This window comes from Hippopotamus amphibius, chromosome 7, assembly GCF_030028045.1.
Source record: "Hippopotamus amphibius kiboko isolate mHipAmp2 chromosome 7, mHipAmp2.hap2, whole genome shotgun sequence".
Taxonomy (NCBI): domain Eukaryota; kingdom Metazoa; phylum Chordata; class Mammalia; order Artiodactyla; family Hippopotamidae; genus Hippopotamus; species Hippopotamus amphibius.
The window spans coordinates 39,964,064-41,112,903 of record NC_080192.1 but is presented as its reverse complement, the minus strand read 5'-3'; the positions used below and the strand labels follow the sequence as shown (position 1 = coordinate 41,112,903).

At 37.0% G+C, this 1,148,840-nt stretch overlaps 1 protein-coding gene, 1 long non-coding RNA gene and 2 other non-coding genes across 7 annotated transcripts; 3 read left to right on the top strand and 1 right to left on the bottom strand.

The window, feature by feature from the left end:
• Positions 1-49,636: 49,636 nt before the first annotated feature.
• LOC130857896 (U6 spliceosomal RNA) lies at positions 49,637-49,747 on the top strand. Its single transcript, XR_009054896.1, has one exon. It is a non-coding gene; the product is annotated as a U6 spliceosomal RNA (small nuclear RNA).
• Positions 49,748-209,280: 159,533 nt separating this feature from the next.
• On the top strand, positions 209,281-1,035,864 carry NAV3 (neuron navigator 3). 3 transcript variants are annotated; one of them, XM_057740848.1, is made up of 40 exons: positions 209,281-209,400; positions 463,291-463,699; positions 798,194-798,311; positions 798,952-799,004; positions 818,741-818,813; positions 821,278-821,461; positions 843,246-843,314; positions 846,454-846,593; positions 858,062-859,088; positions 873,618-873,733; positions 887,604-887,712; positions 888,692-889,075; positions 898,716-898,835; positions 946,360-946,492; positions 947,159-947,429; positions 948,354-949,062; positions 951,082-951,570; positions 955,337-955,378; positions 956,788-956,948; positions 962,415-962,603; positions 963,523-963,575; positions 969,019-969,042; positions 971,487-971,564; positions 986,241-986,324; positions 996,049-996,160; positions 1,002,491-1,002,612; positions 1,003,615-1,003,635; positions 1,004,315-1,004,487; positions 1,006,074-1,006,227; positions 1,007,710-1,007,884; positions 1,012,589-1,012,686; positions 1,015,182-1,015,277; positions 1,015,546-1,015,714; positions 1,016,838-1,017,073; positions 1,023,195-1,023,349; positions 1,024,404-1,024,475; positions 1,025,065-1,025,261; positions 1,026,203-1,026,321; positions 1,030,906-1,031,109; positions 1,035,679-1,035,864. In XM_057740848.1, exons 2-40 carry the CDS (start codon positions 463,628-463,630, stop codon positions 1,035,796-1,035,798), a joined length of 6,921 nt encoding a protein of 2,306 aa, XP_057596831.1. In that variant the 5' UTR covers positions 209,281-209,400; positions 463,291-463,627; the 3' UTR covers positions 1,035,799-1,035,864. The 3 variants fall into 3 exon arrangements, with proteins under 3 accessions (XP_057596831.1, XP_057596833.1, XP_057596832.1); XM_057740850.1 differs by lacking the exon at positions 955,337-955,378; XM_057740849.1 differs by lacking the exon at positions 1,003,615-1,003,635 and having other exon boundaries at positions 209,282-209,400.
• LOC130856482 (uncharacterized) lies at positions 547,422-593,135 on the bottom strand. Of its 2 annotated transcripts, XR_009054590.1 has the most exons (4): positions 592,993-593,135; positions 585,941-586,129; positions 552,323-552,412; positions 547,422-547,528 (listed from the first exon to the last, which is right to left on the bottom strand). It is a non-coding gene; the product is annotated as an uncharacterized LOC130856482 (long non-coding RNA). The 2 variants fall into 2 exon arrangements; XR_009054589.1 differs by lacking the exons at positions 547,422-547,528; positions 552,323-552,412 and adding an exon at positions 585,048-585,649.
• LOC130857970 (U6 spliceosomal RNA) lies at positions 637,090-637,197 on the top strand. Its single transcript, XR_009054954.1, has one exon. It is a non-coding gene; the product is annotated as a U6 spliceosomal RNA (small nuclear RNA).
• Positions 1,035,865-1,148,840: the final 112,976 nt, after the last annotated feature.

Genomic DNA, 1,148,840 nt, shown 5'->3' with positions numbered 1-1,148,840 from the left:
GCAGGCTCCTTAGTTGCAGCTCATGGGCTCCTTAGTTGCGGCTCGCCAGCTCCTTAGTTGTGGCATGCAAACTCTTAGTTGCAACATGCATGTGGAATCTAGTTCCCCAACTGGGGATCGAACCCAGGCCCCCTGCATTGGGACTGTAGAGTCTTAACCACTGCACCACCAGGGAAGTCCCTTTTCCAGTAATTGTGTATTCACCTCCTCGGGAAAAGTTCTCTTCTTCTTGGCTGCTAAATGGAAATCATGTAAGCCTATAACTACATGTGGTCGCAACAACTCCCTCCTGTGTAAATTAAGCCCATCTGCAATGAAAGACAAGAAAGAGAGGGAGACGGAGAGAAAGGGATGAGGGGCAGGGGCATGGTGACCCAGGACAGACAGATGCCCAGTCAGAAACTCTTTGAGAGATGGAGCCTGAGAGACAGGCACACATGTAGACATAGAACTCAAACACAGACATGGAAATAAAGTAGAAGAGAAAGAAAGAAAAGAGGAAGATTCCAGCATTGTTTGAGTCCTTGGTACTACTCCTGTCCTTCCTATGTGTGAAGCAATAAATTTCTTCCCTCCCTCCCTTCCTTCCTGCCTTCCTTCCTCCCTTCCTTCCTTCCTTCTTTCCTTCCTCCCTCCCCTCCCTCTCTTCCTCCCCCTTTTTTTTCTTTCTCTTCCTTTCTTCCTTCCTTCCTTCCTTTCTTTCTCTCTCTCTCTCTCTTTTCTTCTTTTCTTTCTTTCTTTCTTTCTTTCTTTCTTTCTTTCTTTCTTTCTTTCTTTCTTTCTTCCTTCCTTCCTTCCTTCCTTCCTTCCTTCCTTCCTTCCTTCCTTTCTTTTTCTCCTTCTTTCTCTTCCTTCCTTCCTTTCTCTTTCTTTCTTTCTTTCTTTCTTTCTTTCTTTCTTTCTTTCTTTCTCTCTCTCTCTCTTTCTTTTCTTTCTTTCTTTCTTTCTTTCTTTCTCTCTTTCTCTCTTTCTTTCTTTCTTTCTTTCTTTCTCTCTCTCTCTCTCTTTCTTTCTTTCTTTCTTTCTCTCTCTCTTTCTTTCTTTCTCTCTCTCTTTCTTTCTTTCTTTCTTTCTTTCTTTCTTTCTCTCTCTCTCTCTCTCTCTCTTTCTTTCTTTCTCTCTCTCTCTCTTTCTTTCTTTCTTTCTTTCTTTCTTTCTTTCTCTCTCTCTCTCTCTCTCTCTCTTTCTCTCTTTCTCTCTCTCTCTCTCTCTCTCTCTCTCTCTCTTCTTCTTCCTTCCTTCCTTCCTTCCTTCCTTCCTTCCTTCCTTCCTTCCTTCCTTTCTTTCTTTCTTCTTTCTTTCTTTCTTTCTTTCTTTCTTTCTTTCTTTCTTTCTTTCTTTCTTTTCTTTCTTTTCTCCTTTCTCCGCTAAAGCTAGTTTACTTGAGGAATCTTTCACTTGCAAGTGAAATACTTCTGATCAAAATGGTTTTATAGGTGAACTTAAAAAATTACTTAAGGCACAGATCATTTCTTTGTTCCTTTTAGTCTTCCAAAGCACAGGAAAAAAGGAACCCATAGCATTTGTCTACCCATTTTTTAAGACTAGCATAACTCTGATATAAAAACTGAAAAATTATAGCACAAAAAGAAAATAATGAACATACATGAATATAGATGTATATATCCTAAATATGTCCCAGAAAACATCTCTCTCTCAGTCCTCACAGGATGACTGTTTGGCTCTGCACCATTCAGTACAGAACTCCCCCTTTTTCTAGGTTTTCTCAAATCACATTATATCTGTCAGGATACTCAGGGAGTTATGGTAACAAAAATCCCCAAATCCTTAGTGGTTTAAAACAATGAAAGCTTATTTCTTGCTTATTCAACTGGGAATTTCCTCACACAGGGATACAGGCTTTCAGAATATCAACCATTTGGAGAATTATTTAATGACTGCTATCAGAGGAAGGAAACACGGGGAATCGTATTCTGGGCTCTTAATGCGTTGTTACAGGGATGTATTTATAATGTATTTCTATTTAGATATCATTGGCCAAGGCAAGTCACATGTCTGCATGTAACTTTTAAAGGTTAAAAAGAATCCTACCTTCATCTTGGAAGTAGAAAGTACTGGAATATTTGCAAACAATCCTAATAATTATCAGATAACTACTTCCTGGTCACCAGTTATTGGGTTCACTCTCCTTTCCACATTCAAAATACAATTGTCCCCTCTCCAAAGGACACTACCCCAAATTTCTATAGTCAAACGAAACCAGACTTAAAGTCCAGGCTCTCTGGGTGATGTGTGATGGTCTGTTCATCAACAAGGAGGTGATACCTAGTAAATAGTCTCTCTCAAGCCTGTGTGTGGCTTCTTTTGATCTGGAGGCTTATGAACTAAAATGTTATCTGCCCCTCACACACTCAGCATGCACATGGATTGGGTAACATGAAAACAGCCCCTTTTCTGGAAGTGGGGATTATCCTTTGATCGAGTCCTGACTTGGCTCCTTGAACATCTGCTATTCTTCATTGCTCCTAGCTTCTACCTCTAAGAGATTCTTCCTTCTCCACTGTTCTCCTTGGTCATATCTGAAGTGGGCATCAGGGACTGTGTCCTTTATTGGGGCAAGCAGCTTTATTGGCACACTTCCTGTTCAATAGGAGATTGGGACCTATGATTGTTGTAAATCTAGAATCATTTTTAGTCCAGGTTGGTAGAATTTTTCAGTACAAATTGCTCAAAAACATTCATGACTACTTTCCTATTTGATTTCAGTCAGCTCCATGGACCCATAGGTGTAACCATGATTCTTTTCTGGACATAATTCCCATTTTGCTATATGTCTTTGTTTTCTCTACCCCGTGCCAAATGATTTCTCACTGTGTAAAATAGATTTTCATCTTTTTGTGCTCTAACAAGGTTTTTTTTTGTTTTTTTGGGTTTTTTTTTTTTTTAGTGTTAGGGCAATTTTTATTTTTTAAAAATATAACATTTAAATATGTATAACATACAACAGTGTGTAGTATTTTACAGTTTTCTACAGAGCTCCAAATAAAAATCAGAGAATAACAATATTTCTGTAAAATTTTAAAGCATGCTGAAGTAAATGCTAACAAACTCAGAATTAATTATGCCTTCTAACAAGGTTTTATTCACCATCTACCTCCCATTCCTTAATCTAGTGCCAGATATTTTAATGTTTTTTTTTAATGCAACAGCACTCTACTGTAAGCTATCGATTTCCTTATCAGTTAGAATAGACTGGATTATGTTACAGTAAAGATCTAAAACTTTAGTGGCCCAAGATGACAAAGACTTATTTCCCACTCACACTATGTCATAGGTTGACTCTGGGTTCTGTATGTCACATTCAGAGACATAGGCTATCAGAGATTCCATTATCTGGAACATGGCCATGACAGGGAAAAGGAAATGTGGAAAACCTCTCAGGGGAACCAAAAACTTCTTTCTGGAAATGACCCATGTTACTTCCACTCACTTTTATTGGTCAGTGCAAGCCATAACTAACTTTAAGAGGTTAAGAAAATGAAATACTACCACATGTCTGGAAGGACAAAGAAATCTGTGAACTTGTCCAATAAATCTCTCTCTCTCTCCCCCCCTTCCCCCCAAAATTCATGATCTTTGTGGGCTTTACTGAAAATTTGTGGGGACTAGAGGAAGAACCTTTAGAATCTTTTAGAAAACTATCTGAAATCTCTCTTCTTTCTTGTTCTTTTTCTGTGGTGTTACTAATGTCTTATTTTTCTCTCCATCATTTCTCATGCAGTACTCAGCCTCACAGGCTCCACTCTGTCCCTGTCATTTTTTCTGCTGGGGACATAACATTCCATACTCCTTTATTGTGGAGGGCAAGTTCCATTACCCTTGTTATTTGCACATTCCCTCGAGGTCTTATATACTACCCCGAGAGACCTATGAAGCATTTCTCCTGGACAAACACAGTGCTTTCTCCAAGAATCCTGGTGAAGGCAATTTTCTCCATCTTACTACATTAATAATATATTAGCAAGTCAAATCTACCGTTACCTAGTAGATCTCGTTCCAGAAGGGAAAGATGGTTTAATATTACTATATCTATTATTTTAATATTTTACATTAATAGATTAAAAGAGAGTATCTATACGATCGTCCGGATCTGCTCCGTCTGACATGGTAGGCACTGGCCACACACAGCTATTCCAATAGAAATTTGAATAATTGAAGTTTAATTATTAAAAAAATTTTGGTTCCTATTCCCACTAGCCATATTTCAAGTGCTCATTAGCCACATAAGGCTCATGGCTGTGGAATTAGCACAGATATGAACATTTCCATCATTGTGGAAAGTTCTATTGCATAGTGCTGATCTAAATAATCATTTGATAAAAGTAAGAATTTGAAAAAAGAATAGATACATGTATATGTATAACTGAATCACTTTGCTGTACACCTGAAACTAACACAGCATTGTTAATCTACTATGCTCCAATGTTAAATAAAAATTTAAAAAATTTTTTTGTAAATCAGAGTTTGAAGGAAATTTTATGAAGTTGAGAAACAGTATATATGAGAAGCCAATAGCAAATATTATACTAAGTAGTATTTCCATTATGTTCAGGTAAAAGGGTGATCATCACTATTATAATCGTATCTGTTAGGATTAGGTTTGGTTTTACTTCTCTCTCTTGTTCTTTTTAAGGAAATTGGAGAAAGGCAGTTAAGGGTGGTTAAAGTAGGTCTACTCCGGGTACATTCTGTCACTGCAGTGTGGTCTTCATTCTTGTGTTTTAAGGTGATAACTCAAGTTCCAGATCTCATATCTGTATTTAAGGCAGAAGTATGGGGAAAAGGACAATGGGTAAAGAAGAAAGGAGACCACTGTGGTGTCTGCTGTGGCTCATGGAAGTTGCCACATGATACTTCTGCTGACATTGGCCAGTCATTGGTCACACGGCTTCACTTTGTTGTAAGGGATGCTGGAAACTGTAGCCTTTATTCTAAGGAGCCATGTGCTCATCTAAAAACTAGGATTTCCTATGGATGAAAAAGAATGGCTACTGGGGGACAACTAAGACTTTCTGCCTTAACACTTTATTTAATATTGTTCTAAAGGTTTTAATCAAAGCAATAAAATGGGAAAACAAAGAGGTACTAAACAAGCACAGTTATTTTTCTCTTCAGAAGATATAATTAAATGCCTCAAAATTCAACTGAATCAACTGGAAGTCTTTTAGAAGTGAATATGAGAATTCAGTATGATGTGGGAAATATACAAAAAAATCAAGAGCTTTCACCCGGTAAGAGATGGGAAATATAATGGAAAAAATATGGAAAAATATAATACCTATGGATAAATTTAGCAAGAAATGTGTGGAACTTAAATGAAGAAAACCACAGCATTGTATTAAAGAGCATTAAAAAGAAGATCCAGGTAAATAAAGAATCTCGGTGTGTTCCTGGATGGGATGACTCAGTGTTTTAAAGACATCGATTCTCCCCCCACATTTGTAAATTTGATACATCTCTATTCAAAATGTACTTTTTAACTTGTCAAGTAAATGATGAAATTTACATTAAAAATTGAGAATAACAAGAAAACAGAAAAAGAACAATGAGGGGCAGGTTCCCTAAGAGATGCCAAGATGCACTGTAAAGCTGCAGTAGTTAAAAGTATGATACCAGCTGAGGGATTGATAATGGGCCAGAGTAGAATTCAGGATAAGGGGTATGTAGCAGATGAGAGCAGTGTAGTGTGTGACCTTGGGCAAATGCTTAAACTCTCTGTATTTCAAATTTCTCATCTATAAAAGGGGATAAAGTGACTCATACTGCATAGAGTTGCGGTAAGGGAAATTGCATACTGCATAGAGTTGCTGTATGGAAAGTATTTAAAACAATGCCTGGCCTGTTGTAAGCACTGTGAAAGTGTAAACTATTATTAATGCCAGAATTTAATATATGGCGAAGGTGCCATTAACATCAACGGGAAAAGAGTGTATTATTTAATGTGTGGTGTTGGAGTAAGTGGCTTACATTGGAAAAGAAAGAAAGAAGAAAGGAAGGAAGGAAGATAATTAGAACTCTAGCTCACATTCATTTTAATTTAACGAGTATAGATTAAATATTTAATTATAAAAATCTCCATAAAAGTATTGGAAAAATGAGGAAAAATTTCAAAAGTATTCTTAGAGTGTAGATGGTCTTTTTTCTTACTTCTAGTATGATACCGGTGTAATAAGCCATACAAGAAAACACTGTCAGATTTTACTGCCCATCTATTTATAAAAGGAAATTGAGATAAAGTGGTGGGTGGGATGGTGGTGGTGTGAGAGACAGTAACTGGGCGGGTGAGAGATGGTGGATCAGAAAAAGTTGATTTAAATACAGTAAAAACTTTTATGTCTCATTTCTCTTGTAAACTGTGCTACATGTATGGTTTAGATTTCTGCTTTGAAGTGCTGCCCTTTGGTAGCAGAAAATGTCAATGAGCTTTTACTTTTTAATTTTCAGGAATATTTGCTTTAAGCAAGTCTGTTTTAAATTATTGCTTTTACTTTGAACCGTGTATTCAGTAGATGCTTATAGTTTTAAAAATTAGATGATAATGATGGGGAAAACATAATGATTATAAATCAAATGTATAAGATAGCAATATTAGAGCAGTTTGGCTGTTCCAAGATTCTAAATTGGAAGTGGGTTGTTTTGGTGAAAGGAAGTCAGCAATGTTTTTTAATATCTTAATTGTTTTGTGATGTACATTTAATCTGGTGGAGATAACCATTGCAACAGTCCTTTTTTAAGCTTTATAGAAAATTATTCATTTAGAAAATTACATAAATGTAAAAAATTAAAGCAAAATGGGCAGAGCACAAATATACACTATTATGAGGAAGAGAGCTATAAAAATGTAGACTTCTAGAGGGTATAGTTTTTATGCAAAAATTGATGTAGCAGGTTGACATTTTAGCTGGCACATAACTACTGACTTTTTAATTTAGAGACATTAAGATTAATTGAGTCAATCTGGCTGCTGCCCAGACTGTGCAGTATTCAGAGCTCTGAGTTAAAACTCTTTAAGATGTAAGTATGATAACATACAATACGAAATGATCTTTACAGAAACATCTGATTACTTGGACTCCCCTACCTCCTGCCCAAATGCACGCGTTTGAATCACGTGGGAACCATTAATGGACTTCTATGTTTCACTTAAAAACGCTCCCTGAGAATTATTAGAACATCAAAGTGATTGTAGCTACTAACAGGTATTTTCTTTAACTGCACAACATGAAAGAAACTATTTTTTTTTCAGTAAAAGTTGTGAGGCAGTCATGCACGTTTGATGCCTTTGATTTGTGAAAGGACACAAACAAGCCCAGGTTCTCTTCCCCCAGGATGATAATAGAGCTCTTCACCCCGTTCTCTCCCGTGAGTTCTAAAGGGAGAGAACTGGGTGTCCCGCGTCTCTCATTAGAACTGTTAATTTATTAATGTCTTAAAAGCATTGTTTCCCCCACCCCCACCCTGACAGACACTCACTGGCAATGCAGTCATCTTACTCACCCCTCTGTCTCCTTCCTCTTCCAAATAAAGAGACGTTTCCTAGCTTGGGGTCACATCGTGGTAAATACTGTGGCAGCTGCTACTATTTATGTGTTGGGAGAAGTTTCCATTTCTTCAGCATTTCAGATCTGCTTTCCAGGCTTGACATCCCAAAACTGGCATCTAGGTGTTTATCTGGGGGTTTGTATGTGTTGTGGTCATCTCTGCTTTTTCAAGGAAAGGAGAGATGGATGGATGTGAACTTTTCTCCTGTAACCCCCATCTCTAACCTTTCTCCAAATGCACATCAGAGTGGCAGTTAACCTGTCACCTTCTTGCCCTCACTGAAGTTCAGCTTTCCTGCAGCTGGGTCCCTCCCCCATGCCTCCCTAGAGAGCTCTCACGCAGAGATTGCATGAAGTGCTGCCTCCTGTTGGAGGCATATCCCATAGGCTCTGAGGCAGCACTGGACTGTCCTCCAGATTGCCATTGCTTCTGGCAAACCATCTCCATTCCACCTTTAAGCAAAACCTCCTTCCGTTTTGGACGCTGCCTTCTGACCATAGCACCATCTAACCTTGTTCTGGCTGTCATCCGGTTGAGGTCCCTCCTCATTTGGTGAGGGTTTTGGCATCTGGATCATTGTCATCTAAAGATCCTGCCATGATCCTGGGTGACTTTACCATCTACATGGATGATAAATTCTATACTTTAGTCTCAAAGCTTCTAGACCTTCCCATATTCCAGCCACCCACCTGGCTGCCAGCTGAACCCAATCAGCACCACCGCTGAAATCTTTAACTCAGTTTTCACTCCTAGCCTTCAGTCACCCAAAACCTGACCCACTGCTTCTTACTGCTCTTTCCTGTGCTTTTATTCTGTTCTCTCAGTTAGTTCTTCCCTGCAGTTTTAACATGCCCAGATCTCTTCCGTATAAAACACAACTTCATCCCTGATCACAAGTAAACCTCTAGCTGTCTCATAATATCTCCTATTCCCTTCTGAGTCAAATGCCTCACAAAGATTATCTTTTTTTTTTTAATTTATTTAATTTTTTTTAATTTTTTTATTTTTTGGGGAGTACACCAAGTTCAATCATCTGTTTTTATACACATATCCCCGTATTCCCTCCCTTCCTTGACTCCCCCCTCCTTGAGTCCCCCCCACCCTCCCCGCCCCAGTCCTCTAAGGCATCTTCCATCCTCGAGTTGGACTCCCTTTGTTATACAACAACTTCCCACTGGCTATCTACTTTACAGTTGGTAGTATATATATGTCTGTGCTACTCTCTCGCTTCTTCTCAGCTTCCCCTTCACCCCCCGCCCCCACCCAAACCTCGAGTTCTCCAGTCCATTCTCTGTATCTGCGTCCTTGTTCTTGTCACTTATTTTCTGCCTTGACTCGTTCTTTGGGAATCAGGCAACAGATGACACCAGGTCAATGAAATTTCCATTTCTGGCCATTATCGTCTAATTATCCAATCCAACAGGCCACTTGCAGACTTGAGTTAATCCCTCCGCAGCTTTTGACCCACAGTCCACTTTCCTTCCTTTGGCTTCCATGACACAGTTCTCTCAGGGTCATCTCATGAGTTCTTTCCAGTCTCCTTTACCAGTTCCTCCTGTTGTTTACACCCTAAAAGGTGAATGATCCATTTTCCTCTTCTTTTTGCATGTGCTCACTTGACATCTCATCCTCTTCTGTGACCTTCATCTATACCTTGAGATTTCATGAACTCTAAAGGGATGTGAATGAATGAATAATTACTTTCTAAACAATGTATCTTGTCTCAGGAATGATTTACAACTGCTAATGAGGATACAAAAAAAAATCCAACTGAGTAAGCACAAAATAAGTATGAGGCAAAAGGAACAAAGTAAGGGAGAAAACATAATATCACCCAGGAGGGGTGAGGCTAAATATGCTCTAGGTCTCAAATTTGGTTCAAAGCTTTTGAGAAACCAGTGAGATGAGGGTAAAGTCTCATCGTGGTTACACAATCTAGAAATGCCTGTAGGATACACAAACCGAATGTTTAGAAATACAACCATTGCTGCTACTGAAAGGAATAAGAAATTCTCTCAGAGTGGGGTGAGGAAGCCTCCAAAGGATAAGGGTCAAATCCTCAAAGTCATTTCAGAAGATGCATTTGTGAGTTCCCAGGGTCTGTATCTTATAAACACCTTCCGGTTGGACAGTGGCATCAGAACAAGATTCAGTTTAGATGAAGCAATTCTGTGACAGTATGAAGCCAATACAATATGGTTCATGTTCCTAAAGGAATGTTTTAGAATATCTCGAAGTGAAGATAGTCTTGTTTTTGCAAACAGTTCTCCCTAAATATTCTTTTAAAAGAGTGTTTGATTCCTGTTGCGGACATCGAGCATGAGATTCTATTTTGAGGCAAGTATTCAATCTCACAAACTTGTATTTCTAGCTTCAGTCTAAATACTTAGTAGTTATTTGTATCTTGGGATCCCACAGGTATCTCAGTTTCCAAAACTAGACTTATTATTTCTCTCCAAACCTACTTCTCCTGGGCCTCTGGCAGGGAGTGATAACATCATTAACTCAGTCTCATCAAGAAATCTTAGAGTCATCCTAGGCTTTCATCTTTCTTCCCCCTGTTCCTCAAACATAATAAATACCCACGTCCTTCTGATACACCCTCCTTATATCTCATGTCTCTGACCCTGTTTCCTAGCTCCATGGCCACTGTTTGGGTTCATTCAGGACCTTATTGTTCCTTGCCTGAACTACTGCCATATTGTCTTAACTGGCTTCCTTGATCCTAGTCTGGCCCTTCCTCCTCCGATCCAGTTTCCATCGGATGCCCCTTTGTATCTCTGGCATTTACCAGAGTGATTAACACATGGCAGGCTAGTAAGGTATTTTTATTGGCTGGGTTCATGTATGGATGGATGAATGTGTACCCCTGTGGATCTTACAAGAGGCACTAGTGTCAGGCTGCTTTGTCATAGCAGAAGAATTCTATCTGTACTCATTCATGTGCTGTCAGGACGAAGACAGACAGTTGTGGCGAGTGGTAGGGAACAAAATGTTTCCCAGATTTTGAGCCTTCTTTTCATCTTTCCTGTGGGCAAACACTTGAGGAGGAGACCAAAAAACTCCCTTCTCACATTATTATTGGAAGAAATTCCGAGAGAGGCCTAAAGAGGAGAAGGGGTGGTGAGTGGCCTTCAAGCAGCTCTGCATCTGCCAACAGCCTGGAGGTGGGAGATAAGAATTGACTCAGAAAAGCAGTCAAGATTTAACTAAAGACCCAGGCGTGTGAAGAGAAAAAGGGAAGAAATCTCACCTGTAACTGTGCGGTATTTGTTGGGAAAGGATGAAGGGAAGGAATTTATGTGGAGGTGAAGAATATGTGGGAATGTATGAGGGAGCCCATAGGGAAAAGTGTAAGATAAGTGCATGAAACAGTGATTGGTTGAGGGTGTAAAGCGACATTATGAGAGGCCCTTCATGGGAATAATTATATTAAAGCAGTTGTTAGCTATAGACTGTCATCTGCTCAGAGTAGGATGCCTGCTGTGCTTACGTCCATATAAAACAGTGCTGTGACTTGCTAATCAAAGAGTGTTAGAAATCCACGCAGACCCCATTTTGGGCTCGTCTCTCCTCAATCCGTGTGCGAGAGTAGGGAATGAGCAAGAGTGAATCATTTCAATAAACATCACTTTATTTATGATGCAGGTCCTGGAACTCACAGGAAGCAGTACGAGTCCTTCTGTCCTGGTCTGACGGAAGGACAAAGGCAGACAGAAACATAGGTTTCATACTGGATGCCAGCTCTTGTTAAAGAGCCAGCTTGTGACTTAGAGAACAGGCTGTGTCCTGCAGGAACTGTGCCCTCATCAGCAGAGAAGAGCTCCTGGAGGAGGAAGAGCATTTACTTAAATCTCTTAAGTCGTGGGGCCACCCCTTTCTACTTGCACGCATATTGTATCTCTTACTTCCTTTTGGCCAGGAAAGAAGAGAAAATGAAAAGAAGAAGATAAAGTTGCTAGCTTTTTAAATATCTAATGGCAGTCAGAATCACAGTAAGAGCTAATATGCATAAAGTACTCCCTGTGTTTAGGGCACTGGTCTCAGTGCTTTAGTTGTATTATTTTATTTATTTGAATTTTGCAACAATTTGGGCGTAAGAAGAATTTTCTGTTACTAGGACACCCCTCCTTAGAAGGCAGTGGTAGATCATAATTACGGGAAGATGGGATTCCAGCTGGTCACACTGCTTCTGTGGCTCCTCAGGTGATCTAGGGAAGACTCGTTGCTTAAAGCCCGGGTGTGCTCACCTGTAAATTGCAGATAGAATAGGTATCTTGAAGAAGTATGCTGAGGACTATAGATAATGTTATACAAAGGGTATGACATGGTGGCTAGCACAGAGAAAGTGCACAATAAAAGGAAGTTAATGTCAGGTCCCTCTGACTGAACTCTTTGACTCTCTCTTATTTTAAAGTCAGAATAAAATTATTATGGTTTCCTCCTCCAAGCCCTGATTTTTTCTTTTTCCTTTGAGTCTCAGAAAAGGGAATAGGAAACCAACAGACTGACTCATAGTGAGGATAAGATAGTCTTGGCTCTGGCTATTGATTTTTAGCCACTCTGTTCAATTTTGAGCCCAAAGAGTTAATCAGGTATTCCTAATTTTTCACATGTCTATGTCTGAATGTCTGTTAGTAGAGGCCAAATCAGAAAGAAGAGTTCCAAGCATCCAGGACTGAGCCAGGCCAGATTACTTTAAGTAATTATTTGGCCTTCTAAAGGCCAAGGCAAAGCACAAATAAAAGAGAGATCAAGCCACAGTTAGCCCTGAGTAGGTATTTCCCCAAAGTAGACTCAGGTAATCTTAGTATTTAAAGTGAGGTGGTGTAGCTTGTTTTTTGTTTGTTTGTTTAATTTATTTTATTTTATTTTTTGGCTGTGTTGGGTCTTCATTGCTGCGTGCAGGCTTTCCCTAGTTGCAGCAAGTGGGGGCTACTCTTTGTTGCAGTGCATGGGCTTCTCAGTGCAGTGGCTTCTCTTGTTGGGGAGCGTGGGCTCTAGGCGTGTGGGCTTCAGCAGTTGTGGCTCGCGGGCTCTAGAGCACAGGCTTAGTAGTTGTGGAGCACGGGCTTAGTTGCTCCGCGGCATGTGGGATCTTTCAGGACCAGGGCTCAACCCTGTGTCCCCTGCATTGGCAGGCAGAATCTTAACCACTGCGCCACCAGAGAAGCCCTGTAGATTGGTTTTTGATAACTTCAGGTGGTCAAAGGGTATGTAAGTGTTCAGGAAAACAAAAGGCAGAAGTGATAAATAGTGCCATACTGTGGGAATGGTTCATGAAAAAACTAATAACACTACCAATTTCCATCATTAGCATTCTGGGGAAGCTGCAGAATTTATTCAGGGGCTTGGTCTTAATTATCTTCTAATGAAGATTTGATTTCATTTGCTCTTTGTAATCACTCAGTCTTATTTTTCTTTCCATACACTTCTTTTGTTTTTAATTTCATGGTGTTAAAATGTTCCATGCTTAATATTCTCAGTGAAGCAGCTGAGCTCTTCAGAGGAAAGACTACGTCAGTCTCACAAGTAATATTTAGTTATGAGGGGACTTGGCTCTACTGCTGCTGGTCATATTTTTATGTTACCTCTACTTAATGAAAGTAGTGATGGAGGGGTTCAGAGAGAAGCAATGTGATATCCACTCCTATAAATCTGTTCAGCTTCTGCTCTCCCAATTTGTTTTAGCTCTGTTTAAAAAAATATCTTTTAAGCTTTTTAATATTTTTAAAATTAAAGTCTCCCTTGTGTCAAAGTACTACATTCACATTGTTTACAGAGTCAGTTCTATAAACCTTGTTATGAAAAATATCAGTCCCTGCAATTCTGCTCCCCGACCTTTAACGTTTCTCGTTACCAAGAGGCAAACACTTTTACCTGTTGTTGGATATTTTGTTGTAGTTGTTCTACATATGGACACCTGGTCCAACCCAGTCACACACACGCTTCCCATCCACCCACTCTCCCATCCTCTCAGTAAAGTTTTATAGTATTTAAAAATTTCATTGGCTCCCCATGCAGCATTTAAATAACTAACTATACAAATGCTGGTTACACTTTACTAATGTAGTATACTATAATCATTTTTCTTTGCACATTTTATTTTTCCTGGAGTTAACAAGTATCTTTTTTGTTGATGACAGTTCTTTTTATGTATTTATCGCAGATTCTCAGCCAGTTGTCTAAATCTCTTATTAATACATCAGATATTCTATCAACTTCGTCTTTTGGAGACAACTTTCTTTCCCAGCAACTTCTAACTCACTAAAATTTAGACAGTGGCTTTCAAGACCTGCTGTCCTTCTAGGATCTTATCTTGGGATTGCCTTCATCTCTCTTTCTTATGTTGAAGCCTGTTTCTTCAGTTATGAGTCTTTCTCCTCATTTCCTCTCCTCTATTAGGGGATCACATCCTTCAGTAGCTTCCTGAGTAAGAAAGGATGGGTGGTAAATTTTTTGAGACTTGCATATTCTAAAATGTATTTATTCCACCTTCACACTTAATTGACAGTTTAGATTGATCGTTTGCTGGATACATAATTCTACATGGCAAATCATTTTCCCTTACAATTTTAAAGATATTGCTCTCTTGTCTCATGGCTCCTACTGTTGTTAACGGGAAGCCAGAATGGCATCATTGTTTTTGATGGTTTGTGTGTAAAAGTTGTTCTCTCTGGATGACTTTTTATATCTGCACTTTTTTCCAGTGTCCTGATACTTTTCGAGAATGCACCATTAATGTGGATCTATTTTCATTTGTTGTTAGGCATTCGCTCTGGAAACTCATGTTTTTCAGCTCTGCTAACACTTTTTGGAGTCGATTTTGATTTTCACTGTCTACATTCTCGTATGGAACACACCTATTATAATGAAGTTGGATCTCTTGTGTTCATGCTTTCATTTTCCTATTGTTCTTCTACTTTAGAACACTAATGTATTATTTTTCTTCCTTCTGAGGGATAACTAATATTTATTTCAGGATTTCTGTTGTGTTTTGAATTTCAACAATCATCTTTAAAATTTTTAATCGTCAGCTTCACAAACATATAATTTATGTACAACAGAAGACACTCACTAAGTGTACAGTTTGATGAATTTTGACAATGTATATTCAATTAATATATGAACCATTTCAATTATACCAAAATATTCTCTTGTGCTCCTTTGCAGGGTTTCATGGTACATCTTTTTTCATGATTTTATTTTCAACTATTTTTACATTTAAAGTGGCTTCTTATATATTATCATATAGTTTTGTTTTCTTCCCCAATACAGATTGATAATCTCTGCCTTTTAATTGGATATTTAGACCATTTTCATTTAATGCAATTATCTATCTAGTTGAATTTAAGTTGACTGTTATGCTGTTGGCTTCCTTTTTGCCCATTTAATCATTGTTCCTTTTCCATATTTTTCTGCCTTGTTTTGGAATCAGTGAATATTTTTTAGTATTCCATTTTTTTTTTTCACTGTTGGCTTATTCACTATAACTCTACTACCATCTTTAATTTTTTTCAAGAACTCTTTTCTTGATTTCTAAATGTCCTTTTAAAATACCATCCTATTGTTCATGGATATATTTTTTTTCTTTTTATCTCTGTGAATGTATTGATATATTTTTGAGGTTTTCTTCACCCTGCATAGTCTCTCCAGTTTGTTTTCCTCCATCTGTTTGTTGTGTCCCTGTCTTTCATGTCAGAGGCTTTCTTCAAATGTTTTATAACATGCCATAGGGGGATTCCACTTTGGATAGTAACCTACCAACCAAATTGGATCTTGTCTTTTTATGTTTAAGGTGAGACACAGCAAAAGTTCTAGTGGAGGGAGAAACAAAATTGAACATGTGCTGAGATGGGAAGCTGAGTCACAAGAATGAGTCAATAGCCGATGAATGCATTTCAGAGAATGACAAGGAGGGATACTAGTGGGTCTCTGGAGCTGTTGCTGTCTTGTTGTGTTCTGAACGGGGATGAATGACTTACCAGGCTTATGAGGTCAAACGGAGTGGCTACTAGTTTTCTGGGTCTTCCATATCCTTGTGCATCCTTACAACCAACTCCCACCACCAGGTGAAACCGAGAGTGCTTGTATCTTGTAGCATAACAGGCCTTAGCATAGAAGGTTTAATTAGCAGAAACAATTAGCATAAAGTGTAAAATGTGCAGGTTATACATGTTAGGCTAAAAGTGTCACAGAATCCCCATTCTATATGTCAGTAGGGTATGCAGACACTAGGAGTGTGTGCTCTGTGGTCAGAGTTGCTGGATTTAAATCCCGGCTGTGTGACCTTGGGTATAACACTGAACTTTCAGCCTTATTTCCTCATCTGTGGGGATATTAATCAGAGACAGTGCCAAAATTTCTATTTAGTAAGTGGTTTGTGCTGGCAGTCTGATTGGAAGGGGAGTTTACACTGAGCTTGCATAATGCTTTTCAAAAAAGTCAATTGCCCATATCAACGAACAGGACATGGCTGACGGCAGGTGTGTGTGTGTGTATGTGTGTGTTAATGATAACGTAGACATCATCATTCCTAACAACAGTGTTGGTTTCTCCTGAGGGTTAAATGAAATGATATATTTTAAAAGTTTAACATAATGCCTAGTAATAAATATTCTATACATTATTGAGACTATGAATTTATTATAATATTTTTATTATCAGACATATGTGTGAAGGCAATATGACAGAGAAGAACAAGAGTTTCTTGAGATGACAGGCAGCTCATGATGTTTCTACATTGGTTCTTTTTTTTTTTTTTTAAGAACTTTTATTGAGGTATTGACATACAATAAACTACATATATTTAAAGTGCACAATTTGATATTTTTATTTTTATTAGTAATGTATGTATGGCAACCCCAGTCTCTCTACATTGGTTCTTAACAATGGGCTTAATAAAGCTCTACTCCAGCCCTGGAAGTGAATTGAAGCTTGTTCTGTTTGCTCTACCAAATCCTCTCCTTAGCACTCTAGAGACCTCTTTTCCTATGGCGAAAATGTCTGCTTGCTCAATCTTTGCTTTGTTACTGTGTCATGCCTTTGACAACTGCACTTCCAGAAGACTCTCCCTATTGTATGCAGTGACTTGCTCCCCAAAGATGCTGCTTCTGATTCTAAATTTGTGTCCCACCAACAAAGTTCAGTTTCAACTCCTGATGGCCAGGCATTCTATTTTTTCTTTCCTAGACTGTTCCCTGCATTGTCTTAAGTTACTTTGCAAATCTCATCATGCCTGTGTGTTGGGGCTAAGACAGTGCATGTGGAAACACAACCCAGAATGTAGATACAACACTAGCTATTTTGTGGTTTTCACAAAAGTCTCGGCTTAGGCTATAGTGAAATCGTACTGTTGATCGAGTCTTATAAAATGTATTTTTCTCTTATTCATGCTCATTTAAGACTTCCATGATTTCTTACGTACGTTGAGATGTAGTTTTAAAAAGCCGTTGTTGCTGAGGCTTAAAGAATTAAATGCTCTTTGAGGCAGGATTACAGCATCCGTTGACTGCTCCAGCTGTTGAAGAGAGCTCACTGTGCCCGCGGTCCACACAGTTGAAGGCCTACATTTGCTTTGACTCAGTCTCATTCCTTACCACCCTCACCCTCGCTTTCACTTATTTACTTCCCACTTTCTCCTTGCTAGATTTTTTGTTCTTGTTCTGGTTTGGCTTTTCCGAATGGGCTTTAGCCTGATGTGTCCCTTTATGAAACCCTGGAAAGGAACTCCTTTGGGCAAGGGTGTCCACAGCGCTGTCTTGTGGCCCTTAGGAAGGACCTCACTCTCTGACCCTTTAGTGAAGCATCTGTTCTTCCCTGGTTCTGGATTGGAAGTGGGGGGATGGAAAATTCTGCAAGCATTCAGGACTTTGGATATCATTGAGATCACTAGTTCTCAACATTTATTTCTATCAACAGTTATCAAGGATAGCTTTCATGTAAACAACACATTCCTGTGAATGTAGCTGGATTTTGTGAAATTTATAACATATTACTTATATCTTTATTCTTTTCTCTCTTACTCAAGAATGCAACTAGAAATGTTAGTGAGAATGACACTATTAGTGGGATACCTTTAAATCTGTAATTTATGGAAAATTTATGTGCATTATGTTATGAGGCATAACAAATTACTTGTTTCACTTCATAATTGATCAAGACACTTCAGTGAATTTTAAAGCTTTTTTTTTTTTTTAATGTCTTAACAGTGGAATTCTTTTTGACCAGGACCTGTATCTGAGAAGCCCATATATAAAACAAATGAAGAGAGAATTTCACTGATTGGACTAGGTTCGGGGCCCAGAACGCTATCCCTTCAGTGGTCTTTGAATCCTAAGCTCCTCCATAAAATCCTTAGGGCTCTGCACAGCACAGGTTGAAAACCCATTGCCCTTGATTACATCTTAAGCTACAAACAATGATTCCATGAAGTCGAACCACAGTGAGAATTCCTCCAGTATGAAGCATCTAGGAAAGTATTTTGGAAGGACACTGTTGAACTGTGACAGCAAAGTACCATTTGGGATATTGGAACTCAGCTCTCAATGTGCTCTTCCCCGCCATCATTCCCATGTCCCTCCAGGCAATTTGGTTATTTTCTGACCCTTCTTTTTGTGGATCATGATTACCACCCAGGAGGCAAGGATGCCTGGCCTGCTGTCCTCTCCCAGACTGTCATTGCCATCTCATTGCTGTCTGTCTCAGCCTTACCTGGCTTTTGGCTTACTGATTGCTCACCTGTCCACTTTGCTGTACCCTCTGGAACCCCTCTTCTACTGTCAGTACACTCCACCATGCTCTCTACACCAAGCTTTGCTCTTTCTCCTGTGTGCCTTCATCTTGGTTAATGATTCCACTAGCCTCTTCTTGCTTTCTGAGCTATCATTTCTGATTACTCCCTCTCTCATACCCTCATATTAGTCACCAATTCCTATTAATTGCTTTTTAAAAATTTATTTGTTATTTCTTTATTTTTTAACTTTTTGCTGCTTTGGGTCTTCGTTGCTGTGTGAGGGTTTTCTCTAGTTGAGGCAAGCGGGGGCTACTCTTCATTGCAGTGCATGGGCTTCTCATTGCGGTGGCTTCTTGTTGTGAAGCACAGGCTCTAGGCGTGCAGGCTTCCGTAGTTGCAGCACACAGGCTAAGTTGTTGTGGCTTGCAGGCTCTAGAGTGCAGGCTCAGTAGTTATGGCGCATGGGCTTACTTGCTCCGCAGCATGTGGGACCTTCCCAGACCAGGGATCAAACCTGTGTCCCCTTCATTGGCAAGCAGATTCTGAACCACTAGGAAGTCCCCTTATTGATTCTAATTTAAAAATCTCTCTCAAATCTGAAATCATCCTAGCCTCAGGCTCTTAAAATAACTTCTTGCACAGAGCTTTGAATGCAGTCCATACTCAAAAACTTTTGCAGAGTACAGCATGTTAGTTTTAATCTTATCCAAATGCCTTTGCCATCTTTCTCACCTTCCCCGTTTGTTTATATTCTTCCTGGCTTCAATCTCATATTTGGGTAAAGATATTTAAGATTTTTTTTTCTATTCAGTCTTTTGAAAGACTAATAATTGCAAACTCAAGGTAGGATTTTCATAGAGTGTATTAGCAAACTTTAGCAATTTCAGAATATAGAGTAGCAGTTTGCAACCTTGACTTTGTTTTGATCAGGTATTTCAGAGATCAGTGGTAGAGAAAGAAGTGAAATAGCAGCACATTTGGAATTGCACATGACTCAAAGCCATTTTTACGTTGCAGTTGGACAAAAATCTGTGTGTGCCCATGGGAGTGTGACATGTTTGATGTTGTCACCTGAAGTGTGTAACTTAAACTCCCAGTGTCTCAGTATCTTCATCTGAGAAGTGGGTATCTTAATGTTACCTCACATCAGTAATACTCAGATCATAGGAATGCACATTTACTTATAGAATTAATGCAAAATTCTTAGCACAGGGTTTGCTCAAAGTAAGTCCTCAACAACTAGGAAGTATTACAATCAATACAGAGGAGAGAATAAAAAAAAAAATGTGACAGTTTACAGGCCTCATTTGACCCACAGATGTATTTAGTTTGGCTTGCACAATGTTTTTGATTCTTTTTAAATGAGTTGGTTTACAGCATTTAAAAATCTGGGAGATATTATATGAGATACATGTTTGGCACTTGTTTTGAAAAATTGGAAGATTTGGCAACAATGTTTGACAGTGGTCAAAAACTCTATCAGGTTTGGGACTTACCTGGTGGTCCAGTAGTTGAGAATCTGCCTTCATGCAGAGGATGCAGGTTCGATCCCTGGTTGGGGAACTAAGATCTCACATGTCTCAGGGCAACTAAGCCCACGTGCCACAGCTACAGAGCCCGTGTACTCTGGAGCGCATGCACCACAACTAGAGAGAAGTCTGCGAGCTGCAACAAAGAGCCCGTGTGCCGCAAGTAAGAGTGACGCAGCCAAAAATAAATAAATAAATAAGTTAATTAATTAATTAATTTTGACCAAAAAAAAAAAAAGAAAGCAAAACTCTATCAGGTTTGTCCTAGTCACTATTATTCTCTGTTATTTTATACCGAAGGGCATCATTCTTTCACTACTAGTGAATTTCTAACTCCTGGACTAGAGAGTTTTGGTGGACCTGTCTTATTTTAGGGGTTTAAAAATTAGATTTAGGTGGTGCTAACTTTTGTGAATTCTCTTCAGAGTGTGATCATGAGTCCTGCTTCCCATTGCCTTTCTGGTGTAGTTTTAAAAGTTACAAAGTTGCGAATACTCACTAAACATTACCATGTGAGAAACGGTGGTAGGCACAAGGCCCTCCTTGGAAAAACCCTGTTCTCACCTTCGAGGAGCTCTCTGTCTTGTAAGGAGGAAAAGACAAGTAAATACATAACCACACATCAAGCAATGTGGTTGGGTTAGTCCAATCGGAGAGGTACAGAGGGCTGTGGGGCCACAGGAAAAAAAAAGAGATTTATTGAATAGGATCTCGGGGAGAATAGTGCAGGCTTCACAGAGGGGTTTATTCCTTCAGCAAATACATTTATGGACTCTAAGTAGAAGAATTAGTGGTATGTGCTGGGCTTATGGTGCCTTCCCTTAAGGGGAGTCTGATGGGGGAGGTGTGAATAAGCGAGACCAGGAAAGTGTGGTAGAGACAGACTACGAGGGTAATATGTGCCTGATGATTTGGTGCAGTGATCAGTTCCACCTGAGGTTGGGGAGGTAGGGATTCAGCCTTAGGGGGCTTCCAGGAGGAAACAGCATTTGGAATTTAAGTGGTGAGTAGGTGTTCAGGTAATAAAGGTAAGAGGTGAGAGGGAGTTTCAGGTAGGTTAAGCCAGAGAAAGTAAGAAATGTTATTTGTACTTCACAGAAAGGATAAGTTTAATAGTTGTAAATGGAAAGTGAGCGTATCAGGTGGAAAGAACAACTGTAATTAAGGCATATGGTTTAGGACATGTTCATCACTGATCAGTAACTCTCTCTGACCTCATGACAGAAGGTATTGAGAGAAAAGAGTGGAAGGCAGAAGGTTTCAGACTATGGAAGGCCATGACGGCCAAGACAAGGAGTTTAACTTTAGGGAATGGGGAGTGCCAGGATGTTCTCTAGCGTTGAAAGGCAGCACCAAAGCTAAACTGTAAGATGAGACTTCTGGTGACATGTATGAGGTCTGGGCTGTGGTGGGGAGAGTCTTCTGGGGGAGCATTTGACTAGACTTGAGACTGATGAGTCTCTTAATGATTATTGAAGGTTTTGATGGGCAGTCACCAGATGTTGCCATAACCTTATCTTCTATTTTAGAGTGAAAGTATTATGAGAAAAGAGAGGAAGACTACGCAAATAAGTGTTGTGCAGGGCACTTGGCAGTTTTATTTTTTGGGAGACTACTGTTGCTGATGAACTTTGCTTGTAGTGCAGAGGCGGAGTAGGGGCAGGGGAGAAATTGGTGTGTGGAGGGTTGCTACCTGTTATAGCAATTATTTGATCACCAAAAAGGTGACATAATTTCTGCCCCTCACCAGCTCCCTTTCTAGCAACCAATATCTGTAACAAAAAATTTAATAAAAATATTAGCTAGGCTTTGGTTCACACTAGCAGTACTTGACATTTTACAGGTTCTAACTCGTTTAATCCTCTTAACGATGCTATGTAGTAGATTAAAAAAATTTTTTTTAACAGTTGCATTAATCAAGACTCTGATAGGATAGGTGACCCATGCAAGGTCACATAATGAGTAAGTGGCAGAACCAAGATCTAAACCTAGGAATATCCAGATTCAAAGCCCACTCTCCCTCCAAACAAATGCAATATACTGTTTGGCATATGTCTTCCAGGTTGATACCACATATTACAAATCTTGGCAGTAAGGAAAGGAGCAAATTAAAGAAATCCACAGCAACAAACATATTCTTTTATGCTTTTGTTTATGCAAGTTTAACTTTTACACACTGAAAAGCTTGCTATCACAAAATTAGCCAGCCATGAATGTGACACTTTGTTCCTTTTCTTGTCTGGTTGCCAGAGTTGATCTCAGCTAAGATTAGAAAATATTTTGGTACATCACCTCTCATAGGAACATAAAAAATTAAATTGATAAATTTATGCACCACTGTGAATTCTTTATGACTGGATTGTCAATTGCCTCCTTCAGGCAATGAGCCAATGTTAATGAAGTAGCTACAATGGGCAGAATGTTTTTGCAAGGCTGGGTGGAAAATTTCAAAGGAAATAAGTGTAGATATGATTTTCATCCCAAGAGGGTCATAATCTAATGAAGAAGATGGACAAAATATATAAGAACAGGGGAGAACAAGTGTTCATGTATAACAGGAGATCATGTATGCATCACTGTAAAACAATGATTATAACAGGGAGAGATACACATCTGGAGATCCTCAGAATAGTCAAAATTAAGTGGGAATGTTCCTCATAGACTGAATATGGTGAAGTAATCAATTCTGAGAAGAGTTTCAAAGAAATCCTATAAAATTGGAACTCAAAGAAATTCTATAAAATTGGAACTCAAAGAAGTCTGTTGAATTCAAATGTTTATTAGACATTTTTATGACTTCCTGCAAGCATTATGACTTTTAGTTTTTCCAGTTTGTACAGTCTGTGATTGATAAGTGATATTAAATAGAAAAACTTCAAACCAATTTAGCATGCAATCTTTGACATTTCTGGTAGAACTTATAAAACTGAAGTTTTCAGGATTTCTCAAATTTAAACACAAAGAGATAACTAGAAGGCTAGTAGGTACAAGTGAACCACAGTACACAGAATGATCAGAACAAATATTTATAATATTATGATGAAAGTTGCTCATATTAACTCCTCATTAGAACATTCATTATTTTGAAATTAACAGTAAGGGATCATGTTGATGTTAGGCATCAGTGAAACATACATTGAAGTAGCAGCTATTCTTTGTGTCTTTTGCAGTTTGAAAATAGCTGTGAATAATTACTGATTAAAAATTAATAATCACATTCAAAATAGTTGACTCTATAGTAATAATGGTGTATGGTTCACATTAGTCATGGAATGCACCAGCTTTGGAATTAGGGTTTTGGATTCTGAAAGTCTTCAGTTTTTTTTTGTTTTTTTTTTTTGGCACACGGGCTTAGTTGCTCCATGGCATGTGTGATCTTCCTGGAGTTGGGATCGAACCTGTGACCTCTGCATTGTCAGGCGGATTCTTAACCACTGCACCACCTAGGAAGCCCTGAAAGTCTTCAGTTTTTACAGTTCTACTCCATGTATTATGAGAAAAGCAATGCTTTGTACTCCTTTAGGAAAAGTATAAAACAGTACCTCCAGTGCTAGATGAAAACAGAGGGAATTATGGTTCTATTTCTGGTTTAGGAAATTTAATTAACTCTTACCCTGAACAAATATTGTACTGTATATTTTCAAGCCTTGATTTCTTCATTTGCCCTTTCATTCATTCACCAATTTTTTATGAGGGCCTACAGTGTGATAGGCATGGTTATAAAGCGATTAAATCAGAAACAGTCTTTGCCTTATTGGAATTTATATAGTGGGGAAGAAAGAAGTGAACAAAAATACAATATCAGACGGTGAGAGATTTTTGGAGAAAAATAACAGGATGCTATGAGGGAGAACTAGGGAGCTGATGGCAAACCAATCTTAGGTTTGCTGGTTAGAAAAATCTCTCTGGGGAAGTGACATTTGAACAGAGACTTGAAGGCTGAATAGGAGGTGGCCAATTTCAAGAGAAGAAAGGGGGGAGGCTGTTCCAGGACAAGGACCCAATGCCTTTAGAGGCCCAGGTGAGAAAGGAAGTGGCGTGTTTGAGGAAACTGTTATGGTTGCAGCTTAAGAAGCAAGAGGAGAGTGGTTGTACGCTGGGCTGAGGTTTGAGAAGCTTAGATCAGTTCAGGGCCTCTCAAACCTCATTCATATTCAGGGGATTGGATTTTATTGTAAGTGGCATGGGAGGTCATTGAGTTTTAGATGAGGAGGGACACGAGCCTTCAGGCTGCTGTGCGAAGAGTGGATTGAAGGGAGACAAGAGGAAACAGGGTGACCAATTAAGACACTAAATACGTTGTCCAGTTGACAACAATGGTGGTGGACCTTCCTTTACGGTTGATGGTGGAAACGGAGAGAAAGGGAGATACCCAGGATGTATTATAAAGGCAGAATGGACAAAATTCATTAATAAATTGAATGTGGGGATGAAGGAAAAAGAGATGTCACGGATGATTCCCAGGGTTCTAGTTTAAGTAACTGGTGGACTGAAGTGCCATCATTGAGATGGTGAAGGCTGGTAGTAATGATAATACTTAATTCCCCTGTTTTGCTTTGAGACTGCATCTGGAAAGGTCTAGATATTTCCTGGGGTTGTATATAAACAAGAGCTATTTATAGAAATTATGTTTTAGTTTAGCATGATATAATATATATCAGTGGCATTGCTGCGAATGCTTATAAAGGTAATGGTGAACTTTAAAAATTCAGATAATGGATTTCTTTTTTTTTTTATAGGAAGTAATATCTTGGGAAATTTTGAGTATTAAATAATACATGCTCCTGAATTGTGAGGGAAACAGTGAATTTAAAGAAAAACCTTTAGTGGTATGTAGCAGATGTCAAAGGAATGTGATTACATAAATTACAATTTTATACAGACAAATTCCTTTGGCGATAGGGCATCAGTATGAGTTATTAGAGAGAATTTGGGGAAAAATAAAGAGCTGATTATTCTGAGCCAGCAAGAACTGGGTCATATATTGAATCCTAAGAACATCAGTTTATCTTAAAATTCATATGGAGTCTCCAAGGACCCCAAATAGCCAAAACAATCTTGAAGAAGAAGAACAAGGTTGGAGGTCTCACACTTCCTGGTCTCAAAACTTACTACATAGCCAAGGTAAAAATAGCGTGGTACTAGCGTAGTGTGGACATGTAAAACCAATGGAATAGAATAGAGGGCCAGAAATAAGCTCTTGCTTAAATGGTCAAATGTTTTTTGACAAGGGTGCCAAGATCATTCAATGGAGAAAGGACAGTCTCTTCAACAAATGGTGTTGGGAAAAGTGGGTATCTACATGCAAAAGAATAAAGTTGGACCTTATACCATTATACCATAAAGATTAACACAACTCAAAGACCCAGAAGACCCAAAACTTTAAAATGCTTAGAAGAAGGCGTTGAAGAAAAGCTTCATGACATTGGATTTAGCAATAATTTCTTTTTTTTTTAATTTTTAATTTTTTTTTATTTTTGGCAATAATTTCTTAAATATGACACCAAAAAGTACAGGCAACAAAAGAGAAAATAAACTGGACTTCATCAGGATTAAAGACCTTTGCACATCAAAGGTCTGTATTGCACATCAAAGGTCTGTATCAATGGAGTGAAAATGCAACCCACAGAATGGAAAAAAATATTTGTAAATCATATATCTGATAAGGCATTAATATCCAGAATATATGAAAAACTATTACAGCTAAACAACAAAAAGCAAACAGCCCAATTAATAGACAAATGACTTGAGTAGGCATTTATCCAAATAAGATGTACAAATAACCTATACACACATGGAAGATGCTCAGCATCATTAATAGTTATAGAAATGCAAATGAGAATCACAGTAAGATTCCACTTCACCCCCATCAGGATGGTCATTATCAAAAATCCAGAAAATAAGTGTCCGTGGGGCTGTGGAAAAATTGGAATCCTTGTGTATTGCTGTTAGGAACATAAAATGTTGCAGCCACTGTGGAAAAGAGTATGGCAGTTTCTCAAAAAATTAAAAATAGAATTACCATATGATCCAGCAATTTTACTTCTTGGTATTTACCGCAAAGAATTGAAAGCAGGGACTTGAACAGATATTTATATACCCTTGTTCATAGCAATAGCCAAAAAGGTGGAAGCAATCCAAGTATCCATTGACAGATGAATAGATTAAAAAAAATGTGGCATATACATACAGAGGAATGTTGTCTAGCCTTACAAAGGGAGCAAATTCTGACCTAACACAAATGAACCTTGAGGACATCAGCTAAGTGAAATAAGCCAGTCACAAAAGGGCAAATATTATATGATTCCACTTATATGAAGTACTTCAAGTAGTCAGATTCATAGGGACGGAAAATACAATGTTGGTTACCAGGGAGAGGGAGGATAGGAGAATGGAGAGTTATTGTTTAATAGATATGAAGTGTCTTTTGGGAAGATGAAAAAATTGTGGAGATAGATCGTGTGATGGTGACACAACAATGTGAATGTATTTAATTCTACTGAACTGTACACTTAAAAATGTTTAAAATGATAAATTTTATGTTATGTATATTTTACCACAGTAAACAAAGAAAAATAGGCAGTGGGCTGGATTTGGCCCACAGACCATAGTTTGTGGACTCCTGATATATGTGAACCTTGAATTCACTAGCCGTGTATCCGTGTACGTTAAGCTAATAGTGGTTTTCCTTTAGGAATAGTACCTCCCCTTATACAGTTATGGTAAGCTTAAATAAGATAATGCAATATTTGCCAAATTCCCTGATGATAAGAATCCCAAGGAGTGCTTGTTAAAGATACCATGTTTTCAGCTTCAGCCCAGACCCAGTGAATCAGTCTCTACGGGTAGGAGTCTGAGAAGCTAAACAAACGTTAGGAAAATTTTGGGAAGTAATGAAAACAGTGCACATTAAAATTCTTAATATGGGGCTTCCCTGGTGGCACAGTGGTTAAGAATCTGCCTGCCAGTGCAGGGGACACAGGTTCGAGCCCTGGTCTGGGAAGATCCCACGTGCCGCAGAACAGCTAAGCCCATGCGCTACGACTACTGAGCCTGTGCTCTAGAGCCCGCGAGCCACAACTATTGAGCCCATGTGCCACAACTACTGAAACCTGCACACCTAGAGCCCATGCTTTGCAACAAGAGAAGCCACCGCACTGAGAAGCCTGCGCACCACAACAAAGAGTAGCCCCCACTCACCACAACTAGAGAAAGCCTGTGCACAGCAACAAAGACCCAATGCAGCCAATAAATAAATAAATAAATAAATAAATAAAATAAATTTAAAAAAATACTTAGTATGCCCCCTTGCTGTAGTAAGTGGTTAGTAAATAAAGGTAGTTTGTCTTTTTCCTTAAATCCTTAACTCCTTTGATCCAATTTCCATATTAGAACCTTTTGCTCTTATATTACTTTCTTCTCCTTGTCCTCCCTTCCCCCTCCCCTCCCCCCTTCCCCCCCCTTCTTTTTGTAATCCTAATGTCTAGCATATACTTTACATTTTCGCAAAGGATAAGAAAATGCATTCTGCAAACTGTTGGACAGCAAGCCTGATGCCCCAGGAAAGATTCTCTAAAACACATTATCAAATGTGTCATTTATAAAGAATAAGAAAACTTGCCTCCCTGAGTCAAAGGTTACAGACCGGAATGCCCGCTGGGCCAGGCAGCAGCTTCCCTGGGTGAGGCAGGCCCTGTTGGAATTGTGGAGAGCTAAGGAGTGGAGAGCTAAGGAGTGCTGTGCTTTTTGGAAGGGAGCCCTGTATGCCCATTGTATTCCACTGTTGACATTTTATACAAGATCTTAATGAAAGTACTTAGGTGCACTTTCTTTTCTTTTAGTAAATTTTTTACTGTGAAGTAATTGTTGATCCACATATACTTGTAAGAAGTAATACAGAGAAGTCTCGTATACCTTTGATCCAGTTTCTCCTGATGGTTATAATTTACATAACTATAGTGCAGTACCACAACTGGGAGATTGCCGTTGATAAAATAAATTGATTTTATTTATATTTTGCTTGCAGTTTTACATGCACTTATTTTTTGTGTGTATACTATTTTGTCCTGTGTAATTTTGTCATATGTGTAAATTCATGTGAAAACACCAGAGTGTTTCATCTCAAGGATTCCTTGGGCTACCTGTTTATAGCTACACGAACTTACTCCTTCCTTTGGCCTCTGGTTACCACTCATTGGTTGTTCATCTCTATAATTTTGTCATTTCAAGGATGTTATATATATATATATATATATATATATGAAATCATATAGTATGTAATCTTTTGAGATTGACCGTTTTTCACTCAGCAGAGTTCCCTTGAGATTCATCCAAGTTGTTGCATATATCAATAATTCATTCCTTTTTGAACCTCCTATGCTGTTGGTGGGAATGTAAATTGGTGTAGCCACTGTGGAGAACAGTATGGAAGTTCCTTAAAAAACTAAAAATAGAACTACCATATGATGCAGCAATCCCATTCTTTGGCATATATCTGGAGAAATCCATAATCTGAAACCCAGTGTTCACTGCAGCACTATTTACAATAACCATGACATGGAAGCAACCTAAATGTCCGTTTACAGATGAATAGATAAAGAAGATGTGGTGTGTGTATATATATATATATACACATACATATATATATATATATAATGGAATATTATTCAGCCATAAAAAAGAATGAAATAGTGCCATTTGCAGCAACATGGATGGACCTAGAGATTATCATGCTAAATGAAGTAAGTCAGATAAAGACAAATATCATATTATATCACTTCTCTGTGGAATCTAAAAATAAAAGATACAAATGAACTTATTTCTAAAATAGAAATAGACTCACAGACATAAAAAACAACCTTCTTTTTACCAAAGGGGAATGGGGAGGGGAGGGATGAATGAGGAATTTGGGATTAATACATACACACTACAGTGTATAAAATAAACAATAAGGACCAATAGCATAGGGACATATACTCAATATTTCAGAATAATCTATAATGGAAAAGAATCTGAAAAATAATACTTTGTATAAAGTATTCTTTGTATATACCTGCACTTTTCTGTACACCTGAAACATTGTAAATCAACTATACTTCAATGAAATAAAAAGATTCATTCCTTTTTATTGCTGAGTAGTATTTAAAGATTTGGATGTACCATTGTTTACCTTTTCACTCATTGAAGGATATTTTGGTTGTTTCCAGTTTTTGGCTATTGAGAATAATAAAGCTTCTGTGAATATTTATGCACAGATTTGTGTGTGTATATGAATCTAAGTTTTCATTTGCACTTTTTTAATTTTGTTAATTAGTTTGAGGTGCTTAATATTTTTGGCTAATGAATAAGGAAAATATACAAGTTAGCAGTGACTAGAGATTCTGTCTTTGTTGGAAGTATTCCTCTTGGTCAAAATAGAACTATTTTTGACATTTATGTCAGTGGGATAATTAAATGATATAGCCTGACACACAGGAGCTACATATACTTCTAATATATTAACATCATATAACTATGCCAGCTGCTGATTAGAGTGCACGGCTGTATTTACACAGGAAAGATGTCTATATGCCAGTAAAACACATTTGCTTATAGACTATCTCCCAAGAAACACCCTCTTCCCATTGCAACATGTGCTAGAATTGAATGCCTTATTACAAATAAGTACAACCCTTCGCACAGTTTCCTCTATATACTCCCCTTTTCCAATTCAGAATGCACAGAAGCGTTAAATAAAATCCTTGGCATATGTCCAGACCACATCAGTTCTTACTCATCTAATATCACTAAATGAGAAACTCTTTGCATGGATAATCATTGGCAGCTAACAATTGTTAAATATTAGAAAATCATATATAGTGCTTACTATATAGCTTACTATATACCATCCACTGTTCTATGCCAGTGCTGCTTATTCATGTGAACTAATCTCCACTGAAACCCTGTGGTGTGTACACTAACAATACTCTCACCTTATAGCTGGGAACACTAAGGCACAGATGGTGATGAAGTAACTTTTCCAAGGTCTCACAAGTGGTAATTGGCAGACCTGAGATGAACTTAGTCTGGTTCCAGAGTACATCTCTTAACTACTATATTCTTTGTTAGACTAGAGTCAGTAAATCCAAATAAACCAACACACCAAAATAAGATGTTTTCATTAAAATTGGGGTTCTGGATTCTTCGCTTGTCAGAATGGAATAGCTTTCCTTCAACTAAACTAAATTTTTGCAGTGTTGTAGTGTGGTAGGCATTCCCAGCTAAAGCCCAAGTGCTGCTCACCTTAGAATTAGCCACACCAGGGCAGGTTCACTCAAGGCTGTTTAGAAGAAGGTCTGGCAAAACTCTTGAGAGTGAGCTTATTCCAAAAGAAGAGAAAATTAACAGCACGCTTGATAATTAGAAGTGAGGACCAATTTTGGGTACAGCATACTGTTTGCTACTGAAATTTGCTTTTCAATGCGATGCTCATTAATTAATCTCTAGGAGACTGAGGGCTGAAGATACAAACGGAAAAAATCATTTTCACTAAAAACTTAGTAGTACATTAAGAGCCGTAAATGCCATTACATTGGTGTCCATTAAAAAAGAGCATGGTTCAAAAAATGGAGAGAGAAATAAGGTGGGTACAGGGAATATGGAACTTTGATACATTTAGAGCACTGAGATATTAATAACACTTGTGGCTTCAGCCAAACACTGCCCCTAGCACTATGGGAACACTCAAGACCTTTCATAGCAGACCTGGCAAAATCCAATGTCTGAGTCTCTGGCTGTAATGTCTGGGGTCAATGGATTCATCAGTAACTTGAGGCAGTGCTTTGTGTTCTTAGGGTACAGTGCCCTTGGCACAGAAATTAGCACCACGGACAGCGGATGCTGGCAGTGTGCTAGGGCCCTACCCTCACAGAGCTTCACCCAGTAGGAGGTTTGGCACTAGATACTCCAAATGATGCTGAAGAAGTGTGCGGAAAAAATGGTGGGCGCCAGGTGGAAACAGACAGAATGTGTTTATTCTCAGAAAAATTTGGGAATGGGGAAGGGGAACTTTTAGAGAGTGAAGGTTCTCTTAAAGAAGGTAGGGCTACAGCTAGAGAGATACTGTTCATTACTATTAATGTAATTATTATTATTATTATTTATGTGACTCTGACATATTAATATTATCAAGGGAAAATCCAGGTTACAAATATAGTTGCCTTCTCTAAGAATAGGTTAGGAAGCTTTTTGTCTTGTTTATTTTTAACATAGTTTGACTAAAAATAAAGGAGTCTTTTAGATTTTGAGCTCAATGATCTAATATATGAAAGAAAATGTGTTTGGCTTCAGGAACAGTATTTTATTTTTCCTTTAATTTTGCCTCAAGAGTGAGAGAGATGTAAAGTATATACTCAGAATCAGTGTTTTCCCCTGATTTAGAGCATTCTTTAGAAGGTGGCTAAGTAACAGGAAATGTTCTGGTTACCTATTGCTGAAAAAAAAAATGCAATCTTAGTAGTATAAAAAAGCAACCATTTTATTATACTGTGGCTTCTATGGGTAAGGAATTCAAACAGGGCGTGGCCAGATGACTTCTGTAATAGTTAGGGTTCCACCAGAGATGAGGAACCAGGGTTAGGATATATGTATATTAAGAAACTTATTGTAATGAAGCAGCTTCCACGATTGTGGGGTCTGGCGAAACGAGCTGAAATCTGCAAGGCAGGCGGTCAGGAAGGGCAGGCTGGAAGCTCTTGGGCAAGAGCTTAGGCTGTAGTCCACAGGTGGAATTTCTTCTTCCTCAGGGCAACCTCAGTTCTTAAAGCCTTTTAACTGATTGGATTCAGCTAACCCAGGTTATCCAGGATGATCTTTTTTTTTTTTTTTTTTACATAGAGTCACCTGTAGATGTTAATATCTTACTTTCATAGCAGTCTCTGTATTAGTGTTTGACTGAATAACTGGGCAGTGTAACCTAGCCAGGTTTGGTATATAAAACTGACCATCACTGCTTGTCTCTGCTCCATAAGGTCTGGCAATTTAGCCAAGAAAACACAAATGGTTGGGGTGATCCAGACTACCAGGGTCCATAGGAGACTTCTTCACTCAAGGGTCTGGTACCTGACTTAAATGCTGGACTTAGCTGAACCTGTCATCGGGATCCCCTACATGTGACCTCTCCATCTGGCTTTGGCCTCTGGCAGCATGGTAGCAGAGTTCTGAGATAAAGCAACTTGAAAGGAAGTGCCCTGAGAGGCAGAGGACCAGGAGAACCAGGCAGAAGCTGCATGGCCTTTGCTGATCTAGCCCTAAAAATCAGGCAGTGTCACTTCTGCACATTTTATTTATTATTATTAATTTTTGGAAAAGTAAATTAATTTTATTGACCAATGAAAAACTAAAGTGACAAATAGTATGAGCATAAATGATAATCTTTGAGTTCTGCTGGAATCCTGTTTTTCTTCCTTTTGCTTTAAGCCAAAAGGACATAAAATTCTAGACTGTTAGTGAGCTAATCATTTTAAATTTCCTCAACAAAAACTGCATAGTGTAGCAGTTGCTCACCATTAAATATATACATTTTTGCAAAGCTCTGAAAGTTTTAATTTTTGTGTTGACCTCAAAGGCTAATGGAATCTGATTTCACTGGTTGGAGTCAGAGTTTCTTTTCCTTTTCTGCCACCGTGATACTTGGCTAATTCTGCATACTATACTCTCACTTTAGATCTTTCTTGTTCTAATGCAGCATGAAGTTAGGTATCATTCTTGATACCTGTGATTCATCAACTTACGGAAGCATTTCTGCTTTATCTTTCATTTCACTTTCCTGAAGCACTTTCAATAGCTGCATTTCTTGTCTTTCTTTATACTTTGCCTCCCCTTGAGTGATCACATTTTTCAGCTCCTGGATTTCAGCATCTTTCCTTTCAAGTCCCAACTCTAGTAGTTCAATTCTTCCATCTTTTTAAAACTACCTCCTGGTTGTGTTTATGATTACAGACATGTCACAAAGGCTGTCCTGGACCCAAGAGGAGGGGGAACTAGACTCCACCTTTGTTGGAGGAGAGGTAAAGTCACACTGCATGAAAGAAAAATGAACATCTCTGTCAGTTGGAATAAAAGAAATATTTAGAAGTTTACAAGCTGTTCACCAACTCACCTCCGATACTCAAAAATGGCAGAATTTAATAACATTAGATTGATCTCTATAAATATATTGTTCTTTCCTCACATTCAAAAGCCTATCAAGTTAGAGGCTTATTATTAAAAATGTGACAACTTGGGACGGGTCTGAATTTACCCACTTAACGTCGGTGATCTTTGGGTGTGGGGTAGATATTGGAAGCTATAGTAATGATCTATTGTTGTGTAACAAACTACCACAAACTTAGTGACTTAACACAACACACATTTAACAGCTCATAGTTTCTGTGACTCAGGAATATAGGCATGGCTTGGCTGGGTCTTCTGTTTCAGGGTCTCTCACAAGGCTGCAATCAAGGTTGTTGGATAGGGGTGGCGTCTCTCCTGAGGCTTGACTGAGAAAGGAACCTCTCCCAAGTTTACCTGATTGTTGCCAGGAACTGAAACAAAGGCATGGAAACCAGGTGGCAGGGATAATTCAGGCCCATCTTAGTGTCTGCCCATTACAGGAACTTTAGACACAATTGCTGGAGCTTGGGAGGTGTCCTCTCTTCCTGATCACAGCCTCTGAGTCAGAAAGCATTTGGTATAGAGGTGGGAGTGAGAGTCCAATCCATGATGATAAGCATTTCCCCAGTGATAGGTGAATCACGACAGTGGGAAGTGAACAACTCATCTGGAGTTCTAGGCGGCCACGCAGAGAGGTAGCCGTAAAGTCAGACTAACAGGCAAGCAGTCAACTTCAGAGAAATGTTTCAGTAACGCCTAATGGGGGTAAGGGGCAGATTCTGTCTCCCAGAAGGACACTGACAAGAATAAGCCAGAGAAACCACATATGTATAGGAGTCATGGATCTGAGTAGTTTACTGAAGTAGAAACTTGTAGCTAGAGGAACAAAGCAAAGCCCCATTTATCAGAATTGCAGAGTAAGGGACTTTTACATATCTAAGTTCCCACCTGGGCTTAGAATTCTGAGAGGCCAGGGAGAATGTGACTTTGGATATGTCAATAAATATTAATTGTAGGAGATGACAGAGCGGGGCGCCTGCTCCTCTCCAGGAGGGAAAGCACATATGGGCTCTCTGCTTATTGCTGTTGGTTGAGGCCACCCTACTATGTCTGCGCAAGGACCCGGTACTGTGCCTGTGTGTGAGGAAGCATGGTGGTCAGGTGTGGGAATGACTGGCTGCTGAACTGTAACCACAGGTGGAGGCAACAGGTAGCCAGAAGGTGGCTGCCTCACCCTGCATTTTCCTGCATGCCCCTTCCTCCATTCCAGTTGGACCACAAGCTGAAGGGGCTCATTTGGACACCATTTTTATTATCTAGATGCACTTATCTAATGTTAATAGTTAATTTGGCCCTCATTTTAAAGATAAAGATGTTTCAATATAATTTTTTTCCTGACCCACCATATCCCACCCCCGCCAAGACTAGAAACACACCTGGAAGCTGTTGAAATATACTTTGGCACTTTGATAGGCACAGAACTGTCTTACGCAGGCCCACTCTGCATCAGAACACAAAGACAAAAAACCTGAAGTTCTTCTAGGCACTCATATTGCAGTGAAAAACAGGTACCTGTTGCTAAGTCCAGGAAAAGCCTTCCAGCAGCCTCAGTGCAAAGCATCCACCAGACTCTAAAACAAATGAAATTAATAGCAACTCCCAGGTGATGGCAGTGGAGAAAATGACTAAGAACCATTTTTGATTCTGACTTTCTTTGAAAAGTAAAGCATGTTTTATGGAAAGGGAAGCTTTGTGATTGTGTCTAAGTAAAATTTCTGCATGAGTTCTTTGTGATGGTGAATAATGTGTATGTGTTGGACACTTACCTGTGGTTGATAGTTCTCCACTAATTTGGTGGTAATAGCTTTTAAAGCACAGCTGCTGAGATACCCAGTTCCAAAACTGTTTATTTCTCTGAAATATAGCTTTATATTTATATCCCTTTTTCAATTGTACATAATACTATTTTCTGTTTAGATATAGATGCCCTATTTTATTTTATTTCATTTTTATTTTTTTCTTTTTATTTTTTTTAAAGCTTTTCATTGGAATATAATTGCTTTACACTGTTGTGCCAGTTTTTTTCTGTGCAACAAAGTGAATCAGCTATATTTATACATATATCCCCATAGCCCCTCCCTCGCATGACTCCCTCCCACCCTGCCTATCCTGGTCCTCTAAGTCATCACCCATCATCCAGTTGAACTCCCTATGTTATGCAGCAACTTCTCACTAGCTATCTGTTTTACAGTTGGTAGTGTATATATGTCTATGCTACTCTCTCACTTCGTCCCAGCTTCCCCTTTGCCCCCCACCCCCCTGCCCCATGTCCTCCAGTCTGTTCTCTACATCTGCATTTTTATTCTTGCCCTGTCACTGGGTTCATCAGTACCATTTTTTTTAGATTCCATATATATGAGTTAGCATACAGTATTTTATTTCCTCTTTCTGGCTTACTTCGCTCTGTATGACATTCTCTAGGTCTCTCCACCTCATTACAGATGACTCAATTTCATTCCTTTTTATGGCTGAGTAATATTCCATTGTGTATATGTGCCATATCTTCTTTATCCATTCGCCTATTGATGGGCATTTAGGTTGCTTCCATGTCCTGGCTATTGTAAACAGTGCTGCAATGAATATTATGGTACACGTTTCTTTCTGGATTATGGTTTTCTCCAGGTATGTGCCCTGTAGTGGGATTGCTGGGTCATATAGTAGTTTCATTTCTAGTTTTTTAAGGAACCTCCAAACTGTTTTCCATAGTGGCTGTACCAACTTACATTCCTACCAACAATGCAAGAGGGTTCCCTTCCTATTTTATTTTATTAAAAGAATTTTTTATTGAAGTATAACATCTATACCAAAATTTGCACTAACTGTGGATGTACAGCTAGAAAAATCATAAAGTGAATACTTCTAGGTAAGCACTGTTAGATCAAGAATTAGAATATTACCAGAATCCAGTTGTTTTTACTCTCCTTTCTCTACAAAGAAAACCACTATCTGGACTTTTAACATCATACATTTGTTTCATGTCTTTGTACTTTATATAAATGAAGTCTTATGTACTCTTTTGTATCTGGCATTTTTCATACTAAGTTTGTCTAGAAAATTCATCCATGTTGCTATGTATAGCAGTATACATGTTGCTATGTATAAAAATTCATTCATTTTTATTGCTGTATAGTGTTCCATTGTATAAATATAATACAGATTATTCATTCATTCTGTTATTTGATGAAAATAGTTTGGGGCTATTATGAATAATGCTGCTATGTAAATTCTTCTGCATAGCTTCTGATATACATTTCTGTGGAGTATAAACCTAAGAGTAGAATTGCTTGTTATAGGGTATGGGTAATTCAGCTTTAGTAGATACTCCCAAACAGTTTTCGGAAGGGGTTGTACTAACGTGTACTCCCACCAGAAAATCCTTTGAGGGGAAAATTGGGCTTACCTCTCCACACTTTCCCTCTCTCTTGGGTATTTGTTACCTAAATTGTTACTGCTTTGGAACCTCTCATATGTCTTCAATCAAATCTTTAAAAAAAAATTTTGTCTACCTTTTTTTGGTTCTTCTCTGCCCCAGCAGGAGGTGGTTCTGCAGCAGTCTAACACCCTATTACTAAAAAAAGAAATCCATTATGCATCACCTTTGAACCTCAGAAGTGTAAAAGCTAACTTTTATTTTATTCTTCTTAGAGAAGAAATAATGAGTAAAAATTAGACAAGCAAATGAGTGTAAACAGAGAAAGATAAGAGGGAATAGCATACGTAAAGAAAAGAGCATGATGTGTGCAAGGCATCGTAGGTAGTTTAGCCTTGTTGAATCATAAATTGTGAGACAGTAGTAGAAAAATTATAGAAGCCGTGTTATAAAAGACCTTAATGCCAGACTAAAGAGCTTGGGTTTTTATCTGAAGGCTATGGGGAATCATTGATCATCTTAGTACAGGAAATAATGGGATCAGATTTTAACTTTCCAAAATTTGTGTTGAAAGCAGTATGGGAACGTATATGAGGGGCTGAGACTGGACTCTAAAAATTAGTCTCATAAAAAGGTACAAAGGGAAGGTTAGGGTCTGAATTAGAAAGAAGGGAACAGATTCGAGATATGTTTGGATGGTTAAGTCTGTATGAAGAATGAAGCATAGGAAAGAGTGAAAAATGACTGCCCAGTTTCTTGCTTGCATGATCAGGTGGGTGATGGGGTCAATAACTGACACATGGAATAGAGCAGAAGGCCATCTCTGGGCTTGGAAAAAGGGGAGGCAATGAAGAATTCACTCTGGACAGTGTTGATTTCAAGGTGCCTTTGGGAAATACAAGTACATGCATGAGTATGGAGCCTGAGGATATTAAAGGTTGGAAATGAATAAGATTCGGTAGTTATCAGTTCTGCAATAGGTGGTTGTAAGAACCTTGAGAGCAATTAGACAACTCAGATGAGACAAACTCATGTCGAGTGAGAAGGAAAATGGACCAAAGACAAAATACCAACATAAGAAGGACAAGCAGAGGAGGAGGGAATAATAAAGGAGATGAAGAGAGCATTATCAGAGAAGTAGGACGAGAACCAGCACAGAGAAATGTAATCAAACCAGTGGGATATACATCTTAAAGAATGAGGGATCAGCAGTGTTAAAGTTGGAGAGAGGATTTCTGAGATAACACGTGTGTTTGCCATGTTTGGACATGAGAACCTCATGGCTTCAGTTGAAGAGAAAGGAAAGAAACGAAACCGTAGGCATCTGAGAGACGAATATAACTTACTCTTGAGATGTTTAGATGCGAAGGATAAGAGCAGAATTATAGGGCTGAGACTGAAAGGTCAAAGGTCATTTTTTAAACTGTGGGGGATATTTCAAAGCCCGTGGAATGGAAAGGTAGAGCTGTCGTGTGAAAGAAACAACTGGGCTGATCTCAAGAGGTCAGAAGAGGGTTAATAGGTTGGGAAAATCTGGCTGTAGTTACAGATTTTTAGAAGAGTAGCAATTCTGAGTAATTGCAGGATTCTTGGCTTTCTATGTAATGCTTTTCTGAAATATTTGAATTTTATGGTAGCATGCATTATTCTTATAATTGGAAAAAGCAGTCAAGATTCAAATAAAGATGTGATGAAGCATTGGATTTTTCTGTAAAGATTTAAGAAAATCAGAGTGAGAAAAGTCCTCAAAATGGGAAATTAGATCATTGAATATTATTCTTCCTGTACATTTCTTATTTAAATGAAAACACTCTTTGAAAACGAAGAATTTGTACTGTTTGTGTAGGGAACCATTCTGATTTTTTTCTCAGTCTATAAAGGAGCATTCCTCTGAAGGGAAAATAGTTTTCTAAATATCTACATCATATAATTCATTAGAAAACACTATCCTAGGAAGACTGCATTTAGAATTTAATTATCTATTATTTTCTTTCTCTGCATAGTATCTGAGATATTATTTGTAGCATAATTTGCTTGATTCAGTACTATGTTTAATAATTCCAAAAATAACCAGTTGACTCTGGCAAAAATTTGACAAGGAAAAGCATTTGGCAGAGAGAAATGTTATACTTCATGAATTAGGTCCTTGTCCCAATCAATCATTTTTTCCCCCTTAGATTGTCCCTTTTGGTCTAACTCAGAAACTAGAAAATGAAAATGACAAACTATCCATTATAACTGAGTGAGGAGAAAAAGCAAGATGCTTGAGTAAAGTCACAGAATATTATACATTCGTGCAAAATTCTGAGGACTCCTTCACTTTCCTCTATCTTCTTTCCTCCTTCCTGCACTGGGTGGAACTGGGGCAGAGTATCTGATGTCTTGCTGAGCATCCATGCTAACTAAGAACACTGTGCTAAACCAGTGATAGTCAAGTACTGTGTAATCTGACCCAGTCTTTGCTTTTCTGAGATGGACAGTGTGATTCCTCCATGTTTCCTATATGTAGAGAGGCAAAATGTCTTCATTTTGACTGCAGCTCTGATCAATTGGTCCCAGCTGCTTGGGGCATTTCAAAGAATGGGCTGGAGGCAGAAAGAGTGTTGTGATGGTGGTGATGTCTGCCATGGGCAGGTGATGTAATGGTGACCTGGAAACTGAAAAGTGAAAGGGATGGAGCCTCTGCCCTTGGGGATGGCGCACAGTGGAGATCCTGCTCGTTGGACCAGCGCAAGCACATCATAGGCACAGCCTGAGACGTTTGGGGGTCAGCAGTTGGATAGGGAGGGTAAGAGGACCTTAGGGGGTGGGTGAGCATGTGGTGGAGAATTCCCTGGATCTGGATTCAAGCCCAGGGCTGCTACTTTCCAGCTGTGTCATTTGGGTAATTCATTTATTCTTTCATCAGCAGTAAAGAAGGAGAGTAATAATACCTTTTCTATCTTTGGTATGAACAAGTGGTTACAAGGATTAGATTATCCTACGCAGAGATGAGACATGGCTTTGTAAACTCTCAAGCACTATTCCAATTAAAAAAATTGTTTAGAGATGATATAGTTATGACATGTTCACAAACAGCATTTATTGCTATTAAATTAGAGCAATTATTAATTAAATTATAGCAGCTTATTTGCATTAAATTATAGCATTGTGAGGATAACATATCAAGAGCTTTGAAAGTATAGATAAGAGAGAGATCATTTTCTGCTGGAGAGACTGAGGAAGGCTTCATGTGAAAGCAGAGTTTCAGCTTTCAGAGGGTACATAGGAATTTGGTCGTTGGAGATGAAAAGACTCTTCCAGGGGGAGAAAACTGGGTGAGCCGAGGCCCAAAGTGAAGAAAATAAAATGAAATAATAAATAAAACCTCAGGTTTTCACGGTGCTTTATGATTTACAACATGTTCACTCATCAAGAATAACAATTAATGCAATTTGACTGTAGCACGAGGTGGGTGTTGTTGGGGCAGGAGAGAGAGAAGGTTGGAGACCCAGGTTAAGATAGTATTTCGGAAGAATTTGAATTCTTTCTTATGGAATTTTCATAGAAATGAACAATCCAGGTAGATAAAAATGTAATGAATAGGGATTCCAATTCTCTCTTGTCACAGTAGAACATGCAGTATGTATTTTTGTATGTTAATCTCTTTTCAAGGGCACTTTCTTACAAGTCAATGCTTTGCAAGGCTTTAGTGATGCCTTTTGTACCTCTTTTTTCTATGATTCTTAGTACCTTACCCGGACAGTTTTACTACTTACCTGGGCACATTGCTTCCAGTCTTTTCACTCCACAGTCCGTGTGGTAAAGAGCTGCCAGATTGATCTTACTGCTCTGACCAGACTGCTCCCCTGTTCAGAAGCCTATGATGCTTTCTGAATGAGGTGGACCCTGTAGCCTGGCATTCAGCTTAGCTGGCTGCAAATCACCTTTCCAGTCCTGTCTCCTGTTTTTCTCTGGCATATGTCCTGTATTTATATCTATGCCTCTAAACACAGTTTGAGCTTTCGTGCCACTTTGACCTGACCCCACACTCCCATCCCATACATTCAAGTTGTCCCTATCATTCAAAAGCAAACTCAAATGCCAGTTCCTGTACAAAGTTTTCCTGGGTCCTCACAGCTAGAAGTGATCCCTCCTGCCTTTACAGCACAATAGCTAACACTGACACACATCTTATTCTTTTTATTTTAAAGGATTTTATTGAGATATAATTGACATACAATAAACTGCATATATTTAAAGTGTACAGTTTGATATTTTTTTCTTATTAGTAATGTATATATGGCAATCCCAATCTCCAAATTCATCCCACCCCAACCCCCGCCCCCTGCTTCCCCCCTTCGTGTCTGTATGTTTGTTCTTTACATCTGTGTCTCTATTTCTGCCTTGTAAGCCAGTTGATCTGTACCATTTTTCTAGATTCTGCATATATGTGTTAATATATATATTTGTTTTTCTTTTTCTAACTTACTTCACTCTGTATGACAGTCTCTAGGTCCATCCATGTCTCTATGAATGACCCAATTTTGTTCCTTTTTTATGGCTAATATTCCACTGTGACACATCCTATTCTGTGTTAGGCACTCTCCTCAAGCTTTTACATATATTAATTAATTTGATCCTTAAAACATCTCCTATAAGGCAGGCATAAGTGTTGTTCATATTTTACAGATAAGAAAACAGAGGCATATTCTTATCTTCCCCAAGGTTACATAGCAAATGACTGGCATAGCTATGATTTGAACCAAAGTACTCTGATATCAGCATCTGTGCTATTACCTGCTCTGTTATGTTGGCTCTTATGCAGTTTCATATTATTTTGCTCCTTCCTAATGGGACTTAGTACTTTTAATTTGTAGATTTTAATTTATGCTTGCTTCTTGTACCTGATGGCAAATTTAACTTCTCATATTGTTTCTTTATTTCTTTTCCTTGCATATATTTTAGCACGTGTTTCTGTCCTCCCTGAGTTGCTGCTGTATCTGGCTTTCAGCCCTCAGGCCCTAGGCTGACATGGGCCAACCTGACTGGCCCTCTTCCCCCCGCTTTTCTTGGAAGAAAGAGTCAGAAACTGCTAGATTATAAATTCTTAAAGGTAGATATTGTGTTAGGCTTGTATCCCACAGAATTAAGTGTGGTGTCTTACACATAGGAACTCAATAATATTTTATCAAATAAAAGGATGAGAAAATGAAAGGGCCACCATCAGCTTAGTTGTCCTTGACTACTCATTGTGCCTTTTCTGATGACTTTTATTTTTAACCTATTTCTCACCCTAGCCTTTATGTTGAACTTAGATTCAGCCTCAGCTCTCCAAATCTGGTGACTCCTGCCATGGCGCAGCTCAGTCAAAACAGCAGGTGCTTTTTGAATGCCGTTGCAGGCAGGGCACCAAGGAGATATCATTTAAGACACAGATACTAATTTTAAAATAATTTCATTATCATTGTCTAATTAAAACTCAAATAGATAAACAGTTGTTATGTTAAAATGCTGAATTAACAGTTTCAGACGAAAGTAGTTGTTTCAAGGAAGCACATGACTAAGCAACAAGTGAAAGGACAGGAAGTAATTTGGGAGAAGAGGGCAGGGTTACTTCAGGCAAGGATGGCTAAACAAGACTTCAGAAGAATGTAGAACTTTTAAAATTTTATTTATTTGTTTAAATTTTATTGGAGTATAGTTGATTTACAAAGTTGTGGTAATTTCTGCTGTATAGCAAAGTGATTGAGTTATTAAAATTTATTTTTTAATTGTGGTGAAAAAACATAAAATTTACCATCTTATTTTAAATTGTGCGGTTAGTAGCATTAAGCATATTCACATTATTGTGCAACAGCTTTCTAGGGCTATTTTGTCTTGCCAAACAGAAACCCTATACCTATTAAAGGACAGCTCCCCCTTTTCTCCTCCTCCAGGCCTCTGGTAACCACCATTCTACTTTCTGTTTCTGTGAATTTGAGTATTTTAGATCCCTCAGAGAATTGAGATCATACAGAAGTTAGCTGTTAAAGAAGAATGTTGATTTTGAGCTATGTGTTTAAAGACGGGCAGACTAAATTGGCAGAAATAAAAGGGGCTGCATAAGGTAAATGAGTTAGTATCGTTTGAAAACGTATTTTCTAGCATGTACTGAGATAGATAGAAGCCGAGTCATCATCTTCCTTATTTATTTTCCTTGGGGCAGTTTCCTCTTAGGTTATGGATATTTTGATTGCTGTTCACTGTGATTGTCTATATGTGACTTTAGCTGCAGTTCTCAACTCAGGAGGGATCTTTGGGCATCAGTTATATGACTTATCAGTGTACATTATGGTCCAGAAGACAAAGAAGTGCCTGCCTAGGGTTCAGAAGCATGGACACTGGGTTCATTTGTTTTTACTTGAACTGTGATGGAATGGAGTATTTTAACTTGGCTTTGATACAAAGGTTTTTGTTTTTGTTTTTTTCTTTTGAAGAACCAGAGCATTACAATAAGAAATTTACACGTGGGTTTATACAGTAATGAACACAGGCACATTTCAACATGTGTTTTACTGTTGTATTATTCTTTTAATCAACAATTCCATGTCGTTAGGAAGTGGTAAATATTTTTTTATGCATGGTTTGCAAGAGACAAGGCTCTGATACAGTTCTGGTTCTTCTAGGTACAGTATCTTCTTAAGTTTTGTGCTTAATCGTACTGGACAGGACACGTGGCTCTCCTTCACATTTGGACAGGAACAGACCTCTTATGAGGGACCACCATAAGTCCACATGCCACCTTAGTATGGATTAGGATAAGTGGCTTCTTCTTCAAGATACATAATTTCTCTCTGACAGGATATTGTCTTGACAGAGCAAAATGCTTTGCCACCATGTGCTAGAACATTGTAATAATAATGCAGTCAACTATATGAACAGTGGCCTCTAGGGTTGTGCAGTACACAGTCTGCACAACTGTACGCAAATGTCCTTCAGGAACACAAAGGCAGGGAACAAAGGGAGCAACACACCTGGGTCACTCTCTGTAAAGACACAGGTATCAACAGGAGTAGATTTGTGTCCTGTAGATGTGTCAGAGGGCAAAAACAGGTTGGAAACCCAGAGCTTGGGTCTCAGTATTATGAGATAGGCAGAAAATGAGAGCTAAGTGATACCAAAATGGGGGACTGGGAAGTTGGGGTTACCAAGAGTTGGGACTTAGGTGGTTAAATGAAATGCATGTATGCAGAAATTTTGAATAGGGAATGTAAGTATTTGAAGCAGCTTTTTACAGAATCATAATGCCACTTTGCATAGGTGCATATAGTAAATAAAGGAGCATCAATGGAGCAGATATCAGTCATGTTCCCAGTAGTAGTAATAATAATAGCTGACATTTATGCAGTACTTCAGAGTTGATAAGACTTTTTAACGTTTTTAATACATAGCACATTTTGATATTTTACTTACCTTTTAAGGCAGAGGAACTGTTATTTATCCCAGTTTTATAAATAAGGATTAATAAGTTGATGTGACCTTTTTCAGGTCATATGTTTGACAAAGATAGGTTTTTAAATCAAGTTCTTCTGAGTCCATGATATTTTTTATTATACTATGATTTCTTTTTTCTGATAAAGTTCCACCAAAGTATGCTGGTTAAACTGTTCCCTAGACTTCCATTGCAAGGAATCAAATTTATTTCCCCTTATTTCTGGGCACAAAATACAGACCCCATTCCCAGCCAAATCACTAAATGGGAGAATCTGATGTTGGCCACTTCCAGGCCTGGCCCACATAATGCAGTGCTTTTCTCCTCCTCTCTTACCCTCTTCATGTCAACACCCCTGGCAGCTTTAGAAACCACATGTTGCAGATGGGAAAGCCTCCCTCAAGTTGAGTCTTTGAATAACTACATGGAAAAGAGCCCTTCCTCTTCCAAGAGATAAACTTCTATTGAGTTTATTGAGCAAGAAGTAAAGTCCTATTGTTAAGCCACTATTTATTTCTTACAGCAGCTAGTATTACCCTAATAATGTACTCTCTTTACATTATTTGCATTTAGCCTCCAGTGTGTAAGCATTTCTCTCTTAGTTGCTTATCTGTAACTGAAGTTATGTAGGGTAGATGCCCACCTTTTTCCTCAAGACTGCTTTTATACCCTTAATTCCACTTTCTCTCCGATCCCTCTGGTCCTTTGAAGCACATGGAATTAGGCTATATCACTTTGCCCCCCACCCCAGCCCCCTTTTGTTGTTTTACTTTACAGTGATCTGCTTTCTTCTCCATTACTTCGCCCATGCATTAAGGATTTTAGTCATTAGTTTACTAAATTTCTCACATCACTATTTCTGTGTATTGTCTGGCTGCCTCTTCTTATCTCTCCAGCTCACTTACTCTAGGATGAGTGAGTAAGTAGAAAATGATTCTGCTCCAGTAATTCTTGGACACCATTAAGAACCCCAGCCACTGACCTTCCCACTATCTCACTGGCGAATATCCATCTTTACCTGGCTAAGATTTCTCGGTCTATTGTTAAATAGTTTCCGTGTACACACATTCAGCTCCCTTGCCCCACTCCTCCTATTTTTGCCTGGCAAAATTCCAACCCTCAGTAAATTCAGCTTTCTTCCTATTTCAGTCCTGTATCAGCACAACTGAATATAGCTGGAAAAAATGCAGTAGTACTTACTGGTCTAACTTTAACTTTATGCCCACAAACCTCAGCTGGATTTGGTGTCTCACTCTTCTCTACTTTCCACATACACTTTTTTCCCCCAGTGATTCCATCTAGTTCTGTGGCTTTAAATGTTGGGTTGGCCAAAAAGTTTGTTCAGGTTTTTCTGTAACGTCTTATAGAATATGTCCTATGTGATTGATCCCCAAGGGTGTATACCCTTGGTCTGTAAGAACTCACCTCTGCTCTTGTAGTATGAGAGCAGTCACAGACAATACATAAATGAACACATATAGCTATGTTCCAACAAAACTTTATTTACAAAACTGGGTGGTGGGCCACATTTGACTTAACAGGCACAGACTGCCAATCCCTGATTTAAATCATTATTGTCGCGTTGCTTGGATTAAAGGAGTGACCAAGCAAATGAATGGACCAGTGAATGAATGACAACCTCTTTGGCAGCAGCCAGCCCTCTCCTGCTTTGGTCCCCTTAGTTCTCTCGTGGATATTCATGAGACAGCTAGAAAATCACATCACTGCATGGGGGGAAAACATCACAGTCACTCTTTAGGGCTGAGTGAAGAGCACATGGGGACAAACCTTACAAGTGCAGTGCTTTGCTCCCAAGATGGGTCAGGTGAGCAATGTTCTTAGCTCCCTGAGACTCTATTTGGATGGCTAAGGGATCTAAATTTTAACTGTTTAGGGAACCTATTCTCTCCAGGATTAAATCTTAATATTTCTCACCAGGACCTTCATGATCTCTCCTGATTTCAATTGTCAGTGTCATTATTTTCTCCCCTTTGCCCCCTCACGTAACACGGGAGAGCTTGCAGGTTTGGGGACGTGCAGACTCTCTCTCACTTCCATGTACATCCTGTCCTTTCTGCCTGGAAAACTCCTAACTACCTCCCTTCAATGGCCAGGCTGACCATAATTTGTTCTTTAGGACTCTGCCTGGATGCTATTTTTCTTCTGGAAATTGTTTTAAACACTCCGTGACAAGTGGTTGTCTTTGCTCTGTGTCCAATAATCTCTTGCTTGTTCCAGCAGTAGCTTTTATCACTCTGCATAGAAATCACTCTTTTGCTAGTCTGTCTCCCTACTACTGTTGAGTGTTTTGAGGGTGGGCGCTATCTTGTACTCATTAAGTCCAGCTCATTATACAGTGCCTGGCACGGAGCCGTGCCTCAGTGAATATTTGTTGAATGAATGAATGACTACATGATGAACATCAGATTTTTCGTAGGAGTGGCTGACGTTCCGTAAACCTTGTTTCTAGCCTCTTGATGTCTCAGGGAGGGGAGGGATGCCCTCTTGTCCTAGCTCAGCATACTGGTTAAAGGACTGTGTCTACTTCTAGCTGGGAGGTGATAAGTATAGCACGTGTCTTTCAAGAGTATTAACACCCGGAAAAGCAGGATTTCTTGGAAATAAGGTTGGGTGGCTGGCTGTCGTACTAGACGTATATAAAGTCAGTGGCTAAGTATATGTAGAAAAAGCTTGACCAACGGAGTCAGACTAATTTAGGTTCATGTATCACTTTTTCCACTTTTTAAGTTCTCTGAGGTTCAACTTCCTGATCTGTAAAATAGGGATAAGAATTTATGTCCTGTAAGATTTCAGCAGTATGCAAAAGGGGTTAGACATAATATACCTAGTACAGTGCCCTCTGGTAGGTCCTTATCACGAATGGTAGCTTCAGCCATTGAGTCTTATCATAACCCTTTTATCACCACATTAGGGAACCCCAGCGTAAGGATTGCTTACAAAAAACAAAGAGGCTGTCTTGAGTCAATTTCATGACAACATCAACTTGCATTTAATAGCAGCAACTTCAGGTAGGGGTTGTCTGCACTGTTGGATTTTCCATCCCTGGTAAAGTTGAGGCAAACATACAAGGCTCTAAAGTTCCCATAAGTATATTTTAATATGTAGATCTTGGCTACTTGAAAACAAAGCATGTGAGCCCATGCGTGTGCTCATATGTGTGTACACACACACACACACACCCCCAGAGAATTTCTCCATTTAATTTGTTTTTACTTAATTTGCCATTGTTTAGGAATGCATGAGAAACATGAGAGACTGATTACTAAGTCATGTAATATTTTTCTTCAACACAACAGCACTGAGATAAGTGCTCGTGTTACTTCCAGCTTCTCCTCTTGATATAAAAATTTACCCAGAAGGTAATCAGTTGACAGAAGAGCTCACCACTTGCACGGAGAGTGTTGGAACAAGGATATTCCTTTTCTGGTGGATAGCTGTGAGGCTGGGGAGGAACGCATTTCAGGTGTTTTCCAAGGCTGCCAATTCCCCCAACGTCTTGGGTGCCACAAAGCGATTTTCCTCTGCCAGCACATTTAGTTTACAAGATGATCCTCTCACAAAACACTGTGGTTACATTTATGAGAACATATGCAAAATTAAACCACTGACCCAGGAGTCAAATAAAACTTCCCATAAATTATTGAGCTTGTTCTTTGCTTTTATTAAAACAAGCCCTTTGTCCCTTAATTTTCCAAATAAATGCTCTTGCAACAAATAGGAGGCTTATGGGTCCAGAAGGGGATGGCAAGCATCAGAAGTGTGGCTGCCCAGGGAGATCAAAGACTTCCCTCTGCTTATTGGACACAGGTTAGGGCTCTTGTGTCTTGTTCTACTAACACAGGCCTGGCATCTGTGGCAGCTCCTTGGGACATTTCTTGGTAAATCAGAACCCTAGATAAATTGAACATAAGGTCTCACGATGACTTGGACTTCACCCAGGCAGGCCTCAGGTAGAACCTGCTCCATATGGTGACTTATGTTAAGCAGATAAAATGACTTATTTGGCACCAACAGGAGCCTCCGTGTTTCTTCATGGGCAGCATAAATAAAGAATACATGTGTCAGCCTGCCCTCTATCATCTACGATAGTGCAGGGAAGAGAGAATGGGAATAGAAAATGCATAGAATGTATTTAATAGGCTATCCTGTCGACCAGTCACGCTTTTTACAGAACTTCTAACGCGTGGCAGAATCTTGAGATTTTACCATTCTGGTCATCTTTGGGGAGTTTCTGGGTTTGCTGTCATCATTATTACCAATCATCTAGCGAACTGCTTGCGGGGCACTGGGGCAGGAGCTATGGAGGATACTGAGAAAGAAGTATGTGACATTATCCTTGCTGGGGATGACACGTCCACACGCTAGTGGTCAGAGCTGGCTAGGGGCAGCCTTCAGGGAGCCGAGAGTGAGAGAGGGAACTCACTGGCCCCTTGAATTCAGATAATTTGGGACTTTGAAACATACCTCCAGGAATCCTTTCTCTATTGGACGGGCGAATCTTTTTAGAGAACTGGCTGGGGAAAATGCCGGCGGGGGGAGGTTTGGCCCTGGTGAGTCAGGCCCTCCCTCAAGTCCTTGATTGTTCCTAAGGCTGGTGAAGGAAAAACAAAGTGAAAATATATCTACAGCATAAGGCGGTATACCACGTGTGTATAGCGTTGCCCATGTCCAGCACCCGGTAGGAACTTAGATTCTTCTATTTGCTGCTGGCTTCTGAAAATTTATGCCTATTGGTGAAGGACTGGCCTATGGCAAACCATGCTTGGATCATGAGTCCTTCTCAAGTTGTCCCAGACCTTCTCTTCTTGCATTTAATTTTCTTTAACATTTCCTACAGCTCTCGCAGGAAGGTGGAGACATTCAGATGCCTTTTATATCAGGGAACTGATGTGCTCAGGTATGAGGGGAGCGCTTTTTCCAGCTTTTCTCTCCTGGACCTAACTCTGAACCAACAGCTTTCTCATTTGTGTTTTCATTCTTTCTCTCTCAGCACTTTGTATAATACTTTGTTGTACATATGTGCTTACACTAGATTAGACTAGATTATAAGCTTCTTGAGGACAGGAACCACATCTCTTTTCATGTCTATATACCCAATGCCTAGCACCGTACCTACTACAGGAACACCCCCCTCCCCCCCCCCAATTCAATAGCTGTGAATGAGAATTTAGGAAGCCTTCCCAGATTATGGGAAAGGACTCATCTGAACCTCACCCTCCCTGATTATCCTTGACAAGTGATTATTCCTGCATTATGACATGCAATTCAATATCAGTGTAAACTGAGGGAACAAGGAATGCAGTGACTCTAAAATCATCCTTATATGGTCTCAGAGGACATTGATGATAGCATTGCTTTACTTTCATAGTGAGCTAGATTATTATTAATTAATGTCTGTTTCCAGAATGCATTTCAGCTAATGGAAGGGAAAGCAACTCTCAGGTGTGTTGAATGAGGGACTAATGACTGTTGTTAACTTTTCAATTGGAGAGTTTACATGTGGTTGAAAATCTATACTATGTATGCCTTGATAGAATACGTTTTATTATTTTCAGTATTTTTTGACTGCCTACTGTGTGCCAAATCCTCTCTCGGCAGGCTGTTTCCTGAATGAGCTCGTAATTTACTTCAGGGATTTGGCTATGGATGTAATTTAATGTGATTGGACAGAAAAATGACTCCATTAATCAAACCGATATATTTGTAAATTAAAATATATGAATCAGGATTTATGCTCCTACAGTACATTTATTATAATAAATATTAGAAATCTAGTGCTCACTTCAGCATCACATATACTAAAATTGGAATATATATCACATTGAAGATTTGCATGGCCCTTGTTCAAGGATGATGTGCAAATTTGTGAAGCGTTCCATATTTTAAAAAAATATATTAGAAGTCTACATCTAGACTACATTAAATTAATGAATATTTTAATAAAGAAAAGGTCATTTTAAAAATTCACTTTCAAGTTATTTAGCTTATAAGATTTGTCCTAAATGTACCCATAATTTGAGAACATATGCATAGGCTGTGTTTTCTTTGGAATTTGTGTAAAATGATTATCTAGTAATTGAAACAGAGCAGAACTTCCCTTACTTTGAAGTGCATGTATGTGTGGGCACATTTCTGCTGAGGTAGTACAGAGTGATCATTTGCTTTGCTTTTCTTGTATTAATACCACAGAAACTTTTTCAGTAAGAGAAGCTGGTTGCAATTTCAGCTATAAAATAGGCAAAGAAGAACTTTCTGAGCAAAACAAAGTTCTCTTCTATTTAATTGACCAGAAGGAGGCTCCCTTCCACCTCACTGTGTAAAGTTCGACTAAAAACTTATAAACTGACTTCTTCCCAGGTGGTTCTAATATTTCCCACGCCGTCTTTTTCATTGGTGGTGGCGGGGGCAGCACCCTGAAATTGTCCCTGGAGGGACTGAGTTTAACTTTGCATCATGGATAAGAAGTGAGTGTTAAGTGTCCTTTCCTTCCACCAGCTCAGTCATGTATTTCTCTTCTAGTTGAATAAATATGTTAGAATAAAACTCTCCTCATTCACTTGGGCTGTCTCATCATTCCTTAATTCTTATGGTTTGGATTTTCAAGATTGTCCTTAAATATCTAATACAATATTTTAAAAATTAATATTTTGAGATGAATCAGTAAGGCATTTGGACTTTTTATAAGTATAGTTGTGCCTCTACCTACTGGGTCCCTCTTTGTATGTATCTATAAGAGACATTTCTCATGTTTATAACATAGGGTAATCACATTCACCCCAGATGCTCTTACATTGCTTATATCAATAAAGAAGCCGCTAGTCGATTCAGGCTACTGAACAAAAGGTCCAAAATCCTTGGAGAGTAAAGAGGGGTGTGATAGGTACACAGTCTACCATATGATGTCATGAGATCACTTTGAATCAATTGATTTTTGAGCTGTCATTCCTCTTCACTGTCATCGAGGGCAGTTTATTAACTATTGCAAAAAATAGCAGTCGGTCTTTTGAGAAGCCTTGCCCTTAACAATGGAGCAGAGCCGGTTATGAAATACCCAACTGTGACTAATTTTGGAGAAGTAACATCTCACATAAATTGTCTCCTGGAGATGCTGTTGGAGCCAGTGAACAGCGGAATGGTGATGAGTTTATCTGTGCTAATTGCGCCTTTGAGGACTTATTCCTTGAGAGAGCAGCAATGCTGCGCTTCTAACCTCACTTTGGCATGAAGATTCTTGTTGTGGAGAACGTTGGTAGGCAGAATAATGACCCTGAAGATGTCTGTGCCCTAGTCTCTGGAACCTGTGAATATGTTATGTTACATGACAAAAGGAGCTTTGCAGAGGCAATTCAGGTTATAGATATTAAGATAGGGAGATGATCATGGGAGGCCCAATCTAAGCACATGATCCCTTAAAAGCAGAGAACTTTCTCCAGCTAGAGGAAGATGCAGCAGAATTCCAAGTGTGAGAAGGATTCTATGTACTGTTGGTCATTCTGAGATCTAAGGGGTCGCTTGTGAGGACTGAAGAGAAGCTTTCAGAGCTAAGGATCACCCCTGGTGGACAGCCTATAGGGAAGTGGGGACCTTAGTCTTACAACCCCAAGGAACTCAATTCAGCCAACAACATGAATGAGCTTGGAACTGGATTCTTCCCCCGACCTCTGGGTAAGGAGTGCAGCCCTCCCAACACCTTGATTTTAGCTCGGTAAACCTCATGTCAGACTCATGCCCAACAGAAACTGAGAAAATAAATTTGTGTTGTTCTGAGTCAATAAGTTTGTGGTAATTTGTTACAGTAGGAACAGAAAACTAAATCACAGAAACTATTTGGAAGGAAATGGTACTCATGTTGGATCGTTACTTTGGTGGTGGACTGTTACAGTCAATCATGCCTCCATGAATTTAATCCAGTGATTCTGGCTTTAGCCATGGGATATTAACAAATAGAATAAAAACAGAGGCTTGACAAATGTATGTTTCCTATTGACATTTTAACCAATTACACAAATTTACTGGCTTGAAACAAAATAAACTTATAATTTTGTAGGTCAGAAGTCTCACTGGGCTAAAAATCAAGTGTCAGCAGGACCACATGCCTTCTGGAGACTCTAGGGGAGAATCTATTGTTATTTCTTTGCCTTTTGCAGCTCTGGAGGCTCCCTGCATTCCTTAGCTAGTGCCCCCTCCCTCCATTTTCAAATTCCCCTCACTCTTGCCTCCTTCTTATAAGGACTCTTGTGATTACATTAAGAGCATGTGGATAATCCAGGCTAATCTTCCCATCTCACCTTAACATAATCACACCTGCACCGTCTCTTTTGCCATATAAGATAACATATTCACAAGTTTTGAGGATTAGAGCATGGGTATCTTTGCAGTGGGAACTGTACTACCTACCCCCGAAGTGTTGCATGGTGGGTGTATATTCTTGGAATGCTCACTCTTTGAATTCCCCTTCTTGAAATACAATTGCTATGCTGTGAGGGAGTCCAAGTGGCCATCTAGAGAGGCCTCCATAGAGAAGAATCAAGACCTCTGGCCAACACTCCTATCTGAGCTCCCAGCAAGCAGCCAACACCAACTCCTTGCCATGTGAGCAAGGCCACTGTAGACCTTCCAGCCAACCCAGTGCCCTAGCCATCACCACAGAGGCAGAACTGCCTGGTCAGTGCACAGAATCGTGAAAGATAATGAATAGTGGCTGCCATTTTAAGCTCTTAAAGTTTTGGGGTGGTGTCTTATGCAGCAATGGGTAATTGAAATAATATAACCACCTGAAACTGAAGGATTCTGACTAGAAGAACCTGGGTTCTTCTATCAAGTATTCTGATGAAACAGATGACATCGGCCAAAATACATAAAGCCTGTAGTGCAGTGCTTGGCACATAGTATGTGTTGTAAAAATATTAATTAGCTTTTCCCAAGCACTCTTTCTTTTGCAGACATTTCCACCTGCCTCCCTATTAAAAGAGAAGATTTCTCTCTGTTCAAGAGATATTTGATTTAGCATATAACAAATATAAAGTGTTATCTGGTCATTTTGCTTGGTACTCCATAATTTAAAGTCATAAAGTCTTAACCTTAATCATATCTATATTTGTTCCAAAAATATCATTTCTCAGAAAATATATCATAACTAAATTTTTGAATATGAAGTAGTCTTGCAGTTCATATTGTTTAATTGCACTGTCACACGAGATTTTTAGCATTTTTCTTAGTTTGTTCAATTGCTGTAAATGACTTCTGAAAGTAGTATGATTATAACTTGTAATGGTAAATGCGTTCATAGAATTCATGGAGCAATCTTGAATATGAAACTGTTCATTTGGAGCCAAGTTGATTACCATTTGAAAACAGTTAAGGGAGTAGCTGATTAGAATACATTGCAAAGAGCCATGATTTAATTTTACATCACCTAGAAAAATCTGATGCCATGCGTGTTAATGGCAGTTTTGAGGGGCCTAAGGATTGACATGTTTCCTGAGCTAAGCGATATGGCCTTGCTGACTCAGGGAAAAAAATGCACATTTCATAATACATGAAGCAAGTAATACAGTGCAACCTCATGTGATTAAATTCACCACCTGAGTATTAAAAATGTGAGTGGAGTTTATAAGTAAGGTTTAAGCTCATTTAAAGCAATGCACTGTGAGATTTGGGCAGAAATCCAGCTTTGTGGAGGCTTTCACGTTTCCATAGCAAACTACTTGAATAAGTTATGTTCACTGTGTTCAACCTGCTTTTCTTCCTGCCCACCTTGGAATCTCCACATTGAAGCTGGAGAGATTTTGTTTAAACTCACAAGTCTGTCATGTCAGTCCCCTTCTTAAAGCTCCTTAGTGGTTCCCTGTTGCCTCCACATAAAGCCTTAGCTCAGCCTATAGGGTGATCTGCCACTGCTGATCCTGCAGTCTTATCTCTTAACAGCTTTTCTTACCTTCTGTGGCTCCAGATCTGGAGAAGAACTCATAGTTCCCTAACCTCTTTTTTTCTCTAGGCCTGCGGCCTGGCTGTTTCCAGCACATCTGTAACACCATGTTTAAGTGTCACTTCATCTGGGAAGACTTTCTTGACCCTACTTCCCTAAGTAGCCTAAGAGCAACTCCCTGTGCACCTGTAGTACCTGTTTTACTCATTTGATGGCACCGATCAAGCTATATCACAATTGCTTGTTTCATTCTCAGCTTCCCTCAGTCAAGCATACGTGCCCTGTTGGGAGTACTGTCAGGTTCACAATTGAATCAAATGCCAAGTACAGTGCCTAGCATACAGAGGACTCGATGAAAATTCGCTGAATGCACGATGGATGTATTTGTTCAAAATGAGCAGAATGTGAAACAACTATTGTCAGTGCCTGGCACTTATTAGGCAGTGGGTATATGTTCACTCATTCATCCCTCATCACGGATCGGCACCACAGGATTCGTCATTAGTCATCTGCCGTTTCCCACTGGTTTACCATGTGTTATTTACAAAGCAGTAAGCTGTTTGACTGTATGGTAACATCTTATAGAGCCATTTTCTTGGAGTAAAATAGGCTGGATCTTTGAAACTATAGCTTCTCATTTCTAGACCTTGACATCTTATGACCTTTAATGTGCTTCCTTTTGGGTCTGGCTGGCTCCTTTCAATTTAGTTCTCAGCCCAAGTGGTTTCTCCTTAGAGAGCCTTTTTTTGACCACTCATTCCGAAGTTCTCACCTTCTCCGGTCTCCAGCTGATTTCTGCTATTACATCGAGTGGATTTAGTGTTTCCATTACACTCATCATTGCATAAACTTATCTTGCTTATGTATTTCTTTTGCTTATTGACTATAACTACCTTCCAGAATGAAAGTCTATGAGGACAAGGCCTTGCCTGTTGCCCCAGTGCTTCGAACAGTGCCTGGCATGTGGCGGGTGAATCCATGCATGAAGGAACCTTGAAATAAAGCTTCCTCCAGTGTTACTATGTGGGCCAGTATCCTTAGGATCATCTCAGCTGCCATTAAACAAACAAAGATTCTCACCGGACAAATATTCAAATGCACATGTGAACTGATATACTTGATAAAATTTGCATATCCTATGATGACTTTCTATCAAGTCAATAGAACAAATGGCTGATGTTATCATTATAATTGTTAGTGACTTTCACTGGGGAAGAGAGAAAATGGCCAAATGATCTTGTATAATCTATTAATTTTGGAAAGTACCGTGACAAAGCAATAGAGTTTCTTTTTTTTTTTCCAAAGAATGTGAATAATATGAAAGAATTATAATAAACTTTTACAAAGTTAGCTTTGGGAGGAATACTCAGTCATCTTTTCTTTGATTTTCTTGAGAAGCCTGTGCCCTAAACCCTGAAAGGAGGGCAGTATGGAAAGGAAAATGTTCTGACTTTCTCTGTGTCACTCGCAGATTTCTTTCTGTATGGTATATTGATTGCTCAGGAAGACATTCATTGGCTCGTGGTAATCAGTGGGTGAAATCACCATGCGTGCCTGTCTCTGGCGTGCCCCAGAGGGTATTTTAGTCCCTGATGCTCCACATGGGTGTTTGGCTAAGAGACTTCTGTAGCTTCAGCCTTTCCCAAGATAGACTCCAAGGTCTAAATTTGGGGAAAGAGTGGGACAAGTATTAGGGAGCTTTGCTACTACTCTAATGTGGCCAATGCCAGAGAGTGCTAAATCCATTCAGCAGTGTGTTTTGATCCCCATCTAGTCTCCTTTATCTGTTTTTCAAGTTCATCAGAACCCACAGGGGCAACGATGAGAGAGTAGGTTTTCTCTAACCCCCAACACCAATGATTTCACTTCCTTCACGAATGGAACTGTTTCTTTGGTTTCTTAGCAGAAGAAAAATTTAGAGACTACGAGAATTACGTGTTACTACCATCAAAAGACATTGGAATGGTAATTTCTCTAAGTAAATGAAATGTGTGTAATTTAGCAATGGCTTTTTTTTCACAACCTGACATTGTGTCATTTAAATGATACCTGTAGTTCTGTGGTATTCATACCATGTAAAATCTGGAGCTAGGCTCAGTAAAAGGCTGTATTTGACAAAAATCAGTAACGCGTTCATGAACAAACATTTCTGGCTGTCAACTGTTAAGTAGTGTATTGTTTCTTCTTATTTTTGCTAACTCTATACACTTCTGCAATGTGATGGTGGAAAGTAATTCTGATAATTGCTGGGTTTCTTTATTTGTTTTAGCAACTGACACTTCAGAAACATCAATCATAGGTGCTATGTTCCCATGTGTCTAGAAATTTAATAATCATCACTACCATCACTTGATTTTAAAGAGACGGGAAGTATCATAGGATTGTCTCATTATTTTCACTTTAATTTGACCCCACCCTAAACTCCTAGGACTTTTACAATCTCATTTGACTGTAATTCAGACTAAAACAAAGGGCCAAAATACTTTGATACCTAAGAATATAACGTAAGAACCTGTTGTAAGTTGACATTAAAGTTTTCATGTGTGTGAAGATGCTCAAGAAAAAGTACCACTTAACCAATGAAGGGCTACTCCCAGTAGATGACAAAGGAATAGAAAGTGGCAAATGCTACCTTGTCTTAGCAAAAAGCTCATCTTTTAAGTTTCGAAAGTGGGATATACCAAAAGTTATCTAAAATTTTAGAAAGTGAAAGATTTTAACTCAAATCATAGTACTGATTATTTTAGTTCAGTCTGTGGTATTTCTTATATAACCTTCAATTCTTATTATCTTCTGACTACAATATGCAAGAAGCATGATAAATAAGTGTGCGGATCTTTGTTTTTCCTTTTCCTAGGCTTACAGATTTAGAAGTTAAACCTGACTATTTTGTGATCTAATCAATTTTCTTTGGTTTAACACCAAGACTAATGCATCCCCGTCTTAGGCTCTTCCAGCTTATTTGAGCTTAGCATTTTAGTCATTCACATAAAGCCTTTCATGCCAGTTTTATATTTGAAAATGGGTCCCAGCTGCTCTGGCTTTCTTAATCCCATCCAGAAAGGCGTATGTGACAGCGTCTCCCCCAGGGAGATGGCAGCTCCAAAGCTTTCTCTCCAGGTAGCAAAAGTGCTAAGCCATACAATATTATCCTGCTTACTTCCCCGGCTGGCTAATTAGATCAATACCTGTTTTATATTTTTTATGAGTAGATACAGGAACATAAGAGCAGTGTGTGTGTGTGTGTGTGTGTGTGTGTGTGTGTGTGTGTGTGTACACTTTATGATTATGGAAAATGTCATTCAGTTAGTATTTTTTAAACTTCTATTGGATCCTAGGGTGCAGTAAGGGTTCAATAAACGTTGAATGAATGAATGTGTGAAGAGATAAAAGTATTAAGTAGCCAACACAGGGAATTCTCTGAATAAGTTTAAATGTTTCACCATATTTTATTTTTAAAATAATGTTGAAAGCTGTTAAGTATTTGACTTATATCATATATCTATTAATCCAACCAAAGACCTAAATAGTTATGGGTTTCTCCTCGATCTTCTTATAATTATATAATCCTGGTTTTGAATCTGCTCCCTAAGAATTTTAAAATTATCTCTTATCTACATTTAATATTTTAAATCATTCAAATTCACATTTAGAAATTTCTAAACTAAATAATTCATAGGACAAGTTTTTAGTTTGAACACATATCTATCTATACATGCCAAATAGTAATTTGCTCCAAAATAAAGTTATAATGGGCTCCATTCCTATATTCTAGATTACATTAGTAACTTATACTTTATTTATAATCAGAGTAGACACTTACATTCTTCCAATAAGTGTAGAAAATATGAAAATGATGAATTTGCAATAATGGAATTCAAATTCTATTCTTAAATCTTAAACTGGCCCCAAATGGTAGAAAATATGATTTTGAAAGGAATTTATCAAAATGTAGATAAAGTAAGCATCCTGAAGCTTTAAATCTACGTCTGAGACAATAAGTAGGCATTTCACCAGTGCTGATTTATCTTATTCTATTGATTCAAGCTTTATTGGACATTCTGTTGTCTTTTTGAGGGAGGGCGTAAGGGGAATACAGAGTAGTGAAGCCGCATTCCGGATAATGTCATGCTCGTGAATCACATCGCATACTAGCCGCAGTGCTTAGACAATGCAGAAGCTAAGGCATCTTTTCCAAATATCGTAGTAAAACGTCTCTCTCCTTACATATGGAAGTTGAGACTTGTTTTGTATAATCGCTCCTTGGTATAATAGCCTTTGAAAACTTTTAAATTTTGCACTAAATTATATATATTCTTTCATAGCTGAAAAAAAATTTCAAGTCAACATAATCTTAAAACTTAGTCATCTTTTCTTTAACATTTTGAATCAATAAAAGATCATTCTGTTACTACCTATTGCTGCTTGTCTAATTGCACCCTCTGTTTAAGCACATTGTTTAGGGAGGATAAAAAGAGTACATTATGTTTGTGCAGTAAAAGCATCAGGATATTATACATTCAAGAGAGCAAAAGAAATTTTTGAAGACAAATGGAGTGGTGATCTCGTTTTTCATCCTTATTATAGGCTAACCTTAACAGTCACAGTGTATCCGTGACTCTCTGAGCAACTGATTTACATTTCTCCTCTCCATTTCTTGCCTTGGTTGACATAAATGACTTAAAGGGTATTTGTCTAACTCATCGCTCTCAGGAGTGTTGGCTTCCTGTTTTCTCTACAATTGGGAACACCAAATCTTGCTTTTTAACATTAGTATTATCTACTAGGTATCAATACAAAGCCTTTAAATACAGTGCTTTGCAGAAGAGGCTATTAGATACACAGTTTCTAGAGTTAAGGAGGGGGTAGCCCTAGGTACCCCTGTACAAAAATTTACAAGTCTTGCTTAATATAGCTGTTGACCATGGCTTCATTTTATTTTAGTAAACCTCAGATGAGAAGGGAAAATAAGCTGAAATCCTGACATCTCACTTCTTTGTGTGTCTTTCAAATGGATTAAATGAGGGAGGACTATTAGTGCAGCAGAGTGAATAGAACAGCAGGATGGCACAAGAGCTGAAATGCGTTTTTAGAGTATTTCAAAAGGGTTGAAAATAGGTAGTACTCCTTCATGGAAAAAGAAAACAGGGAGTCATAAATAAAGTTCACAGTATCCAGTTGAGCTATCTTTATTAATCTAATAATAAATTATTATATTTATCTTGATTTATAAGTAATTAAAATTTTGTTTTGAATGGATCACCACACAGGTGGAAAAACCTATTTTAAAGTTATTTCTGTTTATTTTGCTATTAAGATGGAGGGACAAGTCTGTTTGCCGTCTTGCTGGTTGAGTCATTTCAGTAGAGCATTGTTTCACTTTTACCTGGTTTATTAGATTTTCACCTTACCAATGGAAGATGCTCTCTTGTGGTAAACAGGGGAAAATGTAGGTTTAACTTTAACCAAATCATGTAGAGGCTGAATAGAACAACTCTGACTGCTCTGTTTTCACCAGGCAGTACATGTAGGCTAAAACTAGGGCCAGGCAGAATTGTGGCTAAATACTCAGGAGGGACAGATAGGGAGGGAAAAATTTGAAATGCCACTAGTTTACTGTATTATTGTAAAAACAGCCGTTTAGATGCACACAATGTTAGAAAAAGATCACTTGGTTCAATCCATTGGTTGTACAGAAGTCAGCCCTGATCCCAGAGAGATTAAATGAGGGACACTCAGTCAAATGTGAGTGAGGTTGGCTATTGGAGATGGGGGATGGAGGTCAGTGCCCTTTTCTCAGCTCTAGTTCATCCATAGGCAAGAAAATGGGATCATTGCTATCAGATCATCAACTGAAGCAAACATCCAGATTTTAATGTGAAATCTCCCAATTTTTAAACACTGATGACTACGTAATTCAATTTTTTGGAAACCATTAAGCCCCACAATTACATACCTGTGGGTCTCCAGTTTACAACCTTTGGGTTAAGACACATGATATAGTACACACAATTATTCTTTATCTATATCAACTATAAAAATGCAACAGATGTTTTCAACAATTTTAATACAGTGAATACTTGTTTAGTACCTGTTGAGTACCTTGCATTTTATTTGGTGCTGCAGTGGGTATGGAATAAATAATTTTAGCAGATTATGGTATAGTTAGGGAGAAGCAACCAAGTATCCATGGAACATCCGTCATGGCTTTGTGACTTTGAGGTGAGCCATTATCTTGCCTACACTGTAGGAAAAGGCCAGAATGCCCAGTGATCTTAGGTATGCCATCTTTAATGGTGTAAACTGTGAAGGTCTGGTTTGCTGCACTTTCCATTATATATATATACACACACACACACACACACACACACACACACACACTCATTACATGCAGTCTGCCAGTGTTGGTACCAAGGGTAGGTGCAGTCTTTCTTATACACTCCAAACCCAGATATTGAAAGGTTTGGACTCACTTATCCTGCTCTCTCACAAAATGGGACTCTTTTCCCTCCTAAACCTGTTTCCTTCCTCTATTATTTAGGATGCTTTCTTACTCAAGTAACAAAAAAATATAACTTAAGCTGACTTAAGCCATAAGGAGATGTGTTGTTTAACATCATGATTGGGGGTGGGAAACAGGGATTGTTTGATTCAGCAGCTCAGTGAAGTTGCCAAGGTCCTATTTCCTTTTGCTATTTTGTTCTTTCATCCTCATCGGCTCTGTCCTCTGATTGGCCTCCCTCTTGTTCATAAGATATCTGTGGAAGTTTCAGGCATCACATCCAGTGTTCAGAGGGGAAAAGGGACCGTTTCTTCCTTTGTCTGTCTCCTATGAGGAAGGAACCTTTCACGGAAGCTCTCTAGAATATTTCTCCTGATTTCTCGCTGGTCAGGACAGAGTGCTGGGTCTATGCCTAACCCAATTATTGTGCGTGGAATGGGATTATCATAATAGGCCTAGGCCAGGGTTTCTCAACAAGGTGTATTGGTGCTTCAGGCAGGACAGGACAATTCAAATCTGTGTTTTGTGAGTCTGTCCCATGCATCTCAGGATGTTTACCATTCTGGAACGCTGAATGAAAAATACTAGTAACACTTCTCAGTCACTAGGAAAACCCCAAAGTTTCCCCACCTGACGTTTTTTCTACGAACTCCCACACTGGTTGGGGAGAAGAGCATGCTCTCTATGGGACTACTCGCTTACTTAATCAGTCATTTTGAAGGAATGAATTGGGGGAATTAACCACGAAGCCTATGACGTTCTCCCTTTCATGTTTCCCCATTTCAGCATCATTTCCTTTGATATTCAAGCCAGAAACTCAAGTGGTGTTCTTCAAACATGCCTCTTCCCCACCCACAACAACTAATAATGACCAAGCAAGTGCACTAAAATGTACCTTCACTCTGTCCACCACTCTTCATCATCTCTGTCATCATTATAGCCCGGGCAATTGCTATGGCTTCTAACTGGTCTCCCTGCTTACATTCCTGCCCCTTATTCCCCCAACAGCAGCTTAATAATAACTTAATAATTACTTGTTTAAACTTTCCCCCCTCTTACTTGAGCTCCATGAGCACTCAGTCATGCCTTTATGGTAGATTATATTATTTTTCCTAATTCTTCTTTTGCTTCTTGTATAAAAATTTATATATCCATGTCTTTTGTCATGTGACCTTTTAGCGCCTCTCACTAGAGCAGGCAGATTTTGTTTCCTTATTGTACTGATGTTGGAGTTGGCCATATGCTTTTCTTTGGCCAAGGGGAAGTAGGTAGGCATAACTGATTCTAGAATTATCCTTGAGAGACAAGGTGTGTTTCCACTGGTCCTTCCTGCAGTTCTCTGTGTGAAGATCATACTGTGAGTAGGTCCTGGCCCCAGAATGAAAACACATGGTGTAAACCAGAACTCAGTACAACCTGGATTCAAGCCCAGTTGAACCCTTAGTTCTCTGCAGAGCTATGAGCAAGAAAAATACATTTGCTATTTAAGCAACTGAGATTTTGAGTTTATTTTTCTAATGCAGAATTATTGCACCAGTAGTTGACTAATTAAATTAGCAATAGTTAGCAATAGTTGACTAATCTTATTTAGGATTTCAAGTGAGTTCTTTGGTACACAGCAAGTATTAAATGAATATGTATTGAATAAATAAAGATACAAATGTTTAAATTAGTTTTATGATAAGTAACTACATTTGAAATTATTCAACCTGTTCCATCCTCATTTTTTGTTGCATTACGCCATGTCAGATTTCTCTAAAAATTTTATCCCGTTCAATTTCCATTCAGATTAGGCATAGGAGGAAACTATCTCAACATAATAAAGGCAATATAACACAAGTACAGCTACTCAGTGGTGAAAGGTTGAAAGCTTTTCCTCTAAGATTAGGAACAAGACAAGTGCCCACTCTCATCAATATTGTTCAACATAGTGTTGGAAGTCCTAGCTAGAGCAATAAGGCAAGGAGAAGAAATAAAAGGTATCAGAACAGTATGGAGGTTCCTTGCAAAACTAAAAATAGAGTTACCATACGACCCAGCAATCCCACTACTGGGCATATACCCAGAGAACACCATAATTCAAAAAGACACATGCACTCCAATGTTCATTGCAGCACTATTTACAATAGCCAGGACATGGAAGCAACCTAAATGTCCATCAATAAATGAATGGATAAAAAAAGAGTGGTACATATATACAATGGAATATTACTCAGCTGTAAGAAGCAATGAAACTGGGACATTTGTAGAGACATGGATGGACCTAGAGACTGTCATACAGAGTGAAGTGAGTCAGAAAGAGAAAAACAGATATCGTATATTAACACATATATGTGGACTATAGAAAAATGGTACAAATCAACCTGTTTGCAAGGCAGAAATAGAGACCCAGATGTAGAGAACAAACATATGGACACCAAGTGGGGAAAGCGGGGAGGGTTGGGGGGGAATGAATTGGGAGATTGGGATACCAAATTGTACACTCTGAATATATGCAGTTTATTGTATGTTAACTGTATCTCAATAAAAGTTCTAAAAAAAATAACAAAAAAAGAATTAAAATTGTCTCTATTTGCAGATGATATGATTTTATATACAGAAAATCCTAAAGGCTCAACCAAAAAGCTATTACATCTAATCAATGAATTCAGCAAAGTTGCATGATACAAAGTTAACATCCAAAAATCAGTAGCATTTCTATACATTAACAACAAAATTTCTGAAGAAGAAATACAGAAATTGCTCCACTTTATAAATAGCATCAAAAAATGATTAGGAATAAATTTAAGTGAGGAGATGAAATATCTCTATATTGAAAACTATAAGACACTGATGAAAGAAATTGAAGAAGACACAAATAAAAATGGAAAGATATTCCATATTCATGGATTGGAAGAATTAATATTGTTAAAATGTCAATACTACCAAAAGCCATATATAGATTCAATACAATCCCTATCAAGATTCCAAAGACTTTTTTTTTTAACAGAAGTAGAAAAAACCCTCCTAAGATTTATATGGAACCACAAAAGATAGCCAAAGAAATTCTGAGAAAGAAGAAGCAGGAGGTATCACACTTCACGTTATACTATTAAGCTATAGTCATCAAAACAGTATGGCACTGCTTAAAGATGAATAAATAGACCAATGGAACAGAATTGGGAGCCCAGAAATAAACTCAAGCATATATGGTCAACTAATGTTTGACAAGGGAGCCAAGAATACTCAATGGAGAAAAGACAGTCTCTTCGATTAAAGGTACTGGGATAATTGGATATTCACATGTAAAAGATTGAAACTGGGCCCATGTGTTATACCACTCACAAAAATGAACTTGAAATGGATTAAAGACTTAAATGTAAGACCTGAAACCATGAAACTTCTAGAAGAAAACATAGGCACAAAGCTCCTTGGCAGGGGTTTTGGTAATGATTTTTTAGATACAATACCTAAAACACAAGCAACAAAATAAAAAATAAACAAGTGGGATTACATCAGACTAAAAGCTTCTGCACAACAAAAGAAACCATCAACAAAGTGAAATAGCCTATGGAATAGGAAAACTATTTGCAAACTGTATATGAGATAACAGGTTAATATCCAAAACATATAAAGAACCCATACAACTTAATAGCAAAAACTCAAGTAACCCAATTAAAAAATGGGCAAAAGATCTGGATAGACATTTTTCCAAAGAAGATATGCAAAAGGCCAACAAGTACATGAAAAGATGCTCAGCATCACTGGTCACTAGGGAAATGCAAATTAAAACCACAGAATAACACCTCATGTCTGTTAGATGGCAATCATCAAAAAGACAAGCTTTAGCAAATGCTGGTATAGATGTGGAGAAAAGGAAATGCTTGTGTTCTGTTGGTAGGATTGTAAATTGGTGCAGCCACTATGGAAAACAATGAAAAGACTACCCTAAAAAGATAGCTGCACCCCCATATTCATAGCAGTATTATTTATAGTAGCCAAAACATGCAAACAACTTAAGTGTCCGTTGATGGATGAATATATGATCTCACTTATATGTGGAATTTAAAAAAACCAAACAAAACTCAGAAAAAGAGAACAAAAAAGTGGTTACCCGGAGTGGAGGCTGGTGGAAGGGGGAACTGGAGGAAGGTGGTCAAAGGGTGCAAACTTCCAATTATAAGATAAATAAGTACTAGGGATGTAGTGTAGAACACAATGACTACAGCTAACACTGCTGTATGACCTACAGAAAGTTGTTAAGAGGGTAAATCCTAAGAGGTTTCCTCACAAGAAGACATTTTTTCCTTTTTCTTTTCTTTTTGTTTTTCTTTTCACTGTATCTGTGTAAGATGAATTTTAGCTGAAGCTATTGTCATGTATATAAATTAAACCATCATGTTGTATGCCTTAGACTTATACAGTGAAGTATGTCAATTATTTTTTATTAAAACTGGAAAAATTGTTATCCTATCGATTATAAGGATCCTTTTAGAAAACAGGATTCTAAGACTCTTCAATTAAAGTTCATTCACATTTTTAAGGTCTGTAATTTCAGTGTCAATCAGATACAGGGTATAGTTTCATTAGAGCCATGTGGAAGTCTGTAAATTGGGTGGTTCTGTGCAAAAGTGAATTTATTCCGCCTTGAATTCCCACCATTCAGCGTGCCAGTTCCTTAGCACAGATGTATGCTCCAGTGCAGTCTTTGGTAGACACCTTGTCCTCTGGGTTTAAGGATGCTGGAATGGAGACAGAGCATACATTCAATTCACAAACATCTCATTAAGAATGTACTAAGTGAAAACCGTGTCCACGTCTGGGCAGGGTGGTCACAGGGAAGTGATACGAAAGGCTGGCTCTACCCTCAAAGAGCTTACAGTTTCCTGGACAATAAGACCAGTGCCTAGGAGACCATTTTGAACAATGCCAGACAGTTCACTTGTAAAACAAAATAATCTTCTCTTCACTTGGGAGTAGCTTTTTAATTCGTTTAATTCTCATCACTCCAATGCAGATGACTTTGTTTAACAGGGCCCACTGTGTTGATGGCTGTCTTGTAGACAGTATCAAAGGGATTTCCCTATTTAATGTTTACATTGATGGTTACAGATGGGGCTGCCTGCTTCAGTGAGGCTGCTGGGAATTTTGTTCAAATGGCTCCATTCAGGCATACTTATTTTCTAATTGAAGGATCAAGGGAAACTTAGCCCAGAGAAAAGAAGACAGAGGGGGCATGAAAGCTGCTATCAAGTATTTTAAAGCCTGTCATCTGGAAGAGGGATTGAATATGAGAGGGGAAGACCAGACTGAGTGTAAGTTGTGTTCAACATACGTACAGGATTCAGTACTGCCTGGAATGGCCTGAAGGACTTTATGGAGGTTGGGGGAAGGGGTAGTACTTCCCAAGGTCCATTTGTAAGAGTTTAGTCATGGTTTTCCTTCTTGCCTACCCTTGGTTTGAAGGTCATCAATGTCCTGAGTCTGGTCCAAGGTCCTGGACTTCCTCACCTTCTGATAAGTGGAGCAGCAGCTCTGATGTATGCCTCCCTCCCTCCCTGTTAGTTTTCCAGGAGTATTGCTGAGGAGCAACAAAGTCTCCAGGGCTGAAAGATGATGATGGGGTATGCTAGAGGAAGGGGGACCAGAGAATCAGTGTGAGGGGCAGAGTAGATGCCTGACTGGGTGAGTCGCCTCTTCTAAACTAGGGTGTCGGGATGGGTCCTCTGGGCTAGGCTGAGCTGGGGTCACTGCAGCATCATCTTGTTCATGGCAGTCCTTCCCATGACACCTCTTATACATCAGGTGGATCCCAGAATTGGACTCAGTTGTCTGTTCTCTCTCAGACCCAGAGCATCACTCCCTTTCATTTTTTCTGACTTCCTCCCTGGGTATCACTGTGCCACCACTCCTCATCAATCCTTAACTCATAAGCAATGCTTATCCTATTTCTCTTCTCTAACAATTGATCTGTTTATTAGAAAAAAATACAGACACTAGAAACCACACAAAAGCTTGTTTACTCTCTCCTTGTGGCAGGGGGGATGGTGAATATCTTATGTGTTCCTCTATAGTTACAAGAGCTCTCAGACACTTCAGGGAAAAAAATACATGTTAAGTCTTTATCTGGAACCCCTGCTGTCACTGCAGGGGGGAGTTCAGGTGCTTTGAGGGAAAGAACTTATACCCAAAGAAAATAATTGAATTTCCAACAAATTGTTCAGGGCAGGAGGCTATGTCTGGGGAGAATTACATGGGAGGTTAACAAGAAGACTTCTAAGGTTTGTAATTTAATGAAATTAGGCCAGATTATGTCCCTTGGATTGTTCTGTGTCTCAACCTCTACAGATTTTATTTATTTTATTTAACCCCTTAAAGATGCCAACCACCATTAAAAAAAAAAAAGCATAAGCAAAAACTGCTAGAGTTGTCCTTTCACCAGCTCTGTAGTGCATGTAAGGCTCCTGAGTCTGAGTTGACTGGGTAGGTCTGAAGATCTGGGCTCAGCTACTCTCAGCTGACCTGGCAGATGGGGACCATGACTGCCATCCATCTCCCGGCCCCCCTCCCCAGGATCAGACTATTGCAGGGTCTACGGAGGCCTAGATCAGAACTGTTACAATGTGATTTCTGACACATCCTATTGGTCATGGTAAGCCAAAAGGTCGGCCCAGATTCGAAAGATGGGAAAAGGTACTGCTTGATGGGAGAAGATGCAAATCCACATAGCAAAGAGTAATGGCTACGAGGAAGGAAGAAATTGTGGACATTTTTGCAGTTTGCAGCAGTGTGTTACTATTAAGTGTGTTCATTTATAATATCCTTTAGATCTTCCCAAATAATACAGTGAGGTGAGTAGTACTGGTATTACAATTCCCTTTTTACCTAGGAGCACACTAAGAACAGTGGGATTGAGAGATTTTAATGGATTGCACATGCTGGAAGCGGCAAGAGCTCAAATGTACTTTAAAAAGCATATAACTGAGAGTGTGAAGCAATTATTTTCCAATAAAGAGCTTGAAAAAAAAAAAGCATATACCTGAAGAGAGATGTTACTGTGATCAAAGGGGGGTTTTCAACACTTTGACCCACGCAGACTCATTGAGCCTTACTTAATTAACTTTTGGAAACTGGGACAATGGAAGGTTGAATCTTTTCTAAATGTTGTCTAACTTTATTTTTATTTATTTATTTTTTAAAGCTCTTCATTGGAATATAATTGCTTTATACTGTTGTGCCGATTTTTGAGGTACACCAAAGTGAATCAGCTGTATTTATACACATATGCCCATATCCCCTCCCTCGCGTGACTCCCTCCCACCCTCCCTATCCTGGCCCTCTAAGTCATGCTTTAAATGTTAACATAAGGGTGTAAATTCAAGCAGAGGAGCTTCTTGAAGTCCAGTTAGTGTGGGGATATTGTGACTTCTTTCAAGATCCTTTGACTGATCCACTTTATTTCTAACTGCAATAGTTGGTTTTTTTTTTAACAATCTACTCGAGCTGTGTGAACAAAACACTTGAAAAAACCCACTCAATAGGCTGTTCCTAAGCTGTATCGTGCTGCTAAAGATTGGTAGGGAAGTTTCAGCAGAGCAGAAGTGAAGAAAATCTCTACATCTTTTATTTCCCTTAGGTGCAGCTGAATTCTATTCACAGATACTTTTTTTGGGGGGGGTTGCTTTCATATGTAATAATTATGCTCTTTGGATAGCTCTTAAGGCTTCAATTCCATAACACATGATTTTATACAAATATAAGTTCCCAAGGAGCTGAATTCTAAATTCTCATTTCTAGATTCTTGATATCTTCGTAAACATCAAGAGGACGCTGAAGTGTTATAAACTGGCCCAGGTTTTAGGATTCACTTACAAACTGAAGTTCTACCTTTAGAAATGTATTCCTTTTTAAGTATTAAATGAAATGATTTACTTTACATGAAACCCCTTACACACTTCTTGTTACACGTCAGAGCTCTAGTTGAGAGGCAAATGTCCTGAAGTTAATGTTTCAAAACATTTTCAGTTGACACATTTTCTCATTAATCACCATATATGAGGCATGATACTGGGGTATCACTCAATTTTCACAATGCCTTTTTGAGGGATATATTATCTTAATTTTATGAAAGAGAAAATCGGACTCACAAAAAAATACGTATATGTTAGGAAATGACTGGGTCTTGGACTAAAATTCTGATTTTCTTGATTCCCAGCATCCCGTCCTCTTTCCTCTGTACCACAGTCTACAAGCAAGAGAAGGCTAGGTCCTCTGGGAATGAGATACAAGTTGAGTTTTTTAGGAAGTAAAAGGCAGGAAAAAATATTGAAACTGAGATTGAAGAGCCAAAGTCACAATCTTTGAGGGTCAGCCTCATGAGGGACATGAAAGGCTCCACTCTACAGTGGAAGAATCTTGTTTATACTAGATGGAAGTGGTAAATAGGAAATCAGAACGATTTTCTGTTTCTCCTATGCAATGGTATTGCCTCATATTTTCCTGTATATACCAACTACTCAATCCTTTTTTAGAATCTCTTCAATAAAGGACTGTAGGTCATTTCCCTTTTTTTGTCATATTTTCTCCACCTGTGTATGTGTTCTCACCTTTTTAAAGAAAAAAATCTAATTTTTTTTATAATGGTGGTTTTATTTCCTACAATAATTTAGATTCCTATCCAAATTTCTTCCTGATTGTTATTAATTTAAGTTGATGTTATAAACTCTTGCTTTCTCTCTCCTGTTCAGTGTAAATTATCCCTTTTACTTTAAAACATTGCATTTGGTGATCAGCTTTGTATGTATACCTAAAACAATTACCAGTATTTAGGTGCACTTTGATTTTAATGTCAGCTTTTTTTTTTCTATGACATTTTTCTTAGTTAATCCTTGACCTCATGTTCTCACCCTATTGTTTTGCACTGGGTTAGGTTTTTTCTGGAAGAATATTTGGGTGGTTGGTATATTTTCTGAGTCCTTCCATACCCAAGATTGTCTTTTAAGTTGACCACACAGTAGTGACAACTTTGCCAGATATTGAATTCTGACACCATTACCTTTTAATTTGTAATGGTAAAGATACTGTTACGTAGTGTTCTATGATTGAGTGTTATTGAAAGAAAACTGTATGCAACTTGACTTTATTCCTTTTGGGCCATCTGACTCTATTTTGTAATTTGAAAGTTATACTAAGTACGATTTTGTTGATTAGGTTTTCTTAGGACATAAAGCACATTGTGAATTTTCAGACTCAGGCCTTTCTTCCTTTTATAACTTTTAATGTTATTTTTATTGATGCAAAATTTACATAGAGTGAAATGCAAACACCTGTTGCTAAACATTTGAGCTGTTATCAGTTTGGGACTATTATGAACTAAACTTCTATGAACATTCTTATGTAAGTCTTCTATGGACATACATTTTTATTTCTCTGGGAAAAATATATGAGCAGTGGAGTAGGTGGATTTTTTAACACTGTAAGAAACTGCCAAACTATTTTCTGAAACAGTTGTACCATTTTATACCACCATCAGAAATGTATGAGAATTCTAGTTGTTTCACATCCTCAGTTTGGTGTTGTCAGTATTGTTTATTTTATCTATTATAATGTGTAGTATGTGCCCGTTTGGTTTTATTTTGCATTTCCCTAATGTCTGATGGTATTGCACAAAATTCTCTTTCTTATTGCCGTTTCTATATCTCATTTGTGAGTTGTCTAAATCTTTTGCCCATTTTTGGTATTGTTTGTGTTTTTATTTTGAATTGTAGGAATTTCCTATATATTTTGGTTATACATACCTTGCTATATAGTAGTACTGTGAATATTTTCTTCCAGTCTATGGTTTGCCTATTCATTTACCAAATGGGGTCTTTTCATGAGCAGTAGTTTTACATTTTGATAAAGGCTCCTTTTTAAATTTTTTCTTTTATGGTTATTGCTTTGTAAAAAAATATTTGCTTTCCTCATCTATACTTGTGAAAATGTTCTTCTGTGTTTTCTTATAGAAGCTTTATAATTTCAGCTTATACATTTGGGCCTGTAATCTATTCTGAGTTAATTTTGTATATGATATGGCACATAAGGATCAAGATTCTCCGTGTGAATAGCCAGTTATTTCTCCACTATTTGTTGAAAAGACTTTCCTTCCCCCCATTGAATTGATTTTTTGCCTCTGTCAGAAGTCTTTTGAATGTATAAGGTGAGTCCATTCTGTACTCCTCAGTCTGTCCCAATATATTACAGTATTTGTTTATCTTTACACTGATACAATACTATCTTGCTGTTGGCTTTATACGAAGTCTTATAATTAGATAGCATTAATCCTCAACTTTGTTCTTTTTCAACAGTTTTGGGCTTTTTTAGGTGCTTAGAATTTTCATTTATGAATATTAGAAACAGCTTGTTAATTTCACAAAGAAGTAAAGTCACTCATATATGAGCAAAGTTTTCTGCTATTATTGCTTTGATTATTTTGTCTTTCTTTCTGGAATTCCTATGAACCTCAGGTTGAAGCACCAGGATCCCTCTCTCTCTCTCTCTATCACCTATTTTCCCTCACAGTTTAAATTTTTTAGGGCTTTCATGGGAGTTCCGGGTGAATTTCTCATATTTATCTTAACTGCCTCCATTGTGGCTTTAATTTAGTGACTCTGCTTTCATTTTCAATGAGGTTTTGGTCTTAGATTTGTCCCTCTTATGGCACTATCAGCTCAGTGGTTCCTTGAATCTTGCTGGTACATGGATTAGACATTTTCTAAAGGCTTATTTGATTCTGGTAGTAAATCAATATTAGCGGTAGCCAGCTACTTTCTCAAAAGAATGAAGATGTCTGGACTGTTTTGTTTTCTTTTTTCACCTAGCACAATGCCTGGCACATGGTAGATGCTCAAAAAATACCTGTGAAGTCAATGGATGTGTCATTTTTCTAAGTGCTCCCCTTCACTTATACTCTTAAAATTTTTAGGTCTCATGATTTTTTAGTTTTCTTTTACTCCCAGAAGGTTGCCTATGCTTGCCAACCTTTGTAGGAGTTGAGTGGGTACTATTAGAAAATTGGTATGCTTCCTGTTCTCCCCAAATGTTTCACAGAGTTCCTTCAAGTCTAGACAGAAGGAAGTAGGGAAGAAGCAGACAACCAAGTCAACAAAAATACCACAGTAGATTATCGGTATGAGCGGGTCAAAGAGGGAGCTGGTTCTGCTGGACATCATGGCACAAAGCTGTGTCTCTGTGTAATATCATGACTTAGTTGTTTCCCACATTCCATATGCCTACTTCCATGCCTGCTTGGATTCTACCTGTGCTAGAAGCAATGGAGCCTTCCAGTGTTGGCTGTGTGGTCCTGTGCGGTCCTGTGCTGTGAGTCTAAAACAGCAGACAGAAGAAATCTACCCATGGTCCTGTTTTCTGCCCTTGTCTCTGGATGTTCCCTGTAGTTAATAAACATGACTGAAATATCCTCTTACTTATTACCCTATATTTTGATTTGCCGAGACCAGCTCGGCGACTCGAGGTGAGTGACGGGTGCCGCAAGCTTGAAGAAGACACAGACACAGACTGAAGAGAAAAGTGGGACCGGGGGGCTCAAGACCTCTCGGATCAAGAGCCCCACTGACTCATCCCAGGCTGCTTTTATTGAGTTCGTGGGCTAACATTCTCAGGTTACACTCATAAACAGTCAAAGGCCTCACATGATTGAGGCAATTATTTTGTTTACTTCCTGGGTCCGAGTTGAGCAGGTGTGGATTTGAGCTGGGGGTGGAGAGCAAAACAGCCCTGGGGGCAGGAGACCTCGCTCAGATATTAGGGGTCTGTGCCCCACCCGTGTTGGCCCCTCTGCGACTGTGCCTGTCTTAGGTTGTTCCTCCCTTGAGGAATCTTACCCGTCTCTGGCTAACCAGTCATCCTCCAGGGCCAAACACAGTGATATAAGGAAGGTTCTATGCACCACCCCTGTTGGCCCCTCTGCGGCTGTGCCTGTCTTAGGTTGTTCCTCCTCTGAGGAATCTTACCCGTCTTTGGCTAACCAGCCATCCCTCAGGACCAAACAGGGTGATATTAGTCTCCACGCCCCGCACCCTCAGCTCCTCCACTGCTCAAGAATCCCATCGCTTGGCCCACATCAAAAAGGTTCCCGAATGTCTTCCCACATTGATTGACACAGGAGCTGTCCACCCTCTTTTATTTCTGGTATGGAGTGATGGAGATCCCTTCTAGCGTCCAGTGCTAAGGCAGCATTTCCAATTTGAATATTCCATTGGTCACTCCAGTAGGATTTTAGAAGGACATCTAGACTCATGTGCTTATGTAGTCATCTTTCCCAGAAGTCACATTGACTTTAAATGATCTAGTCCAACTCAGCAGCTTATTTTATAGCTTGAAGTAAAAATGCAATTCTCAAGTTTCTTTTGGTCCCCAGCTGTGCCAGAATGACTGAGAAAAGGGTTTTTTTCTGCCCCAGACCTAAAAATATCATTCACCTAATGATAGGGAGCATGTTTTTAACCAGGTATTGTCCTGAATTCACAGCTTAAGAATGTCCCTATTAAATTTTTTTTCTTCTGGAAAATATTATTTTACTTCTAAAAACACAAATATAGATAAATCAGTGATGAACTCTGCAAAAGAAATGTGCATTTAGTGACACTTTTCTGAGGTACTGGAACTGGAAATAACATCCTTTGCAAGGTTTCTTTAGTCAAGAAAGATTGAATGTCAGAATACTTGAGTTGTAGCTATTTTTCTGACTTTTTAGCTCTCTTACTTCATCTGTGCCTGAGGCAGAAGGAGCAGAAGCAACAAAATAAAATGACTATATTTTGCATAGAAGGAAAATGTCCCGTACTGATTCATCCTAGAGAACAATAGATTGGTCACTGTGTAAATGTTTCTTACTAGAAAACATCTTGCTGCTATACAACTTCTCTGCCCATCAAAGGTATTCCTGAGAGCAGATTAACTTTATTATCAGTTCCCAACACAACAAATTTAAACAATTAGAACTTAAGCTGGCAACTTAATCACCCAACAGCTAAAAAAGATTGCATATTGCAGAGAGACCAATACATCTATTTTATGTGGCAAATGGATGGTCTTATTTGCCATGATTCATTTACCTGCTGTTTTGTGTGAACATTCTTTTGTCAAATTGATGGGAGACTCAAGCTGTTAGACCAACACCAAAGAGAAATTACCATTTTACCACGATATTCAGTGGCAGTGTTTTTGCTTTGTATATACAAAATTTCATGAAGGTAAAAGAAAGATCAATCAATAAATATTTATTGAGCCTTTTACTTTATGTTTAGTGCCTTGCTGGACTCGGTGGAGGATACAAAAGCGCATAAAATATAGTACTTACAGGAAAGTTAGAGAGGAAATCTTATAGCTTATAAATCTCTGTGTAGCTTTATCTGTTGTAACGCATTTTAAAAAGTTAAGTTCAAGTCTAGGTTAGAAATCTCTTTATCTAGCCCTTTTGAAAAGTTCATAGTCTTTCTCTCTGGCCAGGCAATTTTTTTTGAGAATGAGGAGAATTCGAGATTTGTGTTTAACAAGTAAATGGAACTGATTTTACTCATGGACTAGACTTTCTTGTTTGACTAGTGAACTGAACACGTCAGGCGTGGGAGTAGATAAGTAATCCACGCACTGAAGTGCATTCTATTTTAGTGAGTGAAATAACAAGGAAACCAATAATTTCAGCATGATAAGTGGTTTAATAGAGGTCTGCAGGCATTTTTCTATGGGTACATCACCTAACTTAGAGTATCAGGAAGGGTTCCTGAGAAGTAGGGATAGTCTTCTATGCCTTGAAAGTTGAGAAGGCTGTGCTCAGGACTCTAACATTTGTTACCCACTCGTGGATCTCAGGCATTTGAACATGCTCTAGTCTCTTCTATCTTAAAAAAGAAGCCACTCAAGCCTTCCTGGGGTGCTCTAAGACCTTCCAGCTGTTGCCCCAGCAGGCTTCCATGCTTCACAGGCAGACCACATCTCCCCTGGAGTCTTCGTTTGAGCACCATTTACTTCCACTCACACCATTTCATTGATTGGTTCTTGTCAAGACCACCAAGGACCTAAAGACTTCCTGGGAAAATATTCAGTTCCTACCTTCCTTGAACTCTTTTTAGGTTTTGGTATGTTTTATCAACTCCTTCTTGATAAACATGCTTTCCCCCTGATTTCTATGACACCCTCTGTCATTCTTATCACCTTTGGCTACTTCTCATTTTCCTTTGAAGATTTCACCTTCTCTTCCTGATCTTTAAGTGCTGAAGCTCCTTATGGCTGTGTTCTAGGACCCTCTTCCTTTGTCTCGCTGGAGAGTTTCATTTTTACTTCAAAGACCGTGGTTCATAATTATTGAGTATTTCCTCTAACCAGGGTTTGTTCTAAGTGATTTAAATGTATTTTCTCATTTAATCCTCACAACAGCCTTTTAAGGCAGGTACAATTATTATTCCCATTTTACAGATCAGAAAAGTGAAGCATTGCAAATTCAAGTAGCATATAAATACATGGTAGCATTAGAATCTGAACCCAGGCACTTTTACTACCTGTCTGTGTGCTGATAGCTGTGCTCTTTACACATTGAAGTGATCTGTTTCAGAGTCTGTAATCACCACAAGCCTGCAAGAGTGTAGGATTTAGGAGCTGTGTCAAATTCACTGCTGCATCCTTATCACCTACCCTATTGCCTGGCATATAGAAAGTAGTCTGAAATATTTGTTGAAATAAACTGAATCAGTTGGCCATCTTGACATCGTGTAGACAGGATTTCATTCCTTCTCTTGCCTTAGAGTTCAGTGGGTATTTAGTGGTAAAGGAATTTATAGCCATTATGGAATGTATGTGGTAGAAGAAGCCCCAGCTTCCAAAGATTACATGTTCTTTGTGAAACATTATCCATTTGGCTGTGGTTTGCTTACCCGTGTTCAAAGGTCTGTGATTAATCTCTTTGGCTCATCTTGTAGGCTGCCTTAGGCTGATATTACAAGGACTTTAAAGCAATCATCTTTGGCAGCTGAGCTCTTAGCTGGTCATCTTCATGCTATTAAGAGATACTTGTCCTGATAAGTATCAGAACAGAGAGGAGAAGTTATCAAATCTCTTGGATTTCTAGTACGTGTGGAAGGAAATTGATAATGATTCAGGAAGATGACTTTATGATATGTAATGTGTGTGCGTGTTTCTTTTTTAATGACAATTTCAACTGTACTTAGAAATGTTCTAGAATTTGGGGTGGATAAGGAAAATTATCAGTGATAGTAATTTTAGTGCTTATAATTACTAATGACTTGATCTGACTTCCTGGAAGCAGTAAACTTTTACATTCTTGCAAAATCACAGAAATAGAGTTTCCTTTTATTCCCCCTAGCTGTGGAACATGAACCACAGATGGGAAAAGATTCAGTTTTTTTTTCTTTTTATTCACCCCAAAGAAAGCAGAGATTTAGATATAGTAAAACACCCATTATGAAGCATTTTGGGTCAAACCAAGGCTCTAACGTGTGCAGTAATTTATTACAGTAGGCAGGTTTCATTTGTGTGTGAACTCTATTGCAGTCCCATAACACCAGTGCCAGAATGGTTTCTCCATGTACCAACATGTTTAGCAAGGCCACACTCTCATCGTATGCACATGGGAATGGTCAAACTGTAAACTGAGAAAAGAAAGGAAGATCTTCATACTTGCTTTGCATCCAACGTTTTAAATTTTAATTTATGGAATAGAGATTACATTTAATTGGAAAAAGAGAGACTTACTTTTGAAATCTTTGTGCAGTGTGATTAATAAAAAAAAATAACCTCAATTGCAATTTTGTGAATAGCAAATGTGAGTATCATAAACCACAACACAGCTGTTTGCTTTTATTTGTTCTTCTATTTAGATAGTATGCCATGACCCTCAGGATGAAAACCAGCATGACAACAGTATTTAAGTACTGCTAAAAGGCCTCATACCACTTTTCAAGAAGCATGCAAAACGAAGGCCTGACCTTTCCATGCTCATTAGAATTTGCTACATCTCATGCTACACTGGGGCTTCTGTTTCTGCCGTTATGGCAGAAGTGGCCAAGCAATCCCTTGTCATTTTTTCTCACTAATGTTCCTGCTGCGCAGCTAACAAAGTAAGTGAACTTCAAACAGTTCAAGTGGGAGGCACATGAAGCAGTGTTTCTCTTCTCATGAGAAAGCTTCATCAGAGCCAAGATAGAGGATAACTGGCAAGAAGTTGTAGAATATAGATGAAAATGCCAATGGCCACATTCGTTTGGCTGTGCAACAAAGTCCAAAATAACAATGACCTTTAAAAAGATAGAAGTTTGTGAGTAATGGTACAAGGGTAAGCAGACCAGGGCTGAAGGCTGCACTTCATCCAGAACCCACACTCCTTCTGCATTGATGCTCTGCCTTCTCAACCTGTGGTTTCCATCATGGTCTGAAATAGCTGCTTCAGCTTTCACCATCATGTCTGCCTTCTAGTCAGCAGTGAGGGAAGAAGCTGAATTGGAGAGAATGCTTCTTTCCTTTACTGTCATGATGTAGAAGCTGTCCCAATCATTTCCACTCACATTCCAGGAGCCAGTTACATGAACCAACCTAGCTGTAAAGAAATTTGGGAAATTTAGTCTTTGGTTGAATGGCCTGGCTAAGAATCAGAGGTTTTACAATTGAACAAAAACCAGAAAGATGGATTTTGGGACATAATGGATAATGCTATAATCACTGCTGATAAAACTGAGGGAGTAGAGAAATAACAGTATAAGGGTAAGCAGATGACTATCCTTTAGCTCTGACAACCTGTAAATGTGTAAGATACGGAAACCAATTATGGTTAACTGCAGTTGAGAAGATACTTGCTGGCCAGACATCATAGAATTGATGAAAGTTTTGGAGAATGAGGCACAGAACTAGACTCAATACAATGCAGCCACAGACACATAAATTCACACCATGGAATGATCTGCTTATAATAGTGTCACCGGTGACATCACCCCTAGACTCTTAGATTCTGATTTTGTTGTGAATATCATCCCTGGAGACTAAGTACTGGATGCTGCCAAAGCTAGAAATGAATTTTAAACTTTCTCTCCTTCTTTGAATCTTTGTGCCAGATTCAAAATCCCAGGTTGGGACACCAGAATGTTGAACTTAGCACATGACCCTGAACCCTAGTTGCCAGGGGTCTGGGAGCACAAGTGTCTGGCCTTCTAGGCATTGGCAATGGGAGGTTGAACTGTCTCCTGCAAAGACTGACATGCACAATGTTGGACCCAAAGCATGGACAGGGAGTTCATTTTTCTGAGCAGCCATTTAAAAAATGCCAAAAATGTGCACTATAATGACCAACATATTTTTCAGATTGGGCAGAAATAACATGAGTGCTTAAGTGCATGGTATTAGAGTTAGAGAAAACAGGATTCTAGTCATTGCTCTGTAAAATGTATTCATAATGCCTACCTCCTGGGGTTTTGTGGGCAACATTTGTAAAGTAGAGGCTTAATAAATAGAGAAAAAAGGGATGGGTTTACACATTAACTTTTAAATATAGTTTGAAGGTTTTAAAGCATTTTCTTCCTTTCTAGGTAGTCTTAGTGTTATCTATTCATCTGCATCATTAACTGAGTAGCCATTATTTCAATTCAGCTAGCCAATAAATATATGCCAATGTTCTAAAATTAATTTGGAACCCTGTAAGAAGCAAGGTTGGCAATTTTTGTGCTCACTCTAAACTTACCCAGATTTATAAGTTAGGTGAAGAAAATATTGTACACTACTTTTCATAGTGGACTAAAGGCAGAAATCTCAATCTAGAATATAAAGAATAACATCTCAAACACATATTCCAGTAATAGTTCTCTATAGTCATTAGCAGCTTTGTTTCCTTCTCTCAGAAGTGAATTCTCCTTGACAGTACTTTTGCAATGATAATATAAGCATTTAAAGCTTGATTGTTTCCACCAACCACTTCAAACTTTCTCCTCTAAAAAACATCTTAAGCAGCATTAGGAAGAATGACAAAAGCAGGCTTAAGTACCTCTGCGGGCTGCCAGAAATACAGGTTGGATGTTGTTCAGCACCTGGGAAATTCATTAAGACCATATGGACTGTCAAAAGTTCAGTATACACAAGAAGAAAACTCCCTGCAGTGACAGCATTTGTATAAAAAAAATCATCGTAAACAGTGGCTCTAGGGGATTACTGTGGTCGTTCAAAAAGCTGCAGGTTCTGCTGTGAACAGAGAAATTACAAACTAAGTGAACTCGGTTGTGGAACACACGACCAAGCAAAGAGACAGAACTGGAAGGAGTTCTTTGGGCAAGTGAGATTCATGTTGTCTTATTTGGCCTTAGTTACTAGGAGTCCTATGTATATATACACACACATATGTGTGTATGTGTATATATATAGTGCATGTAAATATAGGGGTGGTCAATGTAGTGAAATAAAATTCAGCTCTTTTTTGTTTGGTTTCTGTTATTATTTAAAAGATGGCTCACTATTTGTCAAAACTTCTATCAATATATTAGTAAAATTAACACAAAATAGGAATGAACTAAAATTATGAAAATATTTTAAGGTACCACAGGTATCTCTTTTAAAATTAGGATTTATGCACTGCCAGTTTATCATTTCTGAGCTACATGGGAACAAAAAAGTAAGCTCTATGCATATTCCTTTTATATATTTCCAAGATAAAATAAATTTTATTCCTTTTCTGTAAGTTCATTAGCTGAAACTTGCTGACCGATATAGGAGGTCTGTCTGTCTATCTACCTATCTACCTACCTTTCTCTCTTCCCAAGTTCTGCATGGTGTTATTTAAAGATTTGAAAATATATCTGCTTTTGTAATTTCTGAGACTATAGATATATTGTAATACCATATATTGGCAAAATAAACCTAGGATGTTAATTATAACATTTCTCTGCCATCAAAGAGTAAGTAAGCAGAGGAAAAATGATCAGAAATGTGTAACATGAAAGAAAAGAGGCAAAGATTTTAAAATAAAAAGAGGCAACATATATAATTTGTTAAAGGGGGGGTTTAGAAAAAATACTTGATTTATAATTGTCCCATGGAGAAACCCTAATTTTAGGTTTAAAGAAGAAGCTATTGTGTGTGCGCGTGTGTTTCTGTGTGTGACTCTGTGTGTGTCTCTGTGTGTTATTAAAGTGCTAGATGTTCTATTTCTTTTAGTGAAATGACCAGCATCTTTCTCTTTATTCTTACCATAAGGGGTAATAGCATCTTACAGAAACCTCAGTAATCTTAAAAAGATACAGCATGGGACACTGTTACTTATAAGAAGCTCAGCCTCATACAGTGAAGAGTGAGAGTATTTTTTGAATTACCTTTATTTTTCCAAGTATAAAAATAGTACATTCTAACTGCTGAAAATTTGTAAAACACAAAAAATAAAGATGAAAATAATCACAGTAAATTTGCCAGACTTAATCACTATCAACAATTTGGTTCACTTCATTCCAATCTTTTTTTTTCCCCCAGTATGCCTATAATGAAGCAGAGCACCTATTAAAATGATGTTTATGAAGAAATTTGGAAGACATGGAAATTCCAGGAAAGCTTGGGAAGAAAATTTAGAGCTATAAGAACACAGTTAGAATGATATGAATAATTTAGAACTATATGGACAAGTTGTTCTGGAGTATTTATAGTGTTTAGTGAATATTAAACAGCAGCAGTTCTTTATTTACACACAATCAGCAGGGTCCTTTTTATTAGGCATTCCCATTTTAACAGAATAAATTACCCTGTTGTAGCTATTGAGTTCCTGTATTGCCTTCAGCTTTATGATGGGCAGACTATACAGTAATCATAGGACAGGACACTTGTCAATTTGGGGAGTCAAAGTCACAACTCATGACCTGAAGTAGGACAGAATAAGTATTAAAATGTGCTATTACTTATGTGTGGGATAGAAGTTCACAAAAGTAAATACTAAGTATTTATGTAAACCCAAGTATTTGAGGGAAGGCTTTATGGTTGATGTTGAGACTAAGCTGGCCCAGAAGAAAGGCAAATTTGGAAAAGGCAGAGAGAAGACCAAAGGAAATTGTACTGGACAGATAAGCAGGTCAGGATTATGAAGCCTTAATTTCCAAAGGAATTTGGACTTGGTGTTGTAACTCTAGGATGTTAAATGGGCTTCAACTTGTGTGTCAACTCTGTTTGACCAGTAATGACTGTCACATGGTGGCTGTGCTGAGAAGAATTCTAAGCCTAGTCAAAGGATAAAGGACCAAGATGCTATGATTAGTGATGTCTGCCATGAGCATGGGAGGGAAAGGTTTGTCATAACTGCTACACCATAGTCTATGATGCAGTAAGCAACACAGCAGTGGATTTTTCTTGAGGCAAGTCACTTTAAATATGATTTTTTAAATGTCCATTCAACAAATATTTTGTTACTATACTATTTCAAATGTAGAAAATGAAGATAAGAACAACATTAATCAATACAGATACTGTTGAACATGAGACAGTGAAGATCAAAATATACTTTATATTTTTTTAGCTGATAGAAGAAATTGAGTTTGAAACAAAAATTTTTTGGGGGAAATAGTTTGCTTCATATTTCTAAAATAACATAAATAATCTAGTTTAATTCACCATGCAGGGAGAAAGTAATCTTTTCCAAACTTTAACACTAAGAGTTCTTTGGTCTATGCATTTAAAATATTAAGTACTATTCTGGCTTCTTTAATTAGTAGAGTGATCAGTTGAGAAAATACAGTATTTGTTTTCCCAAGCAATTTATTTATTTATTGTAATTTTTGACTGTTCACTGGTTATTATATAGAAATTCACTTGATTTTTGTATATTAAATTTGTATCCTGTGTCCTTGCTAAGCTCACTTATTAGTTCTAGTAGATCGTGCGTGTGTGTGTGTGTGTGTGTGTGTGTGTGTGTGTGTGTGTGTGTGTGTGTGTGTAGATCCCTTGGGATAGTCTACATAGATAATTATGTTTTCTGCAAATAGAGATAGTTTTATTTCTTCTTTTCCAACTTGTATGCCTTTTTTTTTCTTTTCTCTTTTATATATTCTATCTTGTGTTATTGCACTGCCTGGGATCTCCAGTATTATGTTGAATAGAATTGGTAGAAGTGGACATGCTTGTCTTTTTTCCCGTCTTAGGGGATAAGCATTCAGTATTTCACTATTAAGTACAACATTAGCAATATCTCTACTCATATATGTTTACGATTCTATTAATCATTGAGAGAGGATTGAAGTCTTTAAGTATAATTGTGGATTGTTTATTTCTCCTTGAACTTAAAATTTTTTTTTGTTAAAACTTTATTCTTTAAAGCAGTTTAAGGTTCAGAGCAAAATTGAGGGGAAGGCACAGGGATTTCCCAAATACTACCTACCCCCACACATGTATAGCCTCCCTCATTATGAATATCCCCCACCAGAGGTACATTTGTTACAATTGCTGAGCTGACATTGACACATCATAATCACCCAAAGTCCATAGTTTATTTTTTTTGTCTCTTTCTCTCTCATCTCCTAGGACTCCAGTTACATAAATGTTAGACTGTTTAATATTGCACAACTCTTAGATTTTCCATTCTGTTCTTTTTCTTTTTCTTAAACATTTTTTCTCTTCAGGGTTTTGTTTGTTTGTTTGTTTGTTTGTTTTGTAATTTCTATTGACCTATCTTTAATTTCACCAGTTCTTTTCTCAGCTGCCTCAAGTATGCTGATTAACCCATTAAGGGCATACTTCATCTGTTACCTTTTTTTTTTTCATTTCTAGCATTTACATTTTTTAAGAACTTTTATTGAGATATAATTGACATACAATAAGCTGCATGTATTTAAAGTGTACAATTTGATATTTTTTTCTTATTAGTAATATATATATGGCAATCCCAATCTCCCAATTCATCCCACCCCAACTCCACTCCCCCCCCAGGATTTACATTTGATTTTGTGCTATATTTTACATCTTTCTGTTGAAGTTCCCCAATTGTTTATGCATATTTTCCATTTTTTTCCACTAGAGTATTTAACATATTAATCATACTTTAAATTCCTTGATAATTGCAAATCTAGGTTGATCTGAGTCTGGGTTTGTTGATTGCTTTGTCTTTTGGCAACATGTTACTTTTCCTTGCTTGTTTGTGTGTTGTATGTTTTATTTGGATGTTGGGCATTTAATGTAGAACAGTAGAAAGATCGAAATTAATATTATTTGTGCTTGGAAATGTCCACCTTTTTGGGGCTAGGTTGTAGAGGGGAGGGGAATATTGAGTTAATCTAATCAGGAGTTGAGCTGAGTGTGGTTTTATTGCTATTATGATCCTCAGCACATCACAGTCTTTAAGTTCTGTATTCTTAGGTTGGGTTTTTGGAGAATTTTTCTCAACATCTGCTCCATCTTCAGCTTTAGGTCTTCCTTTATGCCTGTGCCTCAGTCAGTGTCTCTTTCCAATCTCTAGTCCCTCTCCCCGCAGTGGACCGGCTTGCTGGCTTGGTTGTTCAGGATAGTCACACAGTGTATTCTCTATTGTACTAGTTCAGCCTCAGTCATAGGTAAGTACTGTGTCCCTGAGCCTCGAGGATAGAATTTTCAAATGATTCTTCCCATCCCCTATTTGTAGGAGACCACTAACCATCTGAGCCCAGATGACTTTCTTCTCTTTCTGGAGGGGACAGAAGAATTTTTTTCTATTCCCTTTCTCCGGGAGCAATAGGCCTTGACCTTTTGCCCATGGGTAACAGGGGTATAATGACATCATTCATGTGTCATGAATTTATGATTAAAAAGGAGTTGTCTTAATTCTTTGCATGGGTCTCTTATAGGGAAAGAGGCAAGAAAGAGTTAGGGTCTTTGAAGAGGTAACCATCTGATTGATTCCTAAGCAAGCCCTGTGGATGATGGCTGTTGTTCTGTGAGATGGCTGGGGGTGGTCCCTAAAGAGATAAGTCAAACCTGCAACCCTATGGAGGCCACGTGTGGGTCATCCTTTTCCAAGCTTAGCCCTGAGGAAGTAGGATGGTCCTACACTGGAGAACTGAGGTGACATGCATGGTAATAGCTAGTGGTGTACCATCATAGAGTGGGCAGCTTCACCTGTCAGACTTTGGAGGACAAGTTTGCAACAATAACACCACGTGGCAGCTAGCAGCCTAGTAAGAGCTAATATACATTGCACACTTACTGTGTATGATGCACTGTCCTAAGCTCTTTACAAGAATTAATTTACTTAATTCTCACTACATATTTTTAGGTGAGGTAACTGAAGCCAAGCGAGGTGATAAATTACCCAATCTAGAAAGTGACAGAACCAGAATTCAAAGACTGAGACACAGGCATTCTCTCTCTGGAGACCACATTATTAGCCACTGCATATGTTACAGATATAAGCAACCTCTCCAATAGGGAGGAGATGGAAGACAAATCCTGTTTTGCACCATGTAAGCCTTTAGGATTTTGAATAATTCAGAGGGATACTGGGAGCTCCATGAGGGAGATTTCTTGCTTTTTTTTTTATCGCATGGAAGGTGATACGGATAATACTATTATTGATAATATGCTTTATTTTCCCAATTAGATATTAACTTTCTTGGAGAAATGAACTGATAATTTGTTTTGTACCTTGCCCCTCCATACTTTACAATACTTTGAAAAGTATTCTCTTTATCGGAGATAATTGGCAAGGGTTCTGTGACAGAAAGATAAGATGGGGCCTAAAACGTCAGATTTAGGCAAATAAAACTTGAAATAAAACTTTTTTTTGATATAAAATTAACTGCATATATTTAAAGTGTACAATTTGATATTAAAACTTGAAATAAAACTTTTAAACTCATGATTTATATAAGCTTCTGGTGATTGAAGACTTCATTTTCACCATTGGTAAGAAATCATTTATAAAGGAAATTCTTTACAAATTAACTTCATGAGAAGCAATTTAAATAAATGGTTTGGATAGTATACAGTCAGTCTCCTTCTGAAGGTAGAGATGACCAAATGGAAGATGACGGTGACTATTTGTCAATATGGATCTATTCAGAATAGAGACTACAGGTGAAAGATTGGGACATTAATTTCTATGCCCCTTAAGCTCTTCTGTCTCTTGGGAACATATCTGCTGACATAGAACTTGACACCAAGGCCACCTGAAATAGTTCTTTCTAAAATGACAGGGAAAAAGCCTTTTATCCCTGCTTTTTGTATGTGCTGAAAGGTAATGGCCTTGGCTATTGACATACCCAGAGGAATGTAAAGTTTTGTGAGTGTTCTCAAAAGAATGACCAAGTTCAGTGGCAGACCAAAAATAAAGCATAATCATTTTTTTCAAAGAAAGGGAAGAAATTAAAAATGGGTACATTTTTTTTCCAGAATGAAGGAAAAAGTGAAAAAAGAATGGCAATGCCTTAGCTACAGATCCTTAGCAAAAATGGCAAATATCACTATGCTGTAAAAAGGAAATTTGAACTTTATAGTATCTTATTATTTTCTCATTATAAAAATTATACTTTATTTCTTAAAGTATAAATTTTTCATATGTGTATATACATGAAAAACTAAAACTACTTGTAATCTCTCTATGCATCAGTAACCACTGTCAATATATAGTTCCAGATTTTTTCTCTATTCATCTAGATCTACAAGTACATCAACATCTCCTACCACATCAAGCTCTCTCTGTGTATCATAGAAGTGACGTTATACTGTATATATTTCTTTTTTTTTTTTAAAGATTTTTTTATGTGGACCATTTTTAAAGTCTTTATTGAATTTGTTACAATATCGCTTCTGTTTTACGTCTTGGTTTTTTGGCTGTGAGGCATGTGGGATCTTAGCTCCCCGATCAGGGATCAAACCCACAACCCCTGCATTGGAAGCCCAAGTCTTAACCACTGGACTGCCAGGGAAGTCCCTATACTGTATATATTTCTTAACATGTTTTCTTTTACATAAGGCTATGTAGTAAAATTTTTCTCTATCGCAGCAGAAAAGCCTAGTTGAGTTCCACAGATTTGAGCTTCCCTTCCACAGTGTAGAGTTGTTGTTGGGAAGCAACCTCCCAGCCAGGAAGGGCTGCATTTCTGAGTCCTTTCGCAGCTATGTGGTACCTCATCGCTGGTCTGGTAAAGTGGAAGAGGAACTGAAGGGGCGTGCCACATCTGGGCCAAGGAGGTTAGGTGTCTGTGTTCCCATGCCTTCAATCACTTCCAGAATGCACTTGTAGGCCATGCTTATCTTCCATTGCCATGAGCAAAACATGCCTTCTGGATAGTCTGCTGGTCCCAGGAGGAGAATAAAAGGCACATAGAGCAGAGCCACCCCAGCTTCCTCATAATGCGAATCTACATGCTGAAGCAGAGCTGCCGCAAACAACCTGCAAACTTGTGATTGAGGAATAAATAACTATTGTTGTATTGCATTGTGTGCTTTACAGAAGCTGATGTGTCTGAAGTACTTATAACTGAGTCTAGAAAGAGGGATGTGTCTTGGAAAGAATGGGGGATGTGGTTTTCTACAAATGGCCTTGATTAGAATGAAATACATGGAAATACCCCCAAAGTCTTTGAGAATATTGTATTGGACTAACCTCAGCCCGGACTGAAAGGGACTAAGACTATGAGTTATAAAAATGACATTTTAACATTCTGTGGCAGGAAGCAGGCTGAGAAGCCTCCTCAGGATTCTAGAATGGTATCCTTTCCAATGTCCTTGTCAGAAGGCCAAGGAAGAGAATGTGAAAGGAAGGATCTCCACCTCATTCATGGAGGGCTTTGTCAACAGTTCTGGAGAGAAATGGACTAGGCAGAGACTTCCAGGGATCAGAACTTGGTCCAAATCAAGGAACATTTTCTTTGCTCAGAAGGACATGACAACCCATTTAAAGTGGGCTTTCAGAATTGCTAGGGACCATTGATTGCCAGGTGCCTCTCACTCTTCCCATTTTTCAAATGGGATTGTTTATCGTGGTTATCCTGCCCATATTCCATTGTTGTATTTTGGATGAGATACAGGAGATGGTTTGTCTCTTTAGATCATGGGTCTGTGAAAAAGAGAAGGCACACCTAGACTTGATGTAGGTCGCGAGATCCTGGACTTTGAGTCTGATGTTATCCAATGGTTGAGATTGGGGCGGGGAGACTTGAGATGGGAGTGAGTATATTTTGCATATGAAAGGAATATGCCTATTTGTAAACAATAGAGAAGACTATGATAGATTAGATTATTGTTTAAAAATATTCATTTTATTCCCAAAGTGAGAGAGTATCTCTCTCCACTTTGACCTTGAGCTTGGCTATGTGAGTTGTTTTGGCAGATGGTTTGCTCTCATCCATGGTGCAAGCCAATGCTTAAAATATACTTAAGTTGTGGCTCTTGCCTTTTTGTGCTTCTGCCATTGTCATGAAAAGAACAAACCTTTGATCATCTCCTCGTCTGAGGAGAAGGATAAGCATAGAGGAGAACCACTCCAGTGACTGCCACCTGCAACAAAGCTACCCCCAGGTCACCAACAAAGCTGAGCAAGAAATAAATGCTTATTTTGGTTTTCCGTGTTAGTTTGAGGTTGTTCTGTGAGATATCTCTGGATTTGTCTCTTACTCCCTTCAAGGTTTTGCTAGAATGTCATCTTCTTAGTGACTGACTCACCCTAATTAAAAATGACAACCCTCATTCTAGTCCAATACACCTGATCCCTCTCCCCCACTATGTTTCTCCACAGCACTTCCATCTTCTAATATACCATATAATTTACTCATTTTGGGGGGCTTATCATCTGTCTTCCCCATTTAGAACATAAGCTCCATTAGGTAGAAGTTTCTGCTTGTTTTTTTTTACTGCTGTGTCCTTGGCACCTAGAACATTGCCTGGCACATAGTAGCTACTCAATAATTTTTGTTAAATGAATGAATTCATCAATATGTACAGAAAATAAGTATAAAAAGAAGTGCATAAAATATTAATAGTGGGTATCTCTACTTTCTATGAATATGGGTGATTTTCATTTTCTTTATATTTTCTCTGTGTCCTAAATTATCCATAATAAAAGTATACGATTTAGGTAATGAAGACAAAACAACTTTTTAAAATTGTCTTGACTACAGATAGAAATTTCAGAGTTCTTTTCCTTATTATTTTAATATTGTTGAAATTGTCCATTTATCAGTAAGCATTATTTTTGTGCTAGCATATATTGTGGCATAAGGATCTGTGGGTAGAAGGAGGCTCAAAACAGAAGGCAAGTGGGCCAAGGAGAGAAAGTTGAGAAGCTGAGAGTTGAGAATTGAGACTGAGTAAGAGAATCACATCCCAGAAATCTGTTCCATAAGTCTTTGTATGAATCTGGGTAGTCTTCATTTTCTTTTCAGCCTCCTCTCTTTCATGCTAAAGTGTTGCCGAGTATTCCCATTTCTAATTATTCCTGAACTTTAAGACAGGTTCACGTTATGCACTTATTCATTTATAAGAAAATAAAAGACACATGGAACATTAAGTAATCTAATAAATAGCCCCCTGGTTAAGGAATGTCATTCTTTTTCTATAGGGTACAAGTCACTCATATGACCATAGCAGGAACAGTACTAGTAGGATGGTTTGGTATTGCACAGATTGTTTAAGCCCAGTATTTAGAGGAGCTGGAGTGATTGCGTGAAGCTGCTTTTCCAAGGTTGAATGTTAGCCTCCAGATTGAGATCACCAAGCAACACTGATGGCAGCCATGCAGGGTGAGAGCTGTTGGATGATGTCTTCTCCTTTCATCTACCCCCTTTTCTACTCCCATGCTCACCTCCATTGGGAGACTGGAGAGGCTGAGCAATAAGTCCTGAGACCCAGTGCCGGGTCAGGTTTTCTGAGAGAAAGTGGTTTATCTTGCTTGATATAAGTTTTTTGTGATTCACAGGGTAGACCGGGACTATAGATGAAAGTTGTATAGTATAGGGGCTTTGGAGAAAGATGGAATTTGATTTAAGTTTCACTTCCACCACTTACTAGCAGTATTGCCTGGTCAATTAACTAACTTTTCTGAACCTCACTTTTATCATCTGTAAATAGCAGAAACAAGGATTAAATGAGAGGCCATTTGTAAAGTGCTCAGTATTGTATATTATCACTATCAAGCATTTAACAAATTCTACCTGCTATTATTACTATTATAATTTTCTGAATCAATACCTGCTTAGTTCCCTAGTAGTCAGGGTGACAAGATGATCTTCTAGAGAATGAAGAGAGGAAGAACTTGCAAAAATGACTAAAACATAATATACCTAAGGTCTCTGCTTTGTACTCAGTGGTGGCTGTTGGTTGCATTGTCTTTTGAAGTTTAACAGCAGAGCATTACTGTGTAACCGTCACAGTGTCATAAAATTTGGTACATCTTGACCTTGAATGATGCTGCACTAGCTAAGCTGTTCTTTGGGTGTTTTAGCAATCAATACCTGTCCTGAATCCCAGCCACGGTGATCAAATCTGTATTTTATTTTTTTATACACAAAAAAGAACCTAGAGCAATACCAGGGTGGAGGATTGTAGAGCTCTCCCCTGCTAAGCCTGTGAAACAGAAAATTCAGTAGATGGACTACAGAGAGTGATAAAACACCAAAACAAAACCGGGGAGAAGCTACGTCGTTCTTGTTACACATTTGCTTTTTATCAAGATTTCCTCTAATTAAATGGAAGGTGATGAGTATTGGGAACATCCATGGGATACAGACACGGCTGCTGGCATCCTTACGGAATCAGCCACCACTCCCTCCACCGTGGGCCTTTGCTGCTCTACTGCTCTTTTTTTGTTTTCAAATCTAGCCTCCTTACATTAATAGCTCGAAACCTTCTCAGGCGTGTTAAAAATAGATTGTAGGAGAATTGAATGCGGTGTTTCCCTCCTCCCTCCCACTCCTTTTCTCCACTGTAATATAATGGCACCACTCAGAAACAGTCCCCGGAAATCAAGGTTTTCTCAGCGGCTTGTGTGGGAAGTGCAGACTATTGTGAGCGAGTGTTGCAGCCCACTGCTTAGCAGGAAGTCGTTTTTTGGAAAAGTTAACCGAACAAACACCTTCCATTGTCTACGGAGGTTGAAAGCCCGATACAATCTCTTTATTTCTATCTCTGAACCAACTTGGTGACTGTTAATACATTTAACCCTTTTGATTCTAGAGTCTCAGGTTTACTGAAGGATTTCCCCTCAGGGATTCGTAACCTTTTTGGATTCCTGGACTCTTTTGAGAATCCAGTGGACAACAAACTCATGCGTTCATTTGTCAGGGGATCTGTGGTTCTCCCCCTGCTTTCCCACCCTCCGTGTCCAGTTGTTCTGTAGTTGTTCTGAGTAATTAATGATCAAGGGAAAATCTCTAAAGAAGAAAAGGTGAGAACCTCTCTTCTCCCGTGCCACTCTACTGCATGTTTCTCATTTCTTTCTTTGCAAGTATACTTAGAAAAAAAAAGCCAAGCTCTGCTGATGATTTTAAAAGCTGTTAATCACTTTCATAGTCTTATTTATTAAAATGATGATACATAGGCTTAACTTCTTCCCAATGTCATAAAACTGAGAAATTTACCCTTATAAATGAGTATACAAAAGATTTAGACCAGAAGGAACAGGCTGTGTTTAACTGGGCATGACTGTTATTGTACTCTCTATATATCTGAAGGGCATTTGTGGGGATGTAACAGCCACAGGATCATCATTTTATCTTGCTTCAGAGGGAATTGGCAAAAGAAGATTTCTTTGTTTGTTTGTTTTAACATGTTTTGGTTAAACCTCAGATCCTAAGATTTAATGTTCAACAATGGAATTGGCTGCCTTAGAAGGTAAGGAGTGTGTACTCAAGAGAAGGGTGCTATGTTATCTGTCAAGAGTAATACTGAAGGCATTCTTGCTCTCTGTGGCTAGATAACCTCTATCACACCTTTGCACTAGGTTCTACAAGTATACAAAAAATTTAGTTAGTCCACAAGAAGAAAACTTTTGAGATGTCTTTCCTTTTTTCTTTTTTCCCCTGTGTCTACACCCAAGAGAGTGGTTTTAATTAGTGCTGAGATGGAGTTTCAACTCTCCAACATCATTTATTTTCTGTGTAGCCTTAGATATCTATGATGCTATTACCTGACCACTACTACCTCTTCCCCATATCTTGAAAGTAGCAAAGTGCCCTATTGTCTACTGGGAATTGATTGCTGTCATTTGGAAAGAGTGAAACCAGAGTCTGACCTTCAAGGAAAGAAGACATCTGAATTAACTGTCTTTTCAAGAAATATCTTTCATTTTTTTCTCAAGTATTTTCATTTTCTATTTGACAGTTTTATATATAAAATTATTCTTTTCTCATCGAAGACCATATTATTTGTTGTTATCTGTGTTGAGTTTATAGGGTGTGAATTTTCAGGTTGAGACAATATGATGGCATTTAGTATCCAGGATTATATTCCAAATGGATTCCTTATGCCAAAAGCTCTGCTCAGTCTGGAATCCTGTACCCTGAAGTTTTCCGACAGCCCTGATTTTGGTGTATGTTTTAGTTAACTTGGGCTGCCATAACAAAATACCATAGACTGGGTGGTAAACAACAGAAATTTACTCTCTCACAGTTCTGGAGGCTAGAAGATTGAGATCAGGGCATTCAGGGTGCCGGGTTCTGATGAGAGTCCTCTTCACCTTCTTGCTGTGTCCTTACATGGCCTTCCCTTGGCGGGGTGTGTGTGTGTGTGTGTGTGTGTGTGTGTGTGTGTGTGTGTGTAGACAGAGAGAGAGAGATCTTTTTCTTTTTATATCTTCAGTCCTATCAGATTAGGACCTCACTTTTATGGCCTCCTTTAACCATATTTACCTCCTGAGAGCCCCATCTCCAAATACAGTCACATTGGAGACACGATTTTTGGATAAACTCAGTTCAGTCCATGGCAGTGTAGTGTATGTCTGTTGTAAACCTTGCCCAGAGTCTTGAACATCTGTCAGTGGAAGAATGGGAAATGAGAAATAATTTCATTGTAACATCATCTTACTTGTAATCTGCTCTTGGGACATGGACGACAAAGAACTCAAATATTCAATATAGTTAAGAGAGTTAAAAATGTGTTGGAGAGGAAGAGAGAGCGAGGAGAGAGGGAGAGAAATAAAAGATAATTAAATCAATAAGCATTGAAAAGCTCATTGCTAAGTACAGTGTACAGCCCTGTGTGACAAAAGATACCTCTTCCCTCCCCTGTAATAAACAAACAAAAACAAGAAAGGCATTGACTTTGCTCTCAGGGATTTGGGATTTATTTGAGGAGCTAAGAACTGAAAACCGTTCCAATGAAAAGTACATTAAAAAGAAAAGCCCATTTGTGTTAAGCATTGAGTAATTGCATTAGGAAAGAAGTGCAGTTAATGCTCAGAGGATCACTATGGTGTGAAGATCAGCAAGATTCTGATCTCAGAGGATGTAGGATGAGCTGGGGTGGGGGTGAAAGTTTAGGATTTGAGAGGGTGAGAGAAATCTTCGTAGAGGAGGTGATGGCTACACAGTTAGGGCAAAGAGAATAGGGGAAGGGCATGAGCACATTGTGCAGAGAGGCACAGTGGCAAGAAAGAGCGTGCACAGGACGTGCGGAGACCACCAGCAGTTCCTGTAGCTGGAGGCGGAGGGCCAGGCAGAGTGGAGAGAGAAGACGGGGAGTAGCTGGCCAGAAGTCACAGGACTGAGGGCTCTGTGGGCCATGTTTTACCCTGAAGATCAGAGGTTTTCAAACTGCAGGAACATTTCCTCAAATGAGGAGCTTGTGTGGAAGCTTAACGTGCATACTGGGGATGACAGAGCTGCTCTAGTTTGAGCCGGAGTGGGGGCTAGGGTCCTGCCTCCTCACCCCGGCCTCTGTCGTTGTCATCCCTGTGCTACCCTCAGAGTGCAGACTGGCCTCCCCTGCACCTGATTATAGCAACAGCCTCCTCTTCCAGGCTCGTCCCCTTGCTCATCCGCCCTCCACACTGCACCGCTTTCTAACAGGCAAGCCTGATTTTGTCCTTCCTCTGTTTAAGTCCCTGCAGTGGTTCCCAAGCGCCTACACGAGCAAACCCACATTCCTGCCTACTGCTTCACTTTCCTTTCTTGCCAAATTCTCCCCATAACACTCAGCTTTATGTTCTAACTAAACTGAAAGGCTTGCAGTTGTGTCTTGCCCAGCCCTGTGTTGCCACCACTGCCTGGAATGGCCTCCATACCTACCAACCTTTAAGCCCCAGCTCAAAGATCACCCTCTCCACGAGGACGTTCCTAACCTCCTCTGAACCCAAGTTGATCAGGCCTTCCTCTTTTTTATGCCTAACTGTATCTGTAGGTACAAATCCTATTATTATAGCTTTGAATGAGGACAGATATGAGAGGTGTTAAGAGTCAAGCCAACAGGTTTCAGTCACAGAACGGCTGAGGGTGGAAGGAAGGATTTGGAGGAGTCTGGGATGACACCTGGGTTTCTATCAGGATTGACACATGCTGTCACAGAGAATACAGGAGAAGAAGGGCTTGGAAAGGTAAGGACGCGTTCCATGTTGGTGAAGTTGTGTGATCTGTGGAGATCCAGGTTGAGATGAGCAGTAGACTGTCAGAAAAACAGTCCGGAGGCACACATTTGGGAATCAATAGTTAGCTAGTAGGTAAATCTTTGGGAATGAATGAGACTATTCCAGGTGAGACTGTAGTGTGAGAGGGGAAGAGAGATGTGGACAAGGCGATTAAGAAAGAAGGTAGGGTGGGAATAGAGGCCCTACGTAATCCCAGTGCCATTTTCCCCCTCATTGTGGTGCTGGAACCACAAAGATCACACTGCAATTTCACAAAAGCTGTGTAGACAGGAAAGCTATGTTTGGTATTCAGGGCCTTGGGCCACTCCAAGGACCAATGAAGCGGTGAATCTTATAAAGTGCCAGGAGACCCATCCTGACTACTGCAATGGGGGACTTTCTCTAAGCTCCTCATACGTGACTGTGTGTGATACCAGTACAGTGTGTCCTTGTTTTGTTTTGTTTTTTTTCTTTTAAGCTCTTTAATGGAATATAATTGCTTTACACTCTTGTACCAGCTTATGAGGTACACCAAAGTGAATCAGCTGTATTTATACATATATCCCCATATCCCCTCCCTCCCACAACTCCTTCCCACCCTCCCTGTCCTGGCCCTCTAAGGCATCATCCATCATCGAGTTGATCTCGCTTTGTTATACAGCAACTTCCCACTAGCTAGCTATTTTACAGTTGGTAGTGTATCTGTTTATGCTACTCTCTCACTTCGTCCCAGCTTCCCGTTCGCCGCCCACCCCCGCAACCCCGTTATACCAGTACAGTTATAATTCAGTATTTAGGAAAAAGAAAAATCAGTGATATTAAAACAGGACTTTTCGTTTTGGAGTATTTCTAGTTATTAAAGCCTCCTTCGATAATTTAGAAACTTTTGCAGCAGGAATATCTCTGAATGTTGTTTAGGTATAGCAATACTTGCCCACCAGAAATTTTTTTTTCCAAATTCATATGTAAACAAACATATAATACATTTTACAGCAAGGGAGAACTAAGTGTGGACATATTATTCAAAAGATTCTCTGTTTTCTTTACCTAGAAGAAAGAAGTATCTTCTTAGTCACAGGAGGAGAGAGAATAGTGACTGCAAGGTCATAATGTATAGGTGAAGTGACTTTATCTTGTGATAAATGGTGGTGAATTGAGAATCCCCTGGAGTCGAGTGTGTGGTAAGTTAAATCAGGCAAGCTGTCTGCGATGCCTGACGTGTGATTCCGCACAGGCACTTCTTAACATTTTTCATGCTCCCGCAGACTTTTTCAAACACTGCAGAAGAACTTCCTTACCAGCACAAAAGGACCTTTTAGCTTTCTGCAGTACTATATTTCAGTTAGTACTGATCAATAGAAACGGTACCATTTTCCACATCTGGGATGTGAAGGCTAGTCTCAGTGGTCTAGGGCACTGGGTAGGAGCCTCCTTTTTTCGATGATGGGTCAATGAACAGAGGGGAGAGAGGGAGAGAGAGGGCAGCTGCCTCTCAGCGAGAGCAGTTAAATCAATCTTGGCAAATCCAGTAACAGCCTCAACCAGGCTACTCTTATCTTTATGTGATCAATTAGAGGAAGATCTCATGAGGAAAGAAAAGGAAAAAAAAAAGAATGATGTCATTTCTTTTATAGCCTCCTTGGTGTGATTCACGTGAATATTCGTTATTACACATGGGACATATATATATTATCAGACTGGGCTTAAATGTAGGAGCACTTTTGTGGAGAAAGAATAATTAAATATGAACTATGTAATTGTCTTAAGGAGGTATGAAGTATTCAGAGCTCATATAAATTTGGAACATAGGCATATGCCAAATTGTTTTCAAATGTGTTATTTTCTGCTATATACCCATAATTGTCTAATTTTGGCAGTAACTGTTTTTGTCTTAAAGTGAAATATGCTTTCAATTCAAGTAAAAAATTATGTGCAGTAACTTCCAGTTAATTTCATAAGAAATAAGTGTTAGCACTGGTAGTTTTAAAAAATGCTTTTCTTAATTTTATTAACTTGAACTCTGTAAAGATTAGAGGCTTGTGTTTTCATCTTTAGTACACTGTTTTCTTATTAATTTCTATAAAAATAAAAATTTTCCATGTCACATTTTCAGATGTCTTAGGGAAAGAGGTTTTAAAGCATTGACAAATATGTAGCAAGTCCTATTTCACGTATTTTAAAAATATCTATTTCACTGATAAGTAAATTAAATGGGAGAAACTTAAATGACATTTCAAGGTCAAAATGGAACTAGGAAGAAAACTAGGACAGGCCTTTTAGTTCCCTTTAGCCCTGACCTCTCCTACTCTTGGCCTATATGGGAGCTCCACTTAAATGTCCAACATCTGTATAAGTAGAACCCATCAGTATTTTCTCCGACACCTACTCCTTCACAACTTCACAACTCTTCTCCACCTTAGATTGTGATATCAACAGCCAGCCATCCAACTGCTTCGGCCAAAAACTTTTTATTCTCCTTCCTTCCTTTGTCCATGCTTCAGCAAATCATATTGGTTCTACATATGTATACATATATACATACATACATATGTATGTAAAACATCACTATTCCATTACATCAGGCACCAACACCTCTCACTGGGATCATTGCAATAATCTCCAAGTGTCTGGTGTGTGGTAAGTTAAATCACTTAAGCTATCTCAGTGTTATTTTTGCCCTTCTGCAATCCATTTTTACTGGGTGGCCAAGTGATATTTACTGAAACAAACCAACTCAGAGCTAATCACTGACCCGTCTAAAAACCTCTGCTTTGAGAAGAAAATGCAAACTTTTTGACCTGGCGCATACACCCTGCATGATCTGTCTTCTGCTTTTCCTCTCTGAGCCCACCTCCTCCCATTCTTTCACTGGTAGTTTCTGACTTGTTCATCACTTGATAACAGCAGAATGCTGAGCACAAGAGTAGGCCCCCAATACATTTGTCAGATGCACAAAAAATATTTTTATATATTTTCATGAACCTAAAACGAAGTCCTCCTTTGGCTTTGGTGCCAAGCAGAGCTCAAACTAAGTCCTTAGGTGGGTGTTCCTGTGAGATTTTGGAACCAATAATCAATGAATGAAAGTTTAGGGCAGTCAAGGCCTGCTGTGAGACCTGTGCTGTGTCCCTTCCTTGACCTCTTCTGCAGGATTAGCTCCACCTGAGCTCTGAGGCCCATCCTGAGTTAAGACAGGAATAATTCAAGGGCCTTTGTTTTACCAGCAGGTGACGCAGCTTAACAGTTCCTTAATGCCAGTCCAACGATGACCTTGTGAATTTCTGACTTATTTCTGGGTCCAACTTCATGTCTTGATACTTGTTTTGATAACTGAATTTCTGCCTATTTCTTTCTGCCTCAGCATCTGCTCTGTAATCCCTTCTTCTTGGTCTAGAACCCACCTATATGCTCATGTCCACTTCAATTTACTTATATTCAATGTTTGACTATAGTGGACATTACTGTGGATCTCTTCTAAAACTGATTTAGCATCCTAGTTGAGATCTGAGAGTACCAAAGCCATCCATAAGAGAATGAATGAACAGCCATCGTGTTGGAATTAAGCCTTTAGAAAACACCCAAAGCTATTTATGCATGAATTTTGTGAAATCTTTCACAAGCAATTAAAAAACAATTACAACAAAATCCCCATGGTGTTCAGCATTTGCATAGTCCCAAAATACTTCTAGCTCCTTTAAAAAAGGAAAACCAGAATTGGGAAAAAATTTAGAGCAGCTTTTAATGTTCTGGAAGGCTAATCCTAGTTACTGGCCAAGAGGGCAATGCTAACAGTAATGCCCTTGGCATTTGCAAGAAGAAAGTCTGACCCATAGTGGGCGCTCCATTAATCAAGGGGGATGAATGAATGAATGGCAGACTAAGTGCTAGCCCCGAAGATCTCTCTAAGTGGACTAAGTGGATGGAGACTGACAAAAGAATATACTTTGGGGGAAACAACTAGGCTTTGACTTTGCTTTGGAACATGGCAATGAAATATGAAAATAGGTACTCAGACATAGTTATTTCTTAAAATAGCATATTCAATTAAAATGACTGAAATATTTTAAGTGAGGTCTTTCACCACTCCAGACTGAGTTGAAATTTTCCAGCCCTTTTTTTCAAGTAAGTCCTTGCCCAGTTGCCTATGTGGTTTGGGGAGAAGTATTGGCAGAACATTTTCTGATAAAGGTGGAAATCTGGCGGCAACACCTCAAAAGGAATCTGGATGTAGTTCATAAGACCACCTCTGGTACTTATGGCAGGTCATTTTACTAGATCGTTTGAGTATCAGTTTCCTTAAATATGTGATTTTAAAGATGATTGCATCATTGTTAAGTGTGAGTTTGTTTAGCATCTGTTTGAAGTCCAATTTTTGATCTTTAGTATAACCACAGAAATCAGATGGAGCCGAGAGGGATCTCAGACAGTAATTTATAACCTTTCAAACATCAGAGCTCAAGTTGTCTTTGTCAGGCAACCCAGGTCTCATTTTTTTCCGAAAGGATATTTATATGTTTAGAGGGACTCTACTATCGGAGATATAATTTATGCCTTTTAAAGGAAATAAACATTGCACTTACTTTGTTGAGAGTTATTGTTAAACTTTGCTGTACAAACAGACCAAAACAGTAATTACATTAGTGTTTTAAAATAGACCTAATACTTTTGAGCATACAATCAAATGCTATGGTAACTTGGAAAACACAAAGACAATAAATTACGATGCTGTTATTGGGTATACATATTTTTTCTTTTTCTTTTTAAGCTCTTTGTTGGAATATAATTACTTTACACTGTTGTGCCAGTTTTTGCTGTACAACAAAGTGAATCAGCTGTATTTATACATATATCCCCATATCCCCTCCCTCTCACGACTCCCTCCCACCCTCCCTCCCTGGCCCTCTAAGTCACCACGCATCATCGAGTTGATCTCCCTGTGTCATGCTGCAACTTCCCACTAGCTATCTATTTTACATTTGGTAGTGTATATATGTCAATGCTACTCTCTCACTTCATCCCAGCTTCCCCATTTTATTGTTAAGGTGAAAACATGGTAAAACAAATCAAAGTAAGAGTAAGTTTTATGAAAACCTTCATGCTGTCTGGTGAATGTCACATCCCACATTTGATAACGCACCATCAGCTGAGAATCACTGATCTAAGAATCAAGTTTGCGTTGTAGTTGAATCATGTCTCCCTAAAAGATCGTTGAAGGCCTAGCCCCCAGTACCTATAAATGTGACCTTATTTAGAAATAGGATCATTGCAGATAAACAAAGTAATATGAGATTGTTAGGGTGGGCCTTAATCCAATATGACTGATGTCCTTGTAAAAAGGGGAAATTTGGACACAGAGACAGACAAGTAGACAGGAAGACAAAGGCAGAAATCAGATGATACAGGCCAAGGAATACCAAGTATTGACAGCAAACCTGCAGATGCTAGGAAAGAGGCATGGGACAGATTCTCCCTCACAGCACTCAGAAGAAAACAACCCTATTGACATCTAGATCTTGGATTTCTAGCCTCCAGGACTGTGACACAATAAATCTCTATTGTTGAAGTCACCCAGTTTATCGTACTTTGTTATAGCAGCCCTAGCAAATTAATATAGCTAGTCATCTGGTTATTTAGATTAATAGTCTGTCTGTATCTTTTTATCTGTTGATTTACTATTTAACTGCAGTAGAACTATTTCTTCCCCAAATTTCTACCTGAGAACCATGCTGGGTATCATCTGTTCACCCTTCCTTATCCTTTTATTGCCCCTTTCCTCCCTGCTCTGTGCTCTAGGAGGTACCTCTATGTATAAAATCAGTGGGTCGCTTTGCCCCCTAGCTTTCACTTGGGTTCAGCCAATGACAAGACAAGTAGTGACAAGAGATCCAGAGGCAGAAGGCAAGTGAGGTCGAGATGTTCTTTTCCCAGGTTCCTCTTCTGCCTTCTGGCTGAGTCCCTTTTCTGTAGGTCACTGTTCCTGCTAGGTGTCCCCTCCTCATAACACAACTCTCTCTGTGGCCACTTCCTCCTCTGGTCCCCCTTCAGGCCCAGAGTTCTGCCCTAAACCCCATGGTTTCCCCACATTCCTGTCCACACATGATTAAACCCTCCTCAAATCATTCCACCTTCAGCGAGCCTTCTGTTTCCTGCTGGAGCTCATTGGTTTAAAGTAAGGAATAGGATCTGGAGCCCAATTTCCTAAACTATCAAAACAAATGCCCTTGTGGCTCTATGATGGTCCAGTGTTCTAGAGCTTTTAAGCCTAGAGTTATAAACTGCATGCCCAGGAGGACCAGTCAGGTAATGAAAATGAGTGGTGTGTGTTGGCCAGGGAAGGACTTTTGAGTCTTGGAAAACAAGCTATAGTTAAAGGGGCAGCAGCTATTCTGCTCCAGCTGACTTTTCACCACTTGGGAATGGAGACCCAGTGTTGCCAAAATGAACTTTTTTTAAAAAAGAGAAACCAGAGATCAAGATTTTTTATGTGGACATTCTTGGTGTTTTAGTGTTGGCAATTAGTTCAAAAAATGTTCAAACGCAGCACGCCAAGCAAAATACTTCTTCAGTCTAGACTTGTGACCTCTGTCTCAGCCCCATCTTTGCATCTTCCTGGATTGCCAGAAACTACCTGGACCAAATTACCTTGGACCTTCCAGAGGAATTACAATGCAATAACAGGCCTAGGTTTTTTTAAAAATCAAATTAAAGGGTGAGATAAAAGAAAATATCTCTACCCTTTGTATTATGCACTTTTGAAGACATTTTTCACTATATTGTTTCTTGTTCTTTCCTTAAAGATGCATGAAGTAAATTCCTCTCAAGAATTTAGCTCCAGAAAAAATTCTATATTGCTCTTGGAAAGCACATATGTCTTATTTTACTGGTTAAAGGGATAAGTAAGAGAGTGACTTCTATGTCAGACACCATACTTGGTATTTTATTCAGAACAGGCTAGGCTCATGCTGTGGTCATAGACAACTCCAAAATATCAGTGACTTAACACGGAAAGTTTATATTTCACTCATACAGAGTCAGGGAACTCTCCAGAGTAGCTGTTTTCTTCTGTGATCCAAGCTGTCAGGATCTGGTGGCTCCTCTCAATCGATGTATGTGCTGCATGGAGGAGGTACAGGACCTTGCACTTCCTTAGTCTGGAAGTGACACATGTTATTTCTGCTCACAATTCATTGGTCAAAATCAATCTCATACCCCTGCTCAACTATAAAGGGGTTAAGAGGTATAATTTTTCATGTGTTCAGAAAGGAGTGGAGATCAGGAATGGTGAGCACTAGCAGTATTCTCTGTTGGCATCTTCAATATTATTTGAATGCTGTGAAGGCCATTACAGTTTTCTTTTTGCTTTTGACTACAGAAGCTCAGAGCAGCTAATTGTAGACTAAATATTTCCTAAATATCCCCCAGATAGTTTTCCTTTTCGCTTTTTATATTAGGTCATGTTCTTTCTTATTTTAATTGGGCCCTACTGTTGTATATTTTTAATTGTAAACTGCCTCTTATCCATTGGGGAAGAATAAGGAAGAATAGTAAATGAACTGATTAATGGAAATAAATAGGGAAAAGTTAAATGTGTACTTCACAACAACATTGGATGCTAACCCAAGTCACTTCAGACTCAGAAGAGGCAGAGCATCAATAGGTCAGAATAGTAACAATGGTAACCATAGAAACGCTTAGTCCTACACCCTTCCGAGACCTTTCCCCACCATGGCCTTCCCTTCTCTTGGTGAAGCCCTGAGATGGCTGATGCGCCCTCACTACTATGGGTTTGCCTGCTTGTGGGTGCCACTAGACACCGGGGAGTCATTGCTGCTCCCCTTCCTGGTTATGGCCTCATGCTGGTACCTTTCTTTCTTCACCCAGGGCTCCTCCTTCATTATAATTCTTCCAGGTTCTTATAATTCATCCAGGTTCCCAAGGATGGAGGCCTCATTCTAGCAGTTTTCCTATAGCCCTTCCTCTGCCAGAATTATTTCAGGTAAAGCATCTCCAGAGGCTTCTTTTTTTTTTTCCTTAATTACCCATTAAAGCATTTCTGAGGACATTTCAATATCCTCACATTGTTAGTCCTAAGGGACTCTCCCAAGGGACTGTTAAGCTTCCACAGATTTGGAGGAGGAGGCTGGGTAACTTTCACCAAGTGGTGAATGTTTGGGGCAGAATAATAATAAAGCTTTTATTGTTCTTATTATAATAACTACAACTGCTAGTGATCAAATGCCTATCATGTGGCAGGACTCCTTATGTTATTTGTTTCCTCACAACATTCTATGACACGTATAGTGCAACCCACTTTTCAGATGAGGAAATGGCCTCAGAGAGCTGAATTCACTTATAGTTAAACAGCTAATACTATGGCACAGCTGGGAAGGGAACAGTCATCTGTGGGATGTCTAGGTGTGTTATTGCCTCCCTCCTTTCTTGCCTCCCAATCCAAGGCGTAGTTGTGCAAGATAAGCCTTCCTCTGAAACTCCAGCTACATAGCAATATGTTTATTCCATATATAATAATCAACAATATTCCACTATAACCTATTTTCTGGTAAGTTGTCAATAAATCAAATTCCTCGAGCTCTTCAACTTAAGGGGATTACAGAGAAACTGATTCTAATGAAGGGGTATTAGTTATAAAAAGCTGATGGAGGAAACAAACAAAATTATCTTTTAGAGACAATCCTTTTAAACATGAAGGAAAACCCACCTCAAATTTCTTAATCAGTGCCTTCTGTAGAGCTCCTTGGCTGACAGAGATAGGAATTTAGGAAGGGATAAAGTGAGGTGTTCTCTTTCTGATGCGGCATCTGAGATTTCCATCTTGCTTGAGTCTGCAAAGCACTCTCAGGCTCAGAAGGAAAGTATTGAACTTAAGTTTTCCTATCCCTTCTGAGTCCTATCAGATTTTCATGAGACAGAGAAGAGTGAACATGTTGGAGAGGCAGGAATAAATGAAATGTCCCCTTTGGAGAAGGAAAAGAGCAATTACCACCAGTACTCTAGTTATTTGTTTTGTTTTATTTTTTTCTGTTCTGCTGATAACAAAAAGAAATAGTTTAGTAGCTGGTAACTATTGTGCCATAAGGGAAACATGCTATTTGACTTGCTCAGTCCAAGGGTAAACAAATCTCTTTTTATCACCCATTGACTTCATTATTGAACCTTATCATTTTAAGTTTTCATTCCTCTTTTTCTTGAGGAAAAGAATAGAAACTACAAGAAATAACACGTTGGTACTTGTATTAGTCCGCTCAGGCTGTCATAACAAAATGATGTAGGTGGGGTGACTTAAACAACAAGAATGTATTTCTCCCAGTTCTGGAGACTGCAGGTCTGAGATCAAGGTGCTAGCAGGGTTAGTGTCTGCTTAGTGAGAGCTATCTATTTGGGTTGCAGATAGCTGCCTTCTTGATGTGTCCTGACACGGCCTTTTCTTGGTGAGTGCAGGTGGAGAGAGGGAGAAAGAGACAAGGGAAGGGCATGGTGGGGAAAGGTCTCAGAACGGTGTAGGACTAGGTTGTTTCTATGGTTATCACTGTTACTATTCTTACCTCTTGATGCTCTGCCTTGGTGTCTCTTCTTATAAGGGCACTAATCCTATCATGAGGGCCCCATCCTCACAACCTCATCTAAACCTAGTTACCTTCAAAAGGCCCATCTCCAAATACCATCACATTGGGGGTTAGGGCTTCAACTTATGAATCTGGGGAAGGACACAATTGTCCATAGCATTCTACCTCTGCACTCTTTCCCCCAAATTCATGTTCTTCTCACATATAAAGTACATTCACTGCATATCAACAGCCTTTAAAGTCCTAATTTATTTCAGCATCAACTGTAAAGTCCAAAGTCTCATCTAAATATCATCTAAATCAGATATGAGTGAGTTTTGAGGTATGATTCATCCTAAGGCAAATTTCCTCTTTAGTTGTGAACCTGTGAAACTAGACAAGTTATGTGCCTCTAAAATATACTTGTGAGACAGGCATAGGATAGACATTCCCACTCTAAAAGGGAGAAATAAGAGAGAAGGAAGAGGTAACAGGTCTCAAGTAGTCCGAAGCCTAACAAAACAAGTTGCACTGGATCTTAAGGCTTGAGAATAACCCTCTTTGGCTCAAGGTCCTGCCTTCCAGGCCCACTAGATCGGCAGTGTCACCTGCAGAGCTCTGCAGGGTAGCTCTGCCCCTTTGGCCTCATTTCCAATAACATGTTCCTCATTTCCATCTGAGACTTCACCAGATTCAGCCTTACCATCCACATTTCTGGCATATACCTCAAAATTTTCCCAACTACTATTCATTACCTAATTCCAAAATTGTTTCCACATGTTTAGGTAGTTTTTACAACAGTACTATTTTACATAAAATAATTTCATGAGACCTTTTGATAATGACACTTGGGAATTTGTAGTAATCAAGTTAGTTTTAGAAATCTTCCCATTATTTTTTTGTTCCCAGAACCTAGTGAACATTACAAAAATAAAATTAATCTGAACCTGAAAAAATATTATGGGTTTCAGATAAAGTATTTTTCTTCAAGTGATAGGATCTATGGTTTCAGAATGATATGAGATTCAGGCCACTAATTCTTTTTTTTATTTCCTTATTGATTAGCATTTAAAAATCAAGTTTATATGTGCACATAGTTGAATTAGTCAATTAACCCTATAAGATTTATTAAGATAAAGCAAAGACTTCAGTTTCCCCCTTAATTTGGGGGAAGCTGGTTATGTTAATTGAGTCTAACAGTTAAAAGAAGAAGGCAGAGCTAATTAACTCCTGTTTTGCTTCTGTTTTCTCTAATATAAACAGTGGTCTTAAAACAGGAAAGCATTTATAAAGCAACATGAAGAATAAATTATAGTTTACCAAGATGATATTATAGGTTAAGCTGTAAAGAGAACACAAAAACCTCCTTAGATGAACTCAAATATTAAGGCCTTAACGATTTATGTCTAAGGATGCTGAAGACAATTTTTATGTTCCTTTTATAACTCTTCGAAATTCCAAACAACCACTGAAAATGAGAGTGAGAGAAATAAAGAAAGAGAAAGGGTGTGTGATGGGTAAATGTTCTAATTTTTTTTGAAGAGGGAAATCCCTGGTTAAATCCTAAAGAGGATTCTCCAGAATATAATTTATAAGCATTTAGAAGCAGATGGAGTATTCACCAAAAGCCAGTCTGAGTTCCCTCTCTGTGGGTTCCCAGGTTATCCATTGTAGAGGGGAGAACAGAAGGTGGCCCTGCTTCCTTTCCTCTGCTCAAAACCCTAGATGCCAACATCCCTTCAGCTTCATTTAAGCACTTCTCAAGAAACCTCTTCTCAATAAGTTTGAGAACATATACTACAGCAATGATATAGCTAGGTTTCACTAAACATTGAAAACATCATTTGAAAACATCAGAATATCTTTGTGAGTGAAATGGAGAAATGTAGGCTGGATGATGATATGGTGCAGTGATCTCGTGGTTGTTTGATCAGTTGGTATCCTCCTTCCTCCCTTCCCCACCTCAAAAGGTTACTATAGACAGATGTCAACCAACAGTACAGCTGAGGGAATCACAACTGTTGAGCTTTCAGGCATCAAGGGGGGACTGGGGAGATGTATTTGCAAGGGTATTTTTGGCACCCCTGAAATAGTATCAGGTTGGCAACTTCTTGGTTATAGTTCCTAAGGATAGTATCCCTTGAGTAAATATTTTTAAAGCCACAAAATAAGCTTTGCAAAGAATGAGAAAAGCAAAACAAAGGACTGTTTTATATTTAAGATTTAAATCTCTTTCTTGGACATGTGCCTAGTTCTATCAATACAGTGCTATCCATCCAACAAATCCTGCACAAACTATCCTGTAGTGAATATCTACAGAAATGCTGATTTTCCAATTGAATTGTTAATACCTAATTGAAAAACTATTCTATTTCTCTTATATTAAAAAAAATCCTTTAAAAACTTAAATGTGCTTTATAAGTGTCACCTCAGAAAACTTCTCATTTTCACCATGAGACAGATAGGAAGATGGTTTTGTTTTATTGTAATAATTTTTAAGTGCCAAATAAAACCCTGCAAAATACATGAGTTTACCAAGAGGATTGAGTGAAAAAAGTGGTAGAAGATCAAAATTTCTCCTTTTCCTGTGTAACTCTCATTAACTTTTTTTTTAATGGAAATTTTTCTTAAAAAATGTGTATCTGCGGGACACTGGCTTACAAAATGCTTTTTCATTGTGATAGTTTTCTAGATTTATGGAAATCTTGCCTCGGCTCTGACCATTTGAAAGCAGGAGAAAAGGCTGTTTGGTTCACTGTTTAGAGTGTCACTGTTTGGTTGTGCAGACTTAATAAATCCTACCATGTTGTGGTTCAGCTTTATTTAGTTTTGTGCTCACCCAAACTCTTGAGAATAAACCAGATCGCTTTCTTTCTCTAGTGCTGTATTTGCTTGGTGCCTTGAATGGAAATTAAATGCAAATGCTTTCATTGCACTCTCCCCTTGTTAATTTATCACATGCTTAAACACAGCAACATATTGGAAAACCTTGTTATTTCGTAATCTTCAGATTCTTTGCACAATGATATTAAGAACAGAATAATGAGTAAAGATAAGCCGATGGGAAGCACATGTCTACAGAGCAACTGGCAGCAGTCCCACAGCCATTAGTCTGTGGTATCTGGTGAAATTGCTGGAGTCAGCTTGCACTCCAATTGCATGACAGAGCAAAAAATAAGGAAGAAAAATATCCCCGGGGGTGAACGAAGTATCACATTCAAACCTTAATTATGCTCTCAGATAGTTTGTTCTCTCCTTTAAAATATATGTTCTGATAAAACTCGTGCTCTATAGCAGATTTGGAGTTGAAATTAACACTGCTGATGATGGTGATGGTGGTGAAAACAATACACAGTGCCAGCTTCCAGGGAAGGATATAGTCGCAGAGTGTTTTGCAGAACATAGTACCAGAAGGTACCCAATAAATATTTGTGGATGTGATTGATGGTGTGTGAGGGCAATTAAAGGAACTAAGTTGTTCCATTGTTGTCTTGATATACCGAGGGTAGAAAGGCTAATCATAGCCAAATGTCATGGGCTAAATTCATGGGCAGGGATATGTACTCGGTGATGATTATATACACATGAAGAGAGCGATAAGCAAGGGGTGCTGGAGATTCTTCCTTGTCTTTCTACTTTCTTAGCACATTTTATCCATCAGGTTTGGTTTTAAAACCTGCCTGAAAATAGGCAAACACCACCCCATGTGCATTTAGATGTTTCACAAATGGCTGCACCCTAAACCAACTTTACTTAAGATTTCCCATTGTTCTGGACTTTACTCGGTCTCTATATCTCAACAATCATCTTTCAAAAATAGCTCGTATTGTTTTCAATAGAATTTCTTTCCTTCAGCAGAATATTGATGAGCTTGATTGCATGTTGTCATAAGACATTTTAAATGGACTTTGCTGACTCTATCATTCATTTATTAAAAGTGTAGATTCTCTGCGATCCCTGTCTCTCATGCTTAAAACTTAGTTTAAAATATAGGTCAATGTATAAAGCACAAACAATTCCCAAAGGTGGTATTTGAAAGTGTTTGGTCCACCAAAATTCTATTTAAAACTTTTAGTTTCTGCTTCCTTACTTCCCAATACCACATTGTAGTCCTGTTAACTGGTTGTTTTCTCAACCTCATTCGTTTATTTCCTCCCTCCCTTCCTTTCTCCCTTTCCTCCTGTCTTCTTTTTTTTCCCTTCCTTCCAACATGGTGGATGGTGGTACATTCACTAAGATGGGAAAGATTGAAAGAGATAGTAGGCTTTGGATGAAGATATGTCATGTTTGAAACGTTTACAAATCTCCAAGTGGAGATGTCAAGGTGCAGCATATATAAGATAGGAGTCCAGAGGAGGGGGTTGGCCTATAAAGTTGAAAGTCAACAGTGAATTAGTATGTTTAAAGCCACAATATTCAGTAAAATCACTTGAAGAGTGGGTCCATATAAAGAAGAGAAATGGCTAAGAAACAAACCCAGGGCATTCGAACATTTAAAGTTGAGGAAGAGAAAGAGGGAAAATAATATTTAAATGTGTTAATACAATTTTATTTTAAAATCGTTATTACCATCCCTGTTGACATATTGATTCCTATTGTCATTTATTTTGGAATTGTCATGGGACATGGTTTTCTCTTTTCAGAACTTTAAAAAATTGGCTGTCTAAAGGCTGAGGAAAGTGTCTGATTCAAGTTGTTTGGTTCAGCACTGTGAAGTCGATCCATTTTAGTGTTGGTTGTGAGGCCAGTTCTTGGATAATGGGGCTTCCCAAGACTGAGCCAAGTAAGGCACATTATCAAATACCAGAACTACAAAGGTGTCAGTCAATGTCAGGTGGAAAATGTAAGATGCAATTTAGCACTGAGACAAGGGTGTCTGGAGCTGAGAGTCTTACAAAAGTGGAAAGGTAAAGTAGGCAGGAAGTGAGATAAATGAAGGAAATAATGGTAGGGTCAAAGTAGGCTGTCTGACATGAGGCTGGTAGGTTGTATTCAATCTCCTGCATACTTTCTGGCATCTGTCTTTTAAGCTGTGCTTGAAACAGCCAAACCACATCAGACAAAACCTACCATCCGCCTCTTTTGGCATTTCTAATTTTAAAATGCATAGTCATCTTCTCCCAAATGTTCTCACTTTCAATTCTGATGGTTAGAATCATGTCTACTGCTTCCTTCCAAGAGTAAGACTCAGATTCAGGTTTCATTAACACAGCTGAGTGTCAACACTATCCACCAGGCACTGGGCTGGTCACTTGCACATATGTCAGCTCTTTCAGGGATTAAATTGTCATCTTGGCCAAAGCAGAAGTTCATATAAATAGCTTATACTGCCACTGTTGAAAAGCCATGTGTAAATTTCCTAAATCCTCTTTGTGCAATATTTGCTTAATAGTTTGTCTCATCTGGAATATTTGAAAATTTAGTCCTCTATGATTTAGATGCAATGTCAGAGGAAGTCTTCAGAGCTAATTTGATTCTTACATGCAGAGAAGGACACATCTGACAAAATGTCACAAGTCACAATTGCCAGGATAATAATAAATAACAAACTATAAACAAACAAATAAGAAACCAAGTCATAAAATGAAAGAGCACTAGTAATGTGGCCAAACACTGTCATTGTGGAGGGGCCTAAGTCCAGCATTAAATTAGATAAGTAAGTCTTTGGCTATGTCATGCAGGTAATTACCTCCTCTGAGACCAGATATTTCTTCCTGGGTTATCTGTGTCCTTAAGGCTCTTGAATGACTTACCAGCGTGAGAGAATTATTTTCAGAATTTTGAGAACCAAAAGAGCATTCTACACTTATTCATCTGGAATGTAGCTTTGTATCTTTGCCCTTAGCTTCATTTTCCAACTGTACCATATCATTTCTGACTGCCTGTCTGCCCCTGGAACTTCATTATGTTTATGTAGTCTCAGTTCTTGTATCACCTTTCCAGTGGGATGCTGGCTATTTTATCATGAGCTAATACTATGGCTTCAGACGAGAAGATGTTAAGTCAATGGTTACCCACTGCATGATGTGGACTCTCTGTCGTGTTCCCCAGCTGGAGTAAGCCTGGTCCCCTGGAGAGATGAGACGGGCAAGGGGAGCGGCCAAGCTTTCCCCAATGGCATTCCCTATGCCTGGATGCCGGGAGGATAAGCATCCACCGTTTCCCATTCCACGGTTCCCCAGGCCCCTTCCTGGAGGTGATGCTGTTGTATACATCACATGAATCCTTGTAATAGGCAACTGCATGATTTATTTCTTAATCAGGACCAGTAAGAGAAACAAAGGTTCCATGGGACTCAGAAACTCTGATGCGCACAAGCTTAAGTTAACTCCTTTGTACATAGGTGATATTCTTCCCCTTCAGGACAACATTCTTTGTCTCTGGTACAAACTTCCCTCAGAATACTCCCAAGATCGGGAGTTTTCAATTTTGGATACTCATTAGCATCACCTGGGGAAGTTATAAAAGTCAGCATTCTTAAAGCTCCCAGGTAATTCCAGTGTGTGACCAACTTGAACACGGCCCTAGTCCTTCTTCCAAGTCTAAGCAGACAAGATCAAGCGGAACCCTACCTCTAATCATCATCTAATTCTTGTTTGCATTTTCTTCATGTAACATCATTATGATCAGGTGGAAGCTACCAGGAGCGGCATAGGTACAGCTAAGTTTGAGGAAGACTTTTTGCTTCTTCTCATTAAAACTCTTTCTGTGCTCTTGGCTCTTCTCACTCTTGAGGTTAAAAGAATGCAAACCACTCCACATTTCTGCCAGTTTGCTCTTCTTGTTTTGTTCTTCTCCCTCCACAAGGTCTGGCTCTCTTTTTAGAAATTCTGAGTGATCCATGAAGTTTCTGCAGAATTTACTGCTTAACGCTTTGAGGCCTTTCCCACTTCTTAAATACTTGACTTCCCCCTCTGGTCAATATTTGGTTCTCAATAATAGGTAATATTTTACAAAAGTGGTCTGATGGAGAAAGACTTTAGGTGGTGAAAGGGTTGTAGATGTGGAAGATGTCCGCACTTTGGTCGATGATGAGATTGTTACCATCAGACGGTGAGACTGGAAGATGGCTTGGGCTTGCTGCTCAGGATAGCAGAGACTGCTCTTGGCCCCAGATTTCTACTCAGAAATTTGTATCTGTGCCTATAACCAGGACCTTTACTAGAACCAGCCTCAAAAGCCACAGAGCAGGCCTCCATGCCTGAGAGGGATTGGCCTGGTTTGACCTTGGTGATTTCAAATTAAGCCAGCTATTGCTGGCTTCACAGGGCCTCCAACTCTATCTGGGACCTCAAATGATGTTTGTTCTCAAGCCATTTACACCATAATTCTCTTTGAAAAATCAGCTCATCCCTTATGCTCCAAACATGCTCATTTCTATGGTTATCTCTTGCCTGGTGTCAGTGTGTGCTTCTCGTTATGAGAGAGGACCCAAACTCCACTGTCCACCTACCCAGACTTCATCCCATCATACATCAGCTCTCCTGCATCCTCACTTTCTTTACAGAATGTGCTCGCTACTTCTTTACCAGAATAAAATATGGCTTTCCCATGAATGTGTCATCTCCACTGCATCTCCTCAGATGCAGGGAATCACAGAGTTGAAGGGTGTTGTCAGTTTTCTGCCTTCTCTACAAGATGGCATCTCTAATTCCATCATTCTTTCACCTTCATGAAAAAAGATTCTGCCACTCTGAGGATTCTACCATCTGAAACGAAGTCCTTTGTACTCCCTTATCCCCATCACCTGCTTTCCGATTGGTTAGCCCCTCATGTTAATTGAAAACGTGGGCAACTCTTTCACTGTCATCCTCTCCAACACAAACTCTACCATTATCCTGGCTGTATTTGCAAGGACATTTTGTTTGCAAGCAAGAAGGGTGAAAATTTATTCACTATATTTAACATGTGCCAAAACTAGAATATTTAAAAAAAATTTTTATAATTGATCTCATCTTGCACTCTAAGCTCCATTACCCTCATAGTGGGAAAAATAAAACCAGAAAACAAAACCCTCCAAATCTTAAATTTATCCTTTTGAAGTATGGAGTTGTTTCAAACTTTAAAAATTATTTTGTGTATCATATTAGAGTCATCATTTGGATAATTGGTCATTCAAGTCAAAACTATACTCCTGATTGGGGCAGTGTCTCCCCTTTCTTAAGAGGAGTTCTTTCCTCTCCTCTTTCTCAAGATAATCAGTGTATAGTGTGATGCTAGCAGACCCCCAGGCATGGATGGAGGCAGGAGCTCCTGGTGTGAGCTTTCCCAGGGCCACTTTTAGCTTTAGATGTGGTGGAGCTAAGCTGATCTTACCCCTGGGCATTGGTGTTGGCTGGGGTACAGTTGATCGTGCCTGGCTCTCTGGGAAAAGTGTCCTGTATCCACATAAAGCAGTGGCACCAACCACAGATGTCATTCCTAGGGACCTTGCATTCTGTGGCCTTCTCAACCCGGTCTCAAGCCCCCTCCTGGTTCACTGGTTCTCTCAGCACCTTTGGGTACCCTTTGGTGGGGGGAGGCATAACAGAGACCCCCTCAGCTGCTCATTCTGTGCCATGCTGGAGGGTGTGCTGCTGAACGTCCAGTTACCTTCCTCAGCCCTTTCTAATCCCTTGTCACAGGTCTCCATGCAAACTTCCAGCCAGAAGGCAAAGCAGAAGCCTGCCTCTGCTTTTAATGTCCCCTTCAAATTCTCTGATTTATGGGGGTGTTTCTGCTTTTCGCATCTTCCTTTCTTGCCATCTGTACTTCTCAAAAGAGTGGCTTCTGCTCCCATCATGTTAATGAGTCAGCTTCTCATAAGACCATGAATAATCTAACTGCCCAAATTTCTTAGCATTTTTAGTATTTTTTTTTTTTAACTGGAGCCCTCTGCTTCATTTGACACCCTGATTCCTTAAGTTTCCAAACACTGTGCTTTCCTGGTTCCACTCAGAACTTTTTGCCCATTTCCTATATTATTTTCCCCATCAATGCTGGTGTTTATGAGAATTCTGCCCTTGAATGGTTTCTGCTTTTACGGTTAAGTCCAGGAAGAGGCGACTTCTCCCTGGGTGACTGCTTTCATTCTCATGTTAAACTGCATTCTTTATACTGCTGCTGAAAAAAAAAAAACCTATATCTTCCATTCAGAACATTTCTCCAAGCTTTAAACTTGTATATTTCACTACCTCCTGGAGAGTTCCAGGCCTTTCAAGCTCAAGATGTACAAACTGAACTCATTACCCTTCCCAGCTTCTCGGGATGTATTTTCAGTCTGGATTGACATCACCTTCTCTCCAGCCACCGGAGCCAGAGAACCTGGGAATCATTTTTGGTTCTTTTAATTCTATTATCTCCCCCATTCCCACAATGAGTCACCAAAGCCTGGCAAGTTTCTTCCTGTTCTGTACCAATTTGTCATTGATCTCTCAGTCATCATTTCAGTATCTGTGTATCTATGTATCTATCTATCATCATCTATCAATCAGCCACCATTATTCATCTACAATGAAAATTTGTCCCCCAAATTTTACATATAGTTAAATGGTTACATGTAAATACAAATAAAACTTTAGGAATAGGGTAAATGTACATTTTCTAGAAGGGGAAAAAGAAAGACGTAGCTTGTAAAGACCCACGTTGTTAACTATTGTTGCTATAATTAAGCCTCAAACTTGGCACTGAACTTTTGGGTAGCTACAGTGAAAATGAGGCTAGGTTGGTTACCTAATTCTTGTTATTAGAGAAAATAAAGGAATTTTCACAACTTAAGTTATAAATTTTGATTAGCTGAAGCTTTGTGTTGTTAAACTTTGCTTATCTTTCCCTTTAACTTATAGATCACCCTAAATTGGCCCTTTGAACCAATTCTCCCTCCCCTAAGGTAAATATCTTTTGAGCATTTAAGCATTTTAAGACCTCTCTTTCTAAAAAAAGGATCCTTTTCAATTTTTCCCAGTCTGTCCCACGCTTAGGACCTGCGTTCTCTGTTTATGGTAGCCCCCAGTTCTCCTATTTGTCCTGTAGTCATGTTTTGTAACTTTATCTTCCTTTCTTAAAGCTCGAATTTCTTTGTTAACTCAGTATTTTAAAACCATCCAACTGGATTTCGAGCAGATTTATATGTCAGGGATTTAAGTTTGGGTCTAAATTGTGTTCTCTTTTGGACTCACACCTGCCTAGACAAGTTCATGGGTCCATGGGGGCTGGCTCCCCAGGGCTTTATTTCATAAAATGATGGGGGAGTCTTTGATGAGAAACTGTGCTTGCATTAATGCCGGCAATGGGATGTGAAAGTGCCTTTTATAGTTATTATTTGCGAATGAAGCAAACATAGTAGCCCTTACAAGGGAACCTTGTTAGCCCACATCTAGACATAGAAGAGAAGATAGCAGTGTCTTCCGACATTAAAGCAAGGAGGCCATGCACATGGTGTTCACAGGAGCTGTGCCATCCCCTCCCCTGGGAACAAAGTTGGCTGTGGTTTGTCTTCACCGGGATTCTATATATGGTACAGTGATGGAAAGGCAGGCTGCGGTGCCAGACAGACCTGCTGGAAACCCTGGCTCTGCTCCTTCCTTATATATAGCCTTGGGCAACTTCCTTAACCTCTCTGAGCCTGTTCTGAGGATTAAAAATAAGGCATATGAAGTACTTGGCATATTGTGAGTGCTCAATAAGTGGGAGTTGTTATTACTATTGTGCTTTTATCAGACATCACCAGAGAAATGAGGAGCAAGGGAGGAAGAAAATGATGAGCTGCATGGGAGATGAAAGTTTGGCTTTGGGAAGCTCAGGTGAGACACACTTTAGAGGCATCATAAACTAAGGAAGTCTGAAGAGGGTTGGAGTTCTTGCATTATATGATGTGCAGAGAGCTGAGGAGATCTGTGTGGTCTCACTTCCCATCCACAGGAATTATGGCCAGACCCAGGGGTATGGCAGTTTCTTTATAAACATTAGGATGAAAAAGCCATTTCTTGGGGTCTCTTCTACCTTGGGTAGAGTCTTACGATCTGGAGAATCTGGAGGTTTTTACTTTTAGGTTTAGAAATGTTTCTGAGATTGGGTTTTATCCTATAAATACTTTATATCTGTCCTGTGAAAACTGTCGAATAATACCAGACCATTCTGTAATATTTTACAGAGCTGACCACTCCTTCTTTCTTGAAATTGTCTCCTTAGTGGACTTATTTTTTTTCATTTCAATAGATATTTATTTTTGTCCCCTCCCTGAACTTTTATAAAACTAGTTTTTCCTGAGTTTCCTCCTAACATTCAGATCTTTCCTTCTTGGTGTTCTTCCTGGAAGCTAAGTTTTTCCCCTGTGGTTTCTCCCTCTCTGAAGCTCTTAACGATGCATATTTCCCATGGACTGTGTTAGCTCTTTGTCTTCTCACTTTGTAATAATCTCTGGTACATCCAAAACCCGTGGCTTAAAGCACCCTTTATAGGTGTACGACTTGCACATCTGTTTCTAGAGCCCAGACCCTTCTTGTGAGCTGCTGGGTCTACGTACCCAACTGCAGCAGCATCAGCAGCATTGTGGGTCCTGAGCTGAAACAAATTAGGTGATTTCCATTCACATGGGTGCCCACTTGGCCCCTGACATGTTTCAGCCCCAGGTCTAGGGGTTGGCATCTTGGTTCGAAGAGTACAGATACTGGACCTGAGAACTAGGTCAAATGATTTCTACCACTTGTCAGTTGTATAACCTTGGGAAAGTTACTTAACCCCAGAGAGCTTTCATTTAGTTGTCTTTAAGATAGGGAGAATGTACACATTTTTAACTTCTTGCCTCTTAGCCCAACGGATGCTTCCAGGATCTATATATGTTCTTTTGTTGTTAAGATTTATAAATTTTCTTCTTGGAGTATTTTATTTTAAAGGGGAGTGGGCTATATATACAATGATGACCATGTCGAGTAGTATCTTTCCTTGGCACTAATTTTAAATTACCTCTTCCCTATTGGTTTAATCCAGTTTTCTAGAGCAGGTATTGTGTTGTTACCTTGGAAACTCAGCCTTTACACCATTGGTTTGAATGTCCCAAGGTTGTTCATTATATTCCATCACCTTCTTACCCTCAAGAAAGCAAGTATCCAACATATTAGAATTAGCCTATAACCTCTAGCAATCTGTTACCTACATTTAAAATTTTGGTGTGGTTTTTTATTCCTAAATTGTTTTATAGGCATTTTTTGAGAATAGATGCAGAATTTTTTCCCCACACGTATGCTCTGAATGCTAATTGTTGTGGTCTCTAGTTTTTATAAGCAAGTTTCATTTCTGTTGATAAGAGAAATAATCCAAAGATGTTTCCTTCTTTTCACCATGCTTGCTTTAGCAGTTCCAAGTGGGTGGGGAGACTGTCCCTCTGGAGTTGATACTATTTTTAAACAATAAACTAGGTTGAAAAGAGAGAGTTTTGACCTGCCATCTTCAATTTATATAAGCTGGTTTTTCCTTTCCTTACCACTCTGCCTTCTTAGGAAGTCTGGATTCCTTGACCTTAGTAAAAAGATGATGATAGCCTTTCAGACCCTCAGTGTTAGCTTTTCTGATGCTCATTCACTGTGAAATCTGTTTGGTTCCTCTGGCCCTAAGTTCTACAAGTGTATGATGGCCCACTGGTACACACAATGTCTACTTCATTGCCCTTGAGAAAATCACTTTCTTCACTCTTAATTATTGACGTATGAAAAAGTGGATATTTATAAACAAAACATCAAATTAAAAATCATGTTCCACTGGGATATGCCATTGAATCCTGTTAAAATTACAAAACGCCTCTTCCTGTTTCCTTGTGAATGTAGTCTGCTTAGTGCTTTTATCTAGCAATCTTTTCTTTTTACAAATGATCACACAGGTTAATCCACATATAGAAGTTACCACATATGTCCTTTTGTTTTTTTATCTTTAAGTTACCTTAAACAGATATATATTTGAGGCATAAAAATTCTACCTGGATGGATTGAGTAAATGTGCTATTTATAATACTCCAAGCCAGATTCTCTCTTTTGAAAAATAATGTAGCATGTAAAGGAAATGTACTATAAGACATACATATGGCTATTATACTTGCTTTTGAAGTCCTCTATGTTATTCTATCCTGTAGTCTAGAAAGTCAGTTTGGTGTCAGAGAAAGAGCGTTGTGCTTAAATCACCTTCATGGGCCTCAGTTTCCTTACTTATAAAATACAGACAGGCTAATAACATATTTTTTATTTACTGAAAGGGTTATTATAAAGATTTGATGTAGAAACGTGACAGTACTTTAACCTCAAATCAAATATGGAAAGAATTAAGAAATGCTGGGTATAAGCCAGATCATCTCACGAGGAGTTTAACAAGTCCAGGGAAGAATTATCATACTGTTCTCACCATTCAACTTTTCTTACTGTTACAGAGAAATTGAATATGTGTTGGATCCAGCATACATGTCTTTCACTCTCAGCATTTCAGCTCTTCTCAAACTTTAAGGCGCTTTCTCACATCGTTTTGAAATACAAAGTTGTTTTTTGCATTCTTTCTTAAAAATAGGTTATCCCATCATTTGGGTGGGGGGCAATTGCCCTTTCCAGTTTTGCTTGTTTTCAGCATTAGTCCAAGAGAATTTTTACATGTCGTTTATTCACTCTTTCCTTCTCCCTTTACCCAGATCCGTACTTGGAAGGCAGGATGATAATTGTGAAAAGAGCACTGAACTGGCTGAGATCCAGGAAGCAGGCTTTAGACACAGGTCTAGCAGTAACTAGAATTCGATAACATTCACCGTTGTTTAATTTATCTATGCCTCATATCTGTTGAGTTGTAGAATCGCCAAGTTTGAAAAATAAACAATCACGACAATAAATCATTGATTTTCCTGTCTCTAGGGAAAATAAAAACCTGCTTCAATCTTTTATACAACATCCCCAATGAAAGAATGTATGATGTGATAGACTTAGAGTCAGAATCAAATTTAAATCCCTGCTTAGCTACATACTACCTGTGTGACCTTCGGAAAGTTATTTATACCCTCCGTGTCCCAGGCTCTTTTTCTAAAATGGAAATAATAATATATGACATAGAGTTGTGGTGAGGATTACATGAGACAACGCATATAAAACACTTAGTATGGAGCCTGGCACATAATGAGGAACTCAACAAATGGTTTTACTGCTGCTTTCTGCCCCCACACCCCTTTCTCCTCATCCTCCTCCAGCCCTTCTTCCTCCTTCCCCTCCCCATTCTTCTCTCCCTTCTGATCCCCCTTCTCCTCCTCCTCCTTCTTCGTGGTGAACCAATCTCAAGTGATATTTCTCCTCCTCCTCCTCTCTCTCCTCCCTCCCCCTCCTCTTTCCTCCCCCTCCTCCTCCCTCCCCCTCCTCCTCCTTCTACTTTTTCCTCTTCTTCCTCTTCTCCTTCTTCTCCTTCTCCTTCTTCTTCTCCTCCCTCTCCTTCTCCTCCTTCTCCTTGTCCTTCTGTTCAGACTCAGTCTGAGCATTGCCAGTGATGGAAAACTATAAGGCCCTAAGATAACCGACTCTAATTTTGTAAAGTTATCATGGTTAAAAACTCTTCCTGCAAGTCACTCAAAATTGCATTACTTTATCTCCACACGTACTTTTTGTCCAAGTGCTGACTTCTGGGATCATGACTATATATTTGAAGATGACTGTCATGCCCCTCATATTACCTCTTAACTCTTCAATTTTTACTTTTTCATCATGTTCTTCACAAGATCTTCAATCAAGTTTTATATTCAACTAACTCTTGATCTTTTGACATTAACTTGATACCAACCTTTTCAATCAAAATTTATATACTAAGATGTAATAGCCTTTGTTTCTAAGACATATAGGTATTTTTCAGGCTAATCTTCCTTTCCTGCATCTAGAGGGAACCTGATGTAACTCAAGGCATGGGTCTGTCTTTATTTGCATTGTCAATTCTGCCTACTTTGATTCTGTACTGAGATAAACCCTTTTCTATTTAAGGTTATAGTGTTCTTTACAGAGTTTATGGAGAATATAAGGCCGCATTTTCAACCCTATGATGATTTTTATACAAAGAAATGTGTGGAAGCTCTCAAAACATTTTCACATACCCTAAACGGTTAGATTGACTAGTCAAAAAATTTCATTTTTATGATGTCCTCTTGAAAGTTGAACCTTTAAAAATATCATACAATCCATCTGCAGAATAAGCCTGTAAAACAGAGAGATTGTAAGCACTATTTCCCTCAACTTTACAGAGATCTGAAACCAGAGTTTTCCCAGGGGCCATGATCAAATTCCTCTACAGTGCAGGTATTTCCCAGGCAGCTGTCCAATGAGTGGGTTTATATATATTGTGAAAGACTGGGCAATTTTGAAAGTATATTCTCTCCTTCTCCATGGAATTGTCCTTTATATAGTCGAAGACAGAACTTTGTACCTCACTTTAACACTTACTCTTTTGCCTTGTGTCATTGTACTTGCCTCTTCCACCCGATCAGACCATAAGCTCTTGGCAGGCAAGGAATTTCTCTTATTCTCTTTTGTATGTCTTATTCTGCCTAACACAGCACTATACTCTAAACTTACACTCGTAAATCTTGTTGAACTGATTTGCAATAAGAACTGTAAGAGCTGAGTGACCAGGTGAGTTTAGTTCTGAGGGAGACAGAAGATAGGGGAGAAGTAAGGTGACATTATAATCTCTGGAGTAAAAAAAAAAAAAATGAAATCAGGTTGCCAACTTATAGTCTTCATTTTTATCAGTCGATTATGGCATACATAGGTCAATTTGGATCATATTCAATGTCAAAAATTCTCTAAATTTTGTTAGAATTAAACATTTATTATTATTAAAAATAAAATACAATAGTTATAATTGCATCTTCCACTTCTGCTTTCTCCACCTATCATTAATGGTTCTTCTAGCATTATTTAGGAATCAAAGATGCCCAGTATTAATTCTTACTGACAAAATTTCTTTCAACTATTTGTTTCAACTTTTGTGGAAATAGTGGTAGGAAAAGGAATGTGAAAATAGTGCTTACTAATGATTGTAATCAGTTTCCATGAGAAAATAGAGATATCTTTTATTTAGTGGCACAGCTAGCTACAAAACTAGGGAGGTTTTCTTTACTTAAAACTATTCTTACATAAAAGTTTATATTCCAAAATATATTTGCGTGATTGTCCAGCAAATAATAGAAAGATACCATGGAAATGGTGAAGAGTACAAGATTCTCCTTAAATGCTGGATCCACAAGAGCTTGCTACAAAGTATCTTCATTTTCCCAGTGATAACTCTTTGTTCCAACAAATAGAAAGAAAAGAAGATTATTTTTTGAAGGGCACTGTAATGGCCAAACAAATTGAATCCTGACAATGGATGCTTTGAGCATGTGAACAATTCTTGTCAACTCTTCAGGGCTAATTGTACTATGATCTTTTTTAATACCTGTGATATTGCAGTAGTCTACAGTAAATAACACTAAGACTCTGTTCTGCCTTAAAGGCAGGTAATAAAAGTAGGATCTGATATGCAGTTAAAGAGAAAGAGAGGGAAATGGATACATATTTTTGCCTTGATCCCTTTGATCCCCATCTTTTCCAGTTTTTCATTAAATCCACATCTTACCTCGTACCTTCCTGTCTCAGGGATTGGTGTGGCATAGCCCCATACTGAGGCTCCAGGAAGGATTTATCCTGAAAATTGATCTTCGATTGGATAATTTAGCCTGGGACCACCCTTCATCAGGACCTCTGGAAGATGTGGGCATTCCACTAAGTAAACAAATATTTATTAAGCACCTACCATGTACCAGCACAGTGCAACCTTAGGAAACCAGAACCTTTATGTAAAAGCAGCAAGGGGGCCCTATGTAATGTACCTCTGTAACTCTGGGCTGTTCAGCATTCCTTCATAGCTCTCAACAGTGTCATAATTTTATTTTGGGGAATCATCTCTCTTCTGTGTGTGTAGTTTTGCAGGGCAGGAAAATGCAGATTTGTACCTTTTACTCTGGAGTTCAATGGAGCTAGAGGCTTTCTCCTTATCCTGTTTGTACAGGAGAAGGCGTGTAACCTCTGTTCAGCCCATCAGAAGGTTTTACTGGCCCTTTGAATCTCAACTAGTTGAATGAAACAAAAGAGTGCTCTTTGGCACTCACTCATGATGACATGGATGTCCCTAATATGAGGCCACTGCTGAGATTTTTCTTTCTTAGGCCCCCAAACTCCCTTTCCTGTCCAGAACAGAGCCTGGTTCCTCTCATCTTCTGTCAGTTCTGGGAATATATCAAGCCTACCCTCATATTCTTCCAATATCTTTTTATGTTTAAGTTAGGCAGAATTTTTTCACCAAAGATCCTCGCTGATGCACCCCAGCCCGGAGCTAGCAACCACTCTGGCATCCCCGTAGCTCCGAGGAGAAATATCACTTGAGATTGGTTCAAATGATTCAAGATCACCCTTTGTATTCATGCCTGAGCACACTCAACTTGTACTAGACCCTGGTGCGTAGGAGCTCAGGGTTTCATTGACATTATAAGACCATAGGCAAATGCAGGTAATGAAGTTGTTTTTGATGAAGAGGATAAAGGGGGAAAGGAGGTTCTGTGTTATAAACAACTACCAGCAGAAGGAAGGAGGCAGAGGAGAGGATGTACCTCATGGGCCTGTGTGAAAGGAAAGAGCAGCAAGACCTAGCTCAGCCTCGGGATGGCAAGGGCCGTGGGAGTGCACACAGGCATTACAGTATTTTCCAGATGGGGCAGAGAGAGAAAAAGGCAAAAAGGAATTCCCACAAGTCTTCAGAGGGTTGTGTGGGAATGTAAGAGATAACTGCCATAATCAGAGAGTGACACGCCCAAAGCCGTGCCCCAGGGGAACCAGGGAGCCTGTTAGCAACCATGCTTTCTTGGGAACATTCACTGACACAAAGCCCCCCTTATCTGCCCACACATAGGCACTACAGGCTTTCCTTGTTCCAGACCAGATCCTATAGGGTTTGCAGGACAGGGTCCTTCCATGGCTTCACTTTGTGTGTGTGTGTGTGTGTGTGTGTGTGTGTGTGTGTAGAGAGAGAGAGATAGACAGACAGACAGACACAGACACAGACAGACAGAGACATAGAGAAAGAGAGAGAGACACACAGACATAGAGAAACAGAGAGAGAGAGAGAGGGAACGAGAATGTGAATCAGAGACAGAGAAAGAGATGGAAAGAGGACTAAGTTCTAACTTCTCCAGACTCTAGTCTCTTCCTTACAGAGAAAACCCTCTCTCGAGTTTCTAATTCAGTCTCCGCAAATCATCCCCCTTTTTTGGCACCCCCTGCTGCCTACCTGTTCATTCTCCTGTTCCTCCAAACCCAGTGCACTTGCCTCTTCCTTTGCTCTTCCTTTTGCTCCGAACTCCACACCTTTCCTTTACCCTTTCTGGGGCACTTGGGCATGCTCAATTCTTGCTGATTTCTTCTGCCAACTAAGTAATTATCCTAATATTTTATTCAGTGAGAAGCTGTTCTGGAAATCAAATTTTCCCACCAAGAACTGCAAACCATTTTGGGAGCTTCAAACATCTGTAATCTCAGGAAAACTTTAGGGATTAAAAAAACTTAGATGTATCAAATTTTCAAAACCATGAAGTTTCCAAAGTGAATGTCTTCTCATTCTAGATATTTTTATCTCTCCCATACAGTTGTTTTTTTTTAAATTTTATTTATTTATTTATTGTTTTTTGGGGGGTACACCAAGTTCAGTCATCTGTTTTTATACACATATCCCCGTATTCCCTCCCTCCCTTGACTCCCCCCCCACCCTCCCTCGAGTCCCTCCCACCCTCCTCATCCCAGTCCTCTGAGGCATCTTCCATCCTCGAGTTGGACTCCCTTTGTTATACAACAACGTCCCACTGGCTATCTATTTTACAGTTGGTAGTATATATATGTCTGTGCTACTCTCTCGCTTCGTCTCAGCTTCCCCTTCACCCCCTGCCTCCTCCCAGACCTCGAGTTCTCCAGTCCATTCTCTGCACCTGCATCCTTGTTCTTGTCACTGAGTTCATCAGTACCATTTTTAGAGTCCGTATATGTGAGTTAGCATACAATATTTGTCTTTCTCTTTCTGACTTACTTCACTCTGTATGACAGTCCCATACAGTTTTATAGGAGCTTTTCCTTACTATCATTTTCAAAGTACTTCTTTGCAGTTACTGCTTTTCAGCCTCGGTGTCTTTTCAAAGTTGCTTTTCTGGGGACTGTTGATTTCAGGCCATTTCAACTGCATGAGTTATGCAAGTGTGAAAACTTTTTTCATTCTAAAAAAAGGTGCTCCAGCCTATTTTTCATACTCATAATAAGGCCAAAGGATAAAGACTAAAGTTGGGCATTGGTGGAGTCTTTGCAAGGAAAAGAAGAGCTAAGAAAATGTATATCCCATATCAATATCACAGTCAAAGTGAGGAAGGAGGACTGATGATAAAACAGAGCTTCTAGTTATGCATAGAACTATACTTTTATTTATATTTACATTTTTATTAGCATCACCCTTTTTTTGCTTCCTCAGATATTTAAAGAAACACAAAACACTGTAAGAAGTTATATAAAGACCTAGATAATACAATGTATCTGCAATATAAAGTGAATATTTATCTGATTTTGGAAGTTTCCTTTTGGTCAGTTAATATTAGTTCTCCAGTAAGTGCATTAAACTGTGGATACTCACTGCCTTTGAGAAATTTAGAATCTAAGGGGAATTAAATCTTTAAATACAATCTGTCTTTGTGTGTCTTGGCATGTTTTTGTATGTCTACACACACATATTTAAATGAAACCATAAAACATATGTGAGGTTCAAAACATATGAACCATCATTTACGAAATCTCTAGGCTTTCAGAATTCCCTGATGTCTGAGAAACAAATGCCTGTTTCTAATAAACTAAGTGATGGAAATGCCAAATGAAATAAAATGTCACAGGCATGACATGGAACTGATTGAAGAGTTTGTTGACTATTTTCACAGTGATTTTTCCATCTCTGTTAATGAAGAGCATGTGTCCTCTTTCACACTTGATTGCAGAAAACTTCATTATCAGAGGGAATCACAAAGATGGACCCCTGAACGTGGATTCCCGCTCCTTTGTTTATCAGCAGAACTTTATGTCCTGATCAGCACTCTTTTCTCTAGGGTGGCCGCTGCAGAGTGGGTGGTGACTCTCTAGCCATAGAATCGTGGAGTCCTCTTACTTTTACAATCTATGTTTTTCTATCAGTTAGCATCACTCAGCCATAAGCGCTACAATGCTTAACTAACAGAGACTCAAAAATAAAGGACTTTAATTTTCCTAGAGAATGAGAATTCTGGGAGTAGGTGGTTCTAGATTTGGTAAAGAAGCCCAAAGTTCATATCGAGGAACTAGTTTTCTGTCTTTCCTCTCTGTCATCCTCAGCTTGTTGCTGTTTTGGTCCTTAAGCCTCAAGACGGCTACTGAGGAAGCATTATGACCTCGTGACAATATGTTTGTTTTGGAGAATGGGCTGGAGGAAAAGAGTTTTTCTGTGTCAGGTAGACACATCTCTTCCAGGCTCTTTATTAGGCCTTCCTTTGTGACTCATTGGAAGAATTGGATCACGTGGTCCCCCATTTCCACCCTCAAAGATGCACGGAATATTGGCCTAATGATTAACTAGCAAAGGAGGCTAGGACTGCTATGATTGTATTAAACGAGCCAGAGACATCTCCCAGGGCTGAGCACACCTCTCCCAACGCCATGATTGATTCCTTTGGCAAAGAAGAAGGGGAAGGGGCTGTTGAGTAATTAAGTTTTGCTAGTTTCCCAAGCTGTGACTTCCATGACATTTCCTTCCATCTCATATGACTCAGCAGTAGGAGTCTTCTGGCTGTTCACCTGGGTTTTACACTTCCAATCAGAAAACCTCCTCATTATTGACTCGGAGAGAAAGGCAGTTCTGACTGTTCCATAGCTTGTCACATACAATTCATGACTTTGCATTTGTGTGCTTTCTCAGATCACTTTTGTTAAACTTAAGAGATTCCAGTTTCAAAATATGCTTCTATCTTTTTAAAAACATGTTTCTCCCCTGTGGCTGCTTCTATCTGGATACAAAATAAAAGGGAGGAAAAGGTTGTTTATCTTGTAAGTTTTGGTTATCTTCTCTAATTTCAGGACCCACAAGCCTCTGCCAGGATATAGTTTATGATATAGGACATCTATGCTCTCCTGTTTCTACTTTTAAACACTCTGCAGGCTGCTCTGCCTTTCCCATGCATGTTTAACTAATACATATAATGATCCTGCCAGAATTGATTTTTCATTATAGAAGTCATTTTCCAAAGAGGTTTGTCACTATTTTAAAAATAGCATTTTAGCATGTTGATAAAAACAGTTCTAACCTCAATTTTGTGTAACAGTTTTTTTCATGGATAGAAGAAAGGGATATTTTTTAGGCATTTCACATTGTTCATATGCTATTGATAAGTTGGAAGGTATGAAACTATTCATTTAGACTTTATTTTTATTTTAACAATTGATTTCTAAACAACTGAAAATGCAAACATAAGTTTTACATGTTCAAGGGTGCTATGTGATGTTTACAAATCAGTAATTTGCCACCAATATAATATATTACATCTAGTGAACAATCCTGAATATTCCTGCAGTCCAAGATCAAGAAAAGTGAGATATAAATGAAAACTAATGTCTAAATTTTGAAATGGGTGCTTCTTTTATCTTTTATATTAGAGGTCTTTCTCATTTGGATTTTAATTTTTCTTTCTTCTCCCATCATTTATTCATTTCCAATTTAACTATCATTGCCAAATGAATAATTGGTTTTCATATTACATTGTCCCATTGTCTTGATCACCTGAAATCAGGTACAGGTGTCATAGTTGGTTCTCAACAGGGAGGTTCAGGGAAGGGCTGGTGCTGAAGAGAGCAATATGACTAGAGAGGGAGATCCCAGATTGCCCTCTATGATAATTTTCTTTTTAGATTTACTGTATTATTTATTTTATTTTTGGCTGCATTGGGTCTTCGTTGTTGCACATGAGCTTTCTCTAGTTGTGGCGAGTGGGGGATACTCTTCGTTGCAGTGCTTGGGTTTCTCATTGCGGTGGCTTCTCTTGTTGAGGAGCACAGGCTCTAGGCACATGGGCTCAGTAGTTGTGGCTTGCGAGCCCTAGAGCACAGGCTCAGCAGTTGTGGCGCATGGGCTTAATTGCGCTGAGGCATGTGGGATCTTCCCAGACCAGGGGTCAAACCCGTGTCCCTTGCATTGGCTGGCAGATTTCTAACGACCTGCCACCTGGGAAGCCCTATGATAATTTAATATTAAAATAACTAAAGCTCTTTCCTCCACCAAAAAAACATTCACCAGGACTTCCAGAAAGAAATGAAAGATAGTTTTGCTTCCTTGGGCCCTGAATCTTGTCTGCGGATCTTCATAATGAAATGAAGGAGGGAAAGAACAAGTCATGGTTTCTTTACTTCATGTTCTTGAGAACCATATATCCTAAGATATCATAGAACTTAGCAAAATATCTGGGCTGCTGATTGAAAGGCAGACTCAGAGTCTAGAAATGCAAAATAACAGCCCATATGCCAAGCCACATGCATCGTAAGCCTTGATACTTGAAGGAAGACTGAAAAGGCGACAAAGAATTCCAAATTTGGAACCCACAGAGACATCTGGTATCTTAGAACTTTCCACTTTCTCTTGGCAGATATTTCAGTTAATTTTCCCACCTTGGTCAGAGTGTATAATTCTTTCTTAAGCTTTTTCTAATTTTAACATATTCTCTCTATTCCACTGTTGCTGTGAAATGGCCCCACTCTCAGGTCCAACCATTTAATTTTAACTCTTAGATCATTTAGCAATTTCTTAGAACAAAAATAAGGGGGTAGAATTTAATTAACATAATGGATATACCATCAACCTTTTTTTTGGTGACATTTATGTGTATTTCCAACACTTGGTCTTCAAACAGAAGCGTGTGAAAAAAATGACAGAGGAGTCAAAATGCAGAAAAAGCATTGCACTCCACATGGTGATTTCCATCATCAGTGTGCCTGTGGTGGCTCTTCAGTATCAGATAGATGGTGCCAGAACTGTCCTGAGAGGTATCCTCATTATGCTGCTTGCTTCTTCCAAACCAGTTGCTAGAAGCTGGTCGGTGTCTACTTGAAGATTTCATTAGTTTGGGTCCACATCTGCCCAACGTGGATGATAGAATAGGATGAGGACTTGGGGAGACTGGTGAGGCTTTGGGATAAGTACTATAAATAATGTACTAAGGGGTGCATACAACAATTATTGATTATCAATGAGGGCTCAGTTAAAATTGAATACTATGTATATTCAGTAGGGTCAACCATCCCTGTTTAATGTTACTCATCAACAGTATCATAGAATTGTGCTCATTTTTAGAGATGAAAGGGACCATCTTATAATAGTCTTTTCAACTGACAGATTAGGAAACTGAGGCGCAAATAGGCTAAATGAGTTGCCCAAGTCTACATTACAAATGGTGGAGAAATTCTAACTTCTAGACTACATCTAAGGATAGTATTTATAGGGATGTCAAAGGATGACTGATTTTTTTTTCAGTAGTAGGATCCCAGTTTTATTCAGGGCACACAATACCATATTTTCAGTTTCTCTTATAGCTATGGTAACTGTGTGATCGAGATCTTTCCAATGAGATATAAGCAAAAGTTGTTGGGTGAGACATCTAGGAAGAATCCTTAAAAGAGGAACTGTTGGCCAAGACCAATCCTTCTGCCTTAATTCTGCTCCCTGCTTGGAACACAGAGGTGATGACTGGTGCTTCAGCAGCTGTATAATAATATATTTCAAGACCATAAGTTAACTTCCTGTCTCTCTAAAGACTCTGACTTCTTTTGAAACAGCAGAAGTTCCAAGATCCAGGAGTTTCTGCTGGTCTTAGAGAGTCTCCTGGAGAGGCAGAGGGTGGCTGCGGCTCACCCTGGGGACATAGACACTGGCCACAGCCATTCTTGGGAGCTCCTTCCACTGTGTGGACCCTGGTGTTGGTGGGTGCCATTGTCTGTGACAATTGAAGCATAATAGACTTACAAAATAATGTTAGATTCAGGTGTACAACAGTGATCTGATATTTTTATACATTACAAAATGATCACCATGATAAATCTAGTTACCATCTGTCCCCACACAATGTTAGTACAGCATTATCGATCGTATATCCTATGATGTACATTATATCCCGTGACTTATTTATTTTATAACTGGAGGTTTGTGCCTTGTAACGTCATGCACCTTTTTCATTCTGTTCCCCTCTGGCAACCACCAGTTTGTTCCCTGTATCTATCAATCTGTTTCTATTTTGTTATGTTTGATTATTTTTTAGATTCCACATAAAAGGGAAATCATATCATATTCTCTTTGTCTGACATGTTAGCATAATATCTTTTAGGTCTATACATGTTGTCACAAATAGCAAAATTTCATTCTTTTGTGTGGCTGAATAATATGCCAGCATGTGTATGTGTGTGTGTGTGTGTGTGTGTGTGTGTGTGTGTACATACCACGTCTTCTTTATCCAGCCAACTGTTTATGGACACTTAGGTGGGTTCCATATCTTGGCTATTGTTAATAATACTGAAATGAACATGGGGGTGCATATATCTTCTCAAATTAGTGTTTTTAGTTTTCTTTGGAAAAATGCCCAGAAGTGAAATTGCTGGATCATATGGTAGTTCTGTTTTTAATTTTTTGAAGAACCTCCACTATTTTCTGTAGTGACTGTACCAATTTACATTCCTAAGAACAGTGCACAGGGTTCCCTTTTCTTCACATCCTTGCCACCACTTGTTATTTGTTGTCTTTTTGATAATAGTCATTCTGATAGGTGTGAGGTGATATCTTGTGGTTTTAATTTGCATTTTCCTGATGATTATGGATATTATCTTTTCATGTGTCTGTTGGTCATCTGTATGTCTTATTTGGAAAACTGTCTATTCAGGTCCTCTGCTCAGTTTTTAATCAGTTTTTTTTTTTTAATGTTGAGCTGTATGATTTCTTTGTATATTTTTGGATATTAACCCCTTATCAAATATATTGCTTGCAAATATTTTCTCCCATTCAATAGGCTGCCTTATCATTTTCTTGATAATTTTTTTTCTCTATACAAAAACTTTTTAGTTTGATATACTCTCATTTGTTTATTTTTGCTTCTGTTTCCCTTGCCTAAGGAGACATAGCCAAAAAAATATCGCTACGACTAATATCAAAGAGCGTACTGCCTATGTTTTCTTCTAGTTTTATAGTTTCAGGTCTTACCTTTAAGTATTAAGTCCACCTGGAGTTTATTTTTTGAATATGGTGTGAGAAAGCAGTCCAGTTGGTTCTTTTGCATGTTGCTGTCCAGTTTTCCCAACTTCATTTATTGAAGAGACTTTTCTCCCATTGTATATTCTTGTCTCCTTTGTCGTGAATTATTTGACCATGTTAAGTGTGGATTTATTTCTGGGCCTGTATTCTACTCCATTGATCTGTGTGTATGCTTTTATGCCTATAGCGTTGTAGTATAGTTTGAAATCAGGGAGTGTGATACTTCCAATTTTCTTCTTCTTTCTCAAGATTGTTTTGACTATTTATGGTCTTTTGTGTTTCCATACAAATTTTAGAATTATTTATTTTAGTTTTGTGAAAAATGCCATTGACATTTTGATGGGGATTACATCAAATCTGTAGACTGCCTTGGGTAGTATGGTCATTTTAACAATATTAATTTTTCTAATCCATGAGCATGGTATGTTTTTTTTTGGTTTGTTTTTACCTGGTTTTTATATTAGGGTGATGCTGGCCTCATTGAATGAGTTGGGAAGTGTTTCTTCAATTTTTTGGAATAGTTTGAGAAGGATAGGTGTTAACTCTTTAAATGTTTGGTAGAATTCACCTGTGATGCTGTCTGGTCCTAGACTTTAATTTTTGGGAGTTTTATTATTATTATTATTATTATTATTACTGATTCAGGTTCATTACTGGTAATTAGTCTTTATATTTTCTATTTCTTCTAATTCAGTTTGGGGAGATTGTACATTTCTGGGAAATTATCCATTTCTTCTAGGTTGCCCATCTCATTGGCATATAATGTTTGTAGTAATGTCTTATGATCCTTTGCATTTCTGTGGTGTCAGTGTAACCTCTTTTTTCATTTCTATTTGGGCCCTCTCTCTCCTCCTTCTGAGACCCCTATATGTGAATGTTAGTATGCTTCATGTTGTCTCAGAGGTCTCTTAAACTATCCTCACTTTTCATTCTTTTTTTTTTTTTCCTGTTCAACTTGGGTGATTTCCACTCTTCCGTTTTGCAGTTCACTAATTTGTTCTTCTGTATCCTCTAATTCTTTCTTGTGTATTTTTTATTTCGGTTATTGTATTTAACTCTTTGTTAAACTTCTCACTATGTTCATCCATTCTTCTCTTGAGTTCATTGAGCATCTTTATGATCATTACTTTGAACTCTTTATCAAGTAGATTGCTTTCCACAACTTCATTTAATTCTTCTGGGGTTTTATCTTGTTCCTTTATTTAGAACATTTTCCTCTGTCTCCTCATTTTTACTAATTCTCTGTGTTTATTTATCTCTGTGTATTAGATAGGTAAGTTAAATTTCCTGATCTTGGAGAAGTAACCTTACGTAGGTAATGTCCTATTGGGCCCAGCAGCACACCCCCCCAGTCATGAAAGCTGTATACTCTAGGAGTACCCTCTGGGGGTACTCCTAGAGGGCCCTTCTATTGTGGTGGGACTGGTAGGCAAGTCTGGACACCAGCCTGGTTGGCTGCAAGGCCCTGTGTTGCATGATGGCTGCCTACCCACTGGTGGGCAGGGCCGGCTCCCAGCATGGCTGGCTGCACAGCCTGGTGGTTCCTGCGGCTGATGCTGGCCCACTGGTAGGTGGGGCCCAGTCCTGGGACAGCTGACTATAGGGGGTTGGGGGTCCCAGAGCTGGTGCATGGGGCTGGGTCCTGGGACTGATGCCAGCCTTCTGGTGGGCTGGTAAGCTCCCAGTTCTAATAGGCTAGAGGGAGAACTCCAAAATGCTGCCTGCCAGCACAGTTGTCCTCATGGTAGAATGAACTCCCCAAATGGCTGCCACTAGCATCTGTGTCCTCATGGAAGTCCCAGTTTCCTCCTGCCTCTTTGAGAGGCTCTCTAAGATCAGCAAGTGGGTCTGACCCAGTCTCCTGTCAAATTACAACCTCTGTGTTGGAACTGGGAGCATGTGATCCATCACTTCTTGGGGAGAACATCTGCAATTGTGATTATTCTCCCATTTGTGGGTTGCCTACCCAGGGACGTGGGTCTTGACTGTACTGTGTCTCCTCTACTACCCATCTTGTTGTGTTTCCTTCATTATAGCTTTAGCTGTGGAAAATCTCTTCTGGCTCATCTTCAGGTTGTTCTCATAGATAGTTGTAAATGTTGTAGTTGCATGTGCCTATTGGAGGAGGTGACTCAGTGTCTTCCTAGTCTGCCATCTTGGCCACACTCAAAGTATAACTACTTTTAAAATAATTAGATTTTGGAATTTTCCATAGATTGCTCTTTCTCTCTCATTGAAAGAAATCTTTCTAGAATGTGATCAAAATAATTTCTTGTATGCGTAATACCATTTCTTGAGCTATTGTGTCAAGTCAGAAGCAAGAGAAAATGGCAAACATTGAAACATATGTACTATCAATTCACCTGACCAACGATTTATGATTAATAGATGGTCTTTTTTATTTTTAATATATTTATCTAGCAACTGATTGAGTGATAAATTTAATTTTACCATGTTCCAAGTTCAATGAAAATTGATGTTTTCCTGAGAATATTTTAGGAAATGGAATGAAGAGTTAGTATAGTGCCAGAATACCTGTTGGACCACTGATTCCCACCAATGCTGCTTACCATGCGTTTACTTCATTTAATTCTCATACTGTGAGAGATGTATTATTTTCCTTATCTAAACAGTGAGAAAATCAAATTCAGAAATATTAAACAGATAATTAGTAGCTAAATCAAGTTCTTGCTTATAGAATCTAGTTTTTTATGCCTATATTCTAAATAGATTAAATATCTGACCTAGTAACTTTTTTTTTTAAGAAATTTTATTGAGATACAGTTAAAACGCAATAAACTGCATATATTCAGAGAGTACAATTTGGTATCCCAATCTCCCAGTTCATCCCCCCCAACCCTCCCCGCTTTCCCTACTTGGTGATCATATGTTTGTTCTCTACATCTATGTCTCTATTTCTGTCTTGCAAACAGGTTGATTTGTACCATTTTTCTATAGTCCGCATATATGTGTTAATATACGATATTTGTTTTTCTCTTTCTGACTCACTTCACTCTGTATGACAGTCTCTAGGTCCATCCATGTCTCTGCAAATGTCCCAGTTTCATTGCTTTCTACAGCTGAGTAATATTCCATTGTATACATGTACCACAACTTTCTTATCCATTCATCTCTTGATGAACATTTAGGTTGCTTCCATGTCCTGGCTATTGTAAATCATGCTGCAGTGAACATTGGAGTGCATGTGTCTTTCTGAATGATGGTGTTCTCTGGGTATAGGCCCAGGAGTGGGATTGCTGGGTCATATGGTAGCTCTATTATTAGATTTGCAAGGAACTTCCATAGTGGCTGTATCAATTTACATTCCCACCAACAGTGTAAGTTCTCCACACCCTCTCCAGCATTTACTGTTTGTAGATATTCTGATGATGCCCATTTTAACCAGTGTGAGGTGATACCTGATACCTCATTGTAGTTTTGATTTGCATTTCTCTAACAATTAGTGACATTGAGCATCTTTTCATGTGCCTCTTGGCCATCCGTATGTCTTCTTTGGAGAAATGCCTATTTAGGTCTTCTGCCCATTTTTTGATTGGGTTGTTTGTTTTTTTGATATTGAGCTGCATGAACTGTTTATATATTTTGGAGATTAATCCTTTGTCTGTTGATTCGTTTGCAAATATTTTCTCCCATTCTGAAGGTTGTCTTTTTGTCTTGCTGATAGTTTCCTTTGCTGTGCAGAAGCTTTGAAGTTTCATTAGATCCCACTTAATTTATTTTTGTTTTTATTTCCATTATTCTAGGGGGTGGATCAAAAAAGATCTTGCTGTTATTTATGTCAAAGAGTGTTCTTCCTATGTTTTCCTCTAAGACTTTTATAGTGTCTGGCCTTACAATTAGATCTTTAATCCACTTTGAGTTCATTTTTGTGTATGGTGTTAAGGAGTATTCTAATTTCATTCTTTTCCATGTAGCTGTCCAGTTTTCCCAGCACCACTTATTGAAGAGGCTGCCTTTTCTCCATTGTATATCCTTGCCTCCTTTGTCAAAGATTAGTTGACCATAGTTTATCTGTGGGCTTTCTATCCTGTTCCATTGATCTATATTTATGTTTTTGTGCCAGTACCATACTGTCTTGATCACTGTAGCCTTGTAGTATAGTTTGAAGTCAGGAAGCCTGATTCCCCCAACTCCGTCTTTCCTTCTCAAGATTGCTTTGGCTATTTGGGGTCTTTTGCATTTCCATACAAATCATCAAATTTCTTGTTCTAGTTTTGTGAAAAATGCCATTGGTAATTTGATGGGGACTGCATTGAATCTGTGAATTGCTTTGGGTAGTATAGTCATTTTCACAATGTTGATTCTTCCAATCCAAGAACATGGTATGTCCCTCCATCTGTTTGTGTCTTCTTTGATTTCTTTCATTAGTGTCTTATAGTTTTCTGAATACAGGTCTTTTACCTTCTTGGTTAGGTTTATTCCTAGGTATTTGATTCTTTTTGTTGCAATGGTGAATGGGATTGTTTCCTTAATTTCTCTTTCTGATCTTTCACTGTTAGTGTATAGTAATGCAAGAGATTTCTGTGTGTTAATTTTGTATCCTGCAACTTTACCAAATTCATTGATTAGCTCAAGTAGTTTTCTGGTGGCATCTTTAGGATTTTGTATGTATAGTATCATGTCATCTATGAACAGTGACAGTTTTACTTCTTCCTTTCCAATTTGGATTCCTTTTATTTCTTTTTCTTCTCTGATTGCTGTGGCAAGGACTTCCAAAACTATGTTGAATAGTAGTGGCAAGAGTGGACATCCTTGTCTTGTTCCTGATCTGAGAGGGAATGCTTTCAGTTTTTCACCATTGAGAAGGATGTTTGCTGTGGGTTTGTCATATATGGCCTTTATTATGTTGAGGTAGGTTCCCTCTATGCCCACCTTTTGGAGAGTTTTTATCATAAATGGGTATTGAATTTTGTCAGAAGCTTTTTCTGCATCTATTGCGATGATCATGTGGTTTTTGTCTTTCACTTTGTTAATTTGGTGTATCACATTGATTGATTTGCGTATATTGAAGAATCCTTGCATTCTAGGGATAAACCCCACTTGATCATGGTGTATGATCCTTTTAATGTGTTGTTGGATTCTGTTGGCTTTTATTTTGTTGAGGATATTTGCATCTAAATTAATCAGTGATATTGGTCTAATATTTTTTTTTTGTAGTATCTTTGGTTTTGATATCAGGGTGATGGTGGCCTCATAAAGTGGGTTTAGGAGTGTTCCTTCCTCTGCAATGTTTTGGAAGAGCTTGAGAAGGATGGGTGTTAGCTCTTCTCTAAATGATAAAATTTACCCATGAATCCGTCTGGTCCTGGACTTTTGTTTGTTGGGAGATGTTTAATCACAGTTTCAATTTCATTACTTGTGATTGGTCTGTTCGTATTTTCTCTGTCTTCCTGATTCAGTCTTGGAAGGGTATACCTTTCTAAGAATCTGTCCATTTCATCCAGGTTGTCCATTTTATTGGCATATAGCTGCTTGTAGTAGTCTCTTACGGTGCTTTTTATTTCTGCGGTGTGTGTTGTAACTTCTCCTGTTTCATTTCTAATTTTATTGGTTTGAGTACTCTTCCTCTTTTTCTTGATGAGTCTTGCTAGAGGTTTATCAATTTTATTTATCTTCTCAAAGAACCAGCTTTTAGTTTTATTGATTTTTGCTATTGTTTTCTTTGTTTCTATTTCATTTATTTCTGCTCTGATCTTTATGATTTCTCTCTGTCTACTCAATTCAGGTTTTGTTTGCTCTTCTTTCTCTAGTTTCTTTAGCTGTAAGGTTAGATTGTTTATTTGGGTTGTTTCTTGTTTCTTGAGGTAGGATTGTATTGCTATAAACTTCCCTCTTAGAACTGCCTTTGCTGCATCCCATAGGTTTTGGATCGTTGTGTTTTCATTGTCATTTGTCTTTAGGTATTTTTTGATTTCCTCTTTGATTTCTTCAGTAATATCTTGGTTATTTAGTAGCGTATTGTTTAGCCTCCATGTTTGTGTTTTTTACAGTTTTTTTCCTGTAATTGATTTCTAATCTCATAGCATTGTTGTCAGAAAAGAAGCTTGATATGATTTCAATTTTCTTAAATTTACCAAGGCTTGATTCGTGACCCAAAATATGATCTATCCTGGAGAATGTTCCATGTGCACTTTAGAAGAACGTGTAATCTGCTGTTTTTGGATGTGATGTCCTGTAGATATCTATTAAATCAAGTTGATTTATTGTGTAATTTAAAGCTTTTGTTTTCTTATTAATTTTCTATGTGGATGATCTGTCTATTGGTGTAAGTGGGGTGTTAAAGTCCCCCATTATTTTGTGTTATTGTCGATTTCCTCTTTCATAGTTGTTAGCATTTGCTTTCTGTATTGAGGTGCTCCTCTATTGGGTGCATATATATTTATAATTGTTATCTCTTCTTCTTGTATTCATCCCTTGATCTTTATGCAGTGTCCTTTCCTGTCTCTTGTAACATTTTTTATTTGAAAGTCTATTTTATCTGATATGAATATCGCTACTCCAGCTTTCTTTTGATTTCCATTTGCATGGAATATCTTTTTCCATCCCCTCACTTTCAGTCTGTATGTGTCCCTATTCTAAAGTGGGTCTCTTGTAGACAGCATATGTATGGCTGACCTAGTAACTTTTAAAGAATAATATTAATGATGCTTCAAAAACTTAAAAGAGTTCAAGGTCAATTTGCCTAAGGAAGCTTTCATGGAACAAATTGCAGTCTATGCAAGAGTATTTCATACAGTTGGCCAGCAGTTGCTACCAACTGATGAGTTCCCTAGGGACATATTCAATATTGAGTAGAATTGATGAGTCATTTATTTGACCAAGTTGTTGAGGAAAATGAGTCAACATAAACACAGCATAATATAGGTATCATCTTAACCTGGATATTCATAGGAGCCTAAAATCATCGTTAATGTTTTCTGGCTTAAAGTGTAACTAAATTTTGCTTCATTAGTGGAATTCTTTCCAATAAAACCCAAATGGACAAATGTAAGTTGCATTAAAATAATGAAACATTGTATTTCAAAGGCATGGTAGCCATATAACATTCTAATTTGGTTGAAAATTCTAGGCTTGCAGAGCTGTAGAATTGTTTCACCAGAAACTTCTCTATCAGCAAATTTTACTGACACTATACTTATGTTTTTTTATTCAAAAGGAAGAAAAACATAAAGTTACTGGTATTCAGATTCTGTCTCATTTTATCACTAGGTGAAGCAAAGGTAATAATAATTTGCTTCTTAGGAAAGGTAGATGAAAGAATGGTTGGTCTCTTTATTCTCACATAATTTTTATGGAATAAATACACAATTAGTAAGGATTACCAGAGTCTCAGATTGGCAGTTTTTGAACAGAAAACTGCTTGGAAATCTGTTTTGTTTGGCTTGTTTTTTGGTCCCTCCTGAAGTTTAAAAAGACATTATAATTGCTTAGCTGTAATGACTGGTCAAAATAGAAGCACTTAGTGCCTCTTGTCTTACATCTGGCTCCCTTCAGATTTTTATATTACCTCTTGAGCACTGGTGGACATTAGAAACCTGTTGAGCCCTGGTCTAATGCAGCTGACCCTTTGATATGAAACCTAGTCCATTTTCTAAAATGGGGTATGCTGTGGGATAAATAAAGTGTAAATAGTGATGGTATACCGATGGCATTTTTCACAGAACTAGAACAAGAAATTTTATGATTTGTATGGAAACGCAAAAGACCCCAAATAGTCAAAGCAATCTTGAGAAGGAAAGATGGAGCTGGAGGAATCAGGCTCCCTGGCTTCAAACTATACTACAAGGCTACAGTGATTAAGACAGTATGGTATTGGCACAAAAACAGAAAGGAAGATCAATGGAACAGAATAGAGAACTCAGAGGTAAACCCAAGCACATATGGGCACCTTATTTTTGAGAAAGAAGGCCAGAATATACAATGGAGAAAAGGCAGCCTTTTCAGTAAGTAGTGCTGGGAAAATTGGGCAGCTACAAGTTAAAGAATGAAATTAGAACACTTCCTAACACCATACACAGAAATAAACTCAAAATGGATTAAAGACCTAAATGTAGGGCCAGACACTATAAAACTGCTAGAGGAAAACATAGGCAGAACACTCTATGACATAGATCAAAGCAGGATCCTTTCTGACCCACCTCCTAAAATAATGGAAATAAAGTCAAGAATAAACAAATGGGACCTAATGAAACTTAAAAGCTTTTGCACAGTGAAAGAAACCATAAACAAGACAAGAAGACAACCCTCAGAATGAGAGAAAATACTTGCCAACCAAGCAACGGACAAAGGATTAATCTCCAAAATATACAAGCAGCTCATGCAGCTTAATACCAAAAAAACAAATAACCCAATCCAAAAATGGGTGGACAACCTAAATAGACATTTCTCCAAAGAAAGAATGCAGATGGCTAACAAACACATGAAAAGATGCTCAACATCACTAATCATTAGAGAAATGCAAGTCAAAGCCACAATGAGGTATCACCTCACACCAGTCAGAATGGCCATCAACAAAAAACCTAGAAACAATAAATGTTGGAGAGGGTGTGGAGAAAAGGGAACTCTCCTGCACTGTTGGTGGGAATGTAAGCTGGTACAGCCACTATGGAAAACAGTTTGGAGGTTCCTTAAAAAACTAAAAATAGAACAATTGTATGACCCAGAAATCCCACTCCTGGGCATATACCCAGAGAAAACCATAATCCAAAAAGAAACATGTACCGTAATGTTCATTGCAGCACTACCTACAATAACCAGGACATGGAAGCAACCTAAATGCCCATCAACAGATGAATGGATAAAGGAGATGTGGCACATATGTACAATGGAATATTACTCAGCCATAAAAGGGAATGAAATTGAGTTATTTGTAGTGAGGTGGTTGGACCTAGAGTCTGTCATACAGAGTGAAGTAAGTCAGAAAGAGAGAAACAAATACTGTATGCTAACTCATATATATGGAATCTAAAAAGATGGTACAGATGAACCCAGTGACAGTGCAGATGTAGAGAACGGACGTAAGGACATGGGGTGGGGGGCAAAGGGGAAGCTGGGACGAAGTGAGAGAGTAGCATTGACATATGTACAGTACCAAAGGTAAAATAGATAGCTAGTGGGAAGCTGCTGCACAACACAGGAAGATCAACTAGAGGATGGGTGATGACTTGGAGGTGTGGAATAGAGTAAGTGTGAAGGAGTCGTGGGAGGGAGGGGATATAGGGATATATATATAAATACAGCTGATTCACTTTGTTGTACAGCAGAAAGTGGCATATAGTGTAAAGCAATTAAACACCAATAAAGAGCTTAAAAAATTAGTGATGGTAATCAATGCTACTTTACGATATGACTTAGCGGACTCCACTGTAGTAACACTTAATAGTAGGGAAGGATGTTTTAAGTGTAAAAATGTTTTTTTTTAAATAGATATCCTACGAAGTATCTCTGTAATTAAAATTTTAAAAGTTATTAGTTACTATTTCTGGGTATTGAGATCACAAACATTTATATGTGTATATTATATGTCTAGTATTTCAAAATTTCTATAAAAATGAGTCACATCTAATATAAGAAAAACATAAATATTCCTTTTGATAAAAGAATAACCAAGTAAATATAAAAATTAAAGCATAAAAAAGGAAATGTCCTTGTTCAAGGTAACAAGTAATATTAAAACATATTGTAGCTCAGAGAATTTGGATGTTTTTAAAAGAGGGATGGTGGTAGAAGTAATTTTATGCTTTTATGACTGATATTATAGAGCATAGTGAGAGGAGAATAAGAAAATGCATGAGCAGAAACTATTATATATACAATGGATAAACAAGGTCCTACTGTATAGCACAGGGAGCTATATTCAATATACTGTGATAAACCATAATGGAAAAGAATATGAAAAAGAATGTATGTATCTGTATAACTGAATCAGTTTTCTGTACAGTAGAAATTAACCCAACATTGTAAATCAATTATTCTTCAATAAAATAAATTTAAAAAAGAAAATGCGTGAGAAAAAATATAATAGAAATAATTTTAAGGATAAGTATTATAATCTATTATCTGTAATGATACTATTATGTATAATGATGACCTTCTTTGTAACATGGAAACTGAGTTGATACTCTACTTTCAACACGCAGGGAATATAGATAACCAAAAAATCAGATGTAAGAATCAAGGGGAATAATAATACTTTACATTCATGAAGCATTCACTTGTCTTTGTTATTGTTATTTCCTCACATTGAATAGTTTATACAGACAGTGTTTTTATAGGTAGTATCTGATTGATACTTATGGTGTTATAGGCAGAGGAGTTATTTTTAATGCCTATTTAATAATAGAGGAAAACTACTTCAAATGTGAAAATGACCTGCATAGGCAGAAAAGATGAGTTAATATCTTTTTATAACTTGATGATGGTAAAAGCACGTGTTTATGGAACCGTATCTTTGTGAATAGATTTGGTTTTTTTTGCCCTTCCTCATTCTCTTCTTATCAGCTGAAATATTACCCTTACTCATATTTCCAAATTTTGCATTATTATTCAAGTTCTTTTGATTAAGAGCAAAGGTAGTATTTAAAATGTTTAGCAGTCAGAATGATGTGGGCAGCAGGGAATCAAAATTGGTGGCATGGGCACAGTTCAGCACAAACAGCACAGCCGTGTAGGTGTGTTTTCACTGAGTATCAGCCCTATGACAGAAAACCCAGCTTAAACTGTTCTAAGAAATTCAGGGTAGTTTTTTGACACACATATCTGGGCTGTCCAAACATGGGCTTTTTTTAGACACATCAGGATACAGGGCTCAAATGTTAAGTCTTTTTCGATTACTTAATTTTTCTTTTCTCTCTATTGGCTCCATTTTCAGAAGGACTGTCCCCTTGTAATGCAAGATGACTTATAATAACTCCAGATTTGTATCCTATTTCCTCAACAAAAATCAGCATCTCTCTGTTGGTTGCCTCAGTAAGAGTCTTAGGACTAACTTTGAATTAGCTCTGATTAGTGGCCATCCCTGTGGCCAAGGGGACGTGATGTAATAAGCATTAAAGATTGCAGTCAGCTCTACCCAGACCACTAGATTAAGAGTGGGAAGGAGAGTTCCTGAAGGAAAACTCCTGAAGGGCTGAACCCAAAAGAAGGGGAAAAAGTAACAGCCACTGACAAACTGTAAATGTCTACTCCATTCTCTCCTTCTTCTAACTTCTTATACACCTTTGCTATTGTAAATATTTTTTTCTGTTTTAAATGAAATGTACTCTCATTTAGGAAACTTGAAAGATTGAGTAAAATATAAGAACAAATTATAAAATACAGAAGAATATAAAAATAAGATTACTGAATTATAAATGAAGAAAAAATTATAATGTCTATAGAAGCATAACTCACTGCAAATAGTCAGGTGTAAAAGAGTTAGATAATTTATTATGACTTAGAAACAGCCAAATTGATTTTATTCTACTCCCCAGTACCTTTAATATTTTCCTTTATAAACCAAATTAAAGCCATAGGTTTTATTATGGTATTGTAAAATAGCACTGATAACTGCATAAGATTTTCTGTTTCATAGTGTTACCAGAACTTAGAATTCTTAAAATATAAAGTAGGATAAAGTGTATAGCATGTATACTGAAATATTAAGTAAATATTGTTATTTATAGAAATATAAAGTACATATTACCTCCTTTGTATAATGGTGTATTGAAAGAAGAAAAAGAACTGTAAGTTGTATACAAAAGAGAACTGCTTTCTAAAGTTTGAAGATGTCATTGAAGTCATTAGAAATTGTATTGCCACAATTATACATGTGTTTGAAAAATCATTCTTACCAGGTAAACCATCTACTAACTCTTTTAGCCTGATACTTAAAACATTTTTTTATAATTGTGATGCTATTTTTTTTTCCTAAATTAATTAATATATTTATTTGGCTGCACCGGGTCTTAGTTGCAGCACACGGGATCTTCGTTGTGGCATGCAGGATCTCTAGTTGTGGCATGCGGGATCTTTAGTTGCAGTATGTAAACTCTTAGTTGCAGCATATGGGATCTAGTTCCCTGACCAGGCATTGAACCCGGGCTCCCTGCACTGGGAGTGTGGAGTCTTAGCCACTGGACCACCAGGGAAGTCCACATAAAACATTTTTAAACAGCAGTTTTGGGCTTTAACCTAAATGAGTGAAACTTTTGATAGAATCTTCAGTCAGAACAGCCACGGATGACAAAGAACTTTATCTTTGAAAATCCACTATATACAGCACTGTCCAATAGAAACATAATGAAAGCCACAACTATGAACTACATATATCATTTAAAATTTAACCACATGTAGTGTGCGTTGGTGGTATAGTGGTGAGTAAAATTTAACCGCATGGAAAAGAAACAAGTGAAATTAATGCTGATCATATTTCATTTAACTCAATGTGTCCAAAGTGTTATCATTTCAAAATGTAATCAATACAAAGCCTTTTAGTGACATATTGCATATTCTTTTTTTTATATTAAATCTTAAAAATCCAGAGTGGATTTTACATGTATATTACATCTTAATACTCACTAACTGCACTTCAGGTACATGATAGCCCTGTGTGGCTAGTGGCTACTTTATTGCACCACACAGATCTACTAGAACAGGCTGAAGTTTTTTACTCAATAAGCCAAGGTTTTTTCCTGTTATTATTATTAAGGCCTGAATTCCTGATGCATTCCTTGACAATTTTAGTCCTGAGCCTGACTACCTATAGTTGGATTGACTCTAAGAAATATGACAAGATTATCTGTTGAGGTCGTATAAGCAGGCTACAGGGAATTTTGGCATCACTGTAAATTATTTTCATGTATATTACTTATCCAGAATTTACACATTAGCTTATATCTGTAAATTTCAGAGACCAACATAGTTTTAGCTCAAGGTTCTTATCCTTAATCCCAAAGCGTGATGATCTAATGTGAAGAGAATCATTCATGACACACCCAATAACAGAAAGGGAAAGTTGAAGGTCTTAGAAGTACAGCAAAATGCTTCAAAGTGGTTAGCAGGGTATTGTTTTCCTGGTATAATGGCACTTCATAATTGTTACAATCAGTAAGGTACAATTGAGGAAAGGCTCCCACATGTTGGCTTATTTATTAAAAGCCTTCTTTTAATTATTGTTTTACTGAAGTCATAAAGAAAGAATTTTAGTGTAAACCAATACCCCAAAGTATTGGCAAGGAATGAGCTTGGTCCTGCGTCACAGCAAATCTGGAAAGTATAGAAAGGGTAGGATAGAGATACAACTTGGTTTTATGTTTTTTTTAAAATAAATCTAAGGCTAGTTAGGTGGATCAGTTATGTAAGCAAATTTCCTGGGTAGCATTTTAAATACATTAAATGGAAAGAGTAAATGAAACAGGCCTATATTTTAAATTAGTGCATAAAATCAGTAGATACCAAATGATTCTTTAGTTTGAGTATATTTATAATAACTACATGTCCCACATTTACCAAAATGGTTCCCATTCAAATATTCCTATTCCATTTGTATCTCATTTTTGGCTTAACAACGATATTCCATGTCTAACACATATCTCTTTCTTTCTCAAAAACAAATACTATAGCTTTATCTTAAATTTCCCACATAAGGTAGAATTTGGAACCAAGAAAAAGATGTTTGTGTTCAGCATCGTTTTCTCCCCAAATAATCATCACGCTTGTGTAATGGAATCTAGTGTAGATTTAAATGATTACTCGTTAACTACAAAAAAGTACATTGACATCATTTCTGTAGTGGGAAAGTCATATCACAAGTGTTGTATGAAGTATGTATGTGCATATGTTATGAGTACTTAGGTTACTTTGAGAAAAATGTTTATGGTAGTAATTAGGAATGCTGGATATTGTTGTACTGACTTACCTATGTTAAACCTCAATAGAAATAGAGATTATGTATCTTACAATTTGTGTTACTTTCTGAATGTAAGAATGAAAAACAGGAATCCTCATTGATTATGGAATATTATCCTTCATGATTAAATATTGCCTCTTTCCAATTCTCTTTATTTTCTCCTTCTCAAATTCCAGTGATACGTGCTTTCAGTCTTTTCCTCTCCATGACTTTCATCGTCTCTTTAAAGTGTGTCGGTGCTGCGTTCTGGTGATTTCATCAGATCTGTCTTCCAGTCTACTAATTCTTTTATTTTGTAAATTTCAGCTCTGCTTAATCTACTGTGTAATTCATACAGATTAAAACAAAGATCTATGAAAGACCTTTGTGGGCTGGGTCTTTTACATGGTTTTTTGTTCTTTTGTTTTATCTTAAAAATTAACATGAAATATACATACATATTGTGTATATAATTTACTAATCATACTAAATGTATTTTTCAGTGAATTTCTTGTGGATGCTTTTATTTCAATGTTTCATTCTGTTTTGTCTACTCCCTACATTGAGAAATTGTGTGTCCTCTAGCTAATCATTAACAGGCACATACAAATACATATTTAATTGTGGTAAAGTAAGATAACATTCAATTTGTCATTGTAATCATTTTAAAGGGTACAATTCAGTGGCATTAACTACATTCACAGTGTGTAGCCATCACCACATTGCACACAGTGTGCAAATGGAACTATCTAGTTCTGGAAGTTTTTTCCCTCCCAAACAGAAACCATGTACTCAATAAGCAGTCACCCCAAATTCACCACTCTCCTAACTCCTGGCAACCTGCTGTCTCCATGGGTTAGCCTATTCTGGATTTTTCATTTAAATGTAATCATACAATATGTGTCCTTTGTGTCTGGCTTCTTTCACTTAGCATGTTTTCATGGTCCATCCATGTTGCAGCATGTATCTGTGGCATATACAATAATTCTCTTTATGGCTGAATAATAGTCTATTGAATGGCTATCCCACATTTTATTTATCCATTTGTCTGTTGGGCATTTGGGTTGTTTCTACCTTTTGGTTATTGTAAATCGAGCTGCTGTGAACATTCTTATACAAGTTTTTGTTTGAACACTTGTTTTTAATCCCTTTGTATATGTATACTAGGAGGGAGAGTACTAGGTTAAATGGTAATTGCATGTTTAACTTTTTGAGGAAACACCAAATTGTTCTCCACAGCACTGCACCATTTTACATTTCCACCAGCAATGCACAAGGATTCCAATTTCTCCACATCCTTCCAAACACTTGTAATTTTCCTTTTTTTTAAGTGGCCATCCCAGTGGATGTAATGTCTCATGTCACATACCACAAGTGGTGTCTCAGTGTGGTTTTCATTTGCATTTCCTCAATGACTAAAGCAATTTAGCATCTTTTCATGTTCTCGTTGGCTATCTGGATTTTTTTCTTTTTTTGGAGAAATCTCTATTATAAGTCTTTTATTATAAGTCATTTGTCCCTTTTTAATTGGATTGTTTGTCTTTTTGTTGCTGACTTGTGAGTTCTTTATATATTCTGGATACTAGACCCTTATTAGGTATATTATTTGCAGATACTTCCTCCAGTCTGTGGATTGTCTTTTCACTTTCTTGGTAGTGGCCTTTGATGCATGAAAGTTTTAAATTTTGATGAAATTCAATTTATCTATTTTATCTTTTGTCACCTGTGCTTTTGAGGTCATATTTAAGAAATCATTGCCAGGCAATTGCTAAAATCATGAAGATTTTCCCCTGTTTTCTTCTAAGAGTTTTATAGTGGTAGATCTTAAATTTAGATCTCTGAATCATTATGAGTTAATTTTTGTACATGGTGTAAGGTAAATGTCCAACTTCATTCTTTTACATGTGGACATCTAGTTGTCCCAGCACCATTTATTGAAGACTATCCTTTTCCCATTGAATAGTCCTGTTAACTTTGTTGAAAGTCATTTATAAAGCTCCTATTTTCCGCTCGCTTCCAAAAAAATATCACACTCTCCAGTTCTTCCTCCCAGGCTTTCAGAAGGGCCCTTGTTTGCCCCAACTTCTATTTTTTTTTCCCCCAGGCGGCAGCAACTCGTTCATTTGTTTTCATTGTTTTTGAGGACCACATAACCACTCTACTCTATGACAGAGTTCTGAGTTAGGCAAAACAAAGGGAAGATGCTTGCAAAAGTCTTTTGGGGGAACCCCAGTTACATCAGAACAGAGTAACACAATTCTATGGGAACAAGTTCCTTTTGGCTGCCTCTGGTACCAGATACCCACACTGAAAGTGCAGGCTGTCATCTTCAAGAATGTCACCATACCAAGGAAGAGGTGGAGCTGGGGTAAGTTAAAATACCACAAAGATCTCTTACCCTATTTCAGAGGATTTTTCTGGTGACTAAGCCTTTGGTTGCTGAAAACCTTCAGCTATCTTCCAGAGTTCTGATGAAATTGATTCCAACATGTTATTTTGTTTTGCCAAATTTTTAGTGCTTTTTGAGAGGGATGGCTCCTGGAGGTCTCTACTCTACAATATTTTCTGACATCACCCTATCCTATATATTTTAACTTTCATATTTAATCTAACAAAGTTTGAAAGATTTCACCTCTCTCTCAAAACTACAAGGATTTTAGAATGCTTTCACTCTAATCACCTCCCACCTAACTTATAGGCTATTTTCCCCCATTTTTCTAGTTCATGGCTGTTTCCATATTCTCTGTGGTGATGATGATAGTGATAGCATCAAGGAGGATATGATGATTGTCGCTGTTTCATAAGGTGATGCTTAATTAATTTTCTCTCTTATTTATCAGTGCAGCTCCCCATCACTCCACTGTGAATCACAAGTTCTCCAAACCTGCATTGTCCAGTGGTGGCAGCCACTTGTCACATGTGGCTGATGCCCTTGAAATGTGGTTAGTTAGGCTGAGGAATTAAAGGTGGTTTTATTGATTTTAATTAAATTAAATTAGAAAAGCAAAAAGTGGAAAAGGGGCTTCTATTAAACATAATTTATTATTTTGATTAAGACTACATTTTACTTTAAATGTTAGCATTGGTATTGCAATGTGTTGGTACAAAATACACACTGGATTTCAAAGACGTGAAAAAATGATCTCATCAGTTTTTAAATATTGATTATATGTTAAAATGACAACTTTTAGTACATTTGCTTAAATACTGTTTTAAAAATTAATTTCACCTGTTTGTTTTTAATGGTCTTAATGTGGCTACTAGAAACTATAAAATTAGAAGTATGTTGTTCTTGATAGTTTTGTCTTAAACAATATGATTTTTCATCTCACTGATATATATATAAAATTTAGAATTTCCATTAGTGAAGGTTTTTAGGTGATAAACTCTCTTTTGTCTAAAATGCCTTAATTTCATTTATATTTTCAAAGCATTGATGTAGAATGCTATGCTGATTATTTTTAACACATTGAAGATATCATTCTACTTTCTTCTGGCTCCCACTGTTACCTTCAGCAAGTGAACATTCAGCCTAATTGCCATTTCTGTGTTAGTAATTACTTATCATCCTCTGAGTGATTTTAAGATCTCCTTTAAGTTTATGTTCTGTTTCACTGTTGTGGTCTCTCTAGGTGTGGATTTCATTATATTTATCCTGCTTGGAGTAGGTTGCGCTTCTTTGATCTGGATTTTAGTGTCACTCAGTAATTCTGGACAATTCCAAGCCATCATCCCTCTAAAGAGATCTCTTCTCCATTCTTTCTATTATCACCTTTTGGAACTCTTAATAGATGCACATTAGGCCATCTCTTTGTAAGTTTCAGGCCTTTTAACTTCTCTTTCATAGTTTCTGTCTCTTTATCTCTCTTGGCTACATTCTATCAATCTAATGCTTAATTATCATTGAGTATTTTTATTTCAACCATTATATATTTTAATTCCAGAAGTACTGGTAGGTTATTTTTGGTTATTCTTTGCTTATGTATTAAGCTTCCCTTTAAATTCTTTGAATATGTTAATTATAGTATTTTTGGTATTCTGACATCATCAATATCTGATGTCTTTGCAGATTTGTTTCTGCATCTGTTATTTCTACTTGTTTTCACTCATGATACTTTTATTTTTTAATGTATTTTATGACACTTTAGTGTAAACTGTTTTGTTTCTGGAACTTTATCTGTAGGGATTTTTGAGGCTCAAGTTGAAGGTGAATTCCTTGAAGAGGATTTTTGTTTGCTTTTGCTAGTCACTTGGTAAAATTAATCCAGAATCACCTTAATTTTTCTATTTAGGGTTTTTTTTTTAACAGTACAAGTAGTGTGAATTTGCAACAAAAACCTGCATGTTTGTTGACTTATAGATAAAAAGTTGTAGGAGAGGATTTTTTTCCTCCTCTACCAAATGCAAATCTAAAATAGGGAAATTTCTTGGCTTTCCCCTTCTATGTGATGGATTTATTTCTACTTCATATCCCCACTGAGGGGTTCAGTTTACCTAGGATCCCTTATTAGATTCATAACTCACTTGGACGCCAACTCTACCTTCTGTTTCCTGAGAAGTCCATGCAGAAATTGAAGTGAAACCCCAAGGTCTCCAGAGGAGCAGCAGAAATCCTCAGGGCAATAGCCCGTTTTGGTGTTACTTTCCTTTTAGGATTTCAATTTTCAAGAGTTTCGAGGACCTGCAGATTCTTTGCTTTTGTATCAGTTCAATAATATGTTAAAAATATTTTCTTTATATTGTATCCAGCATTTTCATTCTTTCAATCGGTGAATCATTCAATGTATCTTGTCTGTCATGATGTTAGAAAAGAAAATGGTCTTTTGTTCCTTTCTCATGGTTTCCATTCCATCTTTTATTTCTAAGATATTTTGAATATAATTATTTTATAGTTTGTGTCCAATAATCCCGATATCTGAAATTCTTGGCAGTCTAATACTGTGTGTTGTGCTGTTGTTTCTGTTGACCCTTGTTCATGGGAGTCTTGTTTTCCCATGTGTCTTGTAAGTTAGGATTGTGAAGTCATGGTTACCGGGGCTTCATATGTGAGACTCTCGTGGGGGAGACATCCCTCCGTGCAGGATTAATATTTTTCTCTTTTAGTGGGGCAGCCTTTTACCAGTCTGGGACCTCTTTAAGTTTTGTGGACTTGGAGTTTCTGGAACTATATATGTTGTATAAAATCAAACACCAGACTCATATGAAAGCAGGCCTGTTGTTATTTCTTTTTTGGCAGTCATGTTATACCCCTGCTCAGAGCTCAGGCTGGGATACAGACATTTTCTTGCCTTCTTTTGCTGGTGGTAGTCTTCTTTTTGGTCCATTCCTCCTCGAGGAGTAGTCTTCCCAGGTTTGTGAAATGGTCCCACTTGTAATCCTCTCCTGGCTGTGTCCCGTTGCCTTGCTTGCTTCCTGTCCCTCTGGTGGCCGCTAAGTCCTAGCCTCTTGATTTCAAGATCAGGAGAGGATCCAAAATCAGCCACAGTTTCAGCCTGCCGCTCAGCTTTCCAGCAACCTGGTCTTTGGGGCCTTCTAGTTCCCTTCTATTTCTCACTGTTGATTTGTTTTCCCTTTCAAAATTTGTATTTGACAAAATTTATATTTGACAGTTTGTTTCATTATTCTGAGCCAAGAGTCAGCTCTTAGATTTAGCTTTTTATCCCATTGTTTTGTTTTTTTTTTGAGACATTGATTTCTGCTTTTAGCTTTATTTTTTTAATCCTGCTTTCCATTGGTTTGTTCTGTTTTTATTTTTGTTGTTGTTGGTGTTCTTTGGTTTTCTTATTTATTATTCCCATACTTTTACTTTAAGCTTTCTGTGTCTTTCTGTTTTGAATGTCTTTTGTTAGCATATATTGATTTTCTTTAGTTAGCATTATTGTTTATCTTTAAGTTGACAATTAGTAGAATTAAAATGTGGTATATACCTTTTAAGTAACTAAAAATAAAAGTAATTAAAACACAGTTTATGTCATAAAAGATTTAAAAAATGAAAAGACTCTTATTGAAGGGAAAAAAAGGACTTTTTACCTCCCAATTATAGAATAGAGAGTGACTTAAGTCTTTATTGTTTAGTACTGAAATTTATATTACTTATACATAATTATACCTGATATAGTTCATGTTTGTTTCGTTGTTACCTTGTTACCTATTCTGTGTTTTGACTTTTGCTATTTAAACTATAGTTTGACTATTTAGACTGTATTTCGTGACCAAGACAAGAACGTGAACATTTGACACTTGAATAAAAAGATTTTTACATAGCTAACTATATAACTGTTTTATTTAATCCATTCTGTTATTCATTTTCCATGTTATTTCATATATTTTTAAACATGTTAAAGGCAGGAAGAGATATTTTAAAGTCTCCCTCAAAAATTATATTTTTATCTATTTCTCCTTTACGTTTCAACCAGTTTTGTGTGTGTGTGTGTGTGTTTGTGTGTGTGTGCGCGCATGCGCACATGTGCTTGGAACCATAGTCTTCAGTCTGTTAAGGTTCATGATTTTTATTTCTTTATTGAATATTGTACCTTTTGATTTTTAAATCTTGAATTACATAGTATTTTACCTAAAAAATATTCAACTCACATTTATAGCCAATTATAAATGTCAGAAGTAAAGTATCATCTTGTAAATTTTTCTCATGTAAAATGAGGAACTTAACCTACTTTTACTTGCTTTCATTCATTCAATTAAAAATACTTCATGAATAACTATCATGATTCACTAGTCACTATTCAAGTTGTGAAAAATAAGGATAAAAATCTCTCCCTTCTTGGAGCTTAAGGGAGAGAGATAGATAGTAAACACGTAAATAAGTAAATGACCATTTTTCATTGATTCTAAGAAGTACGTTTTTTTTTTCACAATTTAACATCTTTGAAATCAGGATGCCTCTTACAGCTGGTGATATATCATATTTAATTGGCCATGCTTTTTGGGGTAGAATAGTTGTAAAATGGTTAGCCTTATAATTAATGATGTCTTACATTACATGAAATATTGTAGTATGTCAAATGGTGAATTTAAATACTGTGGAGAAAAAGAAGGCAGAGAAGCGAGATGGGAATTTCTGGAGAAGTGTTGCATTTTTAAGTAGAATGGTTAAAGGATACTTCCCTGAGAAGGTGACTTTTGAGCAAAGACTGCAAGAGGTGAGAGAGTGAGTAAGACCACTCATATACAGTGCTTGCCTTTCAAGACTGTCATTCGTGTGGATTACGTGAAGAGCCTCACAAAGACGCTTAGTGCCTAAGTGGATGTCAAGGGGAAGAATAGTCTAGGCAAGAGGGCAGCATATGCAAAGATAGTGAGGCTGGAGTGCACCTGGCACGTTCAAGGTGAGGAGTGAGTGAAGGGAAGAGGAATAGATGACGTTGCAGAAGTCAGTAGGGGCTGGCCTCATAAGGGACCTTATAAGGGCCCCGTGGCCACTGTAGGACTTGGAATTCTGCTTTGTTTGAGATGGGCAACAATGTGAAGATGTGGAAAAAACAACCAATAATACCTGACGTATTTTCGAAAGGAGCACAGTGACTGCAGTGTTGATAAGGGACTGCAAAAGGGGGGAAAATGGAATATGGTGAGATGGATTAGCAAGGCTTATTGCAAGAATCCAGGTGTACATTGAAGGTGCTTTGGTGGAGAGGGTGAGAAGGGGTCAGGGTCTGGGTATATTTTGCAGGTGTGAAGGCCAGTGGGATTTGCTTTGGGAGTAAATATGGTGTGTGAGTGAAAGAGCAGAGCCAAGGATGTCTCTAAGTTCTGCGGGCCCAAGCAATTACCCTCACTCCCCTGTTTGTTTACATAATCTGGGGCTTAAAACCCAAATTATACATTTAAAATTACTTTTAAATTTCTTTAAAGTACTATCATTTATGTATAGACTCAGTTTAGTAACCAAATTTATTCTGTTCGCATGGCATTATATTAAACTGGTTTTAGTTCTCACCTGCTTTATTTCTGTTCCTGGGTTCTTGATTTTGAGCTATCTTTTGCACTATCTCCATACCTGACCTCTGTCCATAACATTCTATTCTGTCTTTTGGTATTTACAGTTTCCAGTTGGACATGGGGTAGGATGTGTAGGCAGTGAGAACAAGGACGATAGCACTTTGATTTTTTCTATCCATATGGTGGAAAGATAGTTGCTTAAGTTTTCTGCTTGGTATAAACTTTGTGTTTCTGAAGAAGAGGAAAGACAGAGGATGAAAAAGTGTCACCTACTTACTTATAAGGGGGCAGGCCTGCCCTATTCTGGTTGTGTAACAGGGGTAGGTCACTGACCTTGCAGTGAATAGTTTTCCCTGATTCTGGAAGCAGAGAGGTTATCAACACTTGTTTTTGGTGTTTCTGTTTCTTTTTCGTTTGTCCTGTGCCTTTGTATAATCTAGTGGAACGATGGTGCGATGTGTGTCAAGCGTGGTTTGTTAGGCATTATTTTAAGTGGAAATTCAGAGGCTTTAAATTTAAAACTAATAGAGCCAGCTGACTTAGTTGAAAAGGCACCAGCTGAGAATAACTTAACTTGTTAAAGGGACTTTATCTTCATTGGACTCAGCAGGGTTCTGACTTTTAATACTATTTCAAAATGGCACTATTACCTTCACATACAATTATCACAGGGAGCATTTGTGGGGAATTATGTCTCGTTTGACATCATGTGTAACACCCTACTCCTTTATCCTAAATAGCTTTCAGTTTGTGTTTTGTTGAGCATACTTTAAAAGCAAAGTCACCCCCATATGTGCGAGACCACAACATGAGAGCTAGTGGAAGTTTATTGCTTTCATGTAGACCCAGAGAGCTAAGACATTTATTCAGAAATTTAGGGGGTAACATGTGAACTGTATGGTAATGTGGCTTGTGAGCAACACCCAGCTCTGCCTCCAGTGTTTTGTGCATTGTTATGTTGAGGTGTGTTTATATACTTATGTACTTCTGAGCTCCTTACCCAACTTCGGTGCAACAGCAAGAGATACTGGTTCTGTACACTCCTTAGAATAACATCTCTAAGAATACTGCCTTTATAGTATATAATGGGAAAGTCCATTTCTATATATTTCTGAATATATTTTTATTTCTGTATTCTATACAGGCATACCTTGGAGATATTGCTGGTTTGGTTCCAGACCACTACAATAAAGCCAATATCACAGTGAAGCAGGTCTCACAAATTTTTTGGTTTCCCAGTGCATATAGTTATGTTTACAGTATCCTGTAATATATATATATATCCTGTACATACCTTAATTAAAAATACTTTATTGCTAAAAATGTAAGCACTGTCGGAGCCTTCAGACAGTTGTCATCTTTTTGCTGGTAGAGGGCTTGCCTCAGGACTGATGGCTGCTGACTGATCAGGTTGGTGGTTGCTGAAGCTGGGTTGTTGGGGCGAAGCTTTGGAAATTTCTTAAAATAAGAGAACAATAAAGTTTGTTGCATCAATTGACTCTTCCTTTCATGAATGATTTCTCTATAGGGTGCAATGCTATTTGACAGCATTTTACCCACAGTAGAACTTCTTTCAAAACTGGAGTCAATCCTCAGCAGATCCAGCTCTAGGAAAGAGAGAAGATGCTTCATAGCTCCTCGCCCCTCCAGTGGCCCCATTAGGAGCATGTCTGGCAGGAGATGACAGGACTTACTCTACAGTGCCCATGGAATCCCTACCACAGCCCTGAGCCCTCTCCCCTCATATCTTACATTAAGCTCCTCTAAGATGCCTCTTACAAGAAGCTTCTTCAGCCCCTCAATGGTGCCTATGATCTCCCACAAATCCTCTACACTCTTCTTCCAGTGGGGCTCGATTCATGAGCTCCATAGTGTCTAATCCAGTGTTCTGCAAATAGTAGCTGCTCAATAAATGTTCCTTGTGTTAAAAAAAAACTAGAGTTAGTCTCCTCAAAGCCTGCCGCTGCTTTATCAACCATTTATGTAATGTTCTGAATCTTTTATTATTTCAACAATCTTCACAGCAGCTTCACCAGGGATAGATTCCATCCCAAGAAACCACTTTCTTTCCTCATCCATAGGAAACAACTCCTCATCCCTTAAAGTATTATCATGAGGTTGCAGCAATTCAATCCTACCTTCAGGCTCCACTTCTAATTCTGGTTCTCTTGCTGTTTTCATGACCTCTACAGTTTCTTCCTCCATTGAAGTCATCCATGTGGGTTGGAATCAACTTCTTCCAAACTCCTGTAATGTTGATATTTTGGCCTCTTCCTGTGAATCATGGATGTTCTTAATGGCATCTAGAATGGTGAATCCTTTCCAGAAGATTTCCAATTGACTTTGCTCAAATCCATCAGAGGAATCACTATCTATGGCAGCCATAGGCTTATGCAGTATATTTCTTAAATAAAAAGACTTGAAAGTTGTAATTACTCCTTGCTCCATGGGCTGCAGAATGGATGTTGTGTTAGCAGCATGAAAACAACATGAATCTTGTACATCTCCATCAGAGCTCTGCGGTGACCAGATGCATTATCAATGAGCAGTAATATTTGAAAGGAATCTTTTTTTTCTGAGTAGTAGGTTTCAATAGTAGGACTAAAATATCTGGTAAAGCATGTTGTAAACATATGTGCTGTCATCCAGACTTTGTTGTTCCATTTATACAGCCCAGGTAGAGTAGATTCAGCATCATTCTTAAGGGCCCTAGGATTTTTGGAATAGTAAGTGAGGTTCGACTTAAACTTCAAGTCACCAGTTCCATTAGCCCCTAACAAGAGAGTCAGACTGTCCTTCGAAGCTTTGAAGCCAGCATTGACTTCTCCTCTCTAGTTATGAAAGTCCTAGATGTCATCTTCTTCCAATAGAAGGCTCTATTGTCTACATTGAAAATCTGTTGTTTAGTGTGGCCACCTTCTTGAATGACCTTAGCTGGATCTTCTGGATAACTTGCTGCAGCTTCTACATCAGCACTTGCTGCTTTGCCTTGTACTTCTATGTTATGGAGATGGCTCCTTTCCTTAAACCTCAGGAATCAACCTCTTCTAGTGTCAAGCTTTTTTCTCTAGCTTCCTCACCTCTCTTAGCCTTCAGAGAACTGAAGAGAGTTATGCCCTTGCTCTGGACTAGGCTTTGGCTTAAGGGAATGTTGTGTCTGGATTGATCTTCTATCCAGACCACTACAACTTTCTCCACATCAGCAATAAGCCTGTTTCTCTTTCTTATCATTTGTATGTTTGCTGGAGTAGTAGTTTCCTTCAAGAATATTTCATTTGCATTCACAGCTTGGCCAACTGGCACAAGACCCCTAGCTTTCAGCCTGTCTTGACTTTCGACATGCCTTCCTCACTAAGCTTAATCATTTCTAGCCTTTTTTAAAAAAATAAATTTATTTATTTATCTATTTTTAGGCTGCGTTGGGTCTTTGTTGCTGTGCGTGGGCTTTCTCTAGTTGCGGAGAGCAGGGGCTGCTCTTCGTTGCGGTGCACAGCCTTCTCATTGTGGTGGCTTCTCTTGTTGGCGAGCATGGGCTCTAGGTTTCAGTCGTTGTGGCTCGCAGGCTTAGTTGCTCCGCGGCATGTGGGGTCTTCCCAGACCAGGGATCTAACCCATGTTCCCTGCATTGGCAGGTGAATTTTTAACCACTGAGCCACCAGGGAAGTCCCTCTAGCTTTTGATTTAAACTGAGATATAAGCAACTCTTCTTCTCACCTGAACACTTAGAGGCCATTGTAGGGTTATTAATTGGCCTCATTTTAGTATTGTTGAGTCTCAGGGATAGGGAGGCCCAAGGAGAGCAGGAAAGAGGGGGATGACTGGTTGGTGGAACAGTCAGAACACACACAATATTTAATTTTGCTGCTTGTGTGACTGTGGTTTGTGGTGTCTCCAAAACAATTACAATAGTAACATAAAAATCACTGATAACAAATCACCATAACAAATATAACAACAATGGAAAAGGGTGACGTACTGTGATAATTAGCAAAAAGTAACAGAGACACAGAGTGAGCAAATTCTGTTGGAAAAATGACACCAATAGACTTACTCAATGCTGGGTTGCCACAGACCTTCAATTTGTAAAAAAAAAAAACGCAGCAACTGCAAAGCCCAGTAAAGTGAAGTGGGTTAACGAGGTATGTCTGTATAGAAACAGTAAGGATTCTGGTGTGAGTGCTTATAGGCAAAATAATATTGTTTCTTTTTCAATGTTGGACAAGGCTAGTGCCAGCCTACCAGGAAGGCCTGAAAGCCTAGCCATCTGTCAGCAGAAAGAAGTGGTACCAACTGAAAGAAATTTTCTTTGAGTGAAGGCAGTTTTCCTTTGCATATTCTAGTCATCCACTGTGAATTTGGCTTCATTGAAAAATGTAAACAAAAGCTGTTTCCTATACTTTGTCCTGTGTTCGCATGGCTTCATGATCCTGCAATGAAAATTTTCCTTAATGGGTGATTGTGGTTGCCAGCATTCTGCTGAATGATATTTTAATAAAATTTAAACTTAGTAGGGTTAGGAAATGTGTAGCTATACACCTAGCATTGTCATTCCCAGGATACCTTTAAGAAAGTATTTTAATATCTGATGGAATAACAGATAATTCCTGTTAACTTTGCAAATAGCCACTCATCCAGAGGATATTAACAGTAGAAGCAGAAAAAGTGGTAAAGGATAAGGACAGTTTATTTGTATTTCTTTCTTCTTCCCCAGGAAGGGACATGTGGTTAAAAAATTGGATGAGTGGTGAAGGCTTTAGGCCATTCTGTGAAACTGTTCTCTTGATTAAGCACTATTATTACGAATACAAGTGTTATTTCTGAGCACCTTCTATGTTTACTGCCCTTTTCTAGGTATCTCGAGAAATTAAACAGAGAAACAAACAAATTTTAGACTAGTAGGGGAAATGTCAAGTTCTGTCCAAACCACAGTAGAAAATAAGCAATTTGCATTGTTATCCCTATCTATGGCTAAAGAGATAATTTTATTTTGTGGAGTATGGGACTAATATTTTATAGTCTTTCTGCAGAATATGACTAATTTTCTAAAACAAAAACAAAAACAGAAAACTTAAATATTAGTATTTAAAATTTCTCAGTTACTTTTACCTTTATTGTGTTCTATAAGCAATATGCATAACCTTCCATAAATGTCTTTTAACCTCTGTAAATTTTAGGATGCTTGAAGTTGTTAAATTTCAATATTACAGTTCAGTGTTTAAAGCCCAGTGAATGGCTCAATTAATGAGAACACTGTGTGCCACTGGACATAGTGTGGCTTGCTCACTTTTGTCTGTATTAGTTGAAAGGGTTGTGGAAAGGGGGTAAATTAGACCAGATTTTTTAAAACAACATAATTTATAAGAATAAATTATATTTTCCTTTGGGAAGAGTTAAGGTACTTGCCTAGAATAACAGGCCGTTCATTTCTCCTGTTCTCCAACCCCAGTCTCTGTTGGTGTGTATGCCTGCTGTCATGGCCCGGTAACCTGCTGAGGTCTCAGGTGGAGAAGCCACAGTTGCCCAGCTGTTCTAGATAATCTGCAGAATTCATTATTTATCTGCAATGTAGAGGCTATCATATAGCCTTCTTTTAAGAAAACCTTCACTACAAAGACAAACTCGCAAGGCAATCTTGTATAGATCATTGCTCACATGGTAGAGGATTTTTGGCAGGAAGGGATTTACAAAGGGAATTACCCCGAGATTCCTGCAAAAATCAATCTCCCTTGTGCAATAAAACCCAAATTGACTGCCACAACTTTTTGGATGGAATTTTCAGGAGGACTTATTGAGAAAATAAGTAATTGAATTCTTTCCAGACATTTTTAGAAAGGGGGTTTTTATTGTAATTGAACAGCTCCTCACAATTGTTATTCCTTACAGTTTTCTGTCATTCCGATCTTGGGCAGGAGTTTTAATTCCAGATATTAAGTATTTATTGATATGCATTCATCTCTTGAATTGCTTTCATTACCACCAAAGAATGGATTTTTGGCCAGGAAACTGTTACAGATTTTTAGTGGAATGAATTACTGGTTTGTAATTTGAAAAGAAGAAGCCTGTGGAATATTAAGTATAGAACACTGGTAGGAGAATTACCTACTTCTGTAAGATACTGGGCCCCAGATTGTAACTGCTTTCATTCTTTGGGTTCATAAGCTCCTGCATGTGTGTGTGTGCGTGCGTGAGCATGGGTGTACCTGTGTGCACTTTGTGTGGTTATGACAGTGGGGAAAACAGTGCTATGCTTCCTCAGTTAAAAAAAAAAAAGAGTAGAGGATTTTCATAAATAAAACTTTAATATTGGTGTCAGTGAGCTCTACTCATGGGAATGTGAGGTATAGAATTGGGCCTTTTATTAGCAGTTGCCAGATTGGAATGCTTTCTAAAGCCAGATTGAAATCTCTTCTAAAGCAAAGGAAGATATTTACCTTAAGAAGCTAAGGCACAGGAGCTCGATTGGAGACTGTTTGCTGCACAAATAAATGCTAATGCATTGGAATGTTATTTGCGTCAGTCTGCTCCTAAATACATCAATTTTCTCTTTTGGTATTCCAAATGCTCAATTAAATTCTTCAGTTTTTTTTCCCCTAAGGAGAATAACTTGAACATAGAATTAGTTCCAGCTGAAGCAAGACTATATTAACCTGTTATATCTGGGATGCATTTGTATATTTTATATACTAGTTTAAAAGTGACTCGATAATGAATTTGCAGATCATGACACAAAGTAACACTATTAATGCACTGAAATATGTGGTTAAATAAGCACTGGTTTTTAAATGAGTATTATCTTTTAACAGTTTATAATTAAGATTTTCCTAACTATGCATTTTTACAGTACATTTCTTTCTGAATTCATATTTATATATGCTTCTAAAAAGAAACCACACTAAATGAAAAAAGAGCGATTTGACATTAAGACCCAGCAGTCTGGCTATGCAAGTTGGAGATATAAGAAGATAGCATAAATATGTATCTTTTTTATAAAGCTAATGGCAAGGAGTTAGGATTTCATTGTGCTCTTATCTTATAAATGAAAGGACATTGTCATCATTGGATAGTATGTTGGAAAATGCTTACCATTCTTTTCGAAATGTTCATGTTCTACAATATGTTGTATGTTAAGAGTTAACAGATTTATTTGGCAATAAAAGAGTAGAAAAATAATGTAATGAAAAGCCATTTATCATTGAAATAAACTTTCCTTTTGAGAGCTCATATTGGAAAATCTGAGACAGAGTGATGTAAACAATATCTATAAACACTGAATTTATTATAGAAGTGCTGAATTATCATTTTTATGGAATCAAACTCAAAGGCCAAGAAGAGAGAGTTTGAAGTAATCCAAGTCAAGGCCACTGCCTCTTATGCCCACTCAGTTTAGACAGCTGGTGAACTTGAGTCCTTTCTTTAGTCTCTGCTGAGGGAAATTCACTACTTTGTTTAGGAATTTGATGCTCAATGAAAATAAGAAATTCATACTTATATATAAATAAGCAAAATGTCTCTTTATAATGTAGCTACAGAAGATAAGTTGATAACAGTAATATATAGGATTATGGGTTTATTATTATTTATAGCAATAATACCTATTAAAAGAGTCTTCAGAGACATATTACATATGATGGATGGACCTTGTTTGGATCCTAGTTTGAACACCAGGTCTAAAAAGATGTTTTTGAGATAATTGGGAAAATTAAACATGAATTAGAACGTAGACAGTATAAAGAAAATTTTAGTAATTTTGTTGAGTTTAATAACAGAACAGTGATTTTGTTTTTTTAAAAATCCCTTATCTGTTTGACATAAATACTGACATATTTCTAGGAGAAATGATATGAAATCTGGACTTTGCTTTAAAATATTCCAGAAAAAATGTGGCAGGAGTTGATGAAACAAGACGAGAAAGTTGATGATTGTTGAAGCTGGGCAAAAGCATTTAAAATCTTCCATAATAAAAAGTTGGAGAAAAAAATAAAGCACTCATGTCTGAATGTACATATTCAAGTATTATTTTAAAAGTAGTCATCTTGGAAGGTCTTATGCTTATTCTATACTTAGCACTAGTAGTTAAAATAGCTCTGAAACACATATTTTGAAATTGTGTTCATAACAGTGGAATTCTCAGCTGGCGGGCTACATGGCTCATGTCAGAGCTTGGGTTTCCAGGAGAGCAAGGTAGAGTAGGGAGTCCTTTGTCAGCAAACACACAGCATCCAAAGGCAAGAGAAAAATTTAAGTCAGAGTTTATTTGGGAAATTAGTAGTTTAAACAGTGGGGTAATCATCGCTAATACCCAGTTAAAAGAGCCAGAAGTAGAATCAAGTTCTGGATTCAAGACCTATAAATTGGGAACAAGGTAGAGACTGACATAAAGTTGAAAAACACTGCTGAATGCAAACAAGCTAAGGTGTATAGTATTGCTAATAATGACACCACTAATTTCATTAGGTGTGCTGCGGGGAGGGCAGAAGGTAAGCCAGCACAGGAAAATCGGGAATGCTTGCACCTCACTTTACAGCCCAGATTATATCACCCAGTTTGGACATGTACTTTTAATCATTGAACTTGGCTCTGAATGCCTTTTGTTTATTTTCACAAATTAGGTACACCCTGAAGAGATGAAGCTTTGCTACCCTGGATGGTATTCAAAAGAATATGGCACAGGTTCCAAAGGCCATTCCAAAATAAGAGTTGCAAAAGACTGGCCAATAGAATCCTTGAAATAAACATATAGCTTCCTTTCTTAAAGGGGACAAAACCTGTTTCCATAATGTAAAAATTCTGTTATGTTTGTTAAAAAGTCAGCCATGTTACTTTGTAGTTATAGCTCATAATTGTTATTGATTTATGATTTCTCATTTAAAGGTGATAAAATTGAATAGCATAACTAAATTCTAATGCACAAGAAAAGGAGGAGTGAGAGAGAGAGAGACAAAGACAGAGAGAGAGAGACAGCAAGAGACAGAGACAGAGAGAGACAGAGCATGCGCGCATGTACACGCTTTACTTCTAGCTCTTTGAGCAGCTGGGTAGTTCTACCCCCTTGCCTCCTCCTCTCATATAATCTATCTTGGTTCTTATAACAATTGACTCCATCACTGATTCATGTGAGAAGCAGCACTGACTCCTCTAAAAGATTGCCTTATTCATTCATTAAATGCCATCCACCTTGCTGCATGCCACAGCACAGCACGAGAGCACCTTACCTGACCATTGGGAACACTGAGAATAAATGCAGTCACTTCCTTTCTTTCCCTAGGGGCTCATGACCGCACAAAGATAAGGATGTAGCTGATAAACACAAAGCTTATGCTGACACACACCCCTACTCACACATTAAGCAGATGAACAAGATCCCTCATGACTATAGTCTGGATAGAAATCGTTGCAAAGTTGCCCTTGATCCTGTAGGTCTCTCCTCTGTCACCACCTACATGAACTGGAGATTGCTCTGCTAGTGACCCTACCATGGGGACAGAAGGAAGGAAGACATTAGCAAATGCTGTTTCTTCTTTTCTTCTTTGTAGTTCTCACAGTCCTACTGTACGCCTGACATCTGACACAATGAATACATTATCAAGTCATTAGCCCTCATCAAAAATGTGATGCCTGGATCTTCTGTCAGTCAGTGTAGTATAGATCCAGAAGAGAAGTAGTTAAGTGTTAATGGATTTGCTTTAAGCATTTCACAACCTATTGGTCCTAATTAGACTGAAAACGGGTTGCTATAGACAACCTGGAAATTTAAATAATGCATTTATTCTCATATATTCTTCCTAAACATGTCAGCAAGAACCTAAAAAAAAAAAAGACCAGAGAGATGTCTTAAAGCAATGTTGGAATTTGCTTTTTCAAAACATAGGGCCAAAACCCCACTGAATTTTTATGTGCAACTGATGGTTTGACTTGGCAAATCTTAAAATGGTATTCTGAGTATAGCACATGCAAGAAGCTTACATCATGTATCGCCTAAACAATGTGGTTACAAAAGACATTTGAATTAATCACTAGAGATGCAAAGGCTAAAATGCAGAAAAGCACAGATTCTCCAAACAAGGGGCACGGATGGGCTCTGAAACCAGCATGAGTCCTGGTGATGTTAAGCCTGGAGAAATAAGAGCAGAAGGGTCATTTATTATACGAACTTTAATGAGCTGCAAGAGAGCAGTGCAACAGTGGAGGTCCTTTGAAGTACCCAGAACCCTCAGAAGACAACATTTGGAGAGACATACAGACATTTGCAATAATCAATAGAAACAGTGGCAAAAGCGTTAATTAAAGCTGCTGCAGTTTCTTGCAATCCAGTGAGGTTGAGATTTCAGATAGTTGTAGTACAGTAAATGCAGTAAAGAAACTGAAGCTATTTGTCTTATATGCAGGCCAATTTTCCATGCTCAATCAAATTTTACTTCTTATATTCCCTAACAGCTGCTCTAAACCCACTGAGGATTCAGAAGTCGTGATACAATATTCGTAAGAAAATTAGAGTGGCAGCAAATCACAAGTTGCTTTCTGAGCAACACAGTAGGAGGTCAGTTAATATTAAATATCCACAGCCTGTGTGCACACACTCACATTTCCTTGGAGAATCTAAGCAAAATACAGCCTTCAGGGATATACTCTTAGGAGCTTTTGCATAACAATAACCAAGATGCTGATACCAGCTAATGAAATTCTGATGCTGAAGAAGAGCCCCCAAGGGTCAGAAGAAAGCCCTCTAGGAAAATGGGGAAAAACTCCTTATTTAAGAAGTAAACAGTCTGTTTATTCATTCAACATATATTTATCAGGGACCTTTCTGTCACTTTGTTTAGGCCCTGGAGATGTCCTGGTGAGAAAATACAGACTCTGCTCCTGACCTCATGGAATTTAAAACTAGGAGACAAATTTTAATGAAACATTCACATAAATAAATGTGTATCTACAAACTGTGGAATTGCTTTGAAATAAAGCTACCTGATACTATGAAAGCGTATATTAGATGACACTGACCTTGACTGGGGAGAGTGATGAGGGAATATGAGGGATGACTAGGAATTCTAGAGAAGAGGAATTCAGCAGAACTCTTCTTAGAGGGGAAAGTATGTGCAAAGAGCCTGTGGTCTGAAGGAGCATAGTGCTTTACGAAATGAGAGAGCCAGGATGTTTGGTGGGCAGAGAACAAGAAGCAAGATGTGAAATGAGATGGAGATGCATAGGCAGACACCGGAGCATGCAGGCCACAAGAGTTTTTTATTCCACAAAACAATGGGAAATCATTGAAGTTTAAGCAGAGGGATGACATAGCCTTTTGAAATGATCACTCTGGATAAAGTGTGAAGAATGGATTGGAAAAAGTTAAGAAGATTGCAGTAGGCAGTGGTCCAGGAAAGAGAATGGCGGTTTGGACAAGGATGGTAATGAGGTACATAGACGGCCATGAACAATTCAGAGAGAGATATTTAGGAGGTAAAATACACAAGAGTTAAGGAAGTTTTAGGTATGGGGGTGGCAAATGAGAGAGAGGTGTTGAGGATGGCTCGTAGATTCTGACTTAGATAATAGGATGGACAAGCCATGATTTCCTTGGATAGGAAAACCTTGGAAAAGTAGCTGGTTTATTACAAGTTCGTTTTGGGGCATACATGGAGGTTGGGAGTAATTTTGATGCATGCAAGTGGAAGTTTTTGACTCCAATTGGTTATTTGGGTCTGGATCTAAGACAAGAGGTATGTAAATTTGTGTGTCATCGATATATAGCTGATAATTGAAGCTGTAGGTGTACATGAAATCATCAATAGAAAGAGTAGACAGGGAAAAGGGAAGATGGCTAAGATTGAGGGACTGTATTTAATACAGTGGCTCTCAAAGTGTAGTCCCCAGAAACAGCAGTATCTGAATCACCTGGGAAAAGCAAGTAGACCTACTGAATCAAAAACACTGGGAGTGGGGCTCAGAGACATGTCTTCAGATGGTTTTGATGCATGCTCAAGTTTGAGAACCACTGATAATGGAAGGTTGGAGGACGTGTGTAAAGGTGGTGGAGACTGAGCTACTTGCCAGGTGGTAAAAGGAAAACCAAGAGAATCATTAGAGTCCTTAGGGAAAGGGATGGAAAAGTTCAAGGAGAAGGTCAACAGAGTCAAATGTAGTCAGGAGATCAAGTGAAATGGAGATCACTTTTGACTTTAGAGAAAGCTGTTTGGGTCAAGGCTTGGGACGGGAATATACTGGAAAGTATTGGGGAGTGAGTGGGACAGGAAGAACAGGGTAAGTATTGACAACTCTTTTGAAGTTTGAATAGGTTCTGAATCTGGAGGAGAAAGTCAGGATGTGTTTTAACGCGTCGTGAACATGTTTAAATGCTGATAGAAAAGAGCAGGTTGAGAGAGAATACAGAAGAGACAGATCTAGTATATCAGCACTGAGCATTCTCGGGAAGCAAAGGGCATGGGTGCAAGAGCCCAGATAGAGTGCATTCAGATCCGCTCTCCTGTAGTTTAAGGGATAAGTAGAGGACCCTGTCCCATACCATTATCTCCCTGGCTTACTGTGCTCAAGTCACATGGAGCTTTTTTGTTGTTGTTCCTGGAACATGTAATAAACCCATCTCTTCAGGACCTTGGTTCTTGCTTTCTCTCTTGATCTTCCCATGGCTGACTCACTCTAGTCATCTGAGTCATAACTGAAATGCCACCTCCTCACAGAGCACCATATCTTTATGTGGTTGCCTTTTATTGCCATCCCCAATCGTGGCCTAAACCATTATCCTCTCTCTTATTCCTCACAGCACTTTTCTCTGTCTGAAATCCTCTTATGCACTGGTGGGGAACTCCATGGGACAGAAGGGCTTTGTCCTGTTTGGCTACAGCTCCAGCCACAGCTCTGGTTTTCAGGACAGTACCTGGGGTATGGTAGGCATTCTGTAAACATTTGTTGGTGGATAGAATAAAGAGTGAGTGCAGACATAACTTCCTTGTACATTTGATAGAGGGAGGTAGAAGGGTTTCTTTTCACTAGATTTTACTTTCTCTCAAAGGAATAAAAGGGAGGTCATCCTCTAAGGCCAAAGGGCAGGGGAAATCAGGGATGGTTTACTGAAGAGTGGAGAAGGTTTCCAGTAGTCCTCCAGTGGGAGAGTGAGTAGATCATAGAATCCAGAAGAAACTCCAGGTGGTTTTGAGAGTCAGTTTGAGGGTGATAACCAATGATCTTGAACTTAGAGTGGTACCAGTTGCTCTGCTGAATGACTTTCTCCAGGGGTGCCCAGATAAATGGAGAATGACATGGAAAAAGCAGGTGGTTAGGTCTGTCAGGGTGTATTTTTCCCACTATCATGGACTTCAGGGCTTGACAAGACTAAAGGGTCATAGCAGAAGCGGTTGAACAAGAAACATGAAAGTTTGGAAACTTGCACCAAAGAGCAGGATGTCTTGTTCTGAGTCATATCTTCCGTGATCACAGGAGGAACGTGTGCTGGAGGCAGAGGTGGAAGAAGTCATTAGAAATGAAGGTCACTGAATTGAGTTTTTCTATCATGTTTTGAGGGCTTGAAGTGTCTTATAAACCAACCAGAAATTTCAAATCATAATATAAAATACTTAACTAAAAATAGGAACAGATAAAAATTGCCTTCTAAATCCTAAACCAAGAGTGTAATGTGTTACCATAGTGGTAGATGTCATTCTTGTGCAGGCCTTAAGGTTGCATCTCTGAATTATGAATGATAGAGTGAAAGCTCATTACCTCATTCCACTAATGAAGAATTAGTGATAATTTGGTTACCAGCTAGGCTAATTCTTTGTTTCATTAGTGAAAGAACTATAGAGTAAGAAGAAATGGATTTATCTATTGACTCTGTCACTTTTCCTTGTGTGTGTGGCCTTGGGCTAGCTTCTTAACTCTACTGAACCTCTGTTTTGTGCATCTGTAAAAACGAGGGGAAATTAAATGTCTTATAGCATTATCCTAAGGATTAAATGAGAACATGTAGGGGAAAGTGCCAGTACACAGTAAAACCCCATACAAAGAGAAGGTCTGTTTACAATACACAGAAAAAGATGTTTATTAAGGAAATTAGCATTGTAATAAGACTTCAACAAAATGCTCATCTTATTACAAATTTTTAAGCATCTTAGAAGCATTGTTTACAAATAATACATGAAGTTATAATCATAATTACATAATTAAAGTGGCCAAAAAGAGCTATCCTGTTTTGGCAACCATATCTGAAATTAATGAAAACATATTTCTTAAAAATAGTTTATAAAATGGTTTCTAAAACTGATTTTTCCTGATGTCAATGAAGCTATTTTCTCAGAGTATAAGTTTATTTTATTTTAAAATATAGCAATTCTAGCACAATGACTCTGTGTGTGTATGAGTGTGTGAGTGTGTGTGTGTGTGTGTGTGTGTGTGCGCGCGCGCGCGCGCACGCGCGCAGCATACCTGTAACTTCTGTAACTTTTTTCTTTTCGGATCAAAGTCGATACCTATAATTACTATCCTCATCTAGACTGGTTTTAATACGGAAGCATGATTTCCTATATCAATGAATAGACTGATCAGTTCAGCTTTACTAACATCTATATAGCCTGACCAGATATTCCAAGTCATAATGTAGTATACTTAACTGAATGTAAGAACACAGCATTACTATAGAATATACATAAATTATTTTGTTATCTTTTTACAGTATTTTTCATTTTTAGGGAGACACACATTGATCAAAAGCTAGTGTTTGGTGTTATGAGCAGGAGAGAAATAGAAGAGGTGATTTACTTATATATCAAGAAATGAGGACAAATCTCTGATTTTTACAGCATAATCATTGGTTATAAAATAACTCTAAATCTTCTACTTACTGACTTGACAACACCTATATACTCCCCCTCACACCCTTTCCAGCTGTTGGCTCAATGAGGGGTATAATTTGAAAACAGACTAGTTACTCCTTTTTTTGAAAAATTACGGCTGTCTCTGCTCTCCAGTGTGTGTTGCCCAGGTACTGTCAAGTGAAGATGCCACTTGAAAGTTCTATGAATATTTGTTTTGATTACTTACATCTAGGTTGTCTCAAGCTATTAAGAGAATGAAGCAATGTTTCTTTCCACATCAACTCACTGAGGTCTGAGCTCACTTATCCATCAAGTGAAAATGGAATTTAATTGGTGGCTGCTGAGAAAGTTCAGCAAAAAGTCACCAGTATGATTTGCCATGCTGTGGATGCTTTCTGAGTTAAACTTCCAGGATGCCAGCAAATGTGAACCAAGTTTCAGTAAACATTCTGTTATTCTAAAATTTTTGGTAAGGAAATTCTTAATTTATGTTTTTTCCTCCAACTGTTTTGGAAAACATCACTCAGGAACAATACAAATCATTGTACCACAGACCAGAGGAAGGGAAGTAGAATATTCAAATGTTATAACAGGGGAAAAACAGGTCAAACACAATAATATTTGTAACAATGATGCATGTTTTCTTTTTTCTTCAAGTTGGATGTAAATTAGGAAATGTAATTAGGTGAACTAGATTAGTTTCCTATTAATGTTGCCTCCTGATTGGAAAAAGCAATGATTTGACTTCTCTTTCATGTTTTTCCATGTTGTTTTGGAAGCACCTGGAAGCCAGAGCCCAGCTATGCGGTTCTCAAAGAAAGCATTCTACCTTTACTCCCTTCCAAGGGAAAGGTCAAAACTGACAGCACATTAGATGCACACATGGTTACATATCAGCCAGAGTAGCCCTGGCATGGTGTTCTCTGGTGCCAGTGCCAGGTGGGGACTGTCCACCAGGCAATGAGCCAGAATGGATGCTTCAGGGATTCACCAGTAAAATGGACTGGTGGCAAGGCAGGGCAAGGACCAAGAAACAGAAATTCCAGATAATATCAGGTCCTCTGCATGCTATCCTTATCATTGTTTTACCCACCACTGCCTCCTCTTACTTTGATTTTCACCAATGTGGAGCTTCTTGCACTTTTACTAAAACAGTGGTGCATCTGGAAGTGGGGTTGGGGAGGGGGTGCCTGGGGGGAGGGGCTGTCAGGGGCAGGGGGAGCAACTGTGGTCCTGAGCACATCTCCAGAGCAGTGCCTTTTCAGACCATCATGGGGACGAGAAAGTTGAAGAGTGGCCTGTATCACCTAATGGTAGACTCTGACTGTACCTATGATACAAAGGGGCCATTTGTTTTTTCACACTTTCTCTTCCCCGTCTGTCCACATGCCGTTCCTTTTTCCTACTCTTCCTTTTTCTCTGGGATAGCTTTTACACGCCAGGCCTCAGCTTGGACATCACTTCCAATAGGAAGCCTTCCACCATCTCCCCTCACCTGAGCTAGGTCGTTTTCTGTGTATCCATTGCCCACTTACAGCTCAGCACTCATCGTGGGGTGTTGTGACAGCCTGTTGGTTGGGTTCTTCACTAAATCATTTGCTGTCTAAGGAAAGAAGCCCTATCTGCCTGGTATCCTGGTGTCTGACATCCCCACTGGATCATAATAGATGTGGTAAATACTTGTTAGATGGAGGAATGAATGAATCAATGAATTGCAACAATGTAAACATCCACTTAGATGGATTTGAAATACAGCCTCTTATTTCAAATCACAACTATTGTAAATAAAACATCAGAGCTTTTTTTTTTAAATTTTATTTATTTATTTATTATTTTTTTGGGGGTACACCAAGTTCAATCAATTGTTTTTATACACATATCCCCGTATTCCTTCCCTTCCTTGACACCCCCCCCTCAAGTCCCCCCCACCCTCCCCGCCCCAGTCCTCTAAGGCATCTTCCATCCTCGAGTTGGACTCCCTTTGTTATACAACTTCCCACTGGCTATCTATTTAACAGTTGGTAGTATATATATATCTGTGCTACTCTCTCGCTTCGTCTCAGCTTCCCCTTCAGCCCCGCCCCCTCCCAAACCTCGAGTTCTCCAGTCCATTCTCTGTATCTGCGTCCTTGTTCTTGTCACTGAGTTCATCAGTACCATTTTTAGATTCCGTATATGTGAGTTAGCATACAATATTTGTCTTTCTCTTTCTGACTTACTTCACTCTGTATGACTTCACTCTATCCACCTCATTACATATAGCTCCATCTCATCCCTTTTTATAGCTGAGTAATATTCCATTGTATATATATGCCCCATCTTCTTTATCCATTCATTTGTTGATGGGCATTTAGGTTGCTTCCATGTCCTGACTATTGTAAATAGTGCTGCAATAAACATTATGGTACAAGTTTCTTTTGGGATTATGGTTTTCTTTGGGTATATGCCCAGGAGTGGGATGACTGGATCATATGGTAGTTCTATTTGTAGTTTTTGAAGGAACCTCCAAATTGTTTTCCATAGTGGCTGTACCAACTTACAGTCCCACCAACAGTGCAAGAGTTCCCTTTTCTCCACACCCTCTCCAACATTTGTTGTTTCCAGATTTTGTGATGATGGCCATTCTGATCGGTGTGAGGTGATACCTCATTGTGGCTTTGACTTGCATTTCTCTGATGATGAGTGATGTTGAGCATCTTTTCATGTGTTTGTTGGCCATCTGTATGTCTTCTTTGGAGAAATGTCTATTTAGGTCTTCTGCCCATTTGTGGATTGGGTTATTTGCTTTTTTGGTATTAAGCTGCATGAGCTGCTTGTATATTTTGGAGGTTAATCCTTTGTCCATTGTTTCATAGGCAATTATTTTTTCCCATTCTGAGGTTTGCCTTTTAGTCTTGTTTATGGTTTCTTTCGCTGTGCAAAAGCTTTTAAGTTTCATAAGGTCCCATTTCTTTATTCTTGATTTTATGTCCATGATTCTAGGAGATGGGTCAAAAAGGATCTTGCTTTGATGGATGTCATAGAGTGTTCTGCCTATGTTTTCCTCTAGGAGTTTTATAGTGTCTGGCCTTACATGTAGGTCTTTCATCCATTTGGAGTTTATTTCTGTGTATGGTGTTAGGAAGTGTTCTAATTTCATTCTTTTACATGTTGCTGTCCAATTTTCCCAGCACCACTTCTTGAAGAGGCTGTCTTTTTTCCACTGTATATTCGTGCCTCCTTTGTCAAAGATAAGGTGCCCATATGTGTTTGGGCTTACTTCTGAGTTCTCTATTCTATTCCATTGATCTTCCTTTCTATTTTTGTGCCAGTACCATACTGTCTTGATCACTATGGCCTTGTACTATAGTTTGGAGTCAGGAAGCCTGATTCCACCAATTCCATTTTTCCTTCTCAAGATTGCTTTGGCTATTCGGGGTCTTTTGCATTTCCATACAAATCGTAAGATTTCTTGCTCTAGTTCTGTGAAAAACGCCATTGGTAATTTGATCGGGATTGCATTGAATCTGTAAATTGCTTTGGGTAGTACAGTCATTTTCACGATGTTGATTCTTCCAATCCAGGAACATGGTATGTCCCTCCATCTGTTTGTGTCGTCTTTGATTTCTTTCATCAATGTCTTAAAGTTTTCTGCATATAGATCTTTTGCCTCCTTAGGCAGGTTTATTCCTAGGTATTTTATTCTTTTTGTTGTAATGGTGAATGGGAGAGTTTCCTTAATTTCTCTTTCTGCTCTTCCGTTGTTAGTGTATAGGAATGCAAGAGATTTCTGTGCATTAATTTTGTATCCTGCTACTTTACTAAACTCATCAATTAGTGCTAGCAGTTTTCTGGTAGAGTCTTTAGGGTTTTCTATATATAATATCATGTCATCTGCAAAGAGTGACAATTTGACTTCTTCTTTTCCAATTTGGATTCCTTTAATTTCTTTTTCTTCTCTGATTGCTGTGGCTAACACTTCCAAAACTATGTTGAATAATGGTGGTGAGAGTGGACACCCTTGTCTTGTTCCTGTTCTTAGAGGGAATTCTTCCAGTTTTTCTCCACTGAGAACGATGTTGGCTTTTGGTTTTTCATATATGGCTTTTATGATGTTGAGGTAATTTCCTTCTATGCCCATTTTCTGGAGCGCTTTTATCATAAATGGATGTTGAACTTTGTCAAAAGCTTTTTCTGCATCTATTGAGATGATCATATGGTTTTTATCCTTCAATTTGTTGATATGATGTATCACATTGATTGATTTGCGTATATTGAAGAATCCTTGCATCCCAGGGATAAACCCCACTTGATCATGGTGTATGATTTTTTTTAATGTGCTGTTGCAGTCTGTTAGCTAGTATTTTGTTGAGGATTTTTGCATCTATATTCATCAGTGATATTGGTCTGTAGTTTTCTTTTTTTGTGACATCTTTGCCTGGTTTTGGTATCAGGGTGATGGTAGCCTCGTAGAATGAGTTTGGGAGTGCTCTGCCTTCTGCAATATTTTGGAAGAGTTTGAGAAGGATAGGTGTTAGCTCTTCTCGAAATGTTTGATAGAATTCGCCCGTGAACCCATCTGGTCCTGGGCTTTTGTGTGTTGGGAGATTTTTAATCACTGCCTCAATTTCCGTACTTGTGATTGGTCTGTTCATGGTTTCTATTTCTTCCTGGTTCAGTCTTGGAAGATTGTGTTTTTCTAAGAATGTATCCATTTCTTCCAGGTCATCCAATTGATTGGCATATAGTTGCTTGTAGTAGTCTCTCATGATGTTTTGTATTTCTGAGGTGTCTGTTGTTACTTCTCCTTTTTCATTTCTAATTCTATTGATTTGCATCTTCTCCCTTTTTTTCTTGATGAGTATGGCTAATGGTTTATCAATTTTGTTAATCTTCTCAAAGAACCAGCTTTTAGTTTTATTTATTTTTGCTATGGTTTCCTTCCTTTCTTTTTCATTTATTTCTGCTCTGATCTTTATGATTTCTTTCCTTCTGCTCACTTTGTGGTTTCTTTGTTCTTCTTTCTCTAGTTGTTTGAGGTGTAAGGTTAGGTTGCTTCTTCAATAATTTTCTTGTTTCTTAAGGTAGGACTGTATTGCTATAAACTTCCCTCTTAGAACTGCTTTTGCTGCATCCCATAGGTTTTGGGTTGTTGTGTTTTCATTGTCATTTGTTTCTAGATATTTTTTGATTTCCTGTTTGATTTCTTTAGTGATTTCTTGGTTGTTTAAGAGTGAATTGTTTAGCCTCCATGTGTTTGTATTTTTTGCAGTTTTTTTCCTGTAATTGATGTCTAGTCTCATGGCGTTGTGGTCTGAGAAGATGCTTGATATGATTTCAATTTTCTTGAATTTGCTGAGGTTTGATTTGTGACCCAAGATGTGATCTATCCTGGAAAATGTTCCGTGTGCACTTGAGAAGAAAGTGTAGTCTGTTGTTTTTGGATGGACTGTCCTATAAATATCCATTAAGTCGAGATGGTCTAATGTGTCATTTAAAGCTTGTGTGTCTTTATTTATTTTCTGTTTGGATGATCTGTCCATTGATGTAAGTGGGGTGCTCAAGTCTCCCACTATTATTGTGTTCCTGTTGATGTCCCCTTTTATAGCTGTTAGCATTTGCCTTAGGTATTGAGGTGCTCCTATATTGGGGGCATAGATATTTACCATTGTGATAAGTTCTTCTTGAATGGATCCCTTAATCATTATGTAGAGTCCTTCCTTGTCTCTTTAAATAGTCTTTACTTTCAAGTCTAATTTGTCTGATATGAGTATTGCTACTCCAGCTTTCTTTTGACTTCCATTTGCATGGAATATCTTTTTCCATCCCTTTCCTTTCAGTCTATATGTATCCCTTGGTCTGAAGTGGGTTTCTTGTAGGCAGCATATAGAAGGGTCTTGTTTTTGGATCCATTCAGCCAGTCTGTGTCTTTTGGTTGGAGCATTTAATCCATTTACATTTAAAGTGATTATTGACATGTGTGTTCCAATTACCATTTTCTGAATTGTTTTGGGTTTGTATTTGTGGGTGTTTTCCTTTTCTTGTGTGTCCTACTTAGAGAAGTTCCTTTAGCACTTGTTGTAAGGCTGGTTTGGTGGTGCTGAATTCTCTTAACTTTTGCTTGTGTGGAAAGCTTTTGATTTCTCCCTCAAATCTGAATGAGATTCTTGCTGGGTAGAGTATTCTTGGCTGTAGGTTTCTCTCTTTCAGGACTTTCAGTATATCCTGCCATTCCCTTCTGGCCTGCAGAGTTTCTGTAGAAAGGTCAGCTGTTATCCTGATGGGTTTTCCCTTATATGTTGTTTGTTGCTTTTCTCTTGCTGCTTTTAATATTTTTTCTTTGTGTTTAATTGTCATTAGTTTGGTTAATATGTGTCTTGGTGTATTTCTCCTTGGGTTTATTCTGTATGGGACTCTCTGTGCTTCTTGGACTTGGTGAATTATTTCCTTTCCCATGTTGGGGAAGTTTTCCACTAGAACCTCTTCAAATATTTTCTCAGACCCTTTCTTGTTTTCTTCTTCTTCTGGGATGCCTATAATTCGAATGTTGGTATGCTTAATGTTATCACTGAGGTCTCTGAGACTGTCTTCTAATCTTTTTATTCTTTTTTCTTTTTCCTGCTCTGTGGCAGTTATTTCCCCCATTCTATCTTCCAACTCACTTATTCGTTCTTCTGCCTCAGTCATTCTGCTGGTTATAGCATCTAGAGTATTTTTAATTTCAGTTATTTTGTTATCCATTGCTGTTTGTTTTTCTGAGTTCTTATGAACTGTTTCTTGTACTTTATTTTGTTGTTGAGATTTTGTATCATTTTTACTATCATTACTCTAAATTCTTTTTCAGGCATTTTTCCTATTTCCTCCTCATTTACTTGGTCTTGTGGGTTTTTTCCTGCTCCTTTGCCTGCATGGTGTTTCTTTGTTTCCTCATGGTTGTCCAACCTTTTGGGGTTGCTTGTCCTGGTGATAGAGGTGTTTATAGAAGACTGTCCAAGCCTCAGACTAATGTCCAAGTATTGGATTAAACAAATATCAAGTCTAGGAAACACATACATGTATAAGACACACGATTACTGAATCCATTAGGACATAAGGCTCTAGAAAGACCTGACAGAACCCCAGTGTGCTATCAGATATTCAAAGAGAAACCCAACAGAAATTGACAAGTGAAACAGAACAAATCAGAGACAAAAGCAAAAGCAAACAAACAAACAAATAACATCTTACACATATAAACATTAATCCAGGGAGATTTTGTAAGCTAGGATCAAATATAGAAAAAAGCCAGAGTACCACCAGAGAGAATGGAGATTCTCAGAATGAAATGAGACAACTGTAGTAAGAACTAAGATAAAGACAAAAGCCTAATATTTGATACCAAGGCGGTGCGTCATCTGGAGAATAGAGCAAGGAGTCTGAGCAGATCGATAGTGTTGCTTATAAGTATGTTAAGATAAAATAAACTTAAAATGGCTGGAAGAAAGGGGAACAGAAGAGTGTAGTGTGGTTGGAAATATGCAAATAAAAAGAAAGGAATAGAAATGTATAAAAGATAGGGATGAAAGGAAAGTATGAGAGATATATTGTCCATACTACCAAAAACTTAGCTAGATATAGAAGTATATAAAAAGGCAAAAAAAGAAAAAAAGAATAAAAAATATCATTAAAAAATTATGTTATAAAACTTGTAGATCCCTTAGGGCTAAGATCGTATTTAATAAAGAAAAAAAAAAAAAGAGAAAAAGAAAAAGAAGAAAAAAATCCAGAACTGATCCCAGAATGGACCAGTTCAATAGGAATTGATACTAATATTTCTGTTTCCTTAGAGTCTCAGCTGTAAGTGTCCTTCTACTCGCCTTGGGTTTTTTTGCATTATTCTGTGACCAGCAGAGGTTCCTTTATTGTTCGACTGTAAGCGTCGGTGTGTGCGGAGGGAGAGGGTACAATAGTGGCTCCTTCCCCTGGGAGTGAGTGAGCAGTGGAGCACTGTTGTTTCAGTCCGGCTTGGAGGTGCCTGTTGCAGAGGGACGCTGGTGGCTCAGGGGTAAACAGAAAGTCTTAGAGTTGGGCCTCTCTTGGGTTTTTTTGTTGTTGTTGTTGTTCTCAGCAGCCTCCCTGCGGCCAGCGTTCCAAGGGGTTTTAATCTAGCCCCGCCCGAGTGCCTGAGGGTGCTTGTCATCCCTGAGAGCCTTAGGTGGCCAACGGGGCATCTCTCCACTGCCTGTTGCAGAGGCGCCGAAAGAGAGAGAGAGGCTACGCTCGCAGCTCCTCCCCCCCCGCCCGTGAGCCTGCAGCCTCCAGCCGCCATCATGGCCGGGCAGCTCTCAGGGGCGGGCACTCCTCGCCGCGGACCTCTTCCCTCCTGTCCTCTCGGTCCGTCACCTTAGTGGCAACAATGTTTCTCACCCTGAACCGGCTCTCCGGTTCCCACGCTCCTGCTCCCGGACCCTCTGTTCAGCTGTAGATGGACGTCCTGGTCCGGGAACGCTAAGCTGCGCTGCGGACCCTCCGTATGTTTCTCACTCCCTCCCGTCTGCCACAGCTCCGCCGCTTCACCCTCCTTGAGCCGTCGTAGATGCCTCCCTACCGGTCATGTCGGGCTCCTTGTGGTCCTTTCCGGCGTCCGAGGCCGTCTGCTGGTGTTCAGCTGGTTCTCTGTGGGAATTATTGAGTCCTTCGGTGTATTCCCAATGCATCGGTGGAGAGGGATGCATTCCACGTCCCTCTCCTTCGCTGCCATCTTTTTCCCTTCCAACATCAGAGCTTTTGATACAATGACAGGGGAAAGTGCATGTGTTTTGTTTTGGTTTACTCATTGATTAGTAGGCTTTAAAATGAGACTTTACAAATTGATCATAGTTAACTGATTAAAAATATCTGTGTAATGACAGCTATTGTTTATAGAATGTACATGCATGATGATATAAGTTAATATTTACGCTGTTCTGGTTTTCATAAATATCAAGTATTTATGGCAATGAGTATAAAATTTGAAACTGAGAACAACAGTTATTTTAAAGTCAGAAATAAATAGGGTACCATGAAAGCTGTCTGAAGATGGCATGGTATCTGTTTTGGTGATTGTGTGAGAGGAGGTAGGAAGACATGTTCTAGAAGTCTTGTCACTTAAGACCAGACAGGAGAAATTTCTGCTGAGAGTCAAGTTAGGACTTAAAATGATGAGTGAAAACAAATGTTGGTAAAGCTTAGAGAGGGTAATAGTAATGAATTTGGGCTTCTCTGGTAGATCCCTGTAGGAAGTTTGACAGTTATCAACTTTGAATGGGGCAAAAGTTTTTATTTTAATAGTTTGTCATATACATAGAAATTTGGGAAATGACACATTCCGCTATGATCTCAATACCTCTATTGGGATGAAATTTTTTAACTGTGTTAATTTCACTATCTAAATAGATCTTTAATATAGCCTTTTATGTTTATCTCCACTGGGGATAACTAATTTGGTCTAGCCCTTTCATCTTTTACCTAGACCATTGGATAACCTTCTGATTGGCTCTTGTTTGATTCTGTTCTCTTCATTCTGCAGGAAATTTCCTGCATCCATGAAGGTGATCATCTGAAGCAGATATTGGCAGCTCTTCCTGTAAAGGGCTAGACAGTAAATATTTTAGACTGTGGGCCATGTGATCTCTATTGCAACTCCTCAGTCAGGGTTTGTAATGTGAAAGCAGCAGGAGACAATGAACGTGGTTGTGTTCCCCTGCAATGTTTATGTGGGCATTAAGTTTTATACAGTTTTCACGTATCACAAAATATTATTGTTCTTTTGGTTTTTTTTTTCCAGCCATTTACAAATGTAAAAAACATCTTGCTCACGGGTCATACAAAGACATGAAATGGGCTGACTTTGGCTTGCAGGCCATAGTTTGCTAACTCCTGTTCTAAAGCATAAATTTAATGGTAATGTCTTCACTTTCTATCCTTAAGTCTTCTGGTTACAGTTAGGTTACTGATTCACCTGATGTGACAGGTGACCACTCTACACTGGCTTAAACTGGATTAAAGTTGATATTTATTTTTGTGTACCAGACCAAGTATAATTATTCCAGGGCACGTGTGGAAGCTCCATGGAGCTGGGGCTCCAGGAATCTTCAGTCTAGTTGCTCCCCATCCCCAGGGCGCTGCTCTCATTAGCATGGTCCACGTTGCCTCACCATCACTATGTGGACATTCCCAGTAAGGAGGGGAAGCAGGGAAAGAGAGGGCAAGCTCCTTCCTTTTAAAAGCATGACCCCCAAATTGCAGACAGTACTTTTGCTCACTTCTCATTGGCCAGAATTTAGTCACATGTACACATCTAACTATTAAGAGAAGCTGGCAAATGCAGTCTTTATTCTGTGCATTGATGAATCCAGTTTAAAACTGTGACTGCTAACACTGTGAGAAGGGAGGAGGAATGGGGGGAGAGGACAACTAATGTTATCTGTCTGTTCTTATCTTCCCATTGTATTCTGAACAATTAATCTGGTTTTACTAATCTGGCTCCTTTTTCCATTCCAGTCCAAGTTTCTATCATGTTCCAATTTGAATCTGGGTTCTAGTTTAACGCAATGTCTAGTTGTTCTCAAAGGCAAGACTTCTTCCTGCTTTTGCCAAAGTTTTTTCTTTGTCTGGTGTGCATTCCTTCCTTTCTATTTCATAAAATGTCTAAACTCTTTCCAAGAGTTCAGATGTTGTTTCTTCTGATAATTCTTTCCTTAAATTATTTTTTTGTATTGCATTATCTCTTGCTAGAATATAAGCTGCCATCTTTGTATTTCTAGCACATGTCATTTAGTAAAATCTTAACCTATGTTTGTTGAATGAATAAATGATGGGATGCTTTTGCCCAGCAATAGTAAGCTGGATTTTACTTCCTGTGAAGAGTCAGTTAGACCATATGTAATGAAAAAGATGGAGACAGGGAGTGATGAATTAGGGGAGGCGAAGATTGGTTAGGGTTCTCTAGTTAAGAGGAAACAAAATTCAGTCTCAAACATTTTAATAAAGGGGGCTTATTAAAATGTACTAGGGAGCTTAAAAATTTTTTAAAAGTACTCACAGAACAACTAGGTCTGAGGATGAGAAGGAAGCAAAGAAGCACGTGACATCTTGGAGGGCCCTAACAATGGATGTCCCAGTCCCAGTGCCTTCAGTTCCTGTGGGTCTCCATTCAGTTTTCAAACACCTGGAAAAGAGAAGAGGATTGGCCTAGCTTGACTCAAAGACCACCTTGTAGGTGGCACGTGGTGGAATATTGTCAGTGATAGTTACCAGGCAGCATGGAGTGAGTAAGAGGCAGTTCCCCAAAGAAAGGGATACTTTGCCTCACTATAAAACAATGCATGAGTATCACAAAGGTTTGCAGTAGCCATAGCATGTTGCTACTCCATCACTGCTCCTTGGAGATGCTTTTCTCTCTCTGTTGTAGAGGTAGCGTATTAGTCTTGAAACCCTGCTCTGTGGTCATGGCACGGGTGCCAGGAGGCAGCGGAGGCTTTTCTCTCCTATAGTCTGTCTTAGCTCACAGTGTTGATAGGCTCTGTCCCTGTGAGTCTTCTCTTCTCTGCCCTGTGAGAAGGAAAGGGTAAAACTCGTAGAAAAATCCCCTGTGGCAGTCCAAGGTGAGAAGAGAAAAACAGCAAGAAACGCAGACTTTAAAAAAAAAATTGCTCTTCCTGGATCTAATTCTGAGTCATTGATTCACCTTTTTGATTAGTTAATTTCTCCCACAAAGGGAATGGAGATCATATTGAATGACTTTGTTTTTGCTACTTTGTTGTTGTTATAGCTATTCTTTCTCCATAAACCCCAAACAGGGATTTGTTGTAAAATTTGTATTTACCAAAGATAAAAGAGGAAAACTATAGCCTCATTAAAGTTGGAAAAAATATGTGTCATTAAATACCTTGAGCATAAAAGTGGTATCAGGGTTGAGACCGAGAGGGGCTGTAAGTAGAAATGCAGCAAAAACCATGAGAGTCTAAACTGAAATTAGAAAGATGTGGAAGAGGAAGCTCTCTGACAAAGACGTCCCTAGAATTCCTTAGACAATGACAGAAGACTGGTTGTAGGGCTTTGGAGGGGACAAATTATCCTGAGGGAAAATGTGAGCAGATTTGTAGGCATTTGCACCAGGTGCAGCAGATATAGCCCAATGAATTAGACAGAGAACAGTTGAATACACAGAAAAATTGCGTAAAATGTCACACAACTACATCAGTCAGGGTTCAGTGCAAGGAACGGAAAACATTCTATGCCTTTAACTTAATACAGGAAATTTTATGCTCATAAATTAAGAGAAGGGAGGAAGAAGTAGGTTCTAAGACGGGCCTCCAGGAATGACTTCCAGAAGAGTTCATAATTTACTTGGAGCTATCACCTCTAACGCTATAAATGGTGCTATAAGTTCAAGAACACAGCTCATAACTTTGATCCCAAGATGAGTGATCTCTCATAAAGCAGGTCTGTAATGAGGCTGCTTCTGTGGACAACTTCTCATTGCCTGGGAATCTGTGGAATGGACCTGTAGCTGTGATCCCGGGATCACAAAGCCAAAAGAAGCTGACCAACCATTTCTTAACACCTGGACAGCTCGTGAACAGACCCTGAATCACTGCTGCAGAAAGCAACTCCCATTTCTATGGATTGCTTTCTGCTGAAAGAACCAAAAGGAACAGACCGATTCTTTCATCTTTCTTTGTCTCCCGTATTTCACATAGGTGCATTCAAGAATCTTATTTGCAACAAGAATCTTAGATTTGCGTTAAGAATCTTAGATTCAAGGAGGTCTAAATATTTAGTTTTAGGCTTTCCAATCTCTCCAGTTAGAAGGAAGATTAAGTGGAGCTTGAGAAAGCTAAAGCTAACCTTCAATATCCAGCATGTATGGGTGGTATTTATGTATGTGTATATATATATGTATTTGTATCATGTATGTATATATTTATACAATGTAAAGCATAATTGTGCCTTATATATTTGTACTGTGTGTGTGTATAGTACTTAATTAACTTGTAACTGAAATGATAAAGTGGGCTTAAAGCTCTTAGGAAAATGGCACCTATAGGAAGAAAATATATATCTGTAGTTAGCTCTGTTTGTAGCTAAAGAGAATATAGAGAAATGAAGCACTTAAAGTTGACTTTCTGTGTGGCTTAATACTTAATGCATTTATACATAAAACACATGCTAATTTTTAAGAAAAGCTTTCAAAAGTCACTAACCACCACCTTCAATGCTGCTTTGACTCATTTATTTATAGATTGTCTTTCTTACTTTCTTATTTTCCCCTTACCTCACAGAAACTCCGGCTTAATATAAAGTGCTTGATCTTTGTGAGCTATCAGCTTGCCCTTTTGCTAGTCCTCTCCTTTATGCAGCAATATAAAACAAATACAACCACAGAGAGCTAATTTTTACCTAATTTCCTTCTCCTAGGGAGAAGACAAGGCAATGTAGTTTGACCTCAATAAAACAAAATGGATTTGTATTAATGGCATGCTAGAGAAAATCCATTAAAGTCATTTCAGATGATAAAAAAATTTGTTGAGATTTTCAGGCCATATTAAGGTTTTTAATATACAACTTTAATTTTCTTATCATTGGAATAAAATTAAAGCACAGTTCTTTTCTTATTTCTCTGGTTGGAAAAAAACTGCAAGGGTTTGGGCTAACCACACTACTGAACTGAATATACAGTAGTAAGTGAAGCTTTTCAAGATGAGAGGGCAATTCATCCAGGAGACAGATTCATTTGAGGCTGTTCTTTATCGGTACTTTTTGAGCCTAGGGAAACAGTGCATTGAAGAAGACGCATTCCTGAAGAGTAAAGGTTCCCAGATGTCTCAGATAAAAACAAATAAACAATCATAAATATTGTAACTTTTTATAAAATGAGGTGATAAAATGGATTGGGAAGGAATGTTTTTGTGGTTGTTGCCACTGGGTGGGGGGGATGTTTAATGGGCTTTTCTACTCAATAGGAGATAAAGGCCATACTTAGCTCTCTTTCTCCTAAGAGAGTGTTTCAAGCACCCTTTCCTCACTGCAGGCCAAGAATATGCATCAGGGAGACCCACAGTAGAAAGCTGTCAGAGCTAGATAGAGGAAAGCCATTCTGGGTTAATAAATAATTCGTGGCAAGCATTTTACAGAGCACGAGAAAATATACTCAGGGATAAAAAATGGATACACAATTTTAAGTCCAGTCAACTTTCAGCCAGTCCATAAATGGTGATTGAAAATGATATCCTGATGCAAAGAAGTGACATCCCAGAACAGGGCAACATGGGGCCAGGAAATGGGGGACACAGTGGGAGAAACTGGCTAGCTAGCTGTATAAAATTTTCTCCCTTGGTATTTCACTTTTCTAAATTTTCCAGCCCCCTTGCACGTGACCAAATTCTGGCCAATGGCATGTGGATAAAAGGGATGAGTGCCATTTTCAGGCTTGGCTCATACACCTCCCATGAGAACATGCAGATCCTTCTCAAATTTTGCTTATTAGCTATTCTGCATCTAGAGATTCCAGTAAAGGCTCTGAGGTTTAGTGACCACACAGAGCCCCAAAGGGCCACCAGTTGGAAGGCGCCTGGTCCTTCAATGATTATGTGGTGTGGACCACCCTTCCTTCTCACTGAATCTGCATTGATCGTGACGTGAACAAGAAAGACACCCTTATTAGTTTAAGCCACTACCCTCTGTGGGTTGTTCATTGCAACAATCAGCCACTCTAACTAATAAATCACACAAGAGGAACAGCAGAACTTGAAAAATGCAAGAAGAGGTGTTCAGACCAAAAAATAGAACAGAAACTAGAATAGAATAGAGACTTAACAATAAGGATTTTCTGGCAGAAATCCTTGGATACTGTTTACCATTACTAAGTACAAAATTTGGTCAAATTTATTCTAAAATTTTCATTTTTTTTTTAGGTTTACTTATTCTCTCTTGACTTTTTGTATTCCCTAAAGTGTTCTAAGTTAAAAACCCTTTCCAGGTTTTATCAAGCTCCATGAGGTGAGGTTTTGATGCTCTAAGTAGATAATATTACTTGGATATACTCTGTACAGTATTATGAGTGTATGCTATGATGTTATCAAAATCATTTGTTCATTCATTCATTCAATCAACAAATGACAAATGAGCAACATATCTGCCAGGTATAGTGGTTGGGTAGGTGGGAAAGAAGGAATTCTTGCTTCCTTCCACAGTGGTGGCCTGAGGACTCCACCTGTGTTCCATGCCCCTTTATTAGGAATCCTTTTCACGTCAATACAGCATCTTCAGTGGTTGCTTCTGAGTCTCAGGTACTATAACTTTGCTCACTTTAAGATACTAATGTCTTAGACACTCAGCAGTTTCACAAGAAAAAAAAAACCTGCAAAGAATCTAAAGACAAAATTTCAGTGAAAAGCAAAGTAAACGTTGGTAACCCCAGTTTTCATAATGATTTTTGGGTTTTCCTATGTTGTTAGGTCCCTCTAGATTATTATACCTACTTGAGTAAAACAGCTCAGCTTAGTTACTTATGCCTTTGAGGTTTGGGGCTTTACAAATAGGATATTTATTGGTCCTGAGTAAGAAGGCAAGTCAGAGGAAAATATCTTTCATACACAGGTTTATAAATATTTTCTTTCAGGTCTAAATGTTAGAGCAGCAATTGTGCTGCAGACATTTTTGAATGTGAAATCGAGCTCTTGTTGCTTGAAAAGAAGAATGAGTCATTTTTTTTACAAATGACCAAGCAAAACACCAAGGATCTTGATATAGAATCACCAAGTCAATTTTTACTCAAGTCCTTCTCCCCCCAACAAAATCACATAATTTTTTTTCTTTAGAGCCAGTATTAGCTAGATTTTCCTTTGACTTCTACTAGTGTTTTCCTCCAATGTCTTTATTAAAAAGAGGCATTTGTTTATGTATTGTAATTATCCTTGCTTACGGTTTTTCTCACTAAAATTTTTTGTGTTCTTTATGTAGATTTCATTTAAAAATTCAGTTTCTTGACTAAATATATTTATTGAACACCATGCCAGAAATGTGCTAATGACCACAAAATGTTACAGTTTTTGCCTCGTGGAACAGGGATAATGATATTCATCAAAGAATCAAACATAAAATCAAATGACTACTTCGATAAGTATAATGAAGGAGACACGCATGAAAAAAAATGAAACCTGGTGAGTGAGCTGACTGAGACCTTTCCTGAAGGACGTGATCACAGAGCTGAAATCAGTGTGTTTGAAGTCCCTGCAGTGGCAGGAAGCAAGGACTGTTGGAGAAGTTGGAGGGCGGGATGGCAGAGAAGGGCGATGGAAGCAGGGGAGTCCCTGGAAGGAAAAGACTTACAAGATCATGAGGTACCAGAGGGTGGAGAGACAAGGTTGTTTTTTACCCCAATAATAATTAAAAGCCATTGACAGAATTAAGAAGGGAGTTGGGGGTAGAGGATCCATTTAAAATGATATAATTTGTCTTTGGCTTATTTTTTCAATTCAATCTACGACTTGTTAGAAAATTATAGTATTTCCTGTTGTCACATACAGTGAAACACACTGAAGTACCCAAATGGGAGCTACCCCAGACATAAAAATAGGGTTGATTTTACTCTCCACAGGAGCCAAGAGTATTCTCTCCAGAAACAACGGGGTTCTGAATTGAAGCATGAAGCTATAATTTGTACATACTGAAACCTTCCCAAAAGCAGAGATAAAGCAGTCTATTCTGAAAGTATTAATTGCTTACTTGAAGGACCTTTGAGGTCTTTTCATTATCCTCTTGGGTAAGATCCTTCAGCTTGAAGGGAGATTGAGTGTTGTGTCTATGAAAACACTTTGAAAATGGTAATATATTCCCAGTGGATTGAAAGCTACAGTTTCCATTAAATTATGTAAAATATATCAGAGAAACTTAATGTTCATGGTGATCTCTACCCATAGATTAAATTTTTTTGGTACATGTGCAATAAAGACATTGAATAATGAATTATTTCTTGATATTTCACATAAAAAGAAAGAGACTTTCATCAGTTGCTTGTTTTAGTGTCTAGACTGAAAACGTAATCATGGATTAGAAGGATAGAATTGTTGTGATTTCTACTCTACAGAGTCAGTGGAGGGTTTCATTTCTTTGAGAGTTTCTGCGTTAGAGAAGGACCCTTGGCTGATAACAGGGACTGCAACTTGGTGAAACTGACGTCTTAAATCCAATGTCTAATTTGTTACAAAGCAGGTGGCCAATGCTTCAGTCTTGGGAACACGGCAGCAGTGAGGCTGACAAAAACCAAAGGGAAGAATGTGATGCAATTAGGGACAGTCTGGAGTTGTATGCACGACCAAGAGACGCTTGGCCTTTCTTCTTTTTTGAGCATTGATTTCTATGTTTGGTGCATAGTTTTTTTCTTGTTCTCTAATTTATATTTCTTGATTCTATTTTTCCTAGAATTCTGTTGTCATATATGCAAATAAGGTGCTTATATTTTTCCTGAAAATGACTTTTCCAGAACTTGTCACCCCACCAGGAGTAGAAATCTGTTGTTTGTGCTGTTTGAGAAGGGGTGTGTGTTCAGTGCCACCTTTGGATGTGCTGTTAGTATCTTGACAGACTTCATCCTGTGGGATGTTTTACTCATTCAGTACAGTAGGTTCCCCTCCTGCATTCAAGGGCTCAGATCGTTCTCTTTGATAATTTTAAGGTGCTGTCAGAGAAAAATACTGGTTCATTTCCTATAAGGTTTGTATTAAGTGCAGACACATGGAATCCTAGTCTTCCTAAATTGAATAAAATCTTAGAGGTCATCTCATCCAGTCTCCTGGTTTTACAATTTGAGGTGAATAAGGTTTTAGTATATACTGCCTAACGGAAAGACTTCTGAACTTGAAGCCAGAAAAACTTGTTTGTGATCCATTCATTCACGTATACACTGTCCATTTTCTGCCTGGCCTTTAGTCTACACAGTGCTTGGCAGTGAGGATATTAAGGGAAGACAGCAATAATCTCTGTTTTCAAGAAGCCAAAAACTAATGAATAAGAAAGACACACTAATCTGTAATTTGTGTAGATGAATTATATACACAGAGGCTCTGTTTCCTCATCTTTTAATTGGCAATAGCAATAACAATGATAATCTCAGCGTTAGGTTGGGGAGAAAGGAAAAACAAACAAGGTGTAGAGAAGGTCCTTTACAAATCCCCTGTGTTTCTAAGACAGTGGGGGGGGGGGGGCGGAACTGAAGCATAGACCTGGACAGGGTTGTTAAGAAAGAGCTGGTGGTCACGCACTCTCATTTCTGTAGTAGGTAGAGAAAAGATTGCCACTGCATTTCAAGTCTCTTCTTCCTGAGCCTCTGGCCCCTGGCTAAAGCTAGGATTTCTTCAGTGCTATGCTTTGGAAGTTTGGGGCAAAGACCATTGGTTTTGCTGTAAAAGGAGCAGAACTGAGTTTGAATCCTGATTGCATTTATTAGCTGTTTGACTTTGGGCAAGCTTTAATATTTCCTGCACTCTGTTTTTTTTCATCAGTGGAATGGGGTATTAGGGCATCACTATGCTTTGGCTGGAAGGAAGATACATAAATCATTTCTTTCAGGATTAATCTTTTACCTAGATGAAGTTAGTTGAGTGGTGTGATTTAAGAGAAGGCCTAAAATACCATCCAGTATTTCTCAAAATCCCACAAGTTATAGAGTATAAAATGATACAAACAATGGAAAACTCTTTTCTTATAAAGTAAATATACACCTACCTTATAACTCAGATTGACACAAAAGTGTGTGCACACAAAAATTTCTCCATGAAGATGCAGAGCAGCTTTATTCATATCCGCCTCAAATTGTAAACAACACAAATATCAACAAGTGAATGGATAAACAAACTGTGGTATATCCATGCACTGGAATACTACTCAGCAATAAAAAGGGAGAAGGAACAGCTGAATGCATTTGCAGCAACATGGATAAACCTCAGAAATACTATGCAAAGTGAAAGAAGCCAGACATCAGAAAAGTATATACTGTATGACTCTTTACATGAACTTGAAAAACAGTCAAAACTAATCCCTAGTGATAGAACTTAGAACAGTGATTGTTTATGGGAAGGTTAGAATTGACTGGAAGCTAACATGAAGAAACTTTCTGTTGTGGTATAAATCTTCACTGGAGTGGTAGTTACATGAGCATATATGATATCAAAACTTCATATTTTGCCCTTAAGACCTGTGTATTTTATGTGATGTACTTTATATATGTAAAGTTTACCTAAATAAAAATATGTCCACCAATTAAAGATCTATTCAACTTGGTGAGTTAAATCAACTTGGTGAGTTAAAGAAGAGTTCAGCAGGAAGTGTAGTAATCATTCCCTTCTTAGTGTGGATTAGTTTAATGCTAATTGCTTTGTTGACCAAGGTAAAGTTTAGAATAGGAAACATCTCTGTTGAGGGTAATCTTGGAGTTGGGGAGTCATGCTGAAACTCTGAAAACAAAACTTTCAATTTAACTGTTGGGGACTTCCCTGGTTGCGCAGTGGTTAAGAATCCGCCTGCCAATGCAGGGTACATGGGTTTGAGCCCTGGGCTAGGAAGATCCCACATGCTGCGGAGCAACTAAGCCCGTGAGCCACAACTACTGAGCCCATGTGCCACAACTACTGAAGCTTGTGTGCCCAGAGCCCGTGCTCCGTGACAAGAGAAGCCACAGCAATCAGAAGCCTGTGCACTGCAAGGAAGGTAGCCCCTGCTCGCCACAACTGGAGAAAGCCTGCATGCAGTGACGAAGACCCAATGCAGCCAATAAATAAATAAGTAAGTAAGTAAATTTAATGGGTGTATGGCTCTAAAAACCACCCTAAAATATATTTGGAGTGTCTCATCTGAGATGGTGTATGTCTGCCAGGAGAATGAGCTCCTCAGATCATTATATACAGGGAGCATAATTGACTGAGGGCCCCAGATGGGAGCTCTAAAATTCATCACCAAGTCTGTACTGAGGCCACACCTCCCACAGGCTGCTCTCAGCCAATGACTGAGCTCTCCTGGGATACTAAGGCAGGCCTATCCCTGGGAGATGTGGGACTCTTCTGACAGGTAACTTTGGCTTGAGGCACTTCCTACCCACCTCCTATTCTTCCCCACCCAACCTCCCACGGCCCTGCCAAACTTTTCTTAGAAGATACTGCAGAGTAAAATACGTCCGTTCAACTTTCCTCCCTTCTCTCTCCTCTCTCTCCACTCAGGCAGACCTGCGTCAAGGTTTTACTGCCTTCCCAGCCTCTCCTCATTTTCTCTTACAGGTGGGTCTCTAATAAATTTCTTAATTATGTCATTCAGTCTTGATATCTGCTTCTTTTTAAATTAATTAATTTATTTTAGTGGCTGTGTTTGGTCTTCGTTGCTGCACACAGGCTTTCTCTAGTTGCAGCAAGTGGGGGCTACTCTTCCTTGTGGTGCGCAGGCTTCTCATTGCAGTGGCCTCTCTTGTTGCAGAGCACGGGCTCCAGGCGCATGGGCTTCAGTAGTTGCGGCACATGGGCTCAAGAGTTGTGGCTCATGGGCTCTAGAGCACAGGCTCAATAGTTGTGGCGCATGGGCTTAGTTGCTCCGTGGCATGTGGTATCTTCCTGGGACAGGGATCGAACCCATGTCCCCTGCATTGGCAGGCGAATTCTTACCCACTACGCCACCTAGGAAGTCCTTGATATCTGCTTCTTGAAAGGTCCTTGTGTGAGTTGAGGAAGGGAATGGGAATCAGACAGCATCTTCTAATCTTACCCACCCTGCTGGCCCATCTCTGCTGCATACCCACGGGTTTACAGAATCAGGCTTCAGGCACCTTGACAATATTATAAAACATTCACTAGGCCCTCTCATACTCCTTTTTACAATAAATCTGTAGCAGAAAGCAAGGAAAAGCTAAAGAATAGTTCATATGCTGTTCATGATACCGAATTAAAGCTAAGCTTTCACCTGCTTTAAATCTTGCCTAAATTTTTCAGGCCCTGTGTTAGCTTCTGTAGTTGCAGTGTGTGGTTTTATTATGATATAGCATAAATCTAAATCTGGCTTACGGGTACCTCTAGACTTTTTCCTTAATAGATAAGCCCATTAACAACTTCAACCATTAAAAGAAGAACCAAAGTAAATATAAGGGTTTAGTGATCCTTGGGAATATATAATAGGGAAACCTGGGGATATTTTATTTTTGAAGCAAGAGATTTGTCACTTGAAACTTGATTTTAAGAAGATACATTATTTCTCTCTGAAAATAAAGTTTAAAAGGTGCCGTATAGGATAAAGTTTGAGATGATTATAGTACACAGAATATTAAGGGTAGAGTTTGCTGAGGATTATTCATTAACAAGATGTTGTAAAATACACTCTTCTTTTTCTAAGTTGTGAGATGATTCCTACTGAATCTAATGACTTGATTTAATCCACTCAGAAGATACGGGTGGCGGGGGGCAGGTTAGAGTTAATCCTGTCAGAGACCATGGTCTAAAACAAAAATGTGAAAACTCTATCATTTAGTAAGAATAATTTGTGCTTTAGTAGAAAGGGCTCTTTTTACAAGGAGACTTGAGTATATGTGAAATATTTCTGGAAGATGCATTCAAAGCTATCAACACTGATTGCTTCAGACGACTAGGACGGAGACCTGGGCTTGATAGGAAATTACATTTTATATCCTATAACCTCATTTGTTGTTGTTGTTTTTCAAATGTTGAACCCAGTGGCAGGGCAAGAATAAAGAAGCAGATGTAAAGAACGGATTTGAGGACACAGGCAAGGAAGGGGAAGCTAGGATAAAGTGAGAGAGTAGCATTGACATATATACACTACCAAATGTAAAATAGATGGCTAGTGGGAAGCTGCTGTGTAGCACAGGGTGATAAGCTCGATACTTGGCGATGACCTAGAGGGGTGGGATAAAGAGGGTAGGAGGGAGGCTCAAGAGGGAGGGGATATGGGAATATATGTATAAGTATAGCTGATTCACTTTGTTGTACAGTGGAAACTGGCACAACATTGTAAAGCAATTATATGCCAATAAAGATCTGAAGAAAAAATAAAAAAATAAAAATAGATAAATAAATAAATGTTACAGCCCACGTTCAAAAAAAAAAATTAAACCATGTGAATATCTTGCTTTTTAATAAATAAAAAAATGTTCAAATAAAATCTAGGACATGCAACAAAGGATATAATAGGGATATAATTTTGGTGAATTAGGCTTAAAATTATAAATGGAGGTCAGAAAAAATGAGTAAGTGACTGGACATCTTCCTGCTAACCTTTAGAAGAAAGAATGTGACTATTACAAGAGAAACCAAGGAGGGGATTGTTCAGTTATGGTATATTATATTTAAAAAGACTTTTTATACAAATCACGGTTGTAATTCTATAACTGAGTCATTTGGTGTGTGCTGGTGATTCATGACTTACTGGATACTCTGGTTAAAATGTCAGCATTGCTTAGAATGAAAATGCAGAGGTACCAAAGAAAGAAATGCAATATTTTGGTGAAATCAGCAGACCATTACTCTGTGACCAAGCTCTGTTCAGTGAGCATGATCTCATATTTTTTTGCAGTGTGTGAGAGAGTGATCAATATCATGCATTGTGAAAGCTAATGCTCTGTATTTCTCTCCATGATTCTATAACCACAGATTTTTTTAAAATTAACATGAAACACACACAGGGATGAATTTTAAAGGACACTTACACACTGAGAAGGAACTTTATTAAATGGGGTTCCATGTTTGTTTTCTTTCATCAGGTTCCTGAAATCTTGTTGATTTTAGAAATCTACAGCTGATCTTTTAAAAAACCAACAAAAGCACCTGAAAATCCAGCTGTGTTCTCTTTTGCTTTTCTATTTCCCATTGGAAGTAAAGTGAAAAATTGTATGATTCATAAAGCAGGATACAATTCAACTGGTTTTCTCACCATGCTGGGATAGATCCAGTGGGGAAGGCTCTGAACATGGACTAGAAGATTATTTTAGTAAATCTGGAACTCATTGACTTTAACAAATTTGCCCCTAATCTCTTTGTGCCTCATTTTCTTACCTCTCTCTCTCCATTTTCTAGAGCATTTGTGAAATTAATGAGATGATAAATTATCAAGAAAGTGTTTAAAATTCTTAGGGGAAAATGTTATCTGTGAAGTGAGTCGAATGGTAGCCCCCCGAAAGACACATCCACCCAGAACCTGTGAATGAGACCTTATGAGCAAAAAAAAGTCTTTGCAGATGTAGTTAAGTTAAAGATCTTGAGATGAGATCATTCTGGGTTCCCTTATGGACTCTGAATCCAATGACAAGTGTCCTTATAGAAGACAGAAGAGAACAGGACACAGAGAAGAAGACCATGTGAAGATACAGGCAGAGATTGAGTGATGTAGCCACAAGCAAAGGAGCACCTGAAGCCACCTGGAGCTGGGAGAGGCCGGGAAGGATTCTTCCCTAAAGCCTTCAGAGGGAATGTGGTTCCACCAGCAACTCTCTTATTTTGAGCCATCAAGTTTGTGGTAATTTGTTATGGCAAACACTGGAAACTAATAGCCTCTGATTCTAGGTTATCACTGTTATCTACCTACGACAATATTATTAAGCTTGCGAGAATTATTTGAAAATTTATAAAAGTGCTACTGTAAAGGTGGCATGATGTATGACAGGTTCTCAAGTGGGGGTGATTTTGCTCCCAAGAGACATTTGGCAATGTCTAGAGATGTTTCTGTTGTCATAACTGGGGGAGGGTGCTATTGGTATCTAGCAGGGAGAGGCAGGGATACTGCTAGACATTCTGCAATACACAGGACAGCCCCCAACCCCAAACAAAGAATTATCCTTCCTATGATGTCAATAGTGCTGAGGCTGAGGAATCCTAAAAGCTATGAGAAAGCCTAACATTGTGAGACTGAAACTGTAGCTCTGGCATGAATTTGTAAGCAAGACGATTTACCCCAGGCAATAAATCTCTTGGAGCTTTTTTAGTTTTCTCATCTGTAAAACATGATGACACTAATACCTGCCAGAGCTTTATAAAATTCCAATGAGATAATGTTGGTCAAAGAATTTTATACTTTGAGATCTTTAAGAGTAACTTAAGGGCTTTCATTATTATTATCCCTATGTTTCTTTAGTGCAAACAAAAGCAAACCTTTGATTTTTAATTAAGTCCACAATGAATGGATACACTGAGCCACAGGAGACTCCCTTTTATATGTTTATGATTATTATCACAAAGGGGATAGTTCTGGAAATGTCATGACCATTACTGTTTAATGATGTTTTTCAGTGGCAAGGATACTCTGAAAGTATCCATGAAGTTTCTCTGGGGAGCTTATAGTTTATGTCAGATGAATCACAAAACTGAAGCCAAATCGAGTGTTGCACAGAATTTTAATGTGTATAATAAAAGCAGAGATAGCACCATGTAGCCTTTAGAGTGCTTTTTGCTATATATTTTTTTCTAATGATTATTAAACAGCCCCATGAAGTTAGTTGGACAAGTGTTATCTTCTTCAAACTTATGAGAAAACTGAAGATTGGAGGAGCATTGTGCTTGGTCAGCAAATGGCAGGGCTACCGTTAGAACTCAGACTTTTTCACCCTCATTCAGCAACAATGTGTCTCCAAACACCAGCCTGTTAGGGCAGGGTTATAATAATGGTCACTGAAGAACATCAGGAAAAGTGGATACAGATTTACCTTGTTTTATTGTGCTTTGCAGATATTGTGTTTTTTAAAAATGGAAGATTTGATTGAGCCAGTCTATTGGCACCATATTTCCAACAGCATTTGCTTACTTCTTGTCTCTGTGTCACATTTGAGTCATTCTTGCAACATTTCAATATTTTTCATTATTATTATATTTATAGTGATATGTGCTCAGTGATTTTTGATGTCACTATTGTAACTATTTTGAATTTTTTTAGGAATAAAGCATTTTGAATTAAGATATGTACTTTTTTTTAGATACAATGCTTTTGCACACAATAGACTACAGTATAGTGTACGTGTGACTTATATGCACTTGGAAACCAAAAAACTCGTGTGACTCACTTTATTGCAATATTTGCTTTGTTGCAGTGGTTTGGAACTGAACCTTTGACATCTCTGAGGTCTGCCTGTATGTATATGAGATTAAAAGGCAAGAAATTCTTTGATAGATATTTTAGGAAGAAAATTTTAGTCACAAGACAGAACATAAGAATTGAAATTGTTTTGGAAGCAGGCTGGGAAAACTTCCATAATGCTCAGTCCTGTACCTTCATCTCACAACTTTTATTGACCACCTAAAGTGTAATGAAATGTGTCCTAGACACTGTGGGGAGGGCAGAGAGGAGAAGAAATAGGCATAATCTCTTGTTCAGAAGGATTATATACTAAGAAAAAAATCATTTAAATCAACTTATGCCAAAGGGTAATGTGTAGAGAAGGAATACATTTAAGGGAGTATTTTTCAAAAATAAGATTCAGGAAACACTAGTACCTTGAGATAGTTCTTTAAAAAGTGAGGGATTCTTCTGTGGTTAAAGTTTAGGAATAATGACATTTCCATTGATTTTAAGATAAAGTGTGTGTGTGTGTGTTTCCAGTTTTAACGTCTCTGAATTCAAGATATATCTTTTTTTTTAAATAAGGCTGTTTTGCTTTCTTATCATTTGTGTGTTCACTGGAATAGCACTATTGATTGATTGATTGATTGATTGGCTGTGTTGGGTCTTTGTTGCTGCACATGGGCTTTCTCTAGTTGTGGAGAGCAGGGGTGGGGGGGCTACTCTTCATTGTGGTGAGTGGGCTCCTTATTGTGGTGGCTTCTCTTGTTGCAGAGCACAGGCTCTAGGCGCATGGGCTTCAGTAGTTGCAGGATGCAGGCTCAATAGTTGTGGCTCACGGGCTCTAGAGCGCAGGCTCAATAGTTGTGGTACACAGGCTTAGTTGCTCCACAGCATGTGGGATCTTCCTGGAGCAGGGATCAAACCCGTGTTCCCTGCATTGGCAGGCAGATTCTTAACCACTGCACCACCTAGGAAGTCCCAAGATATATCTTACAAATGCTTTCGACCAAGTAGCACTTGTGATATGGCTGTCCTTTCCTACGTATGGGCAAACTTAATTATTACTCCTGGTACCAAATTGGAAAATGAAAACCTCTGGACGTTTAAGTCAATTTAATAAACCATTTGAGTCCTTGACTGGTGTCTGAAACTTTCTTTGACATCTGATCAAAAAAGTGCCAACATCCATATATCCAAAGAAAACCATAATCCCAAAAGAAACATGTACCATAATGTTTATTGCAGCACTATTTACAATAGCCAGGACATGGAAGCAACCTAAATGCCCATCAACAAATGAATGGATACAGAAGATGTGGCATATATATACAATGGAATATTACTCAGCTATAAAAAGGGATGAGATGGAGCTATATGTAATGAGGTGGATAGAACTACAATCTGTCATACATAGTGAAGTAAGTCAGAAAGAGAAGGACAAATATTGTATGCTAACTCACATATACGGAATCTAAAAATGGTACTGATGAACTCAGTGACAAGAACAAGGATGCAGATACAGAGAATGGACTGGAGAACTCGAGGTATGGGAGGGGGCGGGGGGTGAAGGGGAAGCTGAGATGAAGCGAGAGAGTAGCACAGACATATATATACTACCAACTGTAAAATAGTCAGTGGGAAGTTGTTGTATAACAAAGGGAGTCCAACTCGATGATGGAAGATGCCTTAGAGGACTGGGGCGGGGAGGGTGGGGGGGACTCGAGGGGGGGGGTGTCAAGGAAGGGAGGGAATACGGGGATATGTGTATAAAAACAGATGATTGAACCTGATGTACCCCCCCCAAAAAAAAAAAAAAAAAAGTGCCAACATCAAAACTTCCAAAATAGGTGTAAATGGCTTAGAAGAATATTCTAGAGACAAAATTGAAACACTCTTAAGAAATATTGCATCATCAGTGCTCTAGATGTCACAGTGGGAAATACTGTAAGGAAAAATGATAGTGAAAGTCAGTTGAAAAGTGATTCAGAAGAGTTTGAATGTGAAGACATTTGTTAATACTATATTCAATGTCCTTTGCTTATGTTTTCCTTTGTATATATGTATGTGGGGGCTATGTGATTAAATCTACCTATAAATCTATAAGAGTTCAGTCAGTAAGTATCTAAAAAAATCAGGTGACTTACAAAACATTGTGTCATATTTAATTGGCGTCATTGTCATTATTTTCTATTTAATTGTACCTAAATTGATATGTCCTAACATTAGATGGCCATTTTAGATTCAGTGAAATATGATATATTTCCCTCTTGGCATATATAAAAAGACATATACTTCTACCTATTAGCATATAGAGATAATATGCTAAAAATTAGCATATTAAAGACTCTGAAAAGTTTTACCGTAAAGGAAGTGGTTTAATTTTCACATACATTTTATGATAACTCTTCCCTTTTCCTATAAAACTTGCTTTTTTAGGATGACTTAATTTTGTATTTTTCATACTATTGTAGTTCATAACAGAGCTTTGATAAAGACATGCAATATAGACCCATCTTAACTTTAAAAATTGTATTTTTGAGATAAATATTGCCTTCTTTAAATAAGGATTATTTTTATTACCTCTAAAGGCAGATAATACAGTCAATCAACACTACTTGTCTCCTTAACTTATTGTGGGTCAGGCTCATAACAAATTATGGGTTTGAAATAAGTTCTTTGGAATTATTTTAATTAGATTATTAATACTTGATTGAAATATCATATGTATTAGGGTCGAAATAGCACTTGAGATGGTTAGTTTTATGTGTCAACTTGACTGGGCCATGGGGTGCCAGACATTATTCTGGCTGTGTCTGTGAGAGTGTTTTTGAATGTCTCACTTTTGGATTGGTAGAATGAGTAAAGCAGGCTGGCCCTCATCAGTAGATGAAGGTCTGAACAGAATGAAAAGCCTGACTCTCCTACAAGTAAGAGGGAATGCCTCCTGCCTTTCTGCTTGAGCTGGTATTGATATATCAGTCTTTTCCTGATCTTGGACTTGAACTGAAACATTGGCTCTCCTTGGATCTCAAGCGTGCAGCCTTTTGGACTGGACCTACACCATTGGTTCTCCTAGGTCTCCAGCTGCCAACTGAAGATCTTGGGACTTGTCAGCCTCTATAATTGTGTGAGCCGATATCTTATAATAAATCAATCTCTTTTCCTGTCTCTCTCATCTGTATATAGAACAGGATGGTTCTGTTTCCCTGTGGAACCCTAACTGATACAGCATTCAACCTTGATAATTTTTTTAGGCTTAAAGTATGGCCCTGGACCAGCAGCACTGATGTCACTTGGGAGCTTATTAGAAATGCAGAATCTCAGGCCCTCAGGCCTCAGCCCAGACTTGCTGAATCAGAACCTGCATTTTAACAAGATCCCTAGGTGATTTGTATGCACGCGGAATTTGAGAAGCACTTCTTTTAAAGTACTTTGAAGTCTTTGCCTATAATTTGTGTTACTGAAGAAGAATACCAAAGAACCTTATAATTATTTGACATTAATACTTCAGGAGAGACATAATAGGGAGATTGTAACAGAGTTTTCTATCTTTTTTTTTTAGACTTTGCATAACATTTGGTGAATAATTTTGCAAAGACAAGAAGAAAAAATTTTACCTTTAAAATTTGTATTCCTAGAAAATTTCTAAATTTACCAGTTTCTAAATAGTAATGTACCACAACTGACATCTGCTTATCCTTAAGCATTAACCAGAAGATTTCTGAAATTAATTTTACAGATAAACCTTATAGATATCAATATAAGCACCAGCAAACACATTTATTTAGAGTGGAATTTCACAACTGGCCTATGACAGACTATGGCTAGTTACTACGACCATTTAATAATAATATCTTGGATTTTCTAATGCTAAGAATAACATTTATATAGCACTTTATAATTTTCTAAGTAGTTTCACATACATCAGTAGTTCATGAGATTCTTTCAACAAGCTTATGAAATAGCTGTAGGGTATTGCTTCTGAAATACTTTTACAATTATTCGCTTGTATTTTCACCTTGCTCAAGTGAGAAAAATCAGCATGAATTTAAATTTAATATATATGTATTGACACTGCTCAAATAATTTTATTGTTTTCGATTATTTTTAGTTTATTGCCCAACCAAGGCTAGATTGGTTTGTGGTTGTTGATGACTGAATTTTGCTCTGCTTTCTCTTTGATGTTGTTATGAAATCAATAGCTGTTTCTTCTTTTCATCCCATTAACTCCTTTTGTGTGTAATAGGGAAATACCCATGTGTGATTCATTTGACAGTCTCTGCCTCTTATTTCTGGGGAAGTAACTCTACTTAGTGATCATCACCCAAAAGTGGCTAGCTGATGGGCAGGAGATGAAGTTGCTATTGTATCTGCCTGTCTAGGATTTAATTGTAAGAGAAAATGATATCCTATCACACTGAAATTCAATCTTGCCCAAGAGACATTTAGGCATGGGAGGTTAACCGAGAGATCTCAAGGGAGCAGCTGATGCAGCTGAGACTGGTTCTTAATTCTGGAGAATTGGGTTGCTGACGCTTAGAGGAATGATGAGGACTAGAAGGTACTTGTCTTTTGGTTTAGATAAGACAGTATTACTCTGAATACAGGAAATAAACTGCCAGTTTAGAATATTGCATATAGTACTTGGTATTTGAAAGAGCTTAGTAATGCAAGAAATGAGGAAATTACTTTTTGGTAGTTATTGTACTTCACAGATACATTTATATAATTTTTAGAATACATCAATGTCTAATGAGGCAAGATGATTTGAGGAAAGCAGGAGAATCACTGCTATGAGATAACACCTTAAAATATTTTTATTATAATAAACTATGTGAGCAACTTCTGGTTGATTTTTAGGGACGATTTGAAGATCCCTGGTAGATTTTTTTTTAATATAATTTATAAATATAAGATCAGGTCAACAATTAGGCTTATTGTTCAAAATTTATATTTCTTTGTAAAACTAGTTAACTATTCACAAGAGTATAGGGGAATGAAAAAAACTTAGTTGTTAAGAATACAAAGCCGTAAAAGCAAAGGGCATGGAGACAAGGAGAACTGATATAGAAACAGACTTATTCTGTGCATAATTAAACAAAATTAACTCCTTGATAGAGAATATAAAATTGCTAATTATTGCTAATAATGAGAAAACTTCAACTTTTCAGTGTTTACCATTGCAATCACTTAGCTTCTTATCATCACCCCTCCAATTTCTCTCCCCATAGGTTTCTTACTCCCTGCTCTCAAGCAAGTAGAGATCGTCCCATCTTGATTACAAAAGAATCTAGCTTGACTCTAGTGATCCCCTGAGCCACCACTTTGTATTGCTCTGTTCTTTCCCTGCCAAAATTCTGTCCACCTCCAGGGACACTGCTGAACGTTTTCTTCCTGAAACATTTCATGTAAGTAAAAGCACCTAGGACATAGTTGGCACTCAAATATTTGTACCTTTTGCTTTGTATAAAATCCAACGTCTTATTTTTAGACTCTCTGTGTCATCTGACCTCTCCATGACATTTAATACTGTTGGCTTCCACCCAGTTGAATTTCTCTTTAGGTTTTCCGTATTATCTCTTTATACAGATTTCGGTGTTACACTGACATTCATTTCCATTTCTATGTCAGCACTACATGACTGTCTTTTTGACCATGCATACATAACTTGTTTTTATTATGATTTGCTTTATTGCACATCCCAGGTATTTTGTTTTTTACAAATTGAAGGTTTGTGGCAACACTCTGTTGAGCAAGTCTATTGGCACCACTTTGCCAACAGCGTGTGCTCACTTCGTGTCTCTGTGTCTCATTTTGGTAATTCTCACAATATTTCAAGCCTTTTAATTATTATTATTTTTGTTATGGTGATCTGTGATCTTTGATGTTACTGCTGCAAAAAAGATTATGACTCGCTTGAAGGCTCAGGTGGTTAGCATATTTTAGCCATAAAGTGTTCTTTAATTGATATATATGCATTGTTTTTTAGACATAATGCCATTGCACATTTAATAGACTACAGTATAGTGAAAACATAACTTTCATATGCAATGGGAAACCAAAAAATTCATGTGACTTGCTTTATTGCAATGTTTGCTTTATTGTGAATCTGCAATAACTCCAAGATGCCTATACTTTGTTTGACTTCTTTGATGACATCATTTTCTCTCCATTCTTTATGTACCCTTAATGAGTTCATCTATGAGGCCATAATCCTCAGAGAAGTGAAAGACTCTAACTCTATACAGTAATTTCTAATCCTTAACCATGCTCTATTATTTTAAATTTCAGATTGTCCTTTAGATACTTCTACTTGGATGTTCTACTGTTAAAAAGTTCAAAACCAATATTTGTCAAAGTGAATTAATCATCTTTTATCCTTACCCAGCTACATTTACTTCATTCCCACTTATTCATGGCATCAGTATTATTCTCATCACTCAGATTTAAAATTTTATTTCACACTTTATTTTCTCCCCTATTTTATTTTTTTGTCCATTAATAAGCCTAATCAGTCTCTAGGTTCAGTAAAGTTTTTCTTGGGAAATGGCTATAGTTGACAATCAATCATCTCCATTCCTAACACCAATGTTAATAGCTTTTCTTTAGGTCTTTTTTAAATCACTATGACACCCCCTTGGGAAATAGGAGAAATATTTCAATTTTATTAATCTGTGCATAGTATAATATCCCATAAGAGTTTACCCCTTTTTAAAAAAATTATCTTTTACTATTTCTTTCTGTAAGACATGTAGGTTTATTAAATAAAAAAGGAATAGTAATGTTTGCACCTTCTCTTTCTCTGAAATTTTTAAAGCTGTATTCTAGTTCTTTAAAAATTTTTTTGGTTTTGCTGAGAAATAATTGACACACATCACTGTATAAGATTAAGGCACACAGCATTCTGGTTTGATTTATGTATTGTGTGAAATGATTTCCACAATAGGTTCAGCTAACATTTACCTTCTTATTTAGCTATAATAAAAGGAAAAGAAAGAAAAAAAGAAAAAAGAAAATAATTTTTCTTTCTGTGATAACTCTCAGATTAACTCTCTTAACAACTTTGCTCTCTCTATATATACCAGCTGTAGTTATCAATGTTGTACATTGCATCCCTAGGATGTATTGACCTTATAATTTACAAAAAAAACCTCTCTCAAGAGAGATGCCAAAATTTAGTTTTAGAATCATAAAAGGTGTCATCAACCTTCATCTTCCTGTGAAAGTAGAAGTGTTCTTCAATAGTAGGATAAACTATCTTTGATTCATAGAGTATTATCTTCCTCAGAAGAGTAACAACATTGTGTTTGGAGAACATAAGATGAAAAGCTGCATGACAGTCTGGGGAGGGAAGCTAAAGTGGTCTTTGGTTGGGTGACATGGAACCAATCCAGACCCCATAATGTTGACAGCTAAGACCTACAAGTGTTGGGAGCTCCAGGGAACGGTGCCCTTGCCCTTGTTTAGCAATGAGAAAGTGGGTCCCTGCTTCCTTGAAGAATGACAGTGACTGGAGCTTGGGTCTGGATTATCGAGTCATTATTTCGGTGGTTAATTGGCAACGATTCTGGAATTTTGTAGAACCAAGCTTTAGTAGGGCCAACCACAGAGCAGCAAGAAGCCATGCACAAGACTCCATTGTTTTTCCTAACTGAATGTGCAAATTGGGTTGTGTGAACATTGGAGGTTTTGGTTGATGGTGGGAGGGTTCTAAAGAAGGTACGTGACTTCCTACCAGTAAATAAATTAGAGGCTCAAGATATTATTTGGAGATGTGAAAGAGATTTCATTGTATTTACATTCTGAGATTATACGGCATTTTATACTACTTTCTTGGGCAATCACACTATAATTTATAGGGTAACGCAGGTTTGCTCCAGATCGTCTGAGTTTACACCTGTTGTCCTGGTGTGGTTTTAAAGAATTTTCCCTTTTCACTTTCAAAGGTATCCTAGTTTGAAAGAGATACCAAATTGTTAACCTCTCTATAAGCCCCCAATTCTGGGGTTTGTGGTTGAGGAGGGCCTTTTACTTCCCATAAAGAATCTAGATCTTGGGACTTTGGTCCTCAGACAAAAATCTTGCATATTTTGAATCTACTTGACCAACATGAATCTACTTAACCAACAAGGACCAGGAGGCTGCCTCATATGCCCATTTTTATGCAAAACCTCTCCACCCTTCCCATGGATGGAGTATAGAAGCTCTGCTCTGGTATGTTTATTCCACAAAAAAAAGAAGTGCAGGATACTTCTCTAGTGAAAGGGCAGCCAGGCTAATTCATGCTTTTGAGGAACAGAATTTAGGACTGCTAGCAAGACACAACTCAATCAATCTCAGGCTCTGACCAATTGAGTTTGCTTCTCTCTCCTTTGTGTGCATGTAAGAATGTTACCTTTAGCTCTTTTCCTTATAGAAGAAAAGAACTTGCATGGACAATCACCAAAACACCAATACATTGTGTGTCTTCTTCAGGCTATGTTTTCCTAATTGATGTCCTTTTTCCCCTTATACCTGTTTTCTAATACTTTCTATACTTGATCACTGCAAACAGAAAAATGAATTCAGTTGAAATTTTGGGGCCTTTCACTGTCTGATTCTGCTTATGACTATAATCTTACCTATTTTGTTCTTTCAGATCAAGGACTATTTCTTCCATAACAGTCTTAAATTTAATGGGCATATGATTGATTTTGAAATGAAATGATATGAAAATGAAGATTCTGATTCACAGATCTGGGTTGAGGCCTGAATTTCTGCATCTGTAACCAGCTTCCAGATGATGCATTTATCATTGGTCCTTTGGGTCACATTTTGAGTAAGCAGGCTTAGTAAGGTGTCATTAAAAGTCAGTAGCTCAAAAAAAAAAAAACAGTCAGTAGCTCAATTTAACCCCATTTCCTCAGAACATTCAAATTAAGGGCTGGAAAATTATCTTTGGTTGTTCTTAATGACAGATACTCCTTTGAAAGATACATTCTCTTATATTACTATTTAGATGCTTCATTATCATAATTTGTAATCCCAGGTAGATAGAAAGCTTCTTTAGTACCAGGATGATTCCCTGCAACTTTTGTAATTTCTTATAGTGGGGGTTACTCTGTTTTACACATAGTAGGGCCACACTAAATTTGCTGATTGATTGATCATTCTTAAGAGATTTCTTCTTACCATTGTATCACATGAGAACTCATGAGATTCATTTAAATTTAGAGTTTGGCAACAAACAAATGTTTCAGGCCAAATTATAAATATATTGAAGTGAGGAAATCTGAGCAGTCTGAATAAAATGCTATATTTGAACTATTAAATTACATTGCTAGGGACTTCTCTGGTGGCGCAGTGGTTAAGAATCCACCTGCCAATGTAGGGGACACGGGTTCAATCCCTGGTCTGGGAAGATCCCACATGCCTTGGAGCAACTACGTCCATGTGCCACAACTACTGAGCCTGCGCTCTAGAGCCCTTGAGCTACAACTACTGAAGCCCACTTGCCTAGAGCCCGTGCTCCACAAGAGAAGCCACCGCAATGAGAAGCCTGTGTACAATGAAGAGTAGCCCCTGCATGTCACAACTAGAGAAAAGGCCACGTGCAGTAATGAAGACCCAACACAGCCAAATAAATAAGTAAATAAATAAAACAAAAAAAATTACAATGCTAAAGCAAGAAGTAAAGGTCTTTGCTATTTTAAAGATAATATAAATCTGAATTAGGCTTTATGAACCAGGTTAGGGAAAAATATGTTATTGTATTATTGCTTTGATTACTATGCATGTGTTCTGGAAAACTCACAGTCACAAAATAACAGGTTATAATCCTGACAATTACTTCCAAACTGATTTTTTTAATTGATTTGTTGGATACAAATATTATCAACTTATATAGGTAGAATACATCCTTGTAGAGAGTTCCTATTAAAGTTTTGAAGGATTTTAAAAGTTAGGCAGTCTACAGAAATAACATGCTGTAAACTCTCTTCTTTTGAGAACTTTGAAACAGAGTTGGAAACCTCCCACAGACATCAGGATGTAACACCCTGTAGAAAGGATGGTAAAAATTTTAGAAAAAAATAATAAAATGGTCATAAATCCTGACTACAGATTTTGGATCTCAGTTTTCAAATGAAAATATTGATTGAGTCATCTCTTAAAACTCTCAAAGGAAGTCAGATGCTCCTGAGTAAATTTTGTGGATATACTTGTTTCAAAATATGTGCTTTGCCAAGGGTTTGCCCTTGCCTTCAATGGAACAAATCTATGTCTGCAATTACTTTAATTTTTCCTCATGAAAATCTCATCACATCTTAGAGATCTCAGAGTTCAGGAAATAAATGGGAAGAACCAGATATTTTCTTATCATCCAGCCATCATTCTCAATGAGCTTTTTGTTCAATTTTGCTTCATTTTTAAATTAATGAGATAGTCTTTGGGCATGTGCTCTTATGACGAGCATTCAATTTATATTTCTCCACTCATACCCTATTTGGTAACATTAGCAAGAAGGAAATAGTTCTTATCTAGATGTTTTTAAAAAATTAGTGCAATTTTTATATAAAGGAAATTATCATTTATCTTTACCAGCACCAGCGTCTGCCATCCTAACTGGATACTGTGTACAACTAGGGGTGGAAGGCTTAAATAAACTTTGATTCTCAGGTAGATTAATGATAACTGGTATTAACACAGAACAGACATATTTGTTGACAGAAGTAGTAAGTGTAGCCCTTTTAGGTAAGACTCTGATTAAGCTGGAAATAAAACTGGCTTCATAAGTGCTTATGACTTCAACAAGTTTATAAATTACCAGGAAAACCTCACTAGTCTGCAAAACATCAAGGAGACAGACATTAGGATTTCACATCTGCCTTCCTATGGCAGCTATTATAGGAGGTGAGATACAACTCCACATTCCAAATCATGTGATTCAGGCCCTATCCATTCTTTCAGGATCTTGGATTGCAGACTGGGACTTGAATTAAGTGTTTATGCAGAAGAGTTATACAGCGAGTAAAATGTCTGGGGTTTCAAAGTGAAGTGTCTTGGTTTGTCATAAACAGGGTTGGAGTTCTTATTAAGCTAAATACGACGTTCCTTTTAAGAAGCAGAAAATGTTTGAGAATTTTGAGAATTATTTGAGAGTAGGAAATCAAATTAAAGCCCATGTGTGCATGCATACTCTCATCCACATGCTTTTGATACTGTTTGGGTGCCAGTAAGGAAACATTTAAATAGTAGATATTAATGAAACATAAATCAAAAGTATGCTAGCGCATTTTCATCAAACATGTAGACTGAACACTCACATCTAATGTATTAAGAACTCTGAGTTTTCAAAGCTTTCCATGCAGTAAATCAAATTTAAGTGTAGGTTCAAATACATTTCTTTCTTTCTATCTACCTATCTCTCTATCTATCTATTATGTCTATGCCTATATCCATATATTACATAAAATGTAATGTGTACCTTGAGTATTTTGGGATTGCATGAAGTGATAAGTGGCTTTGGATTACATAAAGTTATGGGAAAAAAATCTGTCTTCATGCTATTTTTAAATAGTTATTTTGCCTGAGGGCTATATCTGCTATTCGTGCATTATCCACAGTGTTTGTAATAAGTTAACTTTTCTGTGTTTGAATTCCCAACAGCTATGGTTAGGGGGACATTCTGTGAGTGGAATAAGCAAATCAATAAGCTGGTCTATACTGGTGTTTTTGTTCCTAAAGACACCTTGCTAAAAACATTAGAAGAAACCAATAACCCATTAAGGGAAGCTAATGAAATTTCTCCCCAAACTGGCTCTTGTCAATCCCTTGGTAGGAGAAAAAGGTATACTCCTATTACCATGCTTGATAGAATAACAATAAGTTAACTTCCACTAATACCTACCCACCCCTAGTTACTACAAGCATTCAGGTATTCCTTCGCTCTCCTGTTGCATATAACTTTCAGTTTAGGACTTGGAACTTTGCATAGAAATACACAGGATTCCCTTTAGGGGAGACAAATTTGACAAAGATTTGTTGATTTGAGAAACAAAACCCTTTCCTATTTCTGAACTTTTCACATATTCAATTTAGACTCTGTTCAGGGCTGAATAACTAAGAGGTGATCCTAGCTCTCTATTTATGACTTATGACTTATTTTTTACTTAATGAGTGTTCCGTGGAGTGTGGTTTTGTATTCACTGATAAGGACAATTGAATGCATAATTCCCCCAAAGATAAGAAATCTATGCAAGTCGGGGTTGACCAAATAATGGAAATCGAAATCTTTTTTTCTCCCCATCACTTAGAAAATCAGGATTGTTCTAATAGAAACAGGGCAGTTGCCTTGAAGAAATTGAATACACCTGGCTTGTTTTGATACCTTTTTGTTGATTATTTGTGGGAATGTGTTTCTGCTGGGGAATTCTCTATCACAAAGCTTAAGGTAGGTGCTGACTTTCTCTTATTTCATGGTCTGGGTATGATTCAGGGTTTGGGATTGCTTTTTGCAGGAATTTTTAGAGGAAACCTTAGCGTGGGTCAGTGGGATCAGTATTCATGAATATTTAGCATAAATAAGGACATTTTTATGGATTAAAAATTCATGAAAACAACAGGTAAAGATAATTCAATGATAGAAAAATATATGAATAATCTGGATATATCACGGTTTCAAGGGTTATGTGCACTCTACATTCTCTAGAGGTTTATAATTCTACTCTCATAGTTCGTAATACAGGAAAGTATAAATCTGGTGTTCCTGGTGTTCTGCTGAGTACCTCTGGGCTCGCACAACTGCTCGTAGCTCTTAAACCTGACCTTCTAGAAGGTTCTTGGGGCTGCTGCTCTCCAGACCAACAATAAGGCTTGTCATGAGGCCTCTGGGAGAGAGAGAAAATGTGATTCTGAGTGCTGATGAGCAGGGATGCAGGCCTCACAGCTGGCCAGTCTTGCTCATTGTCTTCTAGGTAACCAAGGCTATAAACAAGGGCGAGTGGAAATGGCCTGGAAATCAATTTGCAGAATATTCAAAAGGTCACCATGGTACAGAGTAGTGTGCTGGTTACTTGGAAGATACAATGCGCTAAAACGTGTTCACCACATGTCTAATGACAATAATTGTCATACAAGAGGGGAGCATGTCGCCAATGTCCTGTTAATGGTTTTTAGAACAGACTAGAAATCTTTTCAGGACTCTCATTTTAAATATTTTTTTGTATTGTTCCTTTAAGTAACTTACTTTGCAGAACTTTTATTAATCTCTCCTTTTTTAATTAAACTTTTTGTTTTGAAAAACTTTAAAATCTGCAGAGAAGCTACAAGTCTATTACAATTTATTTAGATTCACCTGCGTATACCTTTCACTAATATTCATCATATCTGCATTCTCTTTCTCCATATATGAAACATATTCTTTAAAAATATTTTTTATAGAAGTGTAGTTGACTTACAATATCATGTTAGTTTCGGGTAAACAGCACAGTGATTCAGTTATATATGTATATATATATTTATATGTATATATATTCCTTTTCAGATTCTTTCCCATTATAGGCTCTTACAAAATATTGAACACAGTTCCCAGTGCTATACAGTAGGTCCTTTTTTGGTTATCTATTTTATATATAGTAGTTGGTTATCTATTTTATATATATATGTTAATCCCAGCCTCCTAAATTACCATATTCATATTATATAAGAATAAGAAACACTCTTATTCTTATATAAACATTTATTATTATTATTTTCATAGCTGTTGCAATGTAAATTCCGCTGAAATCTCCGAAGAACAGGGATATTCTCTTATGTGACCTCATTGCTACTTTCAAATTCAGGTAATAATCTATTTTTAAGAGTCCGCTGATTTGAAAATTTAGCTTTTTATTATTTTTTTTCCAAAGAGATCAGCTCCATAGTGAAACAATCCCAGCTGTCTCTCTGTAACTGACAGTCTCCAAATGAAGGCCATCTTAGCACTCACAGCAACTCCCTTCCCAATTATTCTTACATGCCCTTTCTTTTCATCATCTTCATCTACTTTTTGTTCCCTTTACATTTTCCCCCTTCCAATTGATATTTTTAAAGGCCACTTACTGCTGTTCTCTGTTCACCTAAGCAACTTAATTACATTTCTTGGAGCTACATTGCTTATTTAAGTGTATATTCCTAAAAAAAGAAATCTAGGTGACATTTTGCTGTGTGACGGTGACTATTATTTCCTCCAGCCTTGGTAGAAGGAGACTTCATTCAAACTTTAAGACCTTTGGAGAGTAAGTTCAGTGACTGATGTAGTAATTAACATTGTGGCCATTTGAAAAGGCAAAGGCAAACACAGGCTGGTAGATTACTCTTAGAAAGCCTTTTCTCTTGTCAGCAATTCAGCACCTGATGTTTCTGCTGGCAACTTGGAGCTCTTTTAGGATCTTCTCCCTGGAGCTCTCATCTGTTAAAGCAGAGAAATGCCATTGATCCTAAAGTAGTCTCAGAAAGAAAATGCAGTTCGGCAGTCTATTTCAGAATTTTTCAAAAGCAATTGCCAAGTAGAGGCAGGGTCTCACACTATTAAAAAAAAATGGCTTAACCCCGAAAGATCCTCCCTCAAGGATCCAGGTTAGTAGCCTGAAATCAATTCAAGCAGCTAAAAGGATGAAAGGAGATTTCATGGTCTGGGGTGTCTTCTTTTGAGTGCTCTGCTTGGGGGTTTTCCTTGGCTGCCTGACTGGAGGCAAAGATTAGTGACACAGTGCTTGCTTTCAGTGATCTGCACTTCTATGCTTTTCCCTGGAAAGAAGCCCAGGCTGTGGGAACCAGGGGTTCTTTTAACGTCTGTGGATTAGGATGGACAGAGTTTATAGCTACATTTACACCAAGGCACTAAGAATGGTTTTTGCTTTTTAAGAACGAACAGGTTTTTCCTTCTTCTTAAAGCAATTACAGGAAGAAGAGTAGCCTCTTTGGGAAGGCAAATAGGCTCACTCGTGTAGCCAGAGAGGGCAAAATTTTCATCAGCAGTTTTCTTGTGCCCTGGATCTGGTGCTTTGGTTTGAGGAGAGAGGGATTATCTTTCTTTTTCCTGGGGTTTTTCTGCAATCTAGTATAGTAAAAGAACTTTTTATAATCACATCTATAACTATGGTGCCTACAGCTTTTAGTGCTGAATGCAAAAGTTTTTTCTGAGCTGGTAAGTCAAAGTAGGTAAAAAATATACATATTACACAATCTTTCCATACTTTTTTACTTAGGGAATTAGATACAAGAGTTTTCTTTTAATAAACTTGATGGAGCCACAACACCTTGGTTTTATTTGGGGATGGGTTCCTTTTGAAAACAAATCTCAAGATTATTAATACTTAATTATGGAGCCTGGCACAGAATAGGACAGTGGTTCTCAAACTGTGATCCCTGATCCTGCAGCATCACTATTACCTGGAAACCTATTAGAACCACCATGGTAGGGATTCAATAGATGTTTGCTGAAGATAACTCCAAGTTCTTAAATCTAAAGCAGAATGATGCCATTAATACCATGTTGTAAGGCAGTGGTTCCCAAACACAGCAGAATAATCAGGAAGACTTGCGGAAATACAGAGTCCTGGACCCCACCACGAGCATTTCTGATTCAGTAGATCTGGGATGGAAGTGAGAGTCTGCATTTCTAACAAGTTCACAGGTGATGCTCATGGTGCTGTTCGGAGGACCCTGATTTGAGAACTATTGGTCTAAGACCATACTTCTCAAACCTGGCTCAACATTAGAATCCTCCAGGGTTGCTTTTAGATGTAGAAAGGACTGTGATCCACCTAAACCAAATCAGAATCTCTATAGGTGGGCCTGGGCATGGTAGTCTTTTAAATTTGCCAGGTGATTCTAAGGAAGAGCCTTGTTTGAATTCCACTGCAGATCATCTCAGAAGAAGTGGTCCTCAATCCTGGCTGTCCATTAGAATCACTTGGCAGGCTTTAAAAACCCTGATGCCTGGATGCCAATCCTAGATGTTCTGATACAGTTGCTTTGAGATGCAACCCGGGCATTCAGGTATTTGAATGCTCCCCCAAGAGATTCTACTACGTGGCAAAGGTAAAAACCACTGCTCTAAAGATACCTTCTAGCTGTGAGGATGTCACGATTTTAGTATAATCCTATGTAAAGGACACAACAGTCCAGGAAAATGAACACTCCTATAGAGAAGTACTAATTTATTCTATGTCATTGTATAGTTCCCAGGTTTACACTGAACTGATTTTATGAGCTATGAGAGTTGGTTTATTTATAACAAATTAGCTGAATTTTTCATTGAAGCCTTATCCCAAATGTCCATAAAATCTACTTTCAAACAAACTCTTTTCTATGTATGTGTGTATGTTTGGACTATGTAAGTATATGTTTGGACAAATATCCAAAAGGGAGCACAAATAATTTTATCTACCATGTTTTTAATTTATTCACATATTTTCTTGCCAGTTAATGTTTACCTCCATTATAGTAAAATGTAGTATTGTGAAAAGACAGACAAGTTAAAAACTGTGTCCCTGTCACTATAATGGATGTTTACCTGTCTGGTTCGGTTGGTTGGTTACATATTTATACAACACTAAGGATACCATACATAGGTTGAGCAAGACCACACAGAAATGACACTTGGCAGCCAGAGAAGCCCCTCACCTCAATGGACCATTGAGTCAGGAAAGCGTCAATAAAGCCTTCGAGGTCCCTGCCCTAGCCTGTGAGGCGGGAAGGGGAGTGAGGGGTCAAGTGATATTCATCAAAGTAACAAAAACTCATGAACATTAACAAGATATACATGAAACACATTTACACCTGTGGAAAACTGTCTTTGTGGCACTTGCAGTAAAGCATAACCTCCCTCCCTTCGCTCCACAACAGCCACCAACAGCTGTGTGAGATTGAGCAAGCGACTTAAGTTTTCCTCGCCTTAGATTTCAGGTAATATTGATCTTGCAGGGTTGCTTGGAGGAATAGATGAGGTAACATTGTCTTAGAGCAGTCTTTCGGCTGCTCTAACAAGAATACCCAAGACTAGGTGGCTTAAATGACAGACATTTATTTCTCACAGTTCTGGAGTCTGGCAAGTCCAAGATCAAGAAGCCAGTAGAGTTGGTGTCTGGCCAGGAGCAAGCGTCCTAGCTGTGTCCTCATGTGGAGGAGGGAGCTAGGAACTCCCTGGAATCTCCTTTACAAGGGCACTAAGTTTCCCTTAGGAGGGCTCTACCCTCATGACCTAATCCCCTCCCCAAAGATCTCACCTTCAAATACCGTCACACTGGGGATTAGGTTTCAACATATGAATTTTGGGGAGACACGAACATTGTTTATAATAGCAGACATGCAAAACATTTAACCCAGTTACCCATACATGCTAGAAGTTCAGAAATATTAATTCCTTTTTTTCCTGTGTCCTTTCTAATATTATTACAACTTTCCCTATGTTACTCTGTCCTTTGTCTTTGATCATCATTACAACATCAGCAACCAAAAATGTCCCTCTTCCTCTCCCTCTCTCTCCCCACCCTCCTGCACATTTATTGAGCTGCAGTATCTCATCCAGTGTGTTAGGCACGGGGGAGTACAGGGATAAATAAGCTATAGTCCCTACCCTTAGCACACCCAGTCTAGTGAGGAAGCAGACAGATAAACATACAATTGTTATACCTTAGGTGTGAAAGTGGGTACAATGGTAGCACAAGGAGGGGGGCTAAACTCAGATGTGGGACCCTGGACTGTTTGGGGAGGCATCCTGGAGGAGTTTAGTTTTGGAGGTTGAGCAAGAGTTACCAGATATGGTGGTGGGGGATGTGGGGAAGAGTGGGGGCGGGGGGGGGGGCGGGAATCTCTGGCAGAGACTAGCATAGCACAGGTGGGGTGAGTGGGTGCTGTTTGAGAAAGCATGGTATCAGTAAGTTTGACTTGCTTGGCAATTGTGGGGTGGGTGTGAGGGATGAAGCAGGTTGTAGGCAGGGTCTAAATCATAAAAGAAGATTCTCAAAGGCGGTGGGGGGGGGGTCCCAGGTCCACAAGATCAACATCAGCTGGGGTCTTGTTAGGACTACAAATTCTTTTGTCCCACCCTAGACCCATTAAAGCGGAAAAGTGGAACAGGAATATGGGGCCTAGAAATCTTTAATAGGTCCTACAGGTGATTCTGATGCATGATAAAGTTTTAGAAACCCTGTTCTGTACCATAAGAAGAAATTTGTCTATTTTTCTGAAGGAGAGGGAACTTTGAGAGGATTTACATAAGACTATTATTTTTTGAAGGCTTACTCCGAAAGAAGGGTAAAAGACGAGCAAGATGGATGCATGGAACAAGGGCAGGTACTGGAGGTAATTCCATAGGGAGAGACAGGTAAGAAGTTTGACACTTGAGTTAGAATGTAGCATCCTTGCTGGGCTCATAAAAATACAAAAAGATAGAGAAATACACATGGCTGCTGCCCACAAGGTGTTGATAATGTAGACATAGTAGATTCATTCCTTGTGAGAATACATTCTACCAACCCAATGGAGTGCCATCCCCATTTATGGAGCATCTGCTACTCTGCAAGAGTGACTCTGTGGACAAGACCACAGGGAGAGTCTCCTTATTCTTTACCCCCTAGGGAAAATCTGGGCTGACCTGGTACCACAATGGCTGTTTAGTATATAACGCAGTGAAAGGTGATGGTTAGAATAGCAAAATAATTTGGATCATAATTTGCCTGGTACTCTAAATACATCCGTGGTGGCATTAAACCATGTAAATTTATAAACACATTCTGTCTGGGTTGTATGTTGGGAACAGCACGAATCTGAGCCTTATTTGAAATAGCAGTGAGAGAACTGCCCACTGAAAACTGGTTTTCCGCTAGGGATTGAAAAGGGCCAGCCAGACCAGATGCTTCTTTCTGCTAGATTCTTGCGTATTTTCGGCAAGAGAAGCAGGCTTGCATTCATCGCTGTAGAGAAAAGGTGGCAGCGGGAAGGTAATTTGTCAGATGATGCTGTTCTAGAGGTTGGATTCTACCTTCAAGCCTGTTCTCCAGGGCTGGGAGGGAAGGGAAAAGAAGGTGCTTCGCTGGCTGAGAGAAGAAGAGAAAGAAAAAAAAAAAGATTTTTCCAAGACATTTGACAGCTATATCTTCCCGCCACCACCTTCCCTCCAAACCCATAGGTCTCTGCTTGGAGTCTGACATAAAACGAGAAGTGAACCCCCATTTGTCTCTCCGTGCTTTCAATGAAAAAAGTCGCCGCACAAGGACGGAAACGAGCGCGGCTGAAAATAGGTGCATGACTTGTTGAGCATACAAATCATTTCCCCCCTAGTCTCCAAGGGAGGGGAAAAAAAATCCCTTGCAGCCTGTGTTCTGCATTCGGGAGAGGAGGCCGAGGCTGGCTTCAGCGCTCCTCCCGCCAGCCCCCCAGGAAACTTTTCTCGCCGGGCCTGCTCGGGCCACTCGGCCGGGGTGGGGGGGGGGGGGGCGGAGACGGCGGGCGTCCGGCGAGCTCCTGCGGCGGGCCAGGGCCCCGACCCCGCGACGCGCCTGTCTCTTTAAATTCCAGCTGCGCGGCTGGGAAACAGCGCCGCCCGCCGCCGAGGCCGGCAGGCGGCTGCGAGCGAGCTCGCGCTCTCGCTCCCGGCGGCGCGCCACGGAGGGCTCGCTCGGCCCGCGGGCTGCTCGGCGGCGGCGGCGGCGGCGGCGGCGGCGGCGCGGGGCGGAGAGGCGCGGCCCGGCCGAGGAGGGAAGAAAGAGCAAGCCGGGCCGGGAGAGGCGCCGCGCCCGGTCCCGCGCCCGCGCTTGGCGGCCCCGGCAGTTTCCTTCGGGGGGTGAACGAGGATGTGCCTGGCTGGTGGCTTTTTTTTTTTTTTTTCCTCCCCTCCTCCTTAAAACGATTTCCATAGTAACCTGATCAAGTGGCTCAGTATCGCAAACCTGAGGATTTCCGCGGCCCGCCGGCTTGACCTCAGTCAGGTAACGCTGGGATTTCGTTCTCTTCCCTGACAGACCGCTGCGCTCCTTCCAAACTTCCTTTTGTGGAAAATCGCCCAGCCCAACGCAGCCCGGGGTATTTGCCACAGCGGGTTCCTTCCCAGGTGCCTGCCGCGGGTCGCCTCCCGTGCTGCTCCCCCAGGACCCATGAGCACATTATTTAAGGAAAAAAGAAATTCTATGTGTATTTTTTCTTAAATAATATATATGATTTTTTTTGGGGGGGGGGGAGTTGCCCCCTCCTCTCCTCTTTTTGATTCTCCCATCTCTGCGCTCTCGTCGGCTTTTTCCCTGAGACTGGCGATGGGGGCGCGGGGAGAAGTCGGGGCGGGGGTGGGTGGCGAGCGCGGTCCAGGGAGTGGCGGGCTCGGCCGGCTGGGCTCCGGGGGGCTACTTTGGGCATCTCGGCGCCGGCTGCGCCGGGTTGGGGTCGCGGGGAGGGCTGACAGCACCAGGGCGGCGGAACCGGGGAGCCCCACGTCTCCAGACGAGCGAGCGAGGGACGCAGGCTTGGGGGTGATGGAGCGCTCGGTTGGGTGGCTGGCGAGCGTCCATACATCATAGCTTTCCTTCCTACTCCCCCGCCCCTCTCCGGGTTTCTCTCTTTATTTTTCCCCTTTCTCATTTCTTTCTTCCTTTCCTTATCACTGGCTCCATTCTGTTGCCTTCCTTACCTCTTTTTTTTTCCCCTCCCCTCGTTTCCTTTTCTCCTTTCTCTCTTTAAAGAAAGGGGAATCGTTTGTAACCTTTGGTTCTGTCAACACGCGAAGAGCAGAGAAACCTGCAGCGTGGCCACCTCAACCTGGTCGTTTTCGGACTCGTCCTCATCCATCAACATATTTGTTTCCTGAGTCTATTGATCTCCCTTGATTCTGCAGACATGCATTCTAAGCTGGGCGTCTGTATGTCAGAATCAGAGTTCTGCAGCTCGCTTCTGTACTCCCAGTATGACATGTATTGTAAGGGCTGCTTATGTTTTAAATCCACATAAGCCACGGGTATAAAGAAATCTATCTTTAAAAAAAATCGAGTTTTATTCAGGAGAAACTTGCCTCTTAAATTATTGTAGACTCCCCTCTTTGTTATTTAATTTTAGGGGAATTGGGAGACAGGTGTGTTTGTTTTCTTTTCTCCCAGTTGATGAGGAACATGCAACTTCTATTACCTCAATTATCTCCTCTTTAAACGTCATTCAGTTTTGCACTTCTTGGTTACTGGAAAGAGTAGATAGCTCATAACTAAGGTTCAGAGGCTTGCTTCCCAAAGTCCAGGCTGGGTGGGGGACCAGGGCATTGAGACCTGTCAAAGAATAGGAAAGGCATAGCAACTCTAGTGTAAAATACATAACTAGATTCAGACTTTAGTACTGAAGACATGAAAATACAGTAAGACCAGACTTTTGCTTTTGGTTCCTAGCATGTGTATAACTATACTAGGCAGGTGTAAGTTAAAAGTTATTTGGAAACAGAGCCCCTGCAGTATAGAACCCTTCGGCTTTGTTTATGTTGAGGTGCTTTTCACTATTGGCTTTATTTTTCTTTGAAACTTAAGATGTCTGTATCATGTGAAAACAAAGGGAAAAGAAAGATGACATATTTAACCAGAAATAGGATTTATATGGATTTCTTTTGTTTCTTAAAAGATCTAGTTATGCTCTCAGGTTTTCCTGAGGTCAAAATATTTCATGGGTGAAAACAATACTAATAAATTATTTTCCTCCACTCTGTTTCAGTGGTGTTCATATTTTATATAGAAAAAGATCTCAGTTTTAGAGAGCTCCCCTTGCTTCCTTTCCTTTGTTTGCATACTTATTTTTAAATTCAACTTTTAATATAAAATAAAGGATCTTGGGACAGAGAATGGATCAGGAAGAGGAGAAACTACTGATATAATGGAAACTATACCCAAACCAAGAAAAGATAAATATTGCCTTGCCTCCCCATACTGTCTTTGTTTTTAGCTAGTTAAAAAGCTGTAGATTTTTAAATGTATTTTCCTCTTCTTAATTCTACACCTAATACTTTTCGGACCTGAGGTCATATTTATGTAGTTCAAATGAATATTTAAAACCCCTTGTCAGTGACATCGAAAAGCATGTTTTTCCTACAATGTTTTCTTCTAGTGAATGTTGCTAGTAGTAATGGTCCTACATTATTGTTTGCACGTGACTCCTAATTTTTGGCGTTCCTTGGTCAGGTGTGTTGCTCCAGACTCGTTTACAGGATACTCCTGGCAGGCTGTGTGGAACTTGAATGTACGATTAACTGTAGATGCAATAAAATGTTCATTTATCTTGTTCTTGGTTTAAGAGATGTCATGCCCTCCTGGACATTTAATGTTTTGGTGTGACTGCTCCTTTTTGTGTGTGTTTATGAAGGATTTAACATAAAGCCTGTTCTGATTAAGCCTTGTGTAATTTGAGGTTAAAAGGTTTATTAGTGACAAGACAAATTATTCTCTTATTTATAGTACGTTGATTCTGAAACTGTTTTCTCCTCCTTGTGATTGCATCTATGTGTGGATCATTGAATGAAAGCTTGGGAATGATAAGCTGTTTTATAATAGGGAGAAAATCCCTCAAGTTTACTTACCTCAGATCCCCATTTTCATGCAGAGAGAGTAACAGATGTTTTTGATCTGTTATTTTAATAAACTGTATTGCTGAGCACTGCTAATTACCAAGAATATATTTTGTTAATTCTGACGCTGGTATAAGATAAGACCTCTCAAGTTGTCTGGAGGGCTCCAAGTGACTCATCCTTGTAACCCATGGCAACAGGAAATGGTTGTCCTGGGTGCAAGCTGAAGTGTAGACCCGGATCCGCACTTTGTGATCATTCAGGGACTTGATAGGAGAAGCGTGCTGCCTCTTTTGTGTGGACTGGCATTAACTTTTGTACTGTAGTCAGAGTAGCAATTGCCAGCTTTGCAGTCCCCCTGAGCTCCTCATTCACTTGAATGTTATAAAATTCTCAGAAAACACATAAGGTGCTTTTTTTTAAAAAAACTGAATTTATAAAGAAGTGTGTATGTGCATCTGACTTTGTGTGTAGCTGGGATAATTAGAGTGAGAATAGCACCAAATAGGAGAGGGTGTGTCAGCTTTAAAATGTTGGGAGTCAGGGAGGTGTGTTTGGAAATAGGAGCCATGAGGCCAGGGTGATATTCTTCCTTCTCACTGCATCACAAGGTGATTCTTGTGGTGGCCTCCATGTTCACAGATGTCACTTGGCTTTGTTTTCTTCAGAAGAAAATGGGCATAGTAATCTTTTTCCTGTTTTTGCATTCTCAAATATATGTGATTGTGACATACATACACACAGGTTTTACGTGTGTACAGGTGTACAGTGGTGGATACTAAAATACACAACACACACACGTTCAGAGGCAACAGACAAGACTTCTGAATACAGAAAGGAAACCTTTCCTTATACCATTGACGTATGAGTAATGATGCTGAGTATTTCCTTCCATTCAGGAAAAGGCAAATACATTACTCTCTATTTTATGGATGTGGGTAGTTGATGCCCAACGACTAGTCGTGTAACATAATATGCAGAACTGAATAACCTCAGCAGGTATCACCCTTTTACTTACATGAATGCAAGTGAAAAATAAATTTCCTTTTTTTTTTAACCATGTAATATCACTTCCTCCCCCTCCCCTATTTTCTAACAAAAAGTAATTTTCTGTGAGGTTAAGTGGGCCTCAGGGTAGGAAAAATCCCCAGAGCTATCTTTCTTCTCAGACTTCATTTTTCTTCCCAAGTCCGACTGTCAACAGTAATATCTGATATGAGCCTCTGATGGTGATGTTTCCACAGGTCATCATCCTTCTCTGTCCCAGATGAAGTCTCAGGACAAGCATTGCAGTAGCATAGATTCTGAATTCAATGCATCACTTAAGTTGGTTATGTAACTCAGTGGTTTTTTTTTTTTTTTTAAAGCTCCAAGTATTTAGAATTATATCTGTTTACTATTGTCTTATTTTCTCTAAACATTATAAAGTTGCTTTAAAATTAGCTTGGTCCCTGTAAGGATTTAAAAGCTGCTTGTTCGTGTCATTAGATTATAGAGTGTTTGTACAGTGCTCCTCTTTTCGTTAATCTATGCAACATTTTCATAAAAGCTGTCGCAGTTGGAATGATTACTGGTTGTGCTTGTTTGGGTAAGTACTTGAGATAATAGGGTCCTAGAGATTTCAAGGTTTGGAAACACTACTGGTGACATAGGGCTAAATTTTTCCAGAGAATAGACTGGAAAGTCAGCTTTTTTGACAAGAAGTGATCTAGAACAGTTCAGGTATAGTCAAGAAGATTTGTATTTTTTTTTATCTTGCTTGTAAATATTTATATGCACTCTGTTTATGTGTGTAACTATCCAGCTTTCATTTTTTTCTGTGGGGGAACATCATCGAAGTCTGCAGCCTTACTTGGTGGCTTTTGGTAGGTTTGTAGGCATAGCATTGAGGAAGAAATGATTCCTTTTACAGGCTCATGTTGCAATTACAAATATAACCACAAAGTCATATCCCTAGGTGTTTTTTTCCCAATCAAAAGAGATATTCATGTTATTGAACTCCATCTTATCACTGCCTTATTAAGATGGGATCAGACACCATGGCTGCCTGATTGTATTGATCCATTTTAAGGTAGTATTGCACAACACTTAAAGATGGAGCTTCTGGAGTAGACTGCTTGAGTTTGAATCCCACCTCTGGCACTTACCATGTAGGTTATTTTTGGTAATTTTATTAATTGAGTCTTAGTTTCCTCATCTGTGAAACAGTTGTTGAGAAGGATTTTTGTAAAGACTAAATGGAAGAGAACGTAACATTTAGGACTGCTCCTGACATGTAGCAAATATTCATTGCATATTCACTACTATTATTATTACTGTTCCATTTCAACAACAGCAGCCGTATCAGAAGTTCAGTTGTTTTTCTGTAGATTTTTCCTTCCAAGTCTGAACGTGCATCATAATATTTGTCCATATAAGTGTTGTGCCCTCCCCACCCCCCCCCCCCCCAGCCCCAACCTTCCATCTTAGCTTTTCCCTACAGTCTCAAACTGAAAATAATAACCAGGTGCCTGGGAGATAAGAATACATTTATTTGGAGGGCATCCATTCTTCTTGTTTCCAGAAAAACTTAGTTTATTTGCGGTATCAACATTAGCCATGGATTTTTTAAATTCAAAAATTGAAACTCAAAATCAGGATTATCTCCAGTAGTAAGCAGTATAATACATCAGCTTAAAAAACTGGCAAACATAAAACTTCTAGCTTTAGTATTAGAGTACTGTTTACTCACAAGCTACAACTGCCTCTTATTACCCAAATGTAATCCTAAAGCTACAAGCTTTTTCTCATTGATGAGAGAATGTTGTTTGTTTAAAGATGTGGTGTTTCATCCTTGCTTTTTTTTTTTCTTTGCAAGTTCCAATATTAAGAGATGCATTGAGTAGGTTAATTTCTTTACATATTGAGGGGATGTTCTCATATGCAAAATGAATGTATTGGATTAGTATACTTCTTTATTCAAAACTTTCCATAATGAAAAACATTTAAAAACAAAAGTAGAAAGGATGGTATAATGGATTCCCAAGGACCCATCATTCAACTGCAGCAAGTTAGGTAACTTAAGACCCTCCTTAATTCTGTGATTCTCTAACCATGGAAATTCTGATTCACTCTGCTTTTGGGGATCTAAAATATCTGCTTTTTAAATAATAATGATACTGCTATCAGATATACTGATACTAAAGTGATAGAGTTAAATTATAACACTGAGCATTTAGTGGCAAGTCAACAAAATAATATACACAAAATGATATGCGAGAAGTGTGTTGAAACTGAGCAAGTGCAATGTCAGGGTTAAACTCTGGGATTAGTTTGGTTCAGCAGACATTTATTAAAATGTTTCTCTCAAAGATGTCATCCAGTAGGATTGATACCATATTATCATATTTAAGATGGAATTCCTTGGTGACTAGTGTTTAGGACTCCATGCCCTCACTGTTGAGGGCCTGCGTTCAATCTCTGGAGGGGGAACTAAGATCCCACAAACTGCATGGTGCAGCCAAAAAAAACCAAAAAGGAATAATTTTCAAGAAATTGGGCTATAATAAATAGTTCTAAAGCTATATGGAGCATTATCTTTTATTTGGAGGCTTATTTCAAGATTGTAAAAGCCAGCTTCCAAGATGGTCCCCAGTGATCCTTGGCTTTTGCTATTCATTCTCTTATGAATTACTCTCCCACATTTTAAAAGGTGATTCTATGTGATCAGTGAAATATGGTGGATGGGATGGTGTATGACTTGTGAGGCTACGTCGTAAAAGACATTGCCACTTTTGCCTTGCTCTCTTGGATGACTCCCTCTGGGAGAAGCCAGCTGCCATGTAGTGAGGACACTCAAGCAGTCCATGGAGATTCCTGTGGCAAGGAAGTGAGGCCAGCACCAGTTTACCAGCCAAATGATGGAGCCACCTTGGAAGAGGGTCCTTTAGTCCTGCTAAAGTTGACTACAGTCCTTGGTAACATAGTGACTGTATCCTCTTGAGAGACCACAAGCCAGAACAAACTAGCTAAGCTGCTTCTGAATTTGTAACCCATAGGAACTGCATGAGTTATTAAATTTTTGAAACTGCTAAATTTTGGAGTAATTCGTTATACAGCAGCACTATGAAAACCTTGAACTGCTTCAGGGTTGTTATAAATATCAATAACTAGTTATCATTGTTCTTTGGGTAGGTAGAAGTGCCAGTTAATAGAATTCTAGCTGACAGAATGCAGTTTAAATCTGCATTTACCACAGTGAATGTCTGGCTGGCATCCTAGCTTTCTTTTAAACTTTTAACTCCTCAGAATGAATCTTTAATGAGGGCAGAAGGCATGATGTCTCTTCTTTCATTGGTTACTAACCTGGAACTTAATCTCAGCACTTTCATTTGGCAATGTATCTGTTTACAAATTCAGCTGTTTTGGAATTTTGAAAGAAAGTAGGGGCTGGAGGTTGAGGACTGGGATGTGCTTTAGCCCATGTGCGGGTAAACTTTGAGCTAGTATCATAGTTTACTTTGAGGTTATCCCCCAAAGATCTCCCACCACCCCCAAACACACAGAAGGGCCTTTAAAATTTTGGCTTTTATTGCCATAGAAGCTTTTCTTCTGTTATTTTATGAACTAGGTAAGATTAAAGTGCCCAAACTAAAATATGCCCCAAATGAGGCCCTGGTAATGTTACCTAATGTAGCCATTCTTCATGAGTCTGCACTTCTGGTCTTTTGTGTATATTGTTAGGCTTCCCTCCTTAAGCATGGTTCTGGATTGTATGCCACAGTCTGTTTTTCTCATTGTTATGTTACAAGTTTAAAGGAATCTAAAAATTGGATATTATCATAGGTAGGATATATTCTATATAAATACAAAATTTTGGTACATGAAAAATGGTATGAATTAGAAAACCAAAAGAAAAAGACAATAACCTCACTTTTTACTTCATGGATCTGTTTAATTTAATCTACGTAAATTATCATCCCCTGAAAATTTAAAGGGTGACCGAATCTTTAATAGATATTAAGTAGGTACCAGGCACTTGGAGAACACTAAGAAGTAAGGTTTTTGAGGCTTTAGATTGGTGTGAATATTAGATTATTTTCATAAATGAGCCATTAGTCTTATGCTTTGGAGCATAGGTTTTAGTACTTTTGCTATTTAATTTGTTAGGTAGGATTACTAATAGGATTCTCTTGCCCCTGAGAATTTTTTCAGATCCAAGGTTATCTTGGTATAAAACAGTGATGGTGTTCACTGACCTGTACCAAATATCCTGCTCTCTGGGAATTGAAATTGATTTTTTTTTTTTTTTTTTTGGTCCTTGCCATGTATATTTGCTATTTGAACAAGCATCACCTGGGAGGACTTAGGAAAACCAATAAGTAGACATTCAGAAATTAGTTTTTAGGACATCACAAATGAGTTGCATCACAAGCTTTAGGAGAAAGATAATGAAGTCACTAGTTGTGATATTTTTATGTTTGAGCACAGTGTATAATAAGATCTACCTTTAGAACTGAGGATAAGCAACATGCCTGTGTTTTCTGTTCCTTGTGAAATATGTGGAAATTAAGCTACTCCTAGTTGCCAGTGAAAAGGCTATATGGCAAATGTGTATAGAGTCTGGGAGTGTTTTTGTAGATGTCTTCTGCTAAGTAGGCTTTTGTTTTTGTTGGATAATGTGTCTCATCTCGTGTGCTTGTTTTATGTGCTTTGCACATTTGGCATGGCTTTAGTTTATCCCATGAAGTAAACATGATTTTTAACAAAAAGTTTGTAGATAATGTATTAATTACCTTCTTTCCTGTGATCAGGGTAATGGGTACAGAAATGAATAAGACAAGGTCCTTGCCCTAGAGAAAGTTGGAATGTGCTTAATTAAAAATTTTTTTATTTTACTTTTTAGAGTGTTTAGCTGCTTATTTATAGCTAGACTTTACAATTTATTATGGTTAGGCTGCACTCAACACAAGATCCAGTTAAATTATGTTTCCATAATTGAGAGTTACCCTGAGTTCTACACTGTTAATGAATGCTAATGCTCTTTTGAAGGTCTCCTATATATGGCCTCAATAACCGCAAAGGCTTTTCTGCCTGCAGCAGATAAACTCTCAATAATGTCACAGGAAGTTGCATTAGAAATTATGCCATTACCTATAGCTCTTTCCTTTTTAGCTAACTAGCTAGTAATGTCTGTTCAGCATATTCCCTATAGAGCAAACATCTGTATCATGCTTTGGAAATATATATTTCCCTGCCAGAATGGAAATGTATCTTATAAACATTTAAATAAATTTCCTGATATTTGTGCTTGCTAATTGTATATTTTAAGAATTGAGGTGGGGTTTAGATAGTAGCATATGAGAGTCCCAGACATGCCTGAATATGTTCTGCCAGTTACCTCTGTCCCTGGGCAGGGACCCCAGGGAAAATAAATGCAGGCAATAGCAGCCAAATGGTGATCAGAATACCACTTTATTAATAGCTTGAGCTGGTGCCAGCTACCATTCATGCAGGGCTCTTTGGAAAAAGGTGGTTTGGAGCACATACTGTAGGCTTGACTCCAAATATATATATATATTTTTAGTCTTGATATGCTCTGGTCTAGCCATAGTTTGGGAAGGAAGTCAAGAAGAGAAAGAAATGGTCACGTCCCAAGAGGAGTCCTAATTTCAACTTATCAGCTGTATAAAACTAGGAAGTAGAAAGAGAGAGGGACTAGACCGTGGTTTTGTGCTCTTTAAAGCATGGCGACCCTGCTCACTAATAATTAAAATCCAGTCATTGTTCTTGTATACCTATTAGAAGAGCAATTCCTTTTTTGAAAGGGGTGGACAGAGGAGGCCCTGATGAGGAGAGAGAAATCCAACAGGACAGATAAATCATGGTACAGGTCACAGTCCTTTATCTGAAACCCTAGGGATAAGGGATACTTCAGAATTTGGACTTTTTCATATTTTAGAAAGACAATAGAGAGAGAGTCTGTGTGTGTGTGTGTGTGTGTGTGTGTGTGTATGTATTATGTAACAATCCCAGTGTGGCCTAGGGCAGCTTCTCTTGGTCAAACATGTGACTATTTCTGTAAGAAAAATCCAGGAATATTCAGAATAAGTGGGAGTAGTAGACAGAATAATGCCCTCATCCTAAAATGTCCACATTCCAATCCCCAGAACCTGTGAATATGTAACCTTTCATGGCAAAGGGGACTTTATATTTGTGATTGAGATTTAAAGACTTCAAGTTGAGGGCATGATCCAGGATTGTCTGGGGAGGTTCCTTGAACCTTTCCCAGCTGTGGTGGGAGGAGGAGATGTGGTGATGGAAACAGAGAGATATGCTACCTTGCTGCCTTTGCAAATGGAAGAAGGGGGCCATGTGCGAAGAAATGTAGGTGGTCTCTAGGAGCTGGAAAAGGCAAGGAAACAGATTGTCACTTAGAGCCTCATCCTGCTGACATTCTGATTTTAGCTCAGTGAGACCCCCGTCGGACCTCTGAACTCCAGAAATGTTAAGATGGTAAATTTGTGTTTTAAGCCACTGCATTCATGGTAACTTATTGCAGCAGTGATAGGAAACTAATACAGTGAGATAAAGACTGTAACCTTTTACTTCACGTCCAGTTATGAGAAACCTTTGGATTTTCAGAGCTTTTTGGATTATGAATTGCACTTAGGGATTGTGGGCCTGTAGAAGGAATCGAAAATCTTGATGTTTTAACTGGATGACCTTATGGTGTTTGAATTAATCCGGGGAGGAAGAGTTCTTTAGAAGAAAACCTTTTAGTTGTTACCATCCTAATACTTGAGCCTTTGCTGATTTCTTTGTATGCATGTCCATTGCTTTTATGCACCGTACACTGGTTGGTAATGGCTCTGGCCAGCTTGGCTGACTGTGGACTCGGTTCACCATGATTCAGGTTAAGGTAATATATGTGGAGGGACTGAAACTCTAAGATACTGTGCAAATGTTCATTGGTCCTTGTTGCTGGTATTTATTATCGAGCAGCTGCCTCCTGTCCCTCCTTCCTTGTAGCGGGGTTGGAGGGGAGGAAATAACGCAGGATGATTTTGTGAATGTAGCAGCAGGATTGCCTCCTTTTCCTGGCTGCCAGAAATCCTTTCCCTGTATCCCAAGTCTCTATAGTGTGTGTGGCTCCAAGAAAGGTAGCATCTGGAATGAATGTCTCACCACAGAAAGGCTGGATACCGTTCGGCTCATCCATGTACCTCATTGTCAACCATTTAATTACATTAAATTTTTTAAGTGATGAAGAAATATCCGTGTTCTGCTTCTTCTCATTGGCAGAATCCAGGGCAAAGTCTACATAAGGAGTGATCACATTTGAATGTTATGCTTTCAGTGAAATGTTTCAGCATGATGATACTAGCCCTGATTCCAATTCAAATGCTGACTTTGAGCAGGCACCTTACCTGTATCCTTGACCCGTAGCTGAGTCTTCAGGAACATCAGATTTCCTATTGATTCCTTTGATGCCCACGTGCTGGGAGACTGAGTCTTACTTTGCTTGGCCCAAGTTTTGTGTGTGGTTGTGTTATTGTTTTTCCTTCTTCTAGAAAATTGGTAGGTTTTGAGCTGTGACTTATGACCCAAACGTGTGAATCTACACTTTTTTTACTCACTAAAGATGTAAGTCTCCTCTTTGTCTCCACAACCACATTGCCCCTACCTCTAACACAGTACTTTTCTTTGCCAACATTTTCAGTATGATGCGTATGAAATCTTTTCTAAGCTTTTGACAGAAGTGATTGTGAATCAAATACGACTTTACAACTTACTCTAGACAGGAGACTGTGCTGAGACCTCATGTCTAGGTAATCAATAAGAAGATGGCTAGTTATGCAAAGTTTTGTGTGCAAATGAAGATCTAGCATATTGAGAATTCTGGAGAGAAATTTTGTTACTTGAAATCTATCCTGTAATTGCTATGATACATAATCATAAATTTGTTTTAATACTTATAGACTCTACTGAATTTTAGTTGAAATGTATATATTCGAAAGTAGTTTCAGAACGTAGAGAATGCCTTATCCTTCACAGCACAATATATTGGGCTCTGGGCTATGTTCTGGCAGTAAATGGCGGGAAAAAGGATATAGACTCTGCCCTTAATGAGTTTTTGTCCAGCAGGTAAGCTACGACTTGTGCAAAGGAAAAGGTGGCAAGTTCTGTAGACAAGTACAAGTGTTCATGAAGAGGAGCAGGTAAAGGAGGGGAAGACTTCTTCCAGATGAGGAAAATACAGAGTGCTTGATGTAGGAAGTGGCGTTTGAGTCATAAAGGGTAGTAAATTATTCTAGCAAAATTCTTTTCCATGGCATATGGGCCTCTGGGATTTGGCCCTGCCTCCTCTGGCATCTGGCCATCTTCTCCTCCTATTCCAGCCATGCTGAGCTATTCGTAGGGTCTTACAAGCGTCCTGCTGTTTCCTCTTTGGACCTATGCTAACAAGTATAGTTTCTGTACAATGAGATTTCCATGCTGAGTATCTTTGAAAGAACTCCTTTTAAGACATGGAAATGACTCTCTGTAAATCACATCTTCCTAGTTCAGTCTTGCCAGCCACAAAGTCCTAGAATTCCAGAGCTTGTACGTAGGCGATGTTTGTTGTTCGTCTCCAATAATGCCACTTATACATTCTTTCCTTTGCTTATTTTTTGAAATATGTGTACTGCTGAAAGGATGACAGAGAATACAGTTGCTATTAAGGAGGTCACTGCTGGTGAGAGACTGACCAACAGTTTTAGTATGAAACTTTCATAGCTGTACTAGATGTAGGAAGAGGGGGCCTGGGAAAGCAGAAGTGGGGGTGACCATTCTGCCTGCTGTCTGGGCCTCGGGGACAAATGCCCAGAGAGATGATGCTTGAAGTGAGTCATGAAAGATGAGTGGGAACCTGCCAGATGGAAACAATGGAGGAGGACATTTAGGGATGTGACTCTGCACGTGTACGAAGACATAAGGGAACATAAAAAGTTAGGGAACAGTCAGTCCCCACGAGCAAAAATATGTGTCAGGGACAGGTGCATCGTAATGAAGCTGGAAGGGTAGGCAGCTCAGAAAGTGTATAAATTCTAGATCAAGGAGTTAGTACTTTATTTTGCATGTATCAGTGATCATTGAAGAATGTTAAACAGGGAAGCCATATGTATAATTCCCTTTGAAAGCAGGTATCAGGATGATAACATCTTAATATACAGTTGTTCAGTGCAGAAGCAATACCATGTGTCAGGGAAGAGCTGAAACGTCATGATATGCTAACATTTCTTATAGGCTTTGTGAGTGTGGACAAACTGTGTAGCTTCTCCACATCTTAATTTCCTTATTGGCAAAGTGGGCATGATAATAGCACCTGTTGCAGAATTGATGTGAGAATTGGGTGGGCTGTTGTTGGTAAAGAACCCAGCTACTATAAGTCTAATAATATACTTATTATTACTTATTGTAAGTATAATATTATTAAAAGTGTAATAATATACTTGAAAGTATAACATACTTTATCTCCTTATAATAGTATGCTTTAAGTATACAATAATGAAGTGTACATTTACTGTGCATATAGATTTCATTAAGAATAAAGACTAGGTTATGCATTTTGATTTTATTAAGAATAAAGACTCGATGTCCAGCAAGAACTTGGCAGTGTTGGAGTTGAAAGGATCCTTAAAAGTCAATTGCATATTTTGCATCAGGAATGCTGGTCTGAGGTGCGGGGTGCGGGGCCTCTGCATGGGCACTCTGTGAGCCAGTGAAACTACACTAAATACAAAGGAAAAGAAAACAAAAAGATGGGACAACAGAGGCACAGGGAGAGAGTTAGTTGCCCGAGGTTGGTTACTGGAGGACATGCATCATTAAGAACCATCTCGGGGCCTGGAAAAAAGATGGCGGTGAAGTAGAAGGATGTGGAATGCATCCCTCTTCACAGATGCATCAGGAGTACACCAAAAGACACAATAATTCCCACAGAGAACCAGCCGAACACCAGCAAATGACCTCGGACACCAGAAAGGACTGCAAAGATCCCGACATAACTGGGTAGGACAGAGGGGAGAAAAAAAGAAAAAAAGGAGAAAGAGGAGGAGAAGAAAGGAAAGGGACGGATCCCACACCCTGGGGCAGGGGCGGTCTGAAACAGGGGAGATTGCCAAATTCGGGGAAACATCCCTTATCTGACGGGGAAACCCCTTCTCCAACGGGGAATTTCCCTGGGTCAGAAGGGAGACATTTGGGACTGTTCAAAGAGGGTGAAGCAGCTGAGCTGTGGCAGATGGGAGAGAGTGAGAAACACACAGAGGGTCCACACCATGGCTCAGCGTGTCCAGACTGAGACATCGGTTCACAGCTGAAAAGCGGGTCTGGGAGCTGAAATGTGGGAACCAGAGAACTGGTTCAGGGTGAGAAACATTGTTGGCAATGGGGAGATGGACTGAGAGGACAGGAGGGAAGAAATCTGCAGCGGAGAATGCCTACCGTGGAAAGCTGGGCAGCCATGGCGGCATCTCGATACTGCTGACTGACAAGAGGGGGGAGGAGCCACGGGTGTAGCCTCTCTCTCGGTGCCTGCAATGGACAAATGAAGGACCCCTTTGGGCCTGGCTAATGCACTCAGGAATAACAAAGGCCCCCCGGGCGGAGCTGGCTTAGAGTGCTTGCAGCCAAGAGCCAAAAGTCCGTAGAGTGGCCCAGCTCTGGAGACATTCTGTTTACACCTGAGCCACTGGTGTCCCTCTGCAACAGGCACTGCCATGGCCAACTGAGCCACCATGACCCAGGCAGGGTGCCCTGGCGGAGTCATAGCAGGGTAAGGAGCTGCAGTTGTAGTCACTCTCTCGGCCTGAGCTGCTGGTGTCCCTCTGCAACAGGCACCGCCCGAGCCGCTGAGACCCAGGCAGGGTGCCACTGTTCACTCACCCCTAGGGAAAGGAGCCACTATTGTACGCTCTCTCTCCCAACACACTGCTGTTTACAGACAAACAATAAAGGAAGTTCTGCTAGTCGCAGAGTAATACAAAAAGCCCAAGGCAGGTAGAAGGACGCTTACAGCTGAGACCCCAAGGAAACAGAAATATTATTAATTCTATTGATCTGGTCCATTCTGGAGTCAGTTCTAGTTTTTTTTAAATTTAATTTTATTAATTATGATCTTAATCCTAAGGGATCTACATGTTTTATAACATTTTTTTAATTCTATCTTTTATGCTATTTTTATTTTTAGCCATTTTATATATTTCTCTGTCTAGCTGAGTTTTTTGTAGTGCTGACTATATATCTCCTACCTTCTTTTCATCTCTTTCTTTTATACATTTCTATTTTTTTCTTTTTCTTTTCATATTTCCAGTCACACTACGCTCTTCTGTTGCCCTGAGTCCTATCCTTTTTTTAGTTTCTTTTACCTTAATGTACTTATAAGCAATATTATCGGTTGGCTCTGTTTCCTTGCTTTATTCTCTAGATGACACACTACTTTGGTTTTTATTATTAGGTTTGGTCTTTATCTTAGTTCTGATTATAATCGTCTGATTTTGTTTTGGGAATCTTCAGTCTGGTTGTACTCTCACTCTTTATTATATTTGATCCTAGCCTTCAAAATTTCCCTGGATATGTGTTTGTGTGTGTGTCATATTTTTTTTTTCTTAATTACGATCTTAGTCCTAAGGGACCTACATGTATTATAACATTTTTTTGTTGTTTTATTCTATTTTTTCTATTTTTATTTTTAGACTTCTTATATATTTCTATTTCTAAGCTTTTTGTAGTGCTAACTTTATCTCTTCTACCCTCTTTCCTTCTCTGTCTTTTATACATTTCTATTTTTTTTCTCTTTTCCTTTTCTTTTCATATTTCCAGTCACACTATGCTCTTCTGTTGCCCTGTCTTCTATCCTTTTTTAGTTTATTTTATCTTTATATACTGATAAGCAATATTATAGGTTTGCTCTGTTTCCTAGTTTTATTCTCCAGATGATACACTGCTTTGGTTTTTATTATTAGGTTTGGTCTTTATCTTAGTTCTAAGTATAATTGTCTGATTTCATTCTGAGAATCTTCAGTCTGTCTGGTGGTACTCTTGCTCTTTATTATACCTGATCCTAGCTTTCAAAATCTCCCTGGATTTGTGTTTGTGTGTGTGATTTTTTTTGTTTTTGTTTTTTTTTGGTTTTGAATTTCTGTTGGTTTTATCTTTGATGGCATACTGGGGTTCTTCTGTCAGGTCTTTCTAGTGCCTTATGTTCTATTGGATTCAGTATTTGTGTGTCTTATACATGTATGTGTTTCCTTGACTTAGTATTTGTTTGACTCAACACTCTGTCATTAGTCTGGGGCTTGGACAGTCTTCTTTAAACCCCTTTATTGCCGGGACAAGCAACCTCTGAAGTCTGGACTATTCCATCAGAAGTCAAGAAAGGAGGCTATGGGCAGGGAGCACTGAATCCAGGATGCTAGACTACTAGCGAGTCCTCAGACACAGGGAAGATTAACTGCAGAGAACTCTTACAGAGCCCTGTATCAGAGTCTAAGACTCGACTTCGTCCGACTGTCTGCAACTGCCAGTGCTGGATACCTCACACCAAACTACAAACAAGACAGAAACACAGACCCACCCATCAGCACACAGATACCCTAAAGCACACCACCTAACATGGCCCTGCTGAACAGAGAGAAAAGACAAAGAGCCACACACCAGAAAACAGACACCAGAACCCCCCTCCCCACCACCACCAGGAAGCCTCCTCAAGACACTGGACAAACCCCACCACAGGGGGCAGAGGGCAGAAACAAGAGGAATTACTACTAGGCAGCATAGGGAAAGGAGAGAACAAATCCCATAAGTTAGAGAAAATGAGAAAACTAAGAAAAACCATGCAGGCAAAGGAGTAGGAAAAAACCCCCCAAGACCAAATAAATGAAGAGGAAATAGGAAAATTGCCTGAAAATGAATTCAGAGTAATGATAGTAAAGATGATCCAAAATCTCAATAACAAAATAAAGAAAATACAAGAAACAGTAAGGACTCAGAAGAACTAAAGAGCAAAGAAACAGTAATGGACAACAAAATAACCAAAATTAAAAATACTCTAGATGGTATAAACAGCAGAATAATTGAGGCAGAAGAACGAATAAGTGAGTTGGAAGATAGAATGGGGGAAATAACTGCCACAGAGCAGGAAAGAGTAAAAAGAATAAAAAGAATAGAAGACTGTCTCAGAGACCTTGGTGACAACATTAAGTGCACCAACATTTGAATCACAGGCATCCCAGAAGAAGAAAAAAAGAAAGGGTCTGAGAAAATCTTTGAAGAGGTTCTAGTGGAAAACTTCCCCAACATGGGAAAGGAAATAATTAATCAAGTCCAAGAAGCACAGAGAGTCCCATACAGAATAAACCCAAGGAAAAATACACTGAGGCACATGTTAATCAAACTAATGAAAATTAAACAGAAAAAATATTAAAAGCAGCAAGAGAAAGGCAGCAAATAACATGTAAAGGAAAACCCATAAGAATAACAACTGATCTTTCTGCAGGAACTCTGCAAGCCAGAAGGGAATGTCAGGATATACTGAAAGTCCTGAGAGAGAAAAACCTACAGCCAAGAATATTCTACCCAGCAAGAATCTCATTCAGATTCGACAGAGAAATCAAAAGCTTTACAGACGAGCAAAAGTTAAGAGAATTCAGCACCACCAAACCAGCCTTATAACAATTGCTAAAGGAACTTTTCTAAGCAGGAAACACAAGAGAAGGAAAAGACCTACAAAAACAAACCCAAAACAATTAAGAAAATGGTAATTGGAACACACATGTCAATAATCACCTGAAATGTAAGTGGATTAAATGCTCCAACCAAAAGACAGAGACTGGCTGAATGGATCCAAAAACAAGACCCTTCTATATGCTGCCTACAAGAAACCCACTTCAGACAAAGGGACACATATAGACTGAAAGGAAAGGGATGGAAAAAGATATTCCATGCAAAGGGACGTCAAGAGAAAGCTGGAGTAACAATACTTATATCAGACACATTAGACTTTAAAATAAAGACTATTACAAGAGACAAGGAAGGACACTACAAGAGATCAATCCAAGAAGAACACATAACGATTGTAAGTAGCTATGCCCCCAACATAGGAGCACCTCAATACATAAGGCAAATGCTAACAGCCATCAAAGGGGAAATTGACAGTAACACAATAATAGTAGGAGACTTGAACACCCCACTTACATCAATGGACAGATCATCCAAACAGAAAATAAAGACACACAAGCTTTAAATGACACATTAGACCATCTCGACTTAATTGATGTTTATAGGACATTCCATCCAAAAACTACAGAATACACTTTCTTCTCAAGTGCACACAGAACATTCTCCAGGATAGATCACATCTTGAGTCACAAAACAAGCCTCAGTAATTTCAAGAAAATTGAAATCACGTCAAGCATCTTCTCAGACCACAACGCCATGATACTAAATATCAATTACAGGAAAAAAACTATAAAAAATACAAACACATGGAGGCTAAACAATGCACTATTAAACAACTGAGAAATCACTAAAGAAATCAAAGGAAGTAAAAAAATATCTAGAAACAAATGACAATGAAAACACAACAACCCAAAACCTATGGGACACAGCAAAAGCAGTTCTAAGAGGGAAGTTAATAGCAATACAGTCCTACCTCAAGAAACAAGCAAAATATTGAATAAACAACCTAACCTTACACCTAAAACAATTAGAGAAAGAAGAACAAAGAAACCCCAAAGTGAGCAGAAGGGAAGAAATCATAAAGATCAGATCAGAAATAAATGAAAAAGGAAGGAAACAGTAGCAAAGATCCATGAAACTAAAAGCTGGTTCTTTGAAAAGATAAACAAAATTGAAAAACCATTAGCCAGACTCATCAGGAAAAAAAGGGAGAAGATGCAAATCAACAGAATTAGAAATGAAAAAGAAGTCACAACTGACATCACAGAATTGCAAAAGATCATGAGAGACTCCTACAAGCAACTATATGCCAATCAATTGGATAACCTGGAAGAAATGGATACATTCTTAGAAAAATACAATCTTCCAAGACTGAACCAGGAAGAAAGAGAAACCATGAACAGACCAATCACAAGTACGGAAATTGAGACTGTGATTAAAAATCTCCCAACAAACAAAAGCCTAGGGCCAGATGGCTTCACAGGCGAATTCTATCAAACATTTCGAGAAGAGCTAACACCCATCCTTCTCAAACTCTTCCAAAATATAGTAGAAGGAGGAACACTCCCAAACTCATTCTACGAGGCCACCATCACCCTGATACCAAAACCAGGCAAAGATGTCACAACAAAAGAACATTACAGGCCAATATCACTGATGAATATAGATGCAAAAATCCTCAACAAAATACTAGCTAACAGACTCCAACAGCACATTAAAAAGATCATACACCATGATCAAGTGGGGTTTCTCCCTGGGATGCAAGGATTCTTCAATATTCTCAAATCTATCAATGTGATACATCATATCAACTAATTGAAGGATAAAGTCTATATGATCATCTCAATAGATGCAGAAAAGCTTTTGACAAAATTTAACATCCATTTATGATAAAAGCTCTCCAGAAAATGGGCATAGAAGGAAATTACCTCAACATGATCAAAGCCATATATGGGAAACCAAAAGCCAACATCGTTCTAAATGGTGAAAAACTGAAAACATTCCCTCTAAGAACAGGAACAAGACAAGTGTGTCCACTCTCACCATTATTATTCAACATAGTTTTGGAAGTTTTAGCCACAGCAATCAGAGAAGAAAAAGAAATCAAAGGAATCCAAATTGGAAAAGAAGTCAAATTGTCACTCTTTGCAGATGACATGATATTATACATAGAAAACCCAAAAGACTTTACCAGAGAACTGCTAGCACTAATCGATGAATTCAGTAAAGTAGCAGGATACAAAATTAATGCACAGAAATCTCTTGCATTCCTATACACTAACAATGAAAAAGCAGAAAGAGAAATTAAGGAAACTCTCCCATTTACCATTGCAACAAAAAAAATAAAATACCTAGGAATAAACCTGCCTGAGGAGGCAAAAGACCTGTATGCAGAAAACTATAAGACACTGATCAAAGAAATCAAAGACAATACAAGCAGATGGAGAGACATACCATGTTCTTGGATTGGAAGAATCAACATTGTGAAAATGACAGTACTACCCAAAACAATTTACAGATTCCACGCAATCCAGATCAAATTACCAGTGGCATTTTTCACAGAACTAGAACAAGAAATCTTACGATTTGTATGGAAACGCAGAAGACCCCGAATAGTCAAAGCAATCTTGAGAAGGAAAGATGGAGTTGTTGGATTTAGGCTTCCTGACTTCAAACTGTACTATAAGGCCACAGTGATCAAGACAGTATGGTACTGGCACAAAAACAGAAATATAGATCAATGGAACAGAATAGAAAACTCAGAGGTAAACCCAAGCACATATGGGCTGCTTATCTTTGACAGAGGAGGGAAGAATATACAACGGAAAAAAGACAGCCTCTTCAATAAGTGGTGCTGGGAAAATTGGACAGCAACATGTAAAAGAATGAAATTAGAACACTTCCTAACACCATACACAAAAAGAAACTCAAAATGGATTAAAGACCTAAATGTAAGGTCAAACACTATAAAACTCCTAGAGGAAAGCATAGGCAGAACACTCTATGACATCCATCAAAGAAGGTCCTTTTTGACCCACCTCCTAAAATAGTGGAAATAAGATCAAGAATAAACAAATGGGACCTAATGAAACTTAAAAGCTTTTGCACAGCAAGAGAAACCATAAACAAGACTAGAAGACAACCCTCAGAATGGGAGAAAATACTTGCCAACCAAGCAACGGACAAAGGATTAATCTCCATAATATACAAGCAGCTCATGAAGCTTAATACCAAAAAAGCAAATAACCCAATCCACAAATGGGCAGAAGACCTAAATAGACATTTCTCCAAAGAAGACATACAGATGGCCACCAAACACATGAAAAGATGCTCAGCATCACTAATCATTAGAGAAATGCAAGTCAAAGCCACCATGAGGTATCACCTCACACCAGTCAGAATGGCCATCATCACAAAATCTGGAAACAACAAATGTTGGAGAGGGTGTGGAGAAAAGGGAACTCTCTTGCACTGTTCGTGGGAGTGCAAGTTGGTACAGCCACTATGGAAGACAGTTTGGAGGTTCCTTAAAAAACTAAACATAGAACTACCGTATGATCCTGTAAGCCCACTACTGGCCATACACCTGGAGAAAATCATAATCCAAAAAGAAACATGTACTTCAGTGTTCATTGCAGCACTATTTACAATAGCCAGGACATGGAAGCAACCTAAATGCCCATCAACAGATGAATGGATAAAGAAGATGTGGCACATATATGCAATGGAATATTACTCAGCCATAAAAAGGAATGAAATGGAGCTATATGTAATGAGGTGGATAGACCTAGAGTCTGTCATACAGAGTGAAGTCAGCCAGAAGGAAGGAAAGCAAATATTGTATGCTAACATATATACAGAATCTTTTAAAAAAAAATGGTACTGATGAACCCAGTGACAGGGCAAGAATAAGGATGCAGCTGCAGAGAATGGACTGGAGGACACGGGGTGGGGGGCGAAGGGGAATCTGGGATGAAGTGAGATAGTAGCATAGACATATATACACTACCAACTGTAAAATAGATTGCTAGTGAGAAGTTGCTGTATAACAAATGGAGATCAACTTGATGATGGGCCATGCCTTAGAGGGGCAGGACAGGCAGAGCAGGAGGGAATCGCGAGAGGGAAGGGATATGGGGTTATATGTATAAATACAGCTCATTTACTTTGGTGTACCTCAAAAGCTGGTACAAGAGTGTAAAGCAATTATATTCCAATAAAGAGCTTAAAAAAAAAGTCAGTTGCTGCCCGTATTAATTTAAGCTCATAATAAAGACCAAAATCCATAAGCTGAATTTTAAATGTCTCGAAATCTGAAATTGTCTCGTTTACCTACCTGAGGAAGGGTGGTTAGAAAATGAAATATGATAGAAAGCAAAAATGAATTGTAGCGTGGCGAATAGCTTATGGGGCTTTGACTGAGATTAGCCAAATTTGGGTGTGGGTATTGAAATCCCACTCCACAGTCAGCATAATTGTGTCTCGATAGCAGCAAAGGTAGAGTCATCATGTAGGCAATCTACAGAAAACCGGGAATGTTTGAGACTGAACGAGCTGCCCCTACTTTGACTCAATTGATCTAGAGAAATGTGAGCTGAAGTCTGGGGCACCAAAATGGTGTAAGGGCTTGAGGTGACTTCTGATGGCCTTTTAAGGCTGAGTAATTATCAGTGAAATGTGAATAACCACAAAAATGTGGTTCATTTGCAAGTCCTTCACATATCACACTTAGATATTATGGTTCAGCTGATAGTAGCCCCTTAAATGTAATAAAATTTTTTTCAAAAAAGAATGAGGGATTAATGCTTCAGCTGGTAAACATGTGTGTAGTATTAGTGACTGAGTACAAGGCATTTTACAAACAAAAGCATTCTAACAGTATGAGAACGCCTGTATACCAAGACATGTTATATATATCATTGATTTTTCTATTAGTGAAGAAATCAAATAATATTTTATAAGATGGACAGATAGACCGACACTTCATTGCATATCTGCCATTTTATTAATTGATAATTATGTTTTTGTTACTATTGTGAAAAGTGTTTTGAATTATCTCCATATTACTGCAGCAAGATTTTAAGGTAATAACCATGATAATTGTTTCAGTGGGGGTGCGGTGGGGCTGGTTTTATTTCACTGACTTTCTAATGAATATGGAGACGTTCTGTTTCATCACATTAATCTAAACAGAAGGACTTTTAAATGTTTGCAGCTTCTCATAAAATCTGTCACATGTAATACAAAGGTGAAGTCAGACCTTGGTCCTTTTTGCTGAGCAGTTACTAAAGATTGAATGATGAATAATTGTTACTTTCCCAGTCACATGAGTCATGAGTCCCAAAGGAAGGCACAGTCTAGAGAAGTTTTTAATGACGAGTTAGTGCTGCTAATGAAGTGGTGGGTGGTAAATTATAGATCCAAGCCCTTGAAAATTAACCTCTAACACGTAATTAGTTTCATGTTTTTGCTTAGAGTTAGAGTTTAACATTTTGGATAAAGCAGTTTATTGCCCTCTAAAAGATACTTAAAATAGAAAAATGCTTCTTTTGTGGTGCTTACCCCCCAAAAACCAATGTGCCAGTGGCTGTGTTATGGTTGCTTTCTTCATTTGCGTTCTGAACCCCCAATTAGGGCTTTTGTTAGGAACCTGTATGGATTTATTTGGAGAGGATGACACATTGAATTGGACCTCAGGATTAAATGAGTTCCATGAATTAGAAGGATGACCTTGTAGACAGAAAAAGATTTCATTATATGTCCTCCCTGATTTCCGTGTAATAGAATTTGTTGTACACTTTATAGTCAGCCTTTGTGTGTGTGTGTGTGCTACATTGAAGGAACATATTTGAAGTTTAGCACCCTGACAGTGGACAATAAATTGACTGAGTTCTAATTGTGAGGACTGTAGCACTGCATTTTATTTTTCCTTCTGTCATGCTTAGCAAATAAATAATCCCATTTACATTTCAGCCTCCAAACATGCTTGTGTTTTTGGGCATGATGGAAATACCATGAGGGCAAATGATTTTATGGTTAGAATCCTAGTTATACGGATTTTTATTTCTTGTGTGTGTAGCCAAGTAGTGTAGAGTCTGCTTTTACACAGGTATTAAAGCTTTGCTGGACCGAGAGAGGATAAAATAGAGGGGGATGAAAGCGTTGAACAGCCAGGGTCTGTTTCTAGTGGAAACACAGTTCACAGCTGTATGCCAGAGGAGGAAGCTTTGGAAGCTGCAGAATGATCAAACCAAATGGTAAGGTTCTAACAATTTACTGCTAATTGATTAACTTTATGTATAAGGAGGTGAAGTTGCATGCTATTCCAGCCAACTGTCTTTTATTTTTTTGGTTAGTTTATCTGACTTATAAACCAGATTCATTCGCTGCCTGTTCAAAGTGATTTTATTCTGCGCAAGGGCCTGATTGATTTGACCAAAGGCTGAGTCTCCATGATGGCTAGCTGTGACAATGGGGGGTAAATTAAAATAGCCTATGGCCAGGGTCAAACCATCTCTGAGATGTAATAGAGGAGTCCCTAAGGCCTGGCGACAAAGTGCTCAAATTCTATTTTCTACTGTAGTTAAAAACAAGTTAAAAAATGATATTTAAAGAACATGACATACAGCAAGTTATTTCCTCTTTCTACAAATTGGTTTTTAGGAAATCTCCAGGAAGACTACAGAAGGATATTTTACTCTTCCTATGGCAGTTTAATGTTAATAGGAAATACCTATTTGGTATTCATTGCTTTTTCATTTGTGTATTCCTTTTGCTTTATTCTGAAGTACTTTAACATATGATGGTTTTAAATTTGGAAGGTACGTGGTACATGTATTGCCCCAATTTACATGTAACTGAACTGCGGCTTGGAGTAAAATTCAGTGGTTTATTTGAATTCAGAACAGTGATTAGTGGTAGAGTGGTATTAGAACCCAGTGCCACTAATGTCTAGAGTTTTGAATTGACATCTATGATTAATCAAGAAAGGCATGTAGTTGCTAAGGTTTTGGGGCAAGGATTCTATTACTCATTACTTCTGGGGTATTCTCAGCCATGATAGGACTTTAATTATACCTCTGCAACGCTGGGGGAGGCCGTACATATTTTAACATTAGTAATGACAGTTGAAGGAAAAAAAAGCATGATCTGCTTGTTTTCTTAGGGAGGCATGAATGGAAGGAACAAATACATCCTTCTGCAAAGCACTTCTTTTCTGCTTGTGTGTGGGGTCAGTGTGTCTTATATTTGACATAGGCTGCAACGTCAATAGTGATGGTGAATTATAGTTACATGATGCAGTCTCTTCTTCTATACATCATCAGTGGATCAAGTATGATAATTTTTGTTTTCATTTTCTCTGTAAATGATCACTGTGGATAATTCACTCATTTTTTTTCCCTCAGGAGTGTACAATGTAAAGTGTCATCATGTTTTTTTCATTCTCGAAAGGGACTAATAAAACCCGCCTCTGGAATGACTAAGTACATTATCATAGGTGTAGAAATTGTTGAAATAGGAATGTTATTCTCCTCCTTGAGTAAAGATATATTATCGCCAACACAAACACTGTCAATCAAAGAGTTTGAAGGTGTCCTTCAATCAGCTCAAGATCACTTTGTATAGCTAGAGTTCAATCAAATACCACTTTTAATCAGCTAATTATGTAACACAGGTCAGGTTTTCCTGCCAAACAGATGACTGGGGAGGAATAATTCTGTAAGTGTACAGTCCTGAATAGCTTTTTCCCCCTCAACAAAATAGTCCTTTGAGGAAACCATGCTGACAAGGTTAAAGTAGTATATGCCTCAAATTTTGAAATGGTTGCCCATTACTTTGGGAGGAATATGGGAACATTTGATTGTGTTTAGGAAAGAAAATTCATTTGGAATTTCCTCCCCTCCTCATCCCTGCTATAGAATTCCCTAATCTCCACATTTCCCTTTGTGCATTCCCGTTTCTCTCCAGGTCTTCAGGTATCCTAAGGCTCAGAAGGCCAAGAGCACAACCTGTCTTTTTGGTGACATCATCGGTTTGTCATAGGGACAATTTCCTCGTCCTTAGAAAAAAGTTTGCCATCTACCTATTGTCCTTTAAAGTTAGATGGCTGTATATGGCTTTAGATATTTCTAGAAGCCCTCAACTTATATAATTCTGCAAAGTTAGTAGGATAAAAGTTCACCTCATTGAGACCCAGGGCGGCTAGAGATTTGCACAAGCAGGTGAGAATTGCAGTGGAAACAGGAACACAGGTCTGTTTGCTTCCAGAGCTTTGCATTTAAACTAGGGCATTGAAAAATAATGCAGTTGCCAAGGTAAAATAATCTATTCATCTTCTTACTTACAGTGCAGTCTTGTTATAATAGGAAGTTGTATCTCAGTTAGGCATCTGTTACACAGAGCACATACAATAAATATTTTTTAAGGCTGCAGGAGTTGAGAAGACAACAATGCTCCAATCCCAGGACTGTTAGAAGCTATGCCCTTACTTTTCCCAGTGCTGTCCCAGTGCTTGTTGCCCACTTCTACTATTTAGTGTTTCTTTTGTCACCAGTAAGTTTTCGTATGAGCATTAGTAGAGATTGACAAGATTTTTCTCACATAAACAACTTAGCATATTACTTGGAATCTGGGAGCATACATTATTGGGAGTATGTATACTGATAAGGGGCTTGTCATAATCCCTGTTCTATCTGCATTTGCATTTTCCAGGCAGGCCTCTGGGTGTGGAGGCAGCATGGCTATGCTGAGGGGTTGTGGCTGGGTCAGCATTTGTAGGGCAATGCATCATCTCATCTTGAGTGAGTTTCAGAAGTCTCTTTCCCTAAGCTAGCAAGAAGTCCTGTTTGGAAGTTAAATGGTCCAAAGGGGATTTGCCCCTAAGGGTTGTGGGAAAAGACAACACCTTTCTCAAAGAGGCACACAATAAGGAAAACTCTATAAACGGGTGAGGACACACTCTGGAAAGCAACAATAGCGACCCCCATGGCAGGTTAGGGGTGTTAGCCACAAAGAGTTGTCATGGAGCACCCCCGGTCACATTTATCAACTCAGATGGAAAGATGGTAAATACATGCCCTAAGGTTCATGGGGCTGGTTTATGGAAACAAGTAGAAAATTGCTGTGAAATCTCACATTTCGTATGAAAAATGAATGCAGATTTTGCATTCAACTTCCTAATTGTGTCGTTATTTACATTATTCAAAAATAAGTAAAATAGAAAATGTAGAAATAAGAACCCTGTTCATACTGGGAATTCCCTCTAGTATACATCTCTGGGTCATTTCTAGACAGTTTTTACACCTCAAATCAGAACTACTGAAAAAAAAAAACCCAGAAATATAACAGAACTTTTCAAAAGGATTATACGAACAGGCTCTGTGGTCTATGGTGTTGATTAATATTCAAGGCAAAGAATCAGTGTGGAATAAAATAAGGAAAAATATTCAATGACCATTTAAATTTTTTCCATGCCTGCTATTAGGTTATACTGGAATTCTTTCCCCTGTCAGTAAAATAAAAACAAAAAGCAAATAAATTTTCTTTCTGATAAGAGGATAGACCTGAGTAGTAGGAATAATCCTATGAGTCATGATCTGGTACTGGCTGAACCACACAGGAATGCGGGACCTTAGGCAGATCTGTCACTTCTCCAGCTTGGATGACTATATAATTTATTGTCACTTTATGGAGTAGCTATTCAAAATTACAGTGGGTCATCAGGCATCAACCCAACTGTCCTGGGCTGACTTGTTACCCTCTCTTCAGTTCTTCATGTTGATGAAATGGGATGGTTGGATTACATTAGATGTTTTTAAGTGCTCTTTTTTCTTCAAGAAGCCCAAAATGTAAAACAAAAGTTCATTTTGTAGCATGGACAGGCAGGGTTCCAGTTCCCCACCCTCCCTTCCACACACACACCCCACCCAAAGATCCTAAGAGATCCCTGGGGCACAGTTTGAAAACTCTGACCTTCCACGAGTGTATTCCACCCATCACTTGCCCTCAGCTGGAATCCCATGCCACTTCTTCATTTCCAGAAGGTAATAGGCAAATGCAGATCCTAGCAGAAGCAGGATATAACCTCATCTGAGGTGTTCCTTTGGGGCTTCATCTTCTTGTTTGTGCCCTTTTTTTTTTTTTTAATTCATATTTTGTCTTTCCATCTGGGGTAGCAGCCTGGGATAATTTCATTTCTATAACCTTTTTATTTTCTTGTTTGAAAGACCTGAACCTGCAGAACATAAATGTAAGTGTGGAAATATAGATACAGACTTCAAAGACAAATATCCAATCAGAAATTCTTCTGTGTGTCCAGGAAAGTGGTCAAGTTGTTCCCTGACCCTCCAAAATCATCAAGAAGGATGTCCCAGTGCCGAGACCTTAGGTCATACACATTGAAAGAATAAGGCTATTTTTAGGGTGGTATGTGAAGGCATATATGGAAGTAACAGCCCTGATTTCCCTACGGATTTCACAAGTGGAATAATCAGTTATTTCTATCATTTGTTCTCCGTCCCCACATTTCTCTGCTGTATTCTTTTCCCTTTCCAGTCTCTTCATTGCAGGTCTTCCATCCATCCTCCCGCATGTGATTTGGCAGTGTTATTCCTAAGATCGCCCTATCACTGTGTCTGTATAGTTCTGTAGATTAAAGCCTCCTCTCCTGTAGGTCTGCAACATCCAGCAGCAGGAATTCAAGCCCCTTGCAGAGGAGGTGGAATGAAGTCAACAGGTCCCTCCATGTACTGGCAGATATGCTGCCAAAAGTGATTGCAACACTCCATCCACACCGGACATTATTAACCACAACAGGAAAGAGGAGAAACCATCTTTTATTGATCCTCCTGTTTTTGTGTTTTCCCTCATTATTGACTGTGGCAACAGGCTCTTGAGTTTCTGTGCCTCAGTTCTTCTCAGTGATCATCTGGAGGCTCCTCGTCGTGGATGCCATCAGATTTGTAGGCTCAGTCGTCTTAGACCTGACCTGAGGCAAGTAGACATGCTTTCTGTTATTTCTTTTCAAAGCAGTATGAGTTTTTTCTGCTTTGACTTACAAGGCTGCCTTGGGTTAATGATATTCCTGTCTAGGTTTGCTCTTCTTCAAAATTCAGCTGCTTTCTTGGGTTGATGGTATCTCCCTTTCTGGTTCATTTACTGATCTGGACTATTTCAGGTGCAATTATCTGAGAATGAATGGTTACAGGAATGATATCTATAACTTTGATATGTGATAGGAGGCATACAAGTTGCTACAGGTAACAGACATTAGCTGCAATAGAAAACTAGGTGACTGTGGTTTCTCTAAGAGACATGGAGTCACTCTAGTCCCTGGCTTCTGTCAAACAGAATTCAACAGCCATCATTTATTCAGAGCCTGTTGTATGTGATGCATTTTGCACATACTTTCCCATTTAATATATTGATAAGGTGGTATGTTAGTATCCTATTGCTGCTGTAACAAATTACCACCAATGTACTGGTGTAAAACAACATAATCAGTTTGTTACAGTTGTAAATTTAAAAGATCACAACTTTCTTACAGTTCTGGAGGTCAAAAGTCCCCAAATCAAGGTGCCAGCAGAGTTGTGTTCCTTTTGGAGGCTCTAGGGAGAAATCTGTTTTCTTGCCTTTTTCAGCTTCTGAAGGTCACCCAAATTCCTTGGCTCATGGCCCCCTCCTCTGTTTTCAAAGCCAGCAGCATATCATCTTCAAATCTCTCTACCTCTGCTTTTGTCCTCAGGTCTCCTTCTCTGACTCTGGCTCTCCAGCCTCTGTCTCCCTTATAAGGACCCCTGTGATTGCATCATATCCACTTGGATAATCTCCCCATCTCAAGACCTTTTATATAATCATATCTACGAAGTTCCTGTTGACATGTAGGGTAATATATCCGCAGGTTCTGTAACTGAAAGTGGAGTCCAGCTACTTTCGGCTGTAAAACCAGTAAAGAGGCAAGGTTGGTGGAAAGGAAAGTTTGCTTTATTTTGGATGCTGGCAACCTGGTGGATGGGGCTTGGACTCCTGTCCAAAAGCTGACACCCCTCTCCCCCAACCAGTGGGCAAGAGCTTTTATAGATGAAGGGAGGGGGCTACATGCAGAAACAGTACAGTCAGCTCTGACAGTCATCTTGAAATTGGCCATGTAGTGGGCTGACCAGTGTCATCTTGATTGTTTTAAGTGCAGTTAATCTTCAGTTCCAGGGTAGGTTTGTTTGCATTTCTTTCAGGCAAATTCTCAGAATTGTGCAGCTTAAGTCATGGCTACTGTCTGGTCATCATGTAGTTAACTTCTTCCACCTGGTGAGGGCTTCAGTATCTATAAGACAGCTCACAGGCTGTGGCTCAGAAGGTTATCTGTAGCCCTTGAGAAAGAACTAAAGGTTTTTGACTTTGCTTAATGACTAAACTATTATTATTTTGTCCTGTTTGACTACTTTCCTTTGTTTCTCACTTCTCTGATTAAACTTATTCTTTGGCTAAAGTTTTTCCACAGACAAAAGGCAGGCAGAGGACGTGGGGGACAAGGACCATAGGGTCCTGCTCCGTTTCAGTTCCAGGGATTAGGATGTGGCCGTCTTTAGGGGACCATTGTACCGACTACTATAGGTAGTCACAGCTCCCACCAGCAGAATGGTAGCAATAGTTAATATTAAGTTCCTACTGTGTTCCAGTCAGGTTTTATTTAACCTTCACAACCACTGTCAGGGGTAGGTAGTGTTATCTTTATTTTACAGTTGGAGGCACTGAGGCTTGGTGAGGTTAAGTAACTTGCCTCAGGTCACACAGCTGGTTGGTCATAAAGGATTACAACCCATGCTGTTTGTGCTCATGCTTGTAAACATTATGCAGTTCCACAGTTATTGCCTCGTTAGCACAGACTTAGGTGAGAAGAGGGTGCTTTTTCTGGGTCACCTGGGTAGTCAGTAACAGGGTCAGTATTCAGACTGTATCTCTGACTCCAAAGCCTCAGTGTGAAATGCTGTTGTGCATATGCTGATGATGTTGGACCCCTGTTCTATCTGAGATTTTTGCTTTTAGCTGTGGTTACTGTGACCTTTGGTTTGTTGGTTTGTTTTGTTTCCCTTTCTGGATGGTCCTTATTTATTGGTGAAGTCAGGTGGAGAAGGTTGTCATTTACGTTGGAGTGTCACAGGGTTGAGAGTTAACGGGTGAAGCCTGTGGCCCAGGGCAGCTGAGCTCGCCTGGGTGGTGGCTGCTACCTTGCTCAGGTGGGGTTTGTTCTTGGGGCAGCTTATTGTAGGTGGAGGTGCCCACTGTTGCCTTGTTTGGAGCGGGAACCCTGACTCATGTTGAATTTTAAACACAGTCCCTGCGATGGGAGGCTAATATTTTATGGAACCAACCACAATTCAGTTACCATAACAACTTGGTAATACTCATTCCGTCTTGGCTTACTGCCTCCGGATGTGATGTATAGCAGTCATTCTGGCCAGCTGAAATGGACTCTCACCTTCTTCTTGTCAGGCATGTTGATAAATGTTTGTTTCATGACGCACATTTCAAAGTCATCACTTTTTGTATGTGGCTGACCTTCCCTTAAGCTGCTGCTGTATACAGAGAAGTGGTTGGAGTAACACTGCGATTGTGCTGCTTTTCTGTTCCTGAGCTATTTTATCATATAATTGTATGACTGTGTGTGTGTGTAGGGGAGGAGTGGTAAGCAGAGAAATAAGTACGTGGTTGAGTCCAGTTCTTGGGGCAGAATATCATAGTAACATAGTAGTACATTTATGTCATCTGGCCCCCCTCCCCCCAAGGTTGAAATAATGTTAAATTCAATCTCATTCTTTATGCAGTAAATTTGACATACTCTGGAAAAGGTGTGGGCAATACAATTCTTTCATTCAAGCATTTTATATGCACTGACTATTAGTGTCCAGTGTTTCCTTGATGGTAAGCAACCTGTAGTAGAATTTAATTTTGGCATATGGGGAAATAGATAGGCTGGTGGGAATTTGAGGGAAGGCAGACATCAAGATTTTATTTTGTATTTTACTAGGCAGGAGAGTGTTTTTCCCGTTCAGGAAGGGTTAATAGGTATTCCTGGGGTGGGGGGAGGGGAAGGAAAAGGCTGGGTAATGATGCATCCTTTATTCCTCTCTGGGCGATACAGAATCTGTATTCAAATTCCAAGGCTCTGAAAAGTCCAGCGGTGGAGAAACCTATTTAATTAACTGTTTCACTCAGCCGTGGGGGCCATGGGAGCCCCCTTTCCAGCAGAGCATCTGTGAATATCTCATAGAACACTGTTTGGGAAATGATGCTTTTAGAGCAATAATGATGAAGAGGAAACCAAAGTCAGGATTTCACCTTCTGTTCTTAACCATCTCTGTAGTGATTCAGCTGTTGTACTTTGATTCCAGTACTTTGAGTCTTCATTGTGAGCTGATGCATTTTCTCTGCTTCCCACCCCCCAAACGTTAAAATGGTATTTCTTGTGGTTTGTGACATCCAGGATTCCTTCTATGCATTGATTTTGGGCAATTTGTACAGCATTCTATTTAGCTGCTTTTTCTTTAAGTATGTGAGCTTATTGTTATGGAAGATTATGGGATCTCCTTTGGAGAGTTCCAACCAAGGATAAGTAGTGACCATCATTTTTATGGGATGGCTAGAGTTCAGTCTTCTAGGAAACAGGTAATACATACATAAAAATTTGTATTTTTATTCTAAGTTTTCCATGAAAAAAATATGGAAGTCTAGTGTTTAATAGTAAATATTTTTTATTTTGTATACATTGGAGGGAATCTTAGAATGAGTTAGTTATACCTCTCTTTCTTTAATGATGAAGAAACTCGTGTCTAAAAAAATGAGTTACCCAGTGTTACCAAGTGAGAAAAGTAGCTCTAGAATTTGCATCTCCCAACTCCCTAAGAAGGCATTTCCATGTTTTATTATTGGTAATCTTAAGAAACTGAGGTAAGCAGACTACTTGGGGAAAAGATATTAACCCCACCCCCCACCCCCTTGACCACAACTCTTCTTTAAGAGGCGAGGTGGAAAGATCTGTGTCCTTGTTGCAGGATTTCACAAAGTGAAGCGAGACACCGAGGCTGTAAGCAGGAAGCAGCATTTATTGGTGCTAGCACTGGCTCAGCAGATTCACATCCAAAGGCTGAGCCCTGAACACAGAGGGGCATTGTCTTATATACCCTTTGTTAAGTTCTTGTACATTGGACTTTCTTTTGTCCCCCAAATAAGGTAACAAGTAAAGTAACATGTGATCTGATTGGGTACTTTCCTTTTCATGGCCTCTGGGCCGTTACAGAGTTACAGAGTTAATCAAGGGTTACAGAGGTATGCAGGGATCATGCACTGAGGAGCTACACAGTAAATAAGTACATATAGAGAACAACTGAACCCAACTACATTCTTTCCCAGTTGAGTTATGGCCTCTGGGCCCTAGTTTTACTTTGTCCTGGGAGAGCTCCCACCACATCCTCACTGTTGTTTGCTCTCTAAGGCATTTACTGTTTAAGATACTGAGGAATAGAATTTTTAAGATGATTCCCTGCATACATGCCTATTCAAGATATCATCCAATATTATGTTACTTTCTTCCAATCTGATACAGTTGAAGAAAGCATATTTGAGTAACTTGAGTACGCAGTCAACCATGCTGTTGACTATTGTTGACTTCCCAGACGTGCTCAGATCCATTCCTGGTCCAGCTGGCTTGCTGGATGTTTGACCACAATCTGTGGAGTGCTGGTGGTCAGTGTATTGTATGTGATTTAGCAGAGTCAGTAGCTTTTTAAATTCAGAACAGCCTTTGTGTACTGTGTTGTCTACCCATGGTTAACATTATCCAAATAACAATGCCATGCTATGATTTTGAGGCAGTTGTTAATATCTGTCTGATGAAGCTTTCCCATATCCCATTTGTTTGAATGTAATGTGCCTCCCTCTTCCTGTCTTTCTTTAAATTTTTCTCCCCTACAACAGCATTGTCTGAAATTTTGAGGTAGTTATTTGCATTTACATTCTGGTTAGAAAAATGGATTTATCAGGTATTGTCTATATTGTTAGCAAAAAGAATTGTACAGTAGGGTAAGTTGATAGTGGAGCACCCAAATGTATACTTAAAATTTTCAAGTAATTTCTTTTTTGGTGATAGAAATTAGCGCTTAATGTCAGTAAGCAGATTATAACCCAAAGTATAAACCCAAGATGTTTTGAACTATTTGGGTATTATATACAGCTCAGGGGAAGGAAATAGACACTCGTGTGTATGACTGCTGAAATTCTGGCTTTATTTTCAATAAACATAATAACTAGTTACACATGAGTATATAATTTCTTGGAAGAAATTAGGAAGAGCTGGAGTAAAGTGGAACATAGATAAGACATATATTTACCCACTAAAAATATACTTTCTGGTACACAGTCACTCAATTTTTATTTTCAAGAGGGAAATCAGATAAAGACAATGTGTTAAAATTCCTTCTTGGCTTCGGAAATGTTAGTACTTTGCATATTTTCTTAGGTGTAGTTAGCTTAGTTACTCATTTCCTGGCATGATATGGTGAAAGTATGTCTTTATGATGATTAAAATGAGAAGGAAGAGGAACATAAGGATTGAGCTTTTGGAAAATGATCTCCCAAGGCAGGGCAGACAAAGAAAGACATCTCTGTTGCTTCAGTGAAGCTATAAAAATAAGATATGCTGTGGGCATGAATAGGATTGGAACCCAGTGAAAGTCAGTTAGATGTGATAAAGACAAGAAATTTGTTGATGCTGTCATTTCACATGCTGTATTTTTATCTTAATTTTTTTGCCCTGATTAGCAGCTGAACTAAAGACTTTCATTAAGTCTTTGGTTGGTTAGTGAGTGTGATTTAGTTTCTCCAGTCTGATCAACATTGTTTATCACTGATGGAGTTGAGTTGTATAAAGACCATACCCTGGATTGTGGTGAAATTCACTGATTTTAAAGCATGTCCTTTGGGTGGGACACCTAGGCCCTCCTGTTCAACACCCCACACTTCCAACAGACTTCCAGAGAATGGGCCATGCCCTTTGGGAGCATGAAGAGGAGATGCCTCCTTTTTGGTTACGGTTCTTGGTGGGTGCTGGTTGCTGCAGGGGAGGGTTTGTATCAGAGAAGTCTTCAGAGGAGGAGATGATGTTTGAATTGAGTCTTGTAGGATTTGTTAGAGTTTGCAGGAGGCATGTAAGGGTGACTCACTATGGCATGTGTAGGGTACTAAAAATATATTGGGAGTGTTACATGGCTGCAGCCTAGCGAGCGTGGTTGGAAGGGGGCAGTAGTTAAGTGTCCAAAGGCAGACAGGGACCATATCACGTAGGGCCTCATGTTCTGTGCTGTGCTAAGGATTTAGAATCTGAAGTACTGGAGAGAGTGATGAACTTGCATCTTATAAGGATAACTGCTCCAGGGGTGTGGAGGATGTGTCTGGAGGGGGCTGAGTCTTGAGAGTAGGAATTTAGTAAGAAAATGCATTCGCAGTTTATGTTCAAGGCAATGAGGGCCTAAGTTAATGTAGTGGCAGAGGGGATGGAGAGGAGGAGTGGCTATCCAGAAGTGGGGATGCTGTGATTCTCAAGACTTTGTAACTAACATGTTAGAAATGAGGTGCAAAAGATTGTAGTGAGAATTAAATGAGACTATTTTTTAACCGTATAACACACATGCAGTACGTGGCATATAGTAAGCACAGGGGAAATGAGAACTTGTAGTTCGTTTGTTACCCGCGTTGGCAGTAAGAAACATCTTGGAGATTGCTGTTTGCCATAACAATAACTCAGGACTTCACCTCTGTATAACCCCATCCTCAAATACACATGCTAGCAGATTTCATACCCTTAGATTTTGCTCATTAGAGAGACTGGGGCCATCTCGTGTTTACTTTATTTGATGACCTGAGAGTAATATTGAAGTATTTTCTAGTTGTTAACACTATCTTAATTTTTACATGCCCTCATCCAATGACCTGATACATATTTTAAATACAGTTCAGTTGTGGACCACTTTACCTTTATGCTATCATTAAGGGAGAAAAGCCCCAACCCATCACTCACATTTGATTATTCGTCTAGGGTTTTATTCTATAAGTATTTCATTTTCCTCTTTGTCTTTGGAGGTACCTGCAGATCCTGTTCCTGATGAGAGCCCTCTTCCTAGCTTGAAGGTAGCTGCCTTCTCTCGGTGTCCTCACTTGGTAGAGAGAGATCTGTCTTCCTCTTCTTGTAAAAACACTGATCCCATCATGAAGGCCTCATCCTCATGACCTCATCGAAACCTGATTACTTCCTGAAGGCTCCATTTCAGCACCATGACACTGAGGGTTGGGGCTTCAACATAGGGTCTTGGGGGGCACTAATTCAGCCCTAGCAACTGGGGTAGAGAAGTGTGAATTAAGGTATTTGCTGCCTTTATGCTCTGCTTTTACATTCTGCTATTTCCAGACCAGTCTTGATGGTTGACTTAAGCTGGTTTTGCTGGTTGTTTTAGGTATCTCAAAGAGTCATTCATTAATTGATTGATCAGACAGATCTAGGATTTAGAAGCCAATAAAATAGTTTGGTGCTTAAAAGCTTGTAGAGCACAGCTGTACTTTCTTCACTGGGAGGAAAAACAAACACATGCAGATTGTAACGATGGGAGTAATTATCTCTTAGGGGAAGGGAATCTGGAAGGTACAAAATTGGGATCTGGGCAAGAAGGCTATTCTCCAGGATTGCTTTCAAGGCCAGCATAGTACTTCATATGCTGCTGAAATTGATGTTGCTCCTGATGAAGTTCAGTCCTCTGATTAAGTTAATGCTTGAGTTAATCTTCACTATAAGCATGGCTAATCCCCCTTCAGGTTTGGTCCTGTATTTAAAGGAAGCTGTTAATTTAATTACCTTTAGTTAGTATCATTTTTTTCTTTAATGCTAAAACACACATTTTTTCCACATTAAAAAATCTCTGAAATCAGGATGTATTTTAAAATCAGTGATGCATTATGGTTAGTTGACAGTCTTTTTCTTTTCTTCCCTATTATATTTCTTTTATAGTATGTTCTTCTTATAATAGTGTATTTTACAATTGGTGGCACAGAATATTTAATGAAATACGGTAGTAAAAGCTATGATAATATATACCTGGGTGAGCTCTTTCCTTACTGTCTTATTTAATGCTCACAGTGACCCTATCATCATGTTCTGTTTACAGAAAGTTTGGTGACATTAAGTAACTTGCTCAAGATCATTTTTTTCTTTATTAGTTTAATTTCTCCACAAAATAAACACACATATTTTTCTTAGAAGGCCAGGACGCATGTCTTTTAGTAACTCTTTAAGACTGCATATTTTAGAGGAAAATATTGAAGAGTTTTGCTCTGAATTTCATATGAATTTAAACCACATAGTTGTTGGAGGAACATTCTATGTTCTTGTATTTGCTGATGTTCCATGTGAACTAGATAGTAGTTTTGTCCTTCAGAGTATTAGAAGACAAAGAGTTCTTTCAGGACAGCTGAAATGACACACCTGGATTCCTGGCCTCCTCCAGCTGTTAGCTTCTTCTGTGGCTGAGACTCCTCAGCTCTTGCTTGCAGGCTTGTTCTCATCTCCGTGTCTGAGGGGAATCTCTTATAGGGAACTTCATAAACCCAGGCAGTTATCTTGATTGGCTAAGCATAATATTAGCCATGATTCTTGTCCTGCTCTTTACAAAGTCTGGGTTCTGTTCACTGGGTTCTCTTGTGAACAAGCTTTGAACCTAGTGTCAGTAGCTATGTCTGCATTATCTTGTCATGTTAGAGCCGCTGCCCAGGTCTTCCAGGACCCAGGCCGTGCCTGCCTTCATCTTCCCTGATGATAGCCTGTATCTTCTGTATCTAGACCTGTTCTCTGATGCCAGACACTTGGACCCGTGTTCTCCCTTTGGGGAAAACCCCTATGAGCTCTGCTGGCATTACCTGGCCCTCCTGTTGCAGATGGTGACTGGGTCCTGTCTGTAGTCTCAGTTCTCTTTACTCTTGGCCCTGGGCTCTGATTTAGACATCAGAGACTGTGCCTTGAACACTAGCAAGCTTAGCATTAGCCTAGCATTCGTGCTCCCCAGAAACTGCCTAAGTTTTCCAACAGTTTTGCACAATCCATTACTATCAAACTTACTATCTTATGTAATTCTTTATTTATTACTATATTATGATTTCTATATTTGTCTAATCTTGGCTAGTGTATTCTAAGCCCATTGAACATGGGACCATGTCTTTTATCTTTATATACTCTCATAGTAACTTGCACACACCGAGCATAATAAATAAAGGGTAGTAGAGCCAATAACTGTTAGGCACCCAATCTGTACCTGATGATCGAAGGCTCATAATAAAGAGAAAAGCATTCACAGGAAGCTGTCCTTGATCACATAATTTGTGCCTGATGGGTCCATGTGTTTGGACTTTGGAATAATGCTCTTTAGCTTTTGGGTATTTGGTTATATATCTTTCTGATCTATCTTGTAATTATTAACTTATTAACCTAGAATTTTTCTGTTTTTTAATCCTCTGGGTTCATATTTTACACATGATTCATGCATGAAGTATCTAGACACATTGTATAACCTTTCTATGTAAATGAAGGTTTATAATGGTTTGAGTTTTTTATAGTTCAGGTACTTTACAACTGTTTAAATGCATCACTAGAATATAAGCTCGTGGTGGCAGTAGCTTTTATCAATAGCTTATTTATGTATGCCCAGTTCCTAGAACAATGTCTAGCACGTGGTAAATGCTCAACAGATATTGAAAAGTGAATAATTATAACACTTTTCCTGGGGAGAGAAAAAAATCAGTATTTAAAAATTCTTTAGATTGGGTGTGTTGTTTACAGTTTGGTTCAGCTTTAATTTCCAAGTTGCATGAGTTTATAGACTCTTGGGTTTGGAATGGAACTTAAAGTTATATATAGTCCAGTTTCTCTACTACAGAACAGCTAACAAGTAAGCATCATACATGTCAGTAAGTAGAATATTCAGAAATTGTCACAGGAAGCATATGACTGTGAAACACCAGTGAGAAAATACCAATTCCTCAAGCACTTCCCCACTCAGCCCACTACTTAAAGGATTGTTTATGTGGGAACTGCAGAAAATTACATTATATTAAGGTGATTTGTGATGTCGGCTGAAGGGACCCAAAAGTGGCTTATTGTTGATTGGAGAGATCAGAACCAATTCTACTCTTGCATTTATTCAGCCTGTTTCTGTTCCATCTTCTCTGCCAGTGGAAAATGGTCTTGGAATTAGGAGAAGGAAACGGAAATGAAATATCTGAGCTGTGTTTGGTGCCATATTGAAGGTTTAAAGCATTTTCTGGGTTTATTTGCTTAACCCTATTTTTTTTTTCTTTTTTGCTTCACCCTATTTTGATTAAAGCCATATTTTTAGAAAAAAGGAAATAAACATTAATAACGTAAATTTTGCAGTTGACCAGTTCATTGGCAGCAAGTAACTGGGTAGCTAATTAGCTCTTAGAGTGTTTCAGAGTAGAGTATATCATTTTTCTATTCTTGGTTAATAACATTTCCAGTGATCAAATATAGTCTATCTAAAAGGACCTGAAATGTTATGGAGTCGTTTTTCTTAAGCTTGAATTTTCTCTATAGCCTCTTTCTCAGCTTTCTAGATAATCCTTACACATTAACCTACAAAGCTCTTTCCAACTTTAAATAATGCTAATTTTTCAAAATAGAAGGTTTCCTTATTTTAAGTTATCATTGGTTTGCCTAAACTCCTGCCCACTGGCTACTAGTTTGATACCTGGTGCCAACAAGAGCCCATCTAATCCCCCTCACGTAGATGGCTCTTCTCGGGTTGAACCTGCTTCCCTAGGTTAAATAATAAATAACCACAGGCCTTGAACTGCTTTTCATATGTTGTGGCTGTCTCCCCTTACTATCTCACTATCTTAAGATTAGACGTGTCTCTCTTGTTATACGCTATTTTCAAAAAATATTTCTGGACACCATGAGCATAGAGCAAGTTGTATTCTAGGATATAATCATAGAGGCTTTCTCTTGAAATAAATGAAGTTTTGTGCATTGTAAAGTAAAAGTTTTATCTTAACGAATGAGGCAAACATCACTTTTCTTCACTTTGTAGTGTGTTTGAAATGGTCACTAGGCCTCTGTCTACTGTGATGATCTTTACGACAAACTCAATGATCATAGGTTCTCCCTCAAATGTGAACAAACACAAACAGAAGGGACATAAACCTGTAATTGCATAGCTGAGACTTAACGCTAGAAAGATTGTTTAATATGTATTTAGCATACATAAATGAATTAAAAATGAGAAGCTATGTTATGTGCATTTGCAGCAGCCCAATTCCTGTTCATTAAAATGAAAGACGGTTCATTCTCTTTTGGAGCATTGCCATTATAAAAATAAATGTCAATATGTTTCATACTTGCAGAATTTTAGCACTTGTCTACAAAATGCCAAAGGATGACTACACCAGTCCTTCTGGGTGTGGGCTGTGTATTCACAGTAGGATGACATCAATTACAAAAATGTAAGCTTGTGCTCTTAAAGGAGTTTCCCAATTGCAATGGTTATTTCATTATAGCACATGCTTTCTTGACTGGCGAATTCTAAGAAGAAAGGTAGGAACAGCCTAGGTGAGAACATTTACAGGTTTTCTTTCTACCACTTGCTCCCATCCAGTTCCTACTCTTTTTTTCATTTTCCCTCTGGCTTGTCTGACTCTTTCTCTCTTCAATCATTTTCCCTCTTGCCTTGCACTGAGCAGTGTGGGCATTACTTTTTCCCAGTGGTGCATAGGGATTTAATAAGATTGCTGACCTCTGGGCCGGAATGAGTCTTGCCTTGCTGACAGTTGTTAACTCCTGGTGGGCTATGTAGGTAAGAGAAGTAAAGTGATAGCATTTGCAGGAGCTGCTGAAGCAGGTGTTGAAGACTGGTGACCTCTGTCAACGCTTTTTTTTTTTTCTTCCTTTTCTAGCACTGGATCTGGATGGGTGATGATCTGATTGGTTCAGAAGTAGATGACAGGAAGGGATTGGTAGTTTTGCATTCTGTTTTGCTTGTAATCACGTGTGCTCACTATATTTGAGGCTTTAGTGAGGGAGAGGGGAAAGAACAGGGTAAAGAGGTGCTGTAAAAACCAGTTGTGTGTTCCTTGACCTGTCCTTAAAGAGTTCGTTCTGGTTGTGGGTGTGGAGGTGGAGCTGCTGTATTACTGATGAGGACTGGGACCTGGAAAATGGGTTTGGACGAGGAGTTTCTGGGAATGTTGGGGCGAGTGTCGTAGTTCCCAGGACATTAGCAGAGTGGAGGTCTGTAAGAAAACACTAGTTCACTGTTTGCACAATTGAGGTCAAGCCTGCTTTTTGCAAATTATACGTTTGCCCAATTTATTGGTGTTCACAGTAGAACTACTATGATTTTTATATTTACATAAAAATTTCTCTCTCACTTTGAGACTTCTTAGTACCGAATACGTGGATACAGGTTTTTAAAGTAATGAAATATTTCATTCTAAATGCTGATATCTTGTGACTTCTTAATACCTTATTATATGAATTCTCCCTCTTGTGTGTCTGATTTGCAGTAAAAAGATATTAATCCCAAACTTGTCTCAAATGTGAGGTACCAGCGAATTCCTAGTTGTGGAAACAGACAGGTCAGATTCAATTAAGTAGCTTGCTCTGCTCTCTGACATGTAACCATTTGCTATGAAGAGCTGGGGGCAGAGTGGGTGGGTGGAGAGTTTTCTATAATCTACTGAGTATTCTTTTACCCAGTATAAAATCAAATAGCTAATCCAAGGCAATCAATTTCTGCCCATCCCCCCAAAAAACCCTTAAGCCAGGATATATGATTTGAAATTTGAAAGTAGTTCTTGAAGGTCTTCTATAAACATGTCTATTCCAATTATTTGGAACGGAGAGGTCTTTTGACTTATTTGATCTTCCTCTCTATCCTATCTACCACTAAAACAAAATAAAACTTAGTATTAAGTAAGTCTTTGGTTAGGTCAGCCATGATTTCTGGGGATCCCATTAATGTACTGCCCAGACAGGAACTGCACAGATTTGATGAATCAACAAAGCAGAAAATGGAAAGCACATTCTCACCTCTGGGTTTTGTGCGTCAGGAAGAATACATCCTTGGCCACAGTTAGGCTTTCATATCAGTCCTGCAAAAGAGAAAGTAAACTGGTCTCCATTTGTGCTGATCTATTATGCTGTGAAAATACTGTGTGTGTTTTCATCCTTATAAAAAATTTCTGCAAACAGAGCTCTAAGAACTGATCATAAATGATTGTGGAGATTGCTTTATTTATCCTGAAAGCAATATCCTTTCTGTCAAAGCAAGGGATTTGGGTGGCAGAATCAATAACTTGGTTACCGTGTAGGACTTGCTAATACACAAATTAGTGTATGATGCTTATAAGCTTGATAAGGTTAAAGGGCCATATTCTCTTGGTATTTTATTGCCATGCAGTCAAATGAAAGAGTAGACAGAAACAATGTAAGGAAATGAAACAATATATATCGTTATTTTCCTAGGATGCTAATTCACACCTGTAGTGGCAACAGCTGACATCTATGTACTACCTTGTTGCATGACAAACTCCGGTGACAAATCACTAGTATTGTGTATGGTGTATTTTCCTAAAGCAAAAATCAGATAAAACCTGGTAGTTTTCTTGTAAGAACTCATCACCCTTTGGCATGTATAACTAGGAAGCATTGGCAAGGGGACACCCCCGACTGGGAGATTTATTCCCTGAAATGCTCTTTTCAGGGCTCCGTGTGAAAGCGTTAGCCATGTCAATTAGTTGAGATGAAATGACATAATTTATTGACTGGTGGTGATAACTTTCTAAATACATTGAACATTTGGTGCCACATAACTGAATGCCTCACTAATTGCTTAGACGCATGCCTGCTTTTGTAATCAGTGTGCTACTTGGGCTAACCTCAGCAGAATTTATTGCCTCATTTTCTGTTTCAGACTGCTTAACTATTCACTGGGTGGTGTCCCTGAAAATGACAGTCCCTAAGGAGACGAATTCATGTGTCAGGGGGCAGAGGTCTCCCCTTTTCATGGCTTTGGAATCACTCTTTCATATTCTAAGAGCAAGGCAAAGCTGGCAATTTGCATTTAAAGCACTGCTCTCCAAGGTTACCTTCTGTTGAGTGTATCTTTCAGATAGTGGACATTTATCATAGTGTAGCTCTCAAATCTGAAATAGCTGCTGAAGGTATAGCCAAGGAGCCATCACAGTCCCGGAGAACAAGGTAATAAATCAGAAGCTGCCACATGATTGCTATGGTAACCGTCAGGCCCTGTCACACTGCAAGCATTATTGAAGGGTAGGTACAATGTTCAGCTCATCAAGTGTTTGTGATTGTAAACCTGTTGACATTATAGATTTGATATGATCATGTTATTGTCTTGGATTGAAAGGGACTGCTCTCAGACTCCATATTGGGGGACAACTGTCATATTTAGGGGCACATTTTATGAATGGAGACTTGAACTTGTTGTCAATATCAATTGGCATAATACAGCAGCATGCAGTTTTTATTTTTAAAGGTAAAACCTAATTTTTTGACACTGTGAAACTAAACATCTTTTTCTAATTAAATATTTCATGCTGAGCTATACATGTAGGCATATGTAATTTTATCCATATTGATTAAAATCACTACTTCTAATATTTTAGCTATTGAAACATGTAGTATTGAATACTTCTATTTGACACAATTCCTTTATGATTATCAAAATAAATAAAGAATCTTGAAATAATGCTTTCTTCCAAAATTGTTTTTAAATACATGCACATAATTATATTTTGAAATTGTATAACATGACATTTAGATTTAGATATAGGTGGCATCTGGGTAAAACTGTTGATGAATTTGTTGTGAAGCAATTAGAATATAAGGCCAAGATTATAAAAGGTAGTATTTTTAATTATAAGAACTAACAGTGCGTTCTCAGAATTATAATAACAACTTTGGTAAGTATATGTTCCCTAAAAGCGAAATTTGTATATCCAGCACATTTTATATGAATGTCGTGAGTAGTAGTGAGTGAGTATTTTCAATTGTATTACTCATAATTGTTTAGCATTTTATTAAAGCACATATATTTAGAACTAATCAGGGGAGGAAAACCCCACATTTATTATTATAATAAAATTATTAGTGTTTTCATAATTATTACTGAATTTTAACATCTTTCTTTCAACTGACTGGAAGGGCATCACTAAACATTAATGGCAGTAATAATCCCCTTGTAAGGGAGATAAAAACTCATTAAGAGGGTAATAGGGCTGTCACTTCTACATATTCCTCCCGAGGATATGAATTTTCTTCCTTTCCTTCTCCCTCCGTTGAAGAGAGCGATCCAATATTAAATGAATGAGCACACAGCCATCGTTACATCTTCAAAACATCCTGTCCAACAACAGGCAGGCGGAATACACTGTAAGGTTTGCACTGAGCAGAGTACTTTGCTCCCTAAGAGTTAGGAGGCAGGAAGGAATGAAGGACGGAGGGAGGGAAGGAGGAAAGCCCTCAAGCGTTTCCTGTCTCCTTTCATATACACTCCATGAGTTTGGAATCAATATATTTCATGACTAGCAGAGGAGGAAGCACAGCACATATTTAGCAGATTTCAAAAAAAAAGGTTTCTCCCTGCCATCCCTCTTTTCATTTGAAGGGCAGCCTACAGCAGGGGCCTGTTGCTGCTGAAATGTAGTGGAACTCAGAGATAGGGCGGGCGCAGGGGAGTCTGAACTGGATGGTGAGTGCTGCCTTTTCATGTGGGAGGCCTAGCAGCTGGCTGATGGGGAACTACTTTGCACCATTTATGGACTGAAGTTGAAGGAGCAAGCTGGAGAGGAAAGACTTGGGGCCAACCAGCTAGCTTCTGAGGGCTCTGCCTGAAAGAGTGTTTATAAAGGCAGCAGTTATGAGTTACTTGTTATCTTGACTCAGTTCACTTTGCTTAGTCTCAGTTTCCATTACTCTTTTTGCATTAGATTCATATTCAGAATCACTTGCACTAGCATTTTTGTAAGTTATGAAGAAGTTCAGGATAATTGTACACTATAAAGGAAGGATGCTAATACTTACTGCTCACTTCCCTGTATGCCAGGTACTCTGGTAGGTATTCGTATGTAGTACACACTTTAATCCTGAGGGCAATCCTGAGAAGTAGGTGTTACAATTCTCATTTTACTGATAAGAAGGCCAAGCCTCAGAAAGATTTAAATGCTTAGAAAGTGGCTGAGCTTGATTTTCAACTCAATTCTCTCTGATACTGAAGTCTATGCTCCTTCTGTTTTTTTCTGCTCTATTTGCATGAGTGTTCAAGAAGGCATGACTTCCTCTTTCTTTTTTGCTTTTTACTATTGTGGTTAAGAACACTTAACGTGATATCCACTCTTAGCAAAATTTTTTAAGTCTACAATACAGTATTGTTAACTGTAGACACAGTGTTGTACAGCAGGTCTCTAGCACTTACTTATCTTGTGTAACTGGAACTTCATACCTATTGAATAGCAACTCCCCATGTCCCCCTCCCCCAGCCCCTGGCAACCACCACTCTTCTCTCTGATTCTGTGATTTTAGCTACTTTGGATAACTCGTCTAAGTGGAATCATGCAGTATTTGTCCTTCTGTGTCCAGCTGATTTCACTTGGCATAATGCCCTCCAGGTTCATCCATGTTGTATGTACCAGGATTTCCTTCTTCTTTAAGGCTGAATAATACTCCATTGTGTGTGTGTGTGTGTGTGTGACATTTTTTTTATCCTTTCATCTGTCACTGGGGACTTAGTTTGCTTCTCTGTCTTGGTTATTATGATTGATGTTATAATTGAACAAGGGAGGGCAGGTTTTTCTTTGAGATCCTGATGTCAGTTCCTTTTGATATATACCAAGAAGTGGGATTGCTGGATCATATGGTAGTTCTATGTTTAACTTTTTGAGGAAACTCCATATGGTTTTCCATGTGGTTGCACCATTTTACATTTCTAGCAATAGAATACAATAGCATCTAGTATCTCTGCATCTTGCCAACAATTGTCATCTTTTGTTTTTTGATAATAGCTATCCTAATATGTAGGAGATGATATCTCATTATGGTTTTGACTTGCATTTCCATCATGATCTGTGATGCTGAACATCTTTTCATATACTTGTTTGTCATTTGTATGTTGTCTGTAGAGAAATATTTGTTCAAGTCCTTTGCCCATTTATTAATCAGATTTTTTTTTTTGCTGTTGAGTTGTAGGAGTTCTTTGTATGTTTTGGATAGTAACCCCTTATCAGATATATGATATGCAAATATTTTCTCCCATTCCATTTGTTGTCTTTTTATGCAGAAGCTTTTTAATTTGATGTAGTCCCACTTGTCTGTTTTTGCTTTTATTGCTTGTATTTTTGGTGTTATATCTAAGAAAGCATTGCCTAGACCAATGTCATAAAGTTTTTTCCTTGTATTTTCTTCAAAGAATGTTACTGTCTCGGGTCTTATGTTTAAATCTTTCATCAATTTTTGATTTGATTTTTGTGTAGGATATAAGGATCTAATTTCATACTTCTTGTGGATATCCAGTTTTCCCAACACCATTTGTTGCAGAGACTATCTTTTACTCATTGTATGTTTTTGGCACCCTTGTCTAAGAGCAATTGACATAGATGCCTGGATTTATTTCTGAGCTCTCTATTCTGTTCCATTGGTCTGTATGTCTGTTTTTATGCCAGTACTGATGCCCATATGGCTTTGTAACATAAACTTGACCCCTGAACAGTACAGGAGTTTGGAGTGCTCACCCTCTATGTGGTCCAAAATCTGAATATAACTTATAGTCGGCCCTCTGTATACATATGGTTCCACATCCGCAGATTCAACCAACTGTGTATCATGTTATACTGTAGTAATTATTGCTGAAAAAAATCATTATATCAGTGGACCTGTGCAGTTTGAACCCATGTTGTTCAAGAATCACTGTAATTTGAAATGAGGTGATGTGATGCCTTCAGCTTTGTTCTTCTTCTTTCTCAAGATTGTTTTGGCTATCTGAAGTCCTTTGTAAAAGGTTCCATATGAGTTTTAGGATTTTTTCCCTGTTTCTGTAAAAACATGCTGTTTGGATTTTGATAGAGATCACATTGAATCTGTAGGTCACTTTGGGTAGTATGGACATTTTAATAATATTAAATCTTCCAATCTACAAACATGGGAGAAGTAAAAGGCATCCAAATCAGAAAGGAAGAAGTAAAATTATCTCTGGTTAAAGATTATGTGGTCTTGTATGTTGAAAACCCTATAGATTCCACAAAAACTGTTAGAACTAATTAACAAATTCAGTAAAGTGGCAAAATACAAAATCAGCATACAGAAATCAGTTGCTGTTTTTTTCTTTTTTTCAATCGAGGTGTACTTGACATAACATTGTATTAGTTACTTTTCTATATATTAACAATGAACTATCCAAAAAGGAAATTAAGAGAATGATCCCATTGAAAATAATATCAAAAAGAATATTTAGGAATAAATCAAGAAGGTGTAAGACTCATACACTGAAAACTATATAATATTGATGAAAGAAATCAAAGAAGACATGAATAGATGGAAAAACTTCTTTGTTTCTTTGGTGTATATTTGGATCTTTCTGTTTGTACGGTGTAGCTCATCACTTCCAGAACTATATTTAGACACTGTACCTGCTACTAGAAAAATGTAACCAAGTTCAAGCCTCTGGAATTCCATTTGGTGTCACTATAAAGATCACTAAGGAAAGGTAGGCCGCTTCTTGGAATGGTGCACTTCCGCTGGTGCACTTAGAAGGTGATGGGTAAGAGAGGAACCTGTACCCTTAGCTTTAATGGAGGCAGATTAGGGCAAGAAAATCATGCTTAAGCAGTCATATTTGGAGTTTGATTTTAGATCTTATCCTGCAGTACTTAACCCTTTAATTTGGGGCAACTTTACCTCTCTGGATCAGTTCCCTCACCTGTAGGGGAGAGATGATAACACCTACCTCGCCATGTTGTAGTGAGGATTGAATGAGGTAGTGGATGCTGAGGACCTGGTGTGGTGTGGGTACTGCTCATCTCCATTTTATTTGGTGACCCTTCCAATTATAAAACAGCTACAGGATAGGTTAGGGTAAGCCAGAAAATGTTAGATCGTGGTATAACCTAGTATTCATTTTCATGCAACTCCATTGTATTTAATATATTCACCGAATATGTGACATTCATAATAATGATATTATATTTATATCTTCTTATTTCTTAGGGATTAATTTCTTTCTTTGCTTATACATTTGACACTGAGCTATTATCTTGACCACTGGAGGCGAATATGGAAGAGAAAATGAGAAACACTATTCTCCCCAAGCCTAAATCTGCAGCTGAGCCCTGAAGGTTTCCCAGCATCGACCCTGGAGTCTGTGCAGAAGAGAATCCTCGTGATTAGAATCGGGAAGGCAAACACTTATGTGCTAATCCCTACCGTTTCTCCAGGAATCGGTCACACCTCCCTGTCTGCTTCTGTTGATTTGCCTGCCTTTGTTTTCCTGTCATCTCATTCTTCAGAGCAACATCTTAGGTTTTATACTTTTTCACCTCCTCTTACATTTTGTTATAAGCCTTGCTACCTAAGGGTGGGCATTTGCTTTATTTCATCTGGGTTGTCACAGTCATGTTGGCCTTTTTAAATGATAGGCTTCTGGTTCTGCAGCCCCAGCACCTGGGCAAATCCAAGTGGAATGTAAATGAATGCTCAATTCACGCCTGATGTGGAGGGAGGGAGGCAGGCAACTTGCTACTGAGGGCCACTAGGTCTAACTTCATGTCAATGCCAGACTGATCAACATTCCTTTGAATTGATGGTAATTGTTTGATTAACTGAAAGATCCTTCTCATAATAAAGGATTAGTTTTAAAAATATGAAAAAGATTTCAATTTTGTAATAACTTTGTTTAATGCTGTCAATTGAGGGTGATCATCTGTATTTTGGAGTTTTTGGTGTGTGCTTTCTATTTAAAAGGCTTACAGATGTGTGTAGAAAGCAGATAAAATTCTGAAGTTTTTGTTATCTTAGGTAATGCTTAAAGCAGAATGGCCATGGTAAGGCATGTTTGGTTAGACATTCTGATGACATTGACTTTTCCTCTGTCATCCCTATTCAGTTCTGAACAATAAGCAGTAGTTTGAAATTCTTATTTCTATTAAATGAAAACTCACTCTTTTATTGAAATGTTTTATTTATCTTGGCTTTGCCTTTCCAATGGTAAATAAATAAGCATTACTGTTTGCAGAGCTGGACTAAGTTTAAAACAGGTCTTTATATTTAGGCTTCTTGATCCTAGTCATACTATCATGTATATTTTGATGCACTGCTTTCTAAGAAGTTGAAATGGAAATATTGATAATTATTGAACCAGGGAATGCTACAATTAAGTGTTTGATATGTGTGTGCAGTTGTCTTGTTCCAAAAGTGCTGCATTTTCTTATAAGATTTGGGAGCTTAATGAAAGGCCACAAGAGACTTAGTGAAGATATAAAAGTTATTTATTTATTTTTTTGATATTTACATATGTTGAAAGTTACCTTTTTGATGAGTAGTTCTGTGAATTATGACTGATTGCAGGGGATAGTGTAACCATGAGCATAGTCAAGGTTCAGACTATTCCTTCACTTTTAGAAATTCCCTTACGCTGCCTCTTTGTAGTTAAAGTGTCCCCCTCCCACTCCGGCAGCCACTGATTTGTTCTCCTCCCCTATAATTTGACCTTTTTCAGAATGTGATGTAAATGGAATAATATGTAGCCTTTTAAGTTAGGCTTTTTTTGCTCAGTATAATGCATTTGAGATTCTTCTAAGCTGTTGTGTGCATCAGTTTTTCTCTTTTCATTGAGTAATATTCCATTGTATAGATTTACCATAGTTTGCTTACCCATATACCAGTGGAGATATCTGCGCTGTTTCCAGTTTTTGGCAGTTATGTATAAGGCTGCTGTAAATGTTCACATACAAGTTTTTGTGTGAATTTAAGTGTTTGTCTTTCTTGGATAAACATCTAAGAATGGGATTGTTGAACTGTATTGTAAGTGCATAATTAACTTCATAATTAGAATTAACTGCCAAACTGTTTTTTTAAAAGTGACTGTAATATTTTCGACTCTTCCCATCAGCAAAATATGAATGTCTTTGTTCCTCTTCTTCTGCATCAGCACTTGGTATTTTCTTTTCTTTTCTTTCTTTCTTTCTTTTTTTTTTAAGTTTAGCTGTTCTAATAGGTTTGTAATAGTGTATCATTGTAGTTCTATTTTGCATTTTTCTAATGACTAACATTGAGCATCTTTTCATGTGCTTATCTAAATATCTTCCACAGTAAATTGTTCAAACCTCTTGCACATTGAAAAGAGTATTTTCTTATTAAGTGTTCCTCATACACTCTGGATACAAGTCCTTTGTCAGTTTTGTAACTTGAAAACAAATTTTCCCCACTCTATGGCTTGTCTTTTAATTCTCTTAAAAGAGGCTTTTTTAAAAAAAATTTTTAAGCTCTTTATTGAAATACAATTGCTTTACACTCTTGTACCAGCTTTTGAGGTACACCAAAGGAAATGAGCTGTATTTATAGATATCTCCCCATATCCCCTCCCTCCTGTGATTCCCTCCCACCCTCCCTGTCCTGGCCCTCTAAGGCATCACCCATCATCGAGTTGATCTCCTTTTGTTATACTGCAACTTCCCACTAGCTATCTATTTTACAGTTGGTAGTGTATATATGTCTATGCTACTCTCTCACTTCGTCCCAGCTTCCCCTTCGCCCCCTGTGCCTCCCAACCCTGTGTCCTCCAGTCCATTCTCTGCATCTGCATCCTTATTCTTGCCCTGTCACTGGGTTCATCTGTACCATATTTTTAGATTCCGTATATATGAGTTAGCATACGGTATTTGTTTTTCTCTTTCTGGCTTACTTCACTCTGTATAACAGACTCTAGGTCTATCCACCTCATTACACGTAGTTCAATTTCATTCCTTTTCATGGCTGAATAACATTCCATTGTATGTATGTGCCACATCTTCTTTATCCATTCATCTTTAACAGAGGCTTTTGCAGAGCAAAATGCTTTAAATTTTAAGTGCAGTTTATCCATATTTCTTTTTTGTGTCATACTTTTAATGCTGTATTTAAGAACTATTTGTTTCACCCAAGGTCAGAAAAAAATTTCTTCCATGTTTTCCCATAAAAATTTTATAGTTTTAGGAATTAAATTTAGATCTATAATCCATTATCAGTTAATTTTTGTATAAGGTATAGAATATATGGCAAGAGCTGTTTTTTTTTTGTTTTATTGGGATTTTTTTTTTTTTTTTTTTTTTTTTTTGGCATATGTATGTTCAATTACTCCAGTACTGGTTGTTGAAAAAATTTTTCTTCATCGAATTGCCTTTACATCCTTGTCAAAATTGATTGTATTTGTGTGCTTTTACTTCTGGTCTCTCCATTCTGTTCCATTGATATTTGTCAGTCCTTTGGTAACACCATACTTTCTTGATTACCATAACTTTATAGAAAGCCTTAGAATCAGGTACTGGAAATACTCCAATTTTGTTTTTTCCAAAATTGTTTTGGTTATTCTGGTTCCTTTGCCTTCCCATATGAATATTAAAATCAGCTTGTTTGATTGCTACAAAACATTTCTCCTGGCATTTTTATAGAAGTTGTGTTGACTCTATAATGAAATTTCTGTATGTCAATTTGAGATAACTGACATCTTAATAATATTGAATCTTTCAATCTATGAGAATGATGTATCACTCCCTTTTTTAAAAATTTCTCTTACATCAAGGTTATGTAAATTTTCAGCATACATGTAGATACTGCATATTTTGTTAAAGTTTTAATCATCTAAATATTTTAGAGAGTGCTCTTATAAATGGTAGTTTAAAACATTTTTTTTTTTATTTCCAACTGCTTATTGTTACTTATAGAAATACTGATTCCTGCATTTCTACTTGTTTACTATGGTCTTAGAATTTTACTAGTTATAGAAGCTGCTTATGAGGATTTCTTGATTTTTTTTTTTTTAAATACAGGCAATTATGTTGCCTACAAATAGGAATAGTTTTGCTGCTTGTTTTCAATCTGTATGCCTTTTCTTTTTTCATCTTATTGTACCTGTTAGAACTTTGAGATGTTGAAAAGAAATGGTGAGAGCAGATAGCTTTATATTTTTCCCAATTTTAGAGGAAAGCATCCAGTCTGTTATCAAGTTGATGTTAGCTGTAGTTTTGTTTTCTGTTTTTTGTTTGTAGGTGCCCTTTATTGGGTTAAGAGGATTCTCTTTCATGTTGCTAACCTAATTTTTTAAAAAAATTATGAATGGGTATTAAATTTTGTCATATGCTTTCTTCTGCTTCTACTGATATAATCAGATTTTTTTCACTAGTCTGTTAATATGGTGAATTACATTTATTTTTAAAATATTAAAGTAGACTTGTATTACTGGAATGAACCCCAATTAATTATGAAATAATATATGTATATATATGGTGTGTGTTTGTGTATACATACATACGTATGATATGCTCATATTTTCTTGAGAATTTTTGAATCTATATTCATGAAGAATATTTGCAGTTATCTTGTAATGCCTTTGGTTTTAGTCTGTGTAATGCTAGGCTCATAAAACGAGTTGGGAAGTGTTCTTTCCTCTTCCATTTTCTGAAAGAGATACTGTGAAACTGATACTATTTCTTCCATGAATATTTGGTAGAATTTCTCAGTGAAACCATGTGGGCCTGGAGTTGTCTTTGTTGGAATGATTTTAATTGTTAATTGAATTTTTCAAAAATAGTTGTAGGCCTATTCAGGTTATCTGTTTCATTTTGATGGTTTGTGTCTTTCAAGGAATTGTCTGTTTCATCTAAGTTGTCAAATAGATGTTCATAGTGTTCCCTTATTATCCTCTTAATGTTTGTAGGATCTATACTGATATTATCTCTTTCATTCCTGTTATTGGTAATTGTATCTTTATTTTATTCTTTGTAAATCTGGATAGAGTTTTATCAGTTTTACTGGTCTTTTCAGGATTGGCTTTGGTTTCATTGATTTTTTTTTTCCCTGCTACGGTTTTTTTGTTGTCAATTTCATTATTTTTTGCTCCTTGCCTTTATTATTTCACTTCCTTATGCTTGTTTTAGGAGTAATGTGCTTATTTTCTAGTTTCTTAAGGTGAAAGTTTATATTAATGATTTTAATCTTTCTTTTCTTTTTTTCTTTTTTTTTTTTTCTTTTTTATTGGCTGTGTTGGGTCTTCATTGCTCCACGCCAGCTTCCTCTAGTTTCAGCGAGCAGGGGCTACTCTTCGTTGCAGTGTGAGGGCTTCTTATTGCAGTGGCTTCTCCTGTTTTGGAGCAGGGGCTCTAGGTGCGTGGACTCAGAAGTTGCAGCTCACGGGCTCTAAAGCGCAGGCTCAGTAGTTGTGACATACGGGCTTAGTTGTTCCACGGCATGTGGGATCTTCCACGACCAGGGCTCAAACCTGTGTCCCCTGCATTGGCAGGCGGAATCTTAACCACTGTGCCACTAGGGAAGTCCTGATCTTTCGTTTCTTATATTGGGTTGGCCAAAAAGTTCGTTCAGGTTTTTCCATAACATTGTACAGAAGAAACTGGAAGAAACTTTTTGGCCAGCCCAGTATAAGCATTTAATAGTATAGTTTACCCTCAGTGTACTTCCTTAGCGGAATCTCATAAATCTTGATGTGTTATAATTTCATTTTGTTTTTATTTAGTTCAAAAAATATTCTAATTTCCCTGGAGACTTCCTTTTTGACCTGTGGATTATTTAGAAATGTGTAATTTCCGAATATTTGGGAATTTTCCAGTTATCTTTGTGTAATTGATTTTTAGTTTAATTCCATTGTGGTCAGAAAACATACTTTGTAGCATTTAATTTCTTTTAAATTAGTTTGTTTGTTTTGTGGCCCAGGATGAATATTTCATCTTCATTTGAAAGAATGGGCATTTGGTTCTTACAGGTGTAGTGAATTAAAAATGTCAGGTCAAGTTGGTTGGTAGTATTGTTTAGTTCTCCTGCATTTTTACTGATTTTTCTGTCTACTTTTTCCATAAGTTGTGACAAGTCTTGAAGTTTCCAAGTATAATTGTGGGTATATCTATTCCTCTTTTCTGTTCCATCAGCTTTTGCTTTATGTATTTTGGTATTCTATTGTTAGATGCATAAAAAACAATTAGGTTTTTTTTTTTTTTAATCTCCTTGTTGAATTGATGCTTTTATCATCATGAAATGTTCTTCTTTATCCTTATATTTTGGTTCTGATACCTTCTTTGCCTGATATTAATATAGCGACTCCAGCTTTCTTGTGATTCGAATTTGTATGATACATTTTATTTCTTTTGACTTTAACACATTTATTTTTTTCCTGTCTTTTTTTAAAAATTTATTTATTTTATTTTATTGGCTGCAGTGGGTCTTTGTTGCTGTGCAGGCTCTCTCTAGTTATGTTGAGCAGGGGCTACTCTTCGTTGTGGTGCGCAGGTTTCTCAGTGTTGTGGCTTCTTTTGTAGCAGAGCATGGGCTCTAGGTGCATGGGCTTCAGTAGTTGTGGCTCACGGGCTCTTGAGCGCAGGCTCAGTAGTTGTGGCATGCGGGCTTAGTTGCTCCATGGCATGTGGGAATCTTCCTGGACGAGGGATCAAACCTGTGTCCCCTGCATGGGCAGGCAGATTCTTAACCACTGTGTCACTAGGGAAGTCCCAACTCATATATTTAATATGGGTTTTTGTAGACAAGATATAGTTGGGTCTTTGTTATTATTATTGCTTAGTCTCACACTTTATCTTTTGTGTGTTTAGGCTGTTGGCATTTAGCATAATTACTGATATAGCTGGATTTAGGCCTACCATTGTATTATTTTCTCTTTTTATCTTCTGTTTTTCCCTTCTCTGGTACCTCTTCCTGCCTTCTTTTGTATAATTTGAAATTTTACTATGTTACTAATTGCCTTTTTGGCTATATCTATTTTATTGATAGGGTTTTAAAAAAATTATGGTGTACATAGCTGACTTTTACAGTCTACTATATTTGTCTTTCTCCTTCCAGCCCTCACTGTGCTAGAATTATTGCTTTCATGTGTCATACATGTTTTTAAAACCTTTAAGGAGAAAAATAACCTATTTACCCTGTTATTTATTATTTCTCTTGGTCTTCCTTCATTCCTGGTATTTCCCTTCAATATGAAGAACTTCCTTAAGCATTTCTTTTATTGTTAGTCTGCTGGTGACAAATTCTATTTGCTTTCATTTGTCTGAGAATGTCAATTTTGATTTCATTCCTAAAGTGTATTTTCACCAAATTTATAATCCTGGGCTGATAATTCTTTTCCTTTAGTGCTTTAACAATGTTGTTCCATTGTCTTCTGTTCTCCATGGTTTCTCATGAGAAATCCTCAGTCATTTGGATCCTCCCCTGTATTTAACGGTCTTTTCTCCTCTGGCTGCTTTCAGCCATTTGATTACAGTGTGTCTGGATATGGTTTTGAGTTCATCTTTTTTGAGTTTCACTTGGCTTAATGAATCTGTAAATTAATGTTTTACTAAATTTAGGATTCTGTCAGCTGTTATTTCTTCTTCTTTTTTTTTTTCTGCACACTTATCATTCTCCTTTCCTTCCAGGAATCCAGTGATACAGGTGTTCACCTTTTTGATATTGTCCCACATGTTCTTGAGATTCTGTTCATAAAAAAAAAAAAATCAGTCTTTTCCTCAGATTGATTAATTTTTTTTTAAGAACTTTTATTGAGATACAGTTAACAGACAATAAACAACATATATTTAGAGCGTAAAATTTGGTATCCTAATCTCCCAATTAATCCCCCCCCAACCCTCCCTGCTTTCCCCACTTGGTGTCTATATGTTTGTTCTCTACATCTGTGTCTCTATTTCTGCCTTGCATTTCCTCTTTCATGGTTGTTAGCATTTGCCTTATGTATTGAGGTGCTCCTATATTGGGTGCATATATATTTACAATTGTTATCTCCTCTTCTTGGATGGATCCCTTGATCTTTATGTAATGTCCTTTCTTGTCTCTTGTAACATTTTTTTATTTTAAAGTCTATTTTATCTGATATGAGTAGTGCTACTCCAGCTTTCTTTTGATTTCCATTTGCATGGAATATCTGTTTCCATCCCCTCACTTTCAGTCTATATGTGTGCCTAGGTCTGAAGTGAGTCTCTTGTAGACAGCATATATATGGGTCTTGCTTTTGTATCCATTCAGCCAGTCTGTGTCTTTTGGTTGGTGCCTTTAGTCCATTTACATACAAGGTAATTATCAATATATATGTTCCTATTACCATTTTCTTAATTGTTTTTGTTTTTGTAGGTCCTTTTCTTCTCTTATGTTTCCTGCTTAGAGAAGTTCCTTTAGCATTTGTTGTAGGGCTGGTTTGGTGGTGCTGAATTCTCTTAGCTGTTGCTTGTCTGTAAAGCTTTTGATTTCTCCCTCGAATCTGAATGAGATCCTTGCTGGGTAGAGTATTCTTGGTTGTAGGTTCTTCCCTTTCATCAGTTGAAATATATCATGCCACTCCCTTCTGGCTTGCTGAGTTTCTGCTGAGAAGTCAGCTGTTAACCGTATGGGAGTTCCCTTGTATGTTATTTGTAATTTTTCCCTTGTTGCTTTCAATAACTTTTCTCTGTCTTTCATGTTTGTCACTTTGACTACTATATCTTGGCGTGTTTCTCCTTGGGTTTATCCTGCCTGGGACTCTCTGAGCTGCCTGGACTTGGGTAGCTATTTCCTTTCCCATGTTTTCAACTATAGTCTCTTCCAATATTTTCTCTCTCTCTTCTCCTTCTGGGACCCCTATAATGCGAATGTTGGTGCATTTAACATTGTCCCAGAGGTCTCTTAGGCTGTCTTCAGTTCTTTTCATTCTTTTTTCCTTATTCTTTTCTGCATCAGTGATTTTCACCATTCTGTCTTCCAGGTCACTTATTCGCCCTTCTGCCTCAGTTAATCTGCTGTTGGTTCCTTCTAGTGTATTTTTCATTTCAGTTATTGTGTTGCATATCTCTGTTTGTTTGCTCTTTGATTCTTCTAGGTCTTTGGTAAACTTTTCAATCTTTGCATTCAGTCTTTTTTCAAAGTCCTAGATCATCTTCACCATCATTATTCTGAATTCTTTTTCTGGAAAGGTACCTGTCTCCTCTTCATTTAGTTGTTTTTTCTTGGTCTTTATCTTGTCCCTTCATCTGGTACAAAGTCCTCTGCTTTTTCATTTTCTCTATGTTTCTGTGTCTGTGGTTTTCAGTTCCTCAAGACGAAATACTGCTGATCTGGCTTGATACTGCTGTCTGCTCTCTTGTGGAGGAAGCTATCTAGGAGGCTCCTGTGTGCTTCCTGATGTGAGGGACTGATGGTGGATTGGGCTGGGTGGGCGGAGCTCAGTAAGACTTTAATCTGATTTGGTGGGCAGAGCTCAGTAAAATTTTAATCTGCTTGTCTGCCAATGGGTGGGGTTTGTTCCCACCTTGTTGGTTGTTTGGCCTGAGGCTACCCAGCACTGGGGGTTACAGGCTCTTTGGTGGGGTTAATGGCAGACTCTGGGAGGGCTCACACTAATGAGCATTTCCCAGAACCCCTGCTGCCAGTGCCTCTGTCTCCTCGGTGAGCCATAGCTGCCCTCCACCTCTGCAGGCACCCCTCCAACACCAGCAGGTAGGTCTGGTTCAGTCTCCTATGGCGTCACTGCTCCTTCCCCCTGGGTCCTGGTGAGCACACTTTTTTGTGTGCCCTCCAAGAGTGGAGTCTGTGTTTCCCCCCAGTCCTGTGAAGGTCCTGCAATCAAATCCGGCTGGCTTTCAAAGTCTGATTCTCTGGGGATTCCTCCTCCCGCTGCTGGACTCCCAGGTTGAGAAACCTGACGTGGGGCTCAGAACCGTCACTTTAGTGGGTGGACTTCTGCAGTATAACTGTTCTCCAGTTTGTGAGTCACTCACCCAGCATTTATGGGATTTGATTTTAACGTGATTGCGCCCCTCCTACCATCTCATTGAGGCTTCTCCTTTGTCTCTGAATGCGGGGTGTCTTTTTTGGTGAGTTGCAGTGTCTTTCTGTTGATGATTGTTCAGCAGTTAGTTGTAATTCTGGTGCTCTTGCAAGAGGGAGTGAGCACACATCCTACAGCTTTGCCATCTTGATCCTTGGTTAATTTCTATTGACTTATCTTTAAGTCCACTGACACTTTCCCTTTTCATTTCTATTTTGCTAGTGAGACGTCTAATCCACTGAATTTTTAAATTTCAAAATTTTAATTTTCAGGGTTGGTTTTTTTTTCAGCGTATGCACTTTAAAATTTTTTAACTTTTTGCACTTGCGTCAAAATAAAAAAGAAAGGGAGAAAACCTAGTAAACTTGCCCTTTCTTTTTTATGGTTTCTTGATCTCTGTGGAGACCTTTCTCTTTCAGTTCGTTTCAAGAGTATGTTCATATTTACCACAGTTATAATTGCTTTTTAAAAACTTTATTAATTTTAAGATCATCTTGGGCTGATCTTAACAACAAACATCCCTATTGTTTGTTGTTTTCCTTGTGAATTGGTCAGAATTTCCTGGTGTTTTGTATGTTGAATGAGTTTGGATTACATCCTGGACTTCTTGAGTATTATTTTCAGAGACTCTGAGTCTTATTAAAGTCCCCTTGAGAATGTTGATTTCTTTTGTTTCTTTGTTTCAGCAGGCAGTCAACCCATTTAGGCTTGTACCACTTCAGTAGGTGGTTTTCCCAATGTCAGTCTTGTTTTCCAGCACTTTGCTGCTCTGGGTCCACTTCATGCATTCCTCACTCTGGGTTTTATTTCAGACTTGGGTAATGGTTTGGATCATAGCTTAATTCTCAAAGCCTTTGTTGGGTTTCTTTGTGTCTGTCACAAAGTGCACATCAGGATGGACTGGTACTTGTGTTGGTTTATATACAGCATTAGAGGATCCCCTTCTCCAGATTTTTCCTCATTGGATTTTCCCCAACACTCTGACTCATAGGGGTCTGTTTTCCTATTTCTCTAGTGGAAAAAAAAAAAAAAAACTAGTGTTTAAATTTCATTCCCTGTGCTATTGCACAGTTCTGCCCATCTGGGCTGCCTTAGGAATAGAACAATGAGGGTGGAGTGGGGTGGAAGGTTTGAGGGAAGACAGAGACAGAAAGAGAAATGCTGATACCCTCACATTTTTCAGACCACTTGGGTTCATTTGCCCAGTTCCTTTGAGTCAAGAATGGGTTTTCTGTCTAGATCTTAATGTTTGAGTCATAGCTGTAGCACAAGTACAATGCCAGGACTACAACTGGTGTCTGGGCAGGACTGGGAAAGGAAGAAAAGGGAGGATTCCCTCCATACCCTCTAGTGTGCAGGGGTCCCTTTCCCAAGTTCTCTGGAGAGACAGGGCTTTCTCTTGGAGTTTTTTGCCATTTGTACCCACTGTGTAGTTCTGGGATTCAGGCCCAGCCTTGGATCAAATCAGGGTTGTAAAGAAAGGGGATATAATCTAGAAACCACCATTGTACCATTCCCTAAATCACCTGCTCTTGCTTATTTCTTAGAGTTTTCAAGTAGTTGCATTTTGTGTTTTGTCAAGAGTTTTCAATTATAATCAACAATGGAAGAGAGAGACAGGGTATAAGGGGCTTACACCATCTTAGGTGGTGTCAAGAAACCAAAATAGTGTTTTTTTTAATTTTATTTTATTTGCTGGTAATAAAATACACATCGTAGAAAATCTGGGAACTACAAAATTACAATTAAGGAAAAAACTACCCATATTCTTCTAACTTAAAAAATACTCCTAACATTTTCATGTATATAAATTCTCACTTTTTAATATACAGGTAGCTGTGTTTTTAGAGGTGATCATATTATATACAATTTTGTATCTTGCTTTTTTCACATATTACAAAGGAAGCTTGTTTGGTGTGATTAAAATTATACTTACAATGATTTTATAATGTTCCTTGAATAAATCCTCTATTTATTCAGTCATTTCCCTATTGTTGGAAGGTTTTTTTTTTCCCCCAAATATTTGCTACCATAAAATTGCTGTGATTAACATCTCTGTGTATAAATATTTCCCTAAATTTAGATTATCCTCTAGGCTATCTTTCCAGATGCATAATTACTAAGTCAAAAGGTATGAATGTTTTTAAGGGATTTGCTGCATAATTCTAATTTGTATAATACTATCATCTTACCAACATATGATCCCACTGGCAGTGTGTCAGAGTGCCCAATTCCACGTGTCTTTTTAGAATCCTTATCTTAATCAGGGCTCCGTCCATTCCCCTGAACCTCATAGACCTAATCAGGAATATGCTCACCACTCAGAACACTCGTATTATGAACACTTCTTGCTGCCTGATAAGCTTTATTGCGTGTTGACTTGATGCTACAATGACTTGTGTGAGAGTTGCGTTATTTGAGCCAGTCACTTGAGAATCACAACCATGGCCACCTCATTTCCTGTTTAAAAGTTCTTATGAGCCCTCCCTTGCCTATGGGAAAATGTTCAAGTTTCTTAACATGGCATAAAAGGCCCTTCACCATCAGTTTTGTCCATACTCCATTTCAAAGCACTCGTGCCTCACAAGTTCAGTTTTAGTCATACTCTACCATTTGTTTATAACCTGCTTCCTCTTGCCTTCATATCTTTATTCATGCCCTTCCTTCCCACGTCCTTCCTTCTTTCTTCCCTTACCCTGCCGCATAATTCGCATCCCACGCAAGCAGAAGCAGACACACACACTTGCTGGTTCCTATGCCTTTTATGATTTAGTTGAGGTATCACTTCTTCCATCAGGGTGTTCTTTCCTGAACAAACCTCTGTACCACCCTACTCATCACAGTAATGTATATATATTATATAAATATAATATGTGTGTATACATATAAATGTGTATGTTTATATATTTGTTTTAGCTGTATTCAAATTATTATCCATAGACATTTCCCCCTTCAGTAGATTATGAACCCTGCAAACTAGAAGTGTTTTAGTTTATATCCCCAGAATCCAACATAATGCCTGATGCATGCTAGCACTTTAAGAAACATTGGTTAATTGAACTAAGGCATATCTGCATGGACGAATGCATACCTCTGAAATGGACTTGCTTCTGCTTGTTTTTAATGTCCTAGTGACTTAGAGGAACATCTTTTTCTCATTGTTTCCCATGTGTGAGTATCTGTTACTGGTGATGGTGGCCAGCGATGTACAGACAGCTCTCTTAGCACCACTACATTATGAATGATAGTTCTTGATTCACAGGGTTGAAATGAATATAGGTTCACATGACTTGACCAGTTATTTCAGGCTCTGGAATGTGACAGCAAAACACAAGTCTTTGTGTATGTTATATGCCATGGAGTAAATGCTTTTTTTGTTTTTTTCTTCATTGTTCCCCCTAGCCTTTGAAGTTCTACATTTTGTGCCTATAAAAAATTCAGTGTGTATGATTGAAATTATTTTACAATTGGTCAGTTAAAGAGCTCTGAGAACCATTTGGCTCCACTCTTGCAAAGTAAAAACAGATTAAAAATGATAAAATAAGTGGTTTTTCAGGAAAGGGCATTTGAGGTAATAAAATTGTTCATCTATAAAAACATTGCCTAGGCTTGCTGTGCATTTCTCTCCTCCTAATTCTCTAGGACACACCCAAACTCGGTTAAATCCAGATTTTAATGATTGCCAAATAGGTACTCAGTTTAAACAGGCCATGAAATAAAATGTAGGTAAATAGGTAAAGCAGGATATAAAGTAGAAATAAAGTGAGGCAAAATTTCACCTGTCAGCTACATGTGTTCTCTTTGGCTCTTAACCCATTAATGTGGACTAAAATTTACATCAGTTTTCATTATCACTTTCCCCTCTCTTTCTGGCAGTGTTTTCCATTTTTCCCTATTACTAAACATCCTTTCACATCCTTCCACAAGCACCACCATGGGACAAACATCCACCTTTTTCTTTTCCCATTTAAAAAAATACCTGTGCTAGATTTGAATTGCCTTTAGGTGATCCTGAATTCTTTAGGAGCTGACTCCAGCTCATGCTATCTTTGGACCTCAAGATGAATTTAGAATCTGCCAGCTGGTTTATTTTAGCCTTTTTCATTCATTCATTCATTCAAAAAAAGTTATTGGATGTCTGTTGTGTGCCAGGTCCAGTATAGGCATGGAGTATACGTGGTGACAAGACACGGTATCTGCTCTCATGGAGCTCACATGGGGCCCAAGTCAACAGGCACTTGCCAATTATACTCTAATGTGAAATGTACCAGGATAAGAGTGAATGCGTGATTCTTTGAGGACATCTAGAGTAAACCTGGTGATCAGGAATAATTTCTTGGAGGTGGTGAGAACTTCAGCTGTTGATGTTATTGAGTTAACATTTGGGATACGAAAAACATCCTTCTGTGCTTTTGGATAAGGGTATTTGGCTTTTACCCCTGGATTTCCAAGTCTGTCCTTACGACTCTATACCTTACTGCTCTAGCAATCTGTCCTTTCTCTTTCTGGCATTACATCTTTAACACCATGAGGCATCCAAAGAACTCTTCTTGGAACCTGTAATGAAATCCATAAGGCACATTTATTCAGGGCCCCTAGCTTGATCCCCTCCCTCTCTGTATCTTTAGGCCAGCTGGGAACAGCATGGCCATCAATGTTTGCCAAGTGTGGTTGCCAGAAGGAGTGTGGGAGGAGGCAGGTGGTTAAGGTGAGATTGTGTGTGGCCCAGCTAACTCTTTGGCTATTGACAAATTGTTGTTTAAATTACTCAGGGGCAAAAGAGGGAACTTTTGTCAGCAGTTTTGAATAGAGGAAAAGGTGTTGTCTCTAGAGAAATGATAATTTAAAACATAATGTTTTCCATTTTGGAGTTGGTCCTAGCAGCTGTGTATATTTTCTCTTCCCAGCTGGGTGAATGACACTCTGTCACACTCCATCAAATTGGGGTGAATCTCTTGGCTCCAGTCCTTGGGTTATAGCTGAGTAACTGCAAGTGCAATGTTGGCTACACATTCTCCCCTTGAACCATACACGTACAACAGAAATTCACATCAAAGAACACATGAGTCTGTTGGTCTTGTATATCACGTCTCAGATAAATTCTTAAGTATACTTTTTTAAGGGGGTATACATTGAAACAGAATATGTTTATTGTTTGGTGCAGTCTGTGGTGGTTTAGACATTTTTTAAAGGTTTTTTTTTTAAACTGAAGTATAGTTGATTTACAGTGTTGTATTAGTTTCAAGCGTACAGCACAGTGATTCAGTTATGTATATATGTATATATGTATATATTTATATTTTCAGATTCTTTTCCATTATAGGTTATTACAAGATGTTGAGTATAGTTACCTGTGCTATACAGTAGGTCCTTGTTGTTTACCTGTTTTAAATACAGTAGTGGGTATATGTTAATCCCAAGCCCTTTAGATCTAGCTTGTTTGGGTTCAAATTCTGGCTCTGCATCTCTCTCTGTGTGTCTCAGTTTCCTCATGTGTAAAATGGGAATAGTAATAATCACTTTCTGTAAGGATTAAATAAGTTTATATACATAAAATAGTACCTCGCATGGGAAAAGTACTCAAGTGCTATTAGAAATCATTAAAAATGAACAATACTGAATTATATGGCATCAAAGTATAACAGATAGAAGTAGAAATTGATTAGCATTTTTAATAAAGATCTACATAGCCATTGAAGATTGCTTTGTGCAGAATTTATAAATATAAAGAAATCTGATAGCAATTTCTTTATTCACTGTATCATGGAATTTTTCATCTACTTTACTGTCCCTGCTCCACATCCAAAGGAGCATTTGGTCCTTTCTGACATATCTCATTCCTTTATCACAGTTAGTAATCATATAAGTTAATTTAAATCACCCTTGAGGTTTCCTAGTCCAATGGTAGCCTCTGGCAGCCTTTGTAAAAGCATCTCATCTTAAACAGGTTTTATAAAGCTTGTTTATCAGAATCTGGGTTTGTTTGTACTTTCCTTCATGTTATTTATTTACTCACACTGGTATTTCTTTGAGGTGCCTTTTTCCTTTTTGCCTGAACTTAATTACTCTTTTGTGGATGGAGGTTCTCCCTTTGTTTATAACATTGCTTTATGATGCTTTTTGTCCTTTTGCTTTTTTCCTGTTTCATTTCTTACCAATTGGAGGAAAATTTTTCTTTTATTTAGTAATAAAATGAAAGGCTTTCTGAAGTGCATTTAATTCATCTTCTACATTGTCTTATTCCTGTTCACATTTGAGCAGTGAATACATTTCAGGTTCAAGGACAGTTTTTGCATTGCATGCAGTGTGCAGCTTTAAAAGCAATGTAAGGGGTAATCTTCATTTGGTGAAATTTGACTGTAATTCTCATCTCTGCAAAAGTTACTTCCAGTCACTAGGTTAGGCTCTTTTCTGAGTACTTTATCAGAATCTATGGTAAAGCTTTTAACATCAGTTTGTCTCATTATATACATTGCCTAAACTAAAAGGGAATTTTTATTATGTCTCATTTCAGTCTCCATTCAGGGAAGACCAGGAAATAGGCCCTTTGGTTGGCTTAAACATAGCTCATGTCAAAGTTAGTAAGCCTTCCCTGAAGTGCCCTTCCCATAACATATATGAAAAATCTTACTTAAAAGATAAAAGGATGCTTAGTAGGGAAAAACATTATGTAGCAGCTATGCTGAAAGTTTTGGCAGAAGTTCACTTTGTAGGTGCAAAACAGTCTCATTCTTTCTCCATGCATGAAGCTCATAATTTACTTATAAACACATTTTCCTAATGTTTTCAGCTACTTTCCCCCAACATATATATAATATTCTTCAGTGTCTCCTTTGGTGTGAACTTTCCCTATTGAATCCCCTTAATTTTACCCCCTTCTTATGGATCTGGCAACTTTGAACACACTCAGCTTGTTTTGAATGATCGTTTCCTCTAGTTTTTCTTTCCTTCCTGAGGTTCTGTATACATATTGCTGCTGAGTCATGAGATATCAAATGGGTTGTTAAACTCAAAAGTGATTTGTTTTGTTACATTTACTTCAGCAAACATTTCTTACATGCCTATGCTGTGTCATGTTGAAGATGCCCAAGTACATAAAATGGGTACATGCTTTTGAGATTGAAAACAGTGGTGGAGATACCTGGAAAGGTACAATTTCTGTACCTTTTGGTAAGTGTAATGATAGAGGTATGCATGGAAAGTGCTGTGAGAGCTCAGAGAAAGAGCACATAAGTAGGTGGGCTGGCTAGCCATGGAAAGTTTTCTGGAAGAGCTAAATTTTAAGGGAAAGTAGGATTTAACTAGAAAAGAAAGCATGAGCATAAGCCTGAGATGCAATGTGGCACTCTAGCCAATGGGAACAGTTTTACACAGTTATGTATAACATCAGAGTACATGTGGTCGCTGCAAGATACAGTCAGGTCTGCTATAATGTGACATACGCATTCCTAAAAATCACTATTGCAAAACTGCACAGTGAAAAACCACAAGGCTTATGGGAAAGTGGGGGTTGGGGCAAAGCACTTGAAAGCTTCCTAAGTGACTTATAAGGAAAAAGATAGAAACCTAATAAATATGATAGATAGCACAGTTTTACATACGTTAACAGGTAAAGAAATATAGAACTACTACAACAAATGTGGTACATTTCCTTGCAAAGGATCTGAAGTTCACCTGTGGAAGTTGGCGTTGGAAGGGTTGTAGCTTGTGAATTATTGCAGAGTGGTGCCTGGAGGGTTATCTGAAGTGGGAGTGAAAATTGTAACAGCAGTCGTGGGTGGTGAGGCTCACAGTACAGGCGCTAAGGGAGCTAGTAGATGCTGAAGTGTGCGGTGTGCGTGGTTTTTTGTATTCCTATCTGGCTTGGTTCGCTGGCTGCCATTTTCTTTGTTCACCTAGTCTTTCCCAAAGATGACATCACACATAAGAAAATGCAAGATTTGCCTGTGCTTAAATTATTTCCTGATATAATCAATCGTGTTGGAACAAATCTGTGTTTTCACAGCAAGAGCTGTAGCAGAAGTGACTGGCTTGGGCCATTGGAGGGTAACAAGGGACATCTGGGGGTGAGCAGAAGATGTGGGCTGGGGTTCAGCCTACAGCTTCCATTTCTATCTCCAGCATCTTTTTAATATTTTGCCATTAAATAAGGTCATTATGATTCTTCAAACCTCTAGCAGGTCCCTTTGATCTTTCATGACCTTCCTGGCCTTCTTGTCAGTTCTCTTCAGTGTTACCCCCTTGAACCCCAGGGGAATTTCCCCTGTGGTTGTGCTGTCTATTTCTGACCCTAGTTGCTCCTGAGTGGGCCATTTTGTTCTCAGTGGCCCAGGCTTTTCTTTGGCCTTCCATCCTCTCCTGTTGGACTTTTTCTGCGTTAATGCGAGGGTTGCTAGGAAACTTATTCCTGTGCTCCCTGCTTTACCTTGAGTGCCTGCCTTGCTGTGTTTTGGTTTCTATATGGACTGGTCACTCTTATACCTAACACGTTGCTGCTGGTATGTTTAGATGTCGTGCTTTTCAAAAATTTACCCTCAGATGCTCACTGTTTGAATCTTTGCTTAGCAATTAAAGTGGAACTGGGGGGAATTAGGAGTCATTTAGATCATTTACCTAGTTGGACAAAGTGAGACCTTACTTATCTCTCGGTTGATGAGCATTCATTCATAATAAGTAGCTGCTAACATTTCCTGACTGTGTAGTATGATGTCAGGCAGTGTTACATAGTTGACCTGGGTTATCTCATTTCATCCTCACAATGGCCATAGGAAGTAGGTGCTATAATGATCTTCATTTACACAGAAAGCAACTGAGAGTGAGAAAGTTAAGTGACTTGTCCAGGGTCACACAGGTTCTTGTTCAAGGTCACATGTTCTAATGTGCATAAGAACCTGGATAGTTTGATCCAGAGCCTGTACTATTAACCATTGCTGCATAATTGAAATAGTTTCTTTCAGACGCTATTATAGGCATCTTGAACTTACACTGGGAAAAGGGCAAACCTCCCTGTGAAGGATCATGAAATTTGGATAGCTTTCAAATCAGATATACTAGCAGCTAAGTCTCTGCCCTTAGCTACATAAATGTATCATTCATCACATTATATGTGTGGCGTTCATTAAGAATATTTCAGTGCTACTTGAATAGATGTCAGCTAACTTTTCCATGCATGCTTTTGTTAGTCTTTTTTTCTTGTTAGTTAAACTTGGCTTGTGGTAGCACAGATGGGGAGGGAAGAAACATGACTCCTTCCCTGTTTCAGGTTGTAGAGTCCTTCCTATATACTGGGGTGGGGGAGGGGAGATTTTGTGCAATATATCTATGAGAAGTGTGCTCAAATATGAAACCCGAGAGTTCATGACTATAAATCAACTATTTGGTTCTGTGTCTATAAACAAAATACTAAGGATGGAAACTGAAAACAAGGAAGCTCTAGCGCCATCTTGTGGATAGACCGCTGCAGTCAAGTTCTGCCTCTGCAGTGACCGTGCTTCTGCTGGTGACACTTGGTGATGGTGGCACTTGGATGGAGGTGTTGTGATGTGTATGCTACTAAGCATTTATAACCAAATGTTTTGCCTCTAACAATTAGAGATGGTTGAAATTGGATACCCTGTGTAATGGGTAACTTTGACAGTTGACAGTACCCTTCCATATCTATTATTTTATTTATTGCATTTCTGTAAGGTAGGCAGGGAAGCTGTTATTCTCATTTAATAGGAGAGGAAATGGACATTCAGGAGGGTTAATTTACTTGCCCAGGGTCACAACCAGTAAGTGATAAAGCTGTGACTTGAAATACAGTCTTTTGTGTCCTAATCCAGGGGATTTTCTTGCTCTCCCATGTTCTTCATAATGTATGAGACTGCTTTATATGCAGACAGCAGCTGTTTCATCAGACAACTGCTTCTGCAGCTTTTCTTTATTATTTTGTAGTATTTTGATGCCTCTCATCATTTTCTGTGTGACTGGCAGTCTGGGATCTGAGGACTTCATATTCTTTAGGAAGCCTTAAACCCATTTTTTTTTTCTAGAGCTGGATGGATAGAGAGTGGCAAGTCCTTATATAGAATCTTTGTTTGGCATTTGCCATCAAAAGGTCTTTAGGGGAGAGAGAACTCTTTCTATCTGTATGGGGAAGCACGGTTTAATTTTGGCTTTTAAGATAGGAGAGGACTCAGCACATGATTAAGCTGTGCTTTGCACTGGGCCTAGTTAAAGGGAATCATAATTTCTTGAACAAATAGAAAGCTCTTGTATCTGCTTTGTCCTTATGGACTTGATCATCAGTGACTCCAGCTAACCCCTAGAGTCTCATTCTGGAGATTTTCTGTCCCAGCTGGTTAGTTAGTTGTCTGAGATCAAGGCATCTGTCTGTCCTCTTCATGGCTGTGTTCTTCGCTCTTAGAAGGCACTGAAATAATTGAGGGATAAATGAAGGGATGTGTTTTTTCTCTTTCTTTTGGATCAATATTCTGATTGGTTAGGAAGTTGGTATGGCACAGTGGTTAAACCTAGACTCTGGAGTCAGATATACCTAGGTTTGATTCCTAAATTTGGCTCTTTCTAATTATTACTTTATCTCGCTGAGCCCAACTTTTCCTAACTGTAAAATGAGTAGTTTACAATGACCACACAGTACTGTGCTGGTAAAGAATTTAGCATGTATTTGTCGCACAGGAAGTTGTGAATCAATGCCAGTGCCGTTATCAATCATTATCATTTTCTGGATTCATTTGAACTTCCATGCTTTTCATAGGATGGACTGAAAATCCCAAGGGTATGATGTCTACTTTTGTTTCATCTCTAAATATGGATGCAGTTCTTAAGATTTTGGTACCTCTCCAACCCATACCTCTTCATTTTACCAAATGACTTTGCATATTTGGGTGCCAGTACACTGACTCACGCTCATGTTCTTTGGTCAGTTGGGGATGCAGCTTTGGATAGCAACTAGACTCTTTCACAATACTGTCAACTTTTGTCTTAAACTTTTGGAGAAAACATCGGCCTGCTTCTGGGCTCTGAAGATCAGCACAAGCAAAGTGAAATCTTCCCTGGAGAACCTTTTTGTACCTGGTAAAAGACCCTTGTTTCATTGTCCCTGCAATTATTTTGCATGTTTTACAGAAGTCTAGACTAGAGTTTCTCCATCTCAGCACCATTGGCATTCTGGACTGGGCTGGGCTGGATAATTTTTTTTTTCAATTTTAAAAATTTTTTATTGAAGTATAGTTGATTTACAATGTAGTGTTAGTTTCTGATATATAGCAAATTAATTGTTTATATATATATATATATACACATGTATAAATACACACATTTTTTTCCAAATTCTTTTCCTGTATAGGTTATTACAAGATATTGATTATAGTTACCCGTGCTATACAGTAGGACCCTGTTTGTTTTATGTATAGCAGTGTGTATTCGTCAATTATAAATTCCTAATGTATCCCTCCCCCTCCCCTTTCCCCTTTGGTAACCATAAGTTTGTTTTCTGTATCTGTTTCTGTTTTGTAAGTAAGTTCATTAGTATCATTTTTTAAGATTCCACATATAAGTGGTACCATATGATACTTGTTATTCTGTTCGACTTCCTTCACCTAGTATGATAATCTCTAGGTCCATCCATGGGCTGGATAATTCTTCATTGTGGACAGCTGTCCTGTGTATCGTAGGGCATTTAGCAGCATCCCTGACCCCATCCACTAGATGCCAGAGCATTCCTTCCCCCCCAGCTGTGACAAATAAGAACGTCTCCAGATTGCCCTAATGTCTCCTGGGGGACAGAATCAGCGCTGGTGAGAACCCCTGCTGTAGGTTTGCTCCGTGCTGGATACTGCCTCCTTTTAACTAGTGACGGACTTTTCTCATTTATTTCTTCCTTTCTCAGTGTCATTCATTCTCTCAGTTCCCTCCTTTTCCCTCTGAGAACACCCATTTGCTTAGGTTGAAGGAATTACTAAAGTGCTGTTTTGCTCTTTCAAAAGTGTTCAATGATTATAAAAGTCTCAAGGGGCACAACAGTCTGCAGAAAGTAAAAGTAGTGTTTTTAACTCTTTTTTTTTTATCAAAGGAAATTCAACCTTTTGAAGGAAGGATAGGGTTTTGTCAACATTCTGAGGCAAATGACATGTCTTGCTTTCTACTTTCATCTCCTAATGCTCCCTTTCCCAAACTTCAAACTTATTCTTTAATTACCCTCTATAATGGAAAACATTTTATTGTCAATCCTAACTTTATAAGGACTTCCACAGGTATTGGATCTCAATTAACTACTAGAGGTGCCAGATGATCAGTCACATTTATATGAAATTATAAATGCATTTGATCCATGACCAACACAGGTTCAAACTCAGGGTCCTCTTATATGCAGATATTTTAGAAATACATACTGCAGTACTATATGTGGTTGGTTGGATCCATGAATGCAGAACCTCAGATATGAAGGGCCAGTTGTAAAGTTATGTATGGGTTTTCAATGATCCACACCCCTAACCCCTGTGTAGTTCAAGGGTCAACTGTAATTCACAGGAGGCACTGTATTGCTCCTCTTAGCACTGGCAGTTTGTTCAGAGTAAAACTTGCTAACTTCAATAAGTCTCACGGGTTGTGCTACAGTGAAATTAATTTTCAGCAGATGGGGGAGATAGTTTTAGACATAAGTCTTCCTTGAACTTCCTAAGTCCTGTCTCCTAGCCAGCCACTTTCTCTATATAGAGACAACCAGCATCCATTTCAAGTGCATTAAAATAGAGGTTGTCTCACTTTCTTGCCGTCTTGTAGCTTCTTGGCGTCTTCCCCTATTGGGTATAATCATGTCTTCTAATTATACGAATTTTGTTATTGGTGCTGATGAGACTTTCCCCGTATTTGTGGTCTGCGAGTGGATGAGGGCATTGAGCAGTGGTACAAGCTGTGCATTGATCCAAGCTACTGGAGGCCAGAAACAAAGTTTAAAGATTGTGTGAGTTATGTGGGAGGCTTTGGAGAGGGCGAGGGTGTAGTTCTGGTTATGGGAAAGAGTTAATTTATTCCAAAGATTTAAATAACTTTAGAGGAGAAAAGACAGCTGGAAAAAAATTTTCTATGTGGCAGAGATGAGGACATTCTAAAGAGGAAGATTGGGGGAAGATTAGAGGCTGTAGGAAAACATTTGAAAGCTTGTGTAAAAGAGCGCTGTGAGGATTTATTTATTATCTGTAAAATGAGAGTATTGGCTTGCTCCCCTTCAAGTCTAATACTCTGTTATTACTAGATGACATTCTTGAGAAGCTGGGAAGCGGGAATGTTTGCTATTTAATACTGAAAATGAAATAGGAGGACCCTCTTCTCTGTACTTCATTATAGTGAACATCATGTAACAGAGAGAAAGAACTGCAGGCTATGACTGTTGTTGAGACAAAAACTTGGGCATATTTCCTCCTCTCTTTTCATGCTTGAGTATATTCTATGTTCATAGACTTAGGACTTACAGGTATCTGAGTTTGATTCAAGATGAATTTGTAAGTTAAAATATTTTCACGGGGAGGAATAAATTTGGAGGTTGGGATTAACATATACACATTACCATAGTATAAAATAGATAACCAACAAGGACCTACTCGTGTGTGTGTGTGTATACTGAATTGCTGTGCTGTATACCTGAAATTAACATGATACTATAAATCAACTATACTTCAATAAAAACAAAAATAAAATATAATATTAATACTTTCATGGGATTAATTAGCTTTCATAGGTCTTGCTTTCTTTCTGGATGTTATAAAGTATAAAGGAATAATATTTTAGGGGGCGGTCACTGTCCTCTTTCATTATTTCCAAAATTCATTTGGAATAATCTTTAAAAACATGTCAACAGAACCAATACAGATGCAGTCAAAACAGGGCCTCGCAATAGAACATGACATTAAAAAAAATAATTCTTCAACAAGCCTCTATTAAGTGCCCACAATATGCGAGGCATTTTGCTATGTGCTTGGGCTAGCAAAGAGCAAACAAACAATCAAACACAACAGCAACTATTTCCAAATTATAGTGTGCCTTTCTCAGTTTGCAAAAGCATGATGAGAATGGAGCCAGTACACAATACTAGGGCTTGGAATACAAATGACATGTGAGGGCCCTTTGCTCCAGACATCTGTCCATGTGGGGTTGGCTACAGAGGAAGTTACTGAAGGCAGGAGGAGAAGCAGAAAATGGTACCTTCAGTGTGGGAGTATAGCCCATAGTGCCTCTGGATTCATTTTCTGTTGTTCTGGATGGATTCTTGGAACACCCTGCCCCATTTAAGCTTTTCTGAAAGATTGATTCTGAGTTCAGTTTCCATCTAGAGGTTGTGCAGTTCTTGGATCTTTTCTAGACTATGGAAAGACAAAAAAAGTTAAAATTCTGGGGCAGGCTCTACTTTCATGGAGGGTCCTCCAGCCTACAAGTGGATCACCTGCATGCCTTTGTTTTTGTGGGGTCTTCAGGATTAATTCCACCCTCCTCGATCTTCTTCAAAGACGTTCTGGGGATGCCAAATGGCCCCAGTTTGAGAGAGAGGCTCTGAATAAGAGGGTTAGAAGTGGGTTGTTAATGATGGTTTAATGCAATCAGTCATTATCCTGGTGGTAAAATATCTAAGAGGTAAAGAGATTGAGTTCCACCTCTGGCTTGCAGCTCCCTTTGTGACTTTGGGCAAGTCGTGTTTATTCTCTGGGACTGTTTTCCCATCTCTCATGCAAGGGAACTAGACTCCATAATTTCTAAAGTTGATCAAAGCAGAAATTGTCTCTAATTGTGTGTCTTCTTGCTGTTTCTAGTATTTTTTTGTTTTGTGTTTAAGAGTGGGATTGGTTCTAAAGCCATTTCTGCAGTCCTAGTTAACTGAACTTTGCTTGTAAAATTCTTATTTCTTTGCATTAAAGAGGGAGCCTTTTTAGGGTGAGAATGAGCATCCATCCTCCCTCTTCCAAATAAGATGCCCCAATCAGTCCTACTGCCAAGACCAAGACAGATTCTTTAGTTTACCTATAGCATTGGAGGGGAGAACGGTGGCAATGAAATGGGAGAAAATGAATTGGTTAATTATTATTGCTGCTTGAGCAGACACAGGAGTGGGGCCCCAGAGTTCCCGGCCGCCAGTTATGACTATCTTGTCATTCTTTCCACAACTCTAGAGAAAATACAACCGAGGTAAGGGGTATGTTTCTAGGTTAGAGATTCAGTGGGTAACTTACGACAGTATTTCTGTGTAGAAGTAAAAGGATAACATAACAATGGGGGATGGTAGCCTACTTCAGAAAAGGCAGGACTGGTTTGAGATTAAAACATCATGATGTCCAGAAAAATGATTATGTATAAATGGCACATTCTGACTGAATTTGTCATCAGCCACATTGTTTGATTCATACTGACCTCTTTTACAGGAAAAATAAAATAAGTACACATTGCTGTTAACATCAGAGAAGCAATCCAAACCTAAAGAAAGAGCTAGACTCTTCCTCTTGCATTATCTCCGAAGCTGTCAGTGATATAAAGTATGATTGCAGAACTTCTATTATTGTAGCAGTATTATAAGCAGGAAGAGATCCCAGGTGGGATGTGTCTGACTGGCACTTATATACTCGATTTTGATTTATAAAAACAAGAACAGAATCACGAAGGGAGTATAAGCGTTGCCCCACCTAATCTGCCATTTTTTTGAGTTACGTCCAATTTTATAACTTCTTTCAGTACAGTTTTTTCCCCTTCCCTCCTATTAGAAAAATAAATGCAATGCTATCGTTTTTAGAAAGAAAATGCCAGTTTGTGTTTAGAGGGACTCATGAATGATTTATTTACATTAAGTATGAGAGTTTCCAGAACAATGATTAAAAATGCTTGCAAATTCTAGATTAGAAGTGTGGGAATTTCCTTTTGTGCTAATCACCCTTTAAAAAGTTACAATTATGACTCATAGGAACCAATTAAAATTAGGTCATTTGCATTTGTTCTCTTCATGGCAGTGTAAACTTTACATGTTGTGATTTTTTATTCTTTTCACAATTTTTTTTTAACTTGCAATCAAAATTTTAAACATTTATAGGTATTTAGAAGTGGTAGTTCTCCCTGATTTAATGTAGTTGAAACCATTCCTGAGAGACACGTCTCTTATCCACTGATTAAACTCAGTTTTACTTCTACTAAATTGGAAGTAAGGATGTTCAAACAGGAATGTAGCACACAGTAATCACAAGTAATCCTTCTCCAATAGTCTTTGTTGGAAACATCTGGAACATGACTAATGGTTTGGGAAATAGGACCTATGAGTAAAAGTGAACAGGAATTGAAAATTATTTCATAAGTAGATAAATAAACGGTGATTTAAATACAAATGGTAAGTTCATGAGGAACAGTTGGAAGGAGGACAGTAAATGTCATCCATTCTTCTAAATACTAAAGAAAATCATATAAAAGAGCAGGAGAAATTTGTGTTGGGAATAAAGTTGCAGACTTGTAGGAATGGCCCAGAAAGACTGCAGATTCCTTAGTGCATTAGAAAAAGGACATATAGTTAACTATCTATGAAGTACCAGGAATTGGGTCTCTGGACACAATTATTTCCAACGTCTATTGTAATTTTGTCCATTTATCAATGAAGTGGTAAATACACACCCATATTCTTTTTTAAAAAAATATTTTTATTTATGTATTCATTTATTTTTGGCTGCGTTGGATCTTTGCTGCTGTGCATGGGCTTTCTCTAGTTGCGGTGAGCAGGGGCTACTCTTTGTTGAGGTGCGCGGGCTTCTCATTGAGGTGGCTTCTTTTGTTGTGGAGCGTGGGCTCTAGGTGTGTGGGCTTCAGTAGTTAGTTGTAGCACGCAGCCTCGGTAGTTGTGGCTCAAGGGCTCTAGAGCGCAGGCTCAGTAGTTGTGGCACACGGGCTTAGTTGATCTGCAGCATGTGGCATCTTCCCGGACCAGGGATGGAACCCATGTCCCCTGCACTTGGCAGGAGGATTCTTAACTTCTGCACCACCAGGGAAGCCCACACCCATGTTCTTAAAGCTCCTATCATTTGTGTCCATTTTTCGGCAGAGGTGTGATGAGAGGATCAGTCTCTCCTGGAAGCAAACCTGAAGTCTGTGGAATTGGTTGTTTCAAGAAGACAAATTCCAGGAGTCAGAAACTCTGCTGGATTCTCTGCTGAGAATGTTAGAGGTTCTCTGGCGAGAAGCAAACCACAATGAGCTGTTTTTAACTGGAAGGAGTCACTCAGGTCCTGACACATGAAAGAATGTGACCAGGGAGTCATAACTTAATGGAGAGGAGTTGTGGGCAAAGAGAATGCATTGGTTTAAAAATTACCATTGGAAAGTGTGCATTTTTGGTAATCAGACTTCCAGTGCTGAAACAATGGCCTAAATGGGGGGCTCTGATTAAAATGTTGCAAGAACAATGTGTTAGATACAATTTGTATATATTTTTGAGAAAGTGGTAAATACATTGAAGGCATTTCTTGATTCCCTGGCATCCTTTTTTATTTCTTTATTCCTTAGAATGGTATTTTGTGATGTATTCTTTTAGTCCACAAGCACCTCTTTTCTTCCTCTATGCTTCTGTGTGGGATTGAAATAAAATAAGAAATGTAGAGCTACACAATGCTGTCAGGCCCATAATGAAATCTAGTTTTATTTATGTGTGCTTAGAGGGTTTAGGGCAGTCTAAGCTGCTAACTGTGGTGTTAAACATTGTTTGACACTCCTCTCCCTTAAATCCTTTGAAAGGAGCTGACTTTTTATGTTCATGCGAAAGAGCCCTTGGAGGATCGTGAGGGAGGCGTGTGGTTTGCTCATACATGGATTATCTTACTACGATATAACCTGTGCAGTTGTTAGAAGCAGTAGCAGCCGTGGCGTACAGTAGTGCTGAGTGTTTCCCGTAGAGTGACGTCTAGGTGCTCCACTGCTTAGAAACTTACAGGAAAGCTTGATCATACCTATAGATTTCAAGCCTGTAGATTTCAGTGATATAATTGCATGACCCATGTATTAGGGCATGCATGTGATCACAGTATGAGAATGAGACCTGAATCATATCTCTTAGTTTGTATATTTAATACAAATTAATTTAAATGGCTGGACAATGTAATATTTTCTAGTAGCCTGAATATAGGTGATGGATGATGGTTATGAGGATAATTTTTTTTTAAATGGAGATTTTCATCATTCTTTTTTTTTAATAAATTTATTTGTTTATTTATTATTTTATTGTCTGTGTTGGGTCTTTTTTTTGCTGCGTGCGGGCTTTCTTTTTAGTTGCGGTGAGTGGGGGCTACTCTTCCTTGCGGTGCGCGGGCTCCTCATTGCCATTGCTTCTCTTGTTGCAGAGCTCGGGCTCTAGGCGCATGGGCTTCAGTAGTTGCAGCACGTGGGCTCAATAGTTGTGGCTCACGGGCTCTAAAGCACAGGCTCAATAGTTGTGGCGCTCAGGCTTAGTTGCTCTGCGGCATGTGGGATCTTCCTGGAGCAGGGATCGAACCTGTGTCCCCTGCATTGGCAGGAGGATTCTCAACCACTGCGCCCCCTAGGAAGCCCCAGAGGATAATTTTTTGATTGGGCTTCACGACCTAAAATATCTGAACTGACTTTTTCCATGAATAGCTGCCTAGGTATTGCATAATCACGGCCTTTTTTTTGTATCAGGATGTCACTGATGATTTTGTGGGATGGGATCAGGGCACCTCATGTTAACAGGAGGAATATGTATACTGGAAGAACAAGTGATGACTGACAATTAAGAATGTTAAGGTCCAGGAAACTAAGAGGCATGTAGAGAAATGTGTTATTCTAATTAGCAGGACCTGCAGCCTAGCCATGACCAGAGAGCTTGTTAGAAATGCAGAATCTGAGGGACTTCCCTGGTGGTCCAGTGGTTAAGACACCACTCTTCAATTGCAGGGGGCTCAGGTTCGATCCTCAGTCAGGGAACTAAGATTCCCACATGCTGTGTGGTGGGGCCAGAAAAAAAAAAAGAGAGAAATTGCAGAGCCTGAGTCACCACCCCAGACCTACCAATTCAAAATCTGCATTTTCCACAAGCCTCTGAGGTGGTTGGTATGTTCTATAGACTGAATAGTGTGTTCCTCTCGAATTTCATATGTTGAAACCTAACCCCCAAAGTGATGGTATTTGTAGGTGGAGTCTTTGAGAGGTGACTCAGTCATGAGGACAGAGCCTTCATGATTAGGATTAATACCCTTGTAAAGGAGACCCCCAGAGAACTCCCTCACCCCTTCTGCCATGTGAGGACATACCTAGAAGACTGATTTCTAGAAACCAGGAAGCAGGTCCTCACCAGACACTGAATCTGCGCCTACCTCACTCCTGGACGTCCAGCCTCCAGAACTGTGAGAAATAAATTCCTATTGTTTATAAGCCATCTCATCGGTGGCATTTTGTGTAGCAGCCTGAATTATATGGTGTGCATATTCAGGTTGGAGGAATACAGATCTACAGAGTCCCTCAAATGGAATGAGCCAGAAATTGAAATTTAAAATACACAGAGTGAGGGAGCTTGAGCCTGGGAAGTTCAACTAAATCAAGGGAATCAGGATCAAAGGGAAGTGTATGAGTTTGGGTTTGCTTTTAGTGATGGGGAAGGTAGAGGTAAGGGAGAAGATAGTTGGTATCTTGACTGTTTGCCACAGCTAAAACCACTGTTGTCGCTTGGCATTTGGTTTTATGGAGTGTGCATGGGATGAATTTGTTTACAGGTGGGAGTGGAACACACACTAGATGATTGTGGAATTTGCAGCTATTAAACAATTGAAACAGATCAGAAACTTGGATATCTGGCAAGAGTGGAAGACTCCTGCTGAGTCAAGTCTGGGGTGACTTGACTCATTCAGGATGAATGTTGTTGGCTGAAGGTGGTTCAGCCTTCTGAAAGGGCAAAACGAATCAAATCTTGCTCCCAAGAGAAAAAGCATTTTATTGGTGGGATGTTTGCTGAGTCTGGCTTAGCTGTGTCTGTGTCATATGCATAACTATTGCATGAATGGATTTTCTCCAGATGCTAGTGAGCTGGGTCTTTGAGGGCAGGCCCAAAGATGGAGACATTAGTTTAAAAGCATGAGGTTTTGCTAAGTTAAGATAAGAGAAGCACTAGGACATACATTCTCTACTGGAAATAACAGGAAGTCACCTGTCTCATGATTGGAAAAATGTCAATAATTATTTTTGTAAATTTTAAATTTAACTTTAATTACATTTAAAAATTTTAATGCTTTTTCTTAATTTTACTTTTAAAAATGCACACATGGTAATATAAAAGTTTAAAGGGTAAAAATTTAAATCAATCTGTACTGTACTCTAATATAAAAATATTTAGGAGGTTGTATCTCTTTATATAAACTTCCTCATAATTTCATTTCCTCTTCCTTCCTATTGGTAACTATACTTATGGCGTGGTATGCAGCTTTCCATATCTTAGGAAGAAAAAAGAATCTTACTCATGATAGCATTTGGAGTTTTTAAAAGAGAACAAAGCATATTTTAGTAACAACAAATTTTCTGAATAAAAATTGTATAGGGCTTTTTAAGACTATAATAAAGACCAAAGGACAAAGATCTTTCTTTGAACTACTAGCACTGTAGGCAGGAAATGATGAGATGGGTTGCAGTATATTTTGGTCTGTGCCAATTATGTCATTGAGATCAGAGGTATATACAAAATGTATTTTTAGTGGTTGCACAGCACTTAAGCTGCGGCGGTGCTCGTCCTACACTTTTGTGGTTTAGCTTGGCAGATCTGAGATGAGACGTAAGCCACAAAGTGCTACGGGTCTTAAGACATAATGAAGTCATGCATGCATTACAGTAAAGGGTAGAGAAAGGAAAATCAATGTTTTTCAATAGCCAAGCTCTGCACATAGATGCTTCAGATACTTTTCTCTCTTTCTGTATTTATAGCCTATTGAAACTCTGTAAAGATTGCCTTAATCTCTACCTGTAAATTTACCAGACTAAGTGACTTCGTTCATGTTCGTGGGGCCATTCAGTGCTATATGGAGCCCTTCAAAGCAATGATCTCTGGCTCTTCTTGGTACACAGTGAGTGTTATGTGGCCCATTTGTTTTCTGTTCATTGGTATTTTGTTGCGTACTCATGGTAGAACTTCTTGACATTGTAGCTGGTGAGGAACTACTGAGGTCATTCATTTGACTGAAGTGGTGAGTGTGAGTGAGAGGTAAGTATGGTGGAGACAGTGTGAGTAGACTCCAGCCAGACTTGGGAGAGTGACACACCATTTGTGATCAAGCAGCTAATGGCTCGACCTCCCAGGTCCTCGTGGTCCTGATGCCACAAGTAGAATATGATAGCAGGAGCTCCTGGACTGTGAATAACTAGGATGACTATGAGGCGTTCTGTCTAAGTTAATATTTCAAATTGGAAATTCCCACCAGAGTATAATCATCCGTGGTAAAAGGATGCTTCATCCACATAAGTTAATCTCGTTTGGTCTCTGATTACCTGTAAATGTTAGAATGAGAATACATGCTATTATATAAAAATGAATGGAAATGTTCATCTTTTAGTTGTTTCTGTTGTGTTTTCCATTCAGAATCATAACTATGCCTTGTTTCTGGCATCCACCTGTATTAGAAAAGGTATGAATCCCTTGTAGAAAAATGACTACTTTTCACTATTTTTTTTATGTGAGGGCATATTGATCTTTTTCAAGAGATAGTTTGTTGATATAGGAATGTCCATTCATTCGAGATATTTTCCCTTTGCCTATTTCTTGTTATTTTAGCTTCATTTGACCCAGTAATCTGTGCTCTGTGTTTATGTATTATTGCTTCTGATTTGGGGGACATACTCCTAGGCTTAAATCAATTTCAACTCTGCATATTTTTTATGTGTTCAGAAAGGGGAGCCGAAAACTATCCTCTGAGTAATCCTGAGAGTTTTCTGTTGCTTTTTTTTTAGCAATAGAGTGAATTATTATTTTAGCTTGGAGTGAATTATCTCCACTAAGATTGATTTTATTTCTGAATAGTCATAGATAATTGAAAAGTAACCCAATTATTATTTAAACAGGGGTTGTTAAAATTCATCTGGAGATGTTTTTCTGGGAGAAAAAAAATGTAAGCTTACAGCTTACTATTCAAGTAACTATCATAAGATTATACTGCACATCCAGCACTAAATGTGTATGTTGTGTGTTAAAATTTATAGACTAAATCTGAATATATGCATAGTATATGTACTATTGTTTTGTATTAATACTTTGATTATTTTTGCTCATGTCAGTCACTGTTTTCATATCAGTTAAATGTATACTTGTTTATTTGAGGCAGAAGATTTTTCAAGGGAAAGAGAGGCAGCCTTTTGTCTTTTATAAGTGAATTCATGGAGCGCATTTTAGAAATGGATTTTCTGTGGCAAGACTTGATCCCACATGTTGTTGAAACTTTTATTAGTCAGGCCTTATCAAATTTCCATTTAGCACATTTCCCCCTCCATTTAAACACTGGGACATGAAGAGAAATAGCCTAGCAAATTTACACTTAACTATTCATGGAATCAAAGTAGTTCCTTTTACATTTTTAATTTTGACTTTGTAATGAAAATTATGTTGTAAAGGGTGATCATCATTAGTAAAACAACCTGCAGTAATGGACAAGAATACACCAGTGCCCAGTAAAAAGAGTAACAATTTTAATGGGAATTTTTATTTTTTGGATGGATAGTATTTAAGGTCCCCTTTTTAAAAATCGCCTTGACACTAGCTCTTAATTATATTTCTGCCTAAAATCCCTCCATGTAATAAGCAACGAGCAAGCCAAGCTGGAGGAAACTTCACTGTGTGTAAATACAAAGATCTTGTGCCAGTGTGTGTGCTGGATTTGTAAGTGGAGCTAAGGAGCATATGGGTGTTAGCCCGTGTGTGTGTGTGTGTGTGTGTGTGTGTGTGTGTGTGTGTGTGTGTGTTGGGGGTGAGGGTAGGATCTTTGCTCCTGAAGATGCTTTGTAAATGTCTTTTGTTTTCGTGTATTTCTCTCTCCCTTTGTCTGCAGACAGTTGGATTCTCCTCTGCACCAGTGCCCTAAGTGACAGCAACTGGCAGTAATGAGGCTGCACGCTCCACTATAATTGAACCCTGTCAGCACTGCCCATTAAGGCTGCCGTCTGTATGCCAGCTCATTAATCCAAAGCCCATTTCTTCTCCTCCGTCATTTCCCTTTTATATCATGGCACTGTTTCAAGTCCTGATCCCCTCATTGTGCACGTGGAGGTTCAGGAATGGAGAGTAATTGGTGTTATTGCACCCGTCTTGAGGAGTAACCCTTTTAATAAAAGACATGTTCACATCTGCAAACTAAGATCATTGTGTCATGATTGCGTATTGTTTGGGCTTCTTGGATAGTCTATTTGCAGTCAGAATTTTTTATATAGATTTAGATCCAGCATCTCAAACTCTCACAGTTCCATGAGCTAAAGACAGGTCTTGATGATTAAAACACACACATATATGTACATGTATATGTGTGTATTTATGTATATATGTGTCTATATATGTATTTTCTTTTATAACTGATTAGATATTATGAATTCCCAATAGAACATAAAACTGCAACTGAGTATTAATTTTCTCCCATACAGCAGTATGCAAATAATGGTTTCTTTATTATTACACTCTCGATTAGTCAAAATTTCAGAGAAAAACTTCCCTTCTTTCTTCAGTTATTTTAAGTGTTAGGATATTAACATCAAAATAATAGTTGGCTAATACTAGCAAGCTTTCATCTTCTTTACTGTTTCTCATACAATGCATTCAGATTTCGTAATTGTTTTCATTTTTGTGCTTTGCATACGTGATCCTTTTGCATGTTCAAATTCTGCAATAGTACAGCAGAGACGACTTAATTATCACTTACATGGCAAAACGTTTCTAACATTATGTGTAACTCTGCGTAGAGCCCTTCTTTCATCCCATCATGCTAAATATGTTTTTTTTTACACTCAAAAACCATAATTAAACTCCTTTTTGAATCATTTTGAATCTGTAATCTAATTGAGGCTTATCTTTTAGTGTGCTTTCAAAGTAGGAATCAAAGAAAATATACTTTGGGCCTTAGTGTAGGGAAGGCAGTTCAACTCAAGGTATCACCTAATGGAAATGCACAAATGAGAGGATGGTCTGGCTGGTAGATCCTGGATGAGGGGAGGGGTGTCAGAAGGTACTGACAAAAGTGGTTTAAAAATTCAGGTGAGTCTCCAGAAATTAACGGCTCCAAATGAGTCAGATTTGTCTACATTATCACTTGGCTTCTAGGTAACTTTGAAGTTTAGCTTATCGTAATGAGGTTACGTAATTTGGTTTAAAAACCAAATTAATGGAAATTCTTGATATTTGGTAAATTATTATCTAATAAGATATTTTGTTAGGTTAACTTGAGCCTAAGTATCCTAGGATTCACTTTCTATAAAGGAAAAAAATAGGGAAGAACCCCAAAATAAAGTTAGCAGGAAAAATCAAGTAAATTACAACTTCTTGAGGGTGATTGTGTTTTCTTCATTGTTAACGTATTTGCTGTTTAGTTCAGTGTCTGAACACAGTGAGTTTTCAGTCAAAATTTAGTCCAAAGAATGAAAGTTCTGTGTGGGCTCTTACTGTCTCTACTTCCTCTAATTCCCAGAATGGTGCCTGGCATAGAGAAAAGTGCTCAATAAATATTTATTGAATTAATTAATTCATTCATTTTATACTATGGAGAAAAAGATTGTTGTTGAAACAAGGATTTTCAGTCTAGCTTTTTGATGGTATTTAGGACGATAATGGAAAGCAAAGAGGAGGGTATAGCAGAATAACCAAAAGAAAATATACTTTTATTATCCAGAAAAGTATAGTATCCAGGATGAAACTCAGTTTCCAAAGTAAGACTTTAAACTTGTCCTCAACCAGCCGACTTTGTAATTGTTCCTATCCGTGTAATCAGGTGTCAAAAGTATTTGTTTTAAACTCTTCACATTTTTCTGATCATTTAATCTGTATTAAAGACAATGTAACAGTTATTTTGATTTTTTTTTTTTTTTAGAAAAGAAAAGGCTCTTTAAGGTTATTCGGTTAGTTTGAGCTAAATGAAATTGATATGTTTTTAGATCAGACCTACCAATTTATATCTTGTTTCCAGATCATGAGGTCAGAAGATACTTGAGTTTTTGAGGTTTTTTTCTTTTGAGGGGGATGTGTGTGTATGTGTAAGAGAGTGGAGGTGAAGGAAAATTCAAACATGGAGTGTGGTATAGGGAGTGCTGTCTGTAGTTCTAAATAAATCAACCAATAAGCCAGAGTGCTTGAAGCCCCTTTTTATCCTAAAAAGAGAGCATTAAGGTGGGTGTGGTAGTCAAGTGGGCCCCACCCTCTAATTTCAGGGCTCTCATTGATTTTGGTGTCATTAGCAATTTGACCCTTGATTATAACCATATGACTGGGAATTTTCACCAAGATAGAGATGTGATCCAATGTTGGTTTTTTTTTTTTTTTAATAACAGCCCAATTATAGTGAAAGGAAAATCAACATATGTTACATGTCTTGAAAAATGCTTGAAGAATTTGTCATCATGGAAGTTTTATACACAGTTTAAATGAAAGCTCAGTATTTAAATTAATCTGTGGTATTGTGGCTGTTTATGTGAAAGAAGACATCAGCAGGTTATTTTCCTGACATTCTTTTTCCTGACCTTCATTTTCCTCCATGTTTTTCCTCAAATTTTTGAAATTGGCCACAATGGTACCTCCTGCAGATGTCACATCATACGAGAGTCCTCACATAAATGAGTGGATGTGTGAGGGACCGAGCCCCTGGGAGCCATAGACAGTGTGGCCATAGGGGCGAGTGTCTTCTCTCATGTGTGGGAACCATGCCTCTTGCAGAAAAGATAATTAGGTTTAAACAACAACAACTTAGCCATCTCCCCTCTTTTCTTGCCTTTCATTGAGATTCAAGCAAACTAACGCCTCCAAAGTCTCATTGAATCCCAGTTCCTAAACTCATCACGTTTCTTTTAGACCCCACCCCTCATCCCCAGTTAGACCTTGGCAGCCTCTAAATCAGCTAAGGGTTGTGTTTTCAGAAGTGTGGGACCTAGTCTTGGGGCTGGTACAGAGATCTTATAAATCAGATTGTAAGTGGTCACCAGTAGCTTAGCTGGGGTTGTTGGGTATGTGGGTTGGTTGTGGGGGTGGGGGGCCGGGTGGGCAGCTAATGTTGACTCTGCTAGAAGTTGACCACCATTGGGTGCTTCGAGACTTGTGATTAGACGGAAATCTGTGTGTTATGCCCCAAAGAACTGTCATGTCCATCAACATGAATCCGTCAACATTTGTTGGATCCATGTATGCCTTCAAGTTTTGGTGATCTTTCTACTGAACTTTGTAGAGGCTTGAATCCTTTTGTGTATTGTGCTAGGATTGATATTGCCCATTAAATTAATATGACTGTTTTTTGGTTTGCCATGTCCTAATTTATAATTTCTTTCTTGGAACTAGCCTCTAGTGTTCTTTGCTAAGGGCATGACCCATGTCTGGTTACTTGGGGTCCTCCACCTCACAGAACACGGAACATACTATCTTCTCCCCGCAAGCACCTCAGCTTTACTCCTTGAAACGTTACATAGAAGTTGACTTCCTCTGAGTGAGATAAATGAGTAATTTTTCACTGTGTTATTATCGTAATACTCCCATGAGCACAGAATTACAAAACTGAAACTTTACCTGATAAAACTCATTTTTCTATTCTCTTTTTCTCACACTGTGTTATTTCTTCTGTATTGAGCTCTGGGGTTTTTTTTTGCCTCCTGTGTACCTAAGGCCAGGTGCTTGTTTTATAGTATTGCTATATGGTTGGGTTCCTGAAGGAGAGATTAGATTTTATACATATCTTATAGTGTCCATCACGGCCATTATTTAATGCACACCATTTGTTGATATTGCGGTAGGAGGTTATGGAAAGTGGAGTTTTGGAGTCATAGCTTCAGACTTTTAGTTAAAATTCTAAAGATGAGTCTTTTGTACTGCTTGTTGTACTGTGAGAAGTTACAGCCTTTCTGAAGGATAGTTTGGAAATGCATAACAAGGGCTTTACAATGTACATGTCCTTTCAGGAATAGTTCCTAGAGAAACTATTAGGGAGTGTACAAAGCTTTGACCCAGACAAAGGGGAAAATGACAAGGGAGGAAGAATAATTTAAGCCTTCAGTGGTAGAGCCATTTCTTAAACTTCATTTATTCATAAAATGATTCCATGTTTATTGGAAAAATAAGTGTCAAAGTATATGCACTGTGGTACAAATGGTTGTTAAAGGTAAACTGTGAGGATTATAAGTACGTTTTGCTTTCGTTTCCATATTTTTTCCGATCTTTCTGCAACAAATGCATACTCAGTTGGTATTCAAATGTTTTTCCTATGAGCCCTGCATATTTATTAAAACATATTTGTTGAATGCTTAGTCTATCAAATATTGTTCTTGGTGCCAATAATGTATTTGTGAAATAGTCAATATTCTTCTAGGCATCATATAACTAAAGTGAACTTGCTGCAGCGTTAGCAGTCATTCATGAACAAACAAACAAAAAGGCTATTATTTGTATTGTCTTTGTAAAATATCCGTGTTCATTTTGCTAACTTGTGGTTTTTATGGCCAAAGGTGTTCCTGCTGTCACGGGTGGTTAAAAGAAAAGATGTTGAGGACCATCTTTCGGAATCAGTGTTTTTGTAGACTTCAGCCTCATTCCATTTGTCCTGAGATTCCTTTAGGCGTGTATGTAAAGTTTGTCAAGAAATTGAACATACAGGTCATCCCCTCTAACTTAGGGGTCGTTTATAGTTAAAAGTCTCTAATTGCTTACAAAGTAAAGAGGTGTGATTTTTGTAAAAGGAGAATTCAGCCTAATTAGTAACTGAATACCAAGTGGAGCGGTGATATTTCATGATGAATTTCATCAGTGGTGAGTGGAGAGACTCTGCAATCACAAATATGGTACCTAAATTAAATTCCAAATTTGCCTTAAAATAAAATTGTTACTGGTAATGCTGTAAGACCCTAAAGTACCGTGGTGTCATGTCAGTGTTGTTTTTTAAAATTTAAATTATGTTTTGCTGTGACGTAGGTAACTGCCACAACAACTGTTTTGCTGTTAATAGACCGAGTCTCATCTTAGAGAAACATAAATAAATTTCTGCAAATTAAAATGGCTTGAACTGTTCAGGATGGTGGTAATGAATGTACCCCAGGTTAATTTTAATTAGTACTTAGTATTTTTCAAATGGCTGAAAAAGCAAGATACCTCATTTAAATCATTTAGGAGAGTGATTTCATACACTGGTATTTCACATAGCATTATTTCTTGATGTGTTAATGATGCTGGTATAGGGTGAGGGGTTTTGATAACAAAAACAGTTGGGCAGCATTATATGCTGTGTTCTCTTGGAGACACAAAAGCGCGTAAGCATATTGAAGGCTATGAGAAATCTTGCAGTAAAGAGGCCAACTCAACTTTGTTCACCCTAACTTAAAAAATTTTTTTTAATTTAATTTTTATCTTATATTGGAGTATAGTTAATTTACAATGTTGTGTTAATTTCATGTGTACATCAAAGTAATTCAGTTATACGTATACCTATAGCCATTCTTTTTCAAGTTCTTTTCCCATATAGATTATTACAGGATATTGAGTAGAATTTGCTGTGCTATACAGTATGTCTATGTGTGTGTGCATGTTAATCCCAAACTCCTAATTTATCCCTCCCTTACACTTTCCCCTTTGGTAACCACAGGTTTGTTTTTGAAGTCTGTGAGTCAGTTTCTGTTTTGTAAATAGGTTCATTTCTATCATTTTTAACCTGAAGTTTTAAAAATTTATCCAATTTTTTTTTTTTTTTTACATTTCCTAATAAGCCACACACTGATATTCTGTGAACTATTTTTGGCCGGGATGGTCTAAGCTCTAGAGCAGTGCTTCTGAAACTACTATGGTAAAATACCAACTTGAAAAATTCTCCTGTCATAATAGGCCACTAGTGATGCTGAGGACACAGCTTGTACCACATGAGTCCGACCACATTCCAACTGACCTGTACCCTGTTCACAGTGATGAGTACAGTGATAATTCAGTTGGATGTTGTAACAATGTCAGATTACAATAATAGCTTCTAAACGCTCATTCTCATTTTCTTCCATTTCTGTACCTGCCTCTTTTGGGACTGGTTAGCAGATACTTGCAGACCAGCACTGCTCAGTGTTACATACTTGGGTAGCACGTGTCCAGAGCCTGGATCCTCAGAGTGAGGTCTGCAGACCAGTTCCATTGGGATCACCTGGGAGTTTGTTAGAATGCAGTACCTTAGGTCTGACCCCAGACATGATGAATCATGAAGCTGCATTTTATCAAGATCCCAGGTGAGTCTGATGTACATTAAAATTTGGGAAATGTGACTCTAGAACCGTGCTGTCCAACAAAAATAGAATGCAAGCCACATGTGTAATTTTAAATTTTTTGGTAGACTCATTAAAAAAGTAAGGTGAAATTGACTTCAGTATATCTTATTTAAATCAGTATGTCCCAAACAATGATCATTTCAACATATCTCTATAAAATATTTATAAGATGTTGTGTATGTTTCTGATGCCTTGGAAATTGGGTGTGTATTTACACTTACAGGACATCGCAGTTCATACTGGCCACATTTCAGTCGTTCAGTGGCTACGTGTGGCCAGCGGCTATGGTATGGGGCAGCTCAGAATGTAGCATAACTGGCACATGGGATTACTTAGCAAGTATTTATAAATGAAAGTAGTAGGGGGAAAACCTTTATTAAAGGCCAGATATGTACCAGCTACACTGCCTCCTCATAATTTGTAGGGTAGGTAGTTTTGTTGGAACAGCACTTAAACGCAGGCCTGACTCCTTGGTCTGCCATGTTCTTTTTACCTCTTGACTGCTTTTTATTTTTATTTCTGGTGATTCTCTTTAAGTGCTTTAAGTAGAATTAAAAAACTTAACTCTTAACAAAAACTACTTTCTCAAATATGCCTATTTTAAGTCTTTTCTGGAAAAAGTTCAAGTATAAATAGATAAATAAGACCGAGTTTTTATTGTTTCTTTGTCCCTCCAGTATTACCCTGACCATTTCTCTTTTTGTTGGAATTTGTGTAATTTTTAAAGCCACTTTAGGAAAACTGGTCAGATATGTCCTCCATTCCAGAAATTCTTTTCCCAAATTTGATGAGAGAAGTCTTAGGAAATTGAAAGCAATTGGTCAAATAAACAGGCTTACATCATAGCACTTTTGTATGATTTAGAAATACCAATTTGATTAAAAATACTGTTGATTCCTGGTATTCAGGAGATGTAGAACCTTGTTGTCCTTGGACAACAAAACAGAACAAAGCACCCACAGGATGCTGAGGTAATGTTGAACTTGCAGATTTCATTATCGTAGATTGGGAGAGGGTGGTAGTTGAGACTTCCTCATGGCACAGGAGGGCAAAGGGCAAATACTTAGAAATCATTTTCTCCTAAGTATTGTGATTAGGTTTTAGATAGAATCAAGACAGAAAATAAAAATATTTCTTGCACTGTCTCCTAATTTCTACTCCCATTTTTGAGGTAAATAAAATCAGATTATTGATTCTGGACACCTTCTAAATAGCTGTTTTGAAGCTACTGTTGCATCTCAGTCATCAACTGCTTGCCTTGGTTGGTGAAACTTCCTGAGGCAGATGGTGGGGAAAGTTCCTGAATTTTTTTTATAATAACTGTATTTAAAAAAAATTTTTTTTGGAGTATAGTTAATTTACAATGTTGTGTTAGTATCTGCTGTACAGCAAAGTGAATCAGTTATACAAATACATATAATCCACTCTTTTTAAGATTCTTTTCCCATATTGGCCATTACAGAGTATTGAGTCAAGTTCCCTGTGCTATATAGTAGGTCCTTATTTGTTACCTATTTTATATGTAATAGTGTGTTTCTGCCACAGACTGTTGACTCACATGGGAAATTAGTAGATTGGAAAAAGCTTAACCCTAGAAACTAGGCACCCCAGATTTTAATCTTGGTTTTGTCTCAACCCAACTTTTCTAAATATCAGTTTCCTCATGTGTTAAAATGAGGATAATACAAAACTTACAGGATTGTGTTGAGAGGAGTGAATGAAACATGTTTTAAGATGCTTGCATAAAATTCAGCCAACAGAAGTTAGTTATCCATCCTTTTCCCTGAGTGAGGGTGTGGAGAAATGGGAATTTTCACATACCAGTGCTTGGTAGAGCGTTTATCAGGACAAGCTTTATGGAAGGCAGTTGGGCAGTCTTTTGATGTAGCAGTGCTACCACCGTTCATGTGCTTGGGCAGCCAAAGGATAACTTCTTAGGATACATGGACAAGGGTGCTCGTGATAGCATTGTTTTATAAAATCTAAAGTGCAGACAACTGAACTGCTCATAAATTAGGAACTGATTAAATTATGGTAAATCCATACAGTGAGATAGACATTACAAAGAACAACATAGATATCCTTGGGAAGCTATTCAAGACATATGAAGTGCACAAAAACTGCAGGGTGCTCTTCTTTGTACAGAAAATGTATCAAAGAATATGCAATAAATTATTAAGTGGTTCACTCCTGAGAGGTAGAAATGGGGTCTGGAAGAGAGGAGGCCTTTGATTTTTCACCCTTCTGCGCTGAAATTTTTGTTACAAGCAGGCATTACTTTTTCAAAGTATTTCTATCAATGTTTGTAATAGGGAATGTATTGCCTTCTAGCTAACTGTGTGTTCTAAATTTTGGATGGAAAAAACAGTTTGGGAGAGGGGCTCGCCATCTTACGGTGTAGTCATTTTGAGGTTTTGCCAGGCACATACTACAAAATCACTTAAAAAGCCTGCATACTCTGTTGAATTTGATTCAGCGTGTGAAATTTGGTCTAGAAGTTCCGGTGCTTTTATTTTTAAACAATCTAGTATTGTACATTGGGATTTAAGCATTTTGGAAACAACTTAATTTGATATCTTATGAGGATTCAGATGCTTAAAGTGGATACGAAAAGTGCAGCCTTAAAGTCATATTGATTCAGTTTCTTCTCAATTTAGTATAAACTAATTAGGTCTGACTTAATCTTTCCGGGGGGAGGTCAGTTTCTAACTCATTTTATTTGCACTGCATAAAGAAACATGAAAGATGAAATAAATGCAAATTGATTTATTATAGGAGGGGTATATTCTGAATGAGCTTAGCTAAGTAGATATTAAAACAAATGTGGCTTATAAAAAAAATGCGATAATGTACGGATTTTTTCCTAATCCTGATTAGATTTCAAATTGTCCCTTCAGTAGTTTGCATAATTATAAGGCACTGCCATAGAATGAGTAACAATAGAAAATAACTCATTAATGCCTGTTTCTCTCTGGCATTGTTCCAGGGCATGTAGCTTGATGTTTGCTGAGGAGACAGTCTGTAGCGTTTCCCTGTCTGATGTGGAACATCAAAGATTGCTGGGATTTCTGATTTTGTCTGAAGTGGTAATATCCTGAGGAGCCAATAGCAGCATGAAATTTCAAGTATTTTGGCGCTTCCTATTTCTTGTATTATTTTCAAATGTAGTGATATTAGAGAAGTAGATTGAGATTTCTTGGCTTTTAAACAGAGCAAACTCTTACAAAATCTGGGTTTTGAGCCCAAGGTTAGAAGGTCATTATCATGCTGGTGACTGAGCTGAATTGCTTTCCAGAGCTAGGTTTTAAATATCCACCACTTTTAAGCCATTGTTTCATTAGCATCAGTGCATTTTCAGTGCTGTGCTGTGACATAAGATATGCATCCCTAATTAATAAATAATGAGATGTTGAATCTGAAGTATTGGAATTTTATTCTTCACTGTGTAACATTTTTGAGTACAGGTTGTGCCCAGCCATAGTATATCAGGAAATAGCTGTATATGCAGCTGATGACTTGTAAATACTTACAAAGTAAGGAGTCTTACCTTAAAATGGTTAAAGCATTGACAGTCTCTGTGGGTTTAAACTGATCAGCCCCACTTAGAGGAGAAACCTTTGATATACGGACATGAATCCAAGTGTGGACCCTAAATATATATATTCTTGGGACAGTTACTGCAGAACCAATAAAGACACTCTAGTGATTCAATACAAACATATGGAGTAAATAGTAAGACAATCTTAATCAGTTAGCCATTTGACATATAATTCTTTTCTGTTATTTCTTACTGATAAATGCTAAATTTATCAGTTTGAACCACTGTTGAAAACAATTATTCCTTAGATCTCTGCTTTTTTAAAAAATTATATTTTGGCTATTTGTCTACTTGAAATTTTTTTTTATTATTATTACCACCCAAGGAAGTTTGGACATTCAACAAGGATTAAATCGTTTGTTGTTAGAGTTTTATGGAATAATATACATCACAATAAGATATGTGTATGTGTATATGTTTATATGTGTATATAGTACCTTCACACAATAATAAATATTATATTAGCAATTGTAATTTGAAGGTGTTAGGGTATAGACATTGAAAACTGGTTTTATTGAAATACTGGAAGAAAAAATTTCACCTTCTAACTTTTGACAGTGAACTTTTGAACAATTTATCCTTGACAGTGTGAGAGAAAATTCCCCTCTAGGTTCCTCAGCCACACCTGTGCTTTCCCATTGGCCTCTGCCTACTTTCGGCCACCATGGTTTTTAAGCAGCCATAACTGGCAGGACCCTAGTTATTGACGTCTTCCCTAGGATTGGAGGTCACCACCTCTGAGAAAAGACTAGTAAAACAAATGATACCTGTTGACCGTACCTGAGTACATGGAAAGGAAACCAAATTCAGGTAGCATTTTTTTATGGGCCTCTTTATTTCTGAATTGTAGACCCAATTTTTCTGCCTGAGTATGTGGGTCCGTGGATCCAGCAGCTATTATATACCTGTAGCGGCTTCTGAACAACTCTTGCGTAGTTCCTCCTGTGAGGAATTTCATGGTGTGTGTTAAGAAAGCGAAAAGAACTCAGACAACATGAAGTAATATCTCTTTAGAAACATATTAACAGTTTACTTTCAAATACATAATTGTGTTATTCTCACGATAATATCTGTTTGCTTTAAAACAGGCTGATTGTGACCTAGAATTGTAAAAAACAAAAAACAAACAACAATTCTACCAGCATTTTGCACAGCTGTTTTCTGAAATGTCCACTGCAATATCTGGAAAGACATAATTGTTTTTTATTGAACTGTAGTTGACTTACAATTGTGTGTTAATGTCTGCTGTACAACAAAGTGATTCAGTTGTACATATATGCATTCTTTTTTTATATTCTTTTCCATTATGGTTTATCACAGGATATTGAATATAGTTCCCCATGCTATACAGTAGGACCTTGTTTATCCATTCTGTATATACTAGTTTGCATCTACTGACCCCAAACTCCCACTCCATCCCTTCTGCACCCTGCTTGGCAACCACAAGTCTGTCCTCTGTGTCTGTGAGTCTGTTTCTGTTTCATAGATAAGTTCATTTGTGTCATATTTTAGATTCCACATGTTAGTGATATCATATGGTATTTGTCTTTCTCTTTCTGACTGACTTCACTTAGTATGATAATCTCTAGGCCCATCCATGTTGCTGCAAATGGCATTATTTTATTCCTTTTTTTATGGCCGAGTAATACTCCATTGTGTATATGTACCACTTCTTCTTTATCTGTTTATCTGTTACTGGACATTTAGATTGTTTCCAGATCTTGGCTATTGTGAATAGTGTTGCTGTGAACATAAGGGAGCGTGTATCTTTTTGAATTACAGTTTTGTCCAAATACATGCCCAGGAGTGGGATCATATGGCAACTCTATTTTTAATGTTCTGAGGAACCTCCATACTGTTTTCCACGTGGCTGTACCAACTTATATTCCCACCAACAGCGTAGGAGGGTTCCCCTTTCTGAACATCCTTTCCAGCATTTGTTATTTGTATACTTTTTAATGATGGCCATTCTGACTTGTGTGAGGTAGTATCTTGTAGTTTTGATTTGCATTTCTCTAATAATTACTGATGTTGAGCATCTTTTCTTGTGCCTGTTGGCATGTGTATGGAATGACATAATTCTTGTACATAAATCATCCAGATGTGGAGAGTATCAAGCATCATATATTCAATGAGAATGTTGTGAAATGAGATCCTCTCTGTAGAGTTCTTCTATTTCAGAGTGATGCTCATATGGCATTGATTTATTTTTTGTTTGATTATTATTTTCCTATTTTCCTCTTCATTTTCCTTGACTTTTAGATTTTCTCCAAGGAATATAGATTTGCTGAATGAAATCTAAAATTTAACTTGTAAATACATTACATAAATGAATCTGTTATGAAAGATGCTGTTAAAGAAAGCAGTTTATTACTGACCTAGTTTGTTATATCAAGCCAGTATGTAAAAACGGATGTAAAGTATCTGTAGTTATGCCATCTGTATTATTTTCCTAGGACTCTCCCGTAACCCAATACCAAAGCCTGGAGGGTTTAAAAGAATAGAAATTTATTGTCTCAAAATTCTGGAGGCTAGATGTATGAGATAATGGTGCTGTAGGGGAGAATCCTTCCTTGATTCTTTTAGCTTCTGGTGTTTGCCACAAGACTTGGCATTACTTGGCTTCTAGAGGCATCATTCCAGTCACGTGGCCACCTTTTCTCTGTGTATCTTCTCTCTGTGCATGTCTTTCTCTTTGTCCAAATTTCTCTTTTTTATAAGCACAGCAGTCATTGGATTATGGTGTACCCTAGTGACCTCATTTTAACTTGTTTTCCTAATAAAGTCACACTCTGAGGTCCTGGAGGTTAACACTTAGGTAGAACTTCTTTGAAGGATACATTTCAACCCGTAACGCCATATCATGTTGGAAATGTGGAGGATGTTTATTCATTTGTTTAGAACATGTCTACCAAAGTCAAGTTATGAGATACAGATAAATAAGCCAGGTAGTAGCAAACAAACCTCTGAATAATCTCTGTCATTATTCATTATTTATTCAATTATTTAAAAAGTTTATAGAATCTCATGGATTAAAGCAACAGCACAGTTAGCGAAGGGTGTGTTTTAGGGACACTTGTGCCAGAGACTGTAATCATGTGAGAAAGGTTTCTGGGGCTAAAAAAATGTACAAAATTCTGGGTTAGAGAGTTTAAAAAATTCTTTTCTGCAAAACTTCTCAGAGCCTTGAATGTGCTATTGTGCTTTGAGAACAACCAGCAGGAGGCCACAGTGTTTTCCAAACTTTACTTGACCACAGAATTCTTTTTTATAATCATCTCCAAGAATTATATTCCCTAGGAAAACACTGGAAACTAATTTAGTGTCAAACCATATGATCTTATTTAAAGTGTCACTATAGAGTTACAGTAATCTAATGGTTACAAAAATAATTTACGGCTCTTGGGAGCAGACCAAAGGTTTTCAGAATTTACAAAATGCTCCTGTAGATAGTCCTTCTCAAGGGAGTGCAAATTTCTTTCATGACATATGTAAGAAAATTCTGATTAGAGGACTGAATTCCATGTTTTACCCAGCAAATTTGATTTACTTTGAAATTAATAAAAAGCAAGTGACCTTCTCTTGAAACAAAGCACAGCACCATATTTGCTTCACTTTTTACACACGCTATTTATTGCCATATTTAAGTCACAGGAAGCGTTCTAAACAACCAGTGTTAAACTCTGCCTGATATCCCTTGGGGAATTTTTATACCCCCACATGGCTGTGGGTAGAAAAATATAATACATAGCTATTATTCTGGACCTTGAAAACGTGTACATCCTGTATACTTTTGAGACACTGGCTTATTACTGATTATGTATTAACTTGAGGAAATGTGAAGCCATGTATTAGGAAAAATCTTAGTGACTACACTTGTATTAGCAGGATAGAATTGAAAGAGTAAACCCATCTTCACCATGAGAAATCTGGAAAATGAGGTCATTGAGTGGTGGTCTTAATAGCATTAAGAACCACAGATCAGCTGAGAGATGCTTAAATGAATAGCCTGGTCCCACTTTTTGATGGAATATGGAATTGGGATGGTTCTAGCTTTTGCAGAGAAGAGTAGTTTTATTATGATTATTTGCCCCCCCCCCCCCCCCCCCCGTTTGGAGTCATGAGGTTATGGCCAATCTGAAGAATTGTGGAGGCTTTTAGATGTATTTACTTTCCCCAAGTATGGAAAACAGTTGAATTTTCCTACAGCTTTTCAGTGACAGACTCTCTGAATGTTACTGAACCAAACTTGGGTCTGCTCTCCTGCGTGCAGTAAGGCCAATCGGCTGACACTAAGTTGTGGTGAAGGAAAGTGCAGCATTTATTGTAAAACACCATACAAATAGTTGGGGATAGCTTGTGCCGAAAAAACCCAAACTTCCCTTGGGTTTCAGGAAAACATTTTTAAAGGCAAGGGGAGGGAGGGGGGGTCGCAGGGTATGTGATCAGCTCATGCACAGTTCTCTGATCGGTTGATGGTGAGGTAACAGGGCAGTGTCACAAGGGTTAACGTTTTCGGTCTTCAGGCTCCAGTAGGCCTGGGGGCTGTGTGCTCATGGCCATCAGATAATGAACATCTTCCATTTAGTAGGGTTTTTCACATCTGTAAAACAATTTGGGAAATATGCATCAGATGCTATCATCTGGGTACTTCACAGAGGAGCTAAAGCAGAGGGAGAGTATGGACAAGAGGTCTGTCCCAGAAAGACTCCATAGAGTCCTGCTCATTTACAGCAAGAATCACTACATGGTCCTGCATGTGGTTTCTTAATCTTAATTCTTTGGCCCTTTTCCTAATTTTTTATCTTCAGTATTCCATGCCTACAGATGCAACTGGTTTAGTGATGCCCTTTCACCTCTGTGGTTCCAGAAAAAGAGGAAGATGGCATGCATTCTCTCTAACCATGGGTCAAATAACGATACAGGACTAAATGTGGATTCTTTGACTTCTGGGTTCCAGACTGATGATTTTACAAACTTCCAGACTCAAATATCTCATTAAATGTGTCTGTTTTGAGTTGTGTGGATGTTGTTGCTATTAAATTAAAAAAAAAGAGAGAGAATCAGCTCTCACTGACATTTTATATTTAACATCGCAGTGCGCAGAAGATTCTGTATGCCTGGTGCAGCGTTTGTTGAATTGAATGAAAGTGTTCCTGATGTATAGATTCATAGGAAAACTAAGTGGGCACTCTGTAGAGCCAGACAGCAGTTTGAAAGGTTACATGTTCCCCAGAAATGGAAAGCCGCAGCACTAGACAGTGGTTCTCCTTGCCTCCTTGGGGCCTCTATTGAGTCATCCGGCCTGTGGTAGTCTCTGGTTGCCGAGCAAATCTGGAAGGCTTGATAGGTTCTTTTCTTCTGCCTCCATAATGGCTCAGTTTCAGAAATGGATGTTGAAACTTATGTATTTCTTAAAAATTTCTCAGTCTCTTCAGATTAATAGCAAAATAGAAATGTAACACATTGTGTTATTATTAATGATTATCATCTTACTCGAGGCTACTCCCTGTAAAGAGAGAAAGCCAAGAACTTTCTATTCATATAAGCTTATTAGGAAAAAGCAGAGTATTGGACAGCAGGAGAATTTCTGGGTTGGATACAAACTTCCCTTTGCAGTGGCCAACCAGTGTTTCCCCTCCATTGAGCTCAACCAGGCAGATGTTCTTAATATCTCGCTGATAAATGGAAATGCAGCTCATCATCTCAAAAATGCACATCCTTGACCAGTGTTCAAGCAATAGTGTCTGAGTGGAACAGTTTTACTGATCACAGGCATTTCCCAACATTTTGGAAGTGGAAAAGAGGACAGATTTGAGGGTATATTAAAGAATACTCTGTGGTGTGTGTTCAACTTCTGGGGGAACGACCATGTAGTTGATCCAGTCCTAAGCATGAGTCCACGAGATGCGGTTGTTTTTATTGAGATCACATGCAGAAGTTTTTGTTTACTTAGGTTATCCTCATTTAATTGGAGCAGCTGTAGAAATGTATTTGGTGTATTCATCTAAGCTTAGAGCAAACTTTTCATTAGAAGTCCCATAGAGGACTGGAATTGCCCCTTTTCCCTCGAATTGGGACTTCCAATTTTAAATTCCAATTTTGAACTGTTTTCAAGCGTTAGGTCTTCCATTTTGCCTATTTAACTCATTGTTACCCAAGATGTCATCAGGTAACTGCATATTGTTTCTCTGGGCATCCAATTAAGATCTTTATTGTAGGCAGCTTGATATGTCTTCCACCCAATCCAAAATGTCTTCAGTCATTCTACAGTTACTTTCACTGAGAGGTAGCCATCTAAGTCATATCACATTGTGGTGTAGCACTTTTGTTTGGCAGGTCTGAAACCATTTACACGTGTAGAAACTTTTCCCAGAAAAAAGATATAGTCAAATGTAATCTTTAAATGTCTTAGGTGGACAGAAAAAAGAAGCTGACCGTATGGCATTGAAATGATTTGTTTTCACCACTGGGCCATGAGTTCCTTGAGGACAGAGATGCCTCTTATTAGCTGGTGTCTCTAACCTTAGCCATCACCTGACGCATGTAGTTCAGCTTCAACAACATTCTCGATAATTTTGAGGAGCTTTTTCAGTAACCAGTGAAGGGAAGTTTTACATCTGATTTATTGCAACTTTCACATCTTTATTACAGATTTGCAGGGTATGAATATAACTTGGCTGTGATGCCTATCACCACCCCGTGAAGGAGGAAAGACATATTTTTCTTTCTGTTTTTCATAAAAGGAAAGAAACAGGAACAAAGAGGGTACATAACATTCTCAAAGCTGCAAATAGGATTTCCCTGTAAGAAGGAGGACTCCAGCATTCTGACTGACATCATATACCTTGTCAAAAAGAATAAAGTTTCTAACAGCCTTTAATTCTTTGGAATTACCTGTGAATTATAGGAAGAAATGAATTCTGGTTGGCTTGTCAATTTTAAATGCACTAAAACTTGGAAAAGTGGAAAGACTCCAAATTAGACTTTTATTAAAAATTGTTTTCATTTTGATTAGTTGACTTAATTATATATGAATTTAGTTAATTCTGTTTATTTCTGCCTGCTTTTACTTATGAAGTTTTGGGATGATAACAGTTCTACTATAAAGCATGTCAACATGCTTCATTTCTGGGTGACTAATGCATGATGTCTCATATTAGCTTTAGAGTTTCTCTGGATTTTAACTTTATTTTTCACTGGGCAAATAAAAAAAAGTGGTATAGTCATGAAAGACATTATTATTTTAAAAACTTTTTTAGGTGTATTATATAATTTTACCTGTTTTGAATAATTCACCCATTGCAGTATAAAATTCAATAATTATTAACAAATTTATGGAGTTGTGCCACAATACACCAGAATTCAGTTTTGCAAAATTTCCATCACCCTCCAAGTTCCTATGGGCATTTTTACAGTCACAGTCCAAGTAATCATTGATATGTTTTTCCATCGATTTATACTTTCTGAATATTACATATAAATGTTATCATAGAATATGCAGTTTTTTGTGTGTCTGGCTTATTTTACTTGGCATAAACGTTTGAGGTTTATCCATGTTGTAGCACATATCAGTAGTTCATTCTTATTTCATTGCTTAATAGTGGTCAGTTGTGTGGATATGCTGCCTTCACTTATGTGTGGACATTTGTATTGTTTCCATTCTTTTGGCTGTTACTACTAATAGTACTGCTGTGAGCCTTTGCATACAAGTCTTTGTGTGAACATATGTTTTTATTCCTCTTACTTAGATTCCTAGGAGTGGAATTGCTGGGTCGTATGGGATCTTTACATTTAATTTTTTAAGAAACTGCCAGTACATTTCCTGAAGGGTCTGAACCAGTTCTCTCCAGAAATGTATCAGTGATCTGGTTTCTCCACATCCTCACCAGCATTTGCTATTGTCTGTCTGTGATTTCAGCCATCTAGTTGATATGTAGTGATGTCTCATCGTGGATGTGGTTTACATTCCCCTAATGAGTCATGATGTTGGTTGCCTTTCCATATGCTTATTAGCTATTCTTCTTTGGTAAAATATCTATTGAATTATTTTGCCAATTTTTTTTTATTTTGCCAATTTTTAAATTGGTTTGTCTACATACTACTGAGCTGTAAGAATTCTTTAAGTATTCCACATACAAGTCCTTTATCAGATATATGATTTACAGATAATTTCTGATAGTCTTTGGTTCATCTTATAATTTTCTTATCGATGTCTTTTTAAGTGGAAAAGTTGTAGCTTTAAGTTCATCAGTTTTTTAGTTTTATGATTTGTGATTTTGGTATCAAGGTGTTAAGTGGTAGTATTGCTATAGTTTTTGAGTTCGGCATCCGTACGTACTAACTTCTGTTCAGACAACTGAAAAATGAAACTTAATAGAGTATGAAAGATATTCTGGGGGAGGTTTTCTTTCTAGGAGTTATTAAGGGAAAGGAACCTGAACTGAGAGTTCAAATGCATATTTGTGAACTTTGTGTTGGCACTTGGGATTAGTGGGTACCTGAGAACAGTGGTGGTGCCCAAAAACCATCTTGACTTCTTGTAATGCCTGGTTCCTTGCATTACATTAATGTTGGGTTGCATGAGAAAAATGATAAAACCTCAGTGGGAGAAAAATCCACTATATGCAGTCATTGTTAACATTCTTATGTTTTAGCTCTAATATATATATATAAGCTTTTATAAAGAGCAAAAATACTGAATTTAACACGTCACATAGATTATTCTGGTAAAATTGTGTTTCCAAGAATTCTGTGTTGTAAAAGACTTTGGGCTTTTTATTACTTGTGTGTGTGTGTGTGTGTGTGTGTGTAGGTAAGAGATGTTAATGATCATTGGATTTCCTTTTCAAAAGCAGGGTCTCATAAGATTTAACTTCACTTCTTGTATTTCCTGCATAAAGTTATACCATACTGTAGGTTTTTTTTTTTTTTTCTTTTGCTGTCAATAAGCACCCTGGTCTTAATACCAGGACAGACTGATGCCTGTAGCAGTCAGTCATATGTTAGAGAGGTGTGCTGTTACAGCACGCTGCAGAGAGTGCTGCTATGGAAGAGGAATTAGCATCAGGACAGAGGCGGTGCCGGGAAGAGAAAATACCTGTCCTCTTGTTGCATCCCCTTATTCCTTCCATTATGTCCATATCACAGCTTGTCTAACCCCTTAATCTTTGGGTAAGGGCTTTTTGCCAACTTTGATTTGATTTCTAGCTCTCCTGGTTACTAGCTGAATGACCTTGGACAGACTATTTAACCTCGTTAAGCCTGTGATTTCACTGCCTGTAAAATGGAATAGCTATACCTACCTGTACTGGGTTGTTTTAAGAAGAGAAAATATGCATTAATCACCTAACATCGTGCTTAGCATATGGTAAGTGCTTTATTGGAGGTGGTTGTTATTATTATTGTTAATGTTGCCTTATCTTCTAGATTCTTTATAATTCAGAGAACTCATATGCAGAAATGTGAAGAAGCAAAAAGGATGATATTGAAGGTGGAACAAATAGACTGAGCACTATAATGAAACTTCAACTTGAAAGAAATTGTTGTTAACTTTTCCCTAATGTTTCGTATACAAGTTCATGCCTTTCTCTTCTCAGTATGTGTCTGTGTGTATATATATATACACACAAATATATATATGCTGCCTAACGTCAGTGGCATTTTTTCTTATTCTTTTTACATTCTCAAAAATAGTCTAAGAAGTTTAGTTAGAGACAAAAAAAACCCTAGCATGAATGTAGTCTATACCTTGCAGAGATTTGAGCCTTCTGTAAAAACTGTGGGGTGCTCTGAGGTCTGTGAATTTCCCACATTTGAGTCATTTTTTTTCTACCTAAGGACCCTCAAAACTTTCAAGGTCCGAAGAGCCAAGACTCTACTTTTGCTTTCTTTGACATATCATTTTATTTCTGTTAGTGAGTAATGCAGCATTTTTAAGCCTAAATGTGAAGCTCTCTTTCTCAATTCATTATTAAAAAGTGCTAAGATCTTGCAGCTTTAACATAAAATCAAGTTAAAATTCTATTATTGTAATAGTCAAAGTTCAAACATCATGAGATACCCTAGACATGAAGTGAATAATTTGTCTCTTGATATGTGTATCATTCATTATTAAAGTGAGTGATTTATTTAATTATTAGCAGCTGCTCAAAAGATTGGTTTTTCTGTCTTTCAGATTAATTTTTACTAAAAATGTAGAAAATGAAAAGATAAAATGACTTCAGTGTGTTCTCATGGTTAAAGTTCTTCATTTCCCTCCGACATATATTTTTCCCTCATAATTACACATCTCATTCTGAGCTCAATTACAGATTTATCCATACTAATAGAAATAATAATCGCTTCTTCTGAATTATTGACTCATGAAATATTATAAAGCATTTAATTAGTTCTCATATCTACCATTAAAAATACTGCTAAGATATCTTGACAACTAAGCCATATCATGTGTTAAAAATATTCCTAATTTGTATGAACTTAATGTATGTACAAGTCTGAAGATTAAAATTAGTTATTATAGCATGTGATCCAAGGAATAGGAACACACCTTGTACAGGTGTCTCTCTATAAATAGGATGGGAGTGTTACTTACCTGGTCTGCACCCTTGAGGCATAGGATCCCAATTGTAATTTTCAGTTGGCTCTATCTGGCTCAGGTAGCTTTCCTTATCAATATCTAAAAGAGTTACTCTAATACTGAAAAAGGAGCCAATATTTGCCAGCTACTTACAATATACAATAGATGTGCTACATGTTGTATTCTGTCTTATTTTTTTCATACACATGACTGAAATATTTGAACCCGCATTTGGTCTGGCATGGTAAAGAAGTACGCTAAACAGCTCAAATGTGAGAGTATACTTAGAAAATTAAAATGAAAATATTAATGTGATTTTGACATAGCTCCTTCCTCTGCCTAAGAAACTGGTGCCCTCCTTCTCACCCTTCAGCCTCACTTGGGTTCCTCTGGTCTTGATACTTCCCTTATTTACCTGCTTTGTGTTTCTCACTCATTCTCTCTACCATGTTATCCTATATTCCATGATATGGTTTCCTAGACTTGTAGTGTCTGGTATGGTAGCCACTAGCCCCATGTGGCTATTTGAATTAAATACAATTAAATAAAAATTTAAAGTTTCACTAGCCACATTTCAAGTTCTCAATAGCCACATGGACGAGTGGCTACATATTGGGATAGGGCAGAGTAGAACCTTTCTGTCATCACAGAAAGTTCTATTGGACAGCACTGCATTAAACCAGTTGTGTCTTTGTTAGAACTAATAGACTAATTGCAGAATGTCTTTAGTGTCTCTTCCTGAAATTGATGAAAGTTTAGACACTGGTCTTCATTAACTCTCGTTTTATTGTCTTACCTGCTGTTCCACATTTTATGGCACTGCTCTGTGGAATGCTGGAAGTTAAGTTTCTTCATTCTTCTCTGTGGAATATAATTGCTGCCTTATAACTTGCTATGGCTCCTTCAGCAGAACAAGTCTTCCCCATCGGCCAGAGGATCCCATCTTTGCTTATTCCATATGACATAAGTCAGACAATCTTGCCATTGAAGGATGCTTTTTTTTGTTTTAAGTACACTTTGATATTTGATTTTTTTTAATGTTTTCAATATTTCAGTACTCCAGAGAAAAGAACTGGGTGGGGGGTGGGGGGTCATGTCATATATTTCTGCTTGTAACTGAGATAACACAAAGACTGGAGAGATGTTTCCTGCTACAAGTGGGGTGACGGCCATTGTTCTTTCTTAATGTCTCATCAGTAGCAATTATATTGTTAATTAAGGGACTCATTAATATACTCAAAACGAATAATTTAACATGTCTGTGTAAAGACCACCTGGTGGATATCAATAGACCATCAATGATTCATTGACCCTGTTATGATAATCACTGCTTTAAAATTCAGATGCCTCAGAAATGACACAAATAATTTTATTTTGATTTTAAAATATCCTAAGGAGCCATATAACTGCCTGCTATATTTGCAAGTAGAATAACTTTCTAGGGTGTTTAAAGAAAATAGGAAGCCATTTATATTGCATATTTAACGCAAACTTTTGTCTTTATGGTATATTTATTTTTGGACTGTGAGCCCAAGATTTTTGTTTCTTCTGAATGACCCCATATACTTTATTCCATTTGATCAGTACTGTGTTGGTTAAATTCTCTTAAGTTGACTCCTGGGGAAATTCCAACGCCCTAAGCATTTTAATGTGAAAAGGAAACTGAGAAAACTATGTGGTAAATAACATTTAAGACAGAGCAAATGGCACCAAGAATGGCTGTAAATGCTTTCTATCTATTTGTCCCTATGTAGCTGAGATTGAAATAGATCAAGCTCAGGCTGAAATTGCCACTACTTTCGTCATTAAACTTCACCATGCTGATGCCGCTGTATTAAATGTCCTTACAGGAGGAGCCATCCAAGCAATTTTCACATTCTCAAGCAATTTTCAGGCACACAAAAGAAAGAGATAACTTGAAAATATTTGTAAGAGTAATGTATTTTATTAAAAATGGGCTTCATGGAGCCCCCCATAACTCTACAGATTTGGAACCACAAAAAGTTGATATAGGACGGTAAAATAATGTCCTACGTTAAACAGTGTCTCTAGCAAAGCAGTTCAAAACTTGGTGGACAGTTGTTTACAACCTTTGGGATCCTGGAAAAAAGAGTATTAAGGAACAAGATTGTAGGTAAAGTGAGGTTCATGTTTAGTGAGCAGTTAATATTCCTATCTTGCTTTTGGAAGCAGAGTCATAAATTACTTAGAATTTATCTAGGGTATTACAATAGACTTTTTGGAAATATTTCCCAAGTCATTTTGGGGGGAAATGTCAGTGTTTTCCTTCAAAGAAAACACCACTTACCTGGAGATGGTACATATTAAACATGATGTTCAAGAGGTTAGGTAGGTAATCAGAATGACGGTTCATCCAGTGAACACTATTTTCTAGGCTGTATACAGGAAGAGAAAATACCCCCCACCCCAGGTACCTAAAAGGAATGCTTAAGCCCAGTGTGCCCCTTCCTCTTTCCCTGAATGTGGGTTCCTATCAATTTTAGATTTTTTCTATAAGCAATTCCAGGAAACTTAAAGCTCATTATACTTTTCCAAAGAAACATTGCTTTCAAAGGACGTTGAGTTTCTTAACAAGGGCCAGATAGTTGTAACAATTAAAGGTAATGACATTGAGTTTCAGCTAAAACTCACTGTTGTCTAAAATGCTAAAAGCCTATATACTGAATTTTAAAATACTATGCTTCTATTAATGATACAGGGAGTTTTAATACATTTTAAGTTAAATACTCATAAAATTTTACATCAAATAAATGTGGCAGGTATAGCTGTTACAATGAATATTTGATTACCAGTAACTTCTTCACCTGAGAATTGAGACGAATGTTTACTTTAGGAATGATTTGAATTCCTCCTCTCAAATTTTGTTTCAGATTGATCATGCCCATATAGTTGTATATATTCACATTATTTGAATCTCCCAACAGCCAAGCAAGGATGTTTTAATTGATTCTATACTCAATAGACCCAGGCTCAGAAAGTAATTGACTTAAAGCACACATTTAATCAAGACTTTTTATTGCAGTTTTCTTTTAAAAGTCCTCTCAGTCTATCATAAGAGATATGTTACAATGCAGTCTCATAGACATTGAAGGCTTGGAAATGAAGTCCATTTGGACCTGGCCTTGCAGACTGGGAACTGGTTGTCTGAAATCATTTGGTATAAAGAGAAATCAATCACTTTCACAAACATGGCTGCACTTTTCAGGGTGGTAAGTTTGGGTCATTTCCAAAAAAAAAGGATGTGGGTAGGACTGGTGTCTCAAAGTGTAGCTGCGATAGAGCAGGACCAAAATCCATACTCAGGTCTGCTGATTCCATGTCAAGGCATCCTTCTCGTGTACATGTGGTAAAAAGTTAAGTGATTACTTACTTTAAGTACTTAGAATAATTTTCATGCATCCTCTAATTTTTAGTTTTGATTATCTTTTTAAATAAAACACAGGACCTAAATGTTGGGAAACTTTCATGATTTTAGGTGTGAGAGTTTGAATGTGGTTTGTTTTATCTTTGACTTTCCCTCTCCCCATAAATAACATTAATAAAACCTAGGAAGGTTAAATAAAAGAAAAAAGCCTAAGAGCAGAAAAAAAAAAATGAGTCAAGGAGTCATACTTCTTTACTACAGTATTCTGGTTGTAGAGTGTGTGTGTAAGTTGGGAAAAAGATGATAGGACCATGGGAAAAAATATATTTATTAACCTCCAAACTTTTAAGCTCTGATGGTACGCCTATATCATCATAGGCTAGGGTGTGCTGCACTAGCAACCCCCAAATCTTAGCACCTTAACAAACATAAAAGTTTATTTCTCACTCATAGAACATTTCTATTGTGATTCAGCTGCAACACTATGCCACGTTTTCTCCCATCGATTCCCTGCCTGAAAGGCAGTAGAATATTGCTGGTCTTGTGGCAGAGAGAGAGAGAGAGAGTTAATGCATGGTGCCCTGGTTCTCAAAGCCATAGGTGGTATGTATCACTTCTGCCTACATTTCATTGGCCAAATCAAGTCATGTAGCTGTGGCTGAGCTAGACTGGCAAGGCTTCCTGCAGGGAGGGGCATCACAGAGGTGGCCACAGAGTGAAACTGTGGGTGAACAGAAATCCAGTCCACCGCAACCCCCTTCTGACATCATCGGTTGTTTCCCAGAATCACCAGAGGCAAGGTGACCTTCATGAATCTATTTTATGTTAGTCAGAAAGAACATATATGAATATATAAAAACATATATATGTATATGCATATATGTATATACAGGCATGTGTATGTGTATATACTCACATACCTATGCATGCATGTATGAATATAATGGCTACCTTATTTTGTTTTGAGATTTACATCTCATTGTTATCATCCAGACTCACTGCCTTTTATCACCAATATTTTTGAGTGTTTACAGTGTACTAGGCACAATAGAAGATACGGAAAACATATCCCTACTCTTGAGGAGTGTACATTCCTAAAAAGTGTATATAGGTACCTCTTTGTTTTAAAAATACACTTTATTTTCTAGAGAAGTTTTAGGTTCAGAGCAAAATTGAGGGGAAGGTACAGAGATTTTCTGTATATCTCCTGAGCCCACACCCGCACAGCCTCTCCTATTACCAACATCCCCCACCATAGTGGTACATTTATTACAATTGATGAACCTGCATTGACACATCATTATCACCTAAAGTCCACGGTTTACATTAGGATTCACTCTTGGTGTTTTACATTGTGTGGGTTTGGGCAAATTTATAATGACATGTATTCATTGTTATGGTATCATAAAGAGTAGTTTCACTGCCCTGAAAATCTTTTGTGTTCCATTTATTCATCCCTCCCTCTGTCCCCCTAGTCCCTTGCAACCACTGATCTTTTTCCTGTCTTCATAATTTTGCCTTTTCCAGAATGTTATATAGTTAGAATCATACAACGTGTAGCTTATTCAGACTGGATTCTTTCACTTAGTTTTATGATTTCTGTTTCCTCCATGTCTTTTCATGGCTTGATAGTTCTTTTCAGCACTGTCGAAAAAGCATTGTCTGGATGTACCACAGTTTGTTTATCCATTCACTTACTGAAGGACATCTTAGTTGCTTCCAATTTTTGGCAATTATGAATAAAGCTGCTGTAAATATTTGTGTGCAGGTTTTTGTGTGGATATAAATTTTCAGCTCCTTTTGGTAAATATCAGGGAGCATGATGGCTGGATCATATGGTTAGGGCATGTTTAGTTTTGTAAGACATCATGAAACTATCTTCCAAAGTAGCTGTACCATTTTACATTCCCGCCAACAATAGATGAGAGTTCCTGTTGCTTCACACCCTCACTAGCATTTGGTATGGTCCGTGTTCTGGATTTTGGCCATTCTGATAGATGTGTCATGGTATCTCATGGTTGTTTTAATTTGCATTTCCCTGATGACATATGATGCGAAGCATTTTTTTCGTATGCTTATTTTGCTATTTTTATTTCTTCTTTGGTGAAGTGTCTTTTAAGATCTCTGGTCAGTTTTAAAATTTTAGGTTTTTTTATTATTGTTGAAATTTAATAGTTAGTCCTTTACCAGATACATCTTTGGAAAATGTTTTCTCCCTGTCCCTGGCTTGTCTTTTCATTTTCTTGACAGTGTCTTTTGCCGGAAATTTTTTTTAAATTTTAGTGAAGTCTAGAGTATTAGTTCTTTCTTTCATGGATCATAGCTGTGGTGTTGTATCTAAAAAGTCACTTGCCAAACCCTAAATCATCTAGATTTTCTCCTAGGCTTTTCTCTAGGAGTTTTATAGTTTTGTGTTTTACATTAGGTCTGTGGTCTGTTTTGAGTGAATTTTTGTCATGGGTGAAGTTAATGTCTAGATTTTTGTTGCTGTTGTTGGCTGTGAATGTCCAGTTGTTCCAGCACCATTTTTGATGAAAAAAAAAAAAAAAAAAGCACTTTTTTCACGTTGAGTAGTTCTTGACATTTTTATATAATTTTTTAAAGGTTACAGTCCATTTACAGTTATTACATAATATTGGCTATATTCCCTATGCTGTATAATATGTCCTTGTGGCCCATCTTATACCCAATGATTTGTACCTTCAACTCCCCATTCCTACATTGCCCTTCCCTGCATCTGCCCACTGGTAATCACTAGTTTGTTCTCTATATCTGTGAGTCTGCTGCTTTTTTGTTATATTCACTAGTTTGTTGTATATTTTAGATTTCACATGTAAGTGATATTATACAGTATTTGTCTTTCTCTGACTTATTTCACTTAACATAATGCCTTCCAAGACCATCCATGTTGCTGCAAATGGCAAAATTTCATTCTTTATGGCTGAGCAGTACTCCACTGTATATATGTACCACATCTTTATCCATTCATCTGTTGATGGACACTTAGGTTGCTTCCATATCTTGGCAATTGTAAATAATGCAATAAGCACATTTTTTAAAATGGCGTTTTTAAATCACAGTATAGTTGATTTACAATATTGTGTTATTTTTCAGGTGTACAGCAAAGTGATTTAGTTATGTATAATAGATAATAATTTAAAAATATATAATTAGATTATCTTCCATTATATGTTATTATAAGATACTGAATATAGTTCCTGGTGTTATACAGTAAATCCTTGTTGCTTACCTGTTTTATATATAGTAGTTTGTATCTGTTGATCCCATACTCCTAATTTATCCCTGCCCCCTTGCTTTCCCCTTTGGTAACCATAACTTTGATTTCTATGTCTGTGAGTCTGTTTCTGTTTTGTGTGTAGATTCAATTGTATTATTTTTTAGATTCCACATGTAAGTAATACTGTATAATAGTTATCTTTCTCTGATCTAACTTCACTCAGTACAATATTCTCTAGGTCCATCCATGTGGCTGCAAATAGCACTATTTTATTCTTTTTTGTGGCTGAGTAGTATTCCGTTGTATATACACCACATCTCCTTTATCCACTCATCTTTTGATGGACATTTAGGTTGCTTCCACGTCTTGGCTATTGTAAATAGTGCTGCTGTGAACACTGGGGTGCATGTATCTTTTCAAATTAATCCATTTACAGTTATTACAAAATATTGGCTATATTCCAGATACATGCCCAGGAGTGGGATTGTTGGATCATATAGTAACTGTATTTTTAGTTTTTTAAGGAACCTCCATACTGTTCTCCATAGTGGCTGTACCAGTTTACCTTGTTGGAGGGTCCCTTTTTCTCCACACCTTCTCTAGCATAAAATGGCATTTTTATTTAATGGTTTCCACAAAGCACCTAGGGAATATTCTGTAGGGTGAACTTTGTGTATAACTTAGCCCCATAATTAGAGAATAGAGGAAGAGAAAGATTATAAAGATTATTTAATGGCAACTCTGTACTAGCCATTATACCACACAGTTCATTTTTAATATTTAGACTTTGTAACAGACTGAGTTAGGTATTGATATATTTGAACAAGATAGGAAATTTCAGACATACAGCTTAGATATTGCTTCCAAACAGGTTCACATAATGCAAGTAGGAAGTAGCATATAGATTAGGGAAGAGCACAGGCTCTGGAGCAGTTGGCCTGTGTTTAAATCTAAGCCTTGCCACTTTCTAGCTGTGTGGCCTTTGTCAGGTTATGTAGCTCTCTGTTGCAGTTTCTCACTTAGTATAATATGGGTGATAATCGCATCTACCTTAGAGAATTTTTGTAAGAATCGGTGCATGTGAAGTGTTTCCTACCAGGCCTGGTGCATAGTAATTGCTTAACAAACTAGATGATAGCTATCATTTAAATCCAAATGCACCCATTCTCTCCACCTGATAGATCACACTAGTTTTGAGAAGGGAAATAGCAGCAGTGGTTTAGGCCTGGTTGTATGGATACAGAAGAGAAATTTAAGAGAAACCGCACAGGTTACATCACAGGAGATGGTGCGCAAGGCTCTTCCACATGGAGGCATAAAGTAATAAAAATGGTATAAGATGTAGTATAATACTTTGAAAACATAGTTGCCATATGAAATAATAAAGAAGAAACAGTGAAAGCTGCAAATGGAGGATTAAAGCTTAGTGTCAACATAAGACACATCTGTCAAGACTGCATCAAAACGTTGATTACCCTATTTATCATCAATTAAAATGAACCTTTATTGGAAAGGGGTTGCCAGTTGCTAATACACTATTGTGAAGCATGTTGCTTCGTAATAAACTAATAGGTGTCTTAATTCAGTTTGTTGTTTAGGAACTTTTTTTTTTTTTTTTTTTTTGTGAAAGAAGACATCAAGGTAGTGGTTTTATCCTGTGGTCAGTCTAGAGACTTCTTGGAATTAATTGTGTTCAAATGGTGGTTGTGGTCGCTCATCTTTTTGGGAGTCTCACTAGGTGCTGGGTTTATCAAGTACTTGCTCATTTAATCCTCCCAGAAGTCTTGTGAGGTAGGTTCTGCTATCACTCCCTTTTTCCCTTTTTGCAAATAAAGAAACTGAGATACATAGGAGTTATGAAACCAGTCCAAGATTGTCTGTCTAACTAGTATGTGATTGTGGCTGAAATGAGATTCATATCAATATTGTTCTGGTCCCAGAGCCTGCATTTAACCACTCTCTGATGGAGTGTGTAAATTATTTTTAGTCTTTCAAAAATGCAACGCGAAACAACATAATTATCTTTGTAATTGTTGCGCAAACTATTTAAATTGTCCTTTAGTTTGGGCCAAAGTTGCAACAAATTCTTTCGAAAACATGGCCTGAGGGGGAAAGTAATGTGTGAGGTCCTTGGTGGGGAACTATGAGATGAGACTAATATTTAAAGCAGGAGTTAGGAATTGACACACACACACAAACTGAACTTAGTCTATAGAGGTGTTAGTTTCCATCGAACACGATTTAAAAAAAAAAATTCAAGTTTGAATACATTGAGTCAAGATGTGCACTTACCAACCCACCTCAGTTCCTTTCCATCCTCAAATCATCATTGAGTATGTGGTCCCAGGCATAAAGAGAGGCTCCCAATTAGTTTCCTGAAGTCTTTGTTGTTGTTGGTACTTCATTCAAAATACAGCATTTCTTTTGCCCTGTTTTTCATTTACTAGACTTTCTTGAGACAATATAGCTTTAAATACTCCTGTGTAGTGTTTGGTCCTTTAGATTAGGAAGTTGTTTTCGTGGTAGCTTTTTCCTTATAAGGGGTTGAGCCAGTTATTATCATGACCAGTTAATCCATTCAGTAATGGTTGGCTGTGGGTTCTATAAAAAAGATATCCGATAAAAGGGTGCTAGAATTCTAATAGTTGACATTGGATAATTAATTCTTAAATTCCATTGAGGAGATGTTCCTGTTGGACCTTGACTTTATTGTAGAAATGTTACAAAGTCACCTTATGGAAGATGTATTTTCAGGAAAGATGTTGAGAAGTAAATACTGAACAATTGCAGTCAAAAAGACATTTAAAAATTCACTTATATAGTATGTTCTCATATGATTCTTCAACTGACTCAAATTAGGTGGCATAGGGATAGCACTGAGGGTGCAGTTGAGAAGCGTGTGGGGTGAAGGGCACAGACTCTGGACCCACATTGCCTGAGATTGAATCCTGACTCCGCCACTTTCTTATTGTAACTTTCTGTGCCTCAGTTTCTTCAACTATATAATAAAGATAATTGTAGTACCTCCTTACTGCTCATATAGTTGTGGTGAAGTTAACCTGAGTTAATGTGTGGAACTTGCTTAGAACAATGCCAGGCACTCACGGATTAAAAAGGTCCTTGTTAGCCTTTATCATTACCACTATTCTCATTGAGAACGCCCTTGATTCTTCAATACCAGAAAAAAAAAATATAAACAACACCACACGTATCCATGCAATAGAAAATAATTTATTTTGAAACTCCTCATACTGGAGAGTCTTTAGGAAAATTCATCTCTGCCGTCCTTGAGAAGGAGCTTGCATTTAGCAAACCCCTATTATTCATGATGAAGTTCTAGTATCTCCACATAGAGGTCAAGGTTTTTGACTGAGAAAGCGTTCCCAACCATCACACTCAAGGAGCTGCTCATCTGTACAAGTATTCTGAATACTAAGTATAGAAATGGATTGAGTCTATTTTTTCCTCTTATAACTAGCTTTTCAGAAGTAACATTCAGTGGCAAAATATTCTACAGTTGTTTTGGTAAATAAATGAAGAATGAATGTAAGGGTTTGTACACAGTACACATTCTGGAGCATTGTTACTTTAGTCATCCCGCACTGGCACAGAGAGTTGGTATCGTCACTAAGGGCTGAGAGTAGGTCTAAAAAGAGTTAAACCATCATAAAATTTTGTGCATGCCCACTCTTTAATGGTATTCATTGCCTAAAGTTTACAGTAGGTCTGCTACTTCACTCGATACTTCTGCAGTTGGTGACGGCATTTTCTTACAAAATTTTGAATTTTGGATGTTAAGACACTGAGAAGGTTTATAATGAGCTCTACCGCCTGAGGACTGACAGTAGTCATTACATGTTTATGCAACTCCCTAGCCTCCTGTAGCACCACCATTGCTCTTGGGCCACAGCAATGCACTGTAGTTTGCTCTGCTTAGGAACTCTAAATTTGACATTGATTTTGGGTGGGAGGAATCCATGAGTCTGTTTTTTTCTGTGCCCAGAAGGACAAGAGATGGGGTGCTGTTAAATAAGATAGAAATAGAGATTGTGGGAGTTTTCTGGCTTGTGTATTCAGTGGGGGAAGTAAAACATTTCAGGCAGAAGATAATTTTTCTCCGGTTTTTGTATAGCAAAAGCTCAGCCGTCTGCATAATACAAAAAAAAAAGGAAGAAAATAGGAGCTCTGTTTTCACCACCTCCTCCAGTTCCTTGTAGACAGGCTCCTTATAGAAACAAGGAGCTCATGAAAACTACACTTACTATGCTTTGCACTGCCCACCTGCACTCTTTGGGTGGAGGAGGTGAGAAAAGCTAGGAAAGCCAGGAAAATAACCACTATTAAATTAGCTCAAATCTTGCATTAATACACATTTAAAATAAACTTACAATGTTCTTTTCATGTTTATCCCTATGGCTGTAACTGTCCATGATGGACCGAATATTCAAGTAGATTTTTTGATATCGTAGTGCAGCTGTGTGAGAGCTTGTTAATTGCAGATGGGTCAAGGTAAATGTTGACAACTTTGCAGTGCTCCCCTAAAGTAGAAACTAGATTTTTTAGGATAGTTCCTGTTTATGCTGCAGTTATTTTCACTTCATTACCTATGAGCTTATTCCTTAATTGTTTCTGGCCTGGTTTCTTCTTGCATCTAGTAAGACATTTGGAATAAACCTTGTTAATACCCCATGGGGCATATAACATGCCTTTGACTTCTTTTTCATTCCCTACAACACATAGCGGTACTGGGTACTTAGTAGGTATTCACTAAATACTTGATTTATCAATTATACTTTCCAGCTATTCCGTAGGGGATTAGGGAAAACTGTTACCGTAGATGTAGTCCCCAGAGAACTGATTATTTCCTAAGTCCTCGTGGTAAGTGGGGTTCCCATCTGCATCTGTTTGGATGTAAACCTCTTGCTTGTGATTGCTTATCTTCTCTAATTTTGAAAGGATTGGACTCTGTTCTTTCCTTACAGTTGTATAGCTGCTTGTTTCAGCAGAGGCGGTACCTGTGGAAGCTAAGAGCGTGGGCTAGTCCTGTTTCTACCATTTATAAGCTATGTGAACTTGGAGGTTGTAATCCCACTTACCTGTTGTTGAGAGAGTTAAATAGATGTAAATTACAAGTTAGAGAAGAGCCTTATACAAGGTAACAGCCTATTAGTGGTAGCTTTTATTTGTAGCTTTTTAAAGTCACCGTCCTTTATTCTATGAACTATGAAAATACTTGGAATTTGACAAGCTCTGTGGAAGCTGACTGCTTATTTTATTTAGACTAATTTGAGCCTTTTGCATTGGGTTGATTTCCATTGACCCTTGGACTCCTTTCTTCAATAGAAACCTTTTTCCTTAGAGTTGCCTCCTAGAAAAGACAATAATCTTTATGTCTAGAGGAGACAGGCTGAATTATAGACAGAACGTTCCTTATTTTCACCAAGTTTCCTCAGCGTATTGAATATAGGTAGTCTCTAATGGGTTCATATGACTCTTGATAATACTAATATGTGGCCAATTTAGACTTTATATATTTTGGACAAAAAGGGAGTTTGGAGTGTTTCTTTTTAGCTAAGACAATTTTATGTAGAGGAGTACTGTAACTTGCTCTTTTCCTTGCTAAGTGCTTTTAGACTATTAGATCTTTCTTAATTTTTGATAATGAGGTATTATAAAACTGTTCTTCTGGCTTTAGTAAATGTGATAACATTGAACCAAGCACTACAGAAAGCCAGTAAATATTACCTTCTAAGAGTCCATAGACCATTAGTTGAATATTTAAAAAACTGATTTCATAGGCTGTAATAGTACCTTTTTTTTCCCCCCACTAGATCTACACAGACTTAAATGACTTGGTTCTCATACCCTGGTATTTTTGAAATGTATTTATGCAGATCCATTATGAGGACTGGGGTTTGTAAGGGCCTCTCTCTTTAACTCCAGGGAAATTGGCCTAACTTTACAACTCATCTACAATTCCAAGTTATCAATTAGCTGTCAAGTTTGCTGCTTTAGAAATCAAATAGCCTCTAAAATCCAACTCTCAATCTCAACAGATTTCTTTCTAACCACATCTGAATCGTGGTCCACTGTTGTAAAGTGCTGAATAAAGTCAACCAGATACTATTTCTGACTCTACTCCTCACCGTCAAAATGAAACTTCTACCGGATCAATTAGGAAATGTATTGATTTTTTAAAAAAGGCTCTTATCCTAGATAGAACTTATAAACCACAAGAGTATCTCTATTTATGTACAGATTTGATAAGTAACTCAGATGATTCCCCATCCTTTGCCAGTATGATACTGGAGTACAATTTGCAATGAACTGTGGTCTTTTTTTTTTTAAATGGGTCATCCATGAGCATTCATTGTTAAATGCCAGCAGGAAATATAGGCACCATACTTAGAGTGTGCATTTCAGTTTAGAAAGATGTATTTCAACGTTAGAGACGGTAAAGATTTAAAAATAAATCCACTTATTTACAATAATCTGTATTGGTTTTTGTCTATTTTGAGTGAATTAGCTCAATGGGAATTTTAGGTTATATAGTCAAAATTAGAAAAAACAATTCTGTGTTCTGTGATAGTATTTACTAAAAAATCCTTAAAGAGCATTAATAATCAGATTTATAAGCATTTAGACTAAAATATAACTTATTCAGGAACAAACTTATACATATAACACAGAATACAATTGGATTGATTCCATGGCATCTTATTTCTCTTTCAAAGATGATGCTGTTGCTTTTTCCCATGTGAGCTCTGGCTTTCTGTAATATGACTTTTTATAATGAACTATCATAAATAAAACATACAGATGCATATTGCTTTAAAATAATCATCACCTGGGAGGTCAAACACTTAATAAGTGTTGCTACTATCTTAAACATTTTTGTCATTTGTGCTTTGGAATTAAAGAGTTTGAGTCTTGAAGGTTAACTTTACAGAATTAAGTTTTCACTGAGCACAGTGTTAGCCCAAATAAGCACCAGTCTCATTCATGAACTTTTGTGTGAATGACTTGGCTATAACCAAAAATTGAAACCCTGTTCGAATTGTGAAAATATTCATGTGACAGTGATGCAGATTCTACAGATAGTTCAGCTTTGGAGCCATACTTATCGATGACTTTGGGGGTTTTTATAAATATAAACAGCTTTGCCACTGCCAAAGGAGGCAAAAATTTACAAAGAGGAGTGGAGGTTTGCTGTTTGCTGAATAGGGGAGATGAGCGGGAGATTGAATCAGCATTTACTACCTAACCCCAGTTCTGATTATTTTCCCTTTTCTTCTTACAAATATGTCTTAATGCTGTTTCCTAAATTCTCAGAATGGGTCTCAAGTTTCCTAATTAAATACCAGATGGGTTTTTTGGGGGGGGGGTAGTGAGGAGGAGCAGAGGGGTACTCAAAACAATCTTGTGTACTATATAAAACTGTTTTAGGTGTGAAGAATCGATGACTCTAGGAAGGTAAGGAATCGAAAGTTAAATTACCTTTTCCTGAAATAGCTGTGATTCAAGAGTTAAACTAATGAAACAGTTTAAATGTATTTATTAAATGTGACATTGTCCTGGTCATTGTTGAAAGTTCTCATAATCTGGAAATCTTTTTTGCCTTCGTATAGTGAAGACTTGATGGGGATGTGAATATATAAATCACAGTGCAAGAGCTAAATAACAACTTTGAAAGGAGAAAGAGAAGACATTTCATGGTTTATGAGTAGTACTTTACATTTATTTTGTGTTTTACATTTGTCAAAGTACTTCCATGTACCTCATCCTGTTTGCTTCTGACAATAACCAGGTACACAGGCTAGATGTTATTATCCTTATTAAGTAATAATAAAGAGACTAGGAGGCTTACTTGAAGTCATAAATACAAAGTGTGGTACCAGAGGTAAAAATCAAGATTTTTAAAAAATAAACTAGCATTCAAACTGACATGTCTAGAAGAAATATTTAGAAATTGGAATTGAAGGTGGATCTTGAAGGAAATATAGGTAGCATATTCTGGAAAAATATGAAAATGAGAAAGTGTAACAATTTTCTAAGCTATAATTGTGATTTTGCTTTGCTAGATTAGAAGCTTTATGTGGGGGGTATGTTGGTAAAAATTCCTGGCAAGGTGGTTTTTCTTAGATCAGCGATTTTCAACAGGGGGTGATATTTGGCCATGCCAGGAGGTGGTTTTGGTTGCCACAACTGGAGGGATGAGAGGGTGCTGCTGGCACCTGGTTGGTAGGGACAGAGATACTCCCAAATACTGAACAATCCACAGGAAGGTCCCACATAAATAATTTTCTGGCCCAGAATGTCAATAGTGCTGAGGTGGTGAAATCCTGAACTAGATTGTGGAGGGTTGAAAATGTTGATTCAAGGAGTTAGAACTTAACCCTGTATGCATTAGGGAGCCATTGATTTTTTTTTTTTCTTCGATTTCAGGAGGGATAGGCGATACCCAATGGAAGTAGGCTGGAGATGGTAATCTATAAAATAGATGTGATTTTCCAAGTTCTTTGACAGAAAGAAAACTCCAAACTGCTACCTTATGCACACAGGAAATTACAAAATCACTTTGTGATACGTTTTTTAGGCGCTCCTTGCAGGGAAGAGGGAGGTCTTGAAAGGTACTTAAACCTTACAGGCAGATCCTTGCTAGGTGTGTGAGATAATGAGAATTCAGCTCACAGAAAGATAGAATTGAGCAGCCGACTCAAATTCCTTTCACCGAAATGACTCCGGACGTTCCTGTTGCGCCCAGCAGAGCTGAAAGGGCACAGTCCATCTGCTGATACCTATAAATCACAGACATGGTTTACAGCAAGGGCGGGCCATGCTGACGTGATGGGTGCTCTCCAAACCATCAATGGGACGTTCCTCACGGTGATGAGATGTGAATGCTGCCAGGGGTCATGAGACTCTTGGATTTATCCGACTCTCCTCTACTCTGAGTAGCTTTACCAAGACAGTTATCACAGCCCCAGCCCCCCTTGTTAACCTTCAGCTGCAGGAGATTTCAAATCTGTGAGCTACACATGATGAAATTTGGAGGCTAGCTTCTGCTCTGTTCGAAATCATCTTCCAATTGCTTTCCTTGCATTTTACTTTTATTTATGTAATGCTCGTTTTCGTTCTGTCATTGAGCTGTATGTGCTAAAAAGCTGGTTCCTCTCTTTTCTGTTGTTACATGTATCTCTCTGTAAGACATTCTCATGTGAGAAAGATGACCCACTAGCAATGTGAGGTGTCTGTTGCTTTAATGGGGTAGCGAGAAATGAAAGATAAATATCGGGTTATCATTTGATAGTGGGCTCGATACCAGGATTAATGAGTATGTTGCTGTTCCTAAGCAGCTCCTCTTTGGGCTCACTACCTGGGCAGGATATGATTAACGTGATGCAGACTTCTCCCAGTGGAAAACCTGTAGATTTTCAGTTATCTGGATAGGCTACCATTTGCTTTAAGCAAAAGTGCACTTTTGCTACAGCTGTAAACTACCTTGAGGGCCAAGAAAATATCTAACCTTATAGATTGCTTCATACTGATTCAATCCTGGAAAAAGGTCCGTCTGCAAAAATTTTATTTTGTATTTTTCAAAATCATCTGGCAGAGAATGTCTATATCCTGAGGCATATGCTTTAGCTCCTGGGCTTGGGGGAGAGTGGTCAACATCTTTTATTCATATTCTTGGTTTTCTGTTGCTCTCTTTCAAGTCTGGCCAGATTCATACTCTGGACCATTGCTTATTTGTAGGGGAATATAAACCTATTTTAAGTTAGTTGCACTTACCCAGTCTTTAAGGGAAAAGAATGTGACTCTTAGGAGGATATTTTAAACCTTCTACGTTGGAACTTGACTCAAGAAAACCACAAATTTAGTTGGAAAATGACTTAGGAAACCATGGAATGTGGTGGGTGACCAATTTTGTTGGTTTATTGCATCAATTCAGAAGAAATATATTGTAAATACCAAACATTAACATGAGATAATATAGGGCTAAACTTAAATTTAGCTGTTTGAATGAGGCTGCATCCTGAATTTTATCAGTTATACTCCTTTCTTACTGAATACATAGGTGTAGTTACTTAATATCCTTTGAATGTCAATATATATTGCTGGTTGAATGTTTTTCTTAATAGTTTGGCCATGACATTTCCTTTATATTCTGAATCTGTACTAGTACATTTTAATACACACACCCAGCATTTTATGGTTAGGTTTAAATTTTATTTTGTTGGCTGTCTATTTTTATTTTCTAATTTTCTAGTTCAGTAAATTTAAGTTAATGGGTTAGATAAAAAGCAAATGTAACTAGTTAGAAATTTACAGGCACATAGTACTTGTTAAACTCAAGAAGAGAGTATGTACTTTGCGTAGCAAGTTTTGAGAAGACTGTACCTTCTTTGAATATGCTTGAAAAAGACTACAGCTTGGGGAATTCCTTGGTTGTTCAGTGGTTAGGACTAGACACTTTCACTGCCTTGGCATGGGTTCAATCCTTGGTTGGGGTACTAAGATCCTGTAAGCCTCCTGGCAAGGCCAGCTTGATTTGGAAAGTGTAAGCTTGCTATAAGGGAATCTATAACTGGAAGAAATTAAAACATGCCTAGGAAAAATCTTAAAAATTCTCAAGAGGCCTGACAGCATTTTTTTTTTAATTAATTAATTAATTTTTTTTTATTTTTTTATTTTTTGGGGGGTACACCAGGTTCAATCATCTGTTTTTATACACATTTCCCCGTATTCCCTCCCTTCCTTGACTCCCCCCGCCTCGAGTCCCCCCCACCCTCCCCGCCCCAGTCCTCTAAGGCATCTTCCATCCTCGAGTTGGGCTCCCTTTGTTATACAACAACTTCCCACTGACTCTTTTACAGTTGGTAGTATATATATGTCTGTGCTACTCTCTCGCTTCTTCTCAGTTTCCCCTTCACCCCCCGCCCCCTCCCATACCTCGAGTTCTCCAGTCCATTCTCTGTATCTGCGTCCTTGTTCTTGTCACTGAGTTCATCAGTACCATTTTTAGATTCCGTATATGTGAGTTAGCATACAATATTTGTCCTTCTCTTTCTGACTTACTTCACTATGTATGACAGACTGTAGTTCTATCCACCTCATTACATATAGCTCCATCTCATCCCTTTTTATAGCTGAGTAATATTCCATTGTATATATATGCCACATCTTCTGTATCCATTCATTTGTTGATGGGCATTTAGGTTGCTTCCATGTCCTGGCTATTGTAAAGAGTGCTGCAATAAACATTATGGTACAAGTTTCTTTTGGGATTATGGTTTTCTTTGGGTATATGCCCAGTAGTGGGATGACTGGATCATATGGAAGTTCTATTTGTAGTTTTTGAAGGAACCTCCAAATTGTTTTCCATAGTGGCTGTACCAACTTACATTCCCACCAACAGTGCAGGAGAGTTCCCTTTTCTCCACACCCTCTCCAACATTTGCGGTTTCCAGATTTTGTGATGATGGCCATTCTGACTGGTGTGAGATGATACCTCATTGTGGCTTTGACTTGCATTTCTCTGATGATGAGTGATGTTGAGCATCTTTTCATGTGTGTGTTGGTCATCTGTATGTCTTCTTTGGAGAAATGTCTATTTAGGTCTTCTGCCCATTTGTGGATTGGGTTATTTGCTTTTTTGGTATGAAGCTGCATGAGCTGCTTGTATATTTTGGAGGTTAATCCTTTGTCCGTTGTTTCATAGGCAATTATTTTTTCCCATTCTGAGGGTTGCCTTTTAGTCTTATTTATGGTTTCTTTTGCTGTGCAAAAGCTTTTAAGTTTCATGAGGTCCCATTTGTTTATTCTTGATTTTATTTCCACGATTCTAGGAGGTGGGTCAAAAAGGATGTTGCTTTGATGGATGTCATAGAGTGTTCTTCCTATGTTTTCCTCTAGGAGTTTTATAGTGTCTGGCCTTACATGTAGGTCTTTAATCCATTTGGAGTTTATTTTTGTGTATGGTGTTAGGAAGTGTTCTAATTTCATTCTTTTACATGTTGCTGTCCAGTTTTCCCAGCACCACTTATTGAAGAGGCTGTCTTTTTTCCATTGTATATTCGTGCCTCCTTTGTCAAAGATAAGGTGCCCATATGTGTTTGGGCTTACTTCTGACTTCTCTATTCTATTCCATTGATCTTCCTTTCTATTTTTGTGCCAGTACCATACTGTCTTGATCACTATGGCCTTGTAGTATAGTTTGGAGTCAGGAAGCCTGATTCCACCAACTCCATTTTTCCTTCTCAAGATTGCTTTGGCTATTCGGGGTCTTTTGCGTTTCCATACAAATCGCAAGATTTCTTGCTCTAGTTCTGTGAAAAATGCCATTGGTAATTTGATCGGGATTGCATTGAATCTGTAAATTGCTTTGGGTAGTACAGACATTTTCACGATGTTGATTCTTCCAATCCAGGAACATGGTATGTCTCTCCATCTGTTTGTGTCGTCTTTGATTTCTTTCATCAATGTCTTCAAGTTTTCTGCATACAGATCTTTTGCCTCCTTAGGCAGGTTTATTCCTAGGTATTTGATTCTTTTTGTTGCAGTGGTGAATGGGAGAGTTTCCTTCATTTCTCTTTCTGCTCTTCCGTTGTTCGTGTATAGGAATGCAAGAGATTTCTGTGCATTCATTTTGTATCCTGCTACTTGACTAAACTCATCAATGAGTGCTAGCAGTTTTCTGGTAGAGTCTTTAGGGTTTTATATATATAATTTCGTGTCATCTGCAAAGAGTGACAATTTGACTTCTTCTTTTCCAATTTGGATTCCTTTTATTTCTTTTTCTTCTCTGATTGCTGTGGCTAAAACTTCCAAAACTATGTTGAATAATAGTGGTGAGAGTGGACACCCTTGTCTTGTTCCTGTTCTTAGAGGGAATTCTTCCAGTTTTTCCCCATTGAGAACGATGTTGGCTTTTGGTTTTTCATATATGGCTTTTATTATGTTGAGGTAATTTCCTTCTATGCCCATTTTCTGGAGAGCTTTTATCATAAATGGATGTTGAACTTTGTCAAAAGCTTTTTCTGCATCTATTGAGATGATCATATGGTTTTTATCCTTCAATTTGTTGATATGATGTATCCCATTGATTGATTTGCGTATATTGAAGAATTCTTGCATCCCAGGGAGAAACCCCACTTGATCATGGTGTATGATTTTTTTAATGTGCTGTTGCAGTCTGTTAGCTAGTATTTTGTTGAGGATTTTTGCATCTATATTCATCAGTGATATTGGTCTGTAGTTTTCTTTTTTTGTGACATCTTTGCCTGGTTTTGGTATCAGGGTGATGGTAGCCTCGTAGAATGAGTTTGGGAGTGTTCCGCCTTCTGCAATATTTTGGAAGAGTTTGAGAAGGATAGGTGTTAACTCTTCTCAAAATTTTTTTATAGAATTCACCCGTGAACCCATCTGGTCCTGGGCTTTTGTGTGTTGGGAGATTTTTAATCACTGCCTCAATTTCCGTACTTGTGATTGGTCTGTTCATGGTTTCTATTTCTTCCTGGTTCAGTCTTGGAAGATTGTATTTTTCTAAGAATGTATCCCTTTCTTCCAGGTTATCCAATTGATTGGCATATAGTTGCTTGTAGTAGTCTCTCACGATGCTTTGTATTTCTGAGGAGTCCGTTGTTACTTCTCCTTTTTCATTTCTAATTCTGTTGATTTGCATCTTCTCCCTTTTTTTCTTGATGTGTCTGGCTAATGGTTTATCAATTTTGTTAATCTTCTCAAAGAACCAGCTTTTAGTTTTATTTATTTTTCTTGTGGTTTCTTTCCTTTCTTTTTCATTTATTTCTGCTCTGATCTTTATGATTTCTCTCCTTCTGCTCACTTTGGGGTTTCTTTGTTCTTCTTTCTCTAGTTGTTTGAGGTGTAAGGTTAGGTTGTTTATTCGATCATTTTCTTGTTTCTTAAGGTAGGACTGTATTGCTATAAACTTCCCTCTTAGAACTGCTTTTGCTGCGTCCCATAGGTTTTGGGTTGTTGTGTTTTCATTGTCATTTGTTTCTAGATATTTTTTGATTTTCTCTTTGATTTCTTTAGTGATTCCTTGGTTGTTTAAGAGTGAATTGTTTAGCCTCCATGTGTTTGTATTTTTTGCAGTTTTTTTCCTGTAATTGATATCTAGTCTCATGGCATTGTGGTCTGAGAAGATGCGTGATATGATTTCAATTTTCTTGATTTTGCTGAGGTTTGATTTGTGACCCAAGATGTGATCTATCCTGGAAAATATTCCGTGTGCCCTTGAGAAGAAAGTGTAGTCTGTCGTTTTTGGATGGAATGTCCTATAAATATCCATTAAGTCGAGATGGTCTAATGTGTCATTTAAAGCTTGTGTGTCTTTATTTATTTTCTGTTTGGGTGATCTGTCCATTGATGTAAGTGGGGTGTTCAAGTCTCCCACTATTATTGTGTTCCTGTCGATGTCCCCTTTTATAGCTGTTAGCATTTGCCTTAGGTATTGAGGTGCTCCTATATTGGGGGCATAGATATTTACCATTGTGATATGTTCTTCTTGGATGGATCCCTTGATCATTATGTAGTGTCCTTCCTTGTCTCTTGTAATAGTCTTTACTTTCAAGTCTAATTTGTCTGATATGAGTATTGCTACTCCAGCTTTCTTTTGACTTCCATTTGCATGGAATATCTTTTTCCATCCCTTTCCTTTCAGTCTATATGTGTCCCTTGGTCTGAAGTGGGTTTCTTGTAGGCAGCATATAGAAGGGTCTTGTTTTTGGATCCATTCAGCCAGTCTGTGTCTTTTGGTTGGAGCATTTAACCCATTTACATTTAAAGTGATTATTGACATGTGTGTTCCAGTTACCATTTTCTTAATTGTTTTGGGTTTGTATTTGTAGGTGTTTTCCTTTTCTTGTGTGTCCTCCTTAGAGAAGTTCCTTTAGCACTTGTTGTAAGGCTGGTTTGGTGGTGCTGAATTCTCTTAACTTTTGCTTGTCTGGAAAGCTTTTGATTTCTCCCTCAAATCTGAATGAGATTCTTGCTGGGTAGAGTATTCTTGGCTGTAGGTTTCTCTCTTTCAGGACTTTCCATATATCCTGCCATTCCCTTCTGGCCTGCAGAGTTTCTGTAGAAAGGTCGGCCGTTATCCTGATGGGTTTTCCTTTATATGTTGTTAGTTGCTTTTCTCTTGCTGCTTTTAATATTTTTTCTTTGTGTTTAATTGTCATTAGTTTGATTAATATGTGTCTTGGTGTATTTCTCCTTGGGTTTATTCTGTATGGGACTCTCTGTGCTTCTTGGACTTGGTGAATTATTTCCTTTCCCATGTTGGGGAAGTTTTCCACTAGAACCTCTTCAAAGATTTTCTCAGACCCTTTCTTGTTTTCTTCTTCTTCTGGGATGCCTATAATTCGAATGTTGGTATGCTTAATGTTATCACTGAGGTCTCTGAGACTGTCTTCTAGTATTTTTATTCTTTTTTCTTTTTCCTGCTCTGTGGCATTTATTTCCCCCATTCTATCTTCCAACTCACTTATTCGTTCTTCTGCCTCAGTCATTCTGCTGGTTATAGCATCTAGAGTATTTTTAATTTCAGTTATTTTGTTATCCATTGCTGTTTGTTTTTCTGAGTTCTTATGAACTGTTTCTTGTACTTTCTCTATTTTGTTATCGAGATTTTGTATCATTTTTACTATCATTACTCTGAATTCTTTTTCAGGCATTTTTCCTATTTCCTCCTCATTTATTTGGTCTTGTGGGTTTTTTTCCTGCTCTTTTGCCTGCATGGTGTTTCTTTGTTTCCTCATGGTTGTCCAACCTTTTGGGGTTGCTTGTCCTGGCGATAGAGGTGTTTATAGACGACTGTCCAAGCCTCAGACTAATGTCCAAGTATTGGATTAAACGAATATTAAGTCTTGAACCAGCTCTCCGGTTCCCACGCTCCTGCTCCTGGACCCTCCGTTCAGCCGCGGATCGATGTCTCGGTCCGGGAACGCTGAGCTGCGCTGCGGACCCTCCGTATGTTTCTCACTCCACTCCGTCTGCCACAGCTCCACCGCTTCACCCTCTTTGAGCCATCGTAGATGCCTCCCTACCGGCTATGTCGGGCTCCCCGCAGCCCTTTCTGGTGTCCGACGCCGTCTGCTGGTGTTCAGCTGGTTCTCTGTGGGAATTACTGCGTCCTTCCGTGCATTCCCAATGCATCTGTGGAGAGGGATGCACTCCACGTCTCTCTACTTCGCCGCCACCTTTTTTCTCCCTGGCCTGACAGCATTTTGATGAGATTTGTCAAAATGTTGTTGAAGAGTCCTTTGTGAATTTTATGGTACTAGGCTTGGTGAGAAAACAATAGAACTCAGGTTATATAGCACTCAGGTCATGTTAAATAATATATAACAAAATTGGTTACTGGATTCTTTGACTTCTATGAACTTTGGAAATTTTTATGCTTTGTAGTACTGAAAATGGCTAAATACGATATTTATGGACATTTCTACAAAAAGTTAGGCATTTGAACCTTGAACTTGTGTGTAGTCTCCAGTTATAAGATATTCATCTTGCTTAATTTATGCTTACAGACCCTTCCTTAGAAAAGCAGTTAGCCAAAGGAGCATATACAATGGATTTTTCCTTTTGACTTTGGTTTTGTGTTCTAATATCTGGAATCATAGGAGAGATCAAAATACTTATAATAGGTTGTCTGATATGGTTTAAACTATGGTAAGATGATCCAGGGCTAATAGATAATGGATCAGTATCTACATGATCCTCTGTGTGTTTTGTAAGATTCATTAAATGAAGGTGTCTGGATCAAGATGGCAGAGTTGGAAGATCCTGAGCTCATCTCTTCCCATACACACCCAAACTACAACTGCATATAGAACGACTATCTCTGAGAACAACCTGAAGACTAGCATAACAGATTTTCTACAGCTAAGGATATGAAGAATAGGTTATGTTGAGATGGGTAGCAGGGGCAGAGACACAGTCTAGTCAGAACCCATATCCCCAGTGTAGTGGCCCACAAGTGGGAGAGATATCATAACCACAGAGGTCCCCCCAGAGGAGGGCGGGGTCTGAGCATGATGTTGGCCTCTCCAGCCCCAGGGACCTGCACTGGGAAGAATAGACCCCCCATAGCATCAGGCTTTCAAAACTAGCAGGGCTTATATCTGGGAGAGTTGGAGGACTATGGGAAACTGAAATTCTATTCTTGAGTGGCTTATGCATAAACTCAGTTGTGTCGAATTCCAGGGCAGAGTAGTAGCTTGAAAAACATCCGATCATACAAGAATGAGATTCTTTGACTGATTTCAGGCCACGTTCTAGAGTGGCAGGGATCGGGTAGAACTTTCTCTGGGAGTGGACATGCTGATTGGCACCATTGTGTTCTTAATTCTGCTTCCACTTAGCTCACCCAGTGCTGGGAGGAGCCATTTCTGTCACTCTTCAGCACACTAGCTAACAATGCGTACCCTACCCAGGCATTCCCTTGAGGACTAGCCACACTCAGCCCACCTGCCCTGGCCAGCCTCTCCAAAGTAGCTCCTATACTGCCCCAACTGGAAGGCAGCCCAGGCCAGCAGCAGCATCCTCCAAAGTGGCTTCTACTCTGGGGGTCCATCCCCACATATCAGCGTGCCTACAGTAGTCACAGCCAGACCTCTCAGCCAGCAAGACTGGGGGTCAACTCCACCCATCAGCATTCCTGCAGCAATTGTGGCCCAATCACAAAAGGAAGGTGCACACAGCCCACACAGGGGATAACCCTAGAACACCTAGTTCTAGTGACCAAGGGAGATTGCACCACTGGGCCCCACAGGACGCCTACATAAGACCTCTCTTTAAAGACTGTGAGATGTAGCTTGTGTGTGTAATGTGTAGAAACAAACAGAGTTAGACAAAATGAGGAGACAAAGGAATACCTTCCAAATGAAAGAACAAGGCAAAACCTCAGAAGAACTAAATGAAATACAAATAAGCGGTTTACTGCATTACTAATTCAAAGAAATAGTCATAAAGATGCTCACAGAACTCAAGAAGAATGAATAAACTCAGAACTTCAACAAGAAGATAGAAAATATAAAAAAAGAACTAATCAGAACTGAAGAATCCAATAATGGAAATGAAAAACACAATAGAGGGGATCAACAACAGATTAGAGGATTCAGAAGAATGGATCAGCAAATCTGGGACAGAGTGGAAATCACCCAATCAGAGCAGCAAAAATAAAAAGGACCACTGAGATAACATCAAGCATTCTAAAATTCACATTAAATAGGAGTCCTAGAGGAAGGAGAGAGAGAGAAAGGGAGAGAAAACCTATCTGAAGAAATAACGCCTTAAAACTTGTCTAACCTGGTGAAGGAAATAGGTGTACAAGTCAAAGCATAGATAGTCCCAAACAAGATGAACCCAAAGAGACCCACATTAAGACCCATTACAATTAAAATGTCAAAAGTTAAAGCTAAAGAGAGTTTTAAAACTAGCAAGAGAAAAACTACTAGTTATGTGAAAGGAAACCCACATTAGACTATGAGTTGATTTTTCAGCAGAAACTTTACCATCCAGAAGTGACTGGCAGGGTGTATTTAGTGTATAGAAGGACAAAACTTATGACCAAGAATACCTAGTTGGTTAGCGTTCAGAATTGAAGGAGAGAGAAAGATTCGCCCAGACAAGGAAAAACTAAAGGAATTTATTACCACTAAATCGGCCTTACAAGACTTGTTAAGGGGACTTCTTTAAACAGAAAAGGCCGTAACCAGAAATAAGAAAATTATGAATGAAAAAAATTTCATTGGCAATGACAAACATATAGTAAAGATAGTGGGTCAACCAAAGAGATAGCAGCTGTGAAGGTAAAGAGACAAAGTAGTAAAATCTTCCGTATCTACCATAATTAGTTGAGACACGCAAAATAAAAACATATTAAATGGCAGCAAAAATAACATGGGGTAGGGAGTAAAAATGTAGTGCTCTTAGAATGCACTCAAATTTAAGTGACTATCACCTTAAAATAGACTGCAGGATACCCTCATGGTTGTTATATAAGAACCCCATGGTAAACACAAATCAAAAACCAAAAATGGATACACAAAAATAAAGAGAAAGGGGAACAAACATAATATCAAAGAAAGTCATCAAATCACAAGATGAAGAGAAGAAGAAAGGAACAGAGAACAACAAATCAACCGGAAAACAATTAACAAAAGGGCATCAAGTACATATCTATCAGTGATTACTTTAAATATAAATAGAATAAAGGCTCCAATCAAAAGACATAAGTTGACTGAATGGATACAAAAATCAAACCCAGATATATGCTGCTACTAGAGACTTGCTTCAGATCTAAAGACAAATACAGACAGAAAGTAAGGGTGTGGAAAAAGTTATTCCATGCAAATGAAAATGGAAAGAAAGCTGAGGTAGCAATACTTGTATTAGTTAAAATAGACTTTAAAACAAAGATTGGGGCTTCCCTGGTGGCGCAGTGGTTAAGAATCTGCCTGCCAATGCAGGGGACATGGGTTCGATCCCTGATCCGGGAAGATCCCACGTGCCACAGAACAACTACAGCTACTGAGCCTGTGCTCTAGAGCCCACGAGCTACAGCTGTTGAGCCTGTGTGCCACAACTACTGAAGCCCATGCACCTAAAGCCCGTGCTCTGCGACAAGAGAAGCCACTGCAATGAGAAGCCCGTGCACCACAGCTAAGAGTAGCCCCCACTCACCGCAACAAGAGAAAGCCTGCACACAGCAACAAAGACCCAATGCAGCCAAAAAAATAAATTAAAAAAAGACTATAACAAGAGACAAGAGCATTGCATAATGATTAAGGAATCAATACAACAGGAAGATATAACACTTATAAATATATATGCAACCAAGATAGAGGCACCTAAACACATAAAGCAAATATTAACAAACACAAAGGGAGAAATTGATGGTAATAATAGTAGGGGACTTTAACACCCTAAGTGGGTGCATCATCCAGACAGAAAGTCTACAAGGAAACCTTAAATGACCTTAAGTGATACATTAGGCCAGATGAACTTACACAGAAAATTCCATCCCTGAACATCAGAATACACATTCTTTTCAATTGCACCTTCTCTGGAATCACATTAGGCTTCAAAACAAGTGTCAATAAAATAGAGATTAAAAAAAACAATAGAAAATAATCAATAAAAGCAAGAGCTGTCTCTTTGAAAGGGTAACCAAATTTGACAAACCTCTGGCCAGGCTTACCAAGAAGAAAAGCGAGAGGACCCAAATAAAATAAGAAATGAAAGCAGAGAAATAACAACTGATACTGCAGAAATAGGTAAAACCATAAGAGAATACTATGAACAATTATATGCCAATACATTGGACAACCTAGAAGAAATAGACAAGTTTCTAGAAACATACAGCCCACCAAAACTGAGTCAAGAAGAAATAGATAATTTGAGCAGACTGATCACTAGAAGTGAACTAGAATCTGTAATAAAAAAAACCCTGCAAAGAAAAGTCCAGGACCAGATGACTTCACTAGGGAGCTCTATCAAACATAAAAAGAAGAACTTATACTAATCCTTCTCAAACTCTTCCAAAAGATTGAAGAGGAGGGAACACTTCCGAAGTCATTCTATGAAGCCACCATCACCCTGATACTAAAACCAGACAAAGACAATGCCAAAAAAAGAACATTACAGGCCAATATCTTTGATGAATATAGATGCAAAAATTTTCAACAAAATATTATCAAGCCAAATCCAAATCCAACAACATATAAAAAGGATCATACGCTACAATCAAGTTGGATTCATCCCATCACAGGGGTGGTTCAACATACAGAAATTGTTGTGATAGACCACGTCAACAAAAGAAAAGACAAAAACCACATGATCATCTCAATAGGTGTAGAAAAAGCATTTGATAAAATTCAACATGCATTCATGGTAACTCTTATGAAACTGAGTATAGAGGGAACGTATTTCAACATAATAAAAACTATGTCCCACAGCCAACATAATACTCAACAGTGAAAAGCTGAAAGCCTTCCTGCTAAAATCTGTAACAAGACAAGGACACCTATGCTCACTGCTTCTATTCAGCGTAGTATTGGAAGTCCTAATCACAGCAATCAGACAAGAAAAAGAAATCAAATGTATCCAAATTGGAAGAGAAGAGGGAAAGTTGTCATTATATGCAGATGGCATGATACTATATACAGAAACCCCTAAAGAACCTATCAAAAAATTATTAGAACTAATAGATGAATTCAGTAAAGTTGCAGGATACAAAATCAATATACATAAATATGTTGTATGTCTATACACTAATAATGAACTATCAGAAAGAGAATTTAAGATAACAATCCCATTTATAATTGCATCAAAAAGAATAAAATACTGAGAATTAAGTTTAACCAAGGAGGTGAAAAAACCTGTACTTAGAAAACTACAAGACATTGGTGAAAGAAACTGAAGATGCCACAAATAAATGGAAAGATTTACCATGTTCATGAATTGGAATAATTAATATTGTTAAAATGTGCTCACTACCCAAAGCAGTCTACAGATTCAATGCAATGCTGTCAAAGTAACAAAGGAATTTCTCACAGAACTGGACAAATAATCCTAATTTTTGTATGGAACCATGAAAGACCCTGAATAACCAAACCAACTTAAGAAAGAAGAACAAAGCTTGAAGTGTCATGTTCCCTGATTTCAAATTATATTACAAAGCTATAATAATCAAAATTATTTGGTACAGGCACAAAAACAAAAAGGTAAGTAGAACAGAATAGAGAGCCCAGAAATAAACCCATGCTTATATGGTCAATTAATTTACAAGCCAAGGAGCCAAGAATATACAGTGGAGAAAAGACAATCTCTTCAATAAATGATGTTGGCAAAACAATCATTTTCTCACACCACATATAGAAATAAACTCAAAATGGATTAAAGACTTAAAAAGTAAGACCTGAAACCATAAAACTCCTAGAAGAAAATATAGGCAGTACGCTCTTTGACATTGGTCTTACTATTATTTTATTTTTTTGGTCTGTATCCTCAAGCAAGGGCAACAAGAGCAAAAATAAACAAATGCAACTACATCAAACTAAAAAGCTTTTTGCACAGCAAAGGAAGCTATCAGGAAGATGGAAAGACAGCCTACTGAATGGGACAAGATCTTTGCAAATGATATGTCTTATAAGAGGTTAATATTCAAATACATAAAGAACTTATATAACTTAATATCAAAAAAAACAATTTAATTAAAAAATGTACAAAGGACCTGAATAGACATTTTTCCAAGGAAGACATACAGATGGCCAACAGATACATGAAAAAACGCTCATCATCACTAATCATCAGGCAAATGCAAATCAAAACCATGAGATGTCACCACACATCTGTCAGAATGTCGATGTCGGTGAGGATATGGAGAAAAGGGAACCCTCCTGCACTGTTGGTGGGAAGTACAGCCACTATGGCAAACAGTATGGAGGTTCCTCAAAAAATTAAAAATAGAGCTACCATATTGATCCAGGGATTCCACTGCTGGTTATTTATCCAATGAAAATTAAAACACTCATTCAAAAAGACATATGCATCCCTGTGTTTATTGTAGCATTATTTACAATAGCCAAGATGTGGAAGCAACCTATATTTACTGATAGATGAATGGATAAAGAAGTTGTGGTATGTGTATACACACACACACGGGAATATTACTTAGCTATAAAAAAGAAGGCGATTTTGCTATTTGCAACATGGATGGACCTAGAGTGTATTACCCTAAGTGAAATAAGTCAGAGGAAGACAAATACCATATGATTTCATTTATGTGTGGAATCAAAAAACAAAACCAAAAAACAAAACAGCAACAGAGTGATAGAAACAAAACATGAACGAGTGGTATGGGGAGGTGTTGGGTGAAATAGGTAAAGTTAGGTTAAGATGTACAAACTTCCTGTTATAAAATAAATCATGGGGATGTAAGGTATGGCATAGGCAATATGGTCAGAATATTGCAATAACTTCATATGGTGACAGGAGGTTACTGGGCCTATTGTAGTGATCGTAATGTATATAAATATTGAATCACTTTGTTGTACACCTAAAACTAATTTACTATTGTATGTCAACTCTAGTTCAATTAAAAAGATTCATTAAGTGAAAACAAAATTTTAGGCAATTCATACCTCTTGAGACAAGATAACTTATTTATATATTAAAGTCCAAATTATTGGCAGTATCTGATTTAAATAACATTCCATCTTCCATAAATAATAGTCTATTATATATAGTCACTTGATAAATCGATATTTGAATGTTTGCTAAGACGTAGGTCAGTTTGAATGGCAGTCTTTGCTCTCAGACTAGCTTGGTTTATCTGTGACACATACTCAGTGCTTTTCAGTGGGAATAATTTTCTCCCCATGTATTCAGTGTTATAAACCAGTTTGTGTAAAGGAATCATGATGTTAAAGTTCCTATTGTTGGTGATACTCTGAATAATAGAAAAGTGGAACTTGACCATGAGCAACACAAATGATTGTTTATATAAATTTCAGTGTACTCTCTGCCAGCATGTAGTAGATATTAAATTTAAAAAATATTCTGGTATATTTAAATTTCACCTTACTACAGCCAGGTTTAGTCATCTTCTTGCCTTTTTCTGTTTAACTTCACTAGCCCATACTTAATAATGCTTCTCTCTCTGTAGCCAACCACCAGCTGGATTTGGCCAACATCACTTTTGAAAGTGATGGCTGTATTAGTTTTCTATTGCTGCCCTAACAAATTACAATAGATTTAGTGGCTTAAAACAGTATCCTTTTATTATCTCACAGTTTTTTGGGTAAATCCAGGGTACAGTGTGACCCAGCTGGGTTCTTTGCTTAGAATCTCACAAGGCTGATATGAGGATGTGAGATGGGCTGTGTTTCTTCCTGGGGATGGATCCACTTCCAAGCTCATTGTTGCTCTTAGCTGTTCAGTTTCTTGCAGTTGTAAGACAGGGCCACTCTTTCCTTATGGGCTGTTGGCCAGGGGCCAGTCCTTGCTGTGGAGTCTGTCTGCGTTCCTTCACGTGCTTTCCGCTTTCCCTGTGTCTCCTCCTCTTCACCCTCAGCAGCAAGTGGATCATGTCCCTCTCGTACTTCAGGTTTCTCTGACACCAGCGAGAGAAAGTTCTCTGCTTTTAAGAGCTTGTTTGAGTAGATTTGGTTAATTTAGACCTGAATAATGCAGGCTAATGCCCTTGTTTTAAAGTTTGCAACCTTAATCACATCTGCAAAATCACCTTTGCCATGTAATGTATTCACAGGTTCCAGAGATTAGGATGTGGACATCTTTTGAGTGCCATTGTGCCCACTAAAATAGCAATAAAAACAAACCAAAGAGCTCTCCCAAGTCCTCTTTAGTCTCTCCCTGTAGCCAGTTTGTGACCTTGATCTTTCTATTTGCTCGTTGGATATGGTGGATCATGAAATCTTAAACGTCCCATTTGGATGTTTATACAGTGAGAGCTTGAAGCTTTTTGACTGTCCTTTTTCTCATTAATCTTTTCTCCCTCATATCACTTAATTTTTGCTCAAATATTTTCATTTTTGCTATTATCTTTGTTTTCAGTTTTTTTCTCTTTTTGCTGCCAGGTTTGTATGCAACTCAAGTTGCATGATTGGAAACATTTTTTTCATATCTCATTTAATTATAATACCTAGCCTGAACTGATGTGAGGCCATTAATAGTTAATGTATGTTGTATGTTTCACTACAGGATATTAATGTGTTTGATGATAGCATGATACTCTGACCCCCCAGAAAGAGTTGTGTAACATGTGGAATATCACCATGTTACTTTCCTAAAATCTAAAAAAATTTGAGTTCTGTATCAATCTGACCTCAGTCATTTGGAAAAGACAGCTTCCTGAGTGCTGCAGTCTTGCATTCCTATGATAGCCCATATGGTTTTATGACTTTTTTTCTCTCTTTATGGTGCTGTCAAATATTTGTTGAAAATTAAAATGAATCATATTTAACTGCGATTTGTTTAAAGTACTTTTGAAAATTGCCCACCCATTGTGCTAATAACACACATCACTTTTGAGAATTGATGTCACAGAGCTAGGCCAGAAAAATACAGTCTCCAAGAATGTGTTGCCAAAACTATTGAGAAGCAAAATGTGCATGAACCACGGAGGGAGGAGACCTCTTTCTTTCAGGGATACGCTTGGTTTTCAGTTAACAAAAAAATTCTGGGCATTGTTCCAGAATTTAAATTTACAGTGTTGTTAGCTACACATGAATTTGAAGGTTGGGAGATTATGCTAATCGTGGTGGATTCCCGTAAGATGCACTGGACGTCAGCTATGCTAGATACAAATTGTGATGGGAAAATCTACTGCGTATATCTAGCAGCCTTGCTAATTTACTAATTTGTCTAATTTGTGATGATAAAATTAATTCTTTTCTTGAGCTTTTTCTTTTATCTTGGATATAGCTCCTGTTAACACTTCATCTGGTTAATTTCTTCACTTGATTTTTAAAAGGCTAAAGAAAGCTTATTCAAAAACAAACCTATGGCTGACTTTTAAATTGTTAGTTTGCAGAAATGTAATTGCATTTATTTTCTGGCAGTGTTACACAATTAATATTTAAACCAGGAATCTCATATATTGGAGCTGTGAATGTGTTGACATGGAGTTAAATAGCTCCAGAATAAGGGACAACCTATACATAACAATAGGTTATATTGTTCCCACCCCATCCCTTCTGGAGTTTTACCAAATAAGCTCCAGGTTAGTTTTGTTAGCAGTAAGCCCCAGGCTCTTATATTTCTATGTGGAGTTATTAGGATCTGGCCCAGATTATGTTGCCTGGGTACCCTGAGGTGTATGCTAAAATGATGAAAATGGACTATGAACTTGTAGCTGTTTTTTATTTATGGTTCTCCATGATTGCAGTTATTTGCCTATGGTACTCCCCAAAGCACCAAAGGCGGGTGGGGGTGTGTGGTTGCTGCTGTCGTTGCTATTTTTACTGTTTTTTTTTTTTTCGTAAGTCTCATTGTCTGATTTCTGAACTGAAATAACCTTATTTAGATATCCAAATACTTATTTAAATTAAAATATATCTACTGTGGCAAATTATTATTGCTTAAAATATGGCTAATTCAATTTTATCATAAAGTTCTATAATAGCATAGCAAATAATGTGATATTCTGACTTTCATTTTCTTGGTTGATTTTTCTCTTCTATAAGTAAATAGTATATAAAATGAAGAAATATTTCTTTCTACTTGTTCAGCACATCTTCGCTTCTTTTGGGTGTGGAGCACTTAAGGGAATGGAAATCATATTCTGTTTTCTTAGCCATTGTGAATTTATTACTTATGAGTATTTCAAAGTCATCTGAAACAAAAATATTTAATTCCTTTAAAACCATTTATCTTTTTTTGCATTCTACTATTTATTCAAGCTTAAGTTGATCACTTAATGATAAAGGAAGCCATTTCTTGTTTTTGTCCAAAAAACTTTATCTTTTAAGCTTCACAATGTGTGTGTGGGGTGGGCAGAAATTATAGTTCTGGAGTTTTGTAATTTTATTAGTTTTAAGATGACCAGATAATTTAAAACATATTTTTATGTAACACTGTTAAACTTTGGTCATATTCTTCCTTAGCCTTTGGGGATAAGGAACACTCCCTTTACCAGCCGTTCTCAAAGTTTAGCCTGAAGAACCTTGGAGGTCCCCCAGATTTTTCAGGGGCCCACAAAATGGACCAACTCTTCTTCAGCTACAGATCTTTGAGAAGTCGGGTTATCTTTATATACTTCAACCAAAACAATATGTCTCAATAGAATCCAACTGGCTTTTATTTAAGCCAGAGAGTAAAGTTTTTTACAAAAAAGTAGAGTAATGCTACTTTTCTCACTAATTACTTTCGTTTTAGAAAATAGTTGCTTTTCACAAAAGATACATATGTATGTTTTAACATGCAATTGGCACAATATTGTTATTTCACATGCATTAAAAATATTTAAACACTTCTCAATTTTAATTCTTAATAGGTAAATGTTGTTAGATCCAACCCATATAAATAAAAGATCACTATGGTCCTCAGTAATTTTTAAGGGTTTCCAGGGGTTCTGAAACCGCCAAATTTGAGAAGACCTGCCTTATACACTTTTCATAAGGCCTTCTAAACTTGTATTTCCTTGAAACCTCTTCTTTGAGTTCTAGCATCTGGGTATGGGAGGTTTATAACTATTTTCTGATACTTTTATTTAGTTTTATGATCTAAAGAAAGATCAGAAAGCAATACTCTGTTTTCTTATGGCTTTCCAGGGATATTTGACTGGTTCAGGGAATGGTGGTCTGGAGTGGAGAGGTCGCAGCAGATGGTTGGGCCTGAAACTTTTGAAATCATCAATGAATAAAGGAAAGAGAATGACAAACAGCTACATATTCACCACTCAGCTTTATCAAAATTCAAAATTTTGCTATATTTGCTCTCTTTGACTTTGACCTTGCTACCACCTCCTTTTTATAAGAACTCTTATGATTATACTGGGCCCACCTGAATAATCCCCCCATCTCAAATCTGCAAAATCTCTTTTGCCATGTAATGTAACATACAGATTTCAGGGATTAAAAGGTAGACATCTTTGGAGAGGCCATTATTCTACCTTACCATGGGTATACATATCTTTAACTTTATGAGGTGTTAACACATCATTCTCCAAAGCTATTTTACCAAGTTTTTCTTCCACTAGCAGTGCAAGAATTGGTCAGCTTCCTTGTCAGCACCCGATATTATCAGACTTTAATATTTTTTGCTACTCTGGTTATAAAAGATTTTGTATTTTCCTTCTTGTTAATAAGGTTGTTCATCTTTTCATTTGTATGTTGACCTTTTACATAATCATTCTCTGATTATGTTGTAAGAACCATTGTACAAGTATAACTTGGATTATTTTGGCTAAGAATATTTGCTCATATTTCTTCCCACTCACATAGCTTTGTGCAATCTTCCTGCAGTTTATTTCTGTGATTGACATTTTGCTAGCCAGAAATACTTAGTATTGTCCACAAACTGAAATACATTTATCAAGATGTAAAATAAAACCATTCTCAGACTTATTGATAGCTGAAATTAATCCAGAGACTTAACATAAAAATACTTGTATATAATGCTCTTCTTTGTAAGTATATCCTTGGAGATTTAATATGTATACATACTCAATTATGGTACACATGATTATAGCAAGGGTATTGTTGCCTGCTGGTTGCTCCCAACAGAAACTCTGAGCTGCCTGATTTAAGTGCTGTCTGTATCTTTTCTAGCCTGGGCACTTCCTATAGTCTCTGACCTGATTTCCCTTCCTTCAGTATCACGTACTGTCTGCCCAATCTATATTCAGTCCTTGATCCAGACTCATCTCTCCAATGTGTAACTTGAGGAAAATTTCCCTGCAGATTTCATAACCATTCTTCATTCACGGACCCCTTTTATAATGTAAAAACCGTTATAGATCCTTTTCCAGTGTGTATTTGTACGTACACACACACACACACACACACACACACACAGAGATTATAGTCCCAGAGTGTTCACTGACCACATCTATGATCTATGTCTTCCAAATTAAAACATCTGACTTTCAGGATAAAGATGAAACTGATTAGCCCACACATCAAATCATGATGCCCTTTATGATCTGATCCCTACGTACCTGCTTCTCCAGATTAATTTCCTACTACTATATCCTGCATAAACATTCCACTACTTGAAATTCTTCATACATTCTGTGCTCTTATCAGTTGAAGCCAAATCTGAAATTCTGGCTATAGCATCCTGATATCTATTTTCGGATGTCTGATAACCATATTAATAGGTAGAAGACTGCTTATGCTTTCCTTTGCCAAATGCTTTATGTGGCTTTCAGTGATTGTTTTTAGTGTTTTCTCCTTCTTTGCTCTTAGTAGTTATTTATCAGTGTATCAGCTTTTAATAACTTTCATGCCAGCAGTCCCAGACGAGGAAGACCCTATTTCTTCCGTACCACGTAAAAACTTTGGGATAATTATTTACTGCTCATTGTCTTTTTTTTTTTTTTAAAGTCTCGTTTCTTTATTCAGTGCAACGTTCCACAAGTAATAGCTTTTTGGGTGTCTGACAATGGCAAAAGTGAGAGCCAGTATAGTGTAGTGGTTTTGAAGATGGCTTCTAAAGCCAGATGGACTGTATCAGTCAGCATCCTGAGAGTTGGAAGCTTGGGAAAATGCGTTGGAGAGTGGCTTAATTAAGGACATTTTTCTGACTCATGTAACCAAAAGTCCAGCAATATGTTTTCTTCAGTTGTGGTTTGATCTCAGCTCCAGTACCATTTATCTGTGATTATCTTGGCTGTGTCATTGTTTTTGAGTTGTCTTTTCTTCAGAATACTGTCTCTCATAGGAAAATAGCTGCCTTAATTCTAGGCCTCATACCCTATATCAAACCATCCAAAAGTCCATAGTATACTCTTTCTGAACCCTAGAACAGGAGCTTCAGAATTTATTTGCAACTTAGACCACATGCCAACCCCTGTAGCTAAGGAAAACTCATGTACTAACTGGCATATAACGAGCCTAGTGCTCATCAATAAAAACAATTGTCTTTGAATAAATAAATAAATTTAGCACATTAAAAAATGAGTGTCTGGAGGACAAGAATATTTGAGATCAATCCCAGGGGCATAGATTCCCCTTACATCACTCCTGGACTCACATCACTTAGATGTAGCTTGATTGATCAAAAACAAAACAAAACAAAAAAAAAACAACTAACTGTATGGTTTAAGATATCGTACTTTAGGGACTTCCTAGGTGGCACAGTGGTTAAGAATCTGCCTGCCATTGTAGGGGATATGGGTTTGATCCCTGCTCCAGGAAGATCCCACATGCCACAGAGCGACTAAGCCCGTCTGCCACGACTGTTGAGCCTGTGCTCTAGAGCCCGTGAGCCACAGCTGTTGAGCCTGCGCTCTAGAGCCCGTGAGCCACAGCTGTTGAGCCTGTGTGCCACAACTACTGAAGTCCACGCACCTAGAGCCCATGCTCTGCAACAAGAGAAGCCACTGCAATGAGGAGCCTGTGCACTGCAATGAAGAGTAGCCCCCGCTCGCCGCAACTAGACAAAACCCATGTGCAGCAATGAAGACCCAATGCAGCCAATAAATATATATGTTAAAAAAAAAGATAGAATACTTTACTAGGCAGAACCTCATCTGAAAAATGTCTGCATCTGTGGTTATGAATGTTGAGAAATGTGGAGAGTCTGAGATTTCACTCTACTTGCAAGCTAATGTATTAGCCTGCTACAATTCATGTTTGCTGGCAGACACAAGACTTCTGATTCTGATTCTGATGTAAAGGATTTTGTTACTTACAGGAACAGCCGCAGCTGGAGTATTAGCATTCACACTAGTTCCCTCAACCCCTGTCCCCGTGGACAATTAGAAGAGGGTCTGACAATGCCTGTACATGCAGTGGGTTCCATTACGGAAAAGGAACACATCAGCCAAGATGAGGGGAACTGAGTTTTTTACAATGTCCTCTAAGTAAATCTGCCTGACTTTTGCCTTGGACAGAGTCATTGTCTTTATTATACTGGACGGTAAATAAATCTGCTCTTTGCTTCAGAGAGAGATACTGTTGCTGTCTTCCAAGACTATTTTCTACACAAACATCCTTGAAAAGATAGTCCAGAAAAAAAGGCTGCTTGTGCATCTGCTTGTAAGATATGTGTAAACGTGAGGGCCCCACAGAAAATTGTCTCCAATAATAGCTTGCTTTCATTTCTGCTCCATCTTGGCTTCTGGAGAATTTTCCCAGGAGTATGTCACTCCATTGGCCATTCTAATTAACCTGACCAACAGAAGCTGTATCAGATCTGTTTAATTTATCTCATACAGTATTTAATTAAGACTACTATCAACAGGATTCCAGGCAGCATGATGAAGCCAAACTCCTCATCCTCCAGGGGTCCAGCTATGCACTCCAGGGTCCCAAACTAGCTCACTGAACAAATCCCAGGTAACATCAGGGCCAATCTTAGAAAACCTGGTGCTTTCTCCTTAAATTTGTATATTGACCTTTCCACTTGGCCTAAGGCATTAATCCAGGCATAGCAGGATATATTAGTGATTGTATATACTCTGCCTTGGCTCCAAATGGTTAAGTCTGGTGCATTTCTATCATCCGTTATAGGCTTGGCCAGTGAGCTGAGGCTGACCTGAATGCCTTCCAGGGCCTAGGTGGTATTATTGATTACTTCAGCTAAAGTCAGGGATAAATTTCACACCACCTTTTCTAATTAGATGGCTGCTGTGTAGGGAAAACTGCCCACAGGGTGAGCATAAATAACAAGCCTCTGGGAAGCTCACCCAAGTAATGAGGGTAACCTTTTATACAGATTTCTGCAGTTTTCTGAGCACTATGTGATCTAGTAGTAGTATTTCTAGAAGCAGCTGTAGGATTCCTTAGAATCTTCTGTGGCTTCTCATCCTTAACAGAACCTGTGAGTCCATATGTGATCCGGCCTTTGCCCACCTTACAGCTTTATCTTGTCCTAGCCTTCCCCTCACTCTTTGCATTCTTTAATCCCCTTCTGTTTACCATGCTCTCTCTTCCCACATAGTCCTTGCACAAGCTGGGCCCACAATATAAAATGTTTCCCACCAGTCTCAGCCTGATTAATTTTCACTTACCCTTTGTTGTCTCTATCCTCTCCTGTCCTATTAGCCTATTATACCATATCGTGTACTTTTGAGGTGTTAGGTACTGCTTCATAGCACTTGTCATAATTGTAGTTTATGTCTATTAGAGTTTTTTCATTAGTGTCTAGTCATTGCTAAAACTATGCTCTGTGATGGCTGAGAATGTATTTGTTTTTACTTACCTTATATTCCTACACCTTCCTAGCACAATCTGTGGGGTAGTCAGAGATTCAGTAAATGTTGTGAAATGAATGAATTTTGTAGTGTATTTAAAATTAAGAGTTTAGAAAGGATATTAGTGTCAAGCCCTTGGGCAGTCATCCCTCAATCGTCAGAGACTGCTCACTGCAGTTGGCTGTAGCTTGATTGACCAAAAAGGAGACCGAGTACAGGATGGTGTAATTAGCAAAGGAAGCAGCCAGTAAGGTAAACCAAAGAGACTTTTGAAGCATTTAGGAAAACACACCTTGAGGCTAAAGAGTGTGGCATTTGCTTCCTTGGAATCAGCAGCAGTCCACCAAATGGGCAGGCGACAATTAATCAAGAGGTAACTTCATTTGTAACTAAACCCCAGGCTGCCTAGAAGGCTTAATAGAGAATTCCTCCTAAGAGCCAGGGTACCAAAAAATGGATGTCAGGAGATTCTGTTCCTCAGCTGCTTCCTCCAGGGGTTCAGGGTGGAGAAGGCCTTGGGTTGATGCCTGTGCACTGGGGATGTTCAGTCAAATGCAGAATAGGAACAGTGTTGGCACAGAGCTGCCATGCCAAATTTACCTGGATGTTCTTCTTATTTCATTTGTGCTTTTACTATTATTTTTATTAAGGTGGTTCATTATTAGGGTAGTGAAAACACTCACTGTTTACTTTCAAGCATTTCCCCACTTGACTGTACGCTGCTGAAAGCCAGGAGCTCTACTTACTCTCTGTGTCCCAGTTACCAGCACAGTGCCTAGGAGGTGCTAAGCAGTGACTCCGTGAAGTTTTGTTCTATGAGCTCTGGAGAGAGACTGTTAGTTTCAGCTAAGCTCTGCCTCCTCTTGCTGTGTAACCTTGGGCGTTTATGGAGTCTCGCCTAGCTTCAGCTTCCTCCTGGGAATAATAAGGCTCATCCGTGCTCGTGAGCACTGTGCCACAGTGGATAGGAAACACTTAGCAAGTGCCTGGCGCATGTATTTAGTCCTCAATGAATATTAGCTTTCATTTTTAGGTGTATAACACCACACCCTCCCTACCTTTTGATAGAGTTTGGGAATCTTAATATCAGTTGGAACATTAACAGCCATGTTAGTACAGATAATTAGTGGTAATTGCAACTCAAGAGGCTCACCTGGGTGGTTCTTTTTCAAGTGGTGACTTAAGGATACAGAATCCTTCTCTCTTGTGGTTCTGTCTGTGCCCTAGAGCATCCTTAGAATTCTAACTGGAATTCCAGCCCTCTCCCCCTCCCCCCCAGCCCCCCAATCCAGCTGGGCAGTGAGTGGAGAGAGTATGTAGGATCAAGTTGGCAGATTTAGGGGCCTGATTCTAGCAGTGATAGAATTCCGTTGTTCCTCTGTTCTCTTGGCCAGAAGTCAGTCACATAGACCCATATAAATTGTGTGCCTAGGAGATGGTATGAGGAACTCATTATATTTCTCTTGCCACCAATTTCATTAATAATAACCAAATATCCATGAGCAGCTTGAAATAATATCATTTTCACTGCATTTAATCCAGTTTTATTAATGTGGTTGTTATTTTCATTACACTTGTTTTCACAGATTGCCTCGTATGGCCACGTCCTGCCTGTGGGTAAATTCATTTTGACAGCTGGAAGAACAGTAGGAAGGATGGCAAAAACAAGGGACCTGCCTCCAAACAGGCACCATGAAATTGCTGAAGCTGTTTTATGTCTTGGAAACCATAAGAACTGCAGAGATACATCTTTATGAAATCTTTTGCTTTCTCATTAAACTCTCCTTTGATTTAATTGTAGGTTTAAACAGATCCCAGTTTAGGCATTAATAAGCTCCAATAACTTCATATTTGACTTTGAGATTCTAGTTAATGTAAAGCTTTTTTTTCTAGTAGGGTACATATGGTATGTCTCTCTTGTTAGTTGTATGATAAGCTTTTAGCAGTTATTTCTCAAGAGACTCATACTCCAGAAGTCAGATATCTCTATTTCACCAAGTAGAGGTACTTCATTCTTACACTAAGGCAGTTGACCGTGTCGGTTTGACATCCACAGGTTCTTTGGCATTATTTTTAGTCATTCTTTATTCTCTATATTCTTAATTCATTCGATGAAGACGGTTTTGGATTCCCCAAGCTAAGAAACAAAAGCAGCTGAGTGTCCTCCTTTTTGGTTTTAGACCTGAGGGATTATCAGATGCGTTACAACTCCATTAGGCTCAAGGCAGTTTAATAACTTGCACGTTCCAAAGGATAAGAACGTATAAAACAACTAGGACAGTAACAGCTTAAGTAGGACATTTCCTTGTTAAATTCTTAGAAGTAGCAGCCTTAGACTGAGCCCTAATAGAACTCTACTCCTACACCTTGACCTTTGCAATCACTTAAGACTCTGAAAATATTTGTAGTGATTGGCTAGTTTACCTTTGAGTCTTACCAAGTGCTTTTCTTGTCTATCATCAAAAGTATTTGTGAAATGTTGATGGTTAGTTACATGTGTGGAAACAGATGTGGGTCACGAGGTTATGTGAATACTGCTGCCTCTTGGGGACACGTGCTATTGTTAATACTAGCCCCTGTTTGCAGGGCTTCTGCTCTGGGAGCCAGAGGCACAAGAGTAGGGTGCTTGCCTTAAGTTTTCTCCTCCTTCCTTTTGGAGAGCCATAAATCTAGATCATAAAACTGCAATATGCCTGCTGGGTGATCTTGTGTAAGGATTCATGATATGAGGAATTAAGGCTTATGTGATGGAATACATTTCCTTTTAAGCCATATTCTTTCATATTTGTGCCAAGAACTCCTGAAAAAGGGCTAAAGTTGAAGTTTAAGTATTGTAACTTTTCCATCCATGGTTTCCAAGTAGCTCTTTATTCAGCTGTGTTTAATGGCCACATCTAGGAGCTGTTTCAACAGACACTGTGTAACTAAGATTGTCTTAAAGGGATTTGTTGGTCAGCATGAAACTTTTACCCTCCAGTAAGATGTCAAGGGCATATTTTTGTCAGTGGGACCTTTCTGGACCTTGGCTGGAACCTGAGGATTCAGAAAGAAGGGCAGTGTTGTTTTTCTTTGATTTATTTTTTTTTCTCGACTGTTGTATTTTCATGTTTTATGTGTGCTTAGCAGCTCTGTGCACAGTTTTATTGACTTCTAAACTAAGCAAATAGAACAAACTCTGGTGCTAAGTGAGCGAGCCACGGGGAGCACATTATACCAAGGCTCTTCACTCGCTCAGCTCTGGCTGCCAATTTGCTTTCAAGTACAATTCAGGAAGCTGGTTATGGTCGATCAAGCCCTAAGTAATCTAGGCCTTGTTCACCGTAGAAATTAGCTCCTTCTTCTTATACCATCCCCACAATTAATCATGGCCCATTGTTCTCATGTCATATGGAGGAAGGTTCTGCAAATACGTATTTGATGGTCTCTTCCTGTAACATTGTCCCCCTTGTTTATAATGAGCGGCTGTGTAGACAAGTGGTTAGGAGCTGGACTTTTTTGAGAGTGGGGTTCAAAATTCAGTTTTATTGCATAATAGCTGAGGGATGTCAGTCAACATACTACAACCAGTGGTAGTGTTAATAAGAGCAAACACAGAACGCAAGTATGTGTCAGGTACTCTTGTAAATTTTAACAAATATTAATTCTTTCACTTATCATTCCCAACCCTGCCCTGCCGGTATTGCTCCTTTCCCCCATTTTGAAGGTGAGGAAACTGAGAAAAAATACTGAATATTGAAGTCTTCCCATTTAAGGGAAGGCTGAGACCCCATAGAACATTCTTGTGTCAAATGTATATTTGACCAGGAGGTGGTTTTTTTTAAGTTCACCTTTGTAATTGGAAGAATTCGGTCAAAATCCACACTTTTTTTTTTTTTTTTGCTACTCTACTGTCAATTTCAATTTCTGTATTTTAGGTGTTAAAAAAAGGAGAGGAAATGGTACTTTCTGTTTGTAAAACTCTTCGTGTTTTATGATGCTTTTATCCCTACAACAGCATCTAGTTATTTCAAGGCCTTGAAGTGGACCCTGGAAGATGTAATTTAACTGGCTTTGTGTTCAGACATATAGCAACTATAATGAAATCATCGTTTCGTCTGGTTCTTTATAATCACATGGTAACGTGTATCTTTGTATGCAATTGGAGTAATTGGAAACAAAATGCCATTTAATCAGAAAACACTTGATAGTTAATCATTTCCTATATCCACATTTTACCCCCTAGACTTGTTTGCAAAAACTAAGGCTCCCTAATGCTAACTTTAACTCTCTTTGGCTCATTGGTTACGAGGATATTTTCAGGGCTGAAGCTGCTCTTTAACTTATGTAATAACTGTTAATTTACACACCCCATGCTGTTTTTGAACCTTCAGAACTATTCTAATACTGAGGTTGCTGATTGTAAGAGAAAAATCAGATGAAGGGATGAAATATTGAAAATTTGACTCCATACAGCAGGTTGAACCTTTCTATTAAAAATAACGATAGGATGTGGAAAATGGGACTGTCACCATCTTACATTGGGAAAGCCGAGGCAGAAAGAATAGGAAGAGAAACAGTAAAATAACCAGAACAAAACAAACCCTCAAGATGGTTAAAAATCTTCAAGGCCTGCTATTTCTGCCATTCTGTCTGTTCCTATCTTAGACAAAATGAGTCTGCCTAATCCTCCTTCCAAATCCTTTCAGTAGATGACAATAGGAAGGGAAAAAGACAAAAAGAAAACAATGATATTAAAGAAAGTTTCCCTCTAGCATATATAATCCCCAATTTCTCTTTTAGAACCAGTACAGTGCCCTATTGTGACTTGCTCTGTGTTATGTAATTTGTGTGTAAGGTTTGCTAGTTGATTCCACATTGTAATTGGTCAAAGAGAATATTGCTTTCTTTCTTTGCAGCTCTGGTGAGATGCAGGTTTAAAGATGCAATGCCTAATGACTTTTGAGGTGATGGATCTAATGGTTCTGCCTCTTGGCAGTCACTCTGGAAAGAATGTCTTTAGTGTTTATCAGTGGCTCATTGTGACTGCTTAATGATGGGGATCCTCTGGTGTTCAGGTCCATAGTCTTGAGTAAGGTCTAATCTATGTGGTTAAAATCAAGCAGAGGGCAGGTAGAGTAGAATATATGTATTTTTATTAGTCTTTCTCTCTCTCTTTTTTAAAACAATGTCTGGATAGAAGACGACCCTACAAATAATTTAACAAGGATGACTTCTGCTGTTGACCTCAAAAGTCTTCTTGACAGACAAGTTTTCTTGTCTCTAACAATCAACTTTGAGGAAAACTTACTCGAGTCTACCCCATTGTTTGCTTGGATACAGCCCCATTGAGGCAGGAGAGACAGGGCCGGGCCCAAGGACAGCCTCCTCAAGTACAGGCATTAGGCAGAAAGCAAAGCCACCTCCTTGTTTTGCACTTAATAAGGCCGTGACGTGTGGAGGAATGGCATCTAAAACAGAAACTTTCCAGCATCTGAGCAAGAAACTCTGACCATGAAAACCATGGAGCATGTGCAGTGAAAATGCACAGGTTGCTGATGACCCTGTATGACTTCCTGTGTGTGGCAGTCAACTAGTAAGGGAAAATTTAAGGGAAAACAGCTCTTAGAGTGCATGTATAGTGGCTTTAGGAGACAAATGCACAGGACCGGGAGCTGATGCAGCCTGATGCAGTCCAGGCATACCTCAACCCTCCCCTCAGTGAATATTTCACCCCTAATCAAAAGGACCCGCACCCATTCAGTGGGCTAGAAATAAGATAAAAAGGGAGATCAACAACCCTGCAGGGTGCCCCTCACTCCTGAGGATGCCCACACTCTTCTTCCACTGTGTAACTTTTGCTTCTGCCCTAAATAAACTGCTTCTTTGTTCTCTTTGCTCCTCTGCCTTCGTGTGTGTGTGTGTGTGTGTGTGTGTGTGTGTGTGTGTGTGTGTGTGTGTTTCTTTGTGTGTTGTGTTCCTCACCCAAATTCTTTTGAATGAGTTGAACAAGAGCCTGAAGTTTTTTTTTTTTTTCCTGTTATGTAAGAAGTTTATTTACAGATTTATTTAGAGAGAAACACACTCTGCAGACAGAATGTGGACCATCTCAGAAGGTGAGAAAGGCCAAGAGCCTGAACATTTGATAAAGCTTTTTCAGTATCACAAGTTCATGAATTTTCCAAACTTAAAATATAGTTGGGTTTATACCCATGATGAGAAGAAATAACATATCAACTCTTGGCCAGGTGAGATTTTTGCAAAGATTTCAAATGGAATAGATACGGTGGCCCATTTTGTATACTCTACTGCAGTAAAGAATGCTCATGCTAACCTATGGAGATTCTTGACCTAGACTTCTGGCTCTACAGATAGCAAAAAGAAGCAGAGACCGCTCCCTGAAGGCTCACGCTGCATGTTAACAAAATAGTTTCTACTGATAGCTCCTCTCTCATTAGGATCATTCTGCAAGAGAAACTCTTCCAAAGGCCCCTGAAGCTCCTTTGTGCCTTAGGGCCTCTGAACTTAATATTCTCTTCCCCAGAAGCTCTTGACCCAGATCTTCTTGAAGCAGGTACTTTTCTGTTGTTTAGAAATCAACTCAAATATTTACTTTCCAGAGACTCTTTTCCAGGCCACAAACTAAAGCAGCACTTGCTCTCGCTTCAGCTGTTTTATTAGCAGAGCACTGTCATTCTGTTTATGTATCTATTGTCTGTCTTTCTCCATCTCACCACTGGAATAGAAGATCCGGAAGGAAGGAGCTTGCCTTTGTATTTGGTGCTACTATCTCTCCCTCTATATCTCTGTATCCACATATATTCCATATATATGTGTATATAGTAGGTGCTTTAAAAATAATTGTTGAATGAATTGTTGGCACTCAAAAAACAGCCACCTCGTGGTTTCCATTTACAGCTATTTATAAGTAATAATAGCAATAACACCAACATTCTGTAACATGTTTTGGGGGCAGTGTTCCAGGAACAGTGCCTCAGCACAGTGCTTCACTTATATTTTCTCATGTCAACCTCAAAAGAATCTTAAAATTTAGACACTATCATTATCCCTATCTAATAGATGGAGAAACTGAGATACAGAAAGGTTCCTACCACTTGGCAATGCTCACGTGGTTGGTAAGTGACAAAGCTGGGATGAAGATGCACACAATCTGATTCTTAAGTCTTCACAGCTAACTATGTATTTCAGGTCGAAAGGTGTTTTTCTCTGGATCATGACAGAGTTTCTGAGCTTTGCTTTTATGTGAATAATTAAGAGTACCTGATGCTTGGCCGTTTGATGTGCTATGATAGTTTTATAATTCCATTCTGAGTTTTATTGAATGACAGAGTCTCTGAAGATGGCTCTTTTTTTTCCCCATATAGGCTCTGTATTCCATTTTCTAAAGCTTTTGTGGACGGTGCAAATGGTAGTTGTTATTGTTCAAGGCATGTGATGAAGCAGATGTTTCCTATATTCTGTTGTGTATTGGCAACATTTTTCTGTTTATGTATGTCAATTATTTACACAAGAGCATCCTTTTTGAGGCTTGTAGTAGTGTTGTCTCATTGGCTAAAAGCTTCTTTTCAGTTGTTATAACTGTCAAATTTGGTTCAGTCAGGGGCTTTAGGAAAAATTTACCTGTGATCTTCACATACATAAACCAAAGGTAATATATTCTGTTAAAAATCCCTCAGATCTCAGTGTTGAGACATTTGCCATGTTTGTGTCATATGTAAGTAGCAGTGTCATTCCTTTGAATGATGATGTGAAATGAAAAATGTACCTTCATTTGACCCACAAAATCACCGAATGCCCTAATCTTTTGTAGAACTAGGTTGGTTAGGGGGCTTAGCATAGCAAGTATTTGATTTTGACAGACTCTTAGAAAAATATCAAAGTGGGTAGCTGGTCTGACTCACCCTCCTTAAACTTAAGTATACTGAAAATGCTGCATTCCTTCATATTCTGTAACAGAATTCCTTTTTGCAGAACCTGCTGGCATGATGGGAGATACTCGCTCGTTTAAAAATTGTATGTGCTCTTCTTCCTCCACAGTTGTGCAGAGGTCCCAGGGATATGCAATCCAGTAAGGCAATTCTGTGAGCCCTCCTGTCATTGGTCATCAGTGTAGTGGTAGTGACTGTGAGGGACAGCCTCATTTCTAGACCGGGTGTTTCCTTGGGGTCCTCGCTCCATCAACTGCATGCTAGAATTGAGGTTCAGGTATCTTAAGCAAAGTTGAGAATCCAGGAGCCGTGGAAGCTAGGACCTCCTCTCCCTCTCCCACACAGCAGTTCCCCTCCTCAGCCTGACTTACCTCCCTAATACACAGCACGGTGCCAGTCCCCAGACCTTCGTCCCTCTCCTAGTCTCAGGAAATCTTCCCCCTCCCTCTGCCACCCCCCCTCCCTGTTCTTCTCAATATTACTTTCAATGGAACAGTCCAGACCTCCAAAATAAGAAATTACAAGGGAAGGCAATTTAGTTATTTCAACAGATTATTTTGTCACAATAAATTTGAATGCCTTTTAGAAAATGAATCCTAGGATGCAGCATGACTTATATCCATTTACTTTATATAGTAAATAGAAAATAGCCATTTTGAAGGTATGATCTAAGTCTAGATGATGTCTAGGTTGGAGATCATATTAAATGTTAACCCCAAATTGTTTAGAGCAGGGTTCAAGATACTGTCCTGAAAAATGCTGTTGTCATCAGGGCCCTATTCTCATCCTGAGAAAAGTTATTTTATTGGGTAGCACTAAACAGGTCTTTTACCAGGGAAGCCTTCACAGCTTCCATTCTCTTCTGGCCAGTCCTTTTTTCCATGATTGCACAACTAAAGAACACAAAGTGGTTAGTATTGCTCACTAATAGGGATCATAGAGCTCCCTGGCCTATACCATAGAGCAGCTGAGTGGTGAAATAGGAGGAGAGCCCCATAGCACACCTTCTGGCCTCCTCTGGAATAGCATTCCTTGGAGGAGCTACTTCTTCCATTTGGAAGATTAAAAAAAAGCAAGGCTTACAAATATTTGACCATTATAACACCATAAACACAGGCTAGCCATAGAAAAACATGAGAGACCTAGAAAGAGGGCTTTCTATTGGTGTACATGCACAGTTCATTAGAGACATGTCTTTTTTTCACTTCCTTTTTTTATTACTATCATTCTGAGTATTCTCAGATGTGTTTGGCTTTTGGGTAAGAATACAGATCATTCACATTATTTACTTGTGGCAATTCTCTTGCCTTTGCTTCAACTGTTATTTAAGCCTTATTTCTAATTTCACTTTGAAAAGCCCATGATAATGGAATTAATTTTGCTTTGATGTGGGGCCTTCTCTGATGACTGAAGACTGTAATTTACGCAATGCACTGACTTTGATATGTTTTCCTTGGTTAGGTTTACACAGGTATTGCATGTCACAACTGGTGGAGCTATAATAATTTTACTGTTCACTGAATGTCAAATTAAAATGCATATGAGATAGTTAAGGATCCTATCCCATTAATTATTCTCTTGGGGTTTCTGAAATTCTTTGTTAATGAGCTGAAACATTCTAAGGACCAAATGCCGAATGTTTTAAAAGGGATAGTGAGTGAGTAAACCTGCAAACTGGAAAATGTACATGAAGGAGAATAAGATAATAAATAAATGTGATGCAGTCATTTAACTTTCTATTTTTTTTTTTTTTTTAGTGAGGCATTTGCCTGCCCTGGGGGTTGAAGAACACTCTGCTATTAATCAGTACTAGTTAAATGTGTCTGTGTCTGAAAAGTCGCATGCATTGATACAAGCTTCCTGCAAAAACAGATCTAGTCTCTTCATTAGGATTCAGTGCATGGTACCTGGCAGGTGAATGAATGGATGAGCCAGTAAATCCCTTTTTATTCTGTAGCTCTGACTCATTTTTTGACTAATTGAAATCTGTGATTCTAAGGAAGATCATGAGCTGTGTTGTCAAGAATTCTCAAATTCTCCTTCTTATTCTCAAACTGGGGCAATTCACCCACTTCCTGTGGAAAATGATTCCTACCTCCTAGTGGTTTGAGGTCTGAATAGATTGATTTACGTATAATTGCTGTATATAATCTAAAATGCTTTGCAGTATTGGTTTTTTTCCTTAACCTTCCTATTTGAGTTCTTTGAATACTTCTGCAGTTTCTCAGCAATCCATGGCCATTCTGGTTCAACTGAGGGAACTTTGTAGAATATGTTCTGTGTATTGGTTACTCTTCTGGTTCATTGAAGGACAATCTGATAATTGCTTTTTCTATTTTGGTATAGGAATGGTTTGTTATGAAATACAGCTTTAACAAGCCACATTTATTTGAGGGAGTAAAAAAAAAAATAGTCTGGAGGAAGGAGTATATCATAAGAATCGCAAAGACATCAGGGAAAGTTTGAGCTCAGTAGTCATGGTGATAGGATTTTGCTCCAAGCAGCCAGGCGGTCCCATATGGCAGAGGACCACTCTAAATAAAAGCTTTAATTCTGAAACTGCAAAGAATCTTCATTTTTAGGCTTTCATTCATTTTGTCGTGTGAGTCCCCAAAAGCTTTACTCAGAAATTTGTAGATGCCTATGCTTGGCTGGATTTCTAAATTATTCAGAATCATGATATGTAGCTTTATTCTAAGAATAAACATCATAAAGGAGTTACATGATGTAAGCCTACATTTACTGTTTCAGGGCAATGAAGATTTTATTTCATTTTATTTTTGTGAACTCTGAAAATTAAGTAAAAGCAAAAGGATGGTAGAAAAGTTGTATGGGCTGTAAGTGGTTAGGAGGAGCATGGCGTAAAGGCCAACAGAATCTTAGATTTCTAGTTTCTTTAATGAGTCTTTAAATGAGACATTAAAGAATTAGACAGTAAAGAAATTTAAAGAAACTTGAGGACACTTTTTGCATAATCTGAGTTATTTGGAAAGAGGAGCTAGCACTTCTTAGAGTTCTTTTATGTTTTGAATATCTGAGAGGGAGTCTGGTTTGTAGGTGTTTAGCGTGGATTGCTTTTCCATGACATTAAGCTACATCGCTAGCTCCATTTTTGCCCCTATGGCATCCCTACCCTCTGACTTGTCAACTCATGCTACATTTTATGTAGCTTGGTTACTCTATCTGAACCTTTATGTTAATCCTATGGGTACCGTGCAGTTTCTTTGCTTCCAGTATTTTCAGACATGTCTGAAAACGTTTCCATGTTCTTACCTTCCGCTGAAATTGTGCACCCATTAAAGGCAGATTTTACATGAAGCTGCCGAGGCTTAAACTTCAGGGCCCCTCATTTACATGAACCCTTTGCTAGACCTTCATAGGGGCCTACACGATTTTGTATTCATAATTTAGTCCTTTTAAAGAGGACTGTAAGACTCGTTAAATTTTAGGTCCCCCCAAATCTAAATCTGCCCAAACTTCTGTTGCTGTACACTATTGATAGGTTGATGCTAAAATGCTGAGTAACTATAGGGTTTTAAGTTTTGCCTAACAGGACTTTTTGTACCTAACTCTATTTATTAATTTCTTTTCTGTGAAAGTCACTTTCCTTTGGTTCCTATTTTAACTAGTTTCTGTGTTTTTTGTTTTTAAAGTGCATCCTCATCTCAGATGCAGGTTGTTTTTCCATCATCTCCATTGGTGTTATCCAGGGTTCTATTTTTAGTCCTTCCTTCTTATTTTACTTATACTTTCTATGTAACACACCCATTCGCAAGACTTCAACTTATCCCAAGTCTGCAGGGTATAATGCAATAGTCACTAAGTGCATTTGGCTACTTAGCACTTGAAAAAGTAGCTAGTGCCACATGCTGAAAAAATATTTTGGATTTATTTGTAAAAATAAAATATAACTTCATTTATTCCTTTTTACTTTTTAAAAATAGAGCTACTAGAAAATTTTAAGTTTCGTTGGTGAATTGCATTATATTTCTGTTTGAGAGCACTTTTAAAAGATGTTGATGATGGCCTAAACTCTGTCTCCAGTTCAGACCAACTCCTCACTGGAATTTCAAGTGTGAAAATCCTGTTGGATATTCACCCGGCCTGAATCCTCCTTAGCCAGTTACTTCTTCTGTTTTCTTTATCTCGGAGGAATTCACTATCTATTAATTCGCCCAAACTATAGACCTGGTTTCATACTGGATTTCACGTTCTTGCTCATGTACATATGCAGTTCATCACAAATCCTAGTCAATGTGATCTCATAATTATATTTCAAGTATTTCCTTTTTGTCTTCACTGCATCTAATCTAGTTTGAGCTCTCATAATTTTTCGCCTGAACTACTGTAACAAATAACCAAGTATTTTTCCCATTTGGTACCCCCTTAAATATCAGTCTCTGGTGACTGAGAGTTTGTATAGGAGAGGAAATATAGTCAGGTTGTTGGAAAAAAAACATCACGAGGCTTATCAGGAGACATTGCCATAACTCTGAGTGGAGGAACACCATTCTAATATAAAGCAAGTGCCTTATATACGTGGAGTGAACTGCTGTATCAGATCATCATTAATCCCTAGCTCCAAACTGCCAACCCCACCAGAAAATAGGCAGGTTTCTCAAATTCCATGACCCCGCAAAGTGCCTGTGAATTCTCTCTGAGAATTTGGGTGAAGTCATATGACCTCATAGCATTTTTTCCCTTATAAAAGAACTTGAAGTTCTTCCCCTTTGCTTTGCTATTTACTTTGATATGCTCAGACTAAGTAGGCATCTTTTGTGTATGTGACAACCATTGTTTTAATACCCCTGTGTTGCTACTCTTCTGTGGTGTCTATTTTGGTTGACTATTTCAGATTATAGATGCCTAGAGTATAGAATGTAAATTTCTTAAACAACCGGTGCATGTTGGAAATCAATAAATTTATTTTAATTATGATGAGCATGTTCACATATTAATATTTATTAAAGCAGGTGCTAAGGAAAGTAAATATTAATCTTCAAATAGTACAAGGTTCTTGGTGAGAAAAACTAAATAACAAAGTAACCAAATGTCTTCTTTTAATTGTTAATTCTGTTACATTAAAATTCCCTTCTTCTCTGGCAATGCATGAGTTCATCAACATCTTCACTAATTTTTCTCTTGATGGTCTTTACCTTTACCAGATCAGTACCTGCCATCTAGTGATACTACATCATCTTTACCTGACTTGGAGAAGGAGGATTGTTTTATTCATAGAGAATGCCAAGCATAGTAAAGACGTAAAAATGGGAGCCATCATCTTCAGATGTAGAAATAAGTTATCTTGGTTATATGTCATGAATGCAGTGGTACATGGTTAGGATCGTGTTTTGTCTTTTAAAGGTATAAAGGATCTCTGTTCTCCACTGACAGCCCTCTACTTTGGTGTGATCCATTTCAATTTAAAATTTGTATCAAATATGCATTCAATTATTTAGATTTCAATACAATTTAATAAGCATTCTTATTAACGTTCTCTATCGTGAACCCTTCAATTTTACTTCTGTGCTGAACCAGGCTTGCCGGGATGATTACATTAATAATACATCGCTTTACAAAATTAAAGTGCCAAGTAGAGAACATGCTAATAGGTTTCATTGATTTCAGCTTGGAAATGGGTGCAGGCAATCAGAAAGCAGGTGCAAACCTGACTAGCAATGAACTACTGTGAAAATATTGAGCCAGGATCAGTGGCAAGATTCATAGCTGCGATCTGAGTTAGAAAAATGTTAAACTTAATGAAGTTGGCACGATTAAAGCCTTCTGGGAGAAATGTGAATGCTTCATTGTGCTTTTCAGATGGCGACTTTGAGTGATAAGAGTTCTAAACTCTGTCTTAGGGATCTCATTGGTTTTCTTCTATTTTACCTGGTGTTATCTACACATAGATTGACTCATTTTAGTTTTCTAAAATAATCAAAGATGAGGTTAAGAACACAGCTCAAAACATTCAAACATCACACTACCCATGGACTTTACTTTAAAATTAATTGGGATTTAATTTCAACATGTGTAAAACTGCTGTGTCATTGTGGCTAATTCTGTAGTTGAGTGTGTACTCCTTTATATTTACTTCTTTATTTTTGGCCTTAATTTGAAAGGATAGATGTGATTTGAGAGTTAATTGGAGGCAAAGATCTCTTAAAATGCAAAGCAGAAAACGGTAGTAATATTTCTAATTTCTTTTTCTACTTCTGCTTGAAATGTACACTTTCAGGCACTGTACTGCTTGATACAGGCAAGAATTCACAAGATCATCCTCAGAAGTCTTCAGTAACACATAGAAATTGATTTATTCACGAGCGACAAAGAGGTTCATTTGGTTTCATCATACAGTTTACAGTGGGTAATGAATTAAAGATTAGACCTCTGTTCTATACCAATACCCATGATACCTAATACCTAAAAATATTACATGTGGCTGAAGGGTTGCTCTCTGGGCATTGTCTTTGGAATTTGGAGCACACACTTAGAATCCAGGTGGCCTGAGTTTTAATCCCCGTTCCAGCCACTTGCTAGCTAAGTGACTTTGTGTCTCAGTTTTCTCATTTAAGAAATGGGGCTAATATTGATGTCTGCCTATAGAGTTGTTATGAAGATTAAATGAGTTAATTCACGTAAATCCCTTGGAGCAATGCCTGGCACAGGGTAAGCACCCAGTAAATGTTAACTAACATGTGTAATAGTTGTTGTTGCTGCCGCTGTTGTTGTTACTGTGAAGTCCCTGTACCTACTTTCCCAAGAATGGCCTTACAGCCTGTGTTGCTCCAAATGGACACAGCTTCCATTGTCAGTCATTCAAGAAAAGTCTCTTTCTTTGGCATTCCTGCTGAAATACCACACTAAATCTAGTTTCTTTTCATTCCTGAGAAGTTTGAATTTGACTTTCTGACCCTTTCTACCAAATTCTTAAAAGTAGATGTGGATAATGCCAGAGAATGCATTTTATTCATTTTATTGAATGGGAAGACTGCTCTTGCTTGAGTCAGGAGCAAATCTGCCTCAAGGGCTGATTCTTATACTGAAACTGTTGTTAGGATATAAAAAGCATAACTTGGTCACATATAGGACTCTCCCTCCGGAGGCTGTTTTCCTAAATCTTCTCTGTTACTATTTTACTGGTATAATTTTAGTTTTTCATGGTCTTTCATACATCTAAAGAATAGGAAATCTCTTTTTTGCTCACATCACTTCCAGTTGTGTGGTTTTAACCAAGTTGCTTAATGGCTCTGAGGCTGTTTGCTAATATATTAGGTTGAAAATAGTATCTACTTGACAGGATTGTAGCTGTGATTTACTGATTGAATGAATATGATGTCCCTAGTATATTGTGTAATCCTAATAAAATGTCATTATTATTGTTAACCGAGAAATATTATTTATAGTTAGATTGCTGGCAAGATCCTGACAAGTCCTTCAGACCATAGCTCTACTTCTGACTGTGGCACTTGATGAAGTGCCCTTTGAGCCACACGTAGGAAATTCACTTAGGCCAGCCCCAGGCTGAACTGGGTACAAAGCCCATTCTGTGGGCCACACCTCCTTATAGCCTGCCACCTCCCCAAAGCTAAGAATGGTCCGGATTCCTTCTGCTTTCTTTACACTTGATTATGGATATTAATTTTTTTCATCTTTTCGACTATAAGCATTGCTCTCGGTGAGCCAGTGATCAATATATGCTTTCCTCAGAAACAGAAAATAATATTTAATATGAAATAACTGGAACAAGAAAAATGTAAAGAGTAATCATAAATGAAGAGGTGAGAGACAAGCATGATACATGGTTACCAGTAGTCTTGTGTCCACAACAAAAGGAAAGAGTAGAAAACCAGACTCTCAGAGATTCATATTCTTCATTAATGTCCAGTTAAGGGCTAGAGCCAGCACCATGTGAACTATTTTACCTGCTGATAACTAAATTAAAAGTGAAGTAGTTGCGGCTGTATATAATTTTCACTATAGCAAGGACAAACCCAGAAATTCAGCCATTGAGTCATTGTAATCAAATGATTCCCTTGTGCATTTTGTCTTGTATCCTGGAAAGTGCTTAATGCTAATGGTGGGCATCTTAGGAAGCCCTGTGTCATTGTTTCTTAATTCATTTGACGGTAATGTTCATTAGAGAGTTTGTGAGGTGTACATGAAAGGTAAAATTAGATGTTGTTAAGCTGCCAGTATACATGCTGTGGCTTTCAATTATATACTAATTCCTCCAATTATTCATTTTAATTTTCTAAAGCAAGGGTCACAAGCACACATTTTCCTTGAATGAATAAGCACTAGGGAAATCATTTGAGGCCACTGTGTTGCATGATAGTCCACTTTTCTTCTAGGGCAGAGAATCCAGGAAGCTTTGGGAAGTGACAGATTTTGTTTTGGCTATCTAAAAAAAAAAGAAGCTCACGAAGGATTGTTGTGTATTTTCTTAGCTACATGAAGGAAAGAAATTCAACTTGGTTAACTGTGGATATGTATATGCTTCAGAAATATTGTTCCTCTCTTATCAATTAGATATTTGTAGACATATCCTTAAGTTTGTGATACCACAGTGGATTAAATGAAATTGTGGAGAATACCTCAGTGAGCCATACACTATTAGGAAAAAGGTTTATTACATGACTACACACATTTATTTCTAATTTGACTCTTCCTATCATGAGTGTGTACGTGTGTGTGTGCACGTGTGTGTGTGTGCATGTGTGTGTGTGTGTGTGTGTGTGTGTGTGTATTTGTCTTGGATTCTCTACAACCACAGTTCATTTGAGGGAGAATCTCTGTTTCCTATTGATATTTGACTATATTCTTTCCATTTTTGTGACTTCACAGGAGGCTTTTGTAGTATATCTCGAAAGTGTCATATGCTAAGTTTGTTTTCCTTCCAAGTCATTAAATTAAAATATAAAACAACAAACCCAAAGCTGGTTTGCTGGTGAGCTCATTGCTGTGGGAAACAGATGTTATAAAACATCTGACTTGCTGAATGGTCCACTCTCCCAGCCTCCACCCCTCTTCACACCCATTGATCTTCAATTAAGAGTATGTAGTGGGAAATTTCTCCACCTCGTTGTCTAGGGGGAGAGGAACCAGTGAGGAGCTACATTGTGCCTGTACAGCCCAATTAATTAGTAGTTTCAATAAATACTCTTTAAAGAGAAATCCAGGATTCTGTACATAGGTATTTATTTATTCATTCTTTCAGTCAGAAAACAGTTATTGAGTACCATGTGTGTTCTATAGTTATCTACAGGTAAAATCATGTTTATGGAGCATGGCTATTGGAAATTCATTGCAGTATGTTCATTCTAGATTTAATTTGCATACAGCTCAGTAAACATAATTTCAGGTTTTTTCTAATATAGAAAAAAACACAGGAATTAGAATATAGAAATACAAATATAGAATATAGAAAAATACAGAATTCATATGTATAGTAACAAGTAATATGGTACTCCAAAATTTTCTTATGCAGCAATTTTCTAATACGCACATATAGAATATTGTTGTGATTGCTGTAAAATCTCACATTTATAGATTTCAAAAACTTGAAATAATTTTTCTGTACTTATATTTTCCTCTGTCATGTTTTTATTTCTGTACTTGGCAGTGTTTAGAGTTTTTTGTTGTTGCTTTTGTTGAGATTTTTTTTTTTGTATGAGTATCTGTCTCTTAACTACTGTTTGACTCCTGAGTACATAGATAACAGACCCTCTGCAGACTCTTGCAGATAATTCAGCATGAAAATAGTGAAGATCGCAGGTGCTGTGTGAAATGTGCCACAGTATTGATTGTCCTGCCACAAGAACAAGAACAAACTGAATTACTGCCATCATCCAGGCCTTTTAATAATTATGGGCAAAGGCCAAGGTTAAGCTGGAAGGCGAATTGCGTTTGGAATATTGTATGACATATGGATTTTTTTGAAAGGACGCAGATTGTGGATGGAGAGATTGTGAACTTTGCCCTGTTACATAGTACACATTTGTTTGACCAAGATTAAAAATCTGTTGTAACAGACAGGCATATCTCCTTGTTAAATAGCTATTGTTTAAATTGTAAACAAGGTGGTTGAAAAAATCATTACCTCAAAAAAAAGAACCTCATAGTTGGTGATTAATACACAACACTGACAAAAGTGTGTGAACTGACGTAAGTTGACGAATTTTAAGATACCAAATACAACAGTGAGAAAATAATATTTCATCCATTTAGGTCAACAGTAAATTGGAACTCTGGCTTGTACGCTTCTAAATTTCAAATGAAAATTTTCTGGTTTTCTGCTTTGGAGTTTCCTTAGAATTGTTTTCTTTCAGTTCTTAGGAACCCAAATTCTTCATGTGTAGACATTCCATTTGCTTGCGAGCAATTAAAAGAATCTTGAGTTTATATGTGAGTATATGACATCTGAGATAATACTCAAATCATTGCTTCTAATCAACATTTGAACTAAATCAAATATTTTTTGTTTTCCTATAAATAAACATTTTCCCATTTTTTTCACATTTCAGTCAGTCGCTTTGGAACAATATAGCAATATTATCTTGTAGACTCTGTGGTCTTATCAGTGACATTTAAGATGGAAAACTTGTTAGGCAATAATTTATACTTTTTTTTTTAAAAAGATATCTTTATGAGCTGTGGTTATGGTCCATCTCACACATTTCAACACTTGATTATGTTCTTCCTTTTGTCTTCTTGTCTTATATTTGAATGTCTTATAGATAATGGTAAACTTCTTCAGACAAGGAATGTAGAAAATCCCCAGAATTAACACCTTTTTTGAGGCTAATGTGCCATAATACACAGGGTGTGATGCTATGAAAAAACAAGAAGGAGAATGAAAGAATTCTAAGTCCAACAATGTTAAAGTCCACATGGCCTTGACGGTATGGATAGTCCAGTCTTCTAGTGCTGGACAGTGGTGGCCAGAGCAGACAGTGATGGAAGAAGAGCAGGGGACAGAGATAAGAGCAGCAGAAGGGTCACTGGTAGTGATGGGAGAGGAAGGAGGAGGGCAGTGAATGATAGTTTTTCACGTACATAAATCAGAAATGCACTATATGTCAGGTATGTAATTATTGTTTCCAGTGGAAGATTATAACAATCTAATACTCTTGCAGGATTAGGTACGTGAGGAAGAACTATTGATTTATATTTCTAGACCAGCCCTGTCCAGTAGAAATATAATACAAGCCACATATGCAATTTTAAATTTTCTAGTAGCTGCATCTCAACAGTAAACAGAAACAGAAGAAATTGATTGTAGTCATTTAATTGATTTACCCAAGATTTCAAACATATCATCATGTAATAAACTGAAAATTGTTAGTGAGCTTCTCCTTCTCTCTCTATATATATATATGTAGAGAGAGAGAGAACTTTTTTTGGTACTAAATTTTAGAAATCTGGTTAATTATCATTTCATGCACATCTCAGTTTAGGCTCTTAGTCACATTTCTAGCGCTTGGTATCTAGTAGTGACTGTATAGGATAGTGAAGTTAGGGATGTTTTAAGTAAAAAAGTTTTCTTCCCAATCTTCTAAAAAGGGAAGCACATACAATTTCTGGGCATTTCTCCATTTGTATATTGCCATTTATCATCTTGGAAGGATTCTTTCAAGTATAGTGTGAAAGACTGTTTAGAAAATTTAACAAGATATTCCCAGGGTTATTAAGGTTGTGCTGTGTCTTTGGGATCTAACTCTGGCTATAAATGATTAGGAACTCAAGGAAATTCTCTTAAAAGTATAGATAAAATTCTGTGTGGATGTATGATATGTACATGCACAGGTTCTTATGTGCTTCTCTGAGAGGAGAGTCTGTGCCTTTTATTTAATTCTTGAAGGGATGATGACATCTCCACCTCCCCTCCCCCCGTGTAGATTAAAATTTTGCCAGTGTTTATTTTCTTTATGTGAAGAGCCCAAAAATTAAAATAAAGTTGGTAAAATGAAAATCAGGACTGTAGGTAAAATTGGCTAGAAAGCCTGCCATGTTGGTTCAAATACACATGATAGCAAATGCCTAGTTAAGAATCTATGTGTCTGATGCACAGAATGAATTAAATTATGAAATTCTATGATATTTACTCACTATTAAAATATGGCAAGACTGTTTAATCTTTACAGTTTTTAATGAAGTATTTACATAACTTGCAAATGATACATTAATTAAGGTAACTTATCTGGGGACTGCACAGTCTTGTTCTTTGACGTATTTCTGGCAAGGTCACCTATGCAAAGAGTGTGGTGAAAATAACTTCAGTTTATCCGGGAAGCTTCATTTCTGGTGTAGCTTATACCATAGGATTTTTAACTCACTTTTCCGTGGAAGAAAAAATAATGAAATTCTCTAGTTCAATGATCTGGGCCCTAGAATCTTTGTTATTTTGCTTTGCTGGGAATATTTTCCTTGTTTAAAGAGATCAGAATTATAGTCCCACCTTGTTGTATTTTGGGTTGATAAGAAGTATATGTTTCATTATTTGTTTACAAGGCATATCAGATGGTGAAGCCTTATTTCTTTTTTCCTTTTCTAAATAATTCTCCATTTAAAAATGCATTTGAAATGCAGAGACTGGAAACCATTTTTTAGCAATTTGTAATTATTAATTGATTACCTTTATATTATACAAACGCCCTAGTGATCGGGCTGGAGACAACTGTAATGCATCCCAGCATTAACATAAATTAATCATGAAAGAAAATAGGAGATACCTGAGGAGCTGAAAACAAGATTAGAGGTGACATTTCCTCTAGAAAATAACAAAACGAGAACAAAGGCTTTAGGGAGAATAGAAGTAGATAATCTCACATGCAAGGAAAGATGAAAAGCAAAGCACAAAGGATTGGTAACAAGAGTGTGAAGAAAGGGTGGAGTGGGGAGAGAGAGGTGCGGGCTTATGAGCAGGCTGCCAAGGAGGTAGAGGATAGTGCAGAGCTCGTTAGTGGATCAGAAGGTGAGAAGTCAATTCTCATACAAAGCAATTTGGAAAGGATTAACATGTAGTTAGTAAAGATAAGTGTAATAGAGAAGAAAGGAGGAAATGATATGGGATGAAAAAGAAAAATCCCAAAAGATAGGCGCTAAGAACCAAAGCCTGGCAACGCTGGCCCGTCTAAAGCCAAGCTCCATCGTGAGGTTTTGATGGGGCTCTCATCATGGGGCATGGGTCCCCAAACTTTCTTGGAGGGACAGAGGCAGAAGTCATGGTTGTGCTTATAAGAAACGGATTTGGAGGAGTATTTGTGTCTTCGTCTGTTTGGGCTGCCATAATAGAATACCACAGACTGTGTGGTTTATAAACAATAAACTTTATTTCACATGGTTCTGGAGGCTGGGAAGTCTAAGGTCAGGGTGCTGTCAGATTCGGTGGCTGGTCAGGGCCCACTTCCTGGTTCATAGATGGGCATCGCCTTGCTGTGTCCCCAGGTGGCAAAGAGGTGAGAGAGCTCTCTTGGGTCTCTTTTATGAGGTCACTAATCTCATGCCTGAGGACTCTTCCCTCATGACCTAATCACCTCCCAAAGGCACTACCTTCTCATATCACATTGGAATAAGATTTCAACATATGAATTGACAGGGGACACAGATATTCAGTTTGTAGAAATTTGCTATTTTTCTCCCCGTAATTCTATTCAGGGGGTTGAATTTGAAAATCACATTGAACACGAAGACAGACACACTGTTTTGTGCTGGTCTCATCCTATCCATAACCAGTGTTATAGTTGGACCAGCCCTTGTGGTTCTTACTATGATTGCAAGATACCCTCCCGATGGTTAAATCAGGAAACTCTGATAAAAACAGAGGTTTACTACGTTAAAGACCTGGAAACTGCACACAGTCGGGTTTGGGGTTTGGGAGGGAAGAGCAAGCAGCAAGGGCTGTGGCTCTGCTTTTCTTGGCTTGGAGGGTGGGGGCCTGTGGTTTCCTGAGTTTATTCTTTGTAGGTGAATTTAAAGCATAAGAGCAGAAATGTAAAGAATGGGAAGAGAAGAGAAGCAAGTAGCCCAAATCAGTTGTTGAAATCAATCAAGATCTCTAAAACAAAGGAGCCTCACTGTGGGGAGGTGGCCTGGCTCTTTATCTAGTCTAGTGGTGGCCAGTGTGTTTATATGAGATAGTTGACTTCGGAGTGGATGCCTCCTTCAAATGAAAGCCTGGGCAATCAAAGCTTAAGTCAGGCACTTGCATTACAAAAACAAAAACAAAAACAAAAAAACACACATCTGTCAGGTTCTTACACTACACACACGCAAACACAGGGAAGTGTACGAACACTAAGATCTTCTGGAGCTGAATGGATTGGAAGTACATATCACCATGGCGGTGCTTCCACGCCAGAATCTGCAGATTTCAAAGGAGTCCAGAAGCTGATGTGGCAGGGCCTTTCCTATAACTCATGTGAATTGGTTTGTGTAATGTGGGCTATGAACAGGAATTTAGCTTTAAAGTGGGCAGAATTATTAAGGGGATGAGGTTAGATGATAACTTAAACATCGTACCATCACAGTGCCTTCCCTGCTGAGCTTTCCTCTGTGTGTGTGTCTGTGTGTGTGTGTAGTAAATAATGGCTTGGAAAGGGAAATGGGTAGCTACATATGAAATAAGCAATATTTAGACAGATGGACAGTCTGCCCGGGTATTGAGTTAGTAGGAGTTTATTAGGTTGGATACTCATTTTTATAGCAAATATTGATGTATTTAGAGTTACAGCCTGTCAACTTAAAAAAATGCCCAATGTGAGAGTTGTGAGTTAAGTTTTATTTGGGGCAAAATGAGGACTGCAGCCCAGGAGACAGCATCCCAGATAGCTCTGAGAAACTGTTCCAAAGAGGCAGGGGGGAAGCTCAGTATATATGTGGTTTGGTGAAAGGGAAGAACATGCAATCAAGCATATATTGTTTACAAAACATTACTGCTAGTCACAAGGAGCAGTCATCACCATGAAGGATTTTAGTGTTTTTCTAGATACGAGGAGATACAAGAATTGGGCCCATAAAGTTGGCTCCTGAAAATATCTAACTATCTAACGACCTGTTCTGACAGTGTTTCACAGAGCGCAGGGTGCCTCATTTCAGCTCTCCACCCCGAGCACCTTTCAGGCGGGCGTTGGCAGTCAGCAGCTGCAGCAGCACAGGACTTAATCTTTGTAGAGGTAGATGGCAAAAGCCAATGGCAAATGCCAATTGTAGTTGACAAGCCAAAGAAGTCTGAATCCAGACAGTTCCTGCAGGAAAGGAAAGTAGTGCTTTCCTCTCTGGGGCAGGCAGAAGGGGAGGCTGCTGTCAGAAGCGCCACAGTATTGTGCTTGCCTTTTCCCTGCCCCTCAGACACTGGTTTGCTGCCTTTTGATAAAAGAATCCTTCAGGGATCTGGCACATTATTCTGAAACGATGTCCTGAAGGTTCTCAGCAAAACCGTGGTTCACTTTTCCTTCCACACTGTGAGCATACGTTTCTTCTCTAGCTCTTGGCACCTCTGAGACCCCAACAAGAATGTTGTGATTTATAACCTGTTACAATTCTGTTTAGGGTTAATTGACCTAGCTGCTTTTATCCAGAAGTCCCTACCCACTGTTTCGTAGCAGTACATCATTAACTTTGGGGTTCTTTCTTTTTCTTTCTTTCCAGCTTTATTGCAACATAATCGACATATAACATTGTATAAGTTTAAGGTGTATTATGAGACGATTTGATTGGGGTTATTTCTTTGTTTACATATTTCTTCTAACTGCAAGTCTCTTTTGGACTAGAGACTCAGCATTTTCTGGAAGATGAAGGCTTGTTGAATTGCCTAATATAACATGGATACATCAGTCATCCTGCTTGCTATTTATATATTTGACTGATGATACCCAGGGATGGATGGTAAAGCTGTGTTTTATTTTTAGTATTAGTATTTCAAGAAAGAAAATGTGTGCCAATGAAGTCCATAAATTTTAAGAACATTGTAACAAAGTACTGCTCTGTTAATAATAACAAAGGTAAATAAGTTCAGACTTTCCAGCACAGAGAAATAACTGACCTGTGATGTAGCAGTAGAAAAGCCTGATGTTACCAGGTAACGTGCATAATCTTTAAATGGTGATCTAAGCTGCAGAATGCAAAACCTGTCCATGCAATCTTCAGTGTTTAGGACACTGAGTTAGTCAATGCAATGGGAATTTGTTTCCTTCCATTCTAGTTGGTAAACAGAATCTGAGTAGAATATAAAGTCGTCTTAATAAATAAGATTAATGAAAGTTGGTAATCAGTGTATCCTACTCTGGATAATGAAGTTTCCTAATAGGAAATTTTCTTGCCAGTAACTTTCTCAAAGTAATATTTGTTAATCTTCCTCATACGTGTGGTGTGTGCTTATGGGAAAAGATTTTCTGCTCAATACTTGAATAGATTACATATTTTCTGCTCAGCATGTGGTATATTTTAAGAGAATATTGGTTTTGCTATTTTAGCGTATCTTGTGTCTATAAACAATATAATCTTTCAACTTGAGCCAAAATATTTGCATTTGAGAAATAGCTCATTTGTTTTATTTATTGTCTCCTATTTCTTCCTGACTGTCTGGTTACTCACAAGCTCAGGAAAAAAAAATAGTGATGTCTACTCAAACCAATTGGATTTGTGTCCATTTTACAGTGCTTTAGACATATTGTCTTTGCATGTCCCATTATAGAGAAAGGAATGAAAAAATTTTTGAATTTGGATAGCATCATTTTCCTTCTAATTGAGACCAGAAAGTGTATGATCACTTGTCACTTGAACGATCTTTTTTTTTTTTTTTCCTTCACTGAATGAGGGTAAAACATTGATTGTACTCAGGGTGTGACTAATTGCCCATCATAAAAAATAAAATCACAGTTCCCTCTGTGTTTACTTATTTTTTGGACACTCTGTAATGTATTAACAGTTGTACCCATTTGCTTTAAATTTAGAGACGCTTTACCCAAAATGTTTCCTGGGAGTTGAAGTAAAATGCATTGAAGATATGCATATTTAAAAATGTAACCAAAAAACTGTTTAAAAATAAGTTTTTCCTATGTTTCCAGACTTGTCAGACACTCTGTACATATAAATTGATTACAGCTATGTTGCTTGACAGGGCAAAGTTGAGAGATATTACCAAATTCTACCATCTAGGTAGCAAGTGAATGGTAAATATAAATTTAAAAAATTAGCTACAAAGTCATTGTGGACTGGCAGACAGAGTGTGTTGAAGAGAATTCAGATTTATGCTAAACTAAGTTTTATAAGGTTGGCATAAAATCTGGAGAGATGTTTCATTTACATCCAGCTGCTAATGCAGTTGCATGCATATTTCCTGTGTGTTCTTCTCAGCACTGTGCAGCTCCCTACAGTGGGAGGCTTCCAGATTCCCTCAGCTGTGCTTACTAATGAAACTCCACTGATCTAGGTATGTATATGGAATACCTAACAGCAAGACATTCCGCTAGCTGGCTTTTGTGGAAATAGAGAAAATTCAGAAAAAAAGAATATAATCAGAAATTAAAGGAACAGGCAGTGCACTGGGAATGAATATAAATTCTAGTGTTAGAGTCACTTTTTTGTGCCTCTTCTGAATATATACCCAAAGGAAATGAAATGAGTATCTTCAGGGGATACCCACACTCCTGTGTTTATTGAGGCACTACTCACAATAGCCAATATATGAAAATGTAAGTGTCCATCAGTGGATGAATGGATAAAGAAATTGTGATTGATATATATATATACACACACACACATATATCACTATGTATATGTGTGTGTATGTATATATACACATATATGTATATAAATGTATTATAATTTTAATATATTGGGAAATTATTTAGCCTTAAAAAGAAGGGCATCCTGCCATTTGTGACAACATGGGTGAACCTGGAGGACATTTTACCCTACAAAATAAGCCAGACATAGAACGAAAAATACTGCATGTTCTCACTTAGAAGTGGAATCTAAAGTTGAAAAAACAGAAGCAGAGAGTAGAATGGTGGTTGCCAGGGGTGGGGAGGTGGAGGAAATGGGGAGATAATGGTCAAAGGCTACAAAACTGCAGTTATGTAGCATGAATAAATGTAGAGATATAATACACAACATGATGACTATAGTTAATAACACTGTATTGAATACTGGACGTTTGCTTGATTATAGATTTCACGTGTACCCATCCATACACAAAAGTATCTGAGGAGATGGATATGTTGATTAGCTTGCTGTAGTAATCTTTTCATTATGTATATCAAAACATTATATGGTACACCTTAAATGTATGCAACTTAATAAAATTATTTTATATTGAAGTATAGTTGATTTACAGTGTTGTGTTAGTTTCAGGTATATAGCAAAGTGATTCAGTTATACATAAACATATATCTGTTTTTCAGATTGTTTTCCCATATAGGTTATTACAGAATATTAAGTAGAGTTCTCTTGTGCTATACAGTAGGTCCCTGTTGGTTAACTATTTTATTGTATTGTGTATATGTTAATCCCAAACTTCTAATTTATCCCTTCCCCCACCTTTCCCCTTTGGTAACCGTAAGTTTGTTTTCTATGTCTGTGAGTCTGTTTTGAAAATAAGTTCACTTGTATCATTTTTTTAGATTCCACATATAAGTGATATCATATATTTGTCTTTCTCTGTCTGACTAACTTCACTTTGTATGATAATCTCTAGGTGCATCCATGTTGCTACAAATGGTATTATTTCATTCTTTTTTATGTCTCAGTAATATTCCATTGTGTATATGTACCACATCTTCTTTATGTGTTGATGTGCATTTAGGTTACTTCTGTGTCTCTTTTATTTCTTTAAAAAGTACAGTCTTTCATTTTTGTCAAATTAAAAAGAAAATAAACTCAAGTTCACCAGGAATCTGTGAAGCTAAGTTGCAAACAGTGGCAAACTAGACACATTGCAGCTCCAGCCACAAGGCAAGAAGGGGATCCTACCACTTGTGACAACATGGCTGAACCTGGAGGATATTTCTGTACCTCTGTTCAGAAGCCACCCTACTGTACCTATCCTGTAGATGTGCCTGTGGATCTTACAAGATATTCTTGGATGTCACTACATCCTTGCAACCAACGATATTTCTAATAGAACAAAACTTAGAATTTGGAAACAAGATTTTTTTCCCTGTGTTTTCTATCTGTTGTCATTTTTGGGTAATAAAGATAGTTCTTCAAGATGGATTTAAAAAAAAATAGTTTGATGTGTTGCCAGTTATCCCACTGGGAGCCTGCTCAAATAAAGGCTAATATTAAAATCAGCAGCCTGCAAGTCATCCGGAACTTTGTAAAGTAATGTGGATAAAGTTTGCCCATCAAAGGAATTTGGAAGAGGGAGTGTAAAATTTTAGTCCCACAGCGCTCCTAGTTAGGTCAGTACATCTCTGGCAGCCAGATAAATACCAAATGCTGCTGCTATGTTAAATAAAGGGATAGTTAATATGGGATAAGTCCACGGAGTACCTTTTGCTACTCTTTCCAGGAAAGAAAAATTCAAACCACATCTCTTATGTTGATTTTTATTTAGTTGAAGGTGTGTAGCATGCTACCCTTTGGGATCACACTCGATTTAAACTGGAATTTGCAAACCTGAGGCCAAGAGCCCCAGTTTGTCTTAGGGAGATGTTTAGGAAAAAAAGAGTAAGTAAGCTGACATTTAAAAATTAGAGGTTTTAATTTAAATACTTGGGTTTCTCACTTCCCAGAAGACTTGGAAGGTCAACCATGCTGAGCCTACTTTCTTACGTGGCAGTATTTTGCTGAGACTGAGTCAATCTCACTGTCATCTTTTAAGGGAGCGTGTTGCCTAGTCACAGGCCCCATAACTTTCTGTTGTCTAAAAGTGAGGCCATGCGCAGTGTTATGTTGGTCAATGTTTACTTGGCTCTGCAGAAACTAAAAACCCAGATTTGTAGAATTTGTTGATTTCCCACCATGGCCAATTGTAGGTTACCAGTGTGAAGTCCTTGAAGTCTCAAACAATCTGGTGTGAGCTGGCTCTAGCCTTCCATGGGCAGTTTTCATTTATCATCACACTTAGTGATATATTATTTTTCTTATGGTAAAGAAATATTTCTTTATGCTTTGCTCTATCAAAGTTGGAAACATTTAAGACAAAAGATGACATGTTAAGAAGAAAAAAGGGGAGGATGCTTTGTTGTGCTCTAATATGCAAATAGCTGACAAGGTTTACTAGTTTGTGGTACCTGTCTGGGACTTCTAGGTGTTTGGATAATAAAGATAGTTCTTCAAGCCGGATTTAAAGGTGGTCTAAAGGACCCCGAGGACATAAAAGGATTCTGGGGAAGTTTTAAAGAAGCTGTGCTGTAGTGGAAAGCACACCAGAGGAGCTCTCAGGAGTTTCAAGTTTCAAACTTCTGCTAACTTGCTGTTCAAACTTCAGCAGGTCATTAACCCCACTGGCATGTTGTGAATTATAGACCATTAAGAAACCCTGTCTAACCAACTCTTCTAGATCCAGCTCTGTGCCTCCTCAGGTCTTGAACTTGCGTAATGGAAGGCCTCACCACCATTGCCACTGTTGCATCTCCTAATACCTCCTCTCCTGGAGTGAGGCCCAGCCATAGCAGTTCTGACACCCAAGTCCAACCTCTAGGGCCAGACTGACAAGACTCAGAGGGTCCTTGTACAGCTTCTGGTCTTAGAGGAAGTGCTTCTGTCGTAGCAGTTATGTAGAGGGCAGGATAAAGAAAACAGAAAATATTAGACAGTTATCGAACATGGGCTGACTCTGACCAATGAGGAAGATATGACCGGAAGAAGTGTGTGGATAAAATTCTGTCCTGATTGGCCAAGGTGCTGTGTGTGGTTCCACGTGGCCTATCTGAGGATATCTGTTCTGTGTACCTGAGCCACTGTTTTCTTGCAAACGTCATAATGCCCCCACCTTGTATTTTCTTTCCTTCCTTATATGCTTTTTCCCTTCCTCCTCAGCCTTGCTGCCTTAGAGTTGCCCCTTCCATTCACACCTCAGACTTTGCATTTTAAAGAATCAAGAGATATTAGTCTCTTATCAAAACAGGAATTCTAATAGATGGCCAGGTGACTACCACTTGAGTAAATATTTACTGTATTCTAAAAAATTTTTATAAGTTAGGCTTTCAAGAGTTATACAGAATAAATGTGTATTTCACATGCATTGAAAGAGGAAATATTACAAAAATGGTTAAGAGTTGGGACTGTTGGAGTCAGGGAGATCTGAGATCAGATCCTCTTTCCAGTAATTGCTGTTGGTATGTGATTGTGGCCAAATGCACAAAGTCTCTCTCAGCTTCAGTGTTCTTAAAATATAGGCCTGTGACAATTTTACTGTGCATCCTGAACCTTGATTGAAACTGCCGTGGTCTTGAGGAACTTGGCCTTTGAATGACGGAGGGGAGGAGATTGGAGGTGGTTGGTGAATGTGTGGTCCAGCTTGCTACTTTACACTCAACGTCAGTCAAATGGGTTCAAGTAGGGAGATTATCTGACAACAGCTTCTAACCTGAGGAGTGGAAGGAAAAAGAAAATTGCAATCAAAACTAGAAACTGCAGTTGTGCTCCTCAGCTTGTCAGCTGAATTTAAAAAAAAATAAGAGGTTAGTAAACAGCATCCAGGAATGTAAGATAAGATTAGATGTGACAGCTTTGCCAGGAGGTCTTCTTGGGGCTATGGAAAAAGCAGAAGTGGAAAAACACATTTTGGTTTCTCTACATTTCTGTTATAGGCATAGCCTAGGGAAAGCCTGTGTGTTGGAAACATCACCTTGAATACTGTTTTCTGTTTCTTCCAGGCAATTTACTAATCACTGTTTTTCATGTTGATATATTGAATATTTCATTTGAAAATATCCAGAATTCTAAGAGGAGGAAAGATGAAAGAAAAAAAATACTTCAACATAAATCCATGTTTATGGCTAGCTAATGTCAGTTAAAGGAATCTCTTGTTTATGAAAAACTACTCATGTTATATCTTGTAAGATTATTGTGTCATAAAATTGGAGTTTTGCAACAAAACAAAGTATGTTTGAATTTAAAAATGTCTTTCAGAATATATATTTAATCCATACTATGTAAATTTTTTGAACCACCCTCCATTTTGTAGTATTTTCATTTTATGAAGAGGGAAATTGAGTCTGTTGATATTTATTGGTTTGCAGTACTAGAGTGTGGATGTTATTGAGTTCTTAGGTATAAACCTCAGAATCCATTTGGCACAAAGGAGTTAAGTACAGGGTATTAGGTGGCCCAAAGAACTAGCAGCTAGAGCTGGGACTCAGGGATCAGCTTCCTGGGACAGTGACTGAAGTCAAGCTGCTTAACTGGCCTGTTAAGGAAGCTGATGCACCAAGCAATTAATGCTAGGAACTTGACCTTGTTGCGCTGATGCCTCTTGAACATCAGGAGCTTCACCTTGCAGCCACTGAGGCCTCAGGAAACTGGATGCCTTACCAATGCCAGCAATATGGAAGCTGCCCAGAGAGTTTCCACACATTGCTCACCAGTGAATTGATGGCTCAGTGGGTGCATCTGATGCGTGACGCACAGGTCACATGCCTGGGATCTGGCTGCAATTTGATTTCAACACTGGGGACATGGAACATGGGAATACCTCCAGATATGGAAAAGTTATTCAAAGGAAGATAGGCTACCACTAATCTGCCAATAGTTGGGAAACGCTAATGCTCACCTTTGAGTCTGGTCCAAAGCTGGTGATCTTAATCGTGACACTAGACAGCCTCAGTACTGCCTCTGCGTTATGCCAGTGCTTTGCAAAGTATAGCTCCTGGGCCAACAGCATCAGCATCCCTTAAAAATTTTAGAAATGCAAGTGTGTGGGTGCTACCCCAGATCTACTGAATGAGAGACTCAGGCTGGAGCCCAGCCATGTATGTTTAATCAGTCCTCCGGGTGATTCTGAAGTGATTGAAGTTTGAGAAGTACTGCCCCATGCAGTACTTTACTATTTTATCAAAGCTTCCTTTTGAGGGACTTCCTACGTTTTGAAAGCTGAAAAAGCAATGGAAAACCAAGAGAATTAGAAACCATTAACATACTTTTCCATGGTTCCTTTGTGATTCTTATCCATGTATATATGATGTCTCCATTTATTAGGAATTTATAAAGTCATAGTAATTTACTAGAGTTGAAATATATCAAATGGACAGAAGATTTGTTCAGCCGAACTTTTAAATGAAATGACAGAGTGCCAGAGGTTTTTTAACTCCGTATTGCAGGCCAGAAGTTCCCTTTATAATTGCACCTTAGAAGCTAAATCTTTTAATTTCGTATAAGCCCTGGAGGAATTCTCCTGGCTTGGTTACTCTAAGGTTTCTTGCAAAACAAAGGGCACTTGCCTGCGAGGGTGGGAATGTACATAAAAGCTGGAGTTAGGCGTGCCTCTCCTACAGGTCTGTGTGCTTTGGTCTTTCTGTGTTTAGAGTTGCTGGTTTGTTATAAATTCGTAGCCACATCTGCAGTGAATGGGAGCGGAGATGATAGAACAGATTGCAGAGTCCTCAATCATCTATTCACTCCTTCATCCATCAACTGTTTATCAAGCAACCAGTACAGGCATCGCTCGTTTTACTGTGCTTCACTTTACTGTGCTTCACAGATATGCAGATAGTGCGTTTTTGAGAAACTGAAGGTTTGTGGCAGCCCTGCATCGAGCACGTCTACTGACGCCATTTTTCCAACAGCATTCGCTCACTTCATGTCTCTGTGGCACATTTCGGTAATTCTCACAGTATTTCAAACTCTAAAATTATTATTATATTTGTTATGGTGATCTCTGATCAGTGATCTTTGATGTTACTATTGTAATTGTTTTGGGGCACCATGAACCACGCATGTATAACACAGCCAGCTGAATCTGTCAGTGCTGTTTGTTCTGACTGCTCCTCTGACTGTCCATCCCCCAGGTCTCTACTTCTCCTCAGGCCACCCTCTTCCCCGAGACACAACAATTTTGAAATTAAACCAATTAATAACCCTACATTAGCCTCTAAGTGTTCAAGTGAAAGGAAGAGTCAGTCCGTGTGGCAGACTTCATTGTTGTCTTATTTTAAGAAATTGCTACAGCCACCCCAGCCTCCAGCAACCACCACCCTGCTCAGTGCCATCAATGCTGAAGCAAAACCCTCCAGCAGCAAAAGTATTACAGCTTGCTGAAGGCTCAGATAATGGTTAGTTTTTAACAATAAAGTATTTTAAAATTCAGGTGTGTACATTTTTTTTTTTTTTTTTTTTTAGACATAATGCTATTGCATGCTTAATAGACTATAGTATAATGTAGACGTTGACTTTTCTGTGCGCTGGGAAACCAAAAAATTCGTGTGGCTCACTTTCCTGAGATGTTCACTTTATTGCAGTGATCTGGAACCCAACCTGCATTGTCTCCAAGGTAGGCCTGTATTTGGAAAGCATCGTTCTGGTGGCAACCTTTAGGCTAGAACTGGAAAAACAATGATTGTAGAATTGAATTATCTGCATATATAACACATGATTTAATGATATTCAAAGTCTTGAGCATCAAGTAAAATACTTCAAAACAAAAATAAATGACTAAAAAGCTTAGCCCAGCCTTCCTTTGTGGAAAAGAAAAGGAATGTATAATTTCAGGGATACTGATAGTTATTGAGAGTCTACTTTGGATTGAGCATTTTACCAGTTACTTTTTAGACATTTATGTAGAGTCCACATGAGGTGGATGTGCTATGTGATGAGCACTGGTGGAACAATGCTGATGAGAGGGCCACTGCCTGGCCTCAAGGAATTTACACTCTAGCAGGAGGCAGGCATGGGTAATGTCAATATAACATGATCTAAATCCCAAGAGAATAGTAATCCATACCTATAGATCACATGATAAGCACACCTGGCTCTCAGCCCAGGCCCAGTTAAGGGTGCTTGTGGGGCTAACTGATTTGTCCAAGGTCAGTGTCTGAATGTATATTTTGCTATTTGGATGCTGGAGAATGAGAAACTAGGGGGAACAGATATGGGTATGTTGACATCTGTAAAAGGCTGACAATGCAAGGCCTGGGTGAGCCAGGGGTTCTCCCTATAGCCTTGGAACAAAGGTGATGTTGAGACACATTCCCAGTACAGTGAGAGTTAGTAAGAGTTATAGTGGGGCACCAGGTCTTTTCAGATTCAAAACTAATGAGTAGGCACTCCTGAGACAAAGTGACTTGACAGTGATTATATAACCAGTAAGTGGCAGGGCCAGGAAAACTCTAGAGTGTCTGCTCTTAGCCATTACATTAAAATGTCGATTTAGTCACCACCCTTATCCTCTACCCATTTTACAGGTAGAGGAAACCGAAGGTTACGGAGATAAAGGAAGATCCCTTGCTTGGGGTGGCACAGCTCTTAAGTGTCAGACTTGGCTTAATTCCATACTGATTTTGCTCCAAAGCCGTACCACACTTAGGCTAATTACGGTCAGGAAAAACATTTGTACTTCAACTATGCCAACTGTTGGGGATAGTTTTGGGCCTAAATTGTCCAAATTCATGAGGACAAGGTTAAATAATAATCCCTAGTGGCATAGCAGGGAAGACAACTTTGCGTGTCCCTTTTGGGGCTCATTCATTCTGGCAGGCCCTTCAGGAGGTGGTGGTGTGTGCTGGAGGAGTCATAATAAAGGATATTCACATTTCCCCGGCCCAACTCAAAATGATTTTGTGTGTTCCCCAATACAGAGCAGTCTCAGCTTAGTACTGGTCTTATCACTTGAGCAATTCAAACTTTTATTCCTTTAGAAAAATGTTAGCTTTTTCTCCCATGACACCTCTGCAGCCTGTTGAGGGCCGAAATAACCTTTGATCTGGGCAGCATTGGACTCCACAGTTTTCACTGTAAAGTGTCAGCTTGCCACTTCCTTCTCTGAAGGCTTTCACTTGCCTTTCAATGGACGGTATTATGCTTGTACTTTGGGCACTCACTGGAAACGAAATCTTGAATTGAGTGCTGGACGGGTTACTTTAAAACATACATGATGCCTGCGATGTTTTAGGAAGGGCTAGCTACAGAATTTGGGAATGCCCAAGGCAAAATGAAAATAGTAGGCATTCTGCATTTTCAGGAACTGAAGATGACACAGAGCCCAAGTGAGAGGCCCTTCTGAGTATAGGGCCCTGTGAGACTGCGTGGGTCACTCACCCATGAAGCTGACTCTTTATTTTAGGAAAATTGTCTGAGGGGGTAATTCCCGAATCTTTGTGTTCTGGTGCTGTTCTGTGGCAAAGCTTGCTTTCTTTCTTTCCTTTCTTTCTTTTTTTTTTTTAAACACTTATTTATTTTGTTTTTGGCTGTATCACATGGGACCTTCGTTGCAATGCGCGGACTTAGTTGCCCCATGGCATGTGGGATCCTAGTTGCCCGATCAGGTATCGAACCCGCATCTTCTGCATTGGAAGGCAGATTCTTAACCACTGGACTACCAGGGAAGTCCCTGTGGCAGAGCTTTCACTGGTGGAGGCAAATAGGGAAAACAAAAGAGATGTTAGAAGTGTGAGGTGATCTTATCATACATCTTATAAAATTTACCTAAAGGACTACCCCTTTAACTTAATATAATAATCCTGTCTTTTTTGCTATTTAAAATAGCCTTTGTTTTTTAGGTGATTACAATGATAGATATAAAAGTATCTTTATTTGACAAAAATAACAGGCAACCCCCTATCCTGGTGTTCTTTTCTCCCCCACCCCTGATTTTAGAAATTCATTAGAAATTCCTGCCGTCTTGGTACCATAGGTCTAAAGTACCTAATGAGAATATTTCATTGATTTTCCTAAATTTTTCATCAGGAAGTACCTTCAGGAAGCAACATATTATTTAAAGTTCATGAAATTATTTACTATATGTCATAAGTGTTCATCAAAGGTTGTTATAAGAAATGGCTCTAAGAAGATAGTTTTGCCATTCCATATTCAAAAGATAATTTCCATCCCATTTCTGACATCTCTCTTGCATGTAAGGATCCACAAAATAAATTCTCCCCAGAATTTAATGCCAGCAAAATCTGCCTCTCAAATGAGCTTGCTTGCAGACAAAGAGAACTATAAAATCCATCACAAAATTTAGCTGAGTGCTAAATTCACTCTTCAATTGAAGAAATGTTTTATGCCATTTTCCTAGGATCACTTCCTTTTATCTAAATGGTTTCTGATCTCTTTTTGAGAAATTTGTATGTTAACTGCTCTTACTCTGTTTTAAATGGTCTTATTGAAAAACTTTTCAAATCTATTCTTTTTTTAAACACTAGGTTGACTATGCATTGTAAATAGTCAAAAATACTGGATACTGAGTGACAGGAGCTGTGAGTGTAGAGAAACATTTTGATGAGCTTGGAGAGCTTTATCATCTGGAAGGAGTAACACTCCAATCAGAGTTATACACTTTCTTCCCCTGACACTTTGTGTCTGCCTCGCTTGCTTTTTTCTTATATGACCATGCCAATTGGTAGTAAGAGAAGGAAGATGAGGATGATTTAGCTTCTTGGCGTACGTACGTGTCAGTTCCAGGTTCTGCAACATTGACAGTGAGGCTGTCATTCTTTTTCCTCAGATGTATAGTCAATGTGCAGTATAAAATATTATATCTTTCTTCTCTGGAATATAAGCTGCTTCTCCAAATTGCAGTTTCAAACATGAAGCATAATCCCAGGTTCAATCTGAAAATGCATTGGCAAAACTTGGTGTGTTTTGAAAATATTGCAGAAGGGAGCCTCTAGCTAGCCTGGTGCTACTTCACTTCACCTGCATGTTAAACAGGTTTAAGGTTTAAATAGGGCTTTACAGATGTTTTCTTTCACTTTTTAATGACTGACTCAGTTACATAGATCCAAATTCAGTCAGCAGTGCTGGTCTCACGCTTATGCACATTTTAACTTTTATTTTCCTGGTGGATTGCAGTGTGCTCTTCATGCGGAAGTGATGCAGAATGGTGGTTACGAATCCCAAAAGAGGGGGAACTTAGAGTTATTGCGTGTCAAGAATTGTCCATCCATTATTCTATTTCATTTTCATAATAACTTCATGAAATATATTATTTCTGTTTTTCATATATTATGAAAATGAAACTCAGAGAAGAAAATTGCCCAATGTGAGACAACTAGTAATGTGCAGAACTAGTATGTGACTCTATATCTGACTGTATATCTGTCTAATTTCATCTGAATCCAAAGATTGTGCACTTTCCCCTTGAGTAATGTTGCTGTGTTGGATGTTTGAGGTCTTCAGGCAGCTTGCAGAGGGGTCCCTTGGGAGTTGATGATGTTGGCTGTTTGTGTTCCTGGTCCCTTGTCACCCAGCCACACTTTACTACACAAAGGCTTACCTACCAGAGCCAGCCCTGTCATCTTGCTAGAACTTTCAAAGCTCCTTGGAAACTACAGTTGTCATCTTAGACAAAACAAAGTTAGGAAGCCTCAGATTTGAGGGAAGGCCTGTTTCTCCCACCCAACAGCCTATAACTGTGACGTCTCATTTATTCATTAATTGGACACAACTTTTTTTTTGGCTATGTGCAGAGTACTGTGCTTTGTTACAGTATCTTAGGAATGTGGTGATAAACAAACACATGGTCTCAGTTCTCATGGAGTGCATTGTTTATTGGGATACATAGTCAGCTAATAATCACACAAATAACTCATTAATTAGAATTGTGAACGATATTGTAGCGAAGTACATGGTGTTATGAGTGTGTAAAAAAGGAGAACTAATAAGACAGAGGCTGAGTAGTGATCAGCTAAGGGAAGGAGGTGGGATGGGCTAAGCATTGCAGGCAGAGCATCCAGATAGGTTCTGGAATAATCACATGGAAGTAAGCAACATATGTATTAAGTTGCAGGAGGACAGAATACGAGGTTGTGATCACTTGGGGCTGTTGCACACTTTCGGTTAATCCTTGCACTAATTCTGAATTCCAACCTTACCCCAGTTTTGTAACACAGTACAAACTAGCACAGTACCTATATATATAGTAGGGATCACGTGTTTTTCCTGAATTTCCAAGTTACCTATTGCTGTGTAATAAACCATTCTCAAATTTAGTAACACATTATTAGTAGCTTATTAATGACGTCTCGTGGTTCTATGAGTTGTCTGGGCTCAGCTAGATGGTTCCAAGAAGCCCAGATAGAGGCTGTAGGTTTTCTTCTCTAGCCTTCTCTGTCTCAGAATTTCACTTCTGCCATATTCTATTGGTCAAAAAAGGAAAGCCCAGAGTCAAGGGAACAGGAATTAGACTTGACCTTTCAGGGGTGATTTTAGGACTTGAGGAGTGGGTAGGTCCCATTGGAGAAGAGCATGTGGGAAGGAAGATATTGTTACCACTATCTTTGAAAAACACAGTCTGCTGTGCTAAATTAAGGAGCTGGATGCTAGTCAGGACTGAGATACACTCAGGGGGTCCTGGCTTCTCTGCTCCTTATGGTCTCGAGTTTCTGATTGGATTCATATTTTAGGAACTGCCAAGATTAGATGTCTCCCTTCTTTTAATCAGATCTCACTCTGATTCGTTTAATCTCTATGATATGGCATTGCAGAATAAATCCTTGCCAAGCATTTTTGGTCAACTTATGTTACTTCTCTAAGTTAAAAAAAAAATCTGGTAAAAATATAGGCTGTAAAATCTTCCTTATCTGCTACATCGGATTGTGATAAGGTTGTCAGTGATTCACTCATTGATTCTAAACCAACAATGACAGTAAACACTTAGGGTGCTTGCTATAGACATGAGAGTCTTCCATTTTTCTAAGGACTGTGTATAAAATCTCACGACAGGATAAGGGTCAACTGTGTACCGGGCAGCATGCTCTGTTCTGGGTGCATAAATACTAACAGAAAAAGGTACAGTGCTGCCCTCATGAGTTTCTAGTATACAGGAGGGGTTAGATTAGTTAAATGTTCACACAAATGTGAATTTACATCTCGTACACAAAGGCTTATAATGAGGAGAATAGCAACTTAGCTTTACAAAGATACACCTACTTCATGCCAGGCCTGAGATAATTTAAGCCAGTAGATGATTTCCTACTATGAATGATGTGGAAAGGTCATTACTTATGTGAGTGTTTTGGGAGTTACTTGAATAATCTTAAGCCTGTGGCTAAGTAAACTTTAGAAAGGATATGAAATACAGATTTGATGATGAAGAAGATGCTTTGAGTGCTTTTGTAGAGTTTGCTCCTTGTGGTATTAATTTGAATGGACAGATGTGACTGAAGAGCAATGGGAATTGCTTAAAAATAGTGTTTCTTAGCAAATTCTGTCAATTCTATGACATGTCTACCCACTTTTCCCTCCTAGAAAATAAAATAAAGTAAAAATAAAGTTTTCTTTCTGGCCCCATCAGTTAGAAAGAAATGTTGCCATCACATAGAAATAATAAAGGTACTTCTGTGGCCTTTTTGCCAAAAATACTTATAAATATTAAAGTCATGGAAGTACCATTTAGAAAACTAAAACCTTAATATTTGGAGCCAAGATTTGGCTTTGAATTTCATCTCTGCCTTTTGTAACCAAACATCCTTGGGTGCGTTACTTGGCACTGCTGAGCCTCAATTTCCACATCTGTAAAGTGGGGTAATAATATCTTCATGTTATATAAACAGTAAAACACTATGTATAGTATTATAATATCACATTATAATTATCATTTAATGCTACTTGGCAGCAATTGGGATAGAATATTGTTTCTAGCTTAGACAAAAGCCTTTGTATCTCATATATATTCTAAGATCAATAATTGATTTCAAAATAATATTGGACCTTGATACCAGTTGTTGTTAGGGCTGATGACTATTTTGTATGTAAGATCAGATTTTATATGATCCTTTGAGTATTTTACCAATTTGATCACCTATGGTTTTGGTGACTAATCAGCTCATTCTGCTCTGTGATAATAGAATAACAGAGAGTCCTTATTCGCCATGTATAAAGTTGAGTAGGGAAAAGAAATTGCTATAATATGAAGCTGTTTATTGATATTTAGCTCAAAAATTACTCTCCCTTCAGATATCTCCTGTGCTTAATGATGCCATGTTTTGTGCACTTGATATCAAATTTCACAACGGGCAGTTGCTTACCGAAATATAATGCAAATGATGTGAATCATTGGAAAATGAAATGACCCTTTTTTTTTTTTTGAGTGAATCAGAAATGAAGTGAACATGTCTGGTAATGTTTTCATGCAATTTTGTCAGAAAAATAGTGCCTCTGAAATTATATTTTGATTTATTTTTGGTTCATTTAAAATATAACTTATTTTTTTATTTTTATTTTTGTTTTCAAGGAACGCTATCAATCCAAATTTCTCAGTCACTTATATAAGATTATAGTATCTTCTTAATTGGCTGCTTTTGGGTAGAGTTGTCCTCCAATATAGAGCACCTGTTTTATATTACATTAGAACTGGCATCCACTTTAACAAAATGTGAAAGAAAGATTATAGAGATCAAGAAAAGAAATTAAATTTTGAGGGATAAAATTATTTTTAGGAATTTTAAAAAATGGATTTATATTTTTTCTTTGTGTTAGTATATTTAAACCATATATCGAAAAAATACAGATTCTTAAAAATAGTTACTAGTTTAATATGAATTATTGTTAATGAATTTGATTGTTAGTTCAATAATAATCACTATTCTTCTGGTGAGACTTGGGATTAAAAGAAGTGATGATATTTTGAAGATGACCTGGGAGGAGTGCATAAAGTAACTTACAGTTTTCCTTCTAATTAATTTGACTGCTTCATTGTCCTTGCTGCAAACATTTCAGTTGAAATCACACATTGATGATTATTTGCTCTGATCAATGGTTCACAGAAGTTACAAACTTTAGACTCATCTGGGGAACTTTATAAAAATACCAACACCCAGGCCCCACCCAATCCAATTAAATGAGAATCTCTATGGGGTAAGGCCCAGGACTGCCTGTTTTTAAGATTTGTCCAAGTTACACTAACGTATGACGAAGGTTGAGACCCACTGACTCAGATCCTAACCCAGCAATCCCTCAGAAGTGGATGTGGGGTGGCAGTTAGCAACCCTCCAGCTCCCGGAACCCATTGATTCAAGAATGTCTGCAGCATTAATCTGTTCTCTATTCTCAGCTCTTTCTCCCATTGCTCCCGCTTAGGAAATGTAAGTATTATTATTTAGAGCACAACAGGCCCCAGGATGCAGTTTTAGCAAGATTCCAGCTTGGCTGTCATTGTTGACCAAAATTGCTTTCTATAGAGGCAAGCCATTTTTCTCACAAACAACTTTCAACTTAATATCATAATAGATTGGCAAGGGGAAAATCTTCTAACAGGTGTCTAATCTTCTAAATACCCTCAGACTCAGGTGAAGCTTTTTAACTGTTATACATTGTCTGTGAAATGGACCAATACGAGGTCATGATGGGAATTTTGCTGATCTTACATCAAGGAGGTGCCCAGACAGGCTGTGAAGTGGAAAGACCCAGCTGCCGGGAAGGATGAAGCGGCCAGAAATAGCTTTGGTGCTGAAGCCTAGAACCTCATCTGTCTTGTTCACTGCTGTGTTCCTGGCTCTTATAACAGTATGAACCACAGAGTATGCACACGATGAAAACTTGTTGAATGAAGGCAGAAAACTTGAAAAACCTAAGTGCTGAATGACATTGAGAAAAGCTGTTAAGCACTAGCCCTCTCCCTCTGCACACACAACTGAATGATTGTATGATAATAGTTATTGTTGAGTACTTGTATGTGCCAAACGTTGCACTAAGATTCCATACACACATACATAGGTACATAGACATGCACCGCAGACTGTATTCTTTCCTGTTTAAAACTCCTAGCAGCCCTATTAAATAAGTACTCCTATTATCCTCATGTCACAATTGGGGAAAACTGAGACTTAAACAGGCCAAGCAACATTTCCAAGTAACACAACCGATTAATAGCAGAATTGGAGTGAAAGGTCATGTCTTCCAGTTCCAAGCCTGCATGATGAAACAACTATGCAATACTAATATCTCTTTCTCTGTGTCCAGCTTCAGATTCCTTAAACATTTTCACAAGCATCATCCTTTTATAGCAATTGTCACTCTCAATTTAGGTTATTCCTGTGTTTGTTGACTTGTGTACCTCTATTAGAAGATCAGTTTCAGAAGAAGGACATTGGTTTCTTTTGTTGTTGTTCATCACGTTACCCCCTAGAGAGTGATTAGGTATGAGGTAAGTAGTTGTTGAGTGAATGAATAAATGAGCCCTCTGTCACCTTTAATCCTTGTTTGAATGATTAGCCCTACTATCCAGTTGCTCAGTCAGGATAGCTGGGCATTACCTTTGACCATTGTTAAGCCTCGTTCACTACCCATAATTGGTTGCTATGTTTACCTCTCCAGTGTCACTCAAATCTCCCCCCCACCCCTGCCACCCCACTCCCCACACTACTGTGTTAGTTCAGGCACTTACTCTCTTTGTGCAGTAGTCTTCTGATCTATTTCCCTGCGAGTTTCACCTTCTGATTCACAAAACTTACAGTACAGTGATTCTTAACAGGAGGAAATTTTGCTCCCTGCCCCTAGGTAGAATTTGGCAGTGTCTGGAGATATTTAATTAGTTGTCACAACTGGGTTGTACTGGCATCTAGATGGGAGAGGCTAGGGATGTTGCTAAACATTCTGCAGTGCGTCAGACAGCAAAGAATTACCCGGCCAAAATGTCAACAGTGCAGGTACTGAAAAAAACTGTTCTAGAGAAAGCTTATTAAAACCTCATTCAAATTTATGCATAGTGTAACCCTTTCAATGATGGCCCTCTACCAATAGGGTAAAACACAAAGTTTATAGCATAACATATGGAGTATAATTATGATTTGCTTCTTCCTCCTACTTCAGCTACATCTCTCATTTTTCTTCCAAATATGCATGAAATTCCAGCCACTTTAAGCAATTTGCATGTTCTCAAAAGCTTTCGGTTATTTGCTATATTTCACTTGCTAAATTTCCCAGGCAGGCTTCTGAGACGTGCTCTTAGACTATCCTAGATACAATCATTCGGTAAACACTGAGTGAGCCCGTTGTCTCTCTGTGTGGGCCCTGTGTTAGGCACTGAGGGCACAGCAGAGAGTGAAATAAACGTGGTCCCTCCCTTGGAGCTTCCTGTCTTCGTCTATTGTGGTTAGCTTAGAGTTGAAGCTCTCACTTCATCATTAGTAGACCGCTAAACACAATTTAATTATCACTTCAAATAAAATGAGCAATACTTACTTAAGGTCATTCTCAGTTCATATCAAATTCACATTTACTTGTTTGTCTAAGAAATGTGTGTGTGTTTTAAACAGTTAGTTTCTTCAAATCAGGTTCCAGGTAAGATCCATACCTTGTATCTGGTTGTGTGCTTTAAGTCTCTTAAATCTCTTGGGTTCTTCCGATCTAAGAACTAACTTCTTTCATCTCCCCCTCCCTCCTGCCTTTCTTTTCTCCTTCCCTCCCTCCCTCCTTTTGTCTCCATCCCTCCAACTTTCCTTCCTCTATTCATCTCTGCTTCACTTTCCCCATCTGTCTCTTCATCTCTTCATCCCATCTTCCCTCCCATTTGATTATTTTGTAGAAGCAATCAGTTGTCCTGTAGAACACCCCCCATTTTGGAGTTTAGATTTTTCTGACTGCTCCTTTGTCCAGGTATTTAACTCATTCCCCTCTTTTACATATTCTCTGTGGACTGAAAGTTAGATCGAAAGACTTACTTATTAGATTTACATATATATTTTTGCAAGAATAATTCGTAAGTGGTGCTGTGTATTTCACATTTCATCATATCAGTGGTAAACAATGTCTGGTTGTTTCACTTTTTGTGATATTTAGATTGGATTTATATGGTGACAGGTAGCAGCCTGAACTTTCCCATCAACTTTGCACGTAATGGTTTTTCCTCATTGATGGCTATTGATTGCACAAATTAGTTATTTTATTAGATATTGAAAAATGGTGGCAGTCTAATTCTTTCATTCTTTTTGAAATTTATTAGGTAGGATACCCTATATAAGCTTGTCTCATATTTGCTGTGAGATGCAATTTAAATAGGAATAGTATCATAAATTTTATTTTTTCCTCTTTTTTAAAAATATTTATTCTATTTATTTTTGTGGCTGCATTGGGTCTTAGTTGTGGCATGCGGGATCTTTGTTGACGCATGCATGATCTTTCACTGTGGCACGCTGGTTCCTTGTTGCGCCATACAGGCTTCTCTCTAGTTGTGGCATGTGGCTTTTCTCTTCTCTAGTTGTGGCACATGGGCTCTAGTGCATGTGGGCTCTGTAGTTTGCGGCACGTGGGGTCTCTAGTTGAGGTGCTTGAACTCAGTAGTTGTGGCCTGTGGGCTTAGTTGTCCTGTGGCATGTGGAATCTTAGTTCCCCCATCAAACCCTGGTCCCCGGCATTTGAAGGTGGATTCTTTCTCACTGGACCACCAGGGAAGTCCCTATTTTTTCCTCTTTATTCATTAATTTTTGGAGAAATAAGGTAATGCCTTAACATTCTCTGGTGGTATCCAATTAAATTTTGGTTTTCTCTATCCCTTCTCTTCCTTTTGCCCTGTTATTCGGACTGAATGGCCCTCTTATCTGTTATCTCTTTTAAACGGATAAAGCTTCAGTATTTAATATAAACCTTTGTCCACAGCAATGAATGTTTGTAGTTTCTTCTAGTAATTGAAGAAATAATCTTTTAGAATTTGGAGGAAATTCTGTTAGAGAATCATATGAAATAGGTGTTGTTACTTAAGACAATAGATCTTAATGTTGCTGATTTTCTTGCCTCCCTCTAATAAAAACTTGTTGAGGACCTACTATGTGTCAGACACCAAACTAGACACAATTTTTGTTGCAGTTTCACTTTTGGTCATGATACCTATGAATTATTTAGAATCAGTTACCAGTGGAATATGCAACTTATCAGATAATCTAGAGATGTCTCAGCAACCTCACCTTTTGCGGGAGGCCTGGGGAGGATTATGGGTCACAGTGGAACCTCTCTGACATGTGTATAATTCCCTTGTGTGAGCAAGTGTTAGAGGTTCTCGGAAGTGACATTATCTAGATGAACTAACTGGTTGGAAAGGACTTCAAGCAGGTTACATGAGTTTAAAGTAGTTATTCCAGTATTTTAATTTGCAGTTGATTTCCTAGACTTTCTTGATCAGCGCTTTCCATCTCTGTTTTCTGCAATTGCTTCACATTTCACAAATGCTGTTTATGCCAGCCTGCTTATCTTTCAGAGGTATATTATAGTTTAATCAATGTTATATAAAATGCATAAATTATAATTGAGTTTTCAATATCTTATCCCTATATATGTCTTGATGCCTTATAATTTTACCTGGTTGATGCACAAAGATTTCCTGTGCTGTCAGTGGACTGTTATATAGCTGATTTCAGTTATAATGACCTTTCATTACTGGAAATTGGAACACAAGGAACAATCTGTTTTGGGGTTTTTTTTTTTGCTTGTCATATGTCAGTTTTAAAAATTGTAATGAGTACGGTAGTTACATGAACTGGCAGTTGTAATAGAATCACTGAATGGTGCTGGTCCTTGTCTAATTGCCTACACCAGCGACATTTTCTAGTGTATCCACTCAACTTTCTCCTGATTAAAATGGACTATATTTTTGGATTATCTGCTTTAAAATACTTTTAAGACTTATAAAATAATTTGAACAAAAATAGCTTCCATTTACTGATACTATGTGCTGAGTCCTAGGATATTGCAGTTTGTTTTAATATGCCTTATATTATTTGATTTTTAAAGCAGCCTAATGGGCTTTCTGAAGAAAATTGAATCTTATATAGGTTGAATCATTTTCCTAGTGTACCATATATAACTGGAAGTAAAGTTGGGATTTAGCTGAAGTCTGCCTGACTCCAAAGTTTATGCTCTTACCTATAAGCTACTGTCATCTATAAAAAAGAAAAATTCCCTTTCCATGGAGAGTTAAGTCATGTTTTCCAATCATCATAAATGAACATATATTTGTAAGTATGAATATATTATGTGGCTCTTAATAACCTAGAAACTCATTACCTTGTATCAGAATTGCAGAATGGCATGCAAGAGGCAAAGTTTATAGTCCAAAATAATTAAAAATACATCCTATTCTTTACTTGCTCTGACCTTCAACAAACATCAAAATAACCTAAATATGTACTTCATGACCGTTTTTTTAAAATTCCCTTTTGTAACTCACAGCTCTTTTCTCTTCAGATTAATTCTCCAAATTCCTTTTTCACAGTTTTCTACATTTTTCAGTTCTTTCAATTTAGGAAAGAGTTACTCTTGTTTAAGAGGTAAGGGAAAATCAAATTTTTGATTTCAGCAGTGGCTTTCAAACTTTCTTGAACATATAAAACGAGCATATAGTATCAGAAAATAATGCAGTGGACTCTAACATTTCTATTTTATTCCATTCCATTCTGCTCCACTCCACCCTTCTCCACCCCCCATTCTACTCTGTCTTCTATTTAAAAATTTCAGTTACGACCCATCCAGTTGATTTTATGATTCATTAATGGGTCCTGGGCAGCAGTAGGAAACTGAATCACACAATTATCTTTGACTGGAGAAAGAGAAGAGTCTATGAACATGGCTAAATTAATAATTTTGCTCCTATCACCCATATAAATGCATGTCACATTAATTGCTTTGCTAAGAATTACTTTAGTGGGAATTTATATTTTGAAAAGTCATATTAAAGTCATTATTAATGAAAGAAGGATAATGATTAGGTCAGAGGGGAATAAAGTAAAACACTTTGAAAATAATAGAATTAAGATGGATTATGGATTTAGTATATTTTGTATCATTTAAAACTTGTCTCATAGAGTTTGGCAACATAGGAGTTTCCTTGGAAGGGAGATGAGAAGAAAAACAATTTTAATAAGGAGTAAAATGACCAAGAAAATGAATATTGAGAAAAGAAAATGAATAACAAATATTGAAAATACATGTTTTAAGACAGACAATGACAAGTGTTGGTGAGAACATGAAGAAACTGGAAACCTCATTTATTACTGAAGGGACTTTAAAATAGTAGAGCCACTTTGGAAAACAGTTGGGCAGTTCTTTGAAATGTTAAGCATAGAGTTCCCATTAATGAAGTGGTTCAGTTTTACTTCTAAGTGTTCATTTGAGAGCAGTGAAAGTGTATGTCCGCACAAAAACTTATACACAAATGAATATTGATGGCAGCTCTACTTATAATAGCTGCAAATTGGAAATAACCCAGATGTCCATCAGCTGATATATTGATAAACAAAATGTGGTACACTCACTCAATGGAATATTATTTGGCCACAAAAACAAAGGATGTGCTGATATATGCTACAACATGGATGAATCTTGAAAGCATTATGTTAACTGAAGCCAGTTATAAAGGACTACGTGTTGTTTGATTTCATAAATATGACATGTCCGGAACAGGTAAATTTATAGAGCTGGAAAGTAGATTAACAGTTGCCTGGGCTGAGGGTGGGATGGGGAATGACCAGGGGCTGCTCTTGCAGATGGGGTTTCTGGTTTGGATGACGAAAACGTTCTAAAGTTAGAGCGTGGTGGTAGTTGTACAACTCTGGTAATATGATAACACCCACTGAATTGTACACTTCAGATGGGTGAAGTTTAGAGTGTATGAATTGTATCTCAATACGGCTGTTTAAAAAAGGAAATACATGTTGAAGGATCATGTGGAAGTATTAAATAATACTTTGTTTGTATTATTTGCTATCATTTGATGAACCAAGTGACAGTCTTTGTGTTTAGGTTCTAGTTTACATGTTTACTTTTTACATTAGGGCTGTAGCCCAAAGTGCCTTCACATTCGGAAGAGCACAACCGGCATAGCAGTTTGGCTCAAGTTTGTATAAAATCTGCATCCATTAGAATATAGCCAATTAATACAAAAATGATATTTTTAGAAAGACATCTAAAACTAAGTCAAATAAAATGGCAAAAATAGTTTAAGAACAGAAGGAAAGAAACTATAAACAGAATGGTTTTTACAGTGAAAGCAGTAGATTTCATGTTGCTAATTTTAATTCAAGATTTTTATAACTATGCTTCACAATTAAACTTTTATTCTGTTACCATGCTTTAACCTGGACGTGGTTGCTTCTGTTACAGCAGTTTAATTACAATTTGAGGTAATTGAGAAATAGATACCAGGGATTTAATTTAATTTCTTTTTTTGGAAGTAAGTTTATTTTTAAATAAAGTTTGTATTTTGGGAGTTATTTTATATTTGCAGAAAAATTGTGAAAATAGTAGAGAGTTCCCTTACTCCCCTTACTCATTTCCCCTAAGGTTAGCCATGGTATATTTGTCAAAATTGGGAAACCAGTGTTAACACATTAATATTTGCTAAGTTCTAGAATTTATTTGGATTTCACAAATTTTTCCACTAATGTTCCCTTTTCTGTTCAGTGATCCAGTCCAGGTTATCACATTGCATTTAATCATTATGACTTCTTAGTTTCCTCTGACTTGTGAACAGTATTTTAGCCTTTCCTTGTCTTTTGCATGACTGACATTTTTTTAAAGGGTACTGGTTGGTCATTTATAAAGTATTCCTCAGCTTAGCTTTGACTAATATTAGACTTGAGTTGTGAGGCTTTGGGAAGAATACCATAGAAGCCAAGTTACCTGCTTTTCGTCTCCTATCAGGAAGTACAGAGTATCAATATCACTTATTCCTGGTGATAGTAACTTTGATCACTTGACTAAGATAGTGTTTGCTAGGCTTCTTGACTGGAAAGTTTCTGTTTTCCCTCTCTGTAACCTGTTTTTTTCTTGGGAGTGAGAGAGTAATTTTGTATGATGAAAAAGAGTGCTACATTTTGATTTCTCTCTTTTATTTAGACACAAATACACCTTTTAAATCTGTGCGGTAGGAAGGTTCTTCTTTATCTTTCATTAAAACATTCAAATGATACATTATTATGATTTTTAAGTGAAGTTTAATTTTCATAGCAGACCAAAGATTCCACTCTAAGTTAGGTAGCTTTTTACTGATAACAGTGAAGATGTTAATATAAGATAAAAATTCTCATACCAAAGGGAACATATGTTTAGGGCAATCCAATAAGAAAGCTCCTTCATGAATGTTGTTTCATATAAACAATAAAGGGAAAATACTGTAAGTGGCATTTTGTGTTGTATTGGGGAAGATACGTGGCTGTACTTTTCATGTGTTTGTCTTTCCATTTATGGAATTCTGTGTATTCTTGAAAGTAAGAGTATTTTAGTTTTGTTTAGTCCATCATACACTTTATAAGTTCTATATCAAGTATTATATTTGTTCCCCAAAGACCTTTGCTTTAAAATGATCTGCAAGACTTCTATCCAAGGCTAATTCTTCTTGGTCCATTTATCTCCTTTCCTCTCCAAGAATTGATTCCTTCAATTAGTTCCTCTTTCTATTTAATTTTCAACTTCTCCTTTAATATGGACTTCTTCACTAAGGCTAGAAACAAGCTGTCTGGCTCAGCTTTAAAACGAACATGTGTGCAGGGGCCCCCATATGTGTGGTGCATGTACACACACATGCAAGCATATCCTCATACTTTCAGGCAAACACAGACAAGTATCTTGAGGCTTAAGGGCTCAGTTTATCTGTGTCTCAAAGTCTTTAATTCTTCTCCTACATCTCTTAAAAGAAGAGGTTACATTTACCTCTTTTATAACCTCATTTGCCAAATTTGAACCAATTTCTTTCTGACTTCTGATATCTCTCTATTGAAATTGTTTTGTCTTTGTCACCAGTCATTTCTAATTTTCAAGTCAAATGGACTTTGCCTTACTGGAGTTTGTTATTCACCGACGCATAGTGTTTATTTAATAAATATCAGTTGATTGGATGTCATAGGAATTTTGAATACTCAGTGAAGTTTTGACATGTATACAGATACCTTTCACAGTATTCTGCTCTTTAAGTTTTCTTCATTTATTATAACTGATGACTTTTCCCCTTCCATTGTTGTGTGGTACATATCCATGAATCTGAATGGAACAGGAGTATCTGGTATCGTGAGACAGTGTAATAGCCTTTGCAGTATTCATATGGTTGACTGTGTATTTTTAGTTAGTTCTCCATTGATAATTTTAACAATTGGTTTGAGGCCTCTTTGGTCAGTTCATGGCCTTCTTTTCTCCAACCACTCTACTCTTTGGGTCCCCAAAGGAAAATCTGTACTTGCTCTGGAGAATAGAAAATTGGAACAAAAGGAGTATACCTCTCCCAAAATAGGTTACTTGTTCTCTTTCCTGAGAAAGATCACCTGGTCATCTGAACTGAAGACATAAATACTTAAAAATGAAGGGGTAGTCCTGTTCTCTGTTCACAGAAGCCGGAAGAGTATCCAGCCATAGTGGAGAAGGGTTTTTAAGCAATGTTAGAGAGTCTTTCACTGATCAACCCTTAACTTGAGAAATATTTTCCCAGGCTCAAATAAAGACCCACAAGAGGAGACGTCTGCATCTAAGCCAAGCTGCTTTTCACGATGGAGTTTTATCTACGCTTGTGGGGGCCCAGTGGGTCTGCTCAGTGGTTTATCTCCCTTTCTACTCTCATAAATATACCCTCATTTAAACTTCCTTTATTTCAAGACACATTGTAGAGAGTAATGGAATGAATGTTCCTGCTGGAGGGAGGTGCCTAGCTCTCATTTCAATATTGTCAGCATTTTTCTGGGCCAGAATAATACTAATAAATATTAATGATAGTGACAGTATCAGTAACCATTTATTGAGTACCTATTGTGTGCTTGCAAAAGCCATCCAGGCATTTTGCAAATATTCTGAAGTCAGGGATCATGTGTCTCTTATTCACTGCTGTTTCCCCACCCTTGGCAGAATCACTGGGACATAGAAGGCAGTTAATAAGTGTTTACACGCATACTTTGAGACATTGTGGGTTTGGTTCCAACCCAGTGCAATAAAGGGAGTCACATGAATTTTTTTGTTTCCTAGTTCACATAAAAGTTTATGTTTACACTGTAGTCTAAGTGTGCAATAGCATTATGTGTAAAAAGTACGCATACCTTTATTTAGAAATACTTTATTGTTAAAAAATCCTAACCATTTCTGAGCCTTCAGTGGGCTGTAATCTTTTTGCTGGTGGAAGGTCTTGCCGAAGTGTTCATGGCTGCTGACCGATCAGGGTGGTGGTTGTTGAAGGTTGGAGCGACTGTGGCAATTTCTTAAAATAAGACAACAGTGAAGTTTGTTGCATCGATTGACTCTTCTGTTCGTGAATGATTTATCTGTAGCATCAGTGCTGTCTGATAGCATTTTACCCACAGTAGAACTTATTTCAAAATTGGAGTCAATTCTATCAAACCCTGCCATTGTTAAAACAACTAGGGTTATGTAGGATTCTAAATCCTTTGTCATCATTTCAACAATCTTCGTAACATCTTCACCTGAGGTAGGTTTCATCTCAGGAGAACACTTTCTTGGCTCATCCATAAGAAGCTCCTCATCCATTCAGGTTTTATCACGAGATTGCAGCAGTTCAGTCCCATCTTCAGATTCCACTTCTAATTATAGTTTTCTTGTTATTTGGACCGCATCAGCAGTTATTTCCTCTGCTGAAGTCATGAACCCCTCAGAGTCATCCGTGAGGCTTCGAATCAACTTCTTTCAAACTTCTGCTAATGTTTACATGTTGACCTCTTCCCATGAATCACAAATGTTCTTAATGGCGTCTAGAATGACGAATCCTTTCCAGGGGTTTTCCATTGACTTTGCCTACGTCCTTCAGAAGAATCAATATCTATGGCAACTATAGCCTTAGAAAATGTATTTCTTAAATAATAAGACTGGAAAGTTGTCATGACTCCTTGATTCATTGGCTGCAGAATGGACGTTGTGTTAGCACGATGAAAACAACGTGAATCTTGTACATCTCCATCAGAGCTGTTGGCTGACCGGGTGCACTGTTGATGAGCAGTAATGTTTTTTTTTGTTTTTTTTAAGAACTTTTATTGAGATACAATTGACATACAATAAACTGCATATATTTAGAGTGTACAATTTGATATTTTTTTTGTTAGTAACATATATGTGGCAATCCCAATCTCCCAATTCATCCCCCCCCCCCCCACTTTCCCCACTTGGTGTCCATATGTTTGTTCTCTACCTCTGTGTCTCGCTTTCTGCCTTGCAAACTGGTTGCTTTGTACCATTTTTCTATATTCCGCATATGTGTTAATATACAATATTTGTTTTTCTCTTTCTCACTTCACTCTGTATGACAGTCTCTAGGTCTGTCCATGTCTCTAGAAATGTCCCAATTTTGTTCCTTTTTAATGAGAAGTAATGTTTTGAAAGGAATCTTTCTGAGCAGTAGATCTCAACATTGGGCTTAAAATATTCAGTAAACCATGTTGTCAGCAGATGTGCTGTCATCCAGGCTTTGTTGTTCCATTTATAGAGCACAAGCAGAGTAGATTTAGCATAATTCTTAAGGGCTCTAAGATTTTGGGAATGGTAAATGAGCATTGGCTTCAACTTTAAGTCACCAGCTGCATTAGCCCCTAATAAAAGAGTCAGCCTGTCCTTTCATGCTTTGAAATCAGGCATTGACTTCTCCTCTCTAGCTATGAAAATCCTAGATGGCATTTTCTTTCAACAGAAGGCTATTTTGTCTACATTGAAAACCTGCTTCTTAGTGTGGCCACCATCACTAATGAACTTAACTAGATCTTCTGGATAACTTGCTGCAGCTTCTACATCAGCATTTGCTGCTTCACCTTGTATGTTACAGAGAGGCTTCTTTGCTTAAACCTCATGAAAAGCAGCCTCTGCTAGTTTCAAAACTTCGGCAGCTTCCTTACCTCTCTCAGCCTCTATAAAATCGGGGAGAGTTAGGACCTTGCTCTGGATTAAGCTTTGGCTTGAGGGAATGTGGCTGGTTTGATGTTCTGTGCAGACCTTTATGACTTTCTGCCTGTCTGCAATAAGGCTGTTTCACTTACTTATCATTCATGTGTTCCCTGAAGCAGCACTTTTAATTTCTTTCAAGAACTTTTCCTTTGCATTACAACTTGGCTGTTTGGCACAAGAGGCCTAGCTTTCAGCCTGTCTTGGTTTTTGACGTGCCTTCCTCACGAAGCTTAATCATTTTTAGCTTTTCATTTAAAGTGAGAGACTTGCAACTCTTCTTTTTCACTTGAACACTTAAAGGTCAGTGTAGAATTATTAATTGGCCTAATTTCAATATTGTTGCGTAGAGGCCCAGGAAGGTAGAGTTGGGTGAAGGGAGGTTGGCAGAGCAGTCAGAACACATATTTCTTGATCAAGTTCAATGTCTTTTGTGGGTACAGTTTGTGGCACCCCAAAACAATTGCAATAGTGATATCAAAGATCACTGATCACATATCACCGCAACAAATATAATAATAATGCAAAAGTTTGAAATATTGCAAGAATTACCAAAATGTGACACAGAGACACAAAGTGAGCAAATGCTGTTGGAAAAATAGCACCAATAGACTTGCTCGATGCAGGGTTGCCACAAATCAACTTATAAAATACATAGTGTCTGTGAAATGCAGTAAAATGAAGCACAATAAATACAAGGTCTGCCTGTATTCAATGAAAGAATTGTTTTTATCTTGAGAGCAGTCCTGAAGAGATCTATTATAACTTCTCTTCTACAGATGGAAAAACTGAAGCTTACAAATAAGTAACTTTTACAAGGCCATTTAACTAGAAATTGGTAGTATCACATTTGAGCTCAAGTTTATACAACTTCAAAGCAGTAAATGTTTCCACTCTGCCATGTGGTTAGTAGGTTGATGGATGAAATGATAAAAGAGTGAGTGAATGAATGAATGGTTGTTGCCCTGTTACTTTTATTTATTACTCAGCCATCCCTAGGCTACCTTGCTCATGAGAAATTGTTGCTTTGGTTAGAATAATAGAATTGCACTTGCTTCTGGGGTGAAGGTGACTGAACACTGCTCCCTGTTCTCAATCTCCATAGCATCTGTGGAGGTCAGAAAAAGCCAAAGGGCACCAGGTTTCCAGATGGTTTCACGCTACGGAGGCCAGCCTGCTTGTGTAGCTGTAGGTTGTAAGTCATGAGAGCTTGTCACCAAAAGTTCTCAGGACTATCTTGTCACCAAGGATGGTGCGTGTGAATGATCGATCATCCTTTCAGAGGCCCATGTCATTCTTTGGGCCTTGTGAGTTCAGCTCCCAAATACATCATACTTATGTAATTCTGCTTTGTGTTTTGTCTGGCCCAGAATCTGGTTAACTGTCCAAACCTGGGGAGCTCATAAATCAAAACAGTTTCCAAAAAGAGTGGCCTATTTAAATACAATTCCAGGAAGGTGCTGGACTCTGAGGGGTCCATAATGGGAAAGGTCAGAGCAAAAGACTGAAATGGTCAAGGACAGGGAAGGCATTCTTCGCAGGGAACAATAGGTTCAGTATCACACTTGGGTACCTTCAGATTTTGATCCTTTTATTTCCCTTTTCTCCCTTTTCGCTAGAAATCACTAAAGGATTTGGCCAGAAAGCAGGGTGAAGATGATGAAAGGCTATAACTCATCTACAAATTTAATAATTCTTATTTGCATCTGAAAATTTAAGTTATTGGATAGTTAGATAGAATAAAATATGGAAACAAAATTAAAGTAGCCAACAACACTGAGTACTTTTGAAGGAACTGTTTAGCAAAGACATGCTATTGTGTCTTTCAGAATTTTTTTTCCCATCCAGTGAGAGTTCTAGTACTAACAAGGTGTATCTAATATTACTACCTGTTTATTCGAGAGTTGTAGTTATTCAGCTGAAAACATAGTATTTTAGTTGCTAGGCAAAATATGCCTGTTTTAAGCAATAGTGCCTTTACATCAATTTATCTGACATTTTGGAAGAAATTAAATTCAGCTGATCCTCATTTACATCTCTAATGCATGCCTTTTGACTGCTGATTCTAAAACATTGGTTATGACTGTGTTATACTGTTAATTTATACAGTAGCACACTGTTTATAGACTATCAGCTTCTGGGATTTGAAGCAATTTGAAGAGAGCATATTGTTATTCTTTCTATAACCCTTTGTTTAAAACAGTAAAATATTTTTAGGTTGTTGAATAAGAATGTTTTGAAGATCATTGAATGCCGCTTATTTTGTATTAAGTCATTGGCACTTTGTGCTTTTCTTCACATATAAAACAAACACTTGAGAGGAAAAAAACATTCTCCAAAATTTTGTCTTATATCGCTTTATGTCTATTCCACTTAACAACTTTCTGAATATATAGCTGTTTCTTTTATGGGCATAGTTAAAAACCTCATTGAAAGTGTTTTGGTATGGTTAAAAGTATGTTCTGAATAGTACTTTTAGGAATCTTATCCTATATCCCCATAACCCCTCCCTGCCGTGGCTCCTTCCCACCCTGCCTATCCCACCCCTCTAAGTCATCACCAATCATCTAGTTGATCTCCTTGTGTTATGCAGCAACTCCCCACGAGCTATCTGTTTTACATTTGGTAGTGTATATATGTCAATGCTACTGTCTCACTTCGTCCCAGTTTCCCCTTCACTCCCCACCCTGTGTCTTCAAGTCCTTTCTCTACATCTGCATCTTTATTCTTGCCCTGTCACTTGGTTCATCAGTACCATTTTTTTAGATTCCATATATATGAGTTAGCATACAGTATTTGTTTTTCTTTCTGGCTTACTTCACTTGGTATGACAGACTTTAGGTCCATCCACCTCACTACAGATAACTCAATTTCATGCCTTTTTATGGCTGAGTAATATTCCATTGTATATATGTGCCACATCTTCTTTGTCCATTCATCTGTTGATGGGCATTTAGGTTGCTTTCATGTCCTGGCTATTGTAAATAGTGCATCAGTGAACATTGTGGTACATGTTTCTTTTTGGATTATGCTTTTCTCAGGGTATATGCCCAGTAGTGGGTTTACCAGGTCATATGGTAATTCTATTTTTAGTTTTTCAAGGAACCTCCATACTGTTTTCCATAGTGGCTGTACCAATTCACATGTGCAGTTTTAAAACAACGTATAAACCTTTCTGTGCCTTAGGTTTTCCAGCTTTAACTGGGGATTATAGTAGTACCTACTTGCTATCTTTGTTCTAAGGATTAGATGAGATCCTTCTGATAATATACTTACTTAGAACAATATCTGGCACATAGTAAACATAACTTATAATTTTTGTTTTTGCAGTTTTATAATCTCTAACTTTGGTAATTAAATTTCTAGTAATCAGAGTGTTTGAATTAGTCTACCCGATTCTTGATCAAGAAGGTTTCCATTTACTGAATTTTCTTTGGGCTCCTGTTTTAGCAATTTGTGAAGAATATGCTTTGAGAGAATCCAAAGATAATGTACAATGGGAATCAAATATAATTATATAAGTACATATAATACATAATCATTTTGTATTATTATTTTGAAAATGTTAGACTTTTTCAACCTAGTTCAACCTGTTTGGAAGACTGTCAGGTTAAAGTGCTTTACTACTTTGAAAAATCTTATTAAAACTGTATGCTTCACTATTTTCTTTTGCACCTTATTAATCTAAGCCTTGTTCTCAAACGATGGGCTCTTTACAATTATAAAAATCATTAAAGTGGAACAATTAATCTTTTATTTTGGTAATTTATGTTATGCCCCTTCTTTAGAGGAATATTAGGAAAGTTTTGTGTTTGAAACTTTATAGAGCCTATTTTGATTTTATTTTAATAAGGCATGAAATGCAAAGCTCTAAGATACGTTAATACGTTGATTTTGTGACATGTTGTCAGGAAATGATGTATTCCAGATAAATACATTTTTTTCAGGTGATTTTTCCCCTATGATGTAGTACTCTCTTCCTTGTCTTTTGAAGCAGTACACTGTGAAAATAATATAAATTTTCTTCATAATACAATGTCATCATTAGGCAGTTTTATAACACTGCCCAGTGACACAACACTGTCCTCGGGATATATTAAAATATGTAGCCCTGCTTGACCATGTACTAAATGGGTCCAGACAGCTGTCTTTTTTGGTGAATTCTCATGTCTGCTGTTATTTCTCACCACTGGCAATGTGCCTACTTCTAGAAAGCCAATCCTCTTTATATGCTGATTTTGACTGCAAACTATGCTTTCTGGGATTGTGTCTAAAATAACACTAGAGCTTGCATGAAGACTTGATATTTTCTCCTCGAGTGCAGTTCATGGAATAAGGAAGATGTTAGTGTTTGTAGATGGACTACTGGCTGCCTTAGGAACTATTTTGATTTCTGAAACAGTATTCTGATATACAATCAAATGACCTACATCTTTAATATTTTTAATATAAGCCTAAGTTAGGAACGTGAACACAAATGCTAATGTTACATAGATTATTATTTGCTAGATTTACTAAATCTGTAGTAAGCAGGAATACAATTCTGAGTTCATGAATTAGACATCTCAAATATAATGATGGTTAAAATAGGAACAGAATATAATGTAGGTGGTGGAGGAGTCTCCATACCTGGAGATATTTCACAGCATCCCTGGAGAGTGACTATCCCCCATTTTGAGGAAACCCTTTGGGAGTGGAGCTTTTATGGCCATTTGAAAACTCTTTGTCATTGCCTCTCTCCTGTACTTCAGATATAAATATTGGTGGATTGAGTCATTGAATAATTATTTGTGAGTTTATCTTCTGGATGAAAGGTACAGTGGGAGGTACCGTGGAGGTGAATGAAATAGATATGGCCCTTACCCTCCTGAAAGATGGGTGTAAAATAATCATAAATAAATACATATTTTTCAATTGTCATGTCTTATGAAAGAAAATTATTGAGTGCTAATGAGTTTAAATATTAGCAAGAAGAGGGAATTAAATTGGAATTCCAAGACAAATTGATGCTCAAGTTGAGATCTGAGGGATGAAGAGAAACTAGGAAAAAGAACTCTTTTAATAGAGTAAACAGCATGGAAAAATTCTTAGAAATAGGATACAGCTTTGGCACATTGTGAAAACTAAAAGAAGGCCAAGGTAACTAGAATGCAGCGAGCAAGGAAGCATGGGTTAGGAGAGAAAGAAGGAGAAATATGTAAGTGCTGGGTCATGAAGAACCTTGTAAGGATTTTGAATATTTTTCCAAGTGTAACGACATTGAAGCTTTAAGTAGGGGATGCCATAATTAGGGTTGAATTAGAAAATATCTTCTGCTATTCATTGATTAATGAAAGTTGGTGAAGGAGTGAGGGTGGAAGCATAGAGACTGGCTAAGAGGCCATTGAAGGAATACGAGAGTGGTCAAAGTGATGGACAGTCAGGATATATAGGTGTAGCCCTCAGTTTCATTATCTGTAAAATGGGGATGGTTGTGATAGGTACAGGGTTCATATCAGTAGATATTAGCTACTTTTATTATTTGTATTATCAAATGGAATTTGCACTAATTGGTTAGTTGATTGAAAAATCTAATCAACTAATTAAACTAGTTAAAGAGAAATACTAAAAAAATATATATGCAGGTCCTATATTTTAACTTAAAGAATATAAATACCCATTGCCAATCTTTTGCCACAGCTTGGGACCATTTGTTGAATGTGAATTTGTGAATTGGAGTTCTGAACTGATTTTGTTTGTTTTGCTTTCATGTGAACCGTACGCAGAGTTACATCTTCCATGATTTCCAGTTTTGGTTCCCTTACCTGAAGCAAGAATTTAAAGATATCTATAAATATCTTTATGAAGCAAGGATGAGAATGAGAGCACAGAACTTTCTAGTTTTTTTTTTTTTTTTTCAGTTTTGCCATTATAGGATTTAAAAATAATTCATATACCACTTTTTCTTGGGGATCTTCTAAAACATTCTGTCTTGGTTTTGTAGAGCCAAACTTTTTAAAATTCAAAATTAACCAGTTTATATCACATTTGATTGAAATATATAATTTCAGTAATAAGTGCATACTGGTATCAGCAAGTTTGGAGAAAAATACAACTGACTTCTGACACAGATGTCATTTGATTGGAGGGAGTAAAAATGTAGGGTGATGCTAGAAGGAAACCTTGTGTTGGCTGCAAGGCTTCAGTTTGCCATGGTCATAAGTCAGTGTCTTTTTATATAAGAAATGGAAAATATCAGTTAATCTAACAATCAGGAAACTGGGGAGTAGTTAAGAGTGCTTTTACTGGGTATTGGAGGTGGAATTGACAAGACATGCCTTGGTGTGCGGTGAGGGAAGGGAGAGTCCCAAGAGTGTCTCCCATATTTCTGGTGTAAGCAGCCATCTGGAAGAATCATTGATAGATGGGTGGGGAGATGAGAGATAGCATCCATGTGGTTTTCAGTTTCAGATTCCTGGAAGACATTCAAGTGGCAGTATTATATAGGCCATTGGCAGTTCATCGCCAGAGTTTAGAAGGAGATCTTGGCTGGCTTTGCTTGAGGAGCTTTAAGGGGAAATGTAGTGAGGTCTTGAACCAAGATAAAGTGGCCCATCTGCTAGGCTGGATTACACAGAATATGGAGTTCTGGTGGCTGGAGGCCAAGGGGTGAGAGAGTCTGAATCCTGCCTAAGGAGGCAGAGCAATGTATCATTGTCAGATACGAGTGTCAAGGTGGAGCTTCAGATGCAAAAATGAATCAGAAAATCACAAGTGTACAGAATTAGGAGATAATAATGAAGGATGACAGGAAACATATTAAGGTAAATGCTTCAATAGTAAGACTGAAAAATGCCAAGGTGTTAGAACACTGTTTATGTGTGGTGCTGACTGAACAGTGCATGGGCCAACCTGAGAGCTCCTGATACACAGTCACCCAGGCATAAACATTAATTTGATTTTCTGGAAGTGTCAATGGGTTTTTCATAATACAGCCTTGATACGAGGATACCCTTGGAAACAGTTGCATGCCTTTATGAACACATTAGCCTGTGTTACGGGTGCTAGATTAAAGAAAGCAATTTTGAATTCCCCAAAAAAGGACTAAGCTCTTGACCTTGGCCTTATTCACATTATTCTGTAACAAAATGAACTCTGATCCTACCAATTTATCATGTGCATTCACAGCAGCACAGATGTTTGTTACCACCAGAGCCCTCCATTCATATCGATATGCGACTCATCCAATTGTGTTGGAATTCATACTGAAAACACAACATGTTCAGAAGCTGGTGGAAATTAGATCTGAAAGTATTCTGTCAATCACAGTGAATATTGTGTTTTACCCAGCTGAGTTAAGAGGCAAATTGTGGTAGGGAAGGAAGTGTTTATTTTTAGTTGATGAGTATAGCTAATCTGGCCTCTCCGTGTAGGGGAGCTGGGCTGTGATATGAGAGATAATTGGGCTCAGTGGCCACGTGATGGCTTGTTAAGTAATTCCAAACACATCAGCAGGAAGATTCTCATTGATTTCCCATTTTCTGAAAGACTGAATTGCTGAATCTGGGTATCTTTTCTTTTTGAAGAGGCAGTTTCTTAAAGGATAGTTTCTTCCTTCAGAAGGGAATATTTATATATTGAATATTAAAACTGAAAATAGCAGCCATTGATTTTTGGGGGGGAGGCTGAATCCTTTTCCCACATAGTGAAAAACATTTCCTAAATGTTTTACTATTTAGTGTACAAATATTGGACTGGCCGAAAAGTTCATTTGGGTTTTTCCAACGAACTTTTTGACCAACCCAATATTTGATGCTTATTAAATTGTTTTCTTTAAGCATCTATTTTTAAAAGCATTCCTGAAGAAATATTCTTATACATGAGAAATTTGTCAATTGCTTATGTTTGTAAGTTTTTTCATTTTATATTTAGAAGGAGCCAACGCTTCAGTATGATTTACCGTATTTCCCAGCAGCTGTTCTTCTCTTTGATTCCCTTTCTCAGGCTCTGGTTCTACCATTCAGCCCCTTGCCAAAGTCAAAAATCCGGGCTTCATCCTTGACTCCTACTTTTCTCTTTCTTACTGTCTAACTCATTCTAGAATCTGTTCAGGACTCTTCATTTCTGTAGCCACTACTTAATTCAGCCCACTGTCTCCCTAGATTGTTGCAGTAGCTTTCTGCATTCTCTTTGCTACAGTTTTTCAATGCATTCAACATGATGTATAATCATGCTATCTCCGTGCTTCTAAAATATCAGTGGTCTTGCCCTTAGGATAAGAAAAAGCTACTTAGAATGTTGTGTGAAGTGTTTCAGGGCTTGACCTTCTCTATCTTCAGTTTCAGATTCACCTCTTACTTCCTCACATTCTGAGCTCCAGTCACAGAAACTTAATGTATGTTCTCAAATGTTGCATGGCTCTATGGCCTCCAGCCTTCACACGTGATCTTCCTTTGGTTTTTAACAGTGTCTTCCTGCTTTTCCGTCCTCAATTTAGATGCCACTACACAAAGGAAATCTTCCCTGAGAACCACAGACAAAGAGACGAGTTAATGCTAGCATCCCAGTGCAGTCATTTCATCTTATTGTGGCGCTTTTTAGTTCTTTGTTGCTGTTGCTTATTTACTTGTCTATACTTCCCCTCCCAATAGATTGTAAGGGATGAGACCATGTGGGTAACTGTTGCCACATGTTTTAGATTTGTTATGGTGGTACCCCACTTACAGGAATCAAAATCTATTCCTGTTACTATTTTTAAAAAACACCTCAAAACTTTGTGGTATAAAACAGTCATCATTTTGTATGTTCGTGGAATACATTGTTCAGAAATTTGGATAAGGCATAGTCCAAATGTGGGGATGTTTGTCTCTGCTCCGTGGTGTCTGAGGCCTTAACTAGAAAGATTAGAAAGGCAGTGGCTATTTTAATGGCTAGAGGATGGAATCCTCTAAAGGCTTCTTACTTCTTTACTTAAAGTCCAATTGATTTTTTTCCTTCTATTGTTGCTAGTACTTTTGGTGCCATATTTAAGAAGTCTAACCCAAAATCATGGAAATTTACTCCATCAGGTTGAGTGGTAGTTCCTATTTACTGAGTCTTTATCCACAATATTTTGGCAGGAAAAAAATATCTTGTAACTCATCACTTTTTCTTATCTTTAAATTAAAAACACATGCCAAAATTCAGTTCTTTTCCTGTCTTTGGTATCTGCCATTAATTAATATTCCTTTGAAAAGTACTTGGAAAACAGCTTGGCTAACTTAAGTCAAAAGCATCTAAGGAATATATACACGTACAAAGCTGTATGCAAGTTAGTGGGATGGTATTTCCCAGACAAGGAGACAAGTTATGATGACATTAATGATGCTAGAAACCACCTGCTTAAACAAGCTCATTAAATCAAGCGATTGTGTAATTTGTGTTGACCCAGCTATTAAACAGACTCTCTGAGAAAGCTTATCAGTTTTCATTTATGGAGAAATCATATTAGAAAACAAGATTAAAATCTCTAGTGATGTCTTTGGAATTGACTATATAAGTTAAGGTTCCTTTTTTTTCAATCAATGAATTATTGTGATGAGCTTAAATAAATAAATGAATTTATTTGAAGTTTATGGTGTAGTTTCCATTGTTGAAAGGAATCATACAGACCAGGCTTCAGACAGACCAGAACCAGGCATATTAACATGGCTTTCGTACGTAGGAACATTTTAATCATCTTTCTCAGGCAGCTCCAAGGGATATATGAACTCAGATTGCTTACTTTGTCTTTGCATTACCTTGCTTGAATTTCTAAGAGCTTGTATTTCAGGTTGTTCCCACAACTTATCCTTATATGGATGGAAAGAGGAAAAGACCCATGATGAGACCTTCAGGCACTCCTTGGGGGGTCTGTAGTGGGATCTTACAGCACCTTGATTTACTGCTCCAGCAAGATATCGTGTAGGGAAGGAAAGTTGTTTCCTAAAATGAAACCTGGATACTGTTAGCAAAGCAAAGGTCTATCAGGCAGCTCTAAGGCAAGAGCTGTCCTCTACACTGGCTATTGTAGTAAATTTAAGGGCAATCTGGCTTTACACAAATAGTCCTGCTTCTGCTCATAGTTTTTCTTTAAAAGAGTGAACAACCACAGTACAGCTTATGACTGAATTACTATAATATTTTAGATCTTTCTTCATAATGTTGTCCTGAAGAGTCAATGTGATATTATACTTAGCACAATACACCTAGAAAATAAAGTTTAGATTTTAAAACAAGTATTGTCTTTGAAATGAAAAAAAAAAAAATTTAGGGTTGCTACCAGTTTAAACAGAGGATTTGAGAATAGAACCACAAGAAAATCATATAAAAATGAACTACAACCTTAAATCTAATGGTAGGACAATTAGAAAATTCTGTTACTATGTAAACAGATGAGCATTTGTCTTTAAGAAGCTATAGAGTGTTTTACAAGGTTGCCAAGATAATTCACTGGGGAAAGAAGTGTCTTTTCAACAAATGGTGTTGGGATATTTGGATAGCCACACGCAAAAGAATCAATTTGGGATACTTATACCATATACAGAAAGTAACTCAAAATGGATTACAGAACTAAATGTAAAAGCTACAACTATAAAACTTTTAAAAGAAAATGTAGGAGTAAATTTTGGTGATCTTGGATTAGGCAATGGTTTCTTAGATATGACACCAAAAGTATAAGCAACAAAAGGAAAAGTAGATATATTGGACTTTATCAAAAGTCTAATATATTAAAAATTATTTTACTTCAAAGGACAACATCAAGAAAGTGAATCAATAACCTATAGAATGGGAGTAAATACTTGAAATTCATTTATCTGAGAAGAGACTAGTATCCATACTATATAAAGAACTCTTACACTTCAGTGGTAAGACAACCCAATTAAAAGTAGGTAAAATATTTAATTATATATTTCTCTAAAGAAGATACACAGATGGTCAGTAAGCACCTGAAAACATTATTAGTCATCAGAGAAATACAAATTAAAACAACAGTGAGATGCCATTTCATACCCACTAGGATGGCTAAAGTTAGAAAGACAATAGTGAGTGTTGTTAGGAGGTTGAAGCATTAGAATCTTAAACTGCTGCTGGTACTGTAAAATGGCGCAGTCACTTTGGAAGACAGGTTAGCAGTTCCTCAAAATATTGAGAATCAAGTTAAGCAATTCCACTCTGAGGCACACACCTAAGAGAAATGAAAACCTATGTCACACAGAGATTTGTACACAGAAGTTTGTAGCAGCATTATTTATAGTAGCCCAAAAGTAAAAACAACCCTAATATCAATCAGTTGATGAATGGTAAATAAAATGTACAGTAGAATGTTATGTGGCAATAAAAAGGAATCAAGTAGAGATATATACTACAATAAAGATGAACTTTGAAAATATGATAAGTGAAAGAAGTCAGTCACAAATGGACACATATTGTATGATTATTTATATGAAATATAATAGGCAAATCCCCAGAAACAGAAAGTAGATTAGTGGTTGCCAGAGACTGGAGGGATGAGGGAATGGGGAATGGCTGTTAATGGCTTCAAGGTTTCTTTTTGAGGTGAAAAAATGTTCTGAAATGATGTTGAGTTGATCATTGCACAACTCCATGAATATTCAAAAAACTTCTGAATTATATCCTTTAAAAGAGTGGATTTTATGGTATGTGAATTATATATTGATTAAAAAAACAAAGTCAAGTCAGAATCAAGGCTTATGTACCTGCTTGTATGTGAGAGGAGTGCATCTTTGCCTCAATTTTCCATAGCCATGTGGTTTCCTGGTTTGTAGAGTGATTTTAACCCTTTTGCTGGCTGTGGGTGCAGTGTGCGTGTGTGGAAGGTCTGGACCTTCCTTCTCTTTCTGGAGCCATGACCAAAAGAAGGGAGTACAAATGATCATTTAGTAAAAATTGCAGTGGTTCAAGTCAATAAGCATTTACTGGGCACCCAGTATATGATAGCCCATGTGCTAGACAAAAGTTGCAAAGATAACTTGATGCTATTTTGTTATTCATGAAACTCACTTGCTTAGAGCATCAGTTTCCATCTATGCTGCCAAAATTGCAAGAGGTCAGAGGAGATGAGAAAGTTCTGAATTGAAACTGAATGGCATTTCAACAGAGATACGAAACTGCATAAAGCATAGCCATTAATTTCCATGTTCAGAATGAATTTATTCACTTAATTTGGTGATTTAATGCTATAGTTTTTAAGTTACTCTAATAGCTAGTAGCTTATTTGCTGTTTAGAGTAATGCAACAATAGTAAAGAACATTTATTTTAGCCTGTTGTATTCTGTTTATTTATTAATAATAGATATTTCTACACAAATAATATTAAAAATTATAGTCTGTCTTTAATCTGTATGTTTAAAATAGTTCAAAGATAATTGTATGTTTGGAATAAAATTGTAACATTCTGTTGTGTTCTACTTGGGAGTAATTAACATCATCATGCTTTGTAATTTAATTCAGCTAAAAGCAGAAAATCTATTTTCTCCATGTAGGTGCTTGCTTCCTATTCTCATACTTCCCTTTTTTGGGAAGAATACACACACTATTCTCAACATACAAAAAAGACATAAAGAATGAGATATGAGTAAATTGTTTTGACACATGTATTCATTAAATAAAATCCAGTTGCCTGGGAAAGGAGTTCAAGCAAGCAGTGCAAATGAGTTTAGTGACAAAGTAGGAAGAACGAGTTAACATAAACACAGAACAGGTTTGGGGGGCACTTTGGTACATTTTCATGTCCTTAGTTGCTTTCTGTCACTGTGTCTGCTAGTGGAATTTGGTAGTTTTGAATTTTATATGTCTGTACTTTTCAGTAAAGGTAAAAAATGAAGTATACTCTTTAATGTTGTAGTCATGAAAGCCACTAAATGTATGCATATAGTTATTAAGTATAATGGCTAATGTTGTGTATAAGTAGTTTTATTTGAGAATATATGAAACCCTAGAATAATTTCATTGCTTAATATAATCACAATGTCTGATTCCGCTGACAAAAACAAAAAGATTTTGCAAATAATCTGTTTTAAGATGACTAGAGTCTATTTTATTTCTCTTAATAATTTTATTGACCAGGAATATAAATGTGCCCAAAGATGCAAAATTTACCTCTGTGGCTATACCAATAATATGGCCTATACTAGTAGAAGAAAATTCTTATGTTTTCATCTTTATGATGCATCATATCCTTTAGAGGTTATATAGCAAGAATGATAGAAGGAAGACCTCAGTGTTAATTCACCATCCATACTGTGTTATATTTTGTTATATAAGTTGAGTGTCTCCAACTCCATGATTTGTAGCAAATGTTATAAAATGCACGCATAACAGATTCTTGCTTCTAGATTAGGCAGTTACCTAAGTAATTTTTACTTTATGTGTTATATAATTTCTTGGATTCTGGTCATAGCTATAAAGTATCACAAAACTTTTTTATAGTGGGTAGTTAGGCTCAAAAGTATATTTGATATTTTCCAACATCAATGTATATACATATGAGTGAAATGAAAGAGAAGCAGAGACAGAAGGAGATGGAGGAGAATAAAAAGAATCAAGTGGAGAAGGAGCAGAGTAATTGATTTTGATAATAATTCTGTGCTTCAGAGTTCAATATATACATATATTTTTAAAGAACTTTTATTGAGATACAGTTAACAGACAATAAACTGCATATATTTAGAGTGTACTATTTGGTATCCCAATCTCCCAGTTCATTCCCCCCCAACCCTCCCCGCTTTCCCCACTTGGTGTCCATGTGTTTGTTCTCTACATCTGTGTCTCTATTTCTGCCTTGCAAACTGGTTGATTTGTACCATTTTTCTATAGTCTGCATATATATGTTAATATATGATATTTGTTTATATATTTTTATTTAACATAAGGCTATAAGATTTACCATAACTTTTTTAAAAATTAATTTTATCTTTGAATGTATATTCTTTTTACTGTGGTATAGTTGATTTACAATATTATATAAATTTCAGGTGTATAGCATAGTGATTCACCGTTTTTGAAGGTTATACTCCATTTATAGTTATAAAATATTGGCTATATTTACTGTGCTATACAATATATCCTTGTAGCTTGTTTATTTTGTGCATAGTAGCTTATATCTCTTAATCCCCTACCCTCTTCCCTCTCCTCACTAGTAACCACTGGTTTGTTCTCTACATCTGTGAGCCTCTTTCTTTTTTATTATATTCACTTTTGTTTTCCTTCTTAGACTCTGTAAATAAGTGATATTATACAGTATTTATCTTTTTCTGACGTATTTAGCAGGTAAGCAGGTGACTTACCTGCTACCCTCTAGGTCCATCCATATTGCTGCAAATGGAGTTATTTCATTTTTATGGCTGAGTAGTATTCCATTGTGTGTGTGTGTGTGTGTGTGTATACATGCATACAAACACATACCACATCTTCTTTATCCATTTATCTGTTGATGGACACATAGGTTGCTTCTGTATCTTGTCTATTGTAAATAATGCTGCTATGAACATTGGGGTGCATGTATCTTTTTAAATCAGTGTTTTCATTTCTCTGAATATATACCCAGGAGTGGAATTGCTGGGTCATATGGTATTTCTATTTTTCAGTTTTTTGAGAAACCTCCATACTGTTTTCCACAGTGGCTGCACCAATTTATATTCCCACCAACAGTATACAAGGGTTCCCTTTCCTCCATATCCTCACCAACATTTGTTATTTATAATCTTTTTGATGATAGCCATTCTGGCAGGTGTGATGTAATATCTCATTGTGGAGATTTTGCATTTAGAGATTTTTCATTTCTCTAATGATTAACAATGTTGAGCATCTTTTCATGTGCCTGTTGGCCATCTGAGTAACTTCTTTGGAAAAATGTCTATTCCAGTCTTCTGCCCATTTTTCAATCAGGTTTTTTGTTTTTTTGATGTTGAGTTGTATGAGCTGTTTGTATATTTCAGCTATTAACCACTTATCAATCATATAATTTTCAAATGTTTTCTCCTATTCATCAGGTTGTCTTTTCACTTTGTTGATTGTTTCCTTTGCCCTACAAAAGCTTTTTGGTTTAATTAGGTCTCTTTTGTTTATTTTTGCTTTTATTTCTTTTGCTTTAAGAGACAGATCCAAAAAAATATTTCTCTGATTTATGTCAAAGAATGTTCTGTCTATGTTTTCTTCTAAAAGTTTTATGGTTTCTGGTCTTATATTTAGGCCTTTAATCCATTTTGAATTTATTTTTCACATGGTGCTAGAAAATGTTCTAATTTCATTTGTTAGCGTGTAGCTCTCTAGGTTTCCCAGCACCACTTATTGAAAAGACTGTCTTTTCTCCTTATATATTCTTGCCTCTTTTGTTGTAGATTAATCCACCATAAGTGTGTGGGTTTATTTCTGGGCTCTCTATTCTGTTCCATTTATCCATATGCCTGTTTTTGTTCTAGCACCATACTGTTTTGATTACTGTAGCTTTGTAGTATAGTCAGGGAACATGATACTTCAAGCTCTGTTCTTTTTAAAGATTGTTTTGGCTATCTGTAGTCTTTTTTGTTTCCTTACAATTAAAAATTTTTTTTTGTTCTAGTTCTTTGAAAATGCCATTGGTATTTTGATAGGGATTGCATTGAATCTGTAGATTGCCTTGTGATTTCCTGATTCATTTGGCACTTGGAGCTCCGTGTTGACCCTGGTACCTGACAATAAGCATTATTTCTGTAGCTACATCACTCTGCCTCCTTACTCAGGCAAGATTCAGACCCTCTCACCCCTTGGCCTCCAGTCACCATGACCCCATATTCTGTATAATCCAGCCTAGCAGATTGACCACTCTGTCTTGATTCAGACCATCACCACATTTACAGCACCTCTAGCATGGGAGACATTTGTCTAAATAAGTAATGATGATTACAGTCAGTGCAAGGAGAGCTTAGATAGAGATGTGGGGCTGGAGCCCGGAGGTTGGAGTGACTGCTTGCCAAAGGCAGACAAAGGAGGCCCTGGGTCAAGGATGAGCAGTCACTTCCATGGCAGAGAAGGATAAATGCCTCTAGGTGAGAGAAGGAGCCAAGTGAAGCCCTGGAGTTGTGAAAGAAGAGCATGCCTTGAAGATGATGAGAGATACAGTATGTCTGGAGTTTGAGTTGCAGAAGTGAGAACGTTTGGAGCCAGATTATGATGTTCTCCAACAGGAATTTTTATGTGGTTCATACTTTATTCTCAAGGTTGTGAGGAGCTGTGCTAACAGTGATTATAATAACCACCATTTATTGAGGGCTACCCATGGGCAATGGGTTGCTTAAGTTATTTTCATGTATTGTCTTATTCCTATTTGGTAGACAGGGAAACTAAGAGGTTAAGTAACTTAACCAAAGTCACATAGCAAATGACCTGCACAGCTGAGTTTGGAGCCACACAGTCTCACATTCCAAAGCTTCTGCTCTTAATGCAGTACTTCACTGCCTTTTGTTATAGTTTTTAAAGGGGGGAAGATATAGATCGATGTGAGATGTGTTTAAGGATGATATTGCAAAAATAATGCGGAGGAAGCCTCTGGAGGAAAAGGTAGGCTACAGCAATAGTGCAGGTGAAAAATCATGAGTCTGAATAAAAAACGTTGGTGGGAAGATGCTGAGTCTGATACTGAAGGTTCTTTCTCTCTGCCTGTGATTCTTCTTCCTCCTCCTAGAATCCACCTCGCCTCCCCTTGGAGTCAAAATGGCTATCATCAAAAAGAACACAAATAACAAAAGGTGGCAAGGATGTGGAGAAAAGGGAACCCTTGTACACTGTTGGTGGGAATGCAAATTGGTGCAGCCAGTGTGGAAAACAATATGGAGGTTTCTCAAAAAACTAATAATAGAACTACCACATGACCCAGCAATTCCATTCCTGGGTATATATCCAAAGAAAATGAAAACACTGATTTGAAAAGATACATGCACTCCAATGTTCATAGCATCATTATTTACAATAGCCAAGATAGGGAAGCAACGTAAGTGTCCACCAACAGATGAATTGATAAAGAAGTATACAATGGAATACTACTTAGTCATAAAAAAGAAAGGAATCCTGCCATTTGCAACACGTGGATGATACTATGATAAGTGAAATAATTCAGACAGAGAAAGAAATACTGTATGATATCTCTTATATGTAGAATCTTAAAAAAACGAACAAACTAGTGACTGTAATAAAAAAGACGACTCACAGAGAACAAACTAGTAGTTACTAGAGAGAGGGAAGTGGGGAGGGGAAGTATAGGGGTAGGGGATTATGAGATACAAACTATTATAATGAGCTACAAGGATATACTGTACAACACAGGGAATGTAGCCAGTATTTTATAATAACTATAAATGGAGTATAACCTTTAAAAATTGTGAATCACTATTTTGTATACCTGTAACATATAATATCGAACATCAGCTATGCTTCAATTAAAACTTTTTAAAAAGAGAGGAAGCTTCTTATAAGCCAAAAGCTCACCTGCCATTGTAGTGTGCCTATATAAACACTAAAAAACAGGAGACCTCTGGGTCAGAGAACAGACCATTTTCTCACATCTTAGCAGCACTAATTCCCCTGTGCTTCAGTTCCCCATGGGACAGGGCAGTGTGGACTAGACACATCTGCGCATGCAGGGACTGTACCAAAGGAGAGGAACTCCTAAATTATGAAACTCAGAGCTTACATAAGGCAGCAAGCATATTTTTCCTTCTTCCCCCGTGGAGAGATAAATCCTGTCTGGGAAGGGAAAGGAAAGGTCCTGAGATTTTTATTACCCTTAAATTGTAAGCAAATATCTCTGAGGCAGATAAGCCCTTAAATCTCTCTGGAAAAATTCACTGTCTCTAACTTCCATTCAATCATCCTTTAACCCAGATTGCCAGTAATTTTTACCCAGAAAGTCCTGAGTGTGCAGAAATGTGAAAATATTCATGGAACATAGTCTCCCATAGTGGTCTGAACAACCTATCGAAATTGGACAGAATTTCTACAGCTTTTATAAGATAATGGAATCAGTCCATCACAAGCTTAGAATGTCTACTATACCAATTGAAGTGGACAGTTGATCAGGCCAAATTATCTATAAAATTCAGTTTGAAAGGTGTTTCTTAAATCTCTGGGTTACTCAAGTGATAGTCATGGCATGTATGTTCTTACTTTGAGTGCCAGTAATGAAGAGAATACTATTTCTTCTGTGCTTTGAAAGTTTCTGAAGAAATACTGATAAATGGTCAACAGAAGAATCAGGGAAACCTACTTTTATTCAGAAACCCAGGCATTATCACAATTTCAGGAATACAGAAACGTATCTCATGAATATATTCCATGTAATAAAAATTGCATGGGGTGTGAAATTTTAAAAAAAAAGTTTGTTTTAGCTGATATTGTGTATCATAAGCTTTTCTCTAGAACATATAGTAGAACTCAGTTCTGTTTTTCTCAAAAAATGTGAAGATGAATTATTTTCTTGTGTTTCGTATGGATCATGTAGGCAGGTACCAGAAAGAGGAGGTTCAGTAGCAGCGTTAAATCAAAAAGCACATGGAACCAAGCTGAGTCTGACATTCGAGCATTAAAAAAAAAAAAAAAAGTGGTCCTGAGTTTCTAGTATAATACAGTGAGCTTTCATTTACACCTTTTTCTTCTGTTTTGTGTGTTTGATTTTGTATGTGGGTTTTGGTCAAGGGGTAGGTAGGAGGGAGTTCAGGAAATAAGGGTGGAACGCCCGTGGATCTTCCAGTGCTGGTGTTGACAGCAAGTAACTTTGCCAATATGTGATGCACAAAATGAAACTGTTAGGGTTTTTGGATTTCTTTTCATGTTTCTCTGGCCTCTCCTTGCCGGGGATAACATTAGCCTTGATTCTATTAAATAACGGCTTAGTTGAGGACCAGTCTTCAGTGTGTAGGTGTTACTTTTTATTTTTCTCATAAATCTTTTTAAATGATGGTAGCAATAGAAGGTCGTGTTGAAATAAAAAGTTCCCCTTTTCAGCCACCACCAGTTTGCTTTTCTATATTACCTTACACTTTAGATACACACAGCAAAATTCCAGTACATATTAAGCACTTAATATGTCTTTCCTATTAGCATTGTATTATGTTTGTTTATTTAAGGAGATGTAAAAAGCACAAAATATTAGAAAACTAATAGTATAAGTTAGGTGTAGTGAGTCTTTCTATTTTGCTTTAAGTCTTCCAGAGTAACCCTAGGCTAGAGTTAATCCTGATAGTGACAGGTTAAAATAGTGACAGGGATAAAATGATCTCTTGTCATAATTGTTAGCCAAGACGAGAGTGCCAATTTCACTTTTTTGTGTTGATAACCTCATAATAGTAATTTCACAAGGCCCTTTTGTGAGCTTGGTTGTTGCCTCATCACAAATATTCAGTTTAATTTCTTTAAAATATCAATTATTTTTGCATGTATATTCATGCACATTTAATAATCATTTTAAGACATGATTTTGCTACATAAGTCAAAAGCTCCGAGAACTGTTAAAAGTGCTTACACATCTCAGTATGGATCAAGTCAAGTCCTAGAATTTGTTGTATACCTGGGGTGCAGCTTTACAGTGGAGGTGCTTACCCATCTCTGAAGAATCCAGTTTAGTCAGTCTGTTGAGGGGCCTACTAAATTTGTATTTTTAAAGTGTGCCCCAGGTGATTTTGGTGCATGTAGTTGTTGGGCCACATTGAGAAAATATCGCCTTAGAGTTTGTCTACTTCAAGCACTTATTTATCAGGTGTGTACACTGTGGACTAGGGAAAGTAACTGACTATCAGAAAGGCTGCAGGTAACAAAAAGCAGCTACACACTGTGTTAATAAGAAATTTTACTGGCTCCTCCAAGAAGAAATGGAGAGGCTAAGTGGGTTTCAGTCTGGCTCAATTAGGTCCCAGCTCTGCCTTTTCGTGGTTCCTGAGCTCTTTGCTTCTCCTGTGTGACATGTCACTACACTCACTTCTCATGTAGTAGCTAGATGGTCAAGATGGCCATTGGAACTGTATGTTCCTTGTTCCTATTCAGCAGTCATTTCCTATGACTCTCTTAACTCTCCCTGAAGCTTCTTAGCTCGTTGGCCAGAATTGGGTCATAGGTCTAAAGAATTACTGACAGAGGAAACAGAATCACCATGATTGATGTAGACTTATTTTTTCTTATCCTTGGAGCTGATACCAAGTTTATGATCTGCCTTGCCTATTACTCAGTGGGCAAAGTTAAAATAAATGTGGTAGAAATTGAAAGCTGCAGTGCCTTGTTTAAGAAAACGAAAAATTATCTGGAATTAATTTTTCATTGAAATTATGTAAATAGTTATTGCTTCTCTATAAACTCTTTCTGTTATTTTTCTTTTCTAAACATTATGCTTAGGAATATTACTCTAGGGTAACACCGTAATCTCTAAACTCTAAAGTGTTCTTAATATGTAAGAAAGCACCAAAGAGCAAGTTTTTATATTATTTAATGAAGGTTCTATTAGGAAATTTAATAAATGTGTGACATCAGCTTGCTGTTTTCAGTAAGTCTTGTTATTAACTAAACACTGCTGTGTCAGAGACCATGTCAGTGCTAAGAATATGATGTTGAACCCAGATAGATAAGCTCTGTGACTATGGACTGTTCCGTCAGCTGTAGATTCAGATATGCATGCCAGTGAGTACAGTATTTCTCAGTTCAGGGTGCTATAACATATCATAGACTGGATGGCTTACATAACAAATAAGCCCATTCTGGTGTCTGGAAGTCTATAAGCAGGTTGCCAGCATGGCCAGGTTCTTAGGGAAAACCCTCTTGCTGGTTATGTCCTCACGTGGCCTTTCCTTGTAATTGGCAAGGGGTGGGGGTAGGGAAGGGGGAGGGAGAGAGAAATCTTGGGTCTTTTAATCTTTTCATTCGGGCATTAATTCCATCATGGGGGCTCTTGACCGCATTTAAACTTAATTACCTGCCAAAGGCCCTGCCTCCAAATACTATCCACATTGGTGACTGGGGCTTCAGAGTGTGGATTTGGGGTGTGGAGGACCCAAACGTTCAGTCCATACTGAGTGCAGTGTGGTCAGTGCTATGACAGCTATGTACACCAGGAGCTGTGGAAGCTGGGTCAGGAGGGACACCTAACCAAGATTGAGAGAGCTGTGTCAAGCACCTGGACGAAGTAATATTTAAGCATGATCTTTGGGCAGAAATTAGGTAAAAAGGGATAGAATAGAGAGTTTCCAGAAAAACAAAGGCAAGGAAGGGCAGGGTTTGGTTGAGGGTACCTGGCGCTCAGTGTTTCATTGTGTTTGTAGCAGAGTTGGCTGAGTGGGGTGCAGAGTACCCAGGGATGTGGGTGGAGAGATACCCAGTGCCAGATTCTTAGGTTACACTACAGAGTTGGGACTTCATCTTGGAGCAAACAGGGAGCCAGTGAATGCCATTTAAAGAAGGAGTTGCCATTCTGGAGTCTGTACTTTCAAGGGGTAACTCTTTCTCTGTGTGTATAGTGGATTTCAGAAGGTTAAGGTAAACAATTTGAAAAGTTCTTAGTGATCCAAGTGGGAAATGAAGGAGGATGAAGGTTGGGTTGAGGCAGCAGAGGAGGTTAAGAGGTCAGATCAGTGTGGCTTTATGTTGAAGTGAAAGCAGTAGATTAGGAAGAGGGGATTTTGAGGATTAATGCATAGGTGTCTGACCTGGAAACTGTCTTGGTGGTGCCAACTCCTACGATGGCCATAAATCAAATGACACTTATGCACCCTTTTCAACACCCATAGCATCTCTAGGACATGAAAGTAAACATGCTTGAGCCTGGCAAAGTGATACATATGTTATCAACTCTTTTATTCTTAAGTTTTACATTTCAAGTTTTATGTCAATACTACTAAACATAAAAAATGTATTTATACATATCTTTTCAACTATTCCTTGAAGCCTTCCTGATTTCTGTCATTTAAAAATTACGGATTTTTATTTGGCATTTAAACATACATTATTGCACATGAGTTTTGAATTATGTAGAGGTTTTGCTTATATTTTCACGTGTCTTTGTGTTTGGCTTACCCTCATTACCTTTATTATTAAGCACTTGGGCGTTCTTTAGCTTCTGTATCTTATTAAAATACTTTTTTTGACCACTTAAAATGTCTGTGACATAAAATTTAAATGCAGATGCTGGCAAGGATAAATAGTATGCAAATTTAAAACAACAAACACATACTCCAGACTTAGAAGGTTAGATAGGTGGGGAATTCATCCTACTCTTATCATTAATGTGTGAAAAGGCTATCAGGAAATTACTATGTTTGTAATTTTTGTTATATATCAACTATATGCACAGTACCAATAAATGAAGTTACTGTTGATAAGCGTGTTTGCACAGTAATTATTTTCTCATTACTACAACAGATACAGCTTTCTGAAATAAAATATAGTCAAGTCTCTATCAATAAATCCAAAACAATCAGATCTGTCTCACAAAAGTGTTTCTTATTGCCCATGGTGAGCTTGAAATTCCTTGCCAACTGCAAAAAGATGTTACTGTAGCATCAAGAAAACATATGAAGAAAATTAAATGTATGATAATTTCTTACATTTTTCTTAGTTGAGCATAAATGTTGACAGAACTGATAGTCTTACATATATAAGCTCTTACATGCAAAACATGTCTGATTTAATAGTCAAACACTCAGAATCTTTTTATGCTCTCTTACATTTTGCAATCTTTTTTTCCTTAAAGGATCTTTTTGTTGTTGTTCATTATAAAGTACCTGGATTCCACTGTAGGATGTTAAAAGATTTTGACAAAATAAATAAGAGGAAAGAAACTAAACTGTACTTTCCTACATATCCTATATATATTTTCATTTTTAGACAAACCTGCATTATGGATACAGGTTGACTCAGTGTTTAAAATTTTGAGTTCCAGGGACATACTTGGTATCCTTTTTATTTCTTATGTTTTGTAATATGTTATTTCAGAGCATATGACTGTGGCCTGATTTCTCTCTCTGTTTTCTTTGCATATGTCCTTATTGGAATGTTTCTTTAATCCAGTTCAGCCCTGTTATTGTCTTTTATTAATTTTGACTTGTATATGTTGAGTGTTTCAGCTGACCATGCAGGTCATTATTTAGCTCTAATGATTTAGTATGTTGGAGTATTATATTTGCTCTATTTGTCTTAGTCTCTTCGTCAAGAAAATACCATTATCTTTAATATTAATATTCTCTTTGTTGGAGTCAACTTTTGTATTTTTCCTTTCTATTTTTGGAAAGTCTATCAAATTTGACTGATAATTCATGATTTGATTTTTACATTGCTTATTACTTAATGTTCTTTTGAATTCCACCATGGCTTTATAAATGACCTATCATTCTTTTTTTTTTAAATGTTGAAAGACACCACTTAAAAATTATTTTATTTATTGGCCACATTGCATGCTAGTTGTGGCATGTGGGCTCAGTAGTTGTGGCATGCAGACTTAGTTGCTCTGCAGCATGTGGAATCTTAGTTCCCCCACCAGGGATCGAATCCACATCCCTGGCATTGCAAGGTGGAGTCTTAACCACTGGACCACCAGGGACGTTCCTGACCTATCATTCTTTATAAGCCCCCTTAGTATATTGCTTTATGATGTTAGCATTTGTACTAAACAGGATGGAATAGTCCTGTGTTACAGGAATCAATGCGGGTGTATTTCTTCTCATGCTACACATTCAGCTAAAGGTGATGGTGTGCTCTGCTATACACAGCCACTCATGGATCAGAGCTGACAGAGCCCCACTGTTACTTGGGAGCCCCCTCTGGGATGGGCACATTTTCAGTCATGGTCTTGTGATTTAATTTTTCTGGTTTGTTGGCCAGAAGCAGTCACTTAGCCCACCAAACTCTATGTGCCTAGAAGAAGAGGAGACCCATAGATGACTGAGCACTAGAAAGCTCTATCAGTTTATGAAATCAGTGGTTATTTTTCAAATTTGTTTTGAATGTATAAAGCAGATGCTATCTAATCTTTACCTGTGTTTTTGGTGGCAAAATGTGTGATTGTTCTCTTCCTTTGGTTTGGCAGAATCTGAAATGCAAAGCATCCGAATATCACGCTTTAATGGTAGTTAATGAATTTTAAGATATCAAAATAAAATTGTGATATGAAGTATTTACAGGCATCTTAAATTGCTTTTCCAGGTTAAATACTAGCTATTGCCCCTATATACCACTTATTGGATATTTTTTCTTATTGCTGATTTGAATTGAATCTTTGTATACTAAATTCTTTTAAGCAACTGGTAGGGAAAAGCATTACTTTTTTTTCTGGTAGGGAAAAGCATTCCTTTTTTTCTGAAATTTCTTTACTATTCATATATATTTAACCTTCAAGTGAATTTTAGAGTCATTGTATCACTCTAAATTAAGATTTCTGAAAAAAATATATAAAGTGGATTCACCTCATCAATATTATGCATGAGTAGTAGAAAGCCTTAGAATTATTTTTTTGTGGAGTTAGATTCCTGGATTCTAATCTCTGCTGTGCCACTTAATAGCCATGTGACCTTGGGAAAATACCAGACTCTGTGTCTCAATTTTCTCATCTATCAAATGGGAATAATAATATCTATCTTACAGGGTTGTTATGAAGATGAGATGATTTAGTATTTTTAAAGCTCTTAGTACAATGTCTCATATGTGTTAAGTTTTGTATTTGTGTTTTTCTAAAAATATAACTGAAGTGAATTAAAAGCATAATGCTGGAATACAGTAGAAATATGTGAACTTTTTAAGGATACTGTGTAAGAGAAATGTAGCTGTTTATTATATAGGAGGAAAAAGACACCATTTGTGAGTGCAGGCAGTATCATTCTTTTGGGTATTGGTTTTTAGGACAACTGTTGATGTACCTGATGTGATATGTGAGAACATGAGAGATTAAGACATTGATATTCCTAAAGAAAAGTAAAATTCCTGTCAAGGGGCGCATACATTCTTGGGGAAAGGCTACCTAACCCCTGCCCTCAAAGATTGTCTTCATAGGAAAGCTCACCTCTAAAAGTCTACATCTTTAGCAAAAGCAAACTTGCGGGTTGTTGAATTTCTTTTAACCAAAGATAGCAGCTTATTGAAAAAAATTAGTGTGCGGGAAGTCAGACATATTACTCTGAATCTTTTATGTCTGTTTGTTAGGGTGTGCTAAAATTTTTATGTGATGATGATGCTGTTTAAATGTAGGTTTTTAAAAATTGGACTTTGTGTTTGAAGAATCACAAGATCCACAAAGAAATAGCATGGTCTGACTAGTGTCCACTCTAAGTTAATATTAAAGTACGGAGATGTATGAACTGAAATATGAGTCTACTATTTACATGGCCAACTGAGACATCACATGAATCCCCTCATTTTAAAATGTTCAGAATCCCTTGCCTTCCCCTGAAATAGGAAGAAGTATAGGAGATGAACTATTATTGCAGTACTAGCACATAGCAATATACCTTTTTTATTACAGAATCAGGGAACAATCCTCTGAGAGTCTCATTTGAAGTAGAAGGGAGTGAATTTTTATTGATTTGTTATTTCATTTAAGACATCATTTTGCCCTCTTGCTCTCTTGTAGTATGTGTGTTCAATAAATAATACATTCTCTTTTCTCCATGTTGCCACCTAAGAATTTGTTTGGCTCACAATAAGCCAGGTGTTTCCACAACTTACTGTTCTGGCTTCTCTGTTGTTTTGCCTAATAGCCGTCAGGACTGGTCTTCTTAATTGTTTTATGTGAGTGATGTGAATTCAGGTTGTGATATCAAAGGTGGTCTGGGGTGAATGCCCCTTCCCCAATTGCCGTGTTAGGGACGTGTGTGTCTCATGTTGTCTCTGGGTGATTGTGATGACGACTGCTGACCCCTGACTGTTGTGTGTCCTGGTAACCGATTGATCGAATCCACTTCGGAATGATGATCAGTAGCTGGGCCTCTGAGGCTGACAGCAACCAGATGTACAAGCAGCACTGCAAGTAAGACACTCGTTTCGTGGTCTGCTTCCGCAGGGAGCTTGGTTGTGACCCAAGCTACATTTTCATAATCAGGAAAACAAATGACCAGACAGGTCTTTCCAGAGGAGGTTATTTATATATTTCAACAATGGTTCCTTTTGGTTTTAAGTAGGAAGACTAGGGATGTCACTTTTAGATTGTTTTAGGAGGTCTAAAAAAGAAGGTAGAGGGTACAGTTTTAAAGTGGCACCTAGTAGGATTTCTGTGCATGTTTAATTGAACTCAGGATTAAACGAGAAAGCATCTTTGGTTATGTCCTGAAGTTCATTCCTCTGTGAAAGTGCTGTGCTGTCCATTGGAACTGCCTGGATAGAAATCAGTTTCAATGAGAACAATCATACCTTTCCCCCCACTTCAAGCCTTTCTTCAGTAAGGAGTCTGGATTATGAAGAAGGGTATGTGATTGTGTTACATTAACTGCATCAAACTAGAAGTTAGATTTTTGCTGCAGCTAACAACATTTTGGAGAGAGTATGTTCATTTTTATTCTCAGTATCCCACTAGGTCCTTCTCTATCACTCTTATAAGAACTCAGTTTACTATATTCTATACTTGACCCCTAAACAAACACCTTGACCCAAGCTGGAAGAGTAGGATTGAATACAGTGAATGCACATCTCTTCAAAGATGTATTTTGTAATGAAGGGCCTCTCTGGGAGCCTACTTAATACAAATCGCCTTTCATTTTGCAATAGGTAGCCAATGTTGGATTCAGGTGGTAGTTTTAGAAAAGCTCATTTACTTCCAACTTCAGATCTCAAATTTAACATGATTTTTAAAGGGGTATGACATTAGACCTTTAAAAAATGTGCATTTCAATTCCCAAATAGTGCTTTTGAACAAAATATATATTTTGAAGCTACACAGTGAATTGTGCCTACTTCTCACTAGGTTTTAAAATCATAAATACCTTAGCTCATGGCTCCTTCAATAATTGAATTCTTTTTGGATTGTACAAAGGACGTTCAGATAGATGTTAAAATGTACATGGTAACGCAAAGCAGAGAGGGCAGGAGGAAAGTATACATCTAGGTATTGAGGAGGAAATCAGCATCTTTACTGTGAATATTCATCTTAATTTCAAGTATTGTTTACCAACAGTTTAAAGGCCTATACATCCTCCCAAACTGTGAAAACATTAAAGAAGTAAAAAGATAATTGAAATAGGAAATGATAGTAAGAAGTCTTCAGTGACAAGCCAATATTATAATCCTGAGATGTATTCTTTATTAATATTGGTTTACAGTTTATATTTAGCACTTAATGGTCTCTTGGTCCTGCCTTGGATTCCATATTTTTATTTGATAACATTTGTTGATTTTTTTCCTAATGTAAAAGAAATAGTCATGTTAAAAACCTTAGGAAATATATACAATAAAAAATAATGAAAAGAATTTGTGATTAAATGATACATGATGATATTTGCTTCAAAATAATTTTGGTTTGGAAAGGAGGTAGGCATCTAGATGAAACTATTGGCCCTGGTAAGTTTTGGGGACATAAAGTTTCATTATGCTGTTCACTTTATTTTCATATCCTTTGAAAATTTCTGTAATTAAAAGGGGTATGACATTTCTCAGAGATAATTATTTATTCTTCTGCACACACATATTAACAAAAATACACTTATGCATACTCATACTTTTTTTATTTAGGCAAAATTGGACCACCCCAAGTAGAGAGTCTGAGTTTAATGGAGACTCAGGTTGTTCTCTCAAATGCCCTTGGCAGACTCCTGTGTAGAATTACCATTTGAAATTTGTTGACTTGTCATTGGATGGTTGGTTTTGGTGAGTAAGTGAAGCCAGGTGTGTACTCATTCGGTGGGGTGTGGGGTTTCAGCCCCAAAATGTAATTAATTACTGTATACACTGACACTAAACCGTGGCTAAAACTTAGAATTTGCTTGTGTTTGGTGTGATGTTTAGACATAGCTTACATATATTCTATAGGCTGAGATGTGGCAAAACATAGCAAAGCAAGGGAAGCTACCTAGTTCTCATCCTCTTTGTTATGTTACTCCCTCTTCCTCTGAAAGAAGAAAGGGAGGGAAAATAGAGCAGAAGTTTAACTCAGAGTGAGGAATGAAGGAGTTGGACTGCCGTCTGCTTCCACTTGCTTTGCCCTCTCTGTATCATTTTCCCTAAGCCCGAGCATGTCAGCTTCATATATACAAGTTCTTTTTCCATACCCCAAGCAATAGAAAAATTTTCTTAAAAATGGAATTTCTAGAACAGATCCTTAGTTAACATGATTCAAGGACTCCTACAGGTGTTAGGTAAGTCTTCTAGAGAGAGAATTCCTTTAAAGAGAAGTAATTATAGTTTTCTTATTTACTTTGAAGGTATCTTTTAACTTCAGTCCTTAGCAGAAATTCATATGATTTTAACTTTGCATGAATGGCTTTATCCCTTAAAAGTACGTGAGAAACGTTCTTGGTAAAATTGACCTTTGTCTACGTTAATTTTCAGAACACTAGAGGAAAGTTTAGGCCTTGGTATGCAAATGTTTTTAAATTAATTAATTAATCTGTGTATTTATTTATTGGCTGCATTGGGTCTTTGTTGTTGTGCACAGGCTTTCTCTAGTTGCAGCAAGTGGGGGCTACTCTTTGTTGTGGTGAGCGGACTTCTCAGTGTGGCGGCTTCTCTTGTTGGGGAGCACGGGCTCTAGGTGCGTGGGCTTCAGTAGTTGTGGCTCGGGGGCTCTAGAGTGCAGGCTCAGTAGTTGTAGCTCAGGGAGTTAGTTGCTCCGTGGCATGTGGCCTGTCCCCTGCATTTGGCAGGCAGGCTCTTAACCACTGTGCCACCAGGGAAGTGCCCCTGGTGTGGAAATTAATATCATTGATTATGGGAAATTCATTTCAATTCATGAAACAAATGGCTGCATATTTCTAAAGGCCTTTTCTCAGTACGACTCAGGTCCCTAGAACTAGCCTTTCTTTGCATGGGTAGTCATTCTTGAAAATTTTTTCAGTATATTATGCAAATACAAAGTCCTTAGCACCCAAAGTATACCATTTCAGATAACATGCATTCTCTTCATGCCTATTTTATGTTAAATATTCATTCCTTATATATTCCTTATTAACATTTGAGTGTTATTTTATCCTTCCTACATTGCAATAGTACCAAATTTTGATGTAGTGCTTGTGAAGGAAGCAGTTCTGGGCACTGAGCTCTGGGGGCAAGACACAGAGAAAAACGAAATACGATGCTGAGCAGACAGTCTACACTGCAGAAGCACCAGTGAGTTGTATTGTAGGATTTTGGAGCAAACAGATTTGTGTATATTTTTTTACAATGTCAGTAACCAAAGTTTATTCACGGTTTTAAGGCAGGAACATAAATTATCTTAAATATTAGCAAAATATTTTAAAGCTTAACCTGGGTTTTAAAAAGCTCTATATTTTAAATTTTAGATTTATTATGAATTACACTCTCAGGCTAGTTGCTGGCTTGGTTTTGTAGATGGAACTATTAAATTATATCACTGAATAAAAATAATTTGTCATTCATGATTTTTTTTGTTAATGGCTATTTTAAAAACCCGTGCTTGGTGGACTACAACTAAGTGATTTTTAGTTTTAGTGTTGTTATATTCTATCATTTTATATTGACTTTCACTGTAATTCCATAAGTGTTTTCCTAATATCAGAAGATATCTAAACATTTAGTAAAAGTTTTATATTTCCTCCAAGTATCATTTCATAGTATGTGTTTTTTATATTTTATATTTTTTAATTTTAATTCTCCAACCCAAACTCTGTATAAGAAATTAATAAGATTATTATGTGCTTTGAATTTTCAGTTGTATATTAAATTAATTTTTGTTGAAAATTTCCACTGATTCCTGAACCCATGTAAAAGTAACAACAATTTTTTGGAAAAATATTGCCAAACCAAAGCAAGGCAGTCTTTGAGCCAGCTCTTAAGGTCAACAGACCTAGACCACTCCCCAAAAAGTTGGTAGCTTGCTTCAAGTAAATATTTGACTGAATTACTCCTTGGCGATAAGGAATCCTGTTATTTCAGAGGAATTGATTTTTAATCAAAGTCAAATTCAGAAACATCTTTTCTGGATTCGCTGTTTGGTTTTTATGAGTTTGATTTCTCAGACCCAATTCCTTTTCAATATTCTTCCTTTCTGAATTTGATTTTCCTTTAACAAGGGGAAAAGTATTTCTTTCTAAATTGAAGGTTAGTTTGCAGGCCAGAATAGTAAAGGTGTAAACCCCTCTATTCCTCCAGCTTGGCAAGAGAACACCTTTACTTTCTGATATCTGGATCAATAAAATGTTGCTTTCATAGAAATAGATATAGAAACATTGCTTTTACAGAAAATTGGGCACTCTCACTTACTGAGGAATTTGCTTGGAGTCACTTCATTTTGATTTGCTCAGACCAGGTACTGGGAGAAGGTCTTTTCTGAGATGAGGAAGGTATACAACTTGTTTCTTAAAATTGCTTTGGGTTTCTTTGGAAAGCTTCGGATTTGTGGAATATTTGAGTTAATTCCCTCTTCTGGCTATGACAGCAGAAGTGCAGATTTATTTAACGGTTAACCTATCCTCTTAACACATCTTCTACTTCTCGTTAGATTTATTTTCTAAACCTTATAGCTACAAAGAACCCTGAACTGATAGCTCCATCACTCCCTTCTCTGTTTTCTCCTGTCTCATCACCCTTTCTCCCCTCCTTTCTCTCTTTTCTCTTCTCCCTTTATTTTTTTCCCCTCTCTTCTTTCTCTTCCCTTCATCCCTCCTGCTTTAAGCCTCCCTCTCTCTACCCTCTTAACCTCCTTCCACCTCTTACTATCCCGTCCTAGAATGTGCAATTCTAAAACAATGGTGACTAAGTTAATGTAAAAATTACAGATCGTTAAATGCCATGGTCCCATAAGTTGCTGGAAAGAGTTGAATATCAAATGATGGAACTATAGATGTTAAACACAAGAATCTATCTCATTTCTCTTAGAGTAGCAATTCTCTTCTGTGGTTGCAATTTTGAATGTGTTCTCAGGAAAGAGCTTCAGTGAAAGGAGAACTAGGGCAAATATGTGGGATCATAGGAACCTAGAAAATGAGACAAACTGCTTTCTTTGATGAAAGATGTAAGAGCTTCACAGCCACATTCAAGCTGGGACATTGCTGAGTGCTTCCAGGACACAGCCAGCCCATGTGGTCCAGGGGTGATCTGGAATAGTGAGACAGAGGGAGGGTACGGCCAAATCAGGATTCTAAGCTAAGTCATGCCAACACATTTATCTAAGCAAAACTGGGAAAGAGGAGTATGGTTCAGGTTTCTGAAGCAGGAACTAGGGGGAGTAGTGTAGACCCAAAACCTGAATAGGACGGTCACAGGGATACTCTTAGAGAGGTGTCCCATGGAGTAAGGATGGAGATCGGTTAAGATACAGTCCGAGTTGCTGGTACAAGTAATTCTCACCATCCCTCATAATGTAGCTTAAATAAGAGAAGTTTTTGTATGTGTGCATGTGTGTGTGTGTGTTCACATGTATGTTTTATTTTTACATGGTACTCCAAGGGTAGACCAGGCTGTGTGTTCTCACACAGCCATCCAGGGATTCACGCTCATTCAGTCTTACTGTTATGTCCTTGATATGCAGCTTTCATGCCATGGTCCAAGATGGCTGCTCTGGCTCTTGCCATCATATATATACTTCAGGTCATGGGAAGGGGAAAGGTCAAGGGAGCATATATCCATTTCTTCTAAGAGCAGTAGCACACATCACTTGTGCCTAGTTTCCATGAGCCAAAAATGAGACATATGATCACACTAGATGCAAGGGAAGCTGGGAAGTCTTTTTAGCTAGGCAGTTGTTTATTTAATCTGAAAACTTTGATTTGGTATTTCTGCTATTAAAAGAAGAAGAGGATGATGCATATTTGTGAAAAACCAGTGGTCTCTTGAAGAAGCATCAATCATTGCCTTAGATGAGTCCAAGCTACTGGTTCTAATACTCATTGGACCTGAGGAATATCATTTATCACCTGCTATAATTGGCAGTGGGAGAAGGACCACATTCCTGAAAGTGACTGGGTAACATCTTAAAAAGTTGACATGGGGGCTACATGAGGAATAACAGCAAGGACAGTCACCTCACTAGGATGTGAGTTTTTTGAGAGTAGAAGCTGAAGATTATTCATCTTTATATTCCCTAAGTTTAACACAACTCTTAGCCTATGTTTTATCAGTAATAGATAAATACTGAATGAACAGATTAAAACATATCCATTAAAAGGATAAGAAAGAAGGGATACCATTTAAGGTAAAAGTGATAAGGGCTGAAATTATTTAAATCATCCTGTTCTTTAAAAAATTTTGTTTTCGTTTTCTCATTTTTGCAGTAGAATTTCCCTTAATATTTGAAACTGGTATTCCAAGACACATACTTTCTCTCTGAACCTTGTGTAAGACCAGAATAGATAATGAGTTATGGAAAGTACAACATTTTCTATCCAAATATAAATGTCACCTAAATTGTACAAGGCCTAATTTTCGACCCTGACCTTGATAACTTTGAAACCATTCCTCAACAACAGAGGTACACTGCCTTTTAATTTTAATACCATATGTAACTTCAAAGTTGACTATTGTACATTGAAAATGAATTTCAGGATTTGCCAAGCTTTCACAGCATAGGGATATGATTCTTAAATTATCTTGCATGAGCTCATTTTTGTTTTCAGTCATATCTTCTAGTAGTACTTTAGGAAACAGCATTACATAAAAATGTTTGTGTAGTCTACATAACAAATTGCCAGGTATTTTCCATCCTCAAATGTATCTTAAAACATGCTTAAATAAATAAGTATAATATATTGCAGTTATACTTATTAATATATATGAATTATACATATATAATTCAGATTCCATGTGTGTATGTGTGTGCATGTGTGTGTATTTATATACCACATATACATTGTGATGTTATACTAGACGGAAATATTTCCAGTTAAGGAAGTACAAGTTTTACTGGGAAATATATTTTTTATACCTTTAAATATAAAAGATTAATTTATTTTGTTCTGGTATATAAATAAATGTGCTGGCATGCTCCAATAAAAAGCACATAAATGGGGAAGATAATTTATAGAGAAAGTTTAAACATACCCAGTTTGCTATAATTATAGTCAGAGCAGGAAAATATTCCTTACTGTATTTGGTACAAATACTGTACACTTTTGCAGATATGCTATTTATAGCATATCTTTTACAGTCTTTTTTCTCTGACCTGAATAGCAGCTGTTATCTGTATCTGATTCATTTAATAATATGTTTTGAGCTTTTTGCATATTTCTAACAATACCTGAAGGTAGGTGCTTTCATAAACATTATACTGTTTAATCCTCTAAATATGAAGGGTGTTGTTATTTTCCCCTTTTTACTGAGGAGACCACTGCATCTGATGTCAGAGGAGGGTGGGATACAAACCTAGTTCTGATCATAGTCTCCTGCTTATTGCAGTTTATTCTCCATCCTTTATTATGACAGTTACCAATTATCACCTTGTATTTCTTTATATTTTAACTGATTTACTCAGTTGTGAGCTCCCTGTAGGCAAGAACTGAATTATAGAAAACAAAAATTTGTTTCTCACGTCAGCTATGAAAGCAAGTGGCATTTGTATACCGAGAACAGTAAAAGATGCTCATTTTGATTAGGAAAATCTACGAATGCTGTTTATTTTCCTTTTAACTCTGGAGCCTAGGTTGCATGGTGCATGAAGGATCTGGGGAAACTTCCATGCAATTTCTTCTGTGCTTTCATCTCAAGTATTTCTGCAAGTCCTTACTCATTTAATGATGACTTCCAAACAATATAGAAAATACAGGATGAAACTATTAAAGATTAATCAGTAATTAAAGTAGATACTTTTGATTTTCCTTTTTAATATAAACAGACTGTTTCTATCTAAAGAAACTAAAAAATTCCTCTTCTGTTGTTTTTAAGTTAATATCACTTAAATTTAATTAGTAGAAATATTTTGTGTAAAAAAAGAATTGTTACCGTACACACAGTAAAAGAAAACATGGGTAAATTCCTCTTTCACCTTGGTGTAAGAAAAGTCATGTTTACTTATGACTCAAAATCCAAAGGCAATAAGAGAAAAAAGTTGATAATTTTGACCCCCTCACTCCCTCCTCCCCCCACACACAGCTGAAGTGATAAAACACCATAAGCAAAGCAAAGACAAATTATGAACTAGCAATAAGTATTTGCAACATATGCCACAAATGAAGGGCTTAGTACATCCTTAATATACAAAGAATTCTGAGAGGCTGAAAAATGAAAGACTAAAACACCCCCCAAATGGCAAAAGTTATGAACTAACAATTCAAACTTGCAAGTAAAGATACAAAAATGGCACTCAAACATCAAAAAAAAAAAAGTTCAAATTCATCCATAATGAGATAAAGACCAATAAAAATAATACTGAGATGCCATTTCTCGACTCTCAGGTTAGTGAAAATTAAAAATCATGACAACACATCCCACTGATGAGGCTGTGAGGAAATAGGTGTTCTCAAACATTGCTAGTAGGAATGCAAGCTGATACAGTCCTTCTGAATGGGAATTGGGCAGTGCTTGGCTGTATTACATATGCCACTACCTTTTGACCAGCAACTGCACTTTTAGGGAATCGCCCCTGTAACTCTGGAAATACCTATGCAAGTTTACTCATTGCAGCTTCAATTAGAATTGCAGAATACTGGAAACAACCCAAATGCCCGCATATACAAGAATGGTTGAATAAGTGACTGTATATTCATTGAGTGGGATACTATGCAACAATAAAAAAAAATTAAAAAGCATAGTGCGGAAGATTATCTGTATTATGCTACTCTTTATATCAAAAATAGGAAATACAACAAAATATAGTGTGTCTGCTCATTTTTCAAAAGAAACACAGGAAGAGTAAGCCAGAAACTACTGAGACTGTTACCTACAGGGGGTGAGTGAGAAGAGGGTTGACATGAGAGTGACACTTTTCCTAATACCATTTTGTGTAGCTTTGAGTCTTATAAACATGATTATCTTTCATATACCTCCCCCTTGCCAAATAAACAATTTGAATCAACCAGGATGTGGGGAGAACCCAAAATGGAATTTAGAAAGTGATGAATGAACATAACTCTATCATGGATGAGTGGCATAACCACAATGCAGGAGATGGGGAAAGAGATTTAACTAAGAAAATTTGGAAAACAGTATTTGACTGTGTACTGTGGGGTTAGAGACAAAAAAGAATGTTATACAAATATTATGCTCCAGTTAATGAATACGTTTCTCAGAGGGGTTTGGATTAGTAATTCTGAACTACTTCATGTGTATATTAGAACTGAAAAAAAATATATTGTGGAAAATGAGAGCCAGATTTCTCACTGTCAGAGAAAGAAGTTACAAAAAGAAAAGGGAGAAGAGAAGGCTAGAATGAACTAATGGTTTTGGTTAGAATCAGAGCAGTGAAAAATTGTATACCAACAAATAGATAACATAGATGAAATGGACAAATAAGTAAAAACAGAAAATTTACCTAGACTAATACACAAAGAAATAGCAAATCTGAATAGACCCGTAACTAGAAAGTGGATTGGATAGGTAATCAAAAATCTCCTGACACACAAAAAAGCCATAGACTTGATGGCTTCACTGGTGAATTCTACTAAATATTTAAAGACAAATTAATATTAATCCTTCTCAAGCTTTTCCAAAAAATTGAATAGGAGGTTATACTTCTGGACTCATTCTAAGAGGCTGCATTACTTTGATACCAAAGCCAGACAAAGACACTACAAGAAAACTACAGACCAATATCCCCTATGAGCATTGATACAAAGAATCCTGAAACCTAGCAAACAGAATTCAGTAGCATATTAGATGGATTATACGCCATAACATGGGATTTATTCCTGGAATGCGAGGATGCTTCAACGTAGGAAAATTGATCAGTATAATACACTACATCAACAGAATGAAGGAAAAAATTTACATGATCATCTCAACTGATGCATAGAAAATTTCAAAACCCTTTCATGATATAAGTATTCAACAAACTAGGAATAGAAGGAGACTACCTCAGTGTAATAAAAGTCATATATGAACAATACACAACAACATCATATTCAATGCTGAAAGACTACTGAAAGCTTCTCCTCTTAGATCAGGAATGATCTAAGGATGTCTACTTCTACCACCTCTATTCAGTATAGTACTAGAAGATTGAGCCAGAGCAATTAGGCAAGAAAAAGAAAGAGAAGGTATCCAAACTGGAAAAGAAGAAGTGAAATTACGTGTTTGCAGATGATCTGATCTTATATGTAAAAAGCCCTAAGGCTTCCACAAAAACCACCTGTTAGAACTAATAAATGAATTCAGCAAAGTAGTAGGGTACAAAATCACACAAAAATTATTTGTACTTGTTTTTATGTACAGTGAACAATCTGAAAAGGAAATCACATCACAACTGCATTTGTAACAGTATCAAAAAGAATAAAATACATATGAATTAACCAAGTTGGTGAAAGCCTTGTACAATGAAAACTACAAATCATTGTGAAAAATTAAAGAGGACATAAATGAAAATGTATACCATGTTCATGGATTGTAAGACTGAATATTGTTAAAATGTTTATGCTACTACCAAAAACAATCTGCAGGCTCAATGCAATCCCTATCAAAATCCCAGTTATATATTTTTTTGCATAAATAGAAAAACCCATCCTAAAATTTATATGCAATCTCAAGGGACCCTGAATAGCCAAAATAATCTTTAAAAAGAACAAAACAGGAGGATTCTCACTTCGATTTCAAAACTTTCTATAAAGCTACAGTAATCAAAATAGTATGGTATTGGCATAAAGATAGATATGCGGGTCAATGGACTAGGAGTAAAGAGCCTAGAAATAAATCCTCATATATATGGTCAACTGATTTGTGAAAAGGTTACAAGACCATTCAATGGGGGAAAGGACAGGCTTTTAAAGAAATGGTGCTGGAAAATCTGGATATCCACATGCAAAAGAATGAAACTGGACCCACACCTAACACCATATACAAAAATTAACTCAAAATGGAAAAGAATCTAAATGTAAGACCCAAAACAATAAAACCCTTAGAAGAAAACATAGGACACACCTTCATGACATTGGATTTGGCAATGAGTTTTTGGTTAAGGCACCAAAGGCACAGGTGACTAAAGGAAAAAATAGACAAATTGGACTTCATGAAAATTTTTTAAGAAATTGTTCATCAAAAGACACTATAAACAGGGTAAAAATGAAACTAACTTAATGAGAGAAAATATTTGAAAATCATATATCTTATAAGGGGTCAATATCTAGGGTTACAGATAATTCCTAAAACTTAACAACAACAAAACAACCAGATTTTTTAAATGGGCAAAGGCTTTAAATAGATATTTTTCTAGAGAAAATATATGAGTGGTCAATAAGCACATAAAAAGAAGCTCAAACCACTAATCATTACAAAAATGCAAATAAAAACCACAGTGAGATACCACTTCATACTCATTATAATGGTTACTATTTTTAAAAAAATCAGAAAACAACTAATGTTGGCAAGGATGTTGAAAAATTTGAACTCTTGTGCATTCTTGGTGGGAACATAAAACAGTACAGCTTCTGTGGAAAACATTATAGATGTTTCTCAAAAAATTAAAAATGGAATTGCCATATGATCCTGCAATTTTACTTCTGGGTATATGACCTAAATAATTGAAAGCCAGGTCTCAAAGAGATATCTGTACACTCATGTTCATAGCAGCATTATTCATGATTGCTAAAACATGAAACCAACCCAGGTATCCATTGACAGGTGAATGGATAAACAAAATGTATATGCATACAATGGAATATTATTCAGCCTCTAAAAGGAAGGAGAATCTGCAATATGTTAAAACATGGATGAACCTTGAGGACATTATACTAAGTGAAATAAATGAGTCACAGAAAGGCAAATGCTGTATGATTCTACTCATATGAGGTGCTTAGAGTTATCAAAGTCATAAAGGCAGAAAGTATAATGGTGGTTGCCAGGGGCTGGGGACAGGGGAGATTGGGAAATTACTGTTTAATAGGTATAGACTTTCAGTTTTACAAAATGGAAAGAGTTATAGGAATGGATGGTTATGGTGGTTGCATAGAAAGGTCAGTATATTTAATACCACTGAATGGTACACTTAAAAATAGTTTCAATGGTAAATTTTATGTTATTTATATTTTATCATGATAAGAAGTGATGGGGGGTGTTGAAAGGATGTAAGTGCCAATTTGAAGGAGCTTCTGTGGTTAAATCTGAAACAAATTGGACAAGAAAATGTGATGAGAGTAATGAATTATAACTCATGGAATAAAGCAAATATCCACACTAATATAAATAAACTAACACATAAAATTGTGAAGTGACAGCTTTTCCTTATGAAATAATTTCACGAAGCCCTGACCTCTAAGACTATTTTTAAGGGGCCCATATATGTTTAGTGACATTTTGAAAAATTTGCATTAAAGGGAAGGGCAACTTTTTCCTTGGGAGCCATATCTTCTGAGTTTATCTGATTAATCTGCTACTAAAGAAAAGTAATATCAAAGAAGTGTTGACCTGGGAAATTAAGTGTTTAAGAATAAGAGGTGAGTCTCTGGGTACATAAGATGTGGGGAAAGGATAAGAACAAAAGAGCATTAACTGGAGTGGAACAGCTCAGGACTTAAGCAAGTCTTCAGGAGATGTGTAGCAAAGAGATTTATATAGGAAAATTTCGGTTTGCAGTTAAAAACGTGCCCTTTTCCTGGTAGCCATGAACAAACCATTTCAAGTTAGAGATTCGCAGAAATTTAGATGGCCTTTAGGTTTTTTATTTTACTGAGGAAGAATCTGAAGACCAGATGGAAACAACTGACTTAAATCATAACTATTTGCTGCTATCATGTTGTTATTGTACAGTGATTTGTTGTTTAAAAAGGTTTTCTAATGAGATAAGAGATTGGAAGATACCTTGAAAATTAGACTATTACAAAAGTGGTTAATTCATTTCAAAAATCACCCACTGTTCCAGGAAGGAGAGTAAAATGATTCAAAGCACACTTTTAATTCTCAATCAAGCTGTGGGCTTCCGCCATTTACTACCTGCACGACCTTTGGTAGGTTGCTCCACCTTCATATGCCTTGGTTTCCTTGTGTGTAAAGTGTAGAGAATGGACGTCCCAAACTCACAGATTTTTGGTGAGGAGGTAATGAGGTGGTGCTTAGTGCAGTGCATGACTTATAGAAAACGCTACATGTGTAAGCTATTGTTATAATCTGCAGTTCCTTTGAAAGGAGAGTATCAGGATGAATAATACTGTCTATAAAAAGTTTTCATCTGTTCTTTTTGTATGAATTGTGAATAAATGTCTGTCATATTATTGTAGGTAAAAATGGAAAGAAACATTAAAGCTGATTCTTCCATTTCATCAGCAAGATTTTGAGTTCTGTATACCTTATTCCATTTATGGAATGACATGCCATGCTCAAAAGGAAAAAATAATTTTCATGTTCAAAAGTATGTATTGGAATCAGGTTGTAAGTTTATGTGTACAGTATTTTAACTAGAATTTTGGGGGGCTTTAGGATTTAGTATGGTTGTCAATAATTGACTTATCCAGATAATTCATAAGTTAAGTAATGCACTTTTTTCATATGAAAATATTCCTCTATTCCATTTGTTTTGAAAAGTATCTGATGGATGCTGTGTGTAGAGAAATACTTGTCAAACCTTGAATCGTTTCAAAGACCCAAACTTTATTGCTAAATATGATTAAAGATTATTCTTTCCCCTTCAAAAACAAAACAAAACAAAACAAAACAAACACACCATCCACTTCAACAATACAGATTCTTCTATAGGATTACCATTGAAACAGAATTTAAATCAGAATTCATGTTCCTTTATTTGGGCTCACTGTTTTCAGGTCCTAGAAGAACAGTAACTAGTCTTTATAAGCATATAAGGAATTATCTTTATTGAGATGCTAAAAAGTTTTTCTGTACTATTGCTGAATAAATTGAGTAAGAAATTGCCTCTATGTAAGGACATCAAAAGAAAATATAAGTAGTACCCTAAACTACATATATAGCCATTTTTTTGCTAACCTAAAATAGTAGTCTATCATGTGAACTAATGCTGCTGAACTCATTTATGTAAATAGAATACATTCATATTTTTTTTCATTTTTTAAATTAATTTATTATTATTTTTTTGGGGTACACCAAGTTCAATCATCTGTTTTTATACACATATCCCCGTATTCCCTCCCTCCCTCGACTCCCCCCCATCCTCCCCGTCCCAGTCCTCTAAGGCATCATCCATCCTCGCTTGAGTTGAACTCCCTTTGTTATACAGCAACTTCCCACTGGCTATCTATTTTACAGTTGGTAGTATATATACATATTCATATTTTAAACAAAAGTAGGCAGACGTTTATATAGTGCTTCCTGTTTGCAGTTTAAGGCAATGAGATATGCTGTCCGTTGGAACCAGTATCTTCCTCCAGAGAACAGCACTAAGGTCACCTGTTTTTTGGTTGTTCTTTTAACTTTTTTTTTGATTTAAAATTGTATTATGCTAGCTGCTCTCCGTAACTTGACTGTCAAGATTAAAGCTTTACCGTTTTTTTTAATTTTATTTTTTAATTTTTTTTGGGGGGTACACCAGGTTCAATCATCTGTTTTTATACACATATCCCCGTATTCCCTCCCTTCCTTGACTCCCCCCGCCTCGAGTCCCCCCCATCCTCCCCACCCCCGTCCTCTAAGGCATCTTCCATCCTCGAGTTGGGCTCCCTTTGTTATACAACAACTTCCCACTGACTGTTTTACAGTTGGTAGTATATATATATGTCTGTGCTACTCTCTCGCTTCGTCTCAGCTTTCCCTTCAACCCCCGCCCCCTCCCATACCTCGAGTTCTCCAGTCCATTCTCTGTATCTACATCCTTGTTCTTTTCACTGAGTTCATAGGTACCATTTTTAGATTCCGTATATGTGAGTTAGCATACAATATTTGTCCTTCTCTTTCTGACTTACTTCACTCTGTATGACAGATTGTAGTTCTATCCACCTCATTACATATAGCTCCATCTCATCCCTTTTTATAGCTGAGTAATATTCCATTGTATATATATGCCACATCTTCTGTATCCATTCATTTGTTGATGGGCATTTAGGTTGCTTCCATGTCCTGGCTATTGTGAATAGTGCTGCAATAAACATTATGGTACAAGTTTCTTTTGGGATTATGGTTTTCTTTGGGTATATGCCCAGGAGTGGGATGACTGGATCATATGGTAGTTCTATTTGTAGTTTTTTAAGGAACCTCCAAATTGTTTTCCATAGTGGCTGTACCAACTTACATTCCCACCAACAGTGCAGGAGAGTTCCCTTTTCTCCACACCCTCTCCAACATTTGTGGTTTCCAGATTTTGTGATGATGGCCATTCTGACGGGTGTGAGGTGATACCTCATTGTGGCTTTGACTTGCATTTCTCTGATGATGAGTGATGTTGAGCATCTTTTCATGTGTGTGTTGGTCATCTGTATGTCTTCTTTGGAGAAATGTCTATTTAGGTCTTCTGCCCATTTGTGGATTGGGTTATTTGCTTTTTTGGTATTAAGCTGCATGAGCTGCTTGTATATTTTGGAGGTTAATCCTTTGTCCGTTGTTTCATAGGCAATTATTTTTTCCCATTCTGAGGGTTGCCTTTTAGTCTTGTTTATGGTTTCTTTCACTGTGCAAAAGCTTTTAAGTTTCATGAGGACCCATTTGTTTATTCTTGATTTTATTTCCATGATTCTAGGAGGTGGGTCAAAAAGGATGTTGCTTTGATGGATGTCATAGAGTGTTCTGCCTATGTTTTCCTCTAGGAGTTTTATAGTGTCTGGCCTTACATGTAGGTCTTTAATCCATTTGGAGTTTATTTTTGTGTATGGTGTTAGGAAGTGTTCTAATTTCATTCTTTTACATGTTGCTGTCCAATTTTCCCAGCACCACTTATTGAAGAGGCTGTCTTTTTTCCATTGTATACTCGTGCCTCCCTTGTCAAAGATAAGGTGCCCATATGTGTTTGGGCTTACTTCTGAGTTCTCTATTCTATTCCATTGATCTTCCTTTCTATTTTTGTGCCAGTACCATACTGTCTTGATCACTATGGCCTTGTAGTATAGTTTGAAGTCAGGAAGCCTGATTCCACCAACTCCATTTTTCCTTCTCAAGATTGCTTTGGCTATTCGGGGTCTTTTGTGTTTCCATACAAATCGTAAGATTTCTTGCTCTAGTTCTGTGAAAAATGCCATTGGTAATTTGATCGGGATTGCATTGAATCTGTAAATTGCTTTGGGTAGTACAGACATTTTCACGATGTTGATTCTTACAATCCAGGAACATGGTATGTCCCTCCATCTGTTTGTGTCATCTTTGATTTCTTTCATCAATGTCTTGAAGTTTTCTGCATACAGATCTTTTGCCTCCATAGGCAGGTTTATTCCCAGGTATTTGATTCTTTTTGTTGCAATGGTGAATGGGAGAGTTTCCTTCATTTCTATTTCTGCTCGTCGGTTGTTAGTGTATAGGAATGCAAGAGATTTCTGTGCATTAATTTTGTATCCTGCTACTTTACTAAACTCTTCAATGAGTGCTAGCAGTTTTCTGGTAGAGTCTTTAGGGTTTTCTATATATAATATCATGTCATCTGCAAAGAGTGACAATTTTACTTCTTCTTTTCCAATTTGGATTCCTTTTATTTCTTTTTCTTCTCTGATTGCTGTGGCTAAAACTTCCAAAACTATGTTGAATACTAATGGTGAGAGTGGACACCCTTGTCTTGTTCCTGTTCTTAGAGGGAATTCTTCCAGTTTTTCCCCATTGAGAACGATGTTGGCTTTTGGTTTTTCATATATGGCTTTTATGATGTTGAGGTAATTTCCTTCTATGCCCATTGTCTGGAGAGCTTTTATCATAAATGGATGTTGAACTTTGTCAAAAGCTTTTTCTGCATCTATTGAAATGATCATATGGTTTTTATCCTTCAAGTTGTTGATATGATGTATCACGTTGATTGATTTGCGTATATTGAAGAATCCTTGCATCCCAGGAATAAACCCCACTTGATCATGGTGTATGATTTTTTTAATATGTTGTTGGAGTCTGGTAGCTAGTATTTTGTTGAGGATTTCTGCATCTATATTCATCAGTGATATTGGTCTGTAGTTTTCTTTTTTTGTGACATCTTTGCCTGGTTTTGGTATCAGGGTGATGGTAGCCTCGTAGAATGAGTTTGGGAGTATTCCTCCTTCTGCAATATTTTGGAAGAGTTTGAGAAGGATAGGTGTTAACTCTTCTCGAAATGTTTGGTAGAATTCACCCGTGAACCCATCTGGTCCTGGGCTTTTGTGTGTTGGGAGATTTTTAATCACTGCCTCAATTTCTGTACTTGTGATTGGTCTGTTCATGGTTTCTATTTCTTCCTGGATCAGTCTTGGAAGATTGTATTTTTCTAAGAATGTATCCGTTTCTTCCAGGTTATCCAATTGATTGGCATATAGTTGCTTGTCGTAGTCTCTCATGATGTTTTGTATTTCTGAGGTGTCCGTTGTGACTTCTCCTTTTTCATTTCTAATTCTATTGATTTGCATCTTCTCCCTTTTTTTCTTGATGAGTCTGGCTAATGGTTTATCAATATTTTTAATCTTCTCAAAGAACCAGCTTTTAGTTTTATTTATTTTTCTTATGGTTTCTTTCCTTTCTTTTTCATTTATTTCTGCTCTGATCTTTATGATTTCTTTCCTTCTGCTCACTTTGGGGTTTCTTTGTTCTTCTTTCTCTAGTTGTTTGAGGTGTAAGGTTAGGTTGTTTATTCGATCATTTTCTTGTTTCTTAAGGTAGGACTGTATTGCTATAAAGTTCCCTCTTAGAACTGCTTTTGCTGCATCCCATAGGTTTTGGGTTGTTGTGTTTTCGTTGTCATTTATTTCTAGATATTTTTTGATTTCCTCTTTGATTTCTTTAGTGATTCCTTGGTTGTTTAGGAGTGAATTGTTTAGCCTCCATGTGTTTGTATTTTTTGCAGTTTTTTTCCTGTAATTGATATCTAGTCTCATGGCATTGTGGTCTGAGAAGATGCTTGATATGATTTCAATTTTCTTGAATTTGCTGAGGTTTGATTTGTGACCCAAGATGTGATCTATCCTGGAAAATGTTCCCTGTGCCCTTGAGAAGAAAGTGTAGTCTGTCGTTTTTGGATGGAATGTCCTATAAATATCCATTAAGTCGAGATGGTCTAATGTGTCATTTAACGCTTGTGTGTCTTTATTGATTTTCTGTTTGGATGATCTGTCCATGGATGTAAGTGGGGTGTTCAAGTCTCCCACTATTATTGTGTTACTGCCAATGTCCCCTTTTATAGCTGTTAGCATTTGCCTTATGTATTGAGGTGCTCCTATATTGGGGGCATAGATATTTACCATTGTGATATGTTCTTCTTGGATGGATCCCTTGATCATTATGTAGTGTCCTTCCTTGTCTCTTGTAATAATCTTTACTTTCAAGTCTAATTTGTCTGATATGAGTATTGCTACTCCAGCTTTCTTTTGACTTCCATTTGCATGGAATATCTTTTTCCATCCCTTCACTTTCAGTCTATATGTATCCCTTGGTCTGAAGTGGGTTTCTTGTAGGCAGCATATAGAAGGGTCTTGTTTTTGTATCCATTCAGCCAGTCTGTGTCTTTTGGTTGGAGCATTTAATCCATTTACATTTAAAGTGATTATTGACATGTGTGTTCCAATGACCATTTTCTGAATTGTTTTGGGTTTGTATTTGTAGGTGTTTTCCTTTTCTTGTGTTTCCTACTTAGAGAAGTTCCTTTAGCACTTGTTGTAAGGCTGGTTTGGTGGTGCTGAAGTCTCTTAACTTTTGCTTGTCTGGAAAGCTTTTGATTTCTTCCTCAAATCTGAATGACATTCTTGCTGGGTAGAGTATTCTTGGCTGTAGGTGTCTCTCTTTCAGGACTTTCAGTATATCCTGCCATTCCCTTCTGGCCTGCAGAGTTTCTGTAGAAAGGTCAGCTGTTATCCTTATGGGTTTTCCCTTATATGTTGTTTGTTGCTTTTCTCTTGCTGCTTTTAATATTTTTTCTTTGTGTTTAATTGTCGTTAGTTTGATTAATATGTGTCTTGGTGTATTTCTCCTTGGGTTTATTCTGTATGGGAGTCTCTGTGCTTCTTGGACTTGGTGAATTATTTCCTTTCCCATGTTGGGGAAGTTTTCCACTAGAACCTCTTCAAATATTTTCTCAGACCCTTTCTTGTTTTCTTCTTCTTCTGGGATGCCTATAATTCGAATGTTGGTATGCTTAATGTTATCACTGAGGTCTCTGAGACTGTCTTCTAATCTTTTTATTCTTTTTTCTTTTTCCTGCTCTGTGGCGTTTATTTCCCCCATTCTATCTTCCAACTCACTTATTCGTTCTTCTGCCTCAGTCATTCTGCTGGTTATAGCATCTAGAGTATTTTTAATTTCAGTTATTTTGTTATCCATTGCTGATTGTTTTTCTGAGTTCTTATGAACTGTTTCTTGTACTTTCTCTATTTTGTTATCGAGATTTTGTATCATTTCTACTGTCATTACTCTAAATTCTTTTTCAGGCATTTTTCCTATTTCCTCCTCATTTATTTGGTCTTGTGGGTTTTTTTCCTGCTCCTTTGCCTGCATGGTGTTTCTTTGTTTCCTCATGGTTGTCCAAACTTTTGGGGTTGCTTGTCCTGGCAATAGAGGTGTTTATAGAAGACTGTCCAAGCCTCAGACTAATGTCCAAGTATTGGATTAAACGAATATTAAGCCGGCTATGTCGGGCTCCCCGCAGTCCTTTCTGGTGTCCGAGGCCGTCTGCTGGTGTTCAGCTGGTTCTCTGTGGGAATTACTGCGTCCTTCCCTGCATTCCCAATGCATCTGTGGAGAGGGATGCACTCCATGTCTCTCTACTTCGCCGCCATCTTTTCTCTCAAGCTTTACCGTTTAATAAGGAAGGTGATGCCTTCATTCTTCATGAATGGCTCTAAATCTAATCCAAAATTAATACGGTCCACCCTTGCTCCCCAAACATTCCTGAACTATTTCCTTTGCCCCAGTCCCTCTATTTGGAAACGTTTTCCTCCTCTCTACCTTTCTCAGTTACAATATCAATATCAAATGCATTAATCATATTTAGGGATTAGGTCATTATTATGAATGCGTGAAGTGACAGTTTTAAGATAATAGCAAGTGCCCAGACATGTTGGAAATTGAGAATGCATATTTTACCTGATAACAATTAAAATAAACAAAAGCAAGAAAATAAAACTATAACACCCCTCCTGACAGCCCACACGCCTAACATACATTCTCCGATGCTTAAATTTCTGGTCAGGTTGGCTATCATAAGTCCTGATCTAAGCTAAAGATCTATCATTCTTAAGAACTCCTTCCCATGGTACTTTTTCATTTGAAGTTATGCTACAGAAATTTAAATACAACAATTTTACCAAAATTTTACTGAGGTAGAGAATTGGGATCAGGATTAGCTTGCCATTTTCCAAAGTCTAAATTCTAGAATATATTTGAGAAAATGTCATTTTATTGTGCTCTTATAATAAAGCAAAGTAGAGTCCATACTTGGCATTTTAGTAGGCACTCAGTGCATATTCATTGAATGAAGGAATACCTGAGTTGCTTTTATGAATAATAAGAGCCATTTGTAATGAATATATTCACCACTTGTAAACAAATTACATGCAGCTGAAGTGCTTTGAAACCGCTAGTGCTTGTTTAAGTAATATTTATACTATTGAGTTGCTCTGAATTGCTTTCAAAACTAATATTAAAGAAAATTCAGTCCAATATAATTCTAATTTCTGAATATAAATTATTAGTGAGGATGGATTACCAGTGATTCAGATATTTTAAAATGCTGTATTTCCCCATTATTATAGTCTTTGTTGTTAAATATCTTTATATTATGTACCAAGCCAGATTTTCAGAAAGACAAATGTAGAATAATCCTTCACAAAATTATTGACTATTAAATTTCTTTGCTTGGTTAATATAGGCTTCCTCCCTCCCTCCCGCTATTCCTTTCTGTTTCCTATCATATTTCCACAATCATTTGTTAAATTGTGTGCTAAGATGACTTACTCTTGAAGAATAAAAATAAGATAGTCTTAACTGTTCTTACGTAACATTGTCTTAGAGGGGTATTAGAGTGGATATATCTCATTTGATTATATTTCCTACTTCTCAGGATATTTATGCTCGTGAGTGTTTAAACATAAAAGAGTGTATCTTTGCATTTCAGTTTTATTTCTTGATATCTAACATATATGAGCATATTAAAACAAATCATTAGTAACTACTGAAAACTTTTCCATAATGGGATTAAGATTCTGTAAAACTCTATCCATTTGGAAATTGAGCAGCTGCATAATCACGCCTTAGATCTTCCTGAGTCCTCTTCTTGAGCACTCCAAGAGTATGCTTGTGCAGTGGCAACTTCTATATTCCAGCTGAAATAGAAACTTAAAAAATTTTTTTCAGCTGTTTATTTCCACTTTATCAGTTCGTGCAAATTTCGTTGATGAACAAGAGAAAAAGGGTTTAAGTATGTGACAGCAACATTCCAGTAGAGAAGAAGAGGAGCCACGCAGTGCTGGGGGCAGGGAGGGGGGCAGATAGGGCCCAGGGATCCTGCTGTGTGGGTGAGGATAACCGTGGTAATAAGAAATTCCAAATGTCAGTGGCTTCACACAACACAGGTTGATTTCTCACTTGTATCATTATCTGATGTGGGCCAGACCGCTCGACTCTGCTTCGCTAGTAACTCAGGGATTCAAACCGTTTACCTTTGAGCTACACAGATGGGAAAGAGTGTTAGGGACTTGCACTCAATTTATTTAACTGTCTAGTTCCAGAAGTAACATCCCCCTTTTGAAATTGGTGAGACCTAAGCAATGTCATCCCAATCCTGTGGCTGAGAATTGTAGTCTTGCTGTATGCAGAGGAGGAGAAGATGCTGTGGTGAACACACAGCCTAGTTTCTTCAACCCCTGTGGACAGTGATACATAAAAATACACTGCTGAGGAAAGAAAAAAAATAAGCCTAGTTTCTTCAACCCCTGTGGATAGTGATATATAAAAATACACTGCTTAAGAAAGAAAACAAAACATGCCCAAAGCAGGTTTTGTACTGGATACAAAATACTACTAACTTGCCCCAAAGGGCCGCTCCTCTCCCCATCCTTTTGCAAATCTTATTACATAAAGGAATGACCTTTATCGAGGCTAGTGTTTCTTTGTTCTCTCTTCAAAATATATCACTAGTCCCTCTAATAGAAGGTTTCCACAGCTTTATATGCTGGCCAGATTTCTGATTCTCTAATTCATACAGAGTTTATATTATTAAATATCATAAATTCTGTTACTGCTGTCCAAAAGTTGGATATAATAAAAAGTAAAGTGTAGACCATTGGGCTATAAAATGGTGACAAATCATGATTTAGGATGATCTGAAGTCAAGGAGGGCCGACAACATCTCTTAACAAGGGGAATGTTCTTCTACTCAGAGTATATGTAAGTTACAATCCACTGATCAAAGTAGTAAAGGGCCTTGGCTAAGAAAGTAGCAGAAATTAGGAGACAGTGTATAAAATCTTAGAATATTAAAGTTGTAGGGATCCTTAGAGACTATGTGTTTAACCCTTCTGTTTTGAAAATCAAGAAATTGAGTTGAAACCATGATCAGTTACACATAAAAGTTTTTAAAACTTCTAATTCCAAATTCATGAAGTCCAAATTGTTTTCTATAACAGAGCACCCCATTTTCTTTCTTTTCAGCTTTATATATTGGTTCAGTAATGTTGCCTAACCTCTCCTATTCTCTTCCCCCCAAATTCAATAGCTTAGAACAGCAAACATTTATTTTCTTGTTAATGGGCCCAGCTGGGCTTGACTGAGTTTGCCATCGTGCTGTGGGTTGGATTTAGGTTTTCTCCATATATTTCCTCTTTCTTCGTGGACCAGTAGCACTGAGGTTCCCAGGTCCCTTCCATCCCATTGCTCTGACATTCCATAAGATGGTGACCTTGTTACATGGTTGAAGTCTTCTGACCAGCCAAACATTGCATTCCAGCCCATCGGAATTGGGTGGAGAAAGAAAAATTGCCACACAAGCAATTTCCTTTTGAAGTTATTTGAAGGTGGCACATGTCATTTCTGCTTGTATTCCATTGGCCATAGCATCGTGAAATGGCGAGACCTTGCCACCAGGTAAACTGGTTTATGAGGATAAACAGAGAACAGATATTGGGTGACAATCAGCAGTCTCTGCTCTCAGGAATGTTTGAACTAATTGTGTGTGTGTGTGAGTGTGTGTGTGTGTAATGGGGGAATAAGCATGGGTTGAAAAGATGAAAAATACTCCCTTCCCCTTGGGAGGAACTGTGTAGATAGTTCACAGCAAGATAATGAGAAAGATTTTTAAAACTTTTCTTAAATCACCAATTTTCAGTATAACTTTTATGATTGCCTTGATAAAATGATTGTCTATTTGCTTTTGTAACAAGAAACAGCCATGTGTTTCAAATCTCCCTTATGGGACCCTGTATTTTCTAAATAACCAAGACCATGTACAGACTAAATGTGAGAACCTGATCAAGTGAAAAGTTTGATTAAAATGACATAATAAGGCCTTGAATGTTTATAAGCACACATCATAATTCTGTCCACATAATATATGCTGTATCATCTGGGTTGTGACCTGAACTATTGGAAATAGTGTGTATATGTGTGTTTTTCTCCTCTCTTCAGAGCTTAGAAACTCCATTTCAGAACTATTATTGAAGATTGAATTGATGTCAGCCAGGAAACTGTAATTTCCTGTCACTTGGCCTTGAATTGCTACATTGAGTTTTCAGGCAATAAACAAATTTAGCTAAAAGATGGGAGCTTTTTTTCGACTTATCATTAGTACCTAAGAATATGAATGTTTTATACTGTTCCAGCTCCATTACAGATACGGTTATTGGCTCAGAGTCATATTCAACCCTCTTTGCATCCTTTTATCTTGAACTAATCAAGTCCAAACTTCCTGCTGAAAACCCATGTATGTTCTTTTAAATATGAGCTGCAGAGCCAATTTATCTGATAAAGCAAATAACGTACCATTTCCAGTCTACAGAAATAAAACAGAGCAACCATGTTGGAAGGAACATAATGTTTTTCCCTGCTGTTTTTATTTCTCTTGCATATCACCAGTGGGAAAGATGGAATTTTACAAGAATGTAGTTTGTGAAGCATGATGCAAGGCAGTTTTTTTTTTTAAGTAATCTTCCTGCATACGTGGTATGCAGGAAACAAATTACAAGAGAAAAATTTGTTTTGTCTTACAAAATTGGGTTGCAGTTTTCTGAAAACCCACAAAATTTAAATTACATTCGTGTTGACTTTCTAGTTGCCAGGTTCTCTGTGATACCTAAACAGGGATACATTTATGTGTGGGGGCATTTATGGGGCAACCAGTAGCACCAAGGCTCTGTTTCATTGTGTACAGCTGAGTCAGGTGGAGCATGAAGATGTCCTGGGGTTAACTTGATGGAGCCCAACTCTTTGGCTGAGAGGATGAGCTGGGGACTCAGTTTAGGGGGAGGGGGCAGGACAGAGCCTTAAGCATCTGTTCTCTTCCTGATCCTAGAACAATCTTTGACACATGGGAGGCTCTGGGGAAATTTTTTATTAAAGGAAGAATCCCAAGGGAGAGGCCACCTTCTCATGGTGAGGGTCTTGAATTCACACTGTGGTCAAGTCAGGCATGTTCCAGGGCTGCTTGGTATAGTGAGTCAGTGGGAGGTGTAGGGACAATGTTTCCTTGTGCTGGATTGTACCAATTATATTGCAAGACATTTATCATGCTCCCCCTCCCTCCCAGTAAATGCCAGCAGTGTCTCCAGTTAATGGGACAACCAAAAAGAGCCCTCTCCTGGCACATTTTCAAGTGGCACCTGTGGGGAGGCTCTAGCCCTGCAGAAAACCACTTGCTATAGTCCTGTAGTTGGTTGGTTGAATTTATCTATCATAAATACTTTTACATTATGTAACTTCTCATTCTTGTTTTTTTAACATTTTTTTTGTGAACTATTTTAAGTGTTAAGAAAAGCACAGTGAGTAAGCATAGAGAATACACAGAATTAATACTTTTGTGTACTCAACATCTAGCTTTGCCACATTTTTAACATTTGACTTTAGAAGTTTTTTGACGACATGGAAGAAAATTTTAATAACCATGCAAGATTCCATGTCTTCAATCTCATTTTTATATCTTCCCTAATCTCATTTCTATATCCTCACCTGAGGAAGAAAACCTGCTATCTAGATTTCAGTGTTCTCATTTCTTACATGTTTTATGCTTTTACCATATTTCTATGTATTTCTAAATGGTGTTTGGTATTTCTTTACATGTTTTTAAATTAATTATAAATGATATTATACTGTATTCCTGTGCATCTTCCTTAGTTGATGCATGATTATGTTATCAAAATTTGTCTATGAGATATGTGAAGCTTTAGCTTATTCATTTTAAAAGCTGCAAACCATGTAATATAAATATATGCCACTATTTACTTATTTAAATTTCTGATACTTGGATATTTAAAATATTTCTAATTTTTTAAAAAATTAATGCCAAGGATGCTCTAATGAACATTCTCATACACGTCTTTTATTGTGTACATTTCAACTAGTAGGAATTCAGCTGAGAATCTGCTGACATTTAACTATACTGAGTTTTGCCGGATTACTTACTACGGTGCTTGCCCTATATCAACACAGCAGTTATACGCCCACTGGCAGTTCCTGGAAATTTTAGTCTTATCTTTTCCAACAGTTACCATTGGTAACATTTAAAAAATTTTAACAATTCGTTGTGTGGGACATAATTTGTTTTTAAAAACTTTGTACTTTCCTAGTTATTACTTTTCATATGTTGATCAGCCATTCACGGTTCCTCTTGTGGGCATTGCCTGTTTATATGATTTGCTCCTTTTCTCCACTGGGTCTTTTGTCTTCTTTGTTTGTGGTTTTCTGGTAAGAGTTCTAGTATGTATACACACATATGTGTATGTATACCATAAAAAGATTTTCCCAGTCTCTGGCTTTTCTATGTTATATGCTTATTTTTGGTTGTACAAATGGCTGTGGTCAAATTTTATCAATCTCTTTTACTAGAGTTAGCATTTTTTCTGTAATGTGTAAAAAATCTTTTTCTATTAGTCCTATTTTTCCTATGTGGATAACCACTTGTTCCAGAATCAGTTTTTAAGATTGTCACTTCTTTCCTCATTGGATGACCTATTAAATAGTCTTTATGTGGGTATGTCTATTTCTATTTCTGAGCTATATATTTTATCCATTATTTATTGATCTTTTCCTTTGCCCAGTACCTCTGTGTCATAAATATCTTTGTTTTATATAAATCTTGATATTATGAAAGTGTGCATTTTTCAAAACTGTCTTGGCTAGCCTTATCCCTTTGTTCTTACATATGAATTTAATAATCCTTTTGAGTTTCATAAAAGTTATACATTGAAATTTTGATTGGAACTAAATTGAACTTACTGACTAATTAGAATACAACTGTCATCTTTATGCTCCTCAGTCCTCCTACCCATGAACATGCCGTATCTCTCCATCTATGTAGATAATTTTTGTGGCTTTCAATTTAGAATGAGACTGTTCTATATAAAGATCTTAATTTTTTTCTGGTTTTATCTCTAAGAATCTTATATTCTGTATATCTCTTACTAATGGAATTGGTTTTAAAATTATATTTTCTTTCCCTGTTTTCATTGTTGTTACTGATATATATAAAGATGTATATTTTGCTAGTGTGTTATAAATGATAGCCTTATTTCTTCTAAATAATTTTGAAGTAAATTTTCTCAAACTCTCCCTATGATCAGTAATATTATGTACAAATAATTTTCTACCTTTTCTGTTCTTATTTGTTTTATTTTTTGTCTTACCATGCTGATAAGTGCTTATGGTATGAAGGTCTCTTGAGTGGCTGACAGACGTCTTTATCTCATTCCTGACTTTTAAGAGTCTTATTTCATACATGGTTTTATACTTTAACTGTATTTATTTATACATAATGCTTAGTAATGATTTACATGTTTTTAAATTTTATAAATTCCACATATTCTATGTATTCTTCTGTTCATCATTTATAGGGTATTCTATGCTATAGCAATCTGGCTTCTTTGTATTCCTATTCCTATTATTTAAAATTTTCTTTTTGCATTTAAATCGTGAATGGGTATTGATGTTAATCAAAAATTTTTTTAAACCTTTTTTGCAACAGTCATATTATTCCAGTTGTTTTCTAATAGTCGTGCAGTGGTAGAGTCCTTTACTACATGGGACACGGGAGTCATGGCTCTGTGAGCCATTGGTGGGAGGGCAAGTGGAACTCCTGGCCCCAGCACTGCTTGCTACAGGAGCAACTTCTTATCTTAAGCCTGGATCCTTTTCTTTGCACTTTAGAAATACTGATTTGCCTACATAGAGATTACAGTTGACCCTTGAACAACGTGAGTTTGAACTGCATGTGTCAACTTACTTGTGGATTTCTTTTCACTAAATGCGCACCTCGTTACTACACTATTCAAGGCTGGTTGAATCTGGATGCAGAACCACGGCTTTGGAGGGCTGACTGTGACGTTATACTCAGATTTTATACTGCACAGAGGGGTTGGCTCCCTTAACCCCCTCTTTGTTCAAAGGTCAATTGTATTTAACAATTCATTCTCAGAATTCAGAGCATAAACAATGGCCATTTCACCTCTGATTAATGGTTAGAATTCCAAAAGAAATTTCCAGTTACTTTTTCATGGTTTTTGGATCTGGTTTTATTACTCAGTCAACAGTATGGTCACAGGGACTGTTGATTCTTTTGCGTTCTCTTTGACTTGAATAGAGGTCTTAGAGCCTGGGAAAATATGTGAAATAAAGTGAACCTCTTTATTTTCTTCATTTGTAAACGCAAAGTCTGGAAAGCCTGAATTAGGATATGGAGTTCTGGATAATTAAAAATCCCAGTGTTGAATTCAGCTTTATTTCAGCCAAGTACATGAATTGGGACACATAAGCACAGACACCCCTCCACAGAGCAAAAGAAAGTAATGAACCAGTGCTACGTAAAACTACACAGATGAATCCTCCAGATTTAATACTGAAAAAAAAAAAGAAAAGCAAATTGAGGACACACTATATGATTCCACTTAACATGAAGCTTTAAGAAGAGAGAAAACAAATCTACTAAAACAGAGTAGTGGTTACCTTTAGGACTATTAAGGGAGAGGGGGAATTAGAGAGTCACATGGAGTTTTGGAAATGTTTTGTATCTTGATGTGGGTGGTGGTTAACTGAGTGAATCATAGGCTATACACAAGATTTTTGTATTTTATGAGTGTGATGCCTTAATAAGAGAATGGCTAAAATAATTTCAGAAAGGGCTTATTGCCCTTTCTAAACTATAAATATGTTTTTGATAAAAAGAGACAATTTTGGTACAGCCTTTTTAGGTTTACAGGAAATTACAGTTGACCCTTGAACAACGAAGGTTTGAACAACAAAGCATGGGTCCACTTGTAAGGGATGTTTTTCAACAAGTAGGTACTACACTATTATACGATCTGTGGTTGGTTGAATCCATGGATGTGGAGGGCTGACTGCTAAGTGGATTTTCAACTGTGTGACGGTCGGTGCTCCTAAAACCCCCATCAGGGGATCAGAATCAACTGTATTGGTTGGAGTGTATATATATATATGCATGTAATATGTTCTTTTCAGAATTGTAAGAATCACTTTATAAATGGCTACCAGCCTCCAGGTGTTGTGTCAGTCCTTGGGGGTGCTGAGAAAGTATACAGGGACTGACAGTCCAGTGGGTGATGAGTAACTAGGTAAGTGAGATATTATGGGGGAAGTCTATAAATGCTAGCAGAACATTGGGGAAGAAGGGGCCAACTTGTCTGGTGTAGGGTTGAGGTCATAAAGAAAGTGAAGCCTTCGGAGAGGAAATGGGTTTGAGGGGACTTTTTAACAATAAGTAGTAGTTTGCCAAGTGGATGTGTGGCACTTATGGATATGTTAATGCTCAAGTTGTAGAATGAGACATTGTACTCAGGAACTCTACGTTTTTTGGATGTGGTAATATGTGAAGCTGGAAAGTTAAGAAAGGATCGTGATAGGGTAGAGTGGTGAATGACATGCTGAGGGATTTTGATTTTCTTTTTAGCTTTAGGGGTTAGGGAACTGTTGAAGAATTTGAATTGTGTTATGATCATGTTTGCATTTTTCGAGATAATTTTGGCAGTAGTACCTAAGACAATTTCAGTCTTCCCTGGAGGTATGCCTTTGGTGCTTTTCTCAGTTTATGTAACTTCTATGAGTGATCTCTTTAGACTGATGACTCCGAAATCCAAATGTCTATTCCAGACTTCTTTTTCTTCTGAGTAGAATTGTTTCTCTGTCCCTGGATGGAAATTTGGCTTATTTCATGTTTTTGTTCACCTTTAGACAATATAAGCTTTATGATAACTTTAGGTCACAAAACAAGTTTTAATTCAAAATTTAGAGTATTTATTTCAGTATATTTATAAACATATCATTATTCAAAAGCTCTTCCTTTTCAGCCAAACCAAGATGGGTACCAGTGCCCTTCCTTACCACACTTCAGCCAGCTGGAAAGAACCTTCTTTTTTCACCTCCTCACCCACTCACTAGGATCTTTGTAGGGGAGGTGAGGAAGAGACGAGAGGTATAGAGGTAGAAAATTTCTTATTGGCTGATCCTGACTTAATGGCTTCATTTTCTATAGTCCTGGGGGATATTAAAACTAACTCTTTTGGTTATTTGCCTGGGATGTTTGAAGATTTCACTGTTGAGTCCCTCTTATCTCACCTCCCTTGATCTGGGTAATGACCTCTCCTTGAGATGAACATTTCGGATCTCTCCTTGGCTTCTCTTCTCAGAAGTACCTACAGCCTCCTCCTGCAGGAGTCCCTTACCTACCCTGGCAAATTTCTCTTTTGAGCAGGATCCCTTTCCTTTTATAAGTGAACTCGGGCAATTGTTCCTACCAGAAATTCCTAATCTGTCCTAAGATGTATATACATCTTTGATCTACATTACCCTACCCTGCTGCCATAGGCCACGTTACTTCACTCATGTACTGTGCTTCTGTGTTTTCTCAGTTGCAGGGAACACACAAATACAGGGAAGCTCTCTGAGTGGTCCCCTTAAAATTCTTGTGAGGAGGCTAGGTTGGGAAGTAGCACATACCCCAATCACTCAAAAATCCTTTCAGAATCTCACATTCATGATCTTTTTTATCCTGAATCTAAGTAAGGGACTTCTCGATAAGTTTGAGCAAGATGGAAACCTTCTCTTAAGCTATAGAAAAATGAAACTATTTATACTTACACATAAAGTTAATGGATTTCACTATAAAACCCAACCATTGAATTATATTGAGTAAGAGTAGCAGAGAATTAATATGACATATTGGCTGTTACCTCCATATGAGAGAATAACCTGTGATAATTTTTTCAATATACATAATCAATTCTTTTTTGCCAGTTTTATTATAAATGGTCTTTATTCCATGAAAGTAAGCATGAGTTATATTAGATTCTTTATGCATTTAAAATGAACTGAAGTCATATTCAAATTAATTTTTATATGTGTAATATTGAATTAATTCCATCCACGTGAATTTGCCTTTTATTATTGGTGTAAACTCATCAGTATTCTAAGGTTTTGATGTTAGAGTTGTAGAGTATGCTGATGCTCTTTGGTTTTAGCTAAATCTGACTCCCCACTGGACTGTAAACTCTGTAAAGACAAGGACTAGATTTGAAATTGGACTATTTTGGGCCACACCATGTTGAGTACATATTAGGTACTCAGTGCTATGTGTCTTCTAAATGTCTTTTAACAATGTCATGAAAGGCATTAGGTAAGGTGGATAAATTTAAATAACTTAGAGCATTAATGGTACTTTGGAAATTCTATTTTTATACTGATATAAATATATGTGTATAAAAAGTATGATTGATAGACTACAACTCATTACTCTAAAGAAAGTAGGAGAGATGTTTGAAGTCAAGAGGTGAATACATTTTTTGACATTTAACAGACCATGTTTTGATAAGATTGACATTGTTCTCAGACAGAACTCTGTGCCATAATCAAACAGCTGGTCCATAACCTTAAAAAAGAAGAACAGTGCCCACTAGTAACAAGTTTCATGAGTCTAACTTGAATGTTTTTTTTGTTGCTTGTTTGGGAGACCATTCATGGGAATACTAAAGACAGATGTATATGTTTTTTCTTAATTAAATTTTTTTATTTTGAAGCATGTTAGTCATCAAGAAAACTGCACCGAATGTAAATTTACAGCTCAGCGAGCTGTTACAAAGCTAACATCCATGTAATGCCCACCCAAGTCAAAAAATGCTATATCGATAGCACTCCGAACTCTAATCAAAACTCCTTCCTTCCCCCTCACTGAAGGTAACCACTCTCCTGACTTCTTACACTATAGAAGAGTTTTACCAGATTCTGAACTTTATAAAAATGGAATCATACAGTATATACTCTTTTTGTTTGGACTTTAAATTCTTAGTGTTTTTGAGATTCATTCATGTTGATATGTGTATCTATAGTTTATTCATTTAATTTAATGTATAGTTATCCCTTGTGTAAATATACCACGTTATTTACCTATTCTAATGTTTTATTGTTTCCAGTTTTGTTTTGTTTTGGTTTGGTTTTTGGCCATTCTGAAGAAACTTTCTTGTACATATCTCTTGATGCACATATGCATGTATTTTTTTAAAGTACATGCCTTAGAGTATTATTGTTGGTCTATATAAGTATCTTCAAATGTAGTAGGAAATACCATTTTTTTTTTTCAAAATAGTTGTACCCACTTATACTCTGACCAGCAGTGTTGTTCCTCTGCATCTTTGCTAGCAGTTGGTTTTGTCATTTTTTGTAATTTTGATCCATTTAGGTAGATGAAAGTTTATAGCTCATTATCATTTACATCAGCATTTTTCTGATTACTAAGGAGGGTGTTCACTTTTTTATATGTTTATTGGCCATTTGTACATCCTCATTTTTTCTCAATTTTATTTTTAAATAATTTCAGATTTACAGGAAGTGGCAGAAGCAATTACCACCTGGTATCCTCCATTGGTAACATCTTACATAATTGTAGTACAGTGCCAAAGCCTGGAAATTGGTATCAGTACAATCCACAGAGTTGATTCATATTTCACCAGCGTTATATACACTCATTTGTGTGTGTTTGTGTGTGTGTGTGTATTGTTCCATGCAGTTTTATCACACTATAGAGTCATACCGTCACGTCTACAATCAAGATTCAACCTTATTCTCTTACTACAAGACTTCCTTGTATCATACCTTTTAGGCAACCTTACCCTCTCTCTCCATCCCTAACCCATAGCAACCACTAATCTGTTCCCCATCTCTATTTTTATTATTACTTTTGGCGTGCTTATTCAAATATTTTTCACTCTTGCCTGTCTCTGCTTGATTTTTGGATATTTTTACGTGTAGTTATATGTATAACAAGTACATTTTCCTCCTCTATGGGTTGAATTTATATTTTCCTATTGGTACAATCTGATGAATAAAAATTCTTGATGTCAATATAATCTCAATTATATTTTTTCTTTATGTTTAGTAACTTTTGTCTCTTGTTTAAGAAATCTTTCCCTTCCCTCAGATCATGAAAGTAAGGCTCCTTTCCCAGAAGCCTTATTGTTTTGTCTACAATCTGCCTGGAATTGATTATTGGTGTGAAGTAGAGGTCAATTGAATATCCATATGAATATGCAGTTGACCCAGAACTCTTTATTGAAAAAACTTTTTTCCCACAGCTTTGCAGTTTCAGCTGTGTAATTAATCACATGACCATAGGTGTTAAGAGTCCTTCTTTGGGCTTTTGCATTCCATTAGTGAACTTGCCTACCCTTGTACCAGTTACGTACCTTTTTATTTAGTGTAAATTGATAATAGGTCTTCAAATCTGATAAAGCAAATAGTTGCAACTTGTTCTTCATGAGTGTCTTGGATTTTCTTGGTCTTTTACGTTTCCATATATATTTTAGGAGCATCTTCTGGAGTTGTAAAAAGAAAACTGGGAATTTCAATTAGTAATGCACTGAATCTATAAATCCTTTAGGCATGAGTTGGCATTTCTGCACTACTGAATCTTAGTTTATTAATAAGCCCTCTATTCATTTAGATATTTATTTTTGATGGTGTTTTATTGCACTATCATAAAGTTTTTGCCATCTTTTATGAGATTCATTTCAAGATATTTGTTATTTTTAATGATACCGTAAAACAGTATCTTTTTAGAGTTTCATTTTCTGAGTATTTGTTGCTGTTATAAAGAAATATTATATATTTGTATTCAGGAAAATTGCTAAACACATTAATTCTAGTAATTTATCTCTTGATTTTTTGTGTTATCTGTGTGTGTGTATATATATATATATATATATATATATATATATATCATCATGACATTTGCAAATAATGTTTTTTTCCTTCCTTGTAATGCTTATGGTGTTTGCCTTCATCCCTCTCCCTCCCTGCCCCTCCTTCCCCCTCTCTCTGTCTCTCTCCCTCTCTCCTATTTTCTTGTCTCACTGCATAGCTAGGACTTTAAGTACAATATTGAATAGACATCATGTTAGCAGGTATTTATGTGCTATTCCTGAGCCAATGGAAAGTGTTTAACTTTTCACCCATAAGTATGTTTGCTATAGATATTTTATGAACACACTTTACGAGATAAAGGACGATTATGAAAGTCCCTTTCTAGTCCTCATTTGTCAAGAGGTTTTTTTTTTTGATCACGAATCAATGTTTAATTTGTCAAATTATATTTCTGCACCAATAGAGCTGAGCATACCATTTTTCTTCCTTGTTTGTTAATGTGGTGAATTACACTGATTGATTTTCAAATCTTAAACCAGTCTTTAATTCCCAGGGTGATACCAACCTGGAATTGATATATGATTCATTTTATACTTTACTGGGTTCAGTTTGCTAGTGTTCCTTCAAGACATTTGCTTCTATGTCCATCAGTGAGATTGGCTTGTAATTTTCTGGATTTAATATGCATCCTTTATCTTCCCCGTGTCTGAAGTGCTTCTCTTGTGGGATATGCTATCTTAGATAACATTATCTTAGTTCCCTATGCTCATGTACCCTTAAACCACACACATGTCCAATCAATTACCAATTCCGTCAGCTCGTCCTTTCATGTACCATATCACTCAGTTTTGTCATTCTTTCCTACCTGTCAGCTCCTACACTAGTTCAGAATGCTGTTGTCTCTTTGACTGTTCTAACAATCCCTATAAGGTTTCTCTTGCCACAAGCTTTGTTCTCTCCCATCTATTTCCATATTTTAATTAAGATGAACTTTTAAAATAAAAAATAATTTTATGTTACATTCTTTCTTAAAAATTTTCAGTGGCTTCCCGCTGAATTTCTTTGAATTCCTCAGATAGGCTATGTTTTCTCCTATGTCCGAGCCTTTGCCCATGCAGTTTCCTTTGCTGGTAACATTCACACAGTACACAAACTACTACATAGTATATAGTAAAAATGCCTATGCAGCAGAGCAGAGGAGTTGTAGAAGAAAAAAATTTGGCAAAAGAATGTCAGGAAACAGTTCAGGAGCTGATTTTTCAAACACTATCTGTCTACTTTATCATTTATTTTATGCTTGGCTTGGCGTGTTTTGTGGTACCTGGAGGTGAGTTCTTAAAGGGAGCATGGCATGTTTGACCCTTGTGCTCATTTCTGGATAGTACAGTTTATGGGTCATGTCAAAAGTAAAGCCGTTTAAGTAAATAACCAGGGTGGTGAGGAATTGTTGGAGGCACTAGGGATAGTTAACCCACTATGGTGATACTCAAAGAACTGCCAGATGAAAAGGGAAATTAAAAAGATTTTGTGTACATTGATGACTACAGCGATATAAATAATTACAAATGTACAGACCCATTCGGGAATGCAGACTTCATCTCCAAATTAGGAAGAACAGTCTAAAGACTAGAACTGCCCCAATATGGAAAGAGCTGCCTCCTGAGACACTAAGTTCCCTCTTGTCTGATGTATTCATGCAGTGGTCAATTATGTAAAGGGAATTTTTATATTAGAGCAGTGATTCCAGGACTCGGGCCATATCTCAAACTAATTAAATCACAGTCTCTGGGGATGAGACATAAGAATCAGTAGTTTTTGAAGCTTCCCAGATGATTGCAAAATGCAGACAAGTTTGGGAAGTGCCCTGTATTAGAGGGAGGTTTCAACTCTTCAGTGGTTTTCTTGCATCAGAATTGTTTAGAAGAGATGGGAAAACGACAACAACAAAAACCAGAACAGATTTGCAAGCACTACCCAGTAGCTTCTGAATTAGCAGAGCTGGGTGGACCCCAGGAATCTATGTGATTAAGATTATTACCAGTTGATTCAGTTTTCTGGATGGATTTGGAAACCACTGGATTATAAGGAGAGTGCCCTATGTATTCATAATCTAGCAAGGCACTTAATAAAGTCATTGTTGATGTCCTTGTGGACAATAAGATACATAATATGAATTGAGATAGCTGTATCTGGGACAAAGAATGTGTTTTGGGTTCAAAGGTATCTGAATTCAAATTCTAGTCCTGTTACACTCATTTAACTAGACTTAAATAATTTGCTTACCCTCTCAATCTCCTCATCTTAAAATGGAATAATAATATCCATTTTATAGATTCGTTTGAAGTTTAAATAAAGTTATTTATGAAAAGTGTCAGTCTAGCATAGTGTCTAGTTATAGTGGGCTCTTTTCTGAATTCTGTAGTTCTATGAATGCTGAAATTAGCGGGACCATGGGGCATATACTCGTTTGGTGAATGGGTGTGTATTCCCTGTTGATTTTTAGCTTCCATGTGCTGCAAATCCCTGGTTTTAATATTCTGTTTTGCTTCAGGTGTTATAATTGGTATTTTGAAGGCCATAGAGTTAAAGAATAATGCCTTTCACTTGCCATTACTTCCATGGGAAATATAATCCAGGCCTACAATTTTTTTTCTAAATTGGACATTTCAGATAAGAATTTTTCATTAATTGTACTATGAATGGTGGGGGAGAATTAACTGTGTGCTTATTTTTTTTATCCCAGGTTTACAGGAACTGTGTAATTATTTATTAAAATGGAAAACTGTGAAGAAAGAAAAAGATAGCAGTTGGAGTTAAAATTCCTGGATGAATATTTTGCTTTTGAGAAGTCCACATATGAAAACGATATGCTGATTTGGAAAGTCCCAGGAGTAAATTACAAAATTCATTTTTTTCCATTCAGTCCATGGATTTTTTAATTATTCCTTGGAGCTGATGGAGTTCAGAGACGGTGCGTGATGGGAAATGTGGCATGCCAGTGTTTTCCTAGTGATTGCATCTTGGATTAGTTTGCTGCTCTTTTGAAGAGATTCCATTGTGAAGGGTAAGAACCTAATGTGATGGATTTATCTTCAGAGATGAACAGACATGGGAAGAATCCAGTGAGTCACAAGCTAGAAGATCAGAAGAAGGTAATACAAATACATTTCCTTGGTCATTTTTGTTTTTGCTTACATAAAATTTGGTGAATTGGAAATAAATATGCTTTGAGAGATAAAACAACATACTATTTCATGGAAGTTAATCCTGCCATGTAGACAAGTGTTGCTGTGGGTCTGGATTTCATCATCAGTTGGTGGTTTTGTTTCTGAAGTCTGAATTCATCCATCCTATGGGCTTGTAAAGGGTTCTACTGTGCTCACTCACCGTTGACTTGATTCTAGTGACATGCTGGCCTGACCTCATGTGAACAGTTTTCTGAGATCCAGGGTGAGGTATGAGTCCTGGGGCATCTCTGGAGTAATGGAGCAAGTTAGAACTCTCCTAAAAGAGAACACCTGCCTTGCTGCTATTAGAAGGATTAGTTGGCATTTGAAATTCTCTGATTTCATGTCTTAGGGCACATCAACCTTTCATTTTTCCAGCTAATCTAGAAAGAGTCGTGAGGCAACTGTGAGCTTTGGTTTGCCTCCTCATGTGTGATGTCTAAGGAACTAATGGAAAATATCAAGAAAGGACTGTGCTAATACTTTTTTTTTAATGGGCTTAGAGAGCTTCTAAGTAGGAAGTTGGGAATTGAATACTGAGGGTTGCATTTCAGCCTCATTTTCCTAGCCTTTCAGAAACTCTTACCTGCTAAACTGTTGCACTGTTGTGAGAACCATCTAGAGAGCACTTATCAGAAGGGTCAGGGATGGTGTCCGGGAGAGAAAGCCTGCTCATAATGAAATATATTCTCTTTTGTGGTGCCTTTCATTAAATCCGTTAGTACAGGAGAGGTATGTGGGGACCCAGTGGCTAAGGCACAAAAGCAAGGACCAGTGAGATAATAGAAGATTTTTAGTTAGAACTGGATCTAAGGGACATGATTAAGGTTTGTTTTTACATCTGTCTCAAAAACTATTTACTACTCTCTTTGTATTCCCAGAAGACAACTAGCTCTTTCACAGTTTTAGAGGTAAGAAATTTAGAAGAGGCCATAAAAAGTCAATAGCTTATTAATTTGTTCTGATCTGGTGACCAGTGCCACTAGAATGGGGGCTACAGGGATCCCTCTGCATCAGCCCAGGCAGAAATGGATGGATTATTTATGCCCAGTTTGGTTCCTTCATTGAGTTTACCTTCAGTGTAAGTAAATCTCAGAAAACACTAAGTACTATCAGTTTTCAATTCATTGTGGGTATAAAATTTCTGCACAAATAAGTGTGTTACCAAAAATGCTGTTGGTGTTTTAAATGGTCGGCATATTTTTTTCTTGCTGTTAGCACTAAGGGTGTTAATCCATAGGAGTTGGCAAGATAAGTTTCCACCTGAAGCACGCTCTTCAATTTCTTAACTACTGAGGAGCCTTTAATCCCTTTTCTCTATCCACATTTTTTAAATGTCACATTGGTGGTAATTTGCCTACTGTATTGGGCTAGTGAAGAGGGTGAATGAAAATTATTGCCTGCCATATCAGTACAAAAGGATGTTGTAGCCATCAAGTCATCACATGGTAGCTGCCCCAACAGTGAGCCCTGAGGGAACTCAGGATGGAAACAGGATGCCCACCATCAGCCACTGCAGCTACCCCTGACCGTGCACCCTGAGAAAGCATTGGATACTAGCCCAGATAGCTGCAGTATACATCCAAGGGATGATTTCAGTGAGCCCTGACTCTTGTACCTTCCCATGCATAGAAAGGCACTAAATTCCTTAACTTGAAGTATCTGATTTCCTTTAGTTAACAATAATCTTTCGATGTTTTGACTACCTGGTCTTTGTTGGAAAAAAGTCTTCAGTTTTGTCTGCCTGAATAAAACTTAATTCTTAACTTTTAGGTTCACTATTTTTCAGTTGACAAGAAGGAAGTGGGTTAGGTGAACAATGAGTACTACAGAGTTCTGATTTCTGATAGAAGCCCTGCTTTTCTGTCAGAAATGCGAAGTACCTCTGCAAGTACTATCCTTTATCCTTTCATTTCCTGAATAAGAGATATTTTTGCAAACACAGAATGGATTGCAGACTAACGAATGGAATGAATTGGAATGGAATGAATTTTAAAAGTCATTTTGAGAATTTCTTGAATGGAACTTTAAACAATGGTCAGTAATGACGCTTAGTTGCCCAGGGCAATTCACAAAGGACTGTTTAGCACATAAAGAATAGTAATAGAGTTTAGACAAACTGTGGGGATGCATGATTCTGTGGGAAAAAATAAAAAAAAACCAAACAAACAGCTTGGTGTTGTGTTACAAGAGAATCCCTGTTTCACTTTAGCTTTACCTTCTAGTTGGCAGGGAGATGGGGGAGGAATGAACATTTTCATTCACAGTATCAGGATGGAAAATGGGGTTCTGATGATTTTACTGGCCACCTGATTGGTGCAGGCATTTGCAGTGAAGAAGTCAGGAACTCATATGTTGATTGAGATTCAACTTGTTAACTGTCAGCGGGAACAGCTAGTCTAGTGACAGTTTTGTGAGTTTGTATTAAGGAGAAAAATGAAATGTAGCATCATAAATCTTTGTAGATTAATCTCTGGGCACAGCTCTGACACCATACAATTGCCAGTAGAGATTATAAGATCATTCATGTAATTACTTTGTTTGTAGTCCTTTGTGATGAATTAATTTAACAGGCACAGTGTTTCAAATAAGTGAAATAAAATGTGTTAATTCTAACTCGCAACTTGAAAATCCTGAGGTGAAACATTTTTTGGTGTTACTGAAAAATGTGTCCTTTTCATAATTTGACATTTGTGTGGTAGACATTCAAAGCAAGATATGTTGAACTGGGTTGAATATAGGCTCCTATTTTGTACTCTGCACAACCGATTTCTTGTTCAATACATAAAATAGCTTATTAGCTTTTGTTTTTAATTTAAAATATGTGGATTTGTACTTATTATGCTCTACTTCTAAGTAAAAACTTTTAGGATACTGAGCAAGAGAGTTTGTGAATATGTATTTTACTGCAATGAGTAGGTAAATGTCAGGGAAGAGATCATTTGTGGAGCACTTATTATATACCAGGCACATGCTTGGTCCTTTCTGATTTATTAAGAAAGTACTTTCTTACAAAGATAAACTGCTTTTACCTCTTTAAGATATTTGGTCCTATGAACATAATGACCAGTTCCTCAAGAATATGTATATACTAAAAATACATACACACACTATTATTCAGAATTAAAGCGTTCAAAATTGTGTGTGAATTCTTGGACTTCTTTTAAATAATGCCTCATCACCTCATTGAGTCTGAACAGAGGAAAACAACCTTGAAAGTTAAAAAGGTATCCTCTCCACAAATCCTATATTGAAGCACTCTTCCTTATGGATAAACCAGAAATGTGGCTCTTATAGGAACTGAGAATACTTCTAAGAATTTCAAATCAACTTGGATTAGCGTAAGACTAGGTGGAATTCAATTGTCTTTTTTCATGTGATTTTTATCAGTAGAACTTTCAGTTAGTATTGGCCCATAATCCTCCTCTTGGCATTCAGCTTCTGGAATGTCCCAGATGGGAGAATTATGATGGCATCGCAAAGCTCCTGAATGCCCATAATGAGGTGTTTATTTTTGGAAACTTTACCTTTTGACCCTTGTTTGCTCGTTGATGCCAGTGAAGTTGGTATATTGCTTTCCACTAATTGTATTGCTTTGTGGAATTATTTCTGCAAAAGCTCCCGGAACAGTGAAAGCCCTATAGGTACAAATGTCACTTCTATATAATTACTTGTGACCTTGAACTGAAAAGCACAGCTCGGTAGATTTTACTGTCAGTCTAATTGCAGCAGTTTGCTGTCCAAACAGCCCTGGGACTGCTTTATTGCTCCACGAATTTGCTAGGTACAGCCAAAAAGGGTAGCAGGATACACATTTTGAAATTATGGCAATAACATGCAATAAATATATAGTGACCTGTTAGAATTATTTTGTTTTTCTCTTCTCTAAACCAGAAAGGGATGAGCAGTATTATTGCGTACATGTGGAGATACTTCCTTTTATGAAAATGTCCAAGATGGGTGCCATCTCAGTTTGTCACTTGCTACAATCATGTCTTTTACATGTCAGCATTATTTTCACAGTCTTGCAAAAAACTTAAGATAAATTCCAACACATCATATCTTTCTTCCTAAGAGATGACAGTTATTTCAGAAGTGACATACTCTGGGTGTGGTGAATGAGAGTGTTTAAGATGTGGAAAATCATGGAAAATGAGAGACATGATTGTATTTATTAGAAAAGGGAGTGCTGATGGAGCAAGCCTATTATTTTGAGGGTAGCCCCTGTGATGTTGTGGACTTGAAATCAAGCTTAAGTTGGGGGGTGGGGTTCGAGAAAGCATCATCTGTAAATGACAGTGAGTGCTTCGTCTCTGTCTATCCACATAGACTAGTTTTGTTCTTTTTTTTTCTGTTCCCATCATGCAGAAGTATGATCCAGGTGTGTATCTGTTTATGACTGGGTTACGCTATTCTAATAATTTTAGTGAAAAATCTTACCCACTTACGGTTGCCACTGCTTTATGGAGTAAAACTACTTTATCAATTTAAAACTAGCATAATTTTTACTTTTATTTTTAGCATGCTGATTCTTTTAATTTAGACTACATTTGTTGCCTTTTCTTGCAGTGATGGTAAAACAGCATCATATAAAACTCAAGAAGTGTATTGGGATTATTCTCACAGGTGTTGAGGACGACTTGAAATCATTTGCGTTGGAAACTGATTAAAGATCTGTCTTCTTAAGATAAAATATGAAGAAAAATCAGTATAGAAGAGAGGCTTAGGGTAGATTCAGCCCTTCATTCTTTGATATTCTTGAGGGCTGGACTCATTACACGGTGCTTTATTTTTATAAATCTGCCTGACTTCTTTTTTGTAAGTGTGTACAATATATGCTTGAATCCTCAGACTCAGAACCGCAGGTGCAGAGGGTGAGCGGAAAATTATAGGTGGATTTTTGACTGCAAGGGGATCAATGCCCCTAACCTTTGCATTGTTCAAGGGATAACTTCACATTGAGGAGCCGTTCTGCACTGTAATTATATAAATCTGGAATACATGTATAGACACAAATATGAATATCAGGTTCACAAAGAAACTAGGATGGGCATTGTGACACATGGTGATGCCAATTAAGATTTGCCCCTAATTTCTTCCTCTTCCCCCATCGTCTTTCATAAAAGGATGCTATAAACAGCAGTCTCTCAGCCACTTGACCTGGAGTCCTCTAAGGATGAATTAGATAAGGTGAGCTCCTTTTCTGCTCAGAAGTGATTCTAGAAGCTTCTTTTTCAAATCTGAGCTTGGATAGAACCTCCTTTAAAACTTCCTTTATCTTATCATTTGTGTTCCTCAAATAGACTTCAGGAAGTTTGTATGGCCACTGGCCTTTTTGCTCCTGGCTACATATATTTTCAATGTAAACAGACTTGGGATAACAGAAAGAGCTGGAAATAGATAAAAGTAAACATTGTATACCATGCTTCCTGGTTCTACTCATTTGTTCTAAACTAGAGCATGTTCATTTTCCTGACTGGTGGATTTAAAACGTCAACAGATATAATGACCACATAATCTGCATGTAGATAAACAGACAAAATAGACACGTCTGAAATGTATGATACTTGAGTTATACATGTTTTGAACATTTTGAAGGCAGAATTATATATAAATTGTTATTATGGTTATTGTCACAGATTATGATCTCAGTATTGATAATGTTTACTAACATATAAGGTTTAGTAAATTTTAATTCCTTTTTTTTTTTCCATAAATACCTTCCTCTGTCTTGATATTAGCATGTGAGTTATTCAGGCCTTTATTATTTCATGATGGAATGACTGAGACTAATTTTTTTCTAAAATACATTGAAAAAATGTGTATGTATGCAATGTAGAAAACTTGTAATACACTAATGCACTGATTTGCTTCACCTTTATATATATATCATTAGATTTTAAACATATTTTTATCTATTATATATAAATACATGACTTTTAAAAGCAAATGCTATAATATTTTGTGACCTGCCTTGAATGGCCAATCATATCATTGTTAGTTTCTCTCTAAGATTCTGTTTCTAAAGGGGCTGGGACTTTTCTCCATTTGACTGTAGAAATATGTACATTTGAACATAGAACAGTAATTTTAAAACAATAGTTCAGCCGTGTCCATTTGCCTCTCTTGAGGTTCCAGATGAGATTCTAGAAAGCTTACTCTGAGGTAGCCAAGTGGGTAAGAACCTGTGAATACATGAAAACATACCATTAAAGAGGGCTGAGTATCAATATCAGGAAAACAGATTTATTCCTCATTTCCAAAGGCCGTAGATTTGAGACTCATCACAAAATTAGAACAGAAGCTGGCATTAGAATGGAGTGGGGAGTGGCAACAAATGTGTAAGCAGAGAAAAAGAGTCAGAGGAGTTGGGAGTGGGCCAAGATGCTCGATTCATTTCTATGGACAGCAAGCACGCTACCTGCTGGTGAGCCGAGCACCTTATTTAAGAGCACTAGGACCAGGTGGACAGAACTTTTTGTGTTTTCCTTCCATAAGGACTGACCAGATGTTTCCACGATTGCAGATATTCAGTGAGGATGCAATGCCTGGGTTAAGAATTATATGAAAAAAAGCAGATTTAGTAATAGGTGATGAAAACAGTGGACATAAGAAATTCTGTCAATTTTATATGCAAATCTGGAAAAATTGAATGAGAAATAAACTAGAAACCAATATCTTTGCTCTCCAAAGTGTTCTGAGGAGGAGCAGCAGAAGCAGCAGCTTTCTCATCTGGAAACGTGTAAGGAATGCAGTCCCAGACCCCACGCTCAACCTGTGGAATCAGAATGTGCACTTGTAACAAGACCCCCCGGTGATTCTGATGCATAAGCAGTATTTGAGAAGTGCTGCCCTAGAGACCATGTCTGAGAGGTCCTTAGTGGAATTAAGCTCTAGTTACCTACTGTTGTGATAAGATGCCCTTTATTTTCCATCTTCTGGTTCTTGTTTCCCATCCTGACTTCCCTCCCAGTATTTCCTGGAATCATCAGCCAAATCAGCTTCTTGCATCTGAATCATTGTTTCTGGTCTGCTCTGTGGAAACCTAAACTAAGACATTCTATATTGAGAGTTCTGGGCTAGTGTTTGGCTCTATGCTAACACAGCTGCTTGGAATTTAAATCTTTCAAGAATTCTTTTATCCTTTTTATTCACTCCTCTTTTATTCCTGGACATCCCCAGTGCATACCCAGAGAAATGATAACATCAACATTTGTACAGTATGGCTGGCCCTGACTTACATACTCTCAGCTGACAGGTGACCCATTCACAGGACAGCTGCTACCTCCTCCCACTGTCACCCCATTGTTAGTGGCCTCTGCCGCTGAAATTCTCCCAAGCAGTTGCTGAAGGAGCTGCTAGCACCTCTTTCCATTTCCTGCCTTCACCCCATTCAGTAAAAAATAAACAAAACACGATTAGCAATTATTTATTGAATCTGGTGTTTGGGGATGTGGGATGAGATTTAGGTGAAATCCTCTTATTCACTTCTCTCTACTTCTGCATTTCCCTGCTGAGGAAGGTAAATATATACAAAACAATAGTAAATGGGAACAAAGGAGCAGCACTCTAAAAAGTGTGTGTGTGTATACAGATATAGATATAAATGCTTCCAAACTGTCCTAAAAGTAGATCATCTCTGAGAAGACGTGGTACCTTAGGTCCAGAAGCCAAATCTGGGTTTTCTAGTCCCTCAAAGCTAGAATCACTGCTCCACTGAGCAGACCTGAAAATACTAACCAAGTTAGTTGCGTGGATGATGATTCAGAGAGAGAGACTTCCTGCAGAGGAGGACCCTGTTGGGTGAGCTTACCACAGATGAGCAATACAATGGCAAAAATGTAGATGCTCATGACCCCACCTCGAGCAGAAAAGAAACACTGCCCAGTAATAAAACACGGCCCACGATGTCACTCATGAGTTGACCAGTAGGCTGGTAACGTCTTTGGGAGGATCTAGTAAACAGTAGTACAGGGAATAGTTAGGAGCAAAGGATCTAGAATGACTGCCTGAGTTTGATCCTTGGCTTTGGCACGTTGTCAAATTACTCAGCTTGTATCTTCTCCTAGTTTTCTCTCTTGTGTTATTTCACAAAATGGAAGTAGTGAAAGTAATCATATATAAAGCATTTGGAACAGTGCCTCATATGCAGAAATCGCTCAATAGCTGATGGCTGTTGGGGATGAACTAAGGAGTTGAACATGGTCCCTCCTCTGGGGACAGAGGCCAGAGTGTGAGCCGAAGGTCAGAGGTGTTACTCGTTTCTCATTCTTTGACTTCCTCTGAGGCCTTGGAAGTGCTGATGCTGAATGACTTCCAGGTTAGCTCCAATCACAGCAGCCCATCGTAGACTTCTGTCTTCCATCTGCGTTTAACAAACAGTTTAGACTTTTTTCATGCCAGAGTCCCCAAAAGGTGAAGAGCTTCTGTATTCGGGATTGGGAACAAAACACACACAGACACACACACACACGCACACACAAACACACACATGAAAAGATGGAAGTGGAACTTGTCAATCAATCTTTAGTTTTCCACAGTAGCCCTAGGGTAGATTTCACCTGTGGGTCTGAGCATTCTTTGCTGATTTCTGTTAGACTTGGTGTTAGTAGTTTAAACGAGGCTAAGGCTTGGTTTGCCAGTTTCCTAAAGAGAAAGGTTAGTTGGTATATCATCTTAAAATATGAATTAGGGTCAACCACATGTGACTAGAGCTCAACCCTAGAGCTGGTCAGAAGAAAATTCTGTGAGTTCAAAGACTTAATTTCCCTTAGGGTGAAATTTGATAAATCAGAATACTTTCTGGCCATGGCTTATTGACAAGTACAAAGTTACCCTTAATTCATGGTATGTTTTAAATAAAAATGTACCTTCTAAATTCTAAACATTAGTATGGATTTTCTTTCTGTTTTCAAAGAGAAGAGAACATTGAACATAGAGAAAATTCTCAATACATCAACTGACTCATACTTTATCTCACTCATTTCCAAAGTAAGATTGAGAACATAAAAATTGTATATCACAAAGGTATGTGATAAAGCAAACAGCAAAATGTTAATTGTAGAGTCTCGTGGTAGGTATGTAGGTGCTCACTGTAAAATTATTTCGACTTTTCTTATGTTTGAAAATACACACAAAACAACACGGGAGATATGTTAATGAGATGTGATGCTTGCTTTCAATGTATTTACAGTCTAGTGGCATATTTATAATTTTTCTGCCTTACTTCCCCAAGCTCAATCCTTCTTTTCAGTGTAACTTGGGGATCAAGAGAGCTTAGAGGATTTTAGAGGAGTTAAGGGAGACTGCTGTTACTAGTCTTTTTAGCTGCACTAGGTTGTTTTTTCAATTCTCCTGAGATCCTAAGTAACATTTGTTACATGATATATATGGGAAACACACTCACAATTTTCAACAATGGACTTAAAAATCAGATTTAGGACTCCATCCCATATGTATGGATTTTTCCTTGACTTATAGATAAATTGTGTATATTTGATCATTTGTATGTTTCATGGAAGGGTACGATTATTGTGCACCAATTTGAATCTGGAAATGTCAGTTCCAAGCATTAATGCAATAAAAATAAATTCCTTTCTATTATTTTTGGAATCATTCTCTATTATCAGTTTTTCCTATTTTGTAGAATAAACTCTTTATAAATGCTTCTCGACATATATTTCATTGGACAGTGTAAAGTACATTAAAATGTGCAGTATTATATTGCCTGTTTAGAAGCTATTTCTTTTTTTTTTTTTTTTTTTTTTTTTTTTCTTGCATTGCTTTTATTGATTTAGAAACACAATTTGATTTTTCATTTGCTTATACATTTCTTTTTTTTTTTTTTTTTTTTTTTTTTTATTTTTTTTTTGGGGGTACACCAGGTTCAATCAATTGTTTTTTTTACACATATCCCCATATTCCCTCCCTTCCTTGACGCCCCCCCCTCGATTCCCCCCCACCCTCCCTGCCCCAGTCCTCTAAGGCATCTTCCATCCTCGAGTTGGACTCCCTTTGTTATACAACAACTTCCCACTGACTATTTTACAGGTGGTAGTATATATATGTCTGTACTACTCTCCCGCTTCTTCTCAGTTTCCCCTTCACCCCCCGCCCCCTCCCATACCTCGAGTTCTCCAGTCCATTCTCTGTATCTGCTTCCCTGTTCTTGTCACTGAGTTCATCAGTACCATTTTTATATTCCGTATATGTGAGTTAGCATACAATATTTGTCTTTCTCTTTCTGACTTACTTCACTCTGTATGACAGATTGTAGTTCTATCCACCTCATTACATATAGCTCCATCTCATCCCTTTTTATAGCTGAGTAATATTCCATTGTATATATATGCCACATCTTCTGTATCCATTCATTTGTTGATGGGCATTTAGGTTGCTTCCATGTCCTGGCTATTGTAAAGAGTGCTGCAATAAACATGATGGTACAAGTTTCTTTTGGGATTATGGTTTTCTTTGGGTATATGCCCAGGAGTGGGATGACTGGATCATATGGTAGTTCTATTTGTAGTTTTTTAAGGAACCTCCAAATTGTTTTCCATAGTGGCTGTACCAACTTACAGTCCCACCAACAATGCAGGAGAGTTCCCTTTTCTCCACACCCTCTCCAACATTTGTTGTTTCCAGACTTTGTGATGATGGCCATTCTGATTGGTGTGAGGTGATACCTCATTGTGGCTTTGACTTGCATTTCTCTGATGATGAGTGATGTTGAGCATCTTTTCATGTGTTTGTTGGCCATCTGTATGTCTTCTTTGGAGAAATGTCTATTTAGGTCTTCTGCCCATTTGTGGATTGGGTTATTTGCTTTTTTGGTATGAAGCTGCATGAGCTGCTTGTATATTTTGGAGGTTAATCCTTTGTCCGTTGTTTCATAGGCAATTATTTTTTCCCATTCTGAGGGTTGCCTTTTAGTCTTGTTTATGGTTTCTTTTGCTGTGCAAAAGCTTTTAAGTTTCATGAGGTCCCATTCGTTTATTCTTGATTTTATTTCCATGATTCTAGGAGGTGGGTCAAAAAGGATGTTGCTTTGATGTATGTCAAAGAGTGTTCTGCCTATGTTTTCCTCTAGGAGTTTGATAGTGTCTGGCCTTACATGTAGGTCTTTAATCCATTTGGAGTTTATTTTTGTGTATGGTGTTAGGAAGTGTTCTAATTTCATTCTTTTACATGTTGCTGTCCAATTTTCCCAGCACCACTTATTGAAGAGGCTGTCTTTTTTCCATTGTATACTCGTGCCTCCTTTGTCAAAGATAAGGTGCCCATATGTGTTTGGGCTTACTTCTGAGTTCTCTATTCTGTTCCATTGATCTTCCTTTCTATTTTTGTGCCAGTACCATACTGTCTTGATCACTATGGCCTTGTAGTATAGTTTGAAGTCAGGAAGCCTGATTCCACCCACTCCATTTTTCCTTCTCAAGATTGCTTTGGCTATTCGGGGTCTTTTGCGTTTCCATACAAATCGTAAGATTTCTTGCTCTAGTTCTGTGAAAAATGCCATTGGTAATCTGATCGGGATTGCATTAAATCTGTAAATTGCTTTGGGTAGTACAGTCATTTTCACGATGTTGATTCTTCCAATCCAGGAACATGGTATATCCCTCCATCTGTTTATGTCATCTTTGATTTCTTTCATCAATGTCTTAAAGTTTTCTGCATACAGATCTTTTGCCTCCTTAGGCAGGTTTATTCCTAGGTATTTTATTCTTTTGGTTGCAATGGTGAATGGGAGAGTTTCCTTAATTTCTTTTTCTGCTCTTCCGTTGTTCGTGTATAGGAATGCAAGAGATTTCTGTGCATTAATTTTGTATCCTGCTACTTTACTAAACTCATCAATGAGTGCTAGCAGTTTTCTGGTAGAGTCTTTAGGGTTTTCTATATATAGTATCATGTCATCTGCAAAGAGTGATAATTTTACTTCTTCTTTTCCAATTTGGATTCCTTTAATTTCTTTTTCTTCTCTGATTGCTGTGGCTAACACTTCCAAAACTATGTTGAATAACAGTGGTGAGAGTGGACACCCTTGTCTTGTTCCTGTTCTTAGAGGGAATTCTTCCAGTTTTTCTCCATTGAGAACAATGTTGGCTTTTGGTTTGTCATATATGGCTTTTATGATGTTGAGGTAATTTCCTTCTATGCCCATTTTCTGGAGAGCTTTTATCATAAATGGATGTTGAACTTTGTCAAAAGCTTTTTCTGCATCTATTGAAATGATCATATGGTTTTTATCCTTCAATTTGTTGATATGATGTATCACGTTGATTGATTTGCGTATATTGAAGAATCCTTGCATCCCAGGGATAAACCCCACTTGATCGTGGTGTATGATTTTTTTAATGTGCTGTTGCAGTCTGTTAGCTAGTATTTTGTTGAGGATTTTTGCATCTATATTCATCAGTGATATTGGTCTGTAGTTTTCTTTTTTTGTGACATCTTTGCCTGGTTTTGGTATCAGGGTGATGGTAGCCTCATAGAATGAGTTTGGGAGTGCTCCGCCTTCTGCAATATTTTGGAAGAGTTTGAGAAGGATAGGTGTTAACTCTTCTCGAAATGTTTGATAGAATTCGCCTGTGAATCCATCTGGTCCTGGGCTTTTGTGTGTTGGGAGATTTTTAATCACTGCCTCAATTTCTGTACTTGTGATTGGTCTGTTCATGGTTTCTATTTCTTCCTGGTTCAGTCTTGGAAGATTGTATTTTTCTAAGAATGTATCCATTTCTTCCAGGTTATCCAATTGATTGGCATATAGTTGCTTGTAGTAGTCTCTCATGATGTTTTGTATTTCTGAGGTGTCCGTTGTGACTTCTCCTTTTTCATTTCTAATTCTGTTGATTTGCATCTTCTCCCTTTTTTTCTTGATGAGTCTGGCTAATGGTTTATCAATTTTGTTAATCTTCTCAAAGAACCAGCTTTTAGTTTTATTGATTTTTCTTATGGTTTCTTTCCTTTCTTTTTCATTTATTTCTGCTCTGATCTTTATGATTTCTTTCCTTCTGCTCATTTTGGGGTTTCTTTGTTCTTCTTTCTCTAGTTGTTTGAGGTGTAAGGTTAGGTTGTTTATTCGATCATTTTCTTGTTTCTTAAGGTAGGACTGTATTGCTATAAACTTCCCTCTTAGAACTGCTTTTGCTGCGTCCCATAGGTTTTGGGTTGTTGTGTTTTCGTTGTCATTTGTTTCTAGATACTTTTTGATTTCCTCTTTGATTTCTGTAGTGATTCCTTGGTTGTTTAATAGTGAATTGTTTAGCCTCCATGTGTTTGTATTTTTTGCAGTTTTTGTCCTGTAATTGATATCTAGTCTCATGGCATTGTGGTCTGAGAAGATGCTTGATATGATTTCAATTTTCTTGAATTTGCTGAGGTTTGATTTGTGACCCAGGATGTGATCTATCCTGGAAAATGTTCCGTGTGCACTTGAGAAGAAAGTGTAGTCTGTCGTTTTTGGATGGAATGTCCTATAAATATCAATTAAGTCGAGATGGTCTAATGTGTCATTTAAAGCTTGTGTGTCTTTATTTATTTTCTGTTTGGATGATCTGTCCATTGATGTAAGTGGGGTGTTCAAGTCTCCCACTATAATTGTGTTACTGTCGATGTCCCCTTTTATAGCTGTTAGCATTTGCCTTATGTATTGAGGTGCTCCTATATTGGGGGCATAGATATTTACCATTGTGATATGTTCTTCTTGGATGGATCCCTTGATCATTATGTAGTGCCCTTCCTTGTCTCTTTTAATAGTCTTTACTTTCAAGTCTAATTTGTCTGATATGAGTATTGCTACTCCAGCTTTCTTTTGACTTCCATTTGCATGGAATATCTTTTTCCATCCCTTCACTTTCAGTCTATATGTATCCCTTGGTCTGAAGTGGGTTTCTTGTAGGCAGCATATAGAAGGGTCTTGTTTTTGTATCCATTCAGCCAGTCTGTGTCTTTTGGTTGGAGCATTTAATCCATTTACATTTAAAGTGATTATTGACATGTGTGTTCCAATGACCATTTTCTGAATTGTTTTGGGTTTGTATTTGTAGGTGTTTTCCTTTTCTTGTGTTTCCTACTTAGAGAAGTTCCTTTAGCACTTGTTGTAAGGCTGGTTTGGTGGTGCTGAATTCTCTTAACTTTTGCTTGTCTGGAAAGCTTTTGATTTCTCCCTCAAATCTGAATGAGATTCTTGCTGGGTAAAGTATTCTTGGCTGTAGGTTTCTCTCTTTCAGGACTTTCAGTATATCCTGCCATTCCCTTCTGGCCTGCAGAGTTTCTGTAGAAAGGTCAGCTGTTATCCTGATGGGTTTTCCCTTATATGTTGTTTGTTGCTTTTCTCTTGCTGCTTTTAATATTTTTTCTTTGTGTTGAATTGTCGTTAGTTTGATTAATATGTGTCTTGGTGTATTTCTCCTTGGGTTTATTCTGTATGGGACTCTCTGTGCTTCTTGGACTTGGTTCATTATTTCCTTTCCCATGTTGGGGAAGTTTTCCACTAGAACCTCTTCAAATATTTTCACAGACCCTTTCTTGTTTTCTTCTTCTTCTGGGATGCCTATAATTCGAATGTTGGTACGTTTAAGGTTATCACTGAGGTCTCTGAGGCTGTCTTCTAGTCTTTTTATTTTTTTATCTTTTTCCTGCTCTGTGGCGTTTATTTCTTCCATTCTATCTTCCAACTCACTTATTCGTTCTTCTGCCTCAGTCATTCTGCTGGTTAGAGCATCTAGAGTATTTTTAATTTCAGTTATTTTGTTATCCATTGCTGTTTGTTTTTCTGAGTTCTTATGAACTGTTTCTTGTACTTTCTCTAATTTGTTATCGAGATTTTGTATCATTTTTACTATCATTACTCTAAATTCTTTTTCAGGCATTTTTCCTATTTCCTCCTCATTTATTTGGTCTTGTGGGTTTTTTTCCTGCTCCTTTGCCTGCATGGTGTTTCTTTGTTTCCTCATGGTTGTCCAAGCTTTTGGGGTTGCTTGTCCTGGTGATAGAGGTGTTTATAGAAGACTGTCCAAGCCTCAGACTAATGTCCAAGTATTGGATTAGACGAATATTCAGTCCGCTGCAGGGCTCCACACACAGGTGACGGCTCCAGAAGTGCCCAGACCTTACGTGAATGAGGCTCACTTGTTCATCTTAAAGCCTAGTCTGCAGGGCAGGCATCTCTTCAACACAGTCGAGGGGACGGAGGGCTCGTGGCACTGCCTTCAAGCTCTCCCTCAGGCGAGCTCCTAGAAGCTATTTCTTATGAGCATTTTTGCATAATGGTAAAATAGTTCATTAGTGCCCAGTGGGCGCACTTCTTGGCAAAGAATTTTCTACAGTGTATTCAGAAGCTTCTAGGTATTGCTTGCTACCTTCCAGTTAACTAACTAGGTTTTGAAAAGTGATTGAGATTAGAGAGAGGTTAGTAGATTCAGGGTAGTGATGCTGCCCTTAGTTGTATTACATATGTTATTTTAGCATAATATTTTGCTTGAAGGTGGAAATTATCAATTTATTAATTGCACACAGTTTTAAATGATACAGTGTTTTGGCTAAATTCAGTGTGTATCTGTGTATTTATGGAGTGCTGACTAGTGCCCTGTGGTAGGTAACAATAATAAACTTTACTGTGTTAACTGAATTACTAATGAGTTTATCCATTTATATCCATCACCTTCCTTTTACATGACAAAGTGGGTTAGGCTCCTAACTAATATTTGAATAGCAACCTCTAGTTTACAAAACACTTTTCCTTGCATTTCTGTCTACCCTCGCGACTCAGTAGAGCTGTAGGTCAGATATTCTTTATGTCCATTCTTGTGATGGACTTGCCCAAGGTCAGAGAACTCACCAGTCTGCATCCTTCTGTTTTGCCTAGTGGTCTATGATTTGGGTTAAAATTTTTATCTACGTGTGCTTAGCATGTTTTCTATGTGCATGGAAATTTTATATCAAATAATCTCTCTTCTTTCTTAAAAACATTTAATTTATTAGTGTTTCATTAAAAATTTGTTTGAAGGATATAAATCTATGGAAGGCTTTCTAGTTTTCTATTCAACATTTCTGCTATATGAGTCTAAGTATGATATCCTTTCTTTGAGCAAATATTTTTCAAAAGCTACTCCCAAAATGACTTCGGAAAGGTGTGAAAAATGAGAATACAGATTTGGAAAACTACAGTTCTTTGTTGGCATTCAACCTGGTTTGGTCACGTTAGACTTGTCACATTTGGGGACTTAGATTCAAAGTTCTCTATCTTATTAAAGGTGACAGATTTCATTAAATCACATTAGGAAGCTTCATTTAGTTCTTGGAAAATATGTTGTAAGGAACACAGGTCACGTTTAAATTTGATGGGCTACACAGAGAAAAATTGTCAGTCCACACAGGTAGGGCCACACTCCATGTCAGCTTCTCAGTGTTGCCAGCCTCATCAGCCCCCAGATAACCCGCAAAGCTTGGCTACCTGGTCTCCTGGCTGTGCCAGTGACACATGTGAGTACATGCAGGTATGAGAGCCGCCTTGCACTCCTGTAGTGAAGCAGGATGTTCTATTGGACCACATTCACGTTCAGAATGAATGCTCACTCTGTTGGAAATGAATGGGAAGTAGGGTCCGTCCGAGAGGTAAGATCGCTGGCCATTTCCAGGTGTAGCCACATCATTTTTGAGGGAATATTAAAAAAATAAGATAAAATGGATTTGTGCCCTTCTTTAGACCTAGTTCACTGTCTGTTTCATTTGTCTGATGCAAAATGAAGATAAGCAGTGTTCTGTATAAATGGCCCGTTTGCTTTTCTACTTTGGTACTATTTTTCTTTTTTTGGGGTGGGGTTCTTTTAATTATTATTTTTGATAGTATTTTTCAATGGTTCTCTGGCTACAGGCATCACATTTTCCTAATATTCATGTTTTCAACAAATGCTAATAGCTGTAGGGTACGAATCAAAATTTGCCTATTCAGTTCTGAGGCAAGGCTGCCACTTCTTTTTTTTTTTTTTTTATTTTAAACTCTTTATTGGAACATAATTGCTTTACACTGTTGTGCCACTTTTTGCTGTACAGCAAAGTGAACCAGCTGTATTTATACATATATCCCCATATCCCCTCCCTCTCGTGACTCCCTGCCACCCTCTCTACCGCAGCCCTCTAAGTCATCACCCATCATCAAGTTGATCTCCCTATGTTATGCAGCAACTTCCCACTAGCTATCTATTTTACATTTGGTAGTGTATCTATGTCTATACTACTCTCTCACTTTGTCCCAGCTTCCCCTAGCCCCCTCCCCTGCCACCCCCTGTCCTCAAGTCCATTCTCTACACCTGCATCTTTATTCTTGCCCTGTCACTGGGTTCATCAGTACCATTTTTTTAGATTCCATATATATGAGTTAGCATACAGTATTTGTTTTTCTCTTTCTGGCTTACTTCACTCTGTGTGAAAGTCTCTAGGTCCACCCACCTCACTACAAATAACTCAATTTCATTCCTTTTCATGGCTGAGTGATATTTCATTGTATATATGTGACACATCTTCTTTATCCATTCATCTGTTGATGGGCATTTAGGTTGCTTCCATGTCCTGGCTATTGTAAATAGTGCTGCAATAAACATTATGGTACATGTTTCTTTTTGGATTATGGTTTTCTCTGGGTATATGCCCAGTAGTGGGATTGCTGGGTCAAAGGTTAGTTCTATTTATAGTTTTTTAAGGAACCTCCATACTGTTTTCTGTAGTGGCTGTACCATTTTACATTCCCACTAACAGTGCAGGAGAGTTCCCTTTTCTCGACACCCTCTCCAACCTTTATTGTTTCTAGATTTTTTGATGATGGCCATTCTGACCCATGTGAGGTGATACCTCATTGTGGCTTTGACTTGCATTTCTCTAATGATTAGTGATGTTGAGCAACTTTTCATGTATTTGTTAGCTATCTGCATGTGTTCTTTGGAGAAATGTCTATTTAGGTCTGCCACCCATTTGTGGAAGGGGTTATTTGCTTTTTTGGTATTAAGCTGCATGAGCTGCTTGTATATTTTGGACATTAATCCATTGTCTGTTGCTTCATTGGCAAATATTTTCTCCCATTCTAAGGGATGTCTCGTTTTGTTCACGGTTTCTTTTGCTGTGCAAAAGCTTTTTTTTTTTAATTTATTTTTTATTTTTTTATTTTATTTTATTTTTATTTTTGGGGGGTACACCAGGTTCAATCATCTGTTTTTATACACATATCCCCGTATTCCCTCCCTTCCTTGACTCCCCCCCCCAAGTCCCCCCCACCCTCCCCGCCCCAGTCCTCTAAGGCATCTTCCATTCTCGAGTTGGACTCCCTTTGTTATACAACAACTTCCCACTGACTATTTTACAGTTGGTAGTATATATATGTCTGTGCTACTCTCTCGCTTCTTCTCAGTTTCCCCTTCACCCCCCGCCCCCTCCCATACCTCGAGTTCTCCAGTCCATTCTCTGTATCTGCGTCCTTGTTCTTGTCACTGAGTTCATCAGTACCATTTTTAGATTCCGTATATGTGAGTTAGCATACAATATTTGTCCTTCTCTTTCTGACTTACTTCACTCTGTATGACAGATTGTAGTTCTATCCACCTCATTACATATAGCTCCATCTCATCCCTTTTTATAGCTGAGTAATATTCCATTGTATATATATGCCACATCTTCTGTATCCATTCATTTGTTGATGGGCATTTCAGTTGCTTCCATGTCCTGGCTATTGTAAAGAGTGCTGCAATGAACATTATGCTACATGTTTCTTTTTAGATTAAGGTTTTCTCTGGGTATATGCCCAGTAGTGGGATTACTGGGTCATATGGTAGTTCCATTTTTAGTTTTTTAAGTAACCTTCAAACTGTTTTCCATAGTGGCTGTACCAACTTACATTCCCACCAACAGTGCAGGAGAGTTCCCTTTTCTCCACACCCTCTCCAACATTTGTGGTTTCCAGATTTTGTGATGATGGCCATTCTGACGGGTGTGAGGTGATACCTCATTGTGGCTTTGACTTGCATTTCTCTGATGATGAGTGATGTTGAGCATCTTTTCATGTGTGTGTTGGCCATCTGTATGTCTTCTTTGGAGAAATGTCTATTTAGGTCTTCTGCCCATTTGTGGATTGGGTTATTTGCTTTTTTGGTATTAAGCTTCATGAGCTACTTGTATATTTTGGAGGTTAATCCTTTGTCCGTTGTTTCATAGGCAATTATTTTTTCCCATTCTGAGGGTTGCCTTTTAGTCTTGTTTATGGTTTCTTTCACTGTGCAAAAGCTTTTGTTTCATGAGGTCCCATTTGTTTATTCTTGATTTTATTTCCATGATTCTAGGAGGTGGGTCAAAAAGGATGTTGCTTTGATGGATGTCATAGAGTGTTCTGCCTATGTTTTCCTCTAGGAGTTTTATAGTGTCTGGCCTTACATGTAGGTCTTTAATCCATTTGGAGTTTATTTTTGTGTATGGTGTTAGGAAGTGTTCTAATTTCATTCTTTGACATGTTGCTGTCCAGTTTTCCCAGCACCACTTATTGAAGAGGCTGTCTTTTTTCCATTGTATATTCGTGCCTCCTTTGTCAAAGAGAAGGTGCCCATATGTGTTTGGGCTTACTTCTGAGTTCTCTATTCGATTCCATTGATCTTCCTTTCTATTTTTGTGCCAGTACCATACTGTCTTGATCACTATGGCCTTGTAGTATAGTTTGAAGTCAGGAAGCCTGATTCCACCAACTCCGTTTTTCCTTCTCAAGATGGCTTTGGCTATTCGGGGTCTTTTGCGTTTCCATACAAATTGTAAGATTTCTTGCTCTAGTTCTGTGAAAAATGCCATTGGTAATTTGATCGGGATTGCATTGAATCTGTAAATTGCTTTGGGTAGTACAGACATTTTCACGATGTTGATTCTTCCAATCCAGGAACATGGTATGTCCCTCCATCTGTTTGTGTCATCTTTGATTTCTTTCATCAATGTCTTAAAGTTTTCTGCATACAGATCTTTTGCCTCCTTAGGCAGGTTTATTCCTAGGTATTTGATTCTTTTGGTTGCAATGGTGAATGGGAGAGTTTCCTTCATTTCTCTTTCTGCTCTTCCGTTGTTCGTGTATAGGAATGCAAGAGATTTCTGTGCATTAATTTTGTATCCTGCTACTTTACTAAACTCTTCAATGAGTGCTAGCAGTTTTCTGGTAGAGTCTTTAGGGTTTTCTATATATAATATCATGTCATCTGCAAAGAGTGACAATTTGACTTCTTCTTTTCCAATTTGGATTCCTTTTATTTCTTTTTCTTCTCTGATTGCTGTGGCTAACACTTCCAAAACTATGTTGAATAATAGTGGTGAGAGTGGACACCCTTGTCTTGTTCCTGTTCTTAGAGGGAATTCTTCCAGTTTTTCCCCATTGAGAACGATGTTGGCTTTTGGTTTTTCATATATGGCTTTTATTATGTTGAGGTGATTTCCTTCTATGCCCATTTTCTGGAGAGCTTTTATCATAAATGGATGTTGAACTTTGTCAAAAGCTTTTTCTGCATCTATTGAAATGATCATATGGTTTTTATCCTTCAAGTTGTTGATATGATGTATCACGTTGATTGATTTGCGTATATTGAAGAATCCTTGCATCCCAGGGAGAAACCCCACTTGATCATGGTGTATGATTTTTTTAATGTGCTGTTGGAGTCTGTTAGCTAGTATTTTGTTGAGGATTTTTGCATCTATATTCATCAGTGATATTGGTCTGTAGTTTTCTTTTTTTGTGACATCTTTGCCTGGTTTTGGTATCAGGGTGATGGTAGCCTCGTAGAATGAGCTTGGGAGTATTCCTCCTTCTGCAATATTTTGGAAGAGTTTGAGAAGGATAGGTGTTAACTCTTCTCGAAATGTTTGATAGAATTCGCCCGTGAACCCATCTGGTCCTGGGCTTTTGTGTGTTGGGAGATTTTTAATCACTGCCTCAATTTCCGTACTTGTGATTGGTCTGTTCATGGTTTCTATTTCTTCCTGGATCAGTCTTGGAAGATTGTATTTTTCTAAGAATGTATCCATTTCTTCCAGGTTATCCAATTGATTGGCATATAGTTGCTTGTAGTAGTCTTTCATGATCTTTTGTATTTCTGAGGTGTCCGTTGTTACTTCTCCTTTTTCATTTCTAATTCTGTTGATTTGCATCTTCTCCCTTTTTTTCTTGATGAGTCTGGCTAATGGTTTATCAATTTTGTTAATCTTCTCAATAGGTATTAATACTACTATTTCTGTTTCCTTAGCATCTCAGCTGTAAGTGTCCTTCTCCTTGCCTTGGGTTTTTTTTGCGTTATTCTGTGACCAGCAGAGGTTCCTTTATTGTTCGTCTGTAAGCCTCGGTGTGTGGGGAGGGAGAGGGTACAATAGTGGCTCCTTCTGGGGTGAGTGAGCAGTGGCGCACTGTTGTTTCAGTCGGGCTTGGAGGTGCCTGTTGCAGAGGGATGCCGGTGGCTCAGGTGTAAACAGAAAGTCTTAGAGTTGGGCCTCTCTTGGGTTTTTTGTTGTTGTTGCTATTGTTGTTTGTTTTTTTTTTTCTCTTGGCAGCCTCCCTGCTGCTGGCGTTGCAAGGGGTTTTAATCTAGCCCCGCCCGAGCGCCTGAGGGTGCTTGTTATCCCTGAGCGCCTTAGGTGGCCTGCAGGGCGTCTCTCCACTGCCTGTTGCAGAGTCATGGAAAGAGAGAGAGAGGCTATGCGCGCAGCTCCTCCCCCCGCCCCTGAGCCTGCAGCCTCCAGCTGCCATCATGGCCGGGCAGCTCTCAGGGACCGGCACTCCTCGCCTCGGACCTCCTCCCTCCTGTCCTCTCGTTCTGTCACCCTACCGGCAACAATGTTTCTCATCCTGAACCAGCTCTCCAATTCCCACGCTCCCACTCCTGGACCCTCTGTTCAGCCGCGGATCGATGTCTCGGTCCAGGAACGCTGAGCTGTGCTGCGGACCCTCCCTATGTTTCCCACTCCCTCCTGTCTGCCACAGCTCGGCCGCTTCACCCTCTTTGAGCCCTCGTAGATGCCTCCCTACCGGCTATGTCGGGCTCCGCGCAGCCCTTTCTGGTGTCCGAGGCCGTCTGCTGGTGTTCAGCTGGTTCTCTGTGGGAATTACTGCATCCTTCCGTGCATTCCCAATGCATCTGTGGAGAGGGATGCACTCCACGTCTCTCTACTTTGCCGCCATCTTTTCGTACTTAAGGCTGCCACTTCTTAAGAAGGTGATGGAAACCACATGCATTTTCCTGCTTGCTTTTCACATTTTGCTGCTGGTAGTAAATTTTATACTTTATATTTTTCATTAAAATTAGATATTCTCCTTTGGAATCCTTACCAGCTCCTTGATTAAACGACCCTGTTAGTTACAATGTAGAAGTTTTACTTTATGCTATCTCAGTAAGAAGGGCCTCCATCTTTTAACAGTTGCTGGTATTGGCAAATTCTAATGTTTGCAAATAACAGGTAAACAACACCTTGTGTATACATGTATTCTCTAATTAACACTGGGAAAGGATTTAGGGTTAAACTTTCAAAACAATGTGAATTCTGTAATTAATGTCATCGTCTGCTTTGCTCTGTAAAATATTTTTATATAATTATGAAACGATATAGTGATTTCCACATTGCTTTGGGAGAAAAGTACAAAATAATGTTAAATAAAAACTGTGCCTTAATATTTCTGTAGCACTTGCCATTTATAAAATGTCTTTCATAGCCATTATCAGGTACTAAATTAGTGAGTGGTCCAGCCTAACATATGACACTAAGAGTATTCATGGGTGAAACAATGTTTTTTTTTTTTTTCATGCACATTGCCTCCAGACTTATCACTTGCCTTCCTAAAACCCTTTAGTGACTTTTCAGTGCATTGAGTGCAATCTGAACTCCCTAACATGACCTGTGGGGCTCTGTGTGATCTTATTTTCATTTCCCCCTCCAATCTTGTCTCCAAGCTACAGTGTTCAGTGTTCTTCCTTTTTAGGTCACATACATGTACTCACTTCTCAGGCATCAGCTGGTGTCAGGGCCACTGCATCACACCTGTTTCTGAGGTCTCGCCTCTCCAGGCCTTTGCCCTTAGATATCAGCCACCGTTGTTGTTTTTTTTTTTCCTACTGTCAAACACAATGTGCTTGATTATACTCTCTTTACCTGGGTAGTGGGCTTCTAGTAAAAATTCCTTGGACCTTAGACAGAATCAATTTCAATGACTTCAATATAATTTCCAACAACTCTCTTGCTGGGGAAGAGAAAACACAAAAATGAAACATAATTATTCTCTGATGAGTGTACTACTATATAAAATACATAATGTTATTAGGTTTGTTGATTTCCTTACCTCTGAAATATTGTGCATGTCCATTCTCAAAAACTTGCTGTAATGTTATTTTGTAATTTACACTGACCACCAGTTTCTTGTACATGAATTCTATTCTGTAAAGTCTTATAATATCTATTGGCCAAAAGTATTAAGATTCTTTCCTGGAAGAAAGACCCTATTGCTAGTGCTTAGGAAAGCACTTTCCCAGGTAAGAAAATGTAATCAGCCCTTTTTGTGCTAGTTTTATATGACTGGATTCTTTCCAATATTGGAAAGATTAGGGGTCCATTAGCACACACTGCTGTTTTATTTTTTTCTCAGAGATAATGGGCTTTCATGCTCTTGTTTACAAACATAATTAAAAATAGGCTTTTGTAGAGAGGAACTTAATTTTAACAGAATGTTGATTAACTGAAGTGTTATTTAGTTTTTTCTAAAAGTCTTACAGAGCACCTGACAAAAATTTAAGATTATTTCCAAGAGAAAGTAAAGCTAGAACAACTATTGCAAAATAAAAATCAGAGCTTAGAAAAGATTTGAATACACTGTGCTTAATGATACAGTATTCACTAGCCACTGTAGATATTACAGTTTAACTTAATTAAAATTAAATAATTCAGTTCTTCAGTTGCACTAGCCATATTTTAAGTGTTTATCATTACATATGGCTAGTGGCTACCATGTTGGACAGCACACATATACAACATTTTCATCATTGCAGAAAGTTCTGTTGGACATCGCTGCTGCCTGGTTAAAATGCAATGGGTAATGGGATATTAGGGGAGTCAGAGTCAGAGACCGACCAATGAAAGTTAAAGGAAAAAGAGCAGTCATGGAAGATATTTTGTCATCTTTTTAGTGCACAAAATTGGAATGGGAGGCCATCCTTGTTCTGTGATAAAGAGGACAATAACCTTTTCTCCTGCCGTAAATTTAGTGAATAAAGTGTTTGAAAGGATCTTAAAGTTCAGTGAGACCAATTACCAAATTAATATCTGAACTGTTTATACTGCTTATTCTTGCTTACGTGGAAAAACCTGAAACTCCCTATCTTAAGAAGCAACAAACAATGAGTGAGATAATCAGTTTTGCATTATGTATAAAGAAAACATTGAGTTATTATAAATGATCACCCATAATAAATTACTTGGTAATAAATTTTCACCACTGCACTAAAATGAAGACTTTCCAAAATTGCTTTCCATGATTTCACAGGGAACTAGAAGGCTATTTCAAATCTTAGAACATAATAAGGTCAGCCAACAAATTAGTATCAAGGCAAAAGCATTGAGGTCAAAAAAAAAGAATTGTAAAATACAAAAATCCATGCATGATATTTTCCATCATTGTAGCAAATATTTAAAATCATAATTGTACCCATTTTTTATTGTAGTTCCACTCATCTGTTTTATATACATATGTATATATATATGTGTGTGTGTGTATATATATATATATATATATATCTCCTTGCCAAAAGATCAACAGAGCCATATGTTTCCTAAGCTTCTCTTAGAATTTTATCAAAGCTAGAACAAGTAAAATGTTAGCCAGTCAGCAAAGGCATCATTAGGTAAATTTGTGTTCCAGGCAGCATTGATCCAAAATATGTATTACGGAAGCCCATTTTCAGTGAGGTAACAATCAAACCACTTTAGGTACAAAATGTAAAATCAAAGGGACCCCAGAAAAGCTTGGTGAAACCATTATACTCATTAAAAATGAAAGAATAGCATGGAGTTTAAATAATAATACAAATAAGTTACATGAATACTTAATTTATTAGGAATGTTAAGTCTTAGTAGACTGAAGTATGTGTTCCGTGTAATAGTTACAGAATTTTAAAGCCAAAAAAAAAAAAAAAAAAATCTTAGGGATTACATAATTCACTCTGAAGGTGAGGAATCTGAGGCCCAGAGTGGCCATGTAGTTTTCTCAAGGTCATAACATCAGAGCTGTGATCAAAGAGACATATATGCTAATAGTTGCAATTCCATCAAGGAAATTTTTAAAAAAATTACACTGTCCATTACAGTGTTTAACAGCTTATACTCACATATTTTTTGAACATACATTTATATATACCAGTAATTCCCAACTTTAATACGGGCAGAGAAGCTTGTCTTAATGTTATAAGCCAATACATGTTTACTGTTATATGTGACCAGTGATAGGTTAGGAACAACCACTAGAGCACTGAAGTTGAGCTTCCTTTGCTGTCTCCTTGGCAATTTCAGACACTGGTGTCCAGATCCCAACTTGTGTTGTAGTTCTTCATGGACACCTTTGCTTGTAAACACAAGGGTTCAGGCACTTAAAGTCTTAGGTCTTAAGTATCCCTGTATCCCCAGTGCCTACCATCAGGCTTAGTGCAGACTACCTATAGTATTTGCTGAATAAACGAGTGAGTGATCATCATCTCCTATCCAACAAAGGTCTTACTTTGGTGAGTACCTATAAAGAAAGAAAGTCACATGAAAAGTATAGGGCTGAATTGCAAAAAATACCTTTTTTTAAAAATTTTCGTAAAAGCAACATTATATTTTTAACATAATGTTGTTTTTTGTTTGGTGAGAAAAACAAAATTAGATAACTTTGATTCTCTTTTTCAAATTTTAAATCCCTTTTGGCATGGGGTTTTAGCTGGGTCTCTGGATGCTGAGAAGTAGGGGATGAAGGCGGTGGGTTGTGAGTTATGACTGGGCACAGCAAACTAAAACCTAGGAAGGAGTGAAGAGATAATCTAGATAGGTGATAGTAGAGCTTTCAGTAAAGACAGCTCAGCATCCCAGAACCTGAGCTTCTATAGGTGATATAGGAGCATCAAGCCCCACTGAAGCTAAAGCAGCCTGGATGAACTGAGGCTGGAAATAGAGGATCTAAGTCCTGAGACAAAGATTGTTTTAGGAAGGAAACATTTTATAAGTTTTCCCTTGTAGGAAGATTGTGGTAGCAAGAAAGAGTAGGAAAATGCCTTGAAGAGAGGCAGACAGTAGTTTAAATCCTGACTCCCTTCCTTGATAGCTCTGTGAGTTTGGTTCAGTGACTTAACCACACTGAGCTTCAACTTACCTCATCTGTCAAAGGTGTTTGGAACCTTAATTACCCTTTTCAGAACATAGCCTGCTCAGAGACTCCTAGTTAGCCAGCATGCTCTGATATAAGGAAAATGTGGATGCTATTTTCAGAGCACATTTATCATCTCTGTTTTGTAGATGATAATAGTCAAACTAGGGGTTCCAACAAATATATTGGACATTATAGTAGCAAAAAGGGAACTGCAAAAGTACACTTTCTTAAAAAAATGAATTTACAGGTAGTATTTGTCCATGCTTGGATCAACAGACTAGAAGTGTAGACATATACAATTGTAGGTATCCAAATGAGAGTATCTGAAAATGACAGCTAAATTTATAATCAGATACCATATATAACAAAAATCAGCCTACTGAATTAAGATATGAAAGTATTAACTTATATTTGGGTCATAGTTCAAAAGAAAATTAAGCCATTATTTTGTAATACCTTTAAATGAAGTGTAATCTATAAAAATAGTCACTATGTTGTACACCTGAAACTAATATATAATATTGATTTACAATATTGTAAATCAACTAGACGTCAATAAAATAAACTAAAAAAAAAGAAAATTAAAATTACACTCTTCTTGGAAATCATTTCTCAATGTTCTTATGGAGAGAACTTCTTTCTGTTTCTGGACCCTTGTGACACTTAGTTGAGTGGCGTGTAGGGTGATGAGGGATTGCTGCTGCTAAAGTCCTATAATTATGAAAGAGGGTAATTGTCCATAGGCCGCTGAAAAGGACCACAACACTTTCATCCCCGACGAAGAGGTCAGTGAACTCTGGAAAATAAAGTTTTAACTCATGTTTAACCTCCTTGAATTTTACCATCAAAAGTATAGTGCTTTTTGCTGAAGCCTTGTTTTTTGCATATAAACTATATGAAGAATCACGATGTGGAGCATCTTAAATTGACCTTGAATTTAGTTGTCCACCAAGAATGTTCTTAAAAAAATTAATGTTAAGAGCCTGGGCTCTAGAGTCAGGCAGGCTGGGTGTGAGCACCAGTTCTGCTCTTTCCTAGCTGAATCACCTTGATCAAGTTGCTTAATCTTTGTGTTTGAGCCTCCTCATCTGTAAAATAGGGACAATAATCATCTTTCCGTACAGAATTTTTGAGAACATGAAGGAAGACAACTCATGTAAACTTGGAACAGAGTGAACAGGGAGTATAGATTAGGTTTAGTGGTTATTGTAATTCCTGAGTGATACAAGACCGAAACAGTCTCAGAGCTCCACAGGGAAGAAAAAGCTGTCTAGGTAAAGAGTCGTCATTCCATAGGACAAATAACAATTCTGAGAAGAGGTGGTGTACCTGTATCTGCATCGGGCACTTGAGGTCAGGCGATGGCAGAACTGGGAGATGGGATTTTGGATGCCTCATCAGTGATGGGTTAAGCTCCTAGCCTGCCTTTTGCTCAGTCCCTCCCTCCATGATTAAAATGAGAAGACTCAATAGCAGATAGAGGAATGAAGTTAAGACCCCACCTTGTGGTTTTAATTCTTCATATCAGTGTGCTTATTCGTGGAGATGGATTATCAAGAGTTTATACATAGAAGCTGATGTGGAATTTGTGAGTAGAGAATTTTATACTGATTCACAGAGAAGGTTGTAGAGTCCTACAGATCTGGGTATGAGTGGCCAAGATTACCCTTTCTCTTCTACGTGATTATAGCTCTTTTAGCTTTATTTATCTGAGAGATGGGAGTCATACTAATAACCACCTCATTAGGTGGTGGTTACGATAAGGGTGATAAGCCGTGAGAGCCCCATTGTATAGTGCTTTCTGCGTAAGAACGGCTCAAGGGAAAGAGGAAGAGGAGGAAATTATATCAGACGGGCAGTGGTGACTTATGGAATTGGTTCTTCCGAATGCTGCTTTTAGTCATTTAACTGGAAAGCTGGGGGAGAAAGCAGAAAGCATGTGAGATAAATACAGTTCTCCTCATGTATATTAGTTATTTTTTCTAAATTTACTGCTCATTAAAGCCACTGTCTTCATAACCTCTGTCATTTTTGAAAGCTTATTTCTTAAAAAGAAAGATGTAAGTTAAAGTATGTTACTTCAATTCATCTCAAATGCATTGAAAGACATTTGTCAATTTAATTTACTTTTATGGACAATGGGATATATCTTATCCGCCAGATTTCCTTTGTAGGTTTTTAGGATTATTTGCTGTGGGAAACTTTACAGCATGGGGGAAATGCTTGTGGTGTTCCGTATTTAATTATTTTGTACAAACTTTGAAGTTGGAGATATTTCTGGGAGATTTGTAAAATGTAGTCAATATTGTCAACTCAGCACAGATGGAAGAAGCTGAGGAAGCTGGTGCTACAAATTTCTTGAATCAGCCAATAGAGATAATTTGAGTGGTCAGGGAACCTTATACATAACAATTTGATCAGCCTTATTTAGATGTGTCATTTGATTTCTAAACCACTTAAACATAAAGCAAATTATTCTAGATATGCCTATCTAAAAATGAGTGCACCAGGAGGCAATCCTATGTAAATATAAAAATATATACACATATACATTTATATAAGCTTGGATTTATGTATCTGTATTGTGTGTTTCTATATATGTGTATATGTACATGTTTCTATATGTCCAAATATATACATGTGTCTAAGTACAGTATCATGTTTATTATTGATGGATCAGAAAGTCTACCCAAGTTTTAGTAAAATGTAAGGAATATTATGAATTTCTGAGATGGTTTGTGCATTGTAAAATACACTTTTCTGTTGAAGCAAGGCTTCTGAAATAGGATTCAATGGTAGGTGGCTTCACTGTTGTTAGAAACTAGAAATTCTGGGCTTCGTAATGGCCAGACACTGTGGGTGCTTCGCACAGTGTCTGGCTCCAAAACCAGCTTTGGATCCTGTCTGGCTCATTGGGCTTTCCTCCCAGGTTTCCTGATCAGAAAATTGAAGGCCAGCTGCTGCCTGTCATTAGCAAGCTTATTGCGAGTCAACATGGGGTTGGAAGCTGGCTGGGGGCTGATGGGGCACTGTCCACACTCTAACGAAAGGGTCACCTAGAGAGGGCCTATGCTAATGATGCTCGTGCTCTACAAGCAGCCCCAGAGAGGTGATAGGTCAGTTCTAGAATGTTCTCTTGTAGATGTATGTCACATATCATATGTCATTCTTTGGTCTGGTGTGAACATTATTATGATTGAATAAAGAGATTCCCTTTGCATTATTCTGAAGCTTTAATCGAAGTAGCTCCCTGTCCTTTCCCTTTACAACAGGAGTCTCATCATGCCCACCTAATCCCTTTTGTAACAGAGTAAAGCCTCAAGGGGTGATTTATCTTCTGACCTGCCTTAATGAAGATAATCAGATTGTGCCTTGTAGCCTGGCGGTTGTTCCTGGTCTTTGGTCTGCTATCTCAGTTGGTGCTGCTACGTATGTTGTCCTGGTTCACATGCACTAAGTTGCAGAGCTCTTCTAAGTTCCTCTAAATATTTTGGCTGTATGATCTCCTCTGGCAGTTGATTACCCAGGTTGCCCAGATACTGGGTATTCTGAATTCATCCTACTTGTATCAAGCCATTTCACACAGTGTCATATTTTTGTTTAACAAAGCCTATTGAATGAAAAGAAAATGCTGACATTTGAATGGAAAGGCCAGAGGCTTTAGTAAATGCCAGAGGAATTCTACAAATATCCTTTCTCAGTGGCCGAGACAATTGGGATCTAATTCTTCTTGGGCAGCAGATGGAGGTGGTAAAAACTGAGTTTCTAAATGGCATGAGTCTCTGAGTTAAAGGGCTTTGGTGCTATGCCATGCAAACAGCCCTGCTTTTTTGTAGCCTGCAGCAAGGATGGAAGCCAGCATTCAGAGAATACTGGGCCTAGCAGAGAAAAGAGAAACCCAAATCACCCTTGGGTGTCTAGAAATGATCATAGTTGAAAAAATAATGAATCTGTTGAAAAGGAATGCCACTGTTACACCAACACTATTAGCACTCATTAACTCTGTGGAGTGTGTGTGTGTGTGTGTGTGTGTGTGTGTGTGTGTGTCTGTCTGTCTGTCTGTATATGCATGGATATGCCCCAGTGTGTGCATGTGTGTATTTTTATCCCTTAGGTTTTAAATAACATAAAGCTGATTACATCTTATTCTAACATACACAGCCTCTCTCACTCTCAATTTCTCTCCCCCCTTCCACTTTCCCCCTCATCTCTTCCCTTCTCCCTCTCCCTCTCCCTGTTTCTCTCCCAAATAGCCTAAGTGTTATATTTTTGTGATGTTTTGCGGAAAGGGGAAGTATTTTGGGTAGAAGAAAGAGAAAATAGATGTTTGTAGCTTGTTAAATTGTCAAATTTCTTAATGCTCTTTTCTCAATATTTCCCCTCCTCTCTAGTATCACATGATTTTTCTGCCTTTGCAGTCTTGAGCATATGAAACTACATATATACTGGCACAAGTTCTGTCACATAATATTCACTTACTAATTTTTGAGCAAATTTCACATAATTTGTATCTCTTCTCATTTTCAGCCAGCAGATCTACTTAATACCAGTGACTAACAAAATCCTAAAAGGAAAATCTTACTAAGACCCTTTGCTGTTGGAAAAACAGAAAAGATGCTAATACATTTTATGTCTTTTAGCAGAAGAATTATGGGTATCATCTCACCTTTATAATTACAGATATTTTATTTAATCATTCCTACTGCCCACAGGGGAGGTGGGGGTAGGAGGAAGTAGCTGGTCTGCTGTCCTGAAAATACAGTCACAGAGACCAGCCACTCAGGATTCTATAAACATCTTCTGTAATCATCTATCTGTTCTAAGAAAAAAGAAAATAAAAACACAGCTTATCCCTTCTTCCAGTGTTTAAATAAATGCAATTATTTTAACCAGTTTCCACTGACTTGTCAAAAATCCTTGTTTATAATAATGGTCTGCCGGCGGCAAGACTGGACAGAAATACTGTACAGTAATTGATTTTGTTAGCGGAACATCTGGCAGAACAGCCTGGATATTTACTTGGGAGGAATGTTCCCCAACCAGAGTAAGTTCGCTGTTGGGTTTTAGGGCACTAAAGTGCCAGATCAAGCTGCTCTGGGCATAAAACATATAGATGGCAACAGGCAAGTGAGTCAATAAAGAAAAAGAGGAGGAGATGAGACACTTTTCACACATGGATTGGAGATTAGAAGACATTTTTCCAGACCTCCTTACTGGAGTTCAAAATGGAAACCAGGCCATATACAATAGGAAGATTGTTTTTACATTATATGATTTGTAATTATCTATTCTTTCCCTTAAATGCAGTTTTGCTTTAATAAATGCCAAGTAAGGAAAACTCAATTATGAGAAAAAAAGAATTCAGTATCAATATAATGCTTATGAAAGTACATCTATGGTATAAGATCCTACTGATTGGAATGCAGTACTAATTATGATATAGTCATTTGGCTTGTTTCTTATCTAACACGTCTGGCATGTGTATCTGTATGTTGGGTAGTTTAATTGTTTTTCTCATAAATGCGTGATTTTCACAACAATGAAAAGTACACAGAGTGTTCTCTCTCACCCTGATTTCTCTGGGTAGGCTGTAAACTCAAATTGTGCTTAAGACCATAAAACATTGTGGATATTTTTGTTGTTTATTTAATTCTAAGGATCTTATAGTAGTGCAGTATTTTCTTGTGGGACAGTAACAAAAACAGCTTTCCAAGGAAATGGTCAATTGTACTAAGCATGAATGGTAGGATATGTTGGCATGATCTCCTTATTTGTATTCCTCCAATTGCAGCAGTTATTTCATTGTACCTACTAAGATGGACTTCCCAAGAGGCTGAGATTGCCTTGTGGGTAAGACTGTATCGTACCAATTTTTATATTTAGTCCAGTTACCAACATATAGTAGATTATTAAGTGAATACTTATGGAACAAATCCCTCCATAATTTATATTTATTTTCAGCACATCTTTTATCATGTCAAAAGAGAAGCTTTAAGGAAGAAATGAACCATCCTATAGAAATGTGAAGTGTTGCTTTGCTGTGTATATGTTTAACTTGAATATTTTTCATATCTGTGTGGTTCTAATTAGCTCTGTGACAGATACATTTGTCTGGCAGATAAATAATAAGCAGGAAAAATAATGCGCTGAATTGTGAAATTGTTAATCTCAAGTAGGGAGAAGCTTACCTGGAGAATATTGGTGAGTTACTGGATTTATAGTTTTCATTCAACTATCTGGTCCATTCTGGCCATCTCTGAGCAGCATGTCATTTTAGTCACATAGCTAGTGACTAAAGGTTTGGGCTCCGAGGCCAAATCTGAGTGCCAATCCCAGCTCTGCCACTTTCATGGATGTATGACATTGGACAAAAGGCTGGATCTCTCTGAATCTCTTGTACTCAAGGAAAGTAATAATAGTATCCATGGGATGGTTTCAGTGTATTACAAAGCCTTTACAAGTGCAAGATATGTGACGAGAAATCAGAAAATGGTAATTTTTGATTATTTGAGCATATCAAAATAACAAGTTTTGTTTGTACAGCCTCTGGATTTGATCAAAATTTAGCCTTTTTTATTAAAGTATAGTTGATTTACAATGTTTCAGGTATACAGTGAAGTGATATATATATATGTGTGTGTATATATATATATATAGAAGGTACTGAATAATTATCCAACATCATATATATATGTTCTTTTTCAGATTCTTTTCCATTATAGGTCATTATATTAAAAAAAGTCTGAAAAAATTTAGAATTTTATCAAATACATTTTAATATTTCTTAGGACATTGGAGCATAAATATTTTACTCTTTGAATATCAGTAAAATAAAAATTTAAATGTAATGCTACCAGGGTATATAATTGACAATTCAGATTTCTTAGCTATCAAGTAGAATTGCATAAATTTTTTTTCTCAGATTTATTTCAGATAATCACATGTTCAGCCAGTTTCATAGATTATAGCTAGAGTAAGTCAGACTATTTTAGCATATCTTTATACTTTTAAAGACTTGTTAAACAGTCTATTCTTGAAGCAGTCATTTCCAAGTGCTGCGCTAGGTGCTGAGTATAAATGATGTAAATGACAGTTTCTCAGAGGGGAAAAAGAGTTTAACAGATTAATCAATGAAACAAGAGAAGCTTGCATAAGGTACAGAGGTAACACAGAGGAAGTCATGATTAACTATTGGAGGGGTAAACTTAGGTAGCTTTTTTTTTGGGGGGGGGGGGTGTCTTTGAAGGTGCAGCGACCTGAACTAGGCTGGTGTGTTTGGATATCCATATGCAATTTGACTTTGCCAGAAAGTACAGTTGGTAGCGGGTTGGAGAGAAGTAAAATAAAGTTGTTGGTAAAAGTGAGATCATGGCATGGCTTATAGTCAAGGCATGGCTACTACTCTGTGTGTCCATAGGTTGGTTTCTCTGCCAGTTCAGGAGCATGGAATCATGATCACTTTCTTTAACTCAAAGGGCAATATACTGATAGAGATCTGTGTATATCATCATTCTAAAATTGGGCAACATTGGCCAGCTCGAGACACATGATGATATCAAATGTGTAATGTGGAAACCCTCAATTAACTCCTTTTTTTTTTTTTTTTCCTCAATTAACTCTTTAAAAGGCAACAGTTGTTGGTAAGAATTAAATGATAGGATCCACAGTATTGATGATAACTCCTTTCTTCAGCCTCTTCTCTCTTTGTTAGGATAAGCATGACATTACCAATAAGATATGTCATTACTCGCTTCTCTGTATTCCCACATCAAATTGTACTGGCCTGTATTTGGTACTCGTCATATGATACAAAATGACTTATTTCTCTGCCTTGTCCGCTTCACTAAGCTGTGAAGTCTTGATAGCCCCAGTGTACAGAGCAGGTACTGAATAATTATCCAACATCTGTATCTTCTAGGCTTAGTCATTTTCAGTGACATTAAGAAAACATAATTTCTTTTAATCAATTGAAAAAAATTTTGGCTAGCATAGTGATTATGTATATGATTAAGTTTTAGAGGATCTTGAGTTACTTAATTGTATTTTCAAGGAGGGATTTTAATAGACTTTTATTTGAAATTCATGGAACAAATATTGGGTATTGGGCACTTGTCCTGAATGCTGGGGGTATAAACATGAAACATAAACATGCTTTCTTGTCTCAGATAGCTTCCAGATTCCGCCCTCTGATACATGCAAACAATTGAAATACAATAAGAAAACAGAGGTATGTACAAAATACAGTAAGATAAAGCTGTACCCGAGTCAGCTTGAGATGATCAGGAAACTTTGATGGAGTTATGGAACATTTGACATGGTAGCAAGATATGAGTTTTCAGGTTAATATGTAGGGGATGGACTAGGAGGTTTATTGTGGAGTTAGTCTTGAAAAGGAGGATGAAAACCATCTTACATCTCTGACAAGCGGGAAGAAGGAAAAAGAGGAAAGGTGGGAACAAGATGGGTATAAATGAAATAAATTCATGAGGAAGTCTCTGAGCACTGAACATTTGCAAGCCTGGCAACCATTGTATTTCAATTGTGTAAAAATCCATGCCACCTTCCTACAAATAGCTTAAAATTAAAATATACATATATATAGCCATGTATATTCATTGTGAAAGTTTAGACCATTCTTTTCAGAATATTATCTTTGAATATATTTACATGTAGATTTTCAGCAAATTTGTGACTTTATTATACCTGCTGTTTTGTCATTGGAAATTTTTATCTCATAATAAAGTAGCCATTTTAAAAATATGTAAGAATTATTCTAAAATCTTATTTTAAATGGTTGAATTTTCTTTATGGATGTATCCCAATCAAGTAACCATTTCACTATTGCTGGGAATTTATTTCCATTTTTATTTGAGATACGTCGCACCATTGAAATTCTTCACAACTAAAAATTTGCTAAATCTTTCAACATATCTTTCATTTTTAGGGTAAATTTGTAGAAGTGGACTTGTTAGAGAATAGTTAGCATATATTTGAAGATTTTATAACAGTGCCTAATTGTCCTCCAGAAGTCTTGGAATAGTTTTAAGCATGACTTTAATTAGTTAATTATTTATTTATAAACAGCTTAATCGAGGTATCCTTGGTATATAAAAAATTGCACATATTTAGTGTATACAATTTGATGAGGTTGCGCACATGCTTATACCCATGAAACTGTCACCACAATCAAGGTAATAAACGTACCTCCCCATATTTCCTTATGCTCTTTTGTCTTTTTGATTTTTGTTTTTGTGTAATGGACATTTCATATGAGATCTACCCTTTTAACAAATTTTTTAAATTGCACAATACAGTGTTGTTATCTATAGACACAGTCTTGTATAGCAGATCTCTAGAACTTCTTCATCTTGTACAACTGAAACTTTATAACCATTGAACAATAACTTCCTCCCCTGAGCTCCTGACAATCATTACTCTGCTTTCTGCTTCTATGAGTTTTATTTTAGATGCCTCATATAAGTGAAATTAGGCAGTGTTTGTCCTTCTGTAAATGGCTTATTTCACTTAGCATTTTGTCCTCAAATATTTTCCATGTTGTTGCATGTGGCAGGATTTTGCTTTTTGTTTTTTTGTTTTTTTTTTTTTTAAGAGCTGAACACTGTTCTTTACCATATTGTCTTTATTCATCCATCAGTGGACCTTGAGGTTGTTTCCATGTCCTGGCTATTGTGAATGATGCTACAGTGGAAACGGAGTGCAATTATCTCTTCCAGATCCTAATTTCAATTTTCTTGGATATTATACCCAGAAGTAGAATTTAAGCATGATTTTTGAATGTTCTATCCTGGGATGATTTATCTGGTATACTTACCAATAATGTGACTTATAAGGATAATGCGGAGTCCATTTATTAAAATATAATTTGCATACCATAAGTTTCTCACTAAAAGATAAAACAAAATTCGTTAGAAAATCATTTCAAGATAGACTATTTTACTTTTTGTTAATAATGATAAGTATTTATTCAAGTATTTTCAAACCCTTGTTTTTTTATCATCAGTTATCATAATCCTCTTGACAATTATAATTTACAAAGTCCTCATATTTTCCTGAGGTTTTCTTATTTCTTTAAACATACTAGTGTTATTAAAAGAAGATGCACATCAAGTTTCATTCCCTAATAAAATGTTGTGGTTTACATTTGAGAGACTGTAAATTTTTTATCTGGTTAATTTCTGGTTTATAAGAAGCTAAACACAAACAAACCCAAGAAATATAGAGCAGGAAGGCACATTAACGATTATCCAGTTTTTAGTCCAATCCTCTCACACTATGAATGGAAAGTCGATTTGCAGAAATATTTTGCCATTAGGCCAGTATAGCAGCTTTTTAATTATTAAAGAAGACTGTCAGATCTTTGAAAAACTACACATCACAGATTTTCTTCTCCTTTGTAGCTGTACTTGCTGTCAGAATATATTTAGAAACATTGATGCTTAAGCAAATGTGTAATACATGTGGTCAAAGTAATGCAGCATTAAGTATAAGTTTACCCCAGGGAATGCAAAACTAGAGTTCTGATGTTTGTGCTTAAATATTTAGTACCTAGGCCAGCTCTAGGCAGATTTGGTAAAGCATTGGTACCTTTGGCACTCACTTCTTTCAATCTTTTTTCTATATACTATTACTCATATACTGCGTCTACGTCTGTGATCTAGTACTGACCACTGCCCAGTATATCTTAGCTCTCTCTCTTAATGAAGTTTCCAACACGGGTCCATCTGCCCTCCTGACTGTCTATTCTCTCCAACCCATCTTTGCTCCTTCAGGTCTTCCTCAAGCTTCATACTCAGCCTCTGATGTAGGAATCAGGCAGGACGATGGCAGTATGGACTGTTCAGACTACAGGGTAAAGCCACAATGTAGATATGGTCTACATATCTGAGACCAGATCAGAGAGGAGAACTTAGCAGAAACAGAACTGGCAAGTGGATTATCTCGGAAAGGGATAAAAACACATCATAAATCAGAACATGAGTATATGAATTGGGTGCTAAAGGAAAAGCATCCACTGGATGGCAGAGCTGGAGAGGAAAGCACAGAAATTTGGTCAGAGAGATGAGTCAGTTTCATCCCAGGACAAGTGATGATGGATGATCCTTAGATAGGAATAAAGGTCCAGTTCAGGACCAATCTAGCAGACACTGGGCTCTGGCTTCCAGTATCTTTACAGATATCTTTACATATGCTAGGCCTTAAAGTGGCAGGCTTCTTCCAGGCATTCTGTAACCTTTGAAACTTAATTATTTATGTGATGATTAGCCAGTTTGAGAAATGTGTCCTACCTGATAATAATGAGAAAAGATAAATAATCAGTCACACCTACTGTTCACTCACATTTCCCAGGACCCTCCTTAGCCTTCCGTGTAACATTTTGTTTTTGAAATTGCAAAAACAGCTAGCCCTGATATAGTGCTTAGTGTGGCAGTTCCTGTTTTAAGTGCAGTATTTGGAAACTCATTACATATCCAATTCATTTATTACATTTTTCACGTACTTATAAGTCATTGCATTTTTTACATATTTATAACTCATTACATACTCAAACTTACAGTATCCTCACAAATACCACATTATGTGGGAATAATTCCTCATTTCAGATGAGGAATCTGAAGCACAGAGGGTAAGTGGCGTGCCCAGGGTCATACAGCTGGTAAGTGGCAGAGTTAGGATTTGGAACCAGGTACTGTGACTTCAGAGCTCATGCACTTTACGATTCCTAAGCTACCATGTCAACTAATGCTTTTCCTCTTCTAACCAAAAAAGAGGAATTTGATGAGGGGAGGAGTCCAGGCTGAACATAAGAGAGAACTTATATTTTAATACTGGTAGGTTGCTTCCTTACATTCATAAATCAGTCTTTGTAGACATGCTTAAACTTTTGAAGGATTTATACAGTTATTAAAAGAAATATTTACTACCGTTCAGTACATGCCAGGGTGATAGAGATACAAAGATAAATAATAAAATGATTTCTGTCCTTCAGAAATCTAGAGTGAGTCAGACATGCAAATAGTTAAAACACGATTTCTGGCTGCTGTTACAAAAGTATGAGCAAACTCATATAGTAAATAGAACACAGACAATAGAGCAATCATTTCTAAGGAAAGATTTCTAAGCGTCTTCATTGATGCAATGACATTTATACTGGGACTTAAGGGTTTAGTAGGTGTTTTCATGACCGAGAAGAGAAATATTTCAATCAAAGAGACTTCATGAGCAAAGGTATAGTGTCACAAGAAGGCTGAGATCATTTCAAAAATAATGGGAACCTCTGTGTGACAAGAGCATGTAGTGCCTAGTAAGGGATGATAGGAAGTGAGAAGGATTTCAAAGATCGATGTATATCAAGCTAAGAGATTGGGATTGTATTTGGTAGATACTGGAAACCTTCAGAAGATTTGATGCTGAAGATGGATAGCAAAGGATTTATTTGATAGGAAGATGATGCTATAGGCTGCAAGTGTAAGGAGCATCAAATATGAGACTTCTAAGCCAAGGGCTTTGGCAGCTAGAGCTCAAGCAGTGTCTCTGCACTTGGAGAAGAGGAATTGAAATTGAGATTTTTTTAAAAAGTTTTTTTAGATTCTTTTTTTAATTGAAGTATAGTTGATGTATAATATTATATGTTATAGGTGTGCAGTGTAGTGGTACACAATTTTTAAAGGTTATACTCCATTTATAGTTATTATAAAATATTGGCTATGTTCCCTGTATTGTACGATATATCCTTATAGCTTATTTTATACGTAATAGTTTGTACCTCTTGCTCTGCTACCCCTATGTTGCCCCTCCCCCTTCCTTCTCCCCACTGGCAACCACTAGTTTTTTCTCTATATCCATGAGTCTGTTTCTTTTCTGTTATAGTCACTAGCTTGTTGTATTTTTTAGATTCCATCTAAAAGTGATAACATACAGTATATATCTTTTTCTGTCTGACTTATTTCACTTAGCATAATGCCCTCCAAGTTTATTCATATTGCTGCAAATGGCAAAATTTCACTTTTATGGCCAATTAATATTCCATTCCATGTTTTCTTTATCTATTCATCTGTTGATGGACACTTAGTTTGCTGCCATATCTTGGCAATTGTAAATAATGGTGCTGTGTTCATTGGGGTGCATGTACCTTTTTGAATTAGTGTTTTTGGTTTTTTTTTGGTTATATACCCAGGAGTAGAATTGCTGGGTCGTACAGTACAAGTGTGAGTCAAAAATTATCCACACTCTGGCTATAGAATTTATATAAGTTTTAATATAACCGGAGTGCATATAATTTTTGACCCACCCATGTAGTTCTGTTTTTAGTTATCTGAGAAACCTTCATACTGTTTTCCACAGTGGCTGTACCAATGTACATTCTCACCAACAGTGTACAAGGGTTCCCTTGTCTGCACATCCTCGCCAACATTTTTTATTTGTGTTCTTTTTGCTGATAGCCATTCTGGGAGGTATAAGTGATATCTCAGTGTGGTTTTGACTTGCGTTTCCCAGATGGTTAATGATGTTGAGTATCTTTTCATGTGCCTGTTGGATATCTGCATTTCCTCTTTGGAAAAATGTCTATTTAGTCCTTCTGCCCATTTTTTAATTGACTTGTTTGATTGTTTTTGATATTGAGTTGTTATGAACTGTTTGTATATGTTCTATATTAACTACTTATTGGTCATATCATTTGCAAATATTTTGTCGCATTCAGCAGATTGTCTTTTTGTTTTGTCAGTGGTTTCCTTTGCTCTGCAAAAGCTTTTCAGTTTAATTAGGTCTTACTTGTTTATTTTTGCTTTTACTTCCTTTGCTTTAGGAGATAGATCCAAAAAATATTGCTTCAATTTATGTCAAAGAGTGTTCTATGATTTCCTCTAGGAGTTGTATAGTGTCTGGTCTTATATTTAGATCTTTAATCCATTTTGAGTTTATTTTTGTATGTGGTGTTAGAGAATGTTCTAATCTCATTGTTACACATGTAGCTGCCCAATTTCTTCAGCACCACTTATTGAAGAGACTGTCTTTTCTTCATTGTATATTCTTGCCTCCTTTGTCATAGATTAATTGACCATAAGTGTGTGGGTTTATTTCTAGGCTCTCTATTCTGTGCCATTGATCTATGTGTTTTTGTGCCAGTATCATACTGTATTGAATTTCAGATTTTTTTCTCAGAATGAAGAAGATTTGATAAATGATTGAAGGTAGGGAATGAGATACATTGATGAGAAGTGCCTTTGAAGTTTCTAGCTTGAGATGGGGTTTGTATTATTTAGAATCCTGGTTAGCTGCTGTACCAAAGATCTAATTTAACAGTACTTGTTTAAACAAGGCAGAAGTTGATGGATCAAAAAAATGTGCTATGTATGTATATATACACAATGGAATATTATTAAACCTTAAGAAAGAAGGAAATCCTGCCATTTGTGGTAACATCTATGAATGAACCTAGAAGACATTACACTCAGTGAAATAAGAAAAATGCAGAAAAACAAATACTGTATGATCTCAGCTATATATGGAATCTAAAATGCTCAAATAGAATCGGAGAGTAGAATGGGGAGATATTGGTTAAGGAGTACAGAGTTTCAGTTATGCAGGATGAACTTATGTACAGCAACACGGCTGTAGTAAACAATACTGTATGGTATTTTATGCTTGAAATTTGCTAAGAGAGTATAGATCTTAAGTGTTACTACATTAAGAAAAAGAAAGAGAAGAAAAAAGTAGTTGTGAGGTGATGGATATGATAATTAGCTTAATTGTGATTATTTCACAATGCATGCATATATCAAATCATCAAGTTGTACACTTTAAATGTGTATAATTTTAAATTGTCAGTTATTAAAAAAAAATAGGCAGAAGTTAATTTCCATTTCAGGGAAACAATCCAGGTTTGTGAGTCTAGAGATAATACAGGGTTCTGTTGTATTGCAGATTCAGATATATTTTTTCTTGTTGGTCTCCCTTCCCTTAGGGTGATACCCTCATTCATATGGTTGAAGACATTTCTTTACCGGTCCATCAAATAGGGAGAATCATGATCAGGACATCTGCTCACATTCTATTGGCTACAACTTAGTCACATAGCCATTTCTAGATGTTAAGAAGGCTGGTAATTATAGTCTTTATTCTGAATGGCTATGTACACAGCTAAAACTTGGGGTTTCTCTTGTTAAAGGAAAAGAGGGAAGATGGATTTTGAGGTATAATTAGTAGTTCAGCTACAGAGTGTCTGATGACCACATTAATGGAGAACTGAGATGGAAGAGGTAGGACACATTTGGGAAGACATGAGGAAATAGTGAATTCCATTTTGGATATTTAAAATCTGAAGTGTTTGTGAGACTGTCTAATAGCGATGTCCAAAAGGGAGTTTGGAGTAAGGATTTTAATCACGACAGAGATAAATTTGACAGTCATCAGAAATTTATTGCTGTTTCAGATAAACTGGGGAGGGCATTAGTAGTGAAGATTAAAGACTAACAGCGGAATCTAAAGGACAACGACCTTGGAAGGAGTGGATAGGAGATAAGAACATAAGCCAGTCAGATGCGTTAATAGAGTAGAGGGGGAGATTGACGTGAGGATTCTCTTTCGAAGCTGCGGACCCCATTCCACCACTCCTGTAGCCGCAGTCTATAACATCCTCGCATAGATTACCATGCCCTTGGAAGTGATTTCACTCTGCAGCCTCCCACCTGTCGGAAAGCAGCTTCCAAATTCCCTAAGAGTCCAGTCACAGTGGCCTTCAAATATGGCCTCAGTCTACTGCTCACTTTATTTATGCAACGCAAAGACCAGTGTAACAGGGAACTCTAAGAAAGTTTGAAGCACTTAGCCCTGAATTCACAGAATTGAATAATATCTTTCAATTCCTTGCAACAATTCAGCATATATTGTCTTCCTTATTAGCATTAAGGAAGTGGTAGAAACAATGCTCTGGGCATCCTAGACCTTCTGATGCTGAACGTGTTGGCTTTTAAGGCTGTGGCCTTAAGAAATGACTTATAGGTGGTGGCCCTTAGGCTCACCTGTAAGCACACCAGTCCATGCTCATTGTTATGTGGGAACCAAGAAGGTGTGAGTATTGAGAAGTAGCAAGTGCTGAAGAGCGATCCGTTGAGGTGAGAACTGAAACTAAGCGTGGGGTAAGACGTGAATGAACTCTTGGTTATTTCCGCAAAAGGCATTTTAATTTTAGTACACTGGTATTAGTAGCAGCTGGAGGATCATAACTTGCGGAGTAATGCCCACTGAGCTGTGGATTAACAAAAATTGAGCAAATGAAGACAGAAAATGTAGACTGTGATACATTCAAAGATTTTTGCTAAGGGGTGGAAGCTGGATGGATGATCATGATGAAGGGAAAGGGAGGCAGGATAGAACCTTGAATTGACAAATCTCTAATGAGTTATAGTCTTCCTTCTTCCTTCCTTCCTCCTTATTTCCTCTTCTCTTCCTCCCTTCTACATGGAAGTTTTAAATGTGTTTATAGTCTCAGAGGAAGAAGCCAGTGCGAAGGGAGTCACTTAAAGCATAGAAGGGAGATGCCGAGTATATGGAAGAAGTCCCTCGTAAGGAAGATAGAAGCAAAGGGTATAAGAAAATAGTCTGTATTGAGTAAGTTTAGAGATGATATTTGAAGAGACAAGTTGGGAGAGTTCCTGTTTGATATTTTCTCTATAAATTAAAAAGCTGGTTTATCAGCTGAGTATAATGGGATGGTTAGAGTTAAGGACACGGAAGAGTAAAAGGTTGCAATGGAAACATGAAAAAGAACTCACTAAGGACAAATTGTGATGAGGGCAGAACAGTGCCAATGGCCCAGATGGAGTCAGAAACCATCAATCGTCCATAGATGATTTTTTTAGCATAGATGATTTTTTCAGCAACATAGTTGACTTTTTCAGCAACACTTTTGATGCAGACATTCAGGGCCGAGTGGATACTTCTTTATCCAGGGCAAAAGGGTGGGTGCAGCTGGAAAAACAAGAAAGTCAATCAAAAATGCTGGAATGTTTGAGGTTCCAGACTGGCTAGGAAAGTAGGTGTAGTTTGGAATGAAAATATAAAAGTTATGAGAAAAGGATTAGTATTCTTAGAAAGATGAACACTTAAAACTGTACATACTGATATCTTAATAAAACTGTGAACAGAGATGTTGGTAAAGAACCAACAGCAATCCCCAGTACAGAGTAGCCCCAAATAAATATTCTTTAAATGACTATTTTTTCCCCTCTAAAAAGCATACATTTATTCTTAAGTAGTTTTCGGGGGTGGGGGCACAGTTTTCAGGGGTGAGGGAAAAATAGCTCTCTAGAATGCAGTTGAAATGCAAATTGAGGATTGGATTGTGTTGCTTTTTCTTTGATGACATTTCCTTCCTTTTGAGTGTCTTCTACTAGGCTGTTTTTTTTTTTTTTTGTTTGTCTTTTGAAGAGGTTTTTTTTGCTGATATAGTACTCAGTTCATTTCTGTTTCTTTTGCCCTTATTTCAATAGGTTTAAGCTTTGTATATAGGTATAAACTTTGTACATAGTTGGTAAAATTCCAACTATCTTGGGGATGTTTCAGTAGCTTAGTAAGAGGATTTAGTCAGTGTCTCTCACAAAACTGGACTCTTGTATTAACATTGCACTATGCACAGAAATAAACCTTGTTCCTTTAAACTCTAAATTTAAATAAAGACTTATTTAACTATTTCAGATGGTGCACTTTTAAAAAAAGCAAAGCAAATGGAATTCTGTGAACGGTAGTTTGCTTTAGGAGTTGACCTTACGTTGCCTTTCTTTATTCAGTATTTGTTGAGAGCCTAGTATTTAAAGTAAGCTATAGCTTCAGGTATGAAAGATGGGCTTGATCTCGGGTGGCCTCAGCCTGCAGCGGCTTGAAGCAGGATTTCAGTTCTGGCCAGAGATTGAAGTCAGGCGGCAGCAGTGAGGGCCCTGAATCCTAGCCGCTAGACCACCAGGGACAAGCGGCCAGTGACAAGGCCCTGACCCATCAGCTGTGTAGAAATGAATTTCCACATAGAGACGGAAAGTAGTGAAACAAGTAAAGTATTTATTAGGAGGAAAAAGGGTATGTGTAGACAGACACATGGGCAGACTCAGAGAGGGAGTCACGCCTTCGTGATTCTTACATGGGCATTTCTCCCAGGTTTCCTTTGACCAGTCATGCTGTTTTGCCTGGTTCTAAGTCTGTATTTTGTTTATCTCAGGGGTCCTCCCGTGTGTGTGTGCATCTCTTAGCCAGGATGGATTGTAGTGAAGAGGCCTATGGGTAGGTTGACATCACCTACTGTGGGGTGGCGCCCCCTCACTTTTCGACCTTCAGGGAACCTTTCTGCACGTGTGTCAGTCTGGAAGGCCTCCTTGACTTCAAGAATGAGGAATATGTGTTCTTTTATCTCTTATCTGGGCAGGGCTCCGCTTCTCCTCCTCTTCATCTTGGAATATCTGTCCACAGGTGACAAACTCCAGCTGTTCAGCCCGGGGCCCATCTATCTCCTGCCTCAGACTGAGGACTCTGTACTTAGGCAAATGAGAGAAAGGGCTGCATCATCACTAATGATGAATCATTTCAAAAGCAGTTCGGTTTTCTATACCGTAGAACTGCATCTCAGCTACAGTGGTTCTAAATAATACTGTTATGAGATAAATTAGAATCATGCCTAGCAGAATGCTTTATAGTCATTCATTCAGTCAAGACATTTAAGCTCTCAGGTCTCAATTTCCTCATCTGTAAAATGGGAATAATCATCCAAACAAGGTAGTTACAAAAATAAAATTGATGGCACATACCCGTCGATATTACCTTTAAATATTAGTTTTCTTGCCCACTTTGCTGTTACACTAGAAGATTCAGTTAATCTATTGATTCTCATTATATTCCTTTCTCAATGACAAAAACTCGAGGAAACAAATCTCCAAATCATAGCATCTGGTTTTATTTGTACAAATCCAAGTAAGAAGAATGGGATATCACTTCTTTATTTCCACACATTAATTCGTATTGGGCCTTCTTTAATATGTTCATTTTGTGCTCTGAGATTAAAGATTTAAGAAGTAAATGCATGAAATAATCATACTTCTTGAATCTCCGATTATAGTAACAGTGTACACTCTACAAGAATGTCAGTAACCAGCATTTGTCTTGAGTTCTTTATAATACTGTTTAACTTGCTTTCATATCCTTTGTTGCATGTGATTCCCCAGGGAACATTTCACTTGTAGAGAAATATATCTTAACATCCAACTACTATTTTACCACTGTGGTTTTTTAAAATTGCAGTTAATTTTTGCCTCACTGAATTTGTTGAGTTTGAGGTCCCCAGAGATTCCTTCTGAGAAACCCCTCAGGTAAAACAGGTTACTTGGTAGTGGCCTAGGAGTTAATACATTGCATTTTATTCACTGGAATGTCTTCATCATGCCACAGAGCAGTAAATGACAATTGTTTCAGGAATGAGCTGGTGACTTCAAGGGGCTCCGTGTTGGGTGGCAATGTTAGTATTTGGCATTTAAACCTCTGGCATTTCACATTGAATGCAACGGGACTAGCCATGCTGTTAACTGGTGGATGGTTATACTGTATATAAAATGATGATGTGGTTTAGTCTGAGTTTTTGTTAATTTTTTAAACTAGTTTTTATTAAACCATTGCTGGATTAGGTCCCCTTCTTTCATACCATTCTACTATCCTGTTTACCTTCTTAATTCATTACCACACTATATTAGTTTAGTTGTGTTGGTTTTTTTTGTTTTTTTTTTTTTTTAGACTTTTCTGCTAGAAAGTGAGTGGCTTCAGGGAAGAATTTATGTCTTCTTCTTTGCTGCACTCCTAGAACCTAGCAGATAGCATGTGCTCAATATATATTTGCTGAATTCATGAGTCATTATGTATTTAGTTGGAGGTTAAGGGGAAACCTGCTAAAAATGCCTTGAACAATAAAGGAATCTGACTTAATAATTTAGGCCTAATTCAATCAAAACTCCTACCACATCTCTCTGAGGTTTGTTTAGTCCTTCACATCCTCAGGTCAAAACATCACCCTTATGTCTGCTTCCCTCAGGCTGTAACAGGTACTCTCACAGATTTAGGGCAGGAGACAGGGTTTGTGTCCCAAACTGCTGGAAACAGTCCTGAATCCCACTCCAGTTGGATTCTTTTAGGTCACATGCCACCCTTAAACCCTTGACTGTGATCAGACATAGAATCTACAGATTGACTTTGCTGGGATTATGTTCTGCCCCTAAAAGATGACTGGAATCAGGAGATAAATGAATGCAAGGGTGTTATAAAAATATTTACTACATCTAATGAATGGAATTCCAAATCTTTTGTGCATTTTATTTAATAAAGTGTAATGAAATGAGAACATTTAAAGTTTTTTTTTAATCTGAAATATCTGTCTTTCATAGTTCAAAAATAGTTGCATGCTTGTTTACACAAATAGTTTTAAATCTGTTAATAATAATTCTGGCTGCACACAATTAACTAAAACCCAAGACTTGGCTTAGCTAAAGTTATACTGTATACTTATTTTCATGATGCAATTTAGGAAAAATCTTCTACCACCCCCGACTCCACCAACTTATCCTCTTAATTCTATGAGGAATTTTAGCCTTCGACATAGGATGCATTTTTCTTTTGATAATAGGAAAATGACTGAGTAACTGGATAAGGGAAACAAACATAGAAAAGGAAAAATGGAAGGAAACAAACTTTGCAGATGCACAGTTTTGCCTAGAGCCATCCCAGATATTTTAGGCTTCTAAAAAGCTTGATTTTGTGTGAGCGTGTACATTTTGCAAGAATATAGATGAGTGAATGAAGTGTCTAAGGATGGGGGAGGGACGGTAGCCAGGAAGCCAAAGCCAATATTGTGAGGATGGTGCTGTGTATGAAATTTAAGTCATCATCTTGTAGAATGTGTGTTTATCAAGTATTCATCTCCATGGCAGTTCCATTTTCTTCTGTTTCAACCCCATACAAATCTTATACTGCTTTGCATTATCATTTAACTGTTTTCATCTGCATATATTGTCTCCCTAAACAGAGTGTAAACATTCTGATAGCAAGAACTTTGTCCTGTCCTCTGGAATTAACCCCAGCATTTTGTGGAGTTGTATAGTATATAATTGGTGCTGAATAACTGTTTGTGAGAATTGGCTCAGATGTTCTATTTCACAGTGATTTGGGCAAAGGTGATTGGATCACAATGATGTGAAAGTATTTGCCTGACTTTTTTTTTTCCTGGGAAACTTAGATTAGAATTTAAATATTGCCATGCAAAGAAAAAGATCCAGCAAGAAAAACTATTAAAAGACTTTCAAAGAGAATGGAACCATTTGAAATTATTTCCCCTGCTTTTCTGATGCCAGGTTTCTAATGACTTTCAAACAACTAGATAATAAAGGAAGAAGTTTTATGGGTGTGTCACTGCATTTATATTACTTCCATAAAATTCATAAAAATGTCAAGAAATGGACATACTGTAATGCTATTCAAACATTCTTCTTAAATAGATGCAGGGAAATGAGGACAGATAGTATAATATCATTATTGTTTCCATGTTTGTTGTTGTAAACAGTGAAGTCCTTGTCTTTTGTGTCCAGCGTTCTGCCAGAAAACTTCTAAAGCAAGTCCTTATTAGAATTAATCACAGGCATCAGTTGAGACAGTATTATCCTTTCCATGTAATTTAAAAAGACTGTTATATCCTATGTGCTTTGTTTTAGATGTGCAGTTGGGCCAGAAGAAGATGCTAATAAGAGAAAGAATCTTTTGGCCTTGCGCAGGCTCAATATGCTAAGCAGCCGAGCTCTTACCCTCTTGTACATAGTAAAGCTATTTTCTAGGTCTCTGCCTGAATTTATCCAGGCTGGTAGCAGCATTTCCCCGGTCACATTCCAGAGTGAACTGGGAATTCTCTGTTTCATTCTCCTCATCTAATCATTTGTCAAGTCCCATCAATCCTCTCTTTGAAGATTCTGGGTATATTCTTCTTTAGCATGCAGTGTGATATGGCAGGAATACCCGTGGTCTGGAGACAGTCAGGTACAATGAAAGAGCTGTGCTGGTCACAGAAGGAACTGGTGATGCTCAGTAGCTCTTGTAGTTGAGATCTCATCCTAAAAGTCTGTCTGGAATCAGTTGGACTCCATTTATTGAGATTCAGAAGAAAATTTCAAAGACCATCTTATTTGTGCTTGGAACTATAGGGCTTCCTACCTCCAGACAGCACTAAAGAGTCAAGTTCTGCTGAAAGGCCTGAGAATGGGAACCCACAGTCTCCATGGACTAAGCAAAGCGCCTCTTTTTGCCTTTTTATTTGGAAAGTGGAATATTTTAAGAGACTAAGTATATTTGACCCAAGATGTGTGTGATCTGTACACTTTTAGAAATAAAATAGGCAAGAAACTACAAGAAGAGAGAAGTAAAAACTAAACCCTTAAGAATGGAGGGTCTCCATTTTTCAGGTAATTTTGAAAAGTCCTATTAAAATAATCTTTAGCTCTGCTTAATAGTAATATTCATGTTTGCTGATTTTGACTACTTTAATAATATTTTTCATTTTAAATGTCATTGTGAGAAGAGTTTAGTCTTGTACCTAATAACCCACATCAGAGGGTGAAACTACTTTAACCAGGGCACCCTGCAGGGCAACGCTTCCCAGTTAAATCTCCCTCCTGACAAAGCAATTTTGTTTTCTAATTTTCCATTTATTTTAATGTTCCATTTTGTTTATCTTTTCCTGCTGTCACAAAGCTTTTTCCTTGAGTTGTAGAAAATTAGTTGCAGTGCCTAGGTTTTTATGCCTCTCCTTTGTGGGAAAAAAGAATTATGATTTCAGTTGTTTGATGAAACTGGGCAAAAGGATGAAATGCTAAATATAAATACTAGCTATTTATTCTCCTATAAAATATTACTTTCTTACTTTGAAAGAGTTGAAAGTAAATTTTATTTTGAAAGAAATATGTGCACAAAGTAGAGAATTCAGATGCATAAAAATATAGAAAATGAAAATTCTTTAGGAAATTTTCTGTCAATCTCCAGTTCTACTCCCCAGAGGCAATCACCATTGACAGGTTTTTGTGTAACCTTTCTGTTTATATATAATACACACACACACACACACACACACACAACACACACCCTAGAGATTGAATCATGCTCTGTATATTTTACAAAGTCTTGATTTTTTCATGAAGGGTTTTGAAAGTGCATACTTACAAATGATGCGCCAAACTGCGGTAATAAAAACAGAAGAAATAAATGGGGATAGCTTATCAAGTGTACTTTTTTTTAAAAAAAAACCTGAAATGGGTTAACAGTATTCCATCCCTTGGGAGAAAAGGGCACAAGCATCTCTTCATGTTTTAAATTATTGATTCAGGAAGCTGGTATTCATTTACTCAAAGATGTTTGCTATCACGCGTTGCTTTTTTAAAATTCTGTGCATGCTGTTAATGAGCTAAGGCGATAATTACCCCAGAAATATCACCTCAGACATTTTGGATGATGTTTATTGTTACAATTTCATGGTATATGTCTAGTTTCAATTCATAATGAAGTATTAGCAAAACTAAATTTTAGATTTTTTGCCAGAAAAGACTAGACATTATGAGTTCATCATCCCATAGTAAATAGTGTGAACAGGCTTGTCGAAGTGTAATTGCTGGCGAAATTAGCTATGACAGTATTATTTAAAATGTGAATTTGGTGAAAATACAGCCATTATTTAACCTTGATTGTAGAAGAATCACTCTCCAATCATTCATGTGGAAGGTACCTCCTAATGATGATTTACACTTGTAGATAATATGTGGTTTTGAGTTTTATAGAGTGAAGTTTAAGTATCTGATTCACTGTTGGATAAATCTGTGATTTCTGTAATTATGTTTTTCTTCCTGACAGAGGTGATTATGTGAAAGCAAATGGTGTGTTCTCACAGGTAGGACCTTGTCAAGTTGCCCTTGCTCTTTGCAGCCTCTAGTCTTCAGAATTAGCATTTCCTTCCTTACCCTGCAGGTGGGAGACAGCAAGAAAGAACAGGTGCCCCTTGGTGGTATCAGTGTTGCTTTTCCAGTGTAATTTGGCTTGATGAGGGCATGCATTTATCTGAACCTATCACTACTTCTTGTGGATTTGGAAGCCACCACAACAGATTTTAGAGCAAGGAGATGTTTTTCTCTAATGTTGCTTTATCATTTTATAAAATTACATTTTTCAGAAATATTTTGATGACCTATATTCTTTCTTCTCAGTTTTAAAATGTCACCCCTAGCAATTTGAAAGGAGTCTCCTTTAGTGGCTTATCAATTATCAATCTCTCATTGAGCTCTAGACTCATCCTGACTTAGAAGCAGAATAAACTAGACTTTGTTTTTTGGCCAGTTATTTGCATACTTTGCTCAGAATTCTAAATAGTGCAGTGAGTGGATTTTATGCATGTATGAGTCCTCTACTGTTTTAATTTGTTCTTTGTTTAAAAAGAAACCCAAGAACTTTCATTTCTCTTTACCAGTGTTTTCAGTGTCTAAGGAAGTTGATTGTATTGGTGCATCATTTGGGAGTATGGGGGAAGATTGTAGTAAAGAGGACTCTGGGAAGTGAAGTTAGCAGACAACCTTTTTACATGAAAATTGTGCTCCAGGGACTCAGGTGTCCTCTGTCCTTGAAGGGTGCTGTCTCCTTTCCCATCATATTGTCTTATTTGATATTCACTTTGTAGAGAATAGCAGAGTGACATTCCTGATATCCCAGGCAGCCCATGTTCTTCCAACACTCGTGCCTGTGACTTAGAAAAGGGCCTTGTTCTCAGTGTTTGTGGGTGAGGCTGAAGGGAGTATGTGGAGAATAAATGGCCTTTTCACAGTATAAACCCACATGTGCTGTCATACGACAGTTCACTGAAGTTTTGTCACTTCTCTGTGGAGTTGAATTTTTGTCTATTAGGGACTTCAGGGTTTTTCTCCAAGAAGCCAGTTATTTAGCTATAAACCAACCTGACCTGGTAGCTGTTTGTTGATTTGGTACCAGGATCGTCTTCTGGCTGGGCTCCCCCCATATAACATTGGGTCTTGTGATCGTGAAAAGGGGGAGCTTGGGCCTTTAGACCAGGCACCTCTGTGCCTGGGCCTTGCCACTTCACTGAACCTGCGACCCCAGCAAAATTACTGTCTTTTTAAAATTCAGTCCCTTCTGTGTGAAACATGATAGGGTATTGGAATGTTTCTAGATGCCTAGCCCATGGCCTGAACCAAGTGGGTGTATTCAGTGAATAACTCTCTTTCCCACCAACCTTTGCTTTTTTTTCTGTTACCTGTGTATTCCTTTTTTTCTTTTTAAATCGTTCTCGTGTTAAATTTCCTGTTTAGTATAACTTTTTAATTGCAGTATAGTTAATTTACAATGTTGTGTTACTTTCTAGTGTACAGCAAAGTAATTCAGTTATACATACACACACATATATATAAGATTGAGTATAGGTCCCTGTACTCTACAGTAGGTCCTTGTTGTTTATCTATTTTGTATATAGGACTGTGTATATGTTAATCCTAACCTCCTAGTTTATCCCTTCCCCTCTTTTCCCCTTTGCAAACCATAAGTTTGTTTTCTCTGGATGTAGGTCTATTTCTGTTTTGTAAGTTCATTTGTATCTTTTTTTTTTAAGATTCCACATATAAATGATATAGTATTTGTCTCTCTTTTTGACTTACTTCACTTAATATGATTATCTCTAGATCCATCCATGTTGCTGCAAATAGCATTATTTCATTCTTTTTTATGTCTGAGTAGTATTCCATTGTGTGTGTGTGTGTGTGTGTGTGTGTGTGTGTGTGTACCACATCTTTTTTATCCATTCATTTGTGATGGATGTTTTAGGTTGCTTTCATGTATTGACTATTGTAAATTGTGCTGCTATGAACATTGGGGTGCATATATCTTTTCGAATTAGAGTTTTCTCTGGATATATGTCCAGTAGTGGAATCGCAGGTAACTGTTTTTAGTTTTTTAAGGAACCTACAACTGATTTCCACAGTGGCTGTACCAATTTACATTACCACCAACAGTGCAGGAGGGTTCCTTTTTCTCCACAACCTCTCCAGCATTTTTTATTTGTAGACTTTTTTTTTTTTGGCCGCACTGCATGTTATGCGGGATCTCAGTTCTCAGGCCAGAGATTCAACCTGCGCCCCCTGCAATGGAAGCATGGCATCTTAACCACTGGACAGTCAGGGAAGTCCCTTGTAGACTTTTCAATGATGGACATTCTGACTGGGATGAGGTGATACCTCACTATAGTTTTGATTTGCACCAATCTTTGCTTTTGATGTTCTAGTGTTCTTGGAGGTAAATGTTCATCTTCCCAGAAGTCATTTTCTAAAGTATTGGTATCTCTCTCTTGCCCTTAGAAATTGTGGATTTTGGGGGGGGGGGGGGTTTGTTTGTTTGTCTTTTTCTGCTACTTGTGATATAAAACATGGAATTTGGAGGTTAGTGGAGATTCCTTAAATATTAATCAGTATATTAAAGTTTAGGAGGGAATATATATTCAAGACTAGCATGGTCTATAGCACTACTGACATTTTAGGCTGGGCAAGTCTTTGTTGTGGGGGCTGTTTTCCACGGGGTGGATTGCTTCACAGCATCTCTGGCTTCTATCCACTAGATGTCAGTAGCACTACCCTCTCAGTTGTGACAACTGAAAATGTCTGCAGCCATTGCCAAAGGTCTCTTGAGGGGCAAAATCACCACCCCTGATTGAGAAAGGCTGATCTGCAGAGAAAGGAAGTCTGTGTATGAATACCTCTTGAATACATAGCCTTTATAATGCAAGTGTCATCCTTTATCGTGGCATTAGGAATCCTGTGTTTTCTAGAAACCTTTTGTCCTCAGTCTGACTATAATAGTGAAAAGAAACTTTTAATATTTAAAATATTTATCACTATTATATTTTAAATCACTTATTTACTTTTTTGAAAAATGAAATTGAGCACCTATGTGGACCAAGCACTGTCCTACATAAAGAGTATTTTAAAATCAGATCAGGCAGTATTCACTCAGCAGTTAAGAGTGTGTATCCTCGAGTCAGACTGCCTGAGTTCAAAGACTGGTTCCAGCATTTCTGGCTGTGTGATCTTCAGCAGTGAGTATCTCAGTTTCATCATATGTAAAATGATCGTTACAGGACTGCTTACTTTCACACACTTTTTGATAAGGTTAAACAAAATCATATGTAAAGCATCTAACACACCGCCTGGTGTGCAGTAAGTGCATAAAGAATGTTACTTGTGGTGGATGTTATCAGTATCTGCATCAACAGCATTAGCATTAAGGGTGCTGTGCTCACTCAGGAGAGTAGCACCTAATCTTGAGTTTGGGGTGGTAGCAACATCAAAAGTCTTTCTGAAAAAGATGAGCCCCGAGCTGAGCCCTGTAGGAGGGTGAGTGAGGTGAAGGTAGTGAGTGAGGTGAAGAAGAGGGAGGGACATTCTAGCAGAAGTATTACCTTTTAAAACAATGTGTAATCTGTGATATATAAACAAATAAGTGTTATTTAAATATTTAAAAATGTAATATTTATTTTTCAACCTGTATTTGCAACTCTTTATGCTTTATAAAAGTTTATTTTGCTACTACTAGAATCTCCACAAAAATTTTTCATTTTAATACCATTTAAATGAAATATTGAGTTTAAATGAAAACCTTATTTTTCCTTGAAAACTATATGATAAAAACTATATGATAGTCTGGTCTAATTTTAGAATTCCTTCTGACCACAGACTCAGGAAAGCCTGGCTATTTCCTACTTCCTTTTGCTTCTTTACAAATAATGTCAAAGCATATGTTTTATTTAATAGATTTTTTTCTGTCTTTCATTTCCATGTTAGTGATCTTATTTACATGAGAATAGGGATCTCATCATCCGTGAGCAATTCTTGATGAAGGCTCAGCTGTGCTGGTGGTTCAAGTATAATATTCAAAAACCATACCCCTTCCTAACATATATAAGACCTGGTGAAATCTCCAACACACCCACAGGCTTCTGTGACCCATATAATAACCAACGGTGTAGGTAGGACAATTTTAGAGGTAGGGAAACTGCTCTCAGAAATATCATAACTTGTCTAAGTTGACCCAGTAAATATCAGAACTGGGCAGGGAAACCAGGTCTTCCTGATGTCAACACCTGTTATTTCTACTACGTACACAATTGTATATTAGAGTGGACCCTATGCAGTCATACATCTTTTCAAAGACCTCTTTTTTTTTTTTAAATAAATTTATTTATTTATTGGCTGTGCTGGGTCTTTGTTGCTGTGCACAGACTTTCTCTAGTTGTGGCGAGTGGGGGCTACTCTTCGTTGCGGTGCGCAGGCTTCTCATTGCAGTGGCTTCTCTTGTTGCGGAGCACGGGCTCTAGGCATGCGGGCTTCAGCAGTTGTGGCACATGGGGTCAGTAGTTGTGGTTTGCGGGCTTTAGAGCTCTGCGGCATAAGGGATCTTCCTGGACCAGGTCTCAAACCCGTGTCCCCCGCATTGACAGGTGGATTCTTAACCACTGCGCCACCAGGGAAGTTCCAGAGACCTCTTATTAACTGTGAAGGTACGATGATGTTCTGTAGAAAACCTCAGTATCTCCTCTTTGTTTCTTTTATATTTTATGATCCTTAGCTACTGCCAGTGGACTTAAATTACTGATTAGTTTAACTCTTGGCTAGTTTAATGATTTTTTTAATAATTCAAGAAGAATGTATTAGAATCCACTTTAGCATTAACATGATTCTGAATAATCATTTATCTTTCTCATTCTTGTGAGCTTCCTGAGGACATTTTCTGTGACTTTATCTTAGACACATTTCACAGTTTTTCTAAAGTACCACACCTACTGGAAGCTCTTTGGACAAATAACTATTGAATCTTCTAGGGTAGATCAGACAGTTCTCAAGTTTTGACCATTTTACAGGATAGGCGATTGTAGTAGACAACTTCCAAATGTTCCCCAGTGATTTTTACTCCCTTGTAATTCATAACCTTGCATTCCATCCCACATGGGGTAGGGCTGACTTGTGTAACCAAGGATGCTGCTGTCTGACAGAGACAGACATCCAAGCCTAGATCATAAAACTCATTGCAACTTCCATTTTGCTGTTTTGGATCACTTGTCCTGGGGGAAAGCTAGCTGCCATCTTATGAAGACACAGCCATCTTATAAGGCAGCTCTACGGAGAGACACATGGTGAAGAACTGACGCCCATCTAGACCATATGAGTAAGCCATCTAAGAAGTGAGTCCTCTAGCCACAGTCAAGGACCTTCAGATGATTGCAGACCCTGGCCACTGTCTTAACTGCAGCATCATGAGACATGCTGAACTGGAACCACCCAGCTAAACTGCTGCAAAAGTCATGACCCACATGACCCCCAAAATAATAAATGTTTATTGTTTTAAGCCACTAGGTTTGGGGATAATTTGTTATATTGAGCAATAGTTAACTAAAAGAGATTTTAAACCTCTTGATAGTCAGGTACTGTAAAAACACAAGTGAAATATTACTGCTCTCCCTATTTTTTTGTCTGTTCAAATGGAATATACCTTTTATTTGTTCATTTATACCCAATATTATAATCAAACAATGATCTTTTACTTAATTTTACCGGTAGTCATTTCATATTTTTAATTTAAAATAAAGGAGATAAATGGAAAATATTCGTAAAACTGAAGTGTTAGGCAGTTATAAATAATTGAATTAAATTCACTTTTAAACTGTTGCAATGTGTTTTTAACATATTTGTATGATATCTCATAATATTAACAAAATAGCTTGAAGAGATTCCCCCCAATAAAAAATGGTTGTAACCCTTGAATATTACTTCTTCCTTATTATTTTATAAGATTTATTTATTGATCTTATATTGCTTCAGAGAAATAAGGACAGAAGGAAGAAGAAAGGAGGAATGATAAGGCAATAAATGTTATCAGCCCTCATCTACAGATGAAGATTTGAAAGCACAGTTTAGACAAAAGTCTAAACTGATTGTCAGCAGCCTGGTAGAGGTTCCCTCTAGTATGCAAGGAGCTTATGTTTCTTTTAGTTGCATTGTTAGGATAAGCTTTGTATTGTGTAAGCAAAAACTGTAGCTTTGAAATCTGGAGACATAAAGGATGACTCAGGAGATTTGCTCACAAAATGAGAATCTTGTTGTAATAATCATTGAAACTATGTTTTTATAAGCCAAGTTAGTAGATACATCAAATGCTTTTAGTATTCAGTTTAGTATTTAGCATATCGTAATGTGCTTTTAGCACAATACATCTCCTTCATAAAATAATTTTACTTCATCTTTTGAAAAAGTGGTTTATTCTATTGGCGTAACATAACGATCACTGCCAACCATGATTCTCTATGCTTCCTCAGGAAATAAAGCTGCCTCTTTATCCCTACTTAAGTTTATGAATACTGTCAGAAGCCACAAAGCTTCCTGAAATATTTAAAAGGAATGTGTATTTATCGATAATATTTTTTAGATTCCATAGGCTTCTGCTGATTAAGACTATAAACCACATCAGACAGATCCAGAAATCAGACTCTAAGTCTTTTCTGTTGATTCTTTGTTCTGACCAGAGCAATTGCCTTTCATGATTTTGTCTCACTTTGACAGTGTTCTTTACTGGTAAAGTAAATAAAATGTATGTATTAGAAATGTAGCTGCGAATCTTAGCATATCTTCTTGTTTTGAGCTTTGATGGCAGGTGTGCTTGGCTTTCTAAGCAGGCATTTATTTCATGGTTGCTGCAGATGGTGTGTCCTGTCAGTTGGATTCACACATGATGTATGGTATTAATTGTTTCTAGACCATTGAAGGAATGAATGCTTTTGCTATCACAGGGCACACGTGGGAAAGAAAAATGAGTAAGTAGAGTTGTCATATGTGAATTACTTTCTTTAAGTCACCATTTTTCTTCATGTATATATTTTTTTCTTTTTTTCTTTTTTTTTTAAAAAAAGCAACATAGGGAGGCCCTCCATTTTCAAAATGACTTTGGAGTGGAAGCATTTTTTAAGAGAGGAGAGGAATTGCAAATTTGGAATATCTGTCTTTCTTTTTTTTCCTCTGTCTCTGTCACACACACACACACAACATACACACACACACACACACACACACACACACACACACACACACAGTTTGGACGTTTTCAAATCTTTATACCCCCTTCTGGTAAAGGGTTTACTAAGAGGATGTGAAAGATGATTCTGAATTTACTTTCATTGCCAAAATAGAAACAAATTTTCTTCATTGTAAAATTAAGGATGCTTTTCATTTGGAGAGTACCTTTTAGACCAAATCATAAAAATGTGTCATTTTGGAAAACCTAGAGTTGTTGCTAGTCTCATATATGAAATTCAGCCTTCCCTTCCTCCTGTGCCCAGTGTTGCTACCTGTGAAACCTTGGGCAATTTATCTTCCTGAGCCTCTCTAATCTTTATAATGGGTTTTTTCTTTTTCTTTTTTTTTTTTTTTTGAAGATAATCAATGACGAAAACTTCTTATCACATGCTACTTCGTATAGTAGTTGCTCAGTAAATGTCATTTTTGCTACTCACAATGATGTTGGCAGGTGTTGCTGAGACAAAAATGTAGATACCCCAATGGAATCCGTTCACACAAAGGTTTACTTGTGCTTGTGTCCAGTCTTCAAAATAACACTTCTGATTTTGAACATCCATTTTATGAAAAAGAGACCAAAATAGCTGGCTGCTGAAAGGGTACAGAAGGAAAATATTTTGGCATTTATATGAATGTATTGAATGAACAGTTAAAAACTTAGACCTTATGAAAACCAAATGTCATAAAATACTTGAATCAAAAAAAAAAGTTGAGAAACTTAGGTGACATCATGGTAAAAGTTTGAAGCAGGCATAGATGTGGCAGCACGAGTGGTAGAGAAGTTGGAGAAACTGATGGAGAGGTGAAACAAGTGGCTCAAGTTTTTAATAAGCTGTTCTTGAAGAAGGATTAGATTTTTGATGTGTGTGAGTTCATTCTGAAACTCAGTCTTTTTATTTGGGGAGGACTTTCTAGACCAAATCATAAAAATGAGATGTACTAGAAGTATAAAGCAAACAATTACGCTTGTCATTATAAGTTTATTATTTATAAAATTATTTCCCCTATATTTTCTGGGTCAATCACTATGAAACCCCTGGGGATGGTAGTTAAGAAGCCTTCCTACAACTTTTGGGCTCTATTTTAATAGTGGAGCTATAGACACTGGCACATATAAGCAATGCTGTACCCAATGAAGCACCCTACAACCCAACAGATGTGAGAAATGAACCACTGTAGCCTCTGGATACAATCATCACTTTGTTTAAACCCTAAGGAAGTAGCAGAAGCCAATGCAACTGTCATTGAGCTCTCCCTTTCAACCACAAATCTCCATTGCATACTACCTTTGAGCTCAGAAAGTCTCATCAAAAATGACCCCCCCCACCACCAAATGAAAACCACACAGTTTACATTTTACTTCCCATCATTACATCATTCTGTATCTTAGAACCTGAGAAATAATATTTGGGTGAATACAGTGTATAGGCTTCAGTGATGCTGGTGGGGAGTGGCGGACAAATTCAAATGTAATGTTCTTACTCTTTCGACAAGAATGTTTTGGCTCCCTTATCTTTCTCGCATAGCACTTGCCGCAGTCATTATTATTATTTAATTATACAAAAGAGGAAAATGAGTAGAGGAGTCAGGAGACGCGCAGCATTGAGTTTCCAGTCTTCAATGTTTTTCCACCACACCACGTTGATCCAGGTCCATTGTGCTCTGCGTGGCGCTCATCCTTACGAATTTTTCATTGGAAGTTAGAGGAGAAATGACTAGGCAAGCACTGAGGAAACAGGGTGCATAGGCTAGTTGTACTTGTTCCAGGATATTTAGAAAGGCAATAAAGTCCTCATGTTTTAGTTTCTGGCTTCAGCACATTGTGTTCTACCAATCACATTAATTTTGTTCCATTTACTAAATGAATTTTGATGTGGAGAATTTATGAAACATAAAGTCGCATGAAATATGTATGTGTGTTTTTATATATAATGTTTATCTATAATTTATATAGTTTAAAAAATGTGTTTGGTGTCTGAAACAGTACTGAGAGTTAGATGCAGACATAGCAATTCTTTTGTTGTCTAGGTAAGTATGAAAGTGCGTATCTGCCTGTACCTGGAGAATGTGATATACACATAGTGATTTTCAGTCAATGATATTTGTAATACGGTTTTATGTTAGACAATCTCATAATGGAAAGTAATGGATACCAAACTGTACTGATGGAAGTGTGACTTGGCAAATATCAGGGCAGGAAGAGGAATGATTCATCAAAGTGTCTGCTTTAGATGTCTTGGTACAGGATGGCTTTGAGGCCAGAACACATTTGTATTAGCATGAGTATGGTTTTTTTTCAAATTAAAATATAGTATTTTTCTGTTACTAAAAATATTTATTCTTTTATTAACATACTGTAAGACTAAAAATAATAATTAAACTAAAATTAAAGATAACAAAGGCCTGTTTTTACCTGTTGTCTCTTAGGCATCAGAGAGCTATGGGGGGCATCTTGATTAGAGATGTGCTTCAGGAGGTTAATCTGAGGATAATAAATTCAGTGGATTATAAGCAAAAAGAGAATTAAGTCAGACTGAGGGGGAATACTGCAGAACAACAAGAGTGAGCATCAGGGGCTTATGGACTGTCATAGGTTCTTAACTTGGGGTGTGGAAATGTTTGGAAATGTTTTTAGTTGTAACAATCCCTGGGGGATGCCTCTGGTATTGAGTTGGTGGAAATCTGGAAAGTGAAACATCCTGCATTATAAGAGATCTCCTGCACAGCAGAGAGTCTCTGATCCCAAGTGCAGACACAGCCCTGGAGTGAACTGTGTAACACAGCCAGTGGGAGTTTGGGGGGATATTATCTAAGAGGCAACATGATAAGGGGTGAGAAATGTCAGGAAGTCTATTTACTTCCGCACACCATTATTAAGGTCTAGCACATTCTCTGAGATGGAGGTATCTTCGTGTTCTTGTTCTTGTCTTAAAGAATACTCAAATGCCAGGATTTTCCTTGAGTTTTCTCTTAGAAGAGAATCAGGAAGATGATTCTTATCAGTAACATAAAGACAAACATTTCTACCTTTGAGTTATTGACAGCTTTTTACAGGGGAGCATTATAGATAAAAATATCCGTTAAAAACTCAGGGCAAGAGCTTATGATTAAGTCTCCTTAAAGATAATAAGATATATTTATTACTGTGCTAGTGAAATTTAAGATGAAATTTTGTATCTGAATTCATCCATTGTTTCAGCAAATGTTTTTTTTTTTTTTTTCAGCGTTCATTGTATGTCAGACACTGCTGTAGGAATTAAGCATACAGAAATGTCTTAAGGGAACTTACATAATAATAATGAAGACAGAATATAAATAATGTCAGGTAATGCAGTAACTGCTAGGAAAACAGGGTAAATGGGTAGAAAATGACAAAGAGTTATTTTAAAGGGATCAGCCAAGAAAAGACTGTCTTGAAGAGGTGTCATTTTGAGTAGAAACTAAATGAAGGGTGGAGGTCAGCATGTGAATATGTGGGGGGTAAGAAATTAAGCAGAGAGATCAGTCAAAGCTCTGAGAATAATGGTTACCCTAAGGACCAGTAAGGAGACCAGAGAACAAGAGGAAAGTTGTAGAAACAAAGTTGGAGACAGACAACTGTTAGCCCATAGAACAGCTTTTATCCATAGGCACCTTAAACACCACTGGAAGATCCTGAGTATGAAAGAGATACAATCTGACAAATGTTTCCAAAAACTCACTGTACACTCTATGTAGTTTTCTTGGTCTGGCAAGAGTGGAAGCAGAGGTTGACTTGGACCAGGTGAAACGGCAGAATTGTGAAGTGGCTGTTGAAGATAGAGTTTGCAGGATATGCTGAGGAATGGAGTGTAGGCTGGAGAGAAAGAGGAGAAGCAAGAATGATGCCAGGTTTTATCAATTACACTCAGTTTATGGAATGTTCATTTGAGAAACTAAACATGTTATTGCAAAGTTAAAATCAACATTGTCTGTCAGATTTAACCTTTTTAAGCCCTTTCAAATATTGCAGTATAATTAAAGGTATATTTTAGTGGCTTATTCTAGATTGGAAATTTTTCCAAACATTGACTTTGGTTTTCTATAGTTTTGTAAATAAACTATATAGGACAAGGTTTAAAAATACATGTAAGAAATACTTTTGGAGAAATGAAGTATAAATAATAGTGAAGTTGTTAAGAGTGTGGATTCTAGAAGCAGGCTGCCTGGGTTTAAATGCTGATATCACCACTAATGAGCTTTACAACTTTAAAGAAATAAGTTACCCTCTTTTTCCTCATCTGTAAACTAGAAATAATAATATCGCCTACTCTAGAGGATCATTGTGCGGACTTAGTGGTTTACTACATATAAAATGCTCTGAGCAATGCTTGACACATAGCAAGTTCTTAATTAGCATTAGTGATTTTTATTATCTATTAATACCATTGCTATTAAGAACAGATATGTAGTGATTTGAATTTAAAAAGAGGCAGTTTCAGAAACAAAAGGCCTGAATAATCCATAAACTGAAGAAGCCAAAAATGAATAATTGAAAGTGAGTTCTGCATAAAATTAATGGAAAAAAGCAAAACTCCCTAGATAAATTCATGTGTAAAAAGTTAAAAATTATATCAGACTGTTTTTGCCTAACAAGATGCTTTAATTTGTAACCTGAGAGAGGAAATGTAATATCAGCAAGACAATTTTTTCAATTATTATGTGTATCATTAAAGTATAATTGTTATACATTTGAGGTTTTTTTTTTCTGTTTGCAAGTTGCTTTTGAGGAGTCCAAAATCTAAATATATTTTCTGCATTTTCCAGAGTTAAAAAAATTTTAACATCATTCTCAAGGGCATTGAAGGTAGTAAATTGAATGTACACAGTACGTAAACCTTAATTGCTCATATAGTTGAAAATAATTCTATAATATTGAAAAAGGTTCTCAAGAATACCTAAAACACAGTTTTGTAAAATGTTGATTAATATCTATGCTACTTAATAACAATTTTATCCTAGCATTGAAATAGTAAAGTTGTAAAAAAAATGAGGGCTGACTTATTTACAAGCCCATAAATTCTGTCTTTAGATTCTAGCAGTAGGATTCCAGCTGGCTTGGATGTAAGTATTCAATGAATATTTGCAGCTTGATTAATGTTTAATTATAAATTTCATGTGCTAAGTGAAGTGAAATAGGAATTCTGAGACTGCTCTATGAATCACACAAACGGAGCTGAAAATACTGTGGCTTTTAAAGTGTGATTGTGGTAAGTGGCCTTTCGTTTGACATTTTGAATCTGACTTGACAGCATTGGGATCGTCTGCAAATGTTTATCCAGTACCCATTATTTAATGTGCATTGTGATTGGAGCTTGGGCATTTCACTTGCAAAGTAGTGGGTAAATACAGTTCTTTTCTGGTTCCCTTTATCTCTTGCCTGGACTATTGCAATACCATTTACTCTAATTTTTCCCTGGAATAAAATCTAAAACATTAAATAGTCTCTGCAGTGTGGTGCCAACAGACCTTTCCAAGCTATTTATGTAGTGATATCGTATTTTACTGTCTTAATATGTTTTATTGCCTAAATATAGTTAAGCCATATTAACTTTTTTTCATTAAAAACTCTCCTTTCTGCTTAAAATGACACTCTACTTGTTACCCTGCTTTTTGGGTGTGCTGGGAATGCCTGGCAATGCTGAAAGGAGGAACAAAGCAGGCTTGGGAGAGGAGGGGAGGAACTGACCTATACAAGGGATGAGTCCTTGCCAGGTTGTAGTAGTCTCAAAATTTCCATTCATGCATAATCCAGGTCTTTTTAAGGGAATCTGTATTGGGGCCAACTCATGGCAACAGTGGTTGTTGGAGGAGGTCCCATAGGGTTAGCACCAGAGGTGATGGAAGCAAGATGAGAGAAGAACATCAGTCATGAATTGGACACTGAACTCCAGGACTCAACTGACCAGGGTCAAAGTTAGTTAGGAAAGCTGCCGCTAGGTTCTCACTCAAATACTCTGGGATGTAGGAGTGTGAAGAGCAGGCCATCCAGTTGCAGATCTCTCTCCCTCATGTTGAAGGAGCCTCCTAATTCAGTGTCTGTACCATCTTCCTAATGGAATTCGAGTCTGTGTCCGCAGATGAGCACGTTATTCCTTCTGGCAGCAAGGAGCACTTCCCTGGGCCAGGAGTTTCACCATCCTTCAAGGATATTGGTTGAAAACTGTTCCCTTCAGTCTCCTGGGCTGGATTTAATCTGCTTATCTTCTGTGTTCCCAATAGCATGCTTTCTGTAACTCTTTTATGGAATCTAATAGAGTTGGCTTTGTAACAGTGTAAAATCATGTACCTTTAGATCAGGCCTCCATTCCTCCCCGGTACCTGGCTCACAGTAAGCATTCATTACATGCCTTTTTGCGTGCGTTATATTTTAATGAAGTGAGGGGAGAAGCAGAATTTTTTTTTTCTTGGCAGCATTTTCCTATTGTCTTAACTGCTTAGATTTAAGGTTTTAGGCTCCAAAAAGCCTCCCATTCTTGTTAAGATATAAGGGAGAAGGACAAGTCTTTTATCGCTTGATTTCAATAAAATTGGCAGATTCACACCTGATGATTTAATCGTCTATTTTTAGCCTCATTCACCCTCTGCACACTGGGTGGACAACTTGCTGCTCATTAAACAGATTGCACATTAAAAACTATAGAGCACAAAAGCAGAAATATCATACATTTGGTGATAATTAGTAGTGTTCATTTCCTCACTAAGTACTAGGGCATACCATGCTGTTTCCATAGCAACCTCTATTCTGTTCAATTAACTGCCTAATGTGAATATATGAATAAGTTTCTGTGTTTAAGGAAAAAGCCCTCAAACAATGGGGTGATTTAAGAGTTTACAGTTACAGATGTAAGCATGTTGGTTTTACCTTATTTTCTACTTCTGGAAATACATTTTTGATGTTTTTAGGTACTGGTCATAACCAGAAAAAGCATAAAGAGCGAATAAATTTTAATGAATTTCTAAATGGCCTACTGAACCAGATTCGCCCAGTCCCCAGCTACTCCCTGGTTGTAAATTATGCAAATGTACAAGCTGCCTTAACTCTTTCAGGACACTAGGGTACCATTTGGCAAGTAGCTACTCCAGGGAACTAATCCATTCATGGGGGAAAAAAAAAAAAGAAACAAAGGCCATTTCATAGCAATTAAATCAGTGCTGCTTTAATTTATAAAATGTCCCTGGAAAGAGGACTGGCATTATGTTAGTTTTTCTGGAGAGAAAAGCTTATAGATATTTTCAGCAGAGTCTCAGACTCTGTGGCCAACAGCATGCAATAGAGGAGACAGCAATGATTTTGGATTCAGAGATCCAAGTTCAAATTCTGGAGCCACCGTATACTAATGCCGGGATCAGCTCGGCGACTCGAGGTGAGTGACGGGTGCCGCAAGCTTGAAGAACACACAAACACAGACTGAAGAGAAAGATGGGACCGGGGGACTCAAGACCTCTAGGATCAAGAGCCTTGCTGATTGATCCCACGTTGCTTTTATTGAGTTCTCGGCATAGCCTAAGGGTCTAACATTCTCAGGTTACACTCATAAACAATCAAAGGCCTCACATGACTGGGGCAATGATCCTTGTTTGCCTCCTGGGTCCGAGCTGAGCAGGTGTGGATTTGAGCTGGGTGTGGAGAGCAAAACAGCCCTGGGGGCAGGAGACCTCTCTCAGATATTAGGGGTCTGTGCCCCACCCCTGTTGGCCCCTCTGCGACTGTGCCTGTCTTAGGTTGTTCCTCCCTTGAGGAATCTTACCCGTCTCTGGCTAACCAGCCATCCTCCAGGGCCAAACACGGTGATATAAGGAAGGCTCTATGCACCACCCCTGTTGGCCCCTCTGTGGCTGTGCCTGTCTTAGGTTGTTCCTCCTCTGAGGAATCTTACCCGTCTTTGGCTAACCAGCCATCCTTCAGGACCAAACAGGGTGATATTAGTCTCCACGCCCCGCACCCTCAGCTCCTCCACTGCTCAAGCAGGACATTCTGAATCCCATCGCTCGGCCCACATACTTCAACATTTTTAAGGTTTCAAAAAGGTTTCCGAATGTCTTCCCACATACTAAGACTGAGACTGGAAATACCAACCTCCCCCATTGTGAGGATGATAATAATACTCTTGATATTGAGTTGGTTCTTGCTCTGTGTCACCCCCGTATGTGATTATGTCAAGGCACAACGATCGTGAGTTAAGCGTGATCAGTTTCCCTTTTTTCTTTGGTGGAACCTTATTAAATTATTAGCATTGACCACTTCTGACCCTAAAGAAAGTATAGCTCACTGGGGCCTAGTCCATTTTCCTAAACCACTAAAATGTATTGTGTGGCTCAGTAACCCCTGTAGCCTGACACATTGCAGGCACCCAGGAATCATTAGTACCTTTTCCATTTCTAATCATTCATTGGGTAAAGGGTGGAATGTCAACCGGGACAGAGCTGTGATCTGCCTGATGTTTGCCTACATGATTTGGAGCTTGGTGGAAGGACTGAGATCAGGTGGGGAGTCAAGAAAATTGTTTTATATCCTACTCATTCCACTAAGAGACACACCTGGGGAGCTTAACTACTGTTCCTCTGTTTAACTGAAATGAGGATGGTAATATTAATGCATTTTTTTCAAAGGGGTTACAAGTTTTTGATGTTCTTTGTAAAAATCTAATAAGTTTATACTATCCATACATTTATATATCACTAATAAATGTTTATTATTACCTCTGTTATCTTTACTGGCTGTTTTAAAGGAAAAAAATCTGAAGTCCATCCCTTATACTACCAGCAATGAAAAGTCTTTTAAAAGCAATATATCAAGTTTGGGGTTTTCTTTTCTCTAGTCTATAAATATCTATAAATATTCTATGTCTATATTTATATATGTATATATGGAAAGATATACACACATACATATATATTGATTTTTGAAGAGAGTATGTATAAATGTTTTTGGATAATTGTATGTTGAATATATCTCAGGAGATACACATGTGCATATCCCATAATTTAAAATCTTTACTAACGTTTAGCCTTGTGCCTAGCAAGCACTCAGAAATGTTAACTATCATTGCAGCTGGTTTCCTCTTATCTTTCATACAATGACACTAATTTGAACAAAATTATTTTCTCGATATTTCCAATTTTGACGTAGAGGTTCGTATTCAGAGAGGAGTGAAAAAATGTTTCTATCAGAATAAGTTTAGTTATTAAGTGAGTTTTATTGATTTTTTAAAAAATAATATGCTCGGCAGCACATTAAATGCTTTGTGTGTATTATCTCATCGTGTTCTGTGTCCCTAGGAGTGAGGTTCCATTGTCGTGTACACTTAGTATCCTAAGTGAGCGTCATCATTGTAATACACTTATGGATCTGTAATTATTTCATTATATGTTTTACATAAGCAGAATGAAGGGTTCTATCTAAAGGTGTGTCATCATTACAATCCTTAGGCACTTTTAAAAAAATTTTATTGGGGTATAGTTGATCTACAATGTTGTTTTAGTTTCAGGTGTACAGTAAAGTGAACCCATTATACATATACAAATATCCACTCTTTTTTAGATTCTTTTCCCTAACATCCTATGGAAAACCCCAAATGAACTTTTTGGCCAACCCAATATATATATAGTAGTGTGTATATGTCAATCGCACTCTTCCAATTTACCCCCCACCCAACAGTCCTTAGACTCTTAAAAACTTTCTTTTCTTAATTCTTATTGTTAAGGTCAATGTATACCTAATATAGAATAACATTTCTTTTGTGTAAAGTTAATCTACAATTGCTGCATATCACATATTTGTCACAATGAAGAAATGAAAAGTCATTTTTCTTCTAAAATTAACAATTCGGATCAACAAGTTCGTAAAGTTGTTTATCAAAGAAAACTAGATGTTGCTCCTGACACCATGCCAAAAAATAGTCTAAAAAATTCAAAACACTTTCCAAAATTAAAGAATTCACTTAAAATTTTATTTATTTATTTATTGACTGCATTATGTCCTCATTGCTGCACACTGGCTTTCCCTAGTTGCAGTGAACAGGGGCCACTCTCCATTGCACTGCATGGGCTCCTCATTGCAGTGGCTTCTCTTGTTGCGGAGCATGGGCTTTAGGCACGCAGGCTTCAGCAGTTGCGGCACATGGGCTCAGTAGTTGTGGCTCAGGCTCTAGAGCACAGGCTCAGTAGTGTGGCACACAGGCTCACCTGCTCCGCAGCATGTGGGATCTTCCTGGTGCAGGGATCGAACTCCTCTACCCTGCATTGGCAGGCAGGTTCCTAACTACTGCACCACCTAGGAAATCCCTTCACTTAAAAATTTTAAAGGAGAAACCAAACCAATTTATATCCCCAAATAACATTTTATGTTAGTATTGAGGATAGAAATAGTAAATAATTGTTAGCGTTGAGCTGTTATTTTTAAAGTGCTAGGTAGTTCTTCTTGTAAATGTGAAGTTCAAAGTCAAAAAAGACTCATTTTTACACTATTATTTCAATGAAGGAGTTTGCAGGATAACTATTTCCACTTGCCACTTACTTCTTTTGTGTAAGGACATACTTAGGTAAGGTAAAATATGCTCATTTTATTTTATTTGAAAAACAATATTACTGGAATGCTAATTGGAATTGAATCAAATGTATATATTTATTTTGGAAGATCTAACATTTTCTTGATAAACTTTCCCATCCCAGAATATAAAATGAGTTTTTAATTGTTCAGATTTTATTCTATATCCTTCAAAGATATTTTGATGTTTTCTTCATAAAATCCTGGTCTGTTAAATTCATCTCTAGGTATTTAATAGATTTGTTATTAATGTAAATGGAATACTTCTTCTTGCTTCTATTTCTCATTTCTTTATATGTATTTTAATTTTGTTTCCAACTACCTTGGCAAATCTTTGCATTAATTCAGGTTGCTTTACAAGAAACCTTTGAGGTTTTGAGAGGATTAAAATGAGATAGGCTGTTTTCAAGCTTAAATGAAGCCTGACACAGAGAAGTCCTCAGTAAACACTGGCTGGTTTTCATAACCTAAGGTTCCACTTTCATGCTGCATGGTCTTTATCTATAGAACATCCTCTTCAGCATTGGATTGCATGCACTGCTCTTTTGATGGTTTGATGAATTCATTTTACTTTTAAATAACATTTATTTGGCTTCTGCCATTACATGCTAGTTGCATTTACATAAATGATTTCTGATCATTTTGTGAAGCAGCATGAGCAATAATTCTTTGTTCTAAAGGCTGTCACACCATAAACAGTACTACAAGGGACCAACCGCAAGGTAATCTAGATTTGAAACTACAGCTAATGTTAATTAGTTAAGGATGGTTATTAAACATTTTGAAAAAAGATGCTCTTTTCCTTCACCTTCACCTGCAACATCTTCACCTTTAATAGATGACAATTTTTGCATCCTGAAGCACAAAAATATATATGTTTTAACATGTAAAACATGGCACTCATAGTGTGATACTTTGGAGTGGATGTCACCTTTTTTCCATTTTTGGAATTGCTTTAAAAATATTGTGTGTATGTTAATGATGAGAATTCCATAGTCCATTCTTATGCATTCTTAGATTTTAGTAGTAATTAAAAAAACACATCTATATGACTGATAAAATTTACTGAGACAATAAAAGTCTAAAAGAAAAACGATGAGAAAATAAAGCATTCATATTTAAAGATTTATAAATGGTGATCATTGTATCATAACCCTAGCAAAGATTATTTTAAGGACAGTTTTGTCATCTAAATGAGAGGAAGGGTTATGTAAGATGAGAAATGTAATTTAAGTTGGGAGGATACATTAGATCAAACTTTCCTCTGAAATGTTTCTAACAGTTTTGTGTTAATAGCAATAGTTGATTAAAAGATAAAATACAGAGATTGTTTTCAGATGCCCTAAGCCTTCATAATGTGACTTTACTGGGACCTCCTAATCAGCTGGGACTGATTAATTTCTCTAACTTACTGAAGAAGCACGTAAAAACTGATTTAACAGCATTTGACCATAAAAACTAACAATATCTATAATGTTGATATTTATTGAACACTACTCTGTTCCAAGTTTTAAGAGTAAACAATATCCTTAAATTACTTAATCTTTTCAACAAAAATACCCTGAAGTAGGAGCAATTATTATTCCTGTTTTGAAGATGAGGAAATTAAAGCTCTGAGAACTAAATAAACTTCCCAAAGTTACAGAATTAGTGTAAGGCTGATGTAATACCTAAATCTTAGTTTAATTCCAAATCATTCTCTTATCCTCTACATCCTACTACCTCATTACATCAGAAACAGTGATTTTATAGAAATTCTTTTATAGAAATAAATATTATTCTTTAAAAATATTCGACTAGTTTGTAAACATCTAGGGATGCATAATAGGTTTAATATGTAAAATCAACATCATAAATGTTTCACTTTAGGTAATTACTAATGCTTGTGGCAAAAAATTTACCATAGAAATTTGTAATATTTAAACCATCACCAAGAGTTAAAATTCAAGTGTTCCTTAGAATTTTAGGTGGAAAATATCCTCACGGTTAAGAAAATTGCAGCCTTTTTACATTTTTTGTTCTCCAAGTCTAGAGTGGAAGCAATATCCAATATTGACAAAAACATAACATTTTTTTCAAAGATGTATATATTTTAAAAGTAATTTTATCATACGGATACATAGTAACTGCTATGTTTTGGACATTATCCTAAGCATTTTATAAATATTAACTTATGTAATCCTCATATTCACACGAAGTAGGCACTATTATTATTCCCATCTTACAGAAAAGGAAAGGAGGCATACACACTCGCTCATGTCTCCGTAGCTAGTAAATATGGGCATCCGGTTTAAATCTAGGTTGTCTAATTCCAAATGCTCAGTGCTGCCTTTCATACATACCATCTAAATACTTACTGCAGTAGTTCAATCAGTGCTTTATTTTAAATGTATTGCATATATTTTACAATGTTCTGTGATTAAGTAGCCGATGTATGCCAGCAATAGTTTCAAAGAATGTAATTTTTTAAGTTGTGCTTGATATGGCAGAGTCATGTTTTTAAATAGCATTTTCTTCATTATTTGACTACTGTCATGGAAATTTTTTAAATTAATTGACACTTTAATTAACAAGCCAGAGGTTCTCAACAGACACTGTGTGATGCATCGTGAAGTAGCCTTTGCGGTGCGCTCCGCTGCCATTTGTCATCTTATTTGTGCTCCAGAGCATAGAACATAATGTTTCTTGTCTAGAGGGATTTCTTCAGCAATTGATCATTAATTGAAAAACATAGCATAGCTAAGTCTTAGGAGGGAAATTAATATCTCATCCCAATTAAATGCATTAATTTAAAAAGAAGGATCTTTGAATGATTTTTATGAATTACCAAACTTCACTTTATACTGCAGTGTCGAGTATAATGGGGAAGTTTCTGCTGCTTTATTTGAAAACAAAAGATAAAATCTTGGAATATCTCTTAATGTATCTTACCAGCCCCTAGAAGGATTACTCTTTGCTCTTCTACATCATTATCTCTTTAAAGACCAGGAATCCATGCAGTGTACTTCTTGTCCGCTAACTACCACCTCATGATACTTGTACACTTTGTACCTTTGTCTTGCTGCTGCATCCAGTGTGGGTACCTGCTGCCTCTGAGAAGTCATGGTCTCATGTGTAATGGGTGTGCACAATCCTTCAAAGGAATTTACAGGCTATACTGCATGAGTTGCAACTCTCTTATTTGCTAAGTACTTCTCGATATTCTGAAAATACTGATTGGCGAATAGAGCAACTTAAGCGAGGGTTCTTACGCTATTTTTTTTGAACTTGTGACATTTTTATATACTAATAGTTTGGCCATCATACTTGAATAGATTAAAACTCTCCAAACAACAATGAAGTCAGTAATATTTATAGTGCCATCACCAGAGTAATGTCTGCAGTGGCCAGATTGTAGATGTCGTGTGAACTTGTTTATTATCTTGAACCTGCTCTCTAATGTACTGAGGTGACAATGTTTAAACATACTCTAGGAAGGATCAATATTTACTTAGACCCATGCTTCTTTATTTTTTTTTAAACCTCCCGTATACTCCACATAGCATGTTCAAAGGACATGCTCTTCTATTTAAAGGACATTAGAGTAACTATCTACATTCAGGAAAAGTTTTCTCAATGAAAAATAATTGATGATAGGCACATGACATCCTGGTTTAGAACCACAGAGGTAGATGCAGGGAAAATACCCAATGAAGTACAGTTTGGGGTAGCTATACCAACTTCATTTGGATTAGATTTCCAATAGATCAAGGATCTGTAAGTTTTTATTTACCCTCATCTTCTGTATATAAAAGACTGTTTGAGAGCCCTTCATTCATTAATTTAGTCAATCAGCAATCTAACGTAGGTGCCAGGCACTTGTCCAGGTATAAATGGCTCAGAAAATAACAAGAGAGACCCACTGTCTGCTCTTATGCAATCTATAGTCTATAGAGAAAAACACTGAAGCAGAAACTGAATGGTTCATTCATTCGTTTATTCAACACACTTCATTTTTATTTGTAGTACTCTTTATGATCTGACAGATATAGATTTACCAGTTTGTTTGTTGGCTGTCTCCACCAACCAGGATGTTAATTCTCCAACATCAAGGGTTTGTCTACTTTGTTCATTGCTGGAACTCTATTGCTAGAACACTGGCTGACTCATGGTATGAAGTCAGTGCCGAAGGAGAAAAATTAAGTGACACATATTTCCTATTCATCTGTTAAGTAGGAGGTACTCAGTGCCAGATGTAAAAAGACAAACGGGAATCACAGAAAGTAGGAAAGCCCATGTGGGAATAGGTAGTCTACCGAGGGGTGGTTATATGCAATGGCAGACAGAGAAATCAGGTACCTGGCGAATCACAAAGGAGGAATAACAGGTTCAGATTTCAAAGAAGAGGAATAGCTTCCTAAAGGAATTGATGTCTGACTGTGCAAAGCAATCATCAGCCTTCAAATCCAAGATTCTAGGATCTTAGCATTAATCCCCTCCTTACCTGTGCGCATCCCACGTACAGACACAGCTGCGCACACAGAAATATAGCACATGCACTGTTGCTAGGAGGGCGTAGAGGTAGCAGAGATGAAAGTTTGACTGGAGGCCTAAAACATGCATGACAAGGAGGAACATTTGACCTGAGCTTTCAGAAGGGGGACAGTGATTATGGAAAAGTGTTGAAAAGAAACCCCATGGCTGAAGGAATGGCCCAGGCAAAGATACTTGTATAGAATCTTCCTGACCATCATCTGATTCTTATATCCAATTCTTAGCAATTAAGGCAGGTTGATGAGTCTTGTATCATGCAGCTTCCCCCTTGTTTAGATATGCTGCTGTTTGTTTCCTTTGGCTAAGTTTTATGGTATTAAAATGTACCAGGGAAGTAGAAGACTGTAATTGCCAAGCATACTGTACAAAAGAAGTGATGAATTTGGAAAGCTAATCACAGAGATGTGGAGCAGAGAGAAAGAGACTTGTCTTGCAACACACAGGAAAAGGCAGTTCTTCAGTAGGAGATGAATCATCATTTTAGAGAAGAGACTGGAGAAAAGCAAAACTTTCTTTAAAATACTCCTGATAAAAGAAAATATAAATTGCAAAACCACTTTGGAGAGCAATTTGGTAAAACCTAGTAATCCTGAAGTGACCCGGCAATTCCACTCCTATTAAGTTGAACTGTCTGAAATTGCTAACACTTAGCCGTTTTTGACCTACAAAAACAGCAGTTTCATATGGTCTTATGTGCAAGAAATACAATTGTAGTAGCAAAAATTGGAAATAATTTACATAATGCCATCAAGAAGAGAATGGATAAATTACTGTGTATTCACACAATGAAGAGTTAAAAAACTAAGCATTTAACTTCTTTATAGTTAAAAAAGAAGAATTAAGGGAGGGTGACATTTATTGGTAAAGGGAGAGTGGCTCCCCTGTGCTTTAGAAATGTTTTACATATCTTAGCCCGTATACCAAATTATATTTTCCTCTGTTTCTGCATCAGCTAAAATCACAATAAGCTCAAGTCATTCTTCTTCTGAAACAGCTCTGTGTTGCAGCCAGCTGTAGAGTTGTAGCACGTTTTTCTTTGCTGAAACTGAATAGACATTTTTCTTTAATCTCAGATATTTAAGAAAGTTTGGGACTTGAGATTTTTTACCCTCCTTCCATCCTTCCAGAAACACTTGAAAAGGCACATGATCAGAATCAAGTCACTGCTTGTTTAGTGCTGTTTCTGATCCTATTCTTTTTGATATAAAATGAAGTGATTTATTAACATTTTACAACCAGTACTATTGTTATACTGTGCCAAACCCCTCTAAGGGATGGAATGAAGTAATATAGATGCACTACTCTATCTAGTGATATTACTACTGTATTGTGTTTTACTACTGCAGAAAAATAGAGCCTGCCGGTCAGGAAATTGCTTGATTTAAAAGCACAGTTCTACCATTCCTATACCATATAAAAGAAAAATGTGATTTTCTGTACCTTAATTTACAGTGTTCTCCTAAAACAGATGGGGAAATGCAATAATATTACATTTTGGGCCCTCAAGACTAAGGAGAAACCTGGCAGCTGTTCAAAAATAATGACATAACAAAGAGAAGAAAACAGACACTGATTTTTCCCTGATGTTGGACTATCATTGCCCAAACAGAGATTTTGGCCTATTTGAAAAATCATGCCTATTTAGAAAGGCATACAAAGTATAACTGAGTATTGCAGCATTGTCCAGTAAAAGTAAGTCCTGATTTCAAAGGAGTTTCTTTGGAGGAGTATAAAAGCCAAGAAGCTGCTGGAATTTATCATCAAACAAGGTCTGATCCTGAATTATACTATAATTCAGCTGTAGTTAGAGATCTGATCTTTGTTATCTCTTCAGTAAGACACACACATGTACACGCATACAGCCAGACACCCTTAATTTTACTTAATTAATTGGGCTCTTGGTTGGAAACTTTGTCACGTATGCTGTTTTAAGTCAAAGACATCAAAGGTGGTGAACATTGTAGACAAGCAATTTAATAGCAGTATTTATATCTCACAAATTACAGTCTTAGAATATATTACTGACTGGTTATGAAATGGTAATAGTTGGATCAGGGCCAAACTGATTATTCAAGTATTTCTGCTTCTTGATTATGAGCTTGGCACTCAGTGGAAGTGCTCTCCTCTGAATGCTATTGTTCATCCAACTGTGGAGAAAGTGTGAAGAGATCTACAACCAGCAAGTCCCCTAATATACGTCCTAAAAATTTTGGTGACTGTTTGCTCTGGTAATTATCTCAGTTTTGCTTTGTGCATGGAGGGTAGAGCTGATGAGGCCTGCTAAAGTTTCTCTCAACTCTACTTTCTCTGAACCTTCCTGAACTTTTTGCTGGCAGATATATTGGTTAGGGTGTCTACTGAGGAAATATGTTTTTTTTCTTTCAATGTTGATTAGAAATTCTCTGATTGCACCACATATTGTTTATGATGTTATTAATTCTTTCAGCACATCATAAAGTAAGCTATTGGGGAACTAGGAAGGTACCAGGGAGGTGGTTCAGATAGAATCAGGCTCAAATGATAAGCTGTGATCATAGATTTTCCCCAATAGCTGGGCTTCCTCAGTGCTGATTCCTTCCTCAATTTCTTAAATAAATTTCAGAATATATTCAGTTTGGATTAGACCTTGTTCAAGCCAGTGGCACTGCAGAAAGGCCACAGCCACATAGATGGACCTAGAATGAAAATGAAAAGTTCATTCATTCTTTCTATCAACATTTATTGAGCACATCTTATATGCGAGGCATTCTACTAGGCACCGAGGATAACTTAGTGAATAAAACATAGGTTGTTATTGACCTTAGATTGTTCAAATCGAATGGTATTTGTGTATTTCAAGTTCTATACTGAGTATTAGTAATAAGAGATAGAGATAATACAGTAAATGTAATCCATGGATAGTAATACACTATGCTTTATTATTTTCTGTTCTATTGGTACTTATTTCAAGTTTTAATTTATCTTATTTAATTAAAAGGCATAAATTATGTTTTTGCATCAAATTATGCTGGTGAGTGCTTGGATTATATTTGATTCACAAAGTGAATTCAGCATACAAACAAGGGAGAGTAAATCAGAAATATAAAGAAACTTTTAATTTTAGTTTTAAAATAAGAGTGAAATTCATGTGCACTGTAACTGTACATCATTGTGACCTTTATATTGTAATCTTATTTAAAAATGACTTTGTTATGATCGACTAAATTTGAGCAATCTTCTGTAATATGACAAATACGAAATCATTTTGCCAATATCACTTGCTCTCTGCTATCTTTTGTGTGACTAAAGATTTTTACATATGCCTTTGAAAATGAATGGTTTAATAGCTCTTTTCAAAATGACAGTCTATACTTTTGTTTCCCTTTGCAATAGTTCTATTTTCTTTACCAAGATGATTTTGAGTTCCTCTTTCATTTTAGTTTGGGTCCCTTTATGAATAATTTAGCCAGAATATGCTGAAACAAAGATCTTTCTATTCAGATATATTGAGATGTGTTGTTTAATTTCAGCGGTACAGCCCTGGTGACACTCCACCCTGTCTCCTCTGTGTCTTTTAAGTTTGTCTCCTCCAGGTTTGGCCCATGTCAAACCTTCTGTCTCTCCCTCCCTTTTTAGATATTTGCTAAGTGCCAGGCTCTGTGCTGGCTTCTGAGGATGCAGTGGTAAAGTAATCACATCCCCCTTCTATCTGATAATCAAAAAATGTTCCTTAAATAATCACATGCAGTAATTTAATTTCGTGTTTTTAATATCTTGAAAGGAGAAGTATGAGGTATATTGAGAGGTGTAATTGGGGAACTTACCCTAGGCTATGGAGGAGGGGGTGGAATAAGAAAGTCTTCCCTGAAATTCAACATGTACGCTGAACCTTGAGCCTTCAACAGAACAACAAAGAACTTGATGAAAAGAAGCTCTAGTTGCCACTTCTCTGCTGTCAGGAGATATTTCACTCGATGCTGAGTTTCCAGGAGATACAACTGGAAGCCTTGTTATTAGGTATGCTGAATTAACCTAAGCATGATTTGAAGAGAGAGGATTTAAGTGCAAAAGTCGGGTAAGAGTTTTTACCTGGTATTATGAACCATTATGATATTTCTGTATGTCCTTGACTTGAGTTATTTAGTGTGGTTTATTTCTTCAGTTTAAAAATTATATAAATTATAATTCACTTATAGAAGGATGTTTTGTTTCATGGGGGAAATAAAACTGAAAATGTTCTTGGAGTCTGATATCAGTTGTAGGTAAACATTAGTTCATGTTAATAACTTAAATTTCCCATTGATGGTATTGTTTAATAACAGACTAATGAAGATCATAGAGATGGTCTTTAATACCTATTATTAGGTTAGCGATAAGATTAAGAATCAAACTAAAGGTACTGCTAATGATAGGAACAGTTTCCAAACTTTCCACCTGTATTCAAGTGATTTGATCCAATTGAATGAGTACTGAGGATCGAAAATCCTATTTCTCATAAATTTTTAGCCGCTATTCTAAATCTAGGAGAAATTCATCCAAGTAACTCATATTGTTATTAAAATAAGCTGCTCAGCCTTTTGGACTCATCAAAGCACAAATGTTGCACATTGCTGATATATTTTAATGAAGAATGCCTGAGACAACACAGTCTCTTTGAATCAAGTTAATTGTAAAACTTTTCTACTTTTCAGCCAGCTGCTTGCATAATTACCTGTTGGCAAATCTAGCTGTATCAACTCCTTAGAAAATATTGGTCATTCAAACTTAAGAGCTTTCCCCCACCATGTGTATATTGACTTTAAAGAATACTGAAGTAAAATTTCAACTGCTGTTTCTCTGTGAGCCCTTGATTCTTTCAAACTTACCCTGATTTCCATTCTTGTGTTTTCTCCGCTTTGTTGGTGACTCAGTTTGCTACTACCAAAATCTTCCCCACGCTCTTTCTTTTTAAGTAGTTCTTATATAGCTGATTATATGAATGGTGATTGGAGGAGATTATTTAACAGCCACAGAGATTTTAAAATACCTTAAAAAAGAACTCTGAAATTTGGTCCATAATCAGGGCAGACTTTTCCTTTGCCTTAACTTCCTCAACCCTTTTCCACAGATGGTGCATAAGGATATATGACTGGGTGACTGCTGTATCAGATGGCAGTGCACCTTCCATATTTTAAGGCTCCAGGGGCTAGAATCAGAATTTTAGCTGAGCTAGTGTTTATTATTTTTAGGCTACTTCAGTTACATACGACAGAGTAAAATGTGGTCATTTGAACACAAATTGAATTTACTAAAAGGACATCTGGCAGCTCATGTAGCAGAAGGCACAGCTGAAGATCCAGACTTCAAATAAGAAAGGGTCAGAGGTGCTTTGGGATGTGTGTGTCCTATGTTTGGGGATCTAATTTTAGGGGAGATCTAGTTATTGGGTCAGGTCTTCAACTGTATCTAGTGAAAGGTAGGTACTAGTATGGAAATTGTAGTTTTCAAAGTAGTGGTGTTGGTATGATGACCAGAAGAAAGTGGAATGATACAGGAAAGGAAAAACTGTAGCTTTCTGCTCTGGTTTTGGAATTTAACCTCTCTAGTATCCTTGTCTATAAAATAAGACACTACTACTACCTCTCTTAGGTTGGAACAATAGTGAAACTAGAAGCACTAAGAACAGTGTTTAACAAACAGTAAGTACTGTGTGAACACAAAATAGGACTACTTATCTCTGTATATCCATATGTAGATATATATGTGTTATACATAAATGCATTACAGCACTGTATACATATATGTGTATATCTTTATTTTCATGTTTTCAAACACACACACATATGTATATATGTGGGAAGGGTATTGGGAAGAATTCTGGTTTTCTGAATAAAGAAAAAACATAGAAATATCCCCTGAAGTGAGGAATACCAGACAGCCATCCTGTTTTATGGTGTGTGTGTTTTATGGTGTGTGTATATGTATATACACACACCATATATATATATATATATATATAAAATGCATCAGAAATTACTTATGGTGGGTGGAGCAAAGTCTAATGAAGTTCTTCAGTTCAGCTACCACCATCAGTTTAAATATATGGTTTGTGAAATAGGATAGAAAAATTTTAGCAAGTAGGTGTTAGTCCCATTTTTCCACTTGAATGGAATTTGTTTTATCTCAGCATTTAAATCAAATATTGTGATGTCATAAACTAAATTACTGAAGCTGGGAATTTGGGGAAAGTCAGAAAGAGTCACTTCTATGAGCCAGTTCTGTGCCTTCAAAGGGATTAGACTTTTTTTTCATGTTTATACCACAAGGTGTCTACATGAATTGTCTAAAGGTATTCTTTTTATTTTTAACAGTTTTATTGAAGTATAATTTATATTTCATAAGTTCACCCTGTAAGTTTACAGTTTGATACGTTTGAGGAAATATGTGCAATTGTGTAATCATGGCCTCAGTCCAATTTTAGACCACGTCTGTCTTCACCAAAAGTTCCTCTGTGCCCCTCTGCAGTCCATCCTTCTCCCCATCCCTGACCAACTGTTATCCACTATGGGCGCACTGTTTTACATTCCCACTAGCAATTATTGAGAGTTCCAGTTTTTCATAGCCTCAACAAACAGATTTTTCTACTTTTTGATTTTACCCCCTCTAGTGTAAGTAGTAGTACCTTATTGTGGCTTTAATTTGCGTAGAGAGAACACCTTTATTAGTTATGTTAGTTGCAAATATTTTCTTGTGGTCTGTAGCTTATCTTTCCACTTAATGGTGTTCTTTGAAGGGAAAAGTTTTAAGTTTTGCTCAAGTTAAATTTAACAGTTTGTTTCTTGATGGGTCATGCCTTTGGAATAACATGTAAGGAAAATTTGCCTAACTCTGAAGTCAGGACTTTGCTCCGTTTTTTCCTGTTTTCTTCTCCTATTTCTTTTAGGTGGTTTGTAGTTTTAATTCGAATGTATGTTCCATTTTGAGTTTATTTTTGTAAATGGTGTGAGGCTAGAATTTAAATTTATTTTTTCATATAAATATCCAATCATCCCAATGTCATTTAGTGAAAAGGCTTTCCTTTTCCCTTCATGTTGCCTTAGCACATTTATCAAAAATCAGTTGACATAATTAGAGGGTGTGTTTCTGGACTTTCTCTCCTGTTCCATTGGTATTTATGTCTCTTTATGGAAATGGCATACTGTCTTGATGACTGCAGCTTTATATTAACCTCTAAAATCAAGGCATGTACTCTTTCAACTTAAACTTTATTTTTTTCAGAATTGTTTTAACTCTTCTAGGTCTTTTGCCTCTCTATATAAAACTTAGGATTAGCTTGACAATTTCTACAATAATGATTTTGATTGAGATTCTGTTGAATTTGTAGATCAGCTTAGAGAATTGCCATCTTAATCACATTGACTCTTCCAATCCATGAATGTGGCATTGAGGTTTTTTAAAGTTTTTCTCAGCAATGTATTATAGTTTTCAGTTTACAGGTCTTGCACTTATGTTAAATTTATTCCCAAATATTTTATTCTTTTAATGCTATTGTTAAAATTTGTTTTCTATATTATATTTTCAGATATTTTGTTCATATGTCAAATATAGTAGATTTTTATATTTATCTCGTATCCTAAAAAATTGTTACATATTTATTAATTCTACTAGTTTTTCACAGAACCCTTAGGACTTTAAAAAGATATCTCATTCTGGATGTCTCCCAGAAATAGTCCATATGCTACTTGATAGTAGAGACCCATGCCTAGCACAAAATGAATACTTCATACATACTTAATGAATGATAGAATGGATTTTTGCATATATTGCTCCAAAATATTATGCTTTTTCTAACTATAATTAACAGGTACTTTAAATTTATAAAAATGAGACTTTACATAGGTTTGATTGTATATTTACATTTCATTACAATTACATTGCAAATGTTGCATACCTTAGACTCCATTCCTAGGCTGTACAGACAATATGAAAGTAAAACAAAACAAAACACATGATGGCAATAGAAGAGTTGTTTTATCCAAGAGCATTTTGATGAAAAGATTCACTTCTTTTTTTCCAAAAGGATGAATATTTTAAGGTGAATATGTAATCAATAGTAAATGCATTAAGAATGCATTCCTTATGGTCAGGTTTTTATTTCATGAAAGAAAAATGCTTATGCCTTATGTTTATTGCATAATTTGCAATTTATAGCAACAGTGTATCTATTTAATTGTCACTTAAATGTTGTAAATTACACTCCTTAAGAATATATTGAGTACAAATCTTTTTTATTCACTTCAGTTATTTTTTTAACCAGCAATCTGAGTCATTTTAAACATCTCATGTTTTACTAGAAAGATCTTTTTTCCCTAAATAATTTTTGAGTAAAGATTTTTGATGGCATAAAACACAAACACCTGTTTTACCCACAGTATTAATTGATATAATGCGAAACATACATCATCATCTGACTGCTATGTGAGTTGTGTCATAACATACCTCACTTTTCAAGCCAAAGACAGGTTTACAGAGTTTTCAATTTGTCATCTCTGAAACTGCATCAGTTGCTAAATTAAGGACACAAAGAAAAAAGTAAACACATAAACAAAAAGATGCAACATACAAAGTTAACTTTCTCCTCTATAAGTAAGGATTATCCTGCATGTGAAGCAACATTTCTTTCAAGTGTTTGGGGGCGAGCCTGCACTGTGCCTGGGTGTATATCTGTAACTGCACTCAATCGCATGTATGTTTTAATATCACATCTACAGTATCAATATAATCAACATTAGCCCAAGAGCTTTTACCAGATTGGTATCTCTTCTTGTTGTCACGACTTCCCAAACAACCCATCTCTCCTCACCTGTCTTACCTATTTGTTACCATTACTCCCAGAGGCAGCTGTAAGCAATGGGTAAGAGCCAGGACTCCGGACTGTATTATCTAAGTTCACATTGTTAGCTCAGTCACTTATTAGCTATGTAATCATGGGCAGTTTATTTATGTTCTCTGAGACCATGTTTTCAATCTGCAACATGGAGAGAATAGTAGTATCTACCTCCTTGGGTTGCTATGAAATAGATATGTACTTATCACTTTAACCCTGTGTATACATGTGAGTAGATATGTGTGGAGGTGCTATATCTATCTGTTGTATCTATCTGTCTGTCTATCTATCTATCTATCTATCTACATGTACAGATGTGCATATACAGTCACAAATACTTGTGCCTGTGTATCTATGTACATATATATATAGATATATATATGTACATAGAGTTTTGAATAACAGTGACTGGTATATATGATAATAAGTGATCAATATGTTTTAGCTATCCTTATTAAATTTGGCTGAAATGCCCTGGTGTAATATTTCTCAGAGGTGATGATATGTAAACCATTTCTTAGAATTAACCCTTTAGCTTCGCACGAAGTTTGATGAAGATAAAAATGATGAGAAACAAAATCAACCAAATGGATAAACTATGAAATTATTCAGGTTTTGGTGTGTGCCAGTGGTTAAGTACATATATGAATAGTTAATAACAGGTATAATATTTAGAGTCTGGATCCAAATTACTTTGTCAGTATGAATTTAAGAATATGCACATTCTTTTCAATACCCATGGTCATCCTGCTTAACATATGTCAGAGTAATTTTCCATCCCGTACCAAATAATTGTCAGTCAATGAAGAATTAAGTTCTACTTAACACATTCTTGTTTTTTTTTCCCTGGAAGAGTTGGCTTAATATTCAGTAGATCTGTGTCCATTGCCTTCTCACAATGCTTGAGGATATTTTAAAATACTTTTTCTTTTTGACAATTTTAATGTATACTTGCAATTATATTAGAGTAATAGGTAATTTGACAATATCAGTATTAATGACAAATATGATCTAGTGAAAATATTTTAATACTACTCTGCTAAAGTCATAGATGATAATCTCACTTACAGTACTATTATAATTCCTAAGTCATAAATTTCATTGAACTTCAAAAGAAATACTTATTACTCTGTGGATGTTTGTTCAGACTTCTTTGTCAGTTAAGATGTGATATCTTAACTGCCTCTCCACTTATTCATATTTATATAAATTAAAAACAAGAAAACGAAAAGCATACTAAAATCTAGTTAATCTGTGTAGAGTCTTCTCTGATAACGTTATCTTTGTGCACTAAAAATAAATATTGAGTGACAGTTACTGTAAACAAGTTTGCAGTGCTTTGCTGTTCCTAAGAGCTGTGATTTATGTCAGCACTTTTGGAGCAGGGATATTTGACCTTTTGTGGTTGGTTTATGGACCCTTTTGAGAACCTATAAAGGAATCTATTAAAGCCCTTTTCGTCTGAAAAAAGCATGTAGGCACTTGTATGCAAATACAGTTTTGTATATAGTTCCTTTAGGTCACTGGATCCCCTAAGGCTAAATCAAAGACAAATACATAGTGTAATTCTTATTACTTTAGGAAACTCACTTCTAATATTTCTGTGTAAATCAGAGATGATTTATAATCCATAATTTCTTGTATTTAGTCAGCATCACAGAAATTGTATTGCCTTTTCTGTTTTTCACTTTGAGTTCTAAGGACCAAATTATTATAGGCTTTGTGGCACTACTTCATATTATAGTTTTTATGTAAAGATTACAAATTTTTTTAAAGTTACTCTGAAAAAAATGAGCAGTCTCTCTTCATGTTTTTCTTATCGAGACAATATTCTTCTCTGTAAGAAAGTTGTGAGGAAGTCTCCATTATTGGTCAAAAATCCCAGTATCTTGGGAAGGTAAAAACTGTGAAGAGCTTATATATCTTTAAAATATTTTATATTCTGAAATTCAGTTATAAAAATATTGACTGTTAAACATTTGCTGCAGAGCAGGCTTTCTATTTGGCACATTATTGACATCATTTCTTTCATCCTCATAAGAACCCTAGAAGTTGTCTTGGTCTGTTCAGGCTGCTCTAACAAAAACATCATAGACCAGGTGGCTGAAACACGGAAATTTATTTCTCACAGTTCTGGAGGCTGGGGAGTCCAACATGAAGGCACTGGCAGATTGGGCATTTGTTGGAGACAAGCTTCCTGGTTCATACACAGCCATCTTCTTGCCGTGTCCTACACGGAAGAAGGGACAGGATTGCTATCGGAGGTCTCTTTTATAAGGGCAGTAATCCCATTCATGAGGGCTCCACCCTCATGACCTAACCAACTTTCAGTGGTCTTACCTCCTAATACCATCACATTGGAGGTTAGGTTTCAACATATTAATTGGCTAGGGGAATGGGGGTGAGGCTAGGGGACACACAAACATTAACTCTATAGCAGGTATACACGATCATTCCTATTTTACAGTTGAAGTAATTGAGGCTGAGAGAGTTGAAGTATTGGGTTGGCCAAAAAGTGCCTTTGATTTTTTAAGTAAAAATAAAAGACATTTTTTCATTTTTACCAAGAACTTTATTGAACAATGTATTTACCCTTTTGTTCCACTACCTTCTGCCATTTTTCAGGCAACTTCATAATTCCATCTTCCCAAAACTTTTTATCTTTTTGAGTAAAGAACTGTTGTACCATCTTCCAGGGAACTGCAATTTTTTCCATGAAGAGAATTTTGTAAAGACCAAAATAAATAGAAATCCAAAGGTGCAATGTCTGGTGAATACAGCAGATGAATCAGAACTTCCCAGCCAAGGGAAGTTCTTTTGCCTGGTCATCAAAGAAACATGCAGTCTTACATCATCCTGATGGAAGATTATGCGTTTTCTTTTGATTAATTCTGGACACTTTTCATCGAGGGCCTCTTTCATTTGGTCTAATTGGGATCAGTACTTATTGAAATTAATCGTTTGGCTTTCTGGAAGGAGCTCATAATAGAGGACTCCCTTCCAATCCCACCATATACACAATATCACCTTCTTTGGATGAAGACCAGCCTTTGGTGGTGGTTCATTTCACTTGCCCCACGATCTCTTCCATTCCACATTGTTGTACAGTATCCACTTTTTGTCGCCCGTCACAATTTGTTTTAAAAAAAGAACATTTTCATTGTGTTTTTCAGCAGAGAATCACACGTAGAAATATGGTCAAGAAGGTGTTTTTTGCTTAACTTATGTGGAGCCCAAACATCAGTGCGAATCACATAACCAAACTGGTGCAAACGCTTTTCAGCACTGATTTGGATATTTTGAGTATGTCAGCTGTCTCCCGCGTGGTATAACATCAATTGTTCCCAATTATTGTTTCAATTTGATCGCTATCAACTTCAGTTGGTCTACCCGACTGTGGAGCATCGTCCAGTGAGAAACGACCAGCATGAAACTTTGCAAACCACTTTTGACATGTTCGATCAGTCACAGTACCTTCTCCATATACTACACAAATCTTTTTGTACATTTCAGTTGTTTTAACCTTTCTTGAAATAATAAAGCATAATATTCCAAAAAGTCGCTTTTCTTCCATCTTCAGTATTAACATGGCTACACAAAAATTCACCAATTTTGATATCTTTTTTCAAATGCACGCTAATATGACAGCTGTCACATACTATCTAACAGAATTGTTTCAAATGAAGTTAAAGACAACTAAGTGCTCGTAGAGCCATCTTACAGAAAAAAAAGAATGAACCTTTTGGCCCGCACAATAATTTTCCCAGGATTACTCAATCAGTAATTACTTGATTAATAGAGGACAGATGGGGATTCCCTGGCAGTTTGTCTGACTTTCAGCATTTAATTGTAACCATTCCACTGAAAACTAAAATGGTTTGCCTAGAATTACCAAGGGAATGTTGCTTTGATAGTTTCTCAAATTAGAGAAGAAATACACATCATAGGACATCTCAAAATCTTTCCACATTTCATTTGATTTCATTTACTCAGTATTTACCCAGTGCTTAGGGTTAACTATCCTTGCTTGGCAGATAAAACTTGGGGAGCCTATGCAATTATGATTATAATTAGTTTATTGTCCATTCATCAAAATTTAAATACAATTTTATTCCTAGTCTCCTCCGTTTTTACGAAATCCCATATTAAATTCTTTCAGATATATTCATGCAGACAAATCCAGCTCCAGGTGGTTCCAATCAGTTGCATGTTTTGCTTGTTATCCAGAGACTTCTCTCCTGAGTCTTTCAAAACATCCATAAACAATTTCTTTTCAAGTTACTGGCAGAACAGTGGTCCTTGTTTTGTGATTTTAATAACTACTGCTGTTAAACCAAACACATTGTACATAGCAGACAAGGAACAAACACTTGTAGAAGGAATGTGTGAATGAATGAATTTTATAATGCCTAGATTACAAAAAAGATTATTTAAATGAAGGGACAGAGTCATTTAATCTGATGTGTGTTAAATAAGAAGCTGAATTCCTGAATATCATCTATTAGGAAAAAATACTCTACAAGAAAATGATAGTTTTATTTTAATGCATCTTGAGAATGAACTCAAAGATTGTAGAGCAATTGACTTGTGCTAAGTAAGTCTAAATATTCTGCTAAAGGTATTAAGTTGAATGATTTAAATCCTGTTATTTAAAGATATGTATTGTGCTTCTTTGAAGCTTCTATTCTATCTGGATTAAGTATTTTTATTTGATTTAGAATTTTGCTTTGATACTCACATCAGATGGGATAAAATTTGAAATAAATTCTTGTAAGTTTGTTTTGATTTGTTATACTTCTATTGAATATTTTCTATGTGTTGTTTATCATGGTAGATAACAATGGATTTCTTTTGGAAGCAGGCTTGTTTTCTGGGTGTTTCGTATTTAATTCCTTAAAGGAGCCACAAATTTTAAAATAATGGTATCCTATATTGAAGAGTTTATTTTTTATTTTATTTTAAAAAATTTTATTTATTTATTTATTGGTTGCATTGGGTCTTCACTGCTGCACGGGGCTTTCTCTAGCTGTGGAGAGCAGGGGCTACTCTTTGTTGCAGTGTACGGATTCATTGCAATGGCTTCTCTTGTTGCGGAGCATAGGCTTTAGGTGCGCAGGCTTCAATGGCACATGGGCTCAATAGTAGTGGCTCACAGGTTCTAGAGCACAGGCTCAATGTTGTCGCACACGGGCTTAGTTGCTCTGTGGCATGTGGGACCTTCCTGGAGCAGAGATTGAACCCGTGTCCCCTGCATTGGCAGGCGGATTCCTAACCACTGCGCCACCTAGGAAGTCCCTGGAGAGTTTATTAAGCACAGATTATATGAACTAAAATGGAGTTTGTAAATATTATTAATCAGAAATAATGTTACAAATTAATTTTCAGAGTGTGAAGCGTTTTTTTTTTCTCTTTTAGATTCGTCAATGCCATGTCCAAATCCTAAAAATGAATTCCCAATCACAGATAATGTGAAGAGGGGATGCAAGGAATTTTGTGGGAAAGGAGCTACTTACTGGTTTTAGTCATTGTGAAAATGGATTTAAATTTTTTTGACTATTTTGAAGGGTAATAAGAGAAAAGAAGAAAAAAAAACTATGTCTTCTTAGTAAAATATGCTTGTCCTTTGTTCTTCTGATTCTTTTTCTTTTCCCCACTTTTTAAAAACTGTTATATATTTGCACATTAATGACTTGTTGAAATTAGTAGTTATTACTTGTGTTTGCTCATATGTAGTATAATCAAGTATAGTTTGCTATATAAATTCAGGTTTTTTTCAGTGTTTACACCTAATCATTAAATCAAAGATATTAACTTATGGGAGTAGCAGTTTTTTTCCTCATCTTTTGTTTTTTTGTTGAATGATGTGTCCTTCATTTTGGTTAAAAAATATTGACAATGAATTTTGTTTTCACTGTTCATACATACTGGAATTTAAAATTTAGTCTTTTATAGTCAAATTGCATCGCAAGACCTTCATCCTTAGAGTGCTGTATGAATGATTAAACAGAGCTTAAGAACTATAATAGTAATTTCTTATAATTCATTGAAAGGGGTAGCACTAGTAAATACTAGTTATAACTGTTAAGATTTTCTCTTAACATTATACCCAAAGCATAACATACATTTTAAAATTCCTATGTCTACTTTCAAGCATGAAATCTTCCTTGAGCCAGTGAAGTTTTATCTATGTTAGTGAATGTGAATGATGCACTAATTTGTTGAACACACATCCAGGTTAACATTCTGATTCGCAAGTGGCATTAAATTTTTATTCCTGAGTTTTTCTATATTTATTCCTGAGTTTTTCTATGGACTGTTTGATTTCATCCTTTTCTAATATTTCTGTACTTAAAAAAGAAATATGAGAATATAGTTGAAAATTCTTTTCTCATGGAAAGGATTTTCAACACGAAACATTTCATTTCTTAAATTGTAGAATACTTAGAATTATAAAGAGGTTCTGTTTCATATCTACTTTTCTTACTACTATATTATGACCAATGCCTAATGTTCAGATTGTGCCAAAATAACAAGCATTTGGTTTGCCTTTAGAGTGTGAATATAGGTTTTTATTAAAAATATTTACAACTCCCTAAATTCTCATTACCTAATTTTAACTTCCAAATTAATATCCCAAGTCATGAGATGAATCATGATTTCCAAGGGGATCTTAATATACTATTAATAATGTCATAAATTGTGGTGCCATTTAGCTGCCCTGGAGAAGCATAAAATCCCTGTTTCTGCATAAATGTAAAATTGGCAAACAGATTTATGAGCTCTTCTTCATGCAGCTCTGGCTTTGGGCCATTTTCAGCTTCTGTGATGTGGGTCATGTTAACTAAAAAGGTGTTCATGATGGCTGTGGTCTGAATGCATCCCCCCAAATTCATATGTTGAAACTTACCCCTCAAGGTGATAGTACTGAAAGAGGGACCTTGGGAGGTGATTAGGTAATGAGGGTGGAATCCCCATGGATGGGATTAGGAATCTTATAAAGGAAGACCCTAGAAAGATCCCTTACCCCTTCCATCAAGTGAGCATACAAGACATCTGCAACCCAGAAGAGGGTCTTTGCTTGAACATCAGGCAAACTGATCTTGGTCTTCAGCCTCTAGAAGTACAAGAAATACATTTCTGTTATTTTATAAACTACCCAGTCTGTGGTATTTTGTTACAGCAGCCCAAACTGACTAACAGCGGTATTCAGTGGGCTGTCTACACAAGCAACGCTAATAACACCTGCATTTATTTCCTCTAAATTCCACGTTCTGAATGCTGCCCAAGTGTTCTTTGAAAGATATCACTAATGATCAACTACCAAAAGCAGATATGTTCAAATTATATTCAAATGTGGAATGTAGGGTGTTTTTAACCTTTTACATCCATTTATATCCATGCATTCACTCAAGTAGTATTTATTGAGCATGCACTATATGTCCTTGGCAGTGTGCTTGATAGCAAGGATGTATTGTTGACCAAGTCAAACTGGGCTTTGTCTTCATAGAGCTTAAACTTGAGAGTGGAAGACAAATGAATGTCAAATGCATTTCAGTTGTAATAAGTGCTACAAGAGAAGAACAGGTGTCATGAGCATATTTAACAGCAGGACTTGAATTTGATGGGTGGTCAAAGAAAGCATTCCTAAAGGAAGTAGATCTTTAGATTGGGACCGAAAGGATAGAGAATAGAAGTGCCTTTCAGGCAAAGAGGGGGTGTATGCATGAAATCCTTGAGATGTGCAAGTCTTATTTACATATATTAAATTATTCATGCCACAAGCCAAGAGGTGAAGAAAAATGTAATATTTACCTATTTTATCATTATTTTGGTTTTCTTTGTGTTTATTTGATCACGTCAGTCCGAGTTCAGCCAGCAAAACAGAAATAGGAGGAAATATGTATTGGGATTTATTATGAGCAATTGGCTCACACAGTGTGGGGACAAGCTAGACAAGTCCATTGGTACATCCAGAGGGCAAGCTTGTACTGTTGGCAGGAGCTAAAGCTGCTGTCCAAGCGCAGAATTTCCTTCAGCTCTGCTTTGAAGACCTGTCAACTGAAAGGCCCGCCCAGGATGCCTAGGATAGCGCCCCTTACTTACAGTTTACTGATTATGGATTTTAATCATAACCACAAAATAACTTCACAGCAGCACATAGGTTAGTGCTTGATGGAATTACTGGAAATTCTAGCCTAGCCAAGTTGACACATAAAACTGACCATCACACCAATACAATTTAAATTTGTCCAACGTGAACATTTAAACAGTCTTTATAGGTTAACCTCAGCCTCTCATTTAGATAAAAATGTGCTCCTTGAACTACCTCCCTTGCAACCCACTTCCCTCTCTATGATGGCGTCCAGGTGTCTGAGAGTGAGAGTTTTCTGAAAGTTGTGCCTTATGAGACCTGGGGTCACGGGTGGGGTGAGGGGCTCCCTCCCAGGCTGGTCCTTGTGTGTGTGTGTGTGTGTGTGTGATTACACTAGCTAGTGTTTGTACCCTCCAGGTTTCTGTCCTTGATCTACCTGGTTGACACATGATCTTCTGTTTGTACTTTGGTCTTGGCCAGTGTTTCTAGACACTCCCCTCAGTGGCTAGTCATGTAGACGTCTAAACCTCTCTTTTATCCTCCGCTTGGCTCCTGGCCTGGGAGTTTTCACAGCTCCTTACTCACCAAGAGGGCCTAGTGGTAAACCCACTGGTTCTCAACACGTCATCAACCTGATACAGGAAGCAGCTTCTGAATGCTAGCTTTAATGTTATCCTCTGCCTGACAGGACTCCACCACCTTGTTATCTCAGCTGCCTGGCTTAACAAAGAGGACCCAACAAGGTGGCATCTTCCCGGGCCTCTTTCAGGAAAATGATACACTGTTTTCAGTGCTTGCCCTGCAGAACCAACAAGCATGCCTTATATTGGTTTTTATTTTTATTTTTTCCTTCCTATAATCCCCCATGATTAGAAGGAAGGTGGGCTTTCTTTTCTTTTTGCAGAACTCTTGTGTGGCTTGCAAACCGGACACTTTAATGTCTTTTGAAAGGCAGAGTGTAAGTATCAATCATGTTGTCCTTCACTGGGCACAGATTGAGGAGAAAGGACTTTTTTTTTGCTTCTGCTGGTAAACTGTTCATTAGGGAAAGTTAAGGGCTTAGGGGTGGGATGAGGGGTAGGGCTGGGGAAGTGAGGAGTGCACACTGTAAGCTTCACTTAGAGCCCCAGAATTTAAATGTCAACTCTAGATAGAAATGATACTTAGATTTTAAAATAGCTTCTTTACCGTCATAAAAACTCTGAAACCAGCACCAATGGAACATGAAGTGTTTCTACCAGTGGTGCGGATGGATTCCTAATGATCCACTTATCTTTTGTTAATCCACCCCCACATTTAACCAGAGGCATTTTCAGCGTAAGTTATTGAGGAGAGGGGTTCAGTTGAAGGCTAAGAAGGAAGTTTATTTATTTAACAAATATTATTGAGTGTATCTAGGCACAGCCCATAATATGAATTCCAAATCTTCGTTTATAATTGGCTAATTAACCATTACAAAGACTTATTCTTTGAAGAATATATTTTAGGCAGATTTTTAAAAGAAAGAGGTGTCACACATTTTGTGATCTGATAGAGCAGAGGTGGGGTTGACTCTTGGTGCACTTAGAAGAGCCCACACTTGGTTTTATGCTCTGCTGTAGCCATCAACATTCTTTATCATTTTTGAACAAGGGTCCTCACGTTTTTATTTTGTGCTGCACCCAGCAAATTGTGTAGCCAGACAGGAACAAGGGAATTGCCTTCTAATCCTGATTTCTCTTACTCGCTCTCAGGCAAGTTACCTAGCTGCTCTAAACCTCACTGTCTCATCTGTAAAATGGGGCTATGCCAATGCCTACCTAGGCTTGCTGAGTAGATAAATGAGATGTGTGCATGGAGTAATTAGAGCATCACTCAGCAATTAGCAAGCATGCTGTAAACCTTGGCAATTGCTGCTGCTGCTGTTACTAATACATAAATGAATGTGTACTGGAGCCAAACTATTTTTTAGGCCTGAACAACCTACTAAAGTAGTGAATAAATTTCACTGTTCTAAAATAATAATGATATAAACTAATTTTTTAAAATTCTAGGATATTACGCTAACACTGCCAAACTCTATTTTCTAGTCACTGGTTAGTTTTCTTACAGCAAGTAGACAGGTGGTGGTGGTTGTTTCCTCACAAATTTAAATTAAATTTGGAGTATTTTGTTTTTTATAACTTTAAGATTGCTAAATTGCATGATTTTCTAAAGGAGAAGTAGTAGGCTCAGATTTTATGCCTTATTAGCTTTGGTTTGCTGTTAGGTATTTGACAATTTACCTTCTGTTTTAAGTACTTAATATTTGATATGGATTTATAAATAAAGTACATATAAACTCCAATAAATAGAAAAGGATGAAGCTGGTGGGCAAGTGGGAGGGTGGATTAGGAGGAAGCAGTAGACATTATACAGTTATGTTGCATTTTTAAAATGTATAATCAACCTTATTTGAGAAAGGATTGGAAGCAGAATGCCTCAGATATTCAGCATGCCAGGGGAGTGGATAAATGAACTTTTCTCATAACTGACGTTTAAATGCTTAACCTTGTAATGTTTGCTTTAACGTATTTTAATGGAAATTATCATTTCTGTGGAAATCTTAAGTATTGCAGGTATTTGATTCAGCAAATAGAATGTACTAAGCAATGTTTCTTTTATTAATAACTCAAGGTCATCACTATATGAATATCATGCTTTAACTGTTTTCTCTTTGGGGACGATAAAGGGGCATAGGAATTCCTTACTTCTTCAAGGAAGCTCCCCAAGCTTCTGCAGAATGCTAGCTGGTACCTACTTGTTTCATTTGTTGGCATTTGTTGGTTTTCTAATAACTGTTTAATTGACGTGAGTAGGTCTGTTTCTGTGGCTTCCACCTTTCTCAGGATTTTTTAATAATTTGATTCTGGTCAGTCTCTTTATGTGGTTCGAATTAAGAGATCAGTACCTCAGCCATCTTATACCATATGGTACACTAAGAAGGAAAGAAATCTAGTCCCAGAGAGATCAGAAGTAGACAGAAGGACAGAGAGGAAAGAGAGAAGAGATGAAGAGAATGTGCCCAGATTCCCGAAGGCTTTCTGGCTTCTGTTTCTAGAACCTGGTGAGGTCCTGCTTCCTTTGAGATTCTTTATGTATCTCACTATCTCTTAAGTAATTCTAAAACTTTAAAAACAAAACAAAAACAGTTTGCATTTGCATTCTTTTACTTGTGAACAAAGGCATCTTAAATATGATTGTATCTATATTAGACTTCCGAGCAGTTACTATTCAATGTTTCTTTTCACTTAAATATAATACAATATATTGTTGTACAAAGTATTGATTTTCATTAGTGATAATGCACTCATTCATTTAACAAACATTTTTCAATATTTACCATGCATGCACAAAACACTCATCCCTGACGCTATTATGTTCAGAAAGATAAAAAACATCCTCAGATCCTACCATCATGAAATTTGCAACGTGTTGGAGACAGATGTGTACAGAAAAAAACTGTAACATCGTAAGTACCAGGTGCTAAAGTAGTGGTAGGAAAAATTACTTAAAACACAGAGGAGGGAGTGAATAACTTTTCTGAGAGTATCAGAGATGACTTCATAGAAGACCCAGGCGATCAGGAGGAATAGGAGCTCAGCAGCTGGAGAAGGTGGATCATTTCATTCCAGATAGTGGGCACATTTATGTTAACTCATTTGAATTTGCAGTTCACTAGCTCTGGCTCTTTTTCTTTGTTTCTAATCCTAATTCAGGACTTTATATTTAGCTCTTAAATTTCGGGTACAACTGAGGTTGTGCGTTTGAATATCATAATTGTCCAAGTAAGAGATGATGAAGGCCTCTACCCTAATGGAGATTCTGGGGAAACCATGAGGGGTAGGATGATATTAGGAAGAGGCTTGATAGGTCTTGAATGGAGATGATTAGATGAATGAGAGGTTGAGTCTTGAGGAGCACTTACAAATGAATGGGTAGAGTTTGATGGCATTTCCTAAGATAGAGTGTATACAAGGTGGTGAACAGGACGATGCATTCTTTTCAGGCCCTGCTGAGTTTGTTTCACTTGTAGGAGGGAAGTATTTGAGTCTGGGTCTCAGGAGAGAGACTTAACAGTTAAAAAAAATGCAAGAGTTATCCATTTTTAAGTGATAGTTGATTCCAGGGTTGTGAAAGAGACCACACACCAGAGGGGTACAGCGTGAGAAATGAAAGCTAGAGATGAGGCGCTGAGGAACACCAACCAGTGGAGGAAGAGGAGGAACGGCTGGGAAGAGAGAGAAGCAGCAGCCTGTGAGGTGTGAAGGAAGCCAGAAAAGACAGTGTCGGAAAAGACACTGAAGAGGTTATCTTTGAGAAGGAAAGAATGGTCAGCAGTGTCAACTGACACTGAAAAGTCCAGTAGGATAAGGAGTGGTATACACTCAGTAGCTTTGATAACTCAGAGGCAGTGGCTGACTTGAACACCAAACTATCAGTGGATCGGTGGGAAGAAGGCCAGGTTACAGCAGATGGAGAAGTAATGGGCAGTGTGGAGGCGACCATCCTGTGTCAGTCCTTCAGAAACTGAGCTGAGAATGCGAAGAGACGATTTATAGACACAGGAGGGTGCATGGGTGAAGGGAAAGGTTTTTAGCAATAGAGATTGCAATACTATCACAGCTGAAGGAGGAAAGAAGCCAGGAGTTTCAGCGGAAACGGATGATTAACTGATGGAGGGAGAGAGAGAGAAAATAACAGGTTCTAGAGCTACAGTGTCTGGATTCAGTTCAGATAAAAGTTTAGGACAGATATTTTTATGTCAGTGCGGAGGGATGCAGCAGGGATGAGGGTGGGGAATAGAGATGTACTCCTTTCCCACCCAGTGGTGGTATTTCCCTCCATGTGGAAAGAATACCTTTTGCCCACTACTCCCCTGAGGGTGGCATCATTTACTTAATTTGTGAATTTGGACAAGTTGGGTGTTCATAGCCTACTCTTTCTCTTTCCTTCCTGTTGTGAATTCTCCTCTGTTTCTTATTGCTATGACTGGGTTGGTAAGAGTGCTTAGTTTTGGTTTTCAATATTAGAAGCTTTATTTAACTCTCATACTTTGAGTCATTGTCTCCAATATTATCTTCAACAATAAGAAAGATGATATTTTGGACTTCGTTGCTTTTTGTCTTCTTTCTCAGCTCAGTATTCAGCCAGGGAAGAGGCATCTTTTCTTCTTGGTGCCCCTTATTGATTTTCAGCAAACTTTTCTTCTAAGATATGTGGAAAATGGTTGATAATAGAAGATAAAATCTCTCTGTATGTATGCAAATAGAAAGTCAAGAGCATCTTGACCCCTTGCCTTCAGGTAGGAGATAAGAGCAAGTGCCAGGAGAAGGGGTCTGGAACAGTGTAGAATCTGAAGAGTCAAATGTGGACACACAGAAAAAGTACCTACTGGTATTTTTCTTCTAGTGGAGGCAAGAATTTATTCAAATAGTTTTCCATTTTATTTTTTTATCAGAGTTGACTAAGATTATAAGATACAAATTTTTTGTCACATTCTTAGACTTCTGGCACTGGAATTTTATCTTTCACTTTTTCTAAAGTTGTTGTTACATAGCTAAATATATTCAGTAGTCTTATCTTTATTGTTATTACCTCCAAGATGGCTTGATCACTTCTCTCTGGCAAGCACTTTATCCTCAATATCTTTTAATTTTGGAAATATTTCAGTCCACACAGTGGTTCCCCAACTTATTTCATCTCCCTTCAGAGCAATGAAATTGAAAGCCTAGGTAAAGTAACATTTAATTCAGTAAAACACACTTTGGATGATGTTTTGGTGAAAGGCCGGTAACAGTTATTTATGTTGGTGATGTCAAATCTGTCAAACCTTTAGTGAATAGGAATTCTGGCCCAGGAAGTCTTTGGCATTCCTTTCTTGTCCTGTGCATGAGAGGAAAAAGGACCAAAGCAAAAGGACAGTAGCCAGTGGGTATTTTCAGTAAGACGAAGGCTTATTTTATTACAGAAATGTCTCTTTTAAAATTTTAATTTCAAAGAGCATCTTGCCTGGGTTGAAACACCTGCATGTGAGTGGCATTTGTAGTTGAGAAGATGTAAGAACTAACAGTGTAACATGTTAAATAATCAACCTTTTGTCCTCAATAGGTTCTGACACAAGGTGTTCTGTTCAATTGAATGTTTTCTTTTTTGCTGGTATAATTTCAAACAGTAAGATTCACAGATCCTAAGTGTAGTTTGATGAGTTTTGATAAGTGTATGAATCGAAACCCCAATTAGGATACATAACATTGCCATTTTTCCAATTTATCCCTCTCTCTCCCAGAGGCAGTGGCTCCTCTGATTTCTTGTTTCATAGAATGATTTTGTTTGTTCTTGAACACTGCAACAATGGGTTATACAGTAGATATGTTTTTGTGTCTGGGTTTTCCTAAGCATAAAGTTTTTGAGATTCATCCATTTACCCTGCATCAGAAATTCATTCTTTATTATTGCTGAATAGTGTTCCATTGTATGAATATGTTACAGTTACATGTTCTTTTTCCTGTTGATGGATACCTGGGTTGTTTACAGTTTTAGGTTATTATGAATAAGATTACCATGAATATTTGTATGTAATATTTTGGGAGACATGTTTTTATTTACTTTGGGTAAGTACATTGGAGTGGAATTAATGGGTCATAAGGTAGCTATATTTATAATTTTACAAGAAACTGCCTCATGATTTTCCACAGATATGGAGCAGTTTTATACTTCCACCAGTAATATCTGAATGGTGCCATTGCTCTGAATTCTCTCCCACATTAAATGCTATCACACTTTAACTGTAGCTCTTCTAATGAGTGTGAAGTGATATCTCCTTGTGGTTTTAATTTGCATTTATTTCCCTGATGGTTATGGTGAACATTTTTCATGTATTCGTTGGCATTCCAACATACCTTTCCGAAGTGTCAAGTCTTTCGCCCCTTTTAACTGGCTTGTTTGATCATCACATTAGTATTTATTTCTAGGTACTATTTAGATCATCTGGATACAAGTATATGATTTATGTACTGCAAATATTTTCTTATTTTGTGGTTTGCCTTCTTACTTTCTTAATGGTGTATTTCAATGAGCAGAAGTTTTAAGTCTGATGAAATCAGATTTGTTATTTCTTTTATGGTTCATTCTTTTTTTGTTCTGTTTAAAAAATCTTTTCGTAATTGATCACAAAGATAATTTGCTATGTTTTTTTCAATGAGCTTTATAGTATGGTTTTTTACATTTAGATTTGTAATCCAGACCTGATTAACTCAGTTAACTTTTGCATGTGGCCTGAGGTGTGAATCAAGGTTCAGTTTCTTCCATTCAGCTGTATATTTACTCTAGCAGAATATGTTGGGAAGCTTTTTCCTTTCCCCACTGAATGCTATTAACACCTTTGTCAAAAGTCATTTGGGTCATGTACAGACTCTCTGTTCCATTGAGCTTTTCGTCTTTACGTCAGCATGAGACTGTTATGATTATCTTAGCATTAAAGTACATCTTAAAATCAGATAATGTTAATCCTCTAACATCAGTATTCCTTTACAAGATTCTGAAGCTAGAATTCTCAATTAGAATTACTTTGTACTTATGTAGCCTATTCTTCCTCTGCTCTAATTGAAAAAATGACTATTTTATGAATGGGTTATTGAAGAATTCCAATATGTAAATATGCATACATCTTTTCACTGTGCTTCCTAGAAGCAATGTGTGACATGCCATGAAATTTATCAGGTGTCTGAGCAATTCTTTAGTGCAGTGAAACGTTTCCTGGCAAGTGTGCCATCTGCTGATCAGTGTTTCCAACTGCATTATAAGATGATGAACTCTTAACTTCCTTTCTTTGTTCATTATGTGCCTTCAGTGACAGGCTATCTAGCCCAATCGTTAACGTACTCCTAACACACACACACACACACGCACTCACGCACGCACGCACGCATTGTTTCTATGTCTCATTTCTGTCTTGGCTTCCTATCCACTTTTATCCTTTCCACCCAATTGCCAAATTAAACATTTTTTCCCTTCCCAAGACCCTTTTGGGAAGGCCCTGAAGATTCAGATCTCTACTCTGAGTAAGCCTCAGAGAACTCTTAAAAATGGCTTTTTGTCAGGTCATTGCCAGTGTGTTTCAAATCTCATTAAAGATAATTAGTTTCAGTGTGTTTTAAGCTACTCTATTCAGTCTCTAAGCCTACTAGGGAGTAGGAGCCATTAACAACTTTAAAAATTGTTTATATACATAATAATTTTGAAATAGAAAAATTTAGATACATTGAATTTATTTTGCTCCCCTATACTCATGTCATTTAGGGTGCTTAAGAAACTTGAGAAAACTTTAAGAATGTTTACTATAGGCATGGAGCTATTACTTGTTAGTAGGGTTGCCAACTAAACACAGTGTCCAGTTTTTGAAATTCAGTATTTAATTGGAGAGAGATTGATTAAGCTATCTACATATGGGATCACTCTTCCTCCTCTTTCAGTCCTGATATATGATTATCCAGAGCCTACCGTAGAGACTAAGCTTAGCCATAGTGATTATTAATGGTTTGTTTTTTTGTTTTTTGTTTTTGCATTAAAATCAGAGAATTTGTTCTAAAGTGGGTTTTGTGGTTTGGCTCTTTTTAGTAAAACGTGTTTTATACCATATATATATACATATATATACACACACACACACATATACATATATATATGTAATAATTGAATTACTAGACTTTTTCTAAGTCCATTTTAAGCCTCAAAATCAATGAGTCCACACATAGCATCTATGAGTGCTGAGTACTTTGCATGTATTATTTCATTTCATTAATATCCCCATTTATAGATGATTACACTGTAACATATCCCAAGTACATGGTGAAGTGAAACCAGTATTTTAACCAGGTTCATATAACTTTATAAAAAGCTCTTAATACACATTAATACACATTACTCCCTATTTCTCTATTTCAGACACTCTCTTAAAATAACTGTCCGTAAAAGGTTCAATGAAGTTTTCAGATTTCAGATCTTTTCTAATTAGGATTTATGTTGTAATATTCAAACACAGAGTTATAGGAGAATTAAAAAAAAAAGAAACAAAATTTTAATAGTGTGTACATGTCTAAAACGCAATACTGCCTCTTAGTGGGGTCTCTTTTCCATAACAACCTTTGTATCTTCACTATCTCATCAGCCATAGTGCATCTTGTACTAACTAAAATCCATAATTTCCTGCGTATGCACATTTCAGTCTGGTTACAAAATTTTCTTTTTGTTTCTTTCCAGTTTTATTGAGATATAATTGACCTTAACATTGTGTAAGTTTAACATATACAACATGATTCAACATGTATACAAGATTTAGTTTTTCTTTTAACATTTTCTGAGTCTTATCTCTGGTCAACCCAGTCCTCTAATTTTATGCTTCCAGGCTGGAAGAACATGAGCAGTTGATGTGCAGTGTTCTCTCTCTCTTTCTCTCTTTTTTTTTCCTATGACAGATAATCAATTACAAAAACAGAAAGAAGTGGCCTGGTGCATTTTATTATCTTAGGTCTGCTATTTGATTCTTATTAGGGATGTTCTTCATTATTTGGACACAGTATGTGTTCACATATGAGAAAGTGTGTGTGTGTGTTTGTGTGTATGAGAACATGTGGAAGAAAGCTCTGTAGAGCTCATATTTATCAGCGAGTCCTTAAGTGTCCACTTTATCCTTCCATTTCTGGGTTCATACGAAACTCACTTCCGAAAATCCAAGATCTAAAAACACCTCAAATGTCTGAATCTGCAGACAATCCAGAGTTGGGAAATAGACCCAGGAAATAGACCCAGGAAATGCCTAGAGATAATGAAAGAGACTTAATTAATCAAGCTTGTATCTGCCAGAGTTTTAAATGGACTATTTATTTGCCCAGTAACAGGCCAAGTATGAGCAAAAAAGAACAGCATATGGAAGCATTCTAGCATAACAAAAAAGGAAAAATCATGAGAAAGACTGGATTCTCAGTCTCTATCACTGAATGGTAATATGAATTTAGGTGGGTCCCATAAGCTCTCTCTATTAAAGAGATGATAATAGCTTTCTTAATTATAAGCTACTTGAGGATCAGGACAGAGTCTTCTTATACATCAACTTATTGCATAATAACAACTCTTAAAAAACATCAGTATGTCATATAGTGTTTTAACCTTTCGAACTGAGTATTCCTGCAAAATTATTTTTATAAAAAAGTGTACTGTAGTCCACATCTTACTTTTTCATTGTATCTTCATAAGGATAGCATTTTTAGTGTATCATAAATACTGATTTTACATAAAACTGTTATATCACACTTTTATTTATATTCCATGGAATATAAATATCATAGCAAATTGAAACCCACTGATACCCATCTAAATAGTATGTGTACAAGCTCAATTTTAAGAGATGGAAATATTTAAGTTGTTATATTTTCTTCTTGAAATTTTCCTTCCAGTTCACTTCTCCCACATAATTATTGTTGGCCCACAAAGTTCAAAACAACATTAAAATATTTAAAGTTTTTATGATTGCTAAAAATTTGTATGAAACGCCTCAGTTAGATTGAGAGATGGTGCAAATGGTGTTTGATGAAGGAACATCCAGGCTCTTCCTCCTGAAGACCCTTCCTGACCCCCTGGATTAGGTTAGACCTGCGTACTGTATGTGCTGACTGTACCCTGTGCTATTTCTTTCTTAATACTGATTACTTTTTTATTGTCTCCTTTCCTCACTAGACTGTAGGTACCATGAGGATAAGGACCTTGTTATCTTGTTCACTGTTTCATCTCTAAGGACTGGTCAAGTGACAAGATAAAAGTAGATACATAATGAATATTTGTTCAGTTGAATTTTATTGAGGAATCAGTAAGTGAAGGAGACAGAGTTAGAGCCTACAGAAATGTAACTAGGAGAGTGAAGTATTGCAAAAACCAGTGTTCAAAGAAAGCACAGTTATTACAAGAAATGATTTATTGCAAATGCAAGATTTTGGAGAATGAAGTTTCAGTAGAAGGAGGTTAATGTAAGTTAGATTGTAGAGAATACTAAAGACTGATGGGTAATGAAGAAGGAGAGGCAGTAAAAGAAAAGAGAAATTCCATGAAATTGAGATATATGAGCGTAGGGGCAAGGAAGTGTACAGCTGAGTGCTCTGAGCGGTGTGCTCCGTGATCAATAAGAGGTGAATGAAAGGACTTCTAAGATATTATAAGAAGCCAACTGAAACTGGAAAATCTCAATTATCAGTGGGCCAAATTTACATAGTTCCATAACTTTCTCTGGAAGGGCTCAGCTGAAACCAAGATAATAGGGAAGTTCAGAATTTAAGACTGGAATAGCAGAAGGGTTAAGGTGGCAGACGGGTTGAGCGCATTCTTAAAGACCTTATCAGTAGGAATATGGAAGATCTCAATACACTGAACAGACTATTTCCAAGTATTAACAAGTCTAAAAAAGATAACATTTCCCACTGAAACTGCTGCTGCTTTTCCAAGCAAAATATGTTATTCTCATGTCTTGAACATCTGCTGCCAGGAAAAAGAAAAAAGTCTCAGAAAGCTCAACATTATATACTAGTGTTCAAGCCAAAGCAATGCTAAAATCACTGAATGAATCAAGATGAACTCATCCAAGATTCCATTTTAGAACTTATCTAATCTTCTACCAATGGTTGAAGTACAATGAAAATTGTAAACTAAAAATATCAACCTCTTTTGATGCCATAGACTATCTAGTCTGAGATGTGTAACCAATACACGGGAGCCCAAATTTCTCTAGACAGTGGCTTTTATGTTAGATGTTTCAGGAAGGTGGGTTAAGATGTCTGTGACCTCAAACTTTTAAGGGACTAGCAGATGGTGGTTACCTTAGCAACTGTATCGGTGTACTATACTTAGATGTTTTTCTCTGCGAGCCGATTGTAGAAACACTATCCTAGTGTTTAGATGCAATAAAAAGGAAAAATGAATAGGAACCTAAACTGAGGTAAGGGTTTATCATAAAGGTAACATTTCCAAATGACCATAGCTAAAGTAGAGCTTCATTTTTAGTTATTTTTATTTAAGGTAATAATTAAAATGGGGAGTCAACATTTTAAGTAATGCATCTTTTTTTATTACTAAAATTTTATGATACAGTGGAATATTTCAGTAGTTTTAGGAATCATAGTAGGACTGGTTATCACCAAGTCAGCTGTTAGATTTGTGAGTGCTAAATATTAGTTGCAGTCTCCATCTCCAAGAATGGTGATCATATCAAGAATAAATACGATTAGAAGTAGGGTTTTGTTTTTTTTTGCCATTTGCCATCCTGAAATGAAATTGAATAATCACTGACATGGAGCTGTTTTCTCCTGCTCAGATAAGTGGTTCTCATACTTCAGGGTATGTTAACATTCAGCTTTATCAGGTGTTTCAGGAGCCACTTGTATCAGAATAATTTATGCTACTTGGTAAAATGCAGATTTTCAGGTCCCTTTCTCAAGCACTCTGAATCAGTGGGGCTGAATATTTTTTAGTTTCACAAGTTATTCTGATGCAGATGGTTCCTAGACACCACTTGAGAAACACCCTGTCTCAGTTTGATGCCCCAGGGAAGTCTTGGGTCACTTTGACAAATGAGAGACTCCAAAGGAGGCAGATAAATTTAGTGTTGCTGTATGAGGCTGGGAACATAAAAGCACTGCTAAAATGTCTAGAAAATCCATTCTTATAAAGGATAATGTTTAGTTACCATTTCTAACAAGGTAATTAAAATCCAATAAACCTTTAAATGTTTTATACTTTGTAAACATCATTCTAATATAAATACATTTTAAATTCCTGAAACTTACATTTTTAATTTTTTTTCTATTGCCAAAGGCATTCTTATCTCATCTCTGCTTTATATGGGGCAGTATGGTGGATTGGAAAGAGCCTGGGTTATGCAGCCAGACGGCTATGCATTCCATTCTCAACTCTGTCATATACCAGAAGGATATTAGGCAAGTTATTTACCTTTCTAAAGCCTTCGTTTTCTCCTTTGTTAAAGTAGGGGTTATCTTAATTACAATCCTGGATGGTTGTGAATAATAAATAATAAAATATATGTGTGATGCCTAGAGTAATATTCACTCACAGATTGCTCTCTTTTCCTCCCTTCCTCATATAAAAAGGAGCACTTATTCAGTGTGAATGATTTTCTGAGTTTATGTTTCAGTAGTTCAGGTTGCTAAAATTAAAGTCAAACTCTTAAACTACATCTACATGCTAGCAATAAATTATGTTCTAAATTTGTTTTCTTTCATATAGTGTTTCAATTATATCCTTTATTTTCCTTACATTAATCTTCCAGTTCTGAGTCAAACTAAATAACATTATTTTTATATTAATAATATGATTATTAAAAATAAAGATTCTAGATGAAATAATATTGGAAAAATATTATTGAATCACAATTATATTACAGACAAGAAATAGACAATATTTCAGGAAGCTAAGGTAGAATCAATCCATTACTCTTATTTTCCTAGCACCTGCAACATTGCTTAGTACATGGAGTGAATACTCAATCAAGCCTTGGTAAATGAAGAATGAAATCAGATTAAATGGAAACCTTAATTAATTAGAGGAGAAAGTTGGCTACTGTTGTGCATCTACTAAAAGGAAGCATGTAATATTATCCTGATAAGGATTACATGGGTGAATATCTTTCTTCTCATGTGTGTTTTAAAATCAGAAACATTTAAAATAGCACTTAAAATAGGAAATTGCAGTTCTGAAATAAAAATAAAACAGTAGCAGAGGAAACCAAATGATTAGATATCGTAAGATGGGGCAGCAGGTGGCAGGTTGGTCAGAAGGGGTTTAACCATTCTAGAGCAAGTTCTTTCAGTCATTAACAGCTCAATTATTGTCATGAATTAGGGCTTTAGAATTCAGTTACTGTATGACATTCCCTTGTAAATGACATCCTTTATTTCTGTTTTGTTTATTTGAACCTGAACCTTTAATTGTTTAGGTATCACAATGGCAACTCAGGTGGTGGGTTCTAGCATCACCTCTATAGAAAGTAGTGCAGTGTGATTTCCTAAGAGGAAGTACCCACAAAACACATAAGATGGAATATTTAGGGTACCTTTGTGAAACTAAAAGTGATTCCTCAAAGAATAAATAATCCATCTCATACTTTTAATTAAAAATCTTATGTGTATGTTTTGTTTTAATTTGTTTTTGTTAATACAATTTCATATGAATTCTGAGCATTAATGATAATGACCCTTTATGACAAATGTAATTTTTTCTTTCCTTCCATTATGACAAATGTAAGTTTTCCTTCCCTCTAAGACAAATTTTCATGAATGGTGCACCTTTTTTTAAGGTGTATCTTACTACTGTTGTTTTCGTTTTTGAATAATTGCTTTATACTACATACAATGCTGTGAGATTGGTTATTATATCATCATTTATATATGAGATCATTGAGGCTTAGAAAGTAACTTCCTCCACATCATACACCTAGTAATTGGAGGATCTGGGATTTGAACTCAGATCTATCAGAACTCAAAGCACTTAAGGTCTTCCCCACATCACTTTCCTATGTCAAATTTTAATAAACACACATACATATATATTTAAGTTATTAAACTCTAAGCTCATTTAACATAGGGACTATACCTTTTACATCATGGTATCACCTGTAGCAATGGATACCAAATATTTCTCTGTATTTGTATAAAGCTCCCTCCAGGGATTCTAGTACATGACCTAGTTGGGAAATTTCTATGCCTAAGATTGTGTCTCAAATAAACATTACACTGGAATATATAAATGAAAGACAAGAATAAGAGTGCCAGGAGTATTAAGTATAAAATATATCTGTTTATGCAATGAGTCTATTATTTTATATAGAGGATACAATGATTATATTTTAAAGTTACATGAGAAGTCCATAATGAAATATTTTACATTTATAGTTTTACAATATAAGAACTCATTTTATAAATATTGCTATTTTTGAATGAGAAATAGACTATGAATCAGACAACTTGGGTCAAAGGCACTGCCCCACCATTTAATAGCTCCTTGGCATTTAGTAACTAATTTCCTCTCTAGCCCATAGTGTGCCAAATTTGTAATAAGGAAATGGTGTTATTACCAATCCTTATAGGACTGTGTGAGGATCAAATGAATTTGCTGAAGCATTTTATCAAGCATGGTGCACCGTATACGTTGGATCTGGCTCTGTGTGCTACTCATGCTGGGTCCAAAAGCTCCTTCCCATCGCCATCCATCACCATTATTAGTGATAGTTCTGAGCTATAGTCAATGCTTAGAACAAAGAGGCATGTTTAGCTATATATATATTTATATAGGCATAATAATTACATTTCCTGAGCCCATTCAGCCATTTATTTTTTGGTTGTTTTTGAGTGCTGTTATGTACAAGAGAGATAATAATGTGCAAAAATATATAATTTTTGAAAGACAAGAGTATATTTCTACCTTTATAAAGCTTATACTCTATTGGGAGAGACAGATGTTAATCAAGGAATCAGAGAAATTATAATATGATAAGGCTGCAAAGGAAAAGCACATAATTTTAAGAACGTAAGAAAAAGGGAGAACTGACCTAATCTGGGAGGTCGGTGAAAACTCTGATCAAGTTATGTCTTAAGTTAAGATATGAAAAATAGAAGTTAACCAAGCAAATGTGGTGGGAAAAAATGTGGTGGGGACATTCTTGGTAGAGGAGCAGCATGTACAGAGGCCCCTCAAATGACAAAGAAAAGCAGAGTGTCCAGAGTGCAGAGAAGGAGGGAGAGAGTAAGGAGAGGTTGTCAGGGGCCAAGCCATGCAGAATGCTGGGGTGTGACTTCTAGATCCCTTTATCCCAGGAGCAAGAACCACTGCAACAGTGTTTCAACCTAGGAGCCCAAATAATGGGCCATGAGGAAATCTTGTCATCCTTTCCATCCACAAGCCTCTGTACCTGGTAGTCCAGTTTGTAATCTAGAAATCACTTGGACCAGCACAGTTGTCTAGAATCAGCTGAATGACTATTTTGTGATGATGCCATTCATGCTAACCATGGAACCACTCATAGGTGAAGGTTCCTTTACTGACAACTTGTTATTTATTATGACTTGTAGTTACCTACTGGAGACTCTGCAAACCCCTATTAGAATTAATGCTTCATACTGTTTTGGTGTAATTGTGAGGCTAAACAAATTATTTCACCCATTCTTATACTATTGGGCAACACCTGTTACCATCTTCCATACCTAATTAGCCTTGCAAACACCAGGGTCATAGTATTATTGTCCTGGTAGCTATGCTCACAGAAATTATCCACTTTATCTCCTGCTCTGGACTGTCACTCTTCTCCCAAAAAGGCATCATGCCCTATGACTTTCTGCACCACAGAATTTACTTCATTTTATTTCTCTGGGTGACCTTTTTAGTGTCCTTCAAATGAAAGAGCATCTGCCTCTGCTTACAATCTTTAATCCCAGCTGACACAATGTTGTAATAGGATACATGAGAAATACTTAGGATGCTATGTATCTTATCAGCAGAATAATTGGGACACCGTGCAGGTTCCTGGGATTTTGCTACAGCAGTGCAATTCCTCACTCTATCCTTATTATCAAGCTTTATAGTGCCTGTGATCTCTATACCTATATATGTTGTTTTCTCTTCCATAGTCCTAGTACCTGCAATAGAATTTTGTGATTGAATGTAATCATGGCCAATATTTTCTACCTCAGGGATGGTTATAAAAAGGGTCTCTCCTTCCTTTGAAGCTATAATCTGTCATGCACACAAATCTTCACAACCGATTCAGTGTCCAGACCATGTGTTTACAGATGAAAGCCAACTACCAGACTACCTTTAATATGAATGGTCTCTCCTTGAGCTATCTCTGGTTTGCATAGCCCTCCTAGATACTTAATTTTTTTTTAAGAACTTTTATTGAGATACAGTTAACAGACAATAAACTGCATACATTTAGAGTATACAATTTGGTATCCCAATCTCCCAATTCATTCCCCCCCAACCCTCCCCTCTTTCCCCACTTGGTGTCCATATGTTTGTTCTCTACATCTGTGTCTCTATTTCTGCCTTGCAAACCAGTTGATTTGTACCATTTTTCTATATTCTGCATATATGTGTTAATATATGATATTTGTTTTTCTCTTGACTCACTTCACTCTGTATGACAGTCTCTAGGTCCATCCATGTCTCTACAAATATCCCAGTTTCATTGCTTTTTACAGCTGAGTAATATTCCATTGTATGTATGTACCACATCTTCTTTATCCTTTCATCTGCTGATGCACATTTAGGTTGCTTCCATGTCCTGGCTATTGTAAATAGTGCTGCAATGAACATTGGAGTGCATGTGTCTTTTTGAATTGTGGAGCTCTCTGGGTATGTGCCCAGCAGTGTGATTGCTGGGTCATATGGTAACTCTATTTTTTGTTTTTCAAGGAACTTCCATTCTGTTCTCCATAGTGGCTGTATCAGTTTACATGCCCACCAACAGTATAAGAGCGTTCCCTTTTCTCCACACCCTCTCCAGCATTTACTGTTTGTAGATTTTCTGATGATGCCCCTTCTCACTGGTGTGAGGTGATACCTCATTGTAGTTTTGATTTGCATTTCTCTAATAATTAGTGACGTTGAGCCGCTTTTCATGTGCCTCTTGGCCATCCGTATGTCTTCTTTGGAGAAATGCCTATTTAGGTCTTCTGCCCATTTTTTGATTGGGTTGTTTGTTTTTCTGATATTGAGCTGGATGAACTGTTTATATATTTTGGAGGTTAATCCTTTGTCTGTTGATTCGTTTGCAAATATTTTCTCCCATACGGAGGGTTGTCTTTTCATCTTGCTTATAGTTTCCTCTGCTGTGCAGAAGCTTTGACGTTTCATTAGGTCCCACTTATTTATTTTTGTTTTTATTTCCATTACTCTAGGGAGTGGATCAAAAAAGATCTTACTGTGATTTACGTTGAAGAGTGTTCTTCCTATGTTTTCCTCTAGGAGTTTTATAGTGTCGGGCCTTACATTTAGGTCTTTAATCCATTTTGAGTTTAGTTTTGTGCATGGTGTTAGGGAGTATTCTAATTTCATTCTTTTACATGTAGCTGTCCAATTTTCCTAGCACCACTTATTGAAAAGGTTGCCTTTTTTTTCATTGTATGTCCTTGCCTCCTTTGTCATAGGTTAGTTGACCGTAGTTTATCTCTGGGATTTCTATCCTGTTTCATTGATCTATATTTCTGTTCTTGTGCCAGTACCATACTGTCTTGAGCACTGTAGCCTTGTAGTATAGCCTGAAGTCAGGAAGCCTGATTCCACCAACTCCATCTTTCCTTTTCAAGATTGCTTTGGCTATTTGGCATCTTTTGTGTTTCCATACAAATCATAAAATTTCTTGTTCTAGTTCTGTGAAAAATGCCATTGGTAATTTGATCGGGATTGCATTGAATCTGTAAATTGCTTTGGGTAGTAGAGTCTAACTTTGGGTAGTAGAGTTCAACTAACTGCTGAACAATCATCGACAGAAAGACACTGGAACTCACCAAAAAAAACACCCCACATCCTGAGACAAAGGAGAAGCTGCAATGAGATGGTAGGAAGGGCGCAATTGCGTTAAAATCAAATCCCATAAATGCTGGGTGGGTGAATCACAACCTAGAGAACAGTTATACCACAGAAGTCCACCCACTAAAGTGAGGGTTCTGAGCCCCACGTCAGGCTTCCCAACCTGGGGGTCTGCCAATGAGGGGGAATCCCCAGAGAATCAGACTTGACTTTGAAAGCCAGCAGGATTTGATTTCAGGAACTCCACAGAACTAGGGGAAACAGAGACTCCACTCTTGGAAAAAACAGTGTGCTCACCAGGACCCAGGGGGAAGGATCAGTGACCCCACAGGAGACTGAACCAGACCTACCTGCTGGTTTTGAAGGGTTGCCTGCAGAGGTGGGGGGCAGCTGTGGCTCACCGAGGAGACAGGGACACCAGTGGCAGAGGTTCTGGGAGGTGCTCATTGGTGTGAGCCCTCCCAGAGTCTGCCATTAGCCCCACCAAAGAGCCTGTAAACGCCAGTGCTGGGTAGCCTCAGGCCAAACAACCAACAAGGTGGGAATACAGCCCCACCCATTGGCAGACAAGCAGCTTAAAGTTTTATGGAGCTCCGCCCACCCAACCCAACCCACCATCAGTCCCTCCCATTAGGAAGCAGGCACTAGCCTCCTAGATAGCTTCCTCCACAAGAGGGCAGACAGCAGTGTCAAGCAGTATCAGCAGTATTTCATCTTGTGGAACTGAAAACCACAGCCACAGAAAGATAGAGAAAATGAAAAGGTAGAAGACTTTGTACCAGATGAAGGGAGAAGATTAAAACCCCCGAAAAACAACTAAATGAAGAGGAGATAGGCACCCTTCCAGGAAAAGAATTCAGAATAATGATGGTGAAGATGATCCAGGACTTTGAAAAAGGCTGGATGCAAAGATCGAAAAGTTGCAAGAAAAGTTTACCAAAGACCTAGAAGAATTAAAGAGCAAACAAACAGAGATATGCAACACAACAACTGAAATGAAATATACACTAGAAGGAACCAATAGCAGATTAACTGAGGCAGAAGGACGAATAAGTGACCTGGAAGACAGAATGGTGGTAATCACTGATGCAGAAAAGAAGAAAGAAAAAAGAATGAAAAGAACTGAAGACAGCCTAAGATACCTCTGGGACAACGTTAATCACACCAACATTCGCATTATAGGGGTCCCAGAAGGAGAAGAGAGAGAGAAAGGACCCGAGAAAATATGGGAAGAGATTATAGTTGAAAACTTCCCTAACATGGGAAAGGAAATAACTACCCAAGTCCAGGAAGCGCAGAGAGTCCCAGGCAGGATAAACCCAAGGAGAAACACGCCAAGACACATATAGTCAAAATGACAAAAATTAAAGACAGAGAAATGTTATTAAAAGCAACAAGGGAAAAATGACCAATAACATACAAGGGAACTCCCATCAGGTTAACAGCTGATTTCTCAGCAGAAACTCTGCAAGCCAGAAGGGAGTGGCATGATATATTTAAAGTGATGAAAGGGAAAAACCTACAACCAAGAATACTCTAGCCAGCAAGGATCTCATTCAGATTCGACGGAGAAATCAAAACCTTTACAGACAAGCAACAGCTAAGAGAATTCAGCACACTAAACCAGCCCTACAACAAATGCTAAAGGAACTTCTCTAAGTGGAAAACATAAGAGAAGAAAAGGACCTACAAAAACAAAAACAAAACAATTAAGAAAATGGTAATAGGAACATACATATTGATAATTACCTTGAATGTAAATGGACTAAATGCCCCAACCAAAAGACACAGACTGGCTGAATGGATACAAAAACAAGACCCATATGTATGCTGTCTACAAGAGACCCACTTCAGACCTAGGGACACATACAGACTGCAAGTGAGGGGATGGAAAAAGATGTTTCATGCAAATGGAAATCAAAAGAAAGCTGGAGTAGCAATACTCATATCAGATAAAATAGACTTTAAAATAAAAAATGTTACAAGACACAAGAAAGGACTCTACATAAAGATCGAGGGATCAATCCAAGAAGAGATAACAATTATAAATATATATGCACCCAATATAGAAGCACCTCAATACATAAGGCAAATGCTAACAACTATGAAAGAGGAAATTGACAGTAACACAATCATAGTGGGGGACTTTAACACCCCACTTACACCAATGGACAGATCATCCACACAGAAAATTAATAAGGAAACACAAGCTTGAAATGACACAATAGACCAGCTTGATTTAATAGATATCTATAGGACATTCCATCCAAAACCAGCAGATTACACATTCTTCTCAAGTGCACGTGGGACATTCTCCAGGACAGATCACATTTTGGGTCACAAATCAAGCCTTGGTAAATTTAAGAAAATTGGAATCATTTCAACCATCTTTCCCACCACAACACTATAAGATTAGAAATCAATCACAGGAAAAAAATTGTAAAAATAGAAACACATGAAGGCTAAACAATACGCTACTAAATAACCAAAAGATCATTGAAGAAATCAAAGAGGAAATCAAAAAATACTTAGAGACAAATGACAATGAAAACACAATGATCCAAAACCTACGGGATGCATCAAAAGCAATTCTAAGAGGGAAGTTGATAGCAGTACAATCCTACCTCAAGAAACAAGAAAAATCCCAAATAAACAATCTAACCTTACATCTAAAGAAACTAGAGAAAGAAGAGCAAACAAAACCCAAAGTTAGTAGAAGGAGAGAAATCATAAAGATCAGAGCAGAAATAAATGAAATAGAGACAAAGAAAACAATAGCAAAAATCAATAAAACTAAAAGCTGGTTTTTTGAGAAGATAAATAAAATCGATAAACCTCTAGCAAGACTCATCAAGAGAAAGAGGGAGAGGACTCAAATCAATAAAATTAGAAATGAAACAGGAGAAGTTACAACAAACACCACAGAAATAAAAAGCATCATAAGCGACTACTACAAGCAACTATATGCCAATAAAATGGATAACTTGGATGAAATCGATAGATTCTTAGAAAGGTACAACCTTTCAAGAATGAATCAGGAAGACATAGAAAATATGAACAGACCAATCACAAGTAATGAAATTGAAACTGATTAAAAATCTCCCAACAAACAAAAGTCCAGGACCAGATGGATTCACAGGTGAATTTTATCAAACATTTAGAGAAGAGCTAACATCCATCCTTCTCAAGCTCTTCCAAAAAAATTGCAGAGGAAGGAACACTCCCAGACTCACTTTATGAGGCCACCATCACCCTGATACCAAAACCAGACAAAGATACTACAAAAAATGAAAATTACAGATCGATATCACTGATGAATTTAGATGCAAAAATCCTCAATAAAATAGTAGCCAGTAGAATCCAACAACACATTAAAAGGATCATACACCATGATCAAGTGGGGTTTATCCCTGGAATGCAAGGATTCTTCAATATACACAAATCAATCAATGTGATACTTAATATTTTTTAAAGAAAAAGTTGTTCAGACACTTGTTAAAATGGTGAGGAAGACTTTATTCAGGATTACTGTGATAGGCGTCAAGATTGCCACAATAACAGGGAGTGGGGCAGATAGGGTTCAACTTTGAGTATATCAAGGACAAGGGGGAGTTATAGCCAAAGAGCAGAAGGAGGGGTCAGTGGATAGAAAAGATTAAGAAGAGGCATCAAAGGAAGGGGGAGGGATTCTTGCTGAAGTCCGGCCGGAGTGGTCAGATATCAAAGGTGATGGGATTCTCACTAGACTGACTTAGTAGGATTGTTGCTACAAGTGAAGTAGGCAGACTGATGACAGGGCCCAAGGACAAGTCTTGGTCAGAAAGAGGGCTTGGAAGAGCCTGTCTAGAGTTTAATCAGAGTCTTTGTCAATGTCTAATATTTTGGTGCTTTTCATGATCCTGTTCATGTGTTTCCCAAACTGTTGGCAATTCTGAACTGTGTGGTATATAGAGTTGTTGAAGTTACAAACTTTGGAATCAAAAAAGACCAGGGATCAAAACATATACCCGCACTTATTATGCCACCACAGACAGATTACTCTAAACTGATGTAGAAGAGTATCTAATATATAAGGAAATTAAATTCTATAATGTATTCAGCAGAAGAGATATTGAAAGATAAAATGCATAGAAAAGAGCCCATAGACTGGCACACAGTAAGCACACAGTAAATATAGTCTTTTATCAAACCCCCAAATCATCATAGATGCTCTCCCTTTACTTGAATGTAAGCTTTTTAAAGACAGGGATTTGTCCATTTTGATGCTAGAGTACTTCCTGAAATTAAAACAATGCTCTTAAAACAATAAATATTTGTTTAAATGAATGACTATAAAACTCATTCACATTTCATCAGTATAGATATTAAAAGGAGGAAAGCCTATGGATACTACTTCCTAAAAATATCTGCTACCAACATGTAAAAGAATGAAATTAGAACACTTCCTAACAGCATACACAAAAATAAACTCAAAAGGGGTTAAAGACCTAAATATAAGGCCAGACACTATAAAATTCCTAGAGTAAAACATAGGCAGAACACTCTATGACGTACATCAAAGCAAGATCCTTTTTGACCCACCTCCTAGAATAATGGAAATAAAATCAAGAATAAACAAATGGGACCTAATGAAACTTAAAAGCTTTTGCACAGCGAAAGAGACCATAAACAAAACTTAATGGGTAGGAAAGACCCCACTCTGAAGAGGACTGAGAGAAGCCAGGAGAAAAATCAGGGACAGGGTAGCTATGGCCAACCAAGTTCTATTTAACAAGCATTTATTGAACATCTTTTACGTGTGGACCTTGTATTATGTTCAAGCATAGTAGTTATTAACTAGAGCTGGATGTTGGAATCATCTGTAGAATTTGTTTTGTTTTTCAAAAAGCATGCCCATGCCCTGCCTCAGTCTACATATACCTCATCAATTTCTTTGGGGATAGAATTTGCAGATTTAAAGGAAAACAATAAAATCGCCATCACAAAAAAATCCTCCATAGTTGATTCTAGGCTCATGCCTATTTAAGAGCTTTTCTGCCATGGTGTCCAAATGGAAAATTCATAGGGCTTGTTATTGAGATGCTAAACAGCCTAGTGCAAGAGTCTGGTATCTCAACAATTAGGACTATGTGATTTATCTATACTGGATTACAATGTTCATGAATAATGTATTTAGATCCCAGCACACCCCACCCTCAATCTTTTTACATTCATGTACATAAAGGAAATGGCCTAGTTTTCTTTTCTAAAAACTTATTTGGTTTGGTGTCAAACTATACCAGCCTCATAATAATTGGAAGTTTTCTCTTTTTTTTTTTCCTATTTTCTAAATCTATTACATAATAAAAGAAGTATCTGCGCAAAAAAAAAAAAAAAAAAAGAAAGAAAGAAAAGAAAAGAAACCATAAACAAGACAAGAAGACAACCCTCAGAATGGGAGAAAATACTTGCCAATGAAGCAACGGACAAAGGATTGATCTCCAAAATATACAAGCAGCTCATGAAGCTTAATACCAAAAAAGCAAATAACCCAGTCCACAAATGGGCAGAAGACCTAAATAGACATTTCTCCACAGAAGACACACAGATGGCCAACAAACACATGAAAAGATGCTCAACATCACTAATCATTAGAGAAATGCAAGTCAAAGCCACAATGAGGTATCACCTCACACCAGTCAGAATGGCCATCATCAAAAAATCTAGAAACAATAAATGTTGGAGAGGGTGTGGAGAAAAGGGAACTCTCTTGCACTGTTGGTGGGAATGTAAGCTGGTACAGCCACTATGGAAAACAGTTTGAAGGTTCCTTAAAAAACTAAAAATGGAACTACCATATGACCCAGTAATCCCACTACTGGGCATTTACCCAGAGAAAACCATAATCCAAAAAGAAACATGTAGCATAATGTTCATTGCAGCACTATTTACAATAGCCAGGATGTGGAAGCAACCTAAATGCCCATCAACAGATGAATGGATAAAGAAGATGTAGCACATATATGCAATGGAATATTACTCAGCCATAAAAAGGAATGAAATGGAGCTATATGTAATGAGGTGGATAGACCTGGAGTCTGTCATACAGAGTGAAGTAAGCCAGAAAGAGAAAAACAAATACTGTATGCTAACTCATATATACGGAATCTTAAAAAAAAAAAAAAATGGTACTGATGAACCCAGTGACAAGGCAAGAATAAGGATGCAGATGCAGAGAATGGACTGGAGGACACAGGGTTTGGGGGCAGTGGGCAAAGGGGAAGCTGGGATGAAGTGAGAGAGTAGCATAGACATATATACACTACCAACTGTAAAATAGATAGCTAGTGGGAAGTTGCTGTATAACAAAGGGAGATCAACTTGCTGATGGGTGATGGCTTAGAGGGCCAGGACAGGGAGGGTGGGAGCTAGGGGATATGGGGATATATGTATAAATACAGCTGATTCACTCTGGTGAACCTCAAAACCTGGTAAAAAGTGTAAAGCAATGATATTTCAATAAAGACATTAAAAAAGAAAAGAAAAAAAAAAAAAAAACAGGAGAAGAGTAAAAGAAAAAAAAAAATCTGCTACCACTTTAATGTGGGCCTATAGCCTAAAAAGCCATCCTTTGCCCATGTACCGTGATTATTGGTATTGTTCTGAATTGAGGTTTTTAGGAAGCGAGTTGCTATGTTAGAGAGATTCATGTGGTGAGGAATTAAAGGGGCGCCTCTGGTCAACAGCCAGTAAGAAATGGGACCCTTATTCCAACAGCCTGCAAGAACCTTAATTTTGCCAACAACCATGTGAGTTTGGAAGCTGATTTCTCCCCAGTTGAGTCTTCAGATGAGACCCCAGACCTGTCCAACAACTTCAGTGCAGCCTTGGGATATACCCTGAAGCAGAGGCCCCAGTTAATTAATTCTGCCTGGTCTCCTGACCCATAGGAATTGTGAAAGAATAAACATGTATTATTTTGATCCGCTAAACTTGTGGTAATTTGTTAAAAAGCAATAGATGATTAATACATCAGGCTAGCCTTTGGAAAAATTGAGAGATTAAATAAGTACAACGAAGTTGTCTGTGCTCACATGCTCTCTCCCATCTTCCCCTGGGACTGTCTGTACCTCAGGCACCATTCTCCATGCCTCTCAGTAACACTTACTATGATAGCCTCCTTATCCCTGCAGTGAGTTTTGTTCTCGGTGGCTAGCCTCTCATAGCCATGTCCTGGGTCTGGAACTGTAGGTATATGGTAGAAAATAGGTGGTACTCCTGGACCTCTTGTACCTTTTGCAGAATGAGAACCACGATGGAGGATTTGCAGATGATTCCATGTCTGCTCTTGGGCCTAAGACATGATGATACCATCTATCAAAGAGCTCAGTATTCAGTGGAGTAAATGAAGGCTTGAGCACCATCCATGCTTTCTGAATTTTCCGTAGGAACTGTAGCCAACACAGAAAGACCCTTAGCTGGGTGCTTCCTGGTTTTAGAAACTTTCTCTGGCTTGCTAGCAAGTTGTACTGGCCCCATCCTAAGTAGGGATTTCTAGTAAGTCACAGCCCTTTCTCTGAAGATATTTTTAAAATTCCCAAATGTACCTAAACTAGCTTTTCTTTGTTGTTGCTGAGTAAGAATCTTCTGGTTCTCTAGGATGTATGTGATGTGATCTCTTATTCTTTCTTCTTTGTGTCATGTGGCAAGACTCTGAGCTCTTCGAGTGCAGGGGCCATTCCTCTTTCTTCTTCTTATCCCTGGTTACTGTCCTTGGGCCTGAGGCATGATAGGTGCAAATACATTTGCTGAATAAGTAAATGTATGCATGGCTTGGTGTATGCATAGGCTTCCTACACTCATCTGTTCTCCTGTTAATAATCGAATGCTGCTTGAATTCAAACATACTGGAAGTAATTGTGCTTTATCACTAACTCGTGTATGTTGTGTAATTATTTCCAACTACTACCAGTTCAAAATCAGCATATATTTAGCTCATTAGCTTAATCTTCAGTGGTACAATTGAAAACCTCTTGCTGGTATCCTCCCTCTGGCAGCTGAGCTCTTCACCTTATTACAGAGCTGCATTTCTCTGCTTTTGACCCAATTTCCTTCTCCCAGGGGAGTCAGCACATCTTGGTATCCTGTGTAACTCTCCTGACCTGGAGGAGCCTGGGTTGTGTAATTAACTCCCACACCTCTCTTATCTTCCAGTCACCTCTCTCTCCAGGCTTCCTTGAGCCCATTAGACTCCCAGCCCTCTCTGTGCCTCTAGATGCACCATCACTGTGTCATCATCTGCGTCCTCTTCCTTCTCCCTACAACTGCCCTGAGGCTTGTCTTGGGGCATCTCCCAACAGTGATGAGCAGGTTGAAATGGCTTCAACTAACTGACCAAGCACAGTAGCTAAAATCAGGGACATTGGAGTCAGACTGTCCTAGATGTAAATCCGGATTCCTTGTGAGTTATAACCGTGACCAAGTTGCTTAATCTTACTTTCTCAATCTATTCAGCTGTAAAAGGAAGACGATGATTCCTTAGTTTTGTTATTTGGCCCCAAGTTCCATTTCTCACATTAAGCTGGCAGAAGTGTCCTTTTAATTTCGTATTTTCATTGTTCCAGAATTGTGTGCACTCATGGATTTGCATTTCACTTTGATTCATTCCCTTAATCACTCATGCATTACTTAAAATTTTAGTAAGTGCCTACATATGGCAGATCTTATGACAAATACCATGGATAAAAGGAGTAATGAGGTGTTATTCCTTCCCTCAAAGTACTTACAGACTAGAATGAAGGGAAAAAAAACACATACAGTGCCATAAGTTAAGAAATAAAATGTGTGTCAAGAGCTTGAGAAGAAAGAGGTGGGAACAGTAACCTAGGGATTAAGGGCTTCCCCAAAGAGGTGACAGATAGTTGAACTGGACCTTGAAAGATGAGAAGGAATTTCTAAGTTAAAAAGCATTAGAGAGTCTACAGAAAATAGAATTTGCTTTAAGTTGCTGATTTTTCTAGCTTCTTAAATTAGAAGACTGAGAAATCATTTTTTCTAATGTAAGCATTTGAATGTATAAACTTCCCTCTATCATGGTCTGGGGTGTATCTCACAAATTTTTCTATTCTAGTCCCCACTGTGATTTCTTCTTAGTTGCATAGTTCTCATAGTTTTTTTCTTTTTCCTTCTTTTTTTTAGAGTGTTATTTAATTTCCGAATTTGAGTGGCTTTGCTTTATATTTTATTGTTATTGATTCCTTAAATTCAAGTATTTTAGTGGTCAGAGAACATATTTTGTAAGATTTAATTTTTTTTTAAGGTCCAGCGTATGGTTTACCCTGGTTAATGTTCCCTGTATACATGGAACAAAATATTTATTTAGTTATTGGGCATAATACTTATCTACATCACATAAGTCAAGCTAGTTGATAATGTTTATTCTTCTTATATCCTGATTGATTTTTCTAGTTCTATCCACTACCAAAAGAGTGCTCTTAATATCTACACCTGTGATTGTGAATTTATTAATTTCTCCCTTTATATTTCAATTATTGCTTTTTGAATTTAGAAGTTCTGTTGTTAGGTGCATTCACATTTAGGATTTTTCTGCCTTTTCCATGAATTGACTATTCATTAGTACAAAACATTCTCCTTTTACTCCAGTAATACTTTCTGTCTTGAAGATTACTTTGTCTGACATCAGATAGTCAGACCTGCTTTCTGTTTGCATAGTATATGCCAACTATTTGCAGAGTATAACTTTCATTTCTTTTCTTTTTTTTTTACTTTCTACCTGTGTATTTTTCTATTTAAAGTACATCTCTTGCAGAGAATATAATTAAACCTTGCCTTTTTATCCTGCCTGACAATTTCTGCCTTTTATCGGAGTATTAGTATATTTATCCTTATTATATTTATTCTTATGCCTGGCAGAAAGTTTACTATCTCTATTCGTTTTCTATTTGTCACATGTATTCCTCTCCCCCCCATCATTTTCCTGTTTTCATTCAGATTAATCAAATTTAAAATTTTTCTACCATTATAGTTTGTTTACTGGCCTTTTTTTTTTTTAAAGTAATTAATTTATTGGCTGTGTTGGATCTTCGTTGCTGCACACGGGTTTTCTCTAGTTGTGGCGAGCCGGGCTACTCTTCACTGTGGTGCGCAGCCTCCTCGTTGTGGTGGCTTCTCTTGTTGCGGAGCACGGGCAGCTCTAGGCACGTGGGCTTCAGTAGCTGTGGCACATGAGCTCAATAGTTGTAGCTCACGGGCTCTAGAGTGCAGGCTCAATACTTGTGGTGCACAGGCTTAGTTGCTCCGCGGCATGTGGTATCTTCCTGGGGCAGGGCTCAAACCCGTGTCCCCTGCATTGACAGGTGGATTCTTAACCACTGCGCCACCTAGGAAATTTTGTTTATTGGCCTTTTGATTATAGCTTTCTGATTTTTTTTTCTAGTGGGAGCTCTAGAGATTGCAAATATTCATCCTTAACTGTCACAGTCTACTTGTGGTTAATATTATATCACTTCACATAAAATATAAAAACCATATAAAAGTACATTCATACTTACTCTTGTTCTTTGTTCTAGTTGTCATAAATTTTAGTTCTATAAACATAAAAAAATTCCACTATAAATATTATTAGTTTTGCTTTAACACGAATGCCTTTCAAATAAACAGGAAGTAAATAGATAGTATTCTATATTTTCCTATATATCAGAAATTTTCATTTCCTTTTATTCCTGTCTGGTATCACTTCCCTTCAACCTGAAGAAGTTTCTTTAATATTGTTTTGTAATGGAATGGTGCGCTGGTGACTAGTTGCCTCCAGTTTTATCTGAAAAAAAGCTTTATTTTTCATTTTTAAAAATAGTTTTTTTATTTTCCAGGTTTATTCATGCATACATAAAAGTCATTCTTTAAGCTGTAGAGTTTGATAAGTTTTGATCAATATGTATAGCCCTGTATGTACCACAGCAATCTAGATATTCCTTATAATCTAGAACATTCCCTATTCTCTCAGAGTTTTCTACCGCATCTTTGGTCCCCTTCTCCCTTCCTAGCCCCTGGCAACAACTGATCTGTTCTCTGTCTCTAAAGTTTTTCTTATTACACAGTGTTATGTAAATGGAATTATATAGTATGTAAGATTGTGTCTCCCTTTAGTTAACATATTTTTAAGGTTCATGCATGTATAGCATCTATCAGTAATTTATTTACTTTTATTGCAGAAGAGTATTCTGTTTTATGGATTTACCACAATTCATTTATCCATTCATCAGTATGAGTATATGAGTCATCTCTGATTTCTAGCTATTCTAAATAAAGCTGCCTTGAACATTTGCATACAGATTGTTTTAAAGAAGTATATTTACATTTATGTTGGTAAACATCTAGGAGTAAGATCACTGGGTCATATGGCAAGGTGTGTTTAACTTTATAAGAAACTATGAAAATTTTGCAAAATGTTTGTAACATTTTCCATTTCCACGAGCAAACTATGAGGGTTCAAATTCCTTAGGGAACAAGTCTAGTTTACCTGGTTTCAGCCATATGTGCACACGTTGGTCAGGAGAGAGTAGAATTCCTTTTTTGACAGTTCCTCAAAGTTAAAAATCATTGAGAAAGCAGTGATTTTCTAAATGAAATAAGATCCTGACAATAGAAAAATCATTGCTGAATGGAGGAAAACAGTGATTTTTCTGCAGAGTAAATCACGTAAAAATGATGCAGAAATAGAAAGACAGTTGGACCCACAGGATTTGATTTTAATACTACTAGCCTTGCCAGTAATCATTTGCATGAGCTTCTACATGACATTTGACTTCTCTGTGTGACATTTTTCTCACTTGTAATGCTGGAGGAGTAGAATGGATGATCTTGGTGAGATCCCTGCCATTTTGAGCTTAATCTAAGCCATTGTAGATCAATTAAACATGTATCAAATGAACACATTTAAAAGAATGTTCAGCCGAATATCATTTCTATTTTCATGCCTCTTTTTCATTGTTGATTTTAAATTAGGTAAAGAATTTTCTTCTCTGTTAATTTTAATAATATTGAAAGCTACTAAAAAGCTTTAAGATTAGAGATACGTTTTTGTGTGTCTGTGTGTGTGTCTCTCTCTCTACGTGGGTGTGTATGTGTAGCACTTAAAAATAATCAGAAAGTGATTCACATAGATTGGATTAGTAGCAGTAGTGCCCATCTGGAGTTTATAAGGTATTGTTAACAGAGCTTACACTTTGAAGCACAATTGAAAGCTGCTTTATCCCAAATGCTACTCGGTCAAGCAGCCCTGAGTCATACTTGCTTGATTTCCAAAATAGTGCTGGGTACACATGCTCTGGAAATCTCATGATAATCCAGCAATTGTTGCTCTTACATCCTTTAAAAATTTCATGCAATTCCATAAAAACTGCCTTTTAGGTAGCAAAACATATCAGCTTTTTTTTTTTTTTTTTTTCCAAGGGAAAATGTTCCTGTTAGTGAGTCTGTGGACTTTCCTATACTCATTAATAGCTAAGAGTAATAATAATAAAAAGCCAATTCTCAATATTTGCTAAAGCGGAGTGGACTGGACGCCATTTTAACCAACTAGGCTGGCTAACAGCTATATTACAAAAAAAATCTAAATGAACTAAAGAAGTTATATGAAAGTTTTTATTTCCCACATTTCAAAGAGCCCATTCATCTGTCTGTTCTCTATGACCTGTCCTATCAGATCAAAGATGCTTAGCATATCTGGTAATTTCCCACTCATATGTGAGTTTCTGTAATAGCATTACTTCTTTCTAGGATATTTGAATTTTAAATTAGTTTATATTTGTGAAAAAAAAAGATTTTATGATATGATTTTAGAAACTTAACAGCACATTGTATGTGTCATTTTTAAGGTGCAAGAGATGGTGATAAGCATAATGGAGGAATCTTTTTGATGTCCTGATATTATACTAACCATATTTCTATGTTAGCTTAAAGGAGACTGTATCTTTGTCATATTTGCATATGTAGTAAATAAGGCTGTTTCTCCCATGATGGTGAAATAAATGATTTAAAAAACTGGCTTGAAATTCAAAGGGAATTTATTGGCTAACAAAACTCAGAAATTTAAAATTATGAAATGGCTTTAGACCCAGTCCCCCAAATTATAGTTTACGATATTCTCTCTCCATTTCTTAGCATTACTCTCCTTTGTATGGTTCCGTTTTGGGACATAATTCCTGGGGGGGGGGGGTGGGGAAAAGGAGATACCTATGGCTATTGGCAGCTCCAGCCGGATAGGGTATATTAGTTGGTTTCACCTAGGTCATTTGCTGCCATTAAGTTCAGAGATGGATTCAGTGAAATCACAGGTACTGTTTTAAATGCTGGTAACAAACAGTCCAAGTTTATGCCATCAAGGAGCGCAATGTCCTAGTCACAGTTTGAAGATGTAGAGCTGTCAGTTATTAATAATGGATGTTTTTAATAGTTGGAGTACAGTTGATATTTTTTCAGTCTTATATGTGTTTTCAGAGATTTATAATATCCATCTTATCTCTGATTTTAAGTTGCATATTTTCACATGTATTTCTTTCTTCACTTGGAATACGTCTTTGATGTGTTTATCCATTTTGATTGTGTTTTCCCCATCAAAACTATTAGAATAGAGGTTGTTCTTACAATCTATGATATCTGTAATTGAGAAAATACAGTTCTTTTATAGAGGACAGGAAAGTTATTATTGAACAATCTCTTGCTTTTATGATTCATACTGCAAATCAAAGAAGATTACCCTGTTGTGTAGCTAAGAGATATGATTTAATGAAAAGTTAATGAAATTTCAGGTAGACTTATCACTGTGCAGACTACTCCAGAAAGCCCGGTTAATCATTTTGGGGAACTCAGTTAACATTAACAGATCTCCGTTATGAATGGTGAAAAAATAATATTAAGACTTTGAGTAAATTAAACTTCTAGACTTACCTACTATATTTCCGATAGTTGTTCAAAGACTTTGAGATCTTTCTCTCATTTCCATCTAAAAAGACTTTCTTCAAATTAGGGGCAAATTCAACCTGTTGATCTGTGTCCTCCATCCATTACTGAGATCTCTTTGAAACTTGGCTTTTAATGTGCATACTCTAATACCTGGACCTGATCACTCTTCTCACACTAGAAATCAAAAGATAGAACAGACTCAGGATTAGAACATCTGGGGAAAAAGATGTGCTTTTTTTTTTTTTTTTTTTTTTTTTTTTAATTATTTTATTTTATTTTTTTGGGGGGTACACCAGGTTCAATCAACTGTTTTTATACACATATCCCCATATTCCCTCCCTTCCTTGACGCCCCCCCCTCGATTCCCCCCCACCCTCCCTGCCCCAGTCCTCTAAGGCATCTTCTATCCTCGAGTTGGACTCCATTTGTTATACAACAACTTCCCACTGACTATTTTACAGTTGGTAGTATATATATGTCTGTACTACTCTCCCGCTTCTTCTCAGTTTCCCCTTCACCCCCCGCCCCCTCCCATACCTCGAGTTCTCCAGTCCATTCCCTGTATCTGCTTCCCTGTTCTTGTCACTGAGTTCATCAGTACCATTTTTAGATTCCGTATATGTGAGTTAGCATACAATATTTGTCTTTCTCTTTCTGACTTACTTCACTCTGTATGACAGATTGTAGTTCTATCCACCTCATTACATATAGCTCCATCTCATCCCTTTTTATAGCTGAGTAATATTCCATTGTATATATATGCCACATCTTCTGTATCCATTCATTTGTTGATGGGCATTTAGGTTGCTTCCATGTCCTGGCTATTGTAAAGAGTGCTGCAATAAACATTATGGTACAAGTTTCTTTTGGGATTATGGTTTTCTTTGGGTATATGCCCAGGAGTGGGATTACTGGATCATATGGTAGTTCTATTTGTAGTTTTTTAAGGAACCTCCAAATTGTTTTCCATAGTGGCTGTACCAACTTACAGTCCCACCAACAGTGCAGGAGAGTTCCCTTTTCTCCACACCCTCTCCAACATTTGTGGTTTCCAGACTTTGTGATGATGGCCATTCTGATTGGTGTGAGGTGATACCTCATTGTGGCTTTGACTTGCATTTCTCTGATGATGAGTGATGTTGAGCATCTTTTCATGTGTTTGTTGGCCATCTGTATGTCTTCTTTGGAGAAATGTCTATTTAGGTCTTCTGCCCATTTGTGGATTGGGTTATTTGCTTTTTTGGTATGAAGCTGCATGAGCTGCTTGTATATTTTGGAGGTTAATCCTTTGTCCGTTGTTTCATAGGCAATTATTTTTTCCCATTCTGAGGGTTGCCTTTTAGTCTTGTTTATGGTTTCTTTTGCTGTGTAAAAGCTTTTAAGTTTCATGAGGTCCCATTCGTTTATTCTTGATTTTATTTCCATGATTCTAGGAGGTGGGTCAAAAAGGATGTTGCTTTGATGTATGTCAAAGAGTGTTCTGCCTATGTTTTCCTCTAGGAGTTTGATAGTGTCTGGCCTTATATGTAGGTCTTTAATCCATTTGGAGTTTATTTTTGTGTATGGTGTTAGGAAGTGTTCTAATTTCATTCTTTTACATGTTGCTGTCCAATTTTCCCAGCACCACTTATTGAAGAGGCTGTCTTTTTTCCATTGTATACTCGTGCCTCCTTTGTCAAAGATAAGGTGCCCATATGTGTTTGGGCTTACTTCTGAGTTCTCTATTCTGTTCCATTGATCTTCCTTTCTATTTTTGTGCCAGTACCATACTGTCTTGATCACTATGGCCTTGTAGTATAGTTTGAAGTCAGGAAGCCTGATTCCACCAACTCCATTTTTCCTTCTCAAGATTGCTTTGGCTATTCGGGGTCTTTTGCGTTTCCATACAAATCGTAAGATTTCTTGCTCTAGTTCTGTGAAAAATGCCATTGGTAATCTGATCGGGATTGCATTGAATCTGTAAATTGCTTTGGGTAGTACAGTCATTTTCACGATGTTGATTCTTCCAATCCAGGAACATGGTATGTCCCTCCATCTGTTTATGTCATCTTTGATTTCTTTCATCAATGTCTTAAAGTTTTCTGCATACAGATCTTTTGCCTCCTTAGGCAGGTTTATTCCTAGGTATTTTATTCTTTTGGTTGCAATGGTGAATGGGAGAGTTTCCTTAATTTCTCTTTCTGCTCTTCCGTTGTTAGTGTATAGGAATGCAAGAGATTTCTGTGCATTAATTTTGTATCCTGCTACTTTACTAAACTCATCAATGAGTGCTAGCAGTTTTCTGGTAGAGTCTTTAGGGTTTTCTATATATAGTATCATGTCATCTGCAAAGAGTGATAATTTTACTTCTTCTTTTCCAATTTGGATTCCTTTTCTTTCTTTTTCTTCTCTGATTGCTGTGGCTAACACTTCCAAAACTATGTTGAATAACAGTGGTGAGAGTGGACACCCTTGTCTTGTTCCTGTTCTTAGAGGGAATTCTTCCAGTTTTTCTCCATTGAGAACAATGTTGGCTTTTGGTTTGTCATATATGGCTTTTATGATGTTGAGGTAATTTCCTTCTATGCCCATTTTCTGGAGAGCTTTTATCATAAATTGATGTTGAACTTTGTCAAAAGCTTTTTCTGCATCTATTGAAATGATCATATGGTTTTTATCCTTCAATTTGTTGATATGATGTATCACGTTGATTGATTTGCATATATTGAAGAATCCTTGCATCCCAGGGATAAACCCCACTTGATCGTGGTGTATGATTTTTTTAATGTGCTGTTGGAGTCTGTTAGCTAGTATTTTGTTGAGGATTTTTGCATCTATATTCATCAGTGATATTGGTCTGTAGTTTTCTTTTTTTGTGACATCTTTGCCTGGTTTTGGTATCAGGGTGATGGTAGCCTCATAGAATGAGTTTGGGAGTGCTCCGCCTTCTGCAATATTTTGGAAGAGTTTGAGAAGGATAGGTGTTAACTCTTCTCGAAATGTTTGATAGAATTCGCCTGTGAATCCATCTGGTCCTGGGCTTTTGTGTGTTGGGAGATTTTTAATCACTGCCTCAATTTCTGTACTTGTGATTGGTCTGTTCATGGTTTGTATTTCTTCCTGGTTCAGTCTTGGAAGATTGTATTTTTCTAAGAATGTATCCATTTCTTCCAGGTTATCCAATTGATTGGCATATAGTTGCTTGTAGTAGTCTCTCATGATGTTTTGTATTTCTGAGGTGTCCGTTGTGACTTCTCCTTTTTCATTTCTAATTCTGTTGATTTGCATCTTCTCCCTTTTTTTCTTGATGAGTCTGGCTAATGGTTTATCAATTTTGTTAATCTTCTCAAAGAACCAGCTTTTAGTTTTATTTATTTTTCTTATGGTTTCTTTCCTTTCTTTTTCATTTATTTCTGCTCTGATCTTTACGATTTCTTTCCTTCTGCTCACTTTGGGGTTTCTTTGTTCTTCTTTCTCTAGTTGTTTTAGGTGTAAGGTTAGGTTGTTTATTCGATCATGTTCTTGTTTCTTAAGGTAGGACTGTATTGCTATAAACTTCCCTCTTAGAACTGCTTTTGCTGCGTCCCATAGGTTTTGGGTTGTTGTGTTTTCGTTGTCATTTGTTTCTAGATACTTTTTGATTTCCTCTTTGATTTCTGTAGTGATTCCTTGGTTGTTTAATAGTGAATTGTTTAGCCTCCATGTGTTTGTATTTTTTGCAGTTTTTTTCCTGTAATTGATATCTAGTCTCATGGCGTTGTGGTCTGAGAAGATGCTTGATATGATTTCAATTTTCTTGAATTTGCTGAGGTTTGATTTGTGACCCAAGATGTGATCTATCCTGGAAAATGTTCCGTGTGCACTTGAGAAGAAAGTGTAGTCTGTCGTTTTTGGATGGAATGTCCTATAAATATCCATTAAGTCGAGATGGTCTAATGTGTCATTTAAAGCTTGTGTGTCTTTATTTATTTTCTGTTTGGATGATCTGTCCATTGATGTAAGTGGGGTGTTCAAGTCTCCCACTATTATTGTGTTCCTGTCGATGTCCCCTTTTATAGCTGTTAGCATTTGCCTTATGTATTGAGGTGCTCCTATATTGGGGACATAGATATTTACCATTGTGATATGTTCTTCTTGGATGGATCCCTTGATCATTATGTAGTGTCCTTCCTTGTCTCTTTTAATAGTCTTTACTTTCAAGTCTAATTTGTCTGATATGAGTATTGCTACTCCAGCTTTCTTTTGACTTCCATTTGCATGGAATATCATTTTCCATCCCTTCACTTTCAGTCTATATGTATCCCTTGGTCTGAAGTGGGTTTCTTGTAGGCAGCATATAGAAGGGTCTTGTTTTTGTATCCATTCAGCCAGTCTGTGTCTTTTGGTTGGAGCATTTAATCCATTTACATTTAAAGTGATTATTGACATGTGTGTTCCAATTACCATTTTCTTAATTGTTTGGGGTTTGTATTTGTAGGTGTTTTCCTTTTCTTGTGTTTCCTACTTAGAGAAGTTCCTTTAGCACTTGTTGTAAGGCTGGTTTGGTGGTGCTGAATTCTCTTAACTTTTGCTTGTCTGGAAAGCTTTTGATTTCTCCCTCAAATCTGAATGAGATTCTTGCTGGGTAAAGTATTCTTGGCTGTAGGTTTCTCTCTTTCAGGACTTTCAGTATATCCTGCCATTCCCTTCTGGCCTGCAGAGTTTCTGTAGAAAGGTCGGCTGTTATCCTGATGGGTTTTCCCTTATATGTTGTTTGTTGCTTTTCTCTTGCTGCTTTTAATATTTTTTCTTTGTGTTGAATTGTCGTTAGTTTGATTACTATGTGTCTTGGTGTATTTCTCCTTGGGTTTATTCTGTATGGGAGTCTCTGTGCTTCTTGGACTTGGTTCATTATTTCCTTTCCCATGTTGGGGAAGTTTTCCTCTAGAACCTCTTCAAGTATTTTCACAGACCCTTTCTTGTTTTCTTCTTCTTCTGGGATGCCTATAATTCGAATGTTGGTACGTTTAAGGTTATCACTGAGGTCTCTGAGGCTGTCTTCTAGTCTTTTTATTTTTTTATCGTTTTCCTGCTCTGTGGCATTTATTTCTTCCATTCTATCTTCCAACTCACTTATTCTTTCTTCTGCCTCAGTCATTCTGCTGGTTAGAGCATCTAGAGTATTTTTAATTTCAGTTATTTTGTTATCCATTGCTGTTTGTTTTTCTGAGTTCTTATGAACTGTTTCTTGTACTTTCTCTAATTTGTTATCGAGATTTTGTATCATTTTTACTATCATTACTCTAAATTCTTTTTCAGGCATTTTTCCTATTTCCTCCTCATTTATTTGGTCTTGTGGGTTTTTTTCCTGCTCCTTTGCCTGCATGGTGTTTCTTTGTTTCCTCATGGTTGTCCAAGCTTTTGGGGTTGCTTGTCCTGGTGATAGAGGTGTTTATAGAAGACTGTCCAAGCCTCAGACTAATGTCCAAGTATTGGATTAGACGAATATTCAGTCTAGGAAACACATACATGTATAAGACACACAATTATTGAATCCGTTAGGACATAAGGCTCTAGAAAGACCTGACAGAACCCCAGTGTGCTATCAGATATTCAGAGAGAAACCCAGCAGAAATTGACAACTGAAACAGAACAAATCAGAGACAAAAGCAAAAGCAAACAAACAACAAATAACACCCTACACATACAAACATCAATCCAGGGAGATTTTGTAAGCTAGGATCAAATATAGAAATGAGCTGGAGTACCACCAGAGAGAATGGAGATTCTCAGAATGTAATTAGACAACTGTACTAAGAACTAAGATAAAGACAAAAGCCTAATATTAATACCAAGGCAGTGCATCATCTGGAGAATAGAGCAAGGAGTCTGAGCAGACCGATAGTGTTGCTTATAAGTATGTTAAGATAAAATACACTTAAAATGGCTGGAAGAAAGGGGAACAGAAGAGCGTAATGTGGTTGGAAATATGCAAAGAAAAAGAAAGGAATAGAAGTGTATAAAAGAAAGGGATGAAAGGAAAGTATGAAAGATATTTTGTCCGTACTACCAAAAACTTAGCTAGATATAGAAGTATTTTAAAAGGCAAAAAAAAAAAAAAAAAAAAAAAAAAAGAGTAAAAAATATCCTTATAAAATTATGTTGTAAAACTTGTAGATCCCTTAGGGCTAAGATCGTATTTAATAAATCAAAAAAAAAAAAAAAATCCAGAACTGATCCCCGAATGGACCAGTTCAATAGGTATTGATACTACTATTTCTGTTTCCTTAGCGTCTCAGCTGTAAGTGTCCTTTTCCTTGCCTTGGGTTTTTTTTTTTGCGTTATTCTGTGACCAGCAGAGGTTCCTTTATTGTTCGTCTGTAAGCCTCGGTGTGTGGGGAGGGAGAGGGTGCAATAGTGGCTCCTTCTCCTGGGAGGGAGTGAGCAGTGGCGCACTGTTGCTTCAGTCAGGCTTGGAGGTGCCTGTTGCAGAGGGCGCTGGTGGCTCAGGCGTACACAGAAAGTCTTAGAGTTGGGCCTCTCTCGGGGTTTTTTCTTTTTGATGCTGGTTTTTTTTTTTTTTTTTTTTTTTTCTCTCGGCAGCCTCCCTGCTGCTGGCGTTGCAAGGAGTTTTAATCTAGCCCCGCCCGAGCGCCTGAGGGTACTTGTTATCCCTGAGCGCCTTAGGTGGCCCGCAGGGCGTCTCTCCGCTGCCTATTGCAGAGGCACCGAAAGACAGGGAGAGGCTATGCGCGCGGCTCCTCCCCCCCGCCCGGGAGCCTGCAGCCTCCAGCCGCCATCATGGCCGGGCAGCTCTCAGGGACCGGCACTCCTCTCCGCGGACCTCCTCCCTCCTGTCCTCTCGGTCTGTCACCCTACCGGCAACAATGTTTCTCACCCTGAACCAGCTCTCCGGTTCCCACGCTCCCGCTCCTGGACCCTCCGTTCAGCCGCGGATCGATGTCTCGGTCCGGGAACGCTGAGCTGCGCTGCGGACCCTCCGTATGTTTCTCACTCCCTCCCGTCTGCCACAGCTCCGCCGCTTCACCCTCTTTGAGCCCTCGTAGATGCCTCCCTACCGGCTATGTCAGGTTCTCCGCAGCCCTTTCCGGTGTCCGAGGCCGTCTGCTGGTGTTCAGCTGGTTCTCTGTGGGAATGACTGTGTTCTTCCGTGCATTCCCAATGCATCTGTGGAGAGGGATGCACTCCACGTCTCTCTACTTCGCCGCCATCTTTTTCTAGCCAAGATGTGCTTTTTTTGTGTGCCTCTAGTATGCAGGTCTATGCATGTTTTGCCTGCTTTCATTCATCTACTAAATTCCTATTCTCTTTTCAAGGGACCAGTTGAATTCTACCTTTTTTCTTTTACTACCGATTACTTTGAACTTTCTTTTCTTCTGTGTTTCAAAGTATTTTCATTTACAATGACTGGGTGCCTACAGTGTGTCTGCTCTGTAAGGCATTGTGTTTGTAAACATCCGGTGTCTTTAAGAGACACACAATAGAATGGAAGGGGAACAGTATGTACAAAATTACTGCTTAATTACAGTAAAATGGTGAGTTAGGTATATCCCCACTTGATCATTTAAAAACTGAGATGTTGAGAATTTGGAACATGTGCATTGTCATAGTCTGGCAAAGGGATTTTGAATACACGCACTCCTTCTACTGCATTTGTTTCCTACTCCCCTGTTAAATCGCAACCTTCTCAAATTGATTTTGTATTTCCAGCAGCCAGCATTGTGCCTAACATGGAACAAACACTCAGTGAACGTTTGTTTAATTAAAAGGTGTGTGTTTTCCTTCCAGTTATTTTCCAGCTATCTTTTAATCTGTCTCTGTTCAATTTGTTAAGGTTAAAGACTGAGCCAAATTCAATAGACCCAGTTATACAACATGAACCCAAAAGAACTATTTGAAATCTTGAGCTCTTCTAATGTGGGCCTCCCACGGGCATCAGCAGAGACAAATCTCAGCTCGCATTACTTTTTTTTGTTTTTTTAAAATTTTTATTGGAGTATAGTTGATTTACAATGTTGTGTTAGTTTCAGGTGTACAGTAAAGTAAATCAGTTATGCATATACGTATATCCACTCTTTTTTTTTTTTTTTTAGATTCTTTTCCCATGTAGGCTATTGTGGAGTGTTCAGTAGAGTTCCCTGTGCTATACAGCAGGTTCTTATTAGTCATCTATTTTATATATAGTAGTATATATATGTCAATCCCAATCTCCCATTTATCCCTCTTCCCCTCCCCCTTATCCCCTGGTAACCATAAGCTTGTTTTCTACATCCGTGACTTGACTTCTGTTTTGTAAATAAGTTCATCCTTTTTTTTTTTTTAGGTTCCACATATAAGCAATATCATATGATATTTGTCTTTCTGTTTCTGACTTACTTCACTCAATATGACAATATCTGGGTCCATCCATGTTGCTGCAAATGGCATTATTTCATTCCTTTTTATGGCTGAGTAATATTCCATTGTCTATATGTACCACGTTTTCCTTATCCATTCCTCTGTTGATGGACATTTAGGTTGCTTTCATGTCCTGCCTATTGTAAATAGTGCTGCAGTGACCCCTCCTACACTGTTGGTGGGAATGTAAATTGATACAGCCACTATGGAGAACAGTATGGAGGTTCCTTAAAAAGCTAAAAATAGAACTACCATATGACCCAGCAATACCACTCCTGGGCATATACCCAGAGAAAACCGTAATTCGAAAAGATACATGCACCCCAACATTACTTTTTAAAGTAATTACTTTTCATAGTAGTGTATGTCTTGGAAAGCTGCATTTTGAAAGCCAATAGTTATTAGATGGATTCTAACAACAACAACAACAACAAACGATGATTATTCTTGTTAGGGTGTATGCTTTTTTCCTTTTAAATATCCTGTGTATTTTGAGTATACCATACTTCAAGTTATTAAAAGATTCAGCTCTTTCCAGAATACTTAAAATCACTTCAGAAACAAAATGCTTTTGCACAAACTCTCTTGATTATGAAGCAAAAATTTTAAATCTGAATGTAGACTTAGTTTGTGAATCTAAAACTTTTGTGTTTTCCTGGACTAGATTCTGGGCAGCTGTTACCTGTTTGGAGCTCTTGTCAAGTAATTAACATTTTGGATGCCCTACAGCTTACTGAGTCTCATGAATTAAAAGCAGAAGTGGAAGACTGAGTTGAAGTTTGAATCTGCCAATGTTCTTTGTGATGTTGAAACGCAACTTGTCTTCTTTGTACCAATTTTTACATCTGGTAGATGGATGTTAATGTGACTTATCTTGCTTTCCCCCCATAGGTACCAGCATAAATTACTTACAAGTGCTTAGAAATATATCACACAGTGGTAGTTTAATGAACAAATCAATAGAGATGCTATTCTCCTACTTTTCAGGAACAAAGTCCTAGAAGAGTATCTCTGACATGCACACATACAGGAATTTGTGTTCTTTGTTCCGGATCTCTTGAATTTCCATAGAATTCCACTAACATATTAGAAAGACAGCACTTCACGTTACTTGTATTTCTAGAAACAATTTGAGTGTTTTTCTTGTTCTAGCTCTTGGCAGTGGATTAAATGAACTAATCTAATATGCTTGGCAAAATTTCTTTGAGTTGGGTTTTCTTTTTTTGGCATATACCTTTAAACATAGTTAAAAGATTGATTCTAAGAATTTTAAAGTTATTCAGTTTTTGTTGGTCAGAACTTTTGTACCATGATATTTCTTGATTCCATTTCAAACCAGTGACCTTATAAAACAACAAACTGAATAAAAACCCTCTTTAAATACTGTGTCACTTTGCACTTCTCGAAGAAATGAAGTAACTAGACATTGTGCAGTTTGGAAATAATTGCTAATTGAACTGTCTTGGTACACAACAAAACTCTCTAAGTGCTTGCATTTTGTGAAACATCAAACCCACTTAGAATCCCCCAGTCATCTGTAGACCCTCTGTGACTTTGCATTAGAATTACTAGTGGGAGACTTAGAGACTCATGTGGTCTTCACTCTTGTTAATGTGATCTACCCCCATGCTTCTGGACTGAAGTAGAAGGTTGTTTGTTTGTTTGTTTTTCCTGCAGCCTCTGCTCTGCCTTTTGCTGTCTGTACTTCACTAGTCTCGTGGGAAATTCCTAGTCTTTGCTATTGGTGTTATGATGTTATAATTTTCTTTCCCTGACTATAAGGGAATCAGCGAAAGCAAGAAAAGTGCTAATTTTCTTTTCTCATCTCTTTACTTTTAAAATCTGGAAGAAGGGGCCAGAACTTTGAACTGATCTTGAAATTATAGTTTAAAAGCTGGAAGAAATTACAGATAGGATTGATCTCTAGCTGTGGCATGGAGTGTGATGTCAAGGGTAGCTGAAGGTCAGGCACTCCTGATGTCCTGTCAGTCTTGTTTCTTAAGCTGCCTGAAGAAGGTTAACCAGGATGTCAGTGGGACAGGGGATCTCTGAGGGAGGGAGGTGTCCATAGATAGGAAGCTTTCAGGTGGAATCCTCATTGCTGTGAATCTAGTGATAATTTTTTATCACCATCCCCTGGAGCCAAAATACAGCAGCTGTCGTTTTGAGCCCTTGATGCCTGTCTTCCCTTCACTCTCTTTTCTTCCCAGGGGTCCAATGCTGTCCTTTAAGTCCTTGAACCTTTATTCTCACAGAGGGAGAAAAACTGAAGAGTGAAAAGTATATTTGCTTGCAGTAAATCAGATGTAGTTACTTGGTTATGCCCAGTGAGATGCAGGCGTGCAGTGTTTGACAATCTGCTTGGGGATGCTACTGTCATTCCCTTTTTATCACTTCTTGGCTCTCATCTTGAACACTGGTCCTGGACCAAGGTCTTTTTGAGCTCTAGGTTTTGGGAAGAGATGTCTTCATTTCCAGTCTTAGATATCCTCTTGTAGCTTGTGATAAAAGCTGCTATGCCAGTGGCCACTAAGCAGCCACTAAATCAGCTCTCAGGAAATTTTCTGATTAGTCTTCTGCTACTTTCTCTATGCCAACAAATAAAGCAGAGGTTCTTTCCCCTTCAGCTTGATCTTCCTGTTTTTTTATTCATTGCCTCCTGTATTTGGTTTTATCCTTTCTCTGGTGGGCTGTTTGTAGAACTCTCTATTTCCAGTGAACTCATTCTGCCTTCTCTCTCTCTCTCTCTCTCTTAATTTTAATTTTTTTTCAAAACCCACAACTCCATTAAAAAGCTTCTAGTTCTTTTTGAATTAAGGCTGTCTACATCTATCCTTCAACCCCTGGGTCATTTAAACCACCTGTAACTTGAGTATGTTAAAAGCAAACATTGGTTTTAGCTGTCTCGTATTATTTTCTATTATTGCATTTTATCATGTCTAACTTTGGTACACTCTTTAAGCCACAGTCTCCTTTTCTGAGGGACAGAGATATAGTTTTGTGAAAATAAGCTGCAGAGTCTATGGGGAAGCCAAGAGAAAAAACAAAAATGCTGGACCAATGAAAGATACTGCAGTTTAAGTAGAAGGAAGATATCATTGTATGTTTATCATATCATGTTTTCTCCTTGTGAATTTGTTCCACTTCTAAAAATTGTTTCTAGAATGTACCAGTTTAAATGTCCAAAGGCTCCCTCCAAAGTGAAGTATATTGAAAGCCCTATCTTTACATCAAAGCTCAGGAAACAGAAAGAAGTCAGTCTCTGATAAGTTCAGGACCAACAAATGTTGGGGTACAAAAAGCGTTGCCAATGAAAGTCCACTTCTAATTAGAATTAAGACTCCGGTGTTATAAGTGTTAAGCTGATGTCCTAGCCAGAATATGTTTATAGTGACCAAAGGTGCCTACAATCTTAGTTTTGCCTATTGGATTCTTATTAACTGATGGTTGTAAGAAGTCCCCAACTATGGATGTTTCTTTTTAAATGGGGCTTAACTCATATAAAATGCCAAACAATTCACATCTCTCCAAGATAGTAACTATTGTTTCAGAGTTTGCAGAAAAATAAAGCAAACTCGTACATGCAAATTATTCATATTTGATAAGCAGGCAAGCAAGGTAATGAAAATCACTTAACACAATTATATATGGTTAAATTTCATAAATCATGTTCCAGAGCTAATAGCTGATTTTCTCAACAAAGTGAGCAAGTGACTCAGTCCTATGGGACTGTTTCTGTGATGGTTCTTCCAGAGCTCACAGCCACTTGTGGCTGTGGCCTCAGGTGCCTTTAGTTCAGACGTTGCCTGTCCTGCTACCCTCTGGAGTCAGGTCACCACGGAAGCTAGTTCAGGCTCAGTGTTCTTCCACTGAGGCAGTGCTAAGGCCAAGAAATGGCCTGTTCAGTTGGTTACAGTTGACTTAAGTGGTGTACCTTTGCACACCAGCTCTGTGTATTCACACATTCATTTAGGTGGAAAAAAACAACAAGCAATTGATTTCATCTTCAAGAGGGAGATTGATGTGTGTATGCATTGGTTTCTGATTTTTTTAAGCATTTGTTTTTCTCTCCAATTATAAAAATATCTTTACTGACAAAAATGTGTGTTCAGAAATTATCTCTGCTATATATCTGTACCTATCTATTCCTATGGTGATACAGTTTTAAAATTTGATTTATAATATATATTCAGTTTTATATGCTATTTAAAACTTACAGAGTGAATGCTTTTTGCATTGTGAAATAGTATTCCAAAGCTTGATTTTAATAATATATCTGTTCTTAATTACACATTTAAGTGAAAGTCAGTGAACCGAGAAGTAGAAATGGTGTTGAGTAACATATATAGAGTATACGAAGCTCATGAAATGTTGAGTGGAAGCACTAGTGCTTCTTCTGTTTTATACTCTTCATCATGTTTTAAAGTTTCCTTTAATGATCTTTTCTACATGACCTTTTGATGTCTTTATTTTCTCTGTCGCATCCTTGCTTTTTATCTCTCTCCAATCTGTGGTTAATTATAGAAATGTGCAAGCCAGAAATGGAAGTAAAACAAATGTCTATATGATCTTGTGGTGGGTAACAGCATGAGCGTTACAGTCAGAAAATCTGGATCTGAATCCTAGCTCTAACATTTACCAGTTCAGTGGATGTTGTGGGCTAAGTAATCATTTAGACTCATTTCCATCATTTCTGAAATGGGGACAATAATATTTCCTAGCAAAATTAAGTGCCCAGTAAGCATTGGTTGCTATTATTGTTGTGCATATTATTATATATTCTATAATATAATATTATTACATGGAGGAAATATTCTGTCTTTTTCTGCATGGTAAAAAATATCATACTGTTTTACAGAGATAAGAAAGATACATTTTCTCAGTTTTCTTCTGGGAATATAGCTTATTATATGTATAATGCATGATTTGTGACAGGCATTTGGAGAAATTCCAAAGAAATTAATGTTACAGACCCTGCTTCCCAAAATCTTGCTCAGGGATTGAGGATATAAGGTATAGAGATGTCAAATCTGTATAACTTAGAAATTCGAGAAATGAAGCTATGAAGAAATATCCAAAATAATACCTCATGAATGGATAGAGAAGAAGATCCAATGCAACTCTACCCTATACTCAGATTTACCCTAGGAAATTCAGCAGCTGAGGTTATTACTGTGTTGTTTTTTCAGTTTGCTGGCTGCATGCTTAACTGTAATGAGCCCTGTGCACAATCTCTGATAAACAGATCTAGTTCCTGCTCTTCTTGACCTTATTCAGCTTTGGATCCTACTGCCTGTCAAACCTTTTTAGAATTGAAGGAACAGCCTCCACCTAAGATAAGATAAGATAAGAATGGTGAGATTCCATTATTATTTTCTTTTTCCAATATAGATTTGACTAAGGCCATCTTAGAATATTGGTTTTTTTAGGGATTTCTGTAATAGGATCTAGTAAAAGATATCTGCCCATTAGACATTGAAAAGTTAAAATATATTAGATTCAATAGCATGTGTCTATGATTTTGTTTATAATAAAGCTTCTAAAATCCATGAATTCAATTTTTATTTTGTAATTAAAATTTCTGCTTTCAAATCTCATTATATGCTATCTGAAAGGAAATTTGCAAAGACACTCCTTTTGTAAAGTATACCTTACACTTTGGGAATCTTTGCCTTTTAAATAGACTGTAGAAAGTTTGTTTATATGAAAGTAGAACTTTTTATAAAGTTCCACTTATAAAGAATTCAATATATATAACACGTATAACATATTTTTCAGATTCACAAAGTATCTTTACTTAAAAATAGATTTACTTTTCATATTTTTTTAATCCACAAGAATTTAATTTAGATAATACTAGGGTATTAAGTGCCATATAAGTACAGATAAATGGCAGGTCACCTGTGGCTCTCCCATTGAAATTGTAACAGCAAGAACTATAAAACATGAGTTATAATCCTATCTATCAACAGGATTGTTTTGGTGATACAGCAATTGTGATATTAAATTCATAGGACAAAAGGGAATATTTCATAAAAAGTATATGACAACTAAATTTGAATAAAATGTATCTTTTTAATAATTTAAAATTTAATAAATTTAAATAATTTAATAATTTTAAAATGTATCTTAATAATTGACATATAACATTAGTTTCAGGTGTATAACATTAATGCATGAATATTTGTATATATTCTGAAATGATCACCACAGTAAATCTAGTTAACATCCATCACCAATACAAAGTTATAATTTTTTTCTTGTGATGAGAACTTTTAAGACTTACTCTCTTAGAAACTTTCAAATGTGCAGTAGTCTAACTATAGTTGTCAAGCTGAAAATGTATCCTGTCTTTATCATACCACAGAAAATGACCTCTTCAGTCAGTTAGCATTCATTAATATGTAGTTGGTATATAGTGGAATCAAATCTTAAGTAGAAAAGTACATATTTCAGGTATTAAACTTTGAAAATTTGATTTCTGTGTCTGTTTTACATCCACACCATTTTTATTGTTTTTTGTATATGAATGTCCAATGTTTTAAAAAATGTCCAAAGCAACAAATATTTATGTGTATATAAATACACAGTTGTGTATATATATATGTAACAGATTATTAAAATAGCATTTTCAAAATTTGTAGCTGATAAAAAATAATTTTTGCCCCAAAAGAAATAAGATTATTAAATTACTATGATATAGATCTTATCATTGAAATGAATTCTACCATTACTGAGGATGCTAGTTTTAGATCTCTTAGACCATTGATAAGTTGGGAAGTAAAGTCTTTTTTTCAATATCTTTTGTTACTGTATGCAGGGTGTCTCATTAACTAAGTAGGCATATATGGGCTTGTATATTTTCTCTGCGTAGTGTGCCATTTTGCTGAATGAAGAAAGAGTTATCGTAGCCTTCAGTCATTGTTGTAGAATGCCATTTATTTACATCACGAGAACGTGAAGTGTTTATAAAATTATACCTTAGGTGTATTTATAGGTACTGTTTAATACCTACAGTGCAAATGCTCAGTGCTGTGGAAAGCGGAGGCCATTATCAAGATTTAGAGGCAAAAGGAAAACCTTTGTACTTCACAAGAACAATATATTTATTTATAAGTTATATTTACAGTGTACAAAGCCTGTAACTATGACTTTGAACATCTTAGAATTTGCCAAATTCTTAAAATGAAATTTAGTCTCATTTTTCAAGTTTCTTGCTAATCTGTACAAATCTTGAGGTCATCAGTATTTTTTTTCTAAAGAATTTAAATTAAATATAATATCTCTTTTTTTAAATAAGTTTTGAAATTCAAGGAATCTAATTGCATTTCTCAAAAGGAAATAATGAGATTTTCTTTACACATCTGGGCAATTGCATTTAGAGGAATAGCAGAAATTATGACCTTTAGTTTTCCTGCACATTTTTCAGTCATGACAGAAATTTATAAGCACCTTATCTAAGCAACTGAAATTATTTCTCATTCAGGGTCATATAGTAACAAATCAAGTCACCAATGAATAAATCTAAATTCTCAGTTTTTCTCCTGGACAAAAATCGTGGATAGAATCCTAGACTAGAGTTCCACATATCTAATTTCATTCCCTCTTAACATTTATAAGCCTCAACTTTCTTATCTGTCAAAAGGGAGGTACAATTCCCACCACAGCAGATTTTGATGAATATTAAATGGGATATGCATGAAGCAAACTCCATCTGGGAAGCAAATTAGACACCTCATATTGACAGCAGAAATCCTATAGAACATGACTTTTAGGAAACTGCCTGCAATGTTTACTGTAAGGGAGCACTGTAGTAAAAAGAGTCAAGCAACTGTGTTTTGCAGCTTGCTGAAAATTAAACATATGTCTATGCATGAGTGTGTGCATATGTGTGTATTCGGGAATTATTGAATATCTCTGATTTTTTATGCTTCTTTTTCATTGTAGTAAAAACACATAACATGGAATCTTCTCTCTTAAATTTTTAAGTGTGTAGTACCATATTAACTATATGCACATTGTTGTATAGCAAATCTCTAGAACTTTCTCATCTTAAATGACTGAAACTCTATACTCATTGAACAGCGACTTCCCATTTCCCTCTCCACCAGCCTCTGTCAATCACCATCTCATTTTCTGCTTCTGAATTTGACTACCTTAGATACCTCACATAAGGGGTATCCTTCTGTGACTGGCTTGTTTCATTTAGCATGGTGTCCTCAAGATTCATACATGTTATAGCATATGACAACATTTCCTTCCTTTTTAAGGATGAATACTTCATTACATGTATATATGTGTGTGTGTGTGTGTGTATCTATCTATCTATCTATGTAAAACGTTGTCTTTATCCATTCATCCATCAGTGAACATTTAGATTGTTTATACATCTTGGCTATTGTGAGTAATACTGTAAGAAACATAGGAGTGCAAATATCTTTTTGAGAGCTGTTTTCAGTTTTCTTTTAAAATAAATACCCAGAAGTGGGATTACTGGGTTATGTGGTAGTTCATTTTTAATTTTTTGAAGAACTTCCATGCTGATTTCCATACTGACTGTATACTTTGTATTACCACAAACAGTGCACAAAGGTTCCAATTTCTCCATATCCTCATCAACATTAATTATTATCTGTTTTTCTTCCCCTCAGTGGCCATCCTAACTAGTGTGAAGTGGTAACTCGTGATTTTAATTTGTATTTTCCTGATGATTAGTGATGTTGGGCATCTTTTGATTTACATGTTGGTCATTTGTATGTCTTCTTCGGAGAAATATCTATTCAAGTTCTTTGCCTGCTTTTTAATAGTTGTTTGTTTATCTGCTGTTGAGTTGTAGGTATTCCTTATATGTTTTGGGTATTAAGCCCTTAACAGATATGTGGTTTACAAATATTTTCTCCCATTTCATAGGTTGTTTTTATACTCTGTTGATTGTTTTCTTTGCTGTGCAGAAGCTTTTTAGTTTAACGTAGTCCCAGTTTCTATTTTTGCTTTAATTGCTTGTGCTTTTGGTATCTAGTCAGTAAATCATTGTAATATTATATTCAGCCCAATCTTATGAAGCTTTTCTTTTATGTTTTCTTCTAGGAGTTTTATAGTTTTAGGTTTTATGTTTAAGTCATAATCCATTTTGAGTTGATTTTTGTGTGTGGTATAAAATAAGGGTCCATTTTTATTCTAATGCATGTGAATATCCAGTTTTTCCATTACCATATGTTGAAGACACGATCCTTTCCCCACTGTGTAGTCTCGGCACCCTTGTCAAAGGTCATTTGACTGGAAAATTGAAATCATATCAAGCATCTTCTCAGACCACAATGCCATGAGACTAGATATCAATTACAGGAAAAAAACTGCAAAAAATACAAATACATGGGGGCTAAACATTTCACTCTTAAACAACCAAGAAATCACTAAAGAAATCAAAGAGGAAATCAAAAAATATCTAGAAACAAACGACAGCAAAAACAAAACAACCCAAAACCTATGGGATGCAGCAAAAGCAGTTCTAAGAGGGAAGTTTATAGCAATACAGTCCTACCTTAAGAAACAAGAAAATTATTGAATAAACAACCTAACTTTACACCTAAAACAACTAGAGAAAGAAGAACAAAGAAACCCCAAAGGGAGCAGAAGGAAAGAAATCATAAAGATCAGAGCAGAAATAAATGAAAAAGAAAGGAAGGAAACCATAGCAAAAATAAATAAAACTAAAAGCTGGTTCTTTGAGAAGATTAACAAAATTGATAAACCATTAGCCAGACTCATCAAGAAAAAAAGGGAGAAGATGCAAATCAACAGAATTAGAAATGAAAAAGGAGGAGTAACAATGGACACCTCAGAAATACAAAACATCATGAGAGACTACTATAAGCAACTATATGCCAATCAATTGGATAACCTGGAAGAAATGGATACATTAGAAAAATACAATCTTCCAAGGCTGAACCAGGAAGAAATAGAAACCATGAACAAACCAATCACAAGTATGGAAATTGAGGCAGTGATTAAAAATCTCCCAACACACAAAAGCCCAGGACCAGATGGGTTCACGGGTGAATTCTATCAAACATTTTGAGAAGAGCTAACACCTATCCTTCTCAAACTCTTCCAAAATATTGCAGAAGGAGGAACACTCCCAAACTCATTCTACGAGGCTACCATCACCCTGATACCAAAACCAGGCAAAGATGTCACAAAAAAAGAAAACTACAGACCAATATCACTGATGAATATAGATGCAAAAATCCTCAACAAAATACTAGCTAACAGACTCCAACAGCACATTAAAAAAATCATACACCATGATCAAGTGGGGTTTATCCCTGGGATGCAAGGATTCTTCAATATACGCAAATCAATCAATGTGATACATCATATCAACAAACTGAAGGATAAAAATCATATGATCATCTCAATAGATGCAGAAAAAGCTTTTGACAAAGTTCAACATCCATTTATGATAAAAGCTCTCCAGAAAATGGGCATAGAAGGAAATTACCTCAACATAATAAAAGCCATATATGAAAAACCAAAAGCCAACATCGTTCTCAATGGGGAAAAACTGGAAGAATTCCCTCTAAGAACAGGAACAAGACAAGGGTGTCCACTCTCACCACTATTATTCAACATAGTTTTGGAAGTTTTAGCCACAGCAATCAGAGAAGAAAAAGAAATCAAAGGAATCCAAATTGGAAAAGAAGAAGTCAAATTGTCACTCTTTGCAGATGACATGATATTATATATAGAAAACCCTAAAGACTCTACCAGAAAACTGCTAGCACTCATTGAAGAGTTTAGTAAAGTAGCAGGATACAAAATTAATGCACAGAAATCTCTTGCATTCCTATACACGAACAATGGAAGAGCAGAAAGAGAAATTAAGGAAACTCTCCCATTCACCATTGCAACCAAAAGAATCAAATACCTAGGAATAAACCTGCCTAAGGAGGCAAAAGATCTGTATGCAGAAAACTTGAAGACATTGATGAAAGAAATCAAAGACGACACAAACAGATGGAGGGACATACCATGTTCCTGGATTGGAAGAATCAACATCGTGAAAATGTCTGTACTACCCAAAGCAATTTACAGGTTCAATGCAATCCCGATCAAATTACCAATGGCATTTTTCACAGAACTAGAACAAGAAATCTTATGATTTGTATGGAAACGCAAAAGACCCCGAATGGCCAAAGCAATCTTGAGAAGGAAAAATGGAGTTGGTGGAATCAGGCTTCCTGACTTCAAACTATAGTACAAGGCCATAGTGATCAAGACAGTATGGTACTGGCACAAAAATAGAAAGGAAGATCAATGGAATCGAATAGAGAACTCAGAAGTAAGCCCAAACACATATGGGCACCTTATCTTTGACAAAGGAGGCAAGAATATACAATGGAAAAAAGACAGCCTCTTCAATAAGTGGTGCTGGGAAAATTGGACAGCAACATGTCAAAGAATGAAATTAGAACACTTCCTAACACCATACACAAAAATAAACTCCAAATGGATTAAAGACCTACATGTAAGGCCAGACACTATAAAACTCCTAGAGGAAAACATAGGCAGAACACTCTATGACATCCATCAAAGCAAGATCCTTTTGGACCCACCTCCTAGAATCATGGACATAAAATCAAGAATAAACAAATGGGACCTCATGAAACTTAAAAGCTTTTACCCAGTGAAAGAAACCATAAACAAGACTAAAAGGCAACCCTCAGAGTGGGAAAAAATAATTGCCTATGAAACAACGGACAAAAGATTAACCTCCAAAATATACAAGCAGCTCATGCAGCTTAATACCAAAAAAGCAAATAACCCAATCCACAAATGGGCAGAAGACCTAAATAGACATTTCTCCAAAGAAGACATACAGATGGCCAACACACACATGAAAAGATGCTCAACATTACTCATCATCAGAGAAGTGCAAGTCAAAGCCACAATGAGGTATCACCTCACACCAATCAGAATGGCCATCATCACAAAATCTGGAAACAACAAATGTTGGAGAGGGTGTGGAGGAAAGGGAACTCTCCTGCACGGTTGGTGGGACTGTAAGTTGGTACAGCCACTATGGAAAACAGTTTGAAGATTCCTTCAAAAACTACAAATAGATCTGCCATATGATCCAGTCATCCCACTCCTGGGCATATACCCAAAGAAAACCATAATCCCAAAAGAAACATGTACCATAATGTTTATTGCAGCACTATTTACAATAGCCAGGACATGGAAGCAACCTAAATGCCCATCAACAAATGAATGGATACAGAAGATGTGGCATATATATACAATGGAATATTACTCGGCTATAAAAAGGGATGAGATGGAGCTATATGTAATGAGGTGGATAGACCTAGAGTCTGTCATACAGAGTGAAGTAAGTCAGAAAGAGAAAGACAAATATTGTATGCTAACTCACATATACAGAATCTAAAAATGGTACTGATGAACTCAGTGACAAGAACAAGGAAGCAGATACAGAGAATGGACTTGAGAACTTGACGTTTGGGGGGGGTGGGGGGTGAAGGGGAAACTGAGACAAAGCGAGAGAGTAGCACAGACATATGTATACTACCAACTGTAAAATAGATAGCCAGTAGGAATTTGTTGTATAACAAAGGGAGTCCAACTTGAGGATGGAAGATGCCTTAGGGGACTGGGGCGGGGAGGGTGTGGGGGGGCTCGAGGCAGGGGGAGTCAAGGAAGGGAGGGAATACGGGGATATGTGTATAAAAACAGATGATTGAACTTGGTGTACCCCCCCCCCCCAAAAAAAAAGGTCATTTGGCTAAATATACATTGGTATATTTCTGGGCTATTCTATTCTGTTTCACTGGTTTATATGCCAGTACCACACTCTTTTGATTAGTATAGCTTTGTAATATGTTTTGATGTCAGAAGGTGTGAAGCTTCCAGCTTTGTTCTTTTGTCTCAAGAATGTTTTGGTTATTCAGGGTCCTATGTGGTTCCATATTAATTTTAGAATTTTTTTTCTATTTCTGCAAAATTTCCATTGGGATTTTGATGGAGATTGCACTGAGTTTGTAGATTACTTTGGGTTGTATGGAAATTTTAACAGTATTAAGTTATCCAATACACGAACATGTAATGTCTTTCCATTTATGTGTCATCTTTAATTTCTTTCATCAGTATTTTGTAGTTTTCTAAAGTATATGTTCTTTTGCCTCCTTGGTTAATTCTCAAGTGTTTTATTCTTTTTGGTAGTTTGTTCCTAAGTATTTTATTTTTTTACTGCTGTGTGTGAAATTGTTTTCTTAATTTGATTTCTGTAATATTTGTTGTTAGGATATAAATGTGCAACTGATTATTATATGTTGATTATGATCCTACAGCTTTACAGAATTTATTTTTTAGTTAAAAGTTTGTGTGCATGTGTGTGAGTGAGAGAGAGAAATCTTTATAGTTGTCTACATTTAAGATCATTGCAAACAGAGATAATTTGACTTCTTTGTTTCTAATTTGTATATGATTTACTTCTTTTTCTTACCTAATTGCTCTTGTTGGGCCTTCCAGTACTATGGGTTTTTTGTTTGTTTTTTATATTTTTTTTGTGTGTGACAGTTTTTAGTTGTGTCTTTATTCACCTTAGTTCATTAAAAACATACTTGTTTTAAAGAGCCTGTAGACTGACCACCCACTAATGTGGGATATAAGTAAGTCACCTCTCTCCACGTGGTATTTTTGTCTTCAAAAAGTAGAGTTTCTTATAGGGATCTTATTGCTCTCACAGTACTATGTTGAATAGAGCTGGTGAGAGTGGGCATCTGTTCCTTGTTCCTGATTTTAGAGGAAAAGCTTGTTTGTCACCATTGATTATATTAGCTATGTGTTTTCATATATGGCCTTTATTATGCTGAGGCAATTTATTTCTAGTCCTAGTTTGTTGAATGTTTTTATCATGAAAGGGTGTAGAATTTTGTCAAACTCTTTTTCTGCATCTCATGAGATGATTATGTGATTTTTATCATTTGTCTTGTTGTTATGGTATATTACATCGATTAACTTGTGAATTGGTTGATTTGTAAATTTTCTGGTTTTCCTTCTGTAATTGATTTCTAGTTTCATTCCATGTAGTCAGAGAGATATTGATATTTGGTATAATTTTAATCTTCTTAAGATTAAATTTAGGAAGATTAAAGACTTGGTTTATGATCTAACATGTCATTTATCCTGGAGAATGTTTCTTGTTCACTTGAAAATAATTTGTATTTGTATTTATAATTTTTATATCTCCCTTATAAATTGACTCTTTTATTATTTTATAATGTTCTTCTCTGTTTTGTGACTTTTTTAAATTTAAAGTTTATTTTGCCTTATGTAAGTAGGCTACCCCTGCTTTCTTTTGATTACCATTTGCATGGATTATGTTTTTTTCATTCTTTCCCTTTTAGCCTGTGTGTCCTTAAATCTGAAGTGTGCCTCCTGTAGAGAACAAATAATTAGATTTTTAAAAATCCATTTAGCCATTCTTTGTCTTTTGATTGGAAAGTTTAATCTGTACATTTAAAGTAATTAATTATAGGTATGGATTTGCTATTGCCATTTTGTGAATAGTTTCTGTCCTGGTGTTGTTTTGCCCATTTTTTCTTCTCCTGCTGTCTTCCTTTGTGATTTATTCATAGTTTTGGAAGTGATATGCTTTGACTCTATTCCTTTTTTGTGTGTATCTACTATAAATATTTTCTTTGCAGTCTCCAAGGGGCTTACATAAGACATAGTTATAACAATCTTTTTTAAGCTTATAGCAACTTAACTTCAATCACATACAAAATTCTATTCTTTTACTTCTCACCACACCTACACTATTTGTTAGTGATGTCACAAATTACATCTTTATATACTGTATATTTATGAACATAATTTTATTATTATAGTTATCTTTTATACTTTTGTCTTTGAACTTCTATACCAGAGTTGTAAGTTATTTATGCACACTGTTGTTAGTTATAGTATTACAGTATTCTGTATTCGTGTGGGCTTAGCAGTGTGGTCTGAGTCTAATTTTGAGATAAATTTGTTTTTTTGTTTTTGTTTTTGGTAATAGAGAGGATCATGGTCCACATCCAGATCCAGTAGATCCACTGCAAGCTGGGAAACAAGAGACAGTCATTTAATATCTCTGAAACTCTAATCTCCCATTTGCAAAATTTGGATACTAGTTGAATATTCATCAGTTACTTTTGTAAGTCCATTGTGAGGGTGTAAAACATGAAACTAATCTTATTTATTGTATTTAATGACTATAGGATTTATTCCGAGTATATGGATTTTTACCCCAGCCTAATTCATACAGTTGGCTCATTTGACAGTAGCTACTTTGCCCTGTGTTAGCATAATGAAGAAATTTGAGTCTACCGCAAATTCTGAGTAATTAAAATTTTGTTCTATTTCCTCTTTATATTTGTCTTAATTCCCTCACATATGTGAATGTATCCATATCTGTTTCAGATATGCGAAATCCTATAATTCAATAACTTAGGTAGCTATTTTACCATTAAATTAGCTCTATTTGTAAGTAAGAAGCATGGATATAAAAACATGAAGCATTGAACGGAGAGTAAAGAGAGTAGCTTTAGTTTATCTTTTTAAAATCAGTAATCCTTATTGTGTACCCTTTATATTGAAATTAAGATGTTACATTCAAGATCTGAAAGGCTGAAAGTCTTACCAGCCCGTGAACAGCCATTTTTGGAAAGTGCTGTGTGGGAATGTAGCAATATACATAGCACATTTTCTGAAGGAACACAAAGCAGTTCATAACCATTATCTGATTCATGGGAGGTACAATCTCAAAGTCTATTAAATAAAGGAAAAAAGGCTTTTCTGATTCAGGAGAGTCAACCCTAACCAGGTCTGGAAACCACTGCACTACTTAGACTTTCTGTGGGCAAGAAATTCAAGAATAGCATACTTGGAAGAACTGTGACTTTTACACTGTGCCAGCAATTGCCATAAACCATGTGCTCTGTGTGTTTAAATGGAACCGAATCTCAATTTTCTGCTGGACAAATGTCTGCATTGAAAAAAGCAATGATGGAGCCCACAAACAACCCTTTCAACATGATGCACGTTTTTGTTTATTCTCTTGCTTTATTGTAAAAGTGGTATTTCTATAGAAAATGAAAGACATGAAAATGATTTCAGTTGTGTATGGTAGTATTTTTCTACACTGTGTACTGGGCTGTGACTGACGTACTTCATTTGATAGGAATTATAAACACCCTTTGTTCAGGAAACAGGGGGTTTAAGACTTCCAGTAATTAATATACTTGTATCCTTTCAAGCAAAGTACATGACGTGTATTTATCTGTTAAAGTACCAGGTAGTATAAAAAAGATTGTTGATGCGGTATGTGAAAGCTTTCAGCTTTTTGATGTTTAAACCTTTTGCTTCTATAAAGCATTATACTGGTTATGCTGTTTAACAATAACATTTGATTACTAAAGGGCTATGAGACTTTTTTTTAATGGGTAGTATTCATATTACACATAAATTGCACAAATGGAAAAAAAATGAAAAATATTCTGCTATAGTCTGGGAGAAATTTTGTTAAATAATGTTATTATATGGGTCATTGAGTTCTTTTAGAGTCTTTTGAAGAGTGTCCAGGCTGTTTCCATGCTTTGTTTATATGGGGAAATGGTTTAAATAAAAGAATGATCTGAACTATTCTTGAATTAAGCCAAATATTTATCTTATGGCATTATTGACAGAAATTTTGTCATGTTCCTTGGAAATCATGAAATGTTTATGGAGATAGCAATTTTCTAGCCAAAACCTTACTCATGAAGTTCAGCTCTCTGACTTTCCAAACGATTGCTCTTTTTCTCCTTTGCCATGCGTATTTGGAATAAGCCTCAATGAGGCTAAGTCCAGATGAACGTGTGCACAGTTTCTTTCTGTTTCTGACCCTACATAGGAGTACGGCTGTAGCTTTTGTGTGACAAGCTTCAGTGATTTTAAATAGTTTTTCTACCTTTCAGAATCTTAGTGTTTTTCTCATTTGTGATTAACTCTCTATAAAATACATAAGCTATTTCATTTGTTTATCATTCTTCATTCTTCAACAAGTACTTGATTGTCTGTCTACTGTGTGCCAAATACTCAGCAGGTTACTAGGATGCAGAAGTGACAATGGCGTGGTCTCTACCCTCTTGGGAGATTGTGTGATCTCCCAAGACATCTCACCTCAGTCCCCTTTCCTTTGTCAAACACTGCCTCTTATTCAAGTGCCTATCAATACAGTAAACACTGTGTGCATTAATCTTTCACTTTTGCAGAATTGCTCCATTTGTTACACTTAATGCTATTGAAAAGTATTGAACATATTTGTCGCATAGAATGATGTTGTGTGGAGGGTTATGGTGAGGTGTTCCTTAAGGAGGCAGGCAGGCTTCAGAGGCCATGTGGAGGTAGTGAGCAGGTATTGAGCAAGTCACACTGTGTGTCCATCACTGTCCGCTGTTGGGAGGTGAGTGATAAACAAAATAGAGATGATGATCTTAATGCACATATGTTTCAAAACTTAAATTGTAACACATACTGTGAAGGGTTTGAATCTTCTGGCGTATGTATCTTCTCCCTGCAGGAAATCCATGTGCAAAGCCAAATTTTAATTCCTTGGATGCTTAATGATCATGGAAATAGAGGATTAATGGGAAGATCCTGGTCACTAGCCAGCTGTTGCCCTCTCTGTGTCTTCATACAGATTTTGGGGCTTGTCTTCTTGGCAATTCTGACATTTGGTACACGTGTATTATGACACTTTCCATGATATTGTTTCATTTCCACCTTCCGCAACTGATGCAGTGAATGCTTTCAATATAGTAATGAGCCTTTTTCATGTTAAATTCCCAGTGTTTGGTCCTTGATAGTTACATGATTTTAAGTAATGAATATATTTATATATTCATTTATTCTTTGACAAGTAACACTTGAGTCTTTGTCTCAAGTTTTTCTATTCATTATTTTAAAATGTGTCAAATAAATTATTACTTTTCTGTATTCATTAAATGTGGGCAATAGCACATACACAGATATATGTATATGTGTATCTCTCATTAGCTTCCTGTGTAACCAAATGAGATTATGTATAACATATTTTAACGTTACTCCAGGCATTCATGTAAGGTCTGAAGAAGTGTTAGATATTACTGACACTAAATAATATCACATTCTAAATCAAATAAAGAAAAATAAAGGCACGTTTCTCTTAAAATTGCTTCTTTCATATGTAATCAAGGCTGAGACCACATATGTGGTACTTGTGCTTTTGTCTGCAGTCCTGTTATTTGATTCTACCTTATCCAATTTTATTTTTGAGCGCAGACATTCAAAAAAATTCACGGCATTAGCAAATAAATGAACTCGGAGTTCTGGAAGAAATCTTAAAATTATCTGTTGTGATACAATCATATTATGAATGTATAACAGTAACTACTGAAAAAATTAAAAATATATTTAGACTACTTTGGGTGAGAATCAAGTCACTGAGTAATACTTCAAGCATTAAATAATGTTTGCAGTAAATTCTTCCTGTCCATGATAGAGGATTCAGCAACACACTGTGTTTGCCACCAGAAGGTGCTAGAGGGAAATGAAACCAGCTCTATGAATGCTTTGCACTAGTTTTTTCCATTTGCTTGGTGGTGTTCTTTCTCTGTAAATAATTTCCTCCATTCAGTGACAGGTTTTCATATGGTTTCAATATTATATCTACAGAGTTTCAGGGATTTGGCCATGTGCAAAAACAAAAGCAGATTTTTAATCTGTTTATTCACCAAGAAATAACTAGAAAAGGCTTTACAAAAAAACTGCACAAATTATTTGAGAACAGTCATGTAATTGAAGATAAATAGTTTATGCTTCTGTTTAAAAATTCATCTTTTAAGTCAACTTTATAAAGAAACCTTATGTTCTATTCTAATTTAAATTTCAGATTTTTCAAAGGTCAGTTTACACTCACTTCAAAATGAAATAGAACTGAGAATGATACTGTTGAATGCATAATTCTAGAGTACATTTTCTAATCTTGTAAGTAAATTCATTAACCATAACGACTTTCCAGTCCTCCAAATTTCCTAGATATAAAATACTATTAGGTATCCATGTGTATTTTGAATATTTAGCTAGTTTATTTCAAGACAGTTTAAGCATCTAGGAGATGCTGGCATTAAAAAAATTTTCACCGTGGATTTCCCTTTTCTTTCCCATCCAGGAACTACAACATATTCTCAGATTCCAAATTTCAGTGCTTATTTTTATTACTACTATAAAGGCATAGAAAGAGGATAAAATAGTACAAGGACAATAATATTATCCTGGGAACTATTTCTGTCTTTCAGTGCTAGAAGTCATCAAACTATATAGATATTTTCTAAAGTCCTTTTGTAATATTAATGTAACTGATGAAAATTTAATCATCATTTTAGCAAGAAAATTTATGGAATTTCTCTGGATATTTTCCATTTACATTTTCATTTAACTTGTGTTTAGAAAAAAAGCTTGCATTTGTGAGGCAGTTTCTCCACATTTTTTCCTTTTAATTGCATGGGTGCAGTAGAAATATGGCAGTCTTAAGCACAGCACTGCAAACCGTGCTGGTAAAATTAGGCTAAAAGCAGAGAAAGGAGAAGTGGCAGAGAGCTTGCCTACAAAAACATACAAAATTTGAAAACAAAAACATGTCAAGTCTCCTATCCTCTTATAGTCTATTGTATTAGTTTCCTGTTGCTGCTTTAACAAATTACCGCAAACTGATGGCTTAAAACCGTAAAGTATTTTATCTTACAGTTCTGGAGGTCAGAAGTCCAAAATGCGTCTCACTGGAATAAAATTAAGAATGTAAGGCTGCATTCTTTCTAGAGGCTCTGGAGAGAATTTTCCTGGCCTTTTTCAGCTTCTAGAGGCTGTCCACATTCCTTGGCTTGTGTTTTCCTTGTATCTTCAAAACCAGCAATGGCTGATGGAGTCTCTCCCATCCTGCTTGGCTCTGGCTCTCACTATCCTGCTTCATCTTCCACATTTAAAAGACCCTTGTGATTACAGTGGGCCCAAACAAATAATCCAGAATAATTTATTTTAAGGTCTGATTAACAATCTTAATTACCCCTTCCCATGTAATATAACATATTCAAAGGTTCCAGGGATTAGAATGTGAACATCTTTGGGAAGGGGATCATTTTTCTGCCTACCACATCTATTTTCTGTGCATTTTTATAGAACTGAAATACTATGTGTATAATATAGCATTGTCTCACATCAGCAGTTTTTATTATATGTCTTTTCACAGCCACACAATACTACGTTGAAAGAATTTACTATACTCACCTAATGTTGGCTGTTTCACTTATTCAAAAAATATTTATTGTGTTCCAATTATGTTAGAGGTATTCTGCGAAGAAATGGGGCTTTAGTCATAAAAAAGACAAAGCTTCTTCCTTTGGGGAACTTATGAGAAAATGGAAAAGAAGGGAAAGTAAGGGATTAACCAAAGAATTAGTTAATTAAAATTCTGACCTGGGCATGAAAATGAAAAACAAGATGCCATAAAAATGGGAAGAATATTCTGTCAGGCGTAATTTCCCTGATAAACTGACCTTTAAGCTGATTGGAACGCTGGGTGGATTTATGCATGTCAGGAAGTGGGGAGGAGTGTTTGAGGCAAAAGGAAGAGCGTGGGCAAAGACCACAAGTCAGGAAGCTGCTTAGCAAATTGCAGGAACCTGAAGAAGTCAGAGACATCTCTTCTTTGGTGAGCAGGAGGATGGCGTAAGATAAAGACGGTGAGGTGGGCAGAGTCCAGATCATGCAAGACCTCACATGCCACGGTGAGAATGTTGGGCTTTGTGTTAAAGACAAGGGAAAGCTATTGAACACTTTTAATCAAAGGAGAAATACAGTTAGATTGCATGCAAAATGATCCCTCTGGCTGCAGCCATTCATGAATGAAGGGAACAGAGGTGGAACTGGAGAAGGGGGCCTGTGCTGAGAAATGTCCACAAATTGATGATAAAGTGAATAGTGAGGTTGACAGGGGCCACGGGAAAGTTGTGGCTCCTGTCACCCATTTATAAGAACAGTATAGGCAGAGAAAGAACAGGTGTAGTAGGAAGACTGAGTTCCGCCTTGGATTTATTCAGTTCGAAAGACCTTTAAGTCATCAACATGGGGCTTCAAGGGGGGAGTTTAATCATTTATTCAAGGTCTGAGAGTTCAGTCTGGGCTGGAGCTATATCTGTGGGCATCTTTAGTCTGTATAAAGCAACAGTAAGCATGGGACTAAAGTAAACGGGGGGAAAGGGGCACCATTTCCTATTTCAGCTCTTAAGAGGAGCATTTAAAATATTGCATAGACCTTTGAGCATCTTTTTGTATCATTTAGAAGTACCATTACCAAGGTAAGGGGTAAATATTTTAATACTGAAATGAAACTTCCATGGCACGTAGGCAGACAAAACTAGGGAAGGGCATTCCAGGGAGAGAGAACAGTGTGAACAAGGGCCAGGAGGCGTGAAGACATGTATTGTTCAGCGTAGCCTGGAAGTGTCAGTATGAGGAAAGCGCTAAGAAATAATGCTGAAACATTAAGCAGGGGCCAGGTTGTAATGGGCTTTCTTTGTCATGATAAGAAGAATTTGATTTATTTATGCATGACTAACGTTTATTTATTACTTACTATGGAGCTAAGGCTGTTGTAAGAATTTTACCCTTATTAAATCAACAAGTCTATGAAGTAATTACTGTCATTCCTCTCATTTTATATTTTAGACAAGGCACTGATAAAGTAAGTAACTTGCCCTAGTTTGGAGTTGTGCTGGAACTTGCGTCCAGTCTGTATTGCATAGTGGGCAAAGCTGTTGCTCAGCGTCCTTCTAATTATTCCTTTTGTGAGAAGCCGCTCCCCTTTCATTATGTCAGTCATCTCCATTCCCACTGGCTATCAGAGTAGACAAGAAACCCAAAGTGGCCTCATCAGTATCTTTCTTTAGGATTAAAAATTGGAAATAAGAGTACAAATCCCTGCTCCTCTGGTAGCAAAGCTGGAGGCATGTGCACTCCAGATTGCAGGTGACTGATTCCAGACTTGTGGGCATGGGCAGTGTAGTTCATAAACCTAACACACCAAGAGAAGGAGAGAAGAGATCTAGTGAGTCTTTTGGAGATGTTCCAATGCCCGATCCATTCCAGTCCTATGGGGGCAAGCATCCCTTTTTGGCTATTTGGTCGTATGAACCAAAAAATGCCAAAGGTTGTTTCAGTCATTTACTCTGGCTTGTGATCAAAAGTGTTTTATTATTTTTCAGCAGACAGTGGCATGGTTAGATTTGTGTTTAGGAAAACTCTCACTTGCAACAGTATGGAAAATGTACGATTAGAGACAGAAAGAATATAGTTGGATTATTTCTGTAACCCAGATAAATATTGCTTAAAAAATGGACTGCAACATTACCACTGAGGGTGGAGGGGATACGGTGATATAAAACACAGTAATTTAGTCACACCCATTGAATTGTTTTATTCGATGGGGAAGGATGAGGGAGAGGGAAAAAATATCCAGATCCCTAGCTTGAGTAGTAAGTTGAATACTGTAGTGGTATCGTTTCAGGTGGTAAATAGCTTGAGGGTGGAGGAAACAGTGAGTCCAGTTTTGTAAATGATGTCCAGAGCACACTTGTATATGTTGACTTGAAGAGAGGCCTTGGCTCCATATATATAGGTTTGGAAATCATCAGTACATTGGTTTTAGAATGTAAAAATGTCATTAGTGGTCCTTGCTAAAACAGTTTTAGCAGCAAGAAAGGCACAGAAACCTGATTTCATAATTGGAAAAGGAAGGGAAGTCTTCTGCTGAAACATGGAAGATTGAGTTCACATGTTTATTTTTACTTCTCAAATCTCACTCAAATGTTAGCAAAGAATAAAAACCTACCAGGAAAGAGATGTGAAAGGATATGATTAAGATCTGTGGTATGTTGAAGAGTGAAGTGCAAAGGAAACATGGTCAATAGAGTACAGAAAGCTGAAATATAACTACCTGAAGAAGGAAGAGCCAACGGGAAATGGAGTTTTGCCTTCAGACTCTGGCATGGCTCAGGAATCAGAGGTGAATCACTGAAGAGGGGGATGAATGATAGCTGAAATTCTGAATGAGCTATTAGTCTCCCAGATTCCCTCCGCAGCCATGTGACAATTCCTCCTCAATCCTGAAATAAGGCAGGAGGTTTACTCTCTGGTGAAACTGAACCAGAAATAGTATCAGACACAGTATTGTATCTGATACAATAGTTTCAGACACAATAGAAGGCCTAAAAACAAGATAATTAATTGACAATGTAGATACTAGATAGAGAAACCATAAAGTCCTTCCTTTTACAGAATGCTGCATCCAAGCTTTTAGCTCCTTTGGTGAGAGAATGATAGATTTCTTCCTGAAGAAAGGGAAGTGGGAAAAAAATCAGGAAAAGTGGCTCAGAAGAAATGAAAACATTTATAATACACATAGCAAAAGAAAACTTAAAGAGCAATCATTGATAAGCTCAGAGGCAAAAAAAGATACATGAAATAAGAATAGGATGAGATTTTTAAAAAGAATATTTAGTGAACAAACAAGATTTTTAGAAATGAAAAAGTATGACTCCAAGAAATTAAAAAAATAGTAATGTAAGGTTTGGCAGTTAAAAGTGAGGAAGACACTTAGTAACAGCTGAAAAAGACATGAGAGAACTATAATAGGAAAAAAAAGACAAGGAATGTAAACCAAGAAGTCTGGTATCCTACTTAATATTCAGTCAGTTTTTATTGAGCATTATTATGAGTCATCTATTTTTCTAGATGCTGCAGTATTGCAGTGAGTAAAATAAAATTCTATGATCATGAGTACCAATGAGACAAAATTGAGAAGACACTAGTTAAAAAATTAAGCATGAAATAATACATAAATAACCTGGCCTGAATTATTGAGGTTCCAGATTGAAAGTGCCCATTGAATTAGGTGGTATAATGAATGTCTTAAAAAAAAGAAAAAGGAGGGTCATCATGATGAGATTTTGAACAGTCAGGATATAGAGAAAAAATGTAAAAGCTCTCGTAAAAGAGGGTAACTATCTAAAAAGAAGAAAGAAGACTGTTCTCAAAAGGGGTGCTAGAAGCCAGAAACAAATGGAATAATTCCTGCAGTTCTTCAAGGAAAATGATTGCCAACCTAGATTTTGATATTTAGCTAATCTCTGAATCATATGAGAATTAAAAACAAAAAGGTAGTGTATATATCTCAGTGCGACTCTCTCACTTCATCCCATTGACATATACACACTACCAAATGTAAGATAGATAGCTAGTGGGAAGCTGCTGCATAACACAGGGAGATCAACTCGATGATGGGTGATGACTTAGAGGGCTGGGATAGGGAGCGTGGGAAGGAGTCGCGGGAGGGAGGGGATATGGGAATATATGTATAAATACAGCTGATTCACTTTGTTGTACAGCAAAAAATGGCACAAGAATGTAAAGCAATTATATTCCAATAAAGAGTTTAAAAAACACAACAAAAAAACAAAAACAAAAAGGTATTTGAGAAAATATTGATACATGGCATTGAAATTTTTACCACTCACATCACTTATGGTCCCTCAAATCAAGGGAATAAATCAAGACTGAAGATAGCGTGAGATTCAGGAATGAGGAGATCCAGCCCAGAAGAGAGGTGAAGGTAATTCCCAGAAAAACGAAGCTGAAGGCAGGAATGATGCCTGTATACCAGACCTACAGAGCAACCAGTGCTAACTGTTGGAGTAGAGGGGAGGGCTCCAGGGGAAGGTCTTTCAAAGGAAAGGAAACATTAAAACAATGGATTAGCCTACGTGCTCCACCATAGAGATTTATAGAGGAATTTAGTGGCAGGAACATAGAAAACTATGCAGGTATTTTTAAAGAGGCAATTAGTTCCAAGAAAAAACAAAAAAAAATTATAATAAAGCAAATGATTTTATGATGCAGTGCATGACCCAGCAGTAAACAAAGTTACTTAGTTACTGTAATGTAAACACCAAATATTGATTTTGATCCAAATTGCGATTGGAGAAAGCTCAGCAGGGAATAAATTCGTAGGAGAAAGAAAAATCATCATCTTCCATGTAAGAATTCAAGAGATTCTTGAACTTTGAAATAATAGGAAATAGCAGGGTTATTGTTTGTACCTTTTAGATAAATTCTAGGAGATTTAACTAAAAGAGTTAATTGCCTTTCAAGGAGAAGAGTTGAACTCCATGTTGACACAGAAGACCACTGTTCTTATTAAAATCTTTCCAATATTATTTAACTTTAGAAGAAGTTTGCATATAACATTTTGAATATAAAATTATATTTGGATTCTATTAATTAAAAAGAGAGGAGGAATGCTTGAGGAGGAGTCTGAAATGTGCAGTTGTCACTAGAATCAAGCTATGAGGGGTAGAATAAAGAGAAGTGAGGAACTATTTAGCAGCTTTAGTGTGCGAGAGGTTTGAATTGGTTTATAGAGTACAGAGAATAAACTAGTAGAGAGGAAGAGTTTGAAAACAAGGCAAAACAAAGATGAATCCCCCAAATAGTAAAGTTTGCATTGGGACCACTGAAAAGGATTGGGATCATTGCAAGTTAATATTCTTCTCCCTCATTAGGGATTCCTAGTACCTTTCCCACCCCAAATTCAATAGCCTGGTTTGCATCACCCATGTGCAGGGGTGATGAAGTAAGGTTGCATCAGTTGATGAGCATTTCCTGAAAAAGGCTATGGTGTTGAAATGAAATGAAGACGGGAGGAATTTAGGAAGGGAGTTGGACATTAACTGAACCTGAGAAGAATTTGACTGAAAGAGAACATTCGTCCACAGAGGGAAACTTGAAAGGAGGCTCTTCTCATTGTTTCTGAAGGTGCCTCCATGGGTGAGTGGAATCAAACTACAAGACCTCAGCATTGCATCTCAGTTGCTTGATTATTTTTGTGAGATACTCCTCAAACTGGATAGAACTCATGACTTCCTATAGATGTTCATTATAGATATGTTTGGTGATTACTGCTAGTGTTAATGAGAGGTTATTGCTGCCCTACTTTCATTGCTTCATATGCATTGTCTCACCTAATTCTTGCCACCACTCTATGAGGTAAATGTTGTTTTCATCCTGTTTTACAAAAAAGAAAATCAAGGGGCACAGAGTTCATTGGCAAATGGTCCCCAAGCTAGAGAATGGAGGAGCTGATATTTAAATCTAAGTAGCCAGACTCCTGATCCTGTGTGGTTAGTTCTTATCCTGTGTCAGCTATAACTACATTGTAGACAGAGGAATAGCAAGTGCACAGGTTGAAAAGACAGAGTGTATTTGGGGAATTAAGCAGTTAAGCAGAGCTGGAGCATAGGATTTATGATGCACATATAAAGGGGGCATGTGGAAAATGGGTGGAAAAAAATCTGTAGACATCAGAGAAGCTAGTTTAGGAAGAACCTTATTGTCATATTGAAGACCTTTGGGCTTTAGCCTGATAGCTAGAAGGAGCCATTGAAGGATTTTAATTAATAAAATTATGTGATTGGATTTGTTTTAGAAAGGGCCCTTTGACATTATAGAAGGTTGTTGGAAAAGTCAGAAGAGGGGATATAGGGATGAGAACATTTAAGAAACTGACATTGATTGAGGTAAAAAGTAGGCACAGAGAGGAGGGGACAAATAGGACAGGCATTAAAGAAGTACATTCAGTCAGACTTAGTGAAAGATTGGGAGAGGGGATGAAGGGTATGATTCCTTTGCTTTTGCCTTAAGTAACTAGGTAGATGAAGCACTATTAACCTATATTAAAAAAAAAAGAGGAAGAAGAGCATTGGGGAGTTAAGAAAAATATGTCTTAGGTTTGAGATATAGCAACTCTGTGTGACCTTGGAAGCTTCTAGATAGAAATCTGCAGTGGTTGGTAGCTTTAAAGTGTGTGTATGTGTGTGTGTGTGTGTGTGTGTGTGTGTGTGAGAGAGAGAGAGAGAGAGAGAGAGAGAGAGAGAGAGAGAGAAGTGAGTATGAATGAATGGATGAAGGTATGTGTGACCTGTATATTTCAGTCTGGGTTTCACCTGTATAAATCACCTGCACATATTGGACATGGTTGTAACCATCTCAGGGACGTATAGCAAAGTTCCAAAACATCACCTGCGTCACTTGACAGATATAAACTAAATAGGAAAGAGGAATGTGGTTATAACTTGGGGGTAAAAAATCACATTTAAGTGGTAGCTAGAAACAAAGACCACAGAGGAGATTGAAGAGGAGCCAAGTTCTGAGGAAAACCAAAAAATAATGATTTCATAAAAGGTTGAGAGTAATGAGTAGAATTTCAAGGAGAGAGTGATCGGATTTTACTGAAAGGCCACTAGACCTTTTGGCACTTAGCAAGCCATTGCTGACTTGGTTTAGATTAGATTCGTTGAGGAAGTTGGGTTAAGAGCTTGTTTTCAGTTTATAGGTAAAAGAGAGGTGAGGAAATAAATCCAATTTGTGTAGATTAGACATTTACCAAAGCTAGGAGATAATGTGAGGAAAAATTGAGTCAAAATATGTATATTTTTTTAAGATGAGAGAGACTCAAGGGAAAGAATCAGAGAAGAGAGATGAATTTGAAGATTCTGAGCGAAAAAGGCATCTTGGAGGAACATTTCAATGGGAAGAGATAGCATCCAGAGTACAAAAAGGGCCATTTGACTTGGCTAACAGTTGAGATATCTTTGTTCACTAATACTGTAAGGATGAAAGTAAGAACTTGGTGGAGAAAATCTAGCAATCTGACAACTTGATAGACTCTACATGTTTACATCCTATCCTGTCTTCCATGAATTAGTCATTTTTCCTTTTTCTGAATTCCTGTTGTATTTGTGGTCTTTTTCGTTTGCAAACTTAAATTGGTTCTGATAGTTAATAACTTAATTGCATACTTAAATTTCCAGTGTGTGTATGTGGGGGGGGATCCCCCTCAATTCCAACAAGCGATTCTCAGGTACCAGTAGGGTGTCCATGAATTCAACTCAGTGATGACACTATTTACCCAGAGATAGTATCAAATTCCACAGGTCTAAGAATCCAGTCCTACAAGACTGTGCCCCCACTTCAGACACCAGTTGCAAGCCCAGGTTGTTATCTTTCCTTCTGAGCTACTTGCTATAAATCAGAGGTTCCCAAAACATCCTTCTTGGGTTTAATTGATTTGCTAGAGCAGCTAACAGAACTCAGGGAAATATTTTACTTACTGGATTACCACTTTATTATAAAATGATATGTCAGGAATAGCTAGATGGACGAAGGACGTAGGGCATGGTATGGGGAAAGGGCACAAAGCTTCCATGCCTTCAGTCGGTGGCACTCTCCCCCACCCCCACAGTGTGCACCAGCTCAGAAGCTCTCCGAACCTCATCTTTTTTGGGTTTTATGGAGGCTTCATTATATAAGGCATGATTGGTGAAATCATTGGCCACTGGTAATTGATTCAACCTCCAGGTCCTCTCCCCTCTCCAGAGGTCAGGGAGTGGAACTGAAAGTTCCAACATTCTAATCACATGGTTGGCTACATGGGCAGCCAGCCTCATCCTTAGGTCATCCAAATGACCAAATATGTATTTCATAGAAATCACAATATCACAATACCTTTTTATCTTGGAACCACAGACCATGTCCCTTTGTCCTTCTGATTCCTCAGATTCAATGTGTATACTAGCCACGTTATAATCTTTAAGGAAAATTTGACTGATACCTTGATCTATACGTGAGAAATACCTGGCATTAAAAAAAATTAAAAAAACAGCAACAACAACTCAGTGAGTTTTGAAGCATTGGCTGATGATCTTTATAGAAGTCGGAGTCACAGCAACTAAATTTGAGGTTTCTGACTTGCGTATTTGGATATAATTTTGCAGTCTGAGCAGATGATCTACAACCTGGCCTCGAAGATCTGCATGCAGTAAATTGTAAGATGTGCCTTTTTTTTTAACCTCCAAAAGTGGAAGGGATGAGTCAGCCTATCTGGGATTTTAAACAGCCAGTTCCAGGGACACTGCACAACCCAAAGCCATGCCTCCAGCAAATCACTATTAAAAATATTCTCTGCTAGGCAAGATCGCCTAATGTGTCAACCTTGACTGGTTCCTGTAAGTAAAAGGAAATATTTAGAAGCAAAAGCAACAGAATTACTATTGAAGGCAATCATAAGGTTACTTCATTTGCCTTTGAAGAGCTGGTGTGTTTTATTCCCTGATAGCCTTGATGTTTTACATGAACAGTTAGATATAACTCCTTTTACCAAGGACAAGATGAAGTTGAATCAGTTTTCTCTCTGAAAAAGTTAATCATATGTAAATTGATATACAAATGTCATTGAGTACACTGTGTATGTGCACTTGAATGATAGTATAAGCTCTTTTCTGCACAGATATCAAGAACATGGTATTATTCACATAATTGCAAAGATATAGACACAATAGGATAAAGATATTTTAAAGAAAAAAATGGGAAATCATGCAAATTTTGACAGGGTCTTTTAATGTCTTGTAAGATACATATTGAAAGTTAGTATACTGAAGATTGTTTATAATGTTAATAATAGAGCACTAGAAAATGATACTTACCTTTAAATATAAACACTTGTTTAATTATTCTTAAATAGGATTTTAATTTCAGTACCAGTGAATATGAATATGCAAAAATATTAATAATAAATGAATTAACATAAAGGAAAGTGCAGGTCTCTGTTCACAGTAGGAGCTCAGCAATGGTTAGCTGAATTTGAATGATGTAATGATAAGAGGGAAAACATGTTATACCCTCCTGTAAACAGAAGATGCCCCCTGACAGGTGTCCATTTTTTTCTTAGCCTGATTAAAGACTTTCTTAGTATTTAGGGTGATTATTTTTCTACTTTAAAGTTCCCAATATTCCTTTAATTTTTCCTCCCTGTTAGATATTTTATTATCATAATCAGAAAATACATATATTTTAATCTTGAAAAGACAAATTACTTTCTTATATGGAATCTTACTTTAAAGTAATGGTGCATGAAATGCCTGTCATTTGAACCTGCTGTTATAACTCGAAATACAACCTTTCATTTAGTGACGTGCCATGTGCAATAAATGAGTGCATATACCACTACATAAGCTTAAAAATAAAACAAAATCTTTAAAAAGAGTTACAAAGTTACAACAGAACATTTCTTAACACCATCATTCATAGGTTTAATTGGTAAGTCTGCATCTTTCTGATGTCTACACTTCCCATCTGGTACCCAAGGACAGATTCACAGGAAGAGGACTACAAGAAAGGCATGAGTAGTACTGTAACCTGTGATTCTTTGGGGGCCACCAATGTCATACTGTTCTAAAGAAACTAAATTCAAGATGTAAAGTGTATTCTCATGGCTCTCAGGAGGCTTTATTGGTCACCATAAGAATTTTGATGTTTGCCCACGATGGGTGAAACCATGCAATCATGGATTTAGATAAATGAGTGAAATTGTCAGGCAGGTCTCTTGGGCAGCACTATGGAGGATGGATTTTAGAAGAACAAGGTTAGTGTTGATGAGGTCAGTTCAAAAGTAGTGCAGTAATATTGAAATAAGAAGAAATTTGAGCCTAAAATTATGCTACTTTTATTGTTTTCCCTAAAATTTCCTTTGGCCTCCAGTTAACTCTGGGAGTGGGTGAAGAAATAGAGATATGGGGAAAAAGAGAAATTTAGTATGATTCTGTGCATGGTGACACCATTCACTCAGATGAGAGAGGCAGAGGGAGAAAGATATGTTAATGTTGATGTTTCTTTGGATGTACAGGTAGAGGTATGTACTGGTCACATAGTATGTGGGTTTGGAACAGAGAGAGATATACGAGGGTGAGTCCAAAGTTATCCACACTCTGGCTGTAGATGGATGTGGAGATGATTTAGGACTCATTAGTGTGTTTTTTGAAGGCTAAGGAGAGATGAAGCTCTTCCAAGGAATGCATGGAACAGTGTTTCTTAAAGAGGAGGGAAGAATAGCAGAATCCACTAGGGGTCAATCTGTGTTCTGGCTCCCAACATCACAGGGGTAGAGAAGGAAGCATATATACTTTGAAAAAAAACTCCCAGGTACTTCTTTTATATCCCGTCCTCTCCTGGGGGATGTGAACATTGATACTGTTTTAAAAGGTCTCCAGGATATTCTGATGTGCACCCAGGATTATGAACCACTAAAGGAAAGTGAAAAGGGAAGAAGTATGACCCTTCCATTTAAGAGAAACAAAACTCAAACGAACAAGGCCAGACCTGATGCTGTTATCTATAGGTGGCAGGAACCACCAACTATAGAGTATCAGCAACTGTCACAAATTTAAGGATAACTTTATATGCGTAATTTCTGTGAAGGACTCATAGCCACTTATTGGACTCTTCAACTACTAGTATATCCTGTCTTATAAGAATTCAACAGCCACTGTTTTTCTAGAGGTACAAATGTTTCCAGTATTTCACATTGATACGGTGACTGAGTCTGACTATATTCTAGAAACTTTAAAACATGCTTTCATGTATTTTTCTAGCTCCCTTTTGAGTGACAGCGAATTTCACTAGCTTTTCCCTTGCTCCCTCTTCTCTCTTTTCTTCCCTTGACTTCCCACCCCAACCATCTTAATTTTGGCATCCTTTAAGATTACTTCCTAAAATAGGTATCTAGTGGGAAGCTGCTGCATAGCATAGAGAGATCAACTTGATGATGGGTGGTGACTTAGAGGGCTGGTATAGGGAGGGTGGGAGGGAGTGGTGGGAGAGAGGGGATATGGGGATATATGTATAAATACAGCTGATTCACTTTGTTATACAGCAAGAACTGGCACAACAGTGTAAAGCAATTATATTCCAATAAAGAGCTTAAAAAAAAAAAAGATTACTTCCTGTCTCCAACTTATTCTTCCTCCTCGGGTTCCTGTAATTTCCACAGAAATTACACAAGTTACTTTAGCTTCTTTCTGTTTGTTCCATAGTGAATCTCTCAAGATATGCAGTCTAGTCCATGTCTAGTTGGATTCTGATAGCAAATCAAATATAAATGTGAATTTTCGAATTTTTTCTTAGTATTTGAAAATCTCTCCTAACATCCATCTTGTCATCTCTTTTTACCTCTTTATCTTTTTAATTGATCATTTAGTAGAATGAAAATGCCAAGTCTTACTGCTTCCTCCTTAACTTTTCTGTGTCTCAGTTCCTATTCTGTAAAATGGAGATAATTGCAGTATCTTCCTCATAGGGCAGTTAAGAGGCGTATAGAAGGCTTTAGTTGTAAACTACTCAGTTTAGAGGTGGCCACTTAGCAAATACTCAGTAAATATTAGTTGTTATCGTTACTTCCTAATGACACCTCCTTCCCCCCCGCCCTCAAAGTTTGTAAATAAATTTACCAAAGTGTAATTAACAGAAGCGAGACCCAGAAGTGCATGAGTGCACCACATACACACAGGCACCCATACATATATCTTGATTTGGATGGTGGTTACATAGGCATATACATTTGCCAAAGTTTTTCAAGCTCTATACTGACGATGTATACATTTTCTAGATGTAACTCATACCTCAATAAATTACTTGGGGGGAAAAGTGTAATTAGAAGCAGAGGAGTAGAGCAGTGAAGATTGTGGGTTCTGGAACTGGATTTCGGTTTAAACCCTGGCTCCAGCAGTAACTATCTGTGTGATTTGAGGCAAGAGACTGGCCTCTGTATTTCAGTTTCCTCATTAGTTAGATTTGGATGAAAGGACCTATCTCATATGAGGACTAAAGGAAATGATCCAAAAGAGTAGTTGGCACATCTTAAATAGCATATAAATGTTAGCTATTGTTTTTTAATATATTTTCTTAAAATAATGGCATTACGTATTCCTAGGGTATATATCTTCTTTGTATATCCCACATCTTAGGTTGTGTCTTTTTTCATGCAGAGAATAAGATTTTATACTCTTTTGTTACCTCTGTGTATGTCCAGCATTTAGCCTGATGCTACATTTAATAGGAGCAAAATCAACATTCATTGAGCATTGACCAAGAAGGTCATACCAGAAGACCATTTTTATTGTAAAAACTGATTAAATTGGGTATTCCTAACTAGTAGTGAAAATTTTATCTGACTGATTTAAACCAAATCTACCCAAAGCATAATTATTCCTTTAGTGGCAAATTTTAAAATGGTATGAAAATAAGTTTGTGAGAAGTAAACAGATTTTGTTTTAACCTCAACTATCCTATTCAACCTTTCAGATCCCAGAAAATTACAGTAATAATAAATTGGGATAATGTCAGATGACGGAAAATTCAAATCCACATGTCTCTTCTAAGTAGAGAGTGGCTATGGTTCTTGAGCTTGAGGCATTTAAATCTAAAAGACGAATGTCCTGGTGTTTTATAATGATTCACACAGTGACCTTTTTCATTATGCATTTGAATTGTTTAAATCAAATTTTAATACGAAGTGCAAAATCTGTTTAACAGTCATTTGTATGAATTAAAATAGTCATCAATGTCTTAAAAGAAAATTACAAACATTATTTTTTAATTAAATTGATGGTAACCATATTATTAATTAATTACATTTTCTATTCAGTTATACAGTAAAGAGAAAAAAAGATGCCACTTGATTCCCAATTCTTGGATTGGAACTGATAATTGCCATTTATTGCATACCAATTGTTTTTCAATTCCTATACTTTGTGGACTTCACAGGTTTTATTAAAGTTGATCAATGGGACAGGAGAGAAAGTGCAGAGATAAACCCATGCACCTATAGTCACCTAATCTATGACATAGTGGGCCAGAATATACAGTGTAGCAAAGGCAGCCTCTTCAATAAGTGGTGCTGGGAAAACTGGACAGCCACATGTAAAAGAAAGAAATTAGAACACTCCCTAACACCATACACAAAAATAAATTCAACATGGATTAAAGACCTAAATGTAAGGCCAGACACTATAAAACTCTTAGAGGAAAACATAGGCAGAACACTCTATGACATAAATCATAGCGAGATCTTTTTTGACCCGCCTCCTAGAGTGATGAGAATAAAAACAAAAATGAACAAATGGTATCTAATTAAACTTAAAAGCTTTTGCACAGCAAAGGAAACCGTAAACAAGACGAAAACACAACCCTCAGGATGGGAGAAAATATTTGCAAACGAAGCAACTAACAAAGGATTAATCTCCAAAATATACAAACAGCTCATGCAGCTCAATATCAAAAAAACAACTCTGTCAAAAAATGGGTGGAAGACCTAAACAGACATTTCTCCGAAGAAGACGTACAGATGGCCAACAAACATATGAAAAGATGCTCAACATCACCAATTATTATAGAAACGCAAATCGAAACTACAGTGAGGTATCAGCTCATACTGGTCAGAATGGCCATCATCAAAAAATCTACGAGGGTGAGTCAAAAATTATTTGCACTCTGGCTGTAGAGTTTATAGAAGTTTTAATATAACCAGAGTCCAGATAATTTTTGACTCACCCTCATACAAACAATAAACCTGGATACAGTGTGGAGAAAAGAGAACCTTCGCGCATTGTTGGTGGGAATGTAAATTGATATAGCCACTATGGAGACCAGTATGGAGATTCCTTAAAAAACTAAAAATAAGAGACTTCCCTGTGGTGCAGTTGTTGGGAATCTGCCTATCAGTGCAGGGGACACAGGTTCGATCCCTGGTCTGGGAAGATCCTAATGCCACGGAGCAACTAAGCCCACATGCCACAACTACTGAAGCCCACGCACATAGGGTCTATGCTCTGCAACAAGAGAAGCCACCGCAGTGAGAAGCCTGTGCACTGTAATGAAGAGTAGCCCCCACTCAGCGCAACTAGAGAAAGCCTGCACAGCAACGAAGACCCAACACAGCCAGTAAATACAATAAATTGAGAAAAAAAAAAAAAAAACAACTAAAAATAGAACTACCACATGACCCAGCAATCCCACTACTGGGCATATACCCTGAGAAAACCGGAATTCAAAAAGACACATGCACCCCAATGTTCATTGCAGCACTCTTTAAAATAGCCAGGACATGAAAGCACCCTAAATGAACATCAACAGAGGAATGAATAAAGAAGAGGTGGTATATGTATACAATGGAATATTACTCAGCCATTAAAAGTAATGAAATTGGGTAATTTGTAGAGACATGGATGGACCTAGAGACTGTTATACAGAGTGAAGTAAGTCAGAAAGAGAAAAACAAATATCGAATGTTAATGCATATGTGGAATCTGAAAAAATTGGTATGGATGGTCTTATTTACAGAGCAGAAATACAGACACAGATGTAGAGAACAAATGTATGGATACCAAGGGGAAAAGGGGGTGAATGGGATAATTGGGAGATTGGGATTGACATTTATACACTATTGATACTACGTATAAAATAGATTACTAATGAAAACCTACTGTATAGCACAGGGAATTCTAATCAATGCTCTCTGGTGACCTAAATGAGAAGGAAATCCAAAAAAGAGGGATATGTGTATACATACAGCTGACTCAGTTTGCCGTACATTATAAACTAACACAATATTGCAAAGCAACTATACTCCAATAAAATTTTTTTAAAAAACTGCTGCAATGTAATTATTATCCCCATGTAGATCTGAGAAAACTAATAATATAACACTCAATTTAAAGCTTAAACATGCTTCATTGAATGTGTGGATAGTTTCCTCTACTCTGATGTTTCTAATACGTAGAAAACTGGTACACAGAAACGGAATGCTTTAAAAACTGTGAAAATAACCATCTAGAATGTGATAAGATGATATGTAACAAAAAAGGGGCCATTGCAGAAGTAAAAACACATATATTATTGGTTGGAGGAAACCTGATTTTGAAAAAAAAAAAGGAAGATATTTATGACATATATTGGGGGAGGGAGTTATTCTTTTCCAAATTAATTTTGAAATAGTATGTTAAATAGTTCAGTTTGAATAAAAAGAATAACAATGAAATTAGGACTCATCATACATTAATAAAGGTATATTTCCAGTTAAAGGGAATATTTTACCCATGGTACTGGGTGGTTAAGACCACATCTGATGTACTGAATCCATATCTTGGGGTCATTTTTTTAAGAAGATGACTGGAAGAGTAAGAGGTCTTTCATGGTTTCCAGTGAGGATGAGCTGCTCTGATCACCCTGGAAAGGAGAAGGCTTGCCAGTAGGCTACAAGAAGGCAGAAGAAGAACAAATGGGTGAATAATACTGGGAGGTCAGTTATGGCTCCTAGAAGAGAAGCATCATTTTCTATTAGTGCTGTGCAACCATGGTGTAAGGTGGTTTGCAAGGGAGTTAACTCCCAAATACGGTGATTACTTCAGCAGAACCCAGGGGACCTCATGTCAGGGATGTGATGAACGAGGATTCCTCCTTGGGAGAAAAGGGAGTGGAGGACTCCTAAGCAACTTTCTGACCCTTAGCTTTCAGAGCACCAGGAGTGCACAGAAGTTTGCCAGGTAAATTGTACGTTATCAGTTTAGGAGAGTCTGATATTAGAAAGAAAGAGAGAGTGGAGGGGAGAGGGAGAGAAGGAAGGAAAGAAAGAAAGTAAGAAAAAGAAGAAAGAAAGGGAAAAAGAAAGAAAGAAAAAAGAAAGTCATTTATGGGGAAAGAGTTTTTTGAAATGTCATTTCTCCCTGGGTGTAAGGAATTGGAACTAATCTTTGTTGATTTTAGAAACAACAACAACAAAATTTAATTGGCAAAGATGGCAAGAGAAAGCAAAAAATGAGAATAAAAAGGAGAGACAGAGAAAAACATAAAATCCTTATAAAGTGTGATACATTGAGCACTTTTTCTTTATCTGCCCCCATCAATTTAGCCATTATTTTCCATTGTTTTATATATACATATAATAATCTGAGGTTTAGGAATTACATAGTTGTTACAAGCTATTAATTTTTACATTACATATTTGTATTCTGTAAATATCTACTTTTAATTTTTGTATTGCTTTGTGTTTTTTTTTATTTTTTACTATATTTACTACAGTTAGACAACTTTTTTTTAACGAGTTTTTATGCTCCCTGTCAGTATTCTATGCCATCACTTTCTTATTCAAGATCTCTTAAATTTGACTTACTACTCAGTCATCTAGAATATGTATTCAAATAGTTTATTAAATAAATAGGTAGTTTGAGTTACTGAAGACATCTTTCTCTTGTCTTTATATGTGACTGAAAATGTGGCTAAATATAAAATTATTGGTTGGTCATTAAATTGTAGGCAGTGCTCCATAAGAACCGACTGAAAGAGCTCCGAATGGCCAAAGTTGGAACAATTTGAGCAATAAAATAAATAAGGTAACATATCTATGTGTCCATACTGACATAAATAGATTAATAAATGAGGGAGAAAAGACTTATCTCCCATACAGCAGAATTCCATATAATGGATGTATGTGTAAGCAGCTCTTTTGCCCCTTCCTGTTTGTCTATTTCTGTTCCCTTTAAACCTTAATTATAAAAATGAGATCACTAGGTAACATGTAACCTAACTCCTGATTTCTGCTCTACTAAATGTACACAATGCCTTGCCTAACCCGTTGATTCCTTTCCTGGATTAAAAGGAGTAAGAATGAAGAATTAAGTAGTTAAAGAATGAGAGACACTCTACCCCCAGCTTCCCTCTTAGCAAATTTGCAGGCAGATGACATAACAGCAGGATAGCATCCAAAGGATGATCAGGAGAAGTTAGCAGGTCTGCAAACAATGCAAAAGTGATGAAGAATCTGACCTCCTACCTTAATGATGAACTGAGGTTGTTTCCTCTTTTTCCCTTTAAAAACTGTCATTACTGAACGGAATCTTTGGAGCTGATCACGGGACGTATATCTGCCTTCTTCCCAGATTGCCTGCTTTTCTGAATAAAGCACCTTTCCTTTCTACTGAAAAAAAAAAAAATTGTAGGCAGTGCTCAATATTTTTTTTGGAATTCAGTTTTGCAGATGGATGTGATAACAAATTAATGTCTTTCTTTTTTCATTAATAACTAATTTTTTTCCTGACTTCATGCTTTTCGACATTAGTTTATCCTTGTACACCTCCCTACGCCCTGAAATTAAGTATATGGCTCCTCTTAGGCAGCAGGCTAAAAACCTCTTATTTAATTAATATAAATTTGTTAACATGGTGAACTTCTTTTTATCTTCATATACAGCTTCACCAAGTTTTCTTTCATAACTACTACATTAAATATTGGGACTCTTATTGCTTATTTTTCTGGTTTCCGCATTCAAAATACCTAAAAATCATTTATTACTGCTCTGTTCTGTTACCTCTATAAAAATTTTCTTCTGATGCAATTTTAACTCTTTGCTCTTTTTCACTCCGCTTATGAGTTTTTCGAGTTTGACCTCTATGTTACGGTTTTAACCATCATATCAGCTGTGCCCTTAACTCAGCTGGCACAGTGTTAGTATATATGTAGCCTGTCCTGATTGAACTAATTTATCTCAGCGTATTGCTTTTGCTGGTGACAATGTAAATGATACACTATCATTATAAAATTAAGCATATACCTCTCATATGACATGGCAGTTCACTCCTAGGTATTTATCTCAGGAATCAGAAACACAGGACTTTGAGTTTTGAGTTGAGACAATAGGTATAGGAGTAAGTGATGAAGCCTTGTGTATTGTGAAAGCACTTCTCTGTTTAATAAGTGGAAGCATATATAGGACACATTTTTCCTCAGTCTAATTTCAGGGAGCTTGTAGAGTGTGGCACTTCCTAAGATTCTATATAGGCTCTTTGCCATATTTAGTTTTTGATTATGGTGGGGTTTTTTTTTTCCCCAGCGTTTTTCATGGTATGTTAATAAAAAAAAAAAGTCAGGGAAAGGTGTGTCAGGGAACTAATAGAATAATATTTAAAGCATTTAAATATTTTATGTAAAATAAAAAATCATAATCAGCTTTTTTGGAAGATATTAACTTAAGAGTGCAGTGGTTCTAAAATAGGTCTTGAGAATATCCTTTGATACTAGGTAGCTCCATCTTTCTGTATTTCAAGGGGTGAACAATAACTGTATTTCTCTGTCTTATTTTGGACAATGAGGTGTTAAATAAGTGGGATGAGGAATTCTCTATCGTATTAATAAAAAATTAACACTCTGGGACTAAGGTGTTGTCTTTTGGTTAAAAGCTAGTGTTACAGTAATTTTTGCTGATTTTAATATTAATCAGTAGACTTTGTCAAATGAGTTAGTAACTAAACAACCAGCATGTTATTAGTGGTATTACATCATTCATTCTGCATGGAACTCAGGCTGTCTCTTGTCCTCTTATTAGCCTAGAAAGAGTTTAGACCACTTAGCCAGTATTATTCATTGGTTCTTGTGAAAGCTGGGAATGTTTGAGTCAGTTAGATGAGCGAGAGAAACAAAGGCAATGATAAAGGAGCAAGGAGCGTTTGCTGGAACAAATTGCCCGTGAGAAGTTTGGGGGATAAGCTCAGGAGCCTTGAAAGGTGGAGCTCAGCAAAAGGATGCACATAGAAGAAGCCGGCCACATCCTCAGGTGGAGGGGAAGGAGATGTTGTCTCCAGGGGCCATCATCTTCTCTGTAAATTTAGAAGCAGGGCCATCTGTTCAGTAAATACTCCTTGAATGACTTGGGGGCATTGAGAGAGGAAAGACAGACAGAAATTTTAATGGTAAAGTTTGGGGTCAAGTGTAGAGGAAAATGCAATAAGGAGTCATTTAGGAGGGAATCAAAGGCTTACTGAGCAATAGTCTTGGTGTGGTTACATGTATATTCTGAGTCAGTTACAGTGGCTTTGCAATTTTTCTGGTAGTCTTTGACAGAGGGGGACAAAGGAAAATAAAATTGCAAGATATCCGGGACAACAGTGAACTCTCAAGTGGATAGGAGACCAAGGAATTATATGGGAAAATGGAACAGGGGTCAGGAAGGCCTGATTCTGAAAACTTAGACTAGAAATCCATGCAGCTCCATAAGATTAGCTAAATACTTAAGGTCAAAATATAGGAACATAATCTAGGAACCATTAGTAAAGAGTGGTAACCTGTTGTCCAATTGGCAAGCTGATAATGACAGCAGTAAAATATCAATCAAAAGAAAATCTATCAGTTTAGTACAGCTTCTACCATTACTTCTGTTAGTTGAGGGCTCCTCTGTGTTGTGTATTTTGCTTAAATTGGGATTGGCAAACATTTTCTTACAGGGCTAGACAGTATATATGCCTTAGACAATCTGCAAATGCATTTACCTGAAAACCATATGTGGTTGCCCAGAAACAATAGTGTGAAATCCCCATTAGAAGTCAACATAAAAGAAGTATCGGTATAAACGGGGTTTCAGTCCTTATAAAAATAAACTTCCTTGCCTCCTGGATGTTAGAACTTTTTTCAATCTACCTACAAGTATCTATATCTGGATATATATATGTGTGTATATATAGGTACATAATGCTATATGCCTAATACTGTTTTAGTCCCTGTGAGAAACATATAGAAATTAAAGAAATAATCTGTTTTCCAAGAAATGCCAATCTATTTGGAGAAGGAAATAGGAAAAGGAAGATTGGAGGAATGAAAACACTTATAAAATATCATATGGTTTTTGACAGTGAGTTTGTGCTAAAAAGGTGACTTAATGATTTTGAGTGCAGAATGCTTATACACCAAGCCAGAAGATTTCTCTGCCTTTGCGCTTGAGATTTGAGACATTCGCCAACTGGGAACTCTTTTCTCACGTATAGCATTTCAGCTACTCTCGTGCTTTGGAAAGATGAAATAATGACTCATTTTTCCACTATTATTATTTCTACTGCTTAGTTCTGCTAAATGTCATAGTCTGAATAGTTATTAAAAGTTGGAAAAATCTAAAAATTTAATGGACACTTTTCAGACTGAATCACATTTTGACTGTTATGATGATGGTCTCCCAAAATAGTGTCCTGCTATATTTGATATAGACTCCTTTTTCTTCTTTTTAAATATTTTATTGGATTATAAAATAAATTTATATGGCAGTAGATTCTTAAGTCGGTTGATTCTATTTTGGGCAATTATATCTAAGAAAAATAAAGACCAGTAGATAAATGCTATTTAGTGTTTGCCACATTAAAATAGTCATTTAAAGTTGTTAAACCATATTTTGAAAGTAATCAGAAAGTGGGATGTAAAAAAAAACCAGGATTATAAATTTGTTCCATTTTGATATCATAGAACAGTATGTTGGAAGGGCCCAGTGCTATCACTTCCTACTGGTAATTTTACAATAAAATACAATCTGGGATTCTAGATGGAAAGTTACGTCATCAGTTGTTCAGTGTCACTGTGGTATCTGTAAATCTGCTTGAGCAGTTTAGTTGCTGCCATCACTATGCACCTTTGATTTGTGTTTTGCTTCGCTCATTGTCACATTCAAGCTTTCTGTTGTTCTAGTTGACCAAAAAATGTTGTATATCAAGCTTTCAAGATGGTGGGTAAGTTTCAAGTTGGTCTTTTAAGATGCATGTGATGTTAAACCATCCCACAATGTTGACAATAAACTTTCAATGACATAAAGTGAAGTGGGAAGGATTCTCCCACCCTAATCTTACCCAGAGCTATTTTTTTAAGCTCTTTATTGGAATATAATTGCTTTACACTGTTGTGCCAGTTTTTTTCTGTACACCAAAGTGAATCAGCTGTATTTATACATATATCCCCATATGCCCTCCCTCCCACGACTCCCTCCCACCCTCCCTATCCCAGCCAAGTCATCACCCATTATCGAGTTGATCTCCCTATGTTATGCAGCAATTTCCCACTAGCTATTTTACATTTGGTAGTGTATATATGTCAGTGCTACTCTCGCACTTCGTCCCAGCTTTCCCTTCGCGCCCCCCCCCCCCCATGTCCTCAAGTCCATTGTCTACATTTCCATCTTTATTCTTGCCCTGTCACTGGGTTCATCAGAACCATTTTTTTTTTTTTAGATTCTGTATATATGAGTTAGCATACGGTATTTGTTTTTCTCTTTCTGCTTAGTTCTCTTTCTGGCTTACTTCGTCTTACCCAGAACTATTGAAAAGAGATGTTCTTTAATGATGACATGCACGATGAAGAAAAACTTGATATGAACTACAGTTCTAAAGAGAGTGATTCTAACCAGACTGTGCTGATAGGCATCAGATGAACAGAGAAGGAGATATAATTGTAAACAGAAAAGGGGGCACTTTTAGTTTCTAATGATTCTGTTACATTGAGGGATATCTGAGGATCTGACCATGAAGGATTCAGCCCTGAGACTGGGTTTAACATTTAAAAACATTTTAAAATATTAAAAGTTAGATCAAGTCATAAAAGATATGTAATTAACTTTTGCAGATGATAGAAATACAGAAGGGAGCATTAATATGATGGATGAGAACATCAGTGGACAAAGTTAATAGCTTCAATTGATGGATTGCATCAAATTATGGGATTAAATTAGAATGTAAATATTTATCATAAAAACCAATTTGGATAATTTTAAGGTAGTGGAAACACAGCTTGATAGCAAATGATGCTTTTTAAAAAGGTTAAGCTGGGTATTTCTCTATGACTATAAGGTTAATATGAGCCAGTAGTATGAAGCAGCTGCTAAAAATAAAAAACCTTAAGCATAATAGAAATGTAATAAAGATCAAAAGAAGTCCTAGACGGTGCTCACTTTGGCAGCACATATATTAAAAATTGAAATGATACAGAGAAGATTAGCATGGCCCCTGCACATGGATGACACATAAATTAGCGAAGCGTTCCATATTTTTACCTCATACCAGTTAGAATGGCCATCATTAAAAAGTCTACAAATAGTAAATGCTGGAGAGGGTGTGGAGAAAAGGGAACCCTCCTACAGTGTTGGTGGGAATGTATATTGGTGTAGCCACTATGGAGAACAGTATGGTGGTTCCTCAAAAAACTAAAAATAGAGTTGCCATATGATTCAGCAGTCCCACTCCTGGGCATATATCTGGAGAGAACTCAAATTCAGAAAGGTACACGCACCCCAGTGTTCATAGCAGCACTATTTACAATGGCCAAGGCATGAAAGCAACCTAAGTGTCCACTGACAGATGAATGGATAAAGAAGGTATGGTGTACATGTACAACTAATCCCATTAAATTAATGAACTAATGCCATTTGCAGCAACGTGGATGGACCTAGAGATTATCACACTAAGTGAAGTAAGTCAGAAAGAGAAAGACAAACATCCTATGATATCACTTGTATGTGAAATCTAAAATGTGATACAAATGAACTTATTTACAAAACAAACAGACTCACAGACATGGAAAACAAATTTATGGTTACCAAAAAGGAAAGGGGGTGAGGGAGGGATAAATTAGGAATTTGGGATTAGCAGATAACAATACTGTATATAAAATAGATAGACAAAAAGGACATACTGTATAGCACAGGAAAGTATGTTTGATATCCTGTAATAAACCACAATGGAGAGAATATGATATTATATATATATATGTAAATATATATAGTATAACTGAACCACTTTGCTCTACACCAGAAACTAACACAACATTGTAAATGAATTATACTTCAAAATAAATAAATGGATTTTAAAAAAGGAATTCCTAGTCACTTTGCACACTGTGATGTGCAGGCTGCGTCTAGAGGGTTGTGCTGCTGTCTCTGAGCCATGATTTAAGAGTGCTTAATATGTCAGAGTGGATCCAAAGGAGGCTGGAGGCTGACCAGGTTTCTCCAGATATTCAAGTTGCCAATGGAACAGATGCTAGAACTGTTTTCTTTCAAGTAAAAGCTTCAAGAAGCAGACTTGATTCTCCTGGGAAGTCGTGGGTGGCTACTGCCAGAGAGATATAATAAAGAGGAATCTTTGGTTTGGTAGAGATTAAATGGAATAACTTCTGTTTTCCTTTTAAAAGTCAAAGATGCCATGATTATTTAACATAAATGCAAATTTGAGAAAGCAAGAAGAAAGACAACCCTGGGTAACAACTGAGAAGGGTTCTTTGGACCTCAGGTCTCTATTTAAAGACTGAACTAGACTGAATTGTGATACAATGTCAAGTGGTAAAAGAACGTCACAAGGTATGCCATTAGCGTTAAAAAGGGAAAGTCAGAAATAGTTTCATGTGGATTTTTTCCCCCAAATCAAGCAATGCAATGAAGCACAATAAAAAAGGCAGAACACAGAACTCACAAGAAATGATAGTTTATCCCCTTTGAAGGTTTTCATAAACTATAATAGGATTATAGTTTTTTATACTATAGTTCACTTAGAATTGAAAATAAAGGTGCCTTTGGCTACAAGACTGCCTTTATAATTTGCTTAGTGATTCCTACAATCTCATGGTTAATTGTAAGAATTGTCTTTTTCTCCTTCTTGTGTATTTTCGGGGAGATGGGCTAAAGGGTTCTGTTCTTTAGAGTTTCGCAAAGATGTAGTAGATATTAGTTTGAACAAATTGATCCTTTTAATTCTTTAAGATCTGTTAAGTGTATGAAAATTTAGTTTAGTGTGGTTCAGGGGAAAGGAAATATAAGGGCACTAGATAACAAAAGAGACAAGAAAGGTTGACTAATGTGTTACACTCTTATAAGCCTCTCTACTTCAGAAATACCAGTCTTGTATAAAGCTGTCATTGGAGGAACTCTCTTTTTTCTCCCTCAGATCCAATATCCACACACACACAAATATATGAGCACACATACTCTTTTTATAATCTAAAAGTGTTATAGGAATCTGAGAATACATTTTGTATTATTAAATGACACATTGTTCAAGTCAAGGTTTTTTTCTTTCACAACTGAGTTTATAGTCAATTGTTCTGTGACGTTAACACATTGTAGTTATTCTTAGTTTGTTATTAAAGAAAATATTGGGAATATTTGACATCTTCAGGGAAATTTTTAAAAAAACATATTACCAGATGGGTGAACATTTATCCTTTCCAAGAATATAAAATTTGTGACTCATTTTTATCTTTGGTTTTCCACTGTAAAGAATGGGTGTCAGCTTCCTATGTAATTTTGATTTGTTTATCCAGCAGTTTTGTTTGTCTGTGCAGTTTTCTCTGTGCCAATTGTGGTCAATATTTGGTTTCCATAAAAGGTATGAGTTTTCTTTGAGGCTCTCTTTCTTGCCATTGCCAAACCCACAACTGATGCACTATTACTTTGACTTTTGTTCTTAATTTAAACTTGGCACATATCCTGTCTTTGGTGTAAAACATGAAGCAAACTCCATTTTGACCTGGAATCTGGGGGGGGAACTATTTGCCTGACAGTCTCTAAAGGGATATATAGACAGGATGTTTGTGTTGCTCTTATAGGGATAGAACTGCTGCCTGAATGTGCCAGTACCCACAAGTTCAGGGTTGGCACTGCTATTAAAAAAAAATCTAGCCAAGTCCATTTTTTTCAGTTTATAGGTAAAAGCAGAAAAAACATATCAGAATGTCTCAGTTTAATGGGGTGCAAAGCAATCCATTAAAAAAGCCCAGAATAGGATTTAGATTCAGACTGCCTGAGCTTGAACTCTGACTCTACCACTTAGATGCCCAGGCAAGTTATTTAACCTCCCTGAGTCTTTGTTGTCTCAACTGTAAAATGAGATATCAAAAGTTTCAACCTCAGAGAGCTCTTGGAAGGAATAAGGTAAGTGACTTAGAACAGGGACTGACACAGAGCAGCCTCCACCTTCTCCTCCTCATCTCTCAGAATTGAATATACAAGTTACATTCCTTTCTGGCAAGAGTATGGGATTTAGGGTCTTTAAAGAGTTAGCTTTAGGCCTTCTGGCCTCATTGTCACCCTGCTCTAACTTACCTAGTCAATGACATAGTGTTTACTTCTTATCTAGCAAACTGAAGCTAACCTTGTGACCTGAAGGTGCTAATACATCTCTAAGATGTGAACCATTCAATCATATTTTATGAATAATTTAGGTCTCATAAGCTCAGTTCATCCATATTTTGGAAGTTTTTCAATCTTCTGTAAGAGCTATGTGAGGCTAGAAATTGAAACCACATAGAAATAGTAAAAAAGATTTCCAACCAACCTTTACCTGTCAAATCAACCCATTTATTCATATTTATTGAGTGTCTAGAACCTTCGCAGTGGAGAAAACTACTTTTTCTCATGAGCTCCCTGCCTTGCACATTGTAGGCACCTAATAAAATGTTTTTTTCAATTGAAGTTTATGACCAAGCTTTCCACAGTGAAGATTCCTTTTAAAATATTCTCTAAATCTCTTCTTTTAAAAGTAGATACCCAGTCAGAAGTGGAGAAGTAGCAGTTGCTGAGCTTAGCAGTAGCCAAAAGTGAACTTCATCCCTAAGTCTAATGACAGCTTCTTGGATGCAGCTCATGTGTATTTCTCTTCTCTCTCTTTTTAAAGACAATCCCTAGGTCTGGATCTACTGCTGATTTTGCAGTTTTTACCGGTTAGGTCATATTGAGAATAATGATAGCATTAAAAATGAAGTGTTTTACTCTTTTTTATCCTTTGCCCCAGATCAGTTGAAAAGGGAGAGAGAAGGGCGGGAGGTCCATTACTATTGTTCTACAACACCAAACTAACTGCTTTTTAAGAAATGGCATGAAAGTTGTATACATTATATAAAAATTCTTGTCTAAAGTGAAATTATTTTACAGATGAAGATAATGAGTGCTTATTGAGGTAAGAATGCATCAAATTATATCCAAAGAAGACTTATATGAAAGATGTCCTGTCATTCTACACATGGTTCACTGACAGAGAGTCAAGTTCTTTCACATTGGTAAGATGGTCACTTTTAGTGCCACTAAATTATGTGCCACTTTTAGTGCCACATAATTAACTGTGATTTTGAGTCTTGACATATGTGGAAAAAATTAGGCTAGTACACTTGTTTCTGAAACAATTAATTTTTGGTTTATCGCTAAATTATAAATATTTCTGAATGAGCTTCTCCAGAGGCATATCACAGGCAACTCATCATTCAGTATCACCCTGCCTTTCTGTCAGTTTCAGCCATTTAGACTCCTGTTTTGGCCATTTACTCTCTTGTCCTTCACTCTCCTCAAGCTGATCTTGACACAGGATTAGGAATACCAAAGCTTCCAGTCACATGGAACCAGTGTCCAAGAGATTAACTGAATTATCTGTTGGCTTAATTCCCCATTTATGCTCACATGGGAAGGGACTAATAATATATATGAGAGTTATTTTACAGCTATACTCCAACACAAGCTATGGCTGTTACCACTTCCCTACATTGGGGCATTATGGTGACCGTCATTACTCCTAAAGAACTACTTCACCTAGTCTTTCTCTTCCATGGTCTCAATTCATAGCATACAAACATAGCTCTCTATTTCTATATAGCCTAGACTTTGAGTTAATTGAATATCTAATTCTTACTTACTAGAACTTGGGTAGCTGCAGAAAGTAAGCTTCTTCATCAAAATTTCATGTTTCTTGCTACTACTAAAGCAGGCGGGAAGGCAGGCGTGTTAACTAGTGTTAGTGAGACTTTATGAAAATCCTAGGAAAACGTTAATGTTCCTTTTGGCTTTGCTTCCAATGAGTTAGCTGTTTATGTGAAACTTTGCCTGTATTGCTCAGGAGACCAGTGATGCTATGAGGTCTTTTTCCTTCGTCCTTGGAAAAAAGTGTTGCCAGAGTCATGTTCTTTATAATATTGTTTCTTTGCTGCTGATTTTGCGCTTAACTCAAAGACATAATCAGGTAGTTTTGGATGAAAATTGTTGGCATGAATAGAGAATCTTTTATCAAGAGATTTAAATATGATATCCTAAATGATAAGTTTCTTTCCTGAATTAAAAAACAAAAACCTAATAGTTTAATTTTCCCTTATTTCTCAGTTAGCTGTGAAAGTAAGCCTATGGTAAACCTTTTCATACAGATGTGTACCTCACCATCTTGGTATTTCTAAGCCTCTTTTTCATGAAATCTGTTTTACTCAGAGTCTTTTTTCCTAATAGACTATTTCTGAAATTGATGCAGATCTCTTATATCACAATTAATAATTTCCAGTTTACTTTTTCTAATAAGCTCTTATTTTTTTTAAATTGGAGTTTAGTTGCTTTACAACGTTGTGTTTCTGTTGTACAACAAAGTGAATCAGCTATATGTATACATATAGCTCCCCCCTCTCAGGTCTCCCTCCCTCCCTACCCCCCATTCCACCCATCTAGGTCATAACAGAGCACCAAGCTGAGCTCCTTGTGCTATACAGAAGGTTCCCACTAGGTATCTATTTTACACATGGTAGTCAATCCCAATCTTCCAGTTTGTCCCACCCTCCCCTGCCCCCTCTGTATCCACGTCTGTCCTCCTATGTCTGCGTCTCTATTCCTGCCCTGAAAATAGGAAACATGACTTTAATTTAATATAGGCTGCATACATTTTGACCTCTATGCTCACCCATAACTACCATGTACCAACTATGTGCTGGGCATGTGAGGGGTGCAAAGCCCTCTGCCTTTATTTGGTAGGAGTTGTAGTCTCTTTTTTGAGAAACTCATTGGATAATAACATGAATGAGTTAAAATAATAAGTCAAATTAGAAATCCCTTTAAGGCATATTTAAAAGTAAAAATTACTTTTAGAGATATTAATACACTATAGGAAAGCACAGGAAAAAGTCTGAAATACTAACTTAGAATGGGCTTGGTAATAGAAATATTAACTTTGGAATCCTAGCGCCGTTACTTAACAGGCACAAATTACACTTGCCTTTTTGCTTTTTCATTTTATTTTCTCTAAAAATAGAGGTACTAAAAGTATCATCTTTATAGAGGTGTGTGAGGACTATGTGAGATAATATGCACAACTACTGCCACCCAGTAGGTTAATGCATTTTACCTTTTATTTTTGTTACCAATGCTATTAAAAACAAGAGTTTACGGAAATTAAATAGATGTATAAAAATTAGAAAATTATAGGATAGAATAATCTTTCAGAATGTTGGCTCATATGGCTTTTGAAGTTTATGTATGTCATACTTATTTAACTGTCAGATTTATTTGTAAAATTTCAGTTCCCTCTCCTATCTCCAGGAAGCATGTATTTTTATTTTTCCACGCAGTATGTTGTCCTACTTATTATTCTGGACATGGGAATAAAGGAGTGCTTGGAAATGTCTAGATTATCTTTGGCCATTCTCTTGTTGCATTCAGTGACGTCAGTAAGACAGGCTCCTTCAGGAGCTGTGTAGTTTACGAGTCTGGAGTGTCATATAAAAAAGAAATATCCATAACTCTATATTTTATGGCTGGAGGTTATAAAAAGATTTTTGGTTGACTTTCTTTTGAGATTAAGTATTTCAGTAATGGTTTAAAATTGATATTCTGAATCTTTATATTATTTCACATTATTCTTATTTTCTTATTTGAAAGTAAAGTGCTCCTAATAACCAAAATGTAGATGTACTTTGGAAGTATTTGAGATATACAGTGTCCACCAAATCTATCTTTAGTGGGCACATTTCAGCTACACTATTTATTTTACTGTTCCTTGCCATTTAAGAAAAAATTATATTTAGTAGATTTATCTCATTCCTGAAAAGATTCTTCTTTGTCATTTAACTTGCTAGAAACTGCTAACTTCATTCTTAGCTTAAGATTTTAGTTACTACTTCCTTAAGATGAAAACCTCCCAGTTTTCAACGTATTCAATACACCCTTTAACGTCTGTTAGGTGGCCTTTCCTAGTTGGTAATGCAGTAACAAAAACCTTCATGAAATCAAAGCTTTATTTCTTGCTCATGTATTGTGTGAGGCTTCCCTTCATGTCCTTGTCATGGTGGGACTCAAGCTGAGGGGTAACCTTTATCTGGGACGTGCCAAGATGGTGGCAGAGCGGAAAAAAAGAGATTGTGAGACTACATGCTGGCTGTTACATGTTCTGCTCACATGAGGCCTCTGTCTCACATCTTTTCCACTCATATTTCATGAGCCAAAGTCAGTCACATGGCCAAGCCTGGTGGATAATGTGGTGGAAAGTGTTGCTTCCTGCAGCAATAGACCTGGTTTGTGGGGGAGGGGAGTAGCAAGAGCATTTAGACAAAATTATAGTCTACCACATTACCTGAGTATTGCTCTCTTTAAAGGTTGAAATGTGCCTTCATCTCTCTAATTCAAAAATACTGTGTATGCACTTTTTAAACATATTTTGAGCATTAACTATTTTATATTCCCTGTAGTCAGTGATTGTACAGACTTTACTGTTAAGGACCATAAATTGAAAGAAGATTCTGCTGATGTTCTTAGCTCTTGTCCTCCTGATATTTCTATACATGTTGAAGAATTTTCATAATGTTTTCCTTGATCCTTTCTTTTCACTCACCTTTTGTGATGCCAAAAGGTGGCATGGATTTTTTAAGTAAGAGAGATGAGATTGGAATTCTACCTCTGTGATTCATTAGCTATGTGATCTTGGTTATTTATTCTCTTTGATCTCCAGTTTCCTCAATACTCTGGGATTGTGCAAAATATGTTAAATCAGCTGATCAATCACCTTGATGCATTATAAATTTTCAAGCAAGTCATATCTTGTCTCACTTCTACCATAACCCTCTAAGACTTCTCGTTTCACTCAGAATTGAAACAGAAGTCCTTTTTGTGTCCTACAAACTCCACAGTGATCTGTCCCCATGGTTCTCACCCTTGCTTCCTTTGCTGCGACTGTGATGGGCTTCTCGATAATCCAAAACACCAATAGCACAGTCCAGGCTTGGCACTTCTGCTACTGCCATTCCCACTAGAATGTTATCTCTCTTTAAATCTCTGCAAGTCTTGTCTCATTATATTTTACTGCTTAAATATCTCATTAGAAAGGCGTCTGGCTGCTCTACTTAAGATATCACCTCTTCTATCACACTCTATCCACTTACCTTGACATATGTTTTCTATTTTGATGTATTATCACTTGACATATATATGTAAGTGTTTGCTTACTAGTTTATGATTTTTTTCCTCCCTCTAGAATTTAAACTTCCTAAGAACAGAGACTATTTCATACACTGTACATTCTACCACCTACAGTGCTTTCTGGCTCATAGTAGGTGGTTAGTAATTGATGAGTAAATAAATTTAACTCATATCACTCACGAGAATAAATAATAAGATTAAACAGAGAAAACAAGACAGGCTCCTCATATCTTCTGTTTATCATTGAATACCAGAAAAGGTGACTGAAACATAATTATGGAATGTATATATTTATCTTCCAAGTCAATACCCAATTAAATGCAGTTAAATAGTTAGACGCTGCTAACAGCTATAAAATATACATGATTATATTATTTTTTAGAAGAATTTTTTTAGGTGTTGTTTCTTATAGGTGGAAACCGGTTTATTTGAAATGTAAGCTACACTTAAGCAGATGGCCTAAAGATAGGAGTAAAATTGCTTCCTTTCTTGGAAAATAGGTAAAAGAAAAAAGTCAAACAGTACTTTGAATTTAGAGCAATGAATTTCATAATAAGGAAGTTAAATTTCACAATATTTGAAAAAATTAAGAATCTAAGGTTTTTTATTTAAGAAGCTAAGATTTTTCATTTAAGTCAAGGTATAATTTTAATGTATCATCAATATAGAATTGTTAATAAGATAATTTACATTTTTAATATTAATTCTTTGAAATCTGTTCTGTATGTAGACTTACCACATTTCTCAGCTTGGATTGGCCACATTTCAAGTGGTCAGTTGCCACTTGGGGCTAGTAGCTACCGTATTGGATCTCACAGTTCCAATCTAACTGGTCATACCAATATATGAGGATGCTCTTTTATTGTATCTTTAATTCACTGCTATCATGTTATTTTTTTCAAGTTTAATAGACAAAACAGAATGTTTCATCATTTTTAATTTCTGTTTTTGATTAATAGGAATATTTATCATAACCAATAGTTATTGAGAACCACCTGTGTGCTAGGATTCTAGTAGTTGCTTCATAAATGTTATCTAGCTCTTCACAAAGAAATGAAAATGTGTTAAAAGGAAAAGGGGATGTGGAAGGGTTTCAAAATTTGCCAAACTCATACAGCTTAAAATGGCGGAGCTGGGATCTCAGATCTCAGTTTTTGACTGAGTTTATGTAGGGCCAGTGGTCTTGAGATTCCAGGAAGCTATAAGCTGAACTTTATTTCATCGGTAGTGAAATTCTGTTAATTGAAATAGTGTGAAGCTTGATATATGGTCCTCTGACTCTTAGGTAACTTGTCAAAAAAAAAATTATTCCTGGTGCCCGATATAGCTGAAGTTAACCTGAGGAATGAGCTCTAAATGGATGAAATGTCATTATTTTGGTTATCTGCTGTGTTTGTTCAAATGAACAGGTATTAATTAACCCTCTTGTGGATATTCACCATTCTACTAATGAATATACAGGAGTTAAAATAAGGTTGCTGAAGACCATCTGATTTTAAAAATATTTCCTTTTGATATTTCAGTTTGATTCTAGAGGAATCAATGACTTTTTCCTAGTAAAGTAGTCTGTCTGCCCAATACTGCTGTTTTTCTGAATTCTAAAGTACTGTCACATAACTTCTGCTTGAAGTTGTGCTTCAGTATGCACTGGGTTCCTGTTTGCAGCAGAAGCCCAAAGTGAATTGAAAGTGACCTCTTTGTGTGTATATATTGATGTATAAGTGTGTCTTTCCCAGGATCAGTTTTAAATTCAAGGGAGCTGGAATCTTTTTAGTGGTGATTTGAACATCCTAGATTGTTAAACATTGTGAACATCAGAAGATCTCTGGTGTAGAATATGTTTAATGTTTTGAATCTCCATTAGAACCCATATTAAATCCAGATACGGCAGGAAATATCCATGTGTATGAGGAAAGCAGCATCTTTTGAGTTGCTGAGTAGCCATGTAAAAAACCTTTTGAATCTTACTCCAAAATAATTTTCCTTTTGTCAAGATTTTAGTTACACATTCAGGTGGAGATCATTTTTATGCTGAAGAAATATCTTGGCTTTGGTCCCACTATCCTGAATGGAATACGAGTGGGCAGATGGATTTCTGGGGAACCACAGAGCAGCATGCAAGTTTGCTTTGGAGACAGGGTTTTTTGCCATGCATGTGAATTTCAAAGTGAAATGTTAACCTGCCTTAGCATCTCTAAACCTTCACTGTTGGTTTTGGCTGTTGTTTAGTGACACTTGTACTAGCAGCAGTTGGAGAGTTTGCAAAGGCATCTGTAGCCTTGTTTTTAATATTACTCTTGCTGTCAGTAACTAGAACTTCAAAGCCATCATTTTGAAGAAGTTACATTGAAAATGAACTCCATTTTAGATGAAATTCTTGGTCAAAGCTAGAGAAACATTATCATATAAGTTTTATTGTGAGACTTTTTCAGTGTTGACTTACAGGGTAGGATTCAGTATGAACCCAGGACAACATGGAGCATACAGAGACTGGAAGGAAGGTTGAAGGTCATAGACCTGGGTCACTAGCGTGCCAGAATTTCTACCAAGCTCAAGGGTGATTCAAGAAAATGCGTGTGCTAGGAGTTAGGACCATAGTCCGTTCTGAGTGATAAGGTTTTTCAAGGAAAATGGATTTCTAGGAAACGAAGTTAAGTAATGTCAAGCTCTGACCACTTTAAAAGCAAAAGAAAACCCACCCTGCTATTGCTGTCTCTCTGACTGAGGCCTTAAGCTTAACCCTGGCTTAACCCCAGGTTTCAGGTCAGGCTACTTAGCATTAGCAAAGATGGAAGAAAACTAGAGAATTCCAGAAGAGGCCATATCCTCCACACAGATTCTATGGGCTTCCCCAGGAAGAGAGAATTTCTAGTTACATCTTTGCAAGGGGTCCTTTTGTTTGTTTGTTTGAGCATATCAGCAGGAAGTAAGGGTATACAGCAGGTAGCAGGTATTTGACAGTGTAGGATGGAGTTGGGGGACATATTAGAAGCAAAGTGCTAATCCACAAAAAGTGCTTTACATACATTAGAGGGGTTTCTGGGTGCCCATCATTAAATGCATTTCCAGGTGGGGTTCTTGTTCCAGAAGAGTCCAAAGTCTCAGGCATGGTCATGAATCAGGGAAAGTTGAGGGGAAATATGGCAGTAGCCCAAGTCTTTTTAAGGCTACAGCAGGGAATATCAGGAAGAATATCTCCCTATGCATGGATATTGGGTGATGCAAGAAAAGAGGGGGATGATCCAGGAGTCGTTATGATATGAGGAGCACTGTATCCTGGAGGTTGACCATAGGACCGTAGGAGAGTACTGCTGAGGTGCTGGTAATCTAAACCAAGGTTGATCCAGGCATAGAATCTGAAAGTCAGTGGTTGCAGTGATCCCTGCTGTGATTGGTTGCCATGGACATAAAGAATACACTGGTTCTGTACTAGACCTAGTAGGAAGAGACCAGGCATGTGTACAGATCACCCCCTAAGGTAGACCCTAAAAACAATATGAATAAGAAAAACAAATTACCATTAAAAAAAAAAGCCAGTCCGAGATTATATTAGTATAGTGCCTAATACATTTACTAGTTCAACTTTCCCACCTTTCACCATACTAGTCTCTGCTAGGTTGTTGCATGTTAGGAGAACAATATATAGTAGCACTGCTAATAATTCCGTCTGAATTCAAATTACTTCAAAATCAAACATATATTTTTTAAAATGAAGAAATGGAGTATTTGAGAGTATCTTAGGGTGATGATGATGATGTTTTTGTCCAGAATACTTACGCTTTTACCTGCGTAATGGAATTACATGAAGGTAGTGGTTGGAACTGCATGATTCAGAGCAGAGAAGAGTGAAGGAAATAGAATTAACCACAGATTCTAGAAACTACAGAGCACGGTCTCCTCTGTTACTGTAGTAGGAGCACTCACAGTCATTGTGCAAAGCCATGTGGCTTAGTTTGATTAACAGAATAATGGGAGAATGACAATCTTAGAAGATCTTTAAAATTCTATTTCAATGGGATTTTTTTTTAAAATTGACAGCTTATATGCATATTAACATTTTTAACTCATAAATCTCTACCAGCCTCATACTTTTATTTTGAGAAACCCTAATCAATGCCTTGCTGAAAGCTGGAGTTACAAAGAAAACTACTTTGAAACCACTTTGGGAATTCCACTGTCTCTCGCCAAGGAAGGAGCAATTGAAGACCATTATAATTCATCTGTTTAAACGTGCTATACTATTCAACTATCAGCTCCCAGCCTTCCTGACATTTGATCAGTGTTCTTTGAACTCTCTTATCATGGAAAATGTTCAGACTATTCCACATATAAACGGATAATTGCTATAAAGTTCTTAGTCGACAGAACTCTTCCTCCTTAAAATTCTACCCATCTCTTCAAGTTCTTTATTGTTAAATTCACAATTTTTGGCTAGTTGATTATTCCCCACTGTGAGCATGACTGTTATTACCTCCAGTGCCATAAATCTTCAGAACCTACTTCTATTGAAACAGTATACATCTTGCCTCTGCAGTTCCACGATGCCATTTATTGAACGCTCGTTGGGTTATTGACCACACTGTGTTATCCATTGTTCTTCCCGTGAGCCCTGGCCTCTGGTGGCTCCCTCAGAGCTTGTTCCTGTAAACAGTAATAACCATGAATGGACAGCTTACTCAGAATGTGGAGGGAAACATGTACCATACTTTGTTTCCTAGTTATGTTAAATTTTCTATTAGAATTTAGAGTGTGAACTGAGAATAACACATCCATCTTTCACTTATCTTTTCATGAACTCTTTAGGCCATAATCAGTGCATTCCTAGATTGTAATCATTTTAAATGTAGACTGTGCCCCTGCCTTCTACACAAGGCCACCCATAGGGCAGGGGTGAGGGGACCTTGAGTAGAGAGAAGGAAGTTGCCTCTTTGTACAAAGAATGTCTCTCTTGGCCATACAGTTTTCAGTTGGCCTGGGGAAGCACATCAGTAGGAAGTAGGAGAGGATATCGCTCACAAGGGCGCGTTAGCATTAGGGGAAAATGGTCTTGAAAGGCCTTTGAGAAGATAGATATGGCCACCACTAAAGGACTCTCTGACAATTAGCCAATGGGGAGGGGTGGCAGCTCTGGATGCAGTGGGCAATGAGTCCGCAGGATGAAGAATGCCTGCTGCTACCCCTGCTACCTTTAAGTGCTATAGACCAGCAGCATCACCAGAGTTGAAACATGGGCAAACTGATGCATGGGCCCTTGAAGCTCAAGGCTAGTGGCAGATCTTTGGTTGCCCAGGCCCTGAACTCGCCCTCTGTTCAACGTGAATAAACATTATTCAGGATCATTTATGTTTGCACCATTTGTGTGACCTAACCTTGTACAAGCTTATGGAAGAAATAGTGCACTGACTAGTGGGAGGGATCCCTTGCCAGGCTGCTCTTCTGGAACCAGGACAAGGTCACTAAGCCCTGAAATAGGTGTGAGTCCCTAAACTAATCAGAGCAACTGGTTCACCCCATACTTGAGATAAAGCATTGGAGAAGACCGCAATCAGAGGAAACAGGAATAGGTCCCCTATGGTCCTGGTTTGAGTTTAGGGTACCACACCCAGATAGCACTGCAGACGCTGGTAGGCTCCAGGCACCAAAGAAGGGCTTCTTTAGAAAACTTGAATGGAATGGTATAATGTTTTAGTTATGCAAGAGGAATAAATTCTAGAAATTTGCTGTACAACATAGCACCTATAGTTAATCACACTGAATTGCACACTTGAAAATTTGTCAAGAGCATAAACCTCACGTTAAGTGTTCTTACCACACACACACAAAACAGGAAGGAAACTTTCGAAAGTGATGGATATGTCTGTCACTTTGTACTGATGGTTTTCTGGCTTTATGCATGTGTCCAAACTCATGAAACTGTGTAAATTAGATGTGTAGTTTTTTTGTATATCAATTATACATCAATAAAGTTGTTTTTAGAAGAAAAGAAAATTTCAAAGAAGGCATTTCAAGTGTGGGAGCCCCTGAAGCTGGGGCGCAGGACAGGGGCCTCACTTGCCTGGTTGTAAAAGGTGGCACTGCCCATTAGAGCTGTTTAATTATGGAAACAGTTTTCTTCTTGGTTCTCAGTCACCTTTTCCTGTCCTTCTCCATTTCTTCAAGTCTTCCCACAAGTGGATGAATGCCTTCTGAAGTGTAACAGCATTGTAGGTGCTGTTCCTGTATGTGTGTGACCGTCTGTGCTTGGGCACCGTCCTTCCTAATTAAGCTCTACATACTGTCATCTGCATTGTTTATATGTTTGTTTGGCATTCATATCCTAAGTAATACAGTCTGTTCAAAATCAATAAACTCACCCTAATTGTCACTCATCAAATGCAAATATTACCACACAGACAATCATAGTTATTTTGGTACATGTTTTAAGGCCCACACAGAGGACCCTGGGCATTTTGTAATTGGGACCAGTCATTGGTTATTTTGAAAGGAAGAGAGAAATGAACTATTCTTATCTATTTAGGGATTTAAAGACAAATTTAATCCTGAAGTGTTTTAAGATCACTTTAATGAAGTTGCAAAAGAGAATTTAACCTCATTTTAGTTGGTATTTAATTGATTTGAACATGAAATTAATTTTCTTTGTTACTTCATGGAATTTAAAAAATGAGACTTTTATTAAATAGGTTTTATACTGTTTTTAAACCCAATAAAATATTTCCTTGTTTTTAGATGTCAGGAAGGAAGAAATTTTTTTCTACTCTTCCAGGTTCTTTCGGCTGGCCTAAGAATTAAATTGACATGAGACAGATTAGTAGGAGAATATCAATCAGAAGTTTAATAACGTGTACACATGGGAGAGACCCAGGAAAACTAACTCTGCAAAATGGCCAAAGCCTTCACCTTAAATACCATCTTCAGCTGAAGCCAAAATAGAATGTTGGGGTTAGTAGTTTGGGACATCAAAGGAGAGGAAGGCAATTCATATGGAGATGGAAAAGCTAATGTTTGGTACACAAATGTTAGCTGGTCCATGAAGACAACTGGACACAGAAGGGAATTTTAACAAACAAACTTTGCTAGACTCTTCCTGGTCTACCACACCTAGTTCATACCGTAGTTATCTATGGTGTTAGTTCCTTTCCTGGAATAAGTCCTCTGTCTCCGTTCTTTTAGGCCATTTAGGGGGAAGGCCAAAGGTTCTTCCTGAGTCTCTTGGGCCTTGAGTATTTTCAGCTCGAAATAATCCACATGCCAAAGAGATCCATTTTGGGGTGGCAAATTTTGCTCTCCTACATTGCTTTATTGCATTTTGTTCTGCTTTAACTATTTTACCATCTTATAAGGTCTATAGCTCTGAATTAGCTAACAGACCTCTCCTTTATAAATGGGGTCAGTAGGTACATAAATTTCTGCATATTCATGTCAATGTGTAAGTGACATTTGTGAAAGCATGTCTGGGTCATTGTTTTGGAAGCTATCCCAGTTCGTGTAACATATACCTCATCCCGGAAGTATCTGCGTATATATCAGCAAGCCAGTCCTCCCCATGCCCTCTTGTAAAAATCTCTTAATGGTATGTTGTCAGTTATGCTAGGTTAAGAAACCTGCTTAAAAGTTTTCATGAACATAAAACATTATGAAGGCTATTAAATTAAAAAATGGTGTTTGGAACGTGGAAATACCCAGAAATCCTATTTAAACTTTCTTTTTTATTCACATCTTGTTGGAAGAGCCTAATACGCTCATACCCTGAGCTGAAGGAAGACTTCTGACAACAGTCTTGCTGCCAGACCTGAATTCTTCAGTCTCGAAAGTTCTGTGACCTTTCTGAGACCTTCAGCCACAAATCTTTTTTCCAGCCACTTTGGCTTCAGCTCTGTGCTCTTGTGTCTCTCTAAACGTCAGTGTCAGCTGCTTACCCCATGACTCCAAATTGTTCACTGATCAGACTACCAAGAACTAATTGTGGAAGGGTCTACAATATCTAGGTATCATGCCAATTACTTATGCTATGAAGATAAATGATCTATTTCAAGGAGGTGCCTTTGAAGATCGCATTCTGCTACAGGAGAAGTCCAATTACAGAAGAAAGTGATAGGTGCTACAGAGACTTTTAAAAATATAGAAGCAGCAGCAGCTGACTGTGTTTCAGGGATTCAGTGAAGGTGAAGATGATTTTTAAGCTACATCAGGAAGCCAGAGAAGAAAAGGGCCATGCAAATAAAAGGAGTAGCATGACCAAAGGCATGCAGTTCTGAAAGAACATGGGGTATTGGAGGAATAGTATGGCTATAGCCTAGAGTTCACATGAGAGATGGTAAGAGCTGATGCTGGAAAGATAGAGAAGGTATAGTGGAAGAAAAGGAATTTCAAGATAGGCACACAGACTGAGAGTAGAAAGAAGGCCAACAATGAAATCTGAGGAAACTAGATAGGAAGAAGACACCAAGATCAAAGAGTGAGGGAAGAGGAAGAACCAAGAGAAGATTATAAAACAGAAATAAGAAGAGAAAAATATAATGAAGGAGGAAAGAATCATTGGTGAACTTTGAAGGAGGAACATGAAACCAAACGAGAAATGTGCAATGATTATTGAATGTCAGAGCTAGATCAGTTTCAGCTGACTGGTTGGGAAAGAGAAACGGCCATAATTTGAGAAGTTTCAGGGACGTGAGAATGAGGAGATGTTGAGTGGGCAAATCTGTTGAAGGAGAAAAAAGATCAAGGAAGGGGGAACTGAAGTCTTATCCAGACAGGCTACTTTTTTTGCTCCCAGATAAAAAAAACTTAGATCACCTTTATTGCACAAGGGAGAAGAGCTAGAGGAAAGAAAGATGGTGAAGATGCAGGAAATAGAAGAGATTGTAATTACTTTTAAAGGAGGTGTGGAAAAACTGTCAATTCCTTTTATACATCAACACCACCTTTTTCTCGCTCTTCATTTCCTTTCCAAGTGAAACTTAACTCCCCCTTTGGCACGACTGTAATCCACCATCAAAGCTGTTCTTTTTATCTCAGTCTCAGAACCTGGCTCAACACTTTCCTTAGTGGCTGGCCTTTTCATCCCCCAGTTATCATGGCCTCATACATAATCATCAAATTGCTGTCTAATATGGTTAATGGCCAAGAGAATGTTTTTAACATTCAGAGGATGGTTTTAGTATAAAAAACATATTGATATAGCTGAAGAAGGTAAAAAATAGGATAGCCACATGGCCTCAGGACAAATCCCTTAAACCCTCTGAGCTTCAGTCTCCTCCTGCTTTTTTTTTTTTTTTTTAATATTTTTAGAGAAGTTTAGGTTTACAATAAAATAGAGGGAGGCACAGAAATTGCCCATATACCTTCTGACCCATAGTCTCCCTCATTATCAGCATCACTCACCAGAATGGTACATTTTTTACTAAGGATGAACCTACATTAGCACATCATAGCCACCCAAAATCCTTCGTATACCAAAGAGTTGCCTCTTGGTGTTGTACATCCAGTGGGTCTGGAAAAATGTATAATGACATATATCCATCACTATACCATCATACAAAGTATTTTCATTGCCCTAAAATTCCTCTGTGCTTTGTTTGTTCATCTCTCCTCCCTTCAACCCCCTGAAACCACTGATTTTTTTTTCATAATTTTTCCTTTCCTAGACTGTCAGAGTTGGAATCATACAATATACAGCATTCTTGGATGGGCTTCTTTCACTTAGTAACATGTGGTTGTTTCCTTCATGTCTTTCATAGCTTGGTAGCTCATTTTCTTTTCTTTTTCTTTTTTGCTTTACAATGTTGTGTTGGTTTCTACTGTACAGCAAAGTGAATCAGCTATATGTATACGTATATTCACTCTTTTTTAAATTTCCTTCCCTTTTAGGTCACCACAGAGGATAGTTAATTTTCTTAAAATGCTGAATAATACTCCATTGTCTGAATGTACCACAGTTCATTTATCCATTCATCTGAAGTACATTTTGGTTGCTTCCAACTTTTGGCAGTTGTGAATTAAGCTGTTGCAAAAATTCCATGTGCAGGTTTTTCAACTGCACATAAGTTTTCAACTCCTTTGGATAGATAGCAAGGAGACTGATTGGTGATTATATGGTGATAGTATGTTTAGTTTTTTTGGTTTTGTTTTTGTTTTTTTTTTTGCACACAAATTATTTGTTAAATTGTCTAAGTAAATATGTTTAGTTTTAAAAGAAACTGCCAAACTGACTTCCATAGTGGCCAGACCGTTTTGTATCTGCATCAGCAGTGCAGGAGAGTTTCTGTTGCTGTATATCCTCACCAATATTTGGTGGTATTAGTGTTTCAGATTTGGGGCATTCTTACAGATATGTAGTAGTATCTCGTTTTAATTTGCGTTTTCCTGATGAAATATGATGTGGAACATCTTTTCATATGCTTATTTGTTATCCCTATATTTTCTTTGGTGGGATGTCTATTAAGGTCTTTGGCCCATTTTGTTTTCTTTATGGCTTTTGTTTTAGAGTCTCTTTTGTCCTATATGAGTATTGCTAATCCCACTTTCTTGTTGTTTCCATTTGCATGAAATATCTTTTACTATCCCTCACTTTGAGGTTGTGTGTGTCTTTCATCCTGAAGTGAGCCTTTCATAGGCAGCATATTGTAGGTTCTTGTTTTTTGTTTGTTTGTTTTTTAATACAATCTGCTGCTCTGTGTATTTTGATCGATTTTTTTTTTGAGTAGTTTGTTTTCTTATTGTTGAGTTTCAAGTATTCTTTGTATATTTTGGATAGCAGTCCTTTATCAGATGTGTCTTTTGCAGCATTTTTTGCACTGTCTGTGGCTTGTCCTCTTCATGGAGTAGTCTTTAATTTTAATGAAGTCCAGCTTATCAATGATTTCTTTTATGAGTCATGTCTTTGGTGTTGTATCTAAAAAAAATGCATCACCTTACTGAAAGTCATCTAGGTTTTCTTCTCTGTTATCTTCTAGGAGTTACAGTTTTGTGTTTCATGTTTATGATCGTGATCCATTTTGAGTTAATTTTTGTGAAGGGCATAAGGTCTGTCTCCTCTTATGTTTAAAAGTGATAATTTTGTGTAGCTTCTATCTAAGATGTATTCCAGCTAAAAATTCAAGGATACTAAAATTAAACAATCAAGAATTTTATGAAAGGGATGAAATGACCAATAGGAAATGTGGCAGAAAGTCAGGGGTTACAGGGGTAGTTCTAGTCTTGGCTTCTTGTATGGTAGTTTTGTATCTTTACCTAAGTTACTTGAAGTAAGTCTCAATTTTGACCTCTTCATAATGGGGAGGTATAATTTCCTACAGGACTGTTGTGAGAACCACATGAAAGGATCTGGGTAAAATAGCCAGCACAAATGTGGCACATGATGGGTGCCTAAAGAGTATCTGTGATTCTCTTCTTCCTGAAGTTATTTTTGTTCAATGGTAATGCCTTTTCTCAAGAAAATACTAATAGCAGACATTGAATGAAAATTTATTATGAATAAGGCATTGTGTTGTCTTTTACATGAATTAATGTATCTAATCTTCTTTAGAAACCTTTTGAAGTAGGTAGGTATTATTTTCATTGCCATCTTATAGTTGAGAAAACGGGCATAGAGAGGTTAAATAATTTGCTGGGGTCACTCAAATAGTAAAGAACTAAATAAGCCCAAATTGAAATCTGGAGCAGCTCAGCTCCAGAACCTGTGTTTTAAACTACTACATATAGTTGCTGTGTATTTATGAAATAATTCTTAGTCAAATATGTGTGATATAAATTACATTTGATACAAGGCTCAGCTATATATAGCTTCCAAGCTTTCAAATATAATTTCTAATATAACTTCAGACATAAGTAAAATGCCCAGTTTGTCAGCAATAACTAGCAGAAGAACACAGATCCCAGAGCAGTCATGCCATCTGTCAGAAGCATTTTCTGATAGTGCAGTAGTTACTATATTTGAAAAGAGGAATGTTGATCTGTTTTGTACAGTTAGCCAGATAACTATTTCGACATATGAGACTTTTTCTGTACCTTTCCTTGACCTGAAAGAGTAAATAGTAAATTCATCAAAGAAAAGTCACAGGAATGTTTGAAGAGACAATTCTGATTGTGGGTTAGTAAATATGAATTATTACACTTTTATAAATTAGTAAAGCTTGAATCATTAGAATAATTTAGTAATAATCTCAACTCAAATGGCTTACTTTTGTAATTAATGTCTTTGATGCCAGTGTTTTAAGTATACTGTTGTTATAGAAAGTCAGATGCCTCAACAAGGAAGTGATTTTAAAAAGTTGCAATGATGACTATTAGACATTAGTTGAGCATATCCTATACGGATTTTTTCCAGTTAGGCTGACAGTGAATGATGTTAATTAAAAAAAAAACAACAGTTCCTGTTTTGAGATAGTAACTTCTCATCAGTATATCTGGTGAAGTGAATGTTTGACCAATAACTAGGATATTCAGGTTAATTTTTTGTTTTATAAGGGAGTTAAGGAGATAAACGAGAGGGAGAAATTGTCTTTTTAAAGAAGATGATGGATTTGAACTTGGGTATGTTTTATTGAGATGCCAATATGCATATGAAACCACAAGACACAAGAAATGTGTTCATGCTAGAGTTCTAGATTTTATTTTATTTTATTTTTTTTCCATTGAAAGTATTGAGCCTGGGGGTGAGGGGCTTTCTCTAGTTTATAAGAAAGAATATTGACGTTGAGGACAACATTCATAGGAGTGGAAAAATCAGAAATGAGAAAGCTTAATCCCTGTAGGGGAAAGTAGGTTGTCAGTTGCAGTCTTAGAGATGGAGCAATTCTAAATGAAGAGAGGACTCTGCTGAAGTAGCCTTGCACTTGGATGTCACTGGGATTGAGCATGTCAAGGAACTGGGCCAATCAATAAGTTGTCCTTCCAACCAGGAGAGTGGTATTTAGTAGGGACTTTTGCCTGAAACACTTAGGAGCTCTTGAGAAATAGACCTAGAAAGTTGAATCTGACTTAGAGGTGGCTTGCCTCCACAGTTGCCAAGACCTTCAGATCTGAGTAGTTAATGATAGCCTAGAAATCACACCTATACCACAGCTTCTGGAGCCTGCCCATTCTTCTTTGCTTTTATATGAAGGCTAAGACTTTACCATTTGGATTTAGGTTAGCCCAGGATATGATCAAGTATGAAAAATTAATACTGTATCTTCAACATTGATACCTACTAATAATACCTAATATATGTCATTCTTTTATGATGTACAGATACTGTGCTAAGGGCTTTGCACGGTGATCCCCTTTAGATCTTACCTGAACTCTGAGTTTGATATCATTAGCTCCATTTACAGATGAGAAGACTGGAACTTGGAGAGGTTGTGTAAATTGCTCCAGGTGACAGTGCTAACAAGGGGCAAAACCAGTATTCAAAATAGGGTTTGTCTGATCTCTAAGTTACACTGATTTGGTGAAGGCTTTTCAAAAACTGTATGCTTTGTACTGTGAGTGAAAGATAATAAAACACAAAGATGATTTCAGAATAAAAGTAAGAAGAGATTAATTTTGAAATCTTTTAATTAGGAAAAAGCAATGACTTGTCACCAAACTAAGTATTTTTATTCATAAATCTTTGATTTTGACTGTACTTGTCTCTCCTTTCATGAATAGTACATGTCTTTCTGTAAGGAAATTTCGATCAAATCCTTGCTGAGGCTAATGATAAATAGTGTTAACACAGAAATTGACTTCGCTAGGCAAAATTAGTAAGGTGTTGCTAACAATTTTCATATTGAAAGCTGAACTGAGGTTTTTGTTTTGTTTTGTTTTTGCTATCCTTTTATCTTAAATTTATGTTCTTCTTGGTTTGATAGGTTCTATTTCAATGGGTAAACTCACAGTCACATGAGAAGCTGTTTTAAAAGGAAAATCCTTGATGGTTGAAGCAGTTGGAATCTGTGTTGAATTCTTACTGAGGTTTAGGATGACTGTTGATGGCCAAAATGTGCTTGTGGGACACACATGTTACATGATAGCACCCAGACCTGACTTAATGAACTAAACAGATTGCTGGGCTTTCTTACCAGCTGTTACAGACTTCTTTAGTTGTTTGCATTGTGACTCTTCATGAACAACAGATAAATCCAGGTGTTTCAATAGCAAATATAGTATGTGAAGAAATTGTAATGGTGAAAAAATAGGCTAGTTTCTGACACTCTATCATCCCAATATTTAATCATCCTAAATGGCAGAAACAGATGATTTCTCCTATTGGCTACAAAGCCATCCAGTGTCATAGATATGCCATCATTATGGGATATATAGCTGATTGGCATGTACTTCAGTAATAAATAATTGGAGATTGTTTTCCCCGAAAGTGTTGATTATTTACTGTATCACCTTATTAGAACTCCTTTTGTCCAAACCATCAGTTTTTATTGTTTTCTCCAGTGATGATCCTCAGGGATAAGAATGTATTGAAATTATTGTAGACAAAAGCAAAAAGATTGTGATCGTTACCAGCAAGATTTCAAAAGAAAAGCAATATAAACAATAACATCTTCCATTGGAATATTCTATTTGGTGTCTCTATTAGTTGACTTTGGATTTTGCAAGGTGTTCTATATATTTTAAAGAAAATTGACTGCAAATAATTCTGTTTATTAATTCACAGACATTTATCAAATACTTAACTGAAGTGCTAGTAAGTAATACTTATACATGTTGCAGATATATAATCCCTGCTTGGTGAAGTTGAAAAATAATTATTGTCCCAATGGAGTTTAAAATCTATTGGGGGAGTTGGACAATAAGTAAGATACATAAGTAAACTACATAATATGTTAGATGTAATAAGAGCTGTAGAGAAATATAAGGCAGGAAAGGCGAATAGAGAATGCTGTTGTTCAGTATGAGGAGATGCAATTTTAATAGATTAATTATTAAGGATTAACTCTCAAATACGTCTTTTGACAACTTTATATGCTGTTTTTTGCAGTGGCCATAATATGTAGCTTTGATATATTCATGTACTTAATTATGTCATTACACTGTATACTATTTTTATATTTATGTCAACCAACCCCTGCTGTTATGTTAATGAACAAAAAGCAAGTAGGATTTGGCAGATTCACAAGATGCTCTTCTATCTTAGGAGCTGGTAGGCATTAGGTATGGGTATTCTGCAATAAATCACTATTATACTTTGTATTATGTTGCCAAAAACTCTGTTAAGTTTTTGCTGTACTTACCTTGCCTGTTAAGCTCACGATGAGAAATTAGTAATTGGTTTAAAAATGCTTGCGTTCACACAACATTTTTACATTAATATTACTGAATTAATGTGAATGAAATAATTTTCTTGAGAATTACATTAGCAGTTTCTAGTTGTGATTTTCATGCTCAGGTGAAGAGCATGCATAGTTGCTTGCCCAGCTCTAGAGACCAGAAAGAATAAACATGTCATCTTCTACTCAGATGCTCAGATGGTTATATTCTCACACACTGAAACAGGCATAACAGGAAAAGTCTGCAGTTATCCCATCATTGCCCTCCCTTGATCCACTTCTGTGAAGAGGTAGGGTAGACTTGATTAGGCTTCATAAGTTGATGCTGGTCATAGTCTTATTTTACTGTATAATCACTGCTGAATCAGCAGTGTATAACAGTGTATTCAAGGCACTTCTCAGAGCATATTATTTTGATGTAACTGCTCCAAATGTTTATGAAAAGCTGGAATGAGAAAAAGAGTATTTACGGAGGATTCCTTGAAGGAGGTACAGATTATCCACCCCTCTAGACTAGGAATTATAAACTTAAAGGACTAGAGAAGCCGAGAAAGTAACACAGTTGAATTAAGGCAAATATATGACCTCTGGCCTTCTGGAGGTTACATGCCCATCTAAGGGACAGTTATTCTTCACTCCACAAAACATTTTGAGGGTTGCTTTCTGCAAGCAGATGACCACTTTAAAACTGTGCATTTAAAGACTAAAATCTTCCTCTGATTACAATAGGCTGGTATCTGATTAAGATACCCAAACCACATTTTTCCAATCTGTTAAAATATAATTTTCTGAACTCTAATGTACTGTGATCTATCAGTCTACATTGAGGAGGTTAAAAAATAAAGATTTATGAAGCCAGTGGTTCTATTTACTCTATTTGTATAACACAGAGTACTCCTATGAGGATCCCTGGGAGAAATTTCTGTCTGATCTTAGTACCAGGATTAGTTAAGCTTTACACTATGAACAAATCGATGATTTTATCTTATGAATAAAATAAGTAAATTTGTTCCATTATATAGCAGGAGCTGGTGGCGTTAGACACGGATAGTCCACTTAAAAGCAGCTCTCTATTTGTCAATTTGAGCTGTTTCTTGCAAAAATTAATTTAAATTTATGATCAAGCTCTAGCCAGTGGATCTCATCTTGCAAGATGTGCTTGTCTATCAACTGCACTCCTGACTTTTATCTTTCTTAGTCTCATTTCCCTCTGATCTATTTCCTCATCTATTTATTTAAAATTTGTATCTTGTTTTATCGTATGTAACTATATAGACCACCTTCGACTTTGGGAACAGGTAAAACTAAAAATAAATGAATAAACAACTTCCAAATTCTATATTGGTTGACGTTTTTCTTATCAGAATAGCATTGCGTACTAGTATATCATCAGGTCAGTCACAAATGCCAATATTTTTGTTACCAAATATAATTAAATAATAGCAAAATATTTACATTTTGACATGAATTGATGATTACTAGATGGTCCTTATAATGAGATCCTAATGAAGACCATCGTTCACTTTCTTCAGTTTGATAAAAGAGGTAAATTTACATCTAATGCTGGGAGTAGCATGTCAATGGAAGTTTGTCCTTGTGTGTATACGTGACTGCCACTAGCCCATGTGGTACCTTTCCATAATTTAGAAAGGGACATTATGTCTTCTCAGAGAATACAATCTAAGGTCAGGACTCACACTTTTGTCCGTAAGGTGTGGCAAAGATTTTGGTCCCCATCTCTCTCAGACCAGGTATTATTTAGGGGAAGGCACAATCTGCCGGGCCATTCACAGAAACCTTACTAGTGTGTTACATGTGAGTTTCATCTGTCACAGGTGTCTGATCAAGGAAAACTAGATTGAGAGCTGATGGGGTAAATTCTAGGTTGGTGACATTTTATAAACATGTGAACAAAAATAAGCAGTTTTAATCTAACAGAAAAGACAACAGGGTAGATGTGTGTCATATAACAGATTAGTAATTTTTTTGGTACATATCGAACTCTTCCTGCATTTACTAGCTAAATACTTTTTGGTAGGTCATAGACCTCTTGAGGATCTGATGAAAGCTTTGTTCCTTCTACAAGAAAACACGCATAGGCATTTTTTTTTACTGAATTTATACAGGTTATCAGATGTTCAGAAACAAACTCCAACTATTGATTATGGAGAGCTCATACATTCTCAGTCATTGTTCAGTAGAAGGATGATGATAGCCTCCTAATGAAGGTACCGCACCTCTCTGACCCTGTGTCTCAAAATCATCAATCCCTAAGCTCACCAAAGCCATGTTCCAGGATTGCACCACTGATAAGTATGGCCTGAACAAGTCTAAACAGGAGCAGAGTTTTACATTATTCACACAGTGATTAATAGAAATGAATGTGATGATTTCCTTATCCATGCAGTCCAGTAGTTCAGATTCCACTTCGCATATTCTGATGCTTAAGCATATGTCTAATAGGAAAGCAAGGATTAAGTAAATCATTGTATATTTATTCAGTGAACTATTATATAGTCACTTAAAAGAATGTTTGAAAAGAATTAATAATCATCTAGGAAAAAATCCTTGGTATATACTGTTAAGATAATAAAGTAGACGACATAAGTGTTTAATCAGTATAATTGCAACATTTTTTTCTTTGAAAAGTGTATTTAAAAAAAGACTAGAAAATACGACACCAAAAATATTAGTGATTCTCTTTGATAAAATTATAAATCATTGCTTTTTGTTATACTGTTTTGTTTTCCACATTATTATAATGAACATGTATTATTTTATATTAAAACAGGAAAAAACTTTGTTTTAAAATTATGAAAGTAGTTTGCTGGATAAAGGAAATAGTATATATTAGTAAAGTATAAAATTATCATATTCAAGCAAAAACAGTTTTGTTTTTTTTTTGGCACACGGGCTTAGTTGCTCTGTGGCATGTGGGATCTTCCTGGAGCAGGGATCAAATCCGTGTCCTCTGCAGTGGCAGGCAGATTCTTAACCACTGCAGCACCTAGGAAGCCTGCAAAAACAGTTCTAAGTCCTCACTAACAAATGTGTATATAGTTATATAACATCAACTATTGTCTTTAGGACAAAGAAAGAATCAATTTAGTGATTATTGAGACTGAATGTCTCAAATGACTAAGTTAAGCTGTGATATATATTGTGCGTTGGAATTTGTAATCTTCTCAAATTATTAATAAAAACACACATGAATAGCCTTTGAAAATGTAAACTAAAAATGAAGTCTCTTTGACACTAGCCTGTGCCTCTTTGCATATGTGAGAATAAATGATTGGAGTCTATACTTGTACATCGCTTTGTAATGACACTTTTGTGGCAGTTGGTCACATTACTTATTTCCGCTACAAGTGTTGGTTTTGGATAAATGTTATGAAGCCACTGAGATTTGTGGTTTTGAATTGAAATTTTGTCACAACACTGAAAAATCTCACCCAGAGGATATGAATTAAATTTTTGGCTTCTACCCATGAGTTGGGTGAAACCAACACTAAGATAATATCTCAAGGGGTATAAAACCAACCATTCCAATAAGATGGACATACAGGCAATGCCTTGTTTTGTTTTGTTGTGTTTCATTTATTGATCTTCACAGAAACTGCATTTTTTACAAATTGTAGGTTTGTGGCGACCTTGTATTGAGCAAGTCTACTGGCACCATTTTTCCAATAGTGTTTCCTCACTTCATGTCTCCATGTCACATTTTGGTAATTCTCATGGTATTTCAAATTTTTTGTTACAGTGATCTATGATCAGTGATTTTTGATGTTATAATTGTAAAAAAGATTATAACTCACTGAAGGCTCAGATGATAGCAATTTTTAGCAATAAAGTATTTTTCAATTAAAGTATGTACATTGTTATTTTAGACATAATGCTATTGAACACTTAATAGACTACAGTATAGTATAAATATGACTTCTCTGCACTGGTAAACCAAAAAAAAAAAAAAATCGTGTGATTCATTATATTGTGATGTTCATGTGGTGGTCTGGAACTGAACCCACAATATCTCCAAGATGCCTGTATTCTGAAATCCAGTTCTATGTAGCTTGTATATATTCAGATCATCCAGCACTGCTAAAAAAAAGAGAATTTACAATAATCTTTAAACTGCTCATTGGAAAAAATTAATTTGTATAGCTGGGCCACCATGTCGCACAACTCCATGAAGTTAAATGTGAATAAAGTATGAAAGGTACCTTCTGGAATTGAGCAAACACTGGATGGAGTTAAACAGTCAAGGAAGATTTTACTATTCATGACTATTGCAATGAGGCCAGGACCATTGCAATAAGATTCAAGATCATACAATAGAGGAGAGAGATTGTTTTAATTCTCCTGAAACAAAAGGTAGTAGAATTTTTAAGTGCTGGGATGAACTAGTAGAAAAGTTTATGGGACATTTGTGGGGAGGTTGGTCAAAGTGTTTGTAATATGACAGTTTACCTAATTTAGGTTCCTACCCTTCCACTGAGGCTGGAAGATTGAGGCCCAATCTTTCTTGATGATAAAATTTCAAATGGATGTTTCCCAGGTCCTTGAGAAAGACTTTCCTAAGTAGTAGAATGAGCCAGAGGCTAGGAAAAGATTTATATCTCAAAGGGGCAGAGAAAGAATTTACAAATTCAACTTTTTTAAAGCAAATCCTCTAAGAAAAGAGAAGGCAGAGTCCAAACCTCAGGAAGAAACCTGTCTAAAGTTTAGTGATGCTGAGAGGATTCTTAAGGCCATCTTCGTTACATTGTTTCCTTGGAGGCGGCATGGAGGTAGATAATTCTAACCATAAGAAGCAAGTTTTGCCCTTGGCTCTGGCTTAGGTATATTTTAGGGATGTTATTTCTTCTCTATGAGTTCTCTATACTGTGTAACAGTTACCACAAACTTATGACTTAAAGCAACACACATTTATTTTTCTCACAGTTTTTGTGGGTCAGAGATTTGCTTAGGCTCTGTTGCAATCAGTGTGTTGACCACAACTGTGTTGTCTTGTAGAAGCTCAACTACAGAAGCATCTGCTTTCTCCACTGGCATGGTTCTTGGCAACATTCGTTTCTCTTGGGCTATAGAATTCATGACATTTTGCTTCATCAAAGTGAAAAAGGGGAGAGAGAGATCCTGGAGCAAGTTGGCTAGCAAGGAAAGTTTTGCATAATAACATGGTGTAATCCTGAAAATGACACCTCATCACCTTTGCTGTAGTCTATTGGTTAGAATCAAGTCACGATTTCCATGCACACTCCATGGAAGCCTTTTACATAGAGATGTAAATACCAGGAGGCTTCTGTAACAATCTATATGCCACATCTTTCATTTGCAAAGTTAAGGCAATTTCACTAATAATAGTTTCCTTAGATCTGTAGGAGTCCTCAGCTTGCTTCTAGAGAAGCTTAATGAGAGAGGTGATGTCTTCATGTTATAGCCCTCTAGTTCCCTATATCTATTTTAACCTAAGAAGAATGTTGAGGTTCCTTATGAAATCTGTCTTTTCTTTCTTCTCTTTTTTCTTTCCTTTTTTTTTTTGAAGTTTTCCTGTTTCCTTCAAAATATAATGAAAAATGCATTGCACCAGATATTAATTTTGACCACACTAGTTAAAAAAGCTATGATTCAAATAAAACTTAAAATGAAAACTTGCTTCATGAATTAAAGCTTAGCTTTATGAATTTGACCAGTCATAGTTATGATGTGACTTGTCCTAGAGATAATTTAGATTCCCTAGCTTGAGCAAACAGCCTACAAGCTGGTAGCTTACGTTGCACAGAGACATATAGAAAACAATTCAGTCATACTTTCTCACGCAGTTTTTATCCTCTGCATATCCTTGCATCTTTCATAGCTTTACCTTCTCAAGGAAATTATCCCACTTGAAATAGGAAAGTAAGAAAATTCTAGTGGAGGTGAAAGTAGTATCCAGATGAGAAAGGACCAAATCACTTATTGCTCTCATTGTAGACTATTTATTACTTAGTTGAGCTTTCCACATTTGAGAACATACTTTAATTTTTCACCACTTTTTATTTGCAAAGTTCTCTTTTCCATCTTAGTGTGAAAATACAGCATATGCTGACACAATGTCCCAGGCTGTGTTTACACACTCTCTGGAGGTACAGACTCTCTGCAGCTCCTTAGGAATTGTTTTTCTCAATATGTTGTTAACGCCCATCACAAGTTGGAACATGTTCTTTATATTCATTTATACCATTTATACCATTGACTCTGTATATGATTATTTATTTTTCACTTTATAATATTAAGGTACCATTTTATTTTTTTTAATTAATTTTTTTCAACTGTGTTGGGTCTTCGTTGCTGTGCGTGGGCTTTCTCTGGTTGTGGCGAGCAGGGGTTTACTCTTCCTTGCAGTGCGTGGGCTTCTTATTGCGCTGGCTTCTCTTGTTGCAGAGCACGGGATCTAGGCATGTGGGCTTCAGTAGTTGTGGCATGCGGGCTCTAGAGAGCAGGCTCAGTAGTTGCAGCACACAGACTTAGTTGCTCTGTGGCACATGGGATCTTCCTGGACCAGCGATCAAACCTGTGTCCTCTGCATTGGCAGGCAGATTCTTAACCACTGCGCCACCAAGGGAGTCCCAAGGTGCCATTTTAAACACTGTTGTGTTAACTTCAGTTTGGGCTATAGATTCCAGCTGCTGCTTCATGTTTTACTTATTAGGACGGTTGGAACCAATCCTTGCCTTTTTGCTTATAAAGTGTAAGCACATGACCTTTCCAGGCCTGGTGGGAGAACCTCCCCAGATGGACACCATGGAGCCTGCAGTTGTGAAGGAAGAGGAGCAAGTGAAGGTTTGGTGGCCTTGATCTCAGGTGGCCTCGGCCTGAAGCAGCTTAAAGCAGGATTTCGGTTCCCAGTTAGAGATTGAAGTCAGGCCGTGGCAGTGAGAGCTCTGAATCCTAGCCACTAGACCAGTGGCCAGTGACAAGGCCCTGGCCCATACCGCTTTGCAGGAAATGAATTTCCACAAAGAAACAGAAAGTAGCGAAGCAAATAAAGTGTTTATTAGGAGGAAAAGAGGTACATAGGTGTGGATAGATACACAGGCAGATTCAGGGAAAGAGTCACGGCCTCGTGGTAGTTTGAATCATGTTTATGGGGCATGTCTTCTGGGTTTCCTTTGGCTAATCATCTTGCTTTGCCTGGTTCTGAGTCCGTATTTGGTTTATCTCAGTGTCCTCCCACTAGTGCACGCGCATCTCTTAGCCAGGATGGATTCTAGCGAAGAGGCCTATGGGTAGGTTGACATCACTCCCTTTTTGACCTCCAAGGAGCCTTTCTGTGCATGTGTAGTCGGGAAGGTCTCCTTAACCTTGAGAATGAGAAACATGTGGTCTCTTATCTGGGCAGGGCTCAGCTTCTCTCTCCCTTCTGCTATTTTGGAGTATCTGTCCACAGGGGACAGACTCCAGCTGCTCAGCCCGGGGCCCAACTATCTCCTATCTCAGCCTCTGATTGCCAGTGTCTGACAACCACATTGCCTTCTCTCAAGATGTGCTGGGAATATGATCAGGCAGAAGCATTTGAATCCAACAGTGGAAACTACCAGGGAAGAGTATGGTGCACAGAGGATATATGGAGAAGAGAAGACCATACTGTGAGCCTCCTAGGAACTCAGCATCTTGTTGAATTGGAGGGATGTGGATTATGTAGAGAGTAAATAAAATGTTGTCATAATTAAAATAAGGAGGAATTTTTTTTTAAGTGGGAGAATGTGGCAGGCTTCATTGGGAAAGGATGTGTTTGGTCTGGATCATATAGAATGAATAGTACTGAAAATGGAGTTTATAAGGGTGAGTATGTTTTACCTTAGAGGAAACTGCATTAATAAAAGGAGGGCCATCTATGGCTTAAGGTGTATAGCTTATTTGTAGATACATGCGTTTCAGTTTGCCTGGAGTTCAGATTCTATGTGGCTGAGAGAGAGAGAGGTAGGAGCAAAGGAAGAGGTGACTCTGGAAAGGCAAATAGAAGCCAGTCATGGTGAGAGGAGGGGGTTCAGTTACCAGGTTAAGACTTGTTGATTTTTTTCTTGGGTGTGTATCTTGGGGGCAGACGGGAGTTATAAAATAGTGATTCAAACCACAGACTTCGGGGTCAGAGTAACTCGGGTTTCCATCCTGACTGCCATCCACAAGCTGTGAACTTGTATAATACATAATGCTTCTCACCTTTAGTTTTCTCATCAATAAATGAGGAGCAATAATGCCAGTTTATTTGAAGCATTCTGAGAATCAAATAAGATGATGTACCTAAAGTGCTTAGGCTGGTACCTGCCACTCAGCAACAGTCTGTGAGCAGTAGCTATGATCATACTAAAGAGAAGGATGGAAATACCACTTACTACAACACAATTATTCTCTTCAATTGTTGGTGGAGATGTAACATTCCCTCTCTCCCAGATAAACAGAAGCTGTCCCGACTGGATCAAGCGTAATGCCAAATGGATTAGAACACTGGACTGAGCAGGAAGTCCAGTGATCTCCTGGAGAGAAACTTGAACCAAAGTCATACAGAAGAATGTGCAACAGAATTATCAATTAAGATAGGAAGAATCTAGAGATAAGGCAATAGAAAGCACAGGAAAACAAAAGGAGATGAAAAGCCTGTAGAATTGAGCCCAGAGTGAATTCCCTGAGGTACCAAGGCTGGGAGAGATTTTTTAGGAGGCTGCAACTATGAGTTGTTTAAAGAGGATCTATTATGGTACTTCCTTGGTCTGGACAGGAGGGAATGATGGTTCTTTATCCCTTCTATTAACTTTTGATTATCATTCTGAATAGCAGTAGGAACTGAAGACTGATAGATTTACACATCATGAATGGAAGTTCAGATTACATACTGATTAGAGTTAGAATCTGAAAGTGTTGGTAGATGAGCAGATACAGCTGTCAGAAGTTAGGCCATGCAGGCACAAAACTAGAGCAATGTTACCTAAAAGAAGGATGATATAACTAATATCCCATCATCAAAAGCAGGAAGTTACCTCCTAAAGGCATGTCAAGGTTAGAGGTGCAGTGAGAGTCAGCAATAGAACTCAGCTTAAAGCAGGAATCAGTCAGTTTGGCCAATGAAGCAGTTCCTTGTACTAGTATCTTGTATTTTCCATTTCTTGTATGGCTGGAGGAGCAATACATTGGAAGGATCCATTTGGGTACAGTTGACATTGAGAGATGTGTCTGTCAACTATCTTAGTACCAAGCTACAGAAGCTAACTCACAAAAGTGAAATGGGAATTAATGAAGATAATGCAAGTTCAGTGAATCAGTGGGAAGCTGGAGGTCTAGACGTGGAAAATGGACAGGAACTATAGTTACAGAACAGGGTGATGAGCGGGAACCACAGTGAAGGTGATGTGTCTTCATGCCTCCACTCTGACCTCCAATTATCCCCATATTAATTGTTGTATCACTTTCTCAACACTGAAAAACCTCAGAGAGCCTCAGGTTGACCTTGACTCTGCCCACGCCTGGCCTCTGTCTGTCCTGAAGAGGGTCGTGAAGATATTTACTACTCTGACTTCCTTAGTGAGACGTAGTCACCATTTCCTAAGACAACGTGCGATGAGGGAAGAGGGAGAGTCCCTAAACAGAGATGGATGCTCATCAGAAAAGGGTTTGCACGTTACACAGATATGCTCCTAGGAGGCACTGGAGTAAAGAAGTAGGAAGTGGGGGAAGGGAACTAAAGAGGGTGAAGGGACAAAGAAAGAAGGTAAGCTTCTGGGAAACCCATCCCAGTACCGATAACACATTGATGTTTTGGGTATGAGTCAAGGGGAAGGTAGAAACTGAACTGATCCTCGACAGGTTAATGGAGGAACAAGCAAGAAGACATTCCAGATAATAAGACAAGTGTGTGTATGGAGAGAAGGGCAAAGCCTTGTAACAATCCCTGCTGTGTTTGTGAGCTTGTTAATATTCCTGGAGTAGGTGTCCTGGAGTATGTGTGGACTGCTCACTCCGTAGCTTTACTGATGAAAGGAATGGAAGAAAGGAAAACTTTTCCTTTCTTTCTATCTAGGTTCTTTGGCTAGTCTAATCATGAAATTGACACAATAGATCAACAGGAGAAAAAAACCCACAAATTTTCATTTCAAATGTTTGATGAGATCATAGAAATATGAGACAAAGAAGTGACCAAAGCAGACAGCTTGTATACCTTTTAGACAAAGTCACAATACTTTTGTGAAGAATTGACAGGGCAAAGAAGTTTGGGCTTAGAGTAGTAAATCGGGGTGGAAGTAACAAGGTTTTTTATATAGCCTTCTTAGCTCTAAAATCTCTATCTCTGATGATAAGGATCTCTCTCTACTTCCTGGTACAGGAAGAGTATCTCTGACATGGGAGATTCATATCCTGCTTTCAGGGAGACAGAGGAGGGTCAAAGTGTTCTTCTTGTACTGGATGTTTCTTAAGTAACTTTGATTCAAAATCATCACTATGCCAAAGTGGTATTTGGGGGGACAGCGTACCCTGAACGCCATTGGGAATAATGGTGGGCTCCTATAGTAGCTTCAAGATGCTTTTTATCAGGGGGCAGTTTGCTAAGTACATACTGTGGAAACCCAGCAAACCTGTGGTCATCCCTCCTTCCAGATCCCTTAGTAACAGAGCCTGTATATATTGAGATGAGGAGATGTGTGTCATGTTAAACCTTAAACAAGTCAAGGCTTAGCAGGAGCTGAATAATCTTTTTTGATGAGTGTAGATTTATAAGCATCTTGGCTTGGGGTTTGGGATCAAATTCTCTCACCTAAGCTGTGGGAGCCCATGAAATCTTTCCAGTGAAAATCATTGCAGTTAAGATTTTTGCCAAATAGTGCCTCTTTTAAAAATCCCTATTTAAGTCATTTCTCAAAAATAATTGAAAATGGCTATTTTGTTATGCTCCTAACTGCTATGTGGTACTACTTATTTCTTTTCAAGAAGTATGATAGAGAATAAGATAATTCTTATTATGGTGAAATACGAGAACAATGATATTATTTTATTTGGGTTTTTCCCTTGAGTTAAAGCTTTATATTTTTGGATTGTTCATCATATACCCCTTTGACTGCTATCATTTCCAAATGGTGACTATTATCCATGTATTTTAATATTCTTCATATGTCATTTTAATGTTGTTCATATGTTAAAACTGAAGCGGCTTTTTTTGTCTTTGTAATACTAGGATAATTTAAAGAGAATGTTTTTGAAACAGCATTCTATTTTTTGGTAATGTGAGCCAAATAAAATATATTTGTTCATTTGGGCAGCATGTCAACAGCCACGTTGTTCAAATAATAAATATAATTTCTTTGAACATTTTGCAGCAGTTCAGATGGAGGCAAGTGTACAAGGTGGGTCCTTGGAAAAGGTGCTGTTGATGTTGAAAGTTGGGGTTACAGATGCAAGAACAATATAGGAGAAATCCCTGAATTGTTAACTCTTCCCTTTTCCCTATCCCCACATCACTGGCTTTTATCGTTTCTGACTGCTCAGGGTCTCTCCTTCCCAATCCTACCAGCAATGGAATTAAGGTCTTAGAATCACATTGTTCTTCTGAAAGGTGTCTTGGCCCTCCGTCTCTTAGCACGTGTCATTCTCAGTTCCGTCATGCCATTTCTCTGCTCACATTCTGTCTACTGTTCCACATTATATAACAATACCCAAGAAGAAGAGCTCTAATGTTTAAGAACTATTTATTACTTTAATTTGATTGAAAAGTACTTCCTTTATCCTCTCATCTGATTGGACAGTGTCATGCTGAGGTTGAAGAGCTGATGAACGCCAGGGACAACTGTGGAGAAACAGAGTTCTTGTTTGTGTGGCTCACCTGTCCCACCTGTCCTTTAAGACCAGCAGCACTTGCTTAGATGCCCAGAGGGTAGCTTAGGTACACTGATGTGACCAACATATTTTACTGGCATCATTTCCTTTAGGATGTTTTCATTGTCTAATGGGTATGAATTCATAAGCTCCACCTAGTAGTGATTCCTTGAACTAAATTAAGCAGTTTTTTTTTTTAAAGCTCTTTATTGGAATGTAATTGTTTTACACTCTTGTACCAGCTTTTGAGGTAGACCAAAGTGAATCAGCTGTATTTATACATATATCCCCATATCCCCTCCCTCCCACGACTCCCTCACACCCTCCCTGTCCTGGCCCTCTAAGGCATCACCCATCATCGAGTTGATCTCGCTGTGTTATACAGGAACTTCCCACTAGCTATCTATTTTACAGTTGGTAGTGTATCTATGTCTATACTACTCTCTCACTTCGTCCCAGCTTCCCCTTTGCCCCCCGTACCCCCAACCCCATGTCCTCCAGTTCATTCTCTGCATCTGCATCCTTATTCTTGCCCTGTTACTGGGTTCATCAGTGCCATTTTTTTTTTTTTTTAGATTCCATATATATGAGTTAGCATACAATATTTGTTATTCTCTTTCTGGCTTACTTCACTCTGTATGACAGACTCTAGGTCTATCCACCTCATTACATGTAGCTCCATTTCATTCCTTTTTATGGCTGAGTAATATTCCATTGAATATATGTGCCGCATCTTCTTTATCCATTCATCTGTTGATGGGCATTTAGGTTGCTTCCATGTCCTGGCTATCGTAAATAGTGCTGCAATGAACATTATGGTACATGTTTCTTTTTGGATTATGGTTTTCTCTGGGTATATGCCCAGTAGTGGGATTACTGGATCATATGGTAAAAAACTAGCTAACAGAATTCAACATCACATTAAAAAGATCATACACCATGATCAAGTGGGGTTTATCCCTGGGATGCAAGGATTCTTTAATATACGCAAATCAATCAATGTGATACATCATATCAACAAATTGAAGGATAAAAACCATGTGATCATCTCAATAGATACGGAAAAAGCTTTTGACAAAATTCAACATCCATTTATGATAAAAACTCTCCAGAAAATGGGCATAGAAGGAAATTACCTCAACATAATAAAAGCCATATATGAGAAACCAAAAGCCAACATCATTCTAAATGATGAAAAACTGAGAGCATTCCCTCTAAGAACAGGAATAAGACAAGGGTGCCCACTCTCACCGTTATTATTCAACATAGTTTTGGAAGTTTTAGCCACAACAATCAGAGAAGAAAATGAAATAAAAGGAATCCAAATTGGAAAAGAAGTAAAATGGTCACTCTTTGCAGATCACACGATATTATACATAGAAAACCCGAAAGACTTTACCAGAAAACTGCTAGCACTAATCGATGAATTTAGTAAAGTAGGAGGATATAAAATTAATGCACAGAAATCTCTTGCATTCCTATACACTAACAACGAATAAGCAGTTTAAAAAATAATCTTCTTTGTTATTTAGCAATTTTTTGAAAACTGTTCATTTTATGTAAATACGATTTACACAAGATTGTTTGGTAGATCATCATGAAGTTAATATGGAGTGTGCAGTTTGATAGTTTTGCAGATATATGCATTTTAAAATTATTCATGGACTTGATTATAATTAGATCTATATTTAAATGGCAACGTTTGAAAATATTTTCAGTATTATTAAAATGTTTCATTAGCCTCTTAGTTTGAGAACAAAAACAAAAAGAAAGAAAAAAAAGAGACAGAGAGGGAGATGATTGAGAGAGAGTATATTATGGAGTTCAAGATTCTGAAGCTAGATTACTAGTGTTGCAGTCCTAACTCCACAAATTATTAACTCTTTGATGTTGGTTAAGACATTTGACAGTGCTGTACCTTAGTGTTTTCATCTATAAAGTGTGGCTAGTCCTCATGCGATTGTAGTGACTTTCAATAGACCCAAATAATGTCTTTACTGTGAATTTTATGGAAGTGTATTACATGTATATATGCAACTTTCTTAGTGTTATTACAGTTATTCAGAATGATGTTGAGATGTTTCTAGTAAAATTAGAAATCCCAGATGTTAGAAAGAAATGCAACAGGTAAAAATGTGCTGTGTTCAATTCTCAGTCTGTTGATAGTTTTTGCATTAAGTCAGTGCTGAGTGTGGTCAGTAGAGGCAGCAGCCTGGCAGGCAAGAAAGAACAGTCCTGAGGTGGGCTCTTGTGTGTGATCTTGGTTAAGTTTTTTTCTTTCTTCCCTTCTTTTCTTTCTTTTCTTTTTCTTTTTTTCCTTCCTTCCTTCCTTCCTTCCTGTCTTTCTTTCTTTTTCTTTCCTTCTTTCTTTCTTGCTTTCTTTCTTTCTTTCTTAGCTCGTTATTGGAGTATAATTGTTTTACACTGTTTTGCTGTACAACAAAGTGAATCAGCTGTACTTATACATATATCCCTGTATCCCCTCCCTCCTGTGACTCCTTCCCACCCTCCTTATCCCACCCCTCTAAGTCATCACCCATCATCAAGTTGATCTCACTGTGTTATGTACCAGCTTCCCACCAGCTATCTGTTTTTACATTTGGTAGTGTATATATGTCAGTGCTACTCTCTCACTCCATCCCACCTTCCCCTTTGCCCCCCCACCCTGTGTCCTCAACTCAATTCTCTACATCTGCATCTTTATTCTTGCCCTGTCACTGGGTTCACCAGTACCATTTTTTTAGATTCCATATATATGAGTTAGCATATGGTATTTGTTTTTCTTTTTCTAGCTTACTTCTTAACCCCTCAGTACCCCTGTTGCCTCATCTATAAAAGTGCTAACTTGGATTACATGAGCTCTAAGATGTCTTTAGGCTCTAAAAGTCTATGAATCTTTCAATATACTTTGACTTAATGAGTTTTACGCATGCAGTGTTCTTCAAAGCATTTAGCCTTTAAAAAAAAAAACAAAGACTTTTTCAGGTGTTTCCTATTCCTCCTCCTCCTCCTTCCCACCCCCTCCCCGCCCCCCCCTTCCTTCTTCTTCCTTCTATTATGTAGAATTTGTAGAGATTCCAGGCCTAACTATTGCTTTCAGGATGGTTAAATAATAGGATTTCCATTTTTAAGACATAGTAATTGAGATTCCATGAGATTAAAATGGTACAGTAGATTAAAACAATAACAAAATAAAACAAAACTTGGTTTTGCCTCCTAACTGAACTCATTATCTTCTTTATTTCCTGGCTCCCCAAACGCAATCCCTCCCCTGCTTTCCCTCACCTAGCGCATGGTGTCCCTTTCTACTCCATCTTCCCCAGCCAGAAAACTGGAAGCCATGGTAGAAGTGTCCCTCTACCCTCCTACCCCCTCCACTGTAATCCAGTAACTAAGTCATGACTCTTCTGCTTAACCTAATAGTCCATCCTCTCCTTTCCATTTCCTTTGCCACTGCCTCGCTTCGGGCTCTAATTATTTCTTGCTTGAATGATGCCAACTAACCTCTTTTCCTTATTCTGATCTCAAATCCTTCCAATAAAATTTTCACTTCTCTGCCAGCATGGGATTTCCTGGAATGTGTGTCTGATTATCCTATCCCTCCCCTAATCAGTGTTTCCAATTTCTTACCAGCTCTTCATCAACTGCCTCCTGCCTACGTTGTCACTTGGGTTATTAGTCATTAGTCCCTCTTTTCCCTGACCCTCCACCCTCAAGCTATTATTGAACTACTTTCTTTTCCTTGGTACTTTTTTGCTGGTACCCACTGCCTAGCTTTATCCTTCTATTCCCACTGTCTGAGATACCTTTCTTTCCCTCACCTGCCCTGTGTCTGCTAGGTGAGTACCCATCAAGCTTGCAAGATTCAGCAAGTCTGTCTTGCACATTCTACTTCTGTGAAACTTCTCTTACTATCACACTAACTCACGCCACCAGTAACAAGCCTCTCTTTGGTGTCCCTACTATCATTTGTAATATAAGTAACTGTAAAAGAAATGATAGCAGATTTTCTCACACTACAGCTGCGATGCACAGTGGACATATGCTTTCTTAAGCCAAGCTGGTGACCTTCACAAAGGCCCACATCTTCTAACTGGTCAGAAAAAAATAGATGAGATATATACGATTGGTTCTTTAGTAATGGTTAGGATCTCTAGGAGAAAACATTCAGTCTTGGACTCAGGCCTCTGCCCCATTTTTGGCTTATTTTCTAGTTTGGTCTGGGTGTAAGTCAGTGACGTGCATAATCTCTCAGGTAGAGAGCTGAGGTTCTTGAGTTCTGAAGCTCCTGTTTCCTCTGACCCCTAGGCTGACTACCGGTATCCACCTGGTTCCTGGTTTTGGCAGGTGGGGACAGCTACTAGTGTAATTTGCAGTCTGGCTCTGTGGCTTTCGCAGGGCCCAACTTTGCTCCCAGTTGATCAGGCTTTGGTGGTTTTAGAGGCTTTCTGGCCTTTGAGGCTCTGCACCATCCTTTGTAGGGTTTGAGGTCCTGGACATTTATCCCAGCCTATGGGATTCATCACTCAGGGGACCCCTCAGCAGGCCCAGTGACTCTCAACTCACTGTCTAGCAATGTAAGAACATTCCGGAGTGAAAACTAGAGTCTCTCTGCCTGGCCACTGCACTCAGGCAGCCTGTGCTGACTGAGGTCCTGATTATCTTTCTGCTTTCCTCCACTTACCTCATGTTTTTAAAGGCATTTCTCTCCACCGCCCCTTCTCCCCATATACCCTTTTAGTGTCTTCTTTCAAAGTAGGAAGAAAAGGAAGAAAGACAAAAAGGCAAGAAATTCGACCTCAATTTGGTGTTTCCTTAGTTCCTATAGGACAATAAGAAGGGTTTCCATTCATTTTGTCATCCCTTCCTTCTGACTCATCCTTATGGGTAGGTCCTAATGATAAAAGGGGGTATTTTCCTGCCATATGGAACAGGTTCTCTGATGAGACTGAACAGGCTTAGCTCTTAGAAAATTACTGCGGGTGCTTTAAACATACTGTCTCATTTAGTCCTCATGAGTCGCTTATAACATAGGTGCTGTTATCATTCCTGTTTTCAAAAGAGGAGCCGAGGCTCACAAAGGGTAATGAGTAGCCCATGGCTTACCACAGGCATGTGGCAGAATCTGACATCTGTTATGTACTGCTCTAAGAGCCATCTAAGCACAAATCATCTTACATTTTTTTCATCAACATCATCTAACATTAGTATCAGTCTCACTTTGTATGCTACTGCCAGACTTACTTTCTTCCAATTCCTCCAAATTGTCTTTTTTTTTTTTTTTCTTTCAATCTCTGGACCATCTGTTTTTCCCTCTGTTTGGAATTCTTTATCCTCCTACATGCAGCAGATATAAAGCTTAGTTCACAAATGCAGGTGCCAAGCAATAAAACAGTCTTTGTTTCATAATTCAATTTAATTGTTACTTTAACCAATTAAACCTCCTGTCACGCTGGCAAAAAATTAATCTTCCATCTTTTTTAGGCCCCCCTCATACACCCACCTACCGTGGTACCCAAATAGCATGTAGGGCTAAGGCATGGCCATGAGAGTACACCTCCCAGACCATAAGCTACCGGGAACATCACTGAACCAAGGTCCCTGCTGCTGTGCCCTGAAATCCATTAGCACATTGACACAGGCTTCTCTGGGGGGACTGCTTTCAACCAATTACTAAGCACAGTAGGAATCTTAAGTCAGGCCTGTTCCATGGAATTTCTTTGATGGGCAACTCTGGTTCAGGGACTCCCCACAATCTTGCTGAACTGTCCTTTGATTGCCTGGCAGCCTGAGGCACTTTCACTCCCAAATGTCCTTCCCTCTCTCCTCCATTGGGATCAGACCACTACAGTCTGAAGGCAGTAACAACCTTTTAAGTCTCCCTTCCTATTTTCTTTCATAGATGTTTCTCATAGGAAAATCTTAGCACATTCAATCCTGTCTCGGCATCTGTTTCTAAAAACTCCCTAATATATAGGGGATTTGGACATCAAATCATCACTTCCCACCAGTTACTACCAAGAGGCATACCTCTCAGTGGACTGTGGCCCTTCAAGTCTGCTGTCTCTTAGCTGGTTCGTTCCATGATTCCAGTGCAAGAGTCTTCAGAGAGGCTACGTATTGTCCTATGTGCCTAGTTACCCTAGGAAGCTCAAACCTTTCTTGGGCCTTGCTGATGTCAAACTGCCTCTACGCATACATGAAATGAGTCTGCCCTCTATGAACTTAATTTCTACTGAGAAAACACAGACAATAATGAAATAAATGAATGAGTGAATAATTGAAATAATTATAGCTGATAGTTAATTTTGTGAAAGAAACAAACTACAGTAGAGGTATAATAAAAAGAATCAGGTAATGTTATATTGAAATCAGGAAGGTTTCATTGAGAAGGTGGTGTTTTGTCTAAGAGTGAAAGAGAAGTGGTAATTATTTCTTAATATCTTCTGTTTAAGGTGTTAAGGTAGTTAAGTTGTAGCTTCCAACTTATTATAATATAGAAGAAAAACACTGAACTTAAGGTCAGGAATCTGTTCATAGCCAAGTCTTCTTTTCAAACTATCAGGTAAAATCTTGGGCAAGTAAGTAAACTTTTTAAGGACTCTATTTTCTTATTGTTATTTAAGTTAGGTGGTTTTTAAGACCACTTTGCTTCTAATGGTCCCCAAGTTGAAACCAAGCTACCACCTAGCTATTGATGGAGAAGACTGATCTTGTCAGCTACCTATCTAAAACCATGTCATTTTAACATCAACCTTTATATTTTTCAAAGCACAATGCAGCAAAGTCAGAGATATTTGGGTTTGAGTACTGGTTTGCTTTCATCTAAGATATGTGACCTTGGTATAAGTTTTCAACTTGGTTTTAACCATAAAATGAAAATAGTAGCACTTTGTCACACTGTGTGTCAGCATGGAGATTATGTATGTACAATGCCTAGCACAAATAAAATGTCTCTTGCTTTTTATTTCATTTCCAAAATATTCATGGACTATACATTATTGTCCTTATTTTATAAATTAGAGAACTGAGGCACAGAGAGCACTGCTTGTCCAGGTAGTAAGTATCAGAGCAAAAAAGAGTATTAATCAAGGTCTTAGGACTCTGATTTGTTTTTTCTATACTCTATTATTTACATGAGGTCTTCTTTAAAAGCATCATTTGTGGGTTCTCAATATATACATGTTTGTGTATGTTAAACTGATTCAAAAATTATGTTGTGACTGTATTTCATTATATACTTGGGGTAAGTCAGTAACTTACCTGTTTACTGATTTAATTTTCTGTACCTAAGAATTAAGCAGAATTTTTATAAAGTAGAAAGTAAAGATCACATATGCAAATACCTTCATTTGGTAAATAAGGAAGAAACTAAGTTCAGGGTAGGTAACACACACTGAATGTTTAATAAATTGCTTTAGTAAAGGCAGTTTGAAATGAGGCATTTCCATTGACCTTTCCCTTTTGAAACTCATTGTTATTGTGATAAATACATTTAGTCTTATTCTTATCTTAAAATTGTAAGCAGAGAAATGCATAACTTTATATAAGTATATAGTTGTAAAACTATGTAGAATTTATGGAAAAACAGTCCATTTAACACCTGTGTGACAAATTATTTAACATCTTGAGCTTCACTTTCCTCACTTGAGGAATAAGAGTAAAAACTCTTTTATATGGGCTTCATGTTGATTACATAAGATAGTGTATGGTGCTTGAATATATAAATGCTAATTTTATTTTATCGTTATTTTAACAATAATTAAATTATAATGAAAGATCGTAATTATGATGACTGTTGGCAGGGACTTCTTTTCCTCTGACCTCATGTTGCTATGAGGAGATTCTTGAGGGCAAGATTCATATAGGATTTGACTTTGTTTTTCAGTGTTTATGTGCCATAAATAGGTGTCAATGAATGAATTAATGAATTAATACAATGGAACTTTTCTTTGATCCAAATGAATAACTTAGAATTACTTCATTGGAGGAGAAATACTTTGTCAATTCGCTTTTACTACATAACAAAACACCTCCAGACCACTATTTATGAACAGATTGTTCTGTGGCTCAGCTGTAATGTCTTTCCTCTGCTCTGTATATTTTGGCTGTATTCAAGCATCTGCAGTGAGTTGGCTGGTCCCTCATGGCCTTGCTTACATGTCTGGCGGTTGGTACTGGCTCTCAGCTGGACGACATGACTATACAATTCTAGCTTGGGCCTGAGCAACAAGAGATGGGACACACCCCAGTGTGCAAATGCCATTAAGGCATCTGTTTGTATAGTGTTTGCTCTTTGCCATTGGCCAAAGCGCATGTGGGAGGAGTCAGTGTGAGAGGAGATAACACAAGGGTTTGGGTACCAGGAAACATGATTCACTGGGGCTCTTGCTCGTAACAGGCTATGACAAATATAACTTTTGAGCCTCCCTTTCTGTATTGGACTTTTAGTTTATGTTTAATGCTTTGATTAGCTTTCCTGTTAATGAAGTAAAGTGGGTAAACCATTGAAAGTGATTTTAAAGACCTGAGTCAACATGATCCTTTATAAATATTATTGTCTCATTATAATTTGTAAGTCAGAATGTGACCGAGCCAGAGTTTAGCTGCTATGACTGGTGATAAATACTAAGAAGATGTATGCCTCCCCCAGCGTTGGTGATACTAATACTGGTGACAGCACCTAACGATAAATGAGCTTTTAATGTACGTCACACACAGTTTTAAATTCTTTACGTACATTCTTGTATTTTAACCTTATCATAGACTGCCATTTTTCATTAAAAAAAAATGAAACAGGAAAGTGAAATACTAGGAGGCTAATGAATTCTCCCAAAGTTATATACTAGTAAGTGGTAGAGGTAATTGACATTTGTTGATATGACATTAGAGCACAGACTTCTGATTACTATACTGTACAGGGTCACATGTGTTTGTGTATATATATAATATATATTTTAAATATGAAATGAATATATGTAACTACAATGTTTTGCATTATCTGTACTGAGTTATATGCTGTTATATCATTTGATTCTTCCAGAATCTAAACAGTAATCTCAGTGAATACTTGAGTCAATGTCGCAAAAAATTAACGCCACAAGCAGAATAATGTGTTAACAGGCATCATTATCACCATTACGTGCACTTGCTTTCTGAGAGGTATAACAGTTAAAACATGTCATACCGTGGATAATAGTTTAATAATAGGAGACTTGGACTTCCATGGAACATCAACAGTAGTGTCATGAGATGGCTTTTGAGGCCTTGAACTTGGCAGCCACTGCGAAGATTCAGTTTGGCTGGCAAAATATAGGTAAAGGCCAAAAGGGAAGAGGGTACGCAGGAAGGGACCGGCTGTCTGTATGGGTGGGCTTTAGAAATGAAACTGTTGCCAAAGCAGAAATGGAACATGTAACTCAACTCCCACAGGTAATAAGCTGAGGTTTTCAAATATACAAATCACACCAACTTCAGTTTGGCTGTTGTTGTAGGAAAGTGTTTGCTATCGTGGTGTAAAGTGAATGGGTTCCAGTGAGGGTACAATGGTCAGATGTTCTTCGGGCTCATATTTTTCTTGAGGGAATGTGAAAATTTTGATGGTTGCTAAATATTTATAAAACAGAGCATTTGCCTCCCCAAAGTCATTTTGATATTAGCCTTAGGTTTCTAATATTTACTAACAAAGAAAATAAGCATTTTTCTTGTTGTTTTTAAGTACAGTAGGTACTACTATGGTCTAAAAACAACTTATGATTTTTTTAGAAGTGATTATGTAACTCAGCTTTTCAAATTAGAAGTAACAACAGACTGGCATCTGTAGAAGTGGCCTACATATCTGAGTGTATACCAGAATGAGTTGTGAAGAATTAATTGGGGGAATATTTTTAAGATCTGCTTTTAACAGATGCAGATTTGTGAGATAAAATACATAATAGAAAACTCTCATTTATTTCTGTGCTTTTTAGGGAAGGTGGAAGTTAGCATTCATTAGCCTTTTCTTTATTCTTAAGTCCTTTAATACACCCAGGATACTCCTCATCTTTTAAGACACTGCAATTATTCACAGTGGATTCTATGATTTTGTTAAAGAGGCAATTAGGGAAAAACATAACAGTCTTTTCTTACCAAAAATGATACCCGTTTCTTTGCTTTGCCTACCTGAGCATTAGAGTCTGAGAAAAATAATTTTTGAATTTAGATTCTAATCCATCTAGATTTTCCTTGGGTACAATACTGAATCTCACAGAGTCTTAGTTCCCCACAGCAAAAAACTGATATGATAACCTAGCTCAAAGTCAGTGCTTGGGATTCAATGAGCAAAGTAGATGACAGCAACATGGCAGAGTGGCTGCCACATAGACATCACTCAGAAACTGTTAGTTCCTTTCCCCCACTTACATGATTACATAGTGTACTGTGTATGTAAATATATGTATGTGTATACATATATATGTAATACTGTATAGGTAATTTATATCACTACATAGCATACATTAAAAATATTATCATTGTGAACAAAAACGAAACCTTACCTCAAAGTGGTTTTAGAGATATAATGGATTTTAAAAATTAATTATACACGAATATTAATTTCTTCTGTTTTTAAAATTCACATCCTCACCATTTATTTGCATCTCTCTCATACAACATACATGCAAAAGAAGAGGGGGATATTTGTTTTTCCCGTGATTTCAGAATTTCTGTTTTGACACTGTGTACTTACGGTACTGATTTTTCAGAGCCTTAAAATGCATTAATACATTTTTTTGCATTCTTTCTTCCTTTGATGAATAAAAGTAGAACTTGGGATCTTTTATTTCACTAAAACTCTAAAAAAGTAGTGTGCTCCATCCTAATGGGAAAACTTGATATATAAAACTTAAATTTTTCTTTCTTGGGTTTTATTGTTAATGATAAGACAACCTGGAATGCTTACTGTGACTGGCTCCCAAAGGCTTCAGTTTTTTGCCTAGAAAAACTAAGAGCTGCCCCACATGTCTGAACTTCTTCATTTTCCAGCCCTTTGGGGGTAACTCCCTTAGCCCATCAGAGATATTCCTTTTCACTGTTTCATGATTTCTAAGTGAAAATGTCCTTCTCTTAGCTTCCTTTTCACTTAGTAAGCTACTGAGGGAGAGACAACATTCCTTACATCTCTCTACTCTTTGTAGCACTTTTGCTCACAGTTACTGCTGACACAATGTTTGATAAATGAATTTGTGGTCATTTAGTCTCTCAGGGGCTCCATGTTGAACATCCTAGAATTGTACATATAAATATAAAAGTGGGCTAAACCACTATTTAAAAGAATCCATCTTTTAAAAGAAGCCTTTGGCCTTAAAGTGTTTGAATGAATATAAGATTATGAGAAATGATTCTTGCCCAAAGGGTTTGGTATATATTATGATGCTTGGTATATATTTGGAGAATAACACTTTTTTTTCTGCTATTCTCTCTTTTCCCAAGTTAGCCTAGATGTTCAGGGGTTACTGGACAGAATCAGGTAAAAGTACATTAATGACTTGCTATAGCAAATATAATTAATCCTCCCACAATAACTGACTCTAGGAAAACCAAACTTAAGAGATTTGAGAAATAAGGTAATATGTCATGAATTTCATATTAGATTAACTGTGTGGTTTACATTTATAGCTCAGTCAAGTTTATAACTGATTTTTAAAAAACAAAAATGGAAAAAGAAGAAATGGGTTTGTTATTATTCCCAGGGCTTCAAAAGAAAAACAGTATTTTTCCTGAGAGATTCAAATAATTGTTTTCTATAAATGGGATACTAGATAATATAAATGTGTTTCAAGTAAAGTATGCTAATGAAGCCTGAAAGGGCTTTAAAAATTACATTCTTCTTGTGTGCCTAATACTTTGAAAATTCCTTCAGATACTTTAAAGGGTTTATTTATTTATTTATTTATTTATTTATTTTTATTTTTTTAAGCTCTTTATTGGAATATAATTGCTTTACATGCTTGTACCAGCTTTTGAGGTACACCAAAGTGAATCAGCTGTATTTATACATATATCTCCATGTTCCCTCCCTCCCGCAACTCCCTCCCACCCTCCCTGTCCTGGCCCTCTAAGGCATCACCCATCATCGAGTTGATCTCCCTTTGTTATATAGCAACTTCTAAAGGGTACATTTATTATGCAACATCCTATATTCGATAATATTTTAATGATAGTGTCACATTTGTCTAGCTTTCTTCCTTGCTATATTGTTTTCATTTTAGCCAGTGAACTAAGGAATGAGTTACTATCTTTCTTGGGCTTTTTTTATTTATGAAACAAACTCAGAGTAAACAAATAATTTGCTAATGTGGGTTGTTTATTCTTTATATTTGAACTCTGTCCTTTAAATTGGGTTAAATTGCTAATTTCCAATTCATAGCAAAACCACTGTTGTGTGGCTTTTTCCACGGTGAATTACAAATCATTTTGGCTTTAACATTTGGCAGATATGTACTTGGTCTTTGTATCAGATCTGTCTTTGGTTGGGTTCCTGGTTGCTCCAGTGCAGCAAAAATTGAATTGCAAAATATTTTTACTGGCTTGTCACCTTTGCTGTTGTAAAAGTACTAAATCAAGTATCTATTAAAACCAGATCCTCAAACGCCTGACTGTTCAAACTGTTCTGCTCAGGATTGATCCAGGTTTTGCCTTCTTTTTCAGTTAAATTCCAAATTGTGTTGGGCAGTTTTCTGAACTTCTTAGTCATTTTACACAATTTTTTTTTGGTACAGATCCATTATATGTTTTCATGTTGATCAAAAATCTTTTATTACTTAGTGAATAATTGACTGTTTTAAAGTGATATTATATGATTCCATTTATAGACTGACAGCTGTTTTAAAGTCAGAAAATACTTTAAAAACTTACACTAATGTTGCAGACCAATAAGGCTAAACAGATTTTTCTTTCCAGGATTAAATACTTTGGGGCAATGAATTAAAATAGAACTAAGACATTTCAAGTATAATGTCAATAAATATGTTTCTAAAAATTTTTTTAAATTCTTTTCATTCCTTAACAAATATTTCTGCCAAGCCCTTATGATAAAAGTAGGCCAGTATTCAAATTGTCTTTTTAAAAAAATTGCCACTTAAAAGTTTTATGTTAAATCAGTTTTACTAAGTTTTCCTGTTTTAATTCAAAAATACTTGCTCATTTAAAAATATGCAGTGAATGATAAAAATAAAACAAATAGCTTTATATCAGATCCCCCTGTTATGACTGCTGATAATAAATATTCAAGGCAGTTAGATTTCTTAATGGGAAAAATTTAATCTTTTCAATTAAAAAGATTTCTCTCAAATGGCATATAAACATACATAGTATTGTAGTTATTAGTTACTAGGTTACCAAATTTCTCTCCATCCAATTCTTCATCATCTACTCCTGTAGTCCATGAATATGTACTCATCATCCACCCATTCTTTCATTCTTTTGGTATCATTTAAGAGCGTGATAATTTGCATGGTATCTGGCCTTGTTTTATATTATATGGGAAAGCTAATTATAGTTAATAATTAAGAGAGTATATGATAAAACATATTTAAGAGAGCCTTTTCCTGACAACCTCCATCCCCACGTCTCAGTCACAAGTAATGTTTCTTTTTATCAAAGCACTTTTATTGATTTGATGCTAGGCCTGCTTTAGTTTGATTACATAACTTAGATAATTCTTCCCATTTGTCGTAAGGGCCTCGCCAAAGCTTTTCCAGAACTTAACACAGTGCCCCACATATAGTGGGTGCTTAACAAATATTCGTTGACTGAATGACTGAATATGAAATACAAGAGAGACACTCAGAGACGTGAAAGTTAACTTGGGGTTGGAATTATCTAGGAGGGTCTTAATAAATAAATGACGTGAATTGCCTTTCTAAGAAGAGAAGGACATGGACAGGTGGAAAGAAGGAAGAGAGGCATTCACTGGGAGTGCTGTCAAATGAGATAGCATAGCATAGAATTAACCATTTTGAAGTGAACAATTCAGTAGCATTTAGTACACTCACAGTGTTGTGCAACCATCAGCTCAATCTAGTTCCTGAAAACTTTTGTCACCTCAAAAGGAATCTCTGTACTCATTAAACAATGGCTTATTGCCTCCCCTCTTCTTAGCCCCCGGCAACGACCAGTTTGCATTGTCTCTATGTATTTACCTATTGTGGATATTTCTTAGAGATTGGAGTTGTATGATATATAACCTTTGTATCTGGCTTCTTTCACTTAGTACAATGTTTGGGGTTTTTAAGGTTCATTTCCATTGTAGCATATATCAATACTTCATTTCTTTTTAAGGCCTCATCTTTCATTGTATGTATATACCACAATTTGTTTATCCATACATCTACTGATGGGCCTTTGGTCTGTTTCCACCTTTCGTCTGCTATGAATGGTGCTGCTGTGAACATGAATGTGCGTGTAATTTTTTAGTATTTGGTTTTTTTTTTAATGCTTTGAATATTATTTTATTTTATTTATTTTATTGAAGTATAATTGACTTACTGTATTATATTAGTTCCAGGTGTATAACATAATGCTTTAATATTTTTATACACTATGAAATGATCATCCTAAGTCTGGTTACCATCTGACACCATACCAAGTTCTTATAAAGTTACTGACTGTATTCCCTAGGCTGTGCATTACATCTCTGTGACTTATTTTATAACTGGAAATTTGTACCTCTTAATCTCCCCCACTTATTTCTCTCCTCTTCCCACCCATCTCCCCTATGGCAACCACGTGTTTCTTCTCTGAATCTATGATTCTGTTTCTGTTTTGTTATGTTTGCTCATTTATTTTGCTTTCTAGTGTCCAGGTATAAGTGAAATCATGCTGTATTTGTCTTTCTCTGTCTGACATATCACTTAGCATAATGCCCTACAAGTCCATCTATATTGCTGAAAGTGGCAAAATTTCGTTATTTTTTATGGCTTAGTAGTATTCCTGTGTGTGTGTGTGTGTGTGTGTGTGTGTGTGTGTGTGTATGTGTGTGTGCGTGTGTATACATGTGCACATGTGCACACCACATCTATACACTCCTCTGTTGATGAGCACTTAGGTTGATTTCATATCTTGGCTCTTGTAAATAATGTTGCAATGAACATAGGGCTGCAGATATCTTTTCTTGTTGGTGTTTTTGTTTTCTTCAGGTAAATACCTAGAAGTGAAATTTCTGGGTCATATAGTGGTTCTATTTTTAATTTTTTGAGGAATATCCAGACTGTCTTCCACAGTGGTTATACGAATTTATATTCCCACCAACAGTGCACAAGAGTTCCTTTATTCCACATCCTTACCAACACTTAGTTTTTGTAGACATTTTGATAATAGCCATTATGAAAGATGAGAGGTGATATTTTGGTTTTGATTTGCATTTCCCTGATGATTACAGATGTTCTCCATCTTTTCATGTGCCTGTTAGACATTGGTATGTCTTCTTTGGAAAAACATCTATTTAGGTTTTCTGCCCATTTTTAAATCAGATTGTCTTTGTGATATTGAATTGTATGAGTTTTTTTGTATATTTTGGATACTAACCCATTATAAGACATATCATTTGTCAATACCCTCTCTCATTCAGTGGGTCGCCTTTTCATTTTTTTTTCTTCAGATCTTTATTGCAGTATAATTGCTTTACAATGTTGTGCTGTTTCTGCTCTATAACAAAGCAAATTAGCTGTATTTATACATATATCCCCATATCTTCTCCTTCTTGAGTCTCCCTCTCACCCTCCCTATCTCACCCTTCTAGGTCATCACCAAGCATCGAGTTGATCTCCCTATGCTGTGCAGCAAGCTTCCTACAAGCTATCTATTTTACATCTGCTGGTGTAATATGTCAATGCTACTCTTTCACTTCGTCCCAGCTTCCCCTTCCCCCGTGTGTCTTGAAGTCCATTCTGAACATCTGTGTCTTTATTCCTGCCCTGCCACTAGGTTCATCAGTACCTTTTTTTTTTTTTTTAAGATTCCATACATATGCATTAGTATACAGTATTTGTTTTTCTCCTTCTGGCTTACTTCACTCTGTATGACAGACTCTAGGTCCATCCACCTCACTACAAATAACTCAATTTTATTCCTTTTTATGGCTAGGTAATATTCCAGTGTATATATGTGCCACATCTTCTTTATTCATTCATCTTTTGATGGACATTTGTTGATTCCATGTCCTGGTTATTGTAAATAGTCCTGCAGTGAACATTGTGGTACATGTATCTTTTTGAATTATGGTTTTCTCAGGGTATATGCCCAGTAGTGGGATTGCTGGGTCATATGGTAGTTCCATTTTTAGTTTTCTAAGGAACCTCCATACTGTTCTCCATAGTGGCTGTACCAATTTACATTCCCACCAACAGTGCGGGAGGGTTCCCTTTCCTCTGCACCCTCTCCAGCATTTATTGTTTCTAGGTTTTTTGATGATGGCCATTCTGACTGGTGTGAGGTGATACCTCATTGTGGCTTTTACTTGCATTTCTGTAATGATTAGTAATGTTGAGTATCTCTTAATTTTATTGATGATTTCTTTCATTGTACAAAAAGCTTTTTAGTTTGACGTAGTCCCATTTGTTTATTTTTGCTTCTGATGCTCTTGCCTGAGGAGACAGATCAAAAAATATTGCTTAGACTGATGCCAAAGAGAATACTGCTTATATTTTCTTCTAGGAGTTTTATGGCTTCAGGTCTTACACTTGTCTGTAAGCCATTTTGTGTTTATTTTTTTCATATGGTGTAAGGTCTAGTTAAATTCTGTTGCGTGTAGCTCTCCAGTTTTCCCAACACTATTTATTGAAGAGACTGTCTTTTTCCCCATTGTATATTCTTGTCTCCTTATCATAGATTAATTGCTCATGTAAGTGTGGGTTTATTTCTGGGCTCTCTATTCTGTTCCATTGACCTATGTGTCTATGTTCCAATACCATGTCGTTTTGATTACTGTTGCTCAGTAGTATAATTTGAAATCAAGAAGAGTGATACCTCCAGCTTTATCCTTCTTTCTCAAGTTTGCTTTGGCTATTTGAAGTCTTTTGTGTTTCCATACAAATTTTAGGATTATTTGTTTTTAATTCTTTAGGTTGTCTATTCAGGAATAAAATTGCTGGATCATATTTTTAATGACATTATGCTGATTTTAGGGCAAATTATGACCAACTATTTATTTGATATCCTAAGACGAGGTTATTTTAGGAGATGCTGATTAATTCTGAGCCTTGATTCCATCATCACATTTTTATTTACATTCGACCTTGACTTTTTTTTTATAATGTTCTGCAAGTTGGTAAACATAAGCATAGAAAATTTTATTCCATTCTCCTAGGATTTCTTCATTCAGTGAATATTTATTTTCCTTTGTTTTCTTTTACTGCCCTAGCCTGAAATAACAGCCCTATATCCTGTTGCTAAACTCCATGCCATTCAAATTCTTTAATTGTAACAAACTTCAGTTTCAGTTCTATTCCTTTAGCTTACCTTGTACTCTCCTTGGACTGGAGAGAACCTGGATAGCCTATGCTGATGGAAATTCAATAATTGGTTAAACATGAAGATAAATAACCTAAATAATGAAATGCTATTTAATAAATGAATTTTTTTCTACCCACCCTGACTTCCATGATCATTTGAGATGAGAGATTTAGTCCCAATGAAGTATAGAGGAACATTTTTTGTAGTGTACTAAGAATCACATTTGCTCATTGAGCAAAATTCAGGGATTGACATCGACATTCTTTATAAATGAAAAGTCACCACACTTATAAAGGTACTGGAATTCTCTCAGCCACTGGTGCCTGGGCAGAGTTTACATACAAGCAAGAAGCCTGTGTGACAGTGGACATCTTTTGTTTTCATCTGCCAACATTCATTACTCATTCTTTTGATGACAGTGCACTCATTTTACTTTGGGGAGCCAGCCATCACAACTGGATACTATCTTGGTAAGACCATGTATCAAGGTACTCTACTTTTCCTGGCCAAAAGGTAGGGATGTGACCCAAGTTTTGTGAATCAAGTTTTTTTCCCCAGGAATGCGATCCTTGAGCAGAGTGAAAAACAAATCTGGAATTGATCTTAGGAAGCCCCAAAGAAAGTGCCCATCAGTTCCTGCCACTCAGATTGCCAGACCTGATCGATTTAGTTTTTTTTTTTTTTTCTTCAGTTTTGTTTGTATGTCCTCTGCATCCTCCTTCCAATGGTTATATTCATACATGGAGAGGCTATCCAAAATCTTAAAGCTATCCTACAGAAAATAGCCTGGGAGAAGGATGAACCCATCAAAATAAAAGTTCTTAGGGAAGACAGAATTGAATGTGTATCTAAGAGATTGTTCATAGGGAATTATGAAGGATGAGACTGGTCAGCAACCACAGGGCCAGTACTAGATTGGTTCACAGGACTGAGAGCAAACACTGAGAAAACTGGAGCCTGGCACTAATACAAAATATTTCAGGGAAGAGTGACAAATTCAAGGACTTCAATGTCTTCATTTCTTTCAGTATTTTTTTTCTGGCATCTAGTGTAAATATTTCTAATTTATTCTCAAAAATGCATCATCTTTCTTGCTCCTCTACTGCACACTACAAAAACAGTGGTTCACAGAGTGCAGTCTCCAGATCAGCAGCATTTAGGAACTTGTTAGAAAAGCAAATCCTCAGGCCCCAGCCCAGATTTATCATTTCAGAGACTCTTGGGGTAATGCCCAGCCATCTGTGTTTTTAGCAAACCCTCCAGGTGGTTCAGAAGCCCACTACCATTAAAGAACCACTGACCTAGTATCATGCCAGAGTTTGGTGGACACTCACAAGTCCAATATCTCAGAACAAGCAATGTGTCAATGCCCAGGGAGACTCATGTCCCTTCATAGTGTGAGGGAAAACTGATTTTGGGAGAACATCCCAACGTCTCCTAATATTTCTTGTGCTGTGATAAATTTCTCATGAATCCTTAAGGAAGATGTGGTCTGCAAATCAGACATTCTGCTTTCTCTGTCATGGCCTGGTACTGAACTCTACTTCCACCAAACTCTACACCATGCAAATCGAAAGAGAAATAAATAAAACAACACCAAAGCAATGGAGATCTTTATTTGAAATGTTATACCAGGAAAACACTAACAGGGAAAGAAGGTTGAATTCAAAGGAAGTGAGTGGGTTAGAGCCAATAAAAACAACTGATGTCTGGTAAGCAGAGGCAGTTATAGAAACAGGAAAAACACTGGATCGGTGGAAAGGACTAAAGAACTGTGGAGAAGCATTTTGTAAACTGAGAAAGTGAGCACAGGCCTGCTTTCCTCCTTAATTAGACTGGAATTGGCCATTAGTGGGACTCACCTGTAATTAAAAACCAACAAAACCCAGTAAGCTACTGGATGCGCAAGCTTAAAAACAAGTTAAGATTGTTTTAAGCTTGTTCATGGTTTTAAAATGTTGGTTAGAGTGTTGCTACTGCTGGTGCTATTAATTAGTGAGGTTGGAATGCAAATCCCCAATCTGGGGAGAAGAAGAGATGCACTTTTTAAAATTTCCCAACAAGTTGAAATGTATGCAAGCAAGATGTGCTGATTTTGCTATCATTTAAGTTGGCACTGTTAGCGGAGGGGTCCTTGAAACCCGTCAGGGGCAGGAACTGACGTGAACATCTGAGCATGGCAGTATAATTGACAAGGTGGTGAGTGCTGGTGGTGGAAGTGTGGATACACGTTTCTTGAATTTTAGTTCTGGCTCTATTCACTACCAGTCAGATGTTCTTCATTATTTCAAAGTAAAATTGTAGGCTGAATAAATAAATAATACAAAAAAGCAAATAATTTGTAGACAGTAATTTAGTCATAACTTACTATTTAGTTCAGTGCAGTGTTTTATTTATGGCACGCCAGTTACTTATATTGTTTATATTGAAGCAGATGACGATCTCCTTTGATCCGGATACTAGAGTGGGCAGAGATGCAATTACTTTGAAAAATCCAAGTGGTGAAACTTGAACATCCTGTTCTGTGAAGATGCTGCTATGTTATTATGCTACTATTTTCTCATTACTAGAATTACAGCATATGTATTTTCAGGAGCACATAGTAAATATTGACCTTTCATTTTAAATATTCGGGTAGGCTAAGGATCTCTACTATGAGTAGACAGGTTAAATATAATGCATTAAAAAAAATCCTGATACACCCCCGATGGATGGCTTTTTAAATTATCATGTACATCATCTCCAGTAAGTTGTAGCTTTTAAAATTACATCATAGTCTCATAAAATTATCGCATTATATTAGAACATCTTAGTTCTAATATAAAGTGTGGTCATGGCTTCCTGAGATGTCATAATTCATCAGATCTTTTTTCCCCTACATCTCATCTCCACATCCTTTCTGAATTATACACTGTAATTTTTAGATTGCCAAGTATGATCTATCAAAACTAGAACCTGGGTGTGGTACTTAGCAATTTTTAGATATTCCAACAAAATAATAATCTCATGTCTAAGGAAAACTGGATTTTTCTTTTTCCTAGTGATATTTTATGGTATTTTGGAACCTGTTAATATATGAATATACACCAGGAGAGGTGGGGAGTTGAAATATTATATTATGTGTCAAGCTAGTCTCATATATCTAATGATTTGAGAGGACAGGGAATAAGAACAGGAGTATTGAGGAACTATAAGATAGAATTTCAAAGGCAGGAAGAAACTTGATGGGAAAGTAATTAAGAATGAATTGGTGGAGATATGTATAATTATAAGACATGTTCGGGAGAAATGAAAACGGTATTCATTGGAAGGGGTTAAGAATGAGACTTAAAAAATACTAGAAGCAGAAAGTCTGGCAACAGAGGCTATTATTTTATGATGTTTTGTACTGTAATATCCATGTATCATCAAATGTCTTCATCTATATTTTCAGACTTGGTGACTACCCTCTAATATGATCAATATGTAAATAAATGGTTTTAGCTCAGTCAGAGAAGAAGGTGCATTTTTACAGAGGGAAGGAATTTGTCAGCCTTCTGAAAAGTTCATACCCAGGCAAACCACTGTTTTCACTTTCTGGGTAGAATTGGTACTGTGTCAGTATTTTCAGATCAACTCTAAGATACTGGCATTTATTCCCTTTGCTCCCTTTCCTATGAGTTTTTTAACCAGGACTATCTAGAAGTTCTTTACCTAATGCAAGCATGAATGACTAAAAGGTGGAAGGTGAAGCTGCCAGCCAGCCTGTGACATACACTGTTATCTGCCTCTGGCTCCAGTGGTGCTCAGCTGTGGACCCTACACTCCCTGTGCCTAGTTGGCTTTGAATCTTACTTACAAACAGATTATCTTGTTCCATTTAGCTTTATGTTTACTTCATTTTATTATTTGCCACTGTCCTCCCCACTTCCCTAAGCCAGAATTGGAGAAAAAAATAAGTTTTATGTGAGGAGGGCAAGTATTTTTAAAGTTATTTGAAATAAATAATGTGGGTTTAGGGCTTTATGTTTCAGCACACCTCTAAACATCTTTATGATCTCTAATCTGTGGAGGGAAGGTTCACTGTGTTCCAGTGAACATTTAAAGCTAAAAGTTGAGAGAGAATAATAAAGTGCCATCTATATGTTAACAACTTTATGAATTCTTGCTGATTGACAAACTGAGTTTTGTGACTGTGTGTCTGCACAGCTGGTATTTTACATGCTTCTGTCAAACTGCGGTTGCTTCTGTTGATTTCAATCTTTTCATTCTCTTTTCCAATTTATTATACTCTTTCTATTTTCTGGGTGGCTATTTATTGACCCTTAATCCTAATTTACTATGTACACATTGGTGATCAATTTTTGGAAGGATGCTTGTAGGGGCTGATATACTGAGGAAGAAAATATACCAATAAAATGTAAATTGGAAACTACCATATGACCTAGCAATCCCACTACTGGGCATTTACCCAGAGAAAACCGTAATCCAAAAAGAAACATGTACCATAACATTCACTGCAGCACTATTTACAATAGCCAGGACATGGAAGCAACCTAAATGCCCATCAACAGGTGAATGGATAAAGAAGATGTGACACATGTATACACAATGGAATATTACTCAGCCATAAAAAGGAATGAAATGGAGCTACATGTAATAAGATGGATAGACCTAGAGTCTGTCATACAGAGTGAAGTAAGCCAGAAAGAGAAAAACAAATACTGTATGCCAACATATATATGGAATCTAAAAAAAACAAAAAAACAAACAAACAAAAAACAAATGGTACTGATGAACCCAGTGACAGGGCAAGAATAAGGATGCAGATGCAGAGAATGGGCTGGAGGACATGGGATTGGGGGGGCGGGGAGCGAAGGGGAAGCTGGGACAAAGTGAGAGAGTAGCATAGACATATATACACTGCCAGCTGTAAAACAGATAGCTAGTGGGAAGTTGCTGTATAACCCAATGAGATCAACTTGATGTTGGGTGATTCCTTAGAGGGCCAGAACAGGGAGGGGGGGAGGGAGTTGCGGGAGGGAGGGAATATGGGGATATATGTATAAATACAGCTGATTCACTTTGGTGTACTTCAAATGCTGGTACAAAAGTGTAAAGCAATTAATTATATTCCAATAAAGAGCTTAAAAAATGTAAATTGGAGAGAGAGAAAGAAAGTGGGCAACCAAATTTTGAAGCATATCTAAATGAAGCTCGACAAGAGGGCAGACAGCAGTATAAAGTAGTCAGCAGTATTTCATCTTGTGGAACTGAAAACCACAGCCACACAAAGATAGAGAAAATGAAAAAGCAGAGGACTTTGTACCAGATGAAGGGACAGGATAAAAACCCAGAAAAACAACTAAATGAAGAGGAGATAGGCACCTTTACAGAAAAAGAATTCAGAATAATGATGGTGAAGATGATCCAGGACTTTGAAAAAAGACTGGATGCAAAGATCAAAAAGTTGCAAGAAAAGTTTACTATAGACCTAGAAGAATTAAAGAGCAAACAAACAGTGATATGCAACACTAGAAGGAACCAATAGCAGATTAACTGAGGCAGGAGGGCGAATAAGTGACTTGGAAGACAGAATGGTGATAATCACTGATGCGGAAAAGAATAAGGAAAAAAGAATGAAAAGAACTGAAGACAGCCTAAGATACCTCTGGGACAATGTTAAACGCACCAACATTCTCATTATTGGGGTCCCAGAAGGAGAAGATAGAGAGAAAGGACCCGAGAAAATATTGGAAGAGATTATAGCTGAAAAGTTCCCTAACATGGGAAAGGAAATAGCTACCCAAGTCCAGGAAGCGCAGAGAGTCCCAGGCAGCATAAACTCAAGGAGAAACACGCCAAGACATATAGTAGTCAAAGTGACAAAAATTAAAGACAGAGAAATGTTATTAAAAGTAACAAGGGAAAAATGACCAATAACATACAAGGGAACTCCCATCAGGTTAACAGCTGATGTCTCAGCAGAAACTCTGCAAGCCAGGAGGGAGTGGCATGATATATTTCAAGTGATGAAAGGGAAGAACCTACAACCAAGAATACTCTACCCAGCAAGGATCTCATTCAGATTCGATGGAGAAATCAAAAGCTTTACAGACAATCAACAGCTAAGAGAATTCAGCACCACCAAACCAGCCCTACAACAAATGCTAAAGGAACTTCTCTAAGCGGGAAACATAAGAGAAGAAAAGGACCTACAAAAACAACAACAAAACAATTAAGAAAATGGTAATAGGGACATACATATCAGTAACTACCTTGAATGTAAATGGACTAAATGCCCCAACCAAAAGACACAGACTGGCTGAATGGATACAGAAACAAGATCCATATGTATGCTGTCTACAAGAGACCCACTTCAAAAAAAAAAAAAAGAGACCCACTTCAGACCTAGGGACACACATAAATGGAAAGTGAGGGGATGGAAAAAGATATTCCATGCAAATGAAAATCAAAAGAAAGCTGGAGTAGCAATAGTCTTATCAGATAAAATAGACTTTAAAATAAAAAAATCTTACAAGAGACAAGAAAGGACATTACATAAAGATCAAGGGATCCATCCAAGAAGAGGAGATAACAATTATATATGCACCCAATATAGGAGCACCTCAGTACATAAGGCAAATGCTGACAACTATGAAAGAGGAAATGCAAGGCAGAAATAGAGACACAGGTGTGGAGAACAAACACATGGACACCAAGTGGGGAAAGCGGGGAGGGTTGGGGCGGGGGATGAACTGGGAGATTGCGATACCAAATTGTACACTCTAAATATATGCTGTTTATTGTCTGTTAAGTCTATCTCAATAAAAGTTCTTAAAATGAAAAATAAATAAATAAATAAATGGAGCTCACTATATTAAGATTGTAAGCCTGGGATGGCTGCTGTATCTATTTTAATATTTACTAATAATTTTACACTTTTATTGAATATTCTGTGTAGGAATAATAAGTCTTGTTCTTTGCCAGAGATGCTTTAAGTCAGATCCTTTGGAGGAAAACTCACGAAAAGAAGCTGCTGAGTTTACCTTAAAAAAAATAAAAGTTTCTTTCTTTCTTTTTTTTTTTTTTTCTCTTTTTCTTTTTAAAGTTTCCTTGATGGCACTGCTTGTTGATTATAATGCTTTGCAAAGTTCTTCTAGTGATTCTGTCAAGACCACACTCTACTTTTTTTACTGCAGAGGTAAATGTTAACCTCTCCTCAGCATTTTCTCCTTTTCAGCTCTTAGCATTGCCAGATGTGCAATTAAATGGTCACTGCACCTTTATTATAGTTTTCGTGGCATGTTATTGTCATTATTTTTCTTGTTTATGTACAGTATAGCAGTTATGGTATCCATATGCTTGCTTTGTAAGATAGCTTTTAAAACTCAGCTGAGAGATGTAAGCTGCTGGGGAAAAAATCACCACTGGTCTCTCATTTATCTCCTTTTAACCCTCAAAGGTAAATTCAACTTGGTAAATGTGTCTAAGCATCTTTCAGCGATCAAGCAATATTTTTGTATCGTTCCTCCCTAACAAGAAGAGAGAGGGCTACAACTATAGAACCTGATCTTATCGCTTAATAGCTTTGGGCTGTTGAGGTAGCACTTTTTAGATAAGATACAATAAGTAGATGAATTAGAAGCTGAGGTGTGGTGAAATAAATATATGAGGAACTAGGCTTTTCATGTTTGGGGAAGTGGACGTATAAGGATTTCTTCTTGATGAATATAAAGAAAAACAATTTCAAAGAACATGGGAGTTTAATAATTTAACTAACTTAGAGTAAGCCATACAATTGAATTGAATTGAATTCTCGTAATACTCTTCTTAGAGAAATCCCAAATATTTTGTTTCATGAGAGTTTGGTATATGTACAATAGAAAATGCAAATATGCCTTTATTGCTGAAAGAATTACAGAAATAAAACTTCTAGAATGCACATGCATTGGGGCACAGTTTTTAAAACTGTCCTGTGAAAATGAGATATTTCTAATGAGTAATTTTAACGCTTAATAGGAAACAGGGAAATTGGCTTTATGGGAAAAGAATCTATCCCATCCAATTTGAATTATGAAACTTTCCATTTACAGTTGTTCAAAATGTTTTGTCTTGTTTTGTTTGCCTGTTTTTTGTCAGAAAGTGTGGAAAGTTGGAAAGTGTGGAAAGTTGGCAGTGTTGTCGCCAAGACTAAGTGTATGTGAACCCTTTGTTTTCAGTGACCCCATGTAAAAGTTAACACTTCTGTTAGGAAAGTCTGGAGTAAATCAGTACATTTGTAAGGATCCAGATTAGCATCTGATGGTCTCCATCAGACAGGGTTTAGAGGAGAGGAGACAAATAACACATTACCTTTCATCTTTAACATTTCCTGTTTCATCTTGCCTGCATCTGAGGGAAGAAATTTTTTTCTATTAATTCCAGAAATATATGTTAGAGATTTTGTTTTACTTATGATAAAGAATATGCAAATGAATACATTTATTAAAAGCCAAGTTCAAGTAATGAAAGCGAGATTATTTTAAAATTTAGCAAACTGTTCATTCCCCTGGTTCTATATTCCAAGCTCACATGTAGGATATGTTATGCCAGTTGTTGATAGATTTCAGCCCATCCCATTTTTAGCAAATCTAATGGCACTTTATTCCATTTTGTTTTGGCTGTGCAAATTTTCTCCATATTCTTAAAATCCATTGAAGGCATTTTCAGTGACTAAGGAGGTATCTGTTAGTGATAGTGGAATTGATTGATTTCAGACCTTCTTGGTATTGTTATAGAACTTGGCAAAGAGAAAACTTGTGGCAGCAATAGATGTTTCTGTGAACTTTTTATAAGACCAGTGAGAACCTTATAAAGATTTTTGGTGGTTCCCTCTCCCCTCACCCTCTTTTTCCTTTTTGTCTGGACTGAATATTAACATAACCATGGTATAAATATGCTACTCATCCTAAAAGTACAAGAATTGACTAATAGTGAGGATTTTAAGCTGAAGTTACTAAGAGTCAAGCTTCCTCTTCTATTAGATGAAAATCCACTTTGCCACCAGCTACTTAATAGCATGTTATCAGCAAATTTTAAAATTCTCATTTCTTCTAAGTTTGAGGAATCTAATTCTTAAAAATATAGCTAGTGAAAAATGAAAAATAGGCTGACGTTTTAGGTACCAAACTTAGTTATCCTTTTTTTTCCCTGATTCTCATCCTGCCTACCCTCTAAAGATTATAAAGATTTTGTGGAAGCATTGTGGAGGGGATAAGAAACAAAATATTTTTGTGAAAATATTTAACAAGAGAATATGGGTACAAGGGATAAAATGAAGAAAACAAAACTTAGGCTTAGCCTAAATTTTCAACTTTGTTAAAAATTAGAAGCTCTTCATGTATATCTTATATTGATAATGATAAAGAATTTCCTAGGTTAAATTAATTAAAATTAATTCATTAATTAAAAGTTATCTTTACAGAAATCCAGCGTACTTTGTCAACATCATGTTTTCTACTCAGCCGTTTTCAAGGTCCAATTAATTAAAACAGGAAAGAGGAAAATATTTTAGGGCAACATATGTGTTGTTCACAAAAGCAGTAACCAAAAATATGTAAGGAAGATTTAAGCAACAGTTTCTATGGCTTTCAGAAATCATTCTTCCATTGTGAGATTTCAAGAAAAGGAACCCTTGAGATTCTTATAATGTGGAAGTGAAGGGAATGTATATTTGGACATCAATATTTCAGTAAGAAAGCTGATTGGCAAAGAAAACAGATGTCGCTGTCAGGATGACTATAATGTCTGTAAAAGGAAATACATAAAGAAAACTATTTTGGTGAAAGGCAGATAAAGCAGAAAAAGAAAACTTTGAAGTGCTCCCTCAGACCTTTTTTAAGAATGTATTTTAAGCTTGCATCTTTGATGGTATATTTTCTATAATATTTCTGAATCCAATGGATTAGACATCCCTGATACAAAAACATGGTTTTCCATGTATTAGTCTTATTTTATTTCTGGGCTGTTGCAAATAGGACCATTGCATACAGTTGGGAAGATTGCGCACGGCACCAATCCAGGTGTGAAAGTCACTACAACTCTAAGTGGTGACCTTGGATCATTACTTTTGTTCAGTGGAATAAACAGATGCTCTTAATGTATATGTAATTTTATGTTGCTGACCAAGCACCTGAATAAAATATTCAGGGTAGTAGGAGAATAATCCTTAGACCTCATGTTTTCATCTTCACTCTCCCTGATTCCCCATTTCTTATTTTCAGGGCTTCAGGTAGGTTGAATAATAGACAACCTTGCTGAATCTCTCAGTATTTCTCCCCTCCTCCCCACCTCTCTCTCCCTTCTCTCTCTCTCTCTCTCTCTCATACACACACACACACACACACACAGAGCTGTTTTGAAATATCCCCAGGGTTCCTAGTAAAATGTTGCCTGATGTGATAAAGACCACCTTTGCGAAGCTATTGATTTGGGTGGGTTTTCTGGGTGGTCTCCTAGAATGGAGATGAAAATTAGTAATATCTGAAATCCCTTTGCTAAATAAAACTAAGGGAGCTATCTCCTGATCACTGGCAACAATTAACTCACTTTTGGGGTTAAAATCTAAAAATAAAAGGAGAACTTTAGAAAAGATTTCTTCAGAATTTCTGAAAGAATCCTGGTGTATCCTCAGTATATCTGAAATAAAGCAGGGGATAGTTAACATTTTTATTCTGAAAGAGTAAGAGCAATGCTTATATATCATGCCCTAGGATGCTCAGGATATGAGAATGTGTAATATTTCAAGTGATATTCCTACAAATTCTTGTACTAGTAAGTACAACCTTTGCAAACAACATTTTTATTAATACTTTTTAAACAGTTTTGTTTTGTTGTGTCATCTTTTTATTTTAACTAATTTGTATTTATATGTAATACTCAAAAATAGCTGAAAATAATGAAAAGTAGCAAGAGAACAGTAGTAAAAAATATACTTTTATAAAAATAGTGTTTTTATATATTGTTATGCCTAAAATTATTTGGCTGCATTTTCCAGGACCAAACTGTCAGGATTGGGTTAAGTTCCTTTTCTTTACCTTCATAACATAGTGTGTTTGTGCACTTATGTGCCAACAGGAATGTCCTTTTTGAGTAAGGTCTGGAGCACTGAAATTTATCTGGCAGGACTATCAAAGAGATTTTTGTCTTAATAAAATAATTGTCCTTTCTCAAGATGTGTATATTTTTGACTCTGAGTTATGATATTCTGAAAGGGAGTGTATCAACATGCAGTGCCATTTCAAAGTTTACTACATTTGCTTTTCATTATACTTTGTGGTTAAGAGGCCCTATGAACTTGGTGAATTTTATTTGCTCAGTTAACTATATCAGTAGTATATTGTAAGGAAGCCTGTAAGATGCTAAATATATGCCATAGAGCAAATATAATTAGTTTTCACCTCTCCTGAATTGTTCCTCATTTTAGTGGTTATCATGTGCATTTCCAAATATCTATTAACTTATTTCTTTTAACTTAAGGATTCTTTTTTGCCTGTGCCAGGTCTTTGTTGTGGCATGCGAGATCTTTGTTGTGGCATGCAGGATCTTTAGTTGCAACATGTGGTCTCTTAGTTGCGGCCTGTGGGACCTAGTTCCCTGACCAGAGATCCATCCCGGGCTCCCTGCATTTGGAGCACACAGTCTTAACCACTGGACCACCAGGGAAGTCCCAAATATCCATTAACTTTTATTATTGGCTCCTTTGTACTCATCACCTGACTTCATATTTGAGCCAGCTGGTTTACTTTCTTTTCCTCTGCTTAATGCCACAGTAAAGGCATATCTTGGCTCATTGCCCCCTTAAATATACTATATGGCTAATACTTCTCTCTGCATCAGATTTTTCCCCAGCTATCTGAGAAAAAAAACGGTACCAGTGGGAATTCTGGAAAGAGAGATTCTAAAACAGACCTCACTGTTTTGTTTCAAGCCATTTGGAGAATAGTTTTAACTCCATGCTCATCGTATCCTGTATTAGTTTTTACTATTTAACTTTTCTCATTAGAGCCTGCAGACAGTCTAAGCCAATCAGTCAAACATTTTGCAAGTTGTCAGTACAAATTATTTCTTCTCTAAGGTTTAAGGGAAATTCTCAGCTAAATGAAGGAGGCTAACAAACCAACAGAGGTTTTGAGGTATATTGTGAAAAGCTAATAATAGTCAACAGTTTTTAGGATGGATTGGGGAAAAAAATTAAGATCTGACTCTTTTTCTTCTAACCATTATAGATTAATAGGGATCTGATTTAATCTCCTGATTTAAGCAACTAGAAACTGAACAAAAGTATGAAAAACAACATTATTCAGCCATTGGACAAAAGGCAGCACAGATCTGTGATACCTGAGAGGAGGATAATTAAAAACCAGTCCTATTATTGTGTCAGTTTACTTCCTGGAGGCAATATCCAGATCAGAGAAAGTCTGGAGAACCCAAGTAGAGTCCAGCAGTTGTGCTGAGTTGTAGAGACTGAAATAAAAGTTCAGGAAAGCCTAGAGGTCTAAAATTTTTCAGACAGAGTACCAGGAAGGAAGTGAAAAATGAATCAGAGAGAGAATAAGAATGAACACTGGAAATTACAGAGGTCTTTCCTCCGGTGTTTGGTAGGGGACTACACTATACTTGTATGAGAAGAAACAAGCAAAGGTCAAGGAAAGAAGCACCAGAAAGGAGTATAATAAACAATTCCCAGAATTCACATAAGTCTGGGGACACTTGGTATTTCCCCCAGCTAGAGTGGAAAGGCCACTGAATACATGAGGCATTTGTTTGAGTTCAAAAAAGTGTATTTCTTTAAGAGTGCTTATAAATTAGCCCTAGACAATAAGCTGCTCTGTACTTTTTTTTTAAAAGCTTGTAACAAAGTCTCAAAAGTAACTTAATTGTGCCATTATAAAGTCGCACACTACATGAAATCTAGCACACAATAATTTATAATTCAAAATGTCTCCCATCCAGGAAAAATTACCAGACATGTAAAAAGCAGTTATATTCAGGAGGAAAAAAATCCATTAATAAAAACATACTCCAAAATGACAGAGATGATGAAATTCATGTATAATAATATTAAACAACTATTATAAATATTCTTCATAACTATAAGAAGGTAGAAGAGAACATAAATGTGGTGAGAAAAGAAATGATAGATACAAAAGACACTCAATGGAATTTCTAGAGAAGAAAAATGCATTATCTGAAATAAAATACACTAGGTAAGATACAATAGATTAAATATTCTAGAAGTAAAGATTGGTGAACTTGACAACATAGTAGAGGTTAATTGATTGCAAAATGAAAAACAGAGAGTTAAAAACACCTAAGAATAAATTAGAGCATTAGTAACCTGTGATACAAAAGCAAATGGTCCAACACATTTGTAATTGAAGCCCCAGAAGGAAAGGGGGAGGCAACAAATATTTTTAGAAATAACGGTTCTAAATTTTCCAAATTTGACAGGACTCTGAAGAATGCCAATGAACACAAAACAAAAGAAACATAATAAAAGTCAAATTGCTAAAAATGACTAAAATGAGAAAATCATAAGCTGGATAAAGTAGCCACAATACATGGGGAGGAACAAAGATCAGGATTACAACACACTTCTCCTAAGGAAATATACAAATGGAAAACAATAGAGTGGCATCTTTAAAGTATCAAAGAAGGAAAATTGTTAACTCAGAATTCTATACTCAGAAAAAATTTCTTTTGAAGATGGAGGTGACGTAAACTCTTTTTCAGCCAAACAAAAGCTGAGACAGTTAATCACTAGCAAATCTGTAATAAAATAAATTTTACAGAGGTTGTTCAGAGAGAAGGAAAATGATACCAGAGAGAAACGTGCATCTACACAAAGGAATAAAGACCACCAGAAATAGAAATTATGTGGATAAACATAAAATGCATTTTTATTCATTTTTGTTTTTCTTTATAAGGAAATTGACAGTTTATGTAATGTAACAATGTGTTATTTTAATGTATGTAAAGAAAATGTATGACAGTAATGACATACACAAAAAATGTGAGGGGAACATGAAAATAAAATATTGTGAGGCCTCTACATTATACATAAAGTGATTTCAAATTATTTGAAGGTACATAGTAATAAGGTAGTGGTTTAAACTGTAAACCCTAGAGCAACTATCAAAAAATGTTAAGACACAGTACTGTATATTAGGGACTTCCCTGGTGGCACAGTGTTTGTGAATTTGCCTGCCAATGCAGGGGACACAGGTTTGAGCCCTGTTCTGGGAGGATCCCACATGCCACGGAGCAACTAAGCCTGTGCACCACAACTACTGAGCCTGCATTCTAGAGCCTGCAAGCCGCAACTACTGAGCCCATGTGCCACAGCTACTGAAGCCCCTGAGCCTAGAGCCCGTGCTCCACAATAAGAGAAGCCACTGCAAAGAGAAGCCCACACACTGCAACGAAGAATATCCCCCGCTCTCTGCAACTAGAGAAAGCCTGTGCAGTAACGAAGACCCAACACAATCAATCAATCAATCAATCAATAAAATGTAAAAAAAAAAGAATTATATGTTATTACATCAATAGCAGAGATAAAAGGGAATCATTAAAAAAATGTAATCGATCCAAAGAAGAGAGGAAAAAAGGGGAAGAAGAATAAAGAACAAATAGAAAACTAATGGTGAGATGGTAGACTTAAGCCAGTCATATCAATAATTACATTATCTGAAATGGTCTAAATACTCCAATTAAAAGGCACAGATTGTGAGAGAGAATAAAAGAAAAAGATTAAATATATATCCCCTAACAGAAATCCACTTTAGCTGTAAAGACACAAAGAATGGAAAAGTTATATCAAACACTAATCAAAAGAAACATCAAAATATTGCCAAAGAAGACAAGAATAAGAAATATTAACAAATATAAAGAAAGCATTTTCATTATGGATGTTAAAGGAGCCAGCTAGCTCATCAAGAAGAAATAATAATCCTAAAATTGTCTGAAGCCAATGATAAAGCTTTAACTATAAAGCAAAAATTCACAATATTGTTAAAAGACAATATTAAGATAACTAAAGAGAGTCAAGAACTGCAAGGCATCTGAGACTTTACTCTGTTTGAAAGCTGGTAAATTAACCTGGCATTTTTTCCTGGGTGTTGGCAGAAGACATTAGACTTCTCTATTACAGGCCAGAGATGGTTTATTACTTAGAACAATAACAGTAGCCACAATATTATATTTTCTTCTGTAGGTTTCTCTAGCCTCAGTTCCTAGGGCAGTGTGACAAGGACCAGATGATGTCTACATATGCAGTAGGTTGGGTTACAGGAGAAGAAGTTTGAGTCTATGGAACGCAAATCTTTTACAATTAGTTGTAAGCAAACCTGCATCACTTTTTTTTTTCTGGAGGGAGACATGATATTTATTAAAATGTACAGTAAATAAATCTACTCTTTGCTTCATGGGAAACACCATTTCTATCTTCCGAAGCTGTTTGCTTCTAGATAGAAGTCTTCTAAGGCTGTTTACAACTCAGAATCCTAGCAAAGATAATTTAGCATGAAAGAACAGTTAGTGAAGACCTCTGCTCTCAAGACTGCAAAAATGTGAGAAACATATGAAGGATTTTCTCCTAATGAAAGGCAATTTGCATACTAGGAGAATGTGTTTTCAAAAATATATCTAAGAAGGGACGTGTATCCAAAATATGTAAAGAGCTATTAAAACTCAATAAGACAAAAATATTGGTAAACATTTTGAACAGACATGTCACCAAAGATGATATATGGATGGCATGGCATATAAACACATAGAAAGATACTCAATATCAACGCTATTAGAAAAAGTCAAATTAAAACTGCAGTGATGTACTATTGCATGTCACTAAAATGGCTATAATTAAAGACTGACAATATGAAGTGTTGCTGAGTATGTGGTGCAACTGCAACACGCATACATTGCTGCTACTATGTTTTGGAAAACACTTTGGTAGTTTCATATGTAGTTGAATATATACTGATCAAATGACCCAGCAATCCCCTCCTAGTTATTAATCCATGAGAAAATAAAATAATATCAACACAAAATATATATACATACTTATAGAGCTTTATTCATAATATCGTCAAACTGGAAACAGTCCATATGTCCTTCAACTGATGAATGCATAAATTGTGCCGTATCCATACAATGGAATACATCTCAGCTATACAACGGAAAGAACTATTGATACACAGAACATGGATAAATTTCAAAAGTATTATGCTAAGTGGGAAAAAATACTGCAAGATTTCATTTAAATGTGTACTTGAAAAGGCAAAACTAGTGTTAGAAAGCACTTTATGGGTTGCCTGAGTTGGGCGTGGAATGTTGACTACAGAGGGGCATGAGAGATGTTTTTAAGATGAAAGAAGTATTCCACATTTTTATTATGGTGCTGGTGACATTGAATTATTTCCTTAGAATTACTGAATTTTATTATGTGTAAATTTTACTTCAATCAAGCTATTAACTATAGGAATATGACTATCTTAGCAAGCTTCAGAGTTCACTAACCAATCATATTTTTTCTTTTCACAAGCATGTTTTTAGTGTTGATAGTGGTGGTTTTTTTTTCTTTTTCTTATAAATGAATAATAGCAAATTGTCACTTCATGTCATTTTATTTATTTTTAAAATTACTGATATTAAAATCTAACCTGGTTAGAATTCTCTTACTGCTTTCAAATTAAGCTTGGCTTTAAAAGGCAATTGTTTCAGGAGTCATTGCTGCTTTTCCTGTTAGGTTTAATGGGAAAAAAATGACTTAATTTATCTCACTTTTATTTTCAGGATTTTCCTGATTTCAGTTCTGTTAACCCTGTGATCCTGGCCAAACTCTTCAATGATGCCTCTTGACCTTACCTCAATAATTCTCAAGGCTGTTATATTTCTAATAACATTAATAGCTAATATTCATTGAGCCCTTACTGCATAGTAGACTCTGCTCTAATGACTTCATCCATTTATTTCCTTTAATTCTCACAACTACCTTGTGAAAGAAGTACATTTTTTCCCATTTTGCAGAAGATGAAACTGAGTTACAGCAACTGACTAATTCATACAGCTAATATGTGAGGAAGCAAAGATTTGACTACAGGCAATAAAGCTTTTTAAAGTCCCTTCCCTGAACTGTCAGGCTACAAGTCAAATAAAATACAAATCTTAAATTTTAGTGTATAGGAGAATCAATCAATTTATTTAAATTCAGTTCTCAAACTTCTCCCTCTTCCTCATGATTCTTATTTGGTAGGTTTGGGATGAATTCAGGAATCTATATTTTTTAGCAAGCACTCCAGGTGGTGGTTTGTTGAACCCAGTTTGAGAAACCTCATTTTCTGTGATGTTAAGCTAATTACTTCTCAGGGCCTTTATCTGCTATTCAAAGGTGGTGTTCTTTTAGGATGAAATGGATTACAGCTGCTGGCACACAGTAAACCTTGTTTCTGTTGTTCTTGGTGGTCGATGTAATTTCGTAGACTATCAACAGTGACAACTATTTTCAATTCTATATTTCAGTCCTAGTGAAATGATATCGTCTAATAAGCAAAATACATTTCAGAGTAAAAAGACACATTGTTGAATGTGAACATTTTTTCAGTTTGGCTGTATCAGGAATTACAGTGTGTTCTCCTCCAACATGTTTCTGAAATACCAATTAGCTTATTTGCAATAGGTAAATAGAATTATGTTGATATAATGTAGAAGTTATGTAGCTTTATGTGTGATACATTCTAGACCAAGGGAAATAGAATAATCAAAGTAGAATTATAACCTTGAGTAGGAAAAGAAGCCCTCAGCTTTAATACTATATAGTCAACAGGTTCCCTTTTAGCTCAATTTTAAGAAAATTTAAAGAATAAGTCCCTGTATCCAGGGCCTCCTTATCAAAGGCACAGACCCCTTGTCTTGTGTGACTTTTAAATATTTGCAGATTGTACTGCCCCATGTGCCCATTTCAGTGGCAGATTTTTTGGCTCAGAGCTTGCGTTCTAACTGGAGTTTTTCCACCAATTCTAATGAAAGTATCACCAGTGCATCTATTCAATATTTTGTTTGTTTTTTTGTTTGTTTGTTTTGCTTTGTTTTTAACTCTAGGCTTGACTGCTTGCTTGGGTGGTCCAAATTATCCTCCGAAGTACCAGTATTTTTTTTGCTAGTGATCAGCTCCCAAAGTTGCATATATGCTTTGAATGGTCTTCCCAGAAACTGATTTCCCCACAAGTCCTGTTATTTTAGGTATGCCATTTTGTTTGCAGTGTCAGGATTACAGGATGCATGTATCTTCTCATAGAATTTAAACTCCATTTTAGGAACTTGAACATCTCCTCCTTTGCAATATCTCACAGTCTCTGGAAGGGATACTGTGTTAAATGGTTTATAAATTGTAAAGTAACTTACTTCCTCAGAGTGATCTTTTCATTTCTTTATCAACACTGGTGTTGTATTTGCTTTTTATTACCCCATTCTGTAAAGCCTACTTGAGTTACTTTTTTTTAAGTTTGCAAGATTTCTAACTTGTATTCGAATTTCTTCTATACTTATATCAAAAGAACAAATAAATTTTATGTTAGTTATTGGTTCTTTTATCTGTAAATTATCCCTTCTTACATAAAAGTACATGATAATTTTAGGCATGGAAATAGTAGACAGGGAAAATCATTCCTTTACTGTAGAGAGATATTTTCTATAATAATGATTATGATTCTGATAATTGTCATTATTTCTTGAAAGAATACTAGATGTTCACTCATTTTTTTAGGAACTTGTGATAGTACTAATTTTTAAAATAGTTGATAATTATAGCATTGTAAATAAAATTTTTAAAAAAAGGAAATTTGTCAATGTCTTACAGAATTCTTCAACACAAGGGATATACAGTCAAATAAATTCCTGTTATTAGGTATTTGCTAATAGAAATTTGCTATTGAAATCCCAGCACTGTCACATAAAACAGTGGGGGAATTTCTCTGTGGACCCATTATTTAAGTGCAACTACTTTAAAGACAATAATTCTGTCAGATGCTTTCTTAAAAACATACCAGTGTTTTGTTATAGATCTGACATGCTTTTACCAGAAAAGGAATATGATCTGATCTTCATAATTTTATGAATAGAAACATTATTGTTCATAGTCATGGAATATATCAATAGACACTTTTTAGAAGCTTAGAATTTTAAGTTGAATTTAATGAGCTTGAATAATAGTGTTATTTTAAATTATTTCTAAGATAGTTTTTAAAGTTATTCTTTAAATAGTACAGGCTCTTCCATGTTCTGATTGCACGATTTTGGTCAGATTACTCAAATGAATCTTAGTTATCCTTCCTCTAAAGTGGAGGGAAAAAATGTGCCTTTTTTTTTTTGAGTTATCCCATTGGTTAAGTGTGATAATGCGTGAAGTGCTTGCCCAGTAACTGCTATGTAGTACATTTCCCATATGTTAGCTCTAAATATTTTTATTATCACCACTATGAAATTTTAAATGATTACTGTATACCTCCCTGCTCTCTGTATTTACTATATTTTCATAACCTAGGCAGGCATAATCTGCTGAATAGTTTAGCAACTTTAGCTACTATTGCATGAATTTAACCTGATTTCATGAGACGGAACAGAATGAACACCGTGGTTCATGGCTGTCAGTAGTGAAAAATAGCTGGAAATCAGACAAACAGCTTCATTGCTGAGATTGTTTCCGGGCTAAAAGTTCTTCTAACAGCTGTTTGTTTTGGCCATTAATCATGTCCATTCTTTTTTTCTTTCTCTTTTTTTATTATTCTTTTTTTTTAAGCTGCGGGAAATAGAGTTTTCTTTAAAAAGAGAATGTAGGCTGGTTATTTCTGAAGTCAGGAAGAGTGCCTGTCCTTCCACTATTGTGGTCTTTTGGCTGCTTTGACAGTTGAACTGAAGGGCTTTTCTTTTGTTCTTTTTCACCCTCAATGCTCGGACTCAGACTGCTATAGTGAGAAGAAAAAGTAAAACTAGGAGCTCTTTAATGCTAGAGAAGGAGCCTTGTAGCAGTTACCTTCAAGAAAAGTTTCCTCCCCAAAGGAACATTTAATATTATATGGACAGTGACTCACGGAACAGAGAGAGAGAATGAATATATGAGAAAATGAGAATATGAGAATTCAAGCCAGAAAGAAAGAAGCTTAACTGAAGATGAAGGGGAGTTTTGCCTCTTCCTGAAAGTTATATTATTAGTTGTTTTTTTTTTTTTTTTTTAAATCATGATGACTGCTAGTTTTGTTTAAAGTATTTGTTCTGGAAATACTAAAGTTGGAGTCTACCAGACTGAGGTTAGAAGCATTTTCTTTGGCAGCAAGAAGATACTTTTATAGAAGCCATGCCTGTACTTGGGGTTGCCTCAAAACTGAGGCAGCCAGCTGTTGGGTCAAAGCCTGTTCATACTGCTCTTCCGATACCAAATCTTGGCACTACTGGCTTACAGCACTATTCTTCGAGACCTTTGGAACTTACTGAATCAGAGAGTTCAATGCTTTCTTGTCAGCTAACATTACAATCAACCTGTGAATTTGAAGAGAAGACACTCCTCCAAGGAAAAGCTAAGGAGACAGAAGACAGCAAGGTTAGTGGCTGAAGGTTACCTACAGACTTATACAGCTGAAATGCAAATTTCCTCTTAGGTGGAATATAAAGCATGTTGTGAAGTGGGGAGTAGTAGAGGAATACCGGTGTAAGAAAGTAAGTAGTTTGAAAAGCTGCATGTTTAGCATATATAGAACTGTATTTATAATTTATGGTTGTTGTAAAAGTTGTGAACAAAATTCTCTGAATACGCCTGTGTTATCAGTACTACTTATTGATGAAGTGCCTCGCTAAATCCTAGATAACTTTCCCACTGATAACCATAATTGATCACAACTCTGAGGAAAAGAGGAGCTATTCTTCAGATATAAAGGAAAAAACTTTATTTGTGGAAACTCGTATAGGCACCATCACTTTTCTCTAAATGTCATTTGCATTTTAAACGCTTTCTGATTGAATGTGTGAATCCTAGCTTGCTTAATTCATTGCAGTATGAAGGAAAATGAAATATAATTTTCCTGATACTGCACATTTGTCTGGGTTTTCACTTGTAAATTGAAACCCTACTGTTTTACTTATTACTGACATCTTTTTCAGTCATTTAGTTTATGGCATCTGTGAGCAGTAGCTCATAGCTCTTGGGTTTTAAGCCATATGACACTCATTGTCTACAGATGCTGAGGGGTAGCATGGCCCTTTAGTTGGTGAACTTCATGGGGATTCCTTTTCTACATTGATAAGCGTCACTCTTTAGTGCAGCATGAACTATGACGTCAAGCTTTACAAAGTCACCATTCTCACCTCTGGCTCCTTAGGGGATGATTTGATTTGATTTTCCTACCCAAATGGAACTTAAAAATAATTTAAGAAAAAGCCTTCATATAGAAATCAACTCTACAAGTTAAAAACAAAGTCACCCTTTTTGTCTGAAATGTCCATTTTGTCTTCACCTGTTCAGATCCCCTCAGGTGCAGCCCAAATGCAACTTTCTTCGTGAAGTCTTTCCTCTCCTTTCTTTCCTGTGGTCCTTCAACTGTAGTAATGCTTATGACACCTTAATTTATATTGCTTTATGCAAAGCAATTAAATAGTAATTGAATGGATTAATATTGGTACATGAATGAATGAATCAATGAATGAACAGAATTATACTAAGAAAGTTTTATGTTCATTAGTCTCTTTGGATCATTCAGTCTATAAAGCATAAGGTTTAGAATGAATGATTTTTAAAGTACTTCTAGTTCTAAAATTATTCCTTTTGTGTTTTAAGACAACATTGTCTACCCAAGAAAAATCAGTTAAAAGAAATAGTTAATTTTAGGCTTAGTGTTCTCAGTCCAATGTAAGCAATTCAGGGTAAAGATAAGGAAGTGTAAATTATCAATAAAAGACTAAAAGAATATTACTTTATGCAAGTAATTAAAACAAATGCATGCCGTTCTCTTCTAATGTTCTGTGTACCCACAATGATTTGTCTGGATTAAGTGGAAGAGAGACCAGTTTTCTCTCCCTACCATGGCTATCATCTCTGCAGGTTTAGTCAAACTTCTGCTTTGATAAATGGCCTTAGCCTAAGACTTGACCACTGTAAGTACTATTTGCAATAGAATTTTGGTTGGTCTCTTCAGGGAGCAAACAAATCAATCATATATCTGATATTCCAATAAGACTCTGTGGTAAGCAATGTTGTATTTATAGGGATGTTTTTACCATGCCGCTTATCAGATTGAAAACTTTTTCAAACACATGTAAAGACTGTTTGGTCAGCATTTCAGACTATTTCTAAATGTTAGAAAAGAATAAAGATTTGTATAAACTTCAGGAAAAAAATAGAACTGAAGAAAATAGCAAAAATGATCAAGGTATTTGTATTAGAGAAAATTAGATTTGGCTGCAAATAGTAAAAAAAATCAACATAACAATAGCATAAATAAGATAGGAGTTTATTTCTTTTTCATTTAAAGGATACCTGGACATAAGCCATCCATGACTGGTAGCGTGACTTCATGAAATTGTCAGGGAACGAGGCTTTCTCTTTTTGTCCACCATCATCATTTTGGCGTCCATCTCTCAGATTGAAATGGATAATTGAGTTCCAGTCAATTAAAAAGACACATCCTGTTTGATTAAGGATTCTTCTACATCCATTTAGCCTGTTTATAGTTCCAAGGCCTTATCTAGTTACAGTGGAGACTGGAAAAGGTAGAGTTTATTCTAGACAGCCATGCACCCAACTAAAAATTACGGGTTCTATTTCTAAGGAAAAGAGACCATGGATAGTACCCGCAATAGATGACTGTCATTAAGAAACATTTAGTGGAGAATTCTGCTGGTCCTTGCACCAAAGATCCTCACAGGCTGGTGAGAGAGAACAAACCTGTATATGACAGGGTCAGAAATGTGTCTTCAATCCAGCACTGCCTTCTCCTGTCCTTGTTTTTGATGAGTGCACATGCCATCATTCCAGGCATCTAATCTTGAATTCCTAGTCTAAGTTCTGGTGATATACATCGCTATTCCACATTCCATAATTTGCTAGAAATTGGAGATTTTGCTTCTGTATTACAGCTTGGATTTATCCCCTTACACACATTTTCATGCTTTGGCCCTCGTTAAGTTTTCTGTCAATTATTGTAATAATTACAAATTGGTCTCCAGTGGCTCTCCATCACATCCATCCAAAACGTTTACTATTCTGATTAAAGAAAAAGCTCTAGTTTTTTTCTCCTGTCTTACAGGTTTTTACTTCAGGCATTTCAGTCTCCCAGTTGTTGTCACCACTTCTATCATAGCTACACGTAGCTACTCTGCATCTCCTCCTTGGGTGTCCCAAATTTTTCACTGCTTAATCTCACTGCTCTTTTTTTTTTTTAAATTGAAGTATAGTTTCTGTGCAATATTCAGGTGTACCATATAGTTGTTCACAATTTTTAAAGGTTGTACTCCATTTATAATTATTATAAAACATTGGCTTTATTTCCCATGTTGTGCAATATATCCTCGTAGCTTATTTTATACCTAATAATTTGTACTTCTTACTGTCCTACACCTATATTGCCCCTCCCCCCACCTCTCCCCCCACTGGTAACCACTGGCTTGTTCTCTGTATCTGTGAGTCTGCTTCTTTTTTGTTATATTCACTAGTTTGTTGTATTTTTTAGATTCCACATGTAAGTGATATCATACAGTATTTGTCTTTCTCTGTGTGACCTATCTCACTTAGCATAATGCCTTCCAGGTCCATCCATGTTGCTGCAAATGGCAAAAGTCCATTTTTTTTAATGGCTGAGTGGTATTCCATTGTATATATTTATATACCACATCTTCTTTATCCATTTTTCTGTTGATAGACACTTAGGTTGCTTCTGTATCTTGGGTATTGTAAACAATGCTGCTATGAACACTGGGGTGCATGTATCTTTTTGAATTAGTGTTTTGGTGTTCTTATTGGTTTTTTGTTTTTTTTTTTTTTTTTTGATATATACCCAGGAGTGGAATTGCTGGGTCAAATGGTAATTCTCTTTTTAGTTTTTTGAGAAACCTCCATCCCGATTTCCATAGTGACTGCACCAATTTACATTGCCACCAACAGTGCACAAGGTTCCCTTTTCTCCACACCCTCACTAATATTTGTCATTTGTGTTCTTTCTGAGGATAGCCATTCTGACAGATGTGAGGTGATATCTCATTGTGGTCTTAACAAATAAATAACTTTAATTACAGATTCCATGGCCCATTTTCAAACTTCACCATGATATCTCAAGGACTTATTTACCTCTTGTTCTGATATCTTACTTTCCTTGAATTTTCTAGTATCTCTTCTCATATTGATTTGTTTTTCCTTTCTTCCTGGTCGTTCACCCAAATGAGAAAGAGAGTAACTTTGCTTTGGAAACGTTACTTACGAATCCGGAAATTAAGTTTAAGAAAGAGTGTTTTACATTGTCTTGGTTCAGCAAATAGCATACAGTTGAGCATTTGACATCCTTATTCATGAAAGTTCCTTAGCCATACCCACCACTGAAAACTGGCCTTCAGTTTTTAATCCCTAGCCTCCTTTCAACTTGATCTGTCACCTAAATTTTACCTCTCTTCTCATTTCTAACTTCTTTCAGACTTGGGCTCACTCATGCCTTCTGTCATGGATTACCAATGCAAACTCAAGATTCTTTTTACATTGTTATAGAAAATAATTCATTTTTGAGCACTTTATGGGAAATTGCTCATTTTATTCTCACAGTGTTTCAAAGAAGGCTTTGTATTCACATTTACAGAGAAGTAAACTGAAGCCTAGATTGAGTAGGAGACACTCATAAAATCAGACAGTTCATTACCAGTATCAAAATCCAAAATTTGAATCTAGATTTGTCTCTACAAAGCCTTTATTGTCTTTTACATTACACTCTCTCTTCATGATATACTTGCAATGTTTTTTCTAGCTATAGTCTCTTCTCCAAATTTTACCTATTTTTTTAAGGCTCACTTCAAAAGTCAAAGAAAATAATAAATTGTTGTGGAGGTTAAAAGGAAGGAAAATTTACATCCAGTTAGGGAGATATAAAGGAAATCCTTGAATGAATAGTGAAATTTATGTACATGGTGGAATGGGTGTTTGCTTAATGTTCTTACCCTATTAGTTGTAAGGACAATAAAGATAGAGATTATTTCTTACTATTTTGTTCATATAGTGCTAACACTAATGCTTTGAAAACAGAAGATACTCAAAAGCATTAAATTGAATATTTTTTAAAAACATAAATTGTGATATAAACAAGCAAATATATTATGTAGATAATATTGCTAATGGGGGCAATTGTTTCATAAGATTTTACATTTAAGAGAAATCCTGTTTGGTTGGGACATTCAGAAAATACTTCATCAAGCTTTTGGAATTTAATGGGCAGATAGGGCTCATATGTAGAGAGGAAAAAGCAACCTTTTGAGGAGAGGGTTTCATAGAGGAATACCCCGTGAGTAAACCATCATAGTTTGAGCAGACTATTAATGAAAACAAACAGTTTGGGGTCAGATTATAGATGCAGGCAGGCTTCATTAGGAAGATAATGAGGAAGGCTCTTATGTAAAATGAGACAAAGTTACACTGTCAATGACATTTAGGAGAAGTCATAGCAGAAAAGGACTAATATTAACTAATGTTTCTAGAGGCTTGCTATATGCCACTTACTGGACCAAGCATTTCATGGAGTATTCCATTCAGTCCTCACAATAGTCGTATGATATAGATACTGTTATCATCCCCATTTTACAGATGAAGAAACTGAGGCTGAGGTTAAATTACTTGCCAGTATCTCAGTGTGGTAGAATATGGATTCAAACTAAGACTGTGTGGTTCCAGAAGATGCTGCTCTTAACCAATAAAAAACACTGCAACAATGAAGACTTCTGGTGCCAGGGGGAGAGAAGAAGGGCTGTTGGTTGACTCGATTTCTATATATATTTATATAGGTTTGCTGTAAGTATTTAATTAGTGTTGATAGTGAGTTGCAAATAAATCACTGCTGTGCCCAAGTGTCTAGAATGATCAGAAGACAATTGTTGACACATGGTCTCCACCAAATTGTTTGAAAAACAGAAATAAATAAAATATAGAAAAATATAGCAGCAGATGTCAACAGAGTAGGTGACAGGCTCTGGCCTCCAGCTGTTTCCTTCATGGCGAAGATGCCTGACTGTGGACACTCCTGTTGGCTTGCTCGCGTGCTAGCACTTCCAGAGCCGGCCAGGCCCACAGCTGCATAGGTCAGCCCTCAGGTCTCTAGAGGATTCCGCCTGCTTTGCCTGCTTCTGCTGTGCTTGCACATTTAGTTATTTGTATTTAAAGAAACACGATGATTTCTTTTTCTAGTTATAGTTCATGCTCCAAGTTTCATAATGAAGCTGTTAATGCTTGTTTTAATTGTTTTTGCATTTGTGGCAGCAATAGTGTGACGCATGCTGTAATGACCCTTGAATTTTCCCTCTGCTGGCAGGAAGGCTCAGATTTTCAGTATCATACATTTATTTCCCTTAAGTAACAATTTACAGAAATGTGACAATCTAATGCTATTGTCTATTATTTTATTTTGTGCTTTACAAAGTCCTTAAGGAATTATATGTACTGCTTTTAACTATGAAATTACCAGAATTTCAGGTGTAAATTATATGTGATTAAGTGTTATTCAAAATCTCATACAAGTTTTAAATAGTTCTGCAAGTGTCGATATTGAGTATATATTTGATGCTAATTTGCGAAATACATTCTTCTTAGTTTCTTCCTTTCCAGTGTTATAGACATTTTTCTTTCCTTTAATAAACAGGAAGGCACTAAGTATATTGTTTATGGAAACATAAAATCATTAGGTATGTCATAAGTTTTAAACAAAATAATTGTTTCATAATTGGTATTTATGCTATCATATCTCCAACAATTACTCTCAGTCCATCTCGAACTTAAAATACTAGGTGTCATAGTTAAAAAAGAACATCAAATTAGGAGCTCAAAAGATTTGAATTGAACTTTTGCTAGATTTTGGAAGGATAAGTCATTTAAACTCTCTCAGCTTCAATCCTTGTTATCTGTAAAAAATGAAAGAGAACTGAGGACAATAGTTCTTGATAAAGCTTTTCTAAGGAGGATATTTTTATTATGTACTCCCTTTCTTCTTCTTCCTGATATTGCTCTATCAGTTACCACATTTCTCTTATTTTTTCAATCTCGTCTTCTCCAGTGGATTGTTTGGACCAGGATTTTTTGCACTCATCACATTTTGGACCTGATGATTGTGTGTTCTTGGTGAGCAGTCTTACTATTGTGGGATATTTAGCATCATCCCTGCCATTTTCTACTGCATGCTAGTAGCATTCTCCAGTTTGGACGGCCAAAAATGTCTCCAGACATTGTAAAATGTATCTGTGGGGAAGGTGAAATCAAACTCAGTAGAGAAGCATTGCTTTAGAATCAGCTTGCAGACATGCTCAGATCTGTACTATTTTTAATAATAATAGTAATAAAAATAATAAAATAGTAATTTCCTTCAATCTGCTTCAGATGATCTCTCCATCTTCTTCACTTTGCAGATACATTTTTCTTTCTTTTTTTTTTTTGCAGATACATTTCTTTAAAGAGTAGTTTGTGTCCATTGCCACTATTCCAAGCTTTACATTTGCTTTACTTTTCTTGATATCTGACTTTTGTTTTCTGAGAGGTTACCAATGACTTTTAAAAAGACATCTTTTCTTGGCTCACATTTACCTCTTGTTTTCATCTGGTTTGCAGCATTTGGCATCTGCTGACCACAATTCTCATTTTAGAATGTTCCAATATTCACTAACAAATTGACCCTGGCAAGTCAATTAATACTTAAGTCTCAGCTTCTTCATCTATAAAATGAGGACAATAGTATAAACCAACCACATAAAATTTGCATATAAACTATATGCCAACAGAGTGCTGTAGTTGTTGGTCAACTTATTACCTATTAAAATACTATAAAAGTATCTAATTGTTTAATACAAAAATTAGTAACATTAAGCATTGTTAATAGAACAGAGACAGTGATTAATTTCCATGAATGAGTAAAGTCACATTTCAACCATGTTTTGAAGAATGAATTTGTTTAGCTAAATGAATAGGGAGGAAAGGATATCTTAGCTAAAGTAGCATCTACCAAGGTATGAAATACTGTGCTGTGTTTAGAAAACTACAGATTATTCACCAACCCTAGGATGTAGGTAAGAGAGATACAGTTGAGATGAGACAATGGGAAGATGACATGAAATGCCCAGTAAGGAGTTTGGACTTATTCTATAGAGGAAGGAGGAAGGATGTCAAAGAAGAATGATTAAGTCTATATTTTAGAAAGACGAGGATGAAATGAAATATGGAAGTATCCAGCAAAAAGAAAGTTCAAAAATACAGAAAATTAGGAGTGTGTAATGGAGCAAACTTTTGTCTAAGATATCCTGCTCAAGAGCGATGGAAGAGGTACACGTCTAGTAAAACAAGCGACAGCTGTTCGGATTAACTTATTAATTATCAACAAAACACAAAATTCTACATCTTGAAGAATCAGTACATTTCTCTTCAAACAAAAACTTAGCTTATTTGGAAATGATAATTTGTGAACTTGGCAGCAAGTAGCAATTAAAACCAATCATAATTATTAATATTTTCTGAGTACCTACCATATGCTAGATGCTATACCCAATTTATTATTATTACAATTAAACGTATGTAGAAACTGAGCTCAGAGAGATGCTAGGATAGAGCAGGAATGCCAACCTAGGTCTATTTGACTCTTAGGTCCTTTTCAATCTTCCTCTCTGTTTCTCTCTCACAATAATTTATAAACCACAGTCAAAATCAGTGTCATTGTTTCTTCTTTTTGTGGATTCTGAGTCACGTAATGGGAAAACAGAGAAAACTGGATTCTTGCAGGGGGGGCTGAATTAATCTTTGACAGATTTCACTTTGAACTCTTCTTCCTCCCACTGCTGCTCCATTTTTGCTTTAAGAAATGCTTTTCTTTGGATTCCTAGTCACCAGAGCCAATAGAGAAATTCAATATCTGTGGGAGAGATCATTAATTGGACACATGGCAGGATTTCTCTACGGTTCCCAGTAAATGGAATGATGCGTTAAAAAGTGTTACAAGTCTGCCTGGAGATAAAGCCACCAGATGCGAAGGCAGTGGCAAAAATTTACCTAATTTTCCCAACAAAATAACATGATATGATCTCCATCAAAGAAAAAACCCAAACAAAGAAATAAAAACCACAGGCCATCTCTTTTCGTTGTATTTTGATGTTGGAAAGGACTTTTGTAAAACTGAAAACCTGAGGTGGGCAGGCTCATAATTTCCCATCATGACATGTGTTAGAGTAAATTTTATAAACAATTAAAATGGCATTTTGTTAGTTAAGGTAATGCTAACATCTCTAACAGATAAACTCAAGCTCTCAGTGGCTTAACACAGTAGGAGTTTATTTTTCATTCTTTTGCCTGTTCTGTATCATCAGGGGTTGACAAACTGTGGCCCACAGGTCAAATCTGGGTTGGCACCCAATTTTAGTAAGTAGAGTGTTACTGGGACACAGCCGTGACGTTTGTTTCTGTGTTGTCTATGGCTGCTGTTGTGCTGTGACAGCAGAGTGGAGTAGTTATAATAGAGACGGTATGGCCTGCAAAGACTGTAATATTTGCTGTCTGATCCTTTATAGAAAGTTTGCTGACACAGATATATGGTAACTCAGGAAGTCAGATCGTTTTTTAGCTTGTGGTTGTACCATCCCACCTTTATAACCATCAGTGAAAGGGAGAAAATAGATGATTGTGCAAGAGACTTAGACATTCCACATATCACTTCCACTCAGTTCTATTGGCCGGAAAACAGTCATATGATACCTAATTGCTAGAAGGGCTGCGAAATGTTGTCTAGCTATGCGCCCAGAAATGGTTTGGTCAGCTCTTAGCTAGAATTGAGTTAGCCCATGACTGCCTGATCAGTCAGATGTTCAACAGTGAGCAAAAATGTGCCATATTAAAAATACTCTGAAGTGCCCAGCAGTGGTTTCCAGGTTGTCCAGTGTTGCCTTGAATTATAAGGACATGTCTTTAACACCAAAACATTGATTGAGTGGGGCACCATAATTATATTCAAGTTACTAAATGTATACAAAGAAAATATCTTGTAGTTAACTCTGCTTTAAAAATAGACCAGGCCCATCTACATAGACCTATTATATAGAAAGCTCACTGTGGTATCGTGACTCCTCAGGCTGCTTCCCACTTGATGATTTTGCTAACCACCTTCAGTTTCTCCTGTTCCAGCCTGGTGATCCAAACGCACATCCTGAAAGCAACTCTCTTGGTCCTGTGCCCTTGTTCCTACTTGCTTTACTACTCAGCGTGTAGCATTCTTCTTTTGCTGGACCTGGAAACTTTCCATCAAGCTGGGAGCCAGAACGGCCAAGGCAGTGTCAGATCTGAATTCTAGAAGTGAAACTTAAAGAGTCAGGCTGGAGTCACAGCAGGAAGGTGGCATTTGCTGGCTTCTAGATGTCAAATGGGTGGTTGCATAGCTCTCTTGGCCTGGAGACACCATGTAGCTTCTGTCAGCACATTGCAAATTGGTTCCAAAAAGGACTTAGTGGGAATATAAGAATGGGTCATTGACAAAGCCACCACTAGTATTGAAAGAAGCAATTCATATTACAATCCTTTGAGAAGTTGGTAAGCAAATATAAAGAACAGTGCATAAAACAACCTCTTTTCAAATGCAAGGTAAATTTCTAAATGACTTAATTGGTCTTTAGGTTTAGTTGTGCATCTGGGACTATCTACTCAGGTTTCTACTTCTCTTTGACAGTGTTTACTGTTCAGCTTTAGCATGGATCAATTTAAATTGCTTAGGTTTTAGACTCTGAAAAATATTCAGGTAATAGATATTTCTCTCTATTGCCCCTGAGTGCTCACCTTTTTAATCTTGTGCCTTTCTTTTTTTGGCAATTTGTTGAATTTCTACGGAGCAATATTTTTGCCAGAACCATTTATGCTATTATTTTGACCCATATATTTTTTTGGATTCTGTTTTACATTTCCTTTCTCTTTAAACCATCTGCTTTTTATAGCTGTTTCTTCCTTCCTTTGGCTGGCTTTTTGATATCCACACTTGTGTGTTGCCTTCTTCCATTGAACACAAGGTTTATCATCCCCAACAATGTGTTTTCTCTGCTCTTTTCCTCTGATTCAGGCTAGACCTATTGTATTCTAAAACAAGGTTGCTATTGCACAAATGTAAATCCCTCCAATTTCCACTTGTGCCTCTCTATCATGGATCCTAGGTGACTTTTCTTATCTTTATTAATCAATTAGTCCATCATCAACTATTCATTGTATACTTACTATGTACAAGGCTGAGAGTGTGTGGGGGTGTGTGTGTGTGTGTGTGTGTTTAAAAGGTCATCTTAACATGATAGGCTTTGTGAGAAATATACTAGCAACAACTGGGACTCTTTTTAGGAATTTATATGTATTATTTTTGGCAACATTAAATTCCTGTTTGATACTACCTAGAAATATCAGAAACAGTTATTCAGATTTCCAATAATCATAACTTTTATTATACATTCGAGGTATGTTTGTTTTATTTCTAACAGATTTATTCTCTCCAGTTGAGACAATCAAAAATGTCTCCAGACATTGCCTCCCCTTGGTAGGGGAGAATTCGCCTTCAGTTTAGTACCACTGATTTAAATACTGTCTCTTTGGATAAAAAGATTTAGTAGAATTTTAAAAAATGCAACACATAAGATTTCAAAAATGTGCATATAAAATAGGATTATAAGAAGGAAGGCACAATAGAATAGAATAAAGCTAGAGGAAAGGCTGGTGTATAAAATTTGTGCTGTGATGTTTTGTGTAGTTGCTAGAGGTCATCTACACATTTGGATCAGAGCTTTTGAGTTGCTGATATGTAAAGGTTAAGCAAGTGATGTTTTAATCAGTGCCCAGAGCATGAGCTAATATTTGCATAGGAGGTTCACGTCTTTGTCTGTTTTGGGTGTGCAAGAAATATATGCTAGGGGCATACAGAGACATTACTGTGTCATTTAAATAAAAAAATTCTTGATAACATTTTAATTCCAGATTTTACTTACTTATCCCCATTTTCTATAAGGAACCATTAAAATTAAAAGAAAAATAATTAAGTCTACAGAGAGTAACCAGCTATAGGGGTTTTCCCAGAATAGGGAAACTGAAATTCTTGTTTTGAGAATCTCTCAATCTAGGGCACACTGGGATGGTAGGTCACTCTAATTCTGAATCAGATTTTCATGTGTTCCTCTTTAATTTTATTGCAGTTTTGTCTAATTATCATTGCTAAATTTTTGTAGTAGTAGAAAATATATTTTATATTTATTGATTTTAAAACATTGCCCTATTTAATTAAAAATTCATTTTCAGACTCTGTTAGTTCTCTAGTGAGATTTAACAGAACATGTCCTTTCTTGAATGGCAGTTCTTCAAATTAGAAGTAGTTTCTGTGGAGGTTTTAGTTATTCAAAGACGAATTTTTTTTTTTGAGGTTCAAATATTTACATCTGCTTCTTCATTTTCTGTGCCATTTTAACTAGTGTCGGCAGTAATGAATGTCCTGTTGTTTCCTTTTGCGTGAAAGACGTAAGAGTTATCAATACAACAAACATACTTAGTTCCCTGAGTTCATTTCCAACATAAGTCCTCTAGGTCCTGAGTTGAATTGAGAGCTATCTTGAGGTTGATTTGTTTTCTCTCCACCTTCAGAGACTACACAGAAAAACGGGACTTTCATTTAACTTCAGCAGCACCCTTCTCCATAAGACAGACAGGATGCGGTCTGGGAGAAAGTCCACACTTGAACAATAGACCATTGACAGAGTGTTGGGGAAGTACAGAGAGGAAGAGAGCATCTGTCTACACCCAAAATTATCAGAGGCATTTGCGTGTGTGTGAGAGAATCTTAGGTTTCAGAAAAATGTTTTTTAAGGTCACCCGTTTTCCCTCTCTGTTTTTATTGGATGAGGAAGATTGCCTTCAAGATAACACGCTTTTATATTCAGGGGAGGAATTGCATCACACTTTGTCTAGTTATCCCAGGCAGAAAATTAATTCCCTCAGGCACTAAACGCATTTCATTTAGCTCTTATGTCTGGTCTGTGTGAAGCAAGCTGAGAGAATTAAAAGAGCGAGAAAAAATCCAACTGAAAGATAAGGCTGCAGAGGTTTCAGCAGGAAAGCAGTCCTTTTAGGCAGAGAGTGGACCAGGTGCTGACATTATCTACAACTCACTCTGCATGAAATATGAGAAAAGATGCTACACGGAGTAAGGGTCTCACAAGCATTGATTTGTCCCTTTCTCTTCTGCAGCCTTGATCAAATAGTAATTAAACTTTTGGTTAAATTTAATATTTTAAGGAGTTGCAAGAAAACCTTGGATATCATATCCCTCTGTTCATGCTGCTGCGTTTGTAGCTCTTTGGCCTTGCAGAGGAATGTTCCTCTCTATTCCACCCTGTCACAATGGTGACTTGTATCCACATGTCCAGTTGGTGCAGCTGCCATTAAGTTGAAAGGGGAGTTAGAATGAGTCCCAATGTCTGCCTTGTCTTTTGCTTTCTTCAAGTGTGGTTGTGTAAAACTTTTGTTCACATGTCTTGCCACCTGGATCCTCTTGTGGATGTGTCGCTACTCTCCAAAGGACTCGGCTGTGAGTACTTCCTGTTGTACAGCGGGCTTTCATTTACAGGACATCTGTAAAACCACAACATGAATAGTCATAATAGCAAAAACGGCCTTTTAAGAAACATAGTAAAACTTCAGAGCACAGTCTTGAGCCAGGAGAAAGTGCCCCAAAGAACAGATGTGATTTAGGATGAGTAAGACATAAGTCAAGGTGCGGGTCTTATACTCTCTACCAGAAAACAACACTTGGATTTCCTGGCAATGCAATTATGTAATGACTGTGGTTTCTTTCTGTAAACTGTGTCCCAGACAAGGAGGAAGAAGGAACCAACTGGATTGTGTAACTTTATAAATAGAAACAGAGATGTTAAAATAACAGCACTGCTCTGAGTTAAGCCTATGAATTTTGCTACTAGCTGCAAAGCTGAGCCACTGAATGAATATAAGATCCATTCTGTGGAGTAATTTCTCAGGTTTGCCCAAGAATGCTTAATGGGAAAAATCAGTGAGAAGTTCTTACCCTCCTTCCATTGTACACCAAGTATTTTAGTCCAAGTAAATCAAAACTTTTCTCTGCTGGAAATAGCCAAGTTGGAGACATACAGGAACTTTTTCCTCCACTACAAAAAATAAATAATGAGCTCACACCATTTTTAATACAACACGTAATTTACTAAACGCTTGGAACAGTTTATCCTGGCAGTGGCATAAAGGATAAAGAGGTACCTACCTTTTTATCTATTGAACAAAATATGTGCTACTTTTGCCATATGTTCTGGAACACTAGATGATTTAAATTTCATTGCTGTTCTTTATTTTAGAGGGCAGAACCCAGGTAAATAGAGATAAATTTCTTTAATAAAGACTGAAACCATCAATCTTCTCAGCGTGATGCCATTCTGTTTGATATATATTCCAAAAAAAGAGATTGTGCTATGTTTGCCAGTTCACTGAGGTTTATAGATCATAAGTTTTGAATCTCTCAGGAATGACTGTATAATAGCAATGTTTTCTTTGATTTTTGTGACTATAAAAGTGATACTAGTCCTTCCTAGACGCTGTTGACAAATTAATCTTCCCCAGCACAGCTGGGAATCTTGGCATTCATTCAAAGTTCTCCCTAATCTAATTGAAATGAATTTTCTCATTTAAACTCTTACTTTAAGGAGAGGCCTATTTGATTCATGTTTATATCCCCTGAGATCCCTAACACAATGTCTTGAGTACAGTAAGCATTTAAACATATTTGTTAAATTAAAAAATTAATAATGATTTTTGTAATCTTATTTTTTTCAACTCATGATTTGCCTCATGATGACTTTGTTTCAAAAAGAGCTATCCTAGAGCTCCCGTTCATGATTGCTTGGATATAAATATTGGCTTTACTGTTTTGGTGTATTTCTGCTATTTCAGTAATTTAAGGTCAAAATCTTCCTAATTTTGGCTTTGGTATAGTGTACTAGTCCATCTTGAATGAATCTATCCCAATTCAATGGTAGTTTCATATGTCTCTAAATTTATATCATCAAATGTATCATATTAATAGTAGGAGGGATAGTGGAGGGTCCTTTAATACAAGTATCTCTTTTTTGTACATGGATAAAAATCAAGACCCAGCAAATTGAAATGGACCATCTTAAAGCCATATCATCTTACAAAGTGAACGTAAAAGTCTTTGACCTAAGTGTCCCAGTTAACTATTACTTAGTTTAACCTAAGAATCCAGCTTTAGAAAAATGAATATGACTTTAACATCAAATCCAAGACTCATTGTTTCATAGAAAGCCAGCCATAGCTTTGTGCTGGAGGGTCAGTAAGGAGATGGGAGATGTTCCAGGCATGCTCCAGCACCTCAGATTATCTTGGCATTCTTTGATTTGCTTGTCAGTTAGAACATAATTGATGAGATCACTCTGTTCAGCAACAGCATCCATGCTCTGTCGCCAGGGTAGGTTTATGGATGTTAATACAGTTTTCCTTGTCTAGGGTGATATATGATCTGGATCTTCCTGTAAGTAATCACAGGTCCATTGTAGTGGAGTCAGTTCAGCCAAGTGCATTGTAATTTATGTGTTTGACTTAAAGGGCTTTAAGATACACCACTTCTTTGATGCATAAGAAAATATAATTCATATCTTCTATAATACAGCTCTTCTTGCTCTCAAACCTCCATTCCTGCTGATAGCAGTAGAAAAGGAGATTGGTGAGGATGGGAGAAACCTAAATTAGACTCCTTTTATTTTGGTTTGTTTGTTTAGGAAAGCCTCATTAGAGTAAATATTTAGTAACTTGAGGTCAAACTCCTTGTCAGTGCTGTTTTCCTTTCTCTATGAGGTTTCTCTCCTCTTTTCTCATTTATAAAATGTCACCATCTGATAGATGGACACAGTATGTTTAGAGAATTTTGTGATCCTCTAGGTAATAGCAGATGGAATGGGAAAGGCTCTCGGGTTTGCGTGCAACCATCTGGATCCTTACTGGTCTGTGCTGTGATGGCCCCATACAGCTTGGTCACTGGGTGTTTTCTGCGGAGACTTGGGCTTTAGGTACTGTGTGGACACCCACTGCTGTTAACTATTGCCTAAATTCTGCATCTGCCTTGTTCTAATGCCAGCTTTCTTTGGGTACATAGTCCTCTCAGCACTTCTGCATACCCCCATTGGGATACATAGAAACTCTGGATTCAGTGCCTATCAGGAATGCTGTTTCAAGCTCTATCTGGCTGTGTCCTGTTGCCATTTCCTCTCTACTCTGGCTATTAATATTGGCAAGGGACACCCTGCGTTTCAGCCCTCCCAGCTACGAGATTGGAAGTGGGATGCACGTCCTCTTAGCTTTCATCCTGATCCTCAACCTATCTGGAATTCTTATCCAACAGTCAATCCTGGGACTACTCTCCAAGGTTGAGAGGCACGGGCTTCCATCTCCGATCCTGATGGTGTCTTATTTTAGACATACCCCTTCTGAATCTCCTTGCTTCCTTCCTGCTGTTTGAACTTTTAAAAATTCTCACCGTCACAATTAGTCTCTCTGGAAATATCTCCTGAGTCCTCTGCATTGTATTTTATGTGAACTCTATGCTCAGGTTTTCCATTTGGTAGGTAAAAGGAAGATTTTGCAATCTGGAAAATACTTTCCTATTTGATGAATCCTAACCTTCAAAACTAGTTTGTCTCTATGGACTTAAAAAAATCTGTGAAATACAGTTGAGTAATGAGTTCCTTTTTATATGCTGAATTCTGTCTTCTTGAAATAATAAATATCATTGTTTCAATGGATGGAGGAACTATATGTCAACTAAGAAATAGAGATTAAATAACGATAAAAATATCCTGCTTTAATATATCAAAAATACACTCCCTCCTACATAAATACAATGAATATATGTTATGATTTGATGAAATTCACAACTTATTGTGTTTGTTTCCTAGAATATTGAAAACATTTTCTAATTCTGGCCTCAGTGTCTATTATATACCTCATGAAAGACTGCTAATAATAATTATTGATGAAAAACATTATTTGAGATATAAAGTTGAATATATATAATATATTTGATAGCTACTTTTTAATACACACATATACTAAAATGTGCACAATTACTCATTGTATAGAATGTAGATAATCTTATCCAAATTTTAAAAAATTAATGTCAATTTTGTTTTGTGTCAAGTTATTTCTGAATTCATGAAGTAATACAGTGAAACTTCTCATTTTAATGTAGGAATCCTTCTACATTAAAATGTTAGTTAGACAGAATCCTTCTAATGCCCAGGAGTTAGTGTCTCACAAGGTATACATTTTCTCTTGTACTGAGGTAAAAATTGCCTCTCTGTAATTTCCATTTACTGGTTCTAGGTCATTAATGTGTTCTTTCATTCGCTTATTTATTCAGCAGCCATTATGTAAGTCCTGTCACATCCCAGAACTTGTATAGCTTTCAGGGACACAAGGATAAATAAAAGCCCTGAGGATCTCAGAGCTGACTTTGGGAAGCAGGCATGTGAAAGGGTGTAAGAGCTCATAGCCATACAAGATGGAAGAGAAATCAAAATGTCTCACCTTACCATCCTCCTTTCTGAGCAGTGGCCTTCACCTAGCCTGCCCATGATATGGATTCTAGACTCCTTAACTTCCTGCTGTTCTTCTTCAGACATAGCCTAGTTAGTTATGATATCTTTGTATTTAAATTTAAAATTAATAGCAGGCAGTAGTCCCATGTTGTATTACGAGCAAAGGGACTATGGTTTCCTTAGTTCCTATAACTGGAAGGCTGCCTGTTTCTATTGTTTCAGCCTAAAGCAGCTTTATCATATTTTTGGCAGTGCTCATATTATTTGCACATACTAAACTTGAATTTGAATAAATTCAGATAAATCCCATTGATTTTATTCTTATGATTATTTTCAACCAAAGTGTCCTCCGACATTTTCAGTTAATTTATGAATACACAATTGCTTGTCATTATAAACCCTGTTTTCTAAGAATATTTAATGATATAGGACCAGTTTTTACATAAAAGTAAGTGAAATGGTCAGGATATACAGGTGTATGATGATTGTAACCCAGTTGTGTGTCTGTGTGTCTATGTGTGTATTATACGGCTCCTTGGATAATAACATGTAATTTTAAATCCAGCTCTAACTTCCCATTTTCTTACCCGTCATACTAGCTATTCCTACTATCTTTTATTAATCTTTAAATCAAAAGGGATACTGTCTAAATCTTTTAGTCAAAGTATCTATTACTTAGAAATGCTGATTTATACATCCTTTTCTATGTTTCCTAAGAATATTCAGGTAGACGGTGGTCTGTTAATCATCATTCTTTAGTTGTATTTGTCTAAATACTTATGAAATTATTGAACTGTTCTATTTTATGGCCTGAATTTCAGTATATGTTTTTGCAAAAAAATTAGTCAAATCATTATCAAAAACTCTGCTGAAAATAAAATATCTATGTCTTTGGTTATTCCCTTGACTACAAACTTATTAACACTGTCACAGAATGAAAGAAGGTTAGTTAATAGAATCTATTCTTAGTGAATCTATGCTATCCCTAAAGGGCATCGCATTATTTTTTTTTAAGTTCCCATAAGGTCTTTGTTAATGACTTTGTGATATATTATGAAAATTCTACATGACATTGTAACTCCTCTCATCAAAGTGGGGTGCAGGATGCTACCCCCATTTTGAATCTGGGCTGACCTTGAAATTTACTTCTAGCAATAGGATGTAGTTGAAGAGACACTGTAAGAATTCTGAGCCTACTAGTTTTCTCTCTTTCTGCTCTTGGGAACCGTAGGTGAATAAGCCTGGGCTAGCCCACTGGATAATGAATGGCACTTGACCCAGGTCCCCAGCCAACAGCTACCTAACGCCAAACTCACTCAAATGAGTGAGTTATCGACTGCTAGCGCAATGCACATATTTGAGTGAGACCAGCCAAGGTCAAGTGAAGAACTGCTCAGCTGAGCTTAGCTCACATTGGCAATCCACAGTATCATGAGCTAAAAAATGGTGGTTGTTTCAATTTACTAAATTTTGGGTAATGTATTTTATAGCAAATGCTAACTGATACTGATATGTCCTAGATTTTCATAATAATAATGTTATGAAGTTTATTTCCATGAAAGTATTTATTAAAATTTCTTTTTCCTATACATTTTGGAATATTATAGTTTTCACGTCAATATAATTTTTCTGATATTAATTTTAACCTGGTACATATGCCATGGATTGCAAAGGAATGCTTTTATGATTCTTTTTACCAATGAATGTACATTAAAATCTTTTAAGTCCCTGTTATTTGTTCTCTTTTAGGAAAAATATAGGGCTTGTAGATCTTGGGCTTCTATTTACTAGAGTGTTCTTTTTTTTTTTTTTTTTCAAGGTCAGTGACTTTTTAAAAAATTCATTTATTTATTTATTTGGTTGCACCGGGTCTTAGTTGTGGCACACAGGATCTTTAGTTGCGACATGCAAACTCTTAGTTGCGGCATGAGGGATCTAGTTCCCTGACCAGGGATTGAACCTGGGCCCCTTGCATTGGGAGCATGGAGTCTTAGCCACTGGACCACCAGGGAAGTCCATATTAGAGTATTCTTATTACTTGTTCATGTTACCTTTAGCTATTTAAATCTGGGTATAAATACTAGCTTATGAAATAATAATGACAAAGTGAAATTAGGAGAAAATACTGATAAATTGCTCTTAAATTCTGAAAGCTGGCTGTTGGCATCTTCTGAGCCCCAAGGGCTATGTTTTCACACAGAAGGTCCACCCAAAATTTGTCTTTATTCTAAAGTGTTAAGTATACACATAGGAAATCTAGATTTGTTTCAATTAAGACTATATTGGTTTAACTCAGTGTTTAATGTTCTTAACTCCAAAAATAATTGAAAAACTTTCTCTTGGAAAATTTTGTGGTGGAAAGAATGTCACAGAGTTTTGAATTGATGTAATAAAAAGTAAAATAATAAAAATAAAATTATTACCATTATATTATTATACAATTTGGGGAAAAACAGAGACATTAAAATGTTAAGTTGCAAAGAAGAAAAATAAAGTTAATTATCTACTTTCTTTTCTAAAATAACATTAAATATTTGAATATTAGGGAATGGCTTTTTTAAAAAAATTTCCCCAGACATTGTGAAAGTAAGCATTTAAAAATTTGAATCATTTGAGTTGAAAAAAAGAAATGATAGTTTCTGGGGACTTTCTGGTGGTCCAGTGGTTAAGACTCTGTACTTTCACTGCAGGGGGCATGGGTTCGATCCCTGGTTAGGGAACTAAGATCCCACATGACCTGCAGCCAAAAAAAAAAAAAAAAAAGATACTTTCTGAAAATAAGATTTTTACAGATCTTAAAGTGGTTTAAAATTTCACACTTACTTTGAACAGTGAAAGGATAAGAATGGATAAATTCTAATTGTTTAGACTTCATTTAGCATTATCAAGTATTTAAAACTATTTTTCTAGTTTTGCATAGAATACATCTTTAACTTTTTTAAAACAAATACATTCATTTTGATAATCTGAAAGATGAGATACCAATTAAGGGAAATTCAAATCTACTTGTTTCTTATAAACCTGGGGAGGATTCAAGCATGAATATTGGAACTAGATCATTTTACATATGAATTCCAGCCCTGCCACTCATTAAAGGAGTAACATTGAAAATATCACTTAACCTCTCTGTGTTCCATGATCTCTCTCTAAAATGGAGGTTATAATATGACCTTCATGAAGTTTTTGTAAGGGTTAGATATCTTTTTACAGTGGTTGGAATAAATTGCATTTAATAAATAATAGCTATTTTTGTATACTCTAAGATTTTGGTTTAAATTTTCTTTGAAATTATATGATAATTGTGGGATTTCTGTTTTATTTTTAGTGGTGATGGTTGCATGAAATAGGAAGGTTGCAGCAAAACTTTTTTAAAAAAATATTAAAATTCTCATTAATTCAGCAACTAAAATCAAAATGTAGTCAATTCTGTTTTCTTCAAATATTCAGCAATACATGTAATGGTGAATTTAAAATATCATCATTTTGATTCCTAACTGTTCCTTTTTTCTGAATTTTAAACCATAATCTTTAGTTACATATGTCATTTCTGTCATTTCTTGGATTTTTTTAAGACAAGAAAAAAACCAAGGTTTTGGGAAAAGTCTGCCTTGGATAATCTTTTCCTCAAAGGAATTAATCATATCTAAATGTTCTTGCAAAATATTTAATTAAATGCTCAGATATAAAGCCATGTCTTAAAACAGGGGATAATAAAATCTGTGTTGTGTACATGAAATATTTAGATGGAAAATGATCTGCCCTATGAACTCTTCTATCAACAATGCCATGGAGTTGGTTACGTTTTTTTGTGACACGAAGTTGATGAGTTTTGTAATTGTTGTTTTGTTTGTTTGTTTGTTTGTTTTTAGTATCTTTGTGAGGACATGGGTGAAAATTTTCACATTAGGCACCAAATGTTATCTATGCATTTTGCCAAGACTAAAAACACATTTTACATTTGAGACAAAATACCATCCATATTTATTTCATGGGCTTAGGAATTTCAAGGGGTCACTTCTACAGGAGAGTTCCAAGGGAGTTAGGAATCTGGCCTGTGATTTTTACTTTTGGCAGTGGCTTCAGAAATAAAACACAATAGCTTATAATATTTCAAAAAGTTATCCATCATTCACACTGTAAAGTACATTGCAGTATTTTAAGCTCTGGAGCATGGCTTGAAAAATTCGCTATTCATGGGAGGTGGAAAACATGAAAAGAAAATGAAAATGGGAGACAGGGGGTTTAGGGGGGGATTGGGTTCCACGAGGATGAAGAATTTGACTCAAAATGCATATGTTCCAGGAAATGTTTCGGGAGGACTGTGTTGTTAATTAAGACTTCCAAAGGTTCAGCAGTACCTCGGGTTCTCAGGAAGTATAACGCGTTCAGCCACCATGTTAAAGTTAATATCGAAGGCTCCAGCTGTTTACATACACAATTGATGTACCAGGAGAATTGGTGAGAAAGCAGCTCTGTTGAAGACAGATCGGGAACTCACAGCCACATTTTATTACCACTATCTCATTGTGGTTTTTCACACTGTGGGAATTCCGCTTCCAGAACTAGGGGAGCCTCTCTACTCTCATTTCAGTCTGACCACTTTTCTTCAGGGAAAGCAAAAGCTCACAAATCAAAAGTTTGTTCCTGTTGAGCACCAGGAAAATATTTAAAAGGAAAATCCTGCTTATAAGCATGCCTATCCACATAACAATAGCTGCTCTACCCCAACCCAAACCAATCCAAATAAAATCTTACAAAATCTCATTAAGTATACAACTGCATGTGCAGTGCTTAGCAGAGGAGTCGCCCTGGATAATTTTGTTATGGTTTCCTACTGAGAGAGATGCAAGCTTCTTTACTGAGATCTTTACAGCTTAATATCATAAACCTTTTGTGTTGATTGACTGGCATTCCAAGTTGGCAGGTATCTCTTCTAGTTTATTTTCATGACAACTGTAGAAAGTGTAGCTCCTCACTCTATTTTTAAATGAGTAAGTGTGTCTTATTCACAATAAAATAGTTTCAGTCATCCCATCCAAGAATGAGAAGCTGTAAAAAATTGGTTAAGATCTCTCTTCAATCTTTTAGAGAAGAGAATAAAATTTCATTTTAGTTGTGATTTTCTTTAATGCTTGAAACTCTTAGCATGTCTTATGATACTCATAAGCTTTCCTTGGGATACAGTTATATTCCCAAGTTATAACATTAGGAATTATATTGTAAGACCCTGGAGGCTATTATTGCAAATGTGTCTCAAAAACAATTTACAATATAACTTCAGTCTTCACGGTTTTTTCAGTTTTGTCTGAGAGAAATATATAGTCCCTTGAGATATGTCTTTTGTCCCTCAGGGCAAAGGTTCTATGACAGAGTTAGTAATTTTTCAGGCTTAAGGAAAATCAGATGTGGCTCTCTTGGAAGAAAAGTTTTTTGGGTGATAGCAAAGACTGAATCAATGTATCTTTCTTGCTGTATCTTTCTGATATTCAAGAAAATATTCAAAATGGTAACTTCACCCTGAATTTTAACTCTGACATGCCTCATGGTTCTTGTATTTCTCTTTTCCTTCTCTTGCTCACATTGTCACCGTTTTCATTATTTTAATGCTTAATTGTATTTCCTCATAAGTCAAATCAATTCCTGCTAACAAGTGAAGCACATTTTAAATATTTCCCTGTTCGTTAAAAAGAATGTGGTTGATATACATGTACTGATAGTGAATTAGACTCAAGTTATGTCAACTGGAAAAATTGGAGTACCTAACATGGTGGGTAGGATGCTTCCATTTTTGTAATCAAATGCACATAAAATATGTTTGCATGTATATATATATGTGTATTTATTTATGTATATACGAGCTCTGGAATGATACATAGGAAAGTAGTAACAATGATTGCCTCCAGGAAGGCAAGGGAAACTGAGAAGCTGAGGGATCAAGGGTAGAGGTGGTCTTAATTTATTGTTATATGTAACAATATAATAGACTGTTACACTGTTATATGTATAATTTTTGTATATAAAAGTAAAGTGTACACATAATTATACACATATATACATACAATACACATATATCTACAAGTATATATATGCATACTTATTACATATATAAAATTACACATGTAAACATACATACATATATATACTTTGTATTTAAACTTTTATTATGCACATTATTTAAAATCAAACAGTATTAAAGTATTGCTGAGGTTTTAAAAAAATAATTGTTAAATCCTTTTCATACTTGGATTAGAACTAGTCATTTCCAAAGTAGTACTACACAGCAGCAATCATGAGTATTCAAACAAACAAAAAAATTATTTTCCTAGTTTCTAGAAAGTATTTCTCTTTTGTTAAATGTTTTCTGAGAATCGGGCACAAATTGCGAGTATTCAAGAAAGCATTATTACTTTGGGGTTGGACTAAATTGGCATTATTTTATTTGAGTGTATTTTATTTGAATAAAATACAAATATTTCATTGACATTTAAATAGAATGAAGTTAGTTTTTACTGTCAGAATACCAGGTGCAGATGTGAATGCCTAAAGTCAGGTTTAAAATTTTAACTAGAACTCCATATGGGTTTCAAATTGAATGGGAAGGGATGCTGGCAGTGTCTCTTACAATTTTGAGTGGCAATGAACTTAACCTTTCAGTAATTCTTAGTCAAGCTGCTTTAATCAGTTTATAAAAGGGAAATAAAGGGCTTGAGGATCAAAACTGTCCTTCACAGAATGGGTAAACGTGATCATTTTAGTCTGAATTATTTAACTGTGTAATACAGTATCCATTTGATATGTGTTTGTGAAAAAATGACAAAGAGTCACTTAAAAGCAGAACAGCAATAAATCCCATTAATTCCTTTCTTGATCACAGAGACGTTTGTTGTGGGCATCCGTGTGCTTCAGCTCCATGCCATAGCCGTGGTTGGCTCCTTTGTAGCAGAGAGAAAGTTAGCAGGTGCTTGCAACATCAGGTGGCCCTGCAGTACTTACAGGGTCACACTGGTTAAAGTGTTTCCTGGCTTAAAAAGAGAAACTCAAATTTTCTTCCTCTTTTTTTCTCTTCTATGTTATACAGATGATTAGATACATTATACAGCATGAAACTCTCTTAATGAACCAAGACCAACAAGAATTTTTGTGCCTTTTTGTCCAGTTTTCTATTATCATATGGCGTCAGTCATGATTGGAGAGGACAGTATTCAATGGGTTAAATTAACAGCATTTACATTCTGGTCAAATGCTAAGAAATCTGGAATGATGTTCTCATGCAACCAGCTGGTATGTCTCTCTTAAGAGCACTGCTAAGAAATGCTTCAATGTTGCAAGTAGAGTTTCATATTGTATCCTGATAAAATAAATCAGACAGATAAATCACATGAAATATTTCCCCCTGAATCCCCTGGACATTTGCACCCTGCTATATAAGCAATAGGATGTCTAAGTTAGAGTTTCTGTTACCTTTTGGCCAAATATCATGGAAGCCAATTTGGCTTTAAATTGTTGGGATTGGGGAGGGGGTATATCATGGGGAAAAACTCCTGAAATCTTAGAGTGTAAAACGTCCTGAGATCCTAAATAATTTTTCTGAAGGATGTTTACTAGTCTATATTCTATTACATATTATGTTTAAACTCTGCAAATGAAGTTCATTTTTTTGAGCCATTAGAAAAATAGTCACTCCCTTCCCAGGCTGATATCAATGTGAATAAACATTAGGTAGGATTTCAATCATTTTCATCAATTGATATAAATTGTGTTTGTCTAAAAGTACTTCTAAAATATACATGAAAGGACAAGACAGAATTCCATACACACAAAAGGGTACTTTTCTGCTGCCTCATTTCTGACCTATTTTCTAATTTTTCTAATGGATAATATTGTGATGATTGTTATTTTAAATAACAGGCGAATACATCTCTTTGGAAGTTTCTCCAGATGTGGGATACACATTAAAGTGAATTATATTTTTATTCATGGGTCTTTGGAGGAGTACCGGATAAAGTAACAGTCTATTAATTTTCTTTTTTATAGTATTAAAATGATGTTTTTTAAATGCTTTCAAGTTAAGTGTATAGAAAAGAGCAGTACATCAGTTATCCCCGAGGAACCTTTTGAACAAAGGAAAATTTGGTGTGACATTTTAATTACCTAAAGTTTAATGAAAAAGATAATGAGGTATCTTGCCGTCCTGGAGTCAGTTCTGCTTGTCAACAGGATGAATTTGTTTCCAGTTTTGTAATGCCAAAGGAGTTTGGGGGGAGATGAACAGAAAGTTGGATGATCAACTGAAACTGATGCAGAATCTGCTATGGCCAGCCTGTAGAATCTGTTGAATAATTTGAGACTGTTTCCTTTGGCTTGATGTTCTATTTTGAGATGGAACCAAAAGTGAAAACATGCATTAAATTCATAATCCTTCCTGTAATCCTTTGTAGCAGGGTCCAATGAGTATACCAAGCAAATGATAACAAAAAATTGTTAAAAAGACAGCATCATTATTCTCCTTTTGTTGGAATTCATCAACTAAATGAAAGCCCAAAGAGAAAGTGTTGTTTCATTGGTGGTGATATGTGACCTTTCTTAAAAAACAGATTTTGATTAACCGATAGCTTATCTAATGTTTCCATATTAATCAGGCAGAAGTTTCTTGGATGAAGCAACTATTTATTTTAGGACTTGAATGGGGACAGGATGAAGGAGGATATGGTCATACTCAATTTTGGAAGGTCATGAAGGCTTCACCTTCTTTTTCTCTCATCTTTGGGGGAAAAAAACAGGGCTAAATTGTTCCCTTTCTTTAATTCTATCCTATTAAACACTGCATGTTACCATTCAGAATTCTCTTTCTTCTTTGTTAATGAAAACTTTTTGCCAGCGACTTGATGAACTGTGTACATATTCTTAAGAAACTGACGTCTTGAAAATCTGTTAAATTATCTGCAGCTGATCATACTACATACAACAGGTTTGTATTTAAAATCTAAGAGCTGGGAGTGCCAACTAAAGAAACAGGGTGCAAAGTGTAAACAAATAACAATTCTGCTAAAGCTAGGTAAATCAGAATACATACTTGTTTGACAGAGTTCACTTTTAACTTATCTAAGGCTTGTTAAAATGAATCATCTATATTTAAAGTCCTGGAAGCTCAGTTCTCTTCAGCAGATGTCAAGGGATATGTTGAGAAGATACTCTGAGTACTGGTTAAACTTGTACAAATCACCCAGGTATTTTTTATCACCTCATATTTCCTTATTTATAGTCACTATTTGGTAGGCAACTTTTTGAAGTCCTCCTAATTAAGTATTTTAACTACTTTTTTTTCTAAAATAAATGATAGCATAAGTTACTTTGATCATTTTTGCAAGATACTCTAAAAATCTGTTAGTTTGGGTCATGATATGTCTAACTCTTCAGTTTTCTTCGTATCATGATCCTTTGAATTCCCCATTGGCATAAGTGTGTATGGGATTCATTCAGTTAGCATTACTTCTATAGTCTTAAATTATCCTTTTGAATGAAAAAGTTTGAATTGACTTCATAGGGAAAAAAATTTTCTGTAACTGGAAAGAGTCATGTTTTAAGGCTACAGTGAGTATATGACTGACTTTTGAAAATAGGAAAATTGAGAGCTAAGACATTTACCTAAAGACAGTTTTCTCACAATTTAATCTTGTGTGTTTTTTGTTTTGTTGGTTGGTTTTTAATAATAGGGCAGAAGACAGGAACAGGAAACAAAAATCCTTTAAAGGAGTTATACAGGGCAATCAAGTTAATAGTAACAGATCCCCAAACTCTCTAACATATATTTCAATTCATCTGTCTCTGTAAAAATATGCCTCTTATGGCAAATATTATAATATAAATGGGGGCAGGACTGACAAACATCTTTGGTACATCTTAGAAGATACCTAAATACAAACATTCGTTTAAGTACAGTGATTAGGGCATCTATAATTTAATTTGTACTTTCATCGTGCTATAGCTTCTTCATGCACCCCTTGTTTACATCTTCTTTTTCTGTTTTTATTCCTTTACTGGGTTCCACCAAGTCATACTTCCCCTTTCCTTATCAGTCCCTCATCTTCTCAGAAGTAGGGCCCAATGTTTTGCCAATGTATCTAAGCGTAATAGTGAAATTTATTTAAACATATCTCATAATGAAATGGCTTTGAGTCCTTTTCATAACAAGTCATCCTTATTTTAACTACCTTTAAAAGTATCATACGTCTACTAGCTGAATTTTTCTCTCATTCATTTCACTGCAGGAATTTCCCTGGTAAAACAGAGTGGGGGGCACTTGCTCTACAAATGCTACTCTCTACAGTAAACATTTATAAAGCTTTGATGAAGTTGGTTATAATTTCTGAGATGGCTGAGAGAGCAAAAATTAGAGAAATTCTTAAGACTAATCTGAATAGAAGTAGACGTCACGGAACTGTATTCCAGTGGAGTCTCTGCTCACCTCTTAAGCAATCCCTTTCCTATCTAAAATTCCCTCTGTCCACTCACTATGCGTCATGTTGCCATTTTTTATTTCTTTCTTGGTATGTATCTCCATCTGTAATTCTCTTATTCATTGTTTTGTTTTGTTTGTTTTAGAATTATGCATCATGCGGGGAGAAACCTTGCTTGTCTTATTCTTTTTCACCCTGGACTCCTCTGTGTCTTGAGTAGTGTCTTGCACAAAGTTGGTGTGCAGTAAATATCTATTTAAACAATAAATGAAGGAATGAATGAGTGAGCTAAGCCGGGAGTAACCCTAGAAAGGTTCAGAGTGATTACTTTTCTCCAGGATTAGCCTCCTGGCATCAGGTACATTTTAGGATTTATTTTGATTTTTTATGGCCATTGCATGCATCATTATAAAATCTATGAGAAAGGCATTTATATTGTTAATAAATGATGACTTTTGATGAAATGTGAATAGTTGGTGAAGAAATGTAAGATGTTTATATTAGTTCCTTTTTTTAAATTACATGGTTGAACTAAAACATACTCTGCAGTTCAAAACTCTTTCGTAATTCATGTAGATGAGTCTATGTTTTCATCCTTTTTTTAAAAAAAAAATCTTCTGGTCAGCACATTATTTATTTATTTATTTATTTATTTATTTATTTATTTATTTATTTATTTATCGGCTGCATTGGGTCTTCATTGCTGCATGCGGGCTTTCTCTAGTTGCAGAGAGTGGGGGCTACTCTTTGTTGCGGTGCACGGGCTTCTGAGTGCAGTGGCTTCTCTTGTTGCAGAGCATGGGCTCGAGGAGCATCGGCTTCAGTAGTTGTGAAACAAGGGCTTCAGTAGTTGTGGCTCCCGGGCTCTAGAGCACAGGCTCAGTAGTTGTGGTGCACGGGCTTTGTTGGTCCACAGCATGTGGGATCTTCCCAGACCAGGGATCAAACCCATGTCCCCTGAATTGGCAGGCGGATTCTTAACCACTGTGCCACCAGGGAACCCTTCATCCTATTTTTATTTTATTTTATTTTACTTTGAAATGGGAGGAAAAACTAGTACATGAGACATTTCTATTGAACAAGAAAGAAGAGAGGCTTCCTTTTACTCACAAAATGCCCATAAGGACACTGAGTATTTCAAATCTTTTTTCCAACAAACATAATAGAACTTGTTTTTGTTTTTCAATCTTCTATTATTATAAACACATTTTCCAAGGGAGATTTTGAGGTTCTTTGGAACTATAGCTGTCTTTGAGATATAGGAAAATTACTCATTAGTTAATGTTTGATCCCTGAAAATGTGGTCACTGCTGTTGATAGTAGTAATTTAAAAAAATTAGTTCTGTTAAATAGTCTATATGTTATAACTTAAGGAAATGATGTTAAAAGTAATGTTTAGGGATGTTTGTAAGTTTTCAGGTAAACAACAAATGAATGTACAAACCTCTACTATATAACTTTTTACAGTGTAAAACAACCGATTGCTTCTCTTATCCTATATGCATATTTTTGTCATCCTAGTATGTTTGCTTAGTGACTACTGTGAAACAAACTTTCCCATTTCCCCCTTTTTCCCTAAGCTTCAAGATCCCTTTGTGCATAGTAAGTAATCAGTATACACATCTTTTTAAAAAGGCATGAAAAGAAAATCCACTGCTCTTTGGGACGTTCCCACTGGCCTCACATCATGGGAGTTTGTCAGCTTGCCAGCAAAACAATACGTGATGACATTTTTTCCAGTATTTATTTACCAAATACATTTTATGAAGAATAATTGATAAAATTTTAAGCATATGGTTTGAAACCACATTTTAACTTTAAAAAAGTAAAAATCTAAATGAAAAAGAAAAAAATAATTCTTGAGCACAGTTGTATTGATGATGAATGATTGGTCAACTTGGATAAAATACGAATAGTGGTAGAGGAATTATGGGAATGTTAAAATATTATCTTTCTACATTCTGTTGGAGAATTGAGATTGAATCTATAAGGCTTAAAGTTTAATTAGAATGGTTTTGAGGGTTTATACAGTGATACTGGATACAACAAGGGAATTTTTGTTTTTTTATTTGTTTTTTCTATTCCTTTTTCACTGAAGTATATTTGACATAGAGTGTTATATTTCATATGGACAACCTAGTGATTTGACATTTGTATACATTGTGAAATTATCACTGTAATAATTTTAGTTATCATATGTCGCCATACAAAGTTAATAGAATATTATTGATCGTATTCCCCAGGCTGTAAGTTACATGCCCATGACATTTATTTTATGAGTGGAAGTTTGTAGGGAAGGGAGTTTTTTTTAAAAAGACTTTGGTGTTGGATTTCCCTGGTAGCACAGTGGTTAAGAATCTGCCTGCCAACGGAAGGGACACGTGTTCAAGCCCTGGTCTGGGAAGACCCCATACGCCGCAGACCAACTAAGCCTGTGCACCACAACTACTGAGCTGGCGCCACAACTACTGAAGCCCACATGCCTAGAGCCTGTGCTCCACACTGAGAAGCCCACGCACGGCAATGAAGAGTAGCAAGAGTAGCCCCCACTTGGTGCAACTAGAGAAAGCTTGCACACAGCAACGAAGACCCAATGCAGCCAAAAATAAATAAATTAAAAAATAAATAAAATAAAAATAAAGATGGACCCCAGTTCTATTAAAATAAATTATTTTTTTAAAAAAAGGACTTTGGTGCAGCAGGAACAAGTTAGCCTAAGAGGCTGCTGGCTCATGCAAATTGCACAGGCCTCCTGGTCTCTGGGGCCATAGAGGTACTCTGACTTGATTCAGAGAAGCCAGAGGATCCAGCAGCCACAGGATACCAAACCAAGCATTTTCTTCCTCTCACATCAAGACCAAAACCTAAGATTAATTATAATCACAAAAAGAAATTTGAGAAAGGACTTGAGACAGATTTACTCTGTTGGTTAGTTATTAGAAGTTTGCCATTTGATTAAGATTTAAAATCTCTTAAGTTTGTGGCATAAAAGGTATATATTTGCTCTATATTCTTCTTGAATAACTCAGCAAATAACTTGAAGAGCTTATTTAATATGAGTAAAAGAAATCTTCTTAATATCCAATCGAAGCTTTGGTTTATAGCTAATTTCTCCCATCAAATAACAAGAAACATATATTCCCAATGAAGATAAATTCTTGAAAATGTGTCATTTATACTTAGCTTCCTCTTCAGTGTAACCAAATAAGATTATTAACAGATACATTTGTTCTTTAGAATATGCAAATAACATGGCAGGGATTAAATTTAGTAATGTGACAGTCAAAACAAGCAATAAATTTAACAGTTTAACACAGGAAGTCAGTGTTTAGACATGATAAATGCAATTATTCAAGTTGAAGGTGGATGAAGTCCAAGATACATAATTATTCTTTGTTCCTCTTGACTGTCGTATTTCTTATTACATATTGGTTTCCTCTAACCTTTTCTCTAAAAGAATATTTGGCATTTCTAAGCTGAAATGCATATACATAGGTTAAGTACATTTAAAAAAATATATGTTATTAAAATATAGGTTGGTATATAAAATCCTAAGGGTAATTGTTTAAGTGAAATTAAAATTTAGCTGAGCTTGATGGTTACAGGGAGATGAGTGTGAATGACCCTTGAAAAATAATGAATAGATGGGTGTGAGGGAAGGAGTGGAACACATGATGTGCTTTCAAACAGAATCAACGATGTAGAATATTCTAGAGTATAAGAATAAAAATGTGAACATTTTCAAGCATGGCAGGCAGGCTGTTCCTAGAGCTATGACACACTTGAGTAAACCCGAAGAAGGTATAATAAAAACTAAAACACTAATTAGTTTGAGTAACTGTAGTATAGCAAAAACTTTTTTCATGATAATAGAGAAAACCCTAGGGTGCTGTTGTGAACTCACCCCCTCAGGCCCCAAACAGTATAAAAAGTAGGCAGTGTGCAGTTCTGGGCTGCACTGACCTAGTAGATAGAGGGTGCTAAGGCAACTCAAGAATGGATTTGTTTAGGTAAAGCACTGAAGATGACTAGAGAGTGGAGTCTGCTCATCCCAGATACTGCCCTTCTTCTCAGGCACAGGCTCTGCATTGTGGATTTGCTGGTTCCATTGTAAACCAAAATTTGTCATTTTCTTCTAGTCTTCAAATTTTGTAGTTGGCTCTAACTAAAAGAGCTGTTAGTATTCGGAAGAACTTGAAAAGAATAAACAGTATCCTGGGCTCGCCAGACAATAACGTGGAGAGAGAAAGAGCCAGGGGAATATGTTCCTATGGACTAAAAATAGGTACTCCTAAAAACTCAACTCTTGCATGAAGTCTGGTTAATTTAAATAATTGTATGAGAGTCTTAAACGTCACTATGCAAAAACTACCCTTACAGATATGTACGAGCCATTTAAAATGATTATTTAAGAAGAGTGACAATGCTCTGTTCCACTAGCTGAGAATTCACATTTTAATTAATAAGCTGGAATTGAGGTCCAGTGGAAAGAAGCTGGGCTTTGGGCAGGGCTGATGCAGTTCTTAGGTTTGCCCCTTATCAGCCTTGTGACCTTGGGCAAATCAGCTAACCATTCTAAGCATCAATTTCCCAGCCGTACTAGGATTCCATTAAATAACAATATAAAGTTCTTGACATATAGTAAGTAAATATCTTATCTGGGGAAAGAAATGTCAAGTCAAAATAATTTTGTATTGAAAAATATGTTTTGCTAGTGATAATGTTTTATGAAACGAATCACGTAATGTACTGACATATTGTTGAGAAAATGAAAATTTGTCTTAATAGATGTGATCCTGACCAAGTCAGCCATTTCGAACATGGCATGTCCCTCCCTCCTCAGGATTTTTGGAAGTGCTGTTTCTATTCAGAGTTTTCTTCCCTTGCTCTTAACCTGGTTAACTTTTACTCATTTTCAGATTTTAGTTCAAACTTTACTTCGTCAGGGCCAACTTCCTTGACCACCTACCTGCACCATCCAAATTTAGGTTAGTTTCCTTTGCTTTATGCTCTCTTGATATCATGTTCCTTTCATTCAAAGCCCTTATCTCAATTTTTAATAACACATTTATTAGTGTAATTATTTATTAAATGTATTTTCCCCACTAGGCCACAAACATTATGGGGGAAAAAAACCTATGATTTTTTTGCCAGCCGATACATTTCTAGTGTTTAACATATACAAGGTGTATACTATTTGATGACTGAATGAATGATATGTGTTCAATTCTGTTTCGTGTATCATTTTTGTGTTGGATAGGAAATAAACACATATATAGTCTTTTGTTGTTACCTAACTCAAATTTTATATCTATGACAGTTTACCAAGAAAATATCTAAATATGTTACTACAACATAGTATATAAAGATAAACTATATAAAAATTTCTAATAATCATCACATCTCTATAATTTCAGGCAAGAATATATAGGGATCAAACTACTATATTTTTGGTGATCGAGTAAGTCAGAATAAAGCCTAGACAATTGGAACATTCTGTTTTTATTAGTGAGACATTTAGGAATCAAAATCGGAGAAATATTGGGTCTGAAATGAAATTTTATCAAGTTGATGAGTCAGTTAGTCATGGTGCTTCTGTTACAGATGCTGGGGAATGTTTGGAGGGGAATCTGCAATACACTGGGGAAAGGAAAGGAAGTGAGCAGAGTGGGAAAAATAACCAGTATTTAAGGAGAAGTGTGTAGAGGAAAATAGGCAGTGGGAGACCTGGCAAGAAAAAGTTAATCCATGAGGATCTTAAAAACCAAACGGGGAGAGGAAAAGGGTTTAAATTGTATCCTGAAAAGCACCAGTCACTTTTCTTGAAATTCAAGGATATACATCATTCTCAACTTAAAAGCAAGGTGAAAGCCTATGTGAACATTGCTTCATTTTCACCATTTTTTATCATTGCTTCACCAAGAATTCTTTTCTATCCTTAGGGTTTCCTGGAGACAGCAGGGGTTAAAAAATACACACGAGGGTGTGTACATGCACACAAATGCAAACACACACATGTGAGAAGGATGAACTAATCCAGCACTTGAAAGTAACTGGCCCATGATAGAAACTCCAATTATGTTAGCTTCAGCTCTTGAATCCAATCATTTACAAGGGTATTGAAAAATGTGTATGCCCAGCTTCACTTGTTAAGAGCTTGTAGTCAATTTAAATACGTGAAATACATTTTTATACAGATCTAAGTGGATAGACTCTTACGTGAGAGATAACTTCTATATATTAGCATAGAAGTAGCAAATAAACTTCAGTAAAAATTGCCTTTGAGATTTTCTGAAATTAAAGACTAGCACACATGACACTTTTGTGTACTATACTAGCTTGTGATTTTTTTTTTCTTAAGCATGGGTGCAGACTGCCACTTCTTTAATTGAACATGAAATAAGGTAAGCTTATATTTGAGATCAGCTAATATGAAAAAATAAAAATAAATGACACAGGGATTTCCCTGATGGTCTGCTGGTTAAGATTCTGTGCTTCCAGTGTAGGGGGCCTGGGTTCGATCCCTGGTCAGGGAACTAAGATCCCACATGCTGCGTGGCACAGCCAAGATAAATTTTAAAAATAAAATAAAAAAAAATGACATGCATGAGGCTACCTGACTGGTATTTGTGTTAACTTTACATACACTATAACTTCACTTTAAGTTTTCAATTTCTGAGAAACAAAAGATTTCAGAGAGTAACCCTATGGGGGTAGCAGTTAGTGGAAGTGCGTACATTAGAGCTGAGGGTACACCCTGAAATGTTGGTACTTGGGGGAAAAAACCATGGTCTTGGTAAAGAGAACTCAGACTCAGGAAAGCTCTAATTGGAGATTCTAGGGCCCAAGGTCAAGTTCTAGGACAGAACTACTAGTTAATGACAATCTTGGGGAACCAAGAAAATGTTTTATAAAGGCACAACTATTGAGAAAAGTCAATTGAAGCATTTTATTTTCTTCAAGCTGAGGTCTTGGCCACTGCATTTTAAATCATCTTTGCCAAGATATTAATATTGCTCTTTTGTAGACTTTCTAAAATTTGGAACCCTCTAAATATGTGATTATGTCTCTGGTTTTAACCAATGTGGAGCTGTTTTTTATATCATTTTTCTTTTTCTGTTGTGTTGAATAAATATAATGTATGCTCATTTCAGAGACCTTGAAAAATATAGATGAAAGTTTAAAAAACCTCTAACCCCATTCCTTATATATTACTTTTTAAATTTATTAATTGCCTTTAGTTTTAACATATAAGAAGATATACATTTTGTATCTATTTTATCCTTGTAAAGTAATATTTCTTAAATATTTCTCTGTATCCATACATATTTTGAGGAAGTTGATCGTTTTAATTGAAGTATAGTTGATTTATAATGTAGTGTTAGTTGTTTCTAGTAGACAGCAAAGTGATTCAGTTATAAGTGTGTGTGTCTGTATTATATATTCTTTCCCAGATTTTTTTTTCATTATATAGGTTTTTACAAGATATCGAATATAGTTCCATGTGCTGAATAGTAGGACCTTGTTGGTTATCTATTTTACATAAAGTAGTATGTATCTCTTAATCCCAAGTTCCTAATTTCTCTCTCCCCTGCTTTCCACTTTGGCAACCAAAAGTCCGTTTTCTGTGTTATGAGTCTGCTTCTGTTTTGTAAATAAGTTCATTTGTATCATTTTTTTTAGATTCCACATATGTGATATCATATAATATTGGTCTTTGTCTGACTTAACTTCACTTAGTATGATAATCTCTAGGTCCATCCATGCTGCTGCAAATGGCACTATTTCATTCTTTTTTGTGTCTAATATTCCATTGTGAATATATACAGAATATATATATATGTATATACACACACACACACATATATATGAACACATACCATCTTTTGTTTATCCATTCATCTGTTGATGGACATTTAGGTTGCTTCCATGTCTTAGATCTTGTAAACAGTGCTGCTATGAACATTGGCGTGTATCTTTTGAATTGGGATATTGACTTTTAATGACTGAAAGAATCCCTTCCATAGATCTGTTAAAATTTATCTCAATACATACCTAGTATTTAACATTTGTTACATGTAATTTTTGTTTGCAAATTTTTATGATGTCATAGCAAAGAACCATGGCAATTTTTTTTATTTAGGGTAAATATCTAGAAGACCAAATGGTGTTAACATTTTAAAAGCTAAATATTATATTGTATCATATTATAGCATGTTAAATCATATTATATTATGTGAAATTTCTCTTTCAAAATATTGTATGAATTTGTTCTTTCAATAACAATGTTCTAAGAGTGTCCGTTTCTCTATAACTTAGTCAATACTAGGTGTTAACATTCTTTTTAATTTTTGCAAATGGGTTGAGCATAATAAAAATACCCACAAAAAAAATACCCAAATTTACTTTCATTGTATTAATTATTGGTGAATGTTTGCATGTGTGTAAGTTTCAAGCTTTGGAATCTCTCAGAATGGGTTTATGTGCTACAGTTACCTTTTGGGAGTCACTCTGAACAAGTTACAAAAGCCTGTTCAGATGCTGGCCCTCTTACTTACTGGTCAGGATCTTAGATAAATGATTTAAGTTTTCTATTCTCATTTTCCTCATTGATTCCTAATGGCGATAATCTCTGCCTTACAGCAATGCTGTAAATGTGAAGTTGGTACAAATGTGCCCATCCTAAGTGCATACTAAATGGTAGTAGTCATTATTATATGAGTTTTCCCTTTACGATTCTACAATAGATAAGAAAGAGTGAATAGGAGCCCCAAGCCTTGCCAGCCTCCCAATGGCAGTTCATAAAAACATGCCTGAACCTCCGTTTCTAAAAGTAGTAAAGACACAGTGAGTGGCATAATTCTGTTCCTCTTATTGTAGTTCTCATTCCACAAAGAGAAGGCCTGAGGGAGGAAATCTTTCTTTGGTAAATAGCTTGTCTCATAGTGGAGTCACATCATATAAAATGTGGTTTCCCCTAATTGTCAGGAAAATGGACAGCTCCATTAGCATGCAGTTACTTTTTCCTTTAAAGAGATACGCTATTAGTTAGAAGTGGGATAAACCCTGCAGGCGAGTAGTACTTCTTTAAACATCTCCATCCAGAGCCTGTGTTGTGTTGCTCCAACTTCAGAAGCTACTATCTACACAGACAGTGTATAAATGGCAGCCTCTGGAGTTGTGCAGTGTGTTGTTGTGGTCTCCAATTACCCTGCCAATTAATGACCAGCTATTTTATAGTTGTTTTGAGGCAGAATGCCTAGGTAGCTGTGCTTTCCTTTAGGCTAACTTAGTGGATCTCAGACATGAGAGTGCATTAATGTGAGTTTATTATCGGCATAACATTTTTTTAAAGGGATTTTTTGTCGTGGTGATTTAGACCTTAGAAGCTGGCTTTAAGATGGGTCGCTCTCTCTGCCTGCCCCATTCTGACACTTGGCTCCACTGTGCTGCCAGGTGAAATCTCAAGTCATTACAGTGTTGGCAAATGGTTAGTAGCTCAGTTGGAATCGTCCATAAATTGCATATCAGGATCAGATTTCTTCACCCATCAGCATTCATGGAAAATGGCAGTTAATCTTTTACAGTTTTCCCCACTGCGCAAAATCATTTGATATACTATTTGGTTAAAAACTATTTTCTTCAATTGGCACAGCAGTGTAAAGCAATTATATTCCAATAAAGAGCTAAAAAAAAAACAACAAAAAAAACTATTTTCTTCTAACAGGTTTACTGAGAGGGAGAGCGAGAAAGAAAGAGGATGTGCACTAACTAGCATATTTCACAGTAAAGAGCTTATTTTCTCTTTCTTTTCCTCAAAGATGGTCTCTGCTTGCTGCATTAGGTTTTTGCTGTAGTTACTTGGTTTTCCTCTTTCTCTTAACTTTCTGTATACCACAGGGAAATCGGAAATCACAGGTCCAGGTAGAAATCTTTCCTAGAAAAGATTTATTATATTTTCATGCCATGTTTTTAAAAAGAGGTACAAAACAAATTGTATTTGGCCACCTGAAATATATTTTCCATGTGATCTTGTAGTAATTTGAAATAAAGCCAAAAGTAACCTCTCTGGGAGGCCCGGCACCTACTGTAGCTTTAAAATTTTATAGCTCATTCAGCTAAAAGGCAGAGTTGACTTCAAAAGCCAGTTGGTTCATTTAATAACCAAGTGCCATTTAGCATGGCGCCTAGAAGCAGCTACAAATGGTATCTCTGATTATTTCTTTTTTTTAATTAATTAATTTTATTTGGCTCCATTGGGTCTTCGTTGCTGCATGTGGTCATTCTCTAGCTGTGGCGAGCAGGGACTACTCTTCATTGCAGTGCATGGGCTTCTCATTGTGGTGGCTTCTCTTGTCATGGAGCACAGGCTCTAGGCACATGGGCTTTGTAGTTGCAGCGTAAAGGCTCAGTAGTTGTGGCTTGAGGGCTATAGAGTGCAGGCTCAGCAGTTGTGGCACTTGGGCTTAGTTGCTCCATGGCATGTGAGATCTTCCCGGACCAGGGATTGAACCAACATCCCCTGCATTGGCAGGTGGATTCTTATCAACTGCACTGCCACGGAAGTCCCTGATTATTTCTTTATTTTTGCACTTCTCAGATTCATCATCAATTTAGTAAAACTTCAGAAGAAGGAAGTAAATGTTGACAATGCCAAATTATTACGAGATGCACCCCATTTTCAGAAATGCTAAGTGTGCTTTATCATAATTATAGCAATAAGGATGATGATGGATGGATGAAGTATTTCTGGAATCTTATCTTTATTGTTGGAAAAATCAATATTCATAGACTATAAATCTACCATGGAGAGAGTATCCTGTCAAATTTTGTGTCATTTGCTTTAAACTAAAGGAGTCTAACCATTTAATTATCTCATCGTTGTTTCTGAAAACATGAGATTATTCTTACATAGAGTAGGGAGAAACAATAAAAATATTAAGCTTTTTCTAGGAGTTAGTGTTTTATTATAGTGAAGTATGTCAATTTATGTCAGAGTCGTAGAGTAACAGAGTTTGAAAGGCCCTTAGAATTCAGTGGCCTAATTGTACAAATGATCAATCTGAAGTCTAAAGAGACTACACAGTTTGTCACAGCTTTCACCATCACTTGTTTTTTATAGCTATATACGCATAAGTGCCTCTTATTTTCACAAAAAAGATATAGCAGTGCACAATACCTTGTACAGAACAGTGCTCAATAAATGCATATAAGTTTTTTGCGTAATAAACATCTACATAGAAATAAAAGTTAACGTTTGTCATATATGAAGGTTCCCTTGCTTCTTACAGGTTGTATCTTTCCCAGAGGAGTACTTTTGTGAATCAAAATTTTCAAGAATATGCTCTGATCTTCAATTGGAAGTGACTTCTAATATTCATTCATAAACTACTCTGCCTGTGCCCATCTCCTTCCCTTAGTTTCTCAGTTGAGTAGTTGTGGATCATTAATATACACTTAAATACGTTGGAGTGGTCACATTTTTGAAAGAACATTGCTGAAGCAAAGAACCTACTTGGAATGACAGTTAGTCATTCTCTAATGGTCCTGTTGCTTAAGACTAATTTTAATCCAAAGTGAGACATAGCTCTAGTTGCATGATCTTTCGCAGCATCTTTGACAATGGGAGCAACTAAATCTTTCCATTTAAGAATATTTCTGTTTAAACAAATAATAAGTATTTTTTGGCAATTCCTCCTCCCAGTTAAAAGTGGCATCATTTGTCTATTTATCTAAGCCAAATATCTATTATTCATTCCTGGTATCAAATCAGTCACCAGATCCTGCTTATTTGAAGTCTTAAATATTTCTTGAACCCCTCCCTTCCCCGTTTATCTCTTTTATCACTCTCCTACTTTCCATCATCGTAATCTCTCATCTGTACTTTCTAAAGTCACCTTGTTGATAGTCCCAATCCAGTTTTACTGCCTCCCAACCAATCTTTCGACTGTTGCCTGAAAAATGTCAATTTCACCACACCACATCCAAGTGAATGCTCCCTATTGCCGCAGGGTGAATTTCCATCTGCACAGCGTGGTGTGCAAAAAAGCCATGATCTGGTCCCTGCATTCATGTACAGCCTCATTTCTCTGCTCTACTAACACTGAATGGCCTCTGCTCACACAAACTGCTGTTTAGTGGTTCAGTATCCACCACCCCCTGCCCCGCTCCTTTGAACTTTTGTATCTTCCCCCACTAATGCTACTACATGTGTCTCTCTCCTAGACGTAATATATTATATTGATTTATATTATCCTTCTCTTAGTCTAACACAGACTATAAGTCCCTCAAGTATAGTGATCATGCTTTATTCATATTTTTCTTTTCTTTTTTTAAATTTATTTATTTATTTGTTAGGTTGGTTGGTTTGGGCTACGTTGGGTCTTTGTTGCTGCACGTGGGCTTTCTCTAGTTGTGGTGAGCAGGGGCTACTCTTCATTGCAGTGTGTGGGCTTTTCATTGCCTTGGCTTCTCTTGTTGCAGAGCACAAGATCTAGGCTCGCAGGCTTCAATAGTTGTGGCACTCGGGCTCAGTAGTTGTGGCTTGTGGGCTCTAGAGCACAGGCTCAGTAGTTGTGGCACATGGGCTTGGCTGCTCTGCGGCATGTGGGATCTTCCTGGACCAGGGCTCAAACCCATGTCCCCCGCATTTGTAGGCAGATTCTCAACCACTGCGCCACCAGGGAAGTCCCCATATTTTTTCAACGGGTGTAATTTCTTTTCATTTGAAAATATCTCAAATTGGTCTTGGACATCACTTAAGCATTTTGTTGCTTCCACACCTGAACAACTTGTTGCTGAATTCTTCTTAAAGACATAGTTACATCCCACAATTTTTCTGATATTCTTGTTTTTAACGATTGTAGCTTCCTGAATAAAAGCTGTTAAATTTGATACATGTTTAATGTCATTTCCTTCATCTTTCTAGAATCGGAGGTACTTTAAAAAAAAATCTTTACTTCTTAAATAAATATCTAGAGCAGTGCTTACCACATAGCCAGCTCTCCGTAAATAATTACTTGGCCGAAATGAATGATATAATTGTGATTCTAGTCTGGTGTTGCCTTTTGACATGATTTATATATAACTCTACCCCTTGACTTCAGTCACTATAGTCATTTTAAAATGTCTTTGTGTGAGATTTTTCAGTTGTTTTCATTTAGTATAGCATGGATTCCAAGCTTTTTGAGAAAGAAAAATTCTCTTCTAGGCTCATGGAGTTTTGACAACAGTTCTCCATGCTAATTAAATAAACAGTTATTAGGTTCCAGCTACAATGTTAGGTGCTAAGAATACAAATTTGACATTGCCTTGAAGAAGATCCTGTTCTCAAGAAACAGATGCACCCCTCACAGTGGTGTCCCGTCATAGGTGCGTTTAATTTAGAAAATTTTATTTAGAGGCGCTGGTGAGAGAGATTGGGAGTAGATAATGAGAGAAACTAATTTGAATGCTTTGGAAAATTCAGCCCAACATTCCATCATGAGATGGAAGAGTTGAATCCTTTCTTGGTTTCAGTTTCTACGTGACTAATAGGCTTATATACTTAAAACTATGTGTCTTCAACTTTAGGGGAAATTCTCAAGGGAAAATTTGAGCATAAGTAATGTGTGCCTTGTATGATAACTTCAGAACCAGTATCCAGGGAAGGACCATGACTCATTGTGTTCAGGGATGTAGTAAAGTTTTATCAAAATTTGTATTTATTTGTGTGATTATGTGATGCCTGTTCTCTCCACTAGATTATGTTCCATGACAGCAGAGACCGTATCTACTTTGTTTACTCTTACATCATTAGCCTTTAGCAAAATGTCCAAAACTTAATTGGAACTCAATAAACATTTGTTGGAAGGATTAGAGGAGTTATTATGTTAATGTGATTTCCCCCTTCAATAGATTTATTTATATATTTACACTGCCTTTGTGATCTTTAATTCTGAATTCATTTTTTTCTGTAACTTGTAACTTATCTTTTTTAGATACTAGATAGCAATATATATGATTTAATCTATTTTTAAATAAACAATAAGGTTTAAAAGAAACAAAACACCTCATTTTATCTTAAACATTTGATGAAGTTTAGAAAGAACATCTACCTTTTGGGTCGTGTGATAGTTAATTTTATGTGTCAACTTGATTGGGCCACAGGGTGCCCAGATTTATGGTCAAACGTTACTCCAGGTGTGACTGTAGGGTGTTTATGGGTGAGATGACATTTTATTGGTAGACTAAGTAGAGATACTCTCCCTGATGTGGATGTGCCTCATCCAATCAATTGAAGATCTGAATAGAACAAAATGGCTATAGTGCTTGAGCTGGGACATCAATATTTTCCTGCCCTTGGACTGGAGCTTACCCCTTTGGTTCTCCTGATTCTCAGGAGACTTGAGACTCAGACTAGACTCAGACTAGAGTTACAAAACCCACTCTCCAGTTTGCTGACTGTATAGCTTGGGATTCTCAGCCTTCATAAAATCACATGAACCCATTCCTTATAATAAATCTCATTGTATGTATACCTCCTGTTTCTTTAGAGAACCCTAACTAATACAGGTGGGTTTATCCAGGATTAAAATTTAAATGCTGGACAATCCATGGTAAAGGCAACTATTTTAACTGCCATAAATTATTTCAATGATAATTCAGTAAATATTCTTTTACTCTGTAACAATTAATGTTATACTGAACTCAGCAAATCATGTTGTACCAAACTTAAAGAACCTTATCATTAATCTTTATCATCATTAGTTACAGTTTAGGGTTAATGGCTGTTGAATTGTTGAAACCCACTTGTTAGTAGGGATGTACCTGAACCAATAACTTTGGTTTCTTCTTAATATTATTGCTAAGTACAATTCATATCTTTAGAGTGGAAGAAAATTCTAGTCCTCACATAAGTATACGGAATTATGTCCAATAGTTTTACCATTTATCTGCATTTGGTAACTTTCCAGGATATATAAAGAATAGCTATTATAAATTTGGACTCTATAAATACATGCAGTAGTTACCTCTCTTGTCCTGTAGCTGTTTTCATCCTGGCTAATTATTCACAACTGAAACCAAACCTAGTGGGTGGGTAGAATAAGAAAAAAACCTAAGAATTAGAACTTATCTTTGAATTTTATCTTATGTTAGTCTCATAAGCCTTCATTCTATAAATTCTTGTTCTAAACAAATTGTAATTCATATTCATTCAAATCTTAGCTCTTGGTTAAAATTTTTTTGATGAGTGACCTTCCTGAGAACTTTGCTACTTATAGCCTATTTTGATTTCTTTAATTTTAAAGAAATTATGAAGTAAAGAGATATAATAAATGTAATTTTTATGCCCTAGCTTGTATCTAATTCATATGTGGTTATCCATGGTTGGAATTGGAAAAACATGTCTATTTTTTACCTTTCCTTTTTAATTTAGAGAACATCTGTTATGCTTTCATATTTAAAAAAAACCTCAGAGGGTAAATAGCCTGCTCTATTTTGACTTAGAAAAATATCCCTAAATTTCCATATAACAACTGCAGTATTAGAATTTAAAGTATTGAATATGAAGATGACTTTTTGCACAAAGTAGGCACTCCACAACGTGAATATATCCTGAAGTGTCTTAAACAGCAGTCTGTAAACTCTGTAGAAAAGCTTCAAGTTCTTCTGAAAGTAGTTTCAAGTCACATCAACATCTGAAATGCCTATGATGTTTCAGAAACTAGTTCAAAGGGAGGGAATCATGCCCAATATTCTAATATGATAAATGATTTAATAATTTAGACACAAAATAGTTCTCCAGAGCAGTCTGTGGTTAGTCAAATACTTTCTGCCCTTTCTTCTCTTAAGCAAGATTATCCAGTTTTATAAGTAAGACTCCCTGTTAATTTAGTGATCCTGATGAAATATTAGAACTTTTCCTTGGAATTTCTGCTTTAAAAATTGGTAAGTGAAACAAACTGAAAAATAGATCAAATATATTTTCCCATAGAATATTCTGTATCTATGCTGTGATTCAGTATAAATGTATTACCAAAGATTATTTTTGATAATAGCTTAGTAAATGTTTACGTGGTGAGCACTATTTTCACATTATGTTGAACTCAAAATATTCCATAAAGTGCTTTTGTCTCTCACCTCCTTGTTTATATTCTTGGCAGACAGATATACATATGTTGTCTCTTTGAGGCAAATGCAATCTTGTTTCTCGTACACTCAAATCTAGATGCAGGCATAGCTTACAAATATTGCAGGTGCAGCTTCAGACCACCACAATAAAGCAAATATTGCAACAGCACGAGTCACAAATTTTTTGGTTTCCCAGTACATATAAAAGTTATGTTTACATTATACTGTATTCTATTGAGTATGCAAAGCACTATGTCAAATAAAGGTACCTACCTCAATTAAAAATACTGTATTGCTAAAAAGTTCTAACCATCATCTGAGCTTTCATTCAGTCATAATCTTTTTGCAATAGTAACATCAGAGATCACTGATCACAGATCACCATAACAGATATAATAGTAGCAAAGACATTTGAAATATTGCGAGAATTACCAAAATGTGACAAAGAGACACAAAGTGAACAAATGCTCCTGGAAAAATGGTATCAATAGGCTTACTTAACACAGGTTTTCCACAAACCTTCATATTGTAAAAAATACAATATCTGTGAAGCACCTTAAAACTAAGCACAATAAAATGAGCTATGCCTATTTTTTTCCCCAGAATTCTTTAACAAATTTCCAGTCCTATTATTTGTGGCTCTTTGCATTTTTGGAAACAAGAACAACCTAAGTTCAGTGACCTAATATGATGCACTTTATCATGTACATCACAAATACCTAGCAATTTAACAAGCACTTGTTTGTTGAAACAATTGGAGTTGAAGGACTCATGCACAACTTCAAAAGCCAGCAGCCATGGAAATGGCCTTAGACTCCTGCTTTTCAGTCTAATATTCTTCTTTAACACTGTGCTGCCTTCCAGAGACAGGCCATTCATCCTAAGTGCTGCTGTTCCCTTGTCCATTTATTTTCCTTCACAGGAAAGGTGTCATTGATTCCATCCATTTCTACCCTTTGCTGCTCTGTGATCAACAGCCTTGCAGGTGTAATTCCTCATCCACTAGTCTAGCAGAAGCCTCTGGGAGGCTAGTCATCTACTCTGTCACTTTCATGGGTTTAGAGGCATTAACCTACACCAACATTTCTCAGAGGTATTTGACCATACAACACTTTTATAATTATAATTTTTGTTAGATTACTGTATTAACAAGATACAATAATAGAGGGAAATAATTCAAACTAACATTAAAGTAGAAGGCAAAAATGTTCTCATAAATTAATTGCTTAATAAATTATCAAAACAACATATTTAATGTAACAGTACAATCAAGATACTAAAGTTGTAAGCCCATGTCATAGCCTGTAATCACTGAGAAGTGTTTAATGCAAAGGTGAGTTGAGGACTGCTGCCTGTATCTTCTTGCTGATGGAAAATTATTTCTTGATACGTCAGGTGATCTCCAAAGGTTTCCTTAAGTTCATAAAGGAGACAAGTTGTAGAATCAGACTCTCTGGTTTTAATTTCAGCTTTACAATTTATCAGCTGTATGATTTTGAGAAAATTATTTAAACCTGATAAGCCTCATTTTCTTTATTTCAAAATGAGAATAAGGAGAAAATAGGAATGAAGTGCTTGATACAATCCCTGGTACAAAGTAATAAGTATATGTTAGCTATTACAAAGGAAAGGAAAGAGAGGTAATAAATATTTGGTAGGTAATTAACTTTGATATTAGTTGAGTAAGTGAGGAAACAATATCATAAGTGATGAGTTTCATGATATTCATTCAGTGCCACTGAGTAACAATTATTAGTATCTCAGTGCATGTTAGTTTTCTGAACAGTGCTTAGAAATACTGACATAGTTATAAGACCATATCTAACTATAGCATTTTCCTTACATGGTATGGAAAAGGTCTTTATAAATATAAAATATAAGATTCAAAGGAACATAAAGGAACTAAGGAAAGAAATCTGCTATCTTTAAGAACCTTAGGAATGAGCTAAATAAGCAGCTACAACTTACATCATGCTGCAGATCTTCTAGTGTCAAAGTTTATGGAGGTCTCCTTCTACCAAATTAAACATATTTTAGGAGTTTGCTGTTAAGTCAGACTTTCTCTGCTGCTCAGTATGAAGTTTCTCCTCAAGCATAAAAATCAGAAGAGTAATTAAGATTGTTTAAATTGTTATTTATTTCTTTATTTACATATTTATTTTTATTGACATATAGTTGATATACAGTGTTGTGAGTGTATGTATATATATGTGTGTGTGTATATATATACATATATATATATTCTTTTTCAGATTCTTTTCCCTTGTAGGTTATTTCAAAATATTGAGTATAGTTCCTTGTGCTATACAGTACATCCTCCTTGATTATTTATTTTATATATAGTAGTGTGTAAATGTTAATACCGAACTCCTAATTTATCCCTACCCCCTCTTTCCCCTTTGGTAACCATAAGTTTGCTTTCTGTGTGTGTGGGTCTATTTCTGTATTGTAAATAAGTTCATTTTTATCTTTTTTTTTTTTTAACTTTCACATATAAGTGATATTATATGGTATTTGTCTTTCCCTGTTTGGCTTACTTCACTTCGTATGATAATCTCTAGGTCCATCCATGTTGCTGCAAATGGCATTATTTCATTCTTTTTGTGGCTGAGTAATATTCCTCTGTGTGTGTGTGTGTGTGTGTGTGTGTGTGTATGTATGCCACATCTTCTTTGTCCATTCCTCTGTTGATGGACATTAGGTTGCTTCTATAAGATTGTTTAAAAGTAAGGAAAAAGGAAAGATGTAGTAGAAGTCCGTAATGCCAATGTATTTATATTAGAGTTGAACTGCATAGCATACTTACACTGACATGGTCATATGCACATATTAATAAACAGAGCATCTTATTAAAAGTGAGTTGATAAAATAAAGTATTAATGTAAGAAAAATCAGATACCCAATCTAAGAAAAAGTGAGGGGGGACTGAAAATTTGAAAATGTGTAGATAAGCTTGATCTGACTTACAAAGGATGAGGTTTGCTCAAAGACAAAATCAGGGAGTCAGGATCATAGAGTTAGGTGGCAAGAATGCTAGCTTGCTCCAGTAAGGCTTTGAAATAGTGACTTCAGTGACTTCAATGAGAGGTTTTGCAATGGTGTTTAAAGCAGAGTGAGTTTTTCAGAGCTAGAGAAGCGTCTTCAGGGTGCTTTAAGAACTTACTTTTAGCTGTTGAATGAAAACTCCAACTGTAATAATATTGCTCTCCTAGTCACCATCTAGTTACACTAATATATTCTTTTTTTAAAATATGTTTTGGATGTGGGCCATTTTTAAAGTCTTTATTGAATTTGCTACAATATTGCTTGTTTTATGTTTTGGTTTTTTGGCCGTGAGGCATGTGGGGTCCTAGTTCCCCAACCAGGGATCAAACCCAAATCCCCTGCATTGAAAGGCGAAGTCTTAACGACTGGACTGTCAGGGAAGTCCCTAGTGACAGTAGTATATTCTAAAGAACAGACAAACAGCTACCTGCGTTCTGCAGAAAATACCAAGGATGTCATAGGCAACTTGGTTTTGCCCATCAGCACTGTTGCCTTTCTCTGACTCTTGGCATTTACCTGTGTCCCCTTTCAAATGCGTGATTTAATCTCATGGGTCCCAGAACTTCAGCTCCCCTCTCACCTCCTGACTTCCTGAAACTGTAGCAAGTTTACTTGGTTTGTTGACTTTGGAACTTTGCCCAGCACTTTCCTAGATATTTTTGCATTTGACTAAGTAATATTAGGGTGTTGTCACCACCCTCCCAGCGTTACAATTATGAACATAACCTAGAAAGGTTTCTATTTCTAAATAAGATACAAAATAGTTTATAAGCCAAGATAAAAGTTAGAGGAAATATACCTCTGTTACAGATCTTTAAATCTTGCTCTAAGTGGTATTTCATGTTAATATAAAAATTTCAGTAATTTGTGTCTGGAAAACAATAATCTACCGACAGTGAAGAAGGATTAATTATTAGGAAAAAAAAACAAATCCTTGGCATTGCATTATTTTAACCAACTGTAGCTAGCAGAATTAGAAAGGACAAGCCGATATCTGGTACGGGAATTGTAAAGTCAAAGTAATATCTCTGGGGACCAGACAAGAAGAGTAAATGTGTGAAAAGGGCTGATGATATGAAACTACAGGTAATGGTGAAGAGGACTGGTTAACTGAAAAGTACAGGTTCCGCATTAAAGAAAGTTTGCCCTATTGACCTACAAGGATGTGGACCTAGTGCTGCCCGATCTTCCCATTTCTCAAAGGAAGCCAGAAATCTGAAATATTCTGTGTTTCAAAAACTAGTAAAAAATTTTTAAAACACCGTGTTTTCCAAACAAAGCATCTTTGAGGGCTTGATCCAGTTGACTGCTGCCTCTGCTCTCACAGATATTTCTCGCATATTCTTATTTTCTTGACACCAGATGCCTCATCTGTACAGGAGTAACTCATTAAAATATTAGCAAATTAGGGCACATTTGAAAGAGATATGAGATGATGGGGTCTGAGCAAAGAAAGATGGATAAGAAAAAGACAGCAGTGTTTCTTGAAAAATACATTATTTTGCCAGATTCCTCCAATGACCGCCTTGCATGGCTGAGATCCTTGTGATGGGGTACAGTGAAGGGAGTTGGGGATATGAAATATGAACAGAGTAATAGAAAGAAACGGTAAAAAGTCAGCAGAGACTTGCTGGTTTGTCTGGGACTGACCTGATCTTAAAAACATATTTTACAAAGAAGGGAAGTGTGTTTGTGTCTGTCTGTGTGCCTGTGCATGCATTTTGTGGGAAGGAGGAGAGTAGACCGTGGATGGTATAACGTTCAAAAGTTGCTGGTCAATTCTTTCATGATAAACAGTAAAGGGAATGGTTTTTAAGTCTTGGACCAGCTCCTGAATATAAACCTTAGGTTATATTCTCCAAATACAAGGTAAGTATTTTGATTAGAACCTGCGTTTCTATTATTTGGCTTTGAGTTTATGTTGTTAATGTTCTCAGAGGTTCTCTTCTCAGTGCAAAATTTTACTCCTGAGCTTTATATAAAATATATTGTTTTATGGTTTCTTTTAAAAAAATATTTTAAAGTGTCTGCTTTAAGTAGGCATCATGATTCTGTTTCAAATCTGCCTTCCTTCCATGCAACTCCACCCTATATCAACATATATATATATATACACACATTTAAAAAAAATTCTGTCTGGAAACATTTACGCAAATGTTCCTTTTTTAAACAAAATATACAGATCCGATAAGAGGAATCATGTTTCCCACTCTTTTGCAAAGAGCTCATATAAAAGTATACATTATGATTTATAACCACTGAAAGTGGGATTTGATTTTATTCTGAAATTTTGTGGTCATCTAGTTTGTCTTTTGATCTCAATTTCCAGTTTAAAAAAAGAAAGACTCCTTTAATGCTATTCTTAGGACAGTGGAAATCTGTCACAAAACTAAGTGGTGCTGATGTTAGAAAATTAATGAAGTAAGCAATTTATATTAAAGTTTTGTGCTTAATTTTATCATCATTTCTGATACCAGTAAGCAAGATCTTTTTCAGGATAACTATAGCCCCATTCTCTAGTTTGTCAGGCCACAAAATTCATCTAAAAGATTGACTATGAACCTATGGTTTCACTGTAGGTAGGTGTAAGTATAGCTCATGGATCTGCCTACACTTTAAAACCAGTGGAAATATTAATGTAACAAAACAGGGTGCTGTTAAGGATTCCAAAAGAAAGCTGTTGATTCTGAATCTGTTTTCTGTTAGCAGTTCATTTCATATTACTGTTTGCCAGGCTCTGTCTTAGGTACTGGAAATAGATAGATGAATAAAACCACGTAGTGCAAAGTCAAAAATGTGAAGGGGTTTGGCAGATAATATAAATGATTGATATAGAAAAAGTATATAATGTGATACAACATGGTTTAAATTTGTCTCCTTAGTTTTGACAGACATGGGGATGGAAAAATCTCTCTCTTCTAAACAATATCAACATAAAAAAATGCATGAGTAGAGAAATGGTCTCTGCCTCTGTCAGAAATGTACTTGGTAGTGAAGGAGGCTGTTGGTGATTGGAGGGGACATGCCTCCTCTGAAGGGGTAACTTTCTCTCCCCTCCAGTGTCACCTGATGGTTGACAGGTGCAGTGATGCCAGCTGTCTTAGGATTCTAAGAGAACCAGAAACCCAATCTTTACGTATAATCTCTTGCTTTCTCATTGTAGACTTTAAATTGTGTGGGCCAAACAGAGCAAAGCTGTAGGTCATGGGCTGCAGGAGGCCAGTGACCAGCCACAGAAGACCCACGTCAGGCTCTCAAGTTGCTTACACACCAGTACCACACTGGTTAAAGTGTGGACCAGTGGTAGAAGCGTCCCCTGTGTCTCCTGTGAGCTTGTTAAAAATGCAAAATCTCAGGCGCTGCTCTAGATCTCCTCAAAAGGAATTTTCATTTAAATAAGACCCAGGTGATTTGTAGGCTCATAAGCATTTGACAAGTTCTGGTCTAGGAAACATCAAAAAGAAAAAAATTGATTTTTCTCAAAGTCGTGACTTTGAATTTTGGGCCCTTTCCTTTTACTTCTTCCTGTGCTTTTTCTATGCCCACTAGCCATTTTCATTGATTCTTTATCTCTCCTAGAGAACAGCTCGTCTTAACTTGCATGGAAATAAATCTTCTGAAACCTTTAGAGGGTGTTTCAGTAAATGACTAGTACATAGTCTCACATCATGTCATTCTTTAACTTGATAGGATATTTGAGTATTTACTGGCATTCTCTATGTCATCCTAGAGCTCTGACCTCATTCTTTATTGGCCTTTCTTGCCATTTTGCCTCATATCTATTCTCTCATATTTATTTTACTAAAAACAAAGTGGTCTTTCCCTAGCTAGACCTTGGGTACACCTCTGTGGACTTCAATTACCAGTTACTTTGTCACAGCAATTTGAATCGCAAGCCTGTTGGCCATGCTGAGCTTAGAACTGATCTGGCTTCTGTGGTTCTTTCTTCTGCTCTTTTTCATCATGCACTGTACCTATTCTAAGCCCATTCTAAGCTCCTATTTTGTCCTGTTTTTCTTTTATATTGGCATATTGTGTGTGTCAGAGGCTGGTTGGCAGGTGTGAGTGGGGTGTATGTATGTATAATATGCCTGTTCTTTGATATGCATGGTATTCAGAGTGGTGTGGGAATTATGCAATTCTATGAGGTCTCGAGAGAGAAAAATCTATGCACATATTTCATTATGCATCCTACACTCATTGAGCTCAAACCCACCCCTGTTTCTATTTTTTTAACTTTTTATTTTATATTGGAGTATAGCCGATTAACAATGTTGTGATAGTTTCAGGTGCAGAGCAAAGCGACTCAGCCATACATACACATGCATGCATTCTCCCCCAGATGCCCCTTCATCTGGGCTGCCACATAGCATTGAGCAGCATTCCCTGTGCTGTACAGCAACCCTGTTTCTTTATAGCTCGGTGCCCGAGTGGTCCACATCTCAGCTGACCTACTACTGGGACATGCCATCAATAAGTTCTATTATAAGTACCTATTTTTATTTGGCTTTTTGTTGCTTTTGAAATTTATATTACATTTGTTTCTTATAATAACCATTATAGGTGTCCCTATATTCCTATATCATAGAAGAGAACATGATGATTATGGAAATTAGCTAAATGACTAAGACCTCACACACTTGAACCAACACTGAATTTCTGGCCGTTGGTACTTTTTTGGAATCATATCCTATTAATCTGTTTGCATTTCATCTCATTTCAGTTGTCATCAAACTAGTCAAACTGAATGAATATAAGTTTTCATCCTGTTAAAGACATAAATACTACAAAGCATAAAGTTATCAGAACTTGCTGACAGATGGTACACAGGATATAAAAGGAAAGGGGGTCAAAGATGACACTAAGGTTTTTAGGATGACCAGTTGGAAGGATAAAATTGCTGGGAAATGAGATGGAGGAGAATGCAGGAGGAGCCAGTTTGGCTGAGGTAGGAATCAGTGGCTCAATATTGGAAATATTAAGTTTGAGATGTGTATTAGGATTCTCCAAAGAAATAGAGTATTTTATATATATTTATATTTATATCATATATATATGAAGAGACTTCTTATAGAGATTTATTATTTATTATAAGGTATTGGCTCATAATACTACAGAGGCAAAAAAAAATCCTACTGTCTGCTCTCTGAAAGCTGGAGACCCAGGAAATCTGGTAGTGTAGTTCAAAGGCATGAGAGCCAGAGAGCTGATGGTGTAGATTCCAGTCCAGGTCTAAAGACCTGAGAGCCAGGAATGCTAAGAGCAGATGACCGATGTCCCAGCTTATTCAGTCAGGCCGGGAGCAAATCAGCCTTCCTCTGCCTTTTGGTTCTGTTCAGGCCCTCAGTGGATCAGTGGATTGGATGATGCCCTGTCCCCCCATTTTGGGGAGAGCCATCTGGTTTACTCAGTCCATCAGTTCAAATGCTAATCTCTTTGGAAACAACCTCACAGACACACTCAGAAATAATGTTTTACCAGATATCTGGGCATCTTGTGGCCATGTCAGGTTGGTGCATACAATTAACCATCACAAGATGCTTTCTGGATATCCAAGTAGAGAGAGTGGGTTGGAAGCTGGATCTATGAATCTGGAATATGGATGAATATATCATCTTCCTAGAGATGATAACTATAGTTAATCATTTTGGAGTCAATAATGTACAGGTAGTATTTAAAGTCATGAAACTTGATGAATTCCCCGAAGAAGAGAGTATAAATTGAGAAGAAGTTTGACTGTTGATACTGGAGAACCATCAGTGTTGAAAGGTTGGAGAGATGCAGGAAAACCAAAACCAACCAAACAAACAAAACCAAATGTGTGGAGACCAATAAGGAGCAGTCAGGGAGGCAGGAGGAAAACCTAGAGAATGTGGTGCGTTGGAAGCCATATGAGGAAGCGGTTCAACTGAGGAGAGAATGATCAACTACGTCAAATGCTGCTGATATGTCAGGTGTATCAGAATGAAAACATTGCCCATGAATTTAACACTTGGAAGTCATTATTGACCTTGAAAAAGGCAGTGTACAGGGAGAATGGAAGATGGGGTCATAAAATGCAATGGACAGAGTTTTATGAGGGTTAGATGCTAGGGGAATGCAAGATGATCTGTCCAAGGCTTCTTGAGGAGACATAAAAACTGATCATTCCTGAAGATGTAATGTGAATTTTGAATCAGGGAAGGGTAAAAAGTCTAAAATTTTAATGGTATCTGGGTCATAAAATGAGCCATATTTTATGTGTTCAAATTTTTAAAGTTTGTCTTTTTCAACATAAACTGTTCATCTACTAGCTACAAAAGACCCATAACATAGTCAATTTCTGTTCTTTATATCGCTTTTCTTCTGTTTGTTGTCATGTTTTCTCTGCCATGTACTAACTGTCCTTCTGTTCTTTGTCCACCTTCTTGAAATCTTGACCATTTTGTTCTTTTCACCTCCAAGTATGCTAAATAGACTTCTCAATAGAAGGGACAATTTTGTTCTGCATTAGAATCACATTAAAGCGTCCATGCAGGTTGGGCCTGGCATCTGCCTCTTTGCTTCTTTATGAAGGGAGAACTTGGCCATTTTACTGCCAATTTATTTGATCTTTTCCAGTATGCTATCCTTAACTCTGCTCTCACAGCACAGTCCTGTTGAGCACAAGAGAAGGCACAGATTCTGAACATGAAGTGAATGTAACACAGGTAGTGTCAGCAGTTATAAAGACCACCCAAGCTGTATGTGGAAAATGAAGCTCACCTGGAGATTGCTCACTCTGTACAGCTCCCCAGATCTGGACTATCCTTGCCATAGATCCTTCCTTCTCTGGTTCTCTGAATCAACCATCCGTTTTTCCTGTAGCTCTATCCCTCTCCTCTGCTGCATATTCAGACTGAGCTGTTGCTGCCCTTTCTACCAAGTCTCAGCTGAGCTACCCTGGCTCCTTAAAGAGAAAGATTCTCTTCTTTCCTTTCTGTTTGGGGTCTCTGGGTTTGCTTGAGTATGCAGCTCTGAAATTATCCAACAGTGTCTTTCTGAGTGGCACGTAGAAGTGCCCTCTGGATTTAGCAATAGTTGTCTACCATGTGGATGTACCTAGGGTGCTTGTGGAAGAAGAGATGGTCCTGTAGTAAATGATTTCATGATACTTGTCTTTACTCTTATTTCTCTCTCTGAAACAAATGCTCTCTATTCTTACGTTCTATTTCTGGCGTTACATTTTAGTTGTTATGCGTTGCTTTAAAAAATTATCTCCTCACACTTTGACTAGATATTTTATTGGTGGTGGAATTTCTCTGAATCATTTCCCTTAGTTAATTGTCTTTAATTAGGATGTACCTGAAATTGGTTTCTGGACAGATCATGCTCACTCTATGAAGTGGTCAGCGCCACTGAACCAGTAGTTTGGCTGATGACCGGCCATTTGACTGAATGAACCACTGTGCTGTTTTTACGTGTGTAGACAGCCCCTATAATACTGGGCCTGTGAAAAATGCACTAAAGATTATCCCAAAAGGTAGGTGGTCATGAAAGACAAGCCAACAGGGAATAGAAAGGCACAGCAGTACTTATTAAATTTACTTTAGAACCGCTGCCAGGTTCTCTGAATTCTATCCTGTTGTGGACTTAGGACCAAAAGTTGTTTTCGTGACTGTTTCATTATACTTCTCTCTACTCTGATTTTCCTTCTACATTTTTTCTGCACAAGTGTTGGTGTTTTGTTTTCCTGCTGTGCTGTTCATGCCATATGGTTGCTTTAATTTGATCAGGTACTTTATTTTTTTAAAAAAATACTAAGAGATCTGAAATAAGTATGTATAAAAGGTGCCAATACATAAATCAAGGAATGAAAAGTTATTTTCGTACTAAATGCCCAGTGATAGCAAGGTCAGTATGCTACTTCCTTGGCTCTAAATGCCTTCGAATGTAGCTGAAATTATTTCATTAAAAACTCACCTTTTGACATAACGAAATGTTATCAGTGTCTTCAGGGAATTGGTGATTTCTAATACCAACTGGAATCTCAATATTCAGATTCAGAATTGATTGATATATTATAAGCTATAAAAATTACTTTGGGGGAAAAACAAATATATCTACTTGCATTCATTACTGGTTATATACAAGTGGAAAAAGGGGTTTTCTTTGCCACGCATTTCTTTATATCATCAGTGAGTCATTTTGTTTGAAAGAAAGTCTCTAAATTTTGTATCATTACCTCAAATGCTATATGTGTATGGGGAAAAAGAGTCTTGTAGTTCTTAAAGTAGGGAGACTACGCATTGCATCTGTCAAATTACAGGATGGCGAGGACCTAGAGAACTTGAGTGATTTGTCCAAGGTTATAGAAGTTTCATGCCATAACTCTGTGTATTCTTTTTCCTATATCACATTTACTTTCAAATATATTAAGTCTATATTTTTGGTTTACATTTATGTTTTCAGTTTTCAATTATATATTTTCCTCCCACTAGATTTTATCTCTAAATTTAATGCATTTCTCATTCTTGGAAGCTTTTTGAATTAATAATAATGTAACTCAGTACAGAAATAACATGGTTATCTTTTATAACAATAGTAATTATTTTATTGTTTAATAAAAGCTATATTAACTGTAGCTGACCAGACGCATAAAACTATCAGCACAAAAATTACGACAGTAATTAGCTTTCATGTGTTGATCACAGTGGAAACTTTTTAAGCTTACTGGAACATTTTGGATTGGTATTGAATACTGGAATAGACAGATGATGGGTACCTGGAGTTTCCTTCATTTCGTTGAGTACTTTTCCGATAATCTACTAAGTAGGCAGCATGCTTTGGGACCTTGCTCCCTCTGGTCACTTCTGATTAGATAAAGAATGGATTTTTGATACAAGCTATGCCAATTCTGTATCTTCTCCCTGGAAACTGTGGACCATGAATATAAGTAGTTAGCTTTAAACACTGGATTTATTAATCCAAAACCATCAGACCTACATTTGCCATGAACCTGCAGAGCAGAGAAAGTCAATTGACCCTCATGAAAGAAGAATGAAAGACATTAAGGGGAGCCATGGGCAGTGAGGGGAGTCCCCCAAATTAGGCATCCTGTTTCAAGGATCCCTTTGATAGCCTGTCTGTAGACATGCCAATAAACTCTAGTGCCCATGCCTTCTCCACCACTCTAGAACTCCACAATGTAAGAGAAGAGGATGGCTGAAAATCAGATGGCAAAGGATCCAGAAAGCTGGACAGAGAGCTTCAGATTTGAATTCAGATTTTAGATTCTTGGGTTGGATGAGTAACAATCAAGATAACTGATTGGAGAGGAGAGGAGAGGGAGGAGTAGAGAAGGTGGGCTCAGTAGATATGAAAAATCTCCCCTGAGAAGACATGACTTAAAGAATGTATTGAAAAGCAAAAAGGGCCTTCAAGTCAGAAGGAACAGAAAGCACAAAAGCCTGAGTTTGGGAGAGATGAGAGTTCATTTAGGTAACATGTAATTACTCCCAGTCTGAGTGTTTGAAAATTTTATTCATTTCTGTGGAAAGCCTTTCCTCCTTGTCTTTCTACAGGCTGAGCTTTGGTTGGTGTGATTTCTAATAGCCACCGGAGGAGAGCTATTGGTAGCCCTTTCATCTTGCAAGATTTTGCTCAACTGTATCTCTTCTGTGAGACTTTTCTCATATGCTCCAGTCCTCTTCTGGTTATGCCTTTGTGGTGAATAGTAACGCAAGTCACTGGATATCTCTCTCACACACTTTTATGTGGTATTCATTATTTTTATTCATTTGTTTTATATATATATACACATATATACAGATATATGTGTGTGTGTGTGTGTGTGTGTGTATATACATATATATATGTATGAGTCCTCACAACTCTATATAATAGGTATTATTACACCTGATTTTTCAGTTAAGGAAGCTAAGACTTCAGCACCATCTCCTAAGACTGTAAAGACCTAACAGGCAGCTAATATATCCAATATATTGGACATAGACATGATGCTGGGCAAGTAAACAGCTCAGTAAACATTAACTGACAGCAATATTTCATATATGAATGACATTACACGCGTGCCCCATACTTATAAGTAGGAGTGATGTATATGAACTTTTCTTTCACTGCGTGAGTGGCTGAATAAAGTTGCTGGCCTGTGTATTAAACACAGTGATTGCCACATATTTTCTTCCATAACATTCTGGAAAGCTAGAAATATACCACTCCCACATAAAAACTATAGAATTATGGTTAGCAGTGGTTTTTAGCTTGTTTTCTTATATTTTATTCTTATTTTAAAATATAATGAGGCCTTGGTTATAAGTAGCAATCACAAATTATATATTTGTCAGCAGGCTATTCCAAATAACTTACATTCAGAATTGCTTATTTCCATATATGTACTAATTACACATTGGAAAATATACATAAATATTAAAATCACCATATTGTAAATATGGTGTAAAACCCACAACATATGCTTCTAGAAAGTATTGGAGCTGACATATTGTTTATGACTTCATATGGGTAAATATATTACGCTTAACTGAAAAGTTCGGATGTCTTTTATTTATTTATCTATTTATTTATTTTAGAACTATAAAATGGTTTCCAAATGGGCATCACTTACCAAAATGTGCACTAATGTATTTGTTAGAAGAAAAAGAAATAACAAGTATTTTTAAAAGGGAGAAAATGCAATTTAAGAAGAATGTATCCTTGTGAATCTCTAGCTTCTGGTGTCTAAACAGTTTTTGGTGATCATATGAATTCCATTTTATAATAATGTTTAGACTTTCTACTATTTTTTCTGAAAATAATATTCATCATAAAAATGCATACTTTGCTTTGATAAGTGGCTTAGATATAGTTAAAAGACCTTGATTAATAGTTGTATTTTCCCACTGCTTTACTATTTACAATATTTCAGAGAAGCATTCAGCACACCACTCTTAGATATTTTTTCTCCTTTTGCATAATTTATAGATCAGATTGCTTCTTCTGTATAATAACAGCACTTTATCTTTGCCTGTGAAAATAGATTGAATAGTTTGTATTTATAGAATCTGAAAGTCAGAACAAACCATACATAGTTCAGGGAAAAGAACACAGACCATAGACATGGAAATAGGAGGATTGGATTCAAATCATGACCCATCCATTTGGTGTCTGACGCTGCTCAAGCTACTTAATTTCTCTCAGCCTCAGTTTCCTTATCAGTAAAACGGGACTAATACTATTTGCCTTATTGTGAGGACTTAACTAGATTCTCAATATAAGGCCCCTAATGTAGGTCCTAGCCTGTAGCCGGTGTCCCAAATGTGGCTGCTGCTATTTCAGAATTACATTCGTAGATACAGGATTTGATAACTATCTGATCATTAAAGATGACAAACTTTAAAGTAGGAAAACAAATCAGTAAACGTATCTGAACACATATGGTTGAGCAGTTTTTAGCAACCTTTGTCTTCTTTGATCTTGCTAAAACAGTGGTGCAATTTAGGCTTGTTTCCAGCCAGATAATGACTACATTTCACCCAGGTCTAGGCTGATTCACAGATAGGAGGAAGGAGCAAAACAGATGCCAACTCAAAGTCTGCAAAAAGAGAAAAAATGTTATGAGAAGATTATGGTACTACATGCTAGTGCTTCTTGTCACAGAAGGAAAGGCAGACTAACTTGTCTATTTCCTTTTAAGTAGAGCTAGTTCTTCAATGGAACATAAGCAGGTACAAAATACTTTTGCCTTCTACAATCAGCTACTGGCATGAAGTTGTTACCTTTTGAATGTGTCACCCATTATCTAATATGACTCAGTGGAAATGGAGATTTTATTTTATGGTTTTCTTATAAAAACAATTTTCATGAATGCTTTCATATTGTAGAATAATCTCATCAATCTTTATAACTATCAGATTCTGTGGAAGTATTGGATTGGCATCAAAGTCTACAGTTACAAGCTACATTTTAAAGGTATCACAGTTTACTTTAAACACAAAATTGAATATCTGCAAATGTGTTTAATATACATTTGCCCTGGTGGTGTGGATACCTTTAGGGAGTAAAGTGCATCATTATATTTAAGCTATAGTTTAGATGTTTTCACTGTTGTCATTCTTAAGGCATCTTTACAGTGTTTCTACTATTTTTTATTTTAAAGTTCTCTTCAGAATTGCACTATCTTACTATTAAGCCATTCTTAAACTATACCCCATAGGGAGCTCAGTTCGAGAGGATGTCTTATGTTCGGTTATATTCATGTTTAATAGAATTGGAGTATTCTTAAGTTTAATAGATTGCAATAAGATACTATCATCTAAAAGCTCTCTCTTGCCCTTGTCTAAGTATGCTTGCTCTGAACTTCAGCAGTTTGCTAGGATCTGGTCACAGGAAGGATTAAATCCTCCTGTCTGAGAAACTGCAGTACCTGAAATTGGTGCCCTGGCATCCCAAACAGATGACCTCTGTGGAAGAATAGAGCTAGAAGGCTCTAATGATTGTGTCCTATTATCTATATTCGGGAGGTTCCCCTAGAGCTCAGAGAGAAAATTGGCACCCAACAGGCTGATGCTGTGCCTCCAAAAGCTGAGGGATAAAAATGGCATGGAAGAGAGAGTCATGGGGGGTGGGGGTGGGGGGAGGCGAGGAGAGAGAGAGAGAGCACAAGAGCATGAGCTAGCTAGATACCCAGGTGGTAGAGATGCTAATCAGTAGAGACAAGCAGTAGAAGAGCAGAGGGAAAACCCCCAGAACTTCTGTACTGGGGATAGAATTGCACGGCCACCTTTTTATACTTCTATCAGCCTGTAGCACAGTTTCTAGAAGATAATAAGGAGATAATGAAGAGATTCAGAAGAAAGAAAAGAGAGAGTCCTTAGGGCTATACTGTATCATTTCAACCAAACATAGCTGTAGAATAACTAAGTAGCAATGTGTCTGAGGAGAGAGCAAAGAGCCATCTTGATGAGAAAACGGATCAAGTTCCTTCAGACTTAAGAAGATTAGAAATGGAATTTATCCTAACCTTTGGACATTCTAGAATTTCCTTGAGGAAATGGGATTAGAATCTAGCATTTTCATAAAACTTATCCAATTTGTTGACTAGTGAGAGCAGAAAACTTGGCCACCAACAAATTTATGACTCTTGATTTATCATGCCAGAATTGTTTTAAGATATTCGCTCAATCTTGTGTCTTCATTTCTGTTAAAATATTAATAAGAACAGATTAAGGGATATTTTTGTTTATTATCAACTTAGATTCAAAGAATCAAATCCTACCCAGGACTTTCTGCAACATCCTGGCAAATGATGATCCATCCCATATATTAAAAAAACAGACAGACGAACAATCACTCTCGCAGTGCTTCTCTAATTATTTTTAATTCAAAAAATAAAGTATCTTAAGACTGTTGGAGTGAATATTTACTTACAAGAGTTTGCCAAAAATCAGCTCTCCAGACTTGTTTTGAAGCTGAATTATTTATAATAGCCTATGTGATAACATTCCATTACAAAATGTGTGATTTTAAAATAAAATTAATGTTTTAAGTCACTTATCATCAGATTAAGTTCATTTCCATGGAGGATGGACCATGTTAATCAGAAAGGTTCTTATACCACCAATCACACATTTTGTATCTCCAGGATGTTCATACCTTGGCTTCAGAAACACAGGCTTTGTGATCAGTCAGTTCCATGTTTAAATGAGACTCTGCCTCTTACTTCCTGTGTCCTTCCGAAAAACTAAATTAACCTTAGAGAACTTTCTTTTCATCAGTTAAAAGGCAATGATGCCTACTCTATGGAGTTTATGGCAACCATTAATTGAGGCAACATATTATAAATTGCCTGGGATAAAGTACTATTAGGGATTGGATTGTGTCCTCCCAAAGTATATGTTGAAGTCCTAACCTACTATATCTGTGAATGTGACCTTATTCGGAAATGGGGTCTTTGATGATATCATGAAGTTAAGCTGAGCTCATACTGGATTAGGGTGGGCCTTAATCCAGTAACTGGTGTCCTTATGAGAGGAGGGAAATTTGGACACACTCAAGGAAAACACTGACTGTGGAGAGTGATGGGTCTACAAGCCAAGGAATGCCTAGTAAGCCTATTACAATGATATGGTATTAATTTGAATTGATTTGTTCCTAGTAAACACTCTGATTGCTAAAAACACCTTTCACTATGTAAATGCTCGTAAATCAACTGCTTGGTAATTCACACTAGAATTTTTCCGTAGGTTGGCATCAGGTGATCTGCAAATACACATTTCCCCCAATTTTGAAAATTGGATCAATCTCTATTTCTTAAAAGGTGATGATGAGAATGGTTATCGTTGTTATTCTGCAGTTCTTAAAACATGCATTTTTTTCAAGAACTTTAGGAAATAGCTGTGTGTACGTGAAGACTTTAAAGTGCCTAGATAGTTTTGTTTATTATATTTTCCCCTATCTTCAGTTATTTCAGCAACCCTTGATCATGTTTTCCATTTCCAGGTTACTAGTCACATTTGAATCACTCTTTTGTTTAATGTAATTTCAAAGTCCATTTATGATGTGAAAAAAATGTGCCTCACGGGAAAAAAAAAAACCTTAAAATAGTTTAATTGGCCCCAGTATATGGTGTACATGGTTATGTGTCGTATATACATACATACTTTTACTTCATGTGTTATGTACACAGCATTCTTGTATTTAGCTACACTAAAGGAAGGAACAGAAGGAAAGTCCACATGCCTGTGTCCAATGGCACTCGAGTCATTAGTGGTGATTGGGCTATGGGTAGAAAACTCCTACAACATGTGCTCCATCCAGTAAACCACTAGAATATTAATGTGTTTGAAAAAGAAGGAAGATTATGCTGATCGTCATAGCTAACACTTATCTAGTATTTAACCATGTTCCAGGCTTTATTCTAAGAGTTTTATGTGTACTCTGTTAACTCTTACTGGCTTTTCTAGTTAGGATCGTTTGACTTAGGTTGTAGTTTATTGGCAGATTAGACTCTGAATTCGGGGAATATGTCTGTGAATGAGGCTTTAAGAGGCTAGAAGCAAAATAGGATTTGCATGTTTTTATCTTCTCTCACTTAAGTTCTATCTTTAAATATAACTAATTAAAATGTTTACACAATTCTTATCTTTTGCTGGGCTTCAGACATTTTTATAGATGATTTTTAAAGTGGTTTCTTAGTTCAGTGCCTCTTCTTTCTGTCTATTGTACATATCCTTTTTCAGTCTGATGTGAATCTTGGATTTCTCGGGCAGCTTTTTTTAGCACTGTGCCTAGAATATAATACAGATTCATTGAATGTTAACTTTTTTTTTCTTAATTCTTTGTGAGCCTTAATCATATCCAGTGCAGAAGTCCCTCTTTACCTCTGAGCCGTGACATTTTAAGTACGCCAAGTCGAGGTTTTATGATGCTTTGCTTTTAATTGAATGAAAATTTCAGCAGATGTTTAGCTGGTTAATGTGTCCCATAATTTTTACATTTTGTATCTGTGCCAACTTTTTAAGCTGCTCCAGGAGAGAATCATCTAACAATCTCTTCTGCAGATGAATGCTTATTGGTCTTATTGGTGTGTGATTCACTATTAGAAACTTCGATCATTTATTCACTCATCAGGCGGCCAATCAGTCAATCATGTGAGAAGGTGTTGGGAGGTGCAAGATTTCTGCTGCGTGTACTTCAGCTGGCCTCTGAGTTTAGCAGCTCCTTTGATATCTTAGTGAGGGGTGTTCTCTAGTGTTTTGCTACAGATGTTTCTGTGTCATGAAAGTGCAAGATAAATGATTTTGCTTTTATCTAGAAAACATACTTGAAGGATAACTTCTTGTTTGGGGAATACCATTAAAATAAGTTATGGTCATAGGCACAGATTAAATTCCCTCAAGGGGTTAGCTAGTGCCCTATGGGATAACCTGTATATCTTGCTTTTATTTTCATTGCACAAATATGGAGTGACAATCCATGGGTTTTGCCTAGTCCGTTGTGACTAAAATGAATGTTGAATAGTTTGTAAAAAGCAATTTTCAGATGTCTGTTCTCATGCAGAAAACAGACACTTAAAACTCAAAACAATATACTTAAATCTGTTACCAGGTTAAGAAATGTGTAGATACTTTGTTTCAGGATCTAGTGTTTTTCCATTCTATGCCTAATGCGTGTGTTGCAGCATGCATATTATTTTACAGTATAAGTCATTTAAACAGCTTTTTAAAATCTAAGACAAATGTAGCTCATTAATTTCTGAAGATCACTTAGTTTAGTTATGCAATGTATGTTTAAGAGGTATCTAGCATCTTTTTTGTTTCAGCTGTCAGATTCTCAAAAACACCATAACAAAATCTAAACATCTTCCTTCATGCCTTACAATCCTCTCTTCCAGAGCTCTACAAAAATTTCTCCACCCTGGATTTACTTCCCGACCAGCTGCAAATTTTCTTTGACTTTTGCCTCCTCCCAAGTCAAGTGGCTTAATTTCAATGTGTAGTTAATTTTTATTTTTAAATACAATAGTAGACACATCACAAAATTTCACATTACATGCTTTATGCAGAAGAATGCATCAGTAAGTAGCCATTTATGTGTACATTAAATTAAACCTAACATTTATATAATGGCTAAAAATTCTTCCTGGCATTGCATAGAGCTGTGGCGTTTGTTTAGGGCTTTTCTGAAATTTCCACTTGTATGGCCCTCTGGAGATTTGTCAAATAAATAACAGATGTAGAGATTATCAGTTACTGTTGAATGTTTGACAAAAACAGACATGGAAGCCAGGGATTTCCCACTGGGTCTCTTCATGTTAAAAGAAAGAAAAGGTCTTCCAGCCAGGATCAAGTAATTCAACTGAAAAGTGTATTCTTGCATCATTTTATGTAATTTTTGCCATTTTACATCTGCACAATTTGGTCAAGACCAGGAGGGTAAATTTTCTCTGATCTTTGAAGATAATCACTTTATCTCTGAGAAATAATTAAATTGACTGCATCATTATTTTCTGCAGTAGAGCTATAAAGACAAGGAAGCTGTAAAATTGGTAAGATATTTGCTATGTGTACTCTGTGGCCACATGTATTCCTCATTCATTCATTTTATCCCATCAATATTTATTGAGTACTTCCTATCAGCTAGACCTAGTCTGGGTCACTGAAGATATAGCAATGAACAAGACTGTGCTGAATGACATGAAACTTGCATTCTAATGAGGGCGTGGAGGTGATTGGGAGACAAATCTATAGGGTATCAGGTGATATTAAGCACTTGAAGAAAATAAAGTAATATATGGAGTTAGGCAGTGACAGAAATTGCAATGGCGAGAGAGTATTTCATCAAAAAATTTAAGGAAGGCCTCTCTGAGATGGCAGAGACATGAATGAAATGGTTAAGTGAACAGATGAATGGGTTAAGTGAATGATTGATTGATGCAAAAGCATTATGAGCAAAAGGAGCAGTGGATGCAATGCCCTGAAATGGATAGAACTTACATGATACATAAACTGTACCAATTTTTATTTAATGCTGCAACTAAAGGGCTATTTATTATTTGAAAATCATTGGAAAATATGCACCACTGGTCCAATATTTCATTCAGGGAAGAGTAAAGAATAAGTCCAGAAAACTGTTTTGAAGGGGAAGACCAAGGCTTCTTTCTGGTTGTACCTGTGAGAGTCCAGTTCATTCAACTAAACAGTACCAAAGCAAAGAGGAAGGAATGGTTAATCTTACCAGGAAAGGGATGGTGTAAAGATTGTATTAGAACCAGAGCAAAGTCTATTAGGCATTAGTTGAAATAGGAGGGAGGCAGGTTTTCCATAGATTTTAGTGAACATTTCAACAAGAGTCTAAAGTACAAAATCTAATATCTTTTTTTCTGTTGTGTTCAGTATATTTTAATCTTTGAACACTTGTGGATGGTAGGTTGGCATTTAATTCAGTGAGTGTGTCTTCTCTTCTGTGGTCTCATATCTCATCAGTTGTAGCTACCATCAGTGAAGTCTAGGTCCTAGGATTCAGCAATACCACACGCCTTTCCCCCTTTGCTATAGAGGTGATAATAGCTTCCTGCTCTTGGTAAAATCTGGATTAAATATTCTTTATTTGTTTTCATGGCCGTTCAGTGGCCACAAGTTAAATTCTTAAATTCTTACTTCTCTAGAGTTATTTCTATTTCCCTGACTGGACCCTGACTCATACTGTGATTTTGCATCCAAAGGCAATGACCAAATGGATCCTTTTAATCTACAGCTTCTCTTCTTAAATGTGGAAAGCGTGGGATGGCATTTAGAAAAACTTTCATTCACCTGCACACTGTCAGCTGCATGGTTTTCTAGCAAGAGCCAACAAACTATGTAAAGTCCAGATTGAAAGAATCAAAATTAAGCATTAACACTTTTGAACTTATTCCTAAAGAACAATAGTCTCTCTTTCAGCATGGAATGGTCAATTGTGATATTTTTCTCTTCTCTCAGTCCTTGGGATTCCCTTTGCTTTAATTATTAGAGCTCTTTTGAAATGAGATATATTAAACACCACTTTGTGACCCTTCTGTTGGACAAGCTTTCATGGTCAAAGCTGTTTTCTTTTAGGGACTCTATTATCTTGCATATGACATCTACATTCTGTTAGCCAGTGATCCATAAGTAGAGACTATTTGGCCAAGTATGGTTACAGTCTATATTATGGGGACCCTTTACATCAGCTAGTCCAGAGCCGTTAGCTACTGATTCTGTTAGCACATCCATACCTATTTTGAGTTATTAGAAAATGTATCGGGTAGCTTTTGTGGCAAAACGAACCCAGCATTCCATGTCTTAAGACAACAACCATTTATATAGTTCACAACTTTGTGGGTCGACAACTTGGCTTGAGCTCATCAAGGCAGTTTAACTGTGTTCCATGGGTGACTCATGTTTGTGGTCAGCTGCCAAACAGCTAAGTGATGGTTTTTGAGAGCTGGATGGCGCTTGTCAAGCTGGCCCACGATGGCCTTATCTGATAAAACTGGGATGACTAGAACTTCATTCCGCATGGTCTTTCCTTACCCAGCAAGATAGTCCAGGCTTGTTCACGTGGCAGCTCAGAGTTCCAACATCAGCAAGCAGTAAGGTCCACTGCACAAGTGCTTTTCTAGGCTCCGCTTGTGTCGTGTTTGCTAAAGCAATGTTGGGCAAAGCAAGGCAAATGCCCAACCCCAATTCAAAGTTAGAGAGAGACTCCATATCATTATGGGAAGAGTGGACAGCATTTTTACACTCTACCACAGGACATACATACAAATGGCCAAGTGTTTCATTCAAGAGAGGGGAAAGAATGAACCCAAGAGCTGCTTTGAAGGGAACATAGAAGAAAGAATATTTTCAAGACAACAAGATAGAGGCAGAATTGAGATCTTTAGTGAATGAACTAGGGAAGAAACTTGAGTTTGGAATGAGTATGCATATCACAGAAAGAGAATAAACAGAACAAACGTTTGCTGTTTATAGGCAAAAAGAAATGGATGCTTGGCGTGCAGGCTCTTAATCATGGATTCAGGTGATGTGGGGGTTAAAGTGTGATTGAAGATTTCTTTGCTCTTTTAAATTTTGACCAGGTGTCCACATGAATTGACACATGGGTCACACCAAAGGAAGTAAGTATATGTGAATTAGATCATTTAGAACTTCCTTATTAGAAGACCCACATGAATGTTGTTAATTTAGACTTCAACTATTGGGGTCCAGCTTAACTTCTAAAAATACTCAGGCAGAACTGTTGCCACTTTGCACAACTAGAGATGGGGATAGCAAGGAATATATCATGTCTAAATAAGCAATTGCCTTGTGTCTTACTTTTTAACCCCGTTTTACCAAAATACATACTTTTTTAAAAATTCAGAAATCTATAATTTAGCTTATTTCTTAAAGTGAGATGTTACCTCGTAACCACTGAAGGACACCTTCATATCTTTCAAGCCAGAATTCATATTAATTTATCAAACATCTATTTTCATAGGAGATTAGATGTTTCTATCAAGACAATCTGAATGGATAGTGTTCTCAGTGGCAATTATACCCTCTTTGCTTTATATTTGATCAGATCAACAGAATTCTGGCTCTGAAAGGGCCACTGTTTATTCAACTTTATGAAAACCTAATTGTGCTTTGATTGTCTGGTGACCTCTTGTCATTGTTGGCACTGTGCGGTTAGAATTTGAAGGGAATGAGCGATGATTTCTATAGAGGACTGAACAATCATTTGTATTTATTTCAGTTCTGGAAATGATACTACAGATATAGCAAGTTTAGAACTTACCACCATTCTAGGCATTATTTATCAAATGCATTTAAAATATAACACAATATTGTGTCAGAGTTTTTTTCTTGGTAAAGAGTCTAGGCTCAGCCACTTATTACCTGTGTGAACTTTGACAAATTGCTTAATGTCTCTAAACCTTAGTTTCCTCATCTGTAAAATAACAGTAATAACACTATCTTTAATGTGTTGTTTTGAGAATTGCATTGTGTACCTGTGTAGAGTATAGCACAGTGCCTAGCATGTGGTAAGAGATCCATGTGTTTTATTGTTGTCATTATTATTACTAAACTATATATAATCAATCTGTAACTGATAATTCAGATTTGAATAGAGAATACTTTGCTGTGTATTCTACATAATTTTCTCACTTTAAACAATTCAGGCTGTTATCTTTCGTTTGAAAAGAATTGGAGTTTGTTTTGGAAATGGTCTAACATTGGACATGAAGAAAATGGAAAAGGTAAATTGAAAAAACACAATGAAAAGCCTCCAAACTATAAAACGAAGTAAGTCCTAAGTGACCTTTTTGCTTAGATATTTCATAGAACAAATAAATACTTCATAGCATTTTTCTGGAAACATAATTAATTTGGTATTTCAGAAAATTAAAGTTTTAGAGAAATATATATTGTGAAAATTAGAACTATCTGAAAGACAGGTACAAATATTTGAACTTACTTTTATGTACCAAAGCTCAAACACCTTCTCACTTGTATAGCCAAATATTTGCCCTTCTTTCCTACTTGATTTGCAAGTATAAATCCAGATATTAACAGCAATATGTCACAAAAAGTTATATCCAAAATATTACGAGATGCTTCTTGTCTTGAGAAAGACAAGATTATCAAAGAATAAGGTGACATTGATAATTGTTTTGCCTTGTGAATGTGGAGAGTATTAGACTTTTAAAGGTCACTGTTCAGGTTCTTTTGGGTTATGCCTGTGTCCTTGTCAACAAAGGGAATAGGAAGGCTGTAGGTATTTCTGAGTAGAGAATTTTGGTTAAGAAAGTGGGCTTCTAATTATTCCATCATCAGAACGTGAAAAGGAAACCCATTCCTAAGACTCAACTGCCAGTGAAGAAGTTGAAATTTAAGAGTAGAGATATGTGAAATATTCAGCAGACTTTTTTTTTTTTTTAACTAACAGCTTATCCTTAAATTTAGGCTAGTTTGAGAAAAGATGTGAAATTTTTTTTTGTCATCATAAATCTAGTAACTGAGGACATGTATCTTCAAGATATGGAATTCTATAAATGATAACTTTTATTCAAATTTACTTTGAAATTTTAGGGACTAATAAATATTCTGCTAAGTCTGTACCAACTGCAAATAGTTGATGGAGTCATAGAGGTGAAAATCAAATTTCATTTTTACTATTGATAGACCTGTTGAAGAATTATAGCCATGTGGCAACAGTATACTTTATAGTCCTGCACCCCAGAATTAGCCATACGTACCCTGTCATAGACACTACCAGTCTGGAAAAATCAACAAATTGTGATCATTATTAATCCAAATATATTAGAGAGAGAAAAAAAAAAACAATGCTGTTAATAGCTGCAGCTTGAAACTGATTTAGAAAAGGTCATCTAACAGTAAGTCCTTTCTCAGAGCTAAGTCCCTTTACCATGGAGTTAACATGAGCCTTCTAATGTGAAAAGATGAAAACATAGGGTTAAAGTGACATATTCTTAAGGAAAGCAGCTATTTTATGGGCATATAAAGGCAGTACCAGGACAAACATTTTGAACATTTTTAATATTACCCTTTTTTGTTTATTTATACTAACAGAGAAAATGGTATGGAGTCATGAAAACATATGGGTATAGGAGAGAGAGAAGCAGTTTCAAACCTGGCTCTGTGACTTGCTATTTATTGACTTTGAGCGAGTTGGTAAACTGGTCTGATCCTCACTTGTTTCCTCTGTAAAATAAATACAGTGGCCCCTTGGTGTCCACGAGGAATTGGCTCCAGAACTCTTGGCAAACACCAAGCCCTTGTATAAAATACATAGCACAGTCAGCACCCCCATATCTACAGATTCCACATCTGTGAATGCCAAGAGCCAACTGTATAACAATGCCCATCTCACAGGATCCTTTGGAAGATATAGGAAATCATACCAGTAGAGTGGCCCACTCGTAAGAGTAAATGATGTACTGGGGCAGGTGTCTTTCATGACTTAGTGGGAGCTGGGGCTGTTAGATCAGAGCTCTCTCTGAATCTGTGTGTCAGTGAACTTTGAGTACAAGAGCTTCTGATCATTTGCTCAAAGAAAGGTACTGCCTCTGTCATCCCTGAAGACACTCCTTAAATAAGCCATCAGTTCCAATTACGTCCTCTTCCTGAAGATGCCAGAATATCTACCCTGCGATGGTTTCCTGCCTCGGTGTTTTACAATCTCTGAGCTGTGAACCAGAGAGATTTTTGTTTTTAAGATTTCTGCCCTTTTGGAGGCTAGTGCTTTTCATTCAGTCTCCTAATTGCTTTTCTGGTCACCGGACTCTTAGGAACTTCCTGGTTCTTGTCTGATCCCTTGATCTTCTAGTTCTTCATTTGCCTCCACACCTTTATTTCTGGGGAAATCCCTCATGAGTGTTTCTTTTGACGTATGCGGTTCCCCTGTGCCCATATCCTGTTGTTATCCTGCAAAAGTGTTGGTCTTACTTTCGGCACATAGATGGGCCACCCCAAAGTGCTTTCAGACTACTTGCCAACTTTGGCGCCTACCTTTGTCCAGAATTGACCTCAGTCTTGTCCGCTTGGCCTGTGTCCTTCAACTTATATGTGATCCCAAACCCCTCTTGTTACCTGTACTTCTCTCTATGGGAGTGATAAGTAGTAATGAGTGTTCATATTACTGCTTTGAATTCAAAGTCTCACTGCATCTTCTTTTTTCTAGATGACCAAGAAATGCTCTTAAGGTATTTTTACTAGTCTTCTTATAATACCCATGAGGTAATGTTTTGAAATCAATTTTAATTATGTAATAGGAATATTTCCTATTTTCCTCTGTTGGCATCATCATCAAATTCTTGGACACGGGAGATTTGTTCTGTAAAGAGTCTTTGGCTGCAAGGAGAATGTCTCTGTAATTTAAATTAACACTAGTCTTTAACAAACACCTAGATTCCAGGGACTTAGCACAGTAGCTGTTTATTTCTCACTCCCACAGTCAAAGGTGTTTCTTTCTTGTTGGATGTGGAATCAGCAATGCTCTGTTTCAGACAGTCACTCAAAAATTTATAATGACAGCTCTGTCATTTCATCATGTGGCTTCCATGCTCCACCTAGATATGAACTTCCAGCTGCACTGAGGGCAAAAAGGGTGCAGAATAGGGTGTGGGGTATTTTTATGGGCCAGGCTTGGAAGAGAAGAATATCGCTTCAGTTCACATTCCGTTGGTGAGAAGTGGTCTACATTTCCCTACCTAAATGTTTTCCTACCTAAATGCAAGGAGAGGAGAGCTGGAAATGAAGCTCCTGTGTGAGCAGCTGCTTGCTAGTGGATACTTCAGGCTCTGGAAGCTAGAACACCAATTTTGGTGAACAGTAGCTAAAATGTCGTTGGTTCTCTGACAAGGGGTGGGAGTGGGGACACTTCTAGTCATGAAGCAGCTTGAAAGGCATTGCTAGTTAGGTCAGCTCTTCATAAAAATCATCCATTGTCAAAATACATAGCTGATGTATGACCTTCCTTGGAACAGACCAGAAAATACATCAGATATGGACAGAGGAGAAATTTGAGATAAGGGTATTTTGTGGAAATAAATTCGTTTCTGTGTCTCAATGCAATTAAAAACCAAAACACAGTTGATCTCAGTATGCATGTGCTAGTTCTTTGAAATGATTGTATGTTTGTTTTGGGAGAATATGTTTTTAAGTGTAATTCATGGGTAATGTGTTTCATGGATTATGATAACGATGCCTTACTTTGTATAATGCATTTTGCTTTTGCAAATGTTTTCTATTACAGTTAATTCTCACAATAATCCTCTGAGATAGGCAGGGTAGATAAGGATATGATCCCTGCATTAAAAAGGAGGAAACTTAAGATCCAGTAGTAAGTGGTGGGACTGGGAAAGGAGCCCAGAATTTCTGACTCCAGGCTCTACTTCTGAAACCCTTCAAAAATTTAACTTTTTTTTTTTTTTTTTTCTCAGAGGGGTTGGGAGTTAGAGAACAACATCCACTAAGATCAGCTTCCCTGCTTAGTGAGAAGTTTTACTTCCTGAGTCGTCCATGTTGGGTGAATGTTCTAGGCCATGTTTCACATACCTCTTGGGGAACAACTTCAGTCCCTGGAATAGGTTTATAAGGAAACAGATTGTAAAATTTGGTTTGGAGGTTATATTGGCCAAAGTAGAATCTTTGATTTCTGTTTGCTACTTTGCATTTGTGTGTAAATATAGTATGAAATCATATAGTGAGCAGGGTGCCTTTTTTGGTTTTTGGTTTTTTTCATTTTTATTTTCCATTTTACTTAACTTAGTGTAATAATTTGTAAGAGATTTAAATTGAATCCTTAGCAATCTAGCTGTTGGGATACATTTAAAATGAAAGGATCTCAGAATGAAATTTGGAGATTCTTTTGGTGACTGTTAATGTGATGACTTCTAAAATCTCGATGCCCTCTTAGGGGTCAGGAGACCACTAGGTGTCCATTATATGAGCAGGTTTACTTTGCAGTGTGACAGAGCTGTACAGTAGCTGTGCTCCAGCTGATGGTCTTGGGGCTATGTGGCTCTAGCCCCTACCCGTGGTGATTTGGAGCTATAACATGTCATGAGAGAAAACCACCTGCAGGAAGCCAGTAAATAATTATGTCTGTTTGGAATATAAATTGAATCCATCAGCGCGTCCTTAGCAAACAGCAAACTACATGACAGATCTTATCATGTGTCATGTATATACACACATATATGTGTGTGTTACTGTAATTCATGATGGTTTCCAAAATTTCAGATATTTATAAAAATAGGATATGCCCCAATGAAGATCAAAAAATCTTCCAAATAGTGTTGTGTTTGCTAAGAATTCATGTAACAACAAATAAGAAGATGGTAAGAAAACAAATATTTATAAAAGTCTCTTTTTGCCCGAGAAATTTCACTCCTGCAGACTAGCAGTGCCTGGATGGATGTATTAGTGCCCCTGGGGTGATACATTTCTATTTCCATTACTTTTTATTGCAGCTTTTTAGCACAGCAGGAAGTGTGTTCTCTCTCAGCTTCCAAGTTTTATGTTTTCAGCCTAAGGAAATATAAACCACCTCTTGTTCAGGTCCTTATAAATAAATAAATAAATGTGATTTTTTTTTTTTAATCTTGAAAAAACTTTCAAATAGATGCCTACCTTTATTACTAAAAATTTAAAGTGTTTAAGATAGGAATGAATGCTTTGCAAAGAGCATTTACAGTCAGTATTCTCTGGGATCACTGTGAGGTGTTTTTTGTTTTGTTTTGGGGTTTGTTTGTTTTGTTTTGTTTTTGTAGCATGAAAAGTTTAAGAGCTAAGGGAAAATACTATGCAAGACATGCGTCTTTTGTAACTTTTTACTTATGTTGAAATAACACTCTCTTTACATTGAAACACAGTTTAAAGTGTTAGAAATAAAACTTTTTTTATGTCTGAACATCAATGTCTATGCCAGTGGTCCTCAAATATTAGCATACATCAAACTCATGTGGAGGGTTTGTTAAAACTCAGATTAATGGCCCCACCTTCAGAGTTTCTGACTCAGCGGCTCTAGGGTGAGGACTGATAATTTGCGTTTCTAATGAGTTCCTAGGTGACTCTGATGATATTGGTCCAGGGACCATCGTATAATACTTTGAGAATTACTGGTCTATGTTTAATCTTTTCTATCACTCAATTCCTCACTGCTAATTATGGGTAGGTGAGTGGAAATACCAAGGTCAGAAGCATAGAAACTGTGAGTTGCTAAGACTGAGGTTTATTCTCTCTTAACTTTGTGTTTCATTAATGTTATTTTCTTACACATATTTTTCTGCCATTTTATTTGGTCTTTGAGGGATGATTGCTAATGTTTACCTTGAATTTAACTTACATCAATTATAGACTGAGATATAAATAGTGTAAAAGAATTTCAAGTATGATTTTTTTTTCCCTAGAAAAGTATGACAACTAAAAGTTTTTAACTGGTTTTCTAAAATAGTCTTTGGTACAGTTTAATATGCAGATTTTAGCTCATGTTATCACCTGGGTTATTAGAATTTTGCAAGCTGTTAGGATGGATTCCCCATAGAGCATTCTATAAACGCCAGATGCAGCAGTCAAATAAAGGTGCTTTCCCCCCATATTTTGAGATGCATGTCAGATGCAATGGAAATAACTGTAGGAGGCTGGAATTAGGGAAGCTCGTAAATGAAACATTCCCTTTTGTGTGGGCTAAGAGTAGAGATTCTGAGCTAGATATCTGGATTATTTGGTGTCCTTACTGTTGACACCTAGGGAAAATACTTCACCTCTCTGTTTCAAGATCCTCATGTCTCAAATGGAATATTAGTATATTCCTCGTAGAAGGCTTTGAGGGTTGACTAGTAAAACCATTTAACATGTTTGAAACAGTGCCTTACCCGCAACAATTTTATTAGTAGATACTGCATCTTGGGGAAGGAATACCAAAAAGCCTTTCTGTAGTCATGCTGCTGGTAGCCGTGGAAAGGCGATTACAATTAAGTGAAAACAATTGAAATTATTACCAGAATTGCACTGTATGATTGTAATATCCAACTTCTTTTTTAAAAATTTTCAAAATATTTTCTCTGTAGGAGAAAAGATCATCAAAAAAGCGCTGTGAATTTAAGACAGGGTAGGTGGTGGTTCTTTACGTATTTAATTTCAAGCAGAGTGTTTAGTGGATTGTCCACTGATGAGGAAATTGCGCAGGATGATGGTGACACTTACGGTTAGAGGAGAAGATGTGACTCAAAAGCCAGAGCAGGCAGTACACTTGGAGTGGTAACATGACCGCGAATGAAGGCCAGGGAGCCTTCACAAGAGTGTGGGGAGTGATGATTTGGACAGAAGAGCTAGGTAGCTGGAACGTCACCAGATAGGCGAGATGGGGAGAGACAAGGCAATCATCATGGCAAGGAACACCTGGTGAGTTCTCAAAATTGGCTAACCTGCTCCCTGCCCAGTCCTTGCCTCCCTCCTCAGGGACAAACCATGTATCTTATATCCTTTTTAATGTTGCCTGAAGTACCCAGCACAGCACTGCTCAGTCAGTGTTGGCTGATTTGATTTGATTATGCATGTCACAGGTTGTATTCTGGCCTCATTATTTTCTCTATAAAGAAATTGCAGGTAAAAGAAAAAATCAGGAATACTGGAGTTAGCACAGTAAACTCTCTTCTTTTCCTTTTATATTACATTTAGATCTGTTTCTGCTCATCTGAAAATGTCTTATTCCCAGTATGAGAATATAGGCTTATCTCATTTTATTGTTTCACTTTACTGCACTTCACAGGTACTGAGTCTTTTTTTTTTTTCTTTATAAATTAAAGGTTTGTGGCAACCCAGAATAAAGCTTTACCAGCAGCATTCGCTCACTTCATGTCTGTGTGTCACAGTTTGGTCATCCTTGCAGTATTTCCACCTTTTCATTATTATTACTAATAATTCATGATGGTCTGTGATCAGTGATTTTTGATGTTGCTGTTGCAAAAAGATGGTGACTTACTGAGGGCTCAGATAATGGTTAGAATTCTTTAGCAATGAAGTATTTTTAAATTAATATATGTACATTTATTTAGACATAATTCTATTGCACACTTAATAGACTGCAGCATAGCTTAAATGTAGCTTTTGTATACACTGGGAAACCAAAAAATTCTTGTGACTTGCTTTATTGAGATACTTGTTTTATTCAGGTGGTCTGGAACCAAACCCACAATATCTCCGAGGTATGCCTATAGGGAGATACATTCTAAGCTAATCATTTGGGCTATAAATTTAAATGATAAATTCAGTTGTAAATGGAAATATCAATATAATTTCAGTTTCAATGAAATCTGAAACTTGAATCAAGCAGTACGTTTGACAGCTATATACCAAAGAAGTGTCACTGGGATGGGTAGGGTTGCAAGCGAGAAAGTTGAAAATACTGATGTCGATCATTTGCTCCATCTGGCTTATGGTCAAAATAAGCACAGTAGGCAGCCTAGGTATATTCTCTTCTCAGATAGAAAGTAACTCTCAAAGAACTTGAGAGGTTAAATGCAGTAATAATGGAAAGTGATATTTTTTGCAGGTATATGAATTTTAATGTTTACTTAAGACTGGTCATCCCTTCACGTGGAATATATTATTAGCAATATATGTGACATGACTAGAATTTTAATATACTAATCATCATTATGTTTTCTTGTTTGTAACCAAAAATCAAATATTTTTTGAAAATTAAGAAATATTTTTATTTTCTTCAGATCTAAAAATGAAGGCATCGTGTATATCATGAATATGGATTGTGTATAGACGGTCCAAAAGGCTGTAAGCCAGGCTTTTTTGGGTATCTATTAAGTGGTAGACACCAGTAACTTCCTTGACGTTGTATTGTACTCCTGCCTTTGACAATATTTTCTTTTTCTTTTTTATCTGCCCATCTGGTGTCTGTATTTTATTTTAGAGGATTTCATCAAATGTATGGTAACCTTCAACTCTGTACGTATCTAGTGTGAGACACTAAAAAGCTATGTGCACACGTCCACACATATCTTAGTGTCCTCTGGGATCCACTATAGGTCGTCTACTGGGCAGCGGGTCGGTCCACTGAGTACCTTCAATGTGGATGTCTGTTGGTCTTAGGGATGATCATTGCTGTCAGAGAAGGACTTTCCAGTTCTGTCTGGAATGAGGATGGGGGTGTATAATCTTGCATTTCTGAAGGAGAAAGAACCTAGGAGAGGAAGACTGTTGCTGGAGTCTCAACATCAGGATGCATAATTTCATTTAATCCCTCATTTTCATTCCTGTGCCTCCACCCTTCTGCCTGACTGGTAACTCTTAAGTCTGGATTTTTTCTGGTCTGTATTTCCTGGCTCTCGATGGTATCGGGGGAGGCAAGTAATTAAATAGCTCTTGTCTCTGGTTCCCTCCACCTTCCCTTTGGTCTGTTGCCCACAGTTCCTGAGCTGTTCTGGGGTTCTATGGGAAAATCTCTGCATTGCTCTGATGTCTCTCTCTGCAGGCTCCTGTGAGCTTGATGTTCCTTTACTCCTCTTTGCTAAATCATGTATCACTCTTTCATCTGCTTTCCAAATTCATATATGGTAGTCATGGGAGATAGAGTTTGAGCTTTTGGTTTTTGTTCTTGCTGTTTTAAGGGAGAATTCCTAGAAAATACAGGGTAGAAAAGTATTTATTTCACCATCCAGAAAGTGGGAGTCTTACGTCTTAAATCTTAGCCTCTTAAGTAGTCTCCCTTTATTGTTTTTCTCTGTTCTAGACTATCCTTCATAGCTACACCAGAGCCAGAGTTTAGAAATACAGCCATATCTATCATTTTTATGTCTCCTACATAAAACTAAGCTTTCACCTAAAATATTGATATAGCCTTCTTTACATAGGACTCCTGCCTGACTGCTGTCCTCTTCTCTCTAGCTTTTCCATGTGCCTCTTCCCCATTCTCTGACCAAATGGAATTATTCAGACCAAATGGATTTAGAGTTCAGAACATGAAATACTCCTCTGCCCCCTAGTAAGTTACATTATCTGTCATCTTATATATGTGTATGGAATATGCTTTCCCCTTCTCTCTGCTTATCAAAGCTCATTCCTTTGGATGGCATTCCTCAATCTTCCATCATTCTTCTGGAGCCTTCTTAGTTGTGGCTTTCTTTTCTCTCTCTCTGACCATTTTTCGTCAAACAAATTCAGTTTTAAGAAATTGGCTTCATCGAGCATGGATGATGCCTTAGAGGACTGGGATGGGGAGGGTGGGGGGGAGTCGAGGGATGGAGGGAATACGGGGATATGTGTATAAATACAGATGATTAAACTTGGCGTACCTCAAAAAAATTAATTAATTTAAAAAAAAAGAAATTGGCTTCATAAGGAGGCTTTTAGTCTTTTTTTTTGGGGGGGGTACACCAAGTTCAATCATCTGTTTTTATACACATATCCCCGTATTCCCTCCCTCCCTTGACTCCCCCCCCCACCCTCCCTCGAGTCCCCCGCCCCTCCCCATCCCAGTCCTCTAAGGCATCTTCCATCCTCGAGTTGGACTCCCTTTGTTATACAACAACTTCCCACTGACTATCTATTTTACACTTGGTAGTATATATATGTCTGTGCTACTCTCTCGCTTCGTCTCAGCTTCCCCTTCACCCCCCGCCCCCCACCAAACCTCGAGTTCTCCAGTCCATTCTCTGCACCTGCGTCCTTGTTCTTGTCACTGAGTTCATCAGTACCATTTTTCGATTCCGTATATGTGAGTTAGCATACAATATTTGTCTTTCTCTTTCTGACTTACTTCACTCTGTATGACAGACTCTAGGTCTATCCACCTCATTACATATAGCTCCATCTCATCCCTTTTTATAGCCGAGTAATATTCCATTGTATATATATGCCACATCTTCTTTATCCATTTGTTTGTTGATGGGCATTTCGGTTGCTTCCATGTCCTGGCTATTGTAAATAGTGCTGCAATAAACATTATGGTACATGTTTCTTTTGGGATTATGGTGGCTTTTATTCTGAAGTCAAGTGGGAGCTATCCTGTGATTTTTAGGTAGGCAGGTAAATTACTTGATTAGACTTGCATTTTAAATTTATTTATTTATTTGTTTGTTTATTTAATTGGCTGTGTTTTTTTTTTGCTGTGCGTGGGCTTTCTTTAGTTGCAGTGAGTCAGGGCTACACTTTGCTGTGGTGTGCGGGCTCCTTATTGCCCTGGCTTTTCTGGTTGCAGAGCACGGGCTCTAGGCACATGGGCTTCAGTAGTTGCAGCACATGGGCTCAATAGTTGTGGCTCACGGGCTCTAAAATGCAGGCTCAATAGTTGTGGCTCATGGGCTCTAAAGCGCAGGCTCAGTAGTTGTGGCGCAGGGGCTTAGTTGCTCTGCGGCATGTGGGATCTTCCTGGAGAAGGGATTGAACCCGTGTCCCCTTCATTGGCAGGCAGATTCTTAACCACTTTGCCACCTAGGAAGCCCCTAGATTTGCATTTTAAAGCAGTCCCTATGTATAGTATATAGAATAGTGCATAGCCTGCCTAACTTAGAGACAGTTTCTAGGACTTTTAAAGCAATTTGAGTGAGAGATGATGAAAAGCTGAACCAGAATAATTACAGGAGTAATATAGCCAAAGGGTCAAAAGGTATTAAGGAGAGAGAATTAACAGAACGTACATTGGGTGTGAAAAATGAAGGAAAGAAGCAAAAGGAAATTATCAGAGTGTATTTTATGTTTACTTTAGAATTTACCTGCTTTCATAGACCTTCTTCTGATTTTCTGAGGTTGTTGACTCATTAGTATTCACTTTTAGTCAAGCTTCAAACTTGAAATTTTTAGAAAAACTTCATAAACAGAATTTTCCTTGATGTAAAAACTGAGAAATAAACTAGCCGAGTTGAACCATTTACTTAGTGAATCTATTACATATATTGTGATGATATTTATATTATCAAACGCTTTTAATGGGCTCGTTTTATAATAGTACCTTATAGCCCTCAGTATTGAGATTTCCAGAAGGTCTGCAAGAGTCATGACATTGAACTCCATGCATCTTTTGGTCATATCAGTTCTGTGATAGTAACTGGAGATCCAGTCTGTGATCAAATTTCAAACTGAGTGAAAAGAACATGTTTCAGGTCTTAATTCCATGCTTAATTCTAATATCCTTTGTCCAACGGTGCCTATCATTCATGGATTTTTGAATCATACACTGAGGTGTACAAAATTATAGCTTTTAAAAAGAAAATATAGAGAATTTCCTGGCGGTCCAGTGGTTAGGACTCTGCACTTCCACTGCAGGGGCCCCAAGTTCGATCCCTGGTCAGGAAACTAAGATCCTATAAGCTGCATGATGTGACCATTATATAATATATATGTTATATATATTATATTATAATAATAATAGTAAACAAAGAGATAGATCCTATTTTTTTAAAAAAAGAATATATATATATGTTCACCTCTCAGGTATCTATTTCTATACAGCAGGAGAAAATTTATTTTTCCCAATTCAGAGAATTCAGTTACTTCTGGTTTAAAGCTAAGTCTTATTAGAAAAGTCCCAGTCGATTGCAGATTCTTCTCCTTCCCTTGTGCATCTTTCTCCCTGAAGTGATAGTCTGGGGAGGGTTGGCGATGGTTACTTATTATCACAGCACCATGACGCCACATCTTGTGGGCCATCAGTGCCCATCAGTGCCACTGTCTGGTGAGTGGTGAAATTTATGATGCCTGTCACATTGGAGTTATCATTACCTGTGCTCACATCATTCCTGCTTTTTGTCCTTTCCTGTACTAGGTCTAAGCATCCTTCCTGTCCTGATTTCAAATACTCTCTTGGATCCCTGGCTTTCCCTTTTAAAAAGTCCCATATGGTTCTCAGGAATTGGGAAAAAAAAAAAGGTTGCTCTCCCATGAACTTTTGGTAGATGTTATGCTTTGTGAGTCCTTTTCAGGTCCAAATGCTATTATCAAACTCCACCCACGGAGGTGGCCCCTTAGGTCGAATCTTAGCACTTTCCCTTCCTTCCAGTTCTCATTCCAGGACTAGTTTTCCTCTTTGTGGGAAAAATACTTTCATCATGGGTCCCTCTTCCCTCATCTACCATTTGTGGCTTATCTTTTATGTGTTTAGTCCTTTGCTGATTTATATAATGTGAAAGCCCAGTTATTACCATTGAAATTGTTAGTTTTCAAAACAATTTCTTTCTGCTATGGACTAGAAGAGCCTGTTTGACTTCTCAAAGCCAGTAATTTGAATAAACCAGAGAGCAGTGCTTATGGGAATATATCACTACTCCCTTAATGTTGGGGAGAAACTAATCTGTATAAATAAATGCACGGTTAAAACCAGTTCAACTAATACTTAAAACCATCTGACTTCATTTATAATCTTTTCTAATTATGTTATAGGTTAGTGTCTTTCTGTTAAAATAGACTCTTGACTGAAGAGTCTGTCTTTCCCCACCTCTTTTCTACATTTTTTTGATCATTTAGCACTCATTAAAAATAAATTATTGTGTCTCTTTGAAACATTTGTATACCTCGGTGTAGTGTATGCAATAACAAAAACAGTCAGAATCGTTTTTATATAATTGTCAGATTACTTATAACACCCTCATCAAATGCTGAAATTATGATTAAAAAAATCAGAAGCAGATTGCTGTGATACACAAAAGCAGAGCATTTTATTGTCGTTAGTGAAAAATCATCGTAAACAAAAGTTTGACTCCATGCAGAATCAAAGTATATCTTCTGTTATTGTTTTACTGTAACAGAACAAAAGCAATATGATGTCTACACATTGTCTTCTGTTTTTGTTTGTTTTTTTATAGTCATATTTATTATTTATCCATTTGCAGTTTTATTGAGAAATAAATGATATACATCACTGTATAAGTGTAAGACATACAACTTGATGGTTTGGTTTACATATACTGTGAAATTATTACCACAGTAGGTTCAGTTAACATCCATCTTCTAATATAGCTAGATACAGTAAAAAGAAGAAAAGGGGAGAGAGAAGCTTCTTGTGACAAGAACTTGTAGGATTAACTCTCTTAACAAATCTCCTGTGTATCATACAGCAGTGTTAACTCTAGTCATCATGCTACACATTACATCCTTAGTGCTTATTTATCTTGTAACTGAAAGTTTGTACCTTTTGACCACCTTTCTCCAATTCCTCCTCGCCCTCCACCCTCCACCTCTGGTAACCACAAGTCTGATATTTTTTCTGTGAAGTTTTTTTGTTTGTTTTTAAATGCCACATGTAAGTGAAATTATACAATAATTGTATTTCTCTGTATGACTTATTCCACTTAGCATGGTGCTTTCAAGTTTCATTCATATTGTGGCAAATAGAAGGATTTCCTCATTTTCAATGAGTGGATAATATTCCATCGTATGTGTGTATAAATTTACATATCTATATTTACATACCTATATATACCACAACTTCTTTTTCCATTCATCCATCAATGGGCACTTAGGTTTTTTCTGTGTCTTAGCTATTGTAAATAATGCTGCTGTGAACACGGGGGTGCAGATACCTTTTGAGTTAATGTTTCCATTTCCTTTGGATATATTTCCAGAAGTAGAAATGCTGGATAATATGGTAGTTCTATTTTTAACTGTTTGAGAATCCTCCGTACCAATTTCCCTAGTGGCTCTACCAATTTAAAATCCCACCAGTAGTACACGAGGATTCTCTTTTCTCCATATCCACATCAGCATTTGTTTTCTCTTGTCTTTTTGAAGACAGCCATTCTAACAGGCATGAGGTGATATCAAATTGTGGTTTTACTTTGTGTTTCCCTAATGACTAGTGATATTAAACATCTTTTCTTATGCCTGTTGGCCTTTCATGTATTTTGTTTAGAGGAATGTCTATGCAGATCCTTTGCACATTTTAAATTGGGTTATTTGTATTTTTGCTATTGAATTGTATGATTTCTTTATATATTTTAGGTATTAGTTCCTTTATTAGAACTGATTTTTTTTCCCATTCCATGGGTTGTCTTTTCACTTTGTTATGGTTTTTTTTCTTGCTGTGCAGAAGATTTTTAGTTTGCTATAGTCCCACTTGTTTGTTTTCTTATTTTGTTTCCTGTGCTTTAGATGTCATATCCAAAAATTCATTCCCAAGACCCATGTCAAGGAATTTATTCCTATGTTTATTTCTAGGAGTTTCATGATTTCAGGTCTTAATCCATTTTGAATTAATTTTTGTTAAGTGGCATAAGATATGGGTCCAGTTTCATTCTTTCACATGTGACTATCTAATTATCCCAGCACCATTTATTGAAGTAACTGCCTTTTCTCCACTGAGTGTTCTTAGCTCTTTTGTCAAATATTAGTTGACTGTATATGTATGTGTTTATTTCTAGACTCTCAATTCTGTTCCATTGGTCTATTTATCTGTTGTTATGTCAGTACCATATTGTTTTGATGACCATAGCTTTATAGTATAGCTTGAAATCAGGACTATTGCCTTCTATTTGACCCTATTATTTTATAATTTTAAAACCAGCACTGTAAAAGAAATATTATAGGATCAAATAATTAAGAGATCATAATACCTTGCAGCAGTTTTCCTTAATTAGTTAGGCTAACTACATTTGGGTGGACAGCTGAAATTTATGGATTTGACAATGATACTGTTATGTAATGTTAATAAACTAATTGTAATGAATGTAAATAAATTTTTATTAAAACCTGAACTAGTAATATTGTTTGACATTTAACAAATATTTAATAAGTGAAAGGCCATGTTCCAAAAGTATAAATTCATTCAATCCTTACAATAATCTCATTAGTAGGTAATACTATTATTGCCATTTTACAGATGAGAAAAATCTGACACTGAGAGGAAACAAATGTTCAGTCAGTATCCACATGGATATTAAGTGGCAGAGCAGAAATTCCAACCATATAGATTGTTCCTTAAAGAATACCTGCTGTTGTACAATAGGCCCTAAAACCCATGTTGATAAATATGAAATATAAAATATGCCATGGTGCCTTTAAGTTCTATTATTTTAAATTACTGTAAATGAATTATTAAACATACAACTAACTGTGCTGGAGTTTCTAAGCAGCACTTTGGTAAATGTAATCTCATTAATTCTTTTGAATTAGCTGAAATATAATTATTACATGAGATGACATTTATATTCATAATATTGCAGTTAAAACAGTTGAGGAAACCTGGCTTCAGATGTTTAAAGGTAAATGATATTAAAAGCTTTGGTCAGAACCTTGATGGACTTAAATACTCAATGACCCTGCCATAGAAAATACCAAATATTGATTTATGATTGATATGATATTATTTCCAATTTATCAGTCTTCACTAAAAAAAATAAACAAACTACAATTCATACCATAATCCTACAAAATACATTACCATACATTTTGCTCATTCAGCTGAAGCTAAGGAGTTAAATGCTGTGATTATTTTTGTGGAAATGAACCAAGGGCAACTTTGGAGCTCTGATCCAAAATCTGGACACGATTTCACCATTCTGTTGTGTTTATTTGAACTACAGATTCTAATGATGGTTGACAAGGTTGTTTGTATCTTCTCTCATCAGATCATTATAGTAAGTTCATTGATGAGTTTTAAATACATACATTTATATACCATGTGGCTTTTGCTTGAAGACTGACTCCTTAAAGACACATTTCATATTTCCACTTTTTAAATTTTTTTATTTTTAAAAGGCAGGAAAATATAAGTATATATATATAATATTAAAAATATGTATAAGTTGCTCGATTATGACCCTTTGAAAATCGCTGATTAATTTGAATCAGGTATCTTCTACACGTCTGTTAGAAAGAGTAAAGTGCATGGGAGACTTACTTTTTAAATTCATTTATTTAGTCTGAATAGATTTTTCTGATTGCAGCTAAGTCAGAGCTATTGTCTGAGCAAAGTTTCACATGTCAGAGATGCTGGACAAGTCCAAGCACTCGAGCTTGGGATTCCTCTAGAAGAAATCCTGAACCAAGTGAAAAAATGTTTGGTGAGCTCAGTCACAGGCTTTCCCAACAAGGTCTTGAAGCCACCCAGCTGGCTTCCCATCTGTTTTCTCACCTAAGTCCCAGGAGGGATTTGGATAGAAGCTAAGGCACTGTTGACATGCATTTGGAGAATAAAAGTATTATTGTTTTTATTTTTCATATATCCCATTCTGTGTATATTTAAATAAATATTAAATTATTTTCTGTAATTTAATGCCTTCATTAAAAAAAAAAAATCCATGCAACATGGAGTTTGTTGGAGGTGGTGTCACATTTGAGGCATTGCAGGCCTGGATGAGAACATCGCAGCCTTAAAATTGGATACATTCCTCTGAATTTGGATGGCAGACAGATCTGTGACCCCAGTGAATTAGACAGCAGGAGTCAGAGCTGTGAGTAGTGTAAGAAACCAAGGAGTATAGTTTCTCCAGTCTTCAGCTGCCAATACTTTCAAATGTTTTAACCTTTGGGAGATGATACCGTTGACAAATATTTGTTGGAAAGCCATAATAGCAAATAACACTTAGATGCCATAAAATGATAATAATAGCAGGCCTTTTTTCAGAGCTAACTCTGTGACAGGCACTTTGCAAGTGCTATATTATTCAGTCCTGACACAATCCTATAATGTAAGTAGTATTACTATCCTTTTGCAGATGAGGAGTCAGGTTTCGAAAGAGTAAGTGACTTGTTCAAGGTGCCAGGGGTGGCAAGTGATCTGCTGGGCCTCAAAGCCAGATCTGCTTGAGCCCAGAACTCATGTTCTTCATCTTTGTGGATCCTTTAAAGTCAACTAACTGGTCCTTATCCCTCGCTGCCTAGGGGACAGACACAAATCAAGTCTGGCTCATCCTGAAATTTCTACTAGAAATCAAACAATTAATGCTCTCATTTGATTGATGTGTAGATGAAGGGAAAGTGCTCAATTTTTTAGATTCTAAACAGTATAAATAAAATTAAAATTTTAGACTAACACAAGCAGAGTAAAATCTTACTTGAGGAAAATGATCACCAGATAAAAGAGTATCTATCTAGAAATCATGTATTTGTTTTCTAATTCAAAAGACAGTTGTGCAAGTGATTTTTCTCACACTTTAGTATCTTCTGTAGAAGATCATGAAGGTGGAGAAAGAAGATACAGTGTTGCTATCCTGTTTTTCTTATGCAACAGGATGCTTCAAATTATTTGTCTTTCAGGACACTTAATACCACTACATATGCATTAAGATGCCACTTTGTATTTTCTAAAATAAAGAAACACTCTCTTTTTCTTCTTGTTATATTTTGGAAGGTTTGTACCTAGGACACATTAAAAAAATTTAGCAACCCCACTTTTAGGTTTTGCTACTGTAAAAAATACTAGTATATGAATGTGCCAAGTTACATGCATAAGATGTCTCTTACAAATTTAGATGTAACAGAAACATTTTTAAACAAATTAAATATCCTTCGATGGGGGATTGATGTTATGTATAATATAATATCAAAAATAGTGAGATAATATATGTGAAGTGGTTTTAGAAGTGTTATTAAAATAAAAAGTTGAGAAATGCAGAGTGATATATAAAATTGAGCTAGATTTAGTTAAACATTCTATCGTGTGTGTGTGTGTGTGTGTGTGTATGAGAGAGAGAGAGATATGGTGTCATGTGGTGAAGTGTGTAGGTGTAGGAAAAAATTCTAGAACTATTTATACCAAGTTATTCAAAAGTGGGTGGGGTTGCAAGTTGTGGGGAAACTTTCATTTCTCAGTTTGTATAACTTCTATTGTATTTTGTTTTATTTCTGTAAAAGCATGTGTATTGGTCTTGTTAGAAATTTTAAGAAATTTGTTTTTACATTTTGTTTGGCGCTCAGTGCTCATGGTTACAAGGCACAACTTACCTTTCCAATCTAATTTGTCCTAATTTCAGGCATCTTGCCTTAATTATATAATTAACAACTGTGCCATTAATTCCTTTTTCCTCTGCCTTTCTGTATCTGGTACCCTCTGTGGGGAAAGCTCTTCCCTTCACTTCTTATCTTCAGGTTCTATTGGGTTCCCAGTTCTAATTCTAGTGCTTCTAAAACATATTTTTATGTGTATATTTCTTGATTAATTGTCCTCCTCTATTCTTATTTCAAATTTTGCATTCTTCTATCACATCACATATTACAGTCTGCCTTGTAATAAACATACTAGTGTGTCCATATGAGCCACTCATAAAATTGAAGTCTTATTTATTTCCTTATAACTAGATGACATTACATCGGTGCTGATAACATTTGAAAAATTAGCAAGGCAGAAATAGAGACACAGATGTAGAGAAACAAACATATGGACACCAAGTGGGGAAAGCAGAGAGGGTTGGGAAGGAATGAATTGGGAGATTGGGGTTGCCATATATATATTTCTAATAAGAAAGAAAATACCAAATTGTACACTCTAAATATATGCAGTTTATTGTCTGTTATAAAAAAAAAAAAAAAAAGGAAGAACAGCCTTGGGAGAAACAACTCCACAGACAGAGTGTGGGCCATCTCAGAAGCAAGAGGCCCCAGAATATGGGGTGGTTAGTTTTTACAGGCTGGGTAATTTCATAGGCTAATGAGTGGGAGGATTATTCCAACTATTTCGAGGAAGGGACGGGGATTTCCAGGAATTGGGCCACTGCCCACTTTTTGTTCCCCCCCCCCCCCCCCCCCCCCCCCCCCCCCCCCTCCTCCCCCCCCCACCTCGTCGCACCGCCCCCCCTCCCCTGCCCTCTCCCTTTTTGACCTTTATAGTTAGCCTCAGAACTGTCATGATGCTGGTGGGTATGTCATTTAGCGTGCTAATGTATGACCATCAGTGTATAATGAGGCTCAAGGTCCACTGGAAGTCAGATCCTCTGCCATCTTGAACCTAGTTGGTTTTAACCAGTTTATGTCTGTCCTCTGGCTATATCATTCTTATAAAGGCTGTGCCCTGTCCCCTTTCCTCCTGTTTCACATATAGTAGTAAAATACTATAAAGCCACTGGGAAAAAAGAAAAAGAAAAATTAGTATTATTTTAGTGAAATTTTTGAACTGTTTCGGTTTTTTGGGGTTTTGTTTTGTTTTGTATCATAATCTGTTACTGGAGAGACATCTCTATATCAGATTGCCAACCTTGTGGCTCATAATCTACTCCTCAATTCTATATTATAATTTCTATGTGATAACTGCATTTGCTTCCTACATTCTCGTATATATACACATTTCAAGAGGTTAAAATGCGATATGACAGTTCCAATAAAATATCTTAGGTATCTGCAGTTATTTCATAAAATGATGCCAAAATATTGTCACATAAAATATCTCACATGACAAATTAATAAAGTCTTCTCAGAGAAACACACATTTTTGTAGTAAGATTCCTGTATAAATCATTCCAGGTGGCTTCCTTTTACAAGGACAGGCAGGATTGTTTTCAATATGATAGAACCAGGGGCAAGAGAGTAAAAGCTCAAACTGACTTGCAAACAGGAGCTTCCTCGGTAGTCATCCAGGAAGGGAGTTTTGCTGTGTCACAAGTGACTAGTCCCTGGTTTTAAAAAAGAGTGAGTCATCCCCCTTTGAAACCAGAGATAAGTAGGGGAAAGAGCTGTTTAAAAATTATTTTACAACTATTTCCTTTGGAGCTGTGACTTCTTAAGCTGGAATGTGATCCAGAATAACTTCCCTTTGAATCCAACATTTGTCTTAAGCATTTTTATTGCCTCTCTTTTCCCTCATCCCATCTCACTTCTTCCCTCCCTCTGTTCAACAGATTTACACGGACTGGGCCAACCACTACCTAGCAAAATCGGGCCATAAGCGGCTGATCAAGGATTTGCAACAAGACATTGCAGATGGAGTACTGCTAGCAGAAATCATCCAGATCATTGGTAAGACTTGCCCTCTGAAAAAGAAAACCATGAATGTCTCTGCCCCCACCTACTTCGGTAAAACACAATTTAAGCTGAATGCTTAGGAACTTGGTCCATGTGTCTGTGAGATTAATGCAGCTCTCCCTGTGATTTAATTAAAATGTTTATGTGGGAATGTTTGAAAAAGGCAGTTTGGCCATACTTTTAAATGGCTAGAACTGTATCTTTACATACACTGAATTGTCAGAAATGAACACTTCATTAAACCATATGTCTCCCATGTGTGCATTTTGTTAGCTGGAGCAACTCATACACTCTGAGATTCCTTGAAACTGTATCCTGATCCAGCAGGGACAATTGTGAAAGGTTTCATGTCAGCAGTCATTTGGCACAAGCTAAGGAATTAGCAGCAACTTCCTTCTCACTCACTCACTCACTTTTTTTTTTTATTTGCCTGATTTGTGTGTATGGACTTGGCGGCTGCTAACAAGTGTGTCCGCTTGTACACGGCTTAGGAGACAGAGTGAATGTAGCAGCAGCATTTCGCTTGGTGTTTTTTTTTTTTTTTTTTCTTAGTCTCCTTTTTTTTTGTGTTTCACTTCATGGCTTAAGCATGTCGTTCTTTTTTTCTCTCTTTTATTTTATTTCTTGGCTTTAGCAAATGAAAAAGTTGAAGATATCAATGGATGTCCTAGAAGTCAATCTCAGATGGTAAGAATCATGTTTATTCTAAATATAATGCTTGTCTTCACTTCCAAAGTTAACTGCATTTATAAATGGACTAGAAGTTTCTTTTGCATGTCTTCCTGCTTGTTTAAGAACCATTGGACCATATTCTATCATATATATTTATTTGGGTGCAATTTAGGAAGGAGTGATAGCATCAATATGGTTGAATATGTATGACTCCTGAAGAACCAGTCTCCAGGTGTTTTATCAGATCTGTGACTTTTTTTTTTTTGTTCTGAGTCTGAGTAATTGAACACTGGTCTTGGTGGCAGTAAATCCCATTTCCAGTTTTAAGTGGAGCCTTTTTGTCTGAACAACTGGTTTGAAGAACAAAAGTTGCCATGTGCATTTTTAAAATATATGAATAGTATTTTCTTTGCTCATAACAAAGTCCAATGTAAACACAAAGACTCTTCAACACTTTTGGAAATAACTCTGAGGGCAGGCTGCTGGAATTTTGCTGAGCAGGAATGACTAGGAGATGTGATTCATAGCCTTTTCCAGAAAGTTGTTGATCTAGAGGTCTGCCTCTCCCTCAGCCCTCTCTTATTTTGAGCAGTTGGTAAAGCTTAGAGTTTTATAACAAAATAATAGATTGATAAACTGCTGAGATAAAAACCCACCCCTTTCTTAACTAAATAGCCACAACGTAATTTTATAGGACAACCTGAAACCAAACTACCTTAACTGAAGTTATGTCAGCAGATAGAATCAGGAATGACAGCCAAAATCCACGAGATGAGCTTTCCTCCAAAACTCTTTTTAGCATAGAATAGGCATTTAAAATAAAAATGAGTACTTACTTGACAGAGACTGGAAGAATAAAAAAAAAAAAAATGATGAACTTTTTTGACCTGCTGACCTGCTTTATGTAATGTCAGAAAACTGAAATCCAGAATAATAAAAATACTTTATTTTTAAAGCGTGATTAACTAGCACGTCTGGGGTGGGGGTGGGGGTGTGTGTTTAAATGCTCTGAGGACCTATTACAGTGTCATGAACTCTGTGTCGCTGTTGTGAAAAAAAATCACTATAAAGAAAGTTTCTCTGTAAAACACTTCAGTTTTAAGGAAACTCCCTGATCGAATTACTCTGAGCGCAAAGATGACTCTATAAAAATTAATTCGTTATTTCCTGAAGTTTTCCTGGAAGCAATTATAACACCTTCAGGCCCTGCTATAATAAAAGCTGCATGATGTTGGGAAAGACATGTAACTTCTCTGAGCCTCAGCTTTCTCATCTGTAAAATGAACCCTAATTATGATATGATAAAATATAATTATGGACATTCTTCACTACCTACACTAATATGGAAATGCAGAATAGTATTGCTACAAATTTTATAAAGAACACATTCATGAATTAATACCTGTTAAAAGATTTTTAAGGCTTTAAATTAAAAAGCTCTATAGTCCCTGAATATCATACATTATATTTCTCAAACCCAGCACTGTTGGTTTTACTTTCATTATTTCAACCATAAAGAGATGTTGGATACTAAAACTCTTATTTTCTCTGCTGTCATTGCAATTTGATTCTGATTACAGGTCGATAGATAGCCAAGCTACTACTTCATGACAGATAACAAACAAACCTCCAAAGCTCATAACTATAGATAGAGATGCAGTCCTTAGATATTTATTTGAAACATCTGTGCCTAAGACTCTATAAATCTGAAAATATTCTCATGAGTATAAGATTCTCTTAATTTTATTGCTCCCTGCTCCTTATTAGTCCCTGAATGTCATGCAAACTGTAGTATACATTATGTTGATATTTCTGCTTCTAATAAAAAGAAAACAACCAAAAAAACCAAAACCTGAGAAATGCAAATGTTATAACAGGTGATTTTTCCAGCCAAAAAATTTTGGTCGGAATTACACTGAATTTTGAGTAACAATGACTTGTAACCTCATTTTTCTTAATGTGATTGAATTTTTAACCTGAAATTGGCATGCCTTCAATACGGTGATTCAGAATACATATAACACAAATGTAACTTATTTGGTTGAATTATTTTTGCCTCTATTCTTAAGAATTGGCACCAGTACTATGTTATTAATGAATAAAAATTCCAGATTTTAACTGAGACAAGAAAGTAGAGGAAAGAGAATTATGATAGCATGCCTAGGCTTATAAATTTCATATATCTATTCTAAACAGGATGTTGCCTGCTTCTTTATTGTGTAACAACCGAGCAGTGCTGCACTAGTAACAGTGAGCACTGTCCTTTCTCATAGAACTACTTAGCCAATTCTTTTTATATATTTGATTTTTCATGGCCTTTGGTTGGTGTTTGTGTTTAATAACAAAAGGTAAGTTAAAACTAGGTCTGCCTTTTTTTTAAATTTCAAAATTGGTAAACTTTATTGGATTATTTTTCAGCCGTTAGTAATAGAAGTTCTCTCTTGGTATGAACCTGTAGTATATTGATGAATAACTGCCAGCTGTTCATATTTAGGCAATATTAACTGAGCACATAAGGCACCAGGTATAGGGATGCTTAAGGAGCAAAGGAGCAAATGTTGAAATAAATAATCGCAACAGTGTTAAATAGGGAAGAAGAAAAGGAACATGAAGGAAGTGAGCTTGGTGTGTTCCAGAAGCAGAAGACCACTGTGGTTTGAGCACAGTGAAAGTTGTTTGGAGGGGAAGACAGGAGCCTGATTATGTAGGACCAAAGGAAGGAGTTTGTATGTTCCTCTAAGTTGACTGGGGAGCCTTTGGAAGACTTTTAAAGCTGGGCTGCGTTATGATCTGATGTAAACATTAAAAAAAGATTGGGTACTTTCTGGGCATTGTAGAATACTTAAGTGTTGGCCTTCAGTTGGGTGTGGAAGATGAAAAATATAGGGACTATACAGGGGTCCCTGATTTTTTGGCCTGAATGAGTCAATAGTTACCATTAAACAAGACGATTATTACGGAGGGAGAAAACAGGCTAAAGGGGAAGAGGGGAAGATGACAAATTCAGATTTTGACAAGTAGAATTTGATGTATCTGTTTGGAACGTCAAGTAGGAGGTGACTGCAGGCAATTAGGCATGTGTTTTAAAGGTCAGAAGTAAGGTATTGGTTAGAATATACCTACTGTGTAGGTAATGGTTGAAGCCATGGACAAGAGGTCTGTGTAAAGTCAGAAAAGAAGAAAGCTGAGGTTCTCACATTGGGGAATACCAACATGTATGTGATGAGCAGAGGTGCAGGAGCCAGAAAATGGTGAAAAGAGTGGGGAGAAAGGGAGCCCATCATTGAGAAAGTGGATCAAGAGATGTGGATTGTTAATCCTTAGGGTAGCTATGGTAGCTTAGTGTGTAGAATGTACTTGGATTAACCCAGTGGGACAGGGCAAAGTAAGATGAGGAAAATGTGACAGATGCTGCCAGATGCTATATAGCCAACGAGTTGGTATACCAAAAGGCAGAAAAGTTCATTCTGGTAATTAGACAGGCATTAGTGACTTTCATGTAAACGTCTTCTGTAGAGTGATGCTGTGTTCAGAAGTAGCCGAGAGGTGCAGATATCCACTGAGTCTTGAATAATCTTTCTAGGACTTTCCTGTTGAAAAAAAGAATAAAAAATCTATAGTTTGAGAGGAAGGCAGGGTAAGGGGAGTTTTTGCAAGGTGGGAAGTAGGCAGAGAAGGAGGAAGCAGTAGGGAGAGGGGAGGATCCAGAGGAATGGGGAGACAAGTGACCATGCCAGATCCTCAAGGAAGTGGTGGAGGAGGAAATTTGAGGTCTGTGTGGAAGATTTAATGTTGGGAAACAATGGGGACACATTTTCTTTTATGTCACATCATAAGGAGATAACTGTGTGAAGAGATGGTATTTGTTAGTGGATTACGTAGAAATTGAAGGAATTCAAATCAATAGGACAATGACTTCAGAATAGTAGATAATACACTCTTTTCCATGTCATTCTCTAATGGTTACCTTATAATATAAAGAAAAAAATTGATTATAGTATTTTATAGCAGATAAAGAAAATTCAACAATGATTCTTGCAAATATCATTGGCTAAAGGGCATGTATTTAAGAAAAATATGAACTTGTCTTTAGCAGTTGATTAGCAAGATTAGCAGGATTAGTGAGAGGTTTTGATGCATATTTATTCTAAGTTTCAACTGCTATCTATTGCTCTCTTTCCTTAATAAGTTTGAGACTAAACTCATCCTGAAAAAAAAACAGAACTTAAGTTGGTAAGAGCTTGTTCAACACTATATTTAACCTCATCCAAAGATGAAGTTACTAATATGGATAGCACCTGTGAAGTAATTTCTAGGTGGGTGGTATCAGGATTCAGAGTTTATGCCGCATGCCACAACTTTGGTGAGATTACATGAGGAAAAAATTAGTCAACTATAAATACCAGGAATGTCCAGAATGCCCAGGAGATTAAAAATAGCAGAAAAAAAATGCCCAACATGTATTTGAAATGCAGAGGCACAAGTGCAAGGTTCTTAGACAAAAATGTAAGACACGTAGGGGAAAAGTTGTTTTGAAAACAAAATTGTCTTTCTTTTAAAATAGACCATTAGAGCGCTTGGCCAGTTAGCTCAGTTGGTTAGAGTGGGGTGCTAATAAAATAGACCATGATATTTAATAATCTTCATAAATGCATGGAGGGGTTAGGAAATTTGTGTAAAATGTTGCAAACCAAGAATTAGATTATGGGGCAGAGCTGAGAATCTGGCTGATGTGGTTCATAGCCTGTCCTTCCTCTTTGCTGGCTCCTGCCTTCCTCACTCTAGTAGCTCAGTTGTTTTTTCAGCCACACTCTTCTACTTTCTCTTCTATCATATCATATTGTTTTAAATTTGCTGATATGAGGATTTTTGGAACCTTGTGCCTCTTACCCTTTTCTATTCCTAGGAGATGAAAAATTAGGTTTTAGTCTTCCTTTAATTCTCTGATTCCATGTCCCACAGGGCTATGGCTGCCACAATAATTACTGTTATGGATTTCATCGGCATTTTTATTCCATTTCTATAGTTTACAGCAATCTGGAGAGTGAAACTATCCTTGATAGAAAAAGTATCCCATTCTTTTATCAGTATGCTGTCCTTTCAAGTTTTAATTCTTTCAGCCACTGCTTGTTATTGCTGCCCTTTTAAAGGATCTATTTAGGTAAGATAAGAAGATGATGTTCCTAACCAAATAGGGAAGAGATAAAATATTGGAATGCTCTAAAGGTTTAATAAAATCTTATAAATGGCACAGTGCAGGATTCTAGCACCATGACTCAGAGGAGTGGAATATTGCTAAGTTAGTCCATTCACATGATCCCCTGCCATTTTGAAACTGTTCATCTTCTGGAATGTCTAGCAAAAGATAGCTTAATGAAGACAAATGTTCTCCTACAAATAGAGCTCTGATCTCTAAAGAAATACTAACTGAAAATCTCTACTTTGCAGTTTCCTTAATGATTTCATTATTTTTATTTAGGCTCATTTTAGAAGAATAAGCATACACTACAAATGTTAGGAAATTTATATTAAATTACTAGACAAGTATTAGGGAATTTATATTAAATTATTAGAATATCACCCTGATGATTTTTAAAACTGAGTTTGTTTCTAGAAGTTGCTCTGTATACTTGTAAATTTTGAATGAAGTAATTGAAATAACATGGGGGCGTTGAGAGTAGCTGTGTCATATTGAAAGGACAATGGGCACTGAAATTATAATTCTGATTAAATGACCAAGGAAAAAGAATTCAGTAAATGCTCAGAGTCTTCACTCATTTTTGCAATGAGGAAATTAGACTGATTAACTCTAAAGTCCTTAGAACTCTGACTTGCTAGATTGATTCAACAAAACACTGAACACCATGGTTTCTGTTCAATATTTCATCTCAGAGATATGCTTGGGTTTTCAATCTTTATAGCTTTTTAAAACTACACTCATAGTAAGGTAAGAAAGATATTTCCTAAAATATATTATGTCTAATTTACAACAAAAAACAGTATTTTTATGAAAGTTATCTGGTCTGCCATTCAGAAATTAAATGCTGAAAATATAAGAATGCCTTCCTACATTAACTTTATATTATCAAATAAATAGTGTAAATGTTTTTCTTATAAGTATCAATATTTAAATTGATTTGTGCCATTAATAGCACAAATAGAAATTGAAGTTAAGTAGTTTTAGACTGGATACCAGATTCCACGTACAAATTTTTTCTTTCTTTTTGGAGACAAGATATAAAATATTTCTGTTTTTGCAGGTAGTTATTAAGCTTTATATCTATACATAAAAATTGCAAATGTACTTAATATTTCTACTGTATATTTAAATATCAACCACTTTCCTAAACATTTAGAATATTCTTTATCCTGATAGTTTTGACTTAAAAGGCTGTAAGTTGTTTCCCACTGATAAGCCACTATCTGAGTAAACACAAAATACAGTCATGCCTAGTATTAGAAACATATTTTGTCGCAGTCCTTTCATAATTTTAGTTTTCATTATCCTCAATAATCTTTTTTTTTTTTTTTTAAAGAACTTACTGCTCCATCTTTCCCCCACTCACCCAGGAAGTCCCTTGTTCCATCTTTTTCAATCCCCTTCTTGAAATTAATAGAAAATTACCACTTTTAATACTCCATAGTAAAAAATATGAAATAATAGCAGTTTTTAAAACCCTAGTTTGGAAAACAATATACTAAGATATGAGGCCATTTTAAATATGACCTATGATATTCTTAGCTTAAAAATCTATAATGATTAAACAATGTTTTTAAAAAGTACTTCCATAGGACAGAAAAAGGGAGTGAAATGGGGCAATCTTGTTCACTAGATCTCAGTATAATAATTTGAGAAGTATATCTTTGATAAAATATATTATTTGAAAATCAGTAGATGTACCCAATCGTCTTGCTTTATGATATTATATTTAAATGATTTTAATATGAATTAAACTGACCTGTATGGATAGCCACAGACAAAAATTCATGACGTCTGGTTACACTTTGAAAAACCGTATAGTCCGTTTGATTTGTATTAGCCATATTTCAAACATAAAAAATATTATGAGATAGTATCATAGAAGCATCAGATTTTAGAGATGGACCTGAGAGTCCAGCCATATCCGTATCACTTATTGATTCACCTGTAGGTTGAATGTCAACCAACCATCTTTATCCATTGCTGTGCTAGATGATTTGCTTGCATTTTTCATTGAGTCATCATTGCAAACCTACAAAAGAACTTGTTGCCTCGTTGAGGCTGCCTGTATCCCTGTTTAATAAGTGGAAGAATCAGTGTTTGGTTTCATGTCTGAGTGTAGGCCATATTGCTTTTAAACTTATTAACAAAAGCATTTAACAAAATAAGGCCTGGGATTCAAGTCTCCCTCCCTCTCCTTCTCCTTTTACCCCGCCACCCCCCTTTCTCTGTATTGTTTGGATCCTTCTCCTCCCTCCGCTGCCTCCAAACTTGCAATATAAATGAGCATTTTTCTCTAATACTGTGCTTCCTTCTTCCATCTATGGTGGCAATAAAAGCTTTGGTTACTTTGGGAGAGGGTGTAGGCATATGACATAAATAATGATTTACAGATTTTGTGGTGAAATTATGCATTTGGAAAATAACTGTTGCATTAAATACAATAATTAATTTTAACTTAGCCCTAAGTATAAGTGCCGAGACCAGCTCGGCGACTCGAGGCGAGTGACGGGTGCCGCAAGCTTGAAGAAGACACAGACACAGACTGAAGAGAAAAGTGGGACCGGGGGGCTCAAGACCTCTCGGATCAAGAGCCCCGCTGACTCATCCCAGGCTGCTTTTATTGAGTTCGTGGGCTAACATTCTCAGGTTACACTCATAAACAATCAAAGGCCTCACATGACTGAGGCAATTATCTTTGTTTACTTCCTGGGTCTGAGTTGAGCAGGTGTGGATTTGAGCTGGGGGTGGAGAGCAAAACAGCCCTGGGGGTAGGAGACCTCTCTCAGATATTGGGGGTCTGTGCCCCACCCCTGTTGGCCCCTCTGCGGCTGTGCCTGTCTTAGGTTGTTCCTCCTCTGAGGAATCTTACCCGTCTTTGGCTAACCAGCCATCCCTCAGGACCAAACAGGGTGATATTAGTCTCCACGCCCCACACCCTCAGTTCCTCCACTGCTCAAGCAGGACATTCTGAATCCCATCGCTCGGCCCACATACTTCAACACTTTCAATGCTTCAAAAAGGTTCCAGAATGTCTTCCCACATATAAGTAGATATTAAGTTTAGAATGGTTTTATAACTTCATAATAAAAGAGTAAGATTCCTTGTTTTGCTTTGTTCTCTGAAACAAACTAAGAAGCAGAAGCTTATTAAAAACTCACAGAGTATATTTTCAGGTCAATGAATACTTATGCTGCATTTTACAATTTTATATTTATAACACTTTATATTGTCAGTTATAGCCTATAATGAAGATGTAATATCGTCTATAATTGGCGACTGATTTTAAAGGATGGTCATTATTCTCTAATCACCAAGTCATTAAAGCAGAATATAGAATTTTGAACAAAAAATAATTTTTATCTGATAAAATCCTAATAAAATTTCCATATCTGGACTCTTATCTATCTATCTGTCTACCTATCTATCTAGTCACATACACACACACACTTCTGTTATATATGTGTTTCTATAAAGCATTCCTAGCATGAAAAATAGGTACACAGCATACATACCCACAGACGTAGATACACATATGCCTCATATGGAGCTAAGCTCTTCGTAAACATCTGTCATCCTCACATAATATATTTTGTGGGAGCTTCTTTAATTCTCGTTTCACAGATAAGGAAGCTGAGTCTTCAGGAGAGTAAAAATTTTATCAGTTTATTTCTTACAGTGTGTAAATTTCATGACTAGGATTCAAACTCAGATTTATTTGACCGCAAAACTTTAAATTATTACACTATAGTGCTTAACCAATGAACTGACTCCTCATATCTATCCCTAGATCAACTAAACACAAAAACAAACTGAAGAGCTAAACAAAATTACTGTCTCCTACCTCTCCCTATCCCAGGACACAAACTAAATTGAGATAGGAAAGGAAAACATGGGACATAGCCTACAACGACATGAAATACCTAGTTAAACTGTACCTTTCACCTCTCCTCCCCACAGACGTCACAAAGCAAACCTTAGAGGGCAGGGCCTAGAAACCTGCACGCTTACAGGTTCCAGCTCGCCCTTAGGCTTGCTGAAGTTTTGATATCTGCTGCTCTGCTAAGTAGATAATTGTATTAGTTTCCTGTGGCTGCTGTAACAAATTATCACAAATGCAGTGGCTTCAAACAGTAGAACCTTAATCTCTCACTGTTCTGGATGCCAGAAGTCTGAAATCAGTATCACAAGGCCAAAATCAAGACTTCAGGAGTCCTGTGCTCCCTGCAGAGGCTGTAGGGGGAATCCATTCCTTGCCTGTTCCAGCTTCTGGTGATTGCCATTGTTCCTTGGCTTGTGGCCACATCAGTCATTCTGTATGTTCATCTACCAGGATATAAAAATGCACTGGATAGTCGTGAAATAATCTGGAAGACATTTAAACCTTGGGAACTTAGAATATGTATGGAACAAATAAATTTTGCATACTCTGTCTTTACATTCGCACTACACAATTTCATCCTTACATTCAACCAGACATTTAAGAAGCACCTATCTTGTGCCATGCCTGTATCCTAACCACCTGTCAATCATATAGTGAGCTTGAGTCAGAAGCTGGAAATGGCTCAGTTGGAATATCCAAATTACAGTGGTAGGAATCATAGTGTAGCAGAAATGGTGATTTCATTGGAGACTGACAGGGTTGAGTTTGAATTCTGGCTCTGCTATTTATTAATTGTGTAAACTTATAAAAATTATGTTATTTCTAAGCCTCTATTGAATGGTCAAAATATGAAACTTACTAGAGTTTATGGTAAAGATGAAAAAAGGGTTTTGCATTTGGAGTGAATAACACACATGCTTAAAACTCTGTATGAACTCCCTTCCTGTGCTGAGTTGTTAAGTGATGGAGGAAGAGGTGGCTTTCAAACCATTTCCCCTGCTTCTGTTTTTAAAATGTAGTATCCGGTTCCTCACAGTGCAGCCTGTTCATCTAGTGTGTTATGAAGTTAATATTTTATAAATGACATATTAAAATTGAATACACTAAAATGGACTTTTTAAAAATCAGAGTGCGTTGCAGATGGTATGGGTAGAAATTGATTTGTGAAACTTTTATTAATTTCTATCTATAAACCTATGTATATACTGTGTGGTCATATAAAATAGACATTTTCAGTGTAATAACAGTGACCATTTCTTTCTTTCACTTCAAACACACCATTAGCGCCCTGAGCTTTAAGATCAAGCCCAGGACCTTAGCAAGATAGGGAAGATGTTCCACATTTAGCCCCTGTTTATCTCTGTGGCCTCGTCTTCTGCTGCTGGATTTTCCAGATCTCAGAATTTTTGTTCCTGGAGTCCCTTCTGCCTGATCTCTCCTCTGACATAGTTTCTTGAAACCTGTTGAAGGCCACCAGCTTTTGGAGGGGCCTATTTTCACACTGATAAACAAAGATGTTGTGGAGAAAGATTTAAGTGGGATTCAACTCTTAATATTCCTGGCTATTCTGAGTTCCTTGCAAGTCCCTTAACTTATGGGGTTTCTAAACCCTGAGCAGTTCATATATTGATCCTTTCTTGGGTTCACTTCACCCCACATCCTGTTATTTGGTTAACCCTTCCTGACCTTTCAGGGACCAGCTCAGGCTTCCCTAGAAACAGAAAAAAAATGTGTGAGTTAATGATACAGGCTCCGGTTTTGACATATTTTCTCTGTGTGACCTTGAGCATCTCAATTTAGTTCTCTGGTAACACTTTTTTTTTTTTTTGGGGGGGGGTACACCAGGTTCAATCATCTGTTTTTATACACATATCCCCGTATTCTGGTAACACTTTTATCATTGGAAAAGTGGTATAGTTACGGCAATTTCAGAAGAATATATCTTTGTAATTAGTAACCAAAACTTACCATGATAGGCAAGTCTTGGTTACTAATAACTTTCTCCTTTTCTAGTCCCTTTACCTCTGATCGTGAATAGACTGTTCTGCATGCTTCTTTAGGAGTCTGTTTCTCTGATTATAACATTCATTGCATTACATTGGAATTCTCTCTCCTATGAGATTATATATATTTTTAAGGGCTTCGACATGTCTCAATGAATAATAAACAATCATTATGTGAATGAATGAAAGCAAACATCTTAAGAACTTTAACCAACGCAAAAACGCTATTGCATTTTGCTTTAATTCTCCAAATATTTATATTTAAAAGTTATATTAAAATCTTTGGCTAAAATCTATATAATTATTTGAATTTTATGATAGGATGGGAGTTTGCTCAAACTGAGCCATCTTATCTGTTTATTTTTGGTTGAAATCAAATGTAATTAATTTATATAATGATAATAGCAGTACATGTTTACCATGAAAAATAGGAAGAATCATTAATTAAAAATAGCACAAGTCACAGAGAATTTACCACCAGAGAGAATGAAAGTTACATTTGGTTTATATTCTTCCACACATTCTCTGTGAATGATTCACAACAGCAGTACCTCAGACATGCCCTGACCAGGATGCATTGTATCTGTTGGGAGAACTCAGTCTTTGAAATATTATGCCTGCTACCTGGTTTACAATTATTTAACTTCCTATATTGCAGTGGTTTTAGTATTCCAGGGGGGCATCAGAGCCTTCTGAGTTCCAGGCCAAATTCAGCTCTGTAAACATAATTGCAGAAAGGAAAGGCTGGCACGGTCTGTTTTCAAGCATCCTTGTGAGCAGTTGTGTGTTGCTGTGGGTTGCTCTGTTGGGCATGTCTGCTCCCCCTCCTGAAGCTTGTCTAATCTTGTCAAAATCAGACATATCCTGTGCATCCAAATGACACTTCTCCTGCGAAGCTTTCCCCAGATCAGTAGTGAAAATCTATAAATCCATTCTCTTTACTGCCATGTAGTGTTCTTTACAATTCTCTTTTGGAATATTATGCCTTGTGTTATGGTGATTTATGAATCTTTTTATGTCTCTTCAGCTATTTTACGAGCTCACAAAGGCAAAGAACTTATAATTCAGTTTTACATCCTTTAACCATCTAGTAGAGGTGTTTGCCCATAATAAACAGTCAATAGTTGCTGCAGTTGATCTTGGTTAAAATTTAATCACAAACAATAAGTTAATACTAATCATACCCAGAATGTAATTTGCACTAAATGTCCATAAGTAAAAATGAAAGAAACCTATGAATAGGTAAGGTATAATTTTGTTAATATTGTGAAAGATGCCTCCAGTTACATCTTCCAAAATAGATTATACTAGTTTTGTAGTAAAAATACTAAAAAGCTGGGTGGCATCAAACATACTGCTTCAAGTTTATATATTCAATAAAGAGTTGTGCTAATTAAAAACACTTTTAATTACTCTTTTTTTGGACTAGTTTATTCAACACTGAAATGAATAAGTACAGGTATTTCCAATACACACTCTATGTTTAATATGTTGAGGACACATATTGACCCTCAGGTTTAAAAAAAAATTGAAAGCATACATACATTGATGACTGTCTTGAGTTTTCATAAGTGAAGATAATGAAAACTCTTATTTTCCTTATTTGAAACCCAATTTGTGATTTAACAACTAGCCATGTTCATTTTTATTTAGCAAGTTCATAAGGGTCAAGATAAATATACAATTATGAAATTAGACAAAGAAATTTCTGAAAAATGACTCCTGTTCTTGGTGGGAATAGTGAAAAATATTGGAAAGAAATCAATGCTCTTTAGAATATACGAGAATAGTGGCTATATCTTGAAATTTATATCTGTAGCACTGAGCACAATTCCAGGCATAAAGTAAGTTTAATAAATGTTTAATGGATGAATAAATGAGTGGTTTGATTTTTAGAACATAAAATTAAATGGTAGTGCTTCAAGATACTAACATTGCTTATGCAAATAGAAATACTCATGTCTAAAAATATGAATCAAATTCTATTGAATTTGTTTAGTATCTTCAATAAGGAAAACACAGACTGATACATTTACATATTTACTCTAGAAAAACTGTGTTTTTGTTTAGGCCATTGTGATAACATTATTTTCATAGAATCCAAAAGCCTAAAGGCTCAGTGTGCCCAAACACTTAAAAACTTCTGAAAGCATTGATTGGATCTAGAATTTAGAAACTTTTGGTTTCATTTTCATTATACAGTCAATATTTTTATAGTTAGCCATGCTCAAATTTAACAGGAAAAAGAGGGGCAGCATAGGTGTTCCATTCCAATAAAATGTAAGCCGCAAATAGAAGGACCCAAGAAATAGTGCATGACGTAAAATAGGCAAGTAAAGGTCCTGAGTGTTGTCCATGAGCTGCACATATGACTGTTACCTGCGCCAAATGAGAAATGGCGTGCCCGCAGAATTGAGAATGGACTTCTTTGTATTACCACTACAAAGGAAAAGATATATTTTAATACCAAAGGAATAAGTGTAAAACACATGAATTATATAGTATAACGGTTCAAATAAACAAAAGACAATAAAGTGCTACAGTGTGAACAGTGCAGTTCTTGCATCCATATGGCCGTAATTTGAAATTGTATGCAGTTACTTTCTTTGAAGAGCATAGATTGAAGCTTTGGTTTCCAAGCATTGCAAATTGGAATCGCTTGGGGACTTTGAACAATTTTGATAACTGACTGCTCTCCACAGACATTCTGATTTAACTGATGGTGGTGTAAAATTGGGCATGTATAGATTTAAAGTTCATCAGGCGATTCTAATGTGTAGCAAAATTTGAAAACTGTTGTATTAAAAGTTTGGGAAGCAGGTTTTATGCAATGTGGATAATTCTCAGAAAGATTGCTGTGATAGCAAAAGCAAAAGAGGCTATGATTCTATTTTATACCATTACCACCTGCTATTAATAGTAAAAACTGGTATAGGAATCTTAGCTACTTTTTTGTTGTTGAGTTTGAGTTCTTACTATGTGCAGTACATTGTACTGTGGACGTATACATGTGCAGTTTCACTGGGTCCTCTAAGTAATGATGTGTATTATCTGGATCTCATCTCATTATTTAATTTGAAAAGGTCAGATAAGATGATCTTTATGGGCTCCACAATTTTGGAAATTCTTTTAAATGACTTATTTCTATCAGTCCTAAACTATAATGGCAACAAGTTCCCGTAGAAGTGTAAATGGGAGAGGGGGGATGCTGGATCCCTCCAGTGGAGATGAGTGTGATAAGCATTAGAGAGGAGAAGCTTCGGATGCTGCAGAAGTCTAAGCTGCCTGGGCACATACGCTGAATTTGATGGTTAATAGTATTATAAAGTATTGTTTGATTATGTCTCCTTTTTTTATTTGTATGATCTAGGCATAGAACCTTATTTTATCCCTGTGTAGTTAATTCATTCCCTCAACAATTGCTGATAGCACACCTAAGGTACTCTTCTAGACACTGGGGAGAGAAAAATGGACAAAGAAAAAAATCCTCAAGGAGCTTATACGTTGCTGGTCAAATGTATGCGTGTGTATGTATATATATTCCTTTATATACATATATTTTCTATTATGTATATGTTTATAAATATAAATAAGCGTGTGTGTGTGTGTGTGTGTGTGTGTGTGTGTGTGTGTGTGTGTGTAGAGAGAGAGAGAGAGAAACCAAGTGCCAGCAAGCATGAGAGCCAGGGAGTAGCAGGATTAGGCTTTTATGAATTGATTTATTTAATCCTAGATCGAAGAGTCAAGTCTTAGTTCTCATCTTCCTTATCAGCTGCTTTAGCTAGAGCTCATGTCTCCCTTGGCCCTAACATACTTTCTTCAGGTGCTTTTCTGTGTCCCATACTCACCCGATTTGCCTCACATGTCACTGGTTGCCTGTCCTCAGTTTCCTCTGTTGGTTCCTCCTCTTCTTTCCAGTGAGTCTCCTCAGGCCTAGTGTTTGTTCCTCTTCTCTTTTATAGCTACATGCCCTTGGTGATTTAATCTAGCCCCGTGGCTTTAATTACCTTCTGTATGAGGATGACCCTCAAATTTAAATCTCTCTTCCCAAACCTCTCGATTGAACTCCAGATTGTCTGTCCAAATGCCTGTACATCCATTTGGGTGTCTAAGAGAGTAGATAACATGTCCAAAAATTAACCTCTTGTATCTATCTGTGGCTTTTTCCATCTTAATGGATGGAGATTTCATCCATCTAGTTCCTGAGGCCAAGAACTTGGGCATCATCTTTGACTCCTCTCTTTCTCTTAAATGCCACATCTTCCCATTACATTCCTTCAAAATATATCCAGAATTGGATCATTTTTCATCACCTCACTGCCACCTCCATTGTCTGAAACACCATCATCTCACTTGAATTACTTGCAAGAGCTACCTGACAGGTTTCCATTCTTCTATCTTTAAATGCCTTGAGTCTATTCTCAACAAAGCAAGGGACCTTTATTTTTTTTATTTTTAATTTAAGTAAAACACACATAGAAGAGTGTAAATACTCTAATAGAGTTTGAGATAAAGCAAACATAGAAAGTGTATAAAGTACTCCAGTCTTAAGTGTATAGCTGAATGATTTTTAAATATGTCTACACCTGTGTACTCACCACTCAGATCAAAACAAAGGACACTTCTAGCATGCCTGTTCTCGTGTCCCTTTGCAGACTATACTCCTCCAAAGTTTATCACTATTCTAATGTCTGTTTTCATTTTTCAGTCTTGATGATCTTGACTTTTATAAATTGGGCATCATATAGTATATACTCTTTTGTTAGCTTCTTTTGCTTATCTTTATGTGAGACTGGAGGTCAGTTGCGTAATCTGTAAAGATGAAGATAGACTGAGATTAGGAGCTAGAATTTGAAAACAAACTGATGTCCAACCCCAACTCACAGAATTTCTGACTCCTAATGTCTGGAGTCCTGCACAGGGAAGTAGTATATTTTAAAAGATTCCCAAAGAGAATATAACATGTAGCCTCTGGATCAAATGATTCTTTGTCTCTGTTTCTCTCTCTCTCTTGTACTCATTTTTTCCAAAATTACAAGAACCCGTGGGCCAACACTCCTTCTCTCCTCCATTCTTCCTCAAGTATGCAATGAGCATCTAGCAGACACTAAACACCATGCTAGGCTGCCGAAGGTGCACGAGTCAACAGAATTCAGTTCTGCTCTCCCAGAGGCTTAGAGCTTCACTAAACCCATATCTTCATAAAATTTTTTAAAAGCCTGAGTAAATAAATAGATAAATAAATCTGTGAAAACTCAACAAACATCTTTATATGCCCATAAACCAAACAGAGGGAGTAAGGAGGAGAGATCAAGAAAAGATTGACTTTGTCAAATAACCTAGTAATTTTGAAATAGTTGTTTAAATTTGGTCAAATCACTGATTGTTTATAAAGAATTGACTCAGATTTCAACTCAGTTGCTTTCCTTTTCAAAATGATTTGGTTTCTAGACAAATTAAAGGGGACCGAAAACAAAAGTTAAAATTCTTTTTCAGACCTTAGACACAAGGACGCCATTTGTAACCATATCCTAAGAATTATATAACCAGTATTTTGAATATTTTGTTTTGTTTTATGCCAGTTAACTGATGTAGTTAAGTCCACGCAGTGACTTTGCTTGTCAGGATCATTTTCCACTTTCTTATTCACCATTGAATATAGTTGCTGCGCTCACCCTCCCCAACCAAAACAACGTTCTGTAGATGTGTCAATGCTTTGGTCTTCTTTAGGTCAGTGTTTTTCAAATTGTGGATTACTGTCCATTAATGGATCCTGAAATTCTTCTAGTGGATTTTAACCAATATTTATATATATAAATAAAGTATTAATTAATTAATTAAAATGGACGACAATATTATTAGTAGAAAGCATCACAAGTGATTTCATTTAGTAAGTACTGATCTATGAAACTTTTGTTTCCATTATATTTAGGTAACTATGTGGTTGTTTATTAAATAGTTTATTAACGTACATGAGATTATTCTAATTAAAAATTGACCCAAATTATTAAATGTTAAAAGTACGATTTGAATTTCGATAGCTTATTTGGTATCTGATTCAAATAATACTGAGAAAAAATAAAACTCACTTCAATTAATTGGATAAATTTGATGGCCAAATAACTTTTATCTGTTTGGGATTTCAAAAATGTTTAGAGGTTTTTAGTTCAAAGAACAATTGAGGTTTGACGTGACAGAAAAATTAGGAAGTAAAATAGTATTTATAGGACTATTTAATTGGGAAATGTGAGGGAACGTTTTATTTTTCTAAAACAGGAATTATGAGATTCTGTCTCAAATTTATTAAAATAAAAATAATCATTAACCGAAATATATTATTATATAGTTAGAAAGTCTTCTCAAATTATTCTAGGGTATGCCTCTGATGAGGAAACTAATCATGAATGACATTTAACGACATTTCTCAAGGCCATTTTCTTTTGTTATAACTTATTGCTGGGTAAAAAGTGTAAGTAGTACCAACAAGCATGATTGAATTTATGGATGACTTTGGAATTAGGTACAGAGAGGATATTATTTTCTTAAGTTATGTTTATTATGTCGTTACACTGTTGGAGAATTAATTTTGACCAAAAACAAATATTGGTGAATAAATAAATTTTAATGAACTATCCTTTAATAATTATATTGGAGATTTTGTATTCAAGTATTTATTCTGTTGCTTTTACTTACCTCCTACAGTATGATGGGAAGCAGAATTAACTATCAAATTGCTGGTGCTCATGGTGAATGACTGAAAAAGAACTATTAAAAAAGGTTGAATGCTTTTGATAAACAGATATGAAAGGAATGTAGTGTATATTTGGAGTAGTTTTTTTCTTTGCTAGGACCCTTTTAATTTCCCTTTCTAATTTATGGTGCATGTTGAGAGAGAGTTGTTTGTCTCTAATACCCAATCTAGACAGCAGTTTAAATTTATTGTTTGAACAGCCAAAAAAGCCATTTTACAAACTTAATTACGGACACTGTTCATGAATATTTTCTTGGTCTTCCAATGAACTAATCTGTTTATGTATAATAAAAATACATTTTGCTGTTTATTATATATATTTGGGCCAGAAATCTTACTTTCTATAAAATTCACATAATTGATATAAAATTAATGATATTAGGACTGTTATGGCAAACATTCAAAAATATTCAACTCAATTCTCTGTCTTAATACTAGGCCACAATAATTATTTGGCACAATAATTTTTTTTCAGGTTGATTATTTTTAATCAACCTGGAAAAAAATTTTTTAAAGAACCCATTGGATAGACGCAGTAGTATATTCTATTTGTTACACTTTTCTTTTTCTTTCCTTCCTTATGTTATCTTGTTTTCTAATAGCAAAGTGAAATGTGAATAAAAGAAAGAATTTGAAGTGTATTCCACAGGTTTTTTGAGTATTTAGATGTTGACAGGTAGAACCAGAAGGTCTACTTGGTCATGTAACATTCAGCATCTTCAACTCTATCATTCTTTCAGTAAAACTTATTTTGAAATGGATCAATGTAAAAGTTATTTTATTCTCAAAGAGAATGTGTATACCTTGGCTACAATCATTTTAAAGCAAAGAAACTCTCATTGGATAGTATTACTTTAATTTTGCACAAAATTACATTTAAAAAGGAACGTAAACAGTTGTCCATTTTATAAAGACAGATTCTGGAATGTATTTTTTCTTTTTATTTTCTTTAAGAGACATTTTGACCTTCCTATGAAGCTCAGCTAGAGAGGACATTGGCAGAACTTTGTATGTCCTCGTGCATAGCTTTTGATGAGAATTTAATAAGACAGAAAACAGTACCTTGCCAAGTATTAACTTTAAATCTCTTATTTATTTTAGAATTTCAAGATTTATGGAATACCAAAAAACCCAAGGAAATGACTCACAAAGAACTGGAACTTTCCAGTTTCCTACACTCTTTTAAAAAGTCTTAGCTATTTAATTTTGCTATATAATGCCATAATTAATAGTGAAATCAACCCATGAATTAACATAAATGCCTTTTTTTTTTTGCTTCTCACACTAAATGGTTAATCATTGGTTATCATGTTGAACTATTTAAAGCAGTGGCATCACTCTTTTAAATTACAAAGGTGATACCTATATTTAATCAGAGAATTACTCAACTGTAGAAATACAAGTATAGATTTTAAAATAAAGAATTTCTATGTCTTAGGATGAAAATATGTTTCATTTCTTTCATGTGTATCAACCGTTTCTCCATCTTATTTATCTTTTGGCAGACTTACCAAATATTACTGTTTGAATCTCAGTTACCCACACCCTAGTATTCTAAGACTCACACAAGTAAGAGTCTCATCCTATTGAATGCTTTAGTTGAGACTTCTTTGTGAAGCTCAAAATCAGTCTGGTTTTATGCTAAGTAGGTGGGTTGCTAATTTGTAAGAATGCTGTTCTTGATCAGGCCTTTATGAATTGTTTGTAAGTACCAAATTGGACAATGCAATCTTTATATTCATTCTGCAATTAGCTTGAAATAATTCTTGTGAAACTCTGCTTAAAGTTCTCTAGTATGAAATGAATGTAAAGTATTCATCCTTTCTTTATCTTTCTCTGTGGCTTCATTCTAGCTCATTTATTTATTAAAAAATAACCTTCTAAGTTACTTTTTCACTGCTTTTCATGTTGCAGATTGAAAATGTTGATGTCTGCCTTAGTTTTCTAGCAGCTAGAGGAGTAAATGTTCAAGGTCTATCTGCCGAAGGTAAGTAAAAGCACAATTGTCACAAATGGCGTCCATGTTTGTAGAAGACTTTTTTAATGCTAGAAATGTAAAGTGGGAGTACATAGCCCCTTAATACAAGAAAGGAAATCAGTAAAGTTTCCAAAATAATAGAAACATAAATTCAGTGCTTATTAATGTATGGTTTAATTATGTAGATAATTTCCAGATTATGCCAAAATTGTTCTCTACATTACCAAGTATATGGAAGGGGGCATATTAACAAAATATCTTTATGTTATCACCAATAGGCAGTATTTTTAGAGTCTTAGGTAAATGGATGGATAGATAGATAATGCTGGATAATAGATGGACATAAATACAGTTAAAGTAGTGTAATTAGTGCTGAAATATTATTTTATCAATAGCAATTCTATACTTTGATCAAGTTGGAAGTCCAAGTCTAAATATTTGGTAAGTTTAAATAAGTTATCAGGAATTCTTAAATAATTAGCACTAACAGTCTTAATAGCTGTTCTTTGTAAAGGCCTTAAAATTATTAAAGGTTTAAAAGATCATCACTGACATTAAGATATAGAAAAGTGGAAAAAGACAGCTAGATCTGTTATTTTTTTCCTGCATCTCTTTTTCTTCCACATATGTTTTTAGGAAGCCTTTGCAAAATTTTCAAGTAGTACTATAACAGAAAACAATTGCTAAAGTTATGAAATCCCAAGTCCTTTGAGATCTGTATCAGCAACAACCATTCTTAGTTAGAATTTTATTAAACACTTTCGACAATTTATGTTGCTTATTGTTCCTACTACAGCCAGTTTACCCTGAAAAGCCTTTTTCCCCACAGATAGTAGAAATGTTAAACAGTTCTAAGCTTTTCAACTTTTGCCGCCATTGGAAAAAGAGGAATTGTGTGACTTCTGAAATATTATGGACATGCACTAGAGTTATTTACTTTTCTCCATTTTTCTTCACTGTTCAAATTTTATTTTAAATTTCTTTTGCCCTTTATATGTATATGTCATCATGATGTTTAATATTAAATAACATATTTAATGGCAAAAAACTTAGGTTCAAACCTAACTCATGGTTCTGTTATTTAGAATAAAATTTGATAAAATCCTTTAGGATAATGTTTTACTTTCTAAGTGGTTAAAGTCAGTGAGAAATGTTACCATTTATTCGTTTTACATCTCTTCCCTATAACATGACTTCTTTTATTAACATAAACCTATTGATTTTATCTCCTGAAAATATATGAATGCTCAAAATGATTTTCTAAATTGATTAAACGTTCATAGTAATAAAATAAGAAATTTAAAAAATACCCTCTTTCAATAAGATCATTCAGGTTTACAGGAGAATCGTAATACTTTCTCAGTGTAGCTTTATGTCGATCAAGCCAACACTTATATGTTATGGCCCCTGTGAGGAAGGTTGGGGGGTTATCACAACTCAGCCTCATTTTATATGAATAATTCCACTGCATAGTGTGTGAGACATTATAAACCATTAGAGAGCAAGAAATCTAAGTAGTTTATTAATGTTTCTAAATTCCAAAAAGGAGACATAAAACCTTGACCTCACAGGAGGATATATTTTATTGCCAATAGAAAGGTTCATTTAAAATATGATTATAGGTTGCATAGCACTATATCAAGCTTTACTTGCATCTCTTTTTCTAATTTTAAAATTATAAATGCAGGAGAAAAAGCTAGGCTCATGTTGTAGCCTACTTTGTGCATTTAAATTTTTATTCACTGTTAGAGAAACGTACACTGGAGCCCCATGTGTTAGTAGGAATTCCACTTCCATTTATTCAATTATGTTATCTAAAGTCATGAGTAAGGTGATCTTTAGTATTTATTCATGTGTAACATGAATTAAACATAGAAGAATTGGGGCATTGAAAATGGATACCTATGATGTAGTCTGCTTTTGGGAGGACATATACATATATTTTTTAAAATAAATTGGTTGGTGGGTGATTGAGAATAGTGCTCACAGTTATAAATCTAGTTGCTGTTCTGAGGTGCAGCCAAAGCATCAGTGAGTATAACGCAGGACAACCAGCTCTCACGTGGCGTTCTTTCTCTGGTTCGTACCCACCGCTGTGTTGGGAACAGCTGTGTGTGTTTGTGAGGGAAGCAGAGTGCTAAATCAGATGATTAGCACCAGACAGAGAGCCCATCCATTTCCATGAAGACGTCAACCCTAGAAAAACTGTCGTTCAGGGTCAGCAAAGAGCATCATTTGAGTAAGCTTTGTTCTCTCCACCCTTCATCCATTCCCTCTCTCCCTGGTGTCCAAGCTATTTAGAGATGCTAGCATGTTTCAGAAAATCAGATTTGCCTAAATCTGTGATGGAGACAATCAAGTTGTCTTTCTGTCTTCATAGCTTTGGCCTAAGAGAATTGCTTCTAGAATGTCATCTGTAAAAAAAAAAAATCATTTTATATGATACTGTTTTTATATTTTCCACTTGATACAGAAATAAGAAATGGAAACTTAAAAGCCATTCTAGGGCTGTTTTTCAGTTTGTCTCGCTACAAGCAGCAGCAACACCATCAGCAGCAGTATTACCAGTCCCTGGTGGAGCTTCAGCAGCGGGTCACGCACGCCTCCCCTCAGGCAGAAGCCAGTCAGGCCAAAACCCAGCAAGATATGCAGTCCAGGTAAGGAAGGGAAGCGGGGGATGCGTTTAAAATGAATTTAACTCTATACAAATTGTTTTCAATAAGTTTTTGTTTGTGAGTTTGGAAAACATATTTATCTAGTTGTATCAATGTGATGGGATTACTTGATTAAGGCTATAGAATTTAAAACCATTTTTGGTTGGATGACCAACATTTGTCACTTTTTAGGTGAAATATTTGTGTTTGTTTTCTAAAGGTGATTCTGGGTTGTGTTAAACTATGTGAAATGTTTTTCTTGTAAGTAGTGTATCACAGTTCCTTCCTTATACAAGTTACTATTGACAATGTGCTTTTTGAGTCCTAGTCTCCAGTTGTGTAGTGTTCTTTTGTTGATGCTATTGATCAATTAAATCATTAAATCTGTCAAAAATTTCAGGTCTGTTAAATGTAGACGTTTGAGTGTTTGAGAACATACCGTTTTGGTGTGAGATTGTGTGCACGCGCCCATGTGTGTATATGTGTGTGTGTATTTATAAACACACATTATGTTTGTCTGACTTGAGTCTGTGGGCGCATGTAGACACAGCCAGTGTGACAAACCATTGCAACTTCCTTTACTCTTTCATTACTGCTTTTTTCCAAATTGGAATTATATTGGTCATGATTCAGCCAGAGAAGCAAAATCAGGCAGAAAGAATGTTAGCAGATTTATTGTAAAAAAGTGATTCACATGATCATGGGGGCTGGCTAGGCAAGTCCAAAATCCTAAGGGCAGCCCAGCAGGAAGGACAGGCTGACACTCTGTCAGCATGAGCCCAAACTGCTATAAACAGGTGAAATTTCTTGTCTCATGGAGGCCATACTCCTGCTTTTAAGACTTTTCAAGGAGTGAATCAGGCCTACTGTCCTAGTGATAATCTAGGATAATCTCCCCTACTTAAAGTCATCTGCTGTGGACTTTAATCACATCCACAAAATGCTTTCACAGCACACCCAGATTGTTGTTGAGTGGAACTAAATAAACCTGGCTAAGTCGGCACATCAAAAAACGATCACGGAATGAAATTAACAGGTTCCATGCAAATTGCTCATTTGTATCTGACCAGTGTTCAGGTTATCAGATCATTCTCTCTATTTCATACATAGCTATGATTGTTTTTCTTGAGGAGGGAGAGTGTCCAATAGGAAGATACTCTTTATCAGCTTCTAAAATACACACATGTATCAAACATATGTAAATATTTAACTTTTTCCATCTGAGAACCAAACCAAGTTTGCCTTGAGTTTGTTTTTGGCAATTAGTGTTGACTCAGAAAGCTAACATAGAATTCCAAAATACATTCACAAACCACTTCCCACTTACTGTCAAGTATTCAACAGTTCAAAAATCCCCTTCTCTTTTATCAATCAACCACCTGTCACTTCATATTAAGCAATATTTCCATCTCTGTAAAACCATGTAAACTTTATTTCCTTTGGCAAATTTTACTCATTAGTGAATCATTAATAGAGAAAAATTATAGTTTCACCAAAAAATATGGAGTGTACTAAAAAGGCCATGGAGTGATAGAGGGATATTTGTTTTTACTCCAAAATGCAGATGTGCTTCTTGTTCTTTAAGCATGCCTTGGCATTTTGTAATGTTGTGTGAAACTGTGCAGGAATCAAAGTGAAAAAAAATTATCTACAGTATAAGTTCTTCATATTTCCTTGAGAATGGAGGAGAAAAATAAGATATATGTTTTAAAATTTTTTATTATTAATTTTTTTTGGGGGGGTATGGTTGATAGGAAGAGATCTAGATAAACTGCCAGAAATAGTATTTCCTAGAATTTGGTTTAAACCATTTGAATGGACAAGAAGCAAGAATAGTAGCTGGAAAAATACAGGAAGTGAAGTGGTGTTGTGCAAAGGATGTTGACTCTGGAAGTGAGATGAGATATCATTTGTCATTGCTTTTCCTCGCTCTGTTTCTGCCAGCCATGTGGAGGTTCTTGCCCCCCCCCCCATTTCTCAGTGGTTATGACTCTTTGTGGGAGATTTTTTCTATTCTTGCTGGATATGCTTGGATGTTATGAAACTGTATTATATATTTTAAAATTTAGAGCTATGTATAATAGGCATAGTCATTTTATACCATCTTGGGGAAAACTATCTTATTTTTTTCAGTGAAAGGTTATGAAAAGCATTCTTTTCACCAGTGTCCTTTTATTCTGAGGTAGACTCAAATAATTTGTTCTTTCGAAAAATTGGATTTAATTTTTGGGTTGGTAGTTTAATAAATGCAGAGTACTTACTGTGCTAAATGTAGTGCTTAGTTAGGACCATGATAAAGAGGAGCTCAAGGTCTTGATTTTAGCAGAATTTATTATGTGTTTTGGAGAATGTTGTACCTCAGACATCAATACTTTTTCCATTTGTATACATTTGATATAGTGAAAGAGTGTATGAATTATAATTTATGTGGACTTAAACATAACAATATATTTAAGCATTTTTCAAAGCCTATATTTATAGTGCACATAGGAAAGGAATGTGTCTATACAATAGAACCAAGATAATTAATGTGGAAAAAAACCCAAGTGACACATTTATCTTCATTTGCTTGAGATGTAAGCCATAAATCATGATTTATGAAGTCTTTCTATTGATTCCAAAGCTCTTTCCAAGTGAATAGTTTAATGACTGGCTGCTATATTATTCTGGATATTTAGCCAGAAAATGTTCTTGTATTTTTCTCTGTAGACCTAAAAGAATTTTAGTGCACACTGTTTCAGGAGAGTGTTTTTGTTTTGTTCTCTTTGTTTATTTAAAATAAATTGGCATAACTATCTGTATTTCCACAATATTTATTTTATACATTAAGAATTGCTCATTTGTTCTGCTCTTTTGAGAATAACCCCAAATGTTTCAGTCAATTTGAACATCTTTCATTCAAACATACATTTTGGTCTAAAGGTTAACAAGTAAAACATACAAGAGAAAAATAAAACGTGGACCAAGAGAAATAGAACGCGGGTGACAAACTCTCCTCTTCTGGCTTCTCAGCTTCCTCCGCAATCTTGAGTGTATGTTTTGTGGGTGTGTGCACATGCCTGTGAGCATGTGTGCCTGTGTGTGTCCTGTTCAAGGACTGACGATCTCCTTGTTAAGAGCTCACCTCTAGAATCAGACTGCCTGCACCTGGATCCCAATTCCACCACTTCATAATTGTGTGACCTTGGGCAGCTTACCTAACCTCTCCGTGCTTTGGGTCCTCATTTGCTAAAACGTTATAAAAATGGTACTAATCTCATGAGGTTGTTTTGAGGGTTCAGTGGGTCAGTATCTACAAAACGCTTTGAACCTACCTGGCAGATGTCACTGTTCTGCTCACAGCCCTGCAATGGGGTCAAATAGCTTAGGCTTGCTCCCCACTTAGGAAGCGTGCTGTAGCTGATTCCTTTGTCTGGAATGCTCCTCCTCTGATAGTCACTTGGCGGAATCCCTCACCTCCTTCATGTCAGCTGCTCCAGTGTTGCCTTCCCACTGATGCTGCCCTTGACTGCTCTTTTACCACTACAGGCTGCCCGTCTCCACCCCCCATCATGGTTGCTGTACTTTTCCTTCTTCTCCACAGCTCTAGTCACTCTCTAACCTACAACTTATTATAGGCATTGTTTATTATTGCTGCTTCCTCCCCTCCAGAACAGAAGCACTCGGAGGACAGCAGTATTCGTACATTTTAACCACCTCTGCGTTTCAAGGGATTAGCCCACAACCTTACATACAGTAGGTTCTTAGTAATGATTTCTGAAATGAGTTAAGAATGAATGAATCTGTATTATAGCTGCTTCTAATTTTAAATAGGAAGACTTTCTAACATTTACAGTTGCAGCGGTGAGTCATTTAAAATGCAAGTTGTGTATATTTACAACATTACTATAATAAAGATAAATATGGGGACTTCCCTAGTGGTCCAGTAGTTAAGACTTTGCCTTACAATGCAGGCGGTATGGGTTCCATCCCTGGTTGGGGAGTTAAGATCCCACATGCCTCGTGGCCAAAAGAACCAAAACATAAAACAGAAGCAATTGTAACAAATTCAATAAAGACTTTAAAAATGGTCCACATCAAAAAAAAATTCTTAAAAAAATATAAAAAATAAAGTTAAATATGTTATTGATTCTTGGGTGGTCATGATACTGAACTATATAGTTAGTTTCAGAATGGTATGCAGTGGAACCATCAGACCTTATCCAGATGCATGGAACTGTTTCCCTCCATCCTCATTGATTCCTGACTATATTCCTCTTTGGCCTTTCATTTATTTATTATAAATATTATGTTCCCTTTGTTTTCTGGCTGTCATTCATTAATTCACTGCTATCAGTGTGCTGCCTCTGTGCAGTACGACTCCTTTACTAATATGTGGTTTTTTGTTCTGTGGGATAACAAAGCAGGTTACCAAGATCATTAGCATTTTGGCACCGCAAAAAGTAATGGATAACATGAATGAAGTGCTTGGGCTATGGAATATCATTGATAGGTTAGAGACATGTATGTTTATAACTCCTTTCTTCTCTGTCATGTTTGATTTAGACAGCCAAAGAAGATATCTGATCTAGTATTAAGAAATGATGCCTCTAATTTGTGGCTAGTACACAGTTTAAAAATTTTAATTAAAGGCTGGTTAAAAATATGAATGCCACAACTAATCCAACACAAATGTATTATCTTTAAAATGTCTAAATTACTAATTTATTTTGTTAATAAATATTATACATATAGAAGTTGTCTTTACCTTGTCAATATAAACCAGTGTTACAAGGGGAAAAATACTGCTGAAAGACATATGTTCTGAGTTAATGCTAAAATGGCATGGTTGGTGTAAGTTTAGTGATGAGATGCAAGGACAGCCTTGTTCTTTGATCAGTGATCTTTTTTATCATCTGACTTGAATTATCCGCTTGTAGTATCTGTATTACAATAAAGCTGGGACTCAGATTCTAAATTTCCTCAGTCCTTCACTGGGAAACAGTTGATTATATTTGGAGTGACAAAGACTTCATTAATCAAAGCAATCTCAAAAGTTTGAATATATTTCATATAAAAATTAAATTTTTCTCTGTCAGTGATATTTGAAAGGACTTTACATAGGTAATGTTTAAACATCTTGCTATATTAAAGAATGTTAAGTACTCTGTTTGCACTTAATATAAAATCAGTTTCTTCTATTTTTCTGGCTCTTCATTTTATTTTGAAACGAGTAGATTAAAGGCCCTCTCTCCAACCAAATGAAGAAACAATATGAGAAATGTTTTAATATAAAGTACTAAAAATCTTATATAAGAGTTGTGATCATAGTTATTTTCTATAGGTTTTAACTAGGAGATGGGGAAAATACTACTTATTCAAAAAACAAGGTAGACATGAATCCTCTGATTTTCAAACTCAGAAAATTTATTTCCATCAGTAAATATGTCATAGACATTCAGGATATTTCTGCTAATCACACTTTTACATATGTGTGTTTTGACAGAATTCTAGTTAACATGAAAAGTAACAGAAAGTTCAGTTTCACCAAAACCATACATAGTGGCTGGCACATGAGTCCAGCCAACGATGAGGAGAAATCATGTCATGAATGTCTGATTTTCCTGAGAATATCTAGTAAAGCATTATAGTGAAAGATAATTACAAAATGAAAATTCATTTTCTTTATGGACTTGTCTGGTTATATGTGAGGTGTTAGGGTAATAGTATACATAAAAGATAATGTTTTTTATTTGCTAAGTGCTTAAAAAAGGGAGGTGATTATGCTCAGAATACAATCCTTTTAGCTTAATTTTTCTCTACATTATTAAGTGAGTTTCCATCCTGTTATTAAATAGTTGGTGAATTGTACCAACCCCAAAGTAGTGATTTTGGAATCACATGAACAAGTATTTTATTTTTATATTATAGAGAATTAAAGCATGTAAAAAAGAAACAAAATGCTTGTGAAAGTGTAGGTAAAGAAATTACATAGGTAGGTGTTAGAGTGTTACAGGCAGTGATAATAAGTCTTTCTGAAATAAAACAAGAGCTATCCTGGGAATTGGGGAGATTATGATCCCCACAGAGGATCATTTGCCCTTCTGCTTTTCATTCTGTAGGAGAAGGTCAAGAATGTGTCCGCTTGCTGTTTAAATGAACTTGCTCCTTCCTATAGGACTCACAAGTCAAATTGCAAAATCTCTGGGCACATGCTCTTTGAGTGACTTGTCTGTTCCCTTGGCAGCCCCTTCCCAGGGTTCCCGTGACCATCACCTGCCACACACATTGCTTTTGGAACCTTCTTCCATGCAGGACATTTGCCTTCCGCTTTTCCAGGAAACATGGTTTCCTTCTGGGAGATTCACTCTAAAACTGGGACGGTTTACAGCTTTTCAGCCTGGGGTTATAAATGTTGAAACGTATATAAGGAAGTTTAATTTAAGATGACAGGAAGGCTCTGGTGATTTAAGCCCTCATGAACCTGGCTTCAATTAGTTGCTTAATTCAGCTCTGTGTTGTGGCCTGTAGTGTGCTCTTCAAAAAAGACAGTGAATCAATTAAACTTTAAAGAAAATGACACAAACAGAAAAAGACATTTATGAATCTTCTTTTAAATAGCAGGGTTTTTTTATTCCTAGAGAGAAATAAAATGGGGGAAAGAAATTATTCTTTAATTGACTGATTGAGTAAACCAAGAGAGGGTGTAATACTGAGTGTGTACACACACACACGCACACACATACGACACACTGCTTATGTTCTCTGCTTTTATTCCACTATTTTAAAAGCTTGACAGTCACTCATAGGTCTGTTGTTATGATGAGGCAGCATCTCTATAGTTCTCGTTATTTTAGGGTCAGGCAGACATGAGTTTCAACTCTGCCTACAAACTCCCAGTGCTGTGGTATGAGGCAAGTGATTTTAACCTGCTCACATCCCAGTGTTCTTACCTCTAATGTTAGAATGGTGGTAACTTTCTCAAAAGGGTATTGAGAAGACCACATGGCATAACCTGTGTTTAAGGTGCCTCCTTAGCACAACCCTTAGCATGTAATAGACAGTCAAGTCAGCCACTTTCATCCTCTCTCCTCCTTCTTGAAGGTTATATCACAAGTGTAATAAAATATATTGACCCACGTTAGAAACCTCAAGGCAACCTCATCACTGTTCCTTACTTTCTGACTTTCTCTGATCAATTTGTCCATTACACTTTCTAACTTCTATTATGTACATAAAAGCAATTCAAAGTAATAATATACTCAGGATTTAAAAATAATGGCCCAGTGCTCAGACCTTCCCAAGCCTGGTCTAGCTACACAGAGATAACCCCATTAATTATTTTAGTTATTTCCTTCAGCAGTTATTCCCCTGTAGCTAAATAAAATACTACTGCCACTAATTTTTATTCATTAATTTGATCATTATTTTTTTTTACTTACACACTCTCCCATCTCTCTCATCCCCCATTAATATATTCAACAAATGTTTATTAAGCACTTATGTGTTCCAGGCATTCTTCTAAGCATTAGAGGTAAAGCAGAGGATGGAAGAAACTGAAGAATCCTTGCCCTTTTGAAGGTTACATTTAGTGATACACAAACAATAAAAAAGTTATGTAGTAGTAATTGGACAGCTGATGGTAGAGAAGCATAAATCAGGAAAGGAGAAATAAGATGTGTAGGAGCCATATTTCTGCACATTTCAACAGGCTTCTGAGAAAGTCCTCACTCAGATGATATTGAGCAAAGGGGGTAACAGAACCAGCAATTCCACTCCTGGGTATATATCCCCCCCAAAAAACAAACCCCAAAACACTAATTCAAAACGATGAATGCACCCCACTGTTCATAGAAGCATTATTTATAGTTGCCAAGATATGGAAGTAACCTAAGTGTCCATCAACTGATGAATGGATAAAGAAGATATTGTGTATACACACACACACACACACACACAGACACACAATGGAATATTACTCAGCCATAAAAAGAATGAAATAATGCCATTTCCAACAACATGGATGGACTTGGAGGATATTATGCTAAGTGAAATAAGTCAGGCGGAGAAACACAAATACTGTGTAAAATTACTTATATGTGGATCTAAAAAAAAACAAACTAGTGAATATAGCAAAAAAGAAACCAATTCACAAATGCATAGAACAAACTAGTGGTTACCAGTGGGGAGAGAGAAGGGGAAAGGGGCGAGGTAAGGTAGAAGATTAAGAGGTACAAGCTATCATGTATAAAAGAAATAAGCTACAAGGATATACGGTGTAACACAGGGACTCTAGCCAGTATTTTATAATAACTACAATTGGAATATGACCTTTAAAAATTACACATCACTGTATTGTACAACTGAGACATATAATATTATGTATCAACTGCACACGTCAATATATTTATTTAATTTTAGGAAGCAATCCTCATTTATTGGTTATCTATTTTAAATAAATATAGCAGTGTGTACATGTCAATCCCAAATTCCCAAACTCTCAGTCTATCCCCTCTCTACCCTTCCCCTCTGGTAACCATAAGTTTGTTCTCTAAGTCTGTGAGTCTCTTTCTGTTTTGTAAATAAGTTCATTTGTATCATTTTTTTTAGATTCTGCATATAAGTGATATCATATGATATTTGTCTTTATCTCACTTACTTCACTCAGTATGATCATCTTCAGGTCCATCCATGTTGCTGCAGATGGCATTATTTTATTCTTTTTGTTGGCTGAGTAATATGCTTCAATTAAAAAAAAAAGAATGAGCCATATCTCCTTTAATGATGCTCTAGAGGTACATCAGTCCAGGTAAATTGAGGGACCCCTCTTTGCTGGCATTTTTTTCTGGGTTTATTCAGTTATTATAATTAAAATTGTTTGGATGGTTAATTAATTGGTTTATGTCTGGCATGGAGTGGTCATCAATAGTAATTGACATGGATGTTTGATTAATCTCCCTATTTTTATATCCCCTTCATCTTACCTGAAATTTCCTAGTCCAGCCGCCCTCACACTTGTAGACTGAATGCTCCCTCCATGTGTGTAGTAGGATGAGGCTTCTGTGTTCATTTTTGATGGAGAACACACGGAGGCTACGTGTTCGCCATCAAAAATACTTCACTTATTTTCAATTCTCCAGAATCTGTTGAAGTCTCTCAGTCATTGACGGCCCCTTTTATCTACCATGTTATCCTTTGATGTTGTGAACTTAAACCTTAATTACTGTCTCAACATGTTAATGGCATCACATTCATTGACAGAATCATTCTTCATTCTGATAACTTTTTTTTTCTTTAACTAGATAAAAATCAATTAACTGAGTTTAATTTTTCCAGGTAGAAAATGAAAATATCACAATTATACTCTATCTTTTCAAGGGAATTGTGAGAATATAATATATAAAGTATTAGAATAACTCCTAATTTAGAGAATTTAAGACTTGTGCTCTGTGATGTAAATGTCTAGATAAAAACGATGGTGAGCCACTGTGTCATAATTTCATCCTGTAATTACCTTGTATATGATTCACGTGTCATCACAGAGCCATGACTCAGAATAACTAATTTGTGATTTATTTCTTTAACATTTTACCCCAGGACATTTTGACATCCTGTTTACATGTTGTATGAACATTGTCTCCCAAACACTAGAAATTGATTCTATTTGGTCTTTACTATTTCTGGGGCACTCTCTTCTCAAATAGAGCACTGATAATGTAGAGTTGATCATTATATCTGCAATTTTATACCATATGAAGTTATTATGTATTAGTCTGTTTTCCCCTAAAATCTGTCTCAAAGGTTCAACTTGTCTTACAGCAGAAACATGCAGCTGTCACAAAAACAATAATATTTGTGTCAGTGTGACCAGTGAATATTTTCTTGTCATCAGATCTACACAGAAAGCCAGAGTATAGTCCGGGGATGACAGGGTGAGCATAGCATTGAATCTGGGAGACTTGCACATTTCTTCAGCCGAGATCGTCTTGCCATTGGTCGAGGTCCCGTCTTCATTACAAAGCTCGCTGCCAACGTTTGCCCCTTTATACTCCATTTCCTGTGCTTCTGCTTCTGACCACGCTCATCTCCACCCACCCCACACCCCCCCCCCCACCTTTCTGACTCACTTCTCAGTCTCCAAAGATGTGTGAATACAATCAGCTTTCTCTCCTCACAAGACTGTGGGCAGGCTCTAGACCAGAGTCCACCATCAGAGATGTTCTGAGACCCCAGTTACCCCTAAATGACCTGAAACTGACTATATTGATGATTACCTTTGCTTTGCAGTACATTGAGAGGAACCCAATTATAAGGACTCTCTAAAATAGACTTTCTTATAGATCATCAAACATTGATATAATTATTTGATAAGTATAATAAGTTCACTTTCATGAACGTATATACTAAGAAAGAGTTTGTTAACATAGTTTGTGCTTACTACAGTACATTTTAAGTCTTCAGAAATATTAAATAATCCAAATTTTTCACTCATCAGGGTAGTCTTTGCCAAAGTTCATTTAAAATTTTACCTTAAAAGATGGTAATAACCTATATGGGAAAAGAATCTGAAAAAAGAATGGATATATATGTATATCTAAATCACTTTGCTGTATACCTGAAACTTATACAACATTGAAATCAACTATACTCCAATATAAAATAAAAATTAAATTAAAAAAATAGTTTTGTCTAGCAGTATTCAGGGTCCAGTTTTTTTCAGGTGGTTGCATTAAAATGGACTTTCAGAATGGAGCACTGAATGCATTGAGATATAATTTTACTCCACACTGAAAGTTTTAAATGGAAAAGATCCCTGCAGCAGCATAGGGTTTTGAGCTACATGTAAGTAAAAGCAGTGTGGAAAATCTAATTTATGGTAACATTGTGAGAGAAATGTGAGCCTGGTTTCCTGAGCTCTCCTTTATCTTCAAGTTCTACATTCCTAAAAGAGCAGGAGACTTTTATGCGGTAATATCTTACCCAGGCATCTCCCTCTTTAGTTACTGTTTTGAGATCCCACAAAAGTAGACCATGCAGGTGGCCTTATTAACTGTCAGCTGAAATTTAAGATAAGACATAGGTTATAATTGATTTACATACCATATTTCACTAATGGGATAAGTTATCACGTAACCTGTCTCACATGTAATCAGGATGATATTTCAGCTACCCAGCTGCTAAAAAGAAACACATGTGGATGAAGGCTAAGTTTCTGACTCATTTATGGATTAGGCAATAACTGTTTTTAGTGAAGTCTCAGCAAAATTTATGTATAGGAACAATGTATTTTTATCACATACTCTGATGTGAGTATAGTTGTTAGAAAATGTCTTAAATATTTTGGAAGAAGCGTATATGGTTTTAGGGTACAAAAGATATTTTGCAGAAGTGGCCGAACACTCTCCTCTTTTTTTAGAGCTGTCGGCTTGTCAGTTATTTTATAACATTGCACAAGGATCCTACAGAAGGGAAACTATATATACTAAAGGAAGAATTTGGTGTAAAGAATTCTTCCAATCTTAATTATGAAGATACAGTTTCATTTCTGCCCTTAGCAATGACAGGACATATAAGGAAATATATTCCAATCTATCTCTGTCTTAAAAATTTTAGAAAATGTGTTCTACTATCTTCAGTGTTTGTTATTTTATATAAAAATGCTTAGCTTAAGACTTTCTTCCAATGTACTTAATTATAATACATATTGGGTAATTTATCCCTAATTTTCTCTTAAGCCATTTTTAGTAAATTTGAAAGGAAATAATTCCTGTCTTCTTAACATGATATCATCTTACAAAAGAAAAGTAAAATTAGGAGGTAAAAAAATTTCCACCAAAATTTATGCCCAAGAAATTTCTTACCTCATATTCTGTAATTTGCTTCTTTGTATTTCTCCTGGTTTCCTTGGGAATAGTGTTGTTAATAGAACAAATGTGATTTTATGAGTAAGCATTTTTTCTCTTTCTTTGCGAATCAAGAGTTCTAAAGGCCTGACTGTAGAGGGATTCTGTATAAGGATTTCCACTCTTATATTTGTGTGACTCTGAGACTGAGGGGAGGAAAGATGGTTGATTCTAAAACAATTTTCTGTAAAATTTCTCAATATAGATGAGTTATAAAAACCTACGTAATATGAAAATTTGCTCTGATAAGCATAGTGTACTCAATTATATTTATATTAAGTACATCCATTTTAAAAATTACTGTTTTGTGCCTTATTTTTATGTTTTGATGAAGCAGTTACTATGCATAGTCCATGAATACCATATGGCTTAATGAAACACAATATTGTTCTAATGATCTTTCATATACTACCTTCGAGCTCAGTGTTCTTTTTTTTTTATTGGTGATTTGAAAGTTCAGATGTTACCTTTCAATAATTAAAGGTTCAGCCCCCACAATGTGCCAAGAATTATGCTAGATGTGCAGCTGAGATCTGGTCATGCTTTAATCTTTCAAATCTCCTACCATCAAATAGAGGACCTAGATATTTAAACTGATGGTTCAGTGAGGTATGCTAAGTACTCCAACAGAGTACAAAAGCCCATACAAGGACACTGATGAAGAATATGACATTTCACATTCAGGAAGCTGCCACTTTTTGGCCGAGGAGAAAGTGAAAGTGGAAGTGTGTTCTGGGTCTCTCTTGATGTTTACAATATATTGGCACAAAACAATAATGATTTTAATATACATGTGGATTTTGTGAGCTTAGGAGTCAGACAGGGCAGAGCAGGAGTGGCTTATCTCTACTCACTATTTCCGGGACCTTCGCAGGGAAGGGTAGAATGGCTGTCACAGACTGCTTGGAGGCAAAACACATGTGGTTGGAGAATCCACTTCCAAGGTGACTTCTTCACTCACGTGTCTGGTAGCTTAGCTGGAATAGTGACTACCTATGGCCTCACCAGTATGGCAGTCTCAGGGACATTGTACTTCTTACATGGTGACCCAATAGTTGAAGGTGTGACAGTTCCACCCAGATTCGAAGGGATGGTGGGTGGGACAAAGATCTCACCTATTAATGACAGGAGCATCAAATAATTGATTATAGCTCTGGGTTTAAATTGCCACAGGGTATGATGAGAGTTAGGCTAGAGAAGTAGGCAGAGGCCAGTTCCTGGGGGCCCTGGATGCTCCATGTAGGAGCTGGGAGTTCTGTCTGGAAGGGAAGGGAAGTTGCTTCAGGATTTTTATTAGCAGAGGAAATATGGTGCTCTTTATAACTTAGGAACGTGACCTTGGGGACAGGGTAGAGAAAAATGTGCTTTGGGGAGAAATGTGGGAGAGTGCAGGTTTGTCATACACTGCAGCTGTAGAGGCAAGGGTTTGAACAATTTCATGTTCATAGGCGTGAGGGTGGGACTGAGGAAGATGGATCTGGAGACTGTTTGGAGGTAAGGGCCAAAGAAATCATCACATTTCTAGTTTTGTTGACTTATTAGTGGTGGTGTATTTCAATAAGGAAAAAAATAATAACGCTGTGGTGGAAGTGGATGAGAAGAAGTAGATGCAGAGAAGGCGGTTTTCAGCTCTGGCCTTCATGAATTTGATATTTCAGTGGAACCTCTAGATGGTGATATCTAGTATGAGGCTCTGGAGTCCAGCTGAGTGGTCAGGGCCAGATGTATAGACCTGGAACATTGACTTAGCAATGTTTTGTTGATTGAAACAATAGAAATGGAAGAGATTACTAGGGAAGAGAGTATAAAGCTAGGGAAGAAAAGGAGGGCTCAGAACAAAACTCTGGAGATTACAAACATTTATGGGTCAAGTCAGCAAACAAGAGAATGTTCCTTTTGTTTATTTTGCAATATATTCAGAATCAAGGGACCCTGTTTGCTACCTTCTTAAAGGCAAATTATTTTTGTTGTTATCGAGGACTGCCTCATTTTCTGAGACATTTTATCCTTGTCTTTCAAATTAGTTGTGAACTTTAGCGTGCAAATCTAACACAAAACTGTGGTTGAAATATTAAAGCAAATATACTATCGCATTAAGTATATCAAAACTATATTTTCATCTAATGATTGTATTACAAAACAAAACATTTATGAAATTCTGTAGTTGAAATACTTTAGGGATTATGTACAGTGTTGAGAATTATAGGTTCTGGAAGGCTCTTCCTGTGCATGTTGTTTTGGGAATGGTGGTTCCTTGATGTCCTATTAGGGCAATTTATGATGATTCTTTGTAAGATTAGGACCTATAGGGCTTGAAATTGTTGAGTTTAGAAAAAAAAAAAGAGTGAGTAGTATGCACAGAGTTGTGAGGGAGAATAAGACAATTGTATTTGCTTGCAAGAAATCGTGGTCTCAAAGTAATTATAAACCAGGAGAATGAGAGCCAGAGTTAAAAGCTCAGGCACTGTCCTGACATGTCCATGCTTGTGGGTCTTAGAATAAGAGTGTGGTAGCATCAGAAGCGATTCTTTGTAGTGTTGAAAAAGCAACCAAGCACAGGAGGGCAGCATAATTGTAGGAGCGTAGGAAGTTACATTGTACTGAATTCACCAGACTATTTATAGAGCCTCCCATGGGGGCTTAGTGAATCCAAGGACTCCCAAACATACATCTGGATCCCACTGAATTTTCTTTTTAACTGTTCCGGCACTTATTTCTACCAGACACCCTTCTAAGTGATTTACAGTTTAATCCTTGTAGAAACCTTGAGGTAGGTAATGTTGTCATCCTGATTTTAACCCATGAGGACACAGGCACAGAGAACAGCTGAGCTGGAATTCAGGTAGAGCAGTCTGGCTCTAGATACTGTGCTGTTAACCAATATAGTAGATCTTTACTACTGGCATTTTAATTGAATAATTCACAGAAAATAGATATTTGAATGTACCACTTTTTGCATACTTGCCTAATATTGTTGTGTTTCTCCTTCTAAGGTTGAAACCAGTTCAGTTTCCATTAAATATCAAATCATACTTTTATTAGGAAGGGTTTTGAGTTCGTATACATGGTCTTAAGGGTAATACGTCTCAGAATAAAATGATCATCCCTGCATGGTTTAACCTAATTTCCCAAGTCAAATCTTTCTAGCACAGTGCCAATACACGTCAGTGGTCAGTAAAACTTTTTTAATGGCTTGATTACATCAATGAATATATGCTTATTAGAATAAGTGGAACAAAAAACTAAATCAAATTTCTCGTTATCTGTCCATCTGCCACATTAAAAACCTTAAGGGTATGAAGTCAATTTCTTATTCATTTATTCAATATCCAAAAGTAGTTTGCATTTTGTAAGAGAGCTAGTAGTATAAGATCACAAAGTGATCTTTATCTCTACTGTGAAGGTGGATTTACTCACCTGTGAATATCCATTTTCCTAGTATTTCCTGTTACTTTATTCACCCTTTGACTAGTGACATAACTTAAAAGTAGAGTCTTGATTTTTTTCTCTTTTTACACTATACCTGGGATATTAAATCTCTTTTTCCTACACTCTGCTCTTATGTAACTGTACCATGCAGCTCAAGCCAGAGACCCCAGAGACCTCTTAGATTTTTCCCTTCAATTCCTATGTCCATGATTATAACTTCTCTCATTAATCTGTTTTTTCTGGTTTGGGTATCAATATAATACGTTATGTATGTAATATATTTATATATAATTAAAATTAACTTTACTAGTTAAAAAAAAATCATTTAGTCTTGTTTCCTGTGCCTCTGCCTCCATTCAGGCTCACATCAAATCCTTCCTGAATTGCAGCAGTAATTTCCTATGTGGTCTCCTGGTTCCAGGCTTGCCAAATATCCCAACCTCTTTGGTCCCCCAATTCCTCCTCTACATATCTAACAGAATTATCTCATTAATCTGGAAATTTATTATTTCTTCTGCAGTTTAAACCTCTTTGGCAGTCAGGACAAAGGCTCAATTTCTTAGCAAGTTACTGTGGTTCTCCAGGTTCTTACCTGGGCAATTAGTAGTTGTTAAAAGACTATTTTAATTATCATAGTAATAAAACACCAACTAAGATAATTTGAATACTATCTAAACTGTGGTTTTTTGGAAGAAGCTTAATAGTAGCCAATGGAGATAAAAAATGATAGATGTCTGAGGCTCAGATATTATGTTTTGATGATTTTTTAATGATGCACATGTCCTTTATATCTGGGTCCAATTTGGTTTTTGAAAATAAAGCTAAGGAGTAAGATTATGGAATTTTTACTTCTGCATGGAAGTCTACCGCTAGAATAGCTACAACAGAAATAGAACCTTCTAAAAAAATCTTGCACTGAACCACTCAAAATCATCTTAACAATGTTTTGATGAGCGCATAAGGAAGAGATCAAGTAAGTTTTTACTCTCATTCTAAGTCTTTTGATTAATAAGCGTTGCTGGAATCCTGGCCAAGGATTTTGAGGCTACCGCAGGGCTCAGCAGAAAGAAGTTCTGTGATTGATTAATTAGTCATGTGTGCAATGAACATGGGAGTGGCAAGTTATAAATAGTATGCCATAATTCTCTAGCTCTTACTAAAACATGGCTTAAAAATTTTAAAGATAGGGTTTACTTGGAAGATTTTTGAAAATTGCTTGGATACTAAAAGTATCTTACCATTTAAAATTTGTTTTACTGCCTATTTCAGATACATAAAGTCACCTGTTGAATGAAATTATTTAATATTCTCTATCTGAATGCTGAAGAGTATCTGTTGAAAGTAGATTTATTTGACACTGGAAGAGATGATACTCTGAAGGTAGTATAAAGTTATTATAATGTCTTGGAGATATTCACAAATCCAAAGGGCAATGAACTAATAGCCAAAGAAGCATTAAAATATCACAAGTTGTATTGTACTTTGCAAGAAAATGATCTGAAATGGTAGAACTACAGCACAGCTGATAGAATCCAACAGACAAAAGTTTAAATTGCAGTACTATTGTTTATAAGATGTATAACTTGTACAAATTAATGTTTAAAGGCGTCAGTTTCATATTCTTCAGTCAGAAATGGAGTATCACCTTTGCAGGACTATTGTGAGGAATAAATGAGAAAATAAATGTAAACTGTCACTTAATACACAACGAAGACAGGTGTTGTTTTCCCTCCTTTAATGTACTTCCAATAATTCCATTCTTAAAACAATTTCCCTTGGTTAAAAGATGGTAATGGAACATACCATTGTTTGATAATACTATCTAGTAAATAAAAAACGATCATTTACTTATTGAACACATACCAGCACATGGTAGGAACTGAGAATACAGAAATGAATATACCATAATTCCTGTCCTGGTGAACAGTGCAGTCTGTTCAGGAGACAGGAATTTACCATGATAAGCTTCCATATTAACCTAATACTTAGAGATGAATAAAGGCCTGGGGACAAATGGAGGACAAAACTAACTCTACAAGATTTGAGAAATGCCTCAAGAAGGAGGTGACATTTGAGCAGAATCTTAAAGTAGAAGTCAGATTTCATGATGTGGGGAAGAGAAGTCATGGTGTTTCAGATGTAGGAAACCTCATGAGAAAAGCCGGGGACCCAGGGGAGAAGAGGCCCCAGGCCAGAGGCAGAGGTGTGATGACGGTGGAGCACGTGGGGTGGAGGATGTGCAAAGAGGATGAAGCTTTAAGAGAGTCCGAGGAGACACTCAGCAGCAGTCAGTAAACCAGATCACAGAGCTTGAACTTTATCCTGCAGACGGTGGGAAATCAACAACAGTTTCAAAGAAAGAGATTGACGTCTATTCTTTCTTGGGAAAGTTAGCTCTGTTGGCTGCGACAAGAATGATTAGATTTGGTTGGCAATAAAAAAGGACTGGTAACAAAGAGACTAGTGGAGGGGCATCATTGGAGTCCAGGAGAGAAATGACACGGCTGAAAATGGAGTGGGTCACGATCAAGACAGCTCTTCATTGTTCAATGGAAAAAAAATGTTGGTGACACTAAATTTAGATACCAAAGTCAGAGAGAGAGACGATTTGAAAGACTAATGAGTTAAGGTTTGAACATTTTTAGGATATCTAGGAGAAATATAGCTGATAGATCCAGGTAGAGTATCTAGGAGATCATGAGTTATTTAGAAAAGAGGCTCTGAGTTTAGAATTGAGATTGGAGTATAAAATATAGATTTGACATAAAAAGAATGGAGGGATATATTAGCTAATACCTAGGATTATGATTTTGGAAATTATTCATGGGCATAGTACAAAATTTAGAAGATGGTGATGGTGAATGGACCTGTATCTTGGAAGGAGGGAGAGGAGTAGCTCAAAAGACAGGTGATGTGTTAAGAAAGCTAAGTGAGTTGAGGATTTCTAGAGGAAGGAAGGTGTCAACACTATCTAAGGCAGCAGCAGCAACAGAATAGAAAATGAGGCATGGCTTGAGATGTTTAGATTATGCTGTTTGATTTTGGAAACAAGTGTTTTTCTTCCAAGATTGGGCCTTTGTGGCTGCTCTGTAGAGCACAGTTTCCGATTTAATTATGCACAGGAATCCTGTTACAATGCAGATTCTAATTCAGTAGATTTGGGATGAGACCTGATAGTATTTCTAACAAGGCCCAGGTGATGCCAGTTTTGTTCTTCTATGGATAACACCTTGAGTAGTAAGATTCTGGTGGTTAGTAAAATTAGGTGATTGCAATTCAGGATGGTTTACTTTGAGAAGCTTTCTTTCCCTATAATAAATGGATATTACAGCCCCACATGGGGATTTGCACTGAAGCTGTATTAAATAGTTCTGGCAGTTTGGATGCTTCTGTGTGTTGAACACCACATGAGTTTCATCCTTTTTTCAATTGACTGTCTCTCTAATCTCCTCCTCTTTCCTTCCATGTTAGGGGAAATAAAAAAGCATTCCCTTGGTATCCCCACTTTATTAGATAGATGAGAAGATACTTCCTTTTGGAACCCACAGTGAGTCTCAAAATTTTTTTTGTGCTTTTGTTTCTGACACTTTTTCATTTAACATTTCAAGAAAAGGGGCTAGGAGCTTCATCTGACAACATTTCCAGAAAAAAATATACAAGCTTCTATCCAGATGTCTGCAAATGCTTAGTTTACTGGTATTCTGCCTCTGTCTCCCCCTGCTTGTCTCAGAGCTGTGTCTACATGTCCCTTGTGTCTATTTCACTAATAAATTGCTTTGGCTGTACCTGCTCACCTGCTTTGTTACTAGCCTGTTTGTAAATCTGAAATTAGGGAAATGGTATTACAAGCACTTTGGGGGTGGCGGGGGAAATGTGTTTCTGCTGCAAAGAGAGTCAGGGCCAGGTTAAAAAAAAATTAAGAAAAACAGAGCCAGAGGCATTGTGAGAAGTGTTGGGGCTTGAGTTAGTGTGGTAAACATGAAAAAAGGAGAACATAGATGCAAATAAATTTGTAGAGGTCGAATCCACGTGGCAGGGTATTGATTGCACATCTACAATAGTTAAAAGGAAGAAAAAAGGGAAGAGTTGACTATTGAGGTTTCAAGCCCGAAGGCCTAGAGAAAATGGTGATCCTGTGAACAGAAATCACAAAATGAAAGGAAGGATTTGATTAGAACTTGGGAGATAAAAAAAAAAGGAAAATGGTGCAGTTGATGTGGTAATTGATTTTGTAGGTCATGGAAATGGATGTCTTTTTTTCAGTTGATATTGATGACTGGGAGATTGATGCAGATATTAACTCTAGTTTCTAGTAGATTTTACCTGAAATCTTAGGTAAGGATCAAATGAAAGACTGTATACAAGTATTTGAGGAAAGAAGACATATGAAACAGCATGTCTTTAAAAGATTGGTAATGGAAGAGGGCCTGGTGAAGGAAAGAGAAAATGGACAAGAATGATGGTGGCAGATCAAGTGAGTTTATTAGTATGACAGTCTATGAAAGAGAGAGATTCAAAAAGGCAGAGGGAACATTATGGTCAAATACAAAAATACTAGCGTATGGTAAGAATTGAATCAAACACCGTGTTCTTCAAATAACAGTTTCACATTTGCATGGATAGTATAGGGCAGAAGCCAAGTTTCAAAGAATTAAAGTAGGATGGCTTGGTAAAAAATATAGGGAACTAGTGAAGTATTCTCTCATAATAATTAAAAAACACATCTGGGCGATAAATTCAAATTGATTGTGTCCAAGTTGATTAACCTCTTTATATTTTATTGTTGGTTTTCTACTTCTATACTAGAAATTATGATACTTCTTTAAAATCATGGAGGAAAAAAATCAGTGAGGTGGCTTCAGTTCCTGGAGGGAAAGTACATTGTTTTATTGGCATCTCTCCTGCTAATATTTGTGTTCAGTTTGGAGGGTACAGGATAAAAGAGATCGTGGTGAACCTTTAGGTAATTCTCTTATTCTTGGGTTGACAAAGCAGACTGACACAATTACAGATTTTTTTTCTCACTTTGCGTACTTTTACTTTTAAATTTAAATTTTAAATTAATACTTCATTTCATTGGAATGCTTTGGTTTTTATTGTTAATTTGTCCTCTGATGTTATTATTGCTGAGGTAGTTTGGCCAGTGGTGGCCAGTTGTCTCAGTATCCAGGGCAGTTAGAATACAGAATGAAGTCTCTGCAAAGAAGAATATATTACACATCCATGTGACAAACAAGTGCTCTGGAAAGCTGTCTAGATATGAGGGTTTCTTTATCCCTCTCTAGGCAGGCACTGCTAAGGACCTGCATGCTCCCAGCACACACTGGCTCTGTGGAGCTGAGTTTACTTAGGAAACATGTCACCCTCTTAAAGGAATCCTTCCCTCGATTAAATATCCTCTACTTGGCAGCAAAGCAACTGGATGAATAGCAGGGCTCCACATGGCCCTTCCACCCTGATTCCAACACCCCCCATGTTGTTCCTGTTTCCTTGGAGGCCTTGGAAACTGTGCATGTACAACAACTGGGTTCATGTAGAGTCATCCCAGTTCACCAGCAGAGTGATTCTCCACTCCATGACCATCACAGCGCATGCGAACATGTTTAGGTCCACTGCGTCTTACTATATCCTTCAGAACACTAATTTCAGAAACATTTGGTAATTCAGCAATCAGTTCAAATTAAAGAACGGATGTTCATTTTGCTTATAAAGTATCCACCGCTCTTCAAAACTTGGCTTTCCATAATGCTTTTTGGTATGTTTTCAACCAAAGATTGTGATTTAAAAAATCATTAAGAACTGTAATTCAGGAATGCCCAGAAATTGTCATCAGCAGTTGTTCAGTCCGCTTTTGAAGAATTTGACCTCCATTTTAATCTCAAATTTTGCATAGGTCTTTCTCCAGGAAAACATCTTGTATTAATCACTTCCTTAAAATGTTCTATCCAGGACTAGAGATTAACAATAACTTATTAGACAGAAGCCAGATATTTTAATCTTTTGGTTTTCAAAATAGTGTTTAGGTTAAAGCAGCAAATTAGAGGAGTTTATAAAAGAAAATAATGACTCTCATTTCATACATTTTTCCATTTGAATCTTTTTGAGAAAGAGATCTTGCTATGGTGTAAGTCAAACTTCAGCTTCCCTGAAGTTTTCACGGTCATTTACAAAGGTTGAATTTTTTTATGATAGAATACTGCTAAAAAAAATATAATATTATCACACAGCCATTATCTTAAAGTCATTGATGACACACTAAGGGGTGCACAGCATTATTTAGTTCATAGTATATTCGTAATCAAAGGTCATGGTATATATGTTGCATTATCATAATTTTCTAATTAATTTATTCTTTATACATGTTTGTACATGTTCCAGTTGCATTTCATTAACTCATAGTTTTCTTGTAAGTTTGTACGTTCTTTCCATGTCCAATGAATCTCTTTAATTCAATTTCTCTGTTTCTCCTCATACAGTCTGGCAGCCAGATATGCAACTCAGTCTAATCACAGTGGAATTGCAACCAGTCAAAAAAAGCCTACTAGGTCAGTTAATATCTCTAATTTATTGCTTGTTAGTGATAATAAAGTAAATGCCCAGTGATATCTTGTCCTGTCATTCTAAATTTTTTTCAAAAATGACATACACCTGGATGAAAAGGTTAGAGTACTGAATTTTTCCAAGTAGATTTCCATACACCTTCTTGGGGGTGAGCATGTTTGTGTTAGATGATGAAATGGGTTTTGGGTTCTTCTAATTTACTTTCGTTATACATAGTGCTATGACTGGACTGAAGCCTAGGTTCTAGGCTCAGAGAAAGTCAAGGAAAAAAATTTCTTTGAAGACCCCATTCTTTCCAGGTCACACAATCTGGAAGTAAAACAAGATTGTAATTGCTTTTTGAAATGGGCATGCATTAATTATTGCACATTTTGAAGCAGAACTGAGAAACATTGGCAGATTTTTGTGGGGAAGTTAGCACCAGGTCAGCCTGAACTGTTCTTTTATCTTTAATAGTATAAATTTTTGCTTCTTTATGACATATGTATCAAAGTCAGTCTATTATAATAAATGACAGTGTGGTATGTACTGTTTGGAAAATACTGATATATAAAACTGTGGGGGAAGTGATTTTTTTTTTACCTGTTATTAGAGGCATGATGGTACAGCTAAGTGAAGCCACAGCAAATGTGTTTGCCCCCCTGATTATTATGTGATTACATTGCCATCTCACTCACTGGGGAAGCATCTCAGTGGTGGTTTACCAGTCACTGCTCTAATAATGAATCATATTAGACAATGTCTGACCACAGGACTGCTTATGATGCCTTTACTTGAGGTATGTGCTTTTCCCCTTGCCTTGGTTTTCTAAGTTACATTCATTTCCGTAGTAATTAAACTGATTCTGGAGGGGCAAATTAAAAGGGTATATAATTAAAAATCAGAAGAAATGATATAAACTAGGATGTGCAAAGAGCAGTGACCTGCTATATTCAGTAAGCACTTTTTATTACTACTTCTAAGACTTATGAATGTAAAATACATTTTAAGTACTTCTTTGATTTAATAGAACTTTTTTTTTGGCTTCCTTCTCATTTCTCTTTTTATTACATTGATGTATGATGTGGAGCTCTGGCTGGCTGTCAAATTAGGGTAATGAGAAGAGCAAATGGATTTTTTAATTTGTTTTAATTTGTTCTTCTGAGAACTAAAGATCACTTGGCTTCATGGGTCACAGTAAAGATTAAAATGCATTTTAATTGCTTTCGAGAAACAGGTCAAGTTTCATTGCAAGCAGAGCAAATTTTGTGACAAAATTTGTTTATAAATGTGAGTTTGGAATGAACTTTCCAAGCCTATGGCTGTGTCTGCAGGACTAGTTCTCAGGTTTATTATGATTGGGATGTTTGACCAAATTAATTAGTTGAGTTCCTTCTACATAGTACAATCACTGGTACTCAAAATTCCTGGTGTCTGTGATTATCGTGCTAGCCTTACAAACCCTGTAGATCCATTTGAACAAAAGTTAAATGCCAGAGTCATTTGGAAAAGATTCTAATCTTGTGCATGACACAACCTCTAATTAGCAAAACAGCTGAAGGAACTATTTATTAGCCATATGTATTTAAACTCCAAAATACAGTCAACATTTTGAAACTATTAACTATTCCAAGTATCAGCATTTCTGGTTTTAAGCTGGTGTGTGTGTTTTCCTGATGTTCATTCCATTTTGCAGTACCTGTTACTATTAAAAAATATTTCTAGGCTACACTTAAGAATTTGATTTCCTAATAATCCACGGGAATAATATGTCAAGTAGTATAATAAGGTGAGTTAAAATTTGAATACTGTAGCAACTGATTGTGAAATTGTGATATATTGGGCAACAGTATAACATATAAACATTCTTTTTATTTAAAACATTTTGTAAAGGATAACAATAAAAAATTAATTGCTACATTTATAAGTCGTGGATTGTTTTTGTTATTTTTCTTTTAAAATAGAAGTTATTAGAGCAGTACACAGTGACATTCACATGGTGGCAGCAAATACTACCAAAGATGCTAGCAACCCTTAATATCATGTCTTAAAATATGTCTCAGAATGCCAATATTCTTATTTTCTAGTTTTCCATTTATGTGGATTGAGTTTATTATACATGCACAGTATACATTAGAAGTATAAAATAAAATATAGTAATTGCATATTTTAGGCACAATCTTGAAATAAGCGATACTTGAAGTTTTAATACGGAAACTAAACAGTGAAATAAATGATCCAAACTGATGTTTAATCATAGTTCAAATAAGATAACTGCAGATCATTACCTCCTGTCAAACTTCCCCTTATTTTAAGATAATCTACATATATTTCCTCATGTCTTGTCCTTCATACATGAGTAGCTGAGGCTACTATCACTGTAGGTGTATTTTAAATTGTCATTTTATTAGCATAGGTTTTCTTCTTCTGAGACCTACATCCTTCTTGTCACATGGCCTATGTGATCAGTTAGCCACACTTGTGAGATGACCAGCTAGAATCTAGGTGCTTATTTTTGGCAAGAGAGTGAAAGCTTTTATGTGAGACAGATCAGTCAAATATAAACAAACTCATGACCTTGATCTCCACACTGTGTTTTAGAGTAATTAACTAGCTTAGATATTCAGTAATCAGTTGCTATCTGCAGTTTCTTATGTAACTTTATTCTCCTTGTTATTAATGTACAACTTCACTTAAAATACAGCCACCTAAGATAAAAACAAATGTCACATACATTGAAAAGAACAACTTAACAACAACTGCAGGCAGCTGGTTACCACCCTGAGAACATAATAAATTATTATTATTTCCCTTGCCTTTCGTGTAATTGTTATAGTACCTTTAAATCAAAGTTTTATTCATCAGGTGCGTGATAACCATGACTTTTCTAGTTAAAAATTACTTTATTTCTAATTGTCCTGCATTATTAGTATACTTTGGAGGCAGATTATATCATATGAAACAAGATTTTTCTGAAGATTTTCAAACCCTGTGTTTAGCTATTTGTCACGTAAACCAACATTTTCTGCTGAACATCATAAATTATGATTTTCCTGTTAACTCTGCCCTGTTCAGAACCTCCTGTTCCCTATCTATCGTTTTGTAATGTACAATAATGATGTAATTTCTCTTGTACTATTTCAGGCTTCCAGGTCCCTCTAGGGTGCCAGCTGCAGGCAGCAGCAGCAAGGTCCAGGGAGCCTCCAATTTAAATAGGAGAAGTCAGAGCTTTAACAGCATTGATAAAAACAAGCCTCCAAATTATGCAAATGGAAATGAAAAAGGTAAGCGTTCACCCATTACATCATTAAGGCACCAGTGTAACATATGAGCCTCGTAAATTACATGCTAAATCTAGTATGTAAGCAGTGTTACAGCATTTGAAATGGAAACGTTATCAGTGGACTTTCTTTTGTTTTCTAACTGCCTCCTCCTGAATTCCAGCTTTCTTCAAGACATTTTAAAGAAATATATTTATATTAAATCAGCTAGGGTATCCCCAAGTATAAAATCTGTTTATCAAAGAGTTCCTTCTGGATGCATGTACCTTGCATTTCCTTTTGTCTTCTCATGTTTTATGAACACTTGTCCTAAAATCATAACCCTATATGAAATGTTTTTGAATCCTTAGTTTTAGTTAATGGTAAATGCCGTGAGTGTTTGGGGAAGTTAAGGTTGGAGCATCAAAATTTAAGACATACTTATGAAGGGTATTTAGTCTTTGAAAGCAGCAAGACAGGTAAATATTATGACCTTAGTTTTTCCTATAAGAGACAAATTATAACATTTGTTTTATTTTCTTGAAAGAGTGAATGATAGAAATATATAATCACATTGATCAGGAAGAAAGGACACAGCTGACGTGTGTGTTAAAGGCAGATTACATATTAACTGTACGATACACAGTACACAGTTCTCTGTGATGTGTACAGTGTGCATTTAAGGAGGTGCTGGCTTGATGTATATCCCTGTGGAGCCTGCATGTAAGTGGGAGGATGCATAATTTACATCTAAACCGTGAGAAAATCAAGAAACTGCTGTTGCAAGCACTGTGTCCCTGTGAGGGCATAATGCGGGATTTTGAGGTAGTGTTTTCTAATCATTAAAACCTTAACTTCTCTTTGTAGTACTTAACACTCCACGCAACAAGGCATGAAATTCAAAAGTTACAAATATGCTTAGTTAGTAGGACAGCTGGCAAATTTGGTTTGCCTAATTCAACCAGGTAGAAACTTTTTGGCTCAGATTAGATCATTTCAAATTATTTCATATGGGTGATCTGATGAGACTTCTCTTACTCAGAAATGGATTGACAGGGGTGATCTATGAATTATATATTTTTGTGAAAATTTCCTACCCATTAAAACAAAATTGAACAGACCATAATTCCCCGTAAGCAAAGCAGTGTATCTTTTTTTTTTATCTTTATTGAAGTATAATTGCTTTACAGTATTGTGTCAGTTTCTGCTGTACAACAGAATGAAAGAGCCACATGTATACATATATCCCCGTATCCCCTCCCTCTTGAGCCTCCCTCCAACCTCCCCATGCCACCCCTTTAGGTCTTCATGAAGCATCAAGCTGATCTCCCTCTAAAGCAGTGTATCTTGATCCTTGTAATATCCCCAGTTCTTGAGTTGAATGGAAAAAGAAGAAAATAGTATATATTTGGAAGTTAGGATTTTGCCTTTAAAATAAAGAATAAAACCTTTGATTTGAAAACCTAAGAAATGTTACTGAAGATTTATACTTCTCCTGGAAAGAAAGGGGACAACAATTTCTTACCAGAAAAACATCTCCCTCATTTTCTGACTTTCCTAGAAAGTGTCATACAAAGGCCTATGTATACTATGAAATTCTAAGGGAAAATAAACATGTTTAGACATTAATATATGCTGAGTGTACTGCTCAAGTGTCCAATTTAGCTATATGATACTATAGTTATATAACATTTTTGCAAGAAACGGCTGATAACATTGGCAAAGAAACCTAGAAATGCTTTAGATGACCTAACACTTTGATATCATAATGTATTTTTTGGTCATGTAAAATACTTTTTATATTTCTGGTGTCTAAAAGTAAAAATCCAAAGGTAGCCAAGCATTCCTATTTTTCCACAGCCGTTCAGCCTTTCTTATGTATGTCTAGTAAGTAGTGCAGAATTAGAAAGTAGCAATACTTACAACAACCACAAGGTGGAGACAGATGACATACATTATGAGTTTTTTAACAATAAGCAGATTTCCTTAGGTGGGTATCAAGAGTAAACGTTTTCATGGGGAATTAGCCATTACTTTTAATTCCAACAAAGTAAAATTCCAACACTTTTAAAGTGTATGATCTCCCATCCATAAATATCTATAATATTATATATATCAAATGCAGGCATTAAATGTTTGTAAACTGTCAATAAGAATTAAAGCATAAATTGCATTGTATAATACAGCCTTCTGGAATTTGTTTTACATGCTATATGGTACTTTCTATTAACATGGAGTTACAGCTTCATGTTAGTACATCCAGTATCATTTCTAAATTAATTATTGTGTCATGCTATTTTACATTTCCAAAATATTATCTTAAATTATAGAGCAAACAAAACAAATATAAACATCACATGTGAAACAGTTTATAATTTATTCTTTAGACTATTCCAGTGGTACATCTTTTTGGATAAGAATGTTTTATTTAAACTTTTTAACACAGAGATTTTTCATCATAGTATAATATATGCAAATATAAGATTCTGTCTGATGACAGGTTGATCTCTGTGACAAACTACTTTGCATACATATCCCTGGCATGGCCCAGTAAGGTGAAAATTAAATAAGAATTTTCAAAGGTTGCAGTATTATAATGACAGAATTGAGAAAGTACCAACTTGAATATTCTAATTGCCATCCCTTTTTAGTTATTAGAAAGTATAACAGTTAAATTTAAGAAGTTAAGGTGTTTTTACTTGAAAAAATAATCACACTACCTATAACATGCTCCCTGGATGCTTTCTAAGAGAAAATGTACTTTCTACTTTCTTTAAGAAATCTTAAATGATGAGTTATATGAATCAATTGGGGAATCTCTAGAATTTGTAATAGATAAGAAAGCTTTATTCACAATTAAAACAATTTCACTTCCTTATTAAAAAACATATAGTTGAAAGCACAGTAGCTTCTCACATGTATGGAAAGATAAAAATATCTTATTTGCGAATTGTGTCTTATCTATTAAAGGAAAATCAGTAGAGAATCACAAACTGCACTTCAAAAGATAAATCTAATACCATTTTAATAATAAGACAATCCATTCCTTCTTATGGCTGAGTAATGTTTCATTGTATATATGTGCCGCATCTTCTTTATCCATTCATCCGTTGGTGGACATTTAGGTTGCTTCCATGTCCTGGCTATTGTAAATAGTGCTGCAGTGAACATTATGGTACATGTTTCTTTTTGGATTATGGTGTTCTCTGGGTATATGCCCAGTAGTGGGATTGCTGGGTCATATGAAATTGAGTTATTTCTAGTGAGGTGGATGGACCTAGAGTCTGTCATACAAAGCCAAGTAAGCCAGAAAGAGAAAAACAAAGACCGTATGCTAACTCATATATATGGAATCTAAAAAAATGGTACAGATGAACCCAGTGACACAGCAAGAATAAAGATTCAGATGTAGAGAATGGGCTTGAGGACACAGGGCGGCAGGTGGGATGGGGGGGATGGGGACAAGGGGAAGCCAGGACAAGTGAGAGAGTAGCGCTGACATATACACACTACCAAATGTAAAACAGATAGCCAGTGGGAAGCTGCTGCATGACACAGTGAGAGCAACTCGATGATGGATGATGACTTAGAGGGGTGGGATAGGGAAGGTGGGAAGGAGTTGTGGGAGGGAAGGGATATGGGGATATATGTATAAATATACTGATTCACTCTGGTGTGCAGCAAAACCTGGCACAACAATGTAAAGCAGTTATATGCCAATAAAGAGCTTAAAAAATAATAATATAATCCAAAAAACAGTATGTTCAATTCACCAAATGGGTTAAAATATCAGTGAGCGTAGCCATAGATTATCACTTGCAGAGAAGGCTGAAATAGAAATGTTGTTAAAATAGAAAGCAATGCCATCCCAGCATTCTGTTGAAATGGAAAGTAGGAACAAATTTCTCAGAACAAATGGTGAAATGAAGATAGTTTGTAGATATTGCTTGTAGAGAAGCAGTTCTTTGGGGAGTCCAAGTTTCCTCCCTTGGTGACCTGCCATGCAAAAACTGACACATGAATAGTATGTTCTGATGCTAGCATTTATCAGTTTGCCCATGCACCCTATGAGATTACTCTAGACAGATGCATGCTTTAAAGAAAAGTCAAATATCTTTTAGTGGAAATCAGGGATCTTGTGAAAAAAAAGATGCCCTGGTTCGTTTGGACATATATTTTATATGCCTGAAGCAAATTATCTTAAGAAATAGTTCCTCTTTTATAAAATCCACATGATAAATATAAAAAGGGCTTAACAATTTAGTCTTATTAGGAATGTAAACGTCCCTGGCTCTGTTTGGAATGCACTTTCTGAATTATGATCTGTAAACACTTATTACTTGACAGGGTTTCTTAGCAGAGAGATTTTTTTTTATGTTGCTAAGAAACATGCTACAGTACCAGAGGGCATGCTCCCATCTCTTTATTGTTTCTCCCATGTGATTATTACATGGTATCCGTACACCTATGGAAGAGGAGATTTCCTTACTGTTCTCCTAGGTTCTAATGAAGTGTCTTCTGGTGTGGAAGTGTTTTCTTTCATTTACACTCAACATAGATTTAGTACGATTGCTGTGGAGAATTTAGCAAAATTGAAATTGAACTTTTTAAAACTATAGGTTTAATATGAATGTTGCATTAGTTGTGGATTTTTGACAGCTAAAACATAGTTATCTAGTTCTTAGGTACTTTTTTAAAAATTACTCTGAAATTACTATAAGACCAAAGAACTGAACTGTTTTATTTTCTTTTCAATGCAGTGCAAATATGTTTTACTTTACTGGTGATTTCATTGTGTGTTCCACCATGACTTTTTGCTTTATTTCCTTAATAATTATATAAACCTATAATGACATGATAATTTCAGGTTAAACTAGGGGATTTTTATGAGGTAACATAATTAGGTACATAGATTAAGTGATATGATTAAACAGAATTGGGCATATATGTTGTTTACTTATGTATACGTGCTCACATGTTGAGGTGTGCACACATTATACATGTCTGTACATAAATTACATACTTTAAAAAAATCTCTCTGGTGAATTGAAGTTTCCCTAAATTTTGCAATAGTCCACAAAGTGGCACTCTCACATTACAAATGGTACAATATATACATGTACAGAATGGACAGTGCCTCTACAATCCCCGTAGTAGCATTCCATGTTTCCATTGAGTCATCATAAAATCGATGATAGAGGCATTTCGCAAGCCATCATTTATGGGAGACAGTGTGGTGAGGTAAACAAGAGGCCAGTTGGTAACAAGACATATTTAAATTTGAATGCTACTTTTTTAACTTTCAAAATGTTCAAAGTATTTTGGTGTATTATTGTAAAATGAGAGTCTAAGTTAATTATTTACCAAACTGATTGCCATGACCACATTGATCAATCATTTTCTTCCTTCCAGAGTGATCTGTGATGCTGACCATTCATATTACTGAGCACGATGCCTGCTCTACAGTGAATACTTTAGAAAGAGTGGTGCTGTTATCATTTTTGTTGTTGTTCTTACTTTATGTATTGTTGTTGTTACTTTATGTATTGTTACCTTGTTGTTACTTTGTGAACTGAAAGCTGGTTTGCTTTCATCCCAACAACATACTGCTCAGTGAGGAGGAAGGGATAAATCCCTGAGGATGTTCCCTGGTCCTTTCTCAGGCTAGTAGCACTGTTGGCAATGTGGCACTAAGCTCTGAAGCTAACCTGCCAGATTTCCACAGAGAATCATCTTTATCTAAACTTCCCATATGCCTGTTGTGACTGCCACATATACCTCCGTGTATTAATTTTAGAACTAGATTGGCATTTTCCCCAGGTCGTTAAAGTTATTTATTTTTTTGCAATATGAAATAACTAAAATTTAACTGTGAATTTAGTTGTTTTCCAGGCAGGAATTAAAATTTATTCTTACATCAACTCAAAAGGTTGGTGCCAGTAGGAAGTCCCAGAAGATAGTATATAATTAACTGAATAGAGAGTGTCTTGTATGATGTTCTCCCCATTTATATGCTGCTCATTGAAGAAGAAGGAACCCACACTTCAGGGAGTTACCCAGTTGCCTCCACTAATGTGACAAACATGTGACTTTCTAGAGAACCAGACCAGCAGAATTACTGGGTGGACAGCCAACATATGGAAAGAAGAGAGAGTCAAAAGACTCCAAATTTTGGAGTCATATAAACCTGGGTTCCGATTTTAATTTTGTCCTTTCTGAATTTTACTATATATATGATTTGGAGCAAGTTACTTTCTCCAAGCTTCAGTTTTCTCATTTATAACAAGAGAAATCATAAGTGTATTGTAAATTATTATGAATTTAAATGAATCATGTAGGTAGAATTCTAAATGCGATACCATGTGTCAGAGTACTTGGGAAAAGTGAGCAGTTAATAAATCATATTATTTGCTGTAATGGGATTGGTGGTGGCGGATGTGAGGCGGAAGAAGAAGCAGAGGAAAAGGAGAGGAATGGAAGCACCTTTCTCTTTGGAGGCCAGAGACAAGGAACAGCTATAGGCAGAGAGAGGCCCTGCAGACAGAAAATACAAGTTTACTGTCGGAGTGTCTCTAAGTATGTGCATTAGGTACCTGTGCTTTTCCCCATACCCAGATAACAATTCATTCATAGTCAGAAGATGAGTTAATAACATTCAGAAACATGCCAGTGAGACCAGGCTACTTACTGTTGAATATGTACGTGGCACGGAGACTGGAATTTGTGGCGATCCCCACTATGTCAGAGCTGCAGAGTTAAACATTTCTGCAGCTGTTTTTCTGCACCCTTTCTTGTGAGGAGTCCAGAGAGACACTCATTACTGTAATGCTTCCCTGATGTTCAGTGACCTATGATTTGCACTCTTCATGAAACCTGAAGCACCTCATTGCTGATGTACAGAGATGAGCTGGGGACAGATTGAGAGTTGAACTCAGAGAAGTGTGTGCTCATCTGAGAGCGATTTTACAGCTGTTGCTGTGACCATGGCTTTGGGCTGGATATGGATATCATAGTTTGGAGTCCCTCCTGTCTCATTTTTGGGTGTGCTGATGTTGAATTTCCTCTGTACTTGAACTGTGATAGCAGTCTATCTAGCTAATGTCAGCGCATTTAAAGAGCATCCTGAATGGTCCTTTTCTGCCCTCTCCTCTCATCCTCACCAAAGCTGCCAGGCATGCAGGAGTAGGGGTCCCCTGGCTTCTTAACCTAGTTGCAGAAACACAGAAGATACATACTAAATATGTGGCTAAAACAATGAAATAATGGACATTAGGAAAAGCTGATGGGCTTCTTTTGTTTTTAGTAATACCTCACCACAAATTGCCAAGCATCCAGGGGAATGCGGAACTGGCCAAGGTTCCAGAAGTTCGCAGAGCAGAGAAAATTAATGCTGCCTAGCTATGGAACATTTAATGAATTTAGACAATTTGGATACTATCATAAAAAGTAACTCTTTAAAGCTGATAATGTCAGCAACTGCCATGATTTCCCAATCTGTTCAAACTCGACACATGGTGTGTGACCAGCAGCATTAGCATCATGTGGAAGCTTGTTAGAAATGCAGAATCTCAGGGCCCCCTGCAGACCTGCTGAAGCACAATGTGATGTGCATTCACCCGGATCGCCAGTGACTTAAGCACACATTAAAGTCAGAGACCATTATGTTAAACACTTAGAATTGCAGACATTCTACGACAATTATAGAGCTTGGGCTCCAGAATCACACAAATCCTAGCCCCCCACATACTCATCACTAGCTGTGCACCACTGAATGAGTTGTTTAGACCCTCAGAGCTTGGGTTTCCACAAACATGAATTAGAAATAGGAGCCCTTCCCCAAAAAAGATAAGCAAAGTAAATTATTATGAAATTGCCCCCCAACAAACAAACAGAAAAGAACTAGGAGCCCTTCCAACGAGATCAGGTTGTTGTGAACCCCGATGTGAGATAATATAGTCAAAGAACCGTCAATAAAATGCCAGTTGGCATTATTAGGTTTGTAATAATTATTATTTTCATCATAGAATAAGAAATATCACAAATAACCTTTGAGATCAATATAAGAAAGTGAAGGTAAATTTAATATGAGCCTTTCCTCTTAACAATAATATAGCAGACTATGCTTTCATTTAGGGGTACTATGTTTCTTTTCAACTCTGTGTCCCAATATATGCATGTACATACTTTTAAAATGTAAATAAATAGAATAAATTTTCAGAGAGTTTCCTATAAAAATTCCATATTCCTCCTGGCCTGAATGCCTGCATAGCTCCCTTCGCTCATTTGTCTTGATCTTATTTAATGTTGTTCAGCTCTTTGTGCACTTCCGATCTCTACCATTTTCTTTCCTACCTCCTACTCATTTAACATTTAATATATGTCATTCATCTTTTGTGAGTCAGATTTCTTTCCTCTGATAGATTGTAAGGTGTCTTGGGGAGCCTTGCACAGTAAATATTAACAGATCTCATGCCTGGATTCAAGTCCTAGAGATTGTAGGAACTGAGTAGAATTGATTTAATATTTCTGTAAATAGAAAAATAGAGCCATATATGTTGGACAAGAATCAGTGAAACAGTAAGGTCACTGTGTGAAATGCACGGGCGCATACACAGTTCTCTGAACTGGAGAAAATTCATCTTGTTTGGAGGTACTCTTTCCAGTTCAGTGTAGATAATTGAGAAGTAAAGTTCACTTGATAGAATTCTATTAAAGGCATTAATTTGACATTCACTGTTTTCTGTGTTTCTGTAGTCAAGGAATAATGTTATAATTGATAAGCTATTGAATTTATCCTTATACATTTGAAAATTAGTATAACATAGTGGTTGACAGAATTAACTCCGAATCCAAGCTAAGTTCAGTTCTCGACTTGTCACTTACAAATTGTGTACCTTTGGCCAAGTTCTTTAACTTCTTTGTGCTTTAGTTTCTTCATGTGCAAAATGAAGGTAATAATGAAAATTTTATGCAGTTGTTGGAAGGATTGAGTTAGTGTATTTCAAATACTTGGTTTAGTGCTCGTCACATAGAAGGTGCTATGTGTGTGGTGTAGAATTGTGCACGATACAGGTGCGGTCTTTGCTTTCATGGACCGTCTGTACAGTACAGTGGAGGAAACAGGCAATCACGATGAGGTTATAATGGCTATGGAAGAGGTTAGAGGAGTCACCTAATCCAGACTTGATGCTAGGGAGAGGGGCAGAGGGGAGAGAGGGGATGATGTTTTAGTTTTTTTCCCAGAGGGAGTGAAGTGAAAGTGAGGCCTGACCAATAATAAGGAGCTATTCTGAAGAAATGTTTGGTAGGCGTTTCTACCTGTAGGTAATCGGTGTGCTCTGTCCACTGCTGAGAATGGTTCAAATTGTGATGAAATGTTCAAAGTCTCTGACGAGGATCTCTAAGCGAAATATATTGGGAATTACCAATGCTTAAAACAGAAGTAAAGGGTTGAAATCCATTCACAGAGAGTGAAAGTATTCGAGACATTGGGCATTTTGAATCTTGGATTTGTTTGTCTGGTATTAGCCATACACTCCTACTGTTTTTCAGAACACCTTAGTTGTTTGTGTATGAACCAAATGGAGTCCTACAAATATTCTAGAAATGAACACAATTACAGACTTTACATGAATACTGAAAAAAAAAAGTGTCATCCTGTGCTTTCAAATTTAAATATACCATGGAAGCATGCTGACTTATCAGTGAACTACTACATTTTAATGCAGACTGTATACGTACAGTCTTAAACTAATTTTCACCAGTTAAACTGAGGAATTGTAGGAAAGGTAGTGAGAATTAGAAGTCAGTGTTGGTGTACCAACTTAATATAAAATACATTTGTCTATACTATTGTTATTGTTATTATAAACTTCACAAATTATATTATTTTAGTCACACATTTTTTTTAAAAAAACTAACCCACACAAACATTTAATGAACAATTTAACCTCTTTTCCTATCTCTAATTTTCTTTATTAACTTTTTAATATAAATTTCTTCTTCTGAAAAATGGGTAAGACAAGTATTCTATACCAGTTGGCTTAATTATATACTGTTTATCATGCATTTTGATACCATTGAATAAAACATTTAAAAGTGAAAGCATTGTAGTTTTAGATTTATGAATATTTAATGGAATTTAATATGCTACAAATTCCTGAATATTATGAAAGGATGTTTTTAATAAAATATTTCCTTTGGACATTTCATCAAAAACAGCTTTGCATTTATTTGACAATATCTAGTATGTTAACAGTATCAACGTTGCCTCTTTTACATAAACATCTAATCATTTATCACTCCATTTCTCAGAAGAAAAAAAAAAGAGGATGGAAGAGTGAGGTATTATGGTAGTTGAAACTTAAGGTAAATGACATGACCAGAATTATATAGTTCTCAAATGCTATCATTTATACTAAGATCTCTTAATTCCAAACTCCATTTTTTTTAATTCTATAAGCTATTATAAAATCTCTTTTGGTTTAGTTTTTCATGCTTAAAAATAAGACTTGTAATCAAGCATTAATCAGTGCTATAACAGTGGTATAAAAATTCATTTCATAATGAGAATTCTGAGTGAAAAGAAAGTAGACACTAGTGCATTGTAAGTACTTATATGACAATAGGCCTTATTTTCTTATAGCTACCAAAAAGTAGCTTGAATTTTTATTAGAATTTAAAGTTTGTCCAGATCACAATAGGAGGCTGCAGGTGTGCTAGTTAAGAGCACAGGCTTTGAAATCAGTTCAAGTCCAGTCTGGTGACTTGGGACAAGTTATATAGGATTTTTTTGCTTCAGTTTTTAAAAATTATTGTAAAATGGGGATGATAATATTAATACATACCTTGGAGGGTTGTTATAAGAATTATACTATACTATGTATTATTTATTTTATAATATATATATGTTTGTGTATATATATATTTCTTAGTAGATTGTCTGACCCATATAAACATCCCTTTCAATACTTATTTTTTACAAATAAAAAGAAACAATATTAACAGAAAGCTAAATCATGATTCAGAAGCATATTTAATCAGATAACAATAAGCTAGGCTCCCTGTGGTTTAAAGCAATTTCTTAATATTCATTATACAACACGTTTTTGTAAGGCAAGGTGAAATATCCACTCAGTGCTATGAGCTACACTAGTAGTTGGAAAAATACAGAGAATTGCTTAGGGGAGGGATAGTGTTTTATTCACCTTTAGACATTTGTGACCAGCAAAATTCATTTGGCTAATTTGAGGAGGGGAAAAAAGTGTTTGTTTGTTTTTCTGCCAAAATCAGTGTCTCTCAGACACTGAATGTTGGATGTATGGCACAAAAAAGAAAAATTGCAAAAATGATTGCTGCCACATAGCGTGTCTGTTTCCAGTTCAGAGGAAAGTGACTTCCTTGTGCCTGTATTTAGAAATACTCAGTGGTGTGATATCAGTGATCAGAAACTAATCAGCCTTTTTAAAATGTTTGTTCTTAACCACTTCCAGATTCCTCCAAAGGACCTCAGCCATCTTCAGGTGTAAATGGTAACATGCAGCCCCCTGGCACTGCTGGGCAGCCCCCTGCCTCCGCCATCCCTTCTCCGAGCACCAGCAAGCCATGGCGCAGCAAGTCCATGAATGCCAAGCACAGTGCCACCTCCACCATGCTGACCGTGAAGCAGTCGAGCCCAGCCACCTCTCCCACACCCTCTGCAGACAGACTGAAGCCCGCTGCCTCGGAAGGGAGCAAAACAGCTCCCTCGGGACAGAAATCCATGCTTGAGAAATTCAAGCTGGTCAATGCCCGGACAGCTTTACGACCCCCACAGTCTCCCAGTTCAGGACCCAGTGATGGTGGGAAGGAGGATGATGCCTTTTCTGAATCTGGTGAAATGGAAGGTTTTAACAGTGGTCTGAACAGTGGTGGCTCAACAAATAGTAGCCCCAAAGTGTCACCGAAATTAGCCCCTCCAAAAGCTGGAAGCAAAAATCTCAGCAATAAAAAGTCTTTGCTACAGCCAAAGGAAAAAGAGGAAAAGAACAGGGACAAAAATAAAGTTTGCACTGAACAACCAGTCAAGGACGAGAAAGATCAGGTGACGGAGACGGCTCCAAAAAAGACCTCTAAAATCGCAAGCTTAATCCCAAAGGGCAGCAAGACGACAGCAGCCAAAAAGGAAAGCTTAATCCCCTCTTCTAGTGGGATTCCAAAACCAGGCCCAAAGGTGCCAACAGCCAAGCAAACTGTTTCACCTGGCAGCTCAGCAAGCAAAGAGTCTGAAAAATTCAGGACTACCAAGGGAAGCCCTTCCCAGTCCCTCCCTAAGCCCATAACCACTGAGAAAGCAAGCACATCCAATTGCCCTGCTCCTTTGGAAGGAAGGGAAGCCAGCCACGCGACTCTGGCGGGTTCCTGTGCGGGGTCAGCGGCACAAGGCAGTGGGCAGAGCACGGGAAATGGTGCTGTCCAGCTCCCTCAACAGCAGCAACACAGCCGTCCAAATACTGCCACCGTGGCTCCATTCATTTATAGGTAAGGTGGCCTCTGTTGGTCCACAGCTGTAAACACTGACAGGTCTGCATACTCAGAATATATATAATCAGGAAGATTGCGGAGTCCTGTTCCACACAGTCATTGTGGAACAGTGTTTCATTCTGGAGATAGAGGCCAAGGATTAAAATTTTTAAGAGAAAGCCTCCCAAATCCGCCAATCTGCTAGTCCTCTTCTTCCCTTTCCCCCTCCCCTCCCCCCTCCGCTCAAGAACTGGAGGCCTTTGAAAGTTAACCTGTGTGTTGTCAAAGGCAAAACAGAATGCAGATGCCATGATTTTTCCTATGTGTATTACTATTACTACTATTATTTTTATTATTAGTTGTTTAAAATAATTCTCATTTTAAAGCATTTAGAGAGATTTTTGTTTTCAGCCATAGGAGAAAGTAAACCATAATGGTTGCGGGCCAGGCTCTGGGATCAGGCAGATGTAGACTTAATGCCCAGCTCTGCCACTTACTAGCTATATGCCTTTGGACAAAGGACTTAACATCTCCTGGTCTCATTATTTTCAGCTGTCAAATAAGAATAATAGTATCTACCTTGTAGAACTGGGAAGAGTATCAGGCATAATGCATATAAGATGCTTATGTATTCTGGCACATTGTACATGTTTGTTAAGTGTTGTTTATGAGGCATTGCTTTCCCAATATAAAATTTATATTAATTTTCCACAGCTAGGCCTGTGTTTCTAGGCAGAAATAACAATCTATGTATTTATCCTTTTTTTTTCTTTTTTAAGCTCTTTATTGGAATACAATTGCTTTACATTTTTGTACCAGCTTTTGAGGTACACCAAAGTCAATCAGCTGCATTCATACACACATCCCCATATCCCCTCCCTCCCGCGACTCCCCCCCACCTCCCCGTCCTGGCCCTCTAAGGCATCACCCATCATCGAGCTGATCTCCCTTGGTTATACAGCAAAGTCCCACTAGCTCTCTGTTTTACCGTTGGTAGTGTATGTATGTCTGTGCTGCGCCTACTGTTTTGTGGTAAGTTTTAATCAATTAGAAATATGTCAGTGCTGCTGCGTCTCCATTCGTATTTACTGTCCCCCCAGTGAAGAGGTGGCCAGTGAGGAATAATGCCTGCGACTCTGGCAGGTGTAGGCTTCATCGACAGGAGAAACAAGGTGTGGGATCTGCTGCAAATAGGAAAAGGTCAAGATTATATAGTTTCAAATTTTATTAAATGTATTAAATATATGAGTTTCTAAGTAAAAGAAAATAATAATGATTTGTTTTCACTTAATGAAAAACCTAAGTGCTTAAATCACTTAAAGTGATTTTTTTCTGGGGCTTTATGTACTGACCCAAACAAATGTGTAATTACTGAATTTCAGGTCTTAGGTCACTTCATTTCAGGCTGCTGTTCTGACTTTAATAGCAATAATTCGTCTAGAACTGTTGTATTTGCATCACATGGTGTTACTGAGCCCAAGCTTGCTCTGCTCGCCACGCGACAGGCCAGTAAGTCAGGACAGGAGTTGCTGGGGCGAGGAATAACGGCTTGAAGCAGAAAGTTAGCAGGCTGAGAAGATGGCAGACTAGTCTCCAAAACCCATCTTCCCTCAGTCCGAATTCTTCAGGCTCTTTTTTCATACAGAGGAGGGGGAGGGGCCCCTGCAGTGCCCACCAATGGCTGAGCGGAACCACTAACGGTCAGTTCGTGGACAGTTGCTCGCTAAAGGTCACTTGCTTGGGGAAGGGGCCCACTGCAACGCTGACCAGCGGCTGAGGGGGGCTGCTATAGGTCGCACCTGCCCCACCTCTATTACAATGGGAGTCCGCAAGTCCTTCCAACTCCAGAGAACCTGTCCAACAAAGGAGAATTTAAAGATGTCAAAATCATAATCCACATTTCAAAAATATAAGAAAAAATTGTAAAGTTTAAAATATACTCTGCACACTTGTGGCTCTCAAATATATTCTGTAAAAACATCAGTCATTTCAAATCACCACAGATGAATTTCACAGGAAAGTATAAATCTAAGCAGAAAGAACATATTCACCAGTTTAGCAAGCTTCTTTCTATAAGTAGCAACAAACTTTTTTGGTGGTTTGCAATAACCTATCCAGTGGGTACAGATTTCGTGATTTTTATTTGTAAGTGTAACCTTTGCTATTTAAAAGAGGAAGGAGCACAGTTTAGAGGTTAATGTGTGAATCAGCTGTGTGACTTTGCCAAATTCTGCAGCCTCTTTGAGATGCTCTTTGCCCTCTTTAAAATGAAGATTGTAAAAATAAGGTAATATAGCCAGGTAGCTAGGATTACAGGCTATAGAGCCTGTTTGCTCTATTATGGTTCAGAAATAGCACCTTGTATTATTGAGACAGTGGTTCCAAGAGCCAGGTTGCCTGGGTTGGAATATTGATGACACCATTTATTAGTCATGTGATTTTATGTAATGCATTTAAAGACTCTGAGCCTCAATTTTTATAATCTGTAAAATGGAGATGATAATAATAGAAGCTTCCTCATAAGGCTATTTTGGAGATTAAATGAGTTCATATTTATACAGGGCTCAGAACAGTAGCTGCCACATAGTAAATGACTTCCTGAGACTTCAGTTTCTAATCCTGTAGGGTGTGGTAGAAGAATATCTACCACATTTGGTTGTTTTAAAGGTTAAATAAAGCAATCTCATGTGAAGACTTCGGCACAGAGCCAGACTCAGAATAAATTGTTTATAAATGTCAGTAATTATTTGTTTTCTTATCAATAATATAAAGTAGTTGAAAATAAAACCATCTAATAAGAAATGTCACATTATAGTCTAAATAGGAGGCAAAGGTTGCCTGAAGTCTTTTATAAATTCAGAATAATTTTATAAATGATAATATAAATCCTCTTAAGGTAGAGTAGTCAATATTCAAGCTTCCTAACAGTCGGTGAAAGATATATCATAGAGTCTCATCATTTGGCTTATGTGACCTCTGATGTCCTTTCAACTCTGACTACTCCAACAACATTTAAGAATTTTTCTTGATAGGGAGAGAGGGAGTCGCAGGAGGGAGGGGATATGGGGATATATGTATAAATACAGCTGATTCACTTTGGTTTACCTCAACAATTGACACAACTGTGTAAAGCAATTATATTCCAATAAAGAGCTTTAAAAAAATTTTTAAGAAAATAAAAATAAAAATTGCCATAATTTATGTCAAAAAAAAAAAAAAGAATTTTTCTTGCAAAATCCCTGACAGACTTTTCTGGAGTTGTGAATCCTTTGATACAGTAATAATAATTTACTATTTTATAATGGTATTTGTTGAGTGCTTACTTAGTGCAAGTCTCTATTACAAAATTTATGTTCACTTTTTCATTTAAACTGTGTCATAAACCCATGACAAGGAATGTTACCCCATTTTACAGAGATGAGGAAGCAGCAATTTCAAGGCAGGATAATGACCATCTCTTAAAGTCACAGGGCTGGCAGGAGTTTGCCTCTGAATCCATATATACTTGAGTCTGTAGTGTGTCCTCCTTTGCTTAGCAGTTCTTTCTGTATGTGTAAAAGTAAGAGGTATTGTCACTAGGAAAATTCTGGCTGGGAAAATGTCAATAGCAGATTTGTAGATATCTCAATCAAAATTCATTTATAATGGGAAATACTTCATTGCTTTTAAGTAGAATAAATTTAAAATGTGTGTGTGTGTGTGTGTGTGTGTAAACGTACATATGTTTGATATTTAAGGAAAATTAAATAACCTCTGTATAATGGAAAAGAGGAATGTTTTACAGCATCGATGGGTGATGGTGATATTTTTCCGCGGTTCTCAGCCCACTTCTAGGTCATGCTGGTTATTAATTATTCCTTCTGGGACCTTAATATATGCTTCATAATACTCTTTCTCGCAAATTGAATGTTCAAAGTCTATAAATATAATGTTGAGTTCTGGAAGTTAATGAATTTCATATTAGTCCTTCTTCCTGTACGGTACAAGAATATTCTATATTAAGTTTTTGTAATTCATTTATCACTACTGTGTGATAAAAGTAGTTTTGAATTTGGCATATCTTTATCCATTTAATGAGTGGATATAACTAAAATCAAAGGTCAAAACTTTAAGAAGATTTTAATTCAATATAAGAAGTTCCCAAATAATTAGACCTGTGTGAATGAAATAGACTGCCTTTTTAAGTGTTGAGGTAACTACCGGGGATTTTTAAGAACTGATACAGTGACCAGTTGCCATGGTTTAAGTAAAGGTAAATCACCAAATATTTTTTTTTTGTTTTATGTGCTCATCACTCATTCTGCAAATACTATGTAATGAGTTACAAAGAGTAAAAAAAAATCTGCTCTCTGGGAGCTCAGTTTTATTGGTGATGATAAGAATTTAATCATGAACTTAAAAAAGTCATTGCTGTCATGGAAGTATATGAGAGCTTTCCTGAATCTTACATGAGGGTGGAGTCAGTATATGCATTATAGAAGAGAGAAGAGAAGAGATGAGTTAGAATTTGTCAGGTGGAAGGAGGAATGTTATGGCATCATCCAAGTTTGACATTCTACAATTTCACAATCCAAGCATGTTGGAAAAAATAACAGGCAAACTATGAAGTGCTATGCAAAATGCTGGTAACTAAAACTGCTAAAGACTAGAGGTTAGAATTCATGAATGGGAGACTAGGAAGAAAATTTAGAATGAATCCATACTTAGTTCTTTTCTTTTGATCACTCTCTCCTGACATTTCTTATTTTCAACTAGTCCTATTGGCTCTTGCTCCAAAACATACCCTCAGTTGGGCATTTCTTTCCATTTCCACCCCCTCTCCCCCTGGTCTAAGACATGGCACCACTAATTTTCACCTAGTTTCCAGTAAGTCTTCCAGCATCCACTTTTGGCCCTTTCTAGTAACATCCTTTGCACATCACGGACTCTAATCTTCTAAAAGTATAAATTGTATGTCATTTAAATTCATGAGACCATCTACTGGACTTCCATTACACTTAAAAAATAAAAGCTAACCATCTTACCAGGCCCTATAAGTTCCTACATAATCTGGCCCTCTGTCTAGCCCTTAAACTACACTCACTGCATCCCTGCCTTCATTCTATTTCTCAGCGAACTAACGTATCCTGCTTTGGAGACTTTGTCATAGATGTTCTCTCTATGTAGATCAAGGTAGGCTTCTTCTCATCAGACTTCTGCTTACATGCTACTTCTTCACACAAGCTATCTCCAACCATCTAGTCCAAAAGAATACTCACAATGCCTCTTGCCAGAATTATACACCATTGTCCTCTTGTATTTTATTCATAGAGTTCATCACCATCTACTGGCTTTTTTGTTTACTTATTAACAAATGCGATTTCAGCCACCTCCGACTATAATATAAACTCATTGAAAAAGAAGAGTCTTGTCTTCCTTTTTTTTTAGTAGCATGATTGCCGAGGACAGAGCCTACTCACAATAGGAACCAAATAAAAACTGTTGAATGAAACACCATCCTCATGGGTTAGACTCATCTGCTATAGAAGAATAGAAACACTACCAAAAATGTACAATGGAATAAGAAAAATTCAGAAGGCTTTTATTCCTATAAATGGTAGAGTTTAGTTGAAATATAAACAGCTTTAAAATGTTTAAAGAATGCAACCATGTCTTGTCTTCAGGACATTCATTCACTTATTTTTTCCCTCTTTTGACTGCCTACTAAATACCTTTACCGTATAAGGCATCAGGGTTAGAGTTAAATGTTACATATCCCATATGTTATTTTCCTTCCATGGTCCACAGTGTAGTAGGCAAGAGACTGACTGAAACATAACTACAGAATGAAGCAGGAAATGTAAAATCTCCGAGCAGTGAACCATATTTGCTACACTGAGACTTAAAAAAATGGAGAATTACTGCTAGTTGTTGGAATCAGAAAAAGTGGCACTTAAGCTGGATTCTGAAAGAGAACTGAGATTTGGCCATTCAGAGATGATGGGGAACAGGAAAGGAAATGTTCACTAAAGGAACCAACTAAACAGGGTAAACACAAGATTTGTAGGGTGGTTGGCAAGGAGATCAGTTTTCCTGGAAAATGAAGGTTGATTGGAGCCTGATTGTCGTAGAAATTCTTGAATGTCAAGAAGGTGGACTTTGTACACACTCTGTCACTTGAGCATGTGTGTGCAGCACAATCTGGAAAATGACTGTGTCTTCTGTAAATGAATAGTTAGTGGGAGTGGGCAGAGTAGGATACACCAGGTTCAGTGGCTGGATGAAGGAGAAATTTACCGACTTTCAGAGTTAGCTTTGTTAAGACTTGAATTAGAGGTACCGATTATGGGAAGAAAAGAAAGATAAAGAGGAAGAGCATAATTAAGAAGAAAACGCCTACTTCTCCTTGTTCCTCATCTTTCTTGGTGTCTATCCTTTATGCTGTATTCTTCAAATTTGTTTTCCTTGCCTGGAGTTCAAAAATTGTTACCTTAACTCCTTTGGACCTTCAAAATTGCCTCCCCTGTTTTTATGTGTCATTTTTTTCTTCCATTGCTTTTACTTTCATTATTTCACAGATATATTTCTTGTGCTTGCAAAGATATGTGAAGTAAAATTGTGAAATGATTCGTTAGTCAAGGAGGAAAGAAAGACCTGCACATTTTCTCTAAACCTCAGTATTTTTAACAGCCCTCAGGAAATTTCAAAATAGCTATTAACCAGATTCATAGCTTGCTAGTTCGAGATCTATATGCTCTTTGTTGTTTTCTGACCATTCGTAGTAAATGTCAAGAAAACAGTGCATTGGACATAAAGCAAACATCTAAAGGCAAAGGGAGAGAATCAGGGTGAGGACAGTTCGCAAAAGGAAAAAAAAGGAACCCAACCTTTAGATAAGGCAAAACATTGTTAAACAGAGAGGAAAATCATTGTGCTTCTTAAACCCATTAATTAAATATAAGCAGAAATCCTCTATACACACTTGATTTGTAAAATTAGATCAAGAAAGTCTGAATTTAGAGGTTTCCTTCTGTTATATATACATATATATGTGTGTGAATATATATATATAACTGGTATAATATGATTTATCTTATATGACAGCATCAAGTGTTCTCAGGAAAGATTTTTATTGTAACAGTTTTTGTGAGATTTCAGATTTGCCTAGAAAGTGACATGGAAGATTGGCACTTGAATATACTATATTCTGAAAGGCAAAGAATGCACAACATTAGTTTTGAAAATGCTTACTCATATGGTTTTGTTTGGCTTATTTGTTGAACCAGTAGATCAAGTAGGAGGAGCTGTGAGTTTACGAAGATTGAAACGTGGAGCATATAACCATCTTGCAGATAAAGCTTTCATAAGCCCTGCAGCTCTTATTACACATTATGCTGCAATTGTGGTTTTATGTGAACTGGGCATAATTGGTCATCAGCACAAACTAAAGCTTATTGAATGCTTGCCTTGCAAACTTGTCTTTTGCTAGGTTTGATATATATCTGTGCGTCGGGTAGCACTTTGACCTCCCTCACACAGCAGTATTTTTAAGCTGAAATACAGCGCCAGTGCTGTTGTGTAGAAGACTGCTATGAGCTGGCATTCTTTCCACAGAGAAGCTTGATAAACTGCCCTTTCTGTATTTAGCTTAGGAGGTTCTGCGCCAGATTGCCCAACCAAACCACTCCTGTTTCTTTTTTCTATATTTTATCTGCTCTTGGAAAAGATGTGAATGTTACAGAAAATTTGCAAGAATTGTACAAAGAAGCCCCATATGCATTTCACTCAGAGCACCCAGAGACCTTATTCAAGGTTCACAAATTGTCCCAGAGATACTGTTTTTAGAGATTCAGGATGAACCTTGTACCCAGTCGTCAGGTCTTCCTAACATCCCTCAGTCTGGAACAGTGCTTTACTCTTTCCTTGACTTTCGTGACATTGATATGTTGAAGGCAAGCATTTTATAGAATGTTTCTTAATGTGGCTTTGTCTGATATTTTCTCGTGATTGGACCTATCACAGAAATGATACTGTGTTTCTTCCATTGCCTTCCTATCAGGTATCAACAATATTGATATTCCCCATTTTGGAGGTGTTGAATTTGTTTGCTTGATTGGGATGATGTTTGCCGCAGTTGATCTGCTTCCACCCATAGGTTTTAGCATCCATTGAGATTTCTTGCCTAAATTATTAATTTACTCCAATGGATGTCATGTGATTTCTAATACCATCATTGCTTTTGCATTTATGCCTTGTCATTCAACTTTAAGAAAATGATGTCCCTTCTTAGTTTTCTCCTCCTCCCCCCTCCTCTTCCTTCTCCTTTCCCCCTCCCCCCACCTCTTTTTCCTTCTCCTAAACTCTCTCCTTCTCCCTCTCTTTAAATTTTGTGGACTAATGGATTCCTGTTGTCTTCAGTGGATTGTAATTCATCAATACGACTATTTATTTTGATGTTTAAAATTTCTCAGATTTGGATCCTGGGATCCCCTTCAAGCTGGCTTCTACCCCATTATTCTTTGAGAACTCTGTTTCTTTTTGGCTCAAGGTGATCTAGGCTCATCTAGCACTCTCGCTGCCTTAGCTTCAGCTTTTATCTAAGGTGGCCTGATTTCTTTTGTGAAAAGTAAAATTTAGGAACCAGATATCAATGCTCCTAGATTTCCTAAATAGTGAAATACATGTAGGTACACACACACACACACACACACACACACACACACACACACACATCTCAATACCAATGAGACATCTATTAGAGAGAGAGAGAGAGAGAGATGGCTATATGACCATAACCATGAATTCACAACGCCTCCAATTCCAAATCAACACACAGAGTTCATTCTTGCTTTCTCCTTTCCATACTTGCACCTTCTCTTGTCAACTGAGAAACCCGGCTCCCATTATACTCAATATGTTTTCTTATTTGCTCAAACCACTCACCCTCTACCCCCAACATATGAATCTAACAAATCTCCCATCCACACTGGGCTGCTCTTCACTCTAACAGGTCCCTGGCCTTGGCCCTGGCTGTCACCTGTCTGCCTTCCCACCAAGAAGGCGAGAGCTGGCTTTGGAAAGATACTTATTTTTCTTTTATGTTGGGTTTATAAAGCAGGAACTATAAGACCATTAGTTAATGTTGCTGACTCAAACCAGTTTTGTTTATGTTCACATTTGTGACTAGTATATTCGTCTCAAGAGGAATTCATATGGATATATTTTTTTTTTTTTTTTTTTTTTTTTTTTTTAAAGATTATTTTTTTTTTATTTATTTATTTTTTTTTTTTTGGCACACGGGCTTAGTTGCTCCGCGGCATGTGGGATCTTCCTGGAGCTGGGATAGAACCCATGACCTCTGCATTGGCAGGCGGATTCTTAACCACTGCGCCACCTAGGAAGCCCTGGATATATTTTTAATATAAACCAATATGCAGCACCCCTATTTATGAAATTGGAAATCTGAAGATTGATAGTATCTAGAAGTATTGCTGAATTCCTTTAAATAGCATGTATAACAGCTTCCTTTTCTTAAGAGTAAAAATTTAAGGTAGTAAAGTGTAAAATTAAGGCCAGACCATTGGGTATGGTCACATTCAAATACTGTCTGTTAATAACTTAGTGACTAAGCTATCTGTCAGCTAAGGAGACATCACATACATTAACATGCTCAGTGTCCAGAGACATTTGGATGGAATTAAATTGTAGGGTAGTTGTTAATAGAACAATATTTAGAGGCTGCCAGGTTTAAGTACAGGTTAAGTATCTCCCAGCTTGTTATAAAGGGTAAATTATTATACCTCTAGAAGCCTTAATTTATCCACAGCACCTAAATTACAGATGTCTTAGTCTGTTCTGGCTGCTCTAACAGGAATACCATAGACTAGGTGGCTGAAACAAGAAACATTTATTTCTCACAGTTCTGGAGGCTGGAAAGTTCAAGATGAAAGTGCCAGCATATTCAGTATCTGGTGAGAGCCCACTTCCTGGTTCATAGACAAGCATCTTTTCACTCTGTCCTCACAGGGCAGAAGGGGTGAGGGAGCTATCCAAGTCTCTTCTGTAATGGCACTAACCCCATGCATGAGGGCTCCATCCTCATGACCTAATCACCTCCCAAAGGCTCCACCTCCTGGTATCATCACATTGAGGGTTAGGTTTCAACACATGAATTTTGAGAGGAATCAGGCATTCAGTCCATAGCAACACAATTGTTGTAAAGTTTGAGTGACAGCCCAAGATAAAACACTAGACATAGTGCTTGGCCCATAGTAAGTGCGCTTAAACAGGAAATAGCTTTTATGTTAATCACTGGTGAAATCTAGACTTTTAGCTACTAGGACTCTTATTAACAGACACTAGCACTAGCTTATTAGAACTCTTAATAAATTAAATGGTGTTTTTGCAGTGCCCTATCTTACAGTTGCAGAAAGTATTTATGACATGTTGACCATGTTGTAAATGCACAGTGAGATAGTCTGCACAGGATGATATCTTCTAAGTATTTTGAAGGAACCTCATGATACTCATGTTTTCCTTTCCCCGGTCAGTATGAGGGGAATGCAGTATCCATTTACATGGGAACAGTAAATGATGCCACGGCAATATGTACCTTTTGATTAGAGACACTGTTGATTCTGAAGTCTTCGTAAATTGTTTTATGAATCAATCCCGAAACCTTTTATTTTACTGAGATGAAGCATGCACAGGAATAGAGGACATGCTGAGAGTCTTCAGAGATTAAACTGAACTTCTTTGATCATTTGTATAAAAGTTAAATCTTTACCAGTTAGCTTTGATTGTCCCTCTAGAGACTGGAGTTAAGATCTGATTCCACTTTAACAAATAATGAGATGGAAATCCTGGAGAAATGGATGGCTTGTAACATACATAGAGCAGGGGATCTGGACCCATTTACATGTGAATACAAACCAAAGATGATTTCTGGGGTCTTTTTATCATTATTCTATGTTTAACTTCTCCATTGTTCCTTCCCTTGATCAGTCTGTTGCCCTGTCATTGCTAATATAGGTAACTCAAATAGGGAAAGCTATGAAGCGTACACCAAAGAGCTTGAAAGTATGCTATAAATAAGCTTATCTCTTGTGACTTAAGCTAAAAAAAAAAAAATTAAAGAGCAGATCATCCAGAAATGTTAACTGCCACATTAAAAAATGAAATAAAAGTTTCTAAGACCGAAGTTTGAGTACTTTATTATTAAAGCCAATGGAATTGAGTACTAGGTTTCATACATTGAGGAAGATAGCTGTACACTGAGTAATATTTTTTTAAGATCTGTTTATTTGTAGCAAAGGAAAAACTCTACTCCCAAAACGCATTCTGAATATTCTTTTGCTCCAAAGAGATTTTCCTAGAGGGAGATGCTCTACATCTTTATAACTAACATGGCTACAAGTGTTCTGGTTCCTATGATAGCTCTGCTCTTGTTCGAGTGAGAACCAATTGGCGCTGGGCTTCAGACAGCCATCTCAGTGAACTACTGTATGTGACTCAGCATCTGAGAGACCAGTCTGTGAATTCTGAGCCTGTACGACTGTAGGCCAACCCTGGCTCCCAGCCAGTTCACTGAGGCCCTGTGCCTCGCTGAGGCTTCTTGGCAGGCAGCCAGTAAGCTTTCCCTGGGGTCTCCTATCTCACTATGTACTCTCCGTTTAAATTTCTTCAGCAAGTAATAACAATCCTTAGAAAACTTCAGAGGACTCTTTTCCCCTCATTCATGAACATCAGGCTAAGGAATAGGCCAGGGAGGTGCAGTGGCTCACAAGAAAAGAGCCCAAGTAGAAGAAGAGATGATAATGAACTTCAGAAGTGAGTGGGGAGGGATAATAGACAGGGGACATAGGAGACCCTGGGAGCCAGAGAAGAAAAGAAATAGCGCAGAGAGCCGGATATACTCCCCACATTTTAACGTTGACCAGAATCCCACATGCCTCAAGAGAATGCCTTTCCAGGCCTTTACTAATAATAACACTTGAGCTCACAATTATTTTGCGAGGAACGTATTTTTCTTTGCTTTTACACATAAGCAAATTGAGGTTCAGAGAGGCTAAGTAACTTAGCAAGGTCATATGAGCTAATAACTGTGTAGTGAGAGAGCCAAGTTTTACAACCAAACCCAAAGCACACACCATTATACCATGCTTCCTGTCTTATGCTTTACCCACCAGTGACACTATTTTATGATCACTACTGATAAGATTTATTCATTCAGTTATCAAATATTTGCAGAGTGCAGCATATCTGTTAGACATGGGGCTAGGCATTGGGGTCCAGTGGTGAGGTTAAACATGGAAAACGGACTCTAGTTTGGGAGATGAACATTTATCAAATAATTACACAAATGTCATGCTACGAGAGTATGAAGTGCTGTCAAGACAGGTACAGGGAGAAATAAGTACTTGTAACTTGGGACTTCACCTGAAAATTAAGGATGGTTCTTTAAGAAAGAGTCACTTGAGCTGAGACTTGAAGGGAGAAATTTAATTGGATGATGTGGGAAGGAAAATATTCAAGTACAAAGAACCTGTTGAGGCAGGGAGCTATGGGATGTGGGTAGGATATTCTTGTGACCACAGGGGAGAGAGATAAGCGGAGTCCAGTACAAGATGATACTGGAGAGACAGACAGAGATCAGGCCATGCAAAGCCTCTTAGGCTGCATAAAGGTTCACCCAGGGGCACCATGAACAAGGGCCAGGTTTGTTAAAATATCACAAGTTCAGCTTTGTACAAGATGGGTTTGAGTTATCTCTGTGATAATCAAGAGGTAATGTCAGTTAGGCAGTTATTCACATCTGGAATTCAGAGAAACGTTCTGGGTTAGAGTTTGGAATTCATGTGTGGATAGGCAATCACTAATACAGTGGGTATGTTTGAGATGGTCTGGAGAGACTCTACAGTGCAAACTGGAAGGAGCTTGGGATATTGCTTCGAGGAACCCCCAAATTTTGCCCTTTTTACTACCAACAACCACGACATTTAATGATTGGGTAAAAGATAACAAAGAAAAAATGTAGCATAAGGAGAAAATGGGGAACAAACTGGAGAATTTTTATCATAGAAGCCAAGGTAGGAGAGTTTCATGAAGGGAGGGAGTGGTCTGCTATTTCCAATGCTACCAAGATATCCAGGACGGTGAAGACTAAAAATGTCTGTTGATTTTCGCAATATTGAAGTGTTTATTGGCCTCAATGGTATATCCTGCCATTCAGACAGCATATCCTCTTCTTAATTTTGCTGTGCTTCTTATATTTGGTTTTAAGTTACAATAAGCGAGGAATGTCTGCCAGAAGTCACTGGAAGTCAAGGCACAGCTCTGCATGAATTCTTGCATGGCTCTCTCTTTCCTTTAATATATCAATTCCCATATACGTACATACATACACATAGCATGCAGTTTTCCATGATTTATTAAAATCCTAATGAGCTTTTCAGAGTTTTTAGATCTGTCAGCTAAATAAGAAATATTTCTGGCATCAATTATTACACTTTATTTTCTCTCAAACAAAATCAGAATTTAGAATAAAAGTAACATATTAAGTGAAAATTGGTTTAAAGATATACTGAATTTTTCCTTCACATATAAATATTCTCTTTAGATTTTTTTTTAAGTGAGAAATATTTAGTGATCACTTGCCATGGTCCAAACACAGTATTAGGAATGGGACTCCAAGCAACTGAGATAACTGTAAAAAACAAAGTCCAGCGCAGAGTGTGCCACATTGTCTTGTCTCCTTGTTTCTCTTGTAGTTCACACTGTGGACTTTCTAAAGATGTGGTGTTTTTGACTAAATACATGTAGATTTTGAAGCTGCATAAGGAGAGAGCGTGCACCTCTTAAAACGTGTGCCTGTGCATAAAAGGAAGAAACAATGCATGAAGTTTAGAATATCAAGATGTATGTAGTCCCTCTGTGGGTTGCTTTTTACTTGGTTAGACCTACTCTTTACATGTTAATCACACACACAAATACATACCCATGCACATATATACACAAATATAAAACAATATAAAAGGGGATTGTCAAAATGAGAATTTGTTTTTGATTGACTTTAATTTTTCTGAAATCAAGATACCATAATGACATTTATAGCCCGTAGCAAAATTAATATTTATTTTACTTATACTTTGCATTTTAGGATACATTTTACAGAATTTGCATGGAAAAAATAATCTTAGGGGTGTTTTTGGTGCTTTTATTATTCTCAGAAATGCAATTTAACCAGAGTTCCTCTAAAATAACAGGAAAAGAAAAAAAAAAAGCTTTTCAAGTCTTTTGTCCAAAAAAACTGCAGTCAATTATTGGTAACTACAAGCTTTCAAACTTAGAAAAGTGTAAGAAAACTGATTTAGTATCTCACTACAACTTGGGCTGTATATGAGAGGTAAGGAAGTTCTGTAGATACACAGCTTTGGAATGTCCCAGACATAAAGAAATGCTCACTTACCTTGATAGAAAATTTTTAATACATTGATTTCTTCTACTAGAGAACTTTGATGAGTCACTGGTGATAGCAATTGGTATTTCTGTCTTCTTGGTTAATTTCAGAGCACATTCAGAAAATGAAGGTACCTCTTTACCGTCTGCCGACTCCTGTACCAGTCCTACTAAGATGGATTTATCATACAGTAAGACAGCTAAGCAGTGCCTAGAGGAGATATCTGGTAAGTGACCTGATTGGTGGGTAGGTCAAACTCAGAATTTTTGTAATCTCTCCATAAGTCTTTTTATTAAATCATATTTGTGCTATACTGTTTTCCCTTAGGCATAAATAGACTGTACATTTCATGCTTGAGATGCTTAGGTATTTGACTGTTCTGCTTAGAATGATCTCTTTGTTGCTCTGTAAAGAATGCTCTCAGAGGCTGAGATTTTAAGTCATTGTTGCCCTCAGTCAAGTTGAACACAGTAGGAGAAAACCTGGAGAAACTTTTATTGTTAGAAGGGCAGTGCTTGAATGTATTTAGAGATGTAAAAAATATTAATGATCAGGTGGCAGTGTAAAATTTCCATGGCCAATCCAGCCTGCTTTGTCTTCAGTTCTGCGTTATTTGAACATTTCTACACGGTGGCTCCAAATGTGTACTCTGGGAAAAATCTTAATTATGGAAATATTTCATTATATATAAATAATGTATGAAAAAAGACACATGTATACTGCAGACCCCGTTTGTCCGATTCTCAGCTTTAGTCCAGTGTTTTTCCTAAGACCCGGATAAGCCTAGGCGCATGTGGAAGGTCTTTGGTATAATGTTACTATATATAGGTCCATATTCACGAGGAGCTAAGTAGGCTCTTAATGCAATATACTGCTCTTAAGGGGAAAGAGAGTTTAAGAACATTTTCTGTTTCCAAGTATAAGAATGCAAAGAGGTATGTCTGTTAGTCAACTAAATCTCTGGCTCAGCCCTTGTATATTCCTAAGGAAAAAGCTAAAAGAACTATTTAATTTTAAAAAATTACTATAGTACTCCAAGGACTCAAAGTATCGCCCTGGGGCTGAGCATAACTATATCACAAATGTGGAGATTAAGCAACTTCCTGACTTCAGCAGACTTGAAACATTTTGGCAAAGCATTAGCAGTTACTGCAGTAACCACCAGTGGATATTGACACCAATGATAGCACAACATCCTAAGGGTTCCTTTTGGAATTAACACCAGTGGTGTCATTAGGCTTCAGAGTTTTCATGTGGAGATGACCATGGGCCAGTGCAGGGTAACAGTAGAAATGGTAGTGCCAAGGCATAGCTATGGGGATGGTATTTGGGAAAAGTGTTGGTTTTCCATAGCTCCAGACAGCCCCATGGTGAATGATGATGTGTGTCTGCTTTGTGACTAGCTATTATAGAAGCATAGTGTGTGGGCCTCCCTGGTGGTCCAGTGGTTAAGACTCTGCACTTCCACTGTTGGGGCGTGGGTTCGATACCTGGTTGGGGAAGTTCAGCATGCCATGAGGTGACTGCAGTGATGCTTAATAAACTCACAGGATCATTGTGAGATATGGTTTTATTCTTCCATCCATCTTTTCAGTAATCATCATCAGGTACCTTATAAATGTCAAGCATGCCAAGGATTGGGAAAACAAACATGACTAAGACTTGAGTTCTCCTATGGAGGAATGAGAGACAAACTTTAACACCACAAATAATTGAATTGCTAGATTTATGGGAAAAACTACCTTAGTTGTAAAGATTTACACAGGGCCTAAAAGAAGATCACACCTGTTTAGTAGAATTCTAATGGGTAAAGAAATCAGGAAATAATATTCAAGGAAGAAACAACTTCAGTGAAAATAATTTGAAAAAAAAATTTACTTACCTTATTATTTGCATCTGTTTCTTATTGTAAAACTAGGCACATTTGGGATCTTGGTAGCTTAATGATTTTCTGTTACCCAAAGTTTCAATGCCAGTGCTCTTGTTGAGCTCTTATTGCTAAAGATTGCTGTGGGACCTCATTGGGGAGTAAATCTGTTTTGGTCCCCAAGTGAAGTAGCCTAAATAATATAGAACTCTGATGGAGTTAATTGTGGCTGGATATGATCTAGGTTTTGTGAATTTTTGAAGCCTATACAATTGGGAGGAGCCTGAAAACAATTTTAAAAATACAAAATTACATTGTTTAGGAAGGGGCTCAATCAAGTTAGAAGCTCTGTATCTTGAACACCATTGACTTCGCAGTAGTCATACCTTGATGTCCTGGCAGTTTTATCAGTACCTGACCAGTAATGCATTGCCACATCTGCTAGTAACAGCCCCTTGATTTTCTTTTGGGAAACCAAAGCCCCATCAGTCTCTGTTCACGTGATTCAAATGAAATCGACCCAAGCAGATCAGTGAGAACAACCCATTGCGTTGACCACAGTGACTCGTTCAGGAGTGGACATGTGACCCAATGCAGTTCAGTCACAACAGCTGAGAGTCAGTCTCAGACCTTTTCCTGACTGTTAGGAAAGAGGCGCTCTGTTTTTCCACTAGACCTGAAGCTAATCAAAAGAAAACTTGGAGCTGCTGGCAGGTACCTTCACCCTCAAGTGAAACAAACAGAGAGAACACAGAACCTAAAGCAGAGGAAGATTAGCTCAAGGTCTTCGTAGGAAATGTCTGAGCCCCTGAACAAGCCACGTCAGAATCTCTCTCTCCCTCCTTCCCTGCACTTTTCTGTTGCGTTATCTGGGGGAAATTCCTTTCTGTGCTTAAACAAATGTGAAAAGCATTCCTGTTACATGACCTGAGAGATGCATGACGTGTAAGGACCTGTGATACTGTTAAGGAGCAAACTTGAATGGTTCACTTGAAAAGCAGATTTGTTAGAGGGATTCATTGTTACCTACGAAGCTTAGCTCTTTACATTTCATCTATGCAGTACCTCACATGAATTTATAAAAACAATGTCTTTGTGATTAAATGGTAGCAGAAGTTAAAAATGTAGTTAAGTTGTGGTGTGATGATAAGTATCAGAAATGAGTGACACTCAATAAAATGGCATATGCCGGGGAAAACCCAAGACTTTTACAATTTGGAGACATTTTATTCCTCCAAACTCTTTATGTATCTCTCTCAAGTTTCCCATTATTTGCCATGTTCTTAGGGAAACTGTGATATTTACCCAATTTGATGATGGTGGTTCTATTCATTATTACTGTCAGATGATATGCATTATATAATTTGTGACAAAGTGAGTGAGCTTCTTGCTTCCAGCCTATCCTTAAGATTCATGCCACGAGCCCAATATTACAAGTCCAGCTGAATTGATGGTTTAGATTTTACTGCTTTGGCTTGGGTTTTATTCTCTCATCCATTGACAAAAAGAATCTGACCTCAGAGACCATCCCTTTCATCACGTGCCAAGAGATCCTGCCAAATGTAAAGTGAGCTTTATTTTTCATTCCACTGGAATCATTTGGAAAGTTTTTAGATTTTTTTTTAATACATAGGTTCATATGTGCCCCTTGTTTTGCATAAGGCTATCTACCAACGTGTATAACATGTATTTAATCCACTTTTTAACTTTTATCAGGAATTTATATTCAACTGAAAAATGGTGATAGATGCCAGACTGAATCAGAGTCAGCAAAGCCAATATGCTCTGCCATTTGTAAAAAAGTAATTAAGTAATTGGATGAATTCGGGATATCATTTTAGAAGTGCGAATTTAGATTAAACAGAGAGATAAACTAACATGTATTTTTTGGACTCCCCAAACTTTGTATTGAATAATGGGAAACACCTGGTATTTAAGACCATTGTAAATGATCACTAAATTTGCCCTTTTGGGGATGTTTATAAAGATTAGGAAGATCAAGCTCAGGTCACTTAAATCAGTTTAGATCTTTTACTTAAATAGCTAAAGAGCTCAAAGGTATTCCTTTCCAGAACCTTAGAGTAGCTGTACTTCATGTGACGGCTAAAGTAGAGTGGTTCACATTTTCAGTACTGATTGGGCAGATTTGTCGCACATGTTCTGAGGCTCCCTCCTCCTTGTGTAACATGCATTTAACTGGTTGAATGCAAACGAGTATAAGTACACCCATGTATGAATGTACACCCAAAGCAAGCAGAGATAACTGCCTCTGGAGAAGCAATAATTGGGTTCCCTGCTGTTGTTCGAGGTAAACTTAAGGACCGATGTAGTTCCCAGGGGAAAGGTACCGTAACTACAAGGTGACAATATCTTTAAACAAAGAAACAAACAGAAATGCCCTCTTGATGCTTTGCTTTGTTAGAGTCATATCTTCAAAATAACCAGCCCCTCATTACTGTCTCCTTTGGGCTTAGCCACATCTTCCTAAATTCACCCTCACGGGAGGATTATATGTTTTGCCCCACTGAATCAGGATAGACCAAGTGATTTCATTTGACCAGTGATATGTGAATGGAAAAAATGACATGGGTCATTCTTGAGCAGAAGCTTGGATTTCTCTTCTTTTTTTCCCTCTATTCATGATATCAATATATCTCAGACTGAAGTTGCTGTTTCATTATGGGTCTTAGTACCTGGATAAAGGGTACCTGGATCAGAGCTGCAGCCAACACAGAGTGGACATTAATGTGAGCAAAAGTGCGTCTTTGTTTCTGTATGCCACTGAAATTTCTAATTCATTTGCAAATAGAATAGAACTTAGTCTAAGCCAGAATTTCTCAACCTTAGCACCGCTGACATGTAGTCTGCATAATTCTTTGTGGGGGGTGAGGCGGAGGTTTCCTGTCATTATAGGATGTATAGCGCCATCATTGGCCTCTACCTCTCAGATGTCAGAAGTATCACACCCCCATTTGTGACAACCAAAACTATCTCCTTATACTGCTGAATGTCCCCTTGGGAGGACCCAGTTGAAAACCACTAGTCTTAGCCTAGAAGTTCTCAAAGGTGGGGTTCCAGAGCTACCAGTATTTACATTACCTGGGAACACGTTAGAAATACAAAGTCTGAAACCCCTTTCAGACCCACTGAATGAGAAGCGATGGGGCAAGGACCCAGCAAGCTGTGTTGTAATAAACCCTCAGGGAGCTTCTGAACATTCAACTTTGAGGACCACTGGTCTCAGCTGACTGGTACACAAGTATCCTTGTATAAGGACATGGCATCATTATTGCTTTCACTCAGGTTTAATTCTTCTGATGCCTAAAGCATAAGAATTCCATTTTTTATGAATCTGTAAGACTTTAGAGGATGCTACATGTGTGCTTTAGTGTAATGTATATCAAACAAATTAAAGTTTCATAACCTTAACAAATTCAGTCTCATAATCTGGTAATTCACTGGATCAAACTAACTACAAAATAAAAAGTGGAGTAGTATTTTGATCTTTTAAAATCACTTTATGAAATGATGTTTCAGAAGGATAATTGTCAGTTTCTATGTTTCAGCCTTTGTACCCTCATTTTATTTAAGCACATTTTATATAACCATAATTTATTTTTTAAGAGTAAAGAATTGAAACTCAGTATTCATACTTCACAGGTTTGTTTAATTGCAACATTTTTTATCACAAAGAATTACCATTCTTTCCATCAAATTCCCTTTTATGTATCTGTATACAAGGGATCCCCCTTCAGCTGGAGCAGAAGGAATAATTAACTTTGCAGAGAAAGTTGTTACCATATGTAAAGGTAAAGGCAGTGTACATCATAATGCTAATTTATGTAATTAGGAGATTGGGCATTCCCCCTAGCTGAAACTGGCAATATGAGGTGAAAAATCAGAATTAAAATTTGATGATGTTAACTCAGAAAATGCTAGGGAATTATATCAATTTGAATGACACAAATATTTTAATCTATTTCTCCATGCTTCCACCTTTTAGTGAGGAATGTTTATGGTCAGAAAGTCTCAAAAGCTTTTCCTCGATACTCTTCTCATTAGTGCTCAGTGGTACGTGGTCTCTACTAAACCTGATAAGTGTTTTAAAAGTTTTCCTAAAATCATAATTTCAGGATGGTGATTATAACCAGCACAAGATCAATACAAAAAATGTACCCTTTAGGTTTTCTGCTTTTTGTCAAAATATTAAAAACAAAGAGCTGATTATACAGCAGTAGGTTATGGAGTAGACTAGGAAAAATGGTCCATGTCAGAAGACATAGTATACATTTTATGTTTTTGTCACATCATTATCTTCCAAACACTTGGCCATCAACTTTCAGTTATATGCTTGGAGTGAAAATATTCCTTCTGGAAAGGGGGGGGGGGAACCTTTTGAGGGTTTGGGGTTTTTTTAATTTTTCTTAGAGGAAGAAATATTTTTGTATTGCCACATTAGGATTGTACTAAACATCTTCAGAATAAAAAGCCCTTGGGTTTGTTCTTTAAAAGAGGAGGTGAAGTCTTTCCCTTTAAAGCATTATCTGTCTGCCGGTGGAGAGTGTCATGCTCCGTTTTTTAAGTCCTTTACACTCTTGAATTTGATTCGTGCTTTTACAGCACAAATCCCAACATTCAGAAGACAGATCTGCCTGCTTCAGCTGCCTGCAGCTATAGAGAATTAGTCTGTCATTCTCAGTGTCGTGGAGTGTGTGTTATGTATGTGAGTGTGTGTGTGTGTGTGTGTGTCTTTCCGTATCTGAGGCGGGGTAGCCGAGAGTGATTTAAACGTGCACGGGGTTAATCATGTAGCATCTCATTCAGGCTTGGCTTTGAAACCTGTGGCATGCTAGGCTGGACAGCCGCTTCCGTGCCTCTGTTTTAATTTAGCAGGATATTTGCTGCCATGGCAGCCAGCAGCATCCACTGCAGCAGCAGGGAAGAACCATAGATCTAAGAATGCAGGTGGAATACTGAAACACAAGCGGTGCGTGCAGGGCTGGCTTCAGTGCTTAATCTGCGCTTACGGGGCTCTGATGCGGAGGCTGTACATGCTGCACCGTGTCAGCTCCTCTAGAGTCAAGGGCTGCAGACCCAGGGAAGGGAAGGGCTGGTGAGAGGCAGGGGAAAAAAAAAGCAACCAGAGATGTTGCTGGTGCTTCACTACCTCGCATTTGGGAATACAGAAGCGATAGAGGGAAATGTGGACCCATCGCCCTGCTGAGACATGTGATTGGATGAAGACTGGAAAACGTGGTTGGCTTCCTGTGCTACTTTTCAGCTGGAGCAGTGTCTTTGGTGAACTCTTTTCTGCTTCCGATATATACAAGCAGAATGTTTGTAAGTACTGCTGATGAGGGGATGACATGGCAAGCTGAATTGTGGGCAACTCATTGATTGTACTGTAGCTGTAGAATCTAAGGTGAATGTTTGAGCCTTGCCTCAGCTTTTATTGAAGTGCATGTGTTAATTAAAACCAAAAGGGCCAGTTGGCGTCTTAGTGCAGAAAGACAATATGAAGCCCAATTGAAAAATCCAATAAAGAGAGCCATGCAGAGGCCAGCTGAACTCTCTGTGTTTCGGAGCAAAGAAGTAAGGCCGAAGGGAGCTTGCCTTCAGAAGCAAAAGTCTCTGACCAATCTGTCCCTCACCAGTGAGGGGGAGAGGCGACCCCCTGTGCGCATTTCCAACTGGTTTGGAAATGCCGCCAAGGCCAGCCAGAGAGAATCCAGCTATGCAGAGAGGCGCTCACTGTCCAGATTCTTGTCGAGGTCCGTGCAGTCCCTGTACCACACCAGTGGCCCAGGGGCCTGGAACCTCCTGCCCGCCAGCCACTCAGGCAGTGAGAGCTTAGAGGAATGGACTTCCAGAAAAGGCACGGAAGGTGAGAGTGATGAAGACAGCCGGTCCGAAGATGAAAATGTGTCCTCCAGGCCCAGCAGCATCAGCAGGAGCTGGGCTGAAGAGGAGGGAGAAAGCTGCCTGAGGGAAGGCACGGCGCATCTGGACGAGGATGTGATCCTGACCATGCTGGGTGATCTGGAACAGGCCCTTTACACGGACTTATTAGGTAAGTCGGGGCTGCTCCTCGTAAAAGGAGGATGGAATTTTCAGAAGCTGCCCCTTTGCGTGAGCCAAATAGCTTCTGTTCTTCTGACTGATGTTTTTTGAAACCATAGCTACTCAAAACAATTTTAAATTCCTTGTTTCTTCAAATGCTTGTTTTCAGAAAACTGAACTTAGAGCTGGTTGTAAAGTCTATTTGGAGAAAGTAAATAGCAACCACCTGCCCTGGGCATTACTGGGCTGGAGTCTAGTACACTCTAGACACAAATAAGTGTTAACATCTTAAAATTCCAAGTTTGTTTTTCACTTAGTCATTAATGGGGCCTATTTATTCAGCTTTCCTCAAGATGACCTCACCACAAATTTGGAATGAAGAATGAAGGACCTCGTGGGTAAAATTTTTGTGTAGTCAATTTCTTCTGCCTCAGTGGTGTCTGAGTAGATGGCCTTGTTTGTACCTCAGTGACAAGTACCATGCGTTCTGGTCCCACTTCTTGAAATGCAGAGGCCTCTTCTGACAGCTTTACTCACTTAGTTTTTTTTTTTTTTTTTTTTAATGTTAGGCAAAAAATACTTCTGAATGTGTACATTATAACTATTTAAATTACTATGTACATGGTGTGAACTTTTTTGATACTTTACAAAGTAGGCCTTTTTGATGACATGATTCTTAGGAGTAACTTCTGATATAATCTTTAATTAACTAGATATGATGATGTCTGAAGTAATTCTTTACTTTTGCCACCTGCCTGAATAGCTAAACTGTATACATTTTAATTGTTGTATCTAAACTCAGTGCTCTACTATAGCATATTTATATCATATGGTGCCTTCTTCAAAATCTCATAAGCATTAAACCATTGACCACATCCTCTTTTATGTCAGTGTGTATTTCCACAAAGGACTTCATATAGGACTCCTTAAATTTGAAAGAATTAAACTGGATCTCTTTGTTTCTGAATCATACAGCTGAAGCCAAATATAGGTTTGTTTTTATTCTCTATGTAGACCCTCCTGTTACAAGAGGTTTTATGAGATTCTCTGGAATCTTAGTGAACCAGCTTTAGAAGAAGAAAGCTTAGAGAGACAGCAGAGGTGAATATCACTCAATTTTTCATGTCAGTTTAGCTTTAAAGGAGTAATGTTTCCACAGTTGCGGGAATAGTGATTTCCAAATCTGAATACACCAGGTGCTCAGACGCTGAAGATTTACTTCTTCACCATTGTATGATTTCTGTGATGAACTGCTTTCTCATAAAAGAAGAAAAAAAAAAAACAAAACACCTGCATGCAGTACAAAGGCAAGGGGGGGAGTCTTAATCCTTAAGAATCTCTTTTCTTTTCTTGATCCTCCGAAACGGTAGAATCAAAGAACATTCGTCTTTTGACTTGAAAATGGTAGCATTTATCTTGTTCTAAGTACCTCTTATGTAAGTATTTTCAAAGACATGACCAGAGTGAAGTCCCCTGGCAGCATGTGTTGGTTGCTCTGTTAAATTATAGAATGCTGTGGGTGGGTGTGTATATGACACATGCCTTTTTGTGCATAAATAACTGGGAGCATTACTGTCAGAGGGTCATCTCTCAATAGGTGTCAGTGTATTCCATGGTTTTTAAACTGAGCATCTGCTAATTGTATTTATGGGATTATTCTCCTTAAGGCTTTTTCTCCCTCAACATATGCCAGTGTTCAAAGATGCAAATGAGAAAGTAAGAGGAAGAGTTATTTAAATAGCTCTGATATGAATAATCATATCAGGATAATGAAGCGATGCAATGCAGTTCCCTAAATAATGATGCGTGTTAAGTTGGTAAATACATCCAAGCCCACAGCACACAAGAATTTCAGGATTTCTGCCACGTGTTTGACTAGGTTCTGCTTCTGACTCAAAATGGCCTCTTCCAAGTTAATCTTTAGGCAGAGAACTCAGTTGAACCCTGAGTTCAACTCTTTATTCTTGGATATCCTAATAAATCAGACAGACTAGGGTCTGTGCTATAACTATATAGGAGAATATTTAAAAGGTAGCTGTAAAACTGTTAGCCATACTTTGCTATTTTTCACCCAAAGTGTCTGGTTTAACCTGATGAGTTGAAAATTTTTCTATCCAACTAACTGTTGGGGTCCTCCACAAAATTAGGGTGATTTCTCCAAAGAAATCAGGTAGCTGTACTCTAAAAAATAACATTTGTCGTGTAGCTGGTGTAGAGGACGTAATTCTCTGTGAATCAGATTCATTCATATATAATTTGATTTCCTCCTAAAAGATGACAGGGCTGGCAGTGTTAATTACAAGATGTGTAATTACAGCCTGAGAAGTAAGAGCAGGACCACACAGATTAAATGGTCCGTCTGCCATTAAGTAAAAATGCAAAAGCACCAAACTGAGCTTGTTACTCTGTGTCCTGCTCATAGAAGAGATGTTACAAGCAAAGAGAAAGCAGTTTGCACTAATGTTAAAAGCTCAAAGCAAATTGCAGAATATGCCGTTCTGGAAAATGTGTGTAAGTTCTTACTATTTTGTCTGACACTTAACAGGCTTCCTTCAAGAATAATAGCTGTCTTTGAGAGTATAAAGGTGAAAGGGGCTACATTTTTATGACTAAATTTCTCATGTCCATTTTTCTGCTAACTTTTATTGGTTACTTAATATTTAATGTTATTTGTGCTTTTTACATTTGACCTTTGCACAGTTGAGATTCCCTCCCCACCCCCATTTCTCTAGACATCATTTGGATAGAGATTTACAGACTGTTTCAGGCTTGTGCAATCCTTAGGGGGGTTTGTAAGTGCATTTAACTTTATCTTGCCTTTTGTGGGTCATTGAGAACATTTACTGCAATAGATTTTGCTTTGGTTCTTATCTCTCCTGATGTGAGTGAGGCAGCAATTATGTTTTGCTCAGTAAGTGCTGGGAGGAAAAGGTCCATTTGTCTGATTGTCTTGAGTGGTGCAGTGTCATGAATAGATGTCATGAGGAGAAAAACCAAAGGAGGGAGACTGGTGATGGTTCTGAAACATGAGAGAAGCTGTATAAACAAATAATGGATTCAGTTGGAAGAATACAAAGATCTAAGATGCCTGTTGGATTGGAAGAAGGAAGTTTAAAAGGAGATGAAGATGTTAAAAAATACTGAGTGAAATGGAATGTCTGAAAATACAGTGTTCTTAAAGTTGATGTAAAAAAAGATACTGAAAGTAATTCAAATGTCAGTGTTATTAATATTATGCAGTTGGCAAGTGATTGAGATGCAGCTTGATTACAAGGTAAAAGTTCTCCCGACGGAAGGGGCTCAGGGATAGGGAACATGTAATGGCATATTTTGGAACTTGTGTAAAGGCAGTGAACTGCATTCCTTACTCCCTCCAATAAAAGTCATCTCAGTGCTTTCTCCTTTAAGACTTCTCATCTCTTACCATCACTTAGAATCTTAGACTTCCCTATTGTGTGAAATCCTAGATAAACTACTGAATATTAGCTTTAGTGCACCTCCAGTTTGGTCTCATCCTTCACTATTACTTTTGCTCCCTTTGAGTAAAATCTCTTCTTCACCTCTGCCTTTCCTTTGTCTGTAATGATATTTTTTTTTCTGCCCTTTAAGATTTTCCTTACAAAGCCTTCCTGTTCTTTCATCATTCTGCCAGATTATTTGGAAATAAGAGGTTGTCTTCTTTCTAGCCATTCCTCAAATATGCTGTGCTATATTTATGAGGAGAAGGATGGGAAGAATTTCCAGAGAAAATATAATGAGAGTCTTAAGGGTTATTAACAATTCTGAATTTTAAAATAATGTTTATCTATGAGGTTAGAAATTGTATGACTTGAATTAGGGTTGGGAAAGTTTATGCCGTGTGTGAGGGTACAACTGTGGCTTTTTCATTTCTTTTTTTAATTTATTTTTTTATTAAAGTATAGTTGATTTACAATATTGTATTAATTTCAGGTGTACAGCAAAGTGATTCAGTTTTTTATACACACACATGTATATTCTTTTTCAGATCCTTTTCCCATATAGGTTATTACTAAATATTGAGTACAGCTCCCTGTGCTGTAAAGTAGGTCCTTGTTGTGTATCCATTTTATATATAGTAGTGTGTATATGTTACTCCCAGATTCCCAACTTGTTGCCTCCCCCTACCTTTCCCCTTGGTGACCATAAGTTTGTTTTCTATGTCTATGAGTCTGTTTCTGTTTTGTAAATAAGTTCATTTGTGTCATTATTTTAGATTCCACATAAAAGTGATATCATATGATATTTTTCTTTCTCTGTCTGACCTACTTCACTTAGTGTGATAATCTCTAGGTCCATGCATGTTGCTGCAAGTGACACTATTTCATTCTTTTTATGGCTGAGTAATATTCTATTGTGTGTGTGTGGCGGGGGTGTGTGTGTGTGTATCACATCTTCCCTATACTTACTTAGGGAAGTTTTTCAGTACTTTCTAAATGAAATAATAATATAGTTATTAAGCATATTTCAATCATTCGAATAATTTGTAAATTGAAATGAAGTGATTGACAGACTGGCAGCAGGGTGGTGGTGGTTTTGGCAGCCATCCAGGATGAAGAATAATGAACAGTGTAGTAATGTTTGGCTGAAGAAGGAATTAACAGTTGTCTTCCTGAGTGGCTGCCATGGTATAGTAAGTGTAAAGTTGTTCATTTGGTCTCAGAGCCATTGGGAACACTGGGTGGGAGTTAAATGGGGGCAAATCATTTCTCATCCTCAGAACTGTTTTTATAATTAGACCTAATTAGTCTAATATTGGAAAAAGTCAACTCTTACTGCAGAGGAGGAGGCCTTTCCGATCTTGGAGGTTTTAGGCAGAGACACACGGCCACCTTGCTAGTGAGACAAAGATTTGTTCCCTCATTGGCTGAGAGGTGAGGCAAGACAGTTTCTGAAGTCCCCACCAATTCTAAGATTCTATTGTAGATGTTAAATGTATGCATTTGTTGTGTGATTTTTAAAAAATCGGGCATGAATATTGTGGAAGGAAAATGAACAGGTTGAATATCTACTTATATTCCTAAAACCAATTGTAGATATGCATCTTGACTTGTCTATGTGATGGTTTTCATACTAGAATTTAATCCGTGCTCTCTTCTACCTTCACTTTTCCTTTTTTATCCTTTTCCTTCCATCCCTCTGCAGTCCCTTCCCTTCCCTACCATCCCCTCCTTTGCCTTCCTCTTCCTCCCTTTCCTTCCCATAATTCTCTCCCCTTAATCCATTCATTCCCCTTCCTTCCTTCCTTTTTTTATTCCTTCTTTCTTTTTATTTAAAATTCCTCATCACTGGACATCCTCCTGAGCCCAAATCGAACAGAATTAAAACTATGTTTCCTCTCCTTCCTTTCCATGTTCTTCTTATTATTCAGATTCACCAGTTTCAAATGGCCACTGGTCTGGGAGTTATTACGTGGCCATAAACAAAATGGTTTAATGGCTCCTCTGCCCCCAAATGATACGTAGAGGTTGAATAAGGCCAGCATTTGTCACCCTGGCAGAGCTGTTTATTTTATGTGTAGACTTATTACTGGATTAGATGCCTAAGACTTTACTGGAACTCTGGTGTCACATGTGGATGTTTTGGTTCCTTGTAGAAAGTGGAGAAATAGTTAAAAATAAAGCTACCTTATTCTTGGATCTTGGTTCATGAGTCTAATAAAATAAAAGACTTAAAAAGATATTGCTTGTATGAGAAAAGGCCTCTCTCTTATTCCCCAAAGTCCAAATGTATACTTGTTAAATAAGTCAAGTTTATCTCAGCTATTCTGAGCACACTTTGAAATAGGTGATTATGGAAATAATTAGCATCCAAATAGTTTCGGATTTTTAAATTAAGCTCAGAAACATGGAGCACGGTACAGTATGTTTCCAAATGACTCTCTCATTTTGCAGTGAATATGGCCATAGACCTGTGAAATACTATTGTATTATCGCCACTTCAGATTATTACTCGTAACATTACGTTTGTTTCTATTCACATTTTAGTTGTAGAAAAAAAGAGTGATAACTTCAGATAATAACAGTCATTTAGATTTTTCTACCCATTATTTTATTTTTTTGGAAAGGCACTTATATATATAGTTGTTCAGATGACTCACAGGACAGTAAATGGCTTGAGTAACAAATGTATTATCCTGGTACTTTTCTAGGCGAAGACCCGGAAACAAGAAGAATGAGAACAGTGAAAAACATAGCAGATTTGAGGCAGAATTTAGAAGAGACTATGTCCAGTCTTCGTGGGACCCAGATAAGTCACAGGTCTTCTTCAGTTCTGCCTATTTTGGGGCCAATAAAGGAAAAAATTACCATTAAGCACTTCACTTCTTATAATGACAAAGAAGGAACTTTAGTTTTCCTTTACTGTTTTCTCACTTAAATTTTGTATGACAACTGGTGACATCGCAACACCTACCCAGTAATTTTTTTTTTCTCCCATCCATCTCTTCTTCAATATCATTTCCCATTTAAACTGAGTTAGCTGCTGAAACTGCCACCATCACTGCTAAATGGATTTTTACGCCTACCTTAAATAACAATGGCAGAAGTTTGTGGTTAAAATGCATCTGAGGAGAGGCAGAAGACAGCCTTTCAAATATAATTGTAGTTAACTTCCAGAAGAGTTCTGGGAAGGCTACAGTGGGTTAAATTAAGGGTTGGTTGAGAATGTGAAACCATATTTTTATCTAAAATGTAATGGTGGGACTTCCTAGGTGGCGCAGTGGTTAAGAATCTGCCTGCCAATGCAGGGGACACGGGTTTGAGCCCTGCTCTGGGAGGATTCCACATGCCGCAGAGCAACTAAGCCCGTGCGCCACAACTATTGAGCCTGTGCTCTAGAGCCCGTGAGTCACAACTGTTGAGCCCATGTGCCACAACTATTGAAGCCCATGTGCCTAGGGCCAGTGCTCCACAACAAGAAGCCACTACAATGAGGAGCCTGCACACCACAATGAAGAGTAGCCCCTGCTCACAGCAACTAGAAAAAAAAAAAATGTAATGGTGGCGTTTCTTTTGAAAGCAAAAAAGTAAAAAAAAGCTGTGAGGAATGCCCCTTCCTACATTTTGATACCTGCAGAAGTGTTTAAATTCCCCCCAAAAAGTATAATTTGACTTTCATGAAAATGGACATACTTCTGAGAAATGACTCTCAAACTGTAAGCGTTCCTATCTTCATGCATTCTGAGTCCATGGCCCCAGGTGAACCAGAGTATAGTGATTTCTCTATTTTATTTGACAGCACCCTGGAGACAACATTTGACAGCACTGTGACCACAGAAGTGAATGGCAGGACAATACCCAACTTGACAGGTCGACCCACTCCCATGACCTGGAGGTTGGGCCAGGCATGTCCTCGACTTCAGGCTGGAGATGCTCCCTCGCTGGGTGCTGGCTACCCTCGCAGCGGTACCAGTCGTTTCATCCACACAGACCCCTCAAGGTTCATGTATACTACACCTCTCCGTCGAGCTGCTGTCTCTCGGCTGGGAAACATGTCACAGATTGACATGAGTGAGAAGGCAAGCAGTGACCTGGACATGTCTTCTGAAGTCGATGTTGGTGGATATATGAGTGATGGGGATATCCTTGGGAAAAGTCTCAGGGCTGATGACATCAACAGTGGGTAAGTGGCCCTGGGCCGCGGTCTCTAACAGAACTGTGTAAAGAGAGGTGGTCTACTATGATGCATTAGCTGTAGGAAGGGAATATAGGTTAGTTAATAAAGTCATTAGAAAATGTGAGAGATCTAAGGTTATTTGGGGGTAGTTCAGCCTTCTCTTCTGATCATTCGTGAGCAGTAAAATATAAAATTTCTGTAAAGTCTTTTTATTATAATCCATTAACTTTTTCTGTTGTTAATTCAGAGAAACACATGTTCTCTGTGTTTTTCAGAGTGATTTTCACATGCTTCTTAAGTAACAGATTTTGTAGTGAAGGACGTGGGAAGGAGACAGGAGGAGTTTTACTGAGCTGCTTGAATTTTTGGCTTGTCAAAGCTGCCTGTAACTGCTTTGAGGAACACATTTTCTAGCGTTCTTCAATTATACACCGCCAATCTAATTTGAGGGAAAAGCATTTTAGATTTAAAAGTTTCAATCTATTTATTCTCTTTTGATGGCATCAGATTTTTTTATATTAACCCCTGTTTTCCTTCTGTTTCCTATTACATTCCAAAAAAGTGCTGTGCTTATAAAACTCTCAAAAGTATTTTGACAATTTGGAATATTTATTTCAATCTGGGGATGATCCCCAATGGAGGAAATAGGATAGTCTATTAAAACTACTTCTGTTAATAACTGTAGTTGCCACTTTGAAAACTTATTACCTACTTCACTCTTGTTAAGTGCTTTAAGGACATTAATTCATTTAACCACCCCACCCCCACCCCCACCAAAAACCCTTATGAGGTATTTTTATACCTGTTTTACAGACAAGGAAACCGATCCCGATTGACCCCAACTGCATTAAAGCTAAAGAAAGACAGACTTGCATTAGGACTCAGATCCATCTGACTTCAAAACCCAGGCTCTGTAATACACGGGGAAGCTTCCCAATTTTAACTTTATTTTTCATGTGAGTGTGGGTTTTGACCTGTCCTTTGTCCTTATGCCTCTGAGAGGACTGGTCTCAGAAATCATTCTTCTATACAAGTAACCTTTTCTGACTTCACTCATGAAAAGCTTGTTTGAATGAGGACAAGACCTTGAAAAGTCCAAAAGAGCTTTTGATCAGACTTATAGCTCTGCTTTGATATCTTGATACCTTCAGTTCCTTCCTGGTAGCCACCTTCTCTGAGGTTCTAAAGATCTAGAATTAGGGAGACAGGTTGTTGCTGATGAGGGTAGGAAGTAGTTGAGTTGCCACTGGAGTCGGAGTGTCTCAATTAAGTCTCTTTCTACCCTTTGCTCTCTGTGAACTCCTTGAGGGCTTAATTTATCCAAATTCCTCTCTGTAATAAGGATAAAATTGCAGAATCTCCGTGAAATTGTTAAGAATGAAGAAAACAACCCACAAAACTGCGCTTCGCACGAAGCCTGTCACAGTGTGGCCAGTACATTATTGCCGTGATCACAGTTACGTTTTTTATCAGTAATAATTCTGAGCCTAATGATTAATGACAATAATCACAGGATGTGGTCTCATATAGGAGACAGTAGAAATTGTGAGAGGTGTGAGGAATCCTGGACAAAGAACAGAAAAGAGAGATCATGAGCTGAATTATGTATGTACACGTGTGTTCAGAAATATTTGTTGAGTTCTTCTTGTGTGTCAAGCAACGTTCTGGGCGCTGTGTGTTCAGTGGTGAACACTATAGACACAGTACCAGCCCTCGTATTACTCACATGTTAGTGTTTTTATATTTTTGTAGGTGTTCATTTATTTCAATAAATGAATAGTAATATGTGTACATATGGATGTAAGTCTATGTATATACATTCTTAGGTAAGGGGTTTTTGAAAGTCATTTTTTAAAAAACTGAGTTCTGCTTGTAATCGTATATTTTACCAGCATACCCGTACTCAGGAGCATTTTGTATTTTCCAGGCCTCTAGCCGTGTTAGGCAACTAACTTCCATAACAGAGAAATCTCAAAATCTCGGTAACTTAACACAAAGAAGTTAATTCCTCCTGCACATAAAACCCTTCCTGGTGATTCTGATCATCGGTTGGGGGCTAAGATGGGTGGTAGGTAACTCTGCTATTATCCAACCAGACTGCTGGTGTCACCCTGAGTGTTGATTTCAGCAGGCAGATGACAAAAGAGAGGAAGAGCCATGGTTTAGGAACAGTTCATATGTACCAGGCTGGACGTGGGGGGTATGACTTCTACCCGCATCTCCTTATCCAGAACGGCTGCGGCCACATCTCACTGTCAGTGAGGCCAGGAACCAATGTTCATCTGTGTGCCCAGGAAGAAGAGGAAACTGGTTTGATGAGACCTGACTAGTCTCTGTAGAACTCACTAATGAGCAGTTTTTAAAATACTGTTATATCCTTTATCCTTCCTACTTGTTTCCTACGTCACTGGAAATCTGATTCTCGCTTCTGTTCTCCAGTTTTGTTCCCTATTGGTCTTCCAAAGGAGGTCTTGGGTCGTCCCACAGATGAGTCTGTATAGGAATGCATTAGTGGTCTGCGTGTTTTGTGTTAACCAACAAAGTCATTCATATTCAGTGCCTAAAGCAGAAGAAGAAGAAGAAGAAACTAAATAAAACTAACACGAATCCTATTTGAAAACATCCTCTGGTGATGTTTACCTGCTTGGCCCTTTACATGTTATCTTTCCCATGGTTGAGTACAGGACACTGAAATTTAAAGAATGACTCAGAGTTCTGTCCCCTGGATGGAGTGAGACTAGATGTGGTCAGCAGGCAGTGTCGCTGGTCTCAGTTCAGGGGGGTTGGGGGGTTGTGGGAGGACACCCAGGACGTGCTGTACCTCTCCCTGCTCACCAGCATATGTGGTGTGCCGTTGTCGACATCGGTAGATTGCAGCCTGATGTGTCAGCTTTAAATTAAAAGATAGGAAGACATCCCGAGGGAATTTTAATTTGATGTTTTCTTTAAGAAAAAAGGGCGTAGAAATGTCTGTGCTACAATTCATGAAAGAAAAATTGAACCACAAAGTTAACTGTCTATTCCCAATTTTTAAAAGTATGTTTTAGTGATTAAAGGGACAAAATAGACTCGAAAGACATAGCAGTGAATGAAGATGTTTAATTTAGGATTTTTTTCTCATGTAACTGCAAGGAATGTCATGAAGTAAACAGGAATGGAGTTTCATTTTTTTCATGTACTTCAGGTAGAGCTCAGAAAATTAGTTAATCGGCATTCTGAGAATTCGAAATTTCTTGAAGCGTGCAAAGGCTTATCTCCTTCTTCTCTTCTTAAAATTACTTTAAACACTTGGGGATGTGAATCTGCCAGTAATTAGGAATTAGTCAGAGGAAGGCCTCTTACTTATAATGAATCTCTTTGAAAAAGTCTCCATGTGTAATCCAAAAAAAAAGGAGCACCCTGGAAAACTGGGGGAAAAGTTAAATATTTTAATTGGGTGGAAATTGAAGTTATCTGCAGGTGTCACAGTGATGTATAGTTGGGCCAAGAATATAGCCTAAAATTCTACTTTAAATGGCCCAAACACAAAGTAATTTAATTCTGGAGAATGACACTTTTTAAAAGGGAGGTGGACGCTTGAATCCTGCTTCTCCCCTGATCCTCCCTCAGTTCTCCTTAAGTAAACTTTGTGGTGACTGAAGCTTGAATGACATTGGGAAGGACAGGGTTACTTGAGTTGGGTTTAAAGGATGTACGTGGTAAACCACATATTCCTAATCATAATGCTTCTATTCATTTCATATTCAAGATATGAGAGTTATTTTTAGCAAATGTAGACATTTCTAATGGAAAAAATAGAATGGTAATGCTAGTCAACACATATAGCGCTTATTACGTGCTAGGTAATGCTTTGTGTATTTTACATATATTAACTCATTTGTATCTCACCATAACTGTAAGAGGTAAGCATGTTATGACTATCTCCATTTTACAGATGAAACAACAGAGACATAGATAGGTTAAGTAACTTTAGGTAGAACTCAGAAAGTTAGTTCGTTGGCATTCTGAGAATTCAAAATTTCTTGATGCATGCAATGCTGGACTTGAACTTGAAAGCAAGTCTGGCTCCAGTCTGCACTCTTAACCATCTTGACATATTGATGCTGTGAGGTTGTCTACATGTCTGCTTGTCCACATTTCTCTCCTAGGAGTTGATTTTTTACAAACAAACATAACAGAGCTTCATAGCAATTATTCATTATTAGTAAAGTTTTCTTAGCTAGCACCTTTGATCAAGGGGACAGTCCTTAAAATTATCTGTGTTCATGATCTATATTCTAGATGCTAAATTGAATTCCTTGGAGGTTAAAAACACACACACATATTTTAGATGCTCTGTGTTTCCATGTCATAAAAAATAGCTAATTGTTACATACAGTTTCTCATATGAGATATTGAATATAAAAACAGAATTCTAGGAAACATAGGTTTTAAATCTTTCCAAATCCCCACAAAAACAGACAAAGCAACTAGGTAGCAAAGCCGTAAAAGAAAAAAAGAAAAACATGATCATTGTTTATGCAAAAAAGATGATGACAAGATATCATCTCAAACCCCAAGTATAAGCAATAAGGGACAAACAGCCAAGAGCCAGAGGACCAGAATGATCTCGGCATCTATATACAAAGAAACAGAAGGTAGTAGTGGGGTGTCTGATAACACTGAAAACTGAAGAACCTCAAAATAGCCAAGAGAAATTGAGTAGAAAACACACAAGTCCTCTCTGAAGACAGCAGCTGAAGCTGGGAGGGTTTGGACCACTTGACCAGCCAGGGAGAGTAAAGGCTGAAGGTCTTATCTGAAGGGAATGGAGCAGTCTTGTTCCCATGAATTCACTAAACTCTCCAGCCACAGCTCCCTTCCAGCACAGGGCCGCAAACCGATGGGGAAACTCCTGGAAGTAGAAGCAAATTGAACAGGATGTGGCAATAACAGTGAAGATAGAGAAGGTCTGGATAAAAGTGGGAGATAGGAACAGAGTCCAAAAATCTCAAAAAGCTAATTATCACATTTTAAAACACTGCACAAAAATAACAGAAGCAGTTACTCTGTGAAGTTAGAAAGATATCTAAATCAAGTTTCTTTTTGTTCTGAAGAATTAATTTCACATAAAAATAAGCAAGAAAAAAATGTCAGCATAAAACCCCACTTGAGCCACAAACATATGCAACACATATAACTAATAAAGGATTAGTATCAATGAGGAAAGAAAAAAAAACATAGAATCCAATAGAAAAATGAGCAAAAGGTATAGACAGACATTTCACAGACTAAACATAAATGGCTATAACAAAGTAAAAATATGATCAACCTGTTTGGTAATCTGGAACTTGTAAATTAAAGCAAGTAGAAGTTTATTCTGAAAATATTTTGAAAACTCTTTGGCATTGACTAGTAAGGTTTCAATATGTATATATATATCTTGTGACCCAGTGATTCCCTTCCTAGATATAAACCATAGATAAGCTCCTGCCTGTGAGCACAAGGAAATGTGTATATACAAATGTTCATGGCAGAGCTGTTTGTAACAGCAAAAGACACTAAAAACACCTCAAATGTCTGTAATAGTCAAATGGATAAATAAACTACAGTGCATTTGCAAAACGAAGCTATACAACTTATAACATGAAAAACACAATGATGTACATCAAGATAGCTGATTTGCAAAAATGTAATTTTGAGTGAAGGAAATAAGTCAGAAAAGAATATATGTAATGTGATTCAGTCTATATAAACTTAAAATTCATGAGATGCTAAACAATATATTTTTAGGAATATATGCCCATGTAGTAAAACCACAAAGAAAAATAAAGGAATGCTTAACACAAAATCCGGGAAATAGATATCTCTGCAAGGGAGGTTTGGAAATGTAGGATTGGGAAGAGTCTGCATGGTCATTGAAGAAACTGGAACTGTTCTCTTTCTGAAGCCAGCTTATGTGTACATGAAAACTGATATTATTTTTTAATTATTTAAGGTGTACTTTTATACTTCATACTCTTGCAAAAATATATATTTAACTATGAAGCTTTTTTAAAAAAAAGCATAGAGTTGCTGTGGAAGTAGAGTTGTATGTATTTATGTTGATTGAGAAAATGGGATTGGATAGCATACAAAAATAAGATTTTTATAATTTCTTCCTTTTTCAATGAATTTCAGATGTAATTAGAACATAGTGATGCTGATTCATAGGTGTGAACAGACTCCATCCTATAGTAGTTGAGGGTGGTGAGTGACAAGAAGAAAATCATCTATCTAGATTGTTGACTGGGTGGGTGGTGTTTCCCTGTGACTGTATTAGCATACATTGGGTTGGCCAAAAAGTTCACACGGTATGGAAAAACCCGAAGGAACTTTTTGGCCAGCCCAAATACAAAAGGAGCATGAGCTTTAGTGGTGAAGTTTATGCTATATTTGAGGTGCTTATGGGAAATCCATATATTTGCACACAGGAAGCAGTTTAATATCTCATTCTAGTGCAGAGTGGAGCAGTATGGCCTGGAAATATTGTTTGGAAAACACACACCTAAAGAAAATATGCCAAAGTATGCAAAGTTTTTCTACAACAGAAGGAAGAAGAGAGATGGCAGTGGAAGGGAGGAAGAATTAGAAATGCTTTGGGAGACCATTGGGTTTTTTATGTGAATCGTCTTATAGCTTATAGAATTTGATCATGGCTAAAATTATCCTAAGACTTTCATAGTTTGAGAGATTTTACTTTTTGTCAGTAACCTTCACAAATTTCCTTTGCAACTTTTTGTTTGTACTCATCTTAGCTTATGGTTTAGAAGTTTAGATGTAACGTTATTAGGAAATATTTTTTTTTTTTTTACTTTACATTATTCTTTCAAAATGATCTAACATTTATAGTTCCCAGATTGCAGCAAATTTTTCCAGAGGAACTATGAAATTCATGTTCTTTTAGATTTTTAAGTCCTTCAGAAAAACCAAAAAGAAGGAAGAATTTTCAAGAAAAAATTTAAATCGGAAATTTGCTTTACTCGTGTGATTCCCATGTATAATTTTTCAAATAACAAACTCATGGTTCTATTATGAAAATGCCCTACCAACATTCCAATGCAACAGTGTCTGTAAACAGAGGAATTAGACATTGATGACTTTTTTGGGTCAATTAATATCTGTTGTAAACCTATTTGTACTACCTGGAAAATCCACGGGTCAAAGGAAAATGAGTATCCTTTGAAATGCTTCCTAAAAAAATAGTTTTTTTCTTAATTCACTGAAAATTTAAAATATTTTTATTCCTTTTGAAAATTAGTTTTCGAAGCATGTAACCTTTGTCTATAGAACTTACTCTTCTGTAAGCATTAAATAATTGAAAGGTTATGTTTCTAATAGAAGTGATCTTCCAACTTGTTTCTTATTTACATGCATAACCATTGTGGATAAAGTGCTGAGATCTGCTGCCATGGTTTCTTCCTACTGTATGGAAGCCTTTTAAATTCAACTGAACAAACATTTAATATATTTGTTGATCCCAAACTATATACAAAACACTTTGCTAAACACTTTTAGAGATATACCAATGAATAAGACCAATGAGATGTAAAACTTAGCATGTAGACATTGTTATAACTTCCTCCTGAGGTTAAGATTAGGATCAACCATGTTGATAGCTTTTTTAAAAAAGGAGTATCTCACTTATCCAGAGAGAAAATTTCTACCATTCTCAAACTTTTAAAACTCAATTTCAAAAGGAGAATGAATGAGAAAAATATTTCTCATTAAACACTTTATCAGGAATTCCATAATTTCCACCCTAAGAAAAGAAGCAATAAAAATATTTTAAAATATTTAGAATTGGTTGAGAACTAACGTGGAAGATAAGAAATTGGAAGTAAGAGTAAGCAATAAAACACTGACAACATCAATATTGTCAGCTGACAAATTAAAAAGTACAAAGGACAAATATCCTTCAATCTTTAATTGTCTTGTTTGGTATCACTGTATATGATACAGAAAATTGATGCTCATAATCGTGAATTAGTTATCAGAAAAAGTTAAGTCATATCTAGTATTCCCTGTTTAAAAGAGTATACCAGTGTTCAGCACATTTTGGAACCCAAAGTACTCTTTTTTATTGTTTTAATTTCGGTGGGATTAAATTCTTTGGTTATCAAGAAAATTAACCATGTAGAGTACCTTATGAGGATAATACAGTATGACAGTGTTATTGTTTTGTATATTTAAAATTCATATATTTCCTTTTAAACATATGTGGGAGAGAATTTGTGAATAACAAGTCATTATTATTTATAGGGCTCTCATATTAAGAACTTTATGTTAATTTCTCCTTTAATTATCATAAAATCTATATGCAGTAAATTTTATTCTTCCCATTTTCAGAGGCAGAAATTGAGGCACAGTTTAAGAAATTTGTTTAAGGATATTCAACTAATAAGGACAGAATTTACTAAGCATGTAAGCAATTAGCCAATTTCATAATCCTAGTTCTAACTATTTGGTCAGTCTTTAATATGGTCATGATTAAATTTTTTATTCCACATAGTGAAATCAACTTGAATTTGTTTAAGCAAATTGAAGGTCTGATTATAAGGAAGCAAGGATATCTATCTCCTAGAACCCAAGGAGACGTTGCGAAGCTGAAACCACATGGCCAAGTGTGCTTTTTGTGCACCTGTGTCATTCTTTCTACTTTGTTGATCAGCTCTCTCCGTGCCTCTTTGCATCTGGTGCAGATAAATACCCACAGCTCCTGGGTTTTCATTATCATAAACTCTTTCCATATAGGAAGACTGATGAGCTATCTCTTAATCCCATTTCTCAAGAAAGAGACATTTGATTAGCCCACATTGGGTAGGAGATTAACACCTGTTCTAATCCCCCATTGCCAAGGAAGCAAGATTATCTAATAGTAATGTGACTATGGGAGTCTACCAGCCCTTTGTGATGGTGCTGGTCCTGTGATGGCCAGGAAGTAATTCTCAGAGATAGGAAGCAGGGCAGGCAGTGCTGTCCTTCAGTTCAGACAGCAGTGCGTGGTGGTTAAGATCACGGTTTCTGAATCTGACTTTCTAGATTCATTCTCAATTCTGCCATGACTGATTGAGTGACCTTGTGTAAGTCCTTAATCATTTGTGCTTACTTATTTTCTTTATCACTGATGTGCGGATAATAATGTTATTACATGTAAACTATTTAGGACAGTTCCTGGCAACATCTTAAACGTTTAATACATCTTAGTTATTATTTTATGATAGTGGTCATTTGTGGTGTACATTTTATTTATCAAATAAGTTAATCTAATTTTAAGATTACTCCTGTGACATTCAGTGCTTCAAAAATGGTATTTACAAGGGAAGCGATGATTTTGCTAAGAGTCACATTATCTCTAAGTCTGTTCAAAATATTGATAACAAAGGGGAGAAAAAGGAAGGTTTTATAATAGGCTTGTTACTTGTTGCAGTAAGGAAGATTAATTTCCTTATAAACTTGAAAAGATTTTCTAATACTTCTTGATGAGTAGAATATTTGTATAGAAAAAAACTACAATAGAGTGTATTTGCATAATTATTAAAATTGTGAACACCATTTGTTTACTAAGTTAAATTATACAGATCAGGTCATTTAACTTTCTGTTAATTAATTAGACATTTATTTTCAGGTACATGACAGATGGAGGGCTCAACCTGTACACTAGAAGTCTGAACCGAATACCAGACACAGCGACTTCCAGGGATGTCATCCAGAGAGGGGTTCACGATGTGACAGTGGATGCAGACAGGTAATGTCATCAGCATATTTGATGGTGAGGAATGCATTTAAGCAGTTTTATAAATGAGATCCTTGGAGTTTTACAGTATAAACCAAAGGCCTTTTTATTTTGATATAATAATTATTTTGGAACATTTTAAAAACTAAGGTGGTTTTGCTTACAAGACTTTTAGCTCTGTATGCTAAAAGAAATTGCATTGCTGGTGAGTATATTTAACAAATTTCAGGTTACATGGTGGCAAATTTTAATATCGGCAAAAGCAAAGTTATAAACGTGGACTTGTGTTCCTTACTTGAAAAGAACCCTGGCTGATAAATTCCTTTTAATTCAGATGCTCTCAGAGCTACCTGGGGGCTAATGATATAAAGATTAAAACATAATTCTAATTATCAGGTAAAAGAAGCTTGATGCTTTTCTTGAGGGATTTCTTGAAAGCATACAACTCTTGCTTTAGGCTAATCTCTTTCATATTTCAAATTGCTTAAAGGTTTGTGTGTTTAATACACTACTTATTATTTTGCTGGGAATTGTTTTGCCAATTTTATCAGAATCACTGTTGTCTAAAAATATTGTCTTTGTAAAATAATTACTGTAAGACCTACATCTGAGCTGATTTTGCTCCCTCTTCACTCAGAATTTTTAGTTTCTTAAGCAGGAAGGGATTGCCTGTTTCCAGAACTACTGTATATCAATACCTAGAGTAGTTCTTTAATTCAGCTTTTATGAAGGGGACAAAAGGTTAAGACCTAATGTATCCACATTCTGAAATAAGAACTGTGTACAATTCATTGCATTTTAATATAGCCAATTCCAAAGGCTAGACAGTGAATTCTGATATTAGTCTTCAGTTCCTCCTCACTCAAATGCTGTTGATGTTTTAACTTGTTGGCAAGTTCTCATCCTGTATATATGCTAGTCTCTAGGCTGTATGCAAGGTGTCTGTGTGAAAGATGTGGTTACAAGAGACTTATGAATAATTTTGCTCACTCCGATCTCCACCTGAACTGCTCTTCAACCATTTTCCCTCACTGACTCTCACTAACTTCAAACACTATGGATTTCTTTCTACTTTCAAATTGTTGCTTTCTCTGCCTAGAATGCCCTTTCTCCCTTCCTTGCATTATGCCTCCATCACAACATTTCTGTTTCAGCTTAATGTTACCTTCTTAGCGGAGTGTTTCCAGAGTAGCTAAGGTATATTTCATTTCCAGTCACTTTCTTTCCCATTACCTTATATTGTTTTCTTTGATGTATACATCGCTCCTAATTATTTGTTTATGTGTTTATTTTGTATCTCCCCCATTACAGTATAATCTCAGGAATGCAAAATTTTTGTCATATTTATGATGCGTTGCGCTTTTAACAAATGCTTGCGGAGTGAATGAACGAAGGAATGAATGTAGGCTATATATTCATATAGGCTATCGATAAGGCCCAGCTGGCTAAAGAGACAAATAAGGCTGGGAAAAGAGACCAAATACTGCATGGATATTATGTAAGCGAGGGAATGAGTTATGTGGGAAAATAAGCGATTATCTTTCCCTCTAATCACTTATAAGTAAGTGATTAGAAGGAAAGAAACCCAAATGTGGGCCATATTTTGAAACTAATGGCCTACATGTTGTTAGCTGACAATGGAAAACATTAAAGGAGGGGAAAAAATCTGTTGGTCTTTGGGAAATGAGATTTATGATAGCAAAACCTAGGAAATAATACAAAGGCGATTTTTCTGGAGACATTTGGGATAACCAGCTCTCCCTGCCCCTTTAAGGCTCCAGATGGGGCCTTGCTGGGGAACCTCAGACCGACCGGAAGAGCCAGGTATCCATCTAATGAATTAGTGCCTGCAGAAGTCATAGTTCTTAAAGCCTGGTACCAGGATCAGCAGCAGCAGCCGCACTCGAGAGCTTGTTAGGAATGCAAGTGATCAGCTCCATCCAAGACTTGCTGAACCTGGGGTCCAGCAGTCTGAGCTTTAACCAGGTGATTCACATATACACTAAAACTAGTGAACTGCCATCTTAAAATTAGCAGATGCCAGGCCTATGAAAATGTAAACACAACATAAACATGTAAACGTAAAATGACATTTGGAAATTCTTACTTCATTCTCTGTGCTTTGACAAGTGAGAGAGACTATCAAAGTAACAATGGCACTAATCTGTAAATTAGATCAAATAATGATGTGTTGCACCTGAAACAAATTGTCTCCGATTTGAGAATTATATAAAAGGTTTTTGAAAGAATTATGTAATTGGAGGAATACAAAAACACTTTGGTCACTTTTATATATTAAATAACAATATGCTTATGGTGAAAATCCTACTATAGGAGTTTCTCTTTTATTATAGATAAATCTGAAGCTCTTTGAAAATCATATATTCAGGAAGTGATTCAGGATGTCTGTTGTTTTAAAATGCATGATCATAAATATTAAAGTTGTGAAAACCCTTCTGTTAATTTACATGGGATATTATTTTATAAAACTTTCTTAATCCTGATATCCATCCCAAATAGGATAGACAAGAATGGCTAAAAGTACTGAGAAGTCCTGCAGTTTAAAATGAAACCTGCTTACCTTTATTTAATTCAGTGCTCCTTAAGCTTTTTCATCACTGATTCCCCCACCATTTTCTCTATAATGATAATTTGTCCCTATAATATTTTAAGAAATGCTCATTTAGCCTCATGCTCTCATTTAGTGGATGTAATAGTGCGAGAAATTGGGCCTTTTAGCTCCTGTACTTCGTTTCCCAACCACTTTAGTCAGGGTTTTTTTTAAATAATATAAAACATATTAGTGATTGGTTCATTTTAGTAAATTGGTAAATAATAGGGCTTGCAATAGTTCACTGATAAGAAAGCTTAAATGCCAAAAGGAAAAAAAATCAGCAGTATTTTATTACTTTTTCATATTTCTTAGGTATTCTTTCTAAAAGGTGTATGGGGAAAATGCACTTATATAATGGCAGAGTACCCCGCTGGCTAGGATGTCAGTGGATTTGAATGTTTGTGTTGCTATAGTGAAGGTTATATGCTCCCCTTTGATCAACTCCTGGAGAAAATGTGGTGGGCACTAGAGTTTAGCTGAATTCCTCTTCTCAGCAGGTTGAAAGGGCCCCAAAGAAAAGAGGAGGGCTTCTAGCAGCCAGCTGACTGTATTGTGTTTAAAACATTTTATTACTCAAAGACATTGCAATTCCTTTTACTTTCCACATCAATCCAACACCAACCCCATTTCCTTATTAACTGACTAAGAAAACGGGACGAATCACTGTAGGCATGTTGGAGGCTTGCTCTCTGGGAACCTCAGAGATAAATTCATAAGAGACAATGTGTGGGCTTTATCCATTTGGCTCTGGTTATAATCAGCTCAGTCCTAATTCACATACACCTGTACAATTTTGTTGAGCTATTTTTAAAAGATAATTTTGGGGAAAGGGTGGGAGATGATTGTTGTTTTGACTTTTATTAATTCCTGTTACTGTCCTTACACTGGCTTCTGCACTAGCATTAACAATATTTGGTTAATAAATACAAATTACTCCTAAGTACCTAACATCATAATAGCACCTTGGGTAAAAGTAAAATAAAATAATAAAGGTGAAAGGCCCTGAGTTTAATGGTCAGAGAGAATAATGTAAACACAAAATAAAGTGATAATAAAATTGACCAAGTCATGATAGATGTGTGTACAATGTGCCTTAGAAGCATGAAAGAAAAATAATTATTTCAACTTGGGAGTATAAGAAAACACTTCCAAAAGCAGTATGATTTAAATGGGGCCATAAATAAAGCTTAAGACTTTTTGACATACAGCCTGGGAGGAATCAGAAGGAACAGGGGAGTTAGAGCATAGGGGCATAGTAGAGTTTGGTTTAAGGAGTTGTTAAAGAAATCCAGAGGCCGACAGGAGTTAAAGCAGTAAAAACAGATTTCATTAGGAACTATTGCAGTAGGAGAAATAGACCTCCGTACAGAGCTGGGCTCAATTATGAATTTAACAGGAACAAGTGGGAGGTTATAGCCAACAAGTAGAATGAGGGGGTTTAGGGAAGGGAAGGAAAGTTACTGAAAGGAGGTATGAAGGTAAGGGGTTCTTGCTAAACCCATTCAGTGGGATTCTTACTAAAGTGTAGGCCAGGCTGATTATATACTGAGGGTGGAGGATGAGAAGGTTGACCAGATATTGGAGGTGGTCAGCTGTCAAGGGTGGAGAATTCTTTCTGAATGGACCTAGCGGGATTTGTAATAAAACTGGGCTATGCAGCCCAGCCAGGGGCCAAGGTCAAGGCCGAGTTGAAAAGCTGCCTCAGAGGACTCTAAGTAAAGTTTTGTCAAGGAACGAGTCTTTGTCAGAGCCATTAGTAATGTGATTTTGCTAGTGTCCTGGGGATGTAGTAAGGAGTAGAGAAGAGATAATGGATCCGGATGGCTGTTCTAGAGTGTTTGGATCTGTAGGTGATTAGAAGTAGAAGCTATTTTACCTATTTTAATTAGTTTTTTTCCTTAAAGCAAGAACACATGTTATAATCATTATATTTTAAAAAGAACTCTTACACAGCAAATATTGAATAGAATGATGCAAACATAGGTAGACTGCTTAGGAAATGACCGTAAAAGTCCTGGTGAAGGGAGATGAGTGCTGACCTGAAGAACAAAAGTGGGGCATCATTTTGAGAGGAATTCGGGTTTGGTCTGTATGTAGTGCTCTGCTCGGACTGCCGTCACAAAGTACCGCAGACTGGGTGGCTTAAACAGCAGACATTTGTGTTCTCACAGTTCTGGAGGATACACGTCCATGATTACAGAGCTGGAAAATTCATTTCCTTATGCGGGCATTTTTCTGGCTTGTAGACAGCCACCTTCTCACTGTGTCCTCATGTGGCCTTTTCTCTGTGCTCTCTCGAGGTGAAAGAGATCTTACGTGCCTGTTCTTCTCCTGATAAGGACACCACTTGTATTGGAGGACACCCCCCCGCCCCCCGCCGTTACGACCTTATTTAACCTTAATTACCTCCTTAAAGGTGCAATTTCCAATATACACACGTTGGAGATTAGGACGTCACCGTATGAATTTGGTGGTGGAGGGGTGCAAGGACGGGCATAACTCAGGCCGTGTAGCTGTGTAACTCCCAGGTGGTCTCACCCGTGGAGCTGCAGGTTCAGTCAGCCTGTCAGTGCTGGATCAGAGCAGTCAGTATGTGTTTTATGCACATCGGAAGCCCAGCCCCTACGGGCATCAGGAACGTTGCATGAAATGAGTGAAGCAGAAGAGACATGGTAAACATGACCAGTGCAATGGGCACCTGCCCTCACCTCTAGAGGCTGCCGCCTGTGGAAAGGTACAGGTGTGGGAAGGAGTGCTGAGCATTGCCGAACTGTTTGATTTTTTTAATTGAATTTTTATTGTACATTGGGGTGTAGTTGATTTACAATGTTGTGTTAGTCTCAGGTGTACAGCTAAGTGACTCAGTTATACATATACCTGTATCATTCTTTTTCAGATTCTTTTCCCGTATAGGTTATTACGAATATTGAGTAGAGTTCCTTGTGCTGTAGAGTAGGTCCTTGTTGATTACGTATTTTATATATCGTGGTGTATATATGTTTATCTCAAACTCCTAATTTATCCCTCTCCCTCCCCACATTTCCCCTTTGGTAACCATAAAGTACAATCAAGAGTCTCGACTTTTCTGAGAACTCTCCCGATTTTTAAGTATTGATAACTGTCTTAGCAGATCTGTGAGATCAACAGATAAAGATATACATTTTTTTCAATGTCAGATAATCTAGGAAATCGCAGAGAAGCTATATAAAGCAAGAAACCATGAACATTCTCACATATGGTCATGTAAACTTCCTAGGTCCATTAAGTTTTTCTAAAGAGATACGCTGGTGGTGATACCTGCTGTGCAGAATGAGAATCCTGCCACTCCTGCACAGCCTGCCCGGCAGGTGCAAGGACTTGTGGCAAAACTATCTGAGCACGTTCCTAAGTTTTCAGTACAAGACAGGACCAATCTCAGGTCTGTATCCCAGACATAGCATCACTCTGGAGGCTGTGAGGCCTGTTATGGCAGTAACTGTAATTAATTTTATTTAAAACACTCTGAGGATAAACACTGTGCAGGCTAAAAGCACATTTGGGTCCATGATGTAGAGAGAGAAAAGAAGTCCTGAGAATGAACCCTTGACATTTAAACGGTGATAAAGGGAAGAGTAGCCATTGAAGAGACAGAGAAATCAGCTCTAACACAAAGGTGAGAACAAATAGGGTTAACTGGTATTTTTGAAATGGAGACAAGAGGAAAGAGGCACCAATGTCAAATTCCATGGAGAGGTGAAGTTAGATGAAGAGGGTTTATAAAGTAAAAAAATAAAATAATATGAAGCTTAACATTTGATAGGTGAAGTTACCTGGATGATTAAGCAAGCTGTAAGTCATCGCCTGAGTTACTAGGGTGGAATGGTCATAGAAGTCAGAATTCGGTTATGCAGCTGATTTATCCAGGTGGCCATTAACTCATTATGATGACAGAATGAGTCTCAAAAGAGAAGAAGACAAAGCCTCAGGTACCAGTCTTTGTTGAATACTGAAAGATTCCCTAAATTGTGCTAATAGATTTCACCAGATCTATTCTGGATTGTCTATTACGTTGTTACCTAAACTATATATATATATATATAAATGTATTTATTTATTGGCTTTGTTGAGTCTTCATTGCTGCACATGGGCTTTCTCTAGTTGTGGTGAGCGTGGGCTTCTCATTGTGGTGGCTTCTCTTGTTGGGGAGCTCAGGCTCTAGGCGCATGGGCTTCAGTAGTTGTGGCATGTGGGCTCAGTAGTTGTGGCTCACAGGTTCTAGAGCAGAGGCTCAGTAGTTGTGGTACACGGGCTTAGTTGCTCCGCAGCATGTGGGATCTTCACGGCCCAGGGATCAAACCCGTGTCCCCTGCATTGGCGGGCAGATTCTTAACCACTGCACCACCAGGGAAGCCCCTAAACTATATTTTTAAATATAGTGATTGTTCCTTTCAATTATAAACTAATCAATTTAACTATTTATATTTTTACTGATTTTTTTGCACATTTAATCATGACTTTTTGAAAATAGAGAAGCATAATATATCTTAGAAATTATTTTTGTATTGTATTAAATGAAAAGTTGATTTCATTTGTGATACTGTAATCCAGAAACTAAAATCACAGCTGATGAACAAGCTTACAAAAGGCATTATCATGATATTACAGCTTTCAGATTGTCAGTCATTATAACTTATTATACTGAGGGAAGTCTAGTTCCAAACATCTAGTCATACTGAATCCCCTGCTAGAAAGGGAAATCTTTTCTTCTACATTCTTAAGTTTTTAGTGGTTGGTAGACTGCAAATTACACTGACAAAAATACAGGAGACAAATTTTTTTTTAAATTTTAAAGCAACACATTATTATTTATATTCCGTCAATACAAACACATTTTTATGCAAAGATAGAATGTTTTTCTTGTGATTTGGCTTTAGGGGTACCCAAGTCTTTTTCTTCTCTTTTGGAAAGGCTTTTGCGATCTTCTGGAAGAACTCTGAGGTTGTGGATGCTCTAGACAGCCCTAAATTTGGGTTGCTCTAGTATTAGATAATTTCCAGTATTCTTTTTTTTTTTCCCTCAGATCTTTATTGGGGCATAAGTGTTGTGCAGTTTCCACTGTACAACAAAGTGAATTGGCTGTATTTACACATATATCCCCATATCCCCTCCCTCTTGAGCCTCCCTCCCCTCTTCCCTATCCCACCCCTCTAGGTCATCACCAGGCATCGAGTTGATCTCCCTATGTTATGCAACTGCTTCCCACTAGCTATCTATTTTACATTTGGTAGTGTGTATAAGTCTATGCTACTCTCTCACTTCGTCCCAGCTTCCCCTCCCCCCTGTCCCCCGTGTCCTGAAGACCATTCTCTACTTTTGCATCTTTATTCTTGTCCTGCCCCTAGGTTAATCAGTACTGTTTTTTTGTTTTGGGGGGTTTTTTGTTTGTTTGTTTTTAGATTCCATATATATGCATTAGCATACAGTATTTGTTTTTCAGACTCTAGGTCCATCCACCTCACTACAAATAACTCAATTTCATTCATTTTTATGGCTGAGTAATATTCCATTGTATATATGTGCCACATCTTCTTTATCATTCATGTGTTGATGGGCATTTAGGTTGCTTCCACGTCCTGGCTATTGTAAATAGTGCTGCAATGAACATTGTGGTATATGTTATCTTTCTGAATTATTGATTTCTCAGGGAATATGCCCAGTAGTGGGATTGCTGGGTCATATGGTAGTTCTATTTTTAGTTTTTTAAGGAACCTCTATACTATTCTCCATAGTGGCTGTATGAATTTACTTTCCCACCAACAGTGCAGGAGGGTTCCCTTTTCTCCACACCCTCTCCAGCATTTATTGTTCCTAGATTTTTTGGATGATGGCCATTCTGACTGGTGTGAGGTGATACCTCATTGTGGCTTTGATTTGCATTTCTCTAATGATTAGTGATGTTGAACATCTTTTCATGTGTTTGTTAGCCATCTGTTTGTTTTCTTTGGAAAAATGCCTATTTAGGTCTCTGCTCATTTTTGGATTGGGTTTTTTTTTTTTTTTTAATATTGAGCTGCATGAGCTGCTTGTATATTTTGGAGATTAATCCTTTGTCAGTTGCTTTGTTGGCAAATATTTTCTCCCATTCTGAGGGTTGTCTTTTTTCTTGTTTATGGTTTCTTTTGCTGTGCAAAAGCTTTTAAGTTTCATTTGGTAACATTTATTTATTTTTGTTTTTATTCCCATTATTCTAGGAGGGGGGTCAAAAAGGATCGTGGTGTCATTTATGAGGAGACAAATTTTTATATACATATGTATGCAGAAGATCACAGAAAGATGTGATTTAAGGAGATGGTTAGAAATTGGAACATCTTCATATGGAAAAAAGGTCAGAGGGAAAGATGCTTTTGGGAAAACAAATTACTTTTAGGAACAATAAATGGGACCATAGAAGAAGAGATGGGAGCTATGATGGTTTTGTGACAGTATCTATTTAGTCAATTTCTTATTTGGTGTCATCTGTCTCTGGTGATAGGAGTCAATCCTGTCTGGTTGTGAAACTCCCAGAGAGAAGATTTATGACAGTTGAACTCTTTTGGGAGACACTTTTAGGCAGGCAACGGGAGTTCAGCAAGAAAGAAAAAGCTCTTTGCAGTGGTATATTTTGGATCCCTTCACCCTAAATCTACCGTTTTTTTGTTTTTTTTTTCATCAATGTGTAGAAAATTGCGCTGCCTCTACAAAAGGGCGCATGGAAAATTCTCATAAAATCAGGTGGAGTGGCATTTCTAAGGGTAGGAGGCCCCTGGTATTTTCATGATTTCTCCAAATAAGAGAAGCGAAGGCAACAGAGATTTCTTCTAAGCCACCAGGCAAATATCTCCAGAGTCTAGATTCATGACACTTGTCACTAGTTTGTGTACACTCTAATAATTCCTTCTATTCTGTGTTGATTTATTCCTGCATAATCACAGAATCAGTATATTCCCATATATTAAGTGTTCCCTTCATTAGCTTACTGGCTTTCCATAGTAATTAAAAGCAAACACAAAAAAGATTAATAGGCTAAGATTAAAATATATAAAGTAAATGTAATTATTTCATTTTATAATTAAATGGCCTGACATTTTTGCCCTCCTTTCTTTAAGTAGGGAGAGACCAATGCAAAACACTAGAGAAACAGAAAAAAAAGAAAAAGTTTTATCTGCCCCTTCAACTTTCCTTTGGTACCTTGCTCATCTTTGCAGGCTTATACACTGGTTCTAAGCTTCTCTCCTGTGTCCTGATTCTTAGCATTACCTGACCTCATTGTGAATAATCTTATAAACTACCAGTACTTTTAAGTAATACCCCTCATAGAATTAATTCACACTGTACACATGTATTGAGGACCTGCTCTCTGCCAGTTCCTGTGCTTAATCCTGGGGCACCTTGTACTCAACGGTCTTACATTAGAAGGGCTTTTTAGGCTTGGATTAATTTAAAATAGGGATTAATCAAGCCTAAAAAGCCATTGAGATTCAAAGGATCCTTGGACAGTACAACTAGTCCAAGTTGTAGATATTTTTGATTGGGATATCTTTTAAAACATATATACAGGTGGCTCTAAGTTTTACCACCCTTTGTAAGACTGCCCCGGATATTAAACTTGGCCGTAGCTAAACTTCACCATTACAGAATACATCTCCCAGTAGAGGAGATGGTCCCCAGGACTCTTATGGAGAGGTTTACCCTCTCTCTTTATGTAGCACTTTACTAATGAATCTTGTGATGATGGTGAGGACAAAGAGAAGTCGTTGTTGTTATAATGAAAGTAGTATCTATCTGTATTGAGGATCTAGTATGTGTAGCCAAGATACCACACTACTTAAGTATATTATTATATTTTATCTTTACAGCAGCCCTATGAAGTGGACTTTATTACTGCCACTTTATAAGTGAGGCAAGCAGTCCTTTGATCAAGTAACTTGCCTGTACACACTTTGTTAATGAATGATAATGGCTGGAATTGAATCCAGTTCCTGTACTCTTACCATTATTCATGAAATTATTAATTTGAATAAGTTTTCTCATGCCTGGATAACATTTTCTGATTTTTAAAATTATTTTAGTCTAAACATACCCATAAAATGTGAACAGATCTTTGTTATTCAAATTTGTAAATGTTGGTAAGTTCCTTCAGTATGTAATCACTTTCTATTTCTACTGCGGGTTGTCAATAAATGTAAAAACACAATTGACAGAACGATGTTTTCACACCCATTAGAGCTTCTAAAAGGCTGGCTGGTTTGTTAATATCAGTAACACAATTTAGCAGTGTTTTGCTCTTTTATATATGTAAATTTATCATAATCTTGAAATCTAATGTCTGTTGAAATATCTATTGGTAACAGGCTCAAGGAAATAATAGAAAAATGAAGAGGGGAGAAATATGCTTCACCTTATATACAGAAAAATACTGATAAAAAAGTACTTCTAAGAAGGGAAAAACAATGTGGGCCTTTTATATTACATGATGTCTTTCCTACAAAGAGCAATAAAATGGGAGAGGTTTTTGTCAATGAACTTAATTGTTTAATTCGATTTGAGTTGCATCTATACATGAAACAGTTGTTGGGTTTTTTTCCCCTTCGAGAGCTATGGATGAACTCTTTTATAGGCTAACTAATGGGTTGAGACATTCAACTTGGGATCATTAAGCTGAGGTCTTCCAGCTGGCAGCTGGTAAATTCTGCACATTCCTCTTTCCAGCTGTATTGAGTGGGTGGCGTGGACATATTTATTAGAGTCATATGTGCTCCGTTTATATTCTTTTTTCTTGCTTGGCTTAATTTGTGTTTGAAATGGTTAAAGTTATTTGCAGTGAACTGGCTTTTTTTTTTTTAGCATCAACAGAGCTTCCATATGTTTTTTTAGATAAGTTGAAAATGAAAGTGTTTTCATTACAAATGAGTGCTTATTTTCTGAATTAAAGTCATTTTGTTATTATAAAGCTTTTCTGTGATTATCGAGGAAAGTTCACAGAATAAATAAAAGTATAAAGAAGAATCTAAAAATAATTCACAATCCTCTCATCCCTAAAACAACCAAGAATATTGCTTTGATGTATTTCCTTCCAGGCTTGCTCATCCACTCTGTTGACACAGTTCGGTTTATACCATCTATACAATAGATTATCCTGCTTTCTTTACCTACTTACATAATGAAAACTACCCCATAATATTAAATATTTTTTTAAAATATAACTTTTAATTATTGCATGCTCTTCTATCGCATGGGGTAAATTTTATCTAAGGCGTTTCTGTAATCAACCATAAAATTTTTGACATTTATCAAATTTCTGATTTTATTGGCAAAGCCATTAGCAGAAACTTATCTGATTCTGTTTTCTTAGATGGTAAACACCTCACATATGCACATGTGCATATTTGTATGTGTGTGTGTGTGTGTGTGTGTGTGTAGACATAGGTGCATTTGGAATTTAATTTTATTTCTTCGTGTGAATCTCATTCCTTAAGATTAAGTTTTATAATTTACTTTTACTTTAAATTTTTAAAGCTTCAAGTGTATATTTAGCGCTTTTTTAAACACTTAGGATTCATGAGTTTCATATAATTTTAAAATATTTTGTTAGCCAGGTTTTCTTACAAAATAGATAGTAAACAATATTGACTGAAACTGTGTTGCTTCTTCTTCAAACATAATCAAATATCTAAAGGGGCTTTATTTCTTAACAGAACAAAACCCTATCATTTGTTTCTCTAACAGTATATTCTATTCTGATCGCAAACAGTTTGTATAAGCCATGTCCACATGATAACCCAAATATTTACTAGATAAAAATAATTATAATAATGGTTTCTTTACTGAATGTCTCATTAGTGCCAGACATTTCTTTTTTTCATCTTTGGAGATGTTAATATACTTCTTTCAGTCAGTAATAAAACAAGAAGACACCCCCCCAAAATCAATAAAGATATAGAAGATTTGACCCATACAGTAAGAAAGCTGACCTAATATACATGTATAGAACACCAGAACCAAGAATAGTAGAATTCATTCTTTTCAAGTACACATTGGATATTTAGAAAGAGATGTGTTGGGCTGTGAAGTAAGTCCCCACAAATTTCAAAGAACTGAAATACTGTAGAGTATGTTCTTTGACTGCAGTGCTTTAAGCTAGAAATCATTAACAGAAAAGATAATTATACAATCTCTGTATGTTTAAAAATTAGAAAATATATTTCTTAATACCATTTGGGTAAAAGAAGAAATCACAATGGAAATTAGAAAATATTTTGATCTGAATGATAAGGAGAACACTACATATTAAAATTTGTGGCATGTGGCTTAAAATCATGCTTCGAGGGAAATGTACAGCCTTCAATACATATATTTATAAAACAAATGAGAAAGGCTGAACATCAGTGAGCTAAGCTTCCAAGAAGATAGGAATGCTCCAGTTCAAGGGGTTAGGAAAAGAAAAGCAAATTAAACCTCCCAAAATAAGGAAATATACATAAAAGCAGAAACCAATGAAATAGTTTTTAATACTTCACATGCATTAACTGATTTAATCCTCCCAACAGCCTTCTGTGTTTGGTACTGTAATTACCACCTTTTTGTGAATGAAGCATCCATCGCACACAGAGATTAATAATTTGCTTCAGTTCACACCGCTCGTAAATATCAGAGCTGGATTTAAACCCAGGTGAAGCAGAACAAGTGGATTCTAAAAACAACACTCATGAAGTATATTTTTTTTAATTTTAAAATCTTTTCCAGCTTTAGTTTTGACTAAGTAATTTGATTGTCCTCTGGCCTTCTTGTCTAAGCCAGTGTGATTGGCTAGTGGCTAGCACAGGTTGATCTTGGTAAAAGCCAATAGAAATGCTGCTCAGATTCCAATTAACTACTAAATTTTTAGAATATGTTGGTGCAGTTGATTTTTAAGATTCCGATATCATACCAGCTCTGCTGCTACTGAAACTCTCCAAATACATTAGTGAAAAGACTTTTAAAACACATAAAGCTACAATGGTCAGAGTACAGTTGACCCTCCAAATCCACGGGTTCCCCATCTGGGACCATTTTATGTAACAGACTTAAGCATCCTTGGATTTTAGCGGGGTTGTAGGTAGGGTGGCGGGGAGAGGCGGTGGTGCGGCTCCTGGAACCAATCTCCCCGCAGATACCAAGGGACAGCCATACAGAGAGCTGTGAAAATGGCAAGACAGAGGGAGAATGGCGACTGATTTAACAGCCCCATGAAAGCAAGGAGCATGCCTATGGGGAAGGCAAGAAGCAGTGCAATTTACACCACAGGAACCCTAAAAGGCTTGGGAATTTTAGGATTACTTACCTTGGGATTTAGGGATGAGTATGAGGTAAAAATAGGAGGAATTAGATCCAAAGGTTTTTAAGAAGCAGTCAGATCCCCAGATCCCCAACCCAACCTTTAGCAAAAGACTGGAGATTATTTTCTGGGGAGGAAAAAAAGAAATAGAATTTGTGTGGGACACAGAGTACAGCTGAGGACTGACCACAGGGTAATTAAATGAAGTTTTCATAATAAAGATGATTCCCAGCTTTTCCTCAAGTTTAGAGCCTAAGTCTAAATTTAGGCAACCAGGTATGAGGACCATCATTTACCCTCTACTTTCCCCACATACCTGCCATGTGCTAGCTGATTACAAATCCTTAAATCACTATAGGCAGTGTACATTTGGAAAAAAATATGGTATTGTGAGCCAGAATTTAGCATAATTAGTTATTAAAAAGGGTTTTGAAGTTTGAATTCCTGGCTTCGGATCACAGCTAAACAATGGCAGCTTGTGTGACTTTGGAAAGTTACATAGCTCCCTTAGCCTCATTTTTATACTTACAAAAATGAATGAACTATTAGTTATACTGTTAGACCTCTTTTAATTGTAAATGACAGAAAGTCATATTAAAACTGAATTAAGGAGAAAAGCATGCACAGTTCCCATAACTGAGAGGTCCCTAAGTATCTCGGAGTTCGAATGTGGCTGCATGTAACAGTATCTGGTTCCCTTTATGTGAGTCCTACATAATTCAAGGTTGAAGTTCAGTGCAGGAGAAGCAAGCTTCTGAGACATCCTAAGAGTCACTAAAATTGGACAGGTTATAGTATACACAGTCTTGAACCAATCACCATGGCCAAAGAAGCATCTTAACTGCCTAAGTTCTTATTTGTATGTTAACATGCGTAATCTGTACAATTACCATTGCACCCTTTTTTGACTCCTTCCCTTCTTCTGTTCTAAGGCTGGGCATCCTGGCTTCTGGCCCACAGGTTTCCCTCATATGTGACCTTGCTGACCTCACAGTTTATGCTTTGAAAATACTGAATTATTTATTGCCTCCCCCTCCACACACATATACACATATAGACACACTAAAATTAGCTGTTCCATGTATGTCTTTGCTTAGGTCTGGAATTCCATACTCAACCCTTCTGTCTCCTTCATAATTCTTACTCATTCTCTGAGAGACACTTCAGGCATTGTTTCCTCTGTGAACTTTCCTCAAAACCTTAATAGGCTCAGTGTTTCTTCTCTGTGTATTGGGTATGCTTCAATCTTAAAATTCACCATATTATTTTGAAGACTCTCTTTATGTGTCTGTCTCTCCCAGAAGCCTATGATATATCCAGAGACAGGGACTGTGTCCTATTCATCTCCTTACCCCCAGGTTCAAATGCAGTTCTTGTCAATAAACGTCTATTGTCCTGAAGCCTCATTTCATCTTGTACATTCTTGTATTACATAAGACTCTCCACATGGTATCAAAAATGTTTTTCCATGTCTTATCCAACTTTATATTCTCAGCATCTAGCACAGAGCCTGATACACTGTTAGTACTCAATTAATGTTTACCTAAATGAATGAATACCTGAAATGCTTTATTTTGTGGAGAGCTTGTTTTAAAACTATAGGTAGAAAAAGAATCATGTAGATAAGAATGATAACATCGCAGGCATTATGGAAGAATTTATTATGTGTGAATGTCTTTGAAAATCATCATCATCCAGAATATTGCTATTTGCATCTTTTTTTAATTGAAATATAATTGACATATAACATTGTATAAGTTTAAGGTGTAAAATGTGTGGATTTGACTCTAGCTGGTGATCACTTAAAAATATTCTGGTCGGGACACTCAAACGAGAAATTTATTTATTTTTTAACTGAAGTATAGTTGCTGTACAATATTATATGTTAGAGGTGTACAGTGTAGTGATTCACAATTTTTAAAGGTTATATACCATTTATAGTTATAAAATATTGGCTATATTTCCCAGTGCTGTATAGTAAGTATATCCTTGTAGCTTATGTTCCTAATAGTTTGTACCTGTTATTTAAATAACAAAGTATATTACTAGGATATCCAATGGCAATTTTCTTCAGAAATTCTGCTTTAAGTATGTCTTGATTGCATCTAAAACAATACAGAACTCATCTCTGAGTTTAGAAAATTCATACAGTAAAACTATAGTACTTCTGGGGAAAAAACTATAATCATATGTGTATAGACCTTTCAACACTTCTTAGGTTTTTTCACATTTTTCATTTTTTGTTTTACTCCTTGATACTAATTCTGTGAAATTGAGGAAGTTATTATAAAGCTTTATTCTATGAATAAAAATAGGAAAGCTCAGTGAATTTAACTGAGCTCCCAATAATTAAATGGCAAAGTTGAATCTGAACTCAGCTTGATTCTTATCTAGACCAGGGATCAGCAAGCTCTTTCTGGTAAGGGTCAGACAGTAAATATTTTAGGCTTTGCAGGTTAAGAAGCAAAAATCAAGAACTTATATTTGTGCTTAGATAACAGAAAAATAATTGCCACAAATTTTTTCAACTATGTAAAAATGTAAAGAACGTTCTTAGCTCACGGGGTCTACAACTTGGATATGGTCCACAGTCATAATTTGGTTCCTGTTCTAGACCATTCTCAGGCCTGACGTTTATTCTCTGTATTAGTTTGCTGGGGCTGCTATGACAGACTCCCACAGATTGGGCACCTGAAACAATAGAAATGTGATGTTCCAGCTCTGGAGACTAGAAGTAGGAAATGCAGGCGTCTGCAGGTTTGACTTCTGAGACCTGTGAGGGAAGGACCTGTTCTAAGCCTCTCTCCTGAGGGCTGTCTTCTCTTTGTGTCTTCACATTGTCCTGCTCTGTGTGTGTGTATCCAAATTTCTCCTTTTTATGAAGACACCAGTCATATTGGGTTAGTGCCCACCCTAATCACCTCACTTTAACCTGATTGCCTCTGTAAAGACCCTATCTCCAAAGAAGGTCTCATTCTGAAGGTGCCGGGGGGAAGGACTCTGCCATGTGAATTTTGGCTGGGCGTGGAGAGTGGCATACAGTTCAACCATAACATTCTCATTCTCTTTGCACTACATTAAACTTGATTGCTACCAGGAGGTAGATTAACAAGTATGAGAGTTGTTTCTTACTCTTTTTGTCCTTCTAAATGTCAAGCCGCAGCTTCTCTCTCAGTAACCCTGCAGTGTAATAATAGACAAATGGAAATGCACCAAGAAACTGGAAAGATGACCCTATAAGACTTGCCACTTCAACCCTATGAAACACCTGGAAGAAAATATGGCATTGTATCCGTCATCTGAATATGAAACCATTTTATAAAACGGGCAGCAGTATTTAGAAAAATCAAATTATAAGGAAAAGTATTAATTTTCATCATATTTCTAACAAATATGCTGCTGGTTAAGATCCTTAACTCTGATTCCCTAAAAATATCAAGAATAAGGCTCACACAAATCACAGTCTCCTGTGTCCAAGCGGCAGACAGAATTGACTCTAAAATAAAACTGTCATTTGAAACCCCCAGCCGTGAATGCGCCTTGTTGTTAGGAAGTGTTGTACCTTTTGTAACGAGAGCCGTCACAGCATGCAGAGCTGAGATGCCAGCGATGGGTCAGCACAGGAATTCTAAAGAGGTTTCTTTTAAGTGAAAAGACCATGTGAGGTTCTTAGATATAAAAGCTTAGATTTGTAGCTTATATACCTGAAACTGTCTTTGGAAAAATTGGTCCATAGTCATCAATTTTGAAAGAAATGTACTTTAAAATAGAGCATGGTATTCTATCTCTTTGAAGTCTTATTAAGGTGCCATTGATCCCTGCATTATTTTCATGACTGATGATATTTTTATCAGCAAAAAGAGGCAGTGTATTTTGGTCCTAGTTGTTTGATATTTGGCATTTGATACATGCTCCGTCATCCCAAACCTACTTTAATAGGACAGATGTAATCTCATACAGTGCCAGGCACAATTCTTTTTCCCTCTCATCGCAGAAGAAAGTGTTAATTTTTAAAAACTCTCCCATCTTTAAAAATCAGAAAACAAACATGAGACTTCTTTAATTAGCTAGAGAATGACTAGACACCCTAGTGCACTGATCATACCTGTAGAATAGAAGCATCTTTTAAAGAGGATGCTGCAGAAACGATTGGGCCTGTGTACCAAATGGAGTTTCCATCACTTCCATGCAAGGTAAGTGATGGTTACTCCCTTCCCTGCATATGGCAGTAGAGAAAACATCGTTCATCTATAGGCAAGATGCCGTGCCAAGTGTCCTATATTCATAACCAAAGCACTGTATCTGCATTTTGCAAGGGAAGCAACGGAAGCATGGAGAGTGAACACATTTACCATTCCACTTGCATTTTGTTTGTATTTTAATACCTTATGAACATGATCCTGCCCCGCCCCTCCCCTTCCCCTCCCCAAACGTTCTGTTGACAGCAGAATCTCAAATTATATCCACATACCTGGGCTTTGTTGACTGATATTTCAGACTAGAATAGTTTAGGATTTGGATATAGTTAAGATTTTTCCAACTTACACGTATCCCTTCCATAGTAGGTACTCATGTGGTGTAGGCTGGGGTATAAACAGTACAAAGAGCCAGTAGGAAGCAGAAAAGGAGAGTATCACATCCCCTTAGCAAGCAGGCAGCAGAAGTAGAGCTGGCCTCCTTCTCCCATTTTCTAAAGATCAGTAGGAACCCTTTTGTTAAATTAAGTTGTCTGTGTGATATATGGAATGAGCCTTAAATTAACTTTAAATGTTTTCTACGTTGAAACATGCTTTTAAAATAAATTTTCACCTGCGTAAATGTTCTCTTTGGAATAAAGGCTTAATCACCACACTTTGAAGAGATACTTTTCTTAACCTTCTGATTCCATTGTTATTGTAATGACAGCAGCTCATTAACACATTGGGTGTCAGTATTGATTATGACTTTTAGATTTTACTTTTGCCTATTATGGTTTAATTTCTATCTAAAATAGATCCTAAGTCTTGATTGGCTGCTGCCTTGGAGTTCTTCCAAGATATTGGACTCATGGTAAGATAATAGTGTTCAAATGGATATTGATGGTCCCTAGGGACTCTGGACTGTTTTTCTCCTACTGTGATGCTCTGCTTTGCAGAATGCAATAGTATGGGTAATCTTCAATGCAGAAATAATCATGAAAGTCAAGTGCACCATCTAATTATCTCAAAGTTGTTTGTCTTGTGACTTTATTTAGCTGAGCACATGCACACAATAATAACAGATAGGCTAATTCAAAGTACTGTCTCCCACAGGCAATTTAGTCATCATAAATGCGGTCTGGTGCATTTTAGAGATTGTATCTGTGTGACAAGCTAGCAGGTATGAAAAGGAAAGGCCATACAGCAGGAAATAGAGAAATAAGAATTTGAATTTTCCCCCCTTAGGAGAAAAACCTATCAAGCTCTAGAAGTCTTCCTTCAATGTGTATTTGAAACCCTCAGTTATTTACATTGTTATAATCTGTCTAATACCTTATACACTGTATAACATGGTAATATGTTAAGAGAAAGTGAGGATGATTTTCCAGACTCACAGGAATGTTCTTTTCTTGAAAGAATCTCTCGTGGTCCGAGTCAGCAGATGCTATGATGCCTTTTATTATTCCTCATGTGTAGGTGCAGCTAATGAGCCTGTTAGTTCAGCTCCGCAGGGCTCAGAGCAGGCCTGGTGCAGACACAGAGCCTGGGGCTCCACACAGCTAAGGGCCCCCAGGTGGCGATTGCAAACCTTAACAGGATGTGGCTGCGGGAGACGCGTGGGGGGAGTGCTCTCTGTCCTTGGGGCCTCTCTCAGCTTATGTCAGCTGTCCATCTTGCTGACGGTCTCTTACTCACTGTTAACAAGCATTTCTTCTCCCGGCCTCTTGCTTCTTTCTGTATTAAAACCCTGCCCCAGACCTTTTAATACACCTGGGAAATCTGATAGGGGCCAATCTTGAAGTGGGGGAGAGGCTTGTCTGAGGCCCTATGCTGTTCATCCTGTGTAGAAATGATAACGTTTCTCCCAGTCCCAAGAGAAGGGCTACCGGTTACCCTCCCCAGGGTCGGGCATCCTGAGTACTGTGCCCTCCACATTCACCAGTCCCATCTTTTTGTAACCTGTGCTGTGTATTTCTGCATCTGACCACACCACAAAGATAATTTTTCATTTTTAAATTCAAAACTTCCTGAAGACCAGAATTGCTAATGTGTTATTTCCCTGGACGCTCTTTAATTTATCTCATTCCCTGGAATATGCACATTTTCAAATATAAACATACGGGCTGATGAATTATTTTACCTTCATTGTTTTGCCAAATTAATGACCTGTTTTGAAAATATCTGTGCATGAGTTTTAAGGAAAACATATCCTTTTGGTTTAGTTAACTTTTTTTCTGCTAAGTTTTTAACATGAAGGTTACAAGTTATACATTGAATACTTTGGTGTTTTGTTTTAGATACTCTCTGTGTGGTTTCTGTTCATCTATTATTAAACAAAAGCAGTGTGTGATGTATTCTCCTACTGTTAACATTTTAACAGAAGATGTTTGATTTACAAACTGTGTTACATACATCAAAGTTTTCAAGACACACTCAATATGATGATTAAAAGTTTCTCCCACATACCTATACCCCCACAGCTATATAGTTCTGTAAATCCTCCTTTTGCAAGCTCCATTTCCACTCCTTCCCAATACCTGAATCCCTTTCACAGCGCTTCTTAGAATGTAAAACCAGGGTCAGCTAAATTGCCTCTATCAGTAATCTCTTCTTGAATCACACCCTTCACCTTCTTTTCACTGTAAACTCCTCCCTTCTCCCCTCCAGGCTTCTAACTCCATGCAGTTCTTTGCCCATGGACCTCCTGCAGCTGGGCCTGGATGTGGGCTACATGTCCTCCTTCCTCTAACCACTCCCTTCTCCTTCCTACAAACTTAGTTTTGAAGCCCCTACTGTCAATATAGACACCTGGCTACCCCTTCTTGGCGTTGTCATTCCAAGAACCTTAAGCCACTTTTCCCTCAGTTATTCAAGATGTTGATTCAGTTTTTATCACTTTGTCTAACACTAGTCCTGTCATAACCCATTATGGTATCAGTGTCTACACGCACTTTCCAGTAGCCCAGCTTCTCAGGACCTTGACACCTTACCTTGCAGTGATCTTGCCTTCCATTCTCTGTTAGCCACGTGCTGCTGTTGTCATACCCTAGAACTTGTTGTTAATAAAAGTTTCACCCTCTCCATTGGAACAGTTTTGAATATCATGATAACATCACTCTGACTCCTCCCATTTACTCCCTTTATTATTCCAGCTCCAAGAGTTATGTAATTCTGCCAGGACCCTTAATTCCAGACTTGTCAGAATCCCCAGTCTTCATTGTGTCCTCATAATTGGTGCAAGTTAGATTCCACGACCCATCAAAAACAATCCCTTTATTGGGTATAGACATCCCGTCTGCTCCACTGCCCCCTGTTCCCTTTGCTGATTTGACTAGCAAAACTTGAACCCACATTTCATCTACTCTGCCTCTGCCCAGCTGAATGCGGCCAGAAAAATTTCAAAAATCATGCAGACTGATTTCATAGCAAATTCATGACTCGTAACTTCAAGTGAACTCCGTGTGCCCAGAAATCCTATACCCCCTCATTCACTCATTCTTCCATTCTCTTAACAGATAATTCACACCTCTTCTTTCTCCTCATACTTCTAATCTCCGCTTTCCATTCTGACTCCCAGTTAGCATGCCTACCATTTCCCTGAGAAAATGGAAACAATTCAAATAGAACTCTCACCACCCTAGCTTTCGACTTACTTATAGCTCCCTTATATTATCTTCTGTTACTCTGTCGGAACTGTCTCAGCTACTATACAAGGCCAAACACTGCAGTCAAGTACTGGATCCCATCCCCTATCTTCTGTTCAAACTCTCAGCTCCATTATTTCTAAGCCGCCTGCATCTTCAGTTTTTTGTTTGTTTGTTTGTTTCCACTAGGTTATTCCTATCAGCACACAGACATGTTGACATTTATCTCTGGCTATAAACAAATAAGACAAAGCCCCCTCTGCAAAGTCCATATTGCCCTGGAGCCACTACCCTCTTTCTCTGCTCTTCTTTACACCAAAACCCTTGAAAAAAAATTTTTTTTAATTATCTTGCTGTCTCCAGTTTTTCTCCTCCTGTTGTCTCTTGACTCCACTCTTGCAAATCTTTTCCTCCTGAGGTAACAAATGACTTTCTTATTAGGGTTAGCACTGACTTTCATTGATCTCAAATACATGTTGCTAAATCCAGCCTTCATTTCACATCCCTCTTCTGACTGACCTATCAGCACTATTTGATAAATGGATTCCTCAGTCTTCTGTGAGATCTTTCTTTCCCCTGCCCCTTGGAGAATCATATGTGATGTTTGTGAGATGCTCACAGTTCACTTGAGGAAGTCATCTTGATAGAAGCTAGAGAAAAAAGACAGGCATAAGGAACTGCAGTCATCAAAGGGATGGCAATGACCAACATAATTAGGATAGTGGTGGTGTAAAAATAAAGGAAAGGATGGACGCTCCATTACACGTGTAGAACTAATGGACCTTGCAGTGGATTTGATGTCAAGGTGAGAGTATATCAGTGGCTTACAATAACAAGCATTTATTCCTTGTTTACAAAACATGTCACAGCTGTGGCTTGACTGCTATAGCTTGGCTTTCCTTTGTTTTCTCATTCTTAGACCCAGGCTGAAGGAGCCCTTGTTTGGGTATCTTTTCTTGAGACAGAGAGGAAGAACAAGAAAGCCAGCAGAGAATTGCACCGCTACTTAAAGGATGTGGCATATGGCATATCTGCTGACATCCCATTGGCCAAATAACATCACAAGGCCAAGGTCAAAGTCAATGGGATAGACATGGATAAGCCACAAAAAGAGAAGGAGGATAGAATATTTGTGAACAACAGTACCCTTTACTATAGGGGTAATTCAAACTGCTGGTTTCTGTCCTCCTAAGTGATTGTGAAGAGGGTAGGCAGAAATAGAAAATCTAGTAGAAAGGATGGATTTGGGGAGGAGGAAGATGCATTCAGTAAGAAACATATTTTGTGTGGGCTGCACACCCAGGAGCAGATGTCAGACAGGCAGTTTGAAATGGAAAACTAGCACTTAGGGAAAAGGTCAGGGCTGGAGATTCTGAATAGAGCCAAGAACGGATCATTTGGAAACACCTACATTTTGGCAAAAGGAGATAAAGGATTTAACTATAAGAAATAGAGTAACTGGTTCCCAAATTACAAAAATCCAAGCTCCAAGTAAAATGCATCCCGATAGAAGTGCGGATTGGTGATCCACTATTAAGTCACCTAGACTTACTCAGCAAGTAGGTTCTGAGTTTTGTGAATTTATCAGAGAGACAATATGGCATAGAAATTAAAAACATAAACTCAGGAGTCCAAGATACAGTTTTACCGTACTGCTCAGCCATTTTGTAACTCTTTCAGTTTGGGCAAATTATTTCACTTCCCTAAGTGTTTCCTTCTCCACAAAATGGTGACAATAACACTTACCTTATAGGATTGTTGAGAAGCTTAAATGAGATTATGCTTGCAAAATGCTCAGAGAGCTCCTTGTTTTAAATATTGAACTGGTGATAGTAATTCTGTTAACAAAACTACAAAAGGAAACCATTAACTCTGGCTTTATTTACCTTTGCTTTTCTTGAAGTCTTTTTCTGAAGCATATGTTTTTTTATTTACTCGTGTTAAAACTTATTTTGACAACTTAACAAGAATGCGTATTATTAGCCAATGATGTGAAAAATGCACATAAGATGAAACTGAATTATATGTATGCAGTGCTTTGAGTACTAACATTTATTTTTAGATTCATTGCGGCCAAATGCTCACTTCTTGCTCCTTGTAAGAGTATGGCTGTACAGCGTGCGTATTTATCGCTACCAATATTTTTATCACATTGACACTATGAAAGGCTATGTGGATGGTGTTCGTACTGTTTACGTTCAGCTTCTTAAGTTTTTATGCTTAATAAGAAGTCAAATTGTAATGAGAAAATTTTGAAGGGGTGAAACATTGTTAAAGGACTATTCCATTCAGCTCGAAGAAATAAATGGAACAGCTCTTGAAAGCTGGCTAGAATTAAAAACTTTAAAAGATATGTCTATTTTACTGTCAGTATTTCTACAGCCCACTTGTGGCCCAGATTCACTTTACATTTTGTTCTGCGCTATCACGCCTTTCTATTGAGATGTGATTTCCATTGAGATATATCTGTGTGTTGGGATTATCATGGCTTCACTGGCCATCTTTCATACTAGTAACAAAAATTAAATACTCCTTAGTGAAGAAGATTCTCTTTATGACACCAACACTTTTTCCTGTTTTTTGAATTAACCGACTATGAAGTCTTAACAGTTGTCAGTGAAACAATATGTATTCTAGAGCCTGTGGCCCATATTGCTCTTTTATACTGTCTTGTGGTTTTCCTGTGAAATGGTTTTTGGTGTTTATTTATTTATTTTTTTTAAGCATCACTAGCCATTTGTTAGACTGCAGGGCTAATTAAAACCCAGACTCCCATATGAGGCTTACAGATGTTGCAGAATTAAAGGAAATTAGCTTCAGGTCTGGCAGTGATTTTCTAAAAATGGTTCTGTTGATTTCACTGAAATCGAGGATTTCTTTGCTAAGCTGCCAAGATACATGAATCTATGAGAGCTGACTTTGTAACAGACCTTGACATGTACGATCTAAGTCTAGAAATCAAACTTTTAACTGAAAATCAACAGCCTCAGGGAGGATTAAAGGTTCTGTTGGTATCCACATGTGTGTTCTGTCTTGTATTGGTCAGATGAGTTTGGAAGTTGTTACATTCAGAAGGAATCCAAAGGCATCTATACATTATCATTGTAACCTCCATGCCCTCCCCTTCCCAGTTTGCACAGCCAAGAAATGGGTATTTAGAAGGTGGGGTTGTCACCTGAGTGGAATTTAACATGCAGTTTTATGTTGTTTGACTTTTTTTTTTTAATTTAATGACAGCCATATTAGTGGGTGGTAAAGTAGTCTAGCAGTGGTCAAGTAGACTTATCATGAAGTATAAGGTCTCACCTTCTTCTCTGCTGCTAGAAATAATAGTTTATAAAATGCAACCTCTAAAATGAATTATCCTCTTTTGACTTTTCCCTGCATATTATGCAAAGAGTGTTTTAGAATTGAAGTGGCCAGCTAATTAATTTTTATAGTCTTACAGAGACTTTATATTTAATTAAGGATATATTTATTTACCCTACTTTTGCAGATGAACTCCTAATAGAAAATTAATTTGAATATTCACTGATAGATCAACATGATTAATATGAACTATTATTTTTATTGCAAAAGCAATATAACATCATAGAGAGCTTTTGCTAAATAGAAAAAAATCCCCACCTCTTGTCTAATCACAACTGATGTTACCATTTTTCTTTTCTTTTGTAATTTTTTCATGTGCATATTTGTATTTCACTACATAATAATATGTAAGGTTCTTTCAATTTTATATGCTGTTTATTCACTTAGCATATAAGGCTTCTTATGATGATAGTTAGAATTGATCTTTATTGTCACAGCCATATAATTCATGTAACATAAAATACTCGTACATTAAAATCAAGTAGTGATTCTGAAATGCATGTGAAGAAAAATAAATCTATAAATAGCATATTATAAACAAAATATAACAGGGTAAAATATAAAATTCATTCAAACATTGTCTTTTCTTTCCAAACACCTTTCCAACAAAACATAAAATACTATTATTATAGAATGTGTGAGTGGGTTATCACTGCAAACAGTATTATCTCAACTAGGCAAACAAAGGGGGAAGACCCAGTGATCAAATTTAGCTTGGCAGCTTTTACTTTTGAAATTAGTGCCTTATTGAAATGCACTGTCACATAAACTTACAGGCAATGCTAAGAATGTCCTCTCTAGAAGAGACGATCAGAAGTTCTTCATCCCACTTCTTTCTCTTTTTGTTCTCCTCTCAAGAGACAAACTCAGGAAGCAACTAAAATAAATCCTCTTATCCAGAGCTCTTCGTAAATGCTACTTCCCTTGCACCCACTGCAACCTTCTAGGTCTTGCTTCTCTTAGGCAGCAACTACTTGCTTTTACAGGGGTCCCCGAAGAATTTGAAGGTGGGATGGCTCACCCAGAATCTGAGAGCATGAGCGGGAAAATGGCTGTGTGTCCCATATCACTGCAGAGTGGATCCAAGATAGACATGCTGTACTAGCAAAGATAGGATCCAAAAAAAAAGGTTTATATTACGACCCCCCAAATCTCTTATTGGCATTTAGATTAGGAGTTTTAGCTTTTGACCTTTCATAAGAAACTGTGCAGTTCATTGTCAGTAAGTGTACATTGATCTCTTAGAATCTGAGATTATTCTTGGGTTCTGTTCTTCATATAGTTTGAAATCGGCATGAGAGGCATGTTTGTGCATTGCACTCTCTTTGCAAATATGGCAGGTCTGATCATTTAAGTTTGTGATTTAGTCAACCAGCTTATTCTCTGCCCCCCCACCCCTCCCCCTTACCCCCAAAACAAAACAAAAACAAAACAAGAAACAAAACAAAACAAAACCTTATAGAAGTCACCTATTTATAAGCTCAGATTTCTTCCCTCTGAGATTTAATTAAGTGGAGAGATAAAGCTAAGGCAGGGAAAACAAATGAGAAAGATAAATGCTAAACCATATGGAGAAGGCCATAATTATTAATAAAATATTCAGATAAACATGTTAACATACCTAACTAGCTCCATTTTATTTAACGTATTAAAAGAACCTAGGAGCTTTGCCTTGGTTAAATAGGTATACTGTTGTTTCTGATTTGTAAAAAAATAAGCTATAAATCTCCAGAGTACTTAGCCTTTTCGAAGATGTACTACCTTTGGTTTTCCAGAGATTTCCTTTCTCTAATTTCCTTCCCTTGTTTTTAAGATGAAATAAACTTCATTTCAGTTGCTTCTTTAGATTGGATAATGGCTTTTAGGTTTAGCATTATGAATGACTTGAAATTGTAATCCTATTTGAATGCACTGATTAGTGACAGGGTCAAGAGTGGAAATTAGGACTCTGAGGTTATGATGAGAGATACTTGGTATTTTATGGGAAGTTGGTTCCCTTCTGTCTCCTCACCATATGTAGGTTGATACAGATGGTCACCAGTATACATCTGTCCTCCCTGGCAGTATATCTTAGCCACTATATCTAACTCATCTAATCAGAAATAATTTCAGATCCCAAATGTTTCAATGTATCATCACTTTCCAATTCTTCAACTTCGCCTTGATTTCCTGCCTGGCTGGTATCTTCAATCCCTTTGTGTCTCTGCTCTCTCTTCTACATCTATCCAAAATTACCTCTGTCTCAAACTCTGGCTTAAGCTTTCTTCTGCTTTGCACTGCTTGACTTTTATGCGATTTTGTTTGCTTATTTTATGAATTCAACTCTATCACCTTTTTGCAAAATTGGAATCATATGTAGGTTTCTCCTTCTCGTGTACCTCCATCATCCCCCGCGTCAAGTGATGACTAACATACTTTGTATTCAGGCCCTTCCAAAAAATATTTTGAAAGTTGAATTAAATTGTAAGTGTTCCTATATCCATACTTATTTGGTTCCAGTACTGCAAATAAATGTGGATGTTATAATACTAAGCTGTGGAAAATTCGAAAGTGTTAAAAAATTTATCCAAGATGCTAATTCAAGCTTGTCTGAATTTAAAGCCTCTGATACTAACATTGCCTGAAGATGCCTGTTAGATCTCACCATAGGAATTGTGCCTTAAATGATTCCAAGCTGTTAGATAATGTAAAGTATATGATGAGTGAGCTTTTTGGAATATTTTCCCCGTGGTCATGGTACCATTGACATTATATAGAGCTTGTTGTCAGTATATTGTGGACTTTATTACAGAATAACCCTGGGCACTGCTTTTATAGGTTCTTAAAATTACTACCACATATATTTTTGAATTTTCTCTAAAACAAAAACTGCTATGGTTGACACCCCATACAACAGTTTTTATGACCTATCTTTAAAGTGATAGAGAGGATTCTATAATATTTGCGTTCACACTTCTAAAATCCATTGATTTCAAAGATAAAAGTTAAAAAGATGTGAAAATCCCTCTTCATGGGATCCATCCTTTCACTTCCAAACTCTGACAATAAAAGTGAAAGATGAATGGTATCTTGCAAAGTGTCAGAGCTATTTCTGTGCTTCGTGTGGATGTGTGTGTGTGTGTGTGTGTGTAAGTGTGAACATATCCAAAGAGATACAAATTTAGCTTTTTACTCAAGTAACTATTATATTGTAAAATGGCATAACATAACTGAAAAATGTGCAGTTTATATTTTAAAATGCCTTTCAGAAATGCAACAGATTACTATCCTAACTAATTAAGGAGACCCTCCTTAAGATATGTGATTAAAGTGTTAAAGATGATAGAAGTAATACCTACTGTTTCTTATTGATGTTTTGACATTTAAAAGCTCATTTGAAGATATAACATTTAATAATAACCTTAGTTTTGTAAACAAAGTTGGTTTCAGAAGAGGATTATGATGGATTCTTTAGAGGTGCACTATTGGCCCTTCCTTGCCAAAATGCATTGTTCTTTGATTAATGTTGACAATTTTTGAATTGTTGAAAATCAGTATTTCAGAAAATGATCCTATAATAAATCCACATTACTCAGTAGGTTCAGCAGATCAACAATGTAACTCAAAATAAATGTTAAGTGAAAACAGTGTTTTAATCAGAGTCCAGCAAATAATTCATTTCATTGACTGCATTTCTCATTGTTCCTCCTTTTCTTCCTTTTTGAGTTTTCATTTTAAAACCTGGACAAAATACAAAGAAGCACTATCCTGCTCAGTCCATTCTCAAAATAGCACTCACTCATTCCAAGTTAAAGAGCAGTCATAAGGGTAAGAAAGAAAGTGGTAATTTAATTTTCCCGATATTTTTCAGCCTGTGACGTTCATTCATTATTATTATTATTCCAGCAAATATCCAAGCCTAATATATACAAAGCACTGGGGATACAGTAATGCAGGGCACAGATTCCATATAGCCTAGATTCTTGCAGAATTTCTTGAATTTGTGGAAAGTTCACATTCAAGTTCAAGGCTATTTTAAGTAACATTTCAAATAGGTACCTGTGTAAATTGGGAATCAAGGGGGCAATGAGAGGTCAGCCTCATCTGAAATACTTGGCTTATATTGAGGCAGTGTTACAGTGTATAAAATAAATACATCTTTAAAGATGTGCTCATGCTTGGTATGGTAATATTTTTCTAATGCCAGGAAAAAACTCATTTTAATCTTTGAAAGTATTTATTATTTTTCGAACTGTTTCATCCATATTCACTTGGGCCTTAAACCAAGTCCTAAGGCTATTCCATAGTAAGGAGATGCAGAAATTTTATTTCTCCTTGTTACACAGTTCAGAGTAAGGTATGTATTTGGCTTTCATATGTTGATTAAGTATTACCTGCTTGATTGGTCAAATCCCTCAGAGAAACTTGCCAAGTCATGTCTACTTCCCACAATAATTTCCATTTGGTCAAATCCTAGGGGGCTGGATTTGGTTCCTTTCATCTTCATAGACTAAGCCCCCAGCAAATCCTTGGAGCATGCATGAATATATGAAAGTAGAAATTATTTAATAAACACTGAATATGATTCATTGAATAACATTTTCAAGTTTCTGTGGCTAAATCTGTGACTGCCTGTTGTGGGAACGTATTCAGGGGTAGATTTTACATAATGCATTCTTAGTTTTCTGTCATTGACTTAAAATAGTCAAAAATAGCTAAAATTCAGGTTCTCAGCTACAGACATTTAGCCATCTGCATTTTTCTGCATCCTGTTTGCTTATTGAGGACACAGTAGGACACAATCCAACTTTTGTTTATTATTTTATAATAGAAATTAGTGTGGAGTCTGGAATTTAGAAGGTGCTCAATAAATTAAGAATGGAATAAAAGATCAGAGGAGGCATTCTAAGCTTTGATTAGGAAATCAAAAGTACCCTTAAATCTCATGGTATGTGAAGTTGTGATGGAAGTAATACAACAAATGCAAATATTAAGGGTTTGGAAATAAGACACACATCACTGTAGTACAAAGATTTGCAGAGCACTGGAAAAGCTGTTGGATCTACAGGCTAGAGGCCATAAGCTCTCTGTGTGAGTTTGACAAAATATGGGGACTCTAGGGATTAACAAAAACAAAACAAAAAAACAGAGGAGCATTAAGCAGGAAAATAGACAAGCTTCTTCTTTCCCAGTAAACATTATTTCCTACCCCAGATCATCTTTCCTTTTACATTAGAAGATATCTTTATTTCAGAGCATATTCAAAAGACTGTTGTTTACCAAGGTATCTTAATAATTGTTTTATTACCGTGTGTATTTTTAAAGAGAAAATCTAAAGTACGAATATTGAATATGATTGGAGGTTTAGGCGTTTATACTGTGTCCATTCATTTGAGTTTATCTAAAAACACTGTGAAGCTGATTGGGAAGACTTGAGCCAGGTGGGAATTTCCTTCTAACCTGTAGCTATGACATCTGCTTGTCCTTTATCCCAAAGACTATCCAAAAAATATTAATTTCATATGCCCGATGTAGAACATTATGTCCAGTTTGTTAATTTATTGGCTGTTTTTTTAAATTAAAGTGATTCAATGGATATAATGATATAACACTTTAATGAGAAGAAAATAATTCCCAAAATCAAAAAACTATACCTTATAAAGTACCAACAATTACTGAGATGACTCAAATTACATATTTAAACTTGGAGGATGACGATCTTTTAAGGTCATAATCATAATACTTTGTAACTACACTGTTATAAATGTGTACTGTTTTGGTTATTATTTAAAAAACCCTCAAGAAGGGGGGGAAGTCAAGGAAGGGAGGGAATACGGGGATATGTGTATAAAAACAGATGATTGAACTTGGTGTACCCCCCCCCCCCCCGCAAAAAAAAAAAAAAAACCCTCAAGAATATGGCGAAGACTAAAGAAACAGTGTTTCTCACTGATAATCACCAGATTGTAAGTCAGAAGCATATAACACCTACTTTTAGTGTATTGCCCGTGGAAGATATTTAAAAATATTTCTTGATATGATAGATAGCATATTGCTGTATTTCATACTATGCATTCACTCTGTCAATACCAAAGTTCCAGAGAGCCTTGCAAGTTAGGCTGCATAAGAAGGTATTAAAATTGCTCAAAGTGATTTCTGTAAACTTCCTCCATCAATTCAAACTCAAGGATTAAAGAAAGTGTAAAAGAGAAAAAGAATATGAACATATATGTTTATAAACACAATTGAAGGGTTCCTGGTGGAACACAGTTGAAATACAGTTGACTATATTTCACCAGTCCACTCAAAGAGCCCGGACCCCAGAGTGAGCACAAATGGGAGAGTTCTGTTTGTCGTTCCCATATCTTATTTCCACTTGCATGTTGTAAAGTGAGGCAAGCAATGATTCTAGGATTGAAGATATGTTTCTTTCATATATTTTGGCCCCTCAGTAAAACCTAGCTACTTCCTATAGGATAGAAGTAAAGAAATTGCAGTATGTTGTAATGAGACTGAATGAGATCACCTAGGGAGGAAGTACTGATGAGAAAAGGAAGATCAGTGGAAAGACTTTGGCTTAGGAATGCCGAAATCTGCATCTTTTGCCTCATTTGAATTCTTACTGGATGCAAACCAGTCTTTTATGTGTTAACATTTGAAGAGGAAAAAATTACCAAATTGCAGCATTTTATTTTTCAGAGATTTTGTCTAAAAGACAAGCAGAGATTGGAGAATTATAATACTTTAGCTTTTTGAGGATGAAATTGCCCAATCTTATATAAATATATTGTTAACTTAGCCCATGATATTTGTGCATGTTTACAAAATTTATTATACATGTAATCAGAAACTACCTTCGAGCAGATCTCATCCCAGTGAAAAATATAAATAAAATAAGCAATATTAATTTGGTGAGAGAAGTGCTAAATATATAATGAGGATTATAAATATATGAATTGGATACTCACAGAATACACTGGAGGTTTATTTAAGAGCCTCAGATGTTTGAGAAGGTTTTTGAGAAGGGACTAAACAGTCTGGGGAAAATATACATATAGAAAAATACGTTAAGGAATGCATGAATTTGTGAAATTGAGAGAACACTTGAAAAAGTGCAAGGCAGCTCCACATGACTATAGGTAGAGAAGCAATGGGAAACTAGGCTAAAACAAAAACAGCAGACTTTGAAGAGTCGTAGTACCATGCTAAGTTCTTCGTAATTTATTCTGGCTTTTTAGAGGATGCACTGGACCAGATCAGAGGCAGAGATAGCAATTAGGATACAGCAGTATTAGTCTACTGGGAAGTAGTGAGATCATTAATTAAGACAGTGACAATGGGGATGAAGAGATGCAATTGGAGGGAATGTAGATCAGATTGAGCTTGGTGACCAATGGGATTTAGGTTGTACAAGATGGAGAAATCTAGGTTTTTGTCTTGGGCAAATGCTTCCATGATAGTACTCAGGATGGTCATATATGATCACACAAGCTGTATACTATGCAAGTATGCATAGCTGAATGACTATGGAGCTGAAATCCAGACCACACTCTGCTGCTCCCATGGAACTGTATAAAGATACTTGCTACATAGGCTGTTGACAGCCCTAGAAGTAACCCAGATGGAATATAGGAAATGCAGTAGATTTGGTTTAAACACTACTGAAAAAATTCATTTTCTGGCCCTAACACTTTAACTCATATCAGCCTGAGAAGAGCCTTCCATATATCTATCTTATAGCTGAAACTAAGACAAGACATTATTAAATCCACTATGTGGAAAAGAGAAATACAGTTCTTAAGATCAAACCCATGAATCAGTACTACATAGGACATGCCCCCAACCAATTACCTGACTTCCTCCAAGCTTATACAATAGAACCTGTTTCTCCTCTCTTGAGAGGACCAAGGAATAACATCATAACCTGCATCCCAAACTACCTGAAAAGGAGATGCTTTCCTCCACATCTTTACATCATTCTGTCAGGCCCTTCTGTTTGCCCTCACCGAATCTGGGGAAATTAATTTCTGCTCAAAGTGATATAAATGCTCTCTGTTTGAGATGAAAGACTGACCCATTTATCAAAAAATTTTTTTTTTGTTACTGAGTATCACATTTTTTTTCTCCTGTTTATGTTCTGAGCCTTTTCAACTTCTGTAAATCCACTAACTCCCGACTGTGCGAGGACTCAATGACCTCTCTCTTGCTTGCTTCTGTTCTGCCCTGACGCTTTCTTTTTGGGTGTGCCCTGACTCCACTTTGCCTGCCTGAGGTGAGAGATGGTCTGTCTACCAACCACTGCCTCATCTTTGAAGTGTCCCCTTTTCTGAATCCTCAGTTCCTGCTGGGTGGGATACAAAATGAATCTGGTCAGATATTATGATCCAGGATTAGCAACAAAAATCTATGGATGAAATCTTCATCTGGAGGGAAACAGAAATCAAATAGAAGTTACTAAGCAGGGCTCAGAGACACAGAGACCAGGGTGTGGAAAGTGAGAGAGTAGATTGGGAGCAACTGGCATTGTTTCAGACCTGGAGATAGTTTAGGCAAAGCAACGGCGATGAGTGGGTGCCTGGAAAACCTCAGGAGATCAAGACACCTGGCCAGGGTCATGTCATCACTTCACTCTTGCTTTTAAGGTTTAATCCTTTCCCTGTCAAGGCAATTCAAGGGTCATTCTTACATTTTTTTTCTCTCCTGTATCCATGCATACGATACAGAGGAGACAGCAGTTGGCTGTTTGTGGTGGGAAATGTAAATGGCCGTTTTGAAAGTGTGCCAGCCAGGCTCTGCTGCAAGTTTTCATTGTTACTGCTGCCATCTGTTGTTCTTCAGTGCTGGGATGTGAATTTCCTGGCAAACATCTCTCTTTTTCTGAACTATCTCTCACCCCCTCCTGGAGATATTCACTTGCTGGAGTGGCTTGTAAAGGAATGTTCTTTACCAAGGCGGCTTTCTGAATGTTTTAAAATGGAGGAATCTGTTTTTATATAACATATTTTATGTATCTCAGAGCAAAAATATTTTTTTAATGTTTCTCTTTTAAAAATGAAAATATTTTATTGAGTTCTTGTTACTTTAATGTATGCTATTTCAAGCAAGATAACACGGAACAGATTTCCGTTTTCAACCTTGTTTGTGGTTAGGTTTGTAGCTAAGTTGTCGGGTTTTATCTAAGTTCTTTTATCTCTACATAACGTTTCTCTTCACTCAACCATGAGCTTATAGTAATTTGGGAACTTCTATTCATCTGAAAGATATAGCTAATGCCAAAAATATTTCAAGTGATAAAGGAGGTTTTTGAGAGGGGAGACAGTTTAGCTGAGGATTAGTAGCTGTGATTGCTACTTATTAAGTAAAAAGTCTCTAACTAAATGTTCATATATCAAAAAAAAAATTACACATTTTCTACATTAAAGGAAAAGTGTCTTTATATTTTTGATTTCTGTATTCTCGGTATTTTCTGTCATAATACCATTCAATAAACATTTCATGCACTAATAAGTGAATAAAGCTATTCATGGTAATAATTTTTTAAAAGAACAGCTAATTACTGTAATTTTAAGAAGATTTTTTAAAAGGCTTGAATTCTTAGTTAAATATGTATTTTTAAGTTGTGGTCTTTAGCCTTTAAACAAAATTCAAAAACCTCTGGACCTCACTGTACTAGAACAGCATGGCGTTACTACAAAAATCAACAAATAAGTCAGTGGAACACATCTGATAATCATTTAAAAATAGCATATATTAAGACTTGATAAGTGAATTATAATAGTAAATAGAAAGGAATAGTTACCAATAAATGATCCCTATGAAAGTCACTGTTTGTTAAAAAAAAAATAGTTTCTTACTTTACCATTACAATGGAATATGAAAAGGAGGAGGAGGAGAAATCAAATTATATATGCAAATTTTTCTGGGAGAAATTGTAGAAGAAGAGATCAAAGATTGATTTTTTTGAACCCTATACATTAAAATATAATAAATAAAAGTAAAAACCAAGAAATAGATTGAGAAAATATTGGAAACATTTTTAATATGTAAAAATCTAATACAAATATGTTGTTTAAACTCTATTGGAAAAATACATAAAGGACATAGTTTATGGATATAAAAATAGCTAATAAACCTATAGAAAATTTAATCTCACAGTTGTTCGATGTAATTAAAACTACATTAAACAACTATTTCACATTTCAGAATTTTTGAATTACTGAAGGAAACCACATATCTGAAAGTATCCAGGTTTTGTAAGACTGGCACTCATATGGCTGGCAGGAGTGTAAAATGATGTGTTCTTCAGTTGTTATGCCACATCTGCAGTGTTTCAAATGTTTGTATTCTGTGAATCATTAATTCTCTTTCTAGAAATTTATCCTAAGAAAATAATCATAAATGTAGCCTAAATACTTATATATAAAATATTCATTGCTGTATTACTTACAACAGTAAAAAAAATTGTAAAGTATTTCATATATCCTAAAATAGAAATGATAAAATATATAATAATTCATATGATTGTGTCAAAGGAAATTTAAGGATATTAAAAATCATTAGAGGGTAATACGAAATAAATTAATATAGTATGATCAGATATATAATCAGGTATAATCAGCAAGGTCTCAACCAGGTAAATTACATATGTATATATTGTACATCCAGAAAATGACTGGGCAGAAATCACAAAATGTTATTGGTGGGTACTTCTAGGTGAGATTACACATAAATTACTTCATCTCTTTTATATATTTCTGGACTTCCAAGTTTTCAACAATGAGCACGTCTTTTAATTAATATAAGATATAAAAAGATACCAAATGAACCTTAATGAATCCTGAGTTAGCTTTCATATGTCATATGTTATATTCTCAGCTTATCACTAATAGAAAACCTTTAAATAAACTCGTACACATTTCAACCATATAACAGCATCGTGAAAATGGGCTTTGAAATTAACTAGTAAAACCATAATAAAAGCGTCGTTCCAGTTATGTGGTTCAGCAAAATAATTTTTAATAAGATTTTTTTATCTTGTGATTTCAGCCCATATAATAATAAAAACAAAAATATATGTTTCTTATCTGCCTCAGGTATCATTAAAACATAAAACCTGCCTGATTGCATAAATTCATTTCAACCCAGCATCATTCATCACATTTAATCAAATCTACCTAGGGCTTTCTCTTATAAAGAACAAGAGATTTTTCTTTTTTGTTTATCTTACCCTATCAGATGCCACAATAGAACAACTGTAAATATTATTTGTTTTCTAGAGAAAAGAAAAGGGAATGAAAAGGTCAGTGCGTAGTTTATTGATGCTCTCCTTACCTGAAACCCCCAAAGTACTAATGGTAGTCTCTACAAATATTTCATGGATAAATATATTGCATTTTGTGCACACTAAAAATTATGAAAATGGAGACACTTTAACCCATGTTTACGTGAATTGCCAGTTTTCTCAAGAGTTATACACTTAAACTATGATATTGTAAACTTCTATAAGCTTCATTGACATATGAAGTTAATGGTACTAAGTGCAAACAGAATTTAAGGTTAAAACTATGCAGAAGATCTAGAGTCTTTTTTTTTTCTCTTTTACCACATTCTAACTAAAGAAAAACTTCTATTGTCTATATAACCTACTCACTAAATACTTCTGACATCAAATTTTTTTCCTACACCAACCAATTCTTCGACACCAGCTGCATATCCTACAATTCAATTCAGCTCAGTTCTGGCACTACCTACCCGGAGTTTGCATCTGATCCCCCAAAGTTAAGGACTCAGTCCCATAATACTGCCCCTACTTCAAATGCCAGTTGCAAGTCCAGGCCTCCTGTATTTCTGACTGACCAGCTATAAATTGGGGATTCTCACGAATCCCGCCATAGGTTCAATAATTTGCTAGAATGGCTCACAAAACTCAGGGAAACGTTTACTTATATTTACTGGTTTATTTTAAAGGATATGACAGAAGACATGATGAACAGCCATTTGAAGAGTTATATAGAGCAAAGTATAGAGAAGGGCACGGAACATCCAAGCCTTCTCTTGGCATGCCACCCTTCCAGCACCTCCCTGTGTTCACCTGGAAGCTCTCTGGACCCCATAATTTATGGATTTTTATGAAGACTTCATTATGTAGGCATGATACATTAACTCAGTCTTCAGCTCCTCTCCCTCCCAGAGGTTGGAAGTGTGAGATAAATCAATAAATGATCTAGTCTTACATAGTCACAAACTAAGGCCTTAATCTGTGATACATTCACTCATTCTAATACGTAAGTGTGCAAATAGTTATGAATTGTGGTTTAAAGAAAAAGAGCAATGGGCTGTCCAGGAGCCAACCAAGAGTTGTCTTATTAGAACAAAAGATGCTCCTATCACCCAAGAAATTCCAAGGGATTTAGGAGCTCTGCATTAGATACTGGAGTCCAAGATCAAATATTAGAACAAAAGTTTCTAAGATTAGAACAAAAATATTAGAACCAAATATTAGAACAAAAGTTTCTAATATTCGTACAGAAATGTTAGAACAAAAGGTTCTATCACATCTATCACTAAGAAAATTACAAAACTTTTAGTAGCTCTGAATCAGCAACTGGGGACAGAGACCAAATATTTATTCTTATTATGTCACCAATCAACAGCAAATCCTGTCATTTCTACCTCCAGATATATCTTAAAACTGCCTTCTTTTAATTTACTTGTGACCCCCTCAGCAAAAACTGAAGGCTATCGCAACAGCCTTTTCATTAAGCTTCCCAATTCTACTCTTCCTTACCTCTAATATATTCGTAGCACTAAAGTAGTATTTTTAAAACCTATATTTGCTCATATCATTTCACTGCTTAGAACTATCTGATGGATATCTATCATACTTCTAAGGAACTCTAATGTCTAACATTAAGATCCTTCAAGGGCTGGCCCAGGCTCAGAACTGACACTTTCCCCTTGCCTGCTGCTGTACGTCCTGTTGTCCCTTGACCTTTGTTGCCTCTGGGTCTCTACGCTAGGGTCTCCTCTTCCTGTACTGCTGTCTTCTCCACCCCTTTCACAGATAGCTTTCCCGCACCCTTCAGTTATCTACGTAATGACTGTTTACAGCTACCTCCTCAAAGAGGCCGTTCTTTGTTCACCCAAATGTGATAGGTCCTTCTCATTGATTTTTCTCTCACATAATCACGTTGATTTTTTAACCATAATTCCTAATTATGTGAACTTTTTTGTGCTAAGATAAGTGAGTGAATCACAGGTTAAGGCTGTAGTTTCTGACTGTAAGACTAGATGATTTATTGTGTCATTTGAAAAAAAAAAAGAAAGCACAGAGTTAAAAATCATGTTTTATTCGGTGGACAAAACTGAGGACTTAAGCCTGGGACACAAACTTTCAGATAGCTTTGGGAAACTTTTCCAAAGAGGTAAGAGAGGAGCCAGGATATATGGGAGTTTTTGCAACAAAGACCAGGTATCGGAACATGAAAAGATTACTGTTAATTAAAGAAAACTAGACATTTCAAGTTAATGAATTTAGCGCTTTTCTATATATGAGAAGATGCAAAAGGCTGGGCTCATTGAAATCATTCCTTTGATATGCACCTCAGCTATCTGGGGCTTGTCTCCTGTGTTTTCCCATCCTGAGTTTCCTCAGGGTGCACCCTTGGGGGTGGCTGCAGTGGCTGATGACTTGATGGCAGACATGCTGTTTCTATCCCGAGGGGCAGCTCTCATGTGATGGCTTGATGGCTGCAACATCTTTTGTTTACTGATGTGGCAGGCAGCATCTTTTCATTCACAATTGATTTATTCCACAAACATTAGCCACCTATCATTGGCCAGATGCCAACCTGAGCACTGAAACTACAAGAGAGGAGCCACTCTATTTGCCCTCAATTCCAGTCCTGTAGCTGAACCCACTTTGCAAGCAGATAATGTCCAGGACAGTGGAAGCACACTTGTAGTAAATACAGACATGGAAGAGTTATGTTTCCTTGGACATCATGGAGGGATTCACAGGGGAAATGATGTTCACTGGATTATAAACCAGTTGCCCATACTCCCCTGCACAGTTAATGAGCAGTGGAAGGAAGAAACAGCTTTGAAAGTAGAAGGAAATTTTTCTAAAATTGTGATAAAAATGATATTCATTTTATAAATTGAAAGGACTGTTTTTAACATAAAATGTTTAGTATATTGAATGTATGGCATAGGTCTAAATGGTTTTGTGCTCATTTAGTTTTGAGGAAAGTTATTATTGACTTAACATATTAGTACCAAAGTGCAAAGCCTAGACCCTTGATTCTCAGTGTTTTTAAAATTATTATTGCAAAGGTCATTATGACCAAATATTTTTAAGATACTTGTATCTCCTTATGTGTATTACTTAAATTGACATAAACAATGAAAATGGAAAACAAAGCTATCCAGGAATGTGATAGAGTTTTGTTTTAAGTGGTGTCTTTATTTTCTTACTTTTCTCTCGGAAACAGGAAACATATCCAAAAGTTTTTGCACAATGATCTTATGGATAGCTATGGAGACTTCATTTTTCTCTTCACGAAATAATTATTTGTCTTAAGTAATATTTAGTAAAAATCCTTAGAACTTGTACTTTATCATGTATTATTATGTTTTCCAATATTTACGTTCAAAGAGAACAGATTATTTTTCTCAGGATGACTATAATGAGATTTTTGACACTGGACCTCGAACATCCCAATGAAATGTTAGGAGTTTGTATCCCATTTTCTTCTGCCCTCTAGATCTTTTTTCTGTTTCTGCTACCTCACTTATATCTTAAAAAATCCCCATTTTATAATAAACACTGTGGAATAAATGGGAATCTCCACATTCATCTAAGTGTCTGCAGTGCCTAAATACATCTAGTGTATCAAACTATATGTTTGTGGAATGTCCACAGCTCTCAAGCACTGGAATGAACACTTTATTTATATTATCTACATTATTTACCAGGGGCAAACTTGACTCCAGAATTTTTGTGTAAATCATATAGGAAAAATGTTGAAATTTGCTTAACATTTTAAAAGTTTTTATGTTCTTAAAGTACTGGAAAATGGAACCAAGGATATATGAGCTTTAATTTAGAATTCAGAGTGAGGATGTTGTGGGGAAAGATTTAGGACTCATTTCAAGACCTGTACAATACATCTAAGTCATATCTAGAGGACTAAGATGTAAGTGGGAGTGGCATCCACAAATCTAAAGCAGTGTAAAGTAATCTCTTCATGGTTGGTGATATAGAGTCCAACCAGGTGATTACTGTCAGCATTAAGAATCGGGTACATCCTGCAAGGATCATCATGGATGAGGGAGTGAAACATGCTGGTACACTGGAGGGAAGTACCTTATGTTGAACCTCCAGCACTTGGTTCCGCAGTGTTCCAACAGCACTGGCCTAAGAACACTCAGATACTGACAAATATTAAATATCCATATTTTCTAAATAACCATGCAATATATAATCAATTCAAAAAGGCACACAAACATTGTTTATATGGCTATTTCTTGTTTTAACTTTTAATAAAATAAGCTAACAAAATAGTATATTGTTAAAAGGTTAGTACTAGGAAGTTGTTTTTATAGCAATCAGAGGTAATATCACCTTAGTGGGTAGCATTCTCATGATTGTAGCTGAAGCAGGGTTGTAACAGAGTACATCTAAAGGAAGCATGTTTGTTTATTTCATTAATGGAATATTTAATGAGCTGGCAAATTGAGACTGAGGTTACTGTTGAATGCCTGAAGTATAGAAATTAATTTTTATTGAAAGAAAATCTCTATGTTTTATATGTACGTATATAAGTAGTACAGTTGACCTGCCAATATAAGCTATCAAAGATCCTGATTGAATACCTGCTAAATGAAGCGCTACTATACCGAAAAACAGGAGTGTGTTGTAAAATTACTTACAAACAGGACTAGCATTTTCCTCTGGAATTAGTTTTAAATCTACAAAGTTATTTTAATATTTGTTTATTTAATATTTCAGAATTCTTCAACGTAAAAAGCAAAAAAAAAAAGACTCTGAATATATAACACCTTTGTTTTCAAGCAGGTCTAAGTGTAACTTTAGGGGTGAACATAGGAGTCAGAGCCACAAATGCACTACCAGATAAATAAAATAAATCCCTGGCCATACATTAAAAATATAAATAGTTATTAACCATTAAAAATATAAATTGTAAAAGGCAAGCCAAAACGATCTTTTTCTTCTTGGAATAATTAGTAATCTGGCGTATATCCAAATTTTAATTTACCAACAGGTTAATTGGCTACATTTTCTTTTTTAATTTACATACAGTAATTTTTTTCTACAGTTCTGAGTTTCGACATATGCATCATGTCCTGTAACAACCATCACAAATCTTCCCACACTCCCATCCACTGGCAGTCATTGATCTGTATATCTATGGTTTTGCCTTTTCTAGAATGTCACATAAATGGAATGTATGTGAATGTTCTTAACAGCTTTATTCATAGTATTTTAACACTGGAAATAACTCAGTGTGTAAATGTGAACTACATGGATAAGATACTCAGATTTGTCATTTTTTTTATCTGTCCTAGATTGTTGAGAAAAATTTAGCAGAGCAGCAGTTCTGTAACTTGGGGGAGATAAAGACTTGCCCTTTTATAAAGAATATAGTAAAGAATTCTTAGTACATCTTAATGAAATTAAAAATGAAAGGATGAAGAAAATATATTGATGAGTTTGAGACATACTACTCAGAGCTAATTATGTGAGTAAATTAACATTTCTATCAGTTAAAAAAACTATTTTCTGTGAAACTTTTAACTTAATTGTTCCATAATAAATAAGATTAATTGCCTCCTACCTAGGGAGAATTCTGGATCTGCAAAACCAAAGATGAAAGTCAAAACACAGAACCCTAAGATGAGGAAAATGATGTTGTCATCAATCAAAATTTGTTCCTTTAAGACCGCTTAGCAAAGAAATATGTTGAAAACAAATTTTTCTCAAAGTCTACGTTTATTATTGCATTCAATCCAACTTAACATTATGGATAGAAGCAGTATACTCATAAGTAAAACTGTTTCATTTGTTTAACAAACATCTACCAGTCATCTCTGCAATAGCTGACACCATGTCATATGCTAGAATTATGCAGATAAATATCACATGGTCTCTGGCTTCAGGTAATTCAGATTGTGGCCAAGAAGATAGAAAAACATCAAAATAGTCATTATATTGTAACAGGTTTCTTTTTATTGTTTTTAAAAATGTTTTTATTAGTTGTCTGTTTTACACGTATTAGAGTGTATATATACGTCAACCCCAATCTTCCAATTCATCCCAATCCCCCACCCCCGCTTTCCCCCTTTGGTGTCCATACGTTTGTTCTCTACATCTGTGTCTCTGTTTCTGCCTTGCAAACCAGTTCATCTGTACCGTTTTTCTAGACTCCACATATATGCGTTAATATACAACATTTATTTTTCTCTTTCTGACTTACTTCACTCTATATGACAGTCTCTAGGTCCATCCACATCTCTACAAATGACCCAATTTTGTTACTTTTTATGGCAGAGTAACAAGTCATATATGTTATAATACAGTGATGAACATTTATTTCCTCTGATCACTCTGCAATATCCCTGTCATAAAGAAATGCCTGAGCTCTTCAAATGAGTGGTAGTGACTCTGTCCTGCCACACATTTAACATTCATCTGTATTACAACACTTGCCATTCTATATTATAATAATTTGTTTAAATTTTTCCCCTTCACAATAAACAGTGGGTTCTTCAAAGGAGAGGGGCTGTAATTTATTCATCACTTAATGAATAAGAGCAGATCCTTACTAATAGCTTTTATGGAAGGAGGGACAGGCATGCACAGTGGTGATGTGGAACACAAGGAGGGCCGTGTCCCTTATAGCTGAGATGGATTTTCAAGGGTTAGAGACACCTTGATCAACAGTGATTCCAGGTAAGAGAAGAGAGGTAATAGCACTAATGTTTTATGGCAGAAAGATAAAGAGGTAGTCAGTAACTGAAAGGGAGGAGAAGTTTTAAAGAGAAATGATGGAATCTAGGTAGAGTGAATTTGAGATGTTAACAGGACACCCTTCAGAAAGTGTTGAGTAGAAGACTGGAATTGCTGATCAATTAATCAGGAAAGAAGTCTGGATTAGAGATGGGAATTTGAGTGTCATAATCATGGAAGTGACATTGAAGTTGTGAAAGACTACGAAATTTCCAAGAAAGAATGTCTAAGGTAAGTTAAGATCAAGTTCTGAATTTTGAGGAATTCACAGGTGTCCCAAAGAAAAGGAGAAAAGCAAAGGGTTCTGTGGACTGGTGAAGTTTGCACAGAGCCTATAAAGGCTCATCGTTGGTGTATTTCAAGATAAAAAGGGGTGAGAAGATGGGAGGCAAGGGAGCAAAGTGCTGACCAAGCTTTCAGACATAATTCCTGGGTTCAAATCCCAGCTCCATCATGGGCCTTGGGTACATCATTCAAGCTACCTGAACCCCTGTATCTTTACAATGCCCATCTCATAACTTTTGTTTGGGGATTAGATAATATATATTAAGTATTTAAAAGAGTAGGACACTCAGTCCATGGATTTATTGACCTCAGTGAAAGCAGTATCACTAAAGTATTAGGAGGAAGATCTTGGAATCCAGAGGAAGAAGAGAGAAACAAGGCTATATCTTTGGAATTTGAAGAAAATTACTTTTGGATTAGGCAGAATTTCTAAGTAGCACTGAGAAATAACCTGAAGTTAGATAACTTGAATCTATATGCATTCAGTCATTATAATTATTATATATTATAAAATATAAAGTATATTATAAAATATATAATAATATTGTTATGTTAGTCATTCTGATTAGTTGATTTTGTTGTCATTTTCCAAAATGTTAATGGAGAAAACATGTTTAATTAACGTAGAGACAGGACAGGTATGGAAGACCATTATGGTGGCCAGAACTAGAATAGAGTACTGGTTAGATTATCACTTTAGCGATCCTTGTGTTACAACATCTTTGGATCCTGCATCATTTGGTAAAGAACTCAGGGGAGTAAAAAACACAAGAAGGGCATTAAAAATAGATAATAGGAAGTAGCTAGACACTAGACATAAAAATTAGGAATCAGTAGATTTTAGAGCACCAGAACTGTGAAAGATTGTGATCAAAAAATGAGATTGCTGAATTTGAGATCTTTGTGGTAAAGTAGTTTGAGGAGATGGAAAATGTAAAGGATTATAAAATGGTACATATAAATGATTCATTTGCTTCCCACGCTACCCTGTGAGATAGAGAGGTCAGAATAGCAACTTTAAGTGAACATACTAGCTATACACCTCTAAAAAACGCTCAAGCAAAAGACTTTAATTTTAGGAATCCATTGTGCTTTCCATTACACCAAGATAAATCTGGAAATTTGTTCTTCATGTCTATGATATTTATTAGTTTGATATATTTTTTATTTTTCTACTGAGAGATTGAAACTTTATATCTTTTTAGGGATTCTTTCATTTATATCATTTTAACCACAAAGTCGTTGTATTCATTTGAGACTTTAAATGGTTTTAAAACAAGTGATGTTTTTAAATTCTAGTAAGCGTTGTTGCATTTAACTTTTAGTCACTAATGCTAGGATTTACATTGGTAAAAGCCATTATTAGAAATATTGATTCTATCTTCCTTGCCAGAGAAATAGTTACTTTACAAATATTCATTTCTTAAAAAGGTGAAATTTCCTTTTTGTTTAATTTTGCTCTTTGAGTACTGAATATATTGTGGTATTTCCTAAAAATTCATTTCATATGACTATGAAAGATTACTTCTGCAGTTGCCTTTCTTTTAATCTTAATAAAACATTAGAATTTATTCAATATTTATGTCAGTCATTGCCATAAACAGTAGAAATTCAAAGCAAAATACCCTACAGTCCTGTGCTCAGAAAACTCACAGGCTAAAAGTTCATTTGGATGCACTTTTATAGATGTAGAACGATGCGCTAAATCCAGTGCTATACGTCTGTGCGTAGTATTATGCAGAGGGGAAGCTACCTGATTCATCCCAATAGCGGCAAGTGAAAGGGGCTTCCCAAAGGATGGATGCTAGAACTGCTTTATAAGTGTGGGCTGATCAAGTAGGCAAAGGGGTAGCTTGATCAAAGGCAGAGGTTGGAAATAACGTGATGGTGATGGGAACTGAATGCAGCTCTAAGTCAGAGTGCACAAAGTGAGGCAGAGAATGTAAAGAGTTTAAGCTCAGAAGGTAGGCTAGGACCACATAATGGAAAGCCCCTTATGTCTTTTAAAGGAGCTTGAACTTTGCTTTCGACTAGTGCTGGCCCAGGTGTGTATATTTATAATTTTATGATTATGTGCATGCATCCCTGTAGGAAGATAATATATGTATTATATGGCAAATATAAACAAGAAAAAATGTAAAGGATATGTTAAAGAAGAAATAATTTTTTTAATTATGAATGTATTGGTAGAGGTTTTTAGTTGCAAACTACAGAATCTACTTTATCTAATTTAAGGAATGAAGTAATGTAAGAAGGCTCTTTGAATAATTGGGGTGTTTGGAGAACCAGGCTCTTTGTAGGCCCTTAGCCAACCATAGCTCCAGGGCATCACTGCTTCCTCTCCTGGGCACCTCTGATCCTTGGAACTAGAAACCAAATATCCGCCAGTGTTTACAAGAGAAAAATTGAATGACTGCTACTGTGTTTGCCAGACGATTACTTTTCTCATTTGTGACGCTATGGGTGCATGTGATAGGCCCTGTGTTACATGTCATATCTGTCTCTAAGGGAGTCTGGAAATGTGAGTTTTTTTGCAGTCTACCTTGGGAAGGTAAGATTCATAATGTGGGAAATTATCAAAATAAGATGTAGGGAAGGTATTCAAAACATTTGAGCAGCCACAAATGGCAGGGATTTGCTACAAGTGGTACAAAATGCCCTTTTGCTGTCATTAAAAATACAATTATAATTGGTAACAATATGATTTATAAAGTGTTTGGCCATCATGTTTTATGCTCTCAAGCAAAATATTCACCTAGGGAGGGATCATCATTAACAATATTTTCTGTAAATTCAATTTTCAAATTTTCTTCTTTATAATTACTTTTCTAGGTGGTTTGCTTATATGATCTCCATAAATCACTCTTACTTTGAACATATGATGCGATTCATAAAGTACATGTAACAGAGTAGGAAAAGTTACCGGTTCACCATTCCTTTGTGGTCAGCTTGTGCTTTCGTTACAGATATTCTGTTCAATGTGTGGATTATTTGCAGGTGGTTTTTTTAAGCCACTTGTCTATTTTATGAGACTTAACTTTTGTCGGCATCTAATATCTGTATCCAGTTTGCATGAATTCAATTAATAGAGTGCAGGTGAGCAGCAGTGTATCACAGGAGGCTGAGAACCAGCTAGCCAGTAAGTGAGAGAACCACGGTTCACCCCTTCACCCTGTGGAGCTCCCATTCTCATTCAGGTCACCCAGCTCATCCTACATTACTTCTGCATCTTCTGACACATTGACTAAGTGAGGGTGCCTAAGTTAGCCTGCATATGAATATTAATACAGCCTATTTTATTTGTTCTTCTTTAGATTAAGAACAGATATATGCAGAATTTCAGATATTTTTCTTACGCCCCAAAGGATTACTTTGTGCACCTCACAGAGCAGGTGCATTATGCTTTGGAATCTACCACTTTGGTAAAGAGAAGTCTTTGAAGAGTATCATGTAAGGGAGTGACATGGCCAGATGTGAACTTTTGAGCATTGACCCAGGTTTAGCCGGTGAAGTTTACTGAGACAGACTGAAGGCAGGGAAGGCCAGATAAAGGAGTATTGTATGTTGTCCAGGCCAGAAATCATCAAGTGTGGCAGGAGGAATGATATGACAGAATAAGTCTCAATCTTCAGGAATTGATAACGGGAGTAATTATTGGTAGGAGAAAGAATGAGGAATGATTTTCTGGTTCCTGAATAAAGCACAGTTTTTTGTTTTGTTTTTAATTTTTAAGACAAAGAGTGAATTCTTACATGCTCTGTGACTCCTGATTGCTTTCCCAGGGAAAAAAAGGTTATGGATACTGTTATTCTTTCCTGATGCCATGCAGTATTTGTAGCAGTATTTTCATTCATCTTTAAACAGTCCCCTGGATCTGCTCTAGACACTGATTCTTAACAAACCTCCGATAAGATTATTCTCAGGTTTGTGCTCAATTCTTAATATCATGATTTTCCAAAAGTGGAAAGTGAATATTTTTCATCATAAGATTAAAATAATAATAATTCTCTTCCAATGCGTGATACATGTTAAATGGAAGTATGGTTGACTTTTGCCTTATGCAGCATGTGCTTAGTTTATTGCTGCTGCCTGTCTTATCTTTAGCTGGGATGACAGCAGTTCGGTGAGCAGTGGTCTCAGTGACACCCTGGATAACATCAGCACTGATGACCTGAATACCACGTCCTCGGTCAGCTCTTACTCCAACATCACTGTCCCATCCCTAAAGAACACTCAGGTGAGAATTGTCTTCTGTCTTTTTCCGGTGCTTCTGACAGATTTTTCCCCAAATTATGTTATATCACATTAAAATATAGCATAATCTCTTAATCTGAGGTAATTGCATAAACTGAAGCAGCTCATGTATATATATCTTTTCAATTAATTACAGTCTAACCCAGAAAGCCTTATGTTGCCATATCTTTCTTTATAATAATGATATGTTTGTTTAGAAATCCAAAAATGATTTTAATAGTCTAATATTGGATAGTTCTGGATTCATTTTATATTGATCTTTGAGATACATTGCTGGATCTCTTGGGAATGGTGAATCAAGAATGAATATTAGATAATTAAGTTTTATCTTGTCTTACTTTTCCTTGTTAGATTTGACATAGAAAATGTCTTCCTCTCTGGAGTGTTTAATTGGGGTTTTCCGCACATATTTCTTCTGACATTCTTTAATATGTGCAAGTGAGAATTATAGGGCTAAAATTAATGAAACTTAAAATGAAGACAGAGATAAAAATAGAGGAGTCTTTGGAACTCTTTTGAAATACAAATCACTGCTTCTTCTTCTTCTTTTTTTTTTTTTTAACCAGTTTTCTGAAAGGACATTTCAGGGCCTAATTCACACTTGATAGATTTTTCTGCACAAAGTTTTTCTGTCCTATTTTCTTAATAGCTGAAGACAGATTCAGAGAAACGATCTGCAGCAGATGAGCCCTGGGATAGTACCGAGGAGCTGAAAAAAACCGAGGAGGACTTTGATAGCCATGGGGATGGAGGTGGCAAGTGGAAGGGCGTTTCCTCTGGACTTCCTGAAGACCCTGAGAAGGCAGGGCAGAAAGCCTCCCTGTCTGTCTCACAGACAGGCTCCTGGAGAAGAGGCATGTCAGCCCAAGGAGGAGCGCCATCGAGGCAAAAAGCTGGCACCAGTGCGCTCAAGACCCCTGGTAGGCTTGTCATCTGGCAGCTGTTATGCCAAATTGTTTTATTGTTTCCATTCGATCTTTGTTGTCTTTAATAGTAGCTTTTCATAATTAAATCAGATTTTTCTTCATATAGTTAAATACTTTTTTCTGTCTAAATTTCACATGCTTTATAATATGCATCCACATGAATATAACATTCCAGGCATCCTCTAGAGGGCGTCATCACAATTTGGTGAGTGTCTATTTTGCCAGTCGCTTCTGGCCATGAGGAAATAAAATAAGCCTGCTTATTAGTAAACATAAGATGGCTTTCATTCTGGCTTTCTTATGAAAGTTTGGAATATTTATGTTACCGCTGCACCTACGTTTCACTTCCAACTCTGAGAGACAAGAGCAATCACACGAATCTAATGGGTTGGAAGGCTGGAGATTTGAAACATCATTTCTGAATTAGACTTGACGAAAAAAGAGTGAAAGAATTCTGCAAATTGTGCCATCCTTTTTTTTAGAAAGAGTCTCTCCCTATTTTTAAAATGGTTCCTCATTTTAAACAGTGCCACCTGAAGTACCGATGTAACAGGGTGCTCCAAATACAACTATCTCATAGGTATTCAAATAAATTCTTTTTCGCGCACTTAGTTTAATGAGATTAAGTGCTGTCTTTATAAAGGAAGAGAGTTGCAAGATGTAAGGCAATAATAAATAGCAAAAATACGTTTTCATTTTATCTCGATCTCTTGTCACTTTCCTCTAGCAGCCATATTTTTATAGCTTTGTAGTTAATCCTCTGAATATATTGAGTACATGCCTATTTAAATCTGAAACAATGAATACTTAGGAATTGAAGTAATATAAAGGTGTATTCACATTTTACAATCTGTTTAAAGAAATATTGTGAAGTCAAAATGCACAGGCACATAAATTTGTGTATTTTTCACTCATTAGGGAAAACTGATGATGCCAAAGCTTCTGAGAAAGGGAAGACTCCCCTGAAAGGATCATCTTTACAGCGGTCTCCTTCAGATGCAGGAAAAAGCAGTGGAGATGAGGGGAAAAAGCCCCCCTCGGGCATTGGAAGATCAACGGCCACTGGCTCTTTTGGATTTAAGAAGCCAAGTGGAGTAGGCGCCTCTGCCATGATCACAAGCAGTGGAGCCACCATAACAAGCGGCTCGGCCACACTGGGTAAAATCCCCAAATCTGCTGCCATTGGTGGGAAGTCAAATGCAGGGAGAAAAACCAGTTTGGATGGTTCACAGAATCAGGACGATGTTGGGCTCCATGTTAGCTCAAAGACTTCCCTGCAGTACCGCAGCCTGCCCCGCCCATCCAAATCCAGCACCAGTGGCATTCCTGGCCGAGGTGGCCACAGATCCAGCACCAGCAGTATCGATTCCAACGTCAGCAGCAAGTCAGCTGGTGCCACCACCTCGAAACTGAGAGAACCCACGAAGATCGGCTCAGGGCGCTCGAGTCCCGTCACTGTCAACCAGACAGACAAGGAAAAGGAAAAAGTAGCAGTCTCAGATTCAGAGAGTGTTTCTTTGTCAGGTTCCCCCAAATCCAGCCCCACATCTGCTAGTGCCTGTGGGACACAAGGGCTCAGGCAGCCAGGGTCCAAGTATCCTGACATCGCCTCACCTACATTTCGAAGGTAAGAGAGCGTAAAATGATGATGGGAAAATATAAAATGCTATGTCGTAGGATATATGAATGTCCTGTATCCGATCCTATAAAAGATATATATCCTACACATATATATCCTAAGTATATATCTTCTATGATGCATATATCTTAGAATCTTTTATTCAGTTTCTGAGTACAATGAGTTTTAAGAAGCTGATGATATAAATAGCTAGTGGGAAAAAAAAAACTGCTCATTTTGAGAAATGCCTCAACTTTGCAGTTTCACTATTGTTGTCATGTTAGCAACACAAATAGCATTTATGAGAGACTTAAAAGCAGATGGCGATACCTAGGGGGAATGATAAAATAGTAGCCTGTAAAATTTCCATAGATTTTCATCTTTCCACGGTTAAAAATAAAATAGAATGAAACAGGTCTTTAGCACTACGGGTGTTCATTTCTAATGTTTATGTCGTCTTGCTGGCTCTAATGAGCTGACGATCATGAATGTGGGTGAAATTCTGTCCCCCGTACAGTGCCGGCTCACAGTGCACAGGCTTACGTACTGCCACATCTTGACGTACGTATGAAAAGTCAAGGTATGGTATGGTTGACAGAATTTGAAAACCTTCGGATCTTTGATACAGGATTATAACTAAGGAATGAGCTCGGTTTTATACCTCCTCCTCAGCTTTCTGTGATTTGACTCTGATAAGCGGCAGGACTTGGTTTCTGTGCTGGGATTGGATATGCGGGATTCTGCTTCAAGATATCACTGTTTTAAAATACTGATGTGTTTTAAGTGGCAGGAAAATCCATACACTTAAAGACTTGGGACAAATAGTTAAACCTCTCTGGGTCTGCCTCCTCATCTATGAAATGATATAGTATGATTTATCGTTCATTACATGTTAAGCATTCTTAATGTTTTTATTATACTGACTAAACCAAGAACCTTGATATCTGGGAGAGAGAGGATCTGGAAGCACTTACTTTTACATTTCAAGCAATCTCAGATACATGATTGTTTGAAAAACCTAGAGGTTTTGTATTTCCCAGTAGGAATATTAATCCTGAAGAACTGATTTTTTGAAATGTTGATGCTCATAGGAAAGAATAAATAAATATTTCTGTCGCTTAAGTAAAAGCCAATAGTGCCCTCCAGTGGCCCATTACCTATGAAACAATTTCTCATATTCGTCATAAAATATTTCACTATAGGAAATACGAATTCCATTGCAACTTAATTAGTAATCATTATGCCATTACTTCATATCACTTTAGTTCCATATTTACATAAATTTGATTATATCATCTGCTTCATTTACAAAACTAAAATGTTTTCTGAACTAAACTCCAACATCTGACTTAGCACCAATCATGTTTCAAATCACTATTACAGATACGTATTTGAATAGCACTGGCAACTGACATAAAACCCTGTGGTCTTTCTTGGGGAAAATACAGACAAACCGTGTCACTGTCAGTATCCAATATTCTTTCTAACCAACTGCTCTCTGACAGTCACTCAGGCCACCAGCTCTACAACATAACCTCCTAAACTTTGCCTTAAGCTTTCCTTTTAGATTTTGAATAAACTGTTAAAATGAAAAGAAAAGAAAAAAGAAAAGAAAAATCATTTACATGTTATATACCGAATGCGTAGAAGTTGTTTCATTATAATGGTTCTGTAAATAGGTAGCAGCAAGTATGTGCAAACTATTTAATTTTTGCAAAAGAGTCTCATGATCACTTAATTGTGAAAACCAGGGACTTTCATGTTTGATGTACAGTTTCTTTTGTTTGGCCCACATCCCCCCCACCACCGGGGTGGCAGCCCAGCCCGACTTACCCTTATGGCAATATGAGAGATTTTTGGCACTAGATTAAGAAGTTCAAGCTTATCAAGTTCATTAACATAGAGACAGGAAGTGCTCGGTAGCTAGGTCCACCAAAGCACTCTTGGCTCTATGTACTGTAACCCTAATATTAAATGTGGATATTAGTTTCTCGGAACAACTGAAGTTGTTATTTGTTTTTCTTTTAGGTTGTTTGGTGCCAAGGCAGGTGGCAAATCTGCCTCTGCACCTAATACTGAGGGTGTGAAATCCTCCTCTGTAATGCCCAGTCCTAGTACCACATTAGCGCGACAAGGCAGTCTGGAGTCACCGTCGTCTGGTACGGGCAGCATGGGCAGTGCTGGTGGGCTAAGTGGCAGCAGCAGCCCTCTCTTCAATAAACCCTCAGACTTAACTACAGATGTTATAAGCTTAAGTCACTCGTTGGCTTCCAGCCCAGCATCGGTTCACTCTTTCACATCAGGTGGTCTCGTGTGGGCTGCCAATCTCAGCAGTTCCTCTGCTGGCAGCAAGGACACTCCGAGCTACCAGTCCATGACTAGCCTCCATACGAGCTCTGAGTCCATTGACCTCCCCCTCAGCCACCATGGCTCTCTGTCTGGACTGACCACAGGCACTCACGAGGTGCAGAGCCTGCTCATGAGAACGGGTAGTGTGAGATCTACTCTCTCAGAAAGGTGAGCTCTCCTGGAGGCGCTGATGAAGTCCTCACCCCCTCCTCCCCCGCATTGTGCCTACCCTTCCCTCCCCCCATTCAATTCCCTTGATTTCAGTGTGAGTGCCACTTTGCAGAGGGACGTCGGGTTGATGAGACTGGGCCTTTTATTTGGTCTTATTACCAAGTTTGTAGAAGGAAAAACCCATTAAGGATCCATAAAAAAATTGAATAATTAGTTTCTAATATGAATGCATGCATATATACCCAATAGGCAATTTAAAAAAATTTGAAGCATGTGTTTATGTATTGAATGATGTTTTCTCAAGACATGTCAGTGATTTGGCTTGAGCTTCAGGACAACACAGCTCCTTAGGATAATTTAAGCATTTTAAAGACCAAATTTAAAAAAAAAGAAAAAGAAAAGAAAAAAAAACAAATTTAAATGGATTCTATAATTATGCTCAGAGTAAAATGTTCAATTGGCTTTATTAGCATTTCTATGGAAAAATAGCAAATGGATCACTGGGAATCCTAGTTGAATTGGAAAAAAAGATCAGTTGTCAGATATGAATTCTTAGAGAAAATTACAACACTGGTGACATTTTTATTAGGCCCTTTAAAAATTACACATTACAAGGTGTTTCTCATTGATTTAATGAATTACTATTTTCTTTTAAATTTAAAATGAAGACTGTAATGAGGCATTCCTTACCTAATATACTTATCAGAAAGCATTGCTGTTGACCAAAATGGCTGTAAATTCTCTTCCCTAAAAAATCCCTTTCTCAGACATTTTGGTACTGACTCTTTCCCCCAGGCACATGTCTTAAAACTGCCCCATTTTTCCTGATGAACTTAATGCTGTTTGTTTCTTGGAATGTCTAAAGCTTTAAAAAATGGCCTTGCCTGTATATCTTAATTGTGTTATTTTTGAAAGCACCACTGGTCACTGAAAACTCCTGATACCTTTCCCAAACTTTTGTTCAGTCTATTATCAATGTTGACATATCATCTCAAACTAGTCATCCTGCAGATAAGTTATTTATTTGTTAAACAGAATCACCCTCCAAAATACTGGTTATTTTTTAATCATGAATATGACTGCAACAAGTTGACCATTTAGCCATCAACCTATTTCTTTGGCATTCATACATTAAAAACACAGAAAAATGGTCAAGTAACTATTTATAACCAAGTAACCCTCAAATAAAACCAGATATTAAGATTGATGAGTTTTATAGCTGCAACATGAATGCAGTGTTAATATTTTACTTTGATCTATGTTGTAGCATAAGTCAGTATATATATATATTTTTTTCACTATAGAAATACACTGGCAAATATACAGTTACTTATTCTCAGTAAGCAAATCTTTTTTTTGTTTTGTTTTTCAGTCTTTAAAGTACACCAGTTTTATATATGGGAGTGTTCTATTATCATAAATAGCCAGATAAACAATTTTTCTAAAATAAACTTTAATTTTGAGTAAATGAATGTTTTGCCCTTGATTCTTAGTAAAATATGTAAAATATATTGATGAATATTGAACTGTGAAAAGCAAATTACCTTCATAGGTATATAATATAAACGTTAGTTTCTTCCACTAAATTACTGGATTGAAATACTTTTTTGATGTAAGAAGTGGTACTTCTTCTTTCTTGTGAACAAAATTGCAAGCAATAGCAATTTATTCTAATCCTTTAAAGTTCACCCAAAGAACTTTATGATCCCTTGAAGAGAAAATTAGATCCTATCAGAGATCCTGGTTTAATTATAATTAAGTCTGCAGAATGTTGGGAACACTAAGGAAACCAAACGTTTAGCCATGCCTAAGAGAAAATGTGCCAAAGTGTGAATATTTAAGATGAAGCAAATAGGAGGGTAACATAGAGGTATATGTAAGTTCATGACTTACCTGTTAATCTACAATTTTAGAAGACTTTATTGATATTCATTATTCTAGTACTATTGAATATGTAGTTTTTCATACAGATTTTAATTTTGGTCTAAATTTCTTCTCATTAAAATGTCATAAATAAATAAACAAATAAATTATTTAACAATTTTGCCTCTAACTGCTCTAGATCATTGGCAGCCTTTGGCTATAACTAGTTCGCATTTGGGGTTTTGTTTTGTTTTGTTTTTTGTGACCAAACCTTAAAAATAAAGTTGTAGCCACCTTTAAAATTTTCTGGCTTATTTTTAAATATCAGGTCTGGCTCCCCTGCCTTTACAATCCTGCTGCGAAACAATGCCTATCCTCTTCAGACTGTTGGTTAAAATTCCTCCTTTACTCATTTCCACTGCTTGCTTGGCCCCTGCAGGCATATGAGTTTTCAACCTTTCAGGGTTTGTGAAAAATGTGTATATTATAAAATCATTAATATCCTTATTCAAATAGATAGTTATACTTAAAGTTTTAACTTCTATTGGTAAACTTAAATTTTTTTCTAATTTTTCTTTCACTAAATTTTCTGCATCATACAAACATACAGTGTTTATACAATTAACATGGGGAAAACAATGCCCATTTTTAATGTACTCTGCAATGTTAAAATGTAATAAATTTGCACACATGGAAGAGATAATCTTTAAAATGTCTTATAACTAAATGCTTCAGCACAATGTCATTCATATTTAGAGGTCTCTTGTATTTGTTCAGTATGGTTCCTTTTTGTTTGTCGGTTTATCCATACTACTAAAAACACAAGGTAGATGCTAGAACTGGCCTCTGCACAATACAGTAATTACCCTATATGGACATTCCCAGTACGTAAAGTAAAATTTATATGATGCTCTTGGATGCCTTCTATTGCAGTGCTAAATAATGGAGTATACATAGAAGAAAACATTTTAGCTTTGATTTTGAGTGATTAAATTTCAAGTCAGTGTGTGTGCATTCATGTTATATCATCCCCATTATGCATATCCTGTGTATTTAATTTTGGTCATTTGAGGTTCTAATGGAAGAGAGGTATCATTCTGCAAATTCAAATTAATTTTATTATTTGGTTGTCTACATGCCAGAGATTATAACAGAAATCCCTAGACTTGTCCCACTTAGTTGTTGACACCCGCTTCCTCTATTTTGAGGGAGGCCACTTCTCATTTTCTCAAACATATTCTTTCTTCCCCTTTTAGGACCAATTGAGAATTTTTTAGAATAGAGGCTGAAAACCTATAGCCCTTTAAACTTCTAGTTTATAATTTCTAAAAGGTGGTGTAGTTTAACTTCATTAAAATATTTAAGTGATGCCAGAAACATTGTGTTTCAAACAGATACTATGTATTATTTTTATGTGTAAATAGAAATACATCTGCCTTCATTTTTATTAAAGATCATTTAAATACAAAAAAATAAGTATTAAAAGATGATTTACACCTTCTCTGTCCCTTGGAACATGCTACTTTAACTTAGGCAGAGATCTTTCTCACTTTTGCCTCTGAGATTCTCTTGCTTATGAAATCATAGCAGAAGTATAGCCATTTGCATGGGGAAGGAAAGCCTACCATAGCACTAGGTAAATAGAATCTACAGGAGAATTATGTTAATACGTAATTTAATCTATCTTCTAACAGACCTATCCCTAAATTATCATTGAATGTGTTACAGCAGTGGACATCTGATCTCCTTTGGTTGACCTTTTCCAATGAGTTAAGCATTAAATATGTGTTACAAAAAAACCTTTTTTTGTGTAATTCAAACAGAGAACCATTTATGTTGGATGTGTAATTTGGAAGTTTTGTTTACATTATGTCCTTAGGGGTTTTCTTTGTTTTAACAGCATGCAGCTTGACAGAAATACACTACCCAAAAAGGGACTAAGGTATATATTTCTCTCAGCACAATTGCTGCCTTTCTCTGTTGTTATGTAAACTTTTTGTGCTGTCTCTTTACTTCTTTCTTTCTTTGTTTGCAAAGAAGCAACTGACATCGAGGATGAAATTACTTTTAATCCTGATGTTTTCTCTGGCCTGAGGAGTTGGTGAGATGGCCCTCAGGTAGAGATTTTGGTAAAGGCCAAAACTCAGTAAATTAAATCTAATGTAAAAGCCATTATTTGGGGGGCAGCAACTCTTAGTAGAATTCAGAACTCACTTCTGAAAATTAAAATAAAGTTTAAATTTTCCTAACATTTGCATCTTGGAGGCATATGCATACAAAACCTCAACCCACGTATACTCTACAGATGTGGCCAATGAATGTTGAAAGGTTGAGCGTTGCTCTAATTTGAATAAAAAAAAAAAACCAAAAAACACAACATTTTCAATGTCAGATGACAAATACTGTAATTAAGGTACAATTTTTAAAGAACCCTTTTAGTAAAAATTCAAAAGAGCTTTACTTTCTATTTCTCAGGAGTACAAGTATCTATCAGATCAATATAGATATGAATTAGTCTAGTATTACATAATAATACCAAAATAATTATTCAGTTCATCATAAAAAATAAAATGAAAATTTAATGTATGGCCCTCCTTTACTGTACACTTTTATCTAATGAAAGACATAGAATGAACTATGAATAGAGACATAACACTATACAAACATAAGTTGACTGCTCTTCAGTACTAAGAATCTACTTACTCTGATAAAAGCGAATTCTGGCCAAAAAGGTCTTTCTCTGTTATCCTCCTTCTCTCCACTTCCTTAGCAAGAGCAAACAGCTTGCAATTATTCCATTCTAAGATTTCATTCCAGAAATTTATTCTCAAATAAAGTAAGCCCATTTCTTTCTCTGTTTTAAAAATAATGCAGACATGGTGTCAAGTGGCATTTTAACCAAATAAATGCTTTTCCTTTTTTTTAAAAAAGATCTGTCAATTTGTGTTCTAGTTCCTATGTCTTTCTGTGAGCATCACTCCAGTCCCTTGACTTCTGACCTACTACTGTCCACCGTATTTAGTCTGTATTTTCACCCTCTTCATAGCCTTCTAAACACTGTGCTTTGAGCCCTTCTCAATTAACCTGGCTGTCTGCTTGTTGCTTATGATTTTGAACTACATATCTCACAGAAGCATAATTTTCTTTTCAAAATCCTTATTTTTTTTTTCCTGTGAGATTCAAACAGATGGTGTCAAATCATCTGGAAGAACTAAGCAATTATAATTAGATTCAATCTGTTTGAGAATGTTGTTCAGTCTGAATAGTAAGCTCCTCTCAATTGTTTTCTCATCCTGATATTGCCTTGCCCTTGCAGATGTGCTGAAGTGTCTTAGCTATGCTGTTTTGCAGATATACCCCATCATCTCGGCAGGCCAACCAAGAAGAAGGCAAAGAATGGTTACGCTCCCATTCTACTGGAGGGCTGCAGGATACTGGCAACCAGTCGCCCCTGGTCTCCCCTTCTGCCATGTCATCTTCTGCAACGGGAAAATATCACTTTTCCAACTTGGGTAAAATATTCTAAAACATCAGTTTCATCTTGCTCCTTTCACCACCTACTCTCCCAGGAGCCCTGGCATCTCTCCATAAAATTGTTCATTTAAAGAAGTGATAAAGACACCTTAACAGTAACCTTTTATTTGTATGCTTACTGTCCGCAAAATAATTCCAAACATTCTGCAGTTTATTGCTCATGACAACAAGTTAACATAGGTAATACTGTTGTTATTTTGTAGTCTAAGATCCAGAGGCAAAAAGAGATTATTTGACTTAAAAAAAAAGTCTCACTGCTTCTAAAGGGGCAGAGGCAGCAAGTGATGCCAGCACACCTGACTTTAAGCCTAGGGGTTTTCTCAGAGTCCTCTTAAAAACCATAAAACACCTCCTTATTTTCTGTTTAGTTTTTTTTTTTATCCTCATAGGAAAATTATCTTTTTGTAGAAAAATAGAAAATAGAAATAATTAGGAAGAAGAATGTGATTCTATGACTTCATGATCATTTTTTTTATCATTTTAAAGTTAAAACTCTCCTTAAAATGCATATGAGAATTCCTATTAAGATAAAACCCTGTGAACATTTTTAGATAAATTTAATGAAAAGAAATGACTGTTTGAACCATTGGATTACTTTGTTTTTAGCATAATTTGTATGAAGTATAAAATCATTTGTGTAAATGTCATTGAAAACACAAGAAAGTGACAAAATAATGAAAGTCTAAACGTGCTAGTTATCATTTAATAGATCTAATGCTTTTAAAAATAGATTTCTTTTCTATAAAGTCACATATTAAATAGTTTCATTATTTCTTTCTCTTTTCACTTGAGAAATGTTTCTGTAATGATAGACCAAGAGAGTGTCCAAATTCTTTAATAATTTGGACTTTCCAACTTTCCGCCCTGTTGGGATAGTCAAGGCTATTTCTCTTCTATTGTAACTATTCCTGCTATATAGAATAGAGCTTTTGGCAATGAAAAAAAAACAGTTATTTTGTTCATGGTTCCATATGCACTAATGAATATATATTAAACACCAAGTTTTTGTTGCTAAACCTGCACAACGATGAGACTTCTTTGCCTTACAATGGCAAAGGGTGGTATAACTTTGAGTTGTAATTATAAAACACAGCAGGAGGCTTAAAACTTTGACTTCAAAAAATGAAATGAAAATGTTTTTATAGAGTCATAGGCATATGACACAAAATCTAAATTTATGCAACATTGGAATCAAACCCGTTTGATTCTCCTAGTTTGCTGAGTTTTCTGGGTATCTCATGTCTCCTGTCAATCTTTTCATTAATTGACATTAATTTGAGTATTTGAATCCTTACTCCATTATTTTCCCATTATTATTTCCCATGATTCAATCTATTTATTCCATTTTTCTTTGAGAAGAAAAAACTCACTACCTACTATGTCTGATCTTAACAAAGTCATTTAACCTCAATTTTCTCATCTGTTGAGTGGATCCATAATACCTAGGTTATATTGTGAGGCATGACTAATGTGTGCAAAGACACAGGAGGCTTTCAGACTTGGTGGACTCTGCTACATCATCATTTTTATTGGAAAGACATGTGTTACACTGTCAGAGACAATTGCAGTAGATTTCAAATTGATCTTACTGCCTCTATGTTCATATCTCTCAACGTTTTCACCCTGTGGGACTTATGAAGAAAGATCTTCCCACTTCCCCAACACACTGTCATGTGCTATGCATATTTTATAAGCATATGTGGATTCAAATCAGGCATTCTGAGATCTCTATGCTGTATTATTTTATAAGAGAAAAAAATGACATTTTAAAACCATGAAAATTACTTTTAAAGAGTTTTGGTTGTATTTCCAGATTACTGGAACTTATATTTATTAGGCAAGAAAGCAGATACTATTAAAATGCAGTCATAAGTGAGTTACTTTATTATTAAATTTAAAAAATACATCAAAGGTAACTCTTTAATTTGAATATGGTAGTGTTGTACGGCATTTTACTTTGGTCATCACTTGTTTTCAATTTGATCATTATTTTTTCTGAATGATCGGTAAGATAAGTGTTTATTACTAACATACAAGAGTTGTGGTATCCATGTTCTTTTTATCCTTACCCATTAAAATATGTTAATACATAAAATTTTTAGAAATATTACTGTAAAAATCACATACAACAAACTTTCAAAATTTAAGATCGCTACTATTGTGTCATTATTAGTAGACTATTGTGAGCTACTACCGAAGTAAACTCTGTTTTATATATAGTTTCTGGCGTGATGGCTATATTAGAAATCATTCCTACCCGAGAAAGCATAACAGAATGTAATTTATATGAAAAATAATAAATTATTGGATGCAATTTCATTTACTATTGGTCACAGTCCTTTGTGAGGCATCCCCTAACCTAGGGAGACTCACTGTCATAGTCCCCTGAGTGATAATAATTCTCAGATTCATTTTTCACCTTGCCTCAAGGGTTACCATGTAGAAGCATTACTATCAACCTGTCACTTTCAACTTCTGTATATTTGATAGACCCCTTTTGCATACAGAGTGACGTTTAAACACCTTTGTATGGGAAGTTTCTTTGCGTTTACTCCCAAAGTTCCCTCTACCTCAAACGTCCTATTCCCCTCTCCATAGTCACCCTTCAAGCCATTCAGAATTAAGCCCTTTCTTCTGTACTCACGGAAGAATAGAATCTCAGAGTTGAAAGAGACCTACATCTGGTTCAATGGTGCATCTATTATGTAAATTCTAATGACAGCTCTAGCTTCTCCTCTAAACCCACCAATGACAGAAACTACCTAGATCTAAATGTATCACTCTTGCGAAGTTCTTTAAATGATCAAATAAACATTTCCTGAATCGCCACCTAGTTCCTAGTTATATTCCCAAATTCCACAAAATAAGTTAAAATTATGTTACAGATGACAACTCTTATTCAAACAATAGCATGAACTCACTAGCTGATGTGTCTGGATATGACAGACAGCAAAGTCAGGCAGTGACTTGGAGGTACTTAAAAACCCACTCCAAATTTCTATCAGTTTCTCAAATCATCACAAATAACATATAATTTAATAAAAACAGTGGCTTTGGTATGGTATATAATTTGACACAGTCAGTAGCCTTCTTTTTCCTAATATACTGTCACACCTCTATCTCTCCTATTAGAATTGTTTACATGTCTCCTGGCTTTGAATGGATCTCAGAGGCTGTTTATTCTGCCACTTTTGTAAATTCATGAAGAAACTGACGGGTAGAGATGGAGATGTTTGCCAAAAGCAAAGCCACCACTAGACGCCCTGTATTAATTTGTGTCCCATTACAATTCTCTGTCCGTCATACTTTTGTCTTCTATTACATAACTTTCTCAGTCTATTTTATGTTAGTAATTTCTCTACCTTTCAGTCACCTCCCCTAGAGGTCATTCTTTTTTTTTTTTTTTTTTAGAGATGAGTGTTTTACCTTTTATTTATTTATTTATTTATTTGGCACACGGGCTTAGTTGCTCCGTGGCATGTGGAATCTTCCTGGAGCAGGGATCGAAACTGTGTCCCCTGCATTGGCAGGCAGATTCTTAACCACTGTGCCACCTAGGAAGTCCTAGAGGTCATTCTTGAAGGCAGGGATCTTGCCATATTTATCTTTCTATTCAACCACAATAACAAAAAAGCAGACCTTTCATAGATTTTAACTTAATTGAATGTTCTTAAATAGAATAAATGTATTTCCTATGAAGAAGCTATCAGAAGTGCTTGTAAACACAAACTATTCCTTTTAAAATCTACCCTAATACTCATTACTATTTCACTTTGAATGAGCTAAGTGTTATGTTTTAAAATTATAGAAGGACACTTACTTGGATATCTCTGCAACCATTTTGTAAGAATTATGCAAAGCCAAACAGTAAATGAAATGTCTTTCTAACCTTTATATACATATCTTAAAATTCTGTACTTGCGAATACATTGAATACTTCATTCATTTAGCAAAAAGTTAGTTCATACTGTGGACCTAGAAGAGTGTGATTTACTCCAATCCAGATAACTTAAACATAAACATTTGAGTCTAGAATGTCCCTTGTAGTATCTATTGGCTGTCCTCAGCAATCAGATTGACTTGTCACTGCTGACTGAAGGAATGTGCCTGAAAGATCTCTCTCTCTTACTCTCTCTCTCTCCCTTCTTTTCTTCTTTCTTTCCTTCTTTCCATCCTTTCTTCCCTCCTTCTAATGGACTGGGGACTCTGCAAATCCATAGTTTCTTTCTTTCATTATTATCTGTCACATATGCACATATAGATACAATTCTTAGTCTTACATTTCTTTTCTTGCTCTTCTTTCACTCTAATTCGTAACTAGCTCTATGAGAGTTGTTCTGTGTATTGATTGATTAATACCTGTAAAATATTCAGCAAGGTGCCTGGCAAATAAAAGATAGTTTCCTAAAGTTCTCTCATAGTATATACTACTCCTATTAAACTTTGTTATCAAATCCAATAATTACATTAAGTAATGTATTGCCTGTGTCAAAGAAAAAAATAGCTAATTCTGAAACGATATCAGACTAATTCTAAGCCAAAGACATAAATTCCCAGAGGTTTTGAGAGCAGTTCTCTTCATATCTTAAGTTTCCTGCCTTCTTCCTCATATGCCTGTAACAACTTGCATTTCTTAAATATGAGCATTTATGATAAATATATTTCTTAATTTTTCTGCTTTACTTTTATCCCAAATTTTAAAACAGTATTGTTTTCCAGTGTAATCACACATTCAGTCAACCACATCTTTCTTTAAATTGAGGATTATCGGTTGGCCTAAAAAGTTGAGTGTCATTAGAACTATTTGGCAATAGACACTAGGTAAAAAAATTCATATTTCAAATTATAGACTTAAGGTGCTGCTTTGGAAACACAAGTTTGTAACTTTTGACAGTCTCACCATGACATTCTCATCTAAGACACAGCAGAAAGTAGTTTTATGTGATTAACCTCACAATGAGCTACGGATACCATGTACATTACATTGTATTTCATTTTTATTTTCCTCTGTTATAACCTAACTCCGATAATAGTGATGGTACTGATTATGAACTGACAAAAATTTAGAACGAAAAATGACTGAAAGGCTTTGGTGGGAAGCTTTGAATATTTCTTCCTGGGAAATTTAGATTTCTTGTATTTTATATTCCTTTCTGTTTTGCTTTTCCCATTAAACTGATGTATTTTTCTCTAAAAAGAAATGTGCAGACTTTAGGAAGACAATCTTTTCTTCATAATAGGCAGCAGGAAATACCATGTTATTTCTAGCAGAAAAAAGTAGAAGGGACTTGATGGTTTTGTTTAAAATTCCTTTAGGAATTGACATACTGCTTGTCATGAAAGTGTTAGAAAAAGAGAGGGACTCCACTGTAACTGCTATTAAAAATTTCAGAGGCAGACATCCAAGTCCTGGAATAACAGGTTATGTGTGCTTTGTTTTTCAGTGAGCCCAACCAATCTGTCTCAATTTAACCTTCCTGGGCCCAGCATGATGCGTTCAAACAGCATCCCAGCCCAAGACTCGTCCTTCGATCTCTATGACGACTCCCAGCTTTGTGGGAGTGCCACATCTCTGGAGGAGAGGCCACGGGCCATCAGTCATTCAGGCTCATTCAGGGACAGCATGGAAGAAGGTAGGTGCTGGGGGAAATAAGATGAAGTTACTTTAGTTAACTTAGATATGAAAACTATGGCATCACCCATGTCATCACCCATGTCATAAGAATTCCCTCAAGAGTAAATAAATAAGTATAATTTTCATTTGGAGAGCCCTGAAGCTTGAAGAAGGTTTAGTCTGTTTCTTTATGCATTTGGAAATATGCCAGAAATTGTTTAGACTAATGCTTGGCTGTAGAACAGTTCAGAATGAATCTGGTGTTCTCATACAGAAATCTTTATAATTTTAGAGACCACTTACCCTGGTGTGCCAAATATCAAAGTGAATGTTTCGTTTGGCACCTCAGTTAAAAAACTATAAAAGATACATAAACCAGAAAAAACTCTTTATGAAACAACCACATGCTGCCAACTTTTATTCTCAGAAACTCCCTCTGGTGTTAGATTTTATTATCATATTATTTTAGAATTCATATTGTGCCTACTTTTTGCTTTATAAGTTATATTTCCTTATCCATTACACTAAAATTCTTACCTGACCTAATAAATGTCTTTGTAGTCGTAAAGTTCTATGTAAATACTTTATAACAAAAACTCTTTGAAAAACTCAGGAGGCTTAATTGATTTTCAAATGTATATAATTTTCTAAACTGTATAACTTCAAATGTCAAACTTGATAATATTGGAGAGATTTTCCTCTTTGATTTAATGAATGATTTTTAAATACCCACAAAGGGAAATTGTGCCACACATATCATAAAGCATATCAGCTATGGCTCAACATTTTCATCTCTAAAAAATGACAAGCAGACTTGTTCTCAGATTCCTATGTTATTTTTATTTCCTTAACCACCTATTCTTCACTTTTCAGTAAAGGCCTGGTGGTTCTGAGCAGACTTTATTATTTCACCTCTTGTTCTTTTTTGCTCTCTTCAGTTCACGGCTCTTCACTCTCACTGGTCTCCAGCACTTCTTCTCTTTACTCTACGGTAAGTGTTGACTGTTAAGAAAACGCTTCTGCCTTTGCCAAGCACATAAATGGTTAAAGAGGTTGACATTTACACAGAAACCGCACAGTGAGGTAAGGGTGTACTCTAAGCTCCTGCATCCAGATAAGGTGGCAAGTGCACTTCCAGCCCTGCAGTGGCCCATTTGCATGTGCTTCCACCTGACTTTCATGTACTCATTGTGATCAGTGGGTGGATGGAAAACTGAACTTCACACAACCTGATGGGCTCTGACTCGGAACCCCTGAAGCCATGTGCTAGGCTCCACCATAATCTTATAATACTGACCACTTTTCCTTGTTTGGTTCTCTGAGCCATGGCTGGTAATTGTTCCGTGGTATTTTCTTCATTTTCTTTTTTTTTTATATTTTTTATGTTCCTTTTTTGAGAAGATGGTACCGAAGGGTAAAAGCCTAAAAGGCTTGATGATTTTTTAAACTATATCTTCAAAAAGAGTGTGATTTTTAAAACTTCATTTATTAAGAGAGAAGTGCCAGTGTATCAACTTATTTTTCCCAATGTGTGAAATTATATTTTGTTTTTGCCAAGATGAGTTTTCTGTCCATTTATTATAACTTCATCATTTTCAAAAAAATAGTCTACAGAAAGTTATGTTTTACAAAAAGTTTCCGTCATTCTAGGTTAGAGCGAGGTATATTTTAGTTGATGAATCTCACCGAGTCTTGAGCACTATGAATAATTCCTAATCCTGTATTGAAAGGTTCATGGAACGTTCAAAGCCTCAGCTGTCACTGAATAATTAAGCATTAAGGGTAATACTGATTTTTTCACTCATTTTCATTAAGTTCAAATGTTATGGCCCTCTTTTTATATTTATTGCTTTAAAGAGTTACTCAGGATCAGACTATCATTGGCAGAGGCAATATTTTTCTTATCATTTCTCCTTTCAATGATTAAAATTGCCAACAGAGTCTGTGAATAACGAAATCACTGTTAGTGTGTTTAGATAAATCTGCTGTTTTAGACAAATCGATAAAGAAGTGAGAAATGTAAAAATGTATCGGAAAAACACAAATAAGGAATGTGTTCAGACGTCATGTTCCTCCTATTGGGCCAGTGCCACTGCTTGACGCGAGATATATTCTGACTTAAACCTTAGCAACTGAAGTCTCTATATAACATTAAAAGATGCAGCATCACCATAGTCATATTTTAAACATATACAAAAACAATATTTGGATAAGAAACTACTTTCATGAAGCCTGAGAAAAACTCAAAAAGAAAAAGAGCATGGGTTGAGGAAAAACAGATGGCTAATTAGTATGCAAGAGTCTGATAGACCTTTCTGTGATAATAAAATTATTCTATACCTGTACTGGATAGTACAGTAACCACTAGTCACATGTGGCTCTTGAGTATTTGAAGTGTGGTATGGTATGACAAAGGAACTGCATTTTTTATTTTAAGTAATTTACATTCACATAGACACATGTGCCTCGTCGCTGTTATATTGGATATTACAGGTCTATAGGGAACAATGGAGGTACATTTTAAAAATTATAGATTTATAGGGGCAGATGTCAAAAATATTAAGGATAAATTAGAAAGTATAAATGAGAAGTATTGTATTAAGAGTACAGTATGAAATAGGAACAGAGATGAAAATAAAGAGACTATACACACATATTTATGTGATGAAATAGTCCCTCATGTTAAATGTGAAAAGAATGGATTAGGTGATCAAAACACAAGAGAAGGTGATATTTATTAGGAAATTTAAATAGTTCTGTTGGAAATGATGGAAAATTATATACTTGAACTGACAACCTGTAGTAAGACAATTCAAATAAATGCATATTTGGAGGAGTAATAAAGAGAAAAAAATCACAGATGATGAGGAGTCACTTCTGCCTCCAGTCCCCCATTATCATGCACTGAGATGTACTTGGCAATGAAAAGATTTCTGTGAAAGTGCTTTTCAAACCATGACGTGAAAAATCAATTTATCATTTTTTTTCATGCCTCCTTAAAGACTCTGGATAAAGAGTCAGTTGATTTACGTTTTTGCCCGACTCTGTCAGTAATTATTGTGTGACATCAGGCAAGTTGCTAAATGTCTTTGGCCTATCCCTAAAACATAAAGTTGGCAAACAGCTTCCAGATCTATTCCATCTGTCTGAAGGGATTTCTGCAATAAAGAAAATGAGGGTCATTATATACCATAAATTACGAAAAGATATAAACTGAATGGGAGTACCATTTATATCATAGTCTTTGTGCATTTTGTCTTTTGAAGTTATATCATGTGCAAGTAACACAGTCGTGCATGATATCCCCTCATAAAATAATTAGGGCATTCCCTGACAGTCCTGTGGTAAGAACTCCGCACTTCCACTGCCAGGGGCCTGGGTTCAGTCCCTGGTTGGGGAGCTAAGATCCTGCAAGCCACGAGGTGTGGCAAATAAATAAATAAAAGAAATTAAAATTAACGTGTTTAGGGAAAAAAAGTTCTTTTTTCTTAGAGAACTGTTAGACACTATTTGCTATTATTTGCCAATATACTGCTGTTACTAACCATGGATATAAACAATCTTTTAACACCATCATTTATGCAACTTACGGAATTACGTGTTTTGATTAAAAATATTAAACTAACAAAGATGACTTGTTGCAAAGAACATTTACCTGTCAAATTACCAATATAATAAACCCAATTGAAAGGATTCTCTCTTCACATATAACTTTTGAAGTCTCTACCAGTTATAATTTGGTAAAATTTTCCAAAGTGCCTTGTTGCAAAGCTGAATAAATCATCTTACAGAATTTTTGAGCAGAACAATCCACGGAGGTTACAAACTGGTTGGAAGTCACAGCCCCAATCTGACCTGCCAATCTGTTACCTTTGGCAGCCTTCGAGTTTGTGTGTTTGTTTTTAAATCCAAGCCAACACTGAGAAATATGGAGTTTACCTAAAAATTCAAATTTCTAAGTTCCTTTTGAGAGTAATTGGAGTATCTAGCAACACGGAGATGAAATTCTTCCAGATTTACAGCATCGCCCCTTGTAGATATTGGCCTGTGATCTCAGGCTAGACCCACCCTCCACCAATTCTTCTCTTCCTGACAAAGAGGCTGAGTTTGCATTGTTAATGATTAATGTGCTGTTGCATTTCTTGCAGAAAAGAAATACTCCTCAATATCCATATTTTTATGAAAAATGGGGAAAATAGGTAACCTAGGAAGGCTGTGATTTTTTTTTTTAATACTCAGAGCTCTTTTTATTCTTTATATGTCTAGACCTGTTAAACATTTAAATTTTTGATCAATATTTTATCAAATATCAAATTTTTATTTTGTTTTGATTTAATAAGAATGAGGGCCAGGTTAGTTCACTGTGGATCCCTTCAGCATATTTCCTAACACTTAGCTAATACTGAAGTAAATATTTTTTAATTAGTAAATTTGAAAGGATGAATGAATGGCCAAGTAATGGCTTACAGAATAGAGCAGCATCTAATATATTTTTATTTAGGCAAGGTGTTTTATGTTGTTTACCATCCTTGAGGACATTGGGCCAGCTTCAAAACTATCTTTTAAAAATGGCAAGTAATCATATTCCATCATAATATCATCCATCCATGCCTAACCCACTGAAGGAAATATAATATTAATATTATGTCTCATTGCTTCAACTTTATGGTAACACCTGCCCAGTATTGCTAACCACAGGACATGAAAGAAGGCAAAGATTAAAGAAAAAGTTAGTTCTGAGAAGTCAGCAAAGAGAAAGTCATTCTGTACAGTATATATAGGATTAATATGTAATGGTAATGCATATAACTAGCATATGTAACTTATTGAAAGCCTTTTTAATGAAAAAAATGTGATGACTATCTTTCTTGACGATTTTTTTAAATAGCATACAGTGCTCTTTTAAATATGCAAATTGCTTATTGAGTATCAGTTCTATATAATCCTAGCAAGCCTAGAAGCAGGATTTGGACAGAATAAACTGGCAGTAAATATGCAAAATACCAGGGAAACCAAATAGTCAGAGTTAATCATGCCATATGTCTCAAGGCAAACAACCTCCAGCTTTCTTTTGATCTATGAAATTTTTAATCTTAAAATTCCTTCACTCTAATTCAAAAATCACACTTTGTATGAAACCTTGAAATTATTTTAATTTTTTGAAAAAATATTGAATCTTCTCTTTAAAAAGTAAAGTTGAGATATAAAACATTAAAGCTTTATGTCAGCATTTGTTTTTAAAATTGTTTTCTTATAAAGGCTATTAGGATTCTACTTACTAACCACTATTTAACTACTATATTACTAACTATACATATTTTTAATACTAGAGAAAATATAGAAATGACAGAATCCAGTTTAAAAGAGATGCTTATGCATAAAAAATATCCTGAGGGTTATTTTACTTTGTTTTATGTTTTCTGGAGGAAAAGAAGAGATAAAAGGTGGTTCAGGTACTTTTCCATCAATTAATCAGGAAATGTCCCAAAAGCAGAGATAGGAGATAAGAGATTGCTTTTCAGCTTTGGATCTGCTCAAGGCAATGAACAGACTTGTAACGTTCAGCAATATTATGCATTCTCCAGCTTTCTCCAGAATTGAGGGAGCTTCCCAAATATAATGGCGCACATAACTCATTTTCTGGCATTTTGCAGGCATATGTGAAAAAGAAAAACGGAGCTAGGAGTTTTCTACAGCTGAGGCCAAAAGACCCCTCGAGGTCCTACAGCAGTGTTCATTTCCATCATCTGTAGAGCCGATGCTTGTCAGCCACTTTTATCACTACCTTACCACTGGGTGTGTTAATGTTTTGCTGACTTGCAGCCCAATAAACTTATTTAATGATCATTAGGGAAAGTAAATAAAATGGAAACTAACAAGCTGATTTTCTGTGGTTGTCAGTACAGGTCAATATTTTTCCTCTAGTTTTATTTGGCATTCTTTATGATCTATAAATCACAGAATAAAACTCTTGACTCCTAGGTCTTGGCTAAAAATCTCTATAATTTCATGGAGTACAAATTTCCTAAAGTCTGTATGAAAAAAAAATCTAGTCTATTATTTTTTTATGCACTCACCTTGTTTTAAAGTATAATTTTATGACTATTTTGTTTTTGTTGTTTATGGTCTAGATCTTAGGGTAACACCGTCTTTTAATTCTATTGTTTGTTTTAAGGCATATTATATACCCATAAATCAAATAACCTATATTTTTATAATACCATATGGTTTATATATAAAGAAATATTCATTTGCAGTCCTACAGTTTCCTGTTTTTACTATTTTAATTTAATAGTATATATTTTACTGTATTCTTGTTAGAGCAAAGTTAACATTTTAAGTACACAGCATAATAATTTTATCCTTTTATACTTATGGAATGGATTGACACTTATTATTTATAATTAAATTCATTTTCCTTTCTTCTTTTGCAGGCTGAAGAAAAGGCTCATTCAGAGGTAAAAACCTTGTGGCATTTTTACATTTGACTATTTTCTTTTACATTTATGATGAAATGAGTATTTCTACCACTAGAGGGCTCTGTGAGACAACCCATAACTCCAACACTGCTGATAGAAGTGACCCAGCTAGTGATAAATGGTCTTGGATATTTCCTATTAAAAGAAAATGAAACGAAGTTTTTAGAAGCAAACTCTCTTCTCACATTCTAACTTGGAGTCTAACTCAACATCTAATAAATTGTCTCTAGTAGTGAGCGCTTACAAATCTTTGATGAACAAATGAATGAATGTGTGGTCTGTCACATTATAATCTCTTCCCCCGACTGCCTGTGAGCCTAGGGGCGTAGGGTTAAGGCAAGTACTGAATTTGAGGCACTAGACCTCCACAACACAAACTACCAGCATTCCACCCCATCTATTATTTGGTGCCAGGACTCTGCTGCCTCTAATCACTTGATGTCTAGTTGGTATATTATTCTAATCACGCACATTTCACAAATACACACTTCATTGCAATCACAGACAAATCAGATTGCAACCTGGAGAGAACAGTCATTTTCTTTCCCTTTATATACGAGTAGTCCTGGTCAAGGAAGAGCAGGAGGACTTTAATTAGGCCTTTATTCAAGGTGTGCTAATGACTATTTAATTGGTTTTACACTGAGCAAAAAAAAAAAAAGCATGCATTGGCAACAGCCTCTGCAAAGGAATTCTTCCCTTTGAAGTCTCATTTTACAGCCTTTTAAAGTAAAATTTGTGCTGTGTTTAAAAAATATTGAAAAAGTGAAAATTATACCAATTTTATCTTTATGATTGCTAGACCAAAGAGTAAACACGGTTTTGAAAAACCTAAACTGTTTATATCACATGGACAAGGCAAAATTTCTAACATTGATCATAGTATGTAGAGCTCCTAAGGCATAAAAATACCACATCTGTTTGCCATAGTAGCAGTTATCCACCTCCCCTTTAATTATTTATGCTCCGTAATGGGTCATGGTTTTAAAAAATTACTTACATTACTTTAAGGTTTCCTAGATTCCATTTTAAAGGAAATAGGATCATGTAATAGAGACTATTAATTTGAGAAAGAGTCTTTGAATTTGTATTATTTTAAGAATAAAAAAGATGCCCTGCTTTCTGGAGCTGTTTGTGGCCATCATCATTTGAATACCACGCAGATGCTCTTTGGGTCTGCGTGTATCTCTTTTTTTAAAGGACAGGAGTCAAATGAAGTCACATTTGCTGAAACTATATAAACATCCCCTGTTTCTGATTCCAGTTTACAATTCAGTTCTTTTTCTTAGAGTCTTTCAATATTGACCACCATTTCTTCTCTACAAAAATGTAATGGATAGGAAAAAAAAAAACAGTTAATGAATTGCCAAGAATGCTCTTCCAAACTAAGATAGTATTTTGAAAGTCCAACTACAACAATAGAAAACTTGCTTTTAAAGAAATGAGAATCATCAGAGTAGAATGATTGGCATCTAAGTAACCAAGATCCCTGGAGACCAAAAGTACACTTGTAGACTTAGTCTCAGATGCTTGTAAATATTTTAACCTTACTAATCACTGTTTATATTTCATGGCAACATGAGACATGGAGATTAAACTGTGGAAAGTGTTTAAATTAAAATTTTAAGTATGATACATACTCTGGTTCACTTTTATTTGAGTGTGAACTTAACCAAAAAAGAAAACATTTTAGCATATTTATGTTGTTGGTTTATCTGGCCATTTGCACAGTATTACTGATTTTTCCCCTTTTTTTTTAAACTATGGATAATCTATAAAGCGTTTCTGCTTGGAGCTCATAGTAAGTCACTGAATAAAGGGCATTATAATAAAGATTTGGGAAGGTTTCTCTGAGTGTTAGTAATTAAAATTAGTCGATAAAATTATTTTCAAATATTGAATCATTAAATATTGAGTTGAAGCCAACATTCAGGGACTGCAGGATATGCTACAGCTTCTAAGAAGCTGCCAAAGTATCGGAAATAAAAATAAACACAAAAAAATGGATAGAAAAATTTTAAAAACCCAGAAAACAAAATATATATGTATGTTTACTTTTTAAAAAGAAAAGATTTTACTACCGGAGTTTTGTTACCACAAGTTTCTAGAAATAGAAGAAGTAATAAAGAAAGTGAACTGATTCTTGATTCAGGCAGAGATGGCAAATTGAACAAATAAGCATCCTTTAATTTGCAGATTTGAGTTTCAATTTTGAACATATAGGCACTTACCCTTCTTCTCATAAGTGGCATTTAATTGTTACTGTGCAGCCAGTATTCACATTTCTTTAATTTTCAGGAATTGGTGTTGATACCATGAGGGTAGAATGAGCTAATTATACTATTTGCTTTTTTGGATTGTATGCTTAGTTTTAAGTTAGAAACTACTAGCATATTGATTTGACTTTTTAAAATTATATTCAGCAAATTCATAAACTACGGAGAGAGCTGGTTGCATCACAAGAAAAAGTTGCCACCCTCACATCTCAACTTTCAGCAAATGTAAGTCACTTTTGATTTTTTTTGATATATTAAAACAGATGTTTATATAGTAAATGGAATAATTTTACTAACAAACTTACAGACTTTAAATGTCCAAAATTATACAGACTTAAGTCCCTAAATAGTGGGACTTTCCTACATGCTGGGTAATAACATGTAAATCCAAATTGATGAGGAATCACTATGTGGTTAAAATGCCTTTTCATTTCTTGTAAGGTTAGAAGCATGAGTAAAAGCTACAAGGGTTATTTATTTTCTTATGTCTTATTTTTACCATCCACCCCTACTCCCAATACATAAGACTTTCTTAAGCCACAAGGCAATAAGGGTTTGATAGTGATTAACTTTGGAAGATAAAAAATTCTTGTGCCCTGCCTCCTTGAGGACAATTTATTGGACAATTAGATAAGCATCTAATTAATTCTTAAAAATTAGATGAGTCTAAATTTAGACGTCTTAGCTACATTATAAATGAGCCATAGCTCTCTCAAAAACCCTGGTAGGCTTCTCATAGCAGTTTAAGCAGCGGAGGATGGCAAAAACTGGTGATGGTGCAGACCGCCAAGTATATTAACATTTATTGAAGATTTTTCACTGTGCCAGGGAGTATACTCAGAGTAGATGCAGAACTGAAGGAGAACATGTGGCGCTGTGCCTGGTCCTAAGGAACAATAGTGTTAGAAGTAGCAGCGAGGGGTAAGGAAGCTCCTGCTATTTTGCCGTATGTCCTAACACCTTCCTTCAACATCAATCTGCTCACTTCCACCAGGTGGCTTTGGGCCTGTTCCCTGCCTCACCACTCTCTGCTCTCTCTGGAGTTTTTCTGTCTCCTCGACAAAGCTTGATATAGCAAAAGTGAGCAGGTGTGGGCCCATTGGGTATAATTTAAATAAAAGAAATTTTAGGAAAAAAATATACCTTCCGCAGTATATCAGTAAGTCATTTCACTCACAATGTGTTTGTTTTAGCACTGTATTTGAATTGATTTTATCTTTTTAACTTTGGGAGAATCAAATGAATTTGGGATGGGCTATATTTATTTTTTATAGATGTTGTTAGGGGATTCTTAAAATAATAGCAGGTTTTAGAGAATCTTTCAGACAATACCAGAATAGAACAGTATTATTTAACCTATGTTTTATATCTAAGAATAACTCAAATATTTTAGAAGCCACTGTAAATTTTATACTATAGGCTAGATATATAGTAACATAAAACACAACTGTCTAGATTCCTGAATTTGTACCCAGAGGACATATTACAGTGTAAAAGCCAGTACACACTGGGTTGTGTTTGTCTGCAATGAAGAAGGCTCAACAACAGACCCTGTGCACTGGATAATAAAGATACAAATGTCTTGAATGATTACTCAGAGTTTTGTTTTATTTTGTAAAGGTCTCATGTGGGCTTATATATTCACTTATTGGACTAATAAACGGCTGCTATACATAATGGAATTTGGGCTTTTAGACTGTAATATTTATACTATCTTCGTTCAAAAAGTAATACAGTTGAGCCTTGAACAACACAGGTTTGAAATGTGCAGGTCCACTTAGGTGCGGATATTTTAAAAATCCACATATTAAGTGGATCCGCGCATTTCTAAATATCTGCGTATAAGTGGACCTTCATAGTTCAAACCTGTGTTGTTCAGGGGTCAATGATACACAATCCATGGTTCGTTGAACTCTTGGATGTGAAGTGCACAGATGTGGAGGGCCAGCCATGGGACTTGAGCACCCATAGATTTTAGTCCTGGAACCAACCTCCCACGGATACCAAGTGACAAATGTACATGTATATTGTATTAAAAAGGAAAACTGAAATTAAAAGAAGTGTTTAATAAAAGATATATATTGGAGAGAGAATCAAGATGGCGGAGTAGGAGGACGTGCGCTCACTCCCTCTTGCAAGAGCACTGGAATTACAACTAACTGCTGAACAACCATCAACAGAAAGACACTGAAACTCACCAAAAAAAACCACCCCACATCCAGAGACAAAGGAGGAGCCACAATGAGATGGTAGGAGGGGCGCAATCATGTTAAAATCAAATCCCATAAATGCTGGCTGGGTGACTTACAAGCTGGAGAAGAGTTATACGGCAGAAGTCCTGAGGGTTCTGAGCCCCACGTCACGCTTCCTAACCTGGGGGTCCAGCAACGGGAGGAGGAATCCCCAGAGAATCAGACTTTGAAAGCCAGCAGGATTTGATTGCAGGACCTCCACAGGACTGCGGAAAACGGAGACTCCACTCTTGGAGGGCACACAAAAAAGTGTGCTCACCAGGACCCAGGGGGAAGGAGCAGTGACCCCATAGGAGACTGAACCAGACCTACCTGCTGGTGTTGGAGAGTTACCTGCAGAGGTGGGGGGCAGCTGTGGCTCACCAAGGAGACAGGGACACTGGCAGCAGGGGTTCTGAGAAGTGCTCACTGGCATGAGCCCTTCCAAAATCCAGCATTAGCGCCACCAAAGAGCCTGTAAGCTCCAGGGCTGAGTTGCCACAGGCCAAAAGACCAGCAGGGTGGGAACACAGCCCCACCCATTGGCAGACAAGCAAATTAAAGTGTCACTGAGCTCCACCCACCAAATCGGATTAAAATTTTACTGAGCTCCGCCCACCCAGCCCAACCCACCATCAGTCCTTCCCATCACGAAGCACCCACGAGCCTCCTAGACAGCTTCCTCCACAAGAGGGCAGACAGCAGAATCAAGCAGTATCAGCAGTATTTCATCTTGTGCAACTGAAAATCACAGCCACAGAAAGACAGAGAAAATGAAAAGGCAAAAGACTTTGTACCAGATGAAGGGACAAGCTAAAACACCAGAAAAACAACTAAATGAAGAGGAGATAGGCACTCTTCCAGGAAAAGAATTCAAAATAATGATGGTGAAGATGATCCAGGCCTTTGAAAAAAGACTGGATGAAAAGATCGAAAAGTTGCAAGAAAAGTTTACCAAAGACCTGGAAGAATTAAAGAACAAACAAACAGAGATATGCAACACAAAACTGAAATGAAAAATACACTAGAAGGAACCAATAGCAGATTAACTGAGGCAGAAGGACGAATAAGTGACCTGGAAGACAGAATGGTGATAATCACTGATGCAGAAAAGAAGAAAGAAAAAAGAATGAAAAGAACTGAAGACAGCCTGAGAGACCTCTGGGACAATGTTAAACGCACCAACATTCGCATTATAGGGGTCCCAGAAGGAGAAGAGAGAGAGAAAGTACCTGAAAAAAATACTGGAAGAGATTATAGTTGAAAACTTCCCTCACATGGGAAAGGAAATAGCTACCCAAGTCCAGGAAGCGCGGAGAGTCCCAGGCAGGATAAACCCAAGGAGAAACACGCCAAGACATATAGTAGTCAAACTGACAAAAATTAAAGACAGAGAAAAGTTATTGAAAGCAACAAGGGAAAAACGACAAATAACATACAAGGGAACCCCCATCAGGTTAACAGCTGTTTTCTGAGCAGAAACTCTGCAAGCCAGAAGGGAGTGGCACGATATATTTCAAGTGATGAAAGGGAAGAACCTACAACCCAGAATACTCTACCCAGCAAGGATCTCATTCAGATTTGACAGAGAAATCAAAAGCTTTACAGCAAGCAACAACTAGGAGAATTCAGCACCACCAAACCAGCCCTACAACAAATGCTAAAGGAACTTCTCTAAGCGGGAAACATAAGAGAAGAAAAGGACCTACAAAAACAACAACAAAACAATTAAGAAAATGGTAATAGGAAGATACATATCAATAATTACCTTGAATGTAAATGGACTAAATGCCCCAACCAAAAGACACAGACTGGCTGAATGGATACAAACACAAGATCCATATATATGCTGTCTCCAAGAGACCCGCTTCAGACCTAGGGACACATACAGACTGAAAGCGAGGGGGTGGAAAAAGATATCCCATGCAAATGGAAATCAAAAGAAAGCTGGAGTAGCAAAACTCATATCAGATAAAATAGACTTTCAAATAAAAAATGTTACAAGAGACAACAAAGGATACTGCATAAAGATCGAGGGATCAATCCAAGAAGAAGAGATAACAATTATAAATATATATGCACCCAATATAGAAGCACCTCAATACATAAGGCAAATGCTAACAACCTTGAAAGAGGAAATCGACAGTAACACAATCATAGTGGGGGACTTTAACACTCCACTTACACCAATGGACAGATCATCCAGAAAGAAAATTAATAAGGAAACACAAGCTTTAAATGACACAATAAATCAGCTGGATTTAATAGATATCTATAGGACTTTACATCCAAAAACAGCAGATTACACATTCTTCTCAAGTGCACATGGAACATTCTCCAGGATAGATCACATTTTGGGTTATAAATCAAGCCTTGGTAAATTCAAGAAAATTGAAATCGTATCAAGCATCTTTTCTGAACACAACACTATGAGATTAGAAATCAATTACAGGAAAAAAACTGTAAAAAACAAAAACACATGGAGGCTAAACAATATGCTACTAAATAATGAACAGATCACTGAAGAAATCAAAGAGGAAATCAAAAAATACCTAGAGACAAATGACAATGAAAACACAATGATCCAAAACCTACGGGATGCAGCAAAGGCAGTTCTAAGAGGGAAGTTTATAGCAATACAATCCTACCTCAAGAAACAAGAAAAATCCCAAATAAACAATCTAACCTTACACCTAGAGAAAGAAGAGCAAACAAAACCCAAAGTGAGTAGATGGAGAGAAATCATAAAGATCAGAACAGAAATAAATGAAATAGAGACAAAGAAAACAATAGCAAAAATCAATAAAACTAAAAGCTGGTTCTTTGAGAAGATAAATAAAATTGATAAACCTCTAGCAAGACTCATCAAGAAAAAGAGGGAGAGGATTCAAATCGTTAAAATTAGAAAGGAAACAGGAGAAGTTACAATGGACACCACAGAAATAAAAAGCACCATAAGAGATTACTACAAGCAACTATATGCCAATAAAATGGACAACCTGCATGAAATGGACAGATTCTTAGAAAGGTATAACCTTCCAAGACTGAATCAGGGAGAAATAGAAAATATAAACAGACCAATCACAAGTAATGAAATTGAAACTGTGATTAAAAATCTCCCAACAAACAAAAGTCCAGGATCAGATGCCTTTACAGGTGAATTTTATCATACGTTTAGAGAATAGCTAACACCCATCCTTCTCAAACTCTTCCAAAAAATTACAGAGGAAGAAACACTCCCAAACTCATTTTATGAGGCCACCCTGATACCAAAACCAGACAAAGATACTACCAAAAAAAGAAAACTACAGACCAATATCACTGATGAATATAGACGCAAAAATCCTTAACAAAATACTGGCCATCAGAATCCAACAACACATTAAAAGGATCATACACCATGATCAAGTGGGGTTTATCCCTGGAATGTAAGGATTCTTCAATATATGCAAATCAATCAGTGTGATACACCACATTAACAAACTGAAGGATAAAAACCACATGATCACCTCAACAGATGCAGAAAAAGCTTTTGACAAAATTCAACTCCCATTTATGATAAAAACTCTCCAGAAGATGGGCATAGAGGGAACCTACCTCAACATAATAAAGGCCATATATGACAAACCCACAGCAAACCTCATTCTCAATGGTGAAAAACTGGAAGCATTCCCTCTAAGATCAGGAACAAGACAAGGATGTCCACTCTCGCCACTACTATTCAACATAGTTTTGGAAGTCCTTGCCACAGCAATCAGAGAAGAAAAAGAAATAAAAGGAATCCAGATTGGAAAGGAATAAGTAAAACTGTCACTGTTTGCAGATGACATGATACTATACCTAGAAAATCCTAAAGATGCCACCAGAAAACTACTTGAGCTAATCAATGAATTTGGTAAAGTTGCAGGATAGAAAATTAACACACAGAAATCTCTTGCATTTCTATACACTAACAATGAAAGATCAGAAAGAGAAATTGAGGAAATAATCCCATTCACCATTGCAACAGAAAGAATAAAATACCTAGGAATAAACCTAACCAAGGAGGTAAAAGACCTGTACTCAGAAAACTATAAGACACTAATGAAAGAAATCAAAGCAGACACAAACAGATGGAGGGACATACCATATTCTTGGACTGGAAGAATCAACATTGTGAAAATGACTATACTCCCGAAAGCAATTTATAGATTCACTGCAATCCCTATCAAATTACCAATGGCATTTTTCACAGAACTAGAACAAGAAATTTTACGATTTGTATGGAAATGCAAAAGACCCCAAATAGCCAAAGCAATCTTGAGAAGGAAAGACAGAGTTGGGGGAATCAGGCTTCCCGACTTCAGGCTATACTACAAGGCTACAGTGATCAAGACAGTATTGTACTGGCACCAAAACAGAAATATAGATCAATGGAACAGGATAGAAAGCCCAGAGATAAACTATGGTCAACTAATCTATGACAAAGGAGGCAAGGATATACAATGGAGAAAAGGCAGCCTCTTCAATAAGTGGTGCTGGGAAAACTGGACAGCTACATGTAAAAGAATGAAATTAGAACACTTCCTAACACCATACACAAAAATAAACTCAAAATGGATAAAAGACCTAAATATAAGGCCAGACACTATACAACTCCTAGAGGTAAACATAGGAAGAACACTCTTTGATGTAAATAACAGCAAGATTTTTTTTGATCCACCCCCTAGAGTAATGGAAATAAAAACAAAAAGAAATAAGTGGGACCTAATGAAACTTCAAAGCTTCTGCAGAGCAAAGGAAACTATAAGCAAGACGAAAAGACAACCCTCAGAATGGGAAAAAATATTTGCAAACAAATCAACAAAGGATTAATCTCCAAAATATATAAACAGTTTATCCAGCTCAATGTCAAAAAAACAAACAACCCAATCAAAAAATGGGCAGAAGACCTAAATAGGCATTTCTCCAAAGATGACATATGGATGGCCAAGAGGCACATGAAAAGCTGCTCAACATCACTAATTATTAGAGAAATGCAAATCAAAACTACAATGAGGTATCACCTCATACCAGTTAGAATGGGCATCATCAGAAAATCTACAAACAGTAAATGCTGGAGAGGGTGTGGAGAAAAAGGAACACTCTTGCATTGCTGGTGGGAATGTAAATTGATACAGCCACTATGGAAAACAGTATGGAGGTTCCTTGCAAAACTAAAAATAGAACTACCATATGACCCAACAATCCCACTCCTGGGCCTATACCCAGAGAACACCATCATTCAAAAAGACACATGCACTCCAATGTTCATTGCAGAAATATTTACAATAGCCAGGACATGGAAGCAACCTAAATGTCCATCAACAGATGAATGGATAAAGAAGATGTGGTACATACATACAATGGAATGTTACTCAGCTGTGAAAAGCAATGAAACTGGGACATTTTTAGAGACATGGATGGACCTAGAGACTGTCATACAGAGTGAAGTGAGTCAGAAAGAGAAAAATAAATATTGTATATTAACACATATATGTGGACTACAGAAAAATGGTACAAATCAACTGGTTTGCAAGGCAGAAATAGAGACACAGGTGTAGAGAACAAACATATGGACACCAAGTGGGGAAAGCGGGGAGGGTTGGGGGGGGGAATGAATTGGGAGATTGGGAAACCAAATTGTACACTCTAAATATATGCAGTTAATTGTAAAAATTAAAAAAAAAAAGTTAAAAAAAAAAAGTAACACAGCCAATAAAAAAAAAAAAGATATGTATTTGTTTTTCCCTCTGAGACATCCATTCCCTTTCATGGTTATTGGTATCTTGTTTTTCCTTTCAACATTGTTCTTCTCTATACCCATAAATACGTATATACAGTACACATTTGCAAGGGCTTTTTACAAATATACACACACATAGACACACAGAAGGAGTCAAGTGCTAACACAGCAGGACCGTCCCGGTGGACAACTGGGTGCCGCTGTTTCAGAAATTAACATGTTGAAAAGATGTCAGCCATTGGCTACCTATCACTTCTCGCAAGTCATGCTGCCACACTGTTTTCACTGACGTGTTTTCATGACTATGGAGTATGTATTCTCAGCTGGGCATTGATATGACCATCAAAGCATGAATATTGGTTCTTATGATGAAAAAAAAGTACTCTTTTTATGCATAAAGCACAGATATATAAACAGGTATCCAGCATATATGTGGTATTAAGATGACTATGAAGGGGGGAATTAGGAAAAAAAAAATCTATAATGTCTCCCTAGGGGGTGATAAAGAAAAAAAAAAGTAAGAAACACAAACTTAGAGAAAGCAGTGCCAAATAGATAAATTTGCTTAAGAAGTGCTGGTGTTGGAAACACTATCCAGATATCTCCAGCCTCCCCTGTCCATGTCTGTGTTATCATTAGTGGTACATTTTGCACATGGATGGGAGCTTAATATATATCCTACTTTGTATGTTCTATTTTTTTTTACTCATAATGCATTTTAGAAATATTCGCAAATCACCTCAGACCCACACAAAAACCTGTACATAGCAGCTTTAGTTTTTAATAGTGAAAAAATTGGAAACAACCCAAATGTCTCTTAATAGGTCCATGGATAAACAAACTCTGACACATCCATACCATGGACTGTACTACTCAGCAATAAAATTAAATAACTGTTAATACACACAGAAACTTGGATGGATCTCAAGTGCATTAAACTAAGTGAAAAATGGCCACTTTAAAATGTCCCATACTATATAATTCCATTTACTCAACATTCTCGAATGAGATAATTATAGAAATGAAGAACAACTTAGTGGTTGCCAGGGTTTGGGATGGTGGTCTCCTCTCTCCTGAGAGGTGGGTGTAACTATAAAGAGTAGCAGTAGGGAGAGCTTTGAGGTGGTGAAAGATGGGTCTTCACATATGTGAGTCTACATGTGGGTACCAACAATGAACTTCTGGTTTTGATATTATAATTATACAAAACGTAACCATTGAGGCAAACTGGATAAAGGGGTGCAAGAGTCCTCTCTGTACTCTTTGTGAAACTTCTTGTGAATCTATAATTATTTCAAGTTAAAAAATTAAACACCTAAATATCTATCACAAGTTTTTAAAGAGATGTCTGGTTTTTAATTTCTTGGGAATTTCAGTCTTATTTTACCATTTAGTGCTTTTTTTCTTTGGTGATTATACGGATTGTTAAAGCTTTTTACCATCAGATAAATGTATTGTTGAAACTGTCAAAAGACAAAAGTCAAAAGACTCAGGTAATGAAGATACACATTTTCTTCTACTCTTCTATAAAACAGTTTATTAAAATTCCCTTTAAAATGATTGCAGTAGCTGAGAACGTGCGTAAGTGGATGCATGTATAAATGTTTATACGAGTATAATTTTAATGTCAATCCTATTTTAAACATTTAATAGTATCATTATAATTACTAGGGATGGAGTTTTGTATATTTATGTGCATTTGTGTTTTTAAGGATATACTCTCCTTTACACATTCAGAGATTTGAATTTCTCATAAGGTACAAACCACCTTGAACTCATTCTCATTAGCATTCAGTTTAAAATGTCACTTTAGGTTCAGCGCACCATTATGAGTCATCAAAGGACTTACTTGAGGAAATACTTGGTTTTTCCTCATTTCTAAGAAATACTGCATTTAAATTTCATTCGGAGTGTTTGTCGTCATTGCCTCTGAGTTATCATCTGTTGGTGTATGTAATATATGCATATTTTTAAATGTACTTGTACAGAAATTAAATTAATTATAAGACTGAAAAAATTCTGTGCAGAATTTCTTCAATATAAGTCAAAAAAATTTTAATCTTGTACATTTCTTATTTGGAGGTACAGATATGCCTTTTATTTATTATTTTTTTCAGACCACCAGTAAGCTGTTTACTTTTTGGTTAAATGGTATCACTGCAATGACCATTGTTGTATAGAAGTGTAATAGCCATGACTTATAAAGACAGATTACAATGTTTCGTTCTGGAAAATACCATTATCTGTTGTTATTATTTTTTATTTTGTAATCATTTTAAGATCCAGCTATTCATTTTTACTCAACATATGAATAATTCTATCAGGACTTAAATGATTTTCCTTAATTTGGGTTTTTGTTTTGTTTTGTTTTTTGTAATTGATGTATCAAGTGTTTGGACCTGGCATAATTATGTTTATATGGAGTCCGCACAATACTTTGCATTTTAGTATTTAAATTTGAAACATCTGTTTCTCTACTAAAATGCTTTTCTTCCTCCTTTGTTAAAAGGGGAGGTGGTGAGTCAGAAGGGTATTCAGTCAGCTCACCTCTCATTTGCCTAGCAGAGTATAAAGTTGAAGGTACACTGAGCCCTCTCCTCTCCTTGTGAAGTTGTCTGAGCAGAGCTGCAGAAAGCCTGGGAAGCCTCTTTGTAGAGCCGTGTCCACTAGGATGTCTATAGAAAGGAGAAAGAGAGGATATGTTAGCTAGAGCTATTACCTGGCCTTCTTTGAATCAATACCCCACCAACGAACAAAAAGAGATCAGGAGCCCCACAGTCCAAGGCCCCCAGGAATGTACGGTCACATCAGACAGAAATCCAGGTGCCCCTGGTCTCTCACCCACAACTTCATGCCGCCAAGCCAGGTGGGATGCATTTGTTTGTGTCTTAATGTATTTTCTTAGAAATATCAGCCCTTAGGTATTCTGTAAACGGGCACTGAGGCTAGTTATTACTACCACTTTTCAAAGATATCGCTGAATGAATGTGTAACCAAAAAAAAAAAAAATTGTTTCGTTTTGTTTTTTGTTATTTTGCCTTTCAGCACTTAAGTCTTTTTAACAAAAATCTCTCAGGTGTTATTTTGCTTGGGATTGTGTCCTGTTTCTTTGTTTCATGTTTTTATATAATCTGGCAGTTACTTTTCTTTTTCTTCATCTCCTTTAAGAGAAAGCTATTTTGCACATAATTAACAATGACAGTGACAAACACTGAAGGGACAATTTTATACAGTGAAAGAAATGTGAAATCTTATTTATGATAGTTTCAGAGTCATTTTCAGTGAATCTGACTATTGATTTTCAAATATAAAGATATCTTTCTATCCCCATATACATCTTTGTAAAGAGTATTTTTTATTTGGTTGATAGGCTGTCACTGAATTCTGAATGAACAAATGCGATGCAGGCATTTTTCATAATGATATTCCATCTTATTGTTTAGTACCAGTTTATACACGTCTATTCAGATTATGTTATGTGATTCCAAAACTAAAGACAGTGTGTATTAAAAATATCTTCCCTTAACTGATATTCAGTCTTGTCTATTTTATTACCTTGACAGACTTCACCTGTCACAAGTAGGGAATATTCATCAACGTATTGATACTTTACTCTGGCTTGAAAATTATGCAGCTGCTAAGAGAAAAGTCAGAACCGTGTAAATGATGACTAACAGTTCCCCCAACAATCCACAATTTTTTCAAGTCATCATTTTATAAAGTTTTTCAGACAAGATATATTTTCCTATAGTTTAATCACTTAGATTCCATTTTTTTTCCTCCAGTGAGAAAAGATTATCACTGGTATAAATGCCTTCCTTTATTTACTTGTATTGCCTTTCCATTAATCCAATTGGTGAGAAATTTACCCATTTTTTATCTTCAAAGTAACAAAGCTATTATGATAAATTAAACCAAGGGGACATAAACTTAAAGCAGCTTTTCACGAACATACGGAGGCGAGTCAAAAATTATCCGCACTCTGGCTATAGAATTTATAGAAGTTTTAATATAACCTGAGTGCAGATAATTTTTGACTCACCCTTGTACTTTTAACATACTTTTCGTAGAGAACCATGTGACTCAAAATAAAATGTTCTTTTGTAACTAGTTACATGTTCTTGTAAATAAGTAATGAAGAACAATTTTCCAAACATTGAAAACTGATATCCTAATGGTGAACATTTTGTATTTGCTCAAGCTACCAAATACAAGCAATATATGCAGCATATTCTTCACAGTCCTGCTTTCTTTGTCATATTTTTAACTCCTATTAAGCTGATAAAATATGCACAGATGGTAAAAGGAAGTTATTTTCTATAAGTTTATACATTCAAGGACTCATGGTCCAACAATTAAACCTTACAGTTATTTGGGAGAATTGAAACTTTTCAATGTTATGCAAATCTTGCATTTCTTTCAGTGAATATTAACAAAGTTTTTCTATTTTAAAGGAAAACAAGCAATTTTAGCTCTAGGATTTAGTAACCCATTGTATCTTCATAGCAGGATTATTTTTAACAGTCTAAACTGGAATCAATACTAATGGTCATCATGGACAAATAAATTATAAATCACATAGAACATTGCTTTACAGCAAATTCTAACGCGTGCTGCACACCACATGGATGAATCTCAAAACACAAGGTTAAGCAAAAGAAAACTCTCACCAAGAAACTCATGTCATGTGATTCTACTCAGATAGTTTTAAAAATAGGCCAAGCTAAAACATAGTGTTTAGGGATACAAGCTTAGGTGGCCAAACTATATAGGGAAGCAAGGAAATAATTATCACACAGGTCACTATAGTGGTTATCTTTGTGGTAGGGAGAGGGGACAGAGATGGGGAAGGGGCAAGGGAGGACTCCCAGGATCTTCAGATGTCCTATTTCTTGACTCGGCTGCTGAGTGCATGAATTTTTGCTACCATAAACCAGTGAGCTGTACATTTTCATTTTGTTCACTTTTAACACAGTGTGAAGGTTAAGTAGAAGAGAAAGTCGGATATAACCTTATGCTAATTTCTGAGGGTACTAAGTCTGATGCAATGATATTCTTTGTCATTGGAAAAGTTTTGAACTATTAGATACTATTCCATTTTTTTTTAAGTGTTATTTGTCCAATCAAACATGCTAACAAATCTTGGAGTATAATTCTCAAGGTTGTGTATATGTGTGTGTTTGAGAGAGAGGGAAAGGGGGAAAGAGGGAGAAGGGAGTGGAAAAGAATAGAGGTGTTTTTTGTTGTTATTTTCAATTTTTTTATTGAAGTAGAGTTGATTTGCAATGTTGTGCTAATCTGTGCTGTACAGTAAAGTAACTCAGTTACACACACACACACACACACATATTCTTTTTTATATTCTTTTCCATTCTGGTTTATCACAGGATGTTGAATATAGTTCCCTGTGCTGTACAGTAGGACCTTGTTGTTTATCCATCCTATGTATGATAGTTTACATCTGCTAACCCCAAACTCCTAGTCCTTCCCTCCTCCACCCACCTCCCGTTGGCAACTACACGTCTGTTGTCTATGTCTGTGAGTCTGTTTCTGTTTTGTAGATAGGTGGGAAAAGAACAGAGTTTTACTTACTGATGGACTCAAGATTAATAGCATTTTCTACACAGTATCTTTCTCTATATTGCAGTGTCAGGAAAAGAAAGACATCCAGGATTAGCTCAGAGCTAAGAACAAAGACATCTTTGTATCATGATGCTATTGGAAGGGATTTGTACATTCTAGCTGTTACCAATAGTGGAATAAACTTCTGGCTGTTACTAATAATGAAACAAACATCTAGTGCCCTAATTCTTAGGACTCCTGTGATCCATTTGATAATAGGTACCTCAGCCTTTTGGCTCTGCTAGAGTTACAAGGTGATTTATTTTAATTGTATCCTCTCACTCCCTTCTCTCAAAAAAGTAATCTTTTGCCAAATTGTCCTACATACATAGTTTATTACAGATATAGGTTGTAAAATATTCTATACTCGTGCCTTTTTATGGATGCGATAAAATGAGATCACGTTGAGATAACATATCTGTGGCTCTACATCGAGCCACAGTGAGAGATTGAAGCATCTCTTCATGCTTAAAATTCTGTGGGTCAAGCTGTTGCATGTGGCATGTCAATAGAAATTGGCCTATTTTAGAGCTGAAATAAGATTGTAAAATACTTCTTAATTGTAAGAGTTCTAGTTATGTACTGCAATATGTATAATCCTTTGGGGTTTTATTTTAAAGCCACAAAAACTTAAATAAAATATGACAATATCGTTTCTAGCTGGCCTACCTACACTTCCTTAGTGGAAGGGAATAAAGTAGAAATAAAAGCCCTTTCTATTGAAAAGAGTTTGGAAAGTGAAGACAACTCTTTTCAATTCAATTCTTTGTACATAGAAAAAGAGGAAAGATAATGTTATAGTTGTCAGCAGATGTCTGGCACTTGGAGGAGAGCATCATTTCGATAGAGGAGCTAACAATATCTTCAAAGGTCATCATGCAGGTATAAAAATGAAGAACATTCGTCCACCGACGATTGCAGTGACCTCCTCTTGGGCTTTGAGTCTAAAACCTTGGCAACTCAGAATTTTATTCAATATTTTGGGTGTCAAATCCTCCATGATGTGCAAGTTAGAAGGTGTCATTATTTGCAAAATACCATTCCCTTTCAGGAGTTGAACTCACATTAAGTGTCAAGACTGAAACACTGATTTTTAAGCTGAAGTTTAGAAATAATAGATGAAGATTTGTGTTAAAGGGTAGTCAGCATTGAAAGCCAGCTATGACGTTCATAGTATTTAAAGAGTAAGAATACCTGAAATTAAGCATTTTGTAAAGTGAAGGTTTTCATCCATCCACATATGGTTCAGACATTTAAGATATATTCCTTCCGTTTTGTTCACAGGCTCACCTCGTAGCAGCTTTTGAAAAGAGTTTAGGGAATATGACTGGCCGACTGCAAAGTCTAACCATGACAGCGGAACAGAAGGTATGTTCAGGAATCGCCACTGGGGTTTGAGATAAGACAGCAAGTTGCATAGGATGTTTAAACAATACCTGAGATGCAGCTCCTTAGAAATAATACTGAGAGGGTCCATTCTAAAGTAAATTGGTACGGAATCTAAAAATTGCACTGATGAACTCAGTGACAAAAACAAGGATGCAAATACAGAGAATGGACTGGAGAACTCGAGGTATGGGAGGGGGCAGGGGGTGAAGGGGAAACTGAGACGAAGCGAGAGTAGCACAGACATATATATACTACCAACTGTAAAATAGTCAGTGGGAAGTTGTTGTATAACAAAGGGAGTCCAACTCGAGGATGGAAGATGCCTTAGAGGACTGGGGTGGGGAGGGTGGGGGGGACTCGAGGGTGGGGGGAGTCAAGGAAGGGAGGGAATACGGGGATACGTGTATAAAAACAGATGATTGAACCTGGTGTACCCCCAAAAAATAAAAAAAAATAAAAAAAATAAAAAATAAATAAATTGGAACAATTGCAAGATAATACCTTTTCTTTTCATATTTTAATTTAAAGACTTATGATTCTGATTAACCTATACTGGAACACACACACACACATGTTCTTTTTAGGCAGTCTATTATTTCACTTCTGACTGAAACTATTGAAAGAATATTTTATGTTAAGAAAAAGAAACAGAAGAGCTAGAATATTCTAGGAATAATTTGTTAAGCAGTTGACAAGAAATGCACTCTGACAAGAATTTTTAAAAATCCATCGTCTATAAGCCCAGTTATAGACCATGGCTGTGATCTGATATACTCATGAAGAAGGCCTGAAACAGAGGTTAGGGCTCTGTAAAGTAAGGGGCCTTAGGGTATAGTATCCTTGGGACAAGGGACAGTCCTGCGTAATTTTGGAGTAACAAGGACTAGCTGGCATCTGGGGATGCTGTCTTTGAAGTAAAGCTAAGTTACATCAAAAGCTTTAAAATAAACCTGAAAGATTTTACAGAGTAGAAGGGGGAATAGTTAAAAGAAAGAAATAGAGAATTTGGTTCACAAAGGCAGAAATTTCAAAAGGTCCACACTGGATAGAAAGAATCTGGACACTTTCCATATGATGGCCAGTAACTTACCTCCTTGCCATTAATTTGGTGGCCCTAACCTGAGTCCTTGGATGAGTGTCTAAAAAGTCTCTAAAACTGTGTAGAAATAGTTGTAATAATGGCATATGTGCATAATATGAGCAGATGTCCACAGTTTTCATCTAATTTTCAAAGAGATCCATAATCTAAAAAGTTTTGGATACTTTCAGAATCTGTACCTGTCCTTCCATAGGGATGGCTTCAATTTTGGCTTCAGTTCTGCAAAGTATGGCTTTGGCTTGAAAGAACTAGCATGTGTTACTGAGTTTTGTCAGTTTATGACTTTTTTTAAAGTTAAAAAAACCTGAACCATCCAATTAAACCAAAAGAGAAAATCAAATATTCCTATAGCTGCCTGGTATGATTATGAAGCTGTGTCCTGTTTGCCCTTATCTTTCATTCTCCTGTTTCATAGCTTTCCCCTGCCCATGATAGAGAACACTACCCATCCCTGTCAAGCCTGTTCCAAAAGAGAAGATAACCGACTCCTTTGACCATATAAATTTCATCCTAATCTTTTGTGGGGGATACAATTTACCATTTCACTATGTAACATAAGAACTCAGCAAATATAACTACAAGGCTCTTTTTAGGGCAGTCAAGTGGGAAAGATTATAAATGTTGGAGTCCAGTAGCCTTGAGTTTGAGTCTCGGTGAGGACTCTCAAGAGTTGTAGAATCTCCCTTTCCTAACCCTCAACTTTATCATTTTAGAAGTGGGAGTTGTAACTACCTTTTAGAATCATTATGAGGAATAAGTGAGATCCTATAATATGTCACAGGCAGTGGATAGTCAACAAATGTTACCTATCTTTATATTTCTCTCCCTTTTCCCCTTAAAAAATGTAAGATAAACCAAATTCATCATTGCCTATGTACCAGGCATATTGCTAGAAATTATGGTTAGTATTTAAGTCTCAATATCTTTTTTGTTTTTAGATTTATTTTTATGTGAACCATTTTTAAAGTCCTTATTGAATTTGTTACAATATTGCTTCTGTTTTATATTTTGGTTTTTTTGGTTATGAGGCATGTGGGATCTTAGCTCCCCGACCAGGGATCGAACCCACAGTCCCTGCATTGGAAGGCAAAGTCTTAACCACTGGACCACCCAGGGAAGTCCCTCAATATCTTTAAGAAGCCAAAATTAATATATTTTGCCTCTCCATATTTCCTTTAGCTCTTTTATATTTGTAGGCAAAATTTCTCATAGAAGTTGGAAATATATACATTTGTTAATTTATCTCTGTGAAAATTACCGAATATGTTAAAATACATCTCCATAATGCAAAGAATTATATAATTGTTTGCACAGTATCCTTGAAGTAACACTGCCAAAATTGCAAAGTTTCCTCAGTACATATCATGATGTCTACAATTGTCCCTTGCCATTTTTTTAACTGAAAATGGAATGATTGCTCTTTTAATTGAAAGCTGTATACACACAAAGAAACATTTATTTTATTTTATTAATATTAGGTTTTTTAACATTAACATTAGCATTGTATTAGAAATGTTTATTTCATTATATTATTTATTTAGCAATGTTTATTTTATTAATGTGAGATTTACAACTTGCTTTCTTTCCAAAGTGGTTTTGAGAATCTTATAAAATTTATTGGGTTATGATATAGCATAATTCAATGCCAGAATCTACTGAAGACCAGTAGAGGAATGTATATAACAAGGTGCTTGAGCCTGCGTAATTACTACCCCAAAGTTGTAATTCACTGAGCTGAATTGATCTCAAGGAAGCTAAGGCCCAAAGGGAGATTGCTTGGTGTGTTTAGTTTTCATTTTCTGGCCAGAAGAGCATAATTTAGATTGAAGAGACAAACTTTGGGGCATTGAATTCAAGGACAAATTTATTGTAAAGTTTCTTAAATTGGGGTCATGAAATAACAAAAGACAAAATCGGTGTTCAAATAGACATTTCTCTAAAAGCTGAGGGCATAACATTTAATCATATTTCAGTAAAGCCATTTCTTCAGGGAGCTGAGATAAAAGGGCATATTGCTCTCTGGTGATCCAACAATCCTGGGAGAAAAGAGCAGAGGTTTTGAAACTGTTCTAGAGTTCCAAGGTTCCTTTATGCATTTAGTCATTCACCAAAGTTATATTGAATTTCTGTTGTGTATGAAATACTGTTCTAGCTACTGAGAATTCAGCAGTGAAATACACACACACACACACACACACACACTTACATCCTAGTTTATAAAATATTCTAGTAGGTGACAGATTATGATAAAAATATAATTAAAATACATGGGACTTCAGGTGAAGATAAGTACCACTGAAAACTTTACAGTGGGGCTAACACGTGAAGAACCAAAGGCCAAGGTGGTCACATGTGCTTGGTTATCTACTGAAGAAATAGATAAGCTAAACTAGGACTCAGATCCACGACTCCTGCTTCAGTGTGTGATTTTCAACAATCATATGGCATTAATAGCCTGAAAACTGTTTAGTTAGGTTTATAGACCAAAATCACTCCCTTGAATTGTGCTCAAAATTTTTTCCTTGTTTCCAGATGCCAAGTCACACCAATTCTCTTGCCAAATGTATGTGCCAAAACACTACTTTTATATACTTATAGCCTTGTAAAAAAAAAAAAAAGACATGTATGAATAACTCAGGAGGCAGAAAATATGAGGTACAATTAGAAATACCACAGGACAGTGTCCTAAGTATTCTCACAGAGAACCATTGCATTTTCACACTAGATTGATTGATTGATCTTCTTTTATTGAAGTATAGTTGATTTACAATATTGCATTAGTTTCAGATATACAGCAAAATGATGCAATTATTGAATATATATATAGTTATAGCATAGTTATATCTATTCTTTTTCAAATCTTTTTCCCTTATAGGTTGTTACAAAACATTGATTATAGTTCCCTGTGCTATACAGTAGGTCCTTGTTAGTTATTTATTTTATATATAGTAATGTGTATATGTTAATGCAAAACTCCTATTCCCCCTCCCCCCCCCCCTCTTTAATAACCTTAAGTTTGTTTTCTATGCTCGTGGGCCTATTCACACTAATTTTAGAGGAGAGGTGGCACAGAGGAACCTTGTCAGGCTCTAGGAGGACGAGAAAAAATTAATTCAGGAGAGATGGAGGACTGTATGTTGTAGAGGAAGGAACACCATGAACGTGAACAGCAGGGAGGGAAATGGGAGATGTTAAGGGGAAAAGAAGGCATGTGGAGGGAAATGTGGAACCAAGGCTTGAAAGGTGCCTAAGGAATCTGGTCCTTGGAAACAAAGAGCCATTCAAAGGTTTTTGACACTAGACTAACATGATAAATGTTAGTTAATGAAGATCAACCTGGCAGCATTTCCCAGTAGTTTAACAGCATTCCCAGTAGCTTCCAGGAGAGCATGTGTTATAGAAGAGTAAGTCTATAAACAGGAGTAATTAAGATAATTGTCAATAATGCTGCCTAGAGGGTGACATTATCTATAAGTTTTGCCCTATACCAAACCTAAGGTTCAACAGATTGTGATGGTGACATAGTTTGATCAAGAAATTTATCTAGATTTCAGGTCCTTGTCCCTTGACTAGTACTTTTCCACCAAGATTCATTAAAAGAACTAAGACCTAATTCCCTGAAGCATCTATGATAAGTGATGAAACACCTTCTTATCACTGCAGCTGGAGTGGTGCTAGCTATCTACCTTCCTTGTCAGAATTGAAAGAATAGTCACTCAGATTATTGTTCAGGGTTTTATTTTCTTATGCTGCAATAAAGGTCATCTAAACAGCAAGAATTTTGCAAATCTTGTATCTGTGGTGCCAGAGGCAATTAGAACATCTATTAAGGCATGCTAGGTTAGTCTTATTGGAAGGTCAGGGCACAACAAAGAATATATTTTTGTATGAACAGTGGAGCTCAGATATTGACCCTTATGCTACCTATAAAGTCTAGGGTTTGCTCATTCTTACCTCTGTGAAACTACTTTTCTGGATGACTAGATGAATATACACTTAAATGTTAAAACTTAGGAAATTCAAAACCAACACTCTGGAAATTGATAATGTAGAAGCTAAAAATTTAGTTGAATTGGGTCTTTACATTAACTCTTCCTAGTTCAGGTTGAAATGTTTATCATCTAGAAGTGTTTTTAAAAATTCATCACTAGAGCTAGTGGGAAGTTGCTGTATAACAAAGGGAGATCAACTCAATGATGGGTGATGCCTTAGAGGGCCGGGACTGGGTGGGGGGGGAGTCGCAGGAGGGAGGGGTATGGGGATATGTGTATAAATACAGCTGATTCACCCTGGTGTACCTCATAACCTGATACAAGAGTGTAAAGCAATTATATTCCAATAAAGAGCTTAAAAAAAAATCATCACTAGACTTGGAAATACATTCATTAGCCTTTTAGGGCATAGGATAATTTGAATCCATTAGTTACTTATGGATTCAAGTTACTTATGCTACTGGTGTTTGATGAATGAAGTTCATTTAGATAGAACCAGAGCTGGCCAGGTTCTTTCAGTAGAAAACTTCACAAAATTTCAGGACACATGCAAAGGGATACAGAGTAGGGTGTGTTCAAAGAAACTATAGCTAGATAATGTGAGATTAACTGTGTCAATATGAAGAAGCAAAAGACAGGTTTAGTGGAAAAATTTTAAGAGCCCTGCCTAGAAGGTGAAGTAGAAGGTCAGGTTGGTTGATGAGATTTGGTGCCAAGCTGTGGGATTCTCAACAAAGCCTGCGTCCAGGAGAAATTTGGAAAGAGATCAGATGTAGTTAGGAAATTAGGCTGGAAAAACACCAAGCAAGACAAGTATTATGACACAATATTTGATCATTTTATTTTGAAGCATTTCAAGTCTGACCTTGATAACTTGTTTAGCCTCAGAGACATGTACAAAACAGAAGAGATACTGACTCCATTCAGCCTCTTTTACACAAGAAATTCTCAAATGAAACACTGGAATCTTACATGGTCAGCCTGTGTTTGGGGCCTTATTATCTTGAACGGCTCATTGTAGGTAAATGAAACTTCAGTTTGGTTCTCACATTTTCAGGTATCATTTTTGCAAAGTGGGAAGATCCTCTGCAGAGTTACTTCAGCCCCAGTCTTCTCTTTGGTACCTAATGAGGAGAGTAGGAAACTGAAAACTACTGATTTAGAGGAACAGACTTCAAATTCATCTCTTGATGGTATATACACTTTCCAGGTTCTTTCTGAAGGTTTAATAGGGATTCTCAAAACTTCAGTATCTTCTATTAAGTCACCTTTAAAATGAAAAGACTATGTGAAGATATTTCAGATTATCACATGATTTCATAGTTGGTAATCTCTGGAATTCACTTCTAATTATTTTTCTTATCCACACTCCCCACCATGGCCAAAAAAAGAAAAAAAAGAGGGGGGGGGAATCCATAGTTGTACTTGGAGGCAACATTGCAAGTTCCATGTATTATAGACATCTAAGAAAATATATAGCTTAAAAAACAAATGTGAACAATCAACTTTAATTACGAAAGGGAAAAAGGGAAGAATAGAAAGAAACTTTTAAAAAATTTGTTTCAGTCTGGTTTTCATTTTTAAATGCTTTATATTCACCTCTATACACTTTTGGAAAAAAGAGAAAGGAAAACCCACTTTACTGCCAACCAAAGGAAGTGATGCCACTGATTTAGCCATATTGAGACTTTAGGTTTATAATGAGTAATAAAGTTATTGACATTTTTAGTATATGGAATCCTAGGTGATCAGATGCCCTCTTGTTAAAAATAGGCAGTAGAGTTGAAGTTTTACAGCATTCTTTGAAGGGGAGATACACCTATTTAACATAAACCAGAACATTTGAACAAAATCATCCCAACATTTACTGAGCTCAGATCATAAATCAGGTGAAAAGATAAACTCTTCAACAACTGAATAAGCTGAATGCATTAAATGGTCTGGACCCATAGAGAAGGAACCTGTTCATTTTTCCTCAAAGGAAAACTAAGAGGTGTCACGTGTGTGGAGACATATCACCATGGCCCTTAGGGGTGAAGGGTGTTCAGAGTACATGAGAAAATCACATGGAAAGACTCCAAGAAAGAAGTGGTGCTAGTTTGAGTGATGGTGAGGGTAGATCTCTTTAACTGAAGTAAGAAAAAAAAAACATTTTTGCAGATATGGAGAGATAACTAGTTCAGGTTTGAACAGGTTATCAGTATAGAATTTAACTATCTTTTAAATTAGACAATGGAGTATTCTGTAGGTGCTTGCTTATACTTACAGCATTCTCCTAAAGAACTATTAATATGAATTTGGCACAACTGATGTCTTCATAGATGTGAGTTTCCCACATTATATAATGAATGTATTTCTTACCTAGTTAGTCTTCCTTTGGGCTTATTGTGCTACACTGAGTAACAACTACCCTGCTAATATCTGTTGTTGTTAAAAAGATACTTAACATTTTAGAGAGTGATCATTCTTCTATTTCATTAAACAGCTTTCTGAAAAATCGATATGACTGGAACATTCTACTTCTAATTTTTTTAGTAGTTTCTAGAAGAGATTTCTCTAGAAAAGAGTAAAATTTTGACTGTTAAAAAGTCACCCAACCCATAAAATTAAGCTAAATTTTTAGACATTTTCATGAGATTTCATTTTCATTTTTCCTCTTCAAACCTATAGCCAAATGTTTGAGCAGATTTTTAATCCAAAATACAAGCACTATTGATTTTAAATTCAAGGATGAAAATCTGACTATAATTAAAATTTAACATTCATCCTAGTCTGTATGTTGTAAAATTAACTACTTAAATTATGTGATTCATTAAGTATGCACTATAGGTATTCTTCTGTGAATAATTTCTGGTAAAAGCAGAATGAAATTTCCAGTAAATATTTTATCACTTGGGAGATTTATTTTAAATGGGAAGTATATTAAATTTTGGTAAAATTATCTGTTACTAGTTGGACAAGGGACAGAATATAGATAGAACTTGGAGAGACTGAGAAATTATGATTAATTGTATCTGAACTTTTTGTCATGGTATTGACAATTTTCACAAACATGTTCTTTTTCCTTTATGATAAATACAAATGAAATTACAGTCAAGTATTTGAAGATCCGTCTATGAATCAAGGAGGTCACTGTTGATTTTCCATTATGAGATTCTTTGACTTATAAGCTATTAAAAGTCTATAAGAGGGTTTGTTTTTTAAAAATACCTAACCGTCCTCTACCAGGAATATGACAGATACTCAAGGAAAATAGATATATGAGGTGCTGAGTATCTATTCTGAACTTGGATATCATTTCAATTAGCATCATCTGTCTTTTTTTAAAAAAAAGTGTCTGAGGCTGGAATAGTCATTGGACATTCTCATGTATGAAGCAGTTTCCTGCAAAGGCAGATGTCATGGTCCTGCCTATTTTCATATATACTGGGAGACATGAAGTAGGGATAAACTGCTTGCCATGGAGTGAAGAACCCAAGCCTGATTCTTTGGCTTTCTGCCAAAGACACTGGAGAAAATGATGAATGACAAATACATTATGGAGGAATTCTCCTCCTAAGAGGCTGACAATAATTCTAATTTTTAGGATTACTATCACTGCCAAGAAGGATACTCCTTGTTTTTGTGCTCGTGATGGAAATATTGCTTCTGCTGAAACAGCACTCCAGTTCCTTTTTGTTGTCGTTGTTGCTGTTATCTTCCTTATAGTGAGTTCTTTATTTCTGGTAAAGATATTCATTTAAATAACTATGGGAGATCAAGTTTATACAAGGATTTTCAGTGAGACTTAGCTTAAAATTACCCTTAATTCAATAAGAAAATAGGTGTTTTATAAAAATTTGATTTGAAAGCTTTTTAAATAATTTAACTATTTTAAGGACTATATATTACATATATTTCTATTCACTTTTTAAAAATTCCTGTATTGCTTTGGCCTGGTGAAACTAGGTCTTCGTAATAGAAATTTTGTTGGACAAAAAGTGCCGGAATCTAAGATGACCTTGATATGACAGCAGATTTAATAACATGGCTAACAGGAGTGAGTTAGGAATGAATTCCAGGTTTTGGGTGAAGGGGAAAAAAAAAAAAAAAAAAAAAAAAAAAACAGGTTTTGTTATTGAGAAGAAAGAATCTATTTCCCAAGTGCAAAATAAATGAGAAAATCTAAAATCACTCATTTCACAAAAACTCAGGGTTTCCTGTTAACAGTAAATGCAATATGATGTACCAATGCAATAATAGTATTTATCTATGTAATATAATCATGGGTAGTATTAATAAGTTTGGTATCTAAAATGAGCAATGTGATATCTTGCTTTATGTAGTACTGGTCAGCTCTGGATACCACCCTTTTAAAGAAATAAAGACTATTCAGATCACATCTATAAGAGGATAACCAAGATGTTATATTTTAATTCTCTGTTACATTTACCTTCTTATATTTACAAGTAAGAGGTTGTAAGATACAACTTGAAAGGTCAGCCAGGCATCCACATCTACCAGGACATTAGTACTACATATAATCAAACTCATTTGATAGTGAGCTCTGAATAAAAACATTTTTACTTTCCTCTCTAAGTATTAAAGCTCCTAAATTCTCTTTGTTTCACAGGAGTCTGAACTGATCGAACTAAGAGAAACCATTGAAATGCTGAAGGCCCAGAACTCTGCTGCCCAGGCAGCCATTCAGGGAGCGCTCAATGGTCCAGACCACCCTCCCAAAGGTATATTTAGAAATTTTGCCTTTTTTCATCCAATCTGATAGGCACCTATTTTTATTTATTCGTTAGAGCACAGCTGCTTTTACTCAGTGGCACTGCCTTTTATAAGTTGCTATTAATGTAGTCAGAATCTCAGAATTTAAGAACAGTAGCCTTCGGTATCAAACTGACCTTAAGGAGTTTTCTTCTACAGTCGAACACTTTTCTCTCCACTTGATTTGGTGAAGGTGGGTCTGGGGAGGTTGGTTTATGTATTCATATCTGCCTTCAAGCAAAACAAACCTGGGAAGGCGTATGAAAATCTAAATCTGTGTGTAAAAATACAATAATCAATATGGTGAAGTAGTGGATATTGGGAGCAACTCGTCCTGGGAGGGGGCAATAAAAAGATACATTTTTTTGTAGAGAACTTAAAAACAGTAAGAAAATGGACTAAAAGTTGGTGTGTTTTCAATTATTACCGTGCTTCAACAGTTGTAAACAATGGTAAAATAATCTTCTCTGCCACCAACCCCCACTCCTTAAATTGCCACTGAAGAAAAAATACTCTTTGATAATGTCATGTCATTTTTTTCTTTATGTTGGTTCTACTTATTCCTATTCTAACTCTTTTCAGTAGCATTCAATATGCTCAACTCGTTACCAGTTGAAAAATGCTTTCCTAAATAGTGAGTGCTCTATCATCTTTCTTCCCATTTCCAGATGGATTTTGGGAAAGTTTGATGGAATCTTTCAATGTCTTCAACAGCCAATCCACTTCAGACCACTGGAGTGTGGTTTCTCTTTCCACTACTCCACCAGAACTGTTCTCCCCAGCATCAATAATGACTTAGATGAAATGAAAAACGTCCACTACATAATATAGAAAGAAAGTACTGCTTAAAAAAAAAAATGACTTAGATGACTCTAAATCCAGTACATTTAAAATTCTTATTGTATGTGTTGTGCAAATACTTCTTCTAATGCTCATGACATCCACATTCTTAGTTTTTCTTCTGCTCCTTTGAAGTTTCTTTCACAGTTTCTCTTGCAGATTTACTCGTTTGTATGCATTCATTAAATGTTGATGTTTCTTAGAACCCAGCCCTAAACTGCCTTCCATTATGATTTTATATATTATGATTCTCTTTCTCCTATCGAAAATTTTGTTCAAGCTCATCTAGTACCCTATAATTATTATTTGTGTGTTGATAACTGTCAAATATCTCTCCATTGTCAGGCTCATCTCTTGAGTTACCGATCTGTATATCCAGCTGCCAAAGAGAGAACTCTATTTGGTTATCTTTGGATGTCTGTTTGTTACCTGAAACTCAAGTTCTCCAAATTTGAACTTGTCTTCTTCCTTCTCAGACCTGCTTTGCCTTCAGTGTTCCTTTCTCAGTAAACATCATCACCCCCCTTCCATACTGCCAGAAATCCTCCTCTTCTCACTCAGTAAATCACTAAGTTCTGTTGATTCCACCCCTTAAATATCTCTTGTTCCCTTTTCTCCGATCCTACTATCACCATTCCTCATATCTCCCCTGAACTATGACCAGAAACTCCTAAGTAGCCTTCCTGCTCTTCATCTTTCACCTCTTCATGCCATTCTTCACACTGAGACCAGAGCAATTGTCTAACAATATGTATCTAACAGGTATCCCATTGCCTTTAGATGAAATACAGACTCTTTAACATGACATAATTGGTCTTTACCAGCTTCATTTATTCAACAGGTATTTATTGATATTACCATTTATGTGCTAGATACTGTTCTAGACCTTATGTCTTACTATTTTGTCATGTTGTGTATTTCATATTCAGCTATCCTGAACTTCTTTCAGTTCTTCAAAAGGTCTTTATATATTCTCTTTGTTCTACTTGGAACTTTATACTCTGTTTGTTCAGCATAAAAACTTTTTGAGGGCTTCCTAGGTGACGCAGTGGTTAAGAATCTGCCTGCCAATGCAGGGGACACGGTTTTGATCCCTGCCCCAGGAAGATCCCACATGCTGAGGAGCAGCTAAGCCCGTGTGGCACAGCTATTAAGACTGTGCTTTAGAGCCCATGAGCCACAACTATTGAGCCCATATGCTGCAACTACTGAAGCCCACACACCTAGAGCCCATGCTGCACAACAAGAGAAGCCACGGCAATGAGGAGCCCGTGCACCACAACAAAGAGTAGCCCCCGCTCACCGCAACTAAACAAAGCCCTCCGTAGCAACAAAGACCCAACACAGCAAATAAATAAGTAAACAAACAAACAAACAACTTTTTGAGGTCTTGCAAAAGTTAGCCTAAACATGCCTCCCCGAGTCTTAAACTATATGAGGACCCTTTGTGATATGTTTCTGGAAGTAACTGTACTTCCCTCATCAAAATTTGCATTACACTTTGGTGCCATAATTTATTTATGGTCTATCTTTCCTGATCGATGGCAGGGTGGTTTGTTTTCTTAATCCTTAATCCTGACCATAATGATGCCTTGCACATAAAAGGGGCTTATTCAATTTCATAGAAAAGATTAATATAATTTTTAAAAACTTGAAATTTAACTTTTAGGAAAACAATTATATAAAGTAAGATATACTGAAATTGAAGGACAAACTAGTTCTCTAGGGGCTACTTCTGTTAAGAATTTAGCAACTTTCCATGTGGGGGAGTTAATTTGTATGTGGCATGGAAAATTACTACATATTTAAAGTTTATCTTAGAGCTATAATAAAGCAGCTTATGTTCTAAATCTTCATGTCGTAAATAGGTCCAGAAGGGATTTAAAAAGACTTAATCCTTTCTTTACCACAGTACAAGTCACTGCAGTAAAACTTTCTGGAAAGATTCCTTTTATCTCAGGCAACAGGTAGCTTAATATATCTACTGGAATTGAAAAATAGGAATTCCTTTGCTCAGAAATGTGGGAGGGGTGCCTAAAATGAACAAAACGATAACAGTTAATATTCAAATTGGTCAAGAAAGATTAAAAAATAATTTTATAAGATTTAAAACTAACAAAAACAAATAGTTTTAAAGGATTGAATGTATATAGAATATTCAGATTGTGTTTCTGTAATATTAAAACTCAATTATGCCCTGAGTGAATAATAAGAATATGTTTATTCAACAAGTACTTATTGATCACCTACCACATGCTATACTCTGTATAAATCCCTGAATATGTAATGGTAAACAAACTGAACATAGTCTTTGTCTCCATTAAACTTTTTTTCTAATTTATTTATTTATTTATTGGCTGCATTGGGTCTTTGTTGCTGCACACGGGCTTTCTCTAGTTGCAGTGAGCAGGGGCTGCTCTTCATTGCAGTGCACGGGCTTCTCATTGCGGTGGCTTCTCTCATTACAAGGAAGGGCTCTAGGCGCGTGGGCTTCAGTAGTTGTGGCATGTGGGCTCAATAGTTGTGGCTCACGGGATCTAGAGCACAGAGTCAGTGGTTGTGTCGCACAGGCTTAGCTGCTCTGCGGCATGTGGGATCTTCCTGGTGCAGGGATGGAACCCGTGTCCCCTGCATTGGCAGGAGGATTCTTAACCACTGCACCACCAGGGAAGCCCTCCATTACACTTTTAATCTTAAGGGAGAGTGGAAATAAGGAATTGTTGTCATGTTGGTATAGCTGAATGTGCATACAAAACAGAAGTACTAAAATGGGCAAGAATGTGTGCCATGGAGAGCAAGGGTACAAGGGAACTTACTCTGGTTACACAGTCAAGAAAGGCCTTTACGAGATGCAGCGTATAAAGGGAGATCCAAGGATTAATTATCAAGGCATATTGTAAATATTGAGAGAGGAGCATTCCAGGAGGGTCTTGAGACAGAAAAGAGATTAGTGCCTTTATGGAACTGATACAAGAAAGACAGTGACCAAAGGTAAAATAAGTAGAACCAGATTAGAGAGATTAATACTGACCAGATTACTAAGGGATCTTCAGGCCATATTTAAGAGTTGGAATGTTTTCTATTCTCATTAAAATGGAAATCTATTGGGAAGTCTTAAGCAAGGGAGTGATGGTGAGGTTTTTCTTTGGAAAGATTTCTCTAACTATGATTTGTAGAATGCTTTAAAAGTAAGTTGGACAGCTGTTCTTTCTTAGAGCAGGTAGCTGATGGTGGTGGCTTGAACTAGAACAGTGATGATGCAAAGGGTGGGAAGTGGAAAATGAATGAATGAATAAACATGTCCTCAAATATATATTTTTAAAATAAGCTTCTCCATTTATTCAGATTGTTGATATTCATTTGGTCAGCTCTTCTTTACTGAGCTCTATGGTGCCTCATGTACTCAAATACAAACACTAGAAAAGAATTGTCAGAGAAAAGTAAAATGCATTCCCTTAATTCCATGATTTTATTGAAACTATGCCCTTTCCAATCTTTACTGGAAATGTGGTCATAATTGAACATAACTAATATCTCCAAGGACTACTTTTGACCTACGATTATAAGAATTCACCTATCTTTTTAAATTTTGGGATTAATTGAAGTCAAATATAATTTATTAATCCTAGATATAATAAAAATTCTGGAATACTTTAATGCTTAATACATCTGTTTCATTTGTAAAAGTCAGTTATGAAGGGAAAAATAGCAAATACTAATCTTGTTCAGAAAAGCTTATAGCCAACTGCAGCAGAAATATATAACACAAATACCTACACATACTTTTATTGCTTATTCATATAATTTCCATATTAGTTGATTAAGGGATACTGTGTCTCTTTATTGTTGAATCAAAACAACAAAAATAAATAATTTGATTTAGGTTTTGGCACTGGTAATGTTTGGGGCATGCAAAAACAGTAAATGTTCTCATCATTTAAGAAAATACTTTTGGACCAAACGCCATGCATTCTTTAAAACAGCTCTGTTTTTTCCCTCCTATAAAATTTTTCGGCATGGTTATTCTCTTAATGGAAAAAATAAAGTACTTATTGTATGTATGTATATGAGATTAAGGATGGAGATATGTATATGTATATTATACACCCACACATATTTATTGTATGTTTTGAAAGTAACCCATTACAGTTTCATTGTCATAGGTCATGTTACTGTTAAATTAGTCAACTGGAAAGGTTTGATTATATACTGTTATTTCTATGGGAACTTTTTGACAGCCATATAGTAATTTCTGACATCTTATAAATTCCACTAAGATTTCTTTGCTTGGCTAATCTGCATTGATACCAATTAAATATAACAATAGAAATGGCCCTAAGAGCAAATTTGACCTTAAAATAATTTTATACATTATTAGTGTCTACACTAACACTTTAGATAAGTTCACTGTGAGTAGAAATCATTTCAATTTTAATGACTCCAAATAAATCTTATAAGCTGATTGTATGGAGTAAGTGAATATCTTCAAAAAGTGATTTAGTACAAAATATCTTATTAGGTAGAGAAGCACTGCATGCTTTTTAGGACTATATAGAGGTCATATTACCTGGCAGTTAGTACAATAGACAGTAGGATCCTTCTAAGTCCCACTGTTTTTCAGCTATGTGACCTACAGGGAAAATTTAATAATTACACTCATCTCAGTGGTTTGCTTTAAGAGTAAAAGTAGATACTCCCAGAGCAGAGTAAGCACCTAGTAAAAGCTGGCTTTATTATTACCTGTTGTTACTATTGTTACTGCTATTACTCATTCCAAGTCATGGACAGTGATTAGGGGTCTGATGGCAGAATTGCACTGTCTTGAGTATGATTTCTGTTTAGTTCACAAATGCAGTCTGCCCAGATTCTCTCTGGAGGACCTTCGTCCCATCGGCTCTTTGACCTTGGTCAAGTTACTTAACTTCTTTGCACTGCAATTGCCCCATCTATGGGACAAAGTGCTTAGATGACTTGCAACGTTTGTTTTGGCTCTAATGAGGTATGATTCCATGAAGTGGAAAGTTAATATTTTGGCTTCGGTAGCTTTATTCAAAGGACAAATATTGAAAAGACACAATTAATTATCATGCCATTATGAATTTCCATTTACTCCATGGAACAAATGATTTGGAATAAATCATTTTGGAAGTGCTATTTGATCCAGGTATTCAGTAAAAATCACTAGCATAGCATTTCGTTTTGGGACAAAACTCAGAATTCATTAAACCACCAGTGCTACAGACTTACTTGAGATTCCCATTGAATCTTAATTAGAAACCCAGTTAATTAAAGCAAATATGGTTGTACTTTATTAAGCTTATAAAACCAAAACTGCATTGAAATGATCTATACAAAGCCGTGTTGACTTTTATAAGAGGACTTCCTCTCAGAAAGCCTAAAAGTCTTATTTGTTCAGATCAAAAGTCTTTATGAGTAAACATGATGCTCTCTGTGGCTAGATCTCCGCATCAGAAGACAGCATTCCTCCGAAAGCGTTTCTAGTATCAACAGTGCCACGAGCCATTCCAGCATTGGCAGTGGTAACGATGCCGACTCCAAGAAGAAGAAAAAGAAGAACTGGGTAAGCCATTAGCATTCATCTAACTCAGAAGCTTATTACTGCACAGTGAGTCAGGCTTTTTCCTTTTGGGCTTTAGAGATCCACAGCTGTTTCCAGTGTCTCATTCAAGTGACTGACACCTCAAATGCTACACTCATCACCAAAATTAGGGCAGCATGGTGCTGAAGAGCAAACGTTTTGGAGTTGGGACTAATTAAACTTGGATTTGAATCCCAGCTCTGAAGCTTACTATTTGGATCTTAAGCAAGTTACTTTACCTTTGGGGGTGCCTAAATTTTCTCATCTGTAAAAATTGGATAATTAATACTGACCTTATAGATATATTGTAAAGAAAGATAGGATAACATCTGTAAATGAATGGCTCAGAGCAGGGGCCTATTGTGGAGATGGAGATGAAGAAGAAGAAAGAGATGATGGTGATGCTGATGGTGGTGATGGTGGTGGTATTGATGGTAGGGGTGATGCTGGTGATGGTGGTAAAGTTGCTGATGGAGGAAGAGGAGGAAAAATGGAATTGGTAAAAGGGAAAGAAGAGACCTTGAAAGCCTCTCCACCCCTTGCATCAATAGGGCTTATAGTGTGAATAAACTGTCACTGTGAAAGAAATCAGCTATATTTATTTTTACCAAAAGAACATAGGAAAAATACAGAAATGTACTTTAACAAAACTATCCCTTAAATTTGCTAGAAATATAATTTATGTTGTTAACTAATTGCTGAAAAACTGAGGGGAAGATGCTATCACTGCAAAATGTTTAAAAACAATGAAGTAAAGGATTTCTTTTAATGCCATGAAAGAAAAGTAGATTTTAAGTAAGTAGAACTCTTGATGAAATCCAAAATATAACTAGCAGAGGATTTTACTGGAGTGCTTTCTGTAAATAATGAGAGAAATATCTTTTTTGTTTTAAAAAAAAATGTTTATGCAGGTAATATTTTAAAATACTGATCAGCCTTCATTCCCTTGATTTGTAATTCCACACTCTTTCATGTTTCTGCAAGGTGAACTCTAGAGGAAGTGAGGTGAATATAAACCGTGGACAATTTGGCATGCATTTATAAAAATACCCACCCTTGGCATGAATGCTATTCATTTTGGCAGGAGGCTTTTATACCTTTTAAAAACAGATTACCTTGTATGTCTTTTCTTTGTGTCTTTTCATTTTAATCTCCAATTTTAAAGAGAAGTAAAACTACTTTCCAAATAGCGCTGTAGGGCGTACCAATTCTGGTTTCGCATAGTCCGAGAACTGAAAATTTGAATAGAAACTCACAATTAATGAGGTGTTAGGTGAATTTGATTTCATTTTGCTTTTTAAGTTTATCCTGTCAGCAGGCCCTGACTTGATTGTAGCGCTAAAGTGGCCATTTAAAACAAATTGCCTTGAAGAGAGGAGCATTCTGAACGGAGATCCCTTCAAGGTACTTCGTTTTAAATGAGTACTCTGACAGCCATGCCCTTGACCCTGCACTGTTTAAAAGCCTTCCATGTTTGCGCTGCGCTGGATTAATACAAGAATAAAACAACAACACAAAACACGGTATCTTTTTTTTTTAGAGATACTGTGCTGCAGCTGTTAATCCTTTGCTTATACATACTGACCCCAGGCAGTGGCTAGGATGGCACCTGCAAACTAACGGCCCAAAGCAAGATGTCCCCAGTGCAAATAGACGAGGAAGGTAATTTCTGTTCTTCTTACAGCTGAGAAGCTCATTCAAACAAGCCTTTGGGAAGAAAAAGTCCACCAAGCCTCCTTCCTCACATTCAGACATTGAAGAGCTTACTGATTCGTCCCTTCCAGCGTCCCCCAAGTTGCCCCACAGTGCCGGTGACTGTGGGTCAGCCTCCATGAAGCCCTCGCAGTCCGCCTCGGCGTAAGTCACTCCCTCTGCCAGATGCCGAAGTGTTTGCTAAAGACAGCTTCAGGCTGAGCCTAGATCTGTGTTGTAAATGGAACCACAGCACCATCTCTATACTGATTATTTTCAGGTCTTCCCTAGATTAGCAGACAGCATTTGTTTCTCTTCAGTTTTCCATAGAACTTGAGTGTTTCTTGATCTCATGCTCCCCTTTCCTAAGTTATTATTTTCCCTTCTTTTCACTTGCATTTGTCTGTGTATCTGTCTAACTGTGCATTAAATGCAGGTCACCCCTTGTCTGGCCACCAAAGAAACGGCAAAATGGCCCTGTGATCTACAAGCATAGATCCCGGTAAAATGGAGTGTGATGCATGAAAACTGCAGAGATCCTGGTTCTAACCTAAGCAGTGTTCACTCTTGCTTTTTCTAAAATCACTCGCATGCATTTCAACAATTACTACCTCCTCTGTCCTCCTGTTTTGGAAGTAAAATTTGGTTTCCTCAAACCAAACTGCAATCCATTTTTCTTTAACTGTGTTAAATAATCTAGCATAGAATTTTTTTTTGTAGTATCCCACTAATTGATGTTACAAGAAAGAAGAAAACATTTAGAATGTAAACCATGTGCTCTGATAATTCTCTTTGTTCTATATACTATTTAAATGAGATTTCCTTGTTTGCCCAAGACAGTAGTTCACCCAGAACTGTCATATAAAGCAGGGCCACTAATAGAACCATTTTGAGACCCTTGTACAACCTATATAATTTCCTGACTTAGAGGGAGGAACATAGCACTATTGTTTTTTGACCAGCAACTTAGTCCTCATATTTTTAAATGGAAAAGATATTTGTTAATATAAAACAAATTATTTGGACATATTTCCTACAAAGCTGTCTACAAAACAACAACAAAGCAACAATAAGGATATAGTGTGTATGACCTTCAAGCAGCCCCCAACTAGCCTGCTTGTTTAGGTTGAAACCTGTGATTCAGTTTCATTAGCTGATCTCCTAAATCAGCTGAGCCTACCAGGAGGATTATATAACACTCATCCATTATTTAAATGTCCAAAACTAATCTCATTTATTTTCTACAATATTTATATTGAATTTTCATGGTAACCTGAAGATAGTATTGTGGCAAATAAGGTTACTGTTTGCCAAATGTTACAAAACAAGAAATCAACGTTATAAGGGCATAATAACATTGATTTAAACAAATTTCATATGTTGCAAACAGAGGCTAAAGTCCCTTGAAAAAGAGTAGAATGAGATGTAATAATATTACGACCTTTCAGCCCCATAAATATCAGCAACAAGAATTTCGATGATCACTTTATATACAGTAAAGATAGATTGTTTTTAAACTTCAGAAAATGGGAAGAAAAGATGAAAAGAAAGAGATGGCCACTATTGTCAGTTTTGAACCTGTGAACGTATTACTGTTTGCAAAACTTTTTCCTTTTCTCTAGGTATTGCCAGCAGCAAATAATCTCTGTACCTGCTAGATAATATTGCAGCTCAGTTTTTGAAAGAAGCATTGCCTTTGCTAATCCTCTGGCTTCCCCAGCCACTGATTCTTTGCTTGTTTCTTTCTTCAGGATCTGTGAATGCACAGAGGCTGAGGCAGAGATAATTCTGCAGCTGAAGAGCGAGCTCAGAGAAAAGGAATTAAAATTAACGGACATTCGGCTGGAGGCGCTCAGCTCTGCGCATCATCTCGATCAGATCCGGGAGGCCATGAACCGGATGCAGGTCGGTCTGAAAGCGCCTTCCAGGAACAGACAGGAAGGATTTAAAATGCTGCTTATTCTCTTCCCTTAGGTATTATAAAAACAAATCTCAAGTTTAAATCCTTTTTGGAAATGCACTCTGTTTATTCAGTCTCTGCAACTCATTTCTCAGTACCGGATGGAGAATTTTGTCAAATCCAGGTTTGGAAGTGGGAGTGCAAACTGGCCAGTTGTACTCAAGGACCATTGAAGACACTCATACTAGTGATTGGATTCGCTGAGAGCTAATGGTTTAGAGAAACTACTACAGCCCTTGCTTCTTCACTTTTCCATGATTTACCCTTATGGTAACCTTTTCTGATTCTTTGGAAATCTGACTTTCAAACACCTTTACCTGTTTTCTATTGAAAAACAAATGTAATGAGGGGTCGACAGAAATATAACACAAGCTTTCTAAATATGAAAGTAAATGTGATGTAGGATGCCATCTGTAAAAGTAAAGCTTTTGTATTTTTTGGAAGCATTTGAAGGCTAAATTCAGAACCAGTCTGTGCTCAGACTAAGTTTTCATTTTATTATTGTCAACCAGTAATCACTTGGTACCACAGATGACTGAAACAGGAAAAGCTCATTGCTGAGCAGATTCATCTGCGAAGGGATATACTCATCAAAAGACTTGTGTTGTTTTCATGAGCTTAGTGCCCCATTTTGAAGGAACAAAAACTTTTTCACACGTTAGCTGGGATTCTGAAGTGGTAATTTTAAATCACCTTATTTATATTACTTTTGTTTTACTGTGGTTTTCAACTGTCCCTGAATTCAGAGTATTATATATGGCATTATTTTCTATGAGATTTTACAAGTACTTTCATGAAAATTTTTTTTTAATTTTAAAAGAATTTTTATTTTATTGAAGTAGAGTTGATTTACAATGTCATGTTAGTTTCAGGTGTATAGCACAGTGATTCAGTTATATGTATATAACAATATATATACACACACACACATATGTGCATATATGTGTGTGTGTGTATTCTTTTTCAGATTCTTTTCCCTTATAGGTTATTACAAAATATTGAGTATAGTTCCCTGTACATTAGGTCCCTGTTGGTTATCTATTTTAAAATATGTAGTAGTGTGCATGTTCACTCTTAAAATGAGAAATAGTATGAACTCTTCAGTTATGTTATTCGTAATTCACGAGACCATATCATATTTGAAAAACTCCTTAAATATATGATAGATGTTTTAAAAAGTATAAAAAATTCTATTGGTTAGTGCGTGTTTGTGAGTAACTGAATATGTGTATGTGAGAGGCAGAGAAAGGGATTACTTTTCCTTCTTTGGAAGGAAATCCTGTTTTCCTAATTTATATTTGTTTATTTAATACCTCACCACATGCTTTTTTAATAAACAAACTGATTAACCCTGTTAAAAAAGAGTTGGTACCCTTTTCTCAATCAAGCTAGCTCCGTGTTTTTCATGTTTTCCGTCTTCACAACAGAATGAGATTGAAATACTGAAGGCTGAAAACGACCGGTTGAAGGCAGAAACCGGGAACGCAGCGAAGCCTGCCCGGCCCCCGTCCGAGTCCGCAAGTAGCACTTCCTCCTCATCCTCACGCCAGTCCTTAGGACTCTCTCTGAACAATTTGAACATCACGGAGTCTGTCACCTCAGGTGATTTTGTGCGCACACCTGCCTGAATCAAAGCATGCCTATGACTTCACAAGCCTGGAGACCTCGAATTTGGAGGTCCTTTCCCATCGCGACTCTCACCCATACCCTCTTAAAAATGTTAACACCCTAGATCTCAGAAATAGTCCTTTTTCCTCTTATAAATTTATTCTGCTTCATTATCATTTTAAAAGAACATTCTGTATGAAAGAGTGAAAAGCCTTACATATGGTTTTCACACCATTTTTTAAAACAATTGCTTGTGTTTGAGAAGTATTTCCTCCAGGATCACGAATAGGATGAAGAAGCAGTAGTCTCAGTGATGATCGTTAGTGCTAATGGATATGGTACTCGGAACCCCGTGCAATTCGATAGTGTTTTAAGTGTAGGAAGCCCAGTTACAAGTGTATCAGGACCTATTTCTAAATTTGACTAGATGATCCTGCATGATGTGGCCCAGGGAGAACATAATGCTACTATGTCACCCAGACTGAAGCTCTGTTAGATTTTCAACAAACAAAAAGAACACGCTGGATTCTGTTTTTGTATTCAGTGGTACCAATGATGGAACAAGGGTACAGTTTGATTCAGTTGCAGATAGAATCATGACATAATGTTGTCTTAATAGCTGGTGAACTATTCAGTTATAAGTATAGCTGCTCCTATGGCATTGAATCATTCTATGTACATAACGATTTAGTTGAGGAAAGATTTACATGAGGATCTGCGGTGATTGCAAAGCACAGCCACTAGATGATGCTCGGAAACCAATAATATACATGTTCCTGGGCAATTTTAGATCCCAAGATAGAATTGAGAAACTTCCCAGCTTGCCTTAAATTACACTAGAATATAGAACAAGAAGATAAAGATGAAAACGAAAAAGAAGAGAAACAGAAATACAGCAAGCTGATATTGATGGTATTTTAATGAATCATATCTCTTGCTTCTAAAAGGTCAGAATTTTTAAAATTCTACTAATTATATCTGCCCTTCGTGGTATAAAATGAATGGCCCAAATGCATGCTTGCTTCTTATAAAAGGTAACTGGAAACTAAAAGACAAGTTGAAATTCCCTGAAGTTCATGAAAACATGTTTATGCCGTTTGGCGGAGATTGGGAAAGGAAAATGGGTTTTGAGAATACACATCAAGTGAAAGAAATGTTAGTCGCTAAGAAAAAGCAGAGATGTCATAATTAAATGAACTTGTAAATCATTAAGTAAAATAAGACTATGGAAATTTGGTACTAACTTAAATGCATAAATTGTCTATGAGATGTTATTATCCACATTCTTCAAAAAATGGGAAAAAAGAAAGAACAAAGACTTTAAATGTATCGAATCCGAGAGTCCTTCTATGTTGGCTTGTCAGTGATGAACCTGAGAGAGGTGAAGTAGGATCCACACCTAATGGTGCCTGCCTGTGTCCTGGGGCTTCACTTCTAAAGAGAGAAAAGGGTTGGTACCTGATAGGATGGCTTAATGGTGGGACTTTACTGCCTATTATATGATTTTGGTTTAGCTTATGGAAATCTGATAAGGTCTGAGGAGGCAAATTTAGTACTGAGGGTAGCTTAGGATGAACAACCATATAAAAATGAAGCTAAAATTAATGTCTATGAAAGACTGGGACTCATAAAGATACATATAAAATCAAAGAAATCAAGTTTACAATCTCCATGTCCATCGAACTGTTGGCCATGATTCAAAATTTGGAGCAATTTGGTGGGGGAGGGTTTGTTTTTCTTTTTGAAAATGTGCTTTATAATTACCCATTTCATCATTTATTTTTAGTCCTATATTATTTTATTTCCTCAACTATTTTTCAATCATGATACTCGTGTCTGAAGTGGCAAAAAAAATTTAAATAACTTGACTAGGATACTGTTTTCATTGCCTTCACTCTTGTTTAGTGGGTTCAAAATTGGAAATCAAAAGTGCCTTTCTGCTGGGGCTTTTTAACAGAACTTTCTAGAGTTCATGGTTAATTTTTTAAAAAAAGAAGTAGGCAGGAGAGAGGATAATTGACAAATGTCCAGTTCCTAAAATAATAGTGCATGTTCCATACATCCAGTGAAGACAGAAGTTTAAAAAACCTTTGGTCGTTGTCAGAATCTCACTTGATTTTAACCAGAATGGCAAATCTTTTTATTCTTTTTTTTCAAAATGTTGACAGAGGACCATAACTTGTTTCCCATAAAAAAAAACACAGAGAACCCTTATCTCAAACTGGCTATTATTTGTTTTTACTCAGCGTTGTTTGTTCAGGTGGTCATCCCGTCAATGTACTGGAAACAGGGGCTGGGGGGATCCCAGAGTGAGTCATGATGTGCTCTTCCCACTGTCAATACAAGGAGTTAGAATAAACACACAGAGAAAAGGAATAGTGGTTAGAACAGATAAACTTACCAAACACAGAGGATAAAGTGCATTAAAAGTGTTGTCTCATTTTCTCAATAATCCTACAAAGCTGGTGCTTTTGTGCCCCGTTTTATAGATGTGGAAACCAGGACTTAGGAAAGTGGTTATCATGGTTTTTCAAGATTGTACATCCAGTAAGTGATCAAGCTAATATCCGAGCCCAGATCTGGATGATTCCAGTGCCTAACTCTTAACTACTATACTAATTTTGCTTTAAGTAGCCACCTATGCGAGACTCGAGGATAGACATTCACTCATTTATTGATAAATATTTACCCCACTGCTGTCAGAAGATACTTCATATTTTAAGCATAGTTTTTAAGAGTAAGCATGACGTGAGATGAGTAATATGTTCCAAGGCAAACTTGAGCAGAGAAGTGGACCAGAAATCAGATTAAACTCTTGCTCTGGACTGCTAGGCAGCACATGGGTTGGCCCTTACCCACTTCAGCATCATTTCATACCACTCCCCACCCCACCCTCCACTCTCCTATTGGTCTCCGCACTCCTGCCACCCAAACATCTATCTGTTCCTGGAACACACCTACGTGTTTCAGCAAGGCCTTTGCATTTGTTCTTGTTGACTGAACCTCTTTAATTAGGTCTTCACTTGCATAGCACTTCTCAGCCTCCTGGTCTTATCTCCAAACACCACCTACTCGGGGAAGCCTTCCAGGATGACCTATCTAAAGCAGGCTCCCTTCATTTACTCTATTTCACTGCCATGTGCCCTTTATTTCTTGCACTTAAAACATTCAAGATTACCTTGTTGAGAATGTATACTTCAAAAGAGCAGGGAATTCATCTTCCTTCTCACCATGATATTCATTCCCAGTGCCCAGCACACTTCCTGATTTCTTTGATGCTTAATAAAGTGTTAGTTAAAATAAATTTTTTTGAATTTTTATGAACAGTTATGAATAATTGAGCAAAGTACCAAAGAGGTAATTTGGTCATAAATTACAAGATATTTAGATGTGAACGACAAGCCGTTTTAAACTTTTGAGAATAGGAGCAAGAAGAGAATTAAAATGACACTTAAAGGAGAGATTTGAGTGGGACAGGAAAAACTGTGAAAGACTGGAAAGATGTTAACCTAGTAAAGAAAAATAATAAATTTCAGTAAGGGAGATTGTCTTTGACAATTTAAAAGTTTCTAGCAAAAAAAAAACACCTCCATATTCCTTAAACTCTAAATGTGTTTTTGATTGTTATGGTGTTATGGCATTTTTTAAACTCCTTCCTTTGCAAAATTGCATATTCCTAATTATTAAGATAATAGAACCATTTTATTTTCAAAAGCGATTTGATGAAATTCTTGTTTCTATAATGGTATAGTCACAGTCCTTGGCTTTCTAAATTTACAATTTGAGCCACTGAGTCCTCTTGTCACCAGGCACATGTGCTCTTCGACATGTAACTAAGTTTTCTTTGTCCCCAGAACACTTATCTTCATATTAAACATGGCTCTATAATAGCATCATTGTCAAAGGAAAACATATATGTGGGGTAGTTCGCCTTAATCATTCTCTAAACCGCACATTAATCTCATATAATATATTTTTAAAGTTAATCTTTAATCACATGTAAGGTTAGTGGTTTAAAGGTTAGCTAGCTTTATGCTTCTGTAACTCTTAGCTGATTACTAGAAATATTATTTTGGTTTTGAAACTATAAGCATAAAGGGAACAGGAGAGCAATAATTAATATATTTCTGCAGGGAAGTATAATGCCATGGTTGAAATTCAAAACATTTCCTAAAATTATAGATATAAGGTAAGTAGTGATATAGCAGAATATGTGCCAAATGCTTGAAAATAATTTCAGTTGACAGTCAATCTCAGCACCTTTGCATTCCTAATTACATGGGTGTTGAGCTTGGATATTTTTGATTGGATAGTAAAATCAGATTGCTTTTCAGTTTGTCACAGTTATAATGGTAACAGAATATTACTCAGGTATTACTCAGACCTGTGCATAATGGAAAAAGAAACCCCTTATTTCCTCATCTAAATGTAATGGCCCAACACTTGGGTGAAGATCTTTGGAAGCAGAAATAAATTCTTAGATGGAAACTTTTAACCCAACACAGTCACCCATCTTCTTGAAAGCTGAGATTTTTCAAACCAGTTAATTTAGAATGGGTGGCAGAAAAGCTGAATATTCCCACTGAAAGGTGTAAAACTATGAAGGAGAAAATGATGACAGTAAACAAATCCAAGCTAATGTGACTTTATTGTGTGTGTGTGTGTGTGTTTGTGTATGTTTCTTTGAAAATTCGGTAGATATTTTGCTCGATGACGCTGGTGATGCAACTGGACATAAAGATGGCCGCAGCGTGAAAATTATAGTCTCCATAAGCAAGGGCTACGGTCGAGCAAAGGTATTTCTTTCACCTTAAGTTCTTTATTACTAAAAGATGAGAATGACCATGAATCAAAGAAATATTTGTCCTGATAAATATACTATCAGCTGTGTTTGTCTTGGCATTGGCTTAAAGTGTTATAAAAGCATGAAAGTTAGGGACTCAAAAGAAATGACATCATCCTGTAGGTAGAAATGTGTCTCAGTACATCATGTTCATTCACTTAAAACAATGTTGGTTGTCAGCCACCATTTCTAAAACTTAAAAAAGCACTTTGCTTTCTTTGACATAAACATCCTATCTAACTAAATACAGGTGACATTTATGATGTATAGTAACGTTGCTAGAGCTGCCAAGATGGTCTTTGTACAAAGAGGAGACTATAAGTTATATGGCTGTTGTATACACTGAAAAGATATATTTTATTGAACTCAGTATGACGAATTCCATTGACGCTACTTGTGTGTATCATTTTTAAGCAACGTCTTAGATGAGAAGGCAAATACTCTAATTTTTCTGGAATCAAATATTGCCTTCAAATTGGCAATACCATTCTGACCCTAGCCTCTTTTTGAAACTAAAAATATTACTTCAAGTTGAAATTGTAGTTCAGTGGCCAAAAATACAAATTTTTAAGTATCCAAATTTTTTTTTATCAAACAGAAAAACAAAAACCCATCTTTAGAATTTTAAGATAATTATTTATGTTTGAAAAGTGAGCTAGCAATTGTGAATTTTTACTCTGAGCACATATTGCAAGAATTCTAATGCCATAAACTTTCTGCTTGAGCTGCGGATCTGTGCCTGAATTTCCCAAGTGGTTCTTTATGTAAAAGACTATAATAGTCTCAGTGAAGTGTAAATGATCTCTGATTTAAAAGCAACTGCTTAAAAGCACGGTATGCATGTCCATTTTGACTCAGTTACCAAAACACTGGAAAACAAGTTTTCTTTTTCAAAATAATTCTGAAAGACAAGATTTTTGAACACTGGAAAGTAGTTATCTTAGTCTTCTTGGGTTACTATAACAAAATACTATAGATTGGGTGGCTTAAACAACAGAAATTTATTTTCTCATAGTTAGTAAGTCCAAGATCAAGATGCTGGCTGATTTGGTTCCTGGTGAGGGCTCTCTCCTTGGGTTGCAGATGGCTGCCTTCTTGCCATGTCCTCACATGGCCTTTCCTCAGTGTGTGTGTTTGGGGAGAGAGAGAGATCTCTTTCCCATTTCCCCCACTTAGAAGGCCACTAATCCCATGATGAGAGACCCACTCTCATGGCCTAATCTAATTCTTATTACTTCCTTCTGGTTCCCATTTCCAAATACCATCAACTGGGGGTTGAAGCTTTAATATATGAATTTGGGGGAGACACAAACATTCAGTCTATAACAGTAGTTAAAAAATAACATCGGTTTTGCTGTGAATTTCTCAAGTTTTTCTGTAACAAATATTGGCTTCAGGTTATATCTAAATAGTGGTGATAATCATTTACCCTTATAGAGTTAAAAGTTACAGGTGAAAAAAATTGAGGCTCTGAGCCAGCTAAGTGACTTGACCTAACATCACATTTCTTAGTTACATGGTAAACGTTGTGTGTTGTAGAATCCATGTCTTCAAACATCTGACCCTGTTATTTTTCTACCACCTCTTAAGGACTATGCAAGTTGGTGACTAGAGTCAGGGTTGTAATATATCAACTGTCTAATTATACCTACTGGTGTCACAATCACTATGTCATGTAACCATTCCAGTCAACATAAAAACAGCTTCAGTTAGACTATAAATCGTGAGTTGCTTACTTTTCTAACATATGTAGGAATTCCTCAAAATCCCATCCTACAAAAACGATAAATTTGAGACCTTTGTTTGTATTGTAAAGGAATTCTTTGCTTGACAAAATGAGTCCTGTAAGATTCCCTGGCAAGTTCTTCTAAATATTGAATTTTCTGATAAATTCAAAATGGGAGCTGTGTTGTCAATATGTGAATGCCATACGACCATGGATAACTTATTTTTCAAAGCTGGATTGGGTTTTAGAAATAATCTAAATAAAAAAAGAAACTGAGTTTTGGACTTAACAAAGATAAGATCACAAAAACGTTAAGATGCGGTTCTAGGACTCATGATACAGTTCTGTTCCATCTCTATCCCATTGCCCTCCCACCAAGCTGCTTCCCTTCAGGAGTGCACCTACTGCATTAGAACGGAAGACTGCTCTCTCCTGGCCCTTTCCCTTCTCCTTAACAGGTCATGACTCAGTTTTCCTTGACCATACCACTTCTTCTAATCTCTTTCTCTCTTGTTTCTGTTACTATTCCTGTTAGTTAGTTAGGCTGGTTAGTTTGTTGGGGTATTTTATGTAATCCATTGTGTATGTCTGTTATTATAAAACCAATAGGTTTGATATATATTTTAGTGTTAATCACCATTAATATTAATATTTTTGGTAGATGTCATAATGAAAAGGACACTGAGCTGGGTTTTATCTTGTTTTATTTTGTTCTTATTTAGGATCAGAAGTCTCAGGCATATTTGATAGGATCCATTGGTGTTAGTGGAAAAACCAAGTGGGATGTCTTAGATGGTGTAATTAGACGTCTCTTTAAGGTAAGCTGTGCAAGATATCCTGATATTAATTTTCAAATGTGTTTCGTTTTGGATGCTTCCCTTACCTTTAACAGCATAGACATATCTGCTTTTCCTCTCCTCCATTTCAAATATTAAGGAAAGTTTTCTCTCTTTATGCTCTTTGATATTAATAGTTATTACCCAGTTCTAAAATTCTTGACAGCTAGCTTCACATCCCTGTGAGTTTTGTATTTGTAGAGGAGTTGGACCTCTGTTTTGACTTTCTCTTTTGTGTATACCATTTTAGGAATATGTGTTCCGAATTGATACATCCACTAGCCTTGGTCTGAGCTCTGACTGCATTGCCAGCTACTGTATAGGAGATTTAATTAGATCCCATAGCCTAGAAGTGCCTGAACTGCTGCCTTGTGGATACCTTGTCGGGGATAACAACATCATCACTGTGAACCTGAAAGGTAAAAATAAAAATGAAAAGCACAACCGTATTTTTTTTTTTTTTGCTAACATTTCTTTTTTGCAGTTTTCCATCAAATTTTTATATTTGAAAACTATGTTAACCACTTTGATAGTTTTGGTATGATATGAACTGTGTTTATATTTAAAACACTAAAATCCTACTTAAAACACAAAAATCCAAGTAAGTGAAATTCTTTGTTTTGAGATGTCATTTTGAAGATTCTCCAAGATTCACAAAAAGGAATGTGATTTAGTGAATTTCAAGTTTCTGGGTTTTCTCCGTTATCATCTTTGATTTAGGGAAGGTTCAAAAAATGTATTGTTTATTCCAAGGTAATATTCTTATACCTTTAATTTTAAATTATGTATACCTCCTAAGTACCCACTGAGGATAGAAAATGGAAGTTAAGGATCAGGGATGAGAAATTCTCTTTGCTTTGAATAATGTGATTAATTCCAGGCAAATGGAATATCTAAAGTATACTTGTCTCCATGATTCCTTGTTCATATATAAGTCAGAACACATCTATATGAACGATGGATTAATAGAAGGCTTTGTCAATATTTGACTTTATGATTAAGGTCCTTTGGTTAGTAGAAGGAGATACTGTTGCTCTCCTTCATTCCTTGCCAAATATCACAATTTCTATTCTTCAAGAAGCTTAATTGGGGGTACAGCTGGGATGTATAACGAAAGCTAGAAGAAAATAAAAAGGAGAAAAGAGGAAGAAAAAAAGAAGAGCATACACACATTTATATTTTTTATTTTAATTTTTACATTTATTCTTAACAAAACTACCCCCTTCAAAGAGAAGGAAGATAGATTTCATAGTGCCTCCGTTGCTCTGTGGAAACGTAAGTGGAAGGCTGACGCAGACGGGAGGGAAGTCTAAGCAACAGGAAGCGGCTTGCTTTCATCTGGATGTCCCCTCTGCCTTATTACTGATGTTTTCTGTCTTAAAATAGCAACACATGTTTGTGAGCTAGAAATGTCAAGGCAAGTGTCTTGCAAGGACTGCATTCCTGTTGCTAGCAAAGCCTGATTGCCAGTTGACACTATATTTTAAATCCTAGCTTATGTAGAACCGTTAGCCACGTTCTTCCCTTTGTGTCTCCCTTCAGGAGTAGAAGAAAACAGTTTGGACAGTTTTGTTTTTGATACGCTGATTCCAAAACCGATGACCCAAAGGTACTTTAACTTGCTGATGGAACATCACAGAATTATACTCTCGGGACCTAGTGGTACCGGAAAGACCTACTTAGCAAACAAGCTTGCTGAATATGTAATAACCAAATCTGGGAGGAAAAGAACAGAGGATGCAATTGCCACTTTTAATGTGGACCACAAGTCTAGTAAGGTGAGTCCAGACTCCTAAAACAACTGCTGCCTTGTATCCGTGTCTTAAGCAACTAAGCTTTAAGAGTACCTGAAGCTTCCACATTGTCCATGGAAGCATATCCATCTCTTTGGCTAAAACTGGCATCTGGCGAATGACTAAACCCTGTTTCATGAATTTGAACAAGATGCTCCGTGACATTCAGTTATCAGATACTCCACAAGCCCTGGGAATGGACAGAAGAAAAAGAGTCTCTATCGTCTGATTTCTCTCAGACATCCATTTAGGAAGTGTTAGAGCAGAAAGAGAGCCATGCAAATACTATGGAAGCAGGAGGCCAGAACTCTTCCTGGAGGAATCAGAGCTTTGTAAAAGTCAATACTTGGTCATAATAAGCAAGTAGGAATTAACTGGGATGTTGCAGCAATGGGAATTTGGATATAATTAATATATTATAAGCAGAAATTCTGGGAGCAGCAGTTTGTTTACATCATATTTCTATAGGGTTTCTGCTTAGGAACCTTAGGAAATGGAACAATATTCCATTTCACCATCAGCTAAAGTCTAACATAGCATAATAATTATCCTGTACACGCTCAGCTCTTAAGTAGGCATGAGGGGCTATAAAACCCAGCCAGTGCTTCTGTGTATTCCAGTGAAATAATCCTAAGAAAGAAATAGCTGATGCCTAACATATTCCCAGCACTGGACTATTTTTGCTGATAGTTATTCATTACCTTCTCAATCAGTGCAACCTAAGGTTCTCTTAGAAAACTACGTCTGTTATAAGCAATACCTTGAAGATATCCAGATGATACTGGGTCATGTTATTTTTCCAAAGATAACCTGGTTAGATGATCTAAACTGACCCAGTTTTGCAGAAACCTCTGGCCTGCAAATTTTTAGAAAAGAAACATGACTCCCCAAAGCAACCCAAATTCACCGGATTCTTGAAATAAACAAGACATTTCATTTAATTTAATTAACAAAAATTTCTTAAAGGAGTAGTTCATTAAGTCCATATCATTGACCAACTGTGAGACCTAGGGCCTATTGTAGAATTTCTTTTTGCCTTAGTTTTCCCAGCTGTAAAATGGGGGAAATAGTGGGGTCGTGGTAAGGACTAAATGAGTGTGTATCTGTGTGTGTGTGTGTGTGTGTGTGTGTGTGACAGACAGACAGACAAACAGAAGCAGGGAGAGGGAGAGAATAGTACAATTACAAGCACCGTCTAAGGGTTATCTGCAGTTATTAATCATAGTTCTTGGTTCCCAATAAGGGTTTCTTACACAAACACACACAGACCCATATAGACCACCTCCCCCCACCGCCCCCCCATCACACACACGGATGTTTGTTCAAAATTGTCTACGTGTGTTTTTCAAGGAGAACAAAGGTATGTATAAAGCATGGTGGGATCTCTTACTGTTGACTCAATACAGCGCATGAATTCCGAGTACTTCCTTGGAACTCAGCACTATTCAGATTGTAGTTGACCCGCCTGTTCTCATTTCATGTGGAGAGAGACATGGCACCTGGGGCAGAATATTGAACTCTTCTCTAAGTAGAAGCAGGAGGAGTGCAGTTGTTTGTTTGCTTCAGCCTATACCTTTAATGCCTCCAGTGAATTCTGGGTCTCCCCATAGCTTTATTTAAAAGCTTTTAACACATTTTTGTTTTCTTTTCAGCCAGAATGATGAAAGAGTTGACATCTCTTAATTATCCTCAGTGTTCTCTTTGGTTTTTCCTTAATGTTGATGTGATAGTACTCTTTAGAAGTCACTACCTTTATGAAAAAAACAAATGCTTGGAAAATAGGAGAACAGATTTATTAGAGGAAACAGGCATTTTGATAAAGTTGGAGAATCACTTAAAATCAAGTTTTGAATCAGATAGATTGACTTGGCCTTCATCAGGATATAATTTGACATGCTAAAAATGAAGTAGGGTAACTTACATTTGTTCTAAAATTTGCCTCACTTCAAAATACACTGTTATATGTAAGTTCCTTTTATTTCAGTTAAAAAAAGTGTTTAGTGCTTGGAGATGTTCTTAATCAGTAATAATTTATATGTCCTTTAAAATTTGATCAAATATGTCAAGCACTCTTATTTTCTACTTTTTATGAATAAAATCACTTGTGCCATTATGAGGTCAGTTTAATCTTTGTTATTACACAGTAATGAAAAATAAATCATGCCAAGAGCTTTCAAACAGAACAAATGATGCTAGAAGACAGTAATAGGAAGGAATCTATGGACAAATCACAATGTATTCATCACCAGGAAAGCACAAAATACAACTAACAAATGTTTATTGTTTTTTTATTTTTGGAAGTTACGAATGAACTGTCCGTAGTGTTGGATACCGAGTCATAGCCAGAGAAATTGGCCAATTCTTGCTGAATGGTCAGAAAATCCACACTTTATTTTCAAGGGATTGGTGGTACATGAGAGTGGTATAGAGAAATAGGGATGACAGCCTGGAATTGTGGGAGGAATGGCTGCTAAGTGTAGATTTATTAAAGTAAAGGGCGAATGAGGTATGAAATAAATTCTTTCCCTGAGAAATGGAACTGTGTAAACTGCTGACGTGCTTTGTGCTATGCCTTCAATAGTTCTGAAGGGACAATGCCACAAAGCACTCACTGATTCCAAAAAAATCCAACAATAAACCATCAAATGAAAAAAATCTTTTCATGTTTTTCGTGCCTCTGCATTTTACATTCTGTCCCTCTTCCCACTCTTCAAGCCCTCTCTCGAGCTGCCAGCTGGAATATTTTGATTGAAAGCAGGACACATAAACAATTACACTTTGTGACATTTGATATAGTGGGCCCAGAAGGCTAGAGATGGATTCAGTATGTGGCCCACTGAAGCCACTTGGAATGTTAGGTGGGAAAAGATCAGAAAGCTGGACTTGGCAGACTCATTTTGAGTGTGTCTAGAGTCAAAATCAGAGAAAGCAATGATCAACAGTCTTTATATAACTGCTGTGTTCTGTGAATATTTTCAAAGTATGGGATTCATCTCATTATCAGTGTCCATCTGGTAAATATACCTGTTTTTTTCTGCCTGATTGGATCTTGGACATGAAACTTCTAACGCTAATGCATCAATGCTTCAATCTAAGATTTTATGCCAATTAAGCTAGAGTGGGGATCATGAAGTAATTTCAAAGGGATTTGAAAAACTCTTAAGTTTTTCTTAAGTTGTATGACTAAATTATTTGTGCATGCCTATTTCTACCTGTGACTGGTCCATAGCTTTCATTAGATTCCCAAAGGGATCTACGACCCTTCTCAAGAAGAGAAAGGACCACGGTAGAATCTAATGGCCCTTTTTTTCCAAAAGTCACCCAGTGATTTTCTATTTACCAAATTCAATTCAAACTTTTTCCGTCTCCCACCCCTCCCCGACCTCTCCCCCTCTGCCTCCACCACCTCCTCTTCTCCTCTGCCTCTCTCTCTCTCTCTTTTGATCTGTATATGTTAAGTTGCTATCCCCCCCTTTCTAGAAATTATTCTGATTTTCATGACTATCATTCTCTCCTTGTTTCCTTCCTACCCTCTAGTAACTCCTGCTCAGTGTCTTTCACTAACTGTTTTTCCTTCACCTTCCAGTAAATGAAAATATTCCCCAACATTCTGGTCTCTCCCACTTCTGTTCTCATCTGTGTGACTCCCTTGTTTCAACTTGTATCGGCTCCAGTTGGACACAATTAGCCATGCCCAGTCTTCCATATGGTAGGCATTTCTATTAGCTTACAAATATGTTTTCATAAGCATACTAAATATACATATTTAGAAATGCCAATTCAACTCACACTTGTGATATATTTGTGAAAATATATCACAAATCCATCTTCTTTCATCCATCTCTACTACCATCACCCTCCCACCCAAATAAACACTCTGGCACTTACTTGGACTACTGCAATTGTGTACTAACTGCTTGATTTACAACTTCCATTAATTTCCCCTTCTCCCTCTGCCTCTTTATCCTTGTACCTCATGGAAATAGAATGTCTTTTCATAATTAGACGCTAACCACATTAAAATCCTGCAGTGTTTCCCCACTGCTCTAGGTCAAAAATCTTTCCATACTTCTACTATTTCTCTTGAGTCACATAGCGTCTCTTGGCTTCAGCAATTTTGGTATTCTTTTGAATGGTTTCTCTTCCTCCTTTACAGTATACTTGCCATGCTTGGAAATCATGATTCTGACTACATTACTCAGATCCCCAGAACAGTCAATGTTTCTTCACTGTCAATATGAAAAGTTCAGTAGTCTTACCACCCATTCAAAGTTGCAAACGTTCCTTTCCAATTTATTTACCAATCTTTCACAAAACATATACTACTAGTTCTTCCCTACATGGATATCATATTTTTATGTTTCTGCCTTTGTTCTTCTCCCTCTATGTAGAAAGTTCTTCCATTTTTAAGCATCAAAATATTACCTAATCTTTAAAATAAAGGGTTAATAGCAAATGATACTGCCACCAGAAAGCCTTTCCCAGAAGCTACAAGTAATCTTCACATGCTCTGCACAAAATCTTTGGTGTATATTCTTTTGAGATGATGCATTATTTTTCACTGTCAATTGTAGTTATCTGTGTATATCTGGCCTAACCTATTCTGGGCAGTAAGCATCTTGAATGCTTTTTCCATTTCTAATTAATAATCCTGTCCTTCACATGCATGTTTCCTTTGATAAATGAATTTCTCTACCCTGGTGAAAACAACAACAATAACGACAACAACAACAACAACATGTGAATGCTGCACGTGTTTATATAGTAAAATCCAAATTCCTCTGCATGGATTCAAAGTCTTTTCGATTTTCTCTTTCATTGAGATCACTACTACCATGGACCATTTCTCTTGCAAAAGCAGAACAGCAGTATTTCTCCCAACACATCACACACTCCATATATCTTCCAGCTCTCATGCTTTACTCTTTTTTCTTCAATTGTACCTCCTGCACCCGTACCCTATTGTTCTGTGAACCTTAAATCTGGATGAGATGCCTCTCTTTAGTTTTTCTATAGTGTTTTCTGCATTTCACTTATCACACTGTATTGTGATTTACTTGTTGGTCTGCCGTTCTGCTTATCAAATCTAGTGCCTGAATATAGAAGTAATCTCTAAATCCTTGGTGCCAGAGTGCCTGGCACATAGTAGGTGCTTACTAAAACTGTGTTGAAAGAATAAATTAAAAACTACATACTTATCATTTGAAATTCTATTCGTTATTCAAGATCCATCATGAAATTGTTTTTTAACCCTGCTCAAGATTTACAAATTGAAAATGTCATTGTAAATATGCAAATATTATGGAAATGCTCTTACTGATTAGGATAATTCTGAGAAACCTAATTATATTCCTGGCCTACCCATCTGTGAGAGCAATCAGTGAACTGGTTATCATATTTAGATTAAAAGCTATTAGAAAGGAATAATACTGTAAAGAACCAGGAAGCTTAGTAAATCCTAAATGCTAATGTCAAGTGACCCAGTGAAATATAACAAATTTTATCTTCGTTTTAAATTACAGCAGTTGCATGCAGATAATAATAAATAACAAATCAACCAACCAACCAACAGTTGTTATTTGAGTCCCGCAGTTTTATTTGCATCCCAGGGCTGTACTTTCAGATGCACCTCATCGAAATGAATTGGAATTTAAATGTTTAAAGTCGTAATGGAAATTTAGCAGTGCCATTTTGGATTTAGTCTGTACTTGAAATTATAAGGTTTGCTAAAATCCATCTTTATCATTGTAATACCAAAAACAAGAATGAATCTCAATATATGTGATTTTTCGTAAGAACTCATATCCAGAATTCTTTTTTGCTTTTCTTCCAGGGAGAAAACAACTGAGAATTATGTCCTTGTGTTTACAGTTTTATATTTGCTTCCGATGTTCTGTACTGGCTTTTCTCTTTCCTTTAAAAATGTATCCTCTCAACGTCATATGTTTTTTGCTTTGTAGAATAAGGTTTTGTATCAATTGAATGATCTATGAGTTTTAATCAAAGAACCTGGATGGAAGACAGAATATATTATTCCTAAACTATGAATTGCTTGCCATTGGTATAAATTTATCATTAATGTATTTGTTTTCTTTATTTTTTAAAGGAATTGCAACAGTATCTAGCTAACCTGGCTGAACAATGCAGTGCTGATAATAATGGTGTAGAGCTTCCAGTGGTAATAATTCTCGATAATCTTCATCATGTGGGCTCTTTGAGTGATATCTTCAATGGTTTTCTCAACTGTAAATACAACAAATGGTATGCTTGTAAAATATTTTGAATGATGAAATATGAAAACATGGTGATCAAATTTGCATTCTGTGCCTTTATACTTTTTAAGACCGATAGTGGATACCATTAATTTGAGAAGTCTTCATTACTATTATACCATATTTCCAAAGAATCTCTATGTGTTCCTTAGAACATCTATTTATTCATTCAACAACTGTGTCCTAGGCACTTTTATGGCAATGTTATTTACTTGATGACGTTAACTTCTACAGGTATGCTGAAAGTCTGGGAGACCATTATCAATGATGGAATGTTTGAATCAGGGAAATTAAGAACTAAAATGAGGCTATAGAGCTCTTCTTTCATTTTTAGTCCATATTAAAGTTTAAATTCAGCCTTCTTACAGAAACTATTTGAATACATTTAGCTATACCTCTCTCCATTAATGATTCCAGTTTTTGACTATTTACATGAAAGAAAGGTTAAAGTAGGGTATAAAAAAATCTGAAAAGCCAGTTAAAATTCACTGTAGTATCTTAACTCTAGAAAAGGACATGCAGTAACAACAACATAAATGTTAGTTTTGATGGTGCAAGTAACCCAGTTATCTCCGCTAGCGATATTTTAAATGTTAAAAATTAATCAGCATAAAATAAATATTGAAACAAGAATACAGATTCTTTCATGTTTTTAAGAACCTTTGAAATAATTATGAAATAATAAAAGAAAAAACAAATTTGGTTATAAGCACAAGAATCATAAGATGTTAGAGTGGGTGAGATCACTATGATTATTCTATCTAATCTTTTTGTTTTATAGATGAGTAAACATGGGATTAGAGAGGGAAAATGGTTAAAATGATTTGCTTAGGATGCCAGAGCTGAAATTAGAACCCCAAATCTTAATTTCCAGTTCAGTGATCTTTGTCATTTTCCAACCTAACATTATAGAATTACCCTTTTACAGCCTAATGTTAAAATGGAAGAATCCATATTTATCTAAATTGTTTTCTGAGATAATTTCAATATATTAATCTCTTTTACCTTTAGTACATATAAATTTTCTTTTTTTTTTTCCCCAGTCCATATATTATTGGAACTATGAATCAGGGAGTTTCTTCATCACCAAATCTAGAGCTGCATCACAATTTCAGGTGAAGATAAATTGACTTTTTTTTGGATTGTATCTTTTCTGTTTGCTTTTAGTTGTTGTTTTTTCCATTTGTACATTGACAAATCCTGCCAGTGGTGACCTGGGGTGTGAAAATAATTCTCATGTCTTCTGACACTCTTTCTCAAAGCAGACACTTTGTGATCCTTGACCTGTAATCAGAAGTGTTTTTTTAAAAAAAGAAGAAAAAAGAAATATTTTTCCTGCTCGCTATGTCATCGGCTAAAGTAGAACACTTTTCTTCTAAGTGTGAGAAATGTGAAGAGAGTTCCTATTTCAGGATTTGTGATTCTCCTACAGAAGAGTGCTCAGCGTGTACACACCCACTCACTGCTGTGACGCACATGAGCTTCTCTTTAGCTCAAAAAGAAAAGTTAGTTACAGTATAGCTCTAATGCTAATAGACCTTCTCATCCCTTTGATCATTAGCATATGGCCACCAATTGAAATAGGAACATTATTACTTTATGTTGGAAAGAGAATCACTGTGGACTTAAAGTTTGATTTCTATAAAAGCTTAATTTATATAAAGATTTCTGAGTTTTTGTTGTTGTTTTTTTATCTTTCCGTAGGTGGGTACTATGTGCAAACCACACAGAACCAGTGAAAGGCTTTTTAGGCAGATATCTTCGAAGGAAACTGATAGAGATGGAAATTGAAAGGAACATTCGCAATAATGACCTAGTCAAAATTATAGATTGGATTCCTAAGACATGGCATCATCTCAACAGTTTTCTGGAAACACACAGTTCTTCTGATGTTACCATTGGTGAGTTCCAAAACTGCAATATGCCATTTTCCAGGAACTAAGAGTACATGGTAAAGATGGCCAGATTGGAGGGTAGAAAATAACGAGTGAAGCTAATGTTTTTCAAGTGTCCAAAGATTAAAGTTTTCATTTTTTTTTCCTCCAGAAAATTTGCCTTCTTCTAAGTTTGTATCAGTATTTCTAATTAGATTCATTTTGTCTGACTATTATGGTTTACTAAGATTTTACTGATGTAAAATAAGTTTCATGTAGACAAATATCTAAAAATCAGATAGCAATTTGAAATAAATTGTATCTGTTTAGAGTCCCTTTTTATGCTAAAAACAAATTTTAGTTTATGGCTCACGTCAAATATAGTGGTAAGAAAAGATTTTAGTTAGAGGTAATTTAGGTGTTTTATATTTCTCATGAAGACAAAATTGTTTGAATTAATTGTCTTGAGTTGGCATAAAGATGTTTGGTTTTATATTCCTTCTTAAATTGCATGGAAAAAAAATTCCCTTTCCCGTTGCTCTGGATCATAAAGGCATACTCATTGAAGACACTATAGACTCACTGAAGACTATAAATTAGATTAATTCTATATTTGTGATCAGAAGACCAAGGCAGAGACCTCCTTCTTATATTCTGCAGTTCATTCCAGCATCGTTTATCATTTGTAAAATGCGGCAAATTGACTGATTTATAACATTTAAGGTTTCTCCTAATGCTAAAATGTTATGTTTTAGTTTAAGGTTGTAGTGTAAAAAGAAAGGAGGGTCCTGGAGATTGAGTCTTTAGTGAAATACACTTTAATAATAATCAAACTGCCCAAGATTATAATTTTCTAAGAATCCTATAAGAAACATATTAATCCCCCCCCCCAAATGGTGTCTAAATATGGGTATAGATTGCTAAATACAGTGGTTCTCAAAAGTCTTTTGTTACTTGTTTCTTCTCAGGTCCTCGACTTTTCCTTCCTTGCCCCATGGATGTAGAAGGTTCTAGAGTATGGTTCATGGATCTCTGGAACTATTCTTTGGTACCTTATATTCTGGAGGCAGTGAGAGAAGGTCTGCAGGTATAGTACTCAATTTTCTTTACTGTTTTAAAAAACTAAGTGAAAAAAATCATCCTTTGAAAGCAAAAAAAAAAAAAAAATCATTTCTCTGAGTATTTGTCCAGAAAAATAAAGGCATGAACTATATAATATAGCTGTAAAGTTTGAAAGAACAAATAGTGTACAATACATTTTTTCTGTTCTGAGAATAAATATGTAGGAGAAAGAGAAAGCACAGTTATTCCAACAAGTACACATTGAAGGCCAACTTTATTGCCATAGGTGTTTACAGACCTGTTCTTATTAGATAGCTAGTTAATTGCACAGTTCTCCATCTTATAAGACAAGCATGTTTATATGGACCTCGATGATTTATTCTCTTCTTATATAATCTGCAACAAGTAGTTTTTGCTTATAGGTTCCCCGCTGTAGGATATTTCATTATTTGAAGCCCTTTAATGTGACTCGCAAGGTCCTTTACTGTATTTGAGAGTGCTCTAAATCTGAGGCATTTGACTGTTTAAAATCTATAACAGGTTAGTTTAGCAGCATCCCTGCTGGTCCTCTCATCTCCCTTACATCATGAGGCCCTGCAACCACTCCTTCTATTTACTCTTAACTAAGAAGTCAAAATACATCACTAATAAGAAAACCCTTTTTCTCCAACAAAACATATCATCCCTTTTCCATCAGTCTTTATTTTTTCCTTATATTGAAGCTGAAATTTCATGACATTGTAGAATTATAAAACTTGTGTGAATTTTTTAAGATTTGTGTTGTATAATCACCAAACTTGTGGCAGAAAAATCTAGTCATCTTTACAATAACTCAGCCAAGGTTTAGGCAGTTTTTGCTTAGGTATCTCTATTTCTGGTTATCACAACTGCTGCTAGAATTAAGATATATTTCATGCTTTTCACATTTTGTCATCTGCAGTACTCTGTTAAGTCTTTATTTCACTGTCTAAAAAAAACTGGTTGTCTGTTTTACTTCATTTTGCTTCCTTTTGCCATCACGCTTTCCTCACCTAGTAGAGGGGCATGGCAGTGATTGAGAACTCTCACGATGGTTCTGGTGAACGTGATGAATATTATGAGGGTGTCCTGAACATTCAGAGGTAATGATGCTAGAGAATGCTGTCAATTGGTTCTACTCCAGATTTAAATAACTCAATTTCATATTTTTAAGGGTATGAGACAAACTAGCCCCAGAAAGTGTCTCCAACAAAATTAAAGACTCTACCAAAGATTTTTATTTTTCAAGTATAACGCAGCACATATCAGGATTCCTCTAAAACTATTGTGCTATCTCAGATGTGAGTTAGGTCTCTCGATTTCAATCATTTGTACCAAAAAAAAAAAAAAATTATGTAAAATATTCACAAGATCATAATTTTAAAATTAATATTTAAATGGATTATTTGTTTTTGAGATACTATTTCAGTATTAATAAACTATGATCCAAATCTTTATATGTGAAGTTCTCCTTATTTCGTATTCATTTGCTAATACCTAGAAAGAATTAGAAGCATTTTAAAAACTCAGAAACAATAATACCTAAAAATCCTTAGATCTAATTTTTTTAGTACCTAGTGTTTTTAATATTTAAATTAATATTATTTATAAAACACTATCCTGAGAATTATCATTCTATAACGCTTCCATTTAAACAAAGGCAGAATCACTAAGGTAATACCAATTTCCCAAACTGAGAGATACTTCAAAAAATTATGGGGGAGGGAAAAAACATCTCGAGTTTTTTGCTGTGGTTCTGGGTGTTTACTAACAGTCTAGTGTGAAAGCTGAATCAACCATGATGTAGGGAGTGGCCGGGGGCTGGGGTTCGGCAGGAGGCAGGAGGGATTCAGCACTTGGAGAGAAAAAGGAAAACCCTTTGGTGAGTAGAGGGTTCTCATTGCTACTGAAGGATATACTGGACCAGAAGTTGGTTGGCAGATGATGTTCTTGGGATGGCCCATATGTGACTTCTGGAGGAACAGGAAGAAAAGGAATCACATATGTCACGAACCACTTCCTTGGATCTACTGGCAACAAAGAACCATGAATTGGAACAAGAGGTGGAAAAACAAAGCATGGTTGCAAATATGAAAATCTGAGTTGAGAGGAATAAAAAATCTCTCTCCAAATGAAGGGTGATGCTTTGGTGGGGAACTGTAAGGGGAATACTCTTTGCCAGATGTTCTAGTTGAAAAAACACTGGTGATGCACTGGATTCCGATTTTTATTCTGATGATTCTGTCTTTCGTGAAATGCCAACAATCAGATCATCTCCTTCTCAATGTTAAAATTTCTCTGCTTTCTTTTCCTGTAGCATCTCTTTTACTCTGAAATATAGAATTGAGCCTGTTTAGCTTTTTATTCGTCACCTCCGATTTTGCTGTCCTTGATGATTCTTTAAAAGGCTGGCCTCACCAATTGATTCTACTAGATTTCATATTCTTTTTGTAACATTTCCTTTCCAAGAATTATACACTTTCCTTCAATTAGTTTAAGTTGTATAGCAAGCTATGTTTTACATCCTCTATGAAGTAGATTTTTAACTGAGAGAAAATTTCTCCTCCAAAAGAAGAGAACTATAAAAAAAAAAAAAAATCTAACCATTGCTACCCCTACCATCATCCCCGAAAGAAACGCACAGCTATCAAGACCTGAACTTTTTTTTTCCCTTAAGGCAAGCTGCCACAGCCTCATACAGCTTCCCCAGGAGGAACTCAAAAAACAATTCCAGGGGCTTCCTAGGTGGCACAGTGGTTAAGAATCAGCCTGCCAATGCAGGGGACATGGGTTCGATCCCTGCTCCAGGAAGATCCTACATGCCATGGAGCAACTAAGCCCGTGTGCCACAACTGTTGAGCCTGTGCTCTAGAGCCCTTGAGCCACAACTATTGAGCCCATGTGCTGCAACTACTGAAGCCCACATGCCTAGAGCCCATGCTCCGCAACAAGAGAAGCCACAGCAACGAGGAGCCCACACACCACAACGAAGAGTAGCCCTGCTGAACACAACTAGAGAAAGCCCTTGTGCAGCAACGATGACCCAACATAGCCAATAAATAAATAAATAATAATTTAGTTAATTAAAAAAAATAAAATAGATCTGCCCCAAATGTTAAAAAAAAAAAGAAAAAAAAAAACCAATTCCAAGGCAGCCATGGGCCTTTCATGGCCTCAGTGTCCGCCATTTTGCTTTTGTCTCACTGAACCACAACAAGCCACTTACAACACTTCACACTGGTGTTCTGTGCCATCCAGGACCTAATACACACTTAGCAACCAGCCTTGCCCTCAGTGGAGTAGGAAAGTCCATTAAAGAACTAGCCTACTCATGTTACTGCCTTCTTCTCTTAATTTTAACTTTTCTTTCTGTGCCTCTGTGGCTTATACTTTTTTTTTTTTTTCTTACCAAGTCCCATCAACCTCTCTCTCCTCAGTGTGCCCTTCCCAGCTTCGTTTTGGCTTTGCTTTCAGCTTAATTGCTTAAATTCATCTGCTCTCTACTCTACTGCCAGTATTTTAACCAGGCTTTATAATCTCTCTCTTACTAACTTTCTCCCTCCATGTGAATTCTGACAAAGCTTTCATTTCTCATAATTTTCCTCTTTTACTAAGTGGCCTTATAAAATAAATACCTAAGAAAAGTTTTAACAGGAAGCAATGAGATCATAGAGGAATTTAATCTGAGGGAAATGGTTGTCAGAAAAGGGATTCTTATTTTCAAGGAAAATTTGAGTAGAATGAAGTGGACAGAGAGAAGAAGCCTCTTTCACTCCTCATCTTTTTAAAGTGCACTTTGGTAAAGAAAGCCATTTAGTGTCTAGCATGGCTCTTTTTGTTTCTCCATTACTGGAGCTTTCCTTTCTCAATGTTGAGCTTTCTTTTAGTTTGTAAAATTACTAACAAAGATAAATGTGGGCAGCCATTTCTTCATGTATTTAAAATAAAGCTCCCTCGTGCTGTCCCCCGCATGTTGGCCATCTATCCCAACTGTTCAGCTTTATTTCCGCTGCAGCTTTATTTAGTCTAGCCTTCAAGTTTTTTCTTTTTTAATTAATTAATTTATTTATTTTATTGGTTGTGTTGGGTCTTCTTTGCTTTGCGCAGGCTTTCTTTTTAGTTGCGGGTGAGTGGGGGCTACTCTTTGTTGTGGTGCGCGGGCTCCTCATTGCTGTGGCTTCTCTTGTTGCGGAGCACGGGCTCCAGGCACGTGGGCTTCAGTAGTTGCAGCACATGGGCTCAATAGTTGTGGCTCACGGGCTCTAAAGCGCAGGCTCAACAGTTGCGGCGCATGGGCCCAGTTGCTCCGCAGCATGTGGGAATCTTCCTGGAGCAGGGATCGAACCCATGTCCCCTGCATTGGCAGGCAGATTCTCAACCACTGCACCACCCAGGAAGCCCTAGCCTTCAAGTTTTAAGTGAACTATGTAGACGGATTATGTTTAAAATCTGGAAAATTGTGTATGGACGCTTCATTCCCCTGAAAGTCCCATAGGGACTCAGCGTGGAAAGGAATCACTCACTTAGTAGTCACCTCTTGTACTGAATAGAAATGCATTTTATGTGTGCTAAATATGTGGTCACTTTTTAGATGTATGGGAAACGAGCACCTTGGGAAGATCCCTCTAAGTGGGTGCTTGATACATACCCGTGGAGCTCAGCATCTTTGCCTCAGGAGGGCCCGACATTACTTCAGTTGCGACCAGAAGATGTTGGGTATGAGGGCTGCATATCCACGAAGGAAGCTACAACCTCAAAGCACATTCCACAAACTGACGCGGAGGGGGATCCCCTGGTAAGAAGCTGATGTTTGATTCTTCCTATGTAATCTTGACTGCGGTGTGTGGTCATTAGTATTTATGCATCAGAGACATTAGCTATCCTAGGTAGTATCTGAAACTGTCCTGGTATTGGTACTCAAAGTTTTAAAATTTTTACCTTTGGCCTACTTTCACTGGGTGAAATTCTTAAAATGAAAGACCAAACTTGTATGCTTAAAAATAATCAAAAAACACTGAAACCAGGCTGAACTCTATGGCCGTAATTTTTCTTTTATTATGCAGAAAATTGTATAAATAAATAAATTTTAAACATTGCAGTACTCAATTCATTAGGTATGTAAGAGAAAACTGAATTTTGTTCTAAAATGAAAGAAACTGAAAGAATATGATCTAATGTATACCTGAAGAATTAAAGAATTTTTTTTTACATGTATCAACTAGTCTAAATTTAGAATTAGTCTTCTGTTGCCAACAGTAGAGAAGAATAAACTGACTTGGAAATCAGAGGGATGTTATTCCCTGCCTTGCTCAATTTGCAATCATGGAAGGTTTAATATAAGTCCATAGAACTCCAAAGTATGAATACTATGAAAATATTAAGTACATGGTATTCTTAGTAAAATGACTTTATTTTGTATGTATTTTTTATTTTTAGAGATGACTTTCCATAGATTGGTATCAAATGTGCTCGTTAGCTTACCACTCTCTGACTAAAGAGGTCATTGGACAACCCATACAGAAAGAAGGCCTGCTGAGATTAAGGTCGTTGCGTTACTTAAACAAAAAAGGAAGTGATTAAAATCGTCATCTATAAGTATACCTAAAGATATAAATGGACTTGGTATTTTGTGGAATACCCTTACACGAACAACCCCAACACATACATATCATCAGCTGATCATTCTGAACGTTTTAGGGTTTATATGTGAACCATCTGATAAAGTTTCATGATTTTTCCCAACAAAATGCACACATGCAGAAGATTTTGCATACTATTTCAAAAAGTTCCATAAAGTCACAGAGATATATACATTGACCTACCTAGAGCCCAGGGGTCTCTTATCTAGGACTTTTGATCTAGGCTATAAACCTCTTAAGGGCCTGGACGTATATTTTTATAAGAGGTTTCTGCCCTTTAGCTCAAATGTAGCTAGAACGCAACAGTGGTGCGGAATTGGTTTGAATTGCACATAATTGTGAGCACACACTAAGTAACCCCTGATAGAATGATTAAAATGTAATAAAGTTAAGCCTTAGAGTACAAATGTGGGTTATTTTCTCTGAATGTTTTTCGAAGTTCCAGTTCTGCCTTTACAGCTTTTAATATAGTTCCTGATAAAGGTGAGGTGTTTATAAGATTTGTTTTCAGGGCTACTCTGTAGAGTATGGGACGTTTAGGGGATGTCCTAAATTTTCCCAATTCCCACAGTCCTGGTCGGCTAAACTCATTAATCAGTCTTTTCCCTGGCTCTGAATGCTCTTGTCTTCTAGTATGGAAAAGAGATCAGGATCTCCACATTCTGAATGAGAATTTGGGTTAAAAAAAAAAAAATCCCTGATTCCTATCCTTCTGCTCAACTAAACATCTTAAAGAACAAGGGGTTATGATATCTGACATGTTAAATGACAAAAACCTTATCGTCTAAAAATCTTTGCACATTCTGATAGGAAAGTAAGTATCTCTCTGCATTTATTGGTCTGTATTTTTATAATTACTGACGTAAGGTAAAGACATATTTGCAGTCCAATCTAAATCGGAAGTACTCAGAAAAACAATCTACTATTTAATGTCAGTAATATATTTTTGAATCTGAACAAGGACCTGAGTTTTTGGCACATCTCACAGTATTCAAAAATGTAATGTGTAGTCATCATCAACAAACTCATTCATTCCACAAATATTAGTAAACATCCTCAGGGCTAAGACCTGTATGTCCTCAGGGCTAAGACCTGGTGATCAGAAAATAAGTAAGATCTCATTTCTGATTTTAAGAAGCTCACAGTCCAGCTGTGGAGAGAGACATCCACGTGTATAAATTATGGTACAGTAATGATAGAAGTACATCCTAGGTAAAGTTGTGAGTCTGTTGAGGAAGTGATTAGGAGAAAGCTCCACAGAAGAGAAGAGGCTTGAGCTAGGTCTGAAAGGGTGAATAGAAATTCATCGTGTGGTTGGGTGGAGAAGATACAAAATTAAGAAAATAGCAAGTGAAACATGATGGAACAGTACAATAAAAATGATGAGATTAGGGAGCTGCATATAAATTGGTGGGATTAGAACGAAAGGGACGGAGGAATGACAGCTACAGAAGTCTACAATTGCTAAATCATACGAAGTCTTGTTCATCTTGTAGGAAGTTAAAATTTTATCACACGGACAATGGGGAGCCACCAAAGGTTTTTGAGCAAGGGACTTATCTCATCAGATTTGCAGTTTATAAAGTTCACCTTGATAATAGAATAGAGGGCAGATTAGAGGAGAGAGGATGGAGGCTGGGAGACTAGCAGATTTGTAAATACCGGGGATGACAAGGGCCTGACCGAGGTATTACAAATGTAAGACATTGTATTTATGACCCTGGGTATGGGAAGGAAGCAGGGGAGAAGAGAGGAAGGAAATACTTTTGTAGAGAGTGGTGATCTATCCCAGTGACTACCGAATGGTATGGAATCTTACCTCCCTCTTGTAAGCTCCTCTGACTTGAATGTACAAAGCAACCACATGAGAAGGCAGAGTAAAGCCTTTATTTATTATGTATCTGGGATTTGAACTTATTCTAATGGAACATATTTACTATATGGCCCAATTTTCAACAATTAGGATTTTAATAATACTATCATCATACCTTAAAACTTTTACAACAGTCAGCATTCAAGTGATTTCAAACATTTGTGACTGAGATGGAAGCATAACCCTTGAAACCATTCCTACTCTTGGAAGGTGCTCAAAACACAGTTTTCTTTTACACATCATCTTCACCCATCTTCAAGCTGGCTTGAATATATAGCCAGCTACTAGTAAGGGAGGGATTGAGGAAAGAAAGGAAAAGGGAACTGTAAGTGTTCATGAAGGTAGAAAGTGCGTGTGTATATGTGTGTGTGCGTGCGCGGGAGACAGAGTAAGAGAGACATGGAGAAACAAAGAAAGGGTGAGAGGGGGGTAGAGAGAAACAGTATATTGCTGGAGACATTTAGCTTTTTGACTCACTGAGTTTAAGAGGTTATCACCAACTACTTTCATTTCATATCTTTATGTAGCTAGCTTAATGAATTCAGGGAATTAGACAAAAAATTATATTGAAAACAATTGTCCTGAGGAATACTAAAATGACTTTAAAATCTGCTATAACTGTAGCTTCTTTGTCAGAAAGGCATCCTTGCTGGAATTGGTAATTACCAGTTTGTCATTTTTATTTCACAGGCATTTTTTGAACACAAATTTTATACTGCGTATACAAGCATGCAGAGCCTAACATATGACTAAGGAATCCTTTTTAGATTTCTCCTTTCCTTTGGGTCAGATTCCCTATATTTCTAAGTTGGAAGGGAAAAAAAGAACTACTTTGATTACATTATAAAATAGCAACATTAGCACGCATTAAACAATACAAAGATGATTACAATTTATAGAAACCCTTGATAAGAAAATAAGTCCATACCCTCCCAAAGACATGTGCCAATTTTTCTGTGCTTTCTAAAACTGTTGCACCGTTTATTCATGATTCACTTTTGAACAATCTTTCTTTTCCCGTCCCTTCCAGTGGACCTGCAGATTTATCAAAACCCAAGCAAGGTGGCTGCCTTTTATTTTCTAGTACATGGAAATGCTAGCTGTCTTTCTCCGCAGCTGCTCTCATGCCTACGTCCCTCTTATGAGAACAAACACTGCCATTGCCCTATGAGGCTGGGAAACCTGAGACAGCCGCTCTCGTTCCAGAAGGTGGTTTTTGTTTTCAGTGAGATAGCCATCATATTTTAGCCAGACATTCAACAACCATAGAGACTTGACAGTGATTCTTCCCTTCTCCCTCTTCAAATGCTCATGGTCGGCTTCATTCGGTCACCTCCTCTCGAGGTCGGCTCCTAAGCAGCAGATCGGGGGCTCGTGGGCAGCAGCTCGCTCCGTTTCCCTCCATCCCCGCCTCCTCTCCAGGGACCGTGTGCGGAAGCCCGTGTGTGCATCTGCCTGTAGGAACAATCAGGACTTTCCGCTGTCATTCAATGCTTTCTGCTTCTCGCAGCCAAAAAGCTGGGCAGCTTGGCGTACTCTCCAGCCACGAGCCCAGATGTCCAGCTGGGATACAGTTTCCTTTCCAGTCTCCCTGCTAGAGCTGTATTCATTTACAGCTGCAAATAAAAGACTTATCTGGAGGGCCTATTTTGTCCTTATGGTTTGCTGTCGCAGTCATGTTTGGGAGATACAGTGTAGGAGCCAGGGGCAACCAGTAAAAATCTAAAATTGTTTTCCGTTTCACTTGGAGGGGATGAGACAGGTCCTCCGTGTGGCTCGGGGCCTTGTGTTTCCTGGGTCTGCTTCCTCCATGCATCATTGCCTCCATCGATGTCTCTTTTTCTTCCTTCAGATGAATATGCTAATGAGACTCCAAGAAGCAGCCAATTGCTCGGGCGCACAGAGCTGCGACAGTGACAGCACCAGCCACCATGAAGACGTTTTGGATTCATCTCTTGAATCTACCCTCTAGAGGGTGAAAAAAATTTAGGGGAAAAGACTATGCTTAAAAAAAAAAAAAAAAAAAAAAGTTTAAAAAGTAAGGTATTTTCACTAAACCACTGCCAGTATGAAAGCACCCTGTCCAGGGCCCTGACCCAGAGTCGTGGCCTCCAAGGAGGCAGCAGAACTAAGTCTGAACCGCCAAGATGCTACATTGACGTGGAAGCATAACTTGCTTTTCTTTCTAGGCCTTTTTATATCCGTGGAGTGATGCAAGGCTCCATTACTCAACTGGAAAGGACCCTAATGACAGGGCAACTGAATAGATTGCACATGGGATAGCCAAACCGGACTTTCTGTTTTTCCTCTTTAAAAGTTTACAATGCAGACCTTTTTTGTTGTTGTTGTTCCTTCCTTTGGTTTCCTCTGGGGGCTGTTCTCCCCAAGCAGGGTCCATTCTTCTGATCCATCCAAACTCCTTTGTGCCACATGGTGCTGGTCACGGAGCCCCAGCAGTGTTTGTGTTGTGTGCTCACCCCATTCCAAAATGAAGAGGCCAGGCCTCCGCAAGCACAAAGGGAATTGTGCAACCCCCAGGGAAACACTGCTGTGGCAAGCTGGAGAAGTGCCAGTGTCATTCTCGACTGCCATGATCACAGGATGTGCTCCACCCACTTCTTAGTGTCTGAGTCACAGGTTTGATAAGGTTGTTTTTACCACCGTGGTCTTTTTTAAACCACCTGCCCATTCCCTTAAAAAGAGTTTTATACCAATTATCAGTCAATACTGACAAAAGGCTTTTTTAGGGCTTCATTTGTTTGAGCCTTGTCAGTGAAAAGAAGGAACATTTCCTATGGTGCTGTCTCACTGCCTTAAAACCGATTTCTACAACAGTTTAACAGTTGGTTTAAATCCTAAACCATTGGTAATTTCCACTGTCCTTTCATTTACAACAGCAGTTAATGCAGTAGCCTCATCTCTCTCTATTTTTTGTGTTTGTTTTTGAAGAAATGGATAGGAGAAAGATCAGTATTTTTACCTTGTTGAATAGATTGCTTTGCCTATCCTCCAAAATACTCAAGTAACCCAGAAACCCTCTTCGACTGTCACTTAAAAGCTGAGCCATGTGGCTAAATTCCATCCAGTTCCAGGGGAAAGAGTTTCAGAAGGCGGGAGATTGCGAATTCTTATCCAGCAGAGCTGGAAGCACTAGATGCAGCGTGAGCACAACTATTCGGCTTTTCTCCCCTATTCTTTTTTTTTTTTTTAATTATTATGAATTTTGAGCATGTTGTTTTGATGGGTATTGTTGTACATGAGAAATTCAGCATTCGAGAACACTGATGCAGTGAAATCACTGTGGATGAGAAAGCGTTTATACTGTAAAAGAAGGTTAGATTTGCACAGTCTACTGGGTAGGTATTGTAAATAATCATCTTAAAAAACTTGCACAAATGGAAACAAACACACACACACACAAATTGTATTTTATCCTGTGGGTGTCAAGAGATGTTTCACTTGCTGAGATTTCCTGTACGTTGCAAATGCAAAGCGCAGACCCTCAACGCTGTTATTCTCTGGTGTGTTTGTCCTGTGTTTACAGTTGTGATGACCATGCGGGAGCTATCAGTGCTAGAGCGCGCATGCTTCAACGCTGTCCATGAAGCCAGTCCATTTTTGGAAAAGTGAAAATGTCTGAAAGTGCGTCTGTCATGGCAGGCTTTCAAGAGAGTACATATGTGAAAACTGATGGGAGTGACTGGAGAAATTCCCACCACCCACAGAGGACAGGTTTGAAATGTATCAACCCAAGGGCTAGGCCATGGTGTGGACTTGTTCCATGCGTGTGGAAATGTGCTACTTTCAGGACGTGCCAATTGGTGCTACTCTCTGTGACCACCCAGGGGTCAGTTGCTATAGAACAATAACACCATGAGACATCTGTGCAGTTGTCAGAGTGTCACGCGGTCTGTAGGTCCTCCACGGTGCTATTGCCCTAAGGGAAATCAGAACTGAATTTATGCACGTAGAATGGTCACCCTGACTTCGAAGCCTCAAACATGGATCACATCTGTGGTGAAACATCGATATCTGTAGCTGGATGAGTGACGAGTGGCCCTTGTATAATATGTGATCTAAGAAAATTGCTAATCTTTCCCTGCCATTTTGAGAAACACAGTCCAAACATGATCATAAACAAATTCCTGCAATACATCCCAGTAGGTCCGCCTAGTTTACAACTTAAACTAGTTTGTGAAACATTTGTCTGTATACATTTTATATTTTGTACATTTTTGATGTAACATATCATGTAAATAGAAACAGTGAAATAAATCATCTGAAAAGTTTTGTAGTCTTTGTAAAGCCCCGACAACAAGTACTTGGTGTCAGTGGACTTAACTGGGTGATGTATTTTCTATTGGTTGACTGTTCCTCTAGCTTGTAAACCAGCTTGCATATATTTTTTTGCAAATGTGCACCCTGTATCTGTCTAAATTATTACTTTGCCATTAAAGTGGAATTATTTATTGACAACAAGGTGTGGTGTCTGTATATGGAGAAAATTGAATAATTATGCACCAGAAGTATCAAGCTTTAAAATTGCTTACACTGTTACTATGCCATGAGTAGGGATGTGTGAATTTTTATTTTACATACCTCGTAGAAAGCACCTCATAGCTTTTAAGTAAGTAAATAAATTGAAGACATTAGGTATATCTTTTGAAATGAAAGTTATTTATTCAGTCAATATTTTAGAAAGCTCTGACTAGTCTACCTAAATGATTATAAAATAAGCATTAATATAAAATAAAATGTTGATATTTACTTAATTATATCAACTCATTAAATGTTTCTTTGTTTTTATTGCATTAACTCTTTTTTTTGACCTTTTAGCTCTAAGGATGCTTTTAATGTAGAAGAATTTTTTCTGGTGGTGGTTTATTTTTAATAGAGATTATAAAAAGAAAAGGACCCCCCCCTTTAAAATGGGAATTTTTTTTCAAAGCACCTCAGTCTCCAACCCCAGTAATTGGAATGTTTATTTGGGTACACTAAGTAGGGTTTTAATTCTAAAAACAGGAAGATTAGAACAGCTATTAAGCAAAAAAAAAAAAAAAAAACAGTTTTAAAATGGGTCGAGCATCCATAATGGATTAAAATTGGTATACTTGTTCCTTCACAGTTTAGAAGTTTGGGAAATTTCCACAATTCATCTTTTGCAGATAAACACTGAATTAATACAAAACCTGAACATAATTCTGACACATGCAACATCAGGCTGCGTAAGTGTGAATCCCAGCCCATCATTCTCTATGTGACCTTGGCCAGTTTACTCATACTCTTTATGCCTCGTTTCCTCACATATCAAATGATGATCAGGGTAATATCCACCTCTTGCAATTACTGTGTTGTTCAAGGGTCAACAGTATTTTAAAACATTTTTTTAAGAATGCAACTTTTAACTCAATTTTCTTATTTATAACATGGGGATGGTAAGAGTACCTACCTCATAGGGCTATTGAGAGTATTGAGTTTAGATCTATAAAGCACTTAAAACAGCGCCTGGCACTCAGGAAACCGAAATAACATCAGTAGTGTAACAAATTCAGGATTCAATTTGTAAATGTATTCATGGTAATATTAAAGTCTTATGAAAAGTACAGCTTTCATCCAGTTTCCTAATCTGTAAAATGGGATAGTTATAGTATCTACTTATAAGATTGCTTTGAAGCAATTTATTTATTTTATTTTAGAATTGCTTTGAAGCAAAATTATTTATTTTAGGTATTCTCTATTTCTTATTTTTATTTCTAATTTTATTGGGTATAGTTGATTTACAATGTTTCATGTGTACAGCAAAGTGATTCTGTTATACACATACATATGTTCATTCTTTTTCAGATTCTTTACCCATATAGGTTATTATAGAATATTGAATAGAGTTCCCTGTGCAGTACAGTAGGTCCATGTTGGTTATCTATTTTATATTAATATATAGAAATGTGTGTATGTTAAACCCAAGCTCCTAATTTATCCCTCCCCCCCAGTGTTTCCACTTTGATAACCATAAGTTCATTTTTGAAATCTGTGAGTCTTTCTGTTTTATAAATATGTTCATTTATATCTTTTTTAAAATTAGATTCCACATATGAGTGATGTCATGTGATATTTGTCTTTGTTTGACTTACTTCATTCAGTATGATAATCTCTAGGTCCATCCATGTTGCTGCAAATGGCATTATTTCATTCTTTTTTATGGCTCAGTAATATTCCATTGTGTGTATATATACACACACACCCCACATCTTCTTTATCCATTCCTCTGTCAATGGACATTTCGATGGCTTCCATGTCTTGGCTATTGTAAATAGCACTGAAGTGAACATTGGGGTGCATGTGTCTTTTTGAAGTATAGTTTTCTCCAGATATATGCCCAGAAGTGGGATTGCTGGATCATTTGATAGCTCTATTTTTAGTTTTTTAAGGAACCTCCATACTGTTCTCCATAGTGGTTGTACTAATTTACATTCCCACCAGCAGTGTAGGAGGGTTCTGTTTCCTCCACACTCTCTCCAGCATTTATTGTGTGTAAACTTTTTAATGATGACCATTCTGACCAGTATAAGGTGATAACCTCATTGTACTTTTGATTTGATAATTAGTGATGTTGAGCATCTTTTCATGTGAGTTTTGGGAAGATGGAATATTTTAAAATACATGAAACACTCAGAAAAGTCTGTCATATCTTAAGTGCTATATGTTAGCTATTATTATTATTATTCAACAAATGTTTATTATATACCTAATACGTGCCAGGTAAATTTCTTAGGCATCAGAATCATTGAGACTCAGGCCACGAACCTAAGGGACTTACAAGTAGTACAACTGGGTCTCTGTTTCTTATTTTGATGGGTACCTAAGTTTTCTACTAGAGAGTGACCAGTGAGAAGTCCAATGAATAGTAGCTAAAAGATACTCAGACACTGATAGAATCAACAATACCAATGAATTATGTTTAAATTTGGAGAAATTCAAATACCTTTATTTCAGGCTTTTGGACTTTCATATTGAAAAAAAAAAAAAAACTTTATTTTTATAAGAAATAAGCCACCTTAAAAAATGTCTAAATCTATGTCTTTGATCAGTTGAGACATTTAAAAAGCTTCAGTGGTGTTTTGCCTTGGTGGGGGTGACCAACTAATAGGTAAAATATTGCATTACTGAATTCAATATTATTTTTAGTTCAGAGGAGATGATTTGGATAAGTAACCATTGGAGGCTCTCTTCTCCACGTGAAGTATACATTATCTCTTAGTTACCTAGGAGTTCATCAGCAAGAAAACGTCTTTATACACGTTAAACATAGCACATTCTGAAGCAGAATCTTTTTAGAGAAAAATGAAAGTTCTCAAGTTGTTTTCCATAAAATTGTAAAAACATCTATAAACCTTTTATTTATCACTGGAATTTTTAAGTTTACCTGAATATTCTAGACTAGCATGGTAGAGCTGAAGTTGGTGAACAACTGCGTAAATAATTTTTGCAGTAATTATATATTAAAGTGAAAATATTTTCAGTATATTGGGTTATATTAACTGTAATATTAAAATTAACTCATCTGATTATTTTTCCTTTTCTAATTTTACAATTAAATATGTTACTCATATTTGTGACTCACTTGGTATTTCTATTCCTGTTGGATAACAGTGGTATAGAAAGATGGATCTTTATAAAATGTAAATGTGATCACCTACCTCCCTCATCTCTCTCTTTTTTTTAAAGAAACACTACTTTTTTTTAATTAACTAGTTTATTTGTTTATTGTCTGCATTGAGTCTTCATTGCTGCATGTGGGCTTTCTCTAGTTGTGGTAGGCGGGGGCTACTCTTCATTGCGGTGGCTTCTCTTATTGCGGAGCGGGCTCAGTAGTTGCAACTCTAGAGCACAGGCTCAGTAGTTGTGGCGCACGGGCTTAGTTGCTCCACAGCATGTGGGATCTTCCCGGACCAGGGCTCAAACCCGTGTCCCCTGCACTGGCAGGTGGATTCTTAACCACCGTTCCACCAGAGAAGCCCATTCTTCAATCTCTTTCGCATTTTGTTTTTAGGAATAAGGTTCAAATATCAAAGGACAATTCTTTGCTCAATCTGGGTTTTGCTTGTCCCTTGACTTCCTTTTTCATCATGTCCACTGCCCCCATTTAGGTTCTGTTCTCTACATTAGCCTAATTGTAGAACCTAAAAGTAATTGTTGAAACATTAAAAGCTTTTCAGACAATTTAGCCAAGAGCATGCGTCAACCTTTTAGTATAATCTTGATGTGTGGAAAAAACTTCTGGTAGGCCAATTTAAAGGTATCTCTCCTAGTAGAGAGACATTGATAGAAAATATAGATTAGACAAAAAAGAAAAAATACTTGCCATCCCTGTGACTGTCAGGTGGATGGGTGAGAAGATGGTTTCCCAAGTCAAATATTAATACCGTAATTAGGCAACTATTGAAAATTACTAAACATTTGTCAGTGTTATAATTTATTTAAAGACGATTACTAATTTTATCAAGTAATAACATTTTGTCCCAGGCCGGGTTAAGAAAAATATTTCTTTTACTGTAACTTACTTCCTTTTACCCCAAGGTCCTTATACATGCTCACATGCCGTTACCTAAGACAAGCCTTTTTGATCTCTCAGACTAGGTCAAGAATCTGAGTTATTTGCTTTTCTAGATCTACATATATATTGTGTCTCACTTATCATGTTAAATTTCAGGGCCTAGAATATAGTGCACTCTCAATAAACATGTATTGGATACAAATATTTCTGAACATGGAGACAGCCTCTGAGCTTGAGCTTGTTAAACAAAAGCATTAAATTTGAGAAGAACCACTTTGACAGGTGGAACTCCCTGAGAAGTCAGATTCATAATTAGAATGCTGCTTAGTGACCATAGAAGGGGGAGAATAACCTGAGGATCTGTGTCATCCTGTGTGAAGTACTGCCTCGCGCTTGAGATTTTTACTTGTCCCTTTAAATGTAATGTGTTACATACTTTCTACCAAGTTTCCTTTTTTCTTTCTGCTTTTCAAGTTCTTTGAAGATGCCTTAGTTATATATAGTGCAATTTAAATGTGTGGATTTTTTAGGGGAAGAGAGAAAATGCACCAAGCAGTTGGAAATGTAATTCTGGAGCCTAGAAGACAGATGGGGGCTGGAAAGAGCAAAATAGGAATCCTGAGCTTAGAAATGAGAAGTGATGTGAATTTCATTTGGGGCTGTTTCCCCACAAGAAAGATCTTAACCAAGTAGGAAAGACAGAAGAGAGCTTGAGAGCTGTGGTGGACATCTTTACAGTTCATTTGGCTTTTATTTTTCAAGCACTATGCCTATTTAATGTAATGTGCCCATTTAATGTGACATTTATAAAGGAGGGGTATAATGTAAGGGGGAAAAACCCCATTGAATTCAGTCAGAAAATCTGTATCCTAGTCATGTTTTGTGATTTTTGCAGGAAGAATCAACTATTCTATCATCAGTGTTCATCTAGATTTTATACCCTAAAGATGGTGACAGATAATGAAATGCACCCAATGTAAATGAAGTCATTCTATACAAATCTTTTTGTGATTCAAATAATGTGTCTCTGTAAGTTCCTAGAGGACCATATTCACAGGAAATAGTAGAAAGTCTAGAAGTTTAGTCATAGCCTAACTAAGAGCACTTGAGTGCTTATGAGTATCTGAGTATTTTCAGTAGTTGATAGTATTTTGAGTCTGGTTTGGTCCTAACTTGGTGTTCTGAGTGGAGGCAGCTGAGTATAAGCTGATTTTAGAGGGTGGTATTCAAGGTATAGAAGCTGGACCAAATTCTCTGTAGACCCTGTGAATGTGGTAGAATGATCATTGGCCTAACATCAGTATCTCTTTGAGGGTGAGCTACCTAGTTCCCGGGCAAATGGCTTTCTTGGTAAGCTTTACATTCCCTAGTCCAGCCCTTTCACAGGTTACTGTGGAATGTAGGTACTGGGCACTCTTTAGCCAGTTGGTGGGATAGAGACTCGGACAATGATGGGACAGTGCTCCCCAGAAACTTGGTGTGGGTTGAACTTCTGAGGCCAAGAGCGAGCACAATAGACAGCCAAAGTCAGGCTCATGGTGGATGGAGATAAATCCTCCAGTCTGACCACTGCATAAAAGCTAGAGGAGAGCCTGTGCCAGTATCAGTGGTTTCTCAGAGGAGGGAAGTTCACCTGGACCCTGTGCTCACTTGTGAGGCTTCTTACTCTGGACTATTACAGCCCTTCTGGTAGAAATATAATGGGAGCCACACATGCCATTTTACTAAAAGTAAAAAGAAACAGGTAAAATTAATTATAATGTACACACTTTATGATCTCAATATATCAAAAATATTATCATTTCAATATATAAAGAAGCTAAAATACTTTTTAATAAGATTTTAAATATTTTGCATTTTTTTCCTTTTTTTTTGTACCAAGTCTGTGAAATCCAGCATGTGTTGTACACTTACTGCACATCTCAATTTGGAGACTAAGTTTTCAGAAGAACTTAATCTGTACTCAGATTTCAAAAATTTACAGTTAAAAAGATTCACAAGGTAAGCTGTTCCAAACATAAACATAATTGAGTATCTGTTGTAAATTTAAATTTTAGATAATTACCATTTAAGTTAAAAATTGAGTCCCTAAATTGCTACAACCTGCAAGTACTAAATCACTGCAAGTGGACAGTGGCTGCTCCTGAGTAAGACAGCCCAGCCCCACCCGGCAACGCACTTTCTCAGATCAGAGGCAGAACTTCTTCCAGGAACAAATGCCAGCAAGGGGCTTTGAGTTGAAACTTTTCCAACTTATTCAGAGACCCAGCCTGGTTTTTCCCTTCACATGCAGGTGCTGGGTAACAATAGTTTATTGTAACTATGTCAGTGACCTGTTGAGTGAAAACCATGGAGACCTTAATAAATATGTCCATTTCTTGCCGGGACATCTCATTTCATATATATATAATGTATGTATATATGTACATGTATATGTAGTAATTATATAATAACTATATTGTATGTATATAATTAAATATATGTCTTTATATCTTTATATATATATATCTCCATATATTTACGTCTTCTTAATCCCAGGACAAAAATTGTCTACTCATCCTACACTTGGATAAAAAAGGACCTCTCCTCAAAGAGAGACAAAAGTTCTTTTTCTGGCAGGAAAGAATTCTCCAGATTAAAAAAAAAAAAAAAGAAAAGAAAAAAATTAGCCTCCAAAGACATTTTAAATAGCAGAATGACTCCCAGAGCAAGATCAGAACTTCAATGAATGCAACCCTGTCAATAATATTAACATATATAAATATAAAAGAGAATGTTTTAAGATTGGAGGTAGTAGAATAAGAGAGAAATACCTACAAATACACTAAAAATGGACACATACTAACTATGAGATAGAAGAAACAGATTAAAGCAGTGCTTTTCCTGATCTGGATAAAATATCCCTCAGGGCTAGCCACCTACCTTTTTGCCCACATTCACTGTTTAACAATCAACACTGTAATTATCTGGCTTTCTAAAAATACCCAAACCTATAAACATATTTCTCAGATATAACGTTTTTTGCTTTCTTTTTCTTATGTATTAAAATTCAGTGAATATTTCTTCCCAAGACCTGAAACTTCATATTTCCTTGACTATACATGGTTTGTTTGTTTGTTTTTTAAGATCTGCTACTAGAAATTTAGTTCATCTGCAGAAGCCACAGGGCTGACTATAGATAACACACTGTAAGATGTCCCCTTGTGAATGTAGCACAGTAATTAGCCTTTTTAAAAAATAGTATGCCCCTTAGCTGTTTGCTTTTTTCAGCATCAACCAAGAGTTTTATTAACTGGCTTGAGAAAAGGATGTCTATTATACTGGAGCACACTCAGAAGTTGGAAATGATTAATAGCCCAAACACACATTAGGATTTAAGTAAAATGAATGAGTTATCCCATCAAATAAAATTATATGTAGTACTAATGTTATCTTAATTGCAAACCTGAAAGTAAAATTTCTATATGCCATTAGCACAAAACAATAGTGGAAGAAAGTTTTCAGGTGAACCAGCTGGCGTGGTAACTACATGAGAGCAATTCCTGCATTATTCCTTGCAGGACACCATGGATTTGCAGTATGCTCTGGAAATTTCCTTCTCACAGAATGATTTACAGAAGATATGCAGGACCTCCAGAGAACTAGAAACTAGATCAAGTGCAAACAGAGGAAAACATTTTACCAGCCAGGCAAATATTGATACTGCCAGAAGCCGGCCTGCAGTTACTGTGTGACTATTAATTTCAAAGAAAGGTCAAGTTGCAGATCAGGTCTCAACACTACTAAGGCAAAAATGTAATCCGAGTTTGAACATATCATAGGTAAATAATGTAAACAATTTTAAATCATTTCCATTTATTGGGAAATCAACCCATGTTAATTTGAAGAAAAAAAGATTTTGTGGGCAAACAGTTGTAACTTATAACATTAGCAATATCATAGAAATCTATCTACAGGGTAGTGGAGGTCTACAATTTTTAGAAGGTCTACAAAAATATTTACATTTCTCTTCAGATAGAACAAGGGACCTAAACTGAAGGAAAAGTGGAATCCCAGAATCAACACTACTTACTGTTCAATCAAAGGGAACAATTTAGTTAAATAGATGCCTTATTTAGTATGTATGGAACACTAATTGGAAAATTCCAAAAGAAACAACACTGATACTGTGATAGCTTTGTTTTTTGCATACTTTAGCATTTCTAAACAGATATTAAGAATCATCTGTGGCCTCTGAAGACATTTGTTTTATCTATTGAACATCCATTATCTTATGACTGCACTGAGTATACAAATTGCTCATTTTCAAGACATATTAAGTGCTAACGAAAGGATAACATTTCTCTGCTCCCTACATTTTGGCCTTAGGCAATAGGGGATAGATGTTGCACCTGGGAAGAGCTGCTGATGGACTTTCTCCCCATCTCCACCCCAAGGTAAGCGCCTTGTACAAACAATGGCCTAGTATTCTGGAAAGGAGGGGAGGGGTGACGTGGCCGAGTCAGAGTCCCAACAAGCCGTGTTTGTAAAAATCTCACGTAAAGATGATTATCCAGGTTTCCGCCAGGTTTTCTCCAGGGTCCTAATCTGCTCTTAAAAGCTCTACCCCTTTCTTGAACCCGCCCAAAGTGGGAGTACTTATGTGTGTGAATGGTAATCCACGCAGCTGGTCACATTTATCTGCCAAAGAGGGCAGACTGGGCTCAAATCTGCTTGGGTGCAGATCCAGTTCACCAGCTTTTATGCAGTAAGCATCCCTGGGCAGAGTCTCTGCAAGCAGTGGGAGGAGATTTTGGAAAGATATTGAAGTTCCCCAGCTTCTCTACCTGCAACCGCATGGGTCCAGCTGTCTTCTGTCTTCAAACTGGCATTTATGTGTGTGATGGTGAAGAGGGTAGCTAGAAAATCTCGATAGCATCTTTAATAGAATCCATACCTGTCTACTTCTAACTATAACCGAAAGATTGAACAAGAAAAGGTAGATAGTAAAGGACTTGAAGCCAGCTGGGTATCATGTCTTCTTAGTTGTTTCTGTTCTTAGAATTCTATTCATACTACAGTGCCTTGAACACAATAGGTGTTCAATTAAGGATGCTGAATAGATAAGGAGAGTCTTGTAAGGGCTGAAAGAAAAGGTACTTATAAATTAATGATTTTTATATTTAAAAAAAACTTTAGCCAAAGAACGTTATTATGGGGACCATGAAATGAGAATAAATTTATTTACAGGGCCACTTGGAATAATCTTCCAAAATTTGTTTACCACAAGAGAAACTACCTCTTATGGAATTTCTGAACTTACCTGTATTTACTGTTTGCTATTCAAGTTAGAGAATGTTTGGGAATGCAAATTTTTGCCACCTGGTTTAGAGATATGTCCTCAATCAAGAATAAATGGAGCACATCTGTGGATGCATTCAATAAATAGTTTTAAGAAAGTAATCATTCCCAATTTATTTTTAGAAAAAAATGTAACAGAAAATATCCTTCTTCTTGATTTACCTCTAGGACCTCAAAGCAACAAATGCAGAAAACATCCACAAAGCCAATAAACTGTCTCTGTTAATGTGCTTATATATTTCATCACCTTATGCTTTCACCCATTATCCAAAATGTGGATCATTTGCATTTGCATTTCAAGTCAAAAGATTATTTCCTTTAAGGATGCTTTTAAGTGATAACCATAAGAAGCACACTGTATAGTTTGTTACATTAGAAGATGGGAAAACACTTCCATCTGAACCCATTCACCTCTCCTAAGTTATAACAGAGGCTGCAAACTAATACCTTCTTGACTGATATGTACTGAGTGACCTACCAATGATTTTTTAAAAATTGTAATTTCTTACTGTATTAGTTTTCTGTTGCTGGGTAACAAACAACCATGTAGTGACCTAAAGCCACACCCATTTATTGTCTCATAGTCTGTAAGTCAGAAGTCAGGCTGGACTCAGTGGGGTTCTCTGCTCAGGGTCTCACAAGACCAAGAGGAAAGTGTGGGCTAAGATGAGCCCCTCCTCGAAAGATCTGAGAAAGAATTTGCTTCTATGCTCTTTCAGGTTGTTGGCCGAATTCAGTTCCTGCGGTTGTGGGACTAAAGTCCCTGTTTTCTTTTTTTTCTTTTTTTTTCCCATAAATAAATAAATTTATTTTATTGGCTGTGTTGAGTCCTTTTTTGCTGTGCATGGGCTTTCTTTTAGTTGCTGTGAGTGGGGTTACTCTTCGTTGTGGTGCACGGGCTCCTCATTGCCATGGCTTCTCTTGTTGCGGAGCACAGGCTCTAGGCGCATGGGCTTCAGTAGTTGCAGCACATGGGCTCAATAGTTGTGGTTCACGGGCTCTAAAGCGCAGGCTCAATAGTTGTGGTGCACAGGCTTAGCCGCTCCACGGCATGTGGGATCTTCCTGGAGCAGGGATTGAACCCGTGTTCCCTGCATTGACAGGCGGATTCTTAACCACGGCACCACCTAGGAAGTCGAAAGTCCCTGTTTTCTTGCTGGGACCACTCTCAGCTCCTACAGGCTTCCTAGTTCTTGGACGTGCCTTCCATAGCGCCAAAGCCAGCAAAGGCCTATCATATCTACCCTTCCGCTTTCCCTCTCTGATTGCCATGTCATTAGATTAGGTCAACCTAGATAATCAACCTTTTGCCCCATAACATGAAAGTCATGGAAGAAATATCTCATCACATTAATAGATCCCATTCACATTCAAAGGGGATGGGATGATACAATATACAGAAGGTCACTGGGAGTCGTTGGTAGCATCATGCCTACCACACTTACCACCATTTAAACACCAGGTTACTTCACATAGATATCTAGAAATCTGGTTTCTCTTAAAATGAGGATTTGCAGCAACATTGGGCCACATTCCACCATTACAATTGGCTAGACCTGGCGAGTGACAGCCCCTTTCAGAAGAGCATTCACCAGTCCCCCACTTTCACTCTGTACATATTTCTGTCTTCAACAACTGCATTACACAATAAACAATACTGCAACACAACCTTCCTGACAGAGTGCATGTTCATATCTCTTCAAACCTAAATTTATCCAGGAAACTCATCTCAATGATATCTGCACTTTGAAGATGACAAGATAATCTCAAACTGGCACTGATGTTCCTTTGCCTCTCAAGACTGATTCTTGTAATAACATTTCAATAAACTTAGTCATTCTGAGCATGTACCATCTTTTGGTCTGATAAGTGAATAATAGTGCACAAATTAAATGCTACCACTGCGTTAGCCCATGCAAAAGACACAAATGTACTCTCAGTGGACAAATGTATTCCTGTGTAATCATGCCAGCAGCAGAAAATGGAATCTGTCATAAAAAATTAATCATCCAAGAGTCAGACCATGTTCACACAGTTCTGCACTAAATTTCATTTTCCTTTTTCTTCAGCTGAGAGTCTAAATAAACACTTACGAAACAGTGTGAAAGATCACATTGTTCATCAGAGTTGGATTCTACAGCCTCAGAATTCAGATGTCTGAAACCATGGCAGTTGGGAGACGCAATGCTTCTCCTGCACTGGTTTCTCTGTGCTCACACCCTCATTCAATTAGGTTTTCCAGTTTCAGAAGACGCAGAGTACAGAGAGGTGGTGCGAAGCCTTCTGGCTGCTTGTTTTGGGGAGAATATGGGAGGGGAGTCTGGAGGTGATAAGGGTTCAAGTAATGGAATTAGCTAAAAGTTGTTGTGGGCTAGATTGTGGAGGTGCTACTTGTCAGGGTAGGATGTTTAGAAATTATCCTACAGCAGCCAGGGAATCTAATTTAGGGCAACAGCAGAGTACAGTAGTTAGAAGTCAGCTTTCGGAGCCAGACTGTGTGGGTTCAAATCCCACCTCTGCTGCCACTTTCTAGCTCTATGACCTGGGGTGAATTATTTTTATACTTTGTCTTCAAATCTTAATGTAAAATGGGGATAATAATGAAGACGTGTTAATGTATTTACAGCATTTAGAACAGTGCCTGATCCTAGTAACAACCCAGGGTAAGTTAGCCATCACTGTTTCTCTAACAGCCCGTGTTGGGGCTAACGTTGAGATAAAAAAAGGAAACAGTAAACCCCAAATAAAACTTATTGGAAGATAACAAACAGAATTTTTATCCTTTTAAATATGTATATCAGATTCCTCCAGGTTGCCAGGAAGAGGCACACTTGAGTTGCCTCACTCAGTTAATTAGACTTTATTTTAAACCTATTTTGCTTCTTTCTGCCTCAGGTCTAATGTTTATGCAAGGCGTACTGTGCTTCATCTCTTCGCGTCTGTTCTCTCTCCTAACTTATTTTCTTGCTAAGTGTTTCACATTTAAATTTAAAAGAAAGGCTGTGAGTAGTTTTCCCAATCACCAGTAAGCCTGGCACTCTCAGCTGTGCCTAGCATGGCAGAGAAAACACTTGTAAACCTGTGTTTTCCCCTACTGCTTGCTTGCAAAGGTAGGTTGCGGATAAATACGTGTATTATTTCACAGTCTCTTCTGCTTGTAAGGTCATTGGTGCTTCAGGTTGTGGTGATGAAGAGTCTGTGGGAGAAAAGACAGAAGGGACAACAGCTTTACTGCCAAACTTTTCAACAATAGCAATGAGGAAAGAATAGCTAATTTACTCAGGGGTCGTTGACTCAAAGAAAGGCTTTTGTGAAAGTAACATATTGTAGGTGGAGTGGGAGAAGGGGAGAAAGCAGGGCATGGGACCGCATAGAAGAGGGAAAGAGTTCTGTCAGAATAATGAGAGGCTCGGGAGTGTTTCATGATAATTAGAGAATAGAAGAACACAGGGAATTTAGTAAGAATTCTTGTTGACTGTGTACATGGATCCTCTTTTTTTGCTCTTTAAGAGATTAGGCAAAGATTGGAAACATCATTTGAGCCATGCTTCTTTGACTCTGAAACTTGCCTAGCCTAACCGTGTGGGACACAGTTTAAATAGGATTAGACGAGGGACCAGCGGGGGGGGGGTTGGGCAGGCCCGTCACTCTGAGGCTCCCCGGAAGGGGGCGGTTTAATTGGATTATTCAGTACAGCAATGGATCCTGGAATTCCAAACACCACGCTGATTCTAACATAAAAATATTCTATATTTATATTATGCTTCTTTGTGAGCATAACAAATTTAATTACTTGAGAAAGGACTTTTTTCAAAATATGAAATTACAAAGTAACATTTGGCAACTAACAAATAGATGTTTTAAATGCATACCTTTGAAATCAACAAAAATTGAGCTAGATACTTGCATTTGTTTTCTAAACGTGCCCTCCAGAGATCATGTGTTCAAATGTGTAGATGCTCTAGGCAGTAGCGAGCTGTGATTAAAATATCTGGTCCAGACAAAGATTGAAACAAACTCAGATGCAGGTTTTTCCACTTATTAGCTCCATTGCTTTAGATAAGTGAACTTATCTTTAAATTATAAACACAAAATCTTTGATATTCTTCCCTTCAAGAGTTGCAGGCCAATTCCCCTCCTGTTGAGCTTCTGAACGTAGTGACTTAGTTCTCATCACTAGATTAAAGAGACAGTGACGTGTTTGGATTTAGAGAGTAGGCCTTAAAAAGCACTTCAGCCTGCTCTCTTGGACTGCATGCTCTAGAGAAACCCAGCTGCCATGGGTGAGAACACAGAAAGCTGCCCTGCAGTGAGGTCCATTTGGTTGTGAAGCCAAGGCCTTGTGCCAACAACCTTGTGAGTGAGCCATTTGACAGTTAATCCTTCCGCCCACCAAGCCTTCAGATGACTGCAGCCCTCACAAACATCTTCACTACAGCTTCATGAGACCCTGAACCAGAGCCACCCAGCTCAGCTGCTCCCCGGTTCCTGACACATGGAAACTGTGAACAAAAAAATGCTTATTGTTTTAAGTTACTAAACTGTGTGGGTAATTTTGTTCTACAGAAGTTGTTTTGGCAATATTTGGAAAGCCAGCATTTGACAGGGGTTCCGAAAAAAAGTACAGCTGTCCTGGCCATTAGAGTAGTTTCTTGTCACATGTGGCTATTTAAATTTGAATTAGTTAAAATTAAATAAAATTTAATATTCAGTTGACCAGTCACATTAGCTACATTTCAAGTAACTCTATAGCCACATGGGACTATTGTATTGAATAGTGCAGATATAGAACATTTTCAGTATCACAAAAATTGCAATTAGTGTTTCTCTAGAGCAATGAGGCTCAGCTTGAAACCTGCAAGGACTTAGGAAAACATGGATACATTTTGCGATCTTTATTTGAATTTAAATATTTGAGACATTTGGCATGATGATTATTTAAAAAAAAAACGCATTCTGGATTATTTGGACAACTGTCTTAAAACCAGATATTGCTACTTGATTTCTGTTCGTGATTTAAGACCTTGAATTTGGATGTTTATAATGGAATTCCAACCAGGCAGTACTACTCTAAATATTGAGGGCTATTGATAAAAGAACAGAGTTAAAGTCTCTGCATAAATAATGGGCATTTAAGATGTCTGTGATGTCAACCCATGGTGTGAAACATGCTGACTGAAAGTTCAGTCATGGGAAACCAGTTTATTCAACACAACACACTGAGCAGTCAGATTTACTTTAAGCAAAACAGCATCCTCTACAGGTGAAATTTATGCTCTTAATTTGACTATTATTGATTATATAATTTTGTTTGTATTTGTAATTATCTTTGACCTTGTAAATGGATAGTGGCTATATGTGCAAATATTATAGTGTTATACTTATCCATGGTCGTCACATGGTAAAAAATTGTGATCATACTGAGATTCCATGATATTTTCCTCCTTTAAAAATGTACCTACATGACTCAGATTTGGAAAACAAAAATCCTAGAGATATTCCAACCATCTCGATTTGCAATTCTTAATTTCTGTGTATCTGAGTTTAAATTCTTGAGTAAAGGATCCTGACTGGTTCAGCTTGAATCATGTATCCCCACTTCTCCAGTGAGCTATGAATAGGATGGCAGTTTCACACTAGTTAAATATTTCTCTCAGGCCAAATCCTATTAATTGAGGTACTTTACAAAGAAGAAAAGCGAGGGAGATACCCCCAAGTTGCCATCTACAATGCTATTAACCGTTAGAAATGAGAATCATGCCTGGAAAAGAAGTCTAGTTTTCCTTTCAGTTAGCAGACTTACATTGTACCTGAGCCGTCACAGAAAAGAATGCCTAAGCCTGAATGCCCCTCTGGGAGTACCTTTTTCTGCACAGTAACCAGCCCATGAGGGAAGGAAATATTTTTAAATGGGGAACCTCTCCCTGCACTTCACAGCATGTCCAGTAGGTGGCCCTGCCTACGCTTTTGCAAATGCCTGTGAATACAAGTGCTTCTTTGATGATGCGTTTCATTAGCTCTGTGAGACACCTAACTACTTGCAGAGAACAGGCTTCTAAAGAGAGAAAGGCTTTTGATGAATGCAGTAGAATTATATTAAGTTATCGGCATACCTTTTGTTATGTTGATTGTGTCCTGGTTTTTATTTGAACTGGATGAAAAATAAAAAGGACTGAATTTCTCCCTCAGCTATGCTCTGCAATTCTTTCCAGCAGCTCACAGAGCTAGGTCAACCCTTGCTGGGTAAAACAGATTGGCCTTGGAGCATGCTGTTTTCTCCAGTGTCCTCTTTTCCTGTGCCGTGGAGTGGCCTTGAGAAATGCCTCTCCCTGTTATTGATGGGGGCAACCGAACTGCCTCTAGAAACTGCCAATCTTAATTCACTGCTCTTGCTTCCTCCTCTCCTCCCTCAAATCTATTCGCAAAAGCCTTCTGTCATCTCCTGCCATTCTGCCTTGTCACCTCCCCAGGTTCCTGCATTCTTCACCCTTGCTTTGTGTGTTTCTCTTTCTTTAATTATACTTACACCCACATCTATTTTTCATTTAGCCTTCTGAGAAGTCTCTCCAGGTTTTTCCTCCTGAAGGTGTTGCAATTGGCTTTTTTATTAAGTGCTATTGACTACCCATTGGTGGCATCCATTTAGATGGTAATGTTTTCTTTGTGATATGTTTATTCAAAGAGGGAACAGGGCCCACCTTCATAGGTCTGAAAGGAGGACGTTCCCATTTTCTTACAGAATTATTTCCTGAAACTCAGAATAAATCAGATCTTGAAATGCGTCCTGTTTCCCGTAGGAACAGTTTTATGACTGGGGAAGTCACATAGGTGATAGCAGAAGCTTAGTTATGTAAAACACATTTGGGTCACATTCACGTTCCTAACAATTCTATGAGTTAGAGCAAATGCATCTGATTCTTTAAGGACCGCAGTAAGAAATGAAGTGAAATGAAATCTTACTATGTGTTATGTACTATTAGCTCTCATTTCAGTTTTTTTTAATGATATTTTGTATGTGAGTCTCAACACTAGAATAGAAACAGTGGATTAGGTTCAGGTACTTGGTATAATGCCTTCTACCTCCATAATAATTTAAAACAGTAAAGTTAGATGGAAATGCTCTAAGTAGGCACACTTGAATCATGCTTGTTTCTAGTACAAAGATGTCTCATATTCCTTAAAATATTGTCAACAACTAAACTCTGCACACTGAGTGGAAAAAAGCAGAAAGATGAATTTATAGCAACGGTTTCAACCTACAAGCTAAGAAATTCAAAGCTATAAGTTCTGAGTTGCTCAGACTAGGGAGTTTTTATGGGACACATGTGGAAGTTATTTGGCTTTTTCAGCTGATTGGTTGCCCGGTGGTGTCCTTCCTTGTTTGGATCTGGGTAGCTGAGTCAGGGAAGTAAGGAAGTCCAGAGATGGTGTAAACAGACTTGGCGTTTGGGGACTGGCTGGCAACCTCTGCTGATTTCTGAGAAGCACTGTAAATTCCTGCAACTTACGCTAGGTAAAGTTAACCTTCATTATCTTTAATGCACCTGCATTGCATTAAAATGGTCAACCCCATTTTGTCCCAGACATAAGCAACTGTGTTTTAGTTTGGTTCAGTAACGTTAAAAAATAAAATTCTACCCATGTGTAGAACTAGGTCACTGGGCATGAAGGATCTATTGAAATTTTTTTTTTTTTTTTTTTGGTTGTATTTGGTCTTTGTTGCAGTACGTGGGCACTTTGCTTATGGAACACAGGATTCTCTCTGATTGTGGCCTTCGGGTTTCCTCTCTCTAATTGTGGCGTGCAGGCTCCAGGGCACGTAGGCTCTCTAGTTGAGGTGCACAGGCTCAGTAGTTGTGGTGCATGGGCTTAGTTGCTCCGCGACATGTGGGATCGACCAGGGATCGAACCTGTGTCCCCTGCATTATAGGACGGATTCTTTAGCACCGGACCACCAGGGAAGTCCCTATTGAAATTTTATATTATTAAAAAAACAAAATTCAACGGAGAAAATTTAAGAATCTTGTTGGCTTTGTTCAGTGATTCATGAATGGGGCAGCATGCAATCTAGCAGATAGAAAGGAGCCCTGAGGAGCCGTACAAAATGAAGGACTGACAGGTGGAAGGGAGCAGGAATGAGAAGGTTATACTAGACGAAAGATCAAGTTGGTTATTGCCAGGTCAGTTCCTTTAGGGCATGGCAGGAGACTCTCCAGCAGCTTCACTAACCAGTGCCGATCAGGTGATTCCTAATTGACTGGCTTAAGATTCTGTTTCTGGAAGAGCAGGAACTGTAATTAAATCAAGTCTCTGGCGACATTGGGCTTAGCATAAGCAACTCCATTTTGTGCCTATTGTCTTTTTAACAATATGCTTGCCGAAATAAACATCAATTAAAATCACCAAATAATATTTTTATTGACATTTTGGATTACAGCACTTATTTTAAAGGGCCATATCTTTTGATTGTTGACTCATTTTTAATAAAGTATTCAAAGGAGTTTGTACAGATAATTTCCCCATAGTTAATGTTCACAGTCCTTTTATTGACCTTTAAGTGGCATTCACATCTGTGATCATGCTTTTCAAAACAATATCTGAAAGGCTGGATATACCAGTAAAGTATTTTAATATTTAATGTGAGTTCTTAGCATGCCTTTTGGCGATGAGTATACTTTTACATTTTGTAGTTAAATTGACAATCAATTTATTAGAGTTCCAAATTCAAAAATCATGTTTTCCTTAGGCTTTTAAGCTATTTTTCACAAATTTTATCTTGTCACTTATAAATCTAATAAATTCTATTTGAGAAAGAACAGTCACCTTTACTCTTTTACTTATTCTTTAATTAAATTTGATTAGCTCAAGTCTAATGGTTTAAACTCTTTTAAACAATCGATTCCTTGAGCAACTTCGTTAATTAAATCCCCTTGAATATTTTAAACAGGATTTATAATTTTAATATCTTCAGTTTTTAAGCACCAACCTGAAAAACTCTTGGTGTTTGAAGATTCCAAAAATGGTTTACCTGCTCCTTGCCTGAGTTTGAAACCTATTTATTTATTTTTTAGCTGATTAATTTAACACTTTTCTAGTGCTTACTCTCTCAAGCTGCTCTGTCCCATAGTCAAGAAGATCTTTTATTCCCAAGGTTACCAGGTAAACAGTTCACTCCTCTTCCCCTGGAGGGGAGGGGATGGGACAGGGGAGTTATGTACTGGAGCACCTGCAGATGAGAAGGTGAGATCAAAAGAAATATTTTCCCTCACTCACCCAGCAAACATACACACACACTCAAAACCTCTGGTCATGTATTCCTGTTACCATCTGGGCTTAACCATTAAAACTATGCTCAGACAGGGCTCTGACTGTCTCCATCAGTGGAGGACATCAGAGTATGACCTGTCCAAGAAAAATTGTACCTGATGGTAGAGGAAAGGATGACTTTATTCAAGACTATTACAATAGGAGTTAAGACTATTGCAAGAAGGAAGAGAGTGAGCTAAATTTCACTGAAACAACAGGTGAGCGCTGGGGCAAGCTAGAGGGAAATGCTTGAGGACTTTTGGTGGAATCAATCAAAGTGATTAAGCCCTCTGAGGTTGCTAATTGGTGCGTATTATGAAGTTAGGCTCCTAATTTTCTCACAGAGACTGGGAGATTGAGGCTCCATATCTCTTCCTTTCTTTACAAAATTCATTTTATTAAAGTATAGTTGGCTTGCAATGTTGTGTTAATTTCTGCTGTACAGCAAAGTGATTCAGTTATAATATAGTTCCCTGTGCTGTACAGTAGAACTTTGTTGTTTATTCATTCTATATATAGTAGTTTGTATCTGCTAATCCCAAACTCCCAGTTCATCCCTCTCCCACACCCCATCCCCCTTGGCAGCCACAAGTCTGTTCTCTATGTCTGTGAGTCAGTTTCTGTTTCATAGATAAGTTCATTTGTGTCACATTTTAGATTCCACATATAAGTGATACCATATGGTGTTTGTCTCTCTCTTTCTGACTTGCTTGACTCAGTATGATCATCTCTAGGTCCATCCATGTTGCTGCAGATGGCATTATCTCATTTTTTTTTTTAATGGCTGAGTAGTGTTCCATTGTGTATATGTACAACATCTTCTTTATTCATCCATCTGTTGATGGACATTTAGGTTGTTTCCATGTCTTACCTATTGTACACAGTGCTGCTATGAACATAGGGGCACATGTATCTTTTCGAATTATAGGTTTATCCAGATATATGCCCAGGAGTGGGATTGCTGGATCATATGGCAACTCTATTTTTAGTTTTTTGAGGAAACTCCATACTGCTTTCCATAGTGGCTGTACCAATTTACATTCCCACTAACAGTGTAGGAGGGTTCCCTTTCCTCCCCACCTTCTCCATCATTTGTTATTTGTAGACTTTTTAATGATGGCCATTCTGACCAGTGTGAGGTGATACCTTATTGTAGTTTTGATCTGTATTTCTCTAATAATTAGTGATGTTGAGAATCTTTTCCTGTGAGGCTCTTTCTTGATGATTACATTTCAAAGGGATGGCTCTCCATAGGTCCCTGAGGAAAAAAAAAATTCTGGTTTGTAGAAGATTTATATCTAAAAGGGTCAGAGAAGGGATTAAGTAAATGCTCTAAGAAAAGGGATATCAGAGGCCTATAGTTAGGAAGAAAACTGTCTAAAAATTAGTTAAGCTGAGGGGTAAGACCTCAGGTGGGTGGTGTCAGTTTTCACCTATAAAGCTCAGAATTGGTTAAAAACAGTAGCCCAATAAATCAAATGTGAGTCACTCTGTACCCAGGGAGAAAGAATGAGGAAGAGGCAGCTATTCTCTTGTCCAGGCTAATATTTAGGGGTGCCTGAGAGCTGTTTGTGTAATAGATCACCTTAGACCTATTCTAATCTCTAATATACTTAAAGTTTTTATTACATCTTTCTGCTTCTTCCTCCCATCTCTCAAATACTACTTCATCCTTTTCTAGGAGGTGCTTAAAGAAGGTAATAACGGAAGTGTACATTGATACTTGTTATTCTGATATGTTTAGTGAGCATTATAAAGGGTGGAATTTTGTTTCTTGATTGAAATGTAATATTACAAATTAAGTTACTAAGATCTATGTTCTGAAGAAGAGACAAATTCACATTAAGAAAAATTCATACCTAGAGAGTTTAGTCTTTTTGAAAAAAACTTTCTGCAGCAGGCTTCTTCATGATATACTGAGCTTTTGTACCAATCTGCAATTTAATTTTTCAGTTCTTAGATGGCAGCTAAACCTACTGAGGGCAGAGTTACTAGTTTTGATTTAATAAAAGCAGTGAGCCTTGTATGGAAGGTGAGAAGATGTGGACGCTTTTCATAAGGGAGGAAATTAAATTTTCAAATTCTGATTGATTCTGGAATCCACAATTTTGGGGCTAAGTTGATAAGATACTTTACCTGAAGAAAAGCTGAGTTTGATAAATACAAATGTAAGTATATGCTAATTGAAAAAAGTTAGAAAGTGTTAGAAATCAATTCATTTTGTAAGTGCACTGATAAAGGAGGTACTGCAAAGGGATTTATGTAAATATAATGAATTAAAGCATTTATCTTGCAAACTTGATAAACAGTAGTAGGCACTTTAGAAGGTGAAAATAATTAGTTCCTCAGCTCCCATGTGAGCCCAAATCATTGTTACAATTATATTTGTTTATTACTTCAAAATGACTTTTTATTTCAGTGCAACACAGATTTAGAAACCTATAATCACATCAATTTTTTCCTAATAATTTTTGTTTGTTTTTAATGTAGGAATGAATCATCTTTCATAATGTTATTGATCTTTTATCCCTCTTGCCTTAAGAAGACACAGTAGCACTGAAAGTTATCTTCTTGCAGACAGAATCATTTTAGAGATAACCACTCCTCTCCCTAGCCCCTCTCTAATGTATTATTTAAATTTCACTCTGTGGTTTTATTTTTATTTTTTTTAGAATGAACATAAGACCTTGTCATTCCCCATCTTAAAAATCTTCCAGTGCCTCACAATTATCCAGCATAAAGTTTCCATCAGGCAACTTACAACTCCTAATTAATCCAAAATCATCCTACACTAATTGCCCCCACCTTGAACTATGCATTCAATCAGATGAACTCTCATGTGCCCTGAAACATGTTGTCTATGTTACTGAACATAGTTTATTTCATCCAGGATGTAGTTGTATCTTTACTCTTCTTTTCTGCCCTCAGACCTTCAGATCCTGGGTGGAAAATCATGGTGTTCACCATACTTAAGCATGTCGGTCCAGTAGTGTACCAGTTAGGATAATTTAGGGTCTGCTGCAGTAATAAGTACTGTAAAATATTAGAGTCTTAACACAAAAGTTTCTTTCTTATTTGGTGAATAACACTAATGACTGTAAAACAGATGGGGTCTAGCACATATATACTGACTAGAAACCAGGGGATTGGTTGACTAATAATTCATAGAGAAACCAGAACAGAATGTCAAGGAGGAATAAATTTTCCTCTACCATTCTAGGTTCTTCTGGCTGGTCTAAGAATTAAATTGACATAAGACATTAACAGGAGAAAATCAAACAAAAGTTTAATAACACGTATACATGGAAGAGACCCAGGAAAACTGGAGTAAATCACCAAAATGGCCAAAGCCCTTACCTTAAATACCATCCGCAGCTAAAGACGGTGGGGGGAAAGCACAGTAAATAAGGATAAGGTTGTTGTGCAGAAAATTAAAGGTTTCAAGGAACTGTTACAACCCAAGGAAAGAATTTTAGGAGTTATTCTAGGCTTAGGCTTCTAGGCAGCTCTAGACTGCATGTTGAAAACAATGTGAATTATGCTCAGTAGAAACAAATAAAGAAACATCCTTGTTCCTCTGCCTATCAACACAGGAAGATGTGTTATCAGAGAAAACAGGAAATTAAACATAGGAACCATCCAATATCTTTGCTTGGCTAGATTCACCAGACCAAAATGATTTCACCAAATAAGATTTGTTGCTTGGTCTAGAAATATTTGTGCATGATTAAAAATTCTCAGTGTAGATGGCATATCTCCAGGTGCTAGAAACAGGAGGATACATACAGCATAGCCCTCACCTTCAAGATACCACAAAAGTACTGGAGAAGGCAGCTATCTGAAGATAACTTTTAGACAAAGCAGACTGCTATGATTAACATAAGAAAGGTACAATAATAGCACTGTGGAAGAGAAGGTTTAAATTACACTGGATTAATAAAGAGTTTAAATTAATGGTTTCTGGGTCTGGACCATCATTTCTTTTTGCTGTTGTTACTGTTATTAAGCTAAAATGCACACTTTTAAATTAAAAGCCTATAATTTATTCAGATTGTTGTTTTTTATTAATTTTATTTATTTAAATTTTATTTAAAATTTTATTTATTTATTTATTTATTTATTTATTTATTGGCTGTGTTGAGTCTTCGTTGCTACGCATGGGCTTTCTCTAGTTGCAGACAACGGGGGCTACTCTTCATTGCGGTGTGCGGTTTTCTCATTGTGGTGGCTTCTCTTGTTGCAGAGCATGGGCTCTAGGCATATGGGCTTCAGTAGTTGTGGCATGTGGGCTTAATAGTTATGGCTCGCAGGCTCTAGAGCTCAGGCTCAGTAGTTGTGGTGCACGGGCTTAGTTGCTCCGAGGCATGTGGGATCTTCCTGGGCCAGGGATCAAACCTGTGTCCCCTGCATTGGCAGGCGGATTCTTAACCACTGTGCCACCAGGGAAGCCTCAGATTGTTATTCTTTCATCAAAGAATATTCGTACAAGTATTATAGCCCGTATGTAATACTGTATTTGCTTGCTTATCTGTCTTCCTGCCAATGTATGAGATCCTAGTGGATGTATTCTCTTTTGTCTATAGGTATATAATTTTCAAATGAATAAATAAATGTTTGAGTGAAAAAGAGGGTAAGAAGCGTGGATAAATTTCAGTTTTCTCACAATTTTGCCTCGTTCTGAATCTAGTCCTAACTATCACTGAATATATTTATATTCTGATACAGACTCACATCAGAATCAGGGAATATTTGTTGGAAACTCATAGAGGTAGAAGGTTTTCAACTTCATGTTGTTGTTAATTAATGCTCTTTAATTCTGGTGGAAACAGATAGAAAGGTTTGAGGGGGCCACAGTAGATGGCAAAAGATGCAGAGACAGGAGTGAAAAGAAAAATAAGACAGAAAGTTGGGCTTGAAGACTCTCAATGAGAAAAGCAAAGACCTTCCAATCTGACATCATTCCTGGGTTTATATAGCATAGTGCAGAAGAGGCTCCCAGGTGTAGTCAGACAGAAGTCAAGTCATGGCATGTTAAAGCTGGGTAAAAGTTATTATTAAAAGTCAACCTTGTCTTCTATTACCACTTCTTTTATTGACATCCTTGTATTTAATTAAGAATTTCCCTGATTTTCAAAGCTTGTTTTAATTCTTAAGACAGCAGTTTGTGAGCATTTTATATTAAAGGAAAGAAAAAAAGAAAGCTCACATAAGAACCCACCTTAATTCTTGCCCTGTCACTGGGTTCATCAGACCTATTTTTTTAGATTCCATTTATATGGGTTAGCATACGGTATTCGTTTTTCTCTTTCGCAAGAACAAAGATGCAGATGTAGAGAATGGATTTGAGGACACTGGGTGGGGGACAAAGGGGAAGCTGGGACGAAGTGAGAGAGTAGCATTGACATATATACACTACCAAACATAAAATAGATAGCTAGTGGGAAGCTGCTGCATAACACAGGGAGATCAACTTGATGATGGGTGATGACTTAGAGGGCTGGAATAGGGAGGGTGGGAAGGAGTTGCGGGAGGGAGGGGATATGGGGATATATGTGTAAATACAGCTGATTCACTTTGCTGCACAGCAAAAACTGTCACAACAGCGTAAAGCAATTATACTCCAACAAAGAGCTTAGGGAAAAGAAAAAAGAACCCACCTTAAATTTTTTCATTAATAAATTTTCCACTTGTATATGGAAACCACTAAACCCTGAAAAGAATTTAAAAGTCTGTCCTACAAACTAGCCAATGTCAGTTATATTTCTTTGACTACAAGCAAACAGAACTTGATTTTGGTGTCTTGAACAACAACAAAATATTTATTGGGTAGCTGTGGGCAGCAGTGTATACACTCAAAGGGAAAGTTGAACATCCAGGACTCTTAAAGGATAAATCATAGGAAACAATTAGATTTATTTTGGACCTTGCTGTTGGAATAAATCAAAAGTCCCATCATTTTTGTTTTAAACCTTTTATTTTGAAATAATTTTAGACTTACAGAAAATTTGTAAAAATAGCACAGAATTTCTATCCTCTTAACCACATTGCAACTGCTAATACAACAGAACTAAAGACCTTGTTTGAATTCGACCTGTTTTCCACTAATTTTTTCTGCCTGTTCCAGAAGTCCATCCAGGATCCCATTTTTGCTTTTAAATTTTATTTCTCCTTAGCCTCCTGCAGTTCGTAATAGTTCCTCAGTCTTTCCTTATGTTTCATAACAGTTGTTTCTTGTCCTTCTTGATCTTGACACTCCTGAAGGCTATTGATCAACGACTTTGTCAAATCTTCAGTTTATGGATGTCTAAAGTTTTCTTATGATTGAACTGAGGTTATGCATTTTTACAAGAATACCACAGAAATGATATTGTGTCTTTCTCAATGCATCATATCATGGGGTTCATGATATTGAGACGTTTGCTTACTGGGGATGTTGACCTTGATGACTTGTTTAAGGTGACTTCTGCCAGATTTCTCCACTGTAAATTTACTATCTTTTCCTTTGTAATAATGAATATCTTTGGGTGTTACTTTGACACTGTGCAAATCTGCTTTCTCTTCAAATGTTTAATCAAAAATTTTAGCATCTATCTGTTGATCTTGTCTGCAACAGCCATTGCTGTGGTGTTTGCCAATGGAGATTTTATATTTCCCTGGTTTTTGTTTTTTGGGGGGTTTTTTTGTTTTGCTTTTTTTGTTGGTTTTTTTGGCTGCATTGGGTCTTTCTTGCTGAGCGCGGGGTTTCTCTAGTTGTGGTGAGCAGGGGCTACTCTTCATTGTGGTGCACAGGCTTCTCAGTGTGGTGGCTTCTTCCCCTGTACATTTTTAATTGGAAGATTGTATTAAAGAGCTATCTTTTCTTCCCTAAGCATTTATTTAGTTGATTGTTTATTTGTATCACTAGGGACTCATGAATATTTAAATTTTATGGGTTATAACAATACTGTTTTGTTTTTTTTTTTTTGGCCATTAGGCATTCCTAGTTTTGGCCATTAGCAATTCCTTCAGATTGGTGCCTGTTTTTGACAAGGCTCCATCTATTTTTTTGAATACTTTCACACTATCTGATACTACATAATTTTCTGTTTTATATTTCACTGCTGCAATCCTGGAATCAACTGTTTCTCTGAGGATCCCTGGTTCTTTTTACTGGACAATAGTGCTTAGAAACAAAATCTGGGCACTGTGTGTTCTCATTGCTAGTGGGATGGCATTGCTTTTGGTCCTATTTTCAGACAGGGGTAGGGAATATATATATACACAGACACACACATATATATACACACACAGATATATGTATACTAATTCAGGCATACTCAAATATCTATATTTAGGTATCCATCTCCTTGTATATGTATTAAAATCATGAATTTTCACTGAGATGTTGAATTCCAGTCTAATAACAAGTGTTCATTTTTAGATTTCTTCCTTTGCTTCTTTTGAGCATCTTACTCCAACAATGAGAAACCTGGCCCCTATTATCTACCGTATGTTTACCTATTTGTTTAAATCTAGTATACACATAAATAGCTTCTGAACTCCTAACTTATATCCCTGTGAGAAAGATTTTTATCAATTAGACAACAACACTTATGTATAGTTTTTTGGTCATGCTGTATCTGGTTTACACACTGTTTTCCAAAGTTACCTAGGTTAATTTTTCTCTTCCCTATCACAGATGAATGTGGTTACTATTCGTTTGTAATACATTTAGAGTTCATCTGTTAGTTGTTAGTGTTTATATTTCTGTTTTGGGCTCTTACCCATTTAGGTTGGTTTTATTGGTTTTTGTTTGTGTTTTGTTTTTCCTTTTTTGAGTATGTGAGATATTTCTATGGGCCTCTGGTCAGAGCTATGCAAAAAACAACATACTCAGAGAAGCATCACTCCCTCCTGGTCCTGCTACCTTGTTCCCATTTCCCACTTCTTATGACACTTTTTACCAGTCCTCATAGGTAACCTGTTGTTTTTAATTTGTGGTTTATCCTTTCAGTATTTATTTTGCACAGATGAACAGATACGTGTGTATTTTCTTATATTCCTTTTCTTTCTTAAGTGAAGTTTGCATACTCTTTTGTGCTTTGTTTTTTTTCACTTAACAGTATATTTTTGAAATCATTCCATATCAGTTCATGAGTATATTCCTAATTCTTTCATTACAGCTGCATAAGATTCCATTGTATAGATATGCTAGAGTTTACACAACCACTTTCCTAAGTATGAATATGTAGGTTGTTTCAATATTAAGTGATTACAAACAATGCTGCAATGCATGGCCTTATGCATATGTACTTCTGTATTATTAGAAGTGTATTTTGCGGGTAGATTCCTAAAAGTGTGATTGTTGGTTTGAAAGACATGTGCATATATACTTTTGTTAGGCATTGCTAATTTCACTTTGGAAGGGCTATATCTATTTGCATTTCTATCAGCAATGTATGAGAGTGTTTTTTTCCTCATAGTCTCACCAACAGAATGTTCTGCTGTATTTTAAAATTTTTTCCAGTCTCTGATCGATCAAAAATGACATCTTAGCATTATCTTACTTTGAAATTCTCTCATTATGAGTGAGCTTGAACATTTTCTCCCTATTTGAGAAGTTTTTATTAATTTATTTTTTTGAGAATTGTCTGTTTATTTTTTTTTTGACATTTTTATTGGTTTTTTTTCCCCTTAATTTTAAGCTTTGTTTTTTGGTTGTTGTTTGTTTTTTAATATGCTAGGGATATTAGCCATCTGTCTGTGGTGTATGTTATGAACAGTTTTTCCTAATTGGTTAGTTTCCTTTAGAGTTTGTTTATGGTGGTTTTTTAATGCAAATTAAAAAAAATATTTTTAAACTTACCTTTTTCTTATTGTCTCTGAATTTTGAGTCATAGTTAGAAAGACTTTCTCTATGATGAAGTTAAAGAGGAATTCATCTGTGTCTTATCTTATTTGTGGTTTGATTTTTTTCATTTAGGCTTCTAATCCATTTGGAGTTTATTTTTATTTAGGTGTGAGATATGGGTCCAATTTTATCTTTTTTTTCCCCCCAGATGGCTTCTCAGTTGACCCACCACCATTTATTTAAGAACATCCATCTTTACCCAGGGATTTGGAATGCTGTCTTTGTCATATTCTAAGTTTCTGTGTACATTTGCATCCAATTACAGACTTTCTATTCTAATTCACTAATCCATTTATCCATGAATGCAGCAGTACTACACTCTTAACAACAGAGACGCTATACAGTATGTTTTAATGCCTACTAGGGCTAGTTCTTTCTTCATAAGTTTTCTTTGGCCATTTTTTTCATGCTATTTTTGCATAATTGTTTTTCCATATGAACTTTAATAGCAGTTTGTCTAACTGCAAAAAAGCTTGTTTGCATTTTTATTAGAATTGTATTTATATATTAACTGAGGGAAAGCTGACATCTTCATGTCAAGGGATTCTATCCAAGAAGAGCAAATGTCTATTTCAAGTCTATTTTTGTGACTTTTGGATTGTTTTATAATTTTCCTCACAGAGATTTTATACATTCTATGTTAAATCTATTCCCATATATTCTATCTTTTTAAGTGAGATTTTTAAATGGGTTTTTCTCTACCTTTATGTCCTTTAACTGTTTATTATGTTTCTATGAAGACTATTGATTTTTGTATGTTAATGTTATAGTTTGTTACTTCACCAAATTATTGTTGTTTGAGTTAGTTTATCATTGGATTCTCTGATGATGGTCAGATATACTGTCATATCATTTTCAAATAAAGATAATATTACTCCTTTATCCATTCTTATTCTCTTGTCAACTTCTCTTGTCTAATTGTCTTGATTGATATTTCTAGAACAATATCAACTAGTGAAAGGGATAGTTGAAATGCATGTAGTATTTACCCTTTAAATAAGATAATAGCTTAAGGAGTAAGTTACACACATACACACATATGTTAAGAAAATATCTATGCCTCAGTTCTTATTTTCTTGAGGTTTCTTTTTTTTTTTTTTTAAGCAATAGGTGGGTGTTGAATTTTGTCAAAGATATTTTCAGCACATCTGAAGATAATCATAATATTCCCCTTAGATTTAATGATATGGTGTATGATATTAATAGATTTCCTAATATTAAACTAACCTTACATTCTGGAAATAAATCCCAGTATATTATTTTTTTAATATGGTGCTGGATTCTGCTTACTAATGTTTTGTTTAAAAAATTTTCACCAGTATTTATGACTGTAATTAGTCTTTAATTTTCTTCCCTTGTACTCTTTCTAGTTTATTTTTTAATTTTTTAAGAACTTTTATTGAGATACAATTGGTATACAATAAAGTGCATATATTTAAAGTGTACAATTTGATATTTTTTTTCTTATTAATAATGTATATATGGCAATCCCAATCTCCCAATTCATCCCACTCTTTCTAGTTTAAATAAGATTATTATTCTTGCTTCATAAGGGAAAGTAGGAAGTTTTTCTCCCTCTTCAATGCTCTGTAATAACTTTAGACTATCAGGACTATCTGGTCTTTGGAAATTTGGTAAAATTCCTCTGTAAAAACCTCTAGACCTGGTGCTTTTTTTATCAGTTTGTTTAAAGAAATTTTTTTCTATTTCTTCTAAAAAATGTGTCTGTTTCAACTTTCAGATTTGGATGGGTTCAATAGTGGAGTTTTATTTTGTGATCCAACTAGAATATCTTCTTTGTTTTAGTAGGTGAATGTTTTAAGCTGAATTTTGTTCCCCCGAAATTCATATTGAAGACCTAAACTCCATTGTATAGAATGGGATTGGATATGAAGATAGGGCCTTTAAGGAAAAGATTAAGTTAAAATGAGCCTGCAGGGGTGGGCCTTCATCTAATCCTGCTGTGTCCTTATAATAAGATGAGATTAGAACATGAAGAAAGACACCAGGGATGCACATGTAGAGAGGAAAGACCATGTGAGAACATAGAGAGAAGGCAGCCACCTGCAAGCCAAGGTCAAAATGAACCAAACCTGCTGACACCTTCATCTTGGATTTCTAGCCTCCAGGAGTAAAAGAAAGTAAATTTCTGTTTTATAAGTAACCTAGTCTTGGTGTTTTGTTATGGCAGTCCTAGCAAACTAATACAGTGAATTAAGACCATTCACAATTATTTTTGTGACTGATATGTTTGGTCTCAATTCTATATGATGTGTATAGTTTTCTCATTACATGTCTTGCTCTATGAGATTCTATGTAAGTGGCATATAGTTTGCTCTTTTATTTAAAGAAAAAAAGGGGGCGTATATAGGAAGATCTGTATTTTTGTCTAGTGGTAACAGTGAACCTAGTGGTAATCTTTGGAATGTTCTTTGCTTAACACTTTACCACCAAATTTATCAATTTTCATTTTATTTTGTAAGTATCCTTTAGCACCCATATATTGCCTGTACAACAAGAAACTTTTTATATTTTCCTCTTTTTCCCTCTCTTCCCTTCCCATTTTCAGTTGCAATATTTCTCATTTGTCACAATATATAACAGTTGGGTATTAGTCTTCCATTTTCACCTCCAACATTATTTTAGACTGATGTGTATATTCCCTTTTTTTTTTTTTTTGGCTGTGCTGTGTGGCACATAGGATCTTAGTTCCCTGACCAGGGATCAAACCCATGCCCCCTGCATTGGAAGTGTGGAGTCTTAACCACTGGACTACCAGGGAAGTCTCTTATAGTCCTGCATTTTAAAGTGCTTGCATTCAGTCCTTTTGCTAAAGTTTTCCTCATTATTATTTGGTTGGATAAAGCTCATCCTTTTGTTGGCAGAGGCCAGCAATCTTTTTCTGTTAAAGGCCAGATAATAAAAATTGAGGGCTGTGTAGACCAGTAGGCTACAAAGTGTTTCTATCACAGCAACTCTACTTTATTACAGTGTGACAGTAGCCATAGGTAGCTCAAAAAGTGCTAACATATACAGAACTTCCTAAGTTCTTGTATATTGAAAATTGTTCATTGGCTTTGTTTTACACCCTTGCTGTTTTGAAGGACAGTTTGGCTGGATACAAAACCTTTGGTTCATATATTCTTTTTTTTTTTAAATGAAGTCCCACTGTTGCTTTGCTTTTTATGTTTTGAAAAGTCAGATATCTTTATATAACATTTTGCCTGCATGTCTTGAGGTTCTTATCTTCATCTTTGAAACTGAATAGTTTTAGCTAGGATATGTCTCAGAATCGATTGATGTGGGTTCACTTTTCCAGGTAATTTTTTGAGTTCTTTCAGTGTGTATATTTGGGTCTCTTTTTATATTTCTGGAAAGTTTTCTGGGATTAGAGTTTTGAATATTAACTCTGGTCCATTGTGGTTTTTTCTTTTTCAGTGACTCTGATTATACGTATGTTATTCCTTCTTTGCCTGTCTTCCATTCCACTGCTTTCCTTCAGACCCTTTTCATTTCCTTCTTTATGTCATTTTCATTCTCTTGGTTGTTTTCCTGTATTTCTTGAATGTACCTTTAAATTTTCATTTGAGTCTATTCTCCCTTGAGTATTTTAATGCATTGTTTTATTTACTCTTTACAAGGACTTAAATGTTAAGGTGCTAAACTAATATCCACATTTTGCACATGAGAAACATGAGATTTTATGCACTGAATAAACTATAGACCTGATTAAAGGGAAGTTCATGAAATAGAATCCAGGATTGTTGAGTCCTAGTGAACAACTTTTGCATACCAATATGCCATGCTCCATGTTAGTACAGAGCAGAAGGGTCAGCATAATAGAGTCATTGTATATGTGTCTGCAGACACTAGAATGTGAGCTCCAATATCTAGAACAGAGGCTGGCACCATAGTAGATATTTGAAAATTGTTGCTAAGTTAATATTGAATGAGTCATGTCCACATTGAAACTGCAAAACACCTGATCTTCAGGACATGGAAGAACAGCTGGAGATTGCAAGCTGACAGTTCTTGTGACGGTTGATGTCAGTACTGACCAGCAAACCACTTCCAAACTTCCCTACTCTCCTGACACCCAGTTTTTTTTCACTTCCCTTCATCTTTATCCCATCTGCCCTAATAGGCACATCTCTCTCTGCCAAATGGTTACTAAAGCTCTGTTGGAAACTTGGGGGTAAGACTAAGAGCACTAACTAGATAAGTGGTTTGTGATGTGCTCACATAGATTGTTTTGAATCTTTATTAGACAGACAGGAAACTCTCCTAAAAAGATCCTGAGGATTAGACCCTGTAGCAAAAGCCATCTAAAATTAGCTGAGGATTTATCTATACTCTTAAAGAACAGAAGACATGTTTGGGGAGGAGGAGGTAGAAATAACTAAATAATTGAGGGACATAAGTTTTACAGATTTCTACTCCCCTCTCCATTTTTAAAGCTCTCCTTAATTATACAGAACTATGTGGCAACTCTCCTGTCTTTAAATTTGCTTCTTATCACTTATTTGGTCACTTACTTGTCCTCTGATTACTGGGGAAAGTATGCAATGGGAAATGTAGGTGCTTTATGCAGTGAGATAATACAGTGAAATATTGAGTGTGAAGTTCCTTGTACACAATTCTTCCCTTAGTCAGTCAGAGCATGCATATTGCCTGGAGAATAAGACTGTTGTGGCAGGAATGCAAAGAGAAAGAGACAAGTTTCAGTGTTTGACTTCCAAATTGGCAGTCAACATCAGAAATGATACTCAGCACCAGGAGACTGCTGAAAGCTCTCAGTCTCCTGTGCCAGGAAGCAAAGAGGGAGACAAGCCAAGGCTTGTGGGCCATTGGTGCCACTTGAGCAAGCTCATTGTGTTCCTGGTGCTGGGAGCCTCATTAGCAGTTCTTGTCAATGCCAGGGGAGTTTTCATCAAAAATTGCTGCCTGAATTTGTTCAGGTGATGCCCACCTGTGCTCAGAGACTTTGCTGATATTTATTTAAATGACTTCCTATAGACCACTCTCCCCTCTGCTTTTCTTCCCTTTCCCAGTCCCTTTCACAATCACCTAGAATCTTTGTAAGACAAATCTTCAAAAATAGAATGCAGTGGGCAATAAAATGCAGAGAGAATAATGTTGTGAAGAGAATGTCCATGGTGCATTACTTGGAGGAGATCAAGCAATGGTGAAACTCTCAACTGTTATATTGGAGGACTTTTTAATACTTTTAGGTGAAAACAGACATTCTGGGGAGGCTGGCTCTTCAAATTATGAGAATCTAGAATAGAGAAAATTTTGAGTGTGTAAGTGTGATTGGGTAAGAGTAAAGAGAGAAGTTGAAAAAGAATTATAACACTGTCATGAAGTTGTTCCAATAGCTGGTATAAATTCCAGTTCAATTCAGTTTCAAAGGCCAGAGAATCAGGAGAGTCAATGTCTCACCTCAAGCTGTTGGATCAGAGTAGAGCACTCTTACTGAGTTCCTTCTCAGTCTTTTGTTCTATTCATATCTTCAATTGATTTGAGGAGGGCCACCCACATTAGGAAGGGCAATCTGCTGTACTCCATCTACTCACTTAAATGTTCATCTCATTAAAAAGCACACTCAGAGACACACCCAGAATAATGTTCAACCAAGCATCTGGCCATCCTGGCCTCTTTTTTTTTTTAAACTTTAAAATTATGTATGATATACAGCGTTGGAGTGCCGAGACCAGCTCGGCAACTCGGGGCGAATGACGGATGCCACAAAACATAAAGAAACACAAAGACAGACTTAAGAGAAAGATGGGACCAGGGGACTCAAGACCTCTAGGATCAAGAGCCCTGCTGATTTATCCCACGTTGCTTTTATTGAGCTCTCAGCATTCAGGAAGTAAGGTAGCATAAGGTTCCCATGCTCCCAGTTACCTCCTACAATCAATGTTTTCTTTGAAGTAACCAATTTTCTCCTTGTACAAAGGGCCTCACATGATTGGGGGCAGCGGTCTTTGCAAGAACAGCAAGACAATCAGTGTGTGCGCAAGCAGCTTTCTAACTTGCGCTGACCCGGCTTTCCTAAGTCTGCACCACTTGCTCCTCCACTGCACAAGCAGGACATCCTGCCCCCAGGTGCTCAGCCCACGTACTTTAACTACTTTTAGCCATATTTTCTGTTACATTCTCAAGGCTTCAGAAAAACATCTGCATGTTTTCCCACATTGGAGATTGTGGGAATGGAGAGGAGAGACCACATTCTTCTCAGTATTAATAAATTCTTTTTTTTTTTAAGAACTTTTATTGAGATATAATTCACACAATAAACTGAGTATATTTAAAGTGTACAATCTGATTTTTTTTTCTTATTAGTGATGTATATATGGCAATCCCAATCTCCGCATTCATCCCATCCCCCACCCTCCAGCTTTCCCCCCTTGGTGTCCATATGTTTGTTCTCTACATCTGTGTCTCTATGTCTGCCCTGCAAACCGGTTGACCTGTACCATTTTTCTATACTCCGCTTCCATGCTTCAATGTACGTGAATTGTGTACTTTATTTATTTTTTTCATTTTTTGGGGGTACACCAGGTTCAATCATCTGTTTTTATACACATATCCCTGTATTTCCTCCCTTCCTTGACTCCCCCCCCCTCGAGTCCCCCCCAACCTCCCCGCCCCAGTCCTCTAAGGCATCTTCCATCCTCGAGTTGGACTCCCTTTGTTATACAACAACTTCCCACTGACTATTTTACAGTTGGTAGTATATATATGTCTGTGCTACTCTCTTGCTTCGTCTCAGTTTCCCCTTCACCCCCCACCCCCTCCCATACCTCGAGTTCTCCAGTCCATTCTCTGTATCTGCGTCCTTGTTCTTGTCACTGAGTTCATCAGTACCATTTTTAGATTCCGTATATGTGAGTTAGCATACAATATTTGTCCTTCTCTTTCTGACTTACTTCACTCTGTATGACAGATTGTAGTTCTATCCACCTCATGACATATAGCTCCATCTCATCCCTTTTTATAGCTGAGTAATATTCCATGGTATATATATGCCACATCTTCTGTATCCATTCATTTGTTGATGGGCATTTAGGTTGCTTCCATGTCCTGGCTATTGTAAATAGTGCTGCAATAAACATTATGGTACAAGTTTCTTTTGGGATTATGGTTTTCTTTGGGTATATGCCCAGGAGTGGGATTACTGGATCATATGGTAGTTCTATTTGTAGTTTTTGAAGGAACCTCCAAATTGTTTTCCATAGTGGCTGTACCAACTTACAGTCCCACCAACAGTGCAGGAGAGTTCCCTTTTCTCCACACCCTCTCCAACATTTGTTGTTTCCAGACTTTGTGATGATGGCCATTCTGATTGGTGTGAGGTGATACCTCATTGTGGCTTTGACTTGCATTTCTCTGATGATGAGTGATGTTGAGCATCTTTTCATGTGTTTGTTGGCCATCTGTATGTCTTCTTTGGAGAAATGTCTATTTAGGTCTTCCGCCCATTTGTGGATTGGGTTGTTTGCTTTTTTGGTATTAAGCTTCATGAGCTGCTTGTATATTTTGGAGGTTAATCCTTTGTCCGTTGTTTCATAGGCAATTATTTTTTCCCATTCTGAGGGTTGCCTTTTAGTCTTGTTTATGGTTTCTTTCACTGTGCAAAAGCTTTTAAGTTTCATGAGGTCCCATTCGTTTATTCTTGATTTTATTTCCATGATTCTAGGAGGTGGGTCCAAAAGGATCTTGCTTTGATGGATGTCATAGAGTGTTCTGCCTATGTTTTCCTCTAGGAGTTCTATAGTGTCTGGCCTTACATATAGGTCTTTAATCCATTTGGAGTTTATTTTTGTGGATGGTGTTAGGAAGTGTTCTAATTTCATCCTTTTCCATGTTGCTGTCCAATTTTCCCAGCACCACTTATTGAAGAGGCTGTCTTTTTTCCATTGTATATTCATGCCTCCTTTGTCAAAGATAAGGTGCCCATATGTGTTTGGGCTTACTTCTGAGCTCTCTATTCTAGTCCATTGATCTTCCTTTCTATTTTTGTGCCAGTACCATACTGTCTTGATCACTATGGCCTTGTAGTATAGTTTGAAGTCAGGAAGCCTGATTCCACCAACTCCATTTTTCCTTCTCAAGATTGCTTTGGCTATTTGGGGTCTTTTGCGTTTCCATACAAATCGTAAGATTTCTTGCTCTAGTTCTGTGAAAAACGCCATTGGTAATTTGATTGGGATTGCATTGAATCTGTAAATTGCTTTGGGTAGTACAGACATTTTCAAGATGTTGATTCTTCCAATCCAGGAACATGGTATGTCCCTCCATCTGTTTGTGTCGTCTTTGATTTCTTTCATCAATGTCTTAAAGTTTTCTGCATACAGATCTTTTGCCTCCTTAGGCAGGTTTATTTCTAGGTATTTGATTCTTTTGGTTGCAATGGTGAATGGGAGAGTTTCCTTAATTTCTCTTTCTGCTCTTCCGTTGTTAGTGTATAGGAATGCAAGAGATTTCTGTGCATTAATTTTGTATCCTGCTACTTTACTAAACTCATCAATTAGTGCTAGCAGTTTTCTGGTGGAGTCTTTAGGGTTTTCTATATATAATATCATGTCATCTGCAAAGAGTGACAATTTTACTTCTTCTTTTCCAATTTGGATTCCTTTAATTTCTTTTTCTTCTCTGATTGCTGTGGCTAACACTTCCAAAACTATGTTGAATAACAGTGGTGAGAGTGGACACCCTTGTCTTGTTCCTGTTCTTAGAGGGAATTCTTCCAGTTTTTCTCCATTGAGAACAATGTTGGCTTTTGGTTTGTCATATATGGCTTTTATTATGTTGAGGTAATTTCCTTCTATGCCCATTTTCTGGAGAGCTTTGATCATAAATGGATGTTGAACTTTGTCAAAAGCTTTTTCTGCATCTATTGAAATGATCATATGGTTTTTATCCTTCAATTTGTTGATATGATGCATCACGTTGATTGATTTGTGTATATTGAAGAATCCTTGCATCCCAGGGATAAACCCCACTTGATCGTGGTGTATGGTTTTTTTAATGTGCTGTTGGAGTCTGTTAGCTAGTATTTTGTTGAGGATTTTTGCATCTATATTCATCAGTGATATTGGTCTGTAGTTTTCTTTTTTTGTGACATCTTTGCCTGGTTTTGGTATCAGGGTGATGGTAGCCTCGTAGAATGAGTTTGGGAGTGTGCTGCCTTCTGCAATATTTTGGAAGAGTTTGAGAAGGATAGGTGTTAACTCTTCTCGAAATGTTTGATAGAATTTGCCCATGAACCCATCTGGTCCTGGGCTTTTGTGTGTTGGGAGATTTTTAATCACTGCCTCAATTTCCGTACTTGTGATTGGTCTGTTCATGGTTTCTATTTCTTCCTGGTTCAGTCTTGGAAGATTGTATTTGTCTAAGAATGTATCCATTTCTTCCAGGTTATCCAATTGATTGGCATATAGTTGCTTGTAGTAGTCTCTCATGATGTTTTGTATTTCTGAGGTGTCCGTTGTGACTTCTCCTTTTTCATTTCTAAGTCTGTTGATTTGCATCTTCTCCCTTTTTTTCTTGATGAGTCTGGCTAATGGCTTATCAATTTTGTTAATCTTCTCAAAGAACCAGCTTTTAGTTTTATTTATTTTTCTTATGGTTTCTTTCCTTTCTTTTTCATTTATTTCTGCTCTGATCTTTATGATTTCTCTCCTTCTGCTCACTTTGGGGTTTCTTTGTTCTTCTTTCTCTAGTTGTTTGAGGTGTAAGGTTAGGTTGTTTATTCGATCATTTTCTTGTTTCTTAAGGTAGGACTGTATTGCTATAAAATTCCCTCTTAGAACTGCTTTTGCTGCGTCCCATAGGTTTTGGGTTGTGTTTTCGTTGTCATTTGTTTCTAGATATTTTTTGATTTCCTCTTTGATTTCTTTAGTGATTCCTTGGTTGTTTAAGAGTGAATTGTTTAGCCTCCATGTGTTTGTCTTTTTTGCAGTTTTTTTCCTGTAATTGATATCTAGTCTCATGGCATTGTGATCTGAGAAGATGTTTGATATGATTTCAATTTTCTTGAATTTGCTGAGGTTTGATTTTTGACCCAAGATGTGATCTATCCTGGAAAATGTTCCGTGTGCACTTGAGAAGAAAGTGTAGTCTGTCATTTTTGGATGGAATGTCCTATAAATATCAATTAAGTCGAGATGGTCTAATGTGTCATTTAAAGCTTGTGTGTCTTTATTTATTTTCTGTTTGGGTGATCTGTCCATTGATGTAAGTGGGGTGTTCAAGTCTCCCACTATTATTGTGTTACTGTCGATGTCCCCTTTTAGGGCTGTTAGCATTTGCCTTATGTATTGAGGTGCTCCTATGTTGGGGGCATAGATATTTACCATTGTGATATGTTCTTCTTGAATGGATCCCTTGATCATTATGTAGTGTCCTTCCTTGTCTCTTTTAATAGTCTTTACTTTCAAGTCTAATTTGTCTGGTATGAGTATTGCTACTCCAGCTTTCTTTTGACTTCCATTTGCATGGAGTATCTTTTTCCATCCCTTTCCTTTCAGTCTATATGTATCCCTTGGTCTGAAGTGGGTTTCTTGTAGGCAGCATATAGAAGGGTCTTGTTTTTGTATCCATTCAGCCAGTCTGTGTCTTTTGGTTGGAGCATTGAATCCATTTACATTTAAAGTGATTATTGATGTGTGTTCCAGTTACCATTTTCTTCATTATTTTGGGTTTGTATTTGTAGGTGTTTTCCTTTTCTTGTGTGTCCTCCTTAGAGAAGTTCCTTTAGCACTTGTTGTAAGGCTGATTTGGTGGTGCTGAATTCTCTTAACTTTTGCTTGTCTGGAAAGCTTTTGATTTCTCCCTCAAATCTGAATGAGATTCTTGCTGGGTAGAGTATTCTTGGCTGTAGGTTTCTCTCTTTCAGGACTTTCCATGTATCCTGCCATTCCCTTCTGGCCTGCAGAGTTTCTGTAGAAAGGTCAGCTGTTATCCTGATGGGTTTTCCCTTATATGTTGTTTGTTGCTTTTCTCTTGCTGCTTTTAATATTTTTTCTTTGTGTTTAATTGTCATTAGTTTGATTAATATGTGTCTTGGTGTATTTCTCCTTGGGTTTATTCTGTATGGGACTCTCTGTGCTTCTTGGACTTGGTTAATTATTTCCTTTCCCATGTTGGGGAAGTTTTCCACTAGAACCTCTTCAAATATTTTCTCAGACCCTTTCCTGTTTTCTTCTTCTTCTGGGATGCCTATAATTCGAATGTTGGTACGCTTAATGTTATCACTGAGGTCTCTGAGACTGTCTTCTAATCTTTTTATTCTTTTTTTCTTTTTCCTGCTCTGTGGCGTTTATTTCCCCCATTTTATCTTCCAACTCACTTATTCGTTCTTCTGCCTCAGTCATTCTGCTGGTTATAGCATCTAGAGTATTTTTAATTTCAGTTATTTTGTTATCCATTGCTGTTTGTTTTTCTGAGTTCTTATGAACTGTTTCTTGTACTTTCTCTATTTTGTTATCGAGATTTTGTATCATTTTTACTATCATTACTCTAAATTCTTTTTCAGGCATTTTTCCTATTTCCTCCTCATTTATTTGGTCTTGTGGGTTTTTTTCCTGCTCCTTTGCCTGCATGGTGTTTCTTTGTTTCCTCATGGTTGTCCAAGCTTTTGGGGTTGCTTGTCCTGGTGATAGAGGTGTTTATAGAAGACTGTCCAAGCCTCAGACTAATGTCCAAGTATTGGATTAAATGAATATTAAGTGTAGGAAACACATACATGTATAAGACACACAATTACTGAATCCGTTAGGACATAAGGCTCTAGAAAGACCTGACAGAACCCCAGTGTGCTCTCAGATATTCAAAGAGAAACCCAACAGAAATTGACAACTGAAACAGAACAAATCAGAGACAAAAGCAAAAGCAAACAAACAAACAAATAACACCTTACACATACAAACATTAATCCAGGGAGATTTTGTAAGCTAGGATCAAATATAGAAAAGAGCCAGAGTACCACCAGAGAGAATGGAGATTCTCAGAATGTAATTAGACAACTGTACTAAGAACTAAGATAAAGACAGAAGCCTAATATTAAATACCAAGGCAGTGCGTCATCTGGAGAATAGAGCAAGGAGTCTGAGCAGACCGATAGTGTTGCTTATAAGTATGTTAAGATAAAATAAACTTAAAATGGCTGGAAGAAAGGGGAACAGAAGCGCGTAATGTGGTTGGAAATATGCAAATAAAAAGAAAGGAATAGAAATGTATAAAAGATAGGGATGAAAGGAAAGTATGAGAGATATATTGTCCGTACTACCAAAAACTTAGCTAGATATACAAGTATATAAAAAGGCAAAAAAAAAAAAAAAAAAAAGAATAAAAAATATCATTAAAAAATTATGTTATAAAACTTGTAGATCCCTTAGGGCTAAGATTGTATTTAATAAAGAAAAAAAAAAGAGAGAGAAAAAGAAAAAGAAAAAAAAAAAATCCAGAGCTGATCCCAGAATGGACCAGTTCAATAGGTATTGATACTACTATTTCTGTTTCCTTAGCGTCTCAGCTGTAAGTGTCCTTCTCCTTGCCTTGGGTTTTTTTGCATTATTTTGTGACCAGCAGAGGTTCCTTTATTGTTCGTCTGTAAGCCTCGGTGTGTGGGGAGGGAGAGGGTACAATAGTGGCTCCTTCTCCTGGGAGTGAGTGAGCAGTGGCGCACTGTTGTTTCAGTCGGGCTTGGAGGTGCCTGTTGCAGAGGGACGCTGGTGGCTCAGGCGTACACAGAAAGTCTTAGAGTTGGGCCTCTCTCGGGTTTTTTTTTTGTTGCTGTTGTTTTTTTTTTTTTTCTCTGCAGCCTCCCTGCTGCTGGCCTTGCAAGGGGTTTTAATCTAGCCCCGCCCGAGCGCCTGAGGGTGCTTGTTATCCCTGAGCACCTTAGGTGGCCCAGGGGCGTCTCTCCACTGCCTGTTGCAGAGGTGCCAAAAGAGAGAGAGAGGCTATGCGGGTGGCTCCTCCCCCCTCCCCCCCCCCCCCCCCCGCCCGTGAGCCTGCAGCCTCCAGCTGCCATCATGGCCGGGCAGCTCTCAGGGACGGGCACTCCTCTCCGCGGACCTCCTCCCTCCTGTCCTCTCCGTGCGTCACCGTACCGGCAACAATGTTTCTCACCCTGAACCAGCTCTCCGGTTCCCACGCTCCCGCTCCTGGACCCTCCGTTCAGCCGCGGATCGATGTCTCCGTCCGGGAACCAGTATTAATAAATTCTAAAGCTCTTAATGCAACTTTATGTAAAGTATAAAGGTTTGGTAGGTTTAAGGTGTGTTTTGACAAACTTTTATTTCATAGAATTATATATCTTTCAAATCAGATGCAAAAGATAAGTATTTTGGTTGTTTAGGTTGTTAAAAAATTTGCTTACATTAAAATGGGTAAAACTAAATGCTAGTGAAAATCTTAAAAAAAAAATTTGGCACATAAAATTAACCATCAGTCTACCTCTTTTCAAGTTGGTACCCGTGCATATCTCCTTAAACCATACTTAATCTCCAAATGAAGACAAGGTCATAAATCTGACTAACATGATACAACTATCCTATATACTGCAATCTGCTTTACTCAGTCTACTGATTCAAACATCAATCTCATTCAAAGACACCCTCACAGACACATCCAGAATTATGTTTGACCAAATATGTGAGCACCCATGGCCTTAGCAAGTTGACACATAAAATTAAGCATCACAGATATATATAATAAACCCTCTGGATATAGTAAACCAAAATGGGGGTTGGGGACTGCAAGGGAAGATGCTCAAAACTAAAGGTTTCTACTTTTCCTTCTGTAATCATTTTGTTGGGACTTCTGAAAGAGAGATTAGTTCAAGATGGGGAGGATTAGGGTAAATCCTGTCAGGAGAAAAAGTGAAAGAAGAAAAATATGTCCTTCTATTTCTTTTTTATTTTTTTATGAGAACATGATGATATAAGTACAGAATATCTGTAACAGAGAACACAAGTCATGCAAGCTTTAGTTTGAAGTAGCAGAGGAAGAAAAAAAATTGTATCACTTTAAGGGCTGGCACAGAACTGCTTCTAGGGAGAGGAGAGTCATGTTTGGTTATAAATATGAGGGTGAGGCCCTTTGGGCTTGAGCAGATGGTTTGTGATAAAACAGAGGGTTAGCTAAACACTTCTGTAGCAGAAATTATCTGAACCTTGGGTGGGAGCTACGGGTGAATGAGCTTGGTTTGAGGAGAAATGTGGGCAGCAACATGGTGCAAGACTAAAATCCTAATAGGAAAAATGGTCACTACAAATTCAAGGAGTTTTAAGGCCAGAGGTGTCTAATAGTCAATGTTAAGTCATTATCCTGCTGTGCAGCCAAGCAAACCTACCTCTCTCCTTGTTATTTCTAAATTCTTAAGTCAAATCTGAAATACACATCACCCTGGGTTGGAGGAATTTGAGAGAATTAATTGAGTGTGTGACTCAATGGGCCAGTGGGGTATAAAACAAAGGATTGCACACATAGGAGGAATAACTTGTGATGGAGAGTGAGAATTAAGCTGAAATGACATGGAGAAACATGGGTTTGCCTGCCATGTCTTTGCCCAAATAATCATAGGGGATTTAAGGAGTTCAAGCCAATTTCATGCAAATATTAAGGATATGGCCACCACAGCCAGGTGGAGAAATTAAGTATATCCAGATGTTTGAATTACAGGGTAACAGGTAACTTTTGTACTTCTTTCTTTGGCGTTCAAAAAAATCGTTGCCCTATATTGGAAGCCATACCTGGGGTTAACGTCAAAAGGATTATGCAGTCACGCATTGGATATTTTGATCCACATTTGTCCTTTGGTTCTTTCGCCTTGAAAACTAAGCTCTAGCACATTTGCTCTGGGTTGTTTTTTCTTCCTTTCTGTGGCTCTGTGTACATGCTGTTGCTTTTATATTCACACTCAGTGGTGTGTTCTCTGAAACCTATATCAATCAGAGCCTTTCGAAACAGAGCTGATGTGGAGAAGATCTGGAGGTCCACTCTGGAGTCTCACTTTGAGATGGGCTTGGAAATCAAACAACAGATGCAAACTGTGTTATTAATCAAAATAGGCTCAAAGAACATTTGCCTGGCAGCACTGCAGAGAGCAGTAATGAAATTAAATAAGTGCCTATGGGTAGTTACGTATGAAAAAATATTTCTTTACTTGTACAAGGACAGATAAATGGTGACGCGCATTAGGATTTGAAAGGCCCTTTGGAGGAAGGCTATCAGAATCGCCCTTTACAGAGCCCAGGTGGTTGTCAGAGTCTTCCACACCTCCTAATGTCTCCTCTGCTGTGCCTGCCAGGACTGTCATTCACATCTCATAAAATAAGTTGAGTCAGAATCTCTTCATTGCTTCGAATTGGAGGCTAAAAATTCTTACAGGGAGTGGCACCTGGAAACAGGAAACAAGTATTATGCCTAGGATTTGGAACAGAGCTGAGTCTTGGCTCTTTAAGTCTCATTGGTTCATTTGTTTGGCGAACAGATTCCTTACTAATTCATCATAGGTGCTCACTACTGAGTGATAGAAACACAATTTAGATTCGTATCCTTACATAAAGCAACTTTCCATTTAAAATGACAGAGAAGGTACACATATAGTCAAAAGTGCCACAAGTCAGGAGTGCTAGATGTTATGAGAATATTATTAAGTATATTATTTTCACCACTGCCCCTATCGTGTTTTTCAGGTACTGAAATGGATGAGGCACTATAGATTTAAGAGGTCTATACTTGCTGTCTCCAATCTTTCCCTCTTACTCATCCCTCAGCCCACTGTAATCTGACATTCATCCTCACCAACTTCTAAGGAATGTGTTTTGCAAGCATCATCAGTGGCCTCCTAATGCTAAAAATTTCCATAGATCTTAAGTCTTCAAGCAACTTGACTTTCATGCCTTCACTTCCTTCTTTATTTTCTGTTCAGTATTTAGAAGGTGCACCAATTCTTCCATCAAGGAGTTGATTTCACCCTCAGCTTCCAAGATGGGCCTCTTCTGTTTTCCCCCGTGACACTGGCTTCTCTTTTCCAGGTCTCTTCCTCTGCCTACACCATCCATGAAAGTGATGCTTTTATCTTGGCATCCTTTCCTCTTCTCTTTTCTACTCCCTTTTCCTTGAAAATCCTACATAGCTTCTTCTAACAGCTTTATGTTGTGGACTCCTAGATTTCTATCTTTAGTTACAATATTTTTTGTGCTCTCTATTTCTAAATTCCCAGTGAGCAAATCCACCTGGATATTTCTCAGGCATCTCAAACTCCTAGTTCTGAAATTGAATTCATTAAACTCCTTCTACATACACTTGCTATCTGCCCAAATCAACCCTCATCCTATTTTCTTTATTTCAGAATGGTTCTACCATAATGATATTCAATGGCTAAGCCAGAAATGTAGGGGTCACCCTTCCCTTCTTCTGCTGCTTGACACTTACCAGCTTCGTGATATCATCTGATCCCACCATATCCTCTTCATCTACAGATTTAATTATGGACCTCATTGTATTTTACTTACATTATTAAAATAGCTTCCTAATGAGTCTTTCCATTTTTCAGCCTCTCTGCCAATCCATCCTTCACACTGCTAGAAGAATTCTCTCTGAATAATTCCAGGTAGTTGAAGACAATGGTGGCTTCCTATGGTTGTATTTCCTAATATTTCTTCCAAAAACAATATGGATCATCACAGAGAAAAAAATAAAACAATACCTTCAGCATAATTTAGAGACAGAATAATAAAATTCATATGAATTCTGAGACAGATCTGAAACAGCAAAATCCAGCCTGTGGTCTCTCATGCTACCATCCAGCACCTCCTAGAGCAAGGCCTTGCAGTAAGAAAAGGGGGCCTGGAATGGTTCTGGGAGAGAGAAGATGAGAGCTAGATTTGGCCTAGAGTTGATTCAAACCTACTGCCAGAAAGACTAAGCCACACTAGGAGATCTGGAAATACTCTGATCAGAGCACAGACAACAGGAATGAGTTTGAAAGTATGTTGGATTTGAAGAGGCAGTCTTTGAAAGGCATAGCTTCTGGGGGAAGAAAGGGACAAAGGTAGGGGAGAAGAGCCACTTGGAATTAGGTTTTTGGGGCTGCTATCACAAAATACCATAAACTGTGTGACTTATTAACAAGAAATATTTATTTTTCACTGTTCTGAAGGCTGGAAGTCTGAGATCAGGGTTGCAGCATGGTCTGGTGAAGGCCTTCTTCCAGGCCCTTTTCTTGTTTTATCCGCACGTGGTAAAAGAGTCAAGGGAGCTCTCTCCCGTTTCTTTTATGAGGACACTAAGTCCACATATGAGGGCTCCACCCTCATGACCTAATCACCTCCCAAAGGCCCCCACCTCCTAATACCATCACCATGGGGGTAAGATTTTAACATATGAAGTTTGGAGGGGACGCAGTTGGTCCATAGGAACTTGTGTGCATTTTTTTTCCAGATAAAACATCTATCCTTTTCATCAGATTTTCAAAAACATCCATCAGCCAAAACAGTTTAAGAAATTTTGCTTTTGATAGAGATAGGGAAAGTCTGTCAAGATATGTCAGTACCTTGGGAAAAGGACTGTTAAATACAAAAACACCATATGTGCTTTGGAAGGAAGTGCACGAGTGGGAGCATTTATTTCATACAGTCAGACAAAGAATAAACATACCCACACTAATTAGACTAAAGGTATATCAGTGAGGACTGATAGTGTAGACATTACCTGATAAAGCCTGGATTATTCTGTCTGGAGAATGATGAACAATTAGGAAATAATTTTAAGATACAAGAAAATAATTAAACAGAGAAATGATATATTTCTGAGTTAGAGCAAATGGTGGAAGTCTGAGAGTGAGACATTGTATTTCATGTACAAAAAATGTATAACAGTATTGGCTATTGGACTATAGTCACATAGACAGACTTTGGGCAATTTGCAATATTTTATGAGGTATTAAAATTTACCCAATAGATGAATCAAATGTAGCATATTTGTTTTCAGATTTCTGTTTACTCATTCTGCTCCATGTGGAAAGTTCTTACTGATCTTACAGCGTGGTGGTAAAATAATTATTATTTAACAACGATATTGTACAGATACTAGAAGCTTGACTGTGGCTTTTCTGTATCTAATTTCATTATTACCATTTTCAGAGCTAACATTGGCTCCGTGTTTCTTGTCGTGCTATGAAGTTACATACATTACCATATTTAATCCTTAACAAAAGTCCTTATGTAACATATGCTATTATTATACCAGTCTTAGGGAAAGGAAATTGAAGCTGGTAACAGTTAACTCACTCCCCATAAGGTGGCACACACCTAGTCTGTGTGATATTGAAATCCATTTTGCTGCTAGGTTTCTAGCAGAATGTTTCCGTTTTAGTTTCAAGAGAACATTAAAGGAGAGAATTAGCATTGAGAGAACATGGCACCATCTTTTCCCTAGAAACAGTGATTCAGGATGATGTATCCTCTAAAAAGAAATAAAGAACATTGACTATGATTTGCATCAAACCTCAAAAACATTGCAAAGTAGCAGGACAGAAGAGTCCTAGAGAAAAATGCAAAGAAAAGGAGAAAAATAGAGACTTAGAGAAAAAGGGATAAAAGGAAAGGCTGGAGAATATAGAAAAAGAAAAGTCAGGGAACAGAGACTAGAGACATCTAAGGAAGAACACTGCTGCTTCCCCTTCACTTTCCACCCACAGAAGCGCTTGTGCTGAACTGTGTGAAAATCTGTGAAGTACGAGAAAGAGCCCACAGTCTATTATCATTTTTTTTTACGAAAGTTATTCTAGAATTCAAGGAAACTATTTTCCTCCCTTATATATTTAGTTTTCTGCAGTTTCCCAGTTTTGAATTTTCTATTTAGTAAATTTTTGTTCATTTATAAGCCCTCCAAAGGATAAATTTTAACTGCTGGCTTAAATGGGTTTTCTTTCATATTTTGTGTATGACTTTTAAAAATCATTTCCTTTAAAATTTAATCGGTACCAAATAGAATAAAACAACTTACATATTCCAGAATTAAGGATAATTTCCTTTTTAATGAGTTTTAAATAATAGAACCTAATGTCCCTGGCAAGTGGCTAATAGTAATAATGGTAGCTTCTGGGTGCTGACAGTGGATCTGGCTCTGTGCTAAGAATTTAACATGGATTAACTCGTTTAATCTGCACAGCAATCCTGTGAGGAACATCGTGGCAGAGACTGCAGGCTGCTTAGCAGTCTAATTTTCTTTTTCCTTTTTTGCACCCAGATTTTATCTAAAGTAACAAGCCTACCTGGTAGCTTCATGCAGCCGTGTGACCATGTTCTGGCCAATGAGATGTGCACAGAACTGTTGTGTGGACCTTAGGTTGTCGGGAGATGCTTTCCTTTTGAGCCCACCCTCTGCCCCCACCTTCTCTTTTTTGCGGTCTGGAATGCAGATGTGATGCCTGATGACTCAAGCAGCCAGCATGGACTGCGGTGGCCTGGGGATGGAGGCCAGTACCGAGCGTGGGGAGCAGCAGGACGGAAGGATCCTCGGCTCTGGGTGACTTCCTGGCGCCACCCTACCATAAGCTTTGGACTGCTTCTATCTGTACTTCCTCTATCAGAGAGCTTTATCCACATGCGCTTAAGCCACTGTTATTTTGGATAGCCGATTATATGCTATTCCATAGCATTCTTAACTGGTACGCAGGTATTATCTCAATTTTATGAATGACGAATCTTATGGTTTAACCATGTTAGGTAACTTTTACAGTATTTGATTCAAATTGGGGCCTGGCTGACTCTAGAACCCAACAATTCACTACCAGCTTAATATTGATAGAGAATTTCATTGAGAATATCCAAGTCATGTAACATGCAACATAATTCTTTCCAAAGCAGCAATCGTAATTCATATAGGAGTAGAGACCATAGGGAGTCAAGTGAAGGTCATGAATTCCTTTCGCAAGGAAGTCAGACTTATTTCGACAGTTTGTTGGTGCCTCTGGCTACTCCACAGCTCCTGCCCCATGCTGTTCAATAATCATACAGGAAGCTGGATTAGGGTGTGTACAACTGCTCACCACCAGTGAGAGACAACAGAGAGGACTGTCCATGAGACACTGCATATGTGTGTGCGCGCATAGAAACATCTGTATTCTAGACCTGTCAATGAGTTTACCTGCTACAATCCACTTTCCTTCTTGTATATCCTTCCTGACCACAGCCACAGCCATTTACTTCAAGAGCCTCCCTGCTCCATTCCCCCTCCAGAGTCCAATTGCATCAGTGGCAGCAGCAAATGTTAGCCAAACCCTCCATGGACCAGGCTGAGTCAATCAGATTCTCCACTTTAACGAGAGAGATCATGGGCTACCTGTAATAGCCTAACGGTTGTGTAATTTCCAGATTTGAAGTCATCTATATTTTGGGTCTCTGCAAAACTTAGAAATAGGCAAAAGAAACTGCCTTGGTAGAAGGATAAAGCAGACACATCAAAAGAAGGGGTTTAGATAACACACAATTGTACTAACTGAAAGTACATAGCATCACTTGCCTGGTTACCTTCTGCATAAACTACCATGTTTATGATGATAAAAAAAATAACGCCATGTTTTCTTTATTGATTTGGTCCCATATGTTTCTATTCCTGCTAACAAAGGAAACATAGAGAATGTATATAAAATAGATGCTTATGTAAACAGAAGGGAAAAGCCATAGATGTAGGAAAGTAGAAATTGCATCATGTGAAATAATAGCGCACATTCAGTTCATTCATTGCTATAGGTTTAAAATGAGTGTAATTATGATTCTTATGATAACATTACATCAAACTTCTATTTTCACCAGCAGTTTTAATAAATGGTAAAGTTCAAATTGAAGAATAGTGTTGATTTTCTTCACTGACTTTTTTTTTTTTAACCCAAGGAGGGTATGAGGGTTAACATTGTCAGAAATAAGCAGAGAAAACTTATGGGAAATGATGTTTTATAGAAAGCTCATTTGGGTGACTGGCATGTCCATGAGAATCTCCTGATTGAGGAAAATAATGGTTTAAAAACCTTCTGTGCAACCTATCAACTCTAATGCAAATTTCCATTATATTTTATGAATTCATTTAGATGTAAATTATAAATAATAAACAATCATAAACAAGTCATGGTGGCAGACAGGGAACAAACAGGTTTGTGTCTAGCACTTTGGAAGAAGGGTTTGCCTAGAACTATTTAAGCGAAGAGACGCCACACCATTGCTTTCCTTGAAATCGTGCTTCATAGGTAGCAGATGGCACCACATCAATAGCTGATCAGAGAATAGCACTTGGCATTCTATCCTCTGGGTGGGAGGAAAAGAATGTTTAAATTTTAAGGGAAAAAAACCTCAGCTCATGAGCAAGATTGGCATACAAATACGGAGAAAAGTGTTAAGGAAAAGAGTCACTTTCTTTCCATTCAATATCCAGAAAAGTGGTGAATAAAAATGTTGGTCAGAGCTCAAGTCAAATGATAATTTCATGTGAGCTTATTTCCTTAGGACTGGTTGTTCAATTTCAAATCACTGGTACTGCTAGGGATACATCCCCGCCTTCCTTGGGTGAACCTCCAGGACTGTTTCTTTACGCGACTTGGTGTGCGGTAGAAACATCAAGGGCCGAGGAGACAACTGGTGCCCAGCCCCATCCACTAGCTGTTTGCTGTGGTGTCATAGGTCACCAGGAGAAAAATCGCACTGTCTCTTCCCTCTGTTATCCTCTTCTCATATCTCGGGCTGTTCATGCTGACTTGATGTGGACCAGGTCTCTCAGGTGTGTTGCATGGATGCCACATCTTCCTTTTGTCACGTGCCTAGATCTGAATTCTCCCACCTGTGCACCACTGGAGTTGATTGCCAGACATCAGATACAGAGGAGAACATTCAGAGATACTGAGTGATAGGTAGCCTGTGGACTTGCTCACTCTGTGTGTGTGTGCGTGTGTGTGTGTGTATGTGAGAGAGAGAGAGAGAGAAAGCGCATGAGCGGGAGAGAGAGATTAATTGAGTTACTGCTAAAGGCTGATGTTAGTTGATGTTAAGACTAGAAGTTAGCAAACTCCAACAGTTTCTATAAGAACCTTGAGTTTATGAAGGTGTCTATGGTGCATTAGCACAGACTTCATGAAGAAAACATTCATTACCTCTGGCAAAATGCAAGCATAAATCAGATTTCCAATCTAAGAAATGTGGTAAGCAGCCAGACATTTGTCTGTAAAAGTGAAAATGGGATATTCATCATGAAACAAGATCAGGTGGAATAAATGGGCAAGAGATACGTGTGTGTGCGCGCACGCATGCGTGCACTCATGTAACTGTTGCTCTTCCCTTTCCCTCAGAAAAGCTTTCACAATAAAACTTCAAAAGCTGTTGACTCTGTAGGCAGGAGATCAGGATGGAGGAAGGAAGCTCAAATGATTTGAACTGGTAGTCAAAATGGGGGTCTAGGGCCAGCCCTGTTAAGATTTTTAGCCCTTGTTGGGGTACTAGAAACAATGTTTGCCGTTTGGAAGTTGAATCTGCGCTGCTTGTAGGTCTTCTATTAATTGCCTCAGTTATGAGAACTGAGCCCATCTGTAGTTAAGAAAGGTAATAGAAACACTGTGAAAGTACCCGGAGTTGCATTTTATGTGGGATTGGGTTCTAAAGGTAGAATTTCAAGTGAAATTCTCATATATTCACATTTAGGCAAAAGTAGCCATGATTTTTGTATCAGTCAACTTAAACTATGGTGTCTGGAAGTAGTAAACAGCCCCCAAATTTCAGCAGCTTAAGCACAAGGTTTATTTCTTTCTCATGGTAATTGTTGGCTAGAGTTACTTTCAGATTGGCTCCACTTGCCATCTCCATTCTGGGATCCAGACTGCAGGAGCGCTCCTCTCGGGGAGTACCATACCTGCGGTAGACGGTAAAGGAGCAAAGGGGAAACCATTTGATGGCTCTTCAAATTTATGTTCAGTTAAGGAAAGTTTTATCCTGCTCACATTCCACTGTCCCAAGCAAGTCACATGGCCAAGCATCAAGTCCGTGCCAGTGGGAGGTACTCTTCTTCCACTGGGAAAGAAGGCACGGCAAGTCATATGCAATGGGGGGTGGTTGGGGGCAGGGTGCATACAATGCTACTATTGGGAGTGTAGAAAATAACAGGAAAAAAATTAAAATCTGCCACACAAATAGGAGCAACAATATAATCTAGCACAATGTCACTTAAGGAGGTGTCACAGTGGTAGTATACATATGACGTCTTAGTGTGGAGGTGGTGTAAGCAGCCTTAGCTCCTCTATACGTGCAGCTGATGAGGCAGTTGTATTTGAGGAGGGGGAGCATGGGTTCTCACACAAGAATCACCCTTTCTTCTGGGAGAGGTGCACATGTGGGGGAGGCAATTGGGAACTGAGACTGAGTTTGAAGATGTATAATTCCTACTTTATACTGACCCCAGGGATAATCTCTGTTGATTGGAGCAGCAGCAGAAGTTTTCCACAGTATTAAAATTGCTGTTTCTTTTCCTCTCTCTCTTTTAGTGTCAGTTGTATATGTGTGAATTCACAAAACTTAAATATTTGTATAATGAAACTCCGCTACAGTTGGGAGGCTATGCAAGTGTGTCTCCATAGGTGTGTCAACTGTAACAGTTACGATCTCTTCCTACTTGACCTAGACCTGCAGAGCACAGAATGGTGTTTGCTATTTCTAATGGCTCAAAACATACTTCTGCAATCTTACATTCTGTTCTGTGGTATCGTTTAGAGTTTAAAAGCATGAACTCTAGAGCCAGCGTGCTTAGTTCCAGTTCTGATTTTTACTTACTATGTATTTCTTAAACTTTTTATGCCTCATTTTTCTCACCTGCAAAATGGAGATAATAATAGTTCCTATTATGTAACACTTATTAAGGGTTAAGTGAATTTATACACACACACATTATTACTTGTTACAGTGCTTGGGATACATTAAGGAATCATAAATATCAGACATTATTACCATTACTATTCCGGATACATGTCTCTATTTCAGATCCAATCATTTAGATTTGTGCTTGGCATCTAGTAAGTAATCAATATATATTTGTTGAAAAAAATGCATAAACCCCACTCTTTTTTTTTAAAGCTCTTTATTGGAGTATAATTGCTTTACACTGTTGTGCCAGTTTTTGCTGTACAACAAAGTGAATCATCTGTATTTATACATATATCCCCATATCCCCTCCCTCCTGTGACTCTCTCCCTCCCTCCCTCGCTATCCCATCCCTCTAAGTCATTGCCCATCATCAAGTTGATCTCCCTGATAAACCCCACTCTTGGTCCAGGTTATGACTTCTCTATTTTGCTGTTTCTTAAGCCAGAAATATAGTACTCACCCTTGAAATCTCCTTCTTTGTTCTCCAATGCCATCTACTTTTCCTCTACAAATAAATATTTTTGTCTATTTCCGCTCCCACTAAATTGGTGCATCATCTTCTCCCTGGACTAAGGGAAAAGTCTCCTTCATGGTCTCTGCTTCCTCCTTTGCCCCTCCAATCAATTCTCCATACAGCAAGGAGGGAGGTTTTCTTAAAGAGGTAGATACTGTAATAGCATTCGCCTTGCTTAAAACCCTCAATGATCCCCTATCTTTTTCCAAAACCCTCAGTATCTCTGACAAAGCTCTGCTTGATCCAGCCCCTACCAGCTTCCTGTCATGCTTTTCTTTCCCCTCACTTCCTCCACATTAGTCACAGTGACTTTTATTCCATTTCTCAAGTTCTGTCTACTGCATCTTCTCAGTCTTCACGACCAATATTCTCTTTGGCTGGATCACTGTTGCTTTATCTTTTCGACCTGTCCCCTCGCTAGCCCCTTGGTAGTCATTTAGAAAGACAGATTAAAAGTCAGTTCCTGAGAAAAGCCTTCCATGTTTACCAGGTAAGATGCCCTTGTTCAACTCCATTGGATACGTCTTATAATTTTCTTCTCTAGCACTTATGCAAGAAATGTGCATCTTAGTAGTTTTTGAAACTTATTGGATAGATGAGTGTGGCTATTTTTTGCCATGATTTAAAGTACCTACAAGGGGAGAAGGAGGCCTTCAAAATCCACTTTAAAACCTCCCCCCTGCCCCCTGGGTATAAAGCTCTTTGATAGACACCCCATGAGAGTTTGTCTTGAATAGTGCAGGAGTCTTCAAAACAAATATTTGCTGGAGTCCCAGATGTAACAATTCAAAATCAATCTTCTAGTACAGCAGTTTGAAGACAATTAAGACCTGGTAGTAAGCACAAGTAATTTCTAAATAGGCATTTTCTCCTCTCCTGTTAGTGCTCATGTGCTCAGTAGCAAGAGACAAAACAGATTTAACCTAGAAGAATTACAGCATCTCCTGGGCTTAGCACTGGATTATGAAAGGAATCCTCTGGGTACATTTTGAATTGTATAAGAAATTGACTGGAAAAAACTTTTGGCAGACTATCTCTAGGTCCTGAGCTGCATTAAGCTCCTTTAACAGTTAGCATGAAATTTTTCATAAGCTTCTTGCAAGATATGCACTTGTATTAATCAATATTCATTAATATAATTTATGAGTGTTTTGTATATGCCTGCATTTTGTTTCTTAAAGCAAGAGCCCATTCCTCAGGTTTAACAGCTAATAATATTTTAATAATGCATGCTAGAAATATAGTATGAACTGGCATGGACGAATGCTTATATTTTCTTTTCCTACCCCACCCCTTTTTTTTCAAATTTATTTTGAACCAGTGGAAACATCAAAAAATATTTTTCACTATACCTGCAAATATGGGAAACATGGGTCTCAAATGAAGTTCTTTCCCAAAACAGAAGTAGCAGTGAACAAACTTTTTAACTTCTGAGAAATTACTATGTGCCAAGACATAGCAGTAAGAAAAAGACAAAAATACCAGAAAATTATATCTTTAAGGCATGACCCTTCAAGTTCTCAAGTATAGTTTACCGCAGGCAGGCTGACAAGTTAGCCATTTTAGGACACATGCAGCTGACACTTGGTAAAGAGGTTTCATATCCAAACTATATTGCCCTTTTCTTTGAAAATTATTTTCCCCAGTATTTGCTTCTTCTGTTGAAAGACCCTCAGCATATACGTCCTCCCTGCTCCCTTAAATAGAATATTTAGTTGATCTACTTTCTAAGTACACAAGTAGACTGTTCTTGGGAAAGCAAGTGACTAAAGCCTGTAACATCTTTAATTGGTGCTAAAATCCAAACAGCTGTCTTTCTGCAGATAGCCTGGGCCCCAAGAACATAACTAATGCAATGCTCAGGCTTTGTTCAGAGCAGCCTCCCGCACTCTATCCTGGGAGCTAAGATTTGCACGCTTCCCCCAAAGTAACTTCCTCTTTTAGAAATAAAAATATGTGTGAGAAGCTTCTAATATAAAATGCCCATCTTGTTTCCTGAACTGAATTCAGTCTTGGCTGAAATAGTTGTTCTTGAGTTTGTATCACAAGCCGGTGGAAGACAGAGTTTAGCCCTTAAGCCCAACAAGATTTCAGAAGTGTGAATACTTACTGTCTTGTTACCTTCCTTTTTGTTGTACAATGATCATAAGGAAACTCTTCCTAGTATGCATTGTTTTTCTCTGCGTTTTGAGAGGCAAAGAATGCTTTTTAAGCTATTATATAAACCATGTTATGGTTGTCTCTAAGTGTTAAACCACGTTGATTTAGAAAAGGGGGTCTCATCGAATCGTAGGATCTAGAACAGTTTATTCCATCTGGCTGTCCTGAAGTGAGACTATAGTTTACTGCACTGGACTGTTATAAAGATCTTTAGTGAGATGGTTTTAACCATTTCAGCCTCCACCCCTACATGGCCTGAGGATCAGTAGAATCTTCTCCATCTGAAAGCTTTTTTTTTTTTTTTAAGAAATGCAAATTATCTGACCTAAGGAATCTCTGGTGGTTGGCTAGAAGGTATGTTTTAACAAGGCTTCCTGGTGATTGTCTTGTCTGCTTAAGTTTGGGGAACACTGAGCTATACCATCCATCAGCTGTACACTGTGGATGGTTAAGAGTGTAGACTGTGGGGTTTAGACTGCCTGAATTCATATCCTGTTTGGGAATCTTACTAAACTGTGTCAACTTGGGTAAATTCCTCTTCATACTCTATGTTTCTCATCTGTAAAAATGAGATGTTAAAAACACCTAAACCCATAGATTTACTCTTAGAATTAAAGGAGTTAATACATATAAAACACATGGAATTACTCTTGGTACATACATAGGAAGCCCTTGTAATAGTACTCATTATTAGAAACATTTTATTGTGTGCAATTATTTGGCAACATTTTTGTGTTCACCAACATTTATAGGGAACCCAAAGTGAAAATAAACCTTTGCCAAAAACCCAAAGAAATCAGAGGATTTTTGAAGAATGAAAAATGTTTTGTCCTTGTTTATTCCAGTCAAGAATTGCTTTTCTTCTGCATGTCCTGAAGTTCATCTGAATCGGAAAAAAAGAAAAAGGAATGTAAGAGAAAACATGTATAATGTTATAGACTTAATTTTGGGAGTCAGAATAAGTTTGAGTACAAGTTCTACAATTTTTTAGTTGTGAGACTTTATTGATATTTTTTTCTTTGTAGGAAGTGCCTTTTGTATCCTAAGAAATATTTGTTTAGCTTCTAGGATGCGAAGATTTTCTCCTATGTTTTCTTCTAATAACTTTGTAGTTACAGTTTTTTTTTAAATCTGTAATCCATTTCAGTTAATTTCTGTATGTAGGTTGATATAAGGGTTAATGTTCATTATTTTTTTTTATGAATATGTAACTCTTCTAGCACAACTTGTTGAAAAGCCTGTCTTTTCCACACTGAATTTCTCCTCTTCTCCACTTGACTGTTTGTGCAGTTCTCTTTCCGAATTCTTTGTTCTGATCATCTATACATCTACTTTACACGAGCATCACCCAGCTTTATAGTAAGTTTTGAAAATCAGTAATATAACTCTTCTAATTTTGGAGAAATTGTAACATGGTTTATGGCTATTCTATAAACTTTGTATTTCCATGTAAATTTCAGAATCAAGCATCTCAATTTCTACCAGAAAAGCTGCTGAGATTGCTGGGATTTGATTGAGTTTACTTTGACTCAGTAGATCAAGTTGGGAAGAATTAATATCTTAATATTCTTTTTCTCCTAGTCCATAAACAAGACAAATTTCTTCATTTACTTAGGTCATCCCTGATTCTGTCACCAATGTTTTATATTTATCGAGGTGCATCTCTTTTACATATCTTGTTAAATGTTCCTCTTTGTATTTAATATTTGAGACACTTTGCCGATGGTAATTTTTAAATTTCATTTTCCAAATGTTTGTTGCTAATTTATACAAACACAAAACTTTACCTACCAAAATCATTTATTAGTTCTAGTAGCTTTTTGTAGATTCCTTAGGATTTTCTATAAGTCCAAAAATGTCACCTATGAAAAGATAATTTTACTTTTTTTCTTTCTAGTACATAGTTTTTCCTTGGTTTACTGCACTGGCTGGGACTTCCAATACAAAGATTAATGAAATAGCAAATGGGTGTTCTTGTGCCCTTGTTTTCTCACCTTAGGGCAAAATATTTTGTTTTTCTTTATTAAGCGTGATGCTAGGTCTAAATTTTTTTTTTCTCTTTATCAATTTAAAGGGGTTATCTTCTGCTCTTAGTAGAGAGTTTTCATCATGAATTAGTGTTAAATTTTTTAACATGTTTTTTCTACACTGATTGAGATGGTCATAGTTTTTCCCTTGTATGTTGTAAACATGGGGAATAACATTCACTGATTTCCCAATGTAAAACTAACCTTGCATTTCTAGGTGTCAACTGAAAAAAATGCTCAAATGTGAGAGCTGTGAGTTAAGTTTTATTTAGGGCAAAATGAGGACTATAACCCGGGAGGCAGCCTCTCAGATAGCTCTGAGGATCTGCTCTGAAGAGGTGGTGGGGAAGGTCAGTGTTATATATGTCTTTAGTGAAGCGGGTACCTGCAGTCAAGCACCCATTTGGGCAGAGGCTGGCTGCTAGTCACAGGAGCAAATGTCTCTGTTCATGGTTTTAGGGCTTTTCTAGGTATGAGAAGATGCAAGAGTTTGGGCTCATAAACTCTTCTCCTGAAAATATTTAACTGTCTTAAGGCCTGTTCTGCCAGTTTTTCTCAGAGTGCAGAGTGCCTCCTACCTGATCTCCACCCTGAATTGCTTTCAGGGTGTGCTGAAGGTCAGTGACTGCAGTGACTAGAGAGGTAACCCTTGTGCAGGCAGATGGCAAGTGACAATTTCTATTTGGCTTGGGATAAACCAAACTTGTTTGTTGTATGCTTTTTACTGGTCCTGGCGTGTGCCAATGTGTACTAAAATGTTATGGATTGCCAAAATGTTCTGCTATGATGTATCTTTTTATTAAATTTTGGTAACTAAAAAAGGTGAACTTTCTCTTTTGTAAGAAAAGAATTTTTCAAGAAGCTGCAATCAAAAGCCAAGCAAAATGAAAAGTGACAGCAAATTTTGTAAAGTAACCATTACCGATTTATTCTCTCCTGAGATATATCTATTCCCTTTGCTCTTTTAGAAAATCATTTCAAAACTTGGGATCTATCATTTGTTGTAGGCATGTAACTTTCACCTTAACTCATAACTAATTGAGACAATCCATGTAAGCCACGGTAACTGATAACCACCAAGTTTAGAGAAGGGATCATATATATATATATATATATATATATATCCCTATATATTAAAATTTATGTATATATATTTTAATCACAGCATAGTTATTTATTTTTTACGTGGGGTATAGTTGATTTGTAATATTTTATAAGCTTCAGGTGTACAACATAGTGATTTATAATTTTTAAAGGTCCTTTTCCACTTATCATTATTATAAAATATTGGCTATATTCCCTGTGCTGTAAAATATATCCTTGTAGCTTATTTATTTTACACATAACAGTTTGTACCTCTTGATCCCCTAGTCCCACCTTGTTTCTTCCCCGAGGAGGGTTATATACTTACGCTGTGAAGTATTTGTAAGTTGATGACTAGCAGTGTGATTTAAGAGAAAAATATAATTTGGGCACATTACTGATTAATTTGGTATACTAGTATATTTACAACTAGATATTGATATTAACTGGCATATTGATACTAAGTAGCATTAACTATTTCTTCAAGTTTCATTTGGAAAAGTAAAGATAAAGCTATCATGTATAGCTTTGCCCAAACAATTAAGAAAGAAATAAAACAACAAATTCTTAATAGATCAAAGTAGAGAACTGAGCTATGCAATATTCCCCCAAATACCTCACTTTAGATAAATGTCAGTTAATCCATATGCTGTTATAGAATTTCTGATTTCCACATTTACTATATCAACCATATTTCTCTTGGCCATAAAAAAAAAATGCTTAAAAGAACTAAATTGTTAGCCTTAAATAAGTAACGTTAATCTAGTAAGACTTGTTCTATTTTGTCATTATAAAATTTTTGATTCAGAGCATCATAAATTCCAACTGTCTGTAGGTAATATTGTGCTTATTGTAAGTACCATGAAAGAGTGACTGGGCTTTTCTTTTCACTGTGATTTCTCCATCACCTAGTACAGTGTCTGGCATGTAATGGAAGTATATTTATTTAAAAATGAGTGAAAACTCTATTTTCTTTTTAAAACCAGGAAATCCTCATTTGGCAAATTACAGCTTCCCAGCATGTCTCTCAATCTCCATAATTCTATTTTTTAACATTTATATTTCAAGGACATGCAAGCAAAGTATAGATAATACTATGATGAATACCCATGGGTCTACCCTCAAGACTATGAAATAAAGCATTACAGATATAGTTGAAACTGAACTAACTATGGTACTGAATATTTTTAATTTTATTCATTAAAAAGATAGTTTTATTAAATATACAAGCACACATAAGTAATATATAAGCGTTATTTTGCTTGATTTGAATACTTAAAAATTATATAATGGGTATCAAATTATACAGCCCTCAAGCAACTTATTTTTTCCCCCTCAACATTATATTTGTGAGCTTTATCAGTGTTTATAAGCATAGCTCTAATTTATTAATTTTTACAGCTATATACCATTTCATTGTGCTGGTAAAGGCAATCATGTAATTCCTAAATGAGATTCCCTCCAATCCTTAATATCACCATTATCACCATCAGCATCATCCTTCTCCTGCTCATCTTGGTATGATGCATAAACCAACTTGAAGTATCTGTGATAGATTGTCACAAAATGACCCCCAATGAACGACACTTCTCTGTACTCATACTCTTGTGTAATCTGCTCCTATACTGAATCTGGCCAAGATATTAGCTTGGTTTAAGCTATAGAATGTTGTAGATACAATGGTGTCTGAGTTCAAATGCCCAAACTGCATGAAACTTTGCAGTTGTTGCTTTTTGCCCCTTTGAAATTCCTGAAATGCAATGTAAAAAAGCTTGAGTTACCCTACTGAGAAGTCCACACAGAGAGAAAGATTCCAGGGAATGAAAGCCTGGGATGGGAGAGAGTTCTTGGAGGATGAATGTGTACAAGCAGAGAGGCCCCAACCATCCCTGATAAGGAACTGGACTTGTGAGTGAGGACATCTTCTTCATCCCAAACGAAAGCCGTACTAGCAAGCCAGGCTGAGGCGTATGTGAAATAGACAAGCCAACCCATCTGAGAGCTCTGTCCAGTCAATTCACAGAATCATGAGAATTAATAAACCATTGTTTTCCTTTCACTAAGCTGGGAGGTAGTTTGTCTTATAGCAATAGAAAACTCTTACAATGATAATGGTGAGATTGTTTTATTGGCTTTAAAGAAAATACTTCTAATGTTTTACTTTAAAGCATAGTGTTTTCTGTAGTTTTTTGGCAGGTACCCTCTAACAAGTTAAGAAAGTTTCCATTTCACCACAGTTTTCAAAAACTTTATTATTTTTTTTTTGAGTCCCTTTCCCATATCTGTTGTAATGATGCTTCTTTTTTCTTTCATCTCTTAGCATAGTTACATTTTCAAATATTAAATAATCTTTGCATGTCAAAGGTAAATTAAATTTTGTGATATTTTCACGTACATTGCTACATTCTCTTTGCCGGTGTTTTATTTAGGATTATTACATCTATGCATGAACATAATTGCATTATTTTTCTTTCTTCAGTTGTTCATATCTAGTTGTTTATATCTAGTCTTGTATTAAGGTTTTATCATCTTCATACAATGATTGTAAATACAGGCATCCTTTGTTATTAATATCTAATATATACCTGGAACTATGTTGGACAGAAGATATTTGCATATTATATGTCTATTATGTGTACCATATTTTTAATATAAATTTATTTATTTATTTATTTATTGGTTGTGTTGGGTCTTCGTTGCTGCACATGGGCTTTCTCTAGTTGCGGTGAGCAGGGGCTACTCTTTGTTCTGGTGCATGGGCTCCTCATTGCCATGGCTTCTCTTGTTGCAGAACATGGGCTCTAGGCATGTGGGCTTCAGTAGTTGCAGCACATGGGCTCAATAGTTGTGGCACATGGGCTTAGTTGCTCTGTGGCATGTGGGATCTTCCTGGAGCAAGGATCGAAACTGTGTCCCCTGCATTGGCAGGCAGATTCTTAACCACTGCGCAACCTAGGAAGCCCTACGTGTACCATTTTTAAATGGTACAAAAAATGCATTCTCGGACCATCCAAAGCCCTTATCAAGTTTCTCCACATATGACTAAAACTTTCTTAATACAGGGCTTTTCTTATAATAGACGGCATCTAAAACCATTTATTCAGTTATTTTCACTGTTAAATAATGACAGTATCAGATGCAAATGATATTTGTAATGTGTACATCCAAAGAATATATTCTATCATATCAAAATAATCAGTGAAATAGTAGGTTGAAAGTACTAACTTTAGCTGGACCCAGTTGCTTAGCATAAGCAAACTGCAGTGCCCAGGGAATACATGAGAACATGTAGTGATTATGTAGAGTCTTTTAAAATAACAGGAGATTAAAATGCTACCCTTAGGAAACAATCCAGGGTAGCCTGAAGCCACATTGCCTTCTGTGGCCCTGGGTAGGGTACAAATTCAACATTTTTCCTGGTATATAAATGTAGATTTTTCATAGAGGATTTTGACTCAGATAATGAATTTGGGCAAAAATTTGCAGTTTATCATATTGAACATTCGTATCAAGAAAGGTTGTGTCATGAGGTATACTTGTAAAGCTTTAGCTTGTTTCACAAAGTTTTAACATGTGGCATCTTCACATTTGAATATTTTAAACTTATTCTAATTTCTATTATTTTTTGTTTTATGAGTTATTTAGAAGTGCTTTTTAAATATTTCAGCTGTTTCTTCTTATTTTTAAAATCATCTATTGCAGTGCTTTACCATTAAGAATGTGTTCTGCATGTTACCTGTCTTTTGGTATTTGTTTCAAACTCATTGTTTGATGCTTGATAATGTGTTTGTAAGTATATCATGTGAGTTTGAAACATTGTATAGTCTTTAATCTTGGCATGCATGGATCTATACATGTATCATCATACCAAATTTGTTAATCGATATGTTCAAATCTTCTATATTCTTATTGACTATCTGCTGAATATTCCAATTACTGGAAGAGATGTGCAGATTTTTAAAATTTCCCCCGATGGTAATAGAATTTTTAATTTCTCCAGATAATTGTCTCAATTGTATTCTGAGATGTGTTCTTAAGTGCATGCTGATTTTAAATTTTTATATTTTTCTAAGTATTATTTTTATTATTATGTAGAGAACATTATTTTTTCTCTTAATTGTGTTTTATACCTTAAAGCATATTGTGCTTAGCCATGCTAACTCTCTTTGAGTTAACATTTTCATGGTATTTTAATATCCTTTTTCAAGTTTTGCATCTTATTCATTTTACCATCCAGTCCTCCTCATTGGTCATAATTAGGTTCTAAATGCTTTCCCTTAGTTAATTTCTTTTCTCTCTGGGAATTTTAATTTTCAGCAAAGCTAATATAGAACTTGTCAGACAGTGTTTTGAGTCAAAGGATTCTCTCAACTTACTGCTAAGTCTTGCTTCTGAGGACGTTTCTTATTCCGCATTTGGTGGCCCTAATCCTGATTTTACCCCTCAGCAGAACCCTAACTCTAACACTAACCCTAATGATCATCCATTCTCTAGCTCTGAAGCAAAATCTCATGGATTAATTATTGCCATTTAAAAAAAAGAGTTACCTCTCAGACGTTCTTAAGTAATCTATACCTCTCAGAATCTTGGTTTTCTAGGTGGACATAAAACTATGTTACCCTTCTTCCCTTTCTTAGTAGGTCTATTTGCCCTTCTAACACTGTATTCTCCCCTTGCAAAAGTCTACCAAGTCTACAAAAATCGTCTACAAATTAATTTTGTTTTTTTCTTAAAATTTAAAATTCTCATTACTTGGGACCTGCCCAATGACATGTTTTTGCATTTGAGGTGCTCAGTGCATTTGGGATTATATTGACTGGTTCAGGGTCCAATTGTTTTCTCATATGACTCACGGACACCACCCACAGTGTTTTCCTTCTTTCAAAGTTATAGCTACTGTTTTCCATAGTAAATTGATTTACATATTTATCTCCATGTTTTTCTCCTCCCTCATTACATTTAGTTTCAATTCCTCTTGATTAGTTTATCTAGCCTCAAGGCAAACACATTCTCCAAGGGAAAAGAAGTACTTGAGCTTGACAAAGCTTAGAAAATAAGATGAAAATAAGGAAGGCATTCTAGGCAAAATGAATGGTGCAGAGGTAGAAACATAATATGTGACTAGGGAACATTATATGGGTAATTATGGGATTTCCGAAAGAAAACAGTGTAAGTTTAGGTAGAAATGGTTGTTACAGGGTATAAAAATAGTCTTGAATTTTAAGTTGAAACATTTCATTTATCCTATGGATTTTTAAATTTCATCTGAAGTTGTTGAGCAGTGTTGCTCAAAATGACATATTAAATAGATTACTGTGGAAATGACATGTCAAAGAACATGGGAGATAGAGATCAAATACACAGATTTGCATAAAAATCTGAACTGCAATTTAGAGAAAATGGACAAGAAGTGAGAGATTTAAGAGATACTGGGAAATGGATAAAAATGAAGTGAGACAGATATAAAGGAAGTGACTTTGGTAAGATTTTTTTAGCATCTTAACTTTGAGAAAAACTGTCACTGATACACATAGGAAGTTACATAGGAAAAGTAATTGCAGAATGAAGAATGAATTTTGTTACCCGTGGGGAATTAGAGGCACTTTCAAGTAGCCTTGGATAAGTCTGTTAAATGGTCCTTTATGCTTGATAGAGTTACAGAGACACAGTCAGGGTCTTCTGCATTAGGGAGCACAGAAGTGTGATAGTTTAAGAGGGATGCTATATCATGACTTTTTCAGTTGCAAGTGATAGAAACCTAACTCGAATTAGTTTAAACAATAAACATTTATTGGGAGAGTACTGGTGTAGCTCATACAATGAAGGAACAACTTTGCTGTAGAGGAAGGACTTGCTGCCCAGCCACATAGGAGCCAGTACTATGGCACTGGCTTTTGAGAAAATGCAACGCTTTATCACAAGGTCGACTCACAAGGAGACAGGAGGCATGGCTCAAATCTGTCCGCCCTACCTGAGGTTCCATCAAACGTTTATGAGTCAGAGGGGGAGGGTTGGTATGCTGGAGTGCTGGTGGGCAGGTTTGGACTGGAGGGCTCTGGAACTTGGCCCTTTATGGGAAGATACGGTTAAAAGGCTTCAAAACCACATCTTCTTGGATAACGGACCCTTTGCTTCTAAAAGGATTCCAACATTCAGGTTCCCATCATGCCCTGGTCCTTTGATTGTGTAGAGGGAAAAAGCTTTCATTCTGAGTGTTCTTTGAGGTCGAAATTTTCTTCTCTGCCTATGCTCCAGTTGTAGGACTTGCAGTTTTGCTCTGCTGTCTCTGAAACAAAAAACTCAGTATCTCATTAGAAACAGGATAGGGCCAGATTGGCCTGGTTCTGTGGTTACAACTTCAGGACTTGGGCGGTTCTAGGGGCTTGAGGAATAGCGCTGGGGCTTGGCGACAACCAGAACTCTTTCTGTCCCTCTGTCTTTCCATGCTTGTCTCCCTTTGGTCCTGTTTTCTTCTGTGGTAGACAAACTTTTCACTTTTACACACATTTGCTGAACAACTTCGGAATCACATCCTCAGAGAATTTTTCTAAAGAGGAGCTGCTAGTTCCATAAAGTCTGATCTGGGAAAAGTCTCTGGTTGATTTGGTTTGAATCATGAATCCATTCCTAGGTCACTCAGTGTGGTCAGTGGCAAGGGACACTCTGGCTAAGATCCATGTCTTGGACAGTGTTGGGGCCCAGGGTAGGCTACCCCAAATGTGCCTCAATGGCATATTGATTATTTTGAATTAAAGGTACTGAAGAAATTTGAAATACTCTGATTCTACTTTCTGTCTCCCTAAAATCAGGGAAGAAATCTCTCGTGTGAAGGGTGTGTTCCCTGCATCTGGAGGTAGAAGGACACCTTTATTGCCAAATAGGGAATTTGAGGCCAAAAGGCCTAAATAAACAAAACTTGCTACTTTTAAAATTTACTACCGCAAACCCAAACTCTGTTTAGATGCTTCACTAATTGGGCACCCAAAACCCAAGTTTCTTTGTTCTATCAATTCCACACAAGTTTATTGTCTCTTTCTAAAAAGTATCAAAGCTGCCTACTTTGGCAACTTCTTAGGTTCTGTTTCTAGGGACCTCCATGCCCATGAATTAAAATTTGTTTCTTTCTCTCCTGTTCATCTGTCTGGTGTCAATTTTATTATTGGCTCAGCCACAAGAGCTGGAGAGAGAAATCTCCACCCCTCCCCCCCAACAATAGGCAGATGGGATGTGTCGCTAGAAGTGTTGGAAGAAAATGTATCTGTAGAGAAAAGCAACTACAGTTTTGACTAAGATGGCTCACCTTGGACCTCCCAATTTTATGGTAGAATAATGATTAAAAGAGATTTACATCTGTATAACTGTGCTGGATATTAATTCTAATGCATGTTACACTAGTTGACTGGCAACCTCATCAATGATGATTAAAAACAAAATGAAAAACTGAGCTAACACTGAAGTAAAAAAAAAAACTGAACTAAGTGGCTATATGCTGTGTCTTGTAGTGAATTTATATGTCTCTCAACCAAGTAAGGATATCATCAAAGGCATTGTCTTCCTTTGAAATAATTAGGATCAAACGATGAGACATCAAAGGAGAGGTTTCAGGATGAGCCAAAGAAAGTCTGCTTCAGGAAAAAAAACTGCTTGGTATATGTACCATTAGAATAGGATGAAGTTAAAAGCATGAAGGCAATAATCCATCAACCTGTGACAGCCTGACTCTGAACAAGTCAGAAAGCCAATGATGTTGTAAGTTGGGCTCATCTGTAACAAAAGCCATGAGGCAACTGATGTCTAGAGAAAGAAGAAGTCATGAAGAAGACTAAAGGCAGCCAGGAGCAAAATAGAAAAAAGGAAGCATGTGGAGAAAGAGAGAAACAAATGGAGCTGTTGAGTTACCATTACGGCCGGGCAGAGGATGTTTAAGTTAATTGAAGTGTTGCTGGAGCTGTTTTTAGACATCAGCATCTCAACTCCTCCATGAAATCTGACTGTGTGGCAGTTGGGACTACTTCTGTTAGTTTTTACTTTCCCATGTGTATATCCTTAGGATGGACCTCTACTTACTGAAACAATCTCTCCCTATCTCTGTTCTTTAAAACCTTAAGAATACTCATTTTACGTATCATCTTTCAGGCAAATCTTTAGAGAGAATGGATTCCTAATAAAATCTATGGGTTTTTCAGCACTGTATCCTTGATTAATGTGTGTATGTGTTTGCATATTGTTGAGATTTGAGCAGCAAGTTGAATTAAACTGAATTTATTTTCCAAATGATTTCTCTAGTTTAACAAGAACGTGCTGGAACATATGATTTGGAGATAATATATAGCATAATTTTTAGAGCTATGGACTTTTAGGTCAAATAGACTTGGCTTTCAATTGTGAAAGAGTTCTTCTGTCTATGTCCTCAAGCAGGTTTTCTAAGCATGAATTTTATTTTTATTTATTTATTTATTTGCCCACAGGGCATGTGAGACCTTAGTTCCTTGACCAGGGATCAAACCTGTGCCCCCTGCAGTGGAAGCGCAACATCTGAACCACTAGACCACCAGGGAAGTCCCAACTTTTAACATTTTTTAAGTGGAGACAATAATAGTGGGTCTCTTAGGGCTGTTTTGAAGATTAAGTAAGACAGTATGTTTTCAGTAGAATTATCATCGCATAGTGTCCAAGAATGTTAGCTATTAATTATCATTCAACTAGCATGTTAGCTATTATTACCTCACATTAAATTATTGGTCTGGAATTAATAAAATTAACTTTTGCAGATACTAATGTCCCATTATATATTTGAATAGGTTGTTCAGATAATTGCCCTGATATGCTAAAACACTTGTATGATAGGCTGGCAGCTCAGAAAACAAACATGAGAAAAGAATGGTATTCTTTCAAGACCCTTGACTGCTCTAAACATACATAATGATCTTTGCATTACTTATTCTATTTAGTGGTAAATTAATTAAGGAAAAAAGAATTTCTTCCAACATGCTGGGGTTTGGGAAGTCTAAGAAACAATACTATCAATTCCCTACCTGGAGTTCTGAACAGCTGAGATATAGGACAAAAGAATAAAGCAGTATCATTGATAATACTGATGTTGCAGACAGTGGCTTATGTCTGCAGGAAGGTGAAATGTCTAATACAGAATCACAGAATTATATAGACCCGCCCATAGGCAAGCCTAGCTCTGGGGCCAGGCCTTTGTGCTTAGGGTCAGAGCATAGAGAAGCACAGCAGAATGTCTTTCCTGCAAACACCCTGGCTCCAAAGAGAACGATAAGGGGACTCCCCAGTTTTTCATTGCAAAATCACCCGTCATTTTAGGTCATTATTTATAACTTGGGAAAATTGAGTGAGGGAACAGAGAAAGGCTAGGAACATTAGCTTAGCAGAGTCCCCTCCATGTGAAAGAGAATACCAAGAGAGTGAAAGAGGAGCCTCCCCCAAATAAAATACATTTATTTAATCTGTTTTAGTCTTATCATTTTTTTCTAACTACTCCGTCTTATCTTGTATTCTTGACATGAGTAATTGCCAGAAAATATCATAGTATTATTTTTAAATAAGCCTCAAGGACTCAAAGGGTTAAGATTTTTTTTCATATTTTCAAAACATGCATAATTCAGTATATAGGTTGGTGACAGAAATTTTCACATATTGAGGTATTGGAAAGTCATTCTGGCTTATACATGATCTAACTCAAATTTTATTCTAAAACAGCCTGTTTGTGGCTTGTCAAACATATATTGTGCATGTGCTTTAATTATTAAGGAGTGTATTGACCAGAAGTAAAAATATTCATGTTACAAATGAAGATTCAGTGCTTTCCCGCCTGGGATGCCAATGCTAGTACTCCTTAAATGGTAAGACTCCCTTCCCAGGTGTCAGGGCCATACTGACCGTTGTGTACATGCTGGTCTGTTTTTTAAAACCTTGAAATGATGCGTCCCTGACTTGTTTGATGTTATTTTTCTAACAAAATATAAAACTGTACTGAAAACCGTGCTTCTCCAGAGTGTTTCTTCAGAGTTATCTGAGAGGTTGTCTTCTGGGCTATAATCCTGTTTGGCTCAAATAAAACTCTTTTCTATTCTTATCATAGATTGTTTATTGATTATTTACAATTATTGAATAAATTATTACAAATTATTGAATAAATTATTAATTTCTATGGACAAGATAAGTGGAAAAGTAGATCATTGATTAAAAGAGAGGATGGTTGTGTCAAGTAGACTTTGGAGAAATAAAGAAAACAGCATCAAAACATAACAGCCTTGGACTGTCCACTCTGGAGGAAGGTGCTAGAGTGAGCCAGGCCAGAGGGCACTGCTGAGTTCTGCTGTGCTTCTGCGTGGACAGGATCAAGGGAAGAGTTACACCCAGATTCTGGGGAGTAAAGTACAGATGGCTGAGTTGGAGAGAGATTCTTAGTTCTGGATTTTCCTCCTTAGGAAATCGATTTAAATCTGATAAACTTCAGAGCAACATTTTCTTACCAAAAGCTGCCAAAATGTCTCTAAGGCCAAGACTTCACCAGGGGCTACATGCTAACAGACATCTGGATGGGTCATGATTTGCACTCAGAACATGTGATGTGGTGTAGAAATTTATGAGGGAATCATTGATTCTTGGTTGAGAGGTAATATTTTAGTACAGGGTGGTATTCATGCAATGGCAAGTGGCTAACAACTATTTCCTCTTCTTTGATTATGATAGTTTTAGATTCAGAAAAGCTTGTTGCCTCTTTCACCTAACAAGCGCTGCCCTTTTTTTTTTTTTTTTTTTTTTATAACTTGTGAAAAATGTGATTGGATGGTGAGATCTCAGCTGAAGGAGGCCTGGCTTCAAGAGAATAGCCTCTGTGATGTGGAGTTTCCATCTCAGACAATTGTAGGAAATGTTAACAGGTGAGCCTGTGTACTAGTGGTTAATACTATAATTGCTCCCAGCCGTAATGGTTTAAGCTTCAATTCCCTTCCAGCAGATTCAAATTGAAATGTCAAATTCAAGGAGAGGTAAATGGAAAAGTTCTAAAGGGTAGAATACATGAATTAAAATCTGAATTAAAGTCCTGCAAGAAATAATAGGGTATTGTGTTTTATGTAGTGAATTTTTTATTCTCAAATTTTTTTTCAGTGACAGTGAAATTGTTAGGTAATTGCTGTATTCTAACAGAATTATATTGCTTCCCAAGAAATTGTCTGGTGCTTATTACAGAGGGAAATGTGACCACTCTAGAAAAGAAACACTACTAGAAAACACTAAATCTTTAAGAGAACTAGAGGAAAAGTTTTGAAAGTCGTTTCTTTTTTTTTTCATTTTATTTTTTTTTGAGGTACACCAAGTTCAATCATCTGTATTTATACACATATCCCCATATTCCCTCCCTCCCTTGACTCCCCCCCACCCTCCCTGTCCCAGTCCTCTAAGGCATCATCCATCCTCGAGTTGAACTCCCTTTGTTATACAGCAACTTCCCACTGGCTATCTATTTTAGTTGGTGGTATATATATGTCTATGTTACTCTCTCACTTTGTCTCAGCTTCCCCTTCACCCCTGCCCCCCGCAAACCTCGAGTTCTCCAGTCCATTCTCTGCATCTGCTTCCTTGTTCTTGTCTTGTCACTGAGTTCATCAGTACCATTTTTAGATTCTGTATATATGAGTTTGCATACAATATTTGTCTTTCTCTTTCTGACTTACTTCACTCTGTATAACAGACTCTAGGTCTATCCACCTCATTACATATAGCTCCATCTCATTCCTTTTTATAGCTGAGTAATATTCCATTGTATATATATGCCACATCTTCTTTATCCATTCATTTGTTGATGCGCCTTTAGGTTGTTTCCATGTCCTGGCTATTGTAAAGAGTGCTGCAATAAACATTATGGTACATGTTTCTTTTGGGATTATGGTTTTCTCTGGGAATACGCCTGGTAGTGGGATTACTAGATCATATGGTAGTTTATTTTTAGTTTTTTAAGGAACCTGCAAACTGTTTTCCATAGTGGCTGTACCCACTTACATTCCCACCAACAGTGCAGGAGAGTTCCCTTTTCTCCACACCCTCTCCAACATTTGTTGTTTCTAGATTTTGTGATGATGGCCATTCTGATTGGTGTGAGGTGATACCTCATTGTGGCTTTGACTTGCATTTCTCTGATGATGAGTGATGTTGAGCATCTTTTCATGTGTTTGTTGGCCATCCGAAAGTCATTTCTTAAAAAAAGAAGTGGTTTTCACTTGCATCTTGCTTTGCTGCTGCATTCAGGCTTCTAGTTTTTTGGTGTGACTCATGGTCTTTATTTTAGAGATATACTGTTTACATATAGATGAGAGGCAGGGAATTTTCTTGGCAGAGCTGTTTTTAAACTGCATGGATGCTGAGAATTATTATGTGGGTTTTCCTCAAACTACTTCTGATGATGTTAAATATTTCTTTCTTTTTTTCTCCGAATCCAATGAGCCTTCCATAATGAGTAAAATCTGGTACAGAAGGGGCTCTCCCATAAACCTAATGAGGGCCTGGGGAAGTATTTGTTATGCATCATTTCTGGTTTATATGGAAGAATATTAGATACTAATTTCCTATGTAACAATTATTTAATCATGGAATAGTTACTATTATTTCACTTTGAGAATTTAAAGTTCCTACCTTCTAAAACGTCAGTCTTTAGGCCCACAAAGTTGTATTGAAATTAATGGGGTCAGGTGAGGTGGCTACTTAGTAATACACAGAACTTGCCTATTTTTTGTATATAAAGTATTCTACCTGATCCAACTTTTCGTTCATGTTGGTTGAGAAGATATTTAGCACTCAGCCCTCTATCCTTTAAAGTTGAGAGGGCCTTCATTTGGAAAATTAAACAAACAAACATAACCACATTACTGTGCTATCTTGGCTGCCAGGGAGGCAATTCTTATACAGAAGATACTGATTTAGACTTGTTTTATGCTGTGAATCTTCCAAGAGTAATGACTTAATAAACCCAAATAGAAGGCTGAGGTAGGGGGGTGGGTTAGCAACCTCTCCTTGGTGTGCCTGCCTGCCTGCCTGCCTGCCTGCCTGCCTGCTTTCCTTCCCTCCCTCCTTCCTTCCTTCATCAAGGTCTTAAGTTATTTTTATTTTCAAAGATAGAAAAAGAGTCCAAGAGATGGAGATCAAAATACTACAGCCTAATTACTAATAAACTGAATTGGAAAATGTATTTCAGATATGTAGCTCCAATCAGGCTTCCTAAGATTTTTCCTTCAGAATAAAATCCATAGACTCAGAAATGCAGTCATTTCCCCTTGACAGAAGCAGAGCCTGCTTTCAGAAAGCAGAGAAAGCATGCATCTTGAGGCAGAACTGCTGGCAAGAGATATAGGAGCAGGGATTGACAGGCTCAATTTCTAACTCCTAATTAACCACTTAGATAAATCACCCCTCCTCCTGGGGAAGGAGAGAGAGGCCTCCATAATCTCAACACTTTTCTCTGCTACGTTGTACATCCTCCTCCCTTTGCAGGAAAAGTATGGGATAGAGAACTGGCTCCAGCTCCCCCATGTCTGCCCTCTCCACAGTATTTGTTCTGGGCAGATAATTTGCCAAGTGTTGGGAGATACACACAGCTAGAAAATTCAAATTCCTTGGCCCTAAAACAATCTCATGTAGGAGGGAAACTGATACCTAAAGTGCTAAGTGTAAAAGAGACATAAAATTGTTATACCTTCTGGCCTAGATCTTAGGAGGAACATCAAGGTAAGGAGAGCTTTAAGCTGGGCTTTGAAAGGTAAGTAGGATTTAGTCAGAAAGAGATGGATGAAAAGGCAGTAAAAATTAGGAACAAACATATAGTGATGAAAAACCAGAGAATGATAGCTGGACTAGAAAAAAAATGGATGCAAGGCATTCCGAAGAAAAAAGGAATTAGTTAAGTTATGCAACAGAGATGGAGAGAATAAGAATATACACACAAAAGAGTGGGTTTTAGAAGCTTAGTATTTCTGGATTTAATATTCTTGATTCAAATATTTAAGAACTACTCCCAACATTTCACAACTTTTAAATGGGACTAATTCTGCCTCATAGGCTTGTTCTGAGGTTCATATGTACTGATGCATGTGACACCACTTAAAATAAATATTAATGGTATAGCCTGGGAACTTGGGCTCAGGTCACTTAGCTAAAGACCAAGCCCGGAATTCACTTCCAAAATAATGGTTGGTGTAAAAGTGGTCATTCCCAGAAGTTTGGGATGAATCAATTTCAAAATTTGAAATAGTCTATTATCCTCAAGCAAGAAAGTTAGGATCTTTAACTCGATGATGGGTGATACCTTAGAGGGCCAGGACAGGGAGGGTGGGGGGGAGTTGCGGGAGGGAGGGGATTTGGGGATATGTGTATAAATACAGCTAATTCACTTTGGTGTACCTCAAAAACTGGTACAAGAGTGTAAAGCAATTATATTCCAGTAAAGAGCTTAAAAAAAAAAAGGCATTCTTTTTGACAATAATCAGATTACAGTGCATATTATAAATGAGAGTCACTTGTATTCCATCATGATAAGTAAATCAGAGAACAGAAAAGAACGTATACATTCTTAAGAACAGCAAAGAATACATACCTATTTTCCTTTTTTGTTTGTTTTTACAAGTGGTTTTTTAAAAATAAATTTATTTATTTTAAAAAAAGAAGAAAAAAAAAAGTTAGGCTCTTGTTTCCTCAAAAGCTCTGAGCATATACTGAGTCCTACTCCCTTTGCAAAATTTTAAATTGTCCATATAAGAAAGAAAAAACCACACCATGTTAAACTTTCTTTAGTTATTGAACTCTTTAATTTTGTTTCAGTCTCAAGCCCTTACCTTTGTGGGGGAGCAAAATTTGCCACCCCAAAGTGTGTCTCTTTGGCCTGGAATTAATTTAGGCTGATTATTTTTAAGGCCCAAAAGACTCAGGAAGAAATTTGGACCTTCTCCCTAACTGCCCAAAGAAGTGTAGATGGAAGTCCTGTTCTAAGAAGGGAGCTACCACCATAGATAACTATAGTATGAACTAAGTGTGGAAACAGGAGGAACCCAGCAAAGTCTATTGCTTAAAATTCTTTTCTGTGTCCCATTGTCTCTGCAGGGCCCAGCAAACATTTGCTTACCAAAAATATTTCTTTTCCATCTCCATGTAAATTGCCTTCCTCCCCTTTGAAGTCCCAAACCACTATCCCCAACATCCTTTTTTGTCTTTAGCTGAAGAAGATACTTAAGGTGAAGGTTGTGGACATTTTGGCAAGTTACCCACTTCTCCTAGGTCTCTGCCATGTATACGTGCTACTAAGTTTTTGTTTGATTTTCTCCTGTCAACCTGTTTCACATCAATTTAATTCTTAGACCAGCCAGAGGAACCTTCTTCCCTGGTCATTTCTGCGTGGAGTATTTTAACTTCTGCATGACTAGCTCCTACTCACTGTTCATGTCACAACTCCAATCATGCTTTCTTGTATACCACTTTAGAATAGTTGCTCTAAACTACTAAAAAAATGACTTTTCTCCTGCTTTAGATGTGGTATTACAGCATCATGTTTTATTTTCATTCAGAGCACTTATGAAAAATATCTTCTTTGTCAACTTACATATTTTCTGTCTTCTTCCTCTAGATGAAAGTTTCTTGGGGTTAGGCAATGTTTCTGTCACTGTACACTTACTCCACTCTTAGCAAACAGAAGAATGCCTATGAATCAACATTATCAATAGGCTGTTGGATGAGTGAATGAATGAATGAATATATAATTGGGCCATCTATTTGAAGAACTGACAGGCATAAATCCTAAACCTTGGCCAATTTTGGTACCAATAAATTAATCTTTAATATGCTCTTATGAAAAATATGAAGCAAGTATACAATGTATATGGCTCGTTTTTTTCATACAAGGATGTTGAAGTAAACAGAAAGGGAAAAATACATTTCTGTTGTTCTCTTTTTTTTAATATGAATTTATTTATTTATTTATTTATTTATCTATTTATTTATTGGCTGCATTGGACTGCGCCCGGGCTTTCATTAGTTGCGGTGAACAAGGATACTCTTTCTTGCAGTACACGGACTTCTCAGTGCAGTGCACGGACTTCTCAGTGCAGTGCCTTCTCTTGTTGCGGAGCACGGGCTCTAGGCTCGTGGGCTTCAGGAGTTGTGGCTCGCAAGCTCTAGAGTGCAGGCTCAGTAGCTGTGGCGCGTGGGCTTTGTTGCTCCATGGCATGTGGGATCTTCCCGGGCGAGGGATTGAATCTGTGTCTTCTGCATTGGCAGGCGGATTCTTAACTACTGTGCCACCAGGGAAGTCCCTGTTGTTCTCTTTTGTGATTTCCATTTTTGTCTGCTTTGACATAGGTTGTTCCTAGGGTGTATATATATAGAATGGGTGGGTCGATGGCTATCAAGGAGTACCTGGCCAACCAATGAGTTGCTTTCTTAACATGATGCTACATACCCAGTGAGGAGAATGGTTGCTGTAGTAACCACATTCCTTGATTCACCAGGGTACTCCTGCTATCTTGTGCCCAGGCGGTAGAGCATTGTCCTCTGAGAACGCTATCAGAGAATAGATAGAAATAAAGGAAAAACAACAAGCATACAAAAAGCTAGCACTGAGCTTTTAAAAATTTTATTCTAGTGTTTCATCTCTTGAAACAGTTGTGAAAAACTTGATAACTTTGAATAGAGCTGTTAAGTCTGTATTACATATCTACGAGTATCCCAGCTCCTATGGTAGTAGGATCATATCCTTTTGAGGAAAACACGGGTTTGAAAAATCTGAGTGACCTAGCATTGTTAGCTATTTTGTTCGGCATTTTGAATTTTACAATAGGTATTAGTTTTGAAAAGTCCAAACACCTGAACTGATCCTACACAGGTCAGTTCACAATCACTGTCAGTTTCGTGTTGCTGCTTCCACTTACTGAGGAATTGAAGACAATAATTGTGATTCTAAAGCTTCAGGGAAAAAGCATTTGAAGCTATACTTCCCATCCGAATGCAAAAATGGCAATTTTTTTTTTTCTGTTTTAACAAAGCTTATTTTTAGGAAACATAAATAGTGTAGTAATTTTAAGATATTTTCTGATGCCTGAAGTAGATGTTTTTTTCTTTTTTTGGCCACTATATCTCAAGACTAAAGTTTTTTGGGTAGCTAATAATGTTTGTTCTAAATTCTCACACGTAATGTTTGTACTCTCTCAAAATGTTGAGCTATCCTGATATGTCATGATGTGAATTCACATGTCTCAGAAAAAATTATTATTTTTACAATACTATAATCTGTTACATTTGACCCTTGAAAAATGCAGGGCTAGTGCCATGACCCTTCACACAGTGGAAAATCCATGACTCATGTATAGTCAGCCATTCATAAATACGCAGCTCCTCCCTATCTGTGCTTCCATATCCATGGAGGAGTCAGGCAGCCTTGGACCGTGAAGCACTGTAGGATTTACTATTGAGAAAAAAGCCACTTCTAAGTGGACACGTGCATTTCAAAGCTGTGTTGTTTAAGGGTCAACTGCATATGTATATTGGTAGGAAGAATGTGTGTTGCAAGGAAGAGAAAAAGGTTTTTCATGTTAGGATGGGGAGTTTTGAATTTGATTTTCAGTTCAGAGAACACCAAAATATTTTTGCTTGAAGTATAAGCAAGAAGGGTACAACATAGAATTTTAAATGTTTTAAGAGCCATAAAATATACACACAAAAAATGAGAAATATGTTTTTGGCCAATGCAATTTTATAAATTGGTGATTTCATTATAAGGGTTTAATTGAGCATTATGTGTTATTTCACATTTACTGTGCTTCTGTAACAAAAAGGAGGATGAGAAAGCATGGTTACAAAAGAGAAGAAATTTATTTCATTCATAGAACTTAATTACAAAATGATTGCTACATCCAAGTTTACTGAAAGCTAAAGTCAGCTTTTAGTTGTTCATACTTTAGATCCATGATAATCTTTTAAATCAATAGGCACTGAATTCCTAAGCAAGTAGGGTTTGCTGGGAAATGCAATTTGGATGAGATGCCTGGAAATCAATGTGCCAGCATTAAACCAGGTCTCATCTCTCTTTCCTTAGGTTTGTTTTATTTTCTCTTTTTCTGAACTTGTGGTTTTTCCCTTTAGCTTATGATTTCACTGTATTGCACTTTCCTTTCTTTGAGGAAACAATATTATTATTAGAAAAAACATTGCTATGTGCATCGAACATTCCTCACTCAGTCATGTAAGCTTGAGGATGTCCACCTGCTCTCAGCTTTCAAACTGTGTTTGCTTCACTGCTTTCTCTCTCTTTCACAAAGCCCCTTGTGCCAGAGTACAGCCCCAAGATGGGAGGTTTGAAAGAGCTAATCATGAATCATAGTAGTTAGAATAGCTTTGGAATCAACCGATGAAAACATACAAGCAGTACCTTAGGGTTACTGTAGAAAACAAGAAATGGTCTTCGAAGATCTGGTTTGACGTTTAGGTCCCTACCTAGATTGGTAACAAAGCAATCAGTAGAGCTAGAGGATGAAAAAAAGGAAAAGGAAAATCTGCCCATGAAATCTTGACAACTTCAGGAAAGAAATTTTGCATTTCCTTTCAGTGTTCATGGAAAGGATTCTTGACTTGCTCAAAGGCTGGCTGTTATTTTACAGTTCATTAATCATTGAGTGTTAAAGGGCTGTGGAGGAGCAGAAGGAAGCTGGGGTCAGCCAGCCAGTAGACAGCCCATAATAATGACAGGTGGCAGAGGTCTTCAGCTGAGGGCGGCCAGCCCAGGCACAGTGACTGTGATGATTAGTCACTATAACCGACTGGGCTTGACGTGCCCTCTGCTTTCAAAGAAAGCAGTGCTGAAACTCTCAAGTCCGCTGATGTAATTATGTAATGCAAATAACCTATTTTTCTAGATTTTTCAAAGTAATAAAAGCTGAGACGGAATGAAGAGATAATGACTAAATCAAAATGTACAAGAATGTTTTCTCTCTTTAAATAATTGCCAGTTGATCTACAAAAACATTGCTGGTTTGGCAGAATAAGTCTCACTTGTTCAATATTAAACATACACTCACAATTATTGTTACCATGGGGTTTTTTTTTTAGTTGCCTTCCAATTCTTTACTTTCTTTTGTTCCTCCCTTAACTTAATCTGCAGACCTTGGCAATAATCATTGTATACCCTTGATTCGCAGAGTTCTTATGGTCACAAATCCTGACTATAAATGCAGAACAAATTGTACTGTAGCTTGATCAATGTAATAGTTGAATGCTGCTTACAAACATGATTTAAAAACATCTTGCACTTTCTTTGCAAAAGCCTTGTAACAAACACATTTCTTCTTTCAGAGAGAAATTATTTATAAGTGCCTAGAATTGAATGCCTTTCAAATAGTAATCAGATATTTTCTGATATCTGACAGTTTTATTGAAAGGATTGGCGATAGTTTTTATGTTTTAAAATTTCACTCACTGCTAATTTCTATTGTTCTGTATCTTTAAAGAGCAGTATAATATATTATAGAAAACTCAGTATTACACATATTTAAATTGAGATTTCATTAATTTAGAATGTATTGTCTTTCATATAGCACCTAGCATGAAGCTTAATTTTGCATTTCATGATTAGAAGCTTTGCTAAACAAAATGAATTGTGCAAAGATAATTGCCAGGAAAATGCTTTAAAAGAATTAAAATATAATAATGAATGTTGTTTTTAGACACATGAAATTTGGAAGCTTTTGTTTACTTATGAATAATTGAATTCCTAATTATAAACCATTTTTCTACGTATTCTATATACCTATAATGAACAATGCTAACCTTTTATAGTCATTCAATATGCTTGAAAGTTATGATTTTTTGATATATACTAAAATTCTAGTTTCCCTTCTTTGGATTAATCTTTTTCCTCGTTGAGCCTGCAATAAATAAGTCTATTTTTGTTTTTAATTTATTTTTTTTTTTGAGGTACACCAAGTTCAATCATCTGTATTTATACACATATCCCCGTATTCCCTCCCTTCCTCGACTCCCCCCCACCCTCCCTGTCCCAGTCCTCTAAGGCATCATCCATTCTCGAGTAAGTCTATTTTGAACCACATTTAAAATTTATTTTGATGTGCGTCTTCCCTAAGGGAATTTGTGTAACTATGGCAGTGATAGGATATATTGTCTGGACTTTGCTTTCTAATTGTCCTTATATAATACCATACAGTTCCTACGGGATTGGATTTTAGTCAGTATCAAGTCAGATCTTCTCTCTGATGGACTGATGGCCCCCAAAATGTACAGGGAGGAAAAATCTGGTAAAAAGGAATCTTCAAAATTCAAAACTACAGAGATACAAGGAGAATCTTAATAAGCCTGGAGAGATGCAGATTTTTCACAAAGGGGATGAGCATTACATTGACCATAAAGTGGTACGTAGACTGACCCTGGGCAAAGCTGGTCAGTAGAATCAAGCTGCTTCCAGATAAAAGTATCTTGTTTACTAGAATTCTTGATTGGATGAGCTTTGGCTTTTTTTTTCAGGGCTCCCCTTTGCCTCTCCTTCATCTCTCTGACAACTATTCAAATTGCTGACATCTTGGTTAAATCTTATATAACTGACTGTAGCAAGTGCTCATGTCTTCCAAATTCTGCCTGGAGCAATACAGAAACCCAGCAGACAAATTATGGGTGAATAAGGGGAGACTTACTACATTTCTAAAAGGTTTCACCTCAGGATTTCTTTAAAAATTATGCTTTCCAATGCAATTGAAATAATTCAATTAACTTAAAAAAGGACTTTCAGAAAGATATCCATATTTAGTTTTGGTTAATTCTTGTCATGTAGCTGTTAGCACAGTGGTGATGTTTTGAAATATGTTAAAACTAAAGGAGAGCCTTCCAAGTCTTCTCAATGTTTGTAATTTGTCAGAAATAGAAATTTCATGGAATTGTTTAAAAGTATTTATAGAGTATCTACCAAGTGATTTATTCTGCACTGGCAGAATACAGAATAAAAAAATACACACTAAACATTTGGCTTCTTGATGTATTTGTTAACATCAGTATATAAACATTTATTAATATAAATGTACATTTATTAAAATATATGTGTCAATAATTAAAGCAAAAGGCAAAATATGAGGATCATAAATACGAGCCTAGGAATTTAAAAATGCAGATGAGAATTATTTATCTTTGAAAATAAATATGAAAAATCATTGAAAATCCACAGGACTGCAGATGTGTACATGTGAAACCTAAAAAGATAACGCAGTGGAGATTTTAAGTGTCCTAAAAAGTAATAAATTAATGTTGACTTTTGGCAAATTTATAGAACAGATTATTAAAATTTTTTTTCATATCAGTTAAGATTATGTTTGGCTGCAAGAAACAGAAATCTGACTACTGTTACTCAATCTAACAGCTCTAACAGCACTTTTTTTTTTTTTTTTTTGCAAAAGAAGCTAGTCCAGACATTTACGCTGACTCGATGATGTCAGCAGTGACCTGAGTCCTTCTCTCATCCTTCATTTGTGTCTTTCTTCCTCATACTCTTTAGATTATTGCTCTACTTCCAAGCATATCATGTCTGTAAAAGATGTTTGCCAGGTAACTGGGTCCCTTTCTATCAGGAAAACAAAAGCAGAAGTCATCTTCTGTTTGCATCTCGTTAGCCAGGACTACATCACATAGCCACCCTCCACGTACACATCATTGCTTTTCACCAAGTGCTAATAATTTCCCATGTTTAAACCTCTGCTTTGTCTTGACCAAACTTTAGTCAGGCTCCTCTCGTTCCCAGAAGGCTCAGAACATCAGCTTGCCTCCAAGCCTAAACTAGCACTACAATGCAGAACACACCCACCTATCAGCTTATGCTGAGAAATGGTGGACACAAGACTGTCCCTGTCCACCCTTGCAGAACATAGACTGCTTACTTCCTCTTTTTTGCTGACTTGCTCTTACTCATTTCTTACCCCCTCCTTATAAAAGAAAACCCTTTTTCTGTTTGATTTGGAGATTTTGATTTCTGAGGTTGAAGAGCTCTCCCTATTGCAATAGTTTGTCTTCTAAATAAAATCTCTTTTTACCTAGTCCACATTTGTTTCTGTTTGACACTTCAGTCTCTGGTTTTAGGGGATAAGGAGAAAGGGGAGTATTGGTATTGGGTATTAGGTCATGTAAAGTGTCTGTGAAAACTTGTAAGCACTTGGCAGTATTTAAGCAGAAGCTGGCCTATTTACCAGCATTGTTATGTAAGGAAATCATTTATTCATTGGGAATAAGCTTGGCCTAGATGATCTGAATGTTCTCTCCAAATCTAGCAGAGTGTGATTCTAAGCATGGTTCACACAAACCCTCAAATCAGCTTTCAGGCAGAGTTCATATCTAATTTTAATCAATTGGGAAAACATTTAGAGACAATAAAATTTAAATTGGACTTTAATCACGTGTAGAATTTTGATAGTTGAGACAATAGCAGTACACATTTAGGCAGGAAAACACTCAGGATTTGTGGTTCATTGCCATGTAGCTGTCTGGAATCCTGTATTTACCCACCAATGATTTCCCAACTCCCAGCTTCTGTGAGGAGAACAACAAAATTCAAGGTTCCCATATATGTTGATACTTGACCCCAGAAGATACATTCTTTGGTTAAAAAAAAAAATACAAACTTTATCGTTCACATTTTAAAGTCTTGGTGAGAGAATAAAACCAGTATGCAATTTTCTTTCCTCTTGGTTCAAGAAAGCAGTGTGGTAAAACTATATCTCAAGCTTATCGAAAGTAATTTAAATCATCCCAAAGTGTCAAATATATAATAATGTTTGGAAATAAAATGTAAAAAAAATCCTTCAATAATTCTCATGGAAAAAATAATCCTGTTTTATGGGTACTCTGAAAGGTGTTAGTACAACTTTCAGACAGAAAATACATATAATTCAGTGTCAGCAGAAATGAATGCAATACTTATGAGTAAGACAGAGGCTAAGAAAAATACATTGATAAAACTTGAAAAACATTATTTTCCACAAAACTCACCTCACTTTGCTTCATAAACACTTTTCAATCACATTAGCTTGTTTCTTTCTGAATGAGTGAAAAAAAATTATCACAATTTTATCATATACTCATCTTGATACTATATGTTGACATAACCATTTTAATAAAAAAGGGGGCAGGGACTTCCCTGATGATCTGGTGGTTAAGACTTCACCTTCCAATACAGGGGGTGAGGGTTTGATCCCTGGTTGGGGAGCTAAGAGCCCACAGGCCTCACAGCCAAAAAACCAAAACATAAAACAGAAGCAACCTGGTAACAAATTCAATAAAGACTTTAAAAATGGTCCACATCAAAAATAAATGGGGGGGGGGGCAGAAAATCATTTTGAAATTTTTTATCTAAGATTTTAATCCTACTGTAAAATTCTCTACATACTTTTAAATACACTTTAATATTTCCTAGTCTCAAGCAGCAAATATTTTTAGGCAGACACCCAACATGAAATATTTCTGTCTTGGTTCTAGGAATAGAATACTTGTGTCAGATTTTACTTATTAAATAGCTTGAGAAAGAAATTTATAGCATTGATTCAGGAAGTAAAATATATATTTCTCTGCAGAAATATGAAGCTCCTTTTATTGATTTGTCTTTGTTTTGAAGAGAAAAATTAAAAAATATGTATATGTTACATTAGTTACATTAGTAACATGTAACTAATGTAACAAATGCCAGATGCCCACCATACAGAAAATTGTCCAATACTGACATGTGAAAGTTTTGCTCTCTGTATAAATATGTATCTGATATATCCCCTCACTTATTCATCTTTTTGTGTTCTTCAAGATTTTGTAATTTTTCCTTGCAGGCCTCACACAATTTTTATTAGATTTACTCCTAGTAGGTTCTAAAAATAAATATAGTTTTCATTGCTGTTGTGAATGTTTACATTTGACATAGCATTTTCTAATTTGTTATTGCTTATTTATAAAAATTCTAATGATTTTAGTATGTTGTTTTCGCATTCAGCAAATTTACTAAACTCTTCACTAGACTGAATGATGTCTAGCATTGTCTCGGATTTTCTATGTAAATAACAACTATTTTGTGACTTAAAAAATTGTGTATACTTCATATTACTTATTATAATATTGGCCAGAATATCTAGTGCAATATTCAATAAATGAATAATAATAAAAGACTTGTTTTATTTCTGATTTTAGTACAAATGACCTCACATTTTACTTTTAATATAATATTCCTATAGATTTCCTTTGGACTTTATTAGGTAAAAATGTTCCCTTTGAGTCTCAAGTGGCTAAGAATTTTTCAAATGATTTTTTTCTGCACCTATTTTTTTCTTCATCATATAACCTTTCAAGTTTAACAGATGTTTTATATCAAACTACTGATTAAAAAAAGTTTCCAGAATAAACTTTTTTGGCATTTTTGAGTTCTTTTTAAGTATGCTATTGGGTTGAATTTGATTTCCATGTTTTCTTTTTATTTCTCCATGTATTTTTACCTTTTTTTTTTTTTTTTTTTTTTTATTATTATTTTATTTTATTTTTTTGGGGGGTACACCAGGTTCAATCAACTGTTTTTATACACATATCCCCATATTCCCTCCCTTCCTTGACGCCCCCCCCTCGATTCCCCCCCACCCTCCCTGCCCCAGTCCTCTAAGGCATCTTCCATCCTCGAGTTGGACTCCCTTTGTTATACAACAACTTCCCACTGACTATTTTACAGTTGGTAGTATATATATGTCTGTACTACTCTCCCGCTTCTTCTCAGTTTCCCCTTCACCCCCCGCCCCCTCCCATACCTCGAGTTCTCCAGTCCATTCCCTGTATCTGCTTCCCTGTTCTTGTCACTGAGTTCATCAGTACCATTTTTAGATTCCGTATATGTGAGTTAGCATACAATATTTGTCTTTCTCTTTCTGACTTACTTCACTCTGTATGACAGATTGTAGTTCTATCCACCTCATTACATATAGCTCCATCTCATCCCTTTTTATAGCTGAGTAATATTCCATTGTATATATATGCCACATCTTCTGTATCCATTCATTTGTTGATGGGCATTTAGGTTGCTTCCATGTCCTGGCTATTGTAAAGAGTGCTGCAATAAACATTATGGTACAAGTTTCTTTTGGGATTATGGTTTTCTTTGGGTATATGCCCAGGAGTGGGATTACTGGATCATATGGTAGTTCTATTTGTAGTTTTTTAAGGAACCTCCAAATTGTTTTCCATAGTGGCTGTACCAACTTACAGTCCCACCAACAGTGCAGGAGAGTTCCCTTTTCTCCACACCCTCTCCAACATTTGTTGTTTCCAGACTTTGTGATGATGGCCATTCTGATTGGTGTGAGGTGATACCTCATTGTGGCTTTGACTTGCATTTCTCTGATGATGAGTGATGTTGAGCATCTTTTCATGTGTTTGTTGGCCATCTGTATGTCTTCTTTGGAGAAATGTCTATTTAGGTCTTCTGCCCATTTGTGGATTGGGTTATTTGCTTTTTTGGTATGAAGCTGCATGAGCTGCTTGTATATTTTGGAGGTTAATCCTTTGTCCGTTGTTTCATAGGCAATTATTTTTTCCCATTCTGAGGGTTGCCTTTTAGTCTTGTTTATGGTTTCTTTTGCTGTGCAAAAGCTTTTAAGTTTCATGAGGTCCCATTCGTTTATTCTTGATTTTATTTCCATGATTCTAGGAGGTGGGTCAAAAAGGATGTTGCTTTGATGTATGTCAAAGAGTGTTCTGCCTATGTTTTCCTCGAGGAGTTTGATAGTGTCTGGCCTTACATGTAGGTCTTTAATCCATTTGGAGTTGATTTTTGTGTATGGTGTTAGGAAGTGTTCTAATTTCATTCTTTTACATGTTGCTGTCCAATTTTCCCAGCACCACTTATTGAAGAGGCTGTCTTTTTTCCATTGTATACTCGTGCCTCCTTTGTCAAAGATAAGGTGCCCATATGTGTTTGGGCTTACTTGTGAGTTCTCTATTCTGTTCCATTGATCTTCCTTTCTATTTTTGTGCCAGTACCATACTGTCTTGATCACTATGGCCTTGTAGTATAGTTTGAAGTCAGGAAGCCTGATTCCACCCACTCCATTTTTCCTTCTCAAGATTGCTTTGGCTATTCGGGGTCTTTTGCGTTTCCATACAAATAGTAAGATTTCTTGCTCTAGTTCTGTGAAAAATGCCATTGGTAATCTGATCGGGATTGCATTAAATCTGTAAATTGCTTTGGGTAGTACAGTCATTTTCACGATGTTGATTCTTCCAATCCAGGAACATGGTATATCCCTCCATCTGTTTATGTCATCTTTGATTTCTTTCATCAATGTCTTAAAGTTTTCTGCATACAGATCTTTTGCCTCCTTAGGCAGGTTTATTCCTAGGTATTTTATTCTTTTGGTTGCAATGGTGAATGGGAGAGTTTCCTTAATTTCTCTTTCTGCTCTTCCGTTGTTAGTGTATAGGAATGCAAGAGATTTCTGTGCATTAATTTTGTATCCTGCTACTTTACTAAACTCATCAATGAGTGCTAGCAGTTTTCTGGTAGAGTCTTTAGGGTTTTCTATATATAGTATCATGTCATCTGCAAAGAGTGATAATTTTACTTCTTCTTTTCCAATTTGGATTCCTTTAATTTCTTTTTCTTCTCTGATTGCTGTGGCTAACACTTCCAAAACTATGTTGAATAACAGTGGTGAGAGTGGACACCCTTGTCTTGTTCCTGTTCTTAGAGGGAATTCTTCCAGTTTTTCTCCATTGAGAACAATGTTGGCTTTTGGTTTGTCATATATGGCTTTTATTATGTTGAGGTAATTTCCTTCTATGCCCATTTTCTGGAGAGCTTTTATCATAAATGGATGTTGAACTTTGTCAAAAGCTTTTTCTGCATCTATTGAAATGATCATATGGTTTTTATCCTTCAATTTGTTGATATGATGTATCACGTTGATTGATTTGCGTATATTGAAGAATCCTTGCATCCCAGGGATAAACCCCACTTGATCGTGGTGTATGATTTTTTTAATGTGCTGTTGCAGTCTGTTAGCTAGTATTTTGTTGAGGATTTTTGCATCTATATTCATCAGTGATATTGGTCTGTAGTTTTCTTTTTTTGTGACCTCTTTGCCTGGTTTTGGTATCAGGGTGATGGTAGCCTCGTAGAATGAGTTTGGGAGTGCTCCGCCTTCTGCAATATTTTGGAAGAGTTTGAGAAGGATAGGTGTTAACTCTTCTCGAAATGTTTGATAGAATTCGCCTGTGAATCCATCTGGTCCTGGGCTTTTGTTTGTTGGGAGATTTTTAATCACTGCCTCAATTTCTGTACTTGTGATTGGTCTGTTCATGGTTTCTATTTCTTCCTGGTTCAGTCTTGGAAGATTGTATTTTTCTAAGAATGTATCCATTTCTTCCAGGTTATCCAATTGATTGGCATATAGTTGCTTGTAGTAGTCTCTCATGATGTTTTGTATTTCTGAGGTGTCCGTTGTGACTTCTCCTTTTTCATTTCTAAGTCTGTTGATTTGCATCTTCTCCCTTTTTTTCTTGATGAGTCTGGCTAATGGTTTATCAATTTTGTTAATCTTCTCAAAGAACCAGCTTTTAGTTTTATTTATTTTTCTTATGGTTTCTTTCCTTTCTTTTTCATTTATTTCTGCTCTGATCTTTACGATTTCTTTCCTTCTGCTCACTTTGGGGTTTCTTTGTTCTTCTTTCTCTAGTTGTTTGAGGTGTAAGGTTAGGTTGTTTATTCGATCATTTTCTTGTTTCTTAAGGTAGGACTGTATTGCTATAAACTTCCCTCTTAGAACTGCTTTTGCTGCGTCCCATAGGTTTTGGGTTGTTGTGTTTTCGTTGTCATTTGTTTCTAGATACTTTTTGATTTCCTCTTTGATGTCTGTAGTGATTCCTTGGTTGTTTAATAGTGAATTGTTTAGCCTCCATGTGTTTGTATTTTTTGCAGTTTTTTTCCTGTAATTGATATCTAGTCTCATGGCGTTGTGGTCTGAGAAGATGCTTGATATGATTTCAATTTTCTTGAATTTGCTGAGGTTTGATTTGTGACCCAAGATGTGATCTATCCTGGAAAATGTTCCGTGTGCACTTGAGAAGAACGTGTAGTCTGTCGTTTTTGGATGGAATGTCCTATAAATATCAATTAAGTCGAGATGGTCTAATGTGTCATTTAAAGCTTGTGTGTCTTTATTTATTTTCTGTTTGGATGATCTGTCCATTGATGTAAGTGGGGTGTTCAAGTCTCCCACTATTATTGTGTTACTGTCGATGTCCCCTTTTATAGCTGTTAGCATTTGCCTTATGTATTGAGGTGCTCCTATATTGGGGGCATAGATATTTACCATTGTGATATGTTCTTCTTGGATGGATCCCTTGATCATTATGTAGTGCCCTTCCTTGTCTCTTTTAATAGTCTTTACTTTCAAGTCTAATTTGTCTGATATGAGTATTGCTACTCCAGCTTTCTTTTGACTTCCATTTGCATGGAATATCTTTTTCCATCCCTTCACTTTCAGTCTATATGTATCCCTTGGTCTGAAGTGGGTTTCTTGTAGGCAGCATATAGAAGGGTCTTGTTTTTGTATCCATTCAGCCAGTCTGTGTCTTTTGGTTGGAGCATTTAATCCATTTACATTTAAAGTGATTATTGACATGTGTGTTCCAATTACCATTTTCTTAATTGTTTTGGGTTTGTATTTGTAGGTGTTTTCCTTTTCTTGTGTTTCCTACTTAGAGAAGTTCCTTTAGCACTTGTTGTAAGGCTGGTTTGGTGGTGCTGAATTCTCTTAACTTTTGCTTGTCTGGAAAGCTTTTGATTTCTCCCTCAAATCTGAATGAGATTCTTGCTGGGTAGAGTATTCTTGGCTGTAGGTGTCTCTCTTTCAGGACTTTCAGTATATCCTGCCATTCCCTTCTGGCCTGCAGAGTTTCTGTAGAAAGGTCAGCTGTTATCCTGATGGGTTTTCCCTTATATGTTGTTTGTTGCTTTTCTCTTGCTGCTTTTAATATTTTTTCTTTGTGTTGAATTGTCGTTAGTTTGATTAATATGTGTCTTGGTGTATTTCTCCTTGGGTTTATTCTGTATGGGACTCTCTGTGCTTCTTGGACTTGGTTCATTATTTCCTTTCCCATGTTGGGGAAGTTTTCCACTATAACCTCTTCAAATATTTTCACAGACCCTTTCTTGTTTTCTTCTTCTTCTGGGATGCCTATAATTCGAATGTTGGTATGCTTAATGTTATCACTGAGGTCTCTGAGGCTGTCTTCTAGTCTTTTTATTTTTTTATCTTTTTCCTGCTCTGTGGCGTTTATTTCTTCCATTCTATCTTCCAACTCACTTATTCGTTCTTCTGCCTCAGTCATTCTGCTGGTTAGAGCATCTAGAGTATTTTTAATTTCAGTTATTTTGTTATCCATTGCTGTTTGTTTTTCTGAGTTCTTATGAACTGTTTCTTGTACTTTCTCTAATTTGTTATCGAGATTTTGTATCATTTTTACTATCATTACTCTAAATTCTTTTTCAGGCATTTTTCCTATTTCCTCCTCATTTATTTGGTCTTGTGGGTTTTTTTCCTGCTCCTTTGCCTGCATGGTGTTTCTTTGTTTCCTCATGATTGTCCAAGCTTTTGGGGTTGCTTGTCCTGGTGATAGAGGTGTTTATAGAAGACTGTCCAAGCCTCAGACTAATGTCCAAGTATTGGATTAGACGAATATTCAGTCTAGGAAACACATACATGTATAAGACACACAATTATTGAATCCGTTAGGACATAAGGCTCTAGAAAGACCTGACAGAACCCCAGTGTGCTATCAGATATTCAGAGAGAAACCCAGCAGAAATTGACAACTGAAACAGAACAAATCAGAGACAAAAGCAAAAGCAAACAAACAACAAATAACACCCTACACATACAAACATCAATCCAGGGAGATTTTGTAAGCTAGGATCAAATATAGAAATGAGCTGGAGTACCACCAGAGAGAATGGAGATTCTCAGAATGTAATTAGACAACTGTACTAAGAACTAAGATAAAGACAAAAGCCTAATATTAATACCAAGGCAGTGCATCATCTGGAGAATAGAGCAAGGAGTCTGAGCAGACCGATAGTGTTGCTTATAAGTATGTTAAGATAAAATACACTTAAAATGGCTGGAAGAAAGGGGAACAGAAGAGCGTAATGTGGTTGGAAATATGCAAAGAAAAAGAAAGGAATAGAAGTGTATAAAAGAAAGGGATGAAAGGAAAGTATGAAAGATATTTTGTCCGTACTACCAAAAACTTAGCTAGATATAGAAGTATTTTAAAAGGCAAAAAAAAAAAAAAAAAAAAAAAAAGAGTAAAAAATATCCTTATAAAATTATGTTGTAAAACTTGTAGATCCCTTAGGGCTAAGATCGTATTTAATAAATCAAAAAAAAAAAAAAAAAAAAGAGAGAAAGGAAAAAAAAAAAAAAATCCAGAACTGATCCCCGAATGGACCAGTTCAATAGGTATTGATACTACTATTTCTGTTTCCTTAGCGTCTCAGCTGTAAGTGTCCTTTTCCTTGCCTTGGGTTTTTTTTTTTTTTTGCGTTATTCTGTGACCAGCAGAGGTTCCTTTATTGTTCGTCTGTAAGCCTCGGTGTGTGGGAGGGAGAGGGTGCAATAGTGGCTCCTTCTCCTGGGAGGGAGTGAGCAGTGGCGCACTGTTGCTTCAGTCAGGCTTGGAGGTGCCTGTTGCAGAGGGCGCTGGTGGCTCAGGCGTACACAGAAAGTCTTAGAGTTGGGCCTCTCTCGGGGTTTTTTCTTTTTGATGCTGGTTTTTTTTTTTTTTTTTTTTCTCTCGGCAGCCTCCCTGCTGCTGGCGTTGCAAGGAGTTTTAATCTAGCCCCGCCCGAGCGCCTGAGGGTGCTTGTTATCCCTGAGGGCCTTATGTGGCCCCGCAGGGCGTCTCTCCGCTGCCTGTTGCAGAGGCGCAGAAAGAGAGAGAGAGGCTATGCGCGCGGCTCCTCCCCCCCCCCCCCCCCCCCCCCCCCCCCGCCCAGGAGCCTGCAGCCTCCAGCCGCCATCATGGCCGGGCAGCTCTCAGGGATCGGCACTCCTCTCCGCGGACCTCCTCCCTCCTGTCCTCTCGGTCCGTCACCCTACCGGCAACGTTTCTCCCCCTGAACCAGCTCTCCGGTTCCCACGCTCCCGCTCCTGGACCCTCCGTTCAGCCGCGGATCGATGTCTCGGTCCGGGAACGCTGAGCTGCGCTGCGGACCCTCCGTATGTTTCTCACTCCCTCCCGTCTGCCACAGCTCCGCCGCTTCACCCTCTTTGAGCCCCCGTAGATGCCTCCCTACCGGCTATGTCAGGTTCTCCGCAGCCCTTTCCGGTGTCCGAGGCCGTCTGCTGGTGTTCAGCTGGTTCTCTGTGGGAATGACTGTGTCCTTCCGTGCATTCCCAATGCATCTGTGGAGAGGGATGCACTCCACGTCTCTCTACTTCGCCGCCATCTTTTTCTCCCCTCTCCATGTATTTTTAAGGATGAGATTTAACTATAATTTAATTTTATGCCATTGCCTAATTTCCATATGTATTACATTAGATTCATAAAATGAGTAAGATAGCTTTTTAAAGAATTTTTTAATCTCTAAAATGTTTTTGAAATATAGGAATTACTTATACTTTAAAGGTCCAGTAAAACTTAACTCTGCAATGATATGGATTGAATGACAATTTTAGACAAGTTTTTTTTTTTTTTTTTTTTTTTTTTTCATCTGATTACATTTTAATGGCTACTGGCCTATTCAGTTTTTCTACTTATGAAGTCAAGTTTCGTAACGTATTTTTTATACAAAATTGCTCATTTCATCTATCTTTTTAAATGTATTGGCATAAAGTGGTTTATAATGTTCTCTTATGATCACAAAACCATCTCTAATGTACTATCGCCATACTGCCCGTTTAAGAAATACTGTTTGTTTGTATCCTTCTTTTTTGTTTTATTTTTACTATTACATACTTTTTTCTTTATCAGTCTTGCTAGAGGACCCACATTGAAGCCTGTGACACATATAATTCTCCTAGTCACAATAATCATTTCAGGAATGGACATATTGGGAGGAAGAAATTTTCCCCTGCTCTTCTAGGTTCTTCTGGCTAGTCTGAGAATTAAGTTGATGTGACAGATTAATCGGAGAAAATCAAACAACAGTTTAATAACCTGTATACATGGGAGAGACCCAGAAAAACTGAGTAACTCACCAAAATGGCTGAAGCCCTCCCCTTAAATACCATCTTCTGCTAAAGACGAAAGATGTTGGGGCTAATGGTTTGGGACTTCAAAGGGGAGGAAGGCAATTCACGTGGGGATGGAAAAGCAAAATGGTTGGTAAACAAATGTTTGCCAGGCCAAGCAGAGACAGTGGAACACAGAGAGGAATTTTAAGCAGTAGACTTTGTTAGGTTCCTCCCTGTTTACACACCAAGGTGATACTATAGTTAATCTATGGTGACAGCTCCCTTCCTGGAACAGGTCCTCTGTCTATATTCTTTAGGCAGTTAGGGGGAAGGTCAGAGTTTCTTCCGGAGTCTTTTGGGCCTTGATTGTTTTCAGCTGGGAATAATCCTCATGCTGAAGAGATACTTTGGGGTGGCAAATTTTGCTCCCCTACAAACACATGCCCTAATATATAATAGTCATAAAGGGGGAAGAGTTTTCTGGAGCTTTTGGAAAATGTGGTCTTTTCCTTAAGAGACAGATACAAAAAGAGGTGGTTTCTTCCATCTGAGCACTTCTGAGCACAGATGTGTGGCCCCAAACTGCTCTAACCCGATTCGTATTACCTAATAAGAAATGGCACTCAAACAGGATGAAAGAGTCAGGCATGATTCAGGGGGATTTGACCTCAGCTACTGCATTAAATCAACAGTCCACCTCTGAACTCAGATAAATGCGTAAGAAAAATCCTTCAGTGTTTAAGCCACTTTGAGGTAGGTTTTTACTTACTGAAATCCTAACTGTTTCATCTCTATTATATCCTTTCTTCTATGTCCTTTAGGTTTGCTCTCTTTTTCTTTCTTGTACTTCTTTGGCAGAGTGTCCACATAGCTGCCTATACCATAAATGTGTGTTCAAAAGTTGGTCAGTAAATGTTTTTCACAAGAATGAAGAAAGCCTTCACTTTTCCTTCTTCCTAACTGCTACATATTTGTCAGTTCTCAGTCAACATCTCTGTTCATCTTGCCCAGCACCACCACTATAGATGGCCATCAGAATCTCTACTTTGGCTGACTGCAGACTCCTTGACTCCAGCAAAACCATCCTTCCTCCTGTTACACACTCTGTAGCTAGACAAATTGTCCTAAAATGTAAATCTCTGTTTACCAGTTTTCTACTTAAAATTCTATAAATACTGAATTATCAGGGAATTTGGTTGCAAATAAAAGAAACCAACTCTGGCTACGTTACACAGAAATGGAATTTTTTTGAAGAGTTTTGGAGAATTCACACCATTAATGCTCAAAACATAAAACAAGAGGAAGACAAGGTACAGCTAAGATTATGTTACAGACACAGTCTGTTCTAATTGACTAAATTTTGACCCCTTTAGGACCCTAGCTTCCCAGAGTTTTAGAGAGGAAATATCTGTCTGCCTTCTTTTTGGGAACTCTTTACCAAAAGGAAGGTTGTTCATATAGCAGTGGTTCTCAAGTTTTCTAGTCCAAACGCCACAACATGGCTCATAAAAGAAATACATTGAGCTGCCCGGGTTTTTATTTTTGGGGAATGTTCTTCTTCTTCTGGCTAACTCCATTCAACCTGCCATTCTCAGCTTAGAATCTGCTTCCTCCACTCAAAGCTATCCCTTATCCCTCATGTCCACGTTGGGTGTTCTCATAGAACAGACTGTACCTAAAATGTCTTCTTATTTTAGATGTAATTCGACATCTCCTTCTCTTGACTTTATATTCTCTTCTATTTTTGCCTTGCACATAAAATGATGCATGGCACAAACAGACACGCAATAAACATGTACAGAATAAACAATACATGGGTAAACATTCAATGGAATTTCTAGGAAATGCTTTGGTATTCACCAATATTATCTTTCCCCTTTCTTTTCTTTGTCTCTTTCTTAAGGCACAGTTTAATTTGAGATCCATTTGCCAATAAGACTTGGATTCTGATGTACTGGAGGTGAACATGGGGTAGGAATTTTGACAACCTTTGATGCTTTTTTTCTACAATAATAATTTCATTCCAGTAATACCTCTTAGGATTTCATTTTCCATCTAGCCAGAAGTCCTATTGTGAGCCCCAGGGTGTAGCTGGGGCATGTAATACTCTGCAGAGTGTGACAGCCTTTGTTATCTGAGATTGGAGCTTATTTTCTATGTGCTGGTGGAGGCTCATGTTAATTGTGTATGAATTTCCTTAGATTTATCATCCTGAGCCTAACATGCGCTGCCTGCTGGTTTTATAAATGATGGTCTTATTTTCAACTTACTTGGTGACAATTCAAGCTTTATATTTTCTATAGAAAATGAACTGAGATATTTCTTACTCAAAAATTATCATTTTCAAAGTGGAGCTTTCAACTATAACTTTGAGAGGCAGGCTATATAGTGAAAAATTAAGTCGTCTGTTCATTCAGCCAATCTTTCTTTAATATGCAGGTATTGGGCACCTACTAGGTTTTAAGGACTGCAACATGCACAAATAATACCAAGATAAATAAGATTCAGTTCCTTCTTTAAAGGAATTTACAATGAAAGTGAGGGATACAGGCAAACCATTTATCCTAAAACAAACAAACAAACAAACGAATCAATGAGGGACATCATTGATGTCCAAACACCAAGAGAGACATCCCTGGGAAAAGACAAAAGTAGCAATTTTGTGTCCTTGATAGTGAAGGAGGGATAGCAAACAACAAGACTTAATTGAACACTGTCTTTTGAGGTTCCTTAGGTTTTGATGCAAAAGAGGTCAGATGTAGAGAGTTGGTTAAAAAAAGTATCAGTTTTACTTTACCCATGGAAATCAGACCAAAATTGTGAAAGTTTTACTCAGAGGTAACTAAAAAACATAAAATATTTAAATTTATAGTGACTAAGGACATAATTTCTAAAGTAATTCAGTAATTATATGTATATTACTTTAGAACCATTAGGCATTACACTGAGGAATTACGGAATATACAGTTTCCTGAGAAGGACTAAAGATCCATGTTTTCCTGATTTAAAAAAGGATGGGATAAAAAATAAATAAAAGTTTGGCTTGTGTTAATAGACACATTAAGCAGAGAATGACATGAGCTAGGAAGCAATTTTTAAAGTATGCTAATTTTAGGGTACAATTTTAGGATGTGCAAACAACATTTAAATGTCAAATATTCTGACTATTTATTCAATGTTAATTTAATCACATTTGCCATAAATGCTGTATTATTATTTATCTATAATTCATCCTTCCTTCCCCCTCCCTGCTGTGATTCATTGTGGCCCTGGTGAACTTCCATGCCCATTGACTTTGGGGTTGGACATATGACTTCCTTTGGCAATGGAATGAAATGAGTGCAGTGAGAATGTACCAACTCTGATCTGAAACCTCAAGAAATGTTAAATGGTTTCGCTCACGCTTTTTGGAGATTCTTCCACCCATAAATGAGAAACACTTGCCCTGGGTATTTGGTGGGCTAGAATGAGAAATACATGGTCCGGAACCTAATCTTCCATCTGAAATAGAGCTTTCCCAGCCAACCTATAGGCATGTTAAGCATGAAATAAATGCTTATTGTTTTAATCTATGGAGATTTGGGGGTAGTTATACAGCATATGTCAGCAGAAACCTGACAAATGCAGATAGTTAACTCACTGTCTCTTAAATCTATCTTTGCATGAGGATGATGAAGGAAAGAAATTAAACTGGTGCATTCTCTGTGCTAGAAACTACTTTAGGTATATAATACATATTATCTTATTTATAGTATAGATCAATGATTAAAATCTTAATTCCAAGCTTGATCACTTACTGCCTGTGTGTCTTTGGGAAAGTTACTTAATACCTTGGTGTCTAGTTTCCCTGCTGATAAATAGGAAAAATAAACGAATCTATCGCATTAGTGCTTTTATAATTCATATGAGATTTAAAAAGACAATAAAAACAATTGTGAGCTACATAATAAGTACTCACCAAATATTAGCTACTGTTACATTAATACTCTTTATCACAGGCCAATGAGGCAAATTTTGTTAAATCAGTTTTAAAGATTAAACAAAGAGCATAAGTAATATTAACTAATCTTGCAAGGTTTTAAACTCAGGTTTGCTTAATTATAAAGTTTGTACTTATTACATAGACTTGTGAGTTAGAAATCTCTTTCCCCTATAGATCCTACATTTAATAAAAATCTATTAAGGCTTGTTTTGTTGTTATTTAATGCCAGGTTTCTTTTTTGGCAAATGTATCTAATTATTTCAATATGCTCTAAAATATATGGGAAAAAAACTAAAAAGATGAGGAATAATTCCTATGAGAAAATGTAAAAGGAAATAATGTTTCATCTGAGGGAAAAAAAGGGGAAGAGGGAAATGTGAATTCTCTTTCTAATTATATAGAGCATTTTAACAACTTTTTTGTTTTTTAAATATACAAAGGTAAAGAGTGTCATAAACTCCAGTATACTCATAACCCAACTTTAACAACGAATGTTTTCAAGGCTTATTAAAATTCAGAAGCTAATCATAAGATGTAATAAAACAATTAATTGCACTTTGCTATGGATATAAAAAAGTAATTTCGTTATCTATTGCTATATAACAAATTGCCTCAGACCTTAGTGACATAAAACAACGAACTTTTGTCATCTTACGGTTCCTTCTGGGTCTAGGATCTGAGCACAACTTAGTTGGGTGCCTGTACCTCAAAGTCTCTCCTGAAGCTTCAGTCAGGCTGTCTGTCCTTTTTGGTCTCATCTGAAGGCTCAAGTGGGGGCAGATTTACTTCCAAATTCAGTAACATGGTTGTTGGGAGGATTGAGTTCCTTACAGAATTCAGTTGTTTGATGGCTTGTTAACAGGAGACTTTCTGCATTTCAGGTGGCAGGATTACATTCCTTAACATTTACTGGCCAGAGAACTTCTTTGTTTCCTTGCTGTGTGGTTCTCACCATAGGGTAGCTCACAATGTAACAACACATTGTGAACAAATGGGTGAGAGAAGGAGAGAGAACAAGTACCCGAGGTGGAAGCCATAGTCTTTCCTACAACCTAATCTAAGAAACAAAATTCTTGTTACTTTTGCTGTACTTTCTTTGTTAGAAGTAAATAAATGAGTCTAGCCCACACTCAAGGGACACAAGTGTGGGAAGACCAGGAAGCAGGATGTTGGCAGCCATCTTGGAGGCTGCTTCCCACAGGTTGGGTATAACTTTAAAATCTAAGATGTCCAAGACAACAGGTCTATAAATACAAGCAACAGGCATTAATGAAAAATTCTTCTCTGACTTATATGGTAACTGTGTGATTGGCAGGTGGCAACAGTGTTCTAGGCATGGTTATGGAATCTACATTCTCAAAGCTCTTTAAGTGCATATCACTGTCTTAAATCAATCAGATCAGTGTTTTTCAATCAGTGATCTATAAAATCCTTGGGTGTTTAGAAATTTTCAGGGTTCTCTACTTTTAGAACTATGGTTTCTAAATCTATCTTTAATTGGGAAATTCAAACAGTTAAATCTAAAAAAATTGTTACATGAATCACTGAATGAGTAAATAAATGAAACTTACTCATTTACCTATTAGGTATGCTGATATTCTGGGTATAATTTAGGAGTCTTTGCTCTGACATTAGTCATATGAAAAAGGAGGTTCTCCTCGAATGAAAACTAATTCTGGTTACTATGTACTCTTACAAATTTTCTGTATTTTTATTTTTTATTTTATTTTTTTAAATTTATTTATTATTTTTTGGGGGGTACACCAAGTTCAATCATCTGTTTTTATACACGTATCCCCATATTCCCTCCCTCCCTCCCTCGACTCCCCCCCACCCTCCCCATCCCAGTCCTCTAAGGCATCATCCATCCTCGAGTTGAACTCCCTTTGTTATACAGCAACTTCCCACTGGCTATCTAGGTACTCTTACAAATTTTCTGTATTTTTAAAAGTTTCCTTCTCTAAAACAAATATTAATTTTCTGTTTGCATTCCTATAAGTTTTCTTTCAAATTATATTGACATTTTGGTTGTATTTGTATGACATGAAGGTTGTCTATGAATTGTGAATGGATAATTTCTTTCAGGTCTCAGTTATGTTTTCCCAATGATTGATGACATTGTGAAGTTAGGTTTTTACTTTCCAGTGCAAAATCAATTTTTCAACTAGAGTAACCTGCAACTGTAATGAGTTTGGAAAAATCTTTTCTGGTTTCATGCTGAGATTCCATTAGCTGCATTTAGAGATTGCTATGTACACAGATGCACAGTACCAGTGGAATGCTGTGTTTCTGTAGTTGCCCCAAACCATTCAGTGGCATAAAGTTTGAATGAGTGTCCTAAAATTACAGCCTTTGGAGAGCCTTAAAAGCCTGGGAACAAATGGTGTCGTGTCAATTAATGTAGATGTCTTCAAATCTGGGATTTTATTTCTCCAGAGTAAACGTTTTACTTGGGAAACTTCCAGAAATAATAGGCTTTTAGTACCCAGTGAATTCTCCAACTAAAAATGTTCCTAAAATGTCTATGTTGAGAGGAAGCTAACTAATTCTTCATTGTTTTTTTGGATGTTCAACAATGCCAAAGCAAAATACATGTATTGCATTTCATAAACTAGAAGGAAATTAGTATTAAATTTTATTTGCAAGTTGCAATATTTTAGCACTGATATTTTATTCACATCACCATATTCTTTAGTGTGAATTAGTTCATTTAAAAGATATTTGAAGCTGAATCAGTCAAGGGTTTTACTAGTAGCATTGATGGGAAAGTTTATAATTCCCATAAGAGAAAATTTAATAATTGAAATCTCAAATCTCTGTAGTCATGAGAAGTGCATCTAACATGTTTTTTTTTTCCATCTCTTTTTAAGGCTGTCTTTGCATCCTCATGACACTGATATGTGTTTAAAAGCAAAATAACTTATTTGATCATTTAATCCTCTTGTTTACATAATGACAAAATAATCCACTGATTTTTTTTTACACAAAATTTCTTGAAATCACCAGTATTCTCCATCCCATATGGTATTTACAGACTTAGAATGTTTAAAAAAATTGTTCTGAAGTCGACAAAAGGGAAGTCAATTTAGTACCTCTGGGGGAAAAATAAATGTAGTGCGAAGCATGCAACGTGAAGGAAAACTTGTGAAGAAATAATGTTAAAATATCCAGAGGTGAGAGCAGAGAGAAAATTCTATATGACCTTGAATTATCCATCCAACTGAAGCAGGGCTGCGCAAAATGCCACTGAGTTTTCCCACTAGATACAACTCCATCATATTACCTATTAGGGAGGTGACAGAATTTCTACGTATGTTGCCCTTGTGAGAAACCCCCTAGCGTATTAAATTTCGTCCTGGACAACTCAATACTAGAGAAATAGAAAAACTGAGGGGGGTTTTAAGAAAAACAACACATTATATGAAATATCTTAGGATCATAGGGCTGAAAGGGACCCAGAAAGGTCATCTAATCTCCCAGTCTGCCTATGGGCATGATTGCATTTGAACCACTGAATCTCCTTTGAGAAACGAAATTGTACAGCATTTCTACTGTTTTAATATTTTGGTTGTGTATTCATACACTTACCCTAAAATTATTAAACTATACCCTTTTTGTAAACTTTTTTTTTTAATTGCAGTGAAGTGAACAGATTTTAGATTTAAAGCTCCATGAGTTTTTACAAATAAATATAGTGGGACTACAACCCAAATCAAAATAAAATAACAGATTCTTAGCATTACAGAAGCCTTCCTCAATTCCCTACTATTCATTCCCCCCCGCCCCCTCAAACACACTGAAAGTAACTACCGTTCTTATTTATATACCTATTAATTAGTTTTCCTATTTTTGAACTTAATATAAACACAATTATATATGTTGCTCTTTGTTTCTGGGCCTTTTTGTTCAATATTACATAATTCAGCTTTGGCTAAAGTAATTATTTTTTGTTCTGTCATATTCCACTGGATGAATATAGGTACAATTTATTTATTCATGCTACTGTTGATGAATATTCTTTATTCATTTTATTATGGATAAAGTTGTTTTGGGCATTTCTGTGTGTAATATTTGGTAAAGCTATGTGTATATTTCTGTTTGGGAAATACCGAGGAGAGGGATGCTAGAGCATGTGTATGATTAAATTCAGTAGTATCATCAGACTCTCGATTCATATCTTCATTACCAGTGTATAAGAATTTCTGTTCTTTCACAATCTTACCAATACTCCGCCTTGTAAGGTATTTTAAAATGTAGCCATTCTGGTAGTGTATAAAGATATCTCGTTGAGGTTCTAACTTGCACTTTCTTGATTACTAATGAAGGTAAGTACCCTTTCATATCTTTATTGGATATTTTGATATATTCTTTTTAAATACCTCTTCATGACTTCTGTATTTTTAATTGTGCAGTGAGAAAAAAACATATGTATATGAGCATGTGTGTGGGTTACTCCATGGCAGCCAATTAAAAAAGAAAACAAAGAAAGAGAATGTAGGATTACAGGAAGATGCATTTATTGGGAAGGCCTGAAATTAATGTCCCTTCTCCACACCTTCTGTTGGTCAAAATTTTATTTGGCTACAGGAGTTCCATTAACTATAAGATGTTGTAATCTTGTTGATTAGCCAGGATTTAGAGACTATAAGTTTGAACACCTAGTCAATCTCTGGCACATGCTAAAAAAATACTCTATAGAAAAGTTTTTAGCAAGCAAGGCATCTCAGTATCATAATTAAGTCAGCCTATCTTGACTGTCTCTCTATTAGAATGCAAAGCTATGTCTCTGCTTACCATTTATTTCTGATTTTGATTTTATGTATATATGTGTGTGTATATATGTTTATGTGTATATATATATACACACGTATATGATGAATTAATTTCATCTAACTTTTTGTTAAATTGAATTCATGTCATATAAATTCTTGTTATATTGATTTCTCAGCCTTTTATAGAATCCCAGAGTTGAAAAAGACCACAGAGGTCATCTGGTCCAATCCTCATCCAATGCATAAATCCCCTCCAGCTGGTTAAACTCATTTTTAATTCCAAAGCTATTCTCCAAGCTTCTAGTCATTTCATCAGCAAACTTAATTAACAGGGACTCTATTCAATGTATTGACTCATGAGGCCAGCTTAACAAAATTAATAAATATATAATTTGGCTGACTGCACAGTGAGGTGAAAGATTTTGGAGTAATGTGCATTACTTCAGTGCCTGTAATTCCTTTCATAACATTATCAAGCAATATTAGATAATCCTAAATTCACTTTGCTGTGAAAAAAAAAATCTGTCTAGTAACAACAGTGTGCTATTGGGAGATCAAAAATATCGTGCTTTTAAGTAAAATGTGCTGGATGGGCAAAGTAATGTTTCAGATGAACCACAGGAAGCAAAGAACATTTAATTCAGTATCTTTACGAAGTTTTCCTTGAAAAATGTATCTTTTTTTGAAAAGCTACCATGGGCTTCCTAGGTGGCGCAGTGGTTAAGAATCCGCCTGCCAATGCAGGGGACACGGGTTTGATCCCTGCTCTAGGAAGATCCCACATGCCACGGAGCAACAAAGCCCGTGCGCCACAACTATTGAGCCCATGTGCTGCAACTGCTGAAGCCCACAAGCCTAGAGCCTGTGCTCCGCAACAAGAGAAGCCACAGCAATGAGGAACCTGCGCACCACAACGAAGAGTAGCCCCCACTCACCACAACTAAAGAAAGCCCATGCACAGCAAAAAAAGACCCAACACAGCCAATTAAATAAATTAATTAATTAATTAAAAAAAAAAGAAAAAAGTTACCATGACTATGGACCAAGCTGCCAATCTTAAGTATCACTGTTTATATAAACTGCAATATGAAAACTATTGATATTTCCTGGGCTTGTGCAGTTCACAGACGTTTGATCCTAACCTGTATATTTATGTACAAAACTCAACAGAGTAAAGTTAAAAATTTGAATTTGTATTATGTAGCATTTGAAACTTAAGTAACGTAACAAAGATGCCATTGGAAATACCTCATCCCCAGTTATAAGGCAAACTGGGTAACTTTATCTCATATTGACAAAAAGTACTTCCTTTTTCATTAGCAACATGTGTTTTCATAGGTCACAGCATAACCAGTGAAGATTTCTGACTGATCAGCTGCATGTTAAAACTTGTTTTCCTAAAAAAGAGGCACAATAGAACCCACACTATGATTGATAAGTTATGTTACCTAAGGAGCAGATTATGATAATGATAAAAATTGTATCAACTTTTAAATTTCTTGTTGTTAGAGTACATTTTTGATGGCTTCAGAATGACTTTTGCAGCCACAAAAGATTATTCAGAGGTCAACTATGGTTTTTATTTTTTTTTTAATTAATTAATTTATTTTTTGAGGGGGGTACACCAGGTTCAATCATCTGTTTTTATACACATATCCCCGTATTCCCTCCCTTCCTTGACTCCCCCCCGCCTCGAGTCCCCCCCACCCTCCCTGCCCCAGTCCTCTAAGGCATCTTCCATCCTCGAGTTGGACTCCCTTTGTTATACAATAACTTCCCACTGACTATTTTACAGTTGGTAGTATATATATGTCTGTGCTACTCTCTCGCTTCGTCTCAGTTTCCCCTTCACCCCCCGCCCCCTCCCATACCTCGAGTTCTCCAGTCCATTCTCTGTATCTACATCCTTGTTTTTAAAATATATATTTGATTATTAAAGAAGCTAGATCTTAAAATTTTAAACTTAGTTTACAAATATTTTTATTCTGCTTGCAAGTCTAACAAATGCGAACAATCACTTGTAAGAGGATTTTTGATTAATATGTAGTCTCTTTCCTAAACGTGTAAAATTAAATCCCTTTAAATATTTTAAATTGTAATTATAAATTTTAAAATATTAAATATCTTCTTTATGTACTTCAGTTATCTAAGAGATAAATCTTCTAATCCATTACAATTAATTTAGGAGGGTCTCCACAAGGAATTTTTTTAGGGTTACCTTCTTAGCTAACAAATATTGCTTAGCAACCAGAGATCTAATTCAGGAATACAACTTAAAGATGCTCAGAACCAGGGTGATTCGGGTTTTTGGTTTGTTTTTTTTTTTTTTCATTCTTCTGACAGCTCTAATGAAGCCCCTTCTTATAGCCATTTACCACAGACTCCAAAATTTGAAGAGAACATTGGTTAGGTAGCACAAAAAAGAAGGTTTGAGCCTTACCATTGCCTAGGTCAGGTTAGAGTCTATAATCCTTCATGAGGTGATTATGCCACTGATTGGATATAATGTATTTTCTAGTATATTCAACTCTGAATTCTGTTTGTATTTTCTTTCTTATCTGTTAGGATCATTTATAACAGGTAATAAAATAGTATCTTACTGAATTTTAAATATTTTTCCCTGGTATATTTGTGCCTCATAATCCCAACTTTTAAAGTCATTCTGCTGAATTATAAAATTAAACATTTTGTATTAATTTTACATACAGCCATCTGATCTACTAATTTCATATTGTATGCCTCAAGGTTGGAGTAAGGACGGGTTAGAGAGTAAGGGTGAAGAAATGAAGTCACTCTTGATCACCAAACATCTCCCAGTTATATTCTTAGATTTCCCTGGTATTTTATCTCTCTTGTTGTTCCAGGTATATCTTGCAAGGATATTCTTAAAGTAGTATGAGTTTTCTACCAAGAGCAGTAGTAGCTAGAACACATCCATACAATATACTCACACTCTCCTTGTTTTTTCAGGGAAGGCATCATACCAATGTTCAGTCTGAGTAAAGAGACCAAAGAAGCACAAAGGACTGTATTCTATGCAGCTAGTTCTCAAGTGAACTGGCTTCATCTAAGGGCAGATTTCAGAGCACCCGTAGTCACGCTTCTTAAAGTAGAGTACCTTCCAGATGACAACTCATGCAAGTAGGTCAATGAGTTTTCACAGCTGTAGGATAACATATTTCAAAGCATATTTCAATTCAATGCCAAATTTCCCTGAATATTTAGAGAAAAATATTTTTGAACGTATATACTCTTTAACAGTATGTTAATGCACACTCATATTTACTACATCAGCCAATCTCATAGATGTGTTTTGACAGTGAGTTCTTTTGTAACACTAGGGAATTTCATGGGATAGTTTTATCAATGTGAATAGGGTATACTATTTTAGAATAAGCAACATATGCCAATGTATGGCATGCATGTGCTGTAATAATTGAAGTTATTGAGGATGACATTGCAAGTCTCTTGAAAATTTTATTTATCACCTTATAAACCAGTTTAATTTTTGTTTTCACTTTAATTACTTAAAAGAAAAAACCTTGACTTTCAAAAATCCACTCATTCTCCTGCTGCAATTATTATAGATCAGATCTTTTGGTTACATGTTGTATTGCTTAGTTCCACTTTCTCGGTGACAGTTCCAAATAGTCTAATGTGATTTAGTCGCGTTGATAATTTGCCATTTTACTATACCTTATTTTAAAAACATGTGTTAACTTGAAACAATAATTTAGGAATTAAGAAACTAAAGAACATTAGAAGTATGAGAATGAATTTGCTAAAATTTATAACCCAATACAAAAAGTTCAAAGGAACATTAAATTATTAAGACAATAGCAAAGAAGATACTATCATTCTAATCATAACATGAGACTTGATGGTAGGTGGTGATGAACAGTCAAGAAAGAATAGGATGTACTTACACGCTTATTTAAAATATGATTACAAGAAATGAAATGTCACCCCCTGAGCAAAAATTATGTAAATTCACCTCTTTTTTGTAGTAATAATCATAGCATAATAATCATGAATTTAAATGAAAATCACCAGAAGATTTTACAGAGAAAAGAAGAAAAGTGTTATTTATAGGGTACAATAAAATAATAACTTGATCAAAATAGCAAGTAAAAATTGCTTGAATCTTATTTCAAGGTCAGCTTTAGAACTGCCTAAGGAGGTTAAGTTCTCAACTAGTATATGAGTTTGCCTTCTTAGGTAGTTATTATTGTAATTATTATTAACCTATTATAGAAATGGACAAAAATGTTTGGGTTAAAAAGAGGCAGCAAAACTAAAAAAATAAAAAGAAATAGAGTCCTTATTAAATAATGCTATCTAATTACAATTTAAATGTAGTGAAAAACATGTCAGTACAAATGGTTGAGAGACTGTGGTGATTCTGAATCTTTATTTTACAGTTGGATTACACTATTAATATAAATTATTTGTCCATTTCATTTGTCTTTGATATATTTATATTTTTATGATGATATCTGTGAAAACATGAAAATTTGAAGAATGATGGATAACAAATTACATAATGAAAAAAGACAGTATAAAGATGATATTGATTCTTCTTTTTTTTAAGGGTTTTTTTTGTTTGTTTTGATGTGTACCATTTTTAAAGCCTTTATTGACTCTGTATTGCTTCTGGGTTTTTGTTTGTTTGTTTGTTTTGATGTTTTGGTTTTTTTGGCTGTGAGTCCTGTGGGATCTTAGCTCCCTGACCAGGGATCGAACCCACACGCCCTGCACTGAAAGGCGAACGCTTATCCACTAGACTGCCAGAAAAGTCCCTCACATTGGTTCTTTAAAAAGTTTATTTACTAAAAAAAAAAATTGTCAAATTTGCATGAAAAAAGACTGGAATGGTATCTAATGTTAAGGTCATTGTACATCTTCTTTACTTTTCTTCTTCAAAATTGGCTATTCTTTTCTCTCTTCACTTCATTTTAATAATCAGTTTGTCAAATGTCACCAAAAAATCTGTCTGAATTTTTAATTGAAATTTCATTGAAATTATATATATATTTGAAGGAAATTGATATCTTTACATTACTGAGACTTCCAATTCATGAAAATCCCTCCAACTATTTTTGCATTCTTTAATATCTCTCAAAAACATTTTGTAGTTTTATGTATAAGCTGATTTTCTGTATTTTCCTTTCTTTTACTGTCTATGCTTTAATCTAAACATATTCTACTAACTTTTCTATCTCCAACTAGTCTTCTCTTTAGCTGTGTCTAATCTGCTGTGAATTCCAGCTATTGCATTATTTTTGATATTTATTGTATTCTTCAGTTCTATGTTTTCCATAGTTTGCGGTGTAATTCTTCTTCATAGATCCTGGTTATGCTGATATTAACCATATTAATCCCCCAAATTTTCTTTAATATATTAATGATAGCTGTCTCAAAGTCAAAGCCTAATATCTCTAATATCAGAATCTCCAGTAGATTTTTTTTAACTCTTGATTGTGGTAATTAATGTGTCAAATGTGATGTAGTCTATTGCTGTGTCAGGTTATTTTTGATTGCATGCTGAAAATTATATATGAAAAATTATAGATATAATTTGAATCTTTTGAAGATGTTATTTTTCTTCATTGAGGATTTCCTCTTGCCCATAGCCAGATTTAGACTAGAAAAAGATCATTTAAGTCCATCACAGATTACATTGGCTTTCTGTCATTGAGAAGATCATTTCTGATTCTCTATTAATTCTTTCGTGTAGCTATTCAAGCATCCCAATTGAAAATATGAGAATGTCACCAGGTTCCCTCCTCATTGATAGACTCTAACCACCTTTTTTTCCTTTCTTTCTAGGCTTTTGAAACTACTGAAAGCTACTCAGTGGCTCATCCATCACTGACTAACAGTCAAATGCTGCCAGGACAAAAAATGTACTGAATGGCAGACTGTCCTTCTGCACTTCTCATCAAGATCTTGGGTATTAGTTTGGGTACCTTAGTAGCTCTCTCATTTCTTCATACAGATGTTTTTAATGTATATTATCCATCTTTTCCTATTGTTATTGGTGAAAAGATTGGTCTGGTACAAACTAGTTCATTATATCCAGAATTAAAATTGGCACTCTTAACTCTTCATTTAAGAAAAACTTCAAGGAGTGTTTACATGAGACAGTCAACATTATTAATCAATGGTTCCTAGACACTCAGCAATTTTATGTAACTTATCTCCTTACAAGAAGATGTACATCAAAATTTCCAGTATTGGTGACCTGTGTTACCAATAATACTCCGGGCATTTTTCAGTAATACTCTGGGCATTCCTCCTGTGTGATCATATTAATCTCTTGGCATTTTTTTCCCCACATACTAGATTTTATTGTGTTTAAGATAGTGTCAATTTTAAGAAATAAAATGCTATATATATTAATTTAAAGAAAAAACGCTCAGTTATAATTATGTCAAAATTTTAAAATGCTTCCTGATTGCTTCAAAATTGCCAAAATGTTAATATGAAACTATATGAACCATAAAACTATATATAGTTTCATAAATAAGAAAAACAGTTTTTTTAAATTAAACTTGAGATTTCAAAATATTGGAAAACAAAGAAATAAAAAATTGCCTATCATAAAAATCTGATACATAATGTGGGTTTTTCTCAATTCAGTCATATTTTTGGAGTTGATAGATGAACTAAAAAGTATCATTAATTAATGAAGAAGGTATGAAATTTAAAAATTCTTTCATGATAATTAATGTAAAACATTTCTGTTTTAAAATAAATACACAAACAAATGTAATAGGATACAAAATTTTTTACTGTTATTTTATTTTTTTAAATTTATTTATTTATTTATGGTTTTGGCTGCATTGGATTTTCATTGCTGCGTGCAGGCTTTCTCTAGGTGTGGCAAGTGGGGACTACTCTTTGTTGCAGTGCGTGGACTTCTCAGTGCAATGGCATCTCTTGTTGTAGGGCATGGGTTCTAGACATGCGGGCTTCAGTAGTTGCAGCACGTGGGCTCAGTTGTTGTGGCACGTGGGCCCTAGAGCGCCTGGGCTTCAGTAGTTGTGGTGTGCAGGCTCAGTAGTTGTGGTACATGGGCTTAGTTGCTCCGTGGCATGTGGGATCTTCCTGGGCCAGTTATTGAACCCATGTCCCCTACATTGGCAGGTGGATCCTTAACCACTGGTACAAAATTTTTTAAACATGACACACCAAAAGTTTTTTTGTGAAGGACTGAGAATTACTGATTATGAGTAATGGGTAAATTTTGGATCCTTTTAGAAATTCTTTAAACTAGTGATCCTTTAATATATATCAAGCATTGGCCAATTAAATGTTATTATTATTCCCCAGTGAAGGAAAACTTGTCTGAATGAATGAGATATTATAAGCATGCATATATCATTTTAGTTCATGATTTTCATTAATTCAGCATGTATTCAGTACCACTGCGCCAAGCAGTATAATGAGTGCTGACATTACAGTTCTCACTATATTAGCTGGTGCTAGTGCTCCCAAAGTATGTAACACGTAATAAGGAGAGAATCAAGGAGTTAATATGCCATTTTAAAAATCACATGATGAAGAGTATTACGGCAAAAGAAAACAAGAGGATAAGGGTATAATTCCATAGAAGATGCTCTAGTTCTCCACTGGAAGGTTAAATTCACTGGGCAGATATGCTAGGTTTCCAGTGCTCTAATCTCGTGAAAGCACAGAGATATGAGGAAGCATGGCCTATTTTGTCTGAGATTGTTTGGTCTGGCTAAAGGATTAGAAGGTTTGAGAGAGAGAACTAGAAATTAGCATTAGAGGGACAATCACAAGCCAGCTTAGGTTGTATGACCTTGTCGAGGGATTGAGAATTCACCAGGTAGACTTAGTGGGGCTATTAAAGAAGTGTAGCAAGGGGTGATCATATACATGATTGGATATGGCAGGTGTTTTCCAAGATCTGTTGATAGTAGAATTTGGCCCATGTGGCAGCAGTCCTTTGTTCAAAGAAAGGCATTGCTGAAAATGTGTCATCCTCATCACCTTTGGCTTCATTATGAGAGCTAGCATGAATTAAGGGCTTCATAAGTGCCAGGTATAGTTCCATGTGTTTTACACGTAAGAACCCATTTGTTCTGCATAACAATCCAGTGGAGTAGCCCCCACTCCTTCTTTTCCCACTTAACAGATGAGGACAGACTGCAAGAAATTACATAACTTGTCCACATTCACACAGTTTGAAAATGTTGAATATGACAGTCAAGTGACATTATAACTCCAGAGCGTGAATTCACAGCCTGTCCTTTAAGCACACACTTGCTACTCAATGGAAGTCCACTAAGCAGCATCACTGAGGTCTTCTGGAAGCTGTGGGAAATACAAAATTTCAGGCCCCACCCAGACTTGCATTTTAACAAAATCTACAGGTGATTTACATGCACTTGAAAGTTTGAGAAACATGGCACACTGCTTCTGCACCCAAGGCTCTTTTTGAAGAAGATCTTTCTGGGATAATAGACCGAAGGTACCCTTTGTTCCTATGGACTTTGTTCTAGTTTTTCAGTCATAGCCGGAGATTACACCTAAGTAATATCACTAAATCTGGGTGAAAATTGGAAAACTCACTTTGGATATTTTGCCTGCACAGTAAAAATGGTTGTCATGTGTCTGCCTTATCCATTTAAGTAGGAGCACCAGATGTGGAGGTGAAACAGGCTCAAAAGATACATCATGAAAAAAAATATAGCACTAGTGTGCTTCCCAAAGGACAAGTATTACTGGATGTGAGACGGAAATTTTTAGTCGGTACCTGAATATGATGTTACACAGCAATGATTGAGAACATAACTCCATTTTCAATTCACTCTCAATCCTCTGATCAGCTCAGATCAAGCACTTTTGAGACTATTTCTCTTAACACTTTCCTACTACTGTCCCTTTTAAAAAGAGAGAGAAATAGCTTTGGGCAGGTAATAATAACAAAGTGGGATTTTTACCACTGTTTTAGTTTTCTTGCATTTTTATTTATAATCATTTTATCTTTATGGTTTTAAAGGATGATAGATTTGAAACTCCCTTTAAGATAAAATTTAAGTAAAAATCTGTCCATTTTAAATAAAGTAATTAAGACGGTAAGAATATAGTTGACACGTGGTTATGGCAAACCCTGTGATGGATGTGTGTTAATACTGAGGATTAAGACCACTGATGTACAGGGAAATCAGTGTTAAAATGTTACAAAAAAAAAAAAAAACAACTAAACACATGTAGCCATGACAAAACTTATTCTCAAAGAGTTTTAAGCAAAGGTTAAGAATCATTTCAATTCACAGTCTCTTTTATTTTCCTTGTCTAGAGTGTGGTATTATCTGAATGTCCTTCGAGGAGGGCAAAGGGTCTGGGTCCCCCTGTGACTCACCACTCTTCCCTCCAAGTAAGATGACACCTGACTGGAAGGAGGAATACGATGCAGTTGGTTGAGTTAGGAACACATATTTCCTTTTGACAGGAGCACAGATTTTTTCCCTTTCTGGGAGGATCCCTAAAGACAGTAGCTAGTAGCTACCCAGCTCACTTCTACCACATCCTGACCTTGTTCCTTTTGGAGGAGGACCAAGAAATTCCGGGATGAGATGAAGAGTAAGATACATCATATGAGAGATCCTTATGTAGAAAAAGTGCTATACAAATATTGGTGAGGCATGTTATTATTATTTTAAGGAGAAACTCATCTTCCCCATATATAGGTACCAAATGGAATAAGGGAAAATTTAGACTCCAATTTACAATCTTTTTTTTTTCATCCAAAGCTTATTTAAATAACAACTAACTCCTTCTCAGAGCCACTAAGATCTATAAATCACAATATTTTTTAATGCTGAGGAAAAGAAAAGATTACCTCTAAGTGCTTCAAATCCCAGCAGTGTTTTTAATGAACAAGCTTGTTTTTAATCAATACTTAAGCTGTGGGGGTTTTATTTTTTATTTTTTTATGCTGTTGCTTTTAGATTTCTCTGCTTACAAAGAGAAAATAACAAATGCCATGCTTGGAAAAAGGAAGTGACTTTGATGCCGCAAATCAATAAGAAGCATTGTTCAGCTAAGCATGACAGATAAAAGTGAAAACAAATGCCGTTTCCCAAGCTTAGAAGAAGTCACCATTATGAGGCATCATCTGCAGGTGGACACCGGAAAAGGTAGCTTTTGAGCCTGGAGCTTTAGGATGTTTGCAGAAATCTTTTCAGGTTAATATGAGTCAAGTGTAACACATTCCAGAACATTAAACCTGTCTTTAATTGTTAATCTCTTTTATTTGTAGACCATTTTATTTTGTGCAGAGTGCCTTTACCTCACATTATATCGTTTAAATCTCACAACATTTCTGACAGGCAGGCAGAGTAGGGTTTTATTATTCTCATCCCACAGACGGAAACTTGGAGATTCAAAGATATTAAACAATTAGCCTAAGGTCATGCGAACTGGTATATGGTAGAGCACAATGGGTGCATAATTCATGTAGTGTGTGAGGGGAGAGAATCTGTTTTTATTTCCTAGCCAAAATGTTCTCAATGGATATATTGAAGAGAAGGGGTTCAGTATCAAATATGAAAGTAATGAGATGCAAATTAGATTCTTTAAGTCAATGTAATCTTTGTTAATTTATTCAACTAATATTTATCGTGTGCTGACTGCATGCTAGATGTAGTTCTGATGTTGAGAACAGGGCAAAATCCAAGATAGTAGCAGTCCCTGAGTTTGAGAAATTTACAGTCTGACAAATTATAGTTAAGCATTTCCTTTGAACATTTATACCCAGTTTTCCTATTGAGTAATTTAGCATTGTACATTCAAATTTAAAGTGAATAAAATTTGACAGAGAAATTCTACTTTTAAGAATTTATCATAAAGGGTGGCCAAGATGGTGGTATAGGAGGAACCCGAGCTCACCTTCTCCCATGTACACACCATAATTACAACTATTTAAAGAGTAGCTGTATGATAATGACCTAAAGACCAGCAGAAAAGATGACAGCTAAACGTATAAAAAAGGAACCACAATTAGACAGGAGGGTCAGGAATGTGATAGAGTCAAGACCCACATTCTTGAGTAGGCAACCCACAAATGCGAGGATAATCATAATTGTGGAGGAGACCTCTGAGTGATCTGAGAGTTATTTTATTTTATTTTTTATGAAGAATTACACGTTCATAGCCGAGTGGATCTATCGGCCCACGTCCTGGCTGGAGAGTCCCAGAATCCCAACACCCTTCTTTATTTCATCCCATATCTGCCCCCTTCAGTCCAAGCTGGAAGTATTTCTGCTTAAGTGACTGATTGGATCCATGGGTTACATGTCTAATCTCTCCAGCAAAAGTTTGTACAGTCAGACCTTGGCCCTGTTTCAGATCACACTATCTGAAGAGGCTGAAAAATTTCCAAATCATGAAGTTCACTTTTGCTTAACAGTTGCCTTTAAATTTTATCTATTTCTCTCACATTTGCTATAAGCAGCAAGAAGAAACCAGGTTACATCTTCAACACTTTGCTAGGAAGCCTCCTAGATAATTATTTAAGCTTATTGCTTAAAGTTCCACTTTTCACTCAACAGCAGAAAATAATTCAGCCAAGATTTTTGACACTTTACAAAAGAACACATATTTTGAAGTGTGGCCAAGATGGATTCAGAAACACATAATGAATATGTTCCTAGAAATGTGCAATCTCCCATGACTGAATCTGGAAGAAATACATAATATGAATTCACCAATTAACAGTGATGAAATTGAATCAGAAGGAAAAAACTCCCAACAAACAAGAGTCCAGGACCAGACAGCTTCACTGAGGAATACTACCAAATATTTTAAAGAAGAGTTAACACCTCTCCTTGTCAAACTATTCCAAAAAACTTGAAGAAGAAGGAATACTTCTTAACTCATTCTATAAGGCCAACATTATCCTGATACTAAAACCAGGCAAAGATAACACACACACACAATTACAGGCCAATATACTGATGAACATAGACGCAAAAATGCTTAACAAAATATTAGCAAACTGAATTCAGCAATACATTAAAAGGGTCATTCATCAAGATCTAGTGGGATTTATCCAAGGGATGCCAGGATGGTCCAATATTCACAAATGCGATATGCCACATTAACCTTTGAAGAATAAAAATCATGTGATCATTTCAATAGATGCAGAAAAAGCTTTTGACAAAATTCAACATTCATTTA

Excerpts from the sequence above, each read along its gene's own strand:
- NAV3 (XM_057740848.1), top strand. The coding sequence starts at position 463,628 with ATGGATTTATCTTCAGAGATGAACAGACATGGGAAGAATCCAGTGAGT. Across the intron at positions 846,594-858,061 it reads TGCAAATGGAAATGAAAAAG|ATTCCTCCAAAGGACCTCAG; the intron begins GTAAGCGTTCAC and ends AACCACTTCCAG. Across the intron at positions 1,002,613-1,003,614 it reads AGAAGAAAAAGAAGAACTGG|GTGAACTCTAGAGGAAGTGA; the intron begins GTAAGCCATTAG and ends TGTTTCTGCAAG.